Consider the following 1,062,299-nt stretch of genomic DNA (forward strand, 5'->3'; position numbering starts at 1 on the left):
TGAGTGTGATAATAACTTAACAAAAAGATAATATGACAGTAATATTTATTTCTAAGTTTATATCAAAGTTCTACCACGATTTTTTCTTAATCGGCAAAGATTTCACACAGGCACAATTTTCTTCGGCGATGACAGAGAGAAGAGTATTTGATAGAGCGACTTTTCTCTACGTTTCGATTCCACAATGTTCTTTATGGTGATTTTTTTCATTTGAGAAGTTTTCAAAAAATAGCACGTGTTGTTTTTTTGACAGCAGAGCATACTTGAAGTTCGAAATTCAAACTTCATCAAGTTTGTATTTAGCAGTGAAGCTGTCCTTTTTTCAATATAGTCTTTCGAATGCCTTCGAGATATTGGGATTTATAAATTGTGTATTTCGAAACCAGATCGCGACGTCTTTCTTGGCTTCTTTAATCACGATCTTAAAGTCCTGAAATATTATTGGAGCGTTCCGGTTGCGCATACATTAGCATAGGAACTATCTTCCGCCATGTACTGTTAAAAATTTAAAAAAATACATGTGGGACAGACATGCTTTTATTTAGCAAACGCTTGTAAATAAAAGCATAATTGTCCAATCTTCGAAATTCTGAGAAAAAAAAATGCATTTGTGTTTAACTTTACAACAAAATTAATGGATAGTTTAATTACTAGTGGATAGTTTAATTACTATAGTGTAACGTAATTTTTTCTTCGAAGAAAGTAGAATAATTCTTGTATAATGACGACAACATATATTCTCCCGTCGCAGTTGGGAAGAATGCGAATCGCAGAAAAGGTGAATTCTCTGAGCAAAAATCTGCAAAATCTAGTAGCGGCCATGAGTCTGTCCGGAATGCTTAAATAACTGTTATTTAGAACGTATATTTGATTAATTTACTATTTAAGAACTGTTTTTAATTTTAAAATAATGGTTTTTTACATAATAGAAATAACTAATATTATTCAAAAATTTATAATTATTGATTACGTATTTGCTTGTATTGACTCATAAATATTCATAAAAATGTTTCTGCTTTATATAGAAACTAAAAAAAATCATTGTTGGAAAATGTACGTACTATCGAGGCAAAATGTACGTATTATGGAGGGTACGTATTATCGAGGGTACGTACTAACGAGGGTACGTACTATGGAGGTATACCTGTACCAAGCTTTCACTCGACTCACATTCAGGCTGATCAAACGCTTTTTTAGCTGAATTTATTTAACTTGTGGCCGAACTATGGTTTAGTTTTGGAAATAAAAACCTTTTTTCAGCTCTTAAACATCTAATTCTGGTGATTTTATCAAGCTCAGGGCTTGCTAATAGCTGCTTTCGAAGCTGCAATGAAGCTTAATAGAGGCTTTTGCGCGTTTTAAATAACCAATTTACGCAAAGTTGGAAACAAGGGGCACAGAGGTTATATAACTGCTTAACAAGTGTTTTTTCCTGCCTCAGACGAAATAGGTTGTATAAGTTCTCCAATTTCGGCTGAATAAGTGTTGTAGAATTGTTTACATAAATTTTATTTGATGCATATTCAGCTATGGCTGAATAATAATGGCTGCTAAAATGTTTAATCAGCGCATAAATGTTTCTTGGGGAAGGACGAACCTTTTACTCGCGAAGCTCTAGGACGCATCCTATATTCAAAAAGTGCCTAAAGATGCTGTGCAAGTATGCCGGACAATTAACCTGGAAAGATGTGGTTTGCTTCAAATCTGATTGAAACAAGACGACCGAGTAAGTTAAACCTGGTGGAACTAGATCTGGCGACGAATACACGATGTTCAAGGTATTGGAGAGCGACAACCTACAACCGAATGAATCGAAATAACTAAAATCGGTTTAATAATTCAAAAGTTATGGTTTTTTATAGAAAGAAAGCGTGTCAGTTTTAAGCGCCAAATTAAAAAAAATATGCGTATAGAATTTTTCGACGTTTTTCGTCTAATGTTACTAAATTTATCGATCACTTTCATCTTTATGATTTTCGCGAATTCCCTGTGATATATTTTGAAAGACCAGCATTGGAACTGTTAAAAACGATTTCATAATTTTGTTCCCATTTACAATGAAATGTCAGAATAACGAGCTCAAACCTGCTGTACTTGATTTGTATCAAGCCGATCATTCACACTTCACACTTGGGCATTGGATCGATCTGCCGCTTTTTTTTTTCAAGATAAAACAGTGCAGTGATGCATCAAATTGACTGTGAATCTTTCGAGTACCGACCTATTAACCGGCAGCTATTAAATCGCTCATTGTCCGTCAGTCCGTTCGAGCTTTTGCTGAAGCCACGTTCGGCTCGGATTTAATTACCTCGGCACATTGATTATCCTGCCTGAAGCTAAACTAGGTACTCAGTAGAATCAATTCCAGCACACCACGTAGAAATTGGCGCACTTACACAGTTTTCTCTATGTCTGTGATGTGCAGGCACTGGTTTAAATTATGGCTTTAACGACAGCCCCCCGGTCTAGTAGGTATGTGTTGTGGGTTTAATGGCTGTTATGACGTTTTGGATCTTAATGGGCCTATCACGTGATTGTATAAAGATGTGGTATCACCAAGTTTTGTCTAATATGCAGTTTTATACCTAATTACTTTAAGTATTTAAGTATTAGTTCATAGTTTTCAGTCTAATTTTAGCTTATTGTTTATACAGTTAAGTTTACGATTTTATTATACTGTTGGATTTAATGCAATCTGTTGAACGAGTCAAGAGACGAGGGTTTTATGCTACTAGTAAGGGAAAACAGTTAAGAATCTGTTCTGTAGCCGGCTAATCCACCAAATAAACAGAACTTGGTTGGTCCAGGCTATTAAGAAATTGCTTAGTACCGCAAATAGCAACTAAAAAGTTTAATACACGTGCACGCTGCACATTCCAAAACTGCACCTACAAAACAAAAATTAAATACACAACTGTTTTCTAATAACCTTTGCCAGCAAATATATTCAATTCCAGCGTCCAGCTCAAACTGGTTCGTCGCCTATTCAATCAGCAACTGCGTTGCATTGCAATCACTTGCTACGCGTAACGTCCGTCATCGTCGTCGTGTAAAGCCACGACGGAATCGGTCTTTGATGAAGAGGCCGCGCATCGTTTCGATCTGCTATAGCCGTAGCCATTCATTAATAAATTGCGACGGAAATTTTGGCACACACAACCGCCACAGAAGAGAAACATTTTCCACAAGGTCAAGTCAACTAGGCTGCTATTGGTGGCAATAAATTTTCTCTTGTTTGTGTGCGCGTGTGCGTTTTTTCTAGTTTCTGAATTATTGATGGCTTTTGATCGTCGTGAAATTAATGCATTATTATCGAATATGAGTCGGTGATGCATATTCGATTTCGCCGGTGTATTCAAGAATGACTTCCTTATTCGTTTGAAAATTCAACACTTCGTGTTAAAGAACACGGCCTTAGTCTAGTTCTTTTTTTGCTTTTCAATAAAATTTTGTTGTAGACCAGCTTAAAATAAATTCAACCTTCGGAAGAGCTCTTTTAGAGCAACTTAAAACCTGAATCCAAAAACTCCTACATTTTTTTATCAGAAAATTATTTTATTTCATTTGCACCTCCATTTTTGAAAACATTCTTGATTCATCCTAATGTTATACAAATGCTTTCCCAATACTGCTGACGCATCTCCTGATTAATGGTCAAGTCAAACATCTTCCCTTCGTTGTAAAGAAAGGCTAGGCTTGACCCACAAAATCAACATCAAGTGTCGTCAGGAGGTCTGAAACTACACGATCGGCGCGCGGCAGCATGCCGACGAAGAAGAGGCGTACCATGGGCGTTACGTGTTTTGAAGCGGACAACCAATATGCACCTCACTAGACAAATGACGTCGCTGCAGAGCCCCTTATTTGAATAATACTACCGTGCAGGTGTGCACAATCAAGCTACGATGATGCTGATGATCATAGACCAAGAGTTATGTCCCTGGTTTCAGCGCATCACATTTCTTCAAAATAAAGCTTTAGTCCCACAGAATGTTGGGTCGCAGTTCAAATCGAACTTTGGAGCGTTAAACATCATCGATCCAGACAGACGGCGGTAAAATATATTGGTGGAGTTTAGAAAGCGAGAAGATGTCACCTGCAAGAGGCGGACAAGTGCGGATGAGTGGACGGCTAGTTTCTCTGATCGTCGTTTGTGCGGTATTGTTTGTTCGGACTGTGGAAATGCGACCCCAATACTACCAGTTTGAGCCCTCCGTCCCGAGAGAGATTCGTGCAACGCCTGGTAATAATATTCGCCCAACTGTTCAATACGGTGATGTCGTTTAATATGTTGTTTTTATTACGCAGTAGATTCCACCAGCAATAATTTAGTTCGGAAGGATTTCTACATTCACGAGATTCCGATTGAAGTGTTCGAAGACGCTGTGCAGGAAGAAATGAATCGAATTCAGAAACGGCGCCAACTCGAGCTCGATAGGTTCGTAATGAAGCTGTATCAAGAATTTCGAAAACGAGAACAGGAAGGAACATTGAACATTTATCGCCTATGAAGTTTATTTGAATAAATGTTATATAATTCTGTTGGTTGTTACGTTTAAAGACATTTTCTGTGAAAATTCGTGTCTTCTATATTCTAGCAGTAACTAAAAAATATAACGCTTGATAACACAAAATGCAACATTTTGTTAAAGAATTAACGTTTAAGATAAAACGCTCAACATAAACCAAAAACAAGCTCCGCTTGTCTTTGACTTCACTCATTTCAATTTCCTATATGAGACGCGTTTCTGTTGTTGGAGAAATTCTTATCAATTTCTCTCGAAAACATAAGCCGAACAACTCTCTACAGCATGCTCGGTAATTTATGCTCGTTTAGTCTTTTATCAAACTTCTATTCGAAAGCGTGCAATCCGTTAAAGTTCTTAGTTCTCCAAGCAGCATGTGGTTGAGTGCAATAATTATGCTGTTTCAGCTGTTTGATTTTGGGTACTCCGAAAGCAAATATAATGTCAGCTACGCAGGTCCGTACAACCAAATAAATATTTAGCATAAAATTTCGTATCCAATTCTATTTTATTGACCAAATTCACCCAGATTTGGACAAGTGCAAACAATACAACGCAGTTAGCGGATATAATTACCACACCTTTTTCAAGCTGGAGGAACTGGAAAACCATAGCTTAGATAACGAAACCGTCATCAATCTGCGTTTGTTCGTGATAACATCGAAGGATGCTCACATCCTGCTATCGGATATTGAATCTGCAACTGCAGATGCTCAGGTTTACGAAATCGGTAAGTAATTCACGTATCCATGCCGGAAATGTGACGTTTGTTTTGTTGATCGTCACGCTCACAACCACATCGAAAGCAAAGGTCAACTGCAACTCTAATCATATGCGCTTGCTTTGTCACATGAAACACCCATACATAATTCCCCTGGCAGTTATCGGAGCCGGCGCAAACACTTTCAGCGAGATAAGAAAGCAACGCAAGAAGAATCCACTGAAAACGAAATCAACGAAAGGCATCTTGTCGGCGATCGATCCACTACCGTTGCGAATCCGTATCACCAAGGACGGACTGATCGAAGTCATAATCGAAGGTCAAGATCTTCCGTTGATGTCAGCCAGCGATAAAAGTCTCATAAACGTGCGCTACCTGAGCTTCAGTTCCTGGGGATCCTCACAGGCTAAGTGGTTCTACGATTGTCCGATCAACGACGACGAGCCAGGTAATCCTACCGTTCTACTATCAAACTGTTCCACGAAGTAACATAGTTTCCTAATTGATTTTAGAAACACACCTGGAAGAATTCGAACCGATCCGGTTCATGACACCGATGGCGAAGCTGCTGCACGAGTTGCAGATGAACGTATCGTTTGATCCGCCCAGATGGTACACGCCTATTGAGTTGAAAAAGATGGTTTTCACTCGAATTGCGTACGATTCGTGGAAGAACTCGCTGGAAACGCGATCATTTATTCAACTGTCTTGGAGGGATAATCGAACCACTTGGCTACCGGAGGAGCACGGCAATATAACGAAAGTTATTGGATTTCAATATCTGATGTGGACACCGACGATCGTTGTCAAAGAGTAAGTTTTCAATCTGAGTCAGGTTTACGATCGTTTATGAACCAAAGTGTCAGTGAAAAAATAACGGACTCGGCGCCAGACTCGACTGAACCGGCTAGCACTTTTTCGACCATTTTTAATTTGCATAAAGTGACTCCCACTCCCGAATTAGTTGAATGCTTCTCTAGGCTTTTTTCATGTGGTGCTCTTTAATTGGGCCATGCCCAGGCATAAGCAGATGGTAGCGCACCGGCTTTCTAAGACCATGATTTGCTCTAAAAATCAGGTAATCGTATGATGGCCGATCTATTTCTATGCAATTAGTTTCCACATCGCAAAAATACCGACCATTCAGGTTAAAAACTTCACACTTTCGGGCTACACTATGAGAATTTTTACATTAAATCTTATACAGATTGCAGGACACATGCCCCAGCCTTGATCAAGCAACGAACTTGATTTCATCAGTAAAAATTTTAAACCCGTCTGGTTTTATTTGAATTTTATAAAGGTTAATAAAGTAAATTTATTGTGGTTGCTGTTATCACCACAATAAAACTACTGTTGCTGGTGCCGTTAAGGTTCTTGAAGGGAACTGTTTGCGTTGCACTGTCGACCGGCATGCTTACGACGTGTCCGGCCTACCGTAGCCTACAGACTTTCACTAGATGTACGATGGGAATCGCTTCAAGCTACAATGTCTGTTGCTCGTGATACGCCTCCGACACTCTCGGCCGCTTTCAGTTTGTGCTCCGCCAAATATGGTCCGCAGCACCTTCCGCTCGAACACGATAAGGGCGCGTATGTTCTTCGTGAGCAGCGTCACAGCTTCAAATCCTTAAAGAACTACCGGTCTAATAAGGGTTTTGTACATTGTTAGCTTGGTGCGGCAGCTTGATACTTCCTGATCAAAGCGTTTTACGAAGGACCAAGTACCCTCGATTTCCCGCTTGGATGCGCCGCTGGGTCTCCTTACTAGTGTTGTTGTCCGCGGTCACCAGTGATCCCAAATACACGAACTCCTCTACCACTTCTAGTTCGTCGCCGTCAACGGTTACCATCCGTGGGAGACGCGCGTTTGTTTCCTTTGAGCCTCTTCCTTTCATGTATTTGGTCTTCGACGCATTTATTTTTAGTCCAAATCTCCTAGACTCCGCTTTCAGTCTGGCATAGATTGCCTCCGCCGTCGCAAAGTTCCTGGCTATGATATCGAGGTCATCTGCAAAGCCTAGAAGTTGGCTACCCTTGGTAAAAATCGTTTCTCTTATTTCGATGTTCACTTGTCGAATCACCCCCTCAAGAGCGATGTTGAACAGAAGCAGGATAAACCGTCATCTTGTCTCAACCCTCGCCGCGTCTCGAAGGGACTCGAGAGTGTCCCAGAGATGCGTACGAAACACATCACTCGATCCAATGTAACTCTGATTAGTCGCGTCCGTTTGTCCGGAAAACCGTGTTCGTGCATTATCTGCCATAGCTTGTCTCGATCGACTGTATCGTATGCTGCTTTGAAATCAATAAAGATGTGATGCGTGGGCACGTTGTACTCCCGACATTTCTGCAAGATCTGTCGGATAGTAAAAATTTGGTCCGCAGTTGCGCGAGCCCCCATGAAATCCGCCTGATAATTCCCTACGAAACCTTGTGCTATCAGTGACAACCGGCGTAACAGGATCTGGGAGAGTACTTTGTAGGCGACGTAATACTGCGATAGTTGCAGCCGTCTAGCCGATCACCCTTTTTGTAGTTGGGACAAACCACTCCTTCCGTCCATTCCTCCGGTAGCTTTGCACGTTGTACTCCCAACATTCCTGATCTGCCGGATGGTAAAAATTTGGTCCGCAGTTGCGTGAGCCCCCTGGAAATCCGCCTAGTAATTCCCTACGAAACCCAGTGCTATCGGTGACAGCCGGTGTAACAGAATCTGGGAGAGTACCTTGTAGGCGCCGTTTACGCAGTCGACCCGACCGCGCTTTTTGCGGATCGGACAAACCACTCTTTCTATCCATTCCTCCGGTAGCCTCTCATCATCCCAAATCTTGGAAATAACCCAGCGTTGCCAGCGTTTCTCGGCCATGTTTATAAAACGCTGCCGGTTGGCGATTTTTACCAGCGGCTTTGTTGGTCTTCAGCAACCCGATTTCCCGTTTGACTTCTTGAAGAACAGATGCTGAAATACTACTATCTTCCATTGTCACTCTTGAGTTGACTTCCGCCCCACCTCCTTCCGCAACTTCGTTCTTGAGGTGCTCTTCGAAGAGCCGTTTCCACCTGTTGCCCGCCAGGCGCTCGTTTGTGATTAGATTTCCTCCCTCATCTCTACACATGTCAGGTTTCGGTGTGTATAGCCCTTACGAATTTGGTTCTACGAAATTACGCGTAAGGTAAACCAAATTCTCGTACGAATTTGGTTTACCTTACGCGTGTCATTAGCTGGGAAAAGTTGTTCTAATTCTTCACGATCTCTGTCCTCCTTTTGGCGCTTTTGTCGTGGGGCTACGTCTCTCATGCTAACTGGCACAGAGGTAATTCCAAAAAATCAAAAAATGCGAGCGTCACGAAAAAAATGAAATATTTTAAACCAATGATGCCAATGATGCCAATGATGAATGGATTTTGATGGTTTTAATACCAATCGATTCATAATGGATGTAGCAATTATGTGGTTTCAATCCGCCCACTTAACGGGTGGCAACTAAAATTTTGGAATTTTTTTCTCAAGCTGTCAAAAAAAGACAAAGATACATGAAGAAGATTTGATTTACCGAAATTAAAGATACATTATCCATTGTTGAAAAAAAAATTCTTGAACATTTGAAAACGGTCCGTAATCGGCTGTTCGGCGAAGCTTTCGTTTGACGTCGAAACAGGAGCGTTGTACGGCCTTCGTGTCAACTTTGCGAATGCATCTCTTGAATCTGTCAACCAACTGTTTGCAATTCGTGACTCTCCAGTTATTTTTGTACACCAAGGAACTCAAGATCCTGAAGAAATCTTCGATTGGGCGCACTGAGACAGATATTTCTGGTTTGTGGGTAAAAATGGGATCAAATGGGTATTCAGGAACGATTGTGTTTTTTGGCGTAATGCGATGATGCTCTATCAGGCCGAAACACGTATTGTCCATCTGCATGATGTTATTGTAGAAACGGGATCAAAAATTTCTTCAAACTTTCCTCTGGTGCATCTTAATTGATAGCCAAACCAGAGGGCTTGTTGTTGAAGAAACGAGAAAGAGAACGATGTTCTTCTGCGTCCATAATTTTGGCTGGTCTTCCACTACCTTGCTTGCGAATAGTTGTTGGACATCTTAGGATATGATAAACAGTCGAAGCCGCAATGCTTTTCAATGTTGTACCGTATAATTTTTGCCGAGATTTCTGTTGCAGTTCGTAGAAGTGTACAACGCGCTCCCAAAATGCTTCTTGTTTCGACGCCATTTTTAGCAAAACTGGGCAAGCATAAACAAAACAAAAAATATTAACATAAAGAGGAGAGAGAGAGAGCTAACACAGACATACTCTCATTTCTCTCTGAGCTCGTTTATTATTGAGCATAAGTGCCGCGAAAATTCCAAAATTTTAGTTGCCACCCGTTAGCTTCGAGGTACGATGCTGGTCTAACAAGCCAGTCGTGGCATGTTCGAATCTCGGTTAGGCGGTGCTTGCTTGATAGAGTCAGTAGGATCGTTACACTGGCCCCGTAATTTTCGTGTACTCTGAACAGCCGGCTGCGAAGTATGTCGATAAAGAAGGGTGATGTCTAATGACGGTTTAAGCCCACGACTTTGCTTTAATTATGTGGTTTTATAACAATTTTTATTATTTATAATATAAATGGTGAAAATTAACGAAAAGTTTCAAGGTCAAATTTTCTCATACATTTTCTTCGTGATTGATTACCTTCACAGGCAGGGATGATAGTGAAACACGCCATTTTTTAGTGCTTTAGTGTGGTTTCTTTTTCCAAAATAGTAACTAAAATCCCTCCCCCCCCTGCCCGATTCTTTACGACGTTTACACCTATACCAATTTGATATCTGTGCTTGGGAAGTACGCCAGAGTGCAAAACCAGCCCTTTTCTTCAACCGATTTTATTTTTAAACATTGAATCTAGTTTAATTAGATGTCCTGAAAGAGAAACGTCATAGAAAAGTGAGCGATCATTTTTCCATTTTGCCATATTGCGTCCATATACTGCAAGAATTTGTGCGGAACTGTTATCTTGCACGGAAACAGGGTTGCATGTGACGTGACGCAGCAATTCTCAAAGCGAAAAAAATCAGCGGCTGTCTTATCCGAGAATAGTTTTTGGGCGTTTCATTTGCTTTGCGTCGTTTAGTTGCTTGCAATTCTTTACATATATTCATTTCTATTTCTGTCAAGTATGCAAATTGCTGTAAAGTACAGCTACGAAAAGAACTATTAAGATGCAGAGGACGTTAGCCAATTGATATTTTAGCTGGCTGTCCACATGTTAGTTGTAAGACAATTATACTTCAAATCTATCTATCACAATGAATAGTGCTATCAACAATTTCGTGGAAATTAACGAGTGTTGTAAATGATAACCCAGAATAGTTATTTATTTTTTCGGTTTAACCATAGTTATAGGCAAGATCCTTAAATAAGTTAATTTGGTCAACTAAAGCCTGTTGACTAGTCAACTAAAGTTGACTAGTGCTACAGGTCATGCAAAACTTGTCAAAATGCGAAATCATCGCCAATCATTAGAAGATGTGTCATTTTTTCCTGATGGGTTAACTCTTACTAGACATTTAGGAGTAGAGTACAGATATTTAGGATACTTAACTTAACTTCATTTAACAAATGCATATAAATGTTTTAGGGCATTCATTACAAAACAGTAAATTATAAATTTGGGTAACAAACGGTTGAACATTTTCCTATTGTCAAGTGTTGTTGAATTGTACCCGCATTCGTAGTCCTACGTGAACCCCTCGTACGTTCCCTTAGACACAGACCTCCATATTTTTTACTCCTCAAAATCGTGGTCAACAGGTTCCTTACTGGTCGGTATTTGGCCAAGTTTTCCTTAGCGGCAATGCTCAGATAACTTCGGGGCTCTTCACCTACTGCCTCTCCTAGGTGCCTCACCAAGTGTCTAATGCGGTAACGGCCTCTCAGATGGTCGAGCGTATTCTGCTTCAACCGTCTTCAAAATTTTAAGCACCTTTTGCTACTAGGTGATGGGCAAAGTCAATATCCGCACCCTGTAGGGAACGTATGCTCGTGATGTTAGATGAATGATGATGATGATGGTCCCACCTCATACCCCTACAACGGTTTGAGCAGGACGGTTTATCTACTTAAGATATTTATAATATAACAATGTAGCCAGGTGGTAAAAGCAAATAACGAGCTGACTTCTAATACAGACATATCAAACTTTCAAACGAATATCAAAATTTCAGTAACTGTCCAAGGCTCGTCCAAAACGTTTCCAACCCGAAAATTATCTGGACTTGATTAGGAATTGAACCTAATATTTAGGAGCACAAGCTGGTCAGAGTTGGTTCTAGATAACGATCTAGAACTACGAGGGAGATCCTGCAGAACGGAAGAACCAACCATCTATGAGAACACGGTATATCTGGTTCATTGTACGTTGGTCAAATGATCGCTTGGTGCCTTTGGGGATATCTTTGCGTGGGAAAAAGGTGCTTCGGATCACCAAACCTCGGGAAGCTGCAACGTTGGCCATTATTGTTCGTGGTAGTATACAGGCGATGGGGTCATTATAGCGGTCTACACATTTCTTCCTTACTAACCTGGGCGTTCATATCCCCGATAACGATGTTAATGTCCCGTGGCAAGCAGCTGTCGTATTGGCATTGTCTCCAGTCTCGCGTAGAACGCTTTCTTCGCATCGTCGGGTCTTCCTTCGTTTGACTTAAAGTCGGACTTGACATTGGATTAAAATTTGAATTTGGACTTGAATTTGAAAACAAGTCAAGACTTGGAATTATTTCAAATTGGACCTTAAATTAGCCATAAAATCGGGCTTGGAATAGGACTTAAAATAGATCTAAATTATTGGACTTGGAATTTAAATTCGAATTAGATTTAAAATTGGACTTCAAGTATTTAAGTTTGATTTTAGTTTGAAACATTACTTCAAAGGTAGCTGAAAATTGAGCTAGATATTGGACGAAATTCCCATAGTCAGACTGAGTGAGTGCTTGCTTCCACACCTCGTTTACAGGAAGCTCAAAGGCAACCAGTTACTTTATTTTTCTTTTTTAAGCTTTTGTGAGGTTTTTTTTTTCATATTTTGTGGTTATCAGCCGGATGGTTCTGTTTTATTTAGGTCCGGGCTTCGCTTTAGGCAAGGGTTTAAGCATAGGTTCTCCATTCTTTTAAGCTTAGAATTTTCAAAATTTTCCGTAAAATTCCACGAATTACGCGATAAACATTGGTCCGCCCCATCAATGAGCCGATTGGTAAAGGCAGAGGGTCTTATTAGACCTTGACCTAAGTGTTTACCGATTCCTGTATTTAAAATGACTGATAACCATCGATCGCTTTACCACCATCCAAAAGAGTTTGCTTCCTTCAACTTCAACTTACAACCTTGCAACTATTTCGAATATGATTCGCTAGATGTAGCTCCGTTGTGACTCAGCGAACGAATTCGCCGAATTTGGGCTATATTTTAATGATATTATTTGTTTTATCATACTATTTCTGTACAAACTAATTCTAATTCTAACATTTCCAGCGAAGCGGAATCGGTTACGTTGGAGCTGCTCGGAATCGATCACATGTCTTTCTCGTACGACGGTCACTTCCAGTTCGTTTCGCGGGAGATTTCAACGGAAACGTTCTGCTCGGTTGGCGAATCGCTTGACTGGCCGTACGAAACCAATGTGTGCGACGTGGTACTCAGCACCGACCTGCCTCTATCGCCGCTGAAGGTGACATCGGATGCCGTGGTACGGAGGTTACTCTATCTGTTTAGTCAGCAAGGTTAATAATTAAATTGCGTCCCTTTTTGTGCAGAGCTTTCATCCTAACATCATCCAATCGGACTGGAACGTGGAAAGCATCACCAAGCATGAGAATACGAACAAAAATGAGCTGTTTTTACTAAACGATGGTAGCTTTAGACAGGAAACCATCCTGAGATTGCATATGAAGCGAAATAATGAATTCTACAATACGGTGCTGTACGCTCCGTATTTCAGTAAGGAATAACATTCACCTAAAGCGAACAATTATTACGTTTAATGAACCATCTTTCATTACCATTTTAGTGTCGAATGTTATGATTTTAGTATCATTTTGGTTGGAGGGAATGTTGCGGATCTGGTCCAATGGAATCGGAATCCTCATATTATTGGTTTCGTTTCTTCAGATGTCCGGTTACGTTCCACAAACTTCAAATCCGACGATCTGTACGTATCATAAGTTGATTCACACTTGTGTCAATAATAATGAATAACTTATCTTTACCAATTCAGTCAACTATTTCCGCTGCACTCTGGTCTTTTCCTGGCTGTGCGTGGTCCTGTTCGTGCTGGACACGTGGCTTCGAACGTACGGACCGAAGATGGCTCCCGATTCCTGGCTGGCTCGGCTCATCAGTTATCCCCACCTAAGATCGGTGCTGCGCTTGGATGGTGCTTCAGTAAGTGATCTTGAGCTGATCAGTTAATTTTGCGTCCGGAATGATTTTCTATATTAATCCCCTTTGCCTTTGTTTGTTTTGAATTCGCAGACTTACGGTAGTTTACATCAGCGCAATCTCGAGTGGCGTGACTTTGCGAAACTACTGGATCGAGTTGTGTTTTTGGCAATGAGTGGTGTTTTTATTGCATCGTGTTTCAAGAAAATTTAAAGTTAAATTAGGTAGAAATTTGCTAAGCATAACAGTATCACAAAAAATAAAATATCATTTTAATTGCAGCTTTTTTTTTATTTATATGTTCAAAGGAAGAATTTCCTTGAGAAGTAAAAAATGCTGCAATGATGAAGTATTTTACGCAAAAATTCGCTTTTTTCGAAAAGGAAAGGGAGAAAAATACAAATCTAAAGAGTGAAAAAGTAGTCATGTTTTGAACGGTTATAACTGTAATTTTTTAATAGATAATAAGATTTTTGTATCAATCGATTAGAAAATCTTCCACGATTTGATTCGCATAAAAAAGATCGCATTTTGATTGATAAAAAGTGTAAGGCTCAGGCTCAAGCTCAAGCCCAAGCCCAAGCTCAAGTCCAAGTCCAAGCGAAACCCAACGCCCAAGTGCAAACTCAAACTCAAGCACAAGTTAAGAAAGCGTTCGATACTATGCACCATGAGCTGCAGAAGCTAGAGTATTATGGAGTCAGAGGGATTCCAAATGACTTGATATGCAACTACCTTTCTGGGAGAAACCAATTTGTTAACGGAAACTGGGTTTAATAGCTTTCTGCGTCCATCAACCGTTGCCGTTCCACAAGGTAGCAACCTTGGACCGCTGTTATTCCTTCTCTACGTAAATGATCTACATAGACTCAACCTACACGGAAAACCTCGATTATTTGCTGATGATACTTCGTTATCGTACGAGGGTCCAAGCCCGGATTGTCGAATGGAAGAAGATCTGGTTAAGCTCCAAGATTTTTTTAACGAAAATTTGCTGTCACTGAACTTATTTAAGACGAAATATATGATAGTGCACTCGCCTCGTCGTACTGTGATGCCACATAGTGGTCTAGATGTGCAATCGACAACGATAGAGAAAGTTGAAAGTTTGAAACATCTCGGTTTGGTAATAGATTCAAAACTGACATGAGGTAATCATGTGAACTCGTTGCAACGGAACATCAGCTCAATGTGTGGCATACTGGAAGGTGGAATGGAAGGCCTCCTAGTTTCTACCATTCAAAGCATTAACACTTATGTATCACGCGTTTATACAGTCTAGACTACAATATCAATATTGGCTCCTCAAGAAGTGAAGGAAAAATAAAGCTTAAATAAGCGATAACTTTGTAAGGAAAGGTCCTAGAGATTTGCAACCATCTGTAAAAAATAAGTGTTTTGAGTCCTTCAATAATCGCCTGGAACCATATATTCTTGAAAATGCAACCAGCATACGCTAAGTATGAAAAACTTATTTTTAAAAAAATTCCAAAGAAAATGCTCCATAACGATAGCGCTCGATAGCGCTCGATAGAGATAAGAATGTCATAAGTTGTTTGCCTTTATATTTTCTATAACTTTGCCAAAGAAACCATGTGTCTATCTACTAACGTAAAAAATTGACGTGTATCGAGCGTTTAGCGAACGCGAAACACATAAAACGTATGCTTGCCGTACTCTCATTTGGGTGGTTGGGGACAAGTGGAACCCATACAAGTTTATAGTACTCGACTTAAGCTTAAAGATGAAGCGCTGATTTGATAAATCCGCTTGCTCCATTTTACCCCATGGGCTCGTAAAGCTATGGAAATTTAAAGCTTGAATATGCGATAACTTAGCAAGTAAAAGTCCAAGAGATTTGCGGTCTTCTGCAAAAACGTGTATTTTGAGTGCTTCAATAATTGCCTAGAACAGCGGTTCCCAACCTTTTTCGGTTCGCGAACCCCCTGGCGGATTTCCCTATACTATTATGCAGCGAAGTAAAGTTTTGGGGAACCCCTGGGGGCTCGCGAACCCCCATTTGGGAAACGCTGGCCTAGAACATTGTATTCCTGTAAAATACAACTAAGAAAAGCTAAGTATAAAAACCCATCTTTTAAAGAATATGCCCTATAGTCAGGCTTGGCATACACTTTTCACTTTGATTTTGCTCTTTTGATTACTGCACCTCAGCCAAGCAAAATTTGAAAACGTGGTGTATGGGGGATTTGTAGAGCTAGTAATTATCTATAATATTGGTGAAGAAAGTACAGTTTTATCTTTAGTATTTACGACGCTGTAGGGCTTCAATGCCGTTGGTAGCAAAAAGAGCGCTCTTTTTGCTACCAAGAGGGTAGCAGCCTTATAGCGCCATAAATACAAAAGGCATAGTAATGCTTACTTCCGCAATGCTGTAGATAATAACTAGTTCTATAAACGCCCCATACATCACTTTTTGATATTTTGCTTGGCTGAGATACTGTAATCAAAAGAGCAAAATCGGAGCGAAAAGTGTATGCCAAGCCTGCCTATAGTACAGCACTCGCTAAAGATAGAAATTTTATTTCTTCAGCAAAGTTGCTTATTTTTATATTGTTTACAACTTTGCCAAAAAGGCTATGTCTATATTTCCTAACACAAAAAAGTTATTTTTTTTATTATAGTAAGCGACGACTGACTTTTGACAGTTTTTGATTAAGGGGGATATTCATACGAACAAAAGTGCTGTAGACTGCTGAAGCTGAAATGAAAACGAAAGACACTAGGAAAAAAGTTCCACTTTTCGCCCTTTTGGACTACTGCGGAGCGCCATCTAACTTCGACGGTTTTATCTCAAGATCTTTCACTGGGATCGCACAAGGCAGCCATCCTAGACCTATGATCTTCCGCGTCTACTTCAACCAAGGATGGTTCGATCACTTTGACTCAATTTTGATTCATTTGACAGTACCGTCTCAGCCGAGCCAAATATGGTAATCTTATATATGGGACATTTGTAGAACTAGTTCTGATCTACAATTTTTCTGAACAAAGTTTTGCTGTATCGTTTGTAGTTATGGTGCAACAAAGCTAGTGACTCATCAGTGATTAAATGAACGTTCATTTAGTCACTAACAAGATACTAGCATTGTAGCGCCGTAAGTACTGCGCTCCAGTTTGGAGCCCCAAGCAAAGCAAAGCTTTGGACTTAAACGTCTTTCTAAGAGTTGATTCTTCTTTATCGACAAACTTTATCTAGCTAGCACCGCCTAGCCGAGATTCTAACTTACGTCGACTAGCCCACTTTCACTCTTCAGAGATTGCCTTAGAACGACCCCTTCCAGCTGGCTCCAGCAATAACTTTCGCTGATATGCTGACTTCTAGAGTGGATGGCCCATCTATTCTTGCTAGCATTAACATACACGCTCAAAGTCGTAGCATTCGACGTTTTCCGCATCGGTGAACCAACTACAGCAGTTTTAGTACGATTCCCGGTCTGCAAGGCCCCTCTCATCGCTTCAAGTCCAGCTTTGACTTTAACGTTAACCGCGAGGTACTGAAAACTAAATTCCTAACACAAGCACGTATATTCTAAATTTAGCATATCAGTTTGGATACAAGGCCTGTGGATATTTTTACATAAATAAACAAATAAATAAACTGAGAAAGGTGTTGATAGTGTCTCCAGGTCGACACCGTGCAACTGGGTTTCCTAGCGTGGGTAAAGAGAAACGTTATACAAATTCAATAAGCGTTGCTTTAATGATCCTCGTGTACCTATGCTTCCGCTCTTGTCTCGTTCTGGAAACACATTCAACAGTTTTGTTTCATTATTTTCTCCTACCAATCTCTCCGTTCATTGAAAGGACCTCCGTTATAACAATTAATGAATGGCTGACCTCATTGGTTGTTCAATTTGATATCCTAGCCAGAAACTTTTCAATGGCGGATGCAATCTAGACAAGACCGAAAGCGAAATTTAGTAGGATTGAGCTAAAAATAATTGCGTTGGAGACCAAATAAATGAAAAGAAGATTTTAGGCTCTCGAACAAACGCTATTTGGCGGAGTACAAACGGAAAGCCGATAGTAGCGCAGACGTATGAACCACAAGCTGCAGGCACTACTTGGTGTGATTCCCATCGTACATCGCAATAATGTCGCATGACTGTACGAAGAAAATGGTTCTCTTCAACAACGCTACCGACGCCAGGAACAGATGGGCCAAATGTGCAATATCGTTCAACCAGGTCGAAGGCGGATTGCAACTTCAAGATCGACTTGAATGGAGATGACTGCTTGAAACAGCACGAGTCACCAACAACGACAATGACTCGTATTTTATACGCCAGCGCCACTCTCAGCTTTCCGTTTCCAATTAAAAATTGTACTCTCCCATTAAAAGTCCGTAACCCTTTTCGTTCAAATACGGCAAGTGCACGTAAATCTTCTGTAAGCAAAGCTACAGCCTCAAATCCGTAGGCCTCTCCCAACGATATATTTGGTAATTGACACAATGGATTGTCACCCAATCCTAGTGTCCATATATTAAATATTGCCTAGCGTTGATTACCTCTGCCGTCCCAAGGTTTCTAATAATTACATCAAGGTCACTTGTGAAAACTAACAATTGACTATTATTACAGAAGATCATTTCTCTCGCTGACCACTGGCTGGATCATACATAGCGATATTAGATAACATACAGAACAGTCCTTACCTTTGTCGCAACTCTCTGAGTAATTGCAAAGGACTCGATCATCAGTTTGCCATAGCTGTTCGCACAAGACTGTTTCGTATGCTGCCCTGAAATGCAGGAAAATGTGTTCCGTGGATACGTTATACTCCCGGCCTCTGTCAGGACGGAGGACTTAAAGGGGGTGTAACATTTTGACCCCGCTTGATACTGCCCTACGAAGTTTATAGTTATTGGGGATAGACTAAAGTGACCAGTTTTTTTTTCGGAGGAATGTGGGACGGCGGAGGAAATCTGCGCCAGACAGAAACTGGAGTCTAGGAGAATTGGGCAATAAAAAAGACGTCTAAGACCAAATATATTAAGTGAAAAGGCTCCAAGGAGATAGACATGCGCCTTCTACGGAAGGTAACCGTTGATGGCGACGACCTAGAATTGGTAAATGAGTTGGTATTCAAAATCGCTGGAGATCGCGGATAACACTAATAAGGAGATCCCGCGGCGCATTCAAGCGGGAATTTGGCCCTACTTTGCCCTTCGCAAAACACTCCGATCAAGAAGCAAACACCGCCGTAGGAAATTGACAATGTCCAAAACGCTTGTTAGATCGGTTGTTCTCTATGGACTTGAAACTGTGACGCGGCTCAAGGAGGACATAGGCGCGAATGTTGAAGCGGAAGACACCGCGGACGTTATTTGGTGGAGTACAAGCTGTAAACGGAGAGTGACAAAGGCACTGTCTGGAGAGTACAAGATGGCATGACGAAGTCTAAAATTAAAAATTAATAATTAAAAATTAAAATACGTATCTGTCGTGAATAAAATATACATAGTAGAATTAAATTGGATAAGTTTTCTTCTTTTTTAATTTTAGGTTTCGTATTCTACTAAGACGTTCCAAAAACTTCAGTCAATCACGAAGTCGAAAGCGACTTGAGGCTTCTGAGACGCTTAAAAAATTGGTGATGAGTGGCTCAAGATCGAAACAAATGACGACGACTACTTGAAACAGCACAAGCAACCTCGGCTCTATACTGAGGACGGTAACGACGGCGGAACATATTGAATGGCTTATATGCTAAATTGGTTCTGTAGTATACGTATAACAAACTTATTTAGAAGCAAATTAATACAGAACTTCATAAATTTTTCAGTTGAATGCACTTGTTTCGACAATAATTCGTAAATAGGGAACTTCTTTTAGATAGGGTCTTTTTCTAATTCCCGTCGTAATAAGTAAAGCCAGTCTAATTTTCATCATTTGCTGGATGGATTTAATGAACACTCCAAAAGTTCTTGTGCTGATTTGACTTAAACACACTTACCTTCTGATCTGTGAACTTTGAAATCACTGAAAAGTGACTATTAAAGCATATTATTGAAATTACGCAACTGACTTTATTTCTTAAATTCGTCGTACCGTTTTAAAATCCGTCAATCAAAATTTTTCATCGTCCGAACTAAAAATCACAACAATGTTTACGAAGCTAACGCGCATGTATTTGTGTAGGACGGCATGACAAATGTTATTCTACAAAATTTCTGCAGGTCGGGGAAAGTTTTTCTGGCTGTAGAATAACGACAATGCCTTACGTGAGTTATTTTCATTTATGAATGACGGAAATTAAAACGATTAGTCAACATTGTCTTCTTCGTCGCACGAAAAAACGTAGCAAATTTGGCTGGTAGGACTTCTTTAATGATAAAAAGCATTTAAATAGATCTCAGCTCACTTTGATTGATTGCGTATGATAGACAACAAACTAAAATATTAGGGAATAACTAGTTTTGCATTGTGTGTCATAAAAATGCTGATAATTTTAATAATTTGTGTTGGATAGGACGGGAATAGGCAATTACGACGATGTAGCAACATACCCTATCTTAGAACTCATCCGTAGCTTTTCTTTGACCGTTTCAACAATAGTCAGAAAGTAATGAATGCGGGATACTTTTCGGGACCTTTGGTAATCCGGGACAAGCCATCCAAATCCGGGACTGTCCCGCAAAATTCGGGATGTCTGGTTAGCCTAAGATAGATGGTGTAACAAAATCTGGGAGATCACCTTGTAACGTTTATCAGTATAGTGCCGCAGTAATTACTGTAATCGAGTCAATCGTCCTCTTTATCGATGGAACAAACCACACCTTCCATCCACACTTTTGGGAGTTTCTCCTCCCAAATACTGACAATTATCCAGTGAAATACACTTTTTTTGTAGAGTGGTAAACACGGATTGAAGTTTCAGCATTCAACGTCGAAACAATGGAAAAAATAATTCTTAGTAAGATTTCCAGATGATACAAAAACATCTACAGACGTTATCGACTCCTTTTTTCTACGTTACCCGTTAAAAGGTTAACATCACCAGACCAATGCAAACAATTCTATGCATCCTAAAAAAGCGACTATAGGTTTAATAAACACCGTAGAACTTACAGGAAAAAATGTTTGGCTTCAGAAGTGCTGGGATTTTTCAATCCAACAAATAAGCCAGAACATTTATAATCGTGACCATTACTTAGCCTTTTAAGTAATTAGTATATTGTTGGTATTTTCTGACATTAACATTTAATGGCCACGGAAATACCATTGAAGCACTTGAGAACAAGTTTTTATGGATTGTTAGCTGCTACGTTTGAAGGTCTACAAGTTTGGTAGAAGGAGTCTCATCAACCTTTAACATTGCCATCGATAATTAACTAGTTACATAAGAATTTTCTTATGAAATCCAAAATGTGAACAATTTCAAAACATTCTAGACCTTCGACTATGTATCACTCCTTCGTTATGCCGTACCTATTATGGTGCAATCTGCATCGTTGGTCACCTCCGAGGTTGGGTCTCTGAACTTTCAACCTCGCTGAGCAAACTCGCCCCACAGTGGACAGACCAGCACTGCACTCACTGACTGGCGTGGTAGACCTTCCTTCGCACTGACCGGTCGGTGGTGTGGTGGCTTTTGCTGGTGTGGTAGGTATTGTACATGGTATTGCAAAGCATCTTTCTCTGCTCTGTCATTAACCATAACCTACCGTAACATGATCGCGACGGTCGAGCTACAGTAAAACCCGTTCTGTTCCAACCACTTGATCGATTTGTCGATGAAAAATCTCAGCAGCTCTCACACAGTACTCGCTCTAGCTAAACTCTCCGCCGAGTTTTCCCTCGTACACATTTTCATTTGACGACATCGACGGACGCGGACGGCGAACGATCGCAGCCTAACGAATGCCGCCGTTGCCGTCTATTTCGGCCGATGAGCTGAGCCGCGCGCGAGTCGTTTTTCTAGCATCGTCGTGGATCGCGCTCTCAGTTCAGCAGCAACCGTTGACTCGATTATACACGGTTAATTGCGGTTTTTTTGCTGCTTTCGATTTCGGTTTCTCACTATCGCAAAGTGGCAGGCAACGCGCGAGTACTTAAACGCTTTTCGGTGTAATTAGTCTATTTAAAGTGATTGCCAAAATTGACGTTGTGTTTTGTTTTGCTTTTCCTCTCGTTCGGTGATTAATCTAACATGAGTTTGGACTTTATTGTTTCTGTTGTATTGTTTTGCTCCAGCTTGTCGCTTATTGAAAGATAAAAATACATCAGTTCGAGGTGCTCAAGCACACATACGTGCACACGCGATCTGGTTTAGATTTTCACCACCCGATAGCAGAGCCACCCACCTGGTGATCTCGGCCACCCCCCGGTTACAGGCCCATTAATTTCAGTGAGTTTTTACATACAATCGAAGTTACTTGCAATTAATAATTACTCAAGCCTAAGTGTTGGGTTAGTGAATTTCAGATTTTGTGAACAACGTTCACAATATCTTCTAGTTGGAAGCTAAACATCTATCAGTTTTTACACTCGATTCGGGATGCAACTTTGGGTGGGAACAGCTTGCCGTGCAACTCCAAGAAAGTGTTAAATTGTATAGAGCTCTACTCGCGCGATAGGTGAAAGTTGGTGGAAAAAGAAATTCCGAAATCAGGGCTCGATCGTTGCGGAGCTGCAAGTTTCAAAGTGCCGCGAAGAGAATTCGAAAAATGCTCAGCTAACAGCCTGCGGGTGTTTACAACGCAATTGATGCAAAGTGTTTCGACGTGAGTTGCTTAGAAGTGTGTGCCAATCGGACTAATCGATTTACTTACGACGTAAACAAAGCGCGTGGCTAGCAGAGCTCTGCACTGGTCCCATCCGAAAACTTGTCAGAATCAAGAGTCATCTTAATGCTAATTCATCTGCAGCTGTTCGTTACGTGAATCTAAAAGGTATAAACGAGTTTTTGATTTTATTCGCAGTAACAAACTATGTATATTGTTGAAAATGAAACTGCTGACCGTTTCGTGCCCACCACTCTCAACAACAGGTATACGATTGGCCATTAATTCGCTTGCTTGCCTTCTTCTCTGATGTGGTTCGATTGCAATGCATAATTCTACATAAACACAAGCTCTAGTACACCTCGGGATTGACTGCTGTATATACAGCCTAACGTAGATCGTACATTATTTCGTTCCAATTGCGTGTCGGTGGTTAGAGATACATTAGCTCAAAATTGCAGCAACTAGAGGTATATGTAAAGTACTTACAGAGCAATGCACGGGCGATACTTGCACACCAAATGACCCGCGACAAAAGTTTTAGTTTATTTTTTTTTTTTGTGAGAACTGGTAACCGGTTAGATAAGTTTAGATCAACCACGCGGTCTGCTTATTGGTTACTTCTCTCGATGAAGTTAATTTACAAATCTGAAAAATCGAAACCCGTTGCCTGCCGATATTGCAAATCACGGTGATTCTATGATTAGTATGTAGTCTTGGGTAGGCAGGTATTTAGAAGTCATGGAAGCTGCGAGTTAATTCTATGCCATGACTACGCTTCATTTACAACGTATACTGTTGTTCTCAGCGCTGTGCTAGGTGGTTGTCACATTTTTAACTGAAACAGAAATATGTTTTGATGGGCATTGTGCAGGTCAGGGATACGGAAGACCATGCTTCCAATGCGTGGAAGCCAATATTAAGCACGTTCGAAGTGTGAAAATTGTACAATACCGGTTATTTGATAGAAGACGCGTCAAATTTTCAAAGTCAGCGGCTGTGACAGACTGCCCCGTTAGCTTCGTGGTACCGATGCTGGTCTAACAAACCATTGGTCGTATGTTTCAATCTCGACTGGGCGGTGTTCCTAAAGTCAGCAGGATCATTACTCTACCCCCCTAATTGTTCTGTGCTCTAATATTCCGCTGCGAAGTTTGTCGATTAAGGAGGAGGGTTTTTCGCCAAATTTGAGAATTTTCCGAAGTATCTTTACTAATTTTATAATTTCCTCAAATGATGACGTTATGACCTGGTGCTTGACTTATTGCTGTGTGCTGTGTCCGGCAAACTGATCTCGTGCATTAACTGCCATTGCTGTTCGCGCTCGACTGTATCATTTGCTGCCCTGGAATCCACGAAACTATCATGCGTGGACACGCTGTACTCCCGACATTTCTAGAGGATTTGTTGGAGAATGAAAATTTGATTCGCAGTAGCATGAGGCTCCATAAAGCCCGCATGGTACTGCCCTAAGAATTGTCTTACTATTGGGGATAGACGATGTTACAAAATTTAGGAGAGCACCTTGTAGGCGGTGTTGATCAGCGTAATGCCGCGGTAGTTACAGCAATCTAGCCAATCGTTCTTTTGTCGATGGAACAAACCACACTTTCCAGCCACTCTTCCGGTAGTTTCACCTCCTCCCACATCCTTGACATTATCCTGTGAAGTGCCGTTGCTACTGGTTCTTGACCATTTTTGTAGAGCGCTGGTGGGAGCTGACTGATTTATCACCGGAACTCTTCGAGATCGGAAGCCGGCACGCTCATCGAAGAACTGCTTCCATTTGTCCATTTGGTTTCCCTCCTGGTCCCTACACACATTAGGCTTCGGTGTGTATCCTTTACGAGATTGGTTCACCTTATCATAGAACTTGCCGCGTTTCATAAGCCCGGAATAGTTTTTCTAGCTCTTCAAGATCTCTGTCCTCCTTCTACCAATTTTTCCTCTTCAGGATCGTGATCAACTCAAACCGCGCTCGTCGAAACTTGACTAAATTGCAGCCATTCTTCGAGCAGTAATTTCTTGCCTAGAATATAATCTTAAAGTCCTTTCACCGCTCATTTCCTGTTTCTCTTGATGCTGCCAGAAGCTTGGTGTACCCGATGTTCATACTTTTTGATTCAATTTCCCAGATTCCAGAACAACGGAAAATTTCCTTTCGATGAGCCCATTTCACACAAGTTGCAATGACTATTTTATATATACTACATAAAACACGGTTAAAAATTAAAGTTTCAATAAAACAACCTTTTTCTCCATTTTCCAGCAAGCTTTTGTTTGGTTCCAGCTTCTGGTTTTTTATCAAATGTCAGTCGATATTTGAACCATTTCAACACTCTTGAGTTGATTACATGACAGATCGTCAGCTTTTTTCCCAAAGCACGATGGAATAGCTGCGTATTTTCCATCTGAGCGTATACATTTTTCTGGTGTCTCCACTTGATTCGGTTCCATCTTGGCCAAAACAAAATGCACAACTACGGAATTCACAGGATGTAAACAAAACACTTTAGACGGAAATGAGCAGTCATTAACTTCTCGTCGGAAAGCCCAATTTCTAAAGTAGTTTCTGGGCCCAAAACAGGGCCCGAAGCAGACTTCGGCAGACTTCAAAAGTTATAGCTGTCAAACCGACCGTCCGACCGTCAGGTCCTAGTACAGTTACCTGGTCTTGAAGTTATTTTGGTGTTATCTTGAGGACCACAACATCGCTTTTTGAGATAATTTTATTAAGTTTTTGAAAGTTGATTGAAAGATGTTGATTTTTTTAAACAAATCATCGATTATGGTCATATCAGTTAGTTTTCTTCAGTCACGAGCCATGGGAAGTATATGCCTGATCCAACGGCAGCTCGGAACGGAATTTATAGGAACTTGTCTGTGACTTGAAAATGGTCATGTGGCCCATGCGAGACACGGAATGGTTGCCAATCGTGTTTTCATCTAATGCTCATGTTTTCGGATGTGTGACATAAAGTATTGAAGGAATGGGACAATGTCGCTAGGAATGGATTGAAAAAATCAATATGTTTCAAATAAATTTTTCAAATTGCACTAAATTATCTCAAAAGGCCGTGCCGCGGTTCTCCTAGCAGCACGGGTCCCTGGTCATTCCGTGAAAACGAACCTCCAAGCTGTAAGGGGCCATCCAGATACCACGTGGACAGAAAAATACCAATTTTCAACCCCCCCGTCCCCCTCCGTGGACAAGCGTGGACATTCCCTCAACCCCCACCCCCCTCCCCTGTTTGTCCACGTGGACATTTTTTTCTTATGTCAAATTTAACAAAACAGAAATGCATTGTTCTAAATATTGTTTTCAACTTGATTTATGCAGTATTTATCAAAAAGCTGACGTGAAAGGAAGCGCCAGTCTAAAGGCCGCGACACAATGCATACGGCTTTTTAGGCGTTGCGGAAATTTGAGTTTTTCCATGGATTTTCCGTCAACTTTCCGCAGCGTATTAAATTGCATACGGATTACGGATACGGATACGGTGTTAGGACCTTAATTCTTATGATCTTGTTTACTGCAAATTATTATCGACTGCAGAAAAGCTGATAGCTTGACTTTCGCTTGACGATTCTTCTCTGTCCAGAGTATCTTTGTCTAGAGTATCTTTATCCAGAACATCTCAGCTTGGCCGTCCAAGCCCTTTTTTGGCGAGCTGCATTTGATTTTGAGGCAAAATGCAATCATTTGGTGCAAGTGCGACCTATGTGATAAATGAATCACGTGACTGGTGAATATTCGTGGATTCTTCCGTTACATTTATCATTTCACAAAGAAGGCAAGAGTTGTAAAAAAATTTCTATTGCAGTTCTATTGAGTTGTTTCTAATTTCTATTGCATGAAAAAAAAAACTTGTCCACGTGGACATTTTCCGTACCCCCTCCCCCCTTCCGTGGACAAGCGTGGACATTTTCATACCCCCTACCCCCCTCTAAGCTGTCCACGTGGTATGTGGATGGCCCCTAATCTGAAAATTACAACCGGATTCGAACCCACTGCTCCTCCCAGGACATGAATCCCCCAGCTAGGATAAAAGATTGCGGTACACAACTTCTGCTTCAAATGACCCTCCCTTATCCCCTCATCTTCCGCTATTTCCCCTTCACGGTTGGTCTCGATCTGTTAGATCCTACCGACTCTTTGTTCCATAACTTTCTTCTAATATCCCCTCCGAAAATTGTAAAAACTACCATTATAAAAAAACTTAATTACATGCCTGACTTCATTTGAAAGTCAAGACAAAACAATAAGGTTGGTCCATCACATACTGCTTAAAAAATTTCGTTTGGGAGCTCACAGCGGTTTGTTACGTGGCTAAAATCATTCTTATGTGATAGAGTCCTGCAAGTCAAGCTTGGATCGGAATTATCACCTACACTTACAAACAAATCAGGTGTACCGCAGGGTAGTACGCTTCGCCCTTTCGTATTCATCATTTTTTTAAATGGCGCTGCAAATGCCATAGAAAATAGTTGCCGACTAGTTTACGCCGATGACTATCCGGCGATTCGGTGCATCGAGGATTTTTATCATCTCCAGTTGTTATTGGATTAATGGGCAAGCGTTAAACATAGTCGACTGCGTTAATGACCTTGGCGTGTAAGCTGACGTTTGATATGCACCGCACGGAAGTTGTTTCTAAAGCAAGCAACCAACTTGGGTTCATCGCAAAAAATAAGATGGGACTTTAAATTCTCATTGTATGAAAACTTTGTACTGCTCCCTTGTACGTCCTCTACTTTAAAACGTATGCGTGGTTTGGACTCCGCACCAGTATTAAACCTGCGAATCGAACGTGTGCAGAGAAATTTTCTACGTCTGGTTTTAAGGGACTTACCCTGGCGAGGTCCCAATAACCTTTCACCTTATTCGGATCGCAGTCGTCGACTGGACACGCTTGAACGACGTCGCAAACTACAACAGGTATTATATGTGGCCAAAGTGTTGAATGGCGACATTGACTCGCCGAAACTCCTGACCGTCATTCATGCTAGTAAACGAATTTACTGCGGATCAAATTTTCATTCTCCGACAAATCCTCTAGAAATGTCGGGAGTACAGCGTGCCCACGCATTACATTTTCGTTTATTTCAGGGCAGCATATGAAACAGTCGAGTGCGAACAGCTATGGCAGTTAATGCACAAGAAAAGTTTGCCGGACAAGCTGACGCGGCTAATCACAGCAAACTAAATATATGGTAGGAAGAGGCTCCAGAGAAAATAACGTTTGCCTACCACAGGCAATGACGGCGATGAATTGGAAGTGGTTAATGAGTTCGTATTTTTTGGAATCTCTGGACACCGCCGACAACAATACGAGTAAGGAGATTCAACGACGCATTCAAGCTGGAAGTCGAACCTACTTTTCCGTCTGCAAGACGCTTCTATCAAGAAGCATACGCCGCCGAACAAAGCTGGCAATGTACAAAACGCCAATTAGACCGATGGTCCTCTACAGACTTGAGACAGTAACTTTTCTTATGGAAGACATACGTCCACTTGCCGTATTTGAACGAAAGATGTTGCGGACTATTTTTGGAAGAGTACAAACGGATATTGGAGGGCGACGTAGGCGTATGAACCACGAGTTGCAGCCACTACTTGGATAGATTCCCATCGTACCTGGCGAACAGTGGACCGACCACGTCGCAAGGATGCCGGACAACTGTGCAATGAAATTCGTTCTCTTCAAGAACCACCAAGAATAGAGAAGCCCAACGTGTTGCGTGTGTTGAGACCAGTGCAACAAGGGCAAAAACGACTTCCAAATCCCAATGATTAGAAGCCGCCAGTTTGGAATATTACAAGATACCTATTTCTATGTAAATAGATACAAAGATCGGTGATACAGGGTGTTCATGGTAGAATTGCAACACACTCAAATTGCTCTAGCTTTTAAACCGTTGGGTAAAATCAATTGAAAATTTGTATGGAGAAAGTTCATGGTATTGTTTATACTGTGTGAGTCTTTTCATCAGGTGCCGGTGCGCAAAAATATGAAAAATGTCATCGAAAGCACAGGTCGTTTGCGAAAAAGTGCTGCACAAGTACATCGAAAATCAGAATCTGTCACATCGAGTCATCGGTAAAAAGTTGGGAATCCCAAATTCTACATACTGCAAAGGATAAGTTTGATGTTCCAGAGAACCTCCCAAAACAGAAAATGTCGAACTTTGCCAAGAAATTCTTGATTTGGAAAGCAATTTGTTAATGTGGAAAGCGGAGTACACCTTTCGCGACCCCAAGTACCATGAACAATAAACATAGACAGGTGTGTTTGAAAGAGTGTCTCCAAAAGCGATTTCTTCCTCTTCTGAAGTATCACAACTGTCCTACGATCTTCTAGTAGGATTTGACTTTATGCCATTGTGCAAGGGCCGTGCTGGAGTGTACATCTTCCCAAGGTCTGCAAAAGATGAACAAAAGAAAGAACTTCTAGCGGTACTAAGACAATATAAGATCATGACCATTCATGACCTTGTGTTGCCTGGTACGTAGAATTAGTCATGATTTCATCGAATTTCAAGTTTTATTCATGAAATCAGAGACAGATATTTCTTTGAATCGTTGCGATTAACCATGAAATTTAAAAGAAAGGAGATGAAATTGTTCGTATCAACCAAATCTCATGAAGGCTTGTCCTTTTGTGGTCCTTTAGATGCTTTTGGGCCATCAGGGCCTTTCGAAAGCTTATCTTTCAGGCTATGAATCTGGAGCACCGTAACGTCTGGTATTTTCCAGTATCTCCGGTGAGCAATTCATCCTGCTTGATGACCATTCAAACCGGTATAGTGGTGCTAGTTTCAAAGTTTTCTGTTTCTGTAACAGACTAGTGCGTATTATTTTCGATTGCGTCTTCTTGTCCCACTTTACTCTAATTAGTGAAGTTCTCATAAATCAACTTACAGTAATAATAATTTCGCTTACAATTTTCCACGAATTCACGAAAAACAAGTTCGTCTGCTACTTCGAAACAAACGAAATCTCCGAACTTTTTTATTGAAACAATGAAACACTCACGTTTTTTCATACACTCGTCGAAACCAAAACAAATTATAACTTGCTGTATTTCAAAATTCACATACTGTTTTGTTTCCATGCCTTTAAAACGAATGTGACTAGGCGGCTCCAAATGTTTTGTAACTTGACTGGAAAGCCTTCATTTAAACAGTTGAGCATACTCAGCTGGCGATCAGCCTACATAAGTGTAGACAACAATAAACAGTTCAACCGTGCTATCATACATAGCTACTGCGTTGAATAATCCTATTCATGATTAATAATAGAGTTTCAATTGAGATGAGTTGAAGTGTGATTCTAAAACATCTGCAGAATCTAAGTCCAACAATAAGTTCCTGTCTTTTTATGTTTTTATAAGTGTAATGTATCCGTTGAGATGATGTTCTTTTTTTTTGTCACGTCAACTGTAATTTTCGACTTTCGACTTAAGATCCACTTTATCCAGACAGATTTTTTTTTTCTCTTACTCCCAAATTTACTGAAATTATTTTATGGGCGTTGATAAATTAGCAAATATACGACAAATGACAAATTTAGCGATAATTTTAATGTATTTGGAATAATGCACTATTAGCTTGTTCAGCAAATAAATACAATCACGGTGTTGGAACGACACCGATCTGGGACTACAGGGCTGATAAAATTTACATCCCGTAGCTTCAGGCGGATCAACCAGAAAAAAATCGTCTCATCGTCAATAATGAGAGTTTTCGGCGTGAATCGTCAACCCGAAAACGCTAATTTGGGCAGCTTTGATACGCAGTTTGTTTAATTTGATATCACCGAGAGTTGACCTTGAGTTTTGCATTTTCGAAGATTACTGGCAAACTGAAACATTGGACTGTGGCACTAATGAACTTCCGCGTTGATTGAGGACCGTGGGCTAGCGGAAATCTGCAGTACCGGTTTTGGAATACCTTCCAGAGTATCATGAATCATGCTGGATTTGTTTGTTAACGCTTTAATCTAATGCTAAGTAGTGGTCTACTATGCTCCATTGTTTTGATTAATGACTTTCGAAGTCGATTAAGCTATGATAAATTATGATATTAAATAAATACATATAATCGCGATAGTCGTCACAAGATATGGAATCAAAAATTGTTGGGTACTTTCCAGACATGCGTTATTGTTAGCATTTGAGTTCAAACTTTTATTTAGAAGGAATCTACACAAAGCACTGAGGAAGATTGTAAATAACATTTGTTTGCAAAATATTCACGAAAGTGAGGATTTTTTGTATTATAAATAGTACCTAATAAAAACTATGAGATTTTCTTGTATTCATCATTTAGAATTCCATTGAGATCCCTAAGAATACTAGTTGTTTAGTAGATTGTTCAGTGTTCATGATAATTCACAATTGAATTGATTAGAGAATTAGTCAAGTTTATCGAACTAAGAGGCTCAAACTCAAAAATCATCCCAAAGCACTGGAATATGATTTTGGATTTTTTGAAGTTACACTTGAAGTATGTATCCACTCGCATCGATGTAAATATCGTTAACTCACGTTAACAATCGAAATTTCCCGCGGGGTGAAAAAGTGAAAATTTCAAGAAGCTTCAAATCTGTAGACGTACGTCTACAGATGCGAGCAAAAAGTTCCCTATCACGGTCGCAATTGTATGGTAGGCACCAGCTTAGAAGCGGCAAATCACGATGAATCATTGGAAATAAACGATCGATACGATGTTTTTTCGTTGTTCCGGTACGTCAAACAAACTTGCCAATATACACCGCACGGCGTCTCGCACGTTAGCAACACACGCGGAAGTGAGAAGCGAGTGGTGAATCTTCAAAAAATTAACGTGCTTCGAATCGAGGGATAGGTGGAGCTATACTGACCCCAAATAATCCCCGATCTAAACACACTCTGTTCAAACTAACAATTGCAGCCTTACCCTGCGAGCAAAATGTAAGTTCCAGATCGGGTTCTACAGGAACCTTATACTGATCATCAGAACACTACTGCCGCACTGGGGAGAAGAAGCACCGTGGGGCTGCGCTGCTGTGAGGAGTTTGTAATATTGGCAAAATCATTGCTAAAGTTGTGAATTTATAAATACAGCAAGAGGCAGAACACAGGAGAACAGTAGCAAGCAGGAGACCGAAGTCGAACCTGATCGTGCCGTGGCACACTAATGCACATGTTCGACTGGTGATCATTACATACTGGCGTCGACCGTCATCGGAGCAAGTGCGCGCGCGCAGTGAAAACGACGTTGTGCAACAACGGTCGGTGCTTTAAGGTGTCTCCAATAGTGGTCGGAACGGTGGTCTCGAAGTGTGTGCTGTCTTCTGGCGTGGCGTGGATGGTGGAACGTGCTGTTTACCCTCTTTCGTCATAGAGGAGATCAAGTGTAATCGAAAGGAAAAGTTACGATAACCAGTTTTTCTTTCGGCATGGATCTCCGCTCGATTTAGAGCTCTAGCTCTTAGCTTGACTAGCATTTCTGAGTCGGTTGGGGGCTCCAGCAAACCGCAATAGTAACAACAAACACAACAACATTAGGCAATCTATAATTCGCGGTACTTTCCGCTGCTAAAGTGAGTAAACATAGAAAGACCTAAGAGCTCAGTAGTTGGTTGGTATGAAAGTGAGAGTCCCAAGCTTGGCGTAAGTGACACGTTTTGCATTCCTCGTAAATTGGTCGGAAAGTGAAGTACGAAGTGATTATCAAATACTCGAATCAAATAATGTTTAAAACGTGAACGGTGCTCTAGGAAGACGTGACACGCGAGCGACAGCGAATTTTATTGGGCGTGTTTCCCGAGGCGACAAAACAAGCGGCGCGAACTGAACTGATAGTGAGGTATGTTGACAAGCTCGAATTTAGAATTGTGTCGATCGGCATGTAAATAGTGCAAAAGGACATCTTATACTGTAATCTAAATGAATGATCTTACCTTGCTTACTAAACAGCAGCAATTGTTTACACTACCTATCGAAGTGATCGCCCGAGCTTTAGTGTGCCATCTGGCGTGAGAACATACGAATCGATCGAGATTATGGAAACACAAGGTGTAATGAATTCAATCTAGTGATCGAGATATGTGGCACATGATCCAGCATCGGTGGTGTAATTAAAATAGACTAGAAAGTTTTAACATAAAAATGTTAATAATAACGGTACTTAGAGAGCATGATTGATTGCACTGATAAAACTGTTCCCATTGCAATTGATTGCAAATTTGTTGATGCTTTTTGTACAGATTGTCGTACCTTAGTACTGATACACTATACGTATTTTTAAATCGGTTGAAATATGCCAAACGGAAGAAGTTTACAATTGAGTATAGGTCTGCAGAATGTTTATACTAAAAAAATTACTAACACTTCCGCAGCCCTATTAATTCAAATCTAGTTCCAACATTAATTAATATATACAACCCGTTTTACACCGTTGTTGAATGGCGCCTATCGAAGAGGCGCCAATGCAGCATTGATTGGAACGTGATTGCGTTGTTTAGACAATGCTAATGTAAACACGACGCAAAAGGAAGTCAGCCTCTTAATCATTGAAAATATACACACACACACATCATCTCACAGTTATTACAGATGTTACATATTGTAACTAACTCGCTCGAAATTCGCGATAAGATCAGCACCGGACAATGATGGATTTTACGCCATTATAGTTTTTGTTTTGCATATATGCCTAGAATTGGGAAACTCTCGGTTACTTTATTGAACTACTAGCTGACCCGACAAACTTCGTATTGCCACAAATTAACCTGTGTTGTACATAAATCATGAACCTCGGATGATCTTTGTCACAATCTCGAGTTTTGCAAGCCCCCCAGTGGGCGGCGCTTCCGACGGCGGGTCACCGGCAACACTCGCGACCGTCTCGTCTTGAATGATCTAGTGTTACTATAGATAGTTTTTGTGGTCTTGTATTGACTAATGTTTTATGGAAGAGTCTCGAATTTCTCGAGTTCGATTAGTTTTTGAGTTTCGCAAAAATTTCTGTTTTATTTGTATGAGAGTCCATATCCCCCTACCACAGGGGTGAGAGGTCTCTAACTATCGTAAAATAAATTCAAGACTCCAAAATCTCCCACATGCCAAATTTGGTTCCATTTGCTTGATTAGTTCTCAAGTTATAAGGAAATTTGAATTTCATTTGTATGGGAGCTCCCCTCTTAAAAGGGGAAGGGGTCGTAATTCACCATAGAAAAAATTTCTGCCATCTAAAACTCCATTTGCTTGATTAGTTCTCGAGTTATGAGGAAATTTGTTTTTCATTTGTATAAGAGCCCCCCCCCCCGCTCTTAAAGTGGGGAAATCCTTAGAAAATATACCATAGAAAATATTCTTGCCTACAAAAACACCCACATGATAAATTTGGTTCCATTTGCCTGATTAGTTCTAGAGTTATGAGGAAATTTGTATTTCGTTTGTATGAGAGCCCCCCCTCTTAAAAAGGTAAGGGGTCCTAATTCATCATAGAAAAAATGGTTGCCTCCAAAAACACCCACATGCCAAATATGGTTCCATTTACTTGATTAGTTCTCGAATTATGAGAAAATTTGTATTTCATTTCTGTAGAAGCACCCCCTCCTAAAGTGGGTAGGGGTCCCAATTCATCATAGAAAAAATTGTTGTCTCCAAAAACACCCACGTGCTAAATTTGGTTCCATTTGCTTGATTAGTTCTCGAATTATGAGGAAATTTGTATTTCGTTTGTATAGGAGCCCCCCCTCTTAAAGTTGGGAGGGGTCCTAATTCTCCATAGAAAATATTCATGCCCTAGAAAACTATCACGTGCCAAATTTGGTTCCATTTGCTTGATTGATTCTCGAGTTATGAGGAAATTTGCATTTCATTTGTATAGGAGCCCCCCTTCCTAAAGTCGGGAGGGGTCCCAATTCATCATATAAAAAAAATTTGGCTCCAAAAACACCCACGTGCCAAATTTTGTTCCATTTGCTTGGTTAGTTCTCGAGTTATGAGGAAATTTGTATTTAGTTTGTATAGGAGCCCCCCTTCTTAAAGTGGGGAGGGGTCCTTATTTACCATAGAAAATATTCTTGCCCTCTAAAACTTTCACATGCCAAATTTGGTTCCATTTGCTTGATTAGTTCTTCAGTTATGAAGAAATTTGTATTTCATGTGTATAGGATCCCCCCCTCCTAAAACGGGGAGGGGTCCTAATTCATCATATAAAAAATTTTTGTCTCCAAAGACACCCACTTGCCAAATTTGGTTCCATTTGCTTAATTACTTCTCGAGTTATGAGGAAAATTGTGTTTCTTTGGTACAGGAGCCCCCCCTCTTAAAGTGGTGAGGGGTCCTAATTTACTATAGAAAATATTCTTGCCCTCGAAAACCTTCACATGCCAAATTTGGTTTCATTTGCTTGATTAGTTCTCGAGTTATGAGGAAATTTGTATGGAAGCCCCCCCTTTTAAAGAGGAGAGGAGTTATAATTCCCCTTATAAAGAGGGGAGGGGTCTCAATTTACCATAGAATAAATTCTTGTCACCGCCACCCACCTCAACACCCACATGCCAAATTTTGTTCTGTTTGCTTGATTAGTTGTCGAGTTATGCAGAAATTTGTGTTTCATTTGTATGGGAGCCCCCCCTCTTAGTGGGGAGAAGGGTTTCTAACCATCACTAAAACCTTTCCTGGCCCCAAAAAACCTCTACATGCATATGTTCATGCCGATTGGTCCAGTAGTTTTCGATTCTATAAGGAACATACGGACAGACAGACAGACAGACAGACAGACAGACAGACAGACAGACAGACAGACAGAAATCCTTCTTTATAGGTATAGACTACGAATTCAGATTAGATGTTTTTCTCTTTTCAAAAGGGGAATGTTTGTGTTTTGCTTTTGATCGAGTTCAAAGTATTCAAAGTAGTGTTCATTGATGTTTTTTCGCAATCATCATCTTCTTTCCTTAGGATTATATCACTTGGTGTAATAAGGAATTGATCGGTTTCGGTATTAAAACTTCAGCATCAGGTGAAAAATAAAAAGGTTTCAAACTGCTTTCAAACCCGCATTTATAATCAAGGATGAATAGCGTTGCTTGTAACAAACTTTTATGTTTCGCCAAGATTATATTCTACGCACGCATGATCTCCTGGACATAAAACAAAACAAAGCAAAGCCTAGGTACTACATTCCGTTATCGAAACTTGACCTTCTATTTTTTATACGACAGACTTCGCAGCCAGCTGTTAGAATACAGGTCAATTGCAGGACCAGTTACTATGATCCTATTCATTCTAACAGCCTCTTCCCGCCGAGATTCGAACATGCGACGACTGGCTTATTAGGCCAGTATCATACCTCGAGGACAACTGGACATACCGTTCGAAATAATTAACACAATTTTTTTAAATGATTTCAAAATTTGAATTTTTTTTGCTCCAATTTTACTGAGTTGTAGTACTGAGTAATGATTGGTGCTAATTTTTACACCAATTTCGACGAGTAGTAGCAGAAGTTTGGCATTCCGTGAATTCTATCACTATTGAAACATTTTAAAACCACTGGAGAGCCAATTTTCTTTGGTAAATATCAATAAGCTGCATATATACGATCATTTTACTGATAACAAAAATAAAATAAGTCACGCCCTTTTAAAGTTTTAAAGGGCAGATTAAATAGGGAAATTGAACAAACATCTTCAACAACACTATCTAAACCATCGTTAATCGAAGTCGGCATTAATTTTCCTGCTACTAATATACATCTGTGACTATTTTGTGGGGTTTGAGCTGTATTAGGGCCATCCGGAAATGTAATGTCCACACCCCGCGGAGAATGGCCGTGTTGCGATCTGAACGAAAACACATCATGAAATCATCATCAAATCACACTAGAATTCAAAAACTAAATCAATAGAAGCCAAATTAACTACCTCGGACCACTTCGATTGTATCGGTATTCGGTTCGATTGTATTGTACTTCGATTGGGGACCCCCAAGCAATTGGTCAGTTTCGAACATGAAGAAAAACTCACCGGATAACACCTTAAATAAAACTAGCAATCAAAAGCTAAATCAATGTAAACCAAATCTACTAGCTAAAGCCACGTTGGTCATATCTGGACATGTTCGAGGGACTCTGGGAACTCCAGGGAAGTATAATAACAATTTAGAATATTTTTAATAATGAAACCATGTGCGGAATTGACCATTGTGATCCTAGGTACTTAATTTGACTTACATGGATCCAATGTTGCAAATTTTCATCACGATGAAGGCTCATCACTTGCTCATCAGCGATTTAAACTTATCAACTGGCAACTCTATCGTATTCTGATTGCTCGCGATGAATCGCCGACGCAAAAACTGGTGAGCAAAATATGAATTGATTACGCTCGAAAATACTCGCTCGGTATCTCTGTCTCACACTCATCGCTATAATCATCGTTAATCGCTGTCATCCAACCGAGAATGTATTTTGCGATGAAACGTAAACAAACATATTTTTTGGCAAATTACAAAAGAAATATTGCTCGTTCAAATATAAAACGTTATTCGTATCACATATAATAATTATGAACTTGTCAAACGTCAACATATACTTGCAACGCCATACACAACCAGTAACTTCAAGCGGCACACGGACAAACAAAATGGTTTCAAGATTTAGTTTCAATGAAATGCAAACCTGGTGCAATATTATTATTATTAATTGGTGCCTCGAAGGTTCGAAGCTATGAAAAATAATACATCTTCTTCTTGTATGACTAACGATGAAGGTCGATAGGGTAAGAACCCCACAATTCGCCCCCACCCCAGAATTCGCCCTCCCATTGGTATTCTCGTGATTTAACTCAATATATAGTTGAAATATAAGTTGTTAGTTTAATTTATATTCATTTTAACTCAGTTTTCAGTTATTTGAATAGAATTCGTTGTGTTGTTTTATGTATTTTAATGATTTAATGTGGTTTGAAAAATAGGTAATGTATTTAAGACGCGATTTTTCCATTTTTAAGAACGAGCACGAAAAATAAAATTGAGGAAAAGTAATGGAAAATCGTATCTGTTTGCACTTTTTTCGCATCAATTTGGTTATATCTGTTTCAAATTTCATAATTGTGCTTTTATTTTGATATTTTATCGCAATTCTGCTGAAAATAGAACATAAATGCACTGGGCGAAAACTGGGTATTGTAAATCATATGAGTTCCAAAATTCGCCCGGGTCGAATCTGTATATACTTAGCCGAACTTACTGCGTGAACCAGTTTTCGCCCTCATCTATCAAATATATGCAAATATGCCACACATAAGCAAATGCAAGTCACAATCGATTAATTTGTTCGCTGATTTATGTTTATCAAAATGGTGAGTAAAAGTATAGAATAAATAATATTTTGATGCAGAAAGCACATCATATCTTCATTTGAATTCATCTAACAAAAGAATTACCTGCTAAACATGGGCTAATGGGGTTTCTACCAAACGAACTGTTGAATTAGCAATAATCGACATCGAAATTGATAATAAGATTAAAACCGCACGAATTAATAAGACGCGCATAATATTCTCAAAAATCACAATTTTTCTTGTCATGAGAATAAATCTGACTATTGGAAAATCACACGAAAAATCCGTCTACTATTTTAAAGCATCTAAGCGCAATAAAATCGTTGTCATGAATAAAACTTTGAAAAGTATTTAATGTGCAATGCAGACAACAAAGAAATAATCGTGTTGATAAAATAGAATATTTCGATAATATCATGAAAATTCTAATAGCTTAGCATTACAAACCCGGTCTAACCAAAAATGCTAGTTAAGAATTCCAAGTTATGTCAAAAAATATCCTAGTTGAGTAGGTAAGATGGGTATGCTTACCAGTTACCAGGAATATTTAATACTGTAAACCGACATACCCATTTACAGACAGTGATTTACTAAACAATTTTTTTTCTTCATCTTTTTATTGACTATATTAAGCAGTTAAGCTTAGTTATTTCTTGGGGAAGAGGTTAGGTTGTGAACTCGAGTCTCACCTTCGATTAGTCAATATATATAGCCGAATATCAAGATTTTCCAGTTCAACTAATTTTTTATTGTTCACAGTAAACATTTACTCTTTCCCAAAACATTACTAAACAATGATATAAGTAATCATTAAGTTTATTTAAACTATTAAAATAAACATTGTACCATTCTGTAGGCACTGAATTGTATTTATTTGCCCACATATCAATAGTAAAAATGAATTCAACAAAGGACCAGAAAAACCACTATTCATTTTAAATATCTTTGACGAGTGTCAAAAGCCTTATTTTACTGCAATGAAAATAAACATTTAGTAAAAACCCACCTTCTCTGTGTTTTTTAGTTTTACTGAATCAGGTATCAGGAGATGATGATGATCAGTTTATTTCAATTTAGATTAACATTTAACGAATTCCTGATACAAATTGATTGCCATATTAAGGACTGGATAGACATAATCTTAAAGTTAAATAATAGTAACAACAATTCTAACAAAATAATTGAGGTTATTTGGGAAATTTGCAACAAATAACAAGTGGGCGAAATCTGGGTCACGTGGGGGACGAATTTTGGATCGCTATGGGCGAAATGTGGTACTAGAGGTTCCTGCACAAAATTGGCTTTTTTGCTATCAAATTTCAATTTTCGCGATTCCTAATAGCCAAAATAGATAGAATATTAATATATAGTCCTACTTGTCTGAGTTCAGGGCTGATTTTATAATAATATGGCGATTTATTCATTTTACAGCATAAAAACCTGATAAAAGGGGCGAATTCTGGGGTCGTTACCCTAATAAAAATATCGTCGGCTACTGTTCAAAATTTGATCCTTTGAGCTTGTCATTGTCACGAAAAAAAAAAGATTTATGCTGCACTCTACGTGAGTGTTGAAAAATTATGAATAGCTTGTTAAAATAATTTTATGAGGTTAAAAGTCTTCTGGGTGTAGGTAGAAGAACGTCGATGTTTTGAAGTGCATTTATGTATTATGCCGCAAAAATGTATATTCCAAGTATCTCAGGTGCTAATAATCGAACTGAAAAACCAACATAAATGTTAGGTACATGTTTTTTTGACGGTATAATTCAATATCCGATAGCGCTTTTGCCTGTTTTCCAAAATTGATAAATCATAGCTACTCATCGCGATGAGTAAAATGCGAGGTATTCCCTTTTGATTGGCATCACTAGCGATCAAATCATTGCATGAAAAAGAGTGAGTGGTAATTCGCTTTTCTCTCACTCTCATTAAATAATTCTCAGCTAGAAAAGCATTGCCAGAGAATTTGACGTTATGGAATCACCTTTGAGTGTGTTTCGAACCGAATCAGTACTTTTATCGATGAATAGCAACATTGCATGGATCTATTGACTCCGCGTTCCATTTAACGAGTTTAGAAATTAGCCTGGACCCGTAGGATTAAATTCCGGCCAATTCAAGGCAAGTTAAAAGTAGTCGCGCTGGTCAGGAAACAAATCGACCAAGATGTTATAAAATATTGCGGAAATTATATTGCAATGCGAAAACACGGCCGAAATCAGCGGTAACGGGTTGCTACTCTGTGAGACCTGGACCTGGAGTGCGAGCGTCGCTCTCCGCTTAGCCAAAGTTTGTTTACGAATCTTTGCCCCCCGCAGGGCATGAATGAACTCGCGAGCAAGGAAGACGGTAAATGCACTCAGCCCATGGTATGAAGTTTGGCTATTACCTGAATAGGAGAAAGCGACTTTCACGTGGGTAAATCTGGCTAGTTCCCTGAGAATTCCCGGAGGCCCCTGAACATACCCAGATATGACTAACATTACCCTAGATAGCTGGTCTGCCTTCTATTGATCTAGGAAATCTAGTAGTTAAATTCTAATGTAATTTGGGGTGTTTTGGTTCTGGTCGAAATACAGTCATTTCCTACGGGCTTGCTTGCGCCGGAACATTTCCGGATGGTTCCAATACAGCTCAAAGCCCCTAAATATTTGTTAAAGTGTATATGTAGCAGAAAAATTAATGCCGACTACGATTTAGGATGGTTTCGCAAGCAGTGATAGTAAAAACTCAATATCTCAAAACTCATCAAAAATCAAAACCAACTGTGAGTCATGTTAACTTGATCCTATGCTCACGCGTGAGTTTTTCTGTTTTCACAGCAAGAAGCACTCACACATATTTCTTCCCGCTTGATCACATTCTGCTTTGCTTCAACTGCTACCCGAAGCTATGCACATATACATACAAATTCGTTGTTGAACAGCATCCCGAGCAAAGTTTTATAGCAAACTAGACGAGCCGGCGCGCGTTGCTACGCCGTTCTAAAACATGCATAATCCTGAAGATTTGATTGATTGTAATCTTGCAACCAAGAGCTTTCTTTTTGACAACCCAAGATATTCCTAAATCATGCCGCAAATTTCTTATCCAACGCATCAGCATTTGTGACTCGAGCAGCAAGCCCAACGTAACGATATGGGTTTTATTACCGACCCTTAAAATGGTAATGTTGGCAAAATCGTAATAAAATATCAGTGCAGTGCAGGAATCTCAATACGCCATAGAAACAATTTTTGCCTCCAGTAGCCCCCAAATTCATTTGCTTGATTAATAGTCGAGTTATGGGGAAATTTGTGTTTTATGTATTTGTATGGGAGCCCCCCCCCCCTCTTAGAAGGAGGTTTCTCAATCTACCATAGAAAAAAAAATCCACCTCCAAAAACCTTCACATGTCAAATTTGGTTCCATTTGCTTGATTAGTTCCCGAGTCATAGAGAAATTTGTGTTTCATTTGTATGAGAGCCCCCCCTTCTAGCGGGAGAGGGTCTCAAACAACAATAGAAAAAAATCCTGTCTCTTGAAACCCCTACATGCCAAATTTGGTTCCATTTGCTTGATTAATAGTCAAGTTATGAGGAAATTTTGGTTTTATTTGTATGGGAGCCCCCCCCCCTCTTAGAAGAAGTAGGGTTCTCAATCTACCATAGAAAAAATGTCTGCCTCCAAAAACCTTCACATGCCAAATTTGGTTCCATTTGCTTGATTAGTTCCCAAGTTATAAAGAAATTTGTGTTTCATTTGTATGGGAGCCCCCCATTCTAGAGGGAGAGGGGTTTCAAACAACCAAAGAAAAAACCCTGTCTCTTGAAACCCCCACATGCATAATTTGGTTCCATTTGCTTGATTAATAGTCAAGTTATGAGGAAATTTTGGTTCTATTTGTATGGGAGCCCCCCCTCTTAGAGGAAGTAGGGTTCTCAATCTACCATAGAAAAAAATTCTGCCTCCAAAAACCTTCACATGCCAAATTTGGTTCCATTTGCTTGATTAGTTCCCGAGTTATGAAGAAATTTGTGTTCCATTTGTATGGGAGCCCCCCCTTCTAGAGGGGGAGGGGTCTCAAACCATTCCTCACATCAAACGCAATGTGTATGCCAAGTTTCATCAAAATCCGTCGAGCGGTTTGCGAGTCTATACCGGACACACGAACAGCATTTCATTTTTATATATATAGATTGTAAACAAAATATCATTTTGTTATCATATCATCATCATATTGCTATCATCATATAATTTGAACTGACCATTTTACTAGGAAAAAATTATGTGAAAATAGATTAATTTAAATATTGTAGGTTTGTAAAGAAATACCACATCATAAAGAAAATATGTCAGCACATCTTCTTTCAACAAAAAATGAAAACAAAATGAAAGCAAAATCTGATACATCATAAGTGCGATTTGGACTCGATAACAAAACATGATTTCTAGTTGATATCAACAGCAGAATATGTAGTAATTTTGATATACTGTTGTTGTCAAACGTTGGTCGAGTAGGCATTCTCTCGTGCGATACGTAGCTGATGAATTCTCGCTGAAACGGGGCCACTACTGACGAACGGTTCTTCAAATATTGGAACTTCTGCGCTTAATTGGTTGAAAATGGTTAAAAAATAAGAATTACACTTTTGATACCTCGAAATAGTGGACCCCTCGTTCGCCAAGGGGCCTAACAGTTTCAAAAAAAGTTGAATTTTGAGCAAATCTAGATACCTATATCATGTGATATTTCATAAATCTGCCATTAAACAACTAAAACAACTAACAAATGGCCCGGTTCTGTAAAGAAGAAGAACAGGGCTTTTAAATGGAGTAAAAAAAAATTTTGGCGGCCATCTTGGATATGGTCGCCACATTGGATTTTATCAAAAAATTGCCGTTTTCATTTTAAGACCACCATTGGAAAGCTGAGAAAAAATGCTATAAGAAACATTCATCAAATTACGTGTCAGTAGTACCCCAATTTCAGCGAGAATTTCTCAGCTCTGACTGAACGTGAGAGAATCTAAATAAATCGCAAAATCAAACTAAAACACACATTTAAATTACATATTTATCTAATTCTAATTAGTCTTTTTACTTTCTAGTTAAAAAAGGTCGATTCCCGTGAAGGAAAAAATTTAAATACCGCCTATATGCTTGCCATCTTGATTCATTCTTAATGTGTTCGGCATTATTCGCTGCTGATGTTTTCTCTGACGGTAGATTCTCTTTCGCTCTCTGATTCGTTGCATGAAATGACAGCTGTGGAAGAATTAAGCAAAATGCTCATAGCTGAATTTGGTTCACAGCAGCATAACAAGTAGCAACAGAGACATAGCGTATAATAGCGAGAGAAATTCATATGTGAGTTTGGCGGTTGTGATCAAGGTTGAAATTTCATATGCTTGAATTCTCATTGAGTTTTTGGCTGCTATGAATTTCTCAACACTGTTCGCAAGCGTTGTTGAAGATTTTTATCTAATTTCTATGAGCAATCTACCCTTTAAAACTTTAAAAGGGCATAACCTAAAAATTTATCCAATGATTTTTTTAAATTTTGCTGAGATGTAGGACGGTAATACATACCAACTAGTATTTACCGTATTGATGGCTTGTTTGCCTTTTTAATAAAGGTCATTGGAACACCGTGGCAGTTGGTGGGAACCTTAGCCGTGGTCGATGAAAAGATGGATGGACGCATGTTCTTCAGCTCTTTCGTGGCCTGGTCGATCAAATGCTTCTTGGCTTTTGGTCACGAAATTAGTAGAGCAGATCTTCCATTTGAGGTTCACTAAAAAAGTTCTGTCGCTAGCAGCTGAGGGGCGCTGGTTGGGAGGACTGGCGGTCTTCGATATAACGTTTATCTTCAGCCGGTCAATCTCCTCCAGTGATTTTCAGGCATTTCGTAATGGTTTCTCCTTATTCACCACAAGTCCCGAAGGAAAGATCAACGGCTTGGACGTTCCTTTCCTGCTAATCCTCTGCTACAGAAGGACTTTCTTCTGGAACTTATTATGGGAGATATACTTGATGTTTGATGTCATCGTTTAGCTCTTTAGTGGGGGACGTGAAGTACTCTATCCCATGCCAGCCGTTGCCATCCAGTGTTAAGTACGTCTTGTCATCGGTTATGACCATGACGTTATGACCAGCCTCGACTGCAGCTTTCACATGATATCCAAATATCCATTTCCATCCATCCATCCATTTTGGCCAGATATTTCTTCACCGTTTGGCCGGTTGCTCCGATGTCCCGGCCCAAGACGCGGAACGATCAGGTCACCTTGCTCCCGGTTATCCTCCTTAGCTTCTGCTTCACTTTACGGTCACACAGCGTCGTCGGACAGATGAAACCAGGCTCCAGAAGGGAGACGATGTTATAAAGGCCAGATCGGGTATACCCGGCGTACACAAAGTGCTTCACGATGTCTAACTTTTTCACTCTGGAGTGGAATTGGCAGTACGAAAAAATATCTTTACATGAGCCATGACTAGGATGCCGGCCGACTGCCGTAAAACCGTCCGACGTGGTGTAGAAGCTTTTTTGTAAAAGGGTTAATAAACGTAGAATTTAAGGAAAATTTGGTTCATTGAATTATCTTTTGCAGTTTTTTTTTTTCATCACCATTCGAAATAAGGCAATTTTTTAAACGCAAACGTTGCTAGAATACCGCAGCCAGAACCCAGAATGTCTGTCAGACTTCTGGCGAGACTGAATCGGCGCGCAAAAACGGAATGCGAGTTTGTTGGTGCAAGATCAGTGAGAAAGCCAGAATATCACATTGGCGATCTAGCCCAATCGAACTTTTTAAAATTTATGCGATGGTGAAAGATATTTTTGAAACAAGAAAAAACGCGCAAGAAAATTTGAGCACTACTTTGAAAAATCGAATACTTCTCATTCGTGAATCAGTAAATAGCTCAAAATAACACATTCAACGTTGTTTTTTTGGTTTATTTTGTGCAAAAAAATTATGCCTTCTAGATTACACTTTTGCATACAAAATTAGGATGGCATCGAGCCGGAGTGACAAACAGAACGCGGTAGGCAAAACTCACGGAAGGAAGCTGTACAGGAAGCGTTTCAAAGCGTTAATCTTCTGAAGTTTATCAGCGTAAAGAGATATGACATAGCTACACAAAAAATAGTTCAAAGACGTTAAATCGCATGGTCTTGGGACCATTTTACGATTCCATTATGTGAAATTATGTGGCATGTTGCACCGTCTGGTGGAAACAATAACTTCTGTACATTAAGGGTACTCAATTGTAATTGTAATAAAAGCCGATGATCATCGCCATATAGCGCTGTTCATTAGCTGTCACGTTCTGGCCGACATCATTTTTGAAGAAAAACGGACCAATGATTCACCTGCCTCATAAAGCCACCAAAAGGTGTAGAGCAAAAATGGGGGAGGGCAAATGGCGGATAGTTGCTTGAATTACTTGCTCTGATAAAAACGATAGGCGAGGAGTGCGATGTGTTTCGCGAAGTGAATCATGATTTTCGTAAAAAATCTATACAATTTGCTATTTTTATAGAGTTCAATTCACGATACAAAAAATACGCCAGCAACAGAGCTGCTCAAGTAAACTCGCGATGTCACCTGCTGTTATTACATTGTTGTTATATATTTAAGTTTTATGTTCTGTAAATTACTATCGTTAAAAGGGTATATCATCATTTTTTTTCGCGTTCAATCACATGTTTTGTACTGTGTAATTATCTCCGTTCAGAGCCGTTGCAGGATGATTAGTTGTATGTTTTGAAAGAAACCTTGTTTTTGAAATCAAACAAGAGCACAACGAGCACGGTCGCCCGCAGTTCGCTCGAACCGGCGGAACATCGGTTGAACCAGCTGTATCAACTCGCCACTTACCTATTACGCAAAGCAATAAATTTTTAGCGAAAGAGTTTAATTCAAGTAAGTAGCTTCGACTGGCTTGGTGCTCACTTGAATCGTTTGTGTTTCATTTGCCACGCATTCGATATTCTATTTTGGTGAAAAAGATTTCATGTTGGAAAGCACTCAACCGCATTTGCGTCATTTGTTAGGCACGCTATTGGGAAAGAATTTATGTTTTGAATTCCAGCTTGGTTTATCGTTTCCTGATTATTGGGATGCATTCCATAAGCCATTGGGGGGTTTGTTGAACTTTCAAAATGTCACTAAATTTATCATCAAAAGTGATCCTTATCCCAAGCAACAACTGCGATGCGTCATTGTAAATCATTACAAGAATAAATATGATTGCATCGTGCACAATCAACGGCTAGGATTCCCAAGAAACGATAACCGCTTTTGTGGTGATTGCATTTCGCAGCCTGCAGTCATCGCTGTGCATCACAAATTTTTTGTGCAAACATGAATGGCTGACTGATGCTGCACGAAGGCGGATATTCTACCTGATTTGGTCGTTCGTCGTTCTAATAAGTGATATTGGCTCTTCTGAAATCGAAAGCTGTTGTTTATGTATCTTATTTACTTCCATTGATTGTTCAGAACCGGTTTTGCGGTTCCTGAAGGGAGCAAGATTTTTGCTTGCGTCAAAGCACCACAAGTGGCTGTACAGCTCCGTAGGATATCTTTGCTCAAATTCTGCCAGCAGGCAGAAGCTACGGCAGAAGAATTGATCTTTCAAGGACTGGTTCGTAGCTTCTTCAGCAGAGTCGTCCGTTGAGTGCTATTAGATCCCAGACGGAAAGATCAACCGTACTGAATTAAAATTCTAAAATAGGAGTAACATCATGGCATTTGAACTTCACGCGAATTATCCTATGTAAGCAATGTTAATTTGCATGCGTAACTCATTTTTAACCCCCAAGGAGGTACCTGAAGCTACAAGATAATACCGACGAGACGAGATGTATGGAATGAGTATGCATTTATCTCGCGAAGTGTGTGCACGGTAATTGGCACTAATTATTATCACACAGTGTGTTGAGTGTGTGTGGATTGTTTACAGCTGCCAAGATCGATTTTCTGAGTGCGTTTTACCGACCGTCCGACCGTCCGATTTTTTTCTGGGGCATGATTCGGCTGCTTTTGCTTTGATGGATCTTTAAAGTGATCATCGGCGCGGTCCAGGTGGCTATGGATTACAGAAATAAAAATAAACTCTCGTCGTTATTTTTCCAGCCCACAATGAGCACATAAACAGCCGATCAGAACTATTATTGGAACTCTTGACGGTTGAATTGTTTATTAACATGTTAATCTTCTTTGGGCGTTGCTATGAAGGAAAAAGCGAAAAGCACAAAAAGTACTAGCGAGCAGAAGAGTTGCAAAAATCTTTGCTTGTAGCGTTAAGCGGAAGGAATTTTTTTAGTCACTACTATATTGTTTAAAATGAGCAAATATTTAAGTGAGTAACATTATTGGACGAATTTTCAACTTATGTACTAGGGTTTATTTCTAATTCCCGTCGTAGTAAGCAAAGCCATTCTAATTTTCATCATTTGTTGGATGGATTTAATGAATACTCCAATAGTTCTTGTGCTAATTTGACTAAAACACACTTACCTTCCGATCCGTAAACTTTGAAATCACAGAAAAACGATTATTAAAGCATTGAAATTACGCAACTGACTTTATTTCTTAAATTCGTCGTACCTTTTTAATATCCGTCCATCAAAATTTTTCATCGTCCGAACTAAAAATCACAACAATGTTTACGAAGCTAACGCGCATGTATTTGTGTAGGACGGCATAACAAATGTTATTCTGCAAAATTTCTGCAGATCAGGCAAGTTTTCCTGGCTGCAGAATAACGACAATGCCTTGCGTGAGTTATTTTCATTTATGAATGACGGAAATTAAAACGATTAGTCGACATTTTCTTCTTCGTCGCACGAAAAAAATATTAATAATGATGATTAATGATAAAAAGCATTTAAATAGATCTCAGCTCACTTTGATTGATCGAGTATGATAGACAACAAACTAAAATATTAGGGAATAACTTTGCATTGTGTGTCATAAAAATGCTTATATTTTTAATAATTTGTGTTGGATAGGACGGGAATAGGCAATTACGACGAAGTAGCAACATACTCTACTGCCTCGATGTGTAACTGAGAAACCTTTTATCCAAAGGCAAACTAGTCTTCGAACTTCCTGGCTCTAGAAACCGAGATTGATTGAAAAGTAGTAAAAAGCAAAAAAAGAGTGAAAACACCTACACTACAGCACGGATAATGAGCGATTCGCTGATTCTACAGCGGATACTGCAAAAAGGATGAAGTGCGGAATAACGAAAAAAAACACTTGGACGATATCACAATAGTTTAAAAATACTGGTTGCAATGCTGATGTCCTTACAAAAAAAAAATTATCTCAGACAATTTGATTTAGTGGTTTTTTCATGACTGAATCTGAATGACTGCGAAAAAAAATTCGTTGCCTTTGAAACGGAAGGACTGAAGGCAAATATTTAACTCAGTTTAGTTGCAATTCTAATTCAGTTCTGTTTTAGTGAGTTTCAGTTCAATTTCAGTGCTGTTTCAATTCAGTTTCAGTTCACCTCAGTTGCAGTTAAAATTCAGTCAAGTTTTAGTTCAGATTCAGTTCAGATTCAATTCAATTTAGTTTCATCCAGTTTCATTTCATTTCAGTTCCAGTTCGGTTTCAGTTCAGTTTCAGTTCAGCTTCAATTCAGTTTCTGTTCAGTTTCAGTTTAGTTTCGGTCAAGTTTTAGTTCAGTTCAGATTCAATTCAGTTAAGTTTCGTCATGTTTCATTTCAATTCCAGTGCGGTTTCAGTTGAGTTTCAGTTCAGTATCAGCCACGTTTTAGTTTAGTTTTATTTCAGATTCAAAATTTGGATTACTCTAATTTCATTTCAGTTTCAGTTAAGTTGCAGTTCAGTTTTAGATCAGATTTATTTCAGCTTCAGTTCAGTAAAGTAAAATTTATTTCAGCTTCAGTTTCAGTAAAGTTTTAGTTCAGTTTCAGATTAGTTTCGATTCAGTTTCAGCTCAGTTGCTGTTAAAATTCAGTCAAGTTTTAGTTGAGTTTCAGTTCACATTCATTTCAATTTTGTTTTGTCCAATTTCATTTTAGTTCCAGTTCGGGTTCAGTTTAGTTTCAATTCAGCTTCATTTAAGTTTCAATTCACTTTCAGTTCAGTTTCAATTCAGTTTCAATTCAGTTTCAGTTCAGTTTCGATTTAGTTTCAGCTCAGATTCAGTTCAGTTTCAGTAAAATTTCAGTCAAGTTTTAGTTCAGTTTCAGTTCAGATTTAATTCAGCTTCAGTTCAATTTCAGTAAAGTTTTAGTTCATTTTCAGTTCAGATTTAGTTCAGTTTCAGATAATTTCGATTCAGTTTCATTTCATCTTCAGATCAGGAGGACTCGATTATATAGAGTCGCCCAATTTTTCACTGCATATAATCGAATCCTCTATATAATCGAATCAAGAAATAAAATTTTTTTTCATTGTTTTATATACATAATTTTGTGTTTTTTTAATGTAAAAGAAAAATTTTATTTTTGACTCTCACCTTACAAACAGAAAATGCCTTTCTTACATTAAAAATTAACATGAATACACAACTATTCCGCAGAAAAGTACTATCGAAAAAAATTAACCCAATTTTCTTCAAACTCGCTTTACTGTTTCCTTTTTGAAAATAATTAGACTCGTAATTTTTTTATTTGGCGCGTAGGGTGGTTCTTTCTGAGTTAGGGTGGTCCCGTAAAACGCGATTTTGACCCACCTTCCTACCTCAATATTTTTTTCTAGAAAGCCCATAAAAATACCTTTCATTTGCTGCGTCAACGACGGTCCAGTGTTTCAAAAGTTATGAAGGAAGGTAATAATCGCATTTTTGTACCAACCCTAATGCAAAAAGAGCCACCCTAGGGGCCAAATAAAAAGTTACGGGCTTAATTATCTTCAAAATAGATAAAATAGAGTGAGATTCAACAAAATCGGACAATTTTTTTTTACTGTATATAATCGAGTCTAAAATTGTATATAATCGAATCATATATAATCGAGTCTGTTTATAATCGAGTCTCTATATAATCGAGTCCGACCTGTAGTTGTTTTAGTTCATTTTCAGTTATTTCAGTTCAATTTCGATTCAGTTTCAGTTCAGGTTCAGTTCAGTTTCAGCTCAGTTTCAACGAAGTTTCAGCGAAGTTTAAGTCAAGTTTTAGATTAGTTTCAAATCAGATTCAATTCAATTTCATATAGTCAAGTTTCAGTACGGTTTCAATTTAGTTCAGTTTCAGTTCGTGTTCAGTTCAGTTTCAGTGAAGTTTAAAGCAAGTTTTAGTTCAGTTTCAGATCAGATTCAATTCAGTTTATTTTAGACCAGTTTCAGTTCGGTTTGTGCTCGGTTTCAGTAAAGTTTTAGTTCAGTTTCAGTTCTGATTCAGTTCAGTTTCAATTTAGTTCCGATTCAGTTTCAGTTCATGTTCAGTTGAATTTTAGTTGTTTCAGTTCAATTCCAGTTGTTTCAGTTCAGTTTCAGTTCAGTTCAGTTTCAGTTCAGTTTCAGTTCGTGTTCAGTTAAGTTTCAGTAAAGTTGAAATCAAGTTTCAGATTCAGATCAGATTCAATTCAATTTAGTTTGGTCCAGTTTCAGTTCGGTTTCAGCTCAGTTTCAGTTAAGTTTTAGTTCAGTTTCAGTTCAGATCCAGTTCAATTTCAGCTTAGCTCCGATTCACTTTCAGTTCATGTTCAGTTGAATTTTAGTTGTTTCAGTTCAATTCTAGTTGTTTCAGTTCAATTTCATTTCAATTTCGATTCAGTTTCAGTTCAGATTCAATTTAGTTTCAGTGAAGTTTCAGTCAAGTTTAAGTTCAATTTCAGGTCAGATTCAATTCAATTTACTTTAGTTTACTTCAGTTTTAGTTCAGTTTCAGTTCATTTTCAGTTCACTTCAATTCAATTTCTGTTTACCTTCAGTTTAGTTTCAGATCAATTTCAGTTTAGTTTCAGTTCAGTTTTAGTTCAGTTTCAATTCTGCTTCAGTTCAATATCAGTTCAGTTTCACTTCAATTTTAGTCTATTTTCTGGTCAGTTTCAATACAGTGGAGCTTGGGAAACATATTACTGGCAATATTTTTACCTAAAAATAAAAAATAAGAAAACTTATCCAATTTAATTCTACTATGTGTATTTTATTCACGACAGATACGTATTTCGCCTACGACTTGCAGGCTTCCTCAGTGTCTGTTTTCGAACTGATATTTTTACTAGCATCGAGAGTATTCCTATTCCTAATTATTGAATCCAAATGCTAGAAAGAAAGATTCGGATTGTCAATGATTTTTGGTTTGTAGTTTGTTACATTTCGCATTTCGCAGCTTTCATAGAATTTTTTTCGAACGTTCAGTACTATGGAATGCAAGCAAAAATTCAACCCATGCGAAAATTTGTTTCTTTTATATTTAATGTAAATTCTAGTCTTTTGCACTGATTTAATAATTTTTTATGACAGGGCTACGGTTACGTTGCAGAAATTTGAAAGCTTTCAGATTATCTGTAAAATTTCCAGAACGTAGTGGGAATTGTGTGCCTTTTTTCTGGGATAGCGTAATATTATTTCAAACAAAATATATTGCGTGCACGAACTGCCCAGCTTTAAACGGTGCGCTGTAAATTGAATTTTACGCTTTACTGACGCCACTCGATCTGCCAATGCTTCCTATCCTAGTTCACTAGAGTTATCAAAAACTATAATAGCTGTCATTTGGTGCACGCAACTCTAGTCGACCGAAATACCGTTTGAGGTAATTAAGTTCGATAGCATCGCATGCCCCGCAACCCGAAGCCCTGATTGGCTTGGAAAACATGTACCTCACGGAAATATGCGGAACTACTGGCTTACGATGATCTAGTGTTACCTGCCGGCGGCGGCTCAGATTCGCTACCGGCCGGCAATCGGTCACCGCAACAATACCTAATACCAGCGAAACTCGATGATGTGTCCATTCCATATGTCTCTGTCTCTCTTTCCCAGTGTGCGTGGTGTCACCAAACCGCTTTTGCATAATAAACGGAAGACCAAACCTTCAGACAACCGGTCAGCAAAGCAGAACGATGGGTTTTATGGTTTTCACCACTTCAGCAAACGTGTAACACTCTGTGGTGCTTTGTTTCAACTGTTTATTTACTATTTTGCTGTACAGTAATCCCCCGACTGGGTCGGTACGTGGTACTTTTCTTTTGTCAAAATTTCGCAGCTTTCTTCTTAAACAATTTGATTATTTTTGGTAGGTGGTAGCTTTTGGTAGATCTTAACTTAACCAAATACCTAAAATCTGTTCCATTGGTGCCTTATTGGGACGATCACTGTACACACCTGCAGGTGTGCTGGTGACAGTTTCAACTTGGTCAATATTATTGAGTGCTATCACGTTCTTTAGTTTCGTGTGATGGTTAATGGGCTATTGTTGTATGTTTCAAAGAATAATCTACTTAACCTAATTCCAATGCTCGCTTGGGAGCTTTAGTTTAATCTATCAATTGTTTGGTTGAGCTCGTTTGGCAATAAACAAACTTCCAAAATGGTCGATTTTTTACTTCTAGTAAATAAATCTAAAATTTAATCTTATACAAGATTCCACCAAACTGTTAGAAAAACCTTCGGAAAATGATAAAACCGTGACTGACCTAGACATGCTTGATGAGCTTGCTTTGCAAGTTTTTAATGTTTATTACACAAATTGACCGACAGTAAACACACCACTGGTTGGCCTCTTCAACCGGTTTAAGCACTACGACAAATCACCATATTAAACCGACTAGGGTACTGTACTGTAGGTATACGGCAAGCCAAAGGTTTTTCAAGTTCCCCAAAGATCAGTGGAGCGTATGTGTGATGAGCCTGACGATGCGGCGCGCCGCACCTTTTACTCCCCTGACTGCTGCTGTGTTTGTCGTTGGTTGGTCGCTGTAATCATTCATTACATGGTTAATATTCATCAAACAAGTGGGATATCTAACGAGGGCCTGCGCAGTTTCCATTTATACAGGTATGCAATTGCGATACTGGGTAGAGTTTAATTGCCTCACGATGCGGGCAAGCACAGACAACGGAGGAGCGTGTCGTCCGATCATCAGAACACACATACACAATATCAAATCCGGGATCGATTAGCTTTGCGTAGTACCTCGTAGATACGTTGTGTAATGTTATCATTTTCCGAAGTCACTACTTGTTGGGACGGAAATCGATGATAATCGTCTTCGCTGTAGTAAAACATAGTAAAAATACATAGACTACAGACACGCGGATGTTCATCAGCGTGAGTGGATGATTGTTATCAGTTTCAAAAGCGACATATTCTGCTTAGCTAAGGTCTAAGTTGACTGCCAGACAAGACACGCTCAACGACGTTTCACTGGAAAATCCCTGTCGAAAGCAATTTAAGCTGGTTGCAACTGCAACTACTGTACGAATAAATGTTTTTTATTCCATTAGAATGGCTGGTTGTAATTTCTATGCGATGAAATAGAAAATGGTATAGTTTTAATTGCAAACGTTGCGTAATGTCGATGAACGGTGCTGTTGTCTGTCGGAATACTACGGAAAAGTAACTACATATTACATACATACAATTTAACTGAAAAAAGTTTCTAGTTGCAATTCTACAATACAGAAGGTCCAAAGCGCATAAAAAGAAGATTCATGGTTATAACGAAACAAATGACCAAGCAACTCGTAAGGTTTTTTATAGTAAACCCACTTAAATTTTTCGATCTTCTACAGATCAATATTACAGCATTCAAACAAAATTTGGGGTCGTCGGCCTTCCAAGAATGAATGCTGCAAGATCAAAACATCGAAAACCCTGGCCATATGGCACTCCATGACTTCAATGGCATCAAATATATGGTTCCATCAGATGATCTGTGGGACTTGAGCCATTAGCACCAGCTGAGTTTAGGTGCAGAAGTTTTAAAATACATGGCACTGTGAGTGACCTTTTGAACAGAAAACTCTCTAGGAATGAAGGTGTGAGCGTCGGAGCAGGAAGTGTGGACGGTAAAACGGTGCACTTTCGAAGATTCCCCGAGACGCAGTGGAAAACCAAGTTCTGCTGACCCTACAATGGACTGGAAGATAAGGGATTGCTAGAAACGGCATCCTTTGACTTCAATATGAGATGTAGCGAAAAAACTAGGTACCTCAACGACTAACGTTATGCGTACGAAAGAGTGGACGAGTTTGCAGACCCGTCGGAAACAGAAGCAACCAAAACGTGAAGCACCAAACATCCGATACACCAATACGAGTGCTCGGAAGCGGTACTACAAACTGCTGACCAAGAAATTGAGATGTATAAGCATGGCTGACGAAACTCACATAGAGCTCGACTATAAAACTCCGCCGGGACCGCACTTTGAAACCTCACCAAAGGGATGCAGGTGCAAAGGATCAGTGCAGGCCGTTCACCAAAAATTTCAAGAAGGTTACGATGTGCCAAGCCATATGCGAATGAAGAAAATGTCTCATCTATAACTCGAAAAAAAATTTAAGTCGGACATTTTTGAAAATATCAGGGAATAAATAAATACACATTAGCTATGTTTTTGTAAAGTTGGGTCATTCAACTTCCTGCCCATCAAATCCTGTCCAACACATATTGCGACATTTACCCCTATTTAGACTACCCCGATTTACACGATTATCACAGTCGAATCTCGCACACGATTTCGCTCAAGGAAAATGAAGTTAAAAAGACGGGCAAGAAGGAAAAAGGAGTCAAACTCATAAGTGGATTAAACTAAAAGCCACTCTAGTGTCATATTAACAGTGCAAAATGCGGTATGGTGCATTAAATGATTATCACAGTAGTCTAAATAGTCATAAAAGGGGCAATATGCTTTTTACATACTTTTAACCACTCTTTTTTCGCATCCTGGTCGTTTTTGAAGACCTTTCCTTATTTCCGTCGGTTACCTTTCATAATAGCCCAAATCTATTGGGCTAAGTTCTGGCGAGTTTGGTGGATTTGCCTTCTCCGGCACAAAAACAACATGGTTGGCTTCATACCACTCCATCACCAGTTTCGCGTAATGGCAAGATGTCAGATCCAGCCAAAACAAAGTGTCACCTTCGTGGGACTGGAGGAAGGACAGCAGGCATGCTGGGCATACACTTTTCGCTTCGATTTTGCACTTTTGATTACTGCTCCTCAGCCAACAAAATTTGAAAAAGTGATGTATGGGGCGTTTGTAGAATTTGTTATTATCTACAATATTGCTGAAGTAAGCATTACTGTGTATTTTGTATTTATGGTGCTATGACGCTACTACCCTCTTGGTAGCAAAAAGAGCGCAAAAAGAGCGGCATTGCTCCTCTACAGCACCGTAAATACTAAAGATAAAACTTCACTTTTTCAGCAATATTATAGATAATTACTAGCTCTACAAATGCCCCATACACCAATTTTTCAAATTCTGCTTGGCTGAGGAGCAGTAATCAAAAGAGCAAAATCAAAGCGAAAAGTGTATGCCAAGCTTGACAGCAAGCGCTTTTGGAACCATTTTTCTTTACATATTTGACCGTTGATGGTGCCGGACATTATATACAACTTGCTGTATTTGCCTCACCCACAGATTATCTGCCACACCAAGCACCTTCTTCTTCCGGAACTTCTCCGGAATACCCAGGCGGGACACACCGATGAAAACCTCCAGGCCGGAAATCTGCTTGACGACCGCATTCATGTTCGTCTCGTCATCCATTACGATGCATTTCGGTTGCACCAACCACTCGCGGCACAGTTTCCTGGCGCGGCATTTGGCCACCGTATTCTGTTTATCGGTTCGGATGGGTGCCTTCCTTACCTTGAAGACATGAAGTCCGGCCTGTTTCATTGTCTGGCGGACGAACCAGACGCAAGAATTGACCTTCTAGGCCACCTCCCGAATCGAAAGGTACGGAATGTGCTTGAAATCACCTTCCTTGCCTTCTCGGGGTCGGTCGTCTTCGCTTTTCTTCCACTGCCAGCTGGGTCGTCTGAGTCCTCTTGAATGATTTTACGACACGGGACACGGTCGAATGGTCGATTCCCAACTGTTTCGCGATCCACCTGCGAGACTAGCCTGGATTTTCCACGACCGCGCCCATCTCGATAACCACTTGACAGATTGTGACGAAATTTGGCACGTGTAAACATTACTTATTCTTATTCTTATTCTTATTAATACCATCACAGCCACAATAAGGATTCCTAGAAATAATTTTAATTATTTCTATTCATAGAAATATTTCAAATTATTTTCTTGTCTGTATTAACATTTGCATAATATCAGTGATATATTGCAAATGTTTAATCGGCCAGGCCAACTGTGAAGTATTGCCGCGAAGACAATTTACGAAATGAATCTTGTGTGAATAAGTTATTCATACATAGATGCATTTCAAAATCAACAGGGGAAGAAGAAACGGGGACGTCTCGTACCAACCGTTTCTGATTAATTGTAACTTTGTTTCGTTGGGAGTATCTTTGCTAATAAAGTTTAAGTGATACTCCGGACCCTCGGGGATGAACTTATGGTATTTAGACCATAAGCCCGGCTATTGTTGGCCAAGGTTATAGCGCCTTATTTCGCTCTCTGAAAATAAATGAAACACCATCTACCTAGCTACCAAAACATATTATCATAGATAAATTAATAACCCGTCAAACATTGAAGAATAATGAAATAAATGAATAAAGGAAAAGCAAACAGATAACAAATGAAGTTATAAAACGATCTCACCGACCCATTTTTTGAAAATTTGTTAACTGTCACATAAGGCTCTGAATATATTCTGGTGTTCCGTCGGATCCATTACAATCTTATGGACGCTGGGTCCGGGTATTGTTGAACGATCGCTCCGAAATTAATGGACTAAGATAATACACTATCTGCTTCTTGGTGGTCATGTCGCAAGGAGCCGCAGCTGTTGTTGTTGGTATATTGATGGAATTCGCAGGATAGCAAAGCGTAGATGAACGAATTCACGGCATAATTTTGTAATCCAATCCAGAACATTATTTGTTACTTCCATGGCGTAGCAGACATCGCCTCCGGTTTAGTAGTTTCACTTCAAACTAACTAAATGACCCACAAAATGGATTAACTGGCACGAAATTTTATTCACTGTATGCAATCTTTTGGCAATTTTTATATTAGGAACAATTTTTCTCTTCTAAGAAAACGAAAAAAATTTGACAAGAAAATATTTCATGTCCGTCCGCGGTCACAGTTTGCGTCGATCTTTTCAATTCAGACTGAAAATTTAAGTATTTTTATAAAAAAAAACATCAGAGTTAAAGATCGCAAATTATTTTCCGCAAATTATTCTGCTTCCTGTTGTTGTTGTTCGCTGGATTTTGATTCCACCGGACATTCGTCACATTTGTTTTCAATTTCCTTTACTTTCTCGCAGTGATTTTCTTCAGGTTCCTCCACAATGTAAGGTAGATACTTTGGCGAATCAGTAGTTTTTTTTGTATTGGAAACGTCCTCGATGTGAAGCGCAGCAGGTTCGGTTTCCAGTTCGATTTCTTCGATCACCGGTAGAAGGCGATCGAATCCAGCAGCCGAGGGTACGTCCCCAAAAGAGCCGGAGCAACTTCCATGTAATGATGATGGTGATCTTTTTTCCTTTTTCCTAATCTAACTTTTTCCTAATCTAACCCGGAGAAAAAGTTACAAGTTTTGAATTAGGCAAGAAAAAACAGAAACAGAAGCTATCGGCTAGCCGGGCACCGGAGCGGTTACAATTACTAATCGCAGTGAGTGCACATTTCCAGCCAGACTCGACTTTCCGCACAAATCCGAACGTGTCGAAAGCGCTTAAACAATTAGTGCACTGAAATTGGGTTCCACTCGTGGCGTGAACCACCTCTCCGAATTGATTGTTTAGGTGAGTCTACTAGGCAATCTAGTACCGCTAACTAGGCAGGCAACGCTAGACTGACCACATGACGTGCAAAAAACGCTGCGAAAGCACGTCGATTACTAAATTCCAGATAGTCGATCAGTAGGTGTATGTCGATGCATTAAATTTTGTTGTTGAAAACTTGAATTGGGGGCCAGACAAAAAGAATCATAAATTAAGGTTCAAAATGGTTGCTCTGGTGAAATAGAATAAAAGCATTTGCTCTTGCCCCATCGCCTCTTTTACCAGTCAGTTCGAGCAACTGTTCGTTACTGTTGCGCTTCATTGAGTAAGTTTTAAAAAACACCGGTAAAAGTTCAGTGTTTACTAGTAGCTAATGCGAGTTCGTATTTCAGTGATGGGCTCACCACTGTTGTTGGTTGGTCAAGTAAACGATCAGTTACCGATCAGTTACGATAGTCGTCAGCTAGTTACAAATTATTTAACGACTGCCGGAGATGGATGCTTTTCGATTTAATAGTGTCACCTCACTTAATGGCAGATTTATGTACTAAAACGAAACGATACTGCGCTTCACTTCACTCGATCAAAGATCGTAAGCAGGCGGCGCAAATAGCGTTCGTTTAGTCATGCGGATTAATTGTTCTGAGCGGCGCGGTTCCGGACTGTGATTTGTGCTTGCACACATAAAGTACGGAAAATTTGCTGATTCATTGTCAGAAAAGCGTATAAACGTTTTTCAATCTATCTAAAAAAAGAGCAGATAAACTCCATTTCTATCACTGCCGGACTATCCCGGCTGTGCTATAGATGCACAAGGAGTTCCCCGCCGGAGATTGCAGATTGCATCGCGGAATCCAGCGGCGGATCGATTGTTCGATGGGTCTGGAAAAATCGATGCATATTCTCACGGATAATAACTGCACGTGAAAGAACCGCTTGTGCGATAACCTGGACTCGCTAACACTGTCGGATAATTCATCGACGTCGGGGAATGCTACACTATTTAAAATGTATTAATGTAATTTACATAGACGAATTTATTCACGTTGCAACGGAAAAATTTATAAGCTGGCCGATTAACACTCCCCACTTGTGTGTCAATCAACAAACTGCAGTTCCGTTTATTTTGTTATCGGCACGTCAAACGTTGACCGTTAGTTGAACCCGTTCGTGCCGCAAAACGTTCCCGGGTGCATTCCTATAAAGTTAGTACCAGAATGCCTATCCGGTTTCAAGCAGGCAGGGCAGAATGCTGTATCCGTTCCCGTAATTGAAAATTCGGCAAACAAAATATTCGATCTACCTATCTCGTATACGTTCGGATGTTACAAACAAACAAATTTGTGCTATGGTACGAGCAAATCCCCAGTTGGTTCAAGAACTTAAAATTCAACTGGTAGGAAAAGGTGCAGAAATTAGCAATAGGATATTCTTTTCCTTCAAATTCGGACTCGACTTGCTGTGAAGTCTAATGCACTTAACCCTTTGACTTGGCCGAAAGGCATCGTGCGAATGAATCATGCGAAATCATGCGAATTATTCTGCAAAAAAATTTCGAAAGTCTCCCACTGTGACATTAACACCAACGCACGCTACTCCGCTAGAAATTATGACACAACAATAAATGATGATTCTCTGCATCCTAATCTCGAAAGCGGAGAACCTCCGCAGGCAACAAACCTAAGTTGTTGTTTTATTCGTCAAGCATTTGTAGACTACATACAATAATATTATATGTAACACCGTCGATGATGCCACCTGGATTTATTACCAGAACGTAAGAGGACTGAGGAATAAACTTCACATTTTTTAGCTTCGTTCGGTAGTAACTACGACGCAATGAAACTTACAGAAACAGGATTGAATGATAGCATCGATTCACTGTAGATTTTTGGTACCTCCTTCAACGTTTTTAGTAGTGACAGGTCCACTTTAAACAGCGACAAGTGTAGCTTTGGTAATGCACTGATTGCTGTTTCCGAACGATACTATACAGTTGTTCCCGTATTGATACCTGGAACGGCAAAAGGTTAGAGCAGATGTGTGTGTTTCTGCTACTATACAGAGCCACCGTTACCTGATCTGTAGTATCTACATTCAACCCGACAAAAGCCGGTCAGTTAATTTAATAGAAGAACACATCAGCACCGTCCATAAACTCTGCGATAGCGCTTATAAAGGTGACATTGTCTTCGTGTCCGTCGACTACAGTCAGCCCCGCCTTGTATGGGGCAATGACGAAAAAGGAATTCGTCTTGATAATTCGTCCCATTTATCTCCTGCTACAGCATTCTTGAACATGAATCAAATAAACTTAGAAATAAGAACTGAATAACCTTGTTCGTTCTCTAAATTTATTTTTGGCACCGAAGGTAGCCGTGCTATCGTGCACACTGCTGAGAATTCCCTGTGGTCTATAGATTTTCAGAAGATCTGTAGAAGATCTGTATCTGTAGAAATTCAGTGGTCTATTGTAATTATCATAAAATATGAATCCGCAAACTCCGCAAAAGGAGCCTCGAGCAGAATAGCAGTGGCGTGGTTTTCACCGTACCCAGCTGCGAGAACACTAAATGTCAGGCACGATTCATCCGTTTCTTCACCATTTGCCAACATCTTCGGCATGCCACAAGGAAGCAGTTTAGAACCACTTTTGTTCGTCATATTATTTAACGATGTTGCATTCTCTGGTAAAAAGGGAAACTTGTTTATATCGATGATTCTAAGATCTACGTAGCGTTATCGAGGACTCCTCTCCTTGCAAATGTTCCTGAATGTGTTCGTTGATTGATGTCAGGTTAACAAGCTCGTTATCATTATCGCAAAATGATGACTTTTCAGCGTTCCATAGAACCGATTAACTTCGATCACTATATCGACGGTACTATTCTCAACAGAGTGGACCATGTAATCGATCTTGATATGTATTCTATTGCATCCCAAATTTACCTTCCATGCTCAATACGTGTCGATTATATCTTTTTCGATTATCTAAATTTTCGACCATGTGATATTTTAAAGAATACATAAATGAGAAATGAATGAGACTGTTTCCAGGGTGATGGTATGGGGATATTTCTTCAAAAATTTGATGGTACCATTGCTATTCATTGAGCCGGGTGTTAAAATAAAAACTAAATATTATATCGATAATGTTTTGAAGAACCATTTGCTTCCCATCGTGAAAAAAATACTACAAGAGTGCACCATACTGCTTCCAACAAGATTCGGCAGTGTCTCACCAGCCAAAGGCTACACAGTAGAGTGTCCCAAAATATCACTATGTCAGAAAACCCGGGGGCTCACCCCTCAAATGACAGTTTAGGGTGTCACAACAAAACTTGTATATGGCGTCAACATTGGTCGACGCGATTTAGGGGTCGCACATTTGAGTTTTATGAAAAACTAACATTTTTTGGGAGTAAATTTAAAAAAATATTTTTAGTGGTATGTCTGGAGTCATATCTGGCTACAAAAATTTATTGAATTTAGCAAAATTTTAAAATTTTCGAAATTTCATTTAAATAAACATCAAAACAGGGTAGCGAACAGTGTCTCAGAGTAACGTAGCTATACTGTATAGATGGGAAATTTTCTGACGAACAACTTTGCCGAAGAAAGTATGTTCAAATATCGCTGAGATATTTACGATTTTATAAAGGCGGAACAAACCATATTTCTGAAATTTCTGTAATTTCTGATTTTGCTAGTGAAGAGTAACAAAAACCAGAACCAAACATTCAACCGAAGATAACAAATTCTTACTGCACACAGTGAACACAAGTAAATCTACAATGACACACTGGAATTTTTATATTAGCGCCTTTCTTGCGATTAATTCGCAGGTCCCCATTTCAAGGTCACATTCAACCGGTATTCGAACAACAAAAATGTAGCAATGCAAAGATGAGAAGCACTTGCACAAATACTAATAGCAGCGTGACATTTCCATCAATTTACACTTAGCCTGTTTCTATCGCCATTTTTCAGTGTCATTATCAAACCGACCACTGCTGGAAGAAATCACGGAGGCGCGTGGCAAGGTGTTTTTGCAACTTCACACAACAATAGGCAGTCAGCAGTCAGTCAGCTCGTCAGCAGCCGATGGTTCGCCGCGTTCCGGAGTTGGAATCCTGCTGTCCTAGTGCCTTCGTTTATGCAGCCCCGCTCAGTGCGAGTGCCAAAATCCGTTCGACCATACCAGAAATATAACAACAACATGTGATAATTCTATGCCGATGACCAACGACCGTAACTGTGATACCGAGATCAGCATTGGGAAGGAAGGATTTTTGTGATCATCAGTAGTTTTTTTTCAGTTCTTCCTGTAAGCGTGTGTGTATGTTAAAGTGGAGACAAACGTCTCAGCTGGCTCAAACGGCTAAAAGTGGAGCAGCTTTAGGTTAGATTTTTTTTTCGCAAGTTACTGAAGTACTAGTTTAACAAAATGAAACTATCGAAGTATGTTGATTGGTTACAAATTCGCGCCCTGCTCAAAAAGGATTACCTGGTACGGATTAGACAGCCGGTGAGTATTCTTTTTTTCTTCTTTTCATAAAATACATATAGTTAAACAAAGAACGTTCTGTTTGACAACACGTGGAAATTATAACAAAAACGGTTCGTTGGTTAAACATTACGAGACGTGCTAAACACAATTGTCACATTATATTTGCGATGCGTATTACAATTTAATCACGCTTGTCTCGCTTTAGAAATGGGCCCTAGTTTAAAATTTTGTCTGCGTCATTTTTTTCGTCATAACGTCAAAAAATCACAAAACTCTCAAAACAATTTTATCAGCATCTGTTGACGAGCTGTTAAGCCTGTCTCATCTGGAACGTTTTGCTGATAGCGGTGCACAGCATACTCTTGAAAATAGAATCAGTTTCTGCGCCAACATTAGCTGACCTTTCGGCGGAATCGCGAAAGATGGGCATACTTTCATGATGGTTTGCAATCAATCGCAAGCTCTAAATTGTAATCTTCCAAACGGCGAATGCCACATTCCTGTCTACAATGTATTGCTGTCGCCTGACTATAAATGAATGACCCATTTCCCGTGTTATCAATTCTAACGCCACTCTAATCGTGAAGAATGACACAGGCGCCACAGAGGCGATTTTTAGATTTTACAATAATTAAGAAAGCAATTAGTATTAAAACACAGAAGAAAATATACTTAATATTTGTATTTTTAGCTCCGCCTATGAATTAATTATCTTTGGCCAAATTGAGAGGACTGTTGGTTGAACTGCCGTTCATGAACGGTCGTTAACCTAACGAACTCTATCCAAACCTACTATAATTCCCTAATTTATAAGTTTACTGTCGACCTTTTATTTATGTGCGACAATTGTTCAATCCCCAAATACATTGATACAATTGAGCGAAAAATCGAATTTGTTCTCAATGTCTCAACAGGTTTTTACTGCAAGGTTTTGTGTGAACTTTTTACCGCAGCCAGTACTATTGATCTATTGTGCCCAGGTATTTGCTGTAATTTGTTTTGCATTTATATGCTATGCATTTCAATTGAGAGATCGATATGCTATTTATCAATTTTTAATGCGTGCTGTTGTGTTGCGTCGCTCCGATCTGCATAACTATTTTTATAAACCAAACTGTCCCTGACAGGTACGAAGATTGCATTTGGAGACGTCATGAAGTATGTTTACTATAATTGAAATTTAACGGTCATTCATAAATTATTTCACTCCCCGATAATTTCAATTTCTCAGCACTTTACGTATTTAGCTGAGATCGAATTCTTCAAAATGCATAAATGCACTCGATTATTCGGTAGACGCTGCACTGTGGTCCAGAAAGCCAAATTAGGTGGAAAAAATTGTTTACTCAGTAGTCGTTGATTTTAGACTATTTACGTCTTAGCAACATAATCTTGATTTAGGATGGCGCTTTTTTTGTCATGAGCTATTTTAGGGTGACCCTTAAATTAACCAAGATCCAGAAATTATCTTCAAAACGAAACAAGATAGAGCGATATTCACTGCAGCAATTTCATAGCTTGAAATATTTTGAGTAATATTGTAGAAGACGAAATCCTTCTATCTCAAACCGTTTCCATATTATGGCGATTTTCCTGAGTCAAGTTAGGGTGACCCTGCTATTTTGCGATTTTTCTCCATAACTTTTTTATTTTGCATTTCTCGCAAAACACTTCTTCAGATGACTTTTGAAGCTCAATAAGACGCAACTTTTGGTGAAAAAAGAAATTAGTTATCTATTTTACTTCTTCACTTATATTAAATTTTATGATAAAAATAGGCCGTTTTCAAATGTTAGTATCTCAGAAAGGTGCAGGCAGAATTAAAATCGGTTGATGGCGTTTGAAAGATCGTGATTTTTTGTGTATAATATCAAAAAATTGGAGAGTGGATTTTTTTCTATCTCAAATAAATCAACTTTGAATATGTGTGGTTTTAACATATTTAAGTATATAAAAGTAAACGAATTGCGCCATAACTCCGGAAGGCCTTGACTGTTCTTGATTAAACTTAGCGTACATGTTTCTTGACATAAGTAAATCAGTACAGGGGGTTGACAAAAGCGGGGCGGTCGCTGAAAATGGGAGCGGGAGGTACAAATAAGTAAAAGTGGCTGCGATCATCTTGCATTAAGGGGCGAACCAGCCACAGGCTGAAAACCTCTCAAATACAGAATAATAATAATAATAATATCTTGCATTTGGTCTGTTAGAAGTTGTACAAGTGGCTGGGAGATAAGATGAAGAGCGTGTGAAAAGATGGTAGGGTCACAACTACGGAAGTAGAACAATATAAGGAAGACTTTATGTCTCTTTCATTATCTTCGGAGAGACGTACACGTTGCTGTAGACAAAAGGGCCGCTGACCGAGAAGAGCTAATCAAGGGAAGGGGTAGATATGTCTAAATGAGGAAAAAAGCTTTGTTTTTTGTATTATGAGAATTTGCAAACTAAAACGTAGTGTTGTGAAGACCGCATTCGCGTGGTCCAATTTCTCTCACTATTTTCTTCTAACGAACACATATGCATGAGCGTTTCTTTCGGATTTCTTTGCTGATATTCTCATGCACTGCGACAAGTTTTTGCCATAGTGTATTTAGTTATCACCTCCCAGTTGGCCTCGAGGTATGATGCTGGTATGTTCGAATCCCGACTGGGAGAGGCTGTTAGAGTCAACAGGATCGTAGCAACTGGCCCTGCAATTGTCCTGCACTCTAACAGCTGGCTGCAAAGTCTGTCGTATAAAAAAAACAGAAGGTCAAGTTTCGATAACGGAATGTAGCACCTAGGCTTTGCCATGCTCTGCTATTTAGTTATCAGCTACGGTCGTTGCTTACGCTCGTCATTGCAACCCAGTAGTTGATACCTATCATCGCTCGCATTGGCCCGCACACTTACCCGCCTGTGTAAGCGAGGGTGTAAAATGAAGAAGAAAAGTAAAATCCGTATCCATACATCCTAGTGTGCCGCTCGTGCTCACGACCTATGTACAGCTCGTGAGCTTTGGATTCGCGGGCGGGATGTGTAGAAAGTTAATATGAGGCTGTACACTCGCGAGTGTGCAGGTAGCAGAATGTATATCGGAGACGAATGAATCTAATGATTTAAAGTCTCCGTTAACAAATAAAAAACGAACGAACGCAGAATGTATGCACACAGTGCCAGCAGTTGTTTGGCGTAGGCTTGCGTCAGTGCAGTACGCTTTGGATGCTATGCTTTTCACACACGCTCGCCTGTGATTTTTAACCTTATCGAAAACAAATGTACAAGTGGCTGAAAGACAAAAGAATGGTGGCCTCTGATGAAAAGGGAGGTGGGAATCACGGAAATCCCCGTCGCGGGTAGAAAACTATTTAAACTTCTCATTCGGTAGTTCCACTCCATGATACTATGAAACACATATGATTTCATTACTTTGTCTACCATTCCCTCTGTTTATTGGAAAGTCTACCGTTTTTAATGTCTAACCTCATTATAAAGTTCAAGTCAACAAACATGAGGTTAAGTTTATACATTCTCTTTTAGATTTGGACCACTCACACAACTTATAACGGTTTAAATGCAATATAATTACAGCCACTTTTACTTATTTGTACCTCCCGCTCCCGTTTTCAGCGACCACCCCGCTTTAGTCAACTCCCTGTACTGATTTACTTATGTCAAGAAACATGTACGCTAAGTTTAATCAAGAACAGTCAAGGCCTTCCGGAGTTACGGCGCAACTCGTTTACTTTTATATACTTAAATATGTTAAAACCACACATATTCAAAGTTGATTTATTTGAGATAGAAAAAAATCCACTCTCCAATTTTTTGATATTATGCACAAAAAATCACGATCTTTCAAACGCAATCAACCGATTTTAATTCTGCCTGCACCTTTCTGAGATACTAACATTTGAAAACGGCCTATTTTTATCATAAAATTTAATATAAGTGTAGAAGTAAAATAGATAGCCAATTTCTTTTTTCACCAAAAGTTGCGTCTTATTGAGCTTCAAAAGTCATCTGAAGAAGTGTTTTGCGAGAAATGCAAAATAAAAAAGTTATGGAGAAAAATCGCAAAATAGCAGGGTCACCCTAACTTGACTCAGGAAAATCGCCCTAATATGGAAACGGTTCGAGATAGAAGGATTTTGTCTTCTACAATATTACTCAAAATATTTCAAGCTATAAAATTACTGCAGTGAATATCGCTCTATCTTGTTTCGTTTTGAAGATAATTTCTGGATCTTGGTTAATTTAAGGGTCACCCTAAAATAGCTCATGCCAAAAAAAGCCCCATCCTAAATCAAGATTTTGTTGCTAAGACGTAAATAGTCTAAAATCAACGACTACTGAGTAAACAATTTTTTCCACCTAATTTGGCTTTCTGGACCATAGTGCGCTGATTGCGTCTCGAATTTCGACTCATAAAACCCAAATTCTATTCCCAAACTTCAAATCTGTAATTTCTCCCATACCCGAAAAATGCATCCTGTGGAATCAGCATTTTTCATATGAACGATCCAACATTAACAATCGTTCGACTTATTCATCTTAGATGCACCGTTAACAATAATTGTTAACTGGTAATTATTGGTTAACAATAATTGTTAATGATAATTATTACCATCCACTTGAGCCACCAGTGCGCAATCCCTGTGGCATCGGCATTGGTGACGTAATTGATTGCAGTCAAATTGCTCATAAAAACGAACGTTTTTCTTCTACTTTCGACGTTTCGATTTGTATTAAATCTTTATCAAGGATTAGAAAATTTTCGTTTTTCGTCTAGTGGCTCTATCTAGTAATTGATTGCGGTGCATTTGGTAGTGCATACTTATGTTTTTGGATTTACTTTGATCGGCTGGACGCGCTTCATGTTGGTGCCTAGAGTGATTTATGACCCGCCGTCATACATAAACACGATCCATACTTTATTTACTACTTTATTTTACTACAAAAGTTCAATTCAACGGACAAAGTAGTCTAAGTCCCCCTAACAAAAAAAAACTTTATTTCGAGTTTTTAAAAGAATTTTATCCTTGTATACTAAGGGATTGTCCACGGTTCTGAAACGGCTCCTCTTGTGAAACACCCAGCATTTTTGACGTGTTTATTAAACTAGCACTACCAAATTACTACCAACGTGTCGTCTCATTGTATTCTAGCTTTTGAGCAAACAACAATCAAAATACAGCTTATAGAATGTTTTGTAGGAAATATGTTCGAAAAAAATGACCGAAAAAGTTTTTCAGAATGTTTTGGAATTGATTTTTTTGTTTATCAAATAGAATAGAAAAAGGCAGTAACACGCTTATAACCTTAGTTTTGGACCTCTATTTCATCACACAGACAAGTTTTAAGTATTTTTCTACTCAAAAAATATTATATAAATTTTTACAAACTGGCGTCCGCCCCGATTGTGAAACAGTTAAGTTTTCCGGGTATGAAAAATCCAGAAAATCGATTATTCAATACTTTAATGATCACAAACATTTTCAACGCACTTTTCAGGCACATGAGAGCGAAATCCGCATATTTGAAATCTCAAACTGCCTGTTTTTACATGCATTGATTACAATTCAGATTTGGATGTTTAAATGAAGGAACTGATAAATTACTTTGCATTTAAGGTATTATCCGCTAATAAATGAATGTAGTGTTTTATTTTCATTTTATATTACATTATTTTCTTCTTTATTTTTATTTTCTTTTATGGATTGTTTGAAGTGTTTCACAACCGGGGATACTTTTTTGTGGTCAAAAAATACTATGTCTCCCAATTTCGCTATAACTTTTTTGTTTCAAGCGAAAAATATATGCTGTCTTTAGCAAAAAGATACGTAGGTCTTCAATCTTTCAAATGCTTTAAAGAGATTCGAAATTTCAAAAGCAACGACCAAAAAACAAAACCTGTTTCACAACCGGGGACATTCCCCTACTTATAGCCGTGTCTGAACGATACAGTTCCTCTGAATCAGCAATCATCGATGATCGTGAGATTGAATAACTTTGGGTTAATATAAATGGAGGTTACGGTTCTATCTGTCTTGTCGTTGGGGCCATCCATATACCACGTGGACAGCTTGGAGGGGGGTGGGGGGTATGAAAATGTCCACGCTTGTCCACGGAAGTGGGGGAGAGGGTTTTTAAAATGTTCACGTGGACAATTTTTTTTTTTTTCATAAAAAGAAATAGAAGAAATATGGAATTAATTATATATTTAGGGGTCAATCCCGGCGTAGTGGTTAGCATTCACACCTCTCACGCCGAGGACCCGGGTTCAAATCCCAATCCCGCATAAGTCACGAATGACCTAAGCTGTTAAAATGAAATCAAACAAAAAAAATTATATATTAGCATTAACCAAATAAAGCTTTATCTTCTGAGGCATATGTTGGCGTAAACACGTGAGCCGAGCATTATGAGAGCAGATATCTGGCATAAATCTTGTTGAAAAGATTAAACCTGCGTTAGTGCACATAGATGGTAATTGCCCAACCTGAAAGTTGAAGTAATGCAATAATAAAGATATTATAATTTTTTTACAATCATTGCCTCTTTTGGAAAATGACAAAGGTTACGAAAGTATACCCGAAGCCTTCGTTCTCATTCTAAGAGGTGTCACAGAATTAGACCCACGAATATTCATTTACCAGTCACGCGACTCATTTATCATTTAGGTCGCACTTGCACCCAATGTGGATTACCTTTTGCCACAAAATCAAATGCAGAATTCCACAAAAAGGGCATTCATGGGCAGCGTATTTCCAAAAAGATTCGCCTTCAAAAAAGTAAACGAACCACATCGCGTCGGAAAGGTCGTGCGCTGTGTAGAAGTAGACGGCCAGACTGAGGTGTTCTGGGACAGGGATACTCTGGACAGAGAAGAATAATCGAGCGAAAGTCAAGCTGAAACGGACTTTATTCCAGTCGATTATAATTTGCAGTAGACAAGATCACAAGACTCAAAATTCGTATACATTGTATCGAGGCCATTATACTGGAGCTTCCGTTCACGTAAGCTTTTTTAATAAATACTGCATAAATCAAGTTGAAAACAAAATTTAGCACCACGCTTTTCTGTTTCGTTAAATTTTACATAAGAAAAAAAATGTCCACGTGGATAAACAGTGGAGGGGGGTGGGGGTTGAGTCAATGTCCACGCTTGTCCATGAAGGGGGACGGGGGCGTTCAAAATTGGTATTTTTCTGTCCACGTGGTATCTGGATGGCCCCGTATATATATTCCGCCGGTTTTTTCTGCTTCACCGAAGTGCGTTGAGCGTCATATAGAATCTGCATTCACGACATCCGAGAAACTAGGATTATTAGGCTTTCATTTACTGTTCAGTAATTATAACCAACCCAGCCTTCGTTGAAATTGGCGTGCTTCTTAAAGAGTTGAAATCGAGCATACTAGCTCAAACAGTCTAGCTGCAAACAGTCCACTCGTTGATGGTGTGGCAAATCTCGACATGCAGCAGATAAATCTATTTACGAATAACCGTGACCGGGCCTTGGCCTTGGCATTTGCTAATGTCAATGTAGTGCGATGTGATGCAACCAGCTGAAGCTGTTATCAAGGTTGATCCATAACATCCTCCAGTACTTGTTACGCTTAGCTGTCCGCCCCTCATTCGATACAAAGAGGTACTTGAGGAACGTGAGTTCTATTTCTACCGCACTGATTTTACTGGTCTGTGCGAAGCTATGCGTTCAACGGATTGGTCGTTCCTGGATGGGCTGAATCCCTTTTCAACCAACAGCTTTTATCGTTCTTTCGCGAATTCGTCCCTCGACGCAGGCCAAAGCGGATAAAACCTTGGTCAAATTCATGGCTTCGTCGTTTAAAACCAAACAAGAATTTGTTAGAGCCAGTCGTCGATACAGAATCCATAACCGCCATCTTTACTCGAGATATGTTTCCTAAAAGCAACATGATCTTAAACAAAATCCCAAACGTTTTTGGTCACCGGTTAACGAGAAACGCAAGGGAACTGGACTTTCTGCTCAAATGTCGTTTGGTGATGAATCTGTCAGCAATACTGAAGTCATCTTTCAGTTTTTTGCTCAGCAGTGTGCTCGGTAGTAGTAGTACTTCAGTCCTTGAAGTTCAGGCACCTTTGAAGTTCGTTTCTGCAAACGTGTGCGATATAAACATAACTAGTTTCACGCAAAATGAAGTTGAAGTTGCTTTGAAACAGTTGAAATCATCGGCATCCTCCGGGCCTGATGGAATACCTTCGATTATACTGAAGAATTGCGCATCTACTCTTTCGAAACCTTTACAGATTATCATTAACTTGTAGGTAAAAGGGTTCTACTTATATCGATGAGAGCATTTGAGACTTACCGTATCCCAGGGGGCTGTCTGACTGATCGAATTCAAACGGAGTAACTTTCCCCAGACGCTTGGCGGGTCCTGGTGGCTCGGACCGGGATCTACGACGGGGGGGTGCTTTTGTTGGCACTTCACAGGACACTGGTAAAAACCGTGGTGGCTCGGACCGGGATCGACGACGGGATGGTAGTTGTTTTGCACTTCACAGGACACTGATAAAAACCGCGTAGTCTGGTGCGATTTTCTGGCACAATAATCTCCCACTTGCACGGACGGGTATTGAGGCACGGATTAGCTGAATTATATCCTATCGGGTTTGAACGCGGTCACACGATTTTCGGAGCACTTCCTGAATAATTATGTGGTGGGGACTTGTCCCAGGCCACGCATACGCTTTTCGATTCACACACGATGGTATCCTCAACTCCCTTTTGCCGCCACGTTGAAACCGCATGTCAAACTCAAAACCGACTCGAGGTGCGATCTTTACGGCACGTTAGATCGCCTTGCTTGCCCGAATACCAAAAGCCCTGATCTAGTTGCCGTCCTAAGGCAACTCCCTCTTGCAGGTTTCAGCCGAACTCTCAAGCGTTACGCGATCTCTCTTCCGTACAATGGATCTCGCCCGATGATACTCCGGTTACGGTTGAGAAACGAAATCGATTCTGGTTTCCCGGATCTCACTCGTTCGGTCCGTACAATGGAGCCATTGGTAACCGCGGCGTCTCGAGAGGGAATTTTATTTTAAAAATTAACATTTTTTTCCTACCTCCTAACATGCAAATACAAAATACAATGTTTACAACTATTTACATTTACTATGGGACGTGGTCACATGTTACAAACTCTCGTTTTTTTTCAGGAAACATTCCCTGTGTGCTGGAAAAGATCCTGCATCTTTCCTGTGTTCAAAAAGAGAAACAAAAACGATATTGTCAATTATCGTGGAAGTACGTCGCTTTGAGCTGGCTCGAAATCATTTCAGATCTTAAAGTGTTGCACATGCACACCACAACTGATCGGTATGACTCTTTTCCTGGTCGCTCGATTAGCACAAATCTGGTGTCTACAACATATGGAAGGTGGAGCACAGGTCGATACGGTGTATATCGACATCAAAGCTGCGTTTGATCGTGTTGTCTACACCATACTGCTAGCAAAAATCCTTCCTTGAAAACCGCTGTCTTTCTGTAAAATTGGGGAGCACTGAGTCTTGCAACTTCCTCCGGAGTACCTCAGGGCAGCAACGTCGGTCCCTTGCTATTTTCGCTGTATTACAACCATGTTACGGCATGTTACTTTCTCCAGGATGTAGAATTGTGTACGCTGATGACCTCATGTTTTATGTTTGGTGTGTATGCAACCGGCTCTCTATCAGCGTTGGCAAGTGCTCCGTAATCAGTTACAGCCGAATGAAGCACCAATCCAATACAGTTATTCCATTTTGTTATTCTATAGGATACCGAACTTACATTCCAGGATCATTACAGCAGCAGCATTTCCAAAACAAAACAGGCAGGAAAGCCAAGATTAGTTTTGCCTTACAGGAGTTAGACAAAATGATCAGAACAGACAAAATTTTGACGAAATTTAAATGGCCATAACTTCTACAAAATAAGACATTTTTAGATGAAACCAATTCCATTCGACAGAAAAAAAATTCTAGCTTTTTTCTAAGATATCTTAATATTTGCAATAGCCAGTGGACACCAAAGCCACTGTACACTACTCCGTACACCTGTCGAGATGTGAACCGATCCGGAGATGGCGACCGTCATAACGTCCACTCCTTCACAGTCACCCTCGCAGGGTTCTGCCATCCTTAATGCTTCTCCATGTTCTTTGACTGTCCACTTTTCTTGCACCTATCATGTATCGATCCAGAGATGGCGGCCGTCATGACTTCCATCTCTTCACGGCTGCCCTCGCAGGGTTTCTGTCCAAGCTTGGTTTGCTCCGTCGCGCTCGTCACTCCACCTCCGATGCGTCTGTCGAGACAACGCCTACCGGGATTGGTAGTTAGCTGGTCGTTTCTCCACTGTCGTTGCAGTTGCAACATAATCTGTGCTACAACACCGGTGACGGCATTCCACACGCTCTACTCCCGACACATTTTGCTCACTATGTTCTCCACCGTGAGGGTGGCATCTCGCTTCGCATCGCAGCAAATTGGGGACATTCAAAAACCACATGCCGACGTCGCGGCGTACCCGAAACGGTGCAGGTATTGCCTGAAGCAACCGTGACCCGAGAGAAACTGCGTCAGGTAAAACCCGACTTCTCCAACCTTCCTGTTCAACCAGGTTGACAGAACCGATATGAGCCTGTACGTCCATCTACCATTCGCACCGTACCATACTCTTGCTGCTATTTGCTCAGCGATTCTTCTCTCGCCAGCTTCCGGGTTCCTCTGGTGTTTCTTGGTCCGTAGCAGTCCTTATCTTCCACGAGCATAATGCCGATGGGGATCATTCCAGCGATTACACATACTGCCCCCGACGATATTGTTCTACACGCACTGGCGACTCTTACAGCCATAAGTCGGAAGGTACTATTCAGCTTCACGCGATTCCGCTTCGACCGTAGTGCTGCGATTCAGGCTGGACCTCCATACCGCAGTATCGACGATGGTACACTAGCCAGCAGCCTCCGCTTACTACTACTCGGCCCGTAACTATTCGGCATGATTCTGGATATCGCATTGATAGCCTTCGTCGCCTTCTCACAGGCGTAGTCGATGTGGCAGTTGAAGGTCAATCGGTCCTCTATCATTACTCCCAGATGCTTGACCGCGGACACTGAAGTAATAATGTGCTCTCCGATATGTGTGTGTTATTTGTTAGTTGTTTAGGACTCTTTAAGATATTTTTAATCTGGTATCAAAATTATTTAATTTTCAGATCAAAATTATTACAAAATTATTATTATATAAATATCCTTTTAAAGAGAGAAAAATTATCAAAAACTACTATTTTTGGACCAACAACCAACCTAACCAAGAAAAGGTCACATTTAAGGCCAAATTAAAAAAAATAATCTGAAAATAAAAAATTTGAACAAATTGGGAGGAATTTTGATAATTTTTTTCATGTTCACAGTTTAAGGATTTGAATGAATTCATCTTAAAGTGCATGATCCATTCATTCCATATCAGCCGGGAATTCCAAATAGTAATTTGAGTCTTCCTTAGCATCATTGGAAAACACTGCAATGCGATAATACGAGTATACAATAAATCAACTATTTGCCCAATTCCAGTGGATGACAATCGTCCAGTACCTGTGGCCCTGTCTAATCTTCCTGTCGCTGTACATCCTGAGAAACCGTTTCAAGGCAGTTGAAATCGCCGACTGTCAGTTCCCGACTCGGCAGCTGCAGAACAATGGCATCCTACCGTTCTTCCAGTCGTACGTGTGCACCTTCGAAAATGACTGCAGCAGCCCGCAGCAGTTCGAGTCCGCCGGCTCCTATGAACGAGCCCCCGTAACCCCGATACTGGACATCATTCAGATCTTTCTAGATACACCCGCCATTTACGATCCGGTGATAAAGCTACCACAGGAGAAAAATCTCATCGGAACGATCATTTCCATCGTGACGAGCTCACGATTTAAGGAAATAGAGCGTAAGTAGCCTTCGCTACTAAACTACCTAAAAACTTTTAAATGAAAATGTCTGAAAACTTTCAGGAAATGCCGATAGACTAGTCAGTATGTTCCCGGAAATCCAAGCCATGGTTGGGGCGGATTTCAACATTGAAAAACTGTTTGCCGACGATCGGACGTTTTCCGATTCGGGCAAGATTTTGTGTGGCAAACCGTTTCCCAGAAGCGATAACATTCGCTTTATCAACAACGTGCTCTACTCGCAGGATTTTAACGGTGCAGACCCGGACGAGCTGGCGGCATTGCCAACGGCTTACTGCAAGCAGCTCTATCGGGATGTTACGAATAGTAATAATGGGAAGATCACGTGGAAGACGCTGAAACCGATTCTGCAGGGGAAAATTCTGTACGGACCTGCTAATGAAAGGAATGACGAAATCGTGAAGTTTGTAAGTTGGATGAAGTTTAATTCTTTTAGTTATGGGTTGTAACAAATGTGTTTGTTTCAGGCAAATCAAACCTTCGTTGATATGGGACGGTTGCGTGACTTTTTCAAAGCTTTGAGTACCACCGTACAAATGCTGCACACAGATGAATCGTTCAGAGCAAGCTTCGTAAATCTGATCGAGTTAGCTAAGTCGCCCCTAGTTCAAACCATTACCGGTGGTAATGTCAACATTGCACTGATTGAATCTCTGCTGAATGGAATTCTAAATGAAAAAACTGTGGAACAGTTCCTCACGACGATCGCCAATATTTTCGAGTGCTTCTCATCGGACCGTTTCGTGTCTGTTGAATCAGAAGCTGCACTGGAGGAGGAGGCCTTCAAACTGAACCAGAAAAAGTTGTTCTTTGCTGGTTTGGTTTTCGAAAATAGTACTATTCCAAATCAGATTCCGTACAAAATCCGAATGAGAACCGATGATACTCCGGTTACGGTTGAGAAACGAAATCGATTCTGGTTTCCCGGACCGGAGTCAAGCTTCGAACTGGACATGCGCTACCATCGCGGTTTCATCCAGATTCAACATGCCGTTGATGTGGGTATCATTAAGGCGATGAAGCGGGAAAAGGTTGAAGCTGAAAAAAAGATTTTGGAAAGCTTGTCCGCTGATATGGGTTTCGGGTTCGGTGATATGGACACAGACGATGCGGATGACGAGGAAACTGAAAGCACGACCGTTGCCGGCAGTAGTACGACGGAGGATCTTGACTCACTGTATGATAACCTAAGTAAACAGGTTAACATTTCTCAATCGGATCTGAACAGATTCAGCAACAAATCCGCGCTGGAAGATTTTCTGAATTTCAACGATGGCGACGAGCAAGATGAATTTGATGAGGAGGAGCCGCTGAGCTCTTCTAATGCAACGTCCGCTAACACAACGGAAGCACCCAAGGTTCGGCGCAAACGAGCACCTCAGTTTGGCTTATTAAGCCTCTTCCTGGGTGGGGATTCCGCGAAAAAGAACAACGAAATCAACTACGACGTTTCTAAAGAGAAGTTTTACACTAAAGAATTTCCCTATCCGAAATTCGTAAAAGATAAGTGAGTATTTGTGAAACAATTTACTAAAAGTTTTATTGGAAAATAATAATTTATTTTTTCACAGCTTCAAGAAAGGCTTATACTTGGCACAGTCCATACAGATGTGCTTCTTCATGGCACTAATTGTGCACGTTTCCAATTCCGTCCGGCAAAAAATCTGGATGAAAGAAAGTGGCAATATTATGGTAATATTACGAATGAATGTGTCAATTTTAGGAAGCTAAAAAATTGTTCTAATTCCAGTTGATGCGTTCGATGGGCCTGAAAGCCAACTCGGACTCCATTTCCTGGGCCATTACAACGATGATCGAGCTTTGCATCGTATTTGTGCTCAGTCTAATCATTCTGTACAGCGGTGGAATCCTGCTACATTCCAGCAAAATATTCCTTTTCGTTTATCTCCTGGTATTCGGCCTTTGTTTGATGGCCTTCTGCTATATGTGTTCGATGTTTTTCTCGTCCGCTAGTATTGGATCCGTTTCGACGGTTATTTTGTTCCTTACGACATTCCTACCGTATATTATAATCATCTCGCTGGGGGCTGTGCTGAGCACTGGGTGGAGATTTGTGGCCGTAAGTTTCGATGCAACCTCGTAAGCATAGCTTTTACAGTAACATTGGTCCTTTCTTTTCGACAGAGTTTGTCTTTCTCAACGGCATTCTGCTATGCCTGGCGGCATATTATGCGAATGGAACTCCAATATCGTAGCGCTGATTTTGTTTCCGCTTTTAGTGGCTCGATAGAGGAAAATGATTTGATGTTTGGAATAATACTAATGCTGTTAGATACTGTGATCTATTTCGTAATAGGATTAATATATGAGAAATTCACGAATGGTACGTTAATTTCGTGTCAAATTCAGAGAAATAACAATAAAAATTATTTATATTATAGAGGATACAACGTTCCACCAAGTCAACAGGGCCAAATTGGACAAGAATGTGGGTGCCGAACTGCGCAACGTTGATGTCATCTATGACAACAAGAAAAAGGCGCTGAATAACGTATCAATAACGTTCAAAAGGGACGAGGTCACCTGCCTACTCGGTCGCAATGGAGCCGGAAAGAGTACCATCATGTAAGAAACAACTACAAAACATTAAAGCACATTACGTACTAACGCTTTTGTTTTCAGTAAACTTTTAACCGGTCAGATCCTGCCGGTAGAGGGTGACGTTCAGCTACCGCTGGACTACGACCTCATTTCGGGGCTGCGAAATAACGCCGAAAAGATTGGCCTGTGCTCACAGAGTAACATCCTCATTCCTAACCTGACAACCAAAGAACATCTACAGCTGTACGCTCGCATTAAACTGACCAAGGGTTTCGAAACGGAAATCCAACGAACACTGGATAACCTTAAGATGGGCAAATACCAGCACTACCACGCATCCGAACTGTCCGGGGGTTTCAAGCGAAGGCTGTGCATAGCAATCGCCTTCCTCGGTTCTCCCAATCTCGTAATTCTGGATGAACCGTGTAGCAGTGTGGACACCAAAGCCCGGAAGTACATTTGGGAGTTGATTCAGACGCTGCGAAAAGACCGGGCGGTGATCCTGGCTACTCATCACCTGGACGAAGCCGAATCGTTGAGTGATAAGGTTGTGATACTGGAAAATGTAAGTTGATCGAAATGAGCAAATGCCTCTAGTCATTGGACTGTCCCAAAATAACATTTTATCACACGTTTTTTAGGAGCTAAAGCTCCAAATGGTATCCAAAGGTGAAAGAAGCAAACTTTTCTAAGATATGAACTCTGAACTCAACTTGTCTTCTTGTAATTTATTAATTTTTGAACAAATTTTTTTTTACATTTACTTAATTCTTCACTTGACTATTAAAGACTACACAAAAATTGCCACACTTAACATTGGCACGTTTCGTTTACACGAGTCGACAAATCGTTCGTGTAAGTAAGAAACAATTTCCTATCATCCGCAATAGTCCCATATTGCTACCTTGCGGGACACTCGAGATGTAGGTGAATTGTGAAGAATCACAAAAACCAAGCTTCTCGCGCACTAGTACTCTACTACTAGTAGCACAAGTACGAGCTCAGCCATTGCATTAATACACCGAGCCGGAAAAGTTTACGCAGCAGCATTGTATAATCAATCCGGTCAAAAACTGCCTTCAAGTCCACGTAAATTACGTCAAATTGCTTCTTATTCTCTATTTGCGTAATACAGCTCGAACTAAATTCCATTAAGTTTGTACAAACAAAACGACTAGGCAATTCGAGGTTACTATGTGGCATACGATGTCCGTTGGTTGGAAAATACTGAGGTGAAAAGGGTCTTCGTCGAACAACTCCTGAGCCACAGAGGTCCCGTCTTGCGGAACTTTTGAAGAACAATAGATAGGCATCAAGAACGCCTCCATCACAATGAGTATCGAAATCCACGGATTTCAGATGACACGTGGAAGATGGTCGATAAACGGAAAAATGCGGAAGCCAGTATTGAGCGGACACGAACCAGAGCGGTTAAGACAGCAGTAGTCCATCAACGAAACGATACGCCGTGTCTGAGACTGTTAAAAAATCTTGCAGACGGTACAAAAGAGCCTGGGTCAACTCTAGTTGCGAAAGGAAAAAGGGCCGCCCCCATGTTGAATATCAGGCAAGAAAGACCACTTGCTTGTCGAACTCCCCTGCGAGATTGCAATGGATCGATTGTCGGATCCCGAGATTCTTACACTGCAATGGATCCCATCTATCGTTGCCATGATAAGTCCAGTAAGCTTATCCGGTAAGTCGTTTTCGTCCAGAATTTTCCTCAGCTCTCGTCGGTTTACACTATCAAATGCGGCTTTGAAATCAATGAACAGGTGATGCGTGGGGACTCGAAATTCGCGGCACTTCTGGAGGAAGCTCGTTGTTATAAGCGAAATCTTAATTGGAGTCATTGATAGTAAACTAAATCGAGGATCGACTTGAAACCCTTTGACAATGAAGTAATTACATGAACTATCTTGGCAGCCCGACAACGCTGGAAGATGATCGGACCAAGACTGCGATAGACTCATGGATCAGGAAGGCCCGCCTTACCGGCTAAAACACGAATTTTCAATTTAGGCGTGAAATCCGTCCTGCATATCGGCGGAGTCAACGCGAAAACTGCAGGTCTCTGTTAACTGTTGCCTGCGATACATCATTCGGGCTTAATGGCCTCGCACTTGGAACTTCAGTTCGGAACGCCATCGTCAATCGGCCGGTAAAAAGAGAGAGAGATACGGGAGCCTGGGTGATGGTTGATCGGACATACTTTAAGGAGAGTAGCTTAGCTGGTGATGCAAACCTCTCCTGGCGGCAGATGCATCAACAAACTTCTCCCGGTATTATTTAATCAGTGTCACTGGGCAATGAAGTGCTTTTTCCGCAGATTCAATGCGCTGATAAACAGGTTGACTACAATGGAAAGGAGAGTTCTTTAAGACCTCATTGCGGATGTGATTATCCGTGATTTTTTCTATCAACCAGGAAACGGTAATGTCAGACTAAATAGTCTAAAGGCATCGCTGATTAACACATACTGGATTTTTGTTTCAGAATCCCGAGGATTCCTATTTCATATAAAAGGAATTCCTTTACCGAGTTATAGGTATCCTGAGGTTATAGGTTATAGGTTTGCCTTTTGGATTCTCACACAAGAATCCTGGTTATAAGTAAGGCATTCTGTACGAATCTTATGCAGGATTGTTATATACGATTCCAATGCGAGGAATCCCAGAGAATCCGGAACTGGAGACTTTCTAGGTTCAAAAGAGTTGAGTGCCCAGTTGATTGAAGCCTCCGTAAACTGTCACGTCCTAGTGGTCACTGTCGAACCAGGGTGTTCATAAGAACTTCCAATGTTTCCCTCGTAATAACAGTGAGATACCCATTCTCTTTTATCAATTGTCCTTGGCCATTGCTGTGCTTCTTGGGCAACGCTGTTTGGAGTCACATAGTCTCAGATAGAATCTGGATGTATTCGTAAAACTTGACTCTAGACTTCCTTTTGGCCTTACGAAGCTCTGCGTTGTATTTGGTGATAGATGTCCTGTAAGCCTCCGAATTGGATTTGATCTTAGCCCTGTTGAATAAACGCCTATCTTCACGACGAAGATTCCTGAACGTTTCATTCCACTGTGGCGATGGCACGTCACGGAAGACTGTCCGTGTATCTAATGGGCAGTTCACGGCGACGGCATCAATAACCCTACTTTGAAGGTCATTAGCTGTAACGTCCAGTTCAACTGATGTGCATATATTAATATGATAGCAGTTCCGAGAGTTAACCAAATGTTCCCTGAAAGAACACCCGTTGGTTTTCTGTAAGTTTCTGTATTGTTCTCTGCTAAGAGAGTTTCCCTCAATGTCAAAAATGATATTTCTATGGTCTGATAAACTAGGTTCATCAGAAACATGCCAGTTTTTGACCTTCTCAGGTATGGAAGTACTACACAGGGCAAAGTCTTGGTGTTTGATGGATCCCCATTGGAAACCGTGCGAACCCTCACCGACATACCACGAGCAGGTGATTGCGGGAGGTTACTCCACACGTACCTTCGCTGCTCCTGACTCCTCGCCTAATCGGCAGTTGGTTATACCTTGGCCAATCTGTCGTATTTAAGCCTTGCCGAATAGAATGTTCAGTATGAAGCCTTGCTTGACAATTTAGTTGGCAAACAGCGGGACTATCTCTAAGGACGGTGTTCCCTATCACGCTGCGACGGAGCACACGCCAAGCTTGTGTAGAGAGACCATCATTCTAATTTTGGACGAAGACGGAGACGAAAATTTCTCTAGGTCAAGGTATCCACGCTGGTCAGAAAATACCCCACGTTTAGGCGTCGCGAGGTTCTTCATGGTGTGGGGTCTAAAACTTTTCTAAAACACACTAAATTGTATGCATTGGTTCTGGCAGCTGCTGAACTTTGGCCGTATGGCTGGAGACTCCAGTTTTTGGCAGCTTCCTGTGTCTATCCCTCACTGAGATACGGCATTTTTTGAACAACGGAGTGAGCAACACGAGACGACTTTGTTGCCCTAACGTCGTCTGGTCGCGTCACCGGATCGGTAAAATTGTCGGTAAGACCCGGCTCGGTGAACTTAATATTAGCAAAGACACTGAAGATCTTCCTTCGTTCGATCAATTGCACGCCTTTCCTCGGAATCGAGCGCAATGGAGCCCTCCGACTCCATTTGCTCCGGCATTTTAGGACGGCCGGTGTCAAGAGTTTCAATTTTTGTTTCAAAGAGATCCATTAAAGTTTCAAAAGTTGCTAGTGAAAGAAGAGTCCGCCGCATCAGAGCTCAGCATGATGCGGTAAGGGCAGATTACTAGGGTGGGCGCCCTGGTACTCCACCGGCTCCGTTTGCGGTTGGATATTTGCAGAACCTCTTCCCACCATTCATTCCACGGGACGGGTCTCAGAACATCTTAGTTTAGGGGTTTATCCATTCAAATCTATACTTAATTGCCATGAATAACAGCTTTTATAATCATCCTCCATTTAGGGGTTTTGGACCATCTACTCTGGTCAGAAATGTCATAGAAATGTTTGCTTCGAACGCTTTTATTTATAAACCAAGTAACTTGACAGTGTTATTATGGGAAAGCCTATTAGTCATGCTACATTTACCTAAACAAAACCCAATCATTGCACAGGGACAAGCAATCATGGAGCAAAGCCATGAAGAATTGAAGAACCGCTTCACAAATACTCTATACGTGGATATCACTCTTAAGGGTCTAACCGAAAACGACAGATCCACTGTCATATCCGAAATTAGTATGACCTTAGATCGACAGGAAAACGTTCGATACGAAGTATCCAAGTTACCAGGAAATAAACTCCAGTACAAACTCGAGTACACGGGAACTACTCCGTCCGATGTAGAGTAAGTGTTTCTTAACGAATTTCATTTTTTTTTCGGCTAATTTTTCCCATTCCTCACAGCCTACAACCCCTATTCAACCAACTAAATCAGTACCAAGAGAAAACCCTCATCCTCAAGTACGACCTGAAGAACGAAAACCTGCTGAACATTTTCAACGACGTCAACGGCCGCGAAACGATTCCGTCCAAGATCGGCGAGCCGGAAATTATGTCCGCAAATGGTCACGACACACACGAGTCCAAACCCATCGAACGGCAGCAAAGTACACGCCAAATACTGCAAAGCCTGCTACGGAAGCGGTTCCTGCATTTCCGCCGCAATTACCGGTTGCTCATCTGTCTGCTGGTTCTTCCAACGCTTTTCGAAATCATCGCTATGTTCTTCATGACTATCCGCCCGCCGGGTGAATACGATGCAGTGCTTAATCTATCGCGCCAGTTGTATGCCGGTAGTGCTGAGTTTTACTCTAGGAATGGCAATGGAACAAGCTACCAGAAGCAGATTGATGCAAACATCCTGGAAAATTGTAACAACGAAAATTGCTACCTATTTAACAGCTCCGGGGATGCCTTCCGGTGGCTTTTACGAACAAATTCCGAATTTGTTCAGCGACGGTACGGCGGATTGACGAACCAAAAAGAAAAGCACTTCGTTTGGTATAACAATAAAGGATATCACTCCATGCCTATCTGGATGAATATGTTGGATTCTGCTATGCTGCAAGCTGAAATGGGAAACAATAGCTACAGCATCAATACCATTAACCATCCTTTGCAAATCGAAGAAGACGAACTGACGCTGTCCTCAATGTAAGTTCCGTTATGGTTCTCTTAACTTAACGACAGCATACTAATTTTGAATTCACAGTCTACAGCAGGTTGCCGACGCTGGAATTTCGTTGATCCTTTTGCTGTCATTCAGTTTGGTTCTGGCTGGAGCATCAGTTTATATTGTTAGCGAACGAACCCGCGGGGAGAAGATGCAGCAACGACTTGCCGGCGTGAAACTTCGCCACTACTGGGGAGTGACCTACTTGTGGGATGCTATGGTTTGACAGCTCTCCTGTAGATTTAAATAGCAGCACAGATTAAGTTTCTCCCTTTCACAGATATACCTGATCGCCTTAGCCCTTGCGGTAATCGTTTTCCTCGCCTTTGGCATTCCGGCATACGTTGACAAGGACCAACTGTGCGGTGTATGTCTGCTGTTGCTCTTCTACGGATTCGCTTCCATTCCAGCGGTGCATTTGTTCGAAAAGCTGTTCAACGATGCCAGCTTTGCCAACATGTCCCTCTTCTGTTTGAACGTAATCACCGCCCTGGGAACCCTAACGATCATCATTCTGTTCGACGTTCTGGGTGAATCGGACACCACCGAACATTTCCGCAACTTCCTGAACCGTGCATTCCTGATCTTCCCACAGCACGCGCTTGCCGATGGTTTGATCGAGCTCTCGAAAAACTACATTCAAGCGGCAATCTTCAAACGGTACTACATCGATACCTACAAACCACTGTTCACTTTACTAGAGCCGCACCTGATCGCACTGGCCACCATGGGAATTCTCTTCATGATTCTCAACACTTTCGTCGAGAACAAGACCCTTCAGAAATTCTTCCTGGAAGTGGAATCATCCCAGATGCCGGTTTACGAACTGAAATCCGTCCGATCAGAGGAAGCCATAATGAACGGAAATGGAAAGAAGAAATCCCTAACGGCTGATCAGATTCTTTCCGTTGATCACTTGACCAAACGATACCGGCAGGGTGATGCGGTTGTGAACGACGTATCCTTCAAGATACATTACGGCGAGTGTTTCGGATTGCTCGGAACCAACGGGGCCGGGAAATCGACTATTTTCTCGATTCTTTCTGGAGAAAAGCTTCAAAGCAGCGGAAGTTTCTGCTTCTTTTCTTCAGTATGTTTTGTAATTTCTACATTTACAGAATAGTATTGTTAATGATTTTTTTAAATTGCAGAATGGCCTGTCGTATTGTCCGCAAAGCGACTTTCTCGATCCGCTGCTTACCGTTGAAGAGGTTATCGAATTTTACGGAAAGCTCCGTAATGTTGAAAACATCGATAAGGTTAGTTGTGTTTTCTTGTAAATATCTTCGATTGAAAATAATGTCAAACATTTTTTTACCAGCTGGTAATCGAAACTCTCCGAGAGTACCACTTGGAACCCTACAAGCGGCTGCTGGTAAGAAATCTAAGCGGTGGCAACCGACGCAAACTATGCGTCGCTGTGTCCTGTTATGGAAACACCGATATTATCCTGATGGATGAACCTACCAGCGACATGGATCCGGTGACCAGAGCCATCGTTTATCGCACAATCGAGCGACTGAACAGCCAGAACCGCTCGATTCTACTCACATCCCACAGCATCTCGGAAATCGATCACATCTGTCAACGGATAGCCATCCTTAAGGATGGCCACATGCTAACGGTGGATACGCCGGAAAACCTTACCGAACGATACGGTAATAGTTACCTGATCACCATTCACTTGGAGGAAAACCGTGAGGTCGATCTGGTTCGGGTAAGTAACTGCAATCATTTCGCGATACTCTCAGTAACTAAACTTAAAAATTTACAGATGATCAAGCGCGAGTTCAACATCAGCCAAGAATTGGTTCACAACAAAAACTCGCTACAGTTTGTGTGCAAAGTGCAGCCGGAGCGAAAGCAGGTCGGCGCTGAAAAGTTGCACAAAAATAGTCAGGTTACGATTAACCTGAACAACAACACAATCGATTCCAGCCCGGCGCTGGCGAGTAGCATAAGTGCCCTAGTTTTAAAACTGCACCAGTTTGCGCACAACAATCGGCTGCGATACACGGTGACGAGGTGTTTGTTAGATCAGGTACAAAAAAACCACCTTTCTGGTGAAACTAAACTTTATATACCTAACTATTAATCCCAATTACTTCCTTTCAGGTGTTTGAAACTGTCCTTCAAAATCACGAAGAGGAACACACCAACGCGGGATTCGTTGAACAGTGATACCATCTTAATTCGCTCAATTCCATACAAACAACAGGTTAAGTTACTTACTACTAAGCTGGTTTCTAGAAATAAACTATGGACTTAAACTAATTATTCCAATGATGTTTCAATCACCTTATCATAAATATGTGTCCACGTCAGCCGGTAAAGTTAGGATTGTTTGGCGTTGTCTAACTGCCAAGATATTGAAAAATTTACAGCTTTTCAATTTAATATCCACCTACTGTGAAATTGGAGTGATTTGTTAAAGTTCATTTCCATCTGCCCTTGGTCTTTGCGAGGTTTACTATGAGACCTGCTGCATTGGAGCTGTCGCAGAAATCATCAAGCTTGCTCTGCATACCGAATTCAGGGTAATCCACATTTTAGCTTACTATAAATAATCCACAATAGTACTATGATCCACACTTGATCGGAAGCACAGAATCCAGCTTGCTGCTGCCGGAGAGTAATGTCAATCTTTGGGAATCGACTAAGGATCACCTTGGAGTGTAGGTACTTTTAGAGTGATACAGAGCAACATGATGCCGAACAAGTTCCCAAAACTAAAAATTAAAAGTAAAAGGGTAATACTTCCTCAATAAATGTTTACTGAAAAGTTTCTGAGATGTAGCACATTCACATTCACATTAGGCTCGCGACTGGACGTTTTCCGGTTAAACATCAAAACATCGGAGCATATGGTCTTAAATTTATGTCTAATGCACATAGATAGAAGATATTACTTCAAAATGCCGCCGAATCAGTGATCTGCATCACAGATCATTGCACATAATTTCTTCACATTTTTCTTATCCATATTATCCCGGATTGGTACCTGAGTCGCTACAACAGCTATTGCTTTCCCAGTAAAAGGTAGGCTAGCTTAAAGCATAGTAGGTTAAAAAGGATTAATGGTGGACCCTCCACAGCCCAGTTAGCTTCGAGGTACGATGCTGACCTAACAAGCCAGTCGTCGTATGTTCGAATTTTGGCTAGGCGGTGCCGCTAGATAGAGTCAGTAAGGATTGTTGTACTAGCCCCGTAACTGTCCTGTACTCTAACAGTCGGCTGCGAGGTCTGTCGATAAAGAAGGGTAATGTCTATAAGACGGTTATGACCAATGCTTTGCTTTTTGGTGGATCCTAATCCGCAGGTAGACATGTCTATCGATTTAGGCAAAGTGCTACTACATAGCGTAATTTCCAAGCTACCTTGATATGGTCCTCTAGGAACTTCTTTCATTTTCCGAAAATGGTTCACTTCGGAGCTTCGAACTCTGGTACTATTGAATACTATTGATACGCGCAATGTGTAATACGCATTACGGTACACAGTGCCCCAGTGCTAAACAACAAAATTTTCAGCCCGAAAAAAAAACTCGACTCTGATATCTCTGATAACGCTCATAATGCTAACCACAGGGCCTCAAGGACCATGGTACCGATCGCTAAAGCGTAATTTCGCGCATTGCACTAAACACTTAACCCATTTAGTGAAAGACTCGTTAATTGGGATTGGGCTGTCGAAGCTAAGAGTTAATTGAGCCAATCACCAATTGTTTTATCGAAATCGTCGCCGAAATGTTTAGCAGGGTATGAAATGGGGAGAGCAACTAGGAAGAAGCGCTCAACATTATTCTAGCCTACCAGCCAGAATACGAGCTACCTTAGCGAAGATTGGGTAACCAGCTCCGGTGGAAACTAAGTTCGAATACTGACAGGGAAGGAGGCAGATCGCTAAGCATCGTGGGTAGCGAGAGGGTGCTGGTCGATCAATCAGAATAATTAGAACCCCGAAAGTTCGGCATTCTTCCACAGCTGGCATTTCATACAACGAACCAGAGAGCGAAAGAGAATTAACGGCCAGAGAAAACATCAGCTGCGAAAAAAGCTAGCACACATTCATGAATTAAGATGGCAAACAAATTGGCAGAATTTACATTTTTCCTTCGCGGGAATCGACATTTTCTTAACTAGAAAGTAAAAAGCCTAATATGAATTAGATGAACATGTAGTTTAAATATGTGTTTTAGTTTAACTTTAAGATTTATTTAGAGATTCAGTCTCTTACACTCAGTCACAGTTACGTATCGCACGAGAGAATGCCTATGCTGTTCAACAACGAATTTGTATGTATAGGTGTATAGCCCCGGGTAGCAGTTGAAGCAAAGCAGAATATGATCAAGCGGGAAGAAATATGTGTGAGTTTTGTGCTTCTTGCTATTGTGCTTCCCAAGAAAATATTTCGTTTTTCAGCTTTATATAGTTGTGCGCAAAGGTAAATCATGTATTATTGACAGTGTAAGCACGTGTAAGTTTTCTATGTTTATGCTCTTATTCTTTGCTTAGATAACATTTGTTTTATTATATTACGTACAGACTTACAAACAACACAGTTACAATGTCTTAGGTTAACCGAAAATGATAAAATTTAAATGCTGATTGCGTTTGTAAAAAATTTATCCATGTTTGAACGGGCAAACACGAAGCAAGCTACCCTATAGCATTCAGCTGATGAACGAGAGAGAAATATTGTTGCTTTTCTCATCACTCTTGCGTTGACAGTTTCTTACGAGATTTCGTGTGAGTGTAAAAGAGATACTTTGACTGCGAGCAATCAGAACAGAGCTGCGCGCAACTGTTAGGCGCACAACTAAACCGACGAAAGAAAAATTTTAGATAATAATCGCAATATGAAAACAGAAAAACTCACGTGTGAGTTTTTTCTGCATAGAATCAAGTTGACATGATTCACAGTTGATTTTGATTTTTGATGAGTTTTGAGATTTCGAGTTTTTAACATCACTGTGCAGAATCGCGTAATGAACGGGAAAGCGATCAACGAGAGATTGTGCATGTTGAGAATAAAATGCCATTTCATTTTTTCAACTACACCGCCATAAACGTGCATTGCCCACAAGAAGGTAGACCCGGCGACGAAAAGGAAGCGTACTATGCGCAGCTGGAGACAACGTAAGACAGGTGCTCGCCACGGGACATCAAGATCGTCATCGGGGACATGAGCGCCCCGGTCGGCAAGAAAACAATGTATAGACCGGTGATCGGCCCCCATAGTCTGCACACCGACACGAACGATAACGGCCATCGATACATCAACTTTGCAGCTTCCCGAGCCCTGGTGATCAGAAGCTCTTGCTTTTCCGGCAAAGATATCCAAAAAGCCACCTAGAGATCACCTGACCAATGGGTGCGGGTATCGACTTGGACCATTACCTAGCAGCAGTACATATGCGCTCAAAACTATCGACGGTCTATACCCCGTGACAAAGCCGCCGGTTAAACATTAGGCAGTTAGACAGCCCGTGAGTTGCCGAGAACTACGCGTGCGTACTGGATGAAGCTCTACCTTCCTCTGTGGAGCTAGGTGCTTCGACCCCCGGAGACGGATCGATAGAGTAAGATACGCTCGGTCGTCAATGAGACCAACAAGCGATGGAGAGGAAAAAAAGAACTTGGAAAAACTGGCAAAGTATCAACGAGCGCGAAAGGAGTTGACCACGATCCTGAGGAGGAAAAAGCGCCAGAAGGAGGACAAAAATCGTGAAGAGCTAGAACAACTATTCCGAGCTAATGAGACGCGTAAGTTCTATGAGAAGGTGAACCAGTCTCGTATCCCACGAGGAGATAAACTTGGTCACAAAAGAGCGCGAGGTGGTCGACAGGTGGAAGCAGTTCTTCGATGAGCATCTCAACGGCGATATAACAGAAGGAGACGCAACGGAAGTTAACCTAGGAGTACCTACAAACGACAACAGCATATCGGTTCTCGATCTCGAAGAGATTCGGCGAGAAATCAGGCAGCCGTATAAATAATAGAGCCGCCGGGAAGGACCGACTCCCGGCAAAACTCTAAAAAAAATGGCCAAAAACCGCTAGCACCTGCACTTCACTGAATAATTTTAAGGATTTGGGAGGAGGAGAAACTACCAGAGGAGTGAATGGAAGGTGTAGTCTGTCCCACCTACAAAAAATGTGATCGGCTAGATTGCTGTTATTACCGCGGAATTACGCTGGTCAACGTCGCCTACAAGGTGCTCTCTAATATTTGGTTGCGTCGTCTATCCCCAATAGCAAGAGAATTCGTAGGGCAGTAACCGACGGGCTTTATGCTACTACGGATCAAATTAATACTCTCCGACAAATCCTCCAGAAATGTCGGAAGTACAACGTGCTCAGAGCAGCATACGATACAATCGAGCTATGGCAGATAGTGCACGAGAACGGTTTTCCGGACAAACTGAGGCGGTTGATCAAAGCTACCCTGGATCGAGTGATGTGCTACGTGCGTATTTCGGGGGCACTCTCGAGCCCCTTCGCATCACGCAGAGGGTTGCGACAAGGGGATAGACTGTCCTCTATGTTATTCACCATGACTACTAAAGGTTTGATCTGGCGAACGATCTTCGGCAAAAGTAGCCAACTCCTAGCCTTGGCAGACGACCTCGACATCATTACTAGAAAACTTGGGCCGGCTAAAGCAATCTGCGCAAGATTAAAAACGGAGGCTAGGAGGATTGGATTACGAAACAATATGTCGATAACCAAATATATGATAGGAAGAGACTTCAAAGAAAACAGCGTTTGCCTTCCACGAACAGTGACTATTGACGGCGATGAAATGGGAGTGGTTGATGATTTCGTATATTAGAGATCTCTGGTCTCCGCCGACAATAATACGTGTAAGAAGATTCAACGACGCATTCAAGCTGGAAGTCGAGTGTTCTGCCAAAGGAGTCAGTCCCGGTGTAGTGGTTAACATTCACGCCTCTCATGCCAAGAATTCGGGTTCAAATCCCAACCCCGCAGAAGTCACGAATGACCTAAGCTGTTGAAGTGACTATAATCTAACAAAAAAAACTTCTGCCCATTTTCCTGACCTGATCAATGTTACCCCGTTTTACGGAACCTAACTTTAAATCTCCCTTTTACGAGCTGCAGGTACTAATTTGAGAGATTCCGATCGTGCACCTGGCGGAAGTCGGGAGGCTGTGGTGGACCGGTCACGTCGCAAGGATGCTGGAAGAAATCTGTTTGCTTCAAGAACCACACCGGCACTAGGAATAGAGGGTACCAACGTGCTAGATGGCGTGGCCAGGTTAAAGCCGACTTGCCAAACGTCGACCAAAAAGTGATCCCGGGAAATTGTCACGATTATAATGATGAAGACCGATTGCGTGGTAATGACCAATGAAACTTATGTCAACGCAGACTTCAAACAACTTCCGGGGTAAGGCGGTAGTTTTATATGACAACCGGAAGGGGACATTTGAAACACATTTGAAAACTGTCGAAACTCGCCAAAAAATATTTGGTTTGAAAGGATATCTTTGCCTGTTGGTTGAAAAGCGATTTGACACCGTGACCATCTGGGGCTGGCAAATTGTCTACTGTCTTTTCTGAAGCAACACGATAGTTCTGTGTTGATTTGGTTTGGTTTAGCAACCAGCTACTACAGAACAAAGGTCATGGAGTGGTATGCTACCATGTCACAACGTTAAGGTGATGCCCAAAGACAACAACCCTCCAAATATACCAGAGTTCAGGCCGACTTAGAAATATTGGGTGAATCTGAATCTGAAGAGGACCCAAAAATACTGTTGACAGCGAACCAAGCTGGTGTTCTCCAGCGAACATAGTGGACGAGATGGCTGTACAATATCTCAAATATTATAGAAAGATATAATATAAAATAATACATCTTGCTTCATTGTGAAAAAAAGAAACCGCGATGTTTCCAATGGATAAAAAGAGCGATAAGCATAACATTGATAATTACCAAGGTAAGACGCGGTGAAGATCGGATAAGATTTATTCCAGCCCTTTTTGCAATATGTGCGGTGTACCTCAAGGAAGCAATTTAGGACCGCTGATTGTTTTGCTATTAGCTAAAAAATTCCACCCGGCTGGCACTCATTGCACCTACTCCTTTTGTATAAAGTTAAGTGAAGATCCCGATAAACATAACATCCCGTAAAACATAAAATGAACCTCTCATTCTTTCTTCTCGATTCTTAGAACATCGAAGCAAAGGCGTGTGACAGTGAAATTTATCACTACAGTGTCCCCTATTCTTCCATACATTCGATATCTTGTTCAGAGATTTTTAATCCGGCAATAAAAGCAACGCTCATACGAATACTGCTCGATAATAATTTACCTTGCTAACACCTATTGAATGCCGTAATCACGAGGAGGTGCCATCAGTTCCGTCGTCGTTGTTGCAATGTGTGAATATTGACTTTGTACCGGTGGTAGTGGCGCAGGCGATCGAACCGCGGGCGCATCTGCCGGCATCGGCGACGGTTGGGCGAGAGAAATTTGGTTTTCCAATGCAAGTGGATGCATCTCCAGGTGTCGCTTCAGGGCAGGCTTTTGGCTGAAGGTACGGTTACATAGCTCACAGCGGTACGGTTTGATTCCTGTTAAGAGATTTGGCTTATGCAAAAAAGAAAATACGCAAAATTTAGTTGACGCTCACCAGTGTGAGTGCTTTCGTGCTCAATTTGACACCGCCTACGAATGAAACTCTTCTCGCAGTAAGTACATTTGTAGGGTTTGATACCTGCAATAGAAATCGAAATAAATGTTGAAAGAGGACAAGATAAATTACTAGAGTAGGAGGTTGATTACCAGTGTGTGAGATTTCATGCCTTGCTCGATTGGCATGGTCTGCGAAGGATTTTTCGCAGTAGCGACAGTGCCAAGGCTTGTGTCCTGTGTGTGTACGCATATGATACTGCAAATGATATTTACCCTGAAAAAAAAAAATTAACTAAAATTTAAGCCAACATAAAATAAAATGAGTCTCTTACTCACCTTGAATGACTTCTGGCAGACATCACACTTGAAGGGCAAAGCATCCGAATGGGTGAGCATGTGAAACTGCAGATTACCCTCCCGTTTAAAACTCCAACCGCACACGGTACATACGAACGGTTTGTCCTCTTTGTGCACCAGATAATGCCACTTAAGCTGCTGCTTAGAACCGAACCGTTTGCCACACTGCTCACAAGGAAACGGTCGCTCGTTGCGATGCTGTCGTTCGTGATGTTCGAGCGATTTCCTGAACTTAAACTCCTTGCCGCAAATGCTGCACTGGGCCGTGTCCGGTCGTACACTACGCAGTCGGTGCCTTGTTAGAGATTTCTTTGTTTCAAAGCATTTGAAGCACACGGGACACTCGTACGGAAGGGCAGGATCGATAACGGTACGTTTCTTCAACGCATGCAGTTTTCTACCATGCTCAATGAGCTCTTCTTCAGTTTCAAACTCATCATAACAACCCTTGTTGCAGCAGGTTGGTCGTCGTTTCTTTTTTTCTTCTTCCGGTTCATCCATTAAGGAGTATTTTGGATGGTTGTGCGCATGGTGACGTCTACGTTTCGAAGACCAAAATCGTGCCGAACAGAACTTGCAGCTGTATATTTTTCGATTTATTAACCCTGATGCTAGATTTTGATGGGCTTCCAAAGCCTCCTGTGAACAATAACGTTTATAGCAAACCTTACAGAAAAATTGCTTATTAGCTCTGCTAACTCTCTTCTTTTTCTCGTGGTTCTTTTTTCCGTGGGCCTCCAGCTCGTCACGAGTTTGGAAATCATAACTACACAGGCAGCAAATGTATCTTGCGGAATCTACTGAGATCAACTCCATCATTTCTTGTTCTTTTTCATCCAGCACCTCATCAATCATGTCCTCATCATCATCATTATCGTCTTCATCAACAACTTGTTTCTCTATTTGTCGATATCGCGACTTCTGTCCGGATGTTTCCTGCACGGTACGTGATGATCTACGAGTTCTGTCATGTTTTCGTTTGTTGACTTTTCGTATCACGTTCGCCAGTGAAAGTTCATCTTCGTCTGAGTTATTTTCATCACTGTCATCATCGTTAACCGAAACCGAACGTCGTTTCGTTGCCTCAACTTTCTTTTCGACGTCCCGATCCGTACCATCTATCAAAGAGTACTTCGGATGGTTGTGGGCATGCTGCCTTCTACGTTTCGAAGACCAAAACCTTGCCGGGCAAAGTTTACAACGGTAAATGTTTCGATTTATCAGTTCAGCCGCTAGATTCAGATGAACCTGAAGCGCTTCTCGCGTACAATATCTTTTGTAACAAACCGCGCAAAAGAATGGCTTATGAGTTCTACTGATTCTTCTCTTTTTTACGTGATTCTTCTTTCCATGGTCTTCTAGCTTTTCGCGAGATTCAAAATCGTAACTGCAAAGACAGCAAATGTGTCTCCCGGGTTCGATGGTGACGAGTTCCAGCACCTCTCTTTCTTTTGCATCTAAAACATCATCCACCACATCTTCATCGTCATCGTTGACATCTTTATCACAAACTTGTCTCCGTTCTTGATTTGTCTCCCTTGTCGATTTAACAGTTTTGCCTTTTCCTCTGACACTCCTTTTCGCCAATCCACCACCGTTCGAACCGTTCCCATCACTATCTTTCCAATCACTATCATTATCGTTATCAAAATCCTCTCCATTGCTTGGGTTACTCTCTTCCTCATTGCTGGGTTTACAATTGTCAGCTTCATTTTCAGACTCAGTTTTGATGTTGGTAACCAAAACGTCAAACCAGACAGCTTCTCCAGCGGGTTCTTTATGTTCCGCGACCAACGGATCTGGTTTGACGACGTTCCGAAGCTTCAGGTCCGATTCGCGGGCTTTTTTGGCAAACTCGAGAATCTGTTTGATACACGCCAAGCATGCTGAACACACAAACGCAGGCAATCCATCGTCTTCGACGATCTGGTTGAGAGAAACAAATAAGTGTCCTTATTAGAACTAAAGCAAATATTCGTCCTGACTCGATGTCTTGGACTCTTGAGGAATATTTCACTGTCAAAACTTAATATACCCTTTGCATGTTTTGAAGTTTATTTATAAAAAAATCAGTTTCTAAACCGAGTGAAATTGGTGAAACTCAGCGAAAGAAATGAAGCAAATTGATAGACCACAAAACCTGACCCATACGTACCGAAATCGAGCTGCAATTCACAATAATATTAGCGATAAATTCACCTTCGAGCTTGGAAAACACTGGAACCAACTCGGAATCTGATTCATCTAAACAAGTACGGCAAACATTCATTATTATAAACGAAGAATTCCATCGAAACCCACTTTCTTTCGAATTTGTTTTGCCTACAAACAAAATAAACTAAAATCGCACTTCATCAACTCACAAAATGTCATTATGAATGAAATCATATGAAAACAGTCAGTAACGTTCAGCCTGGTTTACAGTATCAACTATTTGACGGCATGAAAACTATAGAGCTAAAAGCAAAAAAAGGCATATAAGGAAAATGTTTAAAGTTTAATTGAAGATAGAATTAACAAAAGGGCGAATGTCGCAAGCGTAAACAAACCGAGTGAGGGTTGTTTTTCCTATGCTGGTCCAGCAAAAAATAACTCTCACTCGTTTTGTTTACGCTTGCGACATTCGCCCTTTTGTTAATTCTATCTAGAATTGTTTATCGGACTTTTCGTATGCAACGCTCATGCACAAATAACAATAGAACCAACAATAAAGCTTTTCATACCTATACAATCCCAATCCATTAGCCAGTGATTACAACCTGAGAGAGAGAATCCAGAAGGGATTGTTTCTGTACACCGAACTGTCAGCGTAAACGTGACATAAGCGTAAGCGTGTATTTGGGAAGTCCCTTTCGCCAGTTCATCGTGATGGTAACCGTATGGTTTTCGAGCATCATATGGGTTAAGCCAACGTATTTTGGACTCCATCAGCAAAATCTAATAGAAACGTGCGAGATATTGAACTTTAAATAATGTATAAAAGTCGTTTCTTTCAACTATATTTGTCCGTTCTATGTTAACGTGATCAAAATTTTAGCTTGGGATTTATCGAAATGCTTGTTTTCAACTGACCTCATTTTTCTCCTTGATATTTTGTTTTCATATTTGCAAACTGACCATCCCTGTCATCATTTTTAGTGATTCTGGTCTGGTATCGTCATTTTTGTTATGATCAGCACTGATTACACTAGCGTGAAAATAACGAAAAGAAAGCAAAGGAAACCGAACCACTAATGCGAAAGCAACTGTCAAAACCGTTTTTCACTCATTCATCTTCGTCTCATTCATAAAAATTTGTGTATACAAAGTCGTAGACCACAGTGAAAAATATTTTTTGTGAAAAAACAGCATTTTAAAGAACGAGATTTAATACGAAAAGTAGTTTGCCTCAAAGAAGAACCACCACGGGACCGGGAAGCGATGGACAGATGCCGAACCTGCATGTCGGATGATTGCGTCCAGCTCATCCCGGTCTATTCTAAGCTGGAGGATTCTTTCATCGCAAACATCATCATGGAGTACACCTTTATACAGGTTTGGGAGTGCTTTTTCTTCTAAGGATATTCTAACGGGCTTATTGCTGGCTTTGTCGCGAGATAGAATTTTTATTAAACATTTCGGTATTTGCATTCTAGTTCTGTGCTTTTGATTAGTGTCAACAAAAGACATTGAAAAATCTAATAAGCTTCGTCAAATCGCTTTCGGGTTAGAGATCCTTTCTTATTGGTTTTTTATGTTTTTTTCCTAGCCCGTTTTGCACGTAAATATAGTAATGTTGATTCATTCACAAATTTGCACTGTAAAAATGGTAAAAATGATTGTTTTCCATCAGGATAGTTACATTATTAATGCAAAAAAGTTGGTCCTATTTCACGTCGTTTGCTTCAAGCTTCGTATGTGTATCTTAAAGCTTTATCGATTTGAAAAATTCAGCATCAGCATTGGAAAATAAAAATTTCTGTTTTTAACCAACTATTTTGTATTCAGTTCGGCCCCCCTAATTGAAGATAACTGAAACATGAATGATCTGTAGATTATATTTGCAAAAATCGCACTCTAATTAAATCTATTCATCCATCTGTTACAGATTCGTGAAAACGACGGTCTCCCAATGCATGTGTGCTATAAATGCACGGAAACCCTGAAACTGTTGGATAATTTCATAAAAAAGGCACGCAGCTGCGATCGTCAGTTGCGTATGCTTTGCAAAACTGAGGTCGATCAAACGATAAATTTAGATAACGGCGAACCAGATCAGGCAAAGCATGATCCTGATGCTTTTCAGTTTGCGGAGGTGAAAATCGAACCGGGAGAGGAAATCCTTTCCGAATATCTAGCCTCTGAACAAGAGGAGATGTACTCCGGCGACGAGACTCGCGATGCCGGAAATGCTAGCGAAAGCGAAGTATCCACTGATTCTAGTGGCGATGATAGCAAAAGCGACGACAGTGAGAGCGAGAGCGAATGGAAAGGAAGCGATGAGGACGTCGAAGCCCAGCATGTAACAAACGATTCAGTATTGAAAAAGAGGCGAGGTAGACGACCAAAGCCAAAACCGGTAAATACGGATGATAGACCATTGCTTAATAAACGAAGGTCCAAAAAGGGCGAGGATTTTTCTTTGAATGAATACGAACGCGAGTTGTACACCGAGATAACGGTTGATAAAAGAAAGCACATTTGTTGTGGTTGCCTGCTGATATTTGATACACCCGAGGAGCTGGAAGGACACCGTCGGAAGACCCACACTCCGAAGAGAGACACCACTAAAATACAGGAAAATGGAAAGGTGCTCTGCGATGGATGTCTGCGAAAGTACAAATCAAAACGACGGGTCAACTATCACAAGGAACGCGTGCGACAGCTAGAAATCATTTGGGAGTGTAACAAATGCAAGAATCGTTTTTCCGAGGCAACCAGGCGACGGTCCCACGCATTAAAGCATCCACGGCGAATCAATTCTTCGGCTTTTGTGGCGCCTATCAAGGAAATTGTTCAACAGGAACTCGGCTGGATTTGCTGCGCGCAGTCCTGTGGTTTATCATTTCCCACCGAAGCGGAGCTGATTGGCCATGCTCACAAAGCCCATCAAATCAACAAACAGGAAGCGGAACTGGAAGAGAATCTAGACAAACCGGTACAGTGTCAGGTCTGTTTCCGCCGCTTTCATGACAAGACTGGACTAATCAATCATCAGCAACGGCTTTATCGGTTGCACAAGTACCAATGTGCGCTCTGTGGGCTGCAGTTCAACAGTGGCGGACGATTGAACGAGCACGAACTTACGCATCAGAACGAGAAACCTTTTAAATGTGAACTTTGCGACAAAACTTTCACTCAGAAGGGAAATCTAAAGACGCACATGTCTATTCACACCAACGAAAAACCTTTTCAGGTGAGTTGAAATTGATGTTAAGAGGCATTAATTAATGTTTGGCTTATTTCAGTGTACCGTTTGTGGCATGTCCTTCCGTCAAAAGGGTGGGTTAAAGACCCACATGTCTAATCACGTGGAAAAACCTCAGTTTAAGTGCGAAGTAAGTGCCTAATAACTCGTTAATGTTTGTTAAAAATATGTAATTCTATTGTAATGCAGGTATGCTCAAAGCTTTTCAAAGCAAAACTTCATTTACGATATCACATGCGGATTCACAGTGGGGAGAAACCCTTCCCTTGTCGATATTGTGAGAAAGCGTTTACTGATTTTACTAATCGAATGAGACACGAGATGAGTCATACTGGTTTGTACAAAATCATGTTAAACTGTAACAATGTCATTTCCAAGTTCACTTTTTTCAGGAATCAAGCCATACAAATGTTCATTTTGTGAGAAATCTTTCATCAGGAAACGCTTCCTGATGGAACACGAAAGCACCCATACGGGTATGTTCTGTTGAACAACTTTCCACACTGCAATCTTAACATAATTTCGTTTCTTCCCGCAAAGGTGTCAAAATGTACAACTGTGATGTTTGTCTGCAAAGCTTTGGTCAGAAAAATTCTCTCAAAAAGCACATGTCAACGGTACATCCCACCTTTACTACTAACTCACACCAGCCGGTTCCGCCGGTACCAGTGGCACAGCTGTCACCGACCAGCTCCAGTTCGATGTCAATGCCCCCGCAGATACATCCGATTCCACTGACCAGTCATCTCATAGCCGGCTATCATCAGTCGCACTAGTAGCGACACAGCCATATGTTCAGCGCAGTTTTCCATGACGTATTATGTATGATGTCACCACAGCCAATCCAGGTATAATTGTGCGTTCACAGAATACAATGCCATACGAGTATTTATAATCATAATGAGAGTGCATTATTTGAGAGAAAAATTTATGTCGCCGATTATGATAATCGGAAGAGAAGCACACCAAAGATAGTCTCTCAACGCTACTTAAGTCCTGTTGGCGGAGAGTAGCACAAAGTAATTAAACAAAACTATTTATAGTATGCCAAACAGAGTGGGCCATGACGTAATCCATGCGGATTATCTATTTATCCTGTCCGCTGTGATTCAAAGGTTCACCAATATGTGCGATCCACGGGGCACCTCCCGGACCCAGTACACATCCTTAATTAAGCGTTGCTTCAATAACTTGCCGTTACTTAATTTTCCGCTCTTTCCAGTTCACGTCTTGTTACAGTCTGTTTGGACACTGAAAACACCTTTGTTTCATTCCTTTATTCTACCGTCTCCTCCATCGATTGTAAAAATTACCATTATAAAAATTTAATACCTGACCTCATAAAGGTCAAGAGAAAAACACGAGGTTGGTCTATTCGAGAGAGAAGTAACGCATTACAGATTTCACTCGCGCTTCGCTAAAATCCGAACCAATCGAATTATAAATAATTGGAAGTGGCCAAACTAACTGTCACTAGCGTAATGAAAGTGTTCGTAAAACGATTATCTACATTCAGGAAGCCTGGATCGGGAGAAAATCGAATGCCGCAGTGACGTCAAAAGAGTGGCCTCCGCGTATCTGTGAAGATAGCGTTTATAGTAGAAAAAAGAATTTCTCCCCAAACACGTTCGAAAATAATTTACAATCTTTCCAATTTTTTCAGCCAATCCTTCACTTGGTGCCGGTGAATGGCCCAGCTCAACCTTATAACTGGCGGTAGTCCCTCCGTTAGTTCTTGAAGTAGGCCCACGTTACACATGTTTAGATCGATTCTGAGCTTAATTTGGCATGATTTTTTTTTTTTTTTGACCATCTCTGGCCTTTAGAAAGGGTTTTGATCGATTTGGAGCTTAATTTGGGATAATTTTCCGTCCTGAAACGGCCAATATAGTTGTCACTATATTGGCGTTACAGCAATTGTTACTTTGCCGCACGCACTCGTCTGCCGTTGCAGGAGTTTAGATAAAACAAATTTTGTTGCTTAGTTATGCCAGAATCCAATAAAACTATTAGTCAGTTAATTTCAGAGGTGGGCACCGCTAATCATCTAACCGCTAACCTTTTAGCCAGCGAGTAGTGCGTTCGCTAGGTTTCAAATCTTTTAGCGTTTTCATTAGCTTCCGATAAGTTAAAGTGCCACTAAATAAACTACTAGCCGCTAATTTTTGAAAATAATAACAAAAATAAGTATGCGGTTTCTTACAAATCGATAAAATTGCTCGCTGCTGTTCGCGACGCGAGCAAATATAGTTCATTCATGGCTAGTTGAACTATTTCCAAAAATTATTTTCAAAAATTAGTGGCTGGTAGTTTATTTAGTAGTACTTATGTTTATCGGAATGTAATAGAAGCGCTAGCACATTTAAAACTTAGCGAACGTGCTACTCGCTAGCTAAAATGTTAGCGGTTAGCTGATTAGCGGTGCCCACCTGTGGTTAATTTTTAGTAGATTTGGCTAAGACACGCACTTGTTTTTTAATGTTTGACTGGTGTTTCATCGATGCTTTTGTCTCCTCCAGTCCTTTATGAATTGCTCGAGATCGTCGGCCCCACCATTGTTCTTCGGTGGTTTTACTTTCTGGGACCCATTTCGGCCACAGAACGGCAACAGAAACTCGAGAACGTAGATGAAAGTGGATCGGACACACCTCGAGGTAAGGAGCGATCCTGATCTGCAGATAAGCACTCGACTGGAATCCGCAAGGACAGTGTAGAAGAGGCAGACCCAGCGGATTATGGCGAAGCAGCTCAGCCAACACCATCCAGGCTAAAACCTGTTCTGGCGACAGCTAAAAGTCGGCAGTGGGGATCTCTGATTTCATCCCTCTGTTCTGCAGAACCGGTGGACATGGACACACAAGCAAGTAAGTACCCATTTCTACCCAATTTGGTGGATTCATCGCCTTTTTCTCAAACTCAAGGTCGTTTTTAGAATCCCGTTCCAAAATGGAACGCGCCTAATGGCATGACACCAACTCGGGCCAATACGTGTGCTTTCGGCATTCAAGTTGATGATTTTATACAACATTAGCTTATCAAACCATTACTATTGACAACGGACCACATCTTTGTGGTGCGGCAGATCATCCAAAAGTGTCCCGAATACCAAGTCCCTACGCACCACATATTAATACATTCCAAGGCCGCCTACGATACTGTCGACCGTGAGGAGCTATGAAAAATTATGGACTAAAACGGCTTTTCCGGGAAGCTGACAAAACTGATTAAGGCCACGACGGATGGCGTACAGTGCTGTGTGAGGATATCGGGTGCGTTAACAAGCCCGTTGAAACACACAGGGGACTACGACAAGGCGATGGTATTTCCTGTCTCCCCTGTTAAACATGGCGCTAGAAGGTGTTATGAATCGTGTGGTTTTTAACAGGCGGGGTACGACTTTCAATAAATCTAGCTAATTTATCTGTTTCACTGAAGACGTGGACGGTTGCTGAGCAGTATATCAAACTGAAACGTGAAGTCCTGAAGGTTCGATTAGTTGTGTATACGTCTAAAACCAAGCAACTGTTAGCAAAAGGAACCAAGCACGATCGAGCACCATTTACAACACGCTAATTAGACCGGTAGTCCTCCACGGACACTTGAAAGCACCGGTCGTTTTTGAACGTCGTGTGCTTAGAACTAACCTTAGCGGTGTATGTGAGAACGGTGTATGGAAGAGAAGGATGAACCACGAGCTGGTGCAGCTCTTTGGCGAACCCAGTATCCAGAAAGTCGTCAAACTGGAAGGGTACAATGGGCGGGACATGTTGTGAGAATATCTGACAACCTCGAATGCGATTGGTACTAAACGCAGCGTGCTTGATGGCTAGACCAAGTGGAGCAAGTCCTGAACAGTGTGGTACAATCGAGAAATTGGAGACGGACAGCCATGGACCGAATTTGTTGGCGGAACAGTGTAATGTAGATGAAATCCTAAAGGCCATCCCACTAGGATAAGCAAGTAACCAGCACTTTTTTACCACATTCTCATCGAGTTTAGGACATTCGTTCTTTGGTTGATGATGCCGTAGCACTGTGTCCCTAGAAGCGTTTCGTAATCCAACTTAACATATGTTTAGTCATCCATAATGATGTACCTACATTTTCTTTGTGCTCAAAACTTCATCATGAAGCTTACGTGCTTGACCCTCCACGCAATTCTCTTTGCTAAGTTTAGGGCATTGTAGGTCTTGAGAGTGCTACGTGCCTTAGCTCTTACTATTTCCATTGATTCTATTCCATATTGATACTTCTTTACTACTAACAGCATAGAGCCAGGATGGCGCATGCTGTATGAAGAATTCCTATCCATTATACTTGGTCCTAAAATAATCGTCGCCAATTCGTTGAGCGTCTCGACACACGCAAGTCGGCTTCAACCTGGTCGAGCCACCATTGGACCTCTCTAGTTCCTGGTGCCATGTATCAGGTGGGCTTTACGGAAGCACGTGCTACTACGGATCAAATTTTCCTACTCAGACCATTCTATTCGATATGTCTGTACTCCCGACATATTTCTATGTATCATATTTGCGTGGACTTCTTTATTTCTTTATTTATTTTATATCATCTGATAAAATTTGTCTTAATGAACCAGTATAACGATCAAAATGATCTGGACCTAGTAATTTTACTTTTAAACAAGTGCGAAGGTTCACCGAACTCGAACAGATGCTTAATACTAGTGAATACCTCACACTGAACGCTACGGGTTCGAAAAAGCCGAAGTTTGTAAGGTGAAAATCGTTTACTAGCGTGGAAGATGGTCTTAATACACGTTGCGATGCACGGAAGTTCATCATGGACAGGAGCGTCGGCGAGTCAATGTCGCCATTCAGCACTTTGGCCACGAGTAATACCTGTTGAGGTTTGCGACGCCGTTCAGGGGTATCCAGTCCAAGCAGACGGCAGCGATCCGGATAAGGTGGAGGTTATTTGGATCTCGCCAGGGTAAGTCCCTTAATGCTAGACGTAGAAATCTTCTCTCCTCTGCACACGCTCGATGCGCAAGTTCCATGGAAGCTGGTGTGGAGTCCAAACCACGCATGCGTTTTCAAGTAGAGGATGTACAAGGGAGAAGTACAAAGCTTTCAAACAATGAGAATCTTTGAAATCCCGGTCTATTTTTGCGATTAACCCAAGTTGCTTGCTCGCTTTAGAAACAATTTCCGTTCGGTACCTATCAAGCGTCAGCTTACAGTCCAGGATAACACCAAGATCGTTAACGTAGTCGACTCTTTTAAACGCTTGCCCATCAATACTATACTCAAAAATAATAGGTAATTGAATTCGGTGAAATGTAATCCCCTGGCACTTAGCAATGCTTACTATTAGCGAATTTAGTTTACACCACGTCACAAAATTATCTAATAAAAACTGAAGACAATTACAATCCACGATGCAACGAATCGTCAGATAGATCTTTAGGTCATCGGCGTAAACTAGTCGGCAACTATTTCCTATGACAATTGCTGCGTCATTGCAGAAAATAATAAAAAGGAGAGGGTCAAGCGTGCTACCCTGCGGTACACCAGATTTGTTTGTAAATGTAGGTGATAAAACCGATCCAAGTTTAACTTGCAGAACTCTATAACACAAGAATGATTTTAGTCACGAAACAAACCGCTGTGAAGCTCCCAAACGTAAAACTTTTTAAGCAGGATGTGATGATCAATTCGGTCGAATTCAGCTTTCAGGTCTGTATAAATTACATCAACTTGCGCTTTTTGTTCAATATCCCGAATGCAGTTTTATGTAAAATCGAGGAGTTACACGGTTGTCACGGAGCGACCAGGGACAAATCCATGCTGATCAGAGGAAATGTAATGCCTCGTGCTACTTAGCATAGCAGTGCTCACAATGGTTTCGAACAACTTAGATGCAGCTGATAAACTGGTAATCCCACGGTAGTCATCATCAGGGAATTTTCCTTGAGATAACGATTCGTTGAAAATGCAGCAAAGTGGCGCAGCCAGAATTTCCATGCAACGGCACAAAAGAACAGCCGGAATCCCATCTGGACCAGCAGAATACGAACTCTTCAACTTTGTCACAGCAGTTATTATCATATCGTTAGTAATTTCAAACATAACGAGATCGATTAAATCGGCAGGAACGCTTTCTATGGCACGCATAACATCCTCTTCAGGAGAAACTTCAGAAGCAAATACCGTGGAGAAAAATTTTGCAAATAGCTCGCATGAACTAGTCGCCGAGCAGGATTCCACTTCATCGTAGTACACATCCGTAATAATCGAGCGGAATTTACATTTAAAGTTTACAAAAGTGCAAAACTTTTTTGGATTTCGGCGCAGATCAGTTTGAACTCTCAGCACATATTTGTAAAGACTAGCATTTAACCTACGGTAGTCATCGCTTGTACGCTTCAAAGCAGCATACGATATAATTGAGCACCAAGAGCTATGGCGGTTATCCGGACAAACTAGCACGGCTGATCGTGGCAACCCTGAAGCGAGTGATGTTCTATGCGCGTGTTTCTGAGCACTCTCGAGTTCTACCGAAACGCTCGTTGGACAGTCCCGTATGCTATTTAACATCACTATTGAAGGTGTAACGTGTATGCGAGCATCAAAACAAGAGGAATGATCTTCAACAAAAGTATCCAACTCCTAGCAGACGTTCTTGACTTCATTACTTGAAACCTTGGGACGGCGATCTAAAAACGCCGATCCGAATCTACGCCGATCTAAAAACGGAGTATCGTACACCTGCTGAAAATCGAAGGCTACGGTGGTCCAGCCTTGTACCAAGTTGTAGATGTACCACCGATACCAGGCCCTACTTACTCGATAACTTAACCAGTGCGATAACTTGCGAATGCCAAGATCCTCAACGAATTAGCGTTGAGTAACCTAGGACGAGTACAATGGAGAAAAGTTCTTGATGCAACACGGCCAACCTCGGGTCCGTACGCTATGCCATATTCGTTCCTTGTCTCCTTTGTTATGATTTTCTGGACCTTGCCAGATTACTTGGCGACTTTTCACGATCACGATCATCATATTTGTCTAGCATTGTAACAAGTACTTGTACTTTCTGTACACTCAAAATATTTCCAGAAAAATTCCATATGAGCATATAAACCAAATTGATTCAGAAGTACAAATGAAAACTATACGCATACAGCCTATGTGTTGGCAGATATATTTCATTTATTAAGGGGAAACCGAAAGTGGCTCAAAGATGGCTGGATAAATGGCTACCATTCGAAGCATGTATTGTTTTGCGCCTTAAAAATGCATCTGTATTGACAGAGCACGCTTTCGCCACGTAATCAGTGCTTCCAGCGCTGTTATAATGTCCTAAAACTTGTAATTCAATTTATCGATCTGCTATGTATCAATAAACGCTCAGCAAAACATAATTGCTAATGGAAAATGAATTTAACTGAACATATCGATCATTACGTGTTCATAAAAGCGACCAATGTATAATTTGGAATTAGTTAATAGATATTTGGTTACGCACATATTTAGTTGAACTAGCGATTTCCGAAAAAGCAGCAACACAGTATCAAACTTTCGTCACATCAATGAGCTTTTAAAGAGCTTTCAACTTTCGCCGCATCGATGAGCTTAGAGTGAAATAAACAAACAAAACGCAAACGCAGGAATCAAAAACGCAATCCGATGCAAGCGGATTAATTAAACATCCTAGTGATCCTACGCATTATTCAGTTGCTGCTGTTAATTTTGATTGAATCGGAATGCCTTGATAAAGAAAACAAATCCTTTTTTGGGATGTTTGTAGTCAGTGCGGTTGGCTGCGGATCAGCTGTTTATGTTTGCAAGCTCCGCTATTTGACATATATTACCAATACTAATGCAATATTCAAATAATCGTTTAGGTTTTTAACGAACACATGAGATGTACAGTACAGTGTTTGTCGCACTAACACAATAACGTTAGCCACTTTCGGTTCCGCCTTAAGCACATTGCAAAAATCTATGTGAGGGACATATAGAAATTATATGACATTTTTTCTCAATGTAGTAGTAGGAGAGGGAGGTAAGATTAATCAATTTGGCTAAATCTAAATTTTCATCCGCATGTTTGGGTAAAAAATGTCCTGATTTTATGGTCACCCCAAAAGTACCCTCGAAACACTCATTCCGGAGTAGCTTTGATCAATAGCATCAATTTGGCCGGAAAACCGTTCTCGTGCATCATCTGCATTTCATTCATAATTTGCCAAAGCTATAAGTTTACAGGTTTACAGTATCATATGCGGCTTTGAAGTCGATAAATAGGTGATACTCGAAATTCACGGTGCCCGTGGAGGATCTGCCGTACTAAGGTAAAGATTTGGTTTGTTGTAGACTGACCTACCATAAAGTCGCCCTTAATACTTCCCACGAATCTATTGGCCGGTGGCAACAGTCGATGAAAAATGGCTTGAAAAAGTACTTTATATGTGGCTTCTCTAATTTCCTCTAATTTGGTCTAATTTAGTTCTAATTTGGTCTTCAATCTGCGGTTCCATTTTTGCGAAATACTTTGAGTTTTTGAGAATTTCCATGCCATGAAAATGTTACAGTCGCTCGAGTTCTTCTCTAACACGAATATAGAGTATTCCAAGCTTGAATCTTGCGACACACCACCCATCAGTAATCCAATACTGAAAATATCCCCACAATAACCTTCAGTTTTTATGATTTGAGTACATTCTGCTTATTCCTCAGTAAAAAGCTCCTGCGTGTGATGTAGGTTATTTCCTCGTGGGAAACCATTTTTATAATGAAAACAAGAGAAATATTTAGACACGTATTTTTAACGTTTTCTCACGGTTGCAGTTTGCTTTAATCATTTCCTAATCATAGTTCCTCTCTTGGCAAAAAATATATTCTTAAAGTGAGAAAAATGTCTTCGGTGTCTGAATAGCTTTTATTCCAAAATCGACTAACTTTTCTGCTAGCTTCGCACACTATAAACTTGATGTTTTTAAGAGCAGAGTATTAGCATCATTCGTTGCTGTTGCCAACATTGGAAAGAATTGTAACCAAAAATAGTACTATCATACGTAGGAGATGTAGAATCGAAATCGACGTTCAATTTATTAATTGCTGATATAAACTATCTACATCAAAATAGAGCAGAAACTATGTACTTAAATTAAAATCGCCGCACATCGACAAGAAAAATGTTTATGATGTAATACTTAATTTAGGTAGCTATTTAAAAAAATTTGGAAAGGTTTTTCGCAATCTGCCCCGAGTTTTCCGAATGCCTGCAGTTGACATAATTTACAGTTATAAAAAAATGTACAGAATAAGAGTTTTGAATACTCTTAGTGGCATCAATATGCTTGAATACCACCAAAAAGTAATAATTTCTGCTTAGAGAAAATTTTGGTGTTATCACGAATAATCAGTTCTTTCCCTTTTTTATTGATTGTTGGCTTCTTAACAATCAGCTTTTTTTTGCATCCTAGCCCGGCAAGCTCGCTAAGACATCTCGCCAAACAGGGTCACATTCAATCGATCTATCTGATGACGAGGACCTGCCCAGCTGCCGTCACGCACCAGGTATAGAGTATCATCGCGCTGAACGTGCACGCCCGACAGCAGTGGCACAAGCGTCACAACAATACGTACACTTTTTCGATGACGTCAATTGCATCAGGACGATTTTTCACGGCACAAGATGCAAAAACAAAAAGGGCAGCAAAAGGGATCGCTTGCGTAACAACCCAACCAGTCCGGGGGCAATGCACCTTTGCGTCCTCGACGACGGTCAAGTGAGAAAATTACGAAATCAAGAGAACCAACCGTTGCCGAGATTAGCTCTTCCTAGAAAATTTGGTGTTTTCCCTGTGGATTCTATGCTGCAGCTGAGCGAGTGTTGGTGCAATATGCATTCTTGAATATAACGATATCAAGTGGTGCCAAAAATGGTGTCATATAAAATTACAGGTTGTTTATAGTATTTCTTACAGATTGTTTATTTGCAACGTTCAAGGAAATCATAATCGTAAAATGTTCATTTCAGAAAAAAAAACCTTTCGCTATGAAAAGTACTTGCGTTTCGCGTGACCGACTTTCAACAACGTTTTGCCCCTTGCTTTATCAACATATCCTTATCCTTGCATACGCTCACTGATGCAATCACAACAACTCTAGGCTCTCAGCCTTCCGAAGTGTACTCGAAAGTAGGTTAGCAGTAGCTAGTTCAATGAGAAGGACTTGCATCCTTTTGTTATCTCGTGGTATGCTTCTCATGCTCTATTTTCATATTTATCCTAACCCAATCACCAACACAAACATACAAACTCTACTGGAGAGCCTCTCCAGTCCGTCGGTGGTCGGAAATGGAGCAAAACTCAACGTCAAGAATCACTCTCAGCTCGTTCTCAACCCATGCCCTGCTGCACGCAGCCTAGAGTGACATTAATACACACATTATACTGTCAGACAATAGGCGAAACATCAGCTGAAATGCGTTGCTCTCAATGCATGATATGACCTGGCTGCTGTAAATGCTAGTTTGGGTGGCTGTTGTCGGTGGGTGGTCACTACATTACAAGGAACCACCCATGTGTTCCAAGTTTTTATCGCAGTCAGAGGAATTCGTTCTGGTTTGGTACTGGTTTTAGAACGAGAGCTCCAACCGCACCGAACTGCTGAACAACGTACCATATCTCCCTAATGCCTGGTAAACTCAATTTTTAAGTGGAGCGGCATGCCGTGGCATGCATTATGGTGCTGAAAACGGTTCAAACAAACTTATTGGACCATAATTTATTTGTTTTAGTTTCTGTCGGGATGGAATTATTTTATGGAATCGGGAATTTTATTTATTCTTTCGTATTAAGCAAATAAGTACCTACAAGTAATATTATCTAAACTGAGGAGTTAAACGTATCAGTTCGAGTATGGCCTCTTCGAAGAAAAAGTCATTTAGAATGTACAGCGCCGAAAGGTTTTATTTTGCTGGAAACGTCAAGCGCCTCCATAAATGAGTAAAAAGGAGACGCATGGTCATTTACTTTTATTGTGAACTTAACGACAACAGGTTCGTCACTTGCAAACCAACGATATTTCAAGTAACAAATGAAGGATTTTAGTTAAAATTGGTCATTGATGAAAGTTCAGTTAAACTGAAACTATTATTAGTGTTTACTACCTATATTTGCAGTACTAGGAACTTAAATAGTTGTACTGAGAAATTGTCATACCTGCAGAGTCTGACACTCGAAGTGTAACCAACTACCGACCATTTTCGCAGCCTTTCTAGGTATATAAATGTGCTAAACAACAGTTCTAAGGATTCTGAGTAATGTGTACAAGCGTGTTAAAGCATTTTTCCAAAAGTGAACGCAAAAACATTTTAACGATAGCATTCGAACGTAATAAAGTCTTCCATTTGGAATATGGCCGCACAAAATTTCTAATTTCTCTATGACAGGGTGGCAACTGGACCTGGAAAACCTGGAAACCTGGAAAACCTGGAATTGTCAGGCAATTTGAAATTACCTGGAAAAACCTGGAATAATCAGGGAATTCTTAAAAGAATCAGGGAATTTTTCAAACAACCCCAATGATCGATTCATTGAGTAGTCAAGAACACTTAGAAATAGATAAAGAAGTACGGCACACAAGCGATAGATTGGGTTATCGATAATTAGCTCAGTGTTTTGCAAAGAGCATTATTCTACAAGGCAAGCGAAATTAAAAATTAGCTCAAACTGCATTTTTGCATGGCTTATGGCTCGAAGAACGAAAATTAAACATACGAACATTTCCGCGTGGCTGGCAGGAAAAGCACCACGGCGGGTTCGAGAGCTAGCCGTAATGGGCACTAAAACTCCGCTTGCGCCTGAGTTTGCGAATAAACTTGCGCGGGAAAAAGGACAGATGAGGAACTCACGGTAGGAGAGTAATTTGCTGGTCGGCAGAATAAGAGAAAGTGATTGAAGAATTCGCCTAGGGAAATAGAGTAGGTAGGGAAATTTTTCTCAACACCTCGTAGATTGATAAACAATTCAAATATCAATGATCGAAACACATTTTCAGTTAAAATTACATCGCAATATGAAATCTAGAATTTGATTAAACACCGGGAAAAACCTGGAAAAATCAGGGAATTTGGTTTTTCGTATTCAGTTGCCACCCTGTATGAGGAAAAAAAGTAAAAAAGTGTGTAAAATATATTTTGCAGGTTTTTTATTAAACTTTAAGGAAAAAATACAGGAAAAGTTATTCTTCTTCTTTTCTTATAAACGAACAAACTTTTCGCACATTGCCTCCCCTCATTTTCTACACAGTGACATTGGCAATCGCATCTGCCGTTTTTTCCACTACCTTTCCATATCAATCAATATGTTTCGATTTTTTTGCCACACATGTTCAATTTATGCTGGACAATTGCCCAATATTTTTAGATGGGATGAAAATCTGAACAATTTCGTAGATTCAAATTATTTTTATCGGCTACAAATAAAGTTTTACGATTATTTAAAAAAATACTAAATTATGTGCTCAGTGTATGCTTTACTTCTAAATTCTGTTTGCTGTTTGTTTGAGCACGGTTTTTAATGTCTATTTTGGAAATTTGATAGCCTTGGCTCTCTGGGTTTTCAACGTCTATTTTGGAATGATCCTCTTGATGAAGTCTTGACCACGTTGGGTTTTCAATGTTAGTTTGCAGAATTCTTTCGCGGCTCTCGCGTGTCATCTTCCACAGTTTTTTAACGCATCTACCAATCCTGATATTTCGTTTTTGACGCATTGATTTGTAACCCAATCCTCGCAGACTCCCTTTTTTGGTCTGGCGTAGGAATAGAGGGGCCCAGCGTGCTGGATGGCTCGACCAGATTGAAGCCGACTTACGTGTGCCGAGACGCTCCACGAATTGACAACGAGTAGCTCAGGATCGAGTACATTGGAGAGGAATTCTTGATACGGCAGGAGCCACTCCGGTTATCTACTGGTAGAAAAAGAAATATAGCAATACGTCATGGAGGTGACCATCAAAAATCTACAACGTCACCTGAGACAGATAGAAAAGTGAAGAAGTGACTTCAGCAAAATCGCGAAATCTATACCAATAAAAATGGATTTCTGTCTGTCTGTCCGTATGCTCCTTATAGAATCGAAAACTACTGAACCGATCGGCGTGAAATTTGCATGTAAGGGGTTTTTGGGGCCGGGGAAGATTGTTATGATAGTAAGAGACCCCTCCCCCACTTAGAGGAGGGGGGGGGGGGCTGCCATACAAATGAAACATAAATTTCTGCATAACTAGACAACTAATCGAGCAAATGGAATCAAATTTGGCATGTGAGTGTTTTTGGAGGCAATTTTTTTCTATGGTGAATTGAGACCCCTCCCTCTTTAGGAGACGAGTTATGACCCCTCCCCTCTTCAAGAGGGGGGGTATGGGGCTCCTACACAAATGCAATACAAATTTTCTCTTAACTCGAGAACTAATCAAACAAATGGAACAAAATTTGACGTGTGGGTGTTTTTGGAGACAAGAATTTTTTCTATGGTGAATTGAAACCTCTCCCCACTTTAGGAGGGGGCTCCTATACAAATGAAATGTAAATTTCCTCATTACTCGAGAACTAATTAAGCAAATTGAACCAAATTTAGCATGTGGGTGTTTTTGGAGGCATGAATTTTTTCTATGATGAACTGAGACCCCTTACCTTCTTAGGAGGGGGGCTCCCATACAAATGAAATAAAAATTTCCTTATAACTCGAGTACAAATCAAGTAAATGGAACCAAATTTAGCATGTGGGTGTTTTTGTAGGCGATTTTTTTTCTATGGTGAATTGAGACCCCTCCCCTCTTTGGGAGGGGAATAATGACCCTTCTCCCTTTTAAGAGGGAGGGGGCTTCCATGCACATGAAATACAAATTGCCGCATAACTCGAGAACTAATCAAGCAAATGGAATAAAATTTGGCATGTGGGGGGTTTTGGAGGCTGGAATTTTTTTAATGATGGTTTGAAACCCCTCATCCCTGTGGTAGGGGGATAAGGACTCTCATACAAATAAAACAGAAAATTTGTGTAACTCAAAAACTAATCGAACTAGAGAAATTTTAGACTCTTTCATAAAACATTAATCAATAACAAGACCACCAAAAACTATCAATAGTTACATTAGATAATTTAGCGCGAGACGGCCGTCGGAAGCGCCGGCCACTGCGGGCAGCAGCCCTCCGTAGAGATCACCTCTATCTAGGTTTATTTATTTTCCTAGAACTACTGACCTCTATTACTTTCCTTCAGTTGGGTCACCCCTGCGAAATGGTACTTTCTACGAAAAGATTTTCCGTGAAATGGCACATCCCGCGTAAGGTTTTTCGCTAAATGATATTCTGCGAAACTCTATATTCCGCGTTATGGTCAACCGAGAATTGGTGTTCCGCAAAATGGTATTCGGCGAAATGGTTTGTAATGATGGCGAATATTTAAATGCTGTCCGCTTTATTTTATCAGGCTGAGCGACGGGGAAGTTGTTTTCTGCTTTCTGTGAGGAAAATTTTTTGTTTTAGTATAACACCCATGAACTCCCCAGAAACTTGCAAAACTCGAGATTGTGACAAAGGTCATCCGAGATTCACGATTTATGTACAACACAGATTAATTTGTGGCAATACGAAGTTATGCTTATTTTATTTTGTAAGAACAACAAGTGATAGTGTCCAGTATATACATCACATTATTAGTTCAATAGTTCTTACGTTGCACGAAGATACGAAAGTGAAAGTAAAATACGAAGTTTGTCGGGTCAGCTAGTCTATACCTATAAAAATGGATTTCTGTCTGTCTACCCGTATGTTTCTTATAGAATCGAAAACTACTGAACCAATCGGCGTGAAAATTTGCATGTGGGGGTTTTTGTGGCCGGGGAAGGTTATTATGATGGTTAGAGACCCTTGCCCCCCCTAAGAGGCGGGGCTGCCATACAAATGAAACACCAATTTTTGTCTGTCTGTCTGTATGTTCCTTATAGAATCGAAAACTACTAAACCGATCCGCGTGAAAATTTGCATGTAAGGGGTTTTTGGGCATGTAAGGGGTTTTGGAAAATTGGCATGTAAGAGGTTTATGAAAAGTAATTGATGAAAAGTGAGTATTGATAAGTGAGAAATGAAAAGTAATTGATGAAAAGTGACTGATGAACAGGACTAATGAAAAGCAAATGAAGAAAAGTGAGTTATGAGCATTCGATTAATGAAAAGTGGGTGATCAAAAGCAAATAATGAAAAAAGAATGATGAAAAGTGAGTGATAAAAAGTGAGTGGTGACAAGCGAGTGATGAAAAGTGTTTGAAGGAAAGTGAGTGCAAGGAAGTTATGAACAGTGAGTGATAAAAAAAGTGAGCGATGTAAAAGGAGTAATGAAAAGTGATTGATGAAAAGTGAGTGATGTAAAGCGATTGATGAAAAGTGAGTGCTAAAAAGTAAGTAACGAAAAGTTCATAGTTATTAGTGAGAAGTAAGAAGTACATTTAAGTCGATTTTTACGCAAAGGATACGTTCCGCGAGAATTTCGAAATTTGCGTAAAAAGCCGCGTAAATTCCAAAATTTCTGAGAAAACCTACATAAATTTCGAAATTCACGCTATTTTGTGAGTTTGTAATATTACCGTACGAACAGTCGACGACGCCGCAGACCACTGAACAACGACGACTGTAGTATATGAAACAGTTCACAATTGCACAAATATATTTTCTCTTTTATACATTCTTTGCAGTCTGATCTCGTCGATAATGATGCCAGACAATAACAGTACATCAAATGCGATCTGGTACAAAATGTGCTACGAATGTGCTCTCGTACCAAATACGAATTACTCGTAATAACAACTTTTGCAATAGAAAACAAGGCTACGAATGTCTTTCGTATGGATTTTAGTAGTAGCACTGAACTACTAATGAGGTAGCAGCATTCTAGCACCGTAAATTCCAAAGATACAGCACCATTTTCAGCGAAATTGTAGATAATAACTAGTTCTAAAAGTGTTCCATATGCAACTTTGTCAAATTTTGCTCGACTGAGACGGTATTGTCAAATGAATCAAATTTTAGTCAAAATGAACTATCTCTGCCGCCAGTTTAACAACAGTTCTGATTTTAATCTTCAAAGTTTTTGCGTTGACCAAATTGGGCAGTATGTTTTTAGAAATTAATCTCTGTTCTACATTTCCATTTTGATATGATGAAGAAAGTTGAATTTGAAATCGTCCTAATGGAATGAAAAATGTTGTATTCATTCAATCAATGTTAATACAGCTTCATGACTTTGATGATTCTAATAAACTTTTCGATAGCATGATGTGCAATATAAGTCATTCAGGGAGCACCAAGCAGTTGCCTTTTCGATGCTTTCCATTCCATTCCTACCTAGTTAAAAATTCCGCGAGCATCATCTGCCTTTGCCCGGATGGGAGCACATGAGAGTAGGTGAATTCAAATAAGATAGGTACATAAGTACATCGCCGTGTGCGGCGCAGAGCAAAATTTTGTATATAAACATATACCTACTCCCTTCAAGGGTTACCGGAGTTCGAAGCTCTAATTTGCAACATAGTTGATGGGAAGATGCACAAAGTATGTCAATCGTCAGCGTCAGATGCAAAGATAAGCCCGTGATTCTTTTCACACAGGCTAGTACAGTCCATGGTAGTAAACGGCAGAAAAGCGATCCTACCACACTAAACTTTGCCTTTCGTCCTTTCGTAAGAGTTTGCTTTACTTCAAAGCGAAACTCGTTGGTGCCTGCACTTGCTAGATAAATAAAAAGTTTGAGTCTCAAGAGATCTTTTTATTATAAAAGTAAATATTTATGTTCATATTTAGTGACGAAATTCGTATTCTAAAATTAGCTAAAATTGGTGGCCAATATTGCAATATATGGATCGACTTTAACTTATTTTTCAAAATCTTTTTTTTTGCATAATGGTCGGATTACTCTTGACTCGATTTTCCGCTTACCGAAACTGGGTATGTATTTTTGCAGCTCTACAATGAATGCGTCTAGACGATGAGTAAATACAAAAATGCTACTAAATATATACAACGTTATTCGATTGACAAAGGACAAACGAGAAATGTGCAGGTTGGTAGGTACATCTGCAGAGTGAAAAGTTTCCAAGCTATTTTGCAGACGTCGCAACGCCAGACTCCAGACATACCAACCCAGCCACGTGGATGTACGTGCACGATAAACTATCCACAGGAAGAAAAACCGCAGAGCTAAGCTAAGCTTCGCCGAAAAATTGGGGTTGGCTTGCAGTCATTTAGGTACTACAACTAGCAAATACATAAGCCAACCGAAACGAGGAGTGTGTGTCGTTCAACTGTGGAATTACTTTCGCGCCATTAACCCACACCGCTGCTAGCTAGTCCTGGAGACTCCGACAACGTAAATGCGCTTGACGGTTGCCATGACTATGTGTTCTGAACTGTCGTCAGTAGACTATATGCAATAATGGAATAGAATGAAGCTTTGAGAAAAATGTTCATCGCCTGCTTGAAGCCAAGAAAAACAAACCGGGTATTTTCATTTTACGATGAGAGCCATGATTTTAAATTAAGTACAATGTTAGACTAAACTGTCGACGCCTTAATCCTTGATGGTTCGTTCTTTAAAGATTTGAAGAAATTGGCGTGTTTATCGATAGAAATAAAAATTTGTTTTAAATAATATTGCTGGAGGGACAAGAGCACATAGAAAATCAGCAATGGGTTATCTTAATATTATCAAGCTATTAAAGGCAGCTGAATATATTTTTTAAGACCGTATCCTAACCTCATAAAAATGACTTATCTTCTTCGAGGGTTAGACGTTGCGAAAAGTTTAGTACTCTGCGAAAAGCTATTATTTATTAGCCTTATCAGTGAAGCGGGTAGCAATTTTTCATGGCTTTTTAAGCTTTTACTTAGATCCATCCGGCTGATAGATGCCCGACCCGACCGCATAATCCTACGTCAGAAATCTGAATCATACTGATGTGTATTTGCGAGTGAGATGGCTAAAATTGCCCTTGAAAGTCAATACAAGCATTGCTGAATATTAACAAGAAACAATCGAAACACGATTATCTTCAAAAGGACTAGTAAATTAGTTTCTGAGCAGTAGAATTATGTTCCAAAATTTGTGTTACCTCATAAATTCCTTGTGCATTTTAACAGTCCCACCTTCGCATGCCAAACACAGGATTCTCCTGGCTTGATTTCGATGATCAAAGTGTATTGGCAATTTAAAATCCACTTTCAAAGAGATATTTGCTAACCTAGTTCATACTAATAAGGCAAAACCGATAAACAGTCATTCCTTTGTTGGCTACACCTTCCCGGATCGGGCAGCATATTTTCCCCCAGCAGAAAATGCAGACAGAATCAATTCAGAAAAGCAAAGGCAAAAAACAAACACTCCAGCAGTGTTCTCAGTCTCGGTCGATCCGCCGCAACCCACCGAAAGCTGTCTCAGCTTGAGATAGGTTATATACATGCCCTTCCCCCCGAGCTATGGTCTGGTCCCGTACCCTCACGCTGGAGTCGTGTCGTTCGAGAACGGAGTCTCAAGCAAAGTGCAAACTTTCCATCCATGCCGTACCATCTACTAACGCACAGCTCGTAGACACATAAAAACATTTCGGATACATGACCTCCACCTGCAGCAGCTGAAGCGGCCACGCCATGCCATCTCGGATGGAGCCTGAGGCCCTGCCCCGGTGTTGCCGAGCGGCACAAGATTCGATGGAAATTTACAGAGGAGAACTACCAGCTAACGAGAAAAGTTTCCTTTCCTGCAGACGATCGCATATTGATGCCATCAAGTGGATACATGTGTCTCTTTTCATGGTGGATTTATTCCACAACGCAACATAATTTGATCGAAAAATCGATCGGTGCATTGCATTCAGGTTGAAAGCAAAACTCTTTGGCTGTCCTGATGATAACGCTAGGCAATGGGACACGATTTGATTGGCGACGTAACGAATGACTATCGCTGGATATTCGAACCTGAGGGGGTTCATTGTTGAAAATTTTGAAAGTTTTTTTCAAGGAACTACAGGTGAAATGCTATCTGTGAAATGCAGCATTTTTACAACCATTTACGTATTCCGCTTTATTAGCAGCACGTTTTTAAATTAAATAAATAAATTATCACACTTTTATCCGAAACTAGCTGGCCCGACAAACTTCGTATTGCCACAAATTAAACTGTGTTGTACATAAATCATGAATCTCGGATGACCTTTGTCACAATCTTGAGTTTTGCAAGTTTCTGGGGAGTTCATGGGTGTTTTAATATATAAGTTTTCCTCACAGTAAAGTAGACTCCCCCCATTGCTTAGCCTGATAAAATAAAGCGGATAGCATTTAAATATTCGCCATCATTACAAACGACTTCGCCGAATACCATTTTGCGGAACACCAATTCTCGGTTGACCATAACGCGGAATATAGAGTTTCGCAGAATACCATTTCGTGAAAAACCGTACGCGGGATGTACCATTTCACGGAAAATCTTTTCGTAGAAAGTACCATTTCGCAGGGGTGACCCAACTGAAGAAAAGTAATAGAGGTCAGTAGACCTAGAAAAATAAATAAACCTAGATAGAGGTGATCTCTACGGGGGGCTGCCCTCCGCAGTGACCGGCGCTTTCGACGGCAAGTCGCCGGCAACACTCGCGGCCTGTGGCCGTCTCGCGGAATTATCTAATGTTACTATTGATAGTTTTTGGTGGTCTTGTTATTGATTAATGTTTTATGAAAGAGTCTAAAATTTCTCAAGTTCGATTAGTTTTTGAGTTACACAAAAATTTCTGTTTTATTTATATGAGAGTCCTTATCCCCCTACAACAGGGGTGAGGGGTCTCAAACCATCATTAAAATAATTCCTGCCTCCAAAACCCCCCAAATGCCAAATTTGGTTCCATTTGCTTGATTAGTTCTCGAGTTATGCAGAAATTTGTGTTTCATTTGTATGGCAGCCCCCCTCTTAGTGAAGGGAGGGGTTTCTAACCATCATCAGAACCTTCCCTGGCACCAAAAACCCCTACATGCAAAATTTCACTTCGATCGGTTTAGTAGTTTTCGATTCATAAGGAACACAGAGTAGACAGAAATCCATTTTTATAGGCATAGATTAGTATGGGAGCCCCCTTACCCCTTGGAAACAATTTAAGTTTCATTAGACACTATTTTATAATAAAATAATTCCATAAAAATCTATAATATCCGAGAATGGCCAAAAAATCCGGGAGTTTGATTTTGAAAATTCAGCCGAAAGATTTAGTTTGAAAATTGAAATCGCTAACATTTTCGTGTTCTGTGTTGGTTTGAAAATTATGTCGAGTTCGCGTAAATATTACGCAAAAAGTTGAAAAATTGATTTTAAGTAGGACCCATCAAATCCTGTGCAACATTTGTGCCATCTTTCTTACATACTTTCACCCCCCCCCCCCCTCCCCCTTTTTCAAATCCTGTCGTTTTTGAAGACCTTCCTTGTTTTCCAGAGCGTGCCATTCATAATCGCCCAGAATTTTTCTATTGGGCGAAATTCTGACGAGTTTAGTGGATCGTTGGCATTGTACTAGTTACCGGTTTCGTATAATGGCACGATCCTAGATTCTGCCAAAGCAAAGTGTCACCTTCATGGAACCGAGAAAAAGGCAGGAGCGGCTTCTGGAGACATTATTCTTTATATATTTGGTCGTTGATAGAGCCACCCACAGATCGCCTGCCAGACTAAGTACACAGACTAACAGACGTAACACTGAAGCCTCATTCCATCACCAATAAAAACGATCATTTCAAATGTTCACTTAAGCCAAGACTCAAACAACAGTCGCTGCACGAGAACACCGCTCACTTGTATTGGCGCTGTTGTTAGATAATATACAAGTAAATTTATAGCATTGCTGCTAAATTTATGGCAAGCTGCTTTGCGTAGCGCGAAGACTGCACCAGGTGATGCTAGTGTTTTACCTTTGTTATACTATAACAAAGGTTTTTTCTAAGCTTTAGGGCTGTCATTGAAACGATGTTTTGTCAGAAAATTTGTTCGAAGTGTCTGTGCTAAGTACTTCTTGTCAAATTTGTCTGCTTGGCGTCCGCTTTAATGTACGTCTCGTCATTCATTACGATACATTTCGGCTGCACCAATTACTCGCGGTACAGTTTCCTGGCATGGGATTTGACCACCGTATTCTGTTAATGGGTTCACTTAGACACTTTCCTTACCTTGAAGATATGAAGTCCGGCCCGCTTCAATGTTTGCTGAACAAATCAGTCGGAAGAATTGATCCTCTTGGCCACGTTGCAAATCGTAAGATTTGAATTGTGCTTGAAGTAATCCCTAACCTTCCTTGCCTTCACGGGTCGATCATCTTTGCCTTTTTTCCGCTTCTAGCTCGGCGCCGGGTCGTCTGGGTCTCCTTGAATGATTTTACCACAAGCGACACAGTCGAATGGTTGATTCCCAACTGTCGTGTGCCCCCTACTAGACTGGCCTGGATTTTCCAGGACCGCGCCCATAATTTTTTGTCGTAGCACTTCTTGCTTGGAAGCCATCTTGATAATCACACACAGATTGTGACGAAATTTTGCAAATGTAAACATTACACTTTAAAATAGTTTCACCCAAAATTTCATCAATTTTTATCCATGTAATAAAAAGTTCGAGTACAAGTACAATTTTTACCTTACTAGCGAGTTGAATAAAGACACACTATTCACTGCTTACGTTCGGAAATCGGTCTCAAGCAAACCCCCTTTAATCCTTCATAAGGCAGTGGCAACTATATCGATATTGTTATAGAAGCAAAACAAATATTTTTCGTTGGTGGCTATATAGTTGCCACTGCCTTATAAAGGGTTAATTCTTACTCTGTCGACATCTTATTCTTTCCACTTTCTTGATGTCTATCTGCCACCTCTTAGTTTTTCTGTGTTTACTTCGAAGGCTCTTATCTTTTCCGCAGTCTCCTACTTGCTCTTCTGCACCTTCTGGACACTAAATGCCGTTTCAAATTCCGGACGTTGTCTTTCAGGAACTCGTATCGTTAATATATGGCAGCGATGGAAGCGTGAATTCGTTCCGTCAGTGAACCAGCGTTCTAAATGGTTTGCTGAGGTAAGCAAACTGAAGGCAGGTGATCTCGTGTACGTGGTTGAAGGTGGAAAACGGAAGTGCTGGGTACGTGTTATCGAAGAACCAATCATAACCGGTGACGGGAGAGTCCGACAGGCATGAGCTCGAACAACAAATGGTTTCAGCAAGTGAGCTTCAGCGAACCTAGCAGTGCTAGAGATTCGAGATGCTGACGCTGGGCCAGAACTCGTTTTCGGCGCAGGATCTCGGGCTAGGGTTTGTTGAAGACGATTGGCCATCTTTGGAAATATCACAAATTCCAAACGAATGTCAGTACAGCCTCACAATGGACCAAATATTTATTTTGTGACAAACCCTCGATTAATTTCGAGCATTCAACTTGCAGACAACACACCATCTGCTTATAAACTTCAAGGCAGCATATAATTCAGTCAAACAAAATGCGAATTATGCTTGTACAACAAGTCTAATTAGATTGTGTGAGGCAAGCAGCTGCTATTGTGAATTATAAAGATACCTTTGAAGCATTCGGCGAATTTATTTTCTGGGGTGTGACATTAGTGACATGCGATAGCGAGGTGATTTGTGAGATAAAGAGAGATTACCGGGGACTAACTCAGGCTCGCCAGCAGCTCTTCCTTATCTAATTTTCCGCTCTATTCCCATCAAGCCTTGTCTCACTCCAGGAATTCTGCAAAAAAATATACAAAGGAATTCTGTATTTCAAATTTCATTTGCCTGTCACTATTGATATTGCAATATGTCAAGCTTACATCTCGGCAGTACCACTCCACCCACCTCACAGCAGAGTGCGAAAGCAAGTCATAATTTGTTCTGCAATAAATGCTTCATTGCATTCCACGGACTGGTACCGGTCTACTTCTGTTCGTAAGTATGATCTACTACTCGTTTACGGTCACAAAAACTGTGTTGCGTGGCTCAACTAAGTATCGGACAACAAAAATGAAGAGAAATACAATGAGCTTTAATTGTGGTGGGTTTTTTTTTTGTTATACTCAACCAGCCAACTCAAGCTCAAGTTCAGGCTCAGATGTTAATTAAAATAGCCATTTATTTTAATGCTGCCTTTTCGAAAATAACGTAATAGTGCGATTATGCACTGCAGCTTGGCTGTTTCTTACCCTTTGAATATGTTTGTGAATTTTTAATTACTCTAATTAGGCTTTTCGCAGCTGAGTCCTTTTTAGATTTTTAACATATATGACGAATGGCTCGTGGAAGAAACTCTTCTTCCGCCTGCAGTTCTCTAATTTTCTAATTACATTCCCTCAGTAATCATTAAGTTAGAAATTCAATGGTTATAAAAGAAGGTTGTTTGCATATCACTTAACATATGCGGCTTTTGCGAGCTGTCGCAAAACTGATTTCCGGACCGGAGAAAACTGCTCTCCCAGGGGCTCGGTACAGCTGCTCAAGGAAATTGGTTTATTTCCACTATCATACTGACGCTTTTCCTTTTTGCTTCAGAAAATAGAGGATCGCACAAATGTGGCACATGTTGCCCGATGTAGTAGCGTTCGAATTTAGACCCTAAGAAACTAGTCCTGCAATTTTCCTGTACACTAACTGCTCGAAGCAAAGTTTGTCGAATAAAAGAAAAGGTTAAGTTCCAAAAGTAGGGACTGTTACCATCAAAGTTTTGCTTTGCTTCACTTTACTTGCCACTATGCTTGCGGAAAAAGTTTTGTCCCTCCATCTTTTTTTATTCAACTACCTCAAATATAGTTACTTCCACTATCCACTTAAACTTGTCCGCCTCCTCTGGAACTGTATGCAGCATTTTGCAGTTCTTTAAATGGTCAAAATAGTCACTGCAGCTACACTATTATTCATGCAACCAAAAATATTCTGTTATGATATCATCAATGAATGAATAGAAGTCAGGCCCGCGGTATCGCGCCATTATTGAAGGTGTTCCTGAATATCAGTTTATTGAATAATTATTTTTCCAAAAAAAAAGAGATACAATTGAAACTTACTAAAGAAACTAATCCTAATTAAACGATTTTCTCATAAAAATTTCTTAATCAAAATCGAACTTGATTGTGTATAACCCTTTAATTTATATTACTTGCGAATTTTTGGAACATACACAGCAGTAGCAATAGTGAAGCAATAAGTGCAGCGCAAATGTCTTACTGTACACTTACGGATATTCGTTTCTTTGCCCTGGTACAGCTGCAGCAAATCCGTAGCAAATAAACTTACAGAATAAATAAAGACTGTAACAAGTTTCTGTGCGACGGATTGCTTTTTCGAGCTCGTCACTTGTTTGACTAGTTTGTCGCCAAATCAGACAGAAACGGAAGTGAGTAGCTATGTACTTTTCATATTCATTCTCAGAAAACCAGTTTTTTTCTCCATCTGAAAGAAAACACTTGCTGACCTTGCTGGCTTGAGGGTGCAGCAGTTGGCATTCGGGTGGTGAACTTTATTCGATGTCTTCTGGATGGAAAAAGTGTGGAAACTTGTCGAAATAGTTGTCTATGGAAGTTGAAGCACAGGCAAACAGACATAACTCTCTGGAGGAAATCATACAAAAGTATCGTCACGCACATTTCACCTGAACACTAGCACCATCTATGATTGACATTTCCAAATATTAACTTACGACTGGAGTATACCTCGGATAAGCAAGTATTTTATAAGTTAAAGTTAAAAAGCCCCACTTTGATAAATACAGAGACATTCCCAACCAACTATAAATTTATGACGATTCAAAGCATTCGTAAAAAGAGACAGCGGATGTTATGCCTGTTTGTCTATGGTTAAAACATGGAAACCAACTTGAACTTTTCTTACCCTAAGCAAGGAATACTGATTCAAATCAAATTTAAATATAATTAATGACTGTTAGGTGCAATATGCTTGCATCAGAATCGAATGACTCTACCCCTCGAAAGTCTACATCATACTTAGCACGTTGACAACGAATAAATAATTGTCTATGATTATAATAATTAGTCTGACTACACGTACCCTTATTTTTTATGTCGGGAACGTAAAGGTTAAGAAGTTTTGCAACGCAGGGAGCTACAAAGATCATTCAAATCAGCTCAAAAATCCCTGATATAATAGCTGAATCCAGTTTATTTTTACATTTTTACTTAGAACTTTGAAACACTATTCGAACAATCAATAATTCAATTTCCATCAACTACCATAATAATGTTTTTCAGAAGAAGCCAATTGTGTGAAAATCGGTGCAGGGTTCAGCTATTGAAAAGTGCTGTAGAGTCATCAAGTATATGAAATGCAGTATAGTTACCACTCAATCAACGTTTTACATGATTGTGAGGAACGTGCTGCTCGAGCCAAAGATGCTGATATCAATCAAACAACGTAACGCACAATTTCTTGAGAAAAATTAAAGCATTCAATCGAAATCGCTCAGCCGATGAAACAACATTCAACATCCAGTTCAGTGCAGCAGCCTTCTGCGAACACCAATGCTGACACACATCTCACTCGCATAGAAGCATAAACTGCATTCCACTTTATTGCGAACGGAATAGGCGAGTATGATGGTATGAGACAGAACACGTGCTGATTTCGCGCGACTTTTCCCTCTAGGTGTTGGTGATGGCTGGCTGGCAGTGCATCATGAGCTGTCACTCTCCCATGATAACAAACCACCAACCACCCCTTTGCGATATGGGTGTGTGTTGGTTCCATGGACAGAAACTGAGAAAGTATGTTGCAAAAAACACGTTGAGTGAGAAATGAGTAATCTCTCTCCTTCAGTTCCTTCGCTCTCTTCGATTCGTTCTAGTTCTCGTGCTCACATTGATTTAGGTGGAGTCTACTGAATCAAACTTCAACATTTTTATTACCCATCTCGCAAGGGTTCTGTTCGGTCGCGTTGTGTATTCGGCGGTGAAGTGTCCAAATCGTCGCTTGGCTTGGCCTGCCAGCAGAATAAAAAGGGGAATATAATTTGGGTAATCTTTGCCCTGCTTAGATCATTCCGGCGAGTGCATCGAAAGTGAAAAGGTGTGCAGTGTTGTCCCAATTCAGCTCAGTGTGAAGTGATACGGCGACTAAGTGTCAAGAAAAAGCTTACACAAAAGCAGCTTGATTCAGACAAAGCGTTTTGTTTTGTTCTTGTCCGTGAGTGAGCGATAGTGAACCAAAACAACTCATCGCACTAAAATGGAGGAGGATAACAAAAAGCCGTACAAGGTAGGTCAAAAATCTCGATCCTTTCAGCACTAGTAGCAAATTAGCCTCATTGACCTGCTTTTTCTTTCTAAAGAGGAGATCACTACTCGGGTACATATGTCAGCAGCTAGCTAGCAGAGCCAGTGTAGTGCCTGCTGGCAGCTAGAGTATCCGTGCAGCGGCTTCCCATACACGCAAGAGCGACGACGCTATCCGGACTATGCTGCATGTATTTTTCCGCTTGGAAAACAGTAGAGAAGGAAGAAAAATCGAACAGATAACCGATGATAGTTGTTTGCTCAATGGAGCTTATGAGTGAAACAAAGATGACAGAAATTGCCGGATCCTAATTGATTCTAAAGAGTCTTGTTTACTCTCTGCTTGAAGACGTACATGACCATACAGCAGAGTAGGGACAGGAACACAATTTCTTCTATCGGAAATGCTAGATGCACTTGTAAACTTAGTATCAAGTACGGAAAACTCAATCGTTCGAAGAATCATTCATTTTCCAATCAATTATTCTTTTGAGTCGGATTGGTGTTTTGAAATGCAGAATCATCCTTATTTATTACACGGCTGGCGAACAATGAACGTTGAAAAATGATGTTTTTAAAAGTTCAAGTAATGGGATTTGATTGTTTGTAAACTTCCGATAGCAAAATCTTTTTTTTATAATTGTTTTATTTCTACGATGATTTCATTATACTTAAAAATTTCAAAGTAAGTGTTTTTCTACGCACAATGAGCATTATCCGTCGGATCAAGTACAAAGTCTGTTTTTGCCTTACGGACAATTGTGGCTCATCTTTCCATCTGTACATCATTATACAGCTTGTTCCTAGAATGTGTAATGGAAGTTTAAGGAATAGCCTCCCACTCGCTAGCAACACAAGATAATAGCATGGTTGATACTAAGTAACTAGGATGCTTCAAATTATCGTTGAGATTGCTGCTTCCTAGAAATGCGTTCATCATGGCTAACGAGCTTTCACCGTATTACTTGTAGGTGTATCCTTTGCTTTGCATTGTTGTTGCCATCCTTCGAGATCAAGTTCTGGCCGTCGAGCTCTGATTGCCGTTACATATCGAATAAAGCAGCAGTGTAAATATTGCGAAACTTAGTTATCGATGAATTCGCGGGAATCAATCAGCACGTCTAGCGTTTATGGTTTGATTGAGGCAGACAATTTATATAACATGAATGTTGATTAAAATCCCTGTTTTAGGATTAATTCTTAATCGATTTTCGATCTGTCTCTGCGTTAGGTCTGTAAGGTCTGTCTCTATATATGCCATCTTTTTTTAATTTTTTATAACAGTAGTCTCCAATAGACGAAGGGAACGGTAGAAGAAAGTAATCAAATCAAATCTGTTTATAGTATCCAAAACAGAATGGGATAAGGCCCAAGCTATAATAAGAGCCAATTTTAACCGGATTCGAACCAATTTTTCCCACAAACTGTGATTCGCAGATATTGATGAACCTTCGAACCACTGCGAACTGGGTAAAAAGGAAACTACTAATCTACAGCCCCATTATCAGGCGCGCGACGCATTTCAAACTTTACGTACACTAGCGTAGTAAGCTTTTTTGGACAAATTGTGCCTCTTGTGCCGCCTATGGTAGTCAAAAACTGAATAAAAAGTTTAATCTAACTAATTTTCTAACGGGACGACAAAACTGCACAGGCACTTGCTACTTACAAGTCATTGCACGTAATGTCGTCCGTCTGTTAGGCTTCGTTCATATGAATTCACCTTTATAATAAGGTCAGGCATTAATTAATTTGTTATAACGGTAGCCTTCGTACGGTAGCGACTAACATCCTAACGGAAGAACAACGTCACGTGCACTGCCATGTAAGTAGCATGTACCTGTACAGTCTTGTCATCCCATTAGAAAACCAGTTAGATTAAACTTCTCATTCGGTGGTTGAATACGATGGACGGGGGAAGAGACATATTTAATATCCTTCCTATTTTATTACTTATTTTATTGGCTCATCTCCTGGAAGTCATTTATCCTGACAAGAGTCATACTAAGAATAATACTAAGGTACTGCCACTGTTTCCAGAAATCGTAAAAGGAGTTTAGCTATTTTGATGTCTAGATGGCGGCATATAATTCTTAATGATATTAAATCAGAATAACTCCATATTCTAAAGGCATGCGTACAATCCATCTACCGATCGGGTTAGTATCTCAATTTTTATTTGCGATAAACGTTCATGATACCAATAGCTCAAACGGGACATTTCAATACGCAAAATATTGATCTTAGCAGGAGACTTCACTTTGGCTTACGAAAATGCGTTTAGAAGAGAGAAGCAAAAAGTACTTGAGAAAAATATCAGGCATAAACAATGTAACGAAGAATGGCTGTCTATCCTCAACCAAATTATGCCAGTAGCAAATTATGCCTACTGCAGACAGGGATGCCACATATAATTCTGTGTTTTTTGTTGGAAAAATCAGACAATCTGTACGGCAAGGAAGAATATCTGTGCAAAAATCTGTATAATACAAAACAATGAGAGTGAAAGAGATAGAGAATCAGTTTGCTTACTATTTCCGTCTCTTTTACTCTCATGTAAAAGCTCAAAAATCTGTTTAATCTGTGTAATTTGGCGAAAATCTGTATTCTATGCATACAGATTCTGTACAGGCGATTTCTTTCAAATATCTGCTAAACAGAATAATCTGTGCATGTGGCAACCCTGACTGCAGATTATGAAAATAAAAAACATAATGATTGTTTTCATCAATTTCATCAATACATCAATCTAATACAAGGGTTATGCTCTACTCACTAGCGTACCCAGACAGAAGCTTTTGAAGGGACGTGTCAAAAGCATGTTAACTTCCCGCTAACACTATGCGTATTGTTTTAACTATAAATTTTATGTAGAACGCAGGATAGGTGCCCTAGCCTGGGTTTACACCAATGGGCTTAACATTGAATTTGAAATAAGACTTAAAGTTGGACTTCATATTAGACATTCGATTAGAAGTGGGATAAAAATTTTAATTTTAATTTGGACTTGAACTTGGACTCAGGATTCATAAGCTTTACGGTTGAAAATTTCTTTAAGTTTTACTAAAATTACGAGTACGCTCCATACAATGAATAATATTCCGGCATGAATATGTGTCTTTTATAGAGTTCTTCTGGGAGAAAAAAAAGCGAATAGAATTGTAAAGAGGGGTTACTCTAATTAGTAGTGAATTAAAACTGGAAAAATTTACGTTAATGCTACCATGCTCAAATCGAACTTGTATTCTCCACTTTCAGGTTAGTAAAATCCTTTACTTCTGTCATGTGAGAAAGGTTGATCTCTATAAGCAAGTAGCTGGAATCCTTGTCCTATTTACGTTAATAAGCTTTATTAGTTTTCAAAACTTTTGAACACTTTAGCTTTCAAAAAACACAACCTAAAGGCGACAAAAAACGATACGAAATAAATACGAAAAGACAACGAAGAGACGACAAAAAAAAGGCGCAAAAAGAATGAAAATGCGATTAAAAGATAATAAAAAAATTATGACGAGCTATCGAAAATATAATAAATGTCGAAAAACCAACGAAAGACGACATAAACACGACGTAAATAACAAAAATGAAGCAAAAAATAAACGACTTACAAGCATTTAAATCAAAAGCAACATGTGAAAAGGGCCTATGAGCAAATGAGAGATTCTCATTGTAATGATTCTCATGTGTTGTAATTGTAATGCATTCATGGCGCCGTGGTAAACGCAAGAGAGGAGACACAAAGAGAATCCCTCATTTGCACATAGGCCCTTTTTATATAATGTCGCAAAGGTGACTAAATATGTAAAAACGACGAAAATGACGAATATATGATAGAAAGACGATAGCAGACAAACGAAAAAAAAACAACAAGGTATACAGCCCTAAAGGTTGTTCGAAAGGGTGACGTAGGACTATGTCAGATCATTCGATTAAAGACTAATGTAAACTGCATTTCTGACATATGAATGTTTATAAGGATCTGTGAGTACCATTGTTTAAGTGAATGTTTAAAAGAGGAGCGAAATATTCAGATTCAATTCTTTATTGAATACAATGGTGGCTTTGAAAATACGTGGACGGGGGTTTATAAGTACAACGCCTGCCATCATTGAGGCATAGAGATTTCTTTTAAAACCCACTTGTGTGCAGCATAAAGGTTTAAATAGTAATGAAGAACCAGCCCACTGATTATTCTAATAAATATGATTATGCTTAGCTTGACATGTTTCAATAATCTTACTTTAACTCGCTTGTGGCCTTTAAAAGGGCCATTGGCTACAAATAACATTAAAGCCAAAGCACGTTCATCGCAAATATGACGAGCCATTCGAATGTCCTTCTCTTTTGACATGAATGGCAACAGGCACGTAAATTAGTGCCGTTTACTAGTTTACTTTCACAGCTTACCGCTTGTTACATAGCAGAAAATATGGCACATACGCAAAAATTTCTGTTTTATTTATATGAGAATCCTTATCCTCCTATCCCCTCACTCCTGTGGGTCTCAAACTATCATAAAATAAATTCATGCCTCCAAAAACCCCCACATGCTAAATTTGGTTCCATTTGCTTGATAAGTACTGGAGTTATGAGGAAATTTGTATTATATTTCTATGGGATCTCAAAGAAGGCAATGGTCCTAATTCACCATAGAAAAAATCCTGCCTCCAAAAACCCCACATGCCAAATGGTTCCATTTGCTTGATTAGTTCTAGAGTTATGAAGAAATTTGTATTTTATTTGTATGGAAGCCCCCCTCTCCCCTCTTAGAAAGGAAAGGGGTCTTTGGTTCCATTTGCTTGATTAGTTATCGAGTTTTAAGGAAATTTGTGTCTCATTTGTATAAGAGCCCCCGCCCCTCTTACGCCCTCCTTAAAATTGCTCTCTTATCCCCCCATAAAATTGGTGGTCATTTTATCTATACAACGACATATAAATTGTTCAGTTTCGTTCAGTAGTTTGGTAGTTATTAGCATTTGAAATCTTTCATTCCAACGTTACACTTCTATTTTCGTTTTCACGAAGTGCTACCCAGTCCAAGTATAGTAAACAAAGACGTAGTCCTACGTCAAAAACACGATAAAGGAGACACTTTTCTTGTTTTGAAGCCTGAACCTTAAACCAAAGATTCGCGTGAATTACTCGCGTTCATGTTCGTGTTGTTCATTACATTCATTTATTCTCGATAATAGTGAATGAAATCAAATGTGAATCATTCATTCATTTTGAACTGTCGACAACGGCAAACATTGCTCATTATAGACCTTGATCCGAAGCTTTAACCGCCCAGTTAGTTTCAAAGTACGATGCTTGTCTAACAAGCCGGTCGTCGTATGCTCGAATCTCGGCTAGGTGGTGCTGGCTAGATAGAGTCAGAAGGATCGTTGCAAGAGGCCCCGTAATTGTCCTGTACTCTAACAGCTGGCGGCGAAGTCTATCGAAAAGCAAGAGCCAAATCATAGAAGGACGTCTAAGCCCAAAACTTTGCTTTTTTGCTCCGAAATTTTACTTAATCCCCTTCAACCAGGTTTTGGTTGCTTTTAAAAAGCAATCAGTTCAAAAAACTATACTTTGAGATCTTAAATATCAATCAACAGTGAGAAAATTGACTGATTAGCTAGTTAAGCTGAGAACTGAAAAAGACAAACACTGTCAGCAGTTCAGTTGTCATGTCCATGGGCTGACAGATAAAAGAATACTACCAGGGGTAAAACTGTATGCGCTCAATGCATTTTATATTCGCCTTCATGCAATTATTTTGACCATTCCAAACAGGACGACGAAAATGGTAAAAAGGTAACGAAAAATACAAAAAATAAATGGCAAACGGCGACAATAAACGATGCAAAGATGACACAACCACAACGAAAATACTCGTAAAAAGGCGGCTAAAAACCACCGAGAAAAGCGACAAAAATACTAAAAACGACAAAGATGACAAAAAGACGACGAATATAAAGAAAAGACAACAGATTAATGACGAAAAGGCGACGAAAGCACGACTAAAAAACATCATAAAAAAGCAAAGCAAAGTCTAGGTGCCACATACCTTTATCAAAACTTGACTTTCTGTTTTTATACGACAGACTTGGCAGCCAGCTATTAGAATACAAGACAATTGCGGAGCTAGTGTTAAGATCCTATTGACTCAACAGCCTATCCCAGATCCCAGAGATACGCATACGACGACTGGCTTGTTAGATCAGCATACCTCGAGACCAAACCATCAAACCAAAAACGCTACAAAAGACGATAAAAAATAAGAACAAACCGCTGAAAAAAACGAAACGATGATTCGAAACGAAACAATGCCAGAAAACCGGATGTTAAAAAAATTAAAAACTCACTTAAAATTGAACTTGATATTTAGAGTGTAAGTTGAACTTGAAATCAGACATGGTATTGGACTTAAAATAGGACTTGAGATTGTACTTGATACACTGAAGTCGCTTTTTACGCGATTAGTTTTACGCGAATTTCGGAATTTACGCGGGTTTTTTTTACGCGGTTTTCGGAATTCAGGCGATTTTTTACGCGACTTTCGGAATTTACGCGGGTGTGCACAAAACGTCTATTTTTTCGCGTAGTGTTGAAATCCACAGTTTTTTTTACACGAAATTTTGATTTGTTTTACGCGAATTTTGGAATTTACGCGGTTTTCAGAATTTACGCGGTTTTTTATGCGATTTTCAGAATTTACGTGGTTTTTTTACGCGAATTTCGGAATTTTCGGAAATTCGGACGTGTTGAGTGTATTTTACTTCCAACCGTACTTGAAATTTTACGTGAAATTGAACAACTTAAAATTGGACTTGAATTGGGGCTTGAGATTGAATATGAAATTAGACACGAAGTTTTACTTGTAAGCTGACATGAAATCGGAACTAAAACTGACACTGGTCAGTCACATTAGACATCAAATAGACTTGAAATTGCTGGAAATTATGCTTGAAATCGTACATGAAATTTAATTTGACAAAAAGCAGCAGATAAATGTCTTTAAAATTTGATCCTTCTTTATCGACAGATTTTGCGGCTAGGTATTAAAGTACTTCAAAACTAACAGGCGGTTGGGCGAAATTTCAGTTAAAATTAAACTCGAAATTGAAGTTGCAATTTTCCTTAAATTGGATATGAGACTGGTTTTAAATTTGGACCAATTTAAACTTGAAGCATAACTTAATTTCAAAGTGAATTGGAAGTTGGGTTTAAAATTAGACTAGACTTGAATTTCAAATATTATAACTTCAAGTTTTACTTCCAATTGGACTTGAAACCATACAAAAAATTAGACTTGAAATCGGAGTTGAAATTGAGCTTGAACTGTTGACTGAAGTTTTTGAAGTGTCCACACAACCTGAAATTAAAGAAAAGAAGAAAACTTTTTCCAAATTAAATTTTACTTGGTATTTATATTTTTCCGCGACAGATACGACAGTTCGAAAACAGACACTGATGAAGCCTGCAAGCGTAGGCGAAATACGTATCTGTCGCGGTAAAATGTAAATAGTAAAATTTAATTTAGAAAAAGTTTTCTTCTTTTATTTAATTACAGAGACGCTCCAAAAACTTCAGATAAGTATAATAATAGAGTGATAGGCCATCGGAAAAAGTTTATGACGTTTGCTTTAAGTGACAAATCATAACACTGAAGCTGGTTGTTGAAATTTTATTTTAAATTTTTATTACGAATACAATAGTTTCTCGGGTCCAGCGTTTTAATGCAACATTAAACTTTGATAATAAAAATCACAGCTCGCCGAAGCGCGCATTTTCAAGATCGATAAAAGTGGAACGTAAAGAAACATTTAATTGGATTAATCGGTGTGATAATGATTATCATTATACACGTTATGCTCCCCCATCACAGCAACATTTAACGTTTGGTTCATGGACAAAATACCGCAACAAGGCCGGAACATTAAAGCACCATAAATCACTGCCAACCGATACCGGGGCACATTTGCCTGCTTGCATCGTATTTCAAAGGAAAACATTAACCCATCGTCGAGGCGGCTGTCGTGCCGGGGAAAGATATATTACCTAGGTTGACATGGAACACCAACAAGAAGCAAAAACCACTGTGACACTGTGTCAGAGCAAGTTTTCGAACTACCATTTGGTAACTTTCCGGTTTAGATGATTTTTCTTAATTATTAGTTTGTGGAATTGTGATACCCAACTATTAGTAAAAGTCATTTGATTCGAATTCTCCTGGGATTGTATAATTTCGACGCCACAAACAACCAGATAGGTCAACCAGATATCCGTTCAGTTAAAAGAGGTTCCAATTAGTGGACCTGTAATTTGAAAGCGTACAAAGTTGCCTAACGAACAAGCTTCAACCTTGACGCTGTGTTTCATTTGAAAACCATCATATTTGGTTCTGAAATTGTCTTAGTAATTCTTAGGATTCCAGACAACATGAATCTTATATATAACTAGATGAGACATTCATGAAATTCGTTCATGCAAAGAAAAGACTAGCGTCAAATGAAGTTCGCTCTATTATAGTAACGGTCATTAAATTTTAGAGCAAATTCTGATCATATTATGTCACTGTAATGTAATCTGGAATTATTTTCATGTGAAATGCAGCACATCTTACACAGCTTTCATTTGTTATCCTAACGAGGTTCAATCCTTGGCTTTATAATACAACTATCGATCCAATAGACAATAATGAATTCCTCTCCCGTATGTTTAGTTTTCGCAGTTCAAATTTGCGCCCGAGAGAAAACCATATTATCTTCAGAATAGTTGTATATTGTGGAAATACAATATAAATTCAAATGCTGTTTCTGAAATGAAACAAATCTTCAAATGCTGAATATCTGCGAGGCAACTGTTGAACGGCAACATCGAATTGCTACGAGCAGATGAGCATCAGTTCACAAATCAGTTGTATATTTGTTTCATTGGTCGAAAAGTTTGGTTCCTCTACGTTTGCCGTCGCTTGCTCACCAAAATTCGTTCAGCTTTCAAATTTGATTTTCAGGGATTGATAGATGCGAAGTCACGTGCGCGATGTTGGCACCTTTCAACCACGTAGCCTTCCACTTGGTCTCGAGGTACGACACTGGTCGTATGTTCGAATCTCAACCGGAAAAGAGAGACCCGAAATTGTTCTGTACGCTAACCCGACAGACCGCAAAGTCCGCCTAACAAAAAATCAGAAAATAAAATTCCGAAGGAATGTAGCGCGCAGGACCTTGCTTTGCTTTTAACTACGTGCACCACCGCACATCGTACTGATTGAAGATTCTGAAAAGGCAAATTTTGCAATTTATTATTGTGTACTGTTTTCAATTAGGCTCGGTTCTGGTTGATGAGATTTCATACCAAACAGTGAACCGACCGACCGGTAGCAGCAGAAGAAGCAGCAGCAGCATAATCAATGTTTCAGCCACGGATGCGAACTGACAGCCATTCAGTGGCCGGTGTTGAATAATTGAAAATCTTAATTATTTCTACCTGCGGGTTTGATGTTACCCTGTAACAGAGAGAGCATTAGTAATTACCGGTCACAAGCGGAATTTAGATACTGTTTTATTACTCATAAAGGTTTTGTTGGTAATCAATTTGATAAATTATCGATAACTCAATCAGGAACGTATAATAAATTTATGACTAGGCTGTTATGTTCATCAATGGTTCAGAATATGTAAAAAAGAAAAAACTATAATTTAGTTATAATTTTGTAATTTGCCTTGGTTTCTCTACAGACGTCATCATTATTGTCTACTGTCTTGGTTATCTGGGGGGGAACTACTTGGGAACCACAGTAACACCATTGTCGTTGTACCACTGTTTGGCTGAATTTGCATAGTGACAGCTGGTCCAGTCGAAGCAGCACCATTCAGCTGAGATTCGACTATACAACGGCTGACCAGTATCCTCGGAGCTATTTGGGCGGCCAGAAATCAACAAGTATTTCAATTGATTTTGATCGTTATTCATCTAGGGTTAGTTATTTCAAATTCTTGAAGTCGTTTCTACCACTTTTCAGGTAGATCCTAGTTAGTATGCCGTTAATTGAAATAATGTATACACTACCTACAAACACAAATTACCTAAACAAAATACCAAATATAGGTTTTCGTGAAGGTGTTTACCTACCAATAATTTAAAGCATACCTACGGCCAACTTTAAAAGGGAAACACAGTTCCCTGCTTAAGTCAGTCGAAGATTCTATCGCTTATGACAATAGTCACTACCAATTTTGATTTGAAATTCTTGAAGTTTGAAATTTGAGTTCATAAAACATGCGGCCGGCTTCTAAACTGTTCCTTGGATTTCCCGGCGTTCTGGCCTGTTATGGATCATCGATGGAGCGAAATATTAACGGTGCCTCAGCTACTGATTCGTCGCTGCCCAAAGTGACGGGCGGCTCCTCTATCTCGTCACCTCCCAAAGTGACCCAAGGTACCGTGCGTCCACGCTTAGTTCACGGAATACGGGGACTCATCGGTTCAAAAAGTAAGGATGAAATGGACAGCAACAGCGTTGGAATCCACCGTATTAATCAAACCTGTGTCAAGGACTCAAAGAAAGAGGAGAAGCTTCAAATTCCTTTGAAGGATGTAATGCTGTACTCTATACTATACAAATAAAATAAATATGTCTAATATATAAAATATTTTGTCTTTTAGTCATCCCTAATTTTCCCCTTTTAGTTGAGCCAGAATCTTACGATCCGGAAAATATAAATGTCTATTCAGAATTCAGAAAACTGGGGATACATTCCATCGACCAATGTTTGCGAAGATGGTTAATCTTTGTATTAGTTCTTTGAGTTCTTATATTGAATAATATAGCTCTACGATGTTGTACATAATGTTGTTTTTATGGTCGTATTGGATTTTATTTAACTGAATAAAAACTTCTGGCTGTTTGCAACATTTATGTAGTCTGATTAGAGTAAAATGTTGCTTAGAAAATTCTTGATCGTTTGCTATCATCAACTCATTTTTTTTAAATTTTGCGACTTGGTCCGGTCTGATTTAACACCGACCATGTGATATCGCGATAAGCAATCGAGTTGAGCAGGCGAGTCGAGCAGTGAATCAAGCAATGGCGTCAAGCAGTTGAGCCGAGCAGTCGAGTCGAGCAGTTGAATCGAGAGGTCGAGTCAAGTCGAGCAGTCCAGCCGGGTAGTCCACTCGAACAGTTGAATCGAGTAGTCAAGTCGAGCACTTGCGTCGAGCAGTCGAATCGAATGATTTAGTCGAGCAGTCGGGTCAATCGGTTAAGTCGAACAGTTGAGACGAGTAGTCCAGTCGAGCAGTTAAGTCGAGCTGTCGAATCAAACAGTTAAGTCGAGCAATCGGCTCATGTGGTTCAGTCGAGCAGTTAAGTCGAGCAGTCTAGTCGAGCTGTTGAATCAAGCTGTCAGCTGAGTCGAGCAATCAAATCGAGCAGTCTAGTCGAGCAGTTTAATCGAACAATCGAGTTGAGCAGTTGAGTCGAGCAGCCGATTCACATAGTGCAATCGAGTAGTTGAGTCAAGCAGTTAATTCGAGTAGTCAAGTCGAGCAGTTGAGTCGAGTAGTGCAGTCGAACAGTGGAATCAAGCAGTAGAATCGAGCAGTTGAGTCGAGCGTCGAATCGAACAGTTGAGTCGAGCAGTCTAGTTGAGCAGATGAATCATTCTGTCCAGTCAAGCAGTCCAGTCGAGCAGTCGAATCGAACAGTCCAGTCGAGCAGTTCAATCGTGCAGTTAAGTCGAGCAGTCGGGTGTCTAGTAGTAAGTCAAGCAAATGGGTCAAGCAGTTGAATCGAGTAGTTAAGTCGAGTAGCCCACTCGAGCAGTTAAATCGAGCTGTTCAGTCAAGCAGTCAAGTCGATCTGTCCAATCAAGCAGTTGAGTCGAGCAGTCGAATCGAACAGTTCAGTCGAGCAGTTCAGTTAAGCAGCCCAGTCGAGCAATCAAATCGAGCAGTCTAATTGACCAGTCCAGTCGAGCAATCTAGTCAACCAGTTGAGCAATCGAGCAGTCCAACAGTCGACCAGTGAGGTGACCGAGCATAGAACTCATTACTACGATAACATGATGTTCTGTCAGGAGCCTGTTTTTAATTACCGATAAGCCTTTTATGACATCCTGTCAGAGACCTGGTTTTCGGTACAGACATAAGCCTCTTATATAAATAGTTGGTGCACCACAATGTTCTTGTTGGCTTTAAAAACATAAAAAAATATATCATTCTGCTGGTTAATATATCTAAAATATTGCTTTTCTCGACATTAGTCCATGCTCCTAAAGTTGTGATAATCTTCCTCAAATAGTGGAAAATTTGCCTATAATAGTGGAATTTTATTAATCACCCTTAGTAAAGCTTGCAGTGACTATAGCGTAGATTTGTTAAATTGCTATGAATTGTTACGAATTCCTAGCAATATTTATTTGGCACCTTATTGGTCTGCTCAAAAGGAATTTGTTATTTTTGAACCAACATATTAAATTTTAACTGTATATCTTAACTATTACCAAATATATATTTAACAATAGAAAATTGAAATTATCTTGAAATCCGCTGAAATTATGAAATGTTTCGAGTTTCCACTATTATTGGTACACTCACTGTTACTGGTACATCTACCCTAAATAGCGAAAACTCGAACAAATTATACCAAGGTTACTGTATCTAGGTTATGAAGACAAACTTCGGTATTCAGTAACAACGTAAGTTTACCACATGACGTTAAAGGTAAATTTGGGATTTTTGGTCAAATATCCTGATTATCTCTGTTATAGGTTTCCATATCAACTTTTTCAAGATAGAATTGAGGCAATTCTATTCACGAAAAAGACTAAATAAATAGTCGAAACATCGAAGAGAATTAAAAATACCAATTCAAATTTCCGTAATATACTGAAAAGACAAGAAAAAGCGTAATAAAAGTTATACTCAACCCAAAAACAATAAAATGAGTGAAAGTTTACAAAATAATATAGTTATATTTGATAACATTAAGTCGTATGAATAAAAAAGTTTGGTTTACTTCTTCCAAAAGGCTTACACGGAAAAATCAAATTAAACTGTTTTACTATATTTTTAAATAATCAAAATATTACGCAAAAAATAAAAATCAGCTGAATGTATTTTTGGACTGGTCCTGTACGACATGGCTCACAGAAATCGAACAAAAATCCGGGAAAAAAATCAAAACAAAAAAGCGAAATTTCTGCCAAAACCGGTTGTTGCATTTCTTCTAGATTTCATGGATGATGGTGGGCAGACATTTGGCAGAATATCTAACGCAAAAAAAGTTTTCGCTATCAGGTGGTGGACCGGGTGGATTTCTGCCTGACGCACTTCTTTTGATAAATTTCCCGGCCCCGTGGTTCCGAAGGTTACGAAAACTGTCAGCTTTCAGGCGGAAGCTGCAGGTTGCTTGCCAAACTTTCGGAAAGTTCGCCTTCTTTTTTTATTTTACAGTCTTCCAGGGAACTCTGATCGCATATCGAACGAGATATGAAATTCTTGCCCGGGAATTTTTCGTGCGTCCGTTTTTTTTTGTATTCAATCTTAACGCATTTTTTAGTAACTTTAGTAAAATTAAACGGAATACTTCTCGCATTCCTCTTTATTTGGTTTTATAATATATACAGTACATTCCCTGTTTCGGCAACATACTTGAATTTGCTAACAGTTATTTAGAGTGTAAGAACTTCTGACCGAAAAAACTGACCTGGCGATTGTACTATTTGCTACTTTTGATCAATTAATTGCATATTTTAAAATTTTATGATGCGTTTCGGACATGCTGCAATAATTGAAAAAGTCGGAAAAAATATTTTAGATAGAAATTCTCTCAATTTGCAATCTGCGAGCTACATGCCCTGGCGGGTGTTGTGGGTACGAATCCGGTTATAATCTCAGATTATAGCTTGGTTCGACCCATGCACCTTCCAGCATTGGAAAAAAGGTAGGAGTCACAACAACTACTTGTTAAGCGTAGTTACCACTAACCTCCCCCCTCCACCTTTCCGCTCTTTCCCCACCATTCGAAATTTTTTTTATTACTTTCCCCTACCGTCCTTCCATCAAAAGTATTGAAGTACAGCAAAATTGATTTGTAATTAAAGTTGTATGTTGGAAGAGTTTGATGTTCTACCTGTTGTCAAGGCCAGCGCAAACCACAGTTATCATAAGCAAAAGTTTGATCTCTTTCTTCGGAAGTTACAGAAAGTTTCTGTCGAAAGCAAACAAAACAGTAACCTTCAACCGAACGAAGAAACTTTGTTCGCGTCAAAATGGAGCTGAGAATGTGTAGCAGTTCGCAGCAGATAGCCTGGGGCAACACAATCCCAGGAAAAAGATTCGAAAACAAATTTTATGAACAAAGTAAAATTGGCTGTTCAGTTTGAACATTGTGTATGAATTTACCTACATAGAACAAAAAAGGAACGATCGCGGCAAACCGAAACCGGTGCGCAAAATTTCCCGGGTGAAAATTTTCTTGTCGCCCAAAGACATTTGAAGTGATTTTTTCCAGTTGCTTGTGCTAAAAGGAAAAAATTAAAGGCGTTTCGTAAAGCACGCTTGGTAAGAGTTTCGAAAGAATGCGGATTGCAAATATTTGAGATTCAATTTCCCGGAAGGTCAGCAGCATGAACCCGACGCGACGGAAGTACGGCGGATTGGCGCGGCTGTATGCGGCGCTAGAGGACTGAACGGAAATCCTGCATTGAAAAGCATTGGTTGGGGTGCGGTGAACGAATATTTTCATTTATTTTCGAACACGGCTGGTTGTGGTCGCTGTCATTATTCATTCGTGACAGCCCGAGTGCGGTTCTATGTCCGATAGCAAGGTGCAAGGTCGAGTTAACTTCACTCGTTTGACATATGCCAGTGCCAGTAATGGTTTGTTTACAGGAATTTAATTGGAATTTAGTGATTTGTTGTAGGTACGTTGTTAGTAGCCGTTTGAACAATTCGTATAGACAACATAAAAACGCAAATCAACTTAAATTACGAATACCTAATCGAATTATATTTAGAAAATCGTCAGTGTGCATCAAAGTAACGAACGAATGCCAGTGGCGGCTGCAGAATAGCATTTCAATTTGTCGATTCAGCAGTACCTAATGAACATAAAAGACGAACAGGGAAAATGCGCAATTAATTTGTCGTTGCCCGTTGATTTTCTTCGGTGATCTCGGATTACATTTTAGATTAATAGCATCATTCCTTTTCTATTTTACTGGCATTACATTTGCCGCTATGCTTGTATTCTAGTATCATACCAACAATCTGTACCTGTAACTACAAATAATCTTTAAAGAATTTTTCGATTTATTCACGACCAAGCAGTTTCTTACGACAAAAACAACAATGCTTTTGAATGGGAAAATCACCCGACTTCCAATGGGAGCACAGCCAGCTCTAAACGATAGCATCTTAAACGGAAACTGCATCAAACGATTGCATGTCCTGCAGCACAGCAACAAGCTTACTCAGCTTTGTGAACCGGTAGAAATGGATTAATGCTCCGACTTTCAAGTTCGGTCCGTTCCAAAACATATTCCAATGGTGCCAAGGAAAGCATAAGCACATACCATCACCTATGCACCAAAATCAAAATGTCGACAAAATCTTCCACCACGCACACCACGGTTTGAGAACTGTCTTGAATAGAAACCCCCATCAACCCCGTACGAAAGCCGGCACACACCGGTAAGGATTAAACGTAAATTACTACGTAAACGACGTCAGTCACGTCAGTCGGGGGATCACGAGTTTTATTCTTTCATGAAAGCTTTTTGGGATCAAAGAAGTAATTAACTAGGTTTGGCATGAGATGGGTTTGATACGAGAGCTTTATTCAAGGTTTTTTTTCTGGTGAAACCGGTAAAATAGATAACGACACTTTAGATGAGAAATCTTAATTTTATGCATTTAATAAATGAATTAACATCAGTAGACTTCTAACAGAGAGCTACGTTTTTGTTTACTATAAAAAGTACGATAAATGCACATGTAACGAAGAGTGGTTACGCCAATAACTCAGCCGTTTTACAATAGATTTTGGAGATGTTTGCATCAATCGATCAGAAAGTAATATATAATATAATAAAAATTCATCGAGTCACTATTGTAATAACTATAAATATCCAGACCAGCCCCCACCAAGGGTGCCAAAAACGGCTTTGGTCTCAGTAAGACACTCTTGAGTGCTGCAGAGCACTGGGTATAGGGAGTTGGACAAATCATGTATGACAGTATAATTCTAAAACTGATAAAGTTCGAATGAACACTTATTTACGAAACGAGGGGGCGCCTAATCTGGGTTTCACTAAGGCCACCTCAATGTCACGCTATGGGTCTGGAACCAGGTATAGAATCTGATGGAAAACCTAATAAAAAAGTGATCCATGTTATAGTACAGGTCCAAAATTTGCTTCATGTGCAAAATCTGACAAAAAATGTGGTCCAAAATCTGGTTTATAATCTGGCTTAGTTTGAGAATCTGGTCCAAAAATTGATCCAAAACCTGGACCAAAATCTAACAAAAAAATGTGTTCCAGAATCTGGTCTTGGCCCACAATGTGGTTCAAAATCTGGTCCTACAATTGATTCAAAATCTAACAAAAAATGGCCAAAAGGTCCAAAATAATATCCAAAACCTGGTCCAAATTTGATAAAAAATGTGGTCTAAAATCTGATAGAGGCCATTCATGTGGCTCAGGTTAAGAATCTGGTTCAAAATATGGCTCAAATCTAATAAAAATCACAAAATCTGGTGGTCCAAAATCTGGTCTGGAATCTAATTCAAATTTATTACAAAATCTGGAACAAAATTTGATCCGTAGTCTAGTTCAGAACAGAATCTGGTTTAAAACCTGATCCAAAGTCTGGTTGGTAGTTTAAAAACTGATAAAAAAAACCGTAGTACAAAATAAAATAAAACATAAAATCTGGAATTAAATAAAAAGAAAACTTATCCAATTTACTTCTACTACGTATATTTATTCTTAACAGATACGTATTTCGCCTTCGACTTACAGACTTCCTCAATGTGCCCAGAGCCTGATTTCTGTTCATCTGGCCCAATTCTAGAATCTGGGCCAAAATTGTGGTCCAAAGTCGTGGCAAAGTCCACAATCTGGCCCAGGTACAGAATTTATTCCAAAAATTTGTTCAAAAATGTCCAAAATATTATGCAATATGCAGAATATTATGCATGTCCAGAATGTGGTTCAGATCAGTTCTAGAATTTGGGCGTAAAATCTAATCCAAAACCTGGTCAAAAATCGAATCTGGTCTGATGAAAATGAGGTTCAAATTTTGGTCCAGAATCTAGTCTAATTCTGTACCAAATTCTGAAACGAAAATTGATAAAAAATGTAGTCCACGATGTAGCACAGAGCCACAAAAAGGGACAGAAAGGAAGAAAAAACTAGGTAGAAAAGAAGGATTAGAAACGAATAAAATGCTGGGGCAAGAAAATGCAGAAAAGAGCACAGAAAAATAGGAAAAACAGAGTAGAAAACCCAAAAAAAAACAGGTAGAAATAAAAAATTAAAACGAAACACGGAACGTGACAAAAAAGGAGTAAAAACAAGATGTAATAAGAATAAATACGAAACATACGAAAAACGAGATAGAAAAAGACGGAAACCGGAAACAACAAAAAGTCGAAAATGATAAAAAAGAGGACAATCGGGCCTGAAGACAAGGCAAAACGGAAAAAAGACGAAAAACAGAACAGAAGAAAATTCGGACTCAGGAAAAGGAGGAATTCGGACTCAGGAATAGAGAAAGAGCAAACAGCGGACAAAAAAATGAGAGAGAAAATGAGGAAAAAAGAGTTCGAAAAGAGAATAAGAAATAGACACAAGAAGGCACAACAAAAAATAGAAAGGAATAGAAAAAAGAAATCCCGTACAAACAAAGAAAACGGAAAAAGAGGTCAAACGGGACATAAAAGAAGATGGAGCGTGAAATGGGAAAATGGGACAGAAAAAGAAGAACGAAAACGAAACGAAAACAAAAATAAACGGTGAAAAAAATAAATGGAATATAAAAGGTATGACATGTAAAAGAAAAACAGAACGTGACAGAAAAGGAGTAAAGGCAGTACATACCAAAGAGAAAAACAAAACAGACGAAAACAAAAGCGCAAACGAGAAAAAGTCAAACATGACAAAAAAAGAAATGGAAAAAGACAGAAAATGGGAAAGAAGATAACAAAAAACATGTTTTTCACATGAGAAAAGACAGAACTAAACAGTAATCACGGAGAGTAAAAAACAAAAGGACAAATGAGAAGAAAAGAGGTAAAATGGAAAGAGCAGAGAGAGCAAACATCAAGAAAACGGTACAAAAAGGAGAAAGGTAGAAACGGATCAAAAAGAGAAAACGGAGCAAAAAAGAGGAAATGAAAATTGGCATAAAAATAAGAAAAACGAAAAAAGAAACGTTACAGAATGAAAGAGAACACGGGTCATGAAAAGAGGAAAAAAGTCAAAACGATATAAACGAGAAAAAGAGGAAACGAGTCAAAGAAACGGGGAGACAGGAAAATATATCGAAAGAGAAAAGAAAGAAATGGGAGAAGGAAGAAATAACGATAAAGAACATGAAGACAATGAGGATAAACTGGACAGAAAAGGATAAAAAGCGGGGTAGAAAAAGAGGAACAAAAATTAGTAAAATACTGAAGCAAGCAAATGAAATACGGAGGAAAGAAAATTGGAAATTTGAAAATGAAAAAATGGAATGGATAAGAAAAAACAGTACATGACAGTACATGAGAAAAGGAGTAAAAGCAGGACACAATAAGAGTAAGAACGCAACAGACAGAAACGTATAACGAGATATAAAAGCGAAAAAAAAACGAAAAATGACAAAAAAGAGGCAAACAGAACATCAATTAGGATTCAGAAAAAGGATGAATCAGGACTGAGGAACAGAATAAGAGAAAACAAACAAAGCAAAGCCTTGGTGCTAATTCCGTTATCGACATTTGACCTTCTGTTTTTATACGACAGACTTCGCAACCAGTTGTTAGAATACAGGACACTGCGAGGTCTGCGCTACGATCCTATTGGCTCTAACAGGCTCTCTCAGCCGAGATTCGAACATACGACGACTGGCTTATTAGACCAGCGTCTTACCTCGAGGCATCTGGAGAGATAAGAGGCAAGAGAGTAATAAGAGAATACAGCGGGTATAAAAAAACTTGAGAAAATGAGAAAAAGCAAGCCAGGAAAGCAAATACGGACACAAGTGAAAACACGACAGAAAAGAAGAATAGTGAAATAGAAAATTCTATATAAACAAGGACAACGAACGAAAAACGAGTTGAAAAAGTGAAAAAGGACGGAAACCGGAAGTCGAAAATGTCACAAAAAGAGGAAAAATGGGCCGAAAACGAGGAAAAACGAAAGAAAAATAGAACAGAAGTAAATCAGAACTTAGGAAAAAGGACGCATCAGGAGTTAGGAACAAAGAAAGAGGAAATAATGGGCATAAAAGACAAAACGAAAGAGAGAAAGTGGAAAAACAAGTCAGCAAAGGAAATGAGGAACAGACACAAGAGAAAACACGAGGTAAAAAGAAGAATAATAAAATAGAAAAATTAAATCTCATAGAAATAAGGTGAACGGAAAGGAGAGGTCAAACGGGATATAAAAGGAGTAAGATGGGACGAGAAATGGGAAAGGAGGACAGGAAAAGAAGGAAAGCAAACTAGGAAAAACGGACTAAAGAGAAAGGTAAAACAGAAGAGAAAAAGACGAAAACGGGAGATAAAAAGGATAACTGGAAAGCGAGAAAAAAGAGCCAAAAGCAGACTAAACGTTACAGGAAAGACGGAAAGCAGAGTATCAAAAAGAGGCAAAAACGGAACGAATGAAGACGAAAAACAAGAAGGAATAAGAGATAAAAAGAGTTAGCAAAATACAAAAACTGAAAACGAAAAAAGAGAAAATGAAAAGAATTCTTTTCTCTCAGTCAGTCTTTTCTCTCCATTTTCCCTAGAAAAAGAAAAAACAAAAAACGAGTGAAAAACATGGGCAAAACAGGACCAAAAATAATAATAAATGGGACACGAAACGAAGAAAAACGGAATAATGAAACGGGAAACACGGGCCCTATACAAAGCAAAACAATAGAAAAAGAGGAAAAAACTTAAGGAAAGTAAGAGGAAATACCAAGAAAACGGTTCAGATAAGAAGAAAAAACGGATAAAGAAGTGAAAAGACGGGACTGGAAAAGAGAAAAAACGGAACAGAAAAGAGGTAAAACGTGTCAGAAAATAAGAGTCACAAGTCAAGTCTAATTTAATGCTCAATGTCAAGTTTATACGCATGTTCGAATTTGAGCCTAATTTTAAGTCTAATTTAGTTCTGATTTTAGGTTCAATTTGAAGTCAAATTTAGACTCTGATTATAAGTCTAATTTTAGTCCAATTAAAGTTTAATTTTTATGTCCAATTTCAAGTCCAATTTCAATTCCAGTTTTGATTTCAATTTCGAGCTCAATTTGAAATCTAATTTCAACTTTAATTTCAAATTCTCTTCCAAGCCTAATTCAATTCCAAAATCAATTCTAATAAAATTTCAAGTTCAATTTCAAATTAAACTTTTTGAATTCTGTTTTGAGTCCGATTTCATGTCTAATTCCAAGTAAAATTTCCAGTTCAAATTATTCTAAATTTAAGTCCAATTTCCAGTTCAATATGAAGTAAAGCTTCAAGCACAAAGTAAACTAAATTAAAGTCTGATTTAATATCCTATGCCAGTCCGATTCCATGTTCAATTTGAAATCTAATTTCTAGTCCAGTTCCAAGTCTAACTTCTAATTCAATTTCAATTTTGATTCCAATCCAATTTTGAAATCCAATTTCACCCGTAAATCCGGAGTTTTCAACCTAATCGGCCGGTATTTTGCCATCCTCACCATCAATTACTACTCAAAATATTCTTGCGAAAGCTCGGATACCCCACCTTTTGTTTATTTCTGGACACGCTAGGCACCTACATTCGTGGTTTTACGTCAGCCCAACGTTCGTGCTCCTAGACACAGATCTTCAAACTTTTTGGAAGTGTACTTTCTAAGTCTTTCAAACAGTAACAATTGAAAGCTTAGCAATCCATATAATAATTACACTCGTGCGGATTAGCGAACATAAACATTTTTTATGTTCAACTCAATCGTTAAACATGGTTGGAAGACTCGAACTAATGCACCAGAAATTTAAGTCGAGTATATTTTCGAACTTGCGGTTCCCCGGTTGCCACATTCGACTGCAGCTCGTTTACTTTGTGAGCGCACTGACGACAGGAGCAGGGATACTTTTTCTGTAACGGTTTCCAGCTCCACTCATGTCCGCATCATCACAGCAGCGGTAATCACATAATCTTTTACGGGCGTTCGTTTTGCCATTCGAAGAGAAGTGAATTGATCGGAAAGAGCAACATGCTATCGTAAAACGAACAACCGTAGAGCAGCCGTAAATGGGCCACTTTTTATCGCCGGTTCTGGACGTAAAATATATTTGCCGAATAATTATTTTACCAAACTAATGATATTGAGAAGGATATGTTGACAGGAGTGTTTCAAGTATGGTTATCTTGGTACGTTAGTGTGGAAGGAAACACTAACTGATATTGCTGGTAATACAAATGCAAATATTCAAATTGTTTCATTGTGCTTCTCTGTTAACGCCATTATATAAATGCGTCAATGATTCCGCAAAACATCATCAACTTTGTATTCTCTGTTGATCATAACCATAACGAGGGAGAACATGAAATACATTCATATTCTTTCGATGCCCTGCTCCGAAATGGACCCGAATAAATTCGAACGAAAGCGGAAGGATTCGTTGAACTATTTGCCTGTTGAATAATTCAACAGGAAACGTACAGTTTAGGCTTTGTTTTCAGCCCTGCAATTGTAATAACCTTTCGTTAGTCTGACAGCGAGAAGAAGAGTACGTGTTCAACTTCATAGAGGTAGGCAATCCATTTACAGCTAGTTTGGCTATCCACCAATGACAAAATTAAAACACCGCTCTGAGGAACGATGCCATCCGACCCGTATTTTAAAATAAGCCTCGCCAGAACAAACTGCTGCTTCTGTAGCCAATCTCAGCATAATTAATTATTTACCATTCTTTGCTCTGTAGACATTTTCCAAAGCCGGTACCGGCATCGATTCGTAATCTGTAATTAATTACACTGATTACACTCTGTTTCACATTATTGAGTCTCGTTTTTTCCTCTGAAACTCCCAAGTTGGTTTAATTATAGACTAAATAATGTCTTATATTAATCATTCATCTTCTGATGTATATTGATCTTACATTGCATCCAAAGCGAAATCTTTCCGATTAAAAATGCGAAACTGGCTGATGCAGTTTATACCAACGGACAAGCATGAGGGAACTCTATTTTCATTCTTTTATGTTCCTCTAACCACTCTCGAATATAACTCTAAACAAGTCAGTCACAATATAGAACAATCCACTTCAGCCAGAGCGGGAAATGTCAAAGGTGAAAATGTGGCGCCCGAACGGAAAAACAATTTTCCCCCCGAAAAAGGCCGGCGGCGGCGTGGCGGCGCGTCGTTGGCCACCCAAAATGGGGAGCAGTGTTAAAAAATTCATCATTTGTTTTACGGTGAGTTGGCCGAAGGCACCATAGCAGCAGCAGCGCAGCAGGAACAACAATAAGTGTAAATAATTCTACGAAATTGTTCGGCACGAAGCGCCCTTGAAAATCGGAGTCGGAAAAGCTGTATACGCAACACTTCGGTCGTTTCTTGACATCAGCCAGAGGAGAAGAGTATAGGCACTCGGCAAAAAGTGCTACCGTCATCAATCTTTAAGGTTATACATTTTTGACGCGAATTGGGAGATGATGGTTGGTGTTTGATTTTTCCTCGAATAAACAAGAATCAATATTGAATGAAAATTGCCGGAGGGCTTGGTTCGTTTTTCGCTGGGCTCCTTACAGTACAAAGAAGCTTCCAGAGGGAATGTGGAAAGTTAATTTGATAGTAACGCCCCATATTGTGGCTCGTTAGTGGGTTTGCTGCTGTGATATGCCACAGTCGGTTTCCTTGCGAAGTGCATCCTGCCCCGTCGTCGGTCGGTCGGTTGCATGTTTATGGCATGTGTACGCGTAGATGTTACTTTCAATGTGACAACAGATTGCCGCCTAGCTGCCATCGTTTGGGTGAAATTTATTAATATTGGCAGCAGTTGTTCGGTTTCTAGAGTTGATTACGGACTGTGTTTAATGATTTGCAGCGACCTGTTGCAAATACCTTGGGACGTGTTGGGAGCAGAGTCTCAGTACGTACATTTATTGGGACACCGCTTCAGCCACATCGAGAATTATTTAAACAGACAGCAGACAAGCAGACAGTGCATTATTAATTATCTAACGGGTAAAACCGTTTCTAAATGGATCTGAATTTTACCTAAATTTAGACTCGCATGTTCTTCTTCTTTGTGTATCGCGTATTTATTTTGCAAGGCCCGCCGGAGGACCAACGAGGTCAACTATCACTGAAGAATCTGTGGCAGATTCTTCAAAAAGACCGTGAATACAGAATTCCCACGTACCATTTCTACGTTGACTTCAAAGCTGCATATGATAGTGCCGACCGCGAAGAGCTATGAAAAAACATGGACGAGAACGGCTTTCCTGGGAAGCTGATCAGATTGATTAAATCTACGATGGATGCCATACGGTGCTGTGGGCGGCGTTCATTCGAATCCTACAGAGGGCTTCGTTAAGGTGATGGCCTCTCATACTTGCTGTTATGTTGGTAGGTGTTATAAATCGAGCGGATATCAACACGCGGGACATGATTTTCAACAAATCTATTCAATTGAGCGGTTGAACAGTACACCAGATTAAAGCGTGAAGCGAAGAAGATTGAGCTAAAGGTAAATACGTCCAAAACAAAGTACTTGCTAGCCGGTGGAACCGGAGCCGACCGACGGCGCTTGGAATAGCAAATCGATCGACAACGATGAGTTCAAAGTAGTTGACGATTTTGTCTACCATGGTAAATTGGTGGCGGCCAATAATAACACTTGAAATTCAGAATCGAATTATCGGTGAAAGCCATGGTCGACCAGAATAAGCATCTACATGAGCACGAAACGTAGACAAGCCTTGAGGAGGACCTGTGAGTGCTCGGAGTTTTTGAGAAACGAGTGCTAAGTACAATCTTCGGCGGCATACAGGAACATGGAGCATGGACGTGAAGAAAGAACCATGTACTAACAGAGCGCTGCAGCGAACACAATCTTCAAAAGGTAGCTACAGCTGAACAGATAAAGAACATACTCGAAAAAAATGCAACGCTTTCTTTTGTGCATAACTTTTTATTTCCTGGGTAAAAATTGATGAAATTTTGGATAAAACTAGTTTAGAGTGTAAACGTGTAAAATTTCGTCATAATCTGTCAAGTGGTTATCGAGATGGCTTCTTAGCAAAAAGTGCTTCGACAAAAAACTATGGGCGTGGTCGTGGAAAATCCAGGCCAGTCTCACAGGTGGATCTCGACATAGTTGGGAATCGACCATTTGACCGTCTCCCGTGTGGTAAAATCGTTCAAGGAGACCCAGATGACCCAGTGGTGAACTGGCAGCGGAAGGAAAGCGAAAACGACCGATCCCGTGAAGGCACGTATGATGAGGGATTACTTCAACCACAATCCGATCCTTTCGATTCGGCACTTGGTCAAAAAGGTCAATTTTTACGTCTGGTTCGTGCAGAAGACAATGAAATGAGCCGGATTTCATGCCTTCAAGGGAAGAAAGGCGCCAAACCGAACCGATAAACAGAATACGGTGGTCAAATCTTGCGTCAGAAAGCTGTACCGCAAGTAATTGGTACAGCCGATATTCATCGTAATGGACGACGTGACGTACATCGAAGCGAACCCCAAGCAGATCTCTGGCCTGGAGTTTTTCGTCGACAAGTCCCACCTGGATGTTCCGGAAGAAGAAAGTCTATAAATTTGCCATGAAGCACTCGGTGTGGCAGGCGATCTGTGGGTACGACAATTTCAGCAAGCCATACGTATCGACTGGTACCGGCCAAATGTATAAAGAAGAATGACTCGTCCGGTCCCACGAAGGTAACACTCTGTTTTGGCCGGATCTAGCATCGTGCCATTACGCGAAGCCGATGATAGAGTGATACGAAGCCAACGATGTTTTTGTGCCGGAGGAAGCAAATCCACCAAACTCGCCAGAACTTAGCCCAACAGAAAAATTATGGGCGATTATAAAGACAAGCTCCGGAAACAAGGGAAGGTCTTCAAAAACGACCAGGATTTGAAAAAAGAGTGGATGAAAGTATGTAAGAAACATGGCGCAAGTGTTGCACAGGATTTGGTTAGCGTCCAAGGTCTAAGGTGCGGGCATTTTTTTTTTGGGTAACGGATGGCAACTAAAATTTTGGAATTTACCTTGAAAGCGCCATATTCAAAACAGTGCCTAATTCTGAACAGTTGCAGATTTTTCATAAATATTGACAAAACTCTAGCTATTAAAACCATTTAATAATATAAAATCATCAGCTGTAGTGATTAAACTGTTTAAATAGCTAAAATTTTGTCAATATTTATGAAAAATTTGCAACTGTTCAGAATTAGGCACTGTTTTGAATATGGTGCTTGCACGGTATTTCTCAAACTGTCAAAAAAGACAAAGATATTTGAAGAAGATCTGATTTACCAAAATTAAAGATACATTGTCCATCGTTGAAAATATTAGTGAACATTTGAAAACGGTCCGTAATCGGTTGTTCGGCGAAACCTCCATTTGATGTCGGAACAGGAGCGTTGTACGTCGATTCTATTAATCAACTGTTTGCAATTCGTGTCTCTTCAGTTATTTTTGTACACCAAGAAACTCAAAATCCCAAAAAAATCTTCGATTGGGGGACACTTAGGCAGATTTGTCGGTTGACCAAACCTCGTGATTTTAGTCATGACGTTGAAATGCGGTCAGGCATATATTAATTTTTTTTCAAACGATGGTTCTACAATTGATGAACCGACGGTAAAGGTAAGTAATGAAGTAATTTTTTGGGAATTGATGGGAAAGAGTGGAAAGGAAGGGGGGTAATAGATAGCTACGCTTAAGAAGTTATCGTTGTGACTCCTACCTTTTGTCCAATGCCTGAAGGTGCATGGGTCGAACCAAGCTATAATCTGAGATTATAACCGGACTCGAACCCACAACACCCGCCAGGGCCTGAGCCTGAATTTGAATTTTATATATAAAAATGGATTTCTGTCTGTCTGTCGGGATGTTCCTTATAGAATCAAAACCTACTGAACCAATCGGCGTGAAAATTTGCATGTAGAGGTTTTTGGGGCCAAGAAAGGTTTTAGTGATGGTTAGAGACCCCTCCCCCCACTAAGAGGGGGGCTCCCATACAAATGTAACACAAATTTCCTCATAACTCGAGAACTCATCAGGCAAATAGAACAAAATTTGGCATGTGGGTGTTTTTGGTGACAAGAATTTATTCTATGGTAAATTGATACCCCTCCCCTCTTTAGAAGGGGAATTATGACTCCTCTCTCCTTTAAGAGGGGGGGCTTTCATACAAATGAAATACAAATTCCCTCATAACTCGAGAACTAATCAAGCAAATGGAACCAAATGTGGCATGTGAAAGTTTTCGAGGGCAAGAATATTTTCTATGGCGAATTAGGACCCCTTCCCACTTTAAGAGGGGGGCTCCCAGACAAACGATATACAAATTTCCTCATAACTCGAGAACTAATCAAGCAAATGGAACCAAATTTGGCTTGTAGGTGTTTTTGGAGGCAAGAATTTTTTCTATGATGAATTAGGACCCCTCCCCACTTTAGGGGGGGGCTCCTATACAAATAAAATACAAATTTCCTCATAACTCAAGAACTAATCAAGCAAATAGCACCCAACTTGGCATGTGAAGGTTTTTGGAGGCAAGAATATTTTCCATGGTGAATTAGGACCCCTCCTCACTTTAGGAGGGAGGGCTCCTATACAAATGAAATACAAATTTCCTCATAATTCGAGAAATAATCAAGCAAATGGAACCGTATTTGGCATGTGGATGTTTTTGGAGACAAATTTTTTTTCTATGATGAATTGGGACCCCTCCCCACTTTAGGAAGGGGGGGGGGCTTCTACACAAATGAAATACAAATTTCCTCATAATTCGAGAACTAATCAAGCAAATGGAACCATATATGGCATGTGGGTTTTTTTGTAGGCAAGAATATTTTCTATGGTGAATTAGGACCCCTCCCCACTTTGGGAGGGGGGGCTCCCATACAAATGAAATACAAATTTCCTCATAACACGAGAATTAATCAATCAAATGGAACCAAATTTGACATGTCAGTGGTTTTGGAGGCAAGATTTTTTTCTATGGCGAATTGAGAGCCCTCTCCTCTTTAGAAAGCGAGTTATGACCCATCTCCCCTTTAACCTTCCGTTGCTCGCGCCAACTTTTGTAACACGGATACTCGCGCGTTGTATTTTGTACAACACTATTTATCTCGGAATATCTCGGAATGCTGGCTATTTAGAAAGTTACTGTCTTCAGCAAAGTTAATCAGTAGGTTAAGACCTTTCGTTTGGGGGTAGAATTTTATAAGTTTGTAATCAGGCGGCGCCAAAACCAGCCGTAAATTGTACGTCTTACAATTGTGGCCATATACAAGTAGCTGCATTCGGAAAGATCCTTTTAACGTTCCTAAATGATGTGGCATTCTATTGATTAAATTTTTTTCTAGCAGTTATCTTGTTTTCTTGTATTTTTCACATAAAACATCGCATCACATAAAGTATGATAACATTTCTGCTGTTGGCAGAAAAAAGGACATCTGTGGTTAGAAACTAGGGCTGATGTAATGTTTTGATTTACTTGGGTAAGATGTTTAGAAAGTTTTTTGCACAGTGATGATGCATAGTGTGAAAATTGGATACTTCCGTTCATCAGCCTAGCTTTTTTGGTCTACTGAAACATTTTCTGAAAACAGGATCTTACCAATAAACAGATTCCGTAGATAGAACCCATTCGGAAAACGTGCCCATACACTAGCGCCGTGAAGTCACGAAATTATGAACTTTTGCACACCTGTGAAATGACCATCAACTGCTGAATAGCTTTGCAGTATACAGAAACCATTTTCCCTTACGAAGAAATAAGAGAAAATTCCAGTAGGGACCAAGTGCGGTACTCCTCACACGCCGCTTACATCGTTTCTGTGATTTCGGTTTATGCTCATCTATTTTGCTGAACAGTTTAAAGTATTGATGCAATGAATAATTACGTCATTTTGTTCATAATAAGTTTATTGAAGAATACATTTTGGTTTGACATCGATCTGTTACTTTAAAACAAAATGGCATCCTGAATTTAAATCGGGATTCGACCTGAATTTAGACCTGGGGTGACATTACGATTCTCGTTTCGAGTGATTTTGGTTCGTTTCGCCCATTCGTTTAACGTGGTCGAAACGAATCAAAATCACTCGAAACGAGAATCGCAATGTCACCCCTGGATTTGAACACGAATTTACACCCTCATCGAGACCTTCGACGAAGTACAGTATCAGTTAATGTATGCGACTCTGTTTCACTCCAGCAGTAACATTTGTAGGGTCCGATAAGACGCTGTCGTGCAGCACCTTGCACAAGAACATTGTACTGGTTTTCGATGAGATAGTTTAGCTAAGCTGGAACTCCGATGATCCCACATATTTGTTTACCATACGTCTGATTGCCAGATTGCCATCTAAATATAAAGACCTTCGGTCCGTTACGAAAACCTCAGCACTGATAAAGTGGCAAGGAGCAAATGAACTGTAGTTGCAGCAATTCGCTGCCATCCGTTGTGTGCCGGTTTGATTCGTTAAAATACCTGTATGAAATCGAACAATCAAGGCTTGTAACATATATCTACTCAGAACGTTCCTTATAACATAATGTATAGTGAACACAAGCCATAACATACGTTTGCCATGTTTTTATTCATTTATATAGATTTTCAGAGATGAGTTACTCTCGTAAAAAACACAAATATTCGTTTCATTGTAACTAAAAACAAAACACCATGCGTCCCCATTACATTCTCGCAACATTACATCCTTAAAAATTGTCAAAAACTAAAAATAATGCCTTTCTAGGTTTTTGATATGTTTGGTCTACACACCATGAGCACACAAAAAAATGATTTCAATGTTTTTGTAATTATAACAAATTTCGAGCTTCAACTCTAATATTTTTCTTGTAAACTCATTAAAATACCTTTCATTTAGAACCAAAACTACTAAAATCCGTTCAATAATTCAAAAGTTATGAATCTTGGAAGAAAGATAGTTTGGCAAAATAATTTAAATAATTTGAATTTGAATTTTGAATAATTTGAAACCCTAAAAGGGCAGCCAAAGGAAAAAGATGGATTTAAAACGGAAAGATCTACACAATATTTGAACAAAACCGAATCATTTTCAAGTTTTGATGTTTTTTACGGTGTTGCTGAAGAGGTAATATTTTTATTAGGTTCCATTATAAATTTTGAAGAAATTTTGCTTTTTTTTGTTTTGACATAAACATATTCATATTTTTGTTGTTTAGTTACCAATATTCGTTAAATTTTACTTGTAAACTATAAACTTAGTTACATTACATTGTTAAAATAACTGCATTGTCGCAAGCAACAATATTTTTTTATCAAGCGTGGATAAAAATTTTGCCAGTAAAATAAACCGTATTTCTTACGCTCAAAATGTCAAGTTAATTGCGCTAACAAAAGAGGCAGCATTGCATTGGCGAGAACTTTTGCCCTCCGACATTAAGAAAAGTGAGGTCACCCGAAAGTCATCGTCTGCTTTCAGAAGCTTATTCTAAGTGTGCAGCGAGCGACTCGACCACGTCAACAATGGTTTGCACGGTCCAGTAGTAATGATTTTGACTGCGGAAGCCATAGTGCGCTCGGCCCAACCGAGGGAGAAAAAAATGTGAAAGTGGGAGCATTGTTAAATGAAGAAGTGAGATTTGGTACATTTTAAAGGCGTTTTGCAGTATATTTGAATTGTATTTCAAAATATCATTGCAAGGACCAACGATTGAATTTCCACCTGTGTTTTTTTGGAATTCATGGTTTAGAACTAGCCTATTTAATTCACCAGCCTAATATATACAATTTTTGTCACCATCGTCCTATTCTGCGAGTGAAAAAGAAAATAACACCAATTAGTTGGCCCGCATGTGTACCTGCAGAAGAATAGGTACCACTAACGATGGCAATCAGCATCACCATCCGGATTCATTTCATCATCACCATCATCACCATCATCGTCATCATCATCATGATCCGGATTCATATCGCTCTTGTCGGCAACAGCTGGCAGCAATAGATATGGAATCTTCGTCGGGAAATTGTTTTTCTTCCCGACTTGCGCTTTACTTGCTGCGCTATTGCCATCCAATTTCCTCTTGCTTGCTGTATGCAATTTCTTACATGCATGAACCAATTACGACGCTATGCACAATCGTACGTACCATCGCGGGAACTTATGAACTCTGTCTTCTGTGACTGCGATTGTTAATGGTTTGCACTATTCAGATTTATGCTCAACAGTTTAAGCGTGCGTGCTGATTTATACGTTATCAACTAGCCAACGACACTGATGGATGAATTGCCACTTATGCTCCATAAGAGTGGCTACGTTCTGAAAAGTTACGATTTCAACTAGCTACCATACTCCTCCATCATTTTCAAATGGGCGTCTCCATTAGCAACATTTTTCCTCAGCACAATTATCAAGTATGTAAGTGCTTTCAAAGCTCATTTTCATCAATCGGACTTCAAACACCAACGGGGGCTGCTTTAGTTGAATCGGAACAAAAGGCAGTCATTTGGTTTCGTATTCAATTATACCGGAATCGTTTCATCTACTAATGCAAATTAGATTACGCTGTTTCTGCAAAACGATTCTAGCAGAATTAAAAGGATTAAAATTAGAAAACGGTCAATTCCGAGCAGCAATCATGATAGGCAAGCACAAGAGATGTGGACTTTACAGACATCATCTGTTCACTTCTGCTGATGCTCTGCCGTTCAGCCGAACCAAACTTGAGTTAAGTGATTAAATATCGATGCGTGAAACGTGAGTATCATCCATCCACTGAAGAGCTAGCTCGGTTCGGCCATCTTTCGTGCGTTGTTCGGTTCAGCCTGACTGAGCTATAAATAAGTAAATAAAACGAAGCATAACCGTACAAAAGATGATTGATTAAATTTTGTTTTTTTTTTTCGGGCGGGCTAAACTTTTCGTCTCAGCACGACTTTTCGGGTGTGTGTATGTTCGGATACAGCGAAGAAACTGAACTACGTTAGGAGCATTTGCAATGAGGATAACATCATTTTTCACGCTGCTTTTACTGGCAACCATCAAGCGAAAGGATTCGTTAGATTTCATTACAATTCCTAATTATCGCTGCTCGTTCTACGATGATGGTTTTGCACACTGATGTATCTACTCAGATGTTGCGATAAGGTGTGAATCGGTGAAAAACATTTCCTAAAAGCACAGTCACAGTTTTGAAAGACAATTACCTAATTTTTCGAAAATCAATTGATGGTGGACATCTTAAACAACATTTATTCGAAACAAGATCAAAAAGTGTTTTGTCCGGAAACATTGGTTCCTAAGCTGCTAACATTTCCACAATTGGTTGTACTCAAAATCGATGGCGACGTTCCTCGTTATTTTCGTTCAGTCGTTCCTACCGATGACAGCATTCCAAACATTAATGGATTGCTGAATTCGAAACCTTGCAACATTCTATTATGTATGTACGCAGCATGTCAACTGTAATGGTTCTGTGACATCCATGGAAACGATGGAAACATACGGATGCTGTGCAATTCAATAACTCAACAATATTCGTCTGTTCACTTTGTGGGATCATTGAACAGGCTGCCACCGACTGGTGTCCTTGGAAGTGAACTTGAAAACTCAATACATGGCACGATGCGGCGTATCATTGCCCGGCGGGCAGAAGAAATAACAATATGAATCCATCCACATAGGTAGGTATATGTTATTGTTTATCCTTTGACATAGAGAGTACTTAACTGAAGAGCCCTTTCCTTTCTTGTGTTGTGACATGTGATAGAGTTACCTAGGTTAGACGTACTGATGCAGAGTTTGATTGGTTCTGTAACGACAACTTGATGCTTATAGCAACCAATCTGTAACAACAAAATAAACATTGTCAAGGATGTAACATTCGATGGTTTTCATTACTTCACTGTAAAGTGAAGGTCATATCAGTCATATCAATCTTTTTTTTATTTCAAATTTTTTAACACTTAGCTTTGCAATTCTTCGAAATATTGTACATCTCTAACACTTCAAAGCATCTAATAGCGCAAACTTCCCTGTCCAGGATACTCACTGCACCGCACTCACGCGGTAAGCGTATCTATTCTAAACGGTTAAGCATGTACCTACCAACAAAGCTTGTTCTCCAAATCGGATTACCAATTTAAACAACGTCAGCAAAATCCTACATATGTGCATTATATACTGCCTGCGGTTGATGATGTTGAGGAAGTACCTAGCATTTTCAAAAGCATTAAATACGCGCTTTTGATATAACGTGTTGATTCGCAGTATTGAAGCTTGCTGTTGTAGATCTGTTCAAACTTTGAACGTCAGAATTATGTCAATGCAATTATTGCAATCACCAAGTGATTATTTGATAATCAAGTATTGAAACTCTACTAGTTCAGTGTCATCATCGATATTCCTGGTACAGCATGAATGCAGCATGCATATACACTAGTGCTGAACACAACAATACTGCAAAAATCAATATTTAGTTCTAAACTATAACGCACGACATGATACTATCACTGCTCACCGACTGTGTTAAGTACAACACCTCCGGGAGATCCACCTGGAATTTTATCTGCCATGTCAACAGTTAGTGCTCTGTGCGGAATCAACCACTGAACAGTGAAATTTTCTCTTCAAACAGGAAAAAATACACAATAAAGCTTCGTGTACGTGCAGATTGATAAAATGTAGGTAGTTCCTCTCAAGGGAACACGGAACCGAGTACGCGCATCATGAAAAGTAAGTTTTCCGTATTACTGAAAAGCGTAAAATTGGACCCGTAACAAACGTCGAATTTTGCTGATTCACAAACACATATTTGTCTGTTTGCGTTCGTTAACGTATTTCGGTAAACCTATTAGAGCGGAAAACAACCTTCGCAAAATATAGGCTTTTTTTCCACCGAAAGTGATTTGCAGTGTCAATGAAAAAGGACAGAACCGCTTCTGTTTCTGTGTGTTTTTTTTTCTCACTGTCAAACTCAATTTGGCCGGGGCAACTTTTCTGCGAAGGTGTACCCAAGCGCCCAATCATAAAAGTTGACATTTCGAGTCCGGCTGAGTTTAACCCAGACCGGCCACCAGAATATGTACGGACGAGGTTAAGTGGACACATTGCGGTCGACTGACTGCCGGATGGCCCGGTCGGACGGACAGCGAAACAATAATAAAGGATGTTTTCCTTCCATTTTCTCTCCGCTAAGCGGACTATAGCGAGGGCTATCCGCGAGGAAAACTGTTTCCACGCAAACCGGATCCGACTGGGACGACTGTAGAATGCCGGAGCTGCTTCCCAAAAACGGCATGGCAGACAATGTCATAAACAAACTTTAATCCACTTGATGCTTAAGGGTTGTAAAGGGGGCTAAGGAGCCAGCTCGGCGGGTGCAAGGATTTTCGAATGCATTAAAATGTTTTAGTGCTGACATCGTACAAATATAAATCACATTTTAGAGCGAAGTCTTCTCGCTGTGCTCTCACTTTTTCCAGCATCAGCAACTTGCTGTGACCGCTTTTGATTCTGCACATTTCCTATATATTTATGTTGTTCTAATACTAGATATACATATCTATTATGATCATAATATTATTTTTTTTATTTCTATTGGATATTACGTTATTATACGCAGTAGTACTAAAGTATTTGTGAATAAAAAATAAATAAAGTACACTAGACAACGCTGAACGTGACAACGTGAAAGTTGTACCTTTTCGGCAACATTTCTTCTCTACAACACAAAGTTTTCCGGCAGATCTCGAATACTGTTATAAAAAAATCTTCATCTTTTGAGACTATCTACGAATCAAGCCATTTTCAATGCCCTCATAGGAGCGAAACTGCTTATCAACCGGCCATGTGCCTTCGAAGTTCGAACGGACCAAGTAATAATCGGACGGTCTGACATGTGGGAATATGATGGAATATGCTGGGAATATATAGGCTAAGATTTGACTGAAGGTTTTTGGAGCATCTTAGTAGAATACGCAACCTGAAATCAGGTTAAGACTTGCCATTTGAATGTGCCCAAGCAGGCTTTTAGCCGGTTTGGCAACGTGATGCCGAGCATTGCCATGCTGTAGAATCTTTTTTTTCGTTCCTTTGTTCGTAGAATAATAGACAACAAGGAAATAGATAAATAGGAAAAATATATTATGCAAGTTGTAGGGATTATAGTAAACAATTAGAAATATCGGATAACTGACATGCAAATACTGAGTTTGAGGCTGAAAAATTCTTCATTTTGTAATAAGACACTTTAAGCGTGTACAAGAAAGTAAGCACATGTTCATCTATAGCCGGCGAAAAGTCACACGATAGGCAAATATTATTGACGCGACAGAGTACAAGGCTTTGCGAGTAGAGAGAAAAAGAGATAGATATAAATGACTGGTGGGAACGAAATACGGAAATGCATTCTGTTGGACATACTTGACGAAGAAAGTCGTGTTTATGACTAGCTGCTGAAATAGTTGGCAGGAAAGCACCACACAAGTGATAGAGCATAATTTTTCCTAGTTTTCTTTAAAGCTTTTACCATCTTGGAAAATTTTGTGGAAAACTTATTCAAGGATATAGCCTGAGAAAATTTGCTTACATACTTTGCTTCATTCTTCCAAGTGCAAACCAAAACAGTGCTTTTCAGGCCCACCATTTATGATTAATGTAGAAATGAAATTGGAATTTGAGGTTTTCACTAAATTATTGCGGACACCACGTTTTTTTAGCTTTACCTTGTACCGTCCCTAAGTGATGTTAAAGACGGCACAACAAAAGCTGGGGACACACAGAACGCAGAAGGAGTCAGTTGTACAACAGAGAACAAAAGTATGCGTCCTACCAATTGAAATGGCACCACGTTGGTGCTTTCGCTGACCGGCTTCGGAAATTGCAGAAATTGAATTTTTGAATTACCTCCACTATGGGTTCACGATGCATCCATTATAGGAACGACACCACCACTGTCTTTCGCTTCAATAAAATTCGTTATTTTTAGTACAATTAGGATCATTTCAATCATATCGTGCGCTAATGCATATTTATTTATTCTAACATCACAGTATGTTACCAGTATAATATTATTACTAAAAGGCGCCACTACTGGTACGCTTACCCTAATCAAAGCAAAAAAATCAAAAGTAAAGACAAGAATCAAGCATTGACTTATAGTCAAAAGTTAAAAGCGCAAAGGCAAAAGAAGTAATAGAATGTCAAAAGTAAAGTTGAAAAAATTAATTAAAATTAGAAATCAAAAAACTAAATGCTGAGAGTGGAAAGTTAGAAATCTGTAGTTCAAAAGGTAAAAGTCAAATTTAGCAAAAAACCAAAATTCAAAACCCAAAAGTCAAGATAAGAAAACTAAAAAAAAGTAGTTGTTACCATTTAACTCCACTACCGTCTTATTATTCAATGTAGAGACGCATTTCGACCCTGATGATGTGGGATTTTTCACCACTTTAATATTTTCTTCAATTTTCCTATCTTTTCAGGTAATCTACTAAGGCGCTCAAATAACCAATGGTCAAATTTTGTCAAATGTCAAGGCAAAAGTGAAAAGTCAAATTCAGAAGTCGATGGTTGAGAAATTCCGATGTCAAAATTTGTAAGTGAAAATTCTACTCAAAGCTCCATTGGAAATTAGGATTAAATTGAACATGAAATCGGTCTTCGAAATGAAGTAAGAAGATATGAAATTGGACTTAAAATAAAGTTTGAAACTTTACTAGAAATTGGACTTTAAATTGGGCTCTAAATAAACTTGAAATAGGATTTAAAATTAGAGTTGAAAGTGCAGTTTATGGACTTGAAATTGAACTTATATTAGACTTAAAATTGGATTTGAGAATGGACTCGAAAACAAAGCCTTGATGCTACATTCCGTTTTCGAAACTTACTTTTCTGTTTTATAATCGACAGACTTCGATGCTAGCTGTTGATAGTACAGGACAATTACGGAGCTAGTGCTGCAATCCTAACGATGACTCTAACAGCATCTCCCAACCGAGATTCGAACATATGATGACTGGCTTCTTAGACCAGCGTCGTAACACGTGACCAACTGGTAGATAATGGACTTGAAATTGGGCTTAAATTAGGCTTGAAATTGAAATTCAATTTGGATTGAAATTGGCCTCGATATTGAATTTGATTTGAGCTTAGAATTTTACTTCAAGTTGGATTTGCCATTGGATTTGATTTTAGACTTAATCGGACTTAAAATAAACTCGAAGTTGGTATTGAAATGTATTTGAAATTGAACTAAAAACTGAACTTGAAATTGAACATGAAATTAGAAACCAAAATTTACTTGAAATGAGACATGAAATCTGACTAATACCACATTTTAATTTTTATTCAAAACTAGACTTTGAGTTGGAATATAAAGTCGATTTGAAATTAAACTTGAAATCCGACATGAAAATGAACTCAAAACTGGATTTAAATCGAATTTAAAAATGAGCTTAAAATCAATCTTGAAATTTTACTTAAAACTGGAAACCATAAGATTCCAAGTGAGAATTTAAGTCATATTATAATCTTCAGATAGTTTTCGTCACCAAATTTATAAAACTGTTAAAACATTTAGGTAAGCTGGCTGTGAGAGTAGGGCCCAAAGTTTTATTGTCAGATTATTCTGAACGATTTGCTTTATAGCGGCCATAAAGTTTCCGTAGTTGTGCAGCAAATGCGCATTACATTTTATTGTGCATATTGGAATGGTAGATGGCGAAAATAGCGTACCATCGAAATTTTTCAATTTTTAAAAACCATTTTTGAAATATTCGCTGATCTCAATTTCGGGCAAAATTATTATAATGTAAAATAGGACAGTAATGTTGGGGGATTACACATTACACAGATTTTAGGCATACGGACTTTAAGTATACGGACGTTAGGCATAATGGACGTTAGGAATAAATACATTAGGCATAATGGACGTTATCATTGCATTGCAGGGTGAGCAGATTGCCTGCGAATAGCCGAAACAAATGCCAGATTCCCGAATGGACGAAATATCAAATTGCATAATAGATCTAATGACCGAAACACGAATAGCCAAATCAAAAATGACCGAAACTTACATGGCCGAATTCGCGGCCTCCGACCGGCTTAAATGTTAGGTATCGGACTCAATTAAGAAATAAAATAAATAAATTAATAAAGAAACTAGTGTTGGGGGGAGCTACCCCCGCAGTGACGGCACTTCCGACGTCGGTCCGTCGGCGAACACTCGCGGCCTGCGGCCGTCTCCACCTGAATCATTTAGGCAACGTTTGGGAAACTTTTGCCCCTAAGAGAAAAAAGGTATCGATCATCTATACCCTACTGTTTGTACTACAAATAATAACCAAGATGAAAAATAAGATGGAGAGAATGTACCTCTCTTGGTTTTCTGAAACTATGTTGCGAGACTTATACTTTTTTCCTTCATTAGGTATTTCATATTTTCCTATCTTTTAATTATTTTCATGATGGCCTTAGGCTTCGTACACAAATTACGTAACGCTTAGAGGGGAGGGAGGGGGTCGAGTTAGCGTTACTTGTTGTTACATAGGGGGAGGGGGAGTCATGAGAATAGTTACGTAACAAATTTATGAATACCAAAAAGGCAGTTGCCAAATGAGGAAAGGACTTATTGGAGGTAGAAAACAGTGAATCGGTTTATACTAATGAAAATTAAGCTAAAAAGTTATGGTTTGCAGCTGATGAAGATAATCTTATTAAATTTCCAGTTATTACGGTTGAAGACCATTTCAGGCTGCCCAGTTTGCTTTTGGGTACGATGTTGGCCTAACAAGCCGTCGTATGTTTGAATCTCGGCTGGGAAGTGCTCTATAGAGCCAGCAGGATCGCTGCACTAGCCCCGTAATTGTCCTGTACTCTAATAGCCGGCTGCCAAGTTTGTCGATAAAGAAGGGTCAAGTTCTCAACAGGACGTTTATACCCATGGCTTTGCTTTTTACCATTTCAGCTTACGGTGAAACGGTACTGAATCCAAACATGGCCGGAAAGATGGCGCCTATGTGAGGATATTGCCTTTCCAGCCATGTTTGGATTTAGTATCGTTTCAACTTAATATGGGCCGATGCCTGATTGTTGTTTTTAATATGAAGCTTGCTAATTTGCTAATCTTGCTAATTTGGTTGAATTTCTTAAAAATTAAAAAAATATGCGGTTCAAGCCGATTTTATTGAATGTTGAGGTACCAAGGTATGCCAAGCGTTACTTAATGTTACATAGGGGAGGGGGGGGGGGTCAAAAAACCGGAATTTTTGCGTTACGTAATTTGTGTACCACGCCTTATCTGCTTAACATTGACCCTAAAAACATTATCAATATCATTCATCAACTATCATTTTGTCACTTTAACATCTTATCAATATTAATCGAGAATGATTTTCGGCGAGATTCAGCCAAGTAGAGGCTCGACTTTTCGTGTTTCGGCCTTTTGTGATTCGGCCTAATAGGGGTTCGTTCTGTCATGAATCGGTCAAATACAATTTCGGTCTTCTTTAACAGTTGTAAAAATTCAGCCATTTAGATTTCGACTATTTGTTATTCGGCCATACGGTACCAGCCCTGTGAGAAGCGAGGGCTGGGGACAACTAACAAGAGTCGGTAGACCTAGAAAAACAAGTAAACCTAGACAGATATGATTTCGGCGGGGGGCTGCTTTCCACAGTGCGCACACTCGCGGTCTACGGCAGGCCCGTCCGGAATCAATTATAAAAAGTCATAAAATGTTTTTACGGTTTTATGCCAAAAGGCAAACGACGTTATGCCAAACAGCATGATGCCAAATGAATTTATGTTAAATGGTCGGCCCCGGTTCTCATTGTATTTTGATGATTGGGTCAAGCACATGTTCATAGGAAAACAAACTTTTGTAAATTATGCCTAACGTCAATTGTACCTATCGTCCATTATGCCTTCCGTCAATTATGCTTATCATCCATTATGCGTATTGTCCAATATGCCTAACCTCGCGCAACCACGATTTAGTAGAAAAGTGTTTTCAACTGTGACTAACAACTTTTTAGAAGGTATGAAAATGAAGTCGGAAAATCTCGGATAATTTTAAAGTATATTCGAAAAAATGGTTGTTTTCATGCAGGGGTTACGTGCTGATAAAATGGAGTATTGTGAATAAAACATACGAAAACCGTGTAGCAATAAATATGAGGGAGAGGAATCGAGTGTCCTTGGCAAAATAGCTTTCAATACGAAATATTTCAACTTTTCTAAAACATAAGTTTCCATCTGAATGTAACGCAAAAGCAATTTATTTTTCTCATTTTGAAGTGAATTACACAACAAACCATTATCATTACCATTAAAGCATTAAAGGAAACACCTTGAAAGCGCCTGTAAGGAACACAGGCAGACAGATATTCGTTTCTATTTATATTGGCACAACTCGAAATGAATATTATCACTGAATTCAGCGTACGTAAATTCGCTACAACAATCTGGGTTGTTCTTTACAACTACATAACTTGAACTATCCCAAAATGTATACGTTAATGGCCATGTCGATTTTGCCTCTGCTCATTCGGCTGTAAAGTTACATGTCTAACATGAACATGTTCAAGCTTTATCTATCACACCACCCTGTGGCATTTTCTCGAATCCAGCCATTGTTGTAAGCGTATTTTTTTGTACAAAACAAACAGCTGCAGGTTGGATAGTTGCAAAGGATCGACACACGTAGTCGATGAATATGCAGAGAATGAGGAATTTTCTTCTCACCATATATAAGTTATTTTTTATACAATTTAAAAATATAAATTTATTCTGCAGCTATGCTAAAGAGAACCCGGACTGATCCGGGACGGTTATTTTATTATCTCAAATGAAGGTGAAACACAGCGAAGCGAAAATTCCCTGAAGGCGTAAAAAAGCACCAAACGTGACCCGGTAGGTATGTCTGCTTTTGAGTGCGACGGAACGCGGGTTGCCGAAAACAAAAAAAAGTTTATCCGAGCCGCTATGTGCCTCAGCTTGACATTGAATAATAGTATTTTAAGAGTGCAGATACCGTCGTTTCGAATAAACAGCCTTTCCACGGCATCCTCAGAGGGGATGCCTAGAGACGAAATGAAGTTGGATTTTGGTTGCACAAGAGCTGAGCTTTGCTGTTCCGTTCCGTTTAATGGCGTACACTGCAATGCAATGGACACGACGCCCGATGCTACACGTGGTTTACTCGATCCTATCCGAAACAATAGGTTCATTAAAACTTAAAACAAAAGGCCACCAATTTCAATTAGCGTTCTGATAAATGGTTCGACTTTTCTATTGTGCTTTCTGAACCGGCAATTTCCGATTCCGTAAAACTAGCAGATACTGAGTTTTCCCCCGCGCCGGCCGGCCGGTATTACACAGATGTAGATATTTTCCACTTGAAGCAACCAACCAACCGGCAGCAAAGAATAGTACTTAACACACACTCACGCTGCACTACCCTTCAAATCGAACGGCTGGATTGGTTTGAAAAAGTTATGTTTTATGTGGTTCTTGTTTGCCTGTTTTATTCTGCATAATTGAGTTTTCCGCTGCAGCTCGTAAATTTGTATAGATCTTTTATTCGAATGTGAATAGCAAGGGTTTGAGAGTTAACTGTTCGATGCAAAGCTACGTATAGTTCATTGATTTTAAGTACTGTTTATAATGTGCTTTTGAGCGACCAGTTTTGTTTTAAACGCGTTGCAGAGAAAATACTTCAACCGTATGAGCTGCATATGTACAAGTTAAACCAAACCGAACGCAAATTATTATTTTCTGAGGTTGGACAGCCGAATGAATGGAACGTACTTTAGTTGGTTTCACCCGGAATGGAAAGGGATGAAAAATCAGGAAAGGTTCCAATCAACTAATCGATGCAGTATAGTTTTCCCAGAAAGCCGCAAAATACAGTATCATCCGATGAGCTCCGCTCAAAATTTTAAGTTAGTTTCGATGACAACTTTGCGACTGTTTTGCAGTTTTGCAGCATCACTTCAACAAGACTGTGGGGGGCAGGAAAACACCCAAGCCCGAGCTTGCCTGGTTTTGCTTGCTTAACCTTCGCCAGAGTTTATGACTCAGTTGGACCCAACAATAAGCAGCAGCAATGAGACTGGTGGAAAACTTTACTGTCACGTCCGGCATAAAGGGACAGCGGTTATGGTTCGTCTGGACTTATGCATTTTTATGGGGTGAAAATTTGGTTGTATACTCGGGTTCCGGTTTGTAATGTAGACTTTGGATTATGTTTGTCGCGACGGATTTTACCAACAAAGGCGCACATAGAAATACATTTTATGTTTATTCAGGCTGCATTTATAGGCATTTAAAGCCTGAAGCCTTAATGTCGTCATATGGCGAGCTTAATAGCAGGAATTAATTCCATCTACTGTGTTCGGACGTCTAACACCCTTGTATGTGTGGAATGGTTGCAGCACACTCACGGCATCTGCTCTGCCTTTAAAGCACAACCGTAAATTTATTTCGGTCAGCTTTGCTCTAACAAAACAGTAGGTATTTAGTATGATAAAGTTTGAGCTGGGAAAAGCTACCTCGGCTCGGTTCTATTTCACGTCAAGTGGGGCAGGAGAAACCTGAAAATTTCGTTTATTCGTGAGGGCAGTTTAATGCATTTACACTCCAAACTAATGTTACTATTTGTAATGTATAAACAGCAAACAAATTTTATTCATAAATTATTTGCTCAAAGCAAAACTTCTGCTCGTTTTCATGCCTGGTATGTACGTTATAGTTATAATTTTAGTTTTGGCTTTTTGGTCAAAACTTTCATGGTTCCGACCGCATGTTAACTACATGTTGTATGCTGTTAGTTAAACCATTGAAATCTGATTCTGCTTTCTGGAGTAAAATAAGCACGATACAAAAATATGAGTGATCAGGTTTGAATGAAAATGCGGGCAGATTTTTCTTTGTAGGTCAAAAACTAGTTTCCCTCGTATCTCCTCCCATTAACCGGAGCACCCACTTTTTTAAACGGCCAGAAACTAGGAGAGATCATCACAGGCGAGCCAAGGACGGGGTATGTACTTCTCCTTCCGTTTAAAGTTTGATGTCGTACACAATGATTTGTGGATGATTCCCGGATGCGAATGATTGTTTCATAAAATCACAGTGTTCTGATTAAGGTACACCGGGGCTATTTAAAACGATTTTTGAAAAGTTCGTCTTTACTTACTTATTCAGCCGTGAGCCGGGGTGGCTCTTGCCGTATCAAGAATTCCTCTCTATTGTACTCGGTCCTGGGCTACTCGTCGCCATTTCGTTGCGCGTCTCGATACACGCAAATCGGCTCCATCCTGGTCGAGCCATCTAGCACGTTGATCCCCTCTATTCCTGGTGCCGGTGGGGTACTTGAAGAGAACGGATTTCACTACACAGTCGTCCGGCATCCTAGCGACGTGGCCGGCCCACCGTAGTCTCCAACTATCGCCAGGTGTACGATGGGAATATCTCTCCAAGCAGTGCCTGTAGCTCGTGATTCATACGTCTCCGCCATTCTCTGCTTTCCGTTTGTACTCCGCAAAAAATAGTCCGCAGCACCTTTCGTTCAAAAACGGTAAGTGCACGTATGTCCTCCGTAAGCAAAGTTACTGTCTCAAGTCCGTAGAGGATTACCGGTCTTATTAGCGTTTTGTATATTGTCAGCTTTGTGCGGCGGCGTATGCTCTAGATCGAATGGTCTTGCGGAGGGAAAAGTAGTCTCGCCGGATCACACCTTCAACCGCGATATTGAACAACATACAGGACAATCCATCCCCTTGCCGTAGCCCTCTGCGCGATTCGAAAGGACTTGAGAGTGTCCCCGAAACGCGCACGTAGCTCATCACTCGTTCCAGCGTAGCTTTGATCAGCCGCGGCAGTTTGTCCGAAAAACGGTACTCGTGCATTATCTGCCATAACTGTTCGCGTTCAACGGTATCGTATGCTGCCCTGAAATCCACGAAAATGTGACGAAAGTTCGTCTTTAAAGTTCTCTAATAAAACTATTAAATAATTATTTTCAGATCTGCTGGTGTTATTTATTAGCTTAGTCCAATGACTATCGATAAAAAATAAAAAATATTAATAGTTGTTCTAAATAAACCGATTGTTAAAATTTTAGATGCTTATGTACAATGTTTCAACTTACCCCGTGTAGCGTGGAATACTGAACTGGCATGTGTTAAATACTTATTTTTGCTTCTGTATTTGCTTAATATGTTCCACAAGCCAGCAAATCTTCAGAATCGTTATGTAACTAAGTCATGTTTTTGTGAGTGGGATGTTGAGAGACTGATACACCAAAATGAGCATTTAATTTTAGAGATGAAAATGAAGAAGATTGTCTCATGACCATACACTCCTAGATTAAACGTTTAGAAAATTGAAACAGCTTCAGTTAAAAATGCAATGCTGCTCTAAACTAAGACTTGTTTCGTCAATATTATAGATTCTCTCGGAAGGGATGCTGCGGGTAACGTCTCAGAGCAAATCGAAGTAGTGTGAGATCAAAAATGGATCAGCAGCTCGCTTCCTGGCAACTTCAGAGGATTGTGGCTTCGTCAGAGATAAACTATGCCGGCGCTTGAAATTAAAAAAAAATAATCATCTCCTGGGATGCCATTTTTAAACACCATCTTACTTATCTTACTGAGCTCTAAGTAGTAGTAATGCCTCTTTCGACTGTGTGAAAATAGTTTTCCCGAAGTACTTTCGCACCATGATGAATTCTGAAACCGAATACTCAATTTGAAATAAGAAGTTAGTCGAACACTGTTGCTGTTTCAACTTGTCCCTCTGTATGCATTTCTATTTACACTATGAGGTTAAAATATTAGGGATAAGCTGAAATGGCCACAATACAAAACGGAAAAAAAGGATTCTACAAAGACAATGTTACACTTAATCAAAACCAAATAATTACCTGACGTGCAATTACCTATGAGATAAAAATTGCCAAACACACTATTAATGAGCAGATTTAGATGACCCGAAAAAAGGAAACTGGCCAAAAATATAAATGATACAAAAATGACACAAATGATGACAAGAAAGTGGAATAAATCTATACCTATAAAAATGGATTTCTGTCTGTCTGTCTGTCTGTATAATCGAAAACTGCTGCACCGATCGGCGTGAAAATTTGCATGTACGGGTTTTTGGGGCCAGGGAAGGTTCTTATGATGGTTAGAGACCCCTCCCCACACTAAGAGGGGGCTCCCATACAAATTTATAACTATGAAAATGAATTTCTGTCTTTCTGCTATGTTTCTTATAGAATCGAAAACTACTAAACTACTGGCTACTGGCGTGAAAATTTGCATGTAGAGGTTTTTGGGACCAGGAAAGGTTCTTATGATGGTTAGAGACCCCTCCCCCACCCCATTCAAATGAAACACAAATTTTTGCATAACTTGAGGACTAATCAAGCAAATGGAACAAAATTTGGCAAGTGGGTGTTTTTGGAGACAAGAATTTGTCTTGAATGGTGAATTGATACCCCTGCCCTCTTCAGAAGGGGAATTATGACTCCTCTTCTCTTTAAGAGAGGGGGCTTCCATACAAATGAAATACAAATTTCTTCAAATAACTCGAGAACTAATCAAACAAATAGAACCAAATTTGGCATGTGACGGTTTTTGGAGCCAAGAATTTTTTCTATGGTGAATTTGGGTTGATTTTAACCCTCCCCACTTTGGGAGGGGGGGGGGGTATATCTCCTATACAAATGAAATACAAATATCCTCATAACTAGAGAATTTATCAAGCAAATGGAACCATATTTGGCATGTGGGGGGTTTTGGAGGTAGGAATTTTTTTTATGATGGTTTGAGACCCCTCACCCCTGTGGTAGGGGGATGTGGTAGGGTAGGGGCGAATTGATTTTGTGTTAGCACCTGGAAAATCCTCAACTCTCTCATCGAGACATCGGAAAACAACTCGGAATCATGCAGTCAACGGTGAGTTGCGTGATTAAACATCACTACGAAACTCTGAGCATCGAACGGAAAGATAAATGTGGCTAGAATGAATGTTCTATTAGGACCACAAGCGTGTCGAAAAAGCGTTTAAGCGGAATCCCAATGCTTGGGTCAGGCATGTAGTAGTAGTAGTGGTAGTAGTAGTAGTAGTAGTAGTAGTAGTAGTAGTAGTAGTAGTAGTAGTAGTAGTAGTAGGGGAAAGCCATCATCATTTCAAGGACTTGCCAATGTATGTAGGTAGAATTACAGTAGAAGGGCCAAAAGGGATTGGGCGGACCCACAAGCAGAGGCACTTGTGCGCATTCCGGGATTATAAGAGTAGCCTTCCAGCATTAGGATCCTTCCATGTAATAATCAATTTTGCTGTACCAACTTCAACCCACGTGATGATTTGTTTGTTTTGAATTGAGAAGTGCCATATTTGCTTCAGACCTTAAGGATTCAGATTGACAATCCGCTCCATCATCCAGCCTTCCACATTTATGATAACAATAATAATATTATTAATAATATGATATTAAGATGAAATGTGGTATATATGTGCAAAAATAGAACAATCTCACCAGCAGTCCAGTAACTCACCAGCAGGAATAGAGTAACGTCCTTTGAGGTTCCATAAGTGCTTCTAATGATTAATTTAACTTTTTCATTCTGGTATCCATGTGCAGTTGAAACTCGTGTTGGCCAAAGTTTTTGCTATATAGCAGGAGATACTTCATAAGCTAAAACGAAAAAAAAATAATTAAAATAACTTGTATTAGGCTTACCTATTAACAAGGCCGTGTGGCTCGCCGTCTGCCCAAAACCGTGGTTTTGAGATCAGGCAGGCGGGAACCACCCAGCATCGCACCTCCTAGCTTGGCTACTTAACAGAGCATTACCAGGAATGGCCAGGAGGCGCTAGGTAGGGGCTTCGGATGGCTAGAGCTGTATTGGACGCTCCTCATTTGCCTTCCCCATTTCATGCTTGGGTCAGGCATGTGGCCAAAAAGTCGAATCTGTCCAAGTCTTTCATGCAGAGAGCCGAGGACCGGGAGAGACTGCATACGTATAAAGCGCAGAAGGCTCCATATCGTGACAAACGGCAAAATACGGTGGAAAAGTCACGGGCCCGGAAACTGTACACCCAGACGCTGACGAAGCCTCATTGTCTTATCATAGATGATGACACTTACGTCAAGGCGGAATTCCGGCAGCTTCCGGGGCTACTATTCTTCACCGCCCAGCACAAGTTTAATGTTCCGGAGGAGGTAAGGAAGCAGAAATTTTCAAAGTTTTCAAAGAAATACATGACATTTCTTGCTCATCTGGCAAACGGCGTGCGCCGTTCGTTTCTACCGGACCTGTAAACGGACCCCCTCTCCCAACGCTTCGGAACTAAAACCCATTGAAAAATACTGAGCTATTATGAAGCAGGCAGGAAGCACCCTGCTGCAGCCTAATGTTGTACGGAACCTTATATATTCGGGATCCAGCGATGAAGACGACATTTTATTAAGATATGAAATGGGGTAAATTCAGACAGCACCACTTTTGTGATGCTTTTAGCTGATGAGGAGCAGCAGAATCGTGTTGAAGGCAGTAGTTTCCATTTGGGATTAATTTTGTAACCTGAATTAGTAAATTCTATGTTCTATTAGGCAGTGCCTAATTGGTGTTGATGTAGTAGTGGAATTTGTCATTCTGTGAATTTCCACATAAACCATCACTCTCGACGCATTTTGTAACCATTGAACACCCACCTTATTTTGGTAAGTATCACTAAGCCTCGTTGCATACCTTTATACAATCATTTTTCTGGTTGTCAGTATCTTACAACAAAGCACATCGCAATGAAGACGCATGGTGTTTTGTTTTTACGCCCAATAAATATTCATCGTGCTGTCGTGTCCTTCAAACCCTTTTAGCCTATTTACATATTTACGCTTCCTCGTTAATCTGTAAACTCGCTGATTTTTTATGTTTATAAATACAAATCATTGTACACCCGGTTTGCGGTTTTATCGTGGTTTTGATTAGAACCGTGGAAAGAGATCTATAACTTTGGCTAACTTTTCACATACCCATTTCTTTCAGAGAACCTTTTTAAGGCGGGGACAATGAATATCTCATTGACGCTCCGATGTGTTTCAGCTGTATCAAAAAAATTAGTTAAAAATTTAATTTCAATAGACTCCATTTCTACGAGGTTTGCCACTGTTGTAGAGGTTGCTGCAAATAGTTGCATTAAGAGAGAGTATACTGTATTTTCAACATCTTCACCATTTTCAACATCCTATTTTGCCAAAATTTTCCGTCCTACTTGGCAGCGCATATTGTAATTCATAGCAACTCCTTACAATCAAAGAACCAAAAAAAACAGACAGTCTATCACGTATGAATCATGCAAGTGAAAAACGTACTAAAACAACTCCATAAAAAGTGTTTTCCGTTATGTGTGTGCTCCGAAAACATTCCGGGTCTCCCACGGCTGCACAAACAAACATTCTGCTTGCTGCAGAGATAGTGAATAGCCCCTGGTTTTGTCTGTAGAATTTCACTTTTTGTGCAATTCTTTGTGTTAAGGCGAAAGGTAAAGAGATTCCGTTACAGTAAGAGTGTAAAATTTATTTGTATGGCTACAAACGATAAAGTAGAAATGAAGTCATTGCTACAAATAAGCCAGCAGCAGAAATATTTACTCATGTTTTCCAGTTTTACATGAATCTGTTCTGGCTGAAAAGGTCTAAGTAGTTCATTCTCCTCATTAGACGTTCATTGCTCGCAACTGTCGAGCAGGAAAAATCAGTTGTATAGAGTGCGAAAGTATAGGTACAGACAAACTGCAGATAATTTACCTACGCAAAAATAAACTTTTCATAGTTGAAGAAGCAACTCAACTTTCAACTCATAGTTGAAGAAGCAAATCCCTTTAAATGACACAGTAACGTTTGTTCAAATCACATGTTTATAATTTGGAATCATGTAGAATAATTTTGACATCGGAATACGAAAAAACAGATTACTCCTCGTCAACGCTGCTTGTCGATTCGGACACGAAGTTGTCTCCTGTTTGTTCTCCGTTAAGTAACTTTTGTCTTCTCTCGGCCATCAAGTTTTCCCGATCTTTGTGGATGTAGTCACGAACGTTTGGAAGACCGGACAGTATTACAGCTTTGAATGCCGACCGGGTGAAATTAAGATCCGTAGCCTCAAGCCATTCATTAGTTTCCGTAATGTAACATTCCGTGTGGGATATCGCCGTTACCTGAGTAAATTAAAGTAAGTTGCATTTGCTAAAGTCATAGATATTACTATCGAATTACCCCATCGTAGCCTCCAATAGCAAAGATCATGTCATCGATAACTTCCAGTCCAAAGTTGCTTCGCTGATAGTACATTTCTTTAAATGACTGCCAACGTCGCGTAACCGGATCGTACCTCTCACAGCTGTTCATCCGGATCAATCCATTGAACCCTCCAATCACGTTCACGGTTCCCTTATGGCCAATACAAGACACTCCCGAACGTCGGGCCAACATATTCGGTAGTAAAGTCCAGGCGTTTGTAGCCGGATCGTAAACTTCAGCAGAATTCATACATTCTTGTCCGTTGAACCCACCGGTAATGTAAATCTTCCCATCCAAGGCACACGCATCAGCGTCCGATCGCAAACGATTCATCGGTCCAATCATGGTCCATTGATTGGTCCTTGGATTGTACACTTCAGCCGAATTCAATCGATTGTGCCCATCGTACCCGCCCATAGCATATATCTGACCGTTTAGTTCCACCACACTGACGTAGCATCGACGGCAGTGCATCGGGGCCGTCTCCATCCATACCTTTTCGAGCGTATCGAACTTACGGCAAGTGTTGAAGTGCTCGACCCCGTCGTATCCTCCGATACAGAAGACCGCGTTACCGATAACAGCCGCTCCGTAATACGCCCGAGCTTCGGTCCGATTGTCGGCATCTATTTTGACCCATCGATCTGCTCGAGTATCGTACGTCTCTATTATCGACTGTGGCAATCCCTCACTCCAGCCCCCAAAGGTGAAAATAACATCGTACGGCAAGCGTGGCAAAGCCAGTGCGGGTGTTTTGATCTGTAAAAGCCAACACCGTAACTTTTCACCCAACGAATATGAAACATTCGTTGTGACTTACCTTACAACTTTTGATATTTATCATATCCAAATCGTACAGAAAAGTCAACGTCTCTATGATAATAGGTTTGGCAGATTCGCAAGCAGCCACAAACGGATTTTCCTTAACCTGTTCCAGAAAATATTGAGTCCGAAGCAGCCCCAGGCGAACAGCTTTCATCAGCTGAGTAACGTACTGTTCCCTATTTGTGGGATCGAAGCTGATCCATCGTACGCAGCACTCCCAAACCGGTTCTTCGTCCTTTACGTTCAACAGCTCGTTATTTAGAATCCCATACATATCATCGATGTTTAATTTCATCAGATCAGCACATCGCTTCGACACCTCCACGAAGTGTTTCAACACGTAAGACTGAGCAAATTTGTACAACTGCCTACATCCACGCTGTCTACCGTACAACATTATCTGGACACAATTCTCTGTCCTTAGCACACTTTTAATGTATTGCACACAACGTTCCTGTAGGCTGGCGATCCCCAGATAATCCGCAGCGGCATATATTTCGAACATGTCCTCTTGCGAAATGTCACATTCCCTCAGATAGGCATACCTGATGATTCGCTCCATGATTGGTCCGGAAATCCCAGCCACCGATATGTGATCCTTCTCGCTGGGAACGGCCGTTGTGAAGAGCGCGCGAAAGTAATCGCTACAGGAACTCATGATGGCCCGATGCACTCGGAAGCTGAACTCGCCCTGCGCTATCGTAGCATCGCAAAGCGTATCGCTAAGTCGCATCTCGTGCAGGGCTTTCATAGCAACGTAACTTATGCATCGTTTCGGCACACCGGTCGAGCTTGACGACAGTGGCAGATCGTCCTCGATTTCGCAATTTAGCATTCTGGTTGCTTCTGGTGTAGAGCTGGAGCCGAGAGGTGTATCGGAAAAAGGTTTATTCTATCAAAAGGTGGTTTGCAGCACAAATGGCACTAAATTTGAGATTGGCGGTTGTTCCGAGAAAAAAAAGACAATGAAATAAAAGGCTATCAATGCGCGACAGACAGAGAGACGTGTTAAATCTGTCAGTTGGTAAAACAACAAAATGTTATCCCCAAAATGCGATGGCTACTTGATTTGAGTTTACGGCCTAAAAAATAAAAATAAGAAAACTTATCCAATTTAATTCTACTATGTGTATTTTATTCAATGACAGATACGTATTTCGCCTACGACTTGCAGGCTTCCTCAGTGTCTGTTTTCGAACCAGTTCGAAAACAGACACTGAGGAAGCCTGCAAGTCGTAGGCGAAATACGTATCTGTCATTGAATAAAATACACATAGTAGAATTAAATTGGATAAGTTTTCTTATTTTTATTTTTTAGGTTTCGTATTCTACTAAGACGCTCCAAAAACTTCAGTTGAGTTTACGGGTCGCAATCGAAGTTTCAACCCCAATGGCACACTGACAAAGCTTGTTGCTTAGCTGTAACTAAATTCCTCATAAATGATGCTTCAAATACAGAACATTGTCTTTTGCTGACGATAATGTACAGTCAAACGGTAACGATTTGTATCCAAATCATTTAAAACAAATTTTTCAATCATAAAATAAGTGTTTTCTGTTAAAAAGAGGATTAGTAAATTCAAAAGTATTAGTATCTTCAAAAACCCGAATTAATCCACCTAGTGGTGTGACCTAGCCTTTCTACTGCCGCAATAATTATTTTTTAATTTCCTAGGAACATCTATAATTACCTTAAATATCCGTTCCTCAGAGGTGGGCACCGCTAATCAGCTAACCGCTAACCTTTTAGCCAGCGAGTAGTGCGTTCGCTAGGTTTCAAATCTGTTAGCGCTTTCATTAGCTTCCGATAAGTTAAAGTGCCACTAAATAAACTACTAGCCGCTAATTTTTGAAAATAATAACAAAAATAAGTGTGCGGTTTCTTACAAATTGATAAAATTGCTCGCTGCTGTTCGCGACGCGAGCAAATATAGTTCATTAATGGCTAGTTGAACTATTTCCAAAAATTATTTTCAAAAATTAGTGGCTGGTAGTTTATTTAGTAGTACTTATGTTTATCGGAATGTAATAGAAGCGCTAGCACATTTAAAACCTAGCGAACGTGCTGCTCGCTAGCTAAAATGTTAGCGGCTAGCTGATTAGCGGTGCCCACCTGTGCCGTTCCTTATTATTCAAAATTCTTATATCTGAAAAAAGGTAATATCTGAATCTGAAAAAATAACTGAGTAGAGCATTAGATATGAAAAACGAAAAAGTGAAATTGGACTTTTTCTTAGTTGGCGCTCTTTCAGTTAATTATTTTTGTATGAAAATCGAAACTAGAGCTTCTTTCGAATAAACTTTAATGAAAAAATAGTCATTAGTTTGATCGTATCGTTTATATGATATTGCTCTTTAGATGTGTTAGGAAACGATGAGATCAAAAAAACAAAAGCAGCGCCATAAACATGCTTGAGGATGATCGACATAATTTTCGGCGCTTGTTATTTTTCCTGATATGAGTGGACCCGTATTAATTTATGTATTAAAACATGATACATGACATATGATATTATCTTTTAATGTGTCACTAGCGAAAACAAATTGTACAGAATTATTAGTATTTCTTCCTCTTTTTCATATAAAATTTCTAAGCACTAGCATCTATCGATTGTAAAAGCATCTATTGATGCGCAAAATTTGTTTGAAATTGGTATAAATTTATTTGGGAAAATAAACTCATTAGTATTTTAAATACTATACACCACTATACCTATATGAATAAATCAAATATTTTTCTTCGTTTTTGTTTTACTCGTCCGATTGCGAGTAACAGCAAGTAAAGAAAATGACAATTAAAATGTTTCTCACTCTTGTATTTCTATACAAATTTTAATATAGTAAATCGCGTATACATACATACACACATACACGCATACATACATACATACATACATACATACATACATACATACATACATACATACATACATACCTACATACATACACAAACATAACACATACATTGAATACAATTGACCCTTGATTAATTTATTTCGATTTTATACATTTTAACGGTTTAATATACGGCGCTGAAGTGTTAAAGTTTGAATAACTTTTGAATCAATCGACCGATTTTCAGTAACTTGGTTTCGTTTTATAGATCTCAACAGTAACTTTCAAATGATAATAAATTGTAGGATGTTTCCTATTGAATTAATGTTTATATGCAACAAAAAGCAGTTTTAAATACATTTTTTTCACATTTCTTTATGTAACTTTCAAACCACAAGCCCATTCGTCATGAAATCTTGAAGTTAAGGTTTTAAAAGACTCCCCTTTCATATGCAATCAATTTTATTCAAATCGGTTAAGGGACCTATGAGATAATGAAGTACCATATTTTTCATATTTTTATACATAACTTTTGAACTAAAAGTCCGATCAGTAATTAAATCAGTAAATTAAATAGCGAACAATGGGACACTTAGGCCTTTCATTTGACACTAAGATGATTAAAATCGGTTCAGCCATCTCCGAGAAATGTTGGCTCAATCAAAAGCGTTCCACACACACACACACACACACATACACACACACAGAAAATGCTCAGTTTTCGAAACTGAGTCGAATGGTATATGACATTCGTCCCACTAGGCTTTCTTTCGATTTTCGGTTTTTCGAGTGATTCCTATACCTTTATACTATATTTTCATATAGTAGAAAGGCAAAACAGATATTAATTATATAACAGTACTTTCTGACGATTTTGTGGACTGACGTGCTTCGGTTTCTAAATAGGGGACTAAAGAGGGGACCCTACCCTGACAATTCGGAAAAATCGTAATTTTGTTTAAATGATATTTTTTCTAAACTACTGACTACTAGACAAAATAACATAACATGGCAAAAAAATTACAAAAATCTGTATATATGTTATTTATAGGCTCGGAAACTACTAAACCGATCGGCGTAAAAATGTGTAAGCAGGGATTTTTGAGGCCGGGAAAAGTTCTTGTGATGGTTAGACTTCTCCCCCTTTAATATGGTGGGCTTCCATACAAATGAAATACAAATTTCTGCATAACTCGAGAACGTATCATGCAAATTTGGCATGTGGGGGTCTTAGGAGGCAGGATTTTGTTCCACGGTGTACTGAGACCCCTCCCCTCTCTAAGAGGAGGGGCTCCCACATAAATGAAATACAAATTTCCTCATAACTCGAGAGCTAATCAAGCAAATGGTGGCATTTGCATTTGGCATTTGGGGGTTTTAGGAAGCAGGATTTTTTTCTATGGTGAATTCAGATTCCTCCCTTTTCTAAGAGGGAGGGGCTCCCATACAAATGAAACCCAAATTTCTTCATAACTCGAGAACTAAACAAGTAAATGGAACTAAATTTGGCATGTGGGGGATTTTGGAGGCATGAATTTATTTTTTAATGGTTTGAGACCCCTCATCCCTGTGGTAGGTGAGGAGGGATCAAAAACTAATCGAACTCGAGAAATTCTCTTCCATAAAAAATTAGTCAATAACAAGACCACTAAAAATTACCTATAATAATACTAGATTACTCAGGGCGAGACGGCCGCAGGCCGCGATGTTGCCGGTGACCCGCCGTCGGAAGCGCCGGCCACTGCGGAGGGGCAGCCCAAGGATCTTAGGATATGATAAATAGTCGAAGCAGCAATATTTTCGCTTTTAAAATGTTGTACCGTATACTTTTTGCCGAGGTCTTTGTGCAATTCGTAGAAGTGTACAACGCGCTCGCAAAATGCTTCTAGTGTTGAGGCCATTTTGAGCAAAGAAGCATAAACAAAACAAAAAATACCGACAGAAAGAGGAAAGAAAGAGCTAACACATACACTCTCTCTTTTCTATCTAAGTACGTTTGTTGTTGTGCATAGAGGCCTCAAAAAAATTCCAAATTAGTTGTCACCCACTGTTTCATGAAATTTAGTAACTTTTTAGTATTGCTTCTAAAATTAAATTGCTTTAAAATAAGTGTTTCTCAAGGTGTTTTTATCAGCTTTCTCCTAAAAAAACTGATGACTTTTATTTAGGAATTTTAAACTCTGGTACCGTTCTACAATTCGTTTTTTGACGTGAAATGCCTATCTTTTTTAGTTTCGTTGCTATTTGCAATAGTATCTGAAAGTTACGAGTTCAGACATCACGCATAGCACACTAGATTACCGCGTGTGATGAACACAGTCTGACATGAAAAACAACAATGTTTTGCATAAATTTACAATTTGCTTCCACTTTTGCTTGCATAATCTTGCAGTTCTCAAGCCGCTTAGCATTTTTCGCAGTTCTTGAACCTGTACTGTGAAGTGTGATACTGATGATACTCCCCTCAAAGCCTCGTTGAAAACAATGTTCCTTCTCGGAAGCGACAGTTCATTATCGTAGACGTCCCTATATTAACATTGTGTAACAAATCATTGTGTAACAAATCGACCACTCCTGGATTTATGTTAACCTATTTGCAATAGGTATCTGACGATTAGAAAATCTACAACCATATTCCTGCTGGGCTGTCGTTGCTACACAATTAGCGAATCCATAATAAAGGTAAATGTCCGCGAGTCCTTTTGGACTAATGCATTTGAATACTGTCGTCTTCAGAAACATCCCAGAGAGACCCGAGAAATCTGTTTCATTATTGTTTTCCATATGCATCAGACCGTGTCCGTCGCACGCGGTGATCTAGTGTGCTATGCGTGATATATTAATTCGTACAGTTTTGAGATACTAATTCAACTCCTAATTTCATACGTTTAAAATGCAATTGCAACGAAACTAAAAGAGATAGGCGTTTCGCATCAAAAAACGAATAAAGTAAGTAAGTAAATAAAAGCCATCACACCTTTTTATAAAAAATTTGATAAAACCGCCTTTAGAAACACAAAAAGCTTTGATTTTGTTTCTAAAAAATAACTATATTTCGTGAAGTAAGAAGTTCAAGATCAATTTTCAGTATAAATTCTTTTCAGTTTTCGGTTGAAAGTAACAGAATTGAGCTAGCTAGCATAGTTTTTGTACCAGAATTAGTCCAATGCTGCAAGAGATGCATGGGTCGAATCAAGCTATAATCTGAGATTATAACCGATTCGAACCCACAACACCCGCCAGGGCATGTGGCTACTAAGAATTTTCGTAAAACTTTGTGACCGAAAAGACACATTTTTCAATTAAACTACAGCTGTTGATTGTTATTGGCTTGCCTTGAAATTTCATTTTCATGGTGTTTGGCTCAGAACCGTTTGAGTAGCGCCCAACTTCATATAATCATTTCATAAAATTTGATTTTATCACACTCAAGTTTATGCAGCAGCTTTTATCCAATTCTGAGAGTAACAAAAATAAGAGGAAAAAGGGAAAAACATTGAAGCATAAATTAGTAGAACTAAGTTTCAAGTAGCGTTTGGTATGGCTTAAATACAATTGAGAAATGTCGAAAATTTGAAATAAACTTGACAGAAATATGACTAATTTTACATTTATATTTACATTTTTTATACAGAAACAAAACCAAGTACCTAAAAATAAAAAATAAGAAAACTTATCCAATTTAATTCTACTATGTGTATTTTATTCAATGACAGATACGTATTTCGCCTACGACTTGCAGGCTTCCTCAGTGTCTGTTTTCGAAAACAGTTCGAACAGTTCGTCAGTTCGAAAACAAACACTGAGGAAGCCTGCAAGTCGTAGGCGAAATACGTATCTGTCATTGAATAAAATACACATAGTAGAATTAAATTGGATAAGTTTAATTCCACCTGGAATAGCAATTATTTTCCACAGTTTCTACAGCAATTTTTCGCAGTTTTTCCAATATTCGTTCTTCACAAAAAAATACATTTACTCCTTCATAGCAAAGTCCTTTTTTTCTTGAACTATATGTCCTATTTTCTTATTCTTATTCTAACATGGAAATCTAATACTAAATTAAGATAAACTTTAATTAATATTACCCTCAGTAGAAGTAACTCACACAAAATTGAAAAAAATATTACTTTTAAATTAAAATCAAACAAAAAGTTTAAGGAATAAAAAACTTTGCGATGAAGAAAGATTAAGAAACTAGAATCGAGACACACTTGAGAATTGCATTAGGAATTCAAATTAAAGCTGGGGTTTATTTCTAATTCCCGTCGTAGTAAGTAAAGCCATTCTAATTTTCATCATTTGTTGGATGGATCTAATGAATACTCCAAAACTTCTTGTGCTGATTTGACTAAAACACACTTACCTTCCGATCCGTGAATTTTGAAATCATTGAAAAGCGATTGTTAAAGCGATTATTATTGAAATTACGCAACTGATTTTATTTCTTAAATTCGTCGTACCGTTTTAAAATCCGTCCATCAAAATTTTTCATCGTCCGAACTACAAATCACAACAATATTTACGAAGCTAACGCGCATGTATTTGTGTAGGACGGCATGACAAATGTTATTCTGCGAAATTTTTGCAAGTTAGGCAAGTTTTCCTGGTTGTAGAATAACGACAATGCCTTGCGTGAGTTATTTTCATTTATGAATCACGGAAATTAAAACGATTTCGACATTTCGTCGCACGAAAAAAAGTAGGAAATTTGGCTGGTAGGAAGCATTTAAATAGCATTGATTGATCGCGTATGATAGACAACAGACTAAAATATTAGGGAATAACTAGTTTTGCATTGTGTAAAATGCTGATATTTGTAATAATTTGTGTTGAATAGGACGGGAATAGGCAATTACGACGAAGCAGCAACATACCCTATATTGTATCAATACAATTGAATAAACCGGCTCCGTAGCATGTGGATAAATTTTTATGTTCCACCGTCTAAAGTTTGGGCGCTACAGAGGCTTTAGTTAGTAATTAATAGTTTACAACCAGAACCACAATTTATAGGCAGTTTAGAGCGAAGAACGAATAAGACCGAAATTAAACCCAAGCAGAAACCTTTATTTCTGAGTAAATATTTACTCGCTTATAATTGAAAAGAAAACTCAGTGTTTAAAATTCATTTAAACATTCCCACCACATTGATTCAACTCCTTTTCTCGATAAACTCTTCGTATAATGTTTAACATAAACGCAGAGGATATCAAACATAAATTCCACTCTTTAAGTTTACCAACCCCACTTTCCTGTAACTGCTCGCTATATAAACATCTGCAGCTAATTAACTCATGCGGCTGTCCTTTAACGTCGCTCCGGTATAGCTCCTTCTCCCACGAAGACGAACGACATTTCCTCCGACAGGTACCTGCTAGCGCATTGAATCACATACGGTATTTTGCTGAAGTCATCCTTCAAATCGGTAGGATACAGGTACCACGCAACGGCAGCCTTCCGGAGGGTGTATTCAATTAACTTGTTTTCTTTATACGCTTCATATATAACGTGCCACCCAAACCTGTCTGGGAGGTTTTTCGAGTTGAATGCGCCCACCAACCATACAGCGCAGCCAGCTGAATTAGCAGCTGGCAGTATAAATTGCCTTAATTCTTCTCATTCGGTTGCGCCAGAACCAGGAGCAAGGCACGATGTTAAAATCATTTTACGCCCAGAACATGAAGGTGTAGTTCGGTGAGATGAGACTAATTGAAATTTTTTTCAAATCTCCTTACCTACGCCTGTTACTTTACAATTGGTACAACACAATAATTTGCTCCTATTTTAGTAAATTTAGTGCAAAACTCGGTTATAAATTGAATGCACCACTAAACTGTGTGCTAAATTTTTCCAATTTGTCACTTGTTATTGATTGACCGAATTGAAAGTCGGTTTTTGCAGTATATTTTTGTGTAAATGCCTATAATTTCAATTATTTCTACATAAGCAATTAAACAAAACTCTCTGAAAGTGTTTTTAATTAGGTAGAACTTGACATTTTATATTTGGATTGATAAAAATAGATATTTTAAGCCGAAAATAACGGAAAAGTATTCAACAATCCTGTCAAGTAATCAAGTTGAATCACCTATTTGATTGAGATTAAAATTTGCAAGTGTACAAAAGATGGCAAAACGAATAATCATTTTTTTCATCATGGATATTACATTTTAATGTGCTTGTAAATTTCGTAGCAATTTAATGCTGCGGCCCGGAATGGCCTTGCCAACCTTGCTTGCAAGCACTCGGGTCGTAAAGTGATTATTCATGCACGACTGAAAATCGACTAACGAGGAAATGGCCGGTGATTTTTTTGTGACAATAGCGCTGCTGCTGCCCCAACTAGTTGCAGTTGGCAGTAGGTAGATTGCGGTTCGGCATGAATAATAGAGATATTCCGACCAACCGGTGTGGCTCTATCACCCGCAGTTCCCAAGGAGGGCCACCAGCCGATGGTAAAGGATGTTAGTACAGATAAAAAATAAATTTAACTTCTCCCGCCGGGTTTTCTCATATTACCCTGCAGGCTACCACCACCCGACTCAACCGGCATCGACCGGAGAAGGAAGCGCCTGCTGCCTGCTTCCCACAATTGTGTGACGGTGATGTGTTGGTAGAATGTTTTAATTTGTTGTTTTTACGACTTTATGGCTTTCTGCTGCAGCCACAGGTAGTTCATGCAAGCTCACTATATTTCAGCCCTAAGTTTCCTATCCGGCCAGATGGTGTCGGCCACAGTTATGCATTTGATTTACCTTCGTACCTAAAGCGCAAGGCAAGTGAAACTATGAGTAATTAACGTTCCAATATCGAAAAATTAAAACTTGACCTGCGTTTTTGTTTAAAGGGACATGAACGTAATTTGTTATTTTGAGAGAATCACTATTTTTTATTTCAGACTTCGATTCTACCGACTTTTCCGCCTATTTTGATACTAATTTTGTAACCTCGGGAAGTGAAAGAAAAGCACACATAAGAATTGCAGTGCGGTGCAGAACCAACCTGACGTAATAAAACGACGGTTCTGTAAAAACACGATTTTCAAATTACTGTAACGTATTGGAACAAATTTTGTCGCTAGAATGATGAAGATGAGCCTGTACCGCACCGAAGCATAAACGACACGGAAAACAAAAAATGTCATTGCTCTCATGACGTTTTTTCGTGGTGCGTTTATAGTTAGTAACATGTCGCATGACATGTGTCTTAAAATTTATATTATCAACCAACCTACCCTGGAAACCTGATACGGAACAATCATTTTGCTCCAAGAAAGTTATCAGGCATTTTTTCAGGCGCTCGTTCACGTAAATTTTCTACATGTTAGATTCCGTTGCCACAAAAATCTTACTTTTCAAGCTGTTCGCAGCGAACTTCAACAATTTCATATGCTTGAAAATGTCCGCCATCTTTCCCCACCGAGTTGCAGTATAAAACTCAGCTGCACGGGAAGTTATTTGAAGTCTGCCTTGAGGTAAGTTTCGTTGGTCATCACCTCGCAATCAAACTTCGTCAGTGTCGTCGTGTGCTGCTTCCGGGGTCTTGTTTTGACCATCTGGTTTTGTTTAAACATGACATTTACAGACACATTCTGCTTCATTCGATGGCAAATACCTAGGTTTTTGAAAATGGTTCCCACTTTTCCCGTTCAACTTTCGGTTTACACCGCGTCCTTTGAATTGTTCCCTGAATTATTGAAGCAAACTGTTTAAAATTCACGCGCAGTAGCAATAAATCCTCCGGATAGCTCAATTTACGTATCGCATGTTGACACTGTTTTGGCTCTGGTATGCAAATTACCAGAACATTATTCCGCCGCGCTCGTCCTTTGTGTTACTTTAACATTATACAGTGTGGTTTAAAGTTTTTTTTTTTTTTTTCATTTCCTCCAGCAATTTGCAACAGAACAAGGGAAATCGAATGTGTTCCACAAAGTGTTAAAAGGATGTATTCGATGATTTTTCGAATTGGCTTTATACTACATGTACATTGAATCAATCGCCATTTCTAAAAGTGGCGTTGTTCAATTCTCACTTCGAATAGTAGAATTTATGCTCGCTCTTCGTTTAAATTTAATTATTCCGCATCACGAGTCAGCCGAAAAATCAAATGGAATTAGTATAACTCATTCTAAATCGATTCGCTTAAAACAATTTAGTAGCGTATTTAACAAAAAAAAAACTTTCGGATTTTCAGCTTATGTTGAATCAGCACTTATTCGTATGCAGTAGCATGCTGAAAGGTAGATTCCGGCTGCATACGCAATCTGCTGACTAACAGTCAAAGTTTGCCCGAACAGCCGTATGCTTGCCTGCTAGACATAACTCGTTGCGTTTCAGTTTAAAAGCCAGCACATAGCTTCATTTGGGGCTATTTGGGTACGAGTAATACCTGCTGATATATCGCTCTGTACATTTCGGTAGGTACCGGCAATGTCGAGTTCAATTTCGCCAGGAGTGAACAGAAATTTCAACCTATCGCTTAAGTACGACGAATGCGAAGCATTCCCCAATCCTATCCTTTCGGTTCCAAAAGTAGCGAGTAAGAAATGTTTTTCATGTGCAGCCCTGCACGTGACAAGCAGGAATGCGAAACGAACACTACGGCCTGCCGCAAGCCTTTATCATATGCGACATCTGCAGTAGTGGTGTGGTAGCTTTCAGACGCTTGACAGCCTCGGCCACAAATTGCAGTATGAAACTTGCCTGTCTTTTCTATATCCTAAACACCACTTTTTCAAATGGCTTTAAATGGTTGGCTTTTAACGATAATACAAGAAAGAACGTGAACACTTTTTGAACCATTATTTTAAATTGTTGTTTTAATTAATTTGTCACTTTTTCAGTAGCAAGTAAATTATCCTGTCAGTTATGACATGTCATATTGTGACGTAACGTAAACATGAGCATCATTGCTTCGATCTAAACGAATGTTATTCGAACAGCAAGGATAAATTGTTTTGCAACAAACTTTAAAAATTTGTATTTAATTTTTCCATATGTCACCGTCAAAAACTAACACTTTTTCGCTTGTTTTTTTAATCTATTAAGCTGTGGGGAAACTTTTTCGAGTCCACCTATCCCAAAGTGTCTCGGGCGTTGTTATGGACATCACGTACCATCGCGCCCGAATCATTTTATTTTGCACTGATAAGGAAATGGCAAACTGCTGAAGTACCTGAATTTCGACATTTACCAACCACTCCTTTTTTGGCTTGTTGACGCGTTTCGACGGGTTGTTCTGGTGAGTTTAGCAGGAACCTGGCGACACAGAAGCTTGAGTGCTTGAGATGCTTTTCGCTCGTCCTCCGATAAGAACCGGTATGTAGGCTTATGGGTTTAAAGCTGTGTGGCACACCATTCAGGATGTAATGGAATCGGTCTGGTATGATTCCGTTTTGGATAAAACATGTTTTTTTTTTCTCTAGACCGCACTGATAAGACAAAATGCCATCCTAGAATTGGACAACCAAAAACATGGACAGACGGTTTTGGCTTTTGAGGAGTAGGTTTTCTCATCGGTTGTGTCTTTCATTTTGGTTTTGATGTATAGGATTTCATTTCCTCCACGGATGCCGAATTTTCCAAATTAAATGACACGTGCATCTTGCAACAGAATTGGACAATATCGAAACGGCCGCCCAGCTCATAAAATACAAGTAAACCTATGTAAAATTTGCCGGTGAATCGCGTGTCGCCCAATCCATTCCATTTTATCACCAGGAAGTATCCCAGTTTGGTCATTTCCTCCTCTTTTTAATAAATAGGTATTGACTTTTATTGGATTACATCAGACAAGACTTTGAGAAAATAAAACTTAAAAACGTAATTATTTTTTTATTAAAAAAGTCCGTAGAATCGAATAGAGCTTATCCCATTTAGTTTGGATCAGATTTTTTTTTGGTTGACCTCCCGTTACCGGCTATACCAAAAGGAAACTCGACCATAAAAATCAATGTGTTGAATTTCTATTATTTTTCGTGTTAAAATCCCACAGAATAGGCAGAAATGTTTTTTTTTTTTTCAACTTAACCTTTGCTTTTATCACGTTTCAAACATGTTTGACCCATTGGCCATTCAAAATTGGCTCGATGTGTGAATCGCAAATGCGTCCATTAAAAAATTTTCGGTTGCGTTAAAATTACATGATGAAAATTTACAATAGAAAAAAAGCTGCGAAAAATATGACTTTAGAGCCCTTTTATAAAAAATGTGGTTTTAGAAAGTGACGAATGATCATGGCTTTACTAAAAATGTTCATGGACTTATTCGAAAATGGCCACAGACTTAAATAGTCTAAAACAAGTCTAGGATTTATGGAAAAATGGTAGTAGACATGACAAAAATGAATAGAAAAAGCCGGGAATTCGATTGATTTAACCAAAAGTATCCGTATACTTAATTGAAAATGTCCATCGACTTAATTAAAAATGGCCTTGAACTTAACAAAATATAATTATGGATAAAACTGTAAATGACCATAGACTTAACTGAAAATTGTTTTGGACTTAAATAAAAACGATCAAGGATATAATTCAGAATATCCGTGGACGTGATTCAAAATGATCAAAGACTTAAATTGATTAAAACTAGTCATAGAATTGACAAAAATGGTAACGGACATAATCAAAAATGGCCATGGACTTCAACTGAAAATAGCTAACATGAATGAAAATGAGCATGCGAATAATTAAAAATTGGCTTGTACTCAACTCAAAATGATCATAGACTTAAACGAAAATGGGCATAGATTTGACTATTAAAGGTCTGGATCTGGCATTGAACTATAAACGGCCATGGACTTAACTGAAAATGATCAAGAAATTTATTGAAAATGGTTATGGGCGCAAGATGGGCCAAGGACTTGACTAAAACTGGTCATGGACTTGATGAAAATAACCATAGATTTAATCGAAAATGTCCATGGATTTATTGAAAATTGGCCTTAGACGTAATTAAAAATAGCAACCGGCCTAACTGGAAATGGTAATGAACTAAAATGAAAATGGTCGTGGACTTAACTAAAAGTTTGAATGCATTTATGTTACTGAAAAGGGTCATAGACATAACTTAAAATAGACGTGGACTCAAATGAAAATGATCAGGAACTTAAGAGGAAACTGAAATAGACTGGATAAATGGCTAACGTGTGATGCGAGAGCCTCCCAGTTGGCTTTGATGTATGACGCTGGCCTAATAAGCCAGTCGTCGTATGTTCGAATCTCGACTGGGAGAGGCTCTTAGAGTCAATAGGCTAGTAGCAACTGGCCCTGCAATTGTCCTGCACTCTAACAGCTGGCTGCGAAGTCTGCGTATAAAAACAGAAGGTCAAGTTTCGATAACGGAATGTAGCACCTAGGCCTTGCTTTGCTTTTATGATTCGTATATTGTTTTGTGCCTTAAAAATGCAAATTTGCCAATACAGAGCCCGCTTTCGCCATGTAGTCAGTGCTGTCACCGCTCGATCATACCGTATTTATAAAATCGACTATTGTATAATCTGGAACTAGTTTATAAATATTTAGCTACGCACATAGGGTACGGGAGGGTATTCTCAGCAGGTTTCTAAATTCAGCCTATTTGCCTTTTCTCTCGCCAATAAATATACTTTGCCGACATACAATTTTAATATACTATTTAGCGTGTAGGGCGCTATATCTCTGCATATTAGCGTTAATAGGAGGAAATGCTTATCAACTTAGGGACTATATTGGCTCGTTTCGTTATCCCTGATTTTTATTTTCGGGTATAGGTAATAAGTTCAAGTTGTCACGTAGTTTTCGAGCCGTAAATCTCGCATGTGCATAGTATTTTTCGATATAAATTAAATTATGGTTGTATATGAGCACCAATGGCATTATTTTAAATTTGTTAAAAAGGTATTGTTTATATCTTAATTTTCGTAATTACTGGCTTTACAAGAAAATTAACTGGTGCTTACATACTTACCTTATCCATCTAGCTCCCCCCATCTACTAACAACAATTCCTTTCCCGGAATACTTGTGAAGATGCAGAGGATTCCCTGGTCTTTAGTAGCAACAAGTATTGGACTAACATTCCTTTCCATCCCACAAGGACCCGCATTCGGACGTGGCCGGCGTCGGTATTGATCAGCATGCAGGGACCTGATAAGATTGCACAATGAGGAATAGCGTGTTGTCCCAAGTATGCTTTTTCCAGCCATCATTTTGCAATTTTCATCGGTCCTGGTCAATAACGGAGTAGCAGCACACGGGCGGTATCCTATGCTTATGCTTATGCTTTATACAATTTTAATATACTATTATTGTTTTCTCAAGACTGTAAGTAATCTACTATTTTTTATTCAAAGCACGTCAAAACCACCTGTTCTTCCGCTAGAACTAGGCCATAGGCCGAAAAAATAGATGCCATCGCTTAATGGACTGAAAATACCCTCCCGTGCCCTATTTCGTTACATTAACGATCTCTGAAAAAAATCGCTACACGGCATCAAAGTTGCGACAGATTACTGAGCTTTAAAAGAGCTTTCAATTTTCACTACATCAATAAGTTTATAACAAAGCAAACAAACTAAAGCTGATCAAGAGTCAAAAAGTGGTATACAATGTACCGGAAATACCCCCAAAATAGTACCTAAAAATATATTGGGTTGTACAGTGGCAAGTGGGCCTCGCACCCACGTTCTTTCGATTGGTACCCGAATGTTTTACTCACTAAACTACTGCCACCCGGGAACACCTTGATAAAAAAACAACCCAAATATCTGGATGTTCCTAGCAGGGCTTCGACCGATCCTTTTTTTCTACCGCAGTCACACCAACGCGCATTCAAGTTCACACCGTCCGTTTAGAGGTGGAATACGAACGCTATGCATAACACAACTGGCAGTTTGCTCAGTCAAACGCCGAATGCACGCAACAGAATGAACGCGTTCTAAAACTTTTTGACATTTTCGTTTCGATCAAGTTGCCTTTACCGTTTGGAGCAGCGAATGACTGCAAAACAGTCAAATGACTGGCAATCACCACGCTAACGAAAAGCGACCGCACAATCGTATGATTCAATACTACAAAAAAACAACCACTACATGTGCATGGAGAAGTCGGTCGGACTCCGTCCAATACAAACGAATATTTTGCTTGCGTCGGACCGACGTCCGGGTGACAAACTATTACTGTGAACAGCCGATTTGGAGACAAAAAGAGAAACGAAAAAATACGTCACCGTATGCTTCCAGTCAGTTTGCAGTTTATATTCTCAAAGCGCAAAGCAAAACGGGAGATTGACTGTTTGCTTTTGCTGAGATGCCGCATGAATTGTAAGACGGCAGCAGCACAAGCGGCAGATTGACTGGATAAGAAAAACAGTCAAATGATCGTTCAAAAAGCGGAGTTTGAATGCGGAAAGTTCGCATTCACGGCAGTCACATTTAACTTGCGATCCCTTTTCAAGCCCTGGTTCCTAGTCGGTAGTTTGCTGTCAAACCAGCTTTGCAAGTTCCGCTATTTGACATGTTTTGACACCACTAATGCAACATTCATATAAACATTTTGGATTTCAACGAATACATGAGATGTGCGGTACAGTGTTTGGTGCACTAACACAAAGATGTTACCCATCTTCTTAAAGGAAAATGGTCATGGACCTATAAGTAGTCATGAACTTAGCTTAAAATAGTCATGGAATAGTATTAATACTGACAATGATTATGGATTTACACGAATATGCTCGTGGACATAGCTAAAACTGTTCATGGACCAGAGTATAAATGATCTTATACTTACTTAGTTCAAAATGGTCATGGAAATATAACGAACATAGTCATGGACTTTATTGAAAATTAACTAAATAAACTTTAACGAAAATAGTCTAACAATGACTGACTGAAAACAGTCAGTCTTCACTGGACAGACTTTCAAATGGCCATGCACTTAAGGTGAAATTAGTGATCATTAAGATATCATCATTTTATATTTGTATTGTTTTGCGAATAGAATAGAAACTGTAAGCGACAAATAACCAAACGCATTGTGTGTGTACATGCAGTTTGACGAGAAATGTTATTAAAAAACGGGAGTATTGTATAACATATGATGAACATTTCAGCTAAAGTCACGCGAGAGCTTAACACAAAATTCGCCTGTATTCTTTACCCAACGTAATGTTGCCATATCTTCCGTTAGATTTCTTTACTACATGTCGAAAAAGCCACAATCTTAGCATTTTGTATGGCACCACTGTGTTACTACGAGCAAGAGACAAAAGAAAGAATACAAGAATCCCCCTGCCGCATGAAATAGATGCACGCTGAAAAATCGATACGCTCATTTACCGGAATGATTTTGGAATCATCTGGTTTGCAGTCGGCATGCATTTCGTCTTATGTTTAAGAATAAAGTAAATAAAACCTGCCAGATTTTTATATGGAATGGCTTATATGAGTAAAAGTCGTTAAAATGCAAATTTTTGGTGAAAAGTTCGGTGGATGAAAACTGCGCAAGTTTTTACGCCAGTTGTACATACATATTTTTCATAGTGCATGCAGAGTGTCTTTTGCATGCGCAAATGTAGATTAGCTGCTCGTGTGCTTTTATATTTTGTAGATTTTTGCCAGCTGCGGAGATATATTGACAGAAAGTGAGTCAGATATGGATGTGCTACAATTAAATGTTTCCAACTACTGCTTTTCAAGTGAAGTGAAGGGCCGGTTTTGTTTAAAATATGCAAGGAAAATGCGATACGCGATGAGGCTAGTGTTGTGTGTGTGTTTTATGCTTTATGTTTTATGCTGAGATGATGTTGAAGGGCATGTGCTCATAAGCAGTTTTTTCATCAGAAAAGCATTTTTGTCGATGGAACTGAGTTGCATATTAAAGATTATCGATAATGTGAGACAAATAAACATTTATCCTAGCGAATCTACTGTACTACATTTAAAAAATTGCAACTAAAGAGCCATTAAGACCTATTTACCAACACACTCAAAGCAATCAGGGTAGTCATGAATACATGATGAGGGCTAATTTCTCGTTAATTGGAAATGATCATGGAGTGAACTAAAATGGTCATGTACTCAACTAAACAGACATGGATTTAGATGTGATTGATCGTGAACTCAACTGAAAATGTTTATGGACTAAATGCTCATGGAAAATGCTCATGGAAGAAATTAAAAAACGATCTTGGACTAAACAGAAAATGGTTATGGCCAATGAAAGTGATTATTATCTTAACTGGAAATAATCAGGGGAAAATTGTTATGGATTTTACTTATGAACTGATTTTATGTTATTTACTAGCCATATTTCAGCAAGACGCAATATTACCTGCTAACTAATTAACCATTACCAGTATAAATCAAAGGCTCAAAGGAAACAAATGCGCGCCTCCCACGGACGGTAACAGTTGACGGCGGCGAACTAGAAGTGGTAGAGGAGTTCGTGTATTTGGGATCGCTGATGACCGCGGACAACAACACTAGTAAGGTGATCCTGCGGCGTATCCAAGCGGGAAATCGGGCCTACTTTGCCCTTCGTAAAACGCTACGATCAGGAAGCATACGCCGCCGCACAAAGCTAACAATGTACAAAACCGTTATTAGACCGGTAGTTCTTTATGGACTTGAAGCCGTGACGCTGCTTACGGAGGACATACGCGCCCTTGCCGTGTTTGAGCGGAAAGTGCAGTGCGGACGATATTTGGCGGAGTACAAACTGAAAGCGGAGAGTGGCGGAGGCGTATGAATCACGAGCTACAGGCACTGCTTGGGGAGACTCCCATCTTACATCTAGCGGAAGTTAGCAGGCTACGGTGGGCCGAACACGTCGTAAGGATGCCGGACGACAGTGCGACGAAAATAGTCCTCTTCAACAACCCTACCGGCACCAGGAACAGGGGGGCCCAACGTGCACGATGGCTCGACCAGGTCGAAAGCGATTTGCGACTTCTGAGACGACTAGGAAATTGGCGACGAGTGGCCCAAGACCGAGTTGAATGGAGACGAGTGCTTGAAACAGCACGAGCCACCCCGGCTCTATGCTGCTGAAAAAGAAGAAGTATAAATCAGTATACACTCAAGTCGCCTTTACGCAAAGGATACGATCCGCGTAGATCAAAATCGCGTACATTCCGAAATTCGCGTAAAAAAACGCGTAAATTTCAACATTCGCGTGAAAAAGAAGCAAAAATTCGCGTAAAAATACACTTTGCGGATTTCAATACTACGGGAAAAAATAGACTAATTGAGCACATCCGCGTAAATTCCGAAAATCGCGTAAAAAAACACGTAAATTCCGAGATTCGCGTAAAAAACCGCGTAAATTCCGAAATTCGTGTAAAAATAGTCGCGTGAAAAGCAAGGCCAAAGTATTTATTTAGCGAAAAAATAGGAAAATAGGCTGAATTTAGAAGTGGGCTGAAATTACTTTCCCGTATCCTCCCAGCAAACACCAACTCGTATATCAATGTACGAAAATTATCGTTATTGACTTTTAATAAATTCAGATTTTAAATATAGCCTATTGAAATGCACACAAATTCATATTCTGTAGTATTTGACGATAACAAGTGATTGACCTACGACTTTCAGTACAAAATTGTATACATTATAAAACTAATCGCTTTGAGTAGGATCTTATCGCATACAAAGCCTTATAAAGTTGAATTGTTAATGTATATTTTGTAGTACGTATATGGCCTCCAAATTGGTACGCATATGCTAGTTTTATGCATCAGATACGATTTTTCAGTGTATATATTAGTACATATAACTCATTTGTTACTCTGATATGCATATGGAAATGTTTACTGGGCTATATTCGCTGCTGCAGTTTGCTCATCGCATTATCTCAGGTTTCTTCAAATAGATATAGCTGATTTTTGATAGGCGATACGCCTTTGTAAAGCTCGAACAATATGCCAAAAATCAGCTTTATTGCTAAATGAGCAACCAAGAAATTACGGTGGCGCTCGCCCGGCGCCACCCATTGGATTATTCGAGGATTATTATAAATGTTGTGGTTTGTATCGTGCAAGCGCATTCGACCTGCTGGAACTTCAAACCACAGAGGTGTCACTATAGTGTCGCAAGCCTAAAAAAACAACAGAAACATAATTATTTATCGCGATTATAACACAACTTTAAAAGCATTTTGTTAATTAGTAAATGTTTTCCAACAAATTGGTATGAATACCTTGTGTCAAATAAATGGAGTTGGATGGAGTTCATGAATTTTGTTCAGGCTATCGCTGAATAGGCTGAAAATACCCTTCCATACCCTAATAGATGTTGTACTAAGCGGGAAAGTCTGTACACAGTTGTTTCAGACATTTTTCGACGACGAAGTATTCGACTCTGATGGGCTACTTTAGGGTCATGCGTTGTACAATTCTTCCCTTTTAGTGACATGTCCTTTGTATCTAAATTCATTTGTGTCTGATTGGACCAGACTTTAAAACCTGTTTTGATTTGTATGCACATATAAACATACATGAACATATGAACAAGGGGATGCTGTACAGGTATGATCGCAATGCATCCCTGCAAGGATTGGGATATCAAAATAAACAGAATAACCGGAATATTTCCCCATTCGCGTTAAAACCAGTTTCAACCCGGGCAATGCATTTTGATTTAGAACATTTTTGATTTATCCATCGCTAGCAAAGCAGATAGATTCGGATAGTCCCTGGCTAGGAAAGATAGCCATCGTCAGCTTTGCGCAGTGGCGATATCGTAACCAATGAGGTTTAACCGAGGTGCGATTATTGCTAGTTGAAAACTAATACCAATACCCCGCCTTGGGGACGTGAAATACCGTCCGCTACGGCAATTTTTGGCAACCCCGCAAGGGGTTCTTAATCTTTACACAAATAAAAAGATGGTAAAGCAGTTTGCCATCGTACCGATCTCATTGTTCTAACTACTTTTCAGCATTTAATGCTAGAGCTCTTCTATCCTTTTTCATGGATAACTCTCATACTGACGGACTGATATTCATTGATTTAATTTACGACCAAGTAAGAGTTATACCAATTTGACAGCTTGTTCAAGACTTTCAAGCAAGTTTAAAAATAAAATTGCACAACACTGAACCTTTTTCTTCACGCAAACTAAAAGTTGCGTATCTTCCAAGTTCCCCTAAAAACATCTTTGAACATAACTTCGTTTAGATATTTTAACTTATACGTTAACACAGTTTGACATACAGTGACTAATTTGCGGCAGCAATAAAAGTACTTGTCGTTAGAAGAAGGGCCACACATTCTAGCTCAACTTTTCGCAACCAGAAAAGAAAGCAGGTCCAGACCACACAGTATGAGCTCATTTAGTCGGAAAATTAGGTTATTCATTTGAAAGGAACGCCTGCTTTCAACGTTGCTCTCCGTTGACAGTTTGTCCTGAGCCAGGGCCAGCCCATCGGCAAGGTAATATTGTGGCAAAATTATGGTGGTAAAAAAACAGATGTTCTTTCGAGCCCTATAGCCATAGCAGCTTCAAATATGATCTCGCCTCTTCCTCCTCCTACAAGGATACGGGGACACCAGCTGACTGAATGTGTCGCTCATGTAATGAATTTGAATAATGCATTACCTGCCAGTCACGTAACTATCCACCCGGCTATTTACAGAAGGGGTTCCACACATAGGTTGGTAGTATGCATTAAAACTTTGTTTATCCTTATTCCATAGTTTTACAGCTTACATGCTCTATTTTGTGCACAAAGCATAATCTTTTATTCAAAATTAAGAACTAACAAGGCACTATAAAAGCATACACAACTTTCAAAGATAGTATATGACGCTATTAACATTGTTTGCTACCGACTTAATGCAAACATCTGTACCATTTTTAAATAAATAAACACCAAACGTGGGGTCGAAAATAAATCATCACCATCACATCATATTCACGCCACGCGAAGCTCTAAATAAGCCATTCCGTTTATTATCATTAGCTATTATTTTCCATACAACGAAACACATTATTCACGGGTCACGTACCGTTATTCAATTCGCTTCAATCCGTTTTATGATTTATGTGCCGAACGTGCACGAAACATTCTATCAACTCGTTAGGCAGTTTGCAAGTTTGCTCAACCTCATATTCGAATCCGTTTTTCTTCGATTTTCACTTTTTTTCCAGATCAAAGACATCACCCGGGCGATAAAGAAAGCGGTCGTTGCCGGCACGCTGGATGAGGTTCGGGCCAAATCGGCGGAAAAATTTGGACGCACCGATCTGCCTAATATCCACCTGGACTCGGACGGAACCGAGGTGGACGATGAAGATTACTTCCAAACGCTGGAACCGAACGCAGAATTGATAGCAGTCTTCCCTGGCGAGCAGTGGATTGATGTGAGTATTCCGTAGCAATCGAAAACGATTTATGTTAGTAGGACTGTCTACAGGTTGGTGCGTGATTCATTATCGGCGTGTTGCCAACGTTTGTTATACCAATAATTCTCAAATACTGAATAATGTTTTTTTTTTCAGTAAAAAATGAACTATTTTTCCTTGCTAGTAGTTACAGCCAAAAACCAATGAAGGAGAAAAGATCCTTTCCTTCGGTTCACAACTAATGTTATGTATGTGAAAGATTTTCCCCGATTTTCCTACACTAAAGCTTGCCAACAATCGTTATTTTAGCCTTTGCCAGGCAACCAATCCGTTCATGACGTTGCTCCAACTTGTTACGTTCCAAATTTCAATGAACAAATAGCGAGAAAATTCCTCGCCCGTCAGCAACGTACCAAGTTATATTGATCGGAGCACGCGGAGAACGATGCAGTATCCTTCTGCTGTGTTCCACTCAACCCGATAGTCGGCAGTTCGTACCACACAACGGAAAAGTGTTTTGAGTTTTTACAGAAACTTTATACCGTTGGAGGTATGTTTTCACGAAAAAACTGCGTTAATCCACTTAGTGGTGTGAACTGGCAACTCCCACAAAACTTAATCAAATCTATTTAAATACGAAGATGCAAAGTGCCAAACACATGCATACAGAAAATCATTGTTTCAAAAAACTTCAATTTGCTGGTAAAATCGCTTTTGGATTAAGTATATATCCTTTTTATAAAAAAGCAAAACTTACTTGCATTATCGTATATGCGAGCCACAACAGTTCAAGGCGATTGCTGCTGGTCATAAAATGATGTGATATACATCATGATGCTACAAGTTTTTCAATCGATTTGCTTCTAAATAAAGTACCCAACAGTGTTGTACAGCTTGCTCGGAGCCGTCGGCTGTTTCTGGGCCACTTTTTACCAACATGCGGATGTGCGGTACAAAATTACACATCATCTTTAGGAATTCGTTGAGCTTTCCTGTTATTAAGTAATTAACCTTTGTGCAGGAACTTTTCGTATTTGAGTTCCTGTAACTGTACCTAGAATACAATTAAGCAACATATGAACGTTTACTTCAACAGTAGTCTCACATTCTATTACGAGCACTTTTGCACAATTATCCTTTTTCCGTGCACAACAACCAGGGCTATGCCACATGTTTTACACCCGCGCCAAGATTACACACTCGCATTCATGAACTTTTCATACACTTACGTATTACGTTCCTCAGGGGTATCATGATCCGTACATATATGTAATCCATCATGCACAGAGATTTATTTATGGTGCGACACGAGCAGGCTTAAGCTAAAATTAAAATTCCCCTCTTTTGTGTTGGTTTCCACCGTTTCCGCTCGTCAGAACTTCAGCTGGCGCCGAAAGGGCCAATTCAAAGTTCTGCGTTGACGTCAGAGCATTTAAGTAAGACCGTTAAAACAAAAAATCATTTTAATTTACAGCATTTGTTTCATTCAAATTCTTTTCCCCCTCCGAAGATTTATATGTTTCATGTCCCCTTTTCACTCATTAGTTTGGTAGGTAAAACTAATCTCTATCATATTGAAACTTTCTTTAACCATGCAACTCATTTCCTTGCAAGGTGCTGTCGTAATGATAACCCAAAACTTTTCAGTACAGCAAAGCTCCGTCACATTTGGTGGGTGTATCTTCATGACCTAGTATCATTCTAACACATTTCGGTTCGTTTCTTCTTCCGAACATGCTGGGGAAAGCAAACTTATAGCTACCTACTTAGCGACGATTTATCCAACCCACGGTTAATGGAACTCAGCTTTCACACATAACTTTCATAATCCATCATGTTGCATGCAACATGATTTGGTGAGCAACTGCGTGCACACCTACATAGTTTCTGGGTACGGCTGTTGGGCTGCTATCTGTACCTTGAAAACACTCAAGTTTATCTTCAAGCCGAATTTAAGCTCAATTTGAAATTCTAATTCAACTCTAATTTCATGTTCAATATCAACGCCGGTTTCAAATCCAGTAGGTCTAGTTTCAATTACAATTCCAAATACGATTTCAAGTGCAAATTAAAACCAATTTATATCTTTATTCAATTTCTACTTTAAGTTCAATTTCAAGTCTAATTTTATGTGCTGGCAGTCCCGGTGGAGTTTTTTAGATGGAAACTATTCCAATCGGGACGTATTTATTATTGTACATTCTTTAATTTATAACAAATATTTATAAGTCAGTAGGTTAAGAACTAAACTAAATTACTTACTTCAAAGTCTATGAATTTGCAAAACAAGAATTTAGAAATCCTGCGAAAAGCCCTGGATGGCGTGTAGTGATGTCCGAAATTTTCAATTATTCGATTACCGATTAATCGGCTAGCGTTGTATGCACTGTTTGATTAGTTCAGTATTCGTGCTAGTAGAATTCGATTGGAAATATTCAATATTTCGATTAATCGGACAATTATGAACGATTATTCGAATTTTATTTATCTCCTTCGAACTATTCGATTAATGAATTACTCGTGCCGGCAGTCTTCAGTTACAAATTATTCCATTATTCTATATTCTGATCGATTAATGCTCGATTACCGAACATCACTAGTGGCGTGTGTGTATTGTTATGGTTGTCTCGTTTTTAGTGTCTTGCATCTAGTGATGTCCGAAATTTTCAATTATTTGATTACCGATTAATCGGTGAGCGATGTCTGCACTAATCGATTAATTCAACTATTCGTGTCAGTGGTGTTCGATCAAAAATATTCGAATATTTCTTTTATTAATTCGATTAATCGAACGATTATGAACAAGTAACGAGCATTATTCGGGCATTATTCGTACTCATTGAACTATTCGATTAATTCAACTACTCGTGCTGGCAATATTCGATTAAAAATTATTCGAATATTCCATGTGTTATTCTATTCGTTGAATTTATCGAACGATTAACGGATATCACTAGCCGTCAGCTGGAACAATAAGTTCGAAGATCGAAATAAATCGATGAGTAATGATTGACTGAGAAACATTTTTTTGCTGCCTTTTGATGAAAATGCAATTTTTTTCGACGGATGTCACATTTGCCTAGACCCCCTCCCCCCCTTTGTCAAACCTGGCCACAACTTGTCACAAAATTGACACCCCCCTCCCCCCATAAGCAATGGACGTCATTATTGAATGATCACAAAGTGCCTAAATTATTTACCGAAAGTTAAAAAAATGCATCATAGTATGATGCAGCAGTGCACCTAATTCCGATCATCAATTATAAGGGGTGATTCTAATTCCTATCACAGGTGTATCTAATTCCGATCACGTCTTGATGAGCTGTTAAAGCAAAAAACTTGTCAACTCGTACCAAATAGATCTGAAATATATGTAGTTTGACGACAATCCCCCTACCAGTAATCTTCTGCTTGCGGTAATGATCATTATTATCATTAGCTTAATCATAAAATTTGTGTACTCTAAAGATCGACAGCGGATTATAAAACTTTCCTCTTCTTTCATCTTTGTTCAACTGTTATAATTACAATAAAATTGGGTCACTTCGACGTTTTCATCGCCATCGCCATGTTTTTGAGAACTCTTCAGATTCATTTCATGTAAATTGATAGGCCTTTTTCATAATTAAACCTTCGAAGTGATACCACTGAAGAGTTTCTGTGCTGTCTTCTAGTAAGGCCAACACAAAGAACGTCTAACAGGAACTACTCACTGTCCTCTGTCCTGATACCAAATGTACCACCTTTAGTAGCTAGTCAGCAACACGGCCGTAGGACTTCATGCCCCGCGAGTAAAACGATGCTGATGCAGTCACTAATACTGCGCCGAAAATGTCACGTGCTCCTGTAGTATGCTAGCACGATCGTTGAAATTGAAGTCCCGTAAGTAAAATGTTGTCTGTGCCAGGTTCGCATCCTGGTCACAGCACCAATGTTCCGCAATGCCGCAACAACATTTTCTGAAAACTGCAATCGTGTTTGTTCTTCGATTGCAGTTATCAGAAAATTTTTCACATTTAGTAATCTTTAATTTCTACGTCATGTTCTCAATATTTGAATACTTTCTGTTTGTTCATATCGCCCGCAATGTACATCAATATCCCCAAATCGTAGCTGCTGCTGGAAATTACAATCATTAAGATTGATTGCAACTTCCAGCAATTGAGCAATGACGATACCGCAGCATTACGAACTGCATTCGTCATAAAACGAATGCAGGGCCTTCGATGCGTTCACTAAAGTTATATTTTTTTTTGACAACGGTTTAGCTCTATTCAACGGCTTACATGTACATTCTGAAGTCGCGGAAAGAACAGCCACGATCAATAAAGTGACAGGGTCTTCCCGTCCCAGCAGGTGATTTGGTACAGGGTTTCGAACCTTAACTAACTTGACGCCTAGAAAGTAAAATGCGTCCGTAAAAGTGTCCAACCGTTGCGTTATCGTCTTTGCTGTGTCAATCGGTCACGTTTTTATGGCGCATAGTTTAAAAAATAGGTGATTAATGGTAACCCATTAGTGACGCCTGCTCCAGATCATACGCCATTCAAAAGACCAACCTCGTGTTTTTGTCTTGACCAATGAAGTCAGGCATATAATTAAATTTTTTGGCGTAGGATTACGCCTCTCTAGAAGATAACTGGTACAGGGGGCAGTTCCAAAATATAAAAAAAATGCGAGCATCACGAAAATATGAAAAATTTGGAACACAAATAGTTCTGCCAATTATGAATGACTGAAGTTTTTGGAGCGTCTTAGTAGAATACGAAAGCTGAAATTAAATTTAAAAGAAAAATTTTCCAAACAAAATTCTACTATGTTTGTTTATTTTTGATAGATACGTATTTCGCCTACGACATGCAGGCTTCATCAGTGTCTGTTTTCGAACTTTCAAAAGTTTTCAAATTTTCGAAAACAGACACTGATGAAGCCTGCAAGCCGTAGGCGAAACACGTATCTGTCAAGAATAAACATACATAGTAGAAATTAATTGGAAAGTTTTCTTCTTGATTTAATTTCACATTATGAATGGATTTTTATGCTTTACATACCGATCAACTAATAGGTGTAACAATCATGTGGTTTTTATTACAATTTTCATTTTCAGTCACTAAATAGTGAAAATTCAAAAAAGTTTCAAAGTCAAATATCCCCATACATTTTATTCGTGATTACTAAACCGATTCTGTACGTTTAAACGAAACCTATACCACGGTTAGATGCTTTTAAACCTATACCAGTTTGATATCTGTGCTTGAGAAGTACGCCAAAGTGCAAAATGGCATCTGTTTTTAACAAGTACCAATTTTTCAAATTCAACTTAAAACTGGTTTTTAATTGGTATTGTAACTTGTAACTTAGCATTCATAGCTCGCTAGGAAGCCTGTGCATATCTTTAATTCCGCAAACACCCCATCTACTTTCGTGCCGAAAATAAATCCTCTGTCTAAGCAAACGCTAGGATATCAAAAAAACAAAACAATTTTCTGACGCAGCAGGCGAAGAAAATGAAATATTTCCCTTACAGCCTATTGCAGACTTTGGGCATGCCAACCTACCTACTTTTCGCGAGATCAAAGATGACAAGCGCAATTTCGGCGATTGACATTACCTACGACGACACGAGCACTGACTCGTGTCGTGACACCAACGCAACGTTTGTCACGCCACCGTAAATTATTTCGCCAAGTTATGACAACAACACTCACGAAATGTTTAGTCGAATTTAATTTGATAAATTATTGAATATGTTAGATTTAAATTATATTATAAAAATAGCGTAATAGGTAATGTGAGAGCAAATAAATATTCATATGTGCTACAATTGCCACATTCCTCACTTTGTTATACAAATTGGATGGCGCATTTTAATACCGCCCTTTTACCCTAGAATATACATATAGATATTTTGTCACGGAATATAGTGGCAGCTGCGAGAAAGAAATCCATTTATGGTCCATGCTGGTTGCACTTAAGTGAAATACATAATGGATTTTCGCAAGAATATGCAATTGTTCCCCCTAAGCATTTTCAACTTTTCTTTCCACCATTTGCGTACCTATGAGTTAAAGTATTCAAGCTAAGTGTGAAGGTTTTCTATTTGTTTATCAACTTTTATTTCACCAAAGAGCTATCAACTTTGTGTTCCTTCTTTTCTAGAGTTTTGAATACATTTTAAACTATCTCCTTACAACCATCTAGTGTCAACAAGCCTAAAAAGACATGATGTTTGTGCCAAATTGCTTTTATTCCTCCCAATGATTCTGAAAACATAAAAGAAATCGGCTTTTCAACTGTATTACGAAAGACAAACTATCAACAATAACCATAAAGGCCAAGATGAAAAACAAAACCTACCTACACTCAGTAGGTGGAGTGATTGGAAAATTTATGCGGATTCCATACAGTTTCCTTCGTTCGAATTTTCTGCCAAACTCATTTCGTTTGTTTCTTTTCTTTTCGTTTACACTTCCGCAGCCAACCCACTACGTCACCATAACGACCCACAAGGAATCGGGCGACATCACCGACAGTCCCGAGGTGGAGCGAATACATCTGAAGAAGCTGGTCGCCCAAATGAAGTCGAACCTGTGCAACGTGTCGGTACTGAGCGAACCGGACCTGGAGCTGCTGTCCAACATGGACCCGAACTCGGTGGCGGACATCACCGGGCGGGACTTCATCGAGCAGCTCAAGGAAGCATCAGGCAGGTTAGGGGGCCAGGAGACCGGATGTGGTTCTGGTTTCTAGAAACCCCCCATCTACGTACCGTCTCTCTTGGGATACTTTTTTCAATCTTGCGTTTGTTTGTTTGCGTTGTTTTCGTTTGTTGCATTTTTGGACCAACACACACCGTTGTAGAATTTATGGTTGCCAATTTCGGTGCGCAGCATCGATTAAGTAGATTATTGATTTCGATTTATGGTTTGCTTGGTGCAGGGTATTATATTTGCCGCATGATAGAAGCGAGCTGGTTTTGTATTCAGTTGGATGTGATGCGATTACGAATGGGTACATTTCCCCAATGCAGCTGCATTTTATCGTTACCTATCGTGGTGGGAGTAGGGTATTCTATATGGGACATAATTTTGCACTGGAATGTCAATTTCTGATTGTTAAATTGCGAAATGGGAGGAACAGCAAAGCTGAATTTGCAATTTGACAATTGCTACAATTATTAAACCAATTATAAAGAAGAGTGAACATCAGGAAGTTCCAATAAGCATCCGTATTTGCGTGCTTTGCTTCAGTTTTGAGATCTCAAGTTAAATCTTTCAAAAAATTATGTTCTAGTTCCATTTATAACGGAGATTGGATCATTATATTCTCTAAACAACTCCACTAGTAGGTAATTATTTCCTACAGCAGTATTATTTTTACAGTGAAGCTATTTAACTTGTTTCACCAAACGAAAACAAATTATGTGTAAGAGATCTTTTTGAAGTTTAAATTAACACTTGAATATTGTTTTTCAGGTCAAATTGAATAGTAATTAATTAGGATATGTAACATTCTTTTTAAAACAGTATAACAGTTCATGACTTGTGTTTATTTATCACTGATGACGACTAAATATAATATTAGTTTGACATCTTTTTCAATTAGTTAAATGAAACCAATCATGCCTTTAAGGAAAAACTTTTGGCATGTGGCAGTATAATCCGAAAATCAATTCATTTCTTATTTGCTGTGCCAAACGGTAAAACTGCTAAGCAGAGCGTTTTGGGGCAGAAGAAATATGACATACAGCTGTGTCATAACCATGACTTCAGAATCACGTCTATTGTGAACCAAAAATAGAGCTAAAATTGCCATGCTCGTATGAACAAAATGTTAACCGGTTCAGTCGAGCCAATCACTCACTGGCAAGCACTACTAGCTGGCTGGCTGGCAGATCCAGAATTCACCTATGTACCTACATATGTACGTGCTCGTGCCAACATGTTCGTACGTTTATGAGAGCCATACGTTGCAATGATTTATGCTGTTTTCATTATGAGACGACATTAGGATACGGCAATCCCTTGAATCAGATACGGCCATGCGCGATTTTTTCATCATCAGGCAACATTAAATTGAAGGAAAACGTTTTATTTAGCGATGACATTGCCGTAAATTTCCAACAGAGTAAAAAGGAAGCTACAAACCGTGCATGCAGCATATAACTTAGAAATTCTACCCGCTATTCGGCATTTGCACGCGAGATCTTCCTAAAACATGGAATGGTGGAATCTGAAGAAAACTTTTCTGATTTGATATAAACTTTTCCTATGTTTTTGATAGCACATGTAGGTACCTTCGACAGATTATTTATTATTTACTAGTTGAGCCCGAATCTTACGATCCAGAAAATATAAATGTCTGTTCAGAATTCCGAAGACTGCGGATATATTCCATTGGTCAGTGTTTGCGAAGATGTTTAATCTTTGTATTAGTTCTTTGAGTTCTTATATTGCATAATATAGCTCTAAGACGTTGTACATAAAAGAGTCAGCCGGAAACTGAAACAAATAGTTTTTATGGTCGTATTGGATTTTATTTAACTGAATAAAAATTTTTGGCAGTTTGCAACATTTATGTAGTCTGATTAGAGTAAAATATTGGTTAGAAAATTCTTGCTCGTTTGCTATCATTAACTCATTTTTTAAAATTTTGCTGCTTGGCTTGGTCTGATTTAACACTCACTAGGGTAACCAACCTATTTTGGACCCCATCAGCAGCTGTACATAATTTGGACACTTACAGCAAAATCAAATGGAAGTGTCCAAATTATGTACAGCTGTTGAGGGGGTCCAAAATACGTTGGTTACCCTATATGATACCGCGACAAGCAATCGAGTTGAGCTACCGAGTCGAGCACTCGAATCAAGCAATTGAGTCAAGCAGTTGGGTCGAGCAGTCGAGTCGAACAGTCAAGTTGAGCAGTCAAATCGAGCAGTTGAATCGAGTGGTCGAGTCGAGCAGTTAAATCGAGCAGTACAGTCGAGCATTTCAATTGAGCAGTTAAGTCGAGTAGTCCAGTCGAGCAGTTGAATCGAGTAGTCTAGTCGAGCACTTGACTCGAGCAGTCGAATCGAATGGTTTAGTCAAGCAGTCGGGTCAAGCGGTTCATTCGAGCAATTGAGTCGAGTAGTCCAGTCGACCAGTTTATTCGAGCAGTTGAGTCGAGTAGTCCAGTTGAGCAGCTGAGTCAAATAATCGAGTCGAGCAGTTGATTCGAGTAGTCCAATCGAGCAGCTAAGTCGAGCTGTCGAATCAAACAGTTAAGTCTAGGAGTTGAGTCGAGCAGTCGGGTTGAGTAGCTAAGTCGAACAATTAAGTCGAGCAGTCTAGTCGAATTGTTGAACCAAGCTATCAGTTGAGTCGAGCAATCAAATCGAGTAGTCTAGTTGAGTAGTTGAATCGAGCAATCGGGTTGAGCAGTTGAGTCGAGCAGCCCATTCGCATAGTCCAATCGAGTAGTTGAGTCAAGCAGTTCGTTCGAGCGAGTCCAACAGTTGAGTCGAGTAGTCCAGTCGAGCAGTGGAATCAAGCAGTTGAATCGAGCAGTTGAGTCGAGCGTCGAATTGAACAGTTGAGTCGAGCAGTCTAGTCGTGCAGATGAATCATGTTGTCCAGTCTAGCAGTCTAGTCGAGCAGTTGAATCGACCAGTCCAGTCGAGCAGTGCAATCGTGCAGTTAATTCGAGCAGTCGGATCGAGTAGTAAGTCAAGCAAATCTGGCATTAGTTTTCAAAAGGTCGCATAATGCATGCAAAAGGGTTGATTATGCGACCTTCTGGAAACTAAAGCCAGAAATGTATCAAGCAGTCGAATCGAGTAGTTGAGTCGAGTAGTCACTCGAGCAGTTCAATCCAGCTGTTCTGCCAAGCAGTCAAATCGATCTGTCCAATCAAGCAGTTGAGTCGAGCAGACGAATCGAACAGTTCAGTCGAGCAATTCAGTTAAGTAGTCCAGTCGAGCAATCAAATCGAGCAGTCTAATCGACCAGTCCAGTCGAGCAGTCTAGTCAACCAGTTGAGCAATCGAGCAGTCCAGCAGTCAAGTGAGCGGTGAGGTGACTGAGAATCAGGGCTTGAAAAGGGATCGCAAGTTGAATGTGACTGCCGTGAATGCGAACTTTCCGCATTCAAACTCCGCTTTTTGAACGATCATTTGACTGTTTTTTTGAATTCAGTCAAGCTGCCGCTTGCACTGCTGCCGTCTTACAATTCATGCGGCATCTCTGCAAAAGCAAACAGTCGATCTCCCGTTTTGCTTTGCGCTTTGAGAATATAAACTGCAAACTGACTGGAAGCATACGGTGACGTATTTTTTCGTTACTCTTTTTGTCTCCAAATCGGCTGCTCACAGTAATAGTTTGTCACCCGGTCGTCGATCGGACGCAAGCAAAATATTCGTTTGTATTGGACGGAGTCCGACCGACTTCTTCCATGCACATGTAATGGTTGTTTTTTTGTAGTATTGAATCATACGATTGTGCGGTTGCTTTTCGTTAGCGTGGTGATTGCCAGTCATTTGACTGTTTTGCAGTCATTCGCTGCTCCAAACGGTAAAGGCAACTTGATCGAAACGAAAATGTCAAAAAGTTTTAGAACGCGATCATAGTGCTGCGTGCAATCGGCGTTTGACTGAGCAAACTGCCAGTTGTGTTATGCATAGCGTTCGTATTCCACCTCTAAACGGACGGTGTGAACTTGAATGCGCGTTGGTGTGACTGCGGTAGAAAAAAAGGATCGGTCGAAGCCCTGCTGAGAATACAATCCATTGCTACGAAAGCATGACGTCCTGTCAGGGACCTCTTTTTAGTTACCGATCAGCCTCTTGTGACGTCCTGTCAGAGACTTGGTTTTCGGTACAGACATAAGCCTCTTATATAAATAGATTTAGTTAGCAATCCAACAGTAAGACATTGCCCGGTGCACAAAGTTTCTCCAATTAACTCGATTGTGGGTTGCCGCTCTGTAATTTCTTGGACAACGTGTACTCACCGTCAGATCTCGCGCCATCTGGTCTAACCGTCTTTGGCTTTGCTTTGCTTTGGCGCAATTCAGGTGTTAATCAAAGTACTGCTGCCACCTTTCGGTCACCTCTCGATGATACTACCGTAATGATACTACCATTTTTATACCGACACTTTTCGGCTCGCGGCATAAAACCTTTGCCGGGTGCATTCAATTTCTTTCGCATTTTCTGATAACGATGCAGTTCCTTCAACTCCATTGCCGGCCGATGGCGCTTGGTCCTGCTCTTCCAGGCAGCACTTTTTCTCCCGGAAAATTTGGGTTCGCTACATCTTGTTCATTCCACATTCTGACGTCCATCAGCCTTCAACACTCATCGTCAATCCGCTTGAGATTCGAACGAGGCTGACGTCATCGGTACTGAATGTTGTTCACAATGGAGAGTTTTGTAGGCATCTTAACCATCACTAGAGAGTGGCCCGAGACAACGTTACGGCTTTGATATGCTCGGAACGTAGAGCTGTCGATCTTTCAGATTCCAGATTCAGCACACGAGTGCTCTCCACCAGGAGAAAAACATTTCGACGATGAACAAACGCCAGTAAATCCGAGAAGCGCCATTAGTCGATCAAAACGTGATCAAACGTTTCTGTCTTGGTAACCTCCAAGTGTACTTGAGTAGGAATTTATGCTGGTAAAAGGTGGCAAAGCCGATAAGTCTTCTTCTAATTCGTTGGTCATCTGGGGTACGCTGAGACCTCGTTCTATTCTATTTCAAGTCATGTTCCATCGCAAGCCAATCCACGCTCAAAACCAGAAAATAGTGAAAAACCAATACTTTACTTTTACCGTAATCCATGGTATACAAGTCTTTTAAACCACTACGATTATTACCAGTGCAAAGCAACCAACACCACATTCAATATCAAGCTGCGTCATTGTCGTGATCATTGTGTAGTAAGCAAGTGTTAATGAAGGTACCTTTGATGGAATGGTAAATTGACCGCAGAATTTCCACCGAACATCTGTTCCTTACAACCCAAGTAGTAATTCTAAACCCACTTGGTTTTGCTTTAATTTTATAAAAGTTTTATTATGGTATTAAGCTAAGCTATCCCAGTGATAAGACTACTTAAGCTGTTCTTAAAATGTTTATGAAAACCATCTGAAGAATGAGCCCTTTGGTCAGAAAGCAGTTTTATAGCAGTCAACAGGGTGTTCTGGTGGAGCTCACATTTTTATTAGCGGTTTTATGAAATTGGTCATGTAAATCACTAGAGAAACGCAATAAAACTTATAATTGTTACTGGTTACGCCATTGTTCTATGAGTGAACGAATTGGTTATGAAGTTGTTGAAGATTATCAAGAAGCTTTGGATGTAGATAAACGTAGTTCGAGAATATCGGAAAAAATTCACTTAAAATTTTCTGGGAAAACACATGCTCACAAATTTTTTTTCGTTCAAAGGTTAGACAGCATGACGAATCATATGGCCTGGGAGAAAAGTTAGATCCGAATCCGGTTATAATTGGCTCCGATTATAGCATTCAATCCCGTGAATCTCGTAGAGCATACTAAAAAGGACGACGTACTCTGTCGCTCTCTTCTGCGTGCTTTTTCGTTATAATCCTAGGAATAGGTGTGCTCAAAACACCAAAATAATTCAACGTAAAATCGCATTTTTATCAACAACAAAATGAAAACACTAAGCAGAATGCAGCCGCTCTTTAATCGTAGTTGTCGGGCTGACTGCTTACGTTTGATAGTTAAAAACCAACAAGCGCAGCAAGGTCTACCTCTTCATGGCAGCCCAATGACGAATGCAGAATATTATTTTTGGTAAATTCATTCATATTTTATGCTGATGTTTGAACAAATCAGCGAATGTTGATGAGGTTAAATGTTTCAAACCTGATCACGTTTTGGTTTTCAGTTTTACTCGATAACTTCCTGTTAACTGAAAAAAATGAGTTATAAATTTTAAAAACAGATAAGGTGTATATTCGTAGAAATGTTCACCGGATATGAGTGGAATTTTCCGATGAAATTGGTACCCCTGAATTTTGTCATTACTCAGAAGATCCATTAATTCGACCCGTTGAAAACATAGCATTACATTCTGGGGCGCTCTGGCCTTCTCATCAGTAGAAGTGAATGATTGAGGCAATACATATTCATGCAGGCTTCGTAAATGTGGCGCTTCATTTCCAGTTGAACCATTCACGTGCAACGCCTTTATTCACGAACACGGCGGCTTCCATCTGAAATGAAAAGTTGTCATTGTCACAATATTTTGTGCAAAAAAACAAAGATAATCTGATTACGATACATGTATGCAACCATTAAAACTCGTCTTTCATTATGTTTCATTATTTTAGTGTGATTTTTCCCATATCAATCATTGGATACTGGAATAATTAATGGATGGGCTTGTGAAACCATCAAAGCCAAACAAAAAAGCTGTACAATGTTGCAGTTGGCTTACCGTTTTTAGATTAAGCTAATTAAATTTCGTCTGAATACCAGCTCGCCGGTTGAATGCTTTAAATAACTGAAGGTTATTGAAATCAACAAGCTCAAGCTTTTAGGTTGTACATTTACGTTGAATATTGTGTTGAGTTTCGTAACTAAAAATTAACTTGTAGTTGTTGTTTTAACAGTAGATTTGGTTCATCTTTAGTTCATAGCAATCATCCCCAAGTTAAACGTACATAAATAAACCACACTAATTAATCGTTCGTTATTTTGGGCAACTGCTTGCTAAAACACCGCGCTAGTCGATTTGAAGGCATCCAATCAACCGTTTGTGTCAATTCATCCAAATTCGAACTTTTCTCCACCTCCGCTCTTTTTCCAACCCGCTATCATCCGCAGAATCCTGCATGAAAAACGACAGGCACTTGACGCAATTGAGCTGCTAAAGCTGATCGCCAAGCAGAAGGCCTCGATCCCGAGCGTCGTACACAACATTCCCGGCGGTGATAATGACGATGATGAGGATGATGTTAATGAAAATGACTGTGACAGTAATGAATGCGTGGAGGGCGGCAGCTTAGGTGGGCGCACGATGCGCCTCCATTCAACGGCGATGGCGGATGAACTGGACAGTGTCAATCGGGGCGCAGTGGTCGGTAGCAATAGCAGCAGCAGTGGAAATCAAATTATACTTGAGTTGGATCCCAGAACGCTAGCCACATTCCAGCAACAGCAACAGCAGCAGCATCAGCAGCAACAACAACAGCAACAGATCATTCAGCAAAACAAGATAAATGCATCTAGTAACCCAGCAACGGTAACCGTAGATCGTAGCAGTAGTGATGCTTCTGCGAACATTTCCAGTCGAGGTGAAACGTCAAATATTTGATACATGGTTTATCAGTTTAGCTTATGTCATAAATAGGCACTTTTAAATGGTTGGAGTTGTCGTTTCTATTCTACGTTTTGATCAAAAATGATTGTGATTGAAGAATAGCAATTCCAATCGAAATGGTTTTGATCAAAATATAAAATAGAGTTGTATGTTTCAGAATTGTTGAACAGATTTTTCACAGAACACGAAATAATTGTCTAGTATCACACACTCCGTAAATTTGATTAGTGTGAAACGGAGGGTTTTTTAATCAAGACAAAAGCTACAAGGTAAGAATTAATTGCATGAAATTTTGAGAAACAATAGAGTTTAGATTCACTCATTAACAGATTTGTTGTACATACCATTGTTGATGGCTGGAACGTGTGATACCATGTACTGAAGTGTACGGTCATTGTTTAATACTGATGTTGACAAGAATCAAAAGTTTTATTATAAGTCCGAAGAGTTTGAGAAAAGAAACAAACAAAACACACAGCACAGAGAATGTAACGAAACTGTAAAATAATCTCTGCCCATACGGATTGCCTTAATTTAGTTGAGTAACGATACCAAAAACCAGCAAATAAACAGTTCAGTAGCATTCACACAACTCCTAAGAAGCAGCCTTTGCAAAGCTTGGCCATAGAAATGCAATATCGTTTAGCGCAAAAACCGCAACTATGTCACCGAGAGCTATTAAAGCTCGTTCCCCTTCCCCTTGCTGCCCCGCACTCCCATCCCGAACGATGGTGAGCTCATTAGTTTATCCAAACAGCCTTAAGGATGTAGTGGCACTGGCACAGTCTGCTCGTCCTTCCATGAATCATCTCGGTAGCGGCACTTTTTGTGCGCTTGATCTGCCCGCTCTCGGTAAATGACCTGCCATCCGGCGAATCCATTAAACCGTGCAGTCAAGCCATCATATTTGGACATGTTTTACGAGCCACTCGACACTTTTGACGTTTTATTTACCTTCTGCCCTATCCGCCTCATCCCCTTGTTGTGTGTGTGTAACCTTGGTACGAGTTCGTCAGCCTCCTGTACACAAGTATCGACCTTATACAATTATAATATTTATCCTCCCATTTCCTATGCAAGGTACAAAGTGCTACCAGTGAGATGCTGGAAGTGAGATGGTGGAAGGGAATGGGGATGAACGGTAGCTTGATGATAATATTTCTGTACATTTTAAGGCTTTCGCAGGAATAAGGGAAACTCCTCTGTTATGTACAATCTGTAGAATGATGTGGGCGCATGGTGATTTGTTTGAACTTAAATTGAAAACAAAAGCTCTAGTTGCATATTCAATGCGAGATTTGGGATTTTGCGCAATCTGTCTCTTCTGATGAAGATCAGCATTGTGTTTTCCTTTCGAACTGGATTTTGTTTGCTTTTGTTATGCCTTGCCATCGAACCATCGCACGTCCAACACTTCGATTTTAGTATTCAATATTGATCGTTGGACATCAATCGAATGGATAATATTTATTCAGAAGCAAAAAGTTACATTCACTGGCATACCGAAAGCGTGACATGACAAGGCACAGAACTAAACGTTTGCAACATTCAATTGTATAATCTTGTATATTGTATCATTTGAATTTGCCTTTGTTTTAATTATAACTTAAATTGATTTACCTATTTCGACAATTTAGCAACCAGGTTTTGTCTGTTCAGTTCTAGTCTTTTGTAATTTTGTCTCGATTATTTGGCTAATTACTTTATCTCAGCTTCTATTTAATGACCTTCTATCCAGTTTCTTTCAATTTCCCAATTACCTTTCCATGTGCTGGTGGCCCACCAACCAAAAATTGAATTGTTTCATTACTGCAACATTATTTTTTACCAAATTTTAAATCAAATACAATAATTTACAATAATACAATATTTATCATAATTTGTGTTTATTTTTGTTCGATATTACAATTTCACCTACATTTTGTTCGATTTTTTCTTAATTTGAATTTAATTATGTCGAAAAATTATTTCGAATTTGTTTTGATTTCATGCGTTTCTTCTCAGTTTACTTAAATTTAATCTCTTCAACCACTTTTCGCCACTGCAATATTTTGTTAGTCAATTTGGTCTAAAAAACATTCCAATTTGCTCGTAGTCCTTCTTCGACATTGTGTGAGCTATTTTAATAAAATTACATAATTTACACTATATCTTTTTGAAATCAAATTTTTACACGAACCATTCGTGTAATTTGACTTTCTTGGACAGTCAAATAGTTTTCGAAAAGACCATACATCGGATGCTTGATGAACAGAGTTAATCAGGCAAGAGTACTATTGTATTGTATTTTGAAACACCCCCCCCCCCCCCCCCCCGCTTTGAAAGAATGGTATAGTGAATGGTATATTTTTTCAGCTGGCGGTACGTGTATCTGAGAGCTGATTTGGCAGAATTTTTTTGCAGTATGTAAAAATCAGCTATCTAAATTATTACATAACCGTTTTTCGATGCCTCAATTTTTTAAGTTTTATGAGCGATCAATTAGCGATTTCTGATGAAAAACACAAAACACTTTCTTTGAAAATTGAAACTTTCAAAAACCGCTGCGCTATAATTTAGGCCTCACCGCTTAAAAAGCCTAATACAGTTATGTTCCGATTTTGTCAGCTCCCGATTTTGTCTACGCCCGATTTTATCAGCTTTTTATCCCGATTTTTTCAGCCTATAAATTTTGTTTAACTTTTGTGCTTTTAAAGATAATTTATAAAACTTTTTAGCCTGCTTGAAACTATTTTGATTCTCTGGGGAGAGTTTTTGAATAACATGATGCCTTCTTGCGAGTAATTCGGGGTCGAAATTAGGGTATTTTTATAGTAAAAGTTCGATAGCTTCTAAACAAGCAAAGATAGAGGTATACTAATTTCAGCAATGTTGTGTATTTTTACTGTTTGTACAACTTTGTAAAACATGAAAAAGTCATACAACAACTATAAAAACAGCTAAAATAGAAAAACTGATTTTAACGATTTTTCATTTATGAGAAATAGGATTTTTCTATCTTTGGTGAAGAGACAGAAGGTTACTGTCTTCAGCAAAATTTCCTGTAATAATATACTATAAAACTTTGCAGAACACATCAATGTGTTATATGGAAACTGAAGACAAATAAATTTTTTATTTCACTTTTAGGGGGATTAATCAAAATTTGAATTGCACTGGACGATAGAACTTTTAATTTTAAGAAAGTCTTTCAAAGGTTCCATCAACCTAGAACCACGTTTTCCCGCTTTACGAAAAATTTACGAAAAAAAAATCCCGATTTTGTCAGTTTTCCCATTTTGTCAGCCCATAATTCAACATGGGGCTGAGAAAATCGGAACATTACTGTAATCACTATTTTTGCATCCAAAAAAATACAAAATTACAAACACATCTTCAAATATATTTTTGCCAACAAACAAAATACCCCAATACATAACTTTAATGCTAGCATCCACATATAAATGACCAACATCCGTTATTGTTCGACCTTCCACAGCAGGATGCCTCGTCAATAACTTTCGTCGAAAACCTATGTTAAACATTATCTGCCGCAAATCATTGTGCTTGATTGAATCGTATGCCGTCTTGAAATTGATCCACAAACAGATGTCGCTAATGCAAGTTATGCCAATGAATCTTATCTATAATTTGTTGCAGTGTAAATTTCTCGTTCGTAGTAAAGCGACCCCTTAAAAATGCTTCGAGCAGATAATAGGAGAGCCCTTAATATGCCGAACTAAACAATAATATGCCTCGATAGTTCAAATTGATGGCCTTGTTTGTAGATAGATATTCCACGCATTTTGAAACACACCTCCATTATTTAAAAGAATGTTGTTGTGATATGCATGATGTGATGTGTGATGTGTTTTTTTAATTGTTGGGTTTTCAGTCTATTATTCCCTACGATTATCTTTCCTGCATTCGATAAATTGGACTATTTGATTCTATGCTCTAGTTTAATCTCAAACGGAAAATCGCCTTTATTGACAAGGCTTGCTGGATCTCGGTTTCATCACGCACATCTAGAGTTTACTCGAAACTGCTGACTTGCACGGAAACAGAGTTGAAGGGATATTTGTAAATGTACCGTGACGCAGCAATTCTCAAAACGAGGAAAATCAACGACTGTGTTATCCGAGAATAGTTTTTGAGCGTTTCATTTGCTGCATTGCATTAGTTAGCTGCTTGCAGTTCATTATGTGGTTTCAATTGTATTTCTGTCAAATAGCCGTAAAGTAGAGTGTCGAAAGAAACTAGTAAGATGCAGAGGACGTTAGCTAATCGACATTTTAACTGGCTGTCCACATGTTAGTTGTAAAACAATTAAACTTCAAAGCAATCTATCACAATGAAAACAACTTCGTGGAAATTGACGAATGCGATTCGGTATTATAAATGGTGACCTATAATAGTTATTTAATTTTACGGTTTAACCGTAGTCGTAATCAAGCTCCTGAAGTTAGCTAACTGCGTCAACTACATGCCAGTTTCAAGCCAATTACTTAAAGTTGACTAGTACTACAAAGTCATGCAAAATTGTCAAAATGCGAAATCATCGCCAATCATTCAATTCAAGAAAATTCAATTTTATCTACAATTATTACTTGGTGGCCTTTAAAACAGCCGATTGATAGATCATATTTAGATTTGGCCTGAAACATTACTTGAAGGTTGTATGCCATGATAATTATGTACCTTCTGGGACAGCATTTTGGCAATTCACTCAGCAACTAGAAACAAACAAAGGTCTGAACCTCACACGCGATATCCGTAGCGCATTTACTCACTGTTGTAGTGTGCCAAGCGGGAGACAACGATACTCACAAATACTCATAAACATACACATGCCAGAAATGCAGATTGCATTAGACTTTGATCTAATGATCTGACATAAAGTAATACTTCATCGAGTAAAATATGATCAGAAAATGCAGAGTCCTGTTGAAAGCAGTAGTTTCCATCTGCCATCTGGCATACTATGAAAATGCCGTCAGAACACGCACTTTACAAGAAATATCCACTTAAAAAAACACTAACATGCCATCCTGGTCACCTTGTAGAAGAACCTGAATTGAAGTTGGAATAAATTATTAGCAGGTAATGGTTCGCTGAGAAAACTAAAAATGAGTTATTAGTAAATTAAATTATCATTTACTAAGAAATGTAGAAAAATCCTAGACAAAATTTACTGAATTTAAAAATATTTAAAACAAAATCATTGCATACATGGATGGAATTTCTCGAATGACATTTTATCATCAACTGATGCGTATCATGTGAAACGTATAATGGCATTCCTTCGATTTTGAAACAACGCAGGACACGTGCCTTAGTGTGTCCCAGCAGTTTAGCATATTCTTTATCGATCTCATACACCCCGTTCCCATCCCATACGTTATCGTGCAGAAGCTACTACTCAATCATGGATAATCATCCATTCCATTCAAACGTCCCCAGGCTTTTCAATCCTCATTACTGATGCTGATGAAAAGACAGACACGTGCTCTCCGGCTCTCAGTTATGTCGCCATAAAAAGATACGACATACCTGTTCAGCAGTGCAATTCGAAAGACCTGCAAGGCTTTTTGCCACAATGACTATCTCTACATTACTTCGGCACTGCTGCTGAAAAGTAGAAAAATGTTACTGCAACATTAGGTTTCCATTTTTCAGTCCGTCAAGCCACCATCGACCGGCCACCGGCCGTAATGTCTATGGATGGATTTAACGACCTTCCCGTTCCGTTCTGTGGAGCATTAACTTTTATGACGTGGTGTGGTGGTCACTTTTACGTACATTCTCCGTTCCGCATTGCAATTGCAATGCACGACTGTGGATATCTGATTGTTTGCAAAATGTTTTTAGTTTATTATGGCTGACATTGGAATAAAATTAAACTTAGCACTCGACGCCACAGATCGAGCCTCCCATACCACTAACCCATCGGTCTCACCTAACCAAAAAACCGAAACAACCACACAAACATCTCGACCAAGCCACACACAGGATGTGCTTCCCAATTTCCCAAGGGTATGCTAAAAGTGAGAACACACATCTCGCCTCGGCATGGAATGTTGACCACCGGCTCGGGGAGGGCACCGGCGTTGCACGAAGGTTGAGCAAAATATACCTGATGAAATGAGGTAGTAATTCCGTCTCCCAGAAACGTGCCGAGCGTTGTTTTGGATGCTACGAAAAAGAGGACTTGGACCTACTGATGTTGATGTTGGCTCTGGCACGTCCAGGTTCACAAACGACCATCCGCACACACTGCTAACCATCGCAAACTTGTGCCAATTAGCGGACGAACGCATTTCGAGCTGGGAAGGTCGCCCGATTTGAATTGCAAATCACTGCAAAAACGTCGAAATGCATCTTTTCACAGAAAAATGGCACGGTGAACTACATTCTCATTCCATCGGCGTTGGTGGCCAGCCAGTGTGCCTGCCTACCTGTAAGAAGTGGGAGTGCAGATCGTAGATTCCTCGTACGGGAGCCTTGCTTGCAATCACGAAATCCGTTAGCATGCACTTTCCTTGCGCTCTGTTCTCGAATGCAACCGAGAATAAGCCGCTCTTGTGGCGATGAATATTCATTGCTTCTGCATGCAGTGCCTAGCTAGTGCCTAGCATGACAGGGGCAGATATTCGCCTAGTTGAACACTCACCATCCACCAACCACCGGGGTATCCTTCATGTCATACTGCACTCATGGTAGAATCAAAAAAAAATAGTGGTACGCTAGCTAGCTTTGAACAATTTTCAATTTCATCCTACCGGATCGTATAATATAGATTTAAATGGATTCTTTCCCGTCGTCGATTGAGCGCATCGCAAAGCATTTGAACGAACAAAGGCTGCTTCCCGATAATTGACACTGTGTGAAAATGAATTGATGACAGTTTGAATTCCGAATTGAGTATTAATGACACAGTAAACAAAATATATTCCAACCTTTGTAGACGTAAAATGCATTGTACTTGGTAACACTTTAACAGTAATGGTAGCCTTGTTTTCTCGACTACAACACAACCGTTTTAAGAAAAAGCAATTTTAATCGAACAAAATAAGCCACAAATCAAATCTTTTCGACGTTATCTTATGCACTAGGAAGCGCTTCAAACGTTAAGCCTATAACAACATCTAAGTAGCTCCCCCCTCCACAGCGTACTCGTTCTGCCAATAATGAATACCGATAATGTTACTCTCAACACTAAGTAGTATTATCTCACACATACATAAACACACGCATACATAATAATGTTTATCACACATTTATTAGTCGAAAGTTTTTTAGCATACGAAACACAACTTAACATCCCACATTCACCCCCCAATTAAGACTTGAATAATCCATTGTAACTGGTGCAACATAACATAAACCAATTAGGATAATAAATTATTCACTTCTAAATAGTGAAACATGAAACTAAACGGCATAAAAACAAACAAATAAACTAAAACACATTTGACGAAGACAGCAACGCAACACAAGGAGACTCCATCAACAAGTAGGATGCACAAACTGAACGAATAAACAAAACGCGCTAAAACAGAAAACAGAAACCAAAAAACTTTAAAAACACGCATTACAATTGAACGTAAGTGGCAAGCTACATTCAGTAATAAATCAAACAATACAACATAAAACCAGTAGGGTAGTAATCGAATAACGAATAGCCGCCAAAAAAATGGCCAGAACATGGTAGCATGGTAGAAGGAACTTGGAACGAACGAACGAACGAATGGCCGCTTGGCGGCGCACAGCATAAATCCACACGGAAAAAATAGGTTAACAATAATTGATTTTAAACAAATCAGCGCACTGATTCACTCCACTCCGCGAACACACGCGGTGGTGGTATGTTTTTTGACTAGAATTTATAACAATGTCATAATATGATTGTCCCCCGATTATAGTGGAATATGAATAAACACGTAAACCAGTCGAACTTTATTGCGTTGTGTTTTTCCCCTCGCCCACTCGCTTTCAGTCGTTCGTAGGACTAAGAAAAGAAAATGCCAAAGTTCTGCTGCGGGCGTTTTTTTTCCTTTTTTTTTACGCTGAAGCCGCGAAGGGGAATTGAATAAATCATTCATGTTTCGTACACTATACATATGAGGGCCCCAGCCCACAGGTAAGTAGTTATAACGATTCGTATATTCCGAATTCGTATATTCTTATAACACAACGGGGAAAATATGCTGCAAAGTCGTGATGGGACTAAATCTCGCTAACGAAAAAAAGTTACTGCAGTGGAAAGACATCCTTCGTCGAATCCTAATTCAAAGATAATTTTTACTCAAATTCTGCAAATTGATGGAATCGACCATCGAGACACAGTACAAAAAACTTTTGAAAGGTAATTTAGTTTATAACAAACAAAAGACAGAAAAACTATGATCTAGTTCCTGGAAAATTTTTAAAATATTTTTTCGCTTTTCACTAATTCATAGTCTTTTATAGTCTTGGTCGTTCCTGGGTTATGACCGTGAAACTAACGATTTACGGTGGCACATGACTGATGTTTAGTTAGAGTTTTGCTCATAACTCAGGAATAACACATAATGCAGTCGTGAAAATTTTGTCACCAAAAAAACGTCAACTGGTAAAGATAAAAAAATATAAAATTTTGCAAAAACTTGGTAGAAAATTTTTTTTTGTGTGTGGTCTCATCACTGCGACCATATCTCTCATTTATTTGGTACAAATTGTAGTACACTGTTCGGCCCCAGGTTACTCGTCGCCAATTCGTTGCGCGTCTCGACACACGCAAGTCAGTTTCAGTCGAGCCATCTAGCACGTTGCACAGTGGGGCGACTCCATACAAATGCTGGCCAAGCAAAAAATCTCTTTAAATCAAGGATAATATGTGGTTCTTAAGTAATTTTGGGGTGCTGAACCCGAATTTCAGGTTTATTTTGCATTTGAATGTATATTTTTTGTGTTAGGGAGAATTTCCAACTATTTTTCAAGTATTTTCAAGTATAATGACGTATAAGAAATAAGGGTCATTTGGAAAACTATTGCAGATGGATTTTTATAGGATAAAACATTTTAAAAAACAATACAAAGCAAGTATGAGCTTTAATAAACAACACAAAATCACATATAAGTTAATTGTTGCAACACGGCACTCCCCTGTTAAAGGAGGCTGGCTGACAGACCCCTGGCCTGACGTTCGCAATGTGAACAGAGAGCAGGCTGACAAACCCTTGAGCTGACGTTTAATATCGTGTACGGAGAAAGGAAAAAATGTAAACAAAATGATAGGAAAATAATATCGAAATCGTTGCAGAAGTGAAAAATCAAGTTATAGCGAGACTTTAGCGATTACCAAGGATTTAAATAGAGTACTGAGATACGGTATAGTGTTTCCGATAGAGAAAGGTAGACCTGTAAGTAAAATAATAAAATTGACGGTGAAACGATTATAATTAAAGTTATACTTACCTGTAGAACGCGATTCCCGTACAATTTAAGGTTAGCCAGAGGAAACTTTTTTCCTGTGAAACCAATCCTGTAAGTTGCTGAAAAAGGAGATTAGATTTAGAAAATACTTACCACAATTCCTACCGTGTTTATCCGAAGAACCTGGAAATTAAGCAAGTCTGTTCATTGATTAGTGACAGCGTAAAATAATATAGGAAAGCAACGGAAGATAGAGGATTACTAGAACCACTACTTGTGAATATACAGAAGAGTTAAATTCATGATTTCAAACAAATGAATAAATTATTGTAGTTTGACCGACACAAAATTTGTGGACCGTCAACTATCAATGAAGAAATGGTAGAAGGTGACGGATGCGAAAAATGGTTTCATTCCCGCTGTACAGGAGGAGTAGACGTAAAAAAGTCAGCTAAGTGATACTGTAAGGGTGCGGCTTGCCAGCAGCTGGCTCAAGAGTACAAAAAGTAGCTGAAAGCGGTTTCCAAAAGCAAGATTAAGGGCCGTAAGAATACAGACGAAGCTGATCAACTTCCTGTCGATCCGACAAAAGACGTTTCCAGTATAGAGCAGAAAATGAAAGCACTCAAGTAAAAGCAAAATCGGATGAAGGAGGAATTGGAAGCAGAAATGATGTTGAAGCAAATGGAGAGAAAAATGATGCTGGAAATGGAGAAAAAGAGGATTGAAATGGAAAGGAAAATGCAATCGGAAGAAGAAGAAGAAAAGAGACTGATGCTGGAAACAGTTCTCAAAGAAAAGAGCGAGCAAATAAGGCGAATGGAAGCTGATCAATTGGCATTTGAGAAGCAAGTCGCGGAACAGGACCGGAAGTTGAGCGAACTGAAGAATGTGTCTGGTAAATCGTCACCGGTAAATCGATCGCACGGAAACATACCGGAGTGGAAAAGCGAAAGCAACTTGAAGAAGGGAATGACGGAGAGGATTCCGAAGATCAGTTCGACGACTGCGAGCGTGACAACGATCAGTCTAAACTATCGACGAAGCTGCATAATGTCGCCATGATAGAGCAGAAGCAGATTGGGCCTACGAAAGCACAGTTGGCAGCAAGAAGGGGCTTAGCGTACAAACTTCCTACGTTCTCTGGTAACCCATCCGAATTACCACTGTTTTACGCGGCATACAAGGCTTCGAACGAGAACTGCGGTTATATGGACCATGAAAACCTAGTTCGATTGCAAGAATTTCTGACGGGCGATTCTCTAAACTTGGTCAGTGGGCAAGTGCTTCTTCCGCAGTCGGTCCCAACCCAAGAGTGATCGAAAAGCTTCGTATGCACTATGGTCGTCCAGAGCAACTACTTAAAAGTCTGCTTGATAAAGTCCGCAGACTAGAGTCACCAAAATCGGACAAGCTAGCTAGTTTCATTCCCTTCAGAAACACGGTAGAGCAGCTATGCGAGCACTAGGAAGCTTCGGGACCTCAACAACATCTAGTCAATCCTCTGTTGATCCAGAACTTACTACCAGACCCGGATAAGCGAGAATGGATTCGCTATAAGAGGCACAAACGGGAAGTTACCTTGCGCACCTTGACGAACTTTCTCATGGATATAGTGGCGGATGCATGTGAAGCTAACGTCAGCTTTGACAACGAGTCAGAGTTCAGATCCAACGGAAACGGACGGATCGACCGTGTAATTAGACAGCAACGCTCCTGCCTTCCTTCCAATCTGGTACCTCAACGTTAGAGTTGAACAATGAAGCGGTTGCAACTAGCGATGTGGAAGATAACCATACCATCCGCTGTTACTATCAGAACGTGCGAGGATTACGAACAAAGGTAAATCCATTCTTTCTGGATGCAAGCAAGTGCGACTACGATGTTATTGTGTTGACCGAGACATGGCTGGACGAATATTTATACAGTGCGCAACTGTTCGGCAATGGCTTTGCTGTCCATCGCACCGATCGTAACCCTTCAAACAGTAGAAAAACCCGTGGCGGAGGTGTTCTGATAGCTATTTCAACTCGCTGGAACACCTATATCGATCCAACGCCTGTTTGCAATGCTCTAGAGTAGCTATGGGTTAAAATCGCTACGCCTCGTCGAGTGTTGTGAGTGTAGCTGTCATCTATTAGCCCCCGGGTCGTCGTAACGATATTAACAGCATTCATGAGCACGTGAACTCTATCGGTGATGTTATCTCCAACTTGGAACTCAGTGATTATGCTACAGAGCCTACAGGGACTATAATCAACCTATAATCAACAAAACAGAAATTCAACCGTGCGAGTAACGACTACAAGAAACTCAACAGATTTCTGCACTAACGATATGTTCTCCGTACACAGGAATCCAAAGCGATTTTGGTATTTCGTAAATTCCAAAAACAGAAAGGCTGATCTGCCAATGTCAGTTCCCCTTGGGGAACAAGTTGCCAACACTGAACTTGAGAAGTGCGATCTTTTCGTCCAACACTTTAAGAATTCGTCCAACGAACGCTCTGCCTCACTTGAGCAAGTCACCATTGCCATCAACGGCTGTCCTAGTTATGCTTTTGAGTTCCGTCCATTTCACATTAGTGAACAAATCGTCAAGTTTGCACTTCAAAAGTAAAAGCTTTCTTACGCTGCTGGTCCCGATGGCATTCCACAATCCATTCTAAAGTTGTACTCGGAGGTGTTAATTGCTCCACTTACAAAACTGTTTAACAGGTCACTGCAAGAGAGCAAATTTCCTGAACTGTGGAAATCCTCATTTACGGTCCCTGTTCACAAGAAAGATGATAAGAGAGACGTTCGAAATTACAGAGGCATCACATCCTTATGCTGCTGTTCAAAACTTTTTGAGATTATTATCAATGAGGCGCTTTTCTGCTCATCTAAGAATTATAATTCAACTGCTCAGCATGGATTCTATTCCACGCAGTCTGTTGCGACAAATTTGACCGAATTTGCATCACTATGCACTCTATTCGTACAATAGACAACGGTGGACAAGTTGATGCTGTCTATACTGATATCAAGGCAGCATTTGAACGAGTGGATCACGAAATTGGTTTAAGCAAACTAGAGACACTTGCAGGCAACAGATCCTTATTCGCCTGGTTCAGATTCTATTTGATAAACCGATCGCTTCGGGTTAAGATCGGTTTAAAATTCGTGCTCCGAATGTTTCGGGTGTCCCCCAGGGTAGTAATCTTGGGTCTCTTTTGTTCTCGCTATTTATCAATGAACTTTCTGTTTTATGCCGATAACGTCAAAATATTTACATCATCAACAGTACTAATGATTGCAACTAAGTGTAGGCCGTATGCAGAGTTGGTGCTCCCGGCATTTTTTGACAATGCAATGTGATAACCTTTCACCGCAGACAGAAACCGATCATGTTTGCTTATTCAATTGCTGGACGCAGGCTTGAACCGGTTTACCAAATTGTAGATATAGGAGTTACACTTGACTGTGCGCTGACTTTCAGACCTCACTACAACAAGCTAACAGACAACTTGACAAAATCTCCGAAGACTTTCGCGACCCGCTGTGCTTAAGAGCAGGCTTTATGAGGGCCCGTGCTACTACGGATCAAATTTTTACTCTCCGACAAATCCTTCAGAAATGTCGGAAGCACAACGTGGCCACGCATCATATTTTCGTGAGTTTCAGAGCAGCATACGATACAGTTGAGCGCGAACAGCTATGGTAGATAATGCACGAGTACGGTTTTCCGAACAAACTGACGCGGCTGATCAAAGCTACTCTGGAGCGAGAGATGTGCTACGTGCGCGTTTCGGGGACACCATCAAGTCCTTTCGAAAGGCGCAAAGGGTGACAAGGAGACGAGGACCCAAGAGGAAGATGACTGTCCTGTATGTTATTCAATATCGCTATAGAAGGTGTAATCCGGCGACCGGTCATCGAAATGAGAGGAATGATCTTCAGCAAGAGTAGCCAATTCCTAGCCTTCGCAGACGACCTCGACATCATTACTAGAAATCTTGGGACGGCGGAGGCAATCTACGCCAGACTAAAAATGGCGCCTAGGAGAATGGGGTTGCAAATCAATGCGTCGAAAACCAAATATATGGTAGGAAGAGGCTCCATAGAGAACAACGTTTGCCTCTCACGGACAGTGACTATTGACGGCGATGAACTAAATTTATACATGGTGGTATAAATTGCTATTAGGTAAATTTGAACGTATATTAGGATTGTGCTGGGAAATCGCCAAATCGCAACAACTGAAGCCGGAGAAAGACCATGAACAACATATATTAATATTGAGCCCGGAAAAGTCCATTAACAATTCGTATTGAAGGGCCCTATTCTCAGTCACATTACTTCTCTCACGGTCCTATTCTTACCATTCTTACAGGCCCCATTTTATTTGTACAGTCACCAATGTTAGCGGAGTCACCTCCGGTGCTCTCACCTTCAAATTTCAAGTAAGGAGATTGTGAAAATAAGGCCCCAAGTGCAAAAAGGGAAAGCCCATAACCAAACCATACTAAGGTTGCGCCAGGAATAGTCCATGACCAAAGAATGTTGAGATTGAGTTGGAAAAGCCCATAGCAAACATTTGTTAGGATTGAGTCGGAATAAGCCCAACCCAAGGCCTATGAAGATTGAGTAGAGATGAGACTAAGACGAATGTTTTGAAAACGCTGAAGCGTTGAACAGGTAGAATATTATGACCAATAACTTCAGGAAGGTAAGATTTATAGACGTTCCATATGATAAGATATGGTAGATACTAGGACAATTATGCGTGTCCTAGCAAAGATTGTAAGACAAGTAGTATTTTCTATTTTAGGTTGTCACATTACAAAACTGAGAACGATTTCTTTACAGATAACTATTCCATCTTTGACCTGGAATAATATATTAAATTGTTCATTTTACGCTGGGGGAGGAAGTGTTATCCTGGTATTTATACCATATTAGAGGATCTGACCCTATTAGAGGATCTTTAATGGGTAACATGTGTTGTTTATACATGCTGTTTTCTCAAGTGTCAGTCAGATCGATCTGGAGACTAGAGCCTCCACTGCATCGAGGGCGGAACAGTTTGTCAATCCCCTGGTTTATGAACTTCAGACCATTCTCGGGTACATTTTCATGTCGACGTATCTGATATACATTTTGACACATCAGCTTTACATGAATCGATTGCCGGAGTCACTAGCTAGCCAAATGTTGAAAATTTTCTTTTCATTGCATTAATATCGCCGTAAAAAGTGGAAGAGAGGAGACACGAAAAGAATCTCTCATTGTCAGATACGTCGAAATGAAAAAGTACCCGAGCATTATCATTGGTCGATGGTTGAAGGCTATGTCAATGGCAGGAAGAAAGAACCGATCTGCGCATTTGCATCTCAGATTAGTATAGCCAGTTATTAACCCTCTTAATCCACTAGATAATGAGACATTTTTCATTCGAATGTTGGATATTTCTGGGGCAAGGTATGCTGTAAAAACTTGCAACTTTACTAAAAGTTGGAATACGCCAGTTGCATTACATTGTGTAGAAATGTAAAACATCCTTTCCATCCCAGGATACAAACAAGCACACCCGCTCCTGTTTCGCATAACTGGTTTAAAACTTTGCAACAAAAGTTAACATAGCGATGAAGACCAGCTTGACTAAGGACCGAGCTATTCAATAGGATTGGTAAAAATGTAAACAATAGGTGAGTTAGATATTCAACAGCAATAATAAACTAAGTTAGAATCGAAAGCTTTTTATCGGTCTCGAACACGGCTAAAACCGAAGTAACCATCGAAAGTTATTTCAAGTTTAAAACACTTCTGAACACAAGGGAAAAATAAAGGAAAATTGTTCGGAGGAGCGATTGCAATACAACCGTCGAGCTGTGTAATGTTTCGCCTAGCTAGGTATAAGTACGAAATTCCTCCATCTGCAACGATGCAGTGCAGACCATTTCAACAAAGTTCTAGGTCAACACATTATTTGACGTTAGATGCTTTTCAGCCTTGAAAACCTAGACCGACCAGCAAACAAACATCCCACAGAAGCCATTAATCTTCATCAGGCCACGTTTATTCACACGAATGCAGTGTGGCAGTAGTCAATTTGGTCTGACACACTCCCAATGTTTCGCTCCCCGGCACAAGTTCATCTTTCCAGGATAACGGAAAGAATACGTGACGTTCATAAGCTCTGATAAAATAGATTGGTGGGAGTCTACTTGTTTTATTTGTCGAACATTGTTGGTTTCGTAGTTTGTTATCCTTTCAAGATGTAATATTGTAAAAGTGTTTGATCATCACATTTGACTTGCTCATGCACATATAGCTTAGTACTGCAATTTAATGCCACAAAACTATAGAACTTGATATTGATATTAGAAAGCGGAAGAGCAAAAAGTGAACCAACTTGGAATTTGCACCCTCAGTGGTGAAGCGTTCTATATTCGCTAAACTATAGCTATTGCCAGCAGTTCTATTGGTGTATAGAATAAAATCGAACTCATCTGATGGTCAGCTGATCAATCATTCAGGCTGACCTTTTCTCTTGATGTACATGCCGTGCACACTAGAATCTGCTATAGTGGTTCATAGTTTCTATTTGAGTAACATATCTGGCAATATTTTGCAGATTTTAGGTTATACAACTTTCTTGTGCAAGGGTTTTAGTTTTAGTAAGAATAAAATACAGCAAAGTTTAAAGAACATGTCCTTAACTTATTTTAAAAATGTTTCTATATTTTCTATATTTCAATAAACATTCAAATAGATTGATGACACAAATCCATTTATAAGCAAAAATTACTAGACTGAAACGAACTGTTGCTTTGAATTTTTGAACCACTCTAGGATATACTTTGTACAGGTTTGCTCAACTGTAGGTACCTACGTGTTGTATAGTTTATCAACCGGATACAGATGGTCCAGCCGGTTGGCATGAAATCTATTGGCATTGCTTCACGGTTGATTAATTTATATCATTCTTCCCATCGATTGGTGCACCGATTGCCAATATCCTGCGTTCACGACCAGAGCCCACGTTTGGTGGATAGCAGCATTAATGAATAATAGTTTCCGGACTGAGATGTTAAATATTAAATTGAGTCTGCTTATATTTTTAATTAGGATCAGTCGGTTGTATTCAATTTGTTATGTCATCACAACTGGAAGTCTAAATAATGTAAATTTGGGAATACGTAAACGAGGCTGGAATGTAATTTTTTTGACGTAGGACTACCGTTTATTTACTAGGATGGCATGCTGTGAAAGCATATATGGTCGGTGTTTAATCAGACCGAACCAAGTCACAAAAATCTAATTTCGAGAAAAACGAAGTCAAAGTTCCTGATTGTTTGCTATCATTACATAATTTTTTTAAATTTTGCGACTTGGTCCGGTCTGATTTAACACCGACCATATAACGAAAATGAAAAAATTAAAGATGTCGAACATTAATATTCAGCCAATTTGACGACATTTTGATGGTTCGCATATTAATCGATTTATAATAATTGTAGTAATTGTCCAGTTTTTGTTTAAAGATTGAATTACGTATAGGTAACTACGGGAATTTTCACGCAGAGTTAAATAATTTTAGTCAATTTATGTAAGGCTCCTGCCAAATCACGTTCAAGTATTTTCGACAATAAAACTGATACTTCAAACCATCGTTTATGCTGCTTTCCCGTACAAATTATAATCATTTTATTAAATATTCCAAGTTCCCGGAGCCAGTTACCATCGAGGTACGATGTTGGTCTAACAAGCCATGTCGTTGCATGTTCGGTTATCGGCTGGGCGGTGCTGGAGTAAGTACTCAGTAGGATCGCTGCACTAGCCTCGTAATTGCCCTGTATGTACTCGAAATCTGTCGAAGGGTTAAATCATAAAGACGTTTCCAGCCAAGACTTTACTTTGTTTCAGTCAACTCGTCTAGTTTCTCAATGACAGCAGGAAGATAGGCAAGAAGATATAAGTGGGCCGTGGAGGAACATTCGTTTCATTTAAGTGGCTTGCCGTTCTAAGACAAAGCCTGTTGAACAAGGTTTCTCCAGTTTACTCGGTTGTAGGCTACCGCTCTTCAACCACCCTTCCTACTGGATTTGATTCAAACATCATCTTTGCAGGATAGTTGTCAGGCATTCTTGCAACATGCCCTGTCCATCGTATCCGTCTACTGTGTTACCTGACTCACTGCGAATATGCGTTGTGTTCGCGGAATCGTGTTGATTCGGAAAGTTTTAAAAAATATCGCCCTTATATCGAAAATATCGTTAATTTTGATCGTACTTAAACGTTATATTTCAAGTGCCAGTAGTACGCAATAATTGTATTGTGAAACTGAATTGTTATTTATGCAACTTTTTACAAGTTAAATACAATAACAAAAGCACAACTTAAAAAAAATAGTTTGTTATCGATATTAGCTGCATATGCGTTATAAACGCTCTCCAGCGGTTTTGAAGCTCAAGTACAATCTGAGTAGCTGCCGCATTGATCGATCCCCAGACGTCCGAGCTAGAGCACATCCTTTGGACGTAGTTATCCGGAGTAGTGTCCTGTCCGCTCACTGCCTACGTGTTGCTTCTCGCGCCTACGAAACGAGGGCATATAAAGAAAAAATGTTCTGCAGTTTCTTCAATATCCACGCATTCGGGACACGCGGGGGACTCCGCATGCCTGAACTTGTGCAGATACTGTCTAAAACTACCTTGCCCTGACAGAATCTGTGTCAGGTGGAAGTTGACTTCGCCGTGGCGCCTGTCGACCCACCCGGGTACCTCCGGGATAAGTCGATGTGATCACCGGCCCTTTGTGGAGTCCAATCATGCCCGCTGCCATGAGGTCATCGAGGCCGATTTTGTGGTACTCCGTATGCCTCTAGTTCCTCGTTGATTGAAGCACTTTACGTCCTCACTGATGATGATGCCAATAGGCATCATACCCGCTAAGACGCAGTTTGCGTCATATGGAACTGTGCGATACGCACTCGCCACTCTCAAGCACATGAGACGATAGGTACTTTCTAGCTTACCTGGTTCCTAACGCCAATGACCACACCGGTCCGCCATACCTAAGTATGGACTGGACCACGTTGGCTAAAAGCCTTCGCTTGCTGCCATATACCGCAGAGCTATTAGACATCATACGAGACAATGCCGAAATAGCTGTGGAAGCCTTCTTGCAGGCATAGCCGACGTGACTCCCGAACTTGAGCTTGTCGTCGATCATGACTCCCAGGAGTTTTAAGGACCGCGCTGACGAAATAGTGCAGTCCCCGACGCTGATATTTGCTTGCTGCACAGACTTGCGGTTATTCACCACGATGACCTCCCGTTTTATGATGCGCTAGCTCCAGTTTCCTAGAGCGCATCCAGTCTTCGACAATGCTCATAGAGTGGGCAGCCGTCAACTCTACCTCTCTGATAGATTCACCGTAGACTTCCAAGGTGATGTCGTCCGTAAAGCCGACAACCACAACCCCTACCGGGAACTTTAGCTTGAACACCTCGTCATACATGACGTTCCACAACACCGGGCCTAGTATGCACTCTTAAATTATTCTACCTGTAAATTGGTCGGATTTAGTTAAAGTTAGGTTGAAACTACTCAAAATGCCCTTAAAGTGTACAAACTCAGATTTTGAGTAGTTTTTCAACCAAAAAATTGGTAGTAGGAACTTAAAATTGCGTTATTTGTCATGGAGAATAATTCAATTATCGGTAGCAAGTAGCCAAAATTGGTTGAAATTTTTACCCAAAGTTTGAGTTTGTACACTTTAAGGGCATTTTGAGTAGTTTCAACCTAGCTTTAACTAAATCCGACCTATTTACAGGTAGAATCATTTAAGAGTGTGGAACCTTGCGTAACCCCTGCGGTCATTGGAACGCTCTTCTGACCCTTCTCCGTGTTATAGCATAGCACAAGATCCTGGAAATAATTTTCCAGAATCCTGTACAGCGACACCGGCACTTTGACGTTCCGAAGCGAATTGGCTATGGAGTACCAACTAGCGCTATTAAACGCATTTCTCACGTCGAGCGTGACAACTGCGCAATAGCGGGTACCCGTCCTCTTACGCTGGATTGCCACCTCGGCTGTCTTAGTGACAAACAATATTGTCGTATCCAAATTTCGAACCTCACGTCTGTTGTTCTCGAAAGTAGCACACAGAATAACATATCTTCTTTTTCTTATGTTACTCGACCTTACGGGAAACGTTGCGCACACACCAAGGAATTTTATATAAGGTTGCCAATCATGTAGTGAATAGCATTGGCGTAGTAGAATGTAATCAAATTAATAGCACTCATAGCATATACGAACTGCTAAACGTGCTTAGCTATGAAATTGAATATCGGCTGAAAACAACACTTGTATATTTTAGCACTGCCTAAATACTAATTAAATTAGACGTTATGATTGGCAACCTTGTATAAAATTCCTTGGTGTGTGCGCAACGTTTCCCGTAAGGTCGAGTAACATGAGAAAAAGAAGGTATGTTATTCTGTGTGCTACTTTCGAGAACAACAGACGTGAGGTTCGAAATTTGGATACGACAAATATGACATCCAAGGCCCTCGCGGATTCGCAGCATCTCTGGCGATCGCACTGCGGGCGCCATCACGCCTTTGGTCTTTGCCATTACGACTCTGTAGGCATCATCCCACGGGTTCGCATTGGCACTAGCACATAACCTTTCAAAGCAGGCTTGTTTACTAGCTTTTATCCCACTCTTAAGCGCTGCGCGTGCAGCAACAAGTGCTACTCGACATTCAGCCCTGTCTTCGTTCGAACGAGCTCTTTGCATAATTCTCCTCGCACGAAAGCATGCTCCGCGGAGCTCCGCAATTTCATCTGTCCACCAGTAAGCCGGTGACCTCCCATACCTAGGTCGGCTTTTAATAGGCATGGTAACGTCACACGCTCGCGACAATACTTCAATCAAATGATACCGCGATCTCCACACTCTCTTGGGATCGCTTCCACAAATACTTCGGGATCGAAGTATGATGTCTTCCATCCACGGGTGATTGGAGTGACGGTTCTACTCGCCGCCTGCCGCCTCGTTATCTAACCGACACCATAGCGGTAGCCATTGTCTACCCTCCAGTCTCCTGTCAGACCAGGACTGCCGAAAGTCATGTCGATGATAGACTCTGCACCGTTCCTACTGGAGGTACTTCTAGTGCCGACGTTGGCCAGATCTACGTCTTTGCCAGAGCCTCAAGCAAAATCCGACCCCTATGGTTCGTGCAACAACTTCCCCACTGTACCGCCCAAGCGTTAAAGTCGCCCGCCACAATCACCAGCCTTAGCCCAGCAAACCACAAATCGTATAATAATGTGTGGAAATCATCTTAAATATCGCTAAACAAACTCGAAATCGTACATAAAGCTTAATAAAGCGCACCCTAGTTTACATTTATTCGTTCAAAATGATAGTAATTGATTCACATACGATTGTCGTCACAGAATTGTATAGCATTATGGAACTAATCATGTTGAGTCGGATATCATCGTATACAAATACTTATGAATGTGAAATGTTTTCATATAATTTGAAGTACGTATATCGCCTCCAAAACAGTACGCATATGCTGGTTTCGTGCATCGAATGCGATTTTTCTAGATACATATCGGCACATATATCATATTTGTTACTTTGATATACGTACGAAAATGTTTGCTGGGAGACCAGTCAGCACAACTGATACTCGTCTACCATCCGCGTAAACTGCTCGATAGGCCAACTCGGCGGAGCATAACAGCTGCAGTAGAACACTCCACCCACTTTGGCAACCGTAAATCCCTCGTCTGCAGTTGACACAACCTCTTGAACCGGGAACCTGCTTGTCGTCCATATAGCCGCCGTCCCGGACCTATCCGAGACCCAGTTGCCGTTTCCGGCAGGGACGCAATATGGGTCCGAGATTATGGCAATATCCATTGCTGCCTCAGAAACTGCTTGGTGTAACAGCTGCTGAGCCGTGCTGCAGTGGTTCAGGTTGAGTTGTGTCACTTGCACTTTGAACGTGGCTTAGTCGCCGGCACACCGGCCGGGCATCTTGGACCGCCCATTACGTGCTTTGCGTCCCGTTTACCGGTACAGATCAGGGCCAGCACTGCCACATCTCCTGCACAATTGACTCCTATCTGGCCCCTTAGTTCCAGGCTTTAGGTTCGTGCTCGAAGCACCGGAAGCAAGCTTTCGACTGCTTGAGCACGCTCAGTGTGTATACCGACCACCCCACATTTATCCTAGCAGCTTTCAGGACTTTGTTTCCGTCCGTCAGCGGAAGTCGTATGGTGGCTACCTGGGTCCCGGCCGGACCATTGCGTAGGCGAACCGACTCGGTTACCACCACCACTCCACTTTGCTCTTTGAGAGCTTGAACGACATCGCGCACTTCGTTGATCTCATCCAGGTTCTTAAGCTAGTGAGTCACTTCTGGCGTAAGAGCACGTACCTGCATTCCGTCCCCGAGCACTCCTTCCGCTATGGACTTGTATGCGGAACTCTTCTTGGTGGCGTCCTTCTTTAACTCAAGGATCATATCGCCCGTGCGTGAGCGGCGGATGCTCCACACGTCCGCGCCCAGATCCTTGAGTAGGGCGTCACCCTTCTTCGCTCGCTTCCTTGCCGGTTTAGGCGGAGCTGTTTTCTTAGTGGAGCTTCCTCTGCCCTTTTTCTTGGCCTTGGCGTTCATTCGAACCTGTTCCTACCGAGATCCGTCATTTGCAGGCGGAGAATTTACACTCAGCATTCGCATGAGTGCCTCCTTCACTGTCCGCATACGACCCTACTTTCCACCGGTTGTCCGATTTCCACTAAGGAACGTACCCCGGATGGCACCACGAGGAGGTAGGGAGAGGAGTTGCTAAATAAGAGGCTATGGACCTCCGTGGTATCTATTTTATAGCTGCAGGTATAAAATAGACCGCGAGGTTCTGGAGCGCATTATTCAACCTTTTACCATACGAGGGCTTAGTCTGCTCGACCGCAATTGCTTGTGTAGTAAGTACGACTTCTGCTGATAATACGCCTCCGAATCTCACGGCTGGTATCATTGTCCGCCGTTACTAGTGAGCCAAGGCAGACAAATTCGTTGACTACCTCAAATTCATCGCCGTCGACTACTGCCCAAGCGGCGTCGGTCGGCCTCGGTTCCGTTGGCTACCATGTACTTTGTTTTAGACGTATTTACCTTCAAACCAATGTTTCCTGCTTCGCGTTGGTGTATTGTTCAGCCACCGCCAGAGATATTCTGCCGATAATATCCATGTCGAACTAACTAGATTTGTTGCATATCGTGCCCCGCGTGTTGATATCCGCTCGGTTCGTAACACCTTGTAGCGCTATGTTGAACAGCAGGCATGATAGATCATCACCTTGACGAAGCCCTCTGTGTGATTCGAATGAACTTGACAATCCACCCGAAACTCGAACACAGCACTGTGTACCATCCATCGTAGATTTAATCACTTTGATGAGCTTCCTGGGAAAGCTGTTCTGGCCCATGATTTTCCACAGCTCTTTCCGGTCGATGGTATCATATGCGGCTTTGAAGTCAAGGAACAAATGATGCGTGGGTACTCTGCATTCACGGCCCTTTTGGAGAATCTGCCGCAGTGTAAATATTTGATCCGCTGTAGACCGACCTTCGACGAAGCCTGCTTGATAAGTTCCCACAAATCTGTTCACAGTTGGTAACAGTCGACGAAAAAAGTTTTGGGACAGCACTTTATAGGCGGCATTGAGAACGGTGATCGCTCGATAGTTCTCACAGTTCAACTTGTCGCGCCGGGCAGATCTTGCCACTCCTCCGGTAGCTGTTCCGTAACCCAAATTCTAACAATTCGCCGGTGCATACAAACGGGCAGCTTTTCTGGTCCCGTTGTAATAAGCTCTGCTCCGATGCCATCTTTCCCAGCTGACTTGTTGTTCTTTAGCTGTATGATGGCCTCCTTAAATTCGCTTATCGTTGCGGCTGGCACCTCTTCCCCGTTTATTGCACCGTCGAAATCGCTTTCCCCTCCTCTATGGTTCTCCGCCTGGTCGCCATTCAGGTGTTCGTCGAAGTGCTACTTCCACCTATCGGTCACCTCACGATCGTCCGTCAGAATACTGCCATTCTTATTCTGACACATTTCGGCTCGTGGCACAAAATCCGTTCAATTTCTGGTAGAACTTTCGCGCTTCCTGAGAACGATGCAGCCGCTCGTACTCTGCATATTCCTGCTCTTCCAGGTAGCGCTTTTCTCCCGGAAGATTTGGTTTCGCTACATCTTCCTCTGTTTGTGTTTTTCCACGTTCTGACGTATGGCACTGCGTATCTTGTCCGCGCAGCGTTCATCACCCTCCTACATTCGTAGCACACCGCCTGCACCGCTACAACGTCGAACTGGCGGCTCTTCAATACATCGGAGAGCACTCGAGTGCTCCCTTGATCGCCAGTTCTACGTCCAGAGTTTCCAATCCATAATTCGTCGAGTGGGTCTATTCCGATTGTTCCAATCCGAATTTTCTTGTTCTTCGTTCCGTGCTTTAGTATTTTTCGTTGTGGCGGCTTGCAAAGCCTGCTACACCAACCCCCTGTTTCGCCGGAGGACCAAAGAAGCTCGAAAGAGCCCACCTTTCCTATCGGCATACAAGATTCACCCTTATTATGCGAGTCACGTGACTCAATACGACAATTCTTACTCGCCACGGCGAGTCGAGTCACCTATGTGACACCCGTGTCACCTACAGTCAACCAAAAAAGTATTCGGACAGCAGCGCATAAATTTTTCTTTTAGTAATTTTGCACAGTATTTTTGCAAAGAATGGAACCACATATTTTTTAAAACAATGTTTAACTAAAGCATATTTAGATGCACAACAAAAATTCGGGGAAAAGCTTTCCGTTTTGAAGATAGAGTACATTTCGTTTGAATTGCTTAAAAATTCAGCCAAAAAAGAATTCGGACAGTTAACTATTAGTTGAAACAAATGTCCTTTCTCGCTCAACTACTGCCTTGTAGGGCCATTTACATTCTTGATGACCTGTTTTAATCTGTTTGGGATAAAATTAACAATTTTTCAAATATCCCTCTATGAATTGCTGACCATTTTTTTACAAGAGCTCGGTTTAAGTCATCTTGATAAGAAATCGAATGATTTATCATTATAGAAATGAAATTATCTAAAAAGATGTTTAAAAGGGTTCAAATCTAGACTGAATAATGATGTTTCGATAGCGCTAGGACAATTGTATGGTGCCTACCGCTTACAATTATCGACAGTATGTTTAGATTCAACATCCCGGTACAATATGTATGTACCACACAATTACAATTTTGCTTTAATTTTGCCTAAAATTGTTCAGATTATTGAGTTTACACTTAGTTCTATCCAAAAATATATATCTTTACTACCTCTGAGCTTTCCATGCGCTCCAGCAAGGTATGACACTAACCGCATTGCTTGTTTACTTGCTGACGAGTGATTTTCCTCTTGTAGCCCTTCTCTTTTAGTTATTCCTGCATAAGTTGTTGGTTGTCATTGTTGGTGCCATACCTTGTTTGGGCGCCTGGAATACTTTTTTGGCTGCATTTTTAGGCAATTCAAACGAAATGTACTCTATCTTCAAAACGGAAAGCTTTTCCCCGAATTTTTGTTGTGCATCTAAATATGCTTTAGTTAAACATTGTTTCAAAAAATATGTGGTTCCATTCTTTGCAAAAATACTGCGCAAAATTACTGAAAGAAAAATTCATGCGCTGCTGTCCGAATACTTTTTTGGTTGACTGTCAGGTACAGTCAGGGCTACAGTCAGGGTTGACTGTAGGTGACAATTGTCACCTGATTCGCGGTGACTCCAAAATAGTCACGTCACTAGCCTCACAGAATAAGGGTGATTGACAGAACTCTAGCTATTTAAACCATTTTAATAATATGAAATCATCAGATGTAATGATTAAATTGTTTAAATAGCTAAAATTTTGTCAATATTTATGAAAAATTTTCAACTGTTCGGAATTAGGTACTGTTTTGAATATTTTGCTTGCATGGTAGTCACTTTAACAGCTTGGGTCATTCGTGACTTTTGTGGGGTTGGGATTTGAACCCGGGTTCTCGGCGTGAATGCTAACCACTACGCCGGGACTGACCCATGGTTTACAAATGGTAATAAATTCACATAAATATAAATAAAACCGGGCAGACAAATTAATTGAACCGTCAGAAGAAGCGGTTGAATCGCTCGTGTAGGGGTTGGCGCGAAAGATGGAAGTCGAGTATGGATGCTACTTTGTAGTTGCTTTGCAGTTGCTGAAGAGGTTAGGAACAACTGTAGTGTCTATTTTATGCCTACAGATGCACAAGGCACCGACGGTACGCGTTATCCAGCTGTTTACCAGTACCCTGAGTACTAGCGTATTGATTTTGAAGCTGCCAGCCCCATCCACAGTACTATGCACGATAATAGGTATATCATATTCAATAGATTGAAAAACAAAAGCATTTTATTTGATTACAATTTTATTCGGTGAGAAAATAAGTTCTAAAAATATAGTATTTTTCTTTGTTCGTTTTCTACTCAATGGTGTAGTGTTCAATGACACATAACTCTGCATTCACAGAACTGTTTCGTTTCAATTTGTATTTATGCTGACCTTCGTTGGACTGGGCTAAGCCTATAGGCCCGAATCTTAACAGTTATGGTAATGGGTAGGTAGAAATAGGTAGTCTTCCTCGAAATGAATTGAAAACCGTTTCTTATCTAGTTTTTGGTAACGAACGAGAAGTATTATTTTTCCTTTTCGGGATTACTAGCGTGAAAAAAAGTTTGCTATAGCTATAGCTATATTTAAAAACAGAAATATAGCTCCAATCTCTGATTTGATTAGATCGGCAACTTTTGATAGGTGATAATTTATGTGAAATTGAAAAATGAAACATACGGTTTAAAAATAACTACATTCAAATGATATTAATCACAGTGAAGGGAAAAATGAAAGTTTAAAATTGAATAAAACGCATGTGAAGGTGTAAAAACTTTAAAGAAATGGCACTTCTGCAAGCAAACCATTCTCAGAACCTCAATACACTGAGGAAACTGATTAATTTTGGTTAATTTTGATATTATGTGGCCACTGGCCAATTATAATTGTTTAAAGAGCAATAATTTTTATATGCTTGCATGCTTACAAGTGCCACATCGATGTTTCAAAATACTCACTTTTGTGCCCTACGTTTTTGTGTTTCGTATTTTATTACGAAAATCCAACCGATCGGACATTGCAGTGCAATATTCGAAAAATATACGTCTATGTCTATGCCTATATTCGTGAATATACAATAAAAAAGCGATAAAGCTAAACACGATTCCTAACATTCCGAAATCTTCACAGATTTTTAACACAGCCCGGCACACTAAACAAGTCTTTTTTCTTTCATAAAAATGATAGTGTTTAAACTCCGATCAACCTACCTAACGTTTGCCAATGTCTTAAAATGCTGGAGCAGTTGGTTGCCTGATGAAAGCCCGTTGCGAGGTGTCTGCAGAACCCGTTGAGTTTAAAGATTCGTTTCGACCATTTGTACCGCCGTGGCCCGCCTGGTCTTGCTCCTGGAGACGTTCCATCAGCATCTGCTGCCTGCGCTTTTCATTGACCATTTTGAGGTAAACCTTGACCGCAATAAAAGTTACAGTCAGCACTCCGCAGATGATGCCAACGATAGCCCAGGGGGAAAATCCAGACTGTTCGTAGTATATGCCGGCGACGTGGCTTCGATCTTGAAGGGCACTTTCGGTGTTTTCGCCAGCCAAGATAATCTTGTTGTTATCGCTAGCTGACACGATACGTGGTTGGTCGCGCGTCACTACCGCCGGTAGCTGGAATCCTAACGCATGTGGACCGGCTACACTGCTCAATTGCGGTACGTATTGAAGGATGATATCCTATGAGAATAAATGTTACATTAGCGACTATTGTTACACTTTTTAAACATCTTTAAGTACCTGAGATCTCACGTGGCACATTCGAGTCAATTTCAACATACCGATGCCTCCAATTTCAAGCACTTTTTTGTTCGATAACCCGTAATTAATTTCAATCATTGTTCGATTAGGCACTGCATAAACCCACCGATTTGGATCAGCCAGCTGTATCCAGATCTGATGCCTTAGTTGAAAGCGACTGATCCGGCAGTCCGAATCGGCGTTTGTTTTGTTGAAGAAGGTCGTCACAATGCAATCCTCAGCCGTGGATAGGTTCTTCATCAAATGGTTCATATTGCAAAGAGCAAAATCATTCAAATGATTACAGCTCTTATATTCGCCGTAGTTCATTACCATTCCAAGATGATGAACATTGTTATAAACCAGTACATCGTTTTCCAATGGGAACATTTTGAGAATACCCTCCCGTATCGTAGGCACGCTGGTTCCTTTAAGAGTCGTATAGTCTATCTTATTACAAAGTGGCAACAAAATATTAACCTTCATTTTACAGTCTTCTACAACGGCCATAACTTTCGAAAGCGAATACATCTTGATGACTTCCCGAAGGTTCAACTTAACAGGAAAGGTAAAATCTTCTGGTAAGATTTTTTGCAACTTTTGAAGTTCTTTCAGCAAACGAGTCGAACTTACTATGTCATCAGTGAGAGACATCGAGCTAGAAGTTTGCAACAGTTTCATGAACAGCTCCTTTTTCCGAATTATCTTATTAAGCAGAATATCCATCATCAACAGTTGACCCTCTCGACTATAATCGATCGTCTTAGGATGCTTCGGGTCAACCTGGAACATATTTCCACTGAGTACTGCAATCGCCGAATTGGTGCTGTTGAAAAAGTGCTCGACCGTTGATGTTTGTACAGTAATTTGGTCATCAACCTTCTTGAAGTTCTCATCGATTTCGTCTCGATCACTGCCATCCATCAGTCCAAACCAGGACTTCAAGATACCACGCTTTTTTCGTTTGTTTTCACAGAAACTTCCCAGCAATTCTTTGAAGTCGTTTAGTTCTTGTGTCAAGTCAATAATATTTCCAATGCTTTCGCAGCTATTGGGAAACTTGCTTTTCAAGTCTCGGCATGCCTGAATCAGCTTACTAACACTTGCATTGGCCATCACAATCTCATCCACGAACTCTTTCAGCTCATAATTGGTCTGCAGCGTCCAAAAGCTAACTTGAATCTTGACCGGTTTCAGATTTTCAAAATAGATTCCATCGCTGTATATCGGGATGTTATTGACCGGAAAATCCATATCACCGCTTATTTCCAGCGTCGCCACATTCAAGATCAACAAAGTACTAAACATCACGTAAATACACATGTCGTACGTGTTTTTTTCTACCATTTTATCTAGCCGAAGATAAAGGAATAGATCTTGATTGAATTACAATTTCAATCATATAAAATGTATAAAATACATACCGAAGCGATCGATTGAAGAGAAAGGAAAAAAATTTCATTGGTTTACTGCTTTCTACATCCGTTTTTGAAACTTTTGAGGCCTATTAGAGCAATATAAAAACCATCGGTAAAGGCGTAGTTTGATTCTTCAGGTTCTTTGTGACAGAAATGCAATCAATTTCAGTAAATATAAATATCTATAAATATATTTATCAAATTAATATACTTCAGCTTCATTCCCCAAGAGAAGATTACTCACTTTTTCCCGAATCTCGACAAGTCGACACACTGGACGATGTTTATTTTTCTAAAACTGAGTGACTCAGTGACTGTATACATATGCACTCTTAAATGATTCAACCTAATTATGAGTACAAACCGATCAATTTTTGAGTTTGTTCAGCATACTTTTTTTACTCGAGTATCCAGCTTTTTACGAGCCATAATGGCGGACGTGTTCGTAATATTTGAACAGCATTTTTGACATTTCCCTAATACATCGCACGTTTTCTTTCCGTGCGTTCACGGTAGAACTAAAGGAATGCACGGAAAGAAAACGTGCGATGTATTAGAGAATTGTCAAAAGTGCTGTTCAAATATTACGAACACGTCCGCCATTATGGCTCGCAAAAAGCTGGATAAAGGAGCCATCAAATCAGGGGTGAGAAACAAGGAGTTTCCGGTAAAGCGTTACAAAAGTAAGGTACTTTTGTAATCACTTACGAAGTAATCAGGTAATCAATGGTAATCAGTAGAGTAATCAATGATAATCTTAAGTAATCATTGGTAATCATGATTAATTTATAGTAATCACAAGAGATTGATTACTGATGGTAATCCGAGGTAATCAGTAAAGTAATCAAAAGTAACTTTTGCTGTTGGAAACCCCTTGGTGAGAAACAAACGTCAAGTATTGCATATTCTCGAGGCTCGACCTACATGTCAAAAGGTTCAAATGTGAAAATGACAGATTCACTTTGCGTTTCCTCTCTTAAGGCCCAGACATAATGCATGCGGATTTTACAACGTTGCGGCAATTTGACATTTTTCCCATGGGTTTTCTGTCAAATTTCCGCAACGTAGTAAAATCCGTATGCATTGTGTCTGGGCCTTTATGCTTATTACGTCGGCATAAATGCATTTCAGCCCGATTATTTTCTTATGTCGTTTTCTTTTTGTGGTATAGCTACACCGTTTGGTGCTACACTTTTATACCCTAGACAGACATACAATTGTACCAGCGTTGTACCTGTACAATTGTATGTCTGTCACCGTGTACAACGATAGAATCACGCAAGCAAAGTGGTACAACGGTGGTATCTGTACCTACTTCTTTCACCGTTGTACGAAGCTACAACTGCTCGATTTTTACTGCGCGCAGCGCCAATGACTGGTAGTTGTGATAACAAAAACTAGGCAGAATTTTAAACTAATTATTATTTTGCAAGATTTTGGCAAAGATATAACGCTAAACGCTCGGCATCTTGAAATTTGTGTTAACATTTCGTGAATAGGAACAAAAACCAACGCTTAGACCATGCAATTAGAGATTATCGGTGATGAGCACAACCACGTACAACGTACAGCAGTATGTCTGTCACCCTTCCGTTGTACATGTACAACGCTGTACACGTACAACGCTGGTACAATTGTATGTCTGTCTAGGGTATTAGCTGGATAATGAACGCTCGCGGTGCAGTAGCAGTGATGTGGTATAGGTGTGTTGGTGTTTTCCTATCTGCACCAGCTACACTCTCTTTTTTTCTGGTGTAGCTGGTGCAGAAAAAGTGTAGCAATGGTGTAGCACAAAAACACCCCGCTGTCACAAATGTCATTCCCATACATTTTTCGTGTAGCCAACATCTCATCTAGCCCACAACAAACTTTGCCTCGGACAAAATGTATTTGTGAGTAGCCCGCTCTAACTTCAGCCTCGGATGAATCTGTATTGGTAAGCTCCCGAACAAAGTTACTTTTTTTGCTTTTTTTCTTTTTGTGTCGGACGTGTAGGAAGCGTAAAAAGATGTTAGCTACTTCTTCACCCTTCAGTTTCATACGCCTGCACAAAAATCGCAAAACGAACAGTTTTGGTGCAAAAAAAGCTACACCGGTGTAGCTACACCACAAAATCGAAAACGATATTAGACTGCGGTGTCCAGTAAGACGCAAAATGCGGGATACCTGGGACATCAAATGTTTCCGAATTTTGATTAATCCTCTTGCTGCGACGGTGGTAACGGCCTCAGAAGATAACCGCAAAATTAAAATTTAGGTTTTCTGGTTTGTGGTTTGACAAAATATCAGTTTTGTAGCGTTTTTGTGGTGGAACATAATTGAGCTTGCTGACGTTTGCCGCACGCACACATCGACGTGCGATATGTTGTTGCGGTTGTTAGATTTTACATTGATTTTACACGTTTGTTTTTGTTTTCCCCCAGTTATACCCCGGTAAAAAACATACTTTTGAGTGAAAAACGATAAGTTTTTGTAGCCTTTTGCACTGGGCTTAGCAACAGAGCTGCCACAAATACAGATATTTGTGCATGCATAAATTTGGGACCCATCAATTATTTCAGTTGCTGTGATTTCTGGCTCTACTAATGTTCCTGAATTTTATTGTGCCTGGCAGCTAAATTTGGATTATTTTCCCTAATGCCAATATATATGTCGAAACGAAACAGCAACATTTCAGTTGTTGCTCTTTCTCTCTCTGACTACAGTAATTTCAGTATGTCGCAGTTTGATCGCAGTTAGGTGCAATCGCAGTTTCAAACTGCTGAGTTCAGTTTGGTGGGAAGTGCGGTATAAAGTACTTCATAAACTACTTATGTTATTCAAAAGATTAGATCGAGAAAATAAAATACTCCGGAGAAAACTGTAGGGTCCCAAATTTATGCATGCACAAATATCTGTATTTATGGCAGCACTGCGTAGCAAGCTCTATTATGTCGATCTGATCGTTTTGCGTACCCGCACGGAGTTCGTACCTTTGTTCGAAGTTCATTGGATTATAGGTAGCGTCATTTATGGCAGCCCTGCTGGTGAAGTGTCCGAAGTGCCAAATTATCGCGTTGTTTTGTTTGTTTTCTTCTCTCACCGTGTCCGGGCGTTTTACATTTGCGGCTCAAATTTTTAATTTCTTGTTTAAAAATTCTTTAGAAATTCTACCGAAGTGATTATTTAAAAAAGAAAGGAGTCAGAATATAACCGATTTACGGCAAGTGATCGGTTGCAACTAAAGTTCATAGATAAAGTAACAGGAAAAGCAGTTCGAAATGATTATTCCTGTTCGCTGTTTCACGTGTGGCAAGGTAATCGGAAACAAATGGGAGGCCTATCTAGGATTATTGCAAGCGGAATACACGGAAGGGTAAGGAATCAATTTCGGAATATCTATGAATGTATGCTTACCACTATTTTCAACCGCAGTGATGCTTTGGATGCCCTCGGTCTAAAACGCTACTGTTGTCGCCGAATGTTGCTTGGACACGTTGATCTGATAGAAAAACTTTTGAATTATGCTCCTTTGGAAAAGTAAACTCTCTTGCATCGTTTATTGATTTTTAATATGTAAGTTATAATAATTAAATAATGTAAAAAGAAGTATTGAAATATAATTTTGACGATATGTCCCTTATTCCTTGCGATCATAGGTTAAGTTCAGTTTTAGCTAAGACACCAACCGTCATTATCGAAAAATTAGCTTCATTATGTGCTAGATGTCGTTTTCGAAATTGGTTTCGAAATACGAAATATGCATCATGAATTCGAAGAAAATAGACTTGTCGAAATCGGTCAAGTTGACTGCTCCTGGTATTTTAACTCTCCCAAAGCGAAGGCTTTGTTGGTTGGAAAATAAGTCGTCCACAACAAGAAAGCTCAGGGTGCATGGTCTCGCTCGAGGCTGCAAATTAGAGCGCGACGGCCTTTTTCTCACAGTCAACTCATCGCATCTCATTTCTCTCATTTTCATCTCGTCTCACCCAAAGTCACTTCAACCTCACCAGCAACACCCCCCAAGTCCAACGAGCAATTCTGAAAGTCACTTCGGACTGTCCTCCTAAGTACATCCATAACCTCACCTCACCTCACCTAACAGCTCCAATGAGAGTTTTACAGTCAAACAACCAGAATTTTCCAGGCGACTCGAGGTGAGATGACATTAGGGCTCGGGGTCTCGAATTCAATATCAACAAAGTTCTTAACCGGTGGCGGCCGAATATAATAACAAACGTTTTTAGGATGATTCACTGGGAGGTGGCAATGGGCTGCTAGTATTTACTTGCAACCCTCCTTCGAACGCCTAAGGCCCGCACAGAGTGAAAGCGACTGTAACCCGACGCGTCCGTCGCAGTCGCTTTTACTCTGTGAGGGTCCAATAAGGGAAGAGGTAGCTCCTTGCCAGACCGATGCGACGAGGTAGTATAGAAACGAGCCACGATTTCCAGCAACAGAGGCCAAGATCTTGGATTGGCAGATGATATCGATATAACCAGAAACTTTTCGATGGCAGAGACAATCTGCACTACACTGAACGTAGGGGCTAGGATTGGGGTAAAAATAAATGCTTCCAAAAGCAACAAATTGAAAAGTAATGCTGGGTTCAGATGATCTTAATGGATATGAACTAAAAGTGGTAGATGCGTTCGTTTAGTGACCGCAGACAACGAAACGAGCAAGGAGAACCAGTGGTGCATTCAAGCCGGTAATCGGGCCTACTTTGCCCTTTGCAAGAGGCTACGACGAATAAGCATACTTCACTGGAAGCTGGACTGAAAAACCCAGCGTGCAAGATAGATCGAACAGGTCAAATACGACTTCTGGACTCTGACATCTGGGAAATCAGCGACGCGTGCCCCAAGATCGAGTTGAATGGAGACGACTGCTTGAAACAGTATACAGGCCACCCTGGCTTTATGACGACATCCTCTGAAACACAACAGTCATCACTAAACCAAACCGACGCATCACAGAAAGAAAACTTATACCTACGATAAAAACACAACGCTAATGAAACTGTGATAACGCACAATCGAGATCGATCCATCTTATTCTAATACTTTATTAGAAAGAATAATTGTGTTTCTTAATACAATAAATCCAAATATTTGCTGCAGAATGTAACGGTTTACGTAAAATACCTGCCCCCTTTTCGCAGTTTCGTCGATTCGCTTCAATGCTTAGATACAACTACTTAGGGTATATTAATTCAACCGGGCAATGGTCGTATTATTTATCTGTAGATGTCGTCCGGATGGGCTAACGTTGAGAACTTTTCTGCCGGATGTTCCCGGAGATTCACCAGAAGTACCCGGATATATTCTGGTCGGGAGTTGAAGAAGTTGAGAGCGTAGAAGGGAATTTGATGACCCATTAGTACTGTTATTACCGCTGCCGCCACCCCCATTACTGCTGCTGCTACCGTTGCTAGTACCATCGATGCTAGTGGTACGACTAACGGCAGATTGAACGATGGTCTGCACCTGCTTCCTCTGAACGATAATGCGCTGCTGCATCGAAGTAGTAGTAGTGACTGAGTTCACTGTAGCAACACTTCCATGCGGTGGTTTTGGGGCAATCGATCGCGGTTGATTGGTGTTACTATTCAATAATTTTATGGAATTACTGCCCACAATTATTCTCCGAGGGTCACTTTTGGCAGGTGATTGCTGGTTTGCCGGTGGAGATTTCACCTGCGAAGCAAGCGCTGGCACCCTTCTAGGAATGGTTATGTTTGCTGCCCCAGGTTGCGATTGATGATTAATCGGTTGTGTTACTACTGCTGTCCCTTGCTTTCCATTGGATAGTCTGCTCGAATGTTGAAAGCTTCTAGCAGCATGCGACTGTTGAACCAAAGATTGTACATGCGCAATCTTCAACGGGGGTATAGAGGTTGGCGGGTTCACGGTTGGAGTTGGTTGTCCATTTATGGCGGCAACATTTCTTACGGTCAGTGACGGATTCGTCGTTGACGAAACGACCGTTGCCTCCGTACTGTTCGGAGACGAATAGTGTTTTCCAGTGGAAGCTATAACTGCTGCCCTCTGTGCGGATCGTCTAGCAACAGATTGAAGCGCTGAATTGTTATTTACCGCTACGGTTGGCGTGCTGGATGCTTGCTCTGCTTCGTTTTTTCGCTTACTGATACAAATCAATTTCTGAGCTCCGTTTATTTTGGCTTTAATGAGATATGATTCATTCTCGTCAATTCCCCGAAAATGTTTGACAATGTTCAAAATATCAGACTCGCTTAGCGCTTGGTGTTCTGCATTGATCAATTGCGGTGCACTGGATGTAGAGACTGTTGTAGGGGGATTGACTACTACATCGTCATCATCTTCGATTTCAATTACCTCTACTGGAGGTTCTTCAACAGTAGATGACGATTGGACAGGGACGCCAAGGAACGTTTGCGCAGTGCTCGAGTTAATTAGCTGGCTCATCGGTTTGACAGATATAGCCGGTCTTGGCCTTGCAGAGTCGTTTCGATACGCCGTATCGATAACTCGACTGTAAACTTCAGAATTAGTCACAATCCCATTGTCGTCGGTGATTTGAATAGTTCCCAGATTACTACGGCTACGTTCATCATGCTCTTCTGTTTGTCCGTACCAACGTTCCAATAAATTCGACAGTTCTGCATCTAGAGTGGCTTCTCCATCAATATGGGGCACTTCAGCTGGTGCTGGCAACAACTCTGGCAGAGGAAGAATTCTTAAAGTGTTTCCATCCGCCGTTTGTATTGTTTCTACAGTATCTTTTTCGGCATTTTGTACGGATTGCAAGGTCGATGGCTGATCGGAAACAGCCGTCTTCTCATTCACGGTTGCTTTTACGCGTTTAAAACTAGATTCCGCCATATACTCCTCATATTTTCTTTTCTTTTCCTTTCGGAACCGATCGCGCTTTTGGCAGTTGTGTTGCACGTAGCTTTCGAAAAACGAATAATATCGTTTGCAGAATGTACATTTGTAACGACACTTTTCGCGATGAGCATCAAACCCGGTTTGATCCTCAAACTTCGTCATACATTTGCTACAAAACAGCTGGATAGGATACCATATATCAAGGAAGCTGTCGGAATCTTCCTGATAAATTGGGCCGGATACTCCTACGTAGCCCAGATCGAACGGATCTTGCAGTGAATCACGGAAAAGTTTGCTGCGCATGCAGTCCTCTATCGTGAGTAGTAGATCTACTGGCGTAGAGACAGGCGGACAGTATCCGACATTCGGATCACACCAGGGTTCGTTATCTGCAATGAGAAAACAATAGAAGATTATTTTACGAGTGCACTACTTGGTGTAACATCTTATATATAGATTTGAGCTTTGTTAATTGATTACTAGATCACCAATCAGTCCAAAAACTAAAAGCAAAGCCTTGGGTATAAACGCCTTTAATACTTGACCCTTCTTTATCACACACTACACGGCCGGTTATTGGAGTATAGGATTGTCTAGTGTAACGTTCCTTTCAACTCCAGAAATACCGCCCATCCGAAATTCCAGCATACACAACTCCCATTCTTGCCTTCTCGTGATGTAATTTAACTATAATGAGTAACGTCTTATCCTTGATCTAATAAGCATCTGCACTCCATACTAGGAGCGGCCCATAACAGCATCTGACCCAGAACAGGCGGCTAAATCCAGAAACGTATTGTCTCGAATGCTAAGATGGCAGTCCCATCATGAGAGTCGATAGCACTAGCACTTGCTTAAATACGACTACGAAAAACCAAGAAAATTTGAACATTGGGTGTGAACCAAACACCGAAATAAGGACATGGAATTAATGGAATGAAAGTCCATACGATATAATCGTTTTAACCGAAACCTGGCTTGGCGAACGAACCCCCTCCACACAAATCTTCGGACCGAACTACGAAGTCTCCCGTTGTAACTGAAGTGCGCACAACAGCCGAAAATCAACGGGCGGCGGCGTTTTTCAGTAGCGGTTCATTGCAAACTCAAGGCCTCTGTCTGAGAACACAACGACTTGTTACCTGTTGAGCAAGTTTGGGTGTCTATAAATTTATCCGATCGCTCTCTATACCTGTGCGCTATCTATTTCCCACCGGATCGAGTAAGGGACGCCGTACTCCTCAAGGCCCATATGGTATCGGTCTCCATCTGTTTTTCGGCAGCCTCCGCCTCTGATAATTTGCTAATTCTGGGAGATTTTAATCTCCCCGGGATTAATTGCCGTGAACGCGGCAACGGCTATCTGTTCCTCGACTTCAGTTCTGAAACTCCTCCCCCGATCACCACCGAGTTGTTCGACTGCTATACTACAGCCACTGTGCAGCAAATTAACAAAATCACCAATGAAAAAGGACGCTGCTTGGATCTCTGCTTCGCAAGTGTTTGCAGTCAGGCTCCAGAATGTATGTTGGCGCCTGCTCCACTCGTTAAAGATGTTCTCCATCATCCACCGCTATTAGTTCCGATTTATCAACATTCACCATGCAAATCGACCGACTCACCCTTGTCTATCTATTACGATTTCAACCGCCGATTTTGATGCGATCCAAGGTATACTAAACAGTATCGACTGGAACGCAGCCTTGGAAGAGAACAACGTAAATGCTGCCGCCTTGACCTTCTCGCATATTTTAAATTATATCATCGACCGTCACGTGCCGAAAAAGACGATACGCATAAAGCCACACCTGCCTCGGATAAACGCCATGCTACGTCGCCTTAAATCTGAAAGAAAGGCTGCCTTGAGGTGGATTTCAAGGTATAAAACCCAATCTCTGCGAAACCACTATCAGACTCTCAACAAGCGCTACAAAAAGTTAAGCCGACACTGCTTCCGCAAACACCTAAACAACGTTGAGCGTAGACTGAAGCGTAACCCCCAGTCGTTCTGGAAATATGTTAGTGCACAACGGAAAGACGACGGTCTTCCATCAGCCTTGTTCCTTGGAAGCAACACTGCGACTAAATTGGATATGGTTTGTCAACTGTTCTCGCGGAAATTTTCCAGCGTCATTGTCGATGAAAGGCTGTCCGAAACAGAAGTATCGACTGCTTTAGTCAGCGTTCCAAATCACAGCGATTCTCTCACTAACCTGTCTATTGATGATTCTATGATCAAGCAGGCCGCTTTGAAGTTGAAAAGCTCAACTTCCAGTGGACCGGATGGCGTACCTTCAATATTTTTAAAGAACTGCATTGATGCCTTGGCTGCTCCAATCCGACGTCTATTTAACTCCTCGATTAGCTCAGGCATATTTCTTTCTGCTTGGAAATCCGCTTACATGTTTCCAGTGTGGAACAAAAGAAACATAGACAACTACAGAGGTATCTCTGCCTTATGTGCATTATCGAAACTCTTCGAGCTCGTTGTGATCGTGCCAATTTCCTCGTTTGTCCAGCAATACATCGCTGATTCATGCCGAAGCGCTCAACGTCTACCAATCTTCTAACGCTCACTACGTACGTAACGGACTGCTTTGACGACCCATCCCAGACGACCGTTATCTACACTGACCTCTCCGCCGCCTTCGACAAGCTAAATCATCAAATCGCCGTTGCAAAACTGGACAAACTGGGCATTGGAGGGCCGCTGCTTCAGTGGTTTAAATCGTATCTGACGAACCGTCCTATCAACGTGTCTATCAATGGCTTCACCTCACCGGCTTTCCCGCTTTTTCTAGAGTCCCACAAGGTAGCCATCTCGGGCCGTTGGTCTCTCTTATTTATTTCAACGACATCAACTTAATGCTCAAAGGTCCTCGGCTTGTGTTCGCCGACGACCTGAAACTGTTTTCGAAAGTTAACGATTCATCGGACACTCTCGCACTCCAGGAGGAACTGTGGATATTCGCTGGATGGTGCAAACACCATCGCTTGGTACTAAACCACGACAAATGTGAAGTGATAACGTTCTCGACAGAGCTGAACCCTATAATATTCGATTACCGATTTTCAAGCGTACCCTTACGCCGTGTAGATTGCGTCAAGGATCTTGGGGTACTGCTGGACTCTAAATTGACTTTCAAACAGCATGTTTCATTCGTTGTCGACAAGGCCTGCAGAAACCTGGGATTCATCATGCGTATCGCCAAAAACTTCAACGATATTTATTGTTTGAAATCACTTCTGTGCGTTGGTTCGCTCCAACCTCGAGTATTGCGCACCCATGTGGAGCCCGTATTACCAAAACGGCGTCAGTCGAATAGAGTCGGTGCAACGGAGGTTCATCCGCTTTGTCCTCCGTAGGTTACCATGGAATAATCCGTTCCGGCTACCAAGGTACGAACAGCGCTGTAGTTTAATCAACTTGGACACCCTGCAAACACGTCGGGACGTAACTAGAGCCGTCTTCGTATCAGATGTTCTGATATCCCGGATTAACTGTCCTTGGATTCTAGGAAGACTCGACATCTTAACTCGGCCTCGCTTAACGCGGAACAATTCCTTCTCACATATACCGCGCCGGTGAACTAATTACAGTACTTCCGGTACTATAACCGGCTTACAACGGTACTTCAACCGTTTTGTGTCCTACTTCGACTTTGACGTCAGCCGCAACGTGCTGAAAATCCGATTTTGAACTCTTGCTATTAGTTTTTAAGTAGTCAGTAGCATAGAAAAATCTGTTGACTTTTAATTAATAAACAAACAAATAAAAAAATGCTTGGTAGGTACTTGAAACTGAAAATAGTTGAATTTCGTGGGTAGCTGCTCGAGCAGCAAAGCCCCAAAGGTTCGGCATCGAGGCACTGCATACATTAGTCACGAACGTTTGATCAGAGCGGTCGACCCACCCACGAGCTTTATAACAATGGGTAGCGTAGAATGCAGGATAGCATGAAGCACTTCCCACAAAAATATCCAAATCCACATGAAGCTCACCAGATTAACAAAATGGAATATATCGACCATTTTTCTCGAACGTCACCAACATACATTTCGTACGGGGAGCGGTCATTGACTCGGATTATTAACTGATAGCACTGCAGTGTACATGTGTGCTCTCAGCTATCGATGGTATAACATTCGCGACAACGCCTCCTCCTCGGCTACACATTCGAAAATTGGACAACCCAGAAGCTGCCCAAAATTATGACGGCTACTGGTCTGCCTTCCTCTTTGGAGAAAGCGGATGGGCCGACATACGCTCTGCCGAATAAAACCCCGAGGACACGAAATGACTGGTTTGAAAAGGAATGCCAGCAAGCGATGGAGAGGAACAAAGAGTTTGGACGAGCATTATCACGAGGAAAAATTGGGCATAGTGTCGACGAGGAAAACAGGAATAAAAAATTAGAACTATTTCGAAGGAGATAGTGGAATAGCCTTATGAGAGCTACCTACATCTGGTACAGCTATAATATGTGTAGGGATATGGGAAATCTAGTCACAAGCGATCGCAAGGCAGCCTACAGTTGGAAGCAGTTCTTCGATAATTACATTAAAGGCCAACAGGGGGAACGAAAGCTAACCTGGGGAAGCAAAACGAATAGCGTTGCGGCACTCGATCTCAAGGAAATCCGGTGAAAAATTGGAAAACTGAAGACTAAAAAAGCCGACTGAGAGAATCAACCCCCGGCAGAATTCTATAAATAGAGTAAGGAACCCTTAGTAATGGAACTGCGTTGGATAATTTCCAGGATTTAGAGGAATACATGGAAGAGGTAGTCTTGGACCAATCGAAATGATTGCATATTTCATTGACACTCTCAAATCTCTCCGAATCGTGCAGAATATTACGGGTTGCGACAAGCGTAGGCATGATTTTCCATAACGTTAGCCAAGTTCTAGGCTTTGCAGGCGACTTCGATATTTCTACTAAAAACTTCGTGTCGGCGGAGGCGATCTATGCCAGGCTGAAACAAAAGGCTAGTAGGACCATCTGAGCATTACCATGAGGCAGAATTTGTCCAAGAATCGACGAGCCTAAGGACAAAACAGCGTCAGGAAGACGGAGATCGTCAAAAACTCAAACAAATATTCCGGGCTAATGACATGCGCAAAAGTGAACCAATCTCGTAAAGGATACACACCGAAGCCTGATATGAGTAGGAACGATGAGAAACCTGGTCACAAACGAGCGCGAGGTGAGTCGACAGGCGGAAGCAGTTCTTCGATGAGCATCTCAACGGCGATATAACAGAAGGAGAAGTAACGGAAGTTAACCTACTGTGTTACCTGACTCACTGCGAAATGCGTTGTATTCGCGGGATCGTGTTGGTTCGAAAGGTTTCGAAAAATATCGCCCTTGTATCGAAAATATCGTTAATTTTGATCACTAAAAATAACATACTTAAACATTATATTTCATGTGCCAGTAGTACGCAATAATTGTATTGTGAAACTGAATTGTTATTTATGCAACTTTTTACAAATTAAATGCAATAACAAAAGCACAACTTATAAAAAATCGTTTGTTATCGATATTAACTGAATATGCGTTATAAACGAATAAAACGCATGGTTACGTTTTATTTCAATAATACGCATATTCGCAGTGAGTCAGGTAAAACAGTAGGAGTGCCTACAAACGATAACAGCGGTCCGCGCACCGGTTCCCGATCTCGAAGAGATCCGGTGAGAAAACGGTCAACTGAAAAATAATAGCTCTGGGCAGAACTCTACAAAAATAGCCAAGAACCGCTATCAACTGCACTTCATTGGTACTACGTGCCCACGCATATTTTAGGGGATTTCAGGGCAGCATACGATACAGTTGAGCGTTTTCCGGACAAACTGGCGCAACTGATCAAAACTACCATGGAGCGAGTGAAGTGCTACGTGCGTGTTTCGGCGGCACGCTCGAGTCCTTTCGAACCGTGAGGGTTGCAGCTAGGAGCTGGACTGTCCTGTATGTTATTCAATATCGCTACTGAAGGTATGATCCGGCGAGCGGCATCGAAACGAGAGGAACGATCTTCAGCAAGAGTAGCCAACTCCTAGTCTTCGCAGACGACCTCGACATCATTACTAGAAACCTTTGGACGGCGGAGGCAACCTACGCCAGACTAAACGGAGGCTAGGATAGGGATACAACTTTGCTCACGGATGACATTTGTACACATGCCGTATTTGAACGAAAGGTGTTGCGGACTATTATTTGGCGGAGTACAATCGGATAGCCAAGATTGGCGTAGGCGTATGAACCACGAGTTGCAGGCACTACTTGGAGATTCCCATCGTAAACCTGGCGAAAGTTGGAAGACTACGGTGGGCCGGCCACGTCGCTATGATACCGGACTATGCAGTGAAATCCATCCTCTTTAATAACCCCACCGGTACCAGGTATAGAGGGGGCCACGTGCTAGAAAGCTCGACGAATTGGTGACGGGAGGCAAGCTTTTGATACAGCAAGAGCCTTTCCCCCCCCCCCCCCCCCCCCCCTGTGCTGCTAGAAGAGGTGAAGATTTAGACACATATTCAATGCGAATCACAAACATATGATAAATAGAGGCTTAAGAGAAAACAACGCTCGCCTCCCTCCGACAGTCATTACTGGCTCGGGAGGATTACGGTGGCCTCACATGAATACGGCAGGCGCAGGAAGATTTGGAGACGAATTTTTGTTACAACACGAGCTACCTCGCCTCTGAGCTGTTAAAAAAGAACACTGGTTTGAAGAGGATTTCCAACAAGGGTTGGGGAAAAGCAGAGCTTGGAAAAATCAAGCATTTTCTGCGGAAGTTTGGTCAAAAATCGAACTTAGAGCAAATTGATCACGATTCTGTAGAACCGGCCAACTGTCGGCGAAATTCCACAGAGAAATACCTGCAGCGGCCCTTCAAAGGCTAACTTTCAGGTTTTGGGAAGACAAGGGGTTGGACAATGATTGAACATATGTAACTCGAATTTCCACAATGTAAACTATCACATATACCCTTAACCTCCTCGTTGTGCCAACCGACATAAGAATACAAGTAATCTAAGGAAAGATACCTACAACCTTTCATTCGCTAAGTAGACTGACTAATTAAGCAACTGCGGTGACCTCTGCCGACTTTTCCAACGACTAAAATTATTTTCGTCGCCAACTGGAAAGACTCACACGACACACCTAGCCGACAAAGACCAAACTAAATTCGACCTTCGGTATAAGGCTTTCAAAGGACGCTTGCGCAAAAGTGTTAGTATTATAGCCAATTGCAGAACTGCTATATTTTCTCTACCAATTACAGCTAATTTCCATCACAACGCAGCAATTGTAAAATAATCTTCACAGATGTCGCACCGACAAGTTCAGAACAAAGAACACTATTTCGAAAATTAAATCGAAGGTTTCTGTCTACACTAACCACCATTTTACATTGAACAGAAAAATAGCTAAACATTCCGAAAGAACACTTCTAAATTGTATTTACCTTCCAAATCGGGTTCATCATCCTCTGGAAATGCATCTGCTTGCGATTTCAAGATTGCTTGATTTACCAACACAAACTTCTGCTTATCCCGGAACAAGTCGCGGTGTTTCTTCAAATTTGTAGCCTCCTTATAACAGGGTACACAAATATACTTGGAGCCACGTTCGGAACGTTTGATCTGCGGAGTTCCAACAATTTCAAAAGATTAGACGGAAAACCCATTAAATGCACATTTAACTCACATTAAGACCATAAAGGTCCCGAATAAGCTCGCCTACTTCTTGCCGCTGCTCTATATCGATGTGGGTTGCCTCTTCGTTAGAGGCATCTTTCAGGCACAGTCTACAGCAACCGGTAACATCCAATCCCATTGAAGCAAAAATGCCGGACGTCTTATGGGCAATGTGGAACGGGTCCCCGGTCGAACGGTCAACACTCAAGCCAATCAATTTCGGTTGCACGAATTGAATACGTACCGTAAACTTTATTTTCTTCACACTGAAAATGTTCGTCAGGGAGAAAGCCAAAACAGACACTAATGAAATAGTAATCGCTCTCGTCTTTCACGACTCACTGACAGTTATTCGTTTTCCTGGTTTGCCTAAACGATCAGAACGGTCAAACGAAAGAATAGCTAATGGCCTCCATCCAATGGCTAAAACTGTAAAGTGACGAGTAACCGTAACGACCCAACGTATTACAGTAACCCTTTTAAGGTGACATCATTCCATGTTTTTTCGGTTTTTTCTCCAAAAATATTATATAGAAATTGTGGGTAAAATATTGTGCTTTGCAGCTGTACCTGGAATAATCCAGATTATTTTCTCTAATGCAAATGTATATGACAAAACAAAACAGCAACATTGCAGTTGTCACTCTCTCTCTTTCTCACTCACAGCATTCGCATTGTCGCACTTTTTGTGCCAGTCGCACTTTTTAAAAATATGACTGCGGTGTCCAGTAAGAGTAAAGTGCAAAATGCGGGATAAATAGGTAACCAAATAATAGAGCTTTTTGACAGCTCAAACACCACCACAGGCGAACACGAAATACGCGTGTTATGTATACCGTGGACCCCCGTTCGTTTGACCGTTTTTAATCTGAACACTTTTTAATTTGAACCCCGTTGGTTTGCACGACGTGCAAATTAAAAATGGTTCAAACGTCATTCTCAATATGACAACATTTGCTTATGCAGACAATGCACATAAACACGATTTGTTTGTGCTGATCTACCGTGTTTAAACTGTTTCACATTGCGTTTTCCCAACGATTATGGTAGAAATCCGATCGGAGAATGAAATATTCGCTGCTTGCAACTGCCAACTGAATCAAACCACCAAAACAATAACAAAGAGCAGGGCAGCCAGTTCACACAAGTTCCAGCATATTTAGGGTTACCAGTTGTTCAAATTAAAAACTAACCCCGTTAGTTTGCATGAGGAATCGTTCAAACGAACGGGGGTCCACTGTATAGGGTAAATTAACCTATAGTGGACCTCAGGCACAGTTTCGGGGTTTATTAATCTGTACTTCTTATTTTCGAGGATTTATGTCATGAAACGGAAACTACTAAATATACCACACAGTTCAGATTACAAAATTTTGGACGCATTTGATGATTAATGCCTTAAAATCGGTATTTTCAACAAATGAGGGTCCATTATACGGCTGCAAAGGCAAAATATGTTGCTATTAGTGGACCCTCTTCATTCAAAATGCACTATAGAATTCCTATAATGGACCCGGTCGCTATCCTATTGTAAACCAAATGGTCCATAAAAGGAAATTTGTTTTAAAAAATGTGTAAAATAGAGACTTGCAATATAAACTGATATATTTTTTAGCGTTAATCGAAAGTTACTCGTATTGTAAGTGCCATCTGTTGCGTGTTTGACGTTGCCAGTTCAAAATAATTCATGGAAGAAAGCAAGAGTAAGTCGCTTAGAACATTGTGGCAGGCTCAATTTAGGGAACAGCCGACCTCATTGATTGCAATTGCGGTACATTCATTTCACAGTTTACGGCGAATTTTACAGATTTCACATGATCAGCACAGTAAAGCACAGATTGAATGAAATTTTCATGAAAGGAGTTAACGGACTCAGCGACTTACCCTTGGAAGAAAGCCACTCAACTACTAATAGCGAATTCATAAATTAACATGACTCAGGTCGATTAGCACTCAGTTTTAATCGAAGTGCTGTCAAAGCGTTCATAAATTAACCGAGATTGCAAATGGATTTCTGTCTGTCTGTCTGTCGGGATGTTCCTTATAGAATCAAAAACTACTGAACCAATCGGCGTGAAAATTTGCATGTAGAGGTTTTTGGAGCCAGGGAAGGTTTTAATGATGGTTAGAGATCCCTCATCCCACTAAGAGGGGGAGCTCCCATACAAATGAAACACAAATTTCTGCATAACTCGAGAACTAATCAAGCAAATGGAACACAATTTGGCATGTGGGTGTTTTTGGTGACAAGAATTTATTCTATGGTAAATTGAGACCCCTCCCCTCTTTAGAAGGGGAATTGTGACTACTTTCTCCTTTAAGAGGGGGGCTCCTGTACAAATGAAAAACAAATTTCCTCATAACTCGAGAACTAATCAAGCAAATGGAACCAAATTTAGCATGTGAGTGTTTTTGGAGGTAAGAATTTTTTCTATGTTGAATTAGGACCCCTCCCTACTTTAGGAGGGGGGGGGCTCCTATACAAATGATATACCAATTTCCTCATAACTCGAGAACTAATCAAGCAAATAGAACCAAAGCAGTTTTAAACTGTGATAGCACTGAACTGCGATCAAACTGCGATATTACTGTAGTCAGAGAGAGAAAGAACAACAACGGAAATGTGGCTATTTCGTTCCGGCACATACATTGGCATTAGAAAAAAATAATCCAGATTTAGCCACCAGGCACACTACTTTTTCGGCAATAATCTGATTATCGAATCAGTGCCGAATTTAGGATACGTCTCCACATCCATTAGTTCGGGGCTGCCACCCTCCAATCATTTCATACGCCCGCTGCTCTAGCATCCTCCGTCAACAGCGCACATCCAATCAGGGATGCCAGGTGATTTTTTGAAGTCTTCGCAAATCAAGAAAAATGTCTTCATTTGTCTTCTTCCGGCTTTCCAGATTTTTTTACCCATTTGAATTGCATGGTGAAGACATGTCTTCAAGTGAAGACATTTCAAAATAAAAGTCTTCTCTGTAACAAAAATGTCTTCAAAATGAAGATGTCTTCACTTCTGGCATCTCTGCATCCAACAGATACAGGATTCATGTCGTTGGCCTCTGTCGAGTTTTCTGCTGAATACTGCTTTTCCCATTCGCTTTCGCTCATCGAACATTCTTGCTAGCAGAGGTTGGAAAACTCGCAAAATGAATAGATACGCCGAGCATCCGCAAACGGTTTTTATCATGATAAAACAGCTACGCGAGTGGTTCAATTCGCCTATAACAATGAGCAACATACACTCACGCTTCATAGCATCGCTGATTATACGAATATCGTGAGCAACGCAAAAGTGCGATTTACCGTCTTCTGCTGCTTGTAAAGCCACTAACACTACTTTAAACCCTTCCCTTTAAATTCCCTTTTCGTGGTAATATTATTTTGAATACTTTCCGGCGTCCTCGGGCATTTTATATCCGATAAATCGAACACACTCAATGTTCAATATTCAATTTTTGAACGAATTCTGATGTTCACATTGACGTTCTGTTCGCGATAAAATTCAAAGCTGATGCGTGCATTATCGCCGAGGCAGGTGAATAGTGTATGTTCATGAAGGATGTTCATCGATTCAAATGATCACTTTTTCGCGAATTCTCCAACCACTGTTGCTAAGTGAACAGCCCACTATAGCAGGTATGTCTAACAACTGAATTAGAAAAATCCGAAGTTGATTTGAATCGGTACACTGCTGTGGTGCCTGCATGATGAACTGCACTACGTTCAAAACAATGCAATCGCGACCGGCTTCGGTGTTCTATTTTAGGCACCGGTTTCGAAGTTAACACTTCAGAAACATTTGATATCGTGTACGCTAGCTGCGTACAAGTAGCTCGGAAATATGCTAGGCGATCAGCGAGAGCACGCGTCTTTTTACTAGCGTTCGTTTTTCGTATTCCCTTGTCTACTTCATTTACTTTCACGGCTAATTGGAATAAATATGAGGCCTCCATGCTTGTATTTGGATCTTTGCAAATTTGAAAATACTCTTCTACACCTCTACAGCGGATACCGATTACCGACACGGAAATGTGTTAACTGAGTGCATTGAAAACCGGTGCTGAGAATATTACAAATTCAACGCCATCGGCATTCACCAACATTCCGTATTTCGAACGGATTTTTATTTCGTTCGACTTGTTTCGAACGAGTTGCCCATTTGATTTTACTGGTGGAATGAAGAATATCATCCATTTTCGTTCGAAATACAGAATAGGGGTGAATACTTCCTACACTTCGTGTTTGTTTCCATTCACAGGCACATTGTGTACAAAGAGACGAACTTGGTTGCATCGTTTTAGGCAGTTAGCAACTCTACATATATGCTCGGTTCGGTTTTTCAACGGTTCGGCGACAGATTTACCATCTTGTATCTCTTAGCATAATAGTCCCATGTGTAATCCCAAGTAACAGTACCGCTGTTGGCACCCATTTAAACTTATGTTTAAACTTCATCGTATAATATATTGTATAATAGATTTCGTTGACTAATAATGTCCAAACAACTGGAACATTCTACATACAACAACATTTATTTCGCTAATACAATCACACTAGTACATGTTTCAAACATTCAATAACACTGGTGTATATCGGCGTGTATAAGTATATAATATATATAGATATAGTACGGATACTGAGATAACACAGATTTCCACTAAGCTTTCGCTAGCAAATCAACGCAGACTATATACTCTTCTATTTCATATCCCTGCACAGTTCGAATAGCTGAAACTGGTGCGTCTTCAGGTGGATGTTGAGGGCCTCCAAGGAGTCAAGTTCCAACAGGCAAATATTGCAGCCATACGCTGTCCGCTTTTTCTCGTGAATTTTGGTATGTGCACGCAGGTTGGACAGCTGTGTGAACGCCTTTGGGCAGGTATCGCACTTGAACGGGCGTTCGCCTAAAACAATTGATACAATGTTTGAATGTTTCCTGTAGGCACTTGAGTTACCCAGTTTTACTAAGGTATTTTGCAAAATTCGAACCAATTAATTTAACAACCATACCTGTATGCGATCGTCGATGGCGCTTTAAATCTTCGTTCGATTTAAATGTGTTAGAACAAAATTCACAATTGAAAATTTTCTCTACATCGATGGGATGCTCCAACAAATGCCGTTTAAGCTGGTCGGCCAACTCAAATGTACTGCTGCATTTGTCACATTTGAAACATCCGTTTGCTTTGGTGTGTAGCTTCATGTGAACCTATAATTAAACGGGATGAAGTAAATTGAAGTTATTTCGTTTTTCTGCTCGTGCATACCTTTAAATTTCGATTGAACTTAAAGTTTTTTCCACAAATGTCACAGTAGTACGGACGATCGTCCGCTTCCACTGACTTGGAGCGCACTCGTGGCGATTTGAGGTGCATTTTACGGTGCTTAACCAAACTTGGATACTGTGAGTACACCTTGAAGCACACCTCGCACCTGTAGTGTCGACTGCCGGAAGTACCTTGGTTAGTCGCCGCTTGTTTCGCAGCAAGGGCCTGTTTCTTTTTCTCCATCGTTTCTAGTAATATTTCTTTGAACTCTGCGGGAGCTCGCATGGCAATTTCGTACCGCAGCAAATCAGACAGCGCTTCCAGGGTTGGTGTTACCGACATTGGCGGGGATGACACCATCGGAGACGGTGTTGGAGTTGGCGGATTGGGTGCAGGAGGCGTAGCATTCAGCTCGGTAGCACCACATTTTTGTACATGCAGTTCCAAAAGCTTCTGAGTTCGACAAATTTTGTCACATTTTTCGCATTTAAATATAATGTCCGGTTTAAGGTGCGTTTTACGATGAGAAAGCAAGTTAGCCTTTTGGGCAAAACCTTTGTTGCAGATGTCGCAGATGTAAGGCTTTTCACCTGTAAATATTTAACGTAAATGAAAAAATCACGGTATTCTGTACAAGACATAACCGCATGGTTGACGTAGGACTATGTTAGTTTGATTGTTTCATAAAGATGTAGAATTCTTTATTAACTGTTCTGAGCCCTGAAAGGTCCATTTAATGATGATGATTGCGACTTTCCGTCCAGCAACGATGGACGCCTTGGATGATGTATTTGAAGAGTATAGGGAATCAAATTCTAATGGCCACAGAACCATCATTTGTAAATTCCACTTTCTAATTGAACACTCCAAGTATCAGAATGGCGTGAACGTTGAGTACGCTTAATGCACGTGATCACTCTTGTAACCACTAATATTATATGCTCCTAAAATATTTTAACTCTTTAGAAATGTTGATGATCCTGAAAAGAGCCAGTTGTTTAAAATCGATTCCTATAGCGCTAATTTGATGTCGGCAAGCCAGACTGCAAATGCCACTGTCACGCTCAATAATGCACAACACCCAGATACTTTCCTGCTTTCTTCTTCGTAACAATGAACCGCAAATGCCATAGTCCATAGCCGACGATAATACATAATCCTACGTCAAAATAAACTACCAGTGATTCAACTTATCCAGTACCTGTATGAACCCGAACGTGTCTCTTCCAATCTTCCTTGTTTTTAAAGCTTTTGGGGCACATTTCGCACTTGAAATTTTTCTCCACCACACCGTCACTGTGACACTGCAAATGCGACATCAGGTTACCTTCCTTGGCGAACGATTTCGAACACAACATGCACCGATACTTATCCTTGACACATTTCAAACTATGAGCCGTCAGATTGTCCAACATGGTAAAGCTCTTGAAACACAGTTGACATTTGTATGGTTTAACTTTCGAGTGGACCTAGAACGAACATAATTCATTGCAGGAGTGTCTCCGTTTCAGATCAAAGTTTCAGACTAACCTTTCTGTGAGATCTAAGATTCGAAAGCTGCGAAAATCCTCGATGGCAAATTTCACATGTATGTGGTCGCTCGCCAGAGTGTGTTCGCATGTGAATTCGTAGTTGAACGTTGTACTTGAAAGATTTGGAGCATATCTCGCAGCTGAAGTTTTTCACATTACCATGACATTCAGCAGCATGATTTATCAAGTTTCCTCTATTGATGAACACCTTAGTGCATTTTGTACAATTGTATGTAGGTTTAATAGACTCTACAGACGGTTGCTGTAGGTCAACATGCGTGTGGCTGTGAATCAACAAGTGTTGTCGTATCTTAAACGACTTGGGGCAAAGCGTACAAGTATATGGTTTATCTTCATGTTGCTTCTCATGACATCGCATATCAGACTCAGCTTTTGCTACGAAATCACATTCGTTGCATGAGAATCGTTCATCTGCCTCGAATTGCTCATCATCATCAGCGGTTTCGGAGGGTTCCGTTTCAACCATTGTTTTTATTTGACGAAAATCGATTGGAACGGCATATTGTTGCATCAAATTAGACGATTGAACCGGTTCCTGTTTAACTTCATGCTCTGATTTAATGGTGTTTTGGCCAGCGTCAAAAAACGCTAAAGCATTTCTCAAGAATTCGTCATTAGCTACACAACGTTCGCGGAATCGAATGTACTCGTCTAGTTTGTTCGCACAAAGTTTACATACAAACATTGGCAGATTGCGCTCATAGATGATCTATAAAGTCGAAAATGTTAACATGCAAACCATCTTATATTAGACCTTTAAGCCAAACACATACCTGTATCGATGTACAGTCGTATATCTTTTTAGTAAGCAAAATATTCGGAAATAGATTCGTATAAAACAGCGGCTCCATATGCGCCTCATTCTTCAAGCACAAGCGACAGATGTCATTATTGGCGTACCGCGAAGAACACCTAAAAAGCAATCAGAAATAGATGCATTAATAAGGACATCAGAGTATGGACCGAGTATGCAATTTATTCAAAACAAGACAGTATCACGATCACCCCTTCTAGCTTCGAATAAGAATCTGAAAATCCTATGGGAAACATGCTGCATGGCACATTTTCCGAGAGAAATGCCAACATTCTAAAAAGTCTCAAATTAGAACTCGCGCAAGGCGGATGTAAACAAATCTAAACTTAAAATGTTGAAAGTCAAACAAGAAACTTTCCTCTTCAATGTAATTAAAATGACTAGAACGCTGGCATCCATCTTTGATCTTTCACTCTTTCTCTCGCTTCCTCTCTATTCCTTAATTCCCGAGCAAGCAAATCTTGTGCGCTTTATGCCACTCTGGAAGCAATTATCTTGAGGAGTGAAGGCGCACTTATTTATGTCTATACTCACATCTTATTTTTATTGATCGATAAATCTTCTGCCATGTTCTTCTGTGCTGTCTGCTGTGTGATGGGCACAAAAATTCGCCTTTTCCGAGGAAGTTCCAAACACAACTTAAGCTTACGTAAACCAACTGAACCGCAGACCGGGACAAGAACGCATTTGTCGCAATACTTTTTAATAATTTGGATCACATTTTCAGCAATTGATGTGCAGAAGACAGCTTGCACTTGCTATCTGCTTCTGGCTGTATGGAGCAGACTTGCTTCTGTTCTGTAGTATATGCACTATATATGATATATCCGATATGTCACTTACATCCGCAGATATAAACAAACCGACGGCGATGGCGGCCCTGCCTCCACGACGTCTAGCTAACGAATGTCGGTTTCGGTTTACCGAATTCGGAGTCGGTGCTCGGCATCGCGCACGACATGGAAACGACGGCAGTTTGTTGATAACCGAACAAGAGCGACCATAAACCGAGTGCATAGCAAAGCATATACAGTCTAGTGTGGGTGAAGCATAATCAGAACTATAGGGTATAAGTTCCGTTATTGTTGCCAGGCTTCATTTTCACACTCAAAAAAATAATCACTTACGTTTCAAGTGCAAAACCATATAAATATTTTCCATAATACTTTTCACCTAAATATCATCTGTTTTTCACGTAAATAATTACATTAATGTGATCTATGGGTGCACATATAAGTTACGTGAAATGCAGATACCTTGTGGCAGAACTTTATTTAACTTTTAGTTGAACGTCACATACATCTTATCTGCCTCATGCGAAACGGACAATTCCATAAATAATGATATTAAGTTTTTTTTTGCGAATATTAAAAAAACGGATTTTTTCTGACGATATAAAGTTTATTTAAAATTGTATATATAAGCACTATATACCTACATTCCATGTTTACATTGTCATTGTTTTATTCCTAATTTTTGCCTTAGCATTAGTCTGAAACCACTTGTTCTACAGGTGAATACTTTGTATCTGGATTCGATCTGGATGCTGCAAGCGTTGGTGGTAATACGGTGCTTAGGAGAAGTAACGCGATACAAAGTTTCGTATCTGAAAAATGCAAAATAATATGTAACATAATATCTTTAAACTGTTGATGAATTTATACCTTGGCTTGTATTCCTTGTGCTGAAACTTTTCAACAAATCAGCAGCTCCAATTGCTTTTTAGCTGCAAACGTCGCAGCTTAGCAATTCTTTATCACCGCCAAGAAAGCAGAAATGGATATCCTTCTACGGGGCGGATTTCCGCCTTGTAATAAAATATTGTTTTTTCCTAAAAAGGTAATTATTTTATAAATTGATTATTGAAATATGAGGAACAGTTACCTTTTTCCTAAAGCCTAAAGAGTGTCGGGACTGTGATCACAAGGACCTGCAGAAATTCGCAGTCTACCTTCTTTCCTGGCTCCAAATAATATTGTGCGACAACTCCAACAAGAAAAACGAAATCCTGAAATCATTGATATAAATGTATTTTATTGCTTATATTGTCAATTGCAAGGAAAATTGTACCATCCAAAGTGCGATATCGCTCATAAAAGTGCTATTTCGCATTAAATCGTTTCGGTATCTTCGGCTAACTTTTTCGTTACCTTCCAAGCAAGAAGTGCGCCGAAGATTCCGAAACGATTTAATGCAAAATAGCACTTTTGTGAGCGATATCGCACTTCGGATGGTACAATTTTCCTTGCAATTGACAATATGAATAATAATTTATATTTACCTTTGAAAAAGTGCAGTAAGTTGCCTGCGAAACACCAATTTAAAGACAATTCATTTGCCTCACTATCACTTGACGCCATCTTGAATGTTTTTCTTGTCGCTGTTTATTTTGCATACATGACAATCACGTGATAACTATGTGAACGGCACATGGAAAATACGTTAATCATCTATTTATTTTGCATATCTGACAGTCATGTGACAGTTATATGAATGGCACATGAAAATCAAGTTACATAATCTGTATTGCATATCTGACTATCACATGACATCAATGTGCACGTCATTTGAAAAATATGTTACATCATTTATTTATTTTGCATACTTGAAGGTCACGTGACAACTATGTGAACGGCACATGAAAATTACTTTATATCAACTATTTATTTTGCACACCTGACAATCACGTGACAGTTATGTGAAAGGCAAATGACAATGAAGTATATGTATATAAAATGTATATGTTGTCTACTTGAATATTAATATTTTACTATTTGAATATTAGATGGTCGTCGTAAAACTCATATGAATGCTGATATTTTAAAAGTATGTGCATTTACACGTAAAATGTATGTGGTCTTTTGGTTGAGTGCAGTTTTTTGCTCAGCAGATGCTCATTTGAATACAGTGCCTCAGTGAAGCAGAATTCGAAAAAGTAGTGGAAACGGCAATTATAGTGTTAATTATTATCTACAATATTGTTGAAGAAAGTATAATTTTATCTATCGTTTACGTTTATTTACGGCGCTACGGGGCTGCTCTCTCATTGGTAGCAAAAAAAGCCAACGGGGTCACAGTCCAGTAGCGACATAAATACAAATGATAAAACTATCATATATAGATAATATTGTAGTTCTACAATTGTTCATTACACCAGTTTTTCGAATTCTGTTTCGCTGAGGTCTTTTAGTCAAAATGAGCATCTACTGAGCAAAAAACCGAAAATTAAGCCTGCGTGTATGTTGAGGTTCGCGAGTAAACATACACTCAAAATAAATTTCACGTCGAAATCATAGGAAAAGTTATGTGAATATTCTCAATCCAGCTTTTCCTGTACTATTTACGTGATTTTCAGGTAGTTCGCACCTTTCAGGTAGTTCGTAGTATGCGTTAACGTGAAAATCAGATAGATGCTATTATTTTTTCCAATAACATTCATCTGAAAATCACGTAACTGCCTGTAGAGAAATTTACGTGATTTTTTACGTTGAAAGGACTTGTGGATTATTTTGAGTGTAGGCATTCTACTCTCTAGGTCAGCATATCGGCGACAGCTATTGCTCGCGACAAATATTTAAGGAGTCAAGATCGATGAGTCTGCGGCGTTGTTCATAGCAGGGTAGCTGGAAGGGGTCGTTTCGCGCCATCTCCGAAGAGCGAAACGGAGCGCAGATTCGCTGCACTGATTCGATTCGGTCAACTCCAGGAGCGCAGTACTCAAGATTGGACCGGACAAGAGCACAGTAGAGAGCTTTGAGACAATATTTACTTTACTTTAGTGGCAACGGTCCGTTACCGATCCTGCGCCGAACGAATCATGGTCCTCCAGTACCGTCGGTTCTGGACTGCCGTTCTCCAATCCCCACGAACACCAGCTGAACGTTCATCGTCTTCAACAGCACACACCCACCGGGTGTGGAGTCTGCATCGGAGTCTACGGCCTCTTCCTGGTTCTCTGCTGAAAATTTTGAAATTACGTTCAAAAACCTCAAGCACTCGCCGGTCAGCTTCCTTTAGCGTCCATGATTCGTGTCCGTAAAGGGCCACCGGGAGGATTAGTATTCTGTAGAGCACCAGTTTTGTGCGAATTTGCAAACTACGGGACTTCAGTTGGCTACGTAATCCGTAGAAAGCCCGATTCGCGTCTGCAACTCGTCGTTTCACTTCACGGCTTACATCGTTGTCACATGCCACGAATGTACCAAGGTATGTTAATTCCTCCACTACTTCATATCGTTCCCCATCTAACTCCACCTCGGCAGTCGGCACCAACACCACTTGGGCTCCCACGTTTACTACCAGCAACCATGTACTTCGTTTTGGCGATGTTAATGGTAAGTCCCAATCTCGCCGCTTCCCTTTTAAAGGACCTGAAGGCCCCTTGCTTCAGTCCATCCAACGTCACGAAATCAGCTATTCTAACCTCTGAGTCGAACGACCAAGCACCTGATAGCCGCGGCAACCGATTGGTAGTGACCCGTTTAACCGCGTGTTTTCTTGTGAAAAGATTAAGAACCCCTTGCGGGGTTGCCAAAAATTGCCATAGCGGACGGTATTTCACGTCCCCAAGGCGGGGTATTGGTATTAGTTTTCAACTAGCAATAATCGCACCTCGGTTAACCCTCATTGGTTACGATATCGCCACTGCGCAAAGCTGACGATGACTATTTTGCCTAGCAGAGGACTGTCCAAACCTATCTGTTCAGCTAGCGATAGATAACTATTCGAAATTTAAACACCTTGCCCCCAAGATAGAAAGCAACCGGTTCTAATGTGAAAGAAACCATTCCAGTTATCCTGATTGCTCAGATATCCTGTCCTTCAGGAATACATCACGGTTGTATCTGTACAGCATCCCCTAGTTGATTGGATGCATTCAGAAGTGCATACAAAACAAAACGAGTTTTAAAGTCTGGTGTAAGGACATACATATGCCACTAAGAGGGGAAAATTTTACAACCCTACTGTGGTGAGTATCATGTTTTAATGTTTAAATTTCAAATGTTTTAATTTCAAATTTAGACTCTATGGCAGTGATAGCCAAACTGCGGCCCTTCGAAATGATTCATGCGGCACGCGGACTGATTTGAGGGATGGTAAATAAATTTTTGATGACGCGGGTCACAAAACTTAGTCGTGATGCCTCGTGCATGTTGCGCTTTCCGGTTTAAATCTTGTGGTAATTCCTAGAAAATGGTTTCGCTGCCGCATATTCTATATTTTGTTTAAACTTATGAGCAGGAATGGTCAGAGGCCATTGCAGCCCGCGGCATCACTTCGCTTACCGAGCTACGAAAATCGATCTATGATGATCCACCTAGATACTCTTTCTACACGGAGAGATATCTAAAACCCTGCTGGCTAGTCGCTGATACTCTGCGAGGAAAAATAGATTGCCCTCAACTTCTAGAGCGAATCGAACTTCTAGACCTTAATGTGCAGCCTAGATCCCTTCGAAAGTAGCATTCATATTCGATTTCCATCTATCGCCTCTTCGTAAACGATTCAACCGCTTCTTCAGCCGGTCCAATTAACATGTTTATCCATTTAGTTATATTTATGTGAATTAATTACTATTTATGTACTTGACCACTTGTTTTAAGATGTTAGACCATCATTAGGACCATGTAAGTAAGAAATAATAAGGTAACACCTTAACGTAATTTTACCATTTTTTATTTAAATGTTACGTTAAGTTACGATAACTGTATAACATAACAATGTTGTTTCTGTGTTACCTAACAGCAACGTTGTGTTATGTTACATTCAATGTTGACTGGATTTGGTTCGCACGACCAATCCAACTGAATAAAAGACAATTTTGTGCAACCAGCGTGAGATGTCTCTGGGCGTCAACCACCACGAGACACGCTATAATACATAGCTGTTCAACAACCAAGCCGGAAGCCGTTGCACAATACACCATCCTAAGTAAGCTCAGTGCACAATCCTTATGCGCTTGATACGAATTTTTTTCTTTTATTCTGAAACTTTCTTAATAACTTTTAAACTGGTATATCTATGCAACAGTGAGGGCTACTTCGGATTTATCAACATATTTCTGGGGTTTTTGGTACATCATACATAAATAGATTACGATTTATTATCCTTCCATGAAATGCGCCCGATCATCACTTGTTTCTCTTCCTTCCATGGCCAAACTTTTAACGCTCAAGCCTTCTTAAGGAGACCGAACCGCAAATACATAATACGGTGATTACGGCGGTAGATTTTTGTGTTAGTAAATTTTAATAGTCTTATATTTGATTTTATTTGCGTTAGTTTCAACAGTTAGATTTCTATTAGTGTCACGTTTCATAGTTCAACAATTCCGGTATTATGATTAGAACTATTGCATAAATTAAATTCTGCGAATAAATATTTCCGAAAACTGCGATCATTTCTTCAATTTTAGTTATTATTTCTGGGTATAACGTTCTTGGCATTGAATTTTTTTTATTTGTTTTGAGAATAGTGACACTATCAGCTTGATACTTGTGAAATATTTTATATTCTCTACCACATCAAGCGTCTTCTACCTAATATAGGGGGTTAGTGATAATTATTAGTCTGCTCACAAAGTCGTTTTTTACCCAAAACATTTATAGTAGTACACATAGATGAACAGAGAATGTTCACATCATGCTTTTTCTACGCCCCTAGTAACATGCAAGCCATGTTCGTGTTTTCCCAATCATTAGCTTTCGCACCGACGAGATTCAGTTTAGTGTGGAACACCCTCCGTTGGCTGATGGAACTGGGGCAGATTAAAGGATGAGCGCATTACAAAATTTGGCAGGAGCTCTTCTCTCGGAACGGATTAACCTTCTGGCTGGAGAAACCGACCAGTAGGCAATCCTCAGCCTCATGCTCCGTCACGTACTTGACGATATCCGCGACGGCTTGAGTGACCGGAACTCGCTGGATCGAGGCCTCACGCCTCAACTGTTCAGTGATGGCCCGCTGCTGTTGAAGGTTTGAAGCCATGATGTCCATTACAGCTGTCTCTGATAGCCCTATGGTGAAAAGTTTTGGTTGGCACGGCCACTTAAGCTTAATTGAAAATTATTTTCTCTAATACGAGATGCTCCTCCCACTGTGTGATGCAAAATGAATCTCGCTCGAATGCAAGCAAACCGATATTTGCCTAAAAAATTTGTATCGTTGTTTCAGCTACTAGTAAATAACGAATAAATCAGAACACGCATACGGAATTTTAACGAGTAATAAAAACGAAAGAACTAATTAATGACGAGTGAAAATTTTCAGCTAAACTTTTTTCGGAAAATTCTGGTGAACTCACACACGATTTGATTTGACAGTAATAAGATGGCTGAAAAAATAATAACATATCAAAAGGCCGAAGCTGCAAAATCGCCACGATATCAGCTATAGCCAAGGGACAGGAAACTGACTGCCACGATGGTCACGATACAATTCATAAAATAAAAAGCTTTTGTCGAATATATGAAAATATCAAGAAAATTCAAAAAATACCCTTTAATCAAACGTGTAAAACCCGGTGAAATATTTCTAGAAATATATACACCATAATTTTATGTGCATTGCTACAGGATATAATCTAATAGTGAAAAACGTCATATGCATTGCAAACAGATTTATATTACCAAGTTGATTGAGCTATAGAAAACCATGCTGGTTTAACACTCCGCGAATATATTTTCATGAACAGCCTTTTTGTTTCAAACAATCAAACTGCTTTTGAAATTGGCAAATTCGATAACGACTAATTTCACCATAAATCGATTTGAAAACCTTTTGATACACAAATGATTGGCATATATGGATCAAAATTAACAATATTTATAAATACAGCGCTACTAATGGAACTGACACATGGATTTCTACGTATTTTTAAATCCATGTATCAGTTCCGTAAGTAACTCCGTATTTATTTTTATCGGCGTAGAAAAGGGCTTTCCATCGCATTTCCGCAGCGTATTACAATTCGGATGCGATTAAATATGTATACGAAAATTAAGTGGTTTTTGTTTTGCTGGATAGAAAAATCAAAAGAAAAACAAATTCTCATTCGGTTTGTTTTCATCAAAGTTTTCATATCTCAGGCCGTTTTCAAGCATTGGTCGATTAGTTTTCCTCGTTTTCTTTTTTCGATTGGTTGCGCAATAGAAAAATCTGGCATCCCTGCGGCATTTGTCATCATCAACACCGCGAGCACCGAGCATAGACAGCACACAGCACTCAGCAGCCAGAATTTTCAAGAAGCAAGCAAAACATTTTTCAGTGCGTCGCAGTTTGAGGTTATTCGTTCGTACGTAGAAAAATCTGTGCAAAAATATGGCCTTACACGTCCCGAAAGCTCCCGGCTTTGCTTCCATGCTAAAGGAAGGCGCTCGCGTAAGTGTAAAATTTGGGGTTTTCATGTTTTATATTAATTTGAGACAGCATGCTTGAAGTTAATCTAAGTGCAACTTGAGAAACATGACTCACGTGAGATTTCATTCGTCTAGGCGTATTCCGGCTTGGAGGAAGCAGTGTACCGAAACATTAACGCATGCAAAGAGTTTGCCGCATCCGTCCGTTCAGCCTACGGACCCAATGGAATGAATAAGATGATTATCAATCATATCGAGAAACAATTTGTGACTTCCGATGCGGGAACGATTATGCGCGAGCTGGACGTAGAACATCCGGCAGCAAAGCTGATGATTCAGGCTAGTCAAATGCAGGAAGCAGAGGTCGGTGACGGTACCAATTTCGTGATCATTTTCTGTGGTGCGCTGCTGGCCGAAGCGGAAGAATTACTGCGGCTCGGTGTAACCACCAGTGACATTACGGAAGGATTCGAGAAGGCACTGGATAAAGCTTTGGAAATTCTACCGAAGCTCGTTTGTCACGAAGTCAAGGACTATCGTAATGCTGAGGTGGTCAAGGACGCTATTAAAGCATCGATTATGTCCAAGCAACTGGGCTATGAGGACTTTATTTCCGAGCTGATTACAAAGGCATGCGTTTCAATTCTGCCGGAGAAAACGACTTTCAACGTTGATAACGTAAGAGTTTGCAAAATTCTCGGCAGTGGACTGCACACCTCTGAGGTGGTTCATGGAATGGTGTTCAAGCGATTTGTTGAGGGTGAAGTCGCAACGGCTAAGGACGCAAAAATTGCTTTGTATTCCTGCCCTGTGGATATTATTCAAACGGAAACAAAGGGAACAGTTTTAATTAAAACTGCTGAGGAATTGAAAAGTTTCAGCCAAGGTGAGGAAAATCTGCTGGAGTCGCAGATCAAGGCCATCGCAGAAACTGGAGCTAAAGTCATTGTGGCTGGTGGCAAATTCGGAGACATGGCGCTGCACTACATGAACAAGTACAATTTGATGGCAGTTCGTCTCAATTCCAAGTTTGATTTGCGTCGTTTGAGCAAAGCAGTCAACGGAACTGTATTGCCACGATTGACCCCGCCCAGCTCGGAAGAGTTAGGTTATTGTGACAATGTGTATGTCAATGAGCTAGGCGATACTTCGGTTTGTATTTTCAAATCTGAAGGCGCTGATAGCCGAATCGCTACTATTGTGATTCGTGGCTCCACGGATAACTACATGGATGACATCGAAAGGGCAATTGACGACGGTGTAAACACATTTAAGGGTTTGACCAGGGATGGACGTTTCCTGCCTGGAGCAGGCGCAGCTGAAATAGAACTCGCTCAACAATTGGCCGAATACGCTGACACTCTTCCAGGACTCGATCAGTATGCTGTTCGAAAATTCGCGGTTTCCTTGGAAGCATTCCCGAAGGCACTCGCCGAGAATACCGGTGTCAATGCGACCGAAGTCGTCAATCAATTGTATCTTGCACACAAGGAAGGCAAAAAGAATGAGGGCTTTGACATCGATTCCGAACTGCCAGCGACCACCGATGTCACCGAAACTAAAATCTACGATCTGTTCCAGACCAAATACTGGGCCCTAAAATACGCGGTCGGAGCTGCTTGTACGATTCTGAAAGTTGATCAAATCATTATGGCGAAACGAGCTGGTGGACCCAAACCACGACAAGGTGGAGCCAACAGTGACGATGAATCCTAAGCTATTCTTATTCGCTTATCGGATATACTAGGTTCTTCATGCTTTATAATAATATCGTTCACCATTGAGTAAGCATTACCAATCGCTAATCTACTCATTTTATCTTAGTTCCGCAGATCAACTAACGGTTTAGAAATCACATTAATGCACTTTTTTCTGTTGCACTGCGCTGCAGTAACAGATACTAATATATGTTCGTCCATTTTGGATGTCACAACTATGCCGCAAGACTTTTTTGCTCCGAAACCTTTCCAAACCGTATAAAATAACAGGATTTGAAAGCTGTTAAAAAGCGATTCTAGAGAATAACCGATCAGCAGCTCCATCTAACTACCGAATTGTTTTCCAACGGACCGAAGCGATAGCAAGAATCGAACGATTTAATGTGGTTTGACTAACTACTTCCGAAGGTGAGTAATTTGTGTTTCTTTTTTTGAATCCCTCGAATACCTACCTACACTCCCAAGATTTACTCGAATGTCATCCAACAATAATTAAGTCTCTCCAATTCATAGTTGATATTCTTACATCAAAAGTATCAATTCAAAATATTTACATAACATTTTAGCGAGAAATCCTAATACGGCGGTTTACCGCGGGTTGGCGTCTTGTGGTTCGATACTACCCCGTGCACATCCTTCTGATGCTTGCGTAGTATACCGGGCCTGTTGAAGGTCTCCGAACAGTAGCAACATTCGGAAATACTATTCATATGTTTGGTTCGAAAATGCTCGGCCAGCGAGTCGGATGTTTTAAAACTTTGGTTGCAATATACGCAACGGATCGAGTCAGCATCCCTGTCGCGAACTGCCACCGTGGAGTACTGAGGACTCGAAGGGTCGCGTTGTTTCTTCAGCTCTCGTTCAACGTATACTTGATGACACTTTCCCAAATGTGCAAAGATTTCCTCTTTTGTCGGAAAACTTAACTGGCAGCATCGGCAAAAGTAGTGTACACCAATTTTTTGTTCAAAATTTGGGTCCTCATCATGGGATCGACGCAGATGCCAATCTCTCTCGTAGTGGTTGTGAAATTTCTCGCTGCAGCGACCACAATCCGTTTTAGCATGACGCGATAAATGGTTCCTCAATTGGCCCATCACAGAAAAACGACTGACACAAAAGTTGCACCTATGAATGAAGTCTTCTATCGTTTCTAGCTGACTTTTATTAGGTGCATCGGGTTGCAGTTTAATTTTCAAGCTGATGCAAGTTGGTTCGTCTAGATCGCGAGTTTCCACAAAATACATTAAAGGTTCCAGCGTTTGCATCTCTTCTTCTTCTGGTTCCGAGGGCTTCGACTTTTTTGGCGAGTTGTCTGTGTCCCCCTTTTCTGATGTCTCCTTTTGCTCAGGAAGGCTCACATAGTAGCCCAAACCTAAATCTATCCAACCAGATCCCACATTAGTTGTTTTCGTAGAATGAAGAACAACTCGGCCCTGTACTTGAACGCTGGGATCTGAAAATTGATAGGCGGTGCATCAAATACTGTTTACTTTTACATACACTTTATTCAAACAACCTATCACTATTGGTTGGTTCTCGATAATATAAGCTTTTCCTGGTTCCATTTTCACATTACTCTTGGGGTAATTAAGTTTGAAATTTTATTATAATTATTTTTTTAGGATTTACGTGTGGGTTGTGAAGGTTGTGAATGGTGAATCGTGATTCGTGAATGACCAATGACGGCTAATGCCAATGTAAATAAAATATAATAAGGTATACGATACAATACGATCACAAAACAAACAGCAAACGAAACAAAGAATATTTAACAAAGGTAACCGCTATTAGGCTATGTAAAATTCTTCCAATTTATTTTGAATTTTAATTCTTTGATAGGCCTCATAGAAGAGGCAGACCCAGAGGTTCATAACGACGCAGCTAAGCCAACGACAACGGGCTGTAGACGAGAACCACCTTTTTCGTTAAAATACGGCTATCCAACTTTTTACGAGCCATAATGGCGGACGTGTACGTACACGGAGCGAAAAAGCTCCAGTTTGTTTCAAACAAAATGATTGTTGTTTTAAGCCTCAATAAAATATTTTTATAACAACCTGAAAATATTGTTGTTTCCAAACGAGATTCTGTTTGAATCAAGTAAATAACAGTTTTGAATTAAAAGTAAAGTATTTTCAAATTTGAAGTTGACATTGATGTAACAATAAATATTTTCATTTCAATCATATATTTCAGTTTGAAACAAAACGAAATTTTTGTTTGTGCGTAAAACAACCATAAATATGGTTGAAACTACATTTTTATTCTCCGTGTAATATTTGAACGGCATCTTTGACATTTCATTAATACATCGCACGTTTTTTTCGCACATTCCTTTAGTTTTATTGTGACCGTACGGAAAGAAAACGTGCGATGTATTACTGAAATGCAAAAAATAGTGTGTTTCAAAATATTACGAATACGGATTATGTTGTCCACCATTATTGATCGTAAAAAGCTGAATCCAGCTTTTTACGAGCCATAATGGCGGACAACATAATCCGTAAATATTCGTAATCACAGATCATGCGGTCCGCCATTATGACTCGTAAAAAGCTGGATAGCATAAATACATCGTCTGCTTTATGTGGCGGTGTATGCTTCCTTATCGAAGCGTCTTGCCGAGGTAAAGGTAGGTCCGACTCCTGCTTGAAAGCGTCATAGAATTTTGCGTCATGAACTCGTCGAAGTTTATCGCCGTCAATACCCAAGGAACATTATAGTTGTACAACAGGTTATCAAGCGCTTGTTTCATCGGTTTTAACTACACAATAGTTGAATAAGCTACAATTAAACAAAAATGTTTGTTAGGTTGTCCTTGTCCCTGAGGAGTGAATGTTGTTTTTTCCTGGTATTTACTCTGAAGCCTCTTCTAACCATATATTTAGTTTTTGACGCATAGATTTGCAACTCAATCCTCTCAACTACAGTTTTAAATCTGGCGTAGATTGCCTTCTTCGTTCCAAGGTTTCTAGTAATAATGTTAAGGTCGTCTGCGGGGGTTGGCTACTTTTTACCCGTACAGGACAATTTATCCCCTTGCCATAACCCTCTTCTCGATTCTGAAGGACTCGAGAGCGCAGCACAGCACGGGCCTCTATAAACCCTGTCAGACACTGCCTTACGAAATCTCCTGCTGTTGGGAATAGATAACGTTTTTTTTTCAACTTAGGAATTTAGGATTGTTCAACAAATTTCTTTCCATTATAACTTTCCACGTGCATTATCGTAGAGAGAAAAGAAGCAGCCAATCGATTTGCTGTTACTTTATTGTACACCACGTTATAATCAATTACCATGTAGATAAATGCACACAATAAATCTTACTTAGTCCAACAATAACGATATATAAATAGATAACAACGTCCTTTGCTTGAATGGTGAGAAATCCATCGATTGATAAAATAGAATGTTGACTGAAAACTAAGTTAACCGAGATCGAACCACAAACTATTCAGCAGAGAAGAGTGCAATAACCTTATGCTAGTACGTACATACAACAAGATACCTTTTACGATTAGTGGTAACGATTCCCGCATATAGACACCATTATAATTACTGTATCGGTTTCTTTACTCGAACACAAGTGCAATGGAAGTGAAAGGCAGCACCGGGCAGGATGGTTCTAGTTGCAAGGCAGCAGCCATGCAATCAGCTGATGCCGTAAAATCTCCCAGGCTTTCCATAACACGACCAAGCAAAAACCTACAACATAAACCAACCAGAATTAAAGGGATTGAACTTAGCTTGTATAAGAGTGATTAGTTTTTACCAAATTTTCGGACAATTGGGGTCAATCCGTGCGGCATCCTTCAATGTTTTTTCTGCTAAACGCGGTTCACCAAGTGTTAGATGAGCTTCTCCCAACGCCCGCAGAGCATCCGTGTGGTAAGGATTGGCACAGACTGCGTTCTGGAAGCACTGCTTAGCTTCCACCCATTGCTGCTGGTAGACGTGAATTTGACCACGCTATTTCAGGTTTAAATGTATGATTAGTTCAATCAATCAGACTTATTTTTCGTGCTCATCTTACCATATACATCACTTGATGGGAGACTTGATTGATTAAACTTGCTTCCTGGATGCAATTAATAGCTTCATTAGGTTGCTCAATTGCTAGGTAAACATCTGCCAGCAGAAGCCAAATCTTAAATTGTATCATCCAAGCTTTTTGCGGTCCCGGACGAGGACTAAACGAGCTTAGAGAGCTGGCCGCTTCACTTAGGGCATGTTCAATACGAGAAGCGGCCAACGAAGCAGCGTGAATAGAATCTAAGGAAAGGGATACAGTTTTTACTATTATTGAATGCCTCCATATTGGTTGTTTCATACTTACTTGAATCTTTATCGGACATTTGCGACGATTGCATTTGCAGAACACTTCGAGTGTCGGAGTGCTTTTCATTCTCGTGCTCCATTCCGCTGCCTGCGTTGGCCAGCTGCACCTCGTATACCTCGCGCCAAATGGACAACATCTGCTGCACAGTTTCCAAAGCAGTTTCTACGTCTTTCAAGTAAAGCTCGAGGTGAGCCTTAACGTGCAGAAGGTTCAAGTTGTCGGGAAATTCTTCAGCGGCATCCTGCACCACTACCAATGCTTCCTTCGGACGTCTGTTGGCGGTCAACAGCAAAGCAAACAGATGCAAGCTGGACGCGTGTTCAGCGCGTAGCGAAAGAGCATTAGTAATATGCAACAACGCTTCTGATATATTGTAACTGAACGCATTCTGACATGCCAGATAATACTCGGCGAGATGATCATTTGGATCTTGCTGCACAGCTCGTTCCAGTGCTTCGAATGCCAACTTGTTATATTGGTCTTTTTCCGATTTCAGACTCGAAGAGATCGCTACTTGCTGCAGTCCTATTCCAACATACAGCTGAGCACGCGATCGCCTCAGACTTTTACTTTCAATCGATAAAGCTTCCTCTGCGAATGCAAGTCCTTCTTTAATTTGATCCAAGTGCTCGTAGCATAGTTTTGCCGCCATTAGACAACTTAAACCGTCCTGCGGTTCCAGCTTAGCATGCTCTTTCAAAGCACAAACAGCATGCTTGTAGCGTCCCATTGCAATCAAGCATGTGGCATACTGTTTCCATACATGGCTTTCTCCAAAGGAAAATTTCAATGCTTTTTCCAAGGAGTCATGCAGAATGCCAGCTTGATTCCAACGAACCGTTGACAGAGTAAGTAGGTCATATATTGCGGCGGCATTTCCTAGAGAATGCATTCTTGCTTCCCGGAACTCAGGACTTTGTGATAGCACAGCATCACGCACAGCCAATGCTTCTGCTATCAGCAGCAAAAGAATGGTTTCCTCATGTTGATTCCGCGGTACAAATTGTTGTCTAGCGGAATATTTTTTCGGTTCCCAAAGACGCTTATTTGCCGAGCCAGTTTTGGAAGCTGTACTCAAGTTGGTCGGTGGAGTGTAAATAGTGCCAGACACTCCCCTTAACAAAACTTCCGCCAGTTGTCTAGCCAATGTTAGTCGAAGGGTCTGCGTTGCTTTTGTTTCAACTGCATTCAGCATTACCCGATATCGGTCTATAGCATTCTGAAGCTTTCCATGCTTAATGAGCACTATCGGAGCCCGCTGTAATCCAGTCTCCAAAACGGCACCCATGCGTCTAATCTCCGATTGATTGGTGGTGTCCTGACCTTGCAGGTAGAGTATACCCAAATCAGAAGCACGCTCAAAGCAGGTAATCATTTCCGTTTCCTGTTCGGATTGTTTAAATTTAGATAGTGATTTTGTACCTTTCTTCTCCAGGCACATTCCCTTGATGGCATACGATTCAGCTAGAATCCGAATACTTCGCCTAAAATTTAGAAAAATTATGATCAACGCTCAACCGATCACGATAGACTGTGACTTACGGTGAGAGGTGCTTCTCGGATAAAGTATTCAATTCAGCTAGCACAAAATTTTGCAAAGATTCATCATACTGCCCACAAGCATAGTATAATTTGGCCAACAGCAAATGAGCATCCAGGGCTATTCCTGCCTTTTTTCCGCTTTCACCGATCACTGAGTTAAGGTAACGTTTAGCATCGGAGAGTCCCAGTTTGGCCTTGTGAAAATTATCCTCGATTGGGGGATGCTCTTCAAGGTAACGCTCTAGCTTACCTTCTCCCATCAGAAAATTGGCCAGACTCTCTTCGAAAGCAATAGAAAATACATAATACTATTGGTAGAAGGAAAACAAAACCAAGGTGACTCACCAACTTGAGGAAATCCTGCTTTCAGCTCGTCCGACAGTTCGGTAACTCGTTGCCATTTACCCTCGGCGCGGCACTGCTCGATAGCAGCTTCGAGTTTAGTAATCTGATTGCGATTACGTCCGGCCATTTCGCCAACGTTCATGAACTATACCGAATAAATACCTAACTTTTTCACTTGTTCGATTAATTTAAAAATGATTACAAAACACTTTTTGTTTGCCTCCCTTGCATTTGAGATGCAACATTTTTGACAATAATTCTAGGGTACTTTTTCAAAAGAATGTATGCGAGTAAATGGGTTGAGCAATGGGCGTGGGCGTAGTGGGCGGTGGATGTATTGATGCAAATCGTGTAAATCTATTTAATTTCAACCTACATTCGCAGAAAATTAGATATAATGTCAGGACTCTCCAGGTTTGGGCAGATTTTCTCAAAATTTTCGCGAAGTTCTGCAAACGATTTTCCCGAGTAAAAAATACGATCTTCGATTATTTCTGGTTTCGAGCACTTTTTTCGGATTTGGATCAGATATATTATGCGACAATGGCAACGCTGCTTTTAGAACTCGCGGATAGAAGAATATTCAAAACAAACGCGAAAATATTTTGACACTTGCATTGAAACTTTTTCGCTCCACGTTGCTAATGCCGGAGGTGTTTTCATAATTTTAGGAATATTTATAGTATTTTTTGCGCAAAAGGGTAAGTTCTCTAACAAGCCAACCGATTAATCAAGCTGCGACTCATATTTTATTTTATTTATAGCCAAATTTGAATGATCTATAACCGCTGCGTGCTGGTATATCGGGCAATTACTGAACGGATTCTTCTACACCGTAATACCACCGTAAGGATGAATGCACTGGAGCGTATCGTTTCCAATAATGCAGCTGCTGAGACGATGCTGCAAGCCCTGAAGGAAGAACTCAAAGCAATACAGGACGAAAAAGCCAGCCGTCGCGTTGAAGAGCTGAGAGTTGAAAATGCTGCACTTAAGCAACAAATTGAAAATGCTCGCAAGAAGCTTATAGAATTGGAAACGCAAAACGGAGTTAAGCAAATTCCGGTTCCTGGACTTCTGAGCGATGTTACCACTCCGGTGGCGGCTGTAAAGGCTGAACCTGTACAGCAAACAGTTGCAGAAGTCGAACAGCAAGGAAACGAAAACAAACCACCCAAGGAAAAGAAGGCTAAAAAGGAAAAACCTAAAGTGGAAACCAAACCATCGGGTGGTGAAGAAGAACCACCCGTCGACGCCGGGCGCCTTGATATGCGCGTTGGAAAGATTGTTGAAGTATCACGTCACCCAGATGCCGACAGTTTGTATCTGGAAAAAATAGACTGCGGCGAAGCTGCACCCCGTACCGTTATATCCGGATTGGTGAAATTTGTTCCTATCGAGGAAATGCAGAATAGGATGGTGGTTGTACTTTGCAATCTGAAACCAGCTAAAATGCGAGGTATTCTGTCCGAAGCAATGGTTATGTGCGCTTCGTCACCAGACAAGGTGGAAATTCTTGCTCCACCGGAAGGCTCTGTGCCAGGAGATTTGGTGCATGTAGAGGGATTTCCGCGCGCACCGGATGCTGTTATGAATCCGAAAAAGAAAATTTTCGAAACCGTCGCGCCAGATTTACATACGAATGAGCTCTTAGTGGCGTGCTACAAGACGGGCTCTTTTCATGTCCCAGGAAAGGGTGTAGTTAAGGCTCAAACATTGAAAAATGTTAATGTGAAGTAATTTTTTTATATTTAAATATACTGAGTTTTGAAATAATTGATGGTATTATATTTTTCAAACAGCTACCAAATTTTTATGAAACTGTTTTGGTTTCATCTATCTATTCATTATCAAATATCAACGAGCGCATAGATAGGATCAGGCATTGCTCTATCACCGATTCAGTTGAACTGCTATGTTCAAAGGTAAGGCTGTTTTTGAAATGAGTTTTTCATGGACAATTTTGATTCCAATCCACGGTGACAAGCAATCTAGTTTCAAAGTCATTCTATCGATTTTCATGGTTCTAAATTCATAAAATTTCAACTTGTACAATCTAAAATGATTAGCAGAGGTTCCATGCAAACGCCAGCGGCCGCGCGCTTGGCACAGAGAACAGACATCCATTCAGAAACATTTTTTTCGGAAATTCTTAAATAACATTTTAAATTAAAGACTCCTAGTATCCAACTTTTTTAGAGGCATAATGGTGAACGGCATAAACCGTGTTCGTAATATTTGAACAACATTTTTGACATTTCAGTAATCCAGCTTTTTACGAGTCATAATGGCGGACGTGTTCGTAATATTAGAACGGCATTTTTGACAATTCCCTAATCCAGCTTTTTACGAGCCATAATGGCGGACGTGTTCGTAATATTTGAACGGCATTTTTGACAATTCCCTAATACATCGCACGTTTTCTTTTCGCTTCTTTTCGCGCGTTCACGGCTAAACCAAAGCAACTTGCGGAAAGAAAACATGCGATGTATTACAGAAATGCCAAAAATCTTCAAATGGCTGAAATATTACAAACACGTCCGCATCGCTTGTAAAAAAACTGTATGTAGCTTTTTACGAGCCATAATGGCGGACGGCATAGTTCATGTTCGTAATATTTGAACAGCATTTTTGACATTTTCGTTTACATCGCTTGTTTTCTTTCCGCACGTTCTCACGGTAAAACTAAAGGAACGCGTAGAAAATAAATCATCGATGTAAACAGTAATGTGCAGAAATAATGCTCAAAAATGCTGGTCAAATATTACGAATACAAATTATGAGAATTAAGTCGTCCGCTATTATGGCTTGTAAAAAGCCATTATGCAGATTTTTGTTTAAGGCGATTACAATTTGATTTTCTCAAAATGTGACCTGACCGAGATTTTTGAAGACTCGAGCAATAATTATTGTGCTTTGCAGCTGTACCTGGATTAATCCAGATTATTTTCTTTAATGCCAATGTATATGACAAAACAAAACAGCAACATTGCCGTTGTTACTCTTTCTCCTTCTCACTCACAGCATTCGCATTGTCGCATTTTTTGTGCCAGTCGCACTTTTATGAACGATACGAAATTTATGAACGATACGGGCAGTTTGACAGATCGACCCGTAACCCGTAATGCTAGACAGTTTTAACCAGGCGTATGAAACTGAAGGGTAAAGAAGCGGCTAACATCTTTTTACGCTTCCTACACGTCCGACACAAAAAGAAAAAAAGCAAAAAAGTAATTTTGTTCGAGCGCTTACCAATACACATTCATCCGAGGCTGAAGTTAGAGCGGGCTACTCACAAATACTTTTGGTCCGAGGCAAAGTTTGTTATGGGCTAGATGAGATGTTGGCTACACGAAAAATGTATGGGAATGACATTTGTGACAGGGGGTGGTTTTAACCCGCGCTTCAAACTGAATGCTGTTAGTTTAACCGAAATGCAAACTCGGTTAATTTATGAACGCTTTGACAGCACTTCGATTAAAACTGAGTGCTAATCGACCTGAGCCAGGTTAATTTATGAATTCGCTATAAGTTTTCGGAAAATGTATGGCATCTCTGAACAAGTTTGACAGCTGACAGCTGACACGCACACTCAGCAGCGCTACCAACCGAAATCGTGAGCGCAGGCAGGTAGAAAAGTCATCATTATTCACAAGAGTCGCATTAGGAGCAGAGTCGAGAATAGTTCGTCGTCGTCGGCGAAGGTGTTTAATATTTTATGCGAAGAAGTAGTGCAGAAAGCGAAGACATCTTTTTTCGTTTTCACAATTTTTGGAATTTAAAATCAATAGTGCATAATCTGGAATGTGTACGGTTTGGGTGTTTCGTTGCGTAAGCCTGTAAAAAATGTCCGTGTGGAATCGGTTAACCATGTCGTGGGTGAATAGTTGTGTGAGAGAAGAAAATCGCTGCTGATTTGGGTTTGGCAAATGGAAAGTCCGTCGTCATCAAACTTACAGTTGCAGTGATAATTTTCCGTGCTGCTGAGACTGAAGATTGAATTTTTCATCTTTGAAATATGCAAAAGTGTCTTGATCTGGTGGATAACAGTTGATTCGTAATCATTAGTCGGGGACAAAGAACGCAACAGTGGGATCAACACGAGCGAAGAACTCCGAAAAGAACGGGACTGATATGGAGAAAGACTTTTTCAAGTCTCCGAAACCGAGCTGACCGGAAGTTGGTGTGTGGTGAGTTGTGTAATATTCATATGTAATTTTCGTCCAAACTGGTTCCGTAACAATTATGATCGGAAAAATATTCGATTGGAAGGAAAATTTTCGATTCCGTCAGCGCCACCCATCCCGTTCTGTTGAGTTCTATGCTTTTTTTGCACAGCTTTGCTCTGTGTGGGATTTTCAATTCCGTCATCAGATGTTTGCCAGTATAGGTGTATTTTGACTCGTATCGGTCATCGATGCGTATAGGGTTACTTGTATAGGTGAATATGTATGAGCGCTGCACACTGGTATGCTTGAGTAGCGGAAAGGGAAGAAAAATCTCGCATAACTCGAAGTCTTGGTATGAAGATGTACAAGAGATTTTGATTGAAGGTTTTCGTATTGTATTAATAAGAGATACTAACTACTGGCAAAGCAAAATATTATTGTTGAATGAATCTTGTTTAATGTTTAGCTGATTGTCATTGATAATGTTGAAATATAAACAAATAAAGATATGATATTCGTTTCGGTTCTAGCACTAAGATTTTATCGATTGGTTTAAATCAACACATCATAAAAGTTTTTACTCGCTTGATATAAAAATAGTTTATTTGTTTTACTCAAAAAAAATCAATAGTTAGCTGGTGTAGGACACCAGTTCACATGATTAGGCTTTGCGAGCAACAACTTTTCATCAAGTTCTTTTCATTTTTATTTACAGGAATGCAGCACAACACGTACAATTTAGTGAATTCGTATTTTTAAATCTTATATTGTACAGTAGTGATGATTTTCGCTGCGTGCTAATGAATCCTGGCAAGATATGCATAATTGAAGAAAAATAGTTCAGAAGAAAATAACCGGAAAGTGACAGGTTAATCGTTCAAAAGTGCATCATCTATCGTGGAATAGCCATCATCACTCGTGCGGCTGTCATCTTGTATCTACTCTACCAGTGCATATATTATAGGACTATGTGTGAATCACTGCTTGTGTGCCGTGCTGGCTGCATCTACCTGGTCGATGTGTGCTGGTGAACAACACTGTGTTGGGAGATAAAGGAATATTATTTTTCGTACCTTGGAACAAGTGAAACAATCATAGCAAAAGAAAAAAAACTAAATGCTGATGTGAATGTTCGATCTATTAACAGCAGTTGCCGTCTGAGATAATAAAAGTGGAATACCTACATGCTTATGCCATGACAAGCATTAAAAAGTTTTGGAAGAGAAAGTGATTTTTTTGTTAGTTGCCTCGAGTAGACGTGAGGAAGAGCATCAAGAAGCGTTTCCGCACAATAGTGTCACATATAATACCTACGGATGTGTGTGTGCTTTAGTTTTTGTATTGGAAATAATCAATAAGCAGTGCGCAAAATGGATATGCAACAGCCTCAGCAGAGATCAGCATTTGAAATGGAAACGCAGGAGTCCCGATATGTAAGTGCTTTTGTCTACAGTACAGTTAAAATTTCTACTGATTTCCTAATAGATGTTGGACCTAATGGTACAGATATCCTAATGTGTCAAAATTATCCCATTGACAATTCACAGCTGTTTAATTTATTGTTATTTTTTGGTCTACAAAAAGCTGGAACCTACGAGAAAGAACGTAGCTTCAAAGAAGAAAAGAGTAAATATAATTATCCGTCAGTTTTCATCACTTAAAATGACTTACAATCCATTCAAGACGATCACTTTTTTTTGCTTCTTTAAAAGTGCGTTTACTCTTATGAACCTACCCAGAGTCTATCTCTTTCCAACCGTTAATTGTGTTCCTCACTGTTTTCAATGGCTAATAAATTAAAAAAATGTTCGCTTTTGCGGTACTCCTCCTACCTAGATGATAAATAAGACAATCTCACGAAAAGTAAGTTCGCTATGAAATTCAAAATATTCAAGTATGAGATAACAGCTTCGGGGGGTGCTGCTGTTGCTGCAGCAGTGCATATTATGTATGTATAACAACTCTCTTTGCTCTCGTTGCCATCGGAAAAGACAAGACATCCGTCAAATGAAACGAAAGTATGCGGTACCCGCTGGTAAACTTGCCCTATACAACTGTTTTTTTTATTTTTACTTTGCACACTTTGAGCTATTCCGCAATGATTGGTGCGGCACCTACCTGTTTAACATCTGAAATAGTCGGCAATGCGGCCGTAAAGGGTACTTACTCGACAGTAAGATAAGCGGTTTTTCATGTTTGAATGCATTTGGACGAAATCTAATGAATCATTTTGGAATTAATCACGGTTACATGGGTGCAGTGAGTCATTTAGTAAAAATCGTTCAAAAATTAATATTCATAATTCGTGTTCCACAATCTAGGGAGCAAGAGTTTGTGTGACATCACAAAAGAAGTTATATCTCGATACTGTGTGGCTTTGATTGTTTGCAAGGTGTTAACGCTATATCAGCTGAACTGTATGTAATTTATGAAGGAGGCAGCATGCGAAAGCTGTTTATGCAGTGCTAGGTTGTGCATATTATTCCGGTTTCTGTCGTCATAATAGCCAGATTAACATCAGATACTTCGTTCGTTGGCTTTTTACTGCCAGCTGGTATGCTTTTGGACACCTGTTCTGGAACCAGTTCAATGGTATTTGAAGTAAGTTGGCTTAGATTTCACAAACAGGATATAACTCGAGCTTCTTAAACTATTCTTTGTTGTGTGCTGGGCATTTTTATAATAATGCGAAATAAAAAAACACGTCAACTGAAACTGAAACGTATAAAGTTTTATTCAAAAAGCTCCTCTACTGGGTGATTATTTAAGTTGACTAAAGTGCGAAACAAATATTTTTGGCAATTAGGCACTACATACAAATATCCATTTCCGTGCCAGAAATATCGGTTGCGCTGACAGGTAAAACAAAACTCCATGCATCTCCATTGCATTATTGTGACTTATTTTTTATTGTACCGTGCTAGCACCATATTCAAGACAGTGCCTAATTGTGGACAGTTGCAGATTTGACCTACATATAGACAACATACAAGCTACTAGAACCATTTTAGTAATATAAAATCATCATTATAAATTGTTGAAATAGCTTGAATTTTGTTAATATGTAAGTCAAATCTGCAACTGTCCAGATGTAGGCACTGTTTTAAATATGGTGCTGGCACGGTACACTAGAATCTTTTTTTACGTCCATTCATTTTACGTGATTACATCTTACGTCCACTTTTTACGTTCGAAATTTGAATTACGTCCTCTCGTTTTACGTCTAAAATTGGAATTACCGTCCTCTCACAGTACACCCAAAATTTGAATTAACGTCCTTTCTTTTTACGTCCAAAATTTGAATTAACCTCCTCGTCAAATACCATGAGGTAATCCCAGGAAATTAGAAATAACGTCTTTGCGTTTTACGTCCAAAATTCAAATTACCGTCCTCTTGTTTTACGTCCAAAATGAAATTAATATGCACTTTTTGATGACCGATTTGTTATACGTCCCTCCAATATTGGACGTAAAACGAGACTTGAAATATATCAAAAACAAAAAAACATACGTTTCTGAAGCTTTGATGTTATTTAGAATATTCTTTCCAAAAAATATAAAAATTGGGTCCTTAGATTTTAAAAACACAATACAATACAATAAACATTTTCACTTTTACAGTTTTAATAGAAGCAAAGCGCCAAACATATATTTCTGCCAAAAAGCTCATTAAAATATCTTTCATTTGATTCAAAAATTATTGGAATCGATTAGGTGGTTCAAAAGTTATAAATTTTTAAAGAACGTCTAGAGGCAAAATATACCCAAGCATAGGAAAAGAACTTCATGTTACATACTTACTTACTTAGTTGGCCTTATGCCTTATGACAAGACCTGCGTAACATAATTCGTCCTAATTCGGTCCATTGCAGCTGGTCTCCAGTTCCGTGGGCACCCAGTGATCGCCAGTTCTCATTCCCCCTGGTCTTGTTCCTTCACTCGCTGCGCTCCTCTTCATCTTGTTCCAACCGGATTCGATGCAAAAACCATTTTTGCAGAATAGTTGTCCGGCATTCTAGCAACATGTCCTGCCCAACGAATCCGTCCATCTTTAACCATTTTCTGAATACTGGGTTCACCGTAGAGACGCGTGGTTCATTTTTCGTCTCCATACACCGTTCTCTTGTACGCCGCAAAAGGTGATTCTTAGCACGTGCGCTTCGAAAACTCGGAGTGCTCGTAGGTCCTCTTCTAGAAATGGTCCACGTTTCATGCCCGTAGAGGCAACCGATCTAATTAGCGTTTTTAAAAATGTGCATTTTGTACGAGGGTTCAATTTGCTCAAGTATTTGTGGAGTTCGTAGTAGGCTAGACACCCACCGATAATACGTCTTTTAATCACACGGTTGGTTTGTTGTCCTCTCTTACCAGTGAGCCAAGGTATACGAACTCGTCTACTACCTCAAACTCATCCTCGTCGATTACCTCGGTACCGCTTCATGTTATCATAGATTAATTGCGGTCTCCTGGTATTATATTATAGGGAAAGGTTGGCACTCGCACTTTGTCTATCTTAAAATATGATCGATACAGCTCTGTGTCTCCCTACGACCATCGATTATACAACGACAAATGAGTAGTCATATTGCTCAATCGCCTGTCCAGTTAACTTCGGGGTATGATGCTGGCCTAAGTCGTGCTAATGCTAGCCAGTCATCGTATGTTCGAATCTCGGCTAGGAGGTGCTGCTATAGAGTCAGCAGGATCGTTGCACTAGCCCCGTAATTGTCCTGTACTCTAATAATCGGCCGCGAAGTCTGTCGATAAAGAAGGGTCAAGTTCTTAACAGAACGTTTATACTCATGGGTTTGCTTTGCTTTATGCTTCAATCGCTTACTGGTCCGCGAGTGCAAGTGTAAGAGTTCATGCTTCTTGCAATTTGTTCGAGTCTAAGGCGTCGAATCAAACTCGAAGAGATTGAAATCTCGTTCAATCGAGATGACTTAGAAGAATCAATGTTAAGAAATCCGTAGCTCTTGGTACCTGCATGCGTAGTAAGCATCTATCTTAGGTGTCGTTCTGTATCCCTCCGATATCTTCAATCTTAATCCTCTAGGGCCTAACCCCGGCATTGGCGGGTTAGGAGTATTTGTCTTAAAATCACCATAAATCGCTGATACTTCATTTTTATATCCTAATATTTCCTCATACCTTCTCATTATAGTCTAATATGCCCATTCAAACACAGGGGCTGATTTATAACTTTAATTTAGCGGATTTATCTCTTGCGGAAGTTGAAAAATTACCGAAAACTAAGAAAAAACTTGGGTTCCCATCAAGGAAGGGTTTGATAGGCCTAATGCAAAAATTAGTTCTGAACGTTTGCATACTTCGCAATCCAGCTTCTAAGATAAACACAGCATACTAAAATAGTAAATTTCAGGATAGAGCACAATACCAGAACAATTTCAGAGTATATTCTAATCACTTATGATTACTTCGTCGTTATCAGCATAAAACGTACGATTGCTACTTAACAAGGACACGGCAGTTATTGTTAAACTTCCAAGATAGCAGTGGTCCTAGGTCGCTTCCTTGGGGTACCCCGGAAATGTTGCAAAACGGGTCGAAATATTTAATCCGAACTTCAGATTCAGTCCGTCATTTGTATTATATGCAGCGAGAACTTCTAGCTTTTCGTGCCATTGGTATGACACGGATAGAGTGATTAATCACATCGAATGCAACTTTTTGATCCGTTTTCTCGACCTCACTCGTTGTGCAACACCAAAAATGAGTAGATTGCTAGAAACCAACTGATTTTGATGAAAATGAAAATTTAAAAGCATCATTTGTTAATCTTAAGCACTTTAGAGCCGGAACAGAGCAACATAAAGCCTCTATAATTTTTAATGTACCCCGATAACGTACTCTGTAATATACTCTTCTTATTCATTAGAAACATACAGGATTCTTCCCTAAAGAAAGACAACTTACGATGCAAAGCGACATTGCACAAAAAAGGTAAGAGGTCCGACGAGCATTTCTTCAGGATGCAAAACGGGAGCCCATCTGGACTGTCGCAAAGCTAAAAAGTAAATTTTTCAATACCAGCTTCGGTAACAGAGTCACATGAAAAAAAAATGGGATTGACTATGTGAGCACCGAGCAGGTGTACCTCGAATGGCAGTGGGAAAATGGTTAGAAGCCCCGATAATTTTCAATGGATTCTTATCACTCTTCTTATACAATAGACACATAAAACATTCTTTCCATAAAGAAAGAAAATTTGCACGTCTGAATAGAGAATTAAATTGAAATTGAACTAACGCTTCAGGCGTCGAATTGAGACCCACGAGCATTTTATCGGGATGTAAAACAGGATCCCGTGTCTGGATCGCCTCGAAGCGAGAAATTCAGTTTTTCAATAGCAACTTCAGTAACACGGCCGGTCATATGAGCAGGTATATCTCAAACGGCAGAGGCTGTCTGTACTATGAAAGGGGGATGCACGGTCAGAAGGCTGCTTGCAAAGAGCAGTAAAGATGTTACATTTTTCATGCGCGATGCTGGCTTTACAAATGCTCAACTACGCTCAACAGTAGAGCTTTAGTTTACTGTGCTTGTTAAACTATTTATATTAAAATTGGATGTTGAAACTTTCAATTATCAGTTGTTGCAAAGTTTAATTAGGTTATTCGTGCCCAGAGTCTGATTAAATTCAAGGAGCGTAGAAAAACTCGGTAATTATTCGATAACAGTGGACTGCCCTTTTGCACGAAGATTATACTCAAAAGCAACAACAACATGTGGATCAATTGAATGTGACTCAAGAAACCATCTTCATACGTTTGAAGACCATGGGAATGATCCAAAAGGTCGGAAAATAGACTTCACATAAGCTAAACGAAAGACAACAGGAAAACAGAAAAATCATTGTGGCTGGTGGGATCACGAAGCTTTCATTCACTATGTGCTTTTCAAATCTGGCGAAACCGTTAATACTGAACATTAATAACAACAAATGATTAATTTGAATCGAGTTTTAGGCGACACACAACCAGTATTTTTGCAACACGAAGTGATTTTATTGCGTGATAATGCTCCATCACATACTGCAAAACCAGTCAAAGAAGCGACAAATTCATTTAGTTGGGAAGCTCTTTCACATGCGGATCTCGATCTCTCACAAGGCTTGGTTCCTTTCGACTACCACCCTATTTGCCTAGATGGGATAAGCACTTGCTGAGCAGTATTTCAATTTCTACGGAAATGTGGGGGAAAGACTTAATGAATGGTTTGTTTCTAACGAAGAACAGTTGTTATTTTGGCGTGGTATCCTCAAATTACCAGGGAGATAAGAAAAATATATAGCTAACAATAAAAAATACTTCTTTATTTCAATGCGATTAGCATGTTGTTACCTAAATATAATAAAAACGAACCTTCAAATCTAGAAAGGATAGATTGAAATTCAACTGAAGAAACATAGATTTTTAGTTGTACTTTCAGGTACGAGGATTGGCTTGTTAGACCATCATCGTACCTCGAAGTCAACTGAGCGGTATACGAAGAAGACAGTGGCATTAAAAATAGATTCTACAGCATGACTACGTTCGCCCTTATGCTTAAATGGCAAGCCCTACCCCGCCCGATTTATTCGCCGAAAACTGCACCATCCGATAATTATTTGTTCCGTACGATGGCATGCGGTCTGTGGCGGGCCAGCAGTTCCGCACATATCAAGACCAGAAGACCTAGAAAAATGGTTTGACTCGTGGATAGCCTCAAAAGAGTAAGGTGAAATTATTCGTTTGCCGAAACTATCTTTCACTCAAACAATTATGGGACGCGCGCTATGTGGCATGTTGCATCGTCTCGTTGGCATAACATTGAGGGCAATCAATTGTGGCTCAAAAAAGTCGGTGATCATAGCCCTGTAGCCGGTCACCATGAACTGACTGTTTCGTTCTGGTCGGACTCATTTTGGAAGAAAAACGGACACAACAATTCCATCGGTCCATAAAGCGCAACCGAACAGTGACTTTTTAAGATATAAAGACGTTTCGACAATGCATGGCACAAAGATTCTCTTCACTCCAAATCCATGGTGTAACCAGAAATGAGTTTCTCGAGCTGAATCAAGGTTTTCGTAAAAAGCTCTGTAAAAATTACGTGAAAAGCAGCTAAAATATCCAACCAAATCGAAAATGAACGTATGCTTAAATCTAAATTGCAAAATGCTACGTTTCAAACGAATTTCTCCCAAATAGATGGGCTAATCTGATTTTGAGAGATCGATCGGATAAATCCATTTATGATCCATTATCGTTGGGGGAAATGGAACAATGCACAGAAAGCTTTGAGTAAGTTTATTACGTTACATTACATTCACACATTTTTGCTATGACTGCAGTGTTCAATAAACAAAAGGTAATTTGAAGCTTAACTGTAGTCTTCCTTTGTACAAAAAAATAACGGAAACAAGAGAGAAGTTCAAATAATAAGCTATGTTCAGTCGGACTCTGAGTCGGCTTGCACAGAAGGAGTGAATGCCGTTGAAAATACACCGCACCATTCAGCTCGATTGAATTTGATGATGATCACATCCATGGAAGCAGCTAAGGCAAATCCGTCGAAATACAGCCAGCCAGTTTGAGTTATAAATAACAACAACTCCTGTGAGGCTGTGACATAATGTACGTCTAGTTAGTCTATGTCGTGCGAATGATTGACTGAAATTCATTCTACTCTTACTTTCCCTAAAATGTGAATTGATGACTCCATACCAGAATAATTTTAGTCTTAGTCTATAGCTTCTGGCAAAGATTGCTGACTTCACAAATCTGTCATCGAATGTTGGAAGGATTTTTTATGTCTATTCTACCATGTTCTATGATATAATTAGGGCACCAACAAGAGGAAAGAGAACGAAACTCTTCTAATGTATCCTGACGCTTCAATCCAATTTGTGTTTTGTTTACAAAAGTAATCTGAGACAGAACTGTAAACAGGCGCGTTGGAACCCGGTTTTACTGAGAAGAGGGAACGTTGCCGTGCAGCTAGAAAGCTAACGTTGCTTTTGAAGAAAAACATCGATTTGTATCTGTTCGTTGAATTTTCCTTGCAACTATAGGCATGCGCTATATGTTAGAGAATAAAACACACCATACCAGGAAATTGTTGCAAGCAACTATGTATAGCTGCTAAAAATAAGGTTAGATTGTTGCATCTAGCGTAGCACTATAGAATAAAACAGCCTGTGCAGTCGGAACCAAACTGAATCATCAACCGTGTCTAATTGCACCGAGTTGTTCGCCGGAAAAATCACGGAATCGTATAACACGCTTAGCAATCAACTGACGTCATCTTTTCTTGCCGAAACTTCACTGACTGGCTAGCTAGCATGAATAGCATTTCTCCCATCTTAGATCTCGAAAATGGAAAGAGTTCAGCAGTAAATTCATGAAAACGATCTGAAAATTATAAGGTGGAACATGAGGCCGCGCAGCACACCCAACCGGAGAATGTGAGGAAAATTGAAAATCCAGTTTGAAAGTGCAACCAACACAGACACCCGGACCGTCCGTCGGTCGGACGGACCGACCGAACGAAAGGAAGATAAAGATCAAAACAAAGGAAAATCGCATTTTCAACCGCTCGCTGGCGCGCTGCTACTTCGGTTCGAAATTGAGTTGCGCTGAATTGAGCCGCAAACGAGCGAGCGAGCGTGTGAGAGGCAGTGAATTGAATGCGAGCTCGAGCTGAGCTGAGCACCAACACTAGCTGAAGGTTAGTGACCTTCACCTGGGACGATGCGAAGTGTGCATGTTTTATGCCTGTCTACCTGAGGAAATTAACCCGGCATCGCAGCAGCGTAGGTAAATTGCTGCTTTGTTAGCGTAAATTATCTGCACTGAACTTGGTGGCATTGGGTGCAATTCCGATCTCATTAGTGGTTAATTTTTTGTGATTAGTTTTAGGAGCCGATTTTGGAGGAAGTGACTCGACATACTTTCGGGTCGTAATTCCGAGAGAGCCAGAGAGAAAAAATGCAAGTTGTGTGAAACGTTTCTAGCAGAGACTTCAGTTTCAACTTAGACTGTGTTTACCGGCTGAGATGCAAAATGCGTAAAGTGATTTTCAGATTAACAACAGCTTTTTTTCACTAAATGTTTTCAACTCACGATGTTGAGTGTTTGGTAATTAAACAGACGGTAAACTGAATGCATACTCACCGTTAACATGCTACTCTAATTAGACGCGCAACACGCCAAGCAAACACGGCATCTATTAAGTTTGTAATTCACATTGTGTCAGCGGTTCACTGCGCTGATAATGACGAAATATTTCGTTTGCATTATAAAAACTTGAAATGTTGACTTTTCTATAATTATCTTTGTTTCAATGCTATCATCTTGACGCGGTTGATTATTGATAAGCTAAATAAATTTGCCAAAAGGAATTAACCTTGAATATACAATACCAAAAATATTGCGTAGCTAAGATGCTAAATAGTTCGCATCTCGCATAAAAAGTGGTTGAGAAAACAAAACGAAACCTGTTTAGATTCATTAATTCGGTATCGCTTTCGCCACTCCTCGGTGTAATAAAAGCATCGCTTTATCATCTACCCCAGCAAGCACACATTAACGAGATACATACAATTTCACAGGAATTCCAACTTCCCCAACCGTTCTGGTTTCGATTTCTCATGGCGCTTTCGGGATACATACTGCATGCTTTGGCGCTATGAGCGCATTCCAGCTGCTAACTGATCAATCGTTTGCTTTCCACTGTTACCGCTGCTGCTGGCTGGACCTTGCAGCTTGCATCGGCAACTAACCGACCAACCACGTACCCCCCTTGGTTACGCTCGATGATCGAATTCTCTACGGAGTAGCCTCTCATCTCGTAGCGTAGTAGTTCACCGGCAATCGGGCGGACCAATAAAATCAAATAAAAGTCGAAAAAACCCGTTTGTCGACCCGTTTCGAGCGAACAGCGCTACAACATCGCAATTTTTTTTTGTTTTTGTTGCTCCGATCGCTCTGGGAGTAAAATAAAATTAAAAATGATGTAATTCCTTCTATTTGTGGGCACACAAATAAACCCACGAAGAAACAATGCCAGTGTCAGTGAGCTGAGGCTTCGATGAGTGTTCACGGTGTTGATTGGAACAGCTTGAACTGAGAATTATGTGTCATCGATTGATTTTTTATGGACAGATGGTTCAGCGAAAGGTCTAGATTCGGGATCAATTTAGTTCGAAAGTAATTAGTTCAGTAGTCAATTACTGTGGTCATAGTATTGGTAACTTCTCCGATTACTGTTTTTATTTATCATATAGTAACCTTGAATTCGATCTTCCGGGCAGGAAAGTTTCTAAAACACATTTTTCGTCAAACATTACGAACCTGAACCTTTTCTTGACTGAACAATATCGCATTCTTAAGAGCTTAAAAGTACTTGAACATCAGATTTTTAAGTGCATTCGTTTTTACCGAATCATATACGTATGTGTGTTGTATATACATCAAACAAAACACACCAGCAACTAATTAAACTAACGCTTCTCTGCGAGCGTGCAAATTTGTGCAACGCATGACATCATGTCTTCGACTGAGAGAATTGAACCGTCCCCGTTACGGACGAATGCGTTCGTGCCGTAGGTTTCAGCTACAGCGCTATCCCCTTGATGCTTGATAAGCAGCAGCAACAGCAGCGGCAGCGGCGATGTTCGGTACCACACTGGAAATAGATTCAACTCAAAAATCATAACCCAGTATCGCTACTGGTAATCAAATATGGCAAGCGGTTCGAAATAGCAAGCAACAGACAGCCGGCAGGCGTGGCCGCTTTTCGCGCTTGGGCAAAATTCGCGTATTTTCTCCAAAAGTGGAACGTTTTCAGTAGTGCACAAGAAACCTCCGAGTAACGTTTTCTTGGTGCTGTTGTATATGCGAGCAGAGCATACTATTTAGCTTACACCAGCATGCAGCAGGCAATAGACAATCTATTAGTGCCAGATTTTTATTTTTGCGAAATGGCACACGCGAACATTCGCGGTGATGCGATAACGACCCTAGCAGTAGCTTGATGTCTTTCTCGTTAACCAAAAGTACCGCATGATGCAGACCAGACCATGACAGCAACTTACACATTGGGTGTGTATTTTGAGCATGGATGCTTATGAGGAAATTTTATGCATTTCTCTATAATGCAAGTTAGAGTTATATCTTGCACACGTCCAGCCCTCGTGTAAGTCAAACTAATTTCATTCAAAGCTAGAAATAATTACTTTCGAGATTTAATTAAGCTCTTAGTTTCAACACACCATAATAGTGGCAGCGATGGTTGTCGAATTTTTAAAAGCTAATTTTCTCTGCATTCTCTAATCGTAGATAACTTTTTAGATTTTCCCTACTTCGTTTCAATATTTTTTTTCATGTTGGACTTTGTCTGTTTATCGTATTGAGCATTGCACCGAATTGTTACATTAGAATGAAAGCTACTAAACATCAATAACTTTGCCGTCACTGTATGAGATTCACCCGTCAATATGTCATTAGATAAGAAAATATCCAGTATTTTGTTACGCGATGATTGTAACTAGTATACATCTGTTAAACAGTCAAAATCCATCAAAGATTATTTTTTCATTTATTGCTGATTGCAAGAAAAAAAATCCATCAAAATGCGCAATCGTTCATAAAAATGCTTTTTTAGATTGAATCGTTTCGATATCTTTGGATCTTTTGGTACACTTATAAGCACTTGCTTGGAATATAACAAGAAAGTGCCCCACAAATATCGAAACGATTGAATCGAAAATAGTGCTTTTATGAACGCTAGTGCTTTTTTGCGCGCATTTTTGATGGAAATTTTTTCTTGCAATCAGCAATACATATTTCAATCAATCACACGTAAGTGCCTATATTTTGGTCTCCTAACTCATAACAATTTTATACAACATCTCTTTACAGTTTATCGTTAACTTTTATTTTATACAAAAAAATGTGAAAGAGTTTCTGCTTGCCAAAAGGTCGGGGATTATTGGCTGCGATTACACCTAGACATGAAATTGATGTCCTGAACGTAAAATATGTTGCTTCCTAAAATTAAAAAAGAAGAAAACTTATCCAATTTAATTCTATTATGTATATTTTATAACATAAATAAGTTTTCTTCTTTTTTAATTTTAGGTTTCGTATTCTACTAAGACGCTCCAAAAACTTCATTCAAATATGTTGCTGTTTTTCTATTATCAACAACCAACAAACAAATCCAACAGCCTTTTAAGCCGGTTACTTACTTTACTTTACTTTATCGGCAACGGTTCGTTACCGATCCTGCGCCGAACGAATTATGGTCCTCCGTCGGTCCTGGGCTGCCGCTCTCCAATCCCCACTAACACCAGCAGAACGTGCATCGTCTTCGACAGCACACACCCACCGGGTGCGGGGTCTGCCTCGGAGTCTACGGCCCCTTCCTGGTTCTCTGCTGAAAATAGTTTTGGCTATTCTTTCATCAGGCATTCCGGCCACGTGTCGAGCCCACCGCTACCTGCCACATTGCACTACCTTCACTATATCAGCATATTTGTATACTTGGTACAGCTCGTTTGTGATTCATGCGTCTGCGCCACACTCCATTTTCCATTCTGCAACCAAGTATAGATCGCAGAATTTTACGCTCAAAACCCCAAGCACTCGCCGATCAGCTTCCTTTGGCGTCTATGATTCGTGTCCGTAAAGGACCACCGCACCTGGAGGATTAGTGTTCTGTAGAGCGCCAGTTTTGTGTGAATTTGCAAACTACGGGACTTCAGCTGGCTACGTAATCCATAGAAAGCCCGATTCGCGGCTGCAACTCGTCGTTTCACTTTGCGGCTTACATCGTTGTCACATGTCACGAGTGTACCAAGGTATATAAATTCCTCCACTACTTGATATCGTCCCCCATCTAACTCCACCTCGGCATCAACACCACTTGGTCTCCCACGTTCCCTGCCAGCAACCTTGTACTTCGTTTGGGCGGTGTTAATGGTAAATCCCAATCTCACCGCTTCCCTTTTCAAAGGCCTGAAGGCCTCTTCCACTGCTCTACGGTTGATTCCGATGATATCGACGTCATCCGCAAAACCAAGAAGCATGCGAGATTTCGTGACGGTAGTTCCATTCCTTTCCACGTTTGCCCTTCGTAACGCACCTTCCAAGGCAATGTTGAATGTTGCAGGTTAGAGAGTACATCCCCTTGCTTGTCCATCCAACTTCACGAAAGCAGCTGAGGTCTCACCCTCTATTCTAACGCATGATTTGGATCCGTCCAGCGTTTCGACGGAAAACCATGTTCTAGCATTATCTGCCATCAGCTCGTTTAACTGAACCGTACGCCGCTTTAAAGTCCACAAACAGATGGTGTGTCTGCAAGTTGTACTCCCGGAACTTGTCTAGCAACTGCCGCAGGGTAAACATCTAATCCGTCGTGGAGCGACCCTCACGAAAACCAGTTTGGTACTCGCCGACGAAGGACTCCGCTAGAAGTTCAGCCGGGATACCGTCCTTCTCAACAGCCTTACCGTTTTTCAGCTCACTGATTGCCTTTTTAACAATTCCTATCCTGTCTTTGCTGATCTCCGTATTTACCTTTCCATTCAATAGTGTCTGGAAGTGCTCCTTCCACCTGGCTGCCACCGTCGTTTTGTCGGTAAGCAAGTTGCCAGCACTATCATTGCACATCACAGGCATGGCAAAATTCCTGCATCTCACCGTTTTATAGAAACTCCGTGTGTCGTTGCTGGCGTATCGCTCCTCTGCGCCGGCGAGCACGTGATCCTCGTACTCGCGTTTCTTTAGACGATGGATTCTTTTTTCCGCAGCTCTAGTCTCTCTGTATCTCTCTCTGTTTTGACGCGTTTCCGCAGTGAACATGCGACTCCTAGTCTGGTTCTTTTCATCTGTCACTCTCTGGCATTCGGCATCAAACCAGCTGTTACGCTGTCTTCCACACGTCGTGCCTACCACCTCTCTCGCAGCTGTTTCGATGGCTTCATGGATATTCCTCCACATCCCATTTATATATTCTCCTTCTACCTGCTGTTCTGCAATTCGTTGGTCAAGCTTCCTGGCGTACTCCACTGCTACGCCGTCTGCCGTTAACCGCTGGATGTTGAAACACAGCGTTCTCTCAGTGCGAGCTTTCGCCACGTTCGACAGCCTTACGCGAATCTTACTCACTACGAGATAGTGTCAGAGTCGATATTTGGTCCCCGAAAAGACCGTACATCGATAACATCCGAAAAGTGTCGACCGTCAATCAAAACATGATCGATCTGAGAGCTAGAGTCTCCATTTGGCTGCCTCTAGGTGTGTTTTCGAATATTCAAACGTGGAAAGTAGGTGCTACAGATGGCCATTCCTCTGGCCGCGGCAAAATTTCTGAGCCTCAAACCGTTATTGGTCGACAGATGAAGGCTACGTCTTCCAATAACTGGACGGAAGAATTCCTCCCTCACGATCTGCGAATTTGCATCTCCGATGATGATTTTCACATCGTGAAACTCATCCTTAGCATCATCGGATTAGGCTGTAGTTGAAGAATTTGCCCTTAATCCTCAACACGCATATACGGTCATCTACGGGCATCCACCGGATAACTCGTTGCTTTTGTTTCCCCAACACTACGAAACCGACTCCATGTTCTGCTTTTTTACCACCACTGTACCTAGTAGATGTGGTACTTGAAAGAAGTGCTTGCAATAGTGTCTACTGCACGGAACTCCCTTTGGTCAAGGATATAGAGCCTTATTTCAACCGCAGGACCCCGCACCTCCTAGCTTGGCTACTCAATTATACAAATTGAAGTATTTTCAGGTATGGCCACGTGGAGGCGCTAGGTAGGGGCTTGGGATAAATAGAGTTATGTTGGGCGCTTTTTCCTAGTTGCCTTTCCCATTTCATACCCAATATGAATGCTAAATCTCAAACGAAAATAGTATTTTTTAGATTTTTAGACAACAAATTTCCCTCAACCGACTAGTTGGGACAATACTATATTATTTTTCCGCACAGCAGCGTTTTGAGTGTTGCGAAGCCGACATGTGACATTACTTCCGTGTGGGAGCCGGTCGCTCGACAGTGATTTGTCACCCTTTCTATAAAAACAGTTCAAACATATACTGCACACCGAATAAAGTGAGCGGTGGTTCATTTTCGGCACCAGTCATTTCCACGCACATTTTCATTAAAAGTAATTGCGTACTCATTAGTACTTTTTCAAGGAAACCGTCGGAAAGCTCTTAGGTCGAATGAAAACAATATCTCAAGGTACATCGCGAAAGAAATAACTGACGCACTTACCTGTGCCTCCTCTCGGTGCAAACCAGCAATATTTTCCGATCAGATTCAAGACCGGCTATTATTAACTTTAGAAACCGGTATCGATTATGAAGAGATTGCTATTGCAGTACATGCCATTAGTAAAAGGGGAAAATTTCGCGCATCAAAGATTTTCATCGACTGTATACGGGGCGCACTTGTAGCACATAGACACGCGATTCTGATGGTTCTTGCCATCCATCGCGCACAAATAGGGTGTCTCGAGTGTGTGCACCGGTTCGAAATATAGAAATATCCATTTCTACTGCATTTCACAGACCTTGTACACGTAATTTCAAGTAAATTGCATTTCAGCAAAGCTGAACTGCTCTTGTGTTAATCGGATTTGGTTGAGTGACCCTAATCAACAACCTGTGATATCCTGTGAATCAAATGAGGTGCGAACATCAGGTAGGGTAACCTATTTCTAGCAGTAGGAAAGTATATCACAATTTCTATCATTTCTACTACCCCGTGACAGACCCGTTAGTCGTTGGACTGTGGTTGCTTAATTATTCGTCATCGCTTCTTGCCACGGTCGGTCGTCGGTGAACCTAATTACATACTTCGAGTGGAGTACTATTACCGCGATAACTTGCCTGCTAAATAGCAAACATGTTTAGCATTCTTCGCGTCGTTCGGCGAGCGATTTTTTTTCAGCTAAAACCATTTATTTAGCGTGATACAAGCCAGTTCAACTGGTTGTTGTTAGTATTGGTAGGGTAGTCAGTCATTGTCGCTGTTGTTTACATTCAACCGGTGTGTGAAGCACCATCGATCGGCTAGCTAGGAATGACTTCATGTTCATTCATAAAGATTTCAAGCGTTGCGCCGTTTGAGCCATTCTGTTTATCCACTGGTAGTTGTTCTGTGGCGCAAAAGGTGCTGAATGTCGAACAAGGTGATCAGTTCACGCTTGGTACAAGGTAGCTGACACCTACGAACTCCGTTATAAAGCGTAGGAATCCGTGCTCCAGCAGATATCACAACTACAGAACTGCTCGTTGAACGTCTGGTCTAGTGATATGCATGCCACACATGGTGACACCCGGAATTGTCAGTATAAGTTGTGAAGTTTTTGTGTGTCAGTGCGGGTACCTAGGTGGTGGCTGATAGAAGATTTTGTCAATTTTAATGTACTTCCGAAGGCGGCATGTAAAGGTCAACACAGAACGAGAGTGATAATTCGGTCATTATCGATGGAAATAGCATTTTCTGTATTATAATAGGTAGGCGTAGTTCGGAAATATTTCACACATTATTCACTTTTGACAAATTACGGTGTCAATGGTGGTAAAAATTGTAAAACAAAATGTATTTTTCCGATTTCGATGTCTGACGATAAGCATTGACTGATAACTTCACATATGTCCAGGAAGTAAGACTTATCATGAACTACCTTTTTGCGTACAGAGACAAAAACATAACAATTTCAATTTTATTCCCTGCCGAATTTAATTCCGCTGTGTTGAAATCGAGCCAAGACTGCATTGTACTGTCTTATCTAATAATAAAGTGTGACCTAATTTATGTCAGTGTTACCAACAGCGCTAGGTCCGAATTTCAGAGAAAAATGACACTCTGATATAGTCTGCAATAATGTGTACAGTGCAGCGAGATTAGACGAAAATTTTACTGCTATCATTTTTAAACACAAGATAGCCTGATTAAACAGGTGTTACATTATGTTTGTTTGGTTTTTGATAACAACGTTAAATAAAAACAGAACATAGATAATATCCGAAATACGAGTTAATCATCAAGACTGCTAAACAAAGTGTCAAGCAATTAAACGCTTCATGTACGTTCATTATAGTCGTAAATATTGCCTTATTACCTTATTATGTAACGTATATACTACCTACATAAATTTAAAGCAACAACAAAGGCATCATGTGAACAAAACTTGTATCGTACGATTTATAGTTCGAATTGGAATAATACTAATTGTAATAAAGCGCTTATTAGTAAACTAGCTAATATTTTATCATTTTATCTAAAGAAAGTTACTAAGAAAACGTATTTAATAACTCGTACAAAAAAAACATTATTTTCTCTTGAAATAGTATCTTTGAACGCAATTTTTGCGCAATATTGATATTACTAATTTTAATTTGCATTGCTGCACAGCGAAGTGAAACCAAAATAATTCATCATATTTTTTATAACAACAAATCAGAACGATAAAACGAAAGATCAAGAAAAAGTTTATTCCATTTTTGTGTTTCGAACACACATTTACTCTTTTTTTTCGTTTTAGAAATAAACTTGGTCGATAGTTTGCCGGTCGTAATCCGGGAACAAACAATAACACTCGAAAGTTTTTTTTTCGTCAAAATAATATGAATGGGTGAACAAAAAAAAAATATTTTGAAAATTTCCACGAGGTTTTTTGGAGTTTTCCACCAGAGTGGGAAATTTTGTGTAAACGTTTGTCAAATTAATATATTTTTCTTGGATCACTGGAAATAATATGCTTACATTTTAATAATAAAATGTTTGCTCTGCGATGCGTGGTTCCTGAGATATAAATTTTAAGTAGGTGAATGTTCAGGATGATTGAGTTTTTGGGTCTCAACTCAAAAACAACACAAACGCTATCGTGAAATTTTTGTCACTAATATCATAGTCTAATATTGACAAGGAAGAGAAAAATATAATAATAATATGTCAATTATTATTGACAAAGAAGAGAAAAATATTTTAAAAAATTTTCACATAGTTTTTTTCGTCGTTATGTAAAACTTACTCCTGGATTTCTCAGAAAATTTAATATTTTTTGTAACGGCAATTCTTTCAAAATTGACGAAGGGACGGTAGAAGAAAGTATTGAAAATTTTTAGAGTGTAGGAGAAAGAGCGGAAGGATGAGAGGGGGGGAGCTTATTAGTAGCTTAACAAGTAGTCGTTGTGACTGGTACCTTTTGTACAATGATGGAAGATGCATGGGTCAAACCAAGCTATAATCTGAGATTATAATTACTTACATTTTCTTACAATTTAATCGGAAGAGTTTTTTGAGGGTTTGCTGGGAAAATAGGGTTTGCTGGGAAAATAATCCTCAATCTTTTTTTCGGCGACAATCTGCTTATCGAACCAGTGCCGAATTTAGAAGCCATCTCCACGTTTATCGTTCTTACGCTGCCGCTCTCTAATTGCCCCTAACACCCGCTTGTCTAGCATCCCCGTCAACAGCGCTCACCCAACGGGTACAGGATTTGTCTAGAAGTCATCAGCCTTTGTCAGGTTCTCTGCTCAATATTGTTTTCGCTGGTATCTCATCCGGCATACTTGCTACGTGCCCAACCCACTTTAACCTTCCGTGTTTTGTGCGCCATCACAATATCAGTAGCTTGTATACTTGGTATATTTCTTGATTTATGCATCTGCGCCAAACTCTTTCTCTCTAAAATGTCGTCAAGAATTGATCGCAGGATCCTACGCTCAAAAACGCCAGGAGCTCGTCGGTCGCTCTCTTTCAACATCCGCGCTTCGTGGACATAGGGTACCAGAGGCTACGGAACCTCAACTGGTTACGTAATCCGTAGAAAGACTTGGTAGCCGGTAATCGCGTTTTTACTTCACGGCTCACATAGTTGTTCCATGTCACTAACGTACCAAGGTAAACCAATTCGTCGACTACTTCAAAAGTATCTCTATCTATCACCACCTGAAGGGCTACCACGCTCTCTACCAGTCATCATATACTTTGTTTTGGTAGAATTTTGGCAGAACCTAGGAGCATGTGTGATTTCATGATGATGGTACCACTTCTCTGGACGCCTAGCCTTCTAATAGCACCTTCCAATGCAATGTTAAACATCAAATTCGATAGCCCGTCCCCTCCCTTCAAACCATCCAACGTCTCGAACGAGTCCGATGTCTCACCCGATATTCTGACGCCTGATTTTGATCCCACAAAGGTAGCACGGTACGTATCAGCTTAATCAGTTTTGTTGGAAAACCATGTTCAAGCATAATCTGCCACAGCTCATTTCATTTGACTGAAGCGTACGTCTCCTTGAAGTCTGTCTGGTTAGTCTGCAAGTTGAATTTCCAGAATCTATCGAGGATTTGTCGCAAGGTAAACATGTGGCCCGTCCTTAGATTGATCAACCGGAAACTACATTTGGGAAGCTGAGAATCGTTGGAGAAAATGTGAGATCATGATCAATTTTTACTTTTTAGTGATTAAATATGATCTCCTGTTCCATGCGAATGAATTCATAGAAAAACTTCTGTCCGAACGAAGCAAAAGTTAATCAAGAAATGAATGAATAATAAATTCCTAGATAGATTTTCATTTTGGGCAGTGCATTTACAGTAACCATAACAGAAATCCAGATATGGATCAGTTTCGTTTGCAATATTTTGTAACTCACAAATGCATACTAACATAATATTACTTTTTTACGATCATATTTACTCAACCTCAACCTGAAGTGAACCGAATAGGTAACCTGTAATATGTGCAATAAATTTAATTATAGGGTGATTGCCAATTTCAGCGCTTCAGTCTGACATAACGAAACTTATTTAATGTACCGATTTCGAAAATAGCTTAAATAAACACTCGCTAACCAACGAACCAATCGAACTGGTTCGATGGAATGTCTATTTTTCGATTGTTTATTTGCCGGTGCGAGTAGACTTCCCGGAAGGAAAAAGCATTCATCAGTGGAATGTGTCTAAAATTTGAGTTCTGACGATCTAGAAAATATCACTAATGGGCAAAACATTTGGTAATGAATCTTACGTTGTGTTACCTTAGCCACTGCACTGCTTGAGGGAAAAGAAACGATCATTAAGCGCCATGACGTGTCTGTCCCGGCGCGAGTAACGTCAGCCAACCAAGAGTAATAAATACCGCTTGACTGACTCCGGTTATAGAAAATCTCGTGCCCCAAGGGTCTTGCTGCAGCAGCACGTCGCGTGAAGGGTGAAAGATGAAAACAAACATGCTTGTCGAGTTTGTAAATTTTGAATGCGTTTTTTTTCTCTTCCTTTCACTGTTACGGTCTCTGTGCTTGCTGATGCACCTCAAACCAACACTACCGCACCGTCCGGCGCCGCACCGGGGCAAACGTGTCCAAAGGCTACCGTCTTAGGTCGAGGTACATAATTCATGTCCAAAAAGGCTTGTACTAGCTAGCTAGCTAGCTGCCGAGGTAATAAACCACATTCTTGAAACATGGATGCACACAAGAAACTATAGTGTAAAACCAACCGCAAATTAGCGGTTGCTTTCGGTTGTACCCGTTGCTGTGGCTCGTGCCGGTTATTTTAGTTCTTTTCTTCTTGAAATAAAAAAGAAAAATATTATTGCTCTTCTGTTGAGTGATTTGTGCTGAAGTTATTTGTAATGTGATAGCTCTGGTTTGATTTTATCGCAGCTTTCGATTAAAACCGGATGCTTTTTTCTCTTTCATTCATCGAAAGTTGTTGCAATTCGAATGTTTTTGTAACATTCATAAGCGGCTCAGTAGTATAATGGTAAATTTTATAAATTTAGATTCGCCCATTTCAAAATGGTTAAATCTGAGGCTTTGAATCAGGTTTGATCAGGTTTAGTATGGATATGGCGATGTTACGTTCGAATTAATTTTTCTTTAAAGTATATCGATTCAATTTAATATCAAACTTAATAAACACATCACTTGGTAGTTGGCAGTTGGTACGCGTCGCTAGTGCTGATAAAAAAATCAATCCTGTATTATTCAATCCTTTCACGTACAGACCAGTAAAGCAGCGCTAAAAGGAAAATACAATGCGATACGATCATTCATGTGTTTCTAAAGTAATAATCACATTTTCAAACAGCAAATAATGACCGCACAACATAATTGGTCATCCACTAAAGCCGTGTGATGGTTGCATTTTATATTTTACCATCGACACACCTTTGTACTCGCAGTAGCGGTTGAAAGTAAGTGGACAGAAAACAATAGACATTAACCTGCGCTACCCTGTGCAACGTTTTATCATTCGTTTAGGTCGACAAACATTTTCTGCTTGTTTCCGACAAATCATTTTAATCTCTGGTATTATGGCAATAGTCACCGCAGCAGGTATCATTGCGAATAGCGATTGCTCTTTGTCTTAACCCACTTGGGCATCTGAATCGCTTTCTTTCGAGTATAACCTGCCTTGCAGCGAAGATTACAACCACTCCTCATCGTGGTCGTCATTCACCTCAGGCGTTGCGTCTGTCTATTGGCCGGCAATCGCGTTGGGTTGTTAATTTGCGGTGGAATAAATTACTGACCTGTGACAGCTACGGTGGAAACCCACACACGCCGGCCACCCGGCCCGTCGGACGTCGGACTCCAGCAACGAGGCTTTACGTTGACCGCGACCGTAGTAGTTTGCCGACTCATGGTGTGCGATTAGCCGCCTATAACTCTCCCGAATCTCTTCTAGAGCTTAAATATAAGCTTAAAGGCTGCCACAGTATGCTATACACTTGCTCTGTGGGAACCGATTACGACATTGGATCTAAAGTACCTGATTGCCATAACAGGCCTTTCTGAACCGGTCTGGATGTTGTGTTAGGCAAGAGCTATCGATCTGTGTGCTTTCGCTTTCCTTAGGTGCCCAGTAAAGGGTTGTAGAGTGACAGGTTTGGTTTCAGCTTAAAAATAAAACATTGTAAGCACCATTCACAGTTTACATCTGAGTTGTTAACCTGTATTTTTACAGCGCTCTAGATACAGTTTAAAAATTGCAACATTATTCGATACAAAAAAAATATTTTTATGAGCCATAAACACTCCCCGTCACTTTGAATTTCAGCCCTGATTTGGTTGGTTGCAGCACTGAGCCAAAACGCAACGCGACCTGCTCTGTCGTGCCCTCTCCGTAGGAGAGATATACTAAAATGAATATAATTGGAAAATGCCACTTTCACTGTCACGAGACCTGCCGCCCAACCGGATTGTCATCAATCGGATTTTATTTTTGCTTTCATCGCACAGTTTTTCGATCCATTCGCGAAGTTCACCAGACGACGGCGGGGATAGGTCTTGGTGTCTCTGAATTTCAATAGACGCGAATTTTCTACTGGCCAGCCCTAGTGGCTAGAGCAGCAATGTTTGCTGTAATGCTTTCAAGTTTTATGATCACGTAATCAACTTGACTGTTCGATAGAAGGTTGCCCCTGGTGCACCCTGCGTAAGTCTGTGTGTGTGAATACGAGGGGTAATTAGCGGGTACAAGAAAACCTATTGTAAATTACCTATTGGCTGATTGAACTTTCTCATGCTGTTATACGTATGTACCCAGCAATATTGTACTTCATTCAAGAGGGATTATTTCGTAGAGATATCATTCCATTTGAACATTTACGATAGGTTGAAATGAATCTGGAGTACCGGCGCCCATAAATAAAAGAGCTCCATTACGACGACTAAAAATAAAGAAAGTTTAAAAGATTTTGTGCGAATCATGGGACTTTTAATTTACCGCGGTTGTAGTGGTATCGTGAGTACACGGAGCGAAAAAGCTCCAGTTTGTTTCAAACAAAATGATTGTTGCTTTAAGCCTCAATAAAATATTTTTATAACAACCTGAAAATATTGTTGTTTCAAAACGAGATTCTGATTGAATCAAGAAAATAACAGTTTTGAATTAAAAGTAAAGTATTTTCAAATTTGAAGTTAAGATTGATATAACAATAAATATTTTCATTTCAATCATATATTTCAGTTTGAAACAAAACGAAATTTTTGTTTCTGCGTAAAACAACCATAAATATGGTTGAAACTACATTTTTATTCTCCGTGTACCTGAACTTGATTGAACCATCAAGTCGTCATTTTCAAACTGGAAAAGCATGACATAGGAGGTCTGATGCTGCATTGGTTCCGTTCATACCTACCCGATCGCCACCTAAAGGTGAATATTGAAGCAATCTCTCTGGATCGTTCACTGCTCACTCTGGAATCCCACAAGGTAGCCATGTCAGTTCTTTGATATTCCTTATCTACTTCAATGACGTCAACTACCTGCTTAAAGATCCGCAACTCTTGTTGGCAGACGACCCCAAATTGTACTCAAAAGTTGAGAATCTATCCGACACCGCTGTCCTTCAGGAGGAATTATCGACCTTTGCGAAATGATGTCGACAACCGCATGCTGCTAAACCCCATCAAGTGTGAAGTCATCCCATTTTTTAGAAAGTAGAGCCCTTTAAAAAATAATACAATTCATTATATTTGAACGTATGACCTCAATCTACAAAAACATGCTTTACCTATTATGAGTTGTGTGCGTACTTTCAATTTTAAAGAAGTTAGATTCGCTTTTTTACTTACACAAAGTCATCCGCTTTATAGCATAAACGCATAACTATTCTGAATTAAAGACCGAAAACTTGAATGAACGAATAAAATTTTCGAAAAAAATTTTTTTTTTACTTTAGATCATGATTCTACAGGATGAGTAGTGATAATTGTTAAAGTAATGGTCACAAAAAGGGGGGCTCTGTAGTCGCAAGGTTACCGAGTCTGCTTTGACATTCGCTTGTCGGTCGTGGGTTCGAATCTTAGTAGAATCAGGCCATTCGATGTCAAAGTGACTTTAGCATGGGTTTATTCTCTGGCCCCTCATCACCCTTCCTTCATGCTGAGTTCTACATTATCCCGAAGACGCTTCTTATGGTTAGTATACTGGTATGAGGACCTAATGAGGTAATGGTTTTGAACCTCAGGAGGACTCATCAGTGCTAACTATAACGAGGCGAAACAGGTTTGGTATAGTAGGACATGCATCGAAGCATGGGTAAAACCCTCAACACATAAGCACGCATAAAAAAATATAAGCTTATCGTTTACTCAATAACGATAAAGCACAGAAATGCAGTGCAGAATACAGCATACACCCGGGCAACATTACAATAGATCAATAATGTTGTGGTCAAAGTAATAAGCCCATACAAAAAAATGGTCACAAAAATAAGACGCCTGCATAAATTTTGATTTTGATTGTAGTTCGTATAAAGTATATCCATAATATTTGTTTGTGACGTTAGTCCGATTCAAATATTTCTCCGCTTTAATTACCAGTCGCTTTTGAAAAGCGGTACGCACGATATCCTGAGCCATTTCATCCCAAATCTTCTTTAAACGTTGCTTGAGAGTATCCACAGTAAATCCTTTGGTGCTCTTCTATTAGCCTAGCATGTAACCGCATGCATAGAAGTTCGTGTGGAATTAAATTACGAAAAGGCAGGCCACTCTTTCGAAGAAATAAAATCCGAAAAATTGTCCTCGCACCAAGCTTGTGTAGCTTTCGCCTGGTGAGACGGTGCAGAATCTTGTTGGAAGTAGTATGGTGCATTCTTGTAGTATTTTTTTCACGATGGAAAGCAAATGGTTCTTCATAACATTATCGATGTAAAATTTATTATCCATTTTACCAGCATGGAATCTTCAAAGTTTTAAAGAAACGTCGCCATAGCATCACCCTGGAAGCATTCTGGAACTATTAAACAGCCACGGTTAAACCGCGCACCCATTGTATTTTATACGCAATCAATCGAAGATCATTTCTCAAGATGTTCTTCATAGTTGACTACGTAATTCCCAGTTTCTTGGTCATGTTACGGTCAAACTGATCTGGTAATTTTCACTAAATTATTTTCACCGAAAAAATCAATGAAAGTGATTTATAAAATTCGTGGCGACTTACTCGAACAATAAATGATCTGGTTTCCGTCGAATTCTCCATCTTACATACTCGTTTGATGGCTTCCGGTGTCCTTACAGTGCGTTTACGGCCAGGTTTGAGGAGTATTTTTCATGAACCGGTTTTCTTGTATCGCTTGATGGTACAAAAGATGTATTATTCGTAGAAACATGAACCGCCGCAATGGTAAATACACGATTGTCGAATTTTAAGTACCTTTTTCTCGGAAACTAATCAACGTATTGGAACGAACTTTTTTTGTTTCGTTTGTTGGTAGAAATTTAGAAGAGACTTATATAACTTTTGAGCCTCACAAACGAAACACAGCTTGAAATAAAAGAAAAAGAAGAATAAAAGATGGTTGAGCAAATAAAATTTGGTCTTTTTCTCGTTTTTCTAGCTGTGTTCTGTGTAAAAAGCTCAAAAGTTATAAAAGTCATCTCCAAGCGTCTACCAACAAAACAAAAAAAGTTTGCTCCAATACGTTGATTGATTAGTTTCCGAGAAAAACATACATAAAGTTTGAAAATCGTGTTTTTACAGGACCGGCGTTTTATTGCGACGAGCTTGTTCCACTATTGCGCACTGGAATACTCATGTGTATGATCAATTTTCATCCACTTCCCGTAGTCAAATCACTAGAAAATTAGTATCAAAATAAGTGCAAAAGTCTGAAAAATTGAAATCTGCAATAAAAAGTAGCGATTTTTTGAAAAGTTTGGTCGTTTATGTCCCCTACTGCGGCTTACAAAATCTCCGACAATGATGAACTCTATAAACTTTGTATCATCGCTAGTAACGACTTCCATACATTGTTGAGATACGTTGTAGTTTAGGTTTCTCTCGAACCATTAGTTCAGCAGAGTTGTTCGGGAAAGGTTCGCACTGCAGCAGTTACGACATTAAATAGTCGCTAATTGAACGAGGCTACCGGTTTTTTTATCGACACGCATCGCATTGCGTGAAGTCTGCGGATAGAAAAACGGTAATATATGCCATAAGATCTGCGAAAAACATTCGAACCGTGCCGAATAAAACATGGAAGAAAAAAAACTTTACTCTCGTTAGGCGACGATAAGCTGTTGTGAAGACTTTTACAGTAGGTATGTGCGAATTTTAAAGCACATTCACTTTACATACTGTTGCATTATTTTACTTACTATACGATTGAAGAAACAGTTGCTTCAAAGTAATTGTGTCCGAATCTTTTGCTAATAATCAACTTATTAGTTGCAACTAGTTTTAAAAATTCTCAATTATCTTGTTTTCATCTGTTTCAGTATAAAGTTATCCAAAATGAAAGTAAATTTGTGTAGCCGTTAAAACAAAAATTAGGAATTTTATCGACCGATGTTTGATAACAGATACAAGAGATAAAACTAATCCTGCAGCATATATGGATGAGTGCTTTATAAATTTGGGTTCCTCTTAATTAGGAAATTTTGATATTTGGTTTTATACCTTGTTTTATCGGTACATTTCTCGAAAAGGTGTATGATTTTTATAAGCTGAAGATTACATGCATGCAAAGCATAATGAAAAACAGATCAACCTTTTGTTTTGTTGTCTTTTGAACTATATAATGAGGCCAGGTTAATTAATTAATTTTTTATAACGGTAACTATACAATATACGGAGAGAACAATAGTAGAAAGCAATGACACACACGTGTTAATAGTGTCTCCAGGGCGAGACAAGACGTAAAGGGAAAAGAGCGGGAAATTAGGTTTAGGGAGGGTAATCGAAGCAACGCTTATTAAGTTTGTATAACGTTCCTCTTAACCCAAACTGTGGCATCCGCAGATCGGGGGACTTTTAAGGACTTTTTTTAGATATCATCAGCTCGAATTTTTCAGCTGGTTTTCGAGCTACTAAAAATGTCACATGTGCATATTAGCGAAACAGTATTTTCTGACATAAATTAACAAATAATGACTGTTCAGGGGTCAATCCCGGTGTAGTGGTTAGCATTCACGACTCTCACGCCTAGGGCCCAGGTTCAAATCGCAACCCCGCAGAAATCATGAATGACCATAGCAGTTAAAGTGACTATAATCAAAAAAAAAAATTACTGTTCAGATGAGACTTATATAACCGGTGCATACTGATTACCGTTTTACATAGCAATTTAGCATCAATTGCTTTCGTGCCTCGCTTATCGCTTAATCGTTATTGATACGATTTATAACGACAATCAATAACGACAGCGATTGTTTTCGAACACCATTGTCAATTCTCTTAGGTTCACTTAACAATGACGCGTTTACAATCTGGGTCTTACATTAAAGCATTACAAACAAGGTCCCTCGCACACCCGAGGTATTTGACATATGGCTCTCCTGCAGGCTATGATGTTGCCCGAGACAAGTTTACCAATTCCGGGAATGATTTGCAATTCGCATCACTGCCAAATGGGAAAATGAATATTGGTTTGTCACGAACTGCAGTAACAGGGACAGTGCACAAACACCGAAAAAGGCTAAATGAATGTACCATTCAAACGAACGTTATTGTTGCTCAAGTTGACTGTAGAAAGCGTACGCTTTTACGCATCTACAGGCGATTTGCGATTCCTTTTCAAGTTTTGGCTGGTTCTGAAATGATTTGGCAAGCGTCTGACCACCGACAGGAGGAACCCCAAAAGTGTCAAAAAAGCAAAAAAAAGCTGAACCTAAGTTGAAAGTGGTAGCTCTTTTCATCCTGAGCCCGAGATTGTCATTGAGAGCCGCGTTTCATAAACCTATGCTCAGAAAGTATAAAGAGGTTGGAGCAGGTTTAAGGCACAAGATTTACAGGATTGTAACGCGAAGCAGAACTTGGAGCAAAGAAATGCTGTATAAAGCTCTAGAAGAACTTGCTGACGGAGTACGATTGTGTCGTGATGGATGATGATATTGCAAGGCCGTTGTCGGATAAATTTCTTGAGAAGAATTTTGTGCCACGTACGACCGGATGACTGCAAATTAAATATGGGGTTGTAATTCGTTTCTCGTTTCGAAAGCAAGCCAAGAAAATTATGAAAAGTATCGCCTTTGCAAACGATTTCTGCCTTCTGTGATAGTAGCATAATTTATATTGCCTTTTTTGATTGTCTTGGCATGCCGCTATTGAAATTCTACCAAGCAATGGTACAATGACAATGGCGTCACCGTGGTCCCCGGGACTAATACCCCGAACTTAAGGTCGATTGAGGAATAGGTACTAGTCGATTGTGAATGATCATTTCAAATACCGCCATCCGGGGTGACATTGGGCCACGGGGGTGAGATTGGGCCAAAAACCAAAAATGTTTATTTGTGAAAATTTATTATATCTGTAAAAACTGGTGACTTAAATTCAAAATGATGATGAACATAACATATTTATTCATAACTTAGAATGGAACACAGATAATATTAGCAAACTTTTTAGCCTAAGCAGGGTTTCAAAGTTCGCGATCAAAAATACGCGGAAATAACGCTTGTAAAAAATGTTCCGCATAAACCAACCCAAACAAGAAATCGCATCAACTTGCTATCTTGAAGGTATATAAACTAATCATTTACAATATTTCGAAAGGTTATTATGTGTTGGATAAGTTTTGATTACGAAAATAATATTTTTCGAAACTTTGTACTTTTCGAGCTTCACGGGGGTGAGATTGTGCCAAGCCATAATGATCGATCCAATTTGTGGATTTCACATACACAACAAAAATACGTCAGTATACACCAGCACACTCACATTCTTTACTATTGAGCACAATATTTTGACAGATTAGATTGCATCATCCATTTTGGAGCAAACTGCATCATAGGTCTGCTAAATAATTTAAGCTAATTTTTACTTTTTCTCTGGAAATTTCAGATACTTTGAATAAACACTCTAATATAAGACGAATATATTATACCGTGTATAAACTGCCAGTTTTAAGGAGGGGGGAGGGGGGTAGGATAGGCCACATGTTCTGCGGCCGCGGGTTCTTGAACGAAGTAATGGTTACTTGTGTTAAATAATCAAATAGGTATGCTTCTTTAGGATACACCCTTTCATATATCTCCCCCTTGTTAACCCTAGAAATGCTACTGGCTATATAAAGGCTCTCCATTGACTACGAACTCATTTTTAGTTATTTCAGACCACTCCGGGTTATTTTCGTTCATATTTTTTGTATGATGCGTTGTTTTTGACCGGCCCCCTGCCCCTAATAGTCCACTTAGTTCATGGACGGCCACATATGAACTACTTTATACTGATCTTTATGTGTATTGTTTATAAACATGCTAATGTTCACTGTTTAGGTTTTTAGCCTAACTTTATGTTTTTGGCACAATGTCACCCCCTAGAAGGGGTGAGATTGTGCCAAAGTTGATGCACTTCCAGTAAAATTAGGTTTCATTGTAACTAGACCATCTCTACGGTAGTTGTTAATTGAACAATTTAGTATATATTGACAGCTTCAAAATCAACTTAGTTCCTAAATTGTATGTATACTGAGCTAAAGAACAAAAATATATACTTTTTTGGCACAATCTCGCCCCGGATGACGGTAGTTTATAAATTGTAAGTTTATCTTTCCGATGTTGGACAACTGAAGAGGGACAACAACACTGAATTTTTTTTTTGTTTAAAGGCATAAATATTTAAGCATTTTCACCTTAAGTTTGTCAGTCAATAGCCAAAACCTACCGCAAGATGTATACAAATTTGTACTTTAAAAAGTTGAAGAGTTTTCTGTAGAAAAATTCTAGAAAAATCAACTTTTTAAGCCGACCAACTGTATATAACCCCTTAACACTCCATTTTTTGATTTCTTTAGGCGATAGAACTCACCGACAATTTATTTATAGTTTTAGCGCCCATAACTATGTTATACTGTGTTATGCTGTGTTGTAATAACATGCTTCAAGATGTCCAATTGCAATAGGCTTGTATTCAGTGTTTTTTTTCTTTCGAATATTATAACAAAGAGGTACAGCTCTCTGTTAGCTAATGTCAGCAATTTGAGCAATTAACGTTCATAAGCAATCGATACCTGGAATTTCCATCAAGCCCACCTTGTTGCACCGGAAACAAACATAAGTGGATAATTGATCTATCAACCGAATGAAGCGATTTATGATGCACACTTATCAATGATAAAAATGAATGTTTTGATTTTTTTCCGTTATTTCATTTATCGAATCCATACAACGGCTAGTCGCAGCCCGCATACCAGAGCATGATTTTCCGCAAGTAAAATATATGTTCAATAATAATTTTACAACCGGTTGAATGATTTCCGTTTCTTGTAGAGCGGAGTCTCTTTTGGCAAACGTTTCTTGCCCATGAGAGATACCTTGCAAAATCGACGGATATTGACGGTCAGTCAATAAATCATGATGTATTTTACAGTCTTTGAATTGCTTTCAAAATCTTAAACCAATAAAACGGTAAACGGTATCATTTAACGTTTAAGCTTAAAACTAATAACAGAGTGCATGTTTTTTTGTCGCAGACCTCGCGGCAGACATTCATTTAAACCCATTGAAAATTATTAACAAGTTTGTACAGTTGAACTGAACACATTCCAAGAACGATCAGCTCTCCATTCACGTGAGGCAAATAAATTTAACATATGGCTCGAACCATTGCACTACTAAACTAAGACAAATTTAGATTGGATTCGTTCAAATTGACTTATATACAGACGCAAAATTGTCTCCGGAAAATTGCAGAAACGAAATCGGTTTACATGGATGAGCAACCACGCGGTTGGCTATAGAGGGAACTCGTACCGCACTCTCCTTATAGGTGGGCTAATGGAAAAAAGATGCTACATAGCTTGCACGACTAACCTGCTAGCTAGTTCGCTAGGCCCAGACGTTTCCCATAGACCATGAAGAGTGAGTATAGTCCTATAGTCCGATACACCTCGAATGGGCAGTGAAAGAAGCTCTCGGTAGAGGCGTTCAATGCTTCAGTCAGACAACTACCTCAGCTCAGGAGGAAAGCAGAGCAAGAAAAAAATTAATCATTTTGCTATGTTTGATTGCGCAATAATAATGGGTTGTAGTCTATCTGATGTAAGCGTATATGTTGGAGAATCATTATGTTCGATGAAGGAAGGAAATCTATGTTTGTTCGTTTTTTTTTCTTTTTCAGTTTTTTTTGCAACATTCATAACTTTTGATTTCAGTTAAACCGGCGCAATGAATGAAGGAATGGAAATGCTTTTCAGTTGGTTGGTTAGAAGATTTATCTCAGCGTGTTCTCCAGCTAAAGAACGTTATATCAGCTTCATTCATAATCCTTGCATGCTCTTAGCGGAATAAACTGTTGAGAACTAACCTATTATAATTCATTGTTGTTTTCAATTTGCACTTACCTAATAGATATTGATTTGTTGTTTGAATGCTCGCTCTTGATAAGTGTGCAAATTTAATAACCAACAAGTCTTTTACTCTTCTCGCCATTAATTACGGTTGACTTTCTGTTCTGATGAAAATTCTTTCCATTCTCCTTAACTATGTTTGCCTACAGCCCTTTTGACAACATTGTTAGTGACACATTCCCCTTTCCTTCTAAGATGGGTTGTCTGGCCGATCATTTCCTTTAATGCGACAAACGTGTAGAACATTAATCTTTATTTGGGTGCCATTTGGCATTCCACATAACAGTCACAATAGCTCTGCATCGAAAGTTAGTCTTCTCAGATTGGATGAGATATGTTGCATCCGCTTCCCACTTGTTTTGGACAGCTTGTGCATTAGTTTTATGCATTCGTCATCGCTGAGGATGGTGAAAAATAACAATGTCGCAATGTCCGTGATTTAGCATTTCGAACGTGGATTTTGGAAATTTGAATCTAATAATAATTTGTTCACTTCGGTAGAATGCTTCAGAATACTGCGTTTATTAAAGTTTGTAATGTGTAAAATTATTCGAAATATTTGCATGTGGGTAGCGGTGTTTATTCATATATTAATTTAACTTAATTAAAACCATCGCTAGCGTTAAATTTCGAATTAATAAAATTCATGAACCTAACCTATCACAAGACTTAAAATTCATCACGGGAGAAAACGCAACTTACTCATTGTGACCAGTCACATCTTATACACGTTTTTGTGTAGGTTTCTTCAACGCAGACGACGGATTAGTGTTTTTTTTTCTTATACACATGTCCAATACCCATCAATCATAAATATTCCGGCTGACGACCTCAGCGCTTTAGCACTTTTACTTTATGTTCACGCCACCATCAGGAGGAACACCTTCGTGTTGACCTGCTTCTTGGTTGGTGGCATTGAATCGAGCCACAAGCTCTAGCTGCTACTGCTACTGGTGGTGGTCTCGGTCGGTTTAACGAACTCCCAGCCGACTCCTGGTCGGCTAATATATTCAACACAACGCAGTTAATTACGATAAAAGCCACTGAACCTTTTCTGTCACGTTTTCTGTCACCTCTTTGCTTCGTGCCCGCCTCGGTTTGTTTGGTGGAAACAGGACAAGTGCAAGGATATAGTTTCACCAAGCTGAACGTGAAAGTATTGTACATCAATATTGCTGTTGCAGTTGAAAACTGTAATAATCGACTCGCGACATTCGGTTTCATTCTTGTTCTGTGTGTCGCAACTACGTCGCACGTGGTGCGCTGTATAGCGCATCAATGTGCGATCACAGCGCACCACGTGCGACGTAGTTGCGACACACAGAACAAGAATAAAAGCGAATGTCGCGAGTCGATTATTACGGTTTTCAACCGCAACAGCAATATATGATGCAACAGATTGTCAGCAATTGGCAGCAATATACACATAGGCAGTGTGCAGAGCTGACTCAGTGCAATCAGGAGGAAATGGATTTCTGCTGTCTGCTCATTATTTTAGAATGATATTCTTGTGATGAAAGCCACTCCCCTAGAGAGTTGTAAACTTGGTCATCATCTATTATAAACTTTGGGTTCGTCATCGTTTTTTCAGTTTTGTGTGATTCTAAACGGAATTTTAACTGAAGAAGTAAATGTTTTTTTTTTGCACTGCAGTAAATTACAAGGTTTCAGTTACAATTAAAACGTTGTACCATTGACAATGTGCCATCCGGATACTGAAGCAAAGTATATTTTCTTCTAGTACTAATATCGTTTTGTACACTAAACTTTCATAATGTCAGTTACTTCTTATGGTTTTCCGTTAAAGAAACAATAAGATATAATTACTGAATCTTTTCAAAGCTTTACTTCGAGTGTAGCAAACATACATTTTTAGCATAATAAACACCATAATTAACATTTGGTATTCGTCACAGAATTTCATAATTACTCCAAAGTGGCAACATCAATTCCCATAATCTGAATGTATTCTCGCTTCTCTAAAGCCTATGTTGGGTTATAACATGGGCTCTAATTATATATATGTGTGCTTCAATCATACTTTAAATTCTATGGAAACGAGTCACAAACCATTATCTCGGCTTTTTCGTTTCATAGTTTTTTATCCTTCCTATTACTGAGCAGTGAGCATCGTACGCTTCCGTGAAACACTTTTTGATGGTTAACTTTTCAACTAAATATCTACCTAGAGAACGTTCGCTAATGAACTAACCTCTATAAAACATTTTTCATATACCTGCATTGCTTTTGAGGACATCAACTTACACTATTAGCGAAACACGATTTATGCCCGTGTTACTGTTACTTGGAGCCTATATTTTACCTTATCTAATCTCATACTAGCACAACCAATTCTTGAAAGCATCCTGGAAAATGACAATTACATAAATCTAGGCCACCTGCTCAGTATGTACCGCGAACAGAATTCTATGGAATCAAGTAGAACCACAAATAACACCTAATTCCATCCAACTTCTTGAAATTAAGGAGAAGGAATTTTTCTACCTCCCGGACCAAACGTTTCTTTCTATATAAATTTGCTATAAGTTAATTTGTAGGAATAGGAAAACAGAGCCAACACCCCATATGTTTGCTCTCTGATCCTGTTATGAGGTGCCGGGTCTTACTGTTGAGGACCTGTTGGTATATGGTGTTGGTCGTTGCGAGAACTCCACTGTTTAGCCATTAAAAGTGTAAGAAATTGCATTACTATTCTGAGCTTCCTAGAAAGGGATAAAAGTTAAGCGGAATGTCTGATACACTGAAATCCTAAAATGCTGTCGTAAATCCGGAGCAAACTTCCCTGAACTTTAAAATTTTCATTTCTCATAAACGATCCCTCAATGCAATGATTGTATCCTTCGATAACTAATTCTTCGCTTGAGGTCATCCTCAGAATTGGTCTTTCAAAGTAATGACTAATAATTTAAAATGCAATGAGTTTCTGATTACGAAACGTAGTTTATTCGTAATTTTGAACTAGAATTTTATTCTTTTTCATCTTGGTTGGGATACCCCTTTACATACGAATATTTTTTAGAGATTTTAAAGTGTTATTCTTTTTATTCGACGGATCTTCCATAGATTCCAGACATTAAAGCAGTCGCATTCAAGTGGCAATACACGACAAGAAGCTTTGCATTTGCATTTGCCTAGTTCTACCAAAGTACAGACTGCTTCCTCACTGCCAGTATTGTCGCATATGATAGCAGTCCCTGGCGCGGACTCATTCGTTCCTCTGATCAGTACACTTAACTGTAGGAGGAACTTTTCGCACTGTCAAGAGGCTTCATCGGCTTATATAGAATTCAGTATGAAGGAATAGCAAATGAGGGGCCTGAGAATAAACCCGTGCTGAAGTCACTTGACATCGAATGACCCAATTCTACTAATATTCGACCCCAGGACCACTCGCTTGTCAAAGCAGACTCCGTAACGTTACGGCTACGAAGCCCCCTATTGAAATTTTTATGTGAACCGATAAATTTATGTCTGCCATTCACTTTAGACTACGCTTGAAGTAGTCCATGCGCATTTCTTTAATTATCATTAATCTTTAATGACTCATGTTGCAATAATGTCTTGCAATAATGACCGCTTTGACCTTCATATCTAACAAACAATGGGCAATATACTCAAGCGAAGATGTCGACAAAGGGCTATTGTGGCTCTCGCCAGATATATTAACAATAAGCTATTATCGAACGCATGAATAAATACGACAATAAACCTAGTCTCCTGGGTTCAGTCAATTCGCAGCCACCGCCGCTGGCTGTGGACTGTACTTCGCAGTACTCGTGTTATCATTATTCCACTAGAATATTTCCTTCCCGAACAGGTATCAAATCACATGATTTAGGCAAAAAGACTTATTCCAAAGAGAGGTCCAAAACTGGAGATTAATTGCTCACCAAACACTCCTCTCAGTTAGTCCATTGCTCTGCGTACTTTGGGGCATGCAGAGCCGTCTTGTTGAAATCTCATATCAGCCAGATCCAATGCATGCATTCGGAACAAAACTCGGTTTGACGGTAACGTGCTGCCCATTTTAAGCTTTGAAAAAATACGGGATAATTATTCCACCGTCCATAAACCGCACCAGACAGTTTATTTTTCTGGATGAAGTGGCAAATTTGACTATTTTTGTTCTCGTTGATCTAAGGCTCATCTTGCAAAAATATGATATTTCGCATTTATTTAATTCCCAGTCGACTGTTAAAAAAATCTAAAAATGTTTTCTTACACACAATAACACTAAACCTATTATTGCACTTGTAGATAAATGATTGTGTTTGAGATGAAGGTCAAACGTTTTCTACGCATGTCCATATGATGATTTCATCACTGATTGTGTCATTCATTCGTGTCATTCCGCCAAACAGGTCATGTTGTACGTATGATGTTCTTAGATTCTTAACCACCGACGTTTAAATTTTCCCACCATTCTTCTTTTTTGAATAGATATAAACAAATATAGTTTTTTAATGAAACGGTATATAAGGAAAAACGCTCGTGTGGCCTCGACACACTTTTCTGTCGTTTGTCCACATGAGTTTGCATATATAATCGGGTATGGACATGTCACATTATAGTCGTTTGTTTCACTAAATTTTGCTGTTCTGTGTGATATAAGAGTTCTATACCTACATGTTTCTTTACCAATAAATGTGGGAGACATTCGTACCTTCATACTTATACTCCTTACAGTACAGACTAAGACGATTGTGCCATGACGAAAAGCAATTTATAACTCGAAACGAAATAGAAACCAATGTTATACTAAATCGATTCTCGCATATTTTTCTTCTACATTGTAGGCCAAACAGCGCGCTTCAGTGAAATGGCTCCTATCGAAGGCGTACAACAATCGAGTGCCGGAGTTCCTCAAGGATCCCTTCTATCGGGACCACGAAGGTCAGGACCACCTCAAGCCGCAGATTGTCGTCGGCCTGGGGAACGCTTCCATCTACTGCCAGGTGCTGAGCAACATCTACTCCGATCCCAACTATCAGAGCCTGAATCACTGGTCCATTCTGCAGACCCTGTCCCGGAAGGGTGTGCCACTGAACGAATCTCCCGATCAGCCGCTCACGGAAACCGTTCTGATACAAACGAATCCTCTTAGAATTGTAAGTATCAAACATATTGCGAAAGTCACGAACCAGGCAACCTTCAACTTGACCTCGAAAAAAGGCAGAGACAGCAAAACGTACCGTCGAAACGAACCGATTCTAATTTTATTTATCTTTCCGTTTTTTTATTCGCTGCACATTCCAGAATGCCCACATGACTGTGATAGAAGCGATGATGGTATTGTACGCTAAAGAAGTCGCTTCCAGCGGAAGGATTTCCAGTGCATTGGAAAGGTAATTCTTAATAATAATATTTAACAGCAATTTTCTCGGTTCGGATCGGAATTATGAAATTGTTTTGCTAACCTCAATTGGGTGGTATTTATTTTCGTTGACGGTATGAATGATACATGCTGGATAGGATTAAATGCTATCCAATTAAAACTGGTATTGTCCGATCGTGCAACGGTGATATTGCAAATTTTGTCACTAGACAGTCACCGTGTGTGGCAGTCACAGTGTGGGAGTAGTTGGTTTACCAAAAACAGAAGCCAGTCCAGCCACGGTCAAATGGCAGTTACTGAGATGAGATACTAGCTGGCGGATATCGTCTAACGTCTAGAGAGTAGAAGAGGGAAAGAGAAAAGGCTATGATGACAACACGCTGCATAGAATATTTTAAACTCAGTCAGGTTGGTCAACAGCTGAGATAATATTCCTATTCATCTCAGTCGTCTGAATATGACTGGGCGGATAATTCATATGAGGGCATAATAAAATCTTACCAGCTGTGTGTGAATTACTGTGTATTTTGAACGAATGAATGAATGAACGCATAGTGATATAAAAGCGAGAAGAGGCGGAGGTGTAGGAATCATGTGGGTACGTAGGAGTTGCAAAAATTATGGTTTGTGATGGTTCAAGATCAGGTGACGATTTTGGCTTATTCACATGCTTTTAACAATGATTGTATTTACCAATGTGAGTGAAACGATTTTTTTCGGGTTGTATTGAAATAGTACAAGTTTGATCTTTGGAATCGATTTTTGTAATTGTAAATTTTTACATGCAGATTTTCTTGTTTTAGTTGATGTCATTTACAGCAGTTTTTATCGTAATCATCATGGGATAGTTCTGTATAAAATTTCGCGGCTTGGTGCTCCTTGTCGATTCTTGAATAGTTGGACTCCTACACCTACGCAGTAGAAGTTTACGCATTAGGCTCGCAGTAAACTGATAATTCAGGAGTTTCGCAAGGAAATAACATAAGACCCTTAGTATTTATGATCGGTAAGATACGACAGTATCCACCGTGTCAGTCATTTAGAAAATCTCAACCTTTCCAGCTTAGTTACCATCAAAAAATGCGGTACTCAAATCAAAGGCTAGATCTACATAGACGACATCGATCTACTGACGCTTTTCAAGCGTTTTCGTCAGCGTAGAAACATACAGCATCAAGTCCCTAGTCGTTGAACGTTTTTTACCCGAAACTGTGCTGATATTCCGAGATCTATAAACCTATAAAGTGAATCGATGTAGTGCATACCTTGAGGGATTCCATCTTGTTGCTTCCCATTTTTTACTTACATCTAGAACGTTGCGGGGTCATGCTTGATGTTGTTCGCATGACCAAGTAACCTATGAGTTCTCGGGATTATAGTACAGTTTTTTCGCACATTTGCTCTTCGTATTGCACCTCCCAAGCCAATGCTGAACAGATTTGAGAGCACATCCTCTTGCAACAGTCTATCCAACATCACGAAAGTGGCTGTGGTATCATCCGCTATTCTCTGATCAGCTTTATCGGTTTCATCGAAAAACCACGTTCAAACATATTTGCCACAACTCATTCTGCTTGACTGTATCGTACGCCGCCTTAAAATTCACAAACAGATGATGACTCAGCATGTTGCACTCTCGGACAGGGCAGAATTAATATTTGATCTGTTGTGGATTAACCTTTTCGAAGACCAGCTTGATATTTGCCAACAAACGACTCTGCCAACGTTCTCAATTTTTAGAACAATATACGATAGAGAAGCTTAAACACCGAAACACTTACATGCAAATTTACACTTTCTTGACTGAAGTTGAATAGATGAATATAATTTATAGTGGAAAAGTCGAAATCGATACTCCCTAAGCTATTGAGTAAAACTGACAGCACAGAAACACCCTCCGTAGCTAGTCTTTTTCATTCAAATTCTGAAATCAGTTCATTAATTTTTAAGTCTATAAAGGACAGACAAGCATTCTCAGTTAGTTTAGCACTAACTGGTATTCCAACAGTTTCTAGTCTCAAACTTGTGATTTGGTGGTAAAAATTTGTATATAACACTGAGTTTAATAAACAACCACCATTGACCCCAACCCAATTGGACAACCATTAAAAAATAAAAATAAAACAGAAACTACAGGAAAATTTAAAATATATCAGGGTGTTTTATTTCAAAAGAATTTAGTTTTTGGTATAATTTATCAAAGTAAATTTCACAGCATCGATTTGAGGTACGGCTTAAAGTATGCAATATTTTTTAATTTTCTTCATAAATCAATGGGTGATTATGCATAATGACGTTATGAAGTTGCTGTCAGTCATAGTTAGGAAGCATTAGCGTTATCAAAGATCGGTGTTAGCACATGTAAATTTAATTACGGCTTACCCCTGCAGACCTTTTCCGTTTATGATGATATAAACTCAAATCTCAAAAAATAAGAAACCTGTGCTGCATAATGCTCTCGTTTATGTGAATCGCAGAGCTTGTCATTTGTTTTATTATTGAGTTCTTACGTGTCTTGTAAAATTAAGTAAAAAATTTTATACACATAATTGGTTGTAAGACATAATATACAATACTAGTGTTTTCCTGGCGGTTCTGAAGAAGTTTATCTAACCACGGCTGGATAATATGATTCATTTTATGAGATCAGTAACTCATCTGAATAAAATGTTTATTATCCCGCGTTTTAATAGCGCGCTTTGCTATTTTGTATACACTACAAAACGTCTAAGATAAATTATTATACCTTCTTTTGTTTTGATAAAAAAAATTACGCCTTTGTAGACCCCTTTGGAAATCAGGATTTACAATTTACTGCTAACATCACATGATTTTACTTAAAAGCTATCACCAATGCATAATATTAGGATCAAAGCTATATATAAAACGCATAAATTTGTTTGCCTTGCACATTAGAAAACAAACCTGTTCGAAAAATTTCTGCGTCAACAAAAACTATTTCGATCAAAATCAAGCTAGTCAACACTGATTGAACGTGATCATCTACACGCGAAAAAAAACATCTGATCTTATGTTAACATACCGCAGTGGTACGGAAACGTAACCAATAACTCGGTTGTGGATTTAACGAGATGCGCATAAAAGCTAATATGGCAAGGCGTGAGATTATCGATGTTTCACTATTAACTAGTAGGATGCACCTCTAGAGGGGCTTGATGCCGGTTATTGGCTTCAATTTTCTTTAATGTATGCTATTTTTTTCCTCCGCAGAATATCCGGCCGCAGTGGGTCGCAACCCGCACAACACCACGAAGCTGCACTGCTCGGTTGGATTTCGCATGTCTGCAGTGCGCTGAAGCGACGCATTGACTACGAGGTGGCCAACGGAGGTGTTGCCGGTTCCTCCTCTACCGTCGACGAATACGTGAGTTTCCTTTCCATCCTTCCTTCCTGTCGCCATTCCATTTTGACTTCTTAATTTTATATTTCGATTTCATCACTGCTTCTCATCGCGTTGGTTTGCATATATGTACATTACTGCTTCTCCATTTTTTGTATGCTACTTTGGACAACATATCGATTATATTTCTATTTTAGCCTTTTCACTCACTCATTTATTTGATACTATTTTTTTCTTTTTTTAGGGTCAACGACTTCAGAGCCCGAACATTCCACCGGTTCGTGATATTCGTGACCTTTGCGACGGTGTCAGTTTAGCGTATCTAATATCGTATTATTGTCCGAAATTAGTTCCTTGGTCCAGTGTCAAATTCAACCACGTACCAACCATAGAGGTATGAAATACGGACAAAATTGTGTCGCAGAGTGACGTTCATTTTCCTTTCCGCATTTCTTTTTGCAGGACTCAATCCACAACATCCTCATAGTTAGTAATTTTTCAGAGCGAAGCTTGCCATATTCAGTGTTTCACATGACTCCAGAGGACATAACCTACATGCGGGGGTAAATTTTGATTTGATTTTGTTCACTTTTAACCTCTCATACCACAAATGCTAATGAATAGTTAATAACTTTTTCCAATTTTATCACTCATTTTCTCTGCAGGGCTATGAAGCAGAACTTAGTCGTACTGTTGGCTGATCTGTTCAATTTGTTCGAGATTCATCCGGCGAAATGTGTTTGTTATCCTGGAATGGAACAACAGCAGCTGCCGGGTAAGTTATTGGGAAGCATTTTACAGTTCTTTGTTCGTTCTTTAAAATAACCTATCGCGCGTGCACTCAATTTGAAATCTGAATCATCTGTGTCCATAATGTTTATTTCTCAATCACTTGTTCTCATGTTCGAATCCTGTAACTATCGGAAAACTCATCTGGAACATTCGAATCTCACGCTAAAATTTCTAAAGAAATCAGTCAGGACTCGTATCATAATAGTTACATCTTTGTTGGTTCAATTCATGTCATTGTCACAGTATTGATCGATGTCCATTAAATTTTGTTTATTAGATTACATTTTTTTTTTTTTCATTGATTAGTTAATTATATCATCCATAACAATCGATCCATTGTCCGGTTTGCAGTTATGATCTGAAACATTCCAGTTAGTAGGAGAGCAATTTATGTGTTAGTTATTTCTTTTTTGTACCCTGGTTTTGAACTCAGCTGTTGCCGTTCAGTATTTATTTCGCCTACCAAATATGTATCTACGGCCAGTATGACATCGACTCGAAAGTAGCTCCAGTGAAAATGGTCTGCTTTTATGTCAATATGTATTTTGGCAAGCTTTCGGTATTTGGCTCCATTCAAACAACAGGCATTGGACTTAATATCGTAATTGGCTCTATGGGTGATTGGTTAATTGGCTTTCGTTTGGCAAGCGAATTTTGTAAATATCATTTAAGTGTTTGTATGCTTTCCTAAGTTTATGAGGTATAGGCTTAATAGACCATTTATTTTTTCCTTCAATAGTTATGTTTAAACTTACATAACATGCTGCATCGTGATAATACATTATTAAAAATAATATATTATTATTTTGGCTTACTGAAGTAAAATTTACTATAAATTAGACGTAAACATCACTTGTATTGTGTAGAAGATCACCTCTTGGTAGTCAAAAATTGATTGAACAGTAAGAGTTGTACTTGATTTTACCCTTCACGTCGTTATTATTAGAGGAAAAATCAGAATTCATAAAGTACTAAAAAAATACACTGCAATTTATTCACAATTTTGTGATATGTTATATATAGGTGATACATTTGATGCAACTAAATTACATAAAAACAGGCAGTTTCAATCAAAATAATGATATATAAATTGAGTGCTTAAAAGATATTATATTCGGGAAAATAGTATAAGGTGTGTGGTTAGACATAAGAGAAATTTTACATTGATTACCAATGACATTAAGTGATTACACAGGGCAAAAAACATCATAAGCTTGCAACTACCAATTGTTCCTAAAATGGCTTTATTAAAGGGCCTAAAAATTACAATTCTCAATTTAACAAATATTACGAACTGGTCATCGGTTGTTTCTTTACTGCATGTACAAATGTTTCTTAGTTTTTTTTTCAGTTTGCTCATCCAAATTACTCTCACATTCGTCGTCACCTGTCATAACCTTCACTTCAATTTCGCAGGTGTACATCTTTCACGTTCAAAATTTTGCATCAAAAAAGTTATTTTCTCCCACTTCTAGCTTTATCTGCGAAGAGATTTGCCATAATATTTGTAATAATTACGATTATAATCTCATTGACGTGCTTTTGTACAAAAACTTCATTTCTGCTTGTATATTTTTCCCGCCGTCCATCGACAAAAACAAAAAAACAAACCACAAAAATCTATTGCTAACAATGTGCGTTCAAAGATTCCGGAACAAACGAGCATGGCATCGCGCATCGGCGCGGAATCGCGACCCACCAGGCCATCGTGTCCATTCCCGAGCTACGGTCCGGGCTCGATTCGCCCCCGGGCAGCAGCGGTAGTGGTGGTGGTGGTGGCGGCGGCGGTGGCACCACCGGCGCTAATGGAGCCTCCTCTTCTAGACCACCGTTTCAAGGTGCTAAACTGAAATCGGTCATTTCGACCAGAATTGCTTTCATTAAAGTTTTTTTTATTTTGTTTCCTTTGTAAACTATACCCTATGTTTCGGTTTGGAATTCCCATGATTATGATTTTATGTTCGGTCTATGTTTTTCTTCCTTTGTTTTGTTTCTCCGTTTTTGTGTGGGTTTGATTTATGTGTGTATGTTTCATGTCTCATTCGCTGCAATTCATTTTCAAGCTTGTTTCAATGATTTTTTTACAAATTATTATTTAAAAGAAATGAACACCATTACTGTGTTTTACCTAAGAATAACGACGTGCCAGTAGAGTATCTTAAATTTTTACTAGCTATGCATAAGAAGTTGTAGCTGTATTTAAATATGTTTTGTGTGTGACATTTTCTTTAAATTCCATAAATTGTTTCCTTTGAGTTTTTTTTACCTTTTTATCTGATTATCCTTCTTTCATTATAAATTTATCTTTTTTATGGGATAACGAAAAATAAGCCCATTTTACTCATTCATGTTAATTTAGCTGTACGTAGTATATTTTCTAGTTAGCATGTCTCACAAATCCGTAAGACGTAGAAAGTAGGATAGTGGCTATTAGATCCATTTTTTTTCTTAGAAAGCATTTTTGCATGACTGTACACTATGCCATTTTTCGATTAGTTCCACTAACCGTGATTTTAGTAGCCAGAAAAAATACAAGGCGAATGATTTGTCGTATTATTCACATTCAGTTGAGCAAATGAAAATTTTTAATGAATATCGATGTAATATAACAAGAACTGTAGTTCAAGAAGGAAACTCCACGATTGTGCAAATGTTGGTTCTTGTGCCCCTTATTATGTATTGATATTAATGCCGTTAATAATGAATCAAAATTTTGATATTGAATTTAACATATATCGAACAAACTGTTTGAATGGTTTGCTGTCTTGTATGTATTCAAGTTTTCTAAAATTTCTGTACAAATATTAGTTCAGAGTTAATATATTTGCTTTGAGAAAAGTCTTTTGAGTCCGACATAACGTGCAGTGCATTGCACTGAAAGTAGTCTTGAAACTTATTAAAGTTTCGTTGCAAAGAGCCAGTTTTAGTCTTTAATTTAGTAAAACCATGTTAACACTTCGACGGTTCAGCTGAATATAATCCACAGGGCAAGAAATATAAGGAATAACCAGCAAAAAATTATACCCATTCACAAAAACCAAGTGATTTTCAGGATTGAGTTCATAATTTGGACCTGATTTTTGAATGAATTTCATTTTGACCTAGACATCAGTTTGTATCTGAATTTGAACTTCAATTCGAATCAGAATTTAATCTTCTTTGTAGTTCTGAATTTGGATCAAAATTTGATCTGAACTTCATCCATTATTTAGATCTGAAATCGGGTTCAACTTTAGATGTGAATTTGGATTAGAATTTGAAGTAAATTTAGACTTCAGTTTGAACTCAAATTTGGATCATAATTTAAACTTGAATTTTACCGAAATTTGAACTGAATTGTGGCTTGATTTTGACCTAAATATAGACTTCGATTTGAACCCAATTTTAAACCATAATTTGAACCTCATTTTGACATCGATTTGGATGGACCTCAGAGCTACAGATGGACCTCAGTTTGAACATAAATTTGAACTTGAATTGGTAGATTAATTTAGTTGGATTTGGAATTGGATTTGTTTAGAATTGCATCCAAATTTGAGCCTGAGTATGAAGTTCATTTAGAACTTGAGTTTTCCCGTGAATTTAGACCTAAATATGAACGGCAATTTGACCTGAAATTAATCCTAAACTTGAATCTAAATTCGAATTCTAGTTGGGACGTGATTTAAATGTGGATCTAAAGTTGGATCATAATTTTGATTTGAATTTTTACCCCCATTTAGACTCTGATTTGGACTTGAATTTGACATTAATTTAGACCCTAATTTGGAGCTGTTTCTGAAACTGAATTTGGTCAGGAATTTGGAACTGAATATGAACCGAACTTTGTTTCTGAATTTGGACCCGGATTCGGGCGTAATTTTGACATTTATTTCGACCGGAATTTGAATCTGAATTTGGATATGAATTCAGACCTGGACACGAACCTAAATTGAAATCATAATTTGAACTTAAATGCTTTTTCTTCTTCAGCAGCATTGAGCTGAAGTGGCTCTTGCTGTATCAAGAACTTGGTCCTTGGCTGCTCATTGTCAATTCCTCAGCGTCTTGAAACTGAGCATTAATTTGGTCGAGCTGTCTAACGCGTTATCCCCTTCTATTCCTGCTTCCGTTGAGGTCCTAGAACAGATTTCGCCGTACTGTGGCCCGACATCCTCCCGATGTGACTGGCTCACCGTAGCCTCTCGACTCGACTTTCGCCAGATGCACGATAGAAATCTCTCCAAGGAGTATAACTCGTGCGGTGGCCTGTGCTAATCTCCGCTTTCCGTTTGTACTCCACCAAAAATAATCCACAACACCTTTAGTTCAAATAGGACAAGTGCATGTATATCTTCCGTAAGCAAAGTTACAATCGATAGTCCATAAACAGCAGCGTCAGTTTATTTGAAATCCGCCGTTCTCATGCTGCTCGTGAGCCTTAATTTAGACTTTAATTTCGTCCAGAATTTTTTATGACGATTTGAACCCAAACTTAAATCATAATACGAACCTGAATTTGGACCTGAAATTGGATCCAAACTTGGGCTTGAATTTGGCTAGAAGTTTGTTCTGGATGTAGACCTGGGTTGGGATCCGGACCTGAGTATGACAATAATCTAGATCCGATGTTGGACCTGTTTATGAACCTTGAGTTTTGTCTTCAATTTGAAATTAATTTATAACAGCTTACAGCAGTTTACAGCTAAATTTGGAACGGAATTTCCCTGAAATTTATTCTGAATTTAGACCCGAACTCAAATTCAAGTTTGAACCTGAACTTGAGGCAGAATTCGACTTGATTACAAATCTTCATTTGGGCCTAAATTTAGTTCATAATTTGAATTTGAATTTTGAGCCTTATTTAACTTGAATTTGAAATACCTGAAATTTGTCCTAAATTTAGACTTGAATTTTATATTAATTCAGGCATGAATTTGAACCTGTATATGAATCACGAATTTGGTTTTGAATATGGAACTCAACTTTCATCTGAATCGAAGACTCCAGAACTCATAACTGGGCATAGAAGAAGGTTCGCATATAAACAGCAAAGGACGATACTACTAACGCCATCTTTTATCCCAAGGGAGTTCTACTGCTATAAGTGTTAGTGATCGCAACCATCTGAAAGAATGTATGCGTGTGATGTTGATGTACGATGTCATACAATGATGTCAGTATAGTTGTAACACTAGAGTCATGGAACATATACAACTTAAAAGTTACCATCGTCATCCGTAGAGGGCGTACTGATCCTGTCCGTCGAGATTTGGCAGAGTGTCAGAGGGATGTCTGAATTTAGATTCGAATTCAGATCTAAATTTTAGATGTAGACCTAAATTTAGATCATAATTTGCATCTTAATTTAAGACCTAAATTTGGACCTAAATTCGATAGAGAATTTGACCTGAAATTTGTTCCGAATTAAGACCTAAATTTGGAGCGGAATTTGAAATGAATCTTCAGGGGGAATTGATTCAATTTTATTACAAGTTTTCAAGTTCAAGAGTTTTCCATTTTTGTATTAAGTGGAGGTCGAGAAAATAAAAAAATCTATTAGAGTTTTCTGTGAAAATAACATACCTCAACTTTATGAAATATCGTTATGAACCGAGTTCAGGAGGTTTCCCATGGGTGCTCCGCACATTTGTTTATAAAATTGGTTACTGCGTGAAATAATTTTCTTCCATACAAAATATTTGAAATATTTTTCACTTTGTTTTTCTAATTACTATCAATGTACCCGGTACGTCCTCATAGCTAGTGTTTCTTAAATAGTCGTGGTTGAATCAACTGGAACACATGGATACAATGTTTCCGTCAATTGAAACCGTTATCCATTTTGCATTGATTTTTTCCTCAAATTTTTAACAAAATCTCCTGTGATGGTCGGCCAAGAACATTTTATGACATGGATTGTAATTTTTTCAATTAATACTCGCACTACCGATACATTTTCTTTCATCGCTTGTTAATTTTTAGATCACCCTTCATCTTTAGAAGGATAGAGTTTGAACAATGACGGTATTTCCATACATCTTTAATGAAAGATTTGCAATCGTTCATCTATTTTTGTGGAGGATTTATTCATTATAGTCAGTTTATTCCATGATACCAATTTTATGTTCCTCATTTGCTTTTAAATAGCAGACGCAGTTTTCGCATTTCATTCATAGCCTGTATACCGGGTTTATTCTATTCCCGTCTGAGGCGAAATGGGACCGTTAGAATTGAGCCCGATTAAACGTAATCTTATGCGAAGAACCATAAGATAAGTTGTATATTACGATTACAAGCTAATTTTATTTCGCTACCTTTATTTTTTTTCATCCATTCAGAAAAGAAACAATTTAACCTGTGTTTCTCTTTTTTTCTGCATCCAAGAAGCATTCATCTTGAAATTGGAAAGCACATATTTTCTCACACATATCCATAATTCATATTACCCTACCGTCAAGTGTTCGTGGTCATCGGCGTTTTTATTTTTTGTAAATTATCTAGCTTACTCTCATCTCATCATTCCATTTCATTCACATTGTGGCACCCCAAGTTGGGTACTTCGCGCGCTCGCAGAAGTGCCCGAATGCACAAAACTGACCCACTTGAGGTTGAGCGCAGACTGCTCTGCTCCTCGTTTACGTTCAAAGTAGCTATGTTAGGTTGAAGAATGAAGATAAAAAACGATAGCTTGTTTCGAGAAGAGCTGACTAATCACTGTGGATGGGAAAATATTATGTCAAGTGAGTGTAATATTTTGCCAAAAACTATTTAGTTACATACTATGTGAACCACTTTTCCATTCAACATGAGCGTTAATTAAATCAGTTAAAGGTTTCGCAACTGAACTAAAGCTTGAAACTGTGTAAGCGAATTAAATTTCAATCGCAAAATGACAAACTTTCATCTGGGAAAACATCTTTATTTAGCAACGATGCTTAAACGTGTGTTGATTACACTAATTGTTAGCTGAGGAGGCCATTATGGCTCAAAACATTCATTGTATCTACTTTGTTTTAGTATAATATTGATATTAATTAGGGTCGCAATCTCTTTTATGATTGAGGTCAGTCGCCAACGCAGTCGTTCGTGAAGCGTGGGTTTTCTAAATATCATGAAACCGATTCTAATTAAACTAAATACGAAACAAAAATAATATCCGATTTTTCACTCAATCCTCATTTTGTGCACCTGTTAGAAAAATGTATTGCATGTATTGAAAAAAAAAACACTGTGCTTTGCTATCTTTAGTCTCGGTACCAATGTTTTGAATGCGCTTGTTGCATCTATCCTGAAACACAATGTTATCATGCCTTGAAAGCTGTCAGTTAGCTTCAATGTCTCACTTGATTTAGTTGAAAAAAAAAATAGATTCACTAATTACAGTCTCAAAAAAATAATTTACGCTTTATCTGTCTATCTACTTATTTTTCTCCGGAACAGTGGTACGTTCGCCATCCGCTAGTACACTACGCAAGCACGTATCAGCTCGCGATATGCAGGATCAGCAGCCACAGTATCCACAACACTCGCAGCAACAACAACAACAACAACAACAACAACAACAGCAGCAGCATCAGTATCAAGATCACGACGAAGGTAAAACGATACATTGTCAAATTAGTCTCTGATTCAACCAATTAATGGCTGTTTACTGTTTCAGGGTTTGTCGTCCATCGAAGTAAAGGAGTGCCAACGTTATCATCAATGCAAGAACCCCTGGTGCCGGCTCGAATACGACAAGCCAAGGAAAAGACCAACAACGATTCAAAGGCAGACGAAAGAGGTATGAACTGTATGTGTTCGTTTTGTATAGTACGACTTTCCTTGTTTTCCCCTTTCGCTGATCTTGGCGTTTTAGACTGATTTGCTTGCGTTCCATGCATTTAACATGTAGAATTAGCTATCGTTTTTGCACAAGGTAAAATTATCAAAAAAAAAAAATTTTTTTTTGACTTCCAAGATGTCATCAGAAAAAAGGTACGCATAATTAAAATGCACAGGTTTTGTACATAGCCCTGAAAGTCACAATTCATCATTCATCAAATATGTAGCATGATATCACACATTGTGACATGATTTGGTAGGTTTGAGATTAAGAAGATGTTCAGGTGGTTTGCATCACACCATTATATAATTTCTGGCTACGAAAAAACTTTAATTTTCACACTTTGTGACAGCCTCTAGGTTGACCGTCGTAGTCGTAATATGTTTAAACCCAGGTTTTCTTGTACCTCGACTATCGTTAGGAGCGTTACCCTAACACCGTAATTAGTACAGTAGATTAGTACAGTTACTGGTGGTGACTGACGGAATGTCATTCCAAAATTCTTGGCGATGCTATTACCTATTTCAGTCTCGTTTTTCTTAAGCTTCATTGCCCAGAGACGTTCATGGATATATGCTTTGGCAAAACGCTAAATGAACTACGTTTACTTCATGTGACTCCGTTTTTTAAATAGACTACCAATGCTCTAAAAATTTAGCAATGAAGATAGGTAAACTCAGTAGATCTGTATTAAATTTCTAACCGTTAGGGTATAGAATGGAATAAACTTGCAAACGAAGTTGCCAAATGTGGCTCTAACTCTCCTCTCAGCAGTTCGTTCTGTGAAACTGAATTGCGAATAATGGTGGTTTAGGAAGTCGCCAAGGAAGTAAATTACATAGCATCTGATCCAGGAACTCGGGGTATTCAATATTTCCTATTATGAAGCCAATTATAATTTAACGTTGCTGTTTGACTCTCCTGACTAGGGGTGTCTCCAGATTAAGCAACTGACAAATGGCCTGAATCACTCGAAAGAATAACTGGATCATTCCATGGCACTCCACAACTTTCTCATTTAATTATATAATTCGGTCAGGAGTCTTTTCGAAACAGATTACCTGTTCTACGCACTAATTATGGAGCATACGGTGCTGTCATCGATTTTGCAGCGTATATGTATCTTCCGGATGCAACTATCATCACATCTCACGTTCTCGAATTAAGAACTCTTAAAGCATATTTGAATATCAGTAGGACTATGTTCAAATTTGTTGATTTGTAACAAATGAATAAAATAACAAATACTATAAAGGTATAATTGCCTCCCAGTATAGGCGTCGAGGTACGATGTTGTCGTATGTTCGAATCTCGACTGGGAGAGGCTGTTAGAGTCAATACGATCGTTGCAGTGGCCTCACAATGGTCCTGTTCACCTGACTGTAAAACTAGATGGATAGGCAATATAACTTTGAACGACTATTCCATGTGACCGAAACAAGTCGCACGGAGTGGAAATCTGGTGGGCCTAATATTCAACCAGGATCCATTATCTTCTACACTGATGGTTCTAAATTAAACAACAGAATCGGAGCTGGGGTAACGGGCCCCGGAGTCAACATATCAATATCCATGGGCCAATGGCCGACTGTATTTCAAGCAGAAATACAGGCAATAATTAAATGTGCTACAGTTTATCTGCGGCGAAATTATAGACATGCAAATATATCTATATTTTCTGACAGCCAGGCTGCTTTAAAAGTACTGAAGTCAGTTTCGTGTTCATCTAAGCTGGTTTGGGAATGCATTTAATTGTTACGGCAGGTGGCCAAAAAAAGCACAGTAAGTCTTTTTTGGGTGCCTGGGAACTGGGGAATTGAAGGCAATGAAAAAGCGGATCAATTGGCAAAAGCTGGATCGATTAAACCTTTCATTGGACCAGAACCATTCTGTGGGGCCTCAACATGTACCCTCAGAATGGAATTGAATAACTGGGAAAAATCAATAATACATATGAAAAAATAATTTAACAGCTCGCCAATCAAAGCGATTTATATCTCCTGACAAAACAGTAACTCAGAGACTTCTTAGTCTATCTAAAAAAGATTCACGTACTTCCTGCGTCCTAGTAACGGGCCACTGCTCAAGTATCTATCACTTAAAACAGCTAGGCAAACTGGAAGATGACTTTTGTCGTGTTTATAACCTAGATTGCGAAGATACGGAACATCTGCTTTGTAACTGCGTAGCACTTTATCATAGAAGGAGCAAATTCTTTGGTGAGGGTTTAATACAACCCTCAGTTGTGAGGACAAGTTCTCCCAATAAGACAATTAGCTTTATTCGTTATATAATACCTTATTGGGACAATGCCATCAGTCAACAAGTGGAAATCACTCATATTAATAGCGATACGATACCTTGACGTGGCTTACAGTAAATAGGGGCCCGCCACAATAGATCAAATTACTGGTCGCAGTGGAGAATGTACCCAACAAAAAAACACCTGGCTGCGAAGTCTGTCGTATAAAAACAGAAGGTCGAGTTTCGATAACGGAATGTAGCACCTAAGCTTTGCTTTTTTATAAAGATATACTGCCTATAATCGCAGATCAGTCCCATCTGAAATATTTTTGAGAAAACAGCGTTTGAAGGTATTTTTCTTGTTTTGGTTATTTCACGTGTTGAGCGTAGTTTATTCCTATTTTTTCGACATAAAGGGTGTCCCACATCAAATTGCATCACGGGAAAAACGCTGTAGAACCTTACCTAGTTAACCGATCTTTTTCAAACTTTTGGACAATAAAATATAACCCATTAGTAATTTTTTGGCATATTTCATTCAGCTTTAATACCTTAACCGTATGCGCGCACCATACGTTTAACTCCGCTCATAAGATTCTGCACAAAATCTGGATGCAGCTTCTTCTGTATGGAAACCCACTTGTGCTTCATGTCTTTCTCAGATTTGACCTCTTTGAGATGTTTCCGTATTGCCTGCTTCATTATAGCCCAGTATTTTCCGATGGGCCTGAGTTCCGGTGCGTTGGGGACCTTCATGTCCTTGGGTACGAAAGTGACTCCGTTGACTTCGTACCACTTCAATACATCCTTTGAATATTGGCACGAAGGTAGATCCGGCCAGAAGATCGTAGGGCCCTCGTGCTGCTTCAACAAAGGAAGCAGACGCTTCTGTAGACACTCTTTGAGGTAGATCTGCCCGTTTACAGTCCCGGTAGTTACGGACGGCGCACTCCGTTTACCACATGAGCAGATCGCTTGCCAAATCATGTATTTCTTGGCAAACTTTAAAAATTTCTGCTTCCTTATTTGCTCCGGAACATCAAACTTGTGCTGGAGGTTGCCGACTCACAGTTGAGTCGATCCCGAGTTTTTTTTTCGATGTCCCGATAAGATAGTTGAGGATTTTCCAGGTGCTTGCGCAAAATCAATTCGCGACATTGCTTTTCGGGTGGCGCCATTTTTTCCAATTTTCGAAAAACTGACAGCGATAAATATACAGTGTAAACAATACACTCTAAACTACTTCTATTCAAATTTTCAAGAGAAAGTATCTATTGAGTAATTTTCTACAGCGTTTTTTCCGTGATGTAATTTGATGTGGGACGCCCTTTAAAATAATGAAATAGACCTTTACCATAACTTCTTCATCAAAACAGTGCATTTATTTGTGAATAAGGTAGAGACTGATATGCGATTACTTAGGCCATCGAGTATCAAAATAATCGCATACCAATGTCAGCTCTTCTCAGTCGCAATCGCTCTGTGATAGAAGTAGTTATGCTACGAATCGTATTTTTTCTTAGCTTTCCAATGGTGGTCTTAAAATGAAAATCGGTTGAGGTGCTCATGGTGGAAACGGCGATTTTTTTTTTCATAAAATCCAATATAGGTGCTAAATCCAAGATGACCGCCGAAAAATTTAAGTTTTACTTTATTTGAAAGTTCTGTTCTTCTTCTTTACATAATCATCCCATTTGTTAGTTGTTTCATTGCAAATTGCAAATTCAAATGTTTTGCTAAACATTCAATTTTTTTTAAACCATCGAGCCCCTTCGCGAGAGGTCCACTATTTCGAGATATTAAAAATTCTTATATTCTAACCATTTCCAACCATTCAAGTGCAAAAGTTACAATATTTGAAGACCTGCTGTCATTAGTGGCCCTGTTTTAACGAGAATTACTCAAGTAACTTTCGTATGATATTTCTTTAAAACAACCGTGTATTTATTAATTAACTGATGATTTTTAAAATCATAAAGCGTAAAAATAACAACAAATCCATTCTCAGGAAAAACATTTCGTGGGACTGATATGCGATTATTTTTAAGATGGGACAATTTGGCTCCATAATTTTTCTGACTTTTTGGAATAAAAACAACTTTTTTGTATTCTTAATTGATAGGAAACCTAAAAAAGAGAGAATCTAATATTTAACTGCAAATGCACTTGGACGGAGTAATTTTCCCAGAAACGGTTGCTGGCGTCATTAGCTATAGGCTAATCTTTGAGAAAAAATGCATTGATATGCATTTACGACTATAATTTATAGTTACATATCGCGAGCAACCTTTAGAGGATTCGTGGGTGTAAGTGAAAGATTCTCTTCGTATCTGCTCACTTTTACTTGTCATGATGACGTAAATGCATATCAATGGCGGAGCAGTCAATATATCCTAAAATCATTCTATCGAGGAACATGGCTTGAGCATTGGCACGTCTTCTCTTATTTAAGCAACCGGCAAAGTTCCTCATACGGGGGTAGGTTTCTGGGATTACCCCATGGAAGACGGTGCAAAGCGAATCGTAAAAAAATTCTGTACTGCTTCGATTTTGGCGATCCAAATTTGTTTATGAGAAGACCAGATCACAGATCCGAACTCCAAAACAGACCTTATAAGTGAATAGTACAATGATAGAAAACGGCACGGGTCACGGAACTCCTTAGCGATTAAAAAACAATCCAAGTTGCTTATTGGCTCTGGAGATAATGTCGTTATAATGTATACAAAAAGTTAGTCCGTTATTCAGGACGACACCAAGATTACGAATATGATAGTCCATTGTAACAAATATCTCGCCAGCTAAAAGCTATAGGCTTATTTTTGCGTCGAAAGGAGAAGGTGAAGCACTTTGAGATGCTGACGATTAGCATGTTACTCGAGTACCATTCTTTAAATTCTTTAAGTCCAATGCAGTCGGAATCCATTTCAATTACCTTAAAAATTTTTACATCGTCGGTATAAAAAGACCAACAGCAAAGTGGCATGAGAGCTGATAATTCATTTATAAAAAAAAGATGAGAACAGTGGTCCAAGATTGCTCCCCTGTGGTACGTCAAAGATGTTGCAGAATGAGTCGGAACACTCGGACCCGATCTTCACACTCAGCCTACGGTGTGTTAGATACGATCGTAGCCACTTGCAGCGAGGTCCGGAAACTCCCGGCTTCTCAAACCTTGCAAGGAAGATACCGTGATCCACCTTATCAAACGCTGCTTTCAGGTCCGCATTGCATCAATTCACATGCCTTAATTCATGTTGCGCATGCAGAACGAGACGAAATCAGCGAGATTCGTAGAGACTGAACGTTTTGGAACACCCATACTGGTCTAAAGAAATGTACCTAGTGTTGACAGCTAGTAAACAAAGCGTCATTCACGGTTATCTCAAGCATTCTAGAGCACCTTTATTCCCTCGATAGTTTTCAACGTTGCGCTTATCACGCTTCTTGTGTACAGGGTACATAACTGAATCTTTCCATAGGGTGGGAAACTTACAATGCTGGATTGAAGCATTGTATAGTGGATTGAATAGTGAAAGAGAGAGGTCTAACGAGAACAGTAGAACACTTTTTAAGGATGCAAGAGGGAATTCGGTCAGGTTCAGCCCTCAACGAATATTTTAGTTTCGATAATATCCTCAGTTACAGGAAAAAGATTGAGCTTGACGACTGCGTTAGGAGTGTTTCCAACAGCAGAGGCTTTGTTCTAAGGAATCAGGAAAACGATTCCAAGCCTGTTTAAAGTGTGTTGTAAAGAGGCTGCATTTATCGCGCGCAGCGTTGGTATACGATCGTCCAGAAACAGATCTAGGTACAGGCAGACCATTTTCGTTTTTCTAAGAGTTGACAAATTACCAGAATTTCTTCGGTTCTCTGCGAAGGTTTCCTTGCATTCGTAGAGTTTACTGTTTATTTATAAGAGGGTTGCAGGCTCGAAAATAACTACAGACACGGTTAAAGTGTCACTTAATGGCTTGGCAGCGCGATTTTTGAAATGCGCACAGAGCAGAAGATCTTGCATGTCTTAATCGACGAAGATGCGCGCTTCCACACGGAAGCTTGCGAGCGGGTCGACGTATGTTAACATAATTGGTGATCAAATTGTCCAAGGTGCGAATGAATTGATCAACATCAGCAGAAAATAATAAGGATCTGCAGTCGACCAGTATGTTTTATTAGTTTATCTGCATTGCTCAGAAATAAAAATTTTCAAATGATTTTCATTTAAAAACTTTTGAAAATGTTTTTATTTCAATTTCACTTTTCGTAGCGTATTACGTTTTTCCAAAAATGATGAATATATTTGCCGGTGTTTTTATGAATTGAAGCACCAAGCTTCGGAGTATTTCGTGTAAATATTTGGGGTACCTTTAAAAAAAATCCGGTAATATATCCATGAACTCTATCTTAGAAAAAAACTTTGAAATCATGAAACCTACGGGCTCGATAATAAAATTAAACGATGAATAAAAATATCAATCTAGCGTCTTAAGGTTTATGTCCTCTATTTAAATTCAGTTGGATCGTGATACTAACCACTGAACTGTCTTCTAGGCTTATCACCGGGCTGCGAAATCCGTTGATTGAGTTTCATGTGAGATGTGTGCAATCAAGGCTTATCGCGTTTCATCTATTGATTCGTTTTTAGTTTTTGCTTTCTCTCGATTCATTGTTGCTCTGTACCAAATCTAAAAGCAGGTGCTATGCTCATTATCCACAGTTTTCCGCCAATTGATGTTGAGGCGCTTTTGTTCTTTTGCTCTACCGTTGTTCGATTTTGCCGTTTCACACGATTTACTCTCTGGGAAGCTTTTAACATTCCTTCTATCTAAGCTTAATACGCCTGTTAAACCTGCAGCCAGTAGGTAATTAACATTTTGTTCAAGCAAACCACCAATTACGGGTGATAAATCCGTACGTTGCACATTGCATTACTAAAATGTAATGTTCATGTAATTCGAAAGAAAAAAAATCATCAGCTTTCCCTGTCATAGAGTGATGCTAACAATTAGCTTCCAGTCACATTTCAATAGTTTTGATTTGAACCAGAAGTAATAAATAACACGAAAGATGGGAAATAAATAACTACACCCTACAGAAATATCGTAAGGTGTGAGTAATCGAAACCAAACAAAATAACGTGCGTGATTGCACACTATAATACAATTACTGGAGGTGACTTTAAACAATATAAATCAGGAAAAATTAATGATTTAAAAAATATTCGATGTTTAAGTACATCTAAGTCGCTGAGCATTTTTGAATATACTGAAATAATTTTTGGTAAATCGTGAAACACTAGAGGCACAGCAGTAACCCTCTCTGTTATTCAAACACTTTTATATTTATCATCCCGACGATCAAAATCGCACCACTAGACGGCTTCGCACGCATGTTACTTCAATCAATAAAACCATCAACACACCGCTGGGCATAAATCATAGGCGATAGGCCATCATCACGGCACGGTGCATGGTCGGAAGTGCATAGTGGAATGTGCCAAAGCTACAGAAGCGAAGCGCGAAAAGAAATGAACGAAAATGCCTCAGTAATAACCCCGATCAGTTACGGGACGCAGCTCCAAGAAGCAACAATAGCTAAGTAGAGCTACTGCCGCTGCGCCGCTGCTGCTGTTGGGAGCTGCTGCTCAGTCAGGCAAAAGGAAAAAGCTGCGCAGTGAACTGAAAGGAAAATTTCTTGCGTGTGAAGGAAAGAAAGCGTATACCCTTCCGTCGCGCGCACTAACGTGTTAGAATTTCAAATTACCAGTCTCGGGTGCTGTGCTGTGCTGGTGTGGTGTCTCATGATTCGGGCTACTGTAGTCCCCGAACTGACGGTTATCTACCATGAAGCTTTTCAGTCTTGACGCATTTGATCACGCGCTCAATCGATGCATTTTCGTTGTTTTTAAAACTTTCATTACGATGCTTTTAGGCGATAGTATTCCTGCAGGTCGGCCCAGTAACTGGGATGAAACCCGGAAGCCGAGTTTTTCAGGTAAGTGCTACAGTGTTTCGTGCTTGTATCAATAGAGACTATGTATTATGCAATTTCTGGCTTTTATTTTTGAATGCTAGCTAAAAAGGCTTTTTTTTGTTATAATTCTAATTCAATTCGCACTCAAGATTTCTATTATTAATCTCCAAATTTTTCATTAGGTCGGCGTTCGCGACGCAACTCACTTAGTGAAGAATCTCAGCTGACAATCGAGAACTTTGGTGGCTCACAGGACCAATTGAACACGATCGGTCGCTTCGAGCGAGAACGCAAAATTTCCAACACTAGCCTAACGTCGGTGGAACCCGCCACTCCAGTGCGATCGTCTTTGGCCGATGCGCGTGGATCGATTCAGTTCGGCTACGATACCGACTCGTCTGGTAACGAGAAACAGGATCGAGATACTGAGAAACCGGTACCGACATTGCGGCGGCACAACAGCACCAATCTACATTCCAGCAGCGTTGAAAAAGACATTATCGATGGCGATATGAGTTCCAATTTCGGCGGTGTTGGTGGAAACGCAGGGTTAGTTAGTATGGCTGACGTAGAAGGTACTCCGCGAAGGAAAACATCCTTTGCGGGGATGCCTAGCGGAAACACAACAACTTGGCAGCAGCAGGCTATCAGCGTACAGAAAATCGATGATTCTGGTAGGTGGTGTTAAACGTTGTGAAATTTGATGTTTGTTTCAAGTGCTCGCTCTTTCTCCCGCTCAATTGCAGATGATACTCAACCAGGATACGAGGACGCCAGTAAGATATCCACCATCAAATTGAAACTGGAGGAGAAACGACGACTGATCGAGCAGGAGAAACGCCGGATAGAATCCGCCTGGTCCAAGCAGTTGCAAACGGTTGGAAAACAAGCCTTTTTACAAGCTATTAACAAGGTGAGAGGGGGCGTTGTGTATGCGGTGTGCTTTTTGTGCTAATATCTATATCTATGAATGAAACGGAAATTTGTTTTCCGAATGTAGCTATTATTTAGATCTATTCTGTTTATTCTGTTGGGTATACTAACATATTTACGGTTGATAATGCATCCATAGTAATGTATCATTAAGGCACTGTAATTCAACCGGGTATTTCTGCAATTTGCAATGTGATTATTTTATTTTTATCAAATCATAACGAACACTCTAGTAGTTTTGACATTTATAAAAATATTGGTAAATCTATCGTGTTGACAGCATGATTTAAATTATGACAGATGCCTTATTAGATTTATTTTGGTGTAGTAAGTTGATCGAACTTGTGGTTTGTTTCATTTGAATATCAGTTGAGTGCCGCATTTGAACTCGATCAGATCAAGGTTCTTTGATGTGATGGTATGCAGAAGCATATGATTGAACTGATTTCTAATATAGATTGCATTAGGAAATCGTGTTGTCGTCTAAGCTACAACCTGATCACGGTTAACGACTCGTCTAAGTTCTACGAGAAGATGAACCAATCTCGTAAGGGACGGCTGCACACCGCAAAACCAGACAAGTGCAGGGACGAGGAATCACGTTCTTCGATGAACTTCTCTGAAACGCTATTTCAGAAGCAGGCGGAACGTAAGTTAACCTGGAAGTACCTATAAACGATAGCAGCATCCCGACTTTTGATACCGTAGAAATATCGGGAATACCACGTGTCCATCATCGTTTTTTCGTGAATTTCAGGGCAACATATGATACAGTCAAGTACGAACACCTATGGCAGATGATACACGAAAATGGTTTTCCGGAAAAACTAACGTGGTTTATCAAAGCTCCCCTAAAGCGAGTGTTGAGTTTCGGGGACATTTTCGAGTCCCTAAGAATCGTGCCAGAATGTGGCGGCACGGGGATAGACGGTCCTGTATTTAACATCCTTATTGAAAATGCAATCTGAAGAGCGGGCATCGAAGTGAGGGGCACGATTTTTCGTAAAGGTAGCCAACTCTTCGCCTATTATTATCGCCAGAAACTTTGCTACAGAGGAGATTATTTACGCAGGCTGAGAACGGACCACTGCTAAGAAAATCCAGCGGCTCACAAAACCCTTATTAGGTCAGAAACTGTGACGCTCCTCACGGAGGACATACACGCCCTGGAAGCGTTCGAGCGCAAGGCGCTGCGGGTGATATTTAACGGACTACAAAGTAAAAGTGAAGAGGGACGAAGGCGTATGAATCCCTAGCTACATCAACTGCTTGGAGAGATTTCTATCGTACATCTTGAAAAGCCAGAAGGCTACAATGTGCCAGATACGTTGTAAAGATGATAGACTATAGTGCTACAAAAACGGTTCTCTTCAGCAACCATATTAGTACCGGGAACAGACATGTCTAACAGGCAAGATGGCTCGACCAGGTTGAAAGGAAAATTTCTATGTAGCTTTCGATAGAGTTAACCACGAGGTTGCTAGTTTATAGATAGGGAAAAATGAGTATTAGCTATAATCTGCCAGTGGGGCTTCATTCCTCGTGGACGCAAAGCAATGTTTCTGTCAAGATAGCAGATTATGATTCATATTTTTCCTTTGCCTTATCCGCCGTTCCCCAAGCCAGTCACTAGGGACTATTTCTTTTCTTGCTATATAAACTATCATATGTCGATAACTTGACTTGACGATATGTCTCTACGTGTTAAAACGGCCTGTTGCATATCTCTCACAACGAGTTTCGGTTTGACGAAAAAAATCGATGTCGGCATGTTTTTTGCTCCGTTCGAGGTAAAATTTTTCTATCGGTTGCAGCTGGGGGCTTTGGTAAGGACTTCGATACAACGTCTATTCTCAGCGGGTCCATCTCCTCAAATGACCCCTTGGCAGAATGGGCCGAGGTCAGATCCGGTCTAGAGAGCACATCCTCCTACGCGTGATACTTGATCAGGGCAGCAACTTCCGACGGGCATTTCGTTACTGTATATATATTCGTTCACCGCCAGTTCCGAAGAAGAGGACTGCGACTTGGAAATGCTCTTCTCGCTAATCTTCAGCAATAGACGGATCTTCTTTGGGAATTTGGTGCGGTAGATATATTCGGCATTATCGCTTATCTCCTTGATGAGGAACGTAAAGTATCTGGTACCCTGCCAGTCGTTGCCATCCAGCGTCAAGTAGATCTCGTCGTCCATTATGACCATGATGTCGCGCTTCTCCATAGGGATATTTTTTACCAACACCTTCACCTGCTTCATCTGGGTACTGCTCAGACACGGCCGGTTTCGACTGATGCTTCCGCATAAAAATGTCCATTTTAGGCAGGAAGTTCTTCGACGTTTGGCCGGCTGCTCCGACCTCCCGGTTTAAGGCGCCGAACGATGAGACCACCTTGCTCTCTGTTTTCCTTTTCAGCTTCTGCTGCACCCTACAGTCGCGTAGCTCCGCCAGGCAACCGAAACCAGCCTCTCATTAGAAGGATAGGATGTTGTAAATGTTGGATCAGCTATCCAGTGGCGACAAAACCGCCTCACGATATTCAAATTCTTCGCTCCGGGGTGGAGCCGGTAGTACGAACAAAGCAGCAAAGCAACGAGTGTACTTGGTTAACTATTTACTTGACAGTTAATGAAAAAATCACCGCTAATTTTAATCTCCGAACATCGACCGGTGATTACATTGGTTTAAACGAAAGAAACTAAAGCCAATAGAGTTTCTAAATCATTTTTCAGGAGAGTGGCATCAGACCTATTCTGATTTCAAAATTAACAGAAGTCCCCGAACGTTCTGGTAATAGGTTTGGAGATCAGCTTCTAGCAGTTCATCGATTCCAGATAACTTGCAGCACTACGATCAGAAGTGAAAGGAATTTTAGAATTCTAAGGGGTATATTTCGACACGTAGACCTGGATACATTTCAGCGGGATAGATTTCTTTCGGGAAACAAGCCACGATGCTATAGCATGAGGATCTCCATCTTAGTCCATGAGGACTAATCATTTTTTGTAATCGATATCTGCTAGCTCTGAACGATCTTTCTATGTTGCCTGTACGTTAGTACCAAGTTTATTATTTATCACAATTATGGTGACTACACACAATTCTTCACACAAGTTTGGATCCGGGAGGAGCCAACAAAAATGGCTCCTCAGGGAACGTGTCCGTCTTAGCTTGCGAACTATGATGAATCCATACTTCAATCCGCTGGTCATTAGCTGTTATTTAGAATTCCAATTATAATAATATGCTGGATTTCAGAGTTACTTAGCGCTTTTGCAGAAATCAAATCTAATCGCATCACTCGGCTTATTGGAGACGATTGAGCGACTCGAATGATGCTTGAACATATTATATCAAAACGAATTAATACATCATAAAATTTAGCACGAAACATCAAAATCATTGTTTATATAAGCTTAGATTTAGTTATAGTATTTACCTCTACGTTTCTCTTTATTTCTCATTTATTTTTATAACTCAATAATTAAACACCCACCATCAAACTTCCTCCCTGGTGACGGAATCTGTATGGAATGTACCTGTAAATATGTATCCACTGAACAACGTTCTCGAAAATTAACTGTTGTGAACGTGAACCGGAATCAACATCTGATCCTTTGTGACTTCTGCTTTGGTCGTTGCCATTTGTGATCTGTTATGCAAAAAACCCGTACAATGTAAATGCACACACGCACTGGTGTAGAGTAATAAGGGTGGCAGTGTAACGGAACCGGAAGCATCCAATGGGTCCGGTGAAACGGTGGTAGTAGAAGACACTGGAGGTGCTACGGTAGATAAAGCAGAGCGGCCGTGTTCTCTAAAGGTACAGTGTCCGATACGTTACAATGTTTTGCTTGTGCTGACGCTGCTACTTCCTGATCAAAAATCGGTTTTAAAACAAATTTTGCTTCTCGAAATCTTAAATTTGCTTAATATTAACTTATGTTTTTAAGCCTTTTTAAAAAGAAATTTGCATGCTGCTTTGGCAGAGCCGTACTTGCTTTGTTAGCTTCGTGTTGCGCATTGTGTTGTGTTTATTTTTCCTCACTATAATTTACCTAATATTTTCTGGAACAGGATTTGGATGATCAAAGTAAATACGAATCGAAATGGAATGCCCAAATCATCGAGCCCAAAAAGACACCAGATTTGGAGAACATGGACCTGGAGCAGTATCAAGTAAATAATTTGTTTTTTTCTCTGTTTATTATAGCTCGAAAGTTTCCTAAGTTTTTGTAATTTTATGTTTGCTGCTCGTATTTCAAGCATAATGGCAATGTGAAATAATCTTTTTTTTTGTGTTCGTATGTAAGCAAATTAATCCAATGATATCATAAAATATCGAATAACAATCCTATTATGCTAGCCCTTTTATACGCTTGACCCTTTTCTCTTTTCGTTTCATTCGTCCCACAACAATAATCCACCAAAACTACACATCCACTTACATCATATCAATAACCATACCAACACCTCTCGACAACTGTGACACTCTGCTGCAAACTTTCCCATGCTACACCCACTCATCCCACGCCGCCATTTCGCATCGCTCGATGCTGCGCTGCGCCTCTTGTAGCAAAGTATTTCAAAAATGAACTCCAACCTGCACGACATCCAGGCTGACATTCAGCGTTTAACTCAACAGCAGAGCCAGATCCAGGCACAAACGATCCAGGCCCAACAGCTACTGCATGCCCAGCAAATCGCCAGCCTACTCAGCCAGGTGAGTTCAACAGCATCCTCGTTCATTCATGCATCACGCATGGGTCCTCATTTAGCATATCGCTCGCGCGGTCATCGGTCAGTCATAATCAGTCGAATGGCACGTGATCATGGAAATCCTCCTCCTCCCATTACATTGCCGGTGGTAAAATACATGAACACTTTAAGGTCAAGTAATTTGAATATTTGATTCTGCTTCTCAGTTATTGCTAGATTAGAAACCAATTCTAGTTATTGCTATTTTTCGAGAAAAGCTACATCCAGGGATCGCATAATCCTTATGCGGCATATATTGTAAAAGAAGCAGGAAGTCACATTTTTTTTGCATTTCCAAGAGTATCGTAAATGGAACTGATAAAGCTTATCGAATAAAAATCAATAGTGGTTTTTTCAGCAATTTTGTTTAACAGAATAATCTAAATTGATTTTTTTAATTCATTGCTGACCGAAAACATCGATCACATGTTCACTCTACATGGATTTTAAACTTTCAAGATATTTTTTTGTGGTAACAATAATCTTCGAAGAAAGTCAAAATCACAGGACTGATTGATTTTGTTTTAATTATTCAACTTTTGTTATATGAATAACGCGTGAAACCTTTAAAATGTCGGCTGTTTTCAACATGATATTATTATACAAAAACTGACGACGTGTCTAACGTTTTTCAGCAATACGGGTCTCAGCAAAATATCCAGCAAACGATACACGGAACTTACCGGCCCATCACTACTCAACTGTTCGGCTCTAGTCCTCATCTACCGCAGCAAGCTGGACTGCTGCAGCAGCAGCCACCTCAACAGTCACCGCTTAACTATGGCACAAGACCTCCCAGTCGTGACCCATATTTAACACAGCAGCAGCAAATGCACACCCTGCAATACATCAACGACCAGGGCCAATATATTCAGCAAGCACAGCAGCAACCGTATCCCAACAATAGTCATATGGGATATGAGAACGGGCAGTTCCGGAAGGAAAACCAATACTCATCCAATCCGTATTTAAATACGGAGCAACCACAGCAACAGTTTTACCAGGATTCCAACCACTATCGGGATTCATATTTGCTGCAAGAGGTTAAGGAGTCCCCTCTTCAACAGCAGCAGCAGCAACAGCAGCACAATCAATTCTTTTTGCATGACAGCAGCAGTAGCACCCCTCCGCAGCCCGCTCAGCGAAGAACGTGGGCCCAATCCGCGGCAGCCGCCGCCAACCAACGAGGTGGCACGAATGACATAGCGCTAGACATTAACGCTTGGAATCAAGGCATGAGAAGTTCACCATACAACAAATCCCCTAGTCAAAGTGGCTTTTCACTGCATCATAACGGAGATTCCGGCAGTGGTGCGGTCGAAAACTATGGTCCCAATAGCCGTCACGGCGGCAGCCAACAGTCATTCCAAAATCTTTTCGAAGTTCACCATGGCTCTTCCGGTAGCCCACAGCACAATCGCGTTAGAAATCAAATATCTCAGATGATCAACCATGGAAGTAGCAGCAATTCTTCGCCCAGTGCAGAAAATCGCAGTCATCATGACAGTTTTCGGGACAACCGAAGCATGCCACTGTCCCCGCCGATTGACGATATGGCACCGCAGAGCATTTCTTTCATCGGCGATGAGGATTCGGGCGACATCGAGATCAACACATCGAAAAACAGTAGCTTTACCCGACGACAGCAGCAACAGCAACAGCTCGAACAGCTGTACGGTAGCAGTAAGATGGGCCACAAAGCCCCCCAGAGCAATAACGTTCACGACTTGGACAAGCATTTAAGCAAACTGAATATTACCAGCGGTAATCGTACTTATAGGATTCCATCACCGACTAGGCCGACTCTCAACTCGAATAGTTTCCATGTGAGTCTAAACTAATCGTATAGTCTTAAGCAGTATTTTATTCAATTTTTCTCGGTTTTCAAGGACCCACAACAGGACGAAGTGAATGAGAAAGGCTTCTATATTTCATTCGACAACGAGCAACCAAAGCGGCCGAAACCCCCACTCCGAACCAAACGCTCGCCGAAAAAAGACAAGCTCGGCAGTGATGCGGACACCAGCGAACGAAGCAAAGAATCCGAAAGAGCAAGCCATAGAGGTAAATTGAATTGTATTTTTAAAATTTTAAATTTCCGCGAAAATCGCCATTGAATGTGAGTGAAACAAGCAGTGATAAAAATTCCGCCAAATTAAACGCGTTCCAAAAATAGGAGATCTTGGAGAAAAGGAAAGCGATTCAATGAAATGCAAACTTTTGTGCCAATTGTTGAAATTTAAAATTAATCATGTAGGGGAAGGGCGGTAAAGACGGACACCTTAAGGTAAAGACTCAATATCTACTCAAATATAACTGTATTGATCCCAATTTTCGTATAAACTGAACCTTTAAGTCTCTGTCTAATAAAGTTATAACGTGTGCTGGAAAATTTCTTCCAAAATTTATGCGTTTTTTAATATTATAAACATCATGTATAAATCAGAGTTTCTGCGCATGGGCGGGAAAGACGGACACTTGATATGGGAAAGACGGACACTCGCAAAAAGGTGTCACGCGTCGTTGAATTATCAGTATTAAAAAAAATTAGCATATTTCATCATGTATTTAGGAAAGAATTGGTTTGAGAAAATCCCCTTCCGGATCCCCCCTTTGAGCGAGAAAATAGAATGGTTCCCTTCAATATTTTAATTGGTGACGAATTAATCATTTCTAAAAGTTGGCTCATTCCAACTGTTATATGACTTCTGGTTACTTTTACATATATAATATGGATGTATTTGCAAGGTTTAATCGTTGTTGGGCGTTGTTGTGAACCCATTTTGTTCAAAATCAGTGTGTCCGTCTTTCCCTACCGTTGGGTGTCCGTCTATCCCGACTTGGATACCATTTTTTCAAACTTCAATAACTTTTTACTGAATATTCAAAAATTCACTAGGTTTCCAATGGATATTCAGTGAAAGATCAAACTAACGCAATGTCGTCGGTTTAGCATGAATATGTTGTTTTTTAACGATGTACCAGCTATTTTCTTCACGCACAAAATTACATCGGTTAGCGTATATACGCATTTTTTCTTTGCTTTGCTTATAAATTTGTCAGCTACGCTGCTAAAAATCGGCAGTTTAGTTCAAAAGTGTTAATTCAATCTATAGAAACATTTCCCATCATTGATTTGCTTCAAAAAATTATTGTTTATGAAATATGACAAGTGTCCGTCTTTCCCGCAGTGTCCGTCTTTACCGCCCTTCCCCTACAGCAAAACAAAACCGCTGCGAAAACTCGCTTTCAATTGAGTTGAGTTTAAACTAGCCCTAGCCACCAGCTTCATACCTATAATATGTGTATCGCAAATCTTATTTATTCCTTGCTTTGTACTCTGTTACCTTATGTCTTCAACCGTGACGACACGAAATGTTGAAAGCTGTGCACACTTGAGCAATGGCAAATCTATGGCATCAGCACTAGTGGGTGGCGGCGCACCGCACACGCCGCCACAACCCACTAGCAGCTGCAAATAGTGAACTGCGAAATGAAGTGTGGGGCTGCGGGGTGTTTATCACCATGTCCAGGTGTGGTTTCTGTAAACTGTGCAGCCAAATAGTTTTCGTTGAAAAATGTTGTTTATTTCCAATCGGAAATTATTAAACTTAGAATTATAGGAACATGACGACCATAATCTGAGGCACATTAGAATATTTTCCATTTAAAGCTTGATACCCTGCATAATAAATTGCGAATGAGGCCCAATTTGGGATTTACTAAAATTGTTGGGCAGTTTGGGTCGAAGCGTCTTAGAATTTTATCACAAGTATATCAAAGCAAAGCCATGGGATTAAAGGTCCTTTCAGACTTCACAATCATATTTACTGACGCAACAATATTATAAAAATAAACAATAATTGTGCAAAATACGTTTATAGGTTCATACTTCGTTCCTTTTTCGGATTCATCCGCGGTATGAACCAAGCTATAATGGTGGTTAGTCCCGGCGTAGTGGTTAGCATTCACGCCTCTTGCGCCGTTGGATGGATACAATAAGCTATAAATAATTAAATAAATAAATAAACATAAAGAAAAATGATAAAAAATATACCTACAATAAATGATGGAAAAATAAAATACAGGAGATTCGAATATGACACAAAGAGGTACAAACATGACTCAAAAATAATAAAAAAATATAAAAAGAGGATACAAAAATAACAATAAAATTATACCCAAATGATACAAATTCGCGATACAAAAAAAATTCAAATATGTTACCAAAATAGGTAAAAGCACAAAAATAACACAACATAGGATAAATAGTATATATAACGATAACAAAAACACAAAAGAAATACACAAATGACAGAATCAAGGTAAGGTATAGGTATAAAAGACACGAAAATAATACAAAAATTACACTGAAATTGTGCAAATATAAAAAGAATGCAAAAATGTTTCACACAAGATATCAAAATTGCACCGTGATAGCAGAAAATACATCGTAAGGCTTATTTAAACACAACAGATTGCAATAGATCTTCACAAAACGGCAACCCTGTCGTTGTTACGCTCGACTGATCCCACTCGCGATGATTATGATACTTTATGACGTTAACTATATGAGCTGAGTGGCAGCCCATAGCGTTCCATCTCCATGTTTCCACTCACATCGTAAATTCCACTTTCCCATCAATAGCGATTTTCGACAAATATGTATTGCTAATCAGTTCACGGTCAAGCCAAGCCAGTCAGCCATTATACCCTGCCTGCGAAAAGAAGGTCACTTGACGTCGTCTTGCGACGATGCGACGACGGACCGTGGTTTCCTTCTTTCCGGTTGCGGTCGGTTGTGACGATTTCAAAATACGTTTTTTCATTACCTCCCTCCGGCAGAGAACAATCAAAACAATTTTGGCACCTTCAGCGTGAAGACAGCAAACAGTTTCTCCGCCAACTTCAACGAGGAGCAAGTGGTTAGCCGCAAGAGTATTATCGACAGTGCAACGTCACCGTTCGAAACGGGCACCACTGGCAATCGGTCCAGTAACAATAACAACACCACTGGCGGCAGCGGTGGCCAGAGTATGGCTTACGAGAGGGACTTTAGCGAGAGGCGCCACTTGGAGGACGTAACGAATCACACCAACAGCGGCGTTAATAACAACAATATTCACCACTTCAACAATAACAACAACAATAATAACGGAGATGGTTACGGCAGTGAGAACGAGAATCAGCGGAAAGCCAAGCTGGTAATTGGAACAGACGTCACGAATTTAGATCCGGTAAGTTCCTGTTTATTTAATCATGATGCCTAGCTTGAAGTCGAAGCTCGCTGTGGTTTATTTATCGTATTTTGCAATCTCTTCACGGTGCAATGGTTCGTTTCGTTCCAGTTTGAAGCTGTTCATTGTAATTTGAACATTAATAACTATGCTTGGTTATTGATTGAGGGTTAAAATCAGTAAACTTGAAGATTTTTTGCAATTAAATTTCCAATTTTTCTAATTATTAATTCATATTTTACAGAGCTCCGTCGACGAAATGGAGCGGAAAAAGGAGAAAATTATGCTGCTGTCGCTGCAGCGACGACAGCAAGCGGAGGAAGCCAAGGCTCGAAAGGAATTCGAAGCTATACAGCGAAGAGAAAAGGAACGGGAGAAGGAGGAAGAACGAGCTCGCAAGAAGGAGGAACAGTTTGCCCGACGACAAGCAATCCTGGAAGCACACAAACTCAAGAAGGCCATCGAAGAAGCGGAGAGAGAGGTAAATACAGCAGATTATGAACATTTTTTTCAACAATAATAACACGGAAATTTACCCTTCAGGGTAAGACCATTGACCGAGAGCTGCTGATTAAGCATCAACAGCATCAGGCACAGCTGAACCAGTCACCGGCATCTGCAATGCACCAAACATCGACACCGATCGCGAAAATGCGCCCACAAAAGCTGAGTCGACCGCGGCCCAAAACGATACACGTCGAAACCGGTTCGGTCGATTTGAGCGAAACTTCCAGCCTCAGTAGTCGAGGCAAAAAGGGTTCCAATACGAACTTGACCGGTAAGTACGCAGGATCACGTGATTTATTAGTTCATTGTATCGATGTCAACCTGCTGTAACTCGCAAGCCGCCTATCACAAACAATCCAATGGTAGAAAGAACCAAAGCGAGACAAACAATATCAGTTCATTTAGATTTTCATCTACAACTTTGATTACACACTTTTTGTTTTACACATTTTACACAAAGTTTTGTTTTTTTTTTCTTTGTTGTTTTCATGTTATTGTGGTGACGTTTTGTTGTGCTTCTGTGTGCGTATCCCGCAAACTCCTTTGTTGTTTTGTCTGGTAATGTCCGCCAGGAATCGGGTTGCAAAGCTCAAACTCCATGCGACGAGATTACTACCGGGGATCGCAGGACTCATTAGCCATTCGAGGTAAGGTATTTTAGTTTTTTTTTGCATTTTTGCTGTGTGACTTCTATTAGTCACTTTACGATATAGGTTTCACACCTTAAAAAAATTCACTTCAAAATTATGTGGAAAATGATTCCTTTAATATTGGATGATAATACTGTCTTATGCGAGAAAACCGCACGGAAATGTTTCTCAAAGATTTGCCTCTCTACCCATGCGAACTATTAGTTGTCTTTATTAATTTGGGTCGTGTGGGAAATTCGATCCAACATAACTCAATTGAATCAATCGCCTGGCGAGTTTTAGAATAGCTTTAGAGCGTGGTATTTTACCGATTATGAAAATAACCGCTTGGAGCAGAGCTTATAGCACTTATAGAGCTTAGTATTATCTACAATATTGTTGAATTAAGTATTGTTCTATCATTTGTCTTTTTGAGTGCTACACAAAGAGCGCTCTTTGTGCACTAACTGGTGTGAGCCTGGAGTGCGCGGTAAACATAAGATAGAACAACATTTAGTTTTGCAATTTTATAGATAATAATTAGCTCTCTAAATGCCCCATACATTACTTTTTCAAATTTTACTTGGCTTAAAAAGTACAATTAAATAAGTAAAATCGGTCACAAGGAGCAGGACTGCCAGTGGTTTAGAGAAGAAAAAAATTTCGGCGCTACAGAGCGGGGAATTCGAACCGCCGAAAAATGCGATCTGTCTCTATGGAGTCAAAAAATGTTCAAACTAAAGATAAAAATGGGTAGATGTTGGACAATGGGATATAGACTATTAGGACGATATAGATGATGGCGAATATGGACAGTAGCCGATGAAAGACGATGGCGACGACAGCGATTGACTGTGGAAACGATGAACAATGTAATAGCGAATTTGTTTATTCAATCCGGGTTGAGTTTTTTTTAGCGATAATAAACAACAAAAGTTATATTTATTCGTTGTAATTTCCACATAACTTTGAAGTGAATGCGTTTTTTTGGGTACAGTTTTACGTTTATATTTTAACTTTTTCTCTCATTTTACTTCCAATGTAATTTGTCTCGTATTGGTTGTGTCAAGTGTCGTAAACCATATGTGATTGTTAACTATTTGTCCGAATGTAATGTTCTATGAAATGTTTGTCTTGTCAGAACTACGTATATCTGGTGAAGGATTTTTGAAAATGCAATCCACACTGTGCTTCTGTCAAAGAGATCTTTTTAAACTCAATTCTTAACCCATTTAAAGGGATTTGGTTTGTCGATCGTCTTAAATTCACAAATGAACTGCGTTCATTCAGCTAATTACATATTAAGCTGGTGTTGGTGTTCTACACGTAATCACTAGTAATTAGCAGTAGTGCTAGTTAATTTTCCCATCGAAATAAGCACACGAAGCAGCTTCCATTCACCATAGATTTTACAAGTCAAGTTAGAAAACAGTATACTGGTAATACTAACAAGCAATATTATTTTCTTCTTTTTTTCTCACTTCACCTGTAATAATTGCACTACGTTTATCGCGCGTGCTTGTAAAATCTCGCATCCGCCGAACCGTACAACAATTCACACCTAATCTAAAAACGCTCTCTAGAATCACCGGATGAATATCCGAGTAGCAGCTCGACACCAATAGGCCGCCGGGGCTCGTACAAAACTGGAAGAGGTTGGTGGTGGATACTATACTATTTGCTCAACTTATTCCCTTATTATTTTACTATTATTACTTCAAAAATACTAACCCTTAGACATATAAAATTACATATTTTCAAACAATAGTTGCTTAAATCAATCGAAAAAGTCGCATGATTAATATTCAGATTTTTTATTTCATTCACGCACCTCATAACTAGGATCGCTTAATTTCGTATGCGCTGCATGATTTTTCAAATCACTAACCTCATTCGGAACAGGTTTTTCAGTCGTTTCGCATGATCAGCAAATCATCAGTTTGCCATTTTTTAAAATAATCCTAATTTACTCGAAATCTTTAAGTTTCCTTCTTTTAATTTCTTTGATATTCATTTCAATTTAGAACAGAAAATTGTATTTTTTTAAGCCGGTGCACCCTTTGATCTCACTGATTGTACTGCTTTTAAGTCTTATAGTTTTTTTTCTCGTATTATTTACGATAATGTCGCTATTTGAACGGACAACATTTTTTGTCAAACAATCGCATTGAGGTCTATTTATTCTTAATATTTATCATTTTGTTCCATCGCGTTTGTCGTTTGACTGTATTAAGAAAAATAGTGATTACCGGTTTTAAATTCAACCGCCTGTAATTACAGTCAATCGAGAAACAACTAGGAAAAAGGTTTCAACAAATTTAGAGTGAAACAACCAATCAAAGCAAAAAAACACACACATTACCCTAGTATAATATTATTTTACAGAACCAGCGACGATCGAACGAGGTCGTACGTTATCACGTATCTCACTAGCGAAAGGTGCCAATTTCCGGGGACGTAAATCCAACTCCCTGATGAATCTATGCGGTAAGGTTCCAGCTCATACAAAACACACTCCACCATACACACAGAAAAAAACCTTCGTTGTCTTTACATATATTCCTGCAGTTATCTTTTTTCTTTTGTTCTTGTGGAACTTGGGCACTGACAAAGTTGATTTCTAACCATTTATCAACTGTGTGACTAAGCACTGACTGGTTGAGGTTTTGTTTCCAGGGGGTTTCATCCGAAATGTTCTGTAGTTTTATCAGTATGGTTATCATTGCTTTTGTTAAAACATGGGACGCGGTTTGGTGGTTTATTTTTTTTTTGAAATTTTATTTTATCCATTTTTTGGTTAGCTTTTTCAACATATGATCAACTTTTTTTTGTCATTAAATGGTTTTTAACCGTTGGATGTATTCTCTATGTCGCAAGTTTTAAATTACTAACTGATTATTTTAAAAATCAAAATACTTCCGCATTATAGCATTTTAAGAGAAAACTTTATAGCCTCTATTGTCATATCGGTTACTAGGTCGAAAACAAAATTATCCAACTCTACATTTCAAAATTAATCAAATATGGTAAGAGTTCTATGCTGTTAGAAGTAAGAAGTAATATTAATTTTTGTGAATTTTTCAACCCAAAGATTTTTTACTGTGTAAACTTGTAATACTGGTTTCATTTTTAATGCTCAACGAGACTACCTAGGTACATTGCATTTCCTTTTTGCTGGAACTGCTGCTGCTTTTTCCTCCACAATGGACAGCCACTGTCCTAATCCAATGCCGAAAGTCTGGTTCTAACCTCGCAGCTTATGTCTAAAAAAGTCATAAGATTTCTTTCATTCCGATTTGCTCTTCGTATTGCGCCTTCCAGAGCCACAGTGAATAGTAAGTTTGAGAGTAAATTTTCTTGATTGAGTTCATCTAAAGTCACACAATTTATAAGCATGATTTTGATCCCTGTGTTTGAGCATTATCTGCCACGGCTTATTTCATTTAACTGAAGCGTACGCCGCTTCGAATTTGTCATGGAAATCCCATCTCGAGAACAGGAGAAACAGGATAGCACTTTGTGTGTAGAAGTAGTTGCCATTAGTCTCAGTCGATGGGTCTTTTTCCATCCGGCAAAATTCCTGCTATAATCCGGAGTATTTTAACATGCAACGGTCACGTCTCGTTTTGAAAAATTCCGTGTCAATCGACAATCGGATTAAATTTTAAGTTACATCTTTCTTTTCCACTTTCTTTGATGGAAAAACTTCTTAACTCACCGTTACTCGCGCTGTTGTATTTTGTACAACGCCTGTGGAACGTTAACTTTATCTCGGCATATCTCGGGACTCTGGCAATATAGAAAATTAATGATTTCAGCAAGGTTGATCTGCAGACCATGATCTTTCAATCGGTGCACAAAGTTTTCATAAGTTTTTCACCAAGTGACGTTACCAATAGAGCGCCAGGGATAGATCGTATTTCAGCCGAAACGCTCAAAGCTGACCCATCTTTGTCAGCCCAGATGATGCATCAGCTTTTCAGCAATATTTGGGAAACCGCAACTCTTCCGGTGGACTGGATGCAGGGCATATTGGTCAAAGTCCCTAAGAAAGGAGACCTAACGGAATGCGGTAACTGGCGTGGCATCACGTTGCTCTGTATTACTCTCAAAGTACTCTGTAAGGTAATCCGCAACCGGATCCAGGAGAAGATCGACGCTACTCTCCGGCGGCAGCAAGCTGGATTCCGTGCTGGCCGATCATGTGTAGACCATATCACAACGCTCCGCATTATATTGGAGCAGATCAACGAATTCCAGGACTCTCTTCTGCTGGTGTTCGTTGACTTCGAAAAGGCGTTCGACCGACTCAATCACGAAAACATCTGGGGCGCACTTAGGCGTAGAGGAGTTCCAGATAAGCTAGTCCATCTCATCGAGGCTCAGTACGAGGCGTTCTCGTGCAAGGTTTTGCACGACGGCGTCTTGTCCGACCCCATAAGGGTTACTGCTGGCGTGAGACAGGGCTGCATTTTATCACCGCTTCTGTTTCTCATCGTTATGGATGAGATATTAGTTGGAGCAATTGACAGTAGACCAAATCGAGGATTGCCTTGGAATCCTCTAACGATGGAGCAGCTAAATGACCTCGACCTAGCCGACGACATTGTCTTGCTCGCACAACGCCGAAACGATATGCAGAGCAAGTTAGACGACCTCTCCGAGAGCTCCCAGGCAGCAGGTCTCACAGTCAATGTAGCGAAAACTAAGTCTATGGTAGTGAACACTGACAATTCCACCAACTTTACAGTAGCGGGACAACAAGTTGAGCAGGTAGCCGTCTTTCAATATCTTGGTAGCCAAACAACGCCCGATGGTGGTACCAAGACTGATATAGCCACACGGATCAGGAAGGCCAGGGGTGCCTTTGCAGGTCTGCGAAACATTTGGCGCTCAAACCAGATTACTCTACGTACGAAAACCCGAATCTTTAATTCAAACGTTAAATCCGTACTGCTGTATGCCTGCGAAACGTGGTGCGTCTCAGCGGAGACAACGCAAAAACTGCAGGTATTCATTAACCGGTGCCTGCGATATATTATTCGTGCCTGGTGGCCTGATAATTGGATATCCAATGAGGAACTCCATCGTCGGTGTCATCAACGGCCGATAGCCACAGAAATTCGTGAGCGTAGGTGGAAGTGGATCGGACACACCTTGAGGAAAGGAGCGAACGAGGTTTGCAGAGCAGCACTCGACTGGAATCCACAAGGACAGCGTAGAAGAGGCAGACCCAGAGGCTCATGGCGACGGAGCTTAGCCAACGACATCCGGGCTGTAGACGAGAACCTGTCCTGGCGACAGGTAAAAGCCATGGCGGGTAACCGTCAGCAGTGGAGATCTCTGATTTCATCCCTTTGTTCTGCCGGACCGGCGGACATGGACACATAAGTAAGTAAGTAAGACGTTACCATTCGAGTGAATTCTGTTGTTTTAGAATGTATATGAATCAAAGTTAGCGCGTGTAACGAAAGGTTGAGCGTTTAAGATACAAACAACAGCCTTCTATATATTATCTCTTGTACTCCTTACTTTTAGCAGCATAGAGCCAGGGTGGCTCTTTCTGTGTCAAGAATTCCTCTCCACTGTACTCTATCCTGGGCTACTCGTTCCAAATTTGTTGAGCATCCGTAGTCTCCAGGTTTCTCTTGGGGTACATTAGGAATCTCTCCAAATGTCTGCAGCTCGTGATTCGTACGCCTGCACCTCTTTCCGCATTCCGTTTGTGCTGCACCTCAACTTCCACCTAGCCTCCACTTTTAGTCTGGCGTCCTCCACCGTCTCAAGGTTTTTAGTAATGATTGCGAGGTCGTCTGCAAAGGCTAGGACTTGACTAGATTTAACGAAAATCGTTTCACTCGTTTCGGATCACATCTTAAGTGGCGATGTTCGAATAATATACAGGAGATTCCACCCTCTTGTCGCAATCCTCTGCACAATTAGAAGAGACTCGAGAGTGTCAGTCACTGAGCTACTAAGAGAGTGAAATACGTAGCACATCAGTCGCTTCATGCTAGCTTTGATCAATTGCGTCAGTTGGCCCGGAAAACCATTCTCGTGCATTACTTGCCATAGCTTTTCGCACTCGACTGTATCGTATGCTGCCCTGAAATCCACGAACATATGATGCGTTGCGGAACACGTTGTACTCCCGACATTTCTGGAGGATTTGTCTGAGAGTGAAAATTTGATCCGTAGTAGCACGGGCCCCCATAAACCCCGCCTGATGTATGTTGTATGATGTTATTTGACCTTTCCAGTGTTCAACCTATTGATGTACTTGTCAAATTTTCGTGTTTTATGTTCCTTATTCAGTGTATTCACTTACGCCGATTATAGACTGTTATCGTAAGAATGTAACAGTTGGACTGTTATCGCAATTCTGTAACAGCTTATGCTAGGAAGGACTGGAAAAAGAGTGCGGCAGGTACTGCTCGTGAGTTCCGAGACTGAAGCACCTCCGACTAAATATCTGCAAGAGTCACAAATTCACACAATCAACGACTATTCAACTCAGTGAGCACTGGTATAGGTTATGCGGCCATTCTGGTTAGTTAATAGTGTTAATAGTAAAGCTTTTGATCGTCCATATGCTCGAAACCTCAAGATGATCAGAATAGCAGACGCATGAAGCAATTTTTTCTAATTATTTGCTGTCAGTTGTGTTTGTAACCGGAAACAGAGACAAATCAAGAGCACACTTTATGCTCTTAATCCATTTTAATTTTATAGTGCTGTACGTAGACCAATCTCTGATTTTTTGTTTTGGCCTTTGTAATAAGGTCAGGCATTTAATTAATTTTTTTTAACGAAAGTTTTTTTTTCATTCGACGGAAAGAACGATAGGCGAAAGTACAGAAACAAAAATGTTGATAGTTGATCCAACCTGCGAATCCCCCAGCTTGGGTAAAGATGATCGTTATACATACTTAATAAGCGTTGCTTCAACGAACCCTCCTTACCTAATTTTCCACCCTTCGCGCCTTGTCTGCTCTGAGATAGTATCAACATCTCTGTTTCATTACTTTCTTCTACCGTTCCCTCCGTCGATTGTCTAACTATCGTTATAAAAAATAGTGGTTTACGTGTTTAAACCCGTACACAAAAATGATATATTCAACTAAGGTTATGAATTGACATGCTTAAAGCAAGTCATAGTCACGCGTTTAAAATGGTATGTTAATTATCGACACTATTCGCTAATATTCCCATTGCCCTGGCTTTTTGCTATCGTTCAAAGAACCGTCAGTCCGTTGACGGCATAATCAACCAATGGTGTGCACATCATGTGCTTCTATCAGCAATGAAGCAGCCGAATACGTTCGCAAGGAACTTTTTTGGCCGGTTAAAAACTTTGACAAAGGTTACCGGATGTCTATTTATCGAACAAGTCTATCTGCCAGCGTTGCCAATGATTTATCTCATTACTCTCTATGGTACTGTGTACGTTGCCAAAGAAGAGCTAATCAGATTCAGTATGCAAGGTGCAATTCATTGGGCAGTTTTGGAAAGATTCAAGCACAGGGTTATCATTGCGATTGTTGTCAACGATCACCCGAAGATGTTAAACAATCGTTAACTGATACGTTTGAATATTTGTTAATCGGGAATAGTTCAGCAAACCGCTGGGAAAAAATAAATAGAACTATTGTTGGAGATCGTTTGGGCAGCAAGGATAAAGAAATTCGTTTTGGAAGATGTGCAAATAAAAACCACAGGATTAGATTTCGTCCAGCATGTGAAATACAATAAATTAGTTGTAGTTATATTCGAAAGATTAGTCTATAATCAATGTAGATATTTGCACTAAAACTGCTTGTAAATTATTCAATCAAACGATACTAACACTAACACCAGACCAAATGATCTGTTTATGCATTCAAGTTTTCGCTGGATTTACTGCATTTCTCGTATCACATTCCTACAAGAATACTTGCAATTAACTGTGGATCCCATACGCAAATCAAACATTTAATTTAAAGTGAAGTACTGATTTGCCAACTGACTGATTTATATTGGACAAGTTCCGTTATCGAATTCGATCTAACAATAACATTGAAATTGGTGACGGCAATCGATGTTCGAAACACATTTCCTATCAACTTATACTTTTTTTTAAATTATTTTACGTGGATTCGGGTTCATCTAAGTCATTTCACTTTTATGTTCACATTATTGTCCATCACCAGCAGCAGCCCTGTTAACCTTTGCTTGTTTGGATTGTTTTATTATGGTTTTATGTTTGATTGTTTTGTGTTGGTTTCTGTTTTTTATGTTATCCTTCATTTTGTACACAAATAAACAGATTGGTTTGTGATAAAATCAATGCTCCCACTATTATTGTGTTGATTTCCCGCTGTGGTCAATAACTGTCCTATAAGTCAATTAGAAAACTAAACGAAACTAATTCATATATTCAATGCCTGCGGCTCAATGTTAGCTCGTTATTAAAGCGTACATTTTCTCTCATCTTTTTCTCTCTTCACCCCTCACACCCATTTGCCGTCTGTGCCGTTGTTTTGCGCAATTTACTGAAATTTGCGAACAATTTACCGTATTTTATTACCGTCATCGTTGCATAAACCGATGCTTTTCTCCTCACAAAAATTCCAACTAACCGCTCGCCCGTTCGATTGGCACGCAACTGTTAATACCAGATTCCGACTCCGGCCTGGGACGTGCGACGCCCCCGAGACGCGCTCCGTCACCCGGCATGGGACCCTCGAGTCGGCATCTGCCTTCACCCTCCGGTCCTGGCTCGCTACCGCCAGGGCTAATCACCAAACGTCGCGGCTTCGATGATGGTTCCAGCGACATTTCCTCAACCGCCAGTTCCATGATGGACTACAATGGTTTGTATCGCTCGTTTGCCTTATGAAAATGCATTAACTAACTGGATTTGCTGTTGAATATATTAATCTCTAATGTTGTACAAAATCGTCGAATCTATGGATTAACTACAGTTTTTCCGCTATTATTTGTAGGTCCTAAAATATACAAACAACCTGCCACAAAATCGAACCGAGGTATTATCCTGAACGCCGTTGAGTACTGTGTCTTCCCGGGTGCGGTGAACCGTGATGCCAAACAGAAAGTTCTGGAGAAAATTGCCCGATCAGAGGCGAAGCATTTCCTAGTGCTGTTCCGCGATGCAGGCTGCCAATTTCGGGCGCTATACGGCTACTGGCCGGAAAATGAACAGATCATCAAGCTGTACGGCACCGGCCCCAGCCAGGTGGACGATGTGATGTTCGATAAGTTTTTCAAGTGAGTCCTGATTGTTTTTTCGGCGCTCAATCATATCACCTAATCATTCTTCTTCGTTTCCAGATATAATTCAGGTGGTAAATGTTTCACACAAGTGCACACGAAACACCTCACCGTGACGATAGATGCATTCACGATACATAACTCTCTGTGGCAGGGCAAGAAAGCGAATTTACCAAGTAAAAAGGATATGGCCCTAGTGATTTGAATTGGTTCCCGGTACGGTGACGTGAAACTAACCGCTAACTCCTCATCCGCTGTTCCTCCGCCACCGGCGGCGGTGGCGGTGCTAAAATCGCGACGGTGTAGGTAAATTCGGATTCTAATGCTTTGAAACTACTTTGCTGTCGCACGCACAACAAATTGCGAGGATATACGTTTGGGACTACTACATAGTTTCGATTTATAATAACTGTGTCAAAGCTAACATTCTACTAGCAAAGTAACCATCAGGAAAGGAATAGTATTTTTTCCTTTATAGCAAGTTTAAGTGAATTGTTGTTGAGCTATCAGAAGAAAAAAAAAAGAATTGTAAACGGATTTGTATGGCAGCTGTGCGGACAGAATAATGCAGCTTTAAAAATTGAAAGATTAACAACACATGTTTAACTCGTCTCCGTGGGATTTGATTTTTACGCAGAAAGCAAGAGAGAGGACATGTTGAGCAGTATCCCGTAGCCTTGTAAAGTTGTTTATTTTACTTAGAACAAATTGATGTTTGGAAATGTGCTTCCAGCCTAGCACTGTGAAGCTTTCCATTAAAATTGATCAAAATTGATTGTTTCTGCAAGACCTATGTTTTGAAAAAACGTAAAAACGTGAATAAATCGTAGATTGATGATCAAAATGGTTCGCGTGTGTGGCATTTATTTAGAGTAATTTTCAGTGGATATTCTTCATTGGGGTTATAAACTACGACATTTCAGCAAGCTTAAGTTTGAGCCTGCGCAGATTCCTGGCCACAGCAGAAATTTTATGCGAACTCCAATGTGTGGAGACCGCAAAGCCTACTTCGATCCTGCCTGTCAAATCTCATTGCGTCAATTTCATTTTCGTTCAGTTCACATTTTTCGTGCGTTGTGCATTGATCGCGAAACTATACCTACTTTTAATTCTATGTTTCTTTTCTGGAATATTGTGCTACTAAAATATGATCTGAAAAGTAAGTAGGTACCTATTCGAATGCAGGAGTATAACAAAACAATTTTCGAAATGCCATGTATTCCAAGTATGGCTAGATTGTTGACAAATATTCAAAACAATCTTCCAAATTTATTGAGTTTTTGCAATTAAAATTTCAATTTTAGACATGATTTCGTTGCATCGCAGAACGAATACAGTGCTTTGACGTTAAATGCAATTAGATATTGACCGCAACAACAGTAAGCGCTTCTGTCTTGAGCTCGCCAAAACTTCCCGTTTTCTGTCCTTTCACCTCTAGTAATACCCAACGGAAACCGACCTATAAATACACACCCTAACACAGTACTGAAAATAAATCTAACTTACTAGTAAAATGAAATAGTTGTAGTAATAAGCAATTAATTTATTTCGCTCGTTTCTGTTTTTTTATTGTTTCTGTTATAATCATTTTTTTTAAAAAACATCTTACTCTAACAGTACTTCCCGTGTTCAGAATTGTAGCCCCCAAAGTTGCGACTACCGTAATGTTACACACCACCAACTGATTAATTTATTAACTGACTCGCGATTGTACGCACCCGTATATTTTTTAACCATAACTGCTAGACTTTTAGGGTAATCAGAATTGAGTATAAATACAAGTCCATTAGTTGTGTAGGTTAGATGCATGGTAAAATTCCAACCCATTGACTTTTGAAGACTAAACTATCGATCGATGAATATACATACGCTACTAACTGAAGTTCGTGGAAAGGAAACAGCTCCCATTAAAGAATGAATTTTAATATATTTTTTTAGTATTCCCATTTCACTTTTTTTCGCCGAGTTCGAAATGAAGTTTTTTTTTGCAACGAGTAATAAAGATGGAAAACTCACAACACACATGTCTAATCATTAATTTTAACTGTATATTACTGCTTTTTCGCGGGTAGCTACTCATCGTTTAACATGGAATCGAAGAAGAATGGGATTAAATGCGAAGCATCCGCTGTGCAGAAGATAAAAAATGAATATAGATGAGAAAAATATAAGTTATATTTAGTAAAAGATGTAAAACAAAAAACAGTTATTGAATAACTCTTAGGGCCCATTTGCCGAGCATAAACTGAGTAAAAAAGTATGAAGTATCTGACCATTTAACAATTTTTGTTAATAATGATTTACTACTGGTTTAAACATAATTTACTAGGAATGATTAAAACCAATTATTTTGTACATCCATGAATACTAGGAAAAACAAAACAAACAAATAAAAAGAAGTTGATTAACGAAAACCAATTTTATTTAAGTGATTAAAATATAATCGTTTTTATTAACAAATTTCGGAGGCGCTTCTCAGTTTAGAGCTGGTCACCTGAGTGAACTATCCATGAGTGAAAATTGAGTGAACTAGTGATTAAAGCGTTATACCACAAACTATACAGACAACACGCGAACGATTTTTCCAGGTACCAGAAGGGACGTGAGAAAGTAACTCACCGGTCCCTTCACAAGAACTCATTTGTCTCACTTTTCAATGGAGACATAGTTCATTATCAGGTTCTATAGCAACGCCAAACAAACACTTTTGTACCATCTAAAACAAAAATAGTTCCCTGTTTTTTTAATCCTTTACATTGAATTTTATTGAATATGGTTTGATCTCAGTTATTGGCAGCCGTGGAGCTTAGCGCCGTGTCAGATGTTGGAATATCGCTGGCGGAATAGTGAAAAGCTCCCCAAAACTTAAAACGGTCACATCAACAGTAAACAAGTCATCGCCACCTACATTAATCGCTGCCACAAGGTTAATCCTGCAATCGTACAAGACCGCTTCCAGCAAGCTCTAGCAGACGCCAGCTGAATAGATCAGGAAATTGAGTGGTGAAGCAGCTCTAATAAGCTCAGCCGCATCACTGATAGGGGTTACTATGGATATAGCGGGATCTTCTCGAGAACCTGCCGATATTCTGAAGATCTTCCATTCCTCTTACAAGTATTGAGAGACCCCGAGGGAACCACCTAACTTAGACACAGAGGCTTAACCGAAACGATTCAACCAGATGTACGGGAAGCCATTGAAAAACTTGTAAACTATTTAAACGTAGAAAAAGTTACCATTAAGCGAGTCAGTTGGCCGCTGGAGCTTTCCACGTGCAAAATGCTGCGAATCAAGGACATCGAAACCTATTATACTCTGCAGAGATGATCAAGTACCTATACGGATGCTCTGATTCCGACTCACCGTCAGTTGGCCGTTGGCCCGATGCAACATATATTCCCAACTCATGGCTAACATTTTTGGATGAACAAACCACACTGCTGCGAAAGGCTTTTATCGATATGCTCGTAACGAACGGAATTTTCATTCACCCTTTATTCCCAAATATTGCACATACACTTCGAAATCTACCACAAGCTGGTCAGTACGAGCTACCTTATGATGTTCAATATGCTTGGACTTCCGGCAGCGTCCTGTGGCATCGGACTGAACAGGAACAAACTACCCATGGATGTACAGATAATTGCTAGTTCCGGTCAAAATTATCTGATTTCTAGCAGTCGTCAAAGAATTGGAAAAGAAGTACGGTGGCTGGATGCCACCATCGGTCAGCAAATGATCGACACATCCGTCGAATGGCAAATACCATCCAATTTTGTTCGACAAACCGATTCGTTGGAATAAAAAATTTAAATTTTTTAAATACTGATTATTTAATCCTGATAGTTTCGCTAACCGTCTTTTCGATTTCCAACCGCATTATTTTCTTCACGTGGGTCGTATGGATTTCCAAATGTCTTACAAAGAAAGGAAGTGGTAATTGCAGTAGAACGCAATCAGCGCAACAGACAGTCTGTCAGGTCGCAAATGAGCTATTGGAGTTGGAGGTTGGAGCCATGTTTAGTTTCAATTTTGTCCGATTTTGCCAGTCTGGAGTGGCTAACTCAGGGTGTATCCGTTTCGATCGGTGACCGCTGAAAATACATGTATAACAGTTATTTCTTCTATAGCGTACATCTTGGGTAGATTCATATTGATGTAAGCGGGCCATTTTGAATTTGAAGTAAAAACATACCAGCTTGGCCCGTTCAACGACTTGTAATAATTAAACTAATATAAGCCACCGACTGTGTACTCTAAATAATGATTTCACTATTTGTAGCACTACATAGAATCATCGTATTTGTAGTAGCTGAAAAGTAAACGAGAAAAACTAAATCCTAAGACTATGAAAATATATTTATAATTTTTTACCTCGTCAGTCTAAACAATTTATTGCGTAAACTTCACATAATGAACTAACGAAAATATCACAGGTAATCGGGTTGCTGAGATTTATGCGCAAGTAAATTTCTAAAGTCCTAGCAGAGTAAAAGAGACAGATAGTGTTTGAGAGCCATATGGATACGTGAGATCCATGAGATGTGCAAAGGACTGGATTCACTCACTTCAAATGAAACTGGTACCTGAAATTTTATGCTTTTTGTTCTACGCGTGGTGTCTGTATAGTTTGTGGTTATACGACCACTTAGAAGCAACTAACGTTAATGTTTAATCTGACGCCACCAGAATCACACCTGCAAGTATTTTAGAAGTCTTTTCCTTTAACCGCAGGCAAAAACTGCAACATCCAAACCGCTATGCCCCTTCAGCCCTCCTTTCTTGTCGTCAACTAGCCACGTTGTTGATGGGAAGAAAATATCCGACCATTTACTGTCGTTCTATTATCAGAACGTGAGAGGTTTGCACCTTAGAACACTCGATTGCGATTGTCATTGAACAGCTACCACTACGACATGCTCATCTTAATGGAAATATAGCTTCACGAACATGACCATAACAATGAAATCTCTTCTAATAAAACATTTTTCCGCTGCGATCGCAGTCCGTCAACTTTAGATGTGGCGGTGTTCTAAGTAGCGCTAAAATCACCTGAAGAGTTACTTTATCTGGACTACGCCTACGTGCAAACATACGATTACCGCCATTCGATTCTCCACAGATGAAGTACGTAGCAGACAGAAGACATTCATTGGGTTGTTCTAGAACACTGATACTAGTCTTGCGGTGCCGATTGTAGCAATTTTCAATCGTTCGTCGAGAGAAAGATCTTTTCCGTCTACTTGGAAATCAGCCTACATTTTTCCAGCTGTCGTAGCTCAGTCTCCAACTACTGTCTGATATCTCACTACTCTGTTGCCCGAGCAAGATTACCACTAGTTCACAGGCACAGCATGCTGTACAACCGGTCATGTCTCTGACCCAGCACGACTTCGCATGAAGCAGCAGCCAACCGCCCCTAATTTGATGTACTATGTCGTCTGGATAGAGAGTCAGTGAATTCGAAGCAAAACGGCGAGTTGTTTCAAGTCACGGTGGGTTCAACATTGACTTTGCAAGCTTTTGCCACTGAATCGAAAAATTGAAGTACCCCATGGGCCTTCTGGATATGATCACGTCATTCAAGGATGATCAAAGCAACCGGTTACCATATAGATATAGACGTCAAGTTTTTTGTGTAACATTGAAGAAAGGCGAAAAGGTATTAAGGATCCGTGACAGTAAGGTCAAATTGGTGATGGACAGAATCGATCCTGCATTGCGTGATGGCTTAAAATACGGTCACCGAGAGGATGTGTATGTAGGATCAAAGGCCGTTTTTTAACTACATTATAAAAGAGCACTGTCCACAACTCAGACCATTACCTAGAGGTTATACCTTTGCTTTCTGAGGCTATACCTTCGTCCGAGGAGTCAATGAGGCCACAATTGCGGTGCTAGGCTAACAAACCAGGAAGCACGAAACGACTAGTTGGACGGGGTTGGGATACCCCGTCAAACTAATCGTTTCGTGCTTCCGGGGTTAGGAGGACTGGGATGCTTGCGGCGATGGAGAGGAAAAACAAAGCTTAGAAAAACTAATCATCGCCAGGGAGGAAAAATTTGAACAATTATCAACGGGCGTGGAATCAATTGACCTCGATCGCAAGAACGAAAATGCGTCATAAGGACAGAGATCGTAAAGAACCGGAACAACCATTCTGAGCTAAAAAGACTCGGTAGGTTCTCTGAGAGGGGAGCTCTGTAGCCGTAAGGTTACCGAAACTGCTTTAACAAGCGAATGGTCGTGGTTTCGAATTTTAGTAGATGTAGTATGTATGACATGGATTAGTAAAAATAAAAACTAAGTAAGATTGAAGTATAATGTGAATATCCACAAATTAGAGTGTACAACTCCTCGAAACTCACCAGCATGTGAGGGACATAAGAACTAAAATGAGCGGACAGCCGATTTGCAATAACGAGGAAGCCTGATATGTGTAGAGACGAGAGCGAGGAAAACCTGATTATAAACGAGCGCGTGTTCGCTGACAGGTCGCAGCAGTTCTTCGATGGGTATCTCAATAGCGATTTAACAAAACGAAAGTTAACCTAATAGGGGTGTAGCAAAACGCTACAAAAATGGTAAGAAACTACCAGCAGCGGCACTTCATTGGATAATTTCCTGTTAATCAAATATCCAAAAAAGTACGCTTGCTAAATTAAATATAATTTTTTTTTTATTTGTAGGGAAAAGCCGATGGGAGTAACATTCCTTTGCGAATTCTTCCTCCCAAAGGCATAAAACCTACTCTTCTTCCAGAAAGCATTCCTCATAATTGTTCCGTACTATTTCGTCCTTTAACTTCGAAGTTCCGTTCATTTGATCCTCATCGACGGTAGATATCAACCTTTCCGAGCTTGAAGCATTCAGCGCACATTTATGAACAGAATGTTCAGACTAGCGCATTGGGCGTGACAGACTTGGTCACAAAAACCCTTACATTGGCAGTCTTAGTCATTAAAGACTTTTGATTTTATAACTTTCTTTCAGCATCTTCCCTTCACTTAGAACACAAAATAATCTGCTCGTTTCAGCTTAAATACTTTCTTTTATTACATAGTGGTTAAAATTCTATAATGCACATCAATTGATTTTGGAAACCAACTATGCTAGTGCAGATGTCAATACAATCTTTTTTGTACGTAATTAAATCGGATCGAGCCGTCATAAATTGAGCCTATCCTAAATACGCCGTCACAAGCACATCCTTCACACTTTCAGCGAACTGTCAGCATACTAGATTTAACTCTGGGGAGCCGGTGGAGCTTCAACCGGTGCCGGTTGTTTCTCCACTTTCCCCTTGGCGTTGTCTCAGAGATTTATGCTAGCATAGTCGGGTTCGTTTTCACCCCGAACGTACACGGTACCGTGTTTGGCCATATACTTTTTAATGAACTCACGTGCCTTGGTCCGGACGGAGTCCGTTACCTCTAGCTCGTTGACCGTGTTGTCGCAGTGCTTGAGTTCCTTCACCAGAACGAAGTGGGTTAGCTGTTGGAATAAAATGACTTTTAGAAGAAAAAAAACTTTACCAGGAAGATGGGATAGGAAGTTACCTTTCTGGCCAGGTGTTTGAAGTCCTCCGTGTTGGTGATTCTACCGGTTTGGCACGAATCTTTCCGATACGCACCCAAATGCTGCACGATGACTCCAGCTATTTCACCGCGGAATTTTTCTTTGATCTTTTTGGCTTCCTCGCTGTTGAGATCTAACTTGTCAGTCTTTTTGCGTTTGCCAACCTTCGACGAGCTTGCCCCGGCCGAGGTGGATGCTCCTCCCGACGAAGTCGATCCACTGAAGGTGGAACTTTCGCCCATTTTTGCAGCCCGTTTCTTACCCAAACGCTGCTTTACCTTCTGCCACTCTTCGTAGGGCGATATTTTCTTCTTCTTCGTTAGGATGTCCAGCTCATCAACTATGCACTTATCGTCGACAATCTTGTGCGACACAACCAGGTCGTCATCGATGAGTGAACTTTCAGCGGCACTCTTATCCAGTGGGTCGGCGGAGAACGAGCCACTGAACGGACTGTCGGCCGCTAGTGATTTGTCCAGCATGCTACGAGCGCGAAGCCGCTTGGCTTCCTCCTTTCGCCGGCGTAGCTTTTCTTTGGTTTCCTTGTAGCGTTTCATCTCCATTTGGCCGTACAGTTTGTCCTCCTCGGTTCGAGGCTAGAACCACAAAAAAGAGTTTGAAATTAAAACTTTGATAGTGGAAAAAAAAGTTTGCTACTCACGCTGATCACCCGCTCCTGAACCAGCTTGTTGCTGTGCTTCCGCTTACGGTGCTGCAGCAGCTCCTCGGCATTTTTGTCGAACGTATCCCCCAGCGCCTTGTCGACTTTGCTGCTAGCATTTGGAGATGAATCCCCTGCTTCCAGATCTTTGATCGTTTTGGAAAGGTCATCATTCATGTCGTCCGGCTTAGCTAGTACGTCATCTGAAACAGAGGGAAAAAATCATATAAAATCTGTGGAGAGCCTAAATTGAAGCTTACACTTACCTAAATTGAAGCTGGATTGCTGCTTTTTCTTCCGTTTTTGCAGTTGCTCCAGCTGTGTGTTGAGGTACTCCTCTTCGGAGTCTTCCGTATCGGTGGTACTAGAGTCTGAACTCATGGAAATGTCCTCATCGCGCAAACCTTGTCCCGGTCCACCTTGGTTGTCTTTTTTCGGTGGCTCCCACTGAGGTACTCGGTCTTTCACATGATAGTAGTAGAGACGACCACGATCGTCAATGGCGAATTTCCACAGCGGCGGCAAATCCATCGGAGGCAGTTCGTAGTCTTCCGGACTAGTGGGCATCGGGGGAGGCAGCACTTTGAAGTACACGTGACTGGGAGGTGTGGGTAGAAGGCGGTCATCTGCTGAGAAGTATTCACCGGTGGCGGGGTTCATCTTGGCCGGAACATCATGCGGAGCGGTTAAATGCGGATTAAGTCCAAACTTTAGGCAGTTGTTTTCGTGCTGCATCCAAAGTTCCTTATTTCTACGTTCGGCCTCCTCGTGAGCGACCTTCATTTCGAACAGCTGCCGTCGCTGTTGTTTGGAGAGATTGTCCATTTTGGGCATTGGACTGGCAGTGGCGGCTAGGGCCCGTTTCATCTTGTAAAAGCTAGCTTCGTCGACCGATTTGCGTCGTTTCATCTCCCGCGACCGATCGAAGTAGCGACTAGAGGCGGCGTGCCGATAGGATGAGCTCTGATCGTCGTCATCGCCCAGGCCGAGCGCTTTGTAGCGCAAGTCGGCTTCGCGTTCGTGTTCCTTCATCTGCTCGATTCGTTCCTTCTTGGGAATTCTGAATACCTCTTTCAAGTTGATCCAACTGATTAGGAGCTTGCAGGAAAGGATGCGAATCTGGGTTCCCAGCCGCTTCTCCTCTGGAGCGTTCTCGTCCTCCGGCTCGGGGATCTCGATTGAGTCCATCAAACTAGCTGCCGAGGGGATGGTTTCGGCAATAGAACTACTGGAGGGTTTTTCCTTGTCGGTGTCTTTCTCCACGCAGGTGCTGCTTATGATTTCTTTGAGTTTGCCAAGATCCGCTAGTTTAAGCAGCTCAGGCATGTTCTTCAGTACTTCTACGCTACCGACGATATCCTGCTTTTTGGCATCCGTAGAATTGCTGTCACTTCCAGCGCCATTGCTATCACTGGGTGAGCTAGTACTGGACGTTTCCCGCTCTTTTTCTTTCTCCTCTTCCTTATCTTTGTCCTTGGATTTTTCAATTTTGCCCCACCTTTCAATCGTTTGCAATATTTTACTATCTTTCAACATTGTTTTATTCGGAATGGGTAACCGATCCAATGTGTCCAAGATTTGAATTCGAAATTTGAGATCGTCAATGGATTCGGTTGATTCGCAAATCCAACCGTACAGTAGTCGCAGACCATGATAGTCCAAGAACAATCGCCGGCAGGGTAACTCCCCGCTTTGTAGGATCGTTAGCAGACGACTTCTGGATTTGATATCCTTGGCGCGAACCATCAACCGGGATAGCTTCAGTGTTTGAGCTTGATTCTTCAAACCTGTTTTCAACAGCTGATTGATTTCCTTCTCCAGATCAGGATCTTCGAGAATCTGCTGTCGTCGCTTCTTGGGACGTTCAACTCGCTTACGAACCTTACGCGGTTTTTGTTCCGATTTAATCACGGGGATTGATTCGTCTTGTTTCATCAGTTGTGCATCGCCCTCTGCCGTTGGCCGAGCAATTCCTTCTCCTTCCTTACCGCCTTCAAGCTTGAGATTCTCCAAGGCAGTGTCAGTGGAAACAACAGCAGCTTCCGCCGTTTGTGTGTCTTCTTCTTCACTTTCTTCCACCTCTTCCTCTTCATATTCCGACTCGCCGTCACTGCCAGGATCACCACCTATCCAACCAGTGCAGTTTTCAGCCTCACAGTAACACTTTTGAGCTCTCCGGCCATACCTCTGGAACTGATAGTCGAAGGTAATTTCCTCCCCCGGCATGACGTATTTTGTACTGAAAAATCCAATCCGCAGTTCACCATTAACGGTCCACTTTTGCGTCTCAGCATTCGGGTCACACGAGTGATTGATAAATCGAGAAATATTTCCCTTTGTGGTGGCATCAATGATGGCATCGCTTCGCAGCGCCATAAAATAATAGTGCTTATTTTTCTCCTTCGAATACAACTCGGCCCGTTCGTCAAACTGCTCACTGTTCAACACCTCACCGACGTATTCCATGATAAACTCCCCCGGCACGATTTGCGTACTGGCCTGGATTCCAAAACCCTTCTTTTCCGTACGGAAAACCTGGCAGTTTGCATAGTCCTGCTTTTGGAAGCGCTTATTCGTACAGCGCTCTCCCACGACGCACCGTGAACCGCACTCGATCATCAGCAGCTTGTTCAGACAATCCTCCCCACAACCCAACTCGCCACGCTCGATATCCTCCCCGGTCAAAAAACAATCGCACATCATTTTCTTCGCCTCCTTACTAATCACCTTTTCGCAATGGTACATATTTTCGCGAATCGTCTCAAACCGACTCAACTTATCCTCCATATCACGCAGATATTCCTCCGAAAGTTCAATATTCGTTACCGACGGATCACAATCGCCAGCGGCGACCGACTGTTCCATCGCAACACCATCCGCGGCTGAAATCACATTAAAATTTCCAGTAACCGCATCTTTCAAAACTTTCGAATCGATCCCAACGGAAATGGTTGTTTTCTTCAAAAATTTATCCTTATCCTTAACCAACCCATGTCCGCTGGTCCGTTGCTTTTGCGAACTAATCGTCTTGATGCGAGAAGACCGTCGAATGGACCCGTCGTCAGCGGTTTCCGTTTTCACTTCCTTCGACGTGTCCAACATCGAACTATTGGTGGAGTTCGAATTAGAATCCTCATTATTGGACAGTTCCTGCGATGGGGATGACCTGTCATGCAATAACAACGACGACGACGGCGGCAAAGAATCGTCCGCCTTCGGTTCCAATTTCGGAATTACTGGCAGCTCAGCCGCGGATTTCTCATCCGAAATCGATATGTTTTCGAATTCTTTCAGAGCAATCTCCGGCCGTGGGCCGGATATCTGAACGCTAGCATCGAATGCGTCGGAAATTTCCTGTACCGAAGATTCATCTCTTTCTAATTTTATCGTACTTGGCTCTTCCGGCTTTTGTTCCTGCTTTACAACAGTAACGTCGATCGGTGGCAAAGGCAAAGGTTCCTCAACCTTTGGCTGCAGGATTTCCATTTGTTGCTTGTCCTCTTCACTCTGGTACATTTTCCGGGATGCTTTGGTTGCGACACGAGGTGTTTCCGGTCGGACTGCTTCCTGTGGCGCAGACACGGTGGAAAACTCTTGCACAGGGATGGGGTCTTCCTTTACCGGTAATGACTCTACCACTTGCGGAACGACCGTAACCGTTGACGGTTTGACATCCTCTTGTGGAATTTTATCTTGGGATGATTGTTTGTATTTGATTTTTTCTGTCGACTTTTCGTCCTTCAATGAATCAGCTAAAGCTTTCCGTGCTTTTGAACTACTGCTGCTACTGCTACTACTACTGGTAGTAGTAGTAGAAGTAGAATGCAAATCCTTACGAGAACTGCTAGATTCCTTAGAGGATTTCCTCGAACTGGAACTGGAAGAACCATGCTTAGACGGTACCGGTGAGGAATCTGTCGAGCGACTTTTTTCTTTGCTTCTTTCATAAGGTAATCGCAGCTCGGAGGATGACTTTTTACGTACCTCTGAATCACCCTGCACTTTGAGAGGCACCGGAGATGAATCCGTGGATCGACTTTTTTCCTTCGATTCCTTGTGTTGTGACAATTTCAGCTCACTAACGGAGCCCTTTTTTCGCAGCTCCGATTCACTGCGATGCTTATGCTTGTCCGATTTGCGTGACTTGTCATGTTCTCGCGACCGTTTCGATTCATCGTAGGACTTTTGCTTCGGATCCATCGCTTGCAGTTCGGAATCGAAGCATTTTTTTGGTTTATCCAATACTTTCACAATCGTTGGTGTTGCCACTGGCTTTGAATCCCGCTTTTCAATCGTTTCAACTGGTCGGTTTTCCACCGTCGGTTTCTTTTCTACCTCCACCTTTTTGTCACCGCTACTAGAATCCTTCGAGTCCGTTCGCTTTTGGTCTACCTCTGGAATGTCTGAGCGTCGCTCTTTTCTGCTATCAGTCGAACGTTTCCGATATCGTTCTTTATCTCTGTCCTTACTACTCTTCGAAGAGTCACGATCCTTACGACTGTCCTCCCGATCCCGATCCCGATCTCTGTCCTTGGAGTCCTTATAACGATCTTTGTGACGCTTTTTAGGATCTCTCGAAGAGGAGCTCGGTCTGCGGTGATCTCGACTATCTCGGGATGATTTCTTCGATTCCTTATGGGAATATTCTTTTGAGCCGCGGTCTTTGATTTCACCGGAAGGTTCGTTGCTGATAGCGGCCGCTTTGGGAATTATATCCTTAGAGTCCAAAATAATAATCTCTCCGGAATCGGTCGTTTTAGGCGTGGAACTAGAAGATTCTTTAACATCTTTCAGTGCCGTTTCCGAGGTAGATGCTTTCACTTGCGTAACCGGACTGTGGGATTTGGACTCCGATTTTCGTACTTCCGATGAAACATCGTGCTTGTATTCGTCTTTCGATTTATATTTCTTATGCTTTTTCTTGATGGATCTTTCATCGACGTCCAATGCAACTGGGACAGGTTCTTTCACGGTCGACAATAATGTCTCCTGAAGGTGTTCCGCCGCCAACGGCGGCAAAACGGCAACTTCAACCGCCGGAATTGGTTGTTCCTCTACTTCTATCGATGAGACGAGTTCAGCATCTAAAAATACATTTTTTTATATTTACAAATCAATGACTTTCATTCAATTACCTTGTGTTGCCGCAATCGAAGCAACCGTTGGACCTTCCATGGTAGAATCACCATCAACGTCGTCATCGACACGGCTTCTGCCCCTTCGCGGAGCACCACTGGTGGGGGATGGCCGTCTACCACCGCGAATTCTTCGTCGATTTCTAGGCGGCTTAGGAATGCCTGCAACGGAATCCAGCACGGAAGCATCTTTATCGATGATAATTTCCTCGGCTTGCAGCACTATTTCTATAGCATCCTCAACAACATCGTCGATTCCGGCAGTTTCCTGAAGCTCACTTGCAATTGGCTGTACAATTTCCATTGGTTGAACCGTTTGTTTCTGTTCCTTTATTTTAACAATGCTCTGTAAGTTGGAATCCAATCCGGGCGTAGCAGCTCTTGCCGGACTGGTTTTAGCCGTTTTATATGATCTCTTAATAAACGTGGAACCCGCAGGACGTGTGCTTGTTTCCACTATCGGCATGATCGGTGCTGTTTGTGTTGCTTGTTTCGGAGGTCTCCCACGTCGTTTTGCGGAATTGGTTTCGAGTTTTGCTTCAGAATACTCCATCTCGCCTAACGAATGGAACGATGCAGCCGAAAAACACGGCTCCGGGGTGTAAGTTAGTCTCGACAGTGTCGAAAAAGACGAGCTTGCACTCGGATCCTGGCATTCATCTTCGGGCCAACCACAAAACTCTTCCGGCGATTGAGTCTCATCAAATCCAAAAATATCTTCGTCCGAAAAATAGCTACTATCAATGTTCAGCGTTAAGGTAGATTCGTTTTTATCGTTTGGCCGCGGAAATTCGATTGTTTCATCATCTGGTTGAAGCAAAGTCACAGGATTAGCAGTAACAGACTCTTTCTTCTTACGACCGCGATGGGAAACCGGTGTAGCCGATCTTGTAACCCGTCTTTTTTGTGGTTCCTCAGGTTCTGCTTTGTCAGAGCTAGAACTGTTTCCTTTTTTATTACTGTAGGTTTTTTTTGGTGCTTGAATGACCATAGGAGGAGAATCCGGGGAAAAATCATCCGATGAAGATAGTTCAAGTTCTTTAGCGTGACTCTTTCGTCCTCCGGCATTACCACGCGCCAGTTTTATATCCGAATAAGGAACTTGCGAAGAAGGCAGTGGAGCATCAACCACAAAATCACGATACTTATTCGTCACCTTCACTTGACGTTTCGACTTGCGTGTTCCGACCACCTCCGTTTTAGGAAGCTTATCTTCTTCACCATCGTGACTGGTTTGAGGTCCACTGCTGACAGAGCTGGCAGCATCGTCTTCCTCTGACTTTTTCTCAGTTTTTTGCTATAATATCGAGACAATTTTAGGCTGTGAACCATTTCGCGAAATTTTTAACTTTTTGGTTAAAATTTGACAGTTCGATGGTTATTTCTCCTTGAGTGGTTAAAATTAGTTCAGAATGTGAACCATTTCATATTTGACGGATTGTTAGTTTTTTTGCTCAATGAGAGCATATAAGGTGAGGATGAAAATATTGTTTTTTTCTGTCCGTGTTAAAATCGGAGGAATTTTTGATGTTCATTTGCTTTTATTTGATAGATAAAATTCATCTCATTGCAACCCGGGTTGTTTGAACATATTTATAATGCGATAAGCATCCATACCAATGTAAAAAAAATCTAACGAAAAATCAGTGAAACTTGTCGAAGCTCTCTTCCTCACCTGTGCATATCTCATTGGCTCTCAGAACTTGGTTAAAACTAACCATGCTCCCGAGCAGGGTTATTTTCGGAAAACCATCGAACTGTCAAATTTTAACCAAAAAGTTAAAAATTTCGCGAAATGGTTCACAGCCTTAATTGCAAATTAGAAACATAAACAATTCAGATAATACCTGAACTGAAGAAACATTCGTTATGTCCATCTTATCCATGAGCACGTGAATTGTACGATCCTCACTCGGACTTGACTTTTTGACCGGTTCATCTGTTTGCATTCTTGTTTCGTCGGTCGCTTTCAGCGAACCCTTGACGATGACCGAACTAGCTATTTCATCATAATCTTGATCTAGTTTCACAAAAGCGCGACCTTCAGTCTCCGGTTCTGCATTACTACTTTCACGCGACTTAGAATCATCATCCAATATCTCAATCAACTCAATGATTTCTTCGTCGTCCGCTGACATTGGAGAACTTCTCTTTTGACTTCTGGTTGTCCTCGATACAGGAGATGCTCTCTGTAAAAAAAAACAGTTATAAAAACTATTTTTCAACAATTTAAAAAAAAAAACTTACTGCCTTACTACGTGTCTTCTTCACACCGGATGCTAGAGGTTGGTTAATTTTATCCATTGGTAACATTTCAATCACAACCGATGGCTTTAAACTTGATGACGAAATCGCATCCAAAGAACTACTAGCTTCCGTCTCGCTAACGCTATCGACACTAGAATCCACTTCACTGCTCACTGTCGCTATCGTTTCGGGTGGCAAAGTCTCGCCCCTGTCATTGTCTTTCGGTGGCGGAGTGCAATTTTTCACTGCAGCTGAAGTGCGTGTTTTTCTTACCATTTTCACGCAAAAATATCACCCATAGATGTAGGCTGCACCTAACTACAGTGTGGTGATACAAAAATTAGGTTTTTAGCACATTATCAAACGTTTTAAAGTGATTTTCCGTGGAACAATTCACGACACTTCTTTTCCAAGCACAAATGGCGGCCGTCACTTTGCTGAGAATTCGTGAGATCGGAATTTCTCGCGTCTCGCCGTATTCGACGGCACTAACACCACTAGCAAGCAAAGGATGCGAATCGGTGTAGAAAGTGTCAAACACAAAAACACGTGCTATGGGCTGTTGATAAATGATGTTACAAACTACACGCTAATTCCATATAGTTACAGTTCGCATGGCAGATCGTAAAACTTGATTTTATTTATTAATCTTGTTCATCCCGAAGAACACGAGCAATATATATGCTTATATGCTGATACGCAATGGTGGCTTGTTGGCATCGGGAAACAATTTCGCTAAGGAAAAAATTCCCGATGCATACAAATCGCGTGTATATACGTATCTGTTGCAAAATGTGCGTAAGATAAAATGCAATATTTATATATGATTATAACACAGACAAACAGACATAACTCTTGGAAGAAAAATCAACAAAAATTATCGTACCTCACATTTAGTCTGAACACTTGCACCATCTATGATCGGCATTCTCAAATATCAAATAGCAACATGGGTATCCCTCGAAGTAGTAAGTATTTTTCTGGGGAATTCCCCTTCTTTCGTCAAAAAGCGCCACTTTGACCAAAACGGAGACATTCCCAACTAAGCGCAAACTTGAAATGACGGTTTAATCGGTACGATGAATGGAAAACGAGTGTTATGTCTGTTTGTCTGTGATTATAATCCACCTTACATTTCTACCGACAGAGATCCGGGGTGGCTGTTGCCGTATCAAGAATTCCTCTCCATTAAACTCGGTCCTGGGCTACTCGTTGATAATTCGCTACGTATCTTGACACTGGCAAGTCGGCTTTGACCTGGTCGAGCCATCTAGCACATTGGGCCCCTCTATGCCTGGTGCCAGTAGGGTTCTTGAAGAGAACGGATTATATTGCACAGTCGTTCGACATCCTTACGATGTGGCCGGCCCACCGTAGTCTGCCAACTTTCGCCAGATATACGATGGGAATCTCTCCAAGTAGTGCCTGCCGTGGTTCTTACGCCTACGCCACATTAGCGTTTTGTACATCGTCAGCTTTGTGCGGCGGCGTATGGTCCTTGATCGAAGCGTCTTGTGGAGGGAAAAGTAGATCCAATTTCCAACTTGAATGCGTCGTTGAATCTCCTTGCTCATATTGTCGGCGGTGGCCAGAGATCCCAAATATACGAATTCATCAACCACTTCCAGTTCATCGCCGTCAAAATAGTTACTGTCCGTGGGCGGCAAACGTTGCTTTCTCTGAAGCCTCTTCCTACCGTATATTTGGTTTTCGACGAATTGATTTGTAACTCTATCCTCCTAGCCTCCGTTTTTAGTCTGCCGTAGATTGCCTCCGTCGTCCCAAAGTTTCCAGTAATAATGTCGAGGTCGTTTGCGAAGGCTAGGAGTTAACCAATAGTTCGTCGCATTAATTGTGTCAACTCTGAAGCGCCATAACTGGATGAAACCCCGCACTAACTTCACAGTAGCGGAACAACAAATTGAGCAGGTAGCAAGTCATTCGTACGTGGTGGGCTGACAACTAGATATCCAACGATGATCTCCACCGTCGATGTCATCAACGGCCGATAGCAACAGAAGTTCGTGAACGTATGTGGAAGGGGATCAGACACACCTTGAGAAAAGGAGCGAGTGAGATTTACGGAGAAGCACTCGACTGGAACCCGCAAGCACAGCGTAGAAGAGGCAGATCCAGAGGCTCATGGCGACGCAGCTTAGCCAACGATATCCAAGCTGTTCGTGTTTTTATGCTAAAGGTTGTTGCGAATAATACAGAATGATTTCTTCTTTCATTTTCATTAACTTTTTATTTTTCGGTACAGTAAGTAAGTTGTTAACCTAAGGTTCTTATTCCGCTGACGGGGCTGGCATATTAAGGTGGCGGGAAACATTGTGCCCCTTTCCCTGTTACCGTGCAACAACCGATGTTGCGTATCCCATCCGGCACCACGTGGAGGTAGGGATAGGAGTTGGTGAAGTGAAACACTAAGTAGAAAATACACCATTGAGTCGTGTTGCTCGCTTATGTAATCTGTTTATGAATCGCGTTGGAAAAGTTCGACTATTGCAGCCTGCAAGAAAAATCTTCAAATTGTGGTTATCTTGATAGTTGAACGTTGAACCAAACGTCCAAACCACCAAAAGGTAATCTCAAGACTAATTACAATAACTAAGTATTAAAAAAATTACTAAATCAATTGTTTTTTACCAAAAATATGCTCCGAAACTGTTATTTTATCGAGCCACAAATTAGAACTAAATTTTTATTTTACTGCAGGTGGATTTTTCATAAGCGCCGCAATAGCAAATAGAAAACAACCCGCGGATGAATAACAAACGGGTGAATCGCGTTCATTCGTGACGCCAGCGTGATGCAAACCTCGGTATAGGGCGAAATAAATGTACCAACTCTAGCTGCTGCCTGTCTAGTGAAATGCAGCAAGAAAATGCAATTTAATTTTTGCACGCACGAGATTCTGGCGTTGAAAACATGGATGAGGTAATTTATTCATGATGGAGTTCCTGCAGGAATAAACCCGTATATAACATTTCCAGTGTCTTTCAGAAATGCTTTCCGTGTTGGCCCTGACTTTGCGAAGCAGAATGTCAGTAGAAAGTAAAATAGAAGAAAAACATTTCGGTATTTTACAGCGCTCACACCAATATCACTTCATTTGTTTTCGATCGCTTTTATGGGTGTGTGTGTGTTGCGCTGGCGATGGTGTGTAAATTTTTGGTTGATGGAGCAGTGTTAACTAAAATTAGGTGAATTTGAACAATTTAGAAAGATTCCACGGCCAAAAGTGAAAGTTGAGCTATTGGAAATTTGTGTAAAGAAGAACACGCAATTAGTGCAACTTGAAGCAACCTCCTTCCAAGCTTCAAAAGTAAACTCTATTCTACAAAACGGGACCTACAAAACTGTTACATGAATGGTAACCTAGAAAACTCCTTGGAATCCGTCTAACAATTTTAATTTACAGTTTGTGTTTTGGATCTTGTAGGCGAAAGGTCATTTCCTATCACTGCCATGCTAGATGTGTAATTATGTTTTTCGTTTATGCTAAGATTCATTGAAAAGGAATTGTGTGTCACACGTAACAAGAAAAGGAGGTCATTGATTGGTTTTCTGTAGCTTCAATCAATTGACAATCGAAAATGAGTGTTTCCCGACTTTTACCATTTAACCTGACAACATCGCAAAAAGTTAGTATATTTAGTTTTTAAAAGCAGATCAAAGTATTAACCAGTTTTTTGTAGGTAATTGTAGTGTCTGTAACAGCGGGAGTTGCTGTACTGGGGGTGATTGCTAGTTATTTAGGACGGCGTCGTACTCCCAAACCCCAGCAGCGGCGACTTCGTAAACCAGTCAATAGGAAAACAAGGAACAGTGTGCGAAGTCCGAATGACATAATTTCGCTGGCAGGATCGAAAGCATCTGGTCGTTCGTATAGTCCTGGTGGATCTATTCATGGCATCTCTGATCGAATGTCCCTCGCATCCGGTTCACTTGCAGGAGGTGGTACTGGAATTGGCGCTGGCCCAGTTATAGGGGGAACAACGCCATTAACACCGCAGCAGCTCGGTGTGATGGGAATGGAAGCGCTGGAGACTGTTATCAGCTACTGGGAGGATGCACTGCTGGGCAGAAACGACGTCGATATTCCAAGCAGGATCACGGCAGATCAGGAGGAATTTTGCCGCGAGCTGCAAAATCTTCTCGATGCAGCTTACAACCTGCAAGAGCAGGGTGAGCTGCTGTTCTTGGACGAGCGATCGGTGTTGTTTCGGGACGATGATAATAAGGTGGTGCAAGCGGGCACACTATCCAACGGTCACCGATCTGGTTCGGATCCAAACTTTGATTCGGCGGAGAGCTTTGCATCTGCTTTAGATCAGGTATGAGCATTCATTTGATGTGGAAATTATAATTTTTTTTCCTTTCGTGCATCCAACAATTGGTTTGATAGATGGAAATTCAGAAATTTATGTTGTTTAAATCTGTTAATCTTGGGGACTATTTTGTCAAGCCTCTAGATTAACGCAACCATTTGTTTCTTATGACTAGTCCATGAAATTACCTCGAGTAAACAGTAATGCTAAGCACTTATTTCTAACTGGAAATTCGCAGAAATTTTCGAACTCCATGGATGCTTGAACGGCAAGTTTCTGTGCGATATTGCAACCAAATTTCGACAGAAAATACTCAAGATTCACTTCAAGACCATATAATTTAATTCGTCCTGCAAATAGGTGGCTGACCTGCGAGAATTTGAAGACGAGATATTCTCAGATGTAGAGAATTTCCCACTTTACCAAAGTGCGTTAGAACTGCTGGATGATCAACCCATTCCTTGTCGTACGGTACGAACCGATATGGTCGGATGCAACTCCGATGCGGAATATTTCGCTAAATTACACTGCATTCGACTGGCCTTCCAATTGTTATTTAAGGTATGAAATAGAATAACCAATCCAGGTTGATAGTTAAATTTCCACTATATTTTTGTAGGACCCAAAACACAGTCAATGGGTGGCGGACACTGGTCGGCAGGTACTGACCGATTTGCTTTGCCTTGGAGACAAAGATCCGAAAGACTTCCTGGTGGCGTACGAATCGATGCTGGAGTTTCTGCAGAACATGGATAATTGGCCGGATGTCGAGCGTGAGCTCGAGTCTCGCAACGTAAAGGCCATGACTTTCTACGACGTAGTACTCGACTTCATTATTCTGGATGCATTTAGAGATCTCGACTCACCACCAAACAGCGTCCTCGCTGTCATTAACAATCGGTTCCTCTCGAATAGTTTCAAGGAGACCGCCTTGACGACGGCCGTTTGGTCAGTGTTGAAGGCAAAGAAACGTTTGCTCAAGTTTCCCAATGGATTTATGTCACATTTCTATTGCATAACGGAGCAGTTGTCTCCGCTGATGGTGTGGGGTTTCTTCGGGCCAGACGAGAACCTCAAAGAAGTGTGTAAATATTTTAAGGAGCAGATGGTCAGCTTTTTGGTAGACATTTACAATTTCCAAAAGTGTCGTTACACCACGGTGGAAGAGCTCGCCGAGGATATATTGTTGAATATGAGGATGAGAGTAAGCAATATAGGTGTTAAATTCAATCAATAATGCTACTAAAATTTAAAGGTTATAGTTTCTACTACATCGTTGGTTATTGGCATCCGGTTATTTTGTTTGTTCCGATTTTAGAATAGTCTGGCCATTGTGCTTTTAAATTTATTACCGAATATAGCGATTTAGGTTAATTAGTCCTAGCAACATATCGCACATCGATTGGTTCCCGCATGCAACAGAAACCGAAACTAAAACTTTGGTCGTAATAACTATTGTTAGTGTACTGTTCGTAGCGATATAGTACAATTATATTACGATCAAAATTCCTAGGTTTTATTGCCATATCACATCCTTTCAAACATTTTTGTTTTACAGTTGTCTTATTAGACTGTTCTTTAGCCATCGGAAAGTCATCGTTCGACCGCGCAAATCTACATATTTAATAATACTCCATCGATTCTATGAGTTTACTGATAATAAATATTCTTATAAGTTAGGATAATAGCACAATATATGAGTGCAACTTCAAGTAGCATAAAACATATTTTCTTTGCATAAGCATACATGCCTTCAGTATAAAATTACGCATGAATTGGAAATGGAATTTACTTTACCTTCGCTTGTAAGGACTTCATTCTCTCCTCCAGTTTCTTAACTTCTTTGTTCACGTTTTCGATATTTTGTGCAAACGCTTCCTGGACTCCGCTTAGCAGCGATTTGTTGCCGGCAATTCCGTTCAAAATACTTGCTTGACTTGATTCCAGCTCAGCGAATAACTTACTAAAATTAGTTGCTGCAATTGAAGGGAGAGAATTAGTTTACACGTTTATTTAGTCAAATGTTTCCAACAAACCATATTTATGAAGTGATTCCAGTGTCTGCATACGATGCAACATGTCCGGCAAAATCTGCACGATCGGTTCGGTAGATTTAGCAATCTCGTAAAGTTCGATAATTTTTTGCTCTCGATTCGAGTCTTGTCCTTCGGCGGAGGACTTCTCCTCGATAGAAGCCATCTTTTGAAGTAGAGTTCCCAAACGGATCTCAATCAGATCTAGTTGTTGTGGTTGCAACAGGGCAGCCTTTGCCGATATGCCCTGTACCGCCTCGATCAGATTGCCAGCTCCGGCAGAACCGGCAAGCCGACTTATCTTCTCCGGCTTAGCACCGACGGCTGTTTCCAGCAAGTGTAAACGATGTTCTAGTTCTGCGATTCTTGTGCTATATGCCAACTCGGTAATCGTTTTATTCGGATCAGCGCCACCGGTCTTTTTAAATTCCTCAATCTTCGTCAAAAGCACTTTCGCCTCAGCGTTGCCTCCTTCAGATACGGTTTCACTGCCGGCCACTTGTTCCAACTTTAAGCTATCCAGAACTTTTTTGGCGGTACCAACAACTTCAAAAACCGCCGCATACGATGCCTTTTCCTCCTTACTTTTGTTGGCATCCGCTTGGGAAACAGTTATTTCCTCCATCAGCTCATTCATCTCGCACTGCAGGCGGAGACATTTCTGAAGTGGCGTTTCCCGCTCACCATCCCCAGCCAAATCCCATTCGCCACTGCGAGCGTCGTAACCAACGCGGAACTTCTTACCAATCCTATCGCTGAAGTCGACATTTCCAGTTAGATATTTTCCCTTGAATTTGTTGTACGAATCTTTTGTTGATATGTGCAAACGTTCGATACTTTCGTTGGATGGTTCTTCGTCGTAGAAATCAGACGTTTCCGATTCCGGAACGTCCGCCGTTTCGTAAACGTCCGGTTGATCATGGGCCTTTGAAAAAATAAGTTTTTATAGTTTTGTTGATCTATTATATTTGACGTTTTACTTACAATATACGGTAAAAACTGGAACTTGGGATCAGCCATTTTTAGTTATAATGATTCTCACTTGAATTGTCTAAGTTCGTACACTGTTTATAATAAATTTTTCAGCAGAAAACAATTAAAAACAGCCAAAAGCATCAAAAATTAGATGACATCACCAAGATTTCAAGATTTTCAAAAAACAATTTGAAACGTCAGAATTCATGACGTTTATCAGATTTTATACCACTTTCCAATAAGTGGTCTAATTCGATAAAAGCGGAAGTTGCCCTTTTTGAATGCAAAATGCCACTAGGGCTAAAAATGTTGCCTGCCGCACAGATTCCACTTTTGATTCGCACGAAGCCAATTTTTTGTTCTTGATGTTAAATATTGCAAATTGCATCAAAAACGCGAAATGCAAAAATCTTGCAAACAGTTTACAAGCAAAATGCTAGCAGCGAGCTGTCAAATATTTATGTCAACTTATTGCAAGTGTCAATCCCAATAAATTGACATGAATAATTGACGGCTCACTGCTGGAATTTTGCTTGCAAAATGTTTGCAAGTTTCTTGCATTTCGCGTTTTTGATGCAATTTGCAATATATTATAGTTTTATATTGCTGTTGCATTGAAAGTTGGACCACAGACAAACAGACATAACTCTTGGAAGAAAAATCAACAAAAATTATCGTACCTCACATTTAACTTGAACACTAGTACCATCTATGATCGACATTCCCAAATATCAAATAGCAACATGGGTATCCCTCGAATAGACGAATTCGAGCAAAACTAATAGCAGCAGTTCGCTACCTGGTTGTGATTATTGGAACTACAAAAAAGTACAATTCCCAAAATGCTTGCTGGCACCTATATGGAGCTCGATTTTAAAAGTAATATTTTATTGAATTAACAACAGTGGGAATGATGAAAATGGATAATAAAGGTAAGAAAAAGCATTCCCTTTCATTTGATATATATATTGTTTCTGATTCGGGAGATTTTTAGAGCTTCGCAAGTGTATTTATGTTCACGAACTGATAGGTTATATGTTTGGTTCTTGGCGCAGGTGATGCTAATCACGAAAATAAATTCGTTAGCATTTGAAAACACATTGGAATACACTGAAAACTGATAATAATTGGTGATTCTCTATCCAGGATATGTAAACTTTACAGCTGATTCTATGTACTTTTGTTTCATCCGGAACAAAATCAAAAATTAACATTTTTCTGCCATAAAGTTTATTAAGTCGAATACTTTCACTTACTTTAGCGTAGATAAACAAATTTCTTCCAAAATTTCGCTATCTAAATTCCTGACAATTGAAAAGGTTCATCAAAAACTGTATTTTATTTAAGTTTTTTTCAAAAATGTATGGAGTTTGACAGCGATTTTACTTTTCATCACTTTTTTATGCAGCGCCGTGGACCCCCGTTCATTTGACCGTTTTTAATCTGAACACTTTTTAATTTGAACCCCGTTGGTTTGCACGACATGCAAATTAAAAATGGTTCAAATGTCATTCTCAATATGACATCATTTGCTTATGCAGACAATGCACATAAACGCGATTTGTTTGTACTGATCTAGCGTGTTTAATCTGTTTCACAATGCGTTTTCCCAACGATTATGGTAGAAATCTGATTGGAGAATGAAATATTCGCTGCTTGTAACTGCCAACTGAATCAAACCACCAAAACAATAACAAAGAACAGGGCAGCCAGTTCATACAAGCTCCAGAATATTTAGGGTTACCAGTTGTTAAAATTAAAAGCTAACCCCGTTAGTTTGCATGAGGAATCGTTCAAACGAACGGGGGTCCACTGTAGTCCTACGTCACCCTTTCGTATAGAGCTTGCTAATTTACGGTTGTGTTGGTTGTTTGTTTTCCCCCAGTTTGAAAAACGTCAGCAGCAACAAATCGCGTGTATACGTATCAGGGGTGTGAAATTGTCAAAGTTTTGCGGACTAAACATCCATGGACGGTGACAACTTGGAACCACCCAGTATACCGAAAATAACAGCTAATAGAGCTTTCTGACAGCTCAAGCACCCACACTAGCGAACACGAAATACGCGTGTGTATACATGATGTTTACCTCATTTTGGGGAACAGCTGATGCTGGAGGAACAAACTGAAAAATAGCGATTGTGTTTCTCCGTTTGCCACACTGCAGAGCACATATTTCGGTCAAATTTTTCATCCTGTTCCAAATTCAAGCACATATTTTGAAAATTTGCTGGTATTTAAGCCAGCGGAAGACGAAACTCATTCTGTACCTTGGTGACAAAGGAATGCACCTCTTTTGTTTACTGTTGTTGTTTGCCTCATTTTCAAGCACCAATACACACATACACTCAACCCCCGCTAATATGAAAAACAGCTCGTTCAGATTGGGCGAGTTCATTTTAATCTGAATATTTGGTAACTCTATTCATTTTCACACACGCGCAAGACGCGCACCCTATGAACTTGTTGTTTTGATTTGACGAAAACAAATGTTTTGAAAACATCTCAAACATGCACGAATTCTAAAGGTTCGGCTTGTATAATACGAAATTGGCTCGGCAGTTTCGACTAAAATGGTCTATTTTGAGTGCTGGAGAGATATAAGTTGCATATGAGCTATATTGCCAAAGCTCCTGAGCAAGAGGAAACGCATTAAGATTTTTTGCTTTTTTTTAATTTACCGGTCCACTTTAACGTCAAATTTGTGTGACGCTTGATCGGTTTTTAATGTGAACGCATTCATACTACCGGGGTACAGATTAAAAATGTTCAGATTAAAGAAGGTCATACCAACGGGGGTACACGGTAACTGGAAAGGTCTATATTAGTTAAATTATAGCTAAAAGGCTGTGTTTAACCGCTTTCAAATTAGTTTCTGTAGTCTTAAAATGAATAAACCTCTAAGTAGGCACCAGAACCAAAAGTACCAAAACCAATGAGTGGGACATGGACAATGTATGTAGTTTGACAGCCACACCATCCCGCTGGTACGTATACGCGGCATAGTGTGCGTACGGTAGCTGTCAGCAATCTCAATAACCCTAAGGACTGTATACCTTGTAGTTTTCTTGAGCTGTTTTCTTTCCAGCAGCGTACACCGCTTTCAGTTTTGCTTAGTTTTTGGTATCACAACTACCTACCTGTCATGGGCGCTGCGCGCAGTAAAAATAGAGTGGTTGAAACTAGAAAAAATACTCACAGTATAAATATTGTCAATTGCAAGGAAAATTGTACCATCCAAAGTGCGATATCGCTCATAAAAGTGCTATTTTGCATTAAATCGTTTCGGTATCTTCGGCGCACTTATTGCTTGGAAGATAACGAAAAAGTACGCCGAAGATACCGAAACGATTTAATGCAAAATAGCACTTTTATGAGCGATATCGCACTTTGGATGGTACAATTTTCTTTGCAATTGACAATACTCACCTCTGAGTATTTCTAGTTGAAACCACCACCGCTGTACATCTGGCATCGCTGCCGGCAATATTTTTTATACCAGATGAGCACTTTGACACTTTTTTCAAACGTCAACTAGCTCTGTCCTATTTTAATTCTTTTTCCGGTCTGCCATTGGGATCGAAAGTAGACACATTGTCTTAAGTGAGTAAAAATTTGAAAGTTTTTATTAAAATTTTCTATGATTTACTGCCGCAAGTTCGATTAATTACACTCACGGTAATAGAATACAGTGAATATTAAAGGTTGATGATACAAATACTCCGCAATATAGCAAGAAAATAGCTTTATGTTGAATAAATTGTGCGACAAGCGAGTGGCGTTTCGCCAACTCAAACAAACATTCAAATACCGGAGTGAAACGAATCTTCGCGTAGCAGTTTTCCTCACATTTTTCAAAGCTTCCTGCAAGCGTTTTCCTATAATTCCGTTTTCCTCTGTTTTTTAGGCAATGGGTAAGATTATGAAAACAGGAAAGGTGGTACTCGTCCTCGGTGGACGGTACGCTGGTCGTAAGGCGATCATTCTGAAGACGTTTGACGACGGTACCTCGGACAAGCAGTTTGGTCATGCCCTGGTCGCTGGTATTGATCGGTATCCTCGACGCGTAACTCGCCGTATGAGCAAATCCCGTATCCACAAGCGCTCCAAGATAAAGCCGTTCATCAAGGTATTTATCAAAATATTACTAGTGTGGTGTTAGGATTCTCTAGATCTAGAGTATTTTGCGGTTATGGTGCTGTGTTCGACGGGAAAACCGACGATCGAAGTTTTTTATTCTCAGCACCAGCTGCGAAATAATCGCAAAATATTGTTATGCTCTTTGTTTCTAAACGAATCACACCTGAGAAAACCTTGCCAAATTTTTATAAAAACGATTGTTTAATTTACTTAAATTGTAATGTTCGAATATAATATCGTTTAATCTTTTTCAACAGACTTTGAACTACAACCACCTTATGCCTACGCGTTACAGCGTACCAGATGTCAGCTTGGATACTAAATATTCCGCTAAGGACCTGAAGGACCCAGCCAAGCGCAAGAAGGCTCGTTTCCAGATTCGTGTCAAGTTTGAAGACAGGCACAAGTCGGGTAAAAACAAGTGGTTCTTCCAGAAGTTGCGATTCTAAAACAATCCTGCTATGTTTATTCGTTAAGGAAGTGAGTAATATTGGATGGAAGACACTGTGTAATAAAAAAAACGAGAAAAATGCAAAGTGAATCGGAATTATCATTTAGTAAGGAAACGTATGTATGTACAGCGATTGTTTTGAACTACAATTTCAATTATTGTTCGCTCTTGATGCTTTCCCGAATTAAGTGAATTTATCTAAGGCTATATAGGATGTAGTATGCATCACATCCGCTAGCGTTACCGCGCAGCGACGCATATGAATGATTATGAATTTCACCGCCATGAGATTTTTATTTTATATTAACGACTTGATAATTCTATAACTTCCTAAACTAAACTAATTGTTATGAAAATATAGCATCGACTCGTTTTTGCCACGGTTTGATTTTGGCACATGTGCTAGTATCGAACCGTTTTAACTTCTAATCTATTTTATTTTCTAATCAAAACTAATTTAACTATTTTATTTTCTAATCAAAACTAACATGCCAGAATGTTTTTTCTCCTCGAATATTGGTCATTCCAAGGTTTTTTTTAAGGTCAAGCGGACAATCATGGCTTGGTTTAAGTCAGTTCTGCTCAAAGTTTCGTAATAAAATTTAAAGGCAGTGAAAATGAACCTTGCACTTTGATGCCATATTGAGTTGCATTGGAAACGAGATTCATTCCATTCTGATTGATAGTTGAACAAAAGCAGGTTTAACGACTAAATTTAGTTAAGGTGAAATTAGTCGTCATCGATTCTGAAAATTTCGAAAGCAGTTTTTTTGTTTGAATCAAAAATTTTCTTCATGAAAATATATTCGCTGTGTTCAGATTGGCAAAAACAGTGGATCTCCTCAATAGCTCCCGGAATGGCTTCTGACTAATAAATTCAACCTATAGTTCCCGTCCACCGTCTATCAAACCAGTCCGCAGTTTGGCCATCACTGAGCCAGAAGATTGCGGCGAATACATTTCTATAAACAGAACCCCGTTTTTGGGCCCATAAACTGCTTCCGACATTGGGCTCTCCGACGAAAAGTTAATGATTGCTAATATCCCGGCCATTTTAGTCGAAAATGATATTTTTGCATAAACTGCATCTTTACAAACAACACAATTTTAAAGAAACAATATCTTAAAGTTAATTATTTTTCATGTTGAATTTTTGATCTGCAACAGAATGATAATAATTCTGTTTGGCAATAAAGTGGTCTATCTGCATTAGACTTGTTAACAACCGATATTCGACCGTCTGAATTGTAAAACTACGTTAAAATCCGATATCCGACTTCCGCTCGTTGTGCGGAATGGCTTAAATGTCTCAAGAAGTGATATACCTACACCGATTTTTTTGTGTATTCTCTGTCTATCTCTCTATTTGGGGTCTATTTTGAGAGGCGAGTGATGTGACAAACCAAATTTTATGGCGCATTTACTACGGTATTATGTGAATCGAATTAGATCATGAGAAAGTTTCGATTTGACTATCGCGTCATTCGATTCAAACGGCAGTGATTCAATCAGCCTTATTCTGTAATACGACGGATATTATAGCGTTTATTTTCGTTTAGATCCAATTTAGGTTTGCTCGTTGGTTGGTTTTGTACACTCAGGTAGTTCCAACCCAATCCATTCAAATATTCAAGTTCCACCCCGAACACTGAATAAAAAAAACATTTTTGGGTTGTCAGTGTATTGGTAATGCCGGAGTGAAACTTAAAATATGTAGAACGACTCCGTCGTTCGGTTATACATCCTCGGCAAAGCCGCTCTCCTCGGTTAAACATTCGGCAGTTAGACAAACATTTGTGGAGCTAGATACTTCGAAGACGGTCTGGGCAGCATACGCTAGGCCGTCAATGAGGTCATGACCCCGGTGCTAGGCGAAGAAGCCTCGAGTGCACGAAATGATTGATTTGACGGAGAGAGAAAAAGAGCACGTAAAACCTATCTAGCATTGCCACGAAGGAGAATTTAGCTAAGTATCGACGAGCGCAGAATGAGTTGACCACGCTCCTGTGGAGGAAACAGCGCCAGAAGAAGACAGATAGTAAAGAGCTAGAACAACTATTCTGGGCTAATAGGACGCGTAGGTTCTTTGAGAATGTGAACTAATCTCCTAAAGGACACAGAAGTCTGAGGGACGAGGAATGAAACCTGGTCACAAACGAGCGCGAGGTAGTCGACAGGTGGAATAGTTCTTCGATGAGCATCTCAACAGCGAAATAACAGAAGCAGACGCAACGGAAGTTATCCTAGGACTTAACGGAGTAAACCAACTGGGCGGTTCCGAGGTACGGTGAGTAAACAAGCTTAAGCTAGTCGTGTGTTCGAATTTCGGCTTGGCAGTATTGCTAGAGTCAGTAGCCCCGTAATTGCTCTGTACCACTGACGAACTGACATGACACATAGAAGAAAATCCTTTAAAAACCATCGTTCTACACATTTTGGTTGCATACTAGCACCCTCTATTATGCATGTCGCGGAGTAGCCTGCATTTGCAGGGTTTTATGCTGTAGAGCTATTACATTTGTATGGTTTTATACTGAAAACTCGAAATAAGACTCGCGCGCCGCAGTGTGGCCATGTTGCGAAATATGCTTTTTTGAAAAATGAGTGGTTTTTGATTGGACGATGGAATTAACGCGAGTGTCTCGTCTGTTTGTCTGTGTCTGTACTCTAATAACCGGCTGCGAAGTTTGTCGAGAAAGAAGGGTGTCTAAAGTCGAATAAAATATACTTAATATTCGAATCATATAACCAAGTGTATTTCGATTTTTGATTGTGAATTTAATAATCCATTCATGAGTTATGAAATTTGACTGTAAACATCGTTAATGGACTAAATGAACAACCATTGACCTCTATTCTACATACCGATCGGAGCCGAATCTGATCAGAAATTGCGCTTCAATCGGAATACAACGTTTGCTATAACACACGTTTCTGATCGGAACGGGCCCGATCGGAATGTAGAATAGACGCGATTATCTCTTATTTTCCCAGAAAACGTGACAGTTTTTTTAGCCGCTCTGTCTCCGTTTGCCGCAGGATGTGTGGCACTTAGAGCAAATTGTGTCCAAAGCTGAGAGAAAGAGTAGCGATAATGGCCAATAACCTCCGTGCAGACCACACTTCTGCCATAATGAGCTGATGATGAGGAAGAAAAATGACATAACTTGACGCCGGACACGCGACACGCCAGATCCCGCTATACATTATAGGTATGAGCATTTGTATGAGGATTGTTCATACTTCTTAGCCCTGTCCTTCCTGCTCCGACGTCATGTCAGCATCGATCTTGTTCGCTCTTAAAAATTTAGCCGAAATTCAAAATATCAAAGTTTGAACCAAGTTTCGAAAAATCCAAAACAGAAATTCAAATAAATTGATTTTTTAGCAATTCAGAAAACATAACGGCAAAGTTTTGCGGAAAAAAAATTCACGGTGGTAGAAAACTTGAAGTCAAGTGTTCCGCAATCCTGCTAAATATCTGTACAAATGTTTTACCGGATTTTCATAAAAAAATTTTTGTTCTGCGATGCTTGATCTAAAAGTTGTAAAATCTTGGGTGTATGGATTATCCAAGAAAAAAAATTCTCGGAGTTTTCTGTAAAATATTCATATCCTTTATATTAATCAATCTACAGAAATATGTTTGATCAGTCGGTCCAAGTAAATTAAATTTGTGGAAAAAATTACCCAGTTATAAGCCTAATGACCACTCCGTGACATTTTCACATTTTCATGTTTCCTTTAATTTCGTAACTCCCTGTAGGACAAGATCCAAAATATCCGATTTTTAAAGCACTGATTGTCCTCACACTCCTCAGAAAAGCCTTTTTTCTATTCTATCGGTACCAGACAAATTTTTATCAAGCAATTTTTAAATAAAATATGCGTTTTACAGTATCGAAATATTTTTAATGAACCCAATACGTAACCTTAATTGAATGTTCTTTGATCGCCATCGTTTTTCAACAAGACATTCGACAACGGCGACGACGTTTCTTTTTCATTTTTATTTTGAAGCTTGTTCGAAAAGGTTCGGTTTTGATGGAGTGTTCCACAAAATCTTGTAAAATTTATTAAATCAATTGTTATGGCGACGTCTTCTCGGATAATTAGCTTGTGTTCAATGCTGTGTTCTGTGCTGTAGCATGATAAAAATTAAATGCAGATTACATGTGAGGGAAGAAAATTACTTGAGTGACAACAACATATTTTTCGGAAGAGCTTAGTCTAATAAGTGAATTCTAGTGAATGTGTCTACACTACAACAGCGTAAATCGAGAATTCTCATCAGAACAAAATAACACAGAGACCACCAGTGGATTGGATAAGCATCATAAAAGTGAAGTTTTATATTGCATATAGATAGAGACTGCATTACGCTTGCATGCGTAGTTTTTGCTGACGATAATCTGCTCCTACAAAAAAGGTCATCGCGTAGGTGTCTTTGTTTACATCGATTGGAAGATTGGTGAGCGGAGTACGAAATAGGGATAGCCCGAGCTAGCCGAGCTACGAGTATAGCCTTGGCTGGTTACTCATTGTGCAACCGTCGGATAGTTGTATGCAGAGGCAGCACAGCTCCTAACTCTATCGATGAGCCATAAATTGATGTAACAATTTTCATATTTCTGGACTGGTGGTAAGCATTTTTAATAATTGTATTTTAAAATGCATTATTTTCAAGAGGATTGCCTATTTACATTTGTTGGATTGACTCTAAATTGCTTCAATAGAAATGCATTCATATTTGGAATGCCCCCTTGTGTTGTTTATAGCGTTGACCATTTTGCAATACAGATGTCATATCGGAAAATGACATCATCCGTGCCTATTCGCGCTGGATTGACTCACATTTTCTCAACTTAACTTAAGATTATCTTTCTCTGTACAATATCGGTCGAGTATAATCGAATTCTATTCATGTAAAAACCATAAGATAAAACTTAACAGTTAATAATAAATAATAAATAAATTAAACAGAAAAGACCGTGGAATAATTAGTGCAATTTATGAAAGTAAAGAAATTTTCAGTGGCATCTGCAAGTTTTCGAAAGTAGTTCTGAACATTACTGGTTTGTTTGAATGTATGTTTTTATCACAGTATAAACATTGAGGCTACCGTAACATCACCAACTCAAACCACACGATAAGACCACAAGTAAGTTTGTGATTAGACTATCAAGTAAGGCACTTGTCAATAGTTGGTGAAATATAAAAACAATTTACTGATGTTTCTTGAAAGCATATTTTACCAGAACAGTTCTCAACAAATTTTTGATGGGTCTGAATGCCGTCATTGATTGATAGGACAAAGCCAATAAATTAGTTGTAAAACTTTTGATTTATATAAGAACATGTAGAGAACCAGGTAATCTACAGTAAACCAGGTACCTAATCTACAAATTTGGAAACAAACAAAACCGCATGTTATAAACACCACAATACAAACGTTTTGTGTTTTGCCAATATTGAAAACTTAATCGATCCGATAAGTGTTCTCTGCTACACTTACACACGTATTAATTGTGAATATGGCAAGCCGCCGTACACCGTATAGTGTACTATAATCGTAAGCATGCGTTTTAAAACCAGACGGTTCGTATATTCGTATAGTATAGTGATGATCTGAGAGTGATGAAGAGAGTTGATTCAAGTTCACCGCTGGCCGTTTTGGTTGGACTGGCCCCACGTCCGAGCGTGTGAGGGTGCAGATTCGTTTGGTGTGCAATCACGTGAAGGGCACACCATAAAACTAACAACGTGTTTACTATCTGTTTACAGGACTTGTTCCTAGTTTGGTTAAATTCGTGTGTTCACTATATTGAGCAGCTGTAGTTTACCTTAACGAAAATTCGGTATGTGTGTAGAAGCCACAAAAAGCATAAAGCAAGATCGACGATAGGTGCGTATGAAATAGTGATTGCAACAAATGTGTAATTATGCAAATGGAAGACGCCAAACGTTGTAGGCCACTGTTTTCCTACAAATGAAATGACATCACAATCACAATAATTTACATGCAAACTATGCAAGCTTAAATCTAACTCGCCATAGTTCGGATCCGAGTGTGAACACTTGACAGTGAATACTTGTAGGTAGTACAAATTTGGCAGGCAAATATTGGCATTTCTATCGTCGATTGCAAAACGTGCTCGAAATAAAATGCCAGAAACGAATGAACAAACTTTGAAAAGTTGACGTCATTTCTTTCGTGTGCCTTTCTTGAAATTGGACGGTCAGGTTTCGAGAAATATTTATTTGCAAATGAGATTATATTGGTGCAACGAGATTCCCCTTTAGATATAAGATTCAACTGGCAGTGTAAAGTTGAATGTCCCCACGTCGAGTGTAACGGACTGATAATGTAGAAAATTAATTCAAATGGTTAGAATCAAATTGTTTTTTAGTTCTTCGACGCTTGGTATCTAAATAAAGTTTAGAAATAAATTTTTAATGCCTAAGAAAACATAAGCACCAGTGACTATCACTGTGCGAAATTGTTGAATGTGTGTTTCTCAGCTTACAACGCATAGCGAGCGTAGTTATTTTTAGCATTGTGACGCTTTTAACACACATGAAATGAAACGCTGGTTTGGATCGTGAAAACATATGTTTATCAATCAGTAGTGTTGTAGGTTTTATGGCGCGTTGCAGTCGCTGGAGGTTGCCGGGTTTTTGATCGTGTCCAAATGTTTATTTACATACAATCTCTTTGAAGGTTGCGCGGTGAGTTTTAGTGCTTCCTTTTGCCCTGCTGGAATTTAGGTCACTTGGTAACCTATGCAGTCCAAGTTTGCAGGATAGATTGTAACGAATAGGGCTGTACTATCTTTTAGTTGACTTTATTAGAGATGACAATTGATTTCTTATTCCTTCAAGTATTATTTCACGCGTTAGTGTAGCTGTAGGTAAAAGCTTCTTGTAAAAAGGCTATCTAAAATCGGTCGCGTGATCTAAAAAGTATAAAAATTGAGCAACGTTAACTGAATAGTTACACTTCATATTCTGATAGTTAAATACGTTATAGGAAAAGCAGTTGTGCCATAATAACCAAAGCAAAGCAAAGCCTAGGTTCTACATTCCGTTATCGAAACTTGACCTTCTGTTTTTATACAATAGACTTCGCGGCCAGCGGTTAGAGTGCAGGACAATTGCAGGGCTATAATAACCATTTTTCCAAATATAGCGAAAATGCGCCGTACTTACAACGTGAATGCGATTCCACTCTAGAACTTCAGTTCCACCTCGGCACGGTTGTTTTAAATGATATCGACGTCATGCGCAAACCCAAGAAGCATGTGGGATTTCGTGATGATAGCCCCGTTTCTTTCCATGTTTGCCCTACGTATTCCTTCCAATGCAATATTGAATAGCAGCTTAGAGAGTATATCCTTTGCTTCAGTCCATCTAACATTACGAAAACGGCTAAAGTGTCACCTGCTATTCTGACGCATGATTTTGATCCATCCGGCCCATCTAGCGTCGCACGAAACAGCTTAACCTAGTTTCGTCAAAAAACCTTGTTCTACTATCTACCACAGCCCTTTTCGTTTGACTTTTGTCGGAAGATTTGACCACTGCGACTCCGTACTTGACCGAACTCGCCGACAAAGGACTCCGCTAACGATCTCAGTCGGAACGGAATAGCATACAGGAGAGAACCTTGTAGTTAGAGTTGAGCAATGTAAAGCTTCATAGTTTTTACACGTGAATCAACATTTGTTTTTGAATAGGGCAAATGAGGCCATCCAGCCGCTCCTCTAAAATTTGTTTTTCCTCCCAGATCCCGACAGTAATCCGGTAGATCTGGAAATTAAATAAAAGAAAACTTGTCCAATTTAATTCTTCGAAGTTCGAAAACATACACTGAGGATGCCTGCAAGTCGTAGGCGAAATACGTATCTGTCAAGAATAAAATATTCATAGTAGAATTAAAGTGGATAAGTTTTCTTTTTATTTAATTTCCAGGTTTCGTATTCTACTAAGACGCTCCAAAAACTTCAGTCAATCCGGTAGATAGCATCGTACATGTACTCGCTCCCCGCTTTTAGATGTACCGTCATTCCCAGCAGTTTCGCCGTTTTTTCAGCTCACTGATTGCCTTCTTAACGGGTCTTAACATCTGGCAGCTTCCCTCTTTTGTTAGTTTGTTAGCACTATCATTGCTCGTTGCTGGCGAATTGTACAGATACAGCTACAGATGGTCATACCTCTGGTCTATGGTCTATTGCACGGAACTCCCTTTGTCCAGAATTTGGCCAACGAATTTTCTGTATAGTGGTGGGCCCCCACTTCGAGTCGATGTAGCTCTCGGGCAGATGAAGCCAGGTCTTCATCTGCCATCTGAGTTATAGCTTTCGGGATACAGTATTTCATATACAGCCGCTCGCTCCGTCACTGTTTAAGTCGCCCCTCACCTGAGAAACAGGCGCTCAAGTTCACATCCCCTACCTTAGCTGCTTATGATATGATCCGACTTAGATCCGCGGGGAGGCGCTAGGTCGAGACCTGAGAGAGCCAGAGCTATATTTGACGCAACTTCTCCCGTCTCTCCGTTTCGTACCCAACAGTTTGCTGGCAACTATTCGTCAACAAATATATATCGTGACTATCGCACCACCGGCCGTCTACTGTAGTTTCACACGCGCAAGTTTCCTGGAAATCCAAAGGGTTTTGGCTAGCATTAATTGGAACTTTGCCCACAACTGGGCAAGGACGATGTAATTCTACCGCAATAATATTGTGAACTACATTATTGATCGACATTTTCCAAAAAGAACCATACCCGTTCAGAAGCAGACACCCTGGGTAAACGCCACGTTACGACGTATGAAATCCGAGTGTAAAGCTCAAGAAATTCTCGAAATATAGAACTTTGCCACTCCGTAATCACTATCTGTTGGTGAACATGCGTTGCAAACGATTGAGTTGCTGCTGCTTCCGGAGCTACCTGAGAAACATTGCAAGCTGAAAAGAAATCCAAAATCCTTTTGGAAGCATGTTAACGAACAGCGGAAAGACAACGGTCCTTTGGTCCTTTGGTCATGTTCCTGGGTAGCGAAACTGCAAGCAATATAGAACAGATTTCTCAATTATCTGCGCGGAAATTCTCCAGTATACTTATTGACGACAGGTTGACAAGAGCAAAAATTTCCAGAGTCATCCAATGCGTTCCTGTACTTAGCAACTGTTTAACTCGCCTCCCTATCGACAAAGCGATGGTCATATCAGCTGCTGCGAATCTAAAATCAACACCCTGGCTGCCTGTTGCTACGATGGTTTAATTCATATCTTTCCGATCGCAATCTAGAAGTAAACATCGACGGTTTTGTCTCAAGATCTTTCACTGCTGGCTATAGAATCCCACAAGGCAGTCATGTTGAACCTTTGGTCTTCCTCGTCCACTTTCACACTGTCAATGTCTTGTTTAAATGTCCGCGACTCTCGTTTGCCAACGATCTTAAGCTGTATGCAAAAGTAGAGAATCCGTCCGATGCCGCGGTTCTGCAGGAACAGCTATCATTTTGTTGAACTTCGACAAATATGAAGTTATTACATTCTCCAGGAAATTGAACCCCCTCCTCTTCGACTAAACGCTATCAGTCGTGCATTCACGTCGCGGAAACTATGTCAAGGACTTGGAATTACTATTCGATTACAAACAACATAACGCACTTATTGTCGGCAAGGTCTGCAGCAACCTGGTATTTGTCATGTCCATCTTTAAGAACTTCTACTACATCCATTGTTTCAAAGCCCTCTACTGTGCACTAACCCGCTCGAATCTTGATTACTGTGCTATAGTGTGGAGTGGCCAAAAAGGAAGTGATTGAATCGAGTCAATCGAGCGCAGATTCATCCGGTTCGCTCTTCGGAGATTGCACTGGAACGACCTCTTTCAGGTCCAGCTGCCTTGCTAAGAACAACGTTGCAGACTCTTTGAATACTCTTCACAATGTGATCAGAACAATAGCTGTACCCGATATGTTGGCCTCCGGAGTGGATTGCTCATCTTTTCTCTGCGCATCGGCGATCCAACTACGGCAGCTTTAGTACGATCACCGGTCTGCAGCGCTAGTTCAATCGTTTTAAAACCAGCTACCTACGACCTCGTTAGTCGCGAGTCTCGAAGCTAGAGGTACTGGAAGCTAGATTCTTGACACTAGCACGTACATTCTAGGTTAAGTGTATCAGTAGGGTTACAAGGCCTGTTGATATTTTTATACAAATAAACAAATGACTTTTGTAACTTCAATGTCTGGTTGTCAAGGCAATAGTTTGTGAAACAAATCTATTTGCTGTTATCAGTAAGAAACAATTTTATTTTTCCGATTCTAGGTTACATTTGAGATGTGTTTTTTGTTTGTTTTTGGGCTACCCAAATTCGTTGGCCATTTTAAGTTTTTAAAGACCGTTTCAATTCCTTCGTAGCAATCTTAAATAATTTTTCAAATGCATTCTGAATTTCAATTCCCAGATAGCATACCTTTTGCGTAATGGGAAACGTAGTGAACAAAATATCCAGCCCCATACAGGCGATGCGGGGCAAGAAGCGCAAACGGGACGATGATGATTCGGATAGCAATGAGGATAATAGCGAGCTACTGGACAAATCATTGGCAACACCCAAAAGGTACTGTTCTATTTTCTGTTTGGTCAAATTTTAGCTTCGACTCATGAACTGTCTTTTTTTGTAGGAAAAAGTTGATCTCAACAGCAAAGTACATTTACCAGGCGCTATTTAAGGAGGAGCGCAACTCGGACATCACCGTGCACGCTCTGGGCAAGGTGTGGCATCTGCACAAGGTGTACCTTAGCCAGAGTCCGTACTTCGCTAGTATGTTCAACGGTTCTTGGCGGGAAGCCGATGAGGACTATGTTCACATCGAGATAATTGATCCGAAGGTTACCATTGAGTCGCTGTACTCGGTTTTTGGGTCGCTTTATATGGATGAGGTGGTGCTAGAACCGCGGGAAATCGTTTCCATTTTAGCTACGGCAACACTTTTCCAACTGGATAGTTTGATTGATCGGTGTGCTGAAGTAATGATCGAAACTACCAACGCTGAGGTAAGAGTTACGGTGTCGTTTTGAGCCAAGATTGAACAGTTTTAATTTACACGTTTCCGATAATCATTTTATGCACATATTGACTTTCCTTTTTTGCAGACTGCAGTCAAGTACTACGAAGCAGCATGCGAGTATGGGGTGAAAAGCGTCAAACAATCCACCTTCAACTGGTTGCTGGTAAATCTGCTCAGTTTGTACTACAAAACGGGCAAATGGTTGCGGTTGATTAGCATCGATTTGATGGAGCTGTTGGTTGCCAGTCCCGACCTGTATGTTATGCAAACGGAGTTGTCACTCTACACACTTTTAAGGTTCTGGATGTTTTTGAAGCTTAACGCTACGAGTGAAGCCGACTGTGAGAAAATTTCGTCTTCCGACGAACAAATGCAGTATTTCGCACAAAGACAGAGTGCGGTGGCATTTTTGAATACACCGAAAGGAAAACCATATGAAAACTGCTTCCGTGCGTTGAGATTGCACAATCTGTTGAACCATCACGTAGATATTAAGGTACTGAAACAGGACAACATCATTCCATGGGATTGGTTGAACGAACCATTGTTTCAACAGTGGAATAGTATGTTACTTATTGATCAATCACTGGACAAAGGTCCGAAGGAGGTGGACGATAAGTTGTTCCTCGAAACCTGCATACGCTGTGGCAGAACGTTGCCCGAAAACGAGTATCTCAAGTGGCGTTGGACCGGATTCAACTTCGGTTTAGATCTTATCCTAATATCGGATACGAAAACGTTACGAGTAAAGCGACACCATCGGACGGAAAACGAGCGACTGTTAAGTCTGCAAGTGAAGCGCCAATTTCTTATCAGGGTATCGGTTGCTTCCCTAAATGAACTGCGGCAAATAAAACATCAGCAAACATCACCCATCGAGACGATTGCGCTGGATAAGAACGAAGAGGCCATGCTGATTATGTTTGATAAGGAACTTACCTATCCACTGTTGATATCAGTCAATATGCTAGTTGTGTCGCCCCCTCGAAGAAACGTCACCCCCGCTATTATTGCTTCACCAACGGCTGGTCCGTCAAATTCCGATAGACAGCAACAGTCCAAGCAGTCTCGAGACGCGATTAGTGATGAGGAATCACTGGATGCAAGCGGAAACAATACAGCAGTAGACTCTTGATTGCAATCGATTGTTTAGTGGGCCAAGGAATCTGATCCTGCGGAAAACATTCGATAATGTTTAATTATTCAGAACACCTTCGTCTCCGTTAGTATCAGCTGATGGTTGTTTGGGGCCGGCACGAGGCATTTTCCTTATCGGTCATCGCAGCGCACTCAGATAATGCCGTTCGCTCGTAGCTATTTATCATTTCGTAAGAAGATAGGAACCCAGTGATATAAAACCATGTGAGAACATAGTATATTGGACAATCCGCAATCCATTCTGCTGAAGTGCATTTCAATACGCGCTTATAATTCTAATCCACCGGTTAAATGCCGAAAAAACAAATGCCGATTCGATGTGCCATTTTGGGCTAAGCCAATGCCGCTTTCTTCCAGCGTCTTATATAACCGGTTGAAATGTTTGTTTAGTTGTTTGAGTTTAAAGGGCTATTTTGTGGCCACTCTTTGAGCATGCTGGAAGTAACGAAATTTTGTATGAAATTTTCTACCATACAGTTCTTATTTTATAGTTACAACCATTCGATGTAATGATTAGGCACGTTTCAATATTTAAATCTTTGAAGGTAAGATAGCCTTGTGGGCAAATATTTTCCAATAAATTCAATAAACCATAGTAATTTGTAAGCTCTGCAATTAATTGGTCTTTATTAATAATTATTATAATTTGAATTTATTTCTTATTGTTGCATCAATCTCGCTTAGGTGATGTAATTAAAAGTTAGAAAACAGTAACAGATTCGATATTTAGAACGTACTGCTTTATAATTTATTTCTCATACGTATCACACTTAGCGATGTGTAGAATTCATTCTTGTACTAAAATGCTCACAGGCACAGCACGTACTTGTTCAGTTCCTTATATTAACGCTCGCTGATGAAGCGGTATAAACTACATTGAAATCATGGGAGCGAAAATTTAATCAAAATACAGATACAACGCAGATTAATCCTTCTACTCCACCAGCAGATAAATATTTACAATTCTCGATTCAGCTGGGCAAGTATAGAAAACTAATCAAAACAAATTAAAGTCTCTTAGTCGAGAACCGCACACAAGTCTCACTGATCGATGAAAACAGTTATATATAGTTATGTATTAAGTGTAAAACAATTAAGTTGACCTAAAATGTTCACTTTAATTTTAGTTGAACTTAACTATAGAGAACTGATGTTTAACATACTCTATGTTAACTTTTCTAATGTTTTCTGTAAAAACAATAACCCTTGTGTATAAATAAAATCAAGTCCATAATATTTTTGTACTTCCATTTTTTTAATGCTGAAATATAGCGTTTTTACTGCAGTCAATGAGTCAGTACAGTTATTCGTTTAGAGAAAGAACTAATCCTATTATTATAACGCTACGGAGGTGTTTTTATCTTATGGGTTTTTGTGTCTCTGGTAAGAATCTCGCATTAAATCCGATCAAATTGCTTTGCTTCGAGATTCTACTTTACGCTCTGGATTAAGCTCTCCCTTGTTCCACCCAAATGGTTCTGGGGGTTGACAGTTCACACAGAAGTTTTTAAAGTAAACTCATTCCCTCCCCCTTCCTATTCATGATATTTCGGATAGTCCTAATGCAGAATTCAGTAGTCCATGTGAGAGTGATTTGAAGGTGAGCGGTATCAGTGTTTAAGCAAGTGGTGATAACCATCCCCTCAGCAGTTGCTCTGCACGTCTTCCACTTGACACCGATATGGGACCAAAGTCTAGGCGATCCCATTATGCGCGTGCAGGAACGATCTTTCTTCCAGTCGAACTAGAAAAAAATCACCCATTGTTGCATTGGAGGCAGTTATTCAGCGTGATGAATTCAGCACTGTTGACCATCTATTCGGATCTGACGATGCGCTGCTTTCAGATCATGCAAATGGTAACGTTGGAGTAGTTCGCTGAGCACTTCACTTGTTTCGCTGATTCACTTACTTCTACCAGCAGTGAGCCGGGGTGACTTTCGCCGCACCCAGACTTCCTCTCCACTGTACTCGGTCCTGGGCTACTCGTCACCAATTCGTTGAGCATCTTGACATTCGCAAATCGGTTTCAACCTGATCAAGGCATCTAGCATGTTGGGCCCATCTATTCGTGGTGTCGGTGGGGTTCTTGAAGAAAAGGGATTTCGCTGCACAGTCGAAGCATCGATTTGTAGCCTAATCAACCTAGTTTCCGTTTTTTTCTGGTGTAGATTGCTTCCGCCGTCCCAAGGTTTTTAGTAATGATGTCGAGATTGTTTACGCTAGGAGTTGGCTACTTTTGCTGAAGATCTGGCTGCTCGCCAGATCACACCTTCAATAGCGATAGTAAATAAAATACAAGACAGTCCATCCCCTTGCCGTAACCCCTTCGCGATTCGAAGGGGCTCGAGAGTGTCCCCGAAACACGCACGTAGCACATCACTCGCTTCAGGGCAGCTTTGATAAGCTGAGTCAGTTTGTCCGGCGAATCGTTCTCGTGCATTACCTGTTATAGCTGTTTGTGCTCGACTGTATTGTATGCTGTCCAGAAATCCACGAAAATATCGCCTTTGAGGAACCGAACCGAAACCGTAGTTCGAAAACAGACACTGAGGAAGCCTGCAAGTCGTAGGCGAAATACGTATCTGTCGTGAAAAAATACGTCTGTGTTTGATTCCAACGGGATACTATTTCTAGCTTTTCCCGTGTCATCAGTTCGCCTTTCATGGCGGATGTGGAGGTGCCCAGAAACGCTTCAGGATCAATAAATTGCTGAGCTGATACTTGTCTTGCTAGGTCGTCAGCAAATTCATTGTTATTATTGTTTATTAATTAAAAGTCAACAGATTTTTCTTTCTTACTGACTACTTAAAAACTAATAGCAAGAGCTCTAAATCGGGTTTTCAGCATGTTGCGGCTGACGTCAAAGTCGAAGTAGGACACAAAACGGTTGAAGTTCCGTTGTAAGCCGGTTATAGTACCGAAAATACTGTAGTTAGTTCTCCGATGCGGTATATGCAAGAAGGAATTGTTCCGCGTTAAGCGAGACCGAGTTAAGATATCTAGTCTTCCTAGAATCCAAGGACAGTCAACCCGGGATGTCAGAACATCTGATACGAAGACGGCTCTAGTTACGTCCCGACGTGTTTGCAGGGTGTCCAAGTTGATTAACCTGCAGCGCTGTTCGCAGCTTGGTAGCCGGAACGGATCATTCTATGGTAACCTACGGAGGGCAAAGCGGATGAACCTCCGTTGCACCGAATCTATTCGACTAACGCCGTTTTGGTAATACGGGCTCCATACGGATGCGCAACACTCGAGGTTGGAGCGAACCAACGCTCAGAAGAGTGATTTCAAACAGTAAATATCGTTGAAGTTTTTAGCGATACGCATGATGAATCCCAGGTTTCTGCAGGCCTTGTCGACAACGAATGAAACATGCTGTTTGAAAGTCAATTTAGAGTCCAGCAGTACCCCAAGATCCTTGACGCAATCTACACGGCGTAAGGGTACGCTTGATAATACGCTTGGTATTCGAATATTATAGGGTTCAGCTTTCTCGAGAACGTTATCATTTCACATTTGTCGGGGTTTAGTACCAAGCGATTGTGTTTGCACCATCCAGCGAATATCAACAGTTGCTCCTGCAGTGCGAGAGTGCCCGATGAATCGTTAACTTTCGAAAACAGTTTCAGGTGGTCGGTGAACACAAGCCAAGGACCTTTGAGCATTAAGTTGACGTCGTTGAAATAAATAAGAAAGACCAACGGTCCGAGGTGGCTACCTTGTGGGACTCCAGAAAAAGCGATGAAAGCCGGTGAGGTGAAGCCATTGATAGACACGTTGATAGGACGGCTCGTCAGATACGATTCAAACCACTGAAGCAGCGGCCCTCCAATGCCCAGTTTGTTCAGTTTTGCAACGGCGATTTGATGATTTAGCTTGTCGAAGGCAGCGGAGAGGTCAGTGTAGATAACGTCCGTCTGGGATCGGCCGTCAAAGCAGTCCGCTACGTACGTAGTGAGCGTTAGTAGATTGGTAGACGTTGAGCGCTTCGGCATGAATCCGTGTTGCCCATCAGCGATGTATTGCTAGGCGAACGAGGAAATTGGCACGATCACAACGAGCTCGAAAAGTTTCGATAACGCACATAAGGCAGAGATACCTCTGTAATTGTCTATGTTTCTTTTGTTCCCCTTCTTATGAACTGGAAACATGTAAGCGGATCTCCAAGCAGAAGGAAATATGCCTGAGCTCATTGCCCTCAATTCCGCAGTGACCGGGCAGCCAAAGTAATAAAACTTTGTTTTGGCGGGAAAGGTTCCTCAATGCAGTGCTGCACTCCCAAACTAATTTGGACACGCATTTGGCGGACTTGAGTGCCAGTAGTGCTGCTTGGCTGTCCGTGAAGATACCGATTTCGCATTCGCACTTTCCTAATGAGATAGTTTCCCTGATGCCGGGTCCGTAGACTCCGGAGCCTGTGCAGGCCCCTATTTTTTAACCATCTGTAAAAAAGCAGATAGTTCCAGATGGAAGATCGGGCCCTCCATTATTCCACATTGAGCGATTTGTTTCAATCACCTCACATGGAACGTCCATATCGGACCTGGCTTCCATGCAGTCAGAAACTGAAGTTATTAAGGGTGTCAGATTAAACTCCTGAAGTATGCGAAGATGGTCGATTTGGTCACCTTCAAGTATAGTTTTACTGCTTTGCAACCGTAGTGCGCAGAGGTCTGCTTCCTTCTTCACATGAAGATGCAAAGGCAGTAAGCATAGCATTGCCTCCATGGCTGCAGTAGGTGTTGTACGCATGGCACTGGTAACTGTAAGACAAGCCAGGCGCTGAACTTTGTTTAGTTTGGCTTGGGCTATCACCTCATTCACCTTTGGCCGCCATACGACTGCAGCATAGTAGTATATGACCAACAGGCTAGTTGAGGTTTCAATCCCCAGGTTTTGCCAAACAGAGAACTGCATGCCCAGATAGCCAAAGTTGCTTTCTTAACAGCATAATTTAGGTGGGTAGCCCAGTTCAGTTTTTTATCGAGAATTATTCCGAGGTGTTTGACTTCATTACTGAAGCCCAATCTGACACCATTCAGTATAGGGGGAGTAATGGTATGTTTCCTTCGCCTAGTGAATGATATAACGACTGTTTTGGTGGGATTTACATTAAGTCCCTCTTGTGAGCACCATAACATGGTGGTGTTTAAAGCTCCTTGCAAGCGACTTGACAATACTGCATCAAACTTTCCTCTGACGATAAGTACAATGTCGTCGGCGTAAGCAATGGTCTCATAACCAAGCTGTGATAGCTTGTGAAGGAGTGCGTCGGTCACCAGTGCAGGGGGGAGAGAACTCCTCCCTGTGGACATCCTTTGATCACCGAAATCGTGACCAACGTATCTCCCAATGATGCTGTAATTTCTCTGCTAGAGAGCATTACTTGAATCCAGTTCATTGTAGTGTGGTTGATTCTCTTTTGACAGAGAGCCGTATTAATTGACGCGAAGGACGTGTTATCGAAAGCGCCTTCAATATCAGGAAAAGCACAAAGTGCTGTCTCTTGATATTTGAGCGATTTCTCAATTAACGTCACTAAGCAGTGCAGTGCGGTTTCCGTAGATTTACCGTGTTGGTATGCCTGTTGATTTACATGTAACGGAGAGTTTTTTAAAAACTCATTGCGGATATAGTTATCCGTGATTTTCTCCATCGGCTAAAGAAGCGTTGAAGTCGGAGTTACCGGTCTGAAAGCCTTAGGCATGGTTTTTTCTTTTTTGCCAGCCTTAAGTATGAACACCACCCTTACTTTACGCCGGTTCTCCGGGATATACTCCAAAGTGAAACTGGCTCGAAAGAGGTTGATGAGCTCAGCTCAGGACATTATAACACCGTCCGTGTAAGAAAATGGGTAGAATACCATCCGGACCTGGAGATTTCATTGGTTCAAAAGAGCTGAGTGCCTAATTGATCGAAGTCTCCGTAAACAATCGGCGTGCAAGTAGAACCGAGTCATTTGGCACATTGTGTAATGACCCATTCCGCTGCTGCCCGCCTATGTCTTGTCCAGTGGTCGCTGTTGAACCAGGGAAGTGCGTGTTCATTAGAACTTCCAGAGTTTCCCTGGTGGTAACAGTGAGACTCCCATCCTCATTTGAATGCTTTCGCAAAATTTAACTCGTGATTTTCTTTTGGCTTTGCTGAGCGCGTTGTATTTGGTGAGTAGTCTGTAGTCTGCCTAGTCTGCGCTCTGTAGTCTGCCTAGTTAGACGTAGTTTTGGCCCTGTTGAACAGACGCCTTGCCTTCCGACGGAGATTGCTAAGCGTTTCATTCCACCAGGGCAAAGAATAATCGTTGCCAGATTCAGAACACGGGTTAGAAACCTCACAGCAATCCAGGGCTATGCGCCAACAGATGCTACCGGCAGCAGAAAAAAGAGAATTTCTACAGCCAGCTGAACAGCGTGGTTGACAAAATTCCGAAAGGGGGCATCCAAATCCACTTGGGCAACTTTAATGCGAAGATTGGCTCAAACAACGCGGACCTTGAACGCGTCATGGGACGCCATGGCCTAGGAGACAAGAGCGGAAAAGGGGAACTGGTTACAGAATTCTGCGGTAATAACAATATGGTCATTGGTGGATCACTCTTTCCCCATAGACCAGCAAATAATTGGAATCCTCTAACGAGGCAGCAGCTAAATGACCTCGGCCAAGCCGACGACATTCGTCTCGATTCTCGATTCTCAAGGAAGCCATTTACGACCGTTAATATTTTACTGGTACTCAGGCTTGATATTTGTAGATCCTGGCTACTGGTGAAGTTTGGTGATAAACCCATGTAGTGATAATCACAAAACGGTTTCCCAAAAACCAAACTCCCGCTGCGATTCGATTTCTTTCTTCTTTATTGAGAATACTTTTGTCCATTTTGTATCGAGATACAGTGTTACAATTACAGTAATATACAATCAACAAATGCTGACGGTGTCCTGCTTCACCGCGCGTGCGCCTTCGCTTCTAAACATCATTATATTCACATTCTTGCGTTCGTTTTTTCGGCCTCCCATTTTCTACGCATCGCTCATCGCATTGCTGCATGCAGGTTGCCGTTTCCTAAGCTATATGCACTTAAATAAAAAAGAGCTTACATGTAGATATCATTCGCTTGTCCCGCACTGAAGTGCGCTCAATGCTAAAAAGACTTTCTAAACGCCGCCGGAGGGCTAGGATCTAACTATCACTGCTACTTTCGTAGTGTTGTGAATAGCTGTGCGATGCCAAAGTTCGGCCAGCCTTTGGCTGGGACACCAAAGCTACCAATTCCCATTCCTCCAGGTTTGTATTTTTAACTTCATCGCATTTGTGTTGTTACAGTTACATTCGATATATTATTCACTAGCTGGTAATAAATATGATTATAAAAATAGCCTTTTTGTCTTGTTTGTTGGTTTGTCTGGTTAAATTTTGTGTTATAGTTGGCCTTTAATGTTGCCATTTAATTTTTTTTTACGTTTGCCGCAATATATAAAGGACTTTTGGGGCTAGCATTGCGGGAAATGAAATAGACAGGGACAGCGTTAAGTGCACTGCATGCTGACTTCCGTTTCGTTTCAATAGCTTAAGTCTTTTCTTTAGAATTGCTCTTGGTATATTCATCAGTGGCATTTCGTTTCAACGTTTCGATTCCGTTTAATAACTACATTGTTTGCTTAGCCGGCCGTTGTTGTTAGCTTCGTTCCATTGTTTTTTTTTCCTGACAGGTAGCAGTGAGTACTGAATATTCGTTTTAAAATTTGATAGGCATACTATACATCTTCGATAAATAAGTGCAAGAATTCGGTAAGCACAGGCAAATGAAGGCAACATTGCGCTTTTGTAGTTCTTTTTTTGTTTTGTTTGGGTTTGTAAGAGAATGTTGATTATATTACGAAGTTAATTTGTATATTATCGGCCAAAAAGCACATATCGAAGCAAAATAAACATTTTGAATAAGAAGCGACGCACTAACGTCATAAACAGATCTTTTTTTTGTTTCAAAATAGTACTGCATAATACAACATTCTTTTAGCACATATTGTAGGACTTTTCTCTTTCCAACAACCAAATAGCAACTACTTCTGAACATCTGAACATATCCATCGTTTTCGTCAGCATTTTTACCAGTGAGTAGGTTTGTTTTTTGTCTAAACATTTGAAATTGTGTGTTTTTGGACAAGTTAGAGAAAGAAACAAATAGCACGGGCGCAAAAGTATGCGATTTGCGTATTATTTTTGTTTCCTAATGTGACGGTTTTGCTCTGTTTACGGATAGTATTATAATATTGATCACACACACAAGGCATTTATATGTTTTTGTCTTCAATTTAGTAATTATAAGAGATTGTTATTTATTGTTGGTGATTTTCATAATATTCACGTGTATATTTGGATAACTTTTCCTTTGCGTTTTGTCCGAGTTGTAGAGCGCTTAAGATTTAATTAAATTCATCATAATATCTATTATTATAAACAGTTTCTTGAACAATTCCGCTATCATTTGTTCTGTTTGTACTATTTACATCGCTTTCAATTGGAAATGAGGAAGCAGTTGATGCGGCAATTACGCAACAAGAGTGGTGAATATTTGGTGCAGATCTCTTGTGTGAGCCCCGCGGCAACAAAGAAAATAATAAATTCTTCATGCTTGAGAAAACTATTTACTTGCCAAATTAGAAGAGTTATACAAGTATTGAGAGGCTTTTCATTCTGGATTACCATTCAGCATTCAACTTATTTTTATTACACTTTGCAACACAATGTTTTTATTCAAATTCAATAACATTTTTGACATCATAATTATTTTGCCGTTCGTTTCCATACCAACCGTTGAAATTTCCGTCTAAAGTTTCATTTCTATCCAGAACACAAACCGCCTGTGAAATATTTCCGGGAAATATTGCACCAACCATTCGACCAACATCGCGCATCGGACCGAACTGAACAGTTGAGCCACTCATTTAGATATTAGCAAATTCAGAATGTTTTTCTTCAACGTTTTCCTTTCTTTTGGAAGCTTTTACTACTGGCAGTGTTTATCGAATATTGTTACCGGGAAGTTGATTTGAAATAAGTACTAAATTAACAGGTGCTATCCATACTTTTACCATTAGGCTAAATACTAGTGACTCAATAAAAACGTTGCTCCAACTGTTCAGTCAGCTTTCAAATCTTTCTGAAACTGCCACGATAGACAGACTACTAATTCCCTGCTTTTGTCTGCTCCTCTAAATGTGGTTTTATTGCATCTGGGGATTCTAAGTCAATGGAATGTTTGAATAGTGGGAAGCATAAACAGTGAGTGCACAGAGTTCACCTGAACTTGATTGAAATTATTTAAAATGATAACCTCGCTTGCGTCATTTGATTCATTGTTTCACTATGTTGAAAAGTATTCCTAAATTACAAACTATATGTACACGATAAACAAAGTTTTCTCTCACATTGACGCTTTTTCGCTCTGTTGTAACAGGCTTTTTCACTGGTTTCTATATTTTCAGGTTTACTTGCTAAGCTATAAAAACCTCCAATGGATAGCAGTTAATTTAATCTTTTTTTTCTAATTAAATAGAATGATATAAAGTTTGTTTATCACTATCTTAACTTAAACTGCTTGAACGTGTCCTTAGGGATCTAAAAACAAGAAGTGCGACGATGTTGTCAGCGCGGAAAATTGGTATCGAATGAGTGCAAGCTCAATTATCAGAACGAACCGAATTGATAAAAGCTTATCGCGTTATCCTTCTGCATGAAGGAAATGCCATACAGACAGATCTCAACCATTAAATCTACTTCGAAAGAGGAAAAACAAAAAATAGCATGGTAGAAAGCAACACATATTTAACACAGCGCTCGTAAAGCCCTACAGAACGTTCCGTAGTTTCGTTACCAGAATCGCTACCATCATCGCTATCGCCCCGAGGGACCACCGCAGTTTGGCGAAAGCCGTTGTCTGTCCGCCTTTGGCCGATCCGCCCACGCTGGACAGGCTTATGCTACTAGCGGGCTTGTCGATACTTCGGCTGCTGGCAGCCTCCTCCCGGCTGGTAGCCGACAGCGGATCGACTTCATTGTCGTCTTCGAAGCGGCTTCCGATGTCGAGCGGGGTGTTGCTAATTGGCACCGGTTCATTCGTGGTGGTCGCCTCCGTCGTCGAAGTGGTCGTAGTTGTAGTGGTGGTCGTGGTTGTCGGTACAAGCGTTCCGTTCTCCATCCAGTAGATCGGACTGAACTCGATCTTGACGTCTTCCATGTCTTTGCTCATTAGCTGAGGGGGGAAAGAAGAGAGAAATATAAAATGGTAGAATTTCGATCAATTAGTTACTCATATCGGATTCAAACTGATGTGTGAAATGATAGATGTGTAATAATTTTAGGAGGTTATTAGATAAGACAAGTTTCAGATCCCCAAAGGAGCTGAGCAAGTTGACACCGCATCGGGCGGTGGTCTTCGGTGATGTAAGCAAAATGTTTCATCAAGTTCTGATGGATCGTGCCGATTAGCATTGCCTAAGTTGAGTTAAGAATCTTAATGTAGAACGTTTCAGATCCTAGTGTCCAGATGCAGTGGATGCGGTCTGTAAAGGAACCTACGTGGACGACATGTTATACAGGTTTACAACGAAACGTACGGTTTATCTACGCTAAAGGAGGATTCCATGGTGGTGGAATCCATGGGTGAATATGGAATTGCCGCGAAAAGTCTTGACCAATGCGGAATTGGCAACCGAAAAGGTCTTGGGAACGTGGTGGGACACAGTCGGTGACAACTTTACATTCAGTACACCAAAAAAGTCAGAGATCTGGTGAATTAAAACAGGCTGGGACGAACCAATATCCGATGAACTATTTGCCAAATGGAAGGCATGGTTTGATGTACTGAATAAAGTTTGGTCTGTAACTTCGTCTTCACTGCAAACTAACGAAGTCCAGCTGCAGTTTTGCTCCCTTGAAATACGTTTCGGTTCCGCGACTAAACTTCAACTAGCAGTAATTTGAACGCGTAAAGGTACATTGAAGAAATGCATCGAGTTTCAGGGCGCAAACGGTTTTTCTGGGCTGACTCAAGGGATGTGCTGTGCTGGCCACGCTCAGATCATGGAATGTACAGCTATTTTATTGGGTCTAAGTTAGGTGAAGTTCCAGAGAAGACTGAGTTAACGGAGTGATTATGGGTACCGACGAAGTTGAATGCTGTAGATCAGGCAAGGAAGTGGCAAAAGATTCCTGATCTTTTACCATTAAATCGGTGGTTTCCTGTGGCCAGTGTAGCCCCTGTTGGATCACGGCTCAAAACACGAATGAAATGAAGCTATCGTTAAACATCCACGCTGTCCGTGATCCTCTCATTGAATTCGTCAAATACTCTAATTGGCAAAAGCATATTCGAGTAGTTGCTTGGGTGCTTCGGTTTCCGAGGAATATTAGGGCTAAATAACAGTACAGCCAACCTCGGTATTCTCGAGCAGATGGAGCTCTCCGGTGCAGATAACTTTATTTACCGGCACCGGCAAGCGTAGTTGAATGAATTCAGCGAAGAAATATCCTAACTACTTTCTGAAGGATCGACTGCGACTCCAAAAGATAGTCCAATGTACAAACTGTCACCCTTCCTGGAATACAGCGTACTGCCTATGCGTTGCAAAAAAATTGGTTACAAATTCATTTCCCCTGCTATTCTGCTGCCGAGAAAGCAATCAGTTACTACTTGCGTCGTACAAACGCTTCACGAAAGGTACCATCATCTGAATCATGAAACCACAGTTAACGAGTTGCGCCAAAAATATCGCCTCCAGAGGCTTCGTAGTATTTGCTACAAGATCCAGCAAGACTGTCCGGCTTGCAAGAATGCCAAAGCTAGTCCGTAATCTAGATAACACAAGATCGTAATTGAAAGCTCACATTAAATCGTTTGCATGTTAATTTTACATTGGAATTATATAATGATTAAAGTATGTCAAAACATGTTAAAAATGTTTCGTGTTCTACAAACCACGCAAGATAGAATTACGCATGGTTGTCAAAATTTTCGCATGTATATTGCCTCCAATTTGGTACTTATATGTTCTTATGTGGTATGAAATATAACATATTCGTTCAGATATGATTTCGAGTTGCAATCGAGATATACAAACCACTAGGAATCGCCCTTAATAGCAGATCTTCCGCCAGCAAGGTTTGCTGCATAAACCCGACCCTTTGTCTATGCGACAGAGATATACAGCGATCGTGGAACGTAATTTGTTGGTGCGGAACGAAAGCCGGTTAAAACTTTGTGCCTCAAGCTCAAAGACTTTCTTGCCTCCGAGCAGTCCCCATATGGAAGCTGGGAGAGATTGGTAAAATCTGTAAAGTAGATACTGTACCAGATAAAACTTACAAAACTACCCACAAAGTAAGCTCTCAGGAACGATCTGCTACAGGTTGAGAATACCATCAATTCACGCCTGCGTGGCCAATAGTTGTAAAATCTCGCCGTACTTGCCATCAATAAGTCGTCGCACGAAGTGGCAGCACCCGGTAAAGTCAATCTAGATTGGCGACGTAACGCTGGTCACAGATCTGGATCTACTAAAGAACTCATAGCCGAGGGGACTAGTTGTATACGTCAAACACGGTAAAAAGCGGCCAAATACTCAAAGCTATGGCGAAAACTGCATTCAACGTTCAACGTGTATATGCACAGATTGAATTTGCAACAAGAATTCGTGAATATAGATGGAAGTGGATCGGACACACCTTGGGGAAAGGAGCGAACATCTCGAGAAGTACTCGACTGGAATTCGCGAAGCGAGCGTATAAGAGGCAGATCTAGAGGCTCACGGCGACGCAGTTTAGCCAACGACATCCGGGCTGTAGATAAGAACCGGTCCTGGCGACAGGTAAAAGCCATGGCGGGCTACCATCGGCAGTGGAGATCTCACACATAAGTAAGTAAAGTAACAGATTGAATTTATTTATCATTAAAATTGGACTAGCAGAAGGAGGAAGGCAAAGTTTTATGCTTATTAATTTATGCTAGAATCTAAAAACGAAGCGAAGGGGCAAAAATATTGATCCTTGATCATGACAGAAAAGCTAATACTACGAGAGTGCTTAACTGCTGACGGGCTGGGACGAATGTATTCCCGCGTCATTCATCCTGGCGTACCGACTATAATACATCTGATTTTGAGCAAATCATGAGTTCTTCCCTCCGTGACGATTTATTAGCGACTGTATTGTTATCACGGCTCATCGATAACGCTTTACTTTCCTGCGCTTCGATTTAAAATTTGATTCTGTAGATTTTTGAACTGATCCAAAAGTTGTATACTGGTTGGATTAAGAAATCTCCGTATTGCCTAAAAGTCTTTGTCACTAATAAAAGGTTTACAGGCCATTTTCAGTGGTATCACATTCCGACAAATAAGAATCCTCCCGACTTCATGCACCCCAGCCTTGCAAGCTCGGAATTTACACTAGCACGATGTTTGTGAGAAGGTAATACCGATGCTATTCAAGACACCCATCGGAGTCAGCAAAGATTCTGTGTTTTCCAATGAAGGTTTGTCGAAAATGCGCTCCGAGGATAGCCTACCAGTAGCGAGCATAACTCGCCGGCGGCTGCGGATTTTTTACACAGGTTTCAAGTGTAGGTGGACAAATTCCATATGATAGTCCTTTTTCTCGGGTTATTCAACTGGTCGCTTAATAGCGTATAAAACTCTGCGCTGACGTAGAGATGCCAATACCGGGGGGTATTTTGAAAACCGGTTTTTCGGTATTAATAAATGCAATACCGGTAAAACCGGTAAAAAACCGGTAAAAGTTAATATTTGAAAACTGCATTTAAAAATTATAAGATTTGAAGAGAATTTTTCCATAATCAATGGTACTCAATTTTGTTAATTGAGCTAGTTCATTAAACTAATAATATTTAACAATGCGAAGAGCAATTACCGTGTCATCTTTTAAACGAGAACAAATTTTAATGGAAATCTTCCGGAGGCAGAGAATTTTCATTCGGTGTCCGCAGAGAAAGAAAGAACAATTCCTAGTGGTAAATTAGAAATGTGTCTAGGAAAACCTTGCAGAATTTTGTTTTCAAAACGTCCTTGAAGCCTTGAAGAATATTACAAAGTCATCCCGAATAGTGTAGTTAATTATAAAACGAATAAATTTAAATATACGAGCTGTCTCTGAAATTCTACCGATATAGTAACCCCAACAGCAGTCGTGCGGTACCTGCAAGGTGTTCCGAGAGTAGTTTTAGAGTTCGTAGTTCGTAAAGTTTGCAATTTTTCCGGTACAGCAATTAGACAGCAGCAGACTGGTTCTAGCACTGCGACAAAATCTTCTTTCTTCATGAATTCCTCATCGCATAAGTGAAGCGTATGGTTGCTTCTCAGATCGGACAGAAACGATCGAAGCGATGATAGATGCCCACAGAATTGTATCAGGCCTGCCAACAGGTTATTCTAACTGAGCATAAAGTTTTTTCTATTCCAGTTTGTCCTAGCAACCGAAAGAATTTCTTTTGCGTGTTGTGCTCTGACATTTCTCTAGAGTTGACAGAGTGTTTTCACTGAAGATTTTCTGAACAGCTTCACTGATATCGCACATTTCTTCTATTATGCAATATTTTTAATTATTTGGCGCATACAAGCAAGAAATCGGACCTACTTTGCTCTTCGCAAAACGCTACGATCAAGAAGCATACGCCGCCGTGTGAAGCAGTAGTTCTTTACGGACTTGAAGCTGTGACATCGCTGTTTGACCGGAAGATGCAACAGATGATATTTGGTGGAGTACAAACCGAAAGCAGAGAATGGCAGAAGCGCATAAATCACGAATTAAAGACATTGCTCGGGGGATTCATCGTACAGCTGACGAAAGTCGACAGGCTACAGTGGGATGGACACGTCGAAGATGCCGGAAGACAGTTCTCTTCATCGACCCCATCGGCACGAGGAACAGAGAGGCTCAACGTGTAAGATGGCTCGATCAAATTTGCGACTTCTGAGACAAATGGGAAATTGGCGACGAGTAGCCCATGGAGTGAAACGAGTTGAATGGAGACGACTACTTGAAAAACACGAGGCACTCTGGTTCTATGCTGGTAGCGGTGAGGTATTTCGGGATGTTTCCTTTGGAAGAACTACATAATTGAGTTATTATTTGTAGAACCTTCAATCATGAAACTAAGTTTACCCCATGCTTCGAAAGTTTTACCAGCGATTCAGGCTTCTTGAGTTATTATTTGATCATGCAAAAAAAAAATACCGAAAATACCGGTTTTTGATCGTGGAAAAACCGGTAATTCGGTATTGGAAAATAGCCCGGTAATACCGGTAAAACCGGTTTCGGTAAAACCGGTATAGCATCCCTAGCGCTGAGCCCTTTTGTGATGTCAACAAAGCGTCAGAGAGACCTCAAACAACAGTTCAACCTGACGAGACAGGCAATGTCGCACACTAAAACACAGGTAGAACCCCAAGCATAGCCGACACGTCTATGCCCAGATGCGGAGGTGTTCTGACCCTGCGCGGACTCCACGAACTGACTCTGGGATCTCTCTGTCAAAGGCCGGAATGTCATATCTATACTTATAAACATGGATTTCTGTATGTCTGTCCCTATATTCCTTATAGAATCGAAAACTATTGAACCGATCGGCGTGAAAATTTGCTTGTATGTAGGGGTTTTTGGCGCCAGGGAAGGTTCTCTCGATGGCAAAAGACCCCTCCCCCCACTAAGAGGGGGCTCCCACACAAATCTATTCCTGTAAAAATGGATTTCTGTCTGTCTGCCCGTGTGTTCCTTATAGAATCGAAAACTACTGAACCGATCGGCGTGAAAATTTGCATATAGGGGTTAGAGACCCCTCTCCCCATTAAGAGGGGGGCTCCCATACACATGAAATACAAAATTCCTCATAACTCGAGAACTAATCAAGCAAATGGAACCAAATTTAGCATGTAGATGTTTTTGGTAGGCAATTTTTTTTTTCTATGGTGAATTAAGACCCCTCCGCTCTTTAGGAGGAGAATAATGACCCCTCTCCCTTTTAAGAGGGGGGGGGGGGCTTTCATACAAATGAAATACAAATTTCCTCATAACTCGAGAACTAATTAATCAAATGGAACCATATTTGGCATGTGGGCGTTTTTAGAGTGTTCTACTTTACTGAGAGGAAAATTTGTATATTAAAATACCCATGAACTCCCCAGACACTTGCAAAACTCAAGATTGTGACAAAGGTTATCCGAGATTCACGATTTATGTACAACACAGTTTAATTTGTGGCAATACGAAGTTTGTCGGGTCAGCTAATTTTAAATAATGATGATGAGAAGAAAAACGATAGAGTTTGTAAATGTGCTTTGTCCTGGACATTTTTTACTACTGGAGCTGTAAAATGTAGTATAGTGAAGAAGTGGAGGATTCGTCAGCCTCGCCTAACATCGGTTCTCAACCGCGCGCCCGCCAACAATTTTCCAACACAAACAACCACAAATGAACCAATAGGAAAGACAAATTTTGGAGCATTAGTGGTTATCAACTTATCAGAACAAATTTAATCTTTCATCCCCCCAGCATTCATTCACTGTACCAAGATACAAAGTAAATTGAGCGCAGCACAACCTGGACGTTCGCGGTAGTCGGCAGAAGCTTTACAATATAGAGTCGTACCCGCCTACCAACCCTCGAGACCAAAGAGCTGGTGCAGTATTTATAACGAAAATCCGACGCCAAACCGCGAACCCCGAAAAACGACGGCTAGAAACACTATTATCACTGACGAACTGACATGACACTTAGAAGAAAATCTTTTAAAAACCATCGTCCTGCACATTTTGCTTGCACACTAGCACCCTCTGTTATGCATGTTGTGGAGTAGCTTGCATTTGCAGGGTTTCATGCAGTAGGGTTTTGTACATTTGAATGGTTTTATACTGAAAACTCAAAGCAACACTCGCGCGCCGCGGTGTGGCCATGTTTCGAAACATGCTTTTTTGAAAAATGAGTGGTTTTTGATTGGACGTTGGAATTATCGCGAGTGTCTCGTCTGTATATCTGTGCTATTATTGTGAATTAAATGTAATATAGTATAAGAATTGATCTAATTTTCCCATCTGCTACCTAAGCACCTCTATTATTACCCGTAATCATTGTAGGTTGCTCCTTCAGCATCCAAACCGGATTTGATATCACGCTTACATCCGCTTACTAACCCTAAGCCCCCGGCCGACCCAATCAATCCGACTTTTCTAGGTGATATTTGCGACAGCTGTGATAAATAGAGATGAACCCCAAAACTATTTATCTATTAATTATCAGAGATTCCCGTACTGGCCTTATTCTTAAACGGAATAAAAGCACTTTATGAACAACGCAGCAATCACATTTGGTAAATTTTTACCCCGAGTCCCACTTGAAATTACAAAAGTATTTTGACATACACCCACATTCAGAAGTAAACGTTACCGTTGTTCATTTACTGATTAGTTAAAAAGCCCTACAGCACAACAAGGTTCAGTTTTATCGTAGGGAAATTCCATATGATAGTCGTCATCAAATGTTTAATAGTAACCGAGGAATTCAGAGTAAAATGTTCTCTGATAAATAATGTCACTAATTTTGATGGCGTTCAAAATTAGCGTATGATACTGGTAGAAATGTTCAAGAAGTAGAGATTAATAAAATCACGGAATTTTGTTGTACACAAGGATTCGAATGGTTATTTATACTTCCACGGAGCCCTTACTTCGGGGGAGTTTGGGAGACAGGCGTGACACCAGTTAAGCATTATCTTACAAGAATGGTCGGAGATAGAAGGCTGCTTTACGAGCAACTTTGCACAGCCCTGACACAAATTGAAGCTGTGCTCAATTTACGTCCACTTGCACCCTGTTCGGATCACTGCAGTGACTTAAAAGCAATCACATCAGCGCATTTCCGAATTGTACGAGAAAGGCAAGTTATTGTTGAGCCTTCGTTCCAGAATCAACATTATTTCGCTGGAAATTAGTTCAAAATATGTTGTACCATTTCTGGAGACGCTGGGCAGTAAAGTATTTGCTTTAATGGCAGAACTAATCGAAACAGCTCAAGCATAAAGACATTGCTTTATTGCAGAGGTTGGGACTAGTAAAATTATGTCCAAAAATTCTCAGTTTAAAGTAAATATCATCCTGGGAATAACAAAGAAATAATTTAAAAAGTAGGTTGAAGACAGACTTCCTAGGGTTCAATTCATTCTCTATAGAACAGGCTACTTTATGTTGCAAAACTTGTAAATGATACAGTTAAGACACTTAATAAAATTGAAAATTGAATGAAGAAACCAAATATTATTCAAACACATAAAGCTACTCACATATCCAATAAGCTTCCTCATAACGGGGTCACTATTGTCGTCGTAGTATGCCTTAAGATTCGCATTGTACTGTGCTTCCATCTCTGTGTAATTACCCAGTAGTGTCACATTGATAGCCGTTCCCGGCTGCAGAATTGTGTTGATCGCTTTAGTCTGAAACGAAAACAAACTCATTAGCAGATGCTTTGCCACCGATTCACTATCTACTGTATGTACACGCAACCTACTTCAAATTTACGTTCGGTCAGTTCCACACCCCAGTACATGTCGACTGTTTGTTGCGTTCGGAAGTCGATTACTTTCGTAGGTACTCCGTTACCCACTCCCGGCTGTCGGCCATAGTAGGTTACCTTAGCGTAATCGTACGTTATCACCGTTTCCGCTTGGTTCGTGATATCTTCTTCGTTCGAGAGGATTGTTGATCCTACAAAACCAATTTAAAAACAGGTCAAATTAAGCAACCAGCATACTTTTTAGTATTTTACCTAGAACGATAGGATTCTTCTTAATGGAGGTCCTCAGTTTGCTTAGTTTTATATTTCTCAACTCGTACTGTACCGGTTCAATTTCAACCAGAATGTCTCCACGTTCGTGTTCCTGTTACGAATAATTGAAAGGGCGGATTAGTTGATTTCAAAGGATTGTATACAAGCGGTCACTTACGAAAGTATCGGGTGCTCCCGGCAGGGGAGCAAAAATACGTCCACCCAACTTTTCCAGCGGGTCGTAGTTACCCACAATGTAAGGATGGTGGTGACCGTGATGGTCCAATCTAAACCGCGCTACGTAGTAATCATCGACCTGCAAGCGAAAAAAAAAAAAGAATGGCAAGTTAAGCGGCGCTTCACGATAATAATATAGTTACAAAGTATGCTCCGCGGGGTACAATCACCAATTATCCTGTTTGCAACTTGTTGGTTTTAAATACAGCTTTCTCCTTAAAAATCAGTCCAAGATCAATTCGTTTACTTTACACATGCTACTGAAGGGCAGATTTCTCTGCATCCTTGATTCAAGTATTTATTATTCATTACATTGCTACGATTTCTTTTCAGGAAGGAATGATTTTCCTATATCATCGTCAATGACTATGAGTGTACCATCACTAACAGTCCTTGCGGCGAAGATACCATAACGGGGAACACCCAACCAGGCAGTAATCCAATCAACTCACCTTTCCATTACTGGCACTGACGGCTCCCGGGAACTTTTCCGCCAGATATCGGTCCCATGGTTTCCACTTGAGTTTGCCTCCGCCGCCTCGGTTTACCAGCAGCTCAAACGTTCGATGCCGCCGGATATCCGACTGCAGTGACGCCGTGCAGATGGTTGACGTGTCCTCCATGTGCGTCTGGCCGGCGCAGTAGATGCCGTCGATTTGTATTCGACACACATAGCTGGCGTGGCTCAGCTGTTGCAGAGGGGTTTGGAGAAAAGGAAACGGAATGCAGTATGTTTAATAGACATACGGTCAGTAACATAATTGCGAACGGTGGTTTGAATGATGTTTAATTCAATTAATACGCTGCTTTAGTGGCGAAACGCCGCGTTACCATGCAACGGGGCAAGCAGTTACATTTAATTAAAGTAAAAAGGAGCGCCGACGGCTGCGCCTACCTGTTCGCTATCCATCAGCTCCTTGGATCGAGGATGTTCCGCTGGGTTGTAGCTTGCGACCGCGAACTGCAGTTGTGATTTTTCACCGTTGAATTTTTCCCAGCTCAACGTGCTGGACGTTACGGTTTGGTCTTTGCTGAAGGCCTTGAAGACGCTGTTGCTTACCGCTATACTGCTTCCGATGGATATCAGTTGAATTAACAGCAGTGCCAGACTTACGGCAGGACAGTGGCCAATGAGCGACGGACAGGGTCGCCTCCGAGCCGCCATGGTGAATCCCGTGTTTCTCCGCTGTTCGAGTGAAGCTGAAAGAGCAGAAGAAAGGAGTTTTTTGTTAGTAAAAACTATATAAAACTTGTGCCATATAAATAAAGATAACTCATTTCATTCGAATCAATCTTTAATTCAAGCCCTTAAACGGTACAATCACCGTTAACAACTGAATAGTAGATTTTACTAATGAAATTTTCGTTCAACAAGAAGTGAATTATATCTCCTTTATAAAGCTGACAGTGAACGGCGGAAGAGGTAATTTCCTTCTTTTGTGTATATATGCTTGAAGAAGGTGCTCGGTTTGCGGTAGGTTTTCGCGAGGCGAGGAAATTGAAACACATTCTGTGCCACGATCTGCTGCCGCTCTGACTCGGATGTTGTGGTGGGCGGATGAGGTGAAATTCAATTTAAACTTTCGCACTGGAAAGAACAGAAACGAGTAACTTTGCGGCTTTGATACAAAGTAAATTTAATCGCTATGACAGTATGAATTATAAGGAATATTGAATTATACATTTATAATAGGATATTTTGCCAATAACCGATCCGCTGCAGATTGAGACCAAACTCATCATTTCAGACTGTTTTGTTACCTACAATACTTTCGAATATCGCAATTTAGTTCAGTACGCGTCGGCAGGTCAAACGTCTGCGCCATTCCGAATACATACGGCACAGTTATTCTCCGTTGGCCATGAATGTCAATGTTCAACTCTAGCAGCGCTATTTTAAAATTTACCCGCTTGCGCTAACGGTGATAAATGGCTGCAAACTTCTGCAATTTGTCGTAAACTAGCACACACCTATTTGGGTTTCGTTCGAGGACCGCTAGCTAGCCTCGGGCTGGATAGTCTCATATGCTCACTGGATTTGAAACTTGTTAGCAGGAGATGCCATTCGGGCAAAAAAAAAAAAATTGTCGGCACCAGCTTTGACAGCATTCTGGGCATATTTCATCTATGCAACATTACTCGTCCCCCTTTAACGCAATGTTGACCAGCGGTCGCCGCTGCTCGGTGAATGGTGAATGGCGCAAAAGTACGCAACTCGTTTGTCAAATGCACCCGTCGTCAACCGAACCGGTGGCCTCTATAGTCAATTGCACAATTTCCAGCGAGCAATTTCAGTACCGGGCGGCTGTTGCGAAAATGAAAGTTCTAACGGTTGACCGCATGACTGCACAGTTGAATTGCGTTTTTGGAACGATGCGCTTGATATGTTTTAATTGGTATGCTACATACGGATGCACACAGTACAATACATTATGTAAGGATCCAATTTATAGAAGTTAATCAATAATCTCGTTAGAGAAATTGACACGAGTTGCATGCAAGGCACTTAACTTGGTGCATTTATCTGTCAAATCTTTCAATCGACGTAGGCGTCTGCAACTGCGTCGATTCAGTTATTCAAGCTGGAAATTCAACAACTTATCTCCAAAAAAACAAAAAACATGAAAAAAGTCCAATACCATTTCCGCACCTATTTATAGCATCACCTTTGCCATACGGTCCCAGTTTGTCACGTGAGACAGGAATAGCAGCCGTTCGAGAAGAAAAAACTGCCGCCAAACGACGTCGTTGTCGTCGCCGTCGTCGTGGCCGGACTATTTCCGTGCGCTTGCTACCCCTTCCCATTGACAAATGTCTAGAGGTGGCTCTGGCTATACAACACTAGCGAGTCCCGCAGTGTCTGCCGCCCCGGCCTGCATGGCGACCGACGGCACACGATGACGACCGAGAGTGGCTGTTTATTTTCGTGGGCGAACACAGGACAGGACGTTTCGAAGCGGTGAAAAAAAGCACATGCAGACAGACTGTTGGGCGCCATCCGGAGCATTGGGCGACTGACTTGCAGTTATCTCTCAATGGACCTCGTACGTACGTACGTATGGGAAACGGTGGGTCGGTGGGAATCGTTTTAAAAAAGAGCATTATTAAGCTCTTTCCGATCGAGATTGACGGATGTGGGAGGTGGAGTTTGCTTTTTTTTGTGACAGAATTTTATCATTCCATTCAGTTGATGATTAAGATTCACACGAGCAAAGGCTTTTTGTGACGGTAAATTCATTGAATAATGCCTGCAGCGCCAACTAATGGGAGACTGCGAAACATATGGGAGAAAAAGGTTTGATTGTCACCGCGCGATGTGGCATTGTTTCTGGCTGTGCTTTGTTAGGCTGTTTATCTTCGTTCGCACATATAAGATTGCTGTTCCTTTAGCAATGATAAGTAATTTCCTAACCATGAAATAAAACGTGTAACCAGTTGGAATACTCTCACAAAAAGCACAAAAAACTAACATACTTTCATAATATTGATTAAGTTATACAAAAACAAAATTTGTTCGTGGTTTGAAGGGTAGTGAACGACATCCAAAAAAAGAAAATTGAATTTGTTCCGTGCTTCGGGCTGGTCCGGTTCGGTAGAACAAATTTTCAAAGTCGGATTTTAATCCAGTCCGATTCGGTTCTGTTCCGGTTCTGGCCCGGGAATCCGGTTAGATACTAAATTTCCTTCATACGGTTAACGTAGGACTATGTTAAGCAGATTTTTGCATCAAAAACTTGAAATACTTCCAAGTCAACTCTTCTTGTAAATATGGAGACCCTGAAAAGAACCGTTTGATTTGAATATAAGGGTGTTCATGTTTCAGGTTGCACACGGCCCTTCTTTTTGATCAACGGGTAGTGAATAAGCTTTGGGGAAAAATGTGTATGAGTAAATTTTAATTTTGAAAATCGATTATTAGTATTAACATTAATTTGCCAGCTATGCTGCTGCTGTTGCTGGTTAACGTTACGACCGTCCGTCAAAGCAATCGTCAACGAAAAAAATACTATGAGCTACGAGGCTGTTTTACTGGTAATTTAATCGCTATCATTTCCAGAAACCTACCAAAAATTGGAAAATCTTGCATGACCCACTTTCACGATGGCATCGAAGCGGAGCTTAATAAAACCCAGAACCAGAAAAGCTAGCCACTTGTCTATACCTGATTGTTATAATTAGGTATATATAACAGCTACCGAAGGATTGAAAAGATGAGGTTATCTATCCGATCTACAAAAAGGGCTTGAAAAGTTGGACTGTGAGAATTACCCGGCAATCACCGTTCTCAATGTCGTCAACAAATTACTGTCCCAAATCATTTTCCGCCGACTATTATCAACAGATTTGTGGGAATTTATCAAGCCGGCTTCGTTGAAAGATGATGAACAATGGATCAAATATTTACACTGCGACAGATGCTCCAAAAAGGCCGCGAGTATGGAATTCTCATACATTATTTGTTCGCTGACTACAAAGCTGCACAGGATACAATCTACCGAAAAGAGCTCTGGAAAATCATGCACGAGAACAACTTCTCCAGGAAGCTTATTCAGATGTCGGGTGGATTGTCGAGTTCATTCGAATCACACAGAAGGCTTCGTCAAGGTGATGGTCTCTCTTGCCTGCTATTGAACATAGCGCTACAAGGTACACGGTAACGGCGACAATGACATGAGCCATGAGATCTGGAAGCGTATTATCAGCAGAAGTCGTGCTTACTCTGGGCTTCATAAGCAATTGCGGTCGTACAGACTAAGCCCCCGTACAAGATGCTCCCTGTACAAGACGTTTATTACACCGGTAATGCTCAAGGAGTACTAGCGAGTACGCGGAGTTTTCGAAAGACGAGTGCTAAGAACGATCTTCGGCTGCGTACAGGATAACGGAGTATGAACCATGAACTCGCGCAGCTTTATGCGCACCCAGTATTCAAAAGGTGACAAATAAGGAATAATACGATGGACAGGGTATGTTGCAAGAATGCCGTATAACTACCCTGCAAAGATCGTGTTCGCATCAAATCCGGAAGGTACAAGTCGAAGAGGGGCGCAGTGAGTAAGATGGAGAGACCAGGTGGAGCAACCTTACTAGCACAGTTGTCACAAACTAGTTGTGGTAACTGAATTGTGACTAATTTCAGTTGTAATCCGGTTGCTTCAACTAAATGGACCAAAAGTGTGCTACTTGGGAAGATCTGGCGGAGACTATTTCAAGGAATTGGAGAGCGGTAACCCACAACCGAGTAAATTGGCAATTTTCTTTTTTTCCTGTATGGTCATCACTGCGACCAGTATCGTTGATCTATTGTGATATCGCCCGGGTGTTTCCTGTATAACCTGCACTGCATTTTTTTTTGCTAAACTGGCAATATTTTGTTCATCAGACTTTGTCTTAGGACGGCAAACCTACTAAGTAAGTTAGTAAGTAAGTAAGACGCGCTAACGACAAGTTATCTGAGAAGGTGAACCAATCTCGTAAAGGATACTGAATCCTGATATGTGCATAGACGAGAAGGGAAAACCGTTTTACCAACAAACGCAAGGTGGTCGACAGGTGAAAGTAGTATATTGATGTGCATTTCAATGGCGATATTACAGAAGGAGGCGGAACGGAATTAAACCTACACGTAGGTCTTGGTTCGTAGGGATGCCTACGAACGTTAACTGCGGTTCAGCTCTCGATTGAACAATCGAACAACTGAAGACTAATAGAGTCTCGCCGGAAATGGTCGACTGCCCGCAGAACTCTAAAAAATGGTAAGGAACCACGGTACTTCGCAGAATAATTTCCAAGGATTTGGGTGGAGGAGAAGCTACCGAAGACACGTGGATGGAAGGTGTGGTTTGTCCCATATAGGAAAAGGGTGATCGGTTCAAATGCTGTAATAACTGCAGCATTACGGTGAACAATGTCGCCTACAAGGGTGTTCTCCCAGATCTTGTCACGTTGTCTATCCACAATAGCAAAAGATTTTCCACACTTCGCAATCCTCCAGAAATGTCAGGAGCAGAACGTGCCCACGCATCATATTTTCGTGGATATCAAGGCAGTATAAGATACAGTAGAGCGCGAACAGCTAAGGCAGTTAATATACGGGGACGGTTTTCGGACAAATTGCCTCCAATATTCAAGCTGTGCGATCAGCTGCAAAATTCTACAGTGAGTGTTTGGAATGGTTTGGTAGGGGGAGTTAGATGGAGTGGATTGAGGATTGAGTCGTGTATAGAATTATAATTGAGTTGTAGTAGTTTCGAGGCGCGTAGCTAGCTTCGAGGTACGATGCTGGTCTAACAAGCCAGTCGTCGTATGTTCGAATCTCGGCTAGGCGGTGCTTGCTAGTTAGAGTCAGTAGGATTGTTGCACTGGCCCCGTAATTTTCCTGTACTCTAACAGCCGGCTGCGAAGTCTGTCGATAAAGAAGGGTAATGTCTAAAGACGGTATAAACCCATGGCTTTGCTTTGTAGTAGTTTTTTGGAAATGTGGTATGAACAACAATTATACCGATCAGTGGCGACTCGTGAGGGTTTAGCTTATCTGTTCAACCAGCAAAAAATACAAATCAAAATGCAACTTTTTACCTTTGTTATACTATATAACAAAGGTTTAGAAATTGGTCGAAAAACACGAAATTGATCCGAGGCCCGCAGGGCCGAATGACATATACCAATCGATAGAGCTCGACGAACTGAGCAATGTCTGTGTGTGTGTGTATGTGTGTATGTGTGTATGTGTGTATGTGTGTATGTGTGTATGTGTGTATGTGCAGCTCATTTTCTATCGCCTGTTTCTCGAAGATGGCTGAACCGATTTGATCGCTTTTACTTTTGTTTGAAAGGTATTATTGTCTAGTATATCACTATTGAATTGCTTTGCGGTCCGACGTTTCGTTTAAAAGTTATAAGCAAAAATGTGAAAACTACGTGACACGCGTTTCTCCTGAACTACGCAACCAATTTTAACAATCTTAGTACCAAACGAAAGATCTTGCTGTTACTAAACTTTTTACCAAGTTTTATTGAAAACGGACAAGCAGTTTAAAAGTTAGCCTTAAAAAACCATTTTTGATAAGGTTCAAATGATCGCCTGTTTCTCAGAGATGGCCAAACCGATTTATGCGCTATTAGTTTTATTTGGCAGGTAATATAGCCGGATAGATCACTATTGAATGGTTTTTGGATTGGACGTTTAATTTGAAAGTTATGAGCAATCGTATACACCACACCAAAATTAACAATAATTTATAATGATTTTAACCAAGATAATTTACCTAATTTCAATTATTTTAATATCAAACGAGAGGTTTTGACACTACGAATATATATACAAAATTTCATAAGAATTGGTTTTACCGGTCAAAAGATATCAATCCTCGAACGCTCGCGCCAACTTTTGCAACACAGTTACTCGCGCGCACAATAACCCAAAACCAAAGAAAACGTGCGCACTAGAGTTTTGACTAGGAAAACTTGTTTTTAAGTTTATCGAACCTTTGGAAGAGTTTCTTGAAATTGAATGCTCTTTCATCTGGTGCAATTTAAATTTGGATTAATCCCCCTAAAAGTGAAAAAAAAAAATTTTTTTTTCAGTTTCAATATAACACATTGATATGTTCTGCAAAGTTTTAGAGCCTATTATTACAAGAAATTTTGCTGAAGACTGTAACCTGAGATAGAAGCGAAGACAGAGAAATCTTATTTATTGTTTCTGTATTTGTAAAATCAGTTTTTCTATTTTAGCTCTTTTTGTAATTGTTGTATGACTTTTTCATGTGTTACAAAGTTATACAAATAGTAAAAATACACGACTTTGCTGAAAATAGTATACCTCTATGTTTGCTTGTTTAGGAAGTGTAGAACTTTGATTATAAAAATACCCTGATTTTAACCCCGAATTACTCGACTACCAACTGACGGATACATTTTAAACATTTTACATTTGCTGATAGTTTTGCTACATACAGACATCATTTTTCCATATGAAGTAACGTGAAAAAATTCCAGTTTGGGGCCAATAGCGGTACACTACACCTCACATGCTGCTTGCTTCGTTTCTGTGCTCTCGGTTTATGCTGATCTATTTTCCTAAAAATTTAAAGTATTATTGCATTGAATAATTCAGACATTTTGCTGAACATTTTTTTGAAGAATATACGTTAGTTAAACACCGATTGGTAAATATGGCATTTAAAAACCTACACATGTTATTATGAATACAACAGCGTGAGTAACCGAAGGTTAATAAAAATTGATGAAATTTTTTCAAGAAAACCTTATTGATGCATAATTATGCATAGTTCAAAAACCTATAAACTAGACCTTTACTACGCAATGTATATGTTAAAGAATAATATTTCTTCTTACAACTTACTTTTACTTGCACTTACCCACATTAGTAACAACTTACTCAACAATTTCATGAGAAAAAGAACTATCAAAATTTGTAAGTGCTACTATTTCGTTCAAATTTTGTAAGCTTATTCAATTTCCCAAATTTTTTTGTAAACCAACGCACAATGCAACGTTAACTAATAGATGAATTATGTTCCGAAGACGTGTCGATTTCTATCTCAAAAAGCAAGTAAGACCGTATAACAAAGGTTCCTTTCACCAATAGGTGGATTAAATCAGGTTTTTATTATCGCATTTCTATATTTTTAGTATCAACCAAACATTAGGAGTACTCAGGTAGCGCTTGTTATGTTGCGTAAATGGTGTATTCCGTGTATATACTGTCGCAATTCAGTTTCAGTTCCGGTTTCTATGGAGATGGAACTGTTATGCGAGTAGCGGCTATATAAATACGCAATACTCCGTATACGCAACATAGCAAGCGGTGCGTATGCTCCTATTATTTAAATAACAACGGAATACGACGTTTACTTTACCAGCAAAGTCGTCTCTGAATTTAAGCTACAAACTGAAAACTTTTCGTTAAATTTACCTATTGAATCAAATTCAACCATAGCCACCTTACTGCGACTGCGATGCGTGCGAACAGGGGCAAATAGGTATATAACTTTGCAGAATACCACAAGCAATGTGCGTAAGTTGTTCAATGCTAAAGATGAACGAGTTAATGAGAAAATTTGAATGAGAAAATTTGATGGGTTTTTGTGCCGGTTTGAGAATGACGTCAATGTTCCCATCTCAAATCGGTTCTTCCCATACCTACACTTCAAGAAGACTCTGTCAGTTGAGGTTAAATAGAAAAAATAAATAAAAAAATAAATAAATAAATAAAAATTTTGCGAATAATGGCCATAGGGATATGTGGTAGTATTTTTTATTATATATATATATATATATATATATATATATATATATATATATATATATATACCGTGGACCCCCGTTCGTTTGACCGTTTTTAATCTGAATACTTTTTAATTTGCACCCCGTTGGTTTGCACGACGTGCAAATTAAAAATAGTTCAAATGTCATTCTCAACATGACATCATTTGCTTATGCAGACAATGCGCTTAAACGCGATTTGTTTATACTGATCTAGCGTGTTTAATCTGTTTCACATTGCGTTTTCCAACGATTATGATAGAAATCCGATCGGAGAATGAAATATTCGCTGCTTCCAACTTTCAACTGAATCAAACCACCAAAACAATAACAAAGAGTAGGGCGCCCAGTTCACACAAGTTCCAGCATATTTAGGGTTGCCAGTTGTTCAAATTAAAAACCAACCCCGTTAGTTTGCATGAGGAATCGTTCAAATGAACGGGGGTCCACTGTATATATATATATATATATATATATATATATATATATATATATATATATACTAGAGGACCCGGCGCGTGTTGCTGCGCCATTCTAAAAAGGGGGTAGATGCATAATGCTGAAGATAATTGTAATCTTGCAACCAACAGCTTTCTTTTTGACAAACCGAGATATTTCCAAATCATACTGCAAATTTCTAAGACCACGTAGCAATTTTAGTTTTATTATTAACCCTTAAAATAGCAAGGTTGTCAAAATCGCAATAAATATCAGTTCGTTTGCTGAAATGAAGTTCGTTTGAAAACAGTTGAAAACTGGTCAGAAACCATAGACTTAGAGTAATTTCAACATTTTTTTTCTTTATATTTTCATTTCAATAATGTATTTTTTCTTCAATTTTGTTTTTCAAAAAATTATTACCTTTTCTCACATTTATTTAATTTGACTCATTATCTAGGCTTCACGGATTTATTATTAACAATTTTGTTCCAAATATATTCTATCTTTTCGTATGGACGGAATCATCTAGTTTTTGGTGGTATTGTTACTGACTAATGTTTTATGGAAGAATCCAAAATTTCTCGAGCTCGATTACTTTTTGAATTATGCAAAAATTTCTGGTTTAATTTGTATGAGAGCCACCCCCACCCTTCCAGAGGGGGAAGGGGTCACAAACTACCGTAGAAAAAAACTTGCGTCCAAAAACCCCCATATGCCACATGCGGTTCCATTTGCTTGATTAACAGTCGAGTTATGCAGAAATTTGTGTTTCTTTTGTATGGTATCCCCCCCTTGCAGAGGGGAGAAGGTTTTTTCCGTCTTAGAAAAAAATCCTGTCTATAAACCCCCACATGTTAAATTTGGTTCCATTTGCTTGATTAACAGTCGAATTATGAGGAAATTTTTGTTTCATTTGTATGGGAGCCCCCCCCCCCCCTTCTAAAAGGGGAGGGGTCTCAAACCACCATAGAAAAAATCCTGTCTCTAGAAAGCCCCACATGTCAAATTTGGTGCCATTTGCTTGATTAACAGTTGGTTTATGCAGAAATTTTTGTTTCATTTGTATGGGAGCCCCCCTTCTAAAAGTGGAGGGGTCTCAAGTCACTGCAGAAAAAAAATCTGTCTCTAGAAAGTCCAACATGTCAAATTTGGTGCCATTTTGTTGTTTAACAGTCGAGTTATGCAGAAATTTGTGTTTCATTTGTATGGGAGCTCCCCCTCTTAAAAGACAGAGGGGTCTCAATCTACCATAGACAAAGTTTCTGCCTCCAAAAACCTTCACATGTCAAATTTGGTGCCATTTGCTTGATTAGTTCCCGAGTTATGCAGAAATTTTTGTTTCATTTGTATGGGAGCCCCCCCTTCTAGAGGGGGGAGGGGTCTCAAACCCTGCTAACAACATTCCTCACATCAGACGTAATGCGTATGCCAAGTTTCATCAAAATCCGTCGAGCGGTTTGCGAGTCTATACCGTTGCCTTCGTTTCTCTCCGCTCGCTGCTCAACACTTTCAGCTCTTCTCTTAATCCCTCTACGTTCTGTTTCCCTTGTTTGTCTACCAAGATTAGTCCTTTTTGGTGGCATAGTGTTAAAATGTTATGTTAAGTTTTGTAAAATACAGACAATGCTGCAAAAGCTTTGATTTTAGGTTTGTAAAATTCAACAAATTATTTGGTGTTGACATGAGATTGCTTTGATGTTTTTGCTTTTTCGACAGTAGTGAATGTATGCGATTGAAATGAAATTTGTTCCATATGCAGTATTTTCGAAATTTTGAAAACTTTCACATACAGAAATTGAACAAAACCATGCTAACAACATTCCTCACATCATACGCAATGTATATGCCAAGTTTCATCAAAATCCGTCGAGCGGTTTGCGAGTCTATACCGGACACACGAACAGCATTTCATTTTTATATATATAAGAAGATAAGAAGATATATATATATATATATATATATATATATATATATATAAATAATAAATACTAAATTGACGATCTCTAGTCACCGCCAACAGTAATACGAGTAACGCATTCAACCTGGAAGTCGGACTTACTTTTCTTTCCGAAAGACGCTTAAATCAATACTTTAAGAAATGTTGATGGCCCTGAAAAGGGCTGGTTACCTCTATTTCTAAATTTATTTCGGCAGTTCCGCTGATTTAATGTCCCTACGGTGAACCATATCCCGATGCCATATTTTGTTTGCATATTTGACACCACATCACGAAGAACCAGACGATCGACGACAATGTCACGCTTAACGGTGCACTTCACTCAGATACTTTCCGTCGTTGACGTTTGCCGCTATCACAGCTATCTACACGGTGCAGGCTTCATTCTCGGTTTTTTGCTCAGTAGATGCTCATTTGACTACAGCGCCTCAACTAAACAGAATTCGAAAAAGTAGTGTAATGGGCGATTGTAGCGCTAATTATTATATACATTATTGTTGAAGGAAGTGTAGTTCTATCTTTTGTATTTACGGCGCTATGGGGCTGCTACCCCGTTGGTAGCAAAAAGAGCGCTCATTTGGCTACCAACGGGGTAGCAATCGCATAGCGCCGTAAATACAAAAGATAAAACCATACGTTCTTCAACAATAGTGTAGATAATAATAAGCTCTACAATCGCCCTTTACACTACTTTTTCGAATTCTGTTTAGTAGAAGCGCTATAGTCAATTGAGCATCTACTGAGCAAAAACCCGAGAATGAAGCCTGACACGGTGCGCTACCCTGCTTGAAAAAATATGTTCTGTGTCTTCTCTTCATCAAGAATTATGACCGTCGGTTGAATGAATTGGGGCTTTTTTACAGTCTCTTTCGCCGCCTCCCGTAAGGTAAGCGAAGAGGTGGGCAAAGCAAGCTTTGCTGCTACTGATGTTCTTGTTACCGCTTCATCCACAGTAACCAAATAGTTCATCGATGCTTAGCCTGTATAACTGCGAAGCTTACCGAGGCCGCCTGGTAGTCCGACGTACCTTTTACTCACGCAAAGATATCCATAAAGTCACCTTGAGATCACCTGACCGACGTACAATGAACCAGATGGACCACGTCCTCATAGATGGCCGGTTCTTGTCTAACATTACGTTCCCTACGGGAAATTAGTGCAAATATTGACACTAATCATCCCCTAGTAGCAGTATAGTCGAATCTGTTCTCAATGCGCCGATACTGGATAATTCACTGCCTCCTCCCTAAGAGTTTAGGGCGTTCGACCTTCGATAATGGTTGTGGAAGAATACGCTCGGCCGTCGGATAGGCCGCTATGGCGGCACTAGTTGCAGAATCCTGAAATGATTTGTTTGATGGGAAATGCCAAAAAGCGCAAGGAAAACATTGGCTTAGAAAAATTTTCATTGCCACTAGGGAGAACTTGACTAAGAAGCGACGAGCAATGAATCAGTTGATCACAATTCTGAGGAGAACGCCAGGAGGAGCACAAAGGCTGTGAAGAATTATAACAACTACCATGAGCTAATGATACGCGCAAGTTTTGCGAGAAGGTGAACCAAACGTATAAGGGCTACACGCTGAAATCTGACGTATGAGGGACGAGGAAGCGAATCTGATCGACAGGTGGAAGCAGTTCTTCAGAACACCTCAATGGTGAAGTTCTAGGTTGATAAGAATAAATACTACACTTTGATCTTAGCCTTTAGGCCGAGAAGTTGCAGAAGGAGACGGAACGGAAGTTATATATTTCTCACGTGTTGGAGACTTATTAGCACGACGGAAGTTAATCTAGGAATGCCCATGGCTCATGACAGTAATGTCCCAGCACCTGAACTCCAAGAAGTCAAATGAGAAATCGGGTTGCAGAATACTAACAAAGCCTCCGGCAAGAACCGCCTACCAGGAGAGCTTGAACATGGCTGAGATACGCTGACAACGAATTTATATTGGGTTATTTTCAAGATTTGGAGAAGCTACCGGAGGAATAAATGGTTGGAGTGGTTTGTCCCATCTTCAATAAGGGTGATCAACTCGACTGCTGCAACGCTGGTAAACACCGCCTTTCAGATCCTGTTACATCGGTTGTCACCGATAGCACAAGATTTCGTAGGGAATTATCAGTCGGGTTTCAAAGGGGCTCCCGCAACTGCGGACCAAATTTTTACCGTCCGATAGATCTTACCGAAAAGTCGGGAGTACAGCGTGCCGACGCATCACGTTTTTATATGACTTTAATGCAGCATATGATACAGTCGATCAACACCAGCTTTGATACATATTGCACAAATACCGTTTTCTGGACAAGACATGGCGAAAGTTGAGACAAGGTCGGCTTATAATGCATACTGTTCCACATCGCTCTTGAGGAGGTGATCCAACGAGCGGGTATCGAAACGAAAGGCACGATTTTCACCAAAGCTAGTCAACTCCTACACTTGGCAGATGACCTTTATATCATAGCTAGGAACTTTGCGGTGGCGGAGGTAATCTACGCCAGACTGAATAAAATGGCAAAACCTTTGCAAAAAATAACTTGAAATTTCGAGGGTATTAACAATCATGCAACTGCATGTTGTACTAGATCACTCTTTTCCCACCGCACATTTGTGCATTAATTGTGAATTTTTGCAACACAGCATTTTTTCCACGCAAGTCAAAAACGAGAAATCTAAATGAGAAAATTAGCTAACCGCTTACCGACTCAGAAGGGAAAAATTCACCATGCAGGCTATGTTGAAGAATGGGCACATAGTTTTGATGTTAACCTACGAAAACATGACTGTGAACCGTAATTGCTGACATGCAAAACGAAATGCTAAATAAACACAGTGTTTATTTGATGTTGCGGTTTACGGTGAATGTTTACGACCCAGTCAGATGCAAGAAAACCATCTTGCATGGTTTGTTTTTGTCTGTCAGTGATATACAACTTTCTTGGAATATAAAGGGATTTTCTAACAAGCGGAAGATAATTTATCGACGCACATATTCGCACTCTTATCAGGCTAGTTCTCGTTTTGAAGAGCGTTTAATGGAACTGTAAAATTACATTTTTTTAGGTAATTATATGTTCGTCACGATTAGAAGCCAGCTGCGTAGCCCGAACTCATTAAGTTTGCAGAGTCTTTTATCCTTTTATCCTCACTATCAGACAATACTTTGTGAAACTGACTTCACTAGTTATTGATACATATTATTCAAAGGACATCCCAAGTAACAATTTGGGTTTTATTAACCCTTATGATGGCCTTTTAGAACAAAATTGGTCTTGAAGACCACCATAAGAGTACAATAAAACTCACATTGTTGCCTGGGATAGCATATCAGGTACGGATTTTCACAATGATGTATTCGGAAAACTAAGCTGTAGCATTATTTAAGAAATATTCAAGATTTTCCAAATACTATCTTTCTCAGTCGCACCAACGCTGTTTGATGCTAGCCTCAACCTTAACTCTCAGTAACTCTCTTGAAACAGAAATCCAGAACCAAGCGCCGTTCTGAACCCCAGAAATTTGTCAAACCAGTATTCTTTCATTCTTCCAAATGAGGTCTGATTTTGAACAACATATATAAAGTCTCCGTGAGAACATACTCGTAATCACATTATGATCCAATGAGAGTTTTATTACACTCTCATGATGGTTTTCATGACAAACATTGGGCATAAATAGCATGATAAGAGTGCAATGAATCCCGAATTGTTTCTTAGGGATAGTTTATACGTTATCACGAAAAAACATCTAGTAAAATTTCTGGGCATTCGAGCTATGTGACGCATCCCATTTCATTAATAATGGAAATTTATCTCTTTTCATAAACGAAAAACTATCTCTTTTCGCACCCGCTTGGCTATGTTTGTAATTTATCTATCATACGCTACAAATTTGATAAGAACTTTCTCTTACTAATACAAAAACAATTTCAATTTACCTGAGTACCCACTGGTACTTTTAAAAACTATCTTCGTACACTGCTGGACTGCACCGGCAGCAGGAGTGCCCTCGACATAAAATATCCCAAAGGTCACGTTTCTTCCATTTCACGGTTCATTGTGATGCATTACTGTTTCGCGAAATTGCACACTTCAAGTCACTCGTCTAACACAACTTACCGACCATCGGGGACTGGCGACAGCAGGGCGTAATTTTATTTATAATTTATATCTTTTTGGATAATCCATCTCGTGGACACTTTGCACGGCGCCTTTGGTGCGTTTATTTTAATCCAGGTGGGTAGCCGAATGAAGTACTATGAAGGAACGAATATTTTGTATGATGTCACTTCATACATAGCTCCGTGTGCCTCTGAGTGAGCAATTATTTTTAGAATAAAATTCCCGTTAGATGTATTACTCTATTTTTTCCTGAAAATCATCAGCTAAAGTCACATTCATCCTCCAAACCAAAACTTGATAGAGCTACTGACGGAGGCTGACGGCGATTACGACATGTAAAAGGCCTCAGACATCAGAATCACAGCCGACCGACAGGATAGACCCGTTAGGCAACAACAAGCGCAAAGAAGCATAAATATGTGCTCTCGACAACATGCGCTCAAATATTTACCTCGTCTGTTTGTTTTTACACTTCTTCGCAATTCAAATAAAAGGAGGAAAAATTCTTTCATTTCTCCGTTCGTCGCTGGCAGCAGCCACGGGTTTCCTCATGCCATCAAGTTTATGCTTTATGTTACGGCACTTTTTACCCACGATCAACAGCCCTGCTAAGATAGTTGGCATCTCTTCACACCGAGTTGTCAAGCTAAGCGCACAAACAACAATCCAGGCGCAGTTGTAGGTACCTACTTCGAATGAATGGGGACTTCTCTTTCAACTCGTTTTTATTTTATTTTCATTCAGCACAAATCGACGATGACAAGTTCTCAGTCGACGCCACGCCGCCGCCGGTGAGGAGTATCCGGCAACAACCGGCGTCATCTTCAGCCGTCCTTATCGCTCAGCAGAGCAGACAAGTCGACACAATGACTTGTGATCTTCGTTGCCTTCACGCTGCACTATACAGTATCTACTGTGGGAATGGGAAAATCTTTGCCGAGTTTTCACCTCTTGCCACCTACACTAAAGGGTGGAAAATTAACATTAATCCTGAACAAATTCGCACAGAGAGGTGAACCCCTGTTGCTTTACAAATAGAGGTTCACATGGAAAAAGTAGTTATTTCAATAATTCGTTTCCTTTTGCTGCTGACTCTTTGATCTTGGTTTTTTTTAATTATTATCAAAAATGATTTGTTTACGGCCCAGACACCGTAGCGAAATAAAAATACCGTACTGGAATATAAAACGTATAGAAAATTAAAACTTCCACCTGCAAAAGATTTAATAACACTGCCATGTTATTGCTCTCTGTAATGATGATGAGCATTTCCATTGTCTTCTTTCATCTTTAGTAGTAAGTTTGAAACTTCACACTTTCAAAATAAAAGTCTGAGCCATTTTCATGAAAACATTACGAACAAATGGTATATTTTCAATAACTGATAATTTAATGACTGATTATTTGCATTCCTTTTTTGAATAATTACAATCCTTTGGTGAGTGAAGAAGGTTGAAAAGTATTGGGAACTAGAAGGCTGAAATCGCATTGTGATAATTGATTTAATTCCTACATGATTCTAGATTGTTTCTTTCTTCCCTCTTACTTGAATGTTCGCTTATTATTGTTTGAATCTTGCTAGGTAGTTAATTCTGCAGCTAAGCAGCGCCTTTCAGTCGTCAATCAATTTTTTTACTTGAGCTTAAAGAACAACAAGAGAGGCGTTGATTACTCTTTTTTACTTTTTTACCAGCTCATACAGTAAAAATAACCAATTTACGTCACTGGCAGAAAAGTGGAAACTAGAAGATTTTTTTTGCATTTAGGGTTGTAATGAGAGTTTTTTCTATCATCATAGGCATTGTATGGTGGCATAACAATTAACTTTAAGATATTCAGCTCCCATTCATATAATTGAAGTAAGTTGCAAAAGCAAAACTAATCTTTGTGGTTGTTTTAAAGTTATCGAAGTAATCATCACGGGTTTACTCTCAATTTCAGGCAACGGAAAATATTCATTTCTACAACATACCCTAATGATTAATATCTACAATAACGTATGGCTACATATCCTGCTATGCTTTACCGTACCCAGACGTTGACACAAAGTAGTGCACCAAACTTTTGCGAGATACTGTGCAGACGAGTAGTGTGGTGCATTAGGTATATACTGGTATATTACTTCACGATGCCTATATATGTCATCAAAACTTTGATTTTTTTCCTCGTAGACCACTGACCTCTGTCAAACTAAAAAGTTTTGTTCCATACATCCAATGCATGTTGAAAGTATGTCCCAAAAACTAATTTCCGAGTTTCACAGTCTAATATATAAAATGTTATTCAGCATCTGAAAGTTCCAGATCTAGGTCATTAATATTTAATGATTTTATTTTCATCTAGTTTGATTTGGAAATCAGATATGTTAATATACTATTCGCATTCTGCATCAATTTTTTCGAAATTTATCTTTATGCTTGCTAAGCTAGCATTAAACAATTTTTTATAACGTTAGCCAATTAGTGCCTAAAAATAACTTAACCCGCTAGTGTTCGTGGAGTTTAAAATACGTCGCGCGTTTATAAGTGAGTTACAGAGTTTCCATTTTTCCTAGTCCGTTGAGGTTCAAATGTTTACCTATATCTGCGAATCACAGTGCCCAGGCAAAAAATTGGGTTAGAGGCACTGGCACCCAACACCAATTATAGCTTAATTCAATCCGCGGATCTCTCAGCTTGAGTAAAGAGGAACGTTATACAAACTTAATAAGCGTTGATGACCCTTCTGAATGACCCTCCCTTACCTGATACGCTTTTCCCCCCCTCACGCCTTGTCTTCTCTGAGATACTATCAACACCTATGTTTCATTATTTTGTCCACAGTTCGATTGCACAAAAAAAATTAGTAAAAAGCAACTTTTTCAGTTCTGAGCAGTGTTAATTCATAATAGCCCTGTCGCTTTCGATGGGCCTTAGTGTCGGTGTGTTGGGGGGCTTATGTCCTTGAGTACGAAAGTGACTTAATACCACTCCAGGAATATCCTTTGAATCCTTTGAATAGTGGCACGAAACTAGATCCGACCAAAAGATCGTAGGGACCTCTTGTTGCATCAACAGAGGAAGCAGATATCATCAAACTTGTACTGGACGGTGAAGAACAGTAGCCTCCGGAGTTGCCGGAAGTCCGCCTTGACGTATAATGACGAATTGCTGACTGGTACTTGTGTCCAATTTGACTGTGCAGAATTCCTTTTTAGGTGCTTGTTGTTTCCTGTGGGTTCTGCTGTTATGGCGTTCCTTGATATTTTGCACAGTTCCGATGCTCATTCTCAATTTTTTGGCAACACCACGAACAGACTGCGTAACATTTGATGTTAAGAGGCTAACCTTTACGTCTCCAACACCAAAAATGATGGTACGAGTTGCAGTTACACTTTTTTGGATTTTTGGATGTATTTTGTGTCGATCTAGACATTCCGGAATAGCAGTTGTCGGTTCTGCGGGAACTCGAAATTGGCCATTTTCAATTTTCGTCAGTCATGTGGCAAATGGGGTATCAAATCAAAGGACTTTTCAAGGCGAGTTCTTAGATGGGCTTTTGGATGATTTTGACCCGATCTGGATATTCCAGAATATCCCTGGTTGATTCTACGGTAACTCAAAACTGGCCATTTTGCATTCTCTTCAATAATATGGCAAATGGGGTATCAAATCTACAGAGACTGTAGATTACAGAGGCGCCGAAACACTCAAAATCCGCAAAATTTTGAACGAAAGCGGAGAGTTACCTTTATTTATGATGGTATTCTCCGTTTTGTTTCAAAATTTAGCGGATTTTGAGTGTCTCGGCGCCTCTGTAATCTACAGTCTTTGTAATCAAATCAAAGGATTTTTCAACGCGAGTATTTGGGTGGACTTTTTGATGTATTTTGTGTCGATCTAGACATTCCGGAATATCAGTTGTCGGTTCTTACTTACTTACTTAATTGGCCTAACGTTTTACGACAAGGCCTGCGCAGAATAATTTCTCCATCTGTTTCGGTTCATGGCAACTGATCTCCAGTTCCGCGGGCACCCAGTGCTCGCCAGATCTCGCTCCACCTGGTCTAGCCACCTCGCTCGCTGTGCCCCTCTTCGTCTTGTTCCTACCGGATTTGATGCAAAAACCATTTTTGCAGGATAATTGTCCGGCATTCTAGCAACATGTCCTGCCCAACGTATCCGTCCAGCTTTAACCGCTTTCTGAATACTTGGTTCGCCGGAGAGACGCGCTCTCTACCTCTACGCTCGATACTCACCGTACTCTTGCACTCCGCCAAAGATGGTTCTTAGCACCCGCCGTTCGAAAACTCCGAGTGCTCGTAGGTCCTCCTCTAGCAGTGTCCACGTTTCGTGCCCGTAGAGGACAACCGGTCTAATTAGCATTTTGTACAGTGTGCACTTTGTACGGGGGCTCAAATTGTTCGACCGCAAGTGTTTGTGGAGTCCGTAGTAGGCCCGATTTCCGCTGATAATACGTCTTTTCATCTCACGGCTGGTATTGTTGTCCTCTGTTGCCAGTGAGCCAAGGTATACGAGCTCGTCGACTACCTCGAACTCATCCCCGTCGATTACCACGGTACTGCCCAAGCGAGCCCTGTCGCGCTCGGCCCCGCCCGCCGGTGTATTATTCGTTTTAGACGTATTTATCTTCAATCCAATCTTCTCTGCTTCGCGTTTTAGTCTGGTGTACTGATCTTCCACCGCCTCAAATGTTCTGCCGACAGCATCCACGTCGTCAGCAAAGCAGATAAATTGACTGGATTTATTGAAAATCGTGCCCCACATTTCGATCGCCGCTCGTCTTATAACACCTTCAAGCGCAATATTGAATAGCAGGCAGGAATGGCCATCTCCTTGTCGAAGTCCCCTGTGAGATTCGAGTGGGTCCGACAATCCACCCGAGATTCTCACACAGCACTGGATCCCATCCATCGTAGCCATGATAAGTCTAGTAAGCTTACCCGGAAAGCCGTTTTCGTCCAAAATTTTCCATAGCTCTTGTCGGTTTACGCTATCATATGCGGCTTTGAAATCGATGAACAGGTGGTGCGTGGGGACTCGGAATCTGCCGCAGGGTGAAGATTTGGTCCGTTGTAGACCGACCCTCTATGGAACCGGCCTGGTAACTTGCCACAAATCTATTGGCTATTGGCGATAGGCGATGAAAGATGACTTGGGACAGCAGTTGTCGGTTCTACGGGAACCCGAAATTGACCATTTTGAAGTATCAAATCACAGGGGTTTTCAATGCGAGTTCTTGGGTAGACTTCTGGGTGTATTTTGAACCGATCTGGACATTCCGGAATATCCGTTATCGGTTTTACCGGAACTCTAAATTGGTCATTTTCAATTTTCGTCAGTAATACATAGCAAATAAGGTATCAAATCACAGGATTTTCCAATATTGACATCCAAAAGTTAACTCAAGAGCTCGTGTTAAAAAATCCTTTCATTTGACCCCATTTGCCATATTACTGAAGATAATTCAAAATGACCAATGTTCGAACCCTTCTCAACGTACCATGGACACAGGCTGTGGGAAGCTGGATATGTGGAAATCCGTTCCGTCGGTAGGTTCAACCAAATCCCGAAAAATTATAGCTCACGCGGGTTTGTGAAAACTAGTGTTTATTCGCTCCCAGAAAATTTTATTTTTGTAAAAAAGAAATTATAGATGTATTTGACCGATAACCCACAAGCTGCCGAGAACTACGCGCGAGTACTGAATGAGGCACTGCCTTCTTCCGAGGAGTTAGGTGCTTCAAACCTCGAAAACGGGTGGGGCAGAATACCCTCGGCCATCGGAGAGGCACTAGGGTTTGAACCTCGAAGTACACAAAATGATGGGGTTTGATGGGGAATGCCAACAAGCGGTGGAGGAGAAAAAACTGCTTGGAAAAATTATCTAAGTATTGTCACTAGAGAGAACCTGGCCAAGTACCGACGAGCTAGGAAACAGTTGGCCACGATCCTGAGGAGGAAAAAGCGCCAGAATGAGGACAGAGATCGTGAAGAATTAGAGCAGCTATTCCAGCTAATGAAACGCGCAAGTTTTATGAGAATGTGAACCAAACTCGGAAGGGCTACACACCGAAACCTGACATGTGTAGGGACGAGGGGGGAATCTAATTACAAACGAGCGCGAGGTGGTCGACAGATGGAAGCAGTTCTTCGATGAACACCTCAATGGCGCAGTCGCAGAAGGAGGCGGAACGGAAATTAACCTAGGAGCGCCCATAGAAGATAGTAATGTCCTAGCACCTGATCTCCAAGAAGTCAAACGAGAAATCGGGCTGCTGAAGACCAATAAAGACGAGGGAAGGACCGCCTACCGGCAGAGCTTTATAAACATGGCGGCGGAGAAACTAGCAAAGCTAGCAAAGGCTCTACACTGGGTTATTTCGAGGATTTGGGAGGAGGAAAAGCTACCGGAGGAATGGATGGAAGGAGTGGTTTGTCCTAGTGGCTAGACTGCTGCAGCTATCGTGGTATAACACTGGTAAACGCCGCCTACAAGGTACTCTCCCAGATCCTGTTACCGATAGCACAAGGTTTCGTAGGGAATTATCAGGCGGGCTTCATGGGGGCTCGCGCAACTACGGACCAAATTTTTACTATCCGACAGATCTTGCAGAAATGTGGGAAGTGCAACGTGCCCACGCATCACATCTTTATTGATTTCAAAGCAGCATACGATACAGTCGATCGAGACAAGCTATGGCAGATAATGCATGAACACGGTTTTCCGGACAAACTGAAGCGACTGATCAGCAGGCTTCATTCTCGGTTTTTTGCTCAGTAGATGCTCAATTGACTACAGTGCCCCAACTAAACAGAATTCGAAAAACTACTTTTTCGAATTCTGTTTAGTTGAGGCGCTGTAGTCAAATAAGCATCTACTGATCAAAAAACCGAGAATAAAGCCTGCTGATTAGAGCTACATTGGATCGAGTGATGTGTTTCGTACGGATCTCTGGGACACTCTCGAGTCCCTTCGAGACGCGGCGAGGGTTTAGACAAGGTGACGGTTTATCCTGTATGCTGTTCAACATCGCTCTTGACGGGGTGATCCGACGAGCGGGCATCGGAATGAGAGGCATGATTTTTACCAAGGGTAGCCAACTTCTAGGCTTTGCAGATGACTTCGATATCATAGCCAGGAACTTTGCGACGGCGGAGGCAATCTACGCCAGATTGAAAGCGGAGTCTAGGAGAATTGGGTTAAAAATAAATGCGTAGAAGACCAAATACATAAAAGGAAGAGGCTCAAATGAAACAAACGCGCGCCTCCCACGGACGGTAATCGTTGACGGCGACGAACTAGAAGTGGTAGAGGAGTTCGTGTATTTGGGATCGCTGGTGACCGCGGACAACAACGCAAGTAAGGAGATCCAGCGGCGCATCCAAGCGGGAAATCGGGCCTACTTTGCCCTTCGTAAAACGCTACGATCAGGAAGCGTATGCCGCCGCACGAAGTTAACAATATACAAAACTCTTATTAGACCGGTAGTTCTTTATGGACTTGAAGCCGTGACGCTGCTCACGAAGGACATACGCGCCCTTGCCATGTTCGAACGGAAAGTACTGCGGACGATATTTGGCGGAGTACAACCTGAAAGCGGAGAGTGGCGGAGGTGTATGAATCACGAGCTACAGGCACTGCTTGGGGAGACTCCCATCGTACATCTAGCGAAAGTTAGCAGGCTACGGTGGGCCGGACACGTCGTAAGGATGCCGGACGACAGTGCGACGAAAATAGTCCTCTTCAACTGCCGGTGGGGTTGGAACAGGGGGGCCCAACGTGCAGGATGATTCGACCAGGTCGAAAGCGATTTGCGACTTCTGAGACGACTAGATTCATTCTTATTGATCTCAAATGAAATGGATAACTTCATTGCGCATTCTGTTAATCATATTTCTAGTTTTATTTCACATGCTACTTATGACGTTAAAAAAATGCCACTGCGATATCTCCGGTATAAATGCCGAAAATATATTGGTTTGTGCAATGGCAGGTGGAAATCGAACCCCCTCTTGATTGCAGATCACAGTTCCCTTAGGGCACCCTTCTATTAGGTAATCTAATATCTAGTTTTGTTGCGCTCTTCCAGTTTTACCAATCCACAGACTTATTCAGCGACAATATTGTTTTTGTGAGACTGCTCTTGTTTTGCGCTACTTCTTTTAATTTTTACCTTGATCTTTATTTGTACTAGAATCGTTGAAATCGGTTGAATGGTTCCGGAGAAAATCGTATCATGTGTTTTGCTTATAACTTTTAAACAAAAAGTCAGACCAAAATTTAGTTTGAATCAGTCTTGGCTTGCTGGCAGACCTTTATTTCATTCGTTACAAAATACTTTCACAAAGAAGAACAAAAGCATTTTTCGACGTGAAGCTCCAAATAAATTTTAGATTTTGCTAAGACGTTTGCTTAATTACTCTAGTGCCTGCTGTTTGCCGTCATTTCTTCTGTTTTCTTTTCATTTAGATTTTTTTCCGACACCATTCCATAATGATATGCAGTTAACGAACACGATCCCGATCACGCAATTGCAACCAATTACTTTAAAAGCCCTTATTTGCACAACGCCTTCGCATTGCATATTCCACTCATACATGATCTCATTGGTCGAGAGTGATTTGCCCAGAACACACAATCCGTTGGAGCACAGAGGAAAAAAAAAGAAAACAAAATATGTTTCAAGTATCAACAGCACACAATATCGAAACCATTTGTCACGTATTAGCGCGCGCGTTGCTGTGGCGGAGTGCCTTTTTTGCTGGCCGCCGCACCGTTTCGTTCCCATACGATACGAGTTCCCGAGAGGTGATTTATTGAAAATTGAAAATTCACAACCGACAAACGGAATAAATTATCATAATATTCATGGAAATGCATTGAAACGTGCGGTCATTCGGTTCGGGCTTTTTTTGTCATGTACCAAGAGTGGCGCTTCGTAAGCCAACCACGAAATGCGTCCTTTTTGTGCAAGCGCGCATCAACAGATCATATCTTGCGCAAAACGGGAATACCGATTGACCACTTTTGGTGGGAGGCCGCTTCGCCCCTTCAGGGCGATTTTGTTTCAGTTCGCGTACGCGTCTGGAAGCAATAAAATACGACGCACGGCGTTCTTTTGGTCAGTCGAAACTACACGAATAAACCTGAGAATCAGAGAGATGGGATGGATTCATTTCGTATCGAATGACCACTTAATTTATTGCTGTCACGATTAATATTTTTTATTGACATCGATTAATTACACGCCTGAATTGCGCGATTGCGCCACTTGTCGGTTGTAAGTTTGTTTAAAAATGAATGTAGAATGCGATAATTACGTTTTTGCCGTGAACCGTTTTGAACTCATAAATGCCATCATTAGGTACGTGCGTTGCTTTGCTGGGCTGTCATTGAAGACTGTACTGTACAACTGTGCAGGAGCAATTATCTGAACGCAACAATAACATCAGTAGCGTTGTTTTGTATCCATTTTAAAAGTCATAGTCATAAAAATCTAATTGATTTAGGTTCCAACACAATTCTTTTACAAACATAAGCATCAATGATGATGCTTGGCTAGAAACTACACAATAAATTTATTGAGCACAATCAAATACCGATAAAACCCGGCTGATCAAAAAATCATCAATTTATAGTCATCCTACGCAGAGGTTTTCGGGACACGTGGCTCTGGAAAGGTTCATGATTTGTTCGAATTTCCAAGCTCACGTCTGTCTGTCTGTTACATTTTACCGGAACCATACGGAACATTCACCCTGGTGTAGGTGCTTTGAGTACACAGCACGAATGAAAGTCAACATCTAGATCGAAAAAGTGGTACCCACCTACCATGGTGAGAATACAGAAGAGAAACCATGCAGAACAGTACTGTGGAAAACATCGTATCGTATTTGTTCTGAGCAAAGCAATTAACATATTAACGACAACGAAACAATCATCGTTTGCGGTGCGTTGGAAATTCAAACACGGTGGGTTTGAAAATCAGCTTTCAATGGAAGATTTTTTTGAGAACATTGGCGTCTTGTCTATTCCTACTGTAGTTTCATACAAAAGTGAAACTGCAGTGTCAACTGTGGCCTTAACGACAGGTTTGTTTGCACAATTAATAGCAAAATATCACTTAACCCCACCTAGCATCATCAACATCCATTCAACGTCGCGTCAGTGAAAAGCGTTCGCTCATAGTCCCGTACCTAGGCGCTTAGTGTGTTTTTTTGCCAGAGCAGCTAATTTGCCATCATGATGGGTGAGTGAAAAGGAAATAACGGCTGCATCCGGTGCGATGCTTATCTAAGGCTAGCAGTTAGGTACGTTACGTAGTTACGCTGTACGAAGCGTAATTGTCATTTGCACAGCCCTAATGCGAAGTTGTTCCGTTGTGTAATCGGTGTCGGTGAGAACATTGTTTGCATTGGAAATTTACATGCATTAATCTTGTTTTAATGAGTTTCACTCTGTATAAAGTTCAACGGGTCAACAGAGAGGTTGAATACGATGAACTACCTTTTACGGTAGATTTAAAGGGTGAAAACCCCTGCAGATTTTTGGTTTGAGAACCAAACATCAAATTGGAAATTTTAAAATGTACAAGCTGTATACCGTTATTGCGAATAAATTTCATTACTCAGCATAAAAGTAGGTTCTAAAAATACACTTGCCGAAAACTTCAATACAGCATAAAACGCTAGCTCTGCTAATAAATTATTTGCAAAGCATGAAACTCAAGCCAATCAAGCCTGGAAATACAATCCCTGTTTTTCCGCCTGCCAATTCCAATGTTTACGTACGTTTACGTATCCTTCATCGACATCGGTAAAAACCCGGTCAGCAAAAAACCCACACAGATACGGACCGACCCCCCTTACATAACTCTTTTCTTCGGGGAACTCAACCGAACAACATCACTCGAGACCGAGACAGACCTAGAGGGGGGTGTGTTCGGTCGCTCACGCACACCAAACTCAAACTGTTTATCTCAACAATTTCGCCTTAATAACTTATTCATGAGATCATGTACCACCACGGCAGTGACTGGATGGGAAGGAAATGCGAAGAATGCAACGAGATTGCTGTCGGAAGTAACCTCAGCTATTCCGCTGCTGTATTTCATGTTTGCCACGTTGACAAACCCTACCCTCTGCAGGAGGAAGTGTGAGGAAACAATGTTATCTCTTTTTTTTCATGCCTCTCGGCAACCGGTTACCCTTTATTTCCGCGAGTTTATTCAGTCAAAACTGTTTCACCTGTACGGTACTAGACAGAGCACATCCCCTTTGAGCAGAAAGCCAGCAGCCAGCACAGAGAATGCGACAAGGAATGCAGAAAATGAGAAAAAAAAAGTGTAACAATCCGGCCATGATTGGGAAAATCGCTCGCATGAATGTTGAGTCGTTTGCGGATTTTTTATGTCGTACCATCATCGGATAAGCTTAATGGTGTTATTGTTTTCTGTTGATTTGATAAAAAGGCATTTACTCCGTAAAGAGATGCAGAATACTTTTGTTCAAGCTTTGCACTCAGCCACTCAGATTGGCTGTGTTTTTGATAAACCGGAACAAAATATATACACTGATTGACATTGGCAGGCAGTGATGAACTAATTGTTACTTTGACGGGTATTCATTCATTCACATCATGTCACAGGTAAATAATTACAGAAAAAGTTCCATATCGAACATTCATTGTTGTTTTAGTGGACTGTGAACCAGAGACGTTTCGTGACATTGTGGCGTCCTTGGCGAAGACCCGATTTAGTACTGCCTTGTTTCTTAAATCAGTGTTCCTTCCAAGTTTATTATTTTTGATAAGATTGTAAACCACCAACCAGATTCTGAACCTGAACTAAATTCTGGACCACATTTTTCCGATTTTGTTCCAAATTTCGTAAGAAATTTAAGAATAGATTTGGACTAGGTTCTTCGGACCAGCTTTTAGATTTAATTTTGGATCAGATCCTAAAACTGGACCAGGTTACAAACCAAATTGTGGACCACATTTCTGATGATTTTTTGAGCCAGACGTTCGACCAGGAGCAGATTTTATGCAACAGGTTTTGGGTAGTTTTTTAACCACCAACCAGATTTTGGATCACGTTTTGATCCAGATTCCGGACCTGGACCATATTTTGGGCCGGTTTCAGATTTGGATCAGATTTTAGACAAAATTTGGAACCACATTTTTGAACAGATTTTGGATTGGATTTTAGACCCAGATTTTAGACATGATCTGGACCTGCATCGAATTCTGGACCACATTTTTACAAGTTTTGGGCCATATTTTGGATAAGATTTTGGACCACGTTTTGTATCACATTTTGATCAGGTTTGGATCATATTCTGAACCTGAACCAGAACATGGAATCGCATCGAATTCTAGACCAGATTTTGGACCACATTGTTATCAGATTTGGACCAGTTGATGGATTTTGGACCACATTTTTGATGAAGTATTTGACCAGATTCTGAACCTGTACAGGATTTTGGAACCTTGCCCAGACTCATGTTTCATCAGATTTTAGAACAGATTTTGAATCAAACTTCTAACAGATTCTGAAACTGGACCAGAATATAAATCAGATTTTGGGTCACATTTTTGATCAGATCTTAAACCACCAACCAGATCAGGGTTTGAACCAGATTTAGATTTAGACCAGATTTTGAACCAGACTCTGGACCTGGATTGCGGACCACATTTTTTTTTATGAAATTTTATTTCAAATTTTGAAACAAATTTGGATTAGATTCTGCACCAAATTTTGAACCACATTTTAGATCAGATTCTGGACCACATTTTTTCAGATTTTGGATCAAATTTTAAACCAGATTCTGTGACTGGATCGTGGACCATATTTTGTTCCACTTTTTGGAACAGATTGTGGACCATGTTTCGGACTACATTTTTTTCAGATGTTGGATCCAGATTATAGACCTGGTTCCAGAACCGTAGCTTGACATTGTTGCGGTATTGCCGAAGACCCGATTTGGCAACCTCTTGTTTCCTTTCGTTGTTTCTTCGAAGTTTATCATTTGGTCACATTGGCCTAAATGAAATATCATTGTTATATCCACTTGTACTGGTCAAATTATTTTGTACTTTCTTAGAAAGGAGCAAATGTGTTTTTTGTAAAGAACAAACATTTGATGAACGGGGAAATATGATATGCAAACTGTGAAAAATAACTGACTGTCCAAGGTGGGATTTGAACCCTCAATTTTCAATTTTGGGCCGCATGCGAAAAAAGTTCATCAATTTCTGAGATAGTCTATTTTGGAAAATCGATTTTAGTTTTTAAAATGCTTTTTTTTCAGAGTAGGAAATTTTTTTTTCAGTATTTCTCTTATGAAAATTCAGAACATTTTCTAAGTCTCCCACAGATCATTTATTGTAGATGCCATAATTCTCGAGTTATATTTTTTATGTAAAAAACTACAAGGTATACAGCCCTAAGGGTTGTACGAAAGGGTGACGTAGGACTATATCAGATCATCAGATCAAAGACTAATGTAAACTGCATTTCTGGCATATGTATGTTTATAGGAATCTGTAAGTGCCATTGTTTAAGTGAATGTTTAAAGGAGAAGAGCGAAATATTCATATTCAATTCTTCATTTAATGCAATGGTGGTTTTGAAAATGCGTAGACGAGGGTTCATAAATACAACGCCTGCAACTTTTGAGACATAGAAATTTCCTTTAAAAATCACTTGTGTGCATCATAAAGGTTGAAATGGTAATGAATGACCAAGTTATGTTTTATTTGTATGAGAGTCCTTATCCTCCTACCACAGGGTTGAGGGGTCTCAAACCATCATAAAATAAGAAAAATTCAAAATAAATTCATGCCTCCAAAAACCCCCACATACCAAATTTGGTGCCATTTGCTTGATTAGTTTTGGAGTTATGGAGAAATTTGTGTTTCATTTGTATGGGATCTCCCTTTCTTAAAGAAAGCAAAGGTTCTAATCCACCATAGAAAAATCCCCCCCCCCTGTTAAAAGACGGATGGGTCTCATTATACCATAGAAAAAATTCCTGCCTTCTATAACCCCCACTTACCAATTTTGGTTCTTTTTGCTTGATTAGATCTCGAGTTATGAGGAAATTTGTATATTATTTGTATGGGAGACCCCCCCCCTCTCCTAAAGAGGGGAGGAGTCTCAATTTACCATAAAAAAATTCTTGCCTTCTGAAACCCCTACATTCCAAATTTGATTCCATTTGCTTGATTAGCTCTAGATTTTGGAGGAAATTTGTATTTTATTTATATGGGAGCCCCCCTCTTAGAAGGAAAAAAAGTTCTCAGTACACCGTAGAAAAAAAATCCTGCCTTCTGAAACCTCCACATGCCAAATTTGAACGATGCTCTCACACGAGCGAGTATTAGAAGAATAACATCCAACGCTTACCATTCTGATGCACGACGCGTACGACAAACAGCTGCCGTTGCTGTGCGCAGACATTCTGCTACCTACACACTTGTGAACGCGCAGCCTCGTAGCGTTTTTCTGCATAGCCCGCTCACGAGGCAAGGCAAACAACTTGTGAGCAATCACATTCAGTGGCTTGTGAGGACTAGCGGGATATAGATTTATCTTACACCCTTTTACCCATTCATCTTACAGGAGTGCGTAAGAGTGCGAACCCTCACGCGAGTAATCGGCATCAACTGCTCGGGCTGCAATGACAAGCGAAACCGACGATCGTGGCTGTTAGGTACATACACACTCGCAAAAACACGTCACAGTGCATGAATAAATAAGAGTGAGAGTCTGAGAGGGATGCTTATGCCGGCGTGCTCGTTAGAACAAGTACGCGTATGTGAGAAAATTAGACCACACGAGTGTGTGGGCTTCTTCGCAACACTGTTTAAAACAAGCAAGCTTAAAAATGTGCTTTTTCGAGATTTCAATTAGTCAAACGTTTTTCAAATAAAAAATTTTTAAAAGAAAAATTCTGATTTATCCAAAGCTTTTCGCCGACTATGTCAGCTTAATGAAGAAAGAATTATTTGAAGATTGCCTGACAATTTTCTGAATATATGACATGAGAGTTATTTGAAGTTTCCTTTGAATTTTTTTCTCCGTGAATTCTTATCTTTTCAAATACGGCTACTGTGACTCATTATTCGTGCCTTGACGGTTGCAACTCAGGAATAAGGAAGCAGGCAGACAGAATAGAGCATATTAGGACGAGACAGGATTAAATAGCATCAAAATGACGAGCTTGCGTTGTGTTTATTGCCAATGCGAAGAAACGTATGCGTAACGCAAAGTTATTTGAATTGATGTAAGGCTTAATTGGAGATTTGAATTTTCTCCGTTTTGGGTAGAGGTCAATTATGCAATAGAACAAAAACTACAGCGCAATATGCAATACTTTTTATTAAAAATATTTTTATCATCAAATATTTTACAGATTAATGAAAATTAAATTGGCTGACTGGTTCGAATTTTCACGCGACTCAGCCAACACGAAAGCAACCACTAATGCGTGGTTGAATGACCGTTAGAAGCAAAAACTTTATAGCTTTTGTACAATTTACTTTCGTTAAGAAGAAAATCCATCCGACTATCGTGAAAACGCATTAATTTCTTCCGCTTTATGGTCCCTAATGCGCGATAGTTAACTCTCGGTAAATGGCAAAATATAATTAACCGCATTGCTGCTGTAAACACTTTGATACTTTCACGTGGGCGGAGAGAGGGCAAATCGCCTTTAGACCTTTCGGGGTTTTCTCCTAGACTCATACATTAATCCTCTAATGCTCAACTCCGCCATTTAATGGGTATTTAGCACTAAAAAGTTAAAGCGTAAGGGTTATTGGTTGATCGCTACCTGGTGAGTTTCGGCTTGCAGACATATATTCTCAAAATGAATTGTAACAAATGCTTTCAACTGTAAAATGTGATAAATAGCCAAAATAAGTCGTAAGTCATAAAAGCATGTTATACTAAGAATTGAAATCAGATAATCGAAATCTTATTTGTAAGTATTAAACTTAACATGTCCATAATTTAACATGTATATATCATAAAAAATGTACGTTTGGAAATATGATTTCCCTTAAATCAAATTTAATAATTTCATTAAACGGCACCTATAATTTTCGTTCCCATTTTTCGTTTCGTAGAACGTGATCTGCCTGTAATCTGTCATATTTTTTCTCAGTCATAACCAATTAGCCTACGGCCCCTCCTTATTCATCGGCTGGTAAGCAAATCCATCAAACTGATTGCACCAGTGGGAGTGCGGCGCAGTGCAGTGGCCCGCGTTCCTCTGGCCGCTCTTTGGGGTAGACACGCGATGCCTTTTTTCTACTATTTCTCCGAGCAAAATCGTCGGTGTGATCTTTCATCGATCGACTTATAATAATTATCAAGTTTACTGTTTTGAAACTACATTCTATGGCCGTGTATCGTTGACACGTTATAGCTCTATCTTATAGGTAGTAAGCCACTAGAGCTTATTCATTAATTTGGTCCGGTTTTAGAGCTAGCGTGATAAATATCAGTCGATATGGGTAAGGCGTTTTAGTTTACACCATATTTACAGTGATTAGCTAACACACAAAAGGTGGCACGAGTTGTGTCACGAGGTGTCTGTTTCGTAGCACAGTCCCCAGCCGGTGGCCTGTACATACCTTCGAGAAATTAATAGATTATATTGCTTGGAATCAATCTTGTATGCATTTGCAATTGCAGGATGCAATTGCCGCAGGTCTCACATGTGTTTTCCCGCGAATGGTTTGCGGTAGCATCACGTACTCCTGAACTCGCTGATTTATGGCATTTAGATTGCAGCAATTTTCTCTGTCTTAATTCACGTAGTCGCATCTGTGTGTTGTGTGCTGTGAGAACTGGCCAGGAAATATGAAATGCAAATTTCAGCCTAACAGTCAGCAGTGTATCAAATTCCTCGACCGATGTGAAACTGCAGTGTCTTTCAACCGCACCTTTGTTTTAGCTTTGAACTCGAACAACGAAAAAATGGTAATCCACGAACCATTACCGAGTCCCATTAATCACAGGCCAGTCAGCCGGTTGACGTGCTCCGCCAACGGGACCGCTTCGTTACGTCGCGTCGTCGAAAAACCGCATGTGATGCAACTGCACATCAATACCCAACAACAACCCCGATCCGGATGGGTTCCGGTTTTCGGGATTGCACATATGTGAGGGGCCTACAACAGCCTACACCGCCAGAGAGCCACAGCTATCATACGCCATAAATCTCTGCCGTCGGCAGAGCACATTGTGCTGCTGATGAAAAACCATACTTTAAATCACAATTGGAAAAAGGTCGATTTGTTGTTGTTGTTGTTGCTGTTGAAGCCGGCGATGAGATAAGTGCCATACACTACACAGTCCATAAAACGGAGCGGATTTTATTTTGTACTCGCCCCATTCACAGGGGCACAGCACATTTAATCGGAAACTTTAATCTCAATGCCTGAACTTGCCGCCGCCTGAAGTGCTAATTTTACACGTCTGCTTGGTTGTGCATTAAACCTAACAATCCGAGCATCCTTTTTCTAGAAGTGCCCTTCAAATATTTTTACTAGCCGGAAATTAACACAGCAAATGCATTGATTGTGAGGGTGATAATAAAAAATGCAACTGCTAGGTTTTTAATTATTAGAAACAGTCTATCGTGTTTGTATAGTAATTGTTCAATTCTTGCTCTTCCTAAATATAATCAGCGAATGGCGCCTAATTACGTTATCTGTTTACCATTATTTCGATTTTTGTTTGTTTTGGTTAGTGAATTCGTTTTCACATCACTGTTAAATATAGACCTTCAATCAAGCACTTGTCTGAGTTTGGTTGCTCAGCGAGTGCATTTTTCTTCCGAAAAAAAATTTCATTAAAAATAATCAATCCAAACCAGTTCGGATTGGTTGCATTTTATCAAAGCAGCTTAATAATCGTTTTAGCTCGGACTTGCAAGAATAAGCCAAAGGTTATCATTGCAAAAATTGTGGAAGGAGTCTTAGTTTGGAACTTTCTTGTAAAGTGAAACATTGTCGAATGGGCCAAAACCTGAAATAAAAATTGTCTTTTCCTAACGAACGCAATTGTGCGGTTGAAAAACTACTTTACGAGTACTGGTTCAAGTATTGATTGGACCACAAAAATATGAAGTATCATTTCCAGAGAAATATCAAAGGCTAAGAGTTACAATTTTGTATGATTTCTGTTCACTTGTAAATGCCTGTAAAACCACAATCTATATCATTGTAACAATACTGGAACTGGAACATACCTTCTTCGCTAGTGAGTTATTAATCCTCCCTGAAAATAGAGAAGTAAAAATGTTATCAATAAAAGTTTTGACTGGAAAGTAGCATAAGCTCTATTAGGATTCGACAGTGAAAGGATTCAATAAAAAGTAACACCGATTGTTTAAGGAGCAAATACGAGCGCGCAATAATGAACCCATATACCGACTCTCTTTGTGGCCGCAGATAAACAAGCAACGCACGGTTCAAAAACGGAACGTCGGATGGCCTTGAACAATTCAAGCCCTCGGCTTCGACCAACTGCTGGCTGCTTGGAGCTATGTTCGCTCGAGTTTTACATGCAAATATTGTTCTTTTGCATGCAGTGACTACTATAAAGGCAAAGCAGCAAGCAGCAACGTATTGATAGAAGCGAAAGAAAAAAAAATTAAAAAAAAAATAAAAACAAACAAACATTTCCATTTTGCTGAAACGAATCCGGCCGCCGGCCGGCCAAGACTCTTTTATGTGAGGCGGTAGAGCGTTTCGTGTTTCTCGCCAGTTTGGTATTATGATTATGCGAGATGGATTTCAAATTGTGGATTTGCCCTAGTCACGAGATCCTCCTCTCCAACAAACTTTGAAGTATATTCAATCAACAACCGGTTATGATATCATACCGAGCGAATGTAAATTGAATTGAATTTTACAGCGCGTGGCCTTGAGCAGTTCTACACGAAATATGTAGGCAATAAACTAAGGCTGATACGGGCCGGACTCGATAATTCGGGTGTTCACTATTTTTCATCTCGGATTGTCGATTTTTTTTTGCTAAAAACAAATTTTTGTATGTCATATTTTTTGTCTTTTGAGTATCACAAATGCCTATTATCAAAAAAGTCCTTTTTGGTGTTTTTTCCCAATCGATAGATCTCAGAATAGCAGAATGTCAATGTTTGGCAAGGAGTAGAGTAGAGGAGGGTTCTATCAAGTTTCGTAGGTCCTTCGGCGAGATTGGTGTCACACAGGCTTTGAAACCCGCCATCATATAAAATCAATGCGCAGTGAACGAGAAAGAAGAAAATTCGGACTAGAACAATCGGAAAAGACCCATCCCAAGTAACAATCCAATAGCAAATAGGTTTTATTAAGTAGTAATTTAACAGGTAGTAGTTTTATCAGAGCATTGCATTGCTTTATAATGGATTTCCTCAAGTGAATTTTGTTTAATTTAACTAACAGTTCTGAAGACAGAACACTTGAAGAAACACTCATATACCTGCATTATCATTCAGTTTAATTCACCTTATAAGCGGTTTTAAAGGATACCTGACTCTCATTTAAAAACGATATTTTACTGCTTCTCTAAAACTTGACAACAGTTTAATAACATACTTCTGCAAGCAAGAGTTGTTTGTTGACTTCGACTCTGCATATGATACCATCGGCCGAAAAGAGCTATTTAAAATCACGGACGAGAATAATTTCCCCGGGGTGCTGGTCAGATTGATTAAATCTACGATGGAAGGTATATTGTGTTCTTTGCGGATTTCGGGTGAACTGTCGAGTTTTTTTTTCTATCTCACAGAGGGCTTCGTGCAGGTGATGAAGGTCGCATATGGCTGCTGTTCAACTGTTTTATCCCAGCATCAGAGCATGCCTCGCGCAATACACCATACATTGTGCTACCGTTGCAACAACGATATGAACAGTAAGGTGCGTTGTCGTATCGGCAATCATTGGCATCGTCTTGATTCCGATTGCGTTCAAAGACCTGACTGCTGAGCACAATCCAGTCGTTTGCAGTTAGTTAACCGTTATGTGTGCGACCAGAAAAACGCCTTTAGCAGGGCGACAAGGGAACCCGAGTACCCAAAATTGAGATTGTCCTAGCTTTAACAATTTTAACTCCTCTAAGGTCCACAGCATTTTTAGCACCGCAAAATTCTCTGCAATGGTGGTAACTTTTTATCTTTCAATATTTTTTCACCAAATTTGGGTGATTTCCCGAAAATCTTTTCTATTTTCATAATATCTATAGATAATGGCCATATGTCTCATGGCCCCGGAGTTATTCCGAAGTTCCTTGGGGGACCGCGACATGGGTTTTTAGATAAAGTTGCCAAATATTTAAAATTTGTTTGAAATCTGTTGATTTTTGTAAATATATCATGGACTGTGGACATATCAGTTACTTTGCCGCAGTTACGAGCCATGGCGCGCAACACAACTTCCCACTTTTTACCGGAGGCTGCTTCGAAATTTCAGATGCCCGGGAGCAATTCGTCATTTGGCGACTAAATGACGAAAAAAGGTTGCCCTCATTGTGTTCATGAAAAAAAGTTTGCGGTTATAGAATGTTTCGAACAATATTTTTATTGCCGTAGAACTACGTCTTACCGCAGGTTGCCAATAACTTACTTGCACCGCACGGGTAGCTCTTGGCGAACTTTTCAAACATAAAATGGTTGCAATCGTCGATTAATAATATTTAGTCAATTTCTAACGCATTTACATTAAATCTTTTCATATCAAAAAAGAGTCTCGATTATGGCTCGGTTTCGATTTTGGCAACATAGGCGACACGCATTTGTTGCCAAATTCGAAATCCTACTGTACTTTGATTATGAATTTCCTGCTTTTTTTGGACATTGGTTGATTTTTACCTTCGGAATACGTTCGGAAAAGCTTTGATACGACCAAATATGAATGAAAGTTTCGATACGTTAATTATAGAATGAAGGAAATGGTTAGGTACGACCATAGATAAATGAAATGATTCGGTACGATCATTGTTCAATGATGCATTTGTATATGGTTCAGTACGACTATAGATTATTTAAACGGTTTGGTCCCGCATAAATGAAAACAATTGTGAAAATGGTCATAACCATGTCACTATTATAATCTTTATAATCACCATAAGATCAAAAGTTACAGTACATTCCAAAAACAGAATTTTTCAACAACGCTACCATTGATGTTATGGTTCAACCATTATCATTACGTTCATCTTATCCTACACTTCAAAAATATGTATGGAAAATCGCTCGATTTCGTATGGTGAACATTCTTAACGACCCATTGTTTTTATGGTTACTTGACAAATAACCATAACTAATATACTTGATATTATACCGGGCAACAGTTTGGATACGGTACCCAACCATTTTACAAATGGTTCTAGATTGGAAGATAGATGATAATGTTTATGGTTAGAATATAGTTCCAATTAATGCGGGGTACTGCCATTGATAAGCAAAATAATTCGGTACGATCATTATTGAAAGAAGTACATGGTTCGGTACGACCATAGATGAATTAAAAGGTTTGGTACGATCATTTATAAGTAAAATGATTCGGTACGATCATTATTGAATGAAGTGTATTGTTCGATACGACCATAGTTTAATGAAAAATTATGGATCGGTGAAACCATCACGGAGAATAAAAATGTAGTTTCAACCATATTTATGGTTGTTTTACGCACAAACAGAAATTTCATTTTGTTTCAAACTGAAATGTATGATTGAAATGGAAATATTTATAGTTATATCAATGTTAAATTCAAATTTGAATATACTATACTTTTAACTCAAACTGTTATTTTCTTGATTCAAATAGAATTTTGTTTCAAAACAACAATATTTTCAGCTTGTTATAAAAATATATGATTGAAGCTTAAAGCAATAATCATTTTGTTTGAAACAAACTGAAGTTTTTTCGCTCCGTGATAGACGAATGAAACTGCTTGATACGACCATTGATAATAAAATGGTTTTGTACGATCATTGTTAAAAAGATGGCTTTATTCTGTATGAATCAGGTACCGGATTATGTATGATGCTATTGATATATTTTTGGAAAGAAAAAATGGTTGATTCATGTGCCATTAATAACGAATAACATGAAGTTATTTTTTTCTTTATCTAGTTACACCGCATTCAGTATGCCAGGGTGCAGATATGTACGTGTCTGATGTCAGCGAAGTCTGCTATATAAAAAGGAGAGACTAAGAAGAAGATTCTAATATGTTAAATGGAAATTTAATAAACAAGAATAAGCCGAACCTCGGCTGGAAAATTCTAGAGTATCGTCTCGACAAAATCGCCAGGTAGAGAATCCTGCGGATCCTAAAAACACAATAAAGCTTGAAAAAAGGAATGAAGGCCTGTGCCTAGGCGTACGAACGAGGGGCTCACGTAGGACTACGAATGTATGTTCAATTCGACAAAGCTAGACCTTTTGTAAATGTTTATCACACAAATTTTAAATTACCGCATAGTAATAAATGCTCAGAATCATTTATATACTTTTACACAAAAATACAAGAAGACATGTTTAAATTTCCTGAATGCCCGTGCTCTATATATCAGTTTTATACGTTCCACCACTCAGACTTTCATTAGGAAACAATCACACTTCTTCTGGTGATTGGCGATGATACCGCATTTTGAAAATTTTTCTGCGGAGTAGCATTAGTCAACTCTAAGTAACTGGCTTGAAACTGGTATGCTGTTAACGAATGTTAACTGGTTTAAGGAACTTACAGTTAAACCAAAAAAAAAAATATGGGTTATTTACCACTGGTTCACATTCGTCACTTTCCATGAAAATAGTTGACATATACCACCATCTATTATGACAGGCTGGTTTAAAATTATGATTACCTTACAGATAAAATATCATCAATTAGCTAACGATTTCTGCACACTAATAGCTTTTTTTCAGTTATTTCACACTTGAGAGCGATACAATCGAAAGTAACTAAAGAATGGCATGCAATGGTAAAGACAATGGTTTATAACTGTGTACTTTCAAGACATCAAATTGGACTAGGTTTGTCGCGGTGCTAAGCATAAGCAATCTTGTTAAGAGAAGACTTTATCACTTTTTCTGGTATACTTCCCAAGCACAGATATCAAATTAATATAAGTCTGACCGTCGTAATCGTAAAGAATAGTCGACCTGTTGGGACGAGGGGGTTTTGTTGCATTTTTTTCTAAAGCTAAAGTAATCAAAATCACAGAAAACAGATGGTGTATTTAACTGTCGTCCCTGCCTGTAGAGCAAGGCGATCACAAAGATCGGGGATATCTGACCTTGAAACTTTTCGTTAATTTTCACTAATTAGTGATTGAAAAAGAATGTTATAATAGAAATCACAGAATTGCTACATCTTTTATGAATCGATCGGTATCTAAACCATGCAAATCCATTCAATTGGCAGAGCTATTAGCGTTCAAAATCTTTCATATTTTCGTGACGCTCGCATTTTTTGATTTTTTGGAATGAAACCTTGCCGGGCTCAAAAATTCACTTGACACACTAGAAGGCAGTCTAGTTTTCCGTATTACTGAAAAGACAAAAATAGCAGTTAGGTGAAGTCAAAGTTCCTTTTAGACTCACCCTGCGTGTCGAATCAGCTTCAATGTCGAAAGACCTGTAAAATTGTGTTTCCTCTCAGAAACAAAATCAATGGTATGGGGCAATACTCTAGGATATCCGTCCGTTTTTCGCCAGGTACACCTACCAGTAAATTGTGCTCTGGGCGATCCGTTACAGAGATTAACCTTCGCCACAAACTTTGTCCTAGTTTCGTCAGGAACAGCCATCTTCAGAGTTTCGTTACCATCGGAGATAACTAGTTGAATGTATGACAAAGTCGGGTTTTATTCCCAAATAAATATAATAATGCCAAAATAGTCAATAGAAAATTGTTTCGAAGCGTGTTAATTGGACATCTTTTTTACGCTTTACATTGAATACCTATGGCACAGAATATCACTTATCTTAGCATCAGAACTTGCCATCTTAGCGGTGATACGTTGTGCTACCATCGCAACAAACAACATGAACAGATTCCGACCGCGTTCAAAGACTGTCCAGCACATTCCTTACGACTAGTAATTTGGTGTCGACCGACCCCGCTCAGCCAGTAGTGTAAAGGCCCAGACACAATGCATACGGATTTTACTACGTTGCGGCAATTTGACAGTTTTTCCATGGGTGTTCTGTCAAATATCCGCAACGTAGTAAAATCCGTATGCATTGTGTTTGGGCCTTAACGATCGACAGCGACGAGTTCGAGGTAGCGGAAGAATTTGTCTACCTTAGCTCACTGAGGACGGCGGAAAACGACGCCAGTCGTAAGACTAGGAGCCGTATTATCAGTGGAAGACGTGTTTACTATGGAACTAACAAGCAACAGGCCGTATGAATAAAACAGTTTGTTTTGGTTTTTCCGAGTAAATCTTATGGCAGAGTTTCCGCTCACTCTTTTATTCATACGGCCAAATAGCTCGAGGAGGGCCGCGAGTCTTCGAACTTTTTGAGAGCGAAGAACGATTCAAAAACCCGAATTAATCCACCTAGCGGCGTGACCTAGCCTTTCTACTGCCACAATAATCATTATTTAATTTCTCAGGAACATCTATAATTAACTTGACTATATTTTTAAATATCCGTTCCGTATTCCTCAAAATCCTTATTTGCCAGTAAAATTCACAACATATTGCGTAGAATAATTATATTTTCTTTCCTTGGGTGCGTAAATACTTGTAAGCGTCATTTATGTTATTTGATGAACACCTTATTTAGTTTTATAATCGGTCGGCCTTAACTTTCGGGCTTCAGAGCCACATACGAAACTTGTTTTGAACTGACAATATGAAACATGTGTTCATAGCAGATTTATAGATATTTTTTTGAGTGGTTTTAGCCCAAAGGGTAGATTTTTTTTGATATTTTGATATTAATACCATGCGTTCAAAAGTTAGCATCTTTGAAAAACAAGAGTTCAGAAAAATTATTATTATACTTCACTTTTGAAGAAAAAGGATATCTACAACAAAATGATTAATCTCAAAATTTTACTACCGTGGACCTCCGTTCGTTTGACCGTTTTTAATCTGAACACTTTTTAATTTGAACCCCATTGGTTTGCACGACGTGCAAATTAAAAATGGTTCAAACGTCATACTCAGTATGACATCATTTGCTTATGCAGACAATGCACATAAACACGATTTGTTTGTGCTGATCTAGCGTGTTTAATCTGTTTCACTTTGCGTTTTCCCAATGATTATGGTAGAAATCCGATCAGAGAATGAATATTCGCTGCTTGCAACTGCCAACTGAATCAAACCACCAAAACAATAACAAAGAGTAGGGCAGCCAGTTCACACAAGTTCCAGCATATTTAGGGTTACCAGTTGTTCAAATTAAAAACTAACCCCGTTAGTTTGCATGAGGAATCGTTCAAACGAACGGGGGTCCACTGTATTAGTTTGCTTGGCTTCAATTTTGCAATATATCTGAATTAGAAAAAATAACTGAATAGAGCAATAAATATGAAAAAGAGAAATTGAACTTTTTCTTAGCTGGCGCTCCTTCAGATAATTATTTTTGCATGAAAATCAAAACTTGAGCTTCTTTTGAATGTACTTTCATGAAAAGATAGTCATTAGCTTGATCGCATCGTTTTTACAATGTTAGAGAGTTAGGAAAACAAGATGAGGTCGAAAAATAGTGCAAAAACTGCGCCATAAACATGCTTGAGAATGAGAAAAATGATCGATATGATTTCCAGTGCTTGTCATTTTTGATTTATTTATTAAAACATGATACATGACATAAGACATCTGTCCTTTAAAATGTCACTAACGAAAACAAATCTTACAAAGTTACTACCGTGCAACGTTTACTTCCTATTTTTCATATAACATTTCTAAGCTCTAGTATCTATGGATTGAAAAGAGCATATATTGATGCGCAAAATTTGTTTGAAATTTGTATAAATTTATTTGGAAAAATCAACTCACAAGTATTTTGATCCTATACACCACTACACTTATATACTTAAATTAACTGCTTTTCTCCGCTTTTTGCTTTTCGTGTACAATTGTGAGTAACACCAAGTGAAGAAAATGACAATTGAAATCTAAAATCAAAGAAAAGAAAAAACTTTGCAATTGAATCCCGCTATTTAATATTTATTTGCGACAGATACGTAGTTCGCCTACGACGGGCAGGCTTCATCAGTGTCTTATTTCAAAGCGTATACGTATCTGTCGCGAATAAATATCAAATAGTGGAATTTAGTCGGAAAAAGTTTTTTTCTTTTCTTCAGGGTTCAAAAACTTCAGACAATTGACATGTTTCTCACTTTTCTTGAATTTCATTGCAAATTGTCATCACATACACATACATACATACATACATACATATATCGCACACATTGAATACAATCAACATTTGATTGATACGTTTTGAATTCACACGTTTTAACGGTTTAATATACGGTGCTTAAGTGTTAAAGTTTGAATAACTTTTGAATGAACCGTCCGATTTTAAATAACTCGGTTTCGTTTGATAGATCTCAGCAGTAATTTTCAAAAATATGTTTTAAATACTACTTTTTCACATTTCTTTATGTAACTTTCAAACTACAAGTCCAATCATCATGAAATTTGAAAGTTAAGGGTTTGTAAGGCTCCTCTTTCATATGCAATCAATTTCGTTCAAATCGGTCAAGGGATCTATGAGATAATGAAGTCCCATATTTTTCGTATTTTTATACATAACTTTTGAACTAAAAGTCCGATCAGTATGAAATTCAATAGCGACCAATGGGACATCTAGACCTTTCTTTTGACACTAAGAACATTAAAATCGGTCCAACCATCTCCGAGAAAAGTGAGTGAGATTAAAAGCGTCACACACACACACACACACACACACACACACACACACACACACACACACACACAACACACACACACACACACACACACACACACACACACACACACACACACACACACACACACACACTCACACACCCACACACACACACACACACCCACACACACACACACACAGAAAATGCTCAGTTTTCGAAACTGAGTCGAATGGTATATAACGTTCGGCCCGCAGGACCTTCTTTCCATTTCCGGTTTTCCAAGTGATTTCTATACCTTTATACTATACATTTATATAGTAGAAAGGCAAAACGGTATACAAAAAGCACTGTACTGGACGGAGTTGGGCAGGGCATGTTGCAAGAATACTGGTCAATTACCTTACAAAGAGACAAGGTGGTGTGTGCACGGTGTCTAAGCAATTGAAAAGCAATAGTCCACAATCGAGATAATTGGAGAAATATAGTTCATCAGGCTATGTTTTAGGACCGATAGTAAATAAATAACTAATAAAATGATTAGAGAGCAGAGTTATACTTGAGCTCAATTGAGAACTTAGGAGAATAAATACGCAATTTACATACTAATACTGGAGTAATCTATTTTGAATTTTTGCCAAATATTGATCAATTATATCACTAGGCTATTGATACAGATGTACAAAATACACTCTCATCTATCGTGCAACCGTCGCCCCCGAGAGGTGGATCTTCTCGATCGTTGCCTTCTAATGTAGCTACTGTCCATTTGGAAACTATCCCGACGTTGGGGTGACCTAGCTGAGCGTCGAGGAACGTTTAGACTTTCATCCATTCCTGTTTCATTGGGTATACAATGTGGCGGACATACTGGTTCGGTCGACTGAGCGCGCATCGGCTGGAATAATTGCTTAAACTTTTCCACAGTCTTCTCATATACCTGTGAAACTGTGTTCATAGATCCGGTTCCAACGGCTGTGAAGAAGAACGTCAGGATACTACAGAGCGTTATGATGTGGTTCGCAAATCGATCACCGCCGAAGTTCTGATAAAGGTTTTTAGTATTCGTGTTCGTGGATGCTATGCAGATCAGAAAACGATGTAGCAATGCTTCGATTCGGCACCAAACTGCAATCATCACCACTTCGATGGTCACCAGAAATAGAAAAAACTCTGCTACGGCCTGTGCCGAGAGCGGAATCCGTCGGTAACGCACCGGAAATATCCTAGTCGTGCTCAGGTACATCACCACCGAGCTTAGAATTAAAATGCTTGGCAAATTCATCTTGATCGAGCAGCAACTTCCTGGCGGTGGCGGATCCATAAATACTAGAATTTTGAAGCCCGAAAAGAAAAGGACCGCTAGAAAGAGGGCAACCTTGCTGGCCATTCGCGAAACACGCAGTCGCTGTCGTTTGCTAACAAATGACGTAATGAACTCAGGCCAGAGGCTGATTGCTTCGATTGTGGAAAAGATGACAAATAAAAAATCTGTTCGTTTAAAAGTGTTCAATTCATTTTTATTTTTGTAAAATAAGATGAGGTTGACAAAATCCCAAACAAAACTATTCAAACGCGCCTCTGTAGTCTGTAGTCAGCGGTATAATCAACCGATTCAGTTTATCAATGTTTTTATTGCTTTGAAAGCAATAAAATCAATTATAAAGAATATTTTCACTAGTGTATGATAAAAGAGAGATCCATTTCCAGTTTCCAGTGTCACCAAAAGTATACAGCGCAATGACGCAACGTTCTGAAAATGAAACAGGAAACCAAAGTTCGTTCCAGGAACTCAGAACGAGCTGTAATAAAAAAGATGCAAATCAGACAAGTGCTCGTAAAAAGTCATCCGCCGTGTGACAAACCCGTGGATTGAAGTCCGGATTGTCGAAATGCTCTATACCGGTCAAGAGCACACCGCCGCGCCGCCACGTCGAGCGAGCGCCAGTCTGAGTGCGGCTGAAATTGTGAGGCCGCATTCGTTCTCGTAATTTTGTAGCCCGACGACGATGAGGACGACGACGACGACGACGACGGTGGACTGTCCCAGTGCATGCCGTTGACTATATGAGGCTCATTCATATCGTATGCAGCGGCTGAATGTGAACCGCTGCATATTTTATAAATTACATTTTTGCCTCATTGGATCTTAATTATAAGGCGCTCTAGTGATAAGTAGTCCTGCTGTGCATGGCGTCCGTCTTTTCTAGACGTTTCAAGTTTGAACGTCACCGCTACCAAATGATGGTAGTCTTATAATATAATAGAACAACGGGGTAAAGCGCCCTTGTTAGGTACTTATGGCTTTTATTCACGTTCCGTAGTTGGAATTGATGGAACGGAGCTTGTTTTGGATGTAGCATTTTATCCCACTTATCCTAGTGTTACTGCAAGTGATGGTGGATCCAGTGTTGCTCTTTCTGCTCATAAAAGTACATAAAGTGTGTTATTTTAGCCGTGATGAGATACTCTTAAAATACACCTTGTAAGATGAGCACTTGCTGGAACTGTCAAGGTTTGATGATAATGGAAATATGATAGGGCTATCTGCATGTACCCTGAATGGGTTGCACGTCACTTTTATCATGAAAATTAAGAGTGGAATTCAATACACCAAGGCCAGCGGGAAGATGCTCAGTTTGTGAAATAAGATCCTTCGCTCAAGGTATCGTGAGAACGGACCGGACACGTGTCACCTTCAAAAAGCAGTCGGCTGAGCTTTGTGTGAGAAACACAGCAAGCACTGAAATAATAAGTTTCGCTCGCCATGTCAATCCGTTCCCCTTCGTGTTCTACTGTCAGCACCGACTCATACCCTAGTCTCTACAAATCCTTCAGTAGTAAACCAACATCAAGCAGTTCGGCGATATCCAGCATTACTCCTTCGGAATGCTCATCATCGTCTTCAGCTGCCACCAATGCGTTAGACGTGAATTTCGAACGTAAAACCTCATCCTGTTCGACACTTCCACCGCGGCTAAAATGGAATCGAGAAGCTCCCATTTCGGGCCGCCCGTACGAGCTTCGTCAGTTCGATATACCCTTCAAACCGCTTCCGACATATCTCAGCACCTTGGGTGGTCTCGGGGTACCGTCACGAAAACCTTGTCAACCCTCTTCTAAACCGGACCCATTTCACAAAAGAACCCACGTAGACGAAATCTTCCACAAGCGGACAACGGATGCAAGTGTATTCTCAATCACCGAACAACCACATGAAAATGTTTGTTTGGACCCGCCAACCAAAAAGATACCGATTCCTAATTACATTAAAGCAGTTGTTCTGGCCGATAACGTAGATTCCGACGAGAGCACCGTTTCCGATGATAGCGAAATTGGGTCCGATTTCAACGTGCAGTTGGCGATGCAAAAACCCAAAAGTGATTCCGTTTTGAGAGAGTGTAAACGAACATTCTTTCGTGCCAGAAAGGAACTTTTCAAAATGCGTCAGTATGACGATTACTTGGAGGAGAAAAATAGACTTCCAGTTGAGGTGGAGTCATGGGAGATTTCTTCCGAAAGTACGACTGCGTCGGAAGAGGAGTTGGATCTGTCTGTTGAACAAGAACCGCCGGTTGAAGCTGTCTCAGATACTGACGAGTATAAACCAACCGAAATTATCCGGATTGAGGAAAAACCACGTGTTCTCATGCATGAACAGGAACATCTGGAGCAAGTTCGCGATCACCTATGGAAAGGTTACGCAAAAATGGAAGAGCAACAGGCAGCGCTTCTAGCGGAGCTAGAAAAACCACCACCCCCGATTGATGTGGAGGAAATTTTGAAAAATCTTCCTCAACAGGACTTCTTGAACCGGAAAAAGCAACAACACCGGGAAGATTTTGCCAATCAACTGCAAGCGATCAAAGAATCACAGAAACGAATCCCTAAAAAGCTGCCCCAAACAGCGGCACAGTTCGAAAAATATAACGACGAACTGATGGCCGCTCGTCGAGAGCTGAGGGATGAAGCAATTATGGTGGATGCCCACTACCGGAAAGTGGGAATCGAGAAAGAAGTACCGGAAAAAGACTTGGAGCTGAAAAAATTTCGAGCTGCCGATTATCCGGAAAGCGACCGGCTGGAATCGGAAGAAGAACGGGATGACGAATCGTTCGTTGCACATCCGGCGGAGGAACCAGCAGCAGTGGTGCACAGCTGCATGACCCGGCTCGAATGGAGCCGCTGGATGGGAACGTGTACCAAAATGGAGAAGTTAACATTTCCGAAGCCAAGAATTCCGCGACTTCCTCGAGTGATGGTTCATGAATCGAAGGAAAGTCCAATTAAAATGTACATCAGAGGCAGGCAGGCGAAGCAGATGGAAAAGGCGCAAGATGAACGAAAGGAATCAGTGGAAATTATACCAGCTAAAGAGGAACCACTGTCGATTAAATGGAATTTGAGGGATTATATTCACACGGAAACGGGGGAATACCGTGTATCGCAGTTTATTCCTTATAAACCACCAATTAGAGCGTTTCCGGAGCTAGCAGGAGATCGTTACCGAAGGGGTAAAGCACTCAGAAAAAGGAAGCGCGAACTGCGCAAGAATCATATGACCTGGATAAATAATTTGGTTGAGGAACTTTGTCGGGTAGAAATAAATTAGAATGGTGCGTAGAATAGTTGTGTTGTAACTTTATTTTAATTACTCAATTTCAAGTTTGTTTCAAATCTTCGGTATCTCTCAGCTTTATTTATAAAGTAGCAAACGTTGCACTCTTCTCTCGAATCTAGGTGAAAAATCCGATGGGTAAACATAACAGGTCTTGCTTTTTTCAGCCAGCTCAAACAAATAACTTTGCCGCCGGAATGCGGGGACGAAACAAGTGAAAGCGAGAACGTCAATAACAGTACTCCTGTATTCGACAAAGTTTCAACAAAACAACGAAACTTTCCTCAAAGTTTCGGCTTTTTATCTTTGCTGGAAAAGCGTGGGAATTAATGGATAGATACTGTTAATTAATGATTCAATATTCATTTTTACCCACGACGACTTCTGATAAGGCAAATAGTAAAACTTGAAGAATCGAAAAAGTGTTGCCACATTAAGCTTTACTGAGACAAACTTCCAGGGCACCATGCTTTTGCCGCCAACATCTCAGCACATGCGAAAAAGAAACAGCAAGTCACTGCATACGTTTCACTCGACAATGTTGACAGGAAATTTATCTGTCAGGCGAGCGCTTTTTCTGAAATTCGTTAAGTTGTCTGTCAAACACCGTTCGTTAAGATCTGCATAATTCAAACAACAAATGTAAAAATTAAACACCATTGATTCGAAATTGAGCTAAAATAAGGTACAAATATGAGTACGCAAAAAGTCATTTGCGGTATGCTGTTTAGCATAAAAACGTTGGCATAATCATAAGGGAGCATTTGGTATAAAGACCACTTCAAATAATCCATTAAAAATTAAATTATGAATTTTTATAAATCATTTAGGATGAAACGGTAAGATGAAGGAGGGTCGCCATATAAATGAAACACAAATTTCCTCATAACTCGAGAACTAATCAAGAAAATGGAACCAAATTTGGTATGTGTAGATTGCCGAAAGCAGAACTTTTTTGTATGGTGTTTTGAGACCCCGTACTACTCCGGGAGGGGCGGCTCTCATCCAAATGGAACACAAACCTCTGCATAACTCGAGAACTAATCGAGCAAATGGAACCAAATTTGGAATGTGAAGGTTTTTGAAGGCAGGATTTTTTTCTATGATTGTTTGAGATCCCTTCCCCTTCCGCGATAATGGGCTCTCATATCAAATGAAGCATAAATTTCTGCATAAAAATATTTTAACAAAATTCATTCCGAAAAACAACCATAAACGCAATTTTCATTCGTTTAGTTACAAGTGTAGCAACGCACGTACCGGGTTCAACTAGTGAAAATATTTCACAACAGCGTTATTTTTTAGGAAAAGAGAATCTGATCCTTGGATTTTTGACCATAACTCAGGAACGCCTCTCACGCCGAGTACTCGGGTTCAAATCTCAATAACGCAGAAGTTACGAATGGCCTAAGCTATTAAAGTGGCGGTATTCGAAGCATAAAAAAACGTAAAATTGAGTTGTATAATTCGTACTAAAAGGAGTCTTGCTATTAGCTAGTTTCAACCCATCTAGGAATGTGAAAGGTCGTTACAGTGTATCCCCATTCCTCACTGATTGTAAGAAAAAAATGTTGTTGTTAATGTTGTTCATTTGCATTACAATTCTAGATTATATTAATCAGCTCGTCCCAACAGTTTTAACAAATTCGGCTGGGCGATTATAAGTAGTATAAGTTGCAATAAGTAGGAGGTAACCACTATGTTTATTTGAGTAAAGCAGTTTTACTTTGCTATCATGAAAGAGTTTTATAATTCCGAAAATATTCAAAGAGAAATTTATTTTGAGCCAAACAAATAAGTACCTAAGTTATGAGAATTTGAACTAAACGATGTTTGCACTTCAAGTTTAGTTTTTGACAGCAACTATGAGCAACTCTGATTGTGAAGCAATATAATATAACAAACCTATAGCTGAGTATTCTGCCGAGGAGCTTTATCTTTCAAATGCAGAGGCAGTGAAAGGTTAAAATTTCCGCCATGAACAATGATTCGAGCATCCTAATTTCCATCGGACCACGCACAAAAGCCAGTGGTTTCGAACTTGAAAACAGCACGACGGGTTATTCAAATTTCCAATGTGGCACGGCTGCTTGCACCCGAATAAGACCCGGCTGCCGGCCGGTCTCTGTTCAGGGAAGTGGAAACTACAGTCGTCAACCGCACCATCACCGACCGCCGGTATATCCGTATTCGTCAAACTGTTCGGGATTATGTTTTGAATGGCGAGGCACAGCCAGTGGGAAGATGCACAGTGTGGAAACCACAAGACCGGAACAACAAGTGGTTTTCTGTTCTCTGTTCCTCGTAAAATTTATGCCAGCACTGTCATCGACACTGCTTGGGGTATTCACAGTCAGACAAAAGGCACGCTTCTTCACTAGACTTTTGCTTGTGCGCTAGTTTTCCTAGCGAAAAAATATAGTTTCAATGCTGCAGAAGAGACAGTAGGCAGTCGCGCAAGTATTGTCTGAGCCCGTCCTTTCATACAAGAACGCACATCTCAAGTTGCACAATGTAATTAAAACTTAACCGGAGGCAAACGTACAATTAGAAAGGTTTTGTAAAGAAATAAACCTTGCGATTATGAATAAATACAAAAGGCTAACACACCTGGTGGTGCAAGTAGGATTTTTAGAAGACTCGCTATACTTTTGTTAATTACAGGCAATAGAAAAAAATCGATTATTCAACGTAAAAATTTTTAGTAACGTGTTTGTTTTATTTCTTTTATTTGTATTTCCAATTTTATTGGGGTATACGACAAACAACAAAAGTCAGTCTTGCTACCTTGAGGTACTCCATCATTGATATGACCAAGGTGAGTAAAAATACGTGATCTAGTTTTCACAGTTTGTAGAACCGAAATGCGCGGAACGATTGGTTAGCAACCATCGACGTTGTTTATACATTCAACAGTTTCCGCTTTGAAAATTTCGATGATCGTCAAGGGTAACCCAGCGGGGGTGAAAAACTCTTGGCTAACCTTGGATATGACGATTTTATGACCTGAACCGCACGTAATGTTATTTGTAAACCTTTGCATTGTTGTTGAAACCTTTGGAATGTTTTGGTTAGTGTTTCTTTAAGATTTAACTAAAAAGTAGGGGGACTTCAACGATATAAGAAAGGTTTCTTTCACCATAGGTGGGTTAGGCCGGATTTTAACATATTCAAGTATTTTTCAAGTTTCATTTTACAATGAATCAATCAAAGTTTCCGACATCCTTGACAGAAATTGACTACTCAACTTCTCACTTGTAACGAGAATTGAAGTGAAGATTTCACCATTAAGTCATGATAATTACCACATTTCATTTATGGCTTTCTCTAAAAAAAGCTAATTGACTGTTTCACTTTTGCCCACTAGCAGATTTTAAGCAGTCCATTCATGATGCTGGCTGGACTTCTCCTCTTTTTCGGCGCTTTTTGCTTGCTTTGCTTCGGCCCACTCGAATTTACATACAACATTGCACAGCATAGGGAGGAAGTTGCGCACCTCGTAATTCGATACATCCTCTCCTCTTTTACCATGTACTTATATTGGTATACGTAAGCCCGGGAGATCGGGTTTTGCAATATCATACCGGCCGGCACTACATTAGCATATCACCCGGACCGACCGCCCGACCAGCCAACCGACGGGTAAGTTTGCAATCTGTTCGAAAAGAGAGATTGCAAAATAAGGTGGTAATTACGATCTCATTATGGCACTACTGGTGTTGGATGAAACTCTGCAAGATCACTCGCCGTTTCGGTACCCACGGAATCGTTCAGGCTTGCTGGTAAAAGTGCATGTTACCGGCCCACGAAACGTGAAATGATTCATACGATACGTGTAACATAAAAAGGCGACTTGTGGTTTAGTTTCGTAATACTTATGGCAGTTCAATTAACGTGAAATTAATCACTACCATACAGTAGATATAAGTTGACACTTTTTTTGCAATCGATCCCGCAGACTGTTCACACAGCGTGAATGGTGCAATCATTTTCGCTTTATTCATTGGAATTCATTACCTTTAAAGAGGTGAGACGCAAGAAGCTCGTGAAAAAGTAAACGTCACATAATTTGATGGGATGCATTTCACTTGAGCCCACATTGAAGGGGACTTTATTAAAAATAATTGACGAACCCTTGCCTATGGTGGAAATTGCAACGAATATATAAATGAGTAAAAGTTTTACTTGGAAATTTATCTGGACGGTTCACTATCCTACCAGTTTGTCTCGAAATAATTATAGGAATTAACATAAGCGTGTAGGGCGCTATATCTCTGCATATTAGCGTTGATAGGAGGAAATGCTTATCAACTTAGGAACTATATGGGCTTGTTTCATTATGCCTGATTTTTGTTTTCAGGTATAATAAATTCAAATTTGTCACGAGGTTTTCGAGTCACTTTAAATCTCGCATGTGCATAATATTTTTAGATATAAATTATCAAATTATGGTTGTATATGAGCACCAATGGCATTATATTAAATTTATTAAAAGGTATTTTTTAAAGGTATCTTAATTTTCGTAATTACTGGCCTTACCAGAAAATTTTTGAATAGTCAGGTTAGTCTCATATAACTCCCCCCATCTACTAACAACAATTCCTTTCCCGAAATACTTGTGAAGATGCAGAGGATTCCCTGGTCTTTAGTAGCAACAAGTATTGGACTAACATTCCTTCCCATCCCTCCAGGACCCGCATTCGGACGTGGCCGGCGTCGGTATTGATCAGCATGCAGGGACCTGATAAGGTTGCACAATGAGGAATAGCGTGCTGTCCCAAGTATGCTCTTTCCAGCCATCATTTTGCAATTTTCATCGGTTCTGGTCAATAACGGAGTAGCAGCACACGGGCGGTATCCTATGCTTATGCTTATGCTTATGCTTAAATAATTATAGGAATTAACAGGAAAAAAAAACTTTTAATTCAAATAGATATGTCACATTGAAAGAGATGTCCACTTTTCTATAATCGAAGCAATCAGCCTGTGAGCTCGCCTGACTTTGTACGTCATTTATTAGCAAACGACAGCGTTCTGTGTGTTTTGCAAATGGCCAACAAGATTGCCCTCTTTCTAGCGGTTCTATTCTACGCGGGCTTCAAAATTTTAATATTTGTGGATCCACCATCGCCCTCCGGAAGTTGCTGCTCCATCAAGACAAATTTGCAAAGCGTTCTATTTCTGAGTTCGGTGGTGATGTTCCTGAGCAAGATGCGGATATTTCCAGTGCGTTATCGACGGATTCCTCCCTCGGTGCAAGCGGTTGCAGAGTTTTTCCTACTATTGCTGATGATTGAAGTGGCTATGGTTAAAGTTTGGTGCCGGATACAAGCGCTGCTGTATCGTTTAATTTTCTGTTTGGCATCCAGCAAAAATCCCAAACACTATCAGAACTACGGTGGTGATCGGTTAGTGGAATGGATAGTAACGCTCTGCAGCACAATGGCGTTTATCTTCACAGCCGTTGGAACCGGATACGTCAACCTAGGTTCACAGGTGTACGAGAAGACTGTAGAGAAGTTTAAAAAATTATTCCTAAGGAGCCGAGTTCAGCCGAACGAACTGCTGTGTCCGGTGCATTGTGAACCCACCACTGAAATGGAAACGGCAGATGAAAGCATAAACGCTTCTCGACGCCGCTCAGCGAGATCACCTCAACGTCGGGAAGTTTTCCAGATGGACAGCAGCTATATTAGAAGGCGGCCATTGAGGAGATCATCCTCCAGAAGACGGAGATAGAGCGGCAGTGACAGATTATATATTTTTTACACTGTTTTATCAATAAACTCTGGTAATTGACTACTTGGATGTGTTTGAAGTCTCCTAAATTTTCTATTTTGTATATCATGGTATGTACAATGCTTCTCATGTCTGTCTTTTGGTTAGAACTGTTTTGTTTGAAACTATTAGCTCTTTGCTATTGGTGAGCCATTTTTGAAAACAGTTCTTTTTCAAAAAGAAAAAAAACTTTCTCGGAACTGTGTTGACGGATTTAAATAGTCTCTCTGGCAATATACAAATCATATACAAGTAAATAAAAAAGAAAAAACACCCGGTGGTGGTTTTATTCCGAGACTTGTACGAACGACGGCAACGTAGTGCTTTGCTTGTATCACACTGACCGAGTAGATGACAGTCTATCTACTAGGCGATAGAAACAAAGAGCAGTCATACAAAAATAATTTCGTCGCATGGGGACGTGTGTGATTGGAAGAATAAAACAAAATTAGGTATTAGACTACCTAATATAACGGACGACAGTAGTTCAGTTAGTAAAGCATTCGGGTACCAACCGAAAGCATGTGGGTGCGAGCTTCGCCTGCCATCGCCCCGATATAATTTTTGGTCTATAGCGAAATTTTCCAATTCATCCAATTAATCATTCTTCGCATTAGACAGTTCCTGATTTTTCAAAAAAATATTTGGCAAAGTTATACAGTACCCCGTTTGTTTGAACGATTCCTCATGCAAACTAACGGGGTTTGTTTTTAATTTGAACAACTAGCAACCCTAAACATGCTGAAACTTGTATGAACTGGCCGCCCTGCTCTTTGTTATTGTTTTGGTGGTTTGATTTAGTCTCGTTTAGTTGGTAGTTGCAAGCAGCGAATATGTTATTCTCCGATCGGATTTCTATCGTAATCGTTGGGAAACGCAATGTAAAATTAATTAAGCTAGGATTATACACGCTAGATCAGTACAAACAAATCGTGTTTATGTGCATTGTCTGCGAAGGCAAATGATACCATGTTGGGAATGACATTTGAACCATTTTTAATTTGCATATCGTGCAAACCAGCGAGGTTCGGTCAAACGAACGTGGGCCCACGGTATTAATAAATTTCAAAAACTTGCAATCTTCTCTTTAATTTTTCCAATTATCGAAATTTCAAAGTTCCTCACACACACACACACACACACACACACACACACACACACACACACACACACACACACACACACACACACACACACACACACACACACACACACACACACACACACACACACACACACACACACACACACACACACACACACACACACACACACACACACACATACACACACATACACACACATACACACACACATACACATACACACACATACACACACATACACACACACACACACACACATACACACACACACACACACACATACACACACACACACACGCACAGGAACGCGCGCCTGCAAAATTTTTCAGGTGAAAGCATAATTTGCGATTCTGGATTGCCCTATGATTCCGATCCGGACTTCACAAATTAAATGGGGGACTGTAAGGTGACGTGAGGGTGACTATCAGAATAGGGCCCGTGAATGAAGTGAGGTGAGGTGAGTGAGGTGACTGGGAGAATACGGCTTATAATTGTTTTCTTGACCGCATTAAAGGTCAAGACAAAAACACGAGGTTTGATACTTCTGATCATTTTCCTCTGTGTGAACATTATCTCTTAGATCAGTATTTTATTAGGGCTCTACTGTAAAGGTCAGGCCACCGTAATTTTTCAGTTTTAGTAGCCCGAACTATCTTTGACTGCCAGGGAATCAAAAATCACGAACGCACAACAGACAACGATATTGTCGCTACTTCTAAGTTTTGGGACGATGTGTGATGGAAGTCAAGACCATGGTGTATAGAGAATCTATACTCACCACGGTTAAGACAACAACAAGGTATCGTAGCTGTTTATTATGGATATAGATGTTTCATGACAACCATGCTGTTGTTTGCGAAAGACACATGCTGTTGTATGCAATACGTATTGTACGCAACAAAAGCAAACCTAATCATGTCACACTGTGTCAGCAGCGGCAGTGTCTGGTAACTTATCAGTGGTAAGCGTTGTACGCCATACTTCGGGTCAAAGCAAGCTAGTCGTTTTTTTAAGTTTTTGGCTGTTTGTTCCTTTGGTTCAAGCGCTTGTGAGAGCGAGTGTGTAACAAAATACATTCTCACCGAAAGTTATATTGCTTATACCAGTGAGGCAACATTTGTTTGTCCCTTTATTTTGTTGTCGTGATACATTCTGATTGCTACGTATGTTTGTTTTATAGACAGAGAATAACCAGCTTATCGTTCTTCACTTTTGTCGTTTATTTCCGGGTATGAACAATGATATTTTGATTCCCTGATGACTGGAATAAAATGGGGAGAGTAACCTGGAAGGCGCGACAAATGTATATTCTCAAGCTCTTGCTTAGCGCCTTCTCGCAAATCTAAGCCAAATGACGACGATGATGGCCATACCCCTGGGAATGATTCATGAACATACTGGAGCAGCTAAGCTAGGAGTGCTAGCTTGTGTTCCCCAGGGGCGGCTCAAACAGCGTCTGTCTCGGAGCAGGCGCCTGAATTTAAAAATCTGAGGGGTTGTGTACAAGACACGACCGCATATGTAGGTGACGCAGGACTACGTAAGACTCTTTGTAGTGATAGAAGAATAGAAGCATTCGATTCTTCATGTATAGATGCTATATGCAGCATATTAATCAAAGTAGTAACATTGTATACGTTCAATCCTCAATAGATTTCAGAGTTATTTCTCTGTGTATTTGGAAACAATTTGACAAAATCAAGAACACAAACTACTTTCCTACTACCTTACATAAATTAAAGATTGTTGTTATTACCAATGGTGATAACCACATTGAAGGGATTTTATCAATTCAATCCCATTTTATCAAGAGGTTTATCAAGAGCACATCTTTTCACTACACTTCCAATGAAACCGTAAACATGCGTATCCATACAGAATCATATTATCTCCGAACACTTCCCAAGCACAGATATCAAATTGGTATAGGTTTAGATCATCGTAAAGAATCTTCCAACCAAGCACGAAGCGAGGATATCCAGTTGGACAATGGTTCATTGTTTTCAACTTTTCAATAGTACGTACTTTGCAATCAATAGGTTTCGTTATTGGTGTGGATGCGTAGAAGATTTTCCGATCGATTGGCGTAAAAGTATTTAAAATCGACTTGGAAACCACTAAACTATTAGAGCTCAAAATCTTTTTTTTTTTCGGTCGAATTTTTCGATTATTTGGAATGACAGCCTATCTTAAACCTTACCGTAAGATGTAATCCTACGTCAAAACGCTGTATCCCGCAAACCATGCGATACCTAAGATCAACGATACTGTTTCAACAGCGGTTGACGGCTGATGGTGACACCGGAATATGCCAGAAAGCTTGTTCAACGAATCGCTGAATAGCAGGAAGAAAGGGGAGAAGATACAAGTTGCGAGTCGAGGAACTTTCATGGTGCATTGAAACAACTGCGAGAGAGGTGATAGGGACGACGCATAGAAGACGACGAAACAGCTGGTTTGATGTTGAATGCTCGAGAGTGAGTGATGGAAAGAACCAGGCAAGGAGTCGCATATTCACTGCAGCTACATGTCAGAACAGGGAAAGGCATAGTGGACTAGACTGCTGGAAAAAGAATTCGCCATCTAAAAAACTGCGAGTGCTCGCTGGCGCAGAAGAGCGATTCACTAGCAACGAAACACACAGTTTCTACAAAACGATGAGGAGCAGGAATTTTGCCATACCTGTGCAACAAAAAGGCGGTAGCAGCTAGGTGGAAGCAGCACTTCCAAACGCCATTGAATGAAGAAGTAAACATGGAGATCAAGTAACAGGATAACAATTGTGAGCGATAGTCAAGCTGTGGAACCACCAAAACAGAAGGAGGCTAAGAAGGCACTTAATGAGCTGAACAACGATAAGACTGTTGGGAGGGATGGTATCCCGGTTATACTTTTAAAAGCGTGGAGTGAGCGCTTATATGAAGTAATCCACCGAAAAATTATGACTTGTGCACTCATTACCTGTTTCTGGACTTCAAGGCAGCGTACGATTCAGTCATACGAAATGAGCTGTGGCAGATCAAGATAGAACATGATGTTCCGATGAAACTAGTTAAGCTGATTCGTGCGACGCTGGATGGGTCAAAAGTTTCTCTAGTTGATAATTATCAGATGAAGTACTCAAATAAATAACAAATAACAAATTATCAATTATAATTGATATCTCTAATATTTAATTATTTCAAATAAAATTTTAATAAGCTCCATCCTTTATGAATGATTAATTGAAGCAAATGAGTTGATTACTATGAAGCTAGGCCGAAATAAACATCTACCTGGGGTTATGGCAAAATAGCCCTATGTTCGTTCGAATCAGGAAAGCTTTCGTCTCATCCCTTATAGTATAAAATCCTTCAACGACCATATCACTTGGCAAACACACGTGCACAGGATGCTTCCTATTGCCGTTATATTTTCCAAGCAGTCTTACAAGCGAGACACAAGGGGAACTTGGGCTGGCCATTTCAACAGAATAACGATCACCCACACGCTGATTATTGTAATTTATTTCAGTTTCAGTAGTTTACCAAGCGGAAGCTTTGTTCGGGTCGATTTTCCATTTACTTATTTATTCATTCAATCTTTCCATCACACGGGCACCGACTACCGTACCAAGTCGAGGTGTGACCGTTGGTCATCCCAGTTCACCCCTACAACTACCAATACAAAGTTTAAACATCCCTTACGAAGGAAGCAAGAGTCTCCCTTTTGTTTCTCATTACTTCATCGCGACGAGCAGCATTTACGTGCACAATCGATGTGCGTCAAATTCCCAAAAGGATGTGGTATAAATGATGTTCGCTGCCGGATGGAAATATCCGGGTCGATTTCCACTTAATGCGCAAAATAAACATTCAACTCATTTCACACATAATGTCGCGTCGATCCTGCAAGTGTGCCCATTCGTCACTGGTCAAATAGTGGGTTCAATATTGGGTTACAATTTAACACCCGGTCGGAGTGAGTTGCAGCAGCATAATAGCGGAACCCTCCTCGACACATTGTGGGACTACCAAAACACACAGCAAAACTTGCACAGCTGTTACTCAAAACCGGCAAATTGTTGATTTATGTCTTCCTAATTTCTCCGGCGGAACACCGACAGCCAATATGTTTAAGTTCTTGGAATGGTCTCTGTTATGCTAGCGCTAATTCAATTAGCTACGACCAAATAAATTTTCGGTTACCCTTGCAGCAAGCAGGCAAAACATTCATCCGAGCTTAGTGCAGTGCTTAGCTTTAGCTCATAAATCCGCAGTGACCGCAGTCGAAACAACGACGGCAAGAACGAAAGACCTACCGCTGCGCTCTGTGCCGGAGCGACCCGGCCAAATCAGTTGCGTTCCCACCGGGTGCCCAAGTGCTCCTACTATATGTTGTAGTCGCGGATAGAAGGCGCAATAACGGTTCCAAGAGGTGAGCATAAAATGGGGTCAGCCTTTAGAAATTATTCATTGCATTGCTGCTGCAGTGACGACCCGAATTGATCGTTGGAATTGAAAGCACCGAATGGTTCGTTCGGTCATCAACCCTCTGCTTTTCGTTATCTATTCTGGCGAGTATTCAGAAACACAAAAAACAAACGAGACAATCCACCAGGACCGAGATTGTTATCTAGGAAATGCATGAAATATAGATGAAATTGTTCGGTGCATTCGTGTTGAACCATGATAAAAGGTCTAGCCAAATCGGGGACGGCGAATCCCAGGGTTCATCGCATTGTTCTGCTATCTTGTCTCGTTTGTTGCTCGTTTTTTTCACGTTGCGTCTATTAACAATTGAATGGATTTTAGGCAGCATACGATTCAGTGAAACGAGTTGAGCTGTGGCAGATAATGCTAGAACATGTTTTCCCGACGAAACCAGTCAAGCTGATTCGTGTGACGCTAGATGGGTCAAAATCATGCGTCAGAATGGTGAGATCTCAGCGGTTTTCGTGACATTGGATGGTCTGAAGCAAGGGGATTCATTCTCTAACCTGATAATCAACATCGCATTGAAAGGTGCAATACGAAGAGCAAACGTAGAAAGGAACGGGATTATCATCAAAAAATCTTACATGCTTACATGTTGACTAGTAATTTTTTCACTGTATTGTTTTCATATTTAGAATTAAATTTCCTACAATTGATCTTTAGACATAATTTTGTAGCAAACGATAGTTTCTAGCTAGCATAGAGTCTAGCTTTTTAGAACGATTTCGCGTGAAATTATAAACATTATTTATAAAGACCGAAACAAAATAGCTCATCACCCCTGCGTTGTCACCCCACATAGGTGGACCATGGCAGCGCATGGTCAGGCCGGTGAAAGCAGCGGTCGCATACCATCTCCATTATCTTAGCGAGATCTTGAAGACTGTGCTATAAGTCTACATAAGACTGCAAGCATTCAGTGAAAGGGTTTACAGAAACGTGCAGTTGAAATGGTAATAAAAGGTTGATTTACTGCGAATATCAATGCATATTTAGGTATTGATATATTGAATGGGCAGGAAACCTGCATACAAAGTATGCATAAACCTGAAGAAAATGTGCATTCGCTTCGCAGAACATTGTAGAGGACCTCTACTAGAGGTATTATTTCATAATTTCAAACCCAACATAACTGACCATTTTATCTATGGCTTAGGTTGCTGCACCGATACCAAAACTCGTGCACTTTATTCCCTACAAAGGCAACAAACAAGCAAGTCGTTAAATTCGACTGTTACACTTCAAAACACGAACCCCAACTGGTGAACCCGTAAAAGCTCATTTCACTTCGAAGCGAATTGTTCATTGCGCTTAGAGTAGAGTGAAGGGACACCTCAACAGTCAGTTCCAGTTAGGGCAAAGCACTAAAAAAACTATAATTAAACCACGCTTCGTCATGCTACATAGAGCCCAACCTGCGTAGCCACCACGGGAAGAGCTGGAAGAGAATGCTACAAATTGTAACGGATCTATGGCTAGTTGCATGTTTTGGTTGCCTTTATTTGGAACCCTACAAACCACAATCTAGCCGTTTTCTCCGTTGCTCTCTTTGCAACCAATTCGTAATAAACATTGCATGGTCAAAATCACAAAACACTTAGGGCGTCATAATTGCCGGCACACTTAAACAGCAAATGGAGTGACGGAGAGAAGAATTACGGAGCAACGGAAAGGGTCTATGGTGATGAATAAATTAAACATTTTATTACTTACTTTAGATGGTGGATCTTACACAGACAATTCAGATCGACTGTGGTTAGCAACGTCAAACCGCACCGAACAACAATCGCTTCTTTTGATTTCCGTATCCGAAGGGAGATAATGCATACACTCTCTGGAGTGATCCTCAATCACATCAAAATTTTACACTCAACTTAAGCTGAATTCACTGGTAAGCTTCTCCGCGAAGTCGACACAATTTTTCTATCTACCAACACTTGGCACTTTGGCCTTTCTTTTTTCCACCTGCGCCGAATCAAATGATTTAAAACAATCGATAAAACACTTCGCTCTTTCAGCGCAAATGGTGACAAAACACTCAACCCCGCGTGTTCCCGCTACCGACTACCGACCTCGACACCGATCAACACAACATTAAACCGCGTACTTCAGTTCGCGCTCGAGTTGTCAGTACAGTACAATCCAGCTGCTGCTAATCCCCGGACCGGCCGGCGGCGTTCGAGTTCTGGAACGGAGAGCAATACCTCGTTGATCACGGCTCAGACAGACCTAGACGATGTGAGAGAACGAGAAAAAATAATAATTTATGATTAGTCATGAATTGCATATGACGCAGCAGCAGCAACAGCAGAGGTATGTACAGGCAATAATTAACCTTAGTTTAGCTCGCAATCGCATGCGATTGTTGTTAGCAGGTATCAAGCTAAAGGGTTTGTTTTGTATACAAACACTCGTACACGGTAGTCGACTTTGCAATCAAATGATATTTCCGTGGGAGAGGAAATAATTCCTGGAAGCTGCCGCGAAACGGAGCGCAAATATTTATTGCGGAGAGACGCAAGCAATTGAGTGCTAATTAATACAGTGTTAGCAGGGGGTTGCTGTTGCTGCGGTAGGTGATAGACTTGACGCGGTGTATTGACGGCGATCTGATGTGAATTAAAATGTTTGAGCTCTGCTGTCATAGATAAAATGATATACCGAGGGACGACTATAGGAATTAATTAGATCGAGAATGTAGTTTGTAAATGTACAATTGTAATAAGTGAACAATTATTGGATCTGAAGTTATTTCCTTCAGTTGAACTTGATATTACTGGGGCTCTGACTGTACAAAGTCAAGGTTTTGATAGCATGAACTTTATTTGGAGTTTAATTACAAAAACAAAATTTTGGTGCAGTATTTTGCTAAATTTAATTTTATATCAGCATCAGGTACTAATGTCATAACCGCACCTTAATTTAACACCACAATTTTAGGAATCATGACTAATTTTGTTTAACTTTATTCCCTACCGCTGTCATCATTCCGTTTGGTAGTCTGATATCTTGAACGTCTGATTACATGGGATACGGTTGACTGTTCGATTCTTAGCTGTTTACCGCTCCATCGACGAGAAGCATTTGGCTTTTCGAAGAAAGTACCCAAAGTGTTTTGCGTACTTTCTCTTAGACTAGTCTCAAGTTTTTAGTCTTGACCTTGAAATGCGGTCATACATATATAGTAATATTTTTTTTTGAAACGATGGTCCTACAATTGATGAAGGGACGGTAGGGGAAAGAAATGAAAATTTTTGGTGAAGGAGGGGAAGACTCATGGACTCATGCACCTTCCAGCATTGGACAAAAGGTAGGAGTCAAAATGACTACTTGTCAAGCATAGCTACCAATACCCCCCCCCCCCCCTTCCTTTCCGCTCTTCCCCTCCTTCACCAAAAAATTTTCATTTCTTTCCCCTACCGTCCCTTCATCAATTGCAGGACCATCGTTTCAAAAAATAGCACTTTCTCTTGTTCCAAAGATATCACGGTGATCTCTTAATCTGTTTTGTTAAAACTCTTCCGATATAAACAATATACTTTCAACTTTTTTGAGTCAAAATTTCTGTTATGCTTACTCACGTGGTAAAAAGAAACTACTGAAGTTTTTGGAGCGTCTTAGTAGAATACGAAACCTAAAATTAAAAAAGAAGAAAACTTATCCAATTTAAAACAGACACTGAGGAAGCCTGCAAGTCGTAGGCGAAATACGTATCTGTCGTGAATAAAATATACATAGTAGAATTAAATTGGATAAGATTTCTTCTTTTTTAATTTTAGAAAAAGAAACTAACTAATCAGTGTGTACAGTTTTTTCGCATACAATTTTCAATGTTGAAATAATAATGTTGGATATGTTTCGGTCTTTTTAAAATACAACTTTCGTATTACGCTTGATAACTCAATGAATCGAACGCATTTTAATTAGTGAAGGTAGGATATACTACAATGTACCGCAACTCAAAAGCGAAAGTTTGAATTAACGAGGTGTATTCGAATAAGTTGTAGGAAATTCAATGTAGTTATTAGACGTTTCATAGAAAAAGTGAAGCAGTAACATATGAAAAAGACGTGTTTAAAATAAAAAAATAAAATAAATTCAACTGTTTCTCCGAATATCTCAATAACGGCAATTAGAAAAATAATTTTTATGACCAATTTTGCTGTAAATGACATAAAGAATTGTTATTTGTATTAATCTTCATATATTACTTGAAAAATCCCAAGTTGGAGAAAAGTCATGAAAGTTGTTGTTCTACGAATTCCGTTCAGGAAAGTTGCTCCAACTCCGAATAACTTTTCAAGACTGAAAATTACTTCTATTTTTTTCAAAAAAAAAAAAATTAAAAATGGTATATTTTTGATATCTTGATATTAAGTTTTGTTTTAAATTTTTTGAAAAATTGGTAAAATATTTTTTTCAATGCATATAGTTTTCATGTTCAAAACTCAATTTCCTACCACTTTTGCTTAGACAAAGGGTTTCGAACGAAATGATAGTTTTCGAGATACAATGTTTCAAACTAATACACATGAAAATAACTACGCCCTTTTCAAAAAAGGAGTCTTGAATCAAAATGGCGCCAAAACCTGTGAAAGGTGCCAATTTCCTCCTATCAAACACGTTTGTAAATTTCATCTAAATTAGAGAGGTTCAAATTTAGTTATTTCACGTGCATTTTGCATTTTCTGCTATGGAATTCGGTTGAACCACCGCAAATATGGATGCAAACGTTATAGCACGGATTATTGTTAGCTGGTCAGATGAAAAAAATATAACCAGTAGATAGAGGGATGAAAATTTATGCACCATGCACTTGGTTGTGGAGAGTTTATTAGGCAAAATATCGTAAAAGAAGTCGTGAAAGTGTTGAATGAATCTGCCATTTTTATTTCCAACCGTGCATCCGAGGTTGCATAGGTTTTAAAGTTGAAATGTTTTCTTACGAGTGAGTATTAAATATAAATCAAATACAATAGCACCAAAAACATTGAGCAAGAATACCAAGCATGATATACTTTAAAACAATTCTATAACACATTCTATCTTGACGTTGGTTAGCGTTACAAGCGTTTTGTAATGGTGGACATTGGATGAAATGTTGGGCTGGTTTCAACACAAAGTTTTATAGGCGCATCAAATTTCATGGTACAAGTATGCATTTTACATCCAAAAAAACTATGCACCCTTCATTAGATACGAGTTTTTACTTCCCTGTTAAGCGAACACTCTTCATGCATCGTAAATTTCCGTTTAAATATTCAATAATAGAAGAAACAATATGGTGACTGGTTATGATGTTATGGAAACGTTTTTGTATATTTAGTTTGTTTTGAAAGAAGTATTTGCCACGATACTTTATGCCTATGTGAGACGCCATTATAGTCCTTATAGCATGAATTTAAACCTTTATTGGCGAATACCTGTGCGATACTCTTGTGGGACGCTCAACGACGGACCGAATGTTCACCTTGCGACTAAATCCTAGAAATTCAGCTTGCAGACTCATTGTTTGTTTATAGACTTCAATGTGGTGCACGATTTAGTTAAACGAAATAAGCTTTGTGACCTATAGTTTGTGACGTTAAATGGTTTAAAACAAGGTGACGGACTATCGAATTTGCTGTTCAACATTGCAATGGCATTGTCTCTGACTCTGTCGCGGTCCATCGTAAATCTTTTTGTAAAGTAAAGGAGCGTTTGGTGAGAATAATGATAAACTGGATGAAACTGGGAAATTTCGAAATGAGGCCAAAAATATATTGGGACGTTCAAAATAGGGGCAAAGCAAGGTCTAGGTTGTCACCAAAGTGTTTTAGCAATTTAACTATTGCCGCACCCTTCTATTAGCTAGTCTTATATCTAATTCTGTCCAGTTTATCATTCTTCCCTCCAAATGCTCCTTTACTTTACAAAAAATGCATAGGAAATGCTATTCGAAGGTCAGGCATGCAGAGAAGCGGTACCATCATTGCGTAATCTTGGATGCTCCTCGGGTTCGTGAACGACAAGAAACAAATTCCCTTTTTGGGGGATTCCACAGCTGCAAGGTTTTACTTTATTTAAAACACCAGATATTAGGCTCAAAAGACATTAACCATCTTTGAGCCCGCAAAATGATGAGTTCACAAAATGAAAAAAGTCCTTTTTCTTCATTTGGAGATCACTTCCACATTCTGTTTCCAAGCTATTTGTACAAACAGTTTTATTTCCAGAAATACCTATACAGGACTATAAAAAGCCTTTGTTTTCTTTGCCTCCAAGTTTGATCCAAGTTTGATCAAAAACCGTCCAGGCGTTCCGGAGTTATGACAGTGCATGGAAACATCTATTTGTATAATCTGGTCTATTTATATAAGAGGCTTATGTCTGTACCGAAAACCAGGTCTCTGACAGGACGTTATAAGAGACTTATCGGTAACTAAACACAGGTCCCTGACAGGACGTCATGCTTTCGCAGCAATGGGTTGTATTCTCAGTCACCTCACTGGTCGACTGCTGGACTGTTCGATTGCTCAACTGTTTGACTAGACTGCTCGACTGGACTGGCCGATTAGACTGCTCGATTTGATTGCTCGCCTGGACTGCTTAACTGAACTGCTTGATTGAACAGATCGACTTGACTGCTTGACTGAACAGCTCGATTTAACTTCTAGGGTGGACTATTCGACTTAACTACTCGGTACGACTGCTTGATACATTTGCTTGACGTACTACTCGATCAGACTGCTCGATTTAACTGCACGATTGAACTGCTCGACTGGACTGTTCGATTCGACTGCTCGACTGGACTGTTTGACTGGACAGCATGGTTCATCTGCTCGACTAGGCTGCTCGACTCAACTGTTCGATTCGACGCTCGACTCAACTGCTCGATTCAACTGATTGACTCCACTGCTCGGCTGCATTACTCGCCTAGACTGCTCGATTTGATTGCTCGACTCAACTGACAGTTTGATTCAACAGCTCGACGTAACTTGTCGACTTAATTGCTTGACCTTACTGTTTGATTCGATAGCTCGACTTAACTGCTCGATTGAACTGCTCGACTCAACTGTTCGACTTAACAGCTCGACTGAACCGCTTGACCCGACTGATCGACTAGACTGCTTGACTAAACTGTTCGATTGGAGTGCTCAACTCTACTGCTCGACTAGACTACTTGACTTAACTGCTCGATTAAACTGCTCGACTCGACTGCTCGGCTGAACTGCTTGACTGAACAGCTTGATTTAAGTGCTCGATTTGACTGCTCGACTTAACTACTTGACTTCTGTTTGATTCGACAGCTCGACTAGACTACTCAACTCAACTGCTCAACTGGACTACTCGACTCGACTGCTCGACTCAGAAGCTTAACTGGACTACTCGACTCAACTGCTCAAATAAACTGTTCGACTGGGCTACTCGACTCAACTGTTCGACTCGATTGCTCGAATGAACTGCTCGACTCAACTGTGCGACTTAACCGCTTGACCCGACTGCTTGGCTAAACCATTCGATTCGACTGCTCGATTCAAGTGCTCGACTAGACTATTCGATTCAACTGCTCGACTGGACTCTTCGATTCAACTGCTCGACTGGACTCATTGACTTAACTGCTCGACTGGACTGCTCGATTTAACTGCTCGACTCGACCACTCGTTTCAACTGCTCGACCGGACAGCTTGATTGAACAGCTTGATTTAACTGCGCGACTAGGCTGCTCGATTTGACTGCTTGACTTGGCTGTTCCACTCGATTGCTCGACCCTACTGCTTGACTCGATTGCTAGATTCGACTACTCGACTCGCCTGCTCAACTCGATTGCTTGTCGCGGTCGGTGTTAAACCAGACCGGACCAAGTCGCAAAATTTTAAAAAATGAGTTAATGATAGCAAACGATCAAGAATTTTCCAAGCAACATTTTACTCTAATCAGACTACATAAATGTTGCAAACAGCCAGAGTTAGAAGATGATTTCGAGTGTGGCAAACTTTGAATGCGTTTTTCTCGAAGTCAGAATTTTGCCATTCAGTTCTGTCTGACTTAACACCGGCCATATGAATCGGTCTGTGGCAGACAATAGACAGTTCAGAGCCACTCACACAAGAGAGCCATATGGCCCGGTTATAGAATCAGCACAGTGGAGATGTTTTTATTCAGTTGAAACCATAAAAAACTATTTCAGTTTCCGGCTATGACTCTTTTATGTACAATATCTTAGAGCTATATTATGCAATATAAGAACTCAAAGACCTAATACAGTTGAATTTCGAATTTGGCAACAAATGCGCGTCGCCGTGCCAAAATCGAGACCCTTTTTTTGATATGAAAAAATTGAATGTAAATGCGTTAGAAATTGAGAAAATATTATTAATCAACGATTGCAATAATTTTATGCTTGAAAAGTCCGCCGAAAGCTATCCGTCCGGTGCAAGTAAGTTTTTCGCAACCTGCGGTAAGTCGTGTAGTCCTACGGCAATAAAACATTATTGTTCGAAACATTCTATAACAGCAAACTTTTTTCAATGAACACACTGAGGACATCATTTTTGCGTCATTTAAAGCATGTACGCAGAAACTGACTGATGCATATTTTTGAGAGGGAAATATTTTGTGTTGCCAAAAACGGATACTTTTGTTGCCAAAATCGAACCATGCCAAATTCGAACATCTTCGCAAACACTGGCCAATGCGTTTTCTGAATTCTGAACAGACATTTATATTTTCCGGATCGTAAGATTCGAGCACAACTAGTAAATTTATAAAGTTTTTTATGCAAATTTCGAAATATATTTGGTTTATTTTACGTGAACTCTGGAATTTACGCGGTTTTGACATGGAATCTACCCTTCATGTAAAGAGATTTGAGTGTATTGAGTAGATTGAAATAATAGATTGACTTCAGAAAATCGTTTGACTTCAGAAAACCAGTTTAATTGCATTCATTCACATTCCCCATCCAAGAAGAACAGCTTGAATTCTTACAGTTACGAAGCGTTTACCAATGCATAAACGCAATTATAAAAAACCGGTAATAAGTTCAATTCAATACAAAACCAACGTTACGTCAAAGGTTCACCATAAACCCAATAAAGTATTGAACGAAACCGGTAAGGATCTGAGCAAACAAAGAAAACATATTTCCGAAACCACCAAAAACGCGACCATATGCTATATGTACAACTCGGCAAAAACTGACATTCGACAATCGACAAAACCGTTAATTTATGTTTCCGTCCCACGCGACCGTTTTTATTGCGGCCTGACAACCGTGCAGTACCTACCAGCTCCTCTAGCGGTGGGTGGGCGGAAGAGAAATGTCTTCTTTTAATTCCGTTTGTCGAAAATAAAAGTATTTAGGTACGTGCACGGCTGATGTATAGTTCCAAATTCATTGAACTTCAACCAATTTAACCCGCGCGGATGGAGGAGGCAACTAATGGGGAGAAAGTACCGCCTGGTTTCCTGCTGCCTCCGCCGGTGCAGAATGCACCCTGCAGCTCCGGTCGGGTCGAGGTTTAATGGATTTTATTGTTAAGTTATATTGCCTCATGGGGTAGAACGTTTGTAGTTCGGGAAGCAAAGCGAAAGGCACGCGACTTGGATTCCTGGGTGCTAGTCACAATCATTAAGTCTCTCTAAGCGTCAAGCAACCTAGAGGATGAGTTGGAAGTCAGCTTAATAGAAGAAAGGCAGTCTGTACCAATAATGATCGTGAAAAGGCTATAGTTCATCCTTAAAAAATAATTAATTAAAGGTTAGGTTAAGTTAACCGCGTTGAATCGTATTTTTTGCTGGTTCCCACCCAGAAAAAGAGCTATGGAAGCGTAAAGCTACACCAACTTGTTGCTTGAAATTTTTTATGGGTGACTGAAATTAGTTCCTGTAATTCATTAAACATCATTAAACACACAATTGCTACCTCCACCTGTTAAGCAAATTATGTTATACAGCATAATTTCCTTTCCGTCATAATCTAGCTTATACCAACCCTCGCCTAATTGATCTAGATCAGTTAGTTTCGTTTAAGCACACTTTCAATTAAGTTTAGTTTAAATGACTCGAGCATAATAGTGCACGTACCTACAATAAAACCTTCACTCATACGGCGGCGGCGACGGCGTTTTATCTAACCTCGAACATCTCGCATGTACGGGTCTAGCAGCCTGGCAGCCAGTGCAGCGTGACAAGTAAAGTGTCCTATTCTCCTTTGTGACTTGCGAGTCAGACCCCGATGATGACGCAAGTGTAATATAGGGATAATTTATGCCCCATGCAAATTTTTTTTTCACATTCTGTATGAATGAGAGAAGCTGCCGTCGTCGTCGCCGTCGCCGGAAAACATATATGCAAAGTGGACCCCGATGACGCGACTGTTTTCCCTTGACGTGAGCCCGCTGAGGATGGTGTCATATCATGCTGAACCGAATGCTGCTTGGCCAAGGTTTGAGCTACTATGTACTTAATGCTTTCGAGAAAGGATTGCTAATGCATGTGTGCATGTAATTTTCTTGGAATGTTCTCAACTGCTTTGCGCAAAGTATAAACCTTGCATTCATGAAGAAATATTTGTGAAATTATCCTGCACATTTTTCCCCTTACATTTGTCACCATTAATCAATTGTAACATTGAAATAAAGCACTCAGCGAACCGCAGCTCACGGCATCCACACACCTGACGTGCCTATATTTTAGGCCTCTCAAATCTAGGATCTAAACCAAAGCTCTAGAGATTCATGTCACGATGCTTTTACTGCCCATTTAATGACTAATTAAAATTAGACTACATAAATGCATGGATAATTCTGAATACGACAAACTTTCCTGCCTGTCCATACATTACCATTTCATTGTTATCAAGCGTTAAAGTGTCTCTACTCTAGCTGGAATGTGTACACCCCAGTTTGTGCTAGATTGACGTGCTAACCGTCTATTTACTATACCGGAGTCGTTGTCTTTGATGTGACATACTGGCCCATAAAAAGAATGAGAATAAATTACGACTCGCACTACTACGATCATACTATTGCCACTGCGGACTTTTGTTGTTGATGAGTAATTAATGTTTCTGTGTATTCCAAAACCGAAGTAATATGCGTATGTAATTGATCGAATTGTACCGGCTTTTAGGGACGCTTTAACGTGTCCGAACCATTCGTTTAATTGTTCAATTGTTGTGGTTTATACCGACGGACGGACTCATGGAGGAATCGAGCGAAGTGAGCATGCCGGCCGGCGAAACAAACTTCTGTTTCGATTTACTGAATCAAATTTGATGGTTTGAGTTATTTGACAGAAATTATATTTCCAATTTTTCTTTACTATTATCGATCACTTGCCTCGAACCGGGTACTCCTCGTTATGGCCTCGATGGCTTTATTACAGATGGCTACGTGTCCCGGACTCCCGGGTTGTCCCCCAACAAAACCGAATTTTTCTGAAAATTGCAGTGAGTTTGTTCCTAAAAGATTTCAGGTCACAAGGAATTACAGAAACATGTAAATTCAGCTGTAAAATACACGTAACTTTATATCAAGATACCACTAATTCAAGCAAAGCCAATTCTTTATGCATTATATTTGCTTTTAAAAAAAGTCCGGTTTTCATCCGGATAGTTGTTTGGACAAATAAAACTAGTGGCCACGCCACTATTACTTCAATTACTACGGACTTTTATCGCTTCTAATGCAAAGTTTCGGGTATAAAAGTCTTAAAGACTTGACCCTTCTTTATCGACAGACTTCACAGGCGGTAATTAACCTTCGTACTGACTCTAGTAGCACCGCCTAGTCGAGATTTGAACATACGACGACTGGCTTTTTAGACTACCACCGTACCTCACTGGACTACCACCGTAGCTAACTGGGAAGGAATGGCCCAAATATAATCATTGATTATGGCCGAAATGTCGTTTCAATAAGACGGCGCTACTTGCCACACAGCACATTGACACAATGGACCAATTGAGGGTCGCGTTTGATCAGCAATCATTCTTTGGTATTGGACTTGTAAATTGACCGCTTAAATCGTGTGATTTGACACCACTAGACTACCTTTTAAGGTATTATGTAAAGTGCCTCATCTATACGTATAAGCCAGCAACTATTGAGGCTTTGGGAGACATAATTGCGCAAACAAGTGCAAATTGGACAAACAAGAATCATTTTTGTTGATAAAATGTTTAATCTTAAAAAAAAAATTCGATAAATTTTTCATAAATTTTGGAAAATATTCAACTTTAAGGTGTACTTCAAATTCTCGAAAAGGAAAGGTTTTGTAAAAAGAATTGAGCCAATCAGTTCAACCCTTTTTCAACAGTTGTAAAAAATCTATAGGAAAAATGATCAAAAGAGATGATTTTTAGGCCATTCTAGCTCAGAAGAAGCTTCTCCCTGAACTCATTGTAAGAACACTTTCCATGTAAGAGCACTTTCAATGTTCGGTCTATTTTTATTTTATAGAAACGATTAAAAATTTACTAATCACGAAGATTTTTGTAAGTTCGTAAATTTTGACAGACATGGAATTTACATATATGGAAGTACAATTCAAGCGGCCATGCCAGTAGATGATAGGATCAGGGCCCAACAACGTCACCTTCAATTGCATAACGTCACTCAACAATGAAGCAGTGGAGCTTCGGTTTCAACAGAAGCAGCACCGCTTCAGTTTCAAACTGGCTTCAGTCAGCGTAAGCGAAATGGGTTTCACTTTATTATGACTATCGATTTCAACTTTTCGTTTGTACTTTTCTATCAAATATTCAGAAAAAGGCCTAAAATTTTGAATGCAAATGAATTGAATTTGAGTAACATTTCCTACAATGCAACGCATATTAAAGTTAACCTAGTCAATGTCGACAAATCGTGCCTGACTTTCTGCCGTCGTCAATTGAAACAGCCATCAACGTCAACTGAAGCTTGCTTGAAACGTTCTGTTCAACAAATGAAGTAAGTCACTTCATGTAAGAGAAAGTCAGTTTCATTTATTTGTATCGACGATGCCGGGCCCTGGATAGGATATTCGATGCATGCGAGTCACTGGGAATCGCCATATGATACGCTACAAATCAGCGAAATTAAGATTGATTAAAAACCACTTTCAAACAACGCTTAGACAAAACTGAAAAAAAGTAATAAAAAATAAAACTAAAGTTAGGAGAAATGAGCCGAAAGGTCAGGTGTGCAAAAAACAGGTACGCAACACTTTTACGAAACAGGACATAAATTTATTTTGACGAGGCTAAAATAGTAGAAAAGATTTCCAAACATAACACCAGGCTGATTGCTGAAACCTTTTATATTAAGATTAGAGGTGAGGATAACATCGTAAACAAACAAATTGACTCTGTAACTTTAAAAACCGGCTACAACCCTGTGATACAAAAACTTGGGAGAGAGCAAAACAGAAGATAGTTTATGTATTATGTAATTGTAAATAGATAGAGTGTGTAGTGTAAAGATGCAAAATGTGTAAGTCTGAAATTTAATTTAATTTGTAATAAGTGAAGTTTGTTTAATATAATGTTTTAGTGTCCGCTGATGATGAGTGAAAGCCAGGAAGTAGCTCGAAACGTACGGACAAACTGACAGTTGAATTTAAATTTATTTTCGCCGAAAACCGCCGATCACAAGAAGCAAACAATCAAGGGTCATTCCACGCGAAGTGTTCGAGCCCCGTGTAATCGACCTTCACGACCTTTTCGGTCAGAAAGAAAAAATCTAAAATTTGGTGCCGATCGGACATTCCCTCTATTAATGGAAGCACCTCCATTTTAAAGGAAAATATCCTTTTTTGTCAAAACCTCTTATTTTCTTTTGCTTATATCTCCGGAAGTATTGGGTTTAGAAAGACACTATTTTCACATTTTTAAAGGAAATTACCCAAGCAGTTCGAAAAAAATATTATGTTCAAGCACCAGTGCTACCAAATATTTTTAAACTCATGGCAAAGTAGTCCATGTGGCATCCGATATGGCAAAGTAGTCCTACATTGCGTAGAGAAACACTGCTTAAAAAAAGTTATTTTGCTTATAGTTTTACATAAAACATGGGGAATTGCTTGATTTAAAACGCTGTATCTCGGAATCGGCAAAGAATACATCGCCATCGGGACGATGAGTGATTCTTTTGAAAAAAATTGCGAAACACGATGAAGTTGAAATTCTTGAGTTAAAATTGTCTTCATTGAGAGATAAATGTAAATTTAGTTTTCAAATTGAGTTTAAAAATGTTTGGCAGCACTGGTGCTCAAAAATACTATCTTTTTTGAATTCCTAGGATGATTTCCTTTGAAAATGTGAAAATAGTGTCTTTCTTAACTTAATATTTCCGAAAATATAAGCAAAATAAAAAAAGAGGTTTTGACAAAATCGGATATTTTCCTTAAAAATGGAGGCGCTCCCATTAATCGAAGGATTGTTCGATTCGTACCAAATTTTGGATTTTTACTTTCTGACCGAAAACGAATAATCTGGCAAAGTTTAGTTCAAATCCGTGACGGTCGATTACACGTTTGAACTTTTTCTCGGTCATTTGGCATGGAATGACCCATAAACGTTAACCAGAGTATGTATGTATGTTCCGCCATAACTCTGGAACGCCTGGACCGTTCATCACCAAACTTAGCATATGTACATGTTTCTTGGCATAAGGGTATCAGTATAGAGAGGTTGACAAAAGGGTGTCGCAAACAAGGGGAAGAGGTCCAAATAAGGAAAGCTTTGTTTCTCTTCTATTCAGATAGGTAACAGTGGTGGGGAGTAAAAGTGGCTGGGAGACAAAGGGTTTCTAATGAAGAGGTCAAAATAAGAGAAAAGACTTTGTTTCTTTTTCATAGATATTTCTTTCCGGGTAGATATATATTTCTACATTCCCGAATAGCCGGAGAAAAATATTTCCGGATATTTCCGGAGAAAAAAGAGCTACGTGGTCAAGTGCTACAAGTGGTCTGAAGGAACTCACAAATAGGGTAGGTTGAGAGTGTTGCTTCTTGTATTGTGGGAATCCCCGAAACGTAAATAGATGTGCACAAGTAGCTGGAAACTTAAAAGGAGGTGGCCTCTGACAAGAAGTAAAGCAAAGCTGCGGGTATAAACGTTCTGTTGAGAACTTGACACTTTTTTATCGAGAGACTTTGCAGCCGGTTATTAGAGTACAGGACATTACGGGATTAGAGCAAAATTTGAATAGGAGTAAATTAGAGTGTATTGTTTACACTATATTTTTATCCCGGTCAGTTTTTCGAAAATTGGAAAAAAATGGCGTCACCCAAAAAGCAACGTCGCGAATTTATTTTACGCAAGCACCTGAAAAATCCTCAACTGTCTCATCATGAATGATAAGACTTACGTCAAGGCGGACTTCTGGCAGCTTCCGGGACTACTGTACTTCACCGCCCAGCACAAGTTTGATGTTCCGGAGGAAGTAAGGATGCAGAAACTTTTATAGTTTGCCAAGAAATACATGGTTTGACCAAGAAATACATCATGTAGCAAACGGAGTGCACCGTTCGTGACTACAGGGACTGTAACCGGGCAGATCTACCGCAAGAAGTGTTTACAGAAGCATCTGTCTTTTCAGTCGAAGCAACACGAGGGTCCTACGATCTTCTGGCCGGATCTACCTTCGTACTAATATTCAAAGAATGTATTGGAATGATACCAAGCCAACGGAGTCACTTTCGTACCTAAGGACATGAGCGCCTCCACCAGCGCACCGGAACTAAGGCCCATCGAAAAACACTAGGCTATTATGCAGCAGGCACTACGGAAGCATCCCAAGGAGGTCAAGTCTGAGGAAAACATGAAGAAAATGTGGATTTTCGTACAGAAGAAGCTGCAGCTGGGTTGTCCAAAATTTTTTGAGTGGAGTTAAGGTGCGTAAGGTGCGAGCATACGGTTATGGTATTGAAGTTGTATGAAACAGATATGCCAAAAATTTACCAATGGGTTATATTTTGTGGTCTGAAAGTTTGAAAAGGATCGGTAAAATAGGTAATTTTCTACAGCGTTTCTTCCGTGGTACAGTTTGGTGAGGGACACCATTTACAAGAAGAGGAGGTCCCAATAAATTCTTATTCTTATTCTTCTTATTCTTATTAATACCATCACAGCCACAATAAAGGATTCCTGGAAATAATTTTAATTATTTCTAATGATAGAAATATTTCAAATTATTCAAGAAGAGGAGGTCCCAATAAACAAGAAAAACTTTGTTTGTCTTGCATTACGCGAATTAGTGGATAAATAACTGATCGGGCACTCAGCTAGTTATAAATAAGTGTTACAGGAAATTATGTTAATTAATGACGTGATTTATTTTTCATTTTTACTTAATATATTGTTCGATTTTGTACATGTTTTTTGTGATAATTTGTTAAGATTATCACACTGAAGCATATTTGAAGCAATATTCAGACATAATTTAGGAAAACTGAGACAAAACTGATACAACATGAGTCGTGAAAATTGAAAATTATCAGATAAATTAAAGTTTCCAAAAGTTAAAACCACGCAAGGAAAAATTGAAGCAAAACAGGTTTTTTCAAAAACTGAAGGAATTGAGAAAACTAAATCGAAAAGTTATTAGGGAATTTAGATATATTAAAGTCAAAATTTGCAAGAGAATTAAGACGAAATTAAATCTAAACAAACAGATAGTACTACAGCGCTCATTCATTTTGGGATACTGTCATTAAACTTTGCTTATGAGTCATCCAAATCCCTTATTGCAGTCTGGTCAGTTTGAATAATTGACTAGCTTTTAATAAAGATACAAAAAGGCTGTGATATGAATTTTAAAAAAAAGGCAAATTTAGCAAGCAGCATTAACAGCACTCGTAATCCGTAAAAGGGTCATCGCTCTCCGAACTTACGGGAGCAATCTGCACCTATTCTGGCACTTCGTTCGTTTCGATGGCAAGTTATTCGCAATATTGCACACAGGTAATTCAATCAGAGCGGATCAATGAATTGGAGGAAAAGTAGCTTCGAATTACCCAAATTGAAGTGAAAATTGGTAGAATATAGGAGAGTTGATTTTTATCTCAAATTTAAAATTCCGCTTAAAATTTGTTTGAATATTCAATTGTGCATCTGTTCCTTTTCGGAAATTAGATAGGGGAAAGGCGCCAACAGTACCACACTTTTTCAGTTGTATGAAAAAAGTCGTTTTGGGAGTTATTTTAAATTAGTTACAATTACAACTGTGAAGGTGTTATTTTGTCTCACTATTCCCTAAAGGTAAACGAGAAAAGGTAAACAATGATTACACACACTCGGTTTTTTAAACGTTTTTTTACACGCCACGTATCTCCCGTGTAAAAAAAGACTTGAGTGTATTGTATATTGAAACACATATTTGACAAGAAATAGTTTCGGTAAAACATGAGATGCGTGGTATTTAATTTTTAACATGGTTGAGCACAATAATTTTTATATCATCGGGTTTCTTTTTATCATCATTTATCATTTTTATTATCCATTCAACGTAAAACAGAATTGCCAAACAAAAAAAAATCGAAAATTCGAATCGACTGACCATAAAACTGGCCCAGTTGACGTAAATTGGTCTCTTTTCAATGATACTTTAAAGCAATGTATTAGGCCATTACGTACAGTTACAGTCGTAAAGATTACATAAAGTATGTATGTTTTGTCATACAGCATGCTGATATTGAAAATAAATCATACTCATAAAGTAACGGTTTCGGACCCTGCTCATTCCATCCGCTCAACATGTTTCGCAAAGCCACCGAGCGGAAGCAATTTAGGTTTTATTACACATTGATATCGATTCTAGTGAACAACATTGCTTATAAAAGCCGCAATAAAAATCAAAATGTAGAAAAATAAAATTAACGGCGATAAAATCTAGGAAAATTAAAGGATACAACACAGAGCATAACAGCTATCATTACAAAACATAGTATTAATTGTGTTTATCTCAGCGGACCGGTTAACGCTGTGAGTGGCTATTTGAATGGGACAACCGGTAATAATGAATGAAAGTATCAGAGTCGCCGCGCATGTCCTCTAATAATTGTTTCCACCGAGGTAGAAAGCATTATCCAACGTAGTTAAAATACATTTTCCTGCCTTTTAAAGTTGTTATTGAGGGTAGTTACGTTTGCGTGTTGTATAACTGTAATGTAAATAACTATCACCGGCAATGGAATCAACGGGATTTTTTATTTTATTTTATTATTTTCAAGTACAGATACCATAAATTTTTCCCTTTTTATGTCGTTTAACCATCCGAGTGCCATTAATGACGAATCTGTCCCAGTTTTATCAGGAAATGAAGTTCTCATTTGCTGTTATATTGCGACACAGCAGGATAACTTAGGTTAGTAGACTTTCTATTCCGGAGCTCTAGTGGTTGTTCTGTTATGTGGCTATCAATGGAGCAAAGTATACCCGGGTAAAAGCAAAGCTTAGGTGCTACATTCCGTGTTCGAAACTTGACCTTCTGTTTTTATTCGACAGACTTCGCAGCCAGTTGCGTAAATCGAACACGGCGGGTGGCCCATTAGGGTCAGCAGTTAACTATGAAAAGAATGACTGCGGATCAGCCTGAAAGGGCAAATGGTTAAACAAAAATATCACACTGCCTTTAGGGCTATGATATGAATATATCAGCGGTATAACAACGTGAATGTTAATTACTAGTGCTCGTAAATAATCCGGTAGCGCGGTTGATACAATACAGCGCCAGGACAATATTTTCAGACAACTAAGTGCATTTTTTCTCGAAGTGCAAGCTTTTTGCTTTTAAAAAGGATAGTGTATTTTAACCAAAATTTTGGCAACATTAAAGGGTTGACTAATATCCTAATACTAATGGTCTAAAAACTGTTTGGAGTGACAGTCTGCAGTTCATAATGACTAACCCACTCTCCGACAGAAAGGCAAATTGAGCATTTCCGGTTGCAAAATTTATAGTTACTGCTATCTTATACTTAGTACATATTTGTTGCAAAAACAAAACAAAAAAACAAATATCTGCAGCTGCTTTAACCAGTTCCAACAGCATTTCGCTGCGCTGTATTAGCTACCAACCAACCGCCGTGACGGGTGTGGCGAAGTAGGTCCAACACTGATTACCATCACAATGATTTAAGCTGCCGGGGAAAATTAAGGCTTAGCCTTGACATTAAGCCAGCGGACACGATGACGACGACGGCGACGGCGACGGCGACGACATTGACCAACAACTGGTTAGCCGGCCGGCCGGCACAAACCGGCCATTCACTGGGTTGATTTGCATTTGGCAGACTGACTGGTTGTCGACACAGACGCCAAATTTTTTTCTATCTAATTTCGTCACGTGCAGTTTTGCATTACCATGATTTTGAGTTGTTTTCGAAATGCGACATTTTATTGCTACCTTAGCAGTTTCTAATGGAAAAAATTGAGTGAGATTTGGAAACAAAAGTTAAATGCTGTATTAGAAGATATAAAGGACATTTCAACTGACATTGATTTACGACTTCAGATCAATCAAATTGCTCGTTATAAACGGATTGACAGTTGAGTTTCTCTTTTCGTCCGATAGTTATATTTCTTATCAATCGAGCTCGATGAACTATAAGAGGTTCAGTAGAGGCAAGGATTGGAAACGAAAAAGCTTTTTCGACAGGCAGATTTCAAGACATCGATTATATTTAGTTACGCTGTTGTTAATCTGGGTTCGCTACTTTCTGTTCGTTCGATTTTTGTGCAAGATAGACAAGAAGAGAAAAAACAAAATGACAGCTACCTTAAAACTAACCTATAATTATTATTGAAATAAACCTAATTATGAGTCCTAGAAGAGTGTCCGAAATCAGTAAAGCTAAAGATATCATTTTCATTACCATAATGTGAACGTTACGAGCGAATAAAATTAATCAAGAACCAGTTAATTTCGATATGAATGTCAATTCGAAGACTAAAGTAGAAATAGATACGTAAAAACCACAACTTCGAGTTTTTACTTTTAAACGGTTAATGACTAGTTTCGACCAAAACAGGATTCGAACGACAATCAAACTTTACTGTCACAACATTTTCACATCGTTATTCCCTATTATCGCGAATCGTTTCAACACAGCTATAGAGTTTCTAAGTCTTCCGCCCCATTAGTGGTGAGCAAAATCCCACGCAATTTCGGGATCGCGTTACAAGCCGCGTCGTGGCCGCCGTCTTCGTGGTTTGCAATCGCTTTTTCGTATTCTTTCGTCGTCTACCGTATTGCTGACTGACTGACTGACTCTGACTGACAGTCGTTGGAGTCAATCCCAATCACGCAACAGCGCGGTTACTCTTTTCGGTTCAATGACTCGCATCAGTTGGTAGTTCCGACCCATCTTCACAGTGCGGGGCTCGAGGAGGGTACAACAAGTTGGAGACTTTGATTAGCGTGAAGCGTGCGATAAAAGGAAACTGATGTTCTGCCTGGTCGACGGTTTTGATGACTCCGGTTGAACCGGAAGCGAGAGAAAATGGCAATTCAGTGTTTGGCTGCATCACCCGAGGGTGTTGTTTTTTACTCTTATGAGGTGCCTATTAAGGAAATTTTTCTACTGTTTACATTTACTCAATATCCTATCATTTTACTACTTAATGCTTTAGGGGAATCATTTTTATTTTCTATGATAATGTAATGAAGTTAAAAAATTCAATTCAAGTGGACCATTAAAGACTACTCAAATAACTATTTTTACTATGTATGATTTTTATACGTTTCATACGACAGCATCGCGAAAGAGAAATTGCGTAAATCCTTTTGATGGCAAATTATACTGTCATGCTCAAAGTAAATTCAGTTTACACTCTTCTTTTATGGACCACGGCTTGTCATTCAACAATCAAAGTGAAACACACGTAAGTAGAAAGCTAGGTCTGCCTTGCTTCGTACGTAGCAGCAGAGCGGAATGAGAGATGCCTGCCATAAGTTCGGCACCCGGACCCAAAGTGACAAACTCTAAAAGCACATCCGCCGTCCGCCGGCGAGTAGCCCTCGCCGGTTGTCTGTTTGTCTCCTTTTATTGTTTGACTCTTATTGCGGGGCTTGTGAACAGAGCGAATAAAGGAGTTGCTTCTTTTGTGCTGATGCTGACACGAAGAAAAAAACCTATCTACTAGAAACGACGTTTATCGTTTTAGCTGTCCCAGGTCCAAGAAGTGGAATGCTGCGGATGGCCGTATCGTTGCAGCAGAGAGACGTCCAAGGTGATGCTGGCTGGTGTAATTCGTCAAATATTTGCCTATAGGCATCCTTGGATTGTACAGGAAAAAAGTTATTTGCCTTTGGGTTGGCGGTCTGCCAGGAAGTCAGCTATTTGATCAATTTGAATATTATAATTAAGTCATGATTGAAACATGAATGCATTCTACTCCACTAAACATAAAAAAATGGTAAATGATTAAAATACCTATTGGAATGAATTAATTTAGTACCTAGGTATTTTGAAATTGTTAACAAATAGATTGTGTTTTTTATCGACTGGATTTAATTGTAACTGTTAATATTTGACAGGGCAGTCTTCGGAGAAATTTATCAAGACTGGAATTTGATGTTTTCCCGACGTTTCAACACTTGAAAAAGACACCTACAAAGTGTCGAAACGTCGAGAAAACATCAAATTTCAGTCTTGATAAATTTCTCCGAAGACTGCCCTGCCAAATATGAACAGTTATTGTTCACAAAGTGACAAATCAGTTAAAAAGCATATCTTCCGTGCCTAGCTAATAGAAGGCTGTGGCGCTGGTGTAAGGGTGTCGAGAGTTGTTGGGTCGAGGTCCATCTCGCCAATATATCCATAGAACCCAATATATTTTTGGTTCATGTATCGACATTTTCAAGTTCATCAAATTAATCATTTTTTACATCATATGTACATTTACATCCTTCCCAAAATAAAGTCATTTAGTAAAGCCGCTTTCTGTTTTTCTAAATTGAGTCAATTGGGCCTCTTGCAAGCTAACGGCGGATAGTTGATACAAAACGTACCTAACGCCCATTATGCTATCGTCCGTATGTTTAATGGGGTATATCTAGTTTTCCCCTGGGTGCGCGACGTTAGGCATACGGCCTTTAGCCATACGGATATTGGATGGACGATATATAATATAATGGACGTTAGGCCTAATGGATGATCGAGCCAATCATCGCTCCCTCACAATACAATGAAAACCGGGGCCACTGATTTAACATAAATTCATTTTGCATAGAACAGTTTGGCATAACGTCGTTTTCCATTAAAACAGAGATCACACCTGTCTAGCTTTACTCGCTTTTCTAGTTTTACCGACTCTTGTTAGTTTTCCCTAGCCCTTGCATCGACTCATCGGCTGGTACCAAATGCCAAATAGCCGAAATCGAATTACCGAATTTCAACTGTCACTCTAAACCGCAATTGTACTTGGCCGAATAACGAAAGGCCAAACCTCTATTTAGCCGAAAAATATTTTCTCGAATCCATTTAAGTTTCGGCCATTCGTAGGTAATCGTACTCACCCAATATGCAATGCTATTTTAAACTCAGTCGGTTGGACCTTTTGCAAATTAACGGCAGATTGCCTAACATTCAACACATTATGCCTTACGCACATAATGCTTATCGACCATTATGCTTATCGTCCATTATGTTTAATGTATGCCTAGCGTTCGTATGCCTAATGGAGTCACCCTTTTCCAATCTACTCTATAAGAGCGGTGTCTTTTGCTTAACGTTAGGCACATATTTGGGCGTTTTTGGTCCCGATTATCTCTGTTATGAGGAATCTATTAAGATTGTTACATCGACAAGTTTATGCAATTGTACAAAACTTTTTTCGGGTTATCCAACTGGTCGCTTAATAGCGCATAAAGCTCTGCGCTGGGCCCTTTTGTGAAGTCAACAAAGTGTCAGGGAGACCACAAACATCAGTTCTACCTGACGAGACAGGCAATGTCGCACACTAAAACACAGGTAGAGCCCCAAGCATAGCCGTCACGCCTATACCCGCAGGCGGAGGCGTTCTGGCCCTGCGCGGACTCCACGAACTGTCTCTAAGATCTCTCTACCAAAGGCCGAAATGTCATACTTTAAATGTAATGATGATGATGATGATGATGATGACGATGAGAAGAAAAATGATAGATCGAATTTGTAAATGTACTTTGGACTTTTTGTAGTACTTGAGTTGTAAAATGTAGTATAGTGAAGAAGTGGAGGATTCGTCAGCCCCGCCTGTCACCGGTCCTCATCCGCGCGCCCGCTATCAATTTTTCAACACAAACAACCACAAATTAACTTATAGGAAAGACAAATTTCGGAGCATTAATGGTTATCAACTTATCAAGGCAAATTTAATATTTCATCCCCCCAGCATACAAGATACAAAGTAAATTGAGCGCAGCACAACCTGGACGTTCGCGGTAGTCGACAGAAGCTTTAAAATATTGGGACGCACCCGCCTTCCAACCCTCGAGACCAAAGAGCTAGTGCAGTAAAGCTGTGGACTTAAACGTCTGTCCAAGACCCGACCCCTCCCCATCGACAGACCCCGCGGCCGGCCATCAGAACACAGAACAGCAACGGGGCCAGTGCAAAAATCCTACTGATTCTATCTAGCAGCACCGCCTAGCCGATACTTGAACACACGACACGAATTGACGTAATTTTCCCAGTGGCGACTCGTCCGCATGTTCAACCTGTTCATAGGACAGGCAAACAAAATTCAGCTCGACAAAATTTCGTTTGCACCGACGCATATGCGAATATGCGAATTTAGTTTAGTTACGAAGCTGATGAGCAAACCGTTCAACACGACATTTGAACGTTGCTTTATTAGAGATCTCAATGCACAAGCATACCAACGCATTATTCCTGGTATTGATTCTTGATACTGAATTAGTACCAGGAACAATGTGTTGGTACGAAGGAGGTAAAAAGAGAATGTGACACAGCTTTTACTCGAAAGCGCGGGCGCTTTATTGTCTCGTTCATCTTCAGCATTGAACAACTTACTACCACATATCCCTATGGCCTGCGCTTTGATTCCATATTTTATTTAGTTAGGAAGTTAATGAGCAATGTTCAACAAGACGTTTGAACGTTGCTTTAGAGATTAGCACCAGGAACAATGTGTTGGTACGAAGGGGATTTGAAAAGAGCGCGGTTAGCAATTCGGCATGCATTTTTCGCAAAATTTTCTCATTAACTCGTTCATCTTTAGCATTGAACAACTTACGCATATTGCTTGTTGCTTGTGGTGCGTGTGATGTGGGCTTGTGCGCGCATCGCAGTAAAGTGGTAATTCTTGAATTTGGTTCAATAGGTAAATTGAACGAAAAGTTTTCGGTTTGTAATTAAAATTCAGAGACGAGTTTGCTGGTAAAGTAAACCGTCGAATTCAGTTGCTATTTAAATAAATAGGGATATTCACGTAGCGCTTGCTATGTTGCGAATACGGAGTATTGCGTATTTATACTGCCGCTACTCGCATAACAGTTCCATCTCCATAGAAACTGGAACTGCAATGCGAATTGCGGCAGTATATACACGAAATACACCGTTTACGCAACATGGCAAGCGCTAGGGTGAAACCCCCTAGTGTTTGTTTTATGATTAAAATATAGAAATGCGAGAATAAAAAAAAGCTACGTATTAATGTGTATTTTTCGCTGGTTGAACAGGTAAGCTAAAGCCCCACGAGTCGCCACTGAATTTTCCCATCTGATACCTAAGCAATTGTATAAATTGCTTAAATGTAAAAGCAAAGCAAAAGCAAAGCAAAGCCTAGGTGCTACATTCCGTTATACAAACTTGACCTTTTGTTTTTATACGACAGACTTCGCAGCCAGCTGTTAGAGTACAGGACAATTGCAGCGCCAGTTGCTGCGATCTTATTGATTCTAACAGCATCTCCCAGCCGAGATTTTAACATACGACGACTGGCTTATTAGGCCAGCATCATACCTCGAGACCGACTGTCTAAATGTATAATTTGTACGAAAACGAAGTTTGATAACGATGTTGATGAAGATAGTAAAAAGCATAGGGCCTAATATGGAACCTTGGGGCAGTTCAAAGCTTACGTAATGGTTTCCAACGACTACGTGTTCTCTATCGTTCATATATGTTTCAACTAATACCAGAACAAGATTGCTTATTCTATGTTAGATTTTACGCTAGCCTCAAAAACTATTACACCGATTCTGACAAGATTGGGCACACTGTTGTAACGAAGGAAATGTCAGACGTACCATCTTTTCTAAGTGAGCATCAAGTGTTTTTGCTTCATTTAGTTAAAAGTTTATTTTCCTTGTTGGGGACCTTGGAAAAAGTTAAAAATTGTAACAAAAAAATCAAAAATGATTATTTTAGATAATCCGTTCTTGAGTTAAGATGACTATCGCGAATTATCTTTCATGGAAGGTGTCTTTAAACAGTGATTCGTCAACAGCACAATTTTTTTCCTACCAGTGTGTAACACTGCAATGCTCTATGTAAGAAAGGAAAAGGCAACCAATATAATAATTACCTAGAAATTCTACGATCTTTTAAAGAATAATCGTTAAAGGAATGAATTTTATTTGTACAAATATTTATATTTTTGTTTTTTTAAGTCAAGCCAACCTTGAATGCCTTGTTTACGCTTAGGCGACAAGGTACAACACACCCACACCATCGATTTTTATTGAGAGATTTGATTACTGCTACTCATAGCGGCAAGCCGGTTTGCATGATGATCTTGAGATGATCGCAACGATTAATCTCAGGTCTGAAGGAAAAATCCTAATCGAGACAGTATATTCCACCGGTAACCAGTTACTACTGTTTCGGAATATTTATTCAAATTGCGTTTCCCTCAGCGTCACAGCATGGATCATAGATTGAATTGAGGCGTATATTATAAGGGCATTTCATTTTTCTCAATCAGCATACAATTTACGATTACTTATTTGTTATACAAAATGTAAAGCTCTCGTAAATACCGGTTCTAAAGCAAGTTTTTCTCGAGTAATGTTTATTGTAAACATTAGATATTATTATATCTGTACCGCTGAAGGAAAGGGAAATATGGTTCATTATAAATATAAGATTAGCATAAACAAGCACAATAAAGTGCAGAAAATACACACGTACATTTCACTGAACTGAAGGATAAACTATCCCGCAAGTGCATCGACACTGTGAGCAATCCGGTTGCAAGTACAAACCACACCGGGGGCAGAAAGCGTGCAAGCACACATAGGCTGGGGAGGACACAACCAGCTCTGTGCGACGCTGTGTGGACAAACAATTGACTCTAATTTAGGTTGAATTTATTTGTCATCAAAGTCGAAAGTGTTAAACCGTATGTATGCATACATACCTACACGCATGCCATCGGTTTTGTCCGTATTGCTAAGTACAAACGTACACACAGATAACCGCAAAGCATCACTATAAATCCTCCACCTTCTTCCGAAGCCACTCCCGGCGGTGGCGGCGGCTGGGGCTAGGGCCAGGTCACCACCACCCCCGCAAATGGCGATGACTGCACTGTAATGTCCCAACCAAACGACCAACAATGTGCGAGGGAGGACGGATTCAATCACTATAACTGGCAGTCGCTTGACTGGACATGGCAACATATTGTGAGATGCAAACTTCATCGGACGTCTTACGGAAAATCTCTGAATGGCTGCTGCAGTATCGGCTAGGGTGGATTGTTTTTCGAGTCGATAAATTCTAATGCAAAGTAGAAGGTCTTCACTCAAATGACTTTCGAATCACGCAAGCAGCAGTAACATGATGGATATTTAATTCAATTTTCCAGCGCAAATATTGAGACATATCATTTAATATGGTTCCATGCAGCGGGGCCAACCCAAGGCAATGCTGGTCATAGAGAAACTACCGTACCGCAAGCCAACATTAGCTATGAGCAAATTCTTGTTTGACTTTCTACAGTAAACCCATATACCTAGAGAGAAGAGGTGTATGCCATGTAATGATGACGATGAAGGAAAGAAATTGTTCCATTTGAGAAGTAAGTACGGTTCCGAAACGGACTGGAACGAGTCTGTGTGCTTTAGAATTTGTGGAACGATGGTAAACAACACGCTGACCATAACTCACATAAAGTGTATGATTTATGCTTCGCTTCCCGAGAACGAAACTAGCCCCGGGCCGAAGAATTCAGCACCAGAGTGTTTATATGTAAATATTGTGCTGCAAATAGAGTAGAGTGTTGCATAAGTCACTTCGTAGACGTTCTGGCCTGGTTTTGTGTCATGCTAGTGCCCTGGAGATTGTCCAATCAGACCGTACTATGGATGATTTAATTGCCTGAACATAAATTTCTAATTGAGTTTCTTGTTCGATTTTATCCTGCAGACCATATTTGAACCGTCTGTCGATATTAAATGATATCGAATTACTAATGACCATCCCGTTTCGTCACCTCCAATGCGATGGTCTCGGCCTCCGCCTGGGGTGACCTCTTTTGCAGTCCTTTTGTGCTTAAATACAGTCTCATTCGAAACATCGGAAAATGTCGTCTCGATGCTGACGTCCTTGGACTGCTTGGCATGCTGCTTCCGATGCTGTGTGATGCTAACAAAGAGTAAAGAATGCCCAAGGACTCGCAGACTCCGCAGAACGATGTGGAAAGCTATTCGAACACTGCTGATTCCGAGATGCAGATAGATCACGGAAACTGGAACGAACGATTGGATTGCGCATCGGCACCGGGGCAAGCATGGGGAAGCACGAAAGCATGAACCAGGTCGGCCTGGATACATGGCTGGCTGTGTGTCATTCCGACCGAGCTTTCGTGTAATTGTTGCTGCCCCGATGAGTGCGCTGTGCTTGTTGCAATAAGCGAGCAAACTGGTGCCAACCGTATTCGGGGCCTTGTCGGGTGGTGCCGTACTGCCTGCCTGCCTGCCCCGGTCTAGGCTTGTGAAAGTCAAATTAATCGATTTGCTTGTCGTGGAAATTGCTTTCGACAGTTTGCTTCCTGATTGTAGAATACAAGTTGGTTTACGTAAATTGACTAGAAAGTAGATTGTTGACAATAATTGGCTTTATGCAATGTAATGCAAATCGTTGTCTTAAATAAGGCTCTTACTTTATGATATGAGGCAGTATGTTCGTAATAAAAAAAATTGTTTTGGCATTTTTTTTCATCGAAATATTTTACTCAAGATTCGCAATAAGCGTGCAATGTGAGTTCGAAAACAGACACTGAGGAAGCCTGCAAGTCGTAGGCGAAATACGTATCTGTCATTGAATAAAATACACATAGTAGAATTAAATTGGATAAGTTTTCTTATTTTTTATTTTTAGGTTAACAAACATGGGGTTAAGTTTATACATTCTCTTTTAGATTTGGACCACTCACACTTATAACTTATAACGGTCTAAATGATAATTACAGCCCCTTTTGCATATTTGTACCTCCCCCTTCCTTTTTTAGCGACCACCCCGGTTTTGTCAACCCCCTGTGCCGATTTACTTATGTCAAGAAACATTTACGCCAAGTTTGATGAAGAACAATCAAGGCGTTCCGGAGTTATGGCGCAACTCGTTTACTTCTCTATACTTAAATATGTTAAAACCCCACATATTCAAAGTTGATTTAGGCCATTACAAATATTCTATAAAGTTTTTGTCCTTCCGGTGTTGGGCCACTGAAGGGGGGGGGGCGAAAAAAATACAAAAAGATTTTTTTAATCGAGCAAAAAAAATGGTTTTAGGCATTTTTACTTGAGGTTTAAACATGAAAACCAAATCTATTCTTGCTTTTAATGTATACGTTATTGTTTTCCATGCAAAAATGTACGAAAAAAGACAAAAACGAAAGAAAAAATTTTCGACCGATTTTCGGAAATTCCGCTGTTCGAATTTCCATTTCTGTTTCGTGCTAGAAGCATAAACTCAACTCGCACACTCATTTTTCGAGTTTTCCAGGCTGTAGAACCCACAGAGAATTGATTTTATGAAGAAAAATTAACTTTTATCCTATAAATTATTTTTTTGCCCCCCGATTTTTCAAACCAGTTTTCAAGGGGGGGGGGGGAGGGGGGGGGGGGTGTGACAAAAACTTTTGAAATTATTTACAATGGCCTTATTTGAGATAGACAAAAATCCCCTCTCCAATTTTTTGATATTATGCACAAAAAATCACGATCTTTCAAACGCAATCAACCGATTTAAATTCTGCTTGCGTCTTTCTAAGATATTAACATTTGAAAGCGGCCTATTTTTATCACAAAATTTAATATAAGTGTAGAGGTAAAGTAGATAGCCAGTTAATTTTTTCGCCAAAAGTTGTGTCTGATTGAGCCTCAAAAGTCATCTGAAGACGTGTTTTGCGAGAAATGCAAAATAAAAAAATCATGGAGAAAAATAGCAAAATAGCAGGGTCACCCTAACTTGACTCAGGAAAACCGCCCTAATATGGAAACGGTTCGACATAGAGGGATTTCGTCTTCTGAAATATTACTCAAAATACTCCAACCTATAAAATTGCCGAAGTGAATATCGCTCTATCTGGTTTCGTTTTGAAGATAATTTCTGGATCTTGGTTAATTTAAGTGTCACCCTAAAATAGCTTATGCCAAAAAAAGCGTCATCCTAAATCAAGATTTTGTTGCTAACACGTAAATAGTCTAAAATCAACGACTACTGAGTAAACAATTTTTTCCACCTAATTTGGCTTTCTGGACCGTAGTGCATTGGATTCAGACGTGCAAGCTATCTGAAGGCTTACCCACCAAGTGCGTATCAGGCTAGGGAAGTGAAGGCGGAAAATCGGAAGTGTAGGTCGCCTCTAAGGTCAAGGGTAAGTCTTGCATGCTCAATCTAGATAAGTTAAACCTTAACTTACAGCAGTGCCTTGAAAGTAGCAAGTGCCTGTGCAGTTTCGTCGTCCCGTTAGTAGTTAGTAGTCAGCTTGGGTAAAGAGGAATGTTATACAAACTTAACAAGCGTTGCTTCAATGACCCTCCCGTACCTAATTTTTCATCTCCCCCTGAGATACTATCAACTTTAGTTTCATTATTTTTTTCTACCGTTCCCTCCGTCAATTGTAAAAACTAGCGTTATTAAAAAAGATAATTAAAATTTCAATCTTTCAAACTGACGCGCTAATTTCGATGATTTCAATGTAAAGCAATTTGCCATTTTTAGGACGTTAAAATAGTACGTGTTCAGATATAATCTAACAAATTTACTTCCAAGAAATATCAAGTATCATTAAAACAGCTTCAAACTCAACTCAAACAGCATAATTTAGGCAATATTCTACTGCTGAAAACGTGGTCTTCTGGCAAGCAAATAATAACACAATTTGGACAACACTAGCATCACTTCAGTTATGTCAGCTCTGAAATTACTTCGAAAATAGAAGTTCTGCTAGTTTCTTTAATCCATTCTCAATTTAGGTAAATACAGAAACGTTTGTCTAGTGTTCCGCTGGCGTATTCAAGTGGTCAACATTTATCTTCCGAATCAATCATGAAAAACAAAACAGTCGTTTGACCGGTCTTCGCACTTGTACGCTCGAATAAAGAAAAAAAAAACCAGTAAATCCAACACACGGGGGAACACGAAATCTGCGCCTAATCTGTTTGTTTTCTATGTCAATCAATTTAATTCAGCTCTTTCCTTTTCTTCTCTACACTACGGCCTACGGCATAGTTGAAGTAGGACCATAAAATAAATCTACTCTTTAAAGTGACGTCTTTTTATGTTCTCCCCATAAAGATCTCGTCACACATGGTAGCTTCTAGTGCTGACGGTTCTACTGCATAAAATAAATTCCAAAATCAACTGCGTTTTCTACGTTAAAACAGGTCTCTTTAACGAGCAGTTGATTACCGGAATTAAAACATTTCTCTTGTTTATTTACCGCTCAATTCATCACGCCGACGAGGGCGTGATCCTTATCGCCTTGGGGGTTATGAATTTGGGGATCCGCAAACATGCTGCTATCGTCGTCACCAAACCACCGACGACACGACTCGGTGGCTTTAAGATAGTAATACGCTCCGTCGTTTGAACGATGTGGTTTTAATTTAAACCCACCCAAACCTGTCGTCGGCCAACCCGCGCCGCTCGACCGGCAGGTTCAAATATTTTTCGGGTTGTTGAAAAGGGTTGACAGACTCAATTGCTATATCACGAACGGATAAACAGACTTAGACTGATGCGGGGTTTTTCATTTCATAAGGATTATTTTTTGTCACAAAAATATGAATACTGAAGTTAAAAATGAGACAAGTTCGATTATTTCCATAATTTTTAACTTCTTATAAAATTACCAATAATTTTCATCTTTGGTTAAATTCCCCTTCGAAAGACAAATGAAATAATTAGACATTCTTTATGTGTGCTTTTTCAGCCAAACACAAATCGGGTGGCCCTGGCTTGACAAATTAGGCATGGACCTACCGGTCAAGTGTAGTGGCTGGGTGCTGCTGCTGATGATGGACAAACAAATGAATATGCCTTTCGTTCCTAAACGGTGCCCATGATGATGATGATGATGATGGTGGGAATAGCTCAAAATCGGATGCCCATGAATACAAATTTAGACATAAGCTCGCTCGAAGTAACACCGCGGGTATCGTTTGGAAAATGTTGCCTCCCAACTCCCAATAAAAAGCTAATCGATTACCTACCTGATCACTCGGAACGCACACGGTGCGATACAATCTGCAATAAACAGAAAATAATATAAATTAGAATAATAATAATAATGTTTATTCGATAGCAGTCACTTTTATACAACACAATCATTTGAAAGCATTCATTGGTTAGGTTATCGTAAATCTTCCCTGTTAAAGCCCAAAATCCGATTTAAATCTCCCCGTGGGCTCGATCAACGTTCATAAATGTTTCATTTAATCACGATTCAATGGGACCGAAAATCGAAACCTTCGTTCCTGCCCCTTTCGGCTCTTCCAAAAATGACAGACCCAGCGGAAAGTCAGTTCGGTTAGTTAGTTGGGTGGTGTGCCGTGCGTGTGAAGGTTAGAAATTTTTAATGACTCTCATGTTTCATCCGGGTTCGTTTCCCGCCTATTTCCCGCTCTCGCCTGTAAGGATAGACCGATGGGATGAAAAATTGGACAGTAGACCAATTTGAACTGAAATTAAAACATCCAATTGATGTAACGGCTTGGGTGTTTGGGATTAATTGCGAAGCCTAGACATCGAAAATCGCAGAACAAAATCAATAATTCATAACAACCAGAAGCGACGTGGGAATGTGATTGATTCCCGCTACCGGGGTTATTTACTTTACAATTCTTTAGGCGGACATCGAAAGTTTCAAACTTTACAAACGTATAATTGAAAAATCAAACAATTCGTCCCGCACGGAAACCATCCCGATATTGTTTTCGCTGACAGGGTAAATATGGAACTAAATGTGGTAAAAGCATCGATACGCATCAGCTGTCAGCTGGCTGGGAATGGAACTTTAATGTTCTGGGCGGTGACGAAGCGTAACTTTACGATTGCTTCCGCAAATGGTAGGCACATCATTTCCGCACCTTTTTTTTGGTAATTTAAAAAAACCTCAACGACGTCTCGTGAGACAATATTCGGCCCCCGTCGACGGGGCGGTGACTTCTGTATGGTAATTGTGAACTATTAGGCTGTCAAAGTGTTGCAAACTGATACCCACCAACGGTTAACAACAAACTGCCGAAACTGTTATCTATAAAGGCTATAAGCATAGCCATGGTTGCAATAATTAAATTACTTTCGTACGTACTAATTGCTGCGCCTATCCGAAGCGGTAATTTAATTTCGATAGGCAGCGAAACGACCACCGCTATGAATAATTAGCATAAACATTAGCGAATGCTGGCCCATATTAGTCGAATCAACTGTTTGCAAATTGAAAGTTTTATATCAGGGTGGTACTTAGAATTTAAATACCATGAACGAAAGAATACGGTATACTTTTATTTATATGCCAGGAAGGAATTTTATTTAAATAGAAAAGCTTTTCCTTTATTCGGAGTTGAGATTGTTCATATTAAGATTATTTGGCTCAGAAATTGTTTAGAAATGATTATGGAAATAAAAAATTATGTTAATAAATAAACAAATAAATAAAATGAGAGGGCTAATCAAATGCGATCCTGTAACTTGGAGATGAAATACGTAACTGCCAGATTAATATATAAAATGGAGAATTAAAGGTAAAAATTTTACAGCAGTAATTCAAAATCTATCCATATTATTTTTTATGTCGTCATATTTCCCCTAATAAAAGTGTTTCAGTATCGAATACTGTGATCTTGCGTTCAAAATCTGGCAGCTCGACTATAACTGCACAATTGGTGACAAGTTAGCCGATACAGTGAGAAAATGTGCTCGTATATAGATGGAATAAATTCTTAAAACCGAAAAATCGCGGCAGCCCTATTTAGAAAGGTGGCCCGCTTATAATGGCATTTCCATTTTTTTTAAATATCCATTTTTTGTACGTAGTTCCCTCGGCTAAGACCAGAATCGATCCATCTTGCCGAAATATCCATTTTTACAGCCGCAATATCATAAAATAATGAAATAATCTGGTATCGATCTTATAATTCTAGTGTAGTTCGGCGTACCCCAAGGAAGTTGGGGTACAAGTTATTTACTTGTACTTTATTTCTTGGTTACTCCTGGACATATTTCTCTTCGTGGTCAATTAGTTCTCTAATAGTAAAGAAATAGTTAGCTTTTAAAAGCAAACAACGAGAACGGATAATACTCTATCGTTATAAATTTGGGCCCAATTGTTGGATTGATTCTTCGATGAGACAAGACGTGCAGTGTGAAAAACGGAAAATTAGGTAAATCATTTTTACATTTATTAAATAAAATAAATATAAAAAATACTACTTTATTTCTGGAGTAACATCAGATATTTGATAAAATTGACCAGGCACGTACGTTTTTTGTTGTCGGAAGGTTAGGACCACTGCGACCATTCTTTGATCTATTGGGTATTCAATGAATCTTACATTAACAGATTATTTTACCTCATTACCTGTCCTAATAGAACCTGTAGAGTTAGAAAGTCGAAGGAAAAGTTTCGTTTTAAACATTAAAATTGGCAAATAAAGTCGGTAAATAGGATTTATCTTTTCATCCAAAATATTGTAAACTTTTTTTGTATTATGTTCAATTTACTGTTACATATTTTTTGTTTAGAGTGTATTCAAATGTCAACAGAACTTGCATGTTTGTTTTGAATTTTCATTCGGATAAGAGTCGTGGCTTAAGTTTGTTTTTGAATTTTTTTCGATCCTGCGATCTTTTAAGGAAGCTGATACCTCTCGGAATAAACGAAAGATCCATCTTTCGTACCTTCAGGCGATACAAGGAAACCGGTTCTTGAAAAATGCCCCTCAAACGTTGCCGTAAACACACTGCAAGGACACCGAAAGCCATCAAACGAGTAAGAGAACTAATTCGGAAACCAGATCAATCTGGGCGTAACATGGCCAAGGAACTGAGAATTTCACAGTCAACCATGAAGAATATTTTGAAAGATGATCTTCGACTGATTCCATACAAAACACAAAGAGGCACGGTTTAACTGAAAAGCAGAAGGTTGCAAGCGGCATGGTATTTGTGAAATTTTGTTTTCGAACAAAAAAATGTTCCTGCTACAGGATCACCACAACCAACAAAATATTCCTCGGGATAAACTGGTTGCTCAAAGATTTCAGAATGTTTCCTGGGTAATGGTATGGCGAAGTTTCTCCAAATCCTTGAAGGTTCCATTACTGTTCATTGAACCTGGTGTAAAAATCAATACTTCCCATAATAAAAAAAACGCTACAAGAATGCACCATACTGCTTCCAACAAGATTCTGCACCGTCTCACCAGGCGAAAGCTACACAGGCTTGGTGTGAGAACAATTTTCCGGATTTTATTTCTTCGAAAGAGTGGTCTGCCTCTTAGCCTGTTTTGAATTCTCTCGACTTCTATGCATGGGGTTACATCTAGGCAAACTAGGGAGCACTAAAAGATTGATTGGATACTTCCAAGCAACGCTTGGAGAAGATTTGGAATGAAATGCTTCAGGTAGGGCCGGCGCCAGCCAGATTGTCGCTCCACGCAAATACTCAAAATGGCGCTCACAGAATTTAGTCATAAAAATAAAGGAGATTTGTTCGGATAGATATCGCATTTATTACGACGTTGAAGCACCCACTTAGCTTCGAGATACGACGCTGGTCTAACAAGTCAGTCGTCGTATGTTCGAATTTCGACTGGAGAGGCTGTCAGAGTCAATAGGTTCGTAGCACTAGCCTCGCAATTCTCCTGTACTCTAACAGCTGGCTGTTTGTTGGCTAAGTTTGTTGTATAAAAATCAGAAGTACATCGAACGATTTAAAAAAATGTTTCAATCAAATTGATGACAGTAACTAAAATCTAAAAAGACCTTCTACTTTAAATTACAGAGTTGAATCGGTTCGTCATCTGCTTTATATAAAAAAGATTCTTCTTGTGGCGGGAGCAGATTCAATCCTCGGAAATTAACGACGCATCAAAGTCACGGTCAACCGCCATTTCTCTTGCATAACCCATTATCAGAATGATAAACCTTCAAAAACAAAAAAGTTCAGCATTTGATCGAAAGATGAATCTGGAATCGAAAATTTTTCCCGAGAAATTTTTAAATAATTTAATAGCGTCAATAGGTACGACTTTTCTACCACGTTTATCTGAGTATCCTAATTGTTAAGCTTCGTTGCAAATAAGGCTGTAATTTTATATCACTGCAACACGAATTTTTTTCGTGAAGTACAAACGGAAAGCGGAGAATGCTGTAGGTGTATGAACCATGAATTGCAGGCGCTACTTGGAGAGATTCCTATAGTAAATTTGGTAAAAGTAGGGATAATACGGTGGGCCGGTCATGTTGCAAGAAAGTCGGACGACTGTGCAGTGAAATCTGTTCTCTTCAAGCCCTCCATCGGCATTAGAAATAGAGGCCATAATGTTAAATGGCACGACTAGGTTGAGGCCGATTTGCTTGTTACTCGAGACGCTCAACGAATTGGCGACAAATAGCCCAAGACCAAATACCGTGAACGCAGGTAATTCCGATCAGTTCCTAATTCCGATCACTCAACTAAAGTAGCCGATTTTAAAAAGATTGAATTAAAATTTATAGCTCATTGGCAACCCGAGCAGGAGCGAATAGCAAAATAATATCAAAATGTGTTATTGGAAATCGAATAACTCATATCAAAATTTGGTCTGGTTTTGGCTGACATAGTTGGTAAAATAACAAAAAATAATATCAAAATTTTACTCCTTTAAGGCTAAAAGAATAACTACTTGTGTTATTTGAATAACAAAGCAATAACATGACCGTACACTCAAGTCTTTTTTTACACGGTTTGTTTTTTTCGATTACTCAAGAACGGTGCAACTTAGGGACCATTTACAAAATACGTGACGAATGTCGGGCCACTCCCAAATGTATTGATAAATAAATGAATGGTCCTTAAGTTGCCCCGTTCTTATTATTCGAAAAAACAAACCGTGTAAAAAAAGTACTTGAGTGTATTCAGAGTTTAGAATAACATATTTTAGTATTAAGGTATTGAATAACAAATGCAGTAGTATATGATATTTTAAAAAATCCTTTTATAAAATATTAATAATCTAAAATTTATTTAATCAATAAAACAAATTGTATGAAATATATCGAATGTCATTTTAGGACCAAAATAAGATATGATAACAAAATCAGTTATTATACTCATCTTACAACCACTGTTTTAAATATCTACTTAATAACAAAATGTGTTATCAATGTGTCTCCATATCTATTCAATAACAAAATATACCATTATAACACAGTTTAATATTGTTTTTGTATTATTTTGCTCTTCGCTCCTGCTCGGGAAGCTTTGATCATAAGGATTCCCATAAACTATGGTTTTTGATTCCATTTTCTACTTTAGTTAAGTGATCGGAATTAGGAGGAGATCGGAATTACTCGCGTTCACGGTACAACAGAGAGTAAATCTACAGTCAAAATAATTTTCACGTCGAAATTACGGGAAAAGTTATGTGAATATTTTCCATCCAACTTTTCCCCTACTATTTACGTAAATTCCACGTAGTTTGCATTTGTATGCGTGCATTTACTTGCAAATCAGACAGATATTATTGTATTTATCAACCACTTATTTATTTATTGCTCCAGTTTATGTTAATGCAGCCGAAATGGCGCCCCCTCAAAGTGGCGCTCCAAGCAGCTGCTTGTTTTGTTTAAGGGAAGCGCCGGTCCTGGCTACAGGATATCGTGCGTGTTAACTGTAACGCTTTTCAAACAAATTAAACTTTATGCAAGCGTCAGCGATTAGTAACGATTTACTTTACTGATTTATTACTACTCACTCTGTAATGAATATTTGTAGATGACAATTTTAAGGTTTATTACTGCTTATTTTGCTTACTGGGAATGTAACAAGCGTATAAGAAAGCTTAAATCATACACTAACACAAAGGGGCGCGAAATCGCTCATTGTTGCCACCTAACGGATTGTACTAGGCGTTCCCAGCAGCCACCAAAGTGTGGAGCAGGCGGTGAAATAAAATATGGTGAATTTGAACTGTCGAACTCCAGCGTAAGATTTTAGTTGACAACCAATTTTAAGACTACGTGCAACTCACGCTTAGAGACGCACAGATCTAATATCAGGGAATGAGCAATTTCGTTGTATCGCGGATTTCGTTGTCATGCACATGAACATGATGTCCCATCCTTTCTACACTCGTAAATGAGTTTACCCGTAAATTTGTTGAATTTAGCTAAAACTTGGTCAAAACTACTCAAAATACCCTTAAAGTGTACAAACTCAGATTTTGAGTATTGGTTGGAATTGATTTTTATTAGAGAGTGGTTTTAAACCTTAAAGTTCATTCGCCACCCCAGATTTTGTGTAGTTTTTCAACCAAAAAATTGGTAGTAGGAACTTGAAAGTGCGTTATTTGTCACAGAGAATAATTCAATTATCGGTAGCAAGTAGCCAAAACTTTTACCCAAAATTTGAGTTTTACACTTTAAGGTCATTTTGAGTAGTTTCAACATAGCTTTAGCTAAATCCGAACTATTTACAGGTAGAATCATTTAAGAGTGTAGGTTGTAGATGTTAGAATGTTAGAACATACTGTAGATGGGAGATGGAACAGAACACGCTCGAATGGGATGGAACGGAATTAGACAACTTCAAAACGATGAGCATGGTTTTTGTGATCGTTTACGTCGGTATATGCCGGAATTCAAAACGGTATCAGTCGAATGGGGAACGGATGGAAGCCGGTTAACACGCTCGAAGACACAATTTGAATTGCTTCCGATCCATATTAATCAAATCTTCCCCCATATTACCTCTACTCTGGTTGCAGGTTTAAAAATTTCTCTTACGAAGGGATATAGCTTTGATGATGATGAGATTGTCACCGCAACAGAAGCTTATTTTTCAAACAAAGAAAAATAATTCTATGTGAAAGGTGTTGAAAGTTTACAAACATAATACACTATAACAAGACAGTTAGTCATATTTTCTACTGGAATGGCTCCTCTGTAGGTACAGCAATCACTAATCAGCAGTATGCTAACGGCAAACACAACCTTTCCCAGTTGTTCTAGTTGACACACTTTTATATGTTGCATCAGTTCTATTTTTATTTCTGATTAATTCTGATTCTAATATGCGGCGCCAGACAAAAATGCAACGTCAAACAATCGCAGCTGGTTTAATAAACAAGCTTGCTCGATAAGGTCTGTCGAAATGATGACTTTTATTACCGCGAGTAATACGTTCAGAGGTACGTGTGATTTCGGTTAAGATTTAATAATACTTCTGCTCATGAAAATGTATTCATGATATTTTGATAGACAGAATTAAATACATTGCGTGATCAGAATCATAATTTTGAGTATAAAAACTGCTTATGAATTCTAAAAAGCTAATGACTGTTCTAATCTTAAGAATCTCACTTTTAAGATTATAAATATCGAGTCTGATGTTCTTGAAAATTGCATTACAACTGTGACGATCGCTCGTAGAGCCTTTTTCCTCATAAAGTACGACAATCTTCTACCAGCGTAGAGAGCGAAATTATTCAAGACGAGAACGAAAACAAATCATTCGACGGGATAAAGAAGAATCAGGAGTCAAAGGGTCAACTTGTGCAATACGTGCGTCGTCGTGAGTCTCCTCGCCTGTGCCTGAGTCACTAACTCACAACGTCGTCATCGTCGTTGGCAAATGGGAGAAAGTTAATTGATGATGGTCAATTTTTCCAGCATCCATTGCAACACTCGGTAGGGTTTCTACTGCTGGTAGTAAGTACTTAATGGAAGGAATCTTGTTAATTTATTTATGTATAATTGTGCTGTTTTTTTATTTGTTCGTCTCTGGCAGTTCGAAGCCGCCCGGAAAAATGTATTGCAGGAGTGTGACCCTGAGTCCTAAAGAGAAAAAAACTCTGGTATAATAATCGTTAAGAAGACTGATTAATTGATTTATGGCTTGGCTTCGAATAAGTTGATTATGAAAATGAGGAAATGCGTCGGTAAATCATGTACAAGATCAAGATCAAAGGGTTAAGTGGTGGTATGCTGCTCGATGGGAAGACGCTGAATAAACGGTACTATCAACTGAACCGAACCGAAGAGCAATTTTGCTGGTAATGCTAAGCTGAGGTTTGTAAAAACAATAGGGACAAGACGGACGATTAAATTCTAACGGGTAAATAATCTAGCCCTAGGCTTTTTATTGTGGCTAGCTAAAGATTCAATCATGGTTCGATCCAGCCCAGTGAAACTATTCCATAGTGGCGTCATGCCCGTAAGCCGACTAAAGCTATCCTCATTGGATGGTGAGCGCAAGCGAAAGAAAAAATAGGAATTATACGAAGCACATTTTCCAGACATATTCAATGCTTACCATAGCGACAGTAATCTCATTGGTATGGCTACATGTAATTTTGAGCAAACTGTTAAAACGGGTTGATAATCCACCTTGCAGTGTGATTATTGCATAATTTAATAGTTATTATTTGTGATTCCTTTCATTCAATCAACATAAAAAATAGATAAAAATGCGCTTGGCCGTCAAATTATAACTTTTACGGTTAATTAAATCTATATGTCGATTCCCAGTAATTTCTTTGCGGATCCTCTGCGGTCCCACTCTACCAAGGAAAGTTCGATCGGCTTACACAAAGAGCGACCAGCCGGTCGGTTATTATCCGTTGGCCATTATTGTTCGACGAGGATGGTACTTCTCGGCTGATGAAGACATACAATTGTATTTCAAGTCTGGCGGAGCACGCGAGTCTCACACCGCACTCTGCGCGGGACTGGACTGCACTCTGGCCAATATCTTCCATCAGGCGAAATGATTACCATTATGCGATAGTTACGACTTCCTTGTCTATGCCCTTTCGGGGCATATAGTCTGGCACATTTGGCTGACACTCGGCCGCGGCCACCGCGCCGTGGCTGGGCAGTCAAGCCGATCCGTTCCGGGAATGTCTTACGCTTTTATGGCTTTTTGATGATGATGATGTTGATGATGTTGTAGTTGTCGTTGTTGTTCGGCAGCCAACCATGGCAGGAGGACTTTGCGGCTGGATTTGTTAACGTTTCGTGCAAAGCAGAATCGGTAATAATCGAACTCTCCGGAATAAGTTGTGTACCTATATCTAGAAGAGAAACATCCAACTGTCAATTTACACCTTGTGGATTAACAAAGCGACACTGCCGAGTGAAGTGTGGTAACAACACGGGAACTCTGACTGCTAGACGGCTTTACGACATCGAACATTTCAATCGGCCAACAAAAAACGCGATAAATCTTCCCTTCCCCGGCCGGGTAGTCCTCGTGTGCAGTGTATTTTTTGGTTCTTCACACGTATTGTCACGTACGGGCCAACCACGTTCCTACTGTTGGTGTGTGGCTTTGGTGGAATCGATTTATAATGAACCAGCCAGTAAGTCTGATGGTATTATCTTAACCGTTCCTGCACGGAAAGCAAATAGAAGACGCGTGGCCGAGGAACGGGACCTGATTGATAGGTTCGTCTGTTTCAAGAGGTTGTTCAAAAGTGTTTATTATTTAATTTTGGATTTTACTTTATGTTACCGGTTCTCTAAACAGGCTGACACGTTTTTTTGTTTTGTTCGATTCGTAACAATCAGTGCCGTGTTGGGCTAATATTAGAGTCACTGGCGTGTCCAGGTTGGGGCACGCTGCAGAATCAACATTCTTGGCTCGAATTCTAACAGCTCTAATGAGAAAAAAGCTTGTCTAAATTTGTATGATTTGAGTTTTTGATGAGTTAGTTTTGCAGTTCTAAATTCTAACGCCTGGTTGAAAATCGTTTGGTTGTCTTTTGTCTTTAATATTTCCTCTTTTTTTGTTATGTGATAGTTCATCGCCTTTTTGCTGTAGTCTTCTTGTCCTGTATTAGTTAAATTTTTTATGTCTGTTAATCGTATTTGGCTCTTAGATATTAAAGGCTTTCTGACATTTTTACATGAAGTTTTTGTCGCTTTTCAATGGTTTTTTATCATCTTTGAAGACGTTTTTGGTTTGATGGTGTCTTTTAGTCGAGATTTGTAACCTTTTCCGGCATTTTTCGCCGTCTTTTAGTTTTCTATTTATCATCTCTTTATCGCTTGCTCTGCATTATTTAACGACTTTTGGTCGATTTTGTCATTTTTGTCGTCTTTTGACAATTTTTCATTGTCTTTTTGCCTATTTGTTATCATTTTTCGTTATTCGTTATTTTTCGCCGCCTTTTCGCTGTCTTTTTAATGTTTACTGGCTGATTGCCCGATATTACCCGGGGCCCCTTTGTCTCTCAACTACTTGTGCATCTGTTATTGTAACGAAAATTCGCATAACGCATGAAACAAAACTTTTATTCTCCATTTGAATGTGTCTACTCTATTTGTCAGCTAACCCCCCCCCCCCCTTGTTCCCCAACTGTCATCTTCTCAATAATCCCTGCCAAGAGAGACAAAGCCTTTTTGCGTTTTAACCCCCCCCCCCCCCCCCCTTTGTCGATGGCTATCCTGTTCCTCCCTTTTAGAAACCCCTTGCCATCCAGTCACTTCTACAACTGTTCTCGGTCTAAATGCAAGAGAAACCCAGGCTTTATCCCATTTGGGTCTTTTTCTTCCTTCGAAAACCCTTCTGCGCTGAGTCATTTTTGTCAAAGAAAACGTGTGCCAATTTTGATGAACAACCGTCCAGGCGTTCCGGAGTTATGGTGAAACATTCATACTCATGTTCCTCGTGCCCACCCAACTGTTGGTTTGACACGTAAACAATTATGCATCTGTTTGTTCTCTGAAAATCCCTGTAAAATGAAAGAGAAACAAAACCTGTTTTCCATATATTCCTTCTTGATGGGCCTCTTATCCATATTTTAAATCCCCTCCCCTTCCATAGCCCCCTCGCCTACTTGTCTTCTAGCCACTTAAACAATTGCAATCGGTCTAAATGCAAGAGAAACGCTGTCCCTTTTACTTATTTGGACTCCCCCCCGTTGTTAGGGATCACTACCGCCCTTATCAACCCTCAGAGCCTTATGTCATTTTATTACCTCTCATTAGTGGTTTTCATGACCAATTTCCTAAAACCGGTAATAAAACTATAAGCTCCACCAGAACCGCAATAAAACTGCCCTCCGACCAAAAAAGCCCACTCTTCAGAAGTTTTTTATAACCTCTTTAAGAATCAGCCTCCCAGTTGGACTCGAGGTATGATACTGGCCTAATAAGCCAGTCATCTTATGTTCGAATCTCGGCTGGTAGAGGCTATTAGAGTCAATAGGATCGTAGCAACTGGCCCTGCAATCATCCTGTACTTTAACAGCTGGCTGCGAAGTCTGTCGCATAAAAACAGAAGCCCAAGTTTCGCTAACGGAATGTAGCACCTAGGCTTAGCTTTGCTTAAGTATCAGGTTATTAGCTCAAGTAGTCTTATCACGTTGGGCAGAATATGTTCTTCGCTGCTTGACAGCTACCACCATAATTTACTGAAGCTTTTCGCTACAGAGCTATAAATCGTACAGCTAACAGCTGCAGCTATAGTTACATAACTTAAAAATACACCCGTGAACAGCAAAGTTAAAATTTTACTGTCAGATCATCCTGATCGATTTGGTTTGTACCGACCATAATAAAATATCCCATAGAATAATTATATATTAAATTTTCAGCAGTTTCCGTCGATGTGCGGCATATGCGCATTAAAATTTATCGTAAATATTAATGTGGTAGGTGGATAAAATTAACGCGCCATCGAAATTTTGAAATTTTAGAAAACGAGTTATTTTAACAAAATGATTTGATGAAATGAATTCAGTTAGTCAAACTTAATTTCTAGCAAAATCATTTTAGTTTATCATTTTTGATATTGACTTATACTGGTCAAGTTAATTTGTACTTCTTACTAGGGAGTAAATGTGTTTTTGTGAAGAATGAACATTGGAAGAACTGAGAAAAATGATATGCAAACTGTGAAAAATAATTAACTGTACAGGTGAAATGAATCCTTGCGTGGTATTCAACATATCAGCAAAAGTTCATTGATCAAAAATGATTCAAAAATAATCGAGGCAAACCGATGTGCTATTTGAGCTGGAAATGCCCATATCAAATGACAAATTAAATGGTATAACAAAGGTTCCTTTCACCACTAGCTGGATTAAATCCTAGACTAATCTCATGTTTTAAGTCTTGACCTTGAAATGCAGTCATACATATATAATCATATTTTCTTTGAAACGATGGTTCTACAATTGATGAAGGGACGGTAGGGAAAGAAATGAAAATTTCTTTTTTTTTTTGGTGAAGGAGGGGAAAGAGCGGATAGGTGAGGAAAGGGGGGGTATTGGTAGCTACGCTTAATAACTAGTCGTTTAGTAGCATTGGACAAAAGGTTGGAGTCAAAACCATTTCTTATTAAGCGTAGCTACCAATACCCCCCCCCCCCCTCCTCACCCTTCCGCTCTTTCCCCTCCTTCACCAAAAAAAAAGAAATTTTCATTTCTTTCCCTACCATCACTTCATCAATTGTAGAACCATCGTTTCAAAAAAAGGATTGAATCCTGTTTTTCGTCATTCTTTCGTCATCTTTTCACCGTGTTTTTGTCATCTTTTCTGTTTTTTCGTCGTATTTGTCAATTTTTTTTGTCATCACTCCAACGTGTTTTTGTCATTTTGCCATGTCTTTCGTATGCCAGAAGAGCACAGTGGTCCAGAATCGCAAAAAAGCGGACATTAGCAATTGGGTAAAAAATGCGTAATTTTTCATGGGTGGTGTCTTTGGAGAGGTTTAATAATAAAATATAGTGCAACTTTCTGCACTATGAGGGTGACCGTGAATTCACCTATTAGGGTGATACAAACTTTTGTTTTTTGAATTAATTTCAACTTTCTTTTTGGTCGAAAAAGTTATAGAACATACCAAAATAAGCAGCTTTGCTGAATATAGTAACTATCTATCTCTTACTGGTTGCGAATTATAATGATGTGTTTAAAAAAGCACTTAAAAACATAAGATTTTTTAGTGCTTTTAAATGGGTTTCAAAGTTATTCGGTATGTTAAAATACACATTTTCTCCGAAGACTGTTTGTTGCTATGACGCATATTTAATAGGTCATAAAACTAAAAAAAAAAAAAAATTCGCGCTATTCAAAAAAAATTTCCAATTTCGGACAACTTCTGACAAACCAACAACTTTCATATGAAAGTACTATATTTTGTCTATCAAAAAAAATCCGTCGAGATCTCTGAAGCATCCTTGGAGAAAAATAATTGAAAAGTGTGTTACTTTTTGATCATCTGACGCCATCTTTTTATGGGGGTTGAATGCCCCTGGTACAGAATATCGCTTATCCCAATATCAGAATATCGCCTATCCCAGCGTCAAAATATGCTTCGCCCAATATACCATCTCGGCAGCGATACACTGCGCTGCCGTTGCGACGAACGGTATGAACAGTTTGGTGCGTCATCGTATCGGCAATGGTCGGTCCCGTCTGCATTCCGACCGCGTTCAAAGACCTGACTGCTGAGCACACTCAGTTGTATTCAGTTGGTTAAACAATCAAGACTTGGGCAAACCTTTGTGGCAGTAGTAATTTATACTTTGCATACTTATCATGTTTTAATCGCTTGTTCGTTACTTTATCCGGCGGCTTTATCTCGCGTAAAAAGAGTAAAGCTAAGCAATGCAATTAGGACAAGGATTTCAGCTACTAGGTAATGCTGAACAATCTTACTTGCTGGACAATTGTATAGGATTTGGGAGTTCTATCGCACTACACAACGGTACGTGGAAATTTACGAAGAAATAGAAACATCGCCTTTTTCCCGTACTCCAACAAGGAAAGTATCAGTGTTGCTATTAATGTAACAATATTACGGTCAAAGAGCGAAAGTCTGAAAGTGAAGAATAATGGTCAAGAGTTCTGCCGTCAAAATCGAAGTGAAAAATGCAAGTGCTTGTTGACAGCATGGCAGCACTCTTTGATTTTTTTAATTCACTAACTATTAAACTATTTTGTTCATTTCTTTCTCTCAGAGCAACTCAGAAATGTTTATATCGACTTTTAAACAATGAAGTTGCGCTTTTCTGGATATTATTCACTAGACGTAGCCCACTCGTAATTTTTGTAACAGGAACAAATTTTCAACCTTTTTCTGAAATTAAATAAAAAAGAAAAACTTTCTAATTAAATTCTACTTCAAACAGTTCGAAAACAGACACTGATGAAACCTGCAAGTCGTAGGCGAAATACGTATCTGTCAAAGATAAATGAACATAGGTGAATTTAATTGGAAAGTTTTTCTTTTTTATTTAATTTCAGGTTTCGTATTCTATTAAGACGCCCCAAAAACTTCAGTTTTCAACCTTTTGCGTAAAGTTTATGAAAATCCACAGAAACGAACCACTGACCTGTACATGGGTCCGAACAAACTTTTTAATCCGTAGAACTACGGATTATTCCGTAAATTTAGCACCACTGGTCCCAAACCTCCAGGGATGGGTGCTTGGCCTGTTCATATATGTGACAACCAGAGCTGTGAACATCAAATTAGATCTTTCGTTGGCAATAGATTCATGATCTTAGTACTACGTAATGTCATCGCTAGAAGCTATTCACCGTTAAAGATCGTTAGCAACCGAGGAACATAACACGCGTTAAGCCCTGAAACAGGTTGAAAATGCTTTTAAAAAAGCTTAAAATGGAGTTCGTCGGTGTAAGTGCAATGTGGTCTTTCAAATCTCTGTCCGATTTACATTTTGGCGGTCACTGGGAACGTATAGTACAATTCGTTAAGAAGACAATAAACTATTTCGAGGTCACACACGTGCCTCCGGAAGAAATTTCGTGGTCCATGCTAATGAAGTTCGAGCTCAGCACCGCTCACTGATTTTACTGTGAAATAACGACACCGTACCCCCTAGCTCCATACCATTTTCTTCTAGGGTTCTCTAATCGGAGTATGCCCTCGACCAGCTTCATCAGCGAACTTATTGTACTGAAACGATCAAGATAATTAGTACTAGTTCCTGAATAGTAAAAAACAGGCCCTGCAGAAAAAGGATTTAATTTTTAGTGAGTAAATTAGAACCCTGTGCCACCTTTGTTTGAGTCCTGTACACGCTTGTGCTGGCTGATTTCGCTACAAAACGAATGGATAGCACTGAAAGTACCACTCTTACATGTTATCATAGGTTTTCATCAAAAAAGGCACTGCGAAAAACGTCCGTCGTTCTTCGTTCCAGAAGTGTTGTGTTTAGCGTGCGGACAGCTTGAAGTATTCTGAAGCGAAGTGAGCGGTTAACTTTACGGCAAGATATCGCGGTGAACGTGGTCAGCGAAAAGAAGCACCGTTATTCCTAATCGATTACGATTTATATCGTCGAAGAAACCTAAGGTAATTGAAGAATACAACAGACGTACAAATTATATAGTGGTGATGTTGAAGATCGGCACGCTTCAACGAACTCGCACAAAATTGATACTGGCATGCTTGATTCCTGGTAACCACTACTGAACTAATCAATCAACCATGTTTTTGTGAAGCCACAATTCAAACTAGCAAAGTGCGTTCCTTAAACTTACAACTTAAACTTAACTTATATTTTCGAACTAAATTGTTTTTTTTTAAATGAGTCTGCTTGATAGATTTGAATAGAGAAAGATGATGGACAAATCACACGATAAAGTTGCAAATTCATTCCGGTCATCATCCTAAGAAAAAATAAAGATTTCTCAAAAAGCTGCACACAGCATCCACCATTACAATCGCATATAGCGGCATTCCGGCATTTTTGCGCTGTTTATTGTTGCGAGACGTTTACGTGATGTTTACTTCCAAGCTCATTTCTTTCCTATATGTGCATTGAAATAAACAATAATTTTTCTGCATTTTCTCGCATCTGCACGCTAGCGGAGCGTTAGCGTGCCTACGATGCTTGCTTGCAATACTTCGAAGGAAACCTGCAAAGTTTCCTTCCATTTGCTGAGCTGTTGAGCGACGGCTTTCTTCCGTCCGACCAGCCAAACGCCAAACACGCCAGCCAGGCCAGCCATGCAAACCTTCGTCGTCGTCATCGTCGTCGTCGCCGTGGCGCAGGAAAGCGTGAGAATGCTCAACTAACTTCGAATCCACGCACCGTGCGCCGCCCTTCATTCCATCCATCGCTTCGCCGCGTGAAGAAAAGCAACAGAAACTCATTAAACTCGTGTTAAAAGTCAAATAATGACAAACTGCCACTTAGTCAAATCAATACGTGCACAGTCGTACCCGCGAAGATATTGAATCCGACTTGAGCATTCCTCCGGCGGGCCCCTGGCATCCGTGGCAGCCACGACGTGCTGCACGAGTGTGCTCTAATTTGATTTGCTCGCTAATGACTCCACCCGCTTTTCTAATTGATTACTTTTCATACCGCCTCTTAACCGGGGCCGGCTTGGCGGCGGCCAGCAGCAAACGGTGGCCGGACGGAATGGTAAAAAGTTGAAGGATGAATATTAGGATTATCGCCAGCCCGGAGAAAGGGGTTATTGTTACTGGCAGTATGTATTGTCTGCTGCTGGTCCGTCTGCGGGTATGAGCGACTGGTCCGAAGCGTGTTGCACAACAACACAAAGCAGGACGACGTTGATTGAGGTGGCGTCTCGATGGCGACTCCGGTGAAGTAATATACAGCGCGCCGGGGGTACCACAAAGTACGGAAACGACCAACAACAACGGAACGAACGGACAGAGTCTAGAGGGCAGCTTTGTGGAGCCTCTCCCTGATGGTTTGCCTTATGGTGCCGTATCGTAAACAAATATTTACTTAAAAGGTTGAGATCCAATCGCACACAATAGCAACCCGGGGGGAGAAACCCGATATGGATGTTTTTGATAATGAAACCGGTGCCAAAGCTGAATATGAAATATTGATAATTGTTGACTAAAAAAAACTTAGCTGCAATTTTTCTAGCTTTTAATGTTAAATTATAACGATTGAAGCACCAAATAACCTTATTCAGGTTATAACGTCATCACGATGATGAAGCATAAACCGTAATGTCCTGACACTTGGGCTAATGGAAAGCTTCAGTAATAATAACATGTAGTGTATTTTACCGGCGTCATTGTTAAACACTTCTACTTATTTGATATCGATTGGAGAATTCAACTGCATTGTAATCAGGACTGACCAGCAAAAATTATTAGTGTTTGGTGCAATTACGTTTCCTAGGTTGCATGTTAGCATTTTGACCCGTTGTTCAAAAACACACTTTTAACTATGTACAACATTGTAATTCAGTGTAAAATTTAAAGGTCCAATACTTTTGTTTAATAAGAGTACAGATTAGATATCTCATTCAAGAAAACAATAATCTGCATTCGGAATTGTGCTGCCGTAAGGAGAGGTTGACAAAGCAACACCCATAGGTTTCATTCTATACCGGCAATAACTATTAGAAGATTAGAAGATGCAAAGGCAGTGGACCGAATAAGTAAAAGTAAAGCAAATTAATTGACTCTAACTCTAACAAATTGATTGACTCTATTGACTCTAACACCCTCTCCTAGTCGAGAAGTAGAAGCTTAAAAAATACGCTACGGAAACAAACACAGTTTTCATAGTGCGAATTTTCCTAAATTATCGTACAGATTGGGATATAGAGTCTCAGAATTTTATGACATTTTGTATACGGGCATAGTTTACGGTTCTATAAAAAGGTCTCGCATTTCGCAATTTTTTGGGACATTGCTCTTTTTGAAAATTCATAACTCTTGACCCATGCATACAATTTAGTGTGTTTTAGAAAAGTTTTAGGCCCATATATTTTTATTTATACTGTAGAACAAATTTCTTCAGTAAAATGGAGTAAATCAAACCCCTGGATGATACTACACTCAAATCTCGTTTTACGTCCACTATTAGGGGGACGTACAAAATAATCGGGCGTAAAAAAGAGGACGTTAAATAAAATTTTGGACGTAAGACGAGAGGACGTTAATTCAAATTTCGGACGTAAAAAAGGTGATGTAAAACGAAATCACATAAAATGAATGGACGTAAAAAGAGATTCTAGTGTATAATGAAAAAAAGAGGGAGTTTGTAAATAATTTTTCCAAAATAATTCAAGCTTGGGGGTTAATGGAGCAAAACGGGCTATTTCTCATCATTTTCGTGCGTTGAGATTATCCTTAAACGGTTTTTAGTTGATTTTTTACATAAGAAAAGTCACTTGAAAACAGCGACAACCAAAAGTTATGTTTTTCGGACGATTTTTCCCACTGTGCAACGAATGAAACGTTGTTAATTCTCAGAAATCCAGAAAAAATATTGAAAAGTATATACACTTATTATATTATATATTCTAGATTAGTTTACTAGAAAACAGAGAAAAAAGCTTAAATGTCCATAAAACATAATGGCTGTTCAAATTTCGTGAAGAAAATTGGAGATTGTATATCGACCAAAATAAAGAAGAAATAGTATATTTTAAAAGAAACGTGACACTTGCCTCGATCTACGAATTTTAAAATCACTCTCTCATGAAACGGACATAAGTGGCAAAAATTAAACAAAAATGACATATGAACGATACAACAATGATACAAGAATTAAAGAACTCAAGAATTAAAGAACAATTTCTCAAGAAATGATAATAAAAACGCATTGAAGAAATAAAAAATATATAAAGACAAACAAAAACGTCCTAAAAAAGTACAAAGTAGAAAAATAAACACAGAAAAAATTAATCAGAAGAGATACAGAAATGATACTACAAAAACACCAAAATGCTGCAAACATAATTCTTCGACTAAAATGCTCAGTGCTGCCAGACAGAAAATAGCATAAATATGATACTAATGTGATACAACGGTAACAATAAAAAATAAACACGAAAATGATCCAAATAACAGTATAAAATACGATACAAAAATAAGGAACAAATAACACAGAAAGGTACTGCAAAAATTTACAGAAATGATTCAAAAATACACAAAAATAATACAAAAAGATTCAAATAAAAAATATGAATATGATACAAAAATGATGGATAACGATACGTATAGGTTACAAAAATTGCACAAAAACATACTAAAAAATATAAAATGTGAAGATGATGCCAAATTGGCACGAAAATAATGAACAAACGATATAAAATATTTGAAAAAAAACTGCAAGGTTAAAAAAATGATATAAAAGCTACACAAAAATGAAACAAATTACAAAAATAATTCGAAAGTAATACAAAAGTTACACAAAGTAATACAAAAACATCACAAAAGAACAAAAAATGATACAATATCAATACAGAAATAATAAAAAAATCTTACAAATTTTTCTGTTTTACTTGTCTCTGACTCTGTCGCAGTACAAGGTAAACTATGTTTTTTAGAGTGGAGGAACGTTTGGTAAGAAGAATGGTAGACTGGATAAAACTGAGAAGCTTCGATATGAGACCAACCATGTATTGGGTAGTTGAATTGGTAAGTGGGACTCCAACCCACACTTTCTCGGTTAGCGCCCGAGTGTTTTGGCAATTGAACTATTACCACACAACCCTATATATTAGAAAGGCTGATATTTTCTACCAAACGCTCATCCACTAAAATAAAAAATAATATTACGAATGACCAGCATATATAAAAAGAGTACAAAAATGGTTCAGAGATGGTATAAACTTACTTTAAAATAGGTCTTAAACAACACAATACTGATATAAAAATAATAAAGTTTAGAAAAGTGCTCCAGAGATACAAAAAGATTGACAAAGACACCCGACTAATGCAAAATGATACGAAATAAACACTAAAATGATAAACAAAATATGTATTCCTTGTGTTTTAATATTTTTTGGCTTGATTTGGGATTGGTTTTGTATTTGATTTTAAAAAGATTTTACTCAGTTGATTCGTAGACATTGATTTTTGGTAGGTAATTTTAAATGGACTTGCCTAAAGTTTGTTTCGTTTCAGATCAAGAAGGTTAAGGTTTTTTCAACAGCGTTTTAATAGTACAGCTTCGCTCAATTTCAGTTTCAACTGCACCTAATTTAATTTCAGTTTTCCTAAAATATGACCTAAGATGCTGATTGACCTTTCTCGCAGTGAAGTTTCATGTAGCAACATTTTTCTTATAGTTTCACTGTAAATCTTTTTAGAAATCGAAAAGAATTATTAGAGGATTAAGAAAAAATTGAAAAATGTCTGAAAATTGACGAAGAATTCTGCTATTGGACTACTATTAATATTAAATTAAGATAAACTTTAATTCAAATTGTTTTCGGTAGCAACTTACACAATGACTGACTGTTTAGAAAATTAAATCCAAATTTAAGCTATATTGAATCAACACCATTATCAACACTGGTTTACCGCGTTTTGCAACAGTGATGTCAACCCTAAGCAATATGTCCGTGAAGACAAGTACATCATAGTCACAATTGACCAACAGCTAACGCAGCCGGGCAATTTTTGTCCGTAAACCTCTGACGTTCTGATAGTACACAGAACGTATGCAATGGCATACACGTATCTCCAGGATAAGTAAACCAGGATGCAACTGGAGGCTGTTGTCTTTCACATATCCAGGTAAAGATGGTTCATAATTTAAATTGCTTATATCTAGCGCGCCGAAATGGTAGGACACATTAGGCCAAAAATTCCGTTGATGGAGATGAACTAATAACACGAGTAGATATGAATTCGACTATCGCAGAGTTATTCGCAAAAATAGCTGGGAGCAGTGAAACATCTCAATAGTTGGTTGGTGGCGTCCGCAATGCTAAACTGCGGGAGTCCGAGGCAGTCAAAGTCAACTTTGCCAAATCGGTTATAGTTTCCAGTTTCACGTTAGGAATAATTCAGGACAGGAACTGTCAGAATAATTGTTTATTCCAGTTTTTTGTTAACTTGATAATCCAATATAATAAAAGTTGTTTCGGAAATCTGTGTCCTACGAAACTATAGCACAGATAAAGTAACACATTTGCACCCCTAATTAAATTTAAACTCTATAGAAAGTAAAATTTTTAAGAATAAACAACGATCCAAAGTCTATGCATTCCGCAGCACTGAGATTTTCTTTCAAAAATTGCAATTTAAGGATAATTTAATTCAAGTCCTTTTACCGAAAACCGTGCAAGGGAGGAAAAAACAAAGCACACACTTTCAACTAGACAAATTCTTCTTTCCGAGCCCATGGCAGCCGAAATGCTTGCCCCAACCCTCGGGTTTGTATGGTAAATTGTGCCATTAAAATTCTACAAATTCACTCCCATCCAATCTGTCGCAGTTCGTCTCTTTGACATTATACAGTAGGTAGGCAGGCAAGCAGACACTGCCTGGCGGGCACGTACTATACTGCCTCCGGTGCCGGAATGATGATGAAATCTGCGCGTCACTCAAATATCCAGACTAATTAATCAACCGAACCAACGTGTCAACTAACCCTTGTGGAAGAGGGAAGTGTGACATTCTCTGCTTGCCAAAACTCGACAACACAGAAAAGCTTATGTGGATTTGGTGAAATCTACCACCACCGTTAGAGGTTAAAGTTTAAATTGAAGATTGTAGTAAGACATGGTGTTTAAATGAAATCTCGACCGCAGATTCCGGCCTAGGCTAGCGATTGTAAAAATGGCAAAAACAAAACGATTATAGTACTGCGGCTTAGCCAACCCCCCATCATCTGGCTTAGCGTTTGACTGACGAAGCTCGGCGGAGGCCCTTCCTAATCACAACGACCCGGACTCGGCCAACCTACATCACAGCGCCGAACAGAATAGAATCTGCCAACGAAGGTGAAGGTGAAACAAACAAGTTTCAATCATAATTTATTAGACCAATTTAAGCGGCTGTACCATACGGACCTGAACCGAATAGACACAGAGCTGGAAGGTTCGTACCGTCACCCAATAACGTCGGTCGGTCGGCTCGATAGTTGCACTGGGTAATAGTAATACATCACTCCGTTCGTCGGTTGCCGCAATTCGTGACCGGATTTGACTTTTCCTCGGCCTAAGGAAAACGAAGGAAAGCTGAGCGAACGGATAACTTCATAAGTTTTCCCTGTCCCAGACCCTGAGGGCTCTGGTGAGCGTAACCCAATGCTGCTGCTGCAACGGGAACGACAGAGTGCAGTTTCAAGACCACCCTTTTTGTTGGCGTGCTGCTTTTATGATTTTAAACAACACGCTCCTCCGAAACGATGCCGCAAAAAGCAGCCAGCAGGCATTAATGCAGGCTCATAAAATGGTCACTTAAGTGTAGACTGCAGCACATGCACACGAGCCCACAGTTTGATCGTTTCGTTTGTCTATATGTTTGTAAACATACAGACATGATGCAGTGATGGTTGCTAGAAGCAACCTCAATCCTTGCCAAGTGCGGTAGCCTTTTTCGAGGGGGTTTTACTATGCTTTAGGCTTTTTATGACCTTGTGGGACGACGAAAATAACTGAACTGACGTCTTACGCTCGACGTCGACGTCTCCCCGGTTATGGCCTTTTTTACCCATGAACTAGTTATGTGCGTGATTAGTTCTTTCGTATAATTTATAAACATCAATGGGAAAATATCAACGACTACGGTTTTATTGGTTTGTTTGGATCGGTTATTTCATTTTAATGTGATTAGACTTTATATTGAATCTCGGGATCGTGGCCATAAATTTGCCTTTTTATGATCATAGCAACCGGAGGCGCTAAGAGAGCAACGTGCAAATTTCCCCCCATAAAGCCAAGGCGCCCCTCCTCTGTTAATTCACTTGGTCGTTCTGATTCGTAGCCGCTGGGTAAAAGTTCACCTCTTGATTGATAATGAAAACGGCTAAATGATGTCTGCTCGGAAGAGAGGTGAGTGACAGCAGATGGATTAGACTGCTGAACAGTAAAAGCTGACGGGCGAAGTGGGTGATTTGCGCAGCACGACTTCAACATTAGATGATGAAACAGGGTACTTAATGAGATAGCAACGGGAAAGTCAAAATTTAATATTGAGAATATAAATGTGGAGAACAAAAACCAAAAGTCAGATATTGAAAAACAAAAGAAAGAAACCAGAAGTCAAAAATGAGCAAATTTAAAACTTAGGATTTAGGTCGAAATTCAAACGTTGAAAGTTAGAAATTGAAAATCAGCAAGAAAGAAAAAGGCATAAATTTATAAATATAGAGGCAAACCACCAGCAGTCTGAAAACCTTTGAAATATAAATCTAATCTAAAATTTAAACATTAAACACAAATCAAGTAAAGAAGAACAGACGAAAGTCAAAATCCAAAAAATATGAGTCAAAATTCAAAACGAAAAAAAATTAAAGTAAAAAAATCAGCAGTTAATAAAAAGAGCGAATTCAAAATATAATAAGTTTTGTGAGGCAGGCAAACACCATCAAAATGAAGTCAAAAGAATGTAGTAGCAAGCCAAAATGAACAAAATATCAAAAGTAAAAAACAAAATAATTCGCTTTTTTGGAAAGTGAGAAAGTGTCTGGTGCGAATAATGATAAATTGGATGAACTGGATCGAATATACCGAAATTTTTTAGTCCATCCAATTTATCATTCTTCGCACCGGACACTTCCTCAGTTTACGTCTTGACTTCGTAGTCAGATACAAATAAAAAGAACAAGTTAATAGTCAAAAAAATGGGTTAAAATCCAAAAAATATAACGGTAAAAGTAGGTTAAAAGCCAAAAAGCATAAGTCAAAGCACAAAAAGAAAAGAAGGCAAGGTAAAAAAATAATAGTCCAAAATTAAATAAAAAAATTAGAAGACAATAAAAATGAACAAAAAGTTCAAAATAAATCTCAAAGATAGAATGGAAAGGTAAAATTTAAAAATAAGTAAAAAATATATCAAGAAGGAAAGCAAAAATCAACGAAATGGGTGTCAAAAGTAAGAACAACCCAAAATGAACAAAACATGAAAAGTAAAAAAACCAGGTTAAAGACCAGTTAGGAGAAAATTCCATTTAAACAAAATCTACATAAATCGAACTTCACAGATGGTTGCTTTTTGGCGATGTATTTGTAATCTTCTACAGTACAGACATTTTACTGCAACGTTCTCTTAATTTCACATCGACATTTTATAAACAACGAAAAAGTTGGTTAATTTCACTAGGTATAGAGGTTGAGTTTTTGCTTATTTGTTCAGTGTAGGATTATAATCCATTTATAAAATACATATGCACGATAAAAATGAGCCCTTTTAAAAAGTTAGTCTGAAGTCCAAACTCTGAACCAACTTCGAAAAAGTAAACATGTAAAATTACTTAGGGTATGTTGCTACATCGTCGTAATTGCCTATTTCCGTCCTATCCAACACAAATTATTAAAAATATCAGCATTTTTATGACACACAATGCAAAACTAGTTATTCCCTAATATTCTAGATAGTTGTCAATCATACGCTATAAATCAAAGTGAGCTGAGATCTATTTAAATGCTTTTTGTGATTAAAGAAGTTCTACCAGCCAAATTTTCAATGTTTTTTCGTGCGACGAAAAAGACAATGTCGACTAATCGTGTTAATTTCCGTCATTCATAAATGAAAATAACTCACGCAAGGCATTGTCGTTATTCTACAGCCAGGAAAACTTGCCTGACCTGCAGAAATTTTGCAGAATAACATTTGTCATGCCGTCCTACACAAATACATGCGCTTTAGCTTCGTAAACATTGTTGTGATTTTTAGTTCGGACGATGAAAAATTTTGATGGACGGCGAATAGTGCCGCTTTATGCATTGTCTACATCCTTCTTTCGTACTGAATTCTGCGTTTACTAACAATTAAAGCTCTTGCCAGGACAAGTTTTAAAAAATGGTACTGGCTTGAGGTGCGTAATAGAGCCTCTTGTCCACGGGCAAATCATATTTAGTCTCCATACTTCTTGTCTCTAGAGAGCGAGATTTGTTGAAAAGCAGTGAAAACATGGAGGATAAAAGGGTGAAAACGCCAACACTCAAGTATGGATAATAAGTAGTTCGCATAATCCACATAGATACTGCAAACAGGACGAATTGCGGAATACAGGCAATACATTTGGACGAGTTTCCATCATATCGAAATACTGGTCGCAATATAAATCTCCATGAGAAACATGGTTTCTGGTTCAATTCCAAGTCCGATTTCAATTTTAATCGAGCTCCAATTTCACGTCCAATGGGACATTAACCATATTTTGAATTTGATTCCAAATTCAACTCCGATTTGAAGTCCAAGTCCATTGCCAATATCACGTCCAACTTCATGTTGAATTGAGGTTTAATTTCGATGTCTTATTTTAAGCTTAATTTCAATTCCAATCTAGTTTCATTTTCACATCCGGATTGGATCTCAAATCCAATTGAGGATTCCAAATTCAACTCCGATTTGAGATCCAGTCTCATTTCAAATTTCAAGTGGCAATTTCAATCTCAGTTTCAAAAGCAATTTCAAGTCTAAATTGAGGACCAGTGTTTAAGGTGTTAAATTTAATATCCCATGTCAAGGCCAATTTGAACCCCCTTTTAAATCCAATTTGACGAGCAATTACAGGTTCAATAGAGGTTCAATTTTAAGCCCAATATGTCTTATTTTAAGCATAATTTCAATTCTAATTTAGTTCCAATTTCACGTCCGATCTCAAGTCCAATTGAGATACAATTTCAACTAAAATTCAAAATCCCATTTTAAGGTCAATTTAATGTCTATTTTGATTCCGAATTCAACTCTGAGGAATTTTGTGAAGAAAATTTCCACGCCATGGTTTTTTTTGGTCTACTGAGAAAATATATTTGTATTTTTTCGAACAAAAAAATCCTGTGTTCTAAGAAGCTTGGTTCCTAAAATATGAATTGATAGAAAAATTGAGTTTTTCTAGGGGGTTTGGAAAATAGGAAATCTCAAATTCTAAAAATATTGTGCGTACACAATTTCATGAATTTCTAGGGACCTTGTGGCCCATTTTGTAGAATAATTTTTAATCATACTCATGTGCAGGGCTTGAAAAGGGATCGCAAGTTGAATGTGACTGCCGTGAATGCAAACTTTCCGCATTAAAACTCCGCTTTTTGAACGATCGTTTGACTGTTTTTTGAATCAAGTCAATCTGCCGCTTGCGCTGCTGCCGTCTTACAATTTATGCGGCATCTCAGCAAAAGCAAACAGTCAATCTCCCGCTTTGCTTTGCGCTTTGAGAATATAAACTGCAAATTGACTGGAAGCATACGGTGACGTATTTTTCCGTTTCTCTTTTTGTCTCCAAATCGGCTACTCACAGTAATAGTTTGTCACCCGGACGTCGGTCCGACGCAAACAAAATATTCGTTTGTATTGGACGGAGTCCGACCGACTTCTTCCATGCACATGTAGTGGTTGTTTTTTTGTAGTATTGAATCATACGATTGTGCGGTTGCTTTTCGTTAGCGTGGTGATTGCCAGTCATTTGACTGTTTTGCAGTCATTCGCTGCTCCAAACGGTAAAGGCAACTTGATCGAAACGAAAATGTTAAAAAGCTTTAGAACGCGTTCGTTCTACTGCGTGCAATCGGCGTTTGACTGAGCAAACTGTCACTTGTGTTATGCATAGCGTACGTATTCCACCACTAAACGGACGGTGTGAACTTGAATGTGCGTTGGTGTGACTGCGGTAGAAAAAAAGGATCGGTCAAAGCCCTGCTCATGTGTGAGAATTCGTGAGAACAAACGCCAAATTCGAAAAAAATTAAAAAGTAATTTTTAACTTAAACCTTTCTTTGGAATGTTGGTTTTATCCTAAAAAACAGTCCACAATTTTATTTAGTAGCTTGAGTATTTTAAGGGATAAAAATAAAATACGAACTGAAATTTAAAATAAAAGTTTTATTTACAATTCTTTCAATGAGGAAATGAAAAAAAAACATATATGCTAAGACATACGTCTTTTTTTTTTAAATGTAATCGTAAATTGTGACGGTTAATGCACCTGTGTTGGAAAAAACATTATTTTATTCACTGGAGACCCAGTCGGAGAAGGTCAAACTGTACCGTTTACTCCTTTCACCTGGAATTGCTTAAAGCCCAATGTGATGGGGCATTGCTAGAAGCGCAAGCAGAATTATATACTGCTTGCCTCAATCTAGACTATTATAGTTTAATTTTCATTAACTTTCATTTCGATTACTTTTATTATTTATTTTTATCGTTGTTTTACTGTCTAGTGCTGCTCGTGCTCCTGGCAGTCTGAAATCTTTGATTTCTGCTTGATCACTGAACAAATAATCTAGAGCTATGGAAGGTATGCGTGTTTTTCTCTGTTACACTCGAGGCATTTGCTTTCTTTTCAACTGCTTAAGATGAGCTTTCGTAGATAGAAAGTTTTATTTGTAATTGGTCCCGGCATTGGCAATTTTATTCCAATGTTTTCCAGTAATTTCAGTTTAACGTACCTTCTTAAACCTTATTTTGTCTCATTATCTTTTCAGTGTTTCCTGCTGAAGCTCTATGGTTTGCCCAATAACACGATTGAGCTGGTTGTTTCCATTAGTAGGATGCATGCCTTTCTTTTTTGTTGTACACATAGCATATAGTTCGTTATCTTGGATATGGTGAGGAGTTTTATTGTGATAGAAAGCAGTATCTGGCATCAATCAAGGGTAGAACGAATAATTGGAGTAAAAATCGAAGAAATGGGCAGGCTTTTGTGAGAATCAGATTTTACACATTTTCACAAACTAAAGACCCAGCGTTTTTACGTGAATTCAGTGGATTGTATTTCTCAAACAATATGCAAATATTAATCCACTGAAAACAATAATCACCACTGGATAAATACCGGCAAATTTAATTTAACACATCATCGAGCGCATTAAATGGATAAAGGGAAAAAATAAAATACTGTTTAATGAGATATAAAGTACATACCGACACATGTCAGACACACCGTTTGCCACACATCAAAGCCACATTGGCCGTGCAAATAATGAGCTCGGAACTACGATTTATGGAGCTGCAAATCGAAATCGACCTTTGCGTTTCACCGACCAAAGGGGGGAACGGGAAATAGACGACGGTAGGTGGGTCGAGCTCATCAGATAATCTTAATCGAATCCGATAATTAGCAGACTGAAGATGATATTATGCTGCAGCTCGATAACCTTGTGGCTAATAGATTAAGCTCATCAATTAGCTCAAAGATTAGCGCATACTATTCATTGAAGGTTAGTGTGGAAACTTAAAGACGTTTCTCGAAACTAGATCAAGGTTTAATTAATTTGCGGACTTGGATGTTATCTGCCCTTCAAACCATTTTAGACTTACTCTATCGCTCCTCCTAGCATGCACAGAAACACTTGACAGACATCCGAGCAGATTTGCTGCGACTGTCACCGTTGGACAGTTTCGACACACCGGTCTGGCATCCGCATTGAATGCCTAAGTGACTCTTCACACTGTTCCCAATTCCAAAACAGGACGGGCGGCAACACCTAGGCCGACGAACGGCTTCCCGGCGTCATTAGCCCGCGGCAACAGATGATTCGTCTTCTTCTACGAAGACCTTCAACTTCAACTACTGAATGGAAGACCACCATCGCAAAATGCAAGCAAAAGCAAGGAAGCATGTAAAGGTGGGCACCGAATCGCGCACTGCTTGACTTATCCACTTCATTTTTTTATTTTCTTTTTCCCTGGGAGAACACACAGTCCGAAGTCCGCAATCACGCAACATATAAGTCGTCTTAATTGCGTGAGTCTTGCCCTTTTGTGCTCAATCTTTCATTACGGATACTCTTTTCGCTCTTCCATTCCAGCGCAGCGCCAACTGTAGGTATACTCGGAAATTGGAACGAATCATTCGTGAGCTGATGGCTTGATGGGACGACGTGCGTGGTAAGCACCCGATATGGACATGCCTCGAACCGTCTCGGTGGCCAGGACGGACCAATTTAACCGATGCAGAATTGAACACCCGGTGTGATGACTTACTCGCGTGCAGATATCAGAATCGGACGACGACGACGACGGAGACTTCCTGTGAGGAATCTGAACAGCCTTAGGACACCGATGGGTGGGGGAGTGGGTGGGTGAGGCTGGACGGCACGCCGTCGTCATCGCGTATGATCGTTACTGTCGCGTTTCACCACGGTTTGTGCGAGCAAGATGAAAAAAAACATACTGAAACTTCTTTGCGCCTGAATTGGTTTAAATTGATTTAGGGGCCCTGAATTGGTACGGACACGAGACTCGCACGCCAACGAGCTGGAACTAAGTTGATGAAGCTCAAACAGGATGATGAATCTTGACTTGTGCGGTTAGCAAATGGCTTACGATATACATTCTCTTCAACAAGAGAGCTTCTCCGGTTGCGATTTTTATGATACAACATTGTTTGGCAATATACTCAAGCTAGCTTATAGGCTTAGATTTAACGAATTTAGATTTTATTACACGTAGAATAGAATGGAACCTGCTGATGCGATGATTTAGAGGGAAATATTTCAACCAGTTCGTTGTTTTGTCATCATCGATGAGTATATTACGAAAATTAAATGAGTCAGCCTTGATGTTCAGGCATATAAACAGATTGACTAAGAGAACAAGCATCACGCTCTGTTCGTGACTCACAGTTAACATAAAAATAATTTATGCTTTATGCTTTATTTCGCAATGGAAGCTATTCAGGCAAGAGTCATAATCAAATAAGAAAATAAAAGCAAAGACTTAGACTCGGTGCTTCCTTCCGTTTTCAGAACTCGACCTTCTATTTTTATTCTACCGACTGTTCGAAGACGCTGAATTTCTATAACACCAGATTTCCAAACGTTTCTTTTGGAAAAGCAAAGAAATATATGCTTATTTAGTTATTTCATCTTTGTCGAATATATCCGTTTTCTTGAAGACAAAAACTAATGATCGATGCGTCTCTATTCTCGCATCTTGATTTATTGGAATCTAAAAATTATACATTTTTACATTTCGATATGCGATATGCAAAGAAAAACACAAAAATGGGAGTCACAACATGAAACCACGAACATTTTTTATTGTTTTTGCGATCGCTCTAAACTGAAGGCTTAAGTCTCATGCCTTAGCTGAAAAGCTCATTAAAATAGCTTTCTATTTGGAATTAAAATCCATGAAAATCCATTCACAGTGCACAGTGGTCAAATTTTGAAAAAAACACGGACATTAGCAATTGTCAAAGCAAAGGACGGTGTCTTCAGAGAAGTTTAATAATAAAATATAGCGCATCCTTCTGCACTATTAGGGTGACCGTGAATTCACCTATCAGGGTGATACAAAGTTTTGATTTTTAAAATTAATTTCAAAAAAAAATTTTTTCTTCAAAAAGTTGCAGAGGAAACTAAAATAAGCAATTTTGCTGAATATAGTGACTATCTATCTCTTACCGGTTGCGAAATATCATGATGTGCCAAAAAGGAGCACTTAAAAATCAATTATGCTCAATAACTTTGCACACAATTTTTTTTATTGCTTTCAAATGTTCCACAAAGTTATTCAGTATGCTAAAATACATATTTTCTCTGAAGACTGTTATTCACGAAGATGCATATTTAATGAGTTATAAAAAATTTTCTTTTTATTTAATTTCCAGGTTTCGTATTCTACTAAGACGCTCCAAAAACTTCCGTCAAGTTATAGGGCAACGTTCATTTAGTTACTAATGAGGTACTAGCATTGTAGCACCGTACCTACAAAAGATACAGCAACACTTTATTCAGAAAAATTGTAGATCTAGTTATTATCTACAAATGTCCCATACATCAATTTGTCAAATTTTGCTCGGTTAGGATGCTACTGTCAAATGAATCAAAATTGAGTCAAAGTGATCGAACCATCCCTGCAGCCGAATACACTTTTCCAACACAGACATCAAATTGGTTGGTAAACGGATGGACAATGCGTAAAACAACCCCCATAGTGGTTCGCAGCCTCTTATCGAGTAACTCCTATCCCTACCTCCTCGTGGTACCAGTCGGAATATGAGCAACTTTAGCGGATATCGGTTCACCAAGCCCGGTGGAAAGGTCGTATGCTGACAGAAAAGGGGAAATCATCGTTCTCGTGTCAGTGTGGGACGCTAAACAATACTGTCACGATGTCCTCCGGCGACACAGGGGGTTTGTGCGGGCCTTACGAGCCATCCGTGAAACATGCCAGTACAGTACCGGTACAATCGGCATAGACCAAGGCAACGAAAAAGGACTAACGATTGGAAGCTTAGAACAGGGAACTGCAAGTCTCTCCATTTTCCTGGAAGTACCCGTATCCTTTCCGACTTTTTGAGGACCCGTAAGTTCGACATTGTAGCGCTGCAGGAGGTATGCTGGAAGGGGTCTACGGTACATTCATACAGAAATCGATACACCATTTACCAGAGCTGCGGCAATAGGATTAGAGGCCGTTTTTTCAATATTAGCATTATCGACGTGTATAACTCTCACCTAGGAAGTGACGAGGACGATAAGGACACGCAGCTTGAGTGGGAATACGAGCGTTAAAGTAGCCATTGGGTTCGCTGAGAAGAGTCGACGTAATGACTGGTTCGACGAGAAATGCCAGAGGATATTATGAGAAGAATGCGGCGTAGGCGTCGATTCTGCAGCACGTGGAACAATATAGACAGAAACGAAGACAGCAAACCCAGTTTTTCCGGTATAGGAAGTGCCGCCTGGAAGAAATGGAGCGCGAGGATATGGAATAGCTGTATCGTTCTCAGGAAACGCGTAGAGGAACTGTGGGTAAAACCGACACCCTAACAATTTTCACAGAAATTCCATATTTGTACGTCAATTATTGTCCAACAAATCTCCCAGCATCTTAGTTTAACTCTAAATCCTTCATTCCACGAGATCCATTTGATGCTTATTGTGACGGTTTTTGATATATAATAAAAAAGAAAACTGTATCTTCAGGCATAACAAGCAGCAGTGCGGGTAAATTCGACACCCTGCCAGGGTAAAACCGACACCTCATAAACATCAAGTGAAATCTTTTCTTAAAAAAATTATGAATCTTAGGAAAGGTGCCTATAGTACGCTTAACGAAGGCGAGGAAGAATCACCCCTCCTTTCCCCCCTGAGTTTTTATTTATCCTTGAATTGGTCTTTTTTAATTCAACGGTCAATAACAATTTTGACATTTTCACTTGTTTTTCGGCCCTGACTCTTAGTTTTATACCAAAACATTAAAAAAAAAAAACGCATTAAACACAAAACATATTCTGACTCAAAGTGTCGATTTTACCCCGAATTGACTCAAAATGTCAGAACAATGGTTTAGTACAGCAATAAACGCAAAAATCGCATGTATTTTTACGAAGTAGACTAAAGAATAATCGCTGATAAATCAAGGATGCAAAAAGCATCGAATTTTACAAATTTTTCCTACTAAAAGACTTAAATTCCACTTGCGAAATTTTACAAGGACTGTTTCTTCACTGCTTACCGATCTTGTTTTGCTGTTTGTTTTGACAGCTATGGAACTTCGGCGGTATTAAAATGACTCAAAACGTAAGAAATAACAAGTGTAAACAGAATGCATAAAACGATTTGCAAAAAAACATCTCATTACTTCAAAAATCGAGGGGTGTCGGTTTTACCCACAGTGTCGGTTATACCCCGATTACCCCTAAATTCTACAATCTTGTCGGATTTTGTCGGATGAACGTGAGGTGATCGAAAGGTGGAACAGCACTACTATGAGCACCTGAATGGCCTGGAGACGGAGTACCAAGACAGCAGGGAGAATGACTACATCAGTACGGCGGATGATGGTGATATACCGAACCCCATAATAAGTAAGGTGATTGAAGCCATCAAGCAGCTCAAGAACAACAAGACAGCTGGAAAAGATGGCATCGCAGCGGAGCTTATCGAGATGGGCCCGGATAGGTTGGCAACCTGGCTGCCCTGGTTGATAGTCAGGATCTGGGAAACAGAACAGCTATCGGAGGAGTGCAATGAGGGAGCAATATGCCCAATATACAAGAAAGGCGACAGGTTGGGATATGAGAACTATCGAGTGATCACCATTCTCATAATGTATCAAACTGGTTTTGTGGACAGCCGATTGACAACGGACCAAATCTCTGTGCTGCGACAGATCCTCCAAAAGTGTCGCGAATACCAAGCCGCTACATACCATTTCAAGGTTGCATACGATACTATCGACCGTTATAGTTATAGAAAATTGTGGACAAAAACGGTTTTCCCGGGAAACTATTTATTTACTTACTTAGGTGGCTTGCCGTCCTAAGACAAAGCCTGTTGAACAAAGTTTCTCCATGTAACTCGGTTGAGGGCTACCGCTCTCCAATTCCTCGGACACCGAGTACTCTTCGCCAGATCCCGGGAAACTAACAAGATTGATTAAGGTCACGATGGATGGTGTACAGTACTGTGTGCCCGTTTGAAACACGCAGAGGACTTCGACAAGGCAATGATATTTCCTGTCTCCCGTTCAACATCGCGGTAGAAAGTATATTGAAACGTGCGGGGTACGATCTTCAATAAATATAGCCAATTTATATGTTTTGCTGACGACGTGGACATTGTCGTAAGGACAATCCAGGCGGTTGCTGAGCAATATACTAAACTCAAACGTGAAGCAGTGAAGATTGGATGAGTGGTGAAAACGTTTAAAACCAAGTACTAAGGTCTGGTAAGCTTCACCCCCGTATCAAATGTACCATGTACAAAACGCTAAGACCGGTAGTCCTCTACGGGTACGAAACGTACACAATGCTCGACGGGGACTTGAAAGCACTGGCCGTTTTTGAACATCGTGTGCTTAGGACCTTTGGATCTTTGGCGGTGTATGTGAGAACGGGTTTTGGAGGAGAAGGATGAATCACGAGCTGGCGCAACTTACCGGCGAACCTAGTATCCAGAAAGTTGCTAAAGCTGGAAGGGTACAATGGGCGGGACATGTTGTGAGAATGCCGAACAACAATCTCGCAAAAATGGTTTTCACCTCGAATCCGGTCGGTACCAGACGCAGAGGTACTCAGTGTCTTCGTTGGTTAAACCAAATGGAGCAAGACCTGGAAAGTATGCGACAGACGAGTAATTGAAGACGATAGCGCGAAATACCGTTGTCATAGAGAAATGTAACATAACCAGTAGACATTGTCTGCATCCGGTAGAAAGTCGTTATAGAAATTTTATTACAGAGAAAGTAGTCGTCATTGCAGTCCCAACTTACAGATCATAGGACATTCGGAACACTGTTAGTGGTTAGATTTTCAGCACTACAAATGTCATGCCATGTCTGATCTTTGATATTTTCACAATACATTGACTAAAAAAACGAGGTGTTTTACTGGCACAGACATCGGTTAGATAATTGTCAGTGCAGCTGCAGACAATCGTTGCTGAAAAGTAAATTAATATTTTTCCGTCCTTGAAAATTTAGTTGAAATATAATTTTCTCCGCTGTTGCTTAATTTCCCAAACACAGACGACAGTCCGTATTATATTATTGCTACTAATATTTTAATTTCAATTTTCTACAAACTTTTTGCAAGAGTTCATTTATTAATTTCTGCAATATTGATAAATGTTTATCGATTTCTAATGAAGAAACTACTGCTGTATTGAGTGTATATACCAGATTTATAGGTAAAACATTGGAAGAATCGACAACACGATAGTGTAATTCTTTGTTGTTTCACATTTGGTCTTTAAGGTAAGTATTTTCTAATTTTAGCGATTAGTGTCATCCACCAGCTATATACTAACACAACTTGATCACATCTTACTTCATATAAATACATATAATTAGCAAATATTTTACTCAAAAAAACTGTATTCAAGAAAAATAATCCTCATTAAAATGGTAAAAACTTATCTGCAACATTGCACAGCTGAAAAGATAGTGATAAACCGTTTGTGTGACAAACCGTATCCGCTTTGCTGGCACGAAAAGGTATTTGTAAAAAGCCGGCAGCGGCAGGAGCAAAAAAAATCATTGCCATTGCTGGTAGAAAGCAAGCATGCGGCTGCTGCTGCTGCTTTACGTGGACCAATTACCGTCAGCTTTTCCCGCCTTCCAACTAGGTAACCAGGCAGGCAGTTGTTTCTATTTCGTTCAAGAACTTGTTTCTGCACACACTAGCTGGCTGGGGGGCTGACTGGCTGTAGCGCCAGCGAAAAGATAGAAAGAAAAGTTGTTGAAGCGTCAGTTTCAGGAAAAATTACGACCCGCTTATCACCAAGCCTTGCTGGTAGTGCAACTGAGCGAATCACGGGACCGAGCCAAGAAGAAACCTAAATGAATTTTAGATGCTACTAAAGATGCGAACGGAATTGCAATCGATGACCGAGATTGCCGGCATTCAGTGGACGCACCGGTGTGTGGAGTTGCAGCGCGACTACGACAAACAACCGGCCCGAAAGGCAAAAAGCGGAAACTGCCGTATCAATACAGTTAATTAAATAGTTTCCATTGTAATTTCAACCTCTGGACAGCGTTTAATTTATTGGACCGTTGCATCTGATTCAACACAGGCTTTTTTTTGCTGCGCTTCTGCACGCCGCCCGTGGCGGGTGCCGACTAGCCGAAAGATTACCGTTCGAGGTTTCATCGCTCGGGGGGGATACCTTGCAGGTCGTTTAGTTTGATCGGCATGCAGATAGGACCGAGAAGAGCTTTCGCAACAAAAACGACCAACCAACCAACCCCGTACGGACGACGCGATGAAAGAACGGGATCATGACCTGGCACGTAAGCAGTCAAAAGTCGGAGAGAGAAAACATTCACTACCATCTATCAGTTGGAACTAGTCTTTCTATGCCTCTAATTTTAGGTACATATTTTATTTAGATACTTATTGAGATTAAATTAAAGAAACAACGAGGCACTTCTTGAACGTTTTGTTTGGTAGAAGTTTCCATGGATACTCGCCACCTTTCTCTGCGAGAAAAGCAAAACACTAACAGCGTGTGGTTCATGCCAACCCGTTGTAAAAAAGGTCTAACTCGTTGACCGACAAGCAGCAGTAAACCTGGAGGTCTTTTAGCGAGAAAGAACTTTAGCGTTTAACCACAAACGGACGAACGAACGAATGAACTAACGAACGAACGGGTTGCGCTAGTCCAAGCTGACACTAGGAAAAAGTTCCATCAAGCGTAATGTACATTTAATCACGTTCCAGCGTTATCTGTGCCATCGCCTTAACTCACGGCGGCCATCACTGCCGTCGACACGCTGACAGTTGAAATAGGCTTCGGTAGATTTGCGTCCTCCCAGCAGATTGTTCTTTGGGCGTGGTTGGACCACGTTCGCGAGATATTTTGATTTGTGATTTTATTAAGAAGTTTCAAGCCCTAGGGAAGATTTAAACAAACGGCTTTTTGAACTTTTTATTTTTTTATTCCCAGTACGTGCTAGTGTAGGTCACAAAAGTCGAAGTAAAAGGATGCATGGCGTTGTTTAAGTGCTCTTGAAACTTTTCACAACACAACAGCGTGCCAAAAACGGTGGCATCACCCTTGAACGCATTGCTCTAACGCAGAAAATAAACGCGTTTAGTGCGAAACTGTACTCTTGAACTTGAAAAGAAGTAAAAAAGAAACCACAACAAAAACATGACAATAAAAGCAGCCGGTTTTGGCACAAGTGGTTGGCTGCACCTACTTCTCGATTGTCGTTTCAATCAAAATTCAACACAATTAGTCGCGAGTGTAAAATAGAAGTCATCGCGAAGAAACACACAACAAACGAAACTAGGTTCCAGCGATGCTGTCAATTTTTTTTTTTGCATAAAATTAGTATCTCCCGTTGATCGGATGGTTCGTTCCGACCACGCTTTTGCTGGCGGCTTCGTAAGTACTCGTATTTGCATTTATTTTAAGTCCAACTGAATTCGCCACCGTGCACTAGTACCAGAGGTACTGTGGAGGGGGGAGGAACTGGCGAGGCGGTTTAAATTTATTTCAGCGAAAATATTTCACTTATCGCATTGCGGCGCACGGAGGCCGTGAAGCGATCTGCGCCAAAAAAATTCCAATTGTGGCACTAAATCGCGCGAAGTTCAGACGTCCGACCGTTGCCGTTGGGGCTTATGACATCATCATCGTCATCGTCGTCGTCGTTTTACCGGTTCTGATGTTTCCTTACCGGGTATACGGGATTCTCTGCAGGGAGCGGTACGGTTTTTGGCTCAATGCGACTCATGCAAATGAGTGTGACAGGCTTCGCGCAGAGCAGCAGCCAAGAAAGTCATTCAAGTTCAAAACTTTTCAAGCGAGAATATTGCACGGAAAAGAAAAATAAGAAAAAATTAAGGAAAAGAAGCAAATAAGTGCCACTTTTTTGAGACCCGGTTGAAGCATTTTTTTAACAAAAAAAATGGAAACGAAAAGAACATTATTCAAACGAAACGAATGTTTGCGCTCTGACAAGTAGGTACCTACACAGTGTACGTAATTGTTTTCTTTTTTCCTGAGACGACTTTCCCCTTCCACCACAATTATAGTGGCTAATTTGCACCGTCTGTTGTTGTATGTATAAAAATTCAGAAACTCAAAATAAAAAGAAGCAATGAACCGACGCATGATCGGAGATCATGAACTGCCACACCCGCTGTTTGAATGTAGCTGAATAATTGGCGAAAAGTGCTGCTCTTCTTGCGATAATTACAATTGTTGAGTTGAGTGTATTTCCCACCGCCACTCAGTAGTGTGGGGATAATGATTGGCAATCGACAGCCACGTGTGAGTGTCGGTTCGTGGAATTTTCTTCCCATAAGCTGCGTCGTTTTTGATTTTCTCAAGTTCGGAACAACAGCTGCAACGCTACGGCAACGACACGACTGGGGAAATTATAAATATTCCTGCCAAGTCGAATTATTATGGAGAAGAGCGTCAATTTTTCAAGTAACCTCGCTGTTTTCGGGCTTGAAAGGGGAAATATAAATGGATACATTCGAAAGCGATTCATTAATTGGTGGGGATCGTTTTAAAATTATCGCACAGATTGTCTCTCAGAATTTTTTACGAACATGATTATTTTGAAAAATCCCAAACCCGGAAATAGAATTACAACAAACCATAATATCATGTGTTCAGCCACCGAAAGCGAAAGCGAAGAATTTTTTTTACCCTCGCTGTACTTTTCCATAAGAGGGTTCTAGATTGGATGAACTGAAAAATTTCGACCAAAAATAGATTGGATTTTTCTATGGCAGGTGGGAATCGAGACCACAGCTCTCGAATGCCGGTCAAGTGTGATTCCTCTATACCACCGTTGCTTTAATTCGCTGCCATTCGTGTTTCGTTCGGTATAAGAGAAATCGAACCGGATGAAGCGAGAGCTGATTGAATGCTTGTTGCGATGCTTATTCCCCCGATGAGGGGCGGCTCAAATAGCGTCTGTCTCGGAGCGAGCGGCTAAACATGAAACGCTGTAACCCGCAAACTACACGTAAGCTGGCAGACCCATAAGCGGGATGTAGGTATCGCCTCCCCGGTAAGGTAGTACCGAAACTCTCATTTACCACGAACAACGAAAATGGATATACGAAACGGATCAATCGGCATGGGGCACGGCAAAACCCCTATTGCAGGAGGTACTTCTTTCAAGTAGCATATCTACCACAGTGGTGGTAGAAAAGCACACCATAGAGTCGGTTTAGCAGTGTGGGGAAAGCAAAAGCAACGAGTGGAGACCCGTAGATGACCGTTCTTTAACTTCAACAGCCTAATACACGTCTACGCCCGGTGCCAGGGGGGCCCTGTAGCCGCAAGGTTACCGAGTCTGCCTTGACAAGCGAGTGGTCGTGGGTTCGAATCTTAGTAGAATCAGGCCATTCGATGTTAAGTGACTTTAGCATGGGTTTATTCTCAGGCCCCTCCACATCCTTCCTACTGCATTCTGCATTTACTAACAATGAAAGCCTCTTGCCAGGGCAAGTTATAAGAGTGGTACTTGCTTGAGGTGCGAAAAAAGCCTCCTGTTCAAGGGCAAATTATAGCTCGTTCCGCTTCCTGGTTCTAGGAACGAGATTGGTAATGCATAAGTAGTAAGGAACACATACATATACACATACACACCCTCACTCTGTGTTGAACTCTGCTTTACCGACCATGAAGCCTCTTGTTCAACGACAAATTGTAACTAGTCTCCGCACTTCCTGGCTCTAGAGCTAGATTGGTTGAAAAGTAGTAAGAAGCGTGGAGGGAAAAAGGGGTGAAAACACCGACACTTAAGCATGGATAATAAAAACAGTTTGCTCACTCTATAGCGATACTGCAATAACAACGACGTGCGAAACAACACCTGGATAAGATCACAATAGATCAAAATGCTGGTCGTAGTGATAATATCCACACACACAAAAAGAAAACGTCTACGCTCCGACAAACGATAAATTCAATGATGCTAAGGACGAGTTCTACTACAGACTCGAGAGGACCTATAGAGAGTGCTCAAAACATGACGTGACAATCATCACCAAAGATGCAAACGCTCAGATCGGGAGGGAGAAATCCAGCGGTTCACGTGAGTTGTCATGACAACGGAATACGCCCGAAAGCTTGATCAACGAATCGAGAAACAGCAGGAAGAAAGGTAAGAAGATATAAGTGGGCTATGGAGGAACCTTTATGGTGTCATTGAAACAAATTCGAAAGCGGTGATAGGCACAACGCGTGGAAGACAGCGCAACAGTTGGTTTGATGCCGAATGCCAGAAAGTGACAGATGAGAAGAACCAATCCAGGAACGCAAATCAATTAGAACAGAGAGACACTAGAGCTGCGGAAAAGAGAACCCACCGTCTAAAAATATGCGAGTATGAGGAGCACGTGGTCACCGACGCAGAATAGCGATTCGCCAGTAACGACTATTGCCATGTAACCTTTGGTTACATATTTTATACAAAATTTGATCTGCCAATTTAGTATGCTTATTTCAATCTGCCCGTATTTCCCAATCCAAAATTTCCTAAGTCCATCTCTGAGCAAGCTGTCGACTGCTAAATAATTGCCCTCCTAGTCTTCGGACGGAGGGGTCACTCACGCGGAAAAGCGTGTTCTGGCATATCTAAAGCGACTCGAGTAAACTGTCTACTGAGTGGGTGATATCCCACCGAGTCTGTCGCTTTGCGTCTAGGACAGAGCGGTCACTCACACGGGAAAGCTCTCTCTGACATAGATAAACAGATTTGAGCAAGCTGTCAACTAGATCAACGATATCCCACCTAATTTGTCGCGTTGCATCCGGGGCGGAGGGGTCGCTCACGCGGGATAGCTTTCTTGAAAATCTGTAAGAGATGTGATCGACTGGGGGAGTGATATCCCTCCACGTCTGGCGTTTTACGTCTGGGACGGGGCGGTGATTCCACTGCACGTGTGATAACACTCCAAGTCCACGGACGGAGGGGTCACCCATACAGGGTTGCTCACATATATTATGAGGAATACAACCAAGGTAATCAAGTGCTGGTTGTTAGAACAAAAGATTATTAAAATTTGGAAATCAAAAAGGAAACAAAAAGTAAAAATAATTGCAAATTTTAAAGGATGTAAAAGTAGATTAACGCTGGTGTTTGATAAAGACTAATATCCCTCGAATAGGTCCTGGAGGGACCTTTTATTCTTGGATTTTATTCCACAGACGAAACACTAGCACAATCGGCGGCCATTGCCGTCAGTTCTACTGCGAGGTATCGAAACTCCAGACTCCAGCTCATCTAGCTTCCGCATCGAGTCCACGCCGACCATATCAGAACAGAATGCCAAGGCAATCGGTAGCCAAGCTGTTGGTTTTGTTGTTACGGGAAGAAATCGAGACCCCATACCATCCTTCTGCAGTGGCCGACGCCACGTTGGCTGGACCAGCACCAGGATTGCTGTGTGCGGCAAAAGTATCGTCTACAACAAGAATGATAAGCAGCACAAAGATGCTGATACCTGATTCCAGTATTAGATAAGCGCAAGTAACCTTTTAAAAAATTGTCGAGAAAGGAGCGCAAGTAACCTTTTAGAAAATTGTCGAGAAAGGAGCAAGAAACCGTTAACTTTGTATAGACATTTCGGATTTTTAACCACAGCGTCATTACCCTGAAATTTTATCTTCGCTTTGCTTGTAACTATCGTGTTCGAATCTGAAAGGAGTTTTAAGTCCTGTTCATTCAGTTTTATCTTGACTTGTGACCTTAATAATATCTCGATCATTGATTTCCTGGTAATATAATCAGTTAAGATATAATCCCAATTAGTGGTTCTCTTCCAGTGGTTTCTGATTATGATGGAAACACGAATTGTATTTAGTAATAACCATGATGCACATTCGATTGAATAGCACACCTTTTCTCTTTACTTTCCGCTGAACAGTTTGGAGGATTACAGCCATGGCTGTGAGTGCAATAATAGTACTGGCAATCTGCTTACTGACAAAATGACGGTAGTAACTGGTGGAAGGAGCACTTCCAGACAGTGTTTCAAATCGAGCGAGACGCCAAACCTACTAGCACAATTATTACAAACCAGCTATGGCAACCGATTTATGATTAATTTCAGTCATAATTAAGTTTCTGCAACCATAAGTTCGAGAAGTGTGCTGCTTAGGAACGATACCTACTTTCACGCGAGAGAGCATGAAAAGCATAGCGATTTAACGCTCACAACTTTCACGCAAGCGTAAGACAAACAGCCACCGTTGCTGTGTACAGATATTCTGCTACCTACACACTCGCAAATGCACAACCTCATAACGTCTTTCTACATAACCCATTCGCGAGATAAATAACCCGTTAGCAACTAGCTGCCCGTGAGGGCTGGTGGCGCATTGGGATACAGATTTTGCATTACTTTTTCTTTTCATCTCCATCTTCGCTCACGATTCTACTCACGGGTGGGAGTGCGAGCCCTCGCGAGTCATCGATATCAGCAGCTACGAGAGCAACGACCGTAGCAGTTAGCTAAATACACACTCGCCAAAACTCGTCGCAGGAAAGGAATGCTTATGTCGGCGTGTTCGTTAGAATGAGTACGCTTGTGTGAAAAAATTAGACCACATGAGTGTGGGCTTCGCAACACTGCTTCCAGACGTGCTTGAATAGCGAAGTAAACACGGAAATCAACAGGAATAGGATAAGAATTAAGAGTGATGGCAAAGCTGTGTAGCCACCAACACAGGGAAAGAGGTTAAGAAGGTAATCAGTGAACTGAAAAATGATAAGGCGGCTGGGAAGGACGGTATCTCGGCTAAGCTTTTAATAGTGTGGAGCAAGCGGCTGTACGAAGCAATCATCCCGATAAACTATCGGGGCATTGCTCAATTCTGCTCATAAGGTGCTCTCCTGTATTCTGTTCTGTAGTAGACTGATACTGTGCGATTCGTGCGACGCTGGATGGATCAAAATCATACGTCAGAATAGCTGATGAGACTGCAGTCGCTTTCGTGACGTTGGACGAATTGAAGCAAGGGGATGCACTGTCTAACCTAATCAACATTTCTTGGAAGGTGCAATACGAAGAGCAAACGTGGAAATGCGGATGACGCCGATATAATCGGATTCAACCAGAGAACAGTGGCAGAAGCCTTTAGGCCATTTAAATGGCAAGCAGCGAGATTGGGACTTACCGTTACTACAGGGTAGGGTACGTGGTAGTTCAAACGGTGTTGATGCCGAGGGGAACTGGATTGTGAACGATATGAAGTAGTAAAAGAATTCATATATCTTGGTACGTCTGAAGTCTGAAGTCTCATAGCTGAAAAGTGTTACTAAAATATATTTCTTTGTTATTTACTTTGCTTTTCTGGTTACAATGTGAGTTTTATTGTACTCTTATTGTGGTTTTTATGGCCAATTCTGGTTATAAAAGTTACCAAAAACGTGTAATAAAACCCTAATTGTTACTTAGGTTGTTAATTAGAAAAGACCTAACTATCAATAGAATACAGTCTAAAAATTTCGACAGACGGCGATATCACGAGCCGTAAAATGCCACGGAACGACTGATCAACCAGATTACACCATAGATACCACCAGTTATTTGTGTGGTTTTTTATCCATTCACATTTATGAATAATCCAGAAATTTGTCTGCATATATGCAAACGATATGTTTATTTCATCACGACCTCGACCATCAACTCTAACCATCAATTGACACTCTAACGATTCCGGGCGGGTGGTAATTATGTGGTCCCACTAAATCCTGCAGCCATTTACGAACGATCCGAACTCTTCAGGCAGATTTAGCGGTGATCCGAAAGATAAACACACAGGCACAGTTTGATGCCTAAATTTGGTGCTGCTGACTCTAGAAAGAGATCTCGAAGCTTGTTTACGGACAGGATGCAATCGTACTTCATCCGTCCGTCAGCATCCGATCTTTCCACCCGCCGGCCGTCGATCACGCGAACGGTGGGGATCAATCCGGTCTGTCAAAAAGCTTTTAACTTTATTTTAATATCCAAAACCGAACGATGAGAGTTAGAGTTGAGCCGGGCTTTCCTGAAACGAATTTAGACAAACTTTCACACTGACTGCAAAGTGGCTTTAAAGTACGATGTTAGATAAACAGTTTTGTCAGCAGGGCTCACGAGCTGGGGTGATCCGTGGTATGGCTCATTAAAGTGTACAAAAATATGGCACTTCTTTATCTGGATGATTTTTTCAACGCTAAAGGTTTCTCTCGTTCGGTTAAATATGCCGCATTAATTAGGTTTCCATGCTGCAAATATCGTCGTGATGATGATGGTGCCGGCGATAGGAATGAAATAAAACTGATTCCGCTGGCTAGTCCGGAGCTCTGGGCAGACTGGGTGCGATTAACGTAAATATTTACCCGTCAATTAAGTGACATGAATCCGCAATACAACTCGGCTAGTTAGCAGTTAGCAGAGGAAGATATACATCGAGAGAAAGGGAGATCCAAGAGCGATGAAAAATGGTAATTAGTTTCGACCGTAAAGCAGGAAACTGATGAATGTATAAATGCATATTTTGAGTTGTTGTGGTCATTAATACATTTCTAGCTGAAGCGTTCGACGTCGCTATGCAAATTTGCTGTGATTGAATATGCATTTTTCTAAAAGAAAGAGACGTCGCTTTGATCGTTGTTCCACGGTCCCTTATTAATAGTAAAGTTATTCCATCTACTTGGATACCAGGGTTTTAAAAGCGAAGCGATTCATTGATCTGGAAGAATAAAGTTTAAAATTTGAAAAAATTAAAAAATGTTTCTATTTGAATCCACAATGAAATACGATCGTCTTTAAATCGTTTTAAATTAAACCTAAATCTTGCACTTTCGAGCTAAATTGACCAAGAGAAGCTAATTATGTTTCACCTTAATAAGCCATAAACAAACCGGCAAATTACATCACAAGGGAAAGCAACCGAAAACCCTAGCTTTTCTGAGGTTTCATTTTACTATCATGATCATCACCCTTCACTTCCTGCCCGCTGGGGCGATGGATGGGACCACTAGGCGTGAGAGCAGAATATCACCCAACTAGGTACCTGCCCGCATGAATGGTGCTGATCCATCAGACCGGAACGCGTGGTGTAAGATGATGCGAGGTTTCTCTTACGTTTCGTGATTCTTCCCGAACCGGAATCCGACCGCGATGCGCTTTTCATGAGGAGGCAGCCGGGAGCAGCCAGCCAGCGGTGTAACAGTTACGATAGGATACGACCTGATAAGCTGCTGGAAGTCATTATGGAGATAAATAAAAGTGTATTTGTCGTTGTGAAGTTAAAAGCCTTCATACTCCGTTTAGGAGGTATGAAATGCATCAAAAGCAGGAAATAGAAATGATTACAGTTTCCGGCAGTTGATGCGGTAATCGGGCGGCTTAAGATGAGTTTTATGCCAGCCCAAGAGTAGCATTGTTGTGACGGGTAGCATAAAATCAATGCAAGCGTCAAATCGATTTAAGTTACCATCCGTGCTAGGAACATAGAGAGCTTCCCGACGAGAATCAAAACAATTATGCTCGCATTGTACACAGTTCAATACCTGCCAGAGCAATTCACGGAACTTTGATCGATTAATTTCTTTGTCGGTACGGTTTTTGTTCTAACCTAGCTGGTGCTCTCGTACCATAACCAAGGCGGTGTTGTTGGGGGAAATGTGAAGGTATAGACAGGAATTTGGCATTTCCCGCACGAACGAACGAACGAAGGAATGAACCTGCCGGCCGGAGATAAACAATTTCCGATTGGTATGCTTGTTTAATAGGCATTTGATTTTTTTTTATTGCATTGTTTCACTCGGACTGTAGGAGAGGGTTAATCAGAAAAGAAGATTTCACGGGAAAGACCGATTGCAATCTAAATTTGATTGTTCTTTATTTGTTGTTTTGTAGGGGAAGGTACAGTACCTGTGAGCAGGGATGCCACATATAATTCTGTGTTTTTTGTTGGAAAAATCTGACAATCTGTACGGCGAGGAAAAATATCTGTGCAAAAATCTGTCCAATGCAAAACAATGAGAGTGAAAGAGATAGAGAGTCATTTTGCTGACTATTTCCGTCTCTTTCACTCTCATGTAAAAGCTCAAAAATCTGTTTAATCTGTGTAATTTGGCGAAAATCTGTATTCTATGCATACAGATTCTGTACAGCCGATTTCTTTCAAATATCTGTTAAACACAGAATAATCTGTGCATGTGGCAACCCTGCCTGTGAGTACAACAGACGTCTCGGCACTCGGCATAACTAATTGAATGATATTTTAGCTTACGGCAATTCTAATTGCGTTTTTGGATGTTGCCAAGATCGGATTTTGTGAATTGGTATTAAATGTTGCTATTCCCAATAAGATATTATTTGATTATTGTATACATTTGCAAAATAGAAAATATATTTGGTATTTCAAAAACTTTTCTAATTTTTGTAGTTGAAAACCTCGTCAGCAGCATACATGGGTATATTGGGAAAAATATTGGAATCAATATGAGGCAAATCGCAACTTCAATATGACATGAAAATCTATAACATTCCACACAATTTTTTTTTAGAATCTATCTACGAAATTACGCTCATTACTCGTTACGGCACGGCAGCACAATGTCGAATGCAGTAAATTTTCCAAGCATCTGATCGGAGCTGACGAACTGGAATATTCGAGGAAGGAAACTATCCTATGCTCTTTCTACTCAGCGACATAATTGAAATAATATTTCAATTATTTGGTATTTAGATCGCCTGCAGAATAATTATCTAGTTTTGACTGACTGTAATATATTCTATTATTTCAATCTTTCATTCTATAATATTTGATTCTTCGATTTTTAGGACGCTGGGATTTTTGAATCTTCGGGTACTTGGATTTTTGAAATTTCAAACTTTGGAATTTTGGACTTTTGCACGTTTGGATCACAGACTAACAGACGTAACACTGAAGCCTCATTCCATCGTCAATAAAAACGATCATTTCAAATTTTCCCTTAAGCCAAGACTCAAACAACAGTCACCGCGCGAGAAAGCCGCTCGCCTACGCTGGCGCTGTTCTCAGATAATATACAAGTAAATTTATAGCAACTTACTCTGCGTAGCGCGAAGACTGCACCAGGTGATGCTAGTGTTTTTTTCAAGTTTTAGAAGGGTCAATGAAACGATGTTTTGTTAGAAAATTTGTTCGAGGTGTTACGTCTGTTAGTCTGTGTTTGGATTGTTGAACTTTTTACCTTTTTGACTTTCGTTTGTTGACCTTTGAGGCCTCCCAGTTGGCCTTGAGGTATGATGCTGGCCTAATAAGCTAGTCGTCGTATGTTCGAATCTCGGTTGGAAGAGGCTGTAAGAGTCAATAGGAACGAAGAAACTGACCCTGCAATTGTCCTGTACACTAACAGCTGGCTGCGAAGTCTGTTTTATAAAAACAGAAAGTCAAGTTTCGATAACGGAATGTAGCACCTAGGCTTTACTTTGCTTTTTTTCGAACTTTAGACATGTAGAGCTTTTGAACTTTTAGACTTTACGTCTTTGGGTTTTCTTTGCGCACCGATTTTGCTTATTTAACTGTACCACTTCAGCCAAAAAAAATTTAAATAAGTTTTTTTATGGGGCATTTATACAGATAATTATCTATATATATAAAAGTGAGCGTGAGCGTGAGTATGTTTGTATGTTCCACCATAACTCCAGAACGCCTTGATCGATCCCCACCAAACTTGGCACACATGTTCCTTGATATAAGAGAATCAGCACTGGGGGGTTGACAAAAAAGGGGGGGTTCATAACAGAGGGATAGACCATAACTCCGAAACGGCTTGACCGTTCTTCATCAAACTTGGCACACATGTTCCTTGACATAAGAGAATCAGGACTAGGTGGTCAACAAAAAGGGGGGAGGTTCCGTAATAGGTGGTAGAGGGTCCCTAATAGGGGGGAAGCCATAACTCCGAAACGGCTTCACCGTTCTTCATCAAACTTGGCACACATGTTCCTTGACACAAGAGAATAAGCACTGAAGGGGTTTACAACAGGAGGACCAAAATGTTTAGACGGTTCTCCCATAAGGACAGGACAAAAGGAGGAGCTGATGACCGGAGGTTGCAGCTGTAGATTTGTCAAGTGTAATTATGCACCGAATCAAAGTGACCTGTATAAAAAGTGTTCGATCATTAGTGCTAATTGTTGTTAGCCGACTCTGTTTGAGTCCCATGGGCAATCATTCAAACAGCGTGGAGTTCATCTGAGAACACCATGTTTTTCCCTTGGTAAACTTTATGTGGCATGCTGCAGACTGCAGACTGGGCTTAGCCAATAATTTGTGCATACTTGCTCCTGATGGTGACACTAAAAACATTGTTTACAAACAAGTTTTGTCTTGAAGTGAGATGAAATGAATGACAGGTTTGTTGTATCCATGGAAGAAACACTGTTGCACCTTCTACTTTTTTAATTAGGATAGCATGTAGCACTAAACTAATAAATAAATAAAAAGCTGTGTTTAGAAAAGTACAATAACAAAACTATTCATTTCCTATGGGTGGGGTGGCCATTGTTAAAAGCGGAAGGTGCAAATAGGAAAAATGACTTTGTTTTTCCTTCTTTATAGGGTTTTATAGGGATTTCCGTAAAGAAAACAGGGGTCACATTGCGATTCTCATTTCGAGTGATTTTTAACGTGGTCCTAACGAACCAAAATCACTCGAAACGAGATGCGCAATGTCACCCCAGGTGTGCAGGTGGCCGGGTAGACAAAAGAGGGGGAGTTGACAAATGGGGAGAAACGTCCGAAAGAGAAACAAGCGTTGTATTTTTGCATTGTAAGCATTTCGGTTACAATAACAATAAATGTACAAGTGGCTGTGAGACAAAGGCTCCCCGAGTAAGATCAGGGACTCAGCTAGTTATCTATAAAAGTGTTAAACAAAGAGTATTGTTCTATTTTATGTATTTACGGTGCACTTCCGGTTCCCATCCGCTGGAGCACAAAGAGCACTGTTTCTGTAGTACTCAATGTAAACCGTGCCGTAAGTATAAAAGATAGAGCAATACTTAATTCAACAATTTTGTGGATAATTAGTTTTGGAATTGGAAATATGCGTATGGATGCTACGTGTATTAAAGTCTGGATTGTAGTAGCAGCCCGTAGGCCTGGTAATTTGGTATCGGATCGATAATAATCGGTCTGCTGCCGTAAAAGTAAAGTAAAGAAACATTTTAAGTAGCCTTCATTGCATTGTGGCAGATCTCCAGGGTTATTGGTTTAGAGAAGGCAATTTTTATCTAAAAAACGAAATAAAGCTAATTGGATGGCATGAAATGATGGAAATAAACATATCTCATCTGTTGCATAACAATTGTCGTCATCACGTGATTACAATTAGCGGATGAACTTCAACAAAAGCACACTTGAGGTAAAAAATCGATTAAATTATACTCTAACTTTTTGTCCATGAATCTCACAGTTATCATTTTGGTAAAGTACGAAAGTATCATCGACCAAAAAACAACAAATTTTCGACGAAATAAAAGCAATACTGGGCCGAAAGTACTGCCTTGTGGTACACCGTGCATTTTTGGACAAAGTTGACTATCTTGGTTGCCAATTGTCACGCATTAGTCCCAATCAGCTTGGTAGATACGGACCAAAAGAACTCGCAAAGTGTTCTAATTCCATAACACACTGTCATGACTGTCTATACATCTTGGGGATTTAAGGGAATTCTTTAACGGAAGCATTCGCAATGCTGATCTAATAAAACGCCTTTGAACAGCTTCAATCATTATGGACCACGATATCAAATATGAACTCCAAACTACTGCTGTTGTTTTAGACCGAACTAGCGAATAGTAGAGCGACTTCAAACAGTATAAGGGTCACGATTCCCATAATGAACCCGAAGTTTTTGTTTACTTTTACAACGATGTGGTTACAGTGACATTGACAAGTCAATTTGGTGTCCAACAAAACTCCAAGATCAGGGATGGAAGATCAATGATTTTGATAAAATCTGTAAGTTATCGCCCCACGCACAGATCACGATCCATACAGATCATTACAAACAGTGAATCTTTAGCGTTGATCACAAGATTTTGTTCTCTAAATAGTCTCAGCAGTCGATCACAGTGTTACATCTTACCTAGCTGCGAGAAAAAAGATCACACATGTTGTTTGTATTGTGATTCATACGATGCACACAACCAATCGTCTGTATCTGTTATATTTCGCAACGAAATCATGTAATGAACATGATCTGACATGAGGTTTGTCATATTCTGTACGGATCGCGACAAAGTGTTTATCGCTTACAAGTAGTGATATCAATGAATCTGAATCTGATCGCTTCTATGATGTTAATCGCTAGAAGCGATTTTTTTCCATCCCTGTCCAAGATCCTTCGCTAACTCGGTTAACTGTCCTTCGACCGTACGACGCTAAAGATTTTTAGTTTGTCAGCATACATAATCTGACAACCAGGTGGTAGTGCTAGGTAGACGTCATTAAAGACAAGCGAAAATAACAGAGGTTCCAAATTACTACCTTGCGGCACGCCTGACTTAATCTGCAACTCTTGAGACTTGCAGTTTCCTAGTTTTACCTAGACGGTTGGAGAGAAAGGATGTTAGCCAACGCACGAATGAGTTAGAAGCTCTTAGACGCTTTAATTTCGCTAAAAGCAGACGATGGTTGACACGATCGAACGCAGCTTTACTGTCGGTGTAAATAGTGTCCACCTGGGCTCCGTTCTCGTTATGCTGAATACAGAATGAAGTACAGCTCGGACTCGATTATCCGGGTGCTCATTTTTATTTTCAGCCCGGATAATCGAATCACCCGGATAATAGAATCATCATTTTTGGTACAAATTTTTTTTGGTAAGTCAAGTTTTTTGACTTTTAGGTATCAGAAATGTTTTATTTATTATTGATCTATCTTCCCTAAAGTCAGAAAAATCCTTTCTTACGATTTTTTCCACTGATGATTTTTTTTGGCACAATGTTATATTTTGTATGTTATGTTTTTCAATATTTAGGTATTATAAATGTTTTTATTACTGATCAATATCCCCTAAATCTAATCTAATCTAATCTAATCTCACACTAACGCAGCCAATTCTGGAAGGCATCCTGGAAAATGACGATTACTTGAATCAATCATTTTTCTTGTCAACGGCCAGGCCAACTGCGCAGCATGTACCGCAGAGAGAATTCCAAGGAATCAAGTGGAACTAGAAAAAATACCTAATTCCATCAAACTCCTTGAAATCAAGGGAAGGAAGGAAGCGTGGACCTCCCGTACCAAACGCTTCCCATATACATAGATAATGATTTATTTACAGTCGTTGGGAGTATCTTTGCTAATAAGGGTTAAGTGATTTTCCGGACCCTCAGGGATGAACTAATGGCATTTAGACCAGAAGCCAGGCTGCAATTGGCCAAGGATATAGCGCCTTATTTCGCTCTCTGAAAATAGATTAGTTTACCAAAAAATTAGTATAAATCATATAATACTTGAAATTAAAGTCGTGTGGTTTAATGGTTGCCTAAAACTACATTTGTAAGGTTAGGAACTGAAAACCGCACGACCCCGCACCTCCTAGCTTGGCTACTCAATTATACAAATTGAAGTATTTCCAGGTATGGCCACGTGGAGGCGCTAGGTAGGGGCTTGGGATGGCTAGAGCTATGTTGGGCGCTTCTTCCTAGTTGCCTTCCCCATTTCATACCCAATTACTGATCAATATCCCCTAAAGTCATAAAATTCTTTTTTTACTGATGATTACGATAATGATCATGATGATGATAATGATGATGGTGATGATGATTTTTAAGTAAAAAAATTGATTTCATCATCGCAGGATTTATTTTTATTTTTTTCGCCGATAAAAGGGATATAAGAAAGGAATTTTGTAGCTTTATGGAGGTTAATCAATGCTTGTCTAGCTGGAATCATCATGTAGCATGAAAATTATAACATTTGGGTTTAAAATAAATCAGTGAAAAAAAAAATTTTCTTTTTCACCCGGATAATCGAGTCTAAAAACCCGGATAATCGAATCCCCGGTTAATCGAATCCCCGGATAATCGAGTCCGGCCTGTATATTCAACCCGTGCTGATCGGCTAAGATATAACAACTGACATTGCGCTGTACTACATCACTTATGAGTATTTCAACTGGAAACTTTTTCTCGCGTAGAGATCGGTTGATTATCTTGCAGAATGGATGTACGAATGGGACTGCACATTTTTTCAATACGAGTGTCGGTATACCATCCGGCTCAGAAATTGCAGAAGACTTCAATTTATATAACTTCGTTCTCGGAGAAACTAACAGGAGATATGGCACAGGTTCTCTGGAACGAGCTTTATAGCATCCTCGATCTCACTGTCATACATCACTGTCACCACAAACACTCGAAAACTGTCGAGCAAATGAACCGCAAGTATCTTCGAGTCTGCTAAACACTTGCTCTCCAAGAAATATTTCGCTGAAGGACCTTCGAAAATGTTTCTTGAAAATAGTCTTGCTCTGTGATGCTTGGTTTCTGAGATATACTTTCCAAATTGCTTAAGGTGGCCATAACTCAGGAACAACAAAAAATGCTATCGCAATTTTTTTTATCACTAAACGACTGTAAATGACAAACAAGCAGAAATTGAAAAAAAAATCAATAATTTGACACTGCCACACAGTATAAAAAGGGTCTTCGTCGGTCATGGTCGAACGGATTCCAAAAACCACGTGTACCTCTCGGGGCAAGTATGTTTTGCCAGTCGCAGGAAATGCGACGTGTCTTGGCTTCAATTGTTAAGCCATTTGCATCTTGAATGGGAAATAACACAAATCGACATTTAAAATCTTCCAAGTCGTTGGAAAGATTCCAAGTTGCTGATTCCATGTTAGGTAAAAAAAGCGACACCTCGAAAGATTTCTGACTGACATTTCTAGTTTCGAGTATCAATTTACACCCCGAATCCGAAAAGGTTGACATTTGATATTCAGTGCTAGAGACGGGTTAAAGATTAATCGATTCATTTACTATCGCGACTAGGTGTTGAAGTTGATTTGTTGATCCTGTTGACAAAAATATCGGTTACTCAACAAAAGTAGAAGTTCAATTTCTTGATTGAGTGAAAGATATGTGAGTCAGTCTAAGCCTAAACCAAGCTAAGAAAAGCTGTTATTTTTCTGCGTACTTTCCGCAATTCACTTATTCATTTTGTTATTTGTTTCGGTAAGTTCACATTCATCATCAGAAGAAATGTTCCAAACAGCTTTCGGAGAAAAAAAAAATCACACGACGGTCGTTCAAACGTCGGCTCAAAGCGAAACCGCGTGATCCAATTACGGACAGATCTACCCATGTCTACGGATGTCTAATCATAACGGAGCACTCTCTCTCTCTGTCTAGTGAGTCTAACAATCTGTTTCTTTCTGCAGCAAAAAGTGTAGCGAAGAACCGCTATGTAAAGAGCCACACATCAGACACAGAAAAGCCGCCCATTCACATCCGAAACAATACACACCATGGCCACACTGGCACGGCCACGGCAGCAAACGGAAGGGGCTTCCTGTGGTGACCACAGGGCCTGCGCCACTTCATGGCTCCGTCAAATGGTCGTCGTACATACTTTTCTTCCAAACTTCAGACAACATTTCGCTTCAAGTGAGACGAAGTACGCCAATAATAGCCGCAGGCGATGCTCGCAAAGCAGAAACCTAGGTGTGTTTTGTTTACTTTTTACGACAGCGATAGTAGAATAAGAGTACGGGAATTGGATAAATGAATGAATGGGATGGAAGCAAAATATCAGCGGCGGCGGTCTCATTAGGGCGGTGGTCTGAACTTTGAATTGTTGATCCAGTTTACGGTGGTTTGTTCCAGTTCATATCAAATGTCAGATAATAAATTACCGAATGCATGCCGATGTTAAAAATTAATATTCATTAGGTATGAAAATGCAATCGGCTGCTTTGCATACAGTCAAAATAATGTGAACAGAAAGTATTATCAAGTAACCCTAATTCGATTCTGATACACTCCATGTTGAGCTGAGCAATTTCCGTCCACAAGATTTATGATGGTAAATAAGAGAGGCACATAGATTGATTTTTCATCTTGCGCAGAGTCCTTTCGCCATTCATTCCCTTCCGACACGTTCAATTCATCCTATCGGATCACTCGTCCGTTCCGAGTTGACACACAATGGAGATTAATCTATAATCCGCTGTGAATAGTGGCGGAAGAAAGTTGAACCAAATGTTCCTTCCCCAGCTGGCCGGGGATTCGTTCAGTGAGGAACAGTCACGGTTAGGTACTTACATGAATTATTTCTATCTCGAATTTGCTTGGATCGTTTGCTGGTCGTGCTGTCTTTGTCTGCCAAACGAGCAGGCTCTTAGGCTCGTGAAAACTCCGCAAAATGCTATTTTATTTCACCTTCCTTTCGGCCGGATTTCTTCCAGCTGCTACCGCTTGCAGCGAACGACAAAAGTTGATGACTATTCGATAGCAGTAGCAGACTAGCAAAAAGCAGACAGGCAATATACAGATCACAACCTCAATCACTTCATCTAACGTTTCACTGGCTTTAGCCGGCACAAAAATAACATGAAACTGTATATTAGATATGCAAAAATAACACAATCAACTTTTCCGCTTTAAATCTTTCGCACCACTTGAACATGTGTATTATTTCCTTCTCTTCGTTCAACTTTTGCTCACAATCTCTCTATCTTAGTTTTTCAACTAATTTTATACCATCATCAAATATCAAGAAAAATTTCTTTCCTTTGGCTTGCTTTCGAACACCAAAATTAATCCGATCAATTACTAATTCCACCAAAAAAGGACTGCAGGTTCCTACACTGTAATCAACTGCACTTATGGCCAACAAACCGCGTTCAGCTGCAACCTGAAAAAGGAAAAAAATAAATAAAATTTTAATTTCATTGCACATTCGGTGAAACGTAAAATCACATCGAAAGCGATTAGCGCTGCTGGTTCGAAACATCAAAGACGAGTGTCTGCCGCACTGCTGCCTGTCTGGCTGATACCACCGGCGACCGCACTGAAAATGGGCCAAGGATGAATCCGCGTAATTCGCGTAAGAACCTGCCCCTGATGGGAGAAGGGAGGCAAAGTTTAATTTATAACTCAACCGCAACCGTACATATAGGTACGTTCGGTACGAAAGGCTCGGAAAAACCCGGAACGGAAGGAAATGGATGTGCCCCGAATGTTTCTACCACGGATGCCATCGGTAATGTCGAGCATTCGTGCTTATCGTGGATGCATGTGTTGCGGGAGAGGTTGGAGGAAAGTTTCCTTTTGTACATATAGATGTTCGCGGATGGTAAACGTGATTCGTATTCACGCGAGGGTGAATTTGAAGCTTGTATTTGAGATTCAAGAAAGATTTGGCCGGGAATATATAATGTGGATTAAATTAAAAGGTTTAAAGACAGATTTATATTCTCAGGAACATATATTGGAAAGTGAAAGGATAAAAGCTTAGAGAAATGTTTCTTAATAATTTAATAACTATCAGGGATACCTCGATATAAGACAACCTCGTTATAAAACAACCTCGATATAAGACAATTTTTTAAATTTATAAGAAAAACTTTTAGGATTAACGACAAGTTCACACGTGCCAACTCAAAACCAAACCGTGAACGATGCATACGTAAACGACGTAAATGCATACGACGATAAAAGATAGCCGTACGCGACGAAAAGTGAAATATACGATTGTTATAAAAACAAAAAAACACTAAACTAGTTGGAAATCGACCGATTCTTCGGACGCGAACATAGGCGCTGGCGACCTGCAAATTTTCTATAGGGCTTCGAAAGATGACAGCTTATTGAAAATTATTTTGTATAAAAAATGTAACTTAGCTTTGAAACAAGATCAGAATATAGAATACGATGACCACGGGAAGACAGCAGCAGCAAACTCATCTTCGTTATTATTCATGCTAGAAAAATTATCTATGCTGGGAAAATGCCGAAGTCAGAGCAACATTTTTTACTGATTAATATTGATTTCTGTTGAAGTTAGATCTGCAGTGTTTATAAATTTTCAACAACTAGCATGAGGATGATGATGAGCGACACATAACACGGAGTTCAGACGCCGTTTTGAGCCGCTCCTAAATTTAGGAAGACACGCTCAGAAGCTCGAAAGAGCCTTTCATCGTTGTTAGCTACCCAGCTCTCACTGCAGTTGGTTACCCGATCTTCCCTGGGTCATTCGTATCTCACCTGAAACCATGAAGAGGTACAGATAGGAGTTGCTGGATAAGACAAAGTTTTTTTTCGTTCATGAGCTGAATCAAATAAGAGCTAGCTTCACTGGATGAGCGAGTGAACTACCGCTCAATTACCTACAATAGCGCATCAGCATTTTGCCCGCATTCGCACTGAACTGATTTAAAAAAGCAGAGGCCCCGAAGCGGAGATCTTTTGATCCGGTGCGCAAGCAAATATAAGAAAATGGAAGAATAGCTTCAGGTTTGGTTGAAAATTTTCGGTGAAATAATGAAACTGATGTTCATATCGTTAAACGTTTCAGCCTACTACTCTTCAGCTATCGTCCGACTCCTGCAAATATTTTTTACCAGTATATTATGCTATTTAGGTATTTGTCAACAAGCAAAATTAGCGAATTACAATTTTCAAAACGGTACAAAACAACCCAAGTAACAATTTGAGTTTTATTACACTCTTATGATGGCATTTAAGACCAAAATTGGTCTTGAAGACCACCATAAGAGTACAATAAAACTCACATTGTTGCTTGGGAATGTTCTGCAGAAAAACTCGCGGACATTCACATTTGCTATGGCGTCACTAATTGTTTAAGAGCAATTTTTCTTAAAACAAAATTTTCTCGTGGCGCTGGACAAAAGAAGACAGCGACTTATCTGGTTTTTGGGTTATTTTTAGACACACAGAATGTGCCTCTTCCTCCGTCAACTGTAGAAACCACCGGCCGAGAAGTTTTGATCTAACTTGTTTTTACTTTCAGGACGGCGACACTATGCAGGCCCTCACGACTTACAAGCAGGGTTGCCACATGCACAGATTATTCTGTGTTTAACAGATATTTGAAAGAAATCGGCTGTACAGAATCTGTATGCATAGAATACAGATTTTCGCCAAATTACACAGATTAAACAGATTTTTGAGCTTTTACATGAGAGTGAAAGAGACGGAAATAGTCAGCAAAATGACTCTCTATCTCTTTCACTCTCATTGTTTTGCATTGGACAGATTTTTGCACAGATATTTTTCCTCGCCGTACAGATTGTCAGATTTTTCCAACAAAAAACACAGAATTATATGTGGCATCCCTGCTTACAAGGTACTGCGTGTGACGTTGTTCATCCGTAATCCGGTTATATTCTTAGATTATAGCTTGGTTCAACCCATGCCCCTTCCAGCATTGGACAAAAGATAGGAGTCACAACGACACCTTGTTAAGCGTAGCTACTAGGGCTGTCTAACCGGTAGTACCGGTAGTACCGAAACCGGTAATACCGACCAATTTTTGGATACCGAAATACCGGTTTTGGCAAAGCAAAAAACCGGTATTTCCGGTACTTTCTAATATCTTAGTTTTTTCAAACTCCTTATTCGAAGCAGAACGAAGTTTGATGGAAGATTGTAAAACTCATAGAAAAACAACTTGGTGTTAATGATGACGAGATTCTGCGACTACTAACAATGAAGAAGGTGAAATTGTGGGTCAAATAATTTTAGCTCTTGAACCCGTTTAACGCACAGTAGAGCATCTTTGCCGTAAAAAAGTTTCTTTGTAAGAACTAGACGTCGCGTTTCAATTTATTTTTGAACAACTTGATATTTGAAAGCCACCAAATTATTCTCAAATCTCAAATAACGAATTTAGGAAACAAGATCAGGGCCCAGTAACGTCACTTATAAGTAAATCACTTCTCAACAATGAAGTAAAGAAGCGTTAGTTACAACTGAAGCAACGCCGCTTCGTTTTAAAACTGGCTTCAATCAGCCTCAATAAAACGGTTTTCAGTTCATCATGTCGGCCGATTTTAAAGTTTCATTTGTCAAATCAAATGTCTATCAAATATTCAGTAGAAGGCCAGCAAGTTTGAATGCAATTGAATTTAAGTAACATTTCCAACAATTTAGCGCTATAATTAACCTAGTCAGCATCGACAAATCGTGCCTGACTGTCAATCGTCGTCATTTGAAATAGTCACTAGAAGCAGTCAGCTGAAGCTTGCAAACGTTCTGTTCATCAAATGAAACAAATCGCTTCATGTATAAAGCGAACGTAAGAGAAAGTCAGCTTCATTTATTTGTTTCGAGGATGCCGAACCCTAGTCAGAATAGGGGAATATTTCCGCTTTTTGGGCATTCTTGCCATTAAAGAATCTGCCAGAAAAGACTATATTTTTCAAATATTTCGAACATTTTTCAGGTATTTTGAGTGATACATTGATCAAACAAGCAGATAAAATTTCCAAGCTCTGCGAATAGGATTGATAATAAAGAAGAAAAGATATCTGTGAACGATGATGGAGAGGATGACGCTATGCAAGGGGAAAATTCTGAAGAGACAATAGGAACCGGGGCATTTAATACCGGGACATTTAAAAATAGTTAAAAGCGGGTTTCCCTACTATAAATCTGAAGAAATGGAAGAAAAATTCCTGATGCGCTTAGAGCTGTTTGTCCGACTTCGATGAAAGCAGAAGTTTTTTCAATCGCTGGAAGCGCTGGCAATAAAATCTAGCAAGGGAAATAAATCACTAAGCGTATTATATCTGCCTTAATTCTACTTTGCTAAGGAATAATACTGTAACCAAAGGTTGAAAATAGAGACATTTACTGAAAAACATCGATATTTCTATTGATTCCGAATAATCTGCCAACACCGGTATTTTACCGGTACTACCGGTATTTTCTACGCCAATACCGAAATACCGGTTTTCACCAAAAGCACCCAATACCGACAGCCCTACTAGCTACCTATTACCCCCCCCCCCTTTTCCTTTCCACTCTTTCTTCTCCTTTCCCAGAAAAAAATTCATTACTTTCCCCTACCGTCCCTCCATCAATTGCAAAACCATCGTTTCAAAAAATATTAATATTAATGCCTGACCGCATTTCAAGGTCAAAGACTAAAATGCGAGCTTGGTCAAAATTTTCTCGGCTTTCGAATGAAAGCAACAGAATTGAGCTAGCTAGCATACTTTTTGAACTAAAGGTAAGGCAAACAGAACCGAAAGCTAAAAATGTTTAATAACTCTATTAATAACACACGAAGGTAAATATAACTTTGCAGAACAATTGCAATGGTATCGCTGAACCAGCAAATGAGAAAATTTCGCGAATGATGCCTGCAGATACGGGAACCGCGCTCTATTTTCATATCGAGTAGAAATTGTTTCGCATTCTCTTTATACCACCTTCATTGATACTGACATAACATCAGGAACCATGTGTTGGTACGCTTGTTCAATGAGATCGCCGAACCGACGCTCTTGTCGTGTTGAACGTTTTACTAATAAGTGTACTGTCTAAATAAAACTGGTATTGTGTGTTCTATTTTGTCACCTTTTAATCAGTTACTTTAATTTTGATTATACAGTAATGTTCCGATTTTGTCAGCCCCATGTTGAATTTTGGGCTGACAAAATTGGGAAACTGACAAAATCGGGAAACTTTTATTTCGAAATTTTTTTCAAAATCCAAGATCTAAGACACTGCAATATCGAAGACTTCTACTAAAAATTAAATTTTAGCCCTCAATTGGTCAACCGAAAGCTCAATGAACCGGGCACAGCACACTGGTTCAGAACCTTTTTTGGTGCGCTTTAGCTTTGAGCGAGAAAACTTGGTTTTAAGTTCATGGAACCTTTGGAAGAGTTTCTTAAAATTAAAAGTTCTATCGTTCAGCGGAATTTAAATTTTGGTTAATCCCCTTAAAAGTGCAATAAAAAAATTATTTTTGTTCAGTTTCAATATAACACATTGATGTGTTCTGCGAAGTTTTACAGCACATTATTACAAGAAATTTTGCTGAAGACAGTAACCTTCTATCTCTTCAGCAAAGATAGAAAAATTTAATTTCTCATAAATGAAACATCGTTAAAATCAGTTTTTCTATTTTAGCTGTTTTTGTAGTTGTTGTATACCTTTTTCCTGTTTAACAAAGTTATTCAAATAGTAAAAATACTCGATATTGCTGAATATAGTATACCCCTATCTTTGCTTGTTTAGAAACTATAGAACTTGTACTATAAAAATACTCTAATTTTGACCCCGAATTACTCGCAAGAGGGCATCATTTTATACAAAAACTCTCCCCAGAGAATCAGTATAGTTTCAAGCAGGCTGAAAAGTTTTTTAAATCATGTTTAAAAGCACAAAAGGTAAACAAAATTTATAGGCTGACAAAATCGGGATAAAAAGCCGATAAAATCGGGGCTAGACAAAATCGGGAGCTGACAAAATCGGAACAATACTGCATTTTAGTGACCTATCGATAAAATCTGTCGAAGAAGTAATGCAGTACTTTACTTTCAGGACATCAACCTGATCTAGGTTCAGTCAAAAAAAAAAAAAAAACAATCTCTGACCTTTTGGGAAGTGAAGGTTTCGTCACTTTTTTCTTAAATTGAAGTAAACAAAATCGCTGGGGTAAAAAATCATCATTTTTTCTTCCTTCCGTGTCACCGTAAGATCATCATCTGGGGTAAGGGAGGCAAAACGTGTATTCCCAGTGTGTATCGGTTGATATATCTATATGAAAATTGAAAAACTTTTGCCAACATTGCATTTTCGTTTTCAAAAAGTGCTCTTCAGTAGATTGTAGATGTAGTCCTATGTCAAAAATTTCGAAATTATTTCCGTATGATAATTAATGCAGCTAATTTCTTCTGCCTGAACCATCTCAAATATTGCATACAAAAGGTGGTGTGCATATTTATTTTGACAGATGGGAAGTTACTAGAAAACTTTATTTTGACAGATAGAAGTCAACTTTTCGTGTTCTAATTAACAATATGATGCAACATTATGCGTTTACCGTCTTTCATGGTGTCGAAAAACTCTCATCAAAAACGGAATATTTTCATCTAGCAAAACGAAAATGCTATCAAACGAACGTAAATATCCTTAATTACTGCCGACTTTTCTATTCGGCTATCCTTTCCGTACACAACCGTCACAATCGCACGGCACCCGGCAACAACCACGTTCGAAGGTCACACATTTTGCAAATTCTCGCACCCCTGCACATGATAGGTATGACTCATGCCGCGGCGTGTTTGCAGTATCCTTTATTTGCACGAGCGCTTACGAGAACCACGCGTTCGGCTCGAGGATCAAATTCTCGAGAGGAAACCAGTCGTACACACTTACTCACTCAGCACTCACTACCAACCGGGACGGAAAGACCCAAACGCCCGACGGCCTCGAACGGGGAGGCGACGGTGGCTAATGGCCACTGGCGGGTAACAGCGGTTACGAACTGCCGAGGAAAATGGAAGAATGGGAACACACAAAATTGCAAACACGGTATCGATTTTTTGTGCTCCACCAAATGGTGGAATACATCCTGAACACACAGAGAGAGAGAGCACACAAACAGCAGCAACAAGGAAAAAGAAACACAGCCCTCCTCCCAGTGGCACTGATATCCACCCTCGCTAGCACACATACAAACTTTCGACAGACACACATATTGCTGGCTCTTCTACGTGTGCCATGTTTTACTTCCTTCCGCCAACTGAATCCGCCCGTTTCCGGGTTCCTCCATGACCCATCCCATTGACCATAAATGCCAACAACACGCGCCAGCCCCACAAGAAAGGTATCTTGTTTCTGCACAAACCTCGCCGTCTCACCCTGTTCCCATCAACACCAGGCACAACAAATGCTAAATTTAATCCTTCAGTTCAGAATTAACAAAACAAAAAAAAAACAACTTACACTGCACGTTTATGGACAACTTTTTCTGCATAAAGAAGCTTCTCTGGCACACGAAAATTCAGATTCAACGCCAGATTAAAAACGTTTTTTTTTCGACAAAGAAATATTATTCGCGAAACACTCCTCCAAGAGTAGCAGCAGCAGCAGCAGCGCGCGCGAATTCTACTTCACTCCTGCAGCCACACTCCAGTTTATTCAATATCACCATCAAAATTACCACCAACCAACGGTTGTGTGCACACAGGTATTATTGGCGACCGGCCAGTTCAGTTAGAAAGCCTCTGCGATGAAGACAAAATCCAAACACTACCACTCGCTCCGAAGTCCCGTTCGAAACTGGCGAAACTGGCCCGACGAAGAAGCGCGAAGAACCGAACCGAAAGAGCCGTTCGCTGAGCGCTTTATTAGTTCGGATTGGATGGGAATTTTGCACGCAAGCCAGCAAGCGCCAAGACTCATCGAAAGCAACGGTGAAACGCGAAGAGACACAGAGATTACGGGAGTTGGTGCTTTGACGAAAGAGATCTAAACGTTCGGAGCTTTTGTTCCTTGCGCAAGCGCTCGTTGATAAGAGCTTTTTGTTCGTTGCTTACCGGGTTGCCATGATATCCGACAACGACAATCCTAAGGCTGTGAACCATTTCACGAAATTTTTAACATTTTGGTTAAAATTTGACAGTTCGATGGTTTTTCGAAAATAACCCTGCTCGGGAGCATGCAAAGCAAGCAAAAGCAAAGAACATTAAAAATTTATCCAATTTTAACTCGGAAAGAATAAAAAATATTTTCATCCTCACCTTATATGCTCTCATTGAGCAAAAAAACTATCAATCCGTCAAATATGAAATGGTTCGCATTCTGAATTGATTTTAACCACTCGAGGAGAAATAACCATCGAACTGTCAAATTTTAACAAAAAAGTTAAAAATTTCGCGAAATGGTTCACAGCCTAAATTTAGCTATCGCTGTAGTTTTAAGGTATAAGTGGTAAAGTTTCTCAATCAATTTATAATAAGTAGTTTTACCTGGAAATTAAATAAAAAGAACTTATCCAATTTAGTTCTACTATATGTACTATGTATAAAACGCTCCAAAAACTTCAGTCAAGTATTTTAATATCACTGTGCACGCTATGTCCGAAGATACTTATTATTTAACTTACATGCACCTCAGATTTCTCTTCACAGGATGTTAGTATTGATCAAAACAATTAATTTAGAGAAGGTCTTAAAATATTCTATCTTGGTTTTTTTTGAAAAATTCAATTTTCAAGGTTATTTAGGGGTCATTCCCTCTCAAGAGATCATATCCGTTGTAATCGACCAGCTCCGATTTCAACCAAATTTGGAATAATTGCCTGTTCTGACCCCACATTTAATTTCTCAAAGTTTGGTACGGATTGAACAATCCCCCTTGCAGTGACATGCAGTGAAAAATGAGTATTTTCGAAAATCTGTGAAAAATGAACAAGCATCACTGCTAGTATACATGCCACTATCACTACAAAGAGACTTACGTAGTCCTGCGTCACCTATATATGCGGTCGTGTCTTGTACACAACCCCTCTGATGTTTTTAACGCTTCTTTAATTTTATGTCGAATTTGTTTATTCAATCCGGATTGGAACTGGATGAACTTTTTGTGTTCATTTGCTCCTATCTGACAGATAAAATTCATCCAGTTTCAACCCGGATTGAATATTGCAGTTGCAGTTGAAAACTGTAATAATCGACGTGCGACATTCGGTTTTATTCTTGTTCTGTGTGTCGCAACTACGTCGCACGTGGTGCGCTGTGTTCGCACATTGATGCGCTATACAACGCACCACGTGCGACGTAGTTGCGACACACAGAACAAGAATAAAATTCAACTGCAACAGCAATAAACAAATTCGACATTAGAGTCCTTGGTCCACCCTGGAGTTTTCCTATTTTTCCACTGTGTGCGAGTTCCGAGTTGACGATAAAAGTTTTTGCCACACCTAATTGCACTCATTGATAGTAAGGGACAAAAAGAAAATGAACGGCAGGGTTACCAGATCTACAGAAATTAGCCCGCAGATATTGGAATCAGCGGAATCAGCAGAAAAAAATTAAAATATTTTTAAAATATTTATAGATTTTTGCTGTAGTTTTCTCAGCTGTATCATTAACTTGGTTACAGTTTGTGTATTGTTTTCACGGTTTTCACTGACGAACAATTTTTTTTCATTTTCCGATTAGATTTTTTGACTTTTTCGACTCGAGCAGCTCTCATAGTTTTGAAAAATATCTGACATCACTGACTGCTCACAGTTTTAAGCTTTTTTAAGGTTAACAAGGAAACAACAAGAGACAAAAGACGAAACAACCGCAATTTCTCTTGTGTGTAGGTAACTTATTATTTATAATATCCAAGAACAACCAAAAATACTATTGTTTTTATTGTAGTAACAAAATTACTGAAAATAAACTAAGCCAGGATGACTTTCACCAAGAGTGTAGACCAAACTACAATCCTGCAAGGAGATCGCACAAAGTAAGTGGAAAATTTAAGTCAACTTGCTCTCAATGGTAACCGAATCTCTGATCAGGCTGAAGGATTTACTGCGGCTACGTTTGAATGCCTGTGGCTGGAGTGACCAGGTACGACTGCTTTGTCGCGACGCCATTAAGGACACGGACGGTGGGGCCATCAATTGTGACTCCTTGGTACAGCAGGTTACGCCGAAAGCTCGAGCCTTAATACCGGATACGGTTAAAAAAGAATTGCTGCAGAAAATTAAAACCATCCTGATACAGCAGGAAGGGATCGACATTTGAGCTCAGTTGCGGTTGTTGTTTTAAAATTGACTTAACAAATAGCGTAGCGCTTTGTGATTGCAGAACCAATAAATTATGAAATAAACCTAAATATTTGTAGTTTCTTTGGACAGCGAGAACTTTATTTATTGGAATCAACGTGTAAACATTAGCTTATCTATTCGCATACTACTTTCGAATACCAGAAATTGAATTTTATAAACGAAAATTGCTTAGCCTAGCAGCACGATTAGTGACTAAGTGAACGTCAAACAATTCATATTAAATATGTACAATCAATTGGCTTCTACACGACTGCCGTTGGAACGGTCAAGAAGTGCACCGAATTGGTTACGCTTGAACTTTCCGACTTCGGATTTTTGTTTAATCCACCAAACACGATAAGCTCTCCGGTTCCGCTAACCATGGTAGAGAAGGTAAAATGGTCGGGTGCCCCTGCGATGAGACCGCTGTTTTTCTGTTCCTGCCATTCGATAACCGGAGTTTTTCCGTCGTTGACTAATAACTGGGAAATATCGCAGACGTAAATTGCCAAACCATTGCGTTTGATTCTTTTCGGAGTAATCGAAGATTCGTGAGCGACAGCAGCGGCTGCAGCAGCAGCAGCTGCTGCTTGCTCTTGTTCGCGTTGTTCTTGTTCTTTAATGCGACGCATTGCGGAAATTTTCTCCTCCATTTTCCGAAGCCTTTCAAGCTGACGTTCACGTGAAGCCTGCAGAGCAGGCGGATTTGCTGGTCGAACGCTGAAGGCTGCCATCGCCATATGGCCATGTTCTGGAGGAGTTTGGTTGAACCGTTTGGGTAGCAAATGGTCGTCGTCTATCTGTTGCCTGTGATAGCTTGGGCTTCGAATAGCAGGAAGCGGTCTAGACGGTCCCGCTTGAGACGGTGAGCTGGGATTGGATATACCGGAAGGACCGGGTTGAGGATCAATTGGTTGACGCAGTGCCCCCGTGGGGGAAGGTGTTCGAGCTCGTGGGGCCGGCGGAATAATGGGTGCTGGCGGTGGAGGTGGAGGTGGCGAACGAACGGGATGCTGACGAGGAGGAATATTTGGTTCATTGCCAGCAGCCCTCGGTCGGTCAGCTGCATTACCTCCCGGTCTTGGTCTACCCAGATTCGGTGGATGTAGACCATGGTTGGTTGGCCTATGTTGCCGGATTATTTGAAAGTCGTTGGGCGAAGTTGGCCCTAACACAATAATTTTGGTTCCGACGTTGCATGCAGGATAACTCCAATTGTGTGTCACTGTACTTTTTTTGTTTTTGACTTGCACGTTCCTCCAGCGCCACACATCGTTTCTCATATCCAACAACCAGGCGTCATTGAAAATTCTATTAACTCCTCCCGTACCACCCAGCACAAGTATATGATCACGTCCGATAGCCATTTGAAATTGGCCGTAACGTGCCGGTGGCTTTTGTTCAGACACCATTGGCCTTTTCCACATCAATTTTTCCAAATCCAATACCCAAATGTCGTTGGTAGTTCCAATGTTTTCCATTGTTTTTTGATAGCCTCCAAAAACTACCATCATATTGTCGTGTACCGTGGCAGAATGACCAGTCATTGGTGGTGGACCATAAGCAAAGTTATGTATTGTCCATCTAAAACAAATTGTGAGCATTAAGGCTTTTACTGTATGATTAATTCACAATCAGATATCAGAACGTACCTGTTGTCCGTAACGTTGTAAACATGCAATTCATCAAAAAGCGTACACATCTGAAACGGCGTATACGAGTGCCTCCAGCCCCCGAATAGTACTAGCAAATCACCATAACAAACCAGTGAAGCTCCAGCTTTAGGTGACGGGTACGAGCCCATCGAAATTGGTCGAATCCACTTCCGCTTGCTCAAATCAAAGCGCCACAAATCGTTGAAGGTTGTATCGTAAGAAGAAGCTCCGCCGAAAACGTACATCGAATTACGATGCAACGAACTTGCATGGGCAAACCGAGCAGCTATGCTCGGGTTCTGGCCGGTCAGCGCCTCCTGGCGCCAGCAAAGGTTGAAATCCATGAGAGCCTTCTGCAAGCAAACTTTCTTCCGTATTCGTACATCTGCAATGAATAGATAGTATGTAACAAATCGTTTTTGATTGTTTCCAAACTAATATCTGCTTACTGCTCGCAAGGGCGATCCAGCGTTTGCAGACCGAGGCACACTGTTCCAGATCCTGGTACGGAGGAAGTAAACTAAATATAAACTCTAAAATTTCGTTAGGTAAATCATTTATCGAAGCCATCACTTCGAAGCACACTTGCTGCGTTATTTCAACTAACGAACACTGTTTCAAAACTTAAAACAATTTTTTTAGTGAAAAAATGGAACAGATTTGTAAAAGTGAAAAAATTTATGTACAATTTTCACTGAAATTTGCTGTTTGACACTCGAATGCATGAAATATGTCAATGATGCTATGTTGACAGCAAGCCAGCTGATACAGACCGGCAGCACCAGTCTAACCTCTATATCACTGTGGAAAATTTTGTGAAAAATTTATCAATATTTGCAAATGAAAACTTTTCTGAGAAAATTTTTTCTCTACGAGTTATAATTTTTGGAAGTTGATATGTGCTGTTTTAAAAGAATCGATTTTCCATTTGTATCCAGCTTTTTACGAGCCATAATGGCATTCCTTTAGTTTTACCGTGAACGCGCGGAAAGCAAACGTGCGATGTATTAGGGAAATGTCAAAATGCTGTTCAAATATTACGAACACGTTCGCCATTATGGCTCGTAAAAATCTGGATACAAATGGAAAATCGATTCTTTTAAAACGTGTTTAATCAAAACAAAAGACAATTTGCAGTTTAGCCCCTCGCATTGTTATGAAGTGACAGGCTTATTTGCAAATCATTTTGTAAACAGGCGACGGTAAAGAGCAAAACTGCGTTGTTTTCAAAACACAGGCGCATTGTAAACAGGCGAAACTAAATAAAAAAAATCAAAACAAGGCGAAACAGGGCTGGGCGAATCTCATTGTCAAAATGCTTTGAGGATCATTCCAAGGGGTTCAAATATAAAACTTAGATTTTGAGCTTGAATGCACAAATTTTATGCAGTACATGCTGTGAAATTATAAGATTGATTTATTCTACACCAATTTATGTCTTTGAATTTGATTTTTGTAAATAACTTTTATTTAAATTATGACTTGAAAATGTACTGGCAAATGTTCACACTTTGTTAGTTGCGCCCTTATCGCGAATCACTCCGGAACTGTATAGCTGGTGCTAACACTTTTAAATTTACTGGAGATCAACTCTATTCATATATAAATACCAAAAGCAAAAACACCTTGAGCACACTAAACGTCAAATGCTCAAAATCATTTTTGCCGCAATCTTTTTGCTTCCAAACGTTTTGCTTACAGTGATTAATAAAAAAAAAACTTTACTTGTTTTCGATAGTCGATTTTGTTTGTTAAAACAGATAATTTAAACTTTATATCAAATCCTGGGGAAAGCTTAGCCGCGGATGCCGCAGATTCCCCATCTTACGAAGCATTTTGCAAGCCAAACAGAACACAATGCCGATGTCATCGGAGGTTGATTTAACGGAAGTATTTTTCGTAAGTATAATACGTTAAATTTTGCCCTTACCTTATGAGCACGCATATAATATTCGTACCTCTCTTCCAGAACGAAGAAGACCTGCCGTACGAGGAGGAAATCCTCCGAAATGCATACTCGGTCAAACACTGGATGCGGTATGTGGAGCACAAACGCAACGCTCCAAAGTTTGTTATAAACACGGTCTTCGAGCGTGCACTAAAGGAGCTGCCCGGTTCGTACAAGCTGTGGTACAACTATCTCAAAACGTTGCGTCGCCAGGTGAAGGGAAAATGCATTACTGATCCGGAGTACGAAGAGGTCAACAACGCATTTGAGCGGGCACTGGTTTTCATGCATAAGATGCCGCGTATCTGGATGGATTATTGCTCTTTCATGACTGCGCAGTGCCGGATCACCCGTACACGGCAGGTTTTTGATCGCGCCCTCCGAGCATTGCCAATCACCCAGCATCAACGTATATGGCCGCTGTATTTAGCGTTCTTGAGGAAATTCGACATTCCGGAGACGGCTGTGCGTGTCTGGCGACGGTATTTAAAGCTATGCCCGGAGGATGCTGAAGAGTATGTTGAGTTCTTGGTTTCGATAGGGCACTTGGATGAGGCTGCGCAGCAGCTTGCCAGTATTGTGGACAATGAAAATTTCGTTTCGAAACATGGTAAATCGAATCATCAGTTGTGGAACGAACTGTGCGAGCTGATATCGAAAAATCCGGATAAAGTACACTCGTTAAATGTGGATGCCATTATACGGGGAGGATTAAGAAGGTACACGGACCAGTTGGGACATCTGTGGAATTCGTTGGCAGATTACTACGTGCGGAGCGGTTTGTTTGATCGGGCAAGGGATATATACGAGGAAGCCATTCAAACGGTCACGACCGTACGAGATTTCAGTCAGGTTTTCGATGCGTATGCGCAGTTTGAAGAGTTAAGTTTGAGTAAAGTGATGGAGGAAATGGCTAAAAATGCGACGCCTTCGGAGGATGATGAAATCGACGTTGAACTACGTATGTCGCGATTCGAGTATCTAATGGAGAGGAGGTTACTTCTGTTGAACAGTGTACTGCTACGCCAGAATCCGCATAACGTTGCCGAATGGCATAAACGGGTTGAATTGTATGAGGGAAAACCGCGTGAGGTTATCAATACCTATACTGAGGCCGTTCATACGGTGCAGCCGAAGCTTGCGGTTGGTAAATTATACACCCTGTGGGTAGAGTTTGCAAAATTCTACGAGAAAAATAAACAATTAGCTGATGCTCGGATCGTTTTTGAGAAAGCAGTTCAGGTAGATTATCTAAAAGTGGATGAATTGGCTAGCGTTTGGTGCGAATGGGCAGAGATGGAAATTCGTTCGGAGAACTATGATGATGCTCTGAAGATAATGCAGAGAGCCACGGCAATGCCGAAGCGAAAGGTCGCATATCACGACGACACGGAAACGGTGCAGATGCGTGTTTATAAATCACTCAAACTATGGTCCATGTATGCTGACCTGGAAGAATCGTTCGGAACATTTCAAACCTGCAAGCAGGTATACGATCGTATTATCGATCTCAAGATATGCACTCCACAAATAATTATAAACTACGGTCTATTTTTGGAGGAGCATAATTATTTTGAAGAGGCATTCAAAGCTTACGAGAAAGGCATCTCATTGTTCAAGTGGCCAAATGTGTACGATATATGGAACACATATCTGACGAAGTTTCTCAGGCGCTATGGTGGACAGAAGCTGGAGCGTGCTCGTGATCTTTTTGAACAATGTCTCGATGGGTGTCCACCGGAGTTAGCGAAAAACCTTTACCTATTGTACGCCAAATTGGAAGAAGACCACGGCCTAGCGCGCCATGCGATGGCAGTTTATGAGCGAGCCACAACGGCTGTCAAGGAGGACGAAGCATTTGCCATGTACAATTTGTATATAAAGAAAGCTGCCGAAATCTACGGCATTCCACGAACGCGCCAAATTTACGAGAAAGCAATCGAATCTCTTTCGGAGGCCCAATCCCGGCAGATGTGTATGTTGTTTGCCGAAATGGAAACAAAACTGGGTGAAATCGATCGAGCTAGGGCTATCTATGCTCACTGTAGTCAAATGTGCGATCCACGCATCACGGCAGAGTTCTGGCAGACATGGAAAGAGTTCGAAATTCGACACGGCAATGAGGACACGATGCGGGAGATGTTGCGAATCAAGCGCTCGATTCAAGCCACGTACAACACGCAAATCAATATGATGTCAGCTACGTTAATCAATTCGACCGTTACTGGGGCTGGCTCGGATCAACCAGCGGATGCGATGAAAGCGCTGGAGGCAAAAGCCGCGGAAACATCGGCTCGAGCGATCGCTGCCGTTGGCGCCAGTGGCGGAAATATTATGTTTGTGCGAGGAGAAACTCAAGGGGGAAGTAAAAAGGCGGATAAAGTGGTTAACCCGGATGAAATTGACATCGATGACGAGGACGACGATGATGATGATAATGAGGACGAAACTGGAGACAACGATGGTGGGGATGATGAGGACATCAGTACAAAGATGCCTGTTAAAAAGCAAGCAGTTCCGGCTAAAGTGTTTGGCAGTCTGAGGAAGCAGGAAGAAGAGGATGAAGATGATGATGATTAAAATTTAAATATTAATGTATGAACGTAGATGTAGGTGTATATTTTTTTCTGGACAGGTGACAATCCCGGCACAGACTAACAGACGTAACACCTCAAACAAATTTTCTAACAAAACATTGTTTCATTGACCCCCCTAAAACTTGAAAAAAAAAACATTAGCATCACCTGGTGCAGTCTTCGCGCTACGCAGAGTAAGTTGCTATAAATTTAGCAATACTATAAATTTACTTGTATATTATCTGACAACAGCGCCAGCGTAGGCGAGCGGCTTTCTCGCGCGGCGACTGTTGTTTGAGTCTTGGCATAAGGGAAAATTTGAAACGATCGTTATTATTGACCATGGAATGAGGCTTCAGTGTTACGTCTGTTAGTCTGTGGCTCTACACTGGGTTATTTCGAGGATTTGGGAGGAGGAAAAGCTACCGGAGCAATGGATGGAAAGAGTAGTTTGTCCCATCTACAAAAAGGGTGATCGGCTAGACTGCTGCAACTATCATGGTATTACGCTAGTAAACGCCGCCTACAAGGTACTCTCCCAGATCCTGTTACGCCGGTTGTCACCGATAGCACAAGGTTTCTTAGGGAATTATCAGGCGGGTTTCATGGGGCCTCGCGCAACTACGGACCAAATTTTTACTATCCGACAGATCTTGTAGAAATGTCAGGAGTATAACGTGCCCACGCATCACATCTTTATTGATTTCAAAGCAGCATACGATACAGTCGATCCAGACAAGCTATGGCAGATAATGAACGAACACGGTTTTCCGGACGGTTTATCCTGCATGCTGTTCAACATCGCTCTTGAGGGGGTGATCCGACGAGCGGGCATCGAAACGAGAGGCACGATTTTTACCAAGGGTAGCCAACTTCTAGGCTTTGCAGATAACTTCGATATCATAGCCAGGAACTTTGCGACGACGGAGGCAATCTACGCCAGACTGCAAGCGGAGTCTAGGAGAATTGGGCTAAAAATAAATGCGCCGAAGACCAAATACACGAAAGGAAGAGGCTCAAAGGAAACAAACGCGCGCCTCCCACGGACGGTAACCGTTGACGGCGACGAACTAGAAGTGGTAGAGGAGTTCGTGTGTTTGGGATCGCTGGTGACCACGGACAACACTAGTAAGAAGATCCAGCGGCGCATCCAAGTGGGAAATCGGGCTTACTTTGCCCTTCGTAAAACGCTACGATCAGGAAGCGTACGCCGCCGCACGAAGCTAACAATGTACAAAACTTTTATTAGACCAGTAGTTCTTTATGGACTTGAAGCCGTGACGCTGCTCACGGAGGACATACGCGCCCTTCCCGTGTTCGAGCGGAAAGTGCTGCGGACGATATTTGGCGGAGTACAAACTGAAAGCGGAGAGTGGCGGAGGCGTATGAATCACGAGCTACAGGCACTGCTTGGGGAGACTCCCATCGTACATCTAGCGAAAGTTAGCAGGCTACGGTGGGCTGGACACGTCGTAAGAATGCCGGACGACAGTGCGACGAAAATAGTCCTCTTCAACAACCCCACCGGCACCAGGAACAGGGGGCCCAACGTGCACGATGGCTCGACCAGGTCGAAAGCGATTTGCGACTTCTGAGACGACTAGGAAATTGGCGACTAGTGGCCCAAGACCGAGTTGAATGGAGACGAGTGCTTGAAACAGCACGAGCCACCCCGGCTCTATACTGCTGAAGAAGAAGAAGAAGACAAATGTATTATACATAACTTTGTTAAATTTTGCTCGGCTGAGAAGGTACTGTCAAATGAATCAAAATTGAGTCAAAGTGATCGTGTCATCCGTAAATCTGTGGAATTGAATGCGGTAACTGGCGTGGCATCACGTTGCTCTCAAAGTACTCTGCTATTATTCTCAAAGTACTCTGTAAGGTAATGCTCAACCGGATCCACAAGAAGATTGACGCTACTCTCCGGCGGCAGCAAGCTGGATTCCGTGCTGACCGATCATGTGTAGATCATATCACAACACTCCGCATTATATTTGAGCTGATCAACGAATTCCAGGACTCTCTTCTGTTGGTGTTCGTTGACTTCGAAAAGGCTTTCGACCGTCTCAACCACGAAAACGCGATGTGTTGAGCATTCAATTAGTATCGGTAAACTGTAAGAATTCATATACATCACGCATAGCACACTAGATCACCGCGTGCGACGGACACGGTCTGATGCATATGAAAAAAAAACAACGAAGCAGACTTCTTGGGTTCTATAACGTTGCTAATTGTTAAGTAACGACAGCCCAGCTCTGCCGCCGGAAGCATATCTGTCCCATGTTACAAAACACGAAAATGAGAAAATCGCACTCAAAGTTGAAAAACTGATTTTTATAAAATTACTTAGTTTTCATGTTATTATTCATCCCTCTTTGAGATAATGTTGAAAAACTTCACTAAATTTTGTATACAACTTGAAACCATTTTATATGAAAAGGTATATGCAGCGCGACAAATATGCGTCCATTTTTGCAGTGGGACAAATTGGCTTCAAATTTTTTCGAGTTTTTACCATGTTTTCGATTCATATTATAAAAATATATATATACTAGCTGACCCGACAAACTTCGTATTGCCACAAATTAACCTGTGTTGTACATAAATCATGAATCTCGGATGATCTTTGTCACTTCTTGAGTTTTGCAAGCCCCCCAGTGGGCGGCGCTTCCGACGGCGGGTCACCGGCAACACTCGCGACCGGCTCGTCCTGAATGATCTAGTGTTACTATAGATAGTTTTTGTAGTCTTGTTATTGATTAATGTTTTATGGAAGAGTCTCGAATTTCTCGAGTTGGATTAGTTTTTGAGTTTCGTAAAAATTTCTGTTTTATTTGTATGAGAGTCCATATCCCCCTACCACAGGGGTGAGAGGTCTCTGACTATCATAAAATAAATTCAAGACTCAAAAATCTCCTACATGCTAAATTTGGTTCCATTTGCTTGATTAGTACTCAAATTATAAGGAAATTTGTATTTCATTTGTATGGGAGCCCACCCTCTTAAAAGGGAAAGGGGTCGTAATACACCACAGAAAAAAAATTCTGCCATCTAAAACTCTCACATGCCAAATTTGGTTCCATTTGCTTGATTAGTTCTAAAGTTATGAGCAAATTTGTATTTCGTTTGAATGGTTGCCTCCAAAAACACCCACATGCCAAATATGGTTCCATTTGCTTGATTAGTTCTCGAATTATGAGGAAATTTGTATTTCATTTGTGTAGAAGCCCCCCCTCTTGAAGTGTGGAAGGATCCTAATTCACCGTAGAAAATATTTTTGCCTCCAAAAACCTCCACATGCCGAATTTGGTTCCATTTGCTGGATTAGTTCTCGAGTTATGAGGAAATTTGTATTTCGTTTGTATAGGACCCCCCCTCCTAAAGTGGGGAGGGGTCCCAATTCATCGTTGAAAAAAAAATTGTCTCCAAAAACACACACATGCCAAATTTGGTTCAATTCGCTTGATTAGTTCTCGAGTTATGAGGAAATTTGTATTTCATTTGTACAGGAGCCCCTCCTCTTAAAGTGGGGAGGGGTCCTAATTCACCATAGAAAATTTTCTTGCTCTCGAAAACCTTCACATGCCAAATTTGGTTGCATTTGCTTGATTAGTTCTCGAGTTATGAGGAAATTTGTATGGAAGTCCCCCCTCTTAAAGGGGAGAGGAGTTATAATTCCTCTTATAAAGAGGGGAGGGGAGGGGTCTCAATTCACCATAGAATAAATTCTTGTCACCAAAAAAAACACCCACATGCCAAATGTTGTTCTATTTGCTTGATTAGTTCTCGAGTTAGGAGGAAATTTGTATTTCATTTGTACAGGAGCCCCCCCTCTTAGAGTGGGGAGGGGTCCTAATTCACCGTAGAAAATTTTCTTGCCCTCGAAAACCTTCACATGCCAAAGTTGGTTCCATTTGCTTGATTAGTTCTCGAGTTATGAGGAAATTTGTATGGAAGCCCCCCCTCTTAAAGGGGAGATGAGTTACAATTCCCCTTATAAAGAGGGAGGGGTCTCAATTTAGCATAGAATAAATTCTTGTCACCGAAAACACCCACATGCCAAATTTGGTTCTATTTGCTTGATTAGTTCTCGAGTTATGAGGAAATTTGTATTTCATTTGTATAGGAGCCCCCCCTCCTAAAGTGGGGAGAGGTTCTTATTCATCATAGAAAACATTCTTGCCTCCAAAAACACCCACATGCCAAATTTGGTTCCATTTGCTTGATTAGTTCTCGAGTTATGAGGAAATTGGTATTTCATTTGTACAGGAGCCCCCCCTCTTAAAGTGAGGAGGGGTCCTAATTCAACATAGAAAATTTTCTTGCCCTCGAAAACCTTCACATGCCAAATTTGGTTCCATTTGCTTGATTAGTTCTCGAGTTATGAGGAAATTTGTATGGAAACCCCCCCTCTTAAAGGGGAGAGGAGTTATAATTCCCCTTATAAAAAGGGGAGGGGTCTCAAATTACCCTAGAATAAATTCTTGTCACCGAAAACACCCACATGCCAAATTTGGTTCTATTTGCTTGATTAGTTCTCGAGTTATGCAGAAATTTGTGTTTCATTTGTATGGGAGCCCCCCCTCTTAGTGGGGGGAGGGGTCTCTAACCATCACTAAAACCTTTCCTGGCCCCAAAAACCTCTACATGCAAATTTTCACGCCGATTGGTTCAGTAGTTTTTGATTCTATAAGGAACACAGGACAGACAGACAGAAATCCTTCTTTATAGGTATAGATAATTATACCGTTAGACAACAAAATGTCGAAAATGACAAAATGTAACATGGGACAGTTATGCTTCCACCGGCAGAGCAGGAGTATGGCTGTATGGAGTCGGCTACCTAATGCAAATAAGGGAGCACACATCCAAAAGTGTTCGTTATGTTACACAATGATTTTAATTCAGGGATATTTACGAAAACGCACCATCACATCGCTTCTGAGAAGGAGCGTTGTTTTCAACGAGGCTTCGAGGAGAGCAGCATCAGCAGGTGGCGTCACCGATTCACCATGAAATTTTACGGAAACACTCGCGTCAATACCTCCTACGTTCTGGGGATAGACGTGGGTGGCATGGAGTTATGGGAGGTTTAACGCTGATAAGCTGCAAGCGAAGAACGGATCCACAGTGGAGTTGTTAAACAGCGATTTCAATCTTGCCTAACAGGCGATTTGGAAAACCCCGTTCGCTGCGCCCGCGCCAAACACCGGGACAGCTGTTGGTTGCTGGCTGGGGAATAGCTCGACTGCGGCGGGGATGTCCATAATACCAACTACAATGTGTCCCAGTATCAAGTTGGGCGATAAAATATGTGGTTGCCTTAAGTCACAGTCTGCGCTGAGCGCACTAGGATGCGACGAAGTACTAGCCTGACCACCACTCTTACACACAGTACCGGGACAATCTATGAACGCTAACTCTAATAACACGACTGTGGTGGTAGACGCTTTTTCGGGTGAATATTGAGTCACGGTAACGCGTCATGAATTACTCCGAAATTTAGAACATACGTATTGTGCAGAGTTTGGAAAGTTCCAAGGGAATCACATATTGAGCATGTCACCGAAGAGCTGAAGTAAGTCCACATATTCCAAGAAGTGATGTTAAAAAAGTTTACGTGGGCAGAAGTCGATTCCCAAGAGCGGCAATAGCAATTTCCTGAGTTTGAGTTGAGTTCACATTAATAGTAAAACACACATCGAAATTAATACTTGTATAAAATATTCGTATCTCTATTTTTTCCTCCAATAAGAATCAAAAGACGACAAAACAGAATTAAAAGCTACTACATAGTAAAGAAGTGTTTTAACTTTTTATGATTCTGGCTTCTCCTATTCGAAAAACGGTTTCAGGTTGATTTTAGTAATGCTTACAGTATTAGCCGACAGAAGGAATCCAGCACGCTGTAGACTCCAACTATTGGCATCGTTTTGTTCTTGCTGAAAATATCTACAATTTCGTTATAAATCTCCGAAATGTTATGTTTATGTTTGGGATATCGATCGGTAAGGGCCGCAAGTTCCGCCGAGTGCGAATAAGATTCGTCTTGATTGGCGTATTTTGATGGATCTAGCAAACCGATCAGGCTGCGCAAGGGATCATTCGGAAGATCAACCATAATGATCGAGATTTTTTCTTTCCTTTGGAACTTGGCCAATACCGGGGAGAGTTTGTGTTCAACCTGATTCACATAGCGTTTCTTTTTATTACTGTTATATTTAACCGATGTCAAGAAGATGAGATCAAGCGAACGCGAGCTGTTGTTCTGTGATTGTTGGCTGGTCAACGGTATGCTTTTGGTTGAACTGGTGCTTGTCAATGATGTGTTCAGTAGTGCTACCGATACGTCGTTTACTGCAGGATCAGGTCGAAGGATCCTCAGCATGTAGCTGATCAGTTCTGGTCGGTTCACGTGCCGCTCTTGGAAGCGATTGTGGTCTCGTGTGCGAACTCGCAGTTCGCCACCCTCACCAAGTATGACCACCAGCTTTGCTCCAGCTTTCTCGGCCGATTCTTCAATCGGCAAAACGCCCTCCAGTAGATTGGTCTTGATACCGTGAGACCAACATGAACGAAGTATTTGAACGGCTTCCTTCAGCGGAGGTCTAGATCCGGTAACACAAATCATTGCTTCTGTGTCCACACAACTTTTCGGTAAGTCGATGGCATTAACTAATTTATCCAGCTGCAAACTGAAACCGGCTCCACTGATTACATTTGTGGGAGCATTAACCCCCGAATTTCTGAAAGAAAAAAGAATCTAGTAACCAGCCATCGTAAGCATATCTTATGATAACTCACAGATAATCCGATAGCTTGGAATCATACCGTCCTCCCACGGCTATCGTGGTCCATGGATTCTTCTTTTTCGCTTTTAGTGCCCCAATTAGCTGCCATACAATGCCTCCGTTCTTTGCAATTTCATAGTTGATTGGTAGGCCCGGGCAGACGTATATCGGACATTGCACGCCCATGCTCTGAACAAGGGAAACGACCGTTTCCAGTTCCCTGTGTGCCACCTTAGCCTCCTTGGCTGCTTCTCCTTTACCTCGGGTCAATGTCCTCAAGAACCCATCAACTTGTTCCAGCGAGAGCTGTATTAGGAGTGCTTCATTTAAAAAACCGGTGTTAATGTTGACACCTAACTGAGTTATTTGACTGTTTACCGACGCCTCTAATTGGAACCGGGAAATTTTTTTATCGAGAAAGTCCAGCATAAGTTCGAACAGTTCTTTGTACTTTTTTTCAGGAACATTACAGTATACAAGCATTGCCCGTAACAGACTAATGTGATTGATACGGAAGAATATGCCTCGCTGTTGGTCGAGCATTTCTAGTTCCCGCATAATATCGTGTGCTATAAAGATTATTTCTGCGTCGACTAACAAACTACCTCGGTAAGGAGTGACGATGTCGAACGCACATTCGTGCACTTGTTTCGGGTGAAAATTGAAAGCCTTTTTCTCTCGATAAACTCTACCAACCGCATAAAGTCGCTTGAATTTTATTCCTTGCAGAGCAACATAGCGTATTAACGGTGTTCGCAAATCGTCCGGCAAGGTCACGATACTCCCCGAATGAGTTAGGAGTTTAACTGTGTCGTCACGTGCAGTTGATTGAGTGTAGGGCGTCAATAGTGGAGTTACGATTTCGATTGCACCGTGTTTTCTAAACAATTCGACGATTTTCGCTTTTATGTAGTCGAAACGGGGGAGTATCGATACCATATCTAGGTGGTAGCTTAGGTCGTCGATCATTTTGGTTTGCTGTGCAAAACAGTGAGCCATCAGATGTTTGTAGTTGCGCGATTGTGGTTGGGAAACTACATTGCGAATAATTTCCTCAACTTCGTTTGCCTCCAGACGAGCTGATGGAATTAGTTCCGATGCGAGCAGCTCTTCGGCCGTTGGTCGCTCGCTAGGGTCGTGGTTGAGCAGCCAACGAATGACCTGGACTCGCTGCGTGTAGTTGTCGTCAGTGAGCATTGATTCCGGGAAACGAATGGAATCCGATCGGAGCTCCATTAGCGTTGTCACTCTTTCCATTCCGGTTTCAAGCGGCTGAGTGCTCATTTCGAATAGTATTATGCCAAGCGAGTAGAGATCGACCTTTTGGTTGTAGGTGGACTTTGAGGCGTTGCCAGTTAGTTCAGGGGCTACGTACAGTGCCGTTCCCACTTTGCCAGTCAGTGAGTTACCCATATCTAAGGATTTGATCTGTTGACTTTGGGCTATGCGCTCTGTGTAGACAAAAAGAGTTTAGACAGTGGTTAGATCGAGTGGAAAAGGAACACGATACCTTGCTGTTGATTCTGCAGCGCCAGAATACTGGTAGTTGCCAGTCCGAAATCACCGATTTTGACTTGATCGCGGGAGTCAAGAAAGATATTTACCGGTTTCAGATCACGATGGATCATTCCCTGCTGGTGGATGTGAAAAAGACCTTCAGCGATCTCCCGGAATAGGCGCCAAACTCGCTCAACATCTAAGTAGAGGTTGGCATCGATGGCGGTTCTACAAAAAAAATATCCCAATAATGAACCCTAATCGCCACCTACGGAACTTACCTAAGGGTACTCTTTTCGCAAAACTCCATCTGAATGTACATGTAAAGCATATCCATTGGAAGGCCAGGCGTCGCACTGCGTCGTTCTTTTTCATTTGCCGCAGCTTCCACGTCGCTGAAGCTTTCGTAGGTTGCCACTTCGCCATTGGAATCTACAAATTCTATCCCATCGGATCTGCCGTTGTCGTCGTCGTCATCATCGTCCTCGCTGCTGCTGCTTGAATCAATGACCCAGTCTGAATTGATTTCACTGTTCTTTTTCGCCACCTGAGTCGCAACACGTGGACGTGCGCTTCCGGTACTTAGTGACCAATCACAGCTCGATTCTACCCGCTGGTAGATTTCATCATCCGGATTAACCTTTTCGACCCAACTGTTGAAGTAACGGACCACGTTTTCATGGTTCAGTCGGGATAGAACTTGCACCTCACGGGTCATCTTTTTATAAAATTGTTTACGTCGTGCCGGCAACAAAATACGCTTAATCGCGTACTGTCGGTTGTCCAGAATGTTGCGAACTTTGATCACATCACCGTAAGCACCCTTGCCGATGTAAGACAGAACTTCGAACTCCGTTTGCAGCCGTGATTTCTCCCCGCTAAGTGAGGTATTCATGTAGGCTGGAATCATCGAAAGGTGGGATTTTTCCGGCTGCGCTAGATTGTGGACCTGCCTTTGGTGGTCCTGGTTGTTTCGAAGGACATCTTGGAAAAGTAACTGCCGAAGGAAGGGGTGTTCAAGAAGATCTGAAGCTGATATGGTTCGCTCAGATTTACAGCTTTCGACGAAATCTTGCATCTCGGAGGTTCGGGCATATGGCCTGCATAAGCATTCAACGACATCTCCAAGCGACGTAAGATCGCCTTGGATGATGTCCTGCTTATCTTCTTTAAGTTTCTGAAGGTACGGGATCAGTTTGAAGGCTGCTACCCTAATACACCCGGAGTTGTCTAAGAATACGTTCGAGTCGGACAGGCCATCGTGTGAGACTCCATTGTTATGTAGATATATGAGTGCCTCTAATATCCCCTTAGCTACCATACTAGCGCCTTGGACGCTCCATCCTAGTGCTCCGGTTAAAGCAAACACACTGGTTCCGAGAATAAAATCTTGAGCCACAAATATATCGATCGAATCGTTCCCTATTTTACAGACAACACCCTCGTAGGAAATTATGTTTTTATGTTTCAGCGGCACCAGTCCGGCTGCTAGCTTCTCAATGCCGGCAACAAATTCGTCTGGCGTTTTTCCGCTTGCTATGTTGCCATCTTCATTTAGGTCCACCTTCCACTCGGTCAGGTAGAGCAGTTGTCCCGTCTGAATGTCTATTCCGCTGTAAGCAACGCAACCGTCCTGGGAGTGGCCCAAGCATGCACCTTTCACTATTTTTCTTCCGTCACGGCAAAACAATGTCTCGCTTCTACGGGGGTTCGGACAAATATTGCACGACCCATTAAAGCTGCTTCCTTCGCTGTTTTCCGAGGAGCTGGTGTTCCGATGTAGCGGACTTGCTTCGGTAATACTATGCTTAGATTCTTTCCTCGTTCGCGCGAGCTCCTTCTTTCGTTTTTGCAGCTCGCTTTGCACTTCTTGCCGGCGTTGGTCTTCCTCAGCTTTCAAGGTGTTCTGCCGATCCATTGCCAAGCGCTTTTGGTTGGCTAACATTTCATCATAAAAGCTACCTTTTGGTGGTACGTTGTATTGATGAAGGAAGCTCTCAACAACGTTGATCAGCTCGTAGATCATAACTTCCCCCTTTAATTTGTCAGCTTGCTGCTTCAGCAGTTCCAGCAGTTCGTTTACCAATGTGGTCGATAGACCGACCGTGTTTTCCAGTTCGATTTTTGGTGGGCTTAAATAAAAAACGTAAGATAACATATGTTACGTTGTTAATGAAAAAGTTTAAACACTCACTATTTTGGGTAATTTTTTGGGCAACTTATGTGGAGGTCCGTCCTCACGTAAGCTTCGCACTCGGATCCTTTTTGCGGTGTTAAATGGAGTCGTACTTCCAGTGGGCGCCATTTGCCTTCAGGGGACCGTAAATCTTCCACTTGGCTCTCGTAGATAGAACGAATCACTTCCAGTTCGATTTCCTGACGCTCGCGGTAGGTTTCCTTCCTTTCGACAGTGTTGTTACTGGAGGCCATTTCTACTCACTGTTTTCACTTGTTGGCCCAAAGGCTTCGACAGGCGCGTATTACCTTGTGTCGGACATTTTTTCACACAACACTATAGTATCGGCTACGGATTAGGAAAGGACAACGTCGCGGAAGGTAATTTTCTGACCGGCAATCACTGCAATATTGCACCAGACAAAACATGAAACGTGTACCGTACTGCGTGCGACGCTCTATCATAAGAACTATAGAGCCACAACAAAAGAGACAAAAGGACAAGATTTTTGTGCTATTTTCTCCATTTTCTTGGTTTTCTTTACAATTTGGCGCCCGTCACAGGGATGCCACATATAATTCTGTGTTTTTTGTTGGAAAAATCTGACAATCTGTATGGCGAGGAAAAATATCTGTACAAAAATCTATCCATCTGAGAGTCTTTTGCTGACTATTTCCGTCTCTTTCACTCTCATGTGAAAGCTCAAAAATCTGTTTAATCTGTGTAATTTGGCGAAAATCTGTATTCTATGCATACAGATTTTGTACAGGCGATTTCTTTCAAATATCTGTTAAACAGGTTAAACACAAAATAATCTGTGCATGTGGCAACCCTGGCCCGTCAGCACCAGCTTTACGAATAGAGATGATTCGAAAGAGCGAAAGGAACAAGTTTTTTTTCGAAGCGAAAGCGATGAACCAAAACAAATCAACGTGCTTTTGACAACCGGCTTTCGTGTCACGGCCACGGGAAGGAACGAAAGACACGATCGAATTTGGTTGATTGTTTTATTACTAATATTTAAAATTTGTGAAGTTTGATTTCACCAATAGAATGTTACCACATTTAAAATTAATAGCTAAACATGGGAGAAGTTACCGTGTTCTATTAAATAGGTGCATTGTGCAAAAATTTGATTTGCATCGTTTGTTTAGTTCATCGGAATCACCGGAAGTCGACATATTACTGAGTACTGGGTAAGCTTTATAGCACATAAGTGGTGTACCTAGCTGAACTTTTTATTGTTCTTCACCTCAGTCGTGTAGTTCACATTTCAACGGGCAAATATGCCCGCTTTGCGGACGGTTGCTCTGTGGTCAGTGTTGGCGATACCGCCGTGATGGTTACGGCCGTTGCCAAACAGAAAGCATCTGGCGGGGCGAGCAGTTCGTTTCTTCCGCTGGTAGTCGATTACCGGCAGAAAGCAGCAGCTGCCGGTCGGATCCCAACAAACTTTCTACGACGAGAGTTAGGACCTTCGGAGAAGGAAATTCTTGCTGCCCGCTTGGTGGATCGGTCTGTAAGACCGCTCTTTTCGACGGAATTTCGAACTGAAACACAGCTTGTTTGCAATATGTTGGCCATCGATGCTAGCAACCCACCCGATGTACAAGCAATAAATGCAGCCTCAGCGGCTCTAAGCCTAAGTGACATTCCTTGGAATGGGCCGGTAGGGGCCGTTCGTGTCGGTTTAGTTGACAACGAAATAATCATCAATCCAACTCGCAAGGAACTCCAACTGTCTGCACTGGATTTGGTAGTAACAGCCACAAAGCAGAAATTAGTCGTAATGTTAGAAGGACGGGGAAATGTCGTTAACGAAAACGAACTTCGAATGGCAATCAAAAAAGGCACCAAAGAGGCACAGCTAATCATCAGCGGGATAGAAAAACTGCAAAAATCTTTCGGAAAACCTAAACGAGCTTTAGACCCATTGCCCCAACCGGAACAGGAAATCGAAGACGCCGTTAGGACGATGTCCGAGATGCGGCTGAGAGAGATTTTTCACGATTTCACACACGATAAAATCAGCAGGGATCAAGCGGTCAACAATACTCGAACCGATACCATCGACAAGGTTTGGTCTAGCTATCCAAGCTATGACCCAGCGCTGATAACTGACTGCTTCAATCGTTTCGTCAAATCTGTCTTCCGAGAGATGGTTTTCGAAGAAAACAGAAGATGCGACGGTAGAAATTTAGACGACCTCCGCAAAATAACCAGTACCGTGAACCTCCACCGACCACTGCATGGCTCTGCACTGTTTCAACGTGGACAAACGCAAGTATTTGCAACCGTTGCTTTGGACTCCCTTGAAAGTGCCCTTAAACTAGATCCAATCACCTCGCTGGATACCGGAATCAAATCGAAAAACTTTTTCTTGCACTACGATTTCCCACAGTTTGCCACCGGAGAAATCGGTAAAGTCGGTCCGGTAGGCCGTCGAGAAATTGGTCACGGAGCTTTGGCCGAGAAAGGTTTGCTGCCTATCATTCCGAATGAGCATCCCTTCACGATACGGCTTACCTCGGAAGTGCTGGAATCGAACGGTTCCAGTTCGATGGCAACAGTGTGCGCCGGTTCGATGGCACTGATGGATGCCGGTGTACCGGTGCACGAGGCGGCGGCTGGGGTTGCGATCGGTTTGTTAACTAAATATGAGAATGATGATACAAAACACCTGCAGGACTACAGAATCCTAACCGATCTGTTGGGTATCGAAGATTACCTTGGCGATATGGATATGAAGGTAGCCGGTACGCGGAAGGGAATGACGGCAATTCAGGCTGATATTAAGGTGCCTGGAATACCACTGAAGGTAAGCATAAAAATATTCCCAAAAACTTAGATTTGTTTAAAAATAATTTTTACCGTAGGTTGTGATGGAATCCTTGCAAAAGGCAATGGAAGCTCGCTTCAAGATACTTGATCTGATGGATGAAACCATCGCCGTAACGAGAAGCATGCGAAAAGACTGCTGGCCCGTAACGGACCGAATCCAGATCGAGCCCCACCAGCGTTCGAAATTTCTAGGTCCGAGTGGGATCAATCTGCGTCGGCTGTATCTGGAAACCGGTGTACAGTTGACGCAGGAAGACGAAAACAGCTTTCGGATATTTGCCCCCTCGGAGGCGGCAATGCACGAAGCGAAAGAGCATCTGGAGAATCTGATGAAGGCGGAAAGGGTGCCTGATTTGGATTTTGGAGCTATCTACACTGCCAAAATTGTGGAAATACTGGACACCGGAGTTATGGTGACGCTGTACCCGTCGATGCCGCCCGCTTTGTTGCACAATTCGCAGCTGGATCAGCGAAAGGTAAGTTGGTACAAAGCATACAAAGCATGTAGATGTCGGGTTGTCTGTGAAAACGTTTTTTAATAATACTCTAATTATAGAGTATCAAAGTATCGATATATTCTTGGAAGTGTTAAATGCTTCTCCCCGTCACCGCTATATTGGTTTACAGAGTTTGACTAAATCCGTGAAAACCTAGAGGTAGCGCAACAAATCTAGACGTTGCAAAGCCATGTTTACCAATATAAAGTGTAATCTTATTTCGAGATAACGGTTTTGATCAGATTTGCCGTTTTTTGGCAGTTGATACTAATACAATTTTTTAAAGGTTAGCTTTTGATCTCAGTATAAAAGTAAACTACCATGCATCGCCTTTTTATTTGGTTTCAAAGTAGACACCTTGTCTGTCAGTGATCTTCAGCGATATTGTGTGTCTGTATTTATTAAATTTAATTAATCAATGATAATTTAATTTGACCGCTAAGAAGCAGTAATTTTTCTATCTAAAATAGCTGATTGCAAAAGTCTGCCGAATCAAAAGCTATAGGTCAAATTTCGAAACGCTATATAGCACCAAGTTTTGTTATGCTTATCATTGTGTTGAAGAATTTTACAACATTCTTTTGGTAAAACGGGAAGTGTACAGACGCCCTCGCGAGTGCTGAATATTCCAACCCTTAATTTCGAAAAACCTATTAAAATTTTCATGATTTCTTAACTCGTTAGTTACCTGTAATAAAACGCGCTTAGGAAAGTGAAGAAAATCAATTCGAACTACAGTTATCTTAAAAGATAACTACTGATATTAAAACGTGCTGACTGCCATCTTGCCCACGCGGGCGAGGTGCAAAATGGAGACCGACGATCCAGATGACGGGCCTCCGCCACCAAATATTTCTGTTGGACGTATGTTAAAATGGATCTATGAAGTTGAAAAACATGTCACGGAAATCAAAAACTCAGGAAGATATAAAGTACTGGTATACCTCATCAACTTCTCAGCGGCTAATCGTTTGATTCAAAACAGTCTTACAAAAAGTTATGGATACAAAAACTATGTCCCAAAGCATCTCATATCTGTGACAGGTGTAATCTCTGGAATCCCACTAGAACTATCACCAGACGATTTACTTAAAGATATTCAAAGTTCAATCCCAATTATGAACGTCTACAGACTCAACCGCTACATAGACAATTCGCCGTCACCAACAGGAAGAGTTAGTATAACATTCAGATCAAATAAGCTTCCGGAAACAGTGAAACTTTATTGTTGTTCAATCAAAGTTCAACCTTTCTTTAGAAAAGCTATACTGTGCTTGAATTGCTTACGATACAACCACAAAACGAGTGACTGTCGTAGCACTAAACGATGCCAAAAATGTGGATCAAGACACGAAAGCCAGAAAGAGTACGATGAATGCACTTCAGCGGTAAGATGCATTTATTGCAAAACTGGTCATAACACAAGTGATAGAGACTGCCCGGAGAGAACCCACCAAGACAACATCAAAGCTTTAATGGCGAAGAATGGCCTAACGTATTTTGAAACCAAAGAACGTAGCTTTGTCCCCGTCGAAAATAGTTTTAATGCGCTCCTAGAACTCGCAGAGGAGCCAACTCCAGCAGAAAGTTCTGCAAAGATATTTCCAGGAGAAAGAAACTCCAGAAAACCACAAGTGAACAAAAACAGACAAAATGATGCAAAAAAAGTTCACTGTCCCTCAAACAAACAAGAACCCCGTAAGACCTTTCACTGCAAACTCTGGAATTCCACAAGGTAGCCTTTGGGTTTCCCCGTTTCCCTACTTCAACGATGTCAACTGCCTGCTTAAATGCCCGTGACTCTCTTTTGCCGACGTTTTGAAGTTGTATGCTAAAGTCGATAGTCCGTCCTATGCCGCGTTCCTGCAAGAGCAGCTATTGATTTTTGCGAAGTGGTGCACAGATAACAGCATGCTGCTAAATTCCGACAAATCAGACTATCAGACTTGCCTTTACGCTGCGAAAACTGTGTCAAGGATTTGGGAATACTGCTTGACTTTAAGCTTGACTTCAAACAGCACATCGCATATATTGTCGACAAGGCCTGCAGGACTCTGGGATTTATCATGCGGATCGCCAAAAACTTCAACGACATCTATTGCCTCAAAGCTCTCTACTGCGCTCTTGTCCGGTGGTCCAACCTTGAATACTGCGCTCCTGTGTGGAGTCTTTACTACTAAAATGGAGTTGACCGAATCGAGTCAGTGCAGCGCCGATTCATACGTTTCGCACGTCGGAGATTGCCCTGGAATGACTCCTTTCAGCTGCCCTGCTATTAACAACGCTGCAGAGTCATCGATCTTGATCTGTTGAACACTCGTCGCGACGTGATCAGAGCAATGGCTGTCGCCGACATGCTGACCTCGAGAGTGGATTGCCCAGATCTACTCGCGAACCTCAACATATACGCCCAAAGTCGTGTTCTACGTAACGGTCCATTTCTGCGCGCATCGGCGAATCAACTATAGCACCTTTAGCACAATTACCGCTTTGCAACGCCATTTCAGTCGATTTCTACATAGCTTCGACTTAAACGTCAGCCGCGAGGTGCTGAAAACTCGTTTCCTGGCACTAGCACGTAGATTCTAGGTTAGTGTATTTCCGTGATTTGAGTCTAAGCCATTTGCTCGTTTGCCAGGTAGCACATGATCTAGAACGACACACGACAAAACGTTTGAGAAGGTTGCCGCGGCTTAAGCGCCGTCGTGGTCGGGGCGTTGCAATGCTATGATGACCTACTTTGAAAAAATAGTACAAAACAGTAGCGGTGGTGGCGTAGAGATCGCTAGCGTGGTTGTCTTCTATAGAGATGATTAACGATGGTTGGTAAGGTCTTTAATTAATGGCAGTGGAGCAGACATTATAGAACAAGCATCTTCCAAGTTACGACCAGGCTTGTGTTTGCTCATCTTAATAATAAAGAAACGTTTTCGATTTTGAGTCGTCCCCGAGTTGTAGTGTTCCATTTGGAAACTTTGGATCTAGTAATCTATTTCCTGGAGGGCATTCTCGATCCATTTGGATACGCAATGCGGGTTGAGACAAGAATAAGGCATACTTTGCATCATGTTTAACAACACCCTTGAAGTAGTGATTTACTAAATAAAATTTCACACCACCTATTATTTTAAAAATCTAGGGTCATAAACAAAAATAAATTTATTACAGATATATTTTTCCATATTCCCTTGCAGATCGCCCATCCGTCAGCGCTAGGCTTTGAGGTAGGTACGGAGATTCAAGTCAAATACTTCGGGCGAGATCCGGTGTCAGGTTTTATGCGCTTATCTCGAAAAGTACTACAAGGACCAGCCAGCGCCATGGTGCGTAACCTCGAACGGCCGAAAGCTGCTGCTAGCAGTAGCAATAACAGCAGTTCTGCGGATCCTTCTCAAGCTGGTTCCACCACCACTAGTAATAGTACAGTCGAACCGAAATCGTAACTTTATTTGTGAAACTTTAAAACCTACAGAATGGAAGGTGCTTATGACTAGAGACAAATTCTTGTAAATAATAAGTCTAAGAGGATAAATCGTACTAGCAACTGTAATGTGTTCTTAGTGTTTGTAAGATGATCAAATTTAGTAGCTTTCAGGTACAATAAACGCGATTCCGGCCGCTACCAGTTGGGATTTGCTCAACCCATGCCCAACGTCAACCGCAATTTGACAGATGAGTGCTTCCCGCGAGATGTGGCTGTACAGTGGAATCGCAAATTTATCATCACGTGTTTTGCTGTCGCTACCCGACCTCTCGCCGTTACCACCGGCCGGCGTGAAGTCCAAACAGAAGGTACCCGTGTACGCTGGACCGGAGGATTGTTGATGAGCTCCCTGCTGGATCATGATCTTTCCATTCGTTAGGATACCGCCGTCAATCTTTGAACAAAAAAAAAAAAACGGTTGGTGTTGGGAGAAAGATCTTCTGTAAGTAAACTTTTAGCTTACCAGTAATGGAGCTACCGTAACGGCATCCTCCCGTTTACGACCGTCGAAGTAGGCACACAGTTTCAACTCCGTTGTAGAGACCTTCAATTTCTGAGATTTTATCATTTTTATTGTCGTCAAGAATCCTTCTATGTTGAATAGGTAATTGAAACTAATCTCTTCGACTGGTTTCTCCTCAATCAAATTGTTGTAGAAAAGTTCGGTTTGTTTGGTTTTAAAACCGATGGCTTTCAGATATTCTATGACGGTTTTTGGTCCACTCCAAATGCGTCTCCACTGCAGCGGAACTTGGTTGTCGCAGATGGTCGTTAGCAGGGAACGTTCCGTTCCCGAGATGGTTCCAACTTCTTTCAGGGAATTTCTGATGGTACTGAGACTTCCATTGATGGCTTCGTATAGATTACTGATGATGGTCAACTCCGATAGGGCGAAAATCATCCACGGACTGTCGTTGTTCTTCTGACGTTCGATTATTCCATCAAGCCGTTGGGTGATGGTACCATTCTGAAAACCAGGAGGTTAGTAATGTTGTTATGTAGGGTGAAGATACGAGTTACCATTAGTTTATTCCAAAGATTGAAAATCGGTTTAAACCTTTTTTCATAGTTCTGTGCATTGCTACTGCTGAAGTACATTTGCCGGAGTTCTTTTAAAGTATTTCGGCAGAATAAAACATCCCGCGAAGCGTTGGTTGATATTGGGATACCATACAGTGTGGGAGTATCCGCTTCTGGTAGCTGATCAACAACTTTCACGTAATCCTAGAAAACGAATCTGTGTTGTGAGATGAACTCATTCTAAAACGTCGACTCACCTCCAAGTGGTTAGAATTGGGAAAGCTGACATTCATGAACATCGGCTGCCAACGGCTGGTCATGATTCTCTCATCGAAGAATTCCCGCAGTAAATGTTCTAGTTTTTCAAAGTCGTTTTCGTTGTCGATGCGTCCACCATAACCGACCTTCTCGCACAGGCCCTGTATGAGAGGCCACTGTATTTTAAGCGTATTCGATCCTTCGGTATACCGAATAAGTTGCATGGCTGTACGCAGGTCAGAATCGCTGAAGTCGTGCCACTTAGTCCAACCTACAAGAGTGAACAGTCCAATGTTAGAGTTTTAACCTCTGACCCACCTCGGAGTTTACCTTGGGGAATGTAGGAACGCCGTTCCTGTAGGATTGAATGCAGCAAAAAGAGCCCTACGTACATTTTGATGGACCGGTAGTCACGTTTTCTGGTTACAGCTCCGCTGTGTTGATCCAGCAACAGTTTCATTTTATACTTCAAACCCGTCGGAGGTTCAAACAGGACTTTGTTGCATTTTTTAACGAAGGTGTCGTTCAGATTTTTGTCCGTTTCCGACGTCAGCCAAAGTCTGAATCCGTCGGTGAAATTCAACGACTTGAGTGTTTCGTCTAGATGACGGATCCACTGCGGTACGGTGTGAATGTTTTTCAAGCAAACCCAACCGCCAGCATTAGCAGCTTCCTTGATCAGTTTCAAAGCTTCCACCTCGTTACCTTTGCTAACGGCGAATTCTCCGTATTTAGATAGACCGATCGTTTGCTTCGCAAACTCGCGAATCTCCTCGGATGGGTCGATACCGGAAGCGGTGATCAAAAGCAGTGGCTCTTCGGCGAAGCTCTCCTCCGAAAGGAGTTTCACCGAGGGACGCACAGAGTGGAGACTCTTCAGTCCGAGAATGTTCTGAACGGATCGGGTTATGGTGCGGATCAGCAGATCGGGGCGAATTACTTGAGCCACCAGAATTGATTGAAAGTCGGAAACGCTTACCGGCACGGTGGCTTCATCGGATTCGACGTACTTTACCCAGATGCTGACGTTGTCCAGGTTTAGCTTGGAGTACAACTCTGGGTGCTGGTGCTTGAGGGACTGCACTTTTGGGAGGTGCTCCGATTTGATCCAAGTGATTGGGAGCGGTTGATCGCCGGTTTGTTCCGCGTTTGTAAAGTTAAAAACAAACGATTCCCATTCCTTTTCCGGGAGTAGATCGGGAAAGGCATGCTTGCAAATGTTCAAACCTAGGATCATCTGTTCGTCCTTTGGAATACCACGGCTCAGAAGGCCGAAAATTCTTCGAACCAAATTTTTGTAGAGCTCCGCTGTGTTTGAGTGTGCTTCGGTTTCAATCACGGCTAGAAATATGGATGTGAACTTTGCTACGTTGATGGCGTAGAGGCGATGAATACCCATGTAGAATCTGGATGCCAAACTGCAGAGTTCCTTCCGACGGCTGTAGTGCTCCATTAGCTGATCTCGGATGGAACTGAACTCTTCCAGAGATTTTTCGATGGAACTTGCGCTGGTTTTGATACTATTCAGAGTGTTCAGCAAGGGTTCATTCTTTAGGATGCCACCCTTCGAGGCCGAAAGTTCTTGTAGAAGTTTATCCTGCAGACCACGCTTCTCTTTTACTAGACGTCCTTCCTGTTCCAACAGGTCGACACGTTTCTTTTCGATTTCCGGATTCTTAGCCAATACCCAATTGAAAGTTAGAACGTCGGTTAATCCCGCTGTAGTTGTAGTAAACATTAGATTCATGAAGTATGCCTGTAATTCGGGACCCAGCTGAAGACGTTCGTTTTGGGTGATCAAGATTAGTTTGAAGTCGTCGTGAAGATCAATCAATTTATTGCTGATTTGAACCATCCGTTTGTTGAACCGCACGTGGATACGGGTAAAGAATAGCGACAGCAATGGGGGTTCAATGGCGTTGACACTTCTAATAATGAGAATCTTTCCGAATCTTATCGCTAGTTCTAGTATGTAACCGAACCGATCCGCGGACTGGCTCGTGATCTCGAAGGTACGATTCAAATAGTTCAAATAATTCACCAACCATTTTTGGCCCAATTCGGTGGGATCTACTAGCAGTGGAATCGGTGTAGTGCCGAACGGAAGCGTCATAAACTGGTTCAAAATGATGGCATTTTCGCGGTACTGTTGATCAGCTCCCAGACCCATACTTTCCCAGATAATTTTGTCCTGGTTGGAAACCAGATCATCCATATCGAACAGTTGCTCGTTGGTTTGCTTTGATGCGTTTTGTAGCGCGTTTCTTCTCGTTTCCAGTGAAAGATGCGAAAGATAGGTTATGCAGTAAGCTGTCATAAAGCTTCGCTTGTCAATGCAAGCAACAGTTTGATTGAGTTCTTCCAGTTCCTTGCTCCAGCTCACGTACTCCGAGCTCAAACTATGCACCAAAACTTCAGCAGCATGCAGAGTCTGTTTGGCATCGTCCAGCTTAATTTCTAACATTGCGGCTTCCTGGGTGTAGACATTCAGCTGTTCGGATAACCCTTTCACTGTATCATTGACGTTATCCAATCCACTCGATAGCGATTTCATCTCCGATTCTGCTCTTTCCAGATTTTCGCGAAGTTCGTTCTGCTCGCGCTCCAGCGGCTTGATGCTTTGGATAACCCTAGAGTACTTGACATTGGCGATAACCCATGCCGCAAGTGGAGCCGCCGCGGCGGAAGCTCTCTTCGCATTTTTCTGATCGTACGAGTCCGCTTTCGTCTGTAGAAGTTTTTCCACTGCTTGACAGTTCTCCGGACTAATTCTAACCGGATCCAGCGAACGAATATCTTCTTTAACTCCACGCTTTGCCAGGAAAGTTTTCATACTATTCCAAGAGGTATCCCGTATTCCCATTAGTCGGAGAACTCCTTCCAGAATATCGCGAACCGTCTCCGGAGGAGCTCTCAGCGAACGAATCTCCGACAGCGCTTCGGACTTTATTTGTCCCACGGCAGCGCTTGCTTCGCGCAGAACAGGCTCCACAAGGCTGAGCTCCTCTTCGATTGCCTTTTTCCGTTCCATCAGTTTGACGCTGCTCTCCTTCGTTTTGCGCTGCAGCTCAAGCAGTTCGGTTTTCTGATCGTTTGCGCCCCGCATCGTCGTCGAAATCATCTCCAGCGATTGGTTAGCCAGTTTACGCTTTTCGGCGAGAGCTTTCTGCTTTTCCTGCGCTTCCAGCTTCAGCTTCTCGACAACTTTGTGCGTTTCCGATAGTTTGTCTACGCCGTTTTGGATTTGCTGCCGGTAGAGTTCTTTTTCGGTTTTCTGGTTCTGGTACACCTGCCAATAGGTTCGGATTAGCTGGATTCGACGCTTCGGTGATCGTGACCATGAGCTAATATCGCTATCCAGTAAGTCTTTGAAGAACACTGGAACTGGGATCTTAACATCCGGCGACCCGGAACCTCCGATTTCGTTGAGATATCGGGTGAGACTTGAAACGGGGGTGATTTTGTTTTCGAGAATCCAAATCACCTCGGATTTCTGGTACAGAGCGGAGTAGTTTTCGAATAACTCGTGCATTTTCGGAGAGGAATGCTCCAGCAGTATGATGAGGTGAAAGTTTTGCTTCAATCGATGCAAAAAGTACGCTGGCAGGGACATTTGAAATGACTCCAGGGCGGCTTGAACTTTCAAAGGATTCGCCAAGTTCTCCAAATCGTCTCCGAAAAAATCCGTAAGGTCGGCACCTTCCAATATGGCTTCGCACGTTTTTATAATGTCCCCCATATAATCAATCAGCGAATGATCTATATAGAAAGCGATGGGTTCATTTTCCAGGGCACAGTTTTGCATGGCTATTTTAAGGTCGTTATTGAACTCATTCAGCGCATAACCTTTGGACGTTTGGGGAAAAACTACCTTAACGTTCAGCATCGTTGCAGCGGTGTACAGGGCCTCCAGCCGGCAAGAACCTGCCTTACCACACAAAATCAGGTTCGATTGCGGTCTGGACAAAACTCGAACGATGGCCGCTACGACATCAGTGAATATCTCCGTTAGGGGAATATCAATTGAAATCACTTCAGCATCTGAAAAATTGAATTGAAATTAGTTAACGCTTTACCGCGAGCATTGGACCACTTACTACACATCGAAATGGTTTGCTTAACCGTCTCCGTCCAACCGTCACCATCCAGAAGCTCCATGTCGGCATTCTTATGACCTTCCTTGGGACCAAACACCGACCGTTGCTCCTGTTCCGGAAGCACACTGCGCAGATTGTCGCGTACAATCTCGTCGAACGCTTGCCGATGTTCCTCGCTTACAAGTCGATCGCGGAAAATTCGATTGCACTCGTACCGCAGTGCCTGACCGAAACTGTCCACCGGGTAATAAAGGATCCCACTGATCCATCGTTCGATCATCTTCGGTGTAAATCTATAGTGTAGAATTTCCCCCCGATTGAACCGTGCCTGTGTTTCGAAGTACACATTCATGACGGCACGTACCAAGTCGTTCAACCGGATTTTGACGCTATTCTTTCCCAGCTGATTGTAGACGGGAAGAATCATGCTCTTAACGATACTCTCCAGGTCCGATTGGTTCGGATAGCCGAATTGAACCAGTGCACAGATTGATAGAAATCGGGGTGAGAGGTGGGTTTTTCGAATGTCCGATACCGAAGCGCAAACGATAACTCCGGCCACGCTTATCCACTCGAGAGTTTCCGAGTAGAATCCGCTTCGGTTAACGAGCTGCAGCAGGAGTTCGATGACTTCGCACGTTCCCCAGCGATCCACGGAGCAGAGATCGATGTTTTTGAAGTACAGAATGATTTTAGAAAATTTCGGACGGTATTCTTTGCCCTTAACGGTTGTCAGAACAATTGAATTCTGCTTCAGCGTGTTTAGAATACTGCCAGTTGTGAGTTGTGAACTACAGCTTATAGTCACTAGTTGGTAGCCGTTGAACTCGCTAACGATGGTTTGCAGCAGAAGGCTTTTTCCGTTTCCACTTGGTCCCGCTAGGAGGGCTACGTGACGACTCTTGGAGCAGATTATGTGCTTCAACAGTTCTCCGTTCTGTTTCACTAACGGAGTCTTCACCAGAACATTCGTGTAGATGCTCTCGCTGACGAACGCTCCAGTAATCTCATCTGTGCTGTAGAGATCGACCATATTTCGGAAACTGTTATAATAATGGAACTCTGCCACCGAGCTATCGGTTACGGTTATATCGGCCCAAGAAAACAGTTGATTTGACAACTTATTTTTACCTTCTGAAGTCAGTACCCCATTAAGACCACCCAGCAGATCAATACAGAATTGTTCCGTAGAATGAACACTTTCTAGGGTCGTTAGACCCGCTTCAGCCAAACTCACTAAAGAGAATCCAAACGGGCGTCGTTTTTGTTCCTCGATCCAGTCGATGGCTCTGTAGTAATACTGATCCAAGAAAGACTTCAGTATATCACGATCTGCTTGCTTTGCAAGCCACGCGTTCACTACCAGCTGGTAGGGAAGATCCTCTGCATTCAAATTTATTATTCCCATGCGGGAGATTGTCGCGGGAGAAGCTCTTGAAAGATCGTGTGTTTCGAAGATGAAGTTGACATTACTGCCAAACTGTATTCGCCAGCCGGAGGGTAGAGTTAGCAATCGGTTATCATCCAACACGGAGTTAAGCGCCTCGATCCATTCGGGATCAATGTCTCCGTCGCAGATAATCCATGAAGTGACGTTTCGTGGTTCAGCATTGACGGCAACGGCTGTTGACGTGAGGACTCCATCGTTCCACTGCCGCGTGTCGGGATCCAGTTTACCTAACAACTGCACTCGATTCATGGATTTTGGAGAAATGATATGTGCCCGAATCGTGCTACCACGGGACATTAGGGCTTCCTTCAGCACGGATATGATGGTAGATTTACCGGATCGAGGAGGTCCTATCACAACAACTCCCATTCGCTTTTGAAGTTGAGCCGCCAGTTCTAGGCACTTATCGATCTGTCGGTTGTTCTGTTGGAATCCAAGAGCTGTGAATGCTTCCACGATCTTAGATCGCAGATCGTCGTCCGAATTACTAACGACTCCAATGTTCGGAAACACGTTCGACAGTAGAACGTCGAACCTCTTATAATCGAACAGCGTTAATCGTGACATCGTGTTCGATCGAATTACGTTAACAGCCAATCCTGCTTCTTCTTCGTACGTCAGCTCATCCTGAGCATTCGTCAAAGCGCAGCCGCAGGCTGACAGTATAGATTTCAGTTCTCGCAAACCCCAATCATAGTGCCGCTGCTTAGATAGCATCTTCTTCGACAGTTCAAAAAGCTCCACAATCTGACCCCCAAGCCGATCGGCATGCTTGAAACCCTCTACGAACAGGGTAACTCGGGCGATTTGCTGAGGACGTGGGGCTTGCATAGCAATTGGCCGGAACAGTGCCTGCAAATTCAGCGGAAGCTGCTGCCGACCTCCGTACTCTTCACCGGCAGGATTCAACGTCACGAATACGCAGCAGTGTTTGTTCAACGGAACGGTTTCATTGTTCAGCAAAACCTCGCTTTGTTTATCCTTCAGCGCTACTTGTAACGGTTGAATCAACATGGAAATAGCTGACAGTGTTGCCTCCTGCAGTCGATTGAACTCATCAAAACAACCCCAAGCTCCACAGCGGGCCAATCCGGATAGGATCAACGCCATAGCGGTGGTGTCAATGTTTTCGTCGCAGTTGAACACCAAAACCAGCCGACCAAGCATTGCGCCAAGTGACTTCACACATTCTGTTTTCCCCGTTCCAGCTGGTCCGAAGGGGTTTCCTCCAAGACCGAGTTGCATGGCTTGAGTCAAAATTAGATAACAGTTGTGGGCTAGCGAAGTGTACACTAGTTTACTGTAGTTGCCGAGAAATTCGTAGGAATACTCGAACTCTGCGTAGACCATTTTGACCTGAACGATCCCGTTGCGATCGACGTAGAACTTCAACTGCTGCAGCCAGTACCAGTCCTGCAGATTTGTTACGTTGTGGTTGCTTAGGTAATCTATGGTGGTAGTTTGATAGACCAAATCAATCAGCAGGGCCCGAAGTTTAATCTTCGTAAGCTGATCGGTACTCTTGTGCAGTAGCACCGAGTACCGGTTAATGTCACTTTGAATTTGACGTTTTAAATCTGCCAACTGCATTCCGGAAATGGCTTTTTCTGTTCGTCGAGTGAAATTGATGGAGTTCACCAAACATATCACTTGCATCGGAAACTCACGAATCACACCTTCCTCGAAAAAATCCTTTTCAAGGCACTTCTTGATCAGTAACTGTAGAGCGTTCTTAATCTCTGTCACCAGAACGTTCAACCAATCTTCAATCACCGGTGATATCGAGATGGAGTTCATCAGTTGCAGCTGATCACCTTCCTCGCTGCAGAATGCAGTGATCTTCGATCCACTATCGTCAATAACCAATCGATAGATACCGGGAAATAGTTTGCGAATGTGCTTTTGAATGATCGCTTCCTTTGTCGATTGACCCAACATCTCCAGCAGATCGTCATCGGAAAGAAAATAGAATCTTGAAAACGCATTCCGCTTGGTCGTAATGAACGAGCTCAGAGCATTCTGACAGCGCGAAATTTGATTCTGTAGTGTTTCGATGATCGACAGCACATTGTTGATTTTGTTCACCGAAACCACCTTAGGATCGTCGGCAATTTCCTTCATGATGTATCGAAAGTTTTTGTCAATACTTTTGAACACAGCTTCCTCCCGTTTCAAAGTTCCAACCCCAAACACTGGCTCCAGGTAGATCCACTTCTTCTGAACCTGATTTAAGTGAGAAATTATATAGTCTAGGTTGTTCAGCTTTTCTTCCCACACATCCGCCTGGTCCGAAAATGATTCAAAGGATGTGGAATTTTTTGCCGACTGCAGTAGGAACTGATTATCGCCGATCTTGTTCAGGGTTTCAGTAAAATCCTTGATCAGCGAGACGGTTGCACCCTTGGAATCCGTATGCTGAATCAGCTTCAGCATTGCTGTGGCAGCCCACTGTTCCAACTCTACGATAGCTTGCCGAATTACATGCTCGGAGGCAGCCTGTCGTACGATGGACTGCACTTCGGCAGCTTGCTGCTGCAGATGGTCGGAAACTGCCAGGACATCCCCCAAGCAAAGATCGTGCTGAGACTTCGAATCGATTTTCAGCATCTGGCAAAGTTTGGCCCAATGCTTTTCGATCAGGGCATCCGATTGTAGGGCGTTCAGTACCGGTAGGGATGATTTGTAGCGTTCGAGGATCGAGGAAATACGTGAGCTGGCGACACTGGCTGGGACTGGACTTAGGGATTTTTCCCATTTGGTGAGAAAATCGGTTAATATGTGTGGTCTACGACGATAAATGGTCCATTCTTCGGTCGCAACGGTTTCGTAGTCCGTGAGGAAGTCATTGAAGAGCTCCCAGTTTTTGCCTTGCTCCGAAATGTCCGTCTCCAGTTTGGTAAATATTGCGTCGAATTCTTCTGGGACTTTAATGTTGAACTTTTCCGTTTGTTTTCTAGAAATATATTGGTGACTCGTAAAAACATTGTTTATATCTGAAAGAAATTTTGGCTTACAATAACGTTTCTCGTTTGCTAATTATCCCCTTCCATTGGGATTGCCGCTCGCGGAACAGGCTCATGTCGGCATTGTCATTAGTCTGAAAAACAAAATAATTTGTTGGCAGAATTTCGAGACAAAAACGGGTCTTCCGTTTTATCTGTCGAATAATAAGGTTACAGAGCAGAGGTTTGGAAATCCCTTCCAATGTTAGGTTGTACTAGCTGTTGTCCATGGCTATTACCTAAGAACTGAATGAGATGAAACCTTAAGGTAACGTGTCATACGGTGATTGCATGTTATAGGCAATGAACCTTTCCAGGAAATCATAAGGAAGCTGTTGTTTTAGATCTTTTGCAAAGTAATTTGGCTCAGGGTCAATCTAACATCTACGCGGTTCGGCGCAATCCAGCAGGAACGGAAAGTGATTCTCAAAAAAAAAAAAAAAAACGATGAGAATCTAGGTCTACGACAGCAAGTAGACATGGTTGAGTAAAAGCTTAATAAAGTTGGTTAAATAAGACGAATGAAAAAGTTTATTAGCGATGGATGAATTTACTCTACTGCCGTATTATTCAGGGAAGTCGTAGGGCAAACTTGGAATATTCTTTACTGGGCGATCATAGTACTGAACTGTGAACAGCTCGGATAGATTCGGTACAAGATGTTCTTCTATAGAATTACTATATACTATAGAACAGCAAGGCGAAGAGCAAGTCTAACCAAATTCTTCAACGGCTTGTATAAATTTGGTTATCCGTCTCTTATACAGATCATGAACCTCGGACTGTTCAAAGAAGTTGGTTTCCAGCTTACTTCTATGGGAAGAAGCAATGCTGGTTGCTATGGATCACAATAATATACCACTTCTAGAAATTCATCACGTATTCTCCCCACAAACCGCATTTTTTTGTTAAAGGTAGACTCAGACTGGAGGTTTAACGAAAACGCCTAGGGATCCTGGAAACGGCTTTTGGTATCGCGCAAACTCTTTGTGGTGAATTTCCGAAAGCCATGGGTCTTTGCACTGTAGATACCTAGGAACCCTCGCTGGAACTGAAATTGTATTTGCGTGTGGCATCGTTATCTTGGCTATCGCGACAAGCAAGCTGCGGAGAAGATCGTCCGAGAGGATCTCGGAACTAAACGAGTATTCGAAGACATTGCAGACCCAGTGTGAACGGTTGCCGAACGAGATCCGCTCGGGTGGAGACGGAGAGTACTTTGGCAATGAGTTAAAGAGATTCTTGGCGGTGAACAGAATCCGGTTGGAGCAGATAGCCTACGGTGCAGCTGAACGGCCAACAGCCAACAGAACGGGACAGCTGAGCGGAGGAATCGCAGTTTGCAAGAGATTAGGCGACGTCGTCTGATGGAAGCTGGTTTTGGTAAACAATACTGTGGCGAAGCAGTGTCGACTGTTAATTTCCTGCAAAACTGGTCGAAGGTACTCCGTGTAAACGCTGTTGGGGGAAAACCCCAAACTATTCCTTCCAGCGATTGTTTGCAACTAAAACGTACCGGACGAAAGAACACGAAAACTGGCCGAAGGCAAGAAAGATGGTGTTCATCGGTTTCGTCGACGGAAGGAAGGCCTATCGTTTGTTGGACCCATGGTTCATGGTATTACTATTATAGCAGAGACGCTAACTTCTGTGAGTTTGCTAGTGGTACTTACAAAGAGCTACTACAATCTGGTATTAGCCTGACTCCTGCAGTAGAAAACGATATTTCTTCGTCGAAGACGCCGTCAATGAGCCGGTAATCGACGAATAAGAAGAAGAAGCTGTGGAGCAATTCGTCGGCAGCAATTCGTTTAACAGTTCTGCTATACGCAGAAATACGGAGAGGACTCCGAGAAGATCTTTGCCTTCGTAATCATCCAAACCATCCACCGAACTGTTTGGCGGTGGCTTCTCAACGTAACCTGTTTTTTACTGCTAGATATCAAGTCCGCCTAGCTTTACAGGAATTTGACTGAAGAATTCTATATGAATCAACTACCTGGCTTCATCTAGAAAGGTAAAGAACAGATGGTAGTTAGGCTTTACCATAGTACTAAGGCCTTAAACAATCATCCAGGTGCTGGAACTAGCATCTACAAAGCGTCTTGCTGAGCAATGTCTGAATACCAAGATCGTCGGTGGACTGAGGATCTGCTCGTTTGTGTCGATGGCGAGTAGTATATTCGCCTGCCAAGATTCGCCGGAGATCGACCAAGCCATCAAAGTTTAAGTGTAAAGTTCGACATTACCGATTTACGAGAGAAAGGCTTCTTTCTTGATCTGCTGCTGCAGTGACTGGAAAGGAAATACAGTATTTGCTTCGAGAGTTAAATTTACAAATTTGCCGCAAGATTCGGGCAACAAGACGCTTCGATTGTCAAGCGCCCAACGGATACCACTGTCGATTGACACCAGCTTATCATTCCTCTGCACAACACTGCCTACCGAAGCCACGAAGACGCCGTGCTTTATGTCGGTGTTGCTTCTCGGCCGGACATCGCCGTGAGTGCTTCTATCCGCGGTCGGTAAAGAGTACGTCGTTAGCTCAAGTCAACGATTAACCTCTGCTGTACAAGCACGATACTTAAGGACTTCTCGGATTCTCGGATGTCGGGCTGGCAATAGTAACACTCACCGGTCTACAACCGCTATTGTCTTTCTCTGTGCATGAGGAGCAATTTTCCGGAGTAGCAAATACCAGTAGCAAACACTTCGATGTGGGTTGAAATGATGACACTACAGTACGGAAATGGTACAGCATCAAATCTATAAGTGCGGTGCATAAGAAGAAAAATTTCCAGGTTATAGATGATGAGCTACAATGATTGGAAGTGGCGTTGTCTGCTTCGGACAAAGCGGACGGGCGGGCGAGCTGTGATGAGAGAGAAGCTGTAGTTTCATGATCGAAATGGCTCACGGAACCTCCACCCGGTCGCAAGGCGGTCGGCTATAGATGGACTAATAAAATCAAAAGAGGTGTGGCTAACAAAATCATAAAACATAAAGCATAAAGCTCGCCTAGAAGTTAGGTCTACACGCAGAAATACGGGAGGGACTTCGACTTCGTGAAGAGTTTAGCCACCGCCATTCATCCACCGACCTTTGAAAGCGATAGCATTTCAGCATAATCTGATTCTTCGACCAATTACCTTTACGGGAACTTGGATAAGGAACTGAATGTGAAACAATCGCTCGGTTTCATTGAGAAGCGTAAAGAATGGCTTGTCCCTATAGGTTTTGTCGTATCATCTATGGCCTTAAACAATCAACCAAATGCTGGAATCAGCATCTACATAGCGTCCAGCTGAGATTGGGATGTACGTAGAGCGAAACGAACCATTAGACACATACCGATATTCAAAGTATTGAGTATGAAGTTCGACATTGCCGTTTTACGAGAGCCAAGCTTGTTTCTAGGCCTACAGCCATTAGCACTAATCAACGAAAGGGGTTAAGCTACTGTACAAGAACGATACTCAAGTACTTCTCGAAATCTCGGATACCGATTGGTCTGGCAATAGTAACACTCGCCGATCTACAACTGCTATGGTCTTTCTCTATGCACTGTGTCACGCTCAGTTCGATGGAATCCAAGTACTTAGCACTCGTCGAGGCCAGCCAAGAGGTTGTTTTGTGACATGAGCGGAACTCTGAACGGTTTGACATACACAATGAAGTTCGTCCAATTGGACGTCGGATCGAATCAGTTCTAAATATATTGATGCGAAGGAGGCGGATGTTAGAGAGTTGCTTGATAAGGGAGCTGTACGACTTGAGCATTGCCCTGTCGAACAGATGCTTGGAGCCACAAAACTCAAGAAGCTATCTAGACTGCTATGGTATGGTATGGTATGGTATGGTATGGTATGCTATGCTATGCTATGCTATGGTATGGTATGGTATGGTATGGTATGGTATGGTATGGTATGGTATGGTATGGTATGGTATGGTATGGTATGGTATGGTATGGTATGGTATGGTATGGTATGGTATGGTATGGTATGGTATGGTATGGTATGGTATGGTATGGTATGGTATGGTATAGTATGGTATGGTATGGTATGGCTTCGGTTCTCTCACTGGCTGCTATTTTATATTTTCCCAGAAATAAAAAAAAAATTAGATTCTAGGATCATCACTACCTTACCTCCAAATCCCGTATCGTCGACTCCCAGCGTATGGAGAACTTCTCCGCTTCGTCGTTCAGCTCGTTAATTTGCCGCAGTATGTTTTCCTTGATGATGTCCAGCCTACCCTGCAGCAGCGTCTGATGGTTTTCGATCAGCGGTTGCAGCTGGTTCCACTGCAACAGTACTCCGTTGAGGGCCGAAAGCCTTTCCTTGCACCACCCGGCTAGACAGTTGTCCTTGCCTTGCAGTGACTTCATCAGATCGGTCATCTTGGGCAAATCGCTAACAATCTTCTCGTACTTTGCGCTGGACTCGGAAATTCCCCATTCATCTTGTGGAATATTTTGCAGTACCTGGAACGAGTAGGTCAGATACTCTTGCAGGGTGGAGATATTATCCAAGATGGAGGTCCGTAAAGTGCTCGCTAGTGCATCCCAGTAGCGTCTACTGATGGCATCCAAGTCGGAGCAAAGCGGGGCATAGTTTATAATCAAGCAATCAATCTCTTTTTCGGATTGTTGTATTCGAGCTATCTGCTGACTAAATTTTTTACACGCCCGGAAATTGTTGTCCCAATGTTGCCAAGCAGTACAGTGAACCGTGCAGAGCTGTTCCAAATCCACCATCCCGAGTGAAACCCACGGTAACCAACTGTCTCGAAACTCAGCCAGTTCTCGAAAAACGATTTCGGCCTTTTCGTATAGAACGGAAAAGCTGGTAGCATTGCGTTCAATCATAGCTTTGAAAATGATCGAGCTTTGCTCGGAAAGGCCTTTGAAGCCTAGCGGCTTCTCAACAAAACGACGCAGCTGTGAGTAGTATTTGGATTTGATCTCCTCCAGGGAGGGACGAAATTGGATCTGATGTTGGCGAAATACCAGATCCAAGTGAATGTCCGGCAGCTTCTGGTGGACGTTGATCAATCCTGCGACGTACTGATGTTCGAGAACTTTATACAGCTGGTGATCCCAGTGTAGTTTGAATGGATTCAGGTTGGTGTATCCTTGCTTCTCGAGGTTGAATATGATTTCGCGCAGCATGCGCATTTCGTCCTTCCAAATGTTACTCTGACGAATCAAATCGGTGTTCATCAGTTTGAGAATTGATTTCTTGGCTTGCTCGTGATAGGCAGTCAGCTGGTTGTTGTCTTTTGACAACCGTTTGACAGCTTCCTGTAGGCTGTTGATGTATCGTTCAACGGAGTCTTCGTCGTTCCACGACACCAATTCGCTTTTAACTAGTTTAGAAAATTCCATGGCATTTTTCAGCATGATTGGTCTTTGACAGGGGATCATCCGATCGCCGATTGTGTTGTGAAAAAGTGCAATCTGCTGTAATCTTCGAGCATAGGAGATGAATTTCATCGAATGTGTTATGCTCTTTTGAATCTCCGGATCGAGTTTCAGTCCTAGATTGTGCAAATGTCTAGCTTCGTCGTAGAAGGTGACGATTTTTGGCCCGAATGTCACCTTCATCAGCTGGCGTTCGGTTTTATCAAAGATCACTACCGGTTGATTTTCCCGCAAACTGTAAAAATACGAGTTTAGGAGTCGGTTAATTTTTCCACTTGGATCGCACCTACCTCAATTCGCCGTCCCGAATAGCTCCCAGCGAGTTCTCGGTCCACGTTTCAAAATTGGCACGAATCATCGCTTGAACTTCTTCCTTGAAGGTGGAAATTTTCTTTATGACTTCATCGAAATCGTCTCGATCAACGAGAACAGTTTGCGCCACTGCTTCCAGCTGCGATATTTGTGCTTCCACCGCTTGGTACCAGCGGGTCTCGGAAACGATGGGCGTAACATCACCATCCGTATGGGTGGCAGTTGTGAGCATTTCTCTAAGCTCACGGATGATCGTCGGCACGTTTTGGTACAGTTGTTCACGTTCTACCGTTAGTGCTTTTAGGATAGATGGTCGGTTAAAAATTTCCTTGTAACGATTGAACACGTGGATCATCTGACGCGAATTGTCGATACTGTCGTGAATGTGTCGTTTCAAAATGAAAACGACATTTTCGTCCACTTTAGCGAGACTCGTTTCCATGCGGGACTTCGCTACCTCCCAGCGTTTGTTGCCCAGCGGTGTGAGATCGTAGATGTTGATGTCTGTGGAAGAAGATTAGCTGTGCATTTTTTTTTTTGAAAGTTACTACCACATCGATCCAATTACCTCTGAATGGCCCAATAATTTCGTTGATATGAAGAGAGTACTCATCGTTGTCGAAAAACAGTGCGTAGAGCAGGTCTTTGCAGTTTTTGATTGCAAGAACCTACAAAAAATAAAGGTTGTGTCATTGGGAAAGTGTAGTGTACTCATTGTTTTTGCTGGAAGTGTACCTCTGAATAGCGGTTACGAAATTTGTTCAACTGCTTAGAGTTGTACGGTTCTCCGATCCACGCATGTTGGTCGTAGTTGGGCCAGAAGAGTCGCGTTAAACTATCGTACGTTTGATACCAGGACTCCAGGGTTTCTTTGACGTGATTGATTGCCTCGTCCAGATAGATAGAGCCGGCGTCCCAGATGTCCTGCTCGGTGAGATATTCGGTGCACGTTGTTACAACATGGGTGGCTAAAAGGGAATTAGTGTAAGTTCTGAAGATCCACTTCATATGAACCTTAGCTTACAGATCAAATCGAAAATGCTGCACATCCGATTTTGCGGATAGTGATGAGGTAAATGCCACATGTCATCCAAATGAGTCTGGCACACACCGATGAAATCATCCAGCTGATTGAGGTTCGCGGGTTGGCTGTCCCTGAAAAGTTTAGCTCAACTCTTATATTCCGCATTTGAACTTCAGAAAACTTACTTTAGTTGATCGTTAATCTTTGCCAATATGGCAGCGAATGATTTGGCCGCTTCCCGGTCAGCTTTGGTTGGCAGAGTTCTCGTTTTCTGTGCCCAGAAATTGATTTCGTCTTGAATCGATAGGATGCCGGATTCCGTTAATCCCAACGATAAACCTAGATTGGAGTGTAGATTCTGCAGGATAGTCTTCACTTCGGTTGAGTATTCGCACTTTTTCAAAATGTAAGGCGAGAAAACACGCTGCAGAGAGTTGTAGATCGATTTGGCGAGGCCCCCCTCCAGGGTTAGCATTCCGATTTTTGGTGCCGAGTTGGGACTATGGTAGTCCAAGTTAGGAATTTTGTAGAACAGCAGACAGTACTGTTCTTCAACGGGGACCGCATTTTGAAACAGTACTTCACCGTCTAGTGAAACGGCGGCCAGTATGGTAACGTCGTCGTTCTCCAGGAAGTCCCGGATTACCTCCGCATGCTCGACAGTCCTGGCACCGAAGAACTCAACTGATTCAAAATAGGTTACGTTAGGTGCAACAGTTGAACAGCATAATTGTAGTTTCAGATTTTACCTGCCGTGTCGTGAATAAATTTGTAACGATCGGTCATTTTACACTTTTTCTTTCATATTAAAGACATATTCCGGCGTTTTGGGGAAAACTAGTGAAAACTGTCAGGTAAGAACTGAAAAAATGTTTGTTGTGCATGTTTGGTTTCCTTAGCAACCGTCGCCTTTAGCAACCCACTAACGCCACGTGGCCGGCGACAATGTTTGGAATATTTGTTTGCAAACAAATCGAAGCAACAAGTTTGTCAACAAACCTCTGTCACCTGTTGCATGGCTCAGAAAAAAACCTGTGGCGTTCAGCCAACATGTGCGATCAAAGACCGAGTTTGCGTATTTGGAAGTAAAACACGTGGATCAATTGCAAGTATATGGTAACTATATTCAACTATATTCGACATTAATTATATAACAAACTAGCAACCACGTGTAGGTGGAAATAACACAATAATTTAAATCCACAAGTGATGAGCGTAGAAAGCTACTGATAGCACAAGGGCGGTCAATGCTGGCGAAAAGAGGAAGTTTGATGCCGCACCTGCGAAGCAAAAACAAAAAAAGGACGTTCAGAACTAACTAAAGACTTAACTATCCATTATGCACTCACTGTAACTGACACATATGCCATTCTTTTCGTAGTTGCCAGGAGTGCAAACGCATCCACCCATGAAACACTCCATCGTTTGATCGTGTGGTTCGCGATGATGCTGGTAGCAGTCTATGTTGTCATTACAACGTGTTCCCTGAGCTGTTAAAATTGGACGTTAATTTTTCAATACAGCAAAAAAAACTTTGGTTCTCTAGCACTTACTAATTTTTCTTGCGCAAACCCTAATGGTTTCGTTGTGTATTTTAAGCGGAACTGGATAGTACTGTTCGTTGCAGGCACACTTGCCGCCGCTACACAGTGAACCTACGCCGAGCTGACCGATGCATTGGTTCGACTCGAGGCACGGTTCACCGTATCTGACAATCCCTAGGCAGGTTGTGTTTCCGGAATCGGCCACAAAGCCAGTTTCACAGATGCATCGTTTTTCGAAACACATGGACCATTCTATATATTTAAAGCAGTCGATATGTTTTATGCAAGAATAATTTCCTGCATCTGTGGATGAAAATCATAATCGTTAAAATATTGCATCAATTTGCTAGCTGATAAACCTACCGATAATAGAGTGACATTTATCGTCGTAGTCGATGAAATGATTCAAGCAGGTGCAGTTGTGGGTATGCTCGTCGCATCGCGAAAAATCATCATACTGAAGACACTGTTCATCTATCTCGCAAGGTTTTCCCAACGGAACACCCTCTGTCGTGGAAATGTGAAGAAAAAAATCCGTTTAAACCTAACCTCACACTAAACTGTGTTTTTTATTTTAGGCGGACGTACCTGGTATACACTTCTTGCTCTCTCGGTCCGGCACGAAACCATCCTTGCAGACGCACAGTTGCGACTTTTCGTGACAAAACGAATTTTCCGCAATGCAGGGACAATGCCCGCCGATCAGGTTGGATGCTTTGCTTACCTGCTCGTGAAATACACGCTGAATGAGTTAGCAGAAAATCGTGCGTACTACAAGAGAGTTGTAATCTTACCCTTGGTTTACACTCGCTCCGTTTACCGGTGGTCGCATCCTGGCACTGGCACTGCCCTTCTACGCACGTGGAATTAGCATTACCATGTCGGAAAGTGTCACAATCGGTATCATTTTCGCATTCAAGATCGATGATGTCTGTAGAAAACGAGTTATCCGAATGTTAAAATTGGCAATCATATTTAACGGCAATAGTCTGCATACCACTAGCACTAGCAAATTGTAGCAACACCAAAACGGTAGCGATGTACGCTAGGTATTTCAACATATTTCAACGAGTCCGTAAAAATAAAACAGTTTTTGACGCCAAAGTACGGTTAAAATGGACGGTATTTCGAGAGACACTGAATCAGTTGGTGCTATTGTTTCCCACACTCGTATGAGTGTTTTACAATGTGCATTCAGGAAACATGGTGCTTTTATGGGACTCCTTTTATAGCAAGTGAAAGACTGAAAGAGGATCGCGTAACCCTTGGCTGAACCTTTGATCCTTTCGGCCATTTCAGAGTTTTTTTTTCCAAATTTATTGTTAGGTAAGTTTTATTTTCAGATTTTTAAACAAAAACCAGATCAGCCAATTTTAATAGAAATAAATGTTTTAGTTGGCGAATACGTCAATAAGACGACTCTGTGGGCAGTTCAGTGACAACGCGCACGGATTTTACTACGTTGCGGCAATCTGGCAGTTTTTCCATGGGTTTTCTGTCAAATATCCGCAACGTAGTAAAATCCGCATGCATTGTGTCTGGGCCTTGATACCTTTGTTCGGTTCGTGAGCGGCTCGAGAGCAGTGCTGGAAACAATCACACTTTATTGAATTTGAAATTGACTGATTTTGAGCTAAAGTATTTAAAAACTAGCTTTGTCTTGTTGGTATTAAAGATGAAATTTTTCTTTGTACTTTACGTATGATTTTGACAGATACGTATTTTGCTTCCAGATACGTATTTTGTAGGCTTCATCCGCGTCTTTTTCTAGCGTATTCCTTGATTGTTTGAGCGCATTTTTGTAGTTTGCGATTATCGGGCACTTAATTATGTCATATTTGGTTCAAATTTTGCTCCATTTGGGTTTTATGTGTGTTTTACTTTAGGTGAGTTTTTTTTTAATTTTTTTTGTTTCAGTTTTACCAGTTCAATTTTAATTTTTTGCTACATGATTGTTTTATTCGCTTTTTCAGCATGTTATAAAGAACCCTAAGGTATCTGCCCGTATCAATCTAGTTGCAACTATCTGGTACAAGACTTTAATTTTATCCCTGATATGCTATGATGTAACTCAGTATGAAACCGTGGAAAGACGACAAAACCGAATGAATTCCAAAGCTCACAAAAGGAAAAAATTAACTTTTTAAAGCATTAAGAACTGATAGTCGCTTAACTTTTCTGAACAATTAACTTTTTTGTACAATTAACTTTTCTGAGAGTTAAATTTTTCGAGAGTCCACTGATACTACATGCTCTATATCAGCAAATTTGTATATTTGATACAGCTCGTGGTGCATGCGTCTACGCCACGCTCCATTTTCTATTTTGCTATCAAATATTGACCACAGAATTTTACGCTCAAAAGCCCCAAACACTCGTCGATTAGCTTTCTTTAGCGCTGGGTCACTGGGAGGATAAGTATTGCGTATCGCGTCAGTTTTGTGCGAATTTGCAAATTACGGGACTTTAGCTGGTTACGTAATCCGTAGAAAGTCCGATTTCCAGCTGCACGTCTTCGTTCTCCTTCGCGGCTTACATCGTTATCAAGTGTCATGAGCGTGCCAAGGTACCCACGTACCCTGCCAGTAACCATGCACTTCAACAGTGTACTTCAACATGTACTAGCAACCATGTAAAAGGCCTCTTCCACCGCTCTACGGTTGATTGCGATGACGTCATCCGCAATACCAAGAAACATGTGAAAGCTCGTGATGCTGTGATGGTCCTGTTGTTTTCCATGTTCGCCCATCGTATTGCTCATACCAAGGCAATGTTGAATAGCAGGTTAGAGAATGCATCCTCTTGCTTCAGTCCATTCAGCTTCACGAAAGCTGTTGAGGTCCCACCCGCTTTTCGCATGACTTCAACGCATGATTTCAATCCATCAAGTGTCGCACGAATCAGCTTAACTAGTTTCGTCGGAACGCCATGTTTCAGCATTATATGTCACAGTTCATTTCGTTTGACTGAATCGTCCGCTACCTTAAAGTTCAAAACAGATGAGTTTGCAACTTGTACTCTCGGAACCTATCTAGTAACTGACGCAGGGTAAATATCTGATCCGTCGTGGAGTGACCTTCACGAAAACCAGCTTAGCATTACTCTCTGTCAAAGGACTCTGCTAAAACGGTCTCCATCTATAGAACAGGATACGAGAGAGCACCTTATAGGCAGAATTGAGCAATGTAATGCCTCGATAGTTTTTACAGTCGAGTCGATGTTCTTTTTCATATTTATCTCTCCATTCTCTGCGTCTGAAAATGGTCCTTACACCTGCTTACTTTCGCGGTTTTGTCACTAATCAGGTTGCCAGCATTATCATTGCACATCTCATGCAAGGCAAAATTCCTGTACCCCACCGTTTTGTAAAAACTCCGTGTGTCGTTAGAGACGAATCGGTCCGCTGCACCAACGAGAACGTGTTTCTAGTACTCGCGTTTTTTTAAACGACGACTTCTTTTATCCGCAGCTCTAGTCTCCCTAGAACTTTTTCTTTTCTGAAGTGTAGCCTCAGAGAGCATGCGCCTCCTCTCCATTGTACTCGTCACCTGGGCTACACGTCCCCAATTCGTTGCGCGTCTCGACACACGCAAGTCAGCTTCAACCTGATCGAGTCATCAAGCACATTGGGCCGCTCTATTCCTGGTGCCGGTGGGGTTCCTGAGGAGAGAGGATTTCACTGCACAGTCGTCCGGCATCCTTGCGACGTGGCCGGCCCACCGCAGTCTCCCAACTTTCGTCAGGTGTACGATGGGAATCTCTCCAAGCAGTGCATGTAGCGTGATTCATACGCCTCCCCCAGCCAGCAACAACTCGTATATATGTATGAAAATTATCGTAAATATCTCTTAACAAATTCGGAATCGTAAATAAAGCCTAATAAAGCGCGCACTAGTTGACATTCCATCGTTTATAATGCTAGTAGCTGACAAAAATACGATTTTCAGCACAAAGCTGTAAAGCTGTATGGAGCTGGTCGCGCTTAATCGGATCTTATCGTATTGAAATACCTATATAAGTATATCGCTCAAACTTAGTCCTCAGTGCGTATATCGCCTCCAAAATGGTACGGATAAGCGGCTTTTGCGCGTAGAATACGATTTTGTTGGATACATATCAGTACGTATCTCTTATTTGCCATCTGATTATTTATATGAAAATGCTGACTGGGCCACCACCCTCCGATTTCCGTTTGGACTCCGCCAAAAATAGTCCGCAACACCTTTCGTTCAAATACGGCAAGTGTACGTATATGTCTTCCGTAAGAAAAATTACTAATTGAAGTCCGTAGAAGACTACCGGTCTGATTAGCGCTTGTAATCGTCAGCTTTTCGCAGTGGCGTATGCTCCTTGATCGAAGCGTCTTGAGGAGGGATGTTTTCCCTCGATCTCGTTCTCGATTTTCAACTTGAATGTGCTGTTGGATCTCCTTACTCGTAGATCCCAAATATACGAATTCATCAACCACTTGCAGTTCATCGCCGTCAATAGTCACGTGTCCGTGGGAGGCAAATGTTGCTTTCTCTGGAGCCTCTTCCTAGCATATATTTGGTTTTCAACGCATTGATTTGTAATGAGGTTTCTAGTAATGATGTCGAGGTCGTCTGCGAAACTTAAGAGTTGGCTACTCTTGCTGAAGATCGTTCCTCTCGTCTCGATGCCCGGTCGCTGGATCACACCTTCAATAGCGATATTGAATAACATACAGAACAGTCCATCCCCTTGCCACAGACCTTTGCGCGATTCGAAAGGACTCGAGAGTGTCCCCGAAATGCGCACATAGCACATTACTCGCTCCAGAGTAACTTTGATCAGCCGCGTCAATTTGTCCGGAAAATCGTACTCGTGCACTATCTGCCATAACTGTTCGCGTTCAACGGTATCGTATGCTGCTCTGAAATCCACGAGCGTGGGACGTTGTACCCTCGACATTTCCGGAGGATTTGTCGTAGAGTAAAAATTTGATCCGTAGTAGCAAGGGCCCCCATAAAACCCGCCTGATACTGATCTATGAATTCTCTTGCTATTAGGGATAGACGACGCAACAAAATCTGGGAGAGCACCTTGTATGCCGTCTTGACCAACGTAATGCCGCGTTACAGTTACAGCACCTTTTTTGTAGTTTGGACAGACTACTCCGGTAGCTATTCCTTCTCCCCAATCCTTGAAATTGTTTAACGAAGTGCCGTTGGTAGCAGTTCTTGGCCATTTTTGTAGAGTTCTACCGGTAGCCGGTCCTTTCCGGCGGCTCTATTATTCTTCAACTGACCTATTTTTCGCCGGATCTCTTTGAAATCGGGAACCGGCACGCTGATTATTAGATCCCCTCTCTCGTTCCTACACATGTCAGGTTTAGGTGTGTAGCCCTTACGAGTTTGGTTCACCTTCTCGTAAAACTTTGCGCATGTTATTAGCCTGGAATAGTTGTTCCAGTTCTTCACAATCTCTGTCCGCCTTCTGGCGCTTTTTCCTCCTCAGGATCGTGGTCTACTCATTCCACGCTCGTCGATACTTGGCCAAATTCTCTCTTCTTTTCTAAGCTCTTTTTTCTTTTCTATCGCTTGTTGGCATTCCCTGTCAAACCAATCATTTCGTGCACTCGAGGTTCCCACATCTAGCACCGCGGTTGCGGCTTCGTTGACGGTCGAGCGTATGATACTCTATCCATTTTCGAGGGTCGAAGCATCTAGCTCGACAGAGGAAGACAGCGCTTCATCCAGTACACGCGCGTAGTTTTCGGCAACTCGCAGGTTGTCGAATTGCCGAATGTTTAACCGAGGAGGGCGACTTTATCGCGTAGCATAAACCGTTGATAGTTTTGAGCACACATTTACTGCTACTATGAAATGGTTCGAGTTGATATCCGCACACTGTAGGGAGCGTAAGTTGGTGGTGTTTGAGAAAAACCGGCCCACGATGAGAATATGGTCGATTTGGTTCGAGGTTCGTTGGTCAGGTGGCTTTGTGGGGAAAGAAAGTGATTCTGATCATCAAGCTTCGGGAAGCTGCAAAGTTGTTGCATCGCTGGCCGTTATCGCTTATTCTCGTCGTCAGGTCTATCTTTGTGTGGACAATGCACATTCATAGTGGTGTAGTTGAAGAAACGGCCTTTTATCCTCAACATGCACATCCTCTCGTTGATCGTTTTCCAGTCTCTTACGCGATCCTGGATGTTGCCTATTATTACGAAGCCCGTTCTCAGCTCGTTGGTCGCTTCACCGCTCTGGTAAAATTGGGCTTTGCTGCCAGGGATCCTCCACACCTTCTCGCCAGTGTTGCGAAGCCCAAACTCGTGTGGACTAATTAATTATCTCACACAGGCGTACTCATTCTAACGAACGCACCGGCATAAGCGTCCCTTTCGGACTCTCGCTCGTACTTATTCATGCATTGTGAAAAGTTTTTGCGGGTGTGTGTTTGTGTAACAGCTACGGTCGTCACTCTCGTTCTTCGTTGCAGCCCGAGCTGCAGAAACCGGATTTGCACTCCCGCCCGTGAGTCGAATCGAAGGCGAGAATGAAAAAGAAAAGAAAAAGTAATGTAAATGATGCTGATTGCTTAGCAGTTTTTTGACTCGCGCAGCTATGCAAGAAGACGATGTGAGGATGTGCGTGCGCGAGTGTGTAGGTAGCACAATGTCTCCACACGTGTGCGACGCAAACGTTGAATGCTATGATTCTCATGCTTACTCGCGAGCGAGTAGACAACGTTGGTTTCTCGCTCGATTCGCGACATTGTTCTCGCCTTTGCGGCAGATCTCCTGCAGGGTCACGATGCCAAACTTTTGGGGTTCTAACTGATCGAGCAGCACCATGTCGTCAACAACGAAATTTAGCGATCTGCAGTTCCAGGCACGTCTTTGTTCATGCCGAATGTTGCGAGTAGGAATTTCTTTATTCTTTTTAATTTGTCGAATTTAGATAGATAGCCTACTAGGGCCACGCTACCGAGTCTCGTGATGGGGCTGCTACCTTATAGTGTCGAGACAACACCACAGAGAACAGACATTCATCTTGATTCCGCGGGATGTGTAAAAACCTAAACCGCCATTTTGGAAGTATGTGGTTATGCTACCGGTAGATGGCACTCGCATCGCTGACAGAGCGGACTTTGATTGCTACGATTTATTTTGCTTGCTTACAAAACATTTAAACCAACTGCGTTGCTACAGTAACTACCGTGGACCTCCGTTCGTTTGATCGTTTTTAATCTGAACACTTTTTAATTTGAACCCCGCTGGTTTGCACGATGTGCAAATTAAAAAGGGTTCAAATGTCATTCTCAATATGGCATCATTTGCCTTCGCAGCCAATGCACATAAACACGATTTGCTTGTACTGATTTAGCGTGTTTAATCCTAGTTTAATCAGTTTCACATTTCGTTTCCCAACGATTACGATAGAAATCCGATCGGAGAATTACATATTCGCTGTTTGCAACTACCAACTAAACGAGACTAAATCAAACCACCAAAACAATAACAAAGAGCAGGGCGGCCAGTTCTTACAAGTTTCAGCATATTTAGGGTTGCTAGTTGTTCAAATTAAAAACAAACCCCGTTAGTTTGCATGAGGAATCGTTCAAACGAACGGGGGTCCACTGTATAGCAAACCAAATTTTGAAAAAAGGCGGACAAATACTGTCAGCATACTTTTGTGCTGCATATTTGGTTATAAAGTTGATAGTTAATTAACATAAAAACAGCAGTGTATCCTCCCAGTAAATATTTTCGTATGCATATCATTGCAACAAATGAGTTATATGTACCTATATATACCCTGAAAAATCGTATCTGATGCACAAAACAAGCATATGCGTACTAATTTGGAGGCCGTATACATACTACAAAATATACGTTAACAATTCAACTTTATCAGTCTTTGTATGCGATAAGATCCGACTCAAAGCGATTAGTTTTATAATGCTATACAATTCTGTACTGAAAGTTGTAGGCCAATCACTTGCTATCGTCAAATACGACAGAATATAAACTAGTGTACATTGGATTAGGCTATATTTACGATCCTGAATTTATTAAAAGTCAATAACGATAATTTTCGTACATTAATATACGAGTTGGTGTTTGCTGAGCTGCTGTTAACGATATTTGTTTGGTTATAATGTTCATCGATGTACTCAACAATGGCACTAAAACTGTCGCTTTTATTGATAGCATCTCCAAATCCCGGTGTATTTATGAAATTCAAATGTAGCTTAAAGCCTAGTCCATAATTTCAACGACGGACGATCCAACTTCACCGACTGACACTGTTTTTCAACGGCATACATCACTTCCACGTTTGATGCATCCATCAGCCTTATCAATTTATGATATAAATCCTAAGTTTCTACGAAGGAAAAGTGAAAAGCATTGCTTTTCTCTGAAAATGTAAAATATTTGATCTACCTTACACCAAACTCTTTCTACCATGTTCAAACCATATAAAACTACATGCTTTCAATAAACAATAATATAAAAATACATACTTTCATCTTATCTTATCTTATCTTATCTCACACTTACGCAGCCAATACTTGAAGGCATCCTGGAAAATGCCGATTGCTTAAATCGGTCATTTTTCTTGTCAACGGCCAGGCCAACTGCGCAGAGAGAATTCCAAAGAATTAAGTGGAATTAAAAATGATACTTAATTCCATTCAACTCATTGAAATCAAGGGGAAGGAAGAAAGCGTGGACCTCCCGTACCAAACGCTTCCCTTGAAGATATTGATTAATTTACAGATTACAAATTGTAGTCGTTGGGAGTATCTTTGCTAATAAAGGTTAAGTGATACTCCGGACCCTCGGGGATGAACTTATGGCATTAACCATAGTCTGGCTGCAATAGGCCAAGGTTATAGCGCCTTTTTTTCGCTCTCTGAAAATTGAAATATTCCGTCTACCTGGCACCATTTTAATTACTTAGTAAAAGAATAAAATTTAGAAATAATAAAATATATGAATGCAGGAAAATCAAATAGATAAACGAGTGAAGTTATGAAACGACCTCACCGGCATTTGTTTCTTCGTCCATTCCATTAAATCCCGCCACTGAACAGCCAAAACATCGTCAGAAGGACTTCGATCTTTTCGCTAGCCCATGTGGCCAAAGAACGTGTCCGAAAGTTGTACAATGAGGTTTTTACGAAGTACGAAGGATGCATCGTCATGGACAACGAAACGTACGTGAAGATGGATTATGGGCAGCTTCTCGGATAAAAATTCTATAAAGCCGCTTGTCGAGATGGTGTCCCTAGCAAGTTTACATGTTTTTAGTGGGTAACTCCGCAAGTTAGCTTACGATCTGGCAACATATTTGCAGCTGCGAACAAAAAGCCCAGGTTTTCGTGACGAATAATGTGAGGGTTGAATACAGAATATCGGTTATCCCAGCATTAGAATATGTCTTGCACAATACATCATCTCGGCAGTGTTACGTTGCGCTACCGTCGCGATAAACGGTTATGAACAGTTCGGTGCATCATCGTATTGGCAAACATCAGTATCGTCTAGATTCCGATCACGTTCAACGACCTGACTGCTGATCACAGTTAGGCGTCAGTAGTTGGTTAACAAGTAAGACTTGGGCAATTCTTTGTGCTGTAAACAAGATTATGGATTCCAAAATGTACAAATTGGAGTGGCTAGAGAAACGTGTACTTCCGCACATTAAAGTTCACAATGGATCTGTAGAGTTTTGACAAGCAGCCAAAGCAAAACCGGAAAAGTACTACAGTGGTATCGAGACAACGGGATGCATTTATTCGAATAGAACATCAATCCACCCAACTGCTCTCAATTCCTCCCAAATGAGAGGTAGGTATGTTGCTGCTTCGTCGTAATTGCCTATTCCCGTCCAATCCAACACAAATTATTAAAAATGTCAGCATTTTTATGACACACAATTCAAAACTAGTTATTCCCTAATATTTTAGTTTGTTGTCTATCATACGCGATCAGTCAAAGTGAGCTGAGATCTGTTTAAATGCTTTTTATCATTAAAGAAGTCCTACCAGCCAAATTTCCTACGTTTTTTCGTGCGACGAAGAAGAAAATGTCGACTAATCGTTTTGATTTCCGTCATTCATAAATGAAAATAACTCACGCAAGGCATTGTCGTACAGCCAGGAAAACTTGCCCGACCTGCAGAAATTTTGCAGAATTACATTTGCCATACTGTCCTACACAAATAAGGCGCGTTAGCTTCGTAAACATTGTTGGGATTTTTAGTTCAGACGATGAAAAATTTTGATGGACGGATTTTAAAACGGTACGACGAATTTATGAAATAAAGTCAGTTGCCTAATTTCAATAATATGCTTTACTAATCGCTTTTTAGTGAATTCAAAATGCACGGATCGGAAGGTAAATGTACTTGAGTCAAATCAGCACATGAGATTTTGGGGTATTCATGAAATTCATCTAACAAATGATGAAAATTAGAATGGCTTTACTTACTACGACGGGAATTAGAAATAAACCATATGAGGCAATTGACAAACAGAAATTGAAGAAGAATGGTGGATAGGAGACTCGGGATGCACAGGTTGGAACAAAATAGCCGTTCTGATTAGCCAACAGAGTGTCCAAAATACGTTGGTTACCCTATTCGAACAAAAGTTCGATATTTCATCAAAACCAAATCGGAACATTTTTTCTGCTATTTTTCCTTTAAAATGACAAATGACATATGATGACGGATAATTTTGAGTATTCAACTTTTTTATTTTAATAATATGGTTCCGAGATAGATCCGTTTTTATGTCCAGCTAATAAATGACTCAAGCGTTAATTTCCAAAGGAATAGCCTTAACCACGACAGTTAGAGCAGTTCGCTATCCCGCGACACGCGCCAGATTATCTCTGACTACACAATTCCAGTCAGTTAGATAAGCTCAATAAATTTAACAGTGACATAACGAGTAAGAGCTATCTCACTCTTCCGAAAGATCGAATTGAAGCCGTTATGCTTGGATTCTTGATTACTGTCACGCTTCCAGCGACGGTTCTCCATGATTAACTATTTAATTGATTCTCAAGAGTATTGAGAAAGTGTCTGCACGTGATTGAAACGTCATACAGAAATAGATAGCGAAAAGCTAATAAAATATTTTACTCATCAGTTATTTTTAATGTGTTTTGACTGGACTTTTTCTCTGAAAGCGACGCCACCAACACGACAATACCATTATGTCGATCTCGAGTGGTACTCATCCACCAGTCCGTTTTAATTTGTTTGATTTTAAAAATCTTCAATTCCCGCGTAAGACATGGGATTCCCCTGCTTAGAATCGCATCCGGAGCTAAGCTTGCTTCCGTTTGCAATATTAGGCTGTTCTCGGAAGGCTTTATCTTATCAGACCTCACGTGAGTCCACCGTTAGCTGGTATAGATCACATCCCAAATTATTTACAGCCTAGCGTTCAATCAGTTCGATGTGAAGTTCGAGCTTGAAGCGTGGTGAACAGCTGTTGACTCGAAGCAAACTGTTGGCTGAACGACGGACGGTGGGTCCGTCGCTGCGACCAAAACGACACATTCTAATCGATTGGGTTGCATTGTGTGCTATAGCACAGGGTAACCCTAGATTAAATTGAACGTCAAGTGTTGCAACACTTTGGATTTTGTTTGCCAAGGGCTAGGCTTGATATCTTAGTTGCTTGCCGGGTTCGACGTGTGTCTCAGTTAGTTGCTTTCGGAACGTACGATTGATAGCACGGAATTCAAATTTTTCAAACCACATGCGAGCAATGAGTGACGGAGGTCGATCCAGGGTGTTGGAGTTTTACCGGGACTCCACCGTGCTGATTACCGGTGCCAGCGGATTTGTGGGTCAGGTTTTGCTGGAGAAAATTTTCCGCACTCTTGAGGTACGGAAGGTGTACGTCATGATTCGATCCAAGCGCAACGTGAATGCGGAAGAAAGGTTGGGCAAACTGCTGCAAGGACAGCTGTTCGAAAGGATACGCAGTGATCCGCTGAAATTTGACGAAATGAAATGCAAGGTTGTTCCGGTGGAAATTAGTCTGCGGGATCAAGAAGCGTTGGTTGGTGAAACTATTAGCAATGAGTTGTTGGAAGAAGTTGAAGTTGTGTTTAATTTGTTGGCTTCGGTGAATTTTAATGAACCCTTGGACTGTGCTCTGAGAACGAACGTGGAATATACCGATCGATTACTCAAATTTGTCAGTCAAATGAAGCGGTTGAAGTCTGTGATTCATGTGTCCACATTCTATTCAAACTGTGATAAGAGCCGAATTGAGGAACGAATTTACGATGATATTGGATTCGGTGGCTACGAAAATGTAATGAATATCGCTTCTAAGCTCAACGATGCTGAAAAGAAGCTACTGTCTGGATATTTAATTGGAAAATTTCCGAACACTTACACGTTTAGTAAAAAATGTGCGGAAGTGTTAATTTTAGATCGGTTTTCAACGCTGCCAATAGGAATTTTTCGACCCCCAATAGGTGAAATCAATCAAATGGTTTTAGTTTACAAATTTTACCAATCGCTTGTTTCGTAGTGAGTTCTACATACAGCGAGCCAGTTCCAGGTTGGATAGATAATTTTAACGGACCTTCCGGTATGGTCGTTCCACTATCGGAAGGATTGTACAGTGCAGCTTTGGTGGATTCTCGAAAGCGACCGTTTATTGTACCGGTGGATTACTGTGTAAATGCTCTACTAACATGCGCCGTCGATGTATTGCTGCAACGTACGCGCGGAGTACAGATTCCAGTTTACAATTACACCGATTCCAGCTGCAATCTCACTTGGGAAGAAATTGTCGGACGTTTCTTCCAAGGACTTCCGCGGGGTAAACGAATACTTGCGTATGATTTTGCTGCCTTGAAGTTTATGAACAAGCACCATTAAAGTTGAAATTTTATTTTAGAACTTATTTCACCGGCACTATAACCCGTAATCCGATCCACTACGCTATGTGTAAACAAATAATGCGTCTTCAGGGTTATCTGTTGGATTTGGTGCGAAAAGTTCGTGGTAGAAAAGCTTGCATGGGACAAATCTTCGAAAAGATGATCAACCTGAGCGAGGTGTTGCGATTCTTCTGTGTCAACGAGTGGCACATGGAGAACGGGAATGTTCAGCGGATGAGCGCCGGAGCTACCGCACTGGAGTCACGGCTGCTCCCTTTCGATTTGGCAGAAGTCAATTGGGATGTGTATTACAGGAACTTCGTTCCTGGAGTGGTAAAATATGCACTGGAACCTCGGAAAGCGAGAAGTTTTGAGAAGCAAACGGCAAATGCGAATGGTCGATGCACGAGTTCGTTTTATCTGCTGTGGAGTTTTTTGTTTCAAAATTTAATGAAATTTTTTAAGTTTCTTTTTAGATTTAAGCAAAAATAGTTATTCATCTACAGTAGAGAAGAGACAAAGTGTATATTTCACAGAAAACTTCAAATTACGGAATAAATGGTTTCGGTAGCTGGCGTCATGCAAAGTGTTGGTTATTCTCAGATTTAGTATCTTTGTTTCAGCATGCCAAAATTAAAGCTTTCCTGCCTAAAAACCCAACCAATACTTTAATACTTAATATATTTGCATGATAGGCTGCGTTCAAAAAAAATGCTCAGCTTTCAATCTAACCACATTCCTTCCCCCGCCGCAGAGCACACCGGGCAAGTGCTGCTTTTATACCGGGTACAAAATGTCTGAAGTAATCCTTCCAGTCCAGTTTGTCGATGTCGAACTCCAGCAGTTTACGATCCTCCTCGGTTAATTCACCCAGAACTCGACGCATGTTATCGTTCTGCACCGTCCATTGGTTCAGCGCGAAAAAGCAGGCTGCTTCCTCTAGGGCCAGCACTCGTTTCACCATACGAAGATTTCTGGAAATGAAAATGAATATTTTTAAATTGGCGGTTAAATGCATAGTTGGTGTATGAACTTACCTTTGTTTCTTTCCGGCAATCATCAACAGTAGATCAGCTACGATGGCTTGAAAGATGAACCACCAGATGAATAGCTGTCTTCGGATGCGTGAAGTGGTCACTTCAAGGGCGAAACGACTATTTTAGAGAAAGAAAATAAAAAATGGAAATAAAATTAATGAATTTCTGAAGCGTTTTACTGAATTTGTGGGAAATTTTAACCCTCTAAGCTTCTTTTTGATTATTGCGAAAATGGACATCAGCTTAGTTTTTTTACCTAATTGATGAAAACCAAAGATAATATAGGGTAAGTAGTAGCCTTTTTGACGTTAAACATTGGAGTGTATTCAAATGTCATCCGAGCCAGAGCCAATACCTCATCCATGCCAAATGATTACCAAATTTTAATCGGAGGTAGCAAATTTCAAAAGATTTATATCTTACGCTACTGGATAATTAATAAATGAAATGAAATGAAATTCAGCTATTATATCTAAATTTGATATTCATTAGCTATCGCATTTTTAAAGAATAACTTATGAATATCTCGATAAGATATGATACCTCGATATGCTATTAATAAGTTTTTCTACATTTTTGTACTATACCAAATGAATGATTGAATCAGCTATGAAGCTACAAAGAATGATTTGTAAATGCCTCATTGAGGTATGAAACCTTAATTGATGTCCCGTGTAGCAAAAACATTTTATATTATTTAGATACCGCCATCCGGGGTGAGATTGTGCCACGGGGGTGAGAGTGTGCCACGGGGGTGAGATTGTGCCAAAAACCAAAAATGTTTATTTGTGAAAATTTATTATATCTATAGAAACTGGTGACCTAAATTCAAAATGATCATGAACATAACATATTTATTCATAACTTAGAATAGAACACAGATAATATTAGCAAACTATTTAGCCTAAACAGGGTTTCAAAGTTCGCAATCAAAAATACTCGGAAATAACGCTTGTAAAAAATGTCCTGCATAAACCAACCCAAACAAGAAATCGCATCTACTTGCTATTTTGAAGGTATATAAACTAATCATTTACAATGCATTGAAAGGTTACTATGTGTTGGATAAGTTTTGATTACGAAAATAATATTTTTCGAAACTTTGTACTTTTCCAGCTTCACGGGGGTGAGATTGTGCCAAGCCATAATAATTGATCCAATTTGTGGATTTCACATACACAACAAAGATACGTCAGTATACACCAGTACACTCGCATTCTTTACTATTGAGCACAATATTTTGACAGATTAGATTGCATTATCCATTTTGGAGCAAACAGCATCATAGGTCTGCTAATAATTTAATCTAATTTTTACTTTTTCTCTGGAAATTTCAAATGCTTTGAATAAACACTCTAATATAAGACGAATAACCGTGTATAAACTGCCAGTTTTAAGGAGAGGCGGGGGGGGGGAGGGGAACAGGCCACATGTTCTGCGGTCGCGCGATTTCGAACGAAGTAATGGTTACTTTTGTTAAACGATCAAATAGGTATGCCCCCTTAGGATACTCGCCCCTTCATATATCTCCCCCTTGTTAATCCTAGAAACGCTACTGGCTATATAGAGGCTGTCCATTGACTACGCCTACTATGTTGCTTTGAATTTTCATTCGATTAAAAGTCCTGGTAATCATGGACGCAAAAAGGAAATTTGTGATAATTTTCGACCGGGTGATATTTTAAAGAAGCTGAAGCCACTTGAAATAAATGAAAGATTTATCTTACTTACCATCAAGCGATACAAGGAAACCGGTTCTTACAAAATACCGTGGACCCTCTTTCGTTTGATCGTTTTAAATCTGAACACTTTTTAATTTGAACCCCGCTGGTTTGCACGACGTGCAAATTAAAAATGGTTCAAATGTCATTCTCAATATGATATCATTTGATAATGCAGACAATGCACACAGACACGATTTGTTTGTACTGACCTAGCGTGTTTAATCTGTTTCACTGTGGATACTTTCAGCAGATTGGATTGAGTGATACGCATAAAAGACGATAGGTATAATGGATGATAAGCATAATTTACAAAATTTCACTTTCGGTTTCTTATGACCCTATGCACATGACCCTATCAGCGCTCCGTGACAATAAAATCAGAACGTGGGGCACATATTTAAAATGAAGTTATTTGGAAAAATGCTGTTTAGCATAACGCCGTTTGTCATAAAATAATATAGGTATAATTATAAGGGACCATCTGGCAAGATTCCTTTAAAATCCTTTCATGATATTTCATAAATGATGCCGCAAATGTTGCCGGTCATTCGCCATCGGATGTAAGCGTCGGTAACCTGGCCCACGAAGATCTAATGGATTGTTTGTTTAAACTTTGTCAAAGTTTAATTAATTTTTCAAAAATATCAGGAGTAGTTTGAATTGATCGTCCCACACACCAATAGTCAATAGTTAGTGTCGATACCCTAAAGCACGCAGCCCACCTACCATTGAATTTCCACACCCAACCGCTAGGGGAAAGAAGGCGAAATCGCGGGCGGCTCACGGATGACTAGAGGCGAAATAGCACATGATTGGCGAGCAAATGTTCATATACTGCAACGGGGTTAATAACCGTTGATCAAGAGGAAATGACCTGCATGTCCTAAGAAAAAGGATCATTTTCTAACAGAAAGCAGAATAAGCCAGACGAAAATTTGAAAGCTTTCCAAAGACAAAGCTAGTTTCTTATGCTTGAATATACAAAGTCAGTGAGTTTGACTAAGAAAAAAAGAGAAGTTTCTGTAAAATAACGGACAGCAGGCAAACTTTGTCCTGGTGATTCCCGCTTTGCGGAATCGTCAACCAGTCAATCATTTAACGGTGAGGTTTTGTCTGTTGTCTGTCAATCAGAATCCCGAATTTCGGATTATACAAACCGTCATCTCCATTGGCCGAGACAAGCCACCGCCATCATGGTCTCACAGTCAAAGGACTTTCGGTTTCCGCGTTATTCGCCGTGGTTTTGGATTTCCCGCCGTTGTGAACGCTATTCGTTCTTCCGACTATTGTACGTCGTCATCATAGTCGTTGGTACCATCCACCGGCCTCTGCTATCGCCGTGGTTACGCAAAGAAGGACCCTAGTGTCGCCCAAGTTCCTGTGGCTTTGAATTGGCCAAGGAAACCTTGATACCAGCAAATTAAGGAAGGTGAAAAAACGGAGTAGAACAAGTGGAATTTGGAGAAGGAACGGAAGAGGTACGGCTGCAGGAAAGGGCCCCGTAGGATAAAAAGGTTGGCTAGTTATAAGGAAGTGGGAGAAGAGATTATACCATTAAAGTTTGTGAAAAGCTAAAAACCAGTGACTTTCAATCAAGAAATTCCTGATCCCCGCGAAATTCATATTAAGTGTGCCGACCCTGAGGTGTTTGTCATCGGGAAGTCCTCTAGACGCCCGCTGCTAGCTTGCCGGCAGGTACACGGAGACACCACCCACTGTTGATTGGTAAAGTGCTAAAAATGCCAAAATCAGCAGTAAAGGGTGTCCCACATCAAATTGCACCAGGGAAGAAACGCTGTAGAAATTTATCCATTGGGTATTTTCTCTTGAAAACTTGTGTGGTAATAGTTTAGAGTGTATTGTTCACGCTGGTATTTTTATCGTTGTCAGTTTTTCGAAAATTGGAAAAAATGGCGTCACCATCGCGAATTGATTTAGCATAAGCACCTGGAAAATCCTCAACTGCCCCATCGAGAAATCGGAAAACAACTCGGAATCGTGGCACTCAACGATGAGTCGAGTGATTAAATGTTACTCTGAGCATCGAGCGGAGGGAGAAATGCGGTCAGAATGGATGTTCTATTAGTCATCACGATCACACGCGTGTCTTGAAGGAGTATAAGCGAAATCCTCATGTTTTGGTCAGGGATGTGGCCAAAAAGTTGAATCTGTTCAAGCCTTTCGTTCAGATAGCCAAGGACCGGAAGAACTGCATTCGTACAAAGTGCAGAAGGCTCCAAATCGTGACGAAAAGCAAAATATGGTGAAAAATCACGAGCCTGGAGACTGTACACCCAGACGAAGTCTCATTGTCTCATCATGGATGATGAAACTTACGTCACGGCGGACTTCCGGTAGTTTCCGGGGCTACTGTTCTTCACCGCCCAGCACAAGTTTGATGTTACAGAAGAAGTATGTAAGCAGAAATTTTCTAAGTTCGCTAAGAAATATATGTTTTGGCAATCGATTTGCTCATATGGTAAACGGAGTGCGCCGTTCGTGACTACCGGGACTGGAAACGGGCAGATCTACCTCAAGGAGTGTCTCTGCTTCCTCTGTAGAAGCAACACGAAGGCCCTACGATCTTCTGGCTTCGGAGATCTAGCTTCGTTACACTATTCAAAGGATGTCCTAGAGTGGTACGAAGCCTACGGGGTCAGTTTTGTACCAAAGGACATGAACCCTCTAACGCACTGGAATTAAGGTCCGTTGAAAAATACTGGGTTATTATGAAGCAGGCACTGCAGAAGCATCCCAAAGAGCTGAAATCTGAGAAAGACATGACGAAAAAGAGTGTTTCCGTACAGAAGAAACTGCAGCTAGATGTTGTACAGAACCTTATGAGTGGAGTTAAGCGTAAGGTGCGAACATACGGTTCTGGTATTGAAGTTGAATGAAATAAATATGCCAAAAGCTTACTAATGGGTTATATTTCATTGTCTGAAATGTTGAAAAGCATCGGTCAATTAGGCAATTTTCTACAGCGTTTTTTCCGTGATACAATTTGATATGGGGCATCCTTTATGCAATGTTCTGAAGGCTTATAAGGAGAACCTAGGTTTGAAGAAAACCGAAACTAGGAACCGAGAGCTAAAGAGGAATATATTGAGATGCGTTAAGTCCAATGTCGACATCTTCATCCGGGATATGGCTAGAATGTGCGACTCGGTCGATAGTACAAAAGTTCAATTGAATGGACAAAGTAGTTTAAATCCCCCTAACAACAAAATATCCTCGCTCGAGAAGGCTATATAGGGCTTACAGTGCCAGTAAACATCCGAAGGGGTACTTGAAGGTTGAAGCAAAATTCGATAGTCAAGAAGCGTGCTAGGCGTTTGTACGAGCAAGTTTTGGCGAAATTCAACGGATGTATTTCGATGGACGACGAAACTACGTGAAAATTGATTTCAAGCAACTTCCCGGTCAAAAATTTAACATTGCAACTGGGAGTGGCGATGTGCCAGGCAATAAGTTCGTGTCTGCTGATCAATTCGCAAAGAAGGCCAAGATCTGGCAAGGAATGTGTGGTTGTGGACTGAAGACTGAGGCTTTCATCACTTCCTCAACAATGACAACGAGTGTAGGGTAGATGTTCCAATAATAGTGGGATTATGTCGGCGAATAGTTTTTAAAGACAATATTTTGCGTCATAATGTTGGCTTTAAAAACATATCAAAATTATACCATGCTGTTGGTTAATATAGCTAAAATATTGCTTTTCCTGAAATTAGTCTGTGCTCCTACAGTAGGGGTAATGTTCCTCTAATAGTGGAAACTGTTCCTATAATAGTGGAAAATGTTCCTATAATAGTGGATTTTAAACTTAGTTTTGCGCCAATATCCTAAATTTTAACTGTGTACCTTAGATAAAACTGTTAACAAATGTACATTTGCCAATAGAAAATTAAAATTTTCTCGAAATTATTCTAAAATACGCCAAAATCAGTTTCGAATTTCCACTATTACTGGTACACCCACAATTACTGGTACATCTGGTACAGTATTCTTGGAAGAATGCTTGAAGGAACGGAGTTTCGAAACATAAGGGTAACGTTATATTCTGGCCTGACTTAGTTAGCTGTCACTACTATATCGGTTTAGTTAGTTTTCTTGCGTTTCACACAGTATGGAGTGGAAAAGATTTTTTTTGTTAGATTATATTCACTTTAACAGCTTGGGCCATTCGTGATTTCTGCGGGGTTGGGATTTGAACCCGCGTCCTCGATTTTTTAAAACTTTGTTTACAATATTAGGGGAAGGGCGGTAAAGACGGACACCTTAAGGTCAAGAGTCAATATCTACTCAAATATAACTGTATTGATTGCAATTTTCATACAAACTGAAACTTTAAGTCTCTGTCTAATAAAGTTACAGCGTGTACTAGAAAATTTCTTCCAAAATTTATACTTTTTTTAATATTATAAACATTATGTATAAATCAGAGTTTCTGCGCATGGGCGGGAAAGACGGACACTTGATATGGGAAAGACGGACACTCGCGAAAAGGTGTCACGCGCCGACGAATTATCAGTATTAAGAAAGATTAACATATTTCATCATGTATTTAGGCAAGAATTGGCTTGGGAAAACCCCCTACCCAATTCCCCCTTTGAGCGAGGAAATAAAATGGTTCCCTTTTATAATCTTCAATATTTTAATTGGTGATGAATTAATCGTTTCTAAAAGTTGGCCTATTACAACTGTTAAATGACTTCTGGATACTTTTACATGTATAATATGCAAGTATTTGCAATTTAAATCGTTGTTAGGCAAAATGAATACGGAATCTTTGTGTCCGTCTTTCCCTACCTTCGGGTATCCGTCTTTCCCGACTTGGATACCATTTTTTCAAACTTTAATAACTTTTTACTGAATATTCAAAAATTCACTAGATTTCCAGTGGACATTCAGTGAAGGGTCAAACTAACGTAATGTCGTCGATATAGCACGAAAGTATTGCTTTTTAACGATTTACCAGCTATTTTCTTCACACACAAAATTACATCGGTTAGCGTATTTAGGCATTTTTTCTTTGTTTTGCTTATAAATTTGACAGCTGCGCTGCTAGAAATCGGCAGTTTAATTCAAAAGTGTTTATTCAGTCTATAGAAACATTTCCCATCATTGGTTTGCTTCAAAAAATTATTGTTTATGAAATATGTTAAGTGTCCGTCTTTCCCGCAGTGTCCGTCTTTACTGCCCTTCCCCTACATCTATAAACTATGCTTGCATGAAAAATTCCATGAAATTCTTAGACCCTTCGGCCCTATAATTACACTATAATGCCCTATTACTTCGATAGCATATGATGTTTAGATTTTGTCGAAATAGTTGACGTGAAAAATGTTGTTCCACAAGCATCAATACTGGATTGAAAACTCGGCCGCCGTATCACGCATACATTATTTTGGGCACGCTTGGTCAGATTGACAAACGCATTATATTAAATTAGTCAAGATAGTAGAAACAAATTCAGAACACGTTGGGTAACATTCTAGACGAGATTTATTGACACCAGTTCTAGATGCTTTCAGCATTTTTGAAAGATTGAGTTAAGCGGGTTATGCAGCGAGATTGTGGGTTTGGTCTAGAAATTAAAATTTACAAAATATAAATAATCATTTCAAAAATGTCACTTTGCATTGTTGGTTAATCGGATAGAATTCAGTGGACATGCAAGACGTTCGAAATGACAAAGTTAGCTCTGGTTTATCTGACAGTAACTCAAAAGAGCATGAAACATAACAAAATAATAAAACACAAAGAAATGAAAATACGGTTTCCTAAAATTTCAGTGATCAGTTAATTACAATATACCTACTTTTCGAATAAAATAACATCATGGAATGAGTAAAAAGGAAATGATAATGAAAGATTATTGTAAAAAAATATTACCATTGCAAAATTATTCTTAGCAATTCATGCTAGTTCATTAAACCATTAGAAAAGTGTATCTTGAATAAAACTTTTAGCACACAAATGACACTATATTTTACTGTGAAAAATTGTCAAAGTTATCGAGTGAACATGTAGGAACAAAGAAAAACTGACATAACAGAACACGAATAATTGTTTCCGGTGACACTGCTTACCCGAAAAACCTTCCCAGCTGCGTTTCACATCCGGTTGCTGCCCGTCGGCCGTACTCTCCCCATCGAATGTTGTTCGCGTCGGTGGCATAATTGTACACGCCGAGAGTGGTAGGCCGATCCGCAGAACGCTGGTTTCGTGATTCCGCACCGACCGCTAGCATCGCTGCCACGCAGTAATCCACCGGAACCGAGTGGCTAAGAAATCCTGGTTCGCCTCGCGCACAGTACAGTTTACCTTGCGTCAGCGGAATACACATTCCGGCCACTCCGTTGAAGTTATCCACCCAACCGGGAATCGGTTCCTGGTAAGCGGATATCACGACCGGTGGTCGGAAAATTGCGATCGGAAGGTGGGAATACCGCTTTTGAATCATCACTTCGGCGCACTTTTTACTAAAAGTGTAACTATTTGGCATCCTTCCCAAGATAAACGGTGTAAGTTGATCCTTTTCATGTTCCTTGAGGTGACTAAATATTTGAAGGATGTTGTCATACCCGCCGAAGGGAATATCGTCGAATATTTGCTCTTCTATGTGTGATCGATCGCAATTTGAATAAAACGTGGACACGTGAATGATCGAGCGGACCTGGGACATTTTGGCGACCATATCGAAAAGCTTTTGCGAACAATTTACGTTTGTGTCCAACGCGGATTCGATGTGTTCATTAAATTTGACCGACGCCATCACGTTAAACACTACCGTAACCTCAGCGAGCAGCACTTCGCGATCATCTTCACTGATTATTTCGTCCTGCTCGAAATTTGTGTCGATTGCGACCACTTTCGAGAAGAAACTAGCTGCCGTAGGATTATTGTTTCTAGTAACGTGAAAGATCGGTTCTCGAAGAATTTCCTTCAGGCGGTCTTGTGCTTTTACGTTCTTCTTCCCTCGAAGTAAGAGATAGATTTTCTTCACCTCGAAGCACCTTAGCAACTTTTCGATTAAAACTTTTCCGATAAATCCGGTTCCGCCAGTGATTAGAACAACTGAATCCTTGTAGAAATTCTGCACACTGGTAGGTCCAGTGGAGTCACACGCGATCATGTTTAAATCGCCCATAATTTTCCGTTTAGCACAGTTCACTTCACATAAACAGGATTTTTGTTATCCTCACACTTCCGCCATCGTGCAGATTCTTTGAATATGTACACCTGTCGCCCACACAGACGCAAAAATTGAGTCTTTTACTAACAACTGGAAAAAGCTTTCACTGGTACCGAAAATTCCCATGTGTCGCGCTCGAATGATCGGTGCTAAATGAAGACTAAAGTTCTAAAATTTTCGCTTATATCGCGCAGCAGATCGCCGCCGCCTGGCGCTGGCTGGGAGGGTGAGAATCTGAAGTTTTCTGAAGTTATCGATTTAGCATGACCGATTCGCAGGCGGAGAGAATGCAAGAACAATGCCGGGCGATGGGGTCGGGAAAAAAGTTGTCTGACACAACCCGTGCCGATTTTTTTTGCCAAGCAGAACAACAGGTTCACAGCGCGTAAACTGGTTGTCGGTTTTGCACGGATCGCGACCCATTGTTGTGAGCTTCGGCCCACAATCCGTTTCCTTTTGGTGATCATTGTTGCTGTAGTATTAGGAACTAATTTACATTACGCGTTTTATTTTCATTGCAGGAAAGTACTTATTAGGGCATTATCTTTTGACATATTGTAGGGTCGATGCTTCAGAGTATAGAAATCAATTATTTTGCTAGAAGGCTATATCGACTGTTCTGTAAATTAACCTGTATTTTTCTGGTCAGGAATAAAGCTGTTTTGAGATTTGTCATAGTATTTTACAAAAACTGGCTTTGTTTATTAGTAGTGTAGTGCTGAAGACTTTCAAGACGAACTTCAACGGATCTTAGCACGAGAAGATAGCGGTAAACTTCAGTTTAGCCAAAAAAATATTTTTGGTCTGCGATTCTAGAATTACGAGTTTTACTTCTCGTACGTTGGCCTCCCAGTTGGCCTTGAGATATGACACTGGTCTAACAAACCAGTCGTCGATGTTTAGAACCACGACTGGGAGAGACTGTTAGAGTTAATAGAATCTTGCCCCGCAATTGTTCTGGTCCTTAAGAGTTGACTGCGCAATCTGCCGAACAAGCAATCAGAAGGTCAAATTCAGAAAACGGAAAGTATCACCAGGACTTAGTTTCTACTGTTCTACGTATTTAAAAAGATATATCTGAACTGTAACAAATACAAAAGCTGGTGAATGACCCTTTGGGTTAACACCACCCAAAAAAAAAAGTACAAAAGCCGTAATTAAGAATACCCACAAGCATTAAAGAAAATACCTTTCCTGAGCTTTACTGGGAGCAAGATTAGATGCACAGCTTTCAATATGATCATGTCTTCAAAAAGTGATTTCGTATATTTCCCCAAATTTGAGTGCGATGCGAAGAATATTGCCATCAATCCCATTGCTGAGGTGCTATGTGGTGATCATAAACGTTATCCGCGATAAGCTAAAACAACGACTTGAAAATCTGAAAGTATTATCAGAAGCTCAAATATCAGCAGTCACGGAGCTAATATTGATCAGGTTTCTCGGTTCTCGTATTGATATACAGCTATTCCAAGAAAAAAAGACATATTGGAATTTAAATTTGCAACCCATATGTTTTATTTGGTGCTAAGAGTACCCCTTTTTGAGTTAGACTTGTTCCATTCTTCATTTTGGCCAACTTTTCTCTGTATAAAAATTCATAATTTATGAACAGGCTTCATTTCCTGTTTTTTTACTATAGTGCTTTAGTGAAACAGAATACGAGAAAGTGGGGTGGAGCGCAAATGTAGAGTTAATTATTATCAATAGCTAGCTGAGTGCCCGATCTTATTCGGGGCGCCTTTGTGTCACAGCCACCTGTACATCAGTGATTGTAACCGAAATGCTTATAATGCAAAAATATAACGCTTATTCCTCTTTTGGACGTTTCTCCCCATTTGTCAGCTTCCCCTCTTTTGTCTACCCGGCCACTTGCATATAAAACCCTATAAAGAAACATAAACAAAGACAACAAAGGCTCCCCTTCCTTAGAGGCCCTCCCCCTTCTTATTAGGGAACCTCCCCCTCCTTTTTGATAACCCCTTAGATTTAATTCTCTTATGTCAAGGAACATACGTGCCAAGTTTGATGAAGAACCATCCATGTATTTCGGAGTTATGGCATCCCCCTGTTATGAACCCCCACCCCTCCACCTCTTCTTGTCAATCCTTCAGTGCTGATTCCCTTATGTCAAGGAACATGTATACCAAGTTTGGCGAAGAACCGTCCAGGCATTTAGGAGTTATGGCCTCCCCCTGTTACGAACCCCCCAGTGCTGATTCCCTTATAGCAAGGAATATGTGTGTAAAGTTTGGTGGAGATCGGTTAAGGCGTTCTGGAGTTAATGTGGAACATACATACAAACACGCTCACTTTTATATATATATAGATAGAAGAAGACGAAGAAGAAGAAGAATAGAATTTAGATACTATTGAAGAAAGTGTAGCCTTATTATTTTAATTTATAATAAAACTTTACTTTTTTCGACAATATTCGGGTGTATAATTACCACTACTCTAACGCGGTGACGGCTTCTATTGCATTAGTTTGGTGCTAAAACATAGTATACACCTAAACTTTTTGACCATAGTTCACAACCATTGGTTGAAAAGTTTAGATGTATACTCTGTTTTAGCACCAAACTAATGCATTTAAAGCCGTTAAATATCAAACTTCGACTTCAATGATAATGCCAAAGCCGAGAGCCGAAACGTCAGGCAGTGTGAAACAACCGTATTTGATAAACAACCGACAGTATAGCCGGAATTTCTCAACCTAATCTATAAAATCTATAATAATCTAAGATTCTATAAATTTATTATAAAATCTCAGTCGTATACCTCCCAACAGTATAACTTTTAGTTTTTGAGATAGGGTCGAGTGGGGGTAGTTTATCAGTTCTTCAAATAAGCTTGCAGAACAGAGTAAATAAACTGTTAATTAACTATTGTTATGTACTATGACCTAGAGTATCTATTTTCAATAGAAAATATGAAAAACAAAAACTTTTTTGCACATTTGTTTAACTCAAGGTAAAATTGACCAATCAACCGTACAAGCGGCAAGCGGGGCAAATTGATCAGAAAATGAATTATATTGTGTTTAACAGAAAAGGTAATATTTTTGTTATGAATCAGTTCAATATAAAAATCCAGAATTTGATGCCAAAAGTTAAAAAGCAAAAGGCCCAGCAATTTGTATTCGGTCTACCGGAAATTGAGCAGAACATTTTTTTTGTATGTTATGCTGATTGAACTTTAAAAAGGATATTGATTCGATTTTTAAATAGAAAATTTAATTATTTACTCGCATTATTGTCGGCTTTCGTTAAAGATCTTTCATCTTTCGCCTTTCGTCTTTCGTCTTTTTCGGTTTTCATGTCTTGTTTACTATTTTTCATCATTTTTTTTGTGTACTCTGTCGGTTAGAACGTTAGAACGAGTCGCGTGTGTGAGAAAATTAGCCCACACAAGTGCGGGCTTCGCAACACTGGTCACAGTCAACCGCCATTTCTTTTGAATAATTGTCGGTTTCTTAAAACCCATTCTATTAGAATGATAAACCTTCAAAAACGAAAAGTTCGGCTCATATTTCCTGTTACTTCAGAAACTTCGTCCTCATACCTTGCCACTTCATCAAAGACGAATCTGCTGATTGTGGATTCTGAAGAGATTCGAAAATCTCTCCCGAAAAATTTCTAAATAATTTAATATCATCAATGCCACTTTCCCACCCCGTTTATCTGAGTGTTTTGATTGTTGTGCTTTGTGGCGACTAGATTTTCATCAGCAAGAGGTGGAGCGCAAACGGAAAGCGAAGAATGGCGTAGACGTATGAACCATTCACTGCAGGCACTACTTGGAATGATTCTCAAAGTACACTTGTCGAAACAAGGGAGAGTACATTGGGTCGGTCACGTCGCAAGTATACCGGATGACTCGAAGTGGTGCTCCAAGCAGCTGCTTGTTTTGCTTAAGGGAAGCGCCGGCCCTGTTTGTCGCCTTTTCTTCGATTTTTGTCATCTTATCTTCGTCTTTTGTAATCGTTTTGTTTTTCTTTGCTTGTCTTTTCATCACTTTTTTGTTTTTTTTTTGTCGTCCGGTTTGTGTTCAAGACATCAAAAATGTTGCTTCTGGGAAAGGATCCTTTTTGAAATGTTTTGTCACTTTTTTGATACTGTGTGCCGCTGTTATTTCCGTTGAATTTTTGCCGTTTTGCTGTCAACTATTCATGACATTTTCGTCATAACATTTTTCATCGCATTAGTGTTATCTTTATAACGTCTTCTTGCCGTTTCAAATTGTAAAATCAATGTTTTATAAAGCTAAGCAAAACTGCTCAATCGCCAATTCAAATTAGCGACTAATGGTTCACGGTTTGTTCGCTAAGTTTACAGTTCGGCTGATGATTCACGAATTAAACTTTGTATTAGTCTTGATGTACGTTTCAAGAACCGTTCGTTTGAACACACTTTCTGTAGATCGGCCCGTGAGCCATTCGCCGTTCCCAATGTTAAACCGTAGAAAATAATTTTGCAGCAAGTATGTCAGTCATTTAATTTTCTTGATTACCATTCACATTTACAAAATAAAATGGAGGTGTATTGGGAAAAAGGGTGTTGAATTAAATTAAGGGGGCATAGTACTTTTTACACCATATTTTTGGCCTTATTTCAAATATTTTTTTCTTGATAATGCGAAAGGCGAATCGATTCGGGTTTTTTGCATTGTAAACATTGTATTTTATACTAATATTTACAATTTTGTTTACATATGGAAACCTCTTCCCCCCTCCCCTACGACTCCTTGAACATGATCATTCGAAAAAAAAACATGAATTGCGGTACCATGGATTGGCGCTCGAGGGCTTATCCGAAATGAAAAGTTCCAAAACGACATGAAAGTATATTAAATTATCTCGTATTTGACCCATCCTTTTTTTGAAATTCGAACGCATAACAAAATGGCGGATATTCGAACATAAAAGTAAGGTTTTTAGTCGAAAAAATTGACTTTAAACCATTATAAAAAATACAAAAATTACAATATCCAAAAAAGGATGGGTCAAACACTAGATAATTTGATTGGCTTTGAAACAAAAGAAGAATCATGAGAATTGCTTGAGCCGTTCTTGAGATATTTATGGTACCGACTTTCAAAACCTGGTTTCGAGAAAAACGGCGCTGAAGTTTTTATTCACTGTGTAATCGCTCCAGACACGCGCAGTACAAATAGCTGTAACTTTGTCAATTTTTGGAATTCATCCAAACGGCTTCAAACACATATGCTAAAAATGTTAATCTTTTGATATAAACAATAAAAAAAATTTCGATTTTTTAGAATTGAAAAAGTACTATGCCCCCTTAAGGGCAGGTAGAATGTACGACCAAAACAAAGCTCATTTAGGCGTCATTCACTGACACTTGAGTTGAGCGTTTTAGCCCAACTACGACGATGTTCTCCTATTATTTTCAAATCTCAGCCAAATTTAACAAGTACACGTACTGCCAGTAGATATTGGCTACTGTCAAACACATATAGCGAATTCATAAATTAACCTGACTCAGTTCGATTAGCACCCAGTTTTAATCGAAGTGCTGTCAAAGCATTCATAAATTAACCGAGATTGCATTTCGGTTAAACTGACAGCATTCAGTTTGAAGCGCAGGTTAAAACTGTCTAGCATTACGGTTTACGGGTCGATCTGTCAAACTGCCCGTATCGTTCATAAATTTCGGGTTCGAGTTAGCACCAACCCAGGTTAATTTATGAATTCGCTAATAGAGAGTAATAAGGATAGGTTGCCAGTCCTTTGGAACAAACGCCCAATTCTTATCAATGTTTAAAATTGCTGATTTAGTTTAGCTGTAGATAATTTTTGTAACAATCTCGTTCAATAATTTGTTTGAAAAAGAAAATTTGGCTAAAGTGTACAACCCTCGACATTTTATTTGTAACCCTACTAGCACGGTTGCTACAAAGTAGTTGTGGTGACCGAATTATGACTAATTTCAGTCGTAATCCGGTTGCTTCAACTAAATGGACCTAAAGTGTGCTACTTGGGAAGCCTTCTTATTCCAGAAAAAAATATTAGAAATATTCAGTTTTGTTGTGATTCTATTCGAAAGAAAACAAAATCTATGATGACCCTTCGAAATAATACAAAACCTAATGATTTGAAACTATAAAGGCGATGACACCAATAGAGTTGGAAACTGGAATGACTGTTGGTAGAAGACAGAGTAATCCTCTCTGCTTTCGAACTTGGTTTACTGAGTATAAAATTAGTGTTATGCTTTTAAGGAATATGGGTTACATAGAGACTTGGGCTAGCTTGAAGGAAGCATTTACTGGAAAACTGCCCGATAGCTCAATATGTGATGCACAAAGATTTGCAGTGGTTTTTCGAGCGGTATATTTGTATGCTTGCATTCTATTTTCATCACTCCTGAGAACCTGTTTCCAAAACTGCAATCGCATGTGGCCGATGTGGTTTTCGTGCAAATTTGAACCGTTTGATCTTAAACGTCCGCATCGAATGCGTGGAATACAAAGTAAACAAACCTGCTAACGTTTCGAATCAACAAGCAGGTGCCTAGCAAATCCATTTTTGTGTTTCGATTACTACTTGAAATCTTTTCCGCCTGCTTTAAATGTACGTTACACATGAAAGTAGTAATCGAAATCCGCATGTTACTAAATGGGTCGGTTTTGATTGAAACTATAATGTTAAATTGATACAGATAACAGTATCTAATCCATGAGATTTTTGACAAACTTGAAAACTGCGATTCTAGTAAAGCAACGGCTTGACAAGCGGTATACTCTACTTCATCGTTAGCAGATAGTAGTTTGCTCATTTTAAACGCTGCGGAACAAATGTTAATGATGTTGTATGCATAAATCTGTTTTTTTTTTATACATTTCAGCTACAGTCGTCTGTAGATCCAATTTGGTGGATCTGTGCTAATCGTGTTGTTTTGTGATGTGTGGATTTTAATCCGTTTTAGAACCATTTTTATTGGTTGTAATCTTATTTCAATCTTTTCATTTTTATTTGTAGATAAATAAAAAATGATAAATACTTGCATTTTAGACATTACAAGATATTTTATTTGATATTCCCAAGTTCTGAAAGGTTATTCGGTTTCGTTAGATGAACTCATGTTCAACATGACTAGTGTTTTTGTTTTAATCATTCCGCTTGTGTGCTTTTTTCAGTTTGTTTATTTTACTCTAAAAAGACAATATGTACTTCGCTATAAAAAATTACAGAACCAGTACTATAAGGCATGGGACGGGACACGACGTTGTAGCCAACCCACACGCCTGCGAAGATATTGTTGAACGTGGACGCCCGCCCCTTTGACGCACGACGTTGGCCTCTGTTGACACGACAATGTTGTTGGCAGGACAATGTTTGACGTAGCACTCGTAGTAGATTTTTTGCAATTCCAAAAAATCTGCTTTAATTCTGCTGGCTTACCTAATTTGTACAGTACGGTGGAATCCAATTGCGTCTTACTGTACTTGCGGAGACATTTCGGAAAGTAGTGGTAAACAAAATACTTGAATCATTGGCGATCTGTAATTATAAAGCTCAAGCCCATAGGCTTTACGAAGTGCTCCAGTACTTATGGGTTCGCCTGCGTCTAAATACCTATTTTGAACCCGGGAAGTAGAACTGAAGAGTATGTTGGACTCAACTTCTCAAAATCTCAAGTTTCCCCCTTAAATTATTGATGACTCACGTCGAAACCATGTGACAAAATACAGGTCATTAAGTGTTCACCTCGCGAAGCGAGGCCTCGTACTCAAAGCAACATCCTCTATAACTGTCATTACCTATTTTTGGGTTCACGGTCAGTACCATTGCATTGCTTTGGTATTGATAGGAAATAGTTTCCGGTTGGTGAATGACCGTCCTACTGTACCAACTGCACCTACTTAGTATCAGCATCGTACAATTAATCATGTTCCGAGACTGTTGTGGTTCACTTCAAGAGCAGTGCCATGCCTTGAACCTGACCAAGCTGCCTGAGCATCGGCGCATCGTAAGTGTGTTTTGAATTTCTCCTTCGAAAGATGCACCATATCATGTCAGGATCATCAAGACGTTTAGTGGTGGCACGCGAACCTGTTTTGCTCATCGTGTCAGTCATAATTTTCTTCAGTGATTTCTGCAGTGGCATTGGCTAAGGTCACACCTCGCCACGTCCGTCGGGGGTTAATTATGATAAGGGTTGGTTAAGAGCTGCGGTTTCCCCAAGAGCCTTCTTGTTGCAGTATGAAAAGAGGTAAACAATAATTTAACTAGCTACTACAATTATTGAACGCGTGGTGTGAGTAAAGAATTTAAATAATAACTTAATGCTAAATTAATAAAGTGTTTAGTGTAATAATACATTGTAAATTAAATTAAATTGAATTGAATTTTTTGTTTTTTTCGTCCTCCCACTGACGCCAGCCTGCAACATTTCAGTCACGTGTAATTTTTGTGTTCCGTCAACTTCTCACTCAACGGTTGATCCTCTTGTGACCGGTTCATCCGAGTTAAATTCACTACGTGCCAACTTTTGACCTTCAAATCGTCCGCTCGTTTGCTTACGTTTGCCGCGCTTGAACACCCGTTAAATTTAGAAGTTTAATCATCCGTCCGGAACGAACGCATCATGCGCTAACATGCGTGAGAGTAGCTAATCTCAGGATGTGATGGATCCATCGCCACCGGCACCGGTTGCTTGTCCGGTGGAGGCACTGTTTGTTTTGCTGTCAACATAATGGCGTACGTTTGTATGCTAATTTTGACGGTTCATAGATCGTTTGTGCTTTGTAATTACCAGCGACGATGCCGATGCCGGCGACCAGGTATTGAAGTTGGCAGCTGGAGCTAATTGTAGCCAGGTTATGGAAAAAATTAGTAGTATTTTCTTCAGGTTTTGTTTTTTAATTTTTGTTTAGATGATTGTGAAAATCTCGTAAGTCGAATTTTATTTTTAACTTAGTATAAGCATTGCCAGAATAGTGCTAACTAGTGTAAAAGTATGTCAAATTTGAATGCTTTTGTGTTCACGGTCACTAGCGTGCCCAGACATTAACAAAAGATGGGGCACCCGACCTTTTAGAAGACTGTTTTGGCCTGGTAAAACGGTGTAATCGTACACACTTAAAAAAAGTACCGAATTCGGCAAAATTTTGCCGAAACTTCCACAGCAAAACGTTCAGCAAAAATGTCGATGGTGTAAATTGACGTTTACGGATCTTTGGTAACGTTTGGTAACATGAAAAACTTTGCCGAACCCTCGGCTGTTGATATTTCGGCACAATTTCGCCGAACTCGGTGCTTTTTTTTAAGTGTGTAAGACGGCGAATCTACCGAAACTTGTCACAAAAATACCGGCCGATTAGGATGAAAACTCCGGACTTTCAGGTGCAATTGAAATTGGACTTGACACATGACATTATATAAGATACACTAGCTGACCCGACAAACTTCGTATTGCCACAAATTAACCTGTGTTGTACATAAATCATGAATCTCGGATGATCTTTGTCACTATCTCGAGTTTTGCAAGCCCCCCAGTGGGCGGCGCTTCCGACGGCGGGTCACCGGCAACACTCGCGACCGGCTCGTCCTGAATGATCTAGTGTTACTATAGATAGTTTTTGTGGTCTTGTTATTGATTAATGTTTTATGGAAGAGTCTCGAATTTCTCGAGTTGGATTAGTTTTTGAGTTTCGCAAAAATTTCTGTTTTATTTGTATGAGAGTTCATATCCCCCTACCACAGGGGTGAGAGGTCTCTAACTATCATAAAATAAATTCAAGACTCAAAAATCTCCTACATGCTAAATTTGGTTCCATTTGCTTGATTAGTACTCAAATTATAAGGAAATTTGTATTTCATTTGTATGGGAGCCCACCCTCTTAAAAGGGAAAGGGGTCGTAATACACCACAGAAAAAAAATTCTGCCATCTAAAACTCTCACATGCCAAATTTGGTTCCATTTGCTTGATTAGTTCTAAAGTTATGAGCAAATTTGTATTTCGTTTGAATGGGAGCCCCCCCCCTCCTAAAAAGGTAAGAAGTCCTAATTCATCATGGGAAAAATGATTGCCTCCAAAAACACCCACATGCCAAATATGGTTCCATTTGCTTGATTAGTTCTCGAATTATGAGGAAATTTGTATGGAAGCCCCCCCTCTTAAAGGGGAGAGGAGTTACAATTTCCCGTATAAAGAGGGAGGGGTCTCAATTTACCATAGAATAAATTCTTGTCACCGAAAACACCCTCATGCCAAATTTGGTTCTATTTGCTTGATTAGTTCTCGAGTTATGAGGAAATTTGTATTTCATTTGTATAGGAGCCCCCCCTCCTAAAGGGGGGAGAGGTTCTTATTCATCATAGAAAAAATTCTTGCCTCCAAAGACACCTACATGCCAAATTTGGTTCCATTTGCTGGATTAGCTCTCGAGTTATAAGGAAATTTGTATTTCGTTTGTATAGGAGCCCCCCCCCCACTTAAAGTGGGGAGGGGTCCCAATTCATCATAGAAAAAAATTTTGTCTCCAAAAACACACACATGCCAAATTTGGTTCCATTTGCTTGATTAGTTCTCGAGTTATGAGGAAATTTGTATGGAAACCCCCCCTCTTAAAGGGGAGAGGAGTTATAATTCCCCTTATAAAGAGGGGAGGGGTCTCAAATTACCCTAGAATAAATTCTTGTCACCGAAAACACCCACATGCCAAATTTGGTTCTATTTGCTTGATTAGTTCTCGAGTTATGCAGAAATTTGTGTTTCATTTGTATGGGAGCCCCCCCTCTTAGTGGGGGGAGGGGTCTCTAACCATCACTAAAACCTTTCCTGGCCCCAAAAACCTCTACATGCAAATTTTCACGCCGATTGGTTCAGTAGTTTTTGATTCTATAAGGAACACAGGACAGACAGACAGACAGACAGACAGACAGACAGACAGACAGACAGACAGACAGACAGACAGACAGACAGACAGACAGACAGACAGACAGACAGACAGACAGACAGACAGACAGACAGACAGACAGACAGACAGACAGACAGACAGACAGACAGACAGACAGACAGACAGACAGACAGACAGACAGACAGACAGACAGACAGACAGACAGACAGACAGACAGACAGACAGACAGACAGACAGACAGACAGACAGACAGACAGACAGACAGACAGACAGACAGACAGACAGACAGACAGACAGACAGACAGACAGACAGACAGACAGACAGACAGACAGACAGACAGACAGACAGACAGACAGACAGACAGACAGACAGACAGACAGACAGACAGACAGACAGACAGACAGACAGACAGACAGACAGACAGACAGACAGACAGACAGACAGACAGACAGACAGACAGACAGACAGACAGACAGACAGACAGACAGACAGACAGACAGACAGACAGACAGACAGACAGACAGACAGACAGACAGACAGACAGACAGACAGACAGACAGACAGACAGACAGACAGACAGACAGACAGACAGACAGACAGACAGACAGACAGACAGACAGACAGACAGACAGACAGACAGACAGACAGACAGACAGACAGACAGACAGACAGACAGACAGACAGACAGACAGACAGACAGACAGACAGACAGACAGACAGACAGACAGACAGACAGACAGACAGACAGACAGACAGACAGACAGACAGACAGACAGACAGACAGACAGACAGACAGACAGACAGACAGACAGACAGACAGACAGACAGACAGACAGACAGACAGACAGACAGACAGACAGACAGACAGACAGACAGACAGACAGACAGACAGACAGACAGACAGACAGACAGACAGACAGACAGACAGACAGACAGACAGACAGACAGACAGACAGACAGACAGACAGACAGACAGACAGACAGACAGACAGACAGACAGACAGACAGACAGACAGACAGACAGACAGACAGACAGACAGACAGACAGACAGACAGACAGACAGACAGACAGACAGACAGACAGACAGACAGACAGACAGACAGACAGACAGACAGACAGACAGACAGACAGACAGACAGACAGACAGACAGACAGACAGACAGACAGACAGACAGACAGACAGACAGACAGACAGACAGACAGACAGACAGACAGACAGACAGACAGACAGACAGACAGACAGACAGACAGACAGACAGACAGACAGACAGACAGACAGACAGACAGACAGACAGACAGACAGACAGACAGACAGACAGACAGACAGACAGACAGACAGACAGACAGACAGACAGACAGACAGACAGACAGACAGACAGACAGACAGACAGACAGACAGACAGACAGACAGACAGACAGACAGACAGACAGACAGACAGACAGACAGACAGACAGACAGACAGACAGACAGACAGACAGACAGACAGACAGACAGACAGACAGACAGACAGACAGACAGACAGACAGACAGACAGACAGACAGACAGACAGACAGACAGACAGACAGACAGACAGACAGACAGACAGACAGACAGACAGACAGACAGACAGACAGACAGACAGACAGACAGACAGACAGACAGACAGACAGACAGACAGACAGACAGACAGACAGACAGACAGACAGACAGACAGACAGACAGACAGACAGACAGACAGACAGACAGACAGACAGACAGACAGACAGACAGACAGACAGACAGACAGACAGACAGACAGACAGACAGACAGACAGACAGACAGACAGACAGACAGACAGACAGACAGACAGACAGACAGACAGACAGACAGACAGACAGACAGACAGACAGACAGACAGACAGACAGACAGACAGACAGACAGACAGACAGACAGACAGACAGACAGACAGACAGACAGACAGACAGACAGACAGACAGACAGACAGACAGACAGACAGACAGACAGACAGACAGACAGACAGACAGACAGACAGACAGACAGACAGACAGACAGACAGACAGACAGACAGACAGACAGACAGACAGACAGACAGACAGACAGACAGACAGACAGACAGACAGACAGACAGACAGACAGACAGACAGACAGACAGACAGACAGACAGACAGACAGACAGACAGACAGACAGACAGACAGACAGACAGACAGACAGACAGACAGACAGACAGACAGACAGACAGACAGACAGACAGACAGACAGACAGACAGACAGACAGACAGACAGACAGACAGACAGACAGACAGACAGACAGACAGACAGACAGACAGACAGACAGACAGACAGACAGACAGACAGACAGACAGACAGACAGACAGACAGACAGACAGACAGACAGACAGACAGACAGACAGACAGACAGACAGACAGACAGACAGACAGACAGACAGACAGACAGACAGACAGACAGACAGACAGACAGACAGACAGACAGACAGACAGACAGACAGACAGACAGACAGACAGACAGACAGACAGACAGACAGACAGACAGACAGACAGACAGACAGACAGACAGACAGACAGACAGACAGACAGACAGACAGACAGAAATCCTTCTTTATAGGTATAGATTATAATAAGACACACTGGACTAATTTGGGCTAGAAGGTTTACTTTAGATTGAACTAAGAATTGAATTTAAAATTGAACCTAAATTTAAAGTAATTTGGACTTGGAAATAGACATGAAATGGGACCTAAAACAGAATTTGAAGATTCTATTTGAAATTCGAATTTAATTAGGCTTGGTACTGGATTTGAAATTGGAATTGAAATTAGAGTTTAAATATGAGTTTAATTTTACCTAAAATGGAATTAAATTAGACTTGAAATTGGGCCTAAAATCGAACATGCAATTGAACTTGAAATTGAGCTTGACATGAAATATTTCACCACGCACACATATAAAGATTTTTTGACACTAGCTGGGGCCCTCGCTAAGGCTGTTTGCAGTAGGAATAATATCAACAACGTCGAATTTCAAACTCCCGGATCCTCCCCTCCACTCTTTGCTCCCCTCTCACACCTACATAAACGAGCCTCAGCTAATGTCATTCTCGTTAGTGGCGAAACCGCAAATTACTTCATTGCACATTAAATTAGGGCTGGTACCAAATGGCCGAAATCAAAAGGGCCGAATTTCAACGGCAGTCACAGAAGGCCGAATCACGAATAGCCGTATCACGAATGGCCGAATCACGAAAGGCCGAATTTTTTCGGAATGCCTTAATAACTATTCAATAAAAACCCGAATTAATCCACCTAGCGGCGTGACCTAGCCTTTCTACTGCCACAATAATCATTAATTAATTTCTCAGGAACATCTATAATTAACTTGACTATATTTTTAAATATCCGTTCCGTATTCCTCAAAATCCTTATTTGCCAGTAAAATTCACAACGTATTGCGTAGAATAATTATATTTTCTTTCCTTGGGTGCGTAAATACTTGTAAGCGTCATTTATGTTATTTGATGAACACCTTATTTAGTTTTATAATCGGTCGGCCTTAACTTTCGGGTTTCAGAGCCACATACGAAACTTGTTTTGAACTGACAATATGAAATATGTGTTCATAGCAGATTTTTTGATATTTTTTTTGAGTGGTTTTAACCCAAAGGGTAGATTTTTTTTTGATATTTTGATATTATATAATACCATGCGTTCAAAAGTTAGCATCTTTGAAAAACAAGAGTTCAGAAAAATTATTATTACCTATACTTCGCTTTTGAAGAAAAAGTATATCTACACCAAAATGATTAATCTCAAAATGTTACTGTTAGTTTGCTTGGCTTCAATTTTGCAATATATCTGAATTAGAAAAAATAACTGAATAGAGCATTAGATATGAAAAAGAGAAATTGAACTTTTTCTTAGCTAGCGCTCCTTCAGATAATTATTTTTGCATGAAAATCAAAACTTAAGCTTCTTCTGAATGTACTTTCATGAAAAGATAGTCATTAGCTTGATCGCATCGTTTTTACAATGTTAGGGGGTTAGGAAAACAAGATGAGGTCGAAAAATAGTGCAAAAACTGCACCATAAACATGCTTGAGAATGAGAAATATGATCGATATGATTTCCAGTGCTTGTCATTTTTGATTTATTTATTAAAACATGATACATGACATAAGACATCTGTCCTTTAAAATGTCACTAACGAAAACAAATCTTACAAAGTTACTACCGTGCAACGTTTACTTCCTATTTTTCATATAACATTTCTAAGTTCTAGTATCTATGGATTGAAAAGAGCATCTATTAATGCGCAAAATTTGTATAAATTTATTTGGAACAATCAACTCACTAGTATTTTGATCCTATACACCACTATACTTATATACTTAAATTAACTGCTTTTCTCCGCTTTTTGCTTTTCTTGTATAATTGTGAGTAACAGCAAGTGCAGAAAATGACAATTGAAAACTTTTCGGTTGAATCCCACTATTTAATATTTATTTGCGACAGATACGTAGTTCGCGTAAGACGTGCAGGCTTCGTCAGTGTCTTATTTCAAAGCGTATACGTATCTGTCGCGAATAAATATTAAATAGTGGAATTTAGTCAATAAAAGTTTTTTTTCTTTTCTTTTATTTCAGAGTTCGTATTCCACGAAGAGGCTTCAAAAACTTCAGACTATTGACATGTTTCGCACTTTTCTTGAATTTCATTGCAAATTTAAAAATTGCGAATTGTCATCACATACACATACATACATACATACATACATACATACATACATACATGCATACATACATACATACATACATACATACATACATACTCACATACATCACACACATTGAATACAATCAACATTTGATTGATATGTTTTGATTTCACACGTTTTAACGGTTTAATATACGGTGCTTAAGTGTTAAAGTTTGAATAACTTTTGAATGAACCGTCCGATTTCAAATAACTCAGTTTCGTTTGATAGATCTTAGCAGTAATTTTCAAATAATAATAAAATATGTGATGTTTTACATTGAATTAATCCTTATATGTTACAAAAATATGTTTTAAATACTATTTTTTCACATTTCTTTCTGTAACTTTCAAACTACAAGTCCAATCGTCATGAAATTTGGAAGTTAAGGGTTTGCAACGCCCCTCTTTCATATGCAATCAATTTTGTTCAAATCGGTTAAGGGATCTATGAGATAATGAAGTTCCTTATTTTTCGTATTTTTATACATAACTTTTGAACTAAAAGTCCGATCAGTATGAAATTCAATAGCAACCAATGGGACACCTAGACCTTTCATTTGACACTAAGAACATTAAAATCGGTCCAGCCATCTCCGAGAAAAGTGAGTGAGATTGAAAGCGTTACATACACACACACACACACACACACACACACACACACACACACACACACACACACACACACACACACACACACACACACACACACACACACACACACACACACACACACACACACACACACACACACACACACACACACACACACACACACACACACACACACACACACACACACACACACACACACACACACACACACACACACACACACACACACACACACACACACACACACACACACACACACACACACACACACACACACACACACACACACACACACACACACACACACACACACACACACACACACACACACACACACACACACACACACACACACACACACACATACATACACACACACAGAAAATGCTCAGTTTTCGAAACTGAGTCGAATGGTATATAACATTCGGCCCGCAGGACCTTCTTTCCATTTCCGGTTTTCCAAGTGATTTCTATACCTTTATACTATATATTTATATAGTAGAAAGGCAAAACATGAATTGGCAAGTAGTTAACAAATAACTTTAATCAAACAGAATAAGCAACACAACTATGTACTATAGAGTATGGAGGATTGATAGTTCTTTGTTCCCCTAAGCGCAAATGAACTTCGTTCCTTATAATGTGCGAGATTTATTTACCGTGTTAGTAGCAAATGTTTCCTAGATGATTCAGGGAGAGACGGTCGAAGGCTGCGAGTGTGCGCCGGTGACCCGCCGTCGGATGCGCTGGCCACTGCGGGGGGCAGCCCCTCTGTAGAAACCACTTCTATTTAGGCGCATGCATTTTCCTAGGTTTACTGACTAGTATGGATTATTCCTTAGTTGAGTCCGAACGAGCGACAGCGAGTAAGCACAGCTTGTACCCCACATTTTTGCAGGTTGAAGGTCGTGAATATTTTCGGCCGAATATGACTTTCGGCCTTTTGTGATTCGGCCATTAGATATATTATGCCATTTGTAATTTCGGCCATTTGTGTTTCGGCCATTCGTAGGCAATCCTTAAATTAAACTTGAATTTGGATTAGCCTAAACTTGAAGTTTTACTTCAATCCGGATATTCGTTTATAACACATATATAATCGAACAAAAACAAATATATTTTTGTAAATAAAGGCTTTATTTCGAATTTAAGTTTTAAAAGTTGTTTACCCATAGATGCAGAACGCAACAAACAATCATTACTCTATTGAATCGCTTTTGCCTGGATAATACGCTTCAAACGCTTTTTGAAGTCGTTACATACGGCACGCACTACTTCCATCGGAATGTCATCTCATATCTTTTTGATAACTAACCTCAATTCATCCAAATTATGATATTTATAATCCTTGAGCTCCTGCTGCATGTAACCCCAAATACAAAAATTTGGTGGGCTCAAATCAGGAGCACTTGGAGGCCATTCCTTTTTCGATATGAAATCCGTCAGATTAGTTTTGCACCTCGTCTGGACAAGATTTGCAGTGTGGGCTCCATCCTGCTGAAAGCAGTAGTATTCTTCACCTTACATTCCCCGAACGTAAGATATAAAATTTTGTTTTAAGACCATTTTTAGATAGTATTTTGAGTAAGTTTCACACCCCTTTTCAATAAATACAAGGGGAAGTTTCCCTTTCTTCGAAATGCCTTTCTTGTTTTCCATTTTTTCCTTTTCTTTTTCCCTCTTTTTTATTTCCGGTTTTTGTCTTTTTTAACTCTTTTTGTCTCCTTTTCGTCTTCATCTGTTCCGTTTTTTCTGTTTTGACGCCCTGAATCCCCGCCATTTCTGTCGCGTTTATTCTATTCTTAGCTCTTTTTCCCTTCCTGCTTTTCGTTTTTTATCACCCGCTTTCCGTCTTTTTTCGTTCATTTTTTGAGTCTGTTTTTTTGTGTTTCTTTTCTTCTTTTTTGTCCTATTTTCCCGTTTATTATCCCATCTTTTTCCTTATGCATCCTCTATGTTTCCTCTATCGGTTTTATTGTTTCTCTCTTACTATTCTTCTTATTCCTTTTGGTTTCTTTTATTTTATGGTCCATATTCCTGTTCTTCTCTTTTCCTCTCTTTTTCGCCATTTCTCTTCCTCTTTTTCTATTCCATTTTTCTGCTCTTCTGTCCCGTTTTTCTTCTTTTCTGTTCAGTTTACCCTAATTTTTTTCTTCAAAGCGCTTTTTTAGCAACTTTTAGGTGACTTCACCAATTCATACGTACTCTGTAAAAAAGTTGAAGGTTACGTTTGGCGATAATGTGCATTTGGAAACAATTTAACAAAGCGAAGAACAAAACTGTCGGCCGGCTGACCCTGCTGTAGCACAGGGTTTCATAGGGAATTACCAGGCGAGCTACATGGTGACTCACGTAACTGCGGACCAGATTTGTTCCATCCTGCAGAAATGTCATGACATGCCCACGCATCACATCTGTATCAATTTCAAATCAGCATATGATAAAGTCGATCGAGGCCAGCTATGGCAGATAATGCAAGAACACGATTTTCCGGATAAATTGACGCGACTGATCAGAGCTACATTGGATCGAGTGATGTGTTTCGTGCGCATCTCGAGGATACTCTCGAGTCCCTTCCAGACGCAGCGATGGTTGAGACAAGGTGACGGCTTATCCTGCATGCTGTTCAATATCACTCTTGAAGAGGTGGATTCGATGAGCGGCCATCGAAACGAGAGACACGATTTTCATCAACAAGGGTAGAAAACTTCTGCAGATGAATTTGATATCATAGCCAGGAACTTTGCGATGGCAGAGGTAATGTACGTCAGACTAAAAGGATTGGGCTAAACGGACAGTAACCGTTGAAGGCGGCGAAATAGAAGTAGTAGATGAGTTCGTGTATTTGAGATCGCTAGTGACCGCGGACAACTACCGTAGTAAGGAGATCCAGCGACGCATTCAAGAAATCGGGCCTAATTTACTCTTTACAAAACGCTACGATCAAGAAGCATATGCCGTTCGTAGGGCGGCTGACAATGTACAAATTCCTTATTAGGCTGGTAGCTCTTTATGGACCTGAAGCCGTTTGCTACTCTCGGAGGACATGCGCTCCCTTGGCGTATTCGAGCGGAAGATGCTACGGACGATATTTGACCAGGGGGGCCTCAACGTGCAAGATGGCTCAACCAGGTAGAAGTGATTTGCGACTTCTGAGATGATTGGGGAATTGGCGACGGGCGAGTGATCGAAGATCGGGTTGAATGGAAACGACTGCACGAGAAACAGCACGAGCCACCGGCTTAGGCTGTTGACGGAGACGACGAAGAATAAAAGTATTGATGTCATCTGTCATGTAACCATACAGAAATCAAATATTGTTTTTGGCGTAGGACTACGTCTTTGTTTACTATACTGGGACTAGGTAGCACTTCGCGAAAACGAAAATAGAAGTGTAACGTTTGAATGAAAGATTTCAAATGCTAATAACTACTAAACTACTGAACGAAACTGAACCATCTATATGTCGCAGGACAGTTAAAATGACCAGCAATTTTATAGGGGGTAAGAGAGCAATTTTAAGGAGGGCGTAAGAGGGAGGGGGGGTGCTTCCATACAAATGAAACACAAATTTCCCCAAAACTCGAGAACTAATCAAGCAAATGGAAACAAATTTGGAATGTAGGGCTCTGTAGAAGGCAAGAATTTTTTCTATGGTAAATTGAGACCCCTTCCATCTTTAGTAGGGGAGGCTCCCATACAAATAACATACAAATTTCATAACTGGAGTACTAATCAAGCAAATGGAACCAAATTTGACATGTGCGGGTTTTTGGAGGTAAGAATTTTTTCTATCGTGTACTGAGACCCCTTCCCCTTCTAAGAGGGAGGGGGGCTCCCATACAAATGAAATACAAATTTCCTCATAACTCTAAAACTAATCAAGAAAATGGAACCAAATTTGGCAGGTGGGGGTTTTAGAAGGCAAGAATTTTTTCTATGGTATAATGAGACCCATCCGTCTTTTAAGAGGGACGGGGCAATTTTTGCTATGGTGAATTAGAACCTTTGCTTTCTTTAAGAAAGGGAGATTCCATACAAATGAAATACAAATTTCTTCATAACTCGAGAACTAATCAAGCAAATGGAAGCAAATTTGGCAGGTGGGTTTTTTTGGAGGCATGGATGTCTCAAAGCTTGCAGGCGTTGTACTTATGAACCCTCGTCCACGTATTTTCAAAGCCACCATTGATTTAATGTTGAATTGAATTGAAATATTTCGCTCTTCTCTTTTAAACATTCACTTAAACTATGCCACTCACAGATTCTTATAAACATACATATGCCAGAAAGGCAGTTTACATTAGTTTTTGATCTGATGATCTGATATAGTCCTACGTCACCCTTTCGTACAACCCTTAGGGCTGTATACCTTGTAGTTTTATTATCAACAATCCTTCCTTCCTACAACCTTTTAACTATTTTCCAACGAAATGGCAAACATACACCTTCATTGCATTGATATCAACATATAGCATCAAATTCAACCGAACAGTACAACTGTAATGCACTTTACCAACACAGATATCAAATTGACCTTGGTATAATCCTCATGGTGTTAGGGCGAGGAGATTTTATCAGTTTTTCTGGTGAACTTCCCCAACACAGCCATCGAATTAGTTTCGGTTTAATCGTCGTACGAAAAAAATCTCCGACCTGTCGAGACGAGAAAGCTTACTTTTTCTAACGTACTTCTCAAGCACAGACATCAAATCGGTCTAGGTTTAATCGTCGTTAAGAATTTTCGTTCTATTGGGATGAGGAGATTTGTCGCAGGTCACAGATTTTTCGATAAGGAAAGCAATCGAAATCACAGTAAACAGATGGTGTATTTAACTGCCGTCCTTGCCTGTGAGACAATGCCATTAAGAAGGAAATGTATGGGGAAATTTGACTTTGAAACTTTTTGTTAATTTTACCTGTTCAGAGATTCAAAAGAAAATTGTAATAAAAATCACATAATTGCTGCATCTATTGTGAATCGATCACTATCCAAATTATTAAAATTAATTCATAATTGGCGGAGTTCAAAGTCTTTCATATTTTCGTAACGCTAACTAGAATCTAAATTAAGGAATCACACCCTGTGGTTATAGGTAATTCTACGTCAAAAGTAAACGTGCTAGCCACGATGTTATGCCAAATAATTTTACACCAATTTCATACAACGTAAGTTTTTTTCTGGTCCGCCTTTGTGCTGGCTCTAAAAACGTAAATTAAATAGCCGTAGAGCTTTTTTAATGTGCTAGAGAACTGAGCAGAAATATACATGAAATTATCATTATTTTATTGATTGTTAGTGTTATATTCATTGCTGTTCATGCTTAATATCATGCTTAAATCAGGAAATCCAAGTTTTTTTCTAAGTTTACATAATTTCTTAATATTTCACATGAAATAAATGTTTCAAATTAACTTAATAAATTAATCTGCTTTAAAACATAGTACTGAATGTAGAAATTACAACCGCATTAAACACGAAAAGTCAAGTTTATTTCATGTTTTCCTGAAAATTCAATAACTTTTTCAAATTGATCTCCTGAAAGTAAGCAGTGTAGTAAAAGTACCCTCTCGGCTCTCATCTTTGATCGATTCTATCGACATGCTACTAGAATTTGTTCAAAACTAATATCTTGTTTTAAATGCAGAATATTACAATTTATTTATTTCAAAGCGGCGATTCTTACAGCACGGAATCACACTCAAAGGCTAGTGGTGGTTTTGTCTCCTAATAACTTATGGGTAGGATTATGAACAGCGCACTAAATAATCACGTATTGCGCGTGTTCCATCGTCTTCAACTCTATTGCTTCGAAACTATTTCGTTCTGCAAAACCGTATCGGTGAACTTCGCACGGCTCAAGGACCATCTTAGCCAGAGGGAGCTGACAATTGTGTACTTTGACTTGGTAGGCGTAAAAAAGTCTCATTTTACCACGGGTTTCATAAACCTTTTTTTCGGTTTTTTCCAAAATCGAAAAACTCAAAATACTAACTAAAAATGATCGCTTTATTTGTTAACATTTTATTATACAAAATTACGTACGCTAAGCGTGCTATTTTTAGAGTATTAGAACGAGTATTTTAGTACGGCTTGATCTGTTTCCTACGGCTTATGAACGATCAAATCCCACGTATCTTTGAGGCGAAGTTTCAGCACTTCATCCGCACTGAGTTCGGTTGTTCCGTAGGAAAATACACTATACTTTGAGTAGAAGTAGAAAACTCCAGCCACCCAGGCTGCAAGGATGCTGTTAAAAATCACCGTCACAAGTTGAATCTTCACAAACTTCCTGATGACTAGCTGAAGGTGTTCCAAAACGAAGCACAGCAGTAGGATTTTGTAAAGCAACGCCGGCAGGTAATTGTACAGGAACAGCGTTCGTTCCATGAAGAAATATGGCAGATAGTGGATGAAGTAGCCAGCTAGGAAGATCTCGCCTCCAAAGCGAAACTGTTGCCACTCTTTTTCATCGAGATCGAAAATCTTTCGACGTCTGCGGATCAAATAGAATACCAGAAAACTACCATACACGATTATGGAGAAACTAGCCGAGTACCAGATGACCAAGTTTCCGAGCAGATGAATCTGTGCGTTGGACGCGGCATCCACCCAGTAGGCAATCCCTTTATCCATCAGTGGCCAATCGAATGGCTCCGATGAGTACATGTGGCCTTCCATTTTTTCCGCATGGAACAACATTTTCATCTGCAATTCTGAGAATTTATCCCAAAAAGATAATTTAGTTGGCTCAGTTGGAATCATCTCGGTTTTCAACAACTTCTCCAGTACGTCCTTCTTGTCTTTATCTTGGGTGTAGCGATGCTCTTCAACATTCCAAATAGTGTCTATACTAAACTGTCTGCGATCAGCTGCGACTTCAAACTGATTGAATCCCCAATCCGGCAGTTGTTCTCCGGTGAACTTTAACGCCGCAGTCGTGTCAACGTGTATCAGTCGTATCTGCGAAGTGATTGCGTTCCATTTGTTCTTCGAATCCTTTGGGTTGAGGATTTCTATTTTCCACAACAGGTTGGCTGGCATGGATATGTTGTAATCTATGTAGCAGGATATCTCCTGACATAGGGGAGTCATGGGAGACGCTACATCGTGGGAATTCAATGCCCGACTGGTGACTCCGTGAACCAGCTGAACAACGTCGCCATGTTCGATGTAGTCCGGTTCGTCCTCTACCACGATGTTCTCCTTATCCGGTCGCTTAACTATCCACCAATTGTTTACATCTTTGAAACCATAGCACGTGACCTGCTGTTGATGGCTTGATCCTCGGCCGTCTTTATACTTGATCGGATAAACATGGGCGTGGGAGTGAAGCCAGCATACGCGACCATGCGTGTGTTTGAGAGTTATTTGTGAGCCGTGCTGAATGCGTAGAGGTTGACCTTTGGTGATCGACGCTAGACCACCGTCTAGCGACGCCTGGAAGGCACTGGTCATCACGCTGTCATGAGGTCCCGCTTTGTAAAGAGCGTTGAGATGAACGTAGAAGCAACCTAGATACAGGGCCGCGGAAACTGCCAGGAAAAGTGCTGCCTTTGTGACACTTTTAGCTATCAGATAGAGGTTGGACTGAGTTCGATCGGGAAGCTGCATCCAAACGTGACGACCGACGATGTAACACGCAAGGAAGTAACTGTAGAATCCGATGTATTTCACGCAGACCCCGGCCGTCAGTGCGGCTGCGGCTAAGGTACCGAAGGTCCACCACCGGACTGTAAAAGGATGACTGTTAAGGAATTTTAGTACAAATAGAATGCCAACGCTGGAAAAGAGTAACAGCATCGGTTCCATCAGGATGAAGCGAGAATGCGTCAGGAGTGCATTGTCTGTGGAAGATTAAAGTTCTATGTTTTATGAACCTGAAAGGTGAGGTAATCAGTTGAAGGTTCTTACCGAAACAAATGAGAAATCCTCCAATGATACACATTCGCTGGCTCAACTTGATCTGCCGTAGGATGCTGTATACTACGGGTGCTAGAAGGGTACCGCACAGGGCCGGTATGAAACGGAAGGCGAAAACTGGTACACTCTGAAATGGTACAAAGGTGTTCAATCAAATTGAAGTCTTCAACTATATTTTTTTAACAATTTCGTAAAGCTTTGAAAAAGAATAATATTTTGCTCGAAACGTCGGCAGAAGAGAAAAAATCAAGTTTTCATGCGACGTTTCTATGGATTCAATGAACAATACGATTTTCATTCAGCGTATTGTTTTTAATCTCAGATTTGTAACATCGGGAACTATTATAATGTGCTATAAAAACTCCCAAGCAGCCGCGATAGAATGATGATAGAAGGATATTAACAATTATTATTATAATGATATTAGATATTATAATAATTATTATAACAGTATTAGAATAATCTTCAGCGTCGTACAAAAACGAACGGTGCCGCATTTTTCTATTTTAAACAACTTCGTCATAAACAAGATTTGCTTTCGTCTACCATGGACAAATAAAAGTGACAAAAATCTATTCGTGGATTTGTTATGCCATGTGCACGAACTATCAAACTTGCACGAAAAAGGGAAATTAGTTTCAATTAAACCTCAAACGTCGATGTTTTTACTTCAAATAATCTGCTGATCTGCTGCTGATGCTCTTCGTCAGCCATATTCAAAGCGGATAGAAAAACCAAAAGGACTTTAATTTTTAAAAAAATAATGTAAAATAGTGGTTTTCTTACATTATTATTTGCCGATTACGAAAAGCCAATCCATAAATATTAATGCCAAGTATTAGTTTAAATGTAATTCGCATCAAAGTTGGTTATAATGCTATAAATTGACCCGCCATAGACGAAGTCATCCAGCACTCTACACAGATATTCGTCCTGAAAAGAACAGTTTTTGGTAATTGATAAAACACTATTACAAATTGTGCTTTCTTTTCGGTTATCATTAGCAGCAAATCGGTTTGATTGTTCGGCAATACACCGCCTTCGGCAATGGGAGCCCCATTCAGAAGATTGTCGAATTGTTTGTCGTTACGGATAGCAAGCTGCAAATGACATAGGATGATTCTAGTGTTCTTGTTGCTATGTGTAGCAAAAAGCTACCAGTTCCAAATGCTTCACTAGGCAACGAGTGCACCTGTAATAGAGCGTTCAGTGTAATTTCCTTTTCGACCGTGCGATCTACCGAAAATCTACCGAAGAACGGCACGACTTGCAGTTTATCGTAACCGGGAAGAGCCTTTCTTTCTTCTTTTATTTTTTTCTATAGATTGCTTTCTACTGGTTTTTTGGTACCATATCGATGGTTTGTGTTAACTGGTTCCACACTGCGGAGAGTTAGCCCTTGTTTCATTCCAACACATTACAGGTGCATTTTTGGTCCGTCCCATTTTTCAATTTTTGCCATTTCATTACTTAGGGGACGGGAGGGTATTTTCAGCTTAGGTTCAGTCACCACCGATAAGTATTGCAAAGTCAATTGTTCTTTATTGAGGGTATTAAAGTTTGCCATAAAAGAGTGAAATTTAAATTCCTTACTTAAAAATCACATATTAGGCTAGATCGTCTTACATGTAGGTTTTAATCCCTACTATTAAATAGTCTTAATTGTCGTAACAAATCGTAAGAAATCGTGATAATAAGTAATACAATTCAAATAGTGTTGAAAAATCACCACTTGTGATTGAACACACAATATGATGTAGGGTAGTTACTCTCAAGTATTTTATGTAATCATATATTTACTCCAATAAAAGGCTCGATCGTCGAAAATTAAGCTCATGCAAGCTTCACCACCGTTACTAAGCGTTTCATCGTCAATTGGTTGTTACTCCTAGTGCTAGATAGAGTTAGTAATATTTTTACACTAGCCCCGTAACTGCCCTGTACTCTAATAGCCGTATGCAAAGTCTGTCTATAAACAAGGGTCAAGTCTTAGAAAGAAGCTTAAGTAACAATTCCAAGCTCCAAGAACGTAATAAAGTTCGTATAGTGGTTTACATGACCAATTTAATAAAACCGCTAATAAAACTATTAGCTCCACCAGAACTTTCTGATGACTGTTATTAAACTGCTTTCTGATATATCGCAATACAACCTTTATAAAATTCAAGTAAAACCAAGTGGTTTTGGAATTTTTACTTGGGAGTTTAAGCCCGAAGCTTTGCTTTTTTGGGTTTTCCTGCTTATGAAGATTGCTAAGACTGGTCATTGAAGAGTTATATGTGCAAGCAAGTATAGCATCTTTCAGAGTGCATCCCATTATTCATACGGACGTTAGGATAAATACATTATAAATGCAGGTATAAATACATAAAGGAGGTATGGTAGGCATAATGGGGAAACCTACAAATGAACGAAACACATATGGCCGAAACACGAATGGCCGAATGCCATAGAAAATATTTTCGGTCCTCGACCTGCTCAAATGTTGGGTATATACTGTCCTTACTCAACTAAGTCAGTAAACTTAGAAAAATACATGCACCTAAATAGAAGTGATTTCTGTGGAGATACTATTTGTACTACAAATTAAGGTGCAGAGTTTGTGTCTTGTTTTTCTGAGATAGTGGTGCCAGAATTTTACGAAGTGCTTTTTCCCTTCATTATTTGTTATTTTTCTAAAACGCTGGTTGGTTGGTAAACGGCTGGGTAATGCGTACCATCGGTGCATTGCGCACCGGGCATAAAATAGACCCCACAGTGGTCCACAGCCTCTTACCCAGCAACTCCTACCCCTACCTCCTCGTGGTACCAGCCGGGACACGAGCAACCTCGGTGGAGATCGGATAACCAACTCCGGTGGAAACCAAGGTCTTAAGCTGACAGGGGAGGAGGGCTCCTTTGACCTACGCTGGCCCTCCGGCGATACTGTGGGGTTGGTTACGGGCTTTGCAGGCCTGAACCACTAAAATATCAAACCAATGGACTCCGTAAGTAATAATAACTCTAATCGGAACAATCGGCAAAGACCCAGGCGACGAAAGCGAACTAACGATTGGAAATTAGGAACTTGGAACTGTTGGTCTCTAAATTTCCTCGGAAGTACCCACGTGTTTTTTAAAGAAGTAAAGAGCCGCAAGTTCGACATCGTAGCGCTGCAGGAGGTATGCTGGAAAGGAACGATGGTACGTACGTATAAAGATGGTCATACCATCTACCAGATCTGCGGCAATACACACAAGCTGGGCACAGCTTTTAAAGTGATGGGCGAGATGCAGTAATGGGTGGCCGATCAGCCCCCGAATGTGCAGATTAAGAATCAAGGGCCGATTCTTTGATATTAGCATAATTAACGTGCACAGCCCTCACCTCGGAAGTATCGAAGATGTCAAAGACGAATTTTACGCGCAGCTGGAGCGTGAACACGACCGCTGCCCAAGACATGATGTCAAAACTGTCATCGGGGACTGTAATGCTCAGGTTGGTCAGGAGGAGGAATTAAAACCGGTGATTGGACGGTTCAGCGCACACCCGCAAACAAACGGCCTAAGACTTGTCGACCTAGCCGCCTCCAAGAACATGGCCATACGTAGTGCCTTCTTTCAACATAACCTCTAACAACGGTACACCTGGAGATCACCCAACCAGACAGAATCACAAATCGACCACGTTCTGATAGATGATCGGCACTTTTCAGACATTATCGACGTCAGAACCTATTCGGGCGCTAACATCGGTTCGGATCACTATCTAGTGATGATAGGGATACGTCAAAAACTATCTGTTGTGAACAACACACGATACCGGCGCCCGCCACGGTATAATCTAGCGCTACTGAAGCAACCGGAAGTCGCTGAAAACTACGCGTTATCTCTCGAAACCGCGCTGCCGAAAGAGGGTGAGCTGGATGAAGCCCCTCTTGAGGACTGTTGGAATGCCGTGAAAACAGCCATTAACAGCGTAGCTGAGAACGTCCTAGGCCGTGTGGCACCAAATCGACGTAACGAATGGTTTGACGAAGAATGCCAGCAGATATTGGCTGAAAAGAACGCAGCGCGGGTACAAATGCTGCGTAGAGCCACCCGTCAGAATGTGGAGCGATACAAACAGAAGCGGAGACAGCAAACCCGACTCTTCAAGGAGAAGAAGCGCCACCAAGATGAGAAGGAGTGCGAAGAACTCGAGCAGCTGTACCGCTTTCACGACACACGGAAGTGCTATCAGTTACTCAACCAATCTAGCAAAGGCTTCGTGCCGCGGGTCGAAATGTGCAGAGATAAAGATGGAGGTATCTTGACTGACGACCGTGCGGTGATAGAAAGGTGGAAGCAGCACTACGATGAACACCTGAATGGCGTACAGGCGGAAGACCATGATAGCGGAGGAAGTGACCACATTGGTGCAGCAAGCGACGAAGATGTGCCACCCCCATCGATAAGGGAAGTTAAAGAAGCCATCCAGCGGCTGAAGAACAACAAAGCAGCGGGAAAGGATGAAATTGGAGCGGAACTTATTAAAATGGGCCCGGACAAGTTGGCTGGCTGCTTGAATCAACTGATTGTCAAGATTTGGGATACGGAAAGACGGGGTTATCTGCCCTATCTACAAAAAAGGCGATAAGCTGGATTGTGAGAACTCCCGAGCGATTACTATCCTGACTGCCGCCTACAAAGTGCTGTCCCAAGTCATCTTCCACCGACTATCGCCAATAGCCAATAGATTTGTGGGAAGCTACCAGGCTGGCTTCATGGAGGGTCGGTCTACAACGGACCAAATATTCATCCTGCGGCAGATCTTCCAGAAGTGCCGCGAATTCCGAGTTCCCACGCAACATCTATCCATCGATTTCAAAGCCGCATATGATAGTGTAAACCGACAAGAGCTATGGAAATTTTGGACGAAAACGGCTTTCCGGGTAAGCTTACTAGACTTATCATGGCTAAGATGGATGGGATCCAGTGCTGTGTGAGAATCTCGGGTGGATTGTCGGACCCATTCGAATCTCGCAGGGACTTCGACAAGGAGATGGTCTTTCCTGCCTGCTATTCAATATTGCGCTTGAAGGTGTTATAAGACGAGCGGCGATCGAAATGCGGAGCACGATTTTCAATAAATCCAGTCAATTTATCTGCTTTGCTGACGAAGTGGATACTGTCGGCAGAACATTTGAGGCGGTGGAATATTAGTGCACCAGACTAAAACGCGAAGCAGAGAAGATTGGATAGAGGATAAATACGTCTAAAACGAAGTATATGCTGGCGGGCGAGACCGACCGCGACAGGGCCCGCTTGGGCAGTGCCGTGGTAATCGACGGGGTTGAGTTCGAGATAGTCGACGAGTTCGTATACCTTGGCTCACTGGCAACAGAGGACAACAATACCAGCCGTGAGATTAAAAGGCGTATTGTCAGCCGAAGTTGGGCCTACTACGGACTCTACAAACACTTGCGGTCGAGCAATCTGAGCCCTCGTAAAAAGTGTACACTGTAAAAAACGCTAATTAGACCAGTTGTCCTCTACGGGCATGAAAGGTGGGCACTGCTAGAAGAGGACCTACGAGCACGCGGAGTTTTTGAACGGCGGGTGCTAATAACCATCTTTGGCGGAGTGCAAGAGAACGGTGTATGGAGGCGAAGAATGAACCAGGAGCTCGCGCGTCTCTGCTGCGAACCAAGTATTCAGAAAGTGGTTAAAGCTGGACGGATACGTTGGGCAGGACATGTTGCTAGAATGCCGGACAACTATCCTGTAAAAACGGTTTTCGCATCGAATCCGGTAGGAACAAGACGAAGAGCGGCACAGCGAGCGAGGTGGCAAGACCAGGTGCAGCGAGATCTGGCGATCACTGGGTGCCCGCGGAACTGGAGATTAGTTGCCATGGACCGAAACAGACGGAGAGATTATACTGCACAGGCCTTGTCGTAAGACGTTAGGTCAATTAGGAAGAAAGAGACTAAAACGCACGTAAATATTTTTAATTGGTTTGATGGTAACATTGATCTTAAAAAATATTTTTATGAATATTATTCGAGAGAATAGTTTTCGACAAGATTCGGCCTTTGGAATTAGGCCAAATACGGTTTCGACCTTTTGTGATTGAGCCTTTTGTGACAGTTGTTGAAATTCGGCCCTTTGGATTTCAACTCTTTATTATTCGGGCATTCGTTATGTTGATGCGATGGCTAGGGAAAACTAAGAAGAGTCGGTAGATCTAGAAAAGCGAATAAATTTAAACAGATGTGACCCCATCTTCCAAGGTAGATAAACATGTTATCCGGATTGAATGGGTCTTTGGATCTTTTTGCTAGTGTAAAAGTCGGTGGTGACAGGGGAACTACGTCTTGAATACGAGAGCTCAGCGACCATCCGACCGATAGGACCTATCTACAATGATTCGAGGTGAGAAACTGACGCTATTCTTCTAAGAGTCTCTTGCTTTCTTGTATTTTGTTTTCGATTTGTCTTGCTTTTAGTTGCAAAGTTTCGATCCATGATGCTAAAAAAAAGAAATACGAAACTCCAAGTCTGAATCCTCATCGTGAACCAACAAGACTCAAGAGAATATTCACAGAAGATGCCCGTCGAGTTAGTTTATCTGGGAAGAGTTGCTCGCTCACGTGCATGATCTGCCATTTCTATTTCGATTGACAGTATCATTTGTTGCTTTGAATTCGATGAAAATAGTATATTCGGACACGTCATACACATGACATTTTTGCAATAAAGGTTCAACACGAAATTATTAGATCAACCTTGTGTTAAGCCTTGACCTTGAAATGAGGTCAGTCATATAAATGAATATTTTTTTTTACAATTGATGAAGGGACGGTAGAAGAAAGTAATGGAATTTTAGAGTGAAGGACAAAGAGCGGAAAGGTGAGAGGGGGGGTTATTAGTAGCTGCGCTAAACAAGTAGTCGCGTTGTGACTCCTAACTTTTGTCCAATGCTGGAAGGTGCATGGGTCGAACCAAGCTATAATCTGAGATTATAACCGGATTCGAACCCACAACACCTGCCAGGGCATGTGGCTCGCTGGTACTAATGTACCTTTGAACCATAGAGGCGCTGTTTCTCTTTAATGTGTATCGTTTACATCCTCTGAGTTTCATAGTTGTGCAATTTATTTTGCCCAGAAGATAAAAGAATCAAGTGGAGACGCATGAAAAAAGCTGAAGATTGTAATTCAACAATCTCAAGAGTGTTGAAAATGTTCAAGGATCGATTGACATTGGATCACAAACCAGGAGCAGCTTGCCGGAAGACGGAGGAAAAGATCAAGGCCAATTTCATCCGAAATTCCAATATTTCAACAAGTGATGTCATTGACTATAAGGATTGCTGGTGTTCGACTGTATTACTGGTTTGTTTCCATCGGGAAAAAATTTGCAGATGCAAACAAACCGCGTATACGTATACGCGGAGAAGTGTGCGTGCGAAAATTGTCAGCAATCTCTGTACAGATACATTGCCGTGAATCGCATAACAGTCTTATTTTCTATAGTGTTTCCTATATAAATGGGACTGTTATGTGATTCACGGCAGTACAGCTGCTGTGTGATGGATGACGAAACCAGGCGTATGAAACTGAAGGGGAAAGAGGCGCCTAACATCTTTTTACGCTTCCTACACGTCCGATACAAAAAGAAAAAAAGCAAAACACAAATTTTGTTCGGGCGCTTACCAATACATATTTATCCGATGTTGGCTACACGAAAAATGTATGGGAATGACATTTGTGACAGTGGGGTGGACGAAACATACGTCAAAGCTAACTTTCAACAAATCACAGAACAGTTCAAAGTGGGTAACCGCTTTAAACAGAAGAAAACGACAAAATTCGCATTGAAATACACTCAAATCTCTTTTAGTGTCACTATTGGGGGGACGTAAAAAATCGGTCGTAAAAAAAGTGGACGTTAATTCAAATTTTGGACGTAAAACGGGAGGACGTTAATTCAAATTTTGAACGTAAAACGAGAAGACGTTAATTCAAATTGGGACGTAAAAAAGTAGACGTTAATTCAAATTTTGGACGTAAAACGAGAGTACGTTAATTCAAATTTTGGACGTAAAAAAAGTGGACGTTAATTCAAATTTTGGATGTAAAACGAGAGGACGTTAATCCAAATTTTGGACGTAAAAAAAGTGGACGTTAATTCAAATTTTGGATGTAAAACGAGAGGACGTTAATCCAAATTTTGGACGTAAAACGAGAGGACGTTAATTTAAGTTTCGGACGTAAAACGAGAGGACGTTAATTCAAATTTTGGACGTAAAACGAGAGGACGTTAATTTAAGTTTCGGACGTAAAACGAGAGGACGTTAATTCAAATTTTGGACGTAAAACGGGAGGACGTTAATTCAAATTTTGAACGTAAAACGAGAAGACGTTAATTCAAATTTTGGACGTAAAACGAGAGGACGTTAATTCAAATTTTGGACGTAAAAAAAATGGACGTTAATTCAAATTTTGGATGTAAAACGAGAGGACGTTAATCCAAATTTTGGACGTAAAACGAGAGGGCGTTAATTTAAGTTTCGGACGTAAAACGAGAGGACGTTAATTCAAATTTTGGACGTAAAACGGGAGGACGTTAATTCAAATTTTGAACGTAAAACGAGAAGACGTTAATTCAAATTTTGGACGTAAAACGAGAGGACGTTAATTCAAATTTTGGACGTAAAAAAATGGACGTTAATTCAAATTTTGGATGTAAAACGAGAGGACGTTAATTCAAATTTGGACGTAAAAAAGTGGACGTTAATTCAAATTTTGGACGTAAAATGAGAGGACTTTAATTCAAATTTCGCTTGTTAAAAAAGTGGCGTAAAAAGAAATCGCGTAAAATGAATGGACGTAAAAAGAGATTCTAGTGTATCTCGTTTGGCAGGCTGTCTGTACTTGTGGCAAGCGAATTAAAACTTTTCATTTTAAAAGATATCATGAATATAGTGAAATTTGCAAAACTGAGTGTCTCCAAAATAGTTTCTTGCCAGTTTTGGAGCAGTACAATGAAAACCCACTATTACATTCAAGTCTCGTTTTACGTCTACTATTGGAGGATGTATAAAAGACGACGTTAATTCAAATTTTGGCAATAAAAACAGAAGATGTCAATCCAAATTTTGGACGTAAAAAGAGAGGACGCTAATTAAAATTTTGGACGAAAAGAAATCACGTAAATGAATGATCGTGATATTTATTTATTTAATTACATTTTAATGGGGCTTTCAACCGATGGTTAGTTCGCCCCAAAAGATCTTAAAAAGTTATTCTAGTCTATATAACTCAATTATACGCATATAGGTACTGGCTATATTTTTGAAAAATTTATCAATTGGATACATCATGTGCACTTTTGCATTCCACTGGAGGAGCATTTACCATGTCGCCAGACTTGATTAAATGAAAAATATTGAGAAACTAAACGGCTATTGACCGGCTAGACATTTAGTTAATGTACAGCATGATAGTTACCAAAGGCGTAAGTACACAGACTGGTTTGAGATTCTAGCAGTCATACAACGGACATTTGAAGTTTCCAAACACCATACAAATACCAGCAAACTAAGTCGAGTTTATTTCGAGGATATTTAATTTGTACAAAAATGCAAAACTTTCAGCTCACAAAATATCATAACAAGTGTGAAAAGTTACACATGATAAATCTGTATTTACTTAACAATACCGAGCTGTCAATGGATACTTTCATTTCGTGCTTCTTGGTCGTTATTTGACTGGGTGGGATAGCAAAAATGTGGGCGACTGGGTTGAACAATCTAACAAATATTGATCCTAGTATAATAATTTAATTTAGTCGCAACATTTAGAATAATTTTGAACCATAATTAAAACTTTTGGCGAAAAGGGATAGTTAATTTACTTGACCCACACGTTGTAGGAAGCAAACTCAATTTTACAGTAAACTAATTACAACTGATAAACATTTGACGATGTCAAAATTGATTGAAAAGTAGGTATTCTATTCATTAGGAGGTTAATGCGTCATCATTTTCGGCATAGGCACGCGAAGTGAAATCCACTCAACTGTGTACGGTGTAACAGGTGAATCACACTGTAACCAAAACAAAAAGGTAGGTATCATAAGCGCTGTACGCACAACAGCACCATAAACGAGATGCCTGACACTTTGCAAATGCATGCAAGTGAAACCAAAAAAAAACCGGCCAGTCAAATTGATATCCATTAATAGTGAAATGATGGGAATTGTAAAAAAACATGCGCGTTGCGGTAACCAACCGCGAAGATGCGCGCATTGTCCATTTCAAGCTGTGCAGTGAATGTCGAGGAGAGCAGCTTTATTCCGACTAATCACAGTTACATTGTGTTAATATAATCTGCTTTGCTACTCACTCGGTAGGCCCGAGCTCTTTGCTTGCACTTTTGCATAACCGGACCCCAGAGCCAGAGTCCACAGCCGACTGCAGTCCGCAAAGCGTCCGGCAAACTTTAAAGGTCGCTTCGAAGACCGAAGACGGCTCTGAGCTCGAAGACGATAATGAATTATAAAACCAGTTCTTGCCCAACATTTTTACAGACAGAAACACGTTTTGCCGACGATTCACACGCAAAGCAGCAACTTACCGCGTCGTATTCGCTGCCGATCTTGGGGAACTCGAATTTCCCACTGTATCCAACGGCACTGGCGGCTCCGGCTATCAGCATTTTCCCCAGCGGTGGATGTTGGTCAAAATAAAACGTATTCCGCAGGTATAACGATGCAAAGCGACCGTAATGAATTTCATCGAAACTAAAAAGTAGGTAAAATGCAATGGAACTGAGTGGAACAAAGTTAAGTCCACCACTTACACCACTCCGTTGGGATAGGTTAACCGATAGAAGCGGGTTACGAAGGACACCAGGAACAGCAGCACGGAGGCCCCATCCAGCTGAACCCGAATCACAAACGGATTCGCTCTGTCGCATTCGCCATCTTTGTCACCAGCAGCAACAGCAGCAGCCACTTGATTACGTGGTTTAAGCTTTTCAGGTTCCTCGCTTATAGGTTGAGCTCTTTTGTGATGTTTTAGCGATTTTTCTTCGTTTGCGTCCTGTTTTTCTACCGTGTCATTTTCTGCTGAACTAGTTTTAGCCTTTCTTGGTGACTTTCGATTGCGTAAGGTCACCTCTTGCGATTCCGGGATGGTTTCCATTGCTGGTACGCCCTCTGAATGCGCCTAAACGGACGAACTCACTTGATCGTTATTTACACTCGCGAACTAGGTTTATGGAATTTCATGCGTGTTGTGTGAGAAAAAGACAACTTGCGGGTAATTGAATGGTAAACTGGAATCTTCAACGGCTCGTAACCGACTGAGGTGAACGGAGAACGGCACGAAGTAAAACTGTAAAAGCGTGCAAGAAATGAATGAACATGGTGAAATGTCAGTGGGTCGGAAAAGTGTGTGCGTGTGCAAAACATGAACACTCAGAGAATAAAAATGGTTGGTTTTTAAGTTAAAAAAAAAAGGAAATTCAGGCTAGAAATGATTAACAAAGTGTTACAACGTACAAGGAACATCTTTACAGCGACAATTTCTTTAATGTTAAGACCTAAAAAGTCAATTGAGTACCCCTTCAACACAGTGGTTATAAACTTGTTGTGGCAACTGATTATAATATAATATTATGACTAATTCCGGCTATATATGAATAAATCCCATATATGAATTGCCGCCCAGTTAGCTTCGAGGTACGACGCTGGTCTAACAAGCCAGTCGTCTTATGTTCGAATCTCGGCTAGGCGGTGCTTGCTAGTTAGAGTCAGTAGGATTGTTGCACTGGCCCCGTAATTTTCCTGTACTCTAACAGCCGGCTGCGAAGTCTGTCGATAAAGAAGGGTAATGTCTAAAGACGGTATAAACCCATGGCTTTGCTTTGCATATGAATAAATCACTGCAACTAGAAGTACCAACATTGTCTTGCTTTTCAGATTTACGTTATCATTTTTATGTAGAAAACCTACTAAAAGACGGAATTCCAAATTCACAATTCAAAATTCAAAATTTAAAATGCGAAATTTAAAATTCAATATTCAAAATTTAGAAGTCAGATTTCAAAATATTTAATTCGAAAATCAAAATTCAAAATTCAAAGTTTAAAATGAAAAATTCAAATTTAGAAATGTATATTAATTTTTAACATTTTAAATTCAATATCAAAAACTCGGAAAATCAAAATATTGAACAGTAAACAATTCAAAATTCTAATTTTCATAATATTAAAACTACAAACTTCATAAAAATACGAAACACCAGAAAATGTCAGAATATTTTAAAATTTAGACAAGCTAAAAAATTACAAAGTCAAAAAGTTAAAAAACAAATAGTCAGGAATATTAGAAGTCAAAAACTCAAAGTTTTTGCAGGGATACTTCAATAAAACACAATTTATTATTTCAAAAAGTTGTCTTATATCGAAATTGTCTTAGATTGAAACATGATTTTTTCAACAATTTTTTGCATTTGCATTCGCCAATTTTGCTTTGTGTTGTGTATTTACGTTTTATGAACTATTTATTATTGGAGTAATTCTGAAACGGGGCCACTACTGACATGAGGTCTTCAAATATTGGAACTTTTTGCGCTTGATTAATTGAAAATGGTTAAAAAAATAAGAATTACACTTTTGATACCTTGAAATAGTGGACCCTTCGTTCGCCAAGGGCCGCCAAAAAACATTTTACACCATTTGAAAGCCCTGTTCTTCTTCTTTACAGAACCGGGCCATTTGTCAGTTGTTTCATGGCAAATTTATGAAATATCACATGATGTAGATCTCAAGGTTTGCTCAAAATTCAACTTTTTTTGAACCTGTTAGGCCCCTTGGGGAACGAGGGGTCCACTATTTCAAGGTATCAAAAGTGTAATTCTTATTTTTAACCATTTTCAATCAATTAAGAGCAAAAGTTCCAATACTTGTGACCTCGTGTCAGTAGTGGCTCCGTTTCAGCGAGAATTACTCATTGTTTGAGTTATTAGTTTATTACATTTTTTGGGAATATTTTGCAATAATGAACATATTCATGGCGCCGCTTTAGGGATGCAAAATTTGCTCTAGTGTCTTTACCAACTATGTCAAAGGGATCGAGGGAAAAATTGTCTTTTATTGAATTGTCTTATATCGAGGTTGTTTTATAACGAGGTGGTCTTATATCGAGGTATCCCTGTAATTGTTTTTTTTTATTAAAAAAATAAAAAAAAATAAATTGGGAAGTCAATATTCGAAAATTGAAAATCTAAATACTAAAACTTTAAATTCTATAGTCAAAAAATTAAAAATTAAACATTCAAAAGGTAAAAAGTCAAAAATCGAAGAACTCAAGAAGTCAAAAACGGCTGCAGAAAATTTTGTCCCTTGGAACGTCTCGGATTTTTACGAAATGGCTCAGTTTTTACCTATATGGCAGAGCTCTACATGTGCGGCACCTTCTCTTCCCAGTTACCTCTCGGGTGTACCTCAAGGTAGCAACATGGGACCTCTTCTGTTTCTGTTGTTTGTACATAGGATATAGCTTCGCTGTTTAAAATTGGATGCAAGCTGACTGGAGCAGTTGATCTTGAGGGTGTTTGTTGGTTGGTGTAAGAATTATTGGCTTGTTTATTAGTTTAATTATTGCGCTGTACTGTTCGTTAGTACGCTCGCTGATTGAAAAGGCTTGTTTGATTTTTACAAATAAGGTCATTGCAAATCATATTTAAAGTTTTTGTCACCTCCCACTTGGAAATTGGCTTGAGAAATCGGGGGGCAAAAAAATAATTTGTAGGATATGAGTCAAATTTCTTTTTATAAAATCAATTGTCTGTGGGCTCTACAGTCTGAAAAACACGAAAAATGAGTCTCCGAGTTGAATTAACGCTTCTAGCACGAAACAGAAATGGAAATTCGAACAATGGAATTTCCGAAAATCGTCCAAAAAAATTTTCCTTCGTTTTTGTCTTTTTTCGTATATTTTTGCATAGAAAATAATAACGTATATGTCCATGTTTTTTTTGCTCGATTAAAAAATTCACTTTATTTTTTTTTCGCCCCCCCCTTCAGTGGCCGAACATAAAATACTATACACAAAAACAATGAATTTTTCAAAAGTACAAAATATAAATAAAAATTAAGAAATTAGGAGCAATAATATGTTAGTAGATGTAAGCCAAAAGGTCGAAACGTCGAAAAATCGGGTCGATAAGTCAAAGGGTGAGAAGAAAGAAGTAAGAGGTAAAAAACAAAAAGTTAGAAAGAAGAAAGTAGTAATAATAAGGAAAAATTAAGTCGAAAAGACGAAACGTCGAAAAGTCGAAAAGTCAAAGAGTCAAAAAGTCAAACAGTCGAAAAGTCAAAAAGTCGAAGGGGCGAAACGCTGAGAAGTGAAAGAGTCGAACAGTCGAAAATTTAAAAAGTTGAAAAAGCAAAAGGCTGAAAGGTCGAAGTTTTTGTTTTGCCAAAAAGTCGAACGTCGGAAAATTGAAAAGTCGAAAGGCTAGAAGTCGAAACGTCGAATAGACGAAGACGAAAAGTCGAAAATCGAAAACTTAAAAAGTCGAATAAATTGAAAAAGTCGATAAATTGAAGAGTAAGAACTAAGAAGTAAGAGGTAGAAAGTAAAAATAAGAAAAAGTATGTTGAAAAAACGAAAAATCGAAACGTCGAAAAGTTGAGAGTCGGACAGTCGAAAAGTCGAAACTCAAAAAGACGAAAAGTTTAAAATCGAAAAGTCGAAACGTTGAAAAGTTGAAAAAAAAACGAAAAATTGAAAAATCAAAAACTTGATAAGTCGAAGAGTTAGAATCAAGAGGTAAAAAGTAAGAATTAAGAAGTAATATGTAAGTAATAGTAAGTCGAAAAGTCAAAGCGTAAAAGAGTTAAATAGTCAAAAGGTTAAAACGCCGAACAGACGAAAAATTGAAACGTCGACGTCAATGTCAAAAAATTCAAAAACCAAAAGGTCGAAACGTTGAAAAATCTATAGCCGGGACGTTTAAAGTCAGAGAGTGGAAAAGTTAAAAAGTCGAAAAGTCGAAACGTCAAAAAGTTCAAAAAAGTCGAACATCGCAATATCATAAAGTCGATAAGTCAAAGGGTAAGAAGTAAGAAGTAAGGGGTAAAAAACAAAAAGTTAGAAATAAGAAATAAAAAGAAAGAAGTAATAATTAAGAAACAGTAAATCGAAAAGACGAAAAATCGAAAAGTCAAAGAGTCGAAAAGTCAAAAAGTCGAAAGGACGAAAAGTCGAAACGTCGAAACGCCTAAAATCAAAAATTCGATAAGTCGAAGAGTAAGAAGTGAAAAGTAAGAGGTAAAAAGTAAGAAGTAAAAGATAATAAATAAGAATTAAGAAATAAAAAGTAATAAGGCCATTGCAAATTATATTTAAAGTTTTTGTCACCCCCCCCCCTTGGAAATTCGTTTGAAAAATAGGGGGGCAAAAAATAATTTGTAGGATATGAGTCAAATTGTCAAATCAATTGTCTGTGGGCTGTACAGTCTGAAAAACTCGAAAAATAAGTCTTCGAGCGTTAATTCAACGCTTCTAGTACGAAACAGAAATGGAAATGCGAACAATGGAATTTCCGAAAACCGTCCAAAAAAATTTTCCTTCGTTTTTGTCTCTTTTCGTATACTTTTGCATAGAAAATAATCACGTATATATTATGAGCAAGAATAGATTCGGTTTTCACGTTTAAACCTTAAATAAAAATTCTTAAAATCCATGTTTTTTTGCTCGATTAAAAATTTACTTTGTTTTTTTTTCGCCCCCCCCCCCCCCCCCCTTCAGTGGCCGAACACCGGAAGGACAAAAACTTTATAAAATATTTGTAATGGCCTAAGTAAGAAAAAGTAGGTCGAAAAGACAAAAACTCGAAACGTTGAAAAGTGAAAGAGTCGAACAGTCGAAAAGCAAAAAAGTCGAAAACTTAAAAAGTTGAAAAAGCGAAAAGTTGAAAGGTCGAAGAGTCAAATAGTCAAAAAGTCGAAAAGAAAAACTCAAAAAGTCCAAGAGTTGAAAAGTCAAAATTTTAGAAAGTTCAAGAATCGAAAAGTCAAAAACCCAAAAAGTCTGACGTTTCGAATTTTCTACAAAATCTACAAGCCGGAAATCAAAAACTCAAAAAGCCAAAAACAAATTCAAGGAAAACAATAAAACAGCAAAACGGTTAAACAATAAAACAGTGAAAGAATAAAGCACTATAACAATAAATTGTGAAATTTTAAAAAGTAAAAAGTAAAAAGTAAAAAGTAAAAAGTAAAAAGTAAAAAGTAAAAAGTAAAAAGTAAAAAGTAAAAAGTAAAAAGTAAAAAGTAAAAAGTAAAAAGTAAAAAGTAAAAAGTAAAAAGTAAAAAGTAAAAAGTAAAAAGTAAAAAGTAAAAAGTAAAAAGTAAAAAGTAAAAAGTAAAAAGTAAAAAGTAAAAAGTAAAAAGTAAAAAGTAAAAAGTAAAAAGTAAAAAGTAAAAAGTAAAAAGTAAAAAGTAAAAAGTAAAAAGTAAAAAGTAAAAAGTAAAAAGTAAAAAGTAAAAAGTAAAAAGTAAAAAGTAAAAAGTAAAAAGTAAAAAGTAAAAAGTAAAAAGTAAAAAGTAAAAAGTAAAAAGTAAAAACTAAAAACTAAAAACTAAAACGTAAAAAGTAAAAACTAAAAAGTAAAAAGTAAAAAGTAAAAAGTAAAAAGTAAAAGGTAAAAAGTAAAAAGTAAAAAGTAAAAAGTAAAAAGTAAAATGTAAAAAGTAAAAAGTGAAAAGTCAAAATGGAATGTAAAATGTAAGATGCAACATGGAAAAATAACTACATTCATAATCGCATTAATCTCATTAATGCCACACAGAAAGGAGTAAGTGACGCATCACATTCAAACATACCATTGTTTTTATGTCAAAATGTTTAATTTTCTTTATCGATATTTTCGTCTTTACATCTACTTTGTAGTACTATTTCTTAAATAAATATAACAAAGATAATTCTTCCAAAATTCTGTGTTTGTATTTCAAATAAACCACTAGGTAGTTAATCTATCTAAACGAACCTTTATTTTAGATCATCTATTTGTGTAGCGCGGTGTAGTATAACTCTAGGCAATTCAGATCGTGATAGAGATTCTCCGATAGCACAGCACAGCCAAGTCAGCAATCGATCTAACCACACCACTACACGTTCACATTTTCACCTGGCTGAAACTGCAGTTTTCGAACCAAAACTTTTAATCCGCTCTTCTCCTGTGTTGGCTCGCCTCATCCATCGCGTGCCGTCGATTCGCTCTGTATTATCTACCTACCTGTTGTTTGCCAACATAGCCTATATAGTCTGTGTGGTTGTGGATGATGGCTACGAGCTACGACGACGATCAGTTTTCTGCTCTCGCACAGTTTCAGTCAGTCAGTCACGGCTGTATTGTGATCGCGTTCGGACGGATCGGGCATTGTGCTGGTCCGACTAGTTTTGCTCCGTGGATCGTGTTGGGCTGTTGTTTTTTATCTTCTTTTTTTCCGTACGTGGATCGTGGACCGTTTCGCTGCGAGCTGCCATTCAACCGGACGGACCAGTACATACGAGCAACAAACAATAAACTCACGTTTGTTGGTATTTTCAATATCTTTTTTTTTCTGTCACGACATACCGTCATTCGGATTGAAATAGTTGGTGAACGATAATTAGTGCTTTTCGGTGGGTTGGTTTTTGGGAAAAGTCGCATTCCAGCAGTGATTATTTCTAGGTACCTACTAGAAAGCAGACTGCTTGCGTGCAAAACAAATAGAAAATCGAAAGTGTCGTGTCGTGACGATTGGGGGAAATGGGAGTGAAAGAGAGCGATTAGTGGCGTGACGTGTACGGGGAAAACAGTCAAAATAATAATTTTGCGAATCAGTTTTGAGATGAAGATCACAGTTTAGGTATCAATCATGTCTGCGCGATCATTGTAGCAAAAACTTATGATTCTTAAATCATCTGAACTTCGAACCCGTTCATTCGTCACGAATAAATTCATTCGGTGAGAGAGACGTGTGTATGTGTGCTAGTGTTGGTGCAACAGATCCACGAACATCTTTTGAGAAGTTCGCGAGACGAAAACAGATGCTAAAGTGGTGGAAGTGAGCGATTACGGGTGATCGTGTGATTAGAAAGGTGTTTTGTTTGCACACAAAGTTCAAGAAATTGCAGTCGAAATTCAGTTTTTCGCAAACGCTAGCTTCGATCGAGTGTAATTTATCGGTAAGTTCTTCGTGAAGTTTTGCACAATCGTATCGAGCCTTGGACGTGGGGCACTTCCTTTTCATGCATGAGAAGTTTGCGCTGACTGCAACCGATCGAGCCGTACAAGTGAGAAGTAATAAAATGTAATAATTTTAGTATCGACCATGGTGTAAATTCTATTACGAATCACGGTGTGATGTGGGTATAGTGTAGAAGACACCTCGTAGTGGTGTTTGCGTGGTCAAAACCTCCGTGGAATGTTGAATTTTTCGCAATGACCGCTAAGAAACAGGAGGTGTGAGTAAATGTCAAAACGAAAGTCGTTTCCATTCATGTGGTAGCGAGCGGTTCTCCTGGCAGTGCAATAGTTGTTGTGTTAGTTGCTGCTGCTAGGTACTGGTAGGTACATATTTCAACTGCAGTACGGAATTGGAATTGGCAAAAGAGTGTGGTATGCTGTTTAACCACCTTCTCAATAACAATGCTTTCTGATGGGCTGTTGGGCAGAGTGAAAGACAAATGATTTCGACGGTCGGAATGCGAGAAACCTCGATGATTTTTGCATAAACAGCCACCATCGTGCATGCAATTTGTTTGTGCATGACGGCACGCATAATTGACACGAGTGTTGGCAGGCAGTGATCGAAAAGGTTGTAGAGTGGAGAAGCGCACAACTATGTAGGTAATGGTAGAGGTGTCTGAAGTTTCGATTGTTTGGAAATCTAAACATTATGTAAATTCGATGTTTCGTTTGCGGTGAGCATTGTTGACCAAAATTCAGTACCGGCTGATCTTCAATCTCGTTTCGATTTGAAGATGCACTCGTTTATTGAGGGCAGTCAGCCAAAATCGAGTCCGCAACAGTTTCGCCAAAAACCCTTTAACCTGAGATTGCATCATGACCACTGCCTTCATAAGCAATCCGTTTAAACAATAGCCAATTGTCTGAAACAAACCCAAAATTATGTTATGTTTCGACTGAGACATGTCCCTTTGGCGACTGGTTACTGTCGTTTCTGCACAGTTTGTTGCATGAATTCTGCAATAAATTTGCCTCGAATAAGTGTCACTCGCTGTTTCAGCTCGAAGTGGTCGCTATTGTTTTCTTACTTAATACAGTATGACAGTTTTTATTGTCGCTTTGGCAATATTTCTATGCAGCTTTTTCACTCGTGCAAAACCTATGAGATGGCCTGTGTGCATGCCGGAGAATTTGACACACTTTTCCGTTTTTCCTGAGGTTAGTTATAGTGAGCTTTGGTAGTTAGTAGTATTTGTTAGACAGACTGTTTATTATGTTCAAGCTTGGAGCAGTTTCAAGTGATCTTTAAGATTGTTCAGAGCTAATTTTAACGAATTTTATATATTCAGTGTTTTATTTTTTTTTTGCAAGATTTCAATTGTCCAGAAAATAATTTTTGTAGTGGAGTCTAAAATTGGAGAACCGACGATCAAACATACTTAAAGAAAAAGTTTTTCGTTTTATTCTGCTACATAACCAAAATACATACATACCTACATACATGTCCTGCATTGCCAAATGAGCCAAATATTTTTTTGAGATTAAAGAAGCCAATATCAAAGGCATTGCTCGTCATAAGAAATGTCTTAATCATATTGGGGTTAAATTCAACGATCCAGAGAACAAAACTTAAAACTCCTGCATCACCATTTCTGATAAAAAGAACACAGATGGAATTAATGAAAAATTGAAAATTAGGACAATAAAATCCCAAGCCTCCCAGTTGGCCCCGAGGTATGATGCAAAAATGCAAAAATTGGCAAAATGGCTAGTAAAAGAGTTTCAAGCTTGGTCAAAGAAATTTCTGAGTCGAGCACAGGAGATTTCGTTTGAAAAATTAAGGTCTTCTGGACATGTTGATACGGAGAAGAAGATGCTTTCATTCGACGTGACAGCGCTGTTTCCAGGTGTACCAGTGCATGACACCTTGAGTATTTTAAAAGAGTGGTTGCTGCAATACAGTGATAGTAAATTGGAGAAACAAAATTAATAAATACTTGTTATCAACCAAACTATGTATGGTAGAAAAGTACTTCACATTCAGGGCAAAATGTTGTAAACAGCTGGAATGTGTGAGCTCTTCATGGCAAACATAGAGAATAAATTAAGCGTAGTTAGCGATATGTTGACGATAATTTTTGTTCTTCAAGGAAGAAGATATTGATTTTATTTATTTACTATTTGCTGATATATTGATATTGAGATTTTTTTAGATATTATCAATTATATTCACAAGGACATTAAATTCACATTCAATCTAGAACAGATCGGCAGATTTCCGTTCTTAGAAGTTACTGTGATAAGAAAATTTGGAACTTTCGAATTTGGGGTGTATAGGAAAGCCACGAATACTAAAAGATAATACACTCTTTTCAACATAAGATAGCTTGTTTCCATCACATGATCCATACAAATCGAATCGCTCTCGGTAGAGAAGCGGAACTGACTGAAATAGACTACATTCTTGATGCTGCTGGGTTAATAGGAATACCGGCTGGGCGCAGTGATGCCAGATCTACGGATTTATCCGTAGTTCTACGGATTTAGGAATTTGCTACGGATCTACAGATCAAGTGCTCAAATCTACGGATTTTCATAAACTTTGCGGAAAAGATTGAAAGTATCATTTAGTGACAAAACGTGTACACTCATGCAATGAATAATATCCCGAAAAGCATAACTTTATTCTTTCTGAGAGAAAGAAGCGAAAAGTATACTTTTCTTTAATGAGAAGTGTATTAAAAATGGAAGATTTGCTTTATTGCTGTTAATAAAAGCTAGCATTTTTCGCTTTGACTGCAGATATTAATAATAATAGTGATATTATCCTGGTTGAAGTGCGGCAAAATGGCTAAATATTTTCATTTTTATTTTTTCCTGCATATTGGCAGCTCCGTAATTTGATTTCTGTAGTGCGATAGAACTTCAAAATCAAGCGAATAAGGTTGTTCTTTTTAATCAAGTAGATGGAATCCTTGTTCAATATGCATTAATGTTCAATATTGTGTTTTTAAGCGACAAATAGATCTTGGACCTTCAAAAAGCGATGAAAAGATGACCAAAATAAATAGAAAAGACAACGAATACAGCGAAATGTTGACGGAAATGTGAATAGAAGTCAATGGAACTGTGCACATGGCAAAAATACAATAAAAAGACAACAAAACACTGCAACAAAAAAACACGACAAAAAATGGGAAATAGATATTTAAAAACTGTCAAACAGTCAATAAAACATACAAAAAAGACTACAAAAAGATGGTGAATATACGTCATCAAAAAGACGCCGAAAGAAAAACGAAAAGACAAGAAGACGAGAGATGATAAAAAGATGTCAATGAAAACGAAGAAAAGGCGGCAAAATGTCATAAAACGAAAATACGATGGAAAGATGGCAAAAAAACCATGAAAAGATGATAAAAATATAACAGAGCAATGACAATGAGATGACGAATACGAAGAAAAGGCAGTAAGGAGATTACAAAACGACGGATAAATGATTCCGATAAAGCAACGATAATATGACGAACAGGCAATGCAAGTTAGCGAAAAGACGATGAAAGAACCATGAAACGACAGTAAATAATTGACGAACAGGTAGTGAAATGCCTGCGAAAAGATATGACGAAGAAGTGAAGGGAAGTAGGCGAAAAGTTGCAAGACGACAAAAATACGGTTAAAAGACGTCAAAAACTTTACAAAGAGCGGCAAAATTGCCAGAAAAGCCATACAAAACGACGAAAAGACTTTGAATAGATGTAGCCTTTGGTTAAAGGTATTAGAGAAACAATTAGAAGTCAGCAAAACAGTGACAGGCTATGTCGAAAAACACAAAAAGGAATAAAACATGACAAACAAATCACTGAAAAGAGACAGAAAGGCGATGATAGAATACCAGATAGAATATCAGTGACTATAATCACAATAAAACAAACAAAAACGACAAGATGAGAAGAACGGCGGAAAAGTTGACGGAGTATGCTTAGCAAAAAAAAAACGAAAAGTTGAAGACAAAATACAAAATAACCACGAATGATGACCACGAAAAATGAAAGAATTCGGAAAAATAAAGGCTAAAGGCGAATGACGAAAGTCAAGATTATGCGTTCTTGAATAATATAGAGGAAATTTGAAATGTATCAAACTGATTGGATTCAAAAAAGTATTAATTTGTTTCAAATGCAAGAATACCTATGCGATAAAAAATGTCACTTTTTAGCAAAACTGAGAAAGTCTTTATATGAAGAACAAATGTCGGTCAAACTTCCATTTAAATCAAAAGTTTGAGAAGTTGTTTCGTCTGTGTGTGTCTGTATGTCTTTTTTTAGCGAGTAGGGAAATTTGCTATCAGACACCTGAGAAGACAACTCAGGGAGTGGGGTTTGGTATCCCTACTCTACTCGAGTCTCCAGTCTCAATCCCCCCTGGAACCACCTTATCGGTATTACTTCAGGAAGGGGCTCTGTATGTCTGTGGTTAGTAAAGTGGAGGAGCACCTCTTGTTGCCTTTCAACTAACATAGGAACAATGAGTTAAAATTATGACAGCTAAATTATTCTCAATTACCTAACGTCTTCTGCATATTAATAATTCTTTGTAGCTGGCCGGAAGGCCGCTAAGTGTTTCCGTCTTCTAAATGCCTTCAGGACGTGCTAAACGAGTGACTTTAGCGGCACCTCTAATGAGGGTCACTCGTCAGATGGAATTTTCTCAACTTGAAACCTGATCTCAGGGCAGGTTGAATAAAGTTCCGAAACGGCGTATAGTGCGAAGAGCTTTCAAATGCCCATAATGTAGCGCGTTGGATTCCACGCTAACGGTTTTGCGCTCCGCGAAGGAACTCAAACAATCGGCTCAAGCGCCTCTTCCGTCGACGGCCGATTATCGTGTTTTGTCCGGCAAGAGTTCGGCTAGCAGAAAATATGGGTCATACGCTAAAATTTCTGTTTCATTTGTATGGGATTCCTTATCCTCAAACGATCAAAAAATAAATTCATGCCTACAAACCCCCCCAAAATTCCATTTGCTTGATTAGTTCTAGAGTTATGAGAAAATTTGTGTTTCATTTGTATGGGAGCCCCCTCTCTTAGAAACGGAAAGGGTCTCAGTAGACCATAGAAAAAATTCCTGCCTTCTGAAACCTCCACATGCCAAATTCGGTTCAATTTATTTGATTAGTTCTAGAGTTTTGAGGAAATTTGGCTTTCATTTGTATAGGAGCCCCCCTCTTACGCCCTCCTTAAAATTGGTCTTTTACCCCTACATAAAATTGCCGGTCATTTTATCTATTCAACGACGTATAAATTGTTCAGTTTCGTTCAGTAGTTTAGTAGGGTTTATTTCTAATTCCCGTCGTAGTAAGTAAAGCCATTTTAATTTTCATCATTTGTTGGATGGATTTAATGAATACTCCAAAAGTTTTTGTGATGATTTGCCTAAAACACATGCCTAAATTACAATAATGTTTACGAAGCTAACGTGCATGTATTTGTGGACGGCATGACAAATGTAATTCTGTAAAATTTCTGCAGGTCAGGTAAGTTTTGCTGGCTGTAGAATGACGACAATGCCTTGCGTGAGTTATTTTCATTTATGAATGACCGAAATTAAAACGATTAGTCGACATTTTCTTCTTCGTCGCACCAAAAAACGTAGGCAGTTTGGCTGGTAGTTCTTCTTTAATGATAAAAAGCATTTAAATAGATCTCAGCTTACTTTGATTGATCGCGTATGATAAACAATAAACTAAAATATTAGGGAATAACTAGTTTTGCATTGTGTGTCATAAAAATGCAGATATTTTTAATAATTTGTGTTGAACAGGACGGGAATTGGCAATTACGACGAAGCTTCTACATACCCTAGTTATTAGCATTTGAAATCTTTCATTCAAACGTTACATTGCTATTTTCGTTTTCACAAAGTGCTACCCAGTCCCAGTATATTCAACAAAGACGTAGTCCTACGTCAAAAAATTAGTCGGAACAGATGGTCTTGAGCACGACTTGTAATTTTAGTCGTGGTACATTTCGAGATAATTGACATCATGTGATTTTTATAATGGTGTTGTCGAGGTTTTTCCTTTCAATATACTTTTTTCTTGAACTTAATTTCCTACATCTTTTCCTTTGACGTTATTTTGATGAAATAAGTAATTTTCAAGATATGATTCTTTGAAAAAAATAATTTCATTTCTAAATACGTCCTTTTGAAAAGTTAGTCTTGACGAAAAATAAAATGGAAAATGAATCATTGTGCGATCTTCAGCAAGAGTAGCCAACTCCTTGGCTTCGCAGAGGACCTCGACATCATTACTAGAAACCTTGGGACGGCGGAGGCAATCTACTGCCCATAAATGGAAGACAGTCACATCTGCAAAAACGTGCAACTGCGAAAAACGCAGTTGAAGCCACGACAATTTTTGTTTAATATTGAATCGATTTTGGAAACAAATCGTCCAAATCGTCATAAAATCACTTGAATGTACATAACAGAATACTTTTACAAGCAATTTGTTCACAAGTGATTTAAAATTTGTTCCAAAACTTAGAAAAACTGCCGAAGTTACTGATATGCGTTTATTTGTGCTTGAATAAGCAAGAATAAACGCATAACAGTCACAGGCACAGCAAGCCCTGATCCTTGCGTTGTCGGTGACTCGGCAGTATTTTCAAGACCACGTGTCGTTGTTGTTTTATTGTATTGTAATTTGTTATCTTGAGATCTCAGAAGCTGGTCGCTTTCCTGTGTGTCCAGAACACTCCCATAACGTGTCCGAGTATGACAAATGTGATCCTGGACACTATGTGTGACAACAAATGAACTATTTCAAACTAGTTTTGCAATTTCGAGTACCGACTTAGAGATGTCACATGTTGTATTTTAGTTAAATTCAGAAACTGATCCCCGTAGAGGTATCTGGAACATTCACGGACATGTTTAGATGTGGCCAATGGCGTCTTGAACGCTTTATACGACTACCAATAGTCTAGATTTGCATACGCGTGTATTTATAAGTGTCACATGATGGGTTTGTTGTGATTCATGGTGCTTCTATGTTCAAGTCCCATATATTCCGGAACTTGTTCCTACTGTAACTTCGGAATCGTACATCCGATCCAAACTCTCCTCAATAGTGTTCTTCTAAGCCATAAAATCTTTCGTTTGGTAGTTGCTGCAGGCGAATCGGTCCAGGCATTTCCCAAAAACAGATGCTTATTGTTACATTTTTCTACTGTGACTGTTATGCGTTTATTTGTAATATGGCACTGACATAGTTTGATATTTTTTTCAACATCTTGGGAACAAACATAACTTTTTTGTTTGAAATATTGAAAGAATAGTTAATTTAAAGATGATTCCCAGGTTTATCTCAAAAGTGGTGAAAAGTCAGATGGGACTGTTATGCATTTATGGGCAGTCTACGCCAGACTAAAAACGGAGGCTAGGAGGATAGGGTTACAAATCAATGCGTCGAAAATAAAATATATCGTTCGAACACTGGAGTAACGTTTGTCTCCCACGGAGAGTGACTATTGACGGCGATGAACTGGAAGTGGTTGATGAGTTCATATATTTGGGATCTCTGGTCACCGCCGACAATAATATGAGTAAGGAGATCTAACGACGCATTCAAGCTGGAAATCGAGCCTACTTTTCCCTCCGCAAGACGCTTCGATCTAGGAGCATTCACCGCCGCACAAAACTGACGATGTACAAAACGCTAATCAGACCGGTAGTCCTCTACAGCAGCGGTTCCCAAATGGGGGTTCGCGAACCCCCAGGGGTACGCCAAAACTTTAGTTCGCTTCAGAATAGTATAGGGAAATCCGTCAGGGGGTACGCGAACCGAAAAAAGGTTGGGAACCGCTGCTCTACAGGCTTGAGACAGTAACTTTGCTTATGAACGACATACGTGCACTTGCCGTATTTGAACGAAAGATGCTGCAGACTATTTTTGGCGGAGTACAAACGGAAAGCGGAGAGTGGTAAAGGCGTATGAACCACGAGTTGCAGGCACTGCTTGGAGAGATTCCCGTCGTACACCTGACGAAAGTTGGGAGACTACAGTAGGCCGGCCACGTCGCAAGGATGCCGAACGACTGTGCAGTGAAATCTGTTCTCTTTAAGAACCCCACCGGAACCAGGAATAGAGGCTCGACCAGATTGAAGCCAACTTGCGTGTGTCGAGACGCGCAACGAATTGGCGACAAGTAGCCCAGGACCGAGTACAATGGAGAGGAATTCTTGATTGTACCGAGTACAATGGAGAGGAATTCTTGATAGGTATATTCTTGATATACCTTGAAAGCCACCCCGGCTCTCGGCTGCTAAAGTAAAGTAGTATCCTTGTGTGGTGTCCAACGTATCAACAAGATTTCGGGCCCTATTCGGTAAGTCACGTCAAGTATCACTATGCTCGATTAGTCTACTTTTGGTATTATGTAAGTCACACCCGACACGATTTTGTCGAGTAATTCGACTGAGTCTTGCTTTGTTTTGGTTATTCATCAAGCCACTATGCTGGCGGTTCGCCTCATACTCGACACTCGATAGTGACTGAGTCGATTCGAGTAGCTCTACGTGACTTACATAATAGGGCCCTTCATTCCAAGAAAAAATAGTCGAGTCAAATCGTTTTGCTAGTTGAGTTGGAAATAGACCATCGCCGTGTTTTTGTCTTGACCTTTAAATGCGGTCAGGCATATAACTTAATATTTTTTGAAACGGTAGTTCTTTTACAATTGACGAAGGGACGATAGAATAAAGTAATGAAATTTAGAAAAGGAGAAAGCGGAAAGGTGAGAAGGAGGGTTATTAGTAGCTACGCTTAACAAGAAGTCGTTGTGACTCCTATCATTCATCCAGTGTTGGATGCATGGGTCGAACCAAGCTATATATGAGTTGGAAATGCTCGGCTGTCAATTCTTATTTCATTTAATCTCGTCCGGTAGCTGTTGAAGGGACTAGAGATAAAAATCAGAGGGGTTGTGCACAAGACACGACCGCATGGTTAACGTAGGAATACGTAAGTCTCTTTGTTGCGCTATACACATTAATAAAAACACGAAAGCTGGTAATATTGAAAGGGAATTCAGAGGAAGTTTAGTCCTAATTCCTTTTGGATTATGATATCTGTGTCAGGAAGTTTATCGTGAACCATAGATACACCGTTTCGGACTTCAAAATTTAATGTAATTCAATATATTTCATTCTCCATTCTTTGGTCAATTTGTAAATAGGAATGGCAATAAAGAAAATTAAATGGCTGCAATGCACAAACCACTCTAATGAGCCTCATTCAATAAACAATCGAAGGTAGCAATAATATTACCTAATAAAGTAATTTAGTAGTTCTCTGGATTAGAATTCAATATACATTTTAGATATTTCATATCCGTATCAACAAAGTCGCTGCGTCGAGAGACCGCATGAATATACCGTTTGTTGTAACGAGCCAACCGAGAAGTCTCAGCAGCTGCGCTTCAAAAGGCTAAAAAATTTAACTTTTACTTCGCTGCCTAGGTGTTGTTTTGGTATTCACTGGGTGAGAATATAACAAACTCTTTCGCTACGTTGCTCTAATCGCTACGTCTGGAAGGACCGATTTTTTGATTATCATAACTTTAACCTTCGGTTACGGTGCTTCTGGTCAACTCAGCCGACAGCAATGAGCGATCAGATTGGTAAGTTTGTTGTAACGTTTCTTTTCTGCCTTAGTGATATGCTTTGCCAAGCCTCTGGTGGTTAGCTCACAACGTTTTATAAAATATTACTTGTTTAGTTTGAAACGGATTGATTTTGCACAGAGAAAATTCAATTAAATCTTCAATTATTATGTGCCGGTCCTTAAAAGGACCAATTGTTCGATTATCATCATAACTCCAACTTGCAACATTAACACAACAACAGTTGCTTGGATGTAACCTCGAAAAAGTGATCGTCGAATGTACTGAACACATTGGGAAGCCTAAGCAGCTTGCGTGTCTTTTTGTTCTGCTTCCTTTGGTAGTGTACTTTTCCAAACCTCTTGGTGGCTGCACTGACGCCAACGCCGAGAGTACCTACCGGTCCGCTGGCTTTACAGAGACTAATAACTATGCCAACCAGTAGGCCCTGTTTTATTCGAACAAAGTATATCTTCGAAGGCCGGCCCTTTTTTCGTGGTTCGTTATTTCTGCCTTTCGTAGTTACCACCTTTTCAGCCGCTCGTTATTGCGACATTTGCCCCTATTTAGACTACCCTGATTTACACGATTATCACAGTCGAATCACGCACACGATTTCGCTCAAGGAAAATGAAAATGCTACTCTAGTGTCAGATTAACAGTGCAAAATGCGGTATGTTTCATTAAATGATTATCACAGTAGTCTAAATAGTCGTAAAAGGGACAATACTTTAGTATATATATATATATATATATATATATATATATATATATATATATATATATATATATATATATATATATATATATATATATATACTAGAAGACCCGGCAAACTTCGTACTGCCACAAATTGGGCTAAATATACGATATGTAAACTTCAGATGAACTCCTGCTGCGTTTTAGAAAAAGGGATATTTTCTAGGTATAAGTCAAGTTTTGCCGTTGTCTAAGGAGTTCTGCGTTTGGTTTATTAAACGGTGGGATTTCAGAGAATGTCTAAATTTAACAACTGTATTAAGTCATTAGTAAGAAATGCATATCGGTGTAAAAGTTGGTTTGCCAATCCCAGCAATATCAACAGTCGTGGTTGTGGTAGTTGCATTGAGTCTTGTTTTATAAACTCTGCTGGTTAAAAATAGTAATACTGGATGTTAATATATTTGTTGTAAAATTTGGTACGGCGGCTAATATCGTCTGCTACAACTTTGGAATTTCTCGATAATTTAAGGGCCAATTTTATATTCTGATATGTATTCAATATCAATAGTCATCAGTTTTTTTTTATTCATAAATCTATTGATAAGAATTACCCAAAGGAATTGCATCGCTGAATCTCGATAACTGTTATTCTCAATTCTCAAAACAAACTAAATTTTATTATTCCACAAAATCAATTGATCGCTGTATTGTTCCTTTGGTAATTCACGCACTAAAACAATTTAACATAAAAGCGGCATTTTATAAACCCTTTTACACTTCTAAAGAGTCTAATACGAAATGAAATCGACTGAAAGTTAAATACGATTGTTTTTTGTTTTGATTATAGTCACTTTAACCAGCTTGGGTCATTCGTGACTTCTGCGGGGTTGGGATTTGAACCCGGGTCCTCGGCGTGAAAGGCGTGAATGATAACCACTACGCCGGGACTGATCCCTTAAATACGATGTATAATAGTTGCTTCGTTCACTATTTTTTTTTAAATTCTAAATCATATGCTCTTACTGTTGATTTATTAGCTTGATATTCAGTTAAACCGAATATGCTCATAATCCGTTAACATATGCAAAATGTATTCTTCATTTGACGATTGGGAAGTGGCAATTTAGTGAATTTAGTGCTTAAACCTGTTGTTAACCTGCATCTTCTGGCTACGCATCCGATGTAAAAAGGAATAAAAATGATTCGTGTTTGTTTCATAAATTTGATAAATGAATGAACGAAAGAATGAAATTAACGAATTTTATTGCTGACACTTTAGGCTTGAGTTTAGGTTGATTAATAAGTTGGACCTATTGATTGGTAATTTTAAATTGGTAATTGTAAACCCCCAAAATGTTTAATAGCATTGTTAGATGTGGCGATTCCAATGAAGGTAACCACGTGTTTGTTTGAATATGACAACGGTGCTGCAAAAAATCGTACGATGATCATAGCAGCCAACGACATGGCGCATACAATGCGTTGCGGGTTTTATATGGAAAACTAATTTTTCGAGTTTTCCTATCTTCCGAGTAAATTTTTCAACTTTTCTCGCCGTAAAAACATAGCGGTGGTGGAAACGAACACAATAAAGAAAAGACGGCTCAAATCGGACGCTCCGTTCTCAAGTGATGCGCGGTCGAACTTTTTCACTTCCATTTTTATATATAAGATATATATTTTGTATGTGTGGATATTATCACTACGACCAGCATTTTGATCTAATGTGATCCTATCTAGGTGTTGTTCCGCACTTCGTTGTTATTGCAGTATCGCTATAGAGTGAGCGAACTGCTTATTATCCGTGCTTAAAGTGTCGGTGTGTTTTCATCCCTTTTTTCCTCTACGCTTCTTACTACTTTTCAACCAATCTAGCCCTAGAACCAGGAAGTGCGGAGATTAGTTACAATTTGTCCTTAGACAAGAGGCTTCATTCGTACCTCGAGTAAGTATCATTCTTATAACCAGTCCCGGCTAAAGGCTTCATGGTCGGTAAAGCAGAGTTCAGCACAGAGTGAGGATGTGTATGTGTTCCTCACTGCTTATGCATTACCAATCTCGTTCCTAGAACCAGAGAGTGGAACAAGCTATAATTTGCCCTTGAACAAGAGATTTTATTCGCACCTCAAGCAAGTACCACTCTTATAACTTGCCCTGGCAAGAGGCTTTCTTTGCAGAATGCAGTAGGAAGAATGTGGAGGGGCCTGAGAATAAACCCATGCTAAAGTCACTTAACATCGAATGGCCTGATTCTACTAAGATTCGAACCCACGACCACTCGCTTGTCAAGGCAGACTCGGTAACCTTGCGGCTACAGGGCCCCCCTTACTTTAGTATATAACAAAGGGTTAGTTGAAAATCGGTTTCATTTTCATCAGTTTGTTTGCCGTTTCAAATGTTTTGTCTGACATCCATCTGGCAAAGCAGGAAACGGGAAAGTCCCGCTGGTCTGTAGTGCCTGGTAGGCATTGTTTGCTGAGAAAGCAAAATTACCTACCTACGCCCATGAACCAGCAGCAGTGATTTCGCAGCAGAATTTTGGATTTAGCAGGCAATGCAGATTGTGTGATGACGAGAAGATCAGTATCTTCCGCAGGGGTTAATCCCGACGTAGAGGTTAGCATTCACGCCTCTCACGCCGAGGACCCGGGTTCAAATCCCAACCCCGCAGAAGTCACGAATGTCCTAAGCTGTTAAAGTCCTAAGCATTTGTCGCGGTGAATTAGTGTTTAATTTGGTGTTAACTTATTAAAACCAAGCTAAGTGCTATCACTTGTCCACGGCAGACAAATTTTTAATGTGACGATTTTATTGAAATTAAAATAACCGCGGCATCGCTCGTGTTGCCGTTGGTGGTACATCACAATTATCAAGACAATTAGTAATCAACGAGAAAGGGTAGGATTCCTTTTAATTCTCTTGTAACTTTGTTATAGTAGAATTAAATGGAGTTTTCCTTCAGCTTTCTCGTTGATTCCTGAATTGTATCAAGTTCGAAAATAATTGGAAATTATTCTAAGTCATTTTCAATTTTTCAATGGCGTGCATCAATAGTTTTCTATATTTTCCAATTCGATTTTGCGATCGATTGATGTAAATCGCATGGTGATTTTTAGGTGGACAATGTTCCATTATATCCAATTTTTCAATAGTGCACACTTAAGAACCCATATTTTTCTCTATTGGTGTGGATGCGTAGAAGATTTTCCGATCGATTGGTGCAAAAGTATTTAAAATCGATCGGGAAACCGCAAAGCTATCAAGCGCTCAAAACCTATCATTTTTTCGTGACGCTCGCATTTTTCAATTTTTTGGAATGACACCCTATCCCAAAGCTTGCTGTAAGATGTAGTCCTACGTCAAGAAACTTCCAACATGCGGTCTACGGTTCAACAGGTTTTTCAAATTTTAGTCACAATCTTTATGATGTACAATGACTGACAGTTAGAAAAAATACATTAACGGGAAACTAGCAGTCATCAACTTTTCGTCGGAGAGGCCAATTTCGGAAGCAGTTTTTGGGCTCAAGAGCGGTGTTCTGTTTATAGAAATGTATTCACTGCATTCTTCTTGCCAATCTGAACACAGCAAATATATTTTCATTGACAAAATTTTTATTTCAAGCAAAAAAACTGCTTTTGGAATTTGCAGAATCGATGACGATTTCACCTTAAAGAAAGGGATTATCCCCAGTACGTACTTATCATCGAAAGGCCTGACAGCTAGACCATAATTTTCGGCAATCCAAGTAAACCATCTACATAATTATTATTATTATTACTAACATTACGTACAATTTCCCCCGAGAAATCGGTGTCAAGCCCTAGGTTACCGTGGCATCACTCGGGTGATGTAACCTTTTCCGGGCACGGCGCATCTGTACAAAGGCATCTTTTCAGAGTAATCCCCCAAAAAGTGGTCTTCTCCGCTGTCGCGTGGTCACCGATTACATAAGTCATACCGTAGCGCTTAAAAACATTCCAATTATTTTCGATTGTGCTGAAATTATATACGGCACCGGTACATGCGGCGCGTACTATAGTACAGGCGCTTTGAGTGGGTGGTAACAGCGCAATTTAAAAGAAACAGTTACCTACTAATAGTGGTACAAAATATAGAATGGAAAGAAACCGACTCCAAATTCCATCGGCACGAAATTGCTAGGCTCGCTCGAGAGAGGTACAAGGTACATTCGCTTTTTTTCTGCTGTCATTCACCGGATGCAACTCGGGAGGGAGCGGCTCGAGTGGAGCTGGAAATAGCTCCGAGGTAAAGTGTGCAATCTAATGAAATATCTGCGCCGGCATTCGGCGAACTTTTGGCTGCAACGTGGACCGACGGATGGTGCTCCACTAAGCCCCGCCGAACCTAGAGCGATGCAAGAAAAATGGGAAAATTACCTTTAGAGCGAGCGACAAGTTGCAAAACTGTCCACGGCTGAAATAACCACGTGCGATACAATGAATGGGGCAATCAAAATAAAAATACAATGATTAAAGGAAAAGTTCCTATTGTCGGTGTCAAACGACGGCGAAATAATGGAGTTGTTTTCACTGAACGGTCGTTTAATAGTGACAACATCCGTCCTTCATGTAAAGATAAATGCAGAAACTTTCACTCAGCTATTTCATTTGTCATAAAACGCTTTAATTTCTATGCAAAATTATTTCCGCACCGGTATTGAATGACATTTTATGACTACTAATAGCGACGTTCTTGAAACTTTCGAAAAAAAGGTTGTTTGCAAAATTTATACACATTATTTCCCCTTCTAGTAGTAGTCGCGAACAAATTACTCAATCCGAAAGGGTTGCAAGCTTTGCAAAAACCACTCTTAGTTTAGCTCAAAAAAAAAAGAAAAAAAAATCTGAAGCTCATTGCAAACCAAGTGGAAAAGGTCTACGAGCCAAGCGCTCCACTTCACCTGACCTGTGTTGTACTGCTGAAGATGCGCGATGTTTTGCAGCTTTTTTCTCAGCCTGTTCGACCGACCGTGGAACCCCGGTTCGGTTCGCCCCGGTTGGAAATCTCGTTCATCTATGCGAGCGTGAATTGCCTCTTATTTGCATTGAAAACAAAATTGCACCATTAGCCTGCGCAGCGCTCGGGCTAGGCTAGGGAAGAGGGCTCGAAACATTAAAAAAAAATAAAAGAAGGCACGAGAGCCTGATGGGAAGTGACGAATAATTTGCTGAGATATTCGCTAGATACACTATTTAGATGTGACGTTCCGCTTCGAGTTGTCTAAACTTAGGAAAGCAAACACAGTGAGGTGATTCTGAGTCGAAGCCAAGATAGTGGTGATGTTGTTAGTTTACGGAAAAACATTAAATTTTATTGTTGTTATAGAATGTGGTAAAACTGAAAAAATGCACCGACACGCGAAAGCCATTGTACAGAGAAGATTTTGATCTGATTTTCAATCCGACTACGGTTGGTTGGATACAGGTGCAAAATGGCCTTCGTGACGTCCACTGACATGTTTGAAACTTGAGTAGCTTCAATTTTCTTTCACGTGGATGTATTTGAGGCTAAGACAAAGTTGAAACCTTCTGTATCAACTGACCAAGTCTTCTACTCGGGTAGTTCATCGACGAAAAACTTGCTTCAGTTCACATTACATTGCATTAGAAACATAGAAAATGACATGAAAATGACATTATTTATACTTACTTGAAAGCTGCGTTTGATCATATTGATCACTCTATTTTATTAGCCAAACTCTTGGTGATTCAATGCATTTTATTGGGTGATTGAAAGCTTAGCACGGAGACTGCTTGCTCTGCCCTTTGGTAGCTTGTCTAGTGTTGCTCACAGAATTGGCTTTAGACCGTAACTGTTTTCCTTTTTATATAGTAACGTCTGTTTAGTTATTCCGGATCCGTACTCAGATCCTGTAAATCCGTGGTCAGATTTATTAGCCGTTGAAATCCTTTTAACATTTTTTGAGTAATTTTTTCCTTTTTTTTGGTACGCTCATGGCATACAAGGCGATTTTCTGATAAAATTGCCTTTCAATAGCTGTCAATTTAGTACTTCATTTGAAAGCCCTATCCTTCCTCTTTATAAAACCGTGTTGTTTGTTCGATAGCAAAGATTGGAAATATCACAATCTATAACCGAAACCAGGCCTCTAATAGAGCGCCATATTTTCGTGGTAAAAATCGCTCACATTAAGCAAAGACTCGAACCAATTATATGGATTAAATTGCGATTGCATTAAAGACGAGTAAAAGTAACGCAGTTGCACCTCCTTGAGTTACATAGCGTACCTTCGAAACGCTCTACAGTGTGACATATATGTATTCGAACAAAAACATAGTCATATATTTTTGTAAATAAAGGCTGAATTTAGAATTTTACTTTTCGAAGTTGTTTACCCATGTATACAGAACGTTACAAACAATCATTACTCTATTGCATCGCGTTTTACCTGGATAACACGATTCAAACGCTTTTTGAAGTCGTTACATGCGGCACGCCCTACTTTCATAGGAATATCATCCCATATCTTGTTGATAACTAACTTAAATTCATCCAAATTATAATAGTTATAATCCTTGAGCTTCTGCTGCATGTACCCCATTTCCAAAATCCAATGGGTTCAAATCAGGAGAACTTGGACGCCATTCCTTGTTCGATATGATAATCCATCGGATTGGCTTTGCATCACGTCTTCACAAAATTTGTAGTGTAGCTGGAGTTCCTTCCTGTTGAAAGTCGTAATCTGCTTCACCATACATTCCCCGAACGTAAGGTATCAAATTTTGTTCTAAGGCCATTTCCAGACAGTATTTTGCGTTAACTTTCCCACCCTTGTCAATAAATACGAGAGAAAGTTTCCCTTTGTTTGAAATGTCTCCCTAAACCATGACCGTTGATGAATTTTTGTATCGTAGAACATTTCGTTTGTGCTTTGGAACGTCCATGATCGAAACCGACCCCAACCGATCATTTTGAGCATGATGCAGTGTTTGAATAACAAACAACTTCTCAACAGAATAGATCACTTCTGAAACACCGTACCAACAGAGCAGCAGTTTGCATCTTTCCTGCCGTTTTTGTTTTGTTGCTCACGTTAATCCATGGATTTTACCTTTTTTGAATGCTCTCATATCCAGATCCATTTTCAAAATTCGAGGTACAGTTTTCCTTTTGATATTCAGCTGAACTGCCATTTTCCGTGCGGACCGGTCTCAACAGCGGCGAATTCATTCTCGAACAACCTTTTCGACCTCTGCAGTTCTAACACTTTGTTTTCTTCTGTTTTTTGACGGTTTTCAGCAGATCCCGTCTCGACAAATCTTTTTAGTGTGCCGTGATGCCGTGATGTTTGAGGTCACGAAAAATAGTGTCGCATATAGCACCGTTTAACAATTTATTTATTATCAACGACCGTAACTCAAACTCTGGTACGTGCACGTCGAACGAGACACACAGCTAGTAATTATATAATATTGTGAATCTTGATAATAGGTTTTTTTTAATTAAGTTAATGGTTAATGCCAATGCACACCTAAATTGATAAATATCTTTCTTACACTTTTAAATGAGTTTACCCGTAAATTGGTTGAATTTAGTTAAAACTGGGTAAAACTACTCAAAATGCCCTTAAGGTGTACAAACTCAGATTTTGAGTAGTTTTTCCTTTCTATAAAATTGGTAGTAAGAACTTAAAAGTGCGTTATTTGTCAAAGTGAATAATTCAATTATCGGTAGCAGGAAGCCAAAATTGGTTGAACTTTTTACCCAAATTTGAGTTTGTACATTTTAAGGGCGTTTTGAGTAGTTCCAACCAAATTTTAGCTAAATCCGACCTATTTACAGGTAGAATCTTTTAAGAGTGTAGGATTTTTAGCATAACTTTCCAAAAATGAAAATCAGTTGGGCGGCTCATGGCAAAAATGGCGCTTTTCTGATAAAATCCAATGTGGCGACCAAATCTAAGGTGGCCGCCAAAAATTTCTTGCCATTTGAAAGCCCCCTTCTTTTTTACAGAACCATCCCAGTAAGAATTTGTCGCGCGACGTCGGACAGACGCAAGCAAGAGTTACGCTTGTGATGGACGCCGTCAGTCTGATAATTCTTACCGGGATGTCATTTGTTTGTTCGATTTAATCGACGTTTTCCGGCGAAATAAGTAAGAAGATTTTTCAATACCAGTTAGTCCGGACGTTTCGAGCTGTTGCTGGTCTTCGCTCATCATCTGCGGACAACTTTTTTCGCCCATTAGGTTCTACTAGAACCTAAGAATCCAGAGATAGAGAGTTACAGTATTTAACAAAGTTGCTTATTTTAATGTGTTATACAACTTTACTGAAGACACCATACCTGTTTGAACGCATTTAAATAAACGAAAATTTGTATCACCCTAATGAAACCACCAAAATCACAATAGTTTGTTATAACCAGTGATGTTAAGAACTCGAGTTTTGACATCAAAAATCAAAATCAACTGTGAATCATGTCAACTTGATCCTATGCAGAAAAACCCGATTTAATCCACCTAGTGGTGAAAGGAACCTTTGTTATACGGTCTTACTTGCTATTTGAGATAGAAATCGACACGTCTTCTGAACATAATTCATCTATTGGTTATCATTGCGTAGTGCGTTGGTTTACATAAAATTGAAAAGTTTACAAAATTTGAACAAAATAGGAACACTTTTAAATGTTGATAGATTCTTTTTTCATGAAATTGCTTTCATCAATTTTTATTAATCTTCGGTTACTCACGCTGTTGTATTTTGTACAACACGTGTAGGTTTTTCAACGCCATATTGTTATAAAGTTACAAATCGTTGTTTCACTAACGTATATTCTTCAACTAACTTATTGTGAGCAAAATGTCATAATTATTCAATGCATTAATAATTTAAATTGTTGGGAAAACGTATGCAGCAAGACTATCAGCCAATGTAAAATGTTTAAAATGTATCCGTCTGCTGGTAGTCGAGTAATTCGGAGTCAAAATTAGGGTATTCTTTATAATCAAAGTTCTACAGTTCCTAAACAAGCAAACGTACAGGTATACTATTTTCAGCAAAGTTGTGTATTTTTACTATTTGTACAATTTTGTAGTACATGAAAAAGTCATGCAACAATTACAAAAAGAGCAAAAATAAAACAAAACTGATTTTACAAATTCATATACAATGAATAAGATTTTTCTATCTTCGCTGCAGAGATAGAAGGTTACTGTCTTCAGTAAAATTTCTAGTAATAATATGCTCTATAACTTTGCAGAACACATCAATGTGTTATATTGACACTGAAAAAAAATATTTTTTTATTTCACTTTTAGGGGGATTAATCAAAATTTAAATCCCACCAGACGATAGAGCTTTCAATTTCTAGAAACTCTTCCAAAGGTTCGATAAACCTAAAACCAATTTTTCCTAGTCAAAACTCTAGTGCACACGTTTTCTTCGGTTTGGAGCTATTTTGCGCACGAGTAACCGTGTTACAAAAGTTGGCGCGAGTGTTCGAGGGTTAATATCTTTTGATCGGTAGAACCAATTCTTATGAAATTTTGCATATATATGTGTAGTGTGAAAACCTCTCGTTTGATATTAAAATAATTGAAATTAGGTAAATTATCTTGGTATAAATAATTATAAATTATTGTTAATTTTGGTGTGGTGTATACGATTGCTCATAACTTTCAAATTAAACGTCCAATCAAAAAATCATTCAATAGTGATCTATTAGGATATATTATCTTTCAAATGAGGCTAATAGCGCATAAATCGGTTTGGCCATCTCTAAGAAACAGGCGATAATTATTACCTTGTCAAAACAGGTTTTTTAAGCATAACTTTTAAACTACTTGTTTGTTTTCAATTAAAAATTCCTGAACAATTTAACTTTAATAAGGGCTTTCATTTGATACTAAGATCGTTGAAATCGGTCATGTAGTTCCGGAGAAACCCGTGTCACGTATTTTTCACATTTTTGCTTGTAACTTTTAAACGAAACATCGTATCACGAAACAACTCAATAGTGATCTACTAGACAATAACACCTTTCAAACAAAAGTAATAGTGAACGATTCGGTTCAGCCATCTCTAAGAAACAGGCGATAGAAAAAATCATTACATACATACACACACACACACACACACACACACACACACACACACACACACACACACACACACACACACACACACACACACACACACACACACACACACACACACACACACACACACACACACACAGACATTGCTCAAATCGTCGAACCCTATCGATTGGTATATGGGACTTGGCCCTCCGGGCCTCGGATCAATTTCGTGTTTTTCGACCAATTTTTAAACCTTTGTTATAGTATAACAAAGGTAAAAACGCGTGAGTTTTTCTGTTTTCATAGCAAGAAGCACAAAACTCACACATATTTCTTCCCGCTTAATCATATTCTGCTTTGCTTCAACTGCTACCCGGAGCTATATACCTATAGGGTTTTTTCTAATTCCCGTCGTAGTAAGTAAAGCCATTCTAATGTTCATCATTTGTTGTATGGATTTAATGAATACTCCAAAAGTTCTTGTACTGATTTGAATAAAACACACTTACTTTCCCATCCGTGAACTTTGAAATCACAGAAAAGTGATTATTAAAGCATATTATTGAAATTACGCAACTGACTTTAGTTCTTAAATTCGTCGTACCGTTTTAAAATCCGTCCATCAAAATTTTTCATCGTCCGACTAAAAATCACAACAATGTTTACAAAGCTAACGCGCAAGTATTTGTGCAGGACGGCATGGCAAATGTTATTCTGCAAAATTTCTTCAGGTCAGGCAAGTTTTCTTGGCTGTAGAATAACGACAATGCCTTGTGTGAGTTAATTTCATTTATGAATGACGAATTAAAACGATTAGTCGACATTTTCTTCTTCGTCGCACGAAAAAACGTTGGAAATTTGGCTGGTAGGACTTCTTTAATGATAAAAAGCATTTAAATAGATCTCAGCTCACTTTGATTGATCGCGTACGATAGACAACAAACTAAAATATTAGGGAATAACTAGTTTTGCTTTGTGTGTCATAAAAATGCTGATATTTTTAATAATTTGTGTTGGATAGGACGGGAATAGGCAATTACGACGAAGCAGCAACATACCCTACATACAAATTTGTTGTTGAACAGCATAGGCATTCTCTCGTGCGATACGTAACTGTGACTGAGCGTAAGAGAATGAATCTCTAAATAAATCGTAAAGTTATACTAAAACACACATTTAAACAACATGTTTCTCTAATTCTTATTAGGCTCTTTACTTTCTAGTTAAGAAAATGTCGATTCCCGCGAAGGAAAAAAGTAAATTCTGCCAATTTGTTTGCCATCTTCATTCATAAATGTGTGCTAGCTTTTTTCGCAGCGGATGTTTTATCTGGCGGTTAATTCTCTTTCGCTCTCTGGTTCGTTGTATGAAATGCCAGCTGTGGAAGAAGTAAGCAAAATGCTCACAGCTGAATTTGGTTCACATCGCATAGCAACAGAGACATCGCTATAATAGCTATCGCTATTCATATGTGAGTTCGGTGCTTCTGATCAAAGTTGAAATTTCTTGTGCTTGAAATCTCATTGAGTTTTTTGCTGCTATGAATTTTTCAACACTGGTTATAACGTAAAAATGAGTTATTTTTGGGGTATAGTGTATTTGGAGAAGTTTAATAATAAAATATAGCGCATCTTTCTGCACTATTAGGGTGACCGTGAATTCACCTATTAGGGTGATACGAACGTTTGTTTTTTAAATATTAAAAAAAAATTCTTCAAAAAGTTGCAGAACATACCAAAATAAGCAATTTGCTGAATATAGTAACTATGTATCTCTTACCGGTTGCGAAATATAATGATGTGCCAAAACAGAGCACTTAAAAATCAATTATGCTCAATAAATTTGCACACGATTTTTTTCATTGCTCTCAAATGTTTTACAAAGTTATTCAGTATGCTAAAATACACATTTTTCCTGAAGACTGTTTTTCACGAAGATGCATATTTAATGAGTCATGAAAATTTTTATCAAAAAATAACACCATTTTCAACTGATTTATTCTGAGATTCATTTGGAGATCTGCTGATGAAAATATTTTTTTTATAGATAAAATATAGTACTTTCACCTAATGGTTGCCTGGTTTGTGCGAAGCGACCCGAAATTGATTTGTTTTTGAATATTGCAATTTCTTGTGTGTGTAAAATGTGTATTTTAGCATACTGAATAACTTTGTAGAATACTCGAAAGCAGTAAAAAAATCGTGTGAAAAGTTATTGAGCGTAATTGATTTTTAAGCGCTCCTTTTTAACACATCATATTTCGCAACCGGTAAGAGATTTGTTATTTGTGTTAAGAGATAGATAGTTTACTATATCTAAGTTACTTATTTTAGTATGTTCTGCAACTTTTTGGAGAATTTTTTTTTGTAATTAATCCATTACAAATATTTTATAAAGTTTTTGTCCTTCCAGTGTTCGGCCACTGAAAGGGGGGTGGGAGGTCCGAAAAAAAACAAAGTGAATTTTTTAATCGAGCGAAAAAAAACATGGATTTTAAGAATTTTTATTTGAGGTTTAAACGTGAAAACCGAATCTATTCTTGTTTATAATATATACGTTATTATTTTCTATGCAAAAATATACGAAAAAAGAAAAAAAAAGGAAAAGGAAAATTTTTTTGCACGATTTTCGGAAATACCATTGTTCGAATTTCCATTTCTGTTTTGTGCTAGAAGCGTTAATTCAACTCGGAGACTCATTTTTCGAGTTTTTCAGACTGTAGAGCCTAAGGCCATTGCAAATCATATTTAAAGTTTTTGTCACCCCGGCCCCTTGCAAATTGGCTTGAAAAATCGGGGGACAAAAAAATAATTTGTAGGATATGAGTTAATTTTTTTTATAAAATCAATTGTCTGTGGGTTCTACAGCCTGAAAAACTCGAAAAATGAGTGTACGAGTTGAGTTAACGCTTCTAGCACGAAATAGAAATGTAAACTTCCATTTCACAGTGGAATTTCCGAAACTCGACAAAAATTTTTTCTTTCTTTTTTGCCCTTTTGTTTGTAGATTTTTGCATGAAAAATAACAACGTATTTATTACAAGCCAGAATAGATTTGGTTTTCTCGTTTAAACTTTAAGTAAAAATGCCTAAAATCCATATTTTTTTTGCTCGATTAAAAAATTCTCTTTGTTTTTTTTCGCCCCGCCCCCCCTTCAGTTGCCCAACACCGGAGGGACAAAATCTTTTTTAAATATTTGTAACGGCCTTATTTAAAAAAAAAACAAATGTTCGTATCACCCTAATAGGTGAATTCACCCTAATAGTGCAGAAAGATGTGCTATATTTTATTATTAAACTTCTCCGAAGACACTACACTTGAAAAATATCGCATTTTTTACCCAATTGTTAATGTCCACTTTATTTCAAAATTTGATCACTGTGCATCGAGAGGATAGACTGTTATCTACTTGGTCAATTTAATGGAAACAAGACATTACTTTGCCGACGTTCGCATGGCAAACTTCGGATTAAAACCACCACCGGGTGTTTTTATCTTTTATGACTACGGGGAGTGATAGAATTGGGAAAATAAAAGAAAATTACGTATTAGGCGAGCGGCAGTAGTTTAGTTTATAAAACATTCGGGTACCAACCGAAAGAACGTGGGTGCGAACTCCACATACCATCGCCCCGATAAATTTTTGGTCTGTATCGAAATATTTGAGTTCATCCAATTAATCATTCTTCGCATCAGACACTTCCCGACTTTCCAAACAGACACGAATGCACCGAAATTACACCAGTGTCTCTAATAAATAAACAAACAAGAAACTCACTTTTCAAAATAGTTTACGTTATGATCGCGTATAGTCATATACAAGTTAATAAAAAAGAAACCCGGTGCGGTGGTCTTGTCGGTGGGAGAAACAAAGAGCAGTCATACAAAAATAATATCGTCGCATGGGGAAGTATGTGAAGCGTATACGGAGGCAGTGATAGAATTGAGAACATTAAATAAAATTAGCTAATTTGCCGGCCTAGTATAACGGGCGGCAGTAGTTTAGTTAGTAAAACATGCGGGTACCAATAGAAAGAGCGTAAGTGCGAACCCCATCTGCCATCGCCATCGAAGTTGGACATCAAATTGAACTCGAAAGTAGATTTGAAATTGTACTTGAAATCGGAAATATTGGACTTGTGAAATTAGATATGAAAGTAGAATTGAAATTAGACTCAAGTTGTACTTAAAATTGGACTTGAACTTAAGTTAATTTGGGCTAGAAGCTTTACTTCGATTCGAACTGCAAATTGGACGGATTGGAATATGGAATTTATTTATTTATTTATTTATTTGCAGTCAATCGTGTGTAGACCGTGATACAAGCTTAACCTAATGTTATCAATCGATTACATATTCTATTTATGCTTGCTCGTTTCTGCTAGTTTTCTGTTGTTATTGACTTGAATTACTTATTGTCCTAAAATATTGCTTCAATTTGGTTTTTTTAATTGTGAAGTCAATAAAATTACAATGTTGGTTGTATAGCACCATCATTTGATTTATGGGCCCGAATTTAGCATAATTAGTTCGATAATGATCCGTGGCAAATAGTGTACGAACACGTAAATTTCTAGTAGGTGCGTAAAAATTTAATTTAGATAAGAGTTCGGCAGAGTCAATACGTTGTGAGACTATGTCATTAACAAATGAGACCATGGCAAATTCACGACGCGCCTTTAATGTTTCGATATTTATAAGCTTGCAGCGGTTGTCATATGACGGAAGAGGAAGGCTCGTCCAATTTAAATTACGGAGTGCGTACAACAAGAATTGTTTTTGTATTGATTCTATTCTATTTATGTGTGCATTGGCAAACGGAGACCATACCACGCTACAGTACTCAAGAATTGAACGAACGTAGTAAATGTAAAGTGTTTTTAATGTGTATGGGTCTCGAAAATTAAAGCTAAAGCGTTTTATGAAAGAGAGCATGTTGCTTGCTTTACAAGTAATTGTATTATAGTGATCTATAAACGTTAATTTTGAGTCTAGAATAACTCCCAAATCTCTAATTCGTTCACAATTTTCTATCATTTGATCTCCAAGGGAGATGTTGGTTATAGGTGTATTTCGTTTCCTACTGAATTTAATTAATTTACATTTGTTCACGTTTAGTTGAAGTAAGCTCTTCTTACACCAATTATAAAAAATTTGAATTTCGTTACAAAATGTGTTGACATCTGTCTCATTTTTTATTTCTAAGTATAATTTCATATCGTCGGCGTAAATAAGGATTTTTATATTCTTGAGAACGAATGAGATATCATTAACGAATAAAATAAACAATAGCGGTCCTAAATGAGACCCCTGAGGGACTCCAGAAGTGACTTGAATGGGATTAGATGTTTTTCCTTTAAATTTAACAATTTGCTGGCGGTATGTGAGATATGATTCGATCCATATTAAAAGTTCTTGATGTATACCTATTTTTTGCAATTTGAAGAGAAGCATTGGTATATCAATGCGATCAAAGGCTTTACTAAAGTCGGTATATAAGGCTTCAACGTAGTTTCCATTATCCATTGCGTTAAGCGAAAAGTTAACAAACTCGAGTAAATTTGTTGTGGTTGAGCGTCCTTTGTAGAAACCATGTTGTGTATGAGTAATTCTATTTTTTATTTGCGAGAATACCTTCTTATTGACAATTGCTTCAAAAAGTTTTGGAATACAAGAGATAATTGCAATACCCCTATAATTACGGATATCAGATTTCTTACCAGCTTTGAACACAGGCACTAAGAAAGATCTTTTCCAGATGCTTGGGAAAATTCCAGATTGAAGGGACAAATTAAAAAGTCAGAATAGTGGAGTAGCTAGCTCTGTTGCTAGTTTCCTTATGAATGCTGGAGGTAAACCGTCTGGTCCGGGGCCTTTGGAGGAATCTAATGTTTCTAAGGCGTCTAATATTTCTAATACACTAATTTGTTTAACGTTTACGTCATTTGAGGATTCTGGAAAATGTGTAAAGTAGCCGTAATCGCGATCCTCTTCTGTGAATGTACCATAGATATCTCGGAAGAAAGTGGCAAAATGGTCGCAAATTTCTTCTATGTTATCTGTGGTTTTTTCGTCCAAATGCATTCTAGATGGAAAGTTTTCTGATTTTAATTTTGATTTTACATAGTTGAAAAAGTTTTTTGGTTTTGATTTTATCTCACGCTCGGTTTTTTGTATATACTCTTCAAAGGCAACATTTATTGCTTGGTTTAGTTGATCACAGAGATCAAGATAATTTGCTAAGTTATTGTCATTGTTATGGTTTTTGTATGCTTTATGTGCCTTTTGCTTGCGATTTTTTATATTTTTTATTTGACTGTTGTACCATATAGGATGCTTTGAATGAGCCTGACGTCTTCGTTGTTTCATAGGCACCTCGTCTTTTAATATTTCAAATATGAGCTTATAGAAGGCTTCGACAGCCATTTCTACATTGTTTTCATTTCGAAATACATGTTGCCAATTAATATTGTGAAGCCTTTGTTTTATGTTCCCATAATTTGCGGACTGAAAGTCCGATACTTTTTCATATTCGCACTCGTAGGGTCGCAGATTTTCATGTATAAATAACGAATATTCGATGGCGGTATGAAATACCTCGTTTTTCCATAATGGAGTTTGCGATTCAGTTACGCAGAAGTCTTCTCCTATGTTAGTAAACAATAAGTCTAAGTAGCAATCTTGCCTATTCTTTACGTGATTAATCTGATAAAGACCCAAGTTGGCAGATTTGTCAAAGATTTGTCACCAACGACTGGGAGAAGAATGCTCTCGTTGTCAATGTCTGTAATGAAGTCAAGATTGCGTTGGTTGAGATCTCCGTATATGTGAAGCTTTATTTCAGGAGAGAGCTCAGATAAGACATTTTCCACGACTTCAAAAAACTTTTCATAGTTTTCTTTACGTGCATTGTTTGGAGGAAAATAGACGGACGCAAAGATATGTGTCTCACCAGCTATTCGTGCTTTCGCCCATACATGTTCAAATTCGGTAAATGATGGGGTGATTATGATCTCTGAGTCTAGCTCTGATAGAATAGCAATTAATACACCGCCACCTGATTTCATTTCAGACAATTGATAATTACGATCATTTCTATAGACATTATATCTATTACCAAAAACTTCCTCGCTATGTACACTATCATCCCAACTAGTTTCGGTTACAAGAATTATAGAAAAGGAGCAACATAAAATATTCTTTTGAATTTCATTAATTTTGTGAGCACTTCGCATGCGGTTTAGATTTTGGCAGTATACCGAAACTTCAGTTTCCGTAGAATAATTAAGCGAAGAAGTTGATGGGGTTTCAATGATAAAATTATTTGGTATATTTTCCAAGCAATGTTTGGAATGAGTATTAATAGTAGCGTGGTAATCAAACATATTTACCGAACTATGACTTATTTCATCAAAAACACGAGTGTTGCTGCAGGCAAGCCATACAATGTGTAGCAGAAGAATTAAATGCCATCGGTCGTTGCGGTTCATCATTTGTTGTGTAAGGGTTGAGCGTTTCTCCCCGCTGAAATTGTATAGCAGGTCTCAAAGGTGGTCCAGAAAAGTGATGTCTAGCAGCCGCAAGTAGTACTCTATCCGGGGGAAGATGATTTCGATGATTGCTGATGTTATTGTGTTGTGGATGATCGAAAGAAATATAGCTGTTATTTCTGTTGTTGTTGTAATTATTCCTGTTGATATTGTTGTTATTCCTGTAGTTGTTGTTGTAGTTGTTATTCCTATTGCTGTTATTGTTATTCCTGTTGCTGTTGTTGTTATTTCTGTTGTAATTGTTGTTGTTGTAATTTCTGTTGTAATTGTTGTTGTTATTTCTGTTGTAATTGTTGTTGCTGTTGTTGTTGTTGTTGTTGTTGTTGTTAATATTTCTGCGGTTGTTGTTGTTGTTGTTGTTAATATTTCTACGGTTGTTGATATTAGTCCGGTTACTATTACTGTTATAGCTATTTGATCCTCTGTTATGATTGTGACTCCTGTTGTTGTTGTTGTTGTTGTTGTTGTTGATGTAGTTGTTGTTCATAGTAGCACGTAGTTGACGTTGAGAGCGCTTCTTCCGATTTCGCCACGCCTTGAATTCCTTAAGTTCCTGCATTTCGCGTCGTTTTATTTTTTCATCGTATTTCCTCCAGTCAGCAGACCAACGCTTTGTAGAACCAATGAATCGCCATCCCGAATGATCATTGCCATTATCATTATTCAATTCCTCAGCTATGCTAAGAGCGGGTGCATGTTGGGGGGATTCTAATTGAGTAACTTTTTCCGATAAATTGTGTATCGCACCCATAATCTCTGCTGCTGGCCAATTATATAACATGTCAGCAGAGACGGCACCATCATTTATTACATTAGACGTAGTTGAAATCGATTTAATTTCTTCGCTGATCAGTTTTAAGTTGGATTAGTCTTGAAACTAAACTTGAAATCGCATTTTAAAATTGACTTGAAATCTCACTTGAAATCAGGCTTCACAATTTTTATTATAATTTCATAACAAAAACTTCAAATTTAATGTTGTTGAGATCGACTGGGATATATTTTATTGGTAATTTTCGGCTGTACAGTCTGTTATTTATCGATTTAAAATTAATGGCTCATAGCTATTACAGATAAAATATCACAAAACGTGATCGATGTTGACCCGTTATTTGTGGCATCAATCTGATGCCGTTGGATTCATGGCACCATCGGATTCCTTTATATAAACATACCCTCTTCCAACATTCCAACGATTGAATGAATGTTTAAGTTATTACTATCGTATAGTAAAAGTCCTCCTCATATTATGGAGTTATGGTTGTTTTATAGCAATTTTTTATGTGTGATTATGAAAGAATGTATTCAATATTTCATGCCACTATTAACATACTGACTGTTCATAATCATAATAAAGGTTGTGCTTTACTTCTATGAAAACTGAAGATTAAAATCAAACCGAAACGAGCACGTAAGTTTCAAAGCAGGGTTTGTTCTTGATCGACGTAAACAACTAGAGTTACTAAGCTATTTCAAAAACTAGTTTAGTTAGGAATGGATTTGAATGGAGAGGCTTCAACAGCAATTAAAAAAGGTGTGGTAATGAAGCAATAAATTTAACCTCATTACGTATATACCTAGTTAGCAGCAGGGCTATAAAATTTAAATAAAAGTAATTATGAAAAACAAATGTATAGTGACAGAGTTCTTGTTGTCGTATTTTTTCTTTCTTTAATGAGGTAGTAATAACTTTTACTTGGATATTATAACAATGCTGAATATTATAACGATATATTCTAATAAATTCATGAAACACGTGCAATTTTTGTTTTGTTACTCAAGATTCTCACTGAGATGAAACCTACATTAAAATATTATTAGAGATAGGGCTAGATTTTATAGGAACTATGGAATGCAGTCAATGATTGGGTGGCATAAGGTTGGATTAAATGTCGCAATCAAACGCTTATGTTTGGCAAATCAAGCGAACCTCTTCTTTTCCGCTTGCCTTCGGCTGGCCGGCGCGCCGAGAGGGGCCTAGACAGGGTAAATGCACTGTCAAAAATGTCCAATGCGTATTTCTGCATTCCTATCGCTCCGATCCAGTCGAGAGATCCGGTTTCAACGGCGACGCTGCACCGTTCAGTTCCGAAAAGCCACACCTCACTGCAGTCGCATCGGGGAAAACCGAGACCTTTGAAAGTCACGTTTTTCCTTTCTTCGTTTCGTGTGTACTTTCCTCCAACCGCCGCGCCGTCGTTGCTGCACCATTGCAGTGCGGCGCGCCGCGGCTGTGGTGTGCCGATCGACAAATTCAATTTCGCTTTTTTTCGCTGCGGTTGCAGCTCAGTTTTATGTGTTATTCGATTATTCAGTTTTTTTTATTTTATAACTCATGCAGTGAGCCGGAGTAAAACGGTCACAGTTCTATTTAATCACCATTTCACCAGCACTGAATATGTAACCATTTAATTGAAGAAAATTGATTTGTAAAAGGAAAAGGAGAATTAATCAGCCCGCTTCGAAAATCCCCTTGTGTTTTGGATGTTTTGGGTGCTTCACCCAACAATCCTCCTTCCAACCGCAAACTTTTTTCATTATTCCACCGAAAAATAATTCACCTCTCTTTCTGCGGATTGCACATACATATTTCAATTCGTGCGTTTTCGAGCGAGACAAACAAAAATACAACCTAACCAACAGCTAATTTATCTTTGTTTAATACATTATTTCCTTTTTCAATTTTATTTGCAGCATAAATTCGTCACCGTCAAACAGGAGCCACACGCGGACAAAGAGCGGAAGGAGACGCAAGGTGTTTTATGAACCGCGTAGGGGAAAAAGGGTTCGCTGACTCGGCTCCGCCGGTGTGTGCGGTGCATCGTGCACAACCAACGCTTGTTTGGACAAGCAAGTTTCAAACATATCTGATATCAGTGCAGTTTTATGGCAGTGCACGGATTGTGATCTTGCATGTATGTTGTGTTTTTTAAGGTTTTCAGTTCATTGCAAAAGTCGATTCGCCGGCTGAAGACCGTCGTCCTCAAGAGGCGGGGGGTGTGTTGGGCGTGTGGTGAAAATCCAGAGACGTGCGAAAGTGAAATGATTTCATGCGGCCGAAGAAGGGTACAAGGAAAGTGAAAAATGCGATACTAATTTGAGGAGTGCGTTTTAATTAATCATTACCGGTCGGTGGGTTTTGGTTCATGCAGCGAAGTTATTTTGTAACGATGCGTTGTTTGCGTGCCGGTGGCTAAGCCGCCCACCTTTTCCGAACAGCAGCAGCAGTAGCGGCAGTTTGGTTTGATTTTAGTGAAAAGTGAAAAGTGCAGCACCACCGCAGGTGGTTTGGTCGTTTCCACTAGCTTCAAACGGGGATAATCAGTGTTCCGCTCGAAGGGAAACCGATGAGAGTTAATTTTTCGAATTAAAAATTCAACAGTGAGTAAGGAAAATTAAAGCTAAACCGGGCGGTGGTGAAATTTCGGAAGCCGTGCTGCTTCGAACGAATCGGAAGTGAGCAGTATGGATTACCTTCAAGCCACCGGGTTGGAATTTGGCTACCGCTGAAGGAACGTGCTCTGTCTGTCGGATATACCTACCATGAGCAACGGGACGGCTAATGCCGGCAGTGGAGGAGGTGGTGGTGGAACCGCTGCGGACGCCGAAAGTTTGGTATGTGAATTATCGTAAGATTAGTTTAATTTATTGTTTTCCTATCTAAGCAGTGTTGAACAGTGGAAAATGTGATTCAAACGGACCGTGATTTACTACGTTCAGGTTAGAGTTGTTTGGTTATTTTCTCATTCCAAAGTATGAAAGTACAAAATAGGTAATTTTTGAAGAAAGTATTAATGGGAAATAAGTACCGTCATCCGGGGATACTTGCAACACCGGGGTTACCTGCAACACTTTGGCGCATCGCGCTTTTGACAGCTCTAACGCATTTGTTTGTTAACATAACCATTTGTACCCAATGCCATTTTAAAGAAGAGATGTTTACCTATTGTTTAGTTAAGTTTAATCCATTACATCATTAATTTGCTTGTTTTTATACGATTGGAAAGTAATTTCACTTTCAGAGTAGGAAAAATGGATGTGCAAAGTTGCGTCAGTTCATTGACATGGAATTATTTTTTATTGTTTGGTTCCTGTATACAATAAGTGCATCATACAAGCTAACAAATAGCAACTTTGAGCTTTGTTTATATTTTGAACTTGGAGAAGAAACGATGAATTCGTGTTGTTACTTCCAATATGGCGCGGTTTGCAGCACTTGTAAAAATGAAAATTATCGTAATAGACAGTATGTACAAAGTAAGTTTGCATCTGTACGATGTTATTTTGTCTACCACCATCTTCAGAAAAATTAAAATTGTGAAAAATTCCATGTGCATTGAAACGGCAATTTGGAGTTCGCCGACATGCTGCATTTTCACCGAATATCTTTAAAAAAGCGCTAGACGAAATTGGGAAACAAAAACGCCTCCAGTATCTCTGGTTTTACTACAAATACATTCAAAATATCTCAAAATAGTCATTCGCGGTTTGAAATCAGATATAAAATCATAAGAAATGCAAAATCAGAAAAGTGTTGCAAGTAACCCCGTTTACTGGGTAACTTGCAACACCCCTATTTTCGGTTCATTCTGCAGATTCATTTAGTTTATATTTTTTCTCATAATCATAAATCAAAAGTATTCACCACTATACAAGTTTTGGCTACTTACACTTGGACCTAAACGCTATACTTCGAAAGTTATACTAAGTCAAAGTTCAAAAGTGTTGCAAGTATCCCCGGATGACGGTAGTCATTAACTTTTCGAATTCCAAAAGCAGGTTTTGAGCACCAAATAAAAGTACCGTTTTAAAAATGTGTATACACTATATGATTCTTGCCAATCTGAACACAGAGAATACATTTTCATGGACAAACGGAGAGAAGTTGAGGCATGTTCGGATATTAGCCATTTTCATGATTTAAAACAAATGGACTGGTACTGTCTAAGACACGATTCCGTGGTTGACGTAGGAGTACAACAATTTTGTGTTTGTTTAGGCCTCTCTTCGGGGCGGCCAAGTAACAAATAGTGGCAATGATTTTTGTTGGCTGCTGATGCTCGATAAAAAATAATTCAGCAAGTATTGTTCGTGAATTTCTTCTCATTCCAAAATTATCACTAAATAGTGGCAACACAAGTGAAAAGCCATAGATATAGCTCGTCGTTCTGACGTCCTATCGTGTCTCGTCCCCTTCCAACGTTTTATTGTTATGCCTGCTCTTCCATTCCTAAAGATGTCCCCATCAAAGCGCCGAGTTGAAAGAAATATGTCTCTGAGAAAACGTAGAAAAAAACTTCAAATTGCTTTCCAAAAAGAACGTCATAGACCAAGCTCATGTTTTTGTTGTCTTGGCCATCAAAATAAGGTCAGGCATTAATCAATTTTTATAGCGGTAATCATTTCCAGTAAACGGAGGCAATGGAAGAAGAAAATAATGAAATCAAATGTGTTTATAGCACCCAAACAGAGTTATATAAGGTGAATCGACGAGGAAAGCGTGGAAAATTAGATGAGGAAGGATCATTGAAGCAACGCTTATTAAGTTAGTATAACGTTCCTTTTTTACCCAAGCTGGGGGATCCGCGGATCGAACTAAGTTACAATGGGAATCAATCGTAATTGTTATAATCATTATCAGAACTATAAGCACCTCATTCCATCTGCCACGAAACCCTGACTCCTGACAGGACGCCATATTTTCGTGGCAAGAATGGCAGCTCGCTCCCTACACGCATTATACAAAGTTGAAGCTAATAGCATCTCATAAAAACTCTGACATCCAGGACTGGATTTGTTGTGGATCCGAAAGAGGAGTGGCGCAGAATTTGTACTGCGAACATAATAATATTCGTGATACAACTATTTACCGATGGCAGTACCCCCAGCGCCACAGTTAACAGTGACAAATTAGTAAGTAAGCGAAGACTTTAACAAACGCCTTGATTGCATCCAAGATTGTATCCAAGACAAGCATCAGTAACGTAGTAAAAACGTGTTTATGTCGAAATTAGAACATTAGGATGGTTACCTCCGATTCACTCTCAATTAGACTGGAGGGGACGCATGCGGGAAACAGCAAGTTATAAATAAATTTATAGCTTAGTTCGATCCACGGATTTCCTAGCTTGGGTAATGAGGAAAGGAACGTTATTTTTTCATGTGTGGACTCATCACTGTGACCAGTATCGTTGATCTATTGTGATATCACCCGGGTGTTTTGCTGTATGACCTGCACTGCATTTTTTTGCTATAATCGCTATTTAATGAGCGATATGCTTATTAAATTTTATGCCTGCTTATGCGTATTGGGGTTTACCCTTCCTTCAAAACTTGATCTACTTTACCCACTTATTCCTCGCTGCCAGTACTATCCCATATTATAGCCGTCTCTGGCGAGAACTCATTCGTACCTCTGACCAGTACACTTAACTATAGGAGGGACATTTGCACTGTTAAGAGGCGTCAGGGGGTAATTATAGAATTCAGTATGAAGGAAGGGTAAATGGAGGGGCCTGAGATTAAACCCATGCTAAAGTCACTTGACAACGAATGGCTTGATTCTACTAAGATTCGAACCCACGACCACTCGCTTGCCAAAGCAGACTTGATAACCTTGTGGTTACGGAGCCCCCCAAGGAACGTTATACAAACCTAATAAGCGTTGCTTTAATGACCCCCCCTTACCTAATTTTCTGCTGTTTCCCCTTCACGCCATTTCCCGCTCTGTTTGGATACTATAAACACCTTTAGTTTCATTACATTCTTCTAACGTTCCTTTCGTCTATTGAAAAACACTACTGTTTTTAAAAAAAGAACTTCATGTAAACATTCGGAGCAACCTTTATTAAGCGTACAATTTTCCACACTGTCTTTGGCTACGATTCGTAAATGCTAGGCCATCATTTTGAAGCTATCCAATCCTGTTTCATCATATCTGCTTTCTTATTCCTGATTATCAGAGCAGGAGAATACTTTCACAGTAGCCAGTTCGAGATGATTCAGGTGGAGTTGTGAAGTTTTCTCACAGAACTTTTACTCGAAACACGTACTTAATCTACCGTGTCATCTTATATATAAAAATGGATTTCTGTCTGTCTGTCTGTCGGAATATTCCTTATAGAATCAAAAACTACTGAGTCAATCGGCATGAAAATTTGCATGTAGGGGTTTTTGGGGCCAGGAAAGGTTCTTATGATGGTTAGAGACCCCTCCCCCACTAAGAGGGGGGCTCCCATACGAACGAAACACAAATTTCCTCATAACTCGACAACTAATCAAGCAAATAGAACCAAATTTGGCATGTGAAGGTTTTTGGAGGCAAGATTTTTTTCTATGATGAATTAAGAACCCTCCTCACTTTAGGAGGGGGCTCTCCTATACAAATGAAATACCAATTTCCTCATAACTCGAGAACTAATCAATCAAATGGAACCATATTTGGCAGGTGGGTATTTTTGGAGGCATGAACTTTTTCAATGATGAATTAGGACCTCTTACCGTTTTGGGAGGGGGGCCTCCCATACAAATGAAATACAAATTTCTTCATAGCTCCAGAACTAATCAAGCAAATGGAACAAAATTTGGCATGTGGGTGTTTTTGTAGACAACAATTTTTTCTATGGTAAATTGAGACCCCTCCTCTCCTTAGAATGGGAATTATGACTCCTCTCTCCTTTAAGAGGGGGGGGGGGCTCCATACAAATGAAATACAAATTTCTTCATAACTCGACAACTAATCAAGCAAATAGAACCAAATTTGGCATGTGAAGGTTTTTTGAGGCAAGAATTTTATCTATGATGAATTAGGACCCCTCCCCACTTTAGGAGGGGGGGGGGCTCCTATACAAATGAAATACAAATTTCGTCATATTTCGAGAACTAATCAATCAGTTGGAACCATATTTGGCTTGTGGCTGTTTTTGGAGGCAACAATTTTTTCTATTAAGAATTAGGACCCCTCCCTACTTTAAGAGGGGGGGGGCTCCAATACAAATGAAAAACAATTTTTTTCAAAACTCGATAACTAATCAATCAAATGGAACCAAATTCGGTATGTGAAGGTTGTAGGAGGCAAGAATTTTTTCTATGGTGAATTAGGACCCCTCCCAATTTTACGAGGGGGGCTCCTATACACATGAAAAACAAATTTCCTCATAACTCGAGAACTAATCAAGCAAATAGAACCAAATTTGGCATGTGAAGGTTTTTGGAGGCAAGATTATTTTCTATGATGAATTAAGAACCCTCCCCACTTTAGGAGGGGGGCTCTCCTATACAAATGAAATACCAATTTCCTCATAACTCGAGAACTAATCAATCAAATGAAACCATATTTGGCATGTGGGTATTTTTGGAGGCATGAACTTTTTCTATGATGAATTAGGACCTCTTACCGTTTTAGGAGGGGGGCCTCCCATACATATGAAATACAAATTTCTTCATAACTCCAGAACTAATCAAGCAAATGGAACAAAATTTGGCATGTGGGTGTTTTTGTAGACAACAATTTTTCTATGGTAAATTGAGACCCCTCCCCTCCTTAGAATGGGAATTATGACTCCTCTCTCCTTTAAGAGGGGGGGGGGGGCTCCATACAAATGAAATACAAATTTCTTCATAACTCGACAACTAATCAAGCAAATAGAACCAAATTTGGCATGTGAAGGTTTTTTGAGGCAAGAATTTTATCTATGATGAATTAGGACCCCTCCCCACTTTAGGAGGGGAGAGGGCTCCTATACAAATGAAACACAAATTTCGTCATATTTCGAGAACTAATCAATCAGTTGGAACCATATTTGGCTTGTGGCTGTTTTTGGAGGCAACAATTTTTTCTATTAAGAATTAGGACCCCTCCCTACTTTAAGAGGTGGGGCTCCTATACAAATGAAAAACAATTTTTTTCATAACTCGAGAACTAATCAATCAAATGGAACCAAATTCGGCAAGAATTTTTTTTATGGTGAATTAGGACCCGTTCCAACTTTAGGAGGGGGGCTCCTATACAAATGAAAAACAAATTTCCTCATAACTCGAGAACTAATCAACCAAATGAAACCAAATTTCGCTTGTGGGGGGTTTTGGAGGCAGGAATTTTTTTTATTATGGCTTTAGTTGCTTCACCCCTGTGGTAGGGGGATAAGGACTCTCATACAAATAAAACAGAAATTTTTGCGTAACTTAAAAACTAATCGAACTCGAGAAATTTTAAACTCTTTCATAAAACATTAGTTAAAAACAAGATCACCAAAAACTATCAATTGGGTTTATTTATTTTCCTAGGTCTACTGACCTCTATAGCTTTCTTTCAATTGGGTCCGAACGAGCGACAGGGAGTAAGGAGAGAATAACCCCTGCGAAATGGCTTTCAACGAAAACATTTTCCGTGAAATGGTACATCCCGCGTAAGGTTTTTCGCGAAATGGTATTCCGCGAAACTCTATATTCCGCGTTATGGTCAACCGAGAAGTGGTGTTTCGCAAAACGGTATGCGGCGAAATGTTATATAAACATGGCGAATATTTTAATGCTATCCGCTTTTTTTATCAGGCTAAGCAATGGGGGAGTTGTTTTCTACTTTACTGTGAAGAAAATTTGTTTATTAAACCACCCATGAACTCCTCAGAAACTTGCAAAACTCGAGATTGTGACAATGGTCATCCGAGATTCACGATTTATGAGCAACACAGTTTAATTTGTGGTAATACGAAGTTTGTCGGGTCAGCTAGTATGGCATAAAATAATGGTTGACCTTGACAGTATGACTCAATTGTTTGTAAGCTCAAACTTGTTTATGATCTGCTATGCAAAGAGGCGAATAGGCAGCCGAGTCTTGTTCTCCGTCGGTGTACCTCTACAAGTATCAGAATTGTGCAGTTCAAGCAGCACGTTACTCACAATCGTGTGGAAGATTGTACCTACACAGAACAAATTTGGTTAAAATCACTGGGCACGACTCTGCTGGTTCCCTGTTCATTGGTTCTTCCCCTGTTTAGCACTGTTGAATGAAATCGCTTGCCATCAATCATGTATCTTTCTTGGCTTCACTTTGGAGTTTTTGAAACAACCAACCCCATATTCCAGCAGGTCCTTAGCAGTCGAACTAGCTTTGATGTAATGCCTGCAGTCAGGCTTGTCTTGCACTCAGTGAACTTATTTTGCTTTTTTAACTGTAACACCTCAGCGAAGTAAAATTCGAAAATATTATGTATGGGGCATTTAGAGTAAATTATTATCCATAAGATTGCAGAACTAAGTATTGCTCTATCTTTAGTATTTACGGCGCACTCTCAGAGCAATACTTAGTTCAGCAATCTTATGGATAATAATTTACTCTATAAATGCCCCATACATAATGTTTTCGAATTTTGCTTGGCTGAGGTGTTACAGTTAAAAAAGCAAAATGAGTTCACTGAGTGCAGGACACAGGATCTTACATCGTGTACAAGATGCTCAGTTGTAAGTTTAGGCGGGTGATATATGGGAAGCAACCAATTCTACAACTCTTAAAAATGGTCTCAAATTTGCAAATGTTGACCGATTTGGCTGAAATTTTGACCAAAGTCTTAGGATTGAATATAAAACAAGTGATATTGAGCTTAGGAATGTGGGTCATTTTTATGATCACTTTAAAAACCCCTAAAGTGAGAAAAATTTTAACTTTTAGTTAAATTTCATATTTAATTGAAAAAATCTCGTCCAACTTTTGTAGAACCATAGTGAATGTAAATATATCCTGAAAGCTTATCCTCTAAGCTTTCCAAACATGTATAAAAAACTTAAAATTGCTTGGAAAATTATTGAGTTATTCATGATAGTATGTGTACACCTGGCTAAAAACGTTTTTTTTTGCAATAACTTGAAATTTTGGGGGTGTTAGGATGATGTCATATGTGTTTTTATAATGTACTAGGTGTGACTAACAACGTACACTAGGTCACTTGCAAAGTATATTAAAAAAATTTTTGTCACACCGTGTTATCGATGGAGCGGTCAGCACAGAATCGAACACTCAACCGTATCCCAAGTAATCAGACGTTCAAGAAACATTGATGACAGTGGTAGGAAACGCGGCACCACAGACCCGGAGAATGCCAGGATGGTAGTTGCGCATTCCAATATTTCAATTCAGCGTGTAGCCAAAACAGGTTAAATTTTCGGTTTAATTTGTGCAAAAAACAGTGACATGTTGTGGACTAAACATTTACAAAGTTCAGAAGGCACCAAACTGGAGTGACAAACGATTGAATGTTTGATTCTGAGTTGTTTACCGCTCCATCGATGAGAAGCGTTTGGATTTTCGAAGAAAGTACCTACCCAGTTTTTTGCGTACTTTCTCTTGTTCCAATGATATCACTGTATTCTTTTAATCTACTTTGCTAAAACTCTACCGATATAAACAGCATACTTTCAACTATTTTTAATCAAAATTTCAGTTATGTTTACTAACGCGGTAAAAAGTTACTAATCAATCAGTGTGTTCAATTTTTTCGAATACAGATAGATAGATAGATAGATAGATAGATAGATAGATAGATAGATAGATAGATAGATAGATAGATAGATAGATAGATAGACAGATAGATAGATAGATAGATAGATAGATAGATAGATAGATAGATAGATAGATAGATAGATAGATAGATAGATAGATAGATAGATAGATAGATAGATAGATAGATAGATAGATAGATAGATAGATAGATAGATAGATAGATAGATAGATAGATAGATAGATAGATAGATAGATAGATAGATAGATAGATAGATAGATAGATAGATAGATAGATAGATAGATAGATAGATAGATAGATAGATAGATAGATAGATAGATAGATAGATAGATAGATAGATAGATAGATAGATAGATAGATAGATAGATAGATAGATAGATAGATAGATAGATAGATAGATAGATAGATAGATAGATAGATAGATAGATAGATAGATAGATAGATAGATAGATAGATAGATAGATAGATAGATAGATAGATAGATAGATAGATAGATAGATAGATAGATAGATAGATAGATAGATAGATAGATAGATAGATAGATAGATAGATAGATAGATAGATAGATAGATAGATAGATAGATAGATAGATAGATAGATAGATAGATAGATAGATAGATAGATAGATAGATAGATAGATAGATAGATAGATAGATAGATAGATAGATAGATAGATAGATAGATAGATAGATAGATAGATAGATAGAGATAGAGATAGAGATAGAGATAGAGATAGAGATAGAGATAGAGATAGAGATAGAGATAGAGATAGAGATAGAGATAGAGATAGAGATAGAGATAGAGATAGAGATAGAGATAGAGATAGAGATAGAGATAGAGATAGAGATAGAGATAGAGATAGAGATAGAGATAGAGATAGAGATAGAGATAGAGATAGAGATAGAGATAGAGATAGAGATAGAGATAGAGATAGAGATAGAGATAGAGATAGAGATAGAGATAGAGATAGAGATAGAGATAGAGATAGAGATAGAGATAGAGATAGAGATAGAGATAGAGATAGAGATAGAGATAGAGATAGAGATAGAGATAGAGATAGAGATAGAGATAGAGATAGAGATAGAGATAGAGATAGAGATAGAGATAGAGATAGAGATAGAGATAGAGATAGAGATAGAGATAGAGATAGAGATAGAGATAGAGATAGAGATAGAGATAGAGATAGAGATAGAGATAGAGATAGAGATAGAGATAGAGATAGAGATAGAGATAGAGATAGAGATAGAGATAGAGATAGAGATAGAGATAGAGATAGAGATAGAGATAGAGATAGAGATAGAGATAGAGATAGAGATAGAGATAGAGATAGAGATAGAGATAGAGATAGAGATAGAGATAGAGATAGAGATAGAGATAGAGATAGAGATAGAGATAGAGATAGAGATAGAGATAGAGATAGAGATAGAGATAGAGATAGAGATAGAGATAGAGATAGAGATAGAGATAGAGAATCAAAAATTCCCTGCAACGCCCCGCAAAAGCCACTTCTATTTCGGTGCATGTTAACTTGGCCCAGGTTACAATTTGGGTTTTATTACATTCTTATGATGGCATTTAGACCAAAATTAGTCTTGAAGGCCACCATAAGAGTACAATAAAAGTCACATTGGTGCTTGGGGGATTACCTAAACGGTTAAGTCCGAACGAGCGGCAACGAGTAAGGACAGCATGTACACAAGGATTGTGCATGTTGAAGGTTGTGAATATTTTCGGCAGAATATGACGTTCGGCCTTTTGTGTTTCGGCCATTAGATAAATGCCATTTGTGTTTTGCCATTTGTAGGTAATCCGTTAAAAATAGTTACAGTGCGCTTGAAGACAGACATCTGTTGCCTAAATACTCTCCAGTTCTTCCCGATCTCTTTTACATTGGAATGGTCAGCTTATTTATTATGAGGAGTTACGTTTCAGACCTATCGTTTCGACCGATCGAAACTACAAATTGACTCAAATTTGAGCAGTTCGACTTCGTATTGACGACCAGGACAGACCAGGCTGACGGCGGAAGTATTCCACATTAAAGTTCTCGGCGACGAAAAAAAACAGTCAACCTACAGCGTGAGTGCGGCAACTTTAACACAGCATATAATGGTCTAATATCAATACTACGTAATATTGAAACTAAGCACAATACAACCCACGGGAACTCAACCCGGCGGAATACTAACGAAACTGCGTAATTTGTATGAGAGACGCTCATAGAATTTTGACGTTCTTTTTGTAAGTGTAAATCATGACTGTTATAATTCAAATTAGTGTAATGTTTTTCATGTACTGTTAAATCACAAAATATTTTGCTCGTAGTGACAATTCCGGAGTGATTCGCGAAAATCTAGTTTTCTAGTTTAACTCCTTGAAATGAGCCTCAAAGCATTTTGACAATGAGATTCGCCCTGCCCTGTTTCGCCTAGTTTTTATTTTTATTTAGTTTCGTCTGTTTACATGCGCCTGTGTTTTGAAAACAACGCAGTTTCGCTCTTTACTATTGCCTGTTTACAAATCGATTTGCAAGTAAGCCTGTTACTTCATAACAAGGAAAGGGGCTAAAATGCAAATTGTCTTGTGTTTTGATTAAACACTTCTGTCGCCCATAACTAAAAACTTGTTTTAAATCATTCTGTCGATTAAAACAGAAGAAGAGCTTCTTGCTATGGATATTATCAGTCTTTCTAAGGCTGATGGTGTGATAAAACGATTTGATTACATTTTGCTAGTTGCGCCCTAATCGCGAATCACTCCGGAATTACTATAAAATTTGCAATTCTACTTCCGACAGGCGTCCCAAGATGGCTTAAATATACATAGTAGGCTGAAACGCGTAACGCATAAGGCATAAACGAGTCATTTATTCACCACAAAATATCAACAAAACCCTAAATTATTATTCAAGTTTGAGCAGTTGAATGAAAATCTAATAAAACAATAAAAGTTTGCTGTTGATACGAACACAATGAGCGCATTTTCTAATTTTATTAGCAATCATTTATCATTTAAACTTTCAAGGCTTTGGAACTATTCAAAGCTTGAATCAGAACGATGTTATCTCATACGCTCTATATGCTCTAGAATGGATTTAACTTAATGCCAGAGAAGTGGTTCTAGAAACAGTACAACTTTCACGTCTCTGCTAGTAACCTTGACAATGAATGATGTGGTTGTTTATCAACAGGCGGAATCGCCATAGGTGAAGTGTCATGCATTACCCAACACTCCGGCGATCGTTTAAATCTCAGGTTTAAATTGCTTTCAATTTTAAATAACTCTTGTGGTTTATACCAGACCAGCTTACCAGACAGTGAGTTGCTTTTGTTTTTAAATTAATAGGTAGCAATTTTTCTACGTTATGACTCATCTGAGAAACTGTTTTATTACCACAGTGTTTTCGGTTGTAAAGTAAACAGAGGGGTCCATCGGTAATAAAAGAGTTGAATTTTTCAACGCGATTTAATCAGTTCGTTTTCATTTTTTCTTTCGTTTTTCGTAGTCTCATCGCAGTGACTCTCAAGTGAAGAACAATGCACATGAAGTTAGGTTGAATTATGGAGGACCGAAAGTAATTAGGTTTCAGAAAAATTGGGAGAACGCATCACACCATATGAGTCGTTAATGGGAAACCCCGCGCATGATTTTGACTTTTCTTATCTCTTCGTGCATTGCATCCTGAGTAACAAATTCTTTTTATAGTCTATGTTCTGTGTTCGTTGAAAATTCCACGCATTGCAACAATCGAAAATTACAATAGATAACATTTTATCTGTCTACGATAAATGTGTCGATATTTCCTATGAGTTTAAGGTTTAAGCTTAATCGGGCCAGTCTAGCTGTACAGGCGATTTCGAACGAACACATTTCCTCTACTGAGTAAAGCAATGCAAGGTTAGTACAGGTTTAATCCACTGTTAATTTAACTACCAAGCAACATGACGTGTCGCATTTTTTCCAGGCCAAACCTTGAGGTTGTCGCTATTGGTTGCAATTTTGGTTGGATCAACCGCTCAAGATCCACCGCCGGAAATTGTGTGCCATCCAACCGACACGCACTTCGTGGATGATCCTCGGCAGTGTCACAAATATTTCACCTGCTTCGGAGGGGAAGTATTTCCGCAGGTCTGTCCGCCGGGCTTTCGATTCGTCGAATCGCTGCAAGCCTGCTACCAAAGCCCGGTCGAGGAATGTTTCGCTTGCCCCGACGAGGGGTTGCACTTTTTCGAGCATCCGGAGGCGTGCGATAAATTTGTGATTTGCCACTCCGGGGTTGCTTCCGTTAGTCAGTGTCCGGAGGATATGCTGTTCAATCCCGCGGTGCATCAGTGCGATTTGGATACTAATGTTGAGTGCAATAGGAAGGAGGAAAAGTTATGAATATTCGTTCTGAAATATATTCCGGTTTAAAGTTATAGTTTTTGTTTGAGTGGAACGGCATCATTACGCGTCAAAAATTTAAAGTGTGAAAGCTTAAAGTCATTATTTTGTACTACAGCACTCGTATCATGCGATATGAAAATCATGAAGGATCATCATGCTGTCTGTCTTACATCACTTAACATGCACTGCACAGCCACTAGCGCTGCGCAATTGATATCATGTTTAGGAAATACCTTGAAAGCGGCAATCACAAAAGTGGTCTATTTGCATCGGAATTCAATTTGAGTCGGCTCGATGAGCAAAGCTCCCTTTGAGGTGTTCGCAAATTGACTCTCGACGAATGTACCGGAACTTCTATTAGTGGCTGTAAACTCACGCCAAGCTGCTCACCATGATGATGGTTTGAAGTTTGAAGTCCGACAGTAGTGGTTGGCAAAAATTCAGTACGCACGCAAAGTTGAAAGTGAAATGACGGTTTCGTCGCCGCCTCGTTTCCCATCGTCGTGCCCCGTGGCCGACTATCAACGTGATGCACCCGGCGGGTGGAGCATGTTTTACGTGTGGCGTGAGAGCGTGATGCACGCGGGATGTACATTAATTCAACCTGCGAGTATGCTGCTCTGTTGCTTTACCAACTGCGAGTGCGATTGAAGTTCGCTTAGCTTATTTAGCTTAGCACGAAACCTGGCTTCGGCTGACCTCTATTTTTTTCTATGACAGCCTAATCGTCTGTCGAATTCATGTAGTGAAACTAATGAGGTTTTTGTCTTCCATGTTAGGGAAACTCTCACCGGAAAACCGGAACTACGTTCGGAACGTACCGTATTAAAATAATGGATGTTTTCCATGTAGAAATGCTACGAAACATTCTGGTAGATTTTGCGTCATTTTTTCGTGATTTGAGCAGAAAATGCTATGACTGTTATTTTCATTTAAATATCATTTAAATTTCATTTAAATTAAATCAAAATTTATTTTTGGTTGGTTGAAAACAAACGTAATCCGTAGAAGGTCCTGTTGGCAGCGGCTATCCACCTTTTTACTTTACGGCTCACATCGTTGTCACATGTCACTAAAGTAACAAGGTAAACAAATTCGTCGACCACTTTAAAACTATCTCCATATATCATCACCGCAGTTTCAACACCCGAAGGGCTACCATTGCTTGCATGCATCTAACCTCACAAGCGAGTTCGATGTCTCAGCTCCTTTCGTTTGACTGAATCGTACGCCGCCTTGAACTCTATAAACAAACGGTGAATCTGCAAGTTGAATTCCCGGAATTTTTCGAGGATGCTTCCCTTTCGAATTATTATTACTATTAAACTATGCTGTTAAGAAAGCAACTTCGTCCATCTGGGCATGCAGTTTACTGTTTAGGAAAACCTTACGACTGAAACCTCAACTAGCCCTTTGGTCATACACTACTATTGCACGTCATTGGCTAACCTATGCCGCTAAATCAAATTCAACGACTGGCATTTCTGTCAGTTACCAGCACCATGACCGTCCGTTCAACGCCAACTGCAGCCATGGGGACAATGTTATGCTTGCTGCCCTTACATATTCATGTGAAGAAGGAAGCTGAACTCGATACCCTAAGGTAGCAAAGGTGTCGTAACATACGAGAAGGGGACCAAGTTGGCCACCTTCGCGTACTAAGGGAGTTTAAACTAACTCCTGTAGTAACGACAATCTCTGACTGGATGGAGACACGGCCTAACATGGATGTTCTATGTAACATAATTTATACAAATCGCTATATCTGGAAGAATGGAAGGACTGATCTTCTTCCATCCGGTACCATCTGTTTCTTTACAGATGGATCAAAAATTGGGGCCTTGCACAGGCCGAAATATTTGCAATATACATCTGCGCCAAGACATGTCTAAAACAAAAGTATAGGTATGCGAAAATCGGTTTCTTTACGGACAGCCAGGCTGCCCTTCTGGCTCTCAAGTCCACAAAATGAGCATCCCAATTTGTTCAACTGTGTAGCCCAACTTTAAGGGAACTTTTCCGCCAGAACAGAACAGAATCTTTATTACTCTGGAAGCCTGGACACTGCGGAATCGAGGATAATGAGCCTGCTAACAATCTAACGAGTCAATGATCAGCTCAGTAGTTCATTGGCTTCGTTCCATTTCTGGGTACCGCCATAGAAGGCGAATTACTGACTTGGTAAAAGCTAGATATAACATCCAGTTAGTATCAAGCGCAGGGCTGTTTATCTGACGAGGTCCGGCAGTAGTTTGAAAACTATTCACCCTAACGCTTAGAGTCACGGAACCCCTCACCGGACATTGACAGGTTTCTCTTATCCCAGCACATCAGAACATGTCTCGCGCAGTACACCATCTCTACAGAGTTACGTAGTGCTACTGTCGCGGCAAACGGTGTGAACAGCTCGGTGTGTCATCGTGTCGGCAATCATCACTATCGTTTTGATTTCGACCGCGTTCAACGACCTGACTGCTGATCACAGTCGGTCGTCGGCAGTTGGTTAACAAGCAAGGCTTGGGCGATTCTTCGTGGCTTTTACGACCTGTAGGCCACATAATTATCTATCTTCGAAAAAGTTTCATCAATTTCTGAGGTGGCCTTTTTTGAAAAATCGATTTTCAGTTTTTAAAATGCTGTTTTTTTCAGTGTAAAAAATATTTTTTTGTTTTTTCAGTATTTTTTATGAAAATTTAGAGTATTTTCTAGAAGTCTAATTAATTTTTCGTAGGCCCTATATTTTCGAGTTATAAGGTACCTCGGGGTAAGAGGTATCTAAAAATAGCATAGTTAGAGTTTATTCGACTGTGTAATCTACACCTATGATAATTTTAAATTTCTTGTGGCACAGAAACTCTTCAGTGGTATCACTTCGAAGGTTTAATTACAAAGAACGACTATCGATTTACACAAAATGAATCTGAGGAGATTGTTTCAAGATCATGTCGATAGGCCCCGTATGCGTTGGAGTTTTATCTTCCATTTCTAGAAAAGCTCAGTTGGAGAAAATGAGGCTGAAGAGAGTAAAGAGCTTCGTTCCCACTAACCCCGTATTCCCACTTGCCCCGGGGTACCTTATTTTTTATTAAAAAAAATTGAGCCCTTTCTAAAAGTTTGTCTAGATCAATTTTGATAAAACTAGGTATGCAAAGTTGTTTATTTACATGAACTCTTCACACACACACAGTTTCATTGAAATCTGAAAGGGTGCTGCTGCCAAACCCATGGACGAGTTGGCGTGAAATCCGTCAATTTTAATTCTTTCCGTGATAAAAAGCAAAAAGTAAAAAATGGAAATTAAAAAAGAGATTTGCAATTTCTGTCGTTTGTCAAATTTTCAATGATTTGATGCTGAATTCAGTATCATATTTTATTATTTCTTTTTGGTCATTTATGACCTTTAGAAATTTAGTTTTGTAACGATTTTAACCTTGATCATCCGGATTTTTTTGGACTTTTCTAACCATTTTCTTCCTGGCCAGTTCTGGCCTTAAGAAATGTGTCTCGGCGGTTTTATGCTTAATCTACTTGTTTGGCCATTTTTGACCATTTTCTTTTTTAGTAATTTCTGGCCAGTTTTCTCATCAACCTTCAGTCTTCAGAAGCATTATTTAGCAACTAGTTGACACGGCAAAGTTGGTATTGCACGCTATGGCCGAAGGCAATTATTATTTAACTTTCATGCACCTCAGATTTTTCTTCACAGGGTGTTAGTATTGGTCAAAACAATTAATTTAGAGAAGATCTTAAAATATTCTATCTTGGGTTTTTTACAAAATTCCATTTTCAATCTGTACAATACTTTGGAAAATTGAATGTGGGGTCGGAATGAGCAATTAAACCCAAATTTTGTTGAAATCGGAGGTGGTCGATTACAACGGATATGATCATTTGAGAGGGAATGACCCCTATATAACCTTGAAAATAGAATTTAGTAAAAAAAACCCAAGATAGAATATTTTAAGAACTTCTCTAAATTAATTGTTTTGACCAATACTAACATCCTGTGAAGAAAAATCTGAGGTGCATGAAAGTTAAATAACAATTGCCTTCGGACATAGCGTGTATTGCCACAAATTAAACTGAGCTGTACATAAACCGTAAATCTCGTATGACCTTTGTCACGATCTCGAGTTTTTTTGCAAGTTTCTGAGGAGTTCAATCTTAGACGATTCATTTTGGCAGTTACGTAACTATGAAACCATGGCTAGTTTGATATACAAATTTGGAATTTTTCCTCACAGTAAAGTAGAAAACAACTCTCACCATTAATACACTCGATAAAATAAAGTTGATAGTATTTAAATATTCGCTGTAACATTTCGCCCAATACCATTTCGAGGAATACCATTTCGTAAAAAACCTTTTCGCGAAAAGTACTATTTCGCGGGTGTGCTCCTCTCCTTACTCGCTATCGCTCGTTAGGACCCACCTAAAGGAAAGTAATAGAGGTCAGTAGACCTAGGAAAACAAATAAACCTAGACAGATGTGATTTGTGTGGGGGATGCCCCCCGCAGTGCTGGCGCTTCCGACGGCGTTCCGTATCATCCTGAACCATCTAGTGCTACTATAGGTAGTTTTTGGTGTTTTTGTTATTGACTAATATTCTATGGTGGAGTCCAAAATTTCTCGAGTTCGATTAGTTTTTAAGTTACGTAAAAATTCTGTTTTATTTGTACGAGAGCTCACTCTTCCAGAGAACGGAGGGGCCTCGAACCATCATAGAAAAAAATCCTGTCTCCCAAAACCTCCACATGTCAAATTTGGATCCATTTTCTTGCTTAGTTCTCGAGTTATGAGAAAATTTGTATTTCATTTGTATGCGAGCCCCCTCTATTAAAGGGGGAGGGGTCCTAATTCACCATAAAAAAATTCCTGCCTCCAAAACCCCTCACATGCCAAATTTGGTTCCATTTGCTGGATTAGTTCTTGAGATATGAGAAAATTTATATTTCATTTGTATGGGAGCCTCCCCTCTTAAAGGGGGAGGGGTCCTAATTCACCATAGATAAAATTCTTGCTTCCAAAAACCCTCACATGCCAAAATTGGTTCCAGTTGCTTGATTAGTTCTCGAGATATGAGGAAATTTTTTATTTCATTCGTATAGAAGCCCCCTCTAAAAGGGGGGAGGGGTCCTAATCTATACCTATAAAAATTGATTTCTGTCTGTCTGTCTGTCTGTCGGTATGTTCATTATAGAATCGAAAACTACTAAACACCGATCGGCGTGAAAATTTGCATGGAGGAGTTTTTGGGGCCAAGGTAGGTTCACTTGATAGTTAGAGACCCCTCTCCCCCCTAAGAGGGGGAGGGGGGGGGGGCTCCCATACAAATGTAACACAAATTTCTGCAGAACTAGAGAAGTAATCAAGCAATTGGACAAATTTGGCATGTGCGTATTTTGGGAGGCAAGAAGTTTTTCTATAGTGAATTGAGACCCCTCCCCTCTTTAGGAAGGGAATCATGACTCCTCTCCTCTTCAAGAGCGGAGCAGGGATGCCACATATAATTCTATGTTTTTTGTTGGAAATCTGGCCATCTGTACAGCGAGGAAAAGTATCTATGCAAAAGTCTGTCCAATGCAAAACAATGAGAGTAAAAGAGACGGAGAGTCATTTTGCTGACTATTTCCGTCTCTTTCACTCACATTGTAAAAGCTCGAAAATCTGTTAAATCTGTGTAATTAGCGAACATCTATATTCTATGCATACAGGCGATTTCTTTCAAATATCTGTTAGACACAGAATAATCTGGGCATGTGGCAACCCTGGAGGGGGGGGGGGGGGCTTCCATACAAATGAAATACCTTTTTCCTCTTTTCTCGAGAACAAATCTAGCAAATGGAACCAAATCTGGCATGTGGGGGTTTTAGAAAGCAAGAATTTTTTTTCTTGTAAATTAAGACCCGTCCCCACTTTAGGAAGAGGGGGCTCCAATACAAATGAAACACAAATTCCTGCATAACTTGAGAAGTAATCAAGCAACTGGAACCAAATTTGGCATGAGGGGGTTTTTGGATACAAGAATTTTTTAAATGGTGAACTGAGACCCCTTCCCCCTTTTGGAGGGGGGGCTCCCATACAAAAGAAATACAAATATCTTCATAACGCGAGAAGTAATCAAGCAAATGGAAGCAAATTTGGTATGTGGGGGTTTTTGAAGGCATGAATTTATTTTATGATGGTTTGAGATCCCCCACCCCAGGGGGATAAAGACTTTCATACAAATAAAACAAAAAGTTCTGCTTAACTCAAAAACTAATCGAACTCCAGAAAGTTTAGACTTCCATAAAACATTAGTCAATAACAAGACCAGCAAAAACTATCTATAGTAATACTAGATGATTCAGGGCAAGACGGGCGCAGGCCGCGAGTGCTGCCGTCGACCCACCGTCGGAAGCGCTGGCAACTGTGGGGGCAGCCGCCCCTCGGAAATCACCGCTGTCTAGGTTTATTTGTTTTCCTAGGTATACTGACCTTTATTACTTTCCTTTATCTGGATCCGAGCGACAGCGAGTAAGAAGAGGATCACCCCTGCGAAATCATTCCGCAAAAAGGTTTTCCGTGAAATGGTACATTCCGCGTAAGGTCTTTCACGAAATGTCGGCAAAACATTTTTATTCACTGCAAGTTTTTTTTTTTTTTTTTTTTCATTTGTGGACTCATTACTGCGACCAGTATAGTTGATCTATTGTAATATCGCCCGGGTGTTTGATCGTCTGTGTGTTAAACTTTCAATCAATTACTAAATAAATCACACTGAACTATATAATTGGTAATTGTTTTTATAACTTTTTATAAAATAAATAGCGCAAATCAGTCAATCAAGTGCCATAGGGTTTCAACGCAAGCATTTAGATAAAGGAGAAGGATTTTGAAAAGCACATCCTACAATTTGGACACTATGGCGTCCGGGATTCGGGATCTTTTTTGGGATTTTTCTCAAGTTCCTTCAATAGAAGCTTTGAAAAATTATCATAAGAAAAAAGAAAATCAATATTTCGATAGATAGTACGGGATAGCAAGAACATTGAAAGTAGATCTCTAAAGCTTTAGACCTGCTCTGCATTTTATGCAAAGGTCAAACCCATTCCAAATAACATTCCACCAACAACCAGTTTTAGTCTTCCACACCAGATAGTTGAAACTACAATTCTCCGCAGTTTTACACTATGTTCCGCTGGCGGCCAAAGTACAAATTAAGATCCACCTTGACTCGGCTTCCATCAGACGCTCTCCGGTTTCGCCCTAGCGCGCAGTTCTTGCAGCAACCGTTTTCCAACGCGCGAACGTGCCGGCAAGATGCTCATACTCATACCAGCCACAACATCTTTCGCCAGCATCATCACCGTCGGAGTAAGTGGGTCACTCTGGCTGCATCATCCCCCGCCGTCCGTGTCCGTCAGCTCAGCTGATTGCCAGCTGTCTCCCGACCGACATCCAACCGCGATACTTCATGTTGAAATTTACCCATCAATCTACGACCACCGACTAGAGAGAGCAAGTGCTCTGCTCATACGTACGTGTGCAGTACGTGGTAGTGACAAAAAGTGCATTCAGTCTAGCTAGACAGACGGTAGACCGTCTCGTCGTTTCGAATCGGTTGCATTGGCCGACATTTTGGGCCTTATTGACGACGATCAATCATTCGTCCACGCCACACCGCCGTCGAGTAGTTTCATCAATCATAATTGCGGTTGAGAGGACGACTGCAAATGTGGCGACATTTCTTGGCAATTTGTCAAAAAACAGCGACGCAAAAGATGAAAGATGTATTTTTTATTACTGATGCGATGTAACTTTTCGTTCGAAGAGGCTATAAATTTTCAAGAATTATTACGGGTAATGTCCTGTGTAATGTGACGTTAGTGAACGAACGAAAGGTCGTTGATTCCTAGCGGGCAAACCACAGTTGGTTGCAGAAAAACGTGATCTCCTTCTGCAACTCGAATCATATCAAAACCACTTTCACTTCAATTTAATTTACACTTTGGTAAACAAGGTACTGTTTTTGCAATTTGCAACCGATGATAACATTACAACAGCTGCAAATGTTGGTTTACCATAATCACTGCTCTGAAGACCAACCCACTCCGGTTACGGCGGTGGTTTACATGGAAGTTAGTCGATCAACAACCGGCTTAAAAATAGCTAAAAACTTTCAATTGCATTTCCACTGTACTGCGCGAGCTTGTTGGGCGGTAAATTTTAGAGTTACCAAGTTACACTTCAATCCAATCAGAAAATCCTAATTTAATCGTACAGAATTAAAATTGAAAAACGTCCATTTTTGGTCACCCTACCTCATTGGACTGAATTTAATCCGTCGCGAGTGAAAGATTGATCATGAAGCGTTACCTCAATTAGTTTTCCGTTCAAATGTTCGGGAACGAATGCGGATCGAATTTTTATTAACCATATGCCCCGAAAGTGGTCATTATTTTGTGCGGCTTAAATAGCTGACTGCACACAAAACCGGGCGAGCGAAAGTGAATGTCGACTTTTATGGCGTTTTTTTTTCGCGGGCTGCGTGGCATACTGAAATCTATCAAGCGATCAAGTCGTCGAATAGACGATGAACTTGATTAGGAGAGGCAATTAAATGCTAATCACGACTCAAGCGCGAGCTGCCCCGTGCATGATGATGGAAGGAGGTGTGGGAGATGTTTTGCTCATGGTGTTATCCCACGCAAAAATTTTGACGCCTCGTTTAGAAACATTTTGCATTGCCGAGGTGGTGTAAATAGTATGTAGTTTATTCTTACGTGCGCGACCTTCAAGCTTTGGGCGCACAACAAGCAATTGCGGTCGCTTCTAATGCAAATGGGTCCATTGCTCAGTGGGTTGTATGAGGAAAATAATCGCAGGTAATGCGAATGTGTTCAACTACACACGCATTCATCAATCGATCAACGGTTTAACCAATGGGGCGGTAGTCGATGGTATCCGGTTGGTGAATGGACAAGGCGTTGTAGAAATAATCACGGAGGAGGTCGGGGAATGTGTTTTGATTCATGTACTAATTGTATTGTAACTATTTATTATTTATTGTTGATTTCCCTTGTAACAAAGAATACGATTTCCGAATCTGTAATCCACTCCTTATATTGTACGAAACTTTAAAATCATATTAATGAATTTAGGATGAGTTTAGTATAAATCCTAGTAAGTCCTATCGCAAAGCTTTCTTTTTGGATAAGAAACACTACGGTCTAAACCACATAGCCTTGAACAAGGATTATAATTATAACAGACACATCGCACAGCTTCTGGAAAGATTAGGGTTAACAATAACGACGCTGACTCCAATCTGGATTGACTTAACCTACACGTGCCATTTCGTACGTGTGGTGATCACCGGCAGGTATTTCCGGTGGAACGTTCATTTTCGTTGTGATTGGAAGCGAGAGCCATCGAGAAGGACTCATGGAACTGCGTAGAACAGCTTTGGACGACCATCAAGCTGAGTGACCGCTTCCTTTTTTATGTGCCAAATACATCCCACCTGATCGTGTTCGCGACAACAATCTAATTGACGCTCACTGCCAGTCAGTTTACTCAGTTATGAGGGACGCTTCGCCGCTCGACCAAATAGTTATGTTGGGCAACTTCAATTTGCCAGATATCTCGTGGAAACCCGCTCATAGCGGGTCCTTTTAGTGTCGTCCTTTTGATGACAATTGCTACATGAAAATGAAGCTAGAATCCATCCGCAGAGCATTGCAACCGACACGCCAGACTAAATCGCTGGAAAAAATAGTGAACAATTTCAAGCCCGTTTCCGATCACAAGCATAACATCGAGGACAAACAACGCAAAAAGATCGAAGGGAGAAAATGCTGCTACGACAAAAATGCCGTCCAGAATATACTGTTCAATGCATTTGAGAAGCATCAATGCTACAATATTAAGGATTTGGTTAGGATTACTCGGCAGCCGATAACCTATCTGAAGGAGATATTGCGAGTCTGTGATTACAATATGAAAAATCCGCACAAAAATATGTGGGAACTTAAGAAAGAGTATCGCCACTACAAATAGCCACCGATAGCAATAGTGACTAACAAATTAATATTATTATCATTTACTTAATGACGAATAAAAAATTTATGTAATGAAATAAATAAAATTTAAGCTTATTACGTTCAAAACAACGATAACATTTGTTTGATATTATTATTACCGCACAATTTTTCCCGTAAAATAGTAAATTACGTTATTTTCCACGGTTTTTCCCCTAAATCGCTCAGTTTTTTGAAAATTTGGAAAAATACCATACCATGAATGGTTTGTTTAAAGGTTTTTTTTCCTCGTAGAAAACAACTCCGCCATTGCTAGACAAAATTGCGAGACAAAATAAAGCTAATAGCATTAAAAGCGTAGGGGTTGTGCACAAGACACGACCGTATAGGTGACGTAGGACTACGTAAATCTCTTTGTAGCGCAGACTCTGACTATACAGACTAAACTGTTCCTTTGTATGTTGCAATGGCCTTTTAACCCAATGCCCTTTTGGCATACAAAAAAACTGTTTCGGTCGATTGCTCGTTTCATCTACTCGGCTAGACTACTCGATTCAACTGTTCGACTGGATTGCTCGATTCAACTGCTTTACTCGACTGCTTGATTGAATTGCTCGACTGAACTACTTGACTCAACTGTTTCATTCGACTTTACGAATCGACTGCTTGACTCAACTGCTCGGCTTACTACTCGACCCGACTGTTCAACTAGACTACTCGATTTAACTGCTCAACTTGACAGCTCGACTCGATTCAACTGCTCGGCTGGTCTACCCGAATCAACTGCTCGACTCAAATACTTGACTGAACTGCCTGATTCAAATGCTCGATTCGGCTGCTCAGCTCGACTGCTCGGCTAGATTGTTCGAGCCAGACACAAAAGAGCCATTTTTCCACTATAGAATCAGCACAGTGGAGATAATATTTTTATTGAGTTAAATAAAACCTAATGCAAGCATAAAAACCCGATTTAATCCACCTATTGGAGAAAGGAACCTTTGTTATACCATCTCATTTGTCATTTGAGTTAGAATTCGACACGCCTTCGGAACATAATTCTGCTTTTTGATAACACTATGGTAGTTATCATCAATACATACGCATGTCTATGTAATATACTGATAAATTTGTATAATATTTCAAAGCAGTCCAAAAATGTTCCTTTTATTTGCAATTTGTTATTTTGAGTTAATAGCGAGATCGCATTCTGGGGTTTGGTTTAAGTTAGAAACTAGCCATTTTCCTGGATGTATTCGGAACGTTCTTAGAACGTGTCTGGCTGTGGCCAATGTAATCCTGGACACTTTATAAGACGACAAATGAACTACTTTTGCAATGTTGAGTACTTAAAGACGTCACAAGTTTTATTTTAGTTCAATCCAGAAATTGATCCCCGATCCGGAACGTTCCCGGATGTGTTCAGACGTGACCGATGATGTCTTGAACATTTTATACGACTACCAATGGTCTAGTTTTGCAATATCGAGCACTTGCAGGTTTCGCTTGACGGATTTGTTATGATTCAAGGTGCTTCTATGTTCAAGTTTCATATATTCCGGAACTTGTTCCGGGCATATCTTCGGAACCGTACATCCGTTCCAAGTTCTGTTCAATAGAATTCTTCTAGGCCAAGGCCACAAAACTTTGCGTTTGGTAGATATTCAGTCAATTTCCTAAAAGCAGATATTTATTGTTAGGTATATTTTCACCACTGAGACTGTTATGCGTTTATTTGTAACTTGTTACTGACATAGTTTGCTATTATTTTCAAAATTTTGGGAACAAACATAACATCACTGTTTGAAGTATTGAAAGCATGAACAATTTAGAGATGATCCCCAGGCTTATCCCCAAAGCAGTGTAAATCACATGGGACTGTTATGCATTTATGGGCAGTAATAGTTATTGTCATATACACATGTGCATGTGTATGTAATTTACTGATAAATTTATAGAATACTAGCTGATCCGACAAACTTCGTATTGCCACAAATTAAACTGTGTTGTATATAAATCGTCAATCTCGAATGACCTTTGTCACAAGTGTCAGGGAAGTGGGCGCTTTAATATACAAATTTTCCTCACAGTAAAGTAGAAAACAACTCCCTCCATTGCTTAGCCTGATAAAATAAAGCGGATAGGATGTAAATATTCGCCATCATTACAAACCATTTCGCCGAATACCATTTTGCGGAGCACCAATTCTCGGTTGACCATAACGCAATACAATTATAACGCGATACAATACAATTTCATTTGTATAAGAGCCCCCCCTCCTGAAGCGGGGAGAGGTTTCAATTCACCATATAAAACATTCTTGTCTCCAAAAACACCCAAACCATGTCCCCATCCCACCCAAATACCCAAAAACATATCATATTTTGTTCCATTTGCTTGATTAGTTCTCGAGTTATGAGGAAATTTGTATTTCATTTGTATGCAAGCCCCCCTCCCTCTTAAAATAGAGAGGGGTCATTATTCCCCTCCTAAAAAGGGGACGGGTTTCAATTCACCATAGAATTGCCTGCAAAAACACCCACATGCTAAATTTTGTTCCATTTGCTTGATTAGTTCTGGAGTTATGAGGAAATCTGTATTTCATTTGTATAGGAGCCCCCCCTCCTAAAGTGGGGAGAGGTTTCAATTCACCATAGAAAAAATTCTTGTCTCCAAAAACACCCACATGTCAAATTTTGTTCCATTTGCTTGATTAGTTCTCGAGTTATAAGGAAATTTGTATTTCATTTGTATAGGAGCCCCCCCTCCTAAAGTGAGGAGGGGTCTCAATTCACAATAGGAAAAAATCTTGTCTCCAAAAACACCCACATGTAAAATTTTGTTCCATTTGCTTGATTAATTCTCGAGTTATGCAGAAATACGTGTTTCATTTGTATGGGAGCCTCCCCTCTTAGTGGGAGGAGGGGTCTCTAACCATCATAAGAACCTTCCCTGGCCCCAAAAACCCCTATATGCAAATTTTCACGCCGATCGGTTCAGTAGTTTTCGATTCTATAAGGAACATTCGGGCAGACAGATAGAAATCCATTTTTATAGGTATAGATTTGTATGGAAGCCCCCCTCTTAGTGGGGGAGTGGTCTTTTGCCATCGAGAGAACCTTCCGTAGCCCCAAAAACCCCTACATGCAAATTTTTACGCCGATCGGTTCAGTAGTTTTCGATTCTAAAAGGAACATAGGGACAGACAGACAGACAGGCAGACAGAAATCCTTTTTTATAGGTATCGGTATAGGTTCTTGGGCAGGATTGATATTTAAGGGGGACCCTCACTGGAAAGTCGAAAAACTTCTGTGATTTGCATTTTCAGAAGCCTTTTATCTTCAGAAATGTTGAGCCCAAAGTATTTTTCGGTACGTGGTCTCGTTGAGAATTAGCAGTAAAACTGTGAGATAACTTGAAGGGAAGTGCAATGCTGTACAATAGTTTAAACGCGCTTTCCTCGAAACTATGTATTTTCAGCGATGGTGCGTGTATCTCAGTATCTAGAGGACCGCTTTGGCTGATTTTTTGACGTGTAAAAATTAATTATCTAAATTGTGACGTAGCCGCTTTACGATATCTCAATTTTCGCTGCATTTAAAAAAAATCATTACATTTCGCAACCAGTGAGAGATAGATAGTTGCTGTGTACAGCAAAGTTGCTTATTTTACTGTGTTCTACATCTTTTGTGAAGACACTGTACTTTTTTGGACGCATTTAAAAAAAACAAAAATTTGTATCACCCTAATAGGTAGATTTACGGTCACCCTAATAGTGTAGAAAGTTGTGACATATTTTTTAAATAAACTTTTCCAAAGACACACCACCTGGAAAATTATGCATTTTTACGCTAGAGCGCATGATCGCTTTTTTTTCTATTTGGTTCATATCAGTAAAGATTGCTTAAATAATTTCATCAATGTTTTTCAAATAACTTTTGTCTGGTAAGGCCAATTCTAATATGATTTAGCAGATATGTTCACAGCGTTAAGGTCTCTCGTTTGATACTCAGATAATTGAAATCTGATTAATTATCTGGTTAAAATCGTTATAAATAATTGTAAATTTTATAATGCTGTACACGACTGCTCATAACTATCAAATTAAACATCTAATCAAAAAACGAATCAATAGTAATCTATGAGGCTATATTACCTGCCAAATGAGACTAATAGCGCATAAATCGGTTTGGCAATCTCTGAGAAACGTTCGACTGATTGACACCTTGAAAAAGCACATTTTTAAGCACAACTTTTGAACCACTTGATTGTTTACGATAAAACTCTCCCAAAGTCTTTGTGGTAGCAAGAGCTTTCATTTGATACTAAAATTGTTGAAATCGGTTGAGCGGTTCCGGAGAAAATCATGTCACGTAATTTTTACAGTTTTGCTTATAACTTTTAAACAAAATGTCGGACCGCAAAACAATTCAATAGTGATCTACAAGGTGATAACACGGTATGGTATTACACTGGTAAACGCCGCCTACAAGGTACTCTCCCAGATTCTGTTACGCCGGCTGTCACAGATAGCACAAGGTTTCGTAAGGAATTATCAGGTGGGTTTCATGGAAGCTTGCGCAACTACGGACCAACTTTTTGCTATCCGACAGATCTTGCAGAAATGTCGGGAGTACAAGGTGCCCACGCATCACATCTTTATTGATTTCAAAGCAGCATACGATACAGTCGATCGAGACAAGCTATGGCAGATAATGCACGAATACGGTTTTCCGGACAAACTGACGCGACTGATCAGAGCTACATTGGATCGAGTGATGTGTTTCGTACGCATCTCTGGGACACTCTCGAGTCCCTTCGAGACGCGGCGAGGGTTGAGACAAGGTGACGGTCTATCCTGCATGTTGTTCAACATCGCTCTTGAGGGGGTGATCCGACGAGCGGGCATCGAAACGAGAGGCACGATTTTTACCAAGAGTAGCCAACTTCTAGGCTTTGCAGATGACTTCGATATCATTGCCAGGAACTTTGCGACGGCGGAGGCAATCTACGCCAGACTGAAAGCGGAGTCTAGGAGAATTGGGCTAAAAATAAATGCGTCGAAGACCAAATACATGAAAGGAACAGGCTCAAAGGAAACAAACGCGCGCCTCCCACGGACGGTAAGCGTTGACGGCGACGAACTAGAAGTGGTAGAGGAGTTCGTGTATTTGGGATTGCTGGTGACCGCGGACAACAACACTAGTAAGGAGATCCAGCGGCGCATCCAAGCGGGAAATCGGGCCTACTTTGCCCTTCGTAAAACGCTACGATCATGAACCATACGCCGCCGCACGAACCTAACAACACAGACTAACAGACGTAACACTTCGAACAAATTTTCTAGCAAAACATCGTTTCAATGACACCCCTAGAACTTGAAAAAAACACTAGCATCACCTGGTGCAGTCTTCGCACTACGCAAAGTAGCGTGATATAAATTTAGCAATGCTATAAATTTACTTGTATATTATCTGACAACAGCGCCAGTGCAAGCGAGCGGCGTTCTCGCGCAGCTACTGTTGTTTGAGTCTTGGCTTAAGTGAACATTTGAAATGATCGTTTTTATTGGCGATGGAATGAGGCTTCAGTGTTACGTCTGTTAGTCTGTGCTAACAATGTACAAAACCATTATTAGACCGGTAGTTCTTTATGGACTTGAAGCCGCGACGCTACTCACGGAGGGCATACGCACCCTTGCCGTGTTCGAGCGGAAAGTGCTGCGGACGATATTTGGCGGAGTAGAAACTGTAAGCGGAGTGGGGCGGAGGCGTATGAATCACGAGCTACAGGCACTGCTTGGGGAGACTCCCATCGTACATCTAGCGAAAGTTAGCAGGCTACGGTGGGCTGGACACGTCGTAAGGATGCCGGACGACAGTGCGACGAAAATAGTCCTCTTCAACAACCCCACCGGCACCAGGAACAGGGGCGCCCAACGTGCACGATGGCTCGACCAGGGCGAAAGCGATTTGCGACTTCTGAGACGACTAGGAAATTGGCGACGAGTGGCCCAAGACCGAGTTGAATGGAGACGAGTGCTTGAAACAGCACGAGCCACCCCGGCTCTATGCTGCTGAAGCAGAAGAAGAAGAAGAAGAAAAAGAAGAAGAAGAAGAAGAAGAAGAAGAAGAAGGTGATAACACATAAATTGTGAAGCACATAAATTTAATATAAAGCTCAAAGAACTAATACAAAGATTAAACTTCTACCCGTTTAGTTTTATTGACAGACATTTATATTTTCCGGATTGTAAGATTCGGGCTCAACTAGTTAGGTAATAATTGGAAAACCATAAGTTAGACCGTCTTGGGCTATGAACCCACATGTGACACCGGCCGAATTGTGTTCCATTATTTAAAATATTTAAAGAATGGAATTTATAGATTGTTGCCAAGGTATCGAATTGTAGCATACACTTCGACCTAATAATGTATAAATTTGATATCTTTATCCGAAATTTATAGAATGGTCCGTAGTATCAACAGTAAGGGAATGAACTGTATATGCCATCATAAGAGCGTAATAAAACTCAAATTGTTACTTGGGATGTACCACACGGTTCCTCACCGATTTATTGATTTAGACTTTTAGGCTTAAATTTTTGGAATCGAAAGATTTGGCGATGTTCATCCGTTGACTTAATTGATCATTCATTGATTGATTCATAGGCTTTTACGGCACGTTTTGAGAATGTTTACATTTTTAACAAAATTTGGAAGCTATTTATTCGGAATGAAATTTGTTACGCTTTTCGTTGTTTACCATAGATAGGAAGTAGCTTTTTTGAACCAACAAAATACAATCATGAAATGGAAACTGTTGGTTAAGTGGAATAACAATTTTGTATCTACAAATGTGAGCAGATTTTTATTTATGATCATGGTTATTTTTGTCGATATGAAGCTTTTGGTTTGTTCGTTCGTTGAACGGTTAATGGTTGAAATTTTTATTACCCTATGTTCTATGATACGGTTAAGTGGTTGTTTGTCGTATTCAACCAAAACCCGAAATAATTACCGATCGTGCAGTTGGTAAAAAAAATCAATTTGTAATTACTGAATACGTTAAGAGCAGAGTAAATATTTGATTCGCGGAATATGGTCATTATAATTGATGACTTTTTGCTTGCTGTTTCCTCAATATGTATGGGGCCTTGTTCCAATGCTGTAGAAAAAATATATGATTGCAGAAAATTACTTGTCATAACATTTTTCTGTAACGTGTTATGGATTGGTATTCATCCAGGTTTTTAGAGTCTAATTTTTCTGTGTCAAAATTAAAAACTAATAAATTTAAATATTTAAATTTTGCCTATCATTAGATAACTATTTTTGCCGAAATTTTTCAATACGATTTTTCACTCTGCTCGAGCGGTTGGGGATTTTCTGTGCGGATGAGCTCGTTCCGTTCTGGCCGACGCGTTGTTTGGTATGAAATAAGCATCCATTGTGCTACATATTAGTACTCTTATTCATGTGAACGTGGAAAAAAGAGAACTCCAATAGGCCAAAGCGTACAGCGTTCGAAACCAATTTCAATTTCAGCTGCTACTGCTGTTGCTGCTGGAATCGGTTCGGTGACTCACCTATTTTTTATCTCGTTCGGTTTTCGCGATATCTCTCTTCCAGGTCCAGCTATCCCCTTCCTCGGTCCTTCCCTCTTGGTGCGTATTTTGTTCAATTCCAAACGTTGCCAAAAGTAGAACACCAACTGTTTCAATAGCAACAAAAATCGGTCTGTGCGTTATTCGGCTTTCCGGACGGACGGAGAGGTACGGGCTCCCGTTAGCAGTCTGCCGGGCGCGCGCGCAGTCCTACGTAATAATGGCTTTAAATGAATGGGCGATAAAAGCGGTAGACGTAGAATGATCTGGATAAAGTGGTTCTGGTTCAGAGATAAAATCGGTTTGCAGTCGTAAAAAGTAGTCGTAATAAGCTGTAAAGAAATAATATAGAAAGAACACAATATGTTTAGCGAAGATTTTTCAAAATCTTCTAGGAGATATTTTGTTGCATTCTATACTTGCTATACTAATCAACTGGAAGAGCGGAATTTCACCGCTAGTTGTAAAATATCATAAAAATCATTTCTTTCTGAGTTAATAAAGGTCAATTTTCCAAGAATTCAGTCCACTTTCTTAGTAACTACTCTAATTGCTGTTTGAAAATATGCCAATTCCTGTCTGTAAACATGAAAACCAAATCGCTACCGGCCACATGCCACAACCGGCGACGGAGACGGAGACGGTGACGGTGACGGAAACTAGAAGATTACAGCCGGCTTACAACCGTGTTGTTGTCGGTTGTTGTGAAAGGAAGGATTGCAACTTCGCGACGGACGTGCCAGCGTCCAACACCGGGTGGACTTGCGCACCACAACACCATTATTGCAATGCATTGTTGGGTTAATAAAATCGAAAAACTGCGTTTCCCACCGCTACGGTCCGGTTGGCCGCGTTTCAGATTTTCCTCCGTGAAGGCGTCCAGTTTCCTAACACCGCACCGCAGCAACCGCAGTGAGCCGCCACGTAAGCCCTGGGTACGTTCTTCGCAGACCTTCGAAGAATGCTTTGAAGCTCGGCATGGTCCGCCGACGGACGGTCAGTCTGTTGTACACAGCTGGGTGCGGAGTCTTGACATTCTTCGTTCCAGCTGGGTGCTTTCGCAAATAATTAATCCAGTGCTACCTCCCTCCACTTCAGTCGCTTTGCTCCTTCGTCGTTTCTAGCCATCGAAACGCACTGGTTGAACTTGGAAAACTCCTACCATGACTTCGCTCCGCTGCTGCTGAGGAGTCAGGTGTAGGTATAGGTCTGTGCGTTTACATGTGGGGCAAGGTGAAGGAGGGAAAGCGTCCGCAAAATGAAGTAATTATCAGATTATCGTCCGTGCTGGTCGATATCACGGTCTGCTCTGCGCAGTCAACCAAAAATGGTCTCTCTCGGGGGCGCTGTATTCAGAGCTGGTCATTGTGGCAAAATATAAAGCTTCTAAGTGGAATGGTGCATTTTTTATATAAGTAAGTCTTGAGAGTTTTATTCGAACCCCTTTCGGATGGAGGTTCACACTACTCACTTATGAATGCATGCAAATCTACTCCGGCAATAAATTCAACCAGCAATGGAAGTAGGTACAACTGACTGACTGCCTGAACATTAGGGAGAGTATTATTGTTATGAACCGGAGAAACATAGTAGAGAGAGGTTTCATTAAAAAATGGAAGTCATTTCATATTCGCCTCGCTTGGCAGAGCATTCAACATTGCTGGATTGTGGGTGAGCTGTATTTTGTTGTCAGCACTCAGCAAGCGGGTGGGTGAGGCGGAAAACCAGTCTAAATTGCTGCTGAGTACGGCCCTGGTGCCATGCGGGAATGAGAAAAATATTGTTTCGAACCAAACAAACGCATAAACGTTCAGCAGAGGAAAGTGTGCGACTGCGATGAGATGATGTTCATTTCATTCATCTGTAAGCAGCGGGTACACCGTGGCTACTCGCGTAACGGTAGGATGTGTGACGCGCCAATCGGCGCAGACACAAAAACAGAGTGTATTTTATGGAACTAAAAGTTAACTATCTTTATTTCCATATGTACTTTTTTAACAGGCATGGTTTGTTTAATAATAATAGAATGCTTTTACTTTTGTTATTCTTCTATTTACTTAAGTAGCTGTTTGCCAGGTTTATTATATCGACACTTCTAACAGGTTTCGACCAAATCTAACTTTGTTGATTTTTGGAGTGCGTTTCTTAGATAAAATTACTTGATCATTTGACACATTATTTGCTTATTTACAAATCTACACATCTACACAGATAAATAGTGTTTTCGATTTTTTTTTGGAATCACTTTTGAAAAATCTGAGAAAACCTATTTTCCAAATGATTTTTTTTTTGCATTGCTGAGAAAACTTTCTTACATTTTCATCAAAAATATTTAAATAAAGCGATGCTTGCTTGAGATATGAATTTTTTGAGTAGATAAATGATAACTCAGTGACAACAAAAAAGCTACGGTAAATATTTTGTGAAAAATGCCAGTGTATAAGATTATGTAATTTGGTGATTTAGAGCATTTTGCAGAATTGATATTGAAAAGCGAATATAAATCATTTATCATTTATCAGAGTAAAAATAAAAAATGCCCATTTGGTATTGCCATTCCATCATGGTAAATAGGCATGCGAAAATCGGAGTCTTTACATATAGTCAAGCTGCACTACTGGCATTGAATGCCCGTTAAATGCGTGTTTTAATTAGTTTGGGTGTGCAGCACAGTACTAAGGAGGCTCTATCGCTAGAACAAAATCCTACTACTCTGAGTGCCCGGTCACAGCGGAACCGATGCCAAGGAATTTGCTGACAACCTACTGTGTTACCTGTTTCACTGCGAATATGCGTTGTATTCGCGGGATCGTGTTGGTTCGAAAGGTTTCGACAAATATCGCCCTTGTATCGAAAATATCGTTAATTTTGATCATTAAAAAACGTCCTTAAACGTTATATTTCAAGTGCCAGTAGTACGGAATAATTGTATTGTGAAACTGAATCGTTATTTGTGCAACTTTTTACGAGTTAAATGCAATAACAAAAGCACAACTTACAAAAAATCGTTTGTTATCGATATTAGCTGCATATGCGTTATAAACGAATAAAACGGTATATTACCTTTTTGTTGCAATAACACGTATATTCGCAGTAGGTCAGGTAAGACAGTAGCAATATCATGGATCGGCGGATTTTTAACCCTGAACCGTTCCTGGCGCGTACCTTCACAATCGCAGGTGAATAAGAATAGGTGAATACTATCCCTTCTGGTTGCAGACAAACTAAGCAGTTTATCTACCCAAATCCTGTAGTCGCCAAAACTTACTAAACTTAACACGTTGTGAACTATGAACAATCACTGGACTCCTAACCGGATTCTGTAAACTGTGCCAGCCATCGGGGCCCATCACGACATACGATTATTAAGACTAAACAAGACCCAAGCAGCACCATTTGTTGCATGAAGGGTTACGCAACTATAATTGAAACATTCAAATATGGTAAAAGTTCGCATCAGTTACCTTTATCGAACTGTTATGTGATTGAAAAAGCGCAAGAGGTGGAGCCTATATGCAACCAATTGTTACACAGATGTTTTATGGAACATCAATGCGCGTTATCTATCCATTCGCGACTACGATACTAAAAGAGATTTTAAGCCTGTTCGCACTCCCACGAAATCCTATGCCGCGTTGTCCAAACTTGCGTGAAAATATAAACAAAAAAATACTTCCTTCTCTTTTTTTCTCGCACAAAAACCAATGCGCGTTATCTAAATACAAGCAGGTATTTGCGACTACGATACTAAAAGAGATTTTATGCCTGTTCGCACTCACACGAAATCCTATGTCGCATTGTCAAAACTTGCGTGAAAACAAAAACAAAAATACTTTCTTCTCTTTTTCCCTCGCACAAAAACCAAACAATTATGAGCAACTTCATCACGAATTATGTTTAGCGGGAACCGGGATTTCCTCTCTGGGCTCCAAGACAAAAATTATTTACATTAATATCCTTAATGCGACTTTAGTTTTTTGGGCCTATTATGAGCTAATCTCTATGCCATTCAAAATTTATCGTGCAAAATATAATTTTGCTTTGTATTATTTGATGCGCCTTGTGAAAGTTATTAATTTATTAATTTTCATGTTTAAAGAATTAACCCAGCCAGATTAAGAATTCGTTTACGATGGAAAAAAGCGGTGTAAAATCGAACTAGATACTGTAATCAAATAATATTTTAGTAAATGTCATGGATTCCTGATGAATGTTCGTGTAATTGTTGTTAAAATAAAAACATTCCTTCGTTGAAAAATATTTTTTCATAAAAATATGGCGTAATATGATGTTACATTGGTTGTATTTGTTTGGTTACATTTTATTTAACAATATACCATAATCAACATGATGCAACATCATGTGACATTATTGTTTAGCAATGGCATTATAATAACACGATGTTGCGATGAAGTTTCATGTTACTAGATATAGACTAATATATTTGTGACAGCCAGTATAAGTATTGGATAACCTGAATCCACCATATTAATAACATGAAGTTGCTTATTTGTTGCGTGTTTCAATACTGTAACCGGTGAAGTTTTTTGCAATTTAAACAAGACTTAATAGCCACATGGAAGATGTTGCAAGTGCTGCTTGGGGAGAACGGTGTGTGGATCCAAAGAATGAACCACGAACTCGCGCGTCTCTACGGCGAACCCAGTGTTCAGAAAATGCTGGACGGATAAGTTAAGCAGGACATGTCTTGCAGAAAACTCTAGAGCAATATGTGAAAAGGGCCTATGTGCAAATGAGATCCTGAAAAAAATGGTTTTCGGATCGAATCTGGAAGGAGTATGATCAAGAGACGTGCAGCGGGCTGAAAAGATCAGGTAGAGCGAGATGTGACAAGCACTGGGTGCCCTCGAAGCCGGAGACCAGATGCCATGGACCGAATTAGATAGAGGATTACGTCACATAGGCCTTGTCATAAGATGTCTACTAAGTACGTAAGTAATCGACTTAGGCCGTCAACTAAGTAAGTAAGTAAGTAATCGGCCTAGTGAGCAAACCATTTACAGTGGATAAATTTTGCACGAGTTTTAGTATGTTGGACATCCAATCACTGACCCAAATTCGCAGTATGCACTGATCTGGAGGCGCAGAGCATGCGCAGTATTAAACCTGACTGACATATGGTTGCAGCAAGACCACTCAACACACGTGTGTTTTCCATTCAGCTTTTTACGAGCCATAATAGCGGACAGCATAATCCGTGTTCGTAATATTTGAACAGTATTTTTGACAGTTCTTAAATACATCACACGTTTTCTATCCGCACGGTCACGGTAAAACTGAAGGAACGTGCGGAAGGAAAACGTGCGATGTATTTAGCAGTTGCCGAAAATTCTGTCCAAATATTACGAACACCGTCCGCCATTATGGCTCGTTAAAAGCTGGATATGATGGCATACTGTCCCTTCAAAAAATTCCTCTGCGTATACTAAATTATGAACATTGGGGTCTTTATGAGGAAGGTATTCGAAAAATTGATTGCGGAACAGATGGCGATTTTTTGTTGCTTCGCATCGGCTATTTTCAATATCAGTGTTTCCGTCTTAGAGTTACGCGTTGATTACCTTTATTATGAAGACGCCACTTTGTATAGGCCGCTACCGATCGGCGTGCGCGTGAACAGATATGTGGCACAGCGCTGAGGATCTCTCTTTTTGTAATACATCCGTATATCGAAATATATTCTGAAAGCAGATGATTTCTAGATTAGGTAAATAAAACTACAGGGTATACAGCCCTAAGGGTTGTACGAAAGGGTGACATAGGACTATATCATTCGCTTTAACTCGCTTGTGGCCTCTAAAAGGGCCAAAACATTAAAGCCAAAGTACGTTCATCGCAAATATGACGTGCCATTCGAATGTCTTCTCTTTTGCCAATCTCTTTTGGCAATAGGCACGTAAGTTAGCGGCGTCGATTCACTGCCGAGATTTTACTAGTTTATTTTCACAGCTTACCACTTGTTACATAGCAGAAAATATGGCACACACGCAAATATTTCAGTTTTATTTGTATAAGAGTCCTTATCCTCCTACTACATGGGGGGGTCTCAAACCATAATAAAATAAATTCATGCCCCCCAAAAACCCCCACAAGCCAAATTTGATTCCATTTGCTTGATTAGTTCTCCAGTTATGAGGAAATTTGTATTTCATTTGTTTGGGATCCTCTCTTCTTAAAGAAGGCAGGGGTTCTAGTTCACCATAGAAAAAAATCCTGCCTCCAAAACCTTCACATACCAAATTTGGTTCCATTTGCTTAATTAGTTCTCCAGTTATGAGGAAATTTGTATTTCATTTGCATGGGAGCCGCTCTCTTAGAAGGAGAAGGTGTCTCAGTACACGATAGAAAAAAAATCTGTTATTATTTCATCTGTATAGGAGCCCCCCTCTTAGAGCCTCCATAAAATTGCTTTCTTACCCCCTCCGTAGAATTGCTGGTCATTTTATCTATCCAACGACATATAAATTATTTAGTTTCGTTCAGTAGTCTAGTAGTTATTACCATTTGAAATCTTTCATTCAAACGTTACACTTCTATTTCTATCGTTTTCACAAAGTGCTACCCAATCCCAGTATAGTAAACAAAGACGTGGTCCTTCGTCAAAAAATATGGTGCTTTTGATTTCGAGTAGTTAAAGTGGTGCTATTGATTTCGATGTTTCGGTTATTAGGAGGGTCCTCTAAAACTAAGTATTAGTTGTGTCCTTTCATTTATTACTTTTAGTAGCTGACCGGCTTTTGGAGCTATTGTTACTTGATTAATACTGCCGATGTATGGGGCAAAATTCCCACAACTTCCTGATCGGTCGCTTTTTGAAATTGGCTCACAAATGTCGAACACTTCAGAAGGGACAAGTTCCTCACAAAAAAGATAATAATTCTCTCAGGCATGTTGCTGCCTGTCTTAACTTCGGAAAAAGCTGAGGTTATTTATACGATATCGTTGTTATCGTCTTTGTTATGTACGTTGTTACTAAAGGTCCACATGACGTTTTTATGCCCATTAATGTCTTACCAATGATCTCAATTAATGCAAATCGAAAGATTAGTTTCGTTAAGGTTAAGGGCTTGTTTTTAAACCATGAGGAGGCCACCAATGACTCTATATTGGAAGGCTTTCTTTGCGTGTACATTCCGAGCAATTGTGTTGAAGTCGACGCCTTGTGGTCCAAAAGAGCAAAGAGAGAAACTTTTTTCTTAGCGTCTTTTGCTTTTATGTTTGCAATATAATTTCGTCGAAACATTTGTTCGTATGAATACTTCACATAATATGAAAGTTTTAAAGGTTAAGGGGAAACCGAAAGTGGCTCAAAGATGGCTGGGTAAATGGCTACCATTCGAAGCATGTATTGTTTTGCGCCTTAAAAATGCATCTGTATTGGCAGAGCACGCTTTCGCCACGTAATCAGTGCTTCCAGTGCTGTTATAATTTCCTAAAACTTGTAATTCAATTTATCGATCTGCTATGTATCAATAAAGTTCAGCAAAACATAATTGCTAATGGAAAATAAATTTAACTGATCATATCGATCATTACGTGTTCATAAAAGCGACCAATGTATAATTTGGAATTAGTTCATAGATATTTGGTTGCGCACATATTTCGTTGAACTAGCGATTTCCGAAAAAGCAGCAACACAGTATCAAACTTTCGTCACATCAATGAGCTTTTAAAGAGCTTTCAACTTTCGCCGCATCGATGAGCTTAGAGTGAAGTAAACAAACAAAACGCAAACGCAGGAATCAAACACACAATCCGATGCAAGCGGATTAATTAAACCTCCTAGTGATCCTACGCATTATTCAGTTGCTGCTGTATATTTTGATTGAATCGGAATGCCTTGATAAAGAAAACAAACCCTTTTTCGGGATGTTTGTAGTCAGTGCGGTTGGCTGCGGATCAGCTGTTTATGTTTGCAAGCTCCGCTATTTGACATATATTACCAATACTAATGCAATATTCAAATAAACGTTTAGGTTTTTCACGAACACATGAAATGTACAGTACAGTGTTTGTCGCACTAACACAATAACGTTAGCCACTTTCGGTTCCGCCTTAATCATTGCTTACTACGAGAAAAATTTAAAAAAATATTTTTTACAGGATATTTCTCTTTCTATTTTCATCCGGTGCAAAGTTGTAGAGAATTTTCTTCGAGTTTCCTTAAAAGTTAGTTTTCGCATTCTTAAGTTTGTTCAGTTCCTTACCAACTTTTCAAAATGATGTAAACTGTAAAATGTAAATAAACCGAGTGAGAGCCATTTTCTGCTAAACTTGCATGGATAAAAACTCTCACTCTAGATGTTTACATTTTGCAGTTACTCCCTTTTATAAACAGGGTGTCGAGTTGAACTTTACAAGAATACAATGTACTACGTTTTTATAAATAAACGTGGACCTCCCGTACCAACCGAGGAGTAGGAGTATCTTATCGAGCCCTCGGAGATGAATTAATGGTATTACGATCAGCAGCCAGGCTGCAATTAGCAAAACTATACCGCCTTATTTCGCTCTCTGAAAATAGTCTACTAGAAATATTAGTTTAAATTAATAACACTTGAATAATTAAAACATATAACACTTGAAAAATAAAGTCGTGTGGTTCAATGGGTGCCTAAAACTACAGTTGTTAGATTAAAAACTGAAGACCACACGAACCCGCACCTTCTACTGTTTTACCTGACTCATAGCGAATATACGTTGTATTCGCGGGAGCTCCTGGTATGGTCACGTGGAGGCCCTAGGTAGGTAGTGGCTTAATTAAAACAAAACACCTTTTCGTAGATAAATGAATATAGTTTGAGTGTCACATTAAGCATTCGATCTTTCATTGATGCAATAGGGTATGTTGCTACATCGTCGTAATTACCTATTCCCGTCCTATCCAACACAAATCATTAAAAATATCAGCATTTTTATGACACACAATGCAAAACTAGTTATTCCCTAATATTTTAGTTTGTTGTCTATCACATGCGATCAATCAAAGTGAGCTGAGATCTATTCAAATGCTTTTTATCATTAAAGAAGTCCTACCAGCCAAATTTCCTACGTTTTTTCGTGCGACGAAGAAGACAATGTCGACTAATCGTTTTAATTTCCGTCATTCATAAATGAAAATAACTCACGCAAGGCGATGTCGTTATTCTACAGCCAGAAAAACTTGCCTGACCTGCAGAAATTTTATAGAATAACATTTGTCATGCCGTCCTACAAAAATACAAGCGCGTTAGCTTCGTAAACATTGTTATGATTTTTAGTTCGGACGATGAACAATTTTGATGGACGGATTTTGAAACGGTACGACGAATTTTAGAAATAAAGTCAGTTGCGTAATTTCAATAATACGCTTTAATAGCCGCTTTTCAGTGATTTCAAAGTTCACGGATCGGAAGGTAAGTGTGTTTTAGTCAAGAACTTTTGGAGTATTCATTAAATCCATCCAACAAATGATGAAAATTAGAATGGCTTTACTTATTACGACGGGAATTAGAAAAAAAAAACTCTAAATAACATCTCAAAACTGGAAATGGGACTGATTTTACCGGGTAATTCTGGGTTGAAATAGAAACGATAATATACATTTACCGGCCTGTCAAACCTTTAATAATCTATAATAAATAAAACCTTAGACACGAGGCAGGAAGATTTTGTAAATTTCAACATCATAATGCAACACTTAACGAAATAAGACGCATTTATTAGAAATTTGGTATATCATCAGAAAACTTTATTCAAATTTATTTTACAAGCAGGGGCTCCTATATTGCGATTTTAATTGACCCTCAATTTCCAATTGGTGACTATTTCAGCAAAAATAGCTCATTGGATTTAAACTCACCTAAACTGAGTAAAATGTCAGTAAGCGTTTAGTAACAACGTAATAACACGCGAAAGCAATTTACTGTGAAAGCTCTCACTGGCGGTGTTGGTAAACACGGCTTAACAGTTCATCGGCAATTTCAGTAGCGTTTGTTAGCGTTCATCGTACAGTATTGACTTCTATTTTGATCCAAACTCCAATAGTAGAATACTCTACCAGTGTACGGTCTATTTTTGCTCCAACACTATATGAACGATGAGTGCCCGAAACAAATGGTACGTCCAGTTACCATGGCAGCTAGGTTCATTTTGGAACTCACCCACAGCACACAGGCAAACCGTGTTGAGCGATGCGGTCACGCTGTGGTGACGTTTGCTAACGCTTCGTATCAGCGTGTAGTTGTAATTGTAAGGGGCGTACGTGTGTTTACGTTCGAGCTCGGGTTCGGCTTGGATCGCGACGACGGTGTTTATTCGTCCGCCTGCCAGCCAGCCGTACCCCGTGCCCCGTGGCCATGCCGTGTTTGGCTCGACCGAGACCGACCAAAGCACGTTGTTCATCAATCAGTCTTACGCCGGGTATCGTTTCGATCGGAAGTTGCCTCGTTTCGTGCTGTGGTTGATTGTTGTGGAGAGTGTATCAGTTGATTTGGGATTCGGAAGTGTATCCCAGTTCTTGAACCAGCAAGCAGCTCCAGAGGTTCTGTCAATCTGAGCCGAACAGTTTGTGATAAATAGTGTGCGGGGAATTAGTACGCGCCTACAAATCTGCCTTTTGATTTCGGTTTCAAGGATTTCCCTGCGGGAAAAGGAAAGGCGAAATCTCAACCACTCCCGGTGCGGTGCCTGGCAGATTAGGCAAGGAAGAGGGAACATTTGGCGTGAGTGCGATAGTACGCTAAACTCCGTTCGGTATAGTGATTTGTTCGAGAGGAAAAAAATCGATCAGGACCGAGTGCAGTGTACGGTACCACGAAAGGGGCTGAAGCAGACGAAGAGTGCCAGAGCGTGGGAAAGCTTCTCAAGTGGGTGGTGGTTTAGTTGTGATAAGCGCCGTGTGCGACGACGGGGGGTATTTTCCCGATGATTCATGCATTCCTGATGTACGGGTAAAAATAGCTCTCACAAACATAAACAAACCATAAGAAAAAATGGTACAACAGCAGCAGCAGTAGCAGCGAAAGAAGCAAAATAGAAGAGCGGGCGATTAGGAATTTCGTTCGATACACGACGGATCCGCTGATAGGCGTTTTGTGTCTGGCTGGATGGTGTGATGTTAGGAAGGAGGTTATTTTTGCAATGTGTCGTCTATTGTTTTCATCCGGCCTGGGGAACGGTTTTCTTGTTCGATAAAGTTGACTATTGTCTGGCAGACAGATCTGGTCGTTTAGTCATCTAATCTATAGATACATGGCTGCAGTACAACGTACAAGTACTTATTTGAGCGTAAAAGGAATTGTGCACATAAGGAAGAGACAGATAGGTGCGCGCATAAGTTGCGGTTGCGAGTGCAGCAGGCAGCCTTTCGATTACATAGGAAGTGGTTGGTTGGTTTGGTTGGTTGGTGGTTGACGACGTTCGTAGACCGAACGAGTTGACGTTGTCGTCTAGTAGTTGTATGTACTATCTACTTATAAGTCGCCATAATCGTAGAGAGTTTTGCTAGACATCGTGCTGCCGAGACAGGGCCTTTTCTTTTTCTTTAACTTATTCCCTGTCAAGCATGGGACAACACGTGACTGGGCCGGAAAAAATATGAAATTACTCTTGTCTGTCCTCCAACTTGGTCGGTGGAAAAGGTGCAATATACTGGGCTGGGAGTTAAAATGATTACGTGTTTGACGACGATCGATAGGAACTAGATACATCTTATCCGTGGGAACAAATCGTCTCTGGAACGGTGACGTTTTATCGTTTCTCTGTGTGTTGAATGCGAGACTTAATAGGTTCTCATGTCTAGATTAACATTCCATTTATGCATTGTTGTAGCTTAGAACCGATAATCATAGAGGATCGTTGTTTTGTGTGCAAATACAGCTTTGCTTAGAATAGAAATAATTGCACGTAACACGTTTGCTGCACTAATTTTTCTTGTCCAACATTTGCTTCCCTTATGACATTTATAAAGATAACTACAATTGCTTGAGTTCAATTCTACCGGCAGTCTCCATGGTGATTATGGTAGCTTCGTTAGTAAATAAATAAGCTTGTATTTTCTGTCATAGGTTGCATTCTAATATTTAAAAAATTCTGGGGTATACTGTCCAAACCAGTAGTCAAATATTGCTTGAATGATTCTAAAGTTGTCTAAACCTTTTGTGCTTCCAATTCCAATTTTTCTAAGCACCGGGATCCATGTCAAATAATCCAATGGGCCGAGATCCAGTAATGAAGCAGACCACTCTTGGTATGATATGGAATGTGGTAAATTCTGACGACACCACTCGACTCTTGTTGCTTTTGACTGATGAGAAGGTGAAGAATCCTGTTGAAAGTAGTAGCTTCATTTGAGATGGAATTTCTACCGTGAAAAAACCTAGCAACATGTGAATGTATTCCGATTTTGTTCAAATTTTTTACGTTTGCTCATTTTTGAAAATTTTTAGACCCAAATTTTTTATTTGGCGCCTAGGGTGCTCTTTACTGAGTTACGGTGGTCCCAAAAATTAGGAATTTTGCAAACCTTTGTTTTTTTAAATATTCATTACTTCATTCACTGTACCGATTTGATTGATGATTCAATGAAAATCGGTTCAGTAGTACACTAGTTACGGACATTTAAAAAAGAAAAGTTGACAAAAATAACGATTTTTGGGACTACTAGAGCTCTAGAGCTACTAGAGAAACCAAATTAAAATATATTGATCTAGAATTTGTCGAAAAGCAATACGTACACAAAATTTGAACAAAATCGGAGATCTTTTAAATTTAATTATTAAATCTGTATGCAATTACTGATGATTTTCAACTTTTTGTCTTATGTGTTATCCTAATTGAACTGTAAAGTGGGGCAAAACAGCCCATTTCTGTCAGGAAAATCTATTCCTACTCATCGTTTATTTGTCTGTCGTCTGTCTGTTAGTTGTGCGATGGTTGGTAATAAATTATTCTGTTCGATATTGAGCATCATTACCGCGATGCACTGCTGACTGACCCGAGCAATATCGAAGGCACTCGCTGCTGTACCGGCAATTATGTACCGAGTCGTTTGAACTCGATTTAATGGAATAAATGGCATTTAATGGCTATTTAGTTCAAAGGTCGTTGAACATCCGTGTTGAATGGCTTTTGATCGATACAGAAACAGTATACTGTACGCTGGTTCGATTAACTGCATCAAATTGATTGGAAATGTAACATATAAAAGGCAGCTGGTGTTTCGGGTTGTGAACTATTTGTTTATACATATTCACTGGTTTTGTAAGCAAAAATTTGAGGCTTAGAGTTATGAATGAATACAGTATTTAAGGTGAAATTAGTCGTCATCAATTCTGCAAATTTCAAAAGCAGTTTTTTTGTTTGAAGCAAAAATTTTGTTCACGAAAATATATTCGCTGTATTCAGATTGACAAGAGGAATGCAGTGAATACATTTTTATAAAAAGGACCCCACTTTTGGGCCCAAAAACTGCTTCCGAAATTGGGCTCTCCGACGAAAAGTTAATGACTGCTAGTTTCCCTTTAAAGAAAGGTCAGAAAAGTAAAAAGAGTATTTTAAGATTAAAAACGAATTTTTCCTATTTTCTCGGGCATCACTTTTTTCGCAAATTAACTTGAACCAAGTTCATTCTCAGGATGGTAGGTGGTATAGGAGGTAATTCCAAAAAAATCACAAAATGCGAGGGCCACGAAAAAATGAAAGATTTTGAGCGCTAATAGCTCTGCCAATTATGAATGGATTTTGATGGTTTGAATACTAATCGATTTATAAAAGATGTAGCAATTATGAGGCTATTATTACAATTTTCATTTGTAATTAGTAAATCTCGGGTAATTTTTCAAATAGACCTATGTGACAACGAGAGATTCTCTTCGCGTCCCCTCTCTTTCGCTTTTCACGGCTACATGAATGCATAGAAAAGAAAATTTTCTAAACATTTGGCTAACTAGCGACTCCGGCAACCGATTCATGCAAAGCTATGTGTGTTAAAATGCATTAGTGTCGCCGTAAACAGCTGAAGAGAGGAGACACGAAGAGAATCTCTCGTTGTCACATAGGTCTATTTGAAAAATTACCCGAGAAATAGTTAAAATTAACAGCTTTGAAGGTCTAATTTCCTCATACGTTTTCTTCGTGATTACCTTGCTTCCAGGCAGGGACGACAGTCAAATGTATCATCTGTTTAGTGTTATTTTCTTTTACAAAAAAAACCGTCCCAACAGGTCGAAGGTTCTTTACGACGTTTAAAGCTATATCAATTTGATATCTGTGCTTGGGAAGTACGCTATTTAGAGTGCAAAACCACCCCTTTTATATAACCAAATTATCTTTAAACATTGAATCTGGTCCAATTTGATGTCCTGAACGTGAAACAGAATAGAAAAGTAAGCGGCCACCTTTTCCTTTTGCCAGATTGCATTCATATACTACAAGAATTTGTTCGGAGCTGCTTTCTTGCACGGAAACAGGGCTAATAGGGCTAATTTGTGCATGTAACGTAATGTGACAGTAATTCTCAAAGCGAGGAAAATCATAGTTTCAATTGTATTTCTATCAAGTATGCAAACAGCTGTGAAGGAGAGTGTAGAAAGAAACTAGCAAGACGCAGAGGACGTTAGCTAATTGGTATTTTAACTGACTGTCCTCATGTTAGTTGTAAGACAATTATACTTCAGCTCAATCTATCACAATGAATGGTGCTATCTACAATTTCGTGGAAATTGACGAATGCGAATCAGTACTTACTTACTTTACCAGTCGAGGGCCGGGCGGCTCTTGCCGTATCAACAATTCCTCTCCATTGTCTTGGTTCTGGGCTACTCGTCGCCATTTCGTTCCGCGTCTCGACACACGCAAGCCTTCAACCTGGCCGAGCCATCTAGCACGTTAGGCCCCTCGATTCCTGGTAACGACGGGGCTCTTAACCCTCCGTTACTCGCGCTGTTGTATTTTGTACAACGCCTGTGAACCGTTAACTTTATCTCGGTATATCTCGGGATTCCAGCAATAAAGAAAATTACTGTTTTCAGCAAAGTTGACCCACAGACCAAGATGTTTCAAACGCTGGAAAAAGTTTCATAAGTTTTTCACCAAGTGGCATTAGTATTCGAGTGAATTCGGTTAAGTTTTAGCATGCCTAAAAATCGAAGTTGCCGTGAGTAACGAAAGGTTAAAGAGAGCGGATTTCACTGCACAGTCGTTCGGCATCCTTGCGATGTGGCCGGCCCATCGTAGTCTCCCAACTTTCGCCAGGTGTTCGATGGGAATCCCTTCAAGCAGTGCCTGTAGCTCGTGATTCATGCGCCTATGCCACTCGCCGCTTTTCGTTTGTACTCCGCCAAAAATGTTCCGTAACATTTTTAGTTCAAATACGGCAAGTGCACGTATGTCTTCCGTAAGCAAGGTTACTGTCTCAAGTCCGTAGAGGACTACCGATCTGATTGGCATTTTGTATATCGTCAGCTTTATGCGGTGGCGTATGTTCTTTGATCGAAGCGTCTCCCGGAGGGAAAAGTAGGCTCGACTTCCAGCTTGAATGCATCGTTGAATCTCCTTACTGTTATTGTCGGCAGTGACAAGAGATCCCAATTGTGTGAATTCATTAACCACTTCCAGTTCATTGCCGTCAATAGTCACTGTCCGTAGGAGGCAAACGTTGCTTTCTCTGGAGCCTCTTCCTACCATATATTTAGTTTTCGACGCATTGATTTATAACCCAAGCCTGGCGTAGATTGCCTCCGGCGTCTCAAGGTTTCTAGTAATAAAGCCGAGGTCGTCTGCTAAGGCTAGGAGTTGGCTATTTACTCTTGCTGAAGATCGTTTTTCTCGTTTCGAGACCCGCTTGCCGGATCACGCCTCCAAAATGCTGAATAACATACAGAACAGTCCATCCCCTTGCCGCAGCCCTCTGCGCGATTCGAGAAGATTCATGAGTACCCCCGAAACATTCACGTGGCACATCTCCCGCCCCATAGAGTGGTAGCTTTGATCAGCCGCGTCAGTTTGCTCGGATAACTGTTCTCGTGCATTATCTGCCATAGCTGTACGCTCTCGATCGTATCATATACTGCTTTGAAGTGCACGTAAATATGATGCGTGGGCACGCTGTACTCTCGACAGTTCTGGAGGATTTGTCGGAGAGTGAAAATTTGATATGCTGACCTTACACCATAGTTTTCAGAGTTTATTTCTTAAAGTAGCAAACTAGGATTGCGCTAACACACGTAAAAGAATATTCTAACGGCAATCGTTGTAGGTTGTTCCGGAACAATGCTAAAATCCTTCCTAATATATGGAGACAGACGAAACCAAGTGAGAAGTAAAATAGAAAATAATCGATTCTAGTTTGTATTTATTGAAAATAAAGTTTATTGCTTCACTAGCTGACCCGACAAACTTCGTATTGCCACAAATTAACCTGTGTTGTACATAAATCATGAATCTCGGATGATCTTTGTCACTATCTCGAGTTTTGCAAGCCCAGTGGGCGGCGCTTCCGACGGCGGGTCACCGGCAACACTCGCGACCGGCTCGTCCTGAATGATCTAGTGTTACTATAGATAGTTTTTGTGGTCTTGTTATTGATTAATGTTTTATGGAAGAGTCTCGAATTTCTCGAGTTGGATTAGTTTTTGAGGTTCGCAAAAATTTCTGTTTTATTTGTATGAGAGTCCATATCCCCCTACCACAGGGGTGAGAGGTCTCTAACTATCATAAAATAAATTCAAGACTCAAAAATCTCCTACATGCTAAATTTGGTTCCATTTGCTTGATTAGTACTCAAATTATAAGGAAATTTGTATTTCATTTGTATGGGAGCCCACCCTCTTAAAAGGGAAAGGGGTCGTAATACACCACAGAAAAAAAATTCTGCCATCTAAAACTCTCACATGCCAAATTTGGTTCCATTTGCTTGATTAGTTCTAAAGTTATGAGCAAATTTGTATTTCGTTTGAATGGGAGCCCCCCCCTCCTAAAAAGGTAAGAAGTCCTAATTCATAATGGGAAAAATGGTTGCCTCCAAAAACACCCACATGCCAAATATGGTTCCATCTGCTTGATTAGTTCTCGAATTATGAGGAAATTTGTATTTCATTTGTGTAGAAGCCCCCCCTCTTGAAGTGTGGAAGGATCCTAATTCACCGTAGAAAATATTTTTGCCTCCAAAAACCTCCACATGCCGAGTTTGGTTCTATTTGCTTGATTAGTTCTCGAGTTATGGGGAAATTTGTATTTCATTTGTATTGGAGCCCCCCCTCCTAATGTGGGAAGAGGTCCTAATTCATCACAGAAAAAATTCTTGCCTCCAAAAACACCTACACGCCAAATTTGGTTCCATTTGCTGGATTAGTTCTCGAGTTATGAGGAAATTTGTATTTCGTTTGTATAGGACCCCCCCTCCTAAAGTGGGGAGGGGTCCCAATTCATCATTGAAAACAAAATTGTCTCCAAAAACACACATATGCCAAATTTGGTTCAATTCGCTTGATTAGTTCTCGAGTTATGAGGAAATTTGTATTTCATTTGTACAGGAGCCCCTCCTCTTAAAGTGGGGAGGGGTCCTAATTCACCATAGAAAATTTTCTTGCTCTCGAAAACCTTCACATGCCAAATTTGGTTGCATTTGCTTGATTAGTTCTCGAGTTATGAGGAAATTTGTATGGAAGCCCCCCCCCTCTTAAAGGGGAGAGGAGTTATAATTCCTCTTATAAAGAGGGGAGGGGTCTCAATTCACCATAGAATAAATTCTTGTCACCAAAAAAAACACCCACATGCCAAATGTTGTTCTATTTGCTTGATTAGTTCTCGAGTTAGGAGGAAATTGGTATTTCATTTGTACATGAGCCCCCCCTCTTAAAGTGAGGAGGGGTCCTAATTCAACATAGAGAATTTTCTTGCCCTCGAAAACTTTCACATGCCAAATTTGGTTCCATTTGCTTGATTAGTTCTCGAGTTATGAGGAAATTTGTATGGAAACCCCCCCTCTTAAAGGGGAGAGGAGTTATAATTCCCCTTATAAAGAGGGGAGGGGTCTCAAATTACCCCAGAATAAATTCTTGTCACCGAAAACACCCACATGCCAAATTTGGTTCTATTTGCTTGATTAGTTCTCGAGTTATGCAGAAATTTGTGTTTCATTTGTATGGGAGCCCCCCCCTCTTAGTGGGGGGAGGGGTCTCTAACCATCACTAAAACCTTTCCTGGCCCCAAAAACCTCTACATGCAAATTTTCACGCCGATTGGTTCAGTAGTTTTTGATTCTATAAGGAACACAGGACAGACAGACAGACAGACAGACAGAAATCCTTCTTTATAGGTATAGATTTCACCTCCTCATACCTCCCTGTTGGCCTCGAGGTACGGTACTGATCTAACTAGCCAGTCATCGTGTGTTCGATTTCCAGCTGGAAGAGGCTGCTAGAGTCAATAGGATCGTAGTACTAGCCACGCAATTGTCCTGGCGAAGCCTGTCGAATAACAAAACAGAAGGTCAAGGTTTCGAAAACAGAATGTAGCACCCAAGCTTTGCTTTGTATTTGTTCATTTCATTCTCTGCAAAATCAACTAGAAATTAATTTTAATTCAGAATCCAATCAAGCACAGAAATCTGGCTTATATCCCAAAACTAGTTTTTATCGTTCATATTTGTCAGAGTGACCTTTGCTATTTCATCACTTCTTTATGTTTTCTAGTCATCAATTTGTCTAGTTTGTGCCATTCTCTGATTGAGCTAAGCATTTTCTGAATTTGTTTTTTGCTTCGACATTTTAACGGTCGATTGAATTACATTCAGAACTGAACTGAATATTCCGATATTTTTTTATTGATCTCCTTGATCTAAATTGTGGTTTCAAATTTAATTCAAATTTTTGCAAGTCGATTAGTGATAACATAACCATATCTCTCCACCAACTAGAATCTACCGTTTATATCATTCGACATTAATATCTTTTGTGATCCATAGACCCGTAGAACAAAACACGTGTGCAACACACAATGTAAGCATTGCACTCAAGTTGCGAACTGAAAAGGCCTCCTCCGCACGTTTCGTTCCTACCCGTGGTTACAGCAGTCAGTCGAGAAGCTGTTCATTAACTGCTTTTATTTGCCAGGGCACATACCTATAAGCATACAGCACAGGCAAATCTCCAACTTCACTTGAGACGAGTTGGTTTTATGCGACGATTATACTGCGGAACGTGAAGTTACGCCGCATGCAACCGAAACAAAGACTTAAACGTACTGTACAAATGGTAGCAGCGTGCACAGCCTAAACATGGCAGGAGTGTTGGCTCAGCTGCATCATTATCCTAATGGGTTTTGCACGAATAATAGCTTTGTTTTTACTGCAGTTGCTAAATGTTCCTGGAACGTCCCGGTTTTCCCGTCTCTTGAGTCGTCTCGACCCGTGGGCAGTGCACGTTGGGTGCCACGGAATGAATGTCGTAAATTCCGTCGTTTTCCCCTATTTATGGTTGCCCAGAATAAGTCTAGCCACTGACCGCTTCCATTGCCGTAGCAGCTCGCTCAGATGGTACTAGATTCTTCGGTTACCTCCAGCGTCTCTAGCCGTTGGTTTATTTAGCATAATGCGCAAATTTTGCTGCTGCACGCTATGCAGGCCCGAACCAGAATCACATTAGCTTGAACCACAAAACCGGGTAGTAGAATAATCTCCACACGAAATAAAATTAAAATATTTTCTCCGAATAATCAATTGAGGGCGTAGGCGCGTCGCGTCCCCCAAGGCCAAAAATGTGCTGCTACCATCATCAGTGTTGTGCTCAATTTCTCTCATCGCCTACGTCATGAATCCGTTGATAAAGTTGTTTGTTCGGAATCCGTTTTCTTTTCGATACGATGCGGGCCTCATTCTCGTTCATTTATTTACACCCCCAGAGGCAAACAATCAACACCGGATTCGGAGTTTTTTTCCTTTTTCATTTTTTTGCTATTGCAAAATTTAATAAATTTCTTCGATGAAAAACGTTTGATTGGCTGTGATGAACAACCGGGCCATCCAGCCTGCTAGGTCGACGCCGAAAAACTGTGTGACGTCAATCGCTGCAGATGTTAAACGCATAATTCATGATTCCCGAAATGAAGGTAGATGAATGAATAAATGATGGATTACAATTATTCCGAAATCACCCCCGAAAAAATGAGCGATTACAGCCAGGTAGAATACAACTTGCGTGGAAGTTTTTAATTTGTCTAGAATTTTCGCTGAACCCTGCAGCGAATGTTTTTGACCCTCACCCACGAGTTCTTCAACTCATGTTCCAGCCATAGACAGTAACGCTTCCGGCAATTTGCCTTGCCGTCAGTCTATTGTGTGCATCCCATTTCCGAGGAAAAATGACATGTCTCGCCCTACCGCTGGCTGTTTTTTATTATTCTACGCTCGTTGGAGATAAGTCACGGTTGACAGATTCTATACTGGTCTGGCCTGGTCTCGGTCCGGGCCCTACCGACTGACTTGAAGCGAAATCATTTCAAAGGGTTCATGATTTCTCAACCGTGTCCTAAGTTGCCTTTCAAACCCACCGATGTTAAAATAAAACAGATTTTAAATCTCAACTTTTTAGCTCGTTTTGCCTTCACCTAAACCGGACAGTCCGAACAGCGACCGACCGAACAGGTTATGATAAACCATCCCCATTAAATATGCATATACGAAGCTCATTTTCGAATTCCAGCTCACCGGTCCGGCATGTTTTCGTTGCCGCTACCGAGAAGGTTCATGTTGGATATTATTTTTCGGGGTTTATGCGCGACCGTCGAAAGGAATCGGCAGAGATCATCGCTAAATTTGGCACGTCTTCAATTTTGCGTTTCGACTGTTTTCCATTCCACAATACCTGCGACTGCGGCCGAAACGCGCGCGCACGCGTGCCCCTCAACGAGTGGGAAAGCTGGCGAAACATTTAACCGTGCCGGGGCATTTCGTCGAAGCCGGAACTAGATACGGGTGCTCTCGCTGCACATGGCTGCAGATGGCTGGCTGGCTGGGTGGCAGTGGTGGAACAGCGGTGTTTTCTAATGGGGGAGAAATTGCATTTTCGCCTGCCGCCGGCCGCGGCCGCCACGCCACGCAAGGGGACTCGTGATTCATGGAGGCTGTGTCTGGCTGAACAGTAAATTTGTGACCACTCATGAATTCGGGCCAACAAATGGTGCTCATGTGGTGCGACGATCCGTGGAGAGGAAAAGTGCCACACGCTTCTTGGCCAAGATCGGGTCCGATTTAGTAAGATGGAAGCGATCAAATTATGGTGTATTCCAATTTTTCTGTCAGCCGTCGAAAGTAGGTTAGAAAAGATGTGTGAGGTGCTTCTTGTTTGCTCATAAGCTACATTTTTTTTATTTGAGAAATGTGGTGTTGACGAAATCTGAAACCTTTCATCGATTATCGATGAAACCGTTCGATCGTTTTCCACCACCCTAGAAAATCTCGATCATAAGTCCATCCAGAATACTCGCGTGCTATTTGTTTTGAATTTTGAGACCCTTCCCTCCATTTTGTAGATAATCTTGAATACGCTCAATAGATTTTATTCATAAGATGATGAATCTCGTTTTTCCGGAAAGTGAAATTTACAGTATAGCAGATGCTCAGCAATTTCATTTTTATTTATGAACTAGCTGACTCGACAAACTTCGTATTGTCACACATTAACCTGTGTTGTACATAAATCATGAATCTCGGATGATCTTTGTCACAATCTCGAGTTTTGCAAGTTTCTGAGGAGTTCAACCTTAGATGATTCTTTTTGGCAGTTACCTAACTATGAAAGCATCCCAGGTAACCAATAAGCATCACCAATGCTATTCAAATGTAGGCCAATGCCTTTAAGTCGCGTTAAACGCTATTTAAATGCTATTTTGGCAAAATATACAGCTACTTTACTGATAACCTTCTTATAGTGCTGACAATGCTAATTTGCAGCTAATTACCGACACGAAGAATTTGAATACAATTTTGGATGCCAATTTACAACACCTATGCAGTCAAAAAGCTAATATACAACAACGTGCATTATAAAATGCCAGATACGCTGATTTGCTGCTTATGTTAATGCTTATTGGTTACCAGGAATGGGTAGTTTTATACACAAATTTGCAATTTTCCCTCACACTAAAGTAGAAAACAACTCCCCTGTCCCCTGTCATTGCATAGCCAGAAAGCGGATAGTAATATTCGCCATGATTGTACAACATTTCGCCGAATATCATTTTGCGAAAAACCTTAAGCGGAATGTACCATTTCACGGATTTTTTTTTTTGTGGGAAGTACCATTTCGCGATCCTCTCTTACTCGCTGTCGCTCGTTCCAGGAAACCAAGGTCGACCAAAGAAAACAAATAGATCTAGACTGTAGTGATTTCTGCGAGGAGTTGCCTCCCCCCAGTGGGCGGCGCTTCCGACGGCGGGTCGCCGGCAACACTTGCGGCCGTCTCGTCCTGTCGTAATTCACCATAGAAAAAATTTCTGCCATCTAAAACTCCCTCCTGCCAAATTTGGTTCCATTTGCTTGATTAGTTCTCGAAATAAGAGGAAATTTGCATTGCATTTGTATGGAAGCCTACCCTCTTAAAGGAAAGATGGGTCATAACTCGCTTTCTAAAGAAGAAAGGGGTCTCAATTCACCATAGAAAAAAATCTTGCCTCCAAAACCACTTACGTGTCAAATTTGGTTCCATTTACTTGATTAGTTCTCGAATTATGAGGAAATTTGTATTTCATTTGTGTAGAAGCTCCCCCTCTTAAAGTGGGGAGGGGTCCTAATTCACCATAGAAAATATTTTTGCCTCCAAGAACCTCCACATGCCAAATTTGGTACCATTTGCTTGATTAGTTCTCGAGTTATGAGGAAATTTGTATTTCGTTTGTATAGGAGCCCTCCCTCTTAAAGTGGGGAGGGGCATGCTTGGCATACACTTTTCGCTTCGATTTTGCTCTTCTGATTACTGCTTATATTGATTTTGATTACTGATTATATTATAGATAATCACTAGCTCTACAAATGCCCCATACACCACTTTTTCAAATTCTGCTTGACTGAGGAGCAGTAATCAAAAGAGCAAAATCAAAGCGAAAAGTGTATGCCAAGCCTGGGGAGGGGTCCTAATGCACCATAGAAAATATTCTTGCCCTCGAAAACTTTCACATGCCAAATTTTATTCCATTTGCTTGATTAGTTCTCGAGTTATGAGGAAATTTGTATTTCATCTGTAGAGGAGCCCCCCTTCTAATGTGGGGAGGGGTCCCAATTCATCATAGAAAAAATTTTTGTCTCCAAAAGCACCCACATGCCAAATTTGGTTCCATTTGCTTGATTAGTTCTCGAGTTATGAGGAAATTTGTTTTTCATTTGTACAAGAGCCCCCCCTTCTTAAGTGGAGAGGGGTCCTAATTCACCATAGAAAATATTCTTGTCCTCGAAAACCTTCACATGCCAAATTTGGTTCCATTTGCTTGATTAGTTCTCGAGTTATGAGGAAATTTGTATTTCATTGGTACAGGAGCCCCCCCTCTCAAAGTGGGGAGGGGTCCTAGTTCACCATAGAAAATATTCTTGCACTCGAAAACCTTCACATGCCAAATTTGGTTCCATTTGCTTGATTAGTTCTCGAGCTATGAGGGAATTTGTATTTCATTTGTATGGAAGCCCCCCCTCTTAAAGTGGAGAGGAGTCATAATTCCCCTTATAAGGAGGGAAGGGGTCTCAATTTACCATAGAATAAATTCTTGTCACCAAAAATACCCACTTACCAAATTTTGTTCTATTTGCTTGATTAGTTCTCGAGTTATGCAGAAATTTGTGTTTCATTTGTATGGGAGCCCCCCCTCTTAGTGGGGGGAGGGGTCTCTAACCATCACTAAAACCTTTCCTGCGTGATGGTTCAGTAGTTTTTGATTCTATAAGGAACATCCCGACAGAAACCCATTTTTATATATAAGAAGATATCGAGAAAAAATGTGATCCTAAAATGGGCCCCTGCGGGACTCCGCTTATTATAACTAGATGTGTTGGATTTTGTGCCATCGAACTCGGCATCCCTAGTAGTAATTTGAGTTTTACTGCAGTGTTATATTGGAATTTATGACCAATTTTTATAACATAATTTGTCATAAATAGTATTATAAAAGTCCTAGATCTTGTCCTAGCTTCGCCTGGACATATACTAAAATTGGAACAATACAGAGAAGTTTTCGATAACAGAGGTACGGTGCTTGTCTACCAAGCCAGTCGCGTGTCTATGATCGAATGATTGCTGGGAGGTGCTGCTAGGGTCAATAGGATCCCCAGCTAGCATTTTCATATGTATAAAAAAATCAGAGGGGTTGTGTACAAGACACGACCGCATATATAGGTGACGCAGGACTACGTAAGTCTCTTTGTAGTGATAGTAGCATGTATTCATGCTTGTAATCATTCGATTCTTCATGTATACATGCTATATGCAACATATATACATGCTACATGCGTTGTATGTAACATTTATCAAAGTAGTAACATTGCATACGTTCAATTCTCAAGAGATTGTGCATTTGAAAACAATTTAACAAAATCAAGAACACAAACTATTACTTTCCTGCTACCTCACTGAAATTAAAGATTGTTTTTATTATCCATGGTTGCCCACGTTGAAAGGATTTTACCAATTCAATCCTATTTTATCAACAGCACATCTTTTCACTACACTTCTAATGAAACGGCAAGCATGCGTATTCATACAGAGCGTATTCACTATAGCTGTAGCACATTTTTCCAACACAGATATCAAATTCGCCGAGGTTTAATCGTCACGCAGTAAAGAATTTGCGATCTGTTGGGACAACGAACTTGTGTCATTTTTTCTGGCACACTTCCCTAACACAGACATCAGATTGGACTAGGTTTAATCGCGTTCGTAAGAAATCTTTTGGCACGAGGTGGCTTTGTTTTTCTCTCTGGCGTACTTCCCAAGCAAGGACATCAAAATGGTCTAGGTTGAACCGCGGTGTTAAGAAATCTTGTTGAAACGAGGAAACTTTGCCACTTGTTTTGGCTTACTTCCCAAGCACAGATATCAAATTGGTATAGGTTTAGATCATCGTAAAGAATCTTCCAACCAATCACGAAGCGAGAATTCTGGTAAAACATAGGTTCATTATTTTCAATTTTTCAATAGTTCAACATCAAGAATCCATGCTTTTCTTCATTTGGGTCAATTCGTAGAAGATTTTCCGATCGATTGGTGTAAGAATATTGAAAATCGATCGGAAAACCGCTGAGCTATTAGCGCTCAAAACCTTTCATTTTTCGTGACGCTCGCATTTTTTGATTTTTTGGAATGACACCCTATCTCAAAACTTGCCGTAAGACGTAGTCCTACGTCAAAATGGAAATCAGCATTACGTACACATATACATGCTAATAAATCGTATTTGATGCGCAAAATTGGCATATCCGTACTATTTTGGAGGCGATATACGTGATTACGAATAATTTTGAGCGTTACGACTATATAGGTATTTATATACGGTTTTGCTGCATCGCTCGTTTGTCTTGTTCTTGTCGCATTCGATGCAAAACCCAGTTTTGCAGGATCGTTGTCCGGCATTCTAGCAATATGTCCTGCTCAACTCACCTTCTGAATATCGGGTTTGCCGTAAAGACGCGAGAGTTGCTGGTTTATTCTTAGTCCCCCTACACCGTTCTCGTGCATGCCGTCAATGATGGTTCTTCGAACCTGCCGTTCGAAAACTTCGAGTGCTCGCTGGCTCTCTTCAAGCAGTGTCCACGGTTAATGGCCAAATAGGACAACCGGTTTAATTAATGTTCTATACAACGTGTACTGTCCAGTTAGCTTCGAGGCACGATGCTGGTCTCACAGCGCAGTTGTCGTATGTTCGAATCTCGGGTAGCCGGTGTTGCTAGAGTCAGTACACTCGTTGCATTAGCCCCGTAACTGTCCTGTGTACTGTCGATAAAGAAGAGCAAGTCAAGTCTCAAAGACGTTTATTCCCAAGGCTTTGCTTTTGTTTTTCACTTTGTACGGAGGCTCAGATTGTTTGACTGCAAGTGTTTGTGGAATCCTGGAGTGACAGGACTTCCGCTGGTAATACATCTTTTAATCTCACGGCTGATATTATTATCCTCTGTAGCCAGTGAGCCAAGCTACACAAGCTCGACTATCTCGAACTCATTCCCGTCGATTACCACAGTATGGTATTGCCTAAGCGAACCCTGTCGCGTTTTGTCCTGCCCGCCGGAATATCCTATGTTTTAGACCTATTTATTTCGTGTTTTAATCTGATGTTCTGATCTTTCACCGCTTCAAATGTTCTGCCGACAGCAACCAGATGCCAGATTGGCGACTATTACATGGGGGTGGATTATTTCGGTTCAATGACGATATTCGTTGGTCGTCGAGTGGAGAAACGCTGGGGAATCTTGGCTATATTTAGAACTCGTCAATTAACTCATTACTGACTCGTGTATAATGGCTACGTAATTGCCAGAAGGGGAACCAGTTGCCATATACAGCAACCGAAGCATAGACTTTCTAAGAGTCAACAAACCGCTAAAAGCCGCACTAAAAGAGTTAGATTATCATAAAATCGCCGCAAAATTCACCTCGCTACAAACAAAGTGGAATTTTATTTCTTCTATGTCTCCCCATATAGGCGGAGCATGGGAAAGAATAATTCGTACGGTCAAGTAGCACATGGAGAAGCTGCTTGCATGTAGACGAACCTCGTGTTTTGTCTTGACTTTCCAATGAGGTCAGGCACATAATTATTTTTTTGTAACGGTAATTTTTACAATTACCGGAGGACGGTGGAAGAAAATAATGAAACAAAGGTGTTGGTAGTATCTAAACGGAACAGGACATGGCGTGAAGCGGAAAGAGCGGAAAATTAGGTAAGGAATGGTCATTGCAGCAATGCTTAAGAAGTTGTGTACCGCATGTTTTACTCAATCTGTGGGATCCACGGATCGAACCAAGCTATAATGAGAGCCAATTATAATCGGATATGAACTCACTCCTCCTTCCTGGCTCTTGTAGATCGCTGGTACTGGTTAACCTTTGAACCACAGCGGGCTGGATAAAAGCAGACTCCACAAAATCCTTTTTAAGCGTGCAATGTGCATCAAACTCCACCAACACTGGCGGGTTGAGTTATTTTACACACAAATTGTGCCTCGTCCTCCGTCTATTGTAGTCAATCCACCGATCGAGAAGCTTAATCTAACTCGTTCATTAACCGGGACGACGAAACTGCACAGGCACTTGCTATTTATAAGGCACTCCACGTGACGTTGCCCGTTCATTAGTGTGTTAGCTTTTTCCCGAACACCCGCGTTGAGAATCGCGACTACCTAATATTCCGCTCCTTCCCCTTCACGCCTTGTCCCGTTCTGTTTGGGCACTATCAACATTTCTTCTACCGTTCTTCCGTCAATTGTAAAAAAACTACCGTTATAAATAATTGCTTCCATATAGTCTACAATCAGATGAAACACTGTGGAATATCCTGAAAGTGGTAAAACTCATCGTAAATTCGATGTCGTTGACTGAAACGACGATCGGAATCGTGAACCTGCATCGATAACAGCCCTACTCAGGAAACGGGAGTTCTAATTGTGTTGGCCTCAGAGTGGAGAAGCGCAGGGAAGTCTTGGTCACTTGTGCCATACATTTACAACTCTCCAACTCGCTCACTACTGATTGCTGTATAATGGCTCTATTCAACGTAATTGGCTAGAAAAAAGGAAAAGCCATGACTGGGTTATAAATGTTTTTAAGATTTCACCCTTCTTTACCGACAGACTATGCACTGGCTGTTAGAGTATAGGACAATTACGGGGCTAGTGCAACGGTGCTACTGACTTTAACAGCACCACTCAACGGAGATTCGAACATACGAGGACTTGCTTGTTAGACCAGCATCGGACCTCGAAGCAAACTGGGTGGGCTGAATGGGCGCAATTGACGTAATGAGCAGTAGGGACCAATTGTTAAATACAGCAACCGAGAGATAAACTTTGTGGGAGCCAACTTAGAGCTTAAAACCGCACTAAAAGTGTTAGATCATGATAAAATTGTCGCAGAACTTATCTCTCCACAAACGAAGTGGAAGTTCATTTCTCCCATGTCACCCCATTTGGGCGGAGTGTGGGAAAGAATGATTCTAAACTAAAATCCCTTCAGCCGACGATAGGTCTCCTGTACTGAGCCCTAATCACATCATCATCGGTACGTCGAATGCGAACCAGTTCTGGGTAGAGTAGGCAGTAGCTGCTGGCCTACCTGCCGAGCCTGACTCGCAGGGCGAAATCGTTCGCCCCTGTGAGGCCGACGGAAATCAACGATATTGTAAGCATCAGTAGTCACTAGGTTTCCTCGCAACTGCTGATCAAGAGGGCAAGTGATCGCGACCATATTTTTTTCTTATTCGTAAAATTATTATCTTTCATAGACACAAATTTCACGAAAGTGTCATTCTTTTGCTCCTGAGGTAGGGTCAAAAACCGAACGACCGGTTATGTGCCGTCGTTAATCATTAGTTTTCCGGCTTCGCTGCTTCGAAACACATAGAAAACGTCGAGGAGAGTCAACTTTATCGGTAGATAAACTTTTTAGCGTTAATTGGTAATATTTTGGTGCGGATTATTGCCAACGTCCATTATGTCTATGGTTGATTATGCTTCCTATGAGTATTGTTTAATGATAGCTTTAAATACCACGGTATTTTTCAGCAGATTTTTTCCTGCTCATTTGGTTTCTCAAGGTATAGTAAATCATAAACAATAAATGCAATAATGCTTACTCATTGCATTATCACCGAAAAACAAACAAATCTGATACCTTTTTTCTTCAATTTGTCGAACAATTTGGAAATACAGTAAATTTCGTCTTTGAACGTTCACGGAACCCATTTGAATGGTTAAATAATTTCCGGGAAAATATTCACAAATCACTACCGAAACAAGCGAAAAGTCATTAGCAAAATAGGACCAAACTAATGACCGGGGACTCGATTTGCTATTTGTAAAATTGTTTGTAAGTTCAGTCAAATCCAGAATTGTGCTGTGCTTTAAATAGCGACCACCGATTACGCACGGTTTTACGATCAATAAAGACCTTAACGACCCTTATGGTTGCCAATAAAACAATATAATAATTTTGCTGAAAGTTCGTTAGCTACACATTTGTATCCATCGGTGCACGGAAAAAATCCGATTTCATGAGGAAAAATCATAAAATCATAACTAGACCGACATATCGGTCAACATAAGATTATGCATTTTGTGTTGTCTCTGTACCACTAGAAATTTGTGATATCATAGTTATTATTCATGGTGTATTTTTATAAAGGATACACTAAAATCCTTAAATCATGAGCTACTTATCTCATTATGGAGACGGATTTTTTTTTCCGTGTGGTGAAATACGAATCGAGCGGAGCTCGATATGCGGATTTGATTGACTAATAATCAACATTTATGATTGTTTTTATACCGTTATTCTTGACGACTTTGTAAGTTGTTCGCAGTACATATTGCGGACTTAAATCTACGCACCGTCGGTAAGCTTTAGCGAATTATGGTGCACAAATGCTCGCTGTCAGTTTATCACAGTTGCATAAGATCGTAACAACGCATACCTAGGTATGTTTCCCCTTATTCGCCGACTGCTGTTGACATACATTCTCGGGTTCTCGGTTTGGTTGGCTGTCACAGTCAGATAATAACCTATCATCGTACAGACATCGAGGCTATACGAACATATTACATGACATTTGTGAGTACGGCAAAGTGAAAAAACAACAACAAAATAACATGTACACACCGTTACTAATTGCAACTGCACCAGCCTGACGAGAAGTGGAAACCACATCCGCCGTCCGGTTGTGGGGTTCTAAAAATATCCCCTACAATCTCACTCAGCATCCATCGGCATTTGCAGATCGTGTGGCTTTCTACCGTCACTGTCGTCGTCGACATCGTTTGGAGTAGCATTTCAAGCAGGCTTTGATTCTTTCTGCAAGTTTAGCATGGCTTAATAAATTGCTGAGATTCAATTTTCTACTTCTGGGAAAACGTGTTTGGTATTTGTCAAGAAATGTTCCAAGAAAAGATATTCAAACGCCTTATACAAACAATTTGGTTGGACTTGGAATACAGCGTGTTTATTCTATGGGATCGATTTCAAATATTGATTTGGCGCAATTATGCAAAGGAATATGAAGCTTTGTACTTCACTTCCTGTGCATTTCCTGCATTTAACTGGAACGATATTTTATCGAATAATATATTCCCGCAAGTGTATATTATCTACCTGCATGCAAGGTGCAATTACCATACAACTCACAATGAATGGAGTGAGTGCGCTCGCACCGTTGCGTTCGCTAGTTGCTATGCTATGACGTTCTCGCACGCTGTATCTATCAGTTTGACAGATCAGATGCGCTTCTGTTGAGGCGGCGGACCGCGCACGCGGTGTTATCAAAGCAAGGAAGCTATAATTATATGTCATTCATTTTACGGTGCAGCGGTGACAGCTTGCTTGCTCGGTGCAAAAAAAAAACAAACATTTTGTTTCTACTATAGGCACCTACCTTTACGGTTCCGTTCAGTTCAGAGAGCAGCACCAGTCAGTCGCGTCATGCGAGAGGTGATGCTGCCAAACGGGAACGGATGCAGATCGGCCTTATTGTGTGTTGTTACTGTACAGCAAACAACTAAACATATTTCCAATAAAAGGGGCTTATTCTCAGGAGGATATTGTATCGGAGCATGTTTTTAACCCTTTGGATTGTTGACGAAACAATCAAATTTATCTTATTCAAACAATTTAATTTAATTTAAAAAATATTCATCCGATATCCTCCGTATATCAAACGTTATCCAGAAGCCAATTAATTTGATTAATTTTGAATGGGATGAAATTTGATTCCAAATGATCCGGAGCTTTTCCAACCGATAAAAGCGGCTCATACCGTATCGTACCGTACCGTACGCTCGATGCACTGGAGATAAAATTCAATTTCCCCCGTTTCTGTTTGTCACAACCTGGCCGATTTTCCATTTCCCCTAGCCCCTTCGTTGGAAATGGGGTGGCGTCGTCGTCGTCGATGATACACAAAGTATACGTAAGCTCATTGGCGTGGCTAGGATGGGTCCGTCCACCGGGGCACACCCCCCCCCTCCACCTTCTTTTTATAGTTTGATGTAGGAGTCAATCCCGGTGTAGTGGTTAGCAAGCACGCCTCTCACGCTGAGGTCCTGGGTTCAAATCCTAATCCCGCAGAAGTCACGAATGACCCAAACTGTTAAAGTTAGTATAATCGAATAATATTTTTTTTAACAGAAATAGATATAAAAAGTGATACATAAAAGATAAAAATGATACAAATAACAATACAAAAATGACACAAAAAATATTCAAATATGAGGTAAAAAAAATTAAATAAAAATGATATGGAAATAAACCAAAAATGAAACAAGAATGGTACAAAAATAAGCTTGTTTCTTTCCTAAAAAAATAAATGTTTCAAACTATCACGGCAACATAACATAACATATAACATAAAAATAATACAAAAAGAATATCGTAAATTTACAAAAAAATTACAAATATATATAACAAAAAAAAAATGACATAAAAATAATAAAAAATTAATATTAAGACAGATATATTACAGAAATGATATAAAAAGATGCGGTGAGAATACAAAAATAATGCGAAAATAATTCAAAAACAATGTTACAAAAATTGCACGATAGCTCCAATATGGGATATGATATCATAGAAACACAAAACGACACGAAATTAATAAAAAATGGCACGAATTTGATACAAATATAATACCAAAATGGCACAACAATAATAATATTCCAAAAAGCTTCCAAAATGTCGCTAAAATATCTGAAAAATGAGACAAATAATATTTCACAAACAATACGAATAAGAACAGAAAACAATTAGTAAATATGACATACTTAGATATAACCCAGGTAACCAATAAGCATTTCTAATGCAATTTAAATGCAAGCCAATAAGCATTTAAGTTGCTCTAAATGCTACTTAAATGTTATTTTGGCAAAATAAGCGGCTACTTTACTGCTAGCCCTCTTATAGTGCTGACAATGCTTATTTGCAGCTTGTTACCTACCGACAAGAAGAATTTAAATAGAATTGTTGGTTACCTGAGAATTACACAAAAATGGCACATACATTGAATAAAAGTATACATAAATGATATGACAGTGGTGGAACATAAAACATAACCACACAAAAAAATAAAACAAAATGACACAAACAATATATGAAAGCGATTTAAAATGCTACAAAAATACAAAAAAATTGTACAAAATTAATACAATAATAAAACTAAAAACAAAAAGAAATCCAAATAAAAATTACAAAAACCTGGCATAGAAAACCACGAAATTGATACGGAAATTATACAAAAATAACACAAGAATGGTATGAAAAACAGTTTTCAGCCGATTCTTTGACTAAAATACTAAATGTTTGGAACGATAAAGGCGTTATTTCGAATCATGTCTTATTGAAAAAAATAATGAAAAAGATTGAATCTCCAGGAGAAAATTTCATGAATAAAGTACTAAAATGGCTTACCGCCGAGGTGATATCAAAATGATACAAAAATAACACAAAAATGATGCAAACAATAATTCCAAAATTACACAAAACATATACAAACGATTCAAGTGCACATAAAAATGTTACGAAAGTAATGTATTTGTATGTAATGTATAGAAAAATAATACAAAAATGGTGGCACGAGCAATTACAAAAGTGACACGAAAATGATACAAATCGAAAAATATTCGTTTCTAATAGGATACTAAATCTAATTAGTTTCTAATGGGTATAAAAACTTTTCAACGGAAATAAATTATACATGATACAAAAATATTACGAAATACAAATTACCAAGCAAATACAGAAATATTAAAATATCGAAATGATACAAATGGCGATGCTTGCCAATAATACTGGTATTGGTACGATGCTTGCAAAAACAACGGAATAATTCGAGTTTCCACCACTACAGGTACTACCACAACTACTGGAGCATCTACCCTATTAAAGTGGGCCAAAAACAATACAAATGACATCAAATTGATACAAAAATGATAGAAAAAAATAATTTGTTCCTTGAAAATGATTCAAAAACGTTACAGAAATAATACAAATCTAAGAAAGATGGCAAACACTAAAAAGGATATGAAAATTATTCACAGAAACTACAAAGACCACTCCGGCATCAAAATAGTATAGAATTAACTCAAAAATGACGCTTAGCTTGATAGGAAAATTGCACAAAAATAACGAAAAACGTAAAGGTGCCACAGATGGCAAAATCATTAGAAAATGGTACAATCTATATATATAAAAGTGAGCGTGAGTATGTTTGTATGTTACGCCATAACTCCAGAATGTCTTGACCGTTCTCCACCAAACTTGATATAAGAAAATCAGCACTGGGGTGCTTAACATCATAAACTGCGCTAGATCATAACTCCAGAACCCCTTAACCGTTCTCCACCAAATTTGGCGCGCATGTTCCTTGACATAAAGGAATCAGTATTAAGGGGCTGGCAAACCACAACAAGGGAGAGGTCCAAATAAGTAAAAGGGATTGCGTTTTTCTTGCATTTACCGATTGGAGTTGTGCCTGTGACTGTAAGAAAAAAGGGGGTTTCAAGGAGCAGTGATCTATGAAAGAACCCTTTGTTTCGTTTCCGTTATAGGAATTTTCATAGAGCAAACCGATGCATAATCAGCTACATGACAGAAGATGGAGGTGACTAAGATGGAGTAGAAAAGGAGGGGACACGGAACGTGACTATGAATGTATGTTCCGCCATAACTCCGGAATGTCTGGACGGTTCTTCCAAATGTCGTTTGTCAAATTGAAGGTTTTTTTGACATAAAAAAAATCAGCGTGGGGGGGGGGGGGTGTTGACAAAAGAGGGAGATGGTCTAGATGCAATGGGGAGGAAGGTTCAAATGGGAAAAGGGGTGCATTTCTTTTACATTCAGAAACGTAAAAAAGGATTTGTGTCGATTTATAGAGTATACCGAGAAGAAGACAGATTTTGGCTGGGGGACAACAGGAGGGGAACTGACAAAGGGAGTAGATACATTCAAATAAAGAAACAAAGGGTGTTGTTTCTTGCATTATGAGAATTTTCGTTACATCGATGTACAAGTTGATGTGAGACAAAGGCGCCCCGAGTAAGAGCGGGTACTCAGCTAGTAATAACATAAAATGGAGGAAATCAATAGAAAAACGACAGAAAATAATAAAAAAGTGACATATATAAACAACACAAAACTCGAAAATAATACAAAAATAACATTAAAATTGCACCAAAATAACACAAAAATGACAACAATTTAATACAAAAATGACGCTAAATAATTCAAAAATGGCATGAAACGACAAAAATGACACGGTATTGATACAAGGTTTTAAAAAGGTATACAAAAATGATATGAGAACGGCGCGGATAAACACGAAATAAGATAAATCTGGCAGAAAAAACTCAAGTGAGAGAAAGTTACCTCAACACAATGCAATAATGCTACACAAATTTAATACAAATTACAGAAATACATACGAAAATGACAAAAAGATGGGGCAAAACTGATAACTAATTAATACAAAAATAACACAAAAATGACAGATTTTTATTATCTGCAAAATGTTTATTTCTGTAAACTTTCATATAATTTGCTTTAAAATGGCACTAAAATTGCACAAAAATTATACGAAAGCTGAAATGAAAAAGGTATAAAAATAAGGAAAAGTGCAAAAAATGACAAAAAGATTCAAAAAATTACATCAAAGTTGTACAAATTAATGCAAAAAAGAAAAAAATCAAAAGAAAAATAACACGAAATTGGAGAAAAATGTCATGAAACAACAGAAGATTGAAATTATAAAAATGAGACGCAAACAAGGCCATTACAAATATTTTAAAAAGTTTTTGTCCCACCGGTGTTGGGCCACTAAAGAGGGGGGGGGGGGGGGGGTTCAAAAAAAAACAAAGAGAACTTTTTAATTGTGCATAAAAAAAATATGGATTTTAGGCATTTTTACTTAAATTTTAAACGCGAAAACCAAATCTATTCTTGCTTTTAACATATACGTTATTATTTTCCAGGCAAAAATCTACGAAACAAACGAAAGAAAAATTTTTTGGCCGATTTTCGAAAATTTCACTGTTTAAATTCTCATTTCTATTAGAAGTGTTAACTCAATTCGTTCACTCATTTTTCGAGTCTTTTCAGGCTATAGAGCCCACAGGCGATTGATTTTATAAAAAAAATTAACTCGTGTCCTGCAAATTATGTTTATGCCCCCCGATTTTTCAAGCCAATTTCCAAGGGGGGGGGCGGTGTGATAAAATGATTTGCAATGGCCTAATATAAAAATAACACAAAGCTTTTAAAAATACCACAAAAGTGAAATTGAGTTCATTCAGAAATTGCACAAAAATTTTACAATTATGACCTAAACATATATAAGCATATATAACAAAAAATCACACGAATCTGTCGAAAAATGATACAAAATATAACGGAACAAAAAAAATCACAAATAACACAATAGAGACAAAATCAACATAAAAGTGATAAAATAAAAGAAAAGTCCAAAATTTTTTTCAATTTAATTCCATTATTTAGAAGAGTTTAATCACGATAGAGCTTACAAACGGTTCTATTTCTCTTTCATTAAAATTTTTGTATTCAACTAAGATGCTTAAAATTAAACTTTAGCACAGAAGTGATAAGATACTGCAAAATTGACATTACAAACTACACAGGATTGACCAAAATTACAGAAATGATACGATAATATTACAAAAAGGACATTAAAATGGCATAAATATGCCAAGAAATTAAAAGCGAAGTAACACATAAATGGCACAAATCATAAAAAGTAAATATTTCTCCAAAATGCACTAAAATTGTACAAAAATGATGCAAAACTGATATGAAAGATAGAAGAATGATACTGAAAAAACATCTGAATGAGTTCAAAATACCACACGCAATGATTCACAAAAAAAAAACAAAAACTATTTCGAAAAAATTGTACAAAAGTTGCACAAAAATAACGCTGAAATATACAAAAATGAATGTAAAAACGACATATAATACTGCGTAAATGGCATGAAAACCAAACTTAAAAGGGCACAAAAAGTAGAAATGGAAGGAAATAAGTACAAAAATGATTATGAAATTATTAAAGATAACTACAAAGTAATAAAAGAATTTTTTAATTCAATACAAAATTGATACATAACGTCACAAAAATAACATAATAATAGAAGTAATATCAGTCTCCAAATTGGTGTCAAGGGACGCCACTGATTTATCAAGTTAGTCGTCAAAGGTTCGACTCTCGACTGGAAGAAGTTGTCAGAACGTAAAGGACGACAAAAGGAAGTAAAGTTTGAACGTAGTATCAAGGTTTTATTTTAATGTAAAAACAGAAAGGAAAAGAAAACAAAAAAAACAGAATGATCATAATTGACAATAATTGACAAAAATGATATCAAATTAAAGTAAAATTATTAGTAAAATTAAATTCAAGTTAAGATGACAGGACAGGAAGCAAAGCCTAGGGAATTGCAGGGCCAGTTGCTACGATCCTATTGAGTCTAACAGCCTCTCCTAGTCAAGATTTGAACATACGACGTACGACATTGCATCAATATAATCAACAAAACAGGTCAACTGGCTGTTGCAAAAGTCTAGTACCCCACCTTCTAGCAAGGTCTGGCCACGCCAGTGCACGGTATATATACTACAAAGCAGACTATAAAATGCAAAAGATGCACTTACTATTCATGCATGCTATAGGGTGCTGCATCTCCGTTATTCAGCGGTGCTGCTGTGAAAATGCAACCAGGGGAAAAGGGCATCTTGTTCGCACGGCTGCTGATTGCCCCGTTCGGTACAGAACGGAACGGAATGGAACGGAACCAGATGTGTGTACTAACTAGATGCAATACATACATATGCAGGGCTCTTAGTCTCTGCAGTTCGAAAGGAGACGAACGTCAGGATTTCCTTGTCGAGTGGTGACGAGAGATGCCGGTGCCGGAAGCAAAGATCTGGCTCGTACGTTTCTTGCCTCCGAGCGGAGTGCGCAATATGTTTGTTATGATGAACCAGAACTATCAATCCTACTGGTTAGTTGAATTATTCAAGCAGCAGTTTATTGCAGGAAGTGAATTGATGCGGCAACGTGAAAGATATGCAAACGATTTCGAAAGACGAGCGTATTAACAATGGTTAGCTAATGGATGCTACTTTTGAATAATTGAACGATTGGTAGGGTTTCGAAATGTAATAAATGGATCAATTTAACGAGAAGAAATCCTCCAAATAATAAGCAGTTTGCGTGGTGCGTTCCTCCGATCGCTGTTTATCAACGAATTTTAAACAATCATCATAAATTGGTTTGCTGGAAGACGCTCTGCGTTCGTGTGCTGCGTCCGATATTGATAAACTCAATTAGTTGGACAACCATCCTCCAGTCGTTTGTTTTATTTTTCTCCCTCGTTCGCTCGGTCTGATTCATTAAAACAATTGGCCATGTTCGATGCACCCATCCATCCATCCAGCCAGTCAGCGATGGATGGGGACTTCCATTTCAATTAATATAACATTCAATCCATCTCCCGACCTGTGCGGCTGTCCATTTCAATAGAAAAAAAGCGACAAGTGGACGTACAGTGTTTTTTTTTCCTTGACAATGACACTCTACTAACGTAAGCATAATTCGATTCCAACAGGGGGAGCTAGTAACGTGAAGTAACGTTACAGCTAAGTAAATATGTACTTTCCAGTGCCGGATGAAACACACCCTCGAGGGTAGGAAATGAGCATTAATTTTTTACGCAGAGTAAACATTCACTTACCGAAAAAAATTGTTATCCAAGCGCCATAATGAATGATATTTTTCACTGTTTTTTGGCATCGATTTATCTGTGGGAACAACCTTTTTGGCAATTACTAATTTAAACTAATTATCATTGTTTTCATAATTTGAGCGGGGCGGTGGCAACCATGAACCGTCTGTCTATGCCGGCCGGTTTTAGTAATAAACCGGACTATTTCATTTGCCCGACCTATTTATAATGCTAAATTTTCTGCGAATTCAAACCAATTCGTAGAAATTTTAGTGCATCATTCGCCATTTGGCTGAGTACCGTTCCTAGTTAGGCATAGAACCAGCAACCGTCAAATGCAACCGTAGGCAAAATATGCATTCTAACTGTTGTAGTAAAATTCATAATTAATTCGGTGTGAAACACGTGCGTACCTCATAAGCGCTTGTTTATTTGCCTTCCGAGATTTGCCACTCAGTAGCAGTTCAATCTTATGATGGTTGGTATGAATTGTTCTGTAAACTAAAATGTTAGCTGAAATGACTTGCTTGTAATTTTTTATGAGTCTGCCGGATTTAGTTATGCTGCTCGATAGAAGACAGCTGGTTGTTCCGTAGTGGCACTAGCTTGGTCTGCAATTTATACCTAATGGTAATTCATTCCATTCGAGTTTACTACTAAACGGCGCAAAACTAACATTTTCCAAGTCCTCGTGTTTCGATTGTCACTGGCACCATTTTTGATGCGTACGTGATCTACTAGGACTATGTGAAAAGCCCGTTCTCTATAAATGCAGATAAAGGAAATAGATTCCTCACTCCTTAGCATGGATGAAACTAACTGTAACGAATAAACTTTATAAAAAGAAGATAAGAGCTTATACAGGATTCTCTTGCCAATATGCCGAAATGTGTGGGCAATGTAATGAATGATTGCATATCATTTTTGTTCAAATATCGAAGAGTAGGAGATAATTGTTTCATTAGGCTATTTGGCATTGTTTCCGAGTGTTCTAGTGAACGAAACTACGTTTATTTACAGGAAGTGGCCATCCGGGTGCTGGATAGTAAATGGAAAAACAAATTTAATAAATATTTGTTGTCAAGTATACTCTGCAAAGAAGAACATAATTTCACTAATTTTATAAACAACCGATACGGGCGCCCATGGGAAACCTCTTTCCGCGATTTCTATGCTCACATATTACGGGCACGCTGAGAACATTTCAATGATAGAACCAAACAGTTGCGTCGATGGCGGTATGTGGACGATATTTTTTTTTAATTGTTTTCGAAGAATCATAAATTTCGAAACATATGTATAAATAGCACTCATCCTTGTTTCTTAATAATATTACGAGGAACAATTTTTCGTAGGTCTTCAAGCTTGTATCAAAACCAATTCGACATGTACGGAACATCCGTCGGTAGAACTTAACCAAAAGCATTTTTTTTAAATGGCGTCAGGTTGTCGTACATCTTAGCAAGACCTGCTCTAGACTGTTTTCAAAAGAGCGACCATAACTGAGTTGGCAGTTTTCAAGTTTTGATTGCTACGTATCCGGTTCCAATGTCTCAGTTCTAATTTTCGAACTAAGCTATAATCCGAGATTATAACCGGATTCGAACCCACAACACCCGCCAGGGCATGTGGCTCGCTGGTACTTGTACCTTTGAACCATAGAGGCGCTGGACAAAAGGAGACTGCAAAACCCACTTATTAAGATAACGACGCGTCTGGTTGGGTTTTAGACACAAATTGTGCCTCTTCCTCCGTCTATTGTAGATAACCCACGACCGAGAAGTTTAAATCTAACTTGTTTTTACTGGCAGGACGACGACACTATGCAGGCCCTTACGACTTGCACGGTACTACATGCGACGTTGTCTGTCAGCGTGTTAGCCGCGATTCTCAGCGCGGGTTTTCGGGGGAAAGGCCCCGTTCCTATGAAATAGACTAATCTCATGTTTTTAGTCTTGACCTTGAAATGCGGTCATACATATAAATTAATATTTTTTTGAAATTGTGAAACGGTCCTTACCTTTCCACTCTTTCCCCTCGTTCACCAAAAAATTTTAATTTCTTTCTTCTACCGTCCCTTCATCTATTGTAGAACCACCGTTTCAAAAAAATATTAGTTCCAATGTGCTAGTTCCAATGTCCTGGTTCCAATGCACAGTTTTAATGTCCCAGTTCCAACGTCCCGGTTCCAATGTCTCAGTTTTAAATTTCCGTTTCCAATGTCCCAGTCTTAATTTCCCTGTTTCAATTTCCTAGTTCCAATGTGCTAGTTTCAATGTCTTGGTTTTGGTGTTCCAGCTCCAATGTTTCCGTTCCAATGTCCCGCCTCCAATGATTCGATTCCAATGTTCCCATTTCGAATGTCCCAGTCCCGATGCCCTAGTTCTAACGTCCCAGTTCCAATGGCTCGGTTCCAATGTTGCTGTTCCAATGACCCGCTTCTAATGACCCGCTTCTAATGACCCGCTTCTAATGATCCGGTTCCAATGGACCCGGTTACAATGTTTCAGTTTCAATGTCCCAGTTTTAATTTCCCAGTTTTAATTTTCCAGTTTCAATTTCCCAGTTCTAATGTCTCAGTTCCAATGCCCCGATTCCATTGTCCCGCTTTCAATAATTTGGTTCCAATGTCCTGGTTCCAATGTTTCGGTTTTAATGTATCAGCTCCAATGTCTCGGTTCCAACGTCCCGGTTCCAATGTCCCGCTTTCAACTATCCGTTTCCAATGTTCCCATTACCAACGTCCCAGTTCCAATGCCCCAGTTCTTATGTTTCAATTCCAATGTCCCGGTTTCAATGTCTCAATTCTATATTCCCGGTTCCATTGTCCCAGTATCAATATCCCAGTTTTAATTTCCCAGTTTTAATATCCTAGTTCCAATGTCCAACTTTTAATACCCCGATACCAATGTCCCGCTTCCAACGATTCGATTCTAATGTCCCAGTTCCAATGTCCCGGCTCCAATGTTCCTATTCTACTGTCCCAGCTCCAATGTCCTGGTTGTAATTATCTGATTCCGATGGTCCCAGTTTCAATGTTTCGGCTTCAATGTTCCAGTTCCAATGCCCCAGTTGTAATGTCCCAGTTCCAATGTCGCAGTTATATTATCCTGGTTCCTATATCTTAGTTCCACTGTCACCGTTTCAATGTCCCGGTTCCAATGTGTCAGTTTCAATGTCTCAATGATCCGATTCCAATGTTCCACTTCTACTGTCCCAGATCTAATGCCCTGGTTCTAATATCTCACACTGTTGGGGAAAAAAATGCTTAATGCGAAAAATGTAAATTCAGGCAAACTGAAAAATTCTTGATATTAGGCCAAAAATAAGTCTATAGCGAAGGTGAGAGTCGAACTCACAGCTCTCCATTTCTAGTCGAGTGTGTTGTTTAACCAATTACACCACTAATGTCCCAAATTCAGTGTCCCAATGATCCGATTCTACAGTCCCAGTTCCGTTCCATGGCAGTGCAAAAAGACATACCATGAAGCTGTTTAAAGTCTTCTAGGACATACGTTTCATCATCCATTATAACGCATGGAAACTTCGGTTAATATTAGCGATAAAGCTTACGAGCGCGTGTTTTGGCCGTCGTATTTTGCCTCAGTCCTCACCTTGAAAGACTTCATGCCTTGTCGTTGCTTAGAAGTGTGCACGAATGTTGGCGACATTTTTATTTTACGAGCAATGGTACGTACAGAAAGATCTGGTCTCTTCCGTAATATTTGTTTTACCTTTTCCGCCTTGTGGTGGTTCCTCAGATCCGTTTTTGTTCCACTTCCCTTCTTCCTAGCTGTTGTCAAGCGAGTATCGAACGATTTTAAAACACTGTGAATAGTGCCTTGGAGGAAATCCAAGCTTTTTGGCAAGTTTTCTTAACGTGAGATCCGAATTTTCATTGCGACCGACCACAATTGCTTTTCGCACCTGCTCTTCTTTCGACGCCATTTTACGCTGAGCGCTTGTAATATAAACAAGTATTATATTTTCAGAAGGAACAAACATACGTCTACCACTCTGCAAAATATTTCACTCATTGTTAATGTATTTCCGAAGTTGTGTGTGTGTTTAGGGGTGTCCAAATTTTGTCGCGAACAAGCCTTAGAGGACGAACTAAGGCACAATATAAAGATTTTAAGCAGTAAATTTCCTTTAAATCTTTCTCAATTTTAGCAACAGATTTAAGCTGTCAGGAATTTCAGAATGCTATGAAATAATAGCAGAATAGCGAGGGTTAAACGAAAGCTTGGAATCGAGTACGATAAAGAGGTCGCCAACTTGTTCTACCTCCGGAGAGTATTTCCGTCTATGTTGTAGTCGAAGAAAATTGGACTCTTAATGCGGTGAAATGTGACTACCTCACAATTTGCTGTGCTCATAATCAAGTAGTTCAACTTGGGCCAGTAAGGCGAAGGCAGCTAGTAACCCTTGCAGCCGGCGACAATCATCGATGGAAAAAGCAAAGTCGTGGGCATGAACATCTCAGCACAGACAAACAGACATAACTCTTGGAAGAAAAATCAACAAAAATTATCGTACCTCACATTTAGCCTGAACACTAGCACCATCTATGATCGACATTCCCAAATATCAAATATCAATATGGGTGTCCCTCGAAGTAGCAAGTATTTTTTATGGGGAATTCCCCTTCTTTCGTCAAAAAGCGCCACTTTGACCAAAACGGAGACATTCCTAACTAAGCCCAAATTTGAAATGTCGGTTTTATCGGTACGATGAATGGAAAACGAGTGTTATGTCTGTTTGTCTGTGGTCTTAGTAAGACTTGACCCTTCTTTATCGAGAGACTTCGCAGCCGGCTGTTACTGTACAGGACAGTTACGGGGTTAGTGCAAAAATCCGCCTCCCAGTTGGCTTCGAGGTATGACGCTGGCCTAATAAGCCAGTCGTCGTATGCTCGAATCTCGACTGGGAAAGGCTGTAAGAGTCAATAGGATCGTAGCAACTGGCCCTGCAATTGTCCTGCATTCCAACAGCTGGCTGCGAAATCTGTCGTATAAAAACAGAAGGTCAATTTTCGATAACGGAATGTAGCACCTAGGCTTTGCTTTGCTTTTGCAAAAATCTAACAGACTCTATCTAGCAGCACCGCCTAGTCGAAATTCGAACATACGACGACTGTACATAATCGTCGATGGAACGCCCGGCAAAAAAAAAACAGATTCGAGATCGTCAGCGTAGATAAGTACGCATTGGGTTTCAAACAGTGTAGCTACGTCGTTGAAAAATAGAGCGAATAGCAAAGGTCTCATGTTGCTTCCTCGGGGAACACCAAATTCATTGTTAAACGTTGGTGAAACGGTGTATTCCAGCTTGACATAAATTCGAACTGTCTGTTCGAAAACAGACACTGAGGAAACCTGCAAGTCGTAGGCGAAATACGCCTCTGTCAAGAACAAGCACTTGTTAGTAAGCACTAAACAATAAAATTTGGCTAAATTATCAATTATGCTAAAAGGTCGTGATTTGCCATATGACCATTATGACAAAAGACCATCATGCCAAAAGGATTTATGCCAGATGGCGTTATGCTAAATGACTGTACGCCATATGGGGTAGCCCCTTCTGATCAATGTTGAATCTCTGTTAATGCAGAAGCTTGTTTAAAGCTGTGTCTGTGGTTTAAGTGACTGTCAGAATTATAAATAAACAATTGAATTAACGGGTGACCACTAAAATTTTGGAATTTTTTCGAGGCCCCTATACTCAACAATAAACGAGCTCAGAGAGAATTGAGAGTATGTATGTGTTGGCTCTCTTTCTCCTCTTTTTGTCAATATTTTTTGCTTTGTTTATACTTGCCCAGTTTTGCTTAAAATGGCGTCGAAACAAGAAGCATTTCGGAAGCGCGCTGTACATTTCTACGAACTGCCACAGAAATATCGGCAAAAAGTATACGGTACAACAGTTAAAAAGCAAATATGTTGCGGCTTTCACTGTTTACCATATCCTAAGATGCCCAACAACTATTCGCAAGCAAGGTAGTGGAAGACCAGCCAAAATTATGGACGCAGAAGGACATCGTTCTCTTTCTCGTTTCTTCAACAACAAGCCCTCTGCTTTGGCTATCAATTAAGATGCACCAGACGAATGTTTGAAGAAAATTTTCATCGCATTACGCCAAAAAACACAATCGTTCCTGAATACTTGTTCGATTCCATTTTTACCCAAAACCCACGACCCGTAAAATCTGTCTCAGTGCGCTCAATCGAAGATTTCTTCGGGACTTTGAGTTCCTTGGTGTACAAAAATAACTGGAGAGCCACGGACAGCAAACAGTTGATTGGTAGAATCAAGAGATGCATTCGCAAAGTTGACATGACGACCGGTCAACGCTCCTGTTCCGACATCAAACGGAAGCTGCGCCGAATAGCCGATTACGAACCGTTTTCAAATGTACACTAATTTTTTTTCAATAATGGATAATGTTTCTTTAATTTCGGTAAATCAGATCTTCTTCATGTATCTTTGTCGCTTTTTGACAGCTTGAGGCAAGAATTCCAAAATTTTAGTTGTCACCCGTTAATAGGAAAGTTTCGATTGAATTAGTATTTATCTTGTTTTTTCTTGTATACTCGAGAATTCTTGGTCGAAATATTGGTTCGCCTGTCAAAAAAATTTTTTCATCTGAAATTACATGTTACTGAAACTTACAATTTGTTAAGTAAAACTATTTATGAGGGAATCTCATCGACATCAAAGCCAAGTTCTAATAAGCTACTGGTGGCGCTGCATTGACTGAGTACACAAACCGAAGGTAATCGCACTAATGAAATTAAATACCATGCTGTCAAGGACCTACTTATGCTGTTATTGTAGAAAACGTATATTTAGGTGGCTTCCGAAGTTCACACTCCAATAACGTTTCACGTTCCCACACAAATTGAGGATTACCGAGAATTGCCTGGTGGTTGGTTTTGCTTCTCGTCGTATTGTGTAGCTAGCTGGTAAACAGTGGCAAAAGGGAAACCTTTGCTTTGTTGTGAACAAATGAATCAGCTTTCGTTTCATCCGAATCGATAGTGATTGAAAAAAAATTGTATGCAGCCAGAAATGTGTCGCATGTTCTACCGTCACTGAAGTATAAGTCATTTCTCATTGTGCCACCGAATTCCCGGTGAATGGAAAATGGTAATCCAACATTGTGCAACGTAATCTCTGCGTGTAATAATCTTCCAACAGCATAACAGGGAACCGAACGGAAGACGGTGGGTGGTGGTTGCCTTGCATGTTCGGAAAAGCAATGTCAGTCAGTCTGTGCTGGGGTGAATGCTACCGATGCAGTTGGCAAAGCGGGGCGAGAAAACCTCGTGACGTTCAGCTTAGGATGGCCAGGGTGGACTGCACGTGACCTTTGCCGGTGGCGCCCATATGCTAAGAAGTGGGAGGGTGTATTAGCCGAGCCGTCCGTCGGTTGAAGTTATTAAAGTTCTAACGAAAGGGTAAGGGTAGTGCAGACGTTCCGACCGTCGTTGAGTCATCCTTGCTATACATTGTTGTTGTTCTCTGTGAGGATTGTTTTTAATCGTATACTGTCGTACTGGAGTTTGTTGAACATTCGCCCGTCGTTTATCAACAGTTGACTGCTGGCAGACCCATAATAAAAAATTGATGATTTGGTAATAAACCCCCTTCCGCACACGGTCGTTGAAAATGAACGTAAAACGGACTGATTCAGTTTTTCCCATCCATAAAACCCCCCATCAATTAATTCGCCATTTTCAGCAGTGCGTGGGTGATGTGTTCATTTATTAAAAAGCAGTAAAAAATGAAGCAAATAAAGTGAAATCAACCATATTGGGTGCTGAAGCAAAATAAGAAAAAAAAACGAACGAACTGTTGCTAGATGTTCTGCCCGAGCAACGAAACGCTGCAAAATCTGACGGAGAAAACGAAACTACTGGCACAGAAATGTTCCCAGCAGATCCGGGTGACCGCTGCCGGCGGTGGTGGTGGTTCGTCGGACCAGCTGCCACCGGAGCAGCAGCAAATTATTCGCGGCACCACGGCCGAGACTGGTGTGATAACGCAGCAGACCGGTGCCAGCCCCGCCAAGGATGCTGGCTCGAAGTCGCTGAGATGTCTGTGTCCGTGCAAAGGAACACTCAGTAAGATCATAGCGAAGAAGGTCGGCGTAGCGGTCGGACGGACGGACCCGCAGAGGCGAACTTCCACCACCCGGTGGTACGTAAAGGTAATACAGATGGCAAACTGACATGATAGTATGTAGACGATGATTTATACGGTTATTATTTTTTCTCTGGCGTACACATTCGGCTCTGATCAGCAATTTGCGGATCGGTGTCAATTACATTCCCCAGCCAGTGCCCCACCAGGGCTGGTGTAAGTAACTAGACAGTGGCAAGTCAAAATGAATGCATTGAGACAGGTGTGAATCAGTTTGCGGTGTTGGTGGGGCCCGCATTATGGGTTCTCCATGCGGTGATGTTTTGTTTTATAAACAACCGCGGCCGGATGCCGCACCGAGTTTTATGTTTATTTCTAGTTGTTTTTTTTTCTTTCGTTTGCACTCACTTGTACCCCTCCCCGAGGGGTTTGGTTTTGCGTCGTGGACGAAATCATCCTTGCCGCTCTGGCTTGGCTGGTTGTTGGTTGCAGCTTTGCCTGTGAGAATGTAAGTGAGCGAGTATGCGCTTCGATGATTGACAAACCGTGTCAAAATTGATTGTTTTGTATTTGATTCTGAACAATCGAGTGCCAAATTGATGCCAATTATTGGGCAATAAACAAATTTATTGCTTTGCGTTTCGGTTTCTGACTGGAACATGGCTCCCGGCTAGCTCTGAGTGTTGAACTTTGTTGCTGAATGCTATTCCGAGAACTTTTATTGGCAGTTAAGGGGATGCTGATTTGTGCAATAGATGCGTGGTAACAAGTGAATGAGTTCTTATTTCTTTATACAAGGTTTTCATTATTTGTTTTTACCAGAAACTTTATGACACTACGAAAAATAGTGAATCAACAATTGATTTTTCAAACGAAACCCAGATTTTTTTTCGAGAACTACACATATTCAGAACGGAGGTGACTAAAGTTGGCGAAGCACGACAATCGGTATCGTTCCCCGTGCGAATAAAACTGTCGCACAGTGGGACCATTCTGGAAAAAGGCGGTCAAAAGTTTTTTCTCGCTTTTCCTGACGTTTTCGAGCTTAGGTGTTCAGGAGAAGTTTCATAAAAAAATATTCTGCATCTAATGACATTTTCATATAATTAGATATTAAGGGGATAACAAATTTGAAAAAAAATATTTTGTATAGGAACTAGATAGCATGGTTATGTGTTCGGCAAAGTTGTAGAAATAACTAAACACTTATACTATATTTTATGGTGGTTCAAGCGATGCTAACTTTAGCTGCCAGTAGGTGCCTATTTACGGAAAAAAATACTTGTAAAACGGGCAGATATCAAGATGGCTTGACAATATAATTTTTTTTAAAACTTTTATCACCAATATTTAGTGGTTAATTTGTGGCTTCGAAATCCAATTTGTGGTAATTTGTGGTTACGTACTTTCTGAGATTTTTTCATAAAATTAAGTCAAGCCATCTTTGAAATTGATTTCGCGATAAACACATCGGATTACGATGTTTTATATCTTAATCGAAAGCTTTTTATTTGTGGTTCACGAATATATGATTTTTAATGTTGTTATTGTAAGTATAATCGCAAAAATCCGTTTTTTAAAATTTACAATAAAACGTAAACATATCTGCTGTTGATGACGTTACTTGAGCTAGAAGCCACAAATTAACCACTAAATATTGGTGAAAAAGATTTACAAAAAAATATTGTCAAAGCTGGCTTGACTTAATTTTTCTTTGGAAAACTTGGCTTGACTTAGTTTTTTTGGAAAAATCTCGGAAAGTACGTAACCACAAATTACCACAAATTGGATTTCGAAGCCACAAATTAACCACTAAATATTGGTGAAAAAGATTTACAAAAAAATATTGTCAAAATATTGGCTTGACTTAATTTTTCTTTGGAAAACTTGGCTTGACTTAGTTTTGTTGCAAAAATCTCGGAAAGTACGTAACCACAAATTACCACAAAATTGGATTTCGAAGCCACACATTAACCACTAAATATTGGTGAAAAAGTTTTACAAAAAAATATTGTCAGAGCTAGCTTTACTTAATTTTTCTTTGGAAAATTTGCCTTGACTTAGTTTTATGGAAAAATCTCGGAAAGTACGTAACCACAAATTACCACAAAATTGGATTTCGAAGCCACAAATTAATCACTAAATATTGGTGAAAAAGTTCTACAGTCCTATCGCTAGCAGGAAATTTTCAGCCCTTAATTTCATTTTAATTGGCTTCGCACATGCTGCAAATCATCACCGTAAGCGATATTTAGTTTTTAGAATGTAAATTTTCATATTTTATACAATAAGTAACGATACTTTTTGTTGGGTGAGCTTTTCAGAAACGTTTAACATTGTCCCATTTCGATTGGAACGAATTTTAATAGTTCGATTTGAACTAATATTTGATGGCAGTCGTTCAAACTCAAAATTTACATTTAAAGGGCTTTACTGAGCGTCACATACAGCTAGCGCCATTATCGACAGATAGCAGCATTACTAATAGCTCAAGTAACGTCATCAACAGCAGATATGTTTACGTTTTATTGTAAATTTTAAAAAACGGATTTTTGCGCTTATACTTACAATAACAACATTAAAAACTATATATTCGTGAACCACAAATAAAAAAGCTTTCGATTAAGATATAAAACATCGTAATCCGATGTGTTTATCGCGAAATCAATTTCAAAGATGGCTTGACTTAGTTTTTTGGAAAAATCTCAGAAAGTACGTAACCACAAATTACCACAAATTGGATTTCGAAGTCACAAATTAACCACTAAATATTGGTGATAAAAGTTTTAAAAAAAATTATATTGTCAAGCCATCTTGATATCTGCGTAAAACGGTAAAGATACTTAGTGTTTTCGGCAAGGTTTAATGAAATTCAAAGTTCTACAACTTTGCCGAACACATGACCATGCTATCTAGTTCCTATAAAAAATAATTTTTTCAAATTTGTTATCCCCTTAATATCTAATTATATGAAAATGTCATTAGATGCAAAATACTTTTATATGAAAATTCTCCTAAGACACCTAAGGTCGAAAACATCAGGAAAGGCAAGAAAAGACTTTTGACCGCCTTTTTCCAGAATGGTCCCACTGTATGTCGCTCTAGTAGCGTAAAATATACGAAACTGAACGTCAATTGGTTGTATTAATTATCAATTCCTCCGAGATCTCGGATCCAACAAAAAAAAACATTGAAAAACTAAACAATCGAATCACGTGGTCTCGGTAGAAAGTTTGAAATCGAAAAGTTCGCCCGCTGCTGCACTGCCGAAAGATCGTGTTGCACTTATAAATTTTAAGCACATTCACCGGTGATAAGTTGTCCGTGGAACCGAACCGTACGAAACCTGGGGGGACGCCTTCACCGCCAGACTCCGATGTGGTGGTGTTATTTTGCACTGGCGAAAAGCTAGAAAACCGCTTGTTCGCATTCGTCTTTATCTAGGAGGTATGAGCGCGCTCGAAACTTTTTCCGAAACGCAAAAACTGCAATAGAAAACAAATCAAAACAAACTACGGGGCGTTCTCCTCCATTCCACACCGCCAGCGGTCTCACCGGTACGTCCGACGGTACCGTTCCGGTTTATGGGCTGCAAACTTTTGCACCATGTGTTATTTGTACCGAAAACGAACAAACAGGTACGAGTGGGGCAAAAGTTTTCCACCGACTTTCAGTGCTCCCCTTGGAAACGCGCTGAAACCGACGGCTCATGGGCCCTTTTCTTTACGTTTCACAAAAAGGTTCATGTGATGTATTGAACTTTTTGCTGATACCAATTCTTGGCAGCAATACTTACTCTTGGGTAAAACACTACGATAAATGTGTACTAAAAATTACCTGTTGACAGCTGTTCTGATTAATTATCGTTAGGAAACGTTAGAAAAAGCATTCCGATTGATACGTATTGGGGAGCTAAAAATAATATTCTGCTTGTATGTTTGTTTCTACGTCAGTATAATACGCATTTACGGTCTTTGGAGAAAAAAAACCTTGGAAAGTACGCAGCAGTCCACTCTGCGTAATTTCCAATTCATCAAAACAAAACTGTTATAACTGGTAGTAGGATGTCTTTGCTTTGCACTGCTAAAAAAGGGTTTAATTTATAGAATATTGGACGATAAAAAACCTCAGTGGTGACTGACTACCCAAATCCAAAAATTTTGACTCGTTTCTCGGCAAATGGTGTAAAATACCACGAAATGACTACAACTAATTATTTTTTTAATTAATTGATGAATAAATTTGAATGGAATAATATGTCATAGATTCGTGTTAGTCATGGTCATGGGCTATTAGCAACAAACTAACAACAAAAAACAGCGAATGTCGCTGTGTCATCCATGCTCTCTTTCCCCAAGCATTCTCAAAGTTGTCATCAGCTGCCGTAACTAAAAGAAAACTCCAAATTAGGATCACAGCCAGAAACGATAACTTATGCTTAGTAACCAAGCATAAATAGTCACGCTACAAACATAGGTATTCCTAGTTGTTTTCACCAGTGAGAAAAGTCCGGATTTTATTTGCCTAAAATCCCACTGGAAAAAATGTAGCAAGTTTGATGTATCGGAGCGCAGAATACGCTCGAAAATTGAAGTTTGATGCCATTTTGAAATCCAAAAAAAAAAAAGTTCCTACAATATAGACTTTTTTTTAGCACGAGGGTGTCTGTACCAAGTCAAGAATCGATGTTGTAGACAGTAAATGAAACCGTTCTTGATAAAGTCTTGCTGAAGAATAATCATTTTTATTTCACCACATGATTGATTGTTTAGCGCACATAGTACAGATGTTTGATGTTGAATTCAATTTTAATCGAAAAGTTCGAGAGTACAAAAGGTATTCTAGGATTTTCATGCCAAATATTGCCTGCATGTTTGTGGTATGTATTCAAAAGTGATGCTACTTTTCGTATAAAATCTGTGAAATGTAGACCCTTCCTCGTATCGTAAATTTTTCAATAGTTAGCTTCAGAAAATTTATCAACTGCTCAATTGGGAAAATTGCTAGAACCATTTTTTTATTGCTAATATTCGAAACATTCAACGTTAGTAACGAAAATTCCACGTATCGAAACCAAGTCTCATACGTTTCCGCTTAGTGACGTTTGTATATTGCATGAGATATGACGAAACCAAAAAAGAGCAAAGCTCATTGTCTTTTCTCTCTACTCGCGAGATTTCAGGAAGTCTGGATGAATGATATATGGTTCGGTACAGCCATAGACTGATAAAATGGTTCGGTAAAACCATTGTTAAACAAAAATAATGGTCAGGTACGACCATTGGCAAACAAAATGGTTCGATATAGTATCAAATTGCCTGCCAGTTGGCTTCGAGGTATGACGCTGGCCTATTAAGCCAGTCGTCGTATGTTCGGATCTCGGCTGGAAGAGGCCGTTAGAGTCAATGGGATCGTAGTAACTGGCCCTGCAATTGTTCTGTACTTTAACAGCTGGCTGCGAAGTCTGTCGTATAAAAACAGTAGGTCAAGTGTCAAAGGTGTCGCACCTAAGCTTTGCTTTGCTTTGCTTTTAGTATCAAATTGAATGGTTCGATACGACCATAGATTTAATGATTTAGGCAGTCTTGCGAAGCCCACACTTGTGTGGTCTAATTTTCTCACACACGCGCACTCATTCTAACGAACACGCCGCCATAAGCATCCTTTTCTGACTCCCGCTCTTATTTCTTCATGCACTGCAACAAGTTTTTACGAGTGTGTGTGTTTAGCTAACAGCTACAGTCGTCGCTCGTCGTTCGTCGTTGCAGCCCGATCTGCTGATACCGATTGCTCGTGATAGCTCGCAGTCTCGCCCGTAGGTAGAATTAAAGGCAAAGATGAAGAAGAAAAGAAAAAGTAATGCACAATTTGTATCCCTGTGCACTACAAGCCCCACGTGCAGCTGATTGTTCAGAAGTTATTTGACTCGCGAATATGCTATGCAGGAGGACGATGTGAGGATGTGCGTGCACGAGTGTTTGGGTAGCAGAATGTCTGCACACAGCACCGGCGGCTGTTTCTTTTACGCCTGCGTGTGAGGCGTAAGCGTTGAATGCTATGTTTCTCATACCTTTTCGCGTGTGAGCAGGCATGGTTGACTTTTCGCTCGATTCGCAACATTGGATTTAGTTACGAACATCGCACAGTAGTCCAAAAGGGCGAAAAGTGCTCCTTTTTACCTTTGTTATACTATAACAAAGGTTTAAAAATTGGTCGAAAAATACGAAATTGATCCGAGGCCCGGAGGGCCAAGTCACATATACCAATCGATAGGGTTCGTCGATTTGAGCAATGTCTGTGTGTGTGTGTGTGTGTGTGTGTGTGTGTGTGTGTGTGTGTGTGTGTGTGTGTGTGTGTGTGTGTGTGTGTGTGTGTGTGTGTGTGTGTGTGTGTGTGTGTGTGTGTGTGTGTGTGTGTGTGTGTGTGTGTGTGTGTGTGTGTGTGTGTGTGTGTGTGTGTGTGTGTGTGTGTGTGTGTGTGTGTGTGTGTGTGTGTGTGTGTGTGTGTGTGTGTGTGTGTGTGTGTGTGTGTGTGTGTGTGTGTGTGTGTGTGTGTGTGTGTGTGTGTGTGTGTGTGTGTGTGTGTGTGTGTGTGTGTGTGTGTGTGTGTGTGTGTGTGTGTGTGTGTGTGTGTGTGTGTGTGTGTGTGTGTGTGTGTGTGTGTGTGTGTGTGTGTGTGTGTGTGTGTGTGTGTGTGTGTGTGTGTGTGTGTGTGTGTGTGTGTGTGTGTGTGTGTGTGTGTGTGTGTGTGTGTGTGTGTGTGTGTGTGTGTGTGTGTGTGTGTGTGTGTGTGTGTGTGTGTGTGTGTGTGTGTGTGTGTGTGTGTGTGTGTGTGTGTGTGTGTGTGTGTGTGTGTGTGTGTGTGTGTGTGTGTGTGTGTGTGTGTGTGTGTGTGTGTGTGTGTATGTATGTAATGATTTTTTCTATCGCCTGTTTCTCAGAGATGGCTGAACCGAATCGTTCGCTATTACTTTTGTTTGAAAGGTATTATTGTTTAGTAGATCACTATTGAGTTGCTTCGTAACACGACGTTTCGTTTAAAAGTTATAAGCAAAAATGTGAAAAATACGTGACACGGGTTTCTCTAGAACTACATGACCGATTTCAGCAATCTTAGTATCAAATGAAAGCTCTTATTAAAGCTAAGTTATTCAGGAATTTTTAATTGAAAACAAACAAGTAGTTTAAAAGTTATGCTTAAAAAACCTGTTTTGACAAGGTAAGAATTATCGCCTGTTTCTTAGAGATGGCCAAACCGATTTATGCGCTATTAGTCTCATTTGAAAGATAATATATCCTAATAGATCACTATTGAATGCTTTTTTGATTGGACGTTTAATTTGAAAGTTATGAGCAACCGTATACACCACACCAAAATTAACAATAATTTGTAATGATTTTAACCAAGATAATTTACCTAATTTCAATTATTTTAATATCAAACGAGAGGTTTTGACACTACGAATATATATGCAAAATTTCATAAGAATTGGTTGTAGCGGTCAAAAGATATTAACCCTCGAACGCTCGCGCCAACTTTTGTAACACAGTTACTCGCGCGCACAATAGCCTCAAACCAAAGAAAACGTGCGTACTAGAGTTTTGACTGGGAAAACTTGGTTTTAGGTTTATCGAACCTTTAGAATAGTTTCTTGAAATTAAAAGCTCTATCGTCTGGGGCAATCTAAATTTTGATTAATCCCCCTAAAAGTGAATAAAAAAAAATATTTTTCTTCAGTGTCAATATAACACATTGATGTGTTCTGCAAAGTTATAGAGCATATTATTACAAGAAATTTTGCTAAAGACAGTAACCTTCTATCTCTGCAGCTAAGATAGACAAATCTTATTTATTGTATATGAATTTGTAAAATCAGGTTTTATATTTTTGCTATTTTTGTAATTGTAGTATGACTTTTTCATGTATTACAAAGTTGTACAAATGATAAAAATACACAACTTTGCTGAATATAGTATACCTCTATATTTGCTTGTTTAGGAACTGTAGACCTTTGATTATAAAAAATACCCTAATTTTGACTACGAATTACTCGACTACCAGCAGACGGATACATTTTAAACATTTTACATTGGGTAGTTTTGTTGCATACAGACACCATTTTTATATATGGAGAAACGAGAGAAAATTCCACTTGGGGTCAATTGCGGTACACCTCGCTTGCTGATTGCTTCGTTTCTGTGATGGAGGTTTATGCTGATCTATTTTCCCAACAATTTAAATTATTAATGCATTGAATAATTATGACATTTTGTTCAGAATAAGTTTATTGAAGAATATACGTTAGTTAGACAACGATTTGTAACTTTATAACAATATGGCGTTGAAAAACCTACACGTGTTGTACAAAATACAACAGCGTGAGAGTAACCGAAGGTTAATAAAAATTGATGAAAATTATTCTAGAAAACTCTATTGATGTGAATCAAATAGAATGGCATTACAGGAAATTATGCATAGTTCAAAAACCTATAAACTAGAGCTTTACTAGGCAATGAATATGTTAAAGAATAAGATTTCCGCTTACAACTTACTTTTATTAGCACTTACTCAAATTAATAACAACTTACTTATCCTTACTCAGCAATTTCATGAAAAAAGGATCTATCAAAATTTAAAAGTGTTCCTATTTTGTTCAAAATTTGTAAACTTATTCAATTTTCAAAAATTTTATGTAAACCAACGCATTACGCAACGTTGACCAATAGATTAATTATGGTGCGAAAACGTGTCGATTTCTATCTCAAACAGCAAGTAAGACCGTATAACAAAGGTTCCTTTCACCACTAGGTGGATTAAATCGGGTTTTTTTCTAGTGTCTCTTGTTTTCATTTTATCATTTATGGTTTTCGGCACTTTTGTCCGTATGAATATCCCCTTTAAACTAAAACTGTCAAAAGTTCGTTATCGCTTACTATAATGAAAATAAAAAAATAATTCTTTTGTGTTAGGAAATATACATATATTTTCTTCGGCAAAGTTGTAAATATGGTAAAAACAAGCAACTTTGCTGAAGAAATAAAATTCATGTCTTTATCAAGTGCTGAACTATAGGCCATACTCTTTTAAACTTCTTGAAAAACTAGTTTCTCATAGGGTAAGGAACGAGTTAAGCAGTGTCACCTATTTTAATCAGTTGAACATAAATGAGCCGAAAATGCACTTTTTTATTCATATTTTCAAAATCTTTTGATAGGATCATCTTCACAAATCACTTAACCATACATTTGAATCACACAAACACAATTTATTGGGTTTCCGAGAAGAAATATGATGAATTAAAAATTGTTGTCCAAAAACATACATTTTTCAGCTGCTACAGGCAATCGCCACCTCGCTACTAACGAATCCATTACATTTTTCAGCACTGATTACAACCACTCTAAAAGTCAAGCACTCAATTGTCACATACCATATTATTTACTCTCTTTTTTTTATTATCTAAGGCTTTGTCACTAGCCGAAAGTTTTATTATTTTCTAACAAAACTGAAAATAAATTCTGAATTGACGGAACCTGTTCACCACTAGCAGCAGCTGCAGCACAACTGATGAACTATCGTGTTGCCAAGACACTGTTTCGGTTCTGGAAATAAGAATTTTAAGTTTGAAATTAACTGAAACCTCCTATGTTGAAAACTTGGTTCAATACTTTCAAGAGAAATGTATGTTCATAATTAATTTTTCTTTAATAAAAACAACACAAAAGACAGCTTTTTCAATAATTTTCGAAGATTTTCTCAGTGATTTAATAAAGCAACGATGTGTTTCAATGTTATTTGCTTTGACAACACTGTTCTGAGTCGGATCGTTTGTACTGCTATATGTTTACCTCTTTTGTTCTCCCACCATCCTTATGAACACCGAGTGAGACGTCAAACTCGCAGTTTCCCATAAGAACACCAGAAAATAAAAGAGACGACGAATACCGTTTGCCGAACGGTGCGGTGAGTGTATTCCCCAATAAACAATTTAGACAGATGGCGTTTTACGCGTCAATGCCGAAACGCTATGCCGATTAGTAGGTCGCGGATAGGAACGCGAACTTACTGAATAGGGGGAAAAGTTCGAGGGTTTTTTAAGGGGACGTAAAAAAATTCAGATTTCAGGATTGCTTAAAAAAGCACCTTGCGGGTGAAAATGGGTTCGGTCTGCTCAAAATTAGTTCCGCCGCTCCAACTTTGAAAGCGAAAAATCAAAAGTTTAGCTCAACAATAGTGTCTTCCAATGGTAACAGCTTGAAGAACTAAAGATAGCAAGAAGATTGGTATGCTGATATCCCCCACTTAGTCAACCCATCGCTTGTAATAAGGTAAAACAATCACCCGCTTAGACTGCTTAAAACTAGTTCTTTACTTTATTTAGGTTATTTTAGTTACATTTAACAAGAATACAATGTTCTAGGCAGTTATCGAAGCTCTCAAAATACACGTTTTTGCAGAAGACCGTAAATCTCTTGGACTTTTACTTGCTGAGTTAGCGCATATTCAAGCTTTAAATTTCCATATCTTCACGAGCCTTTGGGGTAAAATGGGGCAAGCGGATTTATGAAATCAGCGCTTCATCTTAAAGCTTAAGTCGAGTACTATAAACTTGTATATGTTCCGCTTGTCCCAAACCACCCTAATGAGAGTACGGCAAGCATACGTTTTATGTGATTCGCGTTTGCGAAAGCTCGATACACGTTCTTTTTTTCTGTTCGTAGATAGACACATGGCTTCTTCGGCAAAGTTATAGAAAATATAAAAATAAACAATTTTGCTAAAAAAATGACATTTCTATCTCTATCGAGTGCAGAGCTGTAGAGCATTTTCTTTGGAAATTCTTTAAAAATGAGTTTTTCGTATTTAGCGCATGTTGGTTGCATTTTACAAGAGTATATGGTTCTAGGCGATTATTGAAAGACTCAAAAATCCTGTTTTTGCAGAAGGTTGCAAAGCTCTAGGACCCTAGCTCTAGGATGAAAAATCAATTTTCAAAAAGTTTCAAAGAATATGCCTTATAGTTCAGCACTCGATAAAGATAAAAATTTTATTTCTTCAACAAGTTGCTTGATTTTACAATATTTACAACTTTGCCGAAGAAACTATGTCTATATTTCTTAACACAAAAAGGTTATTTTTTTGTTTTCATTACAGTAAGCGATGACGAAATTTTGACAGTTTTAGATTAAGGGCGATATTCATACGAACAAAAGTGCTGAAGACCTTAAATGACAAAAAGAAAACACAAGTCACTAGGAAAAAAGTTCCGCTTTTCGCCCTTTTGGACCACTGTGCATCGTTGAATTAAGTATATGGTTCGGTATGACCATAGACAAATGAAATGGCTCGGTACGACCATTGTTAAATGAAAAGAAATGATTCGGTACGACCATTGATAAATAACAATGAAATGGTGTGCACTTTAAAATTGATATTTTTCGGAAAAAAATAGGTTATCGGTTTCCACTTCATCAGGGCCGAATATACTGTACTGTAGGGTCAGTATATTCCATGTTCCGATTCGTGTTCGTGTTTTCATGCTAAATGTCGTTGCCAACAATCCAGATAGATTTTTTCTTCCATTTTCACTTTTTGTTTTCCGGTACAGTAGGCTGTTAACCTAAGGTTCGTATCCCGCTGACGCGGTTGCCATCTTAGAGATGGGCGGGAACCACTGTACCCCCTTCTCTGTTAGCGTACGACAACCGAGGTTGCGTACCCCAGCCGGCACCACATGGGGTAGGGGTAGGAGTTGGTGAACGGAGATTATGGAATGCACATGTTCACCCTTTGCCAGGCCACTTTGTACTGTGATTTGTAAAAATTTAGGCGATTTTTTCGCTTATTGTTGCTCTTGAACTTTGTTCTGAAATGTTAAGTAAATTCGGAGTAAAATCGATGCTTTCAGTCAGAGTAAAACCACTAACATTATGCTTCTCGATAGTATGTGTTCTAAGTTTAATGCGATTATTTTTATGTTTTGATAGAAAACTGAGAGTCTAAATTAAAAAACAAAAGAAAAATGTCCTGGCTGCTACTGGCCATTGGATCAAAAAAGAGGGGTCCAAGGATAAATAAACCGATCTGAACAGACTAGATTATCTGCAATCTGAAGACTTGCAACTTTGCAAAAAAATTGCAACATTCCGGTAACACATGGCAGACGCCATTGAAAAATATGAGAAACAACAATGACCCTAAATTTCTACCTTGTGGGACACCTGAGGGATTATGAAATTCAACTGATTCCCTTGATTCCAGTGTTATGCACATTCGACGATTAGTCAGGCACGACTCGAACCAGCAGACGAGGCTTTACGACATACCCTAACGATCGAGCTTGATTACCAGAATATAGCGGTTGACTCTATCAAAGCACGGAAGAATGATGGAGCATTTGAATTGCCTTTAAACAAATATAAGATTTGCACATACAATAAATGCATTTAAACAAAAATTAAAATACGAGTAAAAGTGCAATAAAAATTAGCTATGTACAAAGAGAACACTCTACATCACGAATCATGACATAAAAAATCAAAAATCAAAAGGCGAAAGAACTCTCACGCAATTCGGAGACGTACAAAAGTCCTCCCAAGTCATTTTAGTATGTCGAATTTATCTGTCACTCGTAGGTATTGTAAACTTCGTACTGTGTGTCGTAGTTAGTCAACCTTGAATATATAAATACGCCGAAAAGCTGATGAAGTTAAAACTGGTCACGGTCGGTAATCACACAAACAGGAAAGCCCTGCGCGAATCCGCAAACTTCCTCCCATTATTGTGTGCCACCTTGACTAACTTCGGCAGCAGTATATTGTGTCATTCATGATGGACCCTTTTGTTCAAAATCTTATATGTAGTAAGTACACTTTTTTTTTTCTTCCGCATACTTTTTCCGTAGAGATTTTGTGTTCGACTCTCGACATGACGGGGAACGTCAGCGAACAATGAATGAAACAATCAATTGAAAGAATGCTGGCGACACAAAAAAATTTTTTTTTGTATGATTAAAACATACTGGGATACGGGTTCGGTTCGGACCGGAGCGGCAGGCGGAATGACAATGCTTTTGTTATGCTGTCGAACGACTCATTTCACGAGTGACTGTTTAGAATAACGATCGGTTTGTTATATAGTCAAACCCGCAGCGTAAGTTAAAATAACAAAAAACAGTGCTGTTCGGCATCGGCTCGACAGTGGGAAATAATGAATGATTCATCCGAGTTGAAATTAGCTGTTTTTTTTTTCAACAAGGCCCGGGATTGTTAGTGTGTGCTCGATGCACATTAGCGGCCACCACCTGCCTGCACAGTGTTACCTGTGCGCGAATCGAAAAGCGGGTCGAGTTCGGATTTATAAGCAGATCACGTATAAACTGTGCACCATCTGTACAGGTGCTACAAGTGATTGATTTAAAAACACGTCTTTGGCACAAGTTTGATGCGTTGTATATGGGGTTGTATAATTTAGATGTGCACATTATTGGTTACTTAATCAATTACCTGGTGCTTTCACTTGCGGTGTTCGTGACGGCGAATCTTACTAGCCGAAATTCATACATGTTTCGAAGGTATATTAAGACCAAAAGACTAATAGTATAGTATAACATCGCCGATTTGGATACAGAAAACTTCTGCGTTGAAGCGATTTGGGCTGTTTATTGAAACAGAACTTTTGTCAAGTTTTTGCGATTAGAGTGAAAAAAAAAAACACTGGAAAATGACACAAAATACCTAAATTTTAAACAATAATGATAAACATCTCCTACCTTGAAGCACATTTCCCCCCGATTACCTGCTCCGGTCTTGTGGTTTGTGATTTAGCCTGACCAAAAGCTCATCATTATTATCACCGTCACCATCTCGTCCAGCCCAACCATCATCATCGTTCATCGACGCTCCCACAATCTGCCACAGTCTGGCCGGTTCTGGCAGATTACGAAACCGTCTAACCTTTTCAGCGACCTTTTTTTCCCCGCCGCGTTCTTATTTTTTTTGCCCCTTTTCGTTTCTGCACTAATTTTCCAACCGGCAAATGATTTAATGAGAAACTTTTCATCTCTTCCCAGCAGCCCACCTGGCGACTGTGGGGCGAGGAGCGCGAGGAGGATGCCATCTATACCGTCTACCTGAAGAAGGTCCGCTACCACCGGCCGACACCGAGTGCCAGCAGCGTGAGTATCCTTTCCGTTGGTTTATGCTTTTTTTTGCTCTCTGTCTCTATCTCGCAACTCAAGATGTTGTGCGCCGATCTTTGGCCAAGGGGCTTAGCGTCCGCCCGCCCGCAGCGGAATGAAGAAATGCTATTACTGATCGGGCACTAATTAGTGTTGGCTACTATTATTGGTTCAGCTTAATTAAATGCCCGTTTATAAGACTCTTCAGAGTCTTCAGTCGGCAGGGACGGTTTCTTTTGCCGCCCGTTCCGTAAATTGTTTATCTTCCTCTGTGCGGTGTCGGAGAAAATGGAACGTTTATAAAATGTAGTGTAGAGAGCTAATGTTCTTCAGCTAAGAGGAGCAAGTAAATGCCCTCGTAAGATTCATTTCAATAAAGATGAGATTTTTTAAATTAATTTAATTCAATATCCTTCTAATGTGGGTGTAAATTTTTGATATCAATTTCAAATCAATTCTGATTTCAATTACCTAGCTGAGTTCTTAATTCGTCTTGAATTAAGATTTTAACAATGCCGAGATAAAACTAATACAGTGCTTTGTCAAATTGAGTTGAGTAAACATATTGGCTTTAAAAGTAATCTTTCAAGTAATTCATCTTAAAAGCACAAACCTTAGTTAGTAGATGTGTACTGATTTGTCGGAGTTGAGCTTTCGCCCGCACTGCGTTAGTTTGCTAAAAGTCCTAGGTTTAAACGGCCATTTTGGAAACAATTCAGCTTCTTGCGTACACAATTATTGTACTTTGCTATAAACATCATTATCTCAGTGCCAGTGTGACAAACAGCAAGTGCAACCGAAGTACAACAACAAAAGTTCGACAGCGGCTTCAACATGGCGCAAGAAAATTTCACTGGAAGAATCAAGGCAGCGCAGGAAATACTAGAACTGTTTCGTCTCGAACAAACGACGCTGACCGAAAGCATCGGCACAGATCCGAAAAGGTTGGAAATTGTGCTGGACCATCTAGCCCGCATCCGGCGGGGCCTAAGAGAAGCTGAGCTATCGCTTTCGTTTTGGTCGTGTTTTAAAGCTATGGACGCTGATAAACAAACGCTGCTCCTGCGTATCCAAGAACTCCTCAAGGAAAATGCGGCGCTATACGAACGTTTAACCAAAAGCCAACAACGGATGCAGCAGCTGAAGGGTACCACTGCGCAGTACCAGAAGCAAAGGAAACGTGCGAAGTCTCAAAAATCCACCAAAAAGTTGAACGACGAAAAGAAGCCATCGAACGAGCAGTGTGATGATTTGAAACGGGAGTTGCGTCCGAATGGTGCACCGAAAAAGGAGATGTTGTCTTCAGCTAGCCACCAGCCAAAACCTAATAGCAGTGACTCTGATTTCGAAGTTCCGAAAAAGTTTGAAACCGTCTGCCGCCAACTCCTTGAATACATTTCACAAGGCAACTACGAACCGGTGGTTCCGCTTTGTACAAAAACTCTAGAAGAGGCAAAAACAATTTTGGGGCTCAATCATCCGATCGTTACTGCTTTGCTGAACATTGTGTCGTCTGTTTATAGAGACCAGCGTAAGTACCAACTGGCTACAATTATGTTGCACAAAGTACCAGCCATTCAAGAGAAGACCCTTGGAGAGACACATCGTGATGATGCGAAGATGTTAAATAATCTAGCCGTTGTGCATGGATTGCTTCGCCAGTATCAGGAGGCGGAAAAGTACTGCAGGCGGGCGTTGGAAGTACACGAACGATCGTGGGGTGAAAACCATCCGGATGTAGCTAGCCAGTTGCTTAGTTTGGGCTCGATATGCCAAAACCAGTCCAAACATGCGGAAGCCGAACTTTACTATGAGCGGGCATTGCGGATATATGAATCCGTGCCCACACCGGATAACACAGACTTGTTGCGAGCGAAGTTCCTTTTGGCTAACTCTTACCACTGGCAGGGAAAGCTCAATAAAGCGGAAGTGCTCTATAAACCGATGCGAGCAGCTCGAAAAGCCGAAGCTAGGTCTCGTGGCAGAAAAGCTAAGAAAAATCCACCGAAGAGTGTACCGGCCAGCAGTACAGACGGGGGTTTGTCGGCCAAAGTCAGTATCCCGAGTGCTTTGGCAACGCCGGAAAATATCGAACTGAGTGAGAAGTGTGCTGGTGGAACGGCTGAGAACAGTGCAAAGGACATTGCAGAGAATGAACGCCCAGCTGAGTGTAAAGAGAGCAGCAAGAAGTCACAGAATGACAAATAGACATTGCTGGGGAATTTTTTAATTGACTGTAAACAATTTTACCGTTACTGAAATTATTTGTCATTAACTGAAAGACGCTAATTATTGAGTGAAATTTGATGGAAAAATATATAGAGAGTGTAACATTTTAATAAGCTTACAACTTATTTCGATGAAAAGAAACAGAGTCCTATGGCTTTCCGTTGTCTTTGCACTATATTGGATATTGCATTTATTGATATAAAAATTTGCAGTTCTGCAAATCGAAAAAGTTTGATATTATCGTGTTTTAGAGAACGATGACGCTGAGTTTAATGTTTCACGGAAATAAAAATGCACGGAATTTGAAATCTATGCTATTGGCTTAACTTAATCGCAACTTTGTATGAAATACTAAGTCCATAAGAACGTGCTGCTCAATTTAAAGATGCTGATAAGTCCATCGCAAACAGGTTCAGTTCGAATCGGTTCAGTTAACTTATGAGAATCCTCGAGCTCTTGTTAATTTTCCTAGAAGGGTTTTTGGGTCTATAGATTAGTTAAGAAAAAAACCAATATCTATTTTCTTTAAAAAAAATGTTGAAAAAAATCTGGATATAGCAATGATTGCCGAATTTTCAAATAATTTCCACATTTTTACTCAATTTTGTGTGAGGTATGCTTCACTTCAGTGTGTCGTTTCTATGTGTTGGTTCGTCTGCTATGTTACAAATATTGTTTCTATATCGAATGAATGTTGATTGTTATGATGTTTCGCAAAAAAACTAGAGCAAACCCAGATAAATTTAAATTATATCAGTATCTGGTCAATACAATCTGCATTTGATGATCTTTCTTCATAAAATATTTTCTATTTAAGATTCAAGGTCTTCTTTTCAATTAGAAAATGAAAGGCCGAGAAAATATAGCAACAAAAAACAAAACATACTTAGACAAGACTGCAATCACATTACAAAAGCAAAATGAAAGAATAAAATACAAATAAGAGTAACTATAAATGCATTTTCCTTATTATGTTTCAATTTTGATTTGTTTCAATTATCTTAGATTTTCTGGCATAATTTAAATTCTCAGAATATTTAGTTCAATACATAATGGAACAAAACTGAGGAACACCTGTTCTAAAATGTGTTCAGGGTGTATAAAGACTACGACTAAATTTGTGAAAAAGAATTTAATGAAACGAAAATTTCGAACTATGCAATATAGTCGGAAAATTGCGAATTTTGCCTAATAATATTCTGCAGATTGTATGGAAAATTCATAAAAAATCAAAAAGCTTAAAAAAATTATCTCACTCCAGGCTTGGCATACACTTTTCGCTTCGATTTTGCTCTTTTGATTACTGCATCTCAGTCAAGCAAAATTTGAAAAAGTGATGTGTGGGGCGTTTGTAGAATTTGTTATTATCTACAATATTGCTGAAGTAAGCGTTACTGTGCGTTTTGTATTATAAGGCTATAAGGCTGCTACCCTCTTGGTAGCAAAAAGAGCGCTCTTTTTGCTACCAACGGCATTGCTGCGCTACAGCGTCGTAAGTACTAAAGATAGAACTTCACTTTCTTCAGCAATATAGTAGATAATTACTAGCTCTACATATGCCCCATACACCACTTTTTCAAATTCTGCTTGGCTGAGGAGCAGTAATCAAAAGAGCAAAATCAAAGCGAAAAGTGTATGCCAAGCCTGTCTCACTCGATTCTTTCTTTCTCTCGTTGTAACTCTCACCAGTAAAAGCACTGCTCAAGCCGCTCAAGCCGTCACGTGCTTTTCTTTGGAATTGAGTATAAAAAACTTTCAGCAACCCTGAAGCCCGTTGTTTTTAATTTAATGTGCCACTATTTTTGCAATCAATTAATAATTTCCATAAAAATAGTGCCAGTTTCAAGTCCAGTTAAAAATAATTTGCAATTTTAGTTTCAATCCTAATTTAAGCTTAATTTTAAATCGAAATTCAAGTCTAATTTCATGCCCAATTTAAACTCCAATTTCAAGTTCAATTCAAAACCAATTAATGTTCATTTCTTATTTTAAATCCAATTTTAAGTTTAAGTGATGGTGGAAAACTCCAAAGAAATGTAGTAAATTTACGTTCTGTCACATGGAAATTTTTTTTAAAATATTTTTTTCTTGCTTGTCTATTTCTTATCGTTTAACGATAAAATTTTAATAACATTTTTGTTGTTCCTGAGGCCGAAAAGCTTTGTCTGCCCAAGTATTTATCTAATTTAAAAATTCATATCTCATGAATCAAACAGCGCAGAGCATGGAGTTTCTTTTATTATAAAGTAAGTAGATTTTCTTAGTAGGGTATGTTGCTGCTTCGTCGTAATTGCCTATTCCCGTCCTATCCAACATAAATTATTAAAAATATCAGCGAGTTTTATGACACGCAATGCAAAATTAGTTATTGCCTAATATTTTAGTTTGTTCACTATCATACGCGATCAATCAAAGTGAGCTGAGATTTATTTAAATGCCATTTTTCATTAAAAAATTCATAGCAGCCAAATTTCTTACGTTTTTTTGTGCGACGAAGAAGAAAATGTCGACTAATCGTTTCAATTTCCGTCATTCATAAAATAAAAATAACTCACGCAAGACGCAACGCATTGTCGTTATTCTGCAGCCGGGAAAATTTGCATGACCTGCAGAAATTTTGCAGAATAACATTTGTCATGCCGTCCTACACAAATACATGCGCGCTAGCTTCGTAAACATTATTGTGATTTTTCGAATTCGAGTTCGAACGATGAAAAATTTTGATGGACGGATTTTAAAACGGTACAACGAATTTATGATATAAAGTCAGTTGCGTAATTTGAATAAAATGCTTTAATAATCGCTTTTTAGTGAGTTCAAAGGGTACGGATTAGAAGGTAAATGTATTTGAGTCAAATCAGCAGCAGAATTTTTGGAGTATTCATTAAATTTACCTAAGAAATGATGAAAATTAGGGTGGCTTTCCTTACTACGACGGGAATTAGAAATATACCCTACATAAGCATAGGTATAGGAGTCCATCTCATGCTACTCTTGGCGAAAAAAAGGAAAAGAGCATGAGGGAAAACGTAATGAAAATTTAACAAATGGGATAAAAAGACGAAAAAAGCGAGAAAGAAAAAGTAGTCAAACTGGCTTGAAAAAGGGAAAAAAAATCATAACATAATGGAACGAAAAACAAAAAGACAAAAACGAGGAGATTGAAAAGAAAAAAAAAGTGAACGGAAATGAAGAAAAAAGAAGGAAAAACTATAAATAAAACGAGGAAAACGTGGAAAAATGAGAACAAACTGGACTCAATAGTTGAAAAAATGGAACAAAAAAGAAAAAAAACAGGATTGAAAAAAAGGAAAAGATAAGGAGAAAATCGATCCATGAAACGAGGAAAACTGAAAATAAAAAGTAAAAGATAAGACAGAATGGGACAGAAAAAATTCAGGAAAAGTGGTGAAAACCACGTGTGTGTGTGTGTGTGTGTGTGTGTGACGCTCGACTTTAGTCGTCTGTTTCTCGGAGATGACTGAACCGATTCGTTTGCTATTACGCTTATTTGAAAGGTATTATCACCTTGTAGATCACTATCGAATGGTTTTGCAGTCCGACATTTTGTTTAAAAGTTATAAGCGAAAATGTAAAAATTACGTGACATGATTTTCTCCGGAACCACTCAACCGATTTCAACCATTTTAGTATCAAATGAAGGCTACTGCAAATTTTTTGTTGAGAGTTTTATCGAAAACAATTAAGCGGCTCAAAAGTTATGCATAAAAATGTGCTTTTTCAAGGTGTCAATCAGTCGAACGTTTCTCAGAGATGGCCAAAGCGATTTATGCGCTATTAGTCTTATTTGGTAGGTAATATAGCCTCATAGATCACTATTGATTTGTTTTTTGATTGGATGTTTAATTTGAAAGTTATGAGCAGTCGTGTATAGCATAATAAAAGTTACAATTATTCATAACGGTTTTAACCAGATTATTAATCAGATTTCAATTATTTTAGTATCAAACAGGAGGCCTTAACGCTGTGCACATATCTGCTAAATCTTATTAGAATTGGCCTTACCAGTCAAAAGTTATTTGAAAAACATTGATGAAATTATTTAAGCAAACTTTACTGATATGAACCAAATAGAAAAAAACGCGATTATGTGCTCTAGCGCAAAAACGCTTAATTTTCCAGGTGGTGTGTCTTTGGAAAAGTTTATTTAAAAAATATGGCGCAACTTTTTACACTCTTAAGGTGACCGTAAATCTACCTATTAGGGTGATACAAATTTTTGTTTTTTTTTGAATGCGTCCAAATTTTTTTAAAAATGCAGCGAAAATTAAAAAGTTGAGATATCGAAAAGCGGTTATGTCACAATTTAGATAAGTAATTTTTACACGTCAAGAAAAATTCACCCAAATCGATCCTCTAAGATACTGCGATCGAGATCTATGATTTCGGGGAGAGCGCATGTAAACTATTGTACAGCACTGCACTTCCCTTCAAGCAGGCTTCCCGATCAGGAGGGCATAACAAAATTATAACTGATCCTGTTATTTTTCGACCGATTTTTTGCTAACAACAGCTGTTATAATTTAGCTACTGCAAGTGGTTAAAATAACTCAAATTCTAACAAAACTGCTTAGCAGTGATAGCAAAAATATAACAAAGTTTGTTATGTTTTGAACAAAATTATATCAAAATTTGTTACCATATTTCTAACAAATTGTGTTATAATTTTGATAAAACAAAAACTTCTTTACCTCTGTCTGCTATATCGACGTTTTCCCGACCTATTGTCAAAAATAGTTCAACTATTTATCGGAAACATTTACAAATAGCAACAGAAAAAGATTTTCACACATTTTTTTCAATTTCAAAAACCGTACCCTTTCAGTCGGAATTGAACTCACGACATACCGCACACGATGCCGTCGTCTTAACCGCTGTACCAGAACTACTCTTGAATGTAGGTAGTTTAAATGCTCATATCATTTGACCGATAGCTTATTCTGTCAGTTGTCAGTTTTTGCTGCTCGAGCTGTCTATAAATAGATCTCTTTTGGTACGTTTTATCTGTGTTGCACCGTTCTGACAGTGTTGCTCTAAGTACTTTCAAATATACCAGAAAATAAATTGAAGTGAACCTGGCCATTCAAACTTTTTTTTTAAATGAGTTTTATATTTCAGGTTTTGATTCTATAAATGTTATTGCTGATTTTGGTAGGAACCAACCACAGTAAAGATTAAAAACAATTATGAACCTAATTATTTTAGTGATGCGTGGAAGAAAATATTTCTCAATTATAAGAGGTTTTGTTAGTAAAAGATTGGAGAAAACACATATTGCTTTTAAATTTTGTAAACAAGACGTAAACCGAGAAAAAAACTAAAACATTTTATTTTATCGTTAATTATTTTTTTTATAATGTGTTAGCTCGATTACATTTTGTTCCAAGCATCTACCAACAAAATAAAAATTTGGGTGATTTTCTTTTTAATCCTAATTCGGTGTTCGTTTCAATTCGTTGTTAGAACCTAATAAATTGCAGAAAATACATAAAAGATGGCTTAACAGGAGCGGCATTTTACATCGAGTATATTTCTAATTGCAATAGTTTATGTTTTCATTTTATACACTTGCTGTTGTCGGATGCTTAAAAAAATTGTTATCCAAACAAAGAAAAAAAGTCTAGAATTAACGACAAAATTTTCTTAATGCAAAATTGATAGATATAAGAATTCGCTACATGTAATCGTTATTTCGTTCTGATGCACTGAAACTGAACACTGAAAACTGAACAAATGAATAGGATTGCAATTTGCAATTGCACTTGAAATTAGACACGAAATTTCACTTTGAAGTTCATTTGAAATTGCATGTCAAATGGACATGGTATTAGATTTGATATTGGACCAAAATTTAAACTTGAAATTGGACATTGAATTCGAATTAAATTTAGATTAAATTCAAAATAAACATGAAATTTGACTTGAAATCAGATTTGAAATTACACATAAAATTTGCGTTAAATATTATAGAAAAGGTATGGCACGTTTCCCATTGTGAGTTCCGGGCACACCAGTGATGATATGTAACATTTTTAGTAGTGGCCAAAGCCCTAATTCTCCTATATAACTCAATGAGTTATAACTATCAGAATCTGTTACAAACTTGAAACTTTTGTTTTCACTTCCTGATCAGTTTATTTCCAATTTGTAACACAATGTGTTATAAATATCAGAATGTGTTATAAATTTGATGTTATCTTGTTATGCCCTCCTGATCGGGTTGGCATACACTTTTCGCTTTGATTTTGCTCTTTTGATTACTGCTCCTCAGCCAAGCAGAATTTGAAAAAGTGGTGTATGGGGCATTTGTAGAGCCAGTAATTATCTATAATATTGCTGAAGAAAGTGAAGTTTTATCTTTAGTATTTACGGCGCTGTAGGGCAGCAATGCCGTTGGTAACGAAAAGAGCGCTCTTTTTGCTACCAAGAGGGTAGCAGCCTTATAGCGCCATAAATACAAAATGCACAGTAATGCTTACTTCAGCAATATTGTAGATAATAACAAATTCTACAAACGCCCCATACATCACTTTTTCAAATTTTGCTTGGCTGAGATGCAGTAATCAAAAGAGCAAAATCGAAGCGAAAAGTGTATGCCAAGCCTGCCTTCAAGTGATCCAACAGTTTTACTGTAAATTCTCAACGAGACCACGTACCGAAAAATACTATGGGCTCAACATTTCTAAAGATAAAAGCCTTCTGAAAATGCAAAACAGACAAGTTTTTCGACTTTCCAGTGAGCGTCCCCCTTAAATATCAATCCTGCTCAAGAACTTTGCACACGATTTTTTTATTGCTTTCAAGTATTCTACAAATCTGTCAGTATATTACATATGCATGCATAGGGGAAGGGCGGTAAAGACGGACACTGCGGGAAAGACGGACACTTGTCATATTTCATAAACAATAATTTTTTGAAGCAAAACAATGATGGGAAATGTTTTTGTAGACTGAATTAACACTTTTGAATTAAACTGCCGATTTTTAGCAGCGCAGCTGTCATATTTATAAACAAAACAAAGAAAAAATGCGAATATACACTAACCGATGTAATTTTGTGTGTGAAGAACATAGCTGGTAAATCGTTAAAAAACAACATATTCATGCTAAACCGACGACATTTCATTATTTTGATCCTTCACTGAATATCCTTTGGAAACCTAGTCAATTTTTGAATATTCAGTAAAAAGTTATTGAAGTTTGAAAAAATGGTATCCAAGTCGGGAAAGACGGACACCCAACGGTAAGGAAAGACGGACACACAGATTTTGAACCCATTTTGCCCAACAACGATTTAACATTGCAAATACTTACATATTATATATGTAAAAGTAACCAGGAGTCATATAACAGTTGGAATAGGCCAACTTTTAGAAACGATTAATTCGTCACCAATTAAAATATTGAAGGGGAACCATTTTATTTTCTCGCTCAAAGGGGGGATCGGGAAGGGGGTTTTCCCAAACCAATTCTTTCCTAAATACATGATGAAATATGATAATCTTTCTTAATACTGATAATTCGACGACGCGTGACACTTTTTTGCGAGTGTCCGTCTTTCCCGCCCATGCGTAGAAATGCTGATTTATACATGATGTTTTTAATATTAAAAAAAGCATAAATTTTGGAAGAAATTTTCCAGCACACGTTGTAACTTTATTAGACAGAGACTTAAAGGTTCTGTTTGTACGAAAATTGCGATCAATACAGTTATATTTGAGTAAATATTGAGTCTTTACCTTAAGGTGTCCGTCTTTACCGCCCTTCCCCTATGTGTTGATGATAACTACCATTACTGCCTCTAAATGCGTAACAGTCCCATGTGATTTTCACCACGTTTGAGATGAGCCTGGGAATCATCTTTAAATTGTTCATGCTTTCAATATTTCTAACAGTAATGCTATGTTTGTTTCCAAAATTTTGAAAAAAATATGAAACTATGTCAGTTACAAGTTACAAATAAATGCATAACAGTCTCAGTAGTGAAAATATAACAATAAACATCTGCTTTTAGAAAATGCCTGGACCGATTTGACTGAATAACTAACGAATGCAGAGTTTTGTGGCATAGAAGAATTCTATTGAACAGAATTTGGGTCGGATGTACGGTTCCGAAGATATTGCGGAACAATACGTCCGGGAATGTTCCGGATCGGGGATTAGTTTCTGAATTCAGCTAAAGTACAACATATGACATCTTTAAGTACTCAAAATTGCAAAAGTAGCTCATTCATCGACATATAAAGTATCCAGGGTTACATTGGCCACAGCTGGACACATTCTAGGAACGTTCCGAATAAATCCAGGAAAACGGACAGTTGCTCTCTTAAACCAAACCCCAGAATGTCACCCCGCTATTAACTCAAAATAACAAATTATACAAATAAAAGGAAGACATTTTTCGATTGCTTTGGAATATTATACAAATTTATCAGTATATTACATAGACATGCATATGTATTGATGATAACTATCATAGTGTTATCAAAAAGTTGAGTTCCGAAGGCGTGTCGAATTCTAACTCAAATAACAAATGAGATGATATAACAAAGGTTCCTTTCACCAATAGGTGGATTAAATCGGGTTTAATTTTAGGTTTCGTATTCTACTAAGACGCTCCAAAAACTTCAGTCAAGAAAAGTTGTGTTTTAGACACAACCGCATAGCTGGCGTAGAACTACGTTAGGTGGGTTTTTGCGAAGAAACCTTGAAAATTAAAGAAAACCTGTCACACCGTATTGACCTATGCATGGCCTAAAAAGCGTTAAGAAAATAATAGTGCTAAATAATTTTAGCGTATTTCTGTTATGCATTTTGCATTTTATGTATTTTCTGATGCCAAAATCGTATATTTTTAGCAGTGCCAAAACCGCAGTATTTTAGGATAGAAATCTTCCTCACGCACCCAGCTACAAAATTCTAAGAAAAAAACGAAATTTTCAAAATGATATGTTAATGGCATTAATAAGAGCCATTTCTTGATCTGGCTTCATGCACTGACAATCATCAAAAAGCAAGCTTGTCGTGCCATTTAATGCTATTATTTGCCATCAGAACATATTCGCTCTTGTCTGCCTTCTCATACCGCGGCTGCAACCGTCAAGGCACGAAAATTGATTTACATTAGCCATTCCGTGACTGGATATGTCACCTATTTGCAGCGTCATGTAGCAAGCAAAACGCTAGAGCCGCCTTATTGGCCTCGAGGTACGGCACTGATCTAAGAAGCTAGACGTTGCAGGCTTGAATCTCGACTGGGAGAGGCTGACAGAGTCAATAGTATCGTTGCACTAGCCCTACAAGTATGCTGCATACTTACAGCTGGATGCGAAGTTTGTCGTATAAAAACAGAAAAACAAGTTTTCAAATCGAAATGTAGCATCTAGAATTTGCTGTGCTTTGAAGCAAGCAAAAAACACGATCGAAAGTGGAGCTTGTACAATAAATTTCCAAACGACGATATCTAAGTCGGATTACTACTGGTGGGGTCCAAGCTTAGATCGAAGTAGAAAGTTACTGTAATCAGCTCGAAAATCGAGCAGCGATTAAATGACGATAATGGATTTCAATAGTCTTTACATGTCAAGAAGGCAGCACCACGCAACCACCACAAGTTTATACTGCTTCTCTGTCTTGAAGCAGCAGCAGCAGCCGCAACCACAATCTTGGTGAACGTAATCGCCGTCCGTGCCTGGGAAGCAAGGCTATCACACGGAAAATGCAAGGGAAAATTTTAACTTAAAAGTTTCCGTTGATTTGCACTATGTAGGGATTGTAAAACAATCTTTTCAAGAAAGCTATAAAATTGCTGCATCTTTTATTAATCGAATGGTATACGAACCATCAAAATCCGTTCTAAATTGGAAGAGCTTTTAGTGTTCAAAATCTTCAATTTTTTCGTGACGCTGGCTTCAATCCAACTTTTGGATTGACACACTGCAGTAAGACGTAGTTCTACGTTAAAAAAATCAGAAAAACTGACAAAAAAAATCAGAGGGGTTGTGTACAAGACACGACCGCATATATAGGTGACGCAGGACTACGTAAGTCTCTTTGTAGTGATACTAGCATGTATTCATGCTTGTAATTATTTGATTCTTCATGTATACATGATGTATGCAACATATATACATGTTGCATGCGTTGTATGTAACATTTATCAAAGTAGTAACATTGCATACGTTCAATTCTCAAAAGATTGTGCATTTGAAAACAATTTAACAAAATCAAGAACACAAACTATTGCTTTCCTGCTACCTTACAGAAATTAAAGATTGTTTTTATTATCCATGGTTTCCCACGTTGAAGGGAGTTTACCAATTCAATCCTATTTAATGAACAGCACATCTTTTCACTACACTTCTACTGAAATGGCAAGCATGCGTATTCCTACAGAGTCATATTGTAACCGAACAGTACAGCTGTAGCACATTTTTCCAACACAGATATCAAATTCGCCTAGGTTTAATCGTCTCGCAGTAAAGAATTTGCAATCTGTTGGGACAACGAACTGTGTCATTTTTTCTGGCACACTTCCCTAACACAGACATCAAATTACACAGACAGCCCCGAGGGGGCTTTGTTACTCTCTGGCGTACTTCCCAAGCAAGAACATCAAAATGGTCTGGGTTGAACCGCGGTGTTAAGAATCTTGTTGAAATGAGGAAACTGTCTCTTGTTTTGGCTTACTTCCCAAGCACAGATATCAAATTGGTATAGGTTCACGAAGCGAGAATTCTGGTAAAACATAGGTTCATTATTTTCAATTTTTCAATAGTTCAACATCAAGAATCCATACTTTCCTTTATTTGGGTCAATTCTTAGAAGATTTTCCGATCGATTGGTGTAAGAATATTGAAAATCGATCGGAAAACCGCCGAGCTATTAGCGCTCAAAACCTTTCATTTTTCGTGACGCTCGCATTTTTCGATTTTTTGGAATGACACTCTATCTCAAAACTTGCCGTAAGACGTAGTCCTACGTCAAAAAAAGGATATTTGTAATGGCTTATGTGCACGTATCAAACTATAGTGGCAATTGTTCGGTACAAGAGTTTAAATTAATCCGTGCTATGACGCAACTCTGTATGAAACCCTGGAAAGGCGACAATAAACCGAAAAAATGAAAATTAAGCACACAAAAGACACATGCGTGAACAAGCACTTGTTGAACCACCAATAAATCCGTATGCCCGGAAATCTTGAGGTAAAAATTAACTTTTTAGAGCATTGCATGAGATTTAATATTGGCTGAACTTTTCCGAACAATTAATGTTTCTGAGAGTTTACTTTACCGGTTTTCCGAGAGTCAACTGTGCATTCATACTCACGTTCCTCGTCGACCACCTCACCCGTCCCCTGTTCTCTCCATCCCAAAATGCTCACCCTTCTACCACGTAGCCAGTTATATCCCTATTATGGTAGAGAAACTTTGCCTTAGTAGTAGTGCACTGATTTGTCGGAGTTGAGCTTTCGCCCGCACCTCGTTAGTTTGCTAAAAGCCCTAGGTTTAAACGGCCATTTTGAAAACAATTCAGCGTTCGTGCGTTGATGGTAATGCAGCTTTACTTAAACATCATTACCCTAGTGGCGGTGTGACAGACAACAAGTGCAACCGGAGAGCAACAATAGTTCGACGGTAGCTTCAACATGGCGCAAGAAAACTTCACTGAAAGAATTAAGGCAGCGGAGCAAATGCTAGATCTGCTTCTTCTCGAACAAAAGTCGCTGACTTTAAGCATTGGCAGAGATCCCGAAACGTGGAAAATTGTGCTAGACGATCTAACCCGCATCCAGCGGGAACTAAAACAAGCTGAGCGATTGCTTTCGTTTTGGTCGCATATTGATAATGTGGAAATTGCTAAATGTACATTGCTCTTGCGTATTCGAAGACTTCTCAAGGAAAATGCGTGGCTACACAAAGATCTAACCAACAATCGACAACGGTTGCAGCAACACCAGGAGCAAAAGAAACGTGAGGACGTTATGGAATCCACCAAAAAGTTGAACGACGAAAAGAAGGCACCGAATGAGCCGTGTGAGGATTTGAAACCAGAGTTGTGTCCAAATGAAGCATCGAAAGTGAAGATGTTGTCTTCAACCAGTCACCAACCAAAACCAACTACCAGTGACTTTGATCACAAAGTATCGGAAAGGTTTGAAGACCTCTACCTTCTACTCCTTAATTACCTTTCAAAAGGCTACTACGGACCGGTGTTTACACTTTGTACAAAAGTTCTGGAAAAGGCAAAAACGGCTCTAGGATTCACCCATCCGATGGTGGCTAATTTGCTGGAAATTTTAACGTTAGGTTATAAACGCCAGCATGAATATAAAAAGGCTATAACTGCATCGTACCTTGTACAAGCCATTCGAAAGGAGACCCTTGGAGAGACACATTTTGATTATGCGAAGACGTCAAATAATCTAGCCGTTCTCTTTGGATTGCTTGGCCAGCATCAGGAGGCGGAAAAGTACTGCAGGCGGGCTTTGGAAGTCTACGAACGATTGTATCCGGATGAAACCCATCCGGATGTAGCTAACCAGTTGCTTTTTTTGGGCTCGATGTGCCAAAAGCAGTCCAAACATTCAGAGGCCGAGCCCTACTACGAGCGGGCGTTGCGGATATATGAATCCACGCGCACGCCGGATAGCAAAGACTTTGTGCGAGCGAAGTCCCTTTTGGCCGACTGCCGCCACTGGCAGAGAAAACTCAAGGAAACGGAAGCGCTCTATAAATGGTTACGGGCAGTAAAAACTACGGGCCAAAAAACTACAGCTAGGGCTTGCGTCAATGAAGCTGAAAAAATTCCATCGGAGAGTGTACCGCCCAGCAGTGTATACGGGGATTTGTGTGCCAAAATCATTGACAGTGTCAATATCAAACCGAGTGAAAAGCGAGCCGATGGAACGGCTGAGAACAGTGCTAATGACAATACAACGAATGATCGCACAGATGAGTGTAAAGAGGGCAGCAAGAAATCACAGAATGACAAATAGAATTTGGAGGCAAATTTTTAAAATTAACCTTGTAAACAATTTTACCATTACCTTGCATTAACTTGACAAAGCAAACAAACGCTAATTATTGAGTGAAATTTGGTGAAAAAATATTTAGAGAGCAATAGTTTAATAAACTGACAAGTTATCACGATGAAAAGAAACAGAATTCTTTGGCTTTCTTTGACAACGTTCCAATATATTTATTGATATATGCACGGAATTTGAAATCTATGTTATTGGCTTAGCTTAATCGCAACTTTGTATAAAACACTAAGGCCATCGCAGCCAGGTTCAGTTAACTTATGAAAATCGTCGAGCTCACGTTGATTTTCCTAGAGGGTTCTTTGGGCTAGTTATGGAAAAAAATATGGAAAAACTATTTTCTTGTTAAAAAATAACATTCAGAAAAAAAATCGTGATTTGCCAACGATTACTGAATTATCAAATAATTTGCACATTTTTACTCAATTTTGGGTGAGATATGAGCTTCACTTCAGTGCGTCATACCTATGTGTTGGTTAGTCTACTATATTGCAAATATTGTTTCTATATCGAGCTAATGTTGATTGTTATGAATTTTTGCTGAAATAAACTCGAGCAAAACTAGATAAATTTAATTATGTCAGTATATCTATCTAGTCAATCCAATCTACAGTTGATGACCTTTCTTCATAAGACATTTTCTATTTAATATTCAAGATCTTCTTTTCAATTAGAAAATGAATGGCCGAGAAAATATAGCAATAAAAAACATACTTACTACAGGTATACTTCGAGAGTACGTACCCCCGTTAGTACGTAACCTCGATAATACGTACATTTTGCTTCGATCGTATGTACATTTTTCAGAGACATTTTACTTGTTTTATTCGATTTTTAATTTCAAATCCAAATTCAATTCCTATTTCATGCCCAATTTCAACTCCAATTTTAAGTCTAGTTTTGAATTCTATTCCAATTACAATAGGATACCAGACGAATCATTGCTTTCCAAGAGATGGCGCTTTTCTAGTGGTAGTAAAATCAAAATTGCTCACTTATCTATGTTTACCTATCTAAAAAACAATCACTAATCACATATTATATGTGGTACTCTGTTATGTCTAAATTTCATAACTCCTACCTAATTTTGATAAAAAAACAATCCTTTCCTATATCTCTCCATTGCATATTGCTACCATTCTTCCGTGAGTCCGGGAAGGTGATTTTTATACCGTGCGAAAGCTGAGGGCTGAATATTTTTGTGACATTTCATTTCGAAAAAAAAAAATCGTGGCATGGAGGCGATTACTAAAAACGATGTTATTCTAAGGCTTGTTCGCGATAAAATCTGGACACCTCAATTTTGCAATAAAACAAATTTGCTAGAAGTTTAATCCATGAAACAATTTTATATCATTTATGTGTGTATCGTTAATAATTATCACACAAATTAACATTACTTATTTGGTCTGCATGAAAAATTGGCGAACTTTGGAGTTTACCCTTGCCACGAGGGTCAGTGCAGACTTGTTGGCAACCAATTTAGCTGCGTTTGTCCAAGATTTTCGAAATTTCTCTGTAGTTGTTACTTGTTGTTTGTGCTGGGACAGCTCTCTCTTCACCAAAGCCCAATACCGCTCGATGGGGCTCTGAACAGTTAGGTGGATTCGCCTCCTTCGGTACAATATGGATTCCATTAGCATCGTACCATTCCAAAACATCTTTGACGTAGTGACAGGATGCCAAATCAGGCCAAAACAGCGAGGGTACATCATGGCTGTGTAGGAACGGTAACAATCGTTTCTGCAGGCATTCTTCGCGGTATATTTCCTGGTTTACCGTTCCCGTAGTGATGTAACTTTTGCTTGCTCGACCACAGCTGCATATGGCCTGCCATACTAAATATTTTTTGGGGAACTTGGCTTTCTTATTTGTCCTAAAATGCTCTGCAATATCATTCCGTTTCCTGGCAGTGTAAAGCCATTTAACCCCTCTAAGGTCTACATCATTTTTAGCACCGCAAAATTCACTAAAATGGCCGTAACTTTTTTATCTTTCAATATTTTTTCACCAAATTTGGGAATTTTGCCGAAAATATTTTCTATTTTCATAATATCTATAGAAATAGATAATAGCCATATGTCATATGGTCCCGGAGTTATTCCTTGGGGGACCGAGATATGGCTTTTTTAGATAAAGTTGCCAAATATCTAAAATTTGTTTGAAATCTGTTGATTTTCGTAAACATATCATCGACTGTAGACGTATCAGTTACTTTGCCGAGGCCGTATGGCCGATTCCAGGTCCCGGACAAGTTCCTCCAAAATCCGTTCCGTGCTAGAATCAGAAAAGAAACCCTCCTCGGACCCGGAACCGGTCATACGGCCTCTGAGAGACATGAGATGATCACCAATCGCTATTTTGTCGAATGCTGATGTTTTTTGATATGCGACACGGCATGCTTTACTGCTGCTGAAATGTCCCGTTACGGGAACCGGTTCCGGATTTAAAGTGTCCCTCCGGATCCGGATGGCGCGCGCCATGGCTCCTAACTGCGGCAAAGTAACTGATATGTCCACAGTCGATGATATGTTTACGAAAATCAACAGATTTCAATCAAATTTTAGATATTTGGCAGCTTTATCTAAAAAGCCATATCTCGGTCCCCCAAGGAACTCCGGAATAACTCCGGGACCATATAACATATGGCCATTATCTATAGATATTATGAAAATAGAAAATATTTTCGGCAAAATCCCCAAATTTGGTGAAAAAATATTGAAAAATAAAAAAGTTACGGCCATTTTAGTGAATTTTGCGGTGCTAAAAATGATGCAGACCTTAGAGGGGTTAAAGTCTTCTAGGACATACGTTTCATCGTCTATTAGAACGCATGGAAACTTCGTTAATTATTCGCGATAAAGCTTACGAGCGCGTGTTTTGGTCGTCGTATTTTGCTTATCATTACGGTTTGGCACAATCCTCACCTTGAAAGACTGCATGCCTTATCGTTGCTTAGAAGTGTGCACGAATGTTGGCGACATGTTTATTTTACGAGCAATGGTACGTACAGAAAGATCTGGTCTCCTCCGTAATATTTGTTTTACCTTCGCATCCTTGTGGTGGTTCTCAGATCCGTTTTCGTTACACTTCCCTTCTTCCTAGCAGTTGTCAAGCGAGTATCGAACGATTTTAAAACACTGGGAACAGGGCCTGGAAGAAATCCAAGCTTTCTGGCAAGTTTTCTTATCGAGAGATCCGGATTTTCATTGCGACCGCACACAAATGCTTTTCGCACCTGCTCTTCTTTCGGCGCCATTTTACGCTGAGCGCTTGTAATATAAACAAGTGTTATATTTTCAGAAAGAACAGACATACGTCTACCCCTCTGCAAAATATTTCACTCATTGTTAATGTATTTCCGAAGCTGTGTGTGTTCAGGGGTGTCCAAATTTTGTCGCGAATAAGCCTTATTCGTTGGTTCAGGTGTCAAACGTTGTATTGCCTTCAGCAATAATCACAAAAAAATAAGATGCTGTTGCCTTGGTGAGTAAATTTATTTTCGTGTAAAATTGGGTTGTTTTCAATATGTACAACAGGCGTTACCAAGTAACGACATCTGTTGTATTCACCAAGGGAAACATTGATGATTTCTAGCTTGATGAAACACTAGTGCCAGCTTCTGTTTTTTTGTTATCAGAAACTAGAGGCGGTATCCTATTTCAAGTAAAATTTGTATCTAATTTTAATTGCTACTTTAGGTTCAGTTTCATATCTATAAAATTTTCACGTTCATTGTTTAGGCTAATTTCAATTTTGATTTTAAGTACAATTTAAAGTCCGATCTTTAATCCAGTTTCAAGCGCAATTTAAAACCAATTTATATTTATTTTAAATTTTAAATACAAATTTTAAGTTAACCGATGGTGGAAAACTCCAAAGAAAAGTAGCAAAATTATGTTCTGTCACATGGAAATTTTTTGAGATATTTTTTTTCTTGTTTGTCAATTTCTGATCGTTTAATGATATAATTTAAATAACATTTTTGTTAGACCAAACCTCGTATTTTTAGTCTTGACCTTGAAATGCGGTCAAGCATATACAGTAATGTTCCGATTTTGTCAGCCCCATGTTGAATTTTGGGCTGACAAAATGGGGAAACTGACAAAATCGGGAAATTTTTTTCAAAATTCAAGACGTAAGACCTTGCAAAATCGAAGACTTCTACTAAAAATTAAAGTTTAACCCTCAATTGGTTAACCGAAAGCTCAATAAACTGGGCACAGCACACTGGCCCAGAACCTTTTTTGGTGCGCATTAGCTTTGAGCGGGAAAATCCCCCTAAAAGTTCAATAAAAAATTTATTTTTCATCAGTTTCAATAAAATACATTCATGTGTTCTACAAAGTCTTACAGCATATTATTCCAAGAAATTTTGCTGAAGACAGTAATCTTCTATCTCTTTAGCAAAGATAGAAAAATCCCATTTCTCATCAATGAAAAATCGTTAAAATCAGTTTTTCTATTTTAGCAGTTTTTGTAGTTGTTGAATGACTTTTTCCTGTTTTAGAAAGTTGTACAAATAGTAAAAATACACAATATTGCTAAATTTAGTATATCTCTATCTTTGCTTGTTTAGAAACTATAGAACTTTTACTAGAATAATGCCTTAATTTTGATCCCGAATCACTCGCAAGAATTTTATTGAAAAACTCTCCCCAGAGAATCAGAATAGTTTCAAGCAGGCTGAAAACTTTTATAAATCATGTTTGAAAGCACAAAAGTTAAACAAAATTTATAGGCTGACAAAATCGGGATAAAAAGCTGATAAAATCGGGGGTAGACAAAATCGAGAGCTGACAAAATCGGAACATTACTGTATATTAATATTTTTTTAAACGGTGGTTCGAATCCGGTTATAATCTCAGATTATAGCTTGGTTCGACCCCTTTCAGCATTGGACAAAAGATAGGAGTCACAACGACACCTTTTTAAGCGTAGATGCCAATAACCCCCCCCCCCCCCTCTCCCCTTCTCACCTTTCCACACTTTTTCCTCCATTCAAAAATTCTTCATTACTTTCCCCTGCCGTCCCTTCATCAATTGTAGAACCACCGTTTCAAAAAGTATTAACATTTTTGTTGTTCCTGAGGCCGAAAAGCTCGGTTTGGCCAAATATTGACCTAATTGAAAAATTCATGTCTCATGAACCAAACCTGGGAGAGTAAAAATTTTTTTTTAATGAAAATGTAAGTAATTTTTTTTTGGCACATAGGTATAGTCCGTCTCTTGCTGCTCGTGGAGAAAAAACGGCAAATAGCACGAGGGAAAACCTAACAAAAACTGAACAAACGGGATAGAAAAAGAGAAAAAAGGACAGAGCGAGCGAGATAGATAAATAGATAGATAGAGAGAGAGAAAGAGAGAGAGCGTAAGAGAAATAGAGAGAGAGAAATAGAGAGAGAGAAATAGAGAGAGAGAGAAATAGAGAGAGAGAGAAATAGAGAGAGAGAGAAATAGAGAGAGAGAGAAATAGAGAGAGAGAGAAATAGAGAGAGAGACAGAGAGAGAGAGAGAGAGAGAGAGAGAGAGAGAGAGAGAGAGAGAGAGAGAGGAAAAACTGGAAAGGGAAAAGAAGAAAAATGAGAAAAAAGAAGGAAAAACGGTGAAAACAAAACGAAGAAAACATGAAAAAATTAGGACAAACTGGACACAAAAGGAGAAGAAATGGAACAAACAAGGAAAAAAAACAGGATAGTAAAGGAGAGAATGTGAAAGTACGAAAATTAAAGAAACAACAAGAAAATGAAAAAAGGAAGACTAACGAGACAAAACGAAAAACAACGTGACACAAAAGAAGGAAAAGCATAACTTAATAAGAAGAAGTAAGGGAGAAGAAACAATAAATCAGAAAGGAAAGATGTTAACGAGACAGAAAGCAAAAGAAGCATTATGCAAAGGTGAAAAATGGGCTTAAAAACGGAAGAAAAAACACGGGAAACAGAACAAAAATGGGAATAACAAGAGAAAAGTCAGGACTGAGAAGGACGAAAACCGGGACTGGAAAAGAAGAGCAAGAAAAAACAGCGTGTAGAAAAGAGGGAAAACGCGAAATGCAGGGAAAATAAGACAAATAGGGGAAAGTCGTGACAGCAAAAGAAAAAATCCGCAAAGAAAAAGAGGAAAAACAGGGCAAGTAAGAGAACAGAAGGAACAGAAATCAAAAAGGAAATGAACAATGTTTGTTTATGACTGTCATTGAAATTAATATTTGCAATTCAAGAATAGATTTTGGCAAATTGGTGTCTATTGAGTTAGGACAATCATTTATTTGGAGATTGTAACTTGTAGCTCAAAGTAATATGTGTGGATATCAATGCTATTTACTGTTGTAAATATTTGTAAATAAACTGTTGTAAAATTGTAAATGTTGTAAATAAACGGAACAGCGGAGATCAAAGGGAAAATGCGAGCCAAAACAGAATAAATGTGTTAGGATAAACGGAGCTACTAAAAGGAAAAACGGTACTGAAGAAAACGACAAATGAGAAGGAGGAGGGGAAAGGACAAAATTGGAAATGAAAAAAAAGGAAAAGGGAAAAGACGAAAAATGCGAAAGAATATTACAAAAAAATAAGTGAGAAACAACAGGAAAAACAGGACTGAAAATAATAAAAATGGGACGAGAAACGAAGAAAAACACGGGACAGAGAAAAAAACGGGAGATCATTTTAAACGACAAAGGATCATAACAGTAGGCACTTCTTCCGTAAGTTCAAACTTACGCAATGAATCTCCCAGTTGGACTAGAAGTACGACACTGATCTAACAAACCAGTCGGCTTATGTTCGAATCTCGATTGCGAAAACTTGTTAGAACATAAATAGGATTGTAGCACTAGCTCCGCTATTGTTCTGTACTGTGCACGAACAGTTGCTGCAAAGTCTGTCGAAGGAAACAAACAGAACAGAAGGTCAAATTCCGTCAGAATGTTACGCCAGGATGCGTTATGAAAACTGATTTTTTCAGATACACCCTAAGCTAGAGATTCAAATGTATCACAGTCATGTGTACTATCCTCCCGATAATTGCATATTTTCTTCTGTGCGGTGTCGGAGAAAATAAAACGCTTATAAAATTGTGTGGAAAGACACAAGTAAATGCCCTTTTGAGATTTTCAAAAATTAATTGAATACAATATACTTCTAATGTGATTGTAAATTTGTGATATTTTTCAAATCAATTCTGATTTCAATATGCTTGGTTCTTAATTCTTAATTAATTAAAAAGCTCTTCTTTCTTAATTAAAACGCTCAAACCTGCCTTAGTAGATGTGCACTGATTTGTCGGAGTTGAGCTTTCGCCCGCAGTGCGTTAGTTTACTAAAAGACCTTGGTCTAAACGGCCTTTTTGGAAACAATTAAGCTCCATACGTTGATGGCAGTACAGTAACACCATTATTCCACTTTGCTATAAACATCATTATCTAAGCGCCAGTGTGACAAACAACAAGCGAAACCGGTGGAAAACAATAGTTCGACAGCTGCTTCAACATGGTGCAAGAAAATTTCACTGAAAGAATTAAGGCAGCGCAAAAAATAGTAAAACTACTTTGTTACGAACAAAATACACTGTCCGAAAGCATTATTGACCAAGGTCCGAAAAGGTTGGAAATTGTGCTAGACCATCTAGCCCGCATCCGGCGGGGTCTAAATGAAGTCGAGCTATTGCTTTCTTTTTCGTCGCAGTTCAAAAAAATAGAAAATAGTAAACGTACGCTGCTGCTGCGTATTCGAGAACTTCTCAAGCAAAATGCGGGACTACACGAAGATGTAACTGACAGGCTACAACGGCTGCATCTACTAAAGGATATCATTGCGCAGCATCGGGCGCAAAAGGTGTTCTCTTTAATTAGCCACCAGCCAAAACCAAATACCGGTGACTCTGAATGCGAAGTTCCGGAAAAATTTGAAACCGTCTACCTCCAACTCCCTAAATACATTTTACAAGGCGACTACACATCGGTGGCTTCGATATGTGCAAAAACTCTGAACAAGGCAACAGAGATGTTCGGACCCAATCATCCGATTGTTGCTACTTTGCTGAACATTAAGTCGTATATTTATAGACGCAACCGTATGTATGAACCGGCTATAGTTATATTGCACAAAGTACTAGCTATTCGAGAGAAGGCCCTTGGAGAGATACATTCTGTTTATGTGAAGACGTTAAATGATCTAGCCCTCACGCATGGATTGCTTCACCAGTATCGGGAGGCGAGACAGTTCTGCAGGCGGGCGTTGGAAATCCACGAACGATTGTCTGGCGGAAACCATCCGGATGTAGCAGGCCAGTTGCTTACTTTGGGCTCGATATGCCAAAACCAGTCCCAAGATGCGGTAGCCGAACTTTACTACGAGCGGGCGTTGCGGGTATATGAATCCGTGCCCAAGCCGGATAACGCAGACTTATTTCGAGCGAAGTTCCTTTTGACCAACTGTTGCCTCTGGCAGGGAAAACGCAAGAAAGCGGAAGTGCTCTATAAAGAGTTGTGGTCAGTTCGAAAAGACGATGGTAGTTCTGTAAATGTAGATTTTTCACTGAAGAGTATACCGCCCAGCAGTACATGCGAGCGTTTGGAGGCAAAACTCTGTCTTCCGAGTGCTTTGGCATCGGCACAAAATATCGATCTGAGTGAGAAGCGAACCATTGGAAAGGCCAAGAATAGTGCTAAGGACATTGCAGCGTATGGACGCATAGATGAGTGTACATGGGACAGTAGGAAGTCACAGAAATGCAAGTAAAAATTGGAGGAGAATATTTAAAATTAACTTTGTAAACATTACTGTAAATAATTGTAATTAATTGAAATGACTTGTATTAACCTGACGAAGCAAACATACGCTAATTATTAAGTGAAATATAACGAAAAAATATATAGAGGGTGTAATATTTTAATAGACTTACGACTTATTTCGTTGAAAAGAAACAGAATCCAGTGGATTTTCGTTGTCTTTCCATTAAATTGGATATTGCATTTATTGATATAAAAATTTGCAGTTATAAAAAAGACAGCAAATCGAAAATGTTCGATATTATCGTGTTTAGAAAAGGTTCTAATTCAGTCTGCATTTGATGCCTTTCTTTCTTGATGACAGAAAGAACAACTGGGAAACCGGACAAAAGGAAAGTTTATCTTTGGTTAGCTTAGGTAGACTGGAAAGGGTAAAACTCTAGAGAAACAGATGTGAAACAATAGACGGCAAAGCAAAACCGAGGTTCATGACCTTGGGTACGAAAGTAACCCCGTTTGCTTCGTATCACTCCAGGACATCCTTTGAATAGTGGCACGAAGCTTGATTCGGCCAGAAGATCGTAGGGCACTCATGTTGCTTCAACAATGAAAGCCGACGCTTTTGTGACACTCCTTGAGGTAATTCTACCCATTTTGAATTCCGGTAGTCACGAACAGGGCACGCCGTTTGCCACATGAGCAGATCGCTTGCTAAATCATATATTTCTTGGCAAACTATAAAAGTTTCTTCTTCCTTGCTTCCTCCGGAACATCAAACTTGTACTGGGGGGTGAAGAACAGTAGCCCCGGACGCTGCCGGAAGTCCTCCTTGACGTTTGTCTCATCATCCATGATGAGACAATGAGGTTTCGTCAGAATCTGGGTTTAAAGTTTCCGGGTCCGTGACTTTCCTACCGTATTTTGCCGTTCGTCATGATTTGGAGCCTTCTGCACTTTGTACGTATGCAGTCCCTCCTGTTCCTTGGCTCTCTGAACGAAAGACTTGGACTGTTAACTTTTTGGCTTGACCGGAGCATTGGGATTCGACTAAAACGCTTCCACGACACGCTTTTGATCCTGATCACTAATAAGTAGAACATCCATTCTAACCGCATTTCTCTTTCCGTTCGATACTCGTACCCAAGTAACAATTCCAAGTTTTATTACGTTCGTATAGTGGTTTTCATGACCAATTTCATAAAACCGCTAATAAAACTATGAGTTCCACCAGAACTTTCTGATGGCCGCTATAAAACTGGCTTCTGACTAAGTGGCCCACTCTTCAGAAGGTTTTCATAACCGCTATAAGAATCAGGTATAAGCTCAAGTGGTCGTATCACGCTCTGCTGAAAGCAGCAATAAAACCGGTTAAGCTTTCGCTGCTTTGGCTGTCAACATCGCCATAATTTAATAAAGCTTTTAACTTTTTGCCTCTGGTGAAAGCTAAATAAGTTCGCCAGCATTATCAACTTGAAAATACCTGCGTGTGCAGTAAAGTTATAGTTTTGCTGTCAGATTATTACCTATTATCGATTTGGTTTAGGTAAAGCGACCATAATGAAATATCCCATACCCAGCTAGCACCAACTCGTATATCAATGTACGAAAACTATCGTAAATATCTCCTAACAAACTCGAAATCGTAACTAAAGCTGGATAAAGTGGGATCAAGTTGATTTTCTGTCGTATATAATGATAATGACTGACATACATACGATTTTTAGCACAAAATCGTAGAGTTGTACGGAGCGACTCGCGTTTAATCGGATATTATCGTATATAAATACTTATATAGTCGTAACGCTCAAAATTATTCGTAATCACGTATATCGCCTCCAAAATAGTACGGATATGCCAATTTTGTGCATGAAATACGATTTATTTAGCATGTATATCTGTACGTAATGCTGATTTTTACCTTTTTTATACATATGAAAATGCTAGCTGGGTAGAATATTTCATAAATTTTAAGCAATTTCGTTGGTTTGCAGCATGTGCGCATTTAATTTCATCGTGCATATTGATATGATAGGTGGATAAAATGGATTTTTGTTTGCGATCTAAAACAAAATACTAGAATATGGCAATATGGCCTCGGATAAAAAAAATGATTTTGGTGTTGAACTGCGGTATTCTTCATAATAGCAGCAAAAAACTGTTTGGTCAGGGTGCTATCGGTTTAATAGCTCTATAAAACTAACAGATTTATTGCGGTTTGACAAGCAACCGCGCTAAGATCAATTTTGATTGGTGCGCCATTTTGTATTGCTACGCCACACTTATGGTAAGTTTATAAGAGACGTGGTGCAGCCAACAAGTTTTAACGTGGTAATATAAGCAACCACAATAAATTTGCTTTATTGACAGTTTTATTATGGTTTTCTAGCTAGCTATAAGTGTGTTTGGACTCGTATCCTCTCGGTATTGCGCAATCTATTCCTATAAAGAAGGATTTCTGTCTGTCTGTCTGTCTGTCTGTCCGTATGTTCCTTATAGCATCGAAAACTACTGAACCAATCGGCATGAAAATATGCATGTAGAGGTTTTTTGGGGCCAGGAAAGGTTCTAGTGATGGTTAGAAACCCCTCCCCCCACTAAGAGGGGGGGCTCCCATACAAATGAAACACACATTTCTGCATAACTCGACAACTAATCAAGCAAGAGGAACAAAATTTGGCATGTGGGTGTTTTCGGTGACAAGAATTTATTCTATGGTAAATTGAGACCCCTCCCCTCTTTATAAGGGGAATTCTAACTCCTCTCCTCTTTAAAAGGGGGGGCTTCCATACAAATTTCCTCATAACTCGAGAACTAATCAAGCAAATGGAACCAAATTTGGCATGTGAAGGTTTTCGAGGGCAAGAATATTTTCTATAGTAAATTAGGACCCTTCCCCACTTTAAGAGGGGGGGCTCCTATACAAACGAAATACAAATTTCCTCATAACTCGAGAAGTAATCAAGCAAATGGAACAAAATTTGGCACGTGGGTGTTTTTGGAGACAAAATTTTTTTCTATGATGAAATGGGACCCCTTCCCACTTTAGGAAGGGGGGCTCCTATACAAATGAAATGCAAATTTCCTCATAACACGAGAATTAATCAAGCAAATGGAACCAAATTTGTCATGTGAAAGTTTTCTAGGGCATGAATATTTTCTATGGTGAATTAGAACCCCTCCCCACTCTAAGAGGGGGGGCTTCTATACAAACGAAATACAAATTTTCTCATAACTCGAGAACTAATCAAGCAAATGGAACCAAATTTGACACGTGGGTGTTTTTGGAGACAAAAACTTTTTCTATGATGAACTGGGACCCCTCCTCACTTTAGGAGGTGGGGGCTCCTATACAAATGAAATACAAATTTCCTCATAACTCGAGAGCTAATCAAGCAAATGAAACCAAATTTGGCATGTGAAAGTTTTCGAGGGCAAGAACATTTTCTATGGTGAATTAGGACCCCTCCCAACTTTGAGAGGGGGGGCTCCTATACAAACGAAATACAAATTTCCTCATAACTCGAGAACTAATCAAGCAAATGGAACCAAATTTGGCACGTGGGTGTTTTTGGAGACAAAAATTTTTTCTATGATGAATTGGGACCCCTACCCACTTTAGGAGGGGGGGTTCCTATACAAATAAAATTCAAATTTCCTCATAACTCGAGAACTAATTGAGCAAATAGAACCAAATTTAGCATGTGAAGGTTTCTGGAGGCAAAAATATTTTCTATGGTGAATTAGGACCCCTCCCAACTTTAAGAGGGGGTGCTTCTACACAAATGAAATACAAATTTCCTCATAATTCGAGAACTAATCATACAAATGGAACCATATTTGGCATGTGGGTGTTTTTGGAGGCAACCATTTTTTCTATGATGAATTAGGACCCCTTACCTTTTTAAGAGGGGGGGCTCTCATACAAATGAAATACAAATTTCCTCATAACTCTAGAACTAATCAAGCAAATGGAACCAAATTTGGCATGTGGGAGATTTTGGAGTCTTGAATTTATTTTACGATAGTTAAAGACCTCTCACCCCTGTGGTAGGGGAATAAGGACTCTCATACAAATAAAACATACAAATGGTTAGAGACCCCTCCCTCCATTAAGAGGGGGGGGGGGGCTCTTATACAAATGAAACACAAATTTGTGCAGAACTCGAGAACTAATCAAGCAAATAGGACAAAATTTGGCATGTGGGTGTTTTTGGTGACAAGAATGTGTTCTATGGTAAATTGAGAGTCATCCTCTCTTTAGAAGGGGAATTATGACTCCTCTCCCCTTTAAGAGGGGGGGGGCTTCCATTCAAATGAAATACAAATTTCCTCATAACTCGAGAACTAATCAAGCAAATGGAACCAAATTTAGCATGTGGGTATTTTTGTAAGCATGAATATTTTCTATGGTGAATTAGGACCCCTCCCCACTTTGGGAGGGGGGGCTCCTATACAAATGAAATACAAATTTCCTCTTAACTCGAGAATTAATCAATCAAATGAAACCAAATTTGGCATGTAAGTGGTTTTGAAGGCAAGATTTTTCTATGGTGAATTGAGACCCCTCTGCTCTTTAGAAAGCGATAACCCATCTCCCCTTTAAGAGGGTGGGCTTCCTTACAAATGAAATGCAAATTTCCTCTTATCTCGAGAACTAATCAAGCAATTGGAACCAAATTTGGCATGTGGGAGATTTTGGAGTCTTGAATTTATTTTATGATAGTTAGACCTCTCACCCGTGTGGTAGGGGGATATGGACTCTCAAATACAAATAAAACAGAATTTTTTGCGAAACTCAAAAACTAATCGAAAATTCCATAAAACATTAGTCAATAACAAGACCACAAAAACTATCTATAGTAACACTAGATCATTCAGGACGAGACGGCCGCGACTGTTGCCGGCGACCCGCCGTCGAAAGCGCCGCCCACTGGGGGGAGGCAACTCCCAGCAGAAATCACTACTGTCTAGGTTTATTTGTTTTCCTAGGTCTACCTGGGTTTCCTGGAACGATCGATAGCAATTAAGGAGAGGATCGCGAAATGGTACTTTCCACGAAAAAATGTTTTCCGTGAAATGGTACGTTCCGCTTAAGGTTTTCGCAAAATGATATTCGGCGAAATGTTGTACAATCATGGTGAATATTACTATCCGTTTTCTACTTCACTGTGAGGAAAAATTGCAAATGTGTATATTAAACTACCCATTCCTGGTAACTAATAAGCATTAACATAAGCAGCAAATCAGCGTATCTGGCATTTCATACTACACGTTGTTGTATATTAGCTTTTCGACTGCGTAGGTGTTGTAAATTGGCATCCAAAATTGTATTCAAATTCTTCGTGTCGGTAATTAGCTGTAAATTAGCATTGTCAGCACTATAAGAAGGTTATCAGTAAAGTAGCTGTATATTTTGCCAAAATAGGATTTAAGTAACATTTAAGGCGACTTAAAAGCTTATTGGCCTATTGGTAACTGCCAAAATGAATCATCTAAGGTTGAACTCCTCAGAAACTCGCAAAACTCGAGATTGTGACAAAGATCATCCGAGATTCATGATTTATGTACAACACAGGTTAATTTGTGGCAATACGAAGTTTGTCGGGTCAGCTAGTACCACAATAAAACCAGAGGTAATGATTAATACCGCAATAAAACCTTCATAAAATTCAAGTAAAACCAAGTGGTTTTAGAATTGTTACTTGGGTAGTAACGTTTAAATACACGCCTCACAGTTGAGTGCACGATTCCGAGTTGTTTTCTGCTGTCCACAGATAGATGAGGATTTTCCAGGTGCTTGCGCAAAATCAGTTCGCGACGTTCCTTTTCGGGTGACGCAATTTTTTCCAATTCCTGAAAAACTGACAGTGGTAAAAATACGGTGTAAACAATACAGTCTAAATTACTTCTACTCAAATTTTCAAGGGAAAATACTCAATGAGTAATTTTCTACAGCGTTTCTTCCGTGGGGCAATTTGATGTGGGACACCCTGTAAGATCCAATGTCAAGTTTGATTTCAAGTCTAATTTGCCAAAAAAAAAAATAGATTTAAATGTTTTTACTTAAAGTTTAAAATCTAATCTATTGATGCTTTTCATATACACCTTATTGTTTACAATGTAAATGTAAATATTCTGTCGGTAATTTCTATAAAGCGTGACAAAGCCATTTCTACATTTTTGAACCTCCGCTTTGTCAATGGTCACCCTATACCCCGCTTTTCAGACATTCCCTCTTGTCGTTCAGCCACTTATGGTTCCAAATGCAAAAGTAACGCGACCCCTTTTGCTTATGTGGATTATCCCACTTGTTCAAGACCACCCTTTTGTCAACCCACTACGCTGATTCTTTTATGTCAAGCCACATATGCGCCAAATTTGATGAAGGACCGTTCGGGCGTTTCGGAGCTATGGCAGAACATACACGGTGGTCTCTCGGAAGGGTTAATCGATTGGGTATTTGGTCGATTAACATTTTCGCAGTATTGACTTTTCTGACTAGTCCCAAAATTTATTAAAAATGATAAATACAAAAGCAAAACATAGATTCAGGGATGTGGGATACACATTTTGATGTAAGTGGAAGTTACAATGGAAGCAAATATGTAGCAAGATTTTTGTAAAATAATACTAGTTTCTTCCAATAAGTTTAAAATAGTCTGTTACACTAGTTTACTTCGGTTCTTTCGTAATCCATCTTTTGATAATGTTCGCACGTATTTGCTGTTCTTTTGCACTTAAATTTAATCTGACTTTGCGGTTATTCAGCATGTTATCAAAATTTATTAAGTAACTATGTGCCCGCATCAAACTATAGTGGCAACTGTCTGGTACAAGAGCTTAATTTAATCCTTGCTATGATGCAACTCTGTATGAAACTGTGGAAAGGTGACAATAAACCAAAAAAAAATAAAAATAAACACACAAAAGATACGTGTGGGAATGAGCACTTGGACCATTAATAAATCCCAGAAAAGTTAAGAAAAAAATTAACTTTTTAGAGTATCGCATGAGAGCTAATATTTGCTGAACTTTTCCGAGCCATTTTCTTTTCTGACAGTTATCTTTTCCGAGAGTCCACTGTACATTTATACTCAAGTTCCTCGTTGGCTTAGTTAGTAGATGTGCACTGATTTGTCGGAGTTGAGCTTTCGCCTGCACTGGGTTAGTATGCTAAAGGTCCCAGATTTAAACGGCCATTTTGAAATCAATTCAGCTTCGTGCATTGATGGTAGTAAAGTCACACAATTATTGTACTTTGCTATAAACATCATTATCTCAGTGGCGGTGCAACAAACAACAAGCGAAATCGGATGACAACAATAGTTCGACGGCAGCTTCAACATGGCGCAAGATAATTTCACTGAAAGAATTGAGGTAGCGCAGCAAATACTACAACTGTTTCTTCTTGAACAAGACACGCTGAACGACAGCATCGGCTCAGATCCGATTAGGTGGCAAACTGTGCTAGACGATCTAACCCGCATCCAGCAGGGTCTGAAAAAAGTTGAGGAATTGCTTTCGTTTTCGTCGCTCGATTCTGCTGTGGAAGATGATAAATTAACGCTGCTCCTGTGTATCCGAGGACTCCTCAAGGAATGTGAGTGGCTGCACGAACATGTAACCGCGAATCAACAACGGGAGCGGCAAAAGAAGAAGAAGAAAGAAGAGGAATTAATGAAATCCACCAAAAAGTTGGACGGCGAAAAGAAGCCACCGAATGAGTCGGGTGACGATTTGAAACGGGAGTTGCGTCCGAATGACGCACCGAAAGAGGAGATGTCGTCTTCAATGCAAACCAGCCACCAGCCAAATAGAGCCCGTGGCTCTAGTTACAAAGTTTCGAAAAAGTATGAAACTGTCTGCCGCCAACTCCTTGAATACATTTCACAAGGCGACTACGAATCGGTGCTTCCGCTTTGTGAAGAAACTGTTAAGGAAGCAGTAAGGACTGTGGGGCGCAATCATCCGATCGTTGCTTCTTTACTGAATGCTAAGTCGTATGTTTATAGACACAATCGTGAGTACCACAAGGTGATAGATATATTGAAAGAAGTACTAGCCATTCGACAGCAGAGCCTTGAATCGACACATCCTGATATTGTGAGCACGTTAAATGATCTAGCCAATGTGTGTGGAATGGCTTCCAGGTATCAGGAGGCGCAGTCGTTCTGCAGGCGGGCTTTGAATATCCGCAAAGCAGTGCTTGCAAGAAGTGAAGTGAAAGAAGAGAGTGAAAAGCATCTAAGTGTAGCTAAGCAGTTTCTTCGTTTGGGTTCGATATGCGAAAAGCAATCCAAACATGCGGAAGCCGAAAAATACTACGACCAGGCGTTGTCGTTATACGGACGCAAGCTCAAGCAGGATGACGCAGACTTTGTGCAAGCGAAACTCCAGTTGGTATTCTGTTACCACAGTCAGGGAAAATTCAAGAAAGTGGAAATGCTCTATAAGGATATGCTGGCAACAGCTGCTGAAGCTAGTTCTCGCGGCAATGCAACTAAAAATTTTTCACCGAAGACTATACCGCCCAGCAGTGATTACGCGCATTTGGTGGTCGAACTCATTGTTCCGAGTACTTTCGCAACGATGCGTAGTCTCGCACTGCTTGAGAAGCGACAGAACAGTGCTAAGGGCAATACAGCGAAACGACGCACAGATGAGTGTAAAGAGGACAGCAAGAGGTCACAGAATGACAAATAGACATTGGAGGCGAATTTTTAAAATTAACTTTGTAAAAAATTTTATCGTTACTGTTAGTAATTGTCATGAATTGAAAGACTTGTATTAATTTTACGAAGCAAACAAACGCTGATTATTGAGTGGAATTTGATGTAAAAATATATTTAGAGAGTGTAACATTTTATTAAACTTACAATTATTTCGAGAAAAGAAACAGAATTCTCTAGCTTTCCGTTGTCTTTTCAATATATTGGACACTAGCTGACCCGACAAACTTCGTATTGCCACAAATTAACCTGTGTTGTACATAAATCATGAATCTCGGATGATCTTTGTCACTATTTCGAGTTTTGCAAGCCCCCCAGTGGGCGGCGCTTCCGACGGCGGGTCACCGGCAACACTCGCGACCGGCTCGTCCTGAATGATCTAGTGTTACTATAGATAGCTTTTGTGGTCTTGTTATTGATTAATGTTTTATGGAAGAGTCTCGAATTTCTCGAGTTGGATTAGTTTTTGAGTTTCGCAAAAATTTCTGTTTTATTTGTATGAGAATCCATATCCCCCTACCACAGGGGTGAGAGGTCTCTAACTATCATAAAATAAATTCAAGACTCAAAAATCTCCTACATGCTAAACTTGGTTCCATTTGCTTGATTAGTACTCAAATTATAAGGAAATTTGTATTTCATTTGTATGGGAGCCCACCCTCTTAAAAGGGAAAGGGGTCGTAATACACCACAGAAAAAAAATTCTGCCATCTAAAACTCTCACATGCCAAATTTGGTTCCATTTGCTTGATTGGTTCTAAAGTTATGAACAAATTTGTATTTCGTTTGAATGGGAGCCCCCCCCCCCCTCCTAAAAAGGTAAGAAGTCCTAATTCATAATGGGAAAAATGGTTGCCTCCAAAAACACCCACATGCCAAATATTGTTCCATTTGCTTGATTAGTTCTCGAATTATGAGGAAATTTGTATTTCATTTGTGTAGAAGCCCCCCTCTTGAAGTGTGGAAGGATCCTAATTCACCGTAGAAAATATTTTTGCCTCCAAAAACCTCCACATGCCGAATTTGGTTCTATTTGCTGGATTAGTTCTCGAGTTATGAGAAAATTTGTATTTCGTTTGTATAGGACCCCCCCTCCTAAAGTGGGGAGGGGTCCTAATTCAACATAGAAAATTTTCTTGCTCTCGAAAACCTTCACATGCCAAATTTGGTTGCATTTGCTTGATTAGTTCTCGAGTTATGAGGAAATTTGTATGGAAGCCCCCCCTCTTAAAGGGGAGAGGAGTTATAATTCCTCTTATAAAGAGGGGAGGGGTCTCAATTCACCATAGAATAAATTCTTGTCACCAAAAAAAACACCCACATGCCAAATGTTGTTCTATTTGCTTGATTAGTTCTCGAGTTAGTAGGAAATTTGTATTTCATTTGTACAGGAGCCCCCCCTCTTAGAGTGGGGAGGGGTCCTAATTCACCGTAGAAAATTTTCCTGCCCTCGAAAACCTTCACATGCCAAATTTGGTTCCATTTGCTTGATTAGTTCTCGAGTTATGAGGAAATTTGTATGGAAGCCCCCCCTCTTACAGGGGAGAGGAGTTACAATTCCCCTTATAAAGAGGGAGGGGTCTCAATTTACCATAGAATAAATTCTTGTCACCGAAAACACCCACATGCCAAATTTGGTTCTATTTGCTTGATTAGTTCTCGAGTTATGAGGAAATTGGTATTTCATTTGTACAGGAGCCCCCACTCTTAAAGTGAGGAGGGGTCCTAATTCAACATAGAAAATTTTTTTGCCCTCGAAAACTTTCACATGCCAAATTTGGTTCCATTTGCTTGATTAGTTCTCGAGTTATGAGGAAATTTGTATGAAAACCCCCCCTCTTAAAGGGGAGAGGAGTTATAATTCCCCTTATAAAGAGGGGAGGGATCTCAAATTACCCTAGAATAAATTCTTGTCACCGAAAACACCCACATGCCAAATTTGGTTCTATTTGCTTGATTAGTTCTCGAGTTATGCAGAAATTTGTGTTTCATTTGTATGGGAGCCCCCCCTCTTAGTGGGGGAGGGGTCTCTAACCATCACTAAAACCTTTCCTGGCCCCTAAAACCTCTACATGCAAATTTTCACGCCGATTGGTTCAGTAGTTTTTGATTCTATAAGGAACACAGGACAGACAGACAGAAATCCTTCTTTATAGGTATAGATTGCATTTATAGATACAAAAATTCGCGGTTATAAAAAAGACAGCAAATCAAAAAAGTTCGATATTATTGTGTTTTAGAGATCGATGACTCAGAGTTCAGTGTTTCACGAAAATAGAAAGGCACGGAATTTGAAATCTACGTTATAGGCTTAACTTAATCGCAACTATGTATGAAATACAAAGTTCATCGCAAACAGGTTTAGTTTGAATCGGTTCAGTTAACTTATGAAAGTCGTCGGGCTCGCGTTAGTTTTCCTAGAGGGTTTTTTTTGGCTAGTTGAGAAAAAAATGAATATCTATTTTCTTTTTAAAAAATATTCTGAGAAAAATTCTTGATATACCAACGATTTCCGAATTTTCAAATAATTTACATATTTTTTCTCAATTTTGTGTGAGCAATGCTTCACTACTGTGTGTCGTGACTTTGTGTTGGTTAGTTTATTGCTGATTGCAAAGAAAATTGTACCATCTAAAGTGCGCAATCGCTCATAAAAGTGCTCTTTTAGCACTCTTTTGAATGGAAACTATTTCTTGATTGCAACCACTATTTATGTATCACATAAGAAATAGTATAGACTCATAAGAATTCATAATTAGGGTGTATTGGGAGGGATGATTAAGTATTTCGGATATAAATATTTACCTCATAAAAGAATTATTACTACATACTATGTATTACATTGGAACCGCCTCCCTGGCTTAAAAGGCCAGTCGTCGTATGTTCGAATCTCGACTGGGAGAAGCTGTTAGAGTCCATAGGATCGTAGCAACTGGCCCTACAATTGTTATCCTGCACTCTAACAGCTGGCTGCGAAGTCTGTCGTATAAAAACTGAAGGTCAAATTTCGATAACGAAATGTAGCATCTAGGCTTTGCTTTGCTATTACATGGGAACATGAGAGTATCGTCAGTTTTTACGTTACCACAAAAATCGAAGTAAAAGTAAAAAAAGTATGCCCCAGACTGGGACAATCACGTGCCTTACCTTTTCTTTGGAATTGAGTATAAATCAGAATAATTTCACTAACCCAGAAGCCCGCAGTTTTTAATTGAATCTGCCGCTTTTTTACGAGAAATAAATAATTTGCGTAAATATAGTTCAAGTTTCAAGTTCCATTTCAGGTTCAGTTGCAAATTAAATTTCAGTTTTAGTTTTAAACTTAATTTAAAATAAAAATTCAATTCTAATTTCATGCCCAATTTAAATTCCAATTTTAAGTCTAGTTTTGAATTCTATTCCAAATACAATTTCAAGTGTAAATTGAATCCAGTTTCATTTCCTATTTCAATTTCAAATGCAAGAAATTTTCATGTCCGCTGCCAAGTCTAATTTCAACTTACTGTTAAGTCCAGCTGAAAGTGCAATTTCAAGTCTGATTTCTAAATTTCAAGTCCAATTAAAAACCAATTTATGTTGATTTCGAATTTTAAATCCAATTTTAAATTAAGTGATGGTGGAAAACTCCAAAGAAAACTAGCAAAATTATGTTCTGTCACCTGGAAATTTTTTGAAATATTTTTTTCTTGTTTGTCAAACGTTTACTAATCTAATCTCACGCTAACGCAGCCAATTCTTGAAAGCATCAGCCTGGAAAGTGGCGATTACGTGAATCAATCATTTTTCTTGTCATCGACCAGGCCAACTGCGCAGCATGTACCGCACAGAGAATTCCAAGGAATCAAGTGGAACCAGAAATAATACCTAATTCCAGTAAACTCCTTAAACACGGTTAATATTGTAAGACAACTGACGAGCCAACATGCATACCAACACGGTAAATCTACGGAAACCGCACTGCACTGCTTAGTGACGTTAATTGAGAAATCGCTCAAATATCAAGAGACGGCACTTTGTGCTTTTCTTGATATTGAAGGCGCTTTCGATAACACGTCCTTTGCGTCAATTAATACGGCTCTCTGTCAAAAGAGAATCGACCACACTACAATGAGCTGGATTCAAGCAATGCTCTCGAGCAGACAAATTACAGCATCATTGGGAGATACGTCGGTCACGATTTCGGTGATCAAAGGATGTCCACAGGGAGGAGTTCTCTCCCCCCTGCTCTGGTCACTGGTGGCCGACGCACTCCTTCACAAGCTGTCACAGCTTGGTTATGAGACCATTGCTTACGCCGACGACGTTGTACTTATCGTCAGAGGAAAGTTTGACGCAGTACTGTCAAGTCGCTTGCAAGGAGCTCTAAACACCACCATGTTATGGTGCTCACAAGAGGGACTTAATGTAAATCCCACCAAAACAGTCGTTATACCATTCACTAGGCGAAGGAAACATACCATTACTCCGCCTATACTGAATGGTGTCAGACTGGGCTTCAGTAATGAAGTCAAACACCTCGGAATAATTCTCGATAAAAAACTGAACTGGGCTACCCACCTAGATTATGCTGTTAAGAAAGCAACTTCGGCTATCTGGGCATGCAGGTCACTGTTTGGCAAAACCTGGGGATTGAAACCTCAACTAGCCTTCTGGTCATATACTACTATTGCACGGCCTAGGATAACCTATGCTGCAGTCGTATGGTGGCCAAAGGTGAATGAGGTGACAGCCCAAGCCAAACTAAACAAAGTTCAGCGCCTGGCCTGTCTTACAGTTACCAGTGCCATGCGTACAACACCTACTGCAGCCATGGAGGCAATGCTATGCTTACTGCCTTTGCATCTTCATGTGAAGAAGGAAGCAGAGCTCGGCGCACTACGGTTGCAAAGGAGTAAAACCATACTCGAAGGTGACCAAATCGGTCATCTTCGCATACTTCGGGAATTCAATCTGACACCCTTAGTAACTTCAGTCTCTGACTGCATGGAAGCCAGGCCCAATATGGACGTTCCATATGAGGTGATTGAAACAGATCGCTCAATGTGGAATAATGGAGGGCCAGATCTTCCATCTGGAACTATCTGTTTTTTTACAGATGGTTCAAAAATGGGGGCCTGCACAGGCTCCGGAGTCTACGGACCCGGCATCAGGGAAACTATCTCATTAGGAAAGTGGCCCACCGTTTTTCAAGCAGAAGTATATGCCATATACATCTGTGCGACAATATGCTTGAAACGAAAGTACAGGCATGCGAAAATCGGTATCTTCACGGACAGCCAAGCAGCACTACTGGCTCTCAAGTCCGCCAAATGCGTGTCCAAATTAGTTTGGGAGTGCAGCACAGCATTGAGGGAACTCTCCCGCCAAAACAAAGTTTTATTACTTTGGGTGCCCGGTCACTGCGGAATCGAGGGCAATGAATTTGCTGACAACCTAGCAAGACAAGGATCAGCTCAGCAATTTATTGGTCCTGAACCGTTGCTGGGCACCTCCACTTCCGCCGTGAAAGGCGAACTGATGACATGGGAAAAGCTAGAAATAGTATCCCGTTGGAATCAAACACAGGGTTGTAGACAAGCTAAACAGTTTATCTACCCAAACCCTGCAGTAGCTAAAAAACTACTCCATTTAACTCGTAGTGAACTACGCACGATCACGGGACTCCTAACAGGACACAGCCCCGCTCTTTATCATTTAAAGAATATCGGCAAGGTATCATCTGATACCTGCCGCTTTTGTAACTCTGAACCTGAAAGTTCAGCGCATCTGCTCTGCTATTGCGGAGCTCTTGCATTATCAAGGCACAACTTCTTAGGAAGTTTCCTTCTTACTCCATATCAGGTTTGGAGCCTAAATCCCAAAACGGTCATTGGCTTTATAAACCATGTAGTACCGAATTGGGGCACAGGATTACAACTATTCCGCTCAACTCCATCAATGGGTATGAGCGATCCGTAAACTGTGTACAGCAATCGGGGCCTGCCACAAAAGACGATCATTAAGACTGTCGCAGTGGCCTTTTAACCCAATGCCCTTCTGGCATACAAAAAAAAAAAACTCCTTAAAATCAAGGGGAAAGAAGAAAGCGTGTACCTCCCGTACCAAACGCTTCCCATATAACGGGTTATAACTAAAATTTTGGATTTGTTTTGAGGCCCCTTTACTCCACAACAAACGAGGTCAGAGAGAAATGAGAATAGGTATGTGTTAGCTCTCTCTCTCCTCTTTTTGTCAATATTTTTTGTTTTGTTCATGCTTGCCTGGTTTTGCTTAAAATGACGTCGAAACAAGAAGCATTTCGGGAGTGCGTTGTACACTTCTACGAACTGCCACAGAACACTCGGCAATAAGTATACGATACAACATTTAAAAAGCGAATATGTTGCGGCTTCGACTGTTTACCATATTCTAAGATGCCCAACAACTATTCGCAAGCAAGGCAGTGGAAGACCAGCGAAAATTATGGACGCAGAAGGACATCGTCCTCTTTCTCGTTTCTTCAACAACAAGCCCTCTAGTTTAGCTATCAATTAAGATGTAGCAGACGAATGTCTGAAGAAAATTTTGATCCCGTTTCTACAAAAACATCATGCAGATGGACAATACATGTTTTGGCCGGATAGAGCATTATCGCATTACGCCAAAAAACAATCGTTCATGAATACCCCTGAATTATTTACAATCGTTGGGAGTATCTTAGCTGGTAAAGGTTAAGTGATACTCCGGACCCCCAGGGATGAACTAATGGCATTTAGACCAGAAGCTAGGCTGTAATTGGCCAAGGATATAGCGCCTTATTTCGCTCTCTGAAAATAGATTAGTCTATCAAAAATATTAATTTAAATATTTAACACTTAACAGTAAAGTCGTGTGGTTCAATTACCTAAAATTGCAATTGGAAGTTTAGGAATTGAAAACCACTCGACCCCGAGCCACCTAGCTTGGCTACTCAATCATACAAATTGAAATATTTCCTGATATGGCCACGTGGAGGCGCTAGGTAGGGGCTTGGGATAGCTAAAGCTACGTTGTGCACATTTTCCTAGTTGCCTTCCTACCCCGTAACAAAGTGACAGTTATTAACAGTTTCTCATAACACCCGCCAGTGTCAAAAATGTCGCGACGATCGTTTTTACGTGCCGGTCAACATTGACGCACCTTCGATTTCCAAAGGAAATGTTAATTTTTGTTACGTTAAATGTGAACGCAAAAAGCTGTCTGGACAACGATTTGAAAAGTGCGTATTGATTATTTCAGCATTGTTTTATGTTTTCGGTAAAACTGTTTAAATTCTTGGTGGGTTGTTTGATTGATTTGTTTACAAGATAAAAAGCGGTATTTATTACAAGATTGTCACTCTTGTGTACGAGTTGTCTGCTCTAAAGTATTTAAATGATGTGTTTCATTGAAAGTTATCCGCTACGCAATTCAAAATGAAATGCTCTTTCATGATTGCTGGATCGATTTTGACGTTAACAGAACAAGTTAAGCAAAATTCAAGAGTAAATCCAAGCAATAGAGATCATTGCAGTTGTACAAAAAGCACTCTGTTACATGACAGAACCAAATAGAGCATGTTATTATGACAGAAGAACCACCTATGCTGCTATTGTCATTACCACGGAAACGTTTTGGTACTTGGACATAATGTTGTCAGTTCGTAAAATACTCTATTGAAATAATAAACCAATTCAGATCTTATATGCACAAGGGATTTTTAGCCAAAACAAATGATAATAAACCCTTTCTTCGATATTTACGTCGCTTTCAAACATCTGTCGTGAACCATGAACCAGCAGTTTTAGGTACGTTTGATTAGTATGGGAGCTGTCACATTGTTACCGGGTTGTTGCCTTCTCTATTTCATACTCTTACCTGTTGATCTCAATACTAAGGCCATTACAAATCTCTGCCTATAAAAAGGGATTTCTGTCTGTCTGTCTGTCGGTATGTTCCTTTTAGAATCGAAAACCACTGAACCGATCGCCGTGAAAATTCGCATGTAGGGGTTTTTGCGGCCGAGGAAGGTTCTTATGATGGTTAGAGACCCCTCCCCTCTCTATAGGGGGGGGCTCCCATACAAATGAAACACAAATTTCGGCATAACTAGAGAACTAATCAATCAATTGGAACCAAATATGGCATGTGGGTGTTTTTGGAGGCAAGAATTTTTTCTATGGTGAATTGAGATCCCTCCCCTCTTTAGAAACGGAATCATGACCCCTCTTCCCTTTAAGAGGGGGGTGGGGGGGGCTTCCATACAAATGAAATACACTTGAGAACTAATCAAGCAAATGAAACCAAATATGGCATGTGGGGGATTTTGGAGTCTTGAATTTATTTTAGGATGGTTAGAGACCTCCCGCCCCTGTGGTAGGGAGATAAGGACTCTTATACAAATAAAACAGAAATTTTTGCGTAGCTCAAAAATAGGGTTGAGAGTACCGACAGGATTTTTGAGAACCGGTATTTCGGTACTGGATGGATCAGTACCGGTAATACCGGTACTGGTACCGGTTCCCAAAGCTTTAAAAATAAAATCCTTGTACTTTGAGAAATCTGCTAATACTTTTATTTGAGGTTCAGTTCTAAGTCACTTCACCTCACCTTGCAGTTACCATTTCATTTGTACTGTCACTCTGAGTGACCTGACAGGTAATAGGAGTCACCCAGGTACTTTCAAAATCGCTAATCAAAAATGTATGAAAATGTATGAGAATAGGGCCCTTGTTAAAATGAACAGAGTTAGCGATTGCAAAAATTGGAGTGATTCTAAACGACATCTGGCGAAAGTCGGGAGGCTACGACGGGTCGGCAATGTCGCAAGGCTGACGGATGACTGTGCACCGAAATCTGTTCTTTTCAAAAACCCCGCCGATACCATGAATAGAGGGGCCCAACGACCAGGTTGTAGCCGACTTCGAGAAGCTCAATGAATTGATGACCTAGTACAGTGGAGACAAGTTTTTGATACAACACGACCCCCCGGTTGTATATTGCTAGAGGAGAAGCATGCAAAATGCAACTTTAAGATGCACAGAATATTAAATGTACTGTTCACCATGAGAAAGCGAATCTGCCAGACGCTGAAAATGCTTCCTCAGACCATATCGCTGAAGGACAGGCTGTACTCAAGGTACCGAAAAGCATAGTCCAATACTTGCTCTTCAATTCTTGAGTGCGAATTCATTCCGCATAGTGTTTTGATATAGAGTAGGGCGGGGCATAAGTGCGATGTTTGAAGTTGTCATCAATTTTCGCGAGATATAAAGAAGAACAACAACAAAATATATTTTATAGTAATGCAGCTACTCAATATCTTTACATTCAACTATAAATCATCCGGAATAATAGTGTTATCGAAAATAAATTCTTCATTCTTCTGAACAAGTGCCGATTCGCACTTTTACCCCACTAGCGGGGTAAAAGTTCGATTACCGCGGGGCAAAAGTGCGAAGCTCGAATTCATGAAATTAGCACAGCAGTAGCTAACAAAACCATATTATCGTCAATCTGCGGTATGTTTCGGTAAGGAATATTCTCAATTTACACCTTTCCTATTTTACGCTGGTGTATTGCAGCCTCCGACAGATCGAAACTTTCCCAAACGTTTGTTTTATGTTTCATCAGCGGAAAAACATTGTTTTCCTTCGACCAACATCTGTAGAGCACAGTTTTCTGCAGATCTTCCATTTCTAGTATCTGTAATATAGTGCCAAAAGCTGTATATAAGCTATACATTTTTGCCCCGTCCGTGAATCGCACCTTTACTCCGCTAGGCGCTTGACGGGGCTTGATTAAATTATGGAAAAGCGAAATATATTTTGTAAACTCTTTTCACCGTATTTTCAAAACAGATATGCGAGTGATGTAAAATACTGCTATAAATTTTCAACAAGTAATATCCTCCTGTTGATATCGTATTACCCGTATAACAAAAAATTACATCAAAACCGCCCTAAAATAACATTTGCACATAACTCAGCAACTATGCTTCGTAAGCAACCAAAGTTTACGTTAGATTCAAGCAGTCAAAGTAGTCACCCATTAATGCCAATGTAGTCAATTTACTCGAATCTGCACCGATAAATCATTAAATCGCATCCTTACTCTATAACAAAGATAAAAATGTAGTTTCAACCACATTTATGGTTGTTTTACGCGCAAACAGAAATTTCATTTCGTTTCAAACTGATATGTATGATTGAAATGAAAATATTTACATCGAAAACTCAATTTGACAATACTTTACTTTTAATTCAAAACTGTTATTTTCTTGATTCAAATAGAATTTCGTTTCGAAACAAAAATATTTTCAGGTTGTTATAAAAATTTCGTTTGAAACAAACGAATTTTTTCGCTCCGTGATAGAAACGAAACCTTTCCCCGAACAACCCCGTTGAAAATCGCGGCTATAACGCTGACGGACGAACTGCGTCGCGCGCAGTACCTTACAAGTCGCAAGGACTTGCATAGTGTCGTCGTCCCGTCAGTAAAATGAGTTAGATTCTCGATCCATGAATCGAACTTTTACCCCGTCAATAAATCGAACTTTTGCCCCGCTAGGCGCTTGACGGGGTTTGATTAAATTATGGAAAAGCAACATATATTTTGTAAATTCTTCTCACCGCAATTTCAAGAGAGATATCTGAGTGATGTAAAACGCTGCTACAATTTGTGAATAAGTAATATCCTCCTGTTGATATCGTATTGATTTCGTTGATTTCGTTACAACGAAATATTACATCAAAACCGTTCTAAAATAACTTTTACCCATAACTCAGCAACTATGATTCGTAAACAACAAATGTTTATGATGGATTTAAGCTGTCAAAGTACTCACCCATCCATGCCAATGTAGTCAATTTACTCGGAATCCGCACTGATAAATCATTGAATCGCACTTTTACCCGCATCGTACTTTTACCCCTCCTTACTCTACAGGTCTAATCGAACTCCTTAAAGCTTGAAATGCTATAGGCGTCTGAAGTCCGTTCTAATTTTTCCTTCATGATCAACTAGTCATATTCATTCCAATAAGGCCATTGCAAATCAATTTAAAAGTTTTTCTCAAACCACCCCCCCCCCTCCCCTTGGAAATTGGCTTGAAAAATCGGGTGGCAAAAAAATAATTGGTAGGATATGAGTTAAATTCTTTATATAAAATCAATTGACTGTAGGCTCTACAGCCTGAAAAGCTTGAAAAATGAGTGTACGAGTTGAGTTAACGCTTCTAGCATGAAATAGAAATGGAAATTCAAACAGCGGAATTTCCGAAAATCGGCCAAAAAAATTTTCTTTCGTTTTTGTCTTTTTTTCGTAGATTTTTGCATGGAAATTAACAACTAATATATTAAAAGCAAGAATAGATTTGGCTTTCACGTTTAAACTTAAAATAAAAATGCCTAAAATCCATATTTTTTTGCACGACTAAAAAATTCTCTTTGTTTTTTTTGAACCCCCCCCCCCCCCCCCCCCCTTTCAGTGGCCCAACACTGGAGGGACAACAACTTTTTAAAATATTTGTAACGGCCTAACTAACGCTCAACAATTTCCTCAATCTCGTTACTGGTGTTAAATCGTTGTAGTAACTCATCCGCTAGCTTTATCAAAATATAGCGCGTAGTTTTAGAAATTATTTTGAATTTGTTATCTTCGATATTAAGGCCGAAAAATTGCATAATTAATCAGTACCGAAAGTACCGGTTTTATCTTGTGCCAGTACCGGTATTTCGGTACTGGAAAATCAGGCGGTAGTACCGGTATTCCCGGTTCCGGTTCTCCCGGTATCCCAACCCTACTCAAAAACTAATCGAACTCGAGAAATTCGAGTCTCTTCCATAAAACATTAGTCAATAACAAGACCACACAAACTATCTATTGTAACACTAGATCATTCAGGGCGAGACGGCCGGAACTGTTGCCGGCGTACCGCCATCGGAAGCGCCAGCCACGGGGAATGGGTGGGGGGCAACCCTTCGCAGAAATCACCACTGTCTAGGTTCATTTATTTTCCTAGCTCTACTGACCTCTATTACTTTCCTTTAGTTGGGTCAGAACGATCGACAGCGAGTAAGGAGAGAATCACCCCTGCGAAATGGTACTCTTCACGAAAAAGTTTTCCGTGAAATGGTACATTCCGCTTAAGGTTTTTCGCGAAATAGTATTCGGCGAAATGTTGTACAATCACGACGAATATTGCTATCCACTTTCTGGCTAAGCAATAAGGGGAGTTGTTTTCTACTTTACTGTGAGGAAAAATTGCAAATTTGTATATTAAACTACCCATCCCATATAACCAATAAGCATTAACTTAAGCAGCAAATCAGCATATCTGGCGTTTTATACTGCACATTGCTGTATACTAGTTTTTTGACTGCAAAGGTGTTATAAATTGGAATCCAAACTTCTATTCAAATTCTTCGAGTCGGAAACTAGCTGCAAATTAGCATTGTCAGCACTATAAGAAGGTTAGCGGGGAAGTAGCTGCTTATTTTGCCAAAACAGCATTTAAGTAGCATTTAAAGCGACTTAAATGCTATTTTAGCTTGCATTTGAATAGCATTGGTGATGCTTATTGGTTACCTAGGATGCTTTCATAGTTACGTAACTGCCAAAATGAATCATCTAAGGTTGAACTCCTCAGAAACTCGCAAAACTCGAGATTGTGACAAAGATCATCCGAGATTCACGATTTATGTACAACATAGTTTAATTTGTGGCAATACGAAGTTTGTCGGGTCAGCTAGTATGTAATAAAATAAAACTTATTAAAGCACTTTCTTTCTCACACCACTTTGATCATTTTGATATAGACTTATACAGGTCAAGAATCCGTTATTTTGTGTGAGTGAAGATCGAACGAACTGAAAGTGCAAAAAGAAAACTGATATCAGGTTCCCTGTTGAAAAACTGGCCGGTGATGTAATTGGATAACGCACTCGACGCGAGATTGAGAGCTGTGGGTTCAAGTCCCACCTGGTGGACAGTCAATTATTTTTCAAAGTTTGCATATAATTTTTCCCAGTTTTTCCAATGATCGTCAACAGAAAAAAAACACATTTACTCCCTCATATGATGTACAAAAATCTTTCTATTATAATAAAACCGGGTGGTTGTTTGTACATATGTCACGGATAAACTTCGGACCGGCCGAATGGATTTAAAGGATTCTTTTTCCAGTTGTTTTGTTTTGATCTGCGTCAGGTTTGCACGCAAAGAAAATAGGAAATCCATGCGAAAAGCTGAAATATAGTGAAAAATACATTTTTAACTATGATTTGTGCGAAAGAATTTCGCATCACAACGAGACTTTGGCTTTAGTGAAAAAGTAATCTTACAAGTTATTCAGCTAAAAAGCTCATACCTGCTTTAGTAGATGTGCACTGATTTGTCGGAGTTGAGCTTTCGCCCGTACTTGGTTAGTTCGCTAAAAGTCCTAGGTTTAAACGGCCATTTTGAAAACCATTAAGCTTCGTACGTTGGTGGTAGTAAAGTGACACAATTGCCTACTTTTCTCAGTGCCGGTGTGACAAAAAGCGCAACCGGAGTACAACAATAGTTCGACGCTAGCTTCACCATGGCGCAAGAAAAATTCACTGAAAGAATTAAGGCAGTGCGGGAAATGCTAGATCTGTTTCGTTGTGAACAAGAATCGCTGTTCGATAGAATTGGCACAGATCCGGAAAGGTGGAAAATTGTACTAGGCAATCTAATCCGCATCCGGCGGGGTCTAAGAGAAGCTGAGCTATTGCTTTCGTTTTCGTCGCAAATTGCTAAGGTGGAGACTGATAAATGTACGCTGCTTCTGCGTATTCGAAGACTCCTCAATGAAAATGCGTGGCTACACGAAGATCTAATCGACAGTCTACAACGACTGTATCAGCACCAACAGCAACAGCAACAGCAACAGCAACAGCAACAGAAAAACGAGGAATTTATGGACTCCGCCAGAAAGGTGGATGACCAAAAGAAGCCACCGAATGAATCATGCGAGGGTTTGAAACGGGAGCTGCTTCCCAATGACGCACCGAACAAGGAAATCTTGTCTTCTACGCAAGCCAGCCCCCAGCCAAAACCGAATACCAATCACTCTGATTACAAAGTTCTAAAATGTTTTGAAACCGCCTTCCGTATACTCCTTAATTACATTTCACAACGCAACTACCAAACGTTTCATCAATTTTGGAAAAAAACATTGCGAGTGGCATGTACGACTTTGGGGGATGATCATCCGATCGTTGTTACTTTGATGAAGATTGTGTCGTATGTTTATAGAGAGCTTCGTACGTACGGAGAGGCTATAAAGCCATTGCACTTTATTTTACCCATTCAAGAGAAGACCCTTGGAGAAACACATCCTGATTTTGGGAAGACGTTAAATAATCTATCCGTTTTGTATCGATTGCTTGGCGCCTACACGGAGGCGGAAAAATACTGCCAGCGGGCTTTGGAATTCCACGAACGATCGTCGGGTCCAAACCATCCGTATGTCGCTTCTCAGTTGGTTAATTTGGGCTCGATATACCAACAGCAGCGGAAACTTGCGGAAGCCGAACTTCTCTACAAGCGGGCGCTGCGGATGTATGAACCCGTATTCAAGCCGGATGACGAAGGCTATTTGCAAGCGAATCTCCTTTTGGTCAGCTGTTACATGTCGGGGGGGAAATCTGACGAAGGGAAAGTGCTCTATAAAAAGATACAGGCAGCTGTTGAAAAAATGAAAGCTAGTTCTCGCGGCAATGCAGCTGAAAATTGTCCACCGAAGAGTGTACCGCCCGGCAGGACACGCGGGAGATTCAGTGCCAGTGTCACTATCACTATCGAACTGGGTGAGAGGCGAGCCGGTGGAACGGCTAAGAATACTGCTAAGGGCATTGCAGCTAATGGACGCATAGATGAGTGTACAGGGGACAGTAAGAAGTCACAGAATGACAAATAGAAATTAGAGGGGAATTTTTAAATTGATCTCTGTAAACAATTTTAGCATTACTGTAATTAATTGTCATTAATTAAAATGAATTGTATTAACTTGACGAAGCAAATAAACGCTAATTATTGAGTGAAATTTGATGTAAAAAAATATGGAGAGTGTAATCTTTCAATAAACTGACAATTATTTCGATGAAAAGAAACAGAATTGTTTGGCTTTCCGGTGTCTTTCCAATATATTGGATATTGCATTTATTGATATCAAAATTTGCAATTACAGCAAATCGTAAAAGCTTGATATTATCGTTTCTTAGAGATCAATGACTCATAGTTCAGTGTTTCATGAAAATAAAAATGTACGGAATTTGAAATCTATGTTATTGGCTTAGCTTAATCGCAACTTTGCATGAAATACTAAGTCCATCGCAAACAGGTTCAGTTCGAATCGGTTCAGTTTACTTATGAAAATCGTCTAGCTCGCATTAATATTACTTGAGGGTTCTTTGGGCTAGTTAAGGAAAAAATAATTCCTGTTGCAAATATTGTTTCTATGTCGAACTATTGTTGATTGTTATGAATTTTCGCAAAAAAATCTAGAGCAAAACTAGATAATTTTAAATTAAATCAGTATCTAGTGAGTCCAATCTGCATTTGCTGACCTTTCTTCATAAGACAGTTTCTTTTTAATATTTAAGTTAAGGCTTTCTTTTCAATTAGAAAATTAAGAGCTGAGAAAATATAGCAAATAAAAACCTAATTTAATATCCACCTGGTGATGAAAGGTACCTTTGTTGTACGGTCTTACTTGCTTTTTGAGATAGAAATCGACACGTCTTCAGAACATAATCGGAGCACTTCAAAATTTTGATAGATCCTTTTTTTACGAAATGGCTGAGCCAGTATAAGTAAGTTGTTACTGATTTGTGTAAGTGCAAGTAAAACTAGTTTGTACGAGGAAATATTATTCTTTAACATACACATTGCCTAGTAAATGTCTCGTTTTTAGGTTTTTGTACTATGCATAATTTCCTGTAAAGCCATTCTATTTGATTCACATCAATAAAGGTTCCTTTAATAAATTTCATCAATTTTTATTACCATTCGGATATTCACGCTGTTGTATTTTGTACAAAAAGTTTTGTTTAAAAGTTGCAGATCGATGTAAAGCTAACGTAGATTCTTCAATAAAATCTTGTTATGAGCAAAATGCCACAATTATTCAAGGCATTAATGCTTTAAATTGTTGGAAAAATAGATCAGCATAAACCAACATTACAGAAACGAAGCAAACAGCATGTGAAGTGTACCGCAGTTGGCCCCAACTGGAATTTTCTGTCGTTTCTTCATAAGGGAAAAAGGCAGGGGAGATTGCTGCAGGTTGAGACCAACTTTGTTTTCGGTCCACAAAACTTACTCAGAATGTTTTAGTTATGAGTGTTATACATCATTGGAAAGGTATTTCTATTATCTATACAGAAAAAGTGGAAAATTATTTGATTTTAGAAACATAAAGAAATTTTATAGTTTCACTAAGCGTGTAGGGCGCTATATCTCTGCATATTAGCGTTGGTAAGAGGAAATGCTTATCAACTTAGGGACTATATTGGCTCGTTTCATTATCCTTGATTTCCCTGATCGCGGATAAGTTCAAGTTGTTACGTGGTTTTTGAGCCGTAAATCTCGCATGTGCATAGTATTTTTCGATATAAATTAAATTATGGTTGTATATAAGCACCATTGGTATTGTATTAAATTTGTTAAAAAGGTATTTTTTATATCTTAATTTTCGTAGTTACTGACTTTACAAGAAAATTTTCGAATATCCAGCTTAGTCTCATATGACTGATGCTTACATACTTACATTATCCATCTAGCTCCGCCCATCTACTAACAACAATTCCTTTCCCGAAATACTTGTGAAGATGCAGAGGATTCCCTGGTCTTTAGTAGCAACAAGTATTGGACTAACATTCCTTTCCATCCCACCAGGACCCGCATTCGGACGTGGCCGGCGTCGGTATTGATCAGCATGCAGGGACCTGATAAGGTTGCACAATGAAAAATAGCGTGCTGTCCCAAGTATGCTTTTTCCAGCCATCATTTTGCAATTTTCATCGGTCTTGGTCAATAACGGAGTAGCAGCACACGGGCGGTATCCTATGCTTATGCTTATGCTTATGCTTATAAAGAAATTTTATAGTTTCACAATTTTCAATTTTCAACTGACAATTTTCGACTGACAAAAATTTGAATTTCTTAACCTGCAGCACAGCCAAGCCATTTTAGCATAACCATTTTTTTATAATCACAATACATATATTTATAAATAGTCTTTCATGTTGAAGAGCACTTCAAAACTGATCAAATACATAAAACACCCTTCACCGATTCTTGGAAAACAAAAATATATTGGTTCGAAAATGTTTCCAATACATTTTTTTTGCCATTTTTTTATGACCCGCTCGGTTTACAAAGAAAATATGCATCTAATTTCTTCTACATCAACTTATAAGGAATATAAGAAAAGGCTTTAGTTTGATGTTTCGAGTAAGATTTGGGGCGCTATTTACATTCATTCAAAAATAATCGAATTTTCTCAACCTGCGGCCTTCACCTTCACACATTAATAAACAAACAATTCATTTAAAAATAATCGAGTTTTCTCAACCTGCAGCTAGTCTCAACCTGCAGCAGTCTACCCTATCTGTATGTAGGTATTTTTTTAATTTTAAAAAGTTCACAATTCCGTCACTTCTCGGCGCTAGTGTATCGGTCGGAAAGGTCCTATTTTTAGAAAACGCTTGGATAATTTATTGTTCAAATAACTTTCTAAACATTCCTGCCCGAGCAAATCAAAACACCACATCAGTCTAACTATCTTTGCTTCCAACAGTAGAAATGATGCCCTGCGAATAACACCTGAGAAAACATGATAACCACTAGAAAAGCTTCTATCTCATATCTCATAAACCAAACAATGTGCAGCAAACAGTTTTTTTTATGAAATTGTAAGTAAATTTTCACAACACATACGTATAAGCATAGGTAGTCCATATCTTGCTACTCGTGGAGAAAAAAAACGGGAAATAGCACGAGGGAAAACGTGACGATAACTGGACAAACGGGATTGAAACAGAGGAAAAAGGCGAGATAAAGCAAAAGAAGAAGAAGAAGAAGAAAAAGAAGAAGAAAAAGAAGAAGAAAAAGAACGAAAAATTGTGACATAAGGCTTATACAAATTTGGAAAAAAGTTTATGTCCTGGTCTCGAAATATTGTTCAAGGGGGGGGGGGCAAGAAAAAAATAATAACATCAAACCTTCAAAACCGAAACAAAAGAGTAGAAACCAGTGTTTATTTTTCCATATTAATGCATATTTAATACAAAAATGTTGTACAGTACTTAAATTTTAGTTCAAACCGAACCAGTCACTGAAATGTTTGGAGAGATAAATCGTAACGACTGCCTAGCAATGAAAATGTTATTCCAATTTAATTCCAGTTTTGCACATTGCCATAATCCATACTAAAACTCCATTTTTAAAGCAGAAGAAGATGCACAGTACAAAAGAAATATAACTTAACATGACTTGATTTGATGTTAATGTCACAAAGTCCGAAAAGTTTCGAACAATTCAGTTACATCCTTTCTGCATGCAATCAATGCATGGTAAAATATTGTATTTGTAAGGTAATATTGTAAGCTTTATGTCCCCAACATCCAAAATTAGGGTAAGTTCTTGGACACTACGGAATAAAACGACCAATTGGAGCCCCGAAAACACTGAAAGCTGATATTCCGGAGTGTCTAATTTGTTGTATTTCTATTTTAATCTATCTGCTACCTATGACAGCATAAAATAATCCTACTGCAATTCGGAATATATCCGTCAAAAGCGGTACCAAATTTCACTAATATATTGTTTAGTTTATTGATGCCTCAATCTAATTCGGTGTTTTGAAACAAGTGAAAATAAAATGGAATAAGATTTAAAGTAGATGGAGCCAAAAGTCTGATTTCAAACACATCCAATTTTCGGCTTTGGGCCCGCCTGCGACCTGTAGCAGGAATCAAAAAACTTAGTTGGTGAACGAAAGTTGATCGAGACTAAGCGGATAATTACTTTAACTTTACACATATTGGGTAATTTAGAAATGTAAACTCGGTGAACTGTAAAAAATCTGCTTATCACTATAGAATGCAACATAATATGTATTACACTTTATTTTTTTGCCCCTTCAATTTTCGAAAATTTTGGAAGGGGGGGGGCGACATAAACTTTTTTTCAAATTTGTATAAGCCTAATGAAAGGAAAAACAAAAAAGGCAAAAAATAGAACACTGGACAAAATATCAGGTGAACGGAAAAGAAGAAAAATGAGAAAAAAAAGAAAAACTACAGATAAAACGTGATAAAATGAGAACAAACTGGATGTAATAGTTGAAAAAAAAAAAAAAAAAACGGAACAAAAAGGATAAAAACAGGATAGAAAAGGAGGAAAAGATAAGGAGAGATTCGTTGCAGTAGAAAACTGGAAATAAAAAGTGAAGGTTGAGACAGAATGGGAACGAAATGAGAAAATTGGATAGAAAGAAAGTCAGGAAAAATGGACAAAAGAAAAGCATAAAACTGTAAACGACTGGAAAGACGAAAAACAAGAGACAGAAAAGGAAAACCGGAGGGTAAAGGAAAAAAGGCACCCAAAACGTGACAAAAAAAGGAGGAGAAACGGAACAGAAGAAAACGAAAAGAGAGAAAGAGGAGAATTAGGAAAAAGTGAAAACTGGAAACATAAAACGCGAAAAGACAAAACACGAAATAATATTACAAATGAAAATGAGGGCGAAAGAAAAGGAAAAAAATAGAACTGAAAATAAGAAAACTGGAACAGGAAACGAAGGAAAACGAAGCAATGAAACAGAAAACACGGGATATAGCAAAAACGAGACTGAAAGAGGCAATCGGAAGGAAAAAGAAAGGTGAGAGGAAAATTCAAAAAAGTGTAAAGTGTATTATTGAAAGGTAATGAGTCTAATATCGCACAAAGCGGTTTGGTTGTCTCTGAGAAACAGGCGATAATTATTATCTGCAAAAATACGCTTTTTCTGCATAACTTTTAAATTGCGTGTTCGTTTTGTTGTTTGGGGACAAGAATTTATTCTACGGTCAATTGGGACCCCTCCCCACTTTAGAAGGGGAATTATGACTCCTCTCCCGTTTAAGAGGGGGGGCTTCCATACAACTGAAATACAAATTTTTTCAAAACTCGAGAACTAATCAAGCAAATGGAACAAAATTTGGCATGTGAAAGTTTTCGAGGGCAAGAATATTTTCTATGGTGAATTGAGACCCACCTCCCCACTTTAAGAGGGGGGCTCCTATACAAACGAAATACAAATTTCCTCATAACTCGAGAGCTAATCAAGCAAATGGAACCAAATTTGGCATGTGGGTGTTTTTGGAGACAACAATTTTTTCTATGGTGAATTGGGACCCTTCCCCTCTTTAGGAGGGGGGCTCCTATACAAATGAAATACAAATTTCTTCATAACTCGAGAACTAATCAAGCAAATGGAACCAAATTGGCATGTGAAAGTTTTCGAGGGCAACAATATTTTCTATGGTGAATTTGGACCCCTCCCCACTTTAAGACGGGGGGCTCCTATACAAATGAAGTACAAATTTCCTCATAACTCGAGAACTAATCCAGCAAATAGAACCAAATTTAGCATGTGGGTGTTTATGGAGACAAAAATATTTTCTATGGTGAATTAGGACACCTTTCCACTTTAAGAGGGGGGGGGCTTCTACACAAATGAAATACAAATTTCCTCATAATTCGAGAACTAATCAAGCAAATGGAACCATATTTGGCATGTGGATGTTTTTGGAGGCAACCATTTTTTCTATGATGAATTAGGACCCCTTACCTTTTAGGAGGGGCCCCCCCCTCCCATACAAATCCGGGGCCCCCCGGATCCCATACAAACGAAATATAAATTTCCTCATAACTCTAGAACTAAACAAGCAAATGGAACCAAATTTAGCATGTGGGTGTTTTTGTAGGCAAGAATATTTTCTATGGTGAATTAGGACCTCTCCCCACTTTAGGAGGGGGGGCTCCTATACAAATGAAAAACAAATTTCCTCACAATTCGAGAACTAATCAAGCAAATGGAATCAATTTTGGCTTCCCACATGCCAATGTGGAGTCTTGAATTTATTTTATGATAGTTAGAGACTTCTCACCCCTGTGGTAGGGGGATATGGACTCTCATACAAATAAAACAGAATTTTTTGCGAAACTCAAAAACAAATCGAACTCGAGAAATTCGAGATTCTTCCATGAAACATTAGTCAATAACAAGACCACAAAAGCTATCTATAGTAACACTAGATCATGCAGGACGAGACGGTCGCGAGTGTTGCCGGTGACCCGCCGTCGGAAGCGCCGCCCACTGGGGGAGGCAACTCCCCGCAGAAATCACTACTGTCTAGGGTAATTTGTTTTCCTAGGTCTACCTGGGTTTCCTGGAACGAGCGACAGCGAGTAAGGAGAGGATCGCGAAATGGTACTTTCCACAAAAAAGTTTTCCGTGAAATGGTACGTTCCGCTTAAGGTTTTTCGCAAAATGATATTCGGCGAAATGTTGTACAATCATGGCGAATATTATTATCCGCTTTCTGGCTATGCAATGAGGGGACAGGGGAGTTGTTTTCTACTTTACTGTGAGGAAAAATTGCAAATTTGTATATTAAATTATCCATTATCCTTCCTTGCATTAACATAAGCAGCAAATCAGCATATCTGGCGTTTTATACTGCACGTTGTTGTATATTAGCTTTTTGACTGCATAGGTGTTGTAAATCGGCATCCAAAATTGTATTCAAATTCTTCGAGTCGGTAATTAGCTGTAAATTAGCATTGTCAGCACTATAAGAAGGTTATCAGTAAAGTAGCTGTATATTTTGCCAAAATAGCATTTAAGTAGCATATTGGCCTACATTTAAATAGCATTGGTGATGCTTATTGGTTACCTGGGATGCTTTCATAGTTACATAACTGCCAAAATGAATCAGCTAAGGTTGAATTCCTCAGAAACTTGCAAAACTCGAGATTGTGACAAAGATCACCCGAGATTCATGATTTATGTACAGCACAGGTTATTTTGTGGCCATACGAAGCTTGTCGGGTCAGCTAGTCTTATATATAAAAATGGATTTCTGTCTGTCTGTAGGTATGTTCCTTTTAGAATCGAAAACTACTGAGCCGATCGGCGTGAAAATTTGCATGTAGGAGTTTTTGGGGCCAGGGAAGGTTCTTATGATGCACCCCACTATGAGGGGGGGCTCCCATACAAATGAAACACAAATTTTTGCATAACTCGAGAACTAATCAAGCAAATGGAACCAAATGGAACCGAATAAAACGGTAGATTACCTTTTTATTGCAATAACACGTATATTCGCAATAAGTCAGGTAACACAGTAGTATATGCGATACAATCAATTAAAATAAATATAAAAATATCAATTATATTAAGTACAACTTTAAAATAGGAAGAATCAAATGGAAAATAGAATACAAAAACGTAATCCTGCTTTATATGAGCTTGCTTTATATCATCACTAGCTGACCCGACAAACTTCGTATTGCCACAAATTAACCTGTGTTGTACATAAATCATGAATCTCGGATGATCTTTGTCACTATCTCGAGTTTTGCAAGCTCCCCAGTGGGCGGCGCTTCCGACGGCGGGTCACCGGCAACACTCACGACCGGCTCGTCCTGAATGATCTAGTGTTACTATAGATAGTTTTTGTGGTCTTGTTATTGATTAATGTTTTATGGAAGAGTCTCGAATTTCTCGAGTTGGATTAGTTTTTGAGTTTCGCAAAAATTTCTGTTTTATTTGTATGAGAGTCCATATCCCCCTACCACAGGGGTGAGAGGTCTCTAACTATCATAAAATAAATTCAAGACTCAAAAATCTCCTACATGCTAAATTTGGTTCCATTTGCTTGATTAGTACTCAAATTATAAGGAAATTTGTATTTCATTTGTATGGGAGCCCACCCTCTTAAAAGGGAAAGGGGTCGTAATACACCACAGAAAAAAAATTCTGCCATCTAAAACTCTCACATGCCAAATTTGGTTCCATTTGCTTGATTAGTTCTAAAGTTATGAGCAAATTTGTATTTTGTTTGAATGGGAGCCCCCCCCCCTCCTAAAAAGGTAAGAAGTCCTAATTCATAATGGGAAAAATGGTTGCCTCCAAAAACACCCACATGCCAAATATGGTTCCATTTGCTTGATTAGTTCTCGAATTATGAGGAAATTTGTATTTCATTTGTATAGAAGCCCCCCCTCTTGAAGTGTGGAAGGATCCTAATTCACCGTAGAAAATATTTTTGCCTCCAAAAACCTCCACATACCGAATTTGGTTCTATTTGCTTGATTAGTTCTCGAGTTATGGGGAAATTTGTATTTCATTTGTATTGGAGCCCCCCTCCTAATGTGGGAAGAGGTCCTAATTCATCACAGAAAAAATTCTTGCCTACAAAAACACCTACACGCCAAATTTGGTTCCATTTGCTGGATTAGTTCTCGAGTTATGAGGAAATTTGTATTTCGTTTGTATAGGACCCTCCCTCATAAAGTGGGGAGGGGTCCCAATTCATCACTGAAAAAAAAATTGTCTCCAAAAACACACATATGCCAAATTTGGTTCAATTCGCTTGATTAGTTCTCGAGTTATGAGGAAATTTTTTATTTCATTTGTACAGGAGCCCCCCCTCTTAGAGTGGGGAGGGGTCCTAATTCACTGTAGAAAATTTTCCTGCCCTCGGAAACCTTCACATGCCAAATTTGGTTCCATTTGCTTGATTAGTTCTCGAGTTATGAGGAAATTTGTATGGAAGCCCCCCCTCTTAAAGGGGAGAGGAGTTACAATTCCCCTTATAAAGAGGGAGGGGTCTCAATTTACCATAGAATAAATTCTTGTCACCGAAAACACCCACATGCCAAATTTGGTTCTATTTGCTTGATTAGTTCTCGAGTTATGAGGAAATTTGTATTTCATTTGTATAGGAGCCCCCCTTCCTAAAGTGGGGAGAGGTTCTTATTCATCATAGAAAAAATTCTTGCCTCCAAAAACACCTACATGCCAAATTTGGTTCCATTTGCTGGATTAGCTCTCGAGTTATAAGGAAATTTGTATTTCGTTTGTATAGGAGCCCCCCCCACTTAAAGTGGGGAGGGGTCCCAATTCATCATAGAAAAAAATTTTGTCTCCAAAAACACACACATGCCAAATTTGGTTCCATTTGCTTGATTAGTTCTCAAGTTATGAGGAAATTGGTATTTCATTTGTACAGGAGCCCCCCCTCTTAAAGTGAGGAGGGGTCCTAATTCAACATAGAAAATTTTCTTGCCCTCGAAAACTTTCACATGCCAAATTTGGTTCCATTTGCTTGATTAGTTCTCGAGTTATGAGGAAATTTGTATGGAAACCCCCCCTCTTAAAGGGGAGAGGAGTTATAATTCCCCTTATAAAGAGGGGAGGGGTCTTAAATTACCCTAGAATAAATTCTTGTCACCGAAAACACCCACATGCCAAATTTGGTTCCATTTGCTGGATTAGCTCTCGAGTTATGCAGAAATTTGTGTTTCATTTGTATGGGAGCCCCCCCTCTTAGTGGGGGGAGGGGTCTCTAACCATCACTAAAACCTTTCCTGGCCCCAAAAACCTCTACATGCAAATTTTCACGCCGATTGGTTCAGTAGTTTTTGATTCTATAAGGAACACAGGACAGACAGACAGACAGACAGACAGACAGACAGACAGACAGACAGACAGAAATCCTTCTTTATAGGTATAGATTAGGCAAAATAGGCATATTATAGGCATTTATAAAACAAATTAAATCAAAATAAAACAGAATAATCCACCTATTGTTATAAAGCCGAGTGGGTGTTTGTATGTCACGAATAAACTTCAAACCTGCTGGATGGATTTGAACGATTCTTTTCGCGGTTGTTTTGTTTTAGTCTGCGTCAAGATTTATGGTTGAAGGAAAAAAGAAAATCCACACAAAAAACTTAGAGAACTTAGAGGAAAACCAATATTTTACTTTTAGCGCCATCCATCATACTGTGCTGCATCAATGTTCGGACCACTGAAGTAGGTTACATTTTTAACTATGCTTTGTAAGAAATAATTTTTCAACATAACGACAGTTGCTATGCATCGTAATCAATTTTAAAGGTTAAACTTTACAGGACAAATATGGAGGACAGCTAACCTAAATTTTATTTCCTTTTCTGTTTACGCCACTTTTTTGATTATATGAAATATATAGTTAAAACGAATATTAGCTGGATGAAAGAAATTTTGATTGTGGTAGAGAAAATGTGATCGAAAATGTAAAAAAAATATTGGCTTGATAGTTCATGAATCAACACGTTAAATTCCATGTAGATGAAGCATTTTTCGAATGTCGTTATCTACGATTCCATCGGCTTAAATTCCATGAACCATCATACTTTCAAATATTTTAAACGAAAATAGCTCGTAACTATTCTCATATAAAAGCTACAGATTTGATTACTTCGGAAGAAGTATGCACTTCTTTCGTAAGTTCAAACTTACGGTCTGAACCTTCCAGTTAGACACAAGGTACGACCCGGTCGTATGTTCGAGTCCCGACTGGGAGCACTTGTTAGAGCATAAATAGGATCGTGGTGCTTGCTCCGTTATTGTCCTGTGCAACAACAGTTGCTGCGAGGTCTGTCGAACAAAACGAACAGAACAGAGGGTTAAATTCCGCTAGAATGTAGCGCCAGGACTTCACTTTGCTTTGCTTCCGTTATGAAAATTAGTTTTCTTTTTCGGATACACCCACCCGAAGTTAGACATTCAAATGTATTACAGTCATGTGCGCAATCTTCCCGATAATTGTTTATCTTCTTCTGTGTGATGTTGGAGATAATGGAACGTTTATAAAATTGTGTGAAGAGTTAGTGTCCACTGTTTAGAGAAACAAGTAAATGCCCTTGTAAGATTCCAAAAAAGTTGAGCCTTTCTTAAATTCATTTAATTCAATATCTTTCTAATGTGGTTGTAAACTTTTGATGTTTTTCAAATCAATTCTGATTTCAATCTGCTTGGTTCTTAATCCGTCTCGACTAAACATTTCAACAATAGCCGGATAAAACTAATACAGTACGTTGTCAAATTGAGTTGATGCAATTCATAACAGGCTAGGGCAGACATATTGGCTTTAGTGTAGAAATAATCTTACAAGTTATTACGCTAAAAAGCTCAAATCTGCCTTAGTTAGTAGATGTACACTGATTTGTCGGAGTTGTGCTTTCGCTCGCACTGCTTTAGATTGCTAAAAAAACCTCGGTTTAAACGACCATTTTGAGAACAATTCAGCTTTGTGCGTGGATGGTAGGAAAGTGACACAATTATGTATTGTACTTTGCTACAAACATCAGTATCTCAGTGGCGGTATAACAAACAACAAGCGAAACCGGAGTACAACAATAGCACGACGGTAGCCTCAATATGAAGCAGAAAAAATTCACTGTAAGAATTAAGAAAGCGCGGCAAATGCTAGATTGCTTTCGTTTCCAACAAGGGACGCTGTCCAAAAGCATTGGCCTAGATCTGGGATGGGAAACTGTACTAAACGATCTAACTTGCATCCGGCGTGGTCTAGGAGAAGCTGTGCGATTGCTTTCGTTTTCGTCACCTGATTATAGAGTGGAAATTGATAGATGTGCGCTGCTTCTGCGTATTCAAAGACTCATCGAGAAAAATGAGTGGCTGCATCAACCCAAGGAAATCACTGCGCAGCACCAGAAGCAAAAAAAACACGAGAAATTTATGGAATCTACCAAAAAGTTGGATGACGAAAAGAAGCCAAGAAGAAAGAAGAAGTTGAGTTACGACTTGAAACGGGAGTTGCGTCCGAATGACACATCGGAAGAGAAGGTGTCTTCAACGCAAACCAGCCACCAACCAAAACCAACCACCAGTGACTCTGATTACGAAGTTCCGAAAAAGTTTGAAAACATTTGCTTCCAGCTCCTTGATTATATTTCACAAGGTATCTACGAACCGGTGTTTCCACTTTGTGGAAAAACTTTGATAGAGGCAAGAACGACTTTGGGGCCCACTCATCCGATCGTTGCTACTTTGCTGAACATTTTGTCGTATGTGCGTAGTGCAGAGCGTAAGTACGAACCGGCTATAATATTATTGCAACAAGTACTAACCATGCGAATGAAGACCCAGGGAAAGACACATTTTGATTGTGCGAAGACGTTAAATAATTTAACCATTTTGTATGGATTGCAAGGCTGCTATTGGCGGGCGGAACAGTTCTGCAGGCAAGCATTGGTAGTCTACGAACGAATGTGGGGTAAAAACCATCCGGGTGTAGCCAGCCAGCTGCTTACTTTGGGCTCGATATGCCAAAAGATGTCCAAACATGCGGAAGCCGAACTTTACTACGAGCGTGCATTGCGGATATATAAAACTGTGCTCAAGCCGGATAACGCAGGCTTATTGCAAGCGAAGTTTCTTTTGGCCAACAGTTACCTTTGGCTGGGAAAACTCATGCAAGCGGAGGTGCTCTATAATGAGATACGGGCAGCTCGAAAAGCCGAAGCTAGTTCTCGCGGCAATGCAGCTGAAAAATTTCCCCCGGAGTGTGTACCGGCCGACAGTACAACCGGGGGTTTGTGGGCCAAAGTCAGTGTCCCGAAACGAGGCAAAAAAAATAAAATGGGTCAGAAGCGAGTCGGTGGAAGGGCTGAGAACAGTGCTAAGGACATTGCAGCGAATGGACGCCCAGATGAGTGTAAAGAGGATGCTAAGAAGTCACAGAATGACAAATAGTAATTGGAGGGGAATTTTTAAAATTAACTCTGTAAACAATTTTACCACTACTGTAATTTATTTTCATTACAGCACTAATTATTGAGTAAAATTTGACAAAAAAAATATAGAGAGTGTATTTTAACAAACTTGCTTATTTTTTATTTCGATGGAAAGAAACACAATTCTCTGGCTTTCCAGTGCCTTTTCAATATATTGGATATTGCATTTATTGATATAAAAATTTGCAGTTATAAAGAAGACAGCAGATCGAAAAAGTTCGATATTATCGGGTTTTAGAGATCGATGACTCAGAGTTTAGTGTTTCACGAAAATTTCAATGTACGGTATTTGAAATCTATGGCTTAACTCAATCGCAACGTTGTATGAAATACTAAGTCTATCGCAAATAGGTTCAGTTTGAATCGGTTGATCTAACTGATGAAAATCGTGGAACTCACATTAATTTTCCTAGAGGGTTCTTTGGGTCTAGTTAAAGAAAAAATGAAAATCTCTTTTCTTTTTAGAAAATTATATTCTGAAAATATACCAACGATTACCGAATTTTCAAATAATTTCTACGTTTTTACTCAATTTTGTATGAGTTATGCTTCACTGTAGTGTATCGAACTCATGTTGATTGTTTTATATTTTCGCATAAAAACAAGAGCAAAATTAGATAAATTTAAATGATGTCAGTATCAAGTCAATCCAATCTGCATTTGATTTAAGTTTCAATTAGAAATTGAAGAGCTGAAAAAATATAGCAATGAAAAACCTATTTACTTTATACACTTATGCTTTGGACACAACTGAAATAACCTTTCAAAAACAAAATGAAAGAATAAAATACAATTAAGAGAAACTATAGACGGGTCATTCCACGCCAAGTGTGCGAGACCTTCTGGGATTTTTACCAAATTCGGCCAGATTGTTCGTTTTTGGTCGAAAAGTAAAACTCCCAAGTTTGGTGCTCCCCGTTTGTAAGCAATAGTCTTGTTTATATATTAAATCTAGAAGGACAATATGTATTTTCGCATTTTCAAAGAAAATTGCCCAAGGAATTCGAAAAAAATTATTTTTTTTGCACCAGTGCTGCTAAATACTTTTAAATTCAATTTGAAAACTAAATCGAACATTTTTCTCGCCAGGAATACAAGTTGATCTCAAATATTCCTAATCCATCGTATTCCCCAGGAGGAACAACGTAACAAAAACCAGACAAATCGGATGGAAAAAAGGAAACGGCGAGAGAGAGAGAGAGAGAGAGAGAGAGAGAGAGAGAGAACTGACATCAACTGAACTGACAAAAAGATATGTAGATTAAAGAAAAATGGTTACATAATGGAAGGGAATTTGAAGCAAAAAAGTAGAGCCTGGACAGAAAAAGTGAAAGAACGGAAATGAAAAAAAGAAATATGCGAAAAAAAGGAAAACGTGAAAAAATGAAAACGAACTGGGCACAAAAGTCGAAAAACCCGACCAAAAAAGGTTAAAAACAGGATAGAAAAGGAGGAGTCAAACGAGATGAAAGGCAAAACAAAACGTGACACAAAAGGATGGAAAGCAGGACATAATAAGGGGAACAGAAAACAAAAAGAACCCTATTCCAAAAGGGAAAATTAGGCCTAAAAACGGAAGAAAAAAGACTAATTAAAAGTTATTACGTTGAGCGTCTCAGCAGAATCTCGAATACGTTACGGATACGAATACGGAAAACCTTTCTAACTTAACTCGTATAGAAAAAAGACGAAACACAGAACAGAAAAAGTAATAACAAGAGAAAAATCAGGACTGAAAAGGGCGAAACCCGGAACTGGACAAGAAGAGAAAGAGGAAATAGTAGGTAGAAAAAAAAACAGAGCTAAAAGCAGGGAAGATGAGGTACATAGATAGAAGGCAAGACAGAAAAAGAAATAAACGCAAAGCAAAAGAGGACACGTAAGCAAAAATGAAAGAGAAAATAAGGAAAATCAAAGAAAAAATGAAGAATAGCGTGAGAGAAAAAAGAAAATCAATGCAGGAAGCGAGAAAAACTGGAAATAACCGGGGAAAGAGGGGACAACATGGGAATGGGATGGGAAAATGGGACAGAAAGAACAGAAAAAGACGAAAAACGAGAGACAGAAAAGGAGAACCGGAGATCAAAACAGAAAAGGGAACCAAAAACAGAATAAACGTGACAGAAAAATCGGAGCATATAAAACAGGACAAACGGAACAGAAGATAACGAAAAACGGGAAGAAGAAAAAAATAGAAAAAGACGAAACTGGAAACGAAAAAGGAAAAAAGGGTAAAGACTAAAACGCGAAAGATGGTTACAAATAAAGGACTAAAGTTAGAAACAAATAACGTTAGAAACAAGAGGAAAAACAGGAACGAAAATAAGAAAAATGAGTAGGAAACGCAGAAAACCGAATGAAACAAAAGCCATGGGACAGAAAAACTGAGAAAGAAAAAGGAAAGTGGAAGGAAACAAAAAAGTGAGAGGAAAAACCAAAACCACAGTAGAGATAAGAACAAAATAACGAAATAAATTGTGGAAAAATGTGCAAGAATGTGCATGTCCAAATTCAAGTCTAATACATTGTCCATTGTCAAGCTCAAATCCAATCCAAATCAAATTCAAATTAAATCCAAATCCAATCCAAATCCAATCCAAATCCAATCCAAATCCAATCCAAATCCAATCCAAATCCAATCCAAATCCAAGCCAAATCCAATCCAAATCCAATCCAAATCCAATCCAAATCCAATCCAAATCCAATCCAAATCCAATCCAAATCCAATCCAAATCCAATCCAAATCCAATCCAAATCCAATCCAAATCCAATCCAAATCCAATCCAAATCCAATCCAAATCCAATCCAAATCCAATCCAAATCCAATCCAAATCCAATCCAAATCCAATCCAAATCCAATCCAAATCCAATCCAAATCCAAGCCAAATCCAATCCAAATCCAATCCAAATCCAATCCAAATCCAATCCAAATCCAATCCAAATCCAATCCAAATCCAATCCAAATCCAATCTAAATCCAATCCAAATCCAATCCAAATCCAATCCAAATCCAATCCAAATCCAATCCAAATCCAATCCAAATCCAATCCAAATCCAATCCAAATCCAATCCAAATCCAATCCAAATCCAATCCAAATCCAATCCAAATCCAATCCAAATCCAATCCAAATCCAATCCAAATCCAATCCAAATCCAATCCAAATCCAATCCAAATCCAATCCAAATCCAATCCAAATCCAATCCAAATCCAATCCAAATCCAATCCAAATCCAATCCAAATCCAATCCAAATCCAATCCAAATCCAATCCAAATCCAATCCAAATCCAATCCAAATCCAATCCAAATCCAATCCAAATCCAATCCAAATCCAATCCAAATCCAATCCAAATCAAATCCAAATCCAATCCAAATCAAATCCAAATCCAATCCAAACCCATTCTCCATCTAATCCAAATCCAATGAAACAGAAAGCGTGTAGAAAACAGAAACCGGAAGGGAAAAGAAAAGTGAGAGCAAAAACACGGTATATTTAAGAAAAAACTGCACAAAAGTTGCCACCTTTTGTGGAAATGTCCATTTCGAAATTTAGTCTAATCATGTATCCAGTGGTTAGTTTTCATGTCCGCTTTTAAGCCCAATTTCAAGTCTAATTTAATTCCAATTTCAAGTCAAATTTAAACTGATTACAAGTTCATTTTCTATTGATTTACTGTTCCATGTCTAATTTTAAATCTAATTTTAAATCTAGTTCCAAGCCTAAATTTAAATCCGATTTACGTTCAGTTTTAATTTCGATTTTGAGTGTAGTTTCGAACATATCAACTCTTATTCCATTTCAAGTCTAATTCGATTCTAATTCCAAGTAATGTTTCCAGTGCAAATTACTCCAAATTTAGGTCCCTCTAAGTTTAATTTGTTGTTGTTGTTGTTATTGGTTTATTAGGATTATTTAAACGCCAGGCGTTCATTCGAATCCTTGAGTTCAATTTGAAATAAAGCTTCAAGCCCAAATTATAGCCCAAATTTGTAGTCCAGCCAGATCCAAGTCTAATTCGTAGTGCAATTTCAACTTTGCTTTTGAATCTAATTGCATCCGAAAGTTTGGAATTTTTAACCTAACGGGCCGGTATTCAAATCAAATCCAATCCAAATTCGATCCAAATCCAAGCCAAATTATGGATCTAATCTTAATCCAATCCCAACTAAAAATCAAGCCAAGAAAAATATAAAAATAAATAGTATGTATATAAAAAATCTCGTTGTTTTTTCATGACCCAAAGTACACCTATAAAATAAAATGAAGTAAAATAGAATAAAATAAAATAACACTGAGTAAAATTAAGCAGACAAAATTAAGCATTATGATAAAATATTACTTATTAAAACAATATAAAACAGAATAATTTATTACAATAATTGGCTTTAGTGTAGAAGCAGTCTTTCAAGTTGTTCAGCTTAAAAGCTCAAACCTGCCTCAGTTAGTAGATGTGCACTGATCTGTCGGAGTTGAGCTTTCGCCCGCACGGCTTTAGTTTAAATGATTTTTTTGAAAACAATTAAGCTTCGTGCGTTGATGGTAGTAAAGTGACACAATTTCCTACTTCTCTAGAGACATTATTATCTCAGTACCAGTGTGACAAAGCTGCAAGCAGCGGAGGGCAACAATAGCTTCAACAGTAGCTTCAACATGGCACAAAGAAACAAACTTACTAAAAGCATACGGGCAGTCCAGCAAAACCTAGAGCCGTTACATTTTGAGCAACATACATTGGCCAATAGTATCGGTAGTAATCCGGAAAGGAAGGAAATATTCCTAAACGATCTAACCCGAACCAAACAGGGTCTACAACAAGCGGAACTATTGCTTTCGATTTCGTTGGGTTTTCAAAGTATGGAAGCTGAGAAAGAAACGCTGCACTTGCAGATTCAACGACTCACTCAGGAAGGTGCGTGGCTACGCGAAAATATAGCCGACTCCCAAACACGGCTGGATAAGGTAGAGGCTGCCTTCACACAGGTCCAGGAGCGAAAGAAATTATTGGAATCCACCTCAAAGCCTGACAACGGAAGAAAGCCTCCGAATGGGAATGAATGTAAGCATTTGGGAAGAGAGAAGAAAAAGAAAATTTTGTCTTCAAAGCAAACTCCCCACCAGCCAAAACCAAATACCAATGACTCTAATTACGACGTTTCGAAAGAGTTCCAAACCATCCACAATCTACTTTTTTGGTACCTTTCAAAACGCAATTACAAAGTCGTGGTTCCGTTGTGCCGAAAAACTCTAGAAAAGGCAAAAACTACGTTAGGGCACAATCATCCGTTCGTTGCTACTTTGCTGAACATTTTGGCGCTCGTTTATAAAGACCATCGTAAGTACCAAGAGGCTTCTGATCTACTGCACGGGGCACTAGTCATTCGCGAGAATACCCTTGGAAAGACACATTCCGCTGTCATATCTACGTTAAATAACCTAGCCGCTTTGCATGGAACGCTTTCCCAGTTTGCACAGGCGGAACATTTCAGCAGACGGGCTTTGGAAGTCCGTAAACGATTGTTATTAGATGAAAACCATCCGGACATAGCCAAACAGTTGCTAAATTTGGGCTTAATATGCCAAAACCAGTGCAAATATTCGGAGGCAGCGTCCTGCTACAAGCGGGCGTGGCAGATATATAAATCCGCGCTCAAGACGGATAATGAAAAACTTGCGCATGTGAAATCCTATTTGGCCAAGTGTTTGCGTGGGCAGGGGAAACTTAAGGAAGCGGAAAAGCTCTATAAACAAGGGAAGCCATTACCTGCAGCTCAGGAAATGGCAGGTAGTTCCCGCGATAATGCAGTTGAAACTGTTTCACCGAAGAGTGTGCCGTCCGGCAGCAGTACATGGATGGCAAAAATTACTTCCCCGCGGGCTCTGGCAACACTGAAAAGTCTTAATCTGGGTAATAAACGAGCCGGAGGTGGATCGACTGAGAACAGTGCTAAGGATAATACTGCAAATGCAAGCACAGGTGACATTAAATAGAACAACAGGAAGCCACAGGAGGACAACTGGAAATTATAGGGAACTTTTTTTAAATTAACTCAGCAAACAATTTTACGATAATTGTAATTAACGGTCATTAATTGAAATGAATTGTATTCACTTGAGGAAGCAAACAAATCTTAATTATTGAGTTGAATTCGACAAAAAAATATATAACGAGTGTAATATTTTATTAAATTTACAACTTATTTCGATGAAAATAAACAAAATTCTTTCCACTACATGAAAGATTGTTTGCATTTTTCGGTATTAAAACTTGCAGTTATTAGACAACAGACAGCAAATCGGAAAAGTTCGTTACCGTCGTGTTTTAGAGAACGATAACCGAGAGCTCAGTGTTTTAAGAAAATATTTTTATTTTTATATTTTTAGGGCGTTACTTAATACTAAGTCCTTTTCAAATACGCCAATTGGTTCAGTCGAGATCGTGGTAATTTTTCTAGAAGGTTTTTCGGGTTTGTCGGCCAGTTTGGAAAAAACGAATCTTTTTTTGTTCTTAAAAAAATATTCTGAAAAAAACTTGTGATATGCCAACGATTGTCAAAATTTCGGGTACTTGCCCCATTTTCACACAAATTTGTGTGAGATATGCTTCACTTCAGTGTGCCAGACTACGTGTCTACCTGACTACGTGAAATCCAATCTAAATTCAATCCAAATCCAATCCAAATCAAATCCAAATCCAATCCAATCCAAATCCAATCCAAATCCAATTCAAATCCAATCCAAATCCAATCCAAATCCAATCCAAATCCAATCCAAATCCAATCCAAATCCAATCAAAAGCCAATCCAAATCCAATCCACATCCAATCCAAATCCAATCCAAATCCAATCCAAATCCAATCCAAATCCAATCCAAATCCAATCCAAATCCAATCCAAATCCAATCCAAATCCAATCCAAATCCAATCCAAATCCAATCCAAATCCAATCCAAATCCAATCCAAATCCAATCCAAATCCAATCCAAATCCAATCCAAATCCAATCAAAATCCAATCCAAATCTAATCCAAATCCAATCCAAATCCAATCCAAATCCAATCCAAATCCAATCCAAATCCAATCCAAATCCAATCCAAATCCAATCCAAATCCAATCCAAATCCAATCCAAATCCAATCCAAATCCAATCCAAATCCAATCCAAATCCAATCCAAATCCAATCCAAATCCAATCCAAATCCAATCCAAATCCAATCCAAATCCAATCCAAATCCAATCCAAATCCAATCCAAATCCAATCCAAATCCAATCCAAATCCAATCCAAATCCAATCCAAATCCAATCCAAATCCAATCCAAATCCAATCCAAATCCAATCCAAATCCAATCCAAATCCAATCCAAATCCAATCCAAATCCAATCCAAATCCAATCCAAATCCAATCCAAATCCAATCCAAATCCAATCCAAATCCAATCCAAATCCAATCCAAATCCAATCCAAATCCAATCCAAATCCAATCCAAATCCAATCCAAATCCAATCCAAATCCAATCCAAATCCAATCTAAATCCAATCCAAATCCAATCCAAATCCAATCCAAATCCAATCCAAATCCAATCCAAATCCAAACCAAATCCAATCCAAATCCAATCTAAATCCAATCCAAATCCAATTAAATTTTAATTTACTTCAAATCCAATCTAAATCCAATTCAAATCTAATAAAAATTCGATCCAAATCCAATCCAGATCCAACTAAGCTCCAATCCAAATCCAATCGAAATACAATCCAAATGCAATCCAAATCCAATTAAATTCCAATCCAAATCCAGATAAAATCAAATCCAAATCGAATTTAAATCCAATCCAAGTTCATTTAAAATCCAATCCAAATCCAATGCAAATCCAACCCAAATCCAATCCAAATCCAATCCAAATCCAATCCAAATCCAATCCAAATCCAATCCAAATCCAATCCAAATCCAATCCAAATCCAATCCAAATCCAATCAAAATCCAATCCAAATCTAATCCAAATCCAATCCAAATCCAATCCAAATCCAATCCAAATCCAATCCAAATCCAATCCAAATCGAATCCAAATCCAATCCAAATCCAATCCAAATCCAATCCAAATCCAATCCAAATCCAATCCAAATCCAATCCAAATCCAATCCAAATCCAATCCAAATCCAATCCAAATCCAATCCAAATCCAATCCAAATCCAATCCAAATCCAATCCAAATCCAATCCAAATCCAATCCAAATCCAATCCAAATCCAATCCAAATCCAATCCAAATCCAATCCAAATCCAATCCAAATCCAATCCAAATCCAATCCAAATCCAATCCAAATCCAATCCAAATCCAATCCAAATCCAATCCAAATCCAATCCAAATCCAATCCAAATCCAATCCAAATCCAATCCAAATCCAATCCAAATCCAATCCAAATCCAATCCAAATCCAATCCAAATCCAATCCAAATCCAATCCAAATCCAATCCAAATCCAATCCAAATCCAATCCAAATCCAATCCAAATCCAATCCAAATCCAATCCAAATCCAATCCAAATCCAATCCAAATCCAATCCAAATCCAATCCAAATCCAATCCAAATCCAATCCAAATCCAATCCAAATCCAATCCAAATCCAATCCAAATCCAATCCAAATCCAATCTAAATCCAATCCAAATCCAATCCAAATCCAATCCAAATCCAATCCAAATCCAATCCAAATCCAATCCAAATCCAATCCAAATCCAATCCAAATCCAATCCAAATCCAAACCAAATCCAATCCAAATCCAATTAAATTTTAATTTACTTCAAATCCAATCCAAATCCAATTCAAATCTAATAAAAATTCGATCCAAATCCAATCCAGATCCAACTAAGCTCCAATCCAAATCCAATCGAAATACAATCCAAATGCAATCCAAATCCAATTAAATTCCAATCCAAATCCAGATAAAATCAAATCCAAATCGAATTTAAATCCAATCCAAGTTCATTTAAAATCCAATCCAAATCCAATCCAAATCCAAACCAAATCCAATCCAAATCCAATCTAAATCCAATCCAAATCCAATTAAATTTTAATTTACTTCAAATCCAATCCAAATCCAATTCAAATCTAATAAAAATTCGATCCAAATCCAATCCAGATCCAACTAAGCTCCAATCCAAATCCAATCGAAATACAATCCAAATGCAATCCAAATCCAATTAAATTCCAATCCAAATCCAGATAAAATCAAATCCAAATCGAATTTAAATCCAATCCAAGTTCATTTAAAATCCAATCCAAATCCAATGCAAATCCAATCGAAATACCATCCAAATTTAATTCAAAACCAATCCAAATCCATTCCAAATCTAACTAAAATTCTATTCCAATCCAATCCAAATCCAATCGAAATATAATCTAATTTCAGTTCAAATCGAATTAAATTTCAATAAAAATCCAAATCCAATCCAAATACAATCCAAATTTAATTCAAATATAATCCAATCCATAATCCAAATCTAATAAAAATTCAATCCAAACCAGTCCAAATTTTATCAAAATTCAATCCAAATCCAATCCAAATCCAATCCAAATCCGATCCAAGTCTAAAGGAAAGAAGGAAAGAAAATCGAAACTTAAGGAAAACCAATTCAAACCATAAGACGAAAGGGAAATGAAAGGAAAGTAATAGAAAAAACAAATGGAAAGGAAAGAAAAGAAAGGAAAAGAAAGGAAAAGAAAGGAAAGGAAAAGAAAGGAAACGTAAAGAAAGGAAAGCAAAGCCGAGGAAACCAAAGCAGAGGAAACCAAAGCAGAGGAAACGAAATTGAAAGAAAAAGAAATCGAAAGAAAACCGAAGGAAAGGAAAGGAACGCTGAAAGAAAAGAAGGAAATCGAAGGGAAACGAGGGAAATCCAAAGGAAAAAAAAGGATAGGAGTTCAAATGAGATGAGAGAGAACAGCAAATCAAAAGGAAAGGAGTGGAAAGGAAAGGATCGGCAAAGAAAGGTAAGGAAAAGAAAGGAATGCAGAGGAAATGAAATGAGCAGGGAAGGGACTGAAAGTAAAGGAAAAGAAAGGAAGAAAATTGAAGAGGAAAAGTGGAAATCGAAGAGAAAGGGAAGAAATCGAAGAGAAAGAGAGGAAATCGAAAGGAAAGGAATAGAAAGGAAAGGAAAGGAAAACAAGGACATCAAAGTGGAAGGAAGAAAGTCGAAAGAAAATTAAAGGTATTCGAAGGGAATGAAAAGCAAGAGCAAGAGCAAGAGCAAGAGCAAGAGCAAGAGCAAGAGCAAGAGCAAGAGCAAGAGCAAGAGCAAGAGCAAGAGCAAGAGCAAGAGCAAGAGCAAGAGCAAGAGCAAGAGCAAGAGCAAAAGCAAGAGCAAAAGCAAAAGCAAAAGCAAAAGCAAAAGCAAAAGTAAAAGCAAAAGCAAAAGCAAAAGCAAAAGCAAAAGCAAAAGCAAAAGCAGAAAGCAGAAAGCAGAAAGCAGAAAGCAGAAAGCAGAAAGCAGAAAGCAGAAAGCAGAAAGCAGAAAGCAGAAAGCAGAAAGCAGAAAGCAGAAAGCAGAAAGCAGAAAGCAGAAAGCAGAAAGCAGAAAGCAGAAAGCAGAAAGCAGAAAGCAGAAAGCAGAAAGCAGAAAGCAGAAAGCAGAAAGCAGAAAGCAGAAAGCAGAAAGCAGAAAGCAGAAAGCAGAAAGCAGAAAGCAGAAAGCAGAAAGCAGAAAGCAGAAAGCAGAAAGCAGAAAGCAGAAAGCAGAAAGCAGAAAGCAGAAAGCAGAAAGCAGAAAGCAGAAAGCAGAAAGCAGAAAGCAGAAAGCAGAAAGCAGAAAGCAGAAAGCAGAAAGCAGAAAGCAAAAAGCAAAAAGCAAAAAGCAAAAAACGAAAAGCAAAAAGTAAAAAGCAAAAAACAAAAAGCGAAGGTAAAGGCAAAGGCATAAAACAAATGTAAAGGCAAAGCAAAGTGAAAATAAAATAAAATCACATCAACTCAAATAGAATAAAATGAATATAAACTAAAATAATACAACTTGAAAGCAAGGTTGAATTAATAACAAAACTTCCTATTTATGACAATCCACAAACCGGAAACGTAAATGTAGACCTATAATCAACAAAAAAATCGCATTATTATAAATTTTGGTGTAATGCGTTAAAAATTCATAATTTTAAAGCCATACATCGAAGAATATTATTTTCTAACATTGTTAGCAGATTTTCTTGTGCTTAGTATAGTACTATTTTTTACAAGCTGAAATTTTATACCTCATTCTAAATTATAAAGTATTTATTTTTCTTTCAGTGTTTTACTTCTCTCGAGAACGTTTGTTTCGTTATAGCTTAAATGATGCTGGCATTTTAAATTTGCTTTCTAAATTTCAAATAGCGGTTTGAGTTTTAGTACATTCTAATGACGGTTTGCATCATCAAAATATTCAAACTCAATTCGCTTCCTGAGAATTATGATTAGATGATTAGAAAATCATCTTTACTATGATAATATGGTATAACTAAGGTTACTTTTAATTTTGAAATGACTGTCGTGTCCAAAAGTTGAACTCTGCATGCTTGATCAGTTTTTCAATTAAACTTAAAAGGAATTGTTCGAAATTCTGGCGGAAAATAACGAAAAGCACGCTTTCGTGGGTTCACCATCGCACAAGCGAAATAATGGATCAAACCGCTTGATTGAATCGGGTCACCGACTCATTAGTAGCATGCATCTGCCCGTACTCGTACGTAATCAATAACTAACTGTGCACACTAATCGTCGATTATAATTGATCGGTTCAGTGCTCTTCGCCGGTCGTTTGCGTTCGAAATTGGCCATTCATTATTCCGGTTCGCAGTCTCTGTACTGCCTAACTTCAAACTGAAAATAATGAAATTAAAATCAAATTAGATCGCACCGGAACCGGCGACCGATAGTCGAATATTTGTCTCGGAGCAATAATTATTTGTGGGAAATGGGGCTGATCTTTTGTTTTTGTTTGTTGGAAATAAAAAGGCATCGAGCTGAACGGCAACTGTAATAGCTATTGTTGGTTACCTATTGAATTCAGGGAAGCGCGTGAGAAACTTCGATGTGGTCAGTATATAGCCAAATAATAGTCATACATTGGAAATGGCCACATAAGCTCGGGGTTGAGGAGGCATTTTGCCTCCGGTCACTGCGTGTCTAAATCGGCTTCTTTCGATTCATGAACTACAACGTAAAACTATCATTACAGTCGTTGTTATGCAATAAAATTGCATAACAATCAAGTCGTTGAATGACAGAAAACGCAGCGTGTTTGAAGGCTAAACTAAATTCGCTATTATTTTGTTCTGTTTTCCAATTACAGCAAGATTCCGATGACGAAATATCCCACCTGGAGTGGGAAACGGTGCGGGTTCGGTTCGTGAAGGCGGCCACCCTGTCACGGTTGGTTGACGCCCTGACGACGGACGACGGAGAGCTGGAGAGTACCTTCGTAAATGTGTTCCTTACCACCTATCGGACGTTCTCCCAGCCGGAGAAGGTGCTGGAGCTGCTGCTGAATCGCTACGAGAAGCTCCACTCGGATCCGGCGACGACCCTGCTGCCGTCGGAGTCGCTCATCGATCAGCACAAGAAAACTCTAGGTTTGTTGGAAAATTGCTGTAGACACTGTTTTATTGATGCTATGACATCTAATTGTTTTTTTACAGTCTCCGTTCTGCACGTTTGGCTGGATGGATTCCCCGAGGACTGGGACACGGAAAATTTGCAAAGGCTTTTGGCGTTCACTTCGAAACGACTGCCAAATTCGGAAATTCACGTAAAAGCTTTACATAGGTACAAACAGGAACTCACCGGGTGTGGTAGAATTCCATTAATTTTTTATCCATTTAATTTTAAGGTATACAAATAGGTTAGATAAGTACAGTAGGATACCACCGCCGTTGCCATGGGCCAGCGATTACCACGACATGACCGATCAGTTCGGCGGGCTGTGTCTTACCCCGGCTTTTCGGGGGCCACCGTCGCATCTGTTGAACTCGTATCGATTTCCCAATATTCCGGTGAAACATTTCGCCGAACAGCTGACCCGAATGGACATGGAACTGTTCAAGCGGTTGATACCGCACCAGTGTCTCGGTGCGATCTGGTCAAACAGAGACAAACACGAGTGCGGCTCGGTGCTGGCTACCGTTACCCAGTTCAACGCGGTTTCCTTCCGAGTGATATCCAGCGTGCTGATCGAACCGCGGCTTAAGCCCCAAGTATGAATGACTGAATCCTTAACTCAATTTACGAGTGCTAACTATTGTTTTCCTCATTTTAGGAACGTGCTCTTCTGATATCAACTTGGATAGACATCGCCCAAGAGCTGCGACTACTGAAAAACTTTTCCTCCTTGAAGGCGATCATATCCGGACTTCAATCGAACGCAGTCTACCGTCTGTCGAAAACCTGGGCCGTACTGCCCCGGGAAAAACTTGAACTGTACACCGAGTTGGCTCGCATATTCTCGGAGGATAACAACGCCTGGGCTCAGCGGGAGGTGCTGATGCGTGAGGGTACTGCCAAATTCGCCGATACGGTGGGTGAAAATGATCGACATCTGCAGAAGGTGTTTCAAAAACAGAACACCCTGATCAGCCATGGAACCATTCCCTATCTGGGAACGTTCCTAACCGATCTGACGATGATTCACGCTGCCATTCCGGACACCCTACAGGATGGGTTGATCAATTTCGACAAGCGACGAAAGGAATTCGAGGTGCTGGCTCAGATCAAGCTGCTGCAGGGTGCTGCCAATACGTACCATCTGCCGGAGGATCCGCTGTTCGATCGATGGTTTGCCTCGCTGTTGGTGCTCGATGAGCGGGAAGCGCACACGCTCAGCTGCCAGCTGGAACCGATGCCGGAAATGACGAAACGACCGAGCCACCAGGGGCACAAAAAGAGCGACTCGATTGCGTCCAACAGCAGTAGTGGGGCCGGTTCCCAGTTCTACTGCGATATCAACAGTGCGTCCAATCAGAGGTGAGTTTTGGGGAGTGATAAAATAATTGTTCGATCGTTTTTTCAAATAATTATATACACTGGAGTCGATTTTTATACTCATTGTGGAATTTAAATGATATTTTCACGAATATTTGCGCAATATGTTTCAAATTACTTCTCGAAATCATTACATGTTATCAGTCTAAATACAATTATACTCACTATTTTACAGAGTAAGTGGTAGAAAGACATAGTTCAAAAATGGCTCTAGTAGAGTTGAACGTCTGCCTTACCCTCGTCATTTTAGACGCCAAGCGAAGGATCGATGGATTTTTATTTACAATACAACTGCAAGAGATTATATTTGCATTATTTAGAATTGATGCAGTTGTTGCAGTTCTCGTTTTGGAATTGATTTTCCTCCATTTGAAACCATGTTCTCCTGGGTTTTCCCTGCTCAACCTTGATAATTGCTCACCTTGGACCTGCTCACCCGACTCAACCTCTAAAAGTGTTGGCCTGGCCCTTTCCCTCACTCAACTTTAATCAATGTAGGCCTTGTGGTTTACCCTGACTTCAGCTTAATATACGTTTGTCTTAGACTTTTTTCAACTCAACGTTAATACGTGTTATCTTTGGATAAATTCCTGTTCAATCTTAATAAGTGTAAGCCTTGGGCTTTTTCCGATTCAAAATTAGTCACCGTTGTCCTTGTGATTTTCCCGGCCCAACCTTTTTAATTTTTGGTCTTGGCTTCCTACCGGTTCAATTATGTTTACTCTCACCAATCTGACAATTAAGTTTTCTGAGCTGTAGGTGCCCAGTAACGACAGTTCGATAACGCAGAAGACCATATTAACCTAAAATATAAGTAATCGCCCTTTGATAACCTCACAACTCCAGGTTCAAGCCTGCAGGTCAGCTGAAGCAACCGGAGAATTTGACCTATAAACAAATTGAACTAAAACAATGACATTTTTGCTTCCTTCCTGCATAGCACACCAAACAAATCACCTTCATTAGCGTAGCAATCGCAAAATAAAAATTTTGTCTTCAAAAACAGTTCAAATTGGCAGGATCGCTAATGTTGTCGGGATATCACCTTCTCTCTCCGGCCAACTACCTTGCAACGAAGCAACTTAATGGCACTTATAGTAGTAAAATCAAGTGATCTACTCAATCAACGGTTCCCAACCTTTTTTTTGCCCGCGCCCTTGGCTTGTGGCATCTCACCTCAGTCTAAATAAGCGTTGTTGCGACCTTTCTGTTTGTACGCAATCTGCATGCCGGATTTCTTTCTAATCTGTAGCAGCTTCAACGATCCATGGGAGAGTCATTCAGACGCAATAGACCGTAAAAGCAAAGCCATGGGTTTAAACGTCCTTAAGAACTTGACCCTTCTTTATCGACAGACTTCGCAGCGGGCTATTAAAGTACAGGTAAATTACGGGGCTAGTGCAACGATCCGATTAACTTGTATAAGGGCACCGCCCAATCGAGATTCGAACATACGACGACTGGCTTGTTAGACCAGCATCGTACCCCAGAACTAACTGGGCGGGCTCAATAGACCGTAAGGCCGCTTGAATTTTAAGGAAAGAAAATCATAGGCGAAATATACATCTGTTAGTATACCATAAATTGTACATTTTAATCTGTTCTTTAATGTTCATATTCTACTAAGACGTTCAGCAAAGAAATTTGTTTTTGAACTTTCTTTTCCTCAGTAGTATGTTAAAAATATTAGCCGCTATGATCTCCGTACGCCAATAGCTGAGCTGCAGCGCTCCTTTATCGCACTTTTTCTTGATGTATCGCTCCTTTACTTGCTCCGCCGGTTTTGAGTGACATGACGTTTGTTTAAATTACATGAATTGTGCAAGATTTGGTCATTCTGTGTCTTTGCTGAATCCCTCTATAGGTTTATCACACTGCACGACTGGCTTTCCCGAGAAACACGTATTCCAGTTCGTAGCTAAATTGCGTCCTCCACTAGCCGCTGCTGCCCACAGCCGTGTCGTCTGTGTAGCCTGACTAACTAAAGCTTGGCTAACCATCAACAGTTTTCTGCTGCAGCGTAGTCATCCTATTTCTGTAGGGAAAAGTCGTCCTCCCTAGAGTTTCCTGGGCTCATAGTCATAACCTGTTAATTTGGTTGGAGGTTAACCACCTTAATATATTCTCTGCTCCACCAGCTACCCGCTATATTACACTCGGAACTTAGAACTATACGATTTCATGTTTTCTCGTATAATTCCCTTAATAATCTAATTCCTGAGCTTCTTGTTATGATAACGATGTCTGACTGTTCGCGGTCAGTGCCGTAGCGTGCGGTTGGATAGACTGGCCCCCATCAAGGGCACTATCTCTTGGGGGCACCAAAAAGGGCCTGAATTTTAGTAAAGCATTAGCAATCACGCAGGCTATTTGTCATGCCACGTTATCAGTTGATTTGCATGCAGCTGCAATAGCGAATACAGTCAAAAAACTACTCTCGATGCTTTGTTCGTACTACCAACTCCACTCTGGAGCGAACAAGTTAGACATGGTGAACCTCATCGTATCCGCTGAATAGAGCCAATCTGGCATTTACAACATCCTCTTTCGCGAGAAAGGCGAAAACGTTAACGAAAGTCTGGTTTCGGCCGCCTGACAGTGCTGCGAGACCGTAACGTACAGCAGAAGCTGAAGTTGAAGACAGAGAGCAGGGTGGTCTCATCGTTCCGCGCGTTGGACTGTGAGGAGCCACCGGCTAAATGGTGAAGAAGTACTTGGCCAATATAGGGTACTTGGCCAATATGGCAATCGCTCAGAGACCGGTCGGACCTGGTCTTGGCCCATCAAGACAAGAAATCACTTGGAGAGATGAACCGTCTGAAATTGAACGTTGCACCGACGATCACCAGCTCTCCCGACAGCCTTCAACTGCAAGCAACAGAAAATTTTCGGGCTGAGCTCAAACGGAGCATTTACTCTAATAATTTTTTGGCCAATACGGAGAAGTAGCTAAACACCAAGGCTCCAAAATAATTGAATGATATGCCGACGTCTATGTTTTGATCGGCCATAGCGTGCAGTTGGCCAGACTGGCCCCCGGCCAGGGCGCTAGCTTTAGGAGGTGCCGAAAAAGGCATAAACCTCAGTAAGACACTCTTGAGTGTAGTGAAGTATTGGAAATATGGAATTGTACGAATCATGTATGCAGTCTGTTTGATAAATATAATAAACTTCCAAGAAACACTGATTTAGAAACAAGCGGGCGCTTAGTCAGGCCTTCGCCACCCAAGCAACAATATGAGTTTTATTGTACTCTTATTGCAGCTTTCATGACCAATTTTGGTCTTAAATGCCATAATAAGAGTGCAATAAAACCCAAATTGTTACGTGGGCAGGGCCGCCAAAATGAAGCGTTACGGCTCTGGAACTAGGTCTAAAATCTGGGTTCAAAATCTGAAAAAAAACGTGGTCCAAAACATGGCTCGCAATCTAGTTTAAATCTGTTACAAAATCAGGAGCAAAATCTGATAAAAATAATGTCACGATTTGTTGATGACGATTTGTCACGATGATTAAAAATGTGGCCCAAAATCTGCTCCAGGTTCCAGCTGTGATCAAAACGGTGATACAAAATACGATTTATAATCTGGACCAAAATCTGATAAAAAATGTGGTCCAGAATCTAGTCCAGGCCCAAAGTCTGGTCTTGGTCCAGAATGTGGTTCACAAAATAGTCCCACTTTCGATCCAAAACCGGATCAAAAATGTGGTCTAAAATGTAATCCAAAATCTGGCTTACAATCTGATGCAGGTTCAATATTTGGTTCAGGTCCAGAATCTAGTTCAAAATATGGAATCTATTCCAAAATGTAGTCCAAAGTCTGGTCCAGAATCTAGTTCAAATTTGTTCTAAAATTTGTAACAAAATTTGGGACAAAATTGATGATAGTTTATGGCTTCAAAACTGATCGCAAAATTGAGGCGCAAAAAATCTGATCAAAAACGTGGTCCAAAATCTGGTTGATAACCTGGTCCAGTTCCAGAACCTGGTCCAAAATTTAGTTCAAAATCTGATGAAAAATGTGGTCCAAATTTAAAATTTGGTCCAGGTCCAAAATCTGATTTTGGCCCATAGTGGTCCAGAATCTATTGACACATTCCAGCGTTACGGGACACAATTAGCACCCATTTTTACTGTGTGGATACCCTCCTGTTTCACCAATTTTTTGGCAAATACCTTGTGAAGTAGTTGATAGTGTACCTTATCTTCCACTTGAATGCTTGGGATTTGATGAACTGATAGGAACTGACTTGTATAGTAGGGATGGTGTCCCGTAACGCTGGAATGTGTCTATTCCAGATCTGTTTCAAAATTAATTGCAAAATCTGTTAAAAAATGTAGACCAGAATTTAGTGCAGGGTCAGAATCTGGTTGGTGGTTTAAAATCTTATCAAAAATAATAAATCGGGTCTTCGCCAAGAGTATCACAATGTCACGTTACGGCTTTGGTTGCTGGTCATATGGGAGATTGACCCTGAGTGCAGAAACCGTTACGCAGCACTACACCTTCTGGTACAGGTTCAGCCCCCAAAAACACCTCGTATGCTTCACGCTTGTCCTCCGCAACCACTGATCGGAAGATTTGCTCGCAGCTGTGCTGTTTTCCTTTACCTTATTCTTCACTCGTCGAATGTGCTTCTGCTTACAACATCTTCTTCTTCAAGTGTTCTGAATTCGCTACAATCTTGAAAGGTTGCTTCCTATTTTCGCTCGAACTTACTTTTTCTCAGCACTTTCACCATTCACTTCCCTTTCGAGTTTCGAAGTCCCGATTCAAGTTGTTCTCTGGTCGGTTTTCCAAGGTCTTGCGCAGATTGGACTAAATAATCACGACCAGCCAAATGTTTTTTAGTTGTATAGTATTTGCTAGATTACGTGTTATTCTATCTTTTGCATTTACGGTGCTCTCCTGGTACATTACCATTGGAGTACAAAGAGCATGACATCCATGGTTAAGTAGACTGCCTAAGCACATTCATTAAAGAGTTCGTGACGTACCGCTCAATAATGTTTCTTTCGAAAGTGGTATCGCTGGAACCATTTTAACCATTTTGTGGAAGATGTTCTCACGTAGTGCGGGAAAAGCGTTGATCTTTGGATATGGATAGTAAAGACGCTTGTTTCACCGGTCCAGTCCTGAGGTTATGCACCAGAGCCTAAAGGAACACGGTCAGCTCAAGTGAACCCTGTCGAAGAGACGAATGAACCAAAGTTGAAGAACTAAATCAACTGGAGAATGCATGTGACTAAGAAGTAACCAGTTTTGAAATAATGTGATATTTAAACTTTCCCGGCGCACCGCACATTTGGGCGGTTTCTGGGAACAGATGGTTCGCTCTATGCAACGAAAGACCGGTACCCGATGATGTAAATTAAAATGAGTTGTTTTGTTCCATCGCTTGAGCAATTGGTTAAATTGTTTAATGGTAAATAATGTCGTTATTTGACTGAGTAAGCTTAACATTAAATATTTTCTAATTCTGAAATTAACAAAAACCTAATTTTGTCTAAAAGAGTGAACGCTGCTGCGTCAGGCATGATAAAGTATCGTGAGGCTCGTTTTAAGTGAATATTAAATAAAGCATTTCTTATTTGAGTTCCCACAGAAGGGTTGTTGTAAATTAAATTTCGGAAATCATGACAATTGAATTTACTCACATTATTTACTAGTTTGCATAAAAAATTACTTCAGTGCCATCAATTCACTTCCTATTGTTGGTTAATCGAAAAAATGTACTAAATTTCGTATTTTTACTCCGCTCCCTTGCAGCTACAGCTCACGCAACAACTCACTGGACAGGGACGTGACTCCGCCAAACGCTTCGATCTTGTCGGCGGCAAGCAGCGTATCGTCACTCTCGATGGAATCGACCACCTCGAGCAGTCAAAAGTCGAATCAACTGAACGGTAGCGGTGGTGTTATGCGAACACCACAATCGAACCGGGCCCATAACAGTGCCGCCAGTTCGGCTTCCAAGAGTCACAACGGTACCAGTTTGGAAGCTCCGATCATCAACGGGCAGCTGAAGGATGACTCGCCACTGAAGAAAAGCTCACCCGATTTCTACATCATAAAAGTTACCTACGAAACGGAACACGTCGAGTTGGATGGGATTGTCCTGTACAAAAGTATTATGCTCGGGAATAACGAGCGCACGCCGCAGGTTATTCGGAACGCGATGCTCAAGCTGGGGTTGGAGGGCGATCCGGATAAGTATACGCTGGCGCAGGTGCTTCCGGATAAGGAGCTACTGTTACCGAATAACGCCAACGTGTACTATGCCGTCAACACGGCGTACAATTTGAACTTTATTTTGAGGCCAAAAAAGGACGCCGATAGTGGGCGATAAAAGTGAACACAAACTGACAATTGTTGTTGAACGGTGGTGGTGAGGAAGACTTGATGATGTAAATATATTTATTTGAACCAAGGAGTTTTCCCATAAAAAAAATTGTGAATCTAAGGAATCTCTAATGAAGGAAGGAAGTGACAAACTTACACTGATATTACTGATAGTAGCGTTATATTTAACGACGAGCTGATTAGTGTTAGCCCAAACCTGTAAAATTTAGTGTCTAGTGAGTGACTCGAAACCAATCCGACCGAGTCGAGTATATACACAGCAGCAAATCATATTTTAGCCGCGTTAAACGTAATAAGTTTTAGAGAATCATATTCACACAGTAACTGATAAAAAAATAACAAAATGGACTGTTTAGCAGGCTGGTTGGGAATTAAGGCAACTGTGCTAGTTTAGAAAGTTTTATGTAGAGCACAATCGTAACACATGGTACTGACAGAAAAGAAAAAAATAGAGCTTTTCACTTATCAGGAATAATCTCAAACTGGAATTGAAAATTAAAAAAAAAAACTACTGCAGTCGTATAACGATAACTAGTAATATAGTGATAATCGAAAGGGACAAGCGTCATGGAGCTGTTAATGACAAAATAATGTCGCTAATAGTAGTTGGTTTATTGAAAATAATCGAAAGTAACGCGAAATATATTAGCGGTAACAATAGTTAGGAAAACTTATTGCACAGACGCGTGTCATAGTGGTGAACTTCCTTAATTTTATCAAGATTTCTCTTTCAGGTTCTTCGGCTATACGATCAATAATCGTTTTTCCACAACCACTGCGATGCGTTTTTAAGCAAACGTTTTTGATTCGGTGCATCTTTAATGTAGGCCTCCGACATGGAGTTGCATCCATCCGAGGAGCACTTTAAGCATTTCGGATTGCCCTCGCAAGGATCGGCGTACGATCCAAGATCTGAAACGCAACCACGAGTAACTGGAAATGAAAATTCAATTCATTGACCGTTCAAACGGATTGATTTAATCTAATCTAACCTTTAAAGTTGTCCATTTTGGCATAACATGCGTCATTCAGCTGGAAATTGGCACAATAGGACGACAGCGTTGTGTTGGTTTGTTCCTCTTCGCACGGTGGATTCTCTCCCGGACTGCAGTGGAAGCATTTCAACCATCGGTGAGTGTTACACTGCTTCCCAGAAGAGCTGTAACAGCTCCTGTCCGACTCATCGTTGCAACGAATTTGTTCTTCTTCGGAAAGTTTCTTCACACAGCCACGGTCCAGTTCACCCTCTAACGAACAAGTTATCACCTAAATTTCAATTAACCACCTTTAAAATATGCAATGGATCTCACCTTTCCACATCTTGATGTAACATCTATCTTCCCGCTCGTCACATTCGGAATTGGCTGGATTACCAGCGACGCATCGAAACTCACCCTCTTTGCACTGAATGCACCGAGTAACGGCCTTCAAGTCATCGAATGACTGATCGTTGCAAGCCTCACCGGTACACGACACACAGTACTTATTCTTCGCACAAGGATTCTGTGCCTCTTCCGGGTCCGATTGACAACCTCGAATTACTACAAAAAGACAACCATTCTTGTAACGAACTTTAAATGAACTAAGTTAAGTGAACACCCTACAATTATCGCCGACAAGTTTTGCGAAGCAACCATTCCCGTCACGATAGTGACGACAGAACAGCACCCTACGGGGTGCTGCGTAACATCTATTGTTGGTCGTTCGGGAACACTGATGGCACTTGTGCCAGCGTTCCCGGTTGCATCCATCCCCGGAACAGAGGATACAACTACTGTCCGTAGCATCCCGACAGCGTTGCTGGTCGGCCTCAGCGAGGGAGCTCACACAACCTCGTTGCAGTTCGAAGCCGCTGGTGATGGTACGCGAGAAGCAGCTATCATCCTGCTGCGGGCATGTCGCCACCGGAAGGGTACCTTCGTCGCATCCCGGTGACTCCGACGTACACTGAAGGCAGGAGGATGATTGAGCTGAAATTAGGGGTACTTTTGAATGGAAGTAAACAACCAACCGCGGGGATTTACCAGTTGAAGGTGAAATAAGTATCGTACAACTCGCTGCAATCAGAAGTGCTTGACTGAGGAAAGGTTTCATGCTTATGGTCGCTGATTGAAGTGTCACGGAATACTACCCGGTAAGCAAGAATGTATTGCCTTAGTGATTGTTTTTATCAGTGCATATTTGTTTGAGTTTCCAGTCAGAAGATAACTGTCCATTGTAAGGTACGTGGACAATATTGATTTTCCAATTAATCTGAACCTACAATTCCATTTACAGAAAAACAACTTTACCTGAAAACATATTTAATTTCGGTGTAACAATTAGAAAAATGTACCCAACTGAATATTGGCATTTTACACCCTGGGTTTTCGGTTCGCGAACCCCCTGGCAGAATTCTCTATACTATTCTGTAGCTAATTAAATTTTTGGCGAACCCCCATTTGGGAAACGCAGACCTAGAAGAAATTTGCGAATTTTTGGTGAAGGACTACTTGCGCGTCCAGACATACACAGAAGGTGGGGTCCCAGATGGATATGAAATTGCACTTCAAATTAGACTTTAAATTGGACTTAAAATTGGAGTTGAAAGTTGCATTAAATTAGACTGAAATTGGGCTTAAATTGGGACATTAAATTGAACTAAAATTGGACTTGAAATCAGAGGTGATGCTAAATTTATATTAGACTAGAAACGGGACTTGAATGGGGCCAATAAATCGCACTTGAAATTGGACTTGAGATCGCAGGCCCAATTGGAATCAAATTAGAGAGATAGGTTTTGAAATTGCAAACTGATGTTGGACCTCAGCTGGACTACGAATTGAAATTACACTTGAAATTAGACTTGAATTGACCTTAAAATCGTATATTAATTATATAATTGGACCTGAAATCGGAGGTGAAATTGACATTAAATCAGAATAGAAACACATAAATCATACCTGAAAATGGTAAGTCCAACCAAAGCCTTGGGCTTAAACGTCTTTCAGACTTAAGAACCTTCTTTATCGACAGATTTCATCCCAAGCAACAATGTGAGTTTTATTGTACTCTTATGATGGTTACGGGGCTAGTGCAACGATCCTACTGACTAGAGAGAGCAGCACCACCCAGCCGAGATTTGAACATACCACGACTGGCGTGATAGACCGACCAGTATCCTACTTCAAAGCTAACTGAAAGGTCGAAAATGGACTTAAATTGGGCTTAGATTTATTTTTATGCTACTCCTGACTTCGCGGTTGAACCTTAAGGAATTATTTTGTTATAGAATTCCGCGCTATATATTCCATTCCACCACATCATGCGTCTGGATGAATAAAGAAACGACCAGTCATACATAGCAAAGGCTATATCCACGTCTAAGCATAAGTGCAAAACTTAGTCCAAATTCAATTTGAAATCCAATTGCAAATACACGTTGAACTAGGGTCCCAGCCCTAGCCCTAGCCCTAGCCCTAGCCCTAGCCCTAGCCCTAGCCCTAGCCCTAGCCCTAGCCCTAGCCCTAGCCCTAGCCCTAGCCCTAGCCCTAGCCCTAGCCCTAGCCCTAGCCCTAGCCCTAGCCCTAGCCCTAGCCCTAGCCCTAGCCCTAGCCCTAGCCCTAGCCCTAGCCCTAGCCCTAGCCCTAGCCCTAGCCCTAGCCCTAGCCCTAGCCCTAGCCCTAGCCCTAGCCCTAGCCCTAGCCCTAGCCCTAGCCCTAGCCCTAGCCCTAGCCCTAGCCCTAGCCCTAGCCCTAGCCCTAGCCCTAGCCCTAGCCCTAGCCCTAGCCCTAGCCCTAGCCCTAGCCCTAGCCCTAGCCCTAGCCCTAGCCCTAGCCCTAGCCCTAGCCCTAGCCCTAGCCCTAGCCCTAGCCCTAGCCCTAGCCCTAGCCCTAGCCCTAGCCCTAGCCCTAGCCCTAGCCCTAGCCCTAGCCCTAGCCCTAGCCCTAGCCCTAGCCCTAGCCCTAGCCCTAGCCCTAGCCCTAGCCCTAGCCCTAGCCCTAGCCCTAGCCCTAGCCCTAGCCCTAGCCCTAGCCCTAGCCCTAGCCCTAGCCCTAGCCCTAGCCCTAGCCCTAGCCCTAGCCCTAGCCCTAGCCCTAGCCCTAGCCCTAGCCCTAGCCCTAGCCCTAGCCCTAGCCCTAGCCCTAGCCCTAGCCCTAGCCCTAGCCCTAGCCCTAGCCCTAGCCCTAGCCCTAGCCCTAGCCCTAGCCCTAGCCCTAGCCCTAGCCCTAGCCCTAGCCCTAGCCCTAGCCCTAGCCCTAGCCCTAGCCCTAGCCCTAGCCCTAGCCCTAGCCCTAGCCCTAGCCCTAGCCCTAGCCCTAGCCCTAGCCCTAGCCCTAGCCCTAGCCCTAGCCCTAGCCCTAGCCCTAGCCCTAGCCCTAGCCTTAGCCTTAGCGCAAAGCGGCTACGCCCGACCATGGACCAACGCTGGTAGCCAAGAGGCAGCGGACTTCGGCTCGCGCCTCTACCAGCAAACGCGCGGAGGCGGTCCCGGATGGTGCTGCCGGGACCGGGGAGGAGGAATGGCGGGGGGTTAGGCGTAAACCGCCTAAACCGCCGAGGCCGAAACCGAGCGAGGCTGCGGCTGCAAAGCCAAAGCCAAGGCGCGTCCATAAGGGCGACGCCTTAGTAGTGAAGCTGACAAGTAACCTGTCGTACGCTGACCTACTTCGTAAGGTTAAAGTGGACCCCAAGCTGCAGGAGCTTGGGGCCAACGTGGTGAAGACCCGCCGAACCCAGGTGGGGGATATGCTCTTAGAGCTCCAAAAGGACCCAACGGTCCAGAGCACGAACTACAGGGAATTGGTTGAGCAGTCCCTGGGTGAAGCGGGCCAGGTTAAAGCGCTGTCGCAGCGTGTTCTTGTCGAGTGTTAAAACCTCGATGAGATTACAACGGCAGCGGACCTGAAGGATGTTCTGCGGGATCAGCTTAATGTTGATGTGGCACCCGCAGACATCCGGTTGCGGAAGGCATATTGAGGTATGCAAACCGCAACCTTAAACGTGCCGGAGGCAATCGCCAACACTATGTTGGCTTCTGGCAAAATTAAGGTGGGCTGGTCAGTCTGTGCACTTGTGTCCAAACGGCGTATCGAACGCTGTTTCAGGTGCATGGGCTTCGGCCATCGGGCAGGCAAGTGCAAAGCCCCCGATCGGTCTAAGCTGTGCAGGCGGTGCGGCGAAGACAGCCACTTCGCCAGGGGATGTCATCCCGGGTGGAAAGAGTGGGTCCGCTTAAATGCGCCGCTAACTGTTTGTCGTTGCTGCGGCTTCCAGCCCTGGCTGTAGCCAAATGTTTCCCGAACATTTTTATTACGCTGGTGATTGTTAGGGAGCGACCACTGAACCGGAATAAGACCTATAAGCAGTTTTTTTGTATAACCTTCGCCTAAAAAGTCCGATCAATGCATTTAGATGAACAATGAAATGTACGTCAAATGGGACTCAAGTATACTTCCGGATATCCGCATAAGTTGTCCTGATGACGTACGAAACATTAGAACAGAAAAGTTTGCTAAAAAGCTCTTGGTATGGCCAGCAATCTGCTCGTGAGGTTTAAAAATCAGAGGGGTTGTGTACAAGACACGACCGCATATATAGGTGACGTAGGACTACGTAAATCTCTTTGTAGTGATAGTGGCATGTATTCATGCTTGTAATCATTCGATTCTTGATGTATACATGCTATATGCAACATATATACATGCTACATGCGTTGTATGTAACATTTAATTTATCAAAGTAGTAACATTGCATACGTTCAATTCTCAAAAAATTGTGCTTTTGAAAACAATTTAATAAAATCAAGAACACAAACTATTGCTTTCCTGCTACCTTGCTGAAATTAAAGATTGTTTTTATTATCCATGGTTTCCCACGTTGAAGGGATATCAACAGCACATATCTTTCCACTACACTTTTAATGAAACGGCAAGCATGCGTATTCATATAGAGTCGTATTATAACCGAACACTACAGCTGTAGCATATTTTTCCAACACAGATATCAAGTTCGCCGAGGTTTAATCGTCTCGCAGTAAAGAATTTGCGATCTGTTGGGACAACGAACTTGTGTCATTTTTTCTGGCACACTTCCCTAACACAGACATCAAATTGGACTAAATTTAATCGCGTTCGTAAGAAATCTGTTGGCACGAGGGGGCTTTGTTACTCTTTCTGGCGTACTTCCCAAGCAAGGACATCAAAATGGTCTAGGTTGAACCGCGGTGTTAAGAAATCTTGTTGAAATGAGGAGACTTGGTCACTTGTTTTGGCTTACTTCCCAAGCACAGATATCAAATTGGTATAAGTTTAGATCATCATAAAGAATCTTCCAACCAATCACGAAGCGAGAATTCTGGTAAAACATAGGTTCATTATTTTCAATTTTTCAATAGTTCAACATCAAGAATCCATACTTTTCTTCATTTGGGTCAATTCTTAGAAGATTTTCTAATCGATTGGTGTAAGAATATTGAAAATCGATCGGAAAACCGCTGAGCTATTAGCGCTCAAAACCTTTCATTTTTCGTGACGCTCGCATTTTTAGATTTTTTGGAATGACACCCTATCTCAAAACTTGCCGTAAGACGTAGTCCTACGTCAAAAATTGTTCGTATTTTACGACGGGCGCGATCAATGGCGAGAACTACTGGAAGGAGTGCATTCAAAAACGACGTGTACCTAGCTATCACTTTTATCATTTATTATTAACATCAACTCCCAAGTCTTTCATTACGTATATGTACATACGTATGACGTATTGTTTCGACACCAGTCCGCAAAAATGTTGATTTACTTTTGTAGTTCACAGCAGTCTTCAAAAGATTTAACCAGCACAAACATTTTAAAATCATCAACATACAGCAATCTTGATCCTCGTGGAAGTACAGCAAAAACGTTGTTTAAAAATAAGGAAAACAGTAGTGGTTCGAGTTTACTTCCTTGTGGAACGTCAGAATGATTCGCCAGAATTCGCTAGAGGAAACATCGCCTAGTTTCACTGAGATTAACAAGGTATGATTTTAACCAATTTACAAAATTTGGTGCCGCACCCATGTGTTCTATTTTGGCTAAAAGCAGGTTGTGATCCACACGGTCGTAGGCGGCTTTCAGATCAGTATTGTGAGTTTCATTGAAAATTATTCACCGCGCAACTCATAAATGAAATGTTCTTTCATAGTTGCCGGGTCGATTTTGATATTATTGGAAGAAATTACACAGAAATCATAAAGTTTTAATTACTTTTGATGACCCAGTTAGGTGAACAACATGCCTGTTTACAGCATTCTGGCAACAGTTCTAGCGCGGTGTTTGCTTCAGGCGCGGTGTTTCCTTTAGACCGCGTTTAACTTTGGGCAAAGCACCCAATATCTACTGTGTCGATTTGAGCACCATTTTCAATGTTTCGTAAGCAGTATGTTGTAAATTCCGCAAGATTAGTGATAGTAGATCACTAATAGATAGAGAGCGTAGAATCCATGCCGGTCACAGGAAATGTGTCTTGTATTTCACATGATGCTTTCAAAATGTTAAACCATTTGCTTACAGACAACCCAAACTGGTGTATTTGTTCGAAAATAAATAGTTTTCTGTTAAAAATATGTGTCCACTTTATAAAATGAACAGTTCTTAAAGCTGAATGTGTGAAGTTTAAGCCGATCAAATTTTGATCGTAATACCCTTTATGGCCGGAATAGATATAAAATATTGTATTTACGTACATTCAGAATGTTTTATAAACGCACATGTTACAAGGGAAATGTTTTCCCCGCAACCTGTAATACCTCTCTGTACACTTTTTGACTTAGGCAGTGATGTAAGTTTTTATCACTGTCTTCCTGTCTATGGTACTACAGTTGATAGGAGTCCCACTAGAGACTACACTTAAACAAAGGTTGAAAAATTAATTGTTCTACACCGTATTTACAATGGCTTAAGCGCGCGCGAGATAAAGGTTTTAGCTTCTGGTAAAGCGATTGGAGTCAATCATTTGCCACAACTTCGTCACAGTCTTTGTCTTGTCAATACACCATCATGAAGTCATTAATTTTGCTAGTTAATATTTTTGTAATCAGCACGAAAATTCCACAAATAAGTAAATATTTTTCTAATACTATCAATGCTATTAGTTAATTGATTGAACATCAAATAATTTCAGTTGCGACCAGTTGTCTTTCCTGCAATTCGGCCGAAAATTCCGAATGTTCATCGGGGAACTTTAACGCCAACCACAAAGACTGCTACGGCGCCGATCCATGTGCGGTGGCGATCATTGCGGAAAGCGGTCACACATTCCGCGGTTGCTCCGAGGATCCAGAATGTTACAACAATGTACCAAATTGTGAAACATGTGATGGCGACGGTTGCAACAATGTAAAGTATCCGGAAAATCGTCTATCCTGTGTTCGATGCTCATCCACCAGCACACCGGATTGTCAACATATGGAGACGGATGGTCTGCAGTTATTCAGTGCTTCTTGTGTGGTTCACCAGCAGGATGGAGCCTGTGTCACGGTGTTCAACGGGTACTTGCCTTCCCAGCGGGGATGTCTGGCCGATCTCGATCAGGGAGTAAAGGATTTGTGTGCCCAGCAGTCGGTCGAATGTGTAACCTGCAGCGGTGAGCATAACTGCAATGTAGCGAACGTACGTCCGGACGAGCAGTGTTTGCAGTGTGATTCGCAGGATCGTGGCTGTGATGATGGGAGCCACGCAGCGTCCGGCTGTGCTGCCGTCTCCGACGGGAAGTGCTACTCAAAGTTACTTGAAGGTTTGAAACTCTTTACAGGATAAAATCAGCGAAATTCTGAAACAAGTTTTTTTTTCAGATGGTTCAATAAAACGTGGATGCTTTCAAGAGCTGCCCGCTGCAGAGGGCGAGGCTTGCAATTCGGATAAGTGTGTCTTTTGTACTGGAACGGGTTGTAATATTATGATTTTCGGGAAGCGGAATCATGGCTCTACGTTTTCTGCTTCTTCTGTGCTAATATTGGTTTTACCTGCTTTTATGGTGTTGACTAATTCGCAAGAATAATTAGGAGGCTTTCATTAGTGATTTTTTAGTCTTTTCTGTTTTGTATATACATATGTAGTTCATTCCAGATTTACGAAATTGTTATGAAGAGCGATTATTAAATTTGGGAAAGTAATTTTGCATTTTTTAGGATTTCTTTTGTAACTCTAGAAAGTTTTGACTCTAGCTGTAAGTTTAGTTGATTTTGCATCTATCCGGTATTCAGAAATTATGCGAGTACAATATGGTTTAACATATCTTTAGGCGCATTACGGAACACGATAAAGCTGTATTCAAGACTCTTAGAATTAGATTTTTTTCAATGCTTCGGACGGACACAGAGTAATCCACGGCTGTAAACGGATGTCAATTTATTTTCGTCATACTATTCTTGTGAATTCTTCTGTACTCTTGTGAAAATATTACCGAAAAATTAATATCAATGAACAGTCCAGAAGTGTTATTCGATACAGTTTGTGAGTGCTTAGATGCAATGCTTAGATACAGTACTATCGAATACATTTGGATATCAAGATCTTAGAAATACATATACTTCATTTGATAATTTTGGAATCAGCTTGAAGATCGTTTCTAGGAATCAAAATGTTTATGAAAACAGAATGAACATTTTTGTTGTATAATAGCTTATTAGTATGGCTAATAGTAATGACTGTGCAATTGTTGAATAAGCTATTCTTAAATTTGTTGGGCAGAAAACGATAGTGATCACTGTCTAGGTGAGATGATTTTTGAACAAGGCCGATCCAACTGGCATTTGTAGGGAGTGTCATTCGAGCATACTAGATTTGAAATTGCTGGTAAACAACTGAATAACGCGTACCATCGGAGCCTTGCGCACTCGAAGACATAAAATCGGCCATACAGTGGTCACAAACCTCTTACTCAGCAACTTCTATCCCTTTTTCCTCGTGGTACAAGCGGGATATGAGCAAACTTGGTGAAAATCGGGGAACCATCCCCAGTGGAAGCCAATGTCGTATGCTGATGGGTAAGGAGGGGTCCTTTGAGTAAACCGCCGCCAAAGGTTGAGGTAGCACTCAGATGAACACTTGAATGGCACGGGAACGATGGCGGCGGGGAAAGCAATTTGGACGATGCTAACTGGGAAGAGGTGCCAGCCCCAACTATAGGCGAAGCTAAAGAGACCATCAAGCAGCTAAAGAGCAATAAATGGGCTGGGAAACATGGCATCGGAGCAGAGCTTATTAAAATTGGAATGAGAAGAGCTGGCCATTTGTCTGCACTTGCTAATTGCTAAAATTTGGGATACAGAACAGTTACTGGAGGAGTGGAAAGCTGGGGTTAGCTACCCGAGCTACAAGACGGCTGGACTGTGTTGGCGCGATCACCGTACGCCAAATAATTTTTCGCCGACTAACAGCAATTGCGAACAGATTTGCAGGAATTCATCAAGCCGGCATCGTTAATTGAAAGTCAACAACGGATCAACTATTTAGCCTGTAGCAGATTTTCCAAAAAGGCATTGAATATAGAATTCCCAAGTATTCTTTGTTCGTTGATTTCAAAGCTGCATACAATACGATCGAACGAAAAGGGCTATAGGAAATCATGGACGTGAACGACTTTCCCAGTATTCACTGGATTCACTGGACGGAATGCCGGACAACTATCCAGTAAAAATGGAGTTTCCTTCAAATCCGGTGAGAAGAAGACGATCAGAGACGCAAGATGGTTAAACCAGATGGAGCGGGATTTGGAGGAGAGTACACGGTGTCCAAGCAATTGGAGACCCGTAACCCATAACCAAGGGAATTAAGGGTATTTTGTTCATCAGGCTATGCGATAGAATGGTAAACCAATTGAGCAAGTAAGTAATACTTGGAATTGTTGAGGACGTTTCCTTTATTTCATCATACTAAGTCATTCTGTAGCTGCTTGACACCGACTAAGATTTTACTAAGATTCGAATCGACGACCACTTGCTTGTCAAAGCTGAGTGTAACCTTGTAGTTAGAGAGCCCTCTATCCACCGGGTATATATCTGATTGATGAATGAACCTCCGAGAGTTGAGATATTCGTCAAATCCGAAGCCAGCTTTGGTCGCAGGTACTGCTTTATTAACCCTCTAACGCAGCGGTTCCCAACCTATTTTGGTTCGCGAACCCCCTGGCGGAATTCCCTATACTATTCTGCAGCGAACTAAATTTTTGGCGTACCCCCGGGGGTTCGCGAACCCCCATTTGGGAAACGCTGCTCTAACGGGTAAGACCGTCTACAGACGGCCTTCGCTTTTGGAGCTCCAGAGCCACATACGAAATTTGTTTTGAATTGACAATATGCAAATATGTTCTGAACAGATTTCCTGACATTTTGATATCAATATCACAACATTCTGACTATGCATTCAAAAATTATCATCTTTCAAAAACAAAAATTCCGAAAAATTTCGAAAATAATTATTGCGCGAATATTCCGTTTTTTACTTTTGAAGAAAAAGGACATCTATAACCAAATGACTGACCTGAAAATTTTTCTATGAGTAAATTTCATGCTTTATTTCAAATTTTGTAATATATCTGAATTGAAAAAATATCTGGGTAGAGCGTTAGTCATGAAAAACGAAAAAGAGAAATTGGACTTTTTCTAATCTAGCGCTCCTCCAGATAATTATTTTTGCATGAAAATCAGAACTTAAGGTTCTTTTGAGTGTACTGTCATGATAAAATAGTCATTGGCTTGATCGCATCGGTTTTGCGATGTTGCCCGTTAGAGGGTTAAGTTTACAAACCGCAAGTTGTCTTTCTGTAACAAACCAATATTAAAGTTACCATCACTACGAGATTGGCATAAACTGCTTAGAGTATACTTCTGTCAAAGCCAGGATTCATCTACAGAGCTATAGAAGATCGCTCTGTATTGTCGAAACGGCATAACCTACAATGAAAACCGAGCACCTCAGGCTAACACATCCTGTACAGATGATCCCATGGCAACAGATCTTTCAGTGAAACGAAGATAATTGTCTCCGGATCAGTACATAGTACCATTTCTGTGTTTTCTTTGTTTTATGTTTTTCCGGTTTTCTCTGTTTTCTGATTTCTCAGTTTTCTCTGTTTACTGCCTTCTTTGTTTTCTTTGTTTTCAGATTTCTCAATTTACTCTGTTTTTTGTTGTATTTTCTTTTTGCTGTCTTCTCTGTTTTATGCTTGTCCTGTTCTTCTGATTTCTCTGTTCTCTGCCTTCCTTTTTTCTCTGTTATCTGACTGCACAATTTATCCAGTTTGCTAATTTCTCAGTTTTCTCTATTTTCTGTCTTCCATGTTCTCTCTGTTTTCTCTGTTTTCTCTATTTTCTGATTACTTAGTTTATTGATTTCTCTGTTTTCATCCTTCCCTGTTTTCTCTGGTTTTAGATTTCTCTGTTATCTGCTTTACCTGTTTTCTGTATTCTCTATTTTCTGATTACTTAGTTTTCTCTTTTTTCTGCCTTCCATTTTTTCCTGATTTCTGATTTTTCTGCTATTTTTGCCGTCCCCGTTTTTTTCTGTTTGTGTTTTTCTGTTTTCTTCGCATTCCCTATTTTCTTTGTTTGCTGCCTTCTTTGTTATCTTTATTTTCTGATTTCACTGTTTTCTTCCTTCCCTGTTTTCTGATTTCCCAGTGTTCACTATTTTCTGCTTCCATGTTTTCTCTACTTTCTGATTTTTCTGTTTTCTCTGTTTTCTCTGTTTACTGCCTTCTTTATTTTCTGTCTCAGGAGAACAGGGCAAGCATAAAACAGAGAAAACAGATTTTCTCTGTTTTATGCTTGCCTTGTCCTTCTGATTTCTCTGTTCTCTGCCTTCCTGTTTGCTCTGTTATCTGACTGCACAGTTTAACCAGTTTGCTAATTTCTCAGTTTTCTGATTTCTCTGTTTTCATCCTTCCTTGTTTTCTGCTTTGTTTGTTTTCTGAATTCTTCCTTCCCTGTTATCTCATTCTCTGTTTTCTCTGTTCCCAGACTTCCCTGTTTTCTCTGGTTTTTGATTTCTCTGTTATCCGCTTTGTCTGTTTTCTGTTTTCTCTATTTTCTGATTATACTTAGTTTTCTCTTTTTTCTGCTTTTCATTTTTTTCTGATTTCTGATTTTTCTGCTTTTTTTTTGCTGTCCCCGTTTTTTCTGTTTTTTGTTTTTTTTTGTTTTCTTCGTTTTTCTGCCTTCCTTATTTTCTTTGTTTTTTGCCTTCTTTGTTTTTTCTATTGTCCGATTTTTCTGATTTCTCAGTTTACTGATTCCTCAGTTTCCTGATTTCACTGTTTTCTTCCTTCCCTGTTTTCTGATTTCTCAGTTTTCACTATTTTCTGCCTTCCATGTTTTCTCTACTTTCTGATTTTTCTGTTTTCTCTGTTTACTGTCTTCTTTGTTTCCTTTGTTTTCTGTCTTCTCTATTTTCTCTGTTTTATGCTTGCCTTGTTCTCCTGATTTCTCTGCCTTCCTGTTTCTTTATCTGACTGCACAATTTGCTAATTTCTCAGTTTTCTCTGTTTTCTGATTTCTCAGTTTTCTCTATTTTCTGCCTTCCATGTTTCCTCTGTTTTCTGATTTTTCTATTTTCTCTGTTTTCTGATTTCTCAGTTTACTGATTTCTCTGTTTTCGGATTTTTCTGTTTTTGCTCTGTTTACTGTTTTCTGTTTGTTCAGTTGCCTTCCATGTTTTCTGAATTTTCTGTTTTCTCTGTTTATTGATTTCTCAGTTTACTGCTTTCTCTATTTTTTTCCTTCATTGTTTTCTGATTTCTCAATTTACTCTGTTTTCTGCCTTTTTTGTACTCTCTGTTGTCTGCCTTCTCTGTTTTATGCTTGCCCTGTTTTCCTGACTTCTCTGTTTTCACTGTTTTCTGATTTCTCAGTTTTCTGTATTTTCTGCCTTCCATGTTTCTTCTGTTTTCTGATTTTTCTGTTTTTTGATTTCCAACTTTACTGAACAGAGAACTGTTTTCTTCCTTCTCTGTTTTTTCTGTTTTCTGTTTTCTCTGTTTTCTGTTTTGCCTGTTTTCTGTATTGTTCCTTCCCTGTTTTCCGATTTCTCTGTGTTATCTGTTTTCAGACTTCCGTGCTTTCTCTGTTTTCTGATTTACCTGTTTTTTTTTATTTCTCAGTTTTCTCTATTTTCGGCTTACCCTGCTTTCTCGTGATGCAGTCGTGGTTTTTATGTTTTCTCATTTCTCTGTTTCGTATTTATCGTTTCGTATTTATCGTATAGCTTTTCGTATTTATCTGTTTTCTGATTTCTTAGTTTTTTCATTTTTCTGGCATCCATGTTTACTCTGTTTTTTTGATTTTTCTATTTTCTCCGTTTTTCTGCCTTCCCTATTTTCTTCCTTCTTCGGTTTTTCTGTTTTCTGATTTCTCAATTTACTCTGTTTTCCTGATTTCTCTGTTTCCTGCCCTCAAGGTTTTCTGATTTTTCTGTTTTCTGATTTTTCCGTTTTCGCTGTTTTCTGCTTTGCCTGTTTTCTGTTTTCTGATTTCTCAGTTTTCTCCATTTTCTGCTTACCTTGTTTTCTCTGCTGTCGTGATTTTCTGTATTCTGATTTCTCTGTTCACTGCTTTTTCTGTTTTCTGCCTTCTTTGTTTACTCTAATTTCTGCTCTCAATATTATCCTTTTTCCGATTTCTCAGTTTTATATATTTTTTGTTTTCTATTTTTTCTGACTTCTCTATTTTCTCTGTTTGCTTATTTCTCAGTCTACTGATCTCTCTGTTTTCTGTTTTGCATGTTTTCTGTATTCTTCCTTCCCTGTTTTCTCTGTTTTATGATTTTTCCGTTTTCTGTCTTCCTTGTTTTATTTGTTTTCTGCTTTTTCTGTTTACTATATTTTCTGCGTTCTATGTTTTCTCTTTTTTCCGATTTCTCAGTTTTCTCCATTTTTCTGCCTTCCCTGGTTCTTCTGTTTTCTGCTTTTTTTGTTTTCTGATTTTTAAGTTTATTTTGTTTTCTGATTGCTCAGTTTTCTGTTTTTCAATTTGTCTGTTTTTTCTGTGTTTCTGATTGCTCTGTTTTCTGCTTTAACTGTGTCTGTTTTCTCTGTTTGCTAAGTTTTATGATTTCTCAGTTTTCTGCTTTCCCTGTTACCTGATTTCTTTGTTTATTGTTTTCTCTGTTTTCTGATTTTTATGTTTTCTCCCTTCTCTCTGTTTTTTGCTCTCCCTGTTTTTTGATTTCTATTTTTTCTCTGGTGTCTGATTTCTCAATTTAAACTTTTTTCTGCTTAGCCTGTTTTTCTGTCTTCTAATTTATCAGTTTATAGGGATACCTCGATATAACACAATTTATAATATTAAAAAGTTGTCTTATATCGAAACATTTTTTCAAACATATTTGCATTAGCAGTGGCCAATTTTGCTCTGTGTTGAGTGTTTGCATTTTTTGAACTATTTAGGTCATTGCAAATATTTTATAAAGTTTTTGTCCTTCCGGTTTTCGGCCACTGAAGGGGGGGGGCGAAAAAAAAAAACAAAGTGAATTGTTTAATGGAGCAAAAAAAGACATGGATTTTAAGAATTTTTATTTAAGGTTTAAACGTGAATACCGAATCTATTCTTGCTTATAATATATACATTATTATTTTCTATGCAAAAATCTACGAAAAAAGACAAAAACGAAGGAAAATTGGACGATTTTCGGAAATTCCATCGTTCGAATTTCCATTTCTGTTTCGTGCTAGAAGCGTTAATTCAACTCGGAGACTCATTTTTCTAGTTTTTCAGACTATAGAGCCCACAGACAATTGATTTTATAAAAAGAAATTTGACTCATATCCTACAAATTATCTTTTTGCCCCCAGATTTTTCAAGCCAATTTCCAAGGGGGGGGGGGGGGGGTGACAAAAACTTTAAATATGATTTGCAATGGCCTAATGAACATCTTTATGGCGCCGGTTTTGGATTGGAAAATTGGTTCAGATCTCGTTACCAACTATTTGTAAAGCATATCATCATCTTTTTAGATCTAATACTAATTAAGTAGAATAGCGGATCTGTGTTTACGCAAACTTTCGAGTTACATAATGAGAATTTTTTGCGTTAAATATAGATCTGGTAGTGCAGGAGCTCAACGGGTCTGAAATTAAGCGAGAAATTGGGCATAGAATTTTACTTGTTATATTCAAATTGAGCTTGAAATTTGATTTGAAATTGAACATAAAATTAAACTCGAAATTGGACATGAATTTGGACTTTAAAAAAGCAAAAGCTTGGATATAAACGCCTTTAAGACTTGATTCTTTATCGACAGCTTCCGCAGCTGGTTATTAGAGTTCAGGACAATGTCCTGAATATGTTCACTGATATATTACTACTGATTTTAGCAGCACCGCTCAGTCAATTTGCGAACGTACGACGACTGGGTAGCTTCTAGGTATAGATACCGAAGTACGTTCGGCTCGTAGAGGAAAGGTTTTACGATGAGTTTTAGAGCTTTGAAAAGAAAAAGTGGAACTCATGGAGAGTAAGGGAAAGTCGGCCGAGGTTTGGAAAATCGGGATTTTCTAACAGCCATCACAAGCCCTTTTAACGATTGGCTTGAGCTTTTAAGTTAAAGGCAACATAGGTAATACTGAACCAAATCAAAACGTTCGAATGAAGACCCACATTGTTGAAAACAGTTAAGAAATTTTAAGTATCTGAAGCGAAGAATGATTAATTGGATGAACTGGAAAGTTTCGATGTAGAGCAAAAATATATTGGGTTGTGCAACGGCAGGTGAAGCTCGCATCCACGCTCTTTCGGTTGATACCCGAATGTTTATATAGTCTATAAATAGTGTATAGTAGTTTAGTAAGTAAAAGATTCGGGAACCAACCGAAAAAACGTGGGTGCGAGCCCCAACAGCCATTGCCAATCCAATATATTTTTGGTCTATATCGAAACTTTCCAGTTCATCCAATTAATCATTCTTCGCATCAGACACTACCTCCCTTACAAAAAAAAATGTGTGCTCAGTGACCGTAATCTTTAAAACGATACACTGTATTTTTAGTTTATTTTACAACATTCATCATTTATAACACTATTCACAGTAAAATTTACATAATTTGCACCTTACTAATGCTTCTCGGATGAAGCTAAAGTTGCAACAAGCACTGATAGCATCACTAACAGCAAGCTGACTTTATTGATCCCGGCAGCCCCTTTGAGCTGCTGTTCCGACAGTGTGTTACATTTCCTCGTCGAGCACGTGTTGTATTCTTCATCGGTTAGATGGTCGTAAACCGATTGATGCAAATCCGACTGACAACCTCGTTCCACTGAAATGACGAAATGAATACTGTAGTTTGTTTGTATTAAAATTTCAACTGGGAGAAACCTACATGTTCCGTTTATAAGCTTGGTGAAACACTTATCATCTTCTATGTGTTTTTGGCAGTAAACGACATACTGTTCACTGTTCAATTCTTCGGCACAACTCCGATCGGTATCGTTTGTCATACATTGGTGACATTGCAGACGATCCCTTGGAAAGATACCCATGTTGCAATGATCTGTTTCGCAAATGTTGCAATTCTCTTCGGCGCAGGCCAATGTCTCATTAAGCGTCAGATTGCTTTGACATCCACGAATCAGTGCTCCGTCTGCAAGAATAAAACATGTTTATTGATTCACAGCAAGTAATTCGTAATTCTCATACTTTCATCAATTTTGGAGTAACACTTTCCAGCCAGTGCTTTGGCGCACGGTTGACTGCTAGCTGTACCCGCCAGGCATTTTCCATCCACATCAGTGCTTTCGGTGCTACATTGCAAACACTGACGAACGGCAGGTGCTTCCCGGTTGCAACCATCAGTCGAGCACGTTCTGCATTCTTGCCTCTCCAGGCAAGCATCCACGTCTTTTCCAATATCATTTTCACACCCCCGGACAAGGTTGGTACCTTCCATCCTTTCGTAACAACGGTTTTCATCATTCCAATACTGACAGTAGAATTCGGCCATGTTAATCTGCTGCGTGGCGCACGCGGGATCGGTAACTTGACTGCACTGATGACACTGCAACCAGCGATCCGTGTTGCATCCGGCGGAATCGCAGACCGTGCAGGTTGTGTCTTCTGATCGGTTGCAAGCCGACTGCTCCGCAGTAGGAAGTGATGACAAGCATCCACGCTCAAGGATACCAGCTTCAAACGAAATGATCAAAACGACCAATGTTTTTACTCTATCGATTTGGAATTAAAAAAATAGAAGCGCTCACCTGCAACCCGAGTATAACAGTTATCCTGTTGAGTAACACATTTTCTCGGTGCGGCTGTACCAGCCGCACAAGTTGCATCGGATGAATCGCACTGTAGGCACATGGAAGAACTGTTCATCTCAGCGATGGACAATTTGTTACACAACTCATCCGAACAAATGGTGCACACATCATTGTTACATGCGGTTTGCTCCGACAAACAACCTCGGCTAACTGCAATTGAAATTCAATCGAAATAGGACTCTCTTACATTAATAATTTCAACTTACCGTTATTGCCGTCCATCATTGTGTAACAATGATCCTGGCTGTTGAACGTCGAACAGAACTTGCCTCCCGTTTCCGGTTGTGCGGCACTACAGCTCTGATCGACGATCGAATCGCAATTGTGACATTTCAGCCAGGGTAGGTTATTGCATCCCGTGTCAGTGCAGGTTACACAGCTGAGATCGGTGGCATTGGTGCACACACTGCGGTACGCGCTGGCAGTCGAATCGGACAAGCAACCGCGCAGGACATGGTTATCGAGAAGGATGGTGTAACATTGGTCGTTGGCATTGTTGCACGTGGTCGGTGGCGGTAAGTCCTCCGACACGCACGAACCCCACATGGAGTGACACTTTACGCAACTGGTTGCCGCTGGAATGAATGAGAATGGAATTATGATTTGATAAATTAATTTTCAGAGAGATATGTCAATACTGTGACGTGCTCTAATACTGCGCACTTGGTCTAGACCTGGCGGTTCGACTTGGAACATATGTAATATTTTCGAAAAAAACTGTCTGATAGTATATTTGCTCAAGCTTTTAAACATTGTTGACAGAAATGTGCATGTTGTGTTGGACGATTGCTGATTTAATGCCAAGTGCGCGGAATTAAGGCATCTCATGGTATACATTGTACACAGTAAAATGGAGATTTGTAAAATAATCTTGATTGTGACCAAATTTAGAGAGTTGTTGAATCATTCAAATAACACTTCATGTCTGAGAAGGTTAACAGTGTAAAAATGTGGATTAAATTGCCAATTGTTGCACATCGAGCACTCGTCTAGAGCAATTTCATGATTTTGAACAAATGAAAGCTGATTTTTTTTGGCAAAACCGCTTACTATGCCGATAGACTTATATAAAACTAGCTGACCCGACAAACTTCGTATTGCCACAAATTAACCTGTGTCGTACATAAATCATGAATCTCGGATAATCTTTGTCACAATCTCGAGTTTTGCAAGCCCCCCAGTGGGCGGCGCTTCCGACGGTGGGTCACCGGCAACACTCGCGACCGTCTCGTCCTGAATGATCTAGTGTTACTATAGATAGTTTTTGTGGTCTTGTATTGACTAATGTTTTATGGAAGAGTCTCGAATTTCTCGAGTTCGATTAGTTTTTGAGTTTCGCAAAAATTTCTGTTTTATTTGTATGAGAGTCCATATCCCCCTACCACAGGGGTGAGAGGTCTCTAACTATCGTAAAATAAATTCAAGACTCCAAAATCTCCCACATGCCAAATTTGGTTCCATTTGCTTGATTAGTTCTCAAGTTATAAGGAATGAGAGCTATGAGCTCTTAAAAGGGGAAGGTATGAGAGCTCCCCTCTTAAAAGGGGAAGGGGTCGTAATTCACCATAGAAAAAATTTCTGTTATCTAAAACTCCCACATGCCAAATTTGGTTCCATTTGATTGATTAGTTCTCGAGATAAGAGGAAATTTGCATTTCATTTGTATGGAAGCCCACCCTCTTAAAGGGGAGATGGGCCATAACTCGCTTTCTAAAGAAGAGAGGGGTCTCAATTCACCATAGAAAAAAATCTTGCGTCCAAAACCACTTACATGTCAAATTTGGTTCCATTTGCTTGATTAGTTCTCGAGTTATGAGGAAATTTGTTTTTCATTTGTATAGGAGCCCCCCCCTCTTAAAGTGGGGAAATCCATAGAAAATATACCATAGAAAATATTCTTGCCTACAAAAACACCCACATGATAAATTTGGTTCCATTTGCTTGATTAGTTCTAGAGTTATGAGGAAATTTGTATTTCGTTTGTATGAGAGCCCCCCCTCTTAAAAAGGTAAGGGGTCCTAATTCATCATAGAAAAAATGGTTGCCTCCAAAAACTCGCTTTCTAAAGAAGAGAGGGGTCTCAATTCACCATAGAAAAAAATCTTGCGTCCAAAACCACTTACATGTCAAATATGGTTCCATTTGCTTGATTAGTTCTCGAATTATGAGGAAATTTGTATTTCATTTGTGTAGAAGCACCCCCTCTTAAAGTTGGGAGGGGTCCTAATTCACCATAGAAAATATTTTTGCCTCCAGAAACCTCCACATGCCAAATTTGGTTCTATTTGCTTGATTAGTTCTCGAGTTATGAGGAAATTTGAATTTCATTTGTATGGGAGCCCCCCCCTCCTAAAATTGGTAGGGGTCCCAATTCATCATAGAAAAAATTTTTGTCTCCAAAAACACCCACGTGCCAAATTTGGTTCCATTTGCTTGATTAGTTCTCGAGTTATGAGGAAATTTGTATTTCGTTTATATAGGAGCCCCCCCTCTTAAAGTGGGGAGTGGTCCTAATTTACTATAGAAAATATTCTTGCCCTGGAAAACCTTCACATGCCAAATTTGGTTCCATTTGCTTGATTAATTCTCGAGTTATGAGGAAATTTGTATGGAAGCCCCCCCTTTTAAAGAGGAGAGGAGTTATAATTCCCCTTATAAAGAGGGGAGGGGTCTCAATTTACCATAGAATAAATTCTTGTCACCGAAAACACCCACATGCCAAATTTTGTTCTATTTGCTTGATTAGTTGTCGAGTTATGCAGAAATTTGTGTTTCATTTGTATGGGAGCCCCCCCTCTTAGTGGGGGAGGGGTTTCTAACCATCACTAAAACCTTTTCTGGCCCCAAAAAACCTCTACATGCATATTTTCATGCCGATTGGTTCAGTAGTTTTCGATTATATAAGGAACATACGGACAGACAGACAGACAGACAGACAGACAGACAGACAGAAATCCTTCTTTATAGGTATAGATTAGTTTCCATACCAAATCTGCACCCTATTATTGCACACCAAGACAACCTTCAAATCTTATTATTGCACCCAAGAAAAAAGACAACTGAAAAAGCAAAGAAAACAGGGAAGTCAGAAAGCAGAGAAAACTTAAAAAGCAGCGAAAACTTAAAAAGCAGAGAAAACAGACAATACTGAAAATGCAAAGAAAACAGGGCAATCAGAAAACAGAGCAAACTAAAAAAGCAGAAAACGGAGAAAATAGAGCAGTCAGAAAATAGATAAAACTGAAAAATCAGAAAACAGAGACCACTGAAAACTGAAAAAGTAAAGAAAACCAGACTTCAGTTTGGGATTTTTGCTCAGTAAATGCTCATTTGACTACTGCGCCTCAACGACACAGAATTCGAAAAAGTAGTGTAGAAGATAGTTGTAGAGATAATTATTATCTTCAATATTGTTGAAGACAGCATAGTTTTATCTTTTGTATTTGCGGCGCTATGGGGCTGCTACCCCGTTGGTAGCAGAAAGAGCGCTTATTTGGATACCAACGAGGTAGCATCCCTATAACGCCATAAATACAAACGATAGAATTATACTTACTTTAACAATATTGTAGATAATAATTGACACTATAATTGTCCTTTACACTACTTCTTCGAGTCTACTGAGCAAAAAAATCCGAAAACAAACATTCGCTGAAGTAGTTTTCTCCTGGCTGACAATGTATCGATATCGATAAGCCTGCATCGTTCGACGTATGGAGGTAGATTCATTGTATCGTTCCACGGGAGGACACGTAATGCGTATCTTACAAAGTTCTTTTGGATGGACTCAATTCTATTTGCATGCACAGCGTAATAGGGTGCCCATACAATAACCCCATACTCAAGAACGCTCCGAACGAGTGTGCAGTATAGCGATTTCAGTGCATAGATGTCTTGAAAGTCATTAGTGTTCCTTTTCAAAAAACCGAGTGTTGCGTATGCTTTAGCAATAATCATGGAAACATGTGCCGTGAAGTTGACTTTGGTATCAATGACAACGCCCAAGTCCTTAGCCGTATGGACACGAAGCAGGTTACTGTGTCCTAAGCTATACTCGTAATGCAGGGGGTCGCGTAAGCGGGACAAAGGCTGAGCGATCAGTTAAGTAGGACAGCATCCACTGAGTAATCCAGTCGGGCAATCCCAGGCGTTTAATTTTGTCAACCGCGAGCGCTTGTGGAACCTTATCGAAGGCCTTGCTAAGGTCAACATGAATCCCATCGACTTGGCGCCTTTTTTCGATGCTTGATATTAGCGAGTTTACGAACACCATCAAATTAGTCGTCGTGGAACGTCCTTTACAAAGCCATGTTGACGCGTCTTCCGTCTTCGCACATTCTCACATCGTCTTAGCTTATTCCCGAGTCAACTAACTCCTGAGCAATCAGCATCCCGTGAGGCATAGAGGCGTACTGGGATACAGGTTTTGAATAACTTTTGACGTAGGACTACGTCTTTCAAGAAAGTAGCTGGTATAGGGTGTCATTCCAAAAAATCTTTCTCGAAAAGTGGTTAGGTTTTGAACGCTAATAGCTTAGTGGTTTCCCTATCGATTTTCAATATTCTTACACCAATTGATAGGAAAATCTTCTAAGAATTAGCCCAAATGAAGAAAAGTATGGATTTTGATGTTGAACTATTGAAAAATTGAAAATAATGAACCTATGTTTTACCAGAATTCTCGATTCGTGATTGGTTGTTGGAAATGACGTCATCAAAGTGGAAATGCGTTTTCACGCATCGGCTTATAATTCAGTGAAATTTCAATAAATTTCCAAGATATTTACACTATATATTGATAATATGGAAAACTATTGATTTTAAATGTGCGTCATTTAAAAATTGAAATATTTTCATATTTTTGCCTTCCCACGTTAGTGCTTCCCTAGCACGGATGACAGAAATATATACGATATGAGCTATGGGTTAGGCTGCCTTATAATTGTATTTAATTTACGCCCTATAGAATCCGATCGAAAATTGTTGCTGCTTCCCCGGATAAGGCGACGACATTCAAATTCACCAAGCGAAACGCCAACAAACCGAAAAATCCATCGACTCATCCGCCAGTGAACGGTATGGTTTTGTCTGCTATGCCTTTTACTGCGCATCGTCAGTCGGTTAGCGGCTTTCGTTGGCGACACATCGGCAAGCAGCTAGCTTGCGACACATCGGACAGGCAGCTTTCGAGTCATATCCGTGGCATAATTTTAAAGGTTGTATTTGAAACATTAATATTTTTTTGATACGATGGTTCTACAATTGATGATAGGCAAGTATAAGTTCATGTTTGCTGATAAATTCACAAAGAAGTCCATAATCAGGACAAGGAATATGTAGCTGTGGACTGAGCCTTTCATCACTTCCTTAACAATGACATCAAGTTTATACATGGAAGAGTGCTTGAAGAAACGGTTTTTGCCATTCATTCGTAAATATAAGGGTAATGTTGTATTCTGGCCTGATTTAGCTAGCTGTCACCACTCGAAGGTGTTGTTAGAGGGGCATGCACTCGACAACGACCTCGGTGAAGCGTCAACAGTGCCAAACTAATGTGTTCAAAGTAGAAGGAACACGCAGATTCAGTCGCATATTCAACTGTGCAGAGTACGGTGAACTCTATTAAGAAACAGATATTTTATCAGAACCAGAGAAATGTAATAATGTAACACTGTGAAACTTAAAGCTGAATAAAAATACTGCAATCCAGTCATTTATGGGTTTTTCTGCGACACTCCAGTCCAGCTATAGATTGTTCTATGCGTCCAAATTTACTTTTAGCCAGGCTTTAAGTCCTTTTTCGAAGTATTTTAATATAGTTAGTCCCAAGTAGCACACTTTTGTCAATTCTAGTTGCTGCAACCTATTCATGGCTGAAATTAGTCATTAATCGGTCAACACAACTAGTTTTGAACAACTCTGCTAATAGGGAGTGATACCGGAAACCAAAAAAGAGTATCTAATTGTAAATTTAAGGTACTGGAACTACCACTTCTCGAAAACCCAACGAGCTGTTATCCGTCAAACGGTCAAGCAAGGTAAAACCCAACGAGATTTCGCAGCCTTTCTTGGTAGATCAAAAACATTGTTCCCTGTGACCCAAGACCTCGTCAGGCTAATGATCGTCTCCGGAAAATCACAGCTTAAGATGACGATCACATCAAACGGATGAACCATATTGATCCGTTCAAGGCAGCGCCGACGTGTTGAGTTTGCCAGTGAGTTCCAAGACAATTCAGAGACGGCTCATTTGAGAAGTATATCGTCGGTAGGAGTCCAAGAAAAGTACCTATGTTCACGCGAAAGTATTTTCAAGTTCGACTGAAATTTGTTAAGGGACATCTAGACTGGATTGGATCCGAAAAGCCCCGATGGTCTGATAACACAAAAGTGAATTTAACTAGTTTGGTTAAAATGGCAGTTTACGCAAGATAATGACACTAAACATACAGCTCGATCGGTCAAGAAATGGTTTGAAGATAACAAAATTGATCCTATGGCAGTGGCCGGCAATTCAATAGAGAACCTATGGCAGACTGTTAAAAAGTCCATGAGTCCTGTGAAATCAAAGAACAAGGAGAGGCTGTGGACCAAAGTCCAGGAAGCATTCAGGCTTGTTGAGTATATGTCACACAGATTATGTTAAGTCATTTGAAACAACGGTTATTCCACCAAATATTAATGATTAAAGCCATTAGAAACATCAGTTTGCCAAAGAACGGCATTTTTTCCCTTATTCTTTTGTCGCTTGTTTTTTGACACTTTTATTTGCATGAAGAAGCAGTTTTTTTAAAACGTTCAGATCATTTTTAAGCAAATTTCTCATAAATAAACTCATGGATTTAATTGATTCTCCTACGAGTATCGCAGCTTGGGAAGATTTGAAAGGCGTTGGACTTATTATTTTGCCGATCGGTTGTAGGCACCACGGGACTTCGAAATTTTCTTGTCACAAACTGACGGCGACCCACCGTCGTGATCACTATCACATTTGTCCGGATTAATCTGCAGATCTAGACACCACTAACCTGCGGTTACCCTAGTCCTCGCACCACACATGCACACAATATCTCTTTGTATAGTTTAGCTAGGGGCGGTAAATAGCAATTCAAACATTCCAAGCAGGCTACTTAGCAAAGATGTTAGTTTGAGCATACTTGATCACGCTTATCTGCACCTTGACAAGCGGTTGTTTCAGTAAGGTCGTACTGTCAGTGTTGATCCCTTGATAAGCACTCGATGTCACTGGAGGTTGTATAATAAAAACCCGATTTAATCCACCTAGTGGTGAAAGGAACCTTTGTTATACGGTCTTACTTGGTATTTGAGATAGAAATCGACACGTTTTCGGAACATAATTCATCTATTGGTTAACGTTGCGTAATGCGTTGGTTTACATAAAATTTTTGAAAATTGAATAAGTTTACAAATTTTGAACAAAATAGGAACACTTTTAAATTTTGATAGATCCTTTTTTCATGTAATAGCTGAGTAAGGATAAGTAAGTTGTTATTAATTTGAGTAAGTGCAAATAAAAGTAAGTTGTAAGAGGAAATCTTATTCTTTAACATATACATTGCCTAGTAAAGGTCTAGTTCATAGGTTTTTGAACTATGCATAATTTCCTGAAATGCTATTCTATTTGATTCACATCAATAGAGTTTTCTTGAATAATTTTAATCAATTTTTATTAACCTTCGGTTACTCACGCTGTTGTATTTTGTACAACACGTGTAGGTTTTTCAACGCCATATTGTTATGAAGTTACAAATCGTTGTTTAACTAACGAATATTCTTCAATAAACTTATTCTGAGCAAAATGTCATAATTATTCAATGCATTAATAATTTAAATTGTTTGAAAAATAGATCAGCATAAACCGCCATCACAGAAACGAAACAATCAGCATGCGAGGTGTACCGCAATTGAAGTGGAATTTCCACTTCCAAGTGGAATTTTCTCTCGTTTCTTCATATGGAAAAATGGTGTCTGTATGCAGCAAAACTAGCCAATGTAAAATGTTTAAAATGTATCCGTTTGCTGGTAGTCGAGTAATTCGTAGTCAAAATTAAGGTATTTTGTATAATCAAAGTTCTACAGTTCCTAAACAAGCAAACATAGAGGTATACTATATTCAGCAAAGTTGTGTATTTTTATCATTTGTACAATTTTGTAATACAAGAAAAAGTCATACAACAATTACAAAAAGAGCAAAAATATAAAAACTGAGTTTACAAATTCATATACAATAAATAAGATTTTTCTATCTTAGCTGTAGAGATGGAAGGTTACTGTCTCTAGCAAAATTTCTTGTAATAATATGCTCTATAACTTTGCAGAGCACATCAATGTGTTATATTGACACTGAAGAAAAATATTTTTTTTTCACTTTTAGGGGGATTAGTCAAAATTTAGATTCCACCAGACGATAGAGCTTTTAATTTCAAGAAACTATTCTAAAGGTTCGATAAACCTAAAACCAAGTTTTCCCAGTCAAAACTCTAGTGCGCACGTTTTCTTTGGTTTGGGGTTATAGTGCGCGCGAGTAACTGTGTTGCAAAAGTTGGCGCGAGTGTTCGAGGGTTAATATCTTTTGACCGCTTCAACCAATTCTTATGAAATTTTGCATATATATTCGTAGTGTCAAAACCTCTCGTTTGATATTAAAATAATTGAAATTAGGTAAATTATCTTGGTTAAAATCATTATAAATTATTGTTAATTTTGGTGTGGTGTATACGGTTGCTCATAACTTTCAAATTAAACGTCCAATCAAAAAACCATTCAATAATGATCTATTAGCATATATTATCTTTCAAATGAGACTAATAGCGCATAAATCGGTTTGGCCATCTCTAAGAAACAGGCGATAATTATTACCTTGTGAAAACAAGTTTTTTAAGCATACCTTTTAAACTACTTGTTTGTTTTCAATTAAAAATTTCTGAATAATTTAGCTTTAATAAGGGCTTTCATTTGATACTAAGATCGTTGAAATCGGTCATGTAGTTCTAGAGAAACCCGTGTCACGTATTTTTCACATTTTTGTTTATAACTTTAAAACGAAACGTCGTGTCACGAAGCAACTCAATAGTGATCTACTAGACCAGCGGTTCCCAAATGGGGGTTCGCGAACCCCCAGGGGTTCGCCAAAACTTTAGTTCGCTGCAGAATAGTATAGGGAAATCCGCCAGGGGGTACGCGAACCGAAAAAAGGTTGGGAACCGCTGTACTAGACAATAATACCTTTCAAACAAAAGTAATAGCGAACGATTCGGTTCAGCCATCTCTGAGAAACAGGCGATAGAAAAAATCATTACATACACACACACACACACACACACACACACACACACACACACACACACACACACACACACACACACACACACACACACACACACACACACACACACACACACACACACACACACACACACACACACACACACACACACACACACACACACACACACACACACACACACACACACACACACACACACACACACACACACACACACACACACACACACACACACACACACACACACACACACACACACACACACACACACACACACACACACACACACACACACACACACACACACACACACACACACACACACACACACACACACACACACACACACACACACACACACACACACACACACACACACACACACACACACACACACACACACACACACACACACACACACACACACACACACACACACACACACACACACACACACACACACACACACACACACACACACACACACACACACACACACACACACACACACACACACACACACACACACACACACACACACACACACACACACACACACACACACACAGACATTGCTCAAATCGTCGAACCCTATCGATTGGTATATGTGACTTGGCCCTCCGGGCCTCGGATCAATTTCGTGTTTTTCGACCAATTTTTAAACCTTTGTTATAGTATAACAAAGGTAAAAATGTTCTGAACTTGGCAGACACTGTACTTATATACTGATAAGAAAAACTAAATATCTTTCGTGTGATTAATTCGGCTATATTTTAAATAATGGCCTCAAGCGTTGTTGTAAAAGTACGAAATTGATGTCATCGCAGGGTGTTGGCTGAATCATTTGATTAAATATGTCGGTATCACAGTATATACTGAATTTGGCCTTAATACATTACAACTTCAGCCTTCAACCAGCTCTATTCTGACCAACAGATCCTAACTCAGAACGAAATGTTTTTGGTCTTGTTCTTGACCCATTTGATTGTGCTGGCGGAATTAGCAATAACCATTTTTTTTAGGGAAAACCGATTCGTCGAAATACAGAAGAAAGCTGCTTGTTATAGGTATTTATGTACCCTGAAGAGATTTTGCTCTATTTTTGGTATAGAAATCATATGGTCGGTGTTAAGTCAGACCGAACCAAGTCACAAAATTCTGATTTTGAGAAAAACGCGATCAAAGTTTGCTGCTTTTTATGGTTTATAGCTATCAATCGTTCGAAATCATCTAATAACTCTGGCTGTTTGCAACATTTATGAAGTCTGATTAGAGTAAAATGTAGATTAGAAAATTCTTGATCGTTTGCTGTAACTAACCCATTTTTTTAATTTTGCGACTTAGTCCGGTTTGATTTAACACCGACCATATATGAAAACATAGATAATTTTTTGTCTCAGTAAAGTAAAATTATAGTAGGTACATATAATTTTTTTTATAGGCTACCAAACCTTTCGAAATAAATTGTTCTTGGCGATGAAAATCTTCTAATGAAATATTTTGGCATCAATAATGTACCAACTTGATTGAAAATTGTTAGCAAAGCAAAAGTCTTGTTCAGTCGACTTTTGCTCCGCTAACAATTTTCAATCAAATTGGTACATTATTGATGCCAAAATATTTCATTAGAAGATTTTTATCGCCAAGAACAATTTATTTCGAAAGGTTTGGTAGCCTCTAAAACTTCTAAGTATTAACTAATTAAAAGTTATTACGGTGAGCGTCTTAGCAGAATCTCGAATACGCGTTAAGTTAGGAAAGTTTTCCGTTTTATTCTGCTACTAAAATTAAACTAAAGTTGTAGTGTAATTATAGTGTAGTGAAATTTTGTAATTATCTTTAATGTGAACAATGTGTAGTTTAATTTTAGTAGTAGAATAAAACGGAAAACTTTCCTAACTTAATTCGTATTCTAAGTATTAGTTTTGCATGACTTCTGAACTATTTACTAAAAAAATTTACCCTAATCTTGAAATTGAAGTCATAGATAAAATAAACGTAAAATAAAATATTTTATTTTGAATTATTTTAAGTTAAAAAATAGTTTTGAAGCAGCAGTTGCTGAATTAGTCGTAGGGTATCTATTCTGAAGGGACTGATAAATCACAACTGATATAAAGATCTACATAAATTGGTTTTTATCATTAGTATCTTTGTAGAATCTCCAAAGAAGAAGAGTAAGAGATGTCTTTTTTCCAATCGCATGCGGAATATATGCGCAAGTGAAAATTTTGTTTTACGAACTATGAATTTTTTGGCCCATAGTTGCTATCCTTTGTAATATATTTAATCCGAATTCCCCTACTAGCACAGTTGTGTCAAACTAGTTGTGGCAACCGATTTAAGACTGATTTCAGTCATAAATAAGTTTCTGCAACCATAAGTGCAAATATTGTGCTGCTTTGGCCGGGTGATTAAACTGTTTATTTACCACTTGTACCGGAAATGAAATCACAAATCAGTAGCGCTCCGAAGAATATCCAAAATTGATGGGCCATCCTTGACAAGCGCGCGGATCGGATTTTTTTCTTGCGCGCGCGCGCGATAAAACACTACTCGTTGGAAACCGTCGGAGTAAACTGAACCATTTTCATGCAGTCGCAAACTGAGATATAGTTCAGCTTTCATTTACCGTACCGTAAGAAGGTTTTTATCATTCACAGCCTACGGCTAAATTAGCTTTTATCTCTATGTGATGTTTTGAAACTTGCCTATTTATTCATACACGAAGCAAGAATTGTGTGGTACGGCGCGACGTGAACTTGTGGAGAGAGTCCATTTCAAATGTTTATTACAGCGTTACAGGTTGCGATCTTTGGGCAAGAATAGAAACTACACATTTGGCTTATCAAATGTGTGCTTTTTGATAAGCGCATTTTAATTGGGTATGTGCTAAAATTTTGTAAAGTCTACGATGATGCTTATAAACTAGCCGAAGGGTTTACCATAACCATGATACTGCTCAGAAAAAAATCGTCGCGCCATTCGGGACTTCCCGTACAACTGCTCATCAGAAGTTTCATTTTTCACGGGCGTCAATGAAGGTTGATTGCGAATTTATACAAGTTTATTTTATTACATTCCATAGAGCAGTACATCACAAAGTACAAAGAAAGGTGCGCAAAGTCAATATGAGTCATTTGATTATAAGAATGAAGTTATGAGTACTGTCTATAATTCTTTTATAATTCGTTTACAATTTTACAGAATTACCATTTCTATCCTAAAGCCGAGAGGCTTTCTCTTCGGAGAATTCGATACCTAGCTTTGAAGCCTAAGCAGACAAAAGGCTTTTTTGCAAATGATCAGCTGCTGATCCTGCAATAGAATAGAAATAGAAAGTTATTTTCAGTTTACACTATAAATCGCCTCCAACGCGAAGGACACCTACGCTCTTCCTCCACGACTGCGACATTCAGTTTGTGTCAACTGCAAGCTGCGGTCAAGTTGATCGATCTGCTATCACACCTGTTATACAAATCAAATCGGATATCAAACATATAAAAGCGATCCTTGATGCCTCTATCTCAGCTTAGCGAATTACATTTGAAATGTTCTGAAAGTGAAGGAGATGAACCGTAAATCAATAGCACAGGGTGCGGCAGGAAAAACTGCGAAAATATTTAAACTTTAATATTGGATTAATTTATGTAATTAATGACTTATTTATTTTAACAGTGTATTTGAAAGCAGCTTGCGGATTAAATTGGCGGTGGAACTAATTTGATTCAATCCGAACGCATTTCAATCACTAAAGTGCTTTCTTAAGCAATCTTGACTTTTACTGATGTATATATTGCAAACTTGCTACAATATGGTATGTGAAAATTGAGTGTATAATTTTTAGAAATGTCAACAAATTGTTGTCAAAAAACTTACATTTTTTCACCTGTTGAAGAGAATCGCCACCCCGCTACTTTGTGATACCGCCTCTAGTTTTTGGTAATAAAGAACAGAAGTTGGCGCTAGTGTTTCATCATGCGCCACGCGTGAGATTATGTTTGAAACTATACCTAAATGTTTTCTTGTTGAATACAACAGATGGCGTTACTTTGTAACGCATATTGTACATTTCGGAAACAGCCCAGTTTTGCGCGACAATAAATTTACTCAGCGCAGCAACAGTATTCTCTCATACATCTCAGTTTTTTGTGTTTCTCGCTAATAGCAATATAACGTTTGACAACGGAACCAATAAACAGTTGGTAAACATTGTTTTTATTTGTCGCGTTCATGTTGCGAAATTTAATTTCTTCGAATTGAAATGTCTCAAACATATTCGGCTTCCGGCTCTCGTACGGTATCAAAATCACTTTACCGGGCTCTCGGAAGAATGGTAGTAAGATGTTATGGAGAGGTATAGGAAAAGGTTGTTTTTATCAAAATTAGGCAGAAGTTATGAAAATTAAACATAACAGAGTAACTGTACCACCAATAAAATGTGATTAGCGATTATTTTTAGGTAGGTATTAACGGGTGGCAGCTAAAATTTTGGAATTTTTCGCGGCCCTTATGCTCAACAACAAGCGAGCTCAGAGAGAAATGAGAGTATGTATGTGTTAGCTCTCTCTCTCCTCTTTTCGTTAATATTTTTTGTTTTGTTTATGCTCGCCCAGTTTTGCTAAAAATGGCGTCGAAACAAGAAGCATTTCGGAAGCGCGTTGTACACTTCTACGAACTGCAACAGAAATCTCGACAAAAAGTATACGGTATAACATTTAAAAAGCAAATTTGTTGCGGCTTCGACTGTTTACCATATCCTAAGATGCCCAACAACTATTCGCAATCAAGGTAGTGGAAGACCAGCCAAAATTATGGACGCAGAAGGACATCGTTCTCTTTCTCGTTTCTTCAACAACAAGTCCTCTGGTTTGGCTATCAATTATGATGTGCCAGACGAATGTTTGAAGAAAATTTTGATCCTGTTTCTACGAAAACATCATGCAGATGGACAATACGTGTTTTGGTCGGATAGAGCATTATCGCATTACGCCAAAAAAAAAAAAACACACAATCGTTCCTGAATACCCATTCGATCCCATTTTTACCCAAAAACCACGTCCCGAAAAATCTGTCTCAGTGCGCCCAATCGAGGATTTCTTCGGGATTTTGAGTTCCTTGGTGTACAAAAATATCTGGAGAGCCACGAATTGCAAACAGTTGATTGGTAGAATCAAGAGATGCATTCACAAAGTTGACATGACGGCCGTACAACGCTCCTATTTCGACGTCAAACGAAAGCTTCGCCGAATAGCCGGTTACGGACCGTTTTCAAATGTACACTAATTTTTTTTTCAACCATGGATAATGTATCTTTAATTTCGGTAAATCAGATCTTCTTCATGTATCTTTTTTCTTTTTTTGACAGGTTGAGAAAAAAATTCCAAAATTTTAGTTACCACCCGTTAATAAGCTAAAACAATCCGTCATCCGCTTAGAGTGCACAAACCAGGTTTCCCACCCTACATAAATACATTTCTGAATCAGCAGGAAAAGAAGAAACGGGGACGTCAAATACCAATCGTTTCTGATAAAGTATTTATGATTCAGTTTTATTTCGTTGGAATCGATCCAGGATGAACTAATACCCCACCTCCTCTTTTCGTCTATGAGTATCGAGGATTAACGGCGAATTCTTTAACTAAAGCCTGATCAATGTGTACGCACCAACGAACGACAAAGCTGATGACGTGAAGGAGGAGATCTTTAAACTTCTCGAAAAAACATATGGAGATTGCCTAGGACATGACACAAAGATAATCAACGGTGATACGTAAAATAGTCTTTCCCCCAGGTACAGGCAGGGATGCCACATATAATTCTGTGTTTTTTGTTGGAAAAATCTGACAATCTGTACAGCGAGGAAAAATATCTGTGCAAAAATCTGTCTAATGCAAAACAATGAGAGTGAAAGAGATAGAGAGTCATTTTGCTGACTATTTCCGTCTCTTTCACTCTTATGTAAAAGCTCAAAAATCTGTTTAATCTGTGTAATTTGGCAAAAATCTGTATTCTATGCATACAGATTCTGTACAGGTGATTTCTTTCAAATATCTGTTAAACACAGAATAATCTGTGCATGTGGCAACCCTGGGTACAGGTAGAGAAAGCCTCCATTTTACCACAAACGACAATAGCTCGAGGCTAATCAACTTCGCTGCGGTCAGAGGAATAGCTATCTGTAGTACCTGTTTTGCATGGAAGAAAATTCGGCAATATACCTGGAAACATTCTACTGGAGAGGCCTGCACTCAGAGTGACCACGACCACGGTACATTTCGCAAACGTGCGACCAAATCTAGCCTCGGATCCCTATCTCATAGCCTGGTCGCTCAACATATTCAAATCGATAACAACGAGGTAAATCCGACTGAATATTTGGCGGCTGTTACCATCAATGACACGTCAGGGCAGAGAGATACAGAGATGCTAGAGTTGCCGAAAAGAGATTTCATCGTCGTAAGAAATGGCCGCACTAGGCTTGCGCTCTTGCCGAAACTGAGAACTGCCTCTTAAGGCAGGATACGAGAAGCTTCTTCAAAACGATCAACGGAATCAGCGGACGGTTCCAACTCCTGTTATGTGCAACGTTAAGGAAGGGAACCTGAAAACCAAAAGATCGAAGTTGGCCAGGTGATGGAAACAACATTGCAATGTACAATTCAATAGTGAACGATATGAAGCTGTCGACAGAAATAGGATAATGATTGAGGATGATGTTCAGGCTGCGGATTCACCAACTTTGGACGAGGTTAACAAAGCAGCTGGAAACAATGGCATCCTCCCCGGGTGTACTTTTGAAAGTCTGGAGAAAACGACCGTATTATGCAATCCATCAGACTAAACTAAAGGTCTAGACTGAGGAGGGACTACCTACAATTTTGATGGAAGGTCTCATATGATCTATTTACAAAAAGGGCCTTCAACTCGAATGCAGCAGTTATCCGGACATCACTCTCCTCAACTCTGCCCACGAAATTTTCTACTGCATCCTGTTTCATATGCTGAGGTCGTTGTAGGAAACCTCCTCGCTAGATTCCAGGAATTCGACTTGCAGATTCAGCCATTGTTTTTAGACTACAAGGTGACGTACCGCGTACCGTTCAGTTAAACGAAATGAGCTGTGTCAGATTATGCTTTAACATGGTTTTTCAACAAAACTGATAAGGCTAATACGTGTTGGCGAACGAACGTGAAAAATTTTGACGTTGCAAATTTTTCGTTTTAAATAATGTAAATTTAACAGTTTTTCAGGAAAAAGAATATAAAGTAGTAGAGTTACGCGTCAATATTAAGGAAAAGGTGTTCTTGAATGAACCGAACCGTGATAGATTCACCGGGTGAAACTAGAGCAACTAGAGTGATTTATAATGGAACTATTAGCGGAGCTTCAATGCAGAAAAAGTGTATTGCTGTGCTGGAACCGTTTATAACGCCTACGCCGAATGTCCTAGGTGTATTGTCGGCCAAGGACTGAGATCGATCGATGCGGACAAAATCTTTTAACCAGTAGTTAATTTGCAGTAGTGGATTATAACGCAGATGAGTGAAAGTTTTTTATTTCTGCTAAATTTCTCCCAATACCGCGTTTTTTAAGAAATAATTTGAACTAATATTGTTGGTAGTTGGAGAGCTTAATCTATTTTCAGAGAGCGAAATAAGGCGCTATAACCTTGGCTAATTGCAGCCGGGCTTTTGGTTTAAAGGCTAAAAGTTCATCCCCGAGGGTCCGGAGTATCATTTAACCTTTATTAGCAAAGATACTCCCAACGAAAACAAAGTTACTATTAATCAGAAACGGTTGGTACGAGACGTCCCCGTTTCTTCTTCCCCTGTTGATTTTGAAATGCATCTATGTATGAATAACTTGTTCAAACAAGATCCATTTCGTATAATCGTCTTTGCGGCAATACTTCACAGTTGGCCTGGCCGATTAAACATTTGCAATATATCTCTGATATTTTGTAAATGTTTATACAGACAAGAAAATAATTTGAAATATTTCTATGATCAGAAATAATGAAAATTATTTCCAGGAATCCTTTATTGTGGCTGTGATGGTATTAATAAGAATAAGAATAAGAAAACTGATAAGGCTAATACGTGCTAACCTTGGTGGTTTAGAATCAAGCATCAGAATAGCTATCGGACTCGTTTGTGACATTAGATGGTTTGAAGAAAGGTGACGAGCTATCGAATTTGTTGTTCAACATTGCATTGGAAGGTTCTATTCGAAGGGCAGGCGTACAGAGAAGTACGAGATCATCACGAAATCTCATATGCTCCTAGGGTTCGCGGACAACATCGGCATTAGCCGTAGAGTTGTGGAAAAAGCGATCACGCACCTTAAGGATGATGATGATGATGATGGTCCCGCCGCATACCCCCACAAAGGATTGAGCAAGACGTGATATCTATGAGATAATTATTATTATAACAATATGAACCAGTTATGCAAAAAAAAACGAACTGGTTTTATATACAGATATAAGAAGTCAAAGTCATTTATATCCGTATGTCGCGCGCGAGGCTCAAACTTTTGTAGACTACTCTTATATTTTTTTAAAATTATAATATGAAAGAAAAAAATCCATCATCACCATCGTGGCGAACATAGTAGTTACTGTGGCATTACAAGAATAAAGAAATAAATAAATTAAGAAAAAAATATGAATACAATTTCAATTACAATGAGATCATTCGTAAAAAAAAACTTCGTCAGTTACAATCTTCTATTCAATAAAATAAATAAATAAATAATCCTAAAATGAAATAGTCTGTTCAATACGTCGTCAGTTAAAATCTAAGTCGATAAATATTTTTAAAAAACTGATTTTACGTGTGAAATACATAGCCTCTTAAACTCTGCAAGCGTTGACGCACGTTTAATGTGTCTTGGCATCGAATTGAAAACATTTATTCCTTTATAAAATAACGAATTTTGTGAAGCACCTGACAAGAAATTTGGTGTTCTTACTTCATCCGCGTTTCTAGTATTATATCTATGATAGTCTCTTCCTCTTTCAATTCGATTACACAAATACTGAGGCAGCAAACCGTTGACTACTTTATAAATGAACACCATAGTCAGATAAACAATTCGCTGCTTCACTGACAACCATTGCAAAACGTCTAGCATTAAAACCGAGGAAGTAAATCTGTCACATCTTAAAATTAAACGCATAATTTTGTTCTGCAAGCGCTGTAGTCTCATTATTTGTGTTTCAGTGGCCAAAAATAAAATGGAAGGGCAAAAGTCTAGGTGAGGAGAGATAATTGATTTGTATAGCTGTATTTTACTCCAAACAGTTAAATCGTTTTTCAATCGGCATAAAATTCCATACTTTTTGGCTATTTTCTTGATGACATTGTCAATGTGAGCATTGAACTTTAGTTTGTCATCAATAATCACGCCTAGATATTTAATCTCCCGGACGCGTTCAATTGCCTCATTATCAATTTTAACGGAGACATTCTCATTTAACCGATTGCGCGAAATTACCATGAATTTAGTCTTAGTTATATTCAATTTCAATTGCTTATACTTCAACCATCTACCTAGAGAACGCAAATCTTCATTCAAATGTAAAACGGCTTCATGCAAATCTTTAGCTGCAATGAACAACACGGTATCGTCTGCAAAAAGGTTAATATCACAAAAACGTAAAACCCGTCGCATGTCATTTATATACATAAGAAATAAAAGGGGCCCTAATACACTTCCTTGGGGCACACCAAGATTATTACACGTTGGACTAGATACAGAATCATTAAAAGCCGTCCTTTGAGTTCTGCTAGACAAATAGCTTTCAAACCATTTGAATGCAGTACTCGTAATTCCAAAGCGCTCGATTGTTCTCAACAATAAAGGCCTGGAAATTGTCTCAAAAGCGCGTTTCAGATCCAAGAAAACAGCAACTATTGTGTCTTTACGATCTAAATAGTCTTTCCATTTTGCTAACACCAAGTTCAATGCGGTTTCACAAGAATGACCTTCTCGATAGCCCGATTGTTCCGGAATCAGCAAGGAATTACTATTTAAATATTCCAGCATCTGGTATTTAACAACAAGTTCTAATATTTTCTCTAAGGTGTGCAACATATTGATGGGACGAAACTCTTCGGCTTGGATCGTTCCAGCAACCTTTTGAATCGGAACAACCAACGATTCTTTCCACACTTGAGGTACATGTCCAGTTTGCAGAGATTCATTAATAATGTCCAACAAAGTGTGATTAATGACGTGAAAGCAATCTTGAATTACTCTAGCATTTACATTATCTACTCCAGCCGTTTTTCCTAGCGAAAAGCAAATTTTTCTAAGTTCGTCTAATGTAATTGGTTGAAAACCTTCAAATCTACAATTGCTATTTATTGGCTGTTTTATTTCATCTGGCTCATCCATCAATTCAATTGATTGATTAATTAACGAAACGCTATCGACAAAATAATTATTAAATTTGGATGCAATTGTCAATTCTGACTCTTCCAATGTGCCATTAAAAGTTATGGACCTCGGTTTACAATTGCTAGGTTTCAATAAAGTCTTTAATATTTTCCACAACTCTTTGCTGTTGTTTTGATGCTGAATAATCTTCCTCTGAATGTGTTCACATCTAGTTTTCTTAATCTCTTGTGAATATTTATTGCGTGCGTTCGTGTACTTATACCAATGATTTTGACTATTAGATCTACTAAACTTTTTGTACCATTTGTCCCTCTTACGTTTAAGGCGCAAGAGATCTAAATTGTACCAGCTGTTCGAGTTTTTCAACGAAACAAATTTTTCTTCAACTAATTGATTCGTACACGTCTTCAGATTATTTGTAAGAACAGCTGCAGATTCATCTAAATTACCGGCTGCGAACGGAAAATCCAAGCTTCTCTCCATGAGATTCGAAATAGCCTGTTTCGAATATTTTCTCCAGCATTTCAATTTTACAAAATCATCGTTATTATTGAAATTATTTACAATATTAATAACTAATGTTTCATGATCGGTTATTTTTAAATTAGTATCCGCGACTGAACAAATAGTATCAAAATTGGAATAAACATGATCAATCAAAGTTCTACTATGTTGGGAAATGCGCGTATATTCATATACCGTTTGCCTTAAATTGAAAAATTCCGCAAGATGCTTCAAATGATGACAGTTTGAGTTATCAAGCCAATTTATATTAAAGTCCCCAGCCAATATATTTAATTTACTTGAATCAAGAAATGTCTCCAGCCAATTTTCCAAGATTTCAACGAAACGTTGGTCGCTAGAACTGGGTGAATGGTATAAAACACCGTAGTTACCCATCTTCATGCCACGCACAACTGTAATGCCCAAGAACCAGTTGCCCTCATTCACTTCGTTGAGACAAAGCTTGAATTGAACTGGTTCTCTGACATAAATAGCAACACCACCAGTATGTCTAGAATGTGATAAACAAGCAGCGACGGTGTATCCCGGAATGCTATATTGATCAAATGCTTCGTTTTCAACAATGTGAGTTTCTGCTAAAAACACTAAAAGTGGACGTTGTTCTTCAACAATCTGGCGTAGTGCAACGTAGTTTGTTGACAACCCCGCAATATTAAAATACAAAAAATCTATTTTATTTACATTCTTCTCGGAAACTTGTTGCTATTTATTGAAACGCAAACTGCTTTTCTTTTGTTCAAAGAGCCTTTTATAAATTAAACATTCGGAGCTAAATGCGGCATGGCCGACGTCCAAGTTAATTTTACGCTCTTTATTAGTTTTTAAACAATTAATACATTTCAACACAGTTGACGTACACTCCGATGTCTTATGATTCAGACTACACCTTGAGCATGTATCACCGTTTTGGCAATCCATGCTCTTGTGTCCAAACTCTCCACATTTGAAACATCTTAATACGTTAATCGCTGGTACAACAAAGCATCGATCGAACTCTATATTTATTTTCTTCGCCGTCAACATAGACTTATACGTTGCTAAATCAACTTCAATCACTGCGCTGAACTTATTGTAAGTGAAGCGTGGATTTTCGTAGAAGTTTACAACTTTTACATCGTTTATTTCGACGCCATCATTTTGACTTTTCAGAAAGTCAATGAAGACATCGGAGGAATATTTTTCACTCATGCCTACTATTTTTAATCTTGGCACCGACTTGGGAACAATAGCGCTATAATTTTCACCCAGATTGCTTTCAATACCATTCTTCACCTGGTCTATATTTTCGCCTGAAGCACATTCAACTATGATAGAACCATCTTTGCCGTTCCTGAAATTGCTAATTTTGTGTGTTCTTGGATCTAACTGTTCTTTTAAAAACCTACGAGTGTCATCACAAGCCTGTGAAGACTCTTTAGGTTTTATCACAATTACTGGTCGAATCTTACGTTTTACCGGTCTAAAATCGCTGTTACTATTACTATTTTCGCTACTTTTATTATTATTGCCCGATTTTTTATTTTTACTTTGATTTTTTACGATTTCCGCATAAGTTGCGGTATCTGCAAAAACATCGTTATCATCACAATTATCTAGCTTTCGTTTCTTACCAACTTGGTCCGATTCTGAAAGAATCGTCCCTGACCGGCCGCCAACGTTATTCATTGCACCTAAATTCTGTTGCGAATTAACTTTTATAATTGAACTGGTCAATGTTTCAAACTTCTCACATAATAATTTTTCAAGAGACCCATTTACATTTAATCTCAACTGTTCCAAACCCATTTCTAACGCGTTATCTATCTGGGACGAAATTTGATCCCGCATGGCAATGACAGAGTCCGAGAGTGAAGATAATCTCTTCATTTCTTCCTCTATTCTTTTGACATCCAAGATCAAATCATGCTGCCCACCACAACCTTGGTCTGATACACAATCATTACATTTGAAGCAAAGATTGTCGTTATCCGTAATCATCTTAGCCGTCGCCTTGTTGAGCGGCGTACACTTGTAGTGAAATACTCGTGTACACTTACCCACACATTTCAACGGTAAATCCGACACAACAATTGCCAATCCACACGCCGAGCAAATCATCGCTCAGCCAATACACATTAAACGCGGACGCTATACCAATAGCATGCAGAGTGGACAGAGACAAGGAAAAAAAAATAACAATGAATTCCGCCGCAGCTGCTATAGTAGCGCGCTGGGGGGATATTAATTATATCAAAATTCTACAAGAACAAGCTGCAAATGCAACTATTCTTCTACTTAGCCTGGTGTAAAATCAATACGGCCGCACAGTAGAATATTTTTACAGCAGAACACTACACTATTTCACACGTAAAATAATCAATTTATCTGCACCACAAAATCACAACAACTACTGTGTATCGCCATTACAATTCGAAGGAGGAAACTGCGAGGATAGGGCTTACCATAAATTCTACCAAAACAAAGTATGTATTTGGTGGCTGGTAAAGAGTGTGGTAGCCCTTCGGGTGGTGGAACTGCGGTGGTGATAGATGGAGATACTTTTGAAGTGGTCGTCGAATTTGTTTACCTTGGTACGTTAGTGACATATGACAACGATGTGAGTCGTGAAGTAAAAAGGCGGAAAGCGGCTGCCATCAGGGCCTTCTACGGATTACGTAGCCAGCTAAGGTCTCGTAGCCTGCAACTCCGTATAAAACTCTCGGTGGTACTCTATGGCCAGTACTGCGAAGCCCGCACTCATGTGGTCTAATTTTCTCACACAAGCGTACTCATTTTAACGAATACGCCGGCATAAGCATCCCTTTATAACTCGCGCTCTTATTTCTTCATGCACTGCGTTTGCACAGAGTTTTTGCGAGTGTGTGTTTAGCTAACAGCTACAGTCGTCGCTCGTCGTTCGTCGTTGCAACCCGATCTGCCGATACCGATTACTCACGTACTCCCACCCGTGAGTAGAATCGCGGGCGAAGACGATGAAGAAGAAGAAAAAGTAATGCAAAATTTGTATCCCAGTGTGCCACCAGCCTCACGGGGAGCTGAGATTCCCCGCGAGTTTTTTGACTCGGGAATAAGCTATGCATGAAGACGATGTGAGGATGTGTATGCGCGAGTGTGTGGGTAGCAGAATTGCTGCACACAACTTCCGGCGGCCGTTTCTTTTATGCCTGCGTGTGCGGCGTAAGCATTGAATGCTATGTTTCTCATACTCTTTCGCGTGTGAGTAGGCATGGTTGACTTCTCGCTCGATTCGCAACATTGTCTAAGGTCACGAAGCGTGGACGTAGAAACAGAGCGACCGACAAGCTCTTGGCGTTTTTGAGCGTAAGATCCTGCGATCTATTCTTGGCGACATATTAAACGAAGGAGTGTAGCGCAGCCGAATGAATCATGAAATATACCAAGTATATAAAGATGCGCTCGAGAGCGGCAGTCCAAGACCGAGAAATGTGCTGATGGCTCCTGAATTTGGCATGGATTCGATAAGCGGATTGTCGCCGAAAAAGTAAAAGTAAAGTGTTTGGACATAGAGCCTGTCCGGACATAGAGGACTTTCCCCTATTGTGATCGAGTAGGTAAAATGTCTTTAACGTGGGAGAAGGGTTAGTAATAAAAACAATCCTTGATTTCTGTAAAGGGCAAAACAAATACTGCGTCATTCTCCTGGTGGTACTCTACGGTCATGAAATGTGGAGGTTGCAGGACTCTGGCGTTTTTGTGCGTAAGATCGTGCGATCACTTCTTGGCGGCATATTAGAAGAAGGAGAGTGGCGAAGGCGCATGAATCACGAAATATATCAATTACGTAATGATGGGGCTGTTAGAGTCAATAGGATCGTAGTATTTACCCCGCAATTGTCCTGTACTCTAACAACTGGCCGCGAAATCTGTTGAACCAAAACAGAAGAGCAAGTTTCAAAAATGTAATGTAATGCTTTACTTTACACACGCACCGACTAAAACAAGGTAGGCTGCGTGAGCTGGCCACGTAGTAAGAATGCCGGATGAGCGATCAGCTAAACAACTTGACAGAGGCCGACGACTTCAAAGCAGACCCCGTATCCATTGCATGTGCGCTGTTGATGAAGATGCTAGAACAGCGGCTTAGGTGCGAGTGGCGAATGGCAGTCCAAGACTAAAAGCGGATCCTAAATTCGGCACTAATACGAGCAGATTGTTGCTGAAAAAATAAAAGAAAGTATATATGGGGCGTTTCAGCGAACAGCATGATGATGATGGATGGATGTTTTTGACTCATTTAGTAACAAAAACCATTCCATCAAATGCTAGACGTCTAAACAGAGCATAAGTTTACTTATACTTTGACAGTACATCCGCAATTAACAATTTATATTTAGTTCAATTTGTTGAAGTACGCAGTTTGGCAGATCAGCTAGTAAGCAATATAAACGAACTTTCTGAAGTGTTCGAAGTTTGAACCAGAACAGTACGGGTGGTATCAATATAATGTCAAGAGAGGACGAACCAGTTCACGAAAAATAAGTATTAAGCAGGGTTTTTTTTCGCAAACATTCTCGATAGAATTTAATTGAGACAGAGATCTTAACATAGTTTTCTTTTTTTTAAAGCGCAAATGTACATCACAAAAACAACTATATCTAATCGACCAGACCACAGCCCACCTCAGATTAGTTGAAGGCGGTTAAAGCTAGTACCATCGAACATACTGCAACAAGCAGTGAACTAACAGTCGTTACACCGGCAGCATTTTTCAGCCTCTCCTCCGACACTCCGTTGCAGTTTTCACCGGTGCAGGACTGGCATTCGTTATCCTTAAGCCCATCGCAAGCCGATTTTTCCAGATCTGACTGGCAGCCTCGTTCAACTGTAAAAATAAGCGCAAATTAACTATTTGTTTGCTTTGGATCGAACAACCGGGTCAATTTACAGATGTCGTTGACAATTCTGGCGTAGCACTGGTCTCCTTCCTTGTACTTCTTGCAGTAGGCAGCATTGGTTTCGCCAGTCAACTGATCGGCACACTTTTTGTCCGAGTCGGTGGTCTTGCACTGGTAGCAACTGAGACGATCCGTGGGGAAGACGTCTTTGTTGCATCCTGCTCCCTCGCAAATGTTGCACGACTTTCCGGTGCAGCCCGTAGTCTGTTCCGCCGTCAGATCTCCCTTGCAACCACGGGTGAGTAGTCCAGCTTTTTGATTATGCAAATAAAAGATGTATCGTTATCAAGAAAACGCACTACCATGAGAATTTACTTACTGTTGTCCACCAGCGAGTAGCACTTGTTCTCCGAAGCCTTCGCGCAGGGTTGGCTCACTTCTGTACCCTTGATACAGGCCTCAAAGTCGCCACTGCACTGTACGCAACGCTCGGTGCTATCCAGTGTGGTAGCCGCTTCCTTGTTGCAGCCATCCTTGGAGCATGTTCGGCATTTTTCGTTGTCCTTGCATGCCTCGACGGAAGCACCCAAATCGGTTTCACATCCACGGGCCACTTTGGAAGATTCTAGTCTTTCGTAACATTGGTTATTGAGTTTCCAATTTGGACAGAACGGAGCTGCGGCGGTTTGCTCTTGGGCGCAGGAAGCCACTGCTGTTTCCTTGCACTGGTGGCACTTCAGCCATGGTTGGTTGTTGCAGGTGTCGGCCGAGCAAGTCACACAGGTGGTGTCATCCGCTTTGTTGCACAGATTAAGTTCCACTTCGTTCAGTTTCGAGACACATCCTCGCTGAAGAACAGTACCTGTTGTAAAGAAAGAGCACGCAATTAGTAAGTAACTGGGCAGTTGCCAACAGACATTGTGTACCTTGCACTTTCGTGTAACAACGGTCCTCTCGTACGTCGCATTCCGCTGCGGTTGCCGTCGAATCCACACACTTGGCGTCTGAGGAATCACACTGCAAACATTTTCGGAGGTTTTTCAAAACGTCACCTGACAGCTTGTTGCATGCTTCGCCTTCGCAGGCTTCGCAATACTTGAAGGCAAAGCATTCAGTCAGGAAGTTGGTCAAATCCGATTTACAACCTCGAGTCACTAGAGTGGAATGGAAACAAATGATGGCTAAAACCTTTCTTTCGTTCGTATGGAAGTTAGGGTTACCTCTATCGATTTCGGTCTTAGAATAGCATTCATCTCCCTCGCTGTACTTGGCACAGAACTGAACTGCACTGTCATCAGATCTTTCCGCGTAGCAAGCAGTGCCTTCGCATTTGTGACACTTCAGCCATGCACCGGTGTTGCATCCCGTTCCGGTACAAATTGTACAAGTGAGGTCTGCTACGTTGGTGCATTTTGCTTGATCTGCCGTTTGGAGTTCCTTTAAACAACCACGTTCCACGTTGTTATCGATGAGTCGCGCGTAGCAGCTGTCATCTTCGGCGGTACATTCCGCTGGTGTTCCTTTTCCTGCGGCGCAATCTGCGGAATCTTTGCTGTTGCACTTCACGCAGGACACTTTTGCTGGAAATTGAGAAAAAGCGAAAAATAACAATAATTCAATTGAAATAAGTTTATGGGATGAATTCGGTAACATACTGAACTACATTATATATTGGAATCGTAATGGAAGCATAATCATTAACTATTTTTGAACTTTTTTGGGGATCATACTAGAACCTGAATTATTACGACTACCAAATCCAGTAACAACTTGATAAAATTTTGTATGAAATCAGCTAAGAGCGTTTACGCCCATAGAATTTCATCACAGGCTGCTAAGTGGTTATCAAAACAGCATTGGAGCAAGAGCAGATTCGATAAAAAATCATTTCGCCGTCGGAGAAAATTCCACTGCGTCCCACAAATGGATAAGGAAACACCTGGCAATCCATCATTCAACGGTATCCTGAACGGTGAAGTTATCCGAAGGCGCCGCAGACGTTCCAGCGGCAGATGACAGAAGGCCAGGCGTCGGCAGAAACTTTCGATTCGAGGTACGTCGAAAAAGGGTGAAATTTCTATTTGGTTTGTCCAAAAACAAAGGAAATGTGCCGATCTTCACATTTTCAAGGTCCCGAAGGTACCGAACCGGAACGACAAACAAAACACGGTGCTGAAAACTCGCGTCACCGAGGTGCGTTGTGAAGGAGAACGTGGCCACATCGTGGCTGACCGTTCCTGAGCAGGAGGAAGGAGGACAAATTCGTCAAAAATTTCTTTAATACTAAGTTTTGAACACCGAAATACCGGTTTTAGGAAGGCAAACACAGGTATTTTTAGTATTTTTCTGCTACTTATTTTTTAACTCCTTTAAGTCTGCCCCGATATCGGAACAAAAACTAAGTTTGATAGAAGATTATGCCACACTAGTGAAGGTTACGCGTCGTCTGAAAAAGACTGTGACTCACAAAACCGTTCTGCATTGTCTGATGGAAGATAACATTTATATCAAGGCCGATACCAGACCAATACCGGATAAGGCATGAAGTAAAGTGGGGTAAGAGAACGCATATGGAAATATTACGCATTATCGAGCCTGTAATACAGATAGCGTCAGCAACTGAAACAATTAATCTAGCAATTAATTATTTATTAATTTAGCGTGTTTAATATTAATCTAGCGTGTTTAGTTAAAAATAGGTTAACCACAGATGTGTCTGTGTAGATTTTTGTTTAGAGTGCATTCAAATGTCAACACAACTTGCAAGTTTCGAATTTTTGTTCGCTAAGAGTCGTGATAATCATGGACGCAAATAGGGAACACGTGACAAGTCTGTTTTTGAAATTTTTTCGACCGTGTGAAATTTTAAAGAAGCTGAATCCACTTGGCATAAAAGATTTATCTTTTGTACCATCAACTGAAACATGGAAACCGGTTCTTGGAAAATACTCCACAAACCTGACCGGATTGTATAAACAGACTATAAGAACCCCGGAAGCAATCAGATGAGTGAAAAAGCGAATTCGACGGAAACCAGATCAGTCTGGACCTAAGATGGCCAAGGAACTGGGAATTTCGCAGTCAACCATGCAGAATATTTTGAAAGAAGATCTCCGATTGATTCCATACAAAGACAACGGCAGCATGGTTTCACTGAAAAGAAGAAGGTTGTCGAAAGATGTTAGCAGCTGCTCGGGCGACACGCTGATTGTGAAATTCTGTTTCCGAACGAAAAAATGTCCCAGAATGTTTCCTGGGGGATGGTATGGAGATGTTTCACCAAAATTTGAAGGTACTATTACTGTTCATTGAAGCCAACGCTAAACATTGCATCGATAATGCTTTGAAGAACCTTTTGCTTCTCAACGTCAAAAAATACTACGAGAATACACTAAACTGCTTCCAACAAGATTCTGCACCGTCTCACCAGGCGAAAGTTTCACAGGCTTGGTGTGAGGAAAATTTTCCGTACTTTATGTATTCGAAAAAGTGGCCTGCCTCTTCGCCTGATTTGAATCCTGTCGACTTATATGCATGGAGTTCCTGCTAGGCAAACTAGGGCGCACCAAAGAATTGACTTTGGATACCTTCAAGCAATGTTTGGAGAAGATTTGTGATGAAATGCCTCAGGATATCGTGCGTGCCAGCTGTAACGCTTTGCAACAACGATTGCGACTGGTAATCGAAGTAAAGGGATAAAGATTTGAATTGGATTAATCTAAGACAAACGTTATGGATATACTTTACACTAAATACACTAAAATTAAAATTTATGCAAGCGTCTTATTTTTGTGACCGTTTATTTTACTGATTATTATTACTATTCCTTATTTCAGAAATTTAGAGATTTAGATTTAGATTTTCGCTATCTGTTACTGCAGGCTCGCTAAACGTTATGGTTTTTGACGGGTCTCCTCTTCGATTGTGCTTACTTTTGACAACTATTCTGCTCGATTGGAATTTTCGGTAGAAGTTGGCGTCCCTCTATCTATTACAGCTTAGATTATTAAGGAAACTATACTCAAAAAAATCAGCACCTCAAGTTTACGTGAAAACATAGGTAATTCTCATCCATCACACTTTTCATGTAACATTCAAGTGAATTGTTGGTAACTCGCACTCATACTAACCAGTTTACGTGCAATTCCGGTAAATTTGATCAATTTTCCCATTAACTAGTACATGAAGTTCACGTAAGTTGCTGTACAGAATTTTACATGATTTTTCACGTGGATGCGACGTGTCGATTTTTTTGAGTGTAGATATACCAGTTTTTGATTTCCTCATAGGTGAGTAAAAAGTATGCCATCAGCACTATCTACTAGCGGCACGGTTTACTAGACTATCATAGTTTGTGTATCGCCTTCTCATTTTACCTAAGTATTAGTACTAGATTATGTACTTAAACGTGTGCTTCTTATTAGGGAGTGTAGGGAATGTACCGAGTTAGATGAATCAACGTAAAAATAAATCTGATGAAACTGAATTATTTGCTTCAGTGTAACTGAAAGTCTCTCGCATGTGTTGCGAGAATTCATCGTACGAACGATGAGGGAAACAGAGAGAAATCAAGAAATCGTTCAATATGAGACTTACGCATACTGGGGCATGTTATATTATGCTCGAAGCAAAAAGTCAGTTTTTGGACGAACGTAGACTTTATCGGTTGTTGTTGCTCTGTCGTCCGAAAGGTTCGGTTAACAGTGACTTACACTGACGGATACTACATTGGCGCAGAAGGAAAATGCTCCCAAAGAGTGAGTATAGTTTCTGGTTAAATTATTCAGTGAATAATTGGTGGCGTCTGGCAAACGCCTGTTTGAAACGGAACGAAAGACGTTTGTGCGCGTCTGTTTGGTTTGTGTACGCATGCTTCGTGCGCCTCTGAGAAGGCAGAATAATTTATTGAAATACGCTGGTATGCGTAGATTGAACGCCTCTGGGAGCAGGGTTGCCACATGCACAGATTATTCTGTGTTTAACAGATATTTGAAAGAAATCGCCTGTACAGAATCTGTATGCACAGAATACAGATTTTCGCCAAATTACACAGATTAAACAGATTTTTGAGCTTTTACATGAGAGTGAAAGAGACGGAAATAGTCAGCAAAATGATTCTCTATCTCTTTCACTCGCATTGTTTTGTATTGGACAGATTTTTGCACAGATATTTTTCCTCGCCGTACAGATTGTCAGATTTTTCCAACAAAAAACACAGAATTATATGTGGCATCCCTGTCTGGGAGGGCTATTAAAAACGCTCGTGTGCGTTTGAATCGCTTGGTTGCGATATCTCCTCTGAGCGGGACTTATAGTAATTCGCTTGGGCGCGTCTTACTTTATTGAAATACGTTGGTATGCGTATATTGAACGCCTCTGGGAGGGCTATTAAAAACGCTCGTGTGCGTTTGAATCGCTTGAGTGCGATATCTCCTCTGAGCGGGACTTATAGTAATTCGCTTGGGCGCGTCTTACTTTATTGAAATACGTTGGTATGCGTATATTGAACGCCTCTGGGAGGGCTGTTGAAAATCGCTCGTGTGCGTTTGAATCGCTTGTGTGCGATAGCTCCATTGAGAGGAACTTTCTTGGTTGTGTGCGTCTTTTTGCCAGTTTTTTTCTGAGTATCGAAATGAAAAGGACGAAATACAGTGTAATTTAGATATTGGTAACTAAAGCTTGATTTTCACAACACATTGTGGCATGAGTTTGTAGCGAAAACGATGATATCGAAAATAGAAATGGAAATGGCGATAAAGAAAATGAAAATTATAATGGAATGTTGAAAATGATTATAATTATGAAAATGATGGAGATGATGAATATGGTAATGATGGTAATAACGAAAATTGTAATGGAAACGAAAATGTTGCAAATGATTATGGAAATGACGGAAATGATAATGACGAGAATAAAGTTGATAATGACGAATATAATGAAAGTGATGACGAATACGATGAAGGCGATGTCGAATATGATGATTGAAATGACGAAAATGATGATTATATTTACGAAGATGATGAAGGGGATGACGAATACGATAAAATGTGTTAACGAAAATGATGATAGAAATGACGAAAATGATGATGAAAATAATGATGGTAGTGACGGAAATGATGATGATAATGACGAAAATGAAGATGGAAACGACAAAAACGGAAACGGTAAAGACCAGAATTTTAATGATAACGAAGATGATAATGACGAATTAAAGGTGATGAATACGATGAAGGTGGTGACGAGAATGATGAAATTAAAGATGGCGATGAAAAAAATTATGATGGTAATGTCAAAAAACGATGTTGGTAGTGACGAAAATAACGATGGAATTGACAAAAATCAAAATAATGAGGAAAATGATGATGATAACGAAAATGAAAATGGTCATGATGAAAATGCTGATGGAAATGACGAAAACGATGATGGAAACGATGAAAATAAAAATGGGAATAATGATGGAAACTACGGAAATTAAGATGGCAATGACAAAATCGATGGTAATGATGAAAATTGTAATGGAAGCAAATTTATTACAATGACGAATATAACGAAGGTGATGACGAATACGATGAAGATGATGAAAATGACGAGAAAGACGGAAATGACGAAAATGATGATAACTAATTATGAAAATGATAGGTATGACAAAAATGATAGTAATGACAAATATAATGATGTTAAGGTGAAATTAGCAGTCATCGATTCTGCCAATTTCAAAAGCAGTTTTTTTGTTTGAAACACAAATTCTGTTCATGAAAATCTATTCGCTGTGTTCAGTTTGGCAAGAAGAATGCAGTATTTAGATTTTTACAATCAGAACTCCGCTTTTGGGTCCAAAAACTGCTTCCGAAATTGAGCTCTCTGACGAAAACGTAATGACTGCTAGTTTCCCGTTAATAACGAGAATAATGATGGTGATGACGTAAATTATAGCGATGATGACGAAAATGACAACGATGATGATAATGAAATTTTTTAAGATAATTTTTCAATGGAGTAGAAAAGAGGGTGAATGTAGGGAATGTACCGAGTTAGATGAATCAACGTAAAAATAAATCTGATGAAACTGAATTATTTGCTTCAGTGTAACTGAAAGTCTCTCGCATGTGTTGCGAGAATTCATCGTACGAACGATGAGGGAAACAGAGAGAAATCAAGAAATCGTTCAATATGAGACTTACGCATACTGGGGCATGTTATATTATGCTCGAAGCAAAAAGTCAGTTTTTGGACGAACGTAGACTTTATCGTTGTTGTTGCTCTGTCGTCCGAAAGGTTCGGTTAACAGTGACTTACACTGACGGATACTACAGGGAGTAAATGTGTTTTTGTGAAGAACGAACATTGGAACACTGGGAAAAATGATATGCAAACTGTGAAAAATAATCAGCTGTCCAGGTGGGACAGTTGAGAGTTGTGGGTTCATGTTCCACCTGGGCAGTTAGTTATTTTTCACAGTGTGCATACCATTTTTCCCAGTTCTTCCAATGTTCGTTCTTCAGAAAAACACATTTACTCCCTATTATAATAAGAAGTACAAATTAACTTGACCAGTATACGTCAATAGCAAAAATGATAAAAGGTTGTCAAACGTGTGGCTATAAGAACACTTTACGAACACTATGACAGGTTAGTAAAACCTCTTGCCGGTAGGAGCCACTTTACTGACGATTGACGCTACGAAGAGTGGCGTATCTACCTATGTCTTTAATAATCAAAGATTACAGGCTCGCTAATTCGCACTAGTCTTTCACAGAAAATGACAACATTAAAACTTGCAACACTGTACCAGTTTGTCTGTCAAATCATCTAGTCAGCTGATCGAACGTGTTTTAGTTTGTGATTTAGTAAGTTAATTTTGTTGTGATTTCGAAGTAATTTTTTAAGGTTTTGAGGTACGGCATCATGAAAACACGAAAGCTAAGGCAGCAAGCATGGCGAAGACAAATAATTAATCTTGGGACGCTTATGCCGATAAACAAATAAATAAACAAGCAAATAGACACATTGAAGGTGAAATATTGAAAATTTGAGAAGAAGTAGTTTAGAGCGTACTGTTTACATTGTACTTTTATCGCTGTCAGTTATTCGAAAATTGGAAAAAATGGCATCACTCGAAAAGGAACGTCGCGAATTGATTTTGCGCAAGCACCTGGAAAATCCTTAACTATCTTATCGGGACATCGGAAAACAACTCGGAATCGTGCAGTCAACGGTCAGCCTTGTGATCAGGACCTGACAACGTCACCTGCAATTGCATAGCGTCACTCAACAATGAAGCAGTGAAGCTTCGGTTTCTACTGAAGCAGCACCGCTTCAGTTTCAAACTAGCTTCAGTCAGCGTCTGCGAAACGGGTTTCACTTCGTCATGACTATCGGTTTCAAATTTTCATTTGTACTTTTCTATCAAATATTCAGAAGAAGGCCAGCAACCATGAATGCAAATTAATTGAATTTGAGTAACAATTCCTCAATGCAACGCATATTAATGTTAACCTTGTCAATGTCGACAAATCATGCCTGACTTTCTGCCGTCGTTAATTGAAATAACCACCAACTCCAACGGAAGCATGCTTGAAACGTTCAGTTCAACAAATTAAGCAAGTCACTTCATGTATGAAGCGAAGGTAAGAGAAAGCCAGTTTCATTTATTTGTTTCGACGAAGCCGGGCCATGCTTGTGATTAAACGTTACTACGACTTCGCAGCCCGAGCTCGCCGGTAATGAAACCAGACAATAACCGTACATCAAATGCGTTCTGGTGCAAAATGTGCTACGAATAAGTTCTCGTACCAAATATGAACCATCCCTACTAGCACGGTTGTTATAAAATTGTTGTGGTAACCGATATATGACTAATTTCTGTCGTAATTCGGTTGCTTAAACTAAATGGACCTTTGGTGTGCTACTTAAGATTCGTAGTAACATCTTTTGTGGTAGAAAATAAGGCTATAAATGTTTTTAAATGATTTTTTTATCAATTCAAATTTCGAAAGATATGGTAAGCATACAACTAAGTGTGTACTCTTGTGCCTTTACTTTAAGTTACGCACTATGTCGAAAGAAGTCATCGAAATTTGTTGAAAGTTCCTTGCCTGGCAGGCAATCTGTGGAAGCAAGTAAGTCAACCTTTCGTCACCGTAGGGACCATCAACGGACAAATCTACAAAGATGAATGCATCCAAATGCAACCTCCGCCATTTTCGAGATCTCACAAAAGCTTGATACTGCACAGTGGGGATTGTTTTTCGAAAAAAATTCCTTTGTCGCTATTCCTCAAAATAATCAATCTTTTGATGTCAAAAGAAAGATATTTTTATAGGAATTCCAAGTGTGTGATGCTTGTTTACGGCACGCATCTGTTTCTAGCAGTTTTTGCCAAAAGAAGAGAATTTTATCCTACTTTTCTCTACATAAAGAGATGTAAAAGTCCTTATCTACGAATTTCGCTGGGATAAAATTAATATTTTTCTCCATAAATAAGTTACCTTCAAGTGGAATTCGACGACATGGTCTTTGTTTCCGACATATGGTTGTTTCTTTATGTGCTGGTCAAATAAACAGCATTTTACCCTAGTTTTTTCATTGTTTATCAATAAAAGTGAATATCGCTAGATTCCGCCGGGAAATTTAAAATTTTTTTTACGAAAAAAAACTTATTTTTTTATGCATTCGAACAGTTTCGTGTTTGCTAACAGTACCTGTTTGTTTCTTGTAGTTTACCGTCATTCCAAATAAAGATAACCTTGTAAACTCTCCGGAACTCTGTCCTAACGAGAAATTTTGAGCCGTCGTGGAGAGAAATCTTCATATAAATCAAAAATTGATCGAAAATGAACTAGAACTAGAATTAGTGAGTATTACAAGAATTAAGGTGTTGTTAAAAAATTTTAAGTTTAAGCGGAAACCGAAAGTGGCTCAAAGATGGCTGGATAAATGGCTACCATTTGAAGCATGTATTGTTTTGCGCCTTAAAAATGCATCTGTATTGGCAGAGCACGCTTTCGCCACGTAATCAGTGCTTCCAGTGCTATTATAATTTCCTAAAACTTGTCATTCCATTTATTTTCTGCTCTATATCAACAAATGCTCAGCAAAACATAATTGCTAATGGAAAAAAATTCAACTGATCATATCGATCATTACGTGTTCATAAAAGCTACCAATGTATAATTTGGAATTAGTTAGGGTATGTTGCTACATCGTCGTAATTGCGTATTCCCGTCCTATCCAACACAAATTGTCAAAAATATCAGCATTTTTATGACACACAATGCAAAACTAGTTATTCCCTAATATTTTAGTTTGTTGTCTATCATACGCGATCAGTCAAAGTGAGCTGAGATCTATTTAAATGCTTTTTATCATTAAAGAAATTCTACCAGCCAAATTTCCTACGTTTTTTCGTGCGACGAAGAAGACAATGTGGTAATCGTTTTAATTTCCGTCATTCATAAATGAAAATAACTCACGCAAGGCATTGTCGTTATTCTACAGCCAGGAAAACTTGCCTGACCTGCAGAAATTTTGTAAAATAACATTTGTCATGCCATCCTACACAAATACAATTGCGTTAGCTTCGTAAACATTGTTGTGATTTTTAGTTCGGACGATGAAAAATTTTGATGGACGGATTTTAAAACGGTACGACGGATTTTAGAAATAAACTCAGTTGCGTAATTTCAATAATATGCTTTAATAGTCGCTTTTCAGTGATTTCAAAGTTCACGGAGCGGAAGGTAAGTGTGTTTTAGTCAAATCAGCACAAGAACTTTTGGAGTATTCATTAAATCCATCCAACAAATGATGAAAATTAGAATGGCTTTACATATTACGACGGGAATTAGAAAAAACCCTAATAGATATTTGGTTGCGCACATATTTCGTTGTACTAACGATTGTACTAACGATAACGATGCAAGCGGATTAATTAAACATCCTAGTGATCCTATGCATTATTCAGTTGCTGCTGTTAATCTTGATTGAATCAGAATGCCTTAATAAAGAAAACAAACCATATTTCGGGATGTTCGTAGTCGGTGCGGTTGGCTGCGGATCAGCTGTGTTTATGTTTGCAAGCTCCGCTATTTGATATATATTACCAATACTAATGCAATATTCAAATAAACGTTTAGGTTTTTAACGGACACATGAGATGTACAGTACAGTGTTTGTCGCACTAACACAATAACGTTAGCCACTTTCGGTTTCGCCTTAAACAAGTCAGCCCAACCATTGCCCTAAGCCTGATGAGAGGTGCAAAAGTAAAGATGCGTCCAACAGACAGCTACATAATGAAGCAAATGTAGTCTTTTTAATTCTGGATTTGGTTGCGTTGTGTCCACCGGACAACAGGTCTGACAGCTACTAGAGATTCTAAGGCACTAAATTTGAAATTTTCTTGACTGCTCATACCCAAACTCGGACATAGTGTTAAGCGTGTTACTCACTCACATCACAACAAAACTGAATGAATCTCTTTATGCACTTAACCAAGGATGGGAAAAATCGCTTCTAGTGATCAAGAACATAGAAGCGATCATACTTAGATTCATTGACATCACTACTTGTAAGCGACAAATACTTTGTCGCGATCTGTACAGATTATGACAAATATATCAGATCATCGGTTAGTCCCGGTATAGTGGTTAGCATTCACGCCTCTCGCGCCAAGGACCCGGGTTCCAATCCCAACCCCGCAGAAGTCACGAATGACCCAAGCTGTAGGGGAACTGTGGGTAAGACGAACAGGTGGTTGATTCTACCAGTTAGGCATTAAAATTCGTAAATGTTTTGATGGGCATTCAATCATCTTGCTATCTCATGATGTCTGAACGTTCTCGTCATCATTTAGAACTTTCAAATTTTGATAAAATGTAAAAAAACTGAAAATCGGAAGTGATCCTGCGTTTGGTTGTAACTTTTTTGCCATCGAAATTAAGCTTTTTGAGTGGTTTAATTCTAAAATGTTACCCATAACATGAAATATTTCGATTTAATACCTTTTCAAGTAACGTCTGCATTGAAAAAATAGATAGTTTTATTTGCGTATGAAAAATTGCGATCGCTTTAAAAAAATGTATAATGATGGGGTGAAATGGACAACTGCTAATGTGGGTAAGATGGTCAATGAACATATTATAATAAAATTGTTGATTTTGCTTTTTAGTAATATCTCATGCATATAAATGAAAATTTAACCGGCAAATGTGGCTTCAAACAAATTAGCAGCAGCCAGGCATGAAATAGATTTTAAAATGCTTGTTTAGATTGCCGCTGTCAAACAATTTTCGATTGGCTGCCACTGGTGGGAGGGGGTGGACTGCCCCCTTCACTTTTGCACGTTACATCACCATATTTTACGTATTCAATTCGTTAATGGTCAAAAATAATAATATGCTCTCAGTTGGGGCGATTTAGAATACCTGTCCATCTTACCCCCACACATTGTCCGTTTCACCCGCAGCACTAAAAAAGTTCACTTTTTTGGACCATTTTTAATTCTCAAAATACACATTGAAAAACAGTTTTTTTTTAATATTTCACTAGCCGCTTTTGAAAACAATATATTGAACTGAAGTAAACTGTATTTAGGTTTTATAAATCATAAGTTCTCTGTATTTTATTAGACGCTCTTCTTAACCTGTTCGTCTTACCCACAGTTCCCCTACTTATTAAAGTGACTCCTAACAGAAAAAATAAGATCATGTTCATTGATTGATGGCGTTAAGAAATATAACAGATACAGATGATCGGTTGTGTGCAGTGCGAGAGAATCTCAATACAAACAACGTGAGTAACCTTTTTTCTTGCAGCTACATGAAATCTTTTACATCGACTGCTACGAGTTGTTAAGAGTACAAAATTTTGTGATAAAAGCTAAAGATTCACTGTTTGACATGATCTGTACGGACCGTGGTCTGTGCTTGTGGCGATAGTGCACATGACCAACACTTAAACAAACGTAAATCATATACATAATTTTAACATAAGCTCGCAACTTATAAGATGGCGCCGTCTGAGTGAGCACCTATTCTGCAAGGGTGTTTCGAAAATCGCGATTCTTCCATTCGTTCTAGCGTAAAATCATTACACTCAAAAAAATCGGCACGTCAAGTTCACCAGAAAACATAGGTAATTCTCATCCATCACACTTTTCATGAATTTGTAACATTCACGTGGATTTTTGGCAACTTGCACTCATACTAACCAGTTTACGTGCGATCCCGGTAAATTTTGTCAGCTTTCCTATTAACTAGTACATGAAGTTCATGTAAGTTGCTGTACAGAAGTTTACATGATTTTTCACGTAGATGCGACGTGCCGATTTTTTAGAGTGAAAGTTTGTAAAAGTACAAATGTCCACAAGTTTCTGTACAAAATGTAAAAGAACTGGCTGGTGGCGAGGGGGGTTGGTTTTTCTGTCAGTCGTCACTAGAAGTTGTTTAGAATTTAAAAATTAGATGAAAGTAGGGTTTTAGAATTCATTTTAGAATAAAATTTTAGAGAATTCAAAATTGGTCTATAGGTACGAAATTGTCAATACTTTTTCATAATAATTCACAATCTTCGCGTCTTTCTTCGAAAGACTTCAATGAGGGTAAATTTTTTTTAAAATCTGTTTTACATTTACAGTGACGGTAGAAGTTTTGGGCTAAGATTGGAAACAGAATTACAAGCGCAGAACTAGGTATCAATTATCATTAGAAAATTTGTTATCACTGCTTCGAGTTGTGATTCACTGTTAAATAAATATCGTATTGCTGGCACACGACTGAAAGGTTTGGCGCTTTTTGCGATAATTTTAATTGCTCGATTTTCGCACAACTGCGATAAAAACCCAAGGCATGACCAACACGCACGCATTTGGATAAGTTTTTTGAAGGCGACTAATAGGCAGAGGTCAAGATAAGGCACATGACCACTTTTGTTTGCACTAAATTAAATTTGTCGCTTGAATGATAGAATTAGATTTTAGATTAGATCACGCAAAATTTGGTTTGAATTACTGTGTGCCGCAAAATCGAATAAGGTTATATGTTATTTCATATATTAAGTAACAGTTTGGGCAGTACAGTAAAAGACTATCCTAAAATTTTATTCATTTTTTTCTTCAAATTAGTTTTTGAAATTAAACTGCTTCATGTATGTAACGATAAGTCATGTGGATAATGTAGTACTGTAGTACAGCTTTTCAGCAATTAAGTAACACACTTTTTATTGTTGAGTATAAGTTTTCAATTTTTCTTCTGTTGGTTTTTAGATTTCAAACAGTCCTTTCAATCAGCAGTTCCTGATTAGTTTAAATATTTGAACATGGTGGAAATTTAATCCCACTTAACCACAAAAACTAAGATCAAACACTAACCAGCACTAATTTCTCCGATGCAAAGAACAACGGCCAGCGCCAAAATAATCCAGCTTCGTTGACTCATCGTTTGGCACTTTCTTTTCCTAGGGGATAGCTAATTCTAACACTAAACTCTACCGAACTGTTTGCGAACTCTGGACCTGTGAACACTTGGAGCAGCACCCGTAAAGAACCGTTCCGAAACGCACTTTGACGTACCACCGAACGGTACTGGTCTCTTTTATAGCCTGCTCGGCTGAAGTGGATTGGCCCTATATCCGTTTGCTGTTCACAGCCGATTGGTAGCGGATCGAAATCATATCAGTTATCACGCATTCAATCGTCCGCTAGGCAGGCAGGCAGGCCTCTCTTGTTCGCGAAGGGTGAGTCACATGTGTTTATCACCGACCGGCTAGCTGTGTAGCAGCTCATCAATTGCACCTGATATATCGTGGACAACTTCGCCACATCTAATCAAGATTGTTACCCCCGAGCGTCGGCGTTCAGGACGGAAGTACTGAAGTTTACCAGTACTCAGTGGATTCCGAAGGAATCCCCGAATGTCTTATCAAACTGTGAGATATACTGTGCAATTTACTGGCCGTCGAAGAGATTCCATTCATTTTATGTAATAATCGTTTTAAGACGAGTGATTGCTTAAAGGATTGCTCACAGTGACTTGAAATAAACCTGCAGAACTATTACATGTCGCTTAAAAATAAAAATTAATCATACTTGACTAACGTTTCACTGGGGAGTGTCTTAGTAAAATCGGCTTTGTACTAGTGTTTTGTTAGTTTTTCGATAGTTTTTGTTTGGCACTTCTCATCACAGTGGAAAATTTTAGGAATAACTTTTTGCAGATAAGATTTTTCCCTGGATTTAAGCTGACAGTTTGAGTTACAAATTTTTGAAATAAGCAATGGCTGAGTACATCGGAAAATTTTCATTGAAGTTTTCTACAGTAGGACTCGGATTTGGTGTTATATTTTGTTTTCATTTGTTCGTTCGTTTATCATCTAATCAAGTGTTTTTATAAGTACTGCCACAAAATCTACGCCATATCGAATTGCCAGACCTCCCGAATGAAGCTAACTTCTAATCATTCTAATGCTTATCATGTATTGATCGCATCGTGCCAATTTGTGCCAAGATCCACGCGTTCTTTATCGTCCCGTATAACTCACTCATATAGATATTGCCAGAGTCAACAAATAAACTAAATATTATCCCTAATCTATAGCCCCTGCGCTTATCAGGCGCAGCGCGCTTTTTTAGCGGAAAATAAGCACTGGCACTTTTCGGCTGTACCTTGCATAAGTTCAAGATCGGTCAAACCCTTTCCATTGAATTGTCTCGAAACTTTTGAAAGCTCGAATCGTGTTTAATCTCGTTACCAGGAAAGCGATTTTTTTTTATTTTTTTTTTTGATTTACCGACGATTTTCGCGTTGATAGCAGATACAATGAACGAATTTTTCATTGAAATAAAGATAAACAAAGTAGGGCCATAAAAGCAAATGACATCATTAGATTGAATCGGCACCCCTCAGTTGTTTTTCATCATCAGCGCAGCGCTATGAATCACGTGTTGAATATAGTCACCAACCAATTGCAATATGGGTGACTTTCCAACCAGCACAAGATAGGTAATCTATTAGCATTGTCTTTTTCTTCGGTAGTCGATATCACATTACAAGTACTACAGAATCAATCGATTAGCTTCCGTTCAGGACATGCTAATGCAGTTTCACTGCATTGCGATGGTTGGTTAGTACAGCGCCGGCCGAAGCTGGCGACAGGTGCTATTGGCGCGATAAGGGATTTGACCGGATATTTCACCAGAGCGCTGCCAAGAGGGTTGCGAGGAGTGTACGTGTTATCACCACTCGTTCATGGGTCCATTTAGTCGACGAGGTCGTTCAATCAACGCGTTCAATAGTCTCCCGCATCATACAGGTGGGCAAAAATATAGCAAAATGGTGCGGATTATGAACTAATCTCAAATGTTTATCGACGTTCAATCAGAGATACTCGGCAGCAGCGGTTCCAAATGGATTGGATAAGTGATTGATAAGCGGTATGCCATTCGGCCAATTATCGTTTCAAGTCTTGGCATGAGTGGGACTTCAACATAAGCTAGCAACACGCCCGCTTTACAATCAAATAACATTCCTAGACTTGTATGTAAGTAACAAATCTGATAGAAGGAAATCCATAAATTTATATCTACTAATTATGTTTGCATAATGACGTCCTTTATGGCACGTGCTTTCATCGTTCATCGTCATTTGCAATTTCTAGTTCAATGTCAAACTCTATTTTACAATAGTCACTATCGCAGTTTTATCTACGTTTATTATCTGTGTAAACCAATTCAGTTGTCCTCAATGGATATAAAGAAATTACTTTTGTACTTGTTTACAATTGTTTCCATTTTTTTCATTAGTTTGTATGTGGTTGCCACTTATGATTGATTTAAGTAAATATTTAACGATGTTAATTGAAAAATGAGAACATCATTCAGCAGTTGTATTAGATTACAAATGAAAATATTCGTATAATATTTAGTAGAATATTGATATTTTTGTAACCTAATATTCCTTGAATTTTTTTTCTTAACGGGAACCTTCCTATCTATGCTGAAAACAAACTCCTGATGAGGAATCAACAAAGGTAAAAATGCGTGCACGGTTGTTATAGACCCTTCAAAAAAGTCCCCTTAAAGAGATACATCTTTTCGTTACATCCTTCAAAGCTATAAAGCAAAAAGCTAAATCAGCCCGTCATTCTACTTTTTTTAATTGAAAGACGTAAGAAGAAAAGTTCTTGATTTACTGTTAGATTATCTGAATTGATAAATAGACAATTATCAGCAGTTTCTGAAGTTGCATAGCATATGCGCATTAAAACTTGTCGAGCATGTTGAGATGAAACCTGCTTAACCCTAAATTGACTGACCGAAAATCCGACAAAGTTCGAGCAGTTGAAGCACCCTATTTTATTACAGTCTATTTTATTACAGTAATTCAATACTTATTTAATTAAATCCTATGTTGAAAGTTTTCATTAGGTTTTAAAGAATGAGCTTTATTATGCACTTACATACCCACATTAAATTTGATTGCATTTTATTTGTCATGAAAGAGTCCAAAAAGGTCGTACAAAATGGGCTAGTACCGAATGGTCGAAACACAAATGGCCGAATCAAGAATGGCCGAAATCCAAATGGCCGAATTTCAACAACAGTCACAGAAGGCCGAATCACGAAAGGCCGAGTCACGAATAGTCAATTCACGAATGGCCAAATCACGAAAGGCCGATTTTTTTCGGAATGCCTAAATAACTATTCAATAAAAAACATTAAGTAGTTAACAAATAACTTTAATCAAACAAAAACTAACTAAGCAACACAACTTATTACTATAGAGTACAGATGATTGATAGTTCTTTGTTCCCTTAAGAGCAAATGAACTTCGTTCATTATAAGGTGCAAAACCTATTTACCGTGTTAGTAGCAAATGTTTCCTGGATGATTTAGGCAGAGACGGCCGCAGGCCGCGAGTGTGTGCTGGTGACCCGCCGCCGTCGGTGCAACCCCCCTGCAGAAACCATTTCTATTTAGGTGCATGCATTTTCCTAGGTTTACAGACTAGTAGGGATTATCCCTTAGTTAAGTCCAAACGAGCGACAGCGAGTAAGCACAGCATGTACCCAACTTTTTTGCAGGTTGAAGGCCTGAATATTTTCGGCTGAATAAGACTTTCGGCCATTTGTGTTTCGGCCTTTCGTGACTCGGCCATTAGATATACTATGCCATTTGTACCCAGTGAACAATTTGGTCTGTATATTTAAAGATATGCGGTTGTATATACAGCATCCTACTGTCGTAAGTAATGCAGATAAAGCCTATATGCGTACCAATTTGGAGGCCATATACGTACAGTGCATACTAACGTACAGACATATTGATTTCATGTGATGTCATACATGATGCATTTTGAACATTTGTAAAATGATGGCAAATCACATAAAATACGATTCGTTTTTTTTATTTTCACGGTGATTGACCCTGCCATTGCTGCGTTATTATTTATGTTGTTCTTTTATTTTACATAAAATAAAATAAACACCAGCCAATTGATTTTTGATAGAAGAGTCGGAGCGATAATAGTTATAGTTTTTAATTAAATTTTATTAATTTTAGTTTTTAATTATTTGTAGAGGTTACATCCTGATTCGAACCGTTACCATGATGAATGTCTGTTCCACATCGTACCGCAGCGTCAAATCTGAAATATAATTGAGTACTAATTTTACCTTTAGATGTGTATCACAAAGCCCACTAGCATCACTTGATCTAAAAATAGTCCGTTTACATTACTTGAGCTAAATATATCCCATCGGTACTCTAATAAGATATTTGATGCACTCTCAATAGCGTTAAATACAATGCATTTGTCATACAATCGGAACTAAGTAACCCAAAACTATATCTTTAATCGTATTCCAAAGCATAACCTCATGTAGCGCAAATGCGATTTATTTCAGTCATAACTACAATTAAATATGATATAAATTAAACATCATTACGGCATGTTTGTGACATTACCAGCAGTGATGCTAGTCATGAGTAAAAGACTTTCATATGAATTTATACATTCGAACATTTAATAATTGTATTGTGTTATAAAAACAATATGAAATTATTAAATCTCTATAATTGATTATTTGTTCATAATAAATTTTGAAAGGTATCAAAAATCACAAAATAAATTCTATCAAACCATCTTTACACAGTCCCTAACGGTACTGACAATGGCAATCACTTCAATGGCATCACTTTCACATTGAAGTAAACAAAACAAGTTGGTTCTCTGCCGCAGCTACTGCAGTTTTTCTTCGTTGTTTTTATTCAAAACAAATTCCACTTTATCAATTTTTAAAAGGTAACTAATATCATTGATTCTTGTTGAAATATAAAAATGATTGCCTTCTGTTGGTTTCAGATCTATCGCAGATCGCACAGTTCACTGAAAATTAAAACTTTGATATGATAGCTGCTGCTGTGCATGAGCACAGGTAAAGACATTTTGTGATTTCGTAAAAGCGTATTATTTCGAATGCCTCTGCTGGGTTTTTAGCAATCAGCTGGTGATAGTATACAACCATTGCAGGATAGTTTTACTTCTCCGAGATTGTATGCCAAGTACTATGCAGCATTTGGAAAAAGTCTAGCGTCAAGGGAGCAGCCAACGGCCACTGCTCAGTAATTTCATTGAGATCTTAATTTCCAATGTGAACTTAAATTTAGTTTTCTCAGCAGGATTGTAAGTCTCGATGTTTGAACAGTTCGCTTAGGAAATCTGCATGTAAAAACGACATGGGCGCAAGTCTCAACCATCAAATAAAGAAATACATGATAAGGATAAGAGCATACCAAATTCGAATGAATCAAATGTTATCGAAAGTATGGAGAGAGGTCCGAGCTCGACGTTAACGGAGTTGACGAAACAGAACCAAGCAACCAAAAAATGAATGATGCCATAATCGATTCTATTACTTTTAACTAAATTCATAATTGCTCAAATGATTTGCATATCACTTTAGAAGATTAGTTCTTTGATGTAAAAATGTATCTGGTTATGAATATTTCCGCTTAATATTTTTAAGCATGAATGCCTTTGTATATGGTTTCTTTATTATTTCACATACTATTATTCAAGTTATTTCATGTGATAAGTTTAAGAATAAGTAAATCAAATAAAGTATTTTTTGTATTCTAACTAATCCCACTTTTGCTGTACGTTAAACGTTAAAATGAAACAAAGAACAGCAAACAAGAAATTACTAATAATAAATACACTGCTTTAATGTTTTGTTTGATCTAAATATTTTTACTAACTGTTTTCATAGTATGGATTGAAGGCACCAATCCTACTTCTTTTTGTCTAGTAAGTCTATTTTCACTTCACTTGCAGAATACGTTATTTCTCTTGAAACTTTGTGATTCAGAAATATTTTCTGCATCCAGCTTCAGTGCCTCCAATATTCTAGGTGTAACTTATGCTTATGGACCTCTTTTGAACCGATTGTGTAAAAGATGGCATGTAGTGAGAATTTAATAGTTACCGACAGTAGTACCGACGGTAACGATATTTACCGACATTGAAGTCTATTTTATAACAGATTTGAATCAGCATAATATAAGACAACATGTGAATCTGGTTGCGACAACAACTACACTGTACTAAGATGTGAAGAACCGTTTGAGTTATGTTTGTATACAAATCAATAAACGATCTATTTATGATTTAATTAGTATATAAATAGATTTTTAAAGCACGTTAATACGAGAGAATCTATGAAATAGTTTTGTAATCGGATTTGATCGAAGTTTTGATTTTTTCATTACATTATATCTGCTTTAGTTGGCGTTATATACAATTTTGATTTAATGCTTATTTTTATGCGATTTAAAATATCCGTCGATATACGATATCTGGTTAGCTGGGTAATTTCGGCCACTTGTGTTTCGGCCATTCGTGATTCGGCCATTTGTGTTGTAATCCTACAATACCTTTTCTCGATATCATGACGATAAATTTATTTTATGTGGTATGTTGCTGTCTAAAAACAAATAAGCTTCAGCACTACTACTTTAAAACTCTAAAAAACAAAATAGGAGAGGATATGCATGTTGAGGATAAAAGACCGTTTCATCAACTGTACACCGACATGAATGATGACGGCCAAGTGTTTCATTAACTTTGTAGCTTCCCGAGGCCTGGTGTTCAGAAGCACTTTCTTTTCTCACAAAGATATCCACAAGGCCACCAGGAGATCACCTAACTAACGACCATTAAACCAAATCGATCATATTCTCATCGATGCCCGGTTTTCTTTAATGTCACCACAATAGTTCAAAATAATGGACGCAGTGGTAAGAGTACCCAAACAGAAGAACGGCACCAATGTACAAGACAATCGCGACAAATCCTCGGTTAAACATTCGATAATTAGACAACCCGCGAGTTACCAAAGAATTTCGCACGCCTACTGGATGAAGCTGTACCATCCTTTGTGGACCTAGGTGACTCGAACTTCGAGGATGGCTGGAGCAGGATGCGCTCGGACGTCAATGAGGCCGCAACCGCGGTGCCAGGTGAGAAACTACCAGTGCACGAAATGACTGGTTGAACGGGAAATGCCAACAAGCGACGGACATGAAAATAGAGGAAAAACTCTCTAAAAGCATTGCCTAGAGCATTGTAACTATTTAGTCATGCAATTGAACTAGACAATAAATAGACACGAAGTTTTACCTGATATTAAAATGGACATTTTTCGTCGTATTCTCTCAGATGTTTTACCTCTTTTATGTTTCACTTTTCTCTTTTCCAGTACCGTTTTCTATTTTTTGTTGCGTTTTTTCTCCTTTTCTGTATCGACTTTTTGGGTTTGGCTCACTTTCTATCCAGTGTTCCTCGTTTTCTCTAGTTTTCCTTTTTTCTGTTACGTGTTTCTTGTTTTATTGTTCCGTTTTTTTGTGCCCTGTTCCAGTTTTCTTATCTTCAGCTCTGTTTTTTCTCACGCTTTTCGCACGTTTTATGTTAGTATCTCTTTCGTTTTCAGTCTTTAGAACTTTTTTCTCCTTTTTTTGTTTAAAGTTTTCGTATTTTTCTTACATTTTTTTTATCTCCTTTCTTTCTCGTTTTTCGTCTTCGTCTTTGCTGTTTGCCATTGTTTGAAGCCCCGTTTTTTATCTCTTGTTTTAAGTATTTTTCTCTTTTGCATTACCTTTTACAATGGTCCGTTTTTGCTATTTTTTCTGTCCTATTTTTGTCCCACATTTCTGCTTTTACATCCCGTTTAACCTCTTCTCTCTCTCTCGTTATTCTTCTTTTCCCTCTTAGTTACTCTTGATTTTTGTTCCCATTCTTATCTCGTTTCTCCTCTATGTCCCATTTGTTTTTCCTTTCTCTGTTGTGCGTCTTTTGTGTTCCTTTTCTCTTCTTTTCCTTTCCAATTTTAAGCTCTTTTCCTGAGTCCTGAATCTCAGTTCCGTTTACCACGTTTTCAATCTCGTTTTTCGTTTTTTTCTATCCTGTTTCGACTTCTTTCTCTTCTTTTTTTTTCGTCTTTTGTCGCTTTCTAACTTTTTTTCCTTACCCGTTTTATTTTTTTATTTTCTGTCCCATTTTTCTAGTTTTTCTGTGCTCCATTCTCCTGGTGCACTATTTACTTCTTTTTTCCTCCTTTCTTCTCGTTTTTTCTCCTTTCTCCTCTGGAACAACATTCAGTGTCATTTATTTCTGTTCAATTTATCCTCGTTTTTTTTATTTTCTTGGTTTTCGATAGGGTTCTTCCTTTTTTGCTCTATTTTCTTCTTTGGCTCATTAGAAAAGAATTGGTCATCTTTTTTTGTTCAGTCTCTCGTTTTTTACTATTCTTCTTTTCCTCTCCCGTCTTCTTCTTTGCCTCTTTAATTTTTTATGTTCCGTTTTGCCTTTCATTTTGTTACGTCGTTATCTTCAATTTTCACTTTTTCAAGAAAGTTTATATTCTTTTCTGTCTATCGTGTGTTTCCCGATTTTTTTCGCGATTTTTTTAAGAATTAAACCCGAGTAGTGATTTGTAGAGAACGAAGAGCGGTAGTAGTGACATAGATTTATTGGAGTTGACGAGGGAAGCTCTGTTCGTATTGTGGAACAGAAAATGGATGCATGGAGCATTCAATACTATTGGGGATATTTGGATAATTAGGTAATTGATAGACTGGTGGTGCTGCGGTAAAGGTTCAGTTGCCAGAATTGATGGATTTCAGCATTTACTTTGCGCCATTCGCATTGGCGTACCTTGAGGGGGTGCCTAGGAAACCAGGCATCCAGAAATTTTTACCGCTGAAATTGGAAAACCGGAAAAAATCTGTGTGTATGTTCCCAAAAAAAATTTTTTTTTGATTTTTCTCGCGCACAATCTAAACGAATATCAACAGCATTACACACCGAAACCTGATATGTGATTTGATAGGGACGAGGGAGGAAATCTAGTCACAAACGAGCGCGAGATGGTCTTCAGGCGGATGCAGTTCTCCGATGAACACCTCAATGGCGAAGTTGCAAAAGGAGGCGGGACGGATGTTAACCTGGGAGTACCCATGGAAGATAGTAATGTCCCAGCACCTGATTTCCAAAAAGCCGAATGAGAAATCGGGTTGCTGAAGACCAGTAAAGCCGCTGGTAAGGACTGCCTACTGGCATAGCTTTATAAATACAACCGATAAACGCTGCCAATGGCTCTACACTGGCTTATTTCCAAGATTTGGGAGGAAAAGCTACCGGAGGAATGGATGAAAGGCGAGACATAACGCTGGTATAGCCGCCTACAAAGTAGCTTCTCAGATCTTGTTCACTGACTGTTACCGAAAGTACATGGTTTCGTAGGGAATTACCAGGTAGTCTTCATGGGGGCTCTGACAACTAAGGACCAGATTTTTACCATCCGATGGATCTTGCAGAAATTCGGGAGCAAATACAACGTGCCACATATTTATTGTTTTTGAAGCAACATAAGATACAGTCGATCCAAGCCACGGTTTTCCGCATAAACTGACGGGACTAATCAGAGTTACATCGGACCGAGTGTGTGTTTCGTGCGCATCTCGGAGACACTCTAGAGTCTCTTCGAGATGCAGTGAGGGTTGGGACAAGGTGACGGCTTATCCTGCATGCTATTCAATATCGCTTTTAAGGGTGATTCGACGAGCGGGTATCGAAACGAGAGGCACAATTTTTATCGAGGGTAGCCAACTCTCAGCCAGCAGCTTTGCGTCGCTATGATCGCCGCAGTACCAAGCTGACTATGTACAAACGATTATTCGGTAGTTCTTTACGCAATTGAAACTGGAACGCTGCTCACGGGGGACATACGCGCCATTGCCATGTTCGAGCAAAAAGTGCTGCACACGATATTTAGCGGAGTACAAACTGAAACCGGAGAGTGGTGGAGGCGTATGAATCACGAGCTACAGGTACAGGCACTGCGAAAGCTAGTAGGGCGGGCATGTCACAAGAATGCCGGACTGCGACGAAAACAGTGTTGTTCAATAACCGCATCGGCACCAGGAACCAGGGGGCTCCACGTGCAGGATGGCTCGACCAGGTTTAAAGTGATTTGCGACTTCTGAGACGACTGGGAAATTGGCGACGAGTGGCCCAATATCGAGTTGAATGGAGACGACTGCTTGAAGCAACACGAGCCACTCTGGCTAGTCGTAGTAGTAGTAGTAGTAGTAGTAGTAGTAGTAGTAGTAGTAGTAGTAGTAGTAGTAGTAGTAGTAGTAGTAGTAGTAGTAGTAGTAGTAGTAGTAGTAGTAGTAGTAGTAGTAGTAGTAGTAGTAGTAGTAGTAGTAGTAGTAGTAGTAGTAGTAGTAGTAGTAGTAGTAGTAGTAGTAGTAGTAGTAGTAGTAGTAGTAGTAGTAGTAGTAGTAGTAGTAGTAGTAGTAGTAGTAGTAGTAGTAGTAGTAGTAGTAGTAGTAGTAGTAGTAGTAGTAGTAGTAGTAGTAGTAGTAGTAGTAGTAGTAGTAGTAGTAGTAGTAGTAGTAGTAGTAGTAGTAGTAGTAGTAGTAGTAGTAGTAGTAGTAGTAGTAGTAGTAGTAGTAGTAGTAGTAGTAGTAGTAGTAGTAGTAGTAGTAGTAGTAGTAGTAGTAGTAGTAGTAGTAGTAGTAGTAGTAGTAGTAGTAGTAGTAGTAGTAGTAGTAGTAGTAGTAGTAGTAGTAGTAGTAGTAGTAGTAGTAGTAGTAGTAGTAGTAGTAGTAGTAGTAGTAGTAGTAGTAGTAGTAGTAGTAGTAGTAGTAGTAGTAGTAGTAGTAGTAGTAGTAGTAGTAGTAGTAGTAGTAGTAGTAGTAGTAGTAGTAGTAGTAGTAGTAGTAGTAGTAGTAGTAGTAGTAGTAGTAGTAGTAGTAGTAGTAGTAGTAGTAGTAGTAGTAGTAGTAGTAGTAGTAGTAGTAGTAGTAGTAGTAGTAGTAGTAGTAGTAGTAGTAGTAGTAGTAGTAGTAGTAGTAGTAGTAGTAGTAGTAGTAGTAGTAGTAGTAGTAGTAGTAGTAGTAGTAGTAGTAGTAGTAGTAGTAGTAGTAGTAGTAGTAGTAGTAGTAGTAGTAGTAGTAGTAGTAGTAGTAGTAGTAGTAGTAGTAGTAGTAGTAGTAGTAGTAGTAGTAGTAGTAGTAGTAGTAGTAGTAGTAGTAGTAGTAGTAGTAGTAGTAGTAGTAGTAGTAGTAGTAGTAGTAGTAGTAGTAGTAGTAGTAGTAGTAGTAGTAGCCGGCTCATGATGTGGTTTTGATATAATTTCCATAGTTTTTCAAAGGTTCTTTCTAAGGATACGTTTATTTACAGCCGGTTATAAAATTCCTTCTCTCTAAAAAATGCTTAGCTAAATTATATTTCCAATTCCTAAAAAATCGCAGGCTATTTCCAAAATATATTCAACGACAGTAGCAAGTTACGCATTTCGACACAAAGATAAGACTATCAAAGCTGTAATCTGTCGATATGGTTTTTATCTTTTTGCAAAAAGTGTGTAACGCGCCACTGCGGTTGAACTTTTTTGAATATCTCACAACATCAACATCGTATCTCATTCTTTATTTTACGCACTGAAGAAAATTGCAAATATTTTCGAAATCTGCAAAAAGATCGTAATATTTGAAGTTGTGAAATTAAGTAGAATGCCCACGTCAATGTGATTAAAATCAGCCAAGGTATGACGTCATGAGCCAGTCGCGTTTCTAGGATAAACGACTACCAATGGTCTTACCGTCGTGAAAGGTAATGTACATCGGTTTCTTATATGTAGGTATTGTTGTGCGTCCAAAAATGCGTGCAGTGCAGTGAAATCCCTTTTAATTATTAGTAACAACAGGTTTGCATATTAAAACTATTTTTAATACACTGCGTATGAAATGGCACCTTGTTGAAACCATTTAGCATATATAATTAAACGGGTTTGTATTGAATAGATACCGCCGCTAGATAGCAGATAATATGTATGGCGTTGATAGGGTGTTACTTGTGTAATGAGTTAGATAAGCGTTGACAGCTACATGGATTATTTGCCACCTCAATTCGGGCAATCTACTAGATAATATGGTAGGGAGAAAAAAATAAGCATTGGATTCGCTATATAATACTTCCACTGATGGGGTTATAGCGTTTTATTTTGGAACTGGCGCCGATCGGTTTGAACTTGGAATTACTGTGTTCATTGTCTTCACAGAAACACACTTTTATCGATCTTTGTTCATTAATTTCCTTAAATTATGAATGCTAAGATTAAACTTTTGAATTACTACAGTAACATTACTGTAACATTGCCGATTTTGTCGGCCTCATGTTGAATTTTGGGCTGATAAAATGGGAAAACTGACAAAATCTGGAATTTATTTTTGAATTTTTTTTTCAAAATTCAAGACTTAAGACCTATGGAAGACTACTATTAAAAATTAAATTTTAACTTTCAATTGGTCAACCGAATGCTCAATGAACCGGTCACAGCCCACTGGTCCAGAACCTTTTTTGGTGCGCATTAGCATTGAGCGGGAAAACTTGGTTTTAGGTTTATAAAACTTTTGGAAAAGTTTCTTGAAATTAAAGGTTCTATCGTTCAGCCGCATTCAAATTTTGATTATTCTCCCTAAAAGTGCAATGAAAAATATATTTTTCTTCAGTTTCAATATAACACATTGATGTCCTCAGTGTCTGTTTTCGAAGCTGAAAAAGTTTTCTTATTTTTTATTTTTAGGTTTCGTATTCTACTAAGACGCTCCAAAAACTTCAGTCAAAATAATTTTTTTAGATGGTAATAAAATTTTCAACAAAAATGATTTGTTGTAATTTTAAACCAATAATAAAAGTATTTCTAATTACAATATTTAAAAAAATAAATATATTAAAAATGATAAATTTTAACAAGTAACGAAATTATGTAGAATCACGTGGAAAATTTTCATCAATCTGTGCTTTCTGACGAAAGCTTAACCGTTGTGCTAGCTGACAGTCGGTCAATCGATAGCAAGTACGGAAAAACCCCTCGGAATTTCCCATTCGCTCGGGCGGCGTTTGGGAAAACCCCGTTTCGAGTTTTCATTTTTCACAGTTGGTAGCACGTCACAACTGTCATAATATTTCAGTATTTCAGAATCGCACACAACATGCAACGTGTTCACGTGGGACTGGGTTCTGTGGGTGTGGGTGGGTGTTGTGGTGGTGATCCACTGACCTGCCAGCCAATAACAATAACAAACTCGTAAAAACCACCCAGTTCTTTGACAGTTCACACTACCAGTGATTCTCTTCCCCATCGAAGATTTCGCGAGCATAAGAGATTGGAGAGCGAGAGAGGGAGAACGACGGAAAAGTCCTGAGCGAATGAAAACACATATCCTTCCGTTGTTCGTTCGTTCGGTGGCATTTTGCCTACCGTTTTTCTTCCTTTTTTTTCTTTTCAGCTTTTCACAGAGCCAGAACACGCATGCAGTGAAATGGAAATTCGCTCCCCCTCTAGTCGGTCAGCCATCATGAAAAATGCTCACAGTTTGAGGTGAAATGTTCGAACGTAAGGACATCCGCCCGCGCTGATCCGCTGAGTTAGGTGAAAATTAAATTTTTCCAGTGTGCACAAGTGCAATCGAATTGGATTTTGGGACAACATGGAAGAACAATCGGATTGAAAAGTTGAGTTTTTGTTCGGAAAAAATATGATTTAGTGAAAATTTGAGCATTCTTCATGGATACAATGATGAAAAAGAAGCAAGGGGCACTCCCAGGAAAGTTAAATCAATTTCTAGTCCTCATTTTTCAGCTGTTATAGTTCTGATAAGAGCCTAGTTGGGGAGAAATCAGGAGCAGTAGTAGAATTTAGACACTGCTGGTTGTGCAATACCTACAAACTGATTCGATCCGAGGCCGAGGTTAATTAAATTAAAGTTGAAAGAACAGTTTCACCTTCGACCGCTCGAGTCCGAAAGAAGTGTGCTAAGTGCCAGGCCAAGACGGACGACGATGGAGTTTTCTCACGATGAGTGAGTTAGTGTGTGAGTGTGTGCAGGCATGCAGATTTTCTCCTGCCTGACAGTCCATCAGACTGGCGCTGGCTGGCAAAAAGTGGTCTCAACGTGTCACGTCGTCGCCGGACAGCTCTCTGCAGCCTGTTACGACGATTCTATCGGTGGTTGGTGGGTGGCAATAACAGTGAAGAATCGGGCAATGAACGGCCACTCGGGGAAGTAATGGAATTTTCGCGGATTTGCTGCGACTTGCTGCTACGCGACGTTACGGCCAAGCGGTACCGAAGATTGAGTAACTTGATGCAGGACGCAAAGCGGGTGCGTGTGTGAGTGTAAGATTGCGAAAGAAATATTTCCGAATAATCCGGTGTGGCGGTTTGGCGAAAAACCAGTGTGAAACTGTAAGAGCGAAGCAGACACCTGGGCAGCAGGTCGATTTATCGAAGTTTTTGCCACGAAACAGGTAAGGCTTCCTGGGGATTATACCATATTTATGATGAACGATCAATGTGTGAACTGTTACACTTAAGGTGTCAGAAAGACCTTCAACGTTTAACGTAAGTTTTGTTACGACGTATTTTGTCGTTTGTCTTTGTCACTGGAAAATCTTTGTTTAACATTTAAAAAAGATAATCAATTTTAGAGAAAACTCTTTTTTTTCAACAGTTATCTTGGATAGAGCTGATGAATTTCGCTCGCTAAATACAAATATTCGCATAACTGTTGATGTCTAAGTGCAATTTATTTTAGAATCAAATTGTCTTGAAGAAATATTTTTTCCAGGTGCACTGATTGATTTTGACTCACATTTCAAGGAAATATCAACAATATTTACGTCACTATCTTGAATCTTACGAGGCGTTTAAATTTTTTCGCTGCGTTGTAACGCAAGAAAAATGACTTTACTATAATAAAAATACTCGATAAAACTACAGAAAAAGAGCCGCATCAAGGAGACACAAGCACCGTTTTTCGTTGTATGGGGTGTTTGTGTGCAAACACCAAGTATGCATGACGATAGTTTTTTGTAGAATCTTCATCAATGAGTTATTTCTGATTTTCTCTATTAGCTATAATTAAACTTTAAAGGATACTACAGGGGCTTTTGCGAGATGAACAGAATCAATAAAGATCTGGTATGAAAGTGGGAAACGGCAATCGTAAATATTCAATCTAAACATAGGTTTTATTTCTGTTTCATTTAGCATCGCTTAGATATAAAAGAGCTTTTGCCAGTCAAGCATGATGAATTTCCTTAGCATCAAAAGTTGATTGAAACAGAAGCTGCGTGTTGATCTGATTTTATTGATGTCATAAAATAGAATTGTTCTTTCACTAATGTCCAAGGAACTGCAGCTTGTGAATTATATCGCCTGGTCTGTGACAAATTTCCACTCTCTATGATAATAAAATATCTGTTTTGGCTTTCCAAATGTGTTCTCTATTAGCTCTGGTCTATCTCTGGTAATACTACAATTACTTTGAAAAATAGATCAAGCTTAGTCCTCCCGGGTCATTAACAATGCTGTACGGATCAGTGACAATGTATTACGGGCACTAGAATCAAATCAAAATAATAAAATAACATATTCTCCGCTGTAACGTCAAGGATTTTTTCAGACTTGCAATAGCTTGTTTTCAATATTACTCAAGTTTTCATTAATTAATATTAATATTCCCGGAAAAGCTAATTGTTCAGAAAAGTTAAGCGAATATCACCTCTCATGCAAATGTTAAAAAGTTAATTTTTGCCTTAAGTTTTCTAAAAGTTTGAATACCTATATTGGTCGTCCAAGCGTTCGTTTACACACGTGTGTTTTCCTTCTATCTTAATTTCTCATTTTTCAGTTTAGGGAAACTGGGAGGAAAATGAGCACCCTTAGCAATTTCGCCATTTGCTTCCCCAGGAACCAACCAAATGCTGAGCGCACTACATGTATTGAAAGCTGGATTCATATTCCACGTAGCAAAATATAAAGATGTTTGAAAAAGGACGATTTGTCATGAAAAATTCCTTACTTTCTATAGCGTCACATTCGAGCCTGATTTTTTTCGTGTGGGTAAAATGAACATGCAGTGAGGGCAAAATGAACATGTCATGGAAAACAAAAGTTAACATGCAGTTTGGATAAATTAAACATTATTTTTTCTTATTTATTGTTCTACATAAGCTGTAAAACAAGGCTGTTGGAATTAAAATAGGACTCCACAAAGTTAACATAATGTATCTTCGCCACGTTCATACAATGCTTGACTTTCAACTCGCTTCATCGGTCATTTTCCGTCATTTTTCGACAGACTCGATCATTTTTATTGATTGAATTGTAATTAGGTCGTGCCTGCTGATAAATGGAAAATAAAACATCATTATACACACTGTTCATTTTGCCCCCATAGTGAAGTGTTCATTTTGCCCCCAAAACACCAATTGTTTTCAAGTGTTTATTATAAGCAAACAGTTAATACAAATATTTGGAATTTTAGACAGATCCGCAGGACAGTGATAAGCAAACAACACTAAATGATGCCAATAGTCGAAATTTAATTTGTTTTGCCAAAAAAGCTTATATATATATAGTGAAAATTACCATCGGCGTCAGATTTCAACAAATATTTTTTACTTTTTCGATTTTTTTCACCTTAGAAAGCTTATGATCACCACATGTTGTCTCAAACAACTTGAAATACTTCTAGGAGAAGATATGTATTGATCTGGAACAGATTTTAATCAGTTTACTGGGAATTTGGCTACTGTTTATTCAGCCCCCCCCGTCTCCCCCTGTTCATTTTATGGTTATTGTTATTGTTTATTTATTACTGCAACATAAGCTTAACATCTTTTATGTAACGCTAAATAAATTGAATCTAAAGTTGTATAAATGAAGTACGACTGCATTTAATATGCAAATAATATGTAGAATTCAAAGTTTCAATCCAAACCTTATAACATCTTCTCCGAAACATAACCGTACTATTCTCATGATTGAACTCTTGTGGAAGTTCGTTCCAGTAGACAACTCCTCTGATGAAAAACGTTTTACCATAGTGACTCGTCCTGTGCCTTGGAATGACTAATTTTCTCAGTCTCAACCCTCGAGAAGTGTTGCAGCTTGCTATATGTATAAGTAATTCGCACTTTTAGACTTAAGGAGCTCATGAATGGTGATACATGCCCTCGTTTTAGCAAAGTTACAGAAAGAAAAACCGAGAAGGCCAGCCAGTCAACTACAACTCCTAGACTAGTAGCATAATCAACAAAATTGGTTGTTTCGTTTGGTAGAAATAATTGCGGATAATTCCGTTCCGAAATGTGCCCAGATTGAGAAATGTATATAGCATTCGTGATAGCAAAGTAAAAGTGCGACTGATCAGGTTGAACGACAATTATATTGTGAACTAACTATAACATAGTACAAGTCAACGCTTACTATTCTATCATCCCCCCTTAAGCGTTAAACTAGGATACCCCAAGTATCTTTCTGTCTTCATTTTGCTTCGGACCAGGTAAAGATTTGGTAAGGATATCCGCCGCTTGGAGATTTGATGCAACATACTCTAGTTTAATCAATTTCCTTTCGACTTGTTCACGGACGTAATGATGTCTAATATCGATGTGTTTGCTTCGTGCCGAGTAGCCTACATCACGCTCCGCCAAACTAATTGCACTTTTGTTATCACATTTGATTACTACTGCTTGATTAGTCCCATGAAGCTCGAAAAGAAATCCTCTCCACCACATTGCTTCCTGTGTCGCTGTCGATAAAGCCATGTACTCAGCTTCGGTAGTAGAAAGTGCAACAGTGGGTTGCCTTTTCGAATTCCAACTGACTGCTCCACCATTCTGCAGGAAAACATATCCACTGACAGACCGTCGTGTGTCTGGATCATTTCCCCAGTCTGCATCGCTGTAGCCATAGAAATTGCTATCTTTGTTTTGTGAATACTTCAGCTTTTCGTGTTTTGTACCCTTCAAATACCGAAGAATTCTTTTAGCTACAATCCAATGGGCTGGTCCAGGGTTGCTGCAGTAGCTGCTGACCAAGCTGACCGCATGACTAATATCCGGTCTTGTACATTGCGCAATAAATTGAAGTCCACCAACAAGCTCTTTGTACGGAATGTTCCTCATCTTTTCCCGTTCGTCTTCATTTGCTGGACACATTTCCTTGGTTAGACGCTGGTTCACATCCAGTGGAGTCTGCGCAACGTTACAATCGCTCATGTGAAATTTAGATAACAATTCATCGATGTATTGTTCTTGATCAATCGTGATATCCCCATTTAATCTGCTAACTCTTAGTCCGAGTACCTGCTTGGCTGGTCCCAAGTCTTTCATTTTGAAATCCACGCACAACTGCTGTTTAATCCGATTCACCAACTGCTGATCATCAGAAATAATCAAGAAATCGTCGACGTAAATTGCAACGATAACTAGTTTTCCTTCGACAACTTGGTGATAGACGCATGTATCATATTGTGATCTCTTGAATTTCATGCTCTTAAGTTTCGTATCCAATTTTTGATTCCAGACTCTGCTGGCCTGCTTAAGACCGTAAAGCGCTTTCTGCAACTTGCACACTTTCGTCGGTGCTTGGTCATCACAGAATCCTTCTGGTTGCTCCATGAAGATTTCTTCCTCCCCGAGATCGCCCTGCAAGAATGCAGTTACGGCATCCATCTGATGCACAACCAGATCGAGCTTGCCCGCTAATGCCAGAAGGTAACGTACGGTTGCGTAACGAACGACAGGCGAATAAGTTTCTTGAAAGTCCACACCTTTCACTTGCGAATAACCCTTAATCACAAGCCGAGCCTTGTATCGTTCAACAGAACCATCTAGATTTGTTTTCACCTTAAACACCCACTTATTCCTCAAAGCTTTCCGTCCTGCGGGTAGGTCGACTAGACGCCACGTTTTGTTATCCATCTGTAGCATGGACAAACCACCGCCTGGAAGTCGCGTTACGCCATCTGCATGCCCGCTTCCGGATCGATTGCTGCTACTGGATTCAGATTGAACACTGCCGTTTAATGTTCCTCCGCCACCGTTTCCGCCGGTCCTAGCCGAATTTCCGTCTTCATTGCCGCCGGTAGAATGCCTGGTTCGATTTCTTACTTCCCGGAACATTTCTTTTCTTGAAGTGAAAAAATTTTCTTCGACTTGAAAAATTTTCTTCGACTTGTTGATCAGCCGTTACTATAGAAATTTACTTATGCTGGGCCGATAACCTGATAGCAAAGTAAAAGTGCGACTGATCAGGTTGAACGACAATTATATTGTGAACTAACTATAACATAGTACAAGTCAACGCTTACTATTCTATCAATTCGTTTTAGAAGCATTTAGTTGAATGGAATTAGTATTTGACCAATTTAAAATATTACTTACATCGTTAAATATCATTGAACTTATCTGGCTTTCAGTATGATTTTTGCAATAAAAATGTAGTTGGACATCGTCGGCAAACATGTGAAGCTGACAATGACTAACCAACGGAAGGAACCCAGCTAGCACCAACTCGTATATCAATGTACGAAAACTATCGTATATATCTCCTAACAAACTCGAAATTCGAAAACTCCAGCTTTAGCTACGAGCTGGATAAAGTGGGATCAAGTTGATTTTCTGTCGTAGATAATGATAATGACTGACATACATACGATTTTCAGCACAAAATCGTAGAGTAGTACGGAGCGACTCGCGCTTAATCGGATATTATCGTATATTAATACTTATATAGTCGTAACGCTCAAAATTATTCATAATCACGTATATCGCCTCCAAAATAGGCTGGATATGCCTATTTTGCGCATGACATACGACCCAATATCCGATCCTTGTTGAACCCCAGATATAATCGGTAAGAAACTAGATAATATTCCGTTATGGGAAACAGCCTGATGTCGGTCACTCAGATAAGAGCGAATCAAATCAACTGCAACTTCCGAAAAGCCAAGTTTCGACGCCAACTTATGGCACAAGTTAGAGTATGAAATAGTGTCGAAGGCTTTAGAATAATCTGATAGAATCATAATAACTGTATTACCCTCATCAAGAATAGCTCCTATATCATCAATAACTTTAAGCATAGCTGTCTTAGTGCTATGTGCAGGGCGGTAACCTGATTGATGAGGGGAGAGTAATCGGTCCTCAATAACATATGTACAAATTTGCTTCTTCATAATCCTTTCGAAGGCTTTGGAAAGACTATGGGTCATTCCATCTCAAACGTACACAAAAATCGGAAAAATTAGATCCGACCATCAGCGATTTCAACAAAAGTTGGCATAATTGTTCATTCCGACCCCACAATCAATTTCCCAACATATTATGCCGATTGATCAATCCCCCTAGCAATGGCGCTGCTTCCTTTTTTACAGATTTTCAAAAAAAAAGTCATTTTTCGGGTTCAAATATCTCTGAAGCAGTTTGATGTGAAAACATGCCAATATACTTTTTCTATGGATTTTTGGCCGCGCAATCGAATGATGTTATCAGTTTTTATCTAATTTATCAACATCATACATTTTTTTGCAATTTAAAACGAAAAATGCGAATATCTCAAAACATCATTTACAATTAATTATACTCAAAATGTTCGCCAGAAAATTCTACATAAGAATCTAACTAAAAAAACAATATTGGTAGTTTGGGAGATATGGCGTTTTGAATATCTGGGGCATGCGTAATTTTAACTGAATTGTTAACGAAAGTATGTTTAAACACGTCTACCTGAAACTTTCGGACATTTTCAAGGCTAAATAATATATTTTAATGAAAAAGATGCATTTTCAACATAGAATCAGCATAACAAATTTTGATGTTTTGGATACTTTCATATATATTTAAATAAAAGTAACAAATTCGTACAAATTTTTATAGTTTTATTATTTAAGTGTGCTAGTTATTTGAGCGATATAATGCATTGTTATGTCGACTAATGTGGTATTTCACTCCCGTGATTATTCGAAAGTTCGAAGTAATTTCGAAACTTGAAAATGGCTTTATTAACACTTTATTGCACTATGGGAAAAACTAGTCTAAAAACGAAGGATATTCAGGTCTGCCAACTGATGAAATATATGTGATCTTATGTAAAATTTTCCGGCTTACGAACTTACTTAAGGAGCTTGCTTACAACTACCGTTAAACCGAAAAATGAATAACTATTCTGGGTTATCATTTAAAACACTGATTCGCATTCGACAGCCAGTTAAAATATCGATTAGCTAACGTCCTCTGCATCTCGCTAGTTCCTTTCAACATTCTACTTTACAGTAACTTGCATACTTGAAAGAAATACATATAATTGGAAACATGTAAAGAATTGCAAGCAACTAACTGACACTGAACTAACTGACACCGAATGAAACGTTCAAAAACAATTCTTGGAAAGCACAGCCGCTGATTTTCCTTGCTTTGAAAATTGCTGCTTTACGTCACATGCATAAATATCCTTTCAGCCTTGTTTCCGTGCAAGACAACAGTTTCGAACAAATTCTTGTAGTATATGGAAGTAATCTGGTAAAAGGAAAGGATGACCACTCACTTTTCTATGACGTTTCACTTTCAGGACATCTATTTGGACTAGATTCAATCTTCAAACGATAAAATCGGTTGAAAGAAATGGTTAGTTTTGCACTTTGGCGTATTTCCCAATCACAGATATCAAATTGGCATGTGTTTAAACGTCAACCTGTTAGGACGGGGGAGTTTTATTACTTTTTTTGTAAAAGGAAATCACACTCAACCTATAGTGTGTTTAACTGTCGTCGCTGCCAGTGAAGCAAGGTAATCACGAAGAAAATGTATGGGGAAATTTGACCTTGAAACTTTTCGTTAATTTTTACTATTTAGTGATTGAAAAAGAAAATTGTAATAAAAATCACATCATTGCTACATCTATTATGAATCGATTGGTATTTCAACTATCAAATTCCATTCATAATTGGCAGAACTGTTAGCGGGGGACGGGACACGAGGCATACAGACGTTAGGCATAAGGACGCAAGGCATAGTACGCTAGGCATACAGACGTCAGGCATAATGGATATGAGGCATACTGGATGAAAGGCATACTGCCAAAAGGCATAATGGACGCAAGGCCGAATAGTCGCAAGGCCGAATGGACGAGCGGCCGAATAGACGTGAGGCCGAATGGACGAGAGGCCGAATAGACGTGAGGCCGAATGGACTCGAGGCCGAATGGACACGAGGCCGAATAGACATTAGACCACCTACACAACAATGAGAACCGAAGTGTCGGCTTACTAGCCATATGCTGCAAACGCTTTTAAGACGATGCAGGGCGAACCGGTTCGCTTTCCTAGGACTACTGACCTTAGCTAGTTTTTCCTAGTTCTCGCATCGACGACAAAGCCGATTTCTGTTTTTTTTTTTCAAGCTAAAGACACAGTTGTGTTCTGCTGGCACAAGGTGTGTCACCTGGCTTTGCATTTCATTTCGAAGTTTTATACAGCGTGATAGATCCAATTCAAATCTTGGCCTAACGCAAATTTCGTTTTCTGTGATTTTTTTGATAACGGGGGTTTTGCGGAGGGTTTTATCACACTAGCCCGAATGCCACATGGCCGAAGGGCACTTGCCTAAATGTGACAGTAGCCCAAATGTAACACTAATCCGAATGTATGACAATTTTTCCAATAGATCGCTAAAAACATTTGAGGCGTATTCAATTGAATTGGAGTGACAAAAGTAAGCTCAGTTAACCGTGTTATGAGTTATACTTGTCAAAAGATATGAAACTGTTTTACCATGTTAGTATCGCACGTTTCCTAGATGATTCAGGGCGAGCCGGCCGCAGGCAACGGCGAGTGTTCGCCGGTGACCCGCCGTCGGAAGCGCCGGCCACTGCGGGGGGGCAGCCCCCCCTCAGAAATCACATCTGTCTAGGTCTATTCGTTTTCCTAGGTCTACCGACCTCTAGTTAGTTTTCCCTAGTCCTCGCATCGATTGACCTTTTGGGAAATTTAAAGCGGCGAAGCCGCTTTTTGCGACTATAAAACTGAAAAAGCAGTGATCTTTTGATTGAGCATTTATAAATTAGGTTAAGCGGGTCTAGTTTTAAAATAAAGCTTACATAACAATTAATAACATTAGTTAAATCACTATTGTTGTGTGTCTTTTTCTTGAGTATTCTTGGGATTCAATAAAACCGAAAGCAAGCCTGGGTGCTACACTCCGTTTCAAAACTTAACCTTAACCGTTTTTATACAACAGAGTTCACAGCCATCAGCTAAAAGTTAATAATGGCGTTTCTAATAATAACATTCACGAAATCAGATATATTTTTATAAAAAAAAGTAAATTTTTGACTTAATGACTTAATTTTCCGTTTTTCTTCCCCGTTCCCCACACTAATTAAATCAATATTAGTACCATAGCAGCAACAAACAAAGGAGGTTAAACCTAGAAGCTATCGACGCGCTGAAAAATGAGAGGATTTGACAAAAAACGCGTCTTTTCATTAAACATGGAGGTCTTCCATTAATCGAGGGAACGTCCAATCGGCACCGAACTTAAGATTTTTTCTTGCTGACATGAAACGAACAATCTGACAAAATTTGGTTCAAATCCGAGAAGGTCAATTACAAGTTTGTACTTTTTCTCGGTCACTTGACGTGAAATGAACCATTTCTGTTTACAATTGGTATTCGATAAAATTATTACATCTAAATGCGCAATTGTATAACTCTGGCGAGGCCGCATGAGGTTATGAACCTTGGTTGGTGCGTTCTCAATAGCTCCTCTTACCTGTAATTAACTCTATAAAATTTGGATATTAGAACATTAACACCCTACACCGCTAAACACAAAAAAATCGAAAATGGAAAATGGCACCTCTGATTGTTTTCAGTGTTTTAAGTGACACCGTGTTTTATCAAAGAAGTCATTCTGTTTCTTGATTTTGTAAACAAACGGTTGGCATATTACATTGAACCAATCGGTAATTGGATGAATTTTGGATTAACCGCTTGGCACGTCGTATGCTATATGCTTTGCTCTTGCTCTGCACATCTTTAGGCCATCGTATCTGTTCTGCCTCATGTCCATTCGGCCACGTGTCCATTCGGCCTCGCATCCATTCGGCCTCGTGTCTATTCGGCCTTGCGTCTATTCGGCCTCGCGTCTATGCGGCCTCGTGTCCATTCGGCCTCGCGTCTATATGCCTTGTATCCGTATGCCTTGTATCCGTATGCCTTGTATCCGTATGCCTTGTATCCGTATGCCTTATATCCATTATGCCTAGCGTACTATGCCTCGCGTCTGTATGCCTAACGTCCGTATGCCTAACGGGGTGTCATCCTGTTAGCGTCCAAAATCTTTCATTTTTTCGTGACACTCGCATATTTTGATTTTTTTTTGTAATGACACACTGTCTCAAATCTTGCCGTAAGAAGTAGAAGACGTCAAAATAAATTAGGCTCGTGATGCCGAAAAAAGCCATTGTCCGTGAGTGAGTCAGAATGCCGGCAAATCACATTCGGGCATCTTGTAATTTGGCGGTTATATCGAGCCACAGAGGATTGATTCTGAATTTATGATTATTTTCACATTTTCCGAACCAAATTTATGGTTTCAAATTGATTCATATTTCGATTCTCGCAAATAATCCTGTTGCTGTCTAGGAAAAAGTAATAAAAATGATGCAAATAAAGTTAAATGATACGACTACCTATAACGACAGTGTGTTTCAATATTGATTGGAGTTACTCTGAGTCTGGATTTTGCGAGTTGCAATTTTTTAGGGCAAGATTGAAATTTATTACCGACAAATGATTCTTCTATCGATGCATGCAAATTATGCAGCGTATGTAAATGTCTCCGCTGTCATCCGGTTCGGGTTCGAGATACGATGCTGGTCTAACAAGCCAGTCGTCATATGTTCGAATCTCAGCTAGGTGCTGCTGCTAGTATCAGTAAAATCGTTGCACTAGCTTCGTAATTGCCCCTTACTGTAGTGATCCGGTGCAAAATTTGTCGATAAAGAACGGTTAATTTGTAAAGACGTTTATATAAAAGGTTTCGCTTTTTATGTAAATGTCCAAGGATCAATATTCGAAAAGAAACACACTATAAAGCCTTTGTAACTATTCAAAACATATAACAATTCCACAGTATGTGTGTGATGCTTTTTTATTGCAGGACACCAGGCTTGGCATACACTTTTCGCTTCGATTTTGCTCTTTTGATTACTGCATCTCAGCCAAGCAAAATTGGAAAAAGTGATGTATGGGGCGTTTGTAGAATTTGTTATTATCTACAATATTTCTGAAGTAAGCATTACTGTGCATTTTGTATTTATGGCGCTATAAGGCTGCTACCCTCTTGGTAGCAAAAAGAGCGCTCTTTTTGCTACCAACGGCATTGCTGCCCTACAGCGCCGTAAATACTAAAGATAAAACTTCACTTTCTTCTGCAATATTATAGTTAATTACTAGCTCTACAAATGCCCGATACACCACTTTTTCAAATTCTGCTTGGCCGAGGAGCAGTAATCAAAAGAGCAAAATCAAAGCGAAAAGTGTATGCCAAGCCTGCAGGACACTCAACAGAACATTGCAGTTATTATTACTAAAGCTCGACAGCATGTTTTTTTCAGCGACGTGGGAGTTCAACCGGATGATTGCCTTGAAAAAAAAAATTTATCAAATGACTAAAGAATTATCTCGTACCCGAGATTTCTACCAGCAACAAGCACATAGTCTTCAGGAGCATAAAAAGGAGAACTATCGCTATTAGGGACGGGGAAACTACACTGAAGTCGCTTTTTACGCGGTTTCTTTACGCGACTATTTTTACGCGGTTTTCGGAATTTACGCGGTTTTGATTTACGCGGGACGTATCCTGCGCGTAAAAAGCGACTTGAGTGTATTATGAACTACTGATAGTTATCAGTAAGCAATAACATCACTGAGTAAAGTATCAGTAACATTTTAGTGTTATTGGTATTTCCTGATACAGTTTTGTCGTCCCGTTAGAAAAACCAATTAAATTAAACTGATTGGGCGATAGGGTGCCTGAGGGTATTTTCAGCATGCTACTAGTTCAGCCTCATTCCTTTTCTTTCGCTGCGCTTTCCCAACTAAAACTTTGCCGCTATATGGCAATACTGAAAAGAATGTAGCACTCATAGGTTTTAATGTGTTCCAACTATTTTCATAACAATGTAAGCAATTTGCTGATATTTATTCAAAAAATATCAAAACCACTGTTTCTCCACTAGCACGTAATTGGGCCGAAAAAAAGAAGCAATCGCCCACGTGTATCTGCTCTCAATGATGGTTTGGAAAACACACAACAATGTTCACATGTACTTGGCCTGTAGCAAGGCCTTCGACATGGTTCCACACGCACTCGCAGTTGACAAAATGAGATGCTTAGGATTACCCAACTGGGTTACTCAGTGGATGCTGTCCTATTTAACCGATCGCTCAGCCTTTGTCAGCATTAACGGTGTTAGTTCGGCCAGTTTTATGATACCATCGGGTGTTCCTCAGGGAAGCCATCTTGGGCCCTTAATTTTTATTCTCTTCGTAAACGATTTGTGCAGTAGATTACGATCGTCTAAGCTTATGTTCGCAGACGATTTGAAGGTATTTCGTGAAATCAAAACCTCGCTTGACTGCTGCGCTCTCCAGGAAGACATTTGTTCACTTTTACGCTGGTGTGCATTGAACGGCATGCAAATCAATGCATCAAAATGCTGGGTCATATCATTTAGCCGTTTACGCGAGCCGCTGCATCACGAGTATAGCATAGGACACAGTATCTTGCTTCGTGACCATACTGTTAAGGATTTGGGCATTTACATTGACACGAAAGTCAGATTCTCAGTGCATGTATCCACGATTATTGCTAAGGCATATGCAACGCTCGGTTTTTTGAAAAGAAACACTAACGACTTTCAAGACATCTATGCGCTGAAATCGCTATACTGTACACTCGTTCGGAGCTTGCTTGAATATGGGGTCGTTGTTTGGGCACCCTATTACGCGGTACATGCGAATAGAATTGAGTCCATCCAAAAGAACTTTATAAGATATGCGTTACGTGTCCTACCGTGGAACGATACAACGAATCTTCCTCCATATGTAGAACGTTGCAGGCTTATTGACATCGATACGTTAGCAGCCAGAAGAAAACTACTGCAGCGAATGTTTATTTTCGGACTAATCAACGGGGATATTGACTGCAGCCCACTTCTTAGTATGATTTGCATACATGTCCCTCATAGGCAACTGCGTAACCATACAATGCTATGGCATCGTGCCCATCGTACTAACTACGGCCACAATGAACCGTGGACTATGTGCTGCCGTGCTTTTGATGAAACGTCAAGTGTGTTCGACTTCAATATCAGTAAATGTACTTATAAACATAGAATTAAGGCCTTAAGTTAGTGAATAATCTGTGCAACTATATGTTGAAGAAATAAATAAATAAATAAATAAATTATTCTAGTAATTAAACAGCTGGTAATACATTAACACAGAACAATTTTACTTCCTTTTATCAAGGAGGAACCTAAAAAATTCCCCTCTGATATGAAAATATTAATCAGTTTTCATTCACTAGCAGAAAATTCCTCTTGTTGTTAATTTCAGACTGAAAAAAAGAGGTTCCCCAATTCTACTACTACAAATGTGCGAGGCAGATGCGTCTGGAACACTTCTAGCATATTGAGTAAAAATCCGTACTAAATTAATTATATTGCCTGTATGTAGGCAGCACGTGTAAAACGCCAACACATTTACCATCTGATTCTCTTTTGGTCTGCTGTTGAAGTACAGCATTCCACCGAAGAGGCCGAAGAGGTGGATGGTGCTGTTTGTACAGCGTAATTTCATAGGTTTCATATTACATAATGGAGCACCATTTCTCATCATGCTGGTTATGAGAGTTAATGAATTTTAATATAATAAGCAAAAATATATACAACGGAAACACATAAATAATGTAAATATTAAATTACTTATTTCATGCGGGGGGAGGATGTGGCTCGTCTCGTCTTTTTTACACGGTGGATACGTGGTGCGAAACGAAAATCGTTTAAAAAAAACGCATTGATTCGAAAAACGTTTCAAAAAGAAACCACGTTAGTTCGAAAATCATCATAAAAATAAACGTTGTAATTTTTCGTAATTCGTAAAATCGTCGTAAACAAACCACGTTAATTCAAAAATCACTGGAAAAGCTCTTTAAAATCCAAAGGTCGTCGAAAAAACCGTGTTAATTCGAAAAATACTTGGGTGTACCCTATTAGTAAGTTTCAGCATCTTTGGCTCGAGCAGCACGTTCCTCAAATCATGTTATTAGTGTTTAGTTATTAGTGAGTTTGCCTGAAATGTTGTTTACATGTTATTTGGGGTCTTGCTGCTAAGGTGCAACAAGAACAGAGAAAGTAGTCGATGCAAGTTGACTAGGAAAGTCAGAATATTACATATTCAATTTTCATTAATCAACAAAATACATTTCGAACTACGAAAACAGACACTGATGAAGTCTGCAGGTAAATAGTTTAGACTGAGACTGTTTATAGCGAAGTCCTTTGTCGGCATGTAACCAAGCTGGTTTTCATGAGGGTTGCTCCACGACGGATCACACGTCAACACTGCCTCAGTTACTAGACAAGTTCCGGGAATTCAACTTGGAACCTCATCATCTGTTTGTTGACTTTAAGGCGGCGTACGATTTAGTCAAACTAACTGATGGCAGATAATGCTAGAACATGGTTTTTCGACGGTTCGTGTCGAGCTTTTTATGTCAAAATCATGCGATAGGATAGGTGGTGATACATAATTAGTTGAGGAATTCGTATACCTAGGAATGCTTGTGAGGGCTTTCTAAGCCCTACGTACCCGTACTGTAAGCGTATTTAACAAGGTAGAGAACATTATGACTGGGGATGCACAGTGGTCCAAAAGGGCGAAAAGCGGAACTTTTTTCCTAATGTCTTTTGCTTTCATTTTATCATTTATGGTCTTTAGCACTTTTGTTCGCATGAATATCCCTCTTAATCTAAAACTGTCAAAAGTTCGTCATCGCTTACTATAATGAAAATAAAAAAATTACTTTTTTTTTGTATAAGTTGTAAATATTGTAAAAACAAGCAACTTGTTGAAGAAATAAACTTTCTATCTTTATCAAGTGCTGAACTATGGGGCATATTCTTCAAAACTTCTTTAACAATTGGTTTTTCATACTTAGCTTTTGTTAGTTGTGTTTTACAAGAATACAATGTTCTAGGCAATTATCGAAGCTCTCAAAATATACGTTTTTGCATAGGACCGCAAATCTCTTGGACCTTTACTTGCTGAGTTATCGCATATTCAAGCTTTAAATTGCCATAGCTTCGCGAACCCGTGGGGCAAAATGGAGCAAGCGGATTTATGAAATCAGCACTTCATCTTAAAGCCAGTCAGTGTCATCTTAAAGCTTAAGTCGAGTACTATAAACTTGTATGGATTCCGCTTGTCCGCAACCACCCAAATGAGGGTACGGCAAACATACGTTTCATGTGTTTCGCGTTCGCTAAAGGCTCGATGCACGTCCATTTTTTTGTGTTAGTAGATAGACACATGGTTTCTTCGCCAAAGTTATGGAAAATATAAAGGTAAACAACTTTGCTAAAGAAATGACATTTCTACTCCTATATGGAGTACAGAGCTATAGAGCATTTTCCTTGGAAATTCTTTAAAAATAAGTTTTTAATACTTAGCTTATGTTGGTTGCATTTTACAGAAATATACGATTCTAGGCGATTACTGAGGGACTCAAAATATACGTTTTTGAAAAAGATTGCAAATCTCTAGGACTTTTCCTTACAAAGTTATTTAGTAAAGTTCCTCAAGCAATTACATTTGCATTTGAATTTTAATTACAAATCGGACATGAAATTCTATTTTTACGCTGTTAAATAAATTCTTCATACTTTCTGGTTAAACTTTGAGGAATTATTTTTTTACAAATTTCATTGAGAAGACGGAACACGTGTCCCAGGGTCCCTAGGCTGGGACACGCCAGCGTATGCGAAAGGTAACTTACTCGCTTTGACATGTTTAATATTTCACGATATTTATTTGAGCAATAAAAAAATCCGTTTGAGAGACACTTCAACATTTCAAAAATTAATTTTATCCGTAACTTTGAGATAAGAACAACGTTCATGTGCAAATAAGCATTCTGGATAATCAAACAAATATTTAATATCTGTATTCAAATTTTCAACAACCAACACTCCATGGGTAGATAATAAGCTGTTTACGGAAATTTTAGTCGCAAAATTTTCCATAAAAACTTTCAACACCATCTGGAATCTTCTCCTTCCGAAGAGGGGCAACATGCAAGACATTCTTCGGGCGAAGACGTCATCGTTGTGGCTTTGCCACTCGCCCATAATTTCTGCTACGCATTATGCTGATTCTGCTTCCGATCTGTGGCAGCGGAAGCCAAAAGCCGAAAGAAAAACTCATTTCAGTGTTAGCAATATAGACGCCATCATCTTCTTCCTTCCCGTGCAGTCTGTCCCGTGCCTGTGGCTGTGTCTGTGCCCGTCCTCAGTGTCCCGGGCAGCGCAGGAAGCAGACGCAACCACGATGCTATAGAACACGGCCTAGAGATGCGAACGTCATCTTACGTTCGGCACGTGGTGAAAGAAGTGCCATCCTTTCGGCTTACTTGTGCCAGTCAGTGTCAGCCTGCTCAGTGAAGGCTATAAATTCCCCGTTGGAATTCGATCGGATGCCTTTGCATTTATGTGGGATTTTGCTTGCGTCGTCTTTCAACAAAAACGGATCTTCCATTTACGTAATTTCCGACAGGAATAGTTCCTTGTTCGGTTGAAATGAGAAAGACGGCTGTTCGGGAATAATTACGTTAAGATGTGATAACAAGAAAAACTTATTCCTCTCTGGCGACTATTGGTCGAACTTAGCAAAGGTGCTTTAATTATTATTCGATGCCATATTTTTCCGATAGTGTCTCGAATATGCTCCATTATTAGTATATGTGCAACCGTCCGTTCCGTTTATCCTACCGAACGAACAATGAATTGCAAATAGCAATCATCAGATATGGGCCAACAACATACCCAAAACTGAGCTTATCCACCAGCCGGTATCGAAATACCGAAAACAGCAACCGGACCGAAAATGGAAAACTTTCCGGCAAAACAAGCAAGGCAAGCGAAATGCCCGAATATAAGCGCAAACAATCAAACACACATAGGAATAAGGTACATACAGTAGGTACCGTGAACCGGCAAATCACCAGCAGGAAGCAAACGTCTCAAATTACTTCGCGATTCGAATTCCGAAATTTCCCGTTATTTCCCACGGAGTTCGTTGTGAGATGATGGTTGAAGCGACTGAAGTGGGCCACACTAGCGCAGTTGGTTGGGTGGTTGATTGGGTGGTTGGAGAGACGGGAAAATTGCCCACTGCACAGAGACCAGCTCTTGCAAATCCGAATGCAAGCACCAGGAAAAGTCGGGGTGCCGCGGTTGTGTGGCTTTGCTGTGGTGGCTCCTTCGGAACCCATTTTCCAGGAGCGTCCGAAGGGGCCGTCGTTGGTTGGCGGAAACTTTCAGCGAGCGGGTGTTCCGGTGATGATAGAGCACACTTCCTGGCGCTGACTCTGATCGTGTGGCAGATTGCTGTTATTTGCTACCGCACGTAATCCGACTATCGTGTTGTCCTCGGATGAGGGCGCGTTTTTTTGTTGGTATTTTGTGATTGTTTTTCGTTCGATTCTTCGAGTGATGATAATTGTCCGCGAATTGAGGTTCTGTTTGTTTTAGACTATACATATATGGTTGACTTTAAATTTAATTCTACGCGAAGTACAAGAATCACTAACGGACAATATTTGCACATTCCGTAACAGTAATTTGCGTACTTATTTCAGAGAGCATCAAAATACATTTATCTGGCTTTCCTCTGAACAGTTATCATCAGTTTTCGTGAACAGCTCTGAATGGCGGGTAGTGGCTGAATACTGTTAGTGCATTTCACTTATGACGTTAAAAATTGAACAAAACGTTCTACGCCAAAAAGTCACTTAACCCAATTAATGGTACTAAATACAAGTGCCGGGAAGTTAACGAGAACCTGCCTAAGACACTAATCCAATTATAATTTTCACTGATATAAATCGATAGGAACCAAAATGTGTAGATATATAAATACATAAATACTATGAAACATTGTTACGTTCAATAAAACTACATAGTCTTTTATTTATTTGCAACAATTCTGAGCACTCGACTCAAGCTATTGGACAATCGAAAAAATACATCACGGGAACGTTCCTGTTGGAAAATCCAATATAATTGGGAGACAGCTTTTCATCTTGAAATTGCATAAACGACCAGGTATCGCCATCTTTATATAATTTCACTGTTCCATTGGGATAAAATGGCTGGCAAAGGGTGAACATGTGCATTCCATAACCTCTGTTCATTAACTCCTATTCCTACCTCCACGAGGTGCCGGCTGGGGTACGCAACTTCGGTTGTCGTATGCTAACAGGAAAGGGGGCACAGTGGCTCCCGCCCACATTAAGATGGCAGCCCCATCAGCGGGATAAGGACCTTAGGTTAACAGCCTACTGTACCAGAACACACAAAAAGTTAATGAAAATGAAAGAAGAAATCTCTCCGGATTATTGGCAACGACCTTTAGCATGAAAACACGGACACGAATCGGAACATGGAATATACTGACCCTTGCCCAGCAGGGCAAGCTGGCTCAACTTGCAAGGGAAGCTAGCCGCCTGAAGCTTGAAATCCTGGGGCTGAGCGAGGTCCGCTGGCCGGGTACTGGCGAACACAGGACATCATCCGGGCAAGTCTTGCTCTACTCTGGCATACGAGGTGAAAATGCTACTCGTGAAAGAGGAGTTGGATTCCTACTGAGCCCAGGGGCACATGCGGCCCTGATGAAGTGGGAACCAATAAATGAGCGAATAATCGTTGCCAGATTTAGAACACGGGTTAGGAACCTTACGGCAATCCAGTGCTATGCGCCAACAGATGCTGCCGACCTGCAGGAGAAAGAGAGCTTTTACAGCCAGCTGAACAGCGTGGTTGAGAAAATCCCGAAGGGGGACATCCAAATTCACATGGGCGACTTCAACGCGAAGATTGGCTCAAACAACGCGGACCTTGAACGCGTCATGGGACGCCATGGCCTAGGAGAGATGAGCGAAAACGGGGAGCTGTTTACAGAATTCTGTGGTAATAACGACATGGTCATTGGTGGATCGCTCTTCCCCCATAGACCAGTACATAAAGTCACGTGGGTTTCCCGCGACGGCCGAACAGAAAACCAAATCGACCACATCTGCATCAGCCGGAAATGGAGAAGGAGCCTTCTTGATGTACGCAACAAACGCAGCGCTGACATTGCATCCGACCATCATCTTGTTATCGCTGAGATACGTCTGCGCGTCGCGCGTGTCCAACGACGGGAGGAGAAAGTTGGGTGCCGCTACGACGTCCGCCGATTGGAGAATCCTGAGGTGAAAAGGGCCTTTGTTGAACAACTTGAATCTCGAGCCTCGGAGTTGCCATCTGGTGGAACCGTCGAAGAGCAATGGACCGGCATCAAGAACGCCTTTATCACGACCAGTGATGAAACCCTCGGCAAAGCGCGCAGTGGGCGGAGGGAGTGGATTTCGGATGAAACTTGGAGGAAGATCGACGAGCGGAGAGAGGCGAAAGCCGGCATTGAGCGAGCGCGGACCAGATCGGCTAAGACAGCTGCCCGTCAACGATACGCCGAACTGGAGAGGGCTGTTAAACGTGCTTGTAGGCGGGACAAGAGAGCCTGGACTAACTCCCTAGCCGAACAAGGAGAAACCGCCGCCGCCAATGGTGATATCCGTTTGTTGTACGATATTTCTCGCCGCCTTAGTGGTGCCAGGATGAATACAAAGATGCCGCTAAAGGACAGAGCTGGTCAGCTATTGACTGACCGTACAGAACAGCTTAAGCGATGGACTGAACATTTTGAACAACTCTTCCGAGTTTCAAATGTCAGAGACCAACAAAACCAGCAGCGTACGACGCCTACAGTTCGTCGAATAAATCGCGTGAACTCGGAGGCGCCATCGCTGGATGAAATTGTAGCAGCCATCAAGAGTATGAAATCCAATAGAGCGCCAGGGATAGATCGTATTTCAGCCGAAATGCTCAAAGCTGACCCATCTTTGTCAGCCCAGATGATGCATCAGCTTTTCAGCAATATTTGGGAAACCGCAACTTTTCCGGTGGACTGGATGCAGGGCATATTGGTCAAAGTCCCTAAGAAAGGAGACCTAACTGAATGCGGTAACTGGCGTGGCATCACGTTGCTCTGTATTACTCTCAAAGTACTCTGTAAGGTAATCCTCAACCGGATCCAGGAGAAGATCGACGCTACTCTCCGGCGGCGGCAAGCTGGATTCCGTGCTGGCCGATCATGTGTAGACCATATCACAACGCTCCGCATTATATTGGAGCAGATCAACGAATTCCAGGACTCTCTTCTGCTGGTGTTCGTTGACTTCGAAAAGGCGTTCGACCGACTCAACCACGAAAACATCTGGGGCGCACTTAGGCGTAGAGGAGTTCCAGATAAGCTAGTCCATCTCATCGAGGCTCAGTACGAGGCGTTCTCGTGCAAGGTTTTGCACGACGGCGTCTTGTCCGACCCCATAAGGGTTACTGCTGGCGTGAGACAGGGCTGCATTTTATCACCGCTTCTGTTTCTCATCGTTATGGATGAGATATTAGTTGGAGCAATTGACAGTAGACCAAATCGAGGATTGCCTTGGAATCCTCTAACGATGGAGCAGCTAAATGACCTCGACCTAGCCGACGACATTGTCTTGCTCGCACAACGCCGAAACGATATGCAGAGCAAGTTAGACGACCTCTCCGAGAGCTCCCAAGCAGCAGGTCTCACAGTCAATGTAGCGAAAACTAAGTCTATGGTAGTGAACACTGACAATTCCACCAACTTTACAGTAGCGGGACAACAAGTTGAGCAGGTAGCCGTCTTTCAATATCTTGGTAGCCAAACAACGCCCGATGGTGGTACCAAGACTGATATAGCCACACGGATCAGGAAGTCCAGGGGTGCCTTTGCAGGTCTGCGAAACATTTGGCGCTCAAACCAGATCACTCTACGTACGAAAACCCGAATCTTTAATTCAAACGTTAAATCCGTACTGCTGTATGCCTGCGAAACGTGGTGCGTCTCAGCGGAGACAACGCAAAAACTGCAGGTATTCATTAACCGGTGCCTGCGATATATTATTCGTGCCTGGTGGCCTGATAATTGGATATCCAATGAGGAACTCCATCGTCGGTGTCATCAACGGCCGATAGCCACAGAAATTCGTGAGCGTAGGTGGAAGTGGATCGGACACACCTTGAGGAAAGGAGCGAACGAGGTTTGCAGAGCAGCACTCGACTGGAATCCACAAGGACAGCGTAGAAGAGGCAGACCCAGAGGCTCATGGAGACGGAGCTTAGCCAACGACATCCGGGCTGTAGACGAGAACCTGTCCTGGCGACAGGTAAAAGCCATGGCGGGTAACCGTCAGCAGTGGAGATCTCTGATTTCATCCCTTTGTTCTGCCGGACCGGCGGACATGGACACATAAGTAAGTAAGTAAATTGGGATAAAATTCAATCGTAACAAACAATGATTTAAACTGTGAGAGCAAACCATTGGTGGCTTGTTCCCGTAGAACAACGGTGTCTCTGACGATGTTGGGTGCTGCACGAATATACCGACGAACTGCGGATCGCTGGTCGAGAACTAAATAGAAAAGTTTTCGCTTAATTTTCAGGTAACAGAAAATCTTGCTTGATTTTACCAATTTCATGCATTACGGCGTTGTCGAAAGGATATTCAACCGGTGCAAGCCGGATGTAGCCGTCGTTTCTTCCAAGAACTCCCACTCGAATTCGGGTCACATTGGCCGTAGAGTGAATGTACCGAAAACTGGCTATTGGAAAATATGGATGAGTTGCTCCGTAGCCATCGTGGGCGTTGTATTGTAGACATCCAAAAGTTGCTAAGACAAGTACGACAAGTTATTTAAAATTATCTCTTGCGGTAGAGACAGTGAAAATAAAAATTAACCCATAAAATTGTTTTCGTATTGCGCTGCACTACGGCTGATCACAACTAAAATACAAAACACCATTAGTTTCTCCATGGTTACTAAATTACGGATGTGATAAACCAACAGTTTATATGCTGTCAAATGTTTGCCCAACTGGTCTTAGTTTGTTTAAATTTCTTTTTCAAATACTGTAGAGACCGAGTAAAATTATTTTGCCTGTAATAGGCATAGCTTATAGAAAAAACCATCTCTATGGGTTTTACAGTTTTGCTTATTACTTTTAAACGAAATATTCGATTGAAAAATTATTCAATGGTGATCGATTTGGTAATACCACCTTTCCAACGGAAATAATAATGTATGAATCGGTGCAACCATCTCCAAGAATTATTCGATTAAAAACTTTGACTTGGTCCTCTGGGCCTCAGATTGGCGTGTTGTTTTTTGGAACCATCAAAACCCAGACGAGGGCAGCTTACGCGCCAAACAAAATCCTGGTCTAAACTTTTTTGAAAACGCAAAACTCGAGACACTTTGAAAATTTTTGAATAGTACTAGTGCAGAGTTCAACTTACAGTTCATTTTGCGGTTCAATTTAGAGTCCAATCCAGACTCCAATCCAGGCTGCAATCTACGTGCTCCTCGTACGTTCTGGTAGTATACGATAGAAAAGTTATGATTGGATCTACAGACAAGAGTATTGCATGGCATGTCAACAATATGCCATTCATATGTTTATGCGCTGAAAGAATAGTCTTAATGTAAATTGTTTTTTGTAACACTTTCATTTACTTAAGTAAAAACCTGATTTAATCCACCTAGTGGTGAAAGGAACCTTTGTTATACGATCTTACTTGCTATTTGAGATAGAAATCGACACGTTTGGCTTACATGAAATTTTTGGAAATTGAATAAGTTTACAAAATTTGAACCAAATAGAAGCACTTATAAATTTTGATAGTTCCTTTTCTCATGAAATTGCTGAGTAAGTTGCTACTAATGAGGGTAAGTCCAAGTAAAAGTAAGTTGTAAGATGAAATATTATTCTTTATCATATGCATTGCGTAGTAAAGGTCTAGTTTATAAGTTTTTGAACTATGCATAATTTCCTGTAATGCCATTCTATTTGATTCACAACAATAAAGTTTTCTTGAATAAATTTCATCAATTTTTATTAACTTTCGGTTACTCACGCTGTTGTATTTTGTACAACATGTGTAGATTTTTGAATGCCATATTGTTATAAAGTTACAAATCGTATAATACCTATATACTAACGTATATTCTTCAGTAAACTTGTTATGAGCAAAATGTCCGAATTATTCAATGCATTAATACTTTAAATTGTTAGGAAACAAGATTAGCATAAACCGACATCACAGAAACGAAGCAAGTAGCATGTGAAGTGTACCGCAATTGACCCCAACTGGAATTTTCTCTCGTTTCTTCATATGGAAAAATGGTGTTTGTATGCAGCAAAACTACCAGCAAACGTAAAATGTTTAAGATGTATCCGTCTGTTGGCAATCGAGTAATTCGGGCTCAAAATCAGGTTATTTTTTACAATTAAAGTTCTACAGTTCCTAAACAAGCAAACATAGAGGTATACTAAATTCAGCAAAGTTGCGTATTTTTATTATTTGTACAACTTTGTAATACATGGAAAAGTCATACAACAATTACAAGAAGAGTTAGAATAGAAAAACTGATTTTACAAATTCATATACAATAAATAAGATTTTTCTACCTTCACTGAAGAGATAGAAGGTTACTGTTTTCAGCAAAATTTCTTGTAATAATATGCTCTAAAAGTTTGCAGAACACATCAATGTGTTGTATTGAAACTGAAGGAAAATAATTTTTTTATTTCACTTTTAGGGGGATTAATCAAAATTCAAATTCCACCAGACGATAGAGCTTTCAATTTTAAGAAACTCTTCCAAAGGTTCGATAAACTTAAAACCAAGTTTTCCTACTCAAAACTCCAGTGCGCACGTTTTCTTTGGTTTTGGGCTATTGTGCGCGCAAGTAACCGTGTTATAAAAGTTGGCGCGAGTGTTCGAGGGTTAATATCTTTTGACCGGTTAAACCAATTCTTATGTAATTTTGCATATGTATTCGTAGTGTGAAAACCTCTCGTTTGATATTAAAATAATTGAAATTAGGTAGGGGAATTGTGTATAACGTGCCCCCCCTGGCCAATGTGCCCTCCCTTCGTTTTTCGCTAAACAAGCGAAATCAAAATGCAAAACCACCCGGAAACCATAGTATTTGATGGGACTAGCCTACTATGCAAGTATGACAGTTGTCACATGCTGTAAAAACAAAACAAAAATAAATTTGTTTTTGAGCAGCTTCCGATGTAACTTTTGGCATCATTTCCATAAGCTATTTTCTTGTCAAAATCTGTAAATAACCGGTTGTTGCGATTCGATTGCGTAAAGTGAACTTCAAAAAGACATCCCTGCCAAAAATAACAGTATGAAACGCTTTATTTGCTTTAACATTTAATATTTTTTCAAATAAGTAAAAGCAGGCCAATATGCCCCACTTGCGGTGGTGCAATTTGCCCCCCTTCCAAATGTGGCTATGAACATAGGTAAACAGATCTAAGTTGAAGCCAATTGCCATTATTTAATTCAATTAGTATTGTAGAGCAACCGTGGTGGGAATAATTTATTACCAACGTCCAAATTCTAGGTAATTCAACTAACCGGTACAAAACGCCACAGCTGCAGTATAATGTGCCCCATGCAGAAAAGAAAAAGTGCACCAGAAGGCCGAAACTAGGTTTATTTTACATAAAATAACGATATTTTGCAAAACAAAGGAAATAGTTTTACTTTCTACAAAATAGAGTTGGTCTGTCACTGGTAGAAATACTCAAATTACCGCATTGGGCATATTATACCGCAGGTGGGGCATTTTACCCCGCGCAGACGAGAAACACAACATTTAGGTGCTTTTATTAAATAATTCCTAGCATGTTTATTCCACAATACTAAATGAAATAAACAATTGCAATTGGTTGTCAGCTTAAATACCAACATATACACGTAGTTGTAACATTAATTTGGGGAAGTATAACGGAGATATATCCATTTATTCTTAGGGGGGGCACATTATACACATTTCCCCTAAATTATCTTGGTTAAAATCATTATAAATTATTGTCAATTTTGGTGTGGTGCATTCGATTGCTCATAACTTTCAAATTAAACGTCCAATCAGAAAACCATTCGATAGTGATCTATCCGGCTATATTACCTGCCAAACGAAACTAATAGCGTGTAAATCGGTTTGGCCATCTCTGAGAAACAGGCGTTCATTTGTACCTAGTCAAAACAAGTTTTTCAAGGCTAACTTTTAAATTGCTTGTCCGTTTTCAATAAAACTTAGCAAAATGTTTAGTAATAGTAAGAGCTTTCATTTGGTACTAATATCGTTAAAAATGGTTGCGTGGTTCCGGAGAAAACCGTGTCACGTAGTTTTCACATTTTTGCTTATAACTTTCAAACGAAAAGTCAGACTACGAAACCATTTAATAGTGATATACTAGGCAATAATACCTTTCAAACAAAAGTAATAGCGGTCGAATCGGTTCAGCCATCGCCGAGTAACAGGCAATAGAAAATTCGGAGCGAACACACATACACACATACACACATACATACACACACACACACACACAGACATTGCTCAGTTCGTCGAACCCTATCGATTGGTACATGTGACTCGGCCCTCCGGGCCTTGGATCAATTTCGTGTTTTTCGACCAATTTCTAAACCTTTGTTATATAGTATAACAAAGGTAAAAATTCTAATGTCTCTTGGTTCACCGTGAGTATAATATTATGAGAGTTATCGAAGTTTTCGAAAAAGTTTTGAGAACCTTTCTCCTTCATATTTGCATTTCAAAACACTCATAAATTTTGCTTCGGAGTCATCTAATTCAACAATAAGCATCCTAAAGCGGTCCTTCCCAACAATTCAAAGTTTCATTTCAACCCTAGAGTCCAGCTCAAAATCCAGATCAGACTGGGTGTCCGGAGTTCCCATGCCCAAAGTCTCAGTCCGTGGTACAATCAGGAATATTGATCCGCAGTCTCAGTCCGGAGTCTATGATCAAAGCCTTAAAGTGTCTCGATCCACAGTACAATCTAGAGCCCAACCCGAAGTTCAATCCAAAATCAAATATTGGGTAAAATTCTGGCTTCAATCCAGAGTCCAATCCAATGGGTTTAAGGCAAAGTCTAATAGAGAGTCCAATCCATAGTACAATTCGGAATTAAATTCACTGTCCAAACCTGAGTCCAATCCTGGGTTTAATGCAGTAATCAATTCTGGGTTTAATGCAGAATTTAATCCAGAGTGCAATCTAGAGTCCAATCCAGTCTCATTCTGTTGGCACTGTTTCCTTAGCAACACGCAACGATTCGATTGTTTCAGCTTTAGCTACAAGATTATAATAATTTAGTAACAATGCTTGTCATAATCTCTTTTCAACTAGGTACTGTATTGTACTGTACTGTACTTTTCAGTACAATCTACACCGACGAGATTCTTCTCTATATCTTGAACACTTTAAGGTAAACCAAATATAATTTTACACGTTTTATAAATTGGTTATCTAGGTAAACTTTACTTACTTTTATTCGTAAATAGTAAGTTAGCTAGGTTTAAATCAACAAATTAATTTTATCCAATAGAATAACTTTATTCAATTTTAACTTGCAACTTGTGAGCGTGACTTTCCGATTTTCGCTAGACTTCTTGTTTTTGTTTACGATACGATCACTGTGAGACGCATAACAAATACGCCCGGTGAAAAATAAATGCTAAGCGCGTAGTCTACACTGTGAAACATCTGGGGATTATTCGCTGTTACACAGTCTAATCCAATCTCAGTCCAATCCAGTTTCAGTCCAATCCAGTTTCAGTCCAATCCAGTTTCAGTCCAATCCAGTTTCAGTCCAATCCAGTTTCAGTCCAATCCAGTTTCAGTCCAATCCAGTTTCAGTCCAATCCAGTTTCAGTCCAATCCAGTTTCAGTCCAATCCAGTTTCAGTCCAATCCAGTTTCAGTCCAATCCAGTTTCAGTCCAATCCAGTTTCAGTCCAATCCAGTCCCAGTCCCAGTCCCAGTCCCAGTCCCAGTCCCAGTCCCAGTCCCAGTCCCAGTCCCAGTCCCAGTCCCAGTCCCAGTCCCAGTCCCAGTCCCAGTCCCAGTCCCAGTCCCAGTCCCAGTCCCAGTCCCAGTCCCAGTCCCAGTCCCAGTCCCAGTCCCAGTCCCAGTCCCAGTCCCAGTCCCAGTCCCAGTCCCAGTCCCAGTCCCAGTCCCAGTCCCAGTCCCAGTCCCAGTCCCAGTCCCAGTCCCAGTCCCAGTCCCAGTCCCAGTCCCAGTCCCAGTCCCAGTCCCAGTCCCAGTCCCAGTCCCAGTCCCAGTCCCAGTCCCAGTCCCAGTCCCAGTCCCAGTCCCAGTCCCAGTCCCAGTCCCAGTCCCAGTCCCAGTCCCAGTCCCAGTCCCAGTCCCAGTCCCAGTCCCAGTCCCAGTCCCAGTCCCAGTCCCAGTCCCAGTCCCAGTCCCAGTCCCAGTCCCACTCCCAGTCCCAGTCCCAGTCCCAGTCCCAGTCCCAGTCCCAGTCCCAGTCCCAGTCCCAGTCCCAGTCCCAATCCCACTGTCATGTATACTTTATTTAGACTGTGTTGACTGTTAGTATGGTAATTTTTACCGTTACCAAAAGGCCTGACCGCATTTCAAGGTCAAGACTAAAACCACGAGGTTGGTCTATTTCATAGGAACGGAGCCTTTCCCCGAAAACCCGCGCTGAGAATCGCGGTTAACACGCTGGCAAGTGTCGTCGTCCGCCAGTAAAAACAAGGTTAGATTATAACTTCTCGGTAGACGGAGGAAGAGGCACAATTTGTGTCTATAACCCAACCAAATAACTATATAAGACAATTTATAATTTCAAAAAGTTGTCTTATATCGAAATTGTTTTATATCGAAACATGATTTTTTCGAGTATTTTTGCATTAGCACTTGCCAATTTTGCTCTGTGTTGTGTGTTTACGTTTTTTGAACTATTTATTATTGTTTGAGCTATTAGTTTTTTATAATTTTTAGCATTATTTAGAAATAATGAACATCTTTATGGCGCCGCTTTTGGATTGGAAAATTGGCTCAGGTGCCGTTACCAACTATATCAAAGGAATTTGTCTTATATCGAGGTAAAAATTATCACATGCCCTGGCGGGTGTTGTGGGTTCGAATCCGGTTATAATCTCAGATTATAGCTTGGTTCGACCCATGCACCTTCCAGCATTGGACAAAAAGTAGGAGTCACAACGGCTACTTGTTAAACGTAGCTACAAATATTCCCCCCCCCCTCCGTCACCTTTCCGCTCTTTCCACTCCATTCTAAAAAAAATACCACCGTTTCAAAGAATATTAATATTTATTAATAGACTAAAAGGGTAAAAGACTGAAAAGGCCAACGGTGAAAATTCCAGTGTCATAATTCCAGTGTGCCATTTCGTATGGCCCATTTCAAGTGTTCTAGCTCTTTAAGCACTAGCTGAAGGTAAAAGCATTTGCTAAAAATTCTACCTAAAATCGTTCATGAAACTTACTATGCGTAAAAGTTGAGCATTACACTCAAGTACTTTTTTTACACGGTTTGTTTTTTCGATTATTAAGAACGGGGCAACTTAGGGACCATTCATTTATTTCACAATACATTTGGAAGAGGCCCGACATTTGTCACGTAGTTTGTAAATGGTTCTTCAGTTGCACCGTTCTTGAGTAATCGAAAAAAACAAACCGTGTAAAAAGACTTGAGTGTATTAACCCATTATGTCCCGAACTTTCTCCAGCAGAGATAACAAGCTGAGACTTTCAGGAAAGTTTTGATTTAGATTAACCAGGAAGAAACCACAGACATGTATTTTTAATTTTGACCCTATGTCCCGCAATAGTACGCTGAAAAAATGCAACTTGATAGGTTTGAAACTGTCCCTAGAATCGAAAGAAGGTTGCGTTGCGTTTTCGCGACGCTACTGGGAGGAAATGGGTTAACTGAATAGTTACACTTCGTATTACAATTGTTAAATAGGAATAGTAGGAGTAGTAGTTGTTTCGTAGTAACAATTTTCCGCAAAATTGCAAGAAACGTGCCGTCCGGAAAGGGCTAGTTTCTGTGTTTCAATCAATTAAATTCCCTGTTCCAGTGTGCCCGTTCCAGTTTTATAATTCCAATGGCCTAATTCCGGTGACCCAGTTATAGTGTTCTAGTATCTCAATTCCATACCCCCAGTTCCACTGTCCCACTTCCACTACCTCAGTTCCAGTGTCCTTCCTATTTTCAGTGTCCCACTAAAAGGTACCCAGTTCCATTGTCCCAGTTTTAAGTTTCCAGTTTCCGTGTCTCGGTTTCAGTGTCTTAGTTCAAGTGTCCCAGTGTTATAAAACCCCAGTTCCAGTGTCCGAGCTTAGTGCTTTCCAGTGTCCCAGTTCCAGTATACTAGTTCTAAGATTCCCAATTCCAGTGTCCTCTCCGGTGTCCCATTGCCAGAGTCTCAGTTTTGACATGCTAGTTCTAAAGTCCCAGTAAAAGATTCCCAGTTTGTGCCTCAGTTAAAAATGTTCAGAACCAGTGTGCCAGTTCTACCGCCTCAGCTCCAGTGTTCCAGTTCCAATATCCCAGTTCCACTGCCCTCGTGACACCGTCCCAATTCCAGTGTCCCTGTTATAGTTGCCATACCACAATTTTAGAGTCTCGGTTCCAGCTCCAGTGCGCAAGTTCCAAGGTCAGAACCCCAATTCCAGTATCCCAGATCCAGTTCCAGTATCCCTGTTCCAGTGTCCCATTTCCAATAGTACAGTTTCAATGTCCAATTCCAGTGGCCCAGTTTTAGGGCCTTGCTCCAGTTCTTGCTCCAGTGCCCTAGTTCCAGTGTTCCAATTCCAGTATTCCAGTTCCAGTGCCAGTGTCCCAGTTGTAGTGTCACAGTTCCATTATCTTCGTTTCCCCGTCCCAGTTACTGTACCCCTGTTTTAGTGTTCCAGTTCCAAGTTATAGCTTCCATGTTCCAATTTCAGTGTCCCAGTTTTATAGCTTCAGTGCTAGTAACCGCTCAGTTGGCTTCGAGGTACGATGCTGGTCAAACAAGCCAGTTGTCATATGTTCGAATCTCGGCTAGGCGGTGCTGCTAGACAGAGTCAGTAGTATTTTTTTGAAACGATGGTTCTACAATTGATGAAGGGACGGTAGGGGAAAGAAATGAAATTTTTTGGTGAAGGAGGAGAAGAGCGGAAAGGAAGGGGGGGGGGTATTGGTAGCTATGCTTGACAAGTATTCATTTTGACTCCTACCTTTTGTCCAATGCTGGAAGGTGCATGAGTCGAACCAAGCTGTAATCTGAGATTATAACCGGATTCGAGCCCACAACACCCGCCAGGGCATGTGGTTCGCTGGTACTTGTACCTTTGAACCATGGAGGCGCTGGCCAGAGTCAGTAGGATTGTTGCAATATCCCCGTAATTGTCCTGTACTCTAATAGCCGGCTGTGAAGTCTGTTGATAAAGAAGGGTCAAGTCTATGAAAGACGTTTAAGCTCAAGGCTTTTTGCTAGTTCCAGTGCCGTAGTTCTATTCTCTCAATTCCAGTATCCTAGTTCTAGAGCCCCAGTTTCAGTGGGCCGGTTCAGAGTCTTAGTTTCAGTATTCCAGTAAAAGATTCCCAGTTCCAGAGTCCCAGTTATGAGTTTCCAGTTCCTGTATCTCGGTTCCAGTGTCCGAGTTTCAATGTTAGTTCCAATGATCCAGTTCCAGAGTCCCATTTTCAGTATCCCAGTTCAGAGTCCCAGTTCCACCGCTCTAGTGTCACCGTCCCTATTCCTGTGTCCCTGTTACAGTATCCCAGTCCCAATGCTATAGTTTTCATGTCCCAATTCCAGTGTACCTGCACTAGAGCCTTAGTTCCGGCTCCAGTGCCCCAGTTCCAGTGTCCCAATTCCTGAATTTCCATTCCAGCATCCCCGTTCCAGTGTCCCAGTTGCAGTATCTCAGATCCAGTGGCCCAGTTCCGCTATCCTCGTTTCACCGTCCTAGTTCCAGTACCTTTAATTCCTATGTTATAGTTTCCATGTCCCAATTTCAGTGTCTTAGTTTTAGAGCCTCAGTTCCAGCTACAGTGGCCCAGTTTCAGCGTACCGATTCCAGTATTCCAGTTCCAGTCTCCCGGTTGCAGTGTACCAATAATAGTGTCCCAGCACCACTGTTCTCGTTTCACCGTCCCAGTTTCAGTATCACTATTCCAGTGTCCCAATTGCAGTATCCTAGTTCTAAAGTAACAGTTCCACTGTTCCAATTCCAGTATGCTAATTCCATGTGCCTATTTTCTGTCTCCCAGTAAAATATTCGCAGTTCCAGTGTCCCAGTTAACGATTTTCAGTAGCACTGTCCCGGTTCTAGGATACCAGTTATAGTTTTCCCGTTTCCAGTGTCCCAATTCTACTGTCCTCGTTTCATCGTCCTAATTCCAGTATCCCTGTTGCAGTGTCCCAGGTTCAATGTTATAGTTTCTATGTCCCAATTCCAGTGTCCCAGTTTTAGAGTATCAGTTCCAGTTGCAGTGTCCCAGCTCGCTTTATTCTCTTTGTAAGTAAGGGTGAGTTGTTTTTATTTTTGAGCAAACAATTTTCAATGTTCAGTTAATACTGAAGCTACATACCGCGGTTAGAACTTGGCCTTCCGTTTTTTATTCGCCAGCTTTCACAGCCAGCTGTAAGTGAACAGGGCAATTGCGGGGCTAGTGCAACGATCCTAGTGACTTTTACAGCCTCTTCCAGTCGAGATTCGACAATCCGACGACTGACTTGTTGGACCAGTGGACCAGTTGGATTCGAGGCCAACCGTGAGGTACAAAATTTTTCATAAAATGAACAACGCCTAAGTCGTTTGTCTATACACGCGCTGACGTACTAGCGGTGTAATAGCGGTGATTAAAACCAAATCATAAATAGTAAATTACGTGTTTCATAATGTAAACATTTATTTGCTTGTTGGTTTAAAAAAATGTGAATCCAAAAGCAACCGGATTACTTCACTCTCCCTAATGCAGTTCTAAAGAATGGCAGCTCTCATCGGAAATGCAGCCCTTCGGGTTTTACATCATTTTCATTGCATCTGCTCATGACGTGATTGTTACTTTGAAGCGGAAACTTCGAGTAATGGTAATGCAGGAAAAGTAGACTCCACGAGGAAATGTATTTAATGGCTTTCCTCAAGTCCAACCACGGTTTGCGGAACATTTCATGGAAGATAGTCCCGAGACAAAAGCTGCAGAACTATTTATGACTTGCTGCCGTAAAATTTTCGAAACTAACGGTTTTAAAACTGAAAATTTCTACGTTTAATTGAAATAGTTGGCTCCTCATTCTTGGAATGCACTTGCATAACGAAAACGCAATAAACGATCATAATTCTCGTGTGCAAGCGCAAAATTCTTGTCCTCCCTTTAGTGTGTATCTTAGTTTAATGGTCCGCCCCCAATCGGGGTTTGTCTCCCCGGAGGGATAATAGGAGCAAAAGTGTTTTTCACTTAGCCGATGATCGAGAAGGAGAGACAGAGACATCATCGCCTCCGACAACGTCGTCCAGTCTGGCTGGCAGGTTGCCTGCCTACGGTTGTTTGACATAAGTCAAAAAAGAGGACGACGACAACGGTGCGGTGACGGCGGCGGGTGAAAATGTTTTGTTGGCTCTTGCATATCTCTACTCACACTCCGCCCCGGTTCACCCGGCCGTGACCACGACGACGGACAACAAACGGTTCCGCCTTGTGTTCCGCAGTAGTCCGGATGACGACGACGACGATGAAAAGGATGCTCGTGGAGCGGGGAAAGTTTTCCGTTTTTTTTCGAAACAGAGCAAAAGGACAGGATAGCACGGATAGCATGTCCTCCTGCTAGCTTATAAATTTTGAAGGCTTTTATCTACTCGTTTTATTACTTTTTGCCTCCCCGCGTTGATGGTGTACAAGTGGAGATAGTGTGGTGGCGTAAATAGTTTTGGGAAACGAGAGCATACAAGATATTGGTGCAAAGTTTAGTTGAAGAAAGAAAAAAGCTAAACGACTTTCATCGTGGCCATAGGCGGTTCAGGTCGGCCGGTGCTCCGGGTCCCGTGAGTGGCATTGAGGGAAGCTAGATGAAAATGGTCTTTTTTTGACTGCTTTCCGGGGACTTTTTCCCAATTTTCCTGTTGCCCAGCTGTTGGGCTTCGACTGAGATACGTGAGAGTGCAAGATGTAAGATTTCGTGCCTTCAAAATGTCTCACAGTTCACGCTGACTGGTGCCTTTCTGTCGACTTTGAACTGAAAAGACTCAGAGCGGTGACTCAAGGATTCGTGAAAGAACTTTATCGTCTTCGGTGACCTTCTGCCAAAGAAGTGTTTCAACGATTTCGATTTGAAACGAACACCAAACTTTCGGTATTTCCTCCGGAAATGCGGCCACGTCATCCAGGAACACACTTTTCGATATTGATTGCCAACTCCCACCGTGCCGCAGAAGCAGTAAATTTTCATCGATTCCTGGATGCGGAGGCACAGTTTCAAGCACATACTCATCGCTACTCAGCACGAGCGGTTCGGTACGTGCTCGACCCTCTCGGCCTGCATAACTTGCCGAATGTCAGAAGCAATGATCGTAAATAAGGAATCCCGAACAAGTGGGCACAGAAAAACTACGGAAAGTACATTCGATTATCTCGGTACTTTCGGCCAGACTACTAACGAGAGTGGACAAATTGCAGCTCGTAACAGTGCTCGAATTGATATTCCGTTTCGGTTGAGTTCTCGAATCTTTGGTTTGACTATGTTGCTGAACAAAGTTGCTCGGAAAGTCTTCTGATTGTGAAATAGATTTTAATTGACTATTAGAGCTCAATTCTTTATTGAATTAAGTTTTGAACTTTCCAGAAGACTTTCCCTCATCTTATACCTAGTTTGATTGTGGATTTCGAATTTCGCAACCAAAAACTACACGGGAAAATCGTTTAGTTTTTATTGATTTTTTATTTTTATTGCCCGTGCTATAGTTGTTTCGTTTTCGAGGCACGTTCCGTTCTAGGAGACACGGGTTTGTTCGCTTGCGTTCGACATTCGTCTCTGTGCCAAAGCGTTGATACAATACTGTGACTCTGATGCTTTCATTAGCATAAAATTTAACGTGATTCCCATTTGCTCTCCCGTGCCAGAACGAATACGGGCTGCTGGTCGCCATTTTCACCATCTTCCAGCTTGAAAGGATAGTATTATGGCACCGGAATGGGCTCTGGGATTCTTTTTTCTCTTCGAATTGATTGCATAAAATTACGCCTGCTCCTTCGAAGTGGAACTTTTTCCGCTGGAAAAGAAAATGAAAGAGACATGTGCGGGAAAATGGTTTCCTTCCTTTCGTAGTTGACAGCGAACGATATGTTCCTTGCATCCTGTTGCCGAGCGCGACGCTGGCACTAAAAACAGAGCACCGCCAATCACGATGAATAGGATAAGTAAACTAATTTAGTTTCGATCGATCAAATTGGTGAATCACTTTAGAGGAATTTAACAAAATGTTGTCTAAAGTGTACGCTATCAGCGCAGCTGGTCTTTGTTCACTCGAATGTTGAAGATCCCATGAGGGTACTTTTTCAAGCGCTCGAAACATACTAGTAGTATAACAACAAAGTAAACCTACTGGCTTAGTGGATTTCGCTGCAACGGGAAAAGTTTTCGTTGTTACTGCTTCTCCGAAGGGATTAAAATGTTTGCTGCCACCGTGTATTCACTCCACGTTGGACGATAAAAAGAACATTTTTTCGAAGCATTATGTGCTCGGAATAACTTGAGGACCCCTTTTTTCGGTGCACTATTTCCCAGCTGGTTCGTCGTATGATAAGTATAATGTGTTTTGCCATGTTTATATAATGCCGAACAGTAAATTACAGGATTACAATAGAACATCAAGAATTAAGAAAGAGGTAGCAACAAGTGAGACAATAAATTACAGCGAGTGGCAACAGTACATACTTTCTGGAATGAAATACAATTGGTGTTAAAAATAAACTATGTTAAAATACAATTAATTGTAAGATGAATATCGGAAATATTGTTATAAAATAGAATAAAACTAAGCTAGATTGAACAAAAATGACACGAAATGAATGGAAAAATGAAACGAAGCTAAAAAATGCCTTTAATATGCTGCTTTGAACGTGTAATAATTTTCAATGAACACGAACAATCACTAGAGAATATTTCATAATATTGATGAACGAAGCTCGTGTATTCTCTGCATTCCAGTAATTCATTCGTATATTCAGTGTTCAAAAGATAACTACAAAGGAACAAGGATAAAGCAACTTGGATAGTGGAATTGGGACACTGGAACTGGGACACTGGAACTGGGACACTGGAACTGGGACACTAGAACTGGGACACTGGAACTGGGACACTGGAACTGGGACACTGGAGCTGGGACACTGGAGCTGGGACACTGGAGCTGGGACACTGGAACTGGGACACTGGAACTGAGACACTAGAACTGGGACACTGGAACTGGAACACTGGAACTAAGACACTGGAACTAGGACACTGGAACTGGGACACTGGGACTGAGACACTAGAACTGGGACACTGGAACTAGGACACTGGGATTGGGACTGGAACACTGGAACTGGGACACTGGCGAGTGAGACACTGGGACTGGGACTGGACTCTGGGACTGGGACTGGACACTGGGACTGGGACTGGGGTACTGGGACCGGGACACTGAGGACTGGGACATCGGGACTGGGACACTGGGACTGGGGCACTGGAACTGGGACACTTGAACTGGGACACTGGAGCTGGGACACTGGAACTGGGACACTGGAACTGAGACACTAGAACTGGAACACTGGAACTGGAACACTGGAACTAAGACACTGGAACTAGGACACTGGAACTAGGACACTGGGACTGGAACACTGGAACTGGGACACTGGCGAGTGAGACACTGGTACTGTGATACTGGGACTGGGACTGGACACTGGGACTGGGACTGGACACTGGGACTGGGACTGGGGTACTGGGACCGGGACACTGAGGACTGGGACATCGGGACTGGGACACTGGGACTGGGGCACTGGGACTGGGACACTGGGACTGGAACACTGGGACTGAGACTGGAACTGGGACTGGGACTCCATAAAACACTACTTCAGAAAATGTCTCGTTATACGTGTGCAGCTTGACTCCTGCCACTCTCCTCAATTTACTAACCGATCGGACGTCCTTCAAGGCAACGACTTGGGACCGTTCCATAAGAAATAAGTATCACCCAAGTAACCAAACATTCCGATAAAGGTGGATTTTTGGCTTAATCAGCCAACGAAATGATCATAAATAAAATTCTATCCAGCTCTATTTTTAAGTAACTAACTATACTTTCAAGTTCGTATTTGATGATTACACTTTGAAAGGTACTCTGTAGTTAAAAAACAACTTCAATAATATTAAAAAAAATTAGGGGAAAATTTCTACTTGTTTTGTACTTAATAAATAAGTATTATATATTAACATAATACTACAGTAGTCCCCCCAATAAGGACGCTAATAGGGACCGCGTTAATGGAAACCGTGTTAATGGAGTCTATGTAGCATATGGGAATTGACTTAATTGGTTCCAAGACGGAATAACTCGTGATCCTGACCATATAGACGGTTGGTGTCTTCGACAAAGTTGTTCAGTACATCAACGGGTTTTCAGTAGATTATAGTATTGCTGAATTGTCTCACTACGTGGCGCTAGCGTATACGTAATATTTTTGTATAGGCTGTATCTCGCACTGCAGGCTATCTAGAAAGTTGCGGCCTTCGGGAAGGTTGCTCAAATGACTGCCACCTTCAAGATGGCATAGAAAAAAGCGCAGAACTGACTCACTACGTGGCGCTAGTGTATATGTAATCCTCTTATGCAGGCTGTATCTCACGCTGCTGACTATCTAGCAAGTTGCGGTCTTCGAGAAGGTTATTCATATGACTGAGACCTTCAAGAAGGATGGACAATATTGCAGAATTATCTCACTACGTGGCGCTGGCATATATGTAACATTCTTGTATAGGCTGTATCTTGCGCTGTTGACTGTCTGGAAAGTTGCGGTCTTCGAGAAGGTTATTCATATGACTGCCACCTTCAAGATGGTATGGAAAATATTGCAGAATTGTCTCACTACGTGGCGCTAGTTATATATTTAACATTCTTATACAGGCTGTATCTTGCGATGATGACTATCTGGAAAGTTGTGGTCTTCGGGAAGGTTATCCATATGACTGCCACCTTAAAGATGGTATGGAAAATATTGCAGAATTGTCTCACTACGTGGCGCTAGTGTACATTTAATCCGCTTAGGCAGGCTGTATCTCGCGCTGCTGGCTATCTAGTAAGTTGTGGCCTTCGAGAAAGTTATTGCAGAATTGTCTCACTACGTGGCGCTAGTGTATATGTAATCTTCTTGTGAAGGCTTTATATTGCGCTGCAGTGAATACAAAATATCTGTTAAAACAATGCAACCAATTCACATTCTAATAATAAGTTTAATAAAGCTTATACAAATTTGTAAAAAAGTTTATGCCCTACTAGCACAGTTGTTATAAACTAGTTGTGGTAACCGATTAATGACTGATTTCAGTCATAAAAAGGTTGCAGCAACCAGAAGTGACAAAAGTGTGCTACTTGCGTGTCCTGGTCTGGAAATTTTTTTGAAGAGGGGGGCAAGAAAAAGATAATAACATCAGACCTTCAATAGCTAAACAAAAAAGAAAAAAAACCAGTGTTTATTTTTCCATATATTAAAAATTAAATACAAAGCTTTTGTACAGTACTTAAATTTTTGTTGAAACCTAACAAACCAAAATTTTTCGACTCATCCTGGTAAGCATCCTGGTAGAGATGAACCAGTTTGATAATAGTGGTTCAACGGTAACCACGAAATAGTATCGTGATCTAATCATCTTTTGAAAATGGCAGTTTAGGTCCCTACAACTTTTTTTCATGGAACGCATCTGCTCACCGACGTGCCCAGAGGTGGGGCTCCACAATTGCAAATCAATGCTGACCTTTATGTTTATGCTATTATGTTCAGCATGCGTGTTTTTAGAAGAAACTCGTATATATCCCACAGTCCCCGCAAAAATAATCCATCGGGTTAGTCTACCATCTATCCGTAAATGCTACTTTCTAAATGGCCAGAAAAATCCCAGCGTCATTTGAATAATCTTCTCGAAGACCGCAACTTGGTATACAGTCAGCAGCGCGTGATACAGCCTGCTTAAGAAGATTACATATATGCTAGCGCCACGTAGTGAGGTAATTCTGTAATATATTCCATCGCTTCTTGAAGGTCTCAGTCATACGAATAACCTTCTCGAAGACCGCAGCTTGCTATATAGTCAGCAGCGCGTGATACAGCCTGCTTAAGAAGATTACATATATGCTAGCGCTACGTAGTGAGGCAATTCTGCACTTTTTTCCATCCCTTAAAGGTCTCAGTCATATGGATAACCTTCTCGAAGACCGCAGCTTGCTATATAGTTAGCAGCGCGAGATACAGCCTCCATAAAAAGATTGCAAATATGCTAGCGCCACATAGTGAGGCAATTTTGCAACATTTTCTATCCCTTCTTGAAGGTCGCAGTCATGAATAACCTTTCCGAAGACCGCAGCTTGCTATATAGTCAGCAGCGCGAGATACAGCATGCTTAAGAAGACTACATATATGCTAGCGCCACGTAGTGAGGCAATTCTGTAATATTTTCCCTTCTTGAAGGCCTCAGTCATATGAATAACCTTCCAGAAGATCGCAACTTTTTAGATAGCCTGCAGGGCAAAAGACAGCCTGGTTAAGAATGTTACATATACACTAGCGCCACGTAGTGAAGCAATTCTGCAATATTTTTCATACCATCTTGAAGGTGGCAGTTTTATGAATAACCTTCCCGAAGACCGCAACTTTCCAGACAATCAGCAGCGCAAGATACAGCCTGCTTAAGAAGATTACATATATGCCAGCGCCACGTAGTGAGGCAATTCTGCAATATTTTCCATCCCTTCTTGAAGGTCGCAGTCATATGAATAACCTTCTCGAAGACCGCAACTTGCTAGATAGTCAGCAGCGTGAGATACAGCCTATACAAAAATATTACATATACGCTAGCGCCACGTTGTGAGACAATTCCGCAATACTACAATCCAATGAAAACCCGTTGATGTACTGAACAACTTTGTCGAAGACACCAAGCGTCTATTAGGTCAGGATCACGAGTTATTCCATGTTGGAACCAATTAGGTCAATTCCCATATGCTACGTAGACTCCAATAAGGACGTTCGACCGCGTTAATGGAATCACTCGAGACCGTCCTTAATGGAAACGTCCTTATTCGAAACCGCGTTATTCGGGGGACTGCTGTATTATACTATATTAATAAATAAGTTCATGGCATTTCTTTACGGGGACATAAACGGCTAAAATTTTTGAAAAATTCACTATTTTTTATTTCAGATTTTGATTCTGCAGTCTTTTCCGCTTATTTTGATACTAATTTTGAATTGATCTGACCACGGGAAGTGGCCGAAAAACGATCATACACATAAGCGTTCCAGTGCGGCGTAGAACAACTTCGACGCGGAATAAAACGCCGCTCATGAAATATCACGATTTTCAAACTATGTATACCATGCGGTATCGAAATCCGTACAGCTTCGAAATCCGTACACCTAATACAATTTGCTTGATTATATGTATTAAAATGTCTAAATGCAAAATATTAATAATAGGCCTAGACCCGTGGTTTATTAGCATTACGTCAATGTCAAAATATAGGTAGTAGGCCATCAAATACAAGTAATAAAAATTAAAACGTTAATGCCTATCAGATTTCCCTCTAAATTGGCTGTGTTGTTAGCAATTTGCTAAGAAAATAACTTCCAATAAAATGAAGTGTAAAGCGCACTTGAAGTGATTTTCCTATTTAAAATCCCGAAAATCAATTTGAACTAAAGGTGTTTATCGTTCTACAGCTTAATTTCATTCATTATGGCATTGAAATAATATTTATTCATCATAATTAGTACTGTACGGATTTTGATTCAGTTTTACTAGTTGATTCTAAATCCGTACACCTGTGCAGTATCCTTAGCGATCCAACTCTATTCTATGTTTTGCCAAACAAAATGGAAATAACTAAAGCTAAATATATGTCGTAAAACTGGAAGATGGCAATTACGATAATATATGGTGGATAATCCCTTAATAAAAGCATCGAGATAGTTTAAGTTCCGGTCACTACGATAAGATCTACTATATTGAATTGGTACTCTCGAAATACCGGAGTCTTTTCTGCAATTTTTCAGCTTTCCGTATAATTTGCAACAAAAATCAAGAAAAAATGTTATATATTGTTGATAAGTGAAGTTAATTTACTCTAAAATGTTAAAAAAGTTTGTTTCTAAGCCTAATATTTCCTGATGCATAAGGAAAAGAATGTAAGAACATTTAACACAAACGAGGTTTTGTTACAAGTGGGATGGATAGAGGCAATATTTAATCAGTACCAAACCTGATATTTTAACTTTCCGACCGAAAATGAACAATTACTCATAATTTGGCTTAAAAACAAAAAGATTGATTCCTTGTAGTGTTCCTACTGTGCGTGTGAACGACTCTTAGATGAGCAGGACTAAAATACAATGCGTCAATTATCGAGAAAAGCATATTTCATAAAGCAATTAGTCAAATAAAGAAAAACAATTTAGCCACAAACTTTAAACTCATTTCGATCAAGCTTACACGGATTTAGATTCAAAATTATGCGGACTTTGATTGATTTTTAACATGGTGTACGGATTTTGAGTCACAGGTGTACGGATTTTGAATCAGGCATAAAAAAGTGTACGGATTTTGAATCAAGAGATGCACATTTTGATCTCGTTTTTTTATAACTAGGATTAATTTTAGCTTCCTGTTATTCCAAATAACGTTAAAATGAGCATTATACTGTCAAAAGAAAACATGACGAATTGCTTATTACAATATCATAATTTTATATTGACCATTTAAAATTGTCTAGCTCTTAGGTGTACGGATTTCGATACGGCACGGTATGTACCTTTTTCTCAGAAACTACACAACATATTGGAACAAACTTTGTTTTGTTTTGTTGGTAGTGGCTTGACAAAGACTTTTATAACTTTTGAGCTTCGTAAACGAAATACAGCTTGAGAAAAACGAAAAAGAAGAAGAAAAGATGACTGAAAAAATCAAATTTTGTCTTCTTTTTGTTATAAAAGTCTTTGTCAAGCTACTACCAACAAAACAAACAAAAGTTTGTTCCAATACGTTGTGTAGTTTCTGAGAAAAAGGTACATAAAGTTTAAAAATCGTGAGTTTTCAGGAGCAGCGTTTTATTCCGTCAAGGTTGTTCCACTTCTTTTGGAAAAATTTTCAAAAATCGCTGCGTAACAACTCAGGTATTAACGCATCAAAATCATTCTTGAAATCCGTTCTACGATACTCCGTTGGTTCCCGGCACGTACCGCCAGCAAGGAACTATTTTCTAGAGGGCATTCACGCGCCCACCTGCTACCAGCTTAATAATCACTATTCTGGTATCCGAAAAATACAAATATACCTTAACCAATAACCAAAATACCCGAATACTTAACTATAATTCTAGCATCTGAAAAAAATTTACGAAAATCTATTATTTTTCGGTCTTCCAGAGTAGGGTCCTCTCTTAACCCATTATGTCCTAGCGTATGATAACCTGTTTACTGCTAAATTTCAATAGCTAGCATTGTTAATATATCACTACGAGAGAGATAAGACATCAATCTGATGTGTATGTGAAATAATCTATCAGTTTTTGTCATTTCACCTGTATTTTCAACAGAGTAGAGTTGTGATAAATGGCGGAAAAAAAGTTGGAAAAATGGCGAAAAAAACTTTGTCTTCAAAACGCTTGAAAAAGGCCACATTTTGTCACAGTTTACCTGAAATGTAAAATGGTATTTATATGTAAAGTCTATCATAAAATTCGATGGGAAATATGTAGACTACTTTGTACTACACTGTACTACTACAAACAAATTGTTTAAAACTGAGGATATGAAACATAAAACCTGCGATATTTTGGCCTTGAAACCATTCCAAATGACGATTTTGAGTTTTCCGACACATTCGAGCCATAACATAATGGATTACACAGTTTCACTTCATTTGGTCCAAATTTAGATATACCCGGGTCATAATGGGTTAATCGCATGAAACGAATTTACAGAAGTTAGGAGTAGGAAGAAGGTAGAAAAATATAAAAATAGAACTAAATATTTAATTTTATTAATTTGTTGGCAAAGTTTCCAGAGAAGCTGCTTAGCGTTCTATGCAGCGAGCACACGGCAGCTTTGAAGTTCGGATAATTGCCTACAAGTGAAGCTGCTTAGAAAGCTATAGATCCATAGACATAAAGTTTATTCGACACCATAATCCGAACTCTTGGTTACTTTCAAGTCACATGTAGAACTTTCAAGCTGTATGTTGTACTTTCAAGTTGCTACAAATATTAACGGTACTTAATTAGGAATGCAGTTCAGTTTACAAATATAGTGTCTTGATTTTATGCAACAAACTTCTGCAGAACTAAATTTGAAGCAAATATGAACTTCCAAGTGCGCTCCTTAAGAGACAATTTAACTTTTGGTTGCTTCGGCACAATTTAAAGATTGTCTAATTTTAAACAAATTTTTTGTACCTACCTAGTTTTTCTCAGAAAATTTTTGGCACGTATGTTTTTAGTTTTTAGTTAGTTTAGTTGATAGATTTTTTGTTGTGCTAGCTCAATGTTAAAACTAATCAGAAAGTTGCTCAGGCTCAAGTGAGATTAAATTTTTCTAGAAATTGCGAAGAGTTTTTCAACAAGTACTCTCCTAACGAAGAATTGTTGAATCAAATACTTTCAGCTTTAAACACAAACACACAAAATTACCTCTTTAAAAATTAGTCATGTACGCCAGCACCAACATTCTTTCTAACTTTCTTTCAAAATATACCGCATTCATTTAGAAATAATCTGGTCACTTAAACTCATGTTTCAAATATTTGATTTCAAACACAAAATACCATGCGTCTCCATTGCATTCTCTCGAAACTTAATTTCTTTAACCTTTCGTTACTGGCGCCAATTTAGATTTATAGGCATGCTAAAACCTAACATAATTCACTCGAATATTAATGCTACTTGGTGAAAAACTTATGAAACTTTTTCCACCGTTTGAAAGATCTTGGTCTGCGGATCACTTTGCTGAAAACAGTAATTTTATGTTCCCTGGAATCCCGAGATAAATTCAACATTTCACACGCGTTGTACAAAATACAACAGCTCAAAAATCTCAAATCTCAAAAATTTCTTTTCAGATTTCCAAAAAAAAAATATAAAAAATGGAGGTCAGCACGAAAAAATGTATATTTGCAATATTTTCGTGGACAGAGAAAACTTTGAGCTTCAGTCTAATATTTTTGCTAAAAAGTTCATTTGAAGACTTTCAAAGGTTCATTTAAAGGTTTTCAAAATCATCATAATCGGTTCGGTGGACCAAAAGTTATAAGAATTAACCGCCCCAACTTAGAATGGAGCACTCTTAACGCCAAGTAAAAAAATAAGGATCTGAATTTTTTTGAGAGAAATAAGTATGTTATAGCACCCCTTAAAAAGATGTCAAATACTTCGAAACGTCGATCACAGAAAAGATAAAGTGTCGTTTTGCTATCCCGATTAGCTGTATTGCAGTAAAGTCAAAGTAGCAACTCAAGGTAGCAACTTGGAACCTTTTCTGGTTGTGTTGTTTTCAACTAAATTGCTTCGCTTGGTGATTTAAAAAAATCATGGATTTGTTTGTTCATTGGTAAGGTTGTAAGTAACATCCCATCGCAGTGACATAAAAAGATGAAAAATTATAAGTGCTAATAGCTTAGTCAATTTTGGAGAGATTTTAATAATTGGCATACCAATCCATTTATAATAGATGTGCCTATTGTGTGTTTTTATAAAAGATTGAGTTTTACAGCAAACTGCTAAAATTTCACATAAAGTTAAACTATTGTACCAAAATACCGTAAAATTTCAGCCAATTACCTTCGAGTATTTTCGTCAAAGAAACCTGTTCTTCAATTGCATTTTTAGGTAATTTAGTTTTTAATTTCAATTCTGACTTGAATTTGGGTTTGACGTTATGTTTAAAATTAAATCTAAAAATGAACTGAAAATGAAATTTCAAATTGAAGTTGAAATTAGACTTAAAATTGTACTTTGAAACTGGATTTTACATTTGATTTTGATTAGATTTGAAATTGAACTTTAATTCGGACCTAAACAGGAATTAAATTAGACTAGAAGCTGGATTTAAAATGCGATACGAAGTTTGGTTCTCTAATCTAATCTAATCTCACACTAACGCAGCCAATTCTGGAAGGCATCCTGGAAAATGACGATTACTTGAATCAATCATTTTTCTTGTCAACGGCCAGGCCAACTGCGCAGCATGTACCGCAGAGAGAATTCCAAGGAATCAAGTGGAACTAGAAAAAATACCTAATTCCATCAAACTCCTTGAAATCAAGGGAAGGAAGAAAGCGTGGACCTCCCGTACCAAACGCTTCCCATATACATAGATAATGATTTATTTACAGTCGTTGGAAGTATCTTTGCTAATAAGGGTTAAGTGATACTCCGGACCCTCAGGGATGAACTAATGGCATTTAGACCAGAAGCCAGGCTGCAATTGGCCAAGGATATAGCGCCTTATTTCGCTCTCTGAAAATAGATTAGTTTACCAAAAAATTAGTATAAATCATATAATACTTGAAATTAAAATCGTGTGGTTTAATGGTTGCCTAAAACCACATTTGTAAGGTTAGGAACTGAAAACCGCACGACCCCGCACCTCCTAGCTTGGCTACTCAATTATACAAATTGAAGTATTTCCAGGAATGGCCACGTGGAGGCGCTAGGTAGGGGCTTGGGATGGCTAGAGCTATGTTGGGCGCTTCTTCCTAGTTGCCTTCCCCATTTTATACCCTTAAAATGCGATACGAAGTTTGGTTCAATATTAAACTTAAATTGAGTTTGTAATTGCAGTTGAAATTAGCCCTACAATTGGATTTGAAATCGGAGTTAAAATTGGGTTTAAATTCGACTTGAATTTAAATCTGACATAGGATTTAAAAGTGGGCTTAAAATTAAGCTTGAAATTAGACTTTAAATTAGATTTTTGATTGGAGGATAAGTTAGATTTAATTGGACAAGAAATTGGATTTAAATTGGAAATGAAATCTAGTTTGAGATCGGGCTTGCAATCAGATAATATTATCTGACTACGACCGGAGCTCAATTGGACTTAAAATTAAACTTGAATTTGGAGTTGATATCGGAGGTAAGTTTGGAATTAAATTAGATTTCAAATTTAACTTTCACCGCTTGTTGGAGTTGAAAGTGAGTCTTAATAGGCTTGAAATTGCAATTGGACTTGAAATTAGAACTGAAATCGAAGGTGAAAGTGAAATAAAATAGATCTTGAAATTAGACTTGAAATGTGACGTGAAATTGAACTTCAATTGGACTTGAAACTTGCCTTGAAATTGAAACTTCTTAAACTTCTTCCTAAGACTCGACCCTCCTTTATCGACAGGCTTCGCAGCCGGTTGTTAGAGTACAGGATAATTACGGGGCTGTGTAATGGTCCTACTGACTCTATCTTGCAAATACCGCCTAGCCGTGATTTGAACACACGACGACTGGCTTGTTAGACCAGCAAGGTACTTCGAAGCTAACTGGGCAGTAAATTACCTTTAAAATTGGACTTAAAACGGGACATTAAATTGGGCTCAAAATTCTACTCAAAGCTAAACTTGATATTTGATTTGAAATTGGCCTTCGATTGGATTTGAAAATAAGAACGTAGGTGATTTTGAATTTGAATTAAATTTAAAATTGGCCTCAAAATATAACATGAAATTGGATTTGAATTAAAACTTGAAATCCTATTTGAAAATTAACCCAAATTGGGATAAAAATTAAAGTTTAATCGGACTCGAGACTGGAGTCGGCTTCAAGCTGGTCGAGCCGTTGGGCTCCTCTAATCTTCTATTCCGTAAACTTGCTTCCACCAGTATAGTCCTTGAAGAGAACGTATTTCGCTGCACAGTTGCCTGGCACCCTTGCGACGCGGTCGGCCCACCATAGTCTCCCAACTTTCGCGGTATACGATTAAAATCTATCCAAACAGCGCATGCAACTCGTGGTTTATACCTACATATACGCCACTCTCCGCTATCCGTTTGTACGCCGGAAAAATTATTTCATCTTTCGCTCAAGTACCGCAATTGCACAAGTGTCTAGACCGTAAGCAAAGTTACTGTCTCAAGACCGTACAGTATTAGCGGTCTCATTAGCGTTTTGTACATGGTCTGCTTTGTGTGGCGGCATATGCTCCTTGATCGAAGTGTCTTGCGAAGGGAAAAGTAGTCTTGACTTCCAGCTTGAATGCGTCGTTGATTGTATTTACTCGCATTATTGTCGGCAGTTTCCAAATATACGAACTCATCAACTGCTTCCAGTTCATCACCGTCAATAGTCACTGACCGTGGGAGGCAAACGTTATTTTCGCTGGAGCCTCTTCCTACCATTTATTTGGTTTTCGACGCGTTGTTTTGTAGACCAGTTCTGCTAGCCTCCGTTTTCAGCCTGGCTTAGATTGCCTTCGCCGTCCCTAGATTTTTAGGAATGATATCCATGTAGGCAAGGAGTTGGCTACTTTTGCTGAAGATCGGTTCTCTCGTTTCGATGCCTGCTCGCCGGGTCACACCTTCAATAGCAATGTTGAATAACATACAGGACAGACCATCCCACAATGGGCAAAACGAGCTCGTAATCCCAAGAATTAAAAGCCGTTGGTTTGAAATCGTACAAGATAATATTCTTATGTAAAAAATGCAGGAAATCGATTGATAATGGTTTCATCCTGCGCAGACTTCGGGAAATGGACGATTTTGCCCTATTTTCCTCAAAAATCATGTAAAAAACTAATTAAACAGTATAAAAACTTATTTGTCGCCCGTGAAACGAGCTCAAATAGCTTCCAAATTTTGTCAAAACATCACAAGAGCCAAATTCCATCCACTCCATTCTGTGTGAAATGCAAGAATAGTCCATTTTGCCCAATTCACCCCTAAATGCATAGTAAAACCTAATTAGAACGATTAAAACTAATTCAAAGAAAGGGGAATAAACTCGAATAGTACCAATTTACTCCAAAGACATCAGGAGAGTTGATTGTCATCGATTTAGTACCGTTTTGCCTGATTCTCTCCTAGATCTACAAAAACACGTTCAATTGCTATTAGTGTCTTTGGAGAAGTTTATTAAATACAGCGCATCTTTTTAAACTATTAAGGTCATCTTATATTCATCTATCAGGGTGATACAAACTTTTGTTTTTGTGAATACGTCCAAAAAATTTTTTTTCCTAAAAAATATTATAGAACACACTAAAGTGAGCAACTTTGTTGAATGTAGTAACTATCTATCTTTTGCTAGTTGCGAGATATAATGATTTATTTAAAAAGTACATTTAAAAATCAATTCTGCTTCTATACAATAACTCCGCATCCAATTAATTTATTGCTTTCAACTGTTCTCCAAAGTTATTCAGTATAATAAAATACACATTTTTTATGAAGACTGTATTTACCGTTGAGTTAGTTTTAATCGCTTTAATTAGGTTATCTTTGTAAATGGGGGTGAATTGGGTAAAATGAACTATTCTTGCATTTCGCACAGTATGGAATGGATGGAATTCGATTCTTCTGATGTTTTGACAAAATTTGGGTTCGCTTCACGGTCGGCAAATAAGTTTTTATACTGTTTAATTAGCTTTTAACATGATTTTTGGGGAAACTAGGGCAAAATGGACCACTTCCTGAAATCTGCGCAGGATGAAACCACCACTAATCGATTTCCTGCATTTTTCTACATAGAAGTAGGTATCTTGTAAGATTCCAAACCAGCGGCTTCTAATTCTTGAGATTACGAGCTCGTTTTTGCCCATTATGCATCCCCTTGCCGCAAACCTCTGCGCGATTCGAAAGGACTCGTGAGTGCCCCCGAAACACGCACGTAGCACATCACACGCTCCAAGGTAGCTTTGATCAGCCGGATTACATTGTCCGGAAAACCGTACTCGTGCATTATCTGCCATAGCTGTTCGTGCTCGACTGTATAGTACGCTGCCCTGAAACCCTTGAAAATATTATGAGTGGGCACGATGTACTTCCGATATTTCTAAAGAATTTGCCAGAGTGAAATTAGATTCGTCGTAGCACGTAAAAAGCAAAGCCTAGGTGCTATACTCCGTTATCGAAACTTGACATTCTGTTTTTATACGACAGATTTTGCAACCAGTTGTTAGAGTACAGGACAATTGCAGGGTCAGTTGCTACGATCCTATTGACTCTGACAGCCTCTCTCAGCCGACATTCGAACATAGGACGGCTGGTTTATTAGGCTTGCATCATACCTCGAGGCCAACTGAGAGGTAGCACGTACGGGCCCTCATAAAGGCCCTCTGATACTGCTCTACGAATCCTCTTGCTATTGGGGATAGACGACTTAACAAAACCTGGGAGAGCTCCTTGCCAGCGTAATGCTCTGGTAATTACAACAATCACGCCCTTTTTGTAGAAGGGATGAATAACATCTTCCATGCGCTCCTCCGGTAGTTTCTCCTCCTCACATATCCTTGAAATTATCAAGTGAAGTACCGTTGGAAGCAGTTCTTGGCCATTTTTGTAGCAGTTTTTGGCCGAATCACGAATGTCCGAAATCCAAATGACCGAATTTCAACAACAGCCATTTTGTGTTTCGATCATTCGTAGGTAATCCCATCGAAGAAGTGCTTCCACCTGTTGACCAGCTCGTTTATGACCAGGTTTCTTTCTCGTCGCTACACATATAGCGAAGCTTGATATGTGTATCGTGTCTGAGATTGGTTCACCTTCTCATAGAACTTGCGCATCTCATTAGCTTAGAATAGTTGATACAGCTGTTCACAAGCTATGTCCTCCTTTTGTCGCTTTTTCCTCCTCAGGATCGTGGTCAAATCATTCCGCGCTCGTCGATACTTGGCCAAATTCTCTTTGCGTGGCAATAGTTAGATAATTTTTCCCAGATCTTATTTTCCTGTCCATCAATTGTTGGCATTCCCCGTCGAATCAATCATTTCGTGCACTTGAGGTTTCTTCACCTCGTAAACGATCGAGCGTATCCTGCTTTATCCGTCTTCGAGAGTCAAGCGACTAGCTCCACAAAGGAAGGTTGAGCTTCATCCAGTATGTTTGTTGATCAGAGCATTTCCAGGTGACTTTGCGGGGAGAGAAAGTGCTTCTGATCACCAGGCTTCGGAAAACCGCATGTAGATACTTCGCTGATCGTAGTCGTTCGTGCAGGTGTGCAGGTTATAGAGCCTAATTATTGGTTTATACATCGTTTCTCAACCGACCCCGATGACCATCTTGATGTCCCGTGGCGAACAGCTATCGCGATTTGCCTCCAATTGCGCGTAGAACGCTTCATTAGAGTCGTCGGATCTACCTTCGTGCGGACAGTGGACGTTTATGATAATGTTTTTGAAGAAACGGTCTTTTTATCTTCAATTAACACATGTTTTCGTTGACCGCCTTCCAATACAACACGTGACCCTGCATTCTGTCCATCACTACAAAGTTCTTGTAGAATTGGGCCTTGCCGCCACGGATTCTGTACATCTTTTCGCCTTTGCAATGATGTCGAACTTTCGAATTCATGGTCATGGACGCATACGCCACAAAAAGACAGATTTTCTAGCTACAGGAACAGAACCGTTGCCAAATCATGATTTTTTTCGCGAACTTATCCGTGAAAACAAATTTAAATCTGCCAGGAAGTTTGCCGCGAGCTGGAGCCTTGTACAATTTGATCCCCGGGGTTTGGTTGAAATCAGCTTTACTTTAAGTTTCGCGTTTCGTCAACTACTTGTCGTTAAGCTTACGAACCATGTTTCTGGCCAACGTTCGTTTTTTGAGGTTTCAGTTGGTTTGCCTGTTTGATCCGAGAGTCAGCGAGATCTGGGTCAATAGCAGTGGATGAGGAAAGGTTCCTCTTCGATGTGATTGTTGGTTTGTACTTTGCAGGTTTCGTGAGAGTTTCCTTGTACTTTTCAATAATTCGCATCACAGAACTATTAGGATAATCAAGCAGCGCCACAGTGTCACACTACGGCTCTGCGTGTATCGCCTCTAAAATAGTACGTATAAGTTATATACATATGAAAATACTAGCTGAGGATGCTTGACATTTCCGTTACTTATTTTTATTTATTAGTGAAACAGAAGATACATTATGAAGCAAATATATTCGAAAAACTTTCCATGATTTGAAGTAGCTTATGAAACCTCTCAGAAGAAACCAAAAACACTCGAATCAGAGAAACCTATGCTAACACATTTGTTTTGCTATACCTCTGCATCAAAAATGCAAGGGGTCTCGAACATAATCTTTCACCTTTGTTTACCAAAGTTAATCACTCATAGGTGGTCGCTGGTAAACAAGGCGCCTCCATCGAATCCAAAGACAAGGTTGTTTCTTTTAGTTTGTTTGTGTACGATCTTGTCCTTGTTAATTTGACAAAAAAGTGAAATGCATTAATACATTGAATCACTTATTGCAGCAAATCGCAATAAGAAAAACCAATTATTTTTCCAAATTTTATGTGGAATATTTCTAAGAATGTGAGCTATATCTCTTCTGCACCATTTCATGCAACAATAAAACGTCACTTTTTTCACGCGCCACTCTGCGACACTGGTGGTAAACCATTTGCATAAATTTAGTTTAATTATGCATTGCCAAATTACATGCTATTTGTCAAATGCGAATTCCTCGCGTACAATCTACCTTTTTCCTAAGAATTTTCCTCCGTGATTTCGATGTTCGTTCGATGTGAGATCGAGAGCGAGGGCGAGCTCGAGAGAGAACATCCTCAGCAGAGGAGTGTGTAATTCGTTTTCCCACCGTGGCTTTTCCTATAAGGCTCTCGCCACCGACGACGATAACGACGGAAGGGGTGTCCGTGTGCGCAGGCTCCCCCTAACTTTTGACAGCTGGCGCTGCTGCTGGCTGTGTGAACACAACACCAACACCAACACTGGCGCAGCACTTTTGTGAGCTGAAGCGCTCTGTTCGGTGAGGAAAAACTGGAAACGTCATTCGATTTTCGCGACTAGAGTGGAGAAAGTGTACGTATCTTTCGTCAGTTCGGTTAGACGGAATCGGAAAATTTTCTTTGCTAGCTGGAGGAAAAAACTGTGTTTCGATTGTGTCAAAGAAAATAGTGACGTTTGATGATTTGGGGGAAATGAAATTTCAAAACCAGTTGGTGGAAAATGGTTGGATTAGATTCTGTGGAAGATTGTGCTAGGGCTGAGTGCGTATGTGGGGCATCCAGGCTAGGATTCAAGGCCTTCGAAAAGTCGAAGGACGACAGTGAGCTCGGCTGTGTGTGCGGTAGAGGCACATTCGAGTCGCAGCGCACAGACGGCAGCCTCTTGAGGGCGTAAATATAGTGAGTCTTGGGATTACTTTTTTTTCCTTATCTGGTGGGTGGGCTGATAACGAAGAGATAGTTCGTGGGGGAAAATAGGTCGACTATCTGTCTTGTTTGTGCTTCTTAACTGGGTCTAATGTAAAATTCTTTTCTTTTTCTCACCTTGTAAGGTCAAACGCAGTTGGAACCATCGAGCGAACCTTCACCAAAAGTCAACGACGGAGAAGACGGATCGGAGGAAAAGTCGAATAGCGTAGAAAACTCCTACTGCGAAATGGAAATTTTCTTCGCGGTTGAGCCGAATTCGGAACTACAAGCCATCGAGATATTATTGATAAAGGAATATACTCATCTATACTAACAGTACTTATTCAGTGGTTAGGATTAGTGTCTGCTTTAAGTGTTCGAAAAAAAGTTGTTATTGCTTATCGAAATAATTAATAATCATCATATTACTAGTGAATATCCACAAAGTTATCGTCTGCATCAGTATAAAACATTCCCGTTGAGCAAAAGGGTCAAGGAAAACAGAGTGCAAAGTTCAGTTCAGAACGTAGAAGAAAAGTGTCATCCAATCATTTTCCATCGGAAGACTCGCAGTCTCATGGTATTTTCTCACGGAAAGATAACCAACCATAACCCACCCACCCGTACTCGACGCCTCTTGCCCGCGCATGTCGACCGACCGACGGACCGACTGTCAGTGCATAAAGTAACGAGGAAGAGCGAACATTCCATACAACCACAATTACTTCCGATAACGTTGAAGGAATTCCCGTGAGCTGGTGATGAGTGGCCGTGGTGGGGACCCACGTACAGGGAAACTCACTTGCTCACTAGCTACTGTCGAACGTCCTGACCCACGTCCTCTTTAGGGGAGCAACGCGCAATACCGTAAGAAGGTATCGGAATTCAGTGTCACTGTCACTTCGATTATCACTGGCACTGTGTGTGTTGTTGCTGGTAAGAAACAAGAAAAAAATACACACTGGCAGTCAGTAACAAAAAACATTACCACAGAAACAAAGAATCACGTGCAGAAACAAAGCAATTAACGGGGAATTTGCATATATAATGAAGATGGAGAAAAGTTTAGTGTAGAATTCGTTCACTATAATCCGAAAAATAAGGGAAGAAAGTGTTTTCCGTGACCACAGTTTCTCGTTGTTGTTATCAATCGTATCGTAGGCTAGTGTTAGTGCGAAATGTGCCTCCGGAAAATGGAGTGAGAATGAGAGCCAAATTCGACCTGAAGAATTGAGGTGTTGTTCGTAGTACTACCAGATGGATGATGATGATGGTCAATAGTAGTGAAGAATAATAAAGGAAACGGCAAAGGAGAGAGTGTGGCAAGAAAACAAAAAGGATAATAAAGTACTAGGCGCTTAGGAGGGTGTTATAACACGACTACTAGAGCGAAACGCGACGGGTGAGTAGCGGTTAAAGAAGAAAATTGAGCTCGAGAAGAAGCAGTGTTTTTAACAGTGCGCTACCGTTACATATACTGTGTGCACAGTGAGAGGCAGGTGCTACCGACTGAAGTTATAAATAGTGAATCAATAATATAAATATCGGAGTGCAGTATAAAGTTGCAAAGCATCGGGAACGGCCGCCGGCATGAGCTAGAGCTCGGGGATGAGTGATGGATTTTCCGCTGATTGAGGATAATAGTTTACCTTTGGGAATACGTTAGCGGAAAAGGTGAGCACAATAAATTGATGTGTGTATGTGTGATTCAATAAATGTCAATGTTTTATCAATGAATGAACCATGTTGCAGGAGAAAAATTACCTCGTAAACCAAAGCTTTCATCTTCATATTGGTTTTGTTTCAATTTACTGTGCCGATTTAGTTGTCCAAAACCAAGCGAATTGTGTTTGAAAATTGCAATTTTAGTTGATAGTTATTCAACCGTCAGAACCGTCATCACTTTATTGGTAAGCGAATGCGAATGCGAAACACCGCTATTCTGCTTTGAACGGAACCAAACAACTATTTTGAACTTCAATATAATTTGACGATCTTGCAGGACATAAATTCCACATCAAGCTTCCTGGACGTATAAAATTCAATCCAAACCGTTAACCATGCTTGAATAGAGAAGTATACTGTGCATCCTTTTTTAAATCTCGCCAATAACCCGTAAATCCTTCACGGCAATCAAATTGAACGGAAGAATGCCCTATCTTTTCTGACGATACCTTTCACGAGGTTCTGCACAACGTTTACAACATCTTTTAATGGCAATGGTAGTTTTTAATGGCAGTTTTGTTGGGGTTTTGACATTTTTGAACAAAATCAACTTATTCAGTTCTGAGCAGTGTCAAAGTCGCAGTAACGTAATGAGCAGATGCTGGAACCAGCCTAAACAATGCTATAGTGGAGTTGTGTGCTTACGGTAGATAGGCAGAAGTTATTGGTGAACTGTTACAAACAGTTGAAAGGTGCACCAATGGGTAATCCGCTATCACTGCTCGCGTGCGTATTGTTTATGGCTAAAATAAGCTGTAACCAGGAACCAGGAAAAAACCAGGGACTTTCATCCAAAACCAGGAAAAAATTCAGATGCTTGCTAACCTAATTACCTATGCGCAGGCTGGAAAATAAGTGATTTTGATGAAATCTATAAGCTATCGCCACACCCACAAATCTCGATCCGTACAGATCATGACTAACAGTGAATCTTTACCTTTAATCATAAAATTTTGTTCCCTCAATCGATTGTCGTCGATTGCAAGTAGGGATGGGAACTTCATTAAAAATCGTTACTGATAACTATCAGTATTTTCAGTACGTTACTGATAACTATCAGTAAATATCAGTAATTTATCCATCAGTGCATTGAAGCGCAAAAATAAGAAACTGTAATATTATAGCTGCGTTATTCATTATAAGTTTACTTTGTAATTTACCAGGCGGGCTTCTTTGGAGGTCGCGCAACTACGAAGCAGGTTTATGTACATCGAATGTACAACGTACCCACTCATCACATCTTTATTGATTTCAAAGCAACACATGATACAGTCAGTCGGAGACACACTCGAGTCCCTTCGAAACGCGGCGAGGGATGAGACGAAGGTGACGGCTTATCCTGCATGCTGTGCAACATTAATCTTAGGGGGGTGATCCTATGAGCGGGTATTGACACGAAAGGCACGATTTTCACAAAGGGTAGCCAACTCCTAGAGTTTGCAAATGACCTTGATATTATAGCCAGCAACCTTGCAACGGTGGAGGCAATCCATCCCAGATTACAAGCGGAGTCTAATACATGAAAGAACGAGGCTCAATGGAAACAAACGCGTGCTTCCCACGGACAGTAACTGTTGACGGTGACAAACTAGAAGTGGTTCATGTACATATTTCGAATCGCTGTTGAGCGTGGACAACAACCACAATAAGGAGATCCAGTGGCGCATTCAAGGGGTAAATCAGGCCTACTTTGCCCTTCGCAAAACGCTACGATCAAGAAGCCGTGACGCTACTCACGAAGGACGTACGCGCCCTTGCCGTGTTCGCGCGGAAGGTACTGCGGACGATATTTGGTGGAGCATAAATTGAAAGCGGAGTGTGGCGGAGGCGTATGAATCACGAGCTACTTGCACTGCTTGGAGCGATTCCCATCGTACATCGAGCAAAAGTCGATAGGCTACGGTGGGCCAGACACGTCATAAGGATGCCGGACGACAGTGTGACGAAAACAGTTCTTTTCAACAATCACACCGGCACCAGAAACGTACAAGATGGCTCGACCAGGTCGGAAATGATTTGCGACTTCTAAGGCAACTGGGAAATTGGCGACGAGTGGCCCAAGATTGAGTTGAATGGAGACGATTGCTTGAAACACCATGAGCCGGGGCGGCTCTAAGCTGCTGACGACGACAACATATTGTATCATCCTCGTCTATCTTACACAACTACCGACCAATGAGTTTAATCTAACTTATTTTTCTACCAGGACGACGTAACTGTATCAGTAAACATCAATAACAGCAAAATCTTACTGATACTTAAAGATACCGACTTAATGTAACCGACAATACTGATAATTATCACTAGGTAATGATAGTTTTCCCATCCCTCCGTATTACAAATGGCCGAAATACAAATCGACGATATAACAAATGATGTAGTAGATCTAACAACAAGAACAGCATAATCACAAATGGCAGAAATACAGATGGCCGAATGTCATAGAAACCATTCGTGGCTTTCGACCCGCTCAAATATTGGACATATACTGTCCTTACTCGCTACCGCTTTTTCGGACTCAACTAACCCCTACCAGTTAGTAAACCTAGAAAAATGCATGCACTTAAATAGAGGCGAATTCGGCGAAATGCTACCCCCACAGTAGCCAGTGAACACTCGTTGTCTGTAGCCGTCTCGCCTTGAATCACCGAGAAATCGTTTGCTACTTATTTTTATCAATATTATTCGAGAAAATAGTTTTCAGCGAGATTCAGCCACGTAGGGGTTCGGCCTTTTATGATACGACCAAATACAATTTCTGCCTGCTGTGGCAAATGCTGAAATTCGGTCACTTGGACTTCGGCTATTTGTTATTCGGCCACTCAGTACCATCTTGGTGAATCGATGCGAAGGCTAGGGGAAACTAACAAAAGTCGGCAGAGCTAGGATAGCGAATTAACACCAAGACAGACTTAGAAAGATCCTAATGCCAAATATTTTTCTGCCAAAGTGTCATGTTAAAACTTACTTATTCAGCCGAAAGCCGGGGTGGCTCTTGCCGTATCAAGAATTTTTCTCCATTGTCCTCGGTCCTGGGCTACTCGTCGCCAATTCGTTGCGCGTCCCACCATAGTCTCCCAACCTTCGCCAGGTGTACGATGGGAATCTCTCCAAGCAGTGCCTGTAGCTCGTGATTCATACGTCTCCGCCACTCTCCGCTTTCCGTTTGTATTCCACCAAAAATAGTCCGCAACACCTTTCGTTCAAAAACGGCAAGTGCACGTATGTCTTCCGTAAGCAAAGTTACTGTTTCAAGTCCGTAGTGGACTACTGGTCTGATTAGCGTTTTGTACATCGTTAGCTTTGTGCGGCGGCGTATGCTCCTAGATCCAAACGTCTTGCGGAGGGAAAAGTAGGCTCGATTTCCAGCTTGAATGCGTCGTTGGATATCCTTACTCGTATTATTGTCGGCGGTGACCAGAGATCCCAAATATACGAACTCATCAACCACTTCCAGTTCATCGCCGTCAATAGTCACTGTCCTTGGGAGGCAAACGTTATTTTCTCGAGAGCCCCCTACCTACCTACCTTCCTACCATATATTTGGTTTTCGACGCATTGATTTGTAACCTTATCCTCCTAGCCTCCGTTTTTAGTCTGGCGTAGATTGCCTCCGCCATCCCACTGTTTCTAGTAATGATGTCGAGGTCGTCTGCAAAGGCTAGGAGTTGACTACTCTTGCTGCAGATCGTTCCTCTCGTCTCGATGCCCGCTCGCCGGATCACACCTTCAATAGTGATATTGAATAACATACAGGACAGTCCATCCCCTTGCCGAAACCCTCTGCGCGATTCGAAAGGACTCGAGAGTGCCCCCGAAACGCACACGTAGCACATCACTCGTTCCAGATTAGCTTTGGTCTGCCGCGTCAGTTTGTCTGGAAAACCATACTCGTACGTTATCTGCCATAGCTGTTCGCGTTCAACGGTATCGTATGCTTCTCTGAAATCCACGAAAATATGATGCGTGGGCACGTTGTACTCTCGACATTTCTGGAGGATTTGTCGGAGAGTAAAAATTTGATCCGTAGTAGCACGGGCCCCCATAAAGCCCGCCTGATGCTGCCCTACGAATTCTCCTGCTATTGGGGATAGACGACGCAACAAAATCTGGGAGAGCACCTTGTAGGCGGCGTTGGCCAGCGTAATGCCGCGGTAGTTACAGCATTCTAGCCGGTCGCCCTTTTTGTAGATGGGCCAGACTACGCCTTCCATCCACTCCTCCGGTAGTTTCTCTTCTTCCCAAATCCTTGAACAACCAGTGAAGTGTCGTTGCTAGCGGTTCTTGGCCATTTTTGTAAAGTTCTGCCGGGAGTCGGTCCTTTCCGGTGGCTCTATAATTCTTCAGCAGAACGATTTCTCATCGGATCTCTTCGAGATCGGGAGCCGGTTCGCTGTTGTCGTTTGTAGGTACTCCGAGGTTAACTTCCATTGCATCTCCTGCTGCTATATATTGCCGTTGAGGTGCTCATCGAAGAACTGCTTTCACCTGTCGACCACTTCGCGCTCGTTTGTGATTATATCCCCGCCCTCGTCCCTACACATGTCAGGTTTTGGTAAGTGGGCCTTGCGAGTTTGGTTCACCTTCTCGTAAAACTTGCGGGTGTCATTAGCCCGGAATAGTTGTTCTAGCTCTTCACGATCTGTATCCTCCTTCTGGCACTTTTTTCTCCTCAGAATCGAGGTCAAGTCATTCCTCGCTCGTCGATACTTGGCCTTCATGTTTATACCGATGTTTTTATTGCCAAATGAATTTATGTTAAATGGGCGGCCCTGGTCCTCATTGTATTGTACCGCAGCGATGATTGACTCAAGTACTTATTCGTAGAAAAGTGAAATTTTGAAAAATTATACCTAACATCCATTATACCTATCGTCCATTACGCCTACCGTCTATTATGCCTAATGTACGTATGCCTATCGTCCGTACGCTTATCGACCGTATGCCTAACGTCGCGTACCTCTTATGAACTTATTTTAACAATTCGTCGTCAGTCAGTCAGATCTTCTTCAAAAACACTTGGCAATTTTTAGAAAACATGTGTGTTACCGTGAATTCCGGTGAAATTGATCACTTTTTCGAGTAGTTTTTAAAGAAACATATTTAAGGAGATGATTTAATTTTGAAATAAGTACTGTAGTGCTGGCTACACGACAGTGTCATGTACATCTTATATAAATAGTTTACGTATATAATCTTCACTTATCTGGTAAAACTGATTTATTTATTTATTTATTTATTAGTCTTCATGAATGTAAATGATTGGGAAAACCCGTTCGAGTTGATCAGAAAAAATGATTGATGACTGATAATTTAATTATCCTCATGTACGGGACCTTGACTGTCTATTTGAATGTGTAGTAGCTATGTAAGCTCAAACCGATCTCTTGTACTCTCATGCAACTTTGTAGCGTTTGTAAAATTTGTGCGGAGTATTGTCTGTCTTTTGCACTCGTTTATAAATCTCCATTCTGCTTCATAGAAAGAACAAACTTTTGCAGGTGGCAGAACTATTTCGCACCCATAGCGATCTAGAAATCAATGTTGTCTCACTTCATGATGTTATCAATCGTTTTATTTTGTAAAAGGTCAAATTTAAAATATTCTATCGCAATATTTTATTCACGGAAGCTATTAAAGCACAGCCAGATAATTAGAGAACCGAATTAGTGCTATTAAAACTTCCTTCTGCAACGAAATTTGTGTTAACGGAAAAGAGTTTTATCGGGTATGTTGAAAATTGCGATCAAAATAGTAAATTTTAAAAAATCAAGCCATTTACAAGAGCAATTTTGTTGAAATCCAAGTGACTTTGATGTAACGCCGGCTGGTACGGATAGAACAGGGTTTCGTAGGGAGTTATCAGGCGTGTTTCATGGAAGATCACGCCACAGCAGACCAAATGTTTATCATCCGACAGATCTTGCGGAAATGTAGGGAGTACAACGTCGTCACTTCTTTGTTGACTTCAACGCAGCATACGATACAGTAGAACGAGACCAGCAATGGCAGACAATGCGCGAACACGGTCTTCCGGACAAACTGACGTGACTGATCAGATCTATGTTGGACTGAGAGATGCGCTTCGTGCGTATTACGGGACACTTTGGAGTCCTTTCGAGATGCGATGCGGCGGGGATTGATACGAGAGGCACGACTTTCCCCAAAGGTAGCCAACTCTTAGACTTCGCAGATGCCTTTAATAAGATATCAAAGGCTAGAGTCGAGGAGGATTGGACATTTAGGGTCACTGGTGACCGCGAACAACAACACTAGTAAGGAGATCCAGCGGCGCATTCAAGCGGTAAATCGAGTCTGCTTTACCCCTCGCAAAACACTACGATCAAGAAGCATACGCCGTCCTACGAAGCTGACATGCAAAACTCTTATTCTGGAATTGAATAAAAAGAAAACTTATCCAATTTAATTCTACCATGTATATTTATTCTTGACAGATACGTATTTCGCCTACGACTGGCAGGCTTCCTCAGTGTCTGTTTTCGAACCTGCAAGTCGTAGGCGAAATACGTATCTGTCAAGAATAAATATACATATTAGAATTAAATTGGATAAGTTTTCTTTTTATTTAATTCCAGGTTTCGTATTCTACTAAGACGTTCCAAAAACTTCAGTAAAACTCTTATTGCCTCGCTAGTTCTTTATAGACTTTAAGCTTGAAGCTGTGACACTGTTCACGAAGGACATATTCGCGCCCTTGTCGTGTTCGAGCGGATGGTACGGACGATATTTGGCGGAGCACGAACTGATAACGGAGAGTGGCGGAGGCATATGAAGGTACTGTCCTAGGAGCGATTCCCATCGTACATCTAGAAAAAGGGTTCCAATGTCCAAGATGGCTGGACTAGGCCTAAAGCGACTAGCGAGTTCTGAGACGCCCTGGCGACAAGTGAGTCCAATGCTGACAAGTGATCCAGGGTGAGCAGAGAAATTGCTGACAAATGTCCCGAGAACGCCGTTTTGAAATTTTGATGTTTTTCGTCTCCTTTTTTCAAATTTAAAATATCAAAAAACTAAAAGAAGGCACATTTGGTGACAAGCTCTAGAAATCTTATGTAAAAAAACAGATCGATAATCGATTTATATCAACATGACTCGAGATACCCTCCTCATTAATCAACCCTCTTTTCTGTCCGCGTAAATTGTCTCTTCGAGCGATTGTTCCGCTAAAGACTTTCTTCCTGATTCAGCCTCCCGCAGAAATTTGGACTTAACTTTCTGCATACCCTATCAGTAGCCATTGTTGGTCGGATTCTGTGTCACAGCTAAAGCCGATCAAATTACTCTACTTAGAAGTCATTCTTGTAGTTAGTGGACTGCTCAGAGGAGAGTAAATAGGGCTCGCCATGGTCAATATAAGAAGGCAATACTGGTTAAAGGAATAGGATTGACTTTGCAGGGCAAGGTAAAACTCAACGCTCAACGCTTTCTCAGTTGTGAGTCTAGTAAAAAAGTGAAGTGCGGAATACAGTAAACACAATTATAGAACTAAGTTACTAAGAGGAACAGATTTTGCGAGTTTCACAAATACAAAGTACAGAGAGAAGCGAGTTGATTATCATTTTGTACATACTAGCACTAATACACTGCAATACCAACAGTATTAGCTGTCATCAACAGAGCTAATGATAAACATTTAATATTCGTGTCTAACTTGAAACGTTCGTAAAACATTGCGCATTGTTGTCCGCAATGATGCAGATTTTTTACTAATGAGTTTAAAACAAATAGCAAAGGAGATAAAAAAATAATTACCTGCATTGAAATACACAGACTCCAGTGTCAATTAAAAGCAGAACTATGCAGATCACGTTCAACAAACTGTAAGCATGTAGTAAATCAGCAATCCATTCGCTAAGAACGGTTTGTTATTCATAGTACGGTCGTTTTTAATTTAGCTGTTTCATCTTGGTCGGATCTTCAGAAGGCACTAACTGTGAGAGGTCTATCGTTGCCACGGCCGGCCTGTATGATATCCAATCATAAACAACCGAGTTGAAGAATACAAATTCTTCCCAACCCGAAGCTGACTAATTCCAACCACGTTCGCACCGCAGTAAATATGATAGCAAATCGAGAAACATGTACAACCGACAGAAAGTACATTCGTAATGTTAGTTGAGTGCTCCATTTTTGTTCCCGGCTGTCATCTGAAAGTTGATCTACGGCTCTTGAAAGCATAATAACACCGGCCGATAATCCAGCCGACAATAAATTCGAATTTACCAGTTCCGTTCATCATCACCAGCGACAGAAAGCCGGTCAGTATTCGGAGCCCCAGCCGCATATAGCTCGTAACGCAACAACACAACCCGATAAAAGGATGGGTGCAACTAGTTAACCATTGCTTATGGCCCCTGTCAGGCTTAAAATAAATCTTCCCGTCGTAGTCCGGTGCTTCGTTCCTGTACCGGAACGCATTTTCCAAGTGCTTCCGAGTGCGAAAACAAGTATCACCATTTCCCCGGCTCGATGATAATTGCCTACCATAAAATAAACGGCTTATGTGTGGGCTGCCATTATTGAAGGACATCGCTCGCTACCGGCACTTTCCGACGAGTCAGTCCGTAAAAGACCTCTGTTCCGTTGCGTGAGCTGCACCCAGCTGCAAACCGGAGAAGGAGGATTACAGTAAATCAGAAAGTGCAATTGTTTAAAAGGTGTAATGTACTTCCGGTTTGCTTTCCTGTGCCGTGACTAATTAGAAAGCAAACAGCAAAAATCCATTATTGAAGAAGCGAAAAACAAACCCAAGCCTTTCTAAGGTGCATTCATACCTAGTTAGATGCATCGATTTCTGTCACGAATCTAAACGCCGTTCATTGTACAAAGTTGAGCCCATCGATTTCTTATAAAACCCATGCAAAGCCTCCCGTCGATAAATGTCGTGACCTCGTACCGAAAAGCCGGGCACACGGGGTGCACAAATTTATATCCCTCCGCCCTTGGCGTCATCATTTAGCGTTGACATTATCATTCGGAGTGACCTCATTTGCCAAGCCAACGATGGCTCGTTTGTTCACTCATTCGTAACTAACTATGCGCTTTTACGCTCGGCACAATCTAAATACGCTTCAGACCGGAGTTGGGTGGCAGTGCGGTGGGTTGGGATGGGTTTTGAACGGGGTTACGCGGGTTTCCCGAGTGGGCTACAATTAGTTTCCCCGGCGAGTGGTCCTCGTATGTGAGCAGTCGCTTCCGCCGTGATTCATAGCCATGTGCTGTGGCATTTAAAATTTAATTAAAGTTATTCAACATCAAATTTGGCAACATTCTCTCGGGAGGGGTCCGTTTGCACGATCGGATCACGGTCACCATCTGTAGCAAAAAAGCGAGCGGTCGTGCAAGCACACCGCAATCTAACGTACACCCGTGGATTACACGCAAACGGTTCAACGGTGCAGACTGTCTTCATACATATATCGCTCATAGTGGGTCGCTCTGGCAGCCAGATGGGCGGTGAAAAGGATAGTCCGCTTGTCCGGTCATGTTGTCATGCCGCTTGGGTTTACCAGAATCATAGCAACAGCAGGACTCGATGTAGAACAAATCACCCGCTCCTCTCCTCGGTATCTTCCATTAGTGAGTCTTCACCCGTTCGGTTTAATGAAATGGCAGAGGCCAATCCTCGATCCGGGACCAATAGACCAATAACATAACACGCAAGTTGAATCGTTCTTTCTGGCATTCCATTAGACACACCGCCAACGGCCCCAACAGAAGGACTTAGGTGGTTTCTCCAATTGTCCATTCCGTCCGTTCATCGCATGTTCAATCAAACTATCTAGGTCTACCGTCGCTGGACCACCAGTGTTGCCATCTATCGGTTTCTCTTTGATAGATGAAGCCCTTATTCCGTACTCTAATAGGTACATCATGTCAGTCCGGCAAGATTTGTCCACCCAGTTCGGCCCGGAACATATGCAGGACAGTTGCTTTGCTGTTATCAAACAAACCGAACGGACGTTCCAGTAAACGAAGCGCAACAGAAGGAGAAAACGAGAACGAGAACGAACGAAAGGGGTGGGTGGGTATCAGTCTAAAGCGGCAGGCAACATCCGACCACCGACCGTCAAGCTGGGATATAAGGTTGCGTGTTCTGGTTCCGATAGCTGGCGTTTTGTCGAAATCGATACTGCCGCCGCTTACTGTGGGTGGGCTGTCGTAGTTTAGGTTAGGGTTTTCGGTTACAGTATCCAGGAATCGTACGGAAACATACCTATACCTACCACCTACCACCGGAGGAACGTGTGAGGAGTAATAATTTCAAATTCAGACCATTGCCCTGTGCTGCCTTAGTCCCCAAGCAAGGCACAGGTACATTGTGAATCGATGAATGGAGAAATTTAATTCGATCGGATATTAGGTGTGATGTGTTAATTGAGAATTGACTGATTCAGGAATGAAAATTCAGCGTATTCGGGAAGGAAGGATGGATTGGAGATTTTGAAATCGAAAAAAATCGATGTGATGGTAAAATAAGAACGGTACAACATCCGATCCGGTGGTAACTTTTATTAGCCATTTTTTACTGAATTGAGGCAATTCTTATCATTTTCGATACCAAATATTTTGTTAATTCACTTTTCGATTTTCACCATTTCAAATTCAAATTTCGATTCAAATCAAGCTTCAAAATCATGTCAAAATACAAAATGCTTTCTCTCTAGTTTCGTTCGTGATCTTTTATCATTCGCCTTTCGTTTTTGATTTTCGTCGTTAGGTTTTTTCGTCTTTTGTCTTTAATTTTTCGTCTTATGAATCGTCTTTAAAAATATGACAAAATAACACCGACAGCGTATGAGAGTATACGTCATATCATATATTTTTTAATCTTTTTGAGTGCTTTGGCGTCGTTTTGTCCTCATTTGCGGTCATTTTTGGCATTTCTTGCCGTCTTTTTATTATCTTTTCTGGACGTATGTATAGCCTTTTAGTTTTTTCATTGTTTTTTAGTGTTTTTTGTCACTTCTTTGGCGTCGACACACAGACGACACAGGTCGTTGTCACAACAGAATGCAAATTCTTTACTGCGAGACGATTAAATCTAGGCGAATTTGATATCTGTGTTGGAAAAATGTGCTACAGCTGTAGTGTTCGGTTATAATATGACTCTGTATGAATACGCATGCTTGCCGTTTCATTAGAAGTGTAGTGAAAAGATGTGCTGTTGATAAAATAGGATTGAATTGGTAAAATCCCTTCAACGTGGGAAACCATGGGTAATAAAAACAATCTTTAATTTCAGTAAGGTAGCAGGAAAGCAATAGTTTGTGTTCTTGATTTTGTTAAATTGTTTCCACATGCACATTGAAATAACTCTGAAATCTTTTGAGGATTGCGCGTATGCAATGTTACTACTTTGATAAATGTTACATACAACGCATGTTGCATGTATATATGTTGCATACAGCATGTAAACATGAAGAAACGAATGATTACAAGCATGGATACGTGCTACTATCACTACCAAGAAGCTTACGTAGTCCTGCGTCACCTATATATGCGGTCGTGTCTTGTGCACAACCCCTCTGATTTTTTTGTCACTCTTTGCGGCATTCTTTTGCCGTTTTTGTTGTCTTTAGTGTTCCTGTTTTGGCGCCTTTTCGTCATTTTCTCTTCTCGAGATCTCTTCATCACTTTTTCACCGTCTTTTTGTTGTCAGTTCGTTGTCTTTTCTTCGTAATTTCGTAATTTTTTCGCCGAATTTTTGTTGAGCCTTCTGAACACTTTAGTGTTCAACAGTTTTTAATTATCACGTAAAAAAGTACCGTAGGGCGGGATTATCACTAAGTATAAGAAACCTATAAAAAGACATTGAGCGCGACAAAAGTTTCAAGTTTCTCTACTTTCTAACCAATTTTGACAGGGTTTTGAAATTGATTTACAATAAAACAGTAAAATGAGCTAACTAATGGTCAGCTTTTGGAAAGAGAGGTAGTGCAAAGAATGATTATTTGAATGAACCGAACAAACTTCGATTCAAACCAAAAATATCTTGGGTTGTGCAATGGGAGGTGTGGCTCGTACCTGCGCTCTTTCGGTTGGTACCCGAATGTTTTACTCACTAAATTACTGCCGCCCGTTTTATTAGGTAGTCAAGTACTTACTTACTTACTTACTTATCCTGGCTCACTGTCCCTCAGGATTTGTCCTGCAAAATAATGTTTCGCCAACTAACTCGGTCCATTGCTGTGCATCTCCAATTTCTCGACTGCCCCATATTTTCCAGATCCCGCTTGGTCCACTTGGTCACCATCGAACACGCTGCGCACCTCTGCGTCTAGTACCAACCGGATTCGAGTCGAAAACCATTTTTGCGGGGTTGTTGTCCGGCGTTCTCACAACATGTCCCGTCCATTGTAGCCTTCCAGCTTTAGCAACTTTCTGGATACTGGGTTCGCCGAAGTGCTGCGCCAGCTCGTGGTTCATCCTACTCCTCCATACACCGTGCTCACATACACCACCAAAGATAGTTCTAAGCACACGACGTTCAAAAATGGCCAGTGCTTTCAAGTCCCCATCGAGCATTGTCCATGTTTCGTGCCCGTAGAGGACTACCGGTCTTATTATCGTTTTGTATATGGTACATTTGGTACGGGGGTGAAGCTTACCGAACCTTAGGGTCTTGTGGAGTCCGTAGTAAGCACGACTTCCGGTAAGAATGCGTCTGCGTCTTTCTCTGCTGCAGTTGTTATCCGACGTTCGAGGTATACAGGTTCGTCTACCACCTCGAACTCGTCCCCGTCGACTACGGACTGCCTATGCGAGCTCGACTGCGCTCGGTTCCTCCTGCTAACAGATACTTGGTTTTGGACGTATTTACCACTAATCCAACCTTTACTGCTTCACGTTTCAGTTTGGTATACTGCTCAGCATCTGCTTGGAACGTCCTTCCGACAATGTCCACGTCGTCAGCGAAACAGATAAATTGGTTAGATTTGTTGAAGATCGTGCCCAGAAGGTTAAAACTCGCACGTTTCATAACACCCTCTAGCGCGATGTTGAATAGGATACAGAAAATACCATCGCCATCACCTTGCCGAAGTCCCCTGCATTTTTCAAACTGGCTTGATAACGCACCCGAAATCCTCACACAGCACCGAACACATCGTGGCCTTAATCAGTCTAGTCAGCTTCCCGGGAAAGCCGTTTTCATTCATAATTTACCTTAATTTAGCTCTTCACGGTCGATAGTATCGTAGGCGGCCTAGAAATCTTTAAATAGGTGGTGCGTAGGAACTTGGTTTGGACACTTTTGGAGGATCTGTCGCAGTACAAAGATTTGGTTCGCTGTCGATCGCCCGTCTACAAAACTGGCTTGATAACCTCCCACGAATCTACTTGCTAGCGGCGATGGACGGCTAAAGATGATCTAAGAAAGCACTTTACAGTCGGCGTTGTAGCAGGTAGTCTAGTACTTAGGGTAAATTAACCATGGAGTGGACCCTTTAGTGCTTGAGTTGTCTGGTTCTATGAATTATTTTGTACTGGTTATGCTTAATACTCAGACGATGTCACCTACAACATTAGTAACTGTCGGTTAAGCCTAAAAAATATAAATTTATGTTGCAAATCTGCATTTTTTACATTTTTCAAAACAGATTGGAATGGAAGGCCCATTTACCTTTTGTGGACCTTTGTGGTTTACAAAAGGATAACGACCGGGTCCATTATGGGGATTCTAGTGTATTTTGCATGGAGATGGTCCACTAATGGCAATATTTTTTGCATTGCTAACCACATAATGGACCCTCGCTTGCTGAAAATGTCGATTTCAAGGCATTTATAATTAAATGCAGCTGAAATTTTATAAACTAAAATATACTTTCTGTTTCATGACTGTTTCATGACTACAAGCTAATAAACGGCGAACATGTACCCGAGGTCCATCTTAGGAAAAGGGTCCACTATAGGTAAACTTAGTTTTGTTTTATTCTTCCAATTCTATCATTCCCGTATATGCACCACACACTCCTATGCGACGATATTATTTTTGTATAATTGCTCTTGATTTCCGAGAAGATAAGCTGTTATCTACTTGGTCAGCGCGATAGAAACAAGCAGCGCGTTGCCGACAGTCGCTCCGGCAAGTCACTTGATTCAACACACCACATTGAAGGTGTGCTGTTTATTTTTATTTACTAGAATATGATTTTATACGAGACCATGACGTTAACTATTTTGGAAAGGGAGGAAATGTCTGATGCGAAGAATAATTATTTGGAAAAAACTGGAAAATTTTGATAAAGATCAAAAGATCAGATATCTATTACCGTTCAATATAAAAAGTTTTTACCGGATGATTTTTTTTTATGATGCGTTTAGTAGGGGAGTGTCGTCGTGGTTGGGCCACGTTTTAGAATTCGCCCATAATTTTCGTCTCAAAAGGAATTTTGGAAATCTAAATTTATCGTTGCAAAGGTCTAAGAATAAGGTATATTTCTGAAATGTTTTGAACTGATTGCTTGAAAAATAAAAAAATTATAGGCATTTACGTGAAGACAAAAAATGTTGTCATAGTCGGGCCATGTTGGGCCACCGCTTGTACAGGTTGGGCCACCGCAGAAAATTTAAGACAGACGTATTGAAATTCTATATAGAGACATGAAAAGAATGAATTCCGTGAACTACGGCTCATATAGGTACAAATGCCCTATTTTTAATTGCATTTTTGCGAAATTTTGGCGATCTTGTAACATCAATATTGTTACAATCGCCATTTCCGAATTGTACAACTACAATGAAAAAAAAAACAACAAAAATCTAGGTTTTTATCGTATTAATTTTGCTTTATTTCATCACATTTTACGTGACTGACATTCTCTAGCGATTATTGCGCTTCTGCGCTTAAAATTATGGTGGCCTAACCATGACTACTCAAGTGGTCCGACCTTTACAAATAGCGCTTTTCTAGTATTTAACCTTAGCCTTCCCAAATATCTTACTGGAGGGGATTTTTAGTCTTCGTGTGCACCACAACACACTTCATTCATTTTTAAAGTTTGTTTCGTTAATTGCATTTCATGAATCACTTCTTGAAGAAAAGTTCATTGCGCCTGGAACACTTTTTTTGTAAGATTTAGTCTCTCAGTTCAGTACGGGTGTTTTGAATACACGATTGAAACTCACAATATTGTGAAAAGTTAGCTATCACAGTAAGAAGTTTTACAATGGTTGTATCATAGATATCATGAGTTACTAAAACTGTAAAATCGTGATGGCCCGACCATAAAAGTGGCACAACGATAACGACAATACCCTATCTCACTGTCTAGTGCAAATCAACCTCTAATTTACCACTCTGAATCCAGGCATAGAATCAAATGCAAGTCATTCAGGACTAAACTAATGACAGAATTCGAGTTCACATTTCAGCTTTACTTTCGGTCCAAATTCTGGTTAAAACCAGGTTCTGGACTCAAATCCAGGCGTGAGCTTAGGGGCAGATTCAAGGTCCAAATTCAGGTCTAAATTTGGTTTTAGGAGGACTTAAATTCCTCTCTGAATTCCTCTCTGAAAGTAAAACTCAGGTCCCAATCTAGTTTCATATTCTCGTCTGAATTCGTGTCCAAATTTAGATTCAAATTGAGGTTTAAATTCGGAAGGATTCAGGTCTAAATTTGGGTCCAAATTCAGTCAAAATCTAAATTTTTTAAAAATTAAGTGCAATTTCTATAATCCAATCCAAATACCAGTCCTATATATGGTGCAAATCAAAGTCCAAATTCAGCATTAAGTTCAGATCTCAAATAGAATCCGCATTCAAGTCTAAATTTCGGTTCAAATCCAGTTCCAAGCTCAAGTTTAAATTTCGGACACAATTCTCAAGTCCACATTCAAGTCTAAATTAACGTCCACTTCCAGGTCCAAATCCAGGTCCCAAATCGAAATCAATTCTAGTCAAAAATTCAAGTTTAAATTTCTCAACTTTAATACAAAATTATGTTCAAAGTCAGGTATTTATGTTATTTATGTCTAAAATAATGTCCAAATTCAGGTTCAAATTCTTATTCAAAATGTCCCAAATCAGGTCCAAATTCCATTCAAATTTATGACTTCATGTCTAAACTTAGCAGTTATGAGTTAGGCTCGAAATTTTGGTCCAAACTGATGTTCTATTTCCGGTCCAAATTCAGGTACACTTTCAGGTCCAAATTCAAGTACGAATTTAGGACAAAGTTTTAGTCTAAATTCATGTCCAATTTTGTTTTGAAATAAGGTTTAAAAATTAATAAAGCTCAATGTGAAAAAGACATTGTGTGTCTGTATGCCCTGCCATAACTCCGGAACGCTTGAGCGGTTCTTTATCAAACTTCATATAAGAGAGTTAGCATTAAGGGATTCTCAAATGGAGGGCGCTCTCGGACAAGGGATGGAAGTTTCGAATTAAGGAAAAAGGGTTTTGTTTCTCTTAAATTAATATGAATTTTCAGACCAAAAACATATGTGCGAGTGCATAGAAGACAAGAGGGGTTTGCAAGGGGAGAAGTGGTATCCTGTCAAAATGAAAAAAAGGGCTTTTGGCTTGCATAATGCGAAATTCCTGAATTGAAACGTATGTACAAGTGAGTTGGAGACAAAATGAGATAAGGTTCAGTGTGATCGGACACTCAGTTAGTTTTATAATTTTAAGTTAATTTAAAAGGTTCAAGGTCTAGGGCCAAGAAAGGTTTTTGAATTATCCAAATGCAGATCCAAATTAACGTCTTGGTTCGCAATTCTACTTCAAATTAAATTCCAAAATCAGGTTTAAATTCAGTCTAAAACCAAATGCAAATCAAATTTGAAATATTAGTCTACATTTTGATCCATATTTAAGTCTAAATTCCTGTATAAAGTCAAGGCCAAATTTAGATCCAAGTTGTGGCTCATGTTTTCAGGTCCATCTTTAAGGTCAAATCCAGGTCTGGGTTCAAATCGAAATACAAGTCTAAATTCAGGCTCAACTTCAGGTTGGAATTGGGTTCAAATTCTGGTCCGAATTCGGGTCAAAATTTAAGCCTAAAGTGTATTTGTATTTGTATTTAATGTTTAACTTTTTTCGGGGGGCGAAAAGTCAAGTTGGAAATAAATACTTCAGATCCAATTTCGGTTAAATTCAGGCCTAAATGTACTACTTCAGGTTAAAATTTCATTTCGTATTCTGGTCTAAATTCAGATTAAAAGCCGGTCCGAATTCAGGTCTGTATTCAAGGTCAAAATCAGATCAATGACGCCTAAAAATATTGTTGTGTAATCAGATGAGAAATATATGTTTTCCGCAAAGATATTTTTGTTACCTTTTCTTACAACTTTGTAGAAGACGCAGACGAAACTTTTTAAACAATTTCTCCTGCGATAGCATTGTGCTAAAATGTAAGTATCATTAGAAAATGATTGCATCAAATTTTCATTCTGAAATATACTCTGAGTACTAGATTGCACAAAAGCCAGAATGATTAGTTTTTCCCCGTAGACTCGAGGGTCCAACAATTACCGGTGCATTAGCAGCGAACCCATTGAAAGGACGCACAGTGGCGAACAATCGCTTCTTTCATTCATTAAACCTCACCGGCAACTCACCGTCCACGGGGGAAATGCAAGCGTAGCCTTAACAGTAAAACGGCAGCTGTTATTGAATTTCCCTTTCAATTTCCACACATCATAAATTTTAATCGCTACCCAGGCAGGACGGTATTCACCAGCGTAGCGCGAGTTCAGGGTAGCTAGCAGGCAGGTAGCGCGTCCAACATAATCTGCCGGTGCAGTGCAAGCGAAACGGGTAAAACCAATAAATCGTTTTCCTCCCTGAACCTGTGCTGTGCCTACGGGCGCGGCCGCACAGGCCTGAAGGATTTCCTGTCGTGCCACTACTGCACTTGCACACTGACCATTACCTTGCTTCGTTACGCTTTTAAGAGCCGTTGCATGATTGAGCCGATGAGTTGGAGAAAGAAGTGCATGGGATAGTGACCAGTCCAATTACGGAATACTTTTTTCAAGCAATGTAATAAAGTAACGAATGTGATGAGTAAATTCATTGATTTTTTTATTCGTTTATCCAAATGATTTTTATGGTTAGGTTAGTTAAGCTACTTTTACTACATATCACAGTTGGAGTAGAAATGATTCAAGCCCAATTTTTTATTTGAAAATGTGATGAGCAAAAATGAGGTTATTTTTATACTCTGTTGGGTATTACTTTTCGTGCAATTACTCAAAGAGTCGCCAAATTGAAATCTGGATTTACTAAGCATAAAAGTTTAATAGAATCCCAACCAACATTTTTGTTTAACAGTAGTTTATTCAACTATTGTATAGCTAAAACCAATGGAATAAGCGCTTGATAAGCTGATATACAACAAATATGTTCCTTGGGGTGTTTCTAACGTAGATTTTTTTAAGGCAGTCCTTCATACTGAAAATTTGTTATTTAGTTGCATAATACCACCATTTTTTCACTGCACCTAATTATGTCAAGAACGTAATCTCCACTCTATCCAATTTTCCGGTGCATGGCCAGGCATTTATTTGCAGTTTCCAGCGGACCACCTCGCCGCGCCTGTAGGTATAGCGAAAAACAGTCCCACCAGGTATTATCATACACGGGCGTGTATGCTTCGCGTTTCTGTTCAACATCCTCCGATGTAGGCACATACAGCACGCATATTAATTTTTCATCGTGACATGCTGTCGCACGTTTTGCAGGCCACAATAGAGTCATCGGCGTTCTTTCTGCTTGCTGCTGCTGTTCTCCTTTTATGTCCTTTTTTTCTCTACCAAGAGTTCAGCGAAACACCGAGCTGGTGGTATTGATTTTTCCATAAATATTTTATACGAGACTGTTTCCTGACTTCAAAAAGTGACATTCAGTGCGACAGAGCAGAAGAGAGTGCCATTTTATTTCATCGTTCACCTGGTTCCGATGTGCTGCTAGGTGGATGCGTGACTAATGATTAATCTTTTATTATCATCGTGCTAAGGACACGTGAAACTGTAGGACTTCGCTAGTGCGAGGTAATTTATTCCTGAGCAGGAAAAGCGTGGTTAAGACTGCCGCAGCATAATATTTTAATGTAATTTGTTACCTCTTATGTACTTGTGTACATGTGAAACCAAATAATAATAATAGGTATTTGGAAACAATGTATTCTATTCACTATAATAGGCGAAAGTGTATCCGAGTATAGCTGAATATTTTAACTGAGCCGCTAAAAATGCAGGTGTTTCAAATAAAGTTTTCTTTCCGCAAATGAATGCTTCATTTGAATCTTAGTTACAAGTTTAAAAACAAAACAAAAGGGGAAAAGAAGAAATTGATTTTTAAGCTAAACAAATTGCGTTCAAAAATACCTGACCGCTCCCCATATGTATAGGTATGTCCTAATTGTTATGACGCAGTGCTCAAATTCGTTACGGGCATTTTACATGAAAATATTGAATGTGACCCCACACCCACAGCCATGTGGTTATCGCAAACAGCTAATAATAAATCACTTTTGGCACACGCCAGCTTGTTACGTTCAACGCAATGGCAAATGTCAATTTAATAAGAGTGAGAACAATTGATTACACCGTTCGAGCTGCTGATTTCATTTCAGATACTAGTTGACAACTTTTTGAGATAAAATAGAATAGATTATGTGTAAATGGCGAACTTTTTCAGATGCTGATTGACTGATATTTTCAAACAGTTATTCATCCGAAAGTACTTTTTTATGGTGGGTTGATCAATTTTTAGATTAGATATGAAACGGAAGTTTACTGATTCTAATAGGAATTTAGTAACTGTATTATAACTTGACCATGACCATGAAGATTACCAATTTCATAAAACCGATAATAAAACTTTGAGTTCCACCAGAACTATTTGATGACCGCTGTAAGGCTGCCTTTCGACCAAGTGGCCCCCTTTTCAGAAGGTTTTTATAACCTCTGTAAGAATCAGGTTTTAACCCATTTCCCCCCTCGATTCTAGAGAAGGCTAAGTTTGAGATATCAACCTGGACCATAAGAAACAAATAAAGATTAAGAAAAAATCAAATCGACCTGTTTTTGTTCAAAGCTTAGATCTAGGGTTGCTATACCGGTTTTACCGAAACCGGTTTTACCGGTATGACCGGGCTATTTTCCAATACCGAATTACCGGTTTTTCCACGATCAAAAACCGGTATTTTCGGTATTTTTTGCATGATCAAATAACAACTCAAGAAGTCCGAATCGCTAGGGTAAACTTAATTTTATGATTGAAGGTTCTACAAATAATAACTCAATTATGTAGTTCTTCCAATGGAAAACCCCGAAATACCTCACCGCTGTCAGCGTAGAGCCGGTGTGCCTCGTGGTTTTTAAGCAGTCGACTTCATTCCACTCGGTCCATTCCATGGGCTACTCGTCGCCAATTTCCCAGTCGTCTCAGAAGTCGTAAATCACTATCGACCTGGTCGAGCCGTCTTGCACGTTGAGCTTCTATGTTCCTGGTGCCGATGGAGTCGTTGAACAGAACTGTTTCCATTGTACTAGCGTCCGGCATCCTTACGACATGTCCAGTCCACCGTAGTATACCGACTTTCGCCAGCAGCACGATGGGAATCTCTCCGAGCAATGCCTTTAGTTCGTGATTCATACGCCTCCGCCACTCTCCACTTTCAGTTTGTACTCCGCCAAATATCATTCGAAGCATCATCCGGTCAAACACGACAACGACACGTATTACTAGAAATGTGCGCTATACAGTGAAGCTGTTCAGAAAATCTTTAGTGAAAATTAACGGATTACTGTAGAGAAATGTCAGAACACATCACGGAAGAGGAATTCGTTCGGTTGCGAGTACAAACTGGAATAGAAATAACTTTATGATTAGTTTGAATAACCTGTTGGCAGGGCTGAGCCTATGGGCTCCAATCATTGCCTCGAACGTCTCTGTTCGATCTAAGAAGCAAGGATACGCTTTACTTAAGCGATGACGAATTCATAAAGAAAGAAGAAATTGTTGCAGTGCTAGAACCAGTCTTGGCTGCTGTCGAAATGCTGCTTCGAAAAAATTGAATACTCTACGATTTACGGTGCGGATTTATAATTAACCGTACTATTCTGAATGACTTTGAAATATTCTTCAAGGCATTAAGGATGTTTTGATAACAAAATTTTATTATTTTAAACGTCAAAGAAATAAATTCAGAAACCGAGCAGGCTGAGGAACCAAATCAACTGAACTTTCAGTATTAATTGATCCTGCTCAGACTTCGGAGAGTAGTCCATTTTGCCCTATTGTCCCCAAAAATCACGTTAAAAGCAGTATAAAAACGTATTTGACGCCCGTGAAACGAACTCAAATAGCTTCCAAATGTTGTCAAAACGTCAGAAAAGTCAAATCCCATCCATTCCATTCTGTGCGAAAACAGGTATAGTCCATTTTGCCCAATTCACCCCTAAATACATAGTAAAACCTAATTAAAGCGATTAAAACTAATTCAAAGAGAGGTGAATAAACTCGAATAATAGCAGTAGTTGGATTCGCGGGTGGGATGTGCAGAAAGTTGCTATGAGGCTGAACACTCGTGAGTGTGTAGGTAGCAGAATGTATGCACACAGTACCAGCAGTTGTTTGTCGTAGGCTTGCGTGAAGTAAGCTTTGGATGCTATGCTTCTTATACTCGCTCGCCTGAGATTTTCAACCTTATCGAAAACAGAAAGACAAAAGGATGTTGCCCTCTGATGAAAGGGGAGGTGCGAATCACGGAAATCCCCGTCGCGACTTCTCATTCGGCAGTTGACTGCAATAGACGTGGACGAGACACAATTTGTGTCTACAAATAACGCAATTCCACCAGCGACGGTGGCACACTAAACTGTTGTAACGCGCGGATCCCTTAGCTTGGTGAAGCGAAATAAATTACAAACCTTGTAAATGTTGCTTCATCTAATTCTCCGCTATTTCCCCTTCACGTCTTATTCCACTCTATGATACTATGAAACACATATGATTTCATTACTTTGTCTACCATTTCCTCCGTTTATTGGAAAGTCTACCGTTTTTAATATCTAACCTCATTATAAAGTTCAAGTCAACAAACATGAGATTAAGTTTATACATTCTGTTTTAGATTTGGACCGCTCACACAACTTATAACGGTCTAAATGCAAGATAATTACAGCCAATTTTACTTATTTGTACCTCCCCCTACCCTTATTAGCGACCACCCCGCTTTTGTCAACCCCCTGTGCTGATTTACTTATGTCAAGAAACATGTACGCCAAGTTTGATGAAGAACAGTCAAGGCGTTCCGGAGTTATGGCGCAACTCGTTTACTTTTATATACTTAAATATGTTAAACTCCCACATATTCAAAGTTGGTTTAATTGAGATAGACAAAAATCTCCTCTCCAATTTTTTGATATCATGCACAAAAAATCACAATCTTTCATACGCAATCAACAGATTTTAATTCTGCTTGCATCTTTCTAGGCTACTAACATTTGAAAACGGCCTGTTTTTATCGCAATATCTATTCCTATAAAGAAGGATTTCTGTCTGTCTGTCCTGTGTTCCTTATAGAATCAAAAACTACTGAACCAATCGGCGTGAAAATTTGCATGTAGAGGTTTTTGGGGCCAGGAAAGGTTTTAGTGATGGTTAGAGACCCCTCCCCCCACTAAGAGGGGGGGCTCCCATACAAATGAAACACAAATTTCTGCATAACTCGAGAACTAATCAAGCAAATAGAACCAAATTTGGCATGTGGGTGTTTTCGGTGACAAGAATTTATTCTATGGTAAATTGAGACCCCTCCCTCTTTATAAGGGGACTTGTAACTCCTCTCCCCTTTAAGAGGGGGGGCTTCCATACAAATTTCCTCATAACTCGGGAACTAATCAAGCAAATGGAACCAAATTTGGCATGTGAAGATTTTCGAGGGCAGGAAAATTTTCTACGGTGAATTAGGACCCCTCCCCACTCTAAGAGGGGGGGCTCCTGTACAAATGAAATACAAATTTCCTCCTAACTCGAGAACTAATCAAGCAAATAGAACAACATTTGGCATGTGGGTGTTTTTTTTGGTGACAAGAATTTATTCTATGGTGAATTGAGACCCCTCCCCACTTTAGGAGGGTGGGTCCTATACAAACGAAATACAAATTTCCTCATAACTCGAGAACTAATCCAGCAAATGGAACCAAATTTGGCGTGTAGGTGTTTTTGGAGGCAAGAATTTTTTCTGTGATGAATTAGGACCTCTTCCCACATTAGGAGGGGGGGCTACAATACAAATGAAATACAAATTTCCCCATAACTCGAGAACTAATCAAGCAAATAGAACCAAATTCGGCATGTGGAGGTTTTTGGAGGCAAAAATATTTTCTACGGTGAATTAGGATCCTTCCACACTTCAAGAGGGGGGGCTTCTACACAAATGAAATACAAATTTCCTCATAATTCGAGAACTAATCAAGCAAATGGAACCATATTTGGCATGTGGGTGTTTTTGGAGGCAACCATTTTTCCCATTATGAATTAGGACTTCTTACCTTTTTAGGAGGGGGGAGGGGGGCTCCCATTCAAACGAAATACAAATTTGCTCATAACTTTAGAACTAATCAAGCAAATGGAACCAAATTTGGCATGTGAGAGTTTTAGATGGCAGAATTTTTTTTCTGTGGTGTATTACGACCCCTTTCCCTTTTAAGAGGGTGGGCTCCCATACAAATGAAATACAAATTTCCTTATAATTTGAGTACTAATCAAGCAAATGGAACCAAATTTAGCATGCAGGAGATTTTTGAGTCTTGAATTTATTTTATGATAGTTAGAGACCTCTCACCCCTGTGGTAGGGGGATATGGACTCTCATACAAATAAAACAGAAATTTTTGCGAAACTCAAAAACTAATCCAACTCGAGAAATTCGGGACTCTTCCATAAAACATTAATCAATAACAAGACCACAAAAACTATCTATAGTAACACTAGATCATTCAGGACGAGCCGGTCGCGAGTGTTGCCGGTGACCCGCCGTCGGAAGCGTCGCCCACTGGGGGGCTTGCAAAACTCGAGATAGTGACAAAGATCATCCGAGATTCATGATTTATGTACAACACAGGTTAATTTGTGGCAATACGAAGTTTGTCGGGTCAGCTAGTTTAATATAAGTGTAGAAGTAAAGTAGATAGCCAGTTTCTTTTTTCACCAAAAGTTGCGTCTTACTGAGACTCAAAAGTCATCTGAAGAGGTGTTTTGCGAGAAATGTAAAATAAAAAGTTATGGAGAAAAATCGCAAAATTGCAGGGTCATCCTAACTTGACTCAGGAAAATCACCCTAATAATCGGTTCGAGGTAGAGGGATTCTGTCTTCTGCAATATTACTCAAAATACTTCAACCTATAAAATTGCTGAGGTGAATATCGCTCTATCTTGTTTCGTTTTGAAGATAATTTCTGGATCTTGGTTTATTTAAGGGTCATCCTAAAATAGCTCATGCCAAAAAAGCGGCATCGTAAATCAAGATTTTGTTGCTAACACGTAAATAGTCTAAAATCAACGACTTCTGAGTAAACAATATTTTCCACCTAATTTGGCTTTCTGGACCACAGTTGTATTGTTGCTTGCGAATGAACGTGACTTCGAACTAGAATTCTGCATCTGAATGCAGACCAAAATTTAGACCGGAATGTGGATCTGAATTTACCGCTTAGTTGGTTTCGAAGTACGATGTTGGTCTAACAAGCCAGTCGTTGTATGTTCGAATCTCGGCTAGACTTAGAAAGGACGTTTAAGCCCAAAGTTTTGCTTTTTTGTGGATCTGAATTCAAATCCAAATTTGGCCAAGAATTTTAACCTGAATTTGAATTTGTATTCTGATTTTAGACCAGAATTTGGACCAGAATTTGGACCAGAATTCGGAGCCTAATTTGAACCGGAATTTAGGCCTCAATTTTGATCAAAACCTAGACCAGAATTTGAACCAAAATTTGGAACTTTGAACTAAATGTGGACCTGAATTTTGATTATAATTTTGACCTGAATCTTGACCTGCATTTTAACCTGAATTTGGACTTGAATATTGTCTTGACTTTCAATCAGGATTTAAGCACTAGCTTGGATCTGCATTTGGACTTGAATTTCGGTCCTTAAAACCTAAATAATGTAGATCTGTCTGTGTACCAGAATTTGGATCTGCATTTAAGCCATTGTGTATTGAAATTGACATGGTTTTAGTTCGGAATACAGACCTGAATTTGGAGCAGAATCTGAAACAGATTAGAATTTAATTTATACCTGAATTTGGACGCGAGTTGAATTTGAATGAATCTGAATTTGAAACTGAATTTGGACATGAATATGAGCCTGAATTTGAACTGAAGTTTGGATCGGAACTTAGACCTTAATTTGAGTCTAAAATTGAGCACGAATTTAAAAGTAAATTTGATATTAGACTTGAATCTGCATTTTAATTTAGATTGGAATCCAGGCCTAAATTTAGACCTAAATTTACTACTAATTTGGACTTGAATTTGTAGGGGAGTGTAGTCGTGGTTGGGTCATGTTTTGGAATTCGCCCATAACTTTTATTTCAAAAGGAATTTTGGAAATCTAAATACATCTTTGCAAAGGTCTAAGAATAAGGTATATTTCCGTAAAGTTTTGAATTGCTTGAAAAATAAAAAAGTTATAGGCATTTACGTGAAGGCAAAAAATGTTGTCATAGTCGGGCCATGTTGTGCAGGTTGGGTCACCGCAGAAAATCTAAGACATACGTATTGAAATTCTATATAGAGACATGAAAAGAATGAATTCCGTGAACAACGGCACAAATACCCTATTTTTAATTGCATTTTTGCGAAATTTTAGCGATCTTGTAAAATCTATACTGCTACAATCGCCTTTTCCGAAATGTACAACTACAATGAAAAAACAACAAAAATCTAGGTTTTTATCGTATTAATTTTGCTTTATTTCATCACATTTTACGTGACAGACATTTTTTAACGATTATTGCGCTTCTGCGCTTAAAATTATGGTGGCTCAACCATGACTACTCAAGTGGCCCGACCATTACAAATAGCGCTTTTCTAGTATTCCAACTTAGCCTTCCCAAATACCTTACTGGAGGGGATTTTTCTATAGCACAACACACTTCAAACATTTTCAAAATTTATCTCGTTAATTGCATTTCATGAATCATTTCTTGAAGAAAAGTTCATTGCGCATTGCGAAAACTTTTTGTGTAGGATTTAGTCAATGAATTCAGTACGGGTGTTTTGAATACACGATTGAAACTCACAATATTGTGAAAAGTTACCTGTCATCAGCCACGTAGCCAGAAGGGGGGCCCGGGGGCAATTTTGATTTTAACTGTTTTATATGCATATTTTTGCGTTTAGAACTACAATACGTTAAATGTATTGTGATGAATTATATTTATAAGCAGAAAGATATGCATATAATGCATTAGGAGCCAAGATAGGGCTCCTGGCCTCCACCTCTGGCTACGTGGCTGCCTGTCACAGTAAGAAGTTTTACAATGGTTGTATCATAGATATCATGAGTTACTAAAACTATAAAATCGTGATGGCCCGACCATAACAGTGGCCCGACGATAACGACAATACCCTACCTGAATCAGGACCCAAATCTGAATTCAAACTAAAACGTGAACCTGAATTTAGACTTAGATTTAGGATTGAATTTAGATGGAAGTGGGACTGAGTTAGATTCAAAGTTTATAGCTAAATTTGAATGTCGTTTCTGACCTAGATCTGAACACGAGCTTTAAAGTGAATCTGAAATTTAGATTAAATTTGGACATGAATTTAAACCTTAATTTAAATTTAGGGCAACACTGTTTTCCTTGTTGTTGTTTTCCTTGACCTGATATAAAGTTGTAAACTAAAGGTTACCGTAACAAATAAACAAACAAATTACTATGGACCCGGAATCGGTTCCAACAAAGGCATATTTAAATATCAGTAATAGGTATATATTATGTCGCAAATCAAAAAACATCAGCACTCGACTAAAAAGCGATGGGCGATAATCTCATGTCTCTCAGAGACCAGGTCCTAAAGAAGTTCCTTCGAAACACGTTCCGTGCTTGGTAAGAGAAAATAGAAAAAGAAGAAAAAGAAGAAGGATGGTTGAAATCATAAAATTTTGACTTTTCTTTCATTTTTTCATGGCTGTGTTTTGTGGCACAAGTTTTCTTAAAAATTAATAATTTATTTAACATTTCTAGCAGTTTATGTCCCGTTAAACACTTTCAACCACTTTTCCAAATTCAAGTTCATTTTTGTGATTACTTTCGTTGTTTGAAAGTCTAAAATTTTCCAAAAAGGAAAATGTACAGTAGGTACGTTTAATCAAAATCAGAGTGCCTTGAATTTCGAAATTACTTTTTTTTCTTTTGAAATTGATGAATATGAAGCACATAATAATGTTAGGTTTGGCGTTCTCATTGAATTGAAGTTCATTTCAACATTATCTGGTAATAAATTTGACTACATATTATAATATCCCTAAAGACAATAATCTTTGCCAGGCTCAGATTTTTGTTTGCTAAAAAAGATTTTTTTAAATATAAATTCAATCTGCATTACTTTCAAATAAATTCTGTTATAACAATGCTACCTAGTTTTATAGAAAGGATTCTCTTATAGTTTACTTTATTGTATTTTTTATTAATTCATTCTAGTTTGTTGATTCGTTTATTGCATTCCTTATCACTTAATATAATTTCATTGTTTCATAACCAAGTAGCTACGGAGACAATATTATCCACAGAACTAGGCATGTTTCATATTACTAGCAACACCAATTTTTCGATTTGTTGAAAAAAAAATCAATAACCATTCACAACCACAAACCATCACTTGGGTGCCTCGGTATTGGTGGTACCGAACAGATTTTTCAGGGCCGGTGCACTGTCGCCACCGCCGGATGCATTGACCGATGAGCAGAGCGCCGGCGGAAGCCACACCTGTACGACGGATTTCAGCCAGCCCATAAACAGGACATTTTCATCACGCTGCGAGCAAAACCAGGGCAGTGTCCCGACCGAGTGGGGCGAATCGCTAAGCGATGATGATTTCATCAAGCTTTCCACAACATCAATCGTTGGAGCCCCACTCACTGAAGGAAGCAGCTGTGACAGCATCAGCAGCAGCACCAGCGTTGCACAAATAATTGTCGCAAACAATTTCATGGTTGCATGGTTTTCCGTTACAATTCGGTCCGGGCGGATAACGCAAAGTTCTAACACTGACTTCTGTGCTTGATGATGAGGAAACAGTTGTTTACTGGTTAATCTCAGAACGGCAACTGCTCTACACTGTTGAGCTGTACGATGCAATTCAATTTACCGACACAGCTTAGCTCAGATAGTTAATTAAGGTGCGTAAAGTTATGTAAATCGGATCGACTGGAACAATGGTGGGAACTTTTCTGCGATCATTCGAGACCACTAGCCGTCAAAGATAGATAGTGATTGTTTTCGCGTCATAAACAGTGTACGTGATTAACAATTAACATGATGAATCACGTCAGTTACATTTCGCGTATTTAGTATGATTTGTCAAAGTAAATTTTTGACGACACAGATCTTATCGTTCGAAATAGAACACGTTAGCTGCTGCGTGATATATCATTCGCGTGTATTAGCACAGATGCGATGTTTCCTAACAACAAATATTGTCTCAATAATTACAATTTTAAAACAGATCGATTAAAATGTATTTAAGTGCTCGCCCTCCATCGAAAGCTAAGTAATTAAAAATAACCTATAATCGCGATGAAGTTAATTGTTATCGCCTTGGCAGTGGCCACCGTAATTGCAGCCGCAAACGCTCAGGCGACTAACTATCCGGTAGGATCGATTCTGTGGATTTGCTCTCGTCAACGTGATGGTCTCAGTTTTCTGGACTGGCTGAAGGGAATAGTTCGGGTGTGGATTCCGTCAGTCGTGTGCGATACCGTGCTTCCCGCGCAGGGTGTTGAAAATGCGATATCTACTGTGATTAGTGGTTGATTTCGAATCTTGCTTAGTGAATACCCCCACCGTGGCCACTTCTAAATGTAGAATTGATAACATATATGAATAAACGAACGAAATTCACTAATTACGAAAACAATGAAAGAGTATAGAATACAATTTTCTTTTCAAGGAAGCGGAGAGTATTATAGATTTGAGACGGTGTGCAGGCCCAAATCCTAGCAGAGGTTGTCCCTTCTAACTAGCTATATGGAATAGTAAAATTAAAATTATATCACTACCTTCCTGTGGTTGGTTCATTACAAAACTGGAATAAAAATAAGCAGAAAAGCCGGCAGAATCAAAATCTGAAATAAATCCTGGAGTTTCTTCAAAATTTTTAGCCGTTTATGTCCTATTAAGGTTTTCTCAATTTTAGATATTTTCCGTGGCATTGCACAGTGGAACGAAACCATAAACAGGAATAACGCATTTTTATGCGTTATTTTTCAAGGATTGTTTAAGAGATGTTTATTAAAATACAGTAGTTTACCGATTTTATCTACCCATCAAAAAATTTTTGGTTGGAAAGTAGAGAAATTTGGGGAAAAATAAATTGCTCCAAATAAATTATTTTGAACAATGAACAATGAACAAAAACTATTGTTAATATTGATCGTTTTCTTCAATTATGTATTATTTTAGGGTAATTTTACGCATAGGGCTCATTTTATTCATATCAACCATTAGCCATAATGCATGTCAACTCAGCAATATTATGAAAAAAGACATATCGAAATTCAAATGTTGCTCCGATTTTATAAAAATTTTGTGTACTTATTCCTTTGCAGTAAATTTTAGAGCCGTACTTTTATTTGGAACTTAGGGTTCTCTTTTCTGAGTCAGTGTGGTCCCAAAAGTTACCATTTTTTCCACCATACTTTCTTTAAAAATTCATTACTTTTGATCCATTGAACCGATTTAAATGATGTTAATACCAAACGGTAAGTATTTTAATGAGCTTTGTGAACAAAATATTGGACTAAAGCCCAAACTTTTTTCTATTATCACAAAAACAAAGTTTTCATAAAGTGTCGTTAAAACAATAGAGAGGCATGGTTTTTGTTTTTACTTGTAATAAAAGGGGTTTTTGACAAACAAATGCGTCTCTAAAATAAAACTCCAAGCGAGTCCATTGCATTTTCGCAACTTTATTTTTTAAAAAAGAGTATTTCAAAAACTAGAAATGTCACGTATATTTTTTTGATATCGTGTGTAAACAACTACACTCAAGTCTTTTTTTACACGGTTTGTTTTTTTCGATTACTCAAGAACGGGGCAACTTAGGGACCATTTACAAACTATGTAACGAATGTCGGGCCGCTCCCGCTCAGAAGCCGCCAAAACCCACCGAAATTTTGTCGCACATATGCTGTGTAGGTACCATTTCGCTTGTCTGAACTTGGAACACATTTTCTGCCGTTATGCCGAAGCTCGATTCCTTCGAACTAAAATCGGGTTTCTGGGCAATTGTATTTTATTTTGGCCCGAACCGGCATGACACAACTTCGATTTAACAACGAAGTCGAGAAAGCTCTAACGGCACACGTGACTCATTTCGCGCTGTTAGTCGACGAGGAGCAAGGTGGAAACTTCGGTGGCGATCCACTGTGGAACGAAATCGCTGCGAAACTCTTTGACTGTTATTAAATTTATTGTAGGTAAATTATTTTACGGTGAACAACACAGTCACGTTTTTCCATAATTTTTTAGTTTTGTAAGTTTCAGTAACTGGGATACTAATAGGTATAAGCAAATTGTATGTGCGTCTTTTGTTATTTTTTTTACAATATACAAATTTATGAAGTTTTTAATATAATATTAGAGTCGTTCAGCACTACAATCCACATATTTTATTAATTTTGAGTTAGAAATTGCCGAAGTTGGTATTTCCAAGGTATAATTCGAAATTAACCAGAAGCCGTAGAAATACTAGACCAAGTGGTAGTCTCAATACTGTCACCGGACGGTAGCGCAGTGTCGCATACCACGGACGGAATCCACGGCTGAACTATTCCCTTAAGCCAATCCAGAAAACGCAGACCATCGCGTTGACGAGAGCAGATCCACTGAATCGATCCCACCGGATAATTGATGGCCTGAGCGTTTGTCGCTGCAATTACGGTAGCCAGTACCAAGGCGATAACAATTAACTTTATCATGATTGCAGGGTTTTTAATTACTAAGCTTTGAACGGAGGGCAGGTGCTTAAATACGTTTTAATCGATCTGTTTGAAAATTGTAATTTTTGTGCCAATATTTGCCGCTGTGAAATATTGCAACTGTGCCAATATACGTGAAAGCTATATTCCGCAGCAGCTAACGTGTCGTTTTTTCTTACGAAGGATGGAGCATGTCTATCATCAAAAATTTACTTTGCTAAAAAATCGCACTCAATACGTTAATAAATATCACTGACGAGAATCATCTGCTTGATTGCGAACACTGTGAGGCGGAAACAGTCATCATCTACCTCTGAGGTCCAGTTCGAATAGTCGAAGAAAATATCCCACTATTGCATTGTTGCATTCGATCCCATTTACATAACTTGACGCACCTTAATTAGCTATATGACTAAGCTGTGTCGGTAAATCGAATTGCATCGTGAAGCCCAACAATGTAGAGCAGTTGCCGTTCTGAGGTTAACCAGTAAACAACTGTTTCCTCGTCAGCAAGCTCAGTCAGTGTTAGAACTCTGTGCACTCCGCCCCGACAGAATTGTAACGGAAAACCATGAAACCATGAAATTGTTTACAACAATTATTTGTGCAACGGTGGTGCTGCTGATGCTGTCACAGCTGCTTCCTTCAGTGGCCTCCAACGATTGATGTTGTGGAAAGCTTGATGAAATCATCATCAGCGGGATGAAACTGTCCTGTTTATGGGTTGGCTAAAATCCATCGTTCAGGTGTGGCTTCCGCCGGCTCTCTGCTCATCGGACAATGAATCCGGGGGTAACGACAGTGCAACGGCGCTGAAAAATGTTTCAACATGTCTTCAGTTGAATGGTAGAAAATCGTTCAATTTCCATAAGTCAATTGACCATTACGACTGGAGTCAATTTAAAAAAAAGGCGTATGCATTTTCGCATATCAAATTTATTAAATTGATATTAAATATTAAATATTAAAACAATCGTAACTCCAAATCTTGCAAGTTTCGGAATTTACGCGGTTTTGATTTTCATTTTCATCTGACTAACAGACAGACAAGTCCATTTTTATGGAAAAGTTCGGCAAACAGGGTATCGTGTGGCATGCGATCTGTGAGTGTGAAATACATTCAAAGCAATTTGTGACAACTGATTCAAACTATTGTTCACCACGACTAAACGGTTTAGTACACGATGCAATCGTTTCCTTTGTAGCCAAAGTAAGTGTGTTGAAAGCGGTTGGTCAGTGGTTGGTGGCGATGGTCCAAGGTCCTTTGTACTGTGCGAAAATTAAACAACAAAAGTAATCGCGGCGATTCAATCTTTGCCACAAACAAAGCTTGTTGAAATTTGCATCGACGTTCTAATGTATCTAGACCAAGCAACCGACAGCGATCGGGATACGGAAGACAATTTTCCGGGTCGCGCCAAGGTTAATCGTATGAACCTCCTCTGCACTCGAGCAAATCGAAGGTTCCAATAGTGTTGATACGGAGTCCAAATTAGGCACGCATTTTCGAGAAGGGAACGTACTAAGGCGCAATACAGTGCTTTAAGGCAGTGCGGCACTTTAAAGCAAAGCCTAGGTGCTACATTCCGTTATCGGAGCTTGGCCTTCTGTTTTTATACGACAGACTTCGCAGCCAGCTGTTAGAGTGCAGGACAATTGCAGGGCCAGTTGTTACGATCCTATTGACGCCTCTCCCAGTCGAGATTCGAACATATGACGACTGGCTTATTAGGCCAGCGTCATACCTGTAAGCCAACTGGGAGGTCGGCACTTTAGAATCTCATCCAATTTCATAAAATTAAAATTCTACTAAGACGCTCCAAAAACTTCAGTCATCCAATTTCAGCAATATATCCCAACTGGTGAATCGGTTTTGAGATTATAGTTGCACTGTGACGATCGAAAGTTATTTATTTGCTGCTTCCCTTTTCAGTACCCGGTCGTCAATTTTGATGCCGAAAACTATAAGCGAATGTCATAACCTCGCATTTAGAGATGCTGATAGTCAAGTTATTCACTTTGCAAAGTGAACTAATTTACACTGATTTACAATGATATCGTTAAGAAGTTGAAAACGATGACAATCCTCGATGAAACGAATCGTTTCTTTCAATGGCACAAGTAGGGAATAAAATGAACAAAAATGGTCCTAACTTACTGCTACGGTGATAGTGGATTTCTCATTGGTGCACCTTTCAACTGTTTGTAGTAGTTTCCTCTAATTGAAAACGCTTCCATACACAATAGTGTCAGCTTCTAGTATCTCCTATCTTCGTCTTCTGTAAGGTCTTCCGGTGTTCTTAGGTGCTCGACGAATTTTCGTGTGCTGCTGATGGACCGGCTTTCCGTGGGTGATCTGTTTGCCGTAATTCTTCTTCTTCATCTTCTTCAGCATAGTGCCGGGGTGGCTCGTGCTGTTTCAAGCACTCGTCTCCATTCAACTCGGTCTTGAGCCACTCGTCGCGAATTTCCAAGTCGTCTCAGAAGTCGCAAATCGCTTTCGACCTGGTCATCAAGCCATCGTGCACGTTGGGCCCCCCTGTTCCTGGTGCCGGTGGGTTTATTGAAGAGGACTATTTTCGTCACACTGTCGTCCGGCATCCTTACGACGTGTCCGGCCCACCGCGGTGGTTCTCCCCAAGCAGTACCTGTAGCTCGTGATTCATACGCCTCCGCCACTCTCCGCTTTCAGCTTGTACTCCGCCAAATATCGTCCGCAGCACTTTCCGGTCGAACACGGCAAGGGCACGTATGTCCTCCATGAGCAGCGTCACGGCTTGACGTACAAAATGATGACGACCGACTCATATACGATTTTCATGACAGAGTTTTATAGTATTATGGAACAAATCATGTTGAGTCGGATCTCATCGTATACAAATACTTATGAATACGATTTTTTTACAATTAATCTTGCAGTACGTATATCGCCTCCAAAATACTACGCATATTTTGGTTTCGTGCATCTAATACGATTTTTCTAGATATGTATATCGGTACATATTTCTCACTTGTTACTTTGATATACGTACACAAATGTTAGTTGGGGGTCGACATGTTGGATTTCTGTACAACAGAGCTTGTAGTTAAAAATGACAGGTTCTCTAATACGCGCGAAAGCAATAATGGAGCATTTTTCAGGATTGACGACCATGCAGTTCAAATTGCACCAATTCATAAAGGTGCCAAGCTCTTGTTGAACACAAATTGCATCATCCTTTGAGCGTAACTTCCAGTAAATCTTCGAATCGTCGGCGAAGGATAAATGATGACCTTTAAGTACGTGATTGTTATCATTAAAGTACAACACGAAAATTAACGGTCCGAACGGACTACTTTGTGGGATTCCAGCCGAGGCCGGAAACACATTTGATTGAAAACTGTTACAATCAGTTTACGACCTACAATGTAGGAACTGAACCAACGCAACATTCTGCCACCGATACCGAGTCTTTCCAATTTAGCAACCGCAATAGCGTGATTGATTATGTCAAACGTCGCAGACAAATCAGTATAGATGACGTCCGCTTCAGTGCATATTCAACATATGATGTGAGACAAAGGAGATTCGTGGTGGTTGATCTACCGGCAATGAATCCATGTTGATCATCACTAGTATTCACCAAGTATTGTTTACTGCTACAAACTCAAATAACTTCATCATCATTTGTTAATGGATTCAAAGGTGGCGTACGATTCAGTCACGCGAAACGAGCTGTCACAGATTTTGCTTGAACCTGGTATTCAGACGAACCAGATTGGGTTTATTCGAATGACACTGGGGTCGGTCTAAATCAAGCGTCAGTATAGCGTGTGATATCTCAGTTGCTTTCGTGATATTCGATGGATCTCAAACCTATTATTCAATGTAATGTGGTGCAGTATTTTCCACATGATTGTGAGGTGCAGGTGCGAGCTTGGTACAGTACGAAGGGCTTGGTTGGTTTTACTGACGACATCGCCATCATCGAGTTCGACCGTAGAACTGCGGAAGAGTCATATAACCTTTATATAGTAGACGCAGTGAGATTGGTACAATGTACACGTAAAAGCTCAAATGGTGTTGGTGCGATGGATGATGCAAGTGGATGGAGAACGATTCGAGATATTCAGACTCGTGACATGTCGTAATAGGGCTTTTGCGTTATGTTTATTTGTGTAATTGTTCAGAACTTGTCCAGTAAATATGATAAGAAACAATTGCTGGGTGGGAAACAGCGATTAGATATCCTTACTACGGTTAGTCTTTTGTCGCCGCATTGACGCATCCATTGTTTTTAAGATTGATGTGTTTCCTTTTGTGAAGTTATTTGCAACTCAGTAATTCACACTGTAAAAACTTACGAAACTATGAATTGGAAACGACGAAGAATATTGTCTTTTTAAGTAGATTAATCTGATATAGTTAAATTGGTGAAAAGTCACACACGCAAAAGTTGAAACTTTTGCTCGAAGTCGACGATTGCGGAATTTCTTATTGAGTATTTAAATATTATCATTTGAATTGCGTTTCAGAAATTTCCAGTCCAAGCATTTGAAAATCAAATGGGTTATGGAAATATGAGAATCGAAATGTTGATAGAAAATCTTTGCTTATCGCTTAACTTTCTGTTCATGTTCAGCTGGCAAAAACCCAAATGGATTTTTGTTTTCCTGCATCGTGTTCTGCACCAGAAAATTATCTGATCTGATTGGTTCAGAACAACTGTAATTTAAAATGATTAAACTAGGAAACAAGATTCGATTTTGGAACTGCACTTCTCTCTGCCCTCGATTATTATCCGATTGCCGGTTTTGTTTGACTAAACAAGCCAACTGAGAACAATTGCTTCGCTAATAAAACCAAGTACACGTTCAAACTTTGGACAAATAAAAAAATATTATCATCTTTTAGGTACTGCAGTTCCTTATCGTTCGCAGTCGTGACGCAGTCAACAAATAGCCGTAAATGTTAACTCTTTATGGGCATTGGTGGCATTTCGAAGTTTTAAAAATGGTAACGGATCAAATGAACAAAACACTCGTAAACAAAATATGACAAATAATTCATAGGAAAAATAGGAACCTGAAACCAAATCAAAACAAATCTAGTTAACCCCGACCTCATGCAAGCTCAGTTACCGAGTACTTCAATTACCGTCGCTAATGATGATTCATTAGTCCTGTTCATTGCCACTATGGCTGAGGCTGACTTTCTAATGCAACAACTCCCACCGTTATTCCCGGCAAAGTTTCAGTTGTTTGCAATTCGTTACTTATTTTCTCCCTTTCCGATTTGTGAAAGACATCGCACTGCCTTTCGAACAATAATACACAGGGAAAAGTCGCTTGCAAATTCACTTCATTAGGTTCAATTGCGCGCTCGATGGATCAAAAGCGTTCGTAATAAGGCTGCAATATAGAGCGTTCGTAATAAGGCAACGGAGCGGAAGGAAAACTTTGAATAAATTGAAAATTTACTACGTCAATTGAACGTCCTGGCCCTTCCGGGCCTTTTCCCGCTAGCTTGTCCCATTCAACCACTCCTCCATTCGGAACCGGAAAAGTTCCTTATCGATGGAGGAATCATTTTAGCTCGCACTATCGATGCTATTTTCCCAGCTCAATCGACTGCAGTTTCCACCATTCCGTTCGGGTAAATATGAGCAAATAGGAGGGATGATAGCTTCCTCTTCCGCTACTGTACTATAAGAAAATATTTCGCAGATTTCCGCTTTTATGTTCGATTTCCAATTACTCGTGAATGGAGGGAAGCATTCGAAGATGATTCGATTGATATTTTACAACCCGTGGGAGTGGATTGCTCTCTGCGCTGCGATGTCCGACATCCGGCAAACAGTTGAAGCCCTAATTAGTTCATTCGAGGATGAACTTTGAAAAAATAAATCGATTTAGTTTAGCTGGGATCATCGCTGGTTGAAGATGAAGACTTAATAGTTGTTTAACCATTGAATTGATCCGTTAGTTTTCAAATTAAAACTTTCTCAATTGGAAGTGGAATTTGTTTGGACAAGCAAATGATTTGTTGACCCTTGCAAGCTAAACTGTCTGACGATGTGACTTTTGCTTAACGAGTTCGTTTCTTCACGATCAAAATGCAGGCTTGAAAATACTTCTCAGGTTCAGCATCGCTTTCCAGTGTTTCTACCTTATTCTTGCGAGATAAAACCCCGTCAAAAGTGTATTTATTGCAGTCTTACACAATTTACGCTATCTACCTTCTTTACTCTTGAGCACTCAATCCACCTGTCGTCATTCATGAATTAAACGCTTGAATCAGCTGCCGCTCCCACCCGTGTATTGTTGTTGCCATTTTCAACAGCAAAAGCTTTTCATCCTCTACGTAAAAAGGCTGCCTTCTGCCCGAAACCTCACCAACCAACCGTCGCGTCGCTTCGCTTCCTGCCACTAGGAAGGACACATTTCATCGTCAACCGTAGCAATTTTGGCACGATTTAGATGTCAGGATTTTTTTTTGTTCGTCACATCCTATTCATCACAATACGAGGCTGAAACATCCAAACTCCTCACCACACTTCATTTAAACCATCTGTTCTGTACTCTCCGAAACACTTCACCCCCCCCCCCCCCTCCGTCCACCCCCACCACACCGCAGCATCCCCAAACCATACCTAGCATAGTCACTAGAAGAATAGCGTGAACTTTGGGCCCGTGCCAGTGAGTTACAAAGTTGAGAAACACTCACACAGCTTCTTCTTTCACAACGACACGGGGACAGGTGCTGGTTGGGGCCGGACCTGAGCAGAGAATGCTCTTCCAACTTAGTCCAAGTGGCAAAATGACGTCGTCAAATGCCACTTTAGTGTCACCAACCGACAACGGGGCGGTTCTTCACCGACACGGGGCTTTCCGTTCTGTCGGAGCAGAGTTTTGTTATTGTTGCCGCTGTTGGAGTGCTTTTGCCGCTACAACAACGGAGGCTCTTCCACTTCTGCTCCTGTTGTGCACACATATTATGGAGAGAAACGATTCGCACCTTGACTTGATGTGACAGCTTGAACGGAAAATATTTGCGTGGGAGGATGCAGGATAATACGCCACGGTGGCTCTGCGCTGCCATCAGCACGACGACGACGGTTGAATTAGAGTGAGGAATGTGTAAATAAATTCATTAGCAAACTAGAAACATTCCCCTTTGCTCGTCAATACCTAGAGATGTGGTCCCAATCCCAACATAAAATGTGGATGGAAAATTTATTCATTTCTCCCTGACCTTTTGACCTATTTCATGAGCTATCGATCGAACGGTGGTTCTTCATTGAATTGAGAAACTTTCGATTCGCAAATAAAAGCAAACAGAATCCAGCGTGCTTAGTTTTTATTCGGATCTGGAGACATAAAACCGATACATACTACGACGCAGAGCGTGGAACGATTTTATTTCGCCATAAATCACCCTAAATCCACTAGCAGTGGGTTGTGCCCGTTGGAAAATGTGTCCCCAACAAACTAGTCCATAATGTTCGACGGGGTTGAAGGAATCGAAACATAAACCGGTGGAACACCTGCTGTCCCCTTTCGGAAGCAGGCCTCCATCGACTTTCGTTTGTTTGTCGAATAACCGAAGCAAATATCAACCTACACAGTAGGGTTGAAAACTTTTTTTTTGTCTACTTGCCAGTGAAAATTCAACTAGATGATCAGGTGTTGTTGAAAATTGTTCAGTCTTTGATGGTGTCATGAGCACCGCTGAATTTTCTCAGCGAATTATTATTTTCGAAAAACTGCTTTAGTTTCCTCTGGTAAGTTTTGTATGACCTTACACGGAGAAAAAACCCGATTTAATCCACCTATTAGTGAAAGGAACCTTTGTTATACCATCTTATTTGTCATTTCAGTTAGAATTCGACACGTCTTCGGAACATAATTCAACTTTTTGATAACACTATGGTAGTTATCATCAATACATATGCATGTCTATGTAATATTCTGATAAATTTGTATAATATTTCAAAGCAATCAAAAAATGTCTTCTTATTATTTGTATAATTTGTTATTTTGAGTTATTAGCGGGGTGGCATTCTGGGGTTTGGTTTAAGTTAGAAACTGTCCGTTTTCCTGGATGTATTCGGAACGTTCCTAGAATGTGTCCGGCTGTGGCCAATGTAATCCTGGACACTTTATATGACGACAAATGAACTACTTTTGCAATTTTGAGTACTTAAAGATATCACAAGTTGTATTTTAGTTCAATTCAGAAACTGATCCCCGATCCGGAACATTCCCGAGCGTGTTCAGATGTGGCCGATGATGTCTTGAACATTTTATACGTCTACCAATGATCTAGTTTTGCAATTTCGAGCAGTTGGAGGTGCCGCATTCTGATTCAAGGTGCTTCTATGTTCAAGTTTCATATATTCCGGACCTTGTTCCGGACCTTGTTCCGGACATATCTTCGGAACCGTACATCCGATCCAAATTCTGTTCAATAGAATTCTTCTAGGCCACAAAACTCTGCGTTTGTTAGTTATTCAGTCAAATCGGTCCAGGTATTTTCTAAAAGCAGATGTTTATTGTTATATTTTCACTACCAAGACTGTTATGCGTTTATTTGTAACTGACATAGTTTCATTTTCTTCAAAATTTTGGGAACAAACATAATGTATTACTGTTTGAAATATTGAAAACATGAACAATTTAAAGATGATTCCCAGGCTCATCTCAAAAGTGGTGAAAACCACATGGAACTGTTATGCATTTCTGGGCAGTAATGTTAGTTATCATCAACACATATGCATGTATATGTAATATACTGACAAATTTGTAGAACACTTGAAAGTAATCAAAAAATCGTGTGCAAGGTTCTTGGGCAGGATTGATATTTAACGGGGACTCTCACTAGAAGGTCGAAAAACTTGCTTGTTTAGCATTTTCAGAAACCTTTTATCTTTAGAAATGTTGAGCCCAAAGTATTTGTCGATACGTGGTCTCGTTGAGAATTTACTGTAAAACTGTGGGATCACTTGAAGGGAAGTGCAGTGCTGTACAATAGTTTAAACGCGCTCTCCTCGAAATCATATGTTTTCAGCGACTGCACGTGTATCTCAGTATCTAGAGGATCTATTTGGGTGAATTTTTTTGACGTGTAAAAATTACTTATCTAAATTGTGACGTAGCCGCTTTTCAATATCTCAATTTTTCAATTTTCGCTGCATTTTTAAAAAAATCGTTACACTTCGCAACCAGTAAGAGATAGATGGTTACTATGTACAGCAAAGTTGCTTATTTTACTGCGTTCTACAACTTTTGTGGAGACACTGTACTATTTTGGACGCATTTAAAAAAACAAAAATTTGTATCACCTTAATAAGTAGATTTACGGTCACCCTAATAGTGTAAAAAGTTGCGCCATATTTTTTAAATAAAATTTTCCAAAGACACACCACCTGGAAAATTAAGCATTTTTTACGCTAGAGCACATGATCGCGTTTTATTCTATTTGGTTCATATCAGTAAAGTTTGCTTAAATAATTTTATCAGTATTTTATCAAATAACTTTTGACTGGTAAGGCCGATTCTAATAAAATTTAGCAGATATGTTCACAGCATAAAGGCCTCTCGTTTGATACTAAGATAATTGAAATCTGCTTAAGGTGAAACGGTACGGAAGCCAACATGACCGAATCGATAGCACCCATATGCTCACATAGACGCCATTTTTTCGGCCATGTTGGGATTCAGTACCGTATCACCTTAATTATCTGGTTAAAATCGTTATAAATAATTGTAAATTTTATTATGCTATATACGACTGTGCATAACTTTCAAATTAAACATCCAATCAAAAAACAAATCAATAGTGATCTATGAGGCTATATTACCTACCGAATGAGGCTAATAGCGCATAAATCGGTTCGGCCTTCTCTGAGAAATGTTTGACTAATTGACACCTTGAAAAAGCACATTTTTAAGCATAACTTTTGAACCGCTTGATTGTTTTCGATAAAACTCTAAAAAATTTACAGTACCAAGAGCTTTCATTTGGTACTAAAGTTGTTGAAATCGGTTGAGCGGTTCCGGAAAACATCATATCACATAATTTTTACATTTTTGCTTATAACTTTTAAACAAAATGTCGGACCGCAAAATTGTGATCTACAAGGTGATAACACCATTCAAATAAGCGTAATAGCAAACGAATCGGTTCAGCCATCTCCGAGAAACAGACGACTAAAGTCAAGCGTCACACACACACACACACACACACACACACACACACACACACACACACACACACACACACACACACACACACACACACACACACACACACACACACACACACACACACACACACACACACACACACACACACACACACACACACACACACACACACACACACACACACACACACACACACACACACACACACACACACACACACACACACACACACACACACACACACACACACACACACACACACACACACACACACACACACACACACACACACACACACACACACACACACACACACACGCACGCACACACACGCACACACAAGTACCAGAGCGCCCTCCACAGTAATCAGCCCTTACCGCATCATGAGGGGCTCTGATGTGGCGGACTTTTCTTTCCCCTCAACTCGTGGGATTCTTATGGAAGACAAAATCAAAAATATAACAAGTGTGGATACGGTGGAAAACCCGTTCGCTAGAGGAGGCATCCAGCGTTCTCCACCAAGGGTGGAGAAGGATGCAACTAGGAGCGCTAGTGTGGGTGGCAAAGGCAGCGGTATGCCTACCACGCCGGACACAGCGATGAACGGCCCAGCGCTTATCAGGGCGATGGAGAAAAATAGAGACGCTGTACCTAAAGTGGTAGCAGCGTCACAGCAGCTCGAGGTAATAATCGAGTTCACGTCAGGTCGCGGAAATTTCTCCAAGGACCTGAAGCAGAGCTTGCTCATGCTTCGGAGAACCTTGAATGCAGCGACCAAAACGCACAACGACCTCGTGGCGCGTGCAGGAGAGGCTAAGAAGGTGACCGTGAAGGCGTCGAAGGCAGTACAAACGGACGCTTGCCCGTTGACGGAGTGTCGTAACGCGGCCCAGGAGGCTACGGAAGGCGCTACCAGCAGCGGTAAGGCATCCGCCAAGCGCCCGAGACAGTCCCCGGGGGATAGCACCCCTGGCGGACCGAAAAAACGCCTGATCGGTAAAAGCCCTCAGGCTAGCGGGTTGGCAGAGCTAACCGATGAACCAGCGGGAAGCTCCAAGACAGGTGGCCCGTGGACCGAGGTTAGGGCCAAGAGAAAAGGCGGAGGAGGCTCCAGTAAAAAAACTGCTCCACCTAAACCGGCAAGAAAGCGAGCGAAGAAGGGCGACGCTCTTATCCTGAAAAGCTTAAGAACCTGGACGAGATCACCGAAGTGCGTGAGGTCGTACAAGCGCTCAAAGAGCAAAGTGGAGTGGTGGTGGCAACCGAGGCGGTTCGCCTACGCAAGGGTCCGGCCGGGACCCAGGTAGCCACCATACGACTTCCGCTGATTGACGGAAACAAAGCCCTGAAAGCTGCTAGGCTAAAAGTGGGGTGGTCGGTATGCCCACTGAGCGTGTCCAAGCAGTCGGAAGCTTGCTTCCGGTGTTTCGAGCACGGACATAAAGCCTGGAACTGCAAGGGGCCAGATAGGAGCCAGTTGTGCAGGAGATGTGGCAGTGCTGGCCATAAAGCAAAGGACTGCGCGGAGCCTCCTAAGTGCCTGATCTGCACCGGTAAACGGGACGCAAAGCACGTAACGGGAGGTCCAAGGTGCCCGGCCGGTGTGCCGGCGACTAAGCCACGTTCATAGTGCAAGTGACACAACTCAACCTGAACCACTGCAGCACAGCTCAGCAGCTGTTACACCAAGCAGTTTCTGAGTCAGCAATGGACATCGCCATAGTCTCGGATCCATATCGCGTCCCTGCCGGAAACGGCAACTGGGTCTCGGATAGGTCTGCGACGGCGGCTGTATGGACAACAAGCAGGTTCCCGGTTCAGGAGGTTGTGTCAACTGCAGACGAGGGATTTGCGGTTGCCAAAGTGGGTGGAGTGTTCTACTGCAGTTGTTATGCTCCGCCGAGTTGGTCTATCGAGCAGTTTACGCGGATGGTAGACCGAGTATCAGTTGTGCTGACTGGTTTAAGGCCGGTGGTTGTGGCGGGCGACTTTAACGCTTGGGCGGTAGAGTGGGGAAGTCGTCGCACGAACCATAGGGGTCGGATTCTGCTTGAAGCTCTGGCAAAGCTTAACGTAGATCTGGCCAACGTCGGCAACACAAGTACCTTCAGTAGGAACGGTGCGGAGTCTATCATCGACGTGACTTTCGGCAGTCCTGGTCTGATAGGAGACTGGCGGGTAGATAATGGCTACACTCACAGTGACCACCAGGCGGTCCGCTATGGTGTCGGTCAGATAACGAGGCGGCAGGCGGCGAGTAGGGCCAACACTCCAACCACCCGTGGATGGAAGACATCATACTTCGATCCCGAAGTATTTGTGGAAGCGATCCGGAGAGAGTGTGGTGATCGCGGTATGCCCGATCCGAACGCTGATCATTTGGTTGAGGTACTGTCGCGAGCATGTGACGCTGCCATGCCTAGGAAAGGTCGTCCTAGGTATGGCAGGTCACCGGCTTACTGGTGGACAGATGAAATTGCGGAACGCCGCGGAGCGTGCTTTCGTGCGAGCAGAATTATGCAAAGAGCTCGTTCGGATGAAAGCAGGGCTGAATGTCGAGTAGCACTCGTTGTTGCACGCGCAGCGTTTAAGAGCGGGATAAAAGCTAGTAAACGAGACTGCTTTGAAAGGTTATGTGCTAGTGCCAATGCGAACCCGTGGGGTGATGCCTACAGAGTCGTAATGGCAAAGACCAAGGGTGTGATGGCGCCCGCGGAGCAATCGCCGGAGATGCTGGAGCGGATCATCGAGGGCCTCTTTCCGCGCCACGAGCCAAGGCCCTGGCCCCAGGCCGCTGAGTCGTCCCACGGCCGACGTTCCAGTATCTCAGACCATAGCGTAGGATGGTCGGCCTCCCAGCCGAACATCCAAAGTAACGTGGGCGACGGCGGTTTGGAGGTCGGGGAGGAAGTGACGGTTACGAACGAGGAACTCATTGATATCGCTAAATCCCTAAAGGTGAGCAAGGCACCGGGGCCAGACGGTATCCCGAATATGGCCATTAAAGCGGCTATTTTAGAGGCTCCCGAATTATTCGGGGCAGTAATGAATAGATGCCTGGAAGCTGGCCACTTCCCGGACAGATGGAAGCGACAGAACCTGGTCCTATTGCCGAAGCCGGGAAAACCTCCGGGTGTCCCCTCGTCATATAGGCCGATCTGTCTACTCGATACTGCCGGCAAGGTGCTGGAGAGGGTTATCCTTAACAGACTCGTACAGTACACGGAGGGTACAAACGGTCTGTCAAGGAACCAATTCGGCTTCCGAAAAGGCAAATCTACGGTGGATGCCATCTTGTCTGTCACTAAGACAGCCGAGGTGGCAATCCAGCCCAAGAGGACAGGTATTCGTTATTGCGCAGTTGTCACGCTCGACGTGAGAAATGCGTTTAATAGCGCTAGCTGGGACTCCATAGCCAGCTCGCTTCGGAACGTCCAAGTGCCGGTGTCGCTGTACAGAATTCTGGAAAATTATTTCCAGAATCGTGTGCTATGCTACAACACGGAGGAGGGTCAGAAATGCGTTCCAATCACCTCAGGGGTTCCGCAAGGTTCCATACTGGGCCCGGTGTTGTGGAACGTCATGTATGACGAGGTGTTGAAGCTAAAGTTTCCGGTAGGGGTGGCGATTGTCGGCTTTGCGGACGATATCACCTTGGAAGTCTACGGTGAATCTATCAGAGAGGTTGAGTTGACGGCTGCCCACTCTATAAGCATTGTTGAAGATTGGATGCGATCCAGGAAACTGGACCTAGCGCATCATAAAACGGAGGTTATCGTGGTTAACAACCGCAAGTCGGTGCAGCAAGCAAATATCAGTGTCGGGGACTGCACTATTTCGTCAACGCGGTTCTTAAAACTCCTTGGAGTCATGGTCGACGACAAGCTCAAGTTCGGGAGCCACGTCGACTATGCCTGCAAGAAGGCTTCCACAGCTATTTCGGCATTGTCTCGTATGATGTCTAATAGCTCTGCGGTATATGGCAGCAAGCGAAGGCTTTTAGCCAACGTGGTCCAGTCCATACTCAGGTATGGCGGGCCGGTGTGGTCATCGGCGTTAGGTACCAAAAGCTATCTAGCCAAGCTGGAAAGCACCTATCGTCTCATGTGCTTAAGAGTGGCGAGTGCGTACCGCACAGTTTCACATGACGCAATCTGCGTCTTAGCGGGTATGATGCCTATTGGTATCATCATCAGCGAGGACGTAGTGTGCTTCAACCAACGTGGAACTAGAGGCATACGGAGTACCACAAGATCGGCCTCGATGATCACATGGCAGCGGGCATGGTCTGATTCCACAAAAGGCCGGTGGACACATAGACTTATCCCGGAACTATCCGGATGGGTCAACAGGCGTCATGGCGAAGTCAACTTCCACCTGACACAGATTCTGTCAGGGCATGGTTGTTTTAGACAGTATCTGCACAAATTTGGGCATGCGGAGTCCCCCGAGTGTCCTGAATGCGCGGACGTTGAGGAAACTGCAGAACATGCTTTCTTCATATGCCCTCGTTTCGAGGGCGTGAGAAGCAACATGATGGCAGTTAGCGGACAGGACACTACTCCGGATAACTTAGTCCAAAGGATGTGTTCTAGCTCGGACGTCTGGGGTGCGGTCAATGCGGCTGCTACCCAGATCGTACTTGAGCTACAAAACCGTTGGAAAGCCGATCAACGGCGAATAAACAGCCTAACTACCATAGTCCAGTAGTTATCTAAGAGCGTGCGTTAAGCACAATAGCCCCTCCCTGAAGTAATACCGAGAAGGTGGTTCCAGGGGGGATTGAGGCTGGAGACTCGAGTAGGGTTTTAGTGGGTCTGGATCTCCACGATCTTCACGGGATACCAAACCCCACTCCCTGAGCAGTCTTCTCAGGTGTCTGATAGCAGATTTCCCTACTCGTTAAAAAAAAAAAAAAAAAAAAAAAAAAAAACACGCACACACAAGCGGACCAAGTAGCAATAAAAGACGTCTTCTAGCTGATGTATCTCTGTCAATACTGAGGTACGGGGGCCCAGACTGCGTTGTGGTGCTCAAAACCCAGCGGAACAGATCAAGGCTGAACAAAACATATCGGCTCATGGCCCTGCGAGTCGCAAGCGCATACAGAACCATCTCATACGAAGCAGTGTGTGTAATCGCCGGAATGATTCCAATCGGAATCATCCTGGAGGAGGATAGCGAATGCTATAAACGAAAAGGGCCCCGTGGAATTCGAAAAACCGCTAGAATTGAGTCGATGGCGAAGTGGCAACAAGAATGGAACGAATGGACGATGGACCCAGAGGCTCAATCCAGATCTGTCGTCTTGGATAAACAGAAACCATGGAGAGGTGGATTTTTACCTGACGCAATTTCTGTCTGGACATGGATGCTTCAGACATTATTTGCACCGATTTGGGCATCCATCATCGCCGCTTTGCCCCGAGTGTGTAGACATTGAAGAAACACCGGAACACGTGGTCCTAGATTGCCCTAGATTTGGAGCGGCGCGGAGTGGTTTGCCTGTGCTTACCGTGGATACAATTATTAACGAAATGTGCCGGGACAAGAGTATCTGGAATGCGGTAAGCATGACGATTAAAGTTATCCTGTCACAGCTGCAGCGTAGTTAGAGAGAGGAACAACGAGTTAGTACTGAAAGATAGTACCCATGCGTTAAAAAATAGGAGCCTTAGAATGGCTATACAGAAGAAATCCTACAAGGGTGGCTGTGTAGGAATGGACTTTATGACGGTCGCCATCTCCGGATCGGTTCACGTCTCGACAGGTGGACGGAGCAGTGTACAGATACAGCACAGAACAGAAGTGGAAGTTCGAACAATCGTTCGAGCAAAACCTGGCATCTACGCTCTGGTCTAAAACTCTACCAATAAGTAAGAACTTTGACGAGTTTTTGTTTTGAGTGCACTTGTCATTCAAAATCTCGTCTAAACGAAATTCCTCAACTAGTCTAAATATTTCGCACATAGGAGTATTTGATGCAAAATGTTGGCCATAAGTCCAAAATGGAAAATGCATGATTTTATCAAAATATCGTATCTATTATCACAATAGGGCCTACTAGTCACGTTAGTATTGTTCTATGCAGGATTGATTGATTTTTTTTTTTCACAGAATATGCTGTTATTTTGGATAGCAGTTTTCAAGAAGCATCCTATCGTTCGTGGTTATATAAACCTGAAAATCTGAATGAAATATTATTTGTTTAACATAAGTGAGCATTTTCTCCGTAAAGAAAGATATTTTTAAATAATTTTATCTAGCTTTTTACGAGCCGTATTGGTGAACCGTATAATCTGTGTTAGTGTGTTCGTAATATTTGGACAGTATTTTTGACATTTCGTAATTACATCGCACGTTTTCTTTGCGCACGTTCACGTTAAAATTAACGGAACGTGCGGAAAGAAAACGTGCCATGTATTTAGGAAATGTCAAAAATGCTATCCAAATATTACGAACGCCGTCCGCCATTATGGCATGTAAAAAGCTGGATATGCATTTATATATCCATCAGCTTCTTCGAGCCATAATGGCGACTGTCATTCGACTCAGTTCGACAAGAACAAAATATATTTGTCATTATGTTTACGTATATATGTATGCACGCATGTACATATGCATATACAAGCATAGGCGTCACACACATAAAACAATTTTATGTCACATACACAAACCAGTTAGCACCGCCTAGTTAGCTTCGAGGTACGATGCTGGTCTAACAAGCCAGTCGTCGTATGTTCGAATCTCGGCTACACTGAGAAAACTTTTATGTGCCAAACAGTTATCATTTATGTGCAAGCGATAAATTAGCACATACTATTCATACGCGTATAATTTTTATGTGTATTTCTGGGAGGATTATGTTTATATGTGGCTCATGATAATCATATGGAATTTCATATTGTTGATTGCAAGGAAGATCAATGTCTAATCAATAAGTGCGCAATCGCTCTTAAAAGTGCTATTTTGGCTTAAATCGTTTCGGTCTCTTAGGTGCACTTATTGCTTGGAATGTAACGAAAAAATGCGCCGAAGATACCAAAACGATTTAATGCAGGATCGCACTTTCATGAGCGATTTCGCACTTTGGAGGGTACACTTTTCCTTGCAATCAGCAATATGGAAATTTACTATTAGTTATGTGCAGAATATTTTGAGTTTAGGTGGGGCTTGCTAGTTAGAGTCAGTAGGATCGTTGCACTGGCCCCGTAATTTTCCTGTATTCTAACATCCGGCTACGAAGTCTGTCGATAAAGAAGGGTAATGCCTAAAGACGGTATAAACCCATGACGTTGGCTTTTTACACAAACCAATTTCGATTCAATGGATTCGACCGCAATAAATTTTATGGAAAGCTCTAAGGTAACAAGTTTATATATTTTTGGATAGAACTAAGTGTAAATTCGACTATCTGAAGAACCTTAAGCGAAACTGAAATAAACTTTTTCTCACCGAATAAGTCAACAAGAATAACATCACAGAACAGAAGTGGAAGTCCGAACGATTCGGCGATCAAAACTGGTAACAAATAGCGTTTTTGTTTTTTTAACCTGGGTTTATTCCAACCGACCACTAAATAAACAAACATTTTCGCGAGCATAAACAAACGTTTTCGGGTTGTCAGTGTATTGCTTATTGCGAGGTTCAAACTGTGAAAAAACTCAGTGTGAACCCGTCGTCTAAAAAGTGCAACCCAGAGCGAACCAACCTGAGTGAAAAAACAAACGTTTTGACAGCCGTTCGATTGGAACTAGAGCGAACCTAGATTGGACCTAAGCAAAAACAAAAACGGTAAAAGTCTTTTTTGTTTTTATTTTTCTTTGGGAAGGTTTTCGTATAGAAGCGAATAACAGCAATATAAGTAGAACGCTCGCTGCCAATCGCATAGCAGCTTTCACATGCTTTTGTGTGCATTCGTATACGTTCGTGTGTTTTTGTGGAAAAAAGTGACTCGCTACCGCCAGGTTCGCTAGTATCTGTAGAAATCTGTAGCATGTACGTGTTTGGATTTTTACTTCCATTTCTGTTCTGTGATAACATATTAACCCCTCTAAGGTCTTTTCTATTTTCATAATGTCTATAGATAATGGCCATATGTCTTATGGCCCCGGAGTTATAACGGAGTTCTTTGGGGGACCGCGACATGGCTTTTTTAGATAGTTGCCAAATATTTAAAATTTGTTTGAAATCTGTTGATTTTTGTAAATGTATCATCGATTGTGGACATATAAGTTACTTTGCCGCAGTTACGAGCCATGGCGCGCACGGTCCGGATCCGGGGGGACACTATGAATCCGGAACCGGTTCCCATAAAGGGACATTTCAGCATCAGTAAAGTATGTCGTGTCGCATATCAAAAAACATCAGCATTCGATAAAACAGCGATTGGCGATCAGTTCATGTCTCAAGAGAAAAATTTGTGCGCTGCCGTCCGAATACTTTTTTTGGCTGATTGTTACGTGTCAAAGCGCAAATCGCGAAAGCAAATTTCTCAAAACTGTATTTCCAAAGTCGATGAGCATGATTTCTCGAAAAAACCTACACCGATCCCCTTGAAACTTTTAAACAAGTTATATTTTCGTTTTGTTGATTTAATACAAGTTTTCTGGAAATATTTTCTAGAGATTAATCGAAGAGTAGAATTATTTTTTTTGGTCTGTTACCGTAACATGTATACAAATTTCCACTTTAATCAGTTAAAAGGTTTAGTCCTCTCAACTGTGTAAAGTATAACCTCTTAACCTTCAATGCATTAGAAAAAAGATTTGAGATTGCTCTCATTCTCATTTTAATTCGAATTTCGTTTTGTATTTTGAAATAATTCATTGCCGCAAGCATCAATTGATGTACCGCAAACCTCTAATCACATCAGCTTGATGAAATAAGACTAATAGAAGTAATGAAGATATTTTGGACCAACATGGCCACTTCACCGGAAAAACATCTAGTACCTGATTCGCGACACATTGTTTAAATTTTAGGATAATTCATCTTACGGCACATCAAATCATATCATCTTGATAAAATGAGACTATTGAAAGTATAATAAAGACATTTTGAAAGCAAATGACCACATCACTATCGGATCTGGAACATCCGGTACCTGGTTCAGGGAAATTCTTTGGATTTTGGGATAATGCATCATGAGGCACATCAAATCATATCGCTTTGATCAAAAGACATTGATGGAAGTACAATGGAGACATTTTGGAACCAAATAGCCACTTCAGTAACCGGGTTTGGGTTCAATTGATGATTTTAGGGTATATAAGCGATTTAACTTATAATGAACCGGTTAACGGGGTAGTTCTGGTTATATTGGGGCGGTTTAAAACAAAATCCTATGGCACTGAAAACTACAATACATATATCAAACTAATAATGCGTTTTAGAAGCAACCATTACCATTGGAATAAAAACCATCATAATCCACCCAGTTAGCTTCGGGGTAAGATGCTAACCTAACAAGCCAGTCGTCGTATATTCGAATCTCGGCTAGGAGGTGCTGCTATAGAGTGAGTAGGATCGTTGCACTAGCCCCGTAATTATCCTGTACTCTAATAAACGGCTGCGAAGTCTGTCTGTCTGCCCAAGTACCGGGAAGTTCCATTAGTGTTATTTTGCTAAGCCAATGTGATTTGATGTGCTGCAAAATGAATTGTCTCAAAATACAAAAATGTCCCCGGAGACAGGTGGTTGATGTTCCGGAGTTGACGCTGAAGCGGCCATTAGTACAAAATACTCCGAAATTTGCCTTGGGTGTCAGTTTTGGGTCATACCTTTCAAAGGCAAAGGCAAAGAAAACGAAGTTCGGATTAAAAATGGATGAAAAAGAGCAAGCTCAAAATTTGGGTCCTTTTTGATGATGGTTTCGTTTAGATGGACCGATAATACAAATTAATTGGGGAGTCAAACGACATGCATTGTACAACGGGAGCAAATCATTTGAATTTATAAGAAGCAATAAATTGAAATAACTTACAGAAGATAACTATACAAAAACTTTTTAAATTAAAAATATCGTAAAAAAAAGAATTCATAACTACATATTTCATCACTTTACCCACTGTCCAGGCAGATTAGACTAGACACAGGGGGATTAAAATACCCAACTTTTGTTTTTGTTTTGGTTTCACGGAGCGAACTGACAGATTCAGTTGGTTCGACTAGTTGAATTTCATAACGGAGACAACAGCTAATAATAGTAAAATTGTAATAAAAATACAGTGTTTAATTGCTTCTTGTTTAATACTTCCAACCAGCAAGTGGGAGCAAAACCAAAACTGATAAATGCTATACGGACAATATGTAGAATTTGACAGCCTCACCAGTCCCTAGTGGCGAGACTGGAGCATTTAGACGAGTTGGCAAGGATGCCAGAAAGAAAAGTGTTATGAATTTTCAAAATGTATCATCGAGACGAGAATCGAAATCAACATGCGGCTTGTGATCTTAAACAAATTTTATATTGCGAATTGCATCAAAAACGTGAAATGCAAGAGACTTGCAGACATGTTACAAGTAAAAGCCCCGCAACGAGCTGTCAATTACATATGTCAATTTATTGGGATTGACACTCGCAATAAGTTGACATAAATATTTGACAACTCGCCGCTGGAATTTTACGTGCAAACTGTTTTCAAGATTTTTGCATTTCACGTTTTTAATGCAATTTGCAATATAAGAATTGTTGATGTGCGACTGTATTGGTGGTTTGTATGCATCGGGAAACACTTTGCAATGAAAAATAACTCCAGATGCAAACAAATCGCGTATACGTATACGCGGCGATGTGTGCGTAATATTCTTGTCAGCAATCTCTATGCTAAACTTCCAACGATATGCGTAACCGGTGTAACGTATAAAATAGGAGTATAATCAAAAGTCGCGTAGGTATAGATTTTGATTTTTATTATTGATCACCTGCGGTTAGCGGCAACTACATTAGCATGTTTGAGAGATGAAAAAACACCTATGCTAGTTTTGATCACACGGTGGCAACTTTGACGTTTTCGAACAAAATAGATGAAGCCAACACATCTGGATCACTGGATCCCTTTTATGCTAGTGCGCGGCTAGTTTGCGTGTAAAAAAACGATTAATACGACATTTCCGCAGCAGCAAACTTAACTTTTGTAGCGGCGTCATCTGTTTCTCGCCCGAAAAGTGAAGTTTTATGTTAGACGAATGTAAATTATTGTTACCAATGCACTGTTTTTGAGATTCCTAGAAAATTCTTCACTTCTATATAACTAAATTGATACATGCATGATTGAGTTTTTGTTGGTTTGGTCGCGTGAGCATAAAGATTATTAACACCTTTTTGCCATTTCCGTACAGGAATTCCATAGAATAGTTCTGGCAACTTTGCTTTGGGTCAGCTAGTCTAAACTTGGAAAACAGTATAGTAAATTTTCCGTGTAAAAAGCCACTTTCCACCGCCAGGTTCGCTAGTATCTGTAAAAGGTTAGAGTTACGAGTTTTGATTTTAACTTCCACTTCTGTTCTGTGGATACAGCCTCCCCTCGAAGTAATACTTAGTGGTAGTTCAGGGGGGGTTAAGGTCAGGCGCCCGTAAGGTTTTTAGTGGGTTAGAGTCCCACACTGTGTCACGTGATGTAGCATTACATCATCAATGCGCCCGGCATTGAGCGTTTCCTCACGTAAAACACACACACACACATACATACACATACATACATACATACACACATACACACATACATACACAAACACATACATACACACACATACATACACACACACAGTCATTGCTCAATTCGTCGAACCCTATCAATTGGTATACGACACTTGGCTCTCCGGGCCTTGGTTCTATTTCGCGTTTTTCGACCAATTTCTAAACCTTTGTTATATAGTATAACGAAGGTAATATAGTATAACAAAGGTAAAAACAAAGAAAAGGTTTAAAATACACGACGAAAAAATGCAAAAAAAATAAGCGACAAAAATGCCGAAAACACGTGCCAAAAACGATAAAAATACGTTAGAAAGATGGAAAAAAGGCCATGAAAAGATATAGAATGACAGAGAGATGATAATGAGACGACGAATACGAAGAAAAGGCAATGAGGAGATCATAGAAGACGGCGAAAAGGCAACGATAAGAGCTGAAGAAAAAGCGACGAAACGACAGCAAATAAACGACAAAAGATGACGAATAGGCAATGAAAAGACAGTAAAAAGACGATGGAAATACAGTAAAGACAAGTAGGCGAAAAGACAAAGTTAGACAAAAATATGCTAACACCAAAAAAACACCCAAAAAACGACTATAATCAAGAAATCCCTAAACAAACTGTTAAATGATGGCGTCATTAATCTACAAAAGTCTGTAAAACGACAGCTTACTTACTTTACTTTAGTGGCAACGGTCCGTTACCGATCCTGCGCCGAACGAATTATAGTCCTCCAGTACCGTCGGTCCTGGGCTGCCGTTCTCCAATCCCCACGAACACCAGCTGAACGTGCATCGTCTTCGACAGCACGCACCCACCGGGTGCGGGGTCTGCCTCGGAGTCTACGGCCTCTTCCTGGTTCTCTGCTGAAAATAGTTTTGGCTACTCTTTCATCGGGCATTCTGGCCACGTGTCCAGCCCACCGCAGCCTGCCACATTGCACTACCGTCACTATATCAGCATATTTGTATACTTGGTACAGCTCGTGATTCATGCGTCTGCGCCACACTCCATTTTCCATTTTGCCACCAAGTATAGATCGCAGAATTTTACGCTCAAAAACCCCAAGCACTCGCCGATCAGCTTCCTTTAGC

At 39.8% G+C, this 1,062,299-nt stretch overlaps 32 protein-coding genes, 1 long non-coding RNA gene and 2 other non-coding genes across 61 annotated transcripts; 16 read left to right on the forward strand and 19 right to left on the reverse strand.

Moving 5' to 3' along the window:
• Positions 1 to 4,876: 4,876 nt before the first annotated feature.
• On the forward strand, positions 4,877 to 13,910 carry LOC128733695 (uncharacterized). The gene is made up of 9 exons (XM_053827460.1): positions 4,877 to 4,982; positions 5,056 to 5,256; positions 5,408 to 5,695; positions 5,760 to 6,060; positions 12,781 to 12,994; positions 13,062 to 13,245; positions 13,316 to 13,456; positions 13,523 to 13,689; positions 13,780 to 13,910. Exons 1-9 carry the CDS (start codon positions 4,901 to 4,903, stop codon positions 13,897 to 13,899), a joined length of 1,698 nt encoding a protein of 565 aa, XP_053683435.1. The 5' UTR covers positions 4,877 to 4,900; the 3' UTR covers positions 13,900 to 13,910.
• Positions 13,911 to 21,671: 7,761 nt separating this feature from the next.
• Positions 21,672 to 84,600, forward strand: LOC128733691 (retinal-specific phospholipid-transporting ATPase ABCA4). 4 transcript variants are annotated; one of them, XM_053827455.1, is made up of 19 exons: positions 21,672 to 22,059; positions 22,137 to 22,603; positions 61,616 to 62,153; positions 73,719 to 74,085; positions 74,150 to 74,514; positions 74,575 to 75,614; positions 75,679 to 75,799; positions 75,858 to 76,187; positions 76,253 to 76,451; positions 76,510 to 76,693; positions 76,751 to 77,234; positions 81,270 to 81,502; positions 81,562 to 82,311; positions 82,370 to 82,550; positions 82,611 to 83,420; positions 83,482 to 83,589; positions 83,652 to 84,047; positions 84,105 to 84,371; positions 84,446 to 84,600. In XM_053827455.1, exons 3-19 carry the CDS (start codon positions 62,073 to 62,075, stop codon positions 84,509 to 84,511), a joined length of 5,982 nt encoding a protein of 1,993 aa, XP_053683430.1. In that variant the 5' UTR covers positions 21,672 to 22,059; positions 22,137 to 22,603; positions 61,616 to 62,072; the 3' UTR covers positions 84,512 to 84,600. The 4 variants fall into 4 exon arrangements, with proteins under 4 accessions (XP_053683430.1, XP_053683429.1, XP_053683431.1 ...); XM_053827454.1 differs by having other exon boundaries at positions 21,672 to 22,603; XM_053827456.1 differs by lacking the exon at positions 22,137 to 22,603.
• Positions 84,601 to 90,660: 6,060 nt separating this feature from the next.
• LOC128737063 (zinc finger protein 271-like) lies at positions 90,661 to 93,637 on the reverse strand. Its single transcript, XM_053831614.1, has 5 exons — positions 93,509 to 93,637; positions 91,333 to 93,279; positions 91,147 to 91,270; positions 90,995 to 91,078; positions 90,661 to 90,935 (listed from the first exon to the last, which is right to left on the reverse strand). Exons 1-5 carry the CDS (start codon positions 93,620 to 93,622, stop codon positions 90,685 to 90,687), a joined length of 2,520 nt encoding a protein of 839 aa, XP_053687589.1. The 5' UTR covers positions 93,623 to 93,637; the 3' UTR covers positions 90,661 to 90,684.
• Positions 93,638 to 94,773: 1,136 nt separating this feature from the next.
• On the forward strand, positions 94,774 to 97,615 carry LOC128737473 (zinc finger protein 182-like). The gene is made up of 6 exons (XM_053832114.1): positions 94,774 to 94,887; positions 95,441 to 96,748; positions 96,801 to 96,890; positions 96,950 to 97,094; positions 97,153 to 97,236; positions 97,301 to 97,615. The coding sequence occupies exons 1-6, from the start codon at positions 94,774 to 94,776 to the stop codon at positions 97,534 to 97,536; spliced, it is 1,977 nt and encodes a 658-aa protein (XP_053688089.1). The 3' UTR covers positions 97,537 to 97,615.
• Positions 97,616 to 122,755: 25,140 nt separating this feature from the next.
• LOC128734191 (uncharacterized) lies at positions 122,756 to 209,171 on the forward strand. The gene is made up of 4 exons (XM_053828250.1): positions 122,756 to 123,063; positions 194,580 to 194,792; positions 201,252 to 201,484; positions 208,613 to 209,171. The coding sequence occupies exons 1-4, from the start codon at positions 123,034 to 123,036 to the stop codon at positions 209,100 to 209,102; spliced, it is 966 nt and encodes a 321-aa protein (XP_053684225.1). The 5' UTR covers positions 122,756 to 123,033; the 3' UTR covers positions 209,103 to 209,171.
• Positions 193,148 to 193,288, forward strand: LOC128739007 (U4 spliceosomal RNA). The gene has a single exon (XR_008412152.1). It is a non-coding gene; the product is annotated as a U4 spliceosomal RNA (small nuclear RNA).
• Positions 209,172 to 235,021: 25,850 nt separating the features above from the next.
• On the reverse strand, positions 235,022 to 238,188 carry LOC128734953 (uncharacterized). Its single transcript, XM_053829371.1, has 4 exons — positions 238,159 to 238,188; positions 237,921 to 238,096; positions 236,497 to 237,848; positions 235,022 to 236,436 (listed from the first exon to the last, which is right to left on the reverse strand). The coding sequence occupies exons 3-4, from the start codon at positions 237,841 to 237,843 to the stop codon at positions 235,984 to 235,986; spliced, it is 1,800 nt and encodes a 599-aa protein (XP_053685346.1). The 5' UTR covers positions 237,844 to 237,848; positions 237,921 to 238,096; positions 238,159 to 238,188; the 3' UTR covers positions 235,022 to 235,983.
• Positions 238,189 to 242,958: 4,770 nt separating this feature from the next.
• On the reverse strand, positions 242,959 to 252,766 carry LOC128735086 (uncharacterized). Its single transcript, XM_053829571.1, has 3 exons — positions 252,486 to 252,766; positions 252,244 to 252,421; positions 242,959 to 245,154 (listed from the first exon to the last, which is right to left on the reverse strand). Exons 1-3 carry the CDS (start codon positions 252,612 to 252,614, stop codon positions 243,104 to 243,106), a joined length of 2,358 nt encoding a protein of 785 aa, XP_053685546.1. The 5' UTR covers positions 252,615 to 252,766; the 3' UTR covers positions 242,959 to 243,103.
• Positions 252,767 to 257,028: 4,262 nt separating this feature from the next.
• Positions 257,029 to 260,971, reverse strand: LOC128734962 (zinc finger protein ZFP2-like). The gene is made up of 7 exons (XM_053829380.1): positions 260,656 to 260,971; positions 260,081 to 260,219; positions 259,285 to 260,016; positions 258,956 to 259,223; positions 257,755 to 258,344; positions 257,498 to 257,696; positions 257,029 to 257,391 (listed from the first exon to the last, which is right to left on the reverse strand). The coding sequence occupies exons 1-7, from the start codon at positions 260,688 to 260,690 to the stop codon at positions 257,186 to 257,188; spliced, it is 2,169 nt and encodes a 722-aa protein (XP_053685355.1). The 5' UTR covers positions 260,691 to 260,971; the 3' UTR covers positions 257,029 to 257,185.
• A 3,665-nt stretch (positions 260,972 to 264,636) lies between these two features.
• On the reverse strand, positions 264,637 to 264,777 carry LOC128739008 (U4 spliceosomal RNA). The gene has a single exon (XR_008412153.1). It is a non-coding gene; the product is annotated as a U4 spliceosomal RNA (small nuclear RNA).
• Positions 264,778 to 268,356: 3,579 nt separating this feature from the next.
• On the forward strand, positions 268,357 to 270,390 carry LOC128734647 (T-complex protein 1 subunit theta). Its single transcript, XM_053828934.1, has 2 exons — positions 268,357 to 268,500; positions 268,614 to 270,390. Exons 1-2 carry the CDS (start codon positions 268,441 to 268,443, stop codon positions 270,192 to 270,194), a joined length of 1,641 nt encoding a protein of 546 aa, XP_053684909.1. The 5' UTR covers positions 268,357 to 268,440; the 3' UTR covers positions 270,195 to 270,390.
• Positions 270,391 to 270,721: 331 nt separating this feature from the next.
• Positions 270,722 to 271,827, reverse strand: LOC128737844 (transcription factor Ovo-like 2). Its single transcript, XM_053832579.1, has 2 exons — positions 271,716 to 271,827; positions 270,722 to 271,652 (listed from the first exon to the last, which is right to left on the reverse strand). The coding sequence occupies exons 1-2, from the start codon at positions 271,762 to 271,764 to the stop codon at positions 270,772 to 270,774; spliced, it is 930 nt and encodes a 309-aa protein (XP_053688554.1). The 5' UTR covers positions 271,765 to 271,827; the 3' UTR covers positions 270,722 to 270,771.
• A 1,623-nt stretch (positions 271,828 to 273,450) lies between these two features.
• LOC128734775 (tetratricopeptide repeat protein 7B) lies at positions 273,451 to 276,592 on the reverse strand. Its single transcript, XM_053829117.1, has 6 exons — positions 276,426 to 276,592; positions 276,081 to 276,360; positions 274,536 to 276,022; positions 274,233 to 274,471; positions 273,972 to 274,168; positions 273,451 to 273,904 (listed from the first exon to the last, which is right to left on the reverse strand). Exons 1-6 carry the CDS (start codon positions 276,565 to 276,567, stop codon positions 273,772 to 273,774), a joined length of 2,478 nt encoding a protein of 825 aa, XP_053685092.1. The 5' UTR covers positions 276,568 to 276,592; the 3' UTR covers positions 273,451 to 273,771.
• A 457-nt stretch (positions 276,593 to 277,049) lies between these two features.
• On the forward strand, positions 277,050 to 278,193 carry LOC128737127 (aminoacyl tRNA synthase complex-interacting multifunctional protein 1). The gene is made up of 2 exons (XM_053831691.1): positions 277,050 to 277,126; positions 277,190 to 278,193. The coding sequence occupies exon 2, from the start codon at positions 277,200 to 277,202 to the stop codon at positions 278,163 to 278,165; it is 966 nt and encodes a 321-aa protein (XP_053687666.1). The 5' UTR covers positions 277,050 to 277,126; positions 277,190 to 277,199; the 3' UTR covers positions 278,166 to 278,193.
• Positions 278,194 to 280,099: 1,906 nt separating this feature from the next.
• Positions 280,100 to 362,243, forward strand: LOC128738061 (patronin). Of its 12 annotated transcripts, none has more exons than XM_053832887.1 (27): positions 280,100 to 280,615; positions 281,310 to 282,027; positions 317,766 to 318,077; positions 318,226 to 318,314; positions 321,536 to 321,689; positions 321,910 to 322,059; positions 322,128 to 322,228; positions 322,331 to 322,440; positions 324,104 to 324,295; positions 329,880 to 330,035; positions 330,100 to 330,222; positions 338,443 to 338,505; positions 338,667 to 339,158; positions 339,231 to 339,397; positions 343,120 to 343,239; positions 343,494 to 343,595; positions 343,993 to 344,139; positions 344,810 to 346,000; positions 346,064 to 346,238; positions 349,020 to 349,411; positions 349,656 to 349,892; positions 349,955 to 350,189; positions 350,491 to 350,565; positions 352,933 to 353,034; positions 359,205 to 359,399; positions 359,532 to 359,814; positions 359,878 to 362,243. In XM_053832887.1, the coding sequence occupies exons 2-27, from the start codon at positions 281,965 to 281,967 to the stop codon at positions 360,020 to 360,022; spliced, it is 5,571 nt and encodes a 1,856-aa protein (XP_053688862.1). In that variant the 5' UTR covers positions 280,100 to 280,615; positions 281,310 to 281,964; the 3' UTR covers positions 360,023 to 362,243. The 12 variants fall into 12 exon arrangements, with proteins under 12 accessions (XP_053688862.1, XP_053688863.1, XP_053688865.1 ...); XM_053832888.1 differs by having other exon boundaries at positions 339,231 to 339,361; XM_053832890.1 differs by lacking the exon at positions 352,933 to 353,034.
• Positions 362,244 to 366,862: 4,619 nt separating this feature from the next.
• LOC128734190 (probable histone-lysine N-methyltransferase CG1716) lies at positions 366,863 to 375,851 on the reverse strand. The gene is made up of 7 exons (XM_053828249.1): positions 375,441 to 375,851; positions 375,041 to 375,382; positions 373,194 to 374,490; positions 368,325 to 373,142; positions 368,059 to 368,261; positions 367,379 to 367,993; positions 366,863 to 367,313 (listed from the first exon to the last, which is right to left on the reverse strand). The coding sequence occupies exons 1-7, from the start codon at positions 375,714 to 375,716 to the stop codon at positions 367,134 to 367,136; spliced, it is 7,731 nt and encodes a 2,576-aa protein (XP_053684224.1). The 5' UTR covers positions 375,717 to 375,851; the 3' UTR covers positions 366,863 to 367,133.
• A 2,785-nt stretch (positions 375,852 to 378,636) lies between these two features.
• Positions 378,637 to 381,244, forward strand: LOC128736003 (mitoguardin). The gene is made up of 5 exons (XM_053830487.1): positions 378,637 to 378,816; positions 378,886 to 379,087; positions 379,142 to 379,780; positions 380,135 to 380,335; positions 380,394 to 381,244. The coding sequence occupies exons 2-5, from the start codon at positions 379,040 to 379,042 to the stop codon at positions 381,009 to 381,011; spliced, it is 1,506 nt and encodes a 501-aa protein (XP_053686462.1). The 5' UTR covers positions 378,637 to 378,816; positions 378,886 to 379,039; the 3' UTR covers positions 381,012 to 381,244.
• Positions 381,245 to 381,407: 163 nt separating this feature from the next.
• On the reverse strand, positions 381,408 to 382,907 carry LOC128736973 (dynactin subunit 2). The gene is made up of 3 exons (XM_053831496.1): positions 382,792 to 382,907; positions 381,811 to 382,732; positions 381,408 to 381,750 (listed from the first exon to the last, which is right to left on the reverse strand). The coding sequence occupies exons 1-3, from the start codon at positions 382,825 to 382,827 to the stop codon at positions 381,563 to 381,565; spliced, it is 1,146 nt and encodes a 381-aa protein (XP_053687471.1). The 5' UTR covers positions 382,828 to 382,907; the 3' UTR covers positions 381,408 to 381,562.
• A 3,418-nt stretch (positions 382,908 to 386,325) lies between these two features.
• LOC128734504 (60S ribosomal protein L27) lies at positions 386,326 to 387,462 on the forward strand. Of its 2 annotated transcripts, none has more exons than XM_053828740.1 (3): positions 386,326 to 386,384; positions 386,689 to 386,910; positions 387,179 to 387,462. In XM_053828740.1, exons 2-3 carry the CDS (start codon positions 386,692 to 386,694, stop codon positions 387,368 to 387,370), a joined length of 411 nt encoding a protein of 136 aa, XP_053684715.1. In that variant the 5' UTR covers positions 386,326 to 386,384; positions 386,689 to 386,691; the 3' UTR covers positions 387,371 to 387,462. The 2 variants fall into 2 exon arrangements, with proteins under 2 accessions (XP_053684715.1, XP_053684714.1); XM_053828739.1 differs by having other exon boundaries at positions 386,347 to 386,459.
• A 3,969-nt stretch (positions 387,463 to 391,431) lies between these two features.
• On the forward strand, positions 391,432 to 400,875 carry LOC128734086 (protein germ cell-less). 4 transcript variants are annotated; one of them, XM_053828090.1, is made up of 4 exons: positions 391,432 to 392,014; positions 397,853 to 398,008; positions 398,073 to 398,445; positions 398,545 to 400,875. In XM_053828090.1, the coding sequence occupies exons 2-4, from the start codon at positions 397,872 to 397,874 to the stop codon at positions 399,592 to 399,594; spliced, it is 1,560 nt and encodes a 519-aa protein (XP_053684065.1). In that variant the 5' UTR covers positions 391,432 to 392,014; positions 397,853 to 397,871; the 3' UTR covers positions 399,595 to 400,875. The 4 variants fall into 4 exon arrangements, with proteins under 4 accessions (XP_053684065.1, XP_053684066.1, XP_053684067.1 ...); XM_053828091.1 differs by lacking the exon at positions 391,432 to 392,014 and adding an exon at positions 392,458 to 392,533; XM_053828092.1 differs by lacking the exon at positions 391,432 to 392,014 and adding an exon at positions 393,189 to 393,277.
• A 5,598-nt stretch (positions 400,876 to 406,473) lies between these two features.
• Positions 406,474 to 570,603, reverse strand: LOC128734896 (protein unzipped). 2 transcript variants are annotated; one of them, XM_053829292.1, is made up of 12 exons: positions 570,301 to 570,603; positions 562,636 to 563,227; positions 509,009 to 509,042; positions 479,091 to 479,606; positions 452,765 to 452,793; positions 419,583 to 419,887; positions 419,140 to 419,376; positions 418,629 to 418,766; positions 418,451 to 418,562; positions 418,193 to 418,389; positions 417,966 to 418,118; positions 406,474 to 409,871 (listed from the first exon to the last, which is right to left on the reverse strand). In XM_053829292.1, the coding sequence occupies exons 6-12, from the start codon at positions 419,850 to 419,852 to the stop codon at positions 409,467 to 409,469; spliced, it is 1,512 nt and encodes a 503-aa protein (XP_053685267.1). In that variant the 5' UTR covers positions 419,853 to 419,887; positions 452,765 to 452,793; positions 479,091 to 479,606; positions 509,009 to 509,042; positions 562,636 to 563,227; positions 570,301 to 570,603; the 3' UTR covers positions 406,474 to 409,466. The 2 variants fall into 2 exon arrangements, with proteins under 2 accessions (XP_053685267.1, XP_053685268.1); XM_053829293.1 differs by lacking the exons at positions 509,009 to 509,042; positions 562,636 to 563,227; positions 570,301 to 570,603 and adding an exon at positions 479,713 to 479,775.
• A 2,000-nt stretch (positions 570,604 to 572,603) lies between these two features.
• LOC128734462 (enhancer of yellow 2 transcription factor) lies at positions 572,604 to 573,203 on the forward strand. Of its 2 annotated transcripts, none has more exons than XM_053828675.1 (3): positions 572,604 to 572,667; positions 572,730 to 572,817; positions 572,873 to 573,202. In XM_053828675.1, exons 2-3 carry the CDS (start codon positions 572,762 to 572,764, stop codon positions 573,099 to 573,101), a joined length of 285 nt encoding a protein of 94 aa, XP_053684650.1. In that variant the 5' UTR covers positions 572,604 to 572,667; positions 572,730 to 572,761; the 3' UTR covers positions 573,102 to 573,202. The 2 variants fall into 2 exon arrangements, with proteins under 2 accessions (XP_053684650.1, XP_053684651.1); XM_053828676.1 differs by having other exon boundaries at positions 572,636 to 572,671; positions 572,873 to 573,203.
• Positions 573,114 to 575,446, reverse strand: LOC128734460 (F-box only protein 42). Its single transcript, XM_053828674.1, has 3 exons — positions 575,229 to 575,446; positions 574,777 to 575,164; positions 573,114 to 574,708 (listed from the first exon to the last, which is right to left on the reverse strand). Exons 1-3 carry the CDS (start codon positions 575,347 to 575,349, stop codon positions 573,388 to 573,390), a joined length of 1,830 nt encoding a protein of 609 aa, XP_053684649.1. The 5' UTR covers positions 575,350 to 575,446; the 3' UTR covers positions 573,114 to 573,387.
• A 1,049-nt stretch (positions 575,447 to 576,495) lies between these two features.
• LOC128734871 (pre-mRNA-splicing factor syf1 homolog) lies at positions 576,496 to 579,307 on the forward strand. The gene is made up of 2 exons (XM_053829252.1): positions 576,496 to 576,678; positions 576,749 to 579,307. Exons 1-2 carry the CDS (start codon positions 576,637 to 576,639, stop codon positions 579,305 to 579,307), a joined length of 2,601 nt encoding a protein of 866 aa, XP_053685227.1. The 5' UTR covers positions 576,496 to 576,636.
• A 5,733-nt stretch (positions 579,308 to 585,040) lies between these two features.
• LOC128734919 (eIF-2-alpha kinase GCN2) lies at positions 585,041 to 766,944 on the reverse strand. Of its 2 annotated transcripts, none has more exons than XM_053829320.1 (5): positions 766,941 to 766,944; positions 587,879 to 589,729; positions 587,611 to 587,825; positions 586,114 to 587,551; positions 585,041 to 586,055 (listed from the first exon to the last, which is right to left on the reverse strand). In XM_053829320.1, exons 2-5 carry the CDS (start codon positions 589,621 to 589,623, stop codon positions 585,182 to 585,184), a joined length of 4,272 nt encoding a protein of 1,423 aa, XP_053685295.1. In that variant the 5' UTR covers positions 589,624 to 589,729; positions 766,941 to 766,944; the 3' UTR covers positions 585,041 to 585,181. The 2 variants fall into 2 exon arrangements, with proteins under 2 accessions (XP_053685295.1, XP_053685294.1); XM_053829319.1 differs by lacking the exon at positions 766,941 to 766,944 and adding an exon at positions 589,792 to 590,207.
• Positions 590,770 to 596,646, forward strand: LOC128734922 (polyribonucleotide nucleotidyltransferase 1, mitochondrial). The gene is made up of 4 exons (XM_053829328.1): positions 590,770 to 590,969; positions 591,031 to 592,591; positions 592,650 to 593,090; positions 596,306 to 596,646. The coding sequence occupies exons 1-4, from the start codon at positions 590,827 to 590,829 to the stop codon at positions 596,552 to 596,554; spliced, it is 2,394 nt and encodes a 797-aa protein (XP_053685303.1). The 5' UTR covers positions 590,770 to 590,826; the 3' UTR covers positions 596,555 to 596,646.
• Positions 596,693 to 613,966, reverse strand: LOC128734918 (cytoplasmic dynein 2 heavy chain 1). The gene is made up of 14 exons (XM_053829318.1): positions 613,930 to 613,966; positions 613,366 to 613,864; positions 613,181 to 613,311; positions 612,892 to 613,124; positions 612,725 to 612,824; positions 612,135 to 612,660; positions 610,570 to 612,079; positions 606,435 to 606,517; positions 601,971 to 606,373; positions 598,204 to 601,914; positions 597,873 to 598,144; positions 597,616 to 597,819; positions 597,059 to 597,562; positions 596,693 to 596,989 (listed from the first exon to the last, which is right to left on the reverse strand). The coding sequence occupies exons 1-14, from the start codon at positions 613,964 to 613,966 to the stop codon at positions 596,693 to 596,695; spliced, it is 12,510 nt and encodes a 4,169-aa protein (XP_053685293.1).
• Positions 614,375 to 617,473, reverse strand: LOC128735183 (tenascin). The gene is made up of 7 exons (XM_053829677.1): positions 617,347 to 617,473; positions 615,519 to 615,655; positions 615,313 to 615,448; positions 615,088 to 615,231; positions 614,734 to 615,027; positions 614,530 to 614,670; positions 614,375 to 614,460 (listed from the first exon to the last, which is right to left on the reverse strand). The coding sequence occupies exons 1-7, from the start codon at positions 617,471 to 617,473 to the stop codon at positions 614,375 to 614,377; spliced, it is 1,065 nt and encodes a 354-aa protein (XP_053685652.1).
• On the forward strand, positions 626,476 to 628,244 carry LOC128735184 (fatty acyl-CoA reductase wat-like). Its single transcript, XM_053829678.1, has 4 exons — positions 626,476 to 627,196; positions 627,253 to 627,562; positions 627,625 to 628,016; positions 628,231 to 628,244. The coding sequence occupies exons 1-4, from the start codon at positions 626,476 to 626,478 to the stop codon at positions 628,242 to 628,244; spliced, it is 1,437 nt and encodes a 478-aa protein (XP_053685653.1).
• On the reverse strand, positions 628,335 to 637,521 carry LOC128735185 (fatty acyl-CoA reductase wat-like). The gene is made up of 3 exons (XM_053829679.1): positions 636,461 to 637,521; positions 628,645 to 628,761; positions 628,335 to 628,581 (listed from the first exon to the last, which is right to left on the reverse strand). The coding sequence occupies exons 1-3, from the start codon at positions 637,519 to 637,521 to the stop codon at positions 628,335 to 628,337; spliced, it is 1,425 nt and encodes a 474-aa protein (XP_053685654.1).
• Positions 659,928 to 672,917, reverse strand: LOC128734923 (protein O-mannosyltransferase 1). Its single transcript, XM_053829329.1, has 4 exons — positions 672,574 to 672,917; positions 672,349 to 672,514; positions 661,737 to 661,872; positions 659,928 to 661,669 (listed from the first exon to the last, which is right to left on the reverse strand). The coding sequence occupies exons 1-4, from the start codon at positions 672,915 to 672,917 to the stop codon at positions 659,928 to 659,930; spliced, it is 2,388 nt and encodes a 795-aa protein (XP_053685304.1).
• LOC128734921 (ral guanine nucleotide dissociation stimulator-like 1) lies at positions 679,161 to 883,394 on the forward strand. 6 transcript variants are annotated; one of them, XM_053829324.1, is made up of 8 exons: positions 679,161 to 679,957; positions 710,642 to 711,562; positions 801,655 to 801,759; positions 874,701 to 874,980; positions 875,047 to 875,173; positions 875,238 to 875,601; positions 875,664 to 876,367; positions 882,157 to 883,394. In XM_053829324.1, the coding sequence occupies exons 2-8, from the start codon at positions 711,491 to 711,493 to the stop codon at positions 882,734 to 882,736; spliced, it is 2,232 nt and encodes a 743-aa protein (XP_053685299.1). In that variant the 5' UTR covers positions 679,161 to 679,957; positions 710,642 to 711,490; the 3' UTR covers positions 882,737 to 883,394. The 6 variants fall into 6 exon arrangements, with proteins under 6 accessions (XP_053685299.1, XP_053685302.1, XP_053685301.1 ...); XM_053829327.1 differs by having other exon boundaries at positions 801,658 to 801,759; XM_053829326.1 differs by lacking the exon at positions 679,161 to 679,957 and adding an exon at positions 679,975 to 680,338.
• A 107-nt stretch (positions 883,395 to 883,501) lies between these two features.
• Positions 883,502 to 884,844, reverse strand: LOC128735186 (uncharacterized). The gene is made up of 4 exons (XM_053829681.1): positions 884,355 to 884,844; positions 884,061 to 884,291; positions 883,743 to 883,997; positions 883,502 to 883,683 (listed from the first exon to the last, which is right to left on the reverse strand). The coding sequence occupies exons 1-4, from the start codon at positions 884,842 to 884,844 to the stop codon at positions 883,502 to 883,504; spliced, it is 1,158 nt and encodes a 385-aa protein (XP_053685656.1).
• A 40,973-nt stretch (positions 884,845 to 925,817) lies between these two features.
• LOC128737643 (uncharacterized) lies at positions 925,818 to 940,634 on the reverse strand. The gene is made up of 6 exons (XM_053832319.1): positions 940,483 to 940,634; positions 927,335 to 927,694; positions 927,041 to 927,268; positions 926,494 to 926,976; positions 926,165 to 926,425; positions 925,818 to 926,101 (listed from the first exon to the last, which is right to left on the reverse strand). The coding sequence occupies exons 1-6, from the start codon at positions 940,547 to 940,549 to the stop codon at positions 925,905 to 925,907; spliced, it is 1,596 nt and encodes a 531-aa protein (XP_053688294.1). The 5' UTR covers positions 940,550 to 940,634; the 3' UTR covers positions 925,818 to 925,904.
• A 35,496-nt stretch (positions 940,635 to 976,130) lies between these two features.
• LOC128738086 (uncharacterized) lies at positions 976,131 to 976,755 on the reverse strand. Its single transcript, XR_008412071.1, has 3 exons — positions 976,684 to 976,755; positions 976,415 to 976,615; positions 976,131 to 976,356 (listed from the first exon to the last, which is right to left on the reverse strand). It is a non-coding gene; the product is annotated as an uncharacterized LOC128738086 (long non-coding RNA).
• Positions 976,756 to 1,062,299: the final 85,544 nt, after the last annotated feature.

The sequence above is a fragment of the Sabethes cyaneus genome, chromosome 2 (genome assembly GCF_943734655.1).
Source record: "Sabethes cyaneus chromosome 2, idSabCyanKW18_F2, whole genome shotgun sequence".
Classification (NCBI taxonomy): domain Eukaryota; kingdom Metazoa; phylum Arthropoda; class Insecta; order Diptera; family Culicidae; genus Sabethes; species Sabethes cyaneus.

Bases quoted from the DNA above. Each gene is read 5' to 3' on its own strand.
- LOC128733695 (XM_053827460.1), top strand. From the start codon at position 4,901: ATGTGGTTGAGTGCAATAATTATGCTGTTTCAGCTGTTTGATTTTGGG. The intron at 5,257-5,407 runs GTAAGTAATTCA...TTCCCCTGGCAG, and splicing joins TGCTCAGGTTTACGAAATCG to TTATCGGAGCCGGCGCAAAC. The intron at 13,457-13,522 runs GTACGTATCATA...TTACCAATTCAG, and splicing joins AACTTCAAATCCGACGATCT to TCAACTATTTCCGCTGCACT.
- LOC128733691 (XM_053827454.1), top strand. From the start codon at position 62,073: ATGAAACTATCGAAGTATGTTGATTGGTTACAAATTCGCGCCCTGCTC. The intron at 76,452-76,509 runs GTACGTTAATTT...TTTATATTATAG, and splicing joins ATATGAGAAATTCACGAATG to AGGATACAACGTTCCACCAA. The intron at 81,503-81,561 runs GTAAGTGTTTCT...CATTCCTCACAG, and splicing joins ACTACTCCGTCCGATGTAGA to CCTACAACCCCTATTCAACC.
- LOC128737063 (XM_053831614.1), bottom strand. From the start codon at position 93,622: ATGAATGTTTGCCGTACTTGTTTAGATGAATCAGATTCCGAGTTGGTT. The intron at 91,271-91,332 runs GTGAGTAAGAGA...TTTTTTTTTCAG, and splicing joins TCTGCCAGAAGTCATTCAAG to GGTAAATATCATTTGCAGTA. The intron at 90,936-90,994 runs GTGAGCGTCAAC...ATCTCTTAACAG, and splicing joins GCACGAAAGCACTCACACTG to GAATCAAACCGTACCGCTGT.
- LOC128737473 (XM_053832114.1), top strand. From the start codon at position 94,774: ATGGACAGATGCCGAACCTGCATGTCGGATGATTGCGTCCAGCTCATC. The intron at 94,888-95,440 runs GTTTGGGAGTGC...CATCTGTTACAG, and splicing joins TGGAGTACACCTTTATACAG to ATTCGTGAAAACGACGGTCT. The intron at 96,749-96,800 runs GTGAGTTGAAAT...GGCTTATTTCAG, and splicing joins CCAACGAAAAACCTTTTCAG to TGTACCGTTTGTGGCATGTC.
- LOC128734191 (XM_053828250.1), top strand. From the start codon at position 123,034: ATGGAGGAGGATAACAAAAAGCCGTACAAG. The intron at 194,793-201,251 runs GTGAGTATTCCG...ACACTTCCGCAG, and splicing joins CTGGCGAGCAGTGGATTGAT to CCAACCCACTACGTCACCAT. The intron at 201,485-208,612 runs GTTAGGGGGCCA...TATCATCCGCAG, and splicing joins CTCAAGGAAGCATCAGGCAG to AATCCTGCATGAAAAACGAC.
- LOC128734953 (XM_053829371.1), bottom strand. From the start codon at position 237,843: ATGGTAGAAAAAAACACGTACGACATGTGTATTTACGTGATGTTTAGT. The intron at 236,437-236,496 runs GTACTTAAAGAT...TTATTCTCATAG, and splicing joins TGTGCCACGTGAGATCTCAG to GATATCATCCTTCAATACGT.
- LOC128735086 (XM_053829571.1), bottom strand. From the start codon at position 252,614: ATGGGATTGGATGTTACCGGTTGCTGTAGACTGTGCCTGAAAGATGCC. The intron at 252,422-252,485 runs GTGAGTTAAATG...GGAACTCCGCAG, and splicing joins GGGACCTTTATGGTCTTAAT to ATCAAACGTTCCGAACGTGG. The intron at 245,155-252,243 runs GTAAATACAATT...TTCTCATTGCAG, and splicing joins TGATGAACCCGATTTGGAAG to ATAACGAACCCTGGTGTGAT.
- LOC128734962 (XM_053829380.1), bottom strand. From the start codon at position 260,690: ATGGCAGAAGATTTATCGATCAATAAAAATAAGAT. The intron at 257,697-257,754 runs GTATGCACGAGC...GTTTAATTATAG, and splicing joins AGTTCAATCGAAATTTAAAG to GTTCACATGAAGCTACACAC. The intron at 257,392-257,497 runs GTATGGTTGTTA...CAATTGTTTTAG, and splicing joins CCATCGACGATCGCATACAG to GCGAACGCCCGTTCAAGTGC.
- LOC128734647 (XM_053828934.1), top strand. From the start codon at position 268,441: ATGGCCTTACACGTCCCGAAAGCTCCCGGCTTTGCTTCCATGCTAAAG. The intron at 268,501-268,613 runs GTAAGTGTAAAA...TCATTCGTCTAG, and splicing joins TGCTAAAGGAAGGCGCTCGC to GCGTATTCCGGCTTGGAGGA.
- LOC128737844 (XM_053832579.1), bottom strand. From the start codon at position 271,764: ATGGAACCAGGAAAAGCTTATATTATCGAGAACCAACCAATAGTGATA. The intron at 271,653-271,715 runs GTTGTTTGAATA...ATCAATTTTCAG, and splicing joins GAACCAACCAATAGTGATAG to ATCCCAGCGTTCAAGTACAG.
- LOC128734775 (XM_053829117.1), bottom strand. From the start codon at position 276,567: ATGAACGTTGGCGAAATGGCCGGACGTAATCGCAATCAGATTACTAAA. The intron at 276,361-276,425 runs GTGAGTCACCTT...TTGCTTTCGAAG, and splicing joins AGCAGGATTTCCTCAAGTTG to AGAGTCTGGCCAATTTTCTG. The intron at 273,905-273,971 runs GTAAAAACTAAT...TTTATGTTGTAG, and splicing joins CCCAATTGTCCGAAAATTTG to GTTTTTGCTTGGTCGTGTTA.
- LOC128737127 (XM_053831691.1), top strand. From the start codon at position 277,200: ATGATCTATAACCGCTGCGTGCTGGTATATCGGGCAATTACTGAACGG.
- LOC128738061 (XM_053832887.1), top strand. From the start codon at position 281,965: ATGGATATGCAACAGCCTCAGCAGAGATCAGCATTTGAAATGGAAACG. The intron at 318,315-321,535 runs GTAATTCTTAAT...TTTCCTCCGCAG, and splicing joins ATTTCCAGTGCATTGGAAAG to AATATCCGGCCGCAGTGGGT. The intron at 346,239-349,019 runs GTAAATTGAATT...TCCCTCCGGCAG, and splicing joins CGAAAGAGCAAGCCATAGAG to AGAACAATCAAAACAATTTT.
- LOC128734190 (XM_053828249.1), bottom strand. From the start codon at position 375,716: ATGGTAAGAAAAACACGCACTTCAGCTGCAGTGAAAAATTGCACTCCG. The intron at 375,383-375,440 runs GTAAGTTTTTTT...TTTTTTTTACAG, and splicing joins AGAAGACACGTAGTAAGGCA to AGAGCATCTCCTGTATCGAG. The intron at 368,262-368,324 runs GTAAGTGTAAGC...CCTCTGTTTCAG, and splicing joins GCAATCCAGCTTCAATTTAG to ATGACGTACTAGCTAAGCCG.
- LOC128736003 (XM_053830487.1), top strand. From the start codon at position 379,040: ATGAGTGTTTCCCGACTTTTACCATTTAACCTGACAACATCGCAAAAA. The intron at 379,088-379,141 runs GTTAGTATATTT...AGTTTTTTGTAG, and splicing joins ACCTGACAACATCGCAAAAA to GTAATTGTAGTGTCTGTAAC. The intron at 379,781-380,134 runs GTATGAGCATTC...TCCTGCAAATAG, and splicing joins TTGCATCTGCTTTAGATCAG to GTGGCTGACCTGCGAGAATT.
- LOC128736973 (XM_053831496.1), bottom strand. From the start codon at position 382,827: ATGGCTGATCCCAAGTTCCAGTTTTTACCGTATATT. The intron at 382,733-382,791 runs GTAAGTAAAACG...ATTTTTTCAAAG, and splicing joins TCCAGTTTTTACCGTATATT to GCCCATGATCAACCGGACGT. The intron at 381,751-381,810 runs GTTTGTTGGAAA...CTTCAATTGCAG, and splicing joins GGAATCACTTCATAAATATG to CAACTAATTTTAGTAAGTTA.
- LOC128734504 (XM_053828740.1), top strand. From the start codon at position 386,692: ATGGGTAAGATTATGAAAACAGGAAAGGTGGTACTCGTCCTCGGTGGA. The intron at 386,911-387,178 runs GTATTTATCAAA...CTTTTTCAACAG, and splicing joins AGATAAAGCCGTTCATCAAG to ACTTTGAACTACAACCACCT.
- LOC128734086 (XM_053828090.1), top strand. From the start codon at position 397,872: ATGGGAAACGTAGTGAACAAAATATCCAGCCCCATACAGGCGATGCGG. The intron at 398,009-398,072 runs GTACTGTTCTAT...CTTTTTTTGTAG, and splicing joins TCATTGGCAACACCCAAAAG to GAAAAAGTTGATCTCAACAG. The intron at 398,446-398,544 runs GTAAGAGTTACG...CCTTTTTTGCAG, and splicing joins TCGAAACTACCAACGCTGAG to ACTGCAGTCAAGTACTACGA.
- LOC128734896 (XM_053829292.1), bottom strand. From the start codon at position 419,852: ATGGCGGCTCGGAGGCGACCCTGTCCGTCGCTCATTGGCCACTGTCCT. The intron at 418,767-419,139 runs GTGAGTTGATTG...TTTCGCTTGCAG, and splicing joins TCAGTGCCAGTAATGGAAAG to GTCGATGATTACTACGTAGC. The intron at 409,872-417,965 runs GTGAGTAGCTTT...TTCCCCCCTCAG, and splicing joins TGAGGAAGCTTATTGGATAT to CTAATGAGCAAAGACATGGA.
- LOC128734462 (XM_053828675.1), top strand. From the start codon at position 572,762: ATGACTTTCACCAAGAGTGTAGACCAAACTACAATCCTGCAAGGAGAT. The intron at 572,818-572,872 runs GTAAGTGGAAAA...ATCTCTGATCAG, and splicing joins CTGCAAGGAGATCGCACAAA to GCTGAAGGATTTACTGCGGC.
- LOC128734460 (XM_053828674.1), bottom strand. From the start codon at position 575,349: ATGGCTTCGATAAATGATTTACCTAACGAAATTTTAGAGTTTATATTT. The intron at 575,165-575,228 runs GTAAGCAGATAT...TATTCATTGCAG, and splicing joins CTGGATCGCCCTTGCGAGCA to ATGTACGAATACGGAAGAAA. The intron at 574,709-574,776 runs GTACGTTCTGAT...AATTTGTTTTAG, and splicing joins TACAACGTTACGGACAACAG to ATGGACAATACATAACTTTG.
- LOC128734871 (XM_053829252.1), top strand. From the start codon at position 576,637: ATGCCGATGTCATCGGAGGTTGATTTAACGGAAGTATTTTTC. The intron at 576,679-576,748 runs GTAAGTATAATA...CCTCTCTTCCAG, and splicing joins ATTTAACGGAAGTATTTTTC to AACGAAGAAGACCTGCCGTA.
- LOC128734919 (XM_053829319.1), bottom strand. From the start codon at position 590,027: ATGGCCTCCAGTAACAACACTGTCGAAAGGAAGGAAACCTACCGCGAG. The intron at 587,826-587,878 runs GTAAGTTCCGTA...TTTTTTTTGTAG, and splicing joins TGCGAAAAGAGTACCCTTAG to AACCGCCATCGATGCCAACC. The intron at 587,552-587,610 runs GTATCGTGTTCC...TTGTCTACACAG, and splicing joins GCTGCAGAATCAACAGCAAG to AGCGCATAGCCCAAAGTCAA.
- LOC128734922 (XM_053829328.1), top strand. From the start codon at position 590,827: ATGTTACCACATTTAAAATTAATAGCTAAACATGGGAGAAGTTACCGT. The intron at 590,970-591,030 runs GTAAGCTTTATA...TCTTCACCTCAG, and splicing joins GACATATTACTGAGTACTGG to TCGTGTAGTTCACATTTCAA. The intron at 592,592-592,649 runs GTAAGCATAAAA...TTTTTACCGTAG, and splicing joins TGCCTGGAATACCACTGAAG to GTTGTGATGGAATCCTTGCA.
- LOC128734918 (XM_053829318.1), bottom strand. From the start codon at position 613,966: ATGACCGATCGTTACAAATTTATTCACGACACGGCAG. The intron at 612,080-612,134 runs GTAGGTGCGATC...GTATTTTTACAG, and splicing joins ATTCGGGACGGCGAATTGAG to TTTGCGGGAAAATCAACCGG. The intron at 597,820-597,872 runs GTGAGTCGACGT...TTCGTTTTCTAG, and splicing joins CCAATTCTAACCACTTGGAG to GATTACGTGAAAGTTGTTGA.
- LOC128735183 (XM_053829677.1), bottom strand. From the start codon at position 617,473: ATGGGCGAACATGGAAAACAACAGGACCATCACAGCATCACGAGCTTT. The intron at 615,656-617,346 runs GTACATGTTGAA...CGTTTTCTACAG, and splicing joins GGCCTTTTACATGGTTGCTA to ACATCATCGATCTTGAATGC. The intron at 614,671-614,733 runs GTAAGTGCTAGA...CAATTTTAACAG, and splicing joins GGTTTGCGCAAGAAAAATTA to CTCAGGGAACACGTTGTAAT.
- LOC128735184 (XM_053829678.1), top strand. From the start codon at position 626,476: ATGAGTGACGGAGGTCGATCCAGGGTGTTGGAGTTTTACCGGGACTCC. The intron at 627,197-627,252 runs GTGAAATCAATC...CTTGTTTCGTAG, and splicing joins AATTTTTCGACCCCCAATAG to TGAGTTCTACATACAGCGAG. The intron at 627,563-627,624 runs GTATGATTTTGC...ATTTTATTTTAG, and splicing joins CGGGGTAAACGAATACTTGC to AACTTATTTCACCGGCACTA.
- LOC128735185 (XM_053829679.1), bottom strand. From the start codon at position 637,521: ATGGGCGATTTAAACATGATCGCGTGTGACTCCACTGGACCTACCAGT. The intron at 628,762-636,460 runs GTAAGCAGTGTC...TCTCTAAAATAG, and splicing joins CAGCTGGGAAGGTTTTTCGG to TCGTTTCGCCCTTGAAGTGA. The intron at 628,582-628,644 runs GTAAGTTCATAC...TTTCATTTCCAG, and splicing joins ATTGCCGGAAAGAAACAAAG to AAATCTTCGTATGGTGAAAC.
- LOC128734923 (XM_053829329.1), bottom strand. From the start codon at position 672,917: ATGGAAACCATCCCGGAATCGCAAGAGGTGACCTTACGCAATCGAAAG. The intron at 661,873-672,348 runs GTAAGTTGCTGC...GTACCATTTCAG, and splicing joins TCGGCAGCGAATACGACGCG to AGTGTACCAGTTTTCGCCTT. The intron at 661,670-661,736 runs GTAAGAACCTTC...AATCTTCCACAG, and splicing joins AGGATTTCTCATTTGTTTCG to ACAATGCACTCCTGACGCAT.
- LOC128734921 (XM_053829322.1), top strand. From the start codon at position 787,303: ATGTTCTGCCCGAGCAACGAAACGCTGCAAAATCTGACGGAGAAAACG. The intron at 787,651-801,654 runs GTAATACAGATG...ATCTCTTCCCAG, and splicing joins CCACCCGGTGGTACGTAAAG to CAGCCCACCTGGCGACTGTG. The intron at 874,981-875,046 runs GTTTGTTGGAAA...GTTTTTTTACAG, and splicing joins TCAGCACAAGAAAACTCTAG to TCTCCGTTCTGCACGTTTGG.
- LOC128735186 (XM_053829681.1), bottom strand. From the start codon at position 884,844: ATGAAACCTTTCCTCAGTCAAGCACTTCTGATTGCAGCGAGTTGTACG. The intron at 884,292-884,354 runs GTAGGGTGTTCA...GTCTTTTTGTAG, and splicing joins AAAACTTGTCGGCGATAATT to TAATTCGAGGTTGTCAATCG. The intron at 883,684-883,742 runs GTTAGATTAGAT...TTTCATTTCCAG, and splicing joins CAAAATGGACAACTTTAAAG to TTACTCGTGGTTGCGTTTCA.
- LOC128737643 (XM_053832319.1), bottom strand. From the start codon at position 940,549: ATGAGTCAACGAAGCTGGATTATTTTGGCGCTGGCCGTTGTTCTTTGC. The intron at 927,269-927,334 runs GTAACCCTAACT...ATTCCACTCTAG, and splicing joins TAAGACCGAAATCGATAGAG to TGACTCGAGGTTGTAAATCG. The intron at 926,977-927,040 runs GTACACAATGTC...TCTTTACAACAG, and splicing joins TTGTTACACGAAAGTGCAAG to GTACTGTTCTTCAGCGAGGA.